General features: G+C 41.1%; 10 protein-coding genes and 1 long non-coding RNA gene across 50 annotated transcripts; 5 read left to right on the plus strand and 6 right to left on the minus strand.

Moving 5' to 3' along the window:
• Positions 1 to 6,624: 6,624 nt before the first annotated feature.
• On the minus strand, positions 6,625 to 270,577 carry BMPER (BMP binding endothelial regulator). 3 transcript variants are annotated; one of them, XR_012157447.2, is made up of 17 exons: positions 270,198 to 270,577; positions 268,886 to 268,971; positions 242,764 to 242,863; positions 230,671 to 230,753; positions 228,871 to 228,961; positions 227,827 to 227,909; positions 173,201 to 173,300; positions 162,521 to 162,630; positions 161,965 to 162,105; positions 159,422 to 159,526; positions 153,063 to 153,108; positions 145,037 to 145,366; positions 137,601 to 137,937; positions 95,624 to 95,754; positions 13,580 to 13,705; positions 8,013 to 8,172; positions 6,625 to 7,315 (listed from the first exon to the last, which is right to left on the minus strand). XR_012157447.2 is itself a non-coding variant. In XM_073332935.2 (15 exons), the coding sequence occupies exons 1-15, from the start codon at positions 270,322 to 270,324 to the stop codon at positions 83,549 to 83,551; spliced, it is 2,052 nt and encodes a 683-aa protein (XP_073189036.1). In that variant the 5' UTR covers positions 270,325 to 270,564; the 3' UTR covers positions 83,360 to 83,548. The 3 variants fall into 3 exon arrangements, 1 of the variants encoding a protein (XP_073189036.1); XR_012157448.2 differs by lacking the exon at positions 13,580 to 13,705; XM_073332935.2 differs by lacking the exons at positions 6,625 to 7,315; positions 8,013 to 8,172; positions 13,580 to 13,705 and adding an exon at positions 83,360 to 83,730 and having other exon boundaries at positions 270,198 to 270,564.
• On the plus strand, positions 63,098 to 63,705 carry FANCD2OS (FANCD2 opposite strand). The gene has a single exon (XM_073329493.2). The coding sequence runs from the start codon at positions 63,146 to 63,148 to the stop codon at positions 63,662 to 63,664; it is 519 nt and encodes a 172-aa protein (XP_073185594.1). The 5' UTR covers positions 63,098 to 63,145; the 3' UTR covers positions 63,665 to 63,705.
• A 20,198-nt stretch (positions 270,578 to 290,775) lies between the features above and the next one.
• BBS9 (Bardet-Biedl syndrome 9) lies at positions 290,776 to 727,775 on the minus strand. 17 transcript variants are annotated; one of them, XM_073332919.2, is made up of 23 exons: positions 724,399 to 724,486; positions 724,144 to 724,227; positions 721,628 to 721,761; positions 720,400 to 720,464; positions 718,038 to 718,151; positions 688,896 to 689,070; positions 676,013 to 676,097; positions 673,222 to 673,402; positions 671,989 to 672,118; positions 656,866 to 657,047; positions 646,841 to 646,920; positions 641,544 to 641,597; positions 630,501 to 630,603; positions 629,404 to 629,508; positions 626,584 to 626,598; positions 615,669 to 615,809; positions 614,070 to 614,165; positions 605,289 to 605,461; positions 601,996 to 602,148; positions 506,929 to 507,111; positions 487,958 to 488,180; positions 440,013 to 440,123; positions 290,777 to 294,905 (listed from the first exon to the last, which is right to left on the minus strand). In XM_073332919.2, exons 3-23 carry the CDS (start codon positions 721,690 to 721,692, stop codon positions 294,865 to 294,867), a joined length of 2,475 nt encoding a protein of 824 aa, XP_073189020.2. In that variant the 5' UTR covers positions 721,693 to 721,761; positions 724,144 to 724,227; positions 724,399 to 724,486; the 3' UTR covers positions 290,777 to 294,864. The 17 variants fall into 17 exon arrangements, with proteins under 17 accessions (XP_073189021.2, XP_073189022.2, XP_073189020.2 ...); XM_073332909.2 differs by lacking the exon at positions 724,144 to 724,227 and adding an exon at positions 727,625 to 727,775 and having other exon boundaries at positions 290,779 to 294,905; positions 721,611 to 721,761; positions 724,399 to 724,521; XM_073332914.2 differs by lacking the exon at positions 724,144 to 724,227 and adding an exon at positions 726,643 to 727,030 and having other exon boundaries at positions 290,779 to 294,905; positions 720,400 to 720,425; positions 721,611 to 721,761; positions 724,399 to 724,521.
• On the plus strand, positions 727,266 to 764,139 carry NT5C3A (5'-nucleotidase, cytosolic IIIA). The gene is given in 11 exon segments (XM_073332957.2): positions 727,266 to 727,286; positions 727,289 to 727,550; positions 746,884 to 746,990; positions 756,377 to 756,475; positions 756,989 to 757,058; positions 757,846 to 757,892; positions 758,405 to 758,490; positions 758,957 to 759,046; positions 761,695 to 761,857; positions 762,307 to 762,507; positions 763,482 to 764,139. Coding segments are annotated over 11 exon segments (1,248 nt in total). The 3' UTR covers positions 763,584 to 764,139.
• A 4,987-nt stretch (positions 764,140 to 769,126) lies between these two features.
• On the minus strand, positions 769,127 to 827,366 carry FKBP9 (FKBP prolyl isomerase 9). Of its 14 annotated transcripts, XM_078851704.1 has the most exons (18): positions 826,190 to 827,360; positions 825,688 to 825,892; positions 820,939 to 821,140; positions 814,827 to 814,932; positions 804,701 to 804,862; positions 803,798 to 803,954; positions 803,148 to 803,301; positions 800,478 to 800,584; positions 799,361 to 800,274; positions 795,486 to 795,631; positions 793,467 to 793,656; positions 790,999 to 791,144; positions 789,242 to 789,431; positions 785,484 to 785,629; positions 783,987 to 784,173; positions 781,725 to 781,870; positions 775,338 to 775,501; positions 769,127 to 770,749 (listed from the first exon to the last, which is right to left on the minus strand). In XM_078851704.1, the coding sequence occupies exons 9-18, from the start codon at positions 799,606 to 799,608 to the stop codon at positions 770,567 to 770,569; spliced, it is 1,746 nt and encodes a 581-aa protein (XP_078707830.1). In that variant the 5' UTR covers positions 799,609 to 800,274; positions 800,478 to 800,584; positions 803,148 to 803,301; positions 803,798 to 803,954; positions 804,701 to 804,862; positions 814,827 to 814,932; positions 820,939 to 821,140; positions 825,688 to 825,892; positions 826,190 to 827,360; the 3' UTR covers positions 769,127 to 770,566. The 14 variants fall into 14 exon arrangements, with proteins under 14 accessions (XP_078707830.1, XP_073189045.2, XP_078707832.1 ...); XM_073332944.2 differs by having other exon boundaries at positions 803,148 to 803,954; positions 827,221 to 827,360; XM_078851706.1 differs by having other exon boundaries at positions 803,148 to 803,954; positions 804,725 to 804,862.
• Positions 826,856 to 837,025, plus strand: RP9 (RP9 pre-mRNA splicing factor). Its single transcript, XM_073332958.2, is given in 7 exon segments — positions 826,856 to 827,231; positions 829,789 to 829,819; positions 830,406 to 830,535; positions 830,817 to 830,908; positions 832,973 to 833,034; positions 834,376 to 834,532; positions 834,534 to 837,025. Coding segments are annotated over 7 exon segments (810 nt in total). The 5' UTR covers positions 826,856 to 826,932; the 3' UTR covers positions 834,573 to 837,025.
• A 3,228-nt stretch (positions 837,026 to 840,253) lies between these two features.
• On the minus strand, positions 840,254 to 852,598 carry LOC140907310 (uncharacterized). Of its 5 annotated transcripts, none has more exons than XM_073332927.2 (6): positions 851,790 to 852,598; positions 849,658 to 849,813; positions 846,023 to 847,942; positions 843,875 to 844,000; positions 843,078 to 843,203; positions 840,254 to 841,169 (listed from the first exon to the last, which is right to left on the minus strand). In XM_073332927.2, exons 2-6 carry the CDS (start codon positions 849,803 to 849,805, stop codon positions 841,132 to 841,134), a joined length of 2,358 nt encoding a protein of 785 aa, XP_073189028.1. In that variant the 5' UTR covers positions 849,806 to 849,813; positions 851,790 to 852,598; the 3' UTR covers positions 840,254 to 841,131. The 5 variants fall into 5 exon arrangements, with proteins under 5 accessions (XP_073189028.1, XP_073189029.1, XP_073189034.1 ...); XM_073332928.2 differs by lacking the exon at positions 851,790 to 852,598 and adding an exon at positions 850,370 to 850,404; XM_073332933.2 differs by lacking the exon at positions 843,875 to 844,000.
• A 207-nt stretch (positions 852,599 to 852,805) lies between these two features.
• On the plus strand, positions 852,806 to 882,745 carry KBTBD2 (kelch repeat and BTB domain containing 2). Of its 3 annotated transcripts, none has more exons than XM_073332961.2 (4): positions 852,806 to 853,020; positions 857,548 to 858,073; positions 864,052 to 864,217; positions 864,760 to 882,745. In XM_073332961.2, the coding sequence occupies exons 2-4, from the start codon at positions 857,904 to 857,906 to the stop codon at positions 866,293 to 866,295; spliced, it is 1,872 nt and encodes a 623-aa protein (XP_073189062.1). In that variant the 5' UTR covers positions 852,806 to 853,020; positions 857,548 to 857,903; the 3' UTR covers positions 866,296 to 882,745. The 3 variants fall into 3 exon arrangements, with proteins under 3 accessions (XP_073189062.1, XP_073189063.1, XP_073189064.1); XM_073332962.2 differs by having other exon boundaries at positions 852,806 to 852,920; XM_073332963.2 differs by lacking the exons at positions 852,806 to 853,020; positions 864,052 to 864,217 and having other exon boundaries at positions 857,960 to 858,073.
• Positions 882,746 to 887,654: 4,909 nt separating this feature from the next.
• On the minus strand, positions 887,655 to 959,552 carry AVL9 (AVL9 cell migration associated). The gene is made up of 16 exons (XM_073332959.2): positions 959,281 to 959,552; positions 939,485 to 939,605; positions 930,914 to 930,999; positions 921,267 to 921,338; positions 919,741 to 919,830; positions 919,270 to 919,336; positions 918,452 to 918,492; positions 917,196 to 917,234; positions 913,800 to 913,869; positions 912,363 to 912,910; positions 905,232 to 905,366; positions 903,728 to 903,947; positions 901,369 to 901,486; positions 900,363 to 900,416; positions 892,759 to 892,847; positions 887,655 to 891,768 (listed from the first exon to the last, which is right to left on the minus strand). Exons 1-16 carry the CDS (start codon positions 959,374 to 959,376, stop codon positions 891,674 to 891,676), a joined length of 1,941 nt encoding a protein of 646 aa, XP_073189060.1. The 5' UTR covers positions 959,377 to 959,552; the 3' UTR covers positions 887,655 to 891,673.
• On the minus strand, positions 946,964 to 953,886 carry LOC140907318 (uncharacterized). The gene is made up of 3 exons (XR_012157449.1): positions 952,936 to 953,886; positions 948,159 to 949,244; positions 946,964 to 947,571 (listed from the first exon to the last, which is right to left on the minus strand). It is a non-coding gene; the product is annotated as an uncharacterized LOC140907318 (long non-coding RNA).
• Positions 959,553 to 970,050: 10,498 nt separating the features above from the next.
• Positions 970,051 to 977,823, plus strand: LSM5 (LSM5 homolog, U6 small nuclear RNA and mRNA degradation associated). 3 transcript variants are annotated; one of them, XM_073332964.1, is made up of 5 exons: positions 970,051 to 970,158; positions 973,630 to 973,725; positions 973,981 to 974,008; positions 975,160 to 975,232; positions 977,568 to 977,823. In XM_073332964.1, the coding sequence occupies exons 1-5, from the start codon at positions 970,113 to 970,115 to the stop codon at positions 977,598 to 977,600; spliced, it is 276 nt and encodes a 91-aa protein (XP_073189065.1). In that variant the 5' UTR covers positions 970,051 to 970,112; the 3' UTR covers positions 977,601 to 977,823. The 3 variants fall into 3 exon arrangements, with proteins under 3 accessions (XP_073189065.1, XP_073189067.1, XP_073189066.1); XM_073332966.2 differs by lacking the exon at positions 970,051 to 970,158 and adding an exon at positions 970,203 to 970,391; XM_073332965.2 differs by lacking the exon at positions 970,051 to 970,158 and adding an exon at positions 971,930 to 972,065.
• Positions 977,824 to 1,066,709: the final 88,886 nt, after the last annotated feature.

The following is a 1,066,709-nucleotide window of genomic DNA, read 5'->3' on the forward strand; positions in this document are numbered from 1 at the left end:
GAATTATACCATCAGGGTGAGACACTGCTTGATTAAAATCCTGTCTAATTTATAGAACTCAGATTGCAATTTTATTTTTATCTGTATGCTTATTACTTATAATCACTTAAAAAATCTATCATTCTATAGTTAACAAATCTTGTTTTATATTTTACCTAAAACAGTGTGTTTTGGATGAAGTGCTTGGGAAATCTGCTCCATGTACAAACACTGGTGCATGTCCTCTCCACACTTAGGAGGGGGTGGATTGGGTAATAAACTTACACTGGTCAGGCTTCTGACAAGGGCAAGATGGTACAGCTCTGAAGTCCTAGACTGGGGAGCTGTGGGGAATTGGTTGGAGCCTCTCTATTGTTGGTTCATGAGTGGCTGGCAAAAGCATTCATGTAAGTCTGATGGATGTGTCCCTACCTGAGGATGACTGTGTAAGTGCAGAACCTGGAGAGGTTTGCAGCTTGTCACAACATCACAGTGTGAGAGGGAGCCCAGGTTGGTATGCCAGAGGGCTCAGCGGTACCCCAGTTCCAGATTACACCCCAGGGAGAGTATCACACAGTTCTCTTGGCATCCAGTCACTAGTAACCCTATTGGCAGGGTTCCCTTAAATACTGTATTAATTATGCATACTTCTAAAGCTAAAATGGTAGGTGCATTTGGATTTTGCTCTATTTAAGTACACTAGGCAAGTTCCAAGACATGGTCTGCTACTAACTCCATCTTCATAGATGCTATTATTATAAAACACTGGATCTTTTCAAAGAACTTTATAGACAGGGGCCTGATCCTACGCCTATTTAAACCAATGGCCTAACTCCTTTTGACTTCAGAAGGGAGAAGGACGGGTCCCTTCAGATGATTATATGAGACCACACAGAAGTCCTACCTATTTGGTCACAGCATAAACTCTGGGGAAGGAAAAGAGGATGAATTACTTAAAGTTCATATGGACTGCTGGGCACCCCACTCCACAATTCCTTCATAAATTAATTTTCCCCTCATCTCTCTCTCTCTCTCTCTCTCACACACACACCCCTTCATTTATTCCCAGCTCCTCCAGACACATTTCACCACTATCCTACCACGTCCATCAGTAACCCTTTCCGAGGTCTACAAGGACTGATGTCTATAGACCACCAGCTTCTTGATGCTCCAAATGAGACATTTACTCTACTAATAAGGGCATCTAGTGTTCATTGACAAAGCCTGAGAAGAGGGTTTATTTGTTAATGCACTGAACACGGTTAGAACACTTAAGGACAGCACCTTCACACATGTGACATGTTCCATATACTGTCTCAATCTTGTAGTTCATGATTTTCTGGAAAAGGAACAGCACATACTGAATCACTATGAATTTTTTAAGTCATTTCTCCTAAGGTCCTTAATATCCTGTTTAGTATGCAGCCAAGAAAAAGTTTTCCCATGAAAAGTAATTCTAGAAGGCAAAGTCCACCTAGCTTATCAAATCTTTCTAGACAAGGCTGTATATCATAGTCAAGATAGGCAGCTTTAGGTTAGAAACCACTTGGGATGGGATTCATAAAGGGATTAGGTGCCTAGAAAGTCAGAGGAACAACAGTGCACTCCACAAAGCCTGAGGCCATGCCTACGCTATGGGCTAAATCAGCACTGCTGCGATCGATGCAGTGGTGTCAATTTAGTGGGTCTGGTGAAGACATGCTAAGTCGATGGGAGAGAGCTCTACCCATCGATGTATGTACTCCACCTCCCGAGAGGTGGACGCTATGTCAATGGGAAAGCATCTCCCGGTGACATAGTGAGGTGTAGACACTGATGTAAGTTGACCTAAGTTACGTCAACTTCAGTTACATAACTTATGTAACTGAACTAGCATAACTTAGGTTGACTTACAGCATTAGTGTAGACCAACACCGAGTTAGATGCCTAGGATCCTATACAATGAATGAAGAGCTATAGGTGCCTTAGACTGTGCTCCACAAAGCCATCACAGTAGGTGGGGTGCCACCTAAGCTTGCCAATAGAAGATGCCAATGACAAGAGTATGTCCTCATCCCCATCTTCCTCACAGAGCTAGACCCCTAACTTCAAGCTCCAGGGGGGCACATATCTCTGCTTTCAGGTCACGAACTGGAGAAGATAGGTGGCCAAACACCTAAGTCACATGCAATGGCCTGATTTGGTGGGTGTGATCAGAAGCACGAGGTTTTTCCTGGTTCATAAAGAATGAAACATTAAAAAAATATTCACACTGTGAAAATACAAAAGCTCCCCATCAGAGGCAAATTCCTCTGTGCTGACTTTGCCTCAGGCCTCTCTCAGCTCATGAAAGGGAAGAAAGAGTATCAAATGATGTAGAAAAGAGAAAGGAGACCATTAAATTGCAATAGGCAGGGGAGAACCACCCATGGAAGCACGGGGCCTAAGGGGAACATGGGAGAACCTCAGACTTGAGGGAAGAGAAGTTAGTATTTTGAAACACTGGGACTGAGGTGAAAGGGGAATGGAGGGCCTGTAAGTAGTGAGGAGCACACATCTATACAGGGCAGACCAGGATAGGAGAGAATAGTCTGAGACCCTCTCAACAAAGTCTTCTTTGATTCAACAGAACTAGGCTTACTGGCACGGCTTCCCCATACTAGCACGTGGCCTACACTGAACCATCACTCTCTCCAAGTGCCTCAGTTGAGTGCTGAAGGATGGACCCAAATCCCTTTCATCAGCTTCACACTGTTGCAGCCGTGTGGGTCCTCAATTTATCTACCACTTAGTCAGGACATGGCCTCTGGTGGAGACAGGTGGCCAAAAGGCTCCATTTCTGGACAAAAGGTTGCAATTTTGATTGGAACTTGTGACAGACTGGGGGATTTCTGCACTCAGTTATCATAGAATATCAGGGTTGGAAGGGACCTCAGGAGATCATCAAGTCCAAGCCCCTGCTCAAAGCAGGACCAATCCCCAACTAAATCATCCCAGCCAGGGCTTTGTCAAGCCTGACCTTAAAAACCTCAAAGGAAGGAGATCCCACCACCTCCCTAGGTAACGCATTCCAGTGCTTCACCACCCTCCTAGTGAAAAAGTTTTTCCTAATATCCAACCTAAATCTCCTCCACTGCAACTTGAGACCATTACTCCTTGTTCTGTCATCTGCTACCACTGAGAACAGTCTAGATCCACCTTCTTTTGAACCCCCTTTCAAGTAGTTGAAAGCAGCTATCAAATCCCCCCTCATTCTTCTCTTCCGCAGACTAAATAATCCTAGTTCCCTCAGCCTCTCCTCATAAGTCATGTGCTCCAGTCCCCAAATCATTTTTGTTGCCCTCCACTGGACACTTTCCAATTTTTCCACATCCTTCTTGTAGTGTGGGGCCCAAAACTGGACACAATACTCCAGATGAGGCCTCACTAATGTCGAATAGAGGGGAATGATCATGTCCCTCAATCTGCTGGCAATGCTCCTACTTATACACCCCAAAATGCTGTTAGCCTTCTTGGCAACAAGGGCACACTGTTGACTCATATCCAGCTTCTCATCCACCATAACCCCTAGGTCCTTTTCTGCAGAACTGCTGCCTAGCCACTACGTCCCTGGTCTGTAGCGGTGCATGGGATTCTTCCATCCTAAGTGCAGGACTCTGCACTTGTATTTGTTGAACCTCATCAGATTTCTTTTGGGCCAATCCTCTAATTTGTTTAGGTCCCACTATATCCTATCCCTACCCTCCAGCGTATCTACCACTCCTCCCAGTTGAGTGTCATCTGCAAACTTGCTGAGGGTGCAATCCACACCATCCTCCAGATCATTTATGAAGATATTGAACAAAACCAGCCCCAGGACCAACCCTTGGGGCACTCTGCTTGATACTGGCTGCCAACTAGACATGGAGCCATTGATCACTACCCGTTGAGCCTGATGAGCTAGGCAGCTTTCTATCCACCTTATAGTCCATTTATGAATTTCATTTTATTTTATGAACCACTATTCGGAATGGTAACATCCATTTTGTAGCAGAAAACTGGCTATGGTTGAAAAATTGAAATGGGGGCCATTTGAGGTTGATGGCCCTCATCATGCCACCAGGGAAAGGTATCAGCCAAGCCATTGACTTTTGATGACCCTCCTAGGGCTGAAGCATGAAAAATCCGAACATAGAAGAGGAGTAGGAAAAGATGTCAAACAGATTTTCAAAACAGACATGCTCTCTCTGACAGGGGGCAGACCATCACCAGAAGCAGATGACTCAGTGAGAAGTGGAGGCAGCTCCTGGCCTCCCTGAAGAACACTAATCAAAACCCCAAAGATGCCCAGAAATCCTGAGGACCCCAAAGGGAGGGATTGTGTTCAGGTGCTTGTTTTGCATAGAGCTGACACTCATGTATTTTTTGAAGAGTAAAGTGTGTGTTCTTTAAGAAGCCGGTATTCCTTGTTTTGCCTGTCACATGGTCCCCAGAGATTGGAGCTATAATCTGGAGTGCACATGGAAGTGGAACTCTGGGGGAGCATGCATAAGCCACTGGGGAGGTTCAGCTCTGGTCCCAGGGCTGAGGACAGTTGAACTGTGGATCCCACATCCCAAGGAGATGGTGCAAGATCCAGAAACAGAGGCAAATCTCTAGGCACTGCTCAGACCCAGTTGGCTTGGAAGCACATGGGATCTACAGGATGGGTCACCACAGCAGTCTGGTGACAGGTCACCAGGGCGAAACTCAGGTAAAGTTGAAAAGGAGTTGATGGACCCCTCAGACAATGTTATGAGCAACCCATTCTTGATGGTTTGTTGTTCATAACATTATGAACAGTTCTAAAGCCTGGTACTTATTTAACAAATACAGCAACAGTTGCCTTAAGTATACAGATATGTAGTATTCATGGCCTGTTAAAAAAGTACTCATGTTATGCTCTACAAAAATCTTACCTAGCACGTTACAAACAAAACCAAACTGCAGCTATCCTTCCCACAAAGGCACAATAACCAAAGAACTTAAAATACCCCACCTTTCCAAATATACCAATCTCAGCCATTGCCCCAAAAGACAGAGAAAATGATGAATCTTTTAGCATTTCTATACTTCAGCATCTGGAGGCTATTTTGGACCAGCAATGAGGAAGTGTTAATATACTCATAGAGACACTCTGACAGAAATTTCCTCTTAGGAAATATCTATACTTGAAAAAACCTGCAGCAGCAAGTTTCAGAACCCAGATCAACTGACTCAGGCTTGCTGTACAGGGCTAAATATAGCAACATAGAAGTTCCCACTGGGGCTGGAGCATTATCAGCATTTCTCAAATGCAGCCACCAGCAGATATTTTGCAGGTACAAGAGCCTTCTAGGCAGAGATGGGAAGGGGACAAAGCAGCAGCCCCTCCCTGCAGCATCCAGCTATTTCTCGTGGATGCACTGTCGTGGTGATTGCTGGTGCCATCAGCAGGGATCAGCGCCCTGCACCACGTAGCCTTGTTATGCTTATACAAAGCGCGTGAGATTTCTTATAGGGGAGAAGGCAACATGCCACATTTATTGAGAATACAGCAGTTAGCATATGCTTTTTAGTCACAGACACACACCCCATGCACACAGTCCCACAAGTCGATGTTTCTAGTTACCAGTTCAGAGTCTGGATCAATCTAGTGGCCAGTCAGATTGGTTGCAGAGGGGAGCCGGGCTCTGTTGGTGGTGATCCGATGCTCCTGGAGTAGTGGCAAGACGAACTTGAAGTCCCATGGCAAAGCACCCTGTTCTTACAGTCTTTTTTCTCTGTTGAAGTTTATGGATTTTGCTGTGTCAGTCTGTGACCAGTTACTCCTTAATCAGTATGATCTTCTGATGTTAACATTTTAAAGCACCTTCGAGAGGGCCATTCTGTTCTTTTGGTTTAATTAATTGTCTTGTCTTCAGGGGTGCCAGCCTCCACTTTAGGGTTGTTAATCTGCCTTTTTTCAGTCATGGATGCGTATTGATGGTTTTATGGCTTCGATAATTGGTTAAATTTTTTACTTCTTCTCCCTTGACCATCTGGCTTGGACAATAGCCTTTACACTTTTCTTTTTTGAGAAAGGGGGGGGGCATGCACTTCTTATTTACACAAACAGTCTTTTACAGAGACCTTTAAAAGGTATACAAACAGCAGTGTTTTATGCTAAGCAAAAGACATTGTAAATTAAGCCTTGCTAAATTTTATAATTAAAACAATTTACACTGTGGCTTGGAGCTCTAATTTTAGCATTCCTCCAATTTTATTAACATAGACACAATACATGACCCTGTCTTTTACTCACTAAACTTTAAAACAAAGAAATGACTAAAGAGAAGTTTATAATGCATACAGAAAACAAGACCCCATCTTTTATAATACAGCTTATCCTAAAAACAGTGCCCCAGAGGGTCATCCCTTTTTGCTATTCAAAAAGGGTGGCTGTCAGGGTAAACTATGGCCTTTAATACAGATATAAAATCCTACCCCTACATACCCCCCTTTTGACCCCTCAAGAACAATTCTTGACTGGGTCATATTTTATATAATTGTTTTATAGCTACATATCGAGAGACAATTTGAGCTTGTGGTTGCAATTTAACAACTTTTTTTTTTATTTAGCAACACATACGTATTATTTTAATTAGGCAAACGCTGGATAATACCAACACAATTAACAATGGATAAAGCGTAATTGACAATATACCTTTGGAAGTGGGAAACCAGCCTGTAAAAACATTATACCAATGATCTGCAGTAAGCTTTCTTTTAGAATTACCTCTTTTCATTATATTTTTATTTGTATGTGTTATTTGGAGAACTTGCTTTTTTACATCTTTTTGAGTTGTCTGCAACAACAGTTGGCTTTTAAAAGCAGATGATTAGCTAATTCAGGAACTCTGGGCAACGCCTCTGGAGACACATGGACCTGGAGACACATGGACCTGGTAATGCACAGAGCTGGAGGAACCTGGGACTCTCCAGAGGGCCAGTGAGTTCCTGACCCACCTTCCTGGGGGTGGCAAGGCCCCGGCTTGGAAAAATTGTACACCGGCAAAAATTGGTGGCTGCACTCTGAGGCCACCAAAAATGTTGTTGTAAGAACCCCTCACCATTATTTTTAACTATGTAACATGAACCCAAGTTAGTTGACCTGTACTCTGAGACTTGCTGCCATTGTTTTTTGGTTGGGTTCTTTTTTGGACCGGTGTAGATGTACCGTAGTGACCAAGAGAAATCCAGCTTGAATGTCTTCACTGATGGCAACTGTGGCATTATCCCATGGAGAGAGAGAAACAGGTCTCTGGAATGCTGGTCTCAAGCCATTTATGGCTTTATAGATAAACAGTGTAAACTCCACCTGGAAAAAATAAGCAGTCAATACAGAACATGGAACACTGGTGTGATACTGCTGTAAGTTAATAGCCACTGATGAATTAACACATAATGAGGGCATGCTGCCGCTCCTATTCAATTCAGTAGCAAAATCGCTATTGACTTCAGTGGCAGCAGGAGCGGGCTTTTGAGGAGATTTAATATCGGTTGTACATAATGTACTGTGCATCTAGCCCAGTGTCATATCTCAGACAGCAGCCAATGCCAGATCCTTTGGAAGATGAAAACAATCCAGTAGTAGGCAAATGTGAGTTTATGCCTCCCATTAAGCATTCTCAGCCTAACCCCAAATAGGCAATTGGCATAAATTCTGATGCATGAGATTTTATATCCCTTCCAAAACTCTTTAGAATTAACCATTCTAACTGGATATTCTTGTTACCCATATACATGTCCAATCCCTCTTTGAATCTTGCTAAATTCTTGGATTCAGTGACATCCTGTAGCAGTAAATTCCATAGACTAATTATGCTGTGTGGCAAAGTATTGGTTTTGAATTTGCCACCTTTCCATTTAATGTTGTCAGTTCCCTTTTGTCCTAGTATGGGACAGGACAGAAGCTCCTTGATCTACCTTTTCTATGCCATTAATTATTTTATACACTTTTGTCACTTTTGCCAGAAGTTGCGAATGAGTGACAGGATGGATCACTTGATGATTACCTGTTCTGTTCATTGCTTCTGCGGCACCGGGCACTCGGAAGACAGGATACTGGGCTAGATGGACTTTTGGTCTGACCCAGTATGTCATGTTGCCCTTCCACATCTCTTCTCCGAGTAAGAAATTCCAGTCATTTCAACCTGTGCTCATACGAGAACTTTCCTAAAGTGTACAAAATAAAGCTGTGTTTACTTTAGCAAATTGCTTCTCAATGATTGTGAAGTCTATAATAAAATATCAAAATATGTCAGCCTAATGAGAAGGAAGATACATTTCCTGATGTTAGTGGAGTTTGTTCTATTAAGGTATGCATAGGTTTTCATTAGAGCTGAGATGGAATGAGATTTTCCATTCACCAAAACGTTCTGAGATTTTTGAAAAAAAAGTTGGTTCTGTAGTGGAATGGAAATTTGGGGGGGGGGGGATTTTTTTCTTAGTTATTTGGGAAGCAGCAAGGGGTCCTTGGGAACCAGAGGTCAGGGGAGCCTTGGCTCTGCAGCAGCCCAAAGTCACGTAACCCTGGATCTGGGCAGTCTGCCTGGTGGGCTTCCCTAGAGCTGGGGACCTTGGAATCATGGGCTGTGAAAGATTCATGAGCCTGAGAAGCCAACTCTCAGGTCTCTATCAGCCTGCAGGTAGGCTGCCAGGGAGCTGGGCAGGTGAGCTGGCAAGAAACCAGGAAGAGTTTCTGCCTGTTTTCCATCAGAATTAACAAGGTCCCACAGAACTTTTGACAATATGGTGTTCTCTGATGGAGAAATATTCAAATCAGACAATTTCTATATTTTTGCTATACCTCTCTGTACACCTCCCATTTTTCATACTACATGTTTCCCAGAGCAAAGCCAATACTTCAGCCTTCCAGTCTGTATATATATGCAAGGGATTAAGCCAATCCACAGCGTGTCTCCATCAACAGAAGATGAACCAAAGATTTTGAAGTCTGATGCACTTACAGTTAAGTCAACTGCCCTATTCAGTGTTTCTGAACAAATTGTTTTTTTTAAATGCAATGATAGTCACTCCCATTCAATAACTGCGGTCCTAAGCAAGTCACAAGAGGAAGTGGTTAAGTGCAATAAAACAGAATATATAATCACTAAGTATGTTATTTAATCATGACTATTTGCACTTAGCAGCTTACTGACAAGATATAAAAGTGTTTGCTAATAGCAACTGTTCGAACTCATATGATTGCTATTTGTACAGTGCTAGGAACAGGTCTGAAGAAAGAGTTAAAATAATGTGGGACAGATGTACTGTACACAAGCAATGAGTCAGAAAAAATACTGAATTGGTAGACAAGGCACAAAAGTAGTTTTTAAGGGTCTGGTTCAGCAGGGCACATAAGTACGTGCTTAGCATATGGAAGCATATGTCTAAAATTAAGAGTGTGCTTCAATGTTTAACTGAATCAGCGCCTAAGGAAAGACAATGACATTTTGGATTATTTCCATCAGAGTATTCAAGACACTTAATATATTCAGGGAAATTCACAAGCAGTCAGACAAATGAACAGGTTTGAGTTGATAACAAATGAAACTGGCAGAGTTAAAAACCACTTTGTATAGCGGCATTCTTGCAAGTGGTCATTTTTCACTGTCAGCTAAAGCTGATTTTGCTCAGGGAATGTTTCAAAAGCCATTAATATATCAGTGAGCTAGTAAAGCTAAACCTTTTCTCCTGTCATATCAGTAATTTTCATGTGGTATTTGAGGGAAAACAATGCTGCATGAAACTCATGTATAAAATATAGGAAATGATCACTTAGAACATCCAAACGTTTGTATGTTAGAAAATCTTTTTATGGTTTTGTAGTGAGGCAATGACTCACTGGTGCGGCGCCTCCTGCTGGTCATCTTGGCAATTAGCTCTCCAGCCTAAGGAGCGCCCTCTGCAGGCCAGTGTCTCACCTGCCGCTGGCACCCACTTCCCTCCCAGACCCCAGTGCCCCTCTACCTCAGGGTTCTTCCCCCAGCAGAAACCCACAATCTGGGTCTCCCCTCCCAGGGGAACCCCCAACCCTCTAAACCCACCTTGCCTCAGTGGCTATTGCTAGTCATCATCTAGACCCTGCTCACTGGGGCAGACTGCAGTCTGTAAACCACTCATCATTGGCAATGGGGTAGGACCTGCTGCCTTTGCCTATTCCCGGGTTACACCTTTGCAACCCCAGTACCTGTTTTGGCCTTTGACCAGGCCCACAGCCTCTCCTCCCTTTCCCCAGCACTGCTCTGTCCCAAGTAGCCAGGTCCTCCTCTCTCAAGAGCTAGCTAGCTAGCGAGAGAGAGAGTCTCAGCTTCTGGCTCACAGCCCTTTTATAGGGCCAGCTGTGGCCTGATTGGGGCATGGGCCCAACTGTGGCTGCTTCCCCAATCAGCCTACCCTACTGGTTCCCTGGGGCAGCCCTTTCCCAGGGCTCTTTTAACCCCTTCAGGGCCAGAGCAGGGTGACCACCCTGCTACAGGTGTCCAGGTGTGACACTTCATCCCATATTCTTCATAGAAATATTGTTATAATATGATTATGGCATAACTAAGATGTATTTATGCAAGATGGGTCATGCGAGATATCATTGGAAAGGATATGATTTAATGAATATGATTATCCTATTTGTGTGCATGTATCATTTCTGTATCTGAAGTTAGAAATATTGGCTATGTATCAATTACAAGCGTGTTTACACCTGGGGAACATCCACCAGTCAGAATGCAATCAGTCTAGATGGCCCACTGTGAGGAAGAGCCATGAGAGAGAACAATAGGTCTCAGAAGATATTTTTTATCACCCACAGAGAAAAGTCTCGCTGGGGATGCTGCAAATAACTTTGAGTTATGGCTGCAGGTCATGTGATCACCTGGCACTGGACTCCAAGATAAAATTAGTACTTTCCCACTGACCTGGGGTGGAATCATATTGGAAGACAAAGGATTCCCGGCATGTGTAAAACCAATTTAGGGCAGGGGGCGACATAATCGTGATTCGTTCTTCCCTGAATCCCCACCCAGGATGACTGCTGGAAACATCTAAGAAACAAAGATTGGGGAAGAAGGGGAGGGGGAGAAAAGCTCAGCCCAGGCTGGAGGGCTGTCTAGCCTGTGAATGAAGTATCTGAAACTTTAAGCTTCAGGCCAGTGCATCTGGCTTTCAAGAATCTCTGCAATCTGCCTAAAACAACAACATTTAGGGTGAGAATTGGCTACTTGTACCAGTTTCTTTAGTGACCTTAAACTTAGTTAGCATGTTTGTTTTATTTGCTCAGTAATCTGCTTTGACCTGTTTGCTATCCATTATAATCACTTAAAATTGATCTTTTGTATTTAATAAACTTGGTTTTGTTTTCTCTAAAACCAGTTTGTGGAATTCATAACTGGGGGGCAAAAAGCTGTGCATATCTTCCTCCACACTGAGGGAAGGGGGTGAATTTCAATGAGCTTGCACTGTATAGTTCTCTGCTCAGTGCAAAATGCTACAGTTTTGGGTTACACTCCAGAGGCGGTGTGCACTTGAGTGCTGGGCTATTCCTTAGCTGACTTTCCCATGCAGAGCTGATCTCAGCATCTGTGTGAAACTGCAGCTGGGTGTGGCCCTACCTTTGTGTGTGTGCTAGAAGGGAGCTTGAAAGCCTGTCATAGCAGCACAGTGTAAAGGGAACCCAGGCTGGTGGATCAGGGGAGCTCAGCGGTACCCCCGTTCCAAGTGGCACAGTGCGGGGAACCTATCACACCAGGTTTGTTGGGTTTCTTTTTCTAAAGAACAGCTTTTCTTTCATTACAATTTTCGTATTTAGCTCCAATAATCTCTCACATTTAGGTCTTTTACAGGATTCTCTTATTCACCAAAACATGGTAATAGCATTTAGCCTTTCCATTATTTAGGGGGACTTCTTAAATATTCAAAAGAAATAAAGTTATTTACTGAACTAAAAGTACAAATTACAATAAAGACTGTAATGGAGAAAAGTAGGTTGAAAGAGTGAGAGAGAAGAGCTAGATTCACAAAAGGGTTTAGGTGGCCAACTGCCACTTAAGGGACCTAAATCCCAGAATCAGGACCCAGTGACATTCACGGAATCCCCAGTCAGCTGTCCCTGAACTTGTAAGAGCCTAAACTTGCCCTTAAAGTGCACTGCAGCCCCACGCCAGGCGTCCAGACCCAGAGCAATGCACCAACTGGGGGAAGATAGGCGTTCCTCTGCCAACTCACCCGTAGGGTCTGATCCAATAAGCATTCTCAGACCTCACCTACTGAATTGAGCCCCTACTGGCATGCTTACAACTGGGGATGAGATGTGAGGAAAATCACAGCCTCCTCCATAACTTCCAGGGATTAGGGGATTTACGTGAGATGTGGAAGATCCTTGGTTCAAGTCCCCCCTCCACCTGAGGGGGAGAAGGGATTTGAACTGAGGTTGACTACCCCTCAGGTGAGTGGTCTAACCATGGGGCTATGGGAAAGCTGGTTGTACAGCACCCTCAAACACTCCTGAAGTTGAAGCTGTTCCACGGTGGATAAAATTGGTCAGTGGCAAAAGGGAACTTCTTCCTGGGTTTCCCACCTCCCAGGTGAGTGCTCATTCTCCTGCTTGCTTGCTCTCTTTGCCCCAGTGATTCTTTTGTTATTTATTCACAGTGGCTCAGATTCGACAAGAGACAGCTGAAATAATTCTCACTCTTAATTTTTCCATGCCAGTGTCCAGTCAGACACTATATCGCTGTTACACAACCAGGGACATCCCAGAGCTATCCATGGTACAACTGAATCAGGGCTCCTATTGACAACTCAAGGGAAACCTAACAGCCACACCTAATTGGCATATTATATGTACTTAAATACACTTAACTCTTGGCCTAATCCTGCTTCCACTGAAGTCAGTGGGAATTTATCATTAGAGCTGGATGAAATTTTTCAGCTGAAACCTCAAAAAATAGAGATTCATATCAGCCGAAATATTTCATGAAATCGTGTGGGTTTCACCAAATTGGTTCAATTGAAAAAAAAAAAACCCCAAAAACATTCAGAAAAGTCAAAACATTGTGATTTAATGTTTTCTAAACAAAACATTTCAATTTGAAACGACTTTCAAAATTTACTTCAATTTTTATAAAAAGTTTACCATTTTAAAAAGCTTGAAATTGAAATGAAATGGTTCATTTCATCTAATCAAATGTTTTTATTATTTTTCAGAACAGCCAGCTCTATTTGTATTTTAGTTGAATGGGAAAAATAGCTGGACTCTATATTTGTCTGTATTTCATTGAAACTTATCATGTAGTAGCAATGAGAGAGTTAGCAGTGGGCCACTTTTTAAAACTCCATAGCTTTTATCTGCAGTATTGTTGTGAATATTTTGGCTTTAGCAAAACTGGGTATTAGTATTGCTTCTCACAAATGCAGCGGTAAGTGAACATGCAGCTAACAACCTCTATCTGCTGTTGAAAACAGGCAATTAATATATCAACATTTACGAGTTAATAAAAACAGGACTTTTAAAATGTGACAAAATTATAGAACTGGACTAATTTATCCACAAAACAATTGATATCCACCGAGTACATAGTCAACTCACCTCTTCAAATCAAGTTGCAGTTCAGCATAAGTCTATTATTGCATTATGTTTGCTTAGTAATGGTGGAACGTGCTCTGTGAATATCAAAGTGTATATATTTCACTCGTGTAATAAGAAGCCAAGCAGCTGCAGGGAAAGATACCAGAGAAGAGTCATAAAATGCAACTCCTTGAATAAAATATGAGTCCTAAGGAAATATATAAATTTAAATTTATAAAAGAAAACTGGAAACTGAATGTGAACAGAAATATTTACAGCCCCAGAAATGCACCAGGACACTGTGCAACAGAAGTGAGGATGAGTTGGGGAGAGGGGGGTGGAGAGAGAAAGATGTTAAATAATCAGTACTTTGAACTCTGCACCCCTTGAGCTATATAAATTCTCTAAAACCAGTAAAAGAAAAATAAGTGTTATGCTCTCTGCAGTCATTTCTGAAAAGACTAAGTGCAAATGTATCATTATGCCTGTGACACTACAAACAGTAGAACCTGCATGGGATTTTAGTATAAATCTTCAAGTAACACTTTGACTCCGATGAAGTGAGCTGTAGCTCACAAAAGCTCATGCTCAAATAAATTGGTTAGTCTCTAAGGTGCCACAAGTACTCCTTTTCTTTTTGCGAATACAGACTAACACGGCTGTTACTCTGAAACTTTGACTTTATATATCAGCTACAGTGGATCAAATTCTGACCTCAAATACATGATTTCAGTGGGTGCTTTTTGTGTGTATATGTCTATACATACAGCGCTGCAGTTGTACTGATGCAGATGCATCGCTGCAGTGCGTCTGGTGAAGACACTATGCCGATAGGAGACAGCATAAAAAAACAACCACTTCTGCAAAGTGCAGAAGCTATGTCAGCAAGAGAAGCTCTCCTGCCAACATAGCACTGTGCATATGAGCGCTTATGTAGATCTAACTTATGTCACTCAGGAGGATGGTGTATTGACACCCCCGAGTGACACAAGTTACGCTGACATAGGCTGTAGTTTAGACCTAAATTACGTCTAAGCTCCATGGTCGCAAAGCAGACTACCAAGAGCCATGTAGAGGGAAGAGGTGCCTCTCCCACGGCCCCAGCCCTGAAACTGCCATGGCTGGGGAGAGACACCAAGGCTGCCATGGCCGAGGGAGAGGCGCCTCTCCCCTGGCCCTGCACTGCTGCAGCCAGAGAGGGCTGGGAGGAGTCCTCTCTACCTGCTGCAGCTCTGGGTCAACCTGCACCCCAAACCCCTCATCCCTGGCCCCACCCCAGAGCCTGCACCCCCAGCTAGAGCCCTCCCTCCTCCCCCCTGCACCCCAACCCTCTGCCCTAGCCCTGAGCCCTCTCCCGCACCCCAAACCTCTCATCCCTGGCCCTACCTCAGAGCCTGAACACCCAGCCAGAGTCCTTACCACCCCCCAACCCTCTGCCCCAGCCCTGAGCCCCATCCCACACTCCAAATCCCTCAGCCCTACTCCCACCACACATCACCTCCATAATGATGCATATAACATTATGCACATGGATGTAAAAAATTAGAGGGAACATTGGTAGACATAGCCTGAGATTAGCTTCCACTGAATGGTATTCTAACACGGTTTGGGTAGAAACACCTTGTGTTAGAAGTGTTTAAGAAAGTGTTCCATTAGTGTATATGTCCTGCCTCCCACCTACTGTCCCCCATTCACCACTTCAAGGTGTGATAACTTCACCACTAAGAAAACGCATCACATCTGGCCCATAGCTCAAACCCTAAACCTTTTATTCACAGAACCTTAATTCATGATGCTCCATGAATAGCCTGCTATCCTTTGATCCCTAATCCCTTTAAGATCCCTTGACTAGAGGGTGGGACTAACTCAGGGAGAACAGTGGCTTTAAAACAAAACAAAAACAATTCCTAACTGACCAGAGGACCGAGTGAACAGGTGGTTTCATGCAAGGGAGTACGAGAGCCAGCTACACCCAAACACACACATTCTAAAGTTCTAAATTTAGGCCAATAAACACCCCCCTCCAAAAACAAAAACAACCCCCCTCCCCCAAACAACAACAAAGGAAAAGAAAAAGTAGTAAAAAGAGTAAAAATAATGCAGGCTGAAGTCCAGCAGCAGAGTCAGGAGGCTATCCAGTTTATTGCACTGAATGCAGCAGGTACGATTATCTGCCTTATGGGCAGGTGGGTATGTGTGCATTCAGTGCAAGCAACTCATGGCCCTCAGAGACTGAACATGGGCTCTTGAGATCAGAGTGGCTGAACTGGAGGATCTAAGGAAGACAGAGAGGTCCACAGATGAGACTTTCTGTGACACAGTAGAGTGGTCCCACCCCCTGTCTGACTGCCTTTGTGCAGCTGAAGATGATTAAAGTCTTGAAGAAGGAAAAAAATCAAGCTGGAGTGGATGGAAATGATCCCATAGTTGGAATCCTCCTTCCAGATGATGTCATAGGATCCTCTCCAGGGGAGGGGACCCCAGTCATTCAGAAGAGACAGGTTATAGCGGGATTTGATTATTAGAAATATAGATAGTTGGGTTTGTGATGACCAGGAGAACAACATGGTGAAGTGTTGGGTGCAAAGGTTGTGGGCCTCTTGAGACATCTAAAACAGCCTTACGTGCTGGAGAGGAACCGCTGGTTATGGTCTATATATGTACCAATGACATAGGAAAAGATAGGAGAGAGGTTCTGGAGGCCAGATTTAGGCTGCAAGGAAAGAGATTAAAGTCCCCCACAGTAGCATTTTCTGAAATGCTTCCCGTTCCATACACAGGGCCAGATAGACCTGCAGGGTTTCAGTGTGTGGATGAGATGATGGCATAGGTAGTGGGTATAATAGCCCAGGGAAGGCTGAGCCTCCCCTGGCACAGCCACAGATGCCAGACACCAGTTGTGGGGTCTGCAGTGTGAAGTTTTTGCTTATTATTATGCTCCATGCAGGTTCCGGGGCGGCTGAGGAGGCAGTATCTGCTACTCAGCTTCCCGGGTTCATCAGTAATCTCCCTGGACTCCAGAGAGATTACTCGGCTGCCCTGGAACCTGCATGGAGCATATAAAAAGCTCAGGCTGGTTGGTTGGTCCAGCAGAGAGACATTTTTCCCCGAGAGGTGGCTGGGATCTCAGGAGAGGAGGCGCAATGCAGCTGTGGGGGGCTCCAGCCACCCTGGGGCTCCTCCAGCCATGATGGGGGGGTGGGAGCTCAGGGCTCTGGCTGGCCTAGGACTCCTCCAGCTGTGTGCGGGGCTACGAGCTTGGCGCTCCAGCGAGCCCGAGGCTCCTCCAGTCACTGGGACACCAGGTGGGGCTCAGGGGAATCTTTTGGGAAAGGAGGTGCCTATATAGGAAAGATGGGCTCCACTTAAACCAAAACAGAACCAGACTGCTGGCATGTAAAATTAAAAAGGTTGTAGAGAAGTTTTAAAACTAAGGACTGGGAGAAAGCCAGCAGGTGCAGAGGAGCACACGGTTTGGACAGAGACATCCTTCAGGGATGATTTATTAAAGGGGATACTCTGTATCCCAGTAAAGAGATAGAAGTTGATAAAGTACAGGTAGGAATGGAAGAGAAACAGCTAAATAAAAAAGAGTTCCATTCAATTACATCACATGAAGGCAGACAAGTAAATATTGACAAATTCTATAAGGGCTTGTATACAAATGGTAGATGTTTAAATACTATAATGGGTGCACTTGAGTGCCTGGTGTTAAATGAGGTTATTGATATAACAGGCATCATAGAAACTTGGTGAAACGATGATAATCAATGGCACATGATAATGGCCACAGGGACAAAATATGTAGGAACGACTGAGTAGATCATGCTGGTGGGGAAGTGGCACTAAAGATGAAAGAAAGGAGAGTCAAATATTGCAAAGATCTTAAATGAATTAAACTGTACCACAGAATCTCTATGGATAGAAATCCCATGCTTGACTAATAAGAGTCTAGCAGGAGGAATATATTACCAGTCACCTAACCAGAATGGTGACAGTGATTGTGAAATGCTCAGGGAGATCAGAAAGGCTACAAAAAACAGAAAACCCAATAACAATGAGGGACTTCAACTATCCCCATATTGACCAGGTATACTTCATCTCAGGATGGGATACAGAGATAACATTTCTAGACATCACTGATGACTGATTCTTGGAGCGACTAGTCCTGGAACCCACAAGAGGAGAGGCAATTCTAGATTTAGTCCTAAATGAAGCACAGGATACAGTCCAAGAGATGACTATAGATCAGGGGCAAGCAAACTTTTTGGCCTGAGGGCCACATTGGGTTTCCAAAATTGTATGGAGAGCCAGTTAGGGGAGGCTGTGTCTCCCCAAACAGCCAGGTGTGGCCCGGCCCCCACCACCTATCTGACCCCCCACATTTCTTGCCCCCTGATGGCCCCCTCCCGCCGGGGCTCCTACCCCATCCACCACCCTCTGCTCTCCATCCCCTGACCACCCCCGGAACCCCTGCCCCTGACTGCCCCCTGCTGCCCCATCCAACCCCCCCTCTCCTTCCTGACTGCCCCTCCGGGACCCCTGCCCCATCCAACCCCCCTGTTCCCTGCTCTGAGCCCATCCGTCCCCCCGCCCCCTGACCACCACCCCAACTCTCCTGCCCTCTATCCAACCCCCCCGCTCCCTGCCCCCTTACTGCGCTGCCTGGAGTGCCAGTGGCTGGCAGCGCTACAGCCGGGCCACCCAGAGCACCGGGTCAGGCCGTGGCTCTGCAACTGCACTGCCCAGCCCCCGTAAAGCATTGCACCAGCAACGCAGTGCCCTGAGGCTGTGGGGGTAGGGGAACAGCAGGGGAGGGGCCAGGGGCTAGCCACCCAGGCCAGGAGCGCAGGGGCTGGGCAGGAGGGTCCCGCAGGCCAGATGTGGCCCATGGGCCATAGTTTGCCCACCTCTGCTATAGATGAACCGCTCAGTAATGGCAACCATAATGTAATTAAATTTAACATCCTTTGGGGGGATGGGAGAATACCTAAGAAATTCATCACCGTGGCATTTAACTTCAAAAAGGGGAATCACCCAAAAATGAGAAGGCTAGTTAAACAGAAATTAAAAGGAACAGTCACTAGCATGAAATGCCTGCAAGCTTCATGGAAACTATTTAAAACCACCACAATAGAGGCTCAGTGTATATCTCAAATAAAAATAATTAAAAAAACCACAAGTAAGAGGAGCAAAAGAATGCCACTGTGGCTAAACAGAGTCAAAGAATTGGTTAGAGGAAAAAAGGTGTCCTTTAAAAATTGGAGGTCAAATCCTATTGATAAAAAGAGAAAGGAGCATAAACTCTGGCAAGTCAAGTGTAAAAGTTTGATATGTCAGGCCAAAAAAGAATAAGAGCAAATAGCAAAAGATAAAAAAAATGCTGTTAGTTTTTGAAAGCATTTCAGAAGCAGGAAGTCTCCCAAACAATCAGTGGACAATTGAGGTGCTGAAGGAGCATTCAAGGAAGACAAGGCCATTGCAGAGACGCTAAGATGAATTTGTTGCATCGGTCTTCACTGCAAAGTGGGAACATCTGGCCAAGAGAGACTGTGAGCAGCCCAGTCATTGCCTGGCCAGTAAAGCATCCCCTTCTTGGTAACAGCTAGACTCAGACCCATAGATATGCAGGTCAGAAGGGACCATTATGATCATCTAGTCTGACCTCCTGCACAATGCAGACCACAGAATCTCACCCACCCACTCCCGCAATAAACCTCTCACCTACGTCTGAGCTATTGAAGTCCTCAAATCATGGTTTCAAGACTTTATGGTGCAGAGAATGCTCCAGCAAGTGATCCATGCCCCATGCTGCAGAGGAAGGTGAAAAACCCCCAGGGCCTCTTCCAATCTGCCCTGGAGGAAAATTTCTTCCCGACCCCAAATATGGTGATTAGCTGAACCCTGAGCATGTGGGCAAGATTCACCAGCCAGATACCTAGCAAAGAATTCTTTGTAGTAACTCAGATCCCATCCCATCTAACATCCCATCACAGGCCATTGGGCCTATTTACCATGAATAGTTTTGTCACTTACAAGTGCTCTATGAACAGTCTTTTAAAGTCCCATCTAAGGAGACTACTGTGAAATCCATAAAGACAATAAGAATACATCTTGAGTGAATTATCTGCAAGAACTTTTCTCTATCTTGAGAAACCAGTCTCACTGCAACTGTGAAGCTGATTTTTGAGAGCCCATCTTCTATTCCAGCCGGTAAGTAGGGGGGAAAAACAAGAGATTTATTGTTTACTGAAGTGACAACCTAGTTATGTTTCTCAGAACCAAGATGATTCTCAAAGTACACATCTGTACCAAAACCTCTGAATGTCTTAAATGTATGATGTGTACTTGTATTTTTCTAATTTGCCTAGAAGTAATGCTAACAAGTAATTGAGAGCACTGAGACCAGTGAAATGTATTACATTTAGGTTTGTACTATTTGTAACAGGAAACTGTGATTTCCCATCAGCAATAGTTACTGCAAGGCACTCTGACTGTTTCAGTCTTAAAAAAAAAGATTATGTGGACAAGAGAATTGATAGTTTCTTAGACAAAAAGAAAGAGCAGCTTTGAATTGTCTGGTAAGATAAAGATATTAACCACGATTTGAACCTTTGATTAAAGTGTCATAAGACAGTATGGTAACATTCCAGAAAAATAACAAGAAGAGCACATATTTTATTTTGGGTTTAATATGTGCTAATCTTGCATATGTAAGGCAAAGCTTGATTACCAAATTCAGCTTAGCAAGTAATTTTGAACTGTATAGACATTCTTTGATAATTAAGTAACTTGTCTAATTTTTTATAATCCAACTTTATAATTGAACTGACACCAGCAGTTCTTTATTTCCACTGGTATATAGCTGTTTATTTAAGAATCCATCATTTCATTTTGGCAGCAAAATCACCTACTCAGACTAGTGTAAAAAGAATAAAAGCTTGCCTTTGTAATAAGATTGTGATGTCCTTAAATTAACTGAACAGATTTATTATCGCTTGAAAGTTGTAACAGCCCACATTGAGTTTAATTTTTGACAATGTGAACACTATCATTTAACCATCTTTGTTTTGCTTTCTATGATTTTTGTGTGTTTTAAAAGCTTTTTTGGGTAGTAAAACTCATACATTTATACTATTTCTCCAGTCTGCCTTATAGCTAAGGAACACTGATCCGATGAACAATAAGAGATCTAGTAGAGTGGTAACTAGTTAATTAAATGGATTTAACTAATGTGTTTTATAACCTCTCTCAGACTATCCTTATTAGTTCTATCCTTTTATAGTAGCTAGCTGAAGGACATAATTTTACAATTTGGTCCACTGACATTCCTAGATCAGTTTTGATCACTAATATATACACAACCATATACACAACTATTTAGAAGATAATTGTTAATCTACATTCTAAAAAATGTACAGCCATACAAGTCACTTGTCAGTCATTGCCCCCATTATATCCAGGTTCCTTTCAGACAAGCTCTTTCTCTATTACTGTACATTCTTGTCAGTTTCATGTCTGCAGATTAACAGCCTGATTCTGCATTTCTTCCTTAGCAAAGGAGAGTGCAAAACAGATTTGCCTTAACAGTGATTTTGGAGGGATTCCACTTTGTCACTTCTATCCTACCTAGTCTGTTTCCATTTACCCTGATTCCTTTACTTCAATCAGGCTACATTTCTGAGGAGAGTTTCTCCACATTTACTGTCCTGATGCTAGCACTTATATGCTAATGTATTAAGAACTTTTATAAAGCCAAGCATCTGGAGTCTGTTCAGCAGCTTCACTTCTCCAGAGTTGACACAAATATTCTCTTCATTTGAAATAAACTCCAATATTCTAAGTGAAACTATGTTGAAAGTGACAAGTGCCACCTAGTTTTCTGGAAAACCATGTTAAAACTGGGAGTTTTCCAGGATTTCAGAGCAAACCTGTAAATGGCTTCAGATTTGCTAAAAAGGTTTCAGGAACTTCAGTAAAACATCTGAAGAACAAACCACTGATGAAACCAAGTGGCTTTAGTGAGATTTCTGGTTTCTTCTCAAACTGTTTTGCACAGCCCTACTGCCTTGGGGAGGCAGTATCTGCTAATGGATAAGCATGGGACTTGTTGTCAGGAAACCTCACCTCTGCTACCAATTCATTCTGCAGCCTTGAAAAAGTATCTTTGGCTTCACCAGGTGAAGTGATTCTACCCCATTTTGCAGAGTTTAGTGCATTTACACAAAGCATTTCATCTGAAGATTGAATATCTACAAAATATGTATTGTATTAATTCACACTGTCATCCCAAATCTCGTTACATCAATTGAGCATGATTGAAACAGAATCTCACCCTGGTGAGACCTCGCTGTTTCTTCAGTTTCCTCACTTCCACAGTGAAACAAAGCCACCACAAACTAATGCTTAATAATTCCTCTCCCTTTCTGAGTACTGATTTATTAATATATAAACAGTTCAACTTAAAAGAAGGAATGCCTAGCCCTCTTCTCCAGCCTCACCAGTTCATTTCCCCCCTCCAAAGCTCAGCAGTCCATTACACCCTTCTTAATGGTTTGGTCCTGCCCCTAACTGCAGGTAGCTCCAGCCAGGCCTTTCCTTCTGGCTGGTATGGAGGACTTTTTTCCCCATTCCCTCTAGATTTTCTGCAGGACAAGCTCACTCAGAGTGAATATATGTAGCCCAAAGAGCCCACCAGCTCCTTTGCATCTCTCCCATAATTCAAACTGCTTTTTATATAACTTAGCAGGCCTGGCCCTGAGACACATGTTCCCATTATGTGACCCCTGGTCTCATTCCCTTCTTCTGGGGAGGTGGGAAAAGCCTGACAGGTGCAGTTAGGCAACAACTCCCTTAATGGGCCACCTCACGCTGACAGTCACCCCTTTTCTTGAAAACACACAATGATCTGACCAGCCTGTACTTGTCCAGGTGTTTCTCTCTGGTCCACTAGTAAAACTCCAGGATTCTACTGTACTGCCCTGTTTGCAAAGGCTAGATTTAGAGGTCTGCACTTTCCCATATCATCTCTTGCTACAACATTAAATATGACTGTCGAGAGAGAGGCTCTCCAGAGCCAAGATAGCTCTCCTGCTACCCAGGTGGAAAAATTGGCTCTTTTATTTCCTCTGTCAGCTCATTTCAAATACTGGGATGCAAGCCAGAAGCGTTCTGTAGCATTTACCTGCTGTAGAGAGCTCTTGAAATTGATAGCTCTTTTCCTTCCCAACAACTTTTTTTTTTTTTATTAAACACACCTAAAAATGAAATACTGTAACAAATCTAGCTCATTTACTCTTGGGAAACCTTTCCAACAACAGACCAGAAAAAACATAGTATATATTTCCCCCAATCTTATTCTTTTTCAAGCACGCTTTCTAAATACCTAGCTTTGCACTAGTACCAGCTAAAAGGGACAGAGGAGCTGTACGCTGGAGAACTAAGTTATATTCACCAATCCAGCCCCAACGGACCGTTCTAGCCAGGTGAAGTAGTGGGGTGCACTGGACAGGCCCCATTTTCCACAGCCACACTCCTAGGAGGGAGTTGGAGTAAAGCCGTTTGTTAGTTACTGGTTCTAAGCTGCCTGTAGATTCCCCTTACACACAAGAAAGCCTCTAGGAGGCAGTTAAGCCAGCATTATGGCTCTGAGGATCCGGTCACTAGTCCGTTTCATTTTGGCCTGCTTGCTACTATGCAGGATTCTGCCATCAATTTTTTTAAGAAACATTTTTGGTGTTTTGTTGACTTTCCCCCTATTTATTGTTATGACAAATAACCAGTGACCTACCACTAAGCCTATCTTGCCTGGGGAAGTTTATTAAATGAATCTTGAAGTAGTCAATTTACTTTCAAAATCTATACTGCTCCATAAACAAACCCGTCTGGGAACCAGGGTGGGTAAGTTGATTGTACCACTCACTCAGCAGAGTACCAAAGGTCAGTATTTCCTGGCTGAGCGAGTTTATATTTATTTCACATCTACGGAGCTACACAGTTGTTCTTTAACTTCTGTGAGTCTCTGGCAGTTCAGCCTGCAGTTGAAAGAACAAACTCTCAGAAAGCAACAGAGTAACAAACGCTACCCCTGGCAGCATTACTGAAGTTATGCCCTACAGTGCCTTGTGTCCTCCAGAGAGGCAGTACAAAAACAAACACTCTCTGTGGGATGCCACAACCCCCTGCTTCATCAGTATTCAACCTTAGGAAGCAGCTGAAATGCTTCAATGGATGTTCAAAATTATACCACATTAGTGCAAAAGCCACTGGCTTGTATTGAGTTACGTGGGGTGGTTTTGGACACTGGCTGTGCAATCCAGCCACTGTTTATCCTTATTAGTGAGGATTAATGAATACCTGTTGGTGATAACTTGCTTTCCAGAGGTGTGCCAAGAGCAAGCTCCCTTGCAACACTTTGCAGCCAAGTGACTTACACACATTGACCACTGTTTATATGACCCACAATATAATACAGAAAGTATGATATCATGGTTTACACAGAAGCTACAACACAGCAGGTCTAAGTGGCGAACTAGTTGGCAAAAATGTTGCAAAGGGCAGATAAAGATGTACTTAGAACCTATTCTCTTTGAGATCTCTTGGCATCTGGGACTAGAGAGTGTGAATATCTGGCTCTTTTTGTTTAAAGGTTTAGGCCCACTACCCCTCTCTGATACATTCCCTGAGACTAATCCCATGGCTTTTTAGAACTACACAGGAGCTTCTTTCCATTGTGAGCTGCATCTAAAGGCATTTTCCCTCATTGTGGGGCATCCTACAGCAATATGTAAATAAGGGCCTGAATCGGTAGAACATCACTCAAATTTTATGCCACTGTAACTCCACTGATTTCACTGTATTTATACCACTGTAAAACTGGAACAATGATGGAGGATCAGGCTCCAATCTATAGCCTTGAAATAATTAATAATTTCTCTTTGTCATCATTTCACTTCAAGTGGCTTTCAGGTATTATTATTAATATTATTATTAAACACACTGAGCTCTCATTATTCTTTGGATTGTTAAAGCCTAACCATATTCTCTCAGGTTTCTTCTTCATAATCAGAAAGAATAAGATATGAAATGTACATAAAGCAATAAGAAAACCTCAGAAACATCTTCATTTGTAGCTGGGTAGAAGGAACCAAAGATTCCCTTAGTTCATTATCTTGTTTTCTGGGAGACACAGCTACACTGTTTTTTGGTAGGTTCTGCTATCTCATTCTGTTACGATGAAATTCATCCCAGTTCATACAGCATGGGTGTATATGCCACACTTAAGTCGTTAAAAGAGAGTTAAAGTGGTTCAGAGGCCTTGAATTGGCACTCTATAGATGGGTAGCTAACTTCTAATGCATGTCCTCAGTAAGCACAGTAGTAGTGAACTGGGACAAAGGATTGCCTATCATGACTCTCTGGGTGAAAAGTCCCTTGGTGATCAGAGGGGTCATTTCAGAAAAATTCTGGGGAGCAGAAGGGGAGGGCTAAATTGTGTCAGCATATAAAACACGATATGTTATTGCATTATATGCTGCAAAGTCAGGGGGTAAAAAGTGGAGCAGGGAGACCTATGAAAACTTGGGGGAGCAACTGCCCCCCTTGGCCCATAGCTAATGGTGCCCCTGTTACCACAAAGTTCAGATCTCGATTTTAATTTCTCCAACCGATCAGAGATGCACAGTTCTGGGTTTGATCCGAGACCCCATCCTTTACTGTATGGCTGAAGCCAGCTGGAGTGGGAGAATGAGAGTTCATAGAAAGGATGCTTCACTGCAGAAGATGGTAAGTGGACAGACACAAGCTACTGGAACGAACTTTCTCCTTTTACATTTTAAAGCTCAATCTCTGGCTCTGTTCGTAAGGGATTATTCTCCTATACATTCATGGGGAAATGACTTGTCAGGAAACTTAATGAAACTGACAGTCAAAATGTCTATTAGAACCACATCTATTTGCATGTTGCTACTGCTCCCCCACCCCGGCTGTCTCTGAAGAGTTAGACATCATTTGTTTGATGTTACAATGTTTAATTTACTACATTCCTTGAGGGCAAGACTAGCTCTTGTCTAATGTGACTATGTAGAGGTTTCCTGACAGGCTACCTGCGTGATGGGACTTAGTCCGGTGGGAAAGGAGTCTCCCTGTGGCCATTATTTCCTCTCCCAAGGGGGTGCAGGGCAGTGGTTATAAACTAGTTTAACGCCATCGCCCAAATACCTTGGCCAGAGCAGCTCCAGAGAGGGAGGAATTAACCTGTGCCTGTGAAAAGGCTCATGCAGATTCATTTCCCACCCACTCCCCTTATTCCAGGAGGGAAGCTAGGGACTGAATGGTGACTGAGTCACTATTTCATCCCTGATCTGTCTTGGGGCTACCTGCTGCCCTTTACTCTAGGCAGATTGTATTGTTAGAAATCCACCCCTTGATCATCCCAATTTTAAATTATTTGTTTTAGACTGACATGCTCAATCCATCCCAGAATGATTAAGTCAGATCTGGCTCACCTTAATGATATATTTTATCCATACATAGAGCTACATTAAAAGAAAATTAAGATTCGAACTTCAAACACATAAATCAACAGTTTGGCCTCCCATGTGTATATGCATTATGAGTCTTATATTACATCAGATAATTTTTTCCCCCACAAGACCCTTGCCTCATTCATGACACAGACCTAATTGTGCTCAATATTCAATATTTTGTTTTCTCCTCATTGACTAGTGTGTGGCCGCAGACCTTATTTACTGTGGACTGTGCAAACCCTGCTCTATAAACAGAATTCTTAGTTTCCTCATGGGTATTTTTTAAAAATGGGGCTAATCACTATAGTATCTGAATATTTGACAAGCATACATTAACTTGTCTTCACGTCTCTGACGTGAGGGGATAGGGTTATCCCAGTTTTACAAGGTCAAAACAAGCATCCGTTAATCTTGTGTGCCCAGTTTGAGTCACCTGGGGCCTGAGTTTTTAGAATACTTGACACTTTCTATGTTCAAAGCTCAGGTCTCACTGATTTCAGAGGCAGCTGAGTGCTCAGCACTTCTGCAAATCAGACCCCAGGGAATGGAGGCGGGCATCCATAAAATGAGCCATCTGTGGGCACTTGTGAAAAGTTTGGCGAGAGCGGCTTGCCCAGCATCACACAAGAACTCTGTGGCACTGACACAGGGATAGAAACCAGTTCTCCAGGGCATCATTCAACTGCCTTCACCATGATGCTGTCCTTCCTCTACCTACAATTCCATGCCTCATTTAACAAACACCTTCCGACCTCTGCAACAAGTGAGGCAGGGGTCCAACAGACAACAGTCTCCTTTACTACATAACCCTAATTTATGCCCAGAGCAGGTGCATCCTGTGCACTGAATAAGGCAAGGGTTCTGTGTGTGTGTGGGGGAAATAGTGCATGCTAACGTATTTAAAGACTATACCATAATGTATATATGCAAAGGGGGCACATTAAGATTGCATCAGGCAGCCTTAGTTCTGGCTTTTCCTAACAAGCCCTTTACTTTGCAATGTTAACAATGTTCTTTTAAACACAGTTTGTGTAGAATTGCCTTTGTAATTTTCCTTTAAGAGAAGACTGAAAACCCAGAAATTCCAACATGTGCCACTCTAGACCCCCACATAGGCGTCGGCAGGGTTGGAACCTCTAGCTCCACCACACAGACCTCTGACTCTTAACCTAAAGGAGTAACTGATGGCAAGAACAGGTTGTCATCCTCTTTGTGGGCCAGCACCAGAGGGGATGACAGACATGTTATCAGGGGGTTTTACAGGTATTTTCTGACAGACAAGCAATGGTAAGACTTGGGGATCTTGGGTTCCATTCCAGGCTAACTTCAGTTAGACAGAGAGAGGTTGTAGCTTAGCAGGTTGGGGACAGGGAACAAGAATAGAATATAAGGACAGTTGGGCATTTAGATGGGGTGCGGCAGGGGAAGCCAGGTAGGTAGGGCCAGGAGGATATCCTCGGGGTGGGAAGGGGAGACTGGAGAGCAGAGCATCATGTGGATCAGCCACCCAGCCCCAAACTTGATAGAGACTGAAGAGTCAGCACAAAGGGAAACTGAATCTGGTAACACGCCCAATGGGGAAGGGAGATGCCCAGATGCCCACCTCTTGGCCTTGCAGCAGCTTTCTTCAGCTACCTGAGCAGGACTGCATACGGCGGTGCAGGCTGAACTGGGACTCCATACGAGACCTCTGCAATCTGCTCAATGATGACCTCAGATATGCCACACAGAGCCACGTGCTCTCAGTCCCTGTCAGGGTTACCACTTCCTTGTGTGTCCTTGTGACAGGATCATGTCCAGGGGTCATAGGACACTCAACAGGAATAGTGCGCTGAGGCACACCCTTGACTACAACTGATTTTCCAACCAACAGACGTATGTAGCGGAGGAACACGCAGGAGTTCTTCTACATGCAGCACATTTCCCATCTGTACTGGGGCAGTGATGGTCATACCTAGTCGGCCATCACAGCCCTTGGCCCGCCCTGCTTCCCGCAGCCCCCGTTGGCTTGGAACAGTGAACCGCAGACAGTGGGAGCTGCGGTCGGCCGAACCTGCGGATGCTGCAAGTAAACCCTTAGACCCTCAGCAATGCCCAAGAGGCAAAAGGTGTCTTCTAAGTTTTCCCTTTCAGTTTGTCTAGTGAGTCTAAGCTTTAAGGAGGCAGTTTCTTATTTGATTTCCCTGGCTTCAATGTCAGTCTTTTGTAGTTCATTTTCCAAGTGAGCCATTCAGGATTTTATATCACGTACATCTTTAGAGAGGCCATAAATATCTTTTGAGATTGAAGCCACTTGATCTGTGAGGAATTCTTTCAGTGCCCTGGTATCCTGGCCTCAGTTCTGCTGTGGCTTTGCGGTCTCCCACTTCAGCTGCTTCGGTGACTCAAGCTTAGCGCTTTGGATTCCAGTGGAAAAATGAGAGGCAACAAGAGTCAGCTTAAATTAATTAATCTCCTGGATAAACTTCAAACTTTTATGAATTTTTATTGCCAATTTGCTAGGAAGGCAATTATTACAGATGAATTGCTATGTGGGGAGCGAGAAGGTCTGGGACTAGGCAGCCATCTTCCTCACGGGGACACACCCACACACTCATACCCTTTCTACCTCAGTAAATGGGTTTCTTCTAAGTCACTTTTTGCTATACGCCGTAAACTGTAATAGTTTGGAGATGGATGGCCTTGCTCTTTGTTGTACAGGAAGTATTCAGATTGCCCCTTAAAGAGTCCCAGGAGGTGGTTCTTCAAAGGGCAAAACATCAGCCTATTTTAAGGTGCTTATCTGACCCAGTGATGGGCTGCACTTACCAGTGGTACTGCATAATGGTTAGGCACCTGGCTCATGATTCTCCCCCATCTTTAGCATCCCCAGCCAGTGGTCATTCTGACACAGCTGCAGTTTCTCTTCTGGTAGATAGTGACTCAGGCCTCAAGCCTGGGGGTGGGAGATAACAGCATCCTTATAAATATATAAAAGGCCAATCTCCCCCACACCCTTGCCTCAAGATTTATAGTGTCTCTATCCCTCTTAGCTCTGGAGGAGAGAAAGGAGGGGTTCTAGCCCCCTTTGTGGAATGGGAGTTGGTAGAGGAACCCAGGGCCTCCCTCTCCACTGGGTTCTGGCCCAGGACCCTAGGAGTGCTTCAAAGCCGACTCCCTGGGCTAATTCCTGTCACTTACCCTCTCAGACCAGGGTGTGGTCAAAAGCCTCATAAATGACCCACCAGAAGATGGAGTGAAGGTTTCCCCAGGGAAAGGCTAATCCCTTCTCTAAGGCCTGGGGCAGCTGCCACTTGCAGCCATGATTCCAGCTGGACCCTTACGCAAGAGCTCCTAAGACAGTCTGACTTCCTAGCCTGTCTTCCCCATTCTGGGCCATTTGACACCCTTTTAAGATCCTCCACCCAAAGCAAGCTCTGCAAGTGCAAGCAGGCAGAGCTGCCTGGGCTCAGAACTGCTCCTTAACCCCTTTTGGGCCCAGTGTGGGGTTTATATACCCCATCACAAGCCTCCAGCAGCATAGTATCCGAGTGCCTCACAATCTAATGTATATGAAAACGCAATACCCTTTGAGGTACACGAGTAGCATCCCCATTTTATAACTGGAGAACTGAGGCACAAGAGATTAAGGACAAGTCTACACTGAGAATGCTACATCAGTACAGCTGCGCCGCTGTAGTGCTTTAATGGAGATGCTGTAAGCTAGTAGGAGAGAGCTCTCCAGGTGGTGAAGTTAATCCATCTCTCCACAAAGCTGTCCTGCCAACGTAGCGCTGTCTACCGCGGGGAGTGGGGAGGGGGAGGAGAAGGGAAGGGGTGTTAGGTCAGTATTACTACATCATTCAAGGGTGTGAATTTTTCAAACCCCTTAACAGTTATACTGATATAGATCTGTAGTGTTGACCAGGCTTAAGTGACTTCCCCAACAGCATGCAGGAAGTCTCTACCAGGGCTGCATATTTTCACAGATTCTAGGGCCAGAGGGGACTATTGTGATCATCCAGTCTGACCTGCTGGGTAACAGGCCATAGAACTGCCCCAAAATAATTCCTAAAGCAGATTTAAAAAAAGACAAGACACCCAGTCTTGATTTAAAAATGGTCAGTGATGGAGAATCTATCATGGCCCCTGGTAAATTGTTCCAATGGTTAATTACTTTAGTAATTAACTCATAAAATATAAGTATCATTACTAAATATCTTTCTAGTTAATTAAAATGTTACAAAATAAGTGTAATTATGTATATTTTAAAACATTAAGGACATTGTTAAAACAGCTTCTTAACTTTTTGAAAACTTGACTGTATACTTTTCTGCAATAACAAAGACCCCAACCAGCATCAGGGCACATTGGGCTAAGTGCTCTGAGTATCTGCTCCAAACAAGACAGACAGAAGGTGGGAGAAATGCACTAAAATCCTCATTTTGCAGATGGGTAACTGAGGCACAGATACATTAAATGACTTGCCCAAGGTCACACTGGAAGCCTGTGGCAAGGTTGTGAACTAAAAAGATCTGAGTCCCAGTCTCTTGCCTTAGCCATAGGACCATCCTTCCTCCCCTCTTTTGAAAGAATTCAGATGGAGAATTAGGGCAGGAAAACACGGCATAAACGGGTCCCTGGGGGAGTCCCTCTTTGGGGGCAAGAGCTCATTATGCAGGGGGAACCTCCCTGGACTCCACTCCTTCCTCCATCTGCAGGGCTCAAGTGGATGTGCTTTTGCAGGGCCAGAGAAAATACAGGAACATGCCATTGAGCCAACATTCCCCACTTCCATACCACCCACCTGCACACTCAGAGTCACTGTTTTTTTCTCCCTATGCTTTTGGGAGTGGGGGTGAGTCTTTGGCTCATGTTACTTAACCTGGGTTTCATTAGAGACATACAGGGGGAACACTGCACTATTTTCTCCCCTCCTAGTTATTTGGAGAGTGTGTGCAGCACTGATTATGATACCCATATCCCTTCGAGCATGCTCCAAGCAAGTCATAGCTTAAGAGAGAGTTCAGGGAGTTTGTATAGCAGAAAGACATCAAAATAAAGGGGAGGAAATGATAGATGTTCTCAACAACTTGTCAGGCAGCTGCTGTGAAGAGATTTCAAGTCACAGCCTGTTGCTACAGTCTATTGGGTTCACAGACCCCCCCCCCCCCCCCAAAAAAAAAAGGTTCTCTCCAGGTAACCTGATTTATCAGCAAAATTAAAGATGGTGCTGGATCCGTATTAAATGGAAACGGACAAGCATTAATTCACTTTACACTATCAGAGAGAGTTAGCATGATGACAGACAAATATATAAGTTTTTCCCTTCCAAAATAGGACCAGATTCTCAGCGGCTGTGAACTGATGTTGCTTCATTGGCTCCTATGGAGTGAAGTTTACTTCAGCTGATGATCCGGCCCATGGTTTAGAATTCAGTCATTGATAAGCTTCCTGAAACTTCCGCCTTTTTGTCTCAAGTTTTCCAGGCTGTGTTTTTGGGCACAGGATGATTTCTTCTAAGAGTTTAATGAGATGTGGCTCACTCATTGCCTATCTTGTGACAAATGCTGTACAGCCCCTAAGGTCCACAGGACTTTTTAGGTGGGCAGAAGGGGTTTCCTTTGTGGATTTTGTACTCTGTAGGGAATTGGGCATTCTGATAATGCCTACCCCAGTAGAATTTATTTTTAATCCTTTATCATTCAAAAAGGAAGATTGTGAAAAAACTATGGTGGGAGAAGACTGGACAATCGCAAACACAAAATGACTATAAAAGATGCATGTGCAACCTTAGCTCTGCCCCCATGGCACACATGTAATTAAAGATTGTATTGTAACATGTTATATGGCCTAAATGCTCTCACACTGACTCCAGAATGAAGCCAGATTCCTAAGGCCAGATTCTCCATTGCCCTGCACTTCTTGTAGTCATTTACACGTGATTAGAGTGGGTGCGATATGCTCCCTCTCTGTTAGGGCAGTGTTTTACGCTTACTTTGCTGAGGTGTAAATACTAACAGTGCTAGGCAGCTGAGAATCTGGCCCAGATACATGATGACATTTCCTCTGACAGAATGGGACAGCTCTGACAAGAACCCAAATCCTACAGAGGGTGAATCAGACTAGCCTGCTTATTTTGACAGCCAGACAATCCATAATCAAGATGCACTGCAGAAAGAAAAGGAATGAACATGGCAGGAGTCAAACATGCAAGTAGCAAGTAGCCACTGCACTGAAAACTTATCTGAAGTGGCTAGCACTAACGAAGCTTCAGTTTAGAGACACTCATTCCATTATGCACATGCCCCTGTGTGTTTTAGCACATAGCACTGTATCAGCAGGTATCTTCCAGCTGTATTTCTCAGCTGCAGCTCAGCTTGTCAGTCAGGGATTGTGCACCTGATGCTAAGGGCTCAGTTAAAAACTTGACTTTCTGATAACTGCCACATTTCCACTGGCAGTAGTGGAAAAAAAATCCAACTTTTGACGGATTCATTTGTCTTGTAAAATTCTATTTTGTTTTAATTAGAAATTTGCAGAAGGGGAGAATTTTTAAGTGCTTATGAAAATGTACCACTAACAGCCATTCTCTGCTTGTTACAAGTTTAGAAACACTTTTCAATTAAATACCAGCCCATAGTAATAAATTTATGAAAATGGCAAGTTATCATAACACTGTGTATAACAAACATTCCTTCTCTGCTACTCCAGCTACTCTTTGAAGTGCATCAAGCATCCTGTTTAAGGATATGCATAGAAACTAAGTATTTGATTTAGAGAATATTGGTCTGATTATGGACCAGCTGCTGGACCACCCCCCACAGGCTACTGTTTGCCACCAGAGTGGCACAAAGTGATCTTAAAGCTGCCCTGAAAAGGCAGTTGAGCCTTAGCTGGTTTCATGCTAGCCCATTCTGGCCCCTCCTTTAACTCTGGGGGTGTACTGGAGCCAATTGGAGGTGAAGCCTGGGTGCAATAGGGACCAGTGGGGACAGGACAGAATCATTATGCCCTCTGACAGTTCTCAGCTAGGGGACTATTCCAGCTAGTTGCTCTAGCTTGTGATGTGGGAACCTTGATCTTCACTTGTCCCAAGACTGGGGGAGACAAAAGTAGGTCTTGATGGTGGGCCAGAATTTTGCCATACTTACTCACTTTGTACCTATCACCACCACCACCCTGTGGTCCCATTGGTTTCAGTGGATTTAGTAGAGGAGTAAAGGTACCACTTCTGGCAAGTGAGGGTGGAAGAACCTGGCCCAGAATAGTAATTTACATGCTGCCTGCATAAATTGGCAAAGTGGAAGAAGAGGTCAGGCTCTGATGGCTTTTGCCTCTTAGACAAACCCTCCTCCAACCCAGTGATTTATACAGTAGAGAGTTCATGAGTTTTCATTTTCACATAAACTTCTAATGGGGATGGAGAGAGCACTTGCTTTTCCATCCTACAATTTAAAGTGCTTGACCAAATGTTGCCATATGGATTAACACCACAATTCCACCCACCCACACACTTTAGCAAGCATCCTGATAGGACACAAAATGAGATATGGAAGGGACATCTTCTGTACTACTACTGAGCAGCTGTGAGCTGCAAGTTTTGTTCAATATTCGTGTCAAGTGTGACTGGAACAAATGCAGTAAGTATTAGTTTATCTGGCCATAAACTGTGTTAGTGAAAAGACCCTAGCTTTCCTTCATCTGAATGAGAAATGTAATGTGGTTTTGAAAACCAAATCATAGTTGTAATTGCCACATATCCTATGTGAGATGGGAATCCATCTGTTTTAGACATCCAGGACTCCAGGGAAACCGTAATTGAATATTTGTGCTAGGAAAAAAAACAAACCCACACACAACATTTTTTCCAGATAGACACCTTGAGTGGAGCAATTTAAAAGTCTGCTGGGAAGGAGACAGGGCCTATAACAATTAAATGACCCCGTCACTATAAATTTTTAGTCAAATGGACAAAGCGACAGTGCTAACATTTGCTAACCCTCCCATTTTCTGAAAAAAATACATCAGGAGAGCTAGTTCACACAGCAAATAGGCTTATTTGTAATAGATTTCAGGCCCAGGTGGCTGCTAGGCAATTGCTATAGCAGCAAAATATAATCTTAACTTTTATTCTTTATTAAAATTCTCACCTAGTAGCAACGGACAAAGTGGAAGGAAGATCGGTCTCTATAATTTAATCTGTCCAATACTGATCACAAAACTGCACTGTAATGAATTAGGTCAGAGGTGGGCAAACTACGGCCCACGGGACCGTCCTGCCCAGCCTCTGAGCTCCCAACTGGGGAGGCTAGTCCCCCACTGTTGCCCCTCCCCTGCAGCCATGCTGCCGCGAGGGCAGTACAGCTTGTGCCCGCCCACCTCCCAGGCTTTCCAATAAGCCTGTCCTGCCACTCTGAGTGGCATGGTAAGGGGGTGGTCAGGAGACAGAAGCAGGTGGCTTGGATAGGGGGGTAGTTAGGGGACAAGGAGTGGGGAGGGTTGGATGGGCCTGTCAGGGGCAGGGGTGTGGATAGGAGTCAGGGCAGTTGGATAGAGGGTGCGGTCAGGGGACAAGGAGCAGGGGGGTTTGCATGGGAAGTGGGACAGGCCCTCCATACAATTTTGCAACCCCGATGTGACCCTCGAGCCAAAAAAAAAAAAAAAAAAAAGTTTGCCTACCCCGAATTAGGTTATTGTTTTCCCAATCACTAACTAAAGTAGCATCTCTTTTTAGCCAGCACCCCCCTTAACTTGCATAGAAGTCAAAGTTAATTCCTTTCTGAACCCCAACGATCATGGGATATATAGTCCAATGTCCTTGTCCTCACTACAATATGCCTGCCATCTACACCCTTCAAAGCTGAAAAAACAGAACATAACAGTAATTCATGAAATAATGTTAAGATATAATTCTGCAACTTAAACCCATTAAATATTCATGCCTACAATAGTTTGAGCATCAGTGAGTTAGGAGCAGTAGCTAATACTTTTCACCAGCTGTAGTTAATCATTCAGCTTCCCAAGGTGATCTTATCCTGTAATTAGGACCTGGTAGGTTTGCTCCTAAAGATGTGATCACACTGGACAAGAGAGATAGAGACAAAAATTACGACAGATTGCTCGCTTTTCAGCTCAGACTGGGTTTATAATTAGGCAATCCATTACTGATAAGGAGGTTTGTAGATGGGTTTATACCAGAGGATGTTGTGAAGGCCAAGACTATAATGGGGTTCAAAAAAAAAAAAAAAAAAAACACACACCACGAACTAGATAAGTTCATGGAGGATAGGTCCATCAATGGCTATTAGCTAGGATATGCTAAGATGGTGTCCCTAGCCTCTGTTTGCCAGAAGCTGGGAATGGGCGACAGGAGATGGATCACTTGATTACCTGTTCTGTTCATTCCCTCTGGGGCACCTGGCATTGGCCACTGTCAGAAGACAGGATACTGGGCTCAATGGACATTGGTCTGACCCAGTATGGCTGTTCTTGTACCACCATGTGTACCTTGATTTCTCTCCTAAGACTGTATAAGAAATAGTGCCGGTCTCTCAATGAAATGTTATGCAACATATTTGCAACTTAATTCTGGGCCATTTCACATTGTTGTAAAAACACTTTAAAAAAGTGTTATGCAAAATATCAGCATGTTGTGGATTTAGATGCAAAAATGTATCTTTTGCACTATTTTTAAATTCTGAAGTTTTCACTTAAAATAGGGTGATTTTGGAGGATAATTTTGTTTATAGGAATTTAATTCTAATAAAAGTGGGGTATATTAGAGATTTCCCTCTCCTGCATCCATCATATGTTGCTGCCCTTTTAGATGGTAAGCTCTTTGGCAGAGGGACCATGTCTTGTGTTTTTGAACAGCCCCTGGGACAATAGAGCCCCCATTAAAGAAGTATGGACTGGATGGATGCACTACAAGGTGGGTAGAAAGTTGGCTAGATTGTTGGGCTCAATGGGTAGTGATCAATGGCTCCATGTCTAATTGGCAGCCGGTATCTAGCGGAGTGCCTCAAGGGTCAGTCCTGGGGCCGGTTTTGTTCAATCTCTTCATTAATGATCTGGAGGATGGTGTGGATTGCACCCTCAGCAAGTTTGCGGATGACACTAAACTGGGAGGAGTGGTAGATAAGTTGGAGGGTAGGGATAGGATACAGAGGGACCTAGACAAATTAGAGGATTGGGCCAAAAGAAATCTGATGAGATTCAACAAGGACAAGTGCAGAGTCCTGCACTTAGGACGGAAGAATCCAATGCACCGCTACAGACTAGGGACCGAATGGCTAGGCAGCAGTTCTGCAGAGAAGGACCTAGGGGTGACAGTGGACGAGAAGCTGGATATGAGTTAACAGTGTGCCCTTGTTGCCAAGAAGGCCAATGGCATTTTGGGGTGTATAAGTAGGGGTATTGCCAGCAGATTGAGGGACGTGATCGTTCCCCTCTATTCGACATTGGTGACGCCTATCTGGAGTATTGTGTCCAGTTTTGGGCCCCACACTACAAGAAGGATGTGGAGAAATTGGAGAGTATCCAGCGAAGAGCAACAAAAATGATTAGGGGACTGGAACACATGAGTTATGAGGAGAGGCTGAGGGAACTGGGATTGTTTAGTCTACAAAAGAGAAGAATGAGGGGGGATTTGATAGCTGCTTTTAACTACCTGAAAGGTGGATCCAAAGAGGATGGATCTAGACTATTCTCAGTGATAGCAGATGACAGGACAAGGAGTAATGGTCTCAAGTTGCAGTGTGGGAGGTTTAGGTTGGATATTAGGAAAAACTTTTTCACTAGGAGGGTGGTGAAACACTGGAATGCGTTACCTAGGGAGGTGGTAGAATCCCCTTCCTTAGAAGTTTCTAAGGTCAGGCTTGACAAAGCCCTGGCTGGGATGATTTAGTTGGGATTCGCAAAGAGAAAAGGAGTACTTGTGGCACCTTAGAGACTAACCAATTTATTTGAGCATAAGCTTTCGTAAGCTACAGCTCACTTCATGCATGAAGTGAGCTGTAGCTCATGAAAGCTTATGCTCAAATTGGTTAGTCTCTAAGGTGCCACAAGTACTCCTTTTCTCTTTGCGAATACAGACTAACACGGCTGTTACTCTGAAACCTTAGTTGGGATTGGTCCTTCTCTGGGCAGGGGATTAGACTAGATGGCCTCCAGAGGTCCCTTCCAACTCTGTTATTCTATGATTTGCCAATTTCCCTGGGTGTTACCAGAAAACAGAACTGCTTATTATCAAAAGGTTGCAAAAGTACAAGGTGTTTTCATAAAATTGAGCCATTTCAGGAATTGTACTCAATTTCTGAGGCAACCAACTATTCTCCCCCCTCACCCATAGTTAAGCATAAAACTCTGAACTTCAGTTCCATGCACACAGGTCTTCCCTACCCTACAAAGCGAAAGGGTACCCCTGCTAAAATCAGATAACTGCATCGATACTACCATCTTACAGATTAGGCACTGACTTCCTGTTTCCCCATAGGGGTGCTTGACCCCCACCCCCTGGCCCACCCCTTCCCCATTCCAATCCCTTCCCCAAATCCCGGCCGTACCACATTCCTGCTCCTTTCCCACCCCCCTCCCCCCAGAGCAGCCAGGCGGGAAGCACTGGGAGGTAGGCGGAGGAGCGGGGACATGGTGTGCTCAGGGGAGGAGGTGGTGGGGCAGGGCGGGGAGCTTGGCTGCCAGTGGGTGCAGAGCACCCACTAATTTTTCCCTGTGGGTGCTCCAGCCCTGGAGCACCCACAAAGTCAGCACCTATGTCTTATAGGAGGCTGGGGTACATGCGATCTTAGTATTCCCATCATTGCATCAGGAGCCAATTTGCCACTCTAATATTAGATTAGGCCCTTTGGATGACATTATGCTGAAGGCAGAGAGCGTAGGTATACCTAAACAGTGTTAAAATTAAGAGGAAACTGTTGCCATCTGCACTCAGCTAACCAAAGCTCCTTTGACAAGACAAAATGCAATGTATTAGTTACCAGTTGTACTACGCATCATTAATTAATAACCTGTACAGTAGGTTAGAAGTGGATAGACTGAACGAAATCTGAAAATGAATTGGCCCCACACTCTGTTAGGTACACAGTGTTTGGGTAAGTAAGTATCTTCCCTCACTCTTACGTCAGAGACCTCCTTCTGAAATCTGTGTCAGGTCTGTCAATTTCTGCTGGGCCAGCTGCTGTCTTCAAATGTAAGCATTCTGGAGCTTCCCAGGTCAGTGGTGTGTACAATATTTTGTGGTTCCACCTCCTAATTCTTCAGAAGCCTGAAAATATATGTTACATTTAACTAGAACAGTAACCCAGAAGTACATCAAGCTGAGTGCCAAACATGATACCACTATGACCCGCCCCCACCACCACAAGCCCCCACACAAAGACAGAGACAGAACTTCTAGAAATGCAAAAGGGAAAGTTGGGGCATACAAAAAGGTGTAAAATAAGCTGTCTAGAGAAGGATTAGATCAGAAGGAGAAAAGGCTAAGAAAGAAAAAACTCAAGATGTTCAGATTAGCCCCCAGAAGTTTGGATACTTATCTGAACCAAATCCTGAGTTTTAAGATTTGCCCATTGTTTGAATTATATATTTAACTAATCAGAACAAAGCTTCTACTTTCTAGGAGTTCATGTGTGGTGTTATAAACCACATTTGTTAACTTAGTCCAACCTTTGCACATGGTGCAAAGACATTTGGTGACCAGACATTTTTAGATCACTCATTTCTCAAGGGTTCATTAATAAAGATGCTACGGTTATGAATTAACTAGATTTAGGAGAAATCTTGTCTAAGTTCTAGGTTATAAGCCACTGCTTACACAGTCTCATCATACCCATACTTCTCTCCACTGCCAGGTGATAAAGGGAAAGACAGGTGGGTGGAAATGTTATTTCTCTGCAAACCGTAACTGAAGTCAGAACCCTTACACAGAAGGGTTGGTTCCCCGAGAACTGGCTATAGAAACACCACAACCAAGGACACTTGCTTCTCTTCCTACGCCCTAGTCCCTGGCTCTGAAACCACACTCACCTGCAATCCAGCTAATGGAGAGGGCAAAATCCATTACATTATAGTTTGCACCTGAAAGAAAATCCCTCCCTGACATGAAGGGAAGAAAGAAGAGATTTAACTGAAACTCTACCCTGAGTCCATTGTAACTTAGTCCAGTTTTGTCCTATGTTTCACAAAACAGAAACCTTACTTTAGTAAGTTTGTGTTGGGTTTAGAGTTCATACTGAAATCATGTGTACTTTCCTAAGGTTATGGTTTGGTTGTAAAAGTTTTATCTAGTTCTCAAACAGGCATTAAAAAAAAAAAAGCAAGAGACCGCACTGTCTTTTTCTCTCTTTATATAATTGGAAGAGAAATCATATGGACACAGGTGGGTTCCAAATAATGATGTTACTAACTATACACAAATATGCAAGGCCTATCTATATACCCTAGACTGCTATGGCTGATTTCTGGCAGGGTCTAAAACATAGAACACAATCAGTGTCACTAGCAGGCTTACAAACCAGTCAAAGAGATAGTACCCAGTTCCTGTAGATCTCACATCATTTCTCTTGCCTTCATTAGGCAATTTAAAAAGCAGAGTCTTAAGTCCTAAATTAGTCCCTTCTACTGAGGTGTGCACAAGGAGGAAGTGTTTGGGAAACCACAGAGGTCTCAACTCAGAGCTGCTACCATGTTCTCCTCATTCACCTGATAATTACTGTCCCTTTTGAAAGAATAAATTGTAGCCACAGGAGTGGGGAAGGTGGTGTGGCCCTGCTAGCAGGAAGAGTCTGAGGAGCCACAAGCAAATTTAGTGCCATCCAACAGATGGAAATAGAACTCCATACACAGACTGCTTCCGGCTGACTGGGCAAGTCACTAATGTCTGTATGCCCCAGTCCCCCCTTCCCTATCTTCAAAATGAGGATAGTCACCCACTTTTGGAAAGCAGTATATGTTCAGATGGAAAGCACTAGTCATCATCCCTTCATTATTCCTAGCCTCCCTCAGCCTCTAGCACAGTTAGGCACTTTGGTGTTATTTGATCGCTCTGCGACTGTTTGTTACACCTTTCCATGGTGGACGGAAGCCATGACGGGCAAGAAATTGCTCAGGTCACTATGATCAACTCTGATAGCACTAGCTGAACCAAAGCGGCCTATAACTGGACAACATCAAACTTCCCCCAAAAGTTACTTTGGTTGAAACTTTCTGGATTTTCAATGAAAAACCAAATCAGAGTTTGTTTTTTCTTCTCATGTAACTTCCAGAAGACAGGGTGGTAGTGGGGAATAAAGTATGGAAAGGGGTGTGTGGGGGGGGGGGGTAGGTAAACAACTGTTTCAGCCACTGTGGTTTTAAAGTTTTATATTTAGGTTTTTATCTCATGATACATGCTGTCCCAGAGCCCAAGTCTCCAATTCTTCAAACTTCAACCAGTTTTCTGCTCCTCTGTCTGTTGCTCATAAACATTACCTATCTATTTCACAAGCCTTTTCAAGTTTCATTTACTAGTATCAGGTTTCAGAGTGGTAGCCGTGTTAGTCTAGATCAGCAAAAATAATAAGGCTTCCTTGTGGCACCTTAGAGACTAACAAATTTATTTGGGCATAAGCTTTCATGGGTTAGAACCTTTGTTGGTTTTGGTAAAGTTTGGAAGTTTTCAAAAGATAACAGATTTATACCCCTCCCCTCATTTGTGATTTGGCAAACAGTTCCCCTCATCTGACCAGCTGTAATTGATGTAGATCATGAGTGAAATCCTGGCCCCATTGAAGTGAATGGGGGCCAGGATTTCACCCATAAATCTGATCTTGAATAATGACCCAATTTTAAACAAGCTGTCGGAGTTAAATTGGCCATCATATACACATGATCAAAAATGTTTCTCATTTTGTTGGTATGTTATTCTGCCCCCCTCTACCTGTTCAACAAAGGCTATAGGTCTGTTACATGTCTCAGCTTGACTGCCTGGCTCTTTAGCTCAAACTATAGAGATCCATGCTATTAGCTCTGGAGGTCACCCATTCAATCCCCAGTATTAGCCCAAATGGTGTGGGTTTACCCAGCATTCAATCTGCTGTGGGCCTCTGATGTGTAGGATGAGCTTCCTCTGCCCATAGGAAGTATGAAATCTGCTGGTCAGTATACCGTATATATAATCTTATGTCTGACTGACAGAAGGGAACAAAAAACTCAGCCAGCACATAAACAGAGACAAGAGATGGCAGAGACATGTAGGCAAAAAATAGCAGCAAGGTCATACATGACAGATGTACAAGGACAGCTCTACTGCTGCAAGTCATTTCCCAAGAACCATTGTGCTGAAGGGATGACCCCAGTGAGTCATCCCCCCACTTCAGATACACAGGAAGCTGGCAATGACTGAAAGGAGCTCACCCATTAGTCACCTTCAGGACTTGGCAATGGTGATGCCAGAAAAATCAACCAAACAGAAAATTTCCTGAGAGCACATGGCAAGAGAAAGGAAGGATACAATATAAAGCCACAATGTGGAAAAACAGTATATTCTTGCCTGGTCATTTAAGAGACTAGTTAAGTTAATCAAGATTCAGTTTTGTTGTCCGAACAGATATGTTACAAGAGTGGTTTATAAGAGAGCTGTCTGTATGTAAATAGTTACTAGATAAGGCACCAGCTGTTGCCATTCAAGAAATTAGATTAAGCCTGTTTTTTGTAGGACCAGTACATCTTGTTGCTATGCCAAGCAAATGGTTCTGTGTGCCTCTCTGAAGAATCTGGTTTGCAAACGTGTTTCTACAAGACTCAATTTTATAGTATCTTAAACATGCTTCTAGGATAGGATTATTGTACTCTACATAAACAAACAGGCATATCAAGATTATAGCCCTATTCTTTCACAGCTAAAGATTAGCAAAGGTTTCAGAGTAGCAGCCATGTTAGTCTGTATCCGCAAAAAGAACAGGAGTACTTGTGGCACCTTCGAGACTAACAAATTTGTTAGAGCATAAGCTTTCGTGAGCTACAGCTCACTTCCTCAGATGCATAGAATGGAACATATAGTAAGACTTTTATATATATATATAACTATGTTCCATTCTATGCACGCGCTCGAGTGTATGCACACGCACACACCCCACACACAGAAGGGTGAAGTTGCCATACAAACTGTAAGAGGCTAATTAAGATGAGCTATTATCAATAGGAGAAAAAAAAACTTGTAGTGATAATCAAGATGGCCCATTTAGACAGTTGACAAGAAGGTGTGAGGAGACTTAGCATGGGGAAATAGATTCAATATGTGTAATGACCCAGCCACTCCCAGTCTCTGTTCAAACCCAAGTTAATGGTATCTAGTTTGCATATTAATTCAAGCTCAGTAGTCTCGGAGTCTGTTTTTGAAGCTTTTCTGTTGCAAAATTGCCACCCTTAAATCTGTTACTGAGTGGCCAGAGAGATTGAAGTGTTCTCCTACCGGTTTTTGAATGTTATGATTCCTGATGTCAGATTTGTGTCCATTTATTCTTTTGTGTAGAGACTGTCTGGTTTGGGCAATGTACATGGCAGAGGGGCACTGCTGGTACATGATGGCTAGGTCATTACACATATTGAATCTATTTCCCTATATTAAAGTATCCTCACACCTTTTTGTCAGCTGTCTAAATGGGCCATCTTGATTATCACTACAAAAGTTTCTCTCCTGCTGCTAACAGCTCAACTAACTAGCCTCTTATAGTTTGTATGGAAACTTTAAACTTCTCTGTATGTGTATATATCTATCTATACATCTTACTATGTTCCATTCTATGCATCTGATGAAGTGGGCTGTAGCCCACGAAAGCTTGTGCTCTAATAAATTTGTTAGTATCTAAGGTCCTGTTATTTTAACATTAGCATGGTGTCCCTGCAGGATAGTAACACTTGTGGTAACGGCGCACAAAGAGGCAGGCTATCAGCATTTCCAGACTCACTTTTAGGTGGGTTAGAATACAAACAAGAGGCAGTTTTCACAAAGCCCAGGACTTTTATTTTAAGATCCTGATCAAGGAACAAAACTGAATTCTTCCATCAAGTCTGCCAGCGGAGGCTCCAGAACAATTTGTTTTCTATCCATCTTCCCACTACAGTATATATTGTGAGAACAGAAGGACAATGAAACAGATTACCTAGGGAGGTTGTGGAAGCACCGTCGCTGAAGGTTTTCAAAAGGAGGCTGGGTAGAGGTATCTCTTGGATGGTTCAGCCACAACAAATCCTGCACCCGGTGGGCCAGCCTCTATTCCACCTTAGTCCCAAGGCCCACCGGGGATATCAGTTGGCGGCTCCTTCACGGGGCTGTGAGCACGGGCATGTACTTGGCGCGGTTCACTCCAATCCCGGACACCTGCCCCTTTTGCGGCAGGATGGAAACCTTGGCGCATGTCTATCTGGAGTGCGCCAGGTTGCAGCCCCTATTCCGGCTCCTCACGAATATTTTGTTAATGTTTTGGTTGCACTTTTCTCCTCACCTCCTTATCTAAGCACGCCCTGTCCATGGCCCCACTAAGTCACGAGACCTCCTGGTCAACCTCCTCCTGGCCCTGGCTAAAGTGGCCATCTATAAAACCAGGGTGAGGAGGTCAGCCGATGGAGTCTCCTGCGCCTGCGGGGCCTATTTCCAGTCCTCCGTCCGTTCACGCCTCCGGACAGAGTTCCTGTGGGCGGTGTCCAGTGACTCCCTTGATGCCTCTGAGGAGCGGTGGGCGCTGCCCAGGGTTCTCTGCTCGGCGTCCCTGTCCGGTTCCCTTCATTTGACCCTTTGACCACACTCCCGTCCCTGTTGTTCATTAGTTGTCCCCCGTAATTACTTGGTTTCCCAGGTCCCGTGGATCTCCCCCTTAGGCGGGGGGGGGGGGGGAAGATTCTTCAGCAGTGGGCGAGCATTGCTCGCCCACTTCCTGGATCCCAATAAGACAACAAATCCTGCTAGGATTTGGATTAGATGACCCTTGTAGTTCTTTCTAACCCTATGGTTCTATGATCAATCACATTTCCAAACAGAGGCCCATTAGGGATAAGAATCTAAAAAGGACTCTGCCACCTTAAGTTCTGTCCCACTCCCTTACTGTCTCACAAGACAGACAGAAAACCTGCATACAAATCCTGACAAGAAAGTGACATTCTATACTTTGGGGGAGCACCCTCTAACCCCCATGTATATACAGTTGTAATCTTGCATTTAAAGCATGCCATGTAAGGTATCGGGGAAAAGGTTATGATAAGGTGAAAGTCATTGTTCTATCTAAATATGTAGAGCATTAATGCATATGAAGTTATGAAAATGGTGTATGGTGGTCACTAAAACATGCTTTAAATTGGGGAATCAGCCAAATATTAGCTCCCAAGAGACAACAGCAAGGAAAGTAACCAATGTCCAAGCCAGTGTCAAACAACCCGGAACAGCCATTGTCCAGCAAGAGAGCGACAGTTCAATGACTCACCTGCATAAGGCCACACCAGGGAAATTGCTCAACCTTCCCTGGGGACTCAGCAATACCCACCAGGCATGCCTGGACTCGTGTTCTCCAAGCACATGGACAAAGGATATAAAAACAGAACACAGTGGCCCCATGCTCAGCCTTTCCTCTTCCCCTCACCTATGCTGCAAGCAACAAGGACACTCTGAAGACTCCAACAGGAGACTGGCACAGGTTTCAAGGATAAGAGTGGTGTCCTATGAACTGCAATATCCAGGGGGGTGAGAAAAACTGCTTAATCTAGATGTTGCTCAGTCTAATGGGGTTGAGAGTTTAGACTGTTTATATTTCTTCATTTTCTTTTGGGAACTGGCTGACTTTAAGTGATTATGTGTGATAGTCAAAGTCTTTTTTTAGTCAATACATTTGTTTACCTGTTTATCTTTACAAGTGAGTTTGCCTAAAGTATTTGGTAAATCTGCTCAGGTTTACAAAGGCTGGTGTATATCTACTTTCCATTGATGAAGTGGTGAACCAATAAATAAAAACTTGCACTGCTTATCTTGAGCAGTGCAAGATGGTATATTCCTGAGGCACAAGGCTGGGGGGATTCAGCTGGTGCCTTTCACCGTGTGATTGAGTGGCTCTTGGAGCATTCATGCAATCTAGCTGGGTGTGGGACTCCACATGCAGTTGTATTGAGTGATAACAGTGCCCGGAGAGGTTTGTTGCTTGTCACTAGCAAAGCATTGAGAGAGACAGTCCAGGCTGGAGAGTTAAAGGGGGCAAAGCAGTCCAACAGTCACAGGCTGCACCCAGGGATCCTGTCACAGAAACCTTATAGTAATTTGGCTGTGTAAACACTGACATGGAGTGATTTCTCCCCCATAAGCCACATGTAGGCAAAGCAGTCTTTAAAGCCAGAATCTAATTTACCAGACCAAATACCTCTATGCATTCTGATGGGGGGGGAGGGAGAGGGGGTGCAAAACAAAACCAACCATGTTTTTCTCCAGACAGCTTCAGCATCAAGAAAGGGGGGGTGAGGTGGAGAGGCAGAGGAGGAGCCTCTATAATTAAGAGCCAGGCACTTTCAGGAGAAAAAGAATATTGAGATTTATGGGAAGTGATTGAAGAGAAGTGCTGCATTTATAACAGGAAATTAAAATAGTAGGAAACAGAAACACACTGAATGTATATGGGAGGAGACACCATCTGAATTAAAAACCCTCCAACTTTTGTTCTTCCCTCCAAAAGGACTAATTTGTTTTTCCTCAGTATTCTAGCATAATAGGCAACAGGACTCAATATTAAGGAGTTGTTTTGACACTAGTCTCTGTTGTACTTCATCAGGTGGTATGAAGTTGGAGTGATTTCTCTTCTTGAAGAATGCTCTACCCATCTCTTTAGTTTTGTTCCCCAAATACTGGTGCTGAGCAGTGTCCATTTTGGGGTTGTCAGTTGGGAGCATAGAGCCTGATTGCGCTCTTCAGAGAAGAGGATCTAAAAAAGGTGAGGAACCTGCTTAACCTGCCACATTTGCTTCTTAGAGTTCCTTCCCATGTTTCCTCTTGAGGGCAGGAAGCTCCTGTCCATCAGCCCCTGCAATATCATCTACCCATTTATCTTCAGTATCAGTTGCTTGATCTGGCAGTATATATGTGAGTGGAGGGGTGACGTAGGCATTTCTGGAAGGTTCTTAGATTCAAGAGAATCTAGGTGGATGTCCTTAAGAAAAGCTATGGAGCATGAACAGAAAAAAAGTCTATTGACATGATATGGCTGCTGGGGACTAAAGGGGGTTCTTATAACAGGGCCCTGTCAAGCTGTCCTACAGTGGCTTCAGAGCCCAGGTACCAACCTCAGGGCAGACTGTTAAACTCCAAGGCACAAACCTCACACTGATTGTGAATTCTATAGATTTCACTAACCAATCAAGTGCAAACTCCTCAGGCACTACAAGACCCTTAATCTGGAGTCCCCTTAGGTACTGTGATCTGTCTTGTTTATTTTGAGCTTGTCTTTCTGACAGATGGCTCCTTTCAGCAGTGGTTCTCAACCTTTCCAGACTACTATACCCCTTTTAGGAGTCTGATTTGTCTTGCATATCCCAAGTTTCACCTCACAAAAAATATCACAGCATACTTACTGAAAAATTGCTTATTTTATAATTATGATAAAATGAGAAAGTAAGTTGATTGGAATATAAATTAGGGCTCTCAGGTGATTAATTCAATCATGCGAGTTAACTGCAATTAATCAACAGCCCCAATAAATATTGTACTTACATTTCAGTGTTTAATAGAAAGCAGTATAAACAAGTTATTGTCTGTATGAAATTTTAGCTTCTACTGACTTCCCTGGTGCTTTTTATGTAGCCTGTTGTAAAACTAGAAGAATATCTAGATGTGTTTATGTACCCCATGGAAGACCTCTGCGTACTCCTGGTTGAGAACCACTGCCTTACAGCATGGACCACAGCAATATTCAGGTTACTCTCAGTCCCAATGGTCTTGTCACTTACTCCAGGACCCAGATCAATTGCACTTTAGATTTCACACCAAAAAGACAAACACTAACAGATCCTATTTAAAAAAACACTTTAAAGGTTTTTTTTAAATGGGAAAATGAAAACAAGAGTTATTTATGAGGTTAAAACAGGTAAACACAAATGAGTTTATAGGTAAGCAACCGTTTTCATGTTCTCTCCACAGCTACTAATGCGGAGAGTGGACTAGATGATACATCTGAGAGAAGGGAACAGAAGGAGACTCTGCCGATTGGAAGGTATGAGATGCACCGTCCTAGGGATGGGGGTTCCACAACCACTGCTCCCAAGAGGAGGTGGTGGGTGGTGGTGGTCGTCAGGGACTCTCTCCTCAGGGGGACTGAGTCATCTGCCACCCTGACCGGGAAAACCGAGAAGTCTGCTGCTTGCCAGGAGCTAGGATTCACGATGTGACGAGAGACTGCTGGGACTCATCAAGCCCTTGGATTGCTACCCCTTCCTGCTTTTCCACGTGGGCACCAATGATACTGCCAAGAATGACCTTGAGCGGATCACTGCAGACTACATGACTCTGGGAAGAAGGATAAAGGAGTTTGAAGCGCAAGTGGTGTTCTCATCCATTCTCCCCATGGAATGAAAAGGCCTGAGTAGAGACTGTCGAATCGTGGAAGTCAACGAATGGCTACGCAGGTGGTATCTGAGAGAAGGCTTTGGATTCTTTGACCATGGGATGGTGTTCCAAGAAGGAGTGCTAGGCAGAGATGGGCTCCACCTAACGAAGAGAGGGAAGAGCATCTTTGCAAGCAGGCTGGCTAACCTAGTGAGGAGGGCTTTAAACTAGGTTCACCAGGGGAAGGAGACCAAAGCCCTGAGGTAAGTGGGGACATGGGATACCGGGAGGAAGCACAAGCAGGGGAGCGTGAAAGGGGAGAGCTCCTGCCTCATACTAAGAAAGCAGGACAAAACAGCAAGTTCTCAAGTGCCTATACACAAATGTAAGAAGCCTGGGAAACCAGCAGGGAGAACTGGAAGTCCTGGCACAGTCAAGGAATTATGATGTGATTGGAGTAACAGAGACTTGGTGGGATAACTCACATGACTGGAGTACTGTCATGGATGGATATAAACTGTTCAGGAAGGACAGAAAAGGTGAGGGAGTTGCATTGTATGTAAGAGAGCAGTATGACTGCTCAGAGCTCTGGTATGAAACTGCAGAAAAACCTGAGTGTCTCTGGATTAAGTTTAGAAGCATGAGCAACAAGGGTGATGTCGTGGTGGGAGTCTGCTATAGACCACTGGACCAGGGGGATGAAGTGGACGAGGCTTTCTTCTGGCAACTCACGGAAGTTACTAGATCACAGGCCCTGGTTCTCATGGGAGACTTCAATCACCCTGATATCTGCTGGGAGAGCAGTACAGCAGTGCACAGAAAATCCAGGAAGTTTTTGGAAAGGGTAAAGGACAATTTCCTGGTGCAAGTGCTGGAGGAACCAACTAGGGGTGGAGCTCTTCTTGACCTGCTGCTCACAAACTGGGAAGAATTACTAGTGGAAGCAAAAGTGGATGGGAACCTGGGAGGCAGTGACCATGAGATGGTCGTGTTCAGGATCTTGACACAGGGAAGAAAGGAGAGCAGCAGAATATGGACCCTAGGACTTCAGAAAAAGCAGACTGACAACCTCAAAGAACTGATGGGCAGGATCCCCTGGGAGAACAACATGAGGGGGAAAGGATCTAGGAGAGCTGGCTGTATTTTAAAGAATCCTTATTGAGGTTACAGGGACAAACCATCCTGATGTGTAGCAAGAACAATAAATATGGCAGGTGACCAGCTTGGCTTAACAGTGAAATCCTTGCTGATCTTAAATAAAAAAAAGAAGCTTACAAGAAGTGGAAGATTGGACAAATGACCAGGGAAGAGTATAAAAATATTGCTCAAGCATGCAGGAGTGAAATCAGGAAGGCCAAATCACACCTGGAGTTGCAGCTAGCAAGAAATGTTAAGAGTAACAAGAAGGGTTTCTTCAGGTATGTTAGCAATAAGAAGAAAGTCAAGGAAAGCATGGGCCCCTTACTGAATGAGGGAGGCAACCTAGTGACAGAGGATGTGGAAAAAGCTAATGTACTCAGTGCTTTTTTTGCCTCTGTCTTCATGAACAAGGTCAGCTCCCAGCCTGCTGCAACGGGCAGCACAGCATGGGGAGGAAGTGACCAGCCCTCTGAAGAAAGAAGTGGTTCGGGGCTATTTAGAAAAGCTGGATGAGCACAAGTCCATGGGGCCGGATGCGCTGCATCCGAGAGTGCTAAAGGAGTTGGCGGCTGTGATTGCAGAGCCATTGACCATTATCTTTGAAAACTCATGGTGATCGGGGGAAGTCCTGAACAACTGGAAAAAGGCTAATGTAGTGCCCATCTTTAAAAAAGGGAAGGAGGATGATCCTGGGAACTTACAGGCCAGTCAGCCTCACCTCAGTCCCTGGAAAAATCATGGAGCAGATCAAGGAATCAGTTCTGAAGCACTTAGAGGAAAGGAAAGTGATCAGGAACAGTCAGCATGGATTCACCATGGGCAAGTCGTGCCTCACTAATCTAATTGCCTTCTATGATGAGATAACTGGCTCTGTGGATGAGGGGAAAGCTGTGGATGTGTTGTTCCTTGACTTTAGCAAAGCTTTTGACACGGTCTCCCACAGTATTCTTGCCAGTAAGTTAAAGAAGTATGGGCTGGATGGACTATAAGGTGGATAGAAAGCTGGCTAGATTGTTGGGCTAAATGGGTAGTGATCAATGGCTCCTTGTCTAGTTGACAGTCGGTATCAAGTGGAGTGCCCCAAGGGTCAGTCCTCGGGCCAGTTTTGTTCAATATCTTCATTAATTATCTGGAGGATGGTTTGGATTGCACCCTCAGCAAGTTTGCAGATGACACTAAATGGGGGGGAGGGGAGGTAGATATGCTGGAGGGTATGGATAGGATCCAGAGGGCCCTAGACAAATTGGAGGATTGGGCCAAAAGAAATCTGATGAGGTTCAACAAGGACAAGTGCAGAGTCCTGCATTTAGGATGGAAGAATCCCATGCACCGCTACAGACTAGGGACTGAATGGCTAGGCAGCAGTTCTGCAGAGAAGGACCTAGGGGTGACAGTGGACGAGAAGCTGGATATGAGTCAGTCTGTCCTTGTTGCCAAGAGGCCAATTGCATTTTGGGATGTCTAAGTAGGGGCATTGCCAGCAAATCAAGGGATGTAATTGTTCCCCTTTATTCGACATTGGTGAGGCCTCATCTGGAGTACTGTGTCCAGTTTTGGGCCCAACACTACAAGAAGGATGTGGAAAAAATTGGAAAACATCCACCGGAGGGCAACAAAAATGATTAGGGGACTGGAACACATGACGTATGAGTGTAAAGAAAAGGAATACTTGTGGCACCTTAGAGACTAACCAATTTATTTGAGCATGAGCTTTCGTGAGCTACAGCTCACTTCATCTGATCACACATCCGATGAAGTGAGCTCTAGCTCACGAAAGCTCATGCTCAAATAAATTGGTTAGCCTCTAAGGTGCCACAAGTACTCCTTTTCTTTTTGCGAATACAGACTAACACGGCTGTTACTCTGAGACTTATGAGTAGAGGCTGAGGGAACTGGGATTGTTTAGTCTGTGGAAGAGAAGAATGAGGGGGGATTTGATAGCTGCTTTCAACTACCTGAAAAGGGGTTCCAAAGAGGATGGATCTAGACTGTTCTCAGTGGTAGCAGATGACAGAACGAGGAGTAATGGTCTCAAGTTGCAGTGGAGGAGGTTTAGGTTGGATATTAGGAAAAACTTTCACTAGGAGAGTGGTGAAGCACTGGAATGCATTACCTAATGAGGTGGTGGAATCTCCTTCCTTAGAATTTAAGGTCACGCTTGACAAAGCCCTGACTGAGATGATTTAGTTGGGGATTGGTCCTGCTTTGAGCAGGGGGTTGGACTAGATGACCTCCTGAGGTCCCTTCCAACCCTGATAGTCTATGAGTTACCTTTTGAAATTTAAGATTTGTTGCGGTTCAGTGATGAGACAGAACACAGCTTTATGCAAGCAAACAGGCTGGTCAGCGGAGATGGGCTGTTCTGCCCCCCCTGCCTTCCACCTTCTCCTTTTTTTATATTTCTCCCCCTAAGCATTACACACTGCTACACAAAGGAATGTATGACGTTGATTCATATGCTTAGTTACCATCCTCTATCTACTACAATCCTGGTTCTCAGGCCTTGAGCCCAGGCTAAAGAAACCTCCCACAGTTGCTGTCCAAACAATCAAGTTCTCAGGGTTCATATCTAGCCCTTGTCCTTGGATAGAGCAATGTGTGCATTGCTCCTAGGAAACAGTCAGGGTGTGCCCCGCCTGCTTCCAGGTGGAATAGCTAGACATTAACCCTTCAAAGATTGTAATATGGATTTTGCTTATTATAGAAGCTTCTGTGTCCTTTAGGGCTAACCCAGGCTAACAGCTGGAGTTCTTTCTTATGCCTAGAAAGCTTGCTCCCAGAGTCCAGGCAGCAAGAGCTCCTCTTTGTTAAGGGTTTTTATTCCCATCCCTGTAGCACTTCAGTGAAGACCCTGCTATGCTGATGGGAGAGCTTCTCCCATTTGCATAGTTAATCCCCCTCCCCAATAGGTGGTAGCTATGTCAATGGGAGAAGTCCTATTGTCTACATGGGGGCAGGAGGGTTAGGTCAGTATAACTGCATCACTCAGGGGTGTGGATTTTTCAGACCCCTGAGTGACAGTTATACAGATGTAAGTTTATAGTGTAGACCTGGCCAAAGTCTTTTGTCTTCTTTAGTGTTCCAATCTAGTCCATCTAGTGTCAATGGACTTTCCTTGTCAGGCAGCACATAACACCCTCTTTTGGAGGCCAGCATTTCACACAAGTTAATGTCTGTTGATTTACAGAGGCAGAGGCTTACAGTGTGAATGCTCAAGTATTACAATATGGGATACTGATGTTATAACTGAGATAAATGAATCCAGCAACTCACATTCAATAAAGTCTAAACACTGAACAGATTCTTATAATTCTAAGACCTATTTTAATAACATTAACACCCAGGTGAGCCAGATTGATTCTGGCTATGTATTTGTCAATATTCAACTAAGGCATGGACACCTTGACATGAGCTGGCACCTGATATGCCAGTATCAGAAGCCCTTTTAAACATTAACATTCCACACAAAAAAAGTGATTTTATTCATGATTTCCGAGATTGTTTACACTGGCAACTGAACCAGCTTCCACCTTTCATCTATATGGGTCCAATTCTCCATCCTGTTGTACCAGTTTTATGCCAATGAACTCCATTAATTTCCCATCTACAACCCAGTGCTGGAAAACCGTACTTCCATGATTTCATCCATCACATATTCCCCTAAGGTCAACATGAACTACCCTGTAATACTCCTGCAGGATGGTTCCAAGTACTGTAGTTAATACCATTTTGCTCTCTTTCTAGAACGTAAGGGGCAGGATAAATGGCAAACTTGTGTAGGATTAAAGGACATTTGGTATTGTGTAGGTTACATACATTTGAAAGCCATATGATGGCACCACTTTTCAAAATATAAACTTCTGGCCTTCTTATAGTCCACAAGAAGTTGAACATGAGCTTTTCTAATTGCTTAAAATAGATTGTTGGAATATGCATCGGTGACATTTCAAATATATCATTTAATTATGAAACCATAATGAATTTTGGATTGCTCTTACTGTGTCCCAGAGTGTGAGGTTCAGAGTTAACTAAGATAATTATCAGGCCTTTTGTATGTTATATTCCACAATCTGGAGTTAATCATATATCCTCAAGAACAACGTGTACTTAATTCTCCAATTGATATTTCAGTTGTTGTAAAGAGCAGAGGGGCACCATTTGGTAAACAGATTTAGACTAGTTTTATTTGAGAAATTGCCAAATTTTAATCACTAAATCCAGGTCTTTAGATATAGATTTAGTAGGGATTTTGACAATTTACATGACGGTCATCTCCCTATATCAGAAGTTTCCTGACTTTGATTCTTGCGCTGGACTATCAGAGTGACAAGCAGGGATTTTAGGATTAAACAGAATAGCACAAGTCAGTCTGAAGAGTTCTCTATGCCATTATCAGCAGAGAAGAAAATCAGTATTGTGGCACTGGGAAATAGATTCAATAAAACAATTGAGATTTAAATCCAAACCCACAAATTCAGCAATTCATTTAGTTTTGTCAGTCTTTAAGACTAGTTCAATGGCATTGTTGCAATCAAGTCTGCAAGGTCTTGTGTCTCCCATGGGATGGGTCACTCTTAAATGGTCCACATCTTGCTTCCCTGGCACAAATTATACCCAATTGCTCACACAGTGATTTTAATCAAGCCTAGAGTGGATTCAATCTGAGTATTTTATGATCAACAACAAAAACTGCTCTGGAATTACTACATTTTTAAGGGTCTCTATTAGGCTTCCTCATGAGTAACTATAACCTTGTTCAGGGATGGCATTAATTTCATTGTTACTATTCTAGAATTGACTAGTATCTGTAGATACAGGAATAGGATTGTATAACCTTCTGGAAGATCTAACCTTCTGGAAGATCCTCCTCATTCTGATTTCTCCTACCAGATTCTGCCTCCACCGTTGTTAATTTTTTCCCTTCAGTTAAGAGGTTAGGTCATTAAGGAAATGATAGAAAGCAGTTTTCATAATTGTTATTTGATTCAAACTTCCACACACAGTTTTGTGGAAAGAAGCAAACAGCTTAATTTTATTGGTCTCTGACAGTTTCATTTTCTAATACAAGGATACCCTAGAATTGCTGTATTTTTCCCCTAATCAGTCAAGTGTGCAATTTACAAGCCAGCTTTCCAGCACCAATGAATTAAGACATATTCAGCTCTCAAGTTCTTTATTTTGTTATGCTCTAATTTGGATGAAACGTGATGTGAAGTTTAGAAAAAAACACTTGGTCAAACAGTGAGGGGAAGGGGGAGTTGACCAAGCAAGTTATCATGTCTCTCTGTAGGCATGGTGGACCCAAGCACCAGCCTGGAATAAACACTTCCAGTTCCCTGTATAGCCCTTTATTCAGCACACAAACAAAAAGCAACAGTCCAGTTCTCAACTGAGATTATAGGCCTTTGGAGACCTAGAGTCTGGACCTTCCACAGCCTGGTAAATGCCAAGGAGACGCAAAAAGTGTTTACGGCAATAGAGGTATTTCAATTGTATTCACTCTCTTCTCCCACTTTTTGCTTTGTGCCTTATCTCCATACCACTGAAGCAGACTGGGTAGTTTGCAGGGGTGTGGGAGGAAAAAAAAAATTTTCAATCAGCATTTCCAGGTTTTTTTGCCCCCCCCCCCACCCCAGAAAAGTCTGAACCAAAATTCAGTTGACAAAAAACCCAATAGTTCTAAAAGAAAATTCAAGGGGATTTTTTTTTGGGGGGGGGGGGGGGGGAGGGAGAAGATGTTTCAGTTTACACAGACATTTTCTGTGGAAAATCATTTCAACCGAAGATTTTCAACCAACCCTACATGCCATCCTTGCATCTCAAACAAGTACCCCAGTGCCTTCCTTTCATTAGTTCTCTCATTTCCAGAATCCTTCTTACATTGGTCCTCACAGATTAGAGCCATGATTCTCTGTTCTTGTAGCTAATTTTCTAGCTTATCATCTTGCCCCTCAGCTGAAGGCTGCTCAGTGCAGGGACTAGGGATGTGCTGGAAGGCATACAGCTTGACATTTTAGGACTAATTTTCAAAGGGTCCTCATCTTAGCCTCTATTTTGCACATGCAGCTTTGGTTGTGCAAACATATGCATGCCTGCTTTTCAAGCACTACCATTTACACCTGCAAGTGATCAAAGCTATCATCTCCTTGTGTAGGGGATAGTGCTTGAAAAGTAATTACACAAGTGTTCGCACATGTAATCCAAAATAAATTAAAAAAAATTTAAACTAGATGAACCACTAGAAATATAATTATTGTGGGCAATTCTACACTGGGTGCAGGGAATTGGCATGAATGATCGAACAGGTTGGTTACTACCAATGGAATCCAAGAAACAACTCATGTTGACAGACCAGGTGCCAGCTCATGCCAAGACTGGAAACCAGGGCCAGCTCATGCATAGATGGAAGCCAGTTGTGCTTACCTGTGTGTGTTACCATTATAAAACTAGATATTAGCGGTTAAGTTGATAAGAATGTGTCTAGACTTTATAAAATGCTTGTAGGGGCTGCATGTACTGACCTTGCTTATAACCTCTCTAGCCCATGGTGTAAAGTTAAGAGTGTTTGTTCTGTAAATCTCTGTAATTGTGTCACTCAAACAGGAAAAGAATTATTAATTAAGGTGAAGGGCTCATTCTGTGTACAAGATGGCCCACTGAAGGCCGGTGGAGCATCAGAGGAGAGGAGCCCTGTTGATTGCATTCCTAACTCCCTTCAGGAAGAAGGGACATCCAAATGAACTCAGGAGAGCTCTCTCCGGTTGGCTTAGAGCATCACCACAAGTGGGGCAGCTGCGCCAATGTAGCAACTATAGAACAGACCTGCCATGAATCTCCTTTATGTGGTCTATACTCTGAAGGGCAAAAGATTCCTATGCCTAAGCAAAGAGATCCCCGGAAGACATTTTGAACTGACAGCTTACAACAACTCTAGCACCTTTTGAATCACAGACAAACTCATTTGTGTATGTAATGTATATTACATGTTTGCTTGCTTTAAGCTGTAACTCGTTTCTTTTTCCTTTAGTTAGTTTATTGCAGGATTGGCTAGATGTGTTGTCTTTGGTGTGAGATCTAAGGGACAAATTGACCTCAGGTGAGTGACTGGTCTCTTGAGACTGGGCACAACATGAATATTTTGTTATCTTTGGTGTAAGTGACCATTTATCACTAAGGTCAGTTTGCCTGGGTGGCAAGATAGTCCCCTGGGGAACTTCAGTCTGAGACTCCATGGTTTTAAAACAAACCACACAACCCAACCCACAACTGTTAGTGATCCAAGAGTTCACATTTGTTACAGCATTGGTGAAATCTAATTATAGACCACCACCAATTTGGGATGTCTGCCCTGTTTTTTTGACAGTCTGCCTGAGGTTGGCACTCAGTCATGAACCACTCCAGATAGTGTGACAATTAGGGAACTGGAATAACAAACAAAAACAGATCGGTTACTACTAATGCTAAGATACAGATATTTAAGCTTGAGCCAAGTCAAAATCAAAGCAAATGGAACAATTTAAGGGTAAGCCATTAAGAAGTGAAACATGACAGATCAAGATAAACATGTTTTTTTCTTTCTTTTTTTTTGCAATAGAGTGCAGATTCTAGCTGTGAAAAAGGTTTGCTTTTTAGGTTGCACAGCCAAGATGTTAAGTTAATGAGAGATTTCAGCAATTACTATGTCAACATAAATATAAGCCTGAACATCAAGAATCAAATATGAATAGACTTTTGTTGGTAAAGTGGTAACTACAATAAAGCTAGTTAATTACAGTACACACATGGCTTTCATGTAACCTAAGTGGGAGAAACAGGAGCTTGAGCCTCAAAGCAAATAGAATCAATAAAACAATTGCAAAGAGCAACACAAGGGTGATACAATCTCAAATACAGCTTTTGAACTAACCAAATAGTTCCAAAAACCCTTCTGGTCAGACAGATAAGATCCAAGGAAAACTAATGAGATGGAACAGAACTGGGATTCATAGAAGCCCACAGCTGCCATTTTAATTTCCACAAAGTCATTTGGCTTTCATGTCTGAATTCATCTGTGACCTGGCAACCTACATCAATGCACAAACTGACTACATATGTGGACATCTGAGGAGTATGTCTTGGAAGGATTCCCATCACACAAAAGGCAGTAAAAAAAGAGTGATGGACATGAATAACTGAAATAAAGTGGACATTTGCGAAAGGAAACAGATGCATAAACCTCCAATAATTCATGTGAATGAAATTTACACTGGGCCAAAACCTGAAGACCTTACCCAGTTTCTAGTCACACTTTAATCAAGCAAAACTTGAAGTCAACAAGTATTTTGCCTTCTGAATAAGGACTAACTGAAAGTTGAATAAGGTCCTAAGAATCTAGCCCATTAAAAAGTAAAAAAAAAAATACAGAAACACCAGAATTTGACTGCGTGTCTAGAATTAAATGGGAAGCAAAATACATTGACCGAGCTGAGGACAATCAAGCCAAACCCTGGAATACTTAGTAATAGGTGGACAGTGGCTCAGAGCTGATCAACATGTGCATGTGGGGGAAGCAGGAGGAAACTCAGCCTCCTAGCCCATGTCACTAGGTATGTATCAGCTTTTAAAACGGAAACAAATTAGTGTAATTTTCTTTGAAGAACAACCACCACCACACAGGGATGATGCTAATTTAACCATGAAAGCCAAGGTCTGTCCATGCAGACTTTGCATCAATGTATCTGTTTCTAAAACTGATCTAGTTAAATCAGTGAGTCCTATAGATTCAAGAAACTGCATACATGTATTTGCATGTCCTCAAGTTCATGAGATCATACACTTAAACAACCCTGTTATTTCAATGGACTGTGCTTCAGATGTTTATGAAGATGGAGCTTTCCTGATTTGGTAATAAGGGTAACAGATTTGGGGAGAAAGAAGAGAGGATCTGGTGGCTATATGGGAATCCAAAAAGGACGGAAAGGATGAAGCTTTGATGACACCTTAAAAGGTCTGGAAGAAATCCAGACACATCTGAACTGTCAGACACTTTCCCAGAGGTGCTGGAACAATTTTTTATAGTAGGGGTACTTAGAACCATTGAACCAAACTGTAAGCCTTCTATATAAAATGGGAACCACTGCAAGTCAGAGGATGCTGCAGCATCCCTAGTTCCAGCATTTATGCACTTTCCTGTGAAGATCCACCAAACTTTTGAGAGATGGTCAGCTCTGTTAGCTTCTGAACAGTAACTATACTCTGGGTTGGCCACACATGCTCAGCATAGAATCAAGGGACTAAGGACAAAAGTAGCATTACACCCTCTTTGTGGTCCACTGATCCAGAGGCTGAACAGTTCAGTCCCTGGCAAAATTCGCTAGCTAAGGGATATTCTAATTTGTGTCCAGTTGCCTATGACCTCAAAAGACTGTTCCAGCAGCTGGACCAGTGGCATTTGACCCACTCCCTCTTTTCCTGGATACACCATCCAGCTACCCTAGGATTTCAACGCGCTTTAAAAAAAGCCCAAACATTTATAATAATTAATACTTAGACTCAGGCTTAGCAATGCCACTTGCTTTTCGTTTCATTTCTCTTGCATGGTGTCTTTTAAATCTGTGTATTTAATGCTCATGAAAGGTATCAGCTCTGAACTCCTCTATTTAGCCACACAGCAGATAGACCGAGCCACAGAAGGGTGATCTTCCCCTCAGACAACCACTATTATTCAGTCCTGCTCTATGTTTGGTGCCTACCTCTTAATTTTTAGCCCAGGTGTTAGCACACTTGCCTGAGATGTGAAAGACCCAGGTTCAATTCACTCCCTCCCCCCAACCAGGTAGATGCCCTAACTATGGACTACAGAGTCTCTCTCTCTGGACCACTGACTATTTACCCACAATGGAAGAATCATTGCATCAGAGAGACAGATTGACTCTGAAACCTGGTGATTACACCATTCTTCCTCCTCTGGAGGTTGTTTGGAGTGAGGCAGGCTCATAACTCATTTCCACAAGAAACACCTTTCACACTTAAGCCACCTTCAAATGGTGGGTTGCCATTTGTGGTTAGGTGCCTCCCTAAAGCCCAGACTTTGGCTCCTATCTTCAAGAGAGGGGATGGACTTAGCACACACCAATCTCGTCAGCAACTCCCACTGACTGGTTTAGGTGGCTCCCCGCTTAGCGTGCTTTCTTTTGTAGATCAGTTTAAGGCACCCACCTCTCCCCATCCATTGTATAGGAAGCTTAAGTGCCTTTGTGGATCAGTGTTGTTCTTGTGATTTTCTAGGTGCTGTGATGCTCAGTGTTGCAATGCCAAAGTACCTTTGTCGATCTGGGCTTAAAGTTACTACTGACTTGGACGTAGAAGCAAGTATGGCCTAGATATTAAAAGTTTCATATCCTATTGCCAGTTTCTTGATCTATCCAGTCTCCATGCATTTGATTCCTAATATAATTTTTGGGTTGCACCTTGTTCCTCATTTCAAGGAAAAATGTGGAAAGCATTAAAAGACTTATTGCTGCAATAAAATAGTCTTTTCTATTTCATATGAGACAGGAGAGATAAGGATGAGAAAGAAGGCTACCCATCAGGTTATGATGAGGTGCACAGTCAGTTTCACATGAGTAAGTCTCTCCAGTGGGAAAGGTTTAAAAGACTGAATTGTAGGTGAAGAGGCCATGTATGTAGCAGTCAGCATGGAGAAACAGGAAGCAGTTAAGTAAACGTATGAAGCACGTAGAACATGTTTCAGTGACCTATATTTCATCATGGGGAAACCAACTGATCTCTAAGAAAAGAGTGTACATGTGTCTGAAAACAGGCAAAATGAAACATTTAAAAATTTGCCATGTATGTACTATAAATCTTGATGTAAAAGTTGAAGTACTTCATATTTTAATTTGTGGGTCATGAAAGTGTACTGCTCATACTGAAGTATTCATATTATGCTTGACATCAGAAAACACATTTAGAAGAGTATCATAATTGCTTTTACAGAAAGCTCCTGCCTTGCACTGATCTGCAGATATGTTGAATGCAAAATTACATCGTATTACAATAAATTAATTTCTCCCCTGAGAAATTCAAAACAAATTTATTCAAACTAAATTAAGAAGGCCTAAATTAGCGTATTCTTGGTTGATTAGTCAGACACTGATTAAGTATTAGTCATAACCTGCCTTTTACTCATAATTACAATATTTTCTGGAAAAGTGGCCAAATACGTAAGAGTAGAATATCCTAGCGTTGCTGTCAAGTAGTTTGGTTCTGTTTGGATATCACATGGAAGGTAAAATATACCATAGGAATGGGAATCAATTATATACTAAGTTTGTTGCAGTGTTTTAGTCATGTTGAGAGAGGATATGAGAGAGAAGATGGGTGAGCTAAGATCTTTTATTGGACCGACGGCTAGTGGTGAAAGAAAGCGCTCTGTGTTGCTTGAAAGCTTCTTTCACCAAGAGCCATTGGTCCAATAAAGATATTAGCTCACTCACTTTGTCTCATAGGCAGAGATTTGCAGTATTTCAGATGTTCCTGTGCTTGTTTCCAAGGGATGCTTAACATACTTTCAATGGCATGAGTATTTTTTGATGTAGCCCAAAATGTCCTGATAGTTACAAGTATGTGTGTGTCAGACAGCAACAGATTACAAGATCTTCGAAAAAGGTTTGAAATAGTTCAGCCTCATGGTGGTGAGCAAGCCAAGCCAACACTGAATCAAAACAAACCTGACTAAATTATGCAAATTATTCCCTGGAAACTTTTAGTTATCCTTTGTGAGCTCAGCTGCCAGCCAAGACTGATACTAGTTTTGTGACTACCCAGGGTCATAGCACAGCTCTAGCCATCCAGTCACATCCAAACAGGCATCTAACATTCCCTCTTGAATATGAATTGAGGCACATCACGTATGGCATTAAACTTCCCTGGGCACCACCTTATCTGGGTTTGTGCATTTGCCAGATAAGCATTTGAGAGCCAATTCGTTTCTGAGTTTGTTATTTTCAACTATTTTGTTGTTCTCTACAGCAACTACTGTAATATTTCTCCATCTGTACAGAACCAGGGAATGTAGCCATCTGTATAATAAGCTTTTTCAAAGGACACCTTACAACTCCCATGATTTATCTGCAGTAACCCCAATATGGATGAAAAGGAGAATGTCAGCTGTGAAAGAACATTTTAGTCAAAGCACTCCAAACCTAGTGAGATGACAGAAAAAAAATCCCTGATCTGGAAATCCTTATTCATGCAAAACAGCTACTGGAGTCAGAGGGAATTTTCCCCAAGAAACGGTTATAGTACTAGGGCCAGTGTTGAAGACTGAGGTGATTCTTATATTTATCTGGATGTCCTTCAAATCAAAGAAGGACAGAACACTGGGTCACATTCAGAGGTGACACTGGGTGTCCCACAATGGTAAACTGACGTGACTAAGTGTAGGATGCCGTTGCACACACACTGACTGAAGGGGCAGAAGAGAGAGGGGTTCAGCAGTGACAGCAACTAACAGGCATGCAAAATGAAGTAGTGGGAAAAGCTAATGCTGATGCTTTATTTAAAAAAAAGCACACATCCTTCTTGTAGTTGCTCATTTGGAGGAGGTAGCAAAAAAACCCAGCATGTATGGTTACACCAAATTTCATCTCCATTTGCATCACCTCTCAAATACAGCACAAATCCATAAAGCATCTTTCCTCCTAGGCCTAGAACCCCAATGCTTTTACTGTACACATGCAAGGCCTGGAACTGTTTAGAATGGAAACATTTGACCCTACAGATATTAGGCACATCTGATGGGCAGTAAAGAAAAACAACCTGGTTTATACCCTTTGCCTTTTTTGGGCATAGAGAGTTAAAGATTACACTTCCCATAAGCATGTAGGAAATGAAATCTGATTTGGGAGAGAAGTTTTTAGGACTCTGACTAAAAAGTAATACCCGCTTAGCTAAAAGTCTTGGGGAAAAATGTTTTGGTAGAGATTCAATATCTTGCAAGGGCCTTCAAGGCATGAGAAAAGTTAAACTTGATGCAGAAGATTCACTTTAGAAAGTTGGAGCAAAAAAAAAAAAAAAAAAAAAAAAAAGAGTTTAGCCCTAAGATCATCATCAATGCTCATCTTCTTCATAAAAAGAAAAGGAGTACTTGTGGCACCTTAGAGACTAACCAATTTGAGCATAAGCTTTTGTGGGCTACAGCTCACTTTATCGGATGCATAAATTGGTTAGTCTCTAAGGTGCCACAAGTACTCCTTTTCTTTTTGCGAATACAGACTAACACGACTGTTACTCTGAAACCCATCTTCTTCATCTGCATCAGCCCTGGCAGATGATTCTTCTGTCCTAAGTGCAAGATTGTGCACTTGTCTTTGTTGAACCTCAGATTTCTTTTGGCCCAATCCTCTAATTTGTCTAAAGTCCTCTGTATCCTATCCCTACCCTCCAGCGTAGCTACCTCTCCCCTTCCCCTCTACCATTTAGTGTCATCTGCAAACTTGCTGAGGGTGCAGTCCATGCCATCCTCCAGATCATTATGAAGAGATTGAACAAAACCGGCCCCAGGACTGACCCTTGGGGCACTCCGCTCAATACCGGCTGCCAACTAGAGATGAAGCCATTGATCACTACCAATGAGCCCAATGATCTAGCCAGCTTTTTTGGCCATATTAAATTAGCAGGGAGATATCCATGATGATATGTTGGAGAGAGATGCAGAAATAGATGGAGACCAGTCAGGAACTGTCAGGTAAATTCCTAAGTCACCAGTGTGAAAATGGTATTGAAACTGGGTTAGTGGCTGAGACCTTAAAGATGCTGCTAACTACACAGAAAACAGCAATTACACATAGGTGCAGAATTTGCATGCATGATTTCTCCACACAACCCCTGGCACCTTCAGATGACCAAGGAGTTATGCATGGGCCCCAAGGAGGATGCTGGCTGCCTCTGACCACATGCACCATCTTTGCAGAGTGCAGCAGGCTTCCTGACTAGGCTTGCTACAGTCAGAGGCAGGCAGTCATTTTAACTGCTCTTCTGGTTTAAGAAATAAAGAAGAAACCCATCACATTAAAAATATACACATCTTAGCCAGAACAGCTAGGAGCACAACCCTTCAAGATCTCAGGCGATGAGGCGCAGGCACCGGGCACGAGAGCGAGGCGGCTTCCAGTAAGCCAGCACGGAGAGCAGACAGGGGGCAGAAAGCAAACGCGAGGCCTCAGGGGCGGCAGGGCGCGCGCTGAGGCGCCGGAGCGGGACGGGCGGGGCTCTCGGGGCGGGAGCGCGGGTTCCGCGCCGAAGGCGGCGTCACAATGGGTTGCCAGGCGCCCGGCGGAGGAAAGATGCAGCGGGGCGGGCGGCTCTAGCCGCTGCGGGGTGGCGGCCATGGCCGGCGGGTACCAGCTGTGGGCGCCCTGGTCGCCGCTGGACGAGTCCCTGCAGTGGCTGCGGGGCGCCACCCCCCGGCCGTGCACCAAGCACCCGTTCCGGGCGGCGCCGCGCGGCGGCTGCCCGCAGAGCGCGGCGGCCGACCTGGAGGTGCAGCTCTGCTTCCAGGGGCTCAGCCTGGTGCTGGAGCCGGGCGCCAAGGGGCCCGGCCTGCCGGCGGGGGAGCCGCGCCGGAGCGGGGCGCTGCGCAAGCCCCAGGCGGTGCGGCTCAGCGGGCTGGACTCGGTCTTCGGGCGGCTGGTGACGGCGCAGCCCCCGCGCTGGACCGGCTCGTTCCGGGTGTCGGAGCGCTCGGCTTTCTGCCAAGTGATCAGCCCCCGGCAGCGCTGGCCCCGCGGGCTCCGCGAGCCGCAGGTCCGCCTGGCCGTGGCCATGTGCCGCCAGATGCTGCGCGCCATCCTGCTGCTCTACGCCGCCTACAAGAAGTGCGCCTTCGCCCTGCAGCACTCCCGCTGAGCGGCCGGGCCCGGGGGCCCCGCCGCCTTCTCCCCCGGGCCGCTCCCGCAAGGCCGGCCGGCCGGCGGCTGCACCGACCGCACGTGGCTGCTCCGACCGCGCGGCTGCTTCCCAGAGCGGCCGCCGCCCCCGCAGGGCCAGGCGCCGATTGGACCGTAGCCGCTGACCGACGCCGCAACGCTGCCCTGCCCTGCCCCACGAGCGCCTCGGCTGGCCTGGCTCACGTTACAAGCCCCCTCCTGGCGCCTCGGAGGCTCTTTGCAAGGCGCTCGTCGAACGGCCGCCACCTAGTTTTGTGTACAGCTAATTTTGAAGGCGCTTCCAGTCAAGTTGAAACTGATATGGGAGTGCGGTAAATTCCTAATTTTACCATACAATGCCCAACAGTGCTGTGTTTACAGCTAACGCATGCAACCTAGAAGAAATGAAGGTTTGCATTACAAGATGGAATTTTAAAATATGCTGGCAACTAACATGCACAAGTTTTCCCTGCATAAAGTGCACCCTACAATATTTAAAGTCTAAATCCTTATGGTTTGTTTATACCCAAAAGGATGAAGCCTACACATGTAACTTTGCTTTCTAATGTTCAAACTGAATACTATTAATTTGGTTCAGAACTGGTCTAGGAAGGACCTCACAATCAGACTGATTGAACCACTCCAACTTGATAGACATGCAGATTTACAGAATGAAATATTTTAGTTAGTGGATACAAATGTGCAAATTTATCTTACAACATGTAAGAGTAATATTCAAATTGTTTGCAACCAACTGGACCTCTGCCTTGCAACATTCATAGTAAAATATCCTATCTTATCGTTTGCTACTAATGAATGAAGGAGTTCACTGTCCAGCTAGAACATCTTAGACATGCAGTTTTCACATATAACATTTAAAGGATCCTTACTCGTTCACGGCAACTTACAAAACACCAAGACTAACAAGAGTTAAGTTAGTGGCTTCTTCCTGCGTTCAAAGTAAAAATTGTTATGACTTGTTTACAGCTTATGAATATACAAGAAATTCAGTTTTGCTTTACAGTGTTCAAAGTAAAATCTCTATGAATTGGTTAAAATTAATGGATGAGACCTACAAAGAAATGCACCCTTTACCTTACAACATTGAAGTAAACAACTCACATTGAAATATTTGTTCCTAAGGAATAGAGGCACTTACAACCAAATGAATAAAAACAATTTACTATGTATTCAAAGTCACTTATATGTTTACATCTAAATGGATGCAACTGATAAAAGCATTATACTTTAAAATATGTAAGACATTCCTTATGACTTGTTTACAGCTAATGGATGTAATTTACAAAGAAATGCACTTTTGCCTTAAAACATTCCAAGAAGAGTCCTGATAATTTGTTTACAGTGAATGGATACAACCCTCAAGAAAAGCACCTTTGTCTTATAACAGTCAAAGTAAAAATAGTTGTGATTTGTCTCCAGCCAATGCAGGCCATTTATTAAAAGTGCAACTTTTGTTTTATATCAAAGGTGTATGACATTTATAAATACACCTTTCCCTTTCATTCATAGGGAAAAGCTTTAATGCGTTCAGTTACTATGCATGTAACAAGTGACAAGATAATTACTCGTCAGTGTTTTTGTGCTAGCTATGTTGGTGTTATCAACTAAAATGTCTTAACAGCTCACCACTTACTTTCTGCTCAGTAAGTTATAGGGACTCTCTCCCCCCCCCACCCCACTTAGGGGGCATTGGGGCTCCAGACCTATTCCTGTGATTGCCCATAGATCAAAAGGGCATTTTCTGGCAGTGGCAGTCATTAACACCCTTTAGCCCAACAATACTGGTCTATCCCCTAAGCCAGATATACCTTAGAGCCAGTCACTAACATGTATCCAGTACAGGAGCCCCACTCAGTATTTAAACAAAATACATTTCTATATTAGAAATTTAATGTGTTACATATACACACACGTAACTTTACCACTGGGAGTAGTCCCACTAAAATAAATAACTCACAGAGGTAAAGTTAAGCATGTACATAAATGTTTTCAGGATCAAGCTGCAAAGGAATAGGCCCTTTTGGCTCTGAATCAGACTCACCTACTCCAGTTACCATTTCTGCTTTGGAGGAAAATGGTATCAGCATGCTGTGAAAACACACATATTGTATCCATTATTACACCTGAAAATATCTGTACAGGTGGAATAGGAACAGTATTCTTTCAATACCTCCCTTCCAAGTTTCCCCTGCAGGCTTCCGTCATACAATTTGTAATGTTAGTTGGTATGCTAGCTACTGTATGCTACCAGACAAGACAAGTTTAGCAAAGATCCTAATGATACTGCCAGAGGCAGCCTCCTTTTTGGGCTCATCTAGTCTGTCAGGTCAAGACTGTTTTCTCTGAAAATATGCAGGCTATACACACAGATTTTTAAAGCTGTGCCTAAAGATACAGACAGGTGTGGGGGGGGGGGGGAGAAAATCGCACTAGGCACCTGTCTGCACCTAAATACCTTTGAAAATCTGAACCAGAAAAATCTAACCCTGTCCCCACATTGCTGAAATACTACAGAATGGATTTAATTAGTAATGACTGAGGCAAGTTTTAGAATAACTTAAAGGATGGTTTACTTTATACATTCACTAGTCATACTGCTGTAATCTAGCCTGGCTGTATTCCCAGCTTGTCTCTGCAACTGGTTCTCGACTTCTGCTGCTACCCACACATAGCAAACAGGAACTGTGGCAGAGCATAAACACCTGCAGGATGGGTGGCAACTTTAATGTTAAAGTTTACCCGTTTCTACCACCCTATCAATTATTGACAGACAACTGAAAAGAGTGGCTTTTTTACCAATCCATGACAGTCACGATCAGCTAATCTTTTAATGCTGCATTGGCCTTAACCACAGCAGTGTTCTCCATGGCCATCAGACTCTGAAAAGAGCCAAAGTTACACCTCTGCTGAGATCAGAACAGGAAATTATTTATTTCAGCTAGGATAGAAATAGACTGATTGATATTTGCCTCCTAGCACTAGTTCCCAGTTGAGTGCCTGAGCTAAAGTTACTTCTTCCCCTTCCCCCTGCAGCACATACACACCAGAGAGAGTGCACTGAGAAATCTTATTACACCAATAATGTTTTTTGATTGCAGCTGGTAAATAGTCCTGTCACAGTCAGGTTTGGAATTCCTCTGCAGTTTTACAAAATGGGGTTAACACAAACAACAAAAACCACACAACTGAGTGTGTGTTATGTAGGGATGGCAAATTGCAGATAGGCACATTAGTAAATTTGTTTGCACAGCTTTATAGTCACAGGAAATCTGCAACTTAAATGACACAATGTGTTTCCCAATTTCATTTTGATACTTTCATCTATCAAAATGTCAGAAGGATTAGACTTGGCTTTGGCAGTGACAAACTGACAGTGAAGTGAAGTAGAGCATTATTGATTATTGCCTAACAGTGCTGTGATTCACCCACCAGGGACCCTTGTGTGCTGTTTTGTTACCTGAGGAGAACAGGATTTAAACAAAGGGGCAAAATCATCCAGCAATTGCAAATAGTGATTGGATGCAGGTTCATTTGCAAACAAGTGAAAGATAAGCATTAATAGGTTTGCCCAAGTTACTCTCAGAAACGTTAATCAGAGCCACCTTTAGTTCTTTATTGGTGTAAGTGGCTGGAGCTCTGTTGACCTGTGTGTAATTTTACAAATCTACACAAGCAGAAAATTTGACCTTTGTTTGGATCCAGCTGAGATGTTAACATGTTTTGTCTTATCTTCACATTTCATCTAAGCCATTCATCCCCTGGCATACCACAGAGATGCTAGCAGCATATTGACCACAACTCCAGAGCAAGCAGCAGGTCCCCTCCATACAGCTGGATCATACAGACCCCGTAGATACCCAGCCTGTCTGCTGGATCTAGGGCAGACTTTTCCAATAAAATCTCAAGAGTCTCAGGCTTCAATAGACTAGTCTGCTGCTGCTCTAAATCCTGGACTCTTTCCCCCACCCCCATATCTAGATAGGGCTTAAAGCATCTCTATTTTCAAAATTGATCTGATCAGGTAAATCTTTAAGTAGTTGCTCATCCCTCACCCCCTTTCCTCACCCATACACACTCTCCCTGGTTGTTACTGATGCAAAACACTCACTGAAGCCAGTGGGAGTTTTGCCCAAGTAAAAACTGATTAATGACTAAGGGATTTGACCCCTAGTTTTTTGACTGTATTTCAAATCCTTCATTTTCTGGACACAAATCTATTGCAGATATTAGACTTCTAAATCGAAATCCAACTGGCAGGTCATCATGCATGTCTGTAGGCAGATGCAGAGGAAAAAAAGTCTAATTGTAGCACACTTCTCATTAACATACAAGAAGTGTAAATAAGGTGGATTTTAAGCCAAGTTTATAGACACTACTTCTGAAATAAATCTTAACCCAGCCACTAGATCTGCATCTGCAATTCAATCATTAGTATGTATGTATCTGTAATGGGTCAGCATCCGCCTTGCATGAGCGCCCCCTTTTCTCTGGCCGATATATCTACAGTCCGTCTTTTACTAGGGTGGCATCCACTTCTCATGGGCAGCCCCCTTTGGTTGGTTGGTTGTGAGCCTGCTTTTCTTTGTTTCTTATATCGGGGTGGCAGCTGCCTCTTGTGAGCACCGCCCCAGCTGATGGTTCCCTTGCCTGGTCTTCAGCAGCTCAGCCCTCCAGCCAAGCTGCCTTCCAGGGTATACAGTCCCAAGGTCTTATCACAGCCCTGGTATGGGGCTAGAGCTCTTAGTGCTTCTGGGAGAAGCCTACCTTCTTCAACCACTCAGCCAGGGCCCATCTCAGTACCCACAACTGGTGGGGTTTCAGCAGGTCTCACTGGACTCAGTCTTCAACCAGACCAGTGGGGCCCATCTCGGTGCCCTCGCTGGCCTGCACAAGTTTTGTGCTCAGTCCCCCTGGACTTCAGCCTGCCCACCCACACTGACCTTCCACTAGTCTTCTTGCTCTTCCCACCAGCCAGGCACCAAATCTTCAGTAACCATCCCTGGGCTTCAGTCTTGGCTGCAGTGAGCTGTCCATGGTACTGCTGCTCTGCCAGCCAGTCACCAAAGCCTCACTCCTCAAACACCACACAGCAACTGAACTTCTCTGTGCTGCTGCTCGTTTTATATAGGGCCTTCTGGCCCCAGATTGGCTGCTCCATCAGCCCCTCTGATTGGCCACTCCTGTGCAGCCATTTTGGCTGCCTGGAGGACTTCTCTCTGCTCTATTCTGGGACAGGGTGATGCAGTGCCACGAGGCCTCCAGCAGAGGGCCTCCGGGCATAGTCCACCCTGCCACAGGACCAAACCCTAGATTTGTGTATGCAAGTAGTACTTGTGCGTGCAAATTAAGATTATGTTACCTGCATGCAGGTGCCATTTCTTTCTAGAAGTGATCACATGAGCAAGAATTACTGGTGCAAATTCAGAGGCTCCTAAAGCTACCGCCATCACTGATCTATTCACGGTTGTCAAGTTGTATCTTTAGGGACTTCCCAAACCCATTACTCTTGCATGAGGTAGGAAAGAGATAGCATCAGCTGCTACTGCCCAAGAGCTGTGTTTGTGCTGCATCTATTACCACCCCGGGGGAGATCCTCTGTGCAAAGCCCATTTTCTCAGCCCTTGCATAAGGAACCAGAATCTGGCCCAAAATAACAGATAAACTACTATAACTCAGAAGGAATGCTTAGATTTTATTACTGTAGTTAAAGAAGGCTTAATACTGGAGTATTACTGACTAGTTAACGTGTATGTAGAGAGTGTTTAAAAATATGGAATTCCACTGGCATTTAACCATGTAGAGGAGAATCAGGCTGCTGGGTGTCTTTTGTGAAACGAATGTGATGGTGATGGTCTGTGAGCATGCCTGTGTTTCACAAATACCACCATCAGAACGAGCAACCTTCGTGGCAGATGCTGCAGAGACCAACTGCGGAGCAGTCCACCACTAATGAAATACCCTCTGATGTCAAGAGGCGATCCTTGCAGGTCAGGGTTGAGACACAATAGCAGAAGAATACATGAGGATGCTCGCACTGCTGCTGCCAGTGCTAATTCAGATTCTGTGATGGATAATCTCTCTCTCTCCCTCTCCCAGATGATCAATTTGGTTCCTTTCATCAGCAGTAAATTCTCATAAAAATAAATTCAGTTAAAAATGACTAGGAACTTTCATTTTTAAAACAGAATCAATAAAACTTGTACAAAAACTAAAGTGTCATTAAAGTCTCATTAACAGTCCAACTCACTGCCTTTCCTAACAACATTCTTTTGGCTCTCAATCAAGGCAACGTATGTTAATATGTAATGGCAGCTGCTATATTTTAAGACGTATCTCAAGTTTTCGACCCTGTTGAATGTAAACGATCTCTCAAAATTGCAGCTCCATCCTTAACTTGCTAATGGGAATCAGAGAAAGGAAAGTGGTTGTGTAAGAGTGCGATCCACTCGTGGTGTACCAAAGACAAAGACACCCCCACCCACAATCCAGAAGGGGTCAATGTACACCCATGCATCAGCCATATTGCTTCCAGTTTATTTAGTGAAGTAAAAGGGAACTGATATTTGAAACTACTTAGTTATATTGCTTGAATGAGTTGGTATGCATCATTTATTTGCATTTTCAATGCATGACCCATCATCTACTTATCTGGGGCTCTGGGCATAATACTAGTTAACCTTGATTAATAGATTTTGGAGGAACAAGCAAAATTAGGGGAAAAACACTCTCCCTATGGATTAATTTCTTTCTAAAAGTTGATAATAGCAACAAACAGTAAATTGACCTATCACACAAGATGGTGTTTTGGAAGGTCCATGGTTAGGCCCTGAGCTTGCACACATTCACACATGTTGTGTTCCTTTATGCAGAGTAGTCCCATTGAGTTCAGAGACCTTCGTTTGCCATTTCAGAAGTGTATGCGAGATGGCACTTGTATATACTAAACAGTAATGGAAAGTAACAAATAATGATTAAAAATCCAAGTTACCATAATGTTCACATTCTATACCATGTGTTTTATTAATTTAAAATAAAGTAATTTAAAGTCTCCTTCATACTATCCAATACATTACGTGCACATCTTGAAAGTGTAATATATTTATACAATCCTCTTTTGGTATTATTCATTTAAATAAAAGAAAGACAGAAAAAGAAAGACAACTAAGTGAATGGGAATGGATAGACGTGGTGCATTGACAGAAGGAAGCAATGCTACACAATTCCATGTGCTGTAGCAGAAGACAAGAGATAAATATCAGTACTTCTGAAAACCAAGCCCATCATTTCTGAATGCACTATGACTAAAAGAACTGGGGAACGTGGGCCAGCTTTCAGGAGGGACCTAATTTGGTGTGACACCAGGGTTCAGGAATAGAAGCTGGGGCCAAGCTGCTAGCATACAGATTCTAAAGTCTAAGCACAGAAGACTTGCCTCTCAGCATGCTAAATAAAATCTTTCCTACAACCCTGCTGGCCTGGCTTATTGTCAAAAAATAATGAGTAGTTACAGACCCTATTGACTAGGAATTGTAGGTGCTTCAATTTATTTTATTTATTTTAAAAATAAAACCAATTATACATATTTATTCGTCTGAGTGACCTAATTATTTCAAGAATAAATACACATAAAGAACAGTTAAAAGGCAAATCTTTTTACTCAATCTAGACAGCACACACTGATGACAAGGAAAGCACCATAAAGACAAACAGATGCCCTTTTAAAAAGGCAAATGATTTGCCCTATCTAAGAGGTTCCACTCACCGCCATAGCATACCTTGGTGTCAGGGTGTGGCGTTGCAGGGGTCTTTATATCTAGCACTTCCTGTTGACATCTTCTTTGGCCCTGTGATGGCCTATTTTGGCTATACCCTCCAGCCAGGTCACCTCCTTCCAGTCCTGTGAACTCTTCCAGGCTAACAGAGTCCAGATAAACATCCAAACATTCTGTCCACCCCTCTCGAGCTGCATTAAAGGCCCCTGTTCTTCACCCCTACTCCTGGGCACTGCAAAGTTCTTTCTTTGTTCCATTGACTGAACGCTGCCTCACAGGGCTTTTCCCTGGAGGTCATTCTTCATAGCAGGTTACCCAACTGCTTCCCCTCTCCAAGGACTCTGGCAGCTTCTCCCAAGAACCACTCTGTTTCTTTCAGGCCTTATCTCTAGACATCCTCCAGGAGGCTAACCTGCTCCCTGTGGAGCTCTCCAGCTTACCTCCACCAGGCTCTTCCCAGATAGAGGAAATGGGGCTGGGTTGAGTGGGACTAGAACTGGAACCATTAAGCCAGGTTCAGCATGGGATCTGGTAAACTGAACCAGGCAGCAGAGTTGGAGCCTGGTGTACAGCAGGGACTAGAAGTCAGCAGGGAGCCCAGTTGCCACTTCTGGATCACCTGTCTCCTCCCCTGCCCACATTGGCTTTGCCGGTAAGTTGCTCCTTCTTGCCTCCCAGTTTCCAAAACTCATCATGAATTGTGTGCTCTGAATGCATCTGCTCTGAAGATGAATGAGGGTTGTGTAATAGAGGAAACTGGTGTCTGTAGAACCCTGCCTCATTCATGCAGAAGTTGGAAGGTGTGTCATGAATGAGGCAGCGGCTTGCTTGAAGAGAAAGGAGAGTCTCATGGCTAAGGCAGTTGAATGTGGTCCTGGATTCTATTCTTGCTTCTGCCCACAGAATCCCTGTGTGATGTTGGGCAAGTCATTTAAATCAAAATGTTCACAGGTGGCCCTCAGTTGGGTATTCCTCATTTTCTGGAATCCTATCGTGAGACACCTGAGGTCTGATTTCATAAGCACTGAGCTCTCATAGCTGCTACTGAAATTGATTGCAACTGTGCTTTGAATAGATAATGAGCGAAAAAAAGTGTAAATACTCTGAAAAGTTAGGCCCAAGATGTGTCAAACTGGGCCCCCAAAATCAGACACTCCTGACAATTTTGGCCTTAATCTCACCATGCCTTAGGTCCTCAGCTGTAAAATAGAAATAATATTACAACAAAAGAGTGTTGTGAAGATGAATTTATTACTGTTTGTGAAGCCATCAGGTACTATGTTGAGAGCACCACATAAACACCCAGGGGGAAATTAATCTGTATTCAGGGCAGGGACCACACACAGTGAATACGGATAAAAAGGAATATTGATTAACTCCTCATTTGCTGAATGAGGCAGGGATTCGGGAGGGGACAAGGGGGAAGAAAGTGATTGTGCAATTAAAGAGTCTGCCAGTATAATGACTACTTATGGCTGTATTTCCCAAATCTGAGTGCCTTATTTTGAAGCCTTAACATTTTTTTAACATCGAGGTTTTTAGATACAATAGCAGATAAAGGGGAAAATAAGACAAGGTAACACAATCCAAGCTTTCCTATAACATACACAATATTTCATAGGATATTGGAGCAGCCCCAACATGGCACTGAGGCTCATCCAACGCTGGGGTTAACACTCCCAGGCATGACACAATGATTCCAAGCTCACTGGAGGTTTTATCTAATAACAAATGTCCCTAATTCTATAGCACATGCTATACCAACAGGCACATGAGTTTGAAGCAGTGAGTCTCTTACCTTCTATGTCATCCAGCCTTAAACCCTGTAGGTAAAGTCCCTCCTAGTGCAGGTGGACTCTGTTCCTTTCATAACATTTCCTTTCAAAGGCCTGCTTCCCTAATGGGGCTCAACTGTCAGCTCTGGCCTTCACGACTTGTGACTCCTACACTCCCTAATCCAAGCCCTTATCCAAAACCCAAGTCAAGTCCAAAACCCAAGTCAAGCCCTAATCCAACTACAAGCCCTAATCCAAAACCCAAGTCAATAGCAATCTTTTCATTGACTTCAATGAGCTTCAGATCATGTCCATATAAGACTTTTCATTCTTAGATCTCAAACAAACAGTATAATTATTCCCCATTTTGCAGTTGGGGAAATGGAGGCACTGAAGGGTAGAGTGACTTGACCCAAGCAGGCCAATAACAGCTGTGAATAGGACCCTGACCTCCCAACTCCCAGTCCAGTGTTCGAACCAATGGATCACGCTGTCTCCTCCTCTCACAAGAGATGGATACATAAACCTCATCACAGATCTATTAGAATTTCTCATAAATCCTTGATGGAAAATAGTATCATTTGTTGCTTGGGGGTTGTTGTTTTTGCTGAATCAGGGCCTTTATGGAGACAAATAGGAAAAACTGTTGTAGGTGGTGAGTAGGAAATAATCAAGCAACAATTTTTATCAGTGTAAAGATAATAAATATGACATTTATAAGGGAATAAATAATGTTTTTGCAAACATGCTCTCATAATCCTATTCTTACAAAATCATATTTGTACAATATTCTGCCAAAACTGCGTAGACACTTATAAACAAGCCTTATACCTAATGTCAAATTACATTTGAAAACTGTACAGTAACATATCCAGTACATTAATCTACATAATCACTTAGAATTCAACAGAGATATAAATTCTGACAACCTGTAGAAGGAGATTTAGTAGAATTTTAAATACATTTTATATGAACCTCAGGAGATACCACTAAAATTCTAGCAAAAGAAAAATAAGCAACTTTAAACATGCAATTGTAAACATCCCAGAAAAATGTTCTTTGACATTATTGGGCATTAACCTTAAACTGCATGTAAAATATCTCAAGTAACCAATATATACATTAGCGGCTCCAGACATCTAAGATGTATGCTACACAGTGTAATTATCCCTCCATTTTCTTTTTCTGTTAACCATTCTCAGGGTAATAAACAGCTACTCTAAACCAACAGGGAGACACAAAGAGCTTCAGTCTCCAGATTTGACACCAGTGTAATTCCATGGACTCTTGTGGAGTGACTCCTCATTTATATCTGTGTAAGTGCAAGGAGAATCAGGACCAAAGTTCAATTTGGTGGAGTTCAGATTCCTATATACACTTAGACTCAGACTCTCAAATGTATTTAGGTGCCTAAGTCCCCTTGAGAGCTTAACCTGCAGCCAAAACCCTTCATATGAGGAGACAGTTTCTCTTCTACACCCATTCTTTTGCTTCACCTTTTTTGCCTCTGCACTACTACACATCCATTTAGGGCCCGGGCCAGCATTCATTGACGTCACTGGGAGTATTTCCATTGGCTTCCATGGGCATTGGATCAGGCCCATGAAGATGACTAATACTGGAACTAAATTAAAACAATTAATTTCCTGTTTCAAAAATCCTCTTTCCTTCTTAAAGTTACACATATCACTTATTTCTTCCTTATTATATTAATTGAAGACCCATTTCACCTTCATGAAAATAAGTTAAATATAGCAAATTGCTTTCAAAATATTTGCTCTTTCTTTCTCTCACACAGAGGAATTCAGCCACAACAAGAATGATGGTAACAAACTATACGCTGAGTTGAGATATTTTTATTCCACTGGAATAGTACCAGAGATTCAGGCTTGGCAAGAAGCCAAAGCCAGTTATCCTTAATAAGCCAAGTGATTTCTTGAAAGATAATTGTTTTTTTAGCAGTCAGGTCAGTAGCGTGGATCACTTGCACTACTACAAAGACTGCGATAGTCCTCCACTAGAGCCATGGTAGTGTTATTCTCAACTCAAACCAGTCTTACGCTGGTGTAATTACAGTGACTTCAGTGAAGTTATTCCTGATTTACACCCATGCAACAGCAGAATTAGGCCCACTACATTTTTACTTTTCATCAGCAAAAAGTATGAAAATAAAGCTGGAAATTAGGCAGTCCAAAACCTTCAAGCACAAAATCATCAGATGCAATCTCTCCAACCCTTTACAACTTTAATGCCAACTAATGCTAGAAAACATCTGCAGAGCTGGAATACTCTAGCAGGTTTCAGTGGCATGCACCTATAAAAGCCCTGATTATAGAAATAATAATGAGATACCAAGCTATCATGGTATTATTGAGCCCAAGAGTTTAGGACTCGAGCCTGCCAGGAACTGAACACTCTGGCCCTGATCCAGATTGGCATCTCCTTCCTTTGAAGTTTTTAAGGTCAGGCTTGACAAAGCCCTGGCTGGGATGATTTAGTTGGGGATTGGTCCTGCTTTGAGCAGGGGGTTGGACTAAATGACCTCCTGAGGTCCTTTCCAACCCTGATATTCTATGATTCTATGATCAATGGGATTATTTATATGCTCAAAATTGTGCATCCTTAAATGTGCTTTGTAGGATTGGGTCCAGCTACTTACCTGGAGTTAGGGTGTCCTAAAAGGTTTCACACACCTTTTTCTGAAATATGGTACTATCTATCACTGGAGTCTATAGAGCATTGGCTTGTCAGGTCTGGCAATTCTTATATTCCGATAATTTCACTTGGACGTGCAAAAAAGGAATTATACTGATGCTGCTGGAATGATATCGTATGGTGTTAGGAATCAAATGGGGGCATAGTAAATAGTACAAATCCATAAAATATTCTACTCTCCCTGAAAGCCACCGATCCCCTTCACAGGGATCTGCATAAATCATAATAAGATTTTTGAAAACAAATGAATGACTACTCAGATTCATAATTCCACACTTAAAATCTCTTACAATTTTTAAAATGCAGCTTTATGTACAAATTAACAGCTGCAAAGTAAGATCTGCATTGCTGAAAAACTTGTGAGCTCTTATTGTAATTATAATGGAACAACTGGGGATTGTTTTGTGATCATTGAAATATATATCCCATAGAGAACCAAAACATGCTTGTTATATAGCGGGAGCACCAGGCAGCCCTCTTTGACTTCTGCAGGCATATGCCTAATCCTGACCCAGGAAATAAAACCCTTTTCCTAACTTCAGATCTCTTGTTCCTATTTTGGTCACAATCCCAGCTCACAGCAGAACGTAAGTATGTCACGTACCATTTATGGAGGAGGAAATCACATGTTCAGATCTGAATTGAACGCATTCTCTAAGAATGACAGTGTAACTATGATGAGGAAAATTCTCCGATTACAATGACTAGGTTCTTTTTTCCCCACTCTTCTCTGACCCTTGCTTCAGTTTGCGTTGCTGCTTCTCTCATTGCCTTATGTTATTGCACCATCTTCTGAACACAGAGTCAAGGCTATTTCAGGCATCCAGGTATGGTCTGGATTTTACAATCTACTGCGGATAATTCTATGCAATTCTTAAATATGGTATTTGGAGCTCAAATACCACAGTGACAAAGGCACTAAAAATTCCTAATATGTACAACTATCTTCATTGGCTAGGGACAGGAAGATGAGAACAAAAGCATTGTGTAGTGTCCATACAGGTGTATGCCTTTTTCCAGGAAAAAAAATTACACAGGAAAATGTCTCTCTGAGTATGTCTACACTGCAATGTAAGCCCAGAGTTAGTGGGACTCAAATCATCTGAGCCATATTAGGGAACCCTGGACTTGAGCATCTACATTGTCTTTTTATCCCTAGGTTAAGACTTTTCTGACCCATGCTCTGGGCTAGGCATCCACACTGCAGTGTGCAGACCCATGTCAAAGTAACCATATCCCAGAGTCCCTAGCACCTCCCCTCCCCCCGAAATGTGACTGCTCTAGCCCTAGGAATGAGGAGCTCTGTGGGAAATCTTTACTGCTCACCCTGCACATTACCAGGAAGCAGTTTGCTTTGCAAAAGGCTAGATGGGTTTGCTCTCCATTGCAAACCCAGGAGGCTCTCTGATAGCATGCTTGCAGATGGGTGATCAGAACACAATGGGTTAACGCTGACCTGAGTTGCTACCATTCACCAAGGGGTGGGGCAAGGTGTGTGTGCTTCCATTTTCAATAGAGTGGATTGCAGATTGTTGGGATAGACAGGACTAAGGAAGTTGTCACATGGAATTGTGGGATACCTGTAGCCAGACAGCCAGCCCCCCCCCTCTCAGACCAGCATTGCTGGGAACACAAGGGAGCCAAAACAACAGGGCACTTAACATCAATTCCAGCACAGCCTTTGAAGCTGTGAGAAGCACAGGTGTGCTGCTACAATGTGCCTCTGGGAACATATACAACGATTAGGCTCACAGCAGACAGAGAAGCTGTGACAGACATGGCTCTTAGCCCCTACTAAATAGCGTGATGCACACACCCCAACATCCTAGGTGGGAAAATATTTACCCTAATAAAAGGAATGTCCAGTAGTCGAAACTTATTGTTTCTCTCCCTTGCAAGTGTAAACTACTCTTGCGAAAGCTGGCGTCGCCCAGACAGACCAGCCCCAATTTGGCATAAGAAAGGAGAAAGAGAATAAAGGAGTACAGAGGTATAAGTATGGGACCTACAGCACCATGATTTTTGAGTGCTTTTCACTATCTGCTGGTCAGATAAGTGACAGCCTCCCAAGGCTTCTGCAGCTAAGAGGGTCCCTAAGCCTTGTCCTTTATTCGTCTTTCCGCGGAATTGAGTGACCGATCCTGGCTTGGCACCGCTGGAATCGAGAGATGCAAGGAGGGTAAGAAGCACCCACACCTGATCTCCTATCTTTAGTGTACACATATTTTGAAATAGAGCTCTATACTTTGTTTTCTTTCTTTGGGATTGTGGCTTCAGTTTTGTAACTTGTTTGTGTGTGTAACATCTCTACATTTAAATAAGTAGGCACTAGCAATTTTGTAACCACATGATTAGAATCTAGTTTAATAAATTTTGGTAACCATTTGTGCATAAGCCTGACTTGTTTCTCTGGTTTACTGTAAAGCAGCCAACACAATTAAAGAACCTCAGCCGTTTTGGCTATAAAGCCTGGCCATTAGGTGAGAGTACTAAGAGCCTAGCGTTGAGTTGTGCTGCCTCCACGGGGCAAACTCTTGGGGCACCTGTCAGTCAATCCTGACTGCCCACTGCAAAGGAGCTCTGAGCTCTAGCAGTTAAAGTCACGGGTGTGGAGAGGCTCTTAATGCTGCCATTGGGGCACCTGTCAGTCAGTGTTGACTGCCCACTGCGAAGGAGCTCTAAGCTCTAGCAGTTAAAGTCACGGATGTGGAGAGGCTCTTAATGCTGCCATTGGGGCACCTGTCAGTCAGTGTTGACTGCCCACTGCGAAGGAGCTCTGAGCTCTAGCAGTTAAATCACGGGTGTTTAGGACCTTGGGGCATCCGTCAGCCTAGCCCGGGCTGCCCGCCGCGAAGGGACAGTGCGTCCTAGGGTTAAAGTCACGGATGGTATAAAACGGGCATAGCTGGCACCTCACCAAACATCCTTGGCCATCGGCTAACAATACCTCTGGATGACTCCCAGGACCTGAGTCAAGCAGGGCTGCAGCTACACTGCAAAGCAATAGGGCTTGAACCCTGGCTCCCAGCTTGACTCAAGCTTGGACCTTGCAGGGTCCTGGGACCCTGGGTCAATTGCAATGTAGCCATAAGAGGGGTCAGCCTTGAGCCACGGCTCCAGCATGGGCTTACCTTGCATACCCTCTGAAGCATTCTTCTCTCAACACAAGGCTTCCTGAAGCAGTGGAATCAGGGAACACAGGAGAAATGCATCCTAACTCTCTGTGTTTCTGTAAAGAACACATCTCCCAAATGTAGAGACTTTGTCAAAAATACGTTCTTAGGTAAGAGTCGTCTGAGGCTAACAAGGCTGAAAGGAGCTTCCAAGGTTTGACCATCTTACCACTGCATCGCCAAATTCTGCTGCTTAAATCTGATCCTTCTACTCTTCTGGCTCTGCATATTTATGGCACGTTACTCTGTCATTGCAATGGACCCCTAGTGTACTTTGAAGAAGGGCAAATAGAAGGTTTCTAACCAGACACCCAAAGTCCATTTTAGTAACACTAAAGTGTTGTGAGAGGCCAGCTGGAGCTCTCCAGTTGTTTGTACCTCTCCTGCACCAGAGAAGCAAGTTATATCTTCTAGGGTCGCTGCTGGAAATGTCTCATCTCCTGCAAGGAAATAGCTACCTATGGGTAGGATATTGGGAACCCTTTCATTACCATCTTTTCACTTTTAGCAGATTCACAACTTTTTTTCCGTGTGAAAGACCTTGCCGGAAATACTGAAACATCTACAGAGGTTTGTGATACACCCAAATTATTCATTTTGAATAGTATTACCTCTCCATGGTTCACAACTCCCAGCAATGACACCGATTAGATCAAAAAAGAGCAGAAAGAAAATACAATTATACTAATGTATTTTGTCAATAAATTGAGACCCTTTGGAACAAAGGCAATGGCAAAACTTTGGGATTGCTTGAACCCAAAGCAGATCTTCTTACACTGGTAAATAACACTCTGCATTCTACCAATGAGAACCAATATACCATTTATATTATATTTATGTTTTTAATCAATTGACCTCAAAGCACTTTACAAAGATGGGTAAATATCAATTCCATTTTCTTGAGATGGAAACAGAGGCACAGAGATTAAATGACTTGCTAATGGTCACATGACAAGACAGTAGCAGAGCGAAAAATACAACTCTGGTCTCTTGACTCCCAGTCCTCTATTCCACCCATTGGACTACAGTGCCTCTCCATGGGCTTTTCTTTTAGACCATTGTTTCATTAGAACCTGTGCTCTCTTGAAACAGGCAGCAGCCTTTGAATTTGCACCAAGGCACACTAACAAATAGGCATAAGCAATATCAAGGTTTTAATGCACAAACTTGGTGCAGGTATCGGAGTATGATTTCTATCCAAGAATATCAAAACAGCAACCAGTACATTGTTCCTGATCCAATGGCTAAAAATATGCTATCGTCATGGCATATTAAAGCTGGATCTGCTTTGCAAATGACAAAAACAACATCCATAGCCATATACCAGAAGTTTCCAGCTCTAGTGTACCAGGATTAATATTTCACAGCGGAAGGATGGCAGGAGTCAAATGAATTCAGCACCTCTGAGCAGCTCTATTAAGGAGGCATCTGTGGTGAAATTTTTGCTCCCGTAAAATTAATGGGAGTTGTGCTATTGACTTCAAGCAAGTCAAGACTGCAGCCCTATAATATTTTGGGAGGAAGGGGAAAGGCAAATAGCTTCTGCATTCTCAGCTGAGATTGATGCTGAATTCCTCAGCTGGGCACAGGGCATTACAGATGTTCATGTGGAATTTCTGCTGACTAGAACCTTAACAGTGATACTCTGCCCAGTCATGCATGGGTCTCAGGGGAGGATGAAGCAGCCTCTTTCCCCCCATGAGCAGGGCACAGTACAGCCCTACCATTCCCTTGAGTACTCGGCAAAGGAACCGTTGGTACCCTACAGCCCCAGAGTGTAATAACTAGGAAGGTATGACAAAGCAAAGCTAAACTACGATGTATCTGAGATGATACACAGGTCAGGGTCCAAACTGAAGCAGTCTAGCCTAAGCGTTTGTTTTTTCATAGAAACTTTGGGCCACACCTAGGCTTCATCTGGTGTAAACTGGCATAACTTTATTTACTGGTGGAGCTATACTGACGTATAGCAACTGAGGACATGTCTCTTTACCTTTCATTCATCGTGATCATTCAGAACAAAACCTGATGAAAAACCCTCAGGAGATGCACAGTATTCCCATGAGCAGTTTGTGTGTGTTGTGCTTAACCTTTGTTCATTTTTAAGTAAGTTTTATTGATGGATTTGTAAAAATAAAAAATACCCACTTAATACTAGAGCAGGGCAAATAACATGTTCAATGGATTAGCCTCACTCCCACCCCCACCGTGGAATATCCCAAACAGATTGCTATTTCCTCAGATTTAATTTATATTTGAATTTGTTAACAAATATCATTTCATGTTTTTACTCTATGGACTGATTGCAAACATTCTGAATTTCAGCAGCATTGCTACATTGTGTGATTGGTTAGATAAGTATTGTTTCTGTGTCCCGATTGGATGAGCACTTGCACATTTACAGTTTGGTTTCCAAAAATACTTGCGTGTGTGACTTTGAAATTTGCTTTCCATAAACCCTTTTTGCCTGTAAAACTTAATCACTTGAATATTCACAGAAAAAACAAACACAGAGTGCTCATGAAGTGACCAAGTCAAATTTAAAAAATTTTAGACAAACATTCATGGAAAACTTTTGGATTTATTGACCCAGCTCTCTTTAACACTAGTGTATGTAGCATTTCGCATATGATTATGCTGTGTTAGATCTGCTTACCAAATAGCTTCACCCATGACACCATCATAACCATATATAGAATCATAGAATATCAGGGTTGGAAGGGACCCCAGAAGGTCATCTAGTCCAACCCCCTGCTCAAAGCAGGACCAATTCCCAGTTAAATCATCCCAGCCAGGGCTTTATATAACTAGAAACTGTTAAGCCCTTTTACTCAGAGTGAATTCAGACACAGTGAAGCTGCTGTTGAAGTAGATTAAAGTCCTGATTTTTCTTCCCAGGCAGTATGAAGTGCAATTTCAATTCAAGTTAGAGAAGTTTCAATTATAGTGAAGTAGCGCTGAGGGGAAAAAAGGTTACTTCATTATAAGTTCACCTCAAATGCCTACTGAAGGTTCCCATTGATCAGACCCTCCTGGAGGTTTCTATGGCAAGAGACATGTAACTTGCCCTACCCCTGCTCCCCAGCTTGAGAGAGCCGTACAACATAAATTATGATATCTGGTGGAATCACATCTCACTGCATCTCCATTGGGAAGATTTCAGCAGTCAAGCAAACTTCACAAATCTATAAGTTAATGAAGATAGATGAAATTGGTGAGCTGCTGGTATTTATCATTTAACATTTTCTACATTGTTCTTTGGGAGAATTTGCCTTTGGGTTCTAAACATGCTGACCAATTAAATGAGTTACTAAGAAAGGGAGCCAACATTATTTTAAGTATCAAGCTGCAGCAAAATCAAATTGCATCTCACTTCACAATATTTAGATTTTGTTAATCCAATAATATTTCTAAGAATGTATGAAACAAAACCAGTGGCTTAAAACATGGCAAGGGGGCTAAAGTTTTTTTTTCTGTTTCTTTACTGTTCATTCCCAGTTAATGCCAAATATAACACATATAGGATATTTAATTTATTAAATAATAAGAGGTCAGTTTTTCAATGGGAGCTGCTGCATGTTGAACACTTTTGAGAATCTGGCCATTGATTCTTTGGTTCTGTTACCAAAACAAATCTCTCTTTCTTGGCAGTTGGCCAATCCAGTTTTGGAAGTCATTTTATACAGTGATTCAATGAAGCATAAAATCCAATCCCTAGCTTCTCTGCACCATTAAACCCTGTCACCAATCACTAGACAGCTCTGAGATAAACATGAAATATTCCTAGATAAATCCTCCATCTCCAGAGAAACGTGTTTCCTGTATAACTGTAAATCCAGGTTCTCTGTTGAAGATAATCCGGTCTGGCAATGCTCTGGCCCGAGAAAAATTTCCTGGGAAACTACATCTTTATGTAATGGCAAAGTCATCCAATGTTTTCATGCCACTATATTGTATTAAAAACACCTGTTTTATTTATACAATGACTCAAATGGCTTACAGATTAGGATCCTACAAATAATACATAAACTTTATAGCAAAAAATATACATAAAATAATTCATCCTTCCATTGTTTACATAAATGATGTATATTTCTCTGTGTGTGTATATATATATATATGTTGTATTTATATTTGGTGTACAGATGTGTATTTACACACACACAGTATACATTATATATAAATAAATGTATATACGTTTGTGTGTATATATATAAATAAATGCATATATGTGCCTGTGTGTGTATATATAGACACATAAATATACATACACACACATATATACACAAACATTGAGTATGTGTGTACTTTGCAGAATCTGCATACAAACAGTGCAGTCCTTCATTGGCTGTGAGCTTCAAAGGTATGAAAGATACCAACATTAAAGTCCTCAGATATAGAACTAATGTCACCGTTGTGGACAGAGGACTGGCTTGATGCATCTTCCTTTGTGATGAACTAAGTTTGCTGGACAATGGCAACCTGCAACACATGGCTTATTGCATGGACCAATCTCATTCCAGTTGTCACATGTTTTGACACATCCAGGGCCACAGGTATCATACACTGCACCATGTTTACACTGGGTTGCTGAAAGGCAGTTAAAAAAACAAAATACGTGATTGATAAAGATCACATGACTAGGATTAAAGATATGCCATTCTAATTACATTTTTTTAAAACCACAGTGCAATCCTTTATCTCTATAACATGTTAGTCATAGTTGCAGATATTTAATAGAACATCATAGCATCAGAGACAATCATATGAAAAAGTGCTTTATATAGAGATTCTGCTACATAGTGCTAAAGATGAGCGTGAACCAAAATCAGATATCTAAAATAATCCTGATCTTTGTGAGAATTCTAATCCGGATACTAACTTCAGAGCTGTCTTTATCAGTATAAAGTGCAGAAACAAAATTCTGGATCCAGAATACCTCCAAACTTGGGTAAAGTTCACATCTAGAACCAGATCTGAATTTTATAGTTTAGGCTTATCTCTGCTTTGACTGTATAGATGGTATAATGCCTTTCATCTGAGATTCTTGCAACATTTTACAAAGGCAGATAAATAACCTCATGATGTCCATTTTTCAGATGGGGAAACCAAGGAACCAGAAAGGTGAAGTCACTTGCTCAAGTTTCCATTAACAACCAGTGGCAAAGTTGACAGTGACAAGTCTTCCAACTCACAGGCATTGCTTTTAATTTCACTAATAGAATTGTACATTGCAGCAAGTCAAAACGGTGCTGTGAGTTCAACAGCAACACCACATGTTGGGGGGAAAAAACTCTGCTATCCACTTATATCAAGGGGTCACTGAGGTCAGTGCTTCTTATGTTTGGTGAGGCCAGTATGTGCCCCATGCAGTTGACATTTCAATGTATTTTCAATATAAATGACTATGCAGGGCTAAGCTACCACTACTAGATTAGAACGTTCAACTCTTAACATTGTATACTCTATTCCAGTATGGAGAATAATACATGGCTCAACAATAAATAAAAGGCTATTATTCTTTCAGAGGGCTGTGCTGAAGAAAGCACCATCAAGCGGTTTACAAATGGCAATAGACTCACAAGTATCCAGAATCCTATCTTGCTATTTACAGTTAAGTGGCTGCACAAAAAAGGTTGCTTCTCTCTTGAGAGGTATTACAGGTCCACTACTTTTTAAAGAATGCAAGTCACACCGATTCTGTTAGAGACAGAACAGGGCTAATTTTTTCCATGTACGGGGCTTAGAATGCCATTACAGCATTGCCATTATTCACAAAGAAAAAGCGAGCAGAGATACTCTTATTAAAATACAAAATATTGTAGTAATGTCATGCTAAGGTTAGGACTTTAATCACTAAGGCCAGATCTATACTAAAAAGCTAGGTTGACCCAGCTACATGGCTCGGGGGTGAAAAATTCTGACCTAAACCCATAGGTGTAGTTTGACTGCTATATTTTGAGGTGGGGAGGTGCAAAGTATGGGTGTGCCCCTGCACACACACATGTGCACACTGTAGCCATGGCTCACTGGCTCTCTCCCCCAACCTGGACTGGATACCTGGGCTGGTGGTGCTGGGGAGGGGGATGGGACGGCTTAATGATGGAGCCCCAGCTGCTGCTGGCTGGGGTCACTCTGGCACCAGCTGCTGTGGCAACATGGCTGCTCTGGTGCTGCTGTGGCCGCCTCCCTGCTCGTGCTACTGCCGAGGGGGTGTCACATGCCAGGTCCCTGTTTTCCCCCTGCCCATTCATGAATCCTCTTCCCTTCCCCTCCCCTTTCTTCTGCCCATTGTCCCCTGCCCCATTCCCTTCTCTTCCCCCTGCCCCATCCCCCTTTCGCTGCCCACTGTTTCTTCCCCCCACCCCACCCCTCACCCTGCCCCCCTGCTCGCACTCCCTGTTGTATAGGAAACGGGCAGGCACAAGGACCCAGGAGGAAACATGACGGGGTGGGGGAGGCACAGCATGGGAATTAAATGATAATTACTGTGCAAGTGGAATACTGGAAAATACAATAGCTGACATTTAAACCTGTTTGGGCATTTCACATTTTCAATTGTGATTGATCCAAAACATTCCACTTTGACTTAAGTCAACCAACAACTAAAAAAAAAGAAAAAAAAGGGGGAAAAAAGTTAAATATACAGTTAAAAACCTCCCCTGGATTGTTGACATGGGTCATTACCATGTAGACACAGAAAACAGAAGGGATGCTTTCATGTCCACCTTCTGATGCAAATACTTTTTAAAAATTTGAACACTAGTGATGTTAACTTTCCTAATATGTTAATACAAAACAAAAACTTACAATCAATGTTGCAAATAATACAGCATTTTGCACTATTACCAGTCCACTAGCATTTTTCCACTCATCTTCAAAAACATATGTTTGGCATTGCTGCTTACAATCTGGTCCTGACTTTAGGCTTTTAACAACTAGCTCCTAATTGTCCATATCTATTACTGCATTAATGGGAATTTACAGCTTTTAGTTACCCACTTGCAGAGAAAGTCTCTTGTTGTTCCACTGCACAAAAACACAGAGATCAAATATGAACTTTTGAACCGCTTTGTTTTTCACTGATATCTGGCAAATCTAGTTAAGATAATGTCTGATGTCTAATAAGAGTCCCAAACTGCTGCCTTTCTCAAGTCGGCCTCCAGCTGCTTTTCTGCATTCTAAAGTCTACCGAACTTTCTGAGTTAGGATTTCCAAATGACTACAGAGTGCAGCTTTTTCTGTTATGGTTGCCCAGCCTTCCCTTTCCTGGTGTTTCTTAGGACATCCAGTCTGGGCCTCATTCATGGTACTTGTTGCTTACAATTTGGATTCATCATTTCAGGAGCATTCTTGCCTGTGGAAGGGAGGGGACCTGAACAAACCCTTTAATTATACAGTTTTGCCTGTATTTCTAACTGCTCCAGTGTCTATCAAATGTTCATTAAAAAGTTAGAAGCTCTCTCCTCTCTCACAGAGGCACACAGAGGAAACTGACTAGAGTAAGATCTAGGAGAAATTCCACCAGGGACAAAATTATTTGGGGAAAAAAAATTGTGCACTTTAGACTTAAATTCTGCAAATGAGAGGGAACCAGGAGGACAAAACAGCTGGTTGAAACCAACATATAAGTGGAAATGATGACATCTGGAATCACCCTCTAACAACAACCCTTAATACACAGGAATCAAAGGAGAAAATCGCTTAGCTGACAAGAGCTCGTGAGAGCCAGTCCCTGGATGAAGTGGCTTTCTCAGTTCTACTACCTGCACCTCCCTCCTTATCATTGCCCAAACCATGCCTTCGCTTTTCTTTAGTATTGCCACAGCCACCCCTTCACAGGGAATTACTTCCCCCTTACCAGACTGAATCTTCTACATACGTCTTCTGAGCTCCAGAGGCTAAAAGTTAATACTCCACTGCCCAAATACCTTTGCCTTCCCCTCAGTCATCCTGGCTAGAATGTTTCTTTTCCTTCCTCAGCCCCATAAACACCTCTCCTCTGTCTTCATCTGCCCCACTCTCTCTCTCTCTCACCTCCTTTTTCCCCACTCTGTCACTCCCTCACCAGCCCCCTCACGTCTCTTTCTATCCTCTTAAACCTCCTTCCCTTATTTCTCCCCTTCTCTCACCATCCCGAGCTCCTTACTCTTCCCCTCATATGCTTTCTTATTCCCCATATCCATCCTCATAGCTTCTCACTCTCCCCTCAACTCATCTGCTTCCCACACACCCCTTCTTGCCCTTCCAAATCTTCTCAATTTACACATTGGTCTCACCAACCCCTTCATACCATAACCCATCTTTTTCCTTTTTATCCTTTTGTAACAAATCTCCCATTCACTAATGTCTTCTCCACACCCTTCTCTTAGTGTCATCTTAGATCACCTGTGCACTGTATGCCTTAAACAGCAGTGAACATGTGCTATTCATTTAGAAAATGAGTAGCTAGAGGATCCACTTTCTGGTTAGAGTGGGGGGGGGGAAAGTGTGTAGAGAACAGAACATATATTTAGTCTCCTGCGCATCCCATTTGGCTGACAGTCCAGACAGCATAAGTATTCTAAAGAATATTATTTAGCCCTGAGCTAGGCATACAGCATTCTGGGTATAAGAATTGGCAAGCACACGAGACCTGTGTTTTATAACACACAAAAGAATAATTAAAACCTGACTTTATTAATAAGTACACTCCATTCCCATTAGAATACGAGCCTTCCAAATATCCTGCAGTCTATGAAATGTCAAACAGGAAATGAAAGTCACAGATTACTAAATTTTATGATATATATATTGTTTCATAACTAGAAATGTTTATCCCTAAATAGGACGAAATAATGGTAATGGTAGGGTTGAACAAAAGGCAGCTAAAGCTTAAAACCTTGATACTGGTTGTTGTTACCATAAGAAGTGTATGGAGGCACTTTATTTTTTATGAGGTCCCTGCGCAGTCCATACAGTTTTGTGGTATAAAATGTACCATCCTGACACCACCCAGATATTGATAGTGTGAGCTGAAATAAAGGTCAGATGATCAAATACAGAATATCTGCTGGCCCGTGGATATTTGTAAATGGGAACAAGATTACCCTTTGGAGGAACTGTAGAGGCCCTTTGTGATTTGGGCCCCCTTAAGTCCTTTTGCAAATCTGAGCCATCACTGAGATTTTCAAATCCCAGGGAATTTAGAGACACAACTTCCATTACAATTAATGAAAAATGCACGTACAGATCACGAAGCTGGCTTTGAAAAAAGTCTCAGTCCTGGCTAGGAGGCCCAGATCCCAATGAGATTTGAGTGTCTTAGGCTATGTCTACAGTACAGCCTATGTTGGCATAATTTATGTAGCTTAGGGGGGTGGTTTATTCACACCCCAAGCAACATAAGTTACACCAACGTAAGTGTTCATGTCTCCCATCAGCATAGACTGCCTTCCCCAGACGTGCTGCCCCGGCACAGCTGCACTGGTACAGCTACGACACTGCACCACTGTCTGTGGAGACATGGCCTTACTTCCCCCTTTGAAAAGTCCAGCCCCTATACTTTATTCTCGCCTTCCAAATGGAGTATCAAGTGGAAACTTACTCAGACACATGCTACTTTCCTGAGGAGATCCCCAAGGATTTTCAACCAAAAAAGCACGAAAAGAGTGCTAGTGTTTTTGAGGGGATGTTACAGAGGTAAGAAGTTTCTACAAATGTCCATTTTAATGACGGGGGGCGGGGGGGAGAAGGGTTGTCTTGACTAATAGCCTTTCAAGGCCTTGGTAGAGGATTTATGGACACCCCTTGCTCAAAATGTTGTCTCAAGGGGTGTTTTGTCCTTAGAAAAGTTCTTATCTTTGATGACACTGTAGAAAAAAGGCAAAACGTTTTATCACTATAGACATCCCCTTATTAAAGGAGTCTCTTTCACTGATACAGCGCCATTCCAACCGGCTCATGCTTACAGGGAACATTGCATTAGTTTCCCATTTGTGTCAAAGGAAGCAAGAGAGCATTAGCTGCTACAATTGTAAAAGTTAGGTTAGGCCACTGGTGTACTGAAACCATTGCCTCTCATGACGACTAATGTTGTCTCATTGGTTCCTAATACTCCCCGCTCTATCTCTATGTATAAAACAGGAGATGGATTGATTGTAAACTCTTTGGGGCAGAGGCCATCTTTCCATTCTGTTTGGACAGAGCCTATTACAGTGGGGTCCTCGTCTATTACTAGAGATCCTAGGCAGTCCTGCAATAATAAAAAGTAAAGAGAATCCAGGCAGCTCATGAAAACAAGGCAAGGGCTGTTTTCTTCAGGCTCCAGTCTGACCTGCTACTGGATGCATCAATGGATTAAAATGACACATGTCATTAATGCTTTATGGGGCCACATTTAGGGAGCAGTACATTCACATAGGCACATTCTGTCTGGATTTCTCTGTTCCTTTGTAAAGAATAATTAGAGATTTCAGGAGCACTCATATATTTATCTGTTTCATTCATCCCTTCCTGCTATTGTATCCTCCATGTAATGGAAAATTATGATGCAAGGGTAGACATTGAGTCACACAATCACCAGAATAGATCGCAGAGTAACAGCTCTTTGACCAGCAGAGAGTATCCCACTCATCTTTCCAAACTATAATTAAGCCTGCAAGTCTGTCACGGAGGTCACGGAAGTCACAGATTCTGTGACTTTCCAGAACCTCCGGGACTTCAGCAGCAGCCTTGGGCCAGCCGCACCCGCCGCTGCCGGGGCATTCTCGGGCCGCCCCGCACCGCCCCTCCTCCAGCAGCAGTGGCAGTCCTGGGTCACGCCGCCACCCCCACCCCTGCACCTGTGGTGTCCCCAGGCCACCCCCTGCCCCAGAGCACCCAAGATTTAGTCAGGGGCATATAGTACAAGTCATGGACACGTCATGGACCATGAATTTTTGTTAACTGCCTGTGACCTGACCATGACTTTTACTAAAAATACCCATGACTAAATCTAAGTCTTAACTATAAGACTTCCTCCCTCCCCCAGGCTGCAGGGACACAGGGAGAGTGCCACTGCTGGGCATCTCCATGTGCCTCCCCTCCATGTGTCATCCCTGGCAGCGCCCCATGTCATCTTTGGGAGCATCTTGCCATTTTCACCCACAATTGGGGCAAGATTACCATGGACAGTTGGGTACTGGAGATCATCCACCATGGATACACCACAGAGTTCCTCTCATTCCTGCTGGACCACTGCCCCGCCCCCCCCCGCCTCCTCCTTGAGGACCCATCCCATCAACTGATCCTCCAACAAGAGGTGTATGCTCTGCTCCTCAAGGGGGCAACAGAGCCTGACACACTTCACTACAGGGGACAAGGCTTCTACTCACCATACTTTCTCATCTCAAAGAAGGGCGGAGGGCATCGTTCCAGTCTAGATCTTCGAGTGCTCAATGCATTTATTAAAAAGTCCAAATAAGGTAGGGTCATGCTGGCATTGATTATCCCCTACCTACCTGAAGGAGCCTGGTTCATGGCTCTCAACATGAAAGACGCTTACTTCCACATGGACATTCACCCAGCCCACCACAAGTTACTCCATTTTCAGGTAGGGCATCAGCATTACCAATTGTGGGTCCTCCCATGTGGCATAGCAGCAGTGCCAAGAGTGTTCACAAAAATCTTTGCCATAGTAGCAGCCCAGATGTGCTGCCTAGGCTACTCAATATTCCCCTATCTTGACAACTGGCTCCTGGTCACACTATTGCAACAGGAAGCAACCTATGCAATCCTCTGTCTTTGCAATCTCCTGGGATCCCTAGATATCTGCGTCAATGAGGAAAAGTCAGTGTTGATACCTACATGATGATATATTTCATGGGGGGGGTGGGGGCGACTTGACTCCAGCATGGTGAGGCTTTTCTCCCAGCAGACCGCTTCACAGCACTGACATCCCTCATTGCAGATGTGAGTCGCAGACCACGCACCACAGTCAACCACTGTCTCTCCCTCCTTGGTCATATGGCAGCCTGCCCTCACATGACACCACACATACATCTCCATGTGCATTGTCTTCAAGCTTGGCTCTTCTCCATCTGCAGACCCAACAGAGACCATATAGAGTCCCGGAGGACCATTCCCAGGGCCATGTTGTCCTCCCTCACATGATGGTCTGACCCCTTCAAGCTGTGTACCTACCAGGCACCAAGAATTCCTGGGCCAACATGCTCAGCAGGACTCTGTACCTCAATCACGAGTGAGAGCTACCTGATGCCACACTCCTGTACCTCTTCATGAAGTGGGGCATTCCCCATTTTCTTTGCTACTCACGAGAACCAAAAGCTGCCCCTCTATTGCTCCAGAGGGAGGACTTTAGGGGAGGACTATCAGGGCAATGCTCTCCTCCTCCCCTTGACAGGCAACCTCCGCTACAACTTTCCCTCCATTCTCCTCCTGCCAGAGATGCTATACAAGGTTCACCAGGACAGAGCCACCATTATACTCATAGCCCCATTCTGGCCCTGTCAGTTCTGGTTCACGGACTTCCTCACACTGTCCGCCTGCACACCACTCCACCTCTGCACAGGGCTGGAGCACCCATGGGGAAAAATTAGTCGGTGCTCTGCACCCACTGGAAGCCAACCTCCTCCTCCCCCCACCCGAGCGCGCTGTGTCTCCATTCCTCTGCCTACCTCCCAGCACTTCCCGCCCAGCCGCCACCAAACAACTGGAGGGGGTGGAGTTTGGGCGGGGCAGGGGTGAAAGGGGGCGGGGCCTATTGGGAGGGGTGGAATGGGGCAGGTCTGGGGGCAGGGGGAGGTCAAGCACCACTGGCAGGAGCAGAAGTTGATGCCTATGCATGGGCCCATTGCCACCACCACCACTCACTGAGCACGGTATCTATTCCACTGGTCTTCGACTATCTCCTTGCCCTCAAGATGTCAGACCTGGCCCTCAACTCTATTAGAGTGCACCTGGGAGCACTCACTGCCTTTCTGCCTCCTATGGATAGCTCCTCAGCGTTTATGCATCCCACCACTATCAGCTTCATGAAAGATTTACTCAACACCTTTCCACCAAGACTAAAGCCCACGCTGCCATGGGATCATAATCTCATTCTCTCTGCCCTCACAAAGCCACCCTTAGAGCAACATGCTCATTCTCCCACCTCTCGATGAAAGTGACTTTCTTGGTGGCCATTACCTCACCCACACGAGTCAGTGAAGTCACAGCTATGATGGCGGACTCCCCCTACACAATATTCCACAAGGACAAGGTGGTCTTATGGCTGCCCCCTAAATTCCTCCCAAAAGTGGTGTCTGAATTCCACCTAAATCGGTGCATACACCTGCCAGTTTTCCACCCCAAACCACACACCTCCCCTACTGAAAGAGCCTTGCACTCCCTTGATGTCTGACGTGCACTGGTGCTCTACCTCCCTAGGATTCAACCCTTTTGCATTTCCAAATTAGTCTTAGGTACATCTGTGAATGCTACAACTCAGGCTGTCAATTATTCACAGTTAACTCACACGATTAACTCAAAAAATTTAATCATGATTAAAAAATGAATCATGATTAATTGCAGTTTTAATCGCACTGTTAAACAATAGAATACCAATTGAAATTTGTTAAATATTTTGGATGTTTGTCTACATTTTCATATATATATATATATATATATATATATATATATATATATATATAAATGAGAGAGAGAGAGAGAGAGAGAGAATTCTGTGTTATAATTGAAATCAAAGTGAATATTATTTTAATTACAAATATTTGAACTGTAAAAATGATAAACAAAAGAAATAATATTTTTCAGGTCACCTCATACAAGTACTGTAGTGCAATCTCTTTCTCATGAAAGTGCAACTTACAAATGTAGATTTTTTTTGTTACATAACTTCACTCAAAAAACAAAACAATGTAAAACTTCAGAGCCTATAAGTCTACTCAGTCCTACTTCTTATTCAGCCAATCACTAAGACAAACAAGTTTGTTTACATTTACAGGAGATAATTCTGCCCTCTTCTTATTTATAATGTCACCAGAAAGTGAGAACAGGCATTTGCAAAGCACTTTTGTAGCCAGCACAGCAAGATATTTACGTGTCAGATATGCTAAACATTCATATGCCCCTTCATGCTTCAGCCACTATTCCAGAGGACATGCTTCCATGCTGATGATGCTTGTTAAAAAAAAATAATGTGTTAATTAAATTTGTGACTGAACTCCTTGGGAGAGAATTGTACAACCCCTGCTCTGTTTTACCCGCATTCTGCCATATATTTCATGTTATAGCAGTCTCGGATGATGACCCAGCACATGTTGTTCATTTTAAGAACACGTTCACTGCAGATTTGACAAAAGGCAAAGAAGGTACCAATGTGAGATTTCTAAAGGTAACTACAGCACTCAACCTAAGGTTTAAGAATCTGAAGAACCTTTCAAAATCTGAGAGGGATCAGGTGTGGAGCATGCTTTCAGAAGTCTTAGAAGAGCAACACTTAGATGCGGAAACTACAGAACCCAACCCACCAAAAAGAAAATCAACCTTCTGCTGGTGGCATCTGACTCAGATGATGAAAATGAACATGCGTCGGTCTGCACTGCTTTGGATTGTTATCGAGCAGAACCCATCATCCACATGGATGCATGTCCCCCGGAATGGTGGTTGAAGCATGAAGAGACATATTAATCTTTAGCGCATCTGGCACATAAATATTTTGCAACGCCAGCTTCAACAGTGCCATGAGAACATTTGTTCTCACTTTCAGGTGACATTAGAATCATAGTACAGAAAGGGACCTCGAGAAGTCATCTTGTCCAGTCTCCTGCACTTGTGAGAGGACTAAGTATTATCTAGACCATCCCTGACAGATGTTTGTCTAACCTGCTCTTAAAAATCTCCAATGATGGAGATTCCACAACTTCCCTAGGCAATTTATTCCACTGCTTAACCACCTTGACAGTTAGGAAGTTTTTCCTAATGTTCAACCTAAACCTCCCTTGCTGCAGTTTAAGCAACATTGTAAACAAAATCGGGCAGCATTATGTCCTGCAAATGTAAACAAACTTGCTTGTCTGAGCAATTGGCTGAACAAGAAGAAGGACTGAGTGGACTAACAAGCTCTAAAATTTTGCATTGTTTTATTTTTGAATGCAGTTTTTTTTGTGTACATAATTCTACATTTGTAAATTCAACTTTCATGATAAAGAGATTGCACTACAGTATTTGTATTAAGTGAACTGAAATATACTATTTCTTTTGGTTTTTTTACAGTGCAAATACTTGTAATAAAAAATAAATATAAAGTGAGCACTGTACACTTTGTATTCTGCGTTGTAATTGAAATCAATATATTTGAAAATGTAGAAAACATCCCAAAATATTTAAATAAATGGTATTCTATTATTGTTTACAGGGTGATTAATCACGATTCATTTTTTTAATCACTTGACAGCCCTAGCTACAACCAATCCAATATACCCACATCTGATAGAGTCATGGCACATGCTATGCAAGCACAGGCCGCCACATCGGCCTCACGGGTGGACGTTTCCTGACAAGGCATCTCTCATGCAGCAACGTGGTGCTCCGTTCACCTGTTCATGACACACCATCCCAGCGCACAAGCAGCAGCAACACACATTCGATGGGACAGGCTGTACTGCAGACCGCACTTCCGTTGGAATCCTCGCACCCACCTCCGCACTGATCACTGCTCGTGAGTCACCCAAATGTGGAATACACTTAAGAGACCATCAGTCGAAGAAGAGAAGTTATCTACCTGTAACCAGAGGTTCTTCAAGATGTGTCGTCTCTGTCTGTATTCCACTACCTGCCCTCCATCCCCTTCGCTGAGGACTGCATTCCATTACAGTAAGAGAGAGACTGGAGAGGTGTTGATCTGTACCACCTCTTATATCCTCAGCTGGGAGCATGAGTAGACATACAACACACATGCGGGTCAACGGACACTGCTAAGAAACACTTCTGGATTCAGGCACAAGGCACCCACGTGCACCCACGTGTGGAATATAGATAGGGATCTCGCATCTCGAAGAACCTCCAATTACAGGAGGTAACTTCCTCTTCTCTGTAGAAATAATTACTTGCCATTAAAGCAGTGCAAATCACATGGGAACTTTGCCTCAGTGACCAAAATTAATGCACATGAACACTATATATTTCCATGACAGGCTGGGATTCTCTCTCTCAATATACCGATAACATACCATACTAATATGCGCGTGTGTGTGTGTGTGTGTGTGTGTGTGTGTGTGTGTGTGTGTGTGTGTGTGTGTGAGAGAGAGAGAGAGTGTGTGATTATATATATTTTATAGACACACGCCTGTAGCTTAGAATGTAGGCTGGCTGCTTATCAAATTTTAGCCTAGCCATTTATTGATTTCCATTTTTTCCCCTCCTATTATAATGATATAAAAAATTTCAATGTTCTTTCCTTCAGACTGTGCATTAAATTGCAACAAAGCAATCAGAGTATGCTTACCTGCACAATGCTGCTCAGGTTTCCATTGGACTTTCACCCCTTCTCTCTGACAGGTTCGGGCATAGGCAAGGAATGACTCACAATAGCAGTTTTTATGAACTGGACACTCACACATATCTGTTACACAGGACCTGCAAAAAACAGCCCAGAAACAAACAAGGAAAAAAAGTTTTGAAAAACAGCCCTCAAGGTTTGGAATTATTTTTTATATAATCATATACAGTTTAAAGCTGCAATAACCTGTGCTGGAGAAATGGCAAACAGGTTGAACACTTTTTACTCCCAAATCCACACAGAGGGTCTAATCTCTGCAGTTCTGCTATACTCTATTCTATATGCTCAGAGCTCCCAATTACATCAATGGGAGAGTCATATCAAAGTAGATAGCCCAGAACATGAGAGTCAAGAGCTGCCATGCAATGAGGATCCAAGGCTGTACGCTGCAATTAGGGAGCAAGGCAAAGACAATTTGTAGCAAAGACAATTTTGTCTTCATAAAGGCTCCATCTCAGCTCTACTGAATAATGTCTATTGCAACAACATTTAAGATTAATTCCCAGATTTAAGAGCATTATAAGGAGCAATGAAGACACACACAGTTACTATGCTATGAAGCCCTCAGGGTTCATGAAACAACTAGAGCACAGCAAAAATTTTCAGTTGAATAGTAAAATCACTAAAAAATGCAATTACAGGATGACAAAAGCTATTAATTAATTTGGCTCAAATTTGGCAAATACTTTTGGCCAGATAAATTAAAATTTAAATTTTGAAAATGTTAAAATATTTCATTTTGACATTTTTTTATTTTTCATTTTGAAATGTTTTGTTTTGAAATTTAGCTAGAGTTGGTTTTAAAGAGATTTACATGTACAAATACCTCAAAAATGTAACAGCTAGAAACCTGAAAAAAAAATTTTTGTTTCAGTGAGAAAAACTGAAAAATATTAGTTTTGGCTTGAAACAAATCAATTTTTTTTCTGCATTTTTCAGGTCGATCACCAAATCAAAACAAAACATGAAAAAAAACAAAACCCCAAAACCAAAAGCCACAAAACTCCCTAAGAACCAATTATTCATTCAGCTCTCAATTCAACGATCTTATTTCACTGAATAATCATAAACCATTGGAGTAAGTAAATCTGCTACTGCACATGTCTGTATACAAAATTAGCTCATCTAGAACATGTGTCAATTAGGCACAGGCTGAAAATACAAGAACTGATAAGAGGCAATGGATTTGCAAAGTTTGCCATTTGTGTATGCTTTATATTGTTGCAGTGTGCTGGAAACGTTAAGGGACTGATTTTCAGAGGTGCTGGGCACCCATAACTCTAAGTGAAGTCAGTGGGAGCCTGTGGCAGTGCTCAGCTATCTGAAAATCATTTCCCATTTTAGTATTCAGGTTCATCCCCTATTTTGTTCACTAGGATTAAAGCTATGTTTTAGTCACGGGTATTTTTAGTAAAAGTCATGGACAGGTCACAGGCTGCAAACAAAAATTCACAGGCCTGTGACCTCTCCATGAGTTTTATTAAAAATACCCACCATGTCTAAAACTTGGGCAGGGGTGCTCGGGAAGGGAGGAGGAGTCCAGGGGTGCCACGGGTGCTGGGGGAGGTGACCTGGGACCCCCGCTGGTACTGGGGGAGAGGTTGGCGGGGCTTACTACCAGCTCTGTCCCTGCAGCTCATAGACGGCGGAGGCAGGGCAGGGGCTCCTCTGCTGCTCCCGCCATAAGCACCAGCTGCTGCAGCTCCCATTGGCGGGGAACCACAGCCAATGAGAGCTGCAGGGGCAGGGCCTGCAGGAGCTTCAGGGTGGCCCCCCCACCCCAGGTAAGCACCCACACACACACCCCAAACCCTTTCCCCTATCCCTGAGACCCCTCCCACACACCCAAACTGCTGCTTCTGGCAGCCCCTGGGCCAGCACCAGCTACTGCAAAAGTCATGGAGGTCACGGAAAGTCACAGAATCCGTGACTTCCGTGACAGACTCGCTGCCCTATGTACGATTCACTGAACAAATTCCCCTTGATGAGTATCGTCCTACCACAGCATGCCCGCAAATCTTCATTGACATCCCAAAGCAGTGCTCTGAATGCATCAGGCACTGTTACTGAACATAAGTGGTTCCATCTTCCCCATATCATTTAGGAGGTATATCTCAAGGCTTGCCAACTTTCTAATGTCCGAAAACCAGACACCACAGCAGGAGCACAGGAACCTCCCTCTGTCCCTGCCTCGCCTCTTTCCCTGAGGCCCCGCCCCCACCCACTCCTCTCTCCCCATCCCTGGCTGCTTCCCTCTCCCCCTTCCTTGTCACTCGATCCTCTCCACCTTCCTCCCCTCCCTCACCAGCTGGGCTCCCTCTGCTCCAGGGCTGGGTCAGGAGATGCAGCCCCTGATGCAGAGCCTGCCTGCTCACAAGATGGAGGTTGGAGGTGGCCCTGGCTGAGCAGGGGCTGTTGCGGGATGATGACCCTGCACCTCTCCCCCACCCACAGTAACCAGACTTTTGTATCTCGTCAGTACATCTGACTGGAGCTGCACAGGTCCCCTTTCGACCAGACTTTCCAGTTGAAAACCAGACATGTGGCAACCAATATATCTCATTTCACAAAGCAGATTCCTGATGTGCTATCACAGGAAATTACTGTTGCAAAGAGAGTCTGTTGTATTTCCTGAAGACCTGTTAAGATATCAAGATAGTTTTATTCTCTCCTAGGCATCCTGTTATCCTCAACTAACCTTGCCTTATCAGCTTTTACTATTATGTATAATTCTTCATACAATAATTATTATATTATTGATATCCAAGGTGTTGGAGAGTGGGGAAGGTAGGATCATGCTTGCTTATGGCAGGCTGGCTGTGTGCATGCTGAGTTTCCACTTCGGGACTTATAAAACGTTACATTTGAGTCACTTCATCTGGTTTTGAGAACACAAAAATCACAGAGCTTCCTGCTGTGAGAGTTTCTGGCCACAGGGAAGAATGCCAGTTCCAACACCAAACCAGATCAGTTGCCTTAAGTTTAAGATAAGTCTCCATGCACAAAACAATGCGTCTAGATGAGCCAAACCCACAACTCCAGTTTCAAACACCCATAGACTTTGGACTAGTTTGGATCCAGATCCAAACAGCTCTAGTTCTTAGCCACTCCTTTCTGCCTGGATAAGCATCAAGGCTGGTATGGGTAACGTTAAATATTCCCTAAGAAAGATAACATATGAGTGTCAGAATGAACAGTTCTCTAATTTACTCCACTCTTATTGGCTTCAAGTTATTTCTACTTCTGTGAGTTGTATAAACCTGGGAAGAGCTGATGGGCCCAATCCTCTGGTTTGGCTGAGGTACAATCACAAGGGGTATGTGTGTTGTTTTTGCTTTGTTAATTAATTATCACTGCTGATCATTTTTGTACTTATTTAACAAAACTAAAAGTAAACAAAACTGTATAAAAGTTAATATTCGTCCATCATCAAAATAGAGACATTTTTTCTAATGAGATTCTTTAGTAACAAAAGTAATAAATTAATATTGAAATTGTTTGTTTAAAAAAATCACTTCTGAAGCTACAACGGAGAAAGTATTTGACCTATTAGATAGCAAAATACAGTCACTACTTCCCTCTCGTGGTCCAAGCTGGGAACTCCAGGCAATCCCTTCGTGTGATTGAAAGGGCAGCTTTTTGGGAGAACTTCAGGCAAAAGATGCTTTTTCTCTGAAGCCCGAACGATTGAGAGAAAATAGGGTAAATACTCTGGGTCAGTTTTAAAAAAAATATTTTTCTTATATGTCAGTAAAATTCTTAATTTCAATCTTATTAGATTTCCATTGGGAGTTTGTGTTTTTGTTTGGTTTGTTTTAGTTATTGAAACTTCCTCTGCCAAACAAGCAGCATGCCTCCTACTCCCTGCCCAGAAAACAAACAAACCATAGATTCTTGAATGCAATTTACAAGTTCTAACGCTGATCTGTGTCAAAAAAAAAATCTTTGTGATGTGGACACTGATTTTTGTTTTCTTTTTTCAATTTTGTTGCTGAGCCATGTCCTGCACTCCAGGGAATGATTTCAAAGTTCTGCTCCCCATCCCCTCTTTGCATCTCCTCTGATTCTATCGAATAAATTAGGAGACACTAATAAACAGATAGCTATAGGGATGTATCTGGAGGCTTAGGGAGTGTCCGTGCCCTACAACTGAAGCCCAGTTTCACCCAGAGAAACACCATTTTCTTATGATAGTATATTCTCTAATAATGGAACATTTTGACTTTGCTGTCCTCTGAAGTGTTCCAATTCTATTCCAAGGTGAAAACTTTTGTTTAATTAGACTTAAGACTGAGTGTATACAGGAACAGTCCAAGACATTTTGCCAACCAGAGCAGAAAACCTTTTTGGTGTCCCTCCCCTATTCCAGTAGAGCAACCAAGTCTAACTAAATAAATTAAAGGCGGCCAATCAATCAGTGGAGCAAAAGCCACACACCACACACCCAAGTGGCACAGCAATATAGCTAGAAGTTGGCACCCAGGCTGATGGCCATGATTGCCTGCCCCTAGACCAGCCCTGAGAGTACACATCAGTAACCTAAGATAAAAACATTACAGACGTATTGTAACATTCCCATAACCAAGCCCAGGAAATTCAGAGTTAAGGTTACACTTAAAAAAAAATCCCAATGTGTTAGGTAAGGAAGTGCAGTAAGGCAACCAAAACAGCCTTAATTTTGCGCTGTAGTGACACCATGCAATAAAAATATGATTATGATAAAGGCATTTTAGTATTTGTGGTCCTAAATTAGATTAAACTGATTTTAAAGACACATTAGGGTTTTAAATATATATCTTCCCTTTCCCCCCACCCCACCTCCCCAGTTTCACCACCTTTAGCAGTACGACAAAATCCTACACAGGGATCAAAAACTACACAACATGGGGGTTAGAAAACAGCTCCCTGATGACACTACAAGTTGGTTCAGGGGCACCCACTGGTTGAAAGAGCAGGCACACTTCCCTTATGTAAATTAATATAATTAGTTTATTTCTGGATACACACGCTCCCTGACTTATGCAATCGTTCCGTTCTGGAAAGCCTTGCATAACTCGAATTTTGTGGAATATAAGTCGGAAACATATACCCAAAGGTTACTCAAAAAACAAAAACAAAAAAACCTAACTCCTATTTCTAGCTTATGCACTTTTCCGCAAGTGCGAGTCCGCATAAGTCGAGTCTTGCGTAACCCGGGGAGCGTCTGTACATACAAATAACCACCTATTGTCAAACCACCAGGCACTTGTGTGATATTACAAGAAACATTGTGTCCAAATTCATTAGGATGATCTCTGTAAGCATCAGAAAAATCCTGAATTCAAACAGGGCAGTGAAACTCCTCATTCTGTTCCTATAACCTTCGGTATACCCTGCAGTGTTCTCCGACTTCAGTTTGGATGTGCTGTTCTTCAGAAAGGAACCTTCTTGATAACAAGAAGTGATTAACTAATTTGTGGGCTTATGTAAATAATGGACTGATGCCCACGGCTGGAGTGGGACTGATCAATTTAGAAAGATACACCCCTTCTCTTGTCTACTACAGATGAGATTGCAGTGGAATGCATCTTTAGGTCTACCAAGTATGGAAGTGGTATTATACAGGGCGAGAGTAAGACTAAATAGAGTTCAGAATGAAAAGACAACAGGACTTCAAATCTGCTTGCATTTTGTACAGGCTGAGGAAGAAGTGGGTTCATTCAGGACCTAAACTCTATTCTTTTCTGCCTTAACTTCCTATATTGAGGATACTTCAGAGTAAACTGGGGCCCTTTTCAAATCACTGGCCTGGAGCAGCCAGTTGTTTACTCTTTTGCTGGGGACAAATATCTCAAACTGGATTCCTTTTGATGCTGTATATACTTTGTGTGTGTGTGAGAGAAAGATGGCACTAATAGGGTGTGTATAATCACAAACTGTTGCAAGGGGAAATCCATGAAAGTGAAGGCATCCGGCAGCTGTCAGACACACCCTTGCGTTAGACAGCCCACATTGCTCCCACGTCTTCAAAGCAAACCAGAGGACTGCACTTCTTCAGCTAAAGGCCTTTTTCACATTAAACCATGGAAAGTGTCCAAGTCCCATAAGAGGGCAGAGAAATGAATCCTATGCTAAATGTACTATTAAAAAAGAAAAGAACAGAACAGAAGAGCAGCACAGTGGTTGCTGCTGCCTCTTACAATGCTGGGCAGTATTGAAATTGCAGATGTTTGGTGTTTTTCACTGAACATCTGCAGTTCCCTTTACTTCACAGGGAACAAGAAGTCAAAAAAAAAATCAATCACTAAGAGAGAATGTCTTTTTCATTTAATATTTTACTCCTTTCCTTTCACAACACTGATATGGTGTGTAGCACATATGAAAACATATCAGTACCTCCAAGCAAAGGCACTGCATAGATGAAAGGCAACATGAAAGTCAAGTTAAAAGACATGAACATTTTGGATTTAAAAACAGATACCAGCCAAATTGAAGGCCTAAATTTTAAACACCACATTTCCTTTACAGTGTGTAGCCTTCCATAATCTAACCCATACCGCAGTTAGACGGGTGGAAAATGGGATTAGCTGCACATTTACAAATTGAGAAGACCGTTCGAAGAGCCACCATTTCAAAGACAAGGATCATTCAGCAAGCCCAGCATCCTGGGAGATAGTTGTCTTAGGAGAACTCCATTTACTAGACTGCACAATCCAAGATTTAGTGGCTAATTTAACACCAGCAGTGAAGACATCCAAAGTCTATATGGCAGCCAAGCAAGTCACTGCCTTGATCACATTTCAGTGCTCACAGTTCAGCAGCAAGATGCAGGAGTTTTTTCCCTGATCCACAATGAGACCTCATTTTTCTTCCCTCATAAGGAAAAAAAGAAAACAAAATGGTTTCTATCAACATCAACATTGTTTTAAAATTGTTATAAGGGTTTGGTGGGTTTTGTTTTTGTTTTAAACAAAGGCCTCTAAAGGGTTTCCATTATTTGTTGTTCCCAAGTACTGTATAGAAGGAAGCTCAGAAGGGAAGAGGATGCCACACCCAAAAATATAATAGAAATGTTCACTCTTTTGCTTTTATTCATGTAAACTGTGTGTGTGGCTTTTCCCCTTTTTCTTTTTGGGTGTGTATGTGGGGGTAGGGTGGGGTGGGGGGACAATTACTCAAGTCTGAAGCTTGGTGTTTGGAGCTGAAGATACTTATTTCTTGAGTCTCTCTCAGGAAGATACTGACACTAACATCAGAGCAGCAAATAACTCATGCTGAAAGGTAATTTTGGAGCCTGAGCAAAATACAGAAGTCATTACATCATTCCCAATGCATTCAAAACACCTGCCTAGAGAACAGAACTGCCTAGTACGCTAAAGATTAGTCATTTTTCATGGGTCATTTCTTTCAAGACTAGAGTGCCAGATCTTTATCCCGTCTGGGCAGCTCCAACACTGAAGAACAGTATAAACCGGCCTTACATCAAGCAACTGGGATGTGGCAAAGTGACTCGCTATCCAGCACATCATCTTGGGGCTAAGTATGGTGTTCCAAGGTTTCTTCTCTGTAGTCCTGCCAACCAGATCTACTGGTGGTCCCTTTTTGCCCTGGGACTTCACCCTCCAGCCGGGTCACATTCGGTCTCACCCCTTTCGGGGTAATCTCAGTGCTTCACACCAGGTTGACAGCCCTGTCCAGGCCCAATATTCTTTCGGTCCCCTTGTGTTTGGGGTCTTCCCGGTAAGGCTGCAGGGAAACTCAGTCCCTCCCTCTACCCTGGGTTCTAGCCCAGGGATCCTTGTAGCAAGTGGTTAAGGGCACCCTGGTCACGCTTCTTTCCTGAGCTACTTCCTACATCAGCCTGCTTTCTCCTCGGGGAGCTCAATTTCTCAGTTGGGTAGGTGGGGTTGTCTGTCTCAGGGCTCAGACCTTAGTTCTAGTTCTCAAGGCAACAAAGGAAAGGAAATTAAATTAACATAAATAGGAGCAGCACCAACTTCTCTATCCTACCAGGATCCTCCAGCCATCTGCCCAACCACTCAGTGCTTGCAGGCCACCCAACATAGCTGTGACTCTCTCCCATGCTCTTTTCTGGGAGCAGAGGCTGAGAGATCTATACCTCCCTAGGCTGGGGCCTTCTGAACTCAGCTTCTCCTTTTCAAGGCTCCTCCTCCAAGACTAGCATGCCTGTAGGTGCACTGGGGCAAGGCTGCTTGCTTTTCAACCCCTTCTTACCTGGTGTGGGGTTTGTATATCCATCACATAGGGATTCCTCTGAAATGGGGGAATCCCCAGGTGGAATAAAGCCAGCATAACTGAATCTTCACTTCCCCTTTCTGGACCCCCAGCCACCAGGTTGCTGAACTTGCTCACTGGGAGTGTGGGAGCATAAAGGCTTCATGCAACCTCTCTCTCCTTGAGTCCTGTGTTGAGCACGGCTTGGCCAGATCTGAAAACTGCAGCCCAGAGATGTTTACTGTAGGGAGCTCTCATTCTTTTAAAAAGGGGCATTGGCTAGAATGTTTGAGAGTTCTGCGACTGTTCCTGGGAATTCCAGGTTGCAAAGGCAGCCGTGGTTTATAGGTTACAGTAATGGACTAGGAACCAGAAGGGTCTGGGATTCAAACTTATCTAAACTGCAGACTTACTTTGTGACCGTGGCTAAGTTACTTGAACTCTTTGTGCCTCAGACAGTCCAGATGAAAAATCTGGTGAGAGGCAGAATCTCACTATAAACTGGATGCTGCATCTGAGCTGAAGTTTCCTGGGCATGTGTGTTACACGAATACACTTTCTACAGTTCTAATGTAACTTTCTGTGAATGCCAAGCTTCCTGTTCCATATATATATATATATATATATATATATATATATATATATATATATATATATATATATATATGTACACACACACACACACACATACATACATACATACTTGGCACTCTGAGTTAGTTAAAACTGTAGAAGATGCCCCTATTCACCCTTCCACTGCCAAAGGATCCTTCCAAATATGTTCGTTAAAGGAGTTTTGTAATTTGGGGTATAAGGGTATATTCAAATTCAGTGATTTTTTTTTTAACCTTTAAAGTCCTGGAAAAAACCTACAATGCATTTTGGATTTCTCAGCACATGCCATTCCTTTCAAAATATTTCTGGGTGTGCAATTTCAGAACCCATACTTCCCATCCAAAATGTAAGAAAATATGCTACTTTTCAACTCAATGCAATAAATGCAGGCCAGTGTAAAACCTTTTAAATTTATACTATGCTGCGTAACCCATCCCTAAAAACCTACAATATGTGCTACTAAAAATATTAACCAAAGGCTTTCTTAAAAGTGCCAAGAACTATTATATATGTATTATTAACCTTTATACAATGAGAACTCTGAGCCAGATTTGCTTTTTATTGCTTTAACCAACAATACTCCGCATTAATCTTATAAAATGAATAATGAAATGCCCTGGAACATTTTCTAAAACCACACAAAATAAAGTTCTCAGGATTGCACAACCCTAACACGCACCTCAATCTTCTTTGAATCTGGAGCCAGTGTTAAAGGCAGTTAAAACAAAAAAGAAAAGAAAAGCCCTCTCATTTTCTCATAATAGTCTCCCCATGATGCACTGGGTGGGCTTTGTCTGTTTTGTGCTATAAAATCCAGGTTCTTGAAAAGGAAAGCCTGTATAAAAGCTCTTCAGTAAAAAACACTTGAAGTTGGGCTGAAGAAGACAATCAGGTCCCTACACTCAGCCTCAGGCAGAATTCTGCCTGACTCAGTCAGAATGTTTTCTGGAGCTGCAGGGAAACACACAGTACAGCAGCAGATCCACCACCCTTTGAAACGGTCCATCAGGCACTTACTTCCATGCCGGCCAGCTCCATCAACTGGGGTGCAGGAGGTCTGGGGCCATGGTCCCACACTCATTCCACCCCTTTTCAGGACACAGGAGGCATTTTGTGCCCTCTTCCTCCTTGTGTGTATTGGTATAGGGCTGATCAAAATCTAGCTCTTAAGGGAGAAACATCGTTAAGGGGCTCCTCATTAAGAACATTTTTGGACTAGAGTAAGCCTGTAGAGTTCATATCTTAATGTCTTTCAGACAAGGGGCCAATAGCTAGGCACTCTGCAGCATGCCAGTCAAATCCTGTTTATCTTAATCTTGTTAGCAGTATTCATGCAAGTAGTCCCATTAATTTCAGTGTAACTAATGCAAACAGGATTTGGCCCTCTGAAGTCATCTACAGCCTAGATGTGTGGTTGAGATGAAGAGTAAAAGGACCTCAATAAGTCTGCTTTGGAGCAGGCATCTCCCTGATCTTGTTACAGAAAGGCAACATGCATAGGATATGTAGACCAATATAAAGAAAGAGAAGGGAATTTTACGACTCCCATCTGCAATACAGGAACTCAGTGTCTGCAAACCACATATCAGTTTCGCTAATTCACATCTGTGTTCATCTGTTTGCAAATATATATCCTAAAATGTGGTAAAAACTGCTCCAATGTTATGTCTGATAATGCAGATAATGATGAGTATGTCCATCTGTAAAACCACATGGAGGAAAAATGATAGGAGGGAGCATTGCATATAAAAGCATATTTGAGTTCAATGATAAAAAACATAGGTCAGCTCTTAAAGATCTTTCATAGGTCTTCCATAGGACCAGGTGTACCCCTTTCTCACACCTGACAGGTATTTTCTCGTCATCACTTCCTCATTGGGGGTATAACTAGGATTGTAATAATTGCTGGACTCTTCTGGCCAAACCTGCCCACCCCCAACAACCCCCCCGACATGCAATTATTTTGCAGTGTTATACCAATCAAAGTTACCTATTACTTATTCTGCTGTTTCAGGGTCTTATATTACATATATATGTATATGCTCAACACTAAGGCTGTTATTGCAAATTGCATTGCAGATGCAGAGCCACTGCAACATAATGAAATTTTCAGTCTCCTCTGCCAGGGAAAAAAAATCAATAATATTAAGCAGCCTTGGAAGTACATAATATGTATAACTTTATATTTTTCTCTTCGTCTTGGCTTGATTTTTAAAGCAGGCTTAGGGTTTTTGCAGGTACCACTAGAAGCTCTTTTTTGAAATCATGCTATCTACAGAGCGAGAGAGACATAAATATTCATAGGCATAAAAAAGATACAATTTTTTCACACTCTGCAAACATGGTGGAAATCAATCAAGTCTTATCACTGCACCAGTTATTCTACTAGTCAGAAAGCTCACCAGTGTATAGGGCTGCCCTCATTTGAAAAACGATGACAAAAGCCAGAGATTTTTCAGGATTTTTCTAACCAATTTTTAAAGCCTCAGAAATTGCTGGGAGATTTTTAAAGCCACAGCTCCAGTGAAATATGAACAAAATAAAGAGATTATTGCTATAGTGAGAACACTGCAAAGTTTAGATCCTCTATTTTAAAAAAAAGTCACAATAGATCATTTCCTTATTTCCATTAAAAAAATAAAAAGAAAAAAGAAAGCAATGGTGCAGTATCTGGAAGTGCCCAAAAAAAAAAAAAAATACATCACATGCAATGAAAAGCAAAATGAGAGCAAGGAGCGAGAACTGTTTCCAAAATATAAACACAACTGAAGTTATCATCAGCTTCTGATGATGATTCACCGTGTTCATATCCTAGGAGGTCTTGTGATAGTAATAATAAACAGGTTGTCTAGTTTAAAGTCTTACAGTCATTACTCATTACAGCACCCTCCCTGACTTAACCCACACAAAGTTAATGAAAATCAAACTTATTCTTCCTCTAGGTGGCTGCAGAGCATTTAAAAAGCCACGGTCTCCAGATGGAAATTCTATTTAGACAGCTATCTCTTTCTGCAGATAGGCCCTGATCCTGCTCCAACTGAAAACAAAAGCCAAATTCCCATTGCCTTTTCAGGAGCAGGCCCATACTGTATTTTAAAAGCTGTTTCATTCTTTGTTCTATATTCAGAATATTTGACTGAAAACAGGATCTTTTATTATAAGAGTCCATCTGATCCTGCTTACCTGAATTCTAATCCTCAACCATTTGTGTGCTCCATTTCTGACTAGTTTCCTGCAGGGTCTTGAGCAAGTCACTTAATCTCTCTGTGCCTCAGATTCTCCAATTGTAAAATGGGGATTATAATATTTATTTACTAATCTACTTCCCTGTGGGGGTGTTAAACTTAATTCACTGCTACACATGAAGCACATCGAGCACCTTAGATGAAAGGTGTGCATGTGGTACCAACTTGGCAGTAGTTTTTCTGCTCCCATGGATTTTTCCACAGGTGGGGCGCCTCAGGGCCCATGTCACCAAGAAATCATGAGCAGATTAACTCTCTGAAAACAAAGATCCTGTTTTCATGCCAATAGCCCTAGCAAGAAAAGAGGAGAGAACAGGAAAAACATAAAATACAGTATGATAAATAGAAGGAATTTAAAAAAACAAAACAGGATCTTTTCAGCATTTTCCATTTGGTTCCTTGCAGTGCAAGTTTTGGACTGCAATTCCTTCATGCCCTCAAGGTGGTCTGCATTTTATTATGTTAGCATGGCAGCCCAGTTTATTCCTAGCAGAGCTACTGTGTGCGAAACATTTCCATCCAGATCGGCAGGAGTAACAGCCACATCTAATTTCTGCCACTGATTTTCAGAGCAAGAATTTAACTGGCTTTTTCCACATGCAAAAGAAGTTTGCTCTTTTGTGGTTGTTAAGTGATCACCTCACAATGGGTACAGTGCTGAAGAACAAAGCTGATGTAACATTTGGATGTATCTAACCTTATCCACATGGTGGCTACATCTCAGATGGGATACCAAAGAAAACCAACCAACAAGCCCACACACAGAAAAGAAGAGGAAATAAAGTTTATGGGTCAAGGGCAGGTGAGCTAGAATCAGGAGAGATTGCTGGAAGCTCATTCCCCCCTGCCTCAGACCCCGTTTATTGATGCAGTTTACAGCCAGAGTTTAGATAGGTGCATTGCATTAGGGAGAGAAGAAATACCAACACGAGAAGCCCTGGAAAGGGTGGGATGAGGGGAGGGCCACGTTCCTGGACACCAGGCAATGCTGGGGGGAGTAGTGGGTAAGTGCTGGGTACGTTTGCCAAGTTCCACCCAGAACGAGGTTGAGGTACATTTAATGGGGTTCTAGGAAGTCAAGAAACCTGTAGTGCCATACTCGTTGTGTGGATAAAAAGAGGGCTTGCTCTCCAGGGCTGCCTTTCTTGAAAACTTCATAAGCACCAATAAAAAAATTAACGAGCACTTCAGGAAAATGTCAAAATAAAGGGGAAATTGCCAGTTCTTTACCATTCAATTCATGTGTGTCTAGGTGTTTAGAGTTTTAGGGGCAGAGCACCAGTGAGTGTGAACTGTCACAGTTCCAGGGAGAGCTGTGGTAACATACACCCACTGATGGCTCTCCCATTTCATTTGTTAAGACTCATTAAAAATAAAAAGCAGCTACAATTTAATATTCTTGTGGGGCTGGAAAGAGCAATGAGCAGATACGTAGGTCTAGTGGGGCAGGAAAAAGGAAATGGGACATATTTCATAATATGAGAAAGAGTAAAGCAAAAAAGAGGAGAATGAAAGGCAGAAGGACGTCCTTGTTAAGGGCATGAACCCAAGAGATGTTAAGCATCTCTCTCTCCAAGTAAACCAGTCAAGTCAAAAAGAGTTTGCATTTGGGTTGACTAGGTTTAGTTGCTGGCAGAAGGTATTGATATAGCCAAGTGTGAGGCAGCTTTTCTGACTGGAAAGCCAGCTGTCTACCATCTCTTTAAGGCATTGATAATTGTAATGCCTAGGCTCCAAGGTACAATTCCAAAATGTGAAGAGTGTGACACTGATATGATACTAGCAGAAAGGGCAGAGTCCTCAGAGTCAAACACCATGGGAACAAAAGACACAGAAAGAAATGGAGGCTAAAATAGAAAGGCCCATAGTAAACATCTCCAGATGCAGTTGTTTGTGGTGAGGGCTGAACCAGTGAGGAAGAAAGCACACACCCATGTAGCATCCAGCAGCCCAAAAAAGAAAACCAACATGACTGGTGTAGAAATATTCTTTGAGATCAAAAGTCCGCTAGCAATAAAATCTGCCTCTTGTGTTGAAAAATGTAGATGGAAGGAGGATGCACACTCTCACTCATGGGAACATCTGCTGGAAGAAGCCACTTAAGTAACCATGCAACAACATGGGAGAAACATCTGCAGTGTGTAGCCCACCAGCTGTGCAGGAATATCAATACTTCAAATATCTACAGTGCATTTCCTCTGAGTATTGCAAGCATTTTCCAAACAAGTTAAGCTTCACAACACCACTGTAAGGTAGATATTTAACGGAAGGATTTTTTTTCATCCAGCACTGAAATGAAGCTGGCTCTGAGTGAAATGCAACACCTGTTTATCAACAGACAGCACAACCAAACCGTTTTCAGGATAGGAAGTAAGGAAAGTTCCATAGTTAATTCAAACAGCAGGAGAAATTTAGGTAGGCAGAATGTAATTTCTAGAACTGAAATTTAGCCATGTTATCGTGGATATTAACCCCTTTCTGCTGTTACAGGAAGTACAAATACAAGTTGTCAATCATTGGCTTTATGTCATATGACATTTCAATAAGAGCCCTGGGTATCTGTAACTAGTAAATAGTTAATAGGTGAGGTGCCAGGAGATGGTGCTCAGGAACATACAACATAGTTTCTGGGTTTTGTAAACCAAGAAAACTTATTTTTTACATTTCAAATGGCTCCCTTAGTATAGTTCTTTATATCAGCCTCTAAAAGGCACTTCCACCATCACTCAGGCTCCTAACCTCATACTGGGGGTATTGATTCAACCCAGATTTTCAGGGAAGAATGCTGTCACTCACCCCACTTCCTACAGCATTGTGTGTGTTTCTTAGGGTTTTCCTACCTGAGTAATAGCCTGGTCTGATCTTGCTCAGTTTGTGAGAGTGGAATATATGTCACTACAAGGCTGCAGAAAAAAAAAAAGAAGTTGGAGGAGACAACAAAAAGGAGAGTATTTATTTAATTACCAAAGACAAGCACCCCAGGGAGCAATCTGACTTCCACTGTCTGCTTCTTAGCACAACCACTTTTCAGGCTAACAGCAATGTTAGCATAGGAAGCAGTCTGACCGTGATGTGGAATGTGATGATGTAACAGGCAACGTAAAATGCACACCAACTCTCAATCAGATGGTGCAAAGTACTAATGGAAAAATTGTACAAAATATTGTGCAGGAGAAACCATCCTAAATGTTGGCCTCAAATCCAAAAAACTATTGTATTTCGATCTGACTAAAAGTCCTCGCTGTGTTTTCTGGGTATAGGTTGCACTAAAGTGTGGTATAGGAGGGAGCAGGTAGCTAAGAGACATACTGGTACTTTGGCTATCAAATGCATCTCACACATTCTGCAGTTGGAAACAAGTTAAACTATTAACTCTCACACACATACATGTGCAGGGGCAATACCTGGTCTCAGATGAAGTGGTTAGCCTCAGCTCAGCTTCCCCCCTTTTCGCAGAGGTGTTCAGGGAAATTACATTAGTTGGCTGCTTGGGAGACTAATGCTGTTTGTTTCATGGTTAGAATTTTCAAGAGTGCTTAGTGCTGGCCTAACTCTACTTCGACTGAAGTCAATGGTAAAACTTCCACTGACTTCAGCAGCAGAATAGTTAGACCAATGTTGAGAGCCTTTGAAAAATCCCACCAGCATGGAGAAGAGTGGTTATACCATGGCTGTATACCTAGTTTCCTCATCCCATTGAAACAAGCAGTCTGTAACAGCTGCCCCCAGCCAAATCACTGCCTCCTTTTCCCAAGTGATGCATGCTATATATCTGTACCAGTTACTAAGCCCCTCTGAGCCCTGAAGAAGCACAGAAGCAACTATCTAGCTTCAAATACTCCATAAAATGAACATGTTCTTTGGATGAATAAAGGGCTTTTTAGTATATTTTCATTTGGTTGTTTTTGTTATTTCTTTCTCTCTTGCACATTGGTTTTCGATGTTCATTTTGTGTATGAGTTAACTATATTTTGAAGTTGTCAATAAAAAGATTTTTCTTCATTAAAAATACACTTTACAACAAAATATTAGGAAAGCAGCTCCTCCTCCAGATTTTGCTATATTTGCCAAAATCTAAGTTCCCTTGCAATGGTTCATGATTTCACAAATAAAGCTGTGTGAACTTTTTTTGGTCCACAGCGGAGTTCATACAAATCTTATTTTTTCCAGTTTTGTTCTCCATACTTGTGTCCTTTGAGTTTCAGGTTCAAAAAAACCCCAGAACTCAAAGAGTAACACAGCTGAAACCACCAGTGTTGAAACCAGAGCATTCAGGTTGAAACCATAGTGTTGCACCATTTCGATTAGGCAGGATGTGATGGCATGGAGGTAATCCGAGCATGCCCCCTTCTGGTCAGGAATGGCACTGCAGGTGAGCACCTGCCTCAATTCCCCTTTACCAGGGCATAAGCAAGTCCAACAGGCTTTCCAGTATTAAAGAAGCCTCTCCTCAGAGGGTCTCATTATTTAACTGAAAAGGACAGAACAAAAACAAACGAAAGCTTCACTCAGCTATGCCACAGGAAAGCCTCCACCTCTGAACTAATCAGTCTTATGTCTTGCCCCGATAGCCACAGAGCGCTCTCAGGCTGAATTCCCTTCTGAGCAGAGACCCAAGCTCCAGGCATTTGTCCAGATGCCACTCATCCCCAGACTGTGCATCACTCTTTGCTAAGCAAGTCCCTAGTAGTCCCACAGGAGGTCCCACATGCAGTTAGTTCTCCTGGGCTCCTCCAGTCTGTTGCCTGGGAGCACTTTCTCTCTGGACCAGTTCCTTTTTGTGAGCCTCTGCTGTCCAGGGAGACCCCACTGGACGTAGCTTCCTAACCAGCCCGGCAGTCCCCCTGAGGAGTGTCTCCCTCACCTCCAGAGCTTTCTCAATTCTGGGGCTTCCTAACTGAACCTTCATAAGCCTTTATGTAACTAGGCAAGGTGCTCCTTACCATGTAATTAACTCCCACCCAACTACTTAGGCAATTAACCATCCACAAGTGGATCTGGATTGGCTCATTCTCCTTAGTAGAGTCTGTTACAGATAGGCTCGGTACCTCACCCCAGAGGCCAGGTGCCCTGTGACACAGGAACATGAACCAAAACCCTAGATCCAAGAGCACTCCCACACCTACATCTAGATCCAAATACTTTGTCTGGTCTTTATCAGTAACAGACAAAACCAGCCCCATCCCTTCCACATATGCAAGGCTGATCCTCAGAAGTTTGACTCTGAATCCAGATTCATAGCTTGTATGTTGGGTCCATTCTAGTTTCCACCCTAAACCATAAATCAGCCCAGTTTCACTAAAAGTGGCTGAGGTTCTCTAAAGCCTCCAGGCTGGGATCTCTGCCACGCTTTCCTTGCCCAAATGCTGGGTTAACAATAAAGCATTAAATTTGTTTTCCCTAATTGAGTAACTTTGCAGCAGGGCTGGGGAGCTAGGGGGGAATCACATCATACATAGACTGTCCTAAATATCACCAACCCATGAGACTGCTAGCCCCAGGTCTTCTGCACAAGGTCTGCACTGAGCTTGAATCCCCCCTCAGAATCCCCCTGAGACAGTGACCCTTCCCACTTTCCTCCCCATATCTAAACCTCTTTTACAGGGGGAAGGTGGAAGATCTGCTGCTGCTGGAAGGGAAGAGGGGGTGGGGGTCTCCCGCCAAAATGAACCCCTTCCAGGGCATTAAGCAGTCTGATAAACTAGCAGTTCTTAATAAGAGTCTTTAGTTATGGCTCTGGGCCCCTTTAAATACTGCCATTTGCTCAGGTTTCTAACCAGCCTTCCCCCTTCATGGGGTTTACGCCACTTCTACCTGTGGTCAGCAGGGGAACCCAGGCCCACCCAATACGCCAGGTTCCAGCCCAGAGAACCTATAAACAACAGCCATGTCCTGCCCACTTCAATTTGTTGCTGCTGCTTCCCTTTGCTTCTTCTCATCTGGCACCTTTATCTTCACACCACAGGGTTAAAGGTCTCAAGTCCTTTCTCTCCCCCTGCATAAGCAAGTGCAGCAAAAACCAAACTCGGGTTATCCCTCAAATACCTGGGGGCAGGGGTGGGACAGGGCGCTCACCAGGGCCGGCTCTACCTTTTTCACTGCCCCAAGCGGCGAAGGAAAATGCCACCAAAGAGGGAGCCAGAGGAGGAGCTGCCGCAGGCATGCCGCCAAAGAGGGAAGGGGAGGAGCTGCCGCTGCCATGCCACCGAAAGCCGCCACAGTGCCGCCCTTTCCCGTTTGCCGCCCCAGGAACCTGCTTGCTAGGCTGGTGCCTAGAGCCAGAGCCGGAGCCGGAGCCGGCGCCGGCCCCGACCAGGATCCACCCTGCTAAGCCCCTGAAGCTTCTTTTATCTGAGCCTGCTGGGCTCTGATTGGCTGCTTCTGTGAGGCCTCTCCAGGCATGCCTGGAGGACCCACCTCCACTGGTGCTTTCCTGGGGCGGGGTATAGCAGAGCCTCGGGGCCCCCTGGAGGGAGCCGGAAAGGCCCGGTACACCTCATCAGATTGGCTGAATCCTGCGTGTCATTTTAGGCAAATCTTGTTTGGATTGTCCAAGTAAGAAGGTGGGTATTAGGGCTATTGCTGAACTCTTAATGAAAGGCTTGTCTTGACAATGGAAGAGGCTAGCGCTGCCTGAATAGAAAAGGCTGCATTTTTCCAATAACCTTGTAAAAATCTGTTAAACTGGCTAAGCGTCATCAGTCATGATGGCAATCCCAACACCAATTTTCCTTTCCCTGTCCTCTGTGCAGGTCAATAAACCACATCTAATCATACAGATATTTTTCCACATGAGAACCAAACAGGGGACTGTAAGGTGAAAGGCTAACAAGAAATCATTTAGCTAGGTGTAGTTCTTTGTCCATGTACAAATAATAGAGCATTATATCATATTACACAGCTGACTTTGCAGGGTCCCTGATTCAAGAAAGCATCCCTATTCAGGAGAGCAGTTCAATACATGCTTAACTTTAGGCATGTACTTAGGTGCTATTCTGAATACGGATGGACTTAAGTACATGCATAAGGGAATAGGGGCCAGGCAGAACAATCTCACCTACACTGGGCTAGATTATGTCACTAAGTTATTGGTCTGCATTGGGACAGCAAGAAGTAGCTAGTAGGAAGTAATTATAATTAGAAGTACGAGTAATTATACCAGGGCTTGTGGCACCTTAGAGACTAACCAATTTATTTGAGCATAAGCTTTCGTGAGCTACAGCTCACTTCATCGGATGCATACTGTGGAAAGTGTAGAAGATCTTTTTATACACACAAAGCATGAAAAAATACCTCCCCCCACCCCACTCTCCTGCTGGTAATAGCTTATCTAAAATGATCACTCTTTCCTTTTCCTTTTGCAAATACAGACTAACACGGCTGTTACTCTGATACCAAGGCTCTGATCTAGAAGTGCTTGGGAAAGCAGTCCCTGTGCTCCCCCGTTAATAATTATTGGAATGATCTGATCCTTGTGTGGTATGTTTGGGGAAGCTGAGGATCCTTCCTTCCTTCCCAGGCACCCACACTAGTGGGGGGCAATGTGGCCCATGTTGTATAGATTGAGGTTTCCTTCAGCCAGCAATGATTAATAGAAATCACTCCCCTTAGTCATTCCATTTTCTTTATTTGTTAATCATTTTCTAGGGCTCATTTCTAGTGAGCGTCCTAACATTTAGACTGGACTGTAAAGTCAAAAAACCTACACCAACATCTTTTGCTCTTGTGTCAACCTTCCTCCCAAAGCCTGTTCAGCAAATCCATCACACTCTGAACAGTCACATAACAGAACTGGACCATTCTATTCTAAATCCATTTTTATTGCTTCTTCCATATCATAGGAATGCACAGCACATAAATCAGAAAATAGACACACCAAGGATCAGAAAAGCAAAAAATATGTTACAGTTGTGATTTCCAGATCAGGCACCCAGCTGTTGTTCTCAACTCTACATCCCCTCCCCAGCCCTTAGAGGCTTTGCAGTCTGGCATTAACCTCAACGCTGCAGTAATCAAACTGAATAGGATGCAGAATCTAACCTGTATAAATAACCTTTCCCACTTTCCCTCCTCAACCCCACCCCATTGCTGTAAAACTAACAAAAAATAATTACATGTAAAGCAGTTGGGAGCTGTTACCAGAGATCTAAACTCTGCAGAACAAGCCCCCTCCATATGTGCAAAGTCACTTCTGCCCTTTGCCCACTAGATGGGCAATGAAGATGGTGTGAAAAACCCCAGCACTGAGCCAATGGATAAGCCACCAGGAAATATCAAACTGTTCCAAGCATGACAGCCAGTGGAAACCACGCTGTAGAGTTCACAAGAAGGTCACTGCTTTAAGGTCTCATGATAAAGAGGGGGTTTTTTTTGTCTGCATGTATAAATTGAGGCTGGAGGCTCAGAGAAATACAGAGGAAAAGGGGAGGGGTGGAGTATAAATTAAGATCCAAAATACATTTTAAAGTGCTTTTTGCTTTGGAGATTCAGGCCCAGATTGTCAGTTGCTGGCACAATATGTGCATCTGCAAAACCCTGTATCAGTGAGTATAAATGAGCATTTGCACTCAATGAGGTAATTGCACGGCTCTAAGTGTCTGTTTGTACGTGCTACTGCCTGACTGGTGTATACCCCTGAAGTCAGTGTGCACTGCAAGTGCTCAGCAACTCTGAAAATAACAGCCAACCAATGATGCCTGAATATGGATTTAGGTGCCTGACTTTGCAAACTTAAGTCTGAAGATTTTGCCTTATGTGTCTTGACCTAGTTCACATGATGAGTGCCAGAGCTGGGAATAGGACCCAGACCACCTGTGCTTCAATCACTAGACCACACACCCTGTTGTGAAGTGATGCTTACTAAAGACCTTTTATGTAAGGAACAAACACACTGTGTGTTTGTTTGGAGAAAAACTTCCTATTCTAGATTCAAGTTTAAAGTTTGGGGAACTTGGAGAAAATGAATTGGGGCTCTCTCCTTTTCCATCTCTAATTAGCACTACAGTCACATCTCTGCTTATGTTATTCTCTATTTAGTACCATAGGGTAAATATTATTACATTTAAAATGTGTAATTTTCATCTCCTTTTCTAAATAACTCAGCCCTGGATTTCAATTGTATCAAAAAAACAAACAACTCTCTCCCCTGTGTTTTCTGCCAAAAGCTGTGTGCTCTGCCTCAGTGTCCTCTTAGGAGCTCATCCCAAGCTAAAACAACAGACTTAAACTATTTTGTGTTATGTAATTTGGATATGGAGTTAGGTTTTTCGGAAGTCAAATAGAAACATGACTCCAGCTCAGCTCCAGGTGTTTTTCTTGCTCTTCAGGCTGTGTTTTTTTGATGGCAATCCTCCATGTTTGAAGGCTGATATCCCATATGGAAACCCATCTCTTATACAGATGTGATCAGCCTGGCCAGACTTGTGAAGAAACACTGTGTGGGATATCTGTGATATAATACAAATTCAAATCTGAACCACCACCCAGCCTGGCTAAATTATTGAAAGTGTTCATTTTTGAAATTCCAGTTCCTGTTATTGCTAACGGATAATAAAATGTTCTTGCTGACTTTCCAATAGGCTTGGTTTGGGTGTGAGCTGTTCTGGGTACTACTGGTAGCTACCTTTATATGTATATAACCCATTAAAACTCCTCTGAAATGTGAGACTAAAACATAAGTGCACTGAGACCCAGCGTAATTCCAATGTACATTGGCAAACTGTAAAGAACAAAAGAACCTGGAGAATGCAGCCCTTTTCTTCCCTCTCAGACTCTCTCACATATTTCTCATGGTGTGGGGGGGGGGGGCTCTGATAAGAGAAAAAAAGGAAAGAGTAAAGAGCAGGAAATGACAAAGGGCAATTAAGGTTAGAATTAATTTCCTTAGGAGTCAGACTCTAACGTTTCTACAATGCAGATGTAAAAATTCATCTGTTTAATTTTACTGTCCACAAATGGAGTGCTAACCACAGGCCTCATTCATTAACTTCCTAAAAAACATATTGGACAGCTACATCTCAGACTCCTCTCTCTTCCCCATGCTCGTGAACACAAATATCCCTGGGCAGGCTGTCAGCAGCAGGGACCAAAGACAAGACCTCTGGATCTGGAAGCATGAGCCTCTATGCCAGGTTTGTTACTTCATCACCAGTAGCAGACTCATAAAACTATATATTCCAGCCACTAGATGGAGACAAAAAGAAAAGGAGTACTTGTGGCACCTTAGAGACTAACCAATTTATTTGAGCATAAGCTTTCGTGAGCTACAGCTCACTTCATCGGATGCATTCAGTGGAAAATACAGTGGGGAGATTTATATACACAGAGAACATGAAACAATGGGTGTTATCATACACATTGTAAGGAGAGTGATCACTTAAGATGAGCTAATACCATCAGGAGAGTGGGTTGTGGGGGAGAAAACCTTTTGTAGTGATAATCAAGGTGGGCCATTTCCAGCAGTTGACGAGAACATCTGAGGAACAGTGTGTGGGGGAGGAGGGGAATAAACATGGGGAAATAGTTTTACTTTGTGTAATGACCCATCCACTCCCAGTCTCTATTCAAGCCTAAGTTAATTGTATCCAGTTTGCAAATTAATTCCAATTCAGCAATCTCTCGTTGGAGTCTGTTTCTGAAGTTTTTCTGTTGTAATATCGCAACTTTCATGTCTGTAATCGCGTGACCAGAGAGATTGAAGTGTTCTCCGACTGGTTTATGAATGTTATAATTCTTGACATCTGATTTGTGTCCATTTATTCTTTTACGTAGAGACTGTCCAGTTTGAATAATGTACATGGCAGAGGAGCATTGCTGGCACATGATGGCATATATCACATTGGTAGATGTGCAGGTGAACGAGCCTCTGATAGTGTGGCTGATGTGATTAGGCCCTATGATGGTATCCCCTGAATAGATATGTGGACACAGTTGGCAACGGGCTTTGTCGCAAGGATAGGTTCCTGGGTTAGTGGTTCTGTTGTGTGGTGTGTGGTTGCTGGTGAGTATTTGCTTCAGGTTGGGGGGCTGTCTGTAAGCAAGGACTGGCCTGTCTCCCAAGATCTGTGAGAGTGATGGATCGTCCTTCAGGATAGGTTGTAGATTCTTGATGATGCGTTGGAGAGGTTTTAGTTGGGGGCTGAAGGTGATGGCTAGTGGTGTTTTGTTATTTTCTTTGTTGGGCCTGTCCTGTAGTAGGTGACTTCTGGGTACTCTTCTGGCTCTGTCCATCTGTTTCTTCACTTCCGCAGGTGGGTATTGTAGTTGTAAGAATGCTTGATAGAGATCTTGTAGGTGTTTGTCTGTGTCTGAGGGGTTGGAGCAAATGCGGTTGTATTGTAGAGCTTGGCTGTAGACGACGGATCGTGTGGTGTGATCTGGGTGAAAGCTGGAGGCACGTAGGTAGGAATAGTGGTCAGTAGAGATCCCCACGGTGTATGTGTGGGTTATAATATGAACCACTAGAGTGACTGGTAGAGCACAAGTGGAGATATAGGTGCTGCTTCTCCACCCACATCAGTTTTAAACTGGTGAAACTCCATTAATAGCAGCGGAGTTACTCCTGACTTAAGTCATTTTAAGTAAGAGGAGAATCAAACTAATAGATTAGCCATTGAGATGTTTCCATTCAAACAATGAGCTAGATCAATGGTCCCCAAACTTTGTACCTCATGCACCACCTTAACCCTGTCCAACTCCCCTCTGCCCCTGGAGCCGGAGCTGGGAGCGGGGCCGAGGCTCTGGGAAGGGAGGACACAGACAGGGAAAGGGGGCTTAGCCTGGAGCCACAGCTGGGGGCAGGGGAGGGGCTGGGAGCAGAGCCTGCCCAGCCCCCCAAACATTCCTCGGCACCTCCACTAGGGGGGAGCACCCCACAGTTTGGGGACCTCTGAGCTAGAACATGGAGCCCTTCCAGGCATGGATGAACCACCACAGTAAAGCCAGTTGGTCTCCCATGAGTAAATGCTCACTGGAGTGAGTAAGGACTCCACAGTCGGGCTCACTGCTTGTTAGACAGATCCAGAACAGAAGGAGAGTGATTCGTTTAGGCTAGCTCCACGTTTGGGACCCAATTATCATTTGAATCCAATCATTTGTCCAAGCTGTTCACATTATAGTTCCCTTTCCTGATGATGGCTGCTTAAATTTTCTCAGCGGGAGAAAGATCACATCATTGGTACTGGAGGCTCTTAGGATGTGTCTGACCAATGCATCAAAAGGGAGATTATTCCTGAATGCTAAAACCACAGTGGAAATTTGCATAGCAGCCCCAAGACAGTCTCACCCCAGGACCAGAGGATCAGCATCTCTCAGCTGGGGCTCTTAGGCAAACACTTCATATTTTACACAGAGTGAACAAATCACACACACTGTGGTTCTCTAACACTCTTTAATCTTAACACAGCTGCAAGCCCCTTTCAACAGAGAAGCCTTCTGGGTGAGTCTGACCTTTGGATAGAGCCTTGCATGTTCTCTGTGGTAGTATTTATTGTTACCGTCAGGCAAATGATTCACTTTGTGAATAACCCTGGGAGGGATCTCTCCTTCCAGCAGTCCCACAGACTCGTAAATATGTTCCACCACCGCCACCATCACATCAGTACTGAAACAGGGCAAAACAAGGCAGTAAAAGAAAAATGTTGTGACTCTCTGATACTTGCAAGCCGATTTCTGTATAGTCTGCATGCTTTGGAGCAGAAAGGCCAGCATTAAAGTTTACAAGCTATCAAGGGGATAAGTTTTAAAGTCGAGGCAACTGGTCTCATGTTAGACTTCTCAGGAAGAATAGTTATTACAGCTTTTTGGAGGCACCATCAGAAGGAAAGGGGGAAATGCACATTCCTGCGACAAAGAGGCACTTGGAAGCACCCTAACTCTGCAGGACACTCCTCTTCAAAACAGACACTGGGCATTAAAAAAAAAATCAATCAGCTTATGAAAAGCCACACGTCCCTTTGCCAATTTCGTTATGCCACTAGAAAAGGGTCTAAATATGTTTGTTACAACCCCCACACCAATATTATCATGATGGTTTCAGCTGATTCCTGCACAGATATGCAATAAACCTCCCCTGGATCATTCCACACTCAAAGAACAACTCAGTCCCTGCATTCAATCATCAAGGAGCCTAAATTCTTTCTAACACAGGGCTGACTTTATAATTTAGCAGGTCCCAAGCTGTCTGGGAAAAGAGGTGTCATGGAACTACTGGATAAGTTGCCTCCCCAGTCCAGCTACTGAATGGGAGGTTGGCTTAGCCCACAAAATACAATACAAAATACAAAGCCCCCAAACAATCCACTTGCTTAGGGTTAGCCCTGCTCTCAGCACCCACAAAGGATGAATCAAAGAGTTGGTTCACATCAGATTGGAGAGTTGGTTCACATCCGAATGGATAGCAGACTCAAGAATTTCATTAGCAGCAAAGCCTGAAAATGGAGAATGCTGCCAGCATCAAGCCAACATCTGTGAGCAATTATGTTAATAGAGAATGCGAGAAACAGTTGTGCTCAGATCTTTAGCAATGTACATAATTCAAGCAGCAGTCAGAAGTAGATAAAAATACATGTGCCACATATGTAGGAGTGACAGTTAAGTAATACATTGGTTTCATAAGCTCATGATCTGAATTCCTGGCTCAAGCTCATCTTGCATTCAGGTTTTCAAAAAATAAAACTTCCAGCACAGGAGCAAGATCAATGATTATCTGGTATTAGCTGTGCATTGTTCTGTAGGAAGTGAGTTCAGTTGTATCTTCTTGCTTCCTATAAAACATGAATTGACATCACCAGGGCCAGCTCCAGGCACCAGCTAAGGAAGCACGTGTCTGGGGTGGCCCCTGTGAAAGGGCAGCATTTCGGCCAATATTGGGGCGGTGCTTTGGCAGCTCTCCAGCAGGTTTTTTGGGGGTCTTTTTTGGCTTGGGGTGGCAAAAAGCTTGAGCCGACCCTGGACATCACCATAATTGATGCTAATCGGCCCATTTGCTGGAACTCTCAGAAGAGGTCAAGGACTGATTGGGCATGGAGAGTGAATTACCATCTGACCCCAGCCTTGAGAAACATTAGCTAGGTAGATGGAAGAATTCTTCCATCGACCTCGGTGCATCTGCAAGTGGGCTTTAGGTCAACCTAACTACATTGTATATGGTGTGATTTTTTTCACAGCCCTGAGCAACGCAGCTAGGGCGACCTAAGTTTTAGGTGTCCACCAGGCCCGAATATTCCTCTCACAGAGTAAGGATGAAACATAATGGCAGGACAGCGTGGGGCAGCTTCCATTACTGTTATTTATATTGTACCTGTTCTGAGGATAAATAGATGCTTTTGCTCCAGGGCTGCCAATACAGCACCTTCCATGAGCTCTAAAAGTAACGTATTAACAAATACATCTTAAAGCTGCACATCCAAGTTTGAAAGGCTCCTTAAAGTAGATCTATAACAGTAACACATATAAAGGGTGTTAAAACAATTGTATTCCTAATTAAGAAATGTGAAAATATTGTCCTCGGTAAAGATTTTTTTTTTCTTTTAAATGCGGAAACTTGCATATCCAGAGCAAAAAGTTACCATTCACTATTGTTCTCAAAACCAGTAAATGGATAGTACTTTTGCTCTTAAACCAGCCTCTTTTGGTGTGAAAATAAATATTGTAAGCCCTGCAGTAGTTGCTGTCATTTCAAAGACTCCCCATTGCAATGCCATGGTTTTTATGTTATATATGTTGTACAGATGAGTACAGCAAACTTCAGAGTAGTTCTGAAAATTGGAGGAACTACTAATTATACTGTAAACAGATTGCAATAGCATGCAAACTTCTGTTTTCAGTCAGGATCCATATTTATTGTTCCTTAGGGTAAATAATGAACTAGGTTCCCCCCGCAGTCAATGTTGGGTCTCAAGTCAATAAATCTTGATCACAGAATAGAAACCAGTAACTGCTTAATAACTTCTTCTTGGCTTTGATTATAAAGGCTGAAGGAAGATTTCAATCTCCTGGTTTCCTTTTCATATGGAAAAGCTTTTAACCATTTTGAAGAGTTTGCTTGCCTTTGGGCCCATCCTGATTATAGAACATAGGTATATTCCACCTACAATTATTTAGTACATACATAGGTTCTTTACCTTGAGATAAGACTTTGAAACCAGTGACTGTATGTACTCTAAGGACAGTGAGGACAGTATAGATAATAAATAGCCTCTCTTTTATGCTAAAATAATTAATTCCCCCTTCCCATATAAAACTGTTACTCCGATACATGGAGAATGTTGACAAGAATCCCTGTGGTATTTGGTTACCAGAAACGGATCCTATATAAGCACTTTTTCATTTACAAAGAAAAAAATATGGACAGTATTGAGAGCAAAAAAGAGATATGATGGATGGATAAATAACATTCTCACACTGCTAGTCAGTGCAAGATTTATATGTGATTGGTAGGAGACCCACATAGGGCAAACTTCCAAAATTACATTGTAACCCACTATCCTGACCAAGACACCCTGTAACAAAGATTATGATTATGGATCTCTCTTATTAGCCAGGTGGAGATCAGTGTGGAGATCAGTGTAGGCAAGTAAGAGAAGAATCAGAAGACAAACCAAGTATGAAGTACTGTGGGCTTGATTTGCCACTGCATCACTCCAAGTTTACAATAGTGGGCTTCATTGAAGTCAATGGAGATACACTGGCATAAAATATTTAAAACAGAGAATCTGAACTTGAACTTTTAGGAATCCAGAATTCAAATGATAGGCATTATCTTTGCCAAATTCAAATGCGTTGTGAAACATAACCTGTAATTCACTGATATGCAGAAGCTGGTGAAACCTTGAAAACTCCAGTGCCAGATGTAATGACTTGAACCACTGTTATGTACTGCAATCTTTTTGCACTTCTTTCTACTGGACAGATTACTTCAGACCTTCTTATACAGTCCTCTCACTGGTTGAAATGAAGATGCTCCTTCACTGTGCCAGCTAAAGAGCTTTTTCTTTGGAGCCAAAGGTCATGACATATATTCCTCACACCATGTAAAGCATGGGCCTGATATTCAGAGGTGTTGAGCACCATAACTCCAGCTGAAATCACTGGAAATTGCTGGTATCTCTGAAAACCAGGGCCTGTATGTGCTTAGCTTACCTTGTATGGTGATTGTAAGCTGGTAAGCCAACTGAGCAAAAGAAAAAGATCCCTCAGAGTCAGCAGGGGTAATGTCACTTTTCTCAAGGACAGCTTTATAAATCAGCCAAAGAACAACAGTTAACAAAACACGATATACGTAGAAAAAATGTTCCAAAGTTTGGGCTTTCTAACTCAGCCACCCTAATCCTGGATTCAGAGCCCCAGGATTCTCTCAGGTTGTCTCTCTTCCTGTTCTTAGAGCAACTGTTTTTATGGCCCACGCCTGGAGCATCTGGGTAATTACCAGGGACAGGTTACTGCCTTTGAATAAGGTTACTGTGTCATTGTAACAAACTGTGCCCAAGTTAAAATACTGGCACCTATGACACACTCTGTAATTTGTCATTTATCTATTTATTTTTGACATTTCACCTAGTCCTGGGAAGTTTCATAACCCATAAACATACATAGTAAGTGGAGCACAAAGGTTTCGGTTCCTGTAGGACATATAAGCCTGTTGTTACGTAGACATTAAACATAAATTTTAATCTGATGTACTTTTAATAAGTTTCTGTTTGTGGGATCTAACAAGTAGCTTTTGAAGCAGCTTGGCTTTCAGCTTTGATAGAGCAAAATAACCTTTCACCTATTTCCCCAGGCAGGGTGACAGTTCTGTAATTTTTTACTGTGATCATGAGGTCTCTCAGGCCTTAAGAAAGTGTAAGCCTTGTAGTACCAGTGGACATCAGTAAACCTAGGTTCAAAGCAAATCTTACCACAGATCACTAGAGGTCACCCTAGGTATGTAAAGATTCTAACCTTAACCCATTCTTTCCACAAGGGAAAGTATAAGCTGCTAAGTAAACTGCTTAGAGATAGAAAGACTAACTAAGACATGTAATCATTAGTATTATATTGGTTTTGGTTAAATGATTATTGACTAGGCTCATGCAATGATATTATCAATTGTTGGTTTTGAATTGCTTTCATACTAGTTAACCAATTTTCAAATGTACTGTTGTTAATTTTTTGATTTGATTAATTCCATTTACGTTGTAACCTCAATCTGATTTTCATATTCCTTTAGTATTTTAGGGAAGTGTAATAAATTATTTAGCCTTATCATTGTTTATGCTCTTAAATAAAAACCATAAAACACACTGAATTGGTTTTCTCTGTTCAAATGACAATGAGGTAAAAACAACTTTAATTAAAGGGATTTTAATTAAACATTAATAGAGCATTTGACTCAGGTCCTGAGAATCCTATTACTACTACATCAGTAAAAACCAATGTTCTGTGCCAAAGGATTTAGAAAGAATTCAGGTTCCTCCAGACGCAAAATAATCCATCTTGCTGTGGGTGCGATAAGCACTTCCCTACTCCTTAAAGAACATTTCTGTGGGTGAAAGTAGTTAGGAGTGTGGCTGTTTGGGACTCGGATTTTCTCAGTGGAAATAGCAGAACCCTGTGCTGTGCAATGACAAGCGCGACCATCTAGCAGACTGAAGCCTTGGGCTGGGAGCTAGGAGCATGTGTATTCTAATCTCAGCTCTGCTCCTGACTTCCGCTGGGGGTGGCAGGGAAGGGAGGCAGCATTAGGCTCTCATTCTCAATTTCCCCAACTTTAAAATGGGTGTGTGCTGAGACTAGATAAATTAATATTTGCACAACAGTCTAAAAATCTAAGGTGCTAAGTATGATCCCTCAGGAAATGAACTTTGTAAACTTTTTCTTCACTGCCATGGTACCCACTCTGTTCCACAGTCTTTTACTCTTGATATACACATACAGCACCTAACCCAACCACTCACTATCTCTGTAAACTGCATACCTCACTTGAGAGATGATGTACAAGTATCAGCTGTCTGAATACCTTACCACTTACAACAGCTTTCTCTGGGCTGGCCATATGAGAAATGACTTGATATTAATTTTCACATGCTGGGTTTGTTTTAGCTTTTATGCTTCAGAAATATTATATACACAGAACATTTGTTGTAGGAGTACACAGGAATGCAAGAGCATGTACAGCTTCAATTCCCCTCTCAACATTTTCACATTCCCCAACATATTTAATTTCAACTGGGCTAAATGGGAGGCAGGAGGATACTTAAATAGTCTCCATTGCTGAATATTGAGACCTCAGGTATCAGTCCTGCTCTCAGATATGCAGAGCTACCATGCTAGAATCTTGTTAAATTAACTAGCGACAAGTGAGGTAGGTGATTTTACCACATACATGATGATGTATCCTTCCTCACTGCAAAACCCTCCCATTCCATTTGGGTGAGAGCAGGACTCAGCCTTTAATGTAAGAGTATGCTACATATTATATTATCAAGGATTAGATATCAAGGATTAGATATCATGGCGATAAGTACTTTAGACAGATAAGTACTTTGGACATAAGAACCTTACCTCTATAGATCCTTATTTCCTGTATGCCTTTTCCCTACTCCTTTTGGGAGTTTATTTTGTAGCTGCTCAATACATTGGCTTTAAATAGGGGCTGAAATATAGCGGCTTTGCAGTTACGTATATTAAGGGAAAGGTAATAAAATTTCATGCTTTGAGATGTAAACTGTTTATTTCAGAGGCCTGAAATGGATTTTCTCTCCGATGTATGCCACCACACAGTTGGTCAGCTACATTTTGGATGGGCTTCACCTTTCTAGCACCAGATATTGGCCTCTACCAGAGAAGGGATAGTGAACTTGATGTGCTAACATGTGGTATGGTGAACCCTATGGTTATTTATTTACTGATTTATGCATGGTGCCCATCACCTCAGCATCCCTAGATTTAGAATCAACAGGGTTTTCAACTTAAAATATAGTGTGACAATCAGGGTACAGGCACCTCATGGAAGAACAACGGGTCTGAACCTCAGAATAATTGAATCAACTGATTGTATACAATATTATTGTACTATACAAGTGTATCAAGTAAGGCACTGGTTTTCAACCTTTTTTCATTTTCAGACCCCTAAAAAATTTCAAATGGAGGTGTGAACCCCTTTGGAAATCTTAGACCCAGACTGTGGAACCCCAGGGGACGGCAGACCACAGGCTGAAAACCACTGGAGTAAGTTTGGGATGACACACTGGTGATTAATATCATTGTGAAATGTATTTATAAGCAGTATATATGGAATTATGTCTACCTAGTGAAATTATGCTTTAAAGTCTGTGACCAAACAAAGGCAGAAACAGGTTTTCTCCCAGGCAGGAGGGAAGGTAGTTATCTCCCTGTGTCTAATGTAAATTAAGCATTATGGAAGCCCCATTTACACGTGCGTCAACAGGAAGAGATGAACAGCAAGGGGTCATCCTGACTCCGGGGACAAAACACTGAGTTTTGGGAAATTTAAAGAGAAACAAAAAGCCATTTTGTCATCCATCACTTAAGGGACAAAGCACTTTTGGAATCTGTGAAAGGTGGATCCCCCAGCTATGTGGGCTGAGGATGGCGAGAACTGACTAGGTGAGAAATTGCCTGACACCAGGGTTGTAATCTGTTAAATTTTAGACACTAGAAAACATGTATTATTTTTGGTTTATTTGTAACTATTTTCTGTTTCTATTATCCTTACTTACCATCACTTACATCTCTGTTCTTTGTTGATAAACTTACTTTTGGTCTGACCCTAAATCATCTCAGTATTAAAGTACAGTGTGGGTCCTCAGCTATACTAACAAACTCATGTGTGCACCTTCTCGCTTCAGAGGCAGTGGACTTGCTAATTTCTATGAGCACCCAGTGATAGGGGGTGGATACTGCAGAGGAATTCTCTTCCAGGGGTTCGGGAACTGGGGTTCATTGAATGTTACCTGAAAAGCAAGGTTATGACTGGCAGAGTCTTGAGAAGTTTGCCTGTGAGGCAGACAGAATGGTGTGGCAGAGAGCTGACACTCAGTTTAGGTTCCAGCAAAGCTCTCTCTTGCTGAGGCAGAAGGGTAAAACACAGTGGCTTACCTGTTCCAGATGCCCCAAGAAAGCACCACAGAAAGGTCTAAAATTAAATTTTAAACACATAAAAATAAAATAAAGTAAAAATTCCCTGCAGCAGAAGTGTCACAGAGGTTAATTTAAAATGAGCCCAAGACCTGGGGTTTCTAGCAGCTGTAGCTAAAAGTCTTCTAAAACATTTAAGGGAGACTTGGGGTGATTTTCACTGCCTCTGATGATGTTCATCCCTTTTCCAGATAATGCTAAATCATCCCAGTCAGCCATGACATTTATCCGTGCAGCTAGCAACAATACTTCTGAACAGCAAATACTTCTCCCTTGGGTATGGATCAAATTGAACTAATTAGCAGGGTTTTTTTTAAAAAAAAAAACCCATTTTTCGGAGGGGAAGATTATCCCAAAGATCTCCTACAAGGTTTTCCCTCCATGCTATCGAGCTATACAAGTTGGATATTGCGCTATTCTACCAGGAGACCAAGGAAATTTATCAGAAATAAATATTTCCAGTAAGTGTACTTTACATAAAGTTTGTTTCCCAAATGTGTTTCATCCATCCTTGGGACCACTCATCTGCTTGAAGCGACATAAGGGTTTTGCTGGATTGGAGCCTTAGTGAGAAAAATCAAGTGGGGGAGCTCCCTGTTAATATACTGGTAGCAGTAATGCTTCTAGGGCATTTAAAATCCCGTCAATTGGGCTTTGGCAGACCACCATATGGAGCAAGCTACAGAAGTGCAGATTTTCCACTGTGAGCACCTTGCTCTCAGGAACCAGAAGTTCATACTCAGGAACCAAGTTGGATACACAATAGTGGAAGAGGCAATTGCACAGGGTACCAGGGTCACGTAAGGATTACAATGTACAAAGCCGCTCCTTAAATTGCATCCTGAAAGAAAGAAGTAGCTGGGCTCAGCGCTGGTCCCTAGAGGTGTGTTCACAGAGGCTGACTCCACTCAAGAGATAATAAATAAATAAATAAATAAATAAATAAAATAATACCCAGCCCTTATACAGCCCCTTTCATCAGTAGATCACAAAGCACTTTACAAAAAAGGTCAGTATCATTATCCCCATTTTACAGATGGAGAAAACTGAGGCCCAGAGCGAGGAAGTGAATTCCCCAAGTCACCCAGCAGGCCAATTTCAAAGCCAAGGTCTCCTGAGTCCCAGTGCAGAGTTCTATCCACTTCTGTACCAGCTGGATCTTTTTAAAGACTGCCCACAGTACAGCAAATTGTAGAAAGCTAGACTTGGGGCTAACTTGCCATGGATGAGTGTAACAAAGTTTGCATAGGAGAGGAACAGTCACAAGGTGAAATCTTGGCTCCACTGAAATCAGTAGCAAAATTCAAATTGACTAAAATGTGCCAGTTTTTTCCCCACAGGTTCCAAGCCAAGTGTAAAAGGAAAAAAATCACTGTTTTCCACCACTGTCACCAGGCCATCCAAAAACAGCAATACCACCAGTATAACTCCAAGACTACAAATCATAGTGGGAAACACTCTGGGAACAGAAAGTGCAGTCATGGCCTCAGGTTATTCCTGTAGATGTTGTCCCTCACCCACCATCAGGATCAATTTGCTCTTATTCAAATTGATCTTACACATCCACATATACATCCTCACATCTGTCAAACACTGGGATACCAGTGAGACATCATTTTATTACGAAACACCTGACTTGAATTTCACTGAATCAGGTAACAAACCAAAAGCCAGTGAAGATTTACTGGATATATGTGGTCTTTTGCAATAATCACATACAAACTGTGCACATAATTATTTGAAATAACCAGTGGAAAGAGAATGCCTCAGATTACACTCACAACCTATTAGAAAACAACCTCTCATTTAATGTATGAGCATTGTATCAGGTATGATCCCCATTATGTAATTAGAGTAAGCAAAGCAAAAACATTCCAGACATGCAAGGGAAGCTTCTCTGGATTAGAATCACAGAATAGTATGTGGTTTCATCTGGTTTTCCTATAAAATCTTTTCCTTAAAAAAAAAAATCTTTCCAAATAGGGAAGCTCAGAGTGGGTAATCAGAGAAGCATGCATTTTTCAGACTGGAAGAGAGCCATGGACAGTCCCAGGTGAATGGTGTTTGTCCAACACCATAGTCTGTCAGATTCCAAAGTTCTAGCCCCCTTACCTCCAGCCCCCTGCCTCTAACCACCCCACTCCCAAGACCTCAGCAGGAAGGGAGACATCTGCGAATCCTCTGGCACTGTTTCAATGTTTTACAGCTGTAATAACCAAAGAGAAAAGTGTTTTCTAGCCCAAGATTCCTAAGGTATTTTTCTAAATAGATACAAGTGTGTGGGATTCAGTACAGGGAATAATACCCCACCAGGGGAGGGGTGTGGGGAAAAGATGAAGGGGAGTCATGATCTGTGGATAATTGATCTCAACTCAGGTTGATTTATCTTCCCTGCCCACTCAGCCTATTTGTCCAAGTCCAAACTTCTAATCCTTAAATCTAAACAGTATTGCTGGCAGGTCTTGGCTATGTCAAATGAAATGAAAAATGCTGCAAGGAGGATGCTTACAACAGTGGTGATTTCTGTGTTTGATATACATGTAATAAAGTATATCTGTAGTACATTTCATTAGCAGCATCTCGGTGTGTGAATTTGATGCTTGCTGTTGGAATTTATTAAATGCATCTGATCCCACAAAGTTTGTGTTTTCCCCTCCATGCATTATTAGCCTACTGCAAGTACTGTATACCATGGTACCTCAGGCCTATATATAAATAAGACAATATGATATTTGCCAATATGCAGCCAGACCATAACAGTTGGCATTTGAGTGGTTTTGAAAGTGATCAGAATTCATATTCAATCACAAATTAGAGAAGATGGTCAAGCTGGATAGTCACCAGAAAAAAATTACTCTGAACCACAGGATTCCTAGAGGGGTTGTGAACACCAGCTCTTCAAATGCCTACACACTCAGATTTATTCCATTGCACATTTCACCAATGTCAGTCTGCAAAGAATCACTGCAAATCAGTAGAATGATTTAAAACAGAGTCTATATTTCACTAAAGAAAAGGAACTATCAAGCACTTAATGAGCCACATAGGGAAGGCTCCTAGGGTATGTTTACACTGCAAATAATTAAATAACTACATTTTAAAAAATCCTCACACCAGAGACTCTCAGAGCTCAGGTCAACTAATGTGGGCTCTTGTGGCTTATGCTATGGGTCTAAAAATAGCAGTGTAGGCTCAGGCTGGAGCCCAGGCTCTGAGACCCTCCAGACCAGATTTCAGAGGCCAGGCTCCAGCCTGAGCCCAAACTTCTACACTGCTATTTTTAGACCCATAGCAAGACTCACAGCTGAGACTGAGACTCACAGCTACAGTGTAGTTGTAATACAGCAGCTAGCTTCAAGTGTATGGGAGATCAAAGAGCCTGAGACAACTATGAGCATTTGCTTTGATAAACAGTGTAGACTCTATGATCTTGGAAACACTCTCCCCTCCAAAGAACTGCAGCATCATGCCAGAATTTCCTAGATGGCAAACTTTGCAACATCCATTTCAGATGTACCACTTTTCAGAGGCAGTACTTTGGGTATTATGTAAAATTTTGGTCAGACTTACCAAGTACCAGTAGTACTCCCTGAGCTATCAGGACACAGTGTGTTACAGATACACCAATTCTTCCCAATCCTTTAATTCCTGATACTGCCTTGTTTATAGTCACTCTTCCAACAAGACTTTCCTTTGCACCATTCTACTGGATGAACATAGAGCATTGATTCCTTTGCCTCACAGATTTCAGTCATCAGATATAGAACTTCATGGTCAACCGTGAGTCTAGAATTTAGGACCTTTTGCTTCAAAACCACAATCCACTACCACTTAATGTCAAGAAAACGCATCATTAGTTGAAGTAATGCTAGGGCTTATGCACTCTTTGTAGGCTAATCACTGGAGTGCCCATATAGCATAAGAAGATGAAAATTATGCCTATAATTTATGTTCTAATTCTGAATAACAATCTTCTCTCTTGTTACATGGGAATTCTTAGAATAACAGCAAAGTCTGCAAAATTAACTGCATTGATTAACTCTAACATCTAATTAGAGTTAAGACTGAGTAATATCAGCACAGTCAGTATGAATGTTTATGACAAGGGTTATAATTAAATAAATTGGCAGTTACTGAATGTATTTGATTAACTGATTGAATCAATTGAGGCCAATTACCATGTTGTTAATCAACTACTGCTTTTCTAGACCAGACTGGATATGATTAAAAATAGAGATTCAGGGTAAAAAAAAAAAAAATCAGGTCTTAGTCTCATGGCAATTTCTTTTACACAAGAGACAATAATAGGTACTGTATGTCAGTTTGTATGCTCTCCCCTATGGTTAAATTACAATATTAAGTCTTTTAAAAAACCTAAAGAGCTTGTTTATACAATCTGTATAACCTGGAGTAAAAGATTTGATTGTACACTGAGGCCCAGATATTTAGTAATGCACACTTTCATGATTTTTGCATGCTACCATAGCCACTAACTGTTATATACTATCTAACTGGTCATTTGAGTACACAATCATAGAATCACAGGACTGGCAGGGACCTCGAGAGGCATCTAGTCCAGTCCCTTGCATTTATGGCATGTGTGCATGCTTACATTACAGTAGTTCTAGATGCAAACAGTGTGCATTGATTTTTTGCAAGCACAGATCATATACATATCTAAAAATCTGAGCCTAAGTCAGTGTAGTTCCATTTTGACTTTGCATCTGAGTTACCCAGGACACTTACAAATATCCAGTTAAATAGATTAAAATGACAAAGGTGTTTTCTATCATTTAAAAAAATCTTTTCTCCATTCATTCTTTACCATAATATCTTGGAAATTTGAAATTGTTTCCCTACTTAAATGAATTTTCCTCTGTGGTGCTCAAACCCTGACAAATAGCCCTGATATTTATAGTGTTGCTCAGGAGCAGTGAACTACTAGCACTGCTTCAAAACCACCACAACAAAGAGCCCATAAAACATTTTTGTTTCAAAACAAAGAATTACAGGATTATTGCAAATCAATATATTAAAGGAAAAGTTTTAATCATCAGCATAGTTTACAAATAAACCTAAATCCCCGCAACACCCTAATAAAGTGGGAATGAGGCAGAGGTGCTCAGTGACTTCCCATGGGACACCAAGAGTGTATAAAGATCAGGATCAGAACTCAGGAGTTAGTGGTTCCTCATCCCATATTCAGACAAATAGATTGAGTTTGTTTTTTGGACGGCTAACAATAGCATAAGCTATAGCTAGGAAAAAAGGAATCTTAAATTGAACTTGAGATGTCATCAGAGAAATCTTTTCAGTAACACAGGGTGAGATAAACATTTGAAACACGCTTTTCAGAGCCTTTTTTTAAAAGAAATCACACCCTAATTTGAAGTGTTCCTGCTGAGTTTATTTCTGAGAATTCTTATTAACAGCAGATAAGCTCAAGAGCAACTTACCGAAAATGAGGCAGTGTTAATGATGAAGATGAGAATGACCAAAAAAGGTTAACATTTGTGAACATGATATTACAAATGGAGAAGTTATGTAATGCATGATGATAGAGAAGAATGAAGGCAATGATATGCAAATCCATCTGTCCAAGCTACTCAGTTGAAAAGAGCGCTGGATGGAAAGAAACAAGCAGACACATTTATAGTCCACCAGAAAACCTTGTTTCTCTTTATAAATGCACAAATGGAAAAATCTGAATAAAACCCTACAATGAAATTCTGTTTACAGGTGTTGTGGATAGAATCCGAGAGTGCTAAAGGAATTGGCGGCTATGATTGCAGAGCCATTGGCCATTATCTTTGAAAACTCGTGGCGAATGGGGGAAGTCCCAGGTGACTGGAAAAAGGCTAATGTAGTGCCAATCTTTAAAAAAGGGAAGAAGGAGGATCCTGGGAACTACAGGCCAGTCAGCCTCACCTCAGTCCCCGGAAAAAATCATGGAGCAGGTCCTCAAGGAAATCAATCCTGAAGCACTTACATGAGAGGAAAGTGAGCAGGAACAGTCAGCATGGATTCACCAAGGGAAGGTCATGCCTGACTAATCTAATCGTCTTCTATGATGAGATTACTGGTTCTGTGGATGAAGGGAAAGCAGTGGATGTATTGTTTCTTGACTTTAGCAAAGCTTTTGACACGGTCTCCCACAGTATTCTTGTCAGCAAGTTGAAGAAGTATGGGCTGGATGAATGCACTATAAGGTGGGTAGAAAGTTGGCTAGATTGTCGGGCTCAACGGGTAGTGATCAATGGCTCCATGTCTAGTTGGCAGCCGGTGTCAAGTGGAGTGCCCCAGGGGTCGGTCCTGGGGCCGGTTTTGTTCAATATCTTCATAAATGATCTGGAGGATGGTGTGGATTGCACTCTCAGCAAATTTGCGGATGATACTAAACTGGGAGGAGTGGTAGATATGCTGGAGGGCAGGGATAGGATACAGAGGGACCTAGACAAATTGGAGGATTGGGCCAAAAGAAATCTGATGAGGTTCAATAAGAATAAGTGCAGGGTCCTGCACTTAGGACGGAAGAACCCAATGCACAGCTTTACAGACTAGGGACCGAATGGCTAGGCAGCAGTTCTGCGGAAAAGGACCTAGGGGTGACAGTGGACGAGAAGCTGGATATGAGTCAGCAGTGTGCCCTTGTTGCCAAGAAGGCCAATGGTATTTTGGGATGGATAAGTAGGGGCAAAGCGAGCAGATTGAGGGACGTGATCGTTCCCCTCTATTCAACATTGGTGAGGCCTCATCTGGAGTACTGTGTCCAGTTTTGGGCCCCACACTACAAGAAGGATGTGGATAAATTGGAGAGAGTCCAGCGAAGGGCAACAAAAATGATTAGGGGTCTGGAACACATGACTTATGAGGAGAGGCTGAGGGAACTGGGATTGTTTAGTCTGCAGAAGAGAAGAATGAGGGGGGATTTGATAGCTGCTTTCAACTACCTGAGAGGTGGTTCCAGAGAGGATGGTTCTAGACTATTCTCACTGGTAGAAGAGGACAGGACAAGGAGTAATGGTCTCAAGTTGCAGTGGGGGAGGTTTAGGTTGGATATTAGGAAAAACTTTTTCACTAGGAGGGTGGTGAAACACTGGAATGAGTTACCTACGGAGGTGGTAGAATCTCCTTCCTTAGAAGTTTTTAAGGTCAGGCTTGATAAAGCCCTGGCTGGGATGATTTAATTGGGGATTGGTCCTGCTTTGAACAGGGGGTTGGACTAGATGACCTCCTGAGGTCCCTTCCAAGCCTGATATTCTATGATTCTATGATTCTATGAATCATGTGCATTCTGTGAATATTTTTGTTAATTCTGAATCAAACTGTTTTGGTGATATTTACACACCTTTATAATTTGATTTCTGTAACTGTTCATTTGCCAATAATGTTTTGTTTAGGAGAATGTTCCTGGAAAATTGAAATACCATAAATTTTCAAGAAGGGTGAAGATTTATGTTGAAAAGGTTCACATGGCCATCTTGTAGTATGGGTCAGGTAAAAAAGAAATTAATTGACATGGAACTAATCATATAAAATACCAATTTTTTATTTTATTTTACAAATTTGAATGATCAAGGGAATCCTCTTAGTTCATGAGAAATCCATGGGCTAAAATTTGTTTGCAAAACATTTGTCAAACATTTTTCAAATGATGAACAAATTTCCAAAAGTCACTATCTGGTTATGGAAATTTTGCTATTATGTAAAAGGGCCAAATCCACTTAATAAATTGTTCACAGCAAACTTTTCACTTGGTTCTAGTAACAGGTAATGTCTGCACTGAGTTTCATTAGGCATTTTGCTTTTGATTCTCATAGCTCTATCTGAGTCACCCTAAAGTCTGAAAATATGAATGCAAAGTTTCAGGAAACAAACTCCGGAAGAATTTGATGCTCAATCCAAATTACAGTCTTTTAAATTGTGTACCTTGAGCTGGTAGAAAATTTGCTGACAGAACACTTTTCTATCAGAAAATGCAAACTAGACTGAATTGAAACTTTCTGCAGGAACTTGTCAATGGAAACTAGCCTGGGCTCACTGGGCTGTCCGACCCCCAAACCAGAATTTTTTAAACTGTCCATACGGTGGAAAAATTCATATAGCCAACTTTTCATTTCAAATAGGAATGAAATTTTTTTTCAGAAATGTGAAATTTTCCATGGGATAGACATTCCAGTTTCCACACAGCTCTATGTAAAACAGCCCTTTCTACAAAAGACATATACTTAAATCAAGCAAACTTTCATTGTGTTTCCAGATCTGACACAATACTATTTTCTAACGCAAGAAAAGAAAATCCACCATAGTATTTTGTGTGAGGATTCAAAGATCTTTCCTGGCTGCCCTTGCCAAGATATAAATCATTTTCTTTCATGGTCTCAGAGAGTGCTTTGCAATAAATTAATCACAAGCCACTTTAAAGGAAAGAGAAAAAAACTAAATGTGAAATGAAAGAGAAAATCTAGCTTAAACTTTCTGTGCCTGTTCTCTATTTTCATTTTCAACACTTACCTTTAAATAATGGCAAAAGTGAGGTAGGAATATTGTCGAAGTACATTCAACACTTCTACTGTGTGTGTTAGCATTTCTAATACTCTCTGGTGTTCCCACTACCACCAACAACAAAATTAAACATTATAAAAGTTACAGATAGGACCTCCCTCATTCTTACATTATCTCCCTATCTTATGAGCCAGGCAATAGACTGAGGACCCAGACAGACACAGCCTGGAAACCAGGATATGCTGAATTTTCTAGCATTCCCCAGCACTCAGCCATACTCTGTTAGAGTAGATAAAAGGCTTTCAGGCTCCTCACAGAAGAGGAAGAAAGGCAATTCATGAGGGAAATACAGTAATTTTAAAAAGCCATTATAAATGAGCCCAGTAGTTCAGCAGATGTGCTCAAGTACAAAGAGCTGCAACTATGAAGTTAGTCAGTTCCATCCACAATCATGCAATTCTGACCCAGCTTGCTTTTATCTTTTATGTCAGGCGATCTAAAGAAAATAGGATTTTATTTACTGGGAGAGGAGCAAATAAACTCACGACAATTAAAGAGCAGAAATAATCTCTCGGTGGTTTAGGCCAGAGGCGTTTTAATGATAAAAAGGCTTAGATAAATTACTCCGGCCAAGTGTCTTGGTTGCCTTCCCTTTTCCTTTGCTCCCAGGGTGAAACAGGCAGACCAGGCTCATTCTATTTACTGTATCCTTTTAAGCTCTAACACACACATTTCGTCAGTCAGGAAATGATGGTACAACTGTCTTAAACAAAATCAGTTCTAAAAAGCCCATGGGAAACGTGGAGCACTGTGAACTAAGTCTTGGTCCCATCAAAGTCAACAGGAGTTTTACAACTGACTCCAGCAATATGTTCTGTGGCCTTGCATTTACCCCTGCTCTCTTCTGTGGGCGTTTCAAACAGCAGTCTTCTAATCTGGCAATTATGAAGCTTTCTTTTTCAATTGTAGCTGCTCTATTGCACTTTCTGTTCCTATTTCCAGTTCTAGGACCTGATTCAAGAAAGCTGTTCAGCATGTGCTTGAGTCCTATTGAAGTCAATTGGAGCTAAGAACCTGCTTAGAGTTAGCACTTTCTTAAGTACTTTCCTGAATCAGGGCCAACTAAGTGCAAATTTGCATCACCACATTCCCACACAACAGCTCTCCACCAGTCCCCCCCTCACTCCTCGGCCGTCTGCACTTACCGATAGAACGTAGCATAAGCCATCGTTGAGTGACAATTCTGAAACTCCCAAGCCTTGAGTTTCTGGCATTCCCGATGGGCCCGAAGTTTTACCCTCACTGTTCCTTGGCACAGTTCAGGCACAGCTTTCTTCTGTGGGCGACTGCAGAACTCATTCGACTCCACACGCCAGGACTCAGCAAAGTCATCCACATCAAATTTGAAATTACCATCACCCCCTACCAGGTCATCTCTCTTGTGCCCATTATAGTTGCCACACAAGCCACAGAGTTTGCCTTTCAGATGTGGTGCAGCCATGACTTCGACAAAACTGTCTCCATCCCAGGAGATTTCCAAGCCTATTTCAGAGAGGAAGAAGAGGGGGAAAAGTTAATAACTAAGAGCTATTTGTGTTTATAAACGAGTTTATACGTTTACACTTAAACGAGTTTTGAAGAGAACCTAAGTAAAAACATTTGGTTTCCTTCATGAAATCTATACATGCCTCAGTAAGGGCCTCCTTTACAGTAAGTGCAATATTACTCGGATCAAAGATGATTACAAGGAATTGTAAGTGTTCGGTGGATCTGGATAGTTTGTTTTTCTGGTGGAAGGTACTTGATTGACAGATCTGGAGACAAAACAGACGTACTGTAAGCGAAATCCTGACCCCATTGAAGTCAATGGCAAAACTCCCATGATTTCAATGGAGCCAGGATTTCACTCATTATGTAGGAAAAGATGTAGCACTGGACAAACTTTGCCTATACCACAGCACATCACCAATGAGTTCTGGAGAAGCCACTTGCTCTAAAAGAGCATTCAATCCCTGCCCTCTCTCCTCATGTTGCCAACTGATAACTCCTTTGGATAGGGACATCTAGTCTGAGACCAACAATTCATCTCACGCAGGTCAATAAAGATATGTCCGATGGGTAACAATGATCAGACAGTACCAACCTGAAATGGATTCAAAATACTTAACTAAAAGGGCTTAAGGGGTCTGTAAGCCCATTACCAATCCTTGACCCAACTCATCTTCATAAATTACCAACCCAGTTGAAAGGGGGAGAGGGACTGAACACTCACCCAGCAGCTGAGATCCAGGTGGGTTGCTACATTCTGTGTCTGACAGCACTTTCTTAAACCTAAGATTTTCCACTTTCAGGACATTGAATTTTAAATTGTTTTCTATGAGAAAGTATTATAATAAATCCCCACCATTTTGTTATTATTTTGGATAAAAAAAGAACATTGGGAGCTGCTAAGGTTCAACTCCCACCAGAAATTCTTAACCTTTATTTTAATTCTTATAGCCACTATCACCCGATAATCATACTTTACAAACACTTTACACTTATGTAGCATGTTTCCATGAAAGCAGAACAAAGCACTCAACCAACGTTAATTTCTCCTCCCAACATCCCTTTGAGGAAAGTAAGTATCACTATCCCTATTTTATTGGAAATGAGACATGAGCGAGAATAAATGACTTCGTCAAATTCACACAAGAAGTTAGTGGCAGAGTCCAGAAGACAACCTGGATTTCATTACGCCCAATCTTATCACCCATAATGCCATCTGTATTCCCCGCTATGTTTATGTATACAACTAACTAAAAAAACTAATCACGCCATTCAAAACTGGCACAGTTTCTTCTGTAAAAAGTTCTCATTGGCTCACACTACAGTTCCAATGTGCATAGCCCTCAAATAAAACAGGATATGCTTAAACGGTTATTGCAGTCAGAACAATGGCTGCAAAAGAGGTGCTTTGTCATTGGCATATATTGCCTTGGCCACACTCTGTCTTGAGACATGTAAGCAACAATGGTTTTGGGAGACAGTTGGCAAGCAAGATTTTGCAAGTACCTGCCCAATATTCCTCCCCACACAGGTTGTTTCTATAGTATGGTTTCTTACTGTGGCTCTAACACATTAGTGTGGAAGTAAACAATGTTACAAAAATGTTATGTCCTAATCATGTCTGAAAACAGTTCCTGACGTTGTAAGTTCTAGCATGGACAGGGCCTTTGTGTCCTCTCATAGTGGCACTCTAGTTTCCATGCAGTGTTCTATTCACTAGGCAGTGTAGCTTAGTGGCTAGGGCCATATAACGAAATACTGGAGCCCTGGTTCTATTCCTAACTCTGCTGCTGGTTTGATGGGTGAATTTGGGCAACTTGTTTGCTCCTCTCTGTGCCTCAGTTTCCCCATCTGGAAAATAGGGTTAACGATACTTCCCTCCTTTGTAAAGTGCTTTGAGATTTACCGAGAAAAAGCACTATAATGGGCGCTATGTATTTATTGTGCAGTTTGCTGACCAAAAAAAAAAGGCTTCACTATTTTTGACAAAGAGCCAGCAGAGCAGCAAGGAGGAAAAATTTCTTTTACGCTGCTTCATGCATCAACAAGACTGCCAGACCACTCCAGCCATCTTTGTTTCTGACGACACTGCACAAAATAAAATACAGCTTGATTTTCAGACCCCATACAAAGCTTGCCGTGCTGGCATTTGGAAAAATCTTGCCGTTGACGTTTAAACCGAACCTTTTCCATATGGAAGAGTCACTGACATAGAATAAAGATTGAAGACCACGTTTGCAGAATAATTTTTCAGAGCTAGAGATAGGACCGAGCCACAGAGTACAGATCTGAATCCAAATCGAAACGTCACCAAAGTTTGGGGTGCCCAAATCTAAGTTCTAGTTCATCTTGGTTTATAACATAACTCTACTTTAAGAGTTTATGCTCAACTCATTCCATTAATGAGCTTCATGAGGCTGCTGACCTGAAGTGGAGTCACAAAGGGACGGGAAGGGAGAATGTCCCACACCCAACTAGTTCAGGAGTAATGCTAATTCAGAAAGGGTTAGATTACTCAGCCCTTACTCATGTTGGTGAGCACTTGAATTCTGAAAAATGGATCTAAACTTGGTGTTTTAAGGCATTTCATATTTATTTTCCATCAGCAATTTGATGTCTAAAAAGTGATTCATTGACGTCAGTGGAACTACTCATGATTACCAGCTTTAATAAGGCTTGTGCAGCACAGCCCTAAATAAACTATTCTAAATGTTCCTGTATCCTTTACAACAGTGGTCACCAACCAGTCGATCGTGATTAACGGATCAATCCTAGAGGATCTCCCAGTCGATCGCGATCTCCAGCGGCACAGTGGGGTAGCCACTAAGACAGGCTCCCTGCCAGCCCAATCCCAAGCTGCTCCCAGAAGTGGCCAGCGTAGCCCCGGGAGCGGAGGGGCAGGGGTCTCCCTTCACGCGCTGCTCCTGCCTGCAGTCACCGCCCCTGCAGCTCCCATTAGCCAGGAATGGGGAGCTGTGGCCAATGGGAGCTGTGGGGGTGGTGCTTACAGAGAGGGGCAACGTGTGGAGCCACGTGGACCCCCAGGGGCCAAAGGGGCGCATTGGCCCCTTCTGGGAGTGGCGTGGGGCTGAGGTAGGCAGGGAGCCTCTCTTAGCGGCAGCCACGCTATGCTGCCGACCAGGAGCCACCAGAGATAAGTGCTGCCCGGCAGGAGGCAGGCCGCACCCCAACCCCTAGCCTTGAGCCCCCTCCCAGAGCCAGCACCCCATAGCCCCTCCTGCACCCCAAGCCCCAGCCCTGACCCTCCTCCCAGACCCAGCATCCCATCCCCCTTGTACCCCATCCTGCACCCCAACAATTTGCCCCAGCCCAGAGCCCCCTCCTGCACCCCAACCCCATACCCCAGGCTCAGCCCAGAGTCCCCTCCCACACTGTGAACCCCTTGGCCCTAGCCCACACCCCCTCCCGAACCCCAACCCCTGCCCCAGCCTGGTGAAAGTGAGTGAGGGTGGGGGACAGCAAATGACAGGGGCGGGAAATGGAGTAAGTGGGGCGCGGCTTTGGGGAAGGTGTGGGGCCTCGCGGAAGGAGTAGAGTAGATCTCAGGTTGCCCTTAAATTCACAAAGATATCTTGGTCATTAAAAGGTTGGAGACCACTGCTTTACAATATTTTAAAGAGCTAGTCAGTGTGTGTTCATGCCCCCCCTCTCTCTGAGCCCCATCCAGAGAAGATGTCAATTAAAGTCTCCCACTACAAATTCTGGCTCTTTAAGACAAGCTGTAGACATTTGTACTTCTAAATGTGTCAGTTCCTGGTTCAGTTCCCAGCGTTGACCAAGATAGCAACTGTCGCACTAGTAAAACAGGACTTTTCTAAAACTGCATTTAGTTTAATTACACTATCTCCTGATTTCATTTTCAGGTCTTAATGAACCTTTTGTAACTGTATAATGCTACATTTTTAGATTCATTATTTTTCAACCATTCAGTGATGCTTCTTTGGTTTTGATGAACAAAATAAAGATTTCTCTCTCTAATGGAGCCTTTTCTGCTTTTGGATAAGGAGGAATCGTGTTTATATTATGACATTAGCTAATACTGTAATATACAGGATATTTTCATTCTTGCCTGATTACACTGTATAATGTGTATCTTTTTGTTGGTGCATATGTGGAAATTTTCATTTATTTCAATAAACCAACTAACAAAAGGGATTATTCTATGGAATAATGTTTGAAATGGTCTCCTTGGCAGACAGAAACTGTTTGAAAGTATTACTTGGTGCCTATTTTTTTTTCACTGAATAGATGAGTTTCCCATTCTCTTGGATGGGAGTCAGGGTGTAAGCAATTGGCAGGATTTGAAGCCAAAGGATGCAGCATCTGTCCCATCTGGGGATGTGCAGCATAGGAACATTTTTTGAGTTACGTTTTAGGGTTTTCCAATTTTCCCTTTTTTGAGGGATGCTAAACCAACTTGTTACTCAGCTTAACTTGGCACAGGATACTGAATTGTAAAAAATTCATTGTTCATTTATGCATGTCCCACACTGAGTCTTACTTGCTGGAGGCTCACATCAATTGTTCTGCAGAATTTTTCACAGTTAAAGTATCCTCAAGATCTGGCAGCCAAAATTCTGCTCTAAGGGTTTAGGTCCAAATACTTGTACACAAAGCCTCAGCAAATAGGATTTGTACAGAGGATCTGTGCAAGGTTTGTGCAGACAGAATACTCTCCCATCCTAATAGTAGAATTCCCGCATAATATCAGCCGTGCTCCCTTCTGTTTCCAACATGGGGATTTTAGACAAAGTCTCTACAAAACCACAGATCCACTACAGTACACTTGACCAACTATTTGCACCATCAGAGAGCGTGGCAGAACCAGAATCGCTGCTTCCTGGTGCTCAATACTTTCCATCTCCCTGCACAGCCTCTCTGTAGCAAGTTCTGCCACTATGCAGAGGAGCCAGGTAGTTCTGTTGTTTTCAGATGTTGTTTGCCCAGGCAAAGAGGAATTGGCCCTTAGCGGTGTGTTCAGTGAAAGAAATCTGATCCTTGTCCATTAAAGCGAAGAATTATTCGGACTATAATTTGCAGCAATTACATATTATTCAGGACGCTGTCATATGTCATATTTGCACTACATCTTCCACCACAGGGACAAAGATGTATGCAGTTGTTTATTGGCCTTATGTCAACAACAAATGGAACAGCAGCAGGATTAGCTGCCAGTCGTCTTTGATTCAGAACCTCTCTCTGGGCTGTGGTTGGCTAATGAATTCCACATCACTAGAATTCACAGTGTTCAGCTGACTGCAGAGAGAAACCCTCAAGATGCTTTAAATTAGAACTTTTGAGTAATGGTCCTCTTGTGTACATTTTACAGACAGGCACAAAAATCTGCCTTGCCATTTCGAGGAACAAGCCCAGAGCTGGGATCCACATTATGCAGGGTTACATTTCCAGTGGATATGTGAATAGGTATCTCAATTCTCATCTCAGAAGTGGATGCTATGATACGTGTAAAATAATCATGCTAGCTAATGAGTATCACTGTGCCTCATGTCTGTGACTGTATCACTTTATCGGAGGGACTGGTTTCACTGCTTTCACATGGCATTTAATTGAATTAACAGTAAATATTATTCTCTCTGAAACAGTACTCCACTGTATAAGTGAAATTTCCCGTGACTTCTACCTACCTGATGTGTGCTAATGAGTATTTTCTTAACTTCCACCCTCTGTTTATCTCTGCTGGGGTTCTACAGTCTCAGATTAGTTTATCAGAACAGCTGTATGCCCAATGGTCCAACATTTCGACAATTAACATATTTGCTAGGATTCAGCAGACCTGGGTATCTGCTCTCTCACTTCCTTATTCCTTCACAAAAGTTACCAGATGTTCTGACTGTTCCCATTTGTTCCCACTTCTGGGTCTAACAACACAAAGGAGACCAAACGCCTGGATCACAGCTCCACACAGATGCTCTCATTCAGATAAAGAAAGAACACTGCAAGCAGCTGACGTAATACAGCAAGCCAGGGCCTGGTTTTCCAACTGGAGCCTCCCTTTTGGTGGGCATAATTTGGTATGCCCAGTGAATTTTGTCCACAATTTTGCATATGCAACTCATTCGGTCTTTGCCTAGCAATTCACTGCCAGTGTGGAATTGTGATTATATACACACTAACATGGAGCACAATTTTTTGCTATCACCGAAAACATGAAGTCCTGTTTGAGAACCAGCTTTCTATTGTTCAGTGTTACAGCATGTCACATGGTGACCATAGGCAAACCATTTAGAAGTCACTGGAAGTGAAATTCATATATGCATTTACATACATAAACTGTCCATGGACAGGGTTGCCATTTGCAGAAAGTAACACATTCTGAAAAGAGAATCTGCATACAAATTGTAATTTGCAGATGAATCTCTGCTCTTGCATGCCTCAAAGGGATGTTGTAAGGTTGAATTAATTAATATTGATAAAAAGAAAAGGAGTACTTGTGGCACCTTAGAGACTAACCAATTTATTTGAGCATGAGCTTTCGTGAGCTACAGCTCACTTCATCGGATGCATACTGTGGAAACTGCAGAAGACATTATATACACGGAGACCATGAAACAATACCTCCTCCCACCCCACTCTCCTGCTGGTAATAGCTTATCTAAAGTGATCATCAGGTTGGGCCATTTCCAGCACAAATCCAGGTTTTCTCACCCTCCACCCCCCCACACAAATTCACTCTCCTGCTGGTGATAGCCCATCCAAAGTGACAACTCTTTACACAATGTGCATGACAATCAAGTTGGGCCATTTCCTGCACAAATCCAGGTTCTCTCACCCCCTCACCCCCCTCCCAAAAACCACACACACAAACTCACTATCCTGCTGGTAATAGCTCATCCAAAGTGACCACTCTCCCTACAATGTGCATGATAATCAAGGTGGGCCATTTCCAGCACAAATCCAGGTTTTCTCACATCCCCCCCACCCCCATACACACACAAACTCTGAGTGACACTACCATATTAGCATCTTATCATATTAGCATATTAGGGGAGACACTACCATATTAGCATCTTTTATGCTTCTTCTAATGTTTCTGATTTGGAGCAAGCCCCACCTGCTTTGGTGGTCACTTTCAGCAAGTAACCATCCAAGTCGATCTGAAACTGAGGAGTCTCGCAAGGCAGTGATATCCGGGTCCCATTCCATTTCACTGTAAGGTGCTGCTGGAGGCTAATAGTGCTTCTGCCCAACACAAGGTCCACAGATTTTGTCCAGGAGAAAGAACGGGTCCGGCGGGCATCGTTTTTCACCAGCACCTGGAAGGGCGAGGCAGAGGAGGAGCAGTCTTTCGTCAAAATGTACTGACATGTTCCCTGAAAGTTAAATGTCCTTCCATCAAAAGTGTTGTAGTGGGGGTCTCCAAATACAGTGCAAACTCCAGGCTCTGCAGGTAAGTGAGAAACAAAAGCACCATCAAGACCAATTGAAGTCTGAAAAGCAGCAGTTGATAGGAACTTAAGAGACACAGCCCACCCTTATATGCCCAAAAGTTCACAGTTAGGTGGAAGTGGAGGGCAACTAATAATAATAAATTTTTTTTAATTGAATGACAAGCTTGTTGCTTTCTATTTTTTCAATTTAAACATTCTTTTCAGGGTTGGGAAAATAAACATCAACATTTGTGGAACTAGCTAGAAACAAAAGACAAACCGACCAGTCTAATTCCACCACTCACGCTGAATGAAACATAGAAAAGAAATAAACAGGTGGGATAAACTATGTTAGATTATTTTAAAAATTTCAGTTCCAGCAACCAAAGGCCCTGATCCTGCAGTCACATCTTTGCCTGTGCCCAAATCCTTGTTTCTGTGCACAGCCCAGTGGAATCACTGGGGCTTTGGGCAGGCACAAGGGTCTGGGCATGTAGGTTTTATTGCACGCTGAAGGCGTTAACAGTGACAGAAATATGGAACATATATATGTTCCATGATATAATTTTAATTATATATATATATATATATATATATATATACACGAGTTATATCCTACCTCATTGAAATCAATGGGCATTGTACCATTGACTTCAGCAGTTTCTGGATCTGGCCTTACATGCTTATATATTTATATACATAACTTTTATATTATAGAGATAGACAGATATAGTTGTTTGGCCAGATTCACTTGTTTGTTCTGGCTGGCCTGCTCTGCTCCAGAGACATAAAGTAGCTGTAAATTTGCCTACCAGTGAATCTAATGCCTACACATAAAATGTACTCTCACATTCACTATATAATTCTATAAAACATAATCTAACCACTAATATAATTTATCCACTTTGATTTTTTAGTCAATATGGTTCTGTTGATACCTGGTTTAAGTCAATATTGGCTGAAAAACAAGCACTTTGTGAATATCTAATAGTGTGATTTACTTACATCAATATTTTCTACAAATGTAGGACAAATTTCTGGCTGGTGTTTTCGTCTGTGAAGGTGTCAGAGAAGTCACTGGGGAGCAAAGTGCATTTTTTTCACCCCGACTATTATTTTTATAGATTTTTTGTATTGCTGTAGCACGTAGGGGAACCAGTCATAGACTAGCACCCCACTGTGCTAAGCAGCACAGCTTCACTGATGCAGCTGCACCGCTGTCGCACTTCTGGTGAAGATGGTTCAAGCCGACAGAGAGCTCTCCCACCAATTTAGTAACTCCTGCCTCCGCGAGAGGCGGTAGCTATTCACTGGTGCTTAGGTTGGTATAATTTACATGCCTCAGGGATGTGAATTATTCACACCCCTGAGCGATGTAAATTATACAAAAGTAATTTGTAGTGTAGATATAGCCTAAAGAAGGGCTTGTCTTCACTACAGGGGTTAGTCCACCTAAGTTACGCTACACATTGCTTAGGTCAACCTACCCCGGTGTCTTCACTTTGCTGCGTTGAGGGGAGATGCTCTGCAGTCGACTTCCTTACTCTTCTCGGGGAGCTAGAATACCGGGGTTGACTGGAGAGTACTCTGCCATCAATTTAGCAGGTCTTCACTAGACCTACAACATCGACCCCTGCTGCATCAATTGCAGCAGCATCGATATCCCCGTAATGAAGACCAGCCCACAGATTCTAACTCCCCTCCAATGGAGAGGCTGTGTGTAGGTTATGTATGACCAGAGATACAGAGGAGACTTCAGTGGCAGGGTCTAGGGATTAAGGGGAATGGCTCATATATTTTAGAGTTTCCACCTCCTGATGCAGCAATAAACACTAGTAACACTACCATCAGCTGATTACTGCTGTTTCTGGCAGGAATAGTCTGCATAGCAAGGATGTACATGGTGCTGCAATCAACAAAATACAGGTGTACATTAATGCTGCTTTTGAAGCATCAACATACACCAGCTGAAGTCAATGAGAGCTGTAGAGGCTCGGCACCTCTGAAAATCATGCCTTACGAATTACCAAATGAGCACTAAAAATAAATAAATTAAGGAGCATTTTTTAAAATGTGGGCACCAACTTCTGTGTGCCTCAGTTTCTTCATCTGAAAAGGATAAGGATAATACTATTCACCTCAAAGGAGTCTTATTTTACTGATGACTAGTTCTATTGATTTCAAGTGATAGTTACCCATTTAAAGAATTATAGCATCAGGTTCTGATGCTACTGGTAAGTATTATATTAGCATTTTGTCTTCATTTTCCTGGGTACCAATGCAATTATTTGCATAAAATTTATTTCCTTATTTGTTTTAAGAAATTAGATATTATTTATATTCATGTGGGCAGGGAACTTCTAAGAAAATGAGGAAATCAGCAACAACAAAATAGCCCAAACCATGGGGAAAATTTCAATGAAAAGAACTGTTTTTTGTCTGTGTTTCTGGAGGCCAAGAATATGGGGTTATTGTACATATTATTACCTAGTGTCTTTTTTTATTCAGCTAAGACAGACATGGTTAAGAATCAAGACACAGAGAACAAACATCATTTAGATATGTGCCAGCTAAATTGTTAGTACTGACAGGATCCAAAAGAAATATTTGTTTTTAATTTCTAACATGTTATGCAGAGTAAAGTTGTTTTACGTTATGTTACATCGTGTCACATCATATGTCAACTTGGTGCAGTGCACTTACAATAAAAAAAGAATATATTCTGGGCTGGACAATTCAATGTCTGATGCAAATGTTGTTTACTTTAAGAACTGAAATTTAAAAAGAGAGTTACCTATGAATAGTCTAAATTATCTGCTACTACAGTGCCTTTGTATAAAATATTTCTGAAAGTTCTGTTAGAAATGTGTTTAAAAAAAATCAACAGTTTGCATGAGTGTGAGAGATTCCTCAGACACTAGCCAACAAGGAGGACTGAAAAGAAAGCTTAAATGCAGAGTGTAGCGGGATTGTAAAGGGCAAAGGATACAAAAAGGTTTCCAGCCACCATTTGTAGCTTGCTTCCCCTTCCTCCTCACTCAGAAGGGTTTTAATCACAGATTGTTTATGTTCTTTTCCCCCCCCAAAGATATCCCCCATGAGACCTATTGGAAGCAGTGGTTCTTTAGTTAACAGTGTATGAGCAGCCCTCTTCAGCAATATTGAAGTCATTCAGGGGATGTACCAACAACTGGACATGTAAAGGGACTAGCATAGTCCCCGTGTTTACATGCACACACATTTGGTCCTCACCTCTTAAAGACTTTGACCAAGATTTTCAGAAAGTTTGGGATTTTCAAAAGGGCAGAACAGAGTTAGGTGACTATCATCCAGTTGCATCCCTAATTCCCTTGGGATCCTTTGAAAATCCCAAATTAAGCCCACATTTTGACTCCTAAATAAATGACCTTATTTTCCCAACTGCTGAGTTCAGTGAGATCTGCTGGGTGGTTGACACTTTTAAAAATAAGATCACTTATTTAGCAGCCTAAACATGGACTTAGGAGCCTACCATTAGGCTTCTGCTGTTGAAAATTGCGGCCTTTGTGTACATCTCATACAATATATTCAGTCTCCACCCACCTAAAGGATCTAAAATTTGCCTGTGACCTAGATCGTTCCAGTTCCTAGCAGACTGGCTTAAATTTGGCATTCATAAAGCAAGAAGTCATGCAGTGGGGAGCAGATATCCTAAATAAATTATTATTTAGCCACTGGAGTGAGCTCTGAGGAAACTGGTTTGGACATTTTCTAAGTAAAGAGATAGAGGGGAAAAAATAGAAGTTTACTGGTTAAGGTGATTTATTTGTACATCTATAACTCATAAAGGACTCAGCTTTTTAAAACCAAAATGAAACTTTGAATGTAATTAGGCCAAATGGTAAACTAAGCCCTAAATTAAATGGGGCAAATTATTAACGGCACATGCACAACAGAATTTCATTTTTTAATTTAAAAATGCTAATCCCTATAATACTTTCATCATAATTGCCCCATGGTACAGCTTGATATAATGCACATTGTAGGGTGTTTTTGTCAAAAGAAAAAGAAAAAACAAAACAAAACTCCGCAGGAGAAGATATGGTCTAATTCATAAATAAAATTGCTATTCAGATTTGTCTAATTACATACTCATGCAGTAGACCATGACAGCTGAAAAGTCTGTATCGGTAAATCGCATGCAGTTTTTCTAGGTATTTAGCCTTGCAGTCTATTTTGTTGATACACACTTCCATGAGAGGAGTTTTTTAAAAAGTGATTACTATAAAAGGGAGCAATGTACTACACTAAATTAAGGTACCAGTTGTTACTACCAGAGACTTGGATTCTAATATGACATGTCACAAGAATTTCGTGACCTCACTCTTGCCTATAGTGATGACTTGTCAATTACAAAATCACAGAGTGATTTGGCATGACTGCCACACTCTGCCCAGAAAAGGCCTATAACTGGAATAATAATAAACGATACTAGTAGACTTGTATAGCACTTTTCATCTGAAGATCTAAGAGTGGCTTTAAAAATCTTAATTAATGAAACCACACAGCACCAAATTGTGGCAGGTACAACAGGTAAATTGAAGTACAGAGAGGTTGTGGCTCAGTCATGATAGCAGACGTGATAACTGATCAGGATTAAAGCATATCCATAGAGCTGTGGTGGGAAGCTTTCACAGTGCCTATGCCCTCTACAACTTTAGCAAGTGTTGTGAGTCCTTCCAAGCAAGGATGAGAGATTTAACCTGAATTCCAAATTTCCTTGCCTTTAGTCTTGGGTTGAGGTTAGATTGTTAATATCATTTGAATGTAGTTTAGTGGCAGTTGCGGAGTATATGAAAATGATCTGGGTATAACATAGGATTATTAATTTATGGAACTGACGTCAGTGGCACTTTTTGTAAACCAGGCCCAAAAGACCATATTTCATTACACTTTTACAACAGGATAAACTAAACTGTTGAACTAAACGACATTTTCCACTGGTCTGACCACTGTGTTTAATTAGTAATAACTGTACACCAGCCATGGAGTTTAGGAAAGGATGTGCCAAAACTAACTATAGTTAATCCTAGCAGCAATAGACAAAAGGGACTTACTACCCCTTTAGGAGACTAGGTACTTTTTCTCTCTGCCGCAAACTGTTTTGAAAAATACATTTTAAACTAAAAAAAAAATGTGTCTTTTAACAATGACTGTTTTGGACCAAGTTTGTAGAAACTGGCTATGCACATCAGTACTCAGCTCTCCTGAGCACAGTGTGTTCTTGTACCTCCTGTGTTGTTTTTGCTTTGGGAAATCACATCTGCTAGAACCGCCAGAAATGTCTAGTGTATTAATAGGTGTAATGTGTGTACATCTTATCTTATCTTATCAGAAGCAGGCTGCTGTTGCAAGGCCTCTGATGATCTGGCACTTTGCATTATAATTATACAGTTCGGAACTCATTAGTTAATTTTAAAAAAATTATTCTATAAAAGCTACGTTGTGCTTGATATTTGCCCCTCAGTATTGGGGCCAGTGCTGAGACATACCATCCCAAAGGGAGATCCAAGAAGAATAGTACTTTCAGTCGGCCCAGAGGAGCATGCCGACTGCACCAACTTTTAGGATAATGTAAAATGCTCCCATTTCTGCATCCAGGCAGCTCTGCCAGCCAGTGTGGGCAGAAGGGATGGGGCCATAACTCCCCTTCTGTCTGTTTTGGCTAAAAACTCTACAGCTGCTAGGAGGGAGTGCCGTTTTCCCGAGCCCTGCCCAGAAAAGGCCTGATCTACAGTCCATTGAAGTGAATGGAAAGACACTTACTGACTTCTGGAGGAGTTGAATCAGGCCCAAAATGCAAGAGGGGCATGGTTTCTTTAGCACTCCCCTGTCTGTGTACTTGCCCAGGGCCTGGCTACTCTGTTCTTAAGTAAGGTGTCACTTGATGAGCTACAGCTGGTACTTCAATAACAGCAGGTATATAAGCTTCACACTCTTCTTCACTGGTTAAGGCACTTGGCCTTTAGTTTCACTTGTGTTGAGGGTTATTGCTTACATAAATCACCACGGAGTCTTTTGTAACCTTCAAAAGTCATTTTAATCTTAATTTAATTATTTTTATTTTAAATAAAAATAGCAATTCCCCTGGCACCTGGAGAACAGAACACCTTGTAATTCAATGAAAATAGCTCTGAAAAAATGACTTCACCCTCTCCCCTTTATCCATCTCCAGAAGAAGGGCACACTGTCCATTTGCAAATACTTTTAGTTCAACTCAAGAAGGCTTTCAATGATAGTGAATTACGGGGTGCATCATCCATTTAAGATTTTAATTTACTTCCCTCTCAAATGATCCTGATGTTGCCTTACTACTAATTATTGACTAAGAATTTCTACAGGAAGCTTCCCATACGGTCAAGTCATGCTGTGATTTTGTAATTGACAAGGTGACCACTAGACGCAAGACTCAAGTCACCAAATTCATGGCACTTGTGAAAGGTTGTATTTGAACCCAGGGCTCTGAAGGTTTCTGTGCCTTTGAAATGAAAAATTTATATCCGTTAAAGCAAAACCTGCTTCATTTCAAGATCCTTCCATCTGCTCCTCTTTACTGTCTCTCATTCTGAGTATATGTCACATATTTCTATGACCAATGTCATAGAATATCAGGGTTGGAAGGGACCTCAGAAGATCATCTAGTCCAACCACCTGCTCAAAGCAGGACCAATCCCCAATTTTTGCCCCAGATCCCTAAAAGGTCCCCTCAAGGATTGAACTCACAACCCTGGGTTTAGCAGGCCAATGTTCAAACCACTGAGCTATCAATATCACTCATTCTAGCCTTGGAGTACTGAAAACTGGACATATGGTAAGAGATATGTTGGATTAATTTATAAATACAGGATATTACCATGACACCAATTCAACCATAAATTCCTTTACTAAGGCCAAGTGGTGTTTATACAATTGCTCTAAACATGTCTAACAGCAATATGTTAAGAGTGCCTCAGTATGTTTGAGATGCATAGTGGAAGAAGTAATGACTTATTGTACATCATGTGTATAATCTGATAGCAGCCAACATAAATGATTATAAAGTACAGCTGATGGCAAATTTCAAAAAATTAAAAAATTTAGACAAAAACAGACATTTTCCATAGAAATTATGTTTAGTTTTTTGGACTGCTCTGTTATAAAGTATTAAGGCCCTGATTCAGCAGTGCATCCCTATTCAGTAAAGCACTTAACCATGTGCCTACCTTTACATTAAGTATGGGCTTACGTGCTTTGCTGAATAGGGATGCTTAAATATTTTGATAATAGGGCTATGAGAGGGAAAGGATGATGCTATGGCTAAAGCACAGAATTATATCAAGAGGCCTGTGTTCCATTGTATTCCCTATCTCTGCCACAGACTTCCTGTTTGACTTCTGCAAACCTTTTCTGACTCCCACAAATCAACATGAAGGACCTGGAGCATGATATCTGAAATGTTTCCTCTAATTTGACACACACAAAAGGTGGTAATTGGAAGATTAAAAATTCCCTTTGACAGATATTTTATTTTTAATTTATGGGAGATATTATATTAACTCTGTCCCCTGCTAAAAGCGCCTGCCTATGCCTCCTCAAAAAAGAGGGAGATGAAATGCGAGCACGTTTCAATTGTAACACTTTCTTGATAGAATAAAAGAGAACTTTTAAAATGTGAAGAAGGAACTTACTCACTTTCAGTGCAAATAGGACAGCATCCTTTTCTGTTCAGGATCTTACCCTAATAGGGAAAAAAGATAGACTGGCTTAATGAAAGAGTTTTTGGAGCAACGACTGTTATGTTGTAACGCTGGATAAACCTTTGAAAATAGTTCAAGTTGTGTTTGAACTCAATGCCCTGGTTACAGCTTCAAATATCAGGTGTTAAAAACAGACAGAACTATTCAAAAAGCTTCCTGGCAGTCCCCTAAGAAATAAAATACTCAAAGGGTTCTCTGTTGCTACTTTTCTCTTAGAGAGAGAGCGGGGCGGGGGTGGGGGAGGGGAATTTGTACACATGTATTCATGGCTATCTAAAGTAGACTAGTTGTTTTATATAACTAAGACTCCAACCTTTTCCCCATAAAATACATATGGTTCATTTCTGATGCAGATTGCTTGTATCCCTTCAGTTGCTTATGGGAAATCCCTAGTAAAGAGACTCATTCATTCAGCTACAAATACAAGGAAGAGATCTCACTGGTACAAATCAAGTTTATTCAAATTCTCTTCCAAGGATAAATACGGTGATATCCCTTACAAAATCATATTACTAAACTAGAAATAGTGAACCAAATTCTCTGCTGGAGCCAACGGGTGTACTATTTACATCAGCAAAGACTTTGGTCCAATATTAGTAATATTGAGCAAAGGCTCAATACACTTTACCCAGGCCAAGGCTTTTTGGGTTGTGGGTGTGGGTGTGTTTAAATAGTTCTGTCTCAAATAGAAGTTGCTAGAATTAGGAAATATGAGCTTTTGTTTGTGTGTGCACGCGTGTATGTGTTCTTTTAAAATCTTCACTGAATAAAAAAGTGGCCTAATTGATTTAGTTCAAATTTGCTGAAACTCACCTTCAAGTTGAGAATAAACATGGAACATCTCAACCTGGAAGGTGGATGTTTCTGAGGGTTTGTCCAACACAAAGAGTTAGTCTGCAGCAGGCTACTGCAGGGTAGATTCACAGCCCAGCTTGCCATGAACTAATTGTTTGTGTAGACAAACCCTTAGTGAAACCTAGGGTGGTTATAACGGAAACTGCTTTGTAAGTTACCCAGCATACCCATGCAAGGAGGCAAATGGAACTTCCTTACTCCCCTGCATTGGCTCTCCACATCACTGATAGCAGCTCATGGAAGGGGAGAGCAGCCTCTGAAGGGCTGCTACTCTGGTTGTCTTACAACTGGGCAGTGAATAGACAGAGCTTTGGCTCTGCCCTTCTCAGTACACCAGCCAGAGCACAAGAACTGGTGAGAATGGAGAAGTAATCAGCAGCAGGTACCAAGCTCATGCAGGTTACCTCTCTCCCAGAAAATTGGGACAACCAGGGACCAGACTGTGATTCTGAGTCTCTCAAGCACCTGTTATAATAAAACACTTTTAAACACCTTTAACTAAATGCCATATAAACCCCCAAAATAATATACAGAGAGATTTAATTGGGCAACCCTTATTAGCATTAATGGGAGACATGCAGCTTAATGCCCATACATTATACTGAATATTCTTACCTCTCCGTTTCAATAAAAGAGTTGAAATCATCAGCCAAGCTGGAAATGGCAGGAATTCAAGTGAAATTGGAATCTGCAAGGCAGCCTGCTGAGCCTGGTTACTTGAGCCACTATGTTGGCATGGGATCCTGTTTTTGTCTTGTACAATAAGGAAGCCCATTATTGCTAACATGTGCTGCAAGAGTTCGTTAGCGCTGTGGGTTCCCTAAGGAGTGGGGTAAGTGATGTGATCCCATTTTTACCTATGAATATTTATAAGCAGACTGCATTCAAGTCTCTTTATTTTCTAGAATTTTTCTTCTTTTTCATGAGTTTTCAAGTCTATGTTTGAGGGGGGATTTTTGTAAAGGCAAGAATAATTAGGGCTTGAGGGGGGAGGGTTGATTGGTTGTGCAATAGCAACAGCTGTTGTTTTTTTGTGCCTCATTTGGCACTGCAGTAAAAACAGCAACTTTTTGTTTGTAATAATAACAGATGTGTATAAAATTAAACACTGTCTGTGCTTGGGAAGGGAGAACGTGTTGTGAATAAATTTTAAACTCACATGAAGTTCACGGGTTCAAAATTTATCCACAGAATCAAATCCTCTGAAAGGCTTCGTGTGCAATGAACTTAGCTCGATTAACTATTTTGTGGAAATGGTGCTCAAAGACAATTTTATGCTTCAAAATCACCATGTGCTTTCATAGTCGCATTGGAAGAAACATATCTATAGCAACTCAGCTTTAGCCCAGGCTGGTATCACTAATTAGAGGTGTGATGTCCTAATGTCCTGATGGTGTGAGGAGGACAGCAGCAAGGTAGAAAACGATAATGAGAGAGAGAATGGAGCTGGTATAAAGGAAGCAAAGAACTTGGAAGAGTAAAGACTGTGGAGAGGAGAAAGGAGTAAGTAAGGAGAATATGGGCTTATCTTCATGTACAGCAGTGAAGCTGAGCCCTGTAGTGCTTTAGTGAAGACGCTACTACACTGACAGGAGAGTTTCTCCCATCAGTGTAGTTAATCCACCTCCCCGAGAGACGGTACCATTGTTGACAGAAGAAGCTCCTGTTAACATACACCATCTACATACACCGTCGACATACACTGTCTACGTTGGGGATTAGGTTGGTATAACTGCATCGCTCAGGTGTGTGGATTTTTCACACCTCTGAGCAATGTAGTTATACTGATATATGTTTGTAATGGAGACCTGGCCTTAGAAAAGAAGAGGGTTAGAGAATATCTACAGGGACTCAATCCTGAAGAGGATGAGTTTACTCCATTTCAGTAAAGCACTTAAGTACATGCTCAACTTTAAACATATGTGCATGCCTGTTGGCTTCAGCTGGACTACCCACATGCTTAAATGCTTTGCTGGATCATGCTCAGTACAGTGCAGAATGAAGTCCAAGGTAACAGAGGAAGTGCGCCTGCAGAATCAGTGATGAGAAAGTGGAAACAGAAACCATGAGCTAAAAGACTCACTGGAAACCCAAAGCAGGGCTGACTTTGCTATCAGTGTTGCTCAAGGGCATTAAAATAGAGACACATATATTGCCTCAGTGTGCAAATGAAAGAAACTCAGAAAGGCACTTCCTGAAATTATCAGAAATAGTAAAAGATTTGATACTAAAAAAAAAAAAGTAAGAAAAAATGTGTACAACCTTGGGAAAAATGAAAGCAATGTCTCACAAAATGTGGCAATCTGCCCCCAGTCCAGACAATAATACAAGTGGTTACTGGGTATAAAAAACATATACAGCTTGACCGGTGTGAAGCCTGTTCCGAGTCATATAGAAAAGTCCTAATTAATTTAGAGTTAGGTTGATGAATGAATCAATATTGCATCAGGAAAACTTCATGAACAGAATGCTAAAGCTGAAGAGTTAAGCTTTTATAAGTCAAGGTATAAATATGTAAGCTTGCCTGCAAATCCTTAACTCTTTCACCTTTGTATGTGTGCATTATGACACAGGATTTAATGGCATGCTCACATGAGGCCACTCTTACTCGCACCAAGCTGTGCCTTACTCCACAAGTAACCCCACAAGTGTGGGTCTAATGGTCTAGAGTGCTATTCAGAGCTAGTAAGGAAAAGGTCCTACCCATATTTTTTCTTAAACAATACAGTATTATCTTGTACAATTTTTCTTCAGCCTAGCTCATAGTATACTTACAAACTTGCAGCAAACACATCACTACCAAACCTATATCTTGTATTACGCAAAGTATAGCTTTGTGACAGAACAGCCTCGACACAAGGTAGGTTTGTGAAAGGATCAAATGAGTAACATGTGTTATTTGCTTTAAAATTCCTTAAGGAGAGAGAGAAAATTAGAACCCAACACTATAGGGCTGCTTTCTCCTTTCTTCCTTCTAATATTCTTTATCCTGAAAAAAAACCTGAGAATAATGTGTTTTTACATTAGGGTGATGTTTTGGTGAAGGGCTGGTTTTTTGGTTGGTTTGTTGGTTGGGAGGTTTTGGAGCTGGGAAAGGCAACAGTGTTTGCTGCAGACTGTGAGACTTCATTTTGAATCCCGGGACAGGATGGCTTGGTTAGAACCTATTAGGAACGGAGGGATAGCACAGCTTTTCTTTTTTAGCCCTGAGGAGGAGCTGTTTCTTGTTTGGGAACTCAGTTTGGGGCTTTAGTTTAAGCTCCGGAGCTTGTTTTAGTCTAGGAGTGTATCATAGTTCAGAAGTTCACTCCCGCTTGGAAGTTTAGTATTATTCGGAAGCCTGCAGCAGCCTGGGAATTTAGTTTAGTTCAGAAGCTTACTCTAGATTTGGGAGTTTACTCCATTCCTGAGAACCCATCCCAGTTTCAGAAGCTTAATTTGGATTGAGATTCCAACCCCAGCTAGAACCCAGAGCTGGTACAACTTAGTTAACAGTTTCAGGTAAAAGCCTTTCTATCCTAACAGGGATGTTTATTTCTTATAAAGCTGCTAATGGCATTTTGTAAGTTAAATTTACATGCTTCCTATGCTTCTTAAATCCTTTATTTTCTATATTTTTAATGGAGGACTTCTAACTCTTTTTGCTCTTTTTCCCTTGACTTCACTTATCAGTCTAGGACTCACACCTCTCATGATAGAACTGTAGTATGAAAATGTTGAAAGAGCATATAAGTGTGCCTCATAGATCAGAGAGTTAAAGCTATTATAAGAATGTATAAGGTGAATTTTCATGTGGCATTGTTTTTCTTAATTGATTGTATGAACAGCAAGGGCAACAGTACATTTATTTATTACCTTAATGGATCATTTCCAGTCTTTTCAATTCTTAAGTTTATTTAAATGAAATATAGTGTAATGTTGTATTTCGCAGACAGGTCGTATTAAATTACTTTAGCAACCTGAGCTCTGAGGAGCCATAAAAGCTTAAATTGGGTAAATGTAGGACACTACAGAGAGGCACCAATTTTTTTCTGTGTTGCCACACTCCTAAGAATTCTCATAGAAAACTTGATGTGCTAGATAAAAAGTCTTCTGTGGTCCCTGGTATTCATTTCCTATGCACTCCCTAAGAACTGCCTGAGGGACCTCCTAATATTCCCAGAAGCGTTGCATTAGTGCACAATTTCTAAGGTATACAGTAGTAGAGCTTCTCTCTTGTGAAGCTTAGGAGGCCCATGGCAGAAGGACTGAACTCCTGTGAACCACCAAAAATGAGCAGGAAAAGATTGCCTCTACTGCAGAGAGTTCTGAAGGTTCACTGGTGCAGTGACCCTGCCTCTGTAGCATTTGGAGATCCAAAGTACAAGCAAACACCTCTACCATTGCCCTGGGCTGTCAAAAACTCACCAAAACACATTCTTATTCACAGGAGTTTCTCACTGAAAATTTTATACACAGGTGTTTGTGACTAATATTTTCTCCTTTTGGCTTCCATGACAGAGAAGGAAACACTGAGAAGGAGTAATACTAATAACTTGGAGGGCTCTTCAGCAGGTTGTTTTAAAACGACTTTCTGCATAAGATGTCATTTTAGCTCTGCTTCTCCTGAAAGCTTGCACTATTAAAACTAAGTAATTTGTAAATGACAGGCATCCAAAACACAAAATGTTAGACATCAGCCCAAATGTTATTAAAGAATCATTTTTAAAGTAATTAAATAATAGGAGACTACACTAATCTTTGGATTCACTTCGAAATTTCACCAAAAAAAAAAAAAATCAGTCTCCACCTTAGGAGAAAGTGACATAGTTTTGGTTGAGCTCATTCTCTGTTTTCATGCCTAACAAAATGATTACCTCCAGCTGTATTGAAAAAGTGAACACAACCTTTGCTGCACATCTCCATAGTACACAAGCATGATCTATTGACTTTGGCAACCTTGCTACACCAGTAAAGCTATTGAGTATGTGAGAGAGAGAAGTAAGCCTGGGAGCAGAGAGAGCAGCTTTGGTTCAGATATAAAAGGGGGAGCAAAAGCACGGGAACCTTCAGAGCAAAGAGAGAGGCCTGAGGACAGAACTAGCCTGAAAAGAGATGTTACAGTGCTTTGAGAATTCTAGGGACAAGGCGGGTGAGTTAATATCTTTTATTGGACCAACTCCTGTTTGTGAAAGAGACAAGCTTTCAAGCTTATACAGAACATTTCAGAAGTTGGTCTAATAAAAGATATGACCTCACCCACCTTGTCTCTAATATCCTGGGACCAACACAGTTTACAACAACACTACACAAAACAATTGAGAATTCTAGTCAACTATAGACCCTAGAATTTTTGACGGTTCCCTCTTCCCCAGGCTTTGTGTACACCAGTTCGACTGAGAAACACTGACAAAGATAAATGAGGGTCGCGGGGGAGAACATATTCCATTAAAAACTCACATGAGGGCAGCTGTTGACTGGAATGCACTGCTTCTTGCGACACTCTGTCTTGCCTTTCACACAAGCACAGATGGTGCAGTTAACAGAGGACCACATCTCTCCGTCCTGCAGGAGGGAGAACATGATATAGCTATCAGCTGGGGTGGCGGAAGGAAGCTATTCCAACAATGTATCATTTTCATTGCACAGAAAAGCACTGCATTCCCTTTTGGAGTTACATCATTGTTTAGTCTAAATTATTATGAGGTGCTCATCCACACCCAGTCCGATTAAAGATGAAGATGAGCAGGGATTTCTTCCCTCTGATCCTTCAGGTTAGAAAATCATTCTTCCAAGTCCATGTTTTCTTTTTCCTTGAATGACCTGATTAGTTGTATTGTTTCTCTCACCAGTGGGATGTGATCACACCTATTGTGAATTTTCATTTAAGCTGACATAATTAGAAAAATCTGATTCATTACCTTCAGATAACTGACATGTTTAAGTTATTGCATGTTAAATCATTTCGTTAAGGTGCCAGAATACAGTGAATTTATTCCCAGATGTGGCATCATTCTGGGTCCACAGGAATGGAGAATTCATGCATTCTTATTCAGATTACTTACAGTGATTTCGCAGACCCTGGATCTGCTAAACATCTGAAAATGTTTAGAACAGATACAATACTAAACTACCCAAATGTGTAGCAGGAATGGTATTCTTCCAGAAGACAGCCTGTGTCTCTAAAAATGTATTAAGTGGGCAGCAGAATGCTCTTCATATTGTTTTTAACATACTCAGGAAAGTATGGGGAACTGTCCTGGCTCCTTTCTACATGTCTTGGCATCTGACAAGTGCAGTTTCTAAATCATTCCACCTCACCCACATATAGTCCTGTGCTAGCCCATGGAGAGCCTGGCTGTGCAAGCCTTCTATTTACAGGATGCTTGAGGAGGAAGGGCGAGGGGCAGGCAGACAGAAAGAGAGTAGAGGCAGTCCAAGAGGACAGAAAGTGATTGTGCATCCACCTACACTCAAGTTTCTCAGGGCTGGGATCAGAGGGAAAGCACGCTCAAATTTTATGATTTTTTATGCACCGCATGATTTTTAAGGGCTGTCCTGCTTTGTCTTTTATTCTGAGGTGATGCAGAATTGCCTAACTGTTTTGGTGCAGCATAAGTTGACAGACACCAGCAAAAGAAATGATCTCCAAGCAGGAGAGCAATTAAAAGAAGACACAACCGTTGCCTGATTGTGATCTCACACCTGTTGTACACTTATGTAACTCCATTGACTTAGAATCATTCCCAACAGTTGTATAAAAAAGGTAAAAATCAGACCCAGTTCCCACACACCCCTTTTTTGTGTTTTTGTAAACACTTGTTAGCAAAATAAAATAAATCACAAGAAGCAGAGAATTTCATTTGGGTGCTCAAGAAGTAGATATTCATACCTGAAATATAATAGTGCCATTATCTAAGTTCTAGTCAGATCAAATGTAGTTTCTTTGCACCTATTAAGCATGGTGTTTGTTCACATATAATTTACAGAATAAACATTTCTGCTACATACAAGTAAAACAGAATTAATGAAAAGCAATTTGGAATGAGTAAACTTAGTGTACTCAAGGGATTTAACATTTGATCTGATTCTCTTATTTCACAGATAGCCAACAAGGTGACAGAGTCTGTTCCAACACAATGTGAAAGAAGCTGCACCCGCTTGAAAAAACAAACAGGGATCTGGCAATATAAGAATTGTTTTGCAAGAAATCATTACAGATCTACAAATTTTAGTTGGGAGAGAAGGAGGAGATCATTGCTACATGGCGTTCCAATGTGGGGTGTAGGAAGCACGGTCTGCAACATAGCTGTGAACTGTAATATATTCAAAACTTCCAGCTGCGACAAGCTTAGCACAGTTCCTACTGGCTCAACCTGGAGGAGGCTCCCTTTTGACTCAGCTGATAAAGACCACTGAAAAATACCTTTTCTATGACTATCAGAATTTGTTTGGGAAGGGGAAGCACAACCCTCTGATTAAAAATGCATTATTCAGCATGAAGCAGCAACCTGATTCTCTGTTTGGGGAGAGGGAGACAGCATGCCAAGTATAGAAGAAATTAATTTTAATTTTTTTCTGTCAGCAGAACTTACACAACCATAAAAAAACAACAGCAGATGGCAATTTTTTCAAATATTTGCCTCCAAGCTATTCTGTTGATAGATTCATAGACTCCAAGGCCAGAAAGGACCATTTTGATCATCTAGTTTGACCTCCTATACCACAGTGCCACAAATCTTCCCAAAATAATTCCTAGAGCATATATTTTAGAAAAAAATCCAATCTTGATTTAAAAATTGTGAGTGATGGAGAATCCATTACAACGCTTGGTAAATTGTTCCAATGGTTAATTAGTCTCACTATTAAAAATGTGCACCTGTTGGCAATAAGCATAATGAAAATTCTGCTAAAAAGCAAGCCCCAACACTAAGTTATAGTAATCCAGTGCTATTTCAGCTATTACAATGATACCTATTACTGAGCCACACCCAAAACATTACCCGAAAGATCTTGTTCCCGAATTTGCACACTTTCAGTTCGTCAGGAGAGACGTACGAGACACACTCCTGGCAGCAGTGTTCCTTGCTTTTATTGCATTCTCCAGGAGGTGAGCACTTCTTCTTACATACTACTGTAGAATTCTGAGCAAAAGGACAGAAGAAAAGCAAAGGGGACACTAATTTATTAGGAAAATGTTCACCCCCAATTGTAACATCTGCGTGTGTTGTGGTAATCATTTCCACCCAATGTAGCTAATAGCTACTTTGATCAGATCTGCTTAGAATAAAATATTTTATTGAATTCAGGAAATCTTTCAGAGTGTGTTTGTTTAATAATGCAAGCAGGGCCTAATTCTGAACTTGCACTTTTGTAGTCATGTAAAATCTGACCATGTTGATTTGGTAGCCTTTTACATTCCCTTTGTCTGGATGTCAATGACCACACAAGGTACTTATCAGTACAGAGTAAGGCCCTGTAGTTCTCAAATCTTACAAACATCTCTCCTAGGCAATAAAAACCACAGCCCACAGCATAGGAATGTTGTTGCTGACTTACCCTGCAGGTACACATAGTGCAGTTGTCATAAACAAAAGAGGATCCATTGTCATAAACATCACTGTGAAAGAGGCAGCTTCCAAATGGGAGGTCAAACACTTTCCTCTGGCCTGAATACAAACAACAGACACAGAATGTGGTTGAAAGGATGCCTTGTTGTCAACAAAAATAACACAGCTTACTGTTCCCAGTCCATTTGGGTGTCTAGAAAGTTTTTTAAACAGTTCCCTATTCATTTAGCAGATATTAATCTGAGTAAAATGAAGAGGTTACTCACCTATAACTGGAGGTTCTTTGAGATGTGTGGTTCCTATCTGTATTCCACGGAGGGTTTAGCCATGTGTACCATGCATCCGGAGCCAGAGATTTTGAAAATAGTAGCGTCTGTTGGTCCATGCATGTGCCCTTGGTTCACCTCATGGTTTTGTGCAAGGTGATAATTGGATTGACTGCATCTCCAGTTCCTTCTCCACTGCAAATCCAAGGAAACCACTGCAGAGGGGCACGAGCGTGGGAAGTGGAATACAGATAGGGATCAGACATCTCAAAGAACCTCCAGTTACATGTAAGTAACCCCCTCTTCTTCAAGTGGTAGTGTGTATTGTATTCCACTGAGGGTGATTAACAAGCAGTACCTAAGTCGGAAGAGGATGTGAGAAACTCAGACCTTAGCTGGTACACAGTAACAATTTTCTGCTCCCCTGGGGGTAGGCCTACATTTGGCCAGCATATGCCAAACCATTCTACCTGGCTCAAGGATGGCATTGTTGATTGGTAGATCGACTCTACCCAACACAAGTGAGTGAAGTAGGTCCAGCAGCTTACGCTGAGTGTCCTGGATCTCCTCCAGGGGAATGTGCAGCTCTCCAACCACTCTACACAAGGAGCTCCTGGGACTGGCCATAGTCATCAGGGGATGGATGGGAAGCCAAAGCCACTGCAGGATCTGGTGAGGATGACAGGAATCTCTCCTGTTCCAGGGGTACTGTCAGAGCCCAACTGAGTGGCTCATCTTTCATTATTGGTTCCGAGCATCTACTCAAAGGTACCCGACACAGTGAAGTAGGTGAAGCCTAACTGATGTAACAGACGGGTTCCAAGGGTGGATATTGGGGCCAGAATCCCCAATAAGGCCAGCATGATAGATCCAGAGGGTGTTACAGAGGGCCTCACGACATAGTAAGCCAGTGGCTCTGTGGCAGCTGGAGTGGGGGATACTGCCACAATGTAGAAAGTCTCCATTTGTACTTGTAGTGGTGGAAAGGGATGGATGGTGCCTGTCCCTCATCTGATTCCTTCAAAAACAACGCAGAGACCAGTTCCATTGGCAGTACCGACAGAAGGAAATACACAGCTGGAGCCGGAGGCGGGGGGGCGGGGGGGAGGTGAGGATAAACTCTACTCGGAAGTAGAGGGCCCCAGAAAGTGTGAAGGCTTTGGTTCTCCCAACGCAAACACTTCCTGGGGCTCTGGGGCTTTTTCAGATCTCCCAGGAGTCAAGGATACTTTTTCAGTCTGCGGAATAAGTACAGGAGCACTGGTCTTCCTGGAGAAGATGGCTCTCTAGCTCTGATGGATGCCAATGTTGACTGCATGTGTGGGTCCACACCTGGTACCAGTGGATCCATCAATTTGTGTGGTTCCTTTAGATGTTTGTGTGCTTTAGGGCACACTCCGTCCCCATGACTGGAACTTGTGGAAGGAGTCTCTCTCTTCTTAGGCTTAGAGGAAGACTTACTGCCATGCTTATGTGAATGCTTCCTTACCTCCTGAGTAGGCCCCAGCATAGGGTCCGTATTGGTGGCACTGCCAGTTCCGGCCTCAGATTCAGTAGCTGGAGGTGCACTCCTGGCAGCTTCAGACCGATCTACAGGGGGAAGGAAGGGGGTTGCCTGAATAGGGTCCAAATCAGGTCTCATGGCAACTTCCATGAGGTGCTTCCAGAGGTCTCAGGTACAGCTGGGGAAAGTCTGGCAGACACTGCATATGGATGAAATGTGGGCTTCTCCTAAGCAGTAGAGGCAGCAATGATGTTTGTCTCTGACCGAGAAAGAACATGGGCAGGAGGCTCAGATTTTAAAGCTTGGGATTTTTAGCAGAGTCCAGTACCTGCACGTGGGTATAGGGGCAGGAAAGCGGGGGGGAGGGGGGGTTCACAAGGAACTAAACTACCCCAGAAGACCCCCACTTCTACTCCTAAAACTACCAAACTACTAAAAACTACTATAAAAAACAATAAAACAGTAAACCACTCTAAAACTAACTATGTACAATTGTTTATTTTTAAAGTGCATCACATGCAACAAGACACTAATAGTTCTGACCTGGACCATGTGGCAATGAGAAGAAACTGGAGACAAGGTTGGTCTGTCCCACCTTTTATCACCTTGGATGAAACCATGAGGAGAGCCCAGGCAGATTCATGGAGCAACTGACACTACTACTTTCATAATCTCTGGATCTGGATGCATGGTGCATGTGTGTAAATGCTCAGTGTACTACAATAGGGACCATCACTCGAAGAACTACTTTTCCCCTAAGGGAGAGGAGAGATAACCTTCCCCCACCCCACCACCATACAAGTGCACCCGTGTACCTAAATCAATTTAAAATCAACCAGTCCATACCCCAAAATAAACTGCATTTATGTTTCTTCATTCAGTATATTACGGAATTAAACTAAACTGGTTAAAGCATGATTCAAACTGGTTTAATATTAGGAGTTTGCAATTTAGTTACACTGGCGCAAAAGTGCTATGTGCTAGACAGCCACTAAATGATTAGTCTCTGTAAAGATGTTTGATACACTCATTTATTGTAGCTTTATGTATTATGCTCAAACATGTCTACAGAAATTATAGGAATTTACAGAATGTTAAAGTTACCTATATTAATCAGAATGGAACCATCAAAAATAAATAAAGGAAAGGAAATCAGTGTGGAGAATATACATTCCACGAAGCAAATTACATGACTTTGGAAGGAGTGGAGGAACAGTAATATTATGGAAATATTTTGTTCTCATGACAGTAAGGGACCTGACAGCATAGGTCAGAGTAAAGTTTAGAGAAGCATCAATTCCCTCCCAAAGCTCTGCAACAACTCAGTCTTCCAACACCTTGCAATTCTGCAAGCAATGCAGTCTTGCTACTCCACCTGTCTCTCTTCTGTTCTTCAGATTCTGTTTTATTGAATTCTTTTGAACAGATGGACAATATATTGGGTCTCTGATATGAACAAAAATCCACTTAAGACTCAAATAAAATCACTAACCTCATCTTCCCTTTTGAGCAAAGCAAACCTACACCAACAACATGCTTTCACCTACTTTTTCTTTGGTGAGAGCCAAGCTCTGATCTTGCAACCTTCTGAGAGTTTATCTATCTGTCAGACAGAAATCTGTCTGTCATTTCCAAGGAATAAAATCATTACTGCAAATAAGTGCAGCATGGCACTAACTTATTATTATGCCATTAATTTAGTTCTCAGAGTGGTGAGAAACCCATATTTTGGCATTTGGGATGCTAATAGCTGTCCAGTATATTCCAAATTGCAATTAATTTTTTTTATAGTTAATATCTGGTAAAGGAGTAAAACCACTTAAAGGAAGAGGCTTCCAGTTTGTCCAAAGATAAGATTAAATAGAAAGATAAACAGATAATAGAATATCTGTTTAATTAACATGAGATTTTCACAAACGCTAAAATCAGTCCCTGTTAAAAGAACGCTCTTGCCAAAGAATGCAGTGTTTAGCCCTGTCAGTCCCAGGGTATTAGCGAGAGAAGATTGGTGAGGAAATATCTTTTATTGGCCTAACTTCTGTTGGTGAGAGAGACAAGCTTTCATGCTTACACAGAGCTGTTCTTCAGGTCTGGGAAATGTACTCTGAGAGAACCAGCTAAATACAAGGTGAAACAGATTGTTTAGCATAAGTAGCTAACACATATTTCAAGGGACTATTCAAAGTGAAGTGGCCCATTAACATAAGAACAGCCATATAGTGCATCTAGCCCAGTATGCTGTCTTCTGACAGTGGCCAATGCCAGATGTTTCAGAGGGAATTAACAGAACAGGGCAATTGATCAAGTGATCCATCCCCGGTCATCCAGTTCCAGCTTCTGGCAGTCGAAAGTTTAGGGATGCCCAGAGCATTGGGTTGAATCCCTGACCCTCTTAGCTATTAGCCATTGATGGACCTATCCTCCATGAACTTATCTAGTTCTTTTTTTAATCCAGTTATAGTTTTGGCCTTCACAACATCCCCTGGCAACAAGTTCCACAGGTTGACTGAGCACTGTGTGAAGAAGTACTCCTTTTGGTTTATTTTAAACATTCTGCCTATTAATTTCATTGGGTGACCCCTCCTTCTTGTGTTATGTGTTGGGGTAATTAATATCTCCTTACTCACTTTCTCCAGACCTTTCATGATTTCATAGACCTCTGTCATATCCCCCTATCAGTCACCTCTTTTCTAAGCTGACCAGTCCTAGTCTTTTTATTCTCTCCTCATAGTGAAGCTGTTCCATACCCTTAATAATTTTTGTTACCCTTCTCTGTCCTTTTTCCAATTCTAATATATCTTTTTTGAGATGGGGTGACCAGAACTGCACACCGTATTCAAGGTGTGGGTGTACCATGGATTTATATAGTGACATAATGATAATTTCTGTCTTATTATCTATCCCTATCCTACTGATTCCTAACATTCTGTTAGCTGTTTTGACTGCTGCTGCACATTGAGGGAATGTTTTCAGCTGTGTTCCTCCTAAGCTATGTGCCTGCATGGCCACACAAGAGCCCATCAAGGGCCACACACCTTATTAGTACAGCCACACAGGCGCGCACACAGAGGCATAGCCACAGGTGGGCCTGGAGGATATGTAGGGTTAGGTGAGGAATATGTGTTGGGTGGGGTCTGTGGGGTGAGGTGGGGGGCAGTGATGGGGGAGTTTGGGGAGTGCAGGGCTGTGGCGGGGAGAGATTTTTCTCCTCTAGCTCTAGGGCTGCGGTGGGAAGAGACACCTCTCCCCACAGCCCCTGGGCTATGATGCAGAGAGAGACTACTGAAAATTTTGCAGTGTTAATTTTCTTTTTATTTGATTTCATATTAAACAAACATCTTAAGTAGTGCACCTTGTTAATTATCCCCTGTTTTAATATTATTTCTTCTTCTTCCATACCTATGGTAACGTTTTAAATATATATATTATATCTAGGTTTTTTGTTTCTACTGGTGGCACACATCTGCACATTACCTCGATATTGGTGCTCCACATAACAAAATTCATTCCACATATGGATGGAAAAAATTAGAGAGAACATTGGTTTCAGAGAACTATCCATGATGATTCCAAGATCTCTTCCTTGAGTGTCAAACATACATCATTTTGTATGTATAGTTGAGATTATGTTTTCCAATGTGCATTACGTTGCATTTATCAGCATTGAATTTCATCTGCCATTTTGAAAAGGAGAACTTGTGGCACCTTAGAGACTAACAAATTTATTTGAGCATAAGCTTTCATGAGCTACAGCTCACTTCATCGGATGCAACTCACGAAAGCTTATGCTCAAATAAATTCGATAGTCTCTAAGGTGCCACAAGTACTCCTTTTCTTTTTGTGGATACAGACTAATACGGCTGCTACTCTGAAACCTGTCATCTGCCATTTTGTTGCCCAGTAACCTAGTTTTGTGAGATCCCTTTGTAAATCTTTGCAGTCTATTGTGGACTTAACTATCTTGAGTAATTCTGTATCATCTGCAAACTTTGCCACCTCACTTTTTACCCCTTTTTCTAGAACTTGAATATGTTGAACGGCACTAGTCCCAGTACAGATCCTTGGGAAACCCTGCTATTTTCTCTCTCCATTCTGAAAATTGAACATTTATTCCTACCCTTTGTTTCCTGTCTTTTAACCAGTTATTGATCCATGAGAGGACCTTCCCTCTTAACCCAACTGCTTAGTTTGCTTTAGAGCCTTTGGTGAGGGACCTTGTAGGAAGGCTTTCTGAAAGTCCAAGTATACTATATCTCCTGAATCACCCTTGTCCACATGTTTGTTGACCCACACAAAGAATTCTACTAGATTGATGAGGCATGATTTCCCTTTACAAAAGTTATGTCGACTCTTCCCCAATAATTTGTTTTCATCTATGTGTCTAATAATTCTGTTCTTTACTATAGTTTCAACCAATTTGCCTGGTACTGAAGTTAGGCTTACCAGCTTGTAATTGCCAAGATCAACTCTGGAGTCTTTTTTAAAAATTGGCATCTTCCAGTCATCTGGTACAGAAGCTAATTTAAGTGATAGGTTACATACCACAGTTAGTAGTTCTGCAATTTCATTATTTGAGTTCCTTCAGAACACTTGGCTGAATACCATCTGCTCCTGGTGACTTATTATTGTTTAATTTATCAATTTGTTCCAAAATCTCCTCTACTGACACCTCAATCTGGGACAGTTCTTCAGATTTGTCACCTAAAAAGAATGGCTCATTAACACCCCTTCAGTCAGAAGAGGGAAGCAAAAAAAAAAGGTGGAAGGCACCTGCAGGGAGGGTTGTTAGTGGGAAATAGATAGTTGTAATGAACCATAAATCCAGTGTCTCTATTCAGTCCATGATTTTTAGTGACTAGGCAAAGTTATGAATTTAAGCTCCTAGGCTCATCTTTTGAAGGTGTTGTGCAGGTTTTCTTTGAGGATGAAGACTGATAGGTCACATATAGAGAGACTGCTTTGTGAAAAGTGTTTACCCACAGGTGATGTGGTGTGCTTGTCTTTTATCATTTTCCTGTGTGAGTTCATTCGAGAGCATAGAGATTGCCTGGTATCACCCACATAGTATTGGGGTATTTAGTGCCCTGGATGAGGTACACCACATGTTGTGATGGGCATGTGTGGGACCCATGGATCTGAAATGGTGTGTTGTGGGAGGGTGTATGTGACGCTGTATGGAATCTGGGGGACACTTTAGGATATTATGAATACAAATATTGTAAAATTGCAATGACATATGCCAGGTATGCCATGTAAGACATCTGAAAAAATGTTATAATTTGCCAGATATGATAATCTTGTTTATGTTAGTATCACCGTTTGTATTATGAGTTATAGATATGTATGTATGTCTATATTCAAACTTGGGCTATGCTTCTCGGTGACACCCCCAGACAGTTTGGCATCAGCTTTGCCTAGCCTGCTTGATGGCCCCTTAAGGACCATCAGCTATACAACTGATCCATTGAGAAAAGGCAAGGGATACACCTCATGACTCAGCAAGGCATGCATGGGCATGCCTATGGACAGAAAAGGCTTCCAAGCCATGTACTGGGCAGTTTGCGTTGGAACCAAAGAAAGCACAGGCCACATGGCAAAAGACTATAAAAGGCAGCTGCATCTTCTCCATTTTGTCTTCATTCCTGCTTCTTACCTCTATGGAGTAACCTTTCTACAAATGAAGTTCTGAACAAAGTACCGAATGACCCATCCAAGCTGTGGATGTGATCCAGAGGGACTTTCAAGCCAGCAAACTGACGAATACTGCTAGGAACCTCATGGACTTTGAATCTTTGCATGTATGTGACTGCTTTACCATTCAACATCTCTCTTCTTGTTCTTTCTTTTTTCTTTATAACAAACCTTTAGTTTTAGACACTAAAGGATTGGCTGGCAGCGTGGTATTTTGGGTAAGATCCAACCCTATACTGACCTGGTAATGTGGCTGACCCTTAGGGGTCAGAAGAACATTTTCTATATGTGAGTAGTGTGACAAAGCTCTGTCCTTGCCTCCGTGGGTCCCGCATTTCCTGGTGGATTTCACTAGCCTCAGAGGCTCACTGTGACCCTCCACGTAGCCCTTCTCTCTCTAGAGACAAGGGTCACAGTCTACTGAGCCATTTTCATCATAAGCCAGCGAGGGAGGTGAGGAGAAGCTATCCTCTCTTGCACAGTTTCTCTTGTCTCCCAGTCTCAGTGATTAACCGGGGGGGAGGGGAGCCTGGGCCCACCCTCTACTCCGGGCTCCAGCCCAGGGACCCTAATAGTATCAGCTGTGGTAGCTGACCTTTTAGAAACCTGACACATACAATTCCCTGGGCTACTTCCCCACAGCAGCCCCCACTTCCTCAAGCTCCACTTCACCCTTACTTCAGGGCCTCCTTCCTTGTGCCTGATATGGGTGTGTACTGCTCAGTCTCTCCAACAGCACAACTTCCTCCCACAGCTCCTGACATCCACACCCACCTGACTAACTGGGAGGCTTTTAACTAGTTTCAGCCAATTCCTGACTGGCTTCAGGTGTCCCAATCAACCTAGCCTTCTCCCTGCCTTCTGAAAAGTTCTTAATTGGCCCCAGGTCTCTTAACTGACCTGGAGCAGCTGCCATTTAACTTATCCTGGTACCAGGGATTTGTTTAGCCTGGAGCTAATACATCTATCTCCCACTACTTTTCTATAGCCATCTGGCCTTGCCCCGTCACAGTAGAGTTTTAAAATAACTTCTCACTGTACTGGACCTAGGTGCTGATTGGGAGCCAAGGAACTGGAATGCAATAAAGGCGGCTGTGTGATTTCTTTTTTGCTTCTTAATAACCAGTGTGAGGGATCAGAAGCACAGTTTGTGACTGGTTGGAAGGCTTAACTTCAGTGTTACCCACGAGTCTTGGGAGTATCTGCTCTCCCTTTTGCAGCCTGCCCTGACCTTGGCATTTCCAGTGAGGGCTGCCCGAGGCACCCTGGGTCACAGAGGGTGTTGATCATTGTAGTAGTGGAGATATGTCTGTAGGTTTTGCATCTGTTCAGGCAGAGCATGGTGCCACTTTGAGTTGGTGTGTCCTGGTCTGTGGCGAGCTTGACTCTGATGATGAGAAGTTGGGAGTTGTTTGAAGACCAGAAGAGGGAGTTAAAGAAATATTTCTTTCATAATGAGGTCCCCATCGAGTATGGTTGTTGTTGTTTGATGATACCCCACATGGGTTCCAGTGGGGTGATAGGTGACACCAGGGGTGTACTCTCTGGTGCTGCAGTTTTATGTCCAAGCCAGGTATTTATAAAGCTTCTCAAATAAAATAAAATAAAACAAAAAGCTATGTTTCAAGCAGGCAAAACATGTTAAATATTATGAGATTCTGGAACAATCTACAGGCCTGGAGGTTCATGGGCCATGGCCCTTTGTGTTCTTTCACTAAGCCAGCCCTGGAAACAGGCTCAAGATTTTAGTATGGGATATGGCTGAGACAATAAAATCCCCTCAAACTGGGTGAGAGGAGTTGTATCAAGTCTCTGATGGTCCCAACTCTGTCAGACAGAGCAGACAAAATTAAAACCCAGATTCCCTTCATGATAGCTTGTTGCTATTCTTTGCATCTGAATTAGAGTGATGCACTGAGGATTATTGAATCAAGGTGTGGGTGGAGATGGTATGAACAAAATAAGAGCAAGCCAAAGTCTTAACCTTTTTCAGATTCAGAGTGGTTTGGAACAGTCTGCCTTCCCAAAAGGAGTCTGGCTCAGTCCTTGAGTCTCCACATCACAGATGCCTTTTAGACCCAGAAGTCTCTTTTCGGGAACCTGCTGCTGTTCCTCTTAAATTTGAGATCTCCCAAATGTGTAGGAAGCCCCAGAGTGCATGTGCTCTGCGACTTCTCAGACATCCAGTAACAGAGCCCGGCTGAGAGACCACTAGGTAACATCAACTGTCCTCAGCCTCAAGGGAAAGGGTTTCTGGACTTCCCCTCTATTCAAGGTGCTGGCCGTTTAGAATGATGGCAAAGCAATTCTAAAAAGCTTTCTTGGCACTAGAAGGAAACAGCACTCTGTCCCCAGGCTGTACCTGAAGATCACGATACCACTTCTGGAACCAAAAGTAGAGGTGAGCTGAGGTGGGGAGTATCTGAGATTAGAGGTAAATACTTCATACAATACTTTATTAAGGGCAACTCATTTCTATTCCAATCCCTGTATTCTTTAATTTAACTTTAATACCTTGCATGTAGACAAATGGCCAGATTGATTCTTTCTGGTCCAAATTGGGCCCCCACCAGTGTCAACAACTGGAGGGCAGATGTTCCTCCCTCAGAATTTCATATTGTTTACATTGATTGATGTTCTGGGGCAAAAGAAACCATCTCATGCAAAAGCATGTACTGAGTTATCTTAATCCAACTGAAAAACTTCCCAGTTCAGACTATGATGCCCCTCTAGGGAGCAAACAATTACACAAATTAATAGGTCCCTATCCATTCTGACAATAGCTTTTAATAACGACACTTCAGCTGAGGGTCTTCCTTCGATCGCTATTTCCTCAAAACCAAATATGGGGAAACCAGCTTGAATAAAATAACAAAAGGTGAAGCATCTTTCTAGGATTTATGGACATTTCAATGAGCCGCCTCCCCCAATCTCACCCTGCTTTGCAAAACATGTGTGATAAAGGCAACATTCTTTTCTCTCACACACAACAAATTTCCCAGCTTCTCTCCCAAAATTTGTCCTTTGTATCTTTCTTCAAGACCCTACCATGTCTATTGAGACTACATGTATAAAAAGCGGATTGTAGCCTTTACTACTAAGCATCACTAATTTTTACTTTTTATTGGCTGTGACATATTTGTATGAAAGCCACTATGCAGAAATATATTGCATTACATACATTATGCCTGTGAAAAGAACAACTCACCTAAACACTTGGGGCAACAGTGTCCAGAAGGAATGTGACTGAGATGCTGGGGACATGACAGAATGGGGCAGACTTCTCGTACACACTTTGTCCTGCCTCCCTATGGGAAAATAGGCTCAATTAGAAAAAAGAAAAAACACGTGCACACACACACACACACACACACTGGTGACAAGTCTTACAGAAGCCTTAGCAGAAGCAATATTTACCCACATATATGTCTATTCATACCTGGCACAGAGACTTTATGCAACTGCCATACAGCACTTCCTACATTCCTTGCAGAATCTCTACATGTATTACTGTTTTTCACTCTGGTAAACAATGAGCAAGTGATAGCTGCACAAAGAGAAGTGCCTGGCTAACTGATTTCTCAATACGGATGTGGGAAAATCAGGTAGAATAAAAGCAAAACCCATGAACCTTTCTTGAGGTTCCAAAAAGCCAGTGAACACATTTTTCACCACATATGCTGCTGCATAGGACTTCTGAGCTTGTCTGAGATAGGAAGCAGAGTTAAAGAACAAACGTAAGAGGAGGATGGGTATTCTCCAAGTATTTCCACCACTTCAGGAATGCCAAGTAGCCACAATCATTCATGAAAGCACGTTCTCAGTACAACTGTGCACACCCAAAAAGTCTGCACTGTTCAGAGAACAAAGAACAGGTAGTCAATGAGATAGAAGGAGTGTGGCAGATAGAAAGAGAGAGGAAAGAAGTGTATACTGAAGGAGCAGGAGAAAGTAGAGGAGAAAATGAGAAAAAAGCAAAAGAGAAACAGCACAGAAAGTGTAAGGATAGAGAAATCAGTTGAAGGAAATCAACCAACAATATAGTGACAAGGGGGAAAGAGCAGAAATAAGGCAGGACTTGGTTCAGGGGCGATTTCAAAGGAAAAAGAAGTTGGTCTTGCAGATACAGGGTAGAGAAAGAGGCAAAAGCGTTGGGACTGGAGGAAAAAAAGTGAAGGTGACAGACAGATAAATATTCTTTACTGAAACATTATTTATTACTTGTAATGCAGTAGTGATTCAAGGCCCTAGTTTGGAAGCCGGGCCCTATTGTCCTAGATGCTGTACACACATATAGTAAGAAAAGACCATTTGTGTCTCAAAGAGTTTTCAGTCTAAATAATATCCTGCTTTTTATTCTAAAAGGGAGATTTGTAGGGGATGGTGGGGAGTAGGGTGACCAGATCGCAAGTGTGACAAATTGGAACAAGGGGTGAGGGGTAATAGGCACCTGTATAAGACAAAGCCCCTGCCCCTGTGAAATTGGGACATCTGGTCACTCTAGCAGGGAGGGGATATTTTGGCTAAAGATGGAGAGAAAGAAAGACTTTTCCGCTCTCCGCTCTGTTGCCAAAACCTTTCTGTGCACATCTCAAGACCTCAACCAAAATGTCCTCCACACCCAGGACTGGTATCCAGGTTTTTCACTTTTAAAATCTGGCCATCTTTGTCTCATGAAGGGAATTCAGTTAGTTTAATCTAAATGTCCTGCCCAATCCATAATTTAGAGCAAAAGATTCAATCCACAATATACTCTGTATTTCTGGATGCTGCAATGAAAGACTTATGAGTAGTCCACAGCCATATTCCTTCAGGATTCTTCTCTGACCTCCCTTGAAACAGATGGAAAAAGCCATTCTTTTAAGAGTTCACTGTTTGAAATTATGGTACAAGACTCCACCCCCAAACAGTACAATAGTACAGTGAACTATGAGTGAGCTTTTATGTAGCAAGAGCAGACTAATCCATTCTGATACTATTACGAAAAAAATTAATGTACTGTCTGTATCACATACTGTAACAAGATTTCAGACTCAGAACTCTCTGAAAAGAACATTTTTCCCATCTGCCCCAAGGGGGCCAGTGAAGTATCCTGAATGCACATGGCTATGGCCTGGTCATCATTCTTTCATTGCAGCATCCAGGATTACAGAGTTTATTGCAAGCTGAAACTGCTGATCTAAATTATGGATCAGAGAGGAAACTTTGACAAAACTAAATGAATTCCTTCACTGAGGATTCTTCTGATGCTCAGGGAATAGCTCTTTAGGAAGAAGCACAGGTGCAGAATGAGAGAATAAATCTCTCTCCCTGGCTCACAGAAATGGTGCTGTCAATCCATCAAGGGGAAAGCTCATAGAAGACAGAACCCATCCTGAGAAGATAATGTGAATGAGTAATTAGAGCATGGAGCCCTTGATCAGATGGGGGTGGGTGGAGGGAGAAGAACACTGATGCGGGTTAAGGAATGATCTAGTAGCTTGGTTGACCAGAGCCCTGCAATATGAAAGGGCCCCTTCCCACAGCCTCACCTATGGATTTTGTTTTCTGCATATACACATCCCCCAAACTGTTTTGCAGCCCCACTTCTTTGACTGATCAAGCCAAAACTCAGGTGCAATCCTTCATGGAGAAACCCCTTTCTAGTCTGTTCTGTTCTGCTTAGGTTTTTATACTACACTCCTCACAGTGTACCATTAGCAATTATCTTTGAGAACTCATGGAGGATGGGTTAGGTCCCATAGGACTGAAGAAAGGCAAACTTAAAAAGGGGAACAAAGAGTATCTGGGGTATTATAGACCAGTCTAACTTTGATACCTTGAGACATGTTCAAACAAATTATTAAAGAATTAATTTTTAAGCACCTGAAGGATAATGGGGTTATAAAAAATAGCCAACGTGGATTTGTCAAGAACAAATCAGTCCAAATCAGCCTAATTTCCTTCTTTGAAAGGATTATTGGCTTAATGGGAAGCAGTAGACATGATTTATCTCAATTTGACACTGACCCATATAACATTCTGTGACAGGGTGCTGGGCAAAGGGTTGCTGACTCAGCTCTCTGTCACGCCAGCTCCCATTTAGGGGGCTAGATTAGAGATACCTGGAGATAACGTGGCCCTAATTGGGGAGGCGGAGAGAACTGCCAGCTAATTAGCCTGGGACTATATAAAAGCCTTGGGGAAGGCAGAAAGAAAGGGAAAAGGCAGGGAGTCCTTCTCTCTCTTGCTCCCGCCTGATGGTGAAGGGCCAACTGTACATAGTGAAATGGTGGTGGGAACAAGCCTGTGAATAAACTGCAGCAGTGGATACTAACCCCAGAGTCTCAGAGTGATTTTGTGGACTTAGCAGAGAAAGGAGCCAAGGGGACCTGCTGCGATCTGCTACATGTGTGGGGGCTTGTCTGGGATCCTGTGACAGAGCAAGTGTTTGGCAGCCTGGAGATGGAGGAGACCATGCAGTGGCTGGTCAAGCAGCAGGAGGAGTGCAGAAGGCAATGCAAAGTTTTCAGCAAGCCCACCAGCTGTAGAGACAGGCCCTGCTCACCTGGCAGGCAGAACAGCCTGCAGGGCTTCATTGGGGAGCAGGATGGCATCGAACAGCAGCTCCTGCAGAAAGTGGTGAGTCCCACGGGAGGGGATGGCGTCCAGGCGCTGGGCTTAGGACTGTGTAAAATGGGCCCAACAGATAACCATAACACCTTCCTAGGCACGTTTAAGCAGGTAGCCGTGGGGGCTGGATGGGACAGGGCAACCTGGGCCCTGCGACTGGCTCCCTACCTAGCCAGCAAAGCCCAATGGCCTACTGGCTGTAAGTGAAGAATAAGTCAGGAATGAAGCAGTAAAGGCAGCTGTCCTGGTTTGGGTGGGGCTAGGTCTGGATTACCCAACAGGCAGACAAAGCACATGCTTAGGGCACCAGCAAAGCAGGGGGCACAAAAAAAAATGAGTTATTTTTTAAAACATTTGATATTTCAAAAAAAGCATCGAAGTAGTCGTCATGGGAAAAATCAGAACTTTCTTAGACTTCCTTACACTCCACTACACACTCTTCCCCCGTTTTTCTGTTCTCTTTTTATTACTTATCCCCACCTAAACCAGGGGGGCATCCTACTAACGTAGACTGAAATAATGCGAGGAAATCAGATCCTGTCATGTAGTACAATTTGTTTTATTATTGATATATTCTTCTGAGTTATACATACTTGATTTGTTTTCTTTCATTCATATATATATATACATAAAAATAGTGTATGTTGTGTAATTTCGCATATCTACTTACTACACTATAATTGATTCACTTAAAGCTCATATGAAGAGGATAGGTGAAGTGTACAAAGTAGTATCAAGTAGATTTTTTTTTTCTAAATGATATGGACTTATCTGACAAACAATATTAACAAGGTTCCCAAAAGCTAGTTGACTCCTACCCTGTTGACTTTAACATGAATCTCTGTGGAAAAGTACAGCAGTTTCACTATTATATGAGCGCAAAGTTAATGAAACATAAAAAATGAAATTCTGTCATTGATCTTCATGACACAATATTGAAAGAAGGAATACAATGTGTATTTCCAAATGTAGATATCACAGTACATATTTTTCTAACATTGATGATTACTAACTGCTCCACAGAACGCTCTTTTTCTCAGCCGAAAAGAATAAAAAACCCTCAGAGAACAACGTGTCAGGACAGACTTGATTCACTTTCCCCATTGTGTATGGAATCGGACACGTTTCATCGAGTCAGCTTCAATGAACTGATCCAGAATTTTGCAATCAGAAAATCTAGAAAGAAGCTATTTTAATTTCAGCATACATGTACACTTTGTGTCATTTCAAAAAATAAAATTTTATTTTACAGTATAGTATTGTTTTTATTTTGAATTACATATAGGGGGCACCATAATCTTTTCAGTGCTTAGGGCCTCTAAAGGTCTTAATCCAGCCCTGGGTGGGGCTGTCTGTAGAGAATTACCACCAGAAGTTCCGCTCGGTGAGGTGGATGGGGTGCGGGGGAGGCTGAGGCCCTGGGCATTTGCGCAAAAGTTAATGCACAGTGGGGGAGATCATGGATGTGCTCATCCTAGAGAAGTTCTTACAAGGTCTCCCCAAGAATATAAAGGTGTGGGTGAGGAGGCACCAACCAAATACAGTTGAGGTGACTGTAAAGCTTATGGAGGCGGACTTCCCCAGGAAGGTGGGATGACTGAGCAAGGAAGTGGAGCTTGGGAGAAGGCCCAGAGAATCCCCGCCCGGGAAGGGCCCGGAGAACAAACTGGAGACACCTGAGGGGCTCCCACAGGATCCAGACCAGCTGTCTACTGGCAGTGCAGGCAACTGGGATACAAGAAGAGGGACTGCTCACACATGGATAGCGCGTGGGCAGAGTTTTGTGGCTGGGCAAATGCTGGAGGGAAGGGGTGGAAGCTGTCCACCATTCCAGTGATGGTGGGGAGGAAACTTGGCCTCAGCCTGTTCTCTGGTACAAAGGAAGCTGGTGAGGCCACACTGGTGGATTCCCAGTGTGAAGATGGATGTAGAATGCCTCCACTGGGATAGGAGGCAATACCCTATGGCCCAGGTGCCCCTCGAGGTTTGGGGCAGGTTTAAGTGGCCACAGGTCGGGGTAGTAAAGGGCCTGTCTTATCCGGTGGTAGTGAATTTGGATTGGGACCCCTTCCGAGGCAGGAGGGAAGGTGGGCAGAGGGAGAAAGCCCAAAATAAGAAAAAGGGGAGATTCCCCGAGGAAGGGGGTAGAGACCCCCACGCAGAAAACCCCTAGACAACAGAGCCTAAGAAAGGAGAGGGAAGCTATAGGCGAGATGTCCGCTCCAGGGTCCTCGACCAGAGAGCAAAGCCCGGTGGAGCCCCTTATTAGCAGACCCCCCCCCCGGAGGAAGAGACCCTGTCACTGGGAGGGGGGTTAAGAACAGATTAGACAAACACTTGTTAGGGATGGTTATGGTTTACTTGGTCCTCCCTCAGCATGGGGAGTGGGAGGTGGATTAGATGACCTCTCAGGGTCCCTTCCATTCCTACATTTCTATGATTCTATAACTCTGTGAATGATGCTAACTTCAAGGTGGAACTAGCTAACGAACTCCTCACACAGTAGCTTCTGCTGAAGTGAACCTGTCTTTGACAAAATCCAAGAGTAAGCTTTTAATCATGTAGGAAAGTATGCTGTGGGATAAACAATATATTTATATTAGATTTATGAAAAATGCTGGTCAGAATCTAATTGGGGTCTGATTCTGGTCTCACTTACACTGATGAAAATCAAGAGGAAACGCAGTGAAGTCAATGGAGCTACAATAGTATAAAACTGGTGTGAGGGGAAAATCAGGCCATTTGTGCATGTACAGTGGTCTCACTTTAAGTGTTTAAGACTGTTTATGACTGTTTACTGATTCTATCGGTATGGCCTATCATACTGTATGTATAAGAAATATCTAAACAAGAGGTAAATAGGTTCAAACCTGCAGAAACACTTTAAGTGACTGTATTATCATTTTAAAAACATACATTAATTGTCAATTCATGAATTGACTGAAGGACTTTAACTCACAAAGCTAAAAAACAATGAACCCCTAGACAGTCACCCAACACAAACAAACGTCTGTGTAAACTTTCTGTAGCTCCTGAGAGGAGAAAGAAGATATGATTATAAGGGGTCTCTCAGGACAAAACTACCTGCTAATGCTTAAAATAACCCCCTGTCCCATTTAATGGAACTGTTATCTGGCATGCGGAGAGAAAAGGAATAACTGCTCAGGTCGTGAGCACTATTTAACCATCTGTGGGTAGCTGAAGTGAGCTGCCTTCTCTGCATAACCAGCTTGTTCCTGTTTCTGAAATGTACAGTCCTGCAAATCTGCAGAAATCCATGGACCATTTTTGCAGGTACAAATTTTGTATCTGCGCAGGGCTCAACCCTCAAACATATCAGCTAATGGAGCAAGCCTAATGAAACAGGAGTTACAAATGCTCTTGCCTGTAAGTCTGGATTTTTTTTTCCAAAGTAGGAATACTGTCATTACCTGAATCCCACCTGAAGATTTCTCTTACTTGCTTATGTCCCTATCAGCATGATTCCACTCACCACATTTACACCATTGATGTTGTCAAATTGGCATTGCTTTAACATATATTTATTATAGGTTTTAGTCTCCTGCAAAGACCTGGGAGCAGTTTAGAATGAACAGCAATCTGATTGGTTAATCTGTTCAGATTCACTGGGCTTCTTTTAGCCACTTACTTGGGGGTGAGCCTGTTCACTTGGGGGTGAGCCCTGATTGAGCCTTTACCCATCAACAGGGCCAGCTCCAGGCACCAGCGAAGGAAGCAGGTGCCTGGGGCGGCCAATAGAGAGGAGCGGCACTCCGTCAATTATTGGGGGCGGCACGTCCGGGTCTTTGGCAGCAATTCGGTGGCGAGTCCTTCATTCCCTCCTTTCCACTTCGGTGGCACTTCAGCGGCAGGTCAATCAGGTTTGTTTTTTTTTCTTTTCTTTTTTTTCCCCACGGCTTGGGGCTGCAAAAAAGCAGGAGCCGGCCCTGCCTATCAAAAGCTAGTTTTGGTCTCTACCGGAGTAAAATCCTTATACAAAGCCCAAGACAGCTTGAAGATCTGTCTTAGTTTGTACATCGACACCTGTTGTGAATATAGCCTGCATCTGACATTGTTCTGCATCTCTAGATGTATGTATGTCCTGAGGTTAGAATAATGCTACTTTAATAGGTTTTCCCTTGAGGTAAAGAAAGCTTATCTGGTGACACATGAAACCTTTCAAACTTCTTCCAGAATGAAAGCTAAGAACAAATGCGTAACAGATCATCATGGGCTGAATCCTGATATTTTTGCTCCAATAAAATTCTCATTAAAATCAATGAGAACTTTGCCTGTGTAAGGATTTGGCCCTGCAGTGATAAGGTGAACATAGATCAGAATCATGCCACATCTACAAATAATTTATCACTGGTCTTACCATCTTCTGAGAGTTAAAAAAGATATAATTCAGGAAGATTTACTAACCATTTGTGGAACACAGAAAATAACCATGGTCTATATAGTTTATATAGACCAAAGGAAGGTAATATTGAATTATGTATACTCAGACATGCACATACAGTTAGAGATGCGCCAACAAAAGTAACATTTTGTTTAACACATAGCCTACTTGAGCTTTCCTACTATTGGGGGGATATGGATAAAATAGGATCAATATCTGGATAACTCACAAGTTTGGTTTTGCAAAGCCAAAACCTGCATGACAAAGTTTTGGAAAAACAAAACAAAACCACTCTACTTACATTAGAGTGCTTTTAATAGTAAAGCTGCCTCAAGTCACAAGTAAACAAGTTATAGCTTCAGAATTTTAAAATACTATTTAAGCCATTTGTTTAGAAGTATCAAATGCTTGTGATGTATTTTTAAAAATCTGTGAGAACTGGTATTCATGCTGCCAGATAGTAAAGCTGTAGTACTACCCACACAGCATATTTATTAGTTGCAATAAACCACTTTGAACAAAGGAAGCAAACTGTTATTACTCCTCCTCCCCCAGTCATTAAGTTTAAATCTAAAGCAGAGGCAGCCAAAGTGTAGCCCAAAGGCAATCCATGGAGTTCTAAAATGGGGATCACAGCTGCCCTTCTCTCTAATGTTCAGGTGCATCCCGTGGAGACAACAGGTCAGATCTTTAACTGGTATAAATTGGCATAGCTCACTGACATCTATGGAGCTCTGCTGATTACACCATCTGAGGATCTGGCCTCATCATCCCAATGCTTTATTCTGATGCAAGTAGCCAGTCATATTGATAAATGTGTCACCTGGCTGTATTAATAGGAAAGTTAAACCAGTGGCTCCATTTTATGCAAATTAGCTGTGTTCCTGAGGTTCCTAGCAAGTTGCTGGTGTGGGTCTTTGATATCTCAAAGTCAGGACATCTTGACTTAAATTAACTATGAACTGACAAGCCTTCTTTTTTTGGAATTAATCTTTATATAGCTGCATCCAGCTGCTGAGGAATTATCTAAATTATCCATTAGCTAGTAATTTAGATCAGGACAAGCCTCTAAATTACAGTCATGTTTTCCAACAACCAACAGCAGTGTGTATGAAGTGGCTAGTACCAAGAGCCAAATCAATCCAGCCACTTGTCAGCTCTTCCAGTTCTCAAGAGCTGTGCTTCGGTGATGGCCGAGAGAAAAAAGCACTTTTCAGGTGCAAGTGCTGTTTGGTACTTCCTTGCAAAATGCATCCTCAGAACTTCAAACTATTCTCTTAGCAAAGAAGTGGAGCTAACCTGTGGCACACCAGTCTGGCACTCCATGCTTACCATCTTATAGTTGTCAGTATCCAAAGGACCTGATTCTTTCCTCTTGTTTAAAAATGATGTAATTTTATTTACTTTAGTAATATTACACCTGCATAAGTGAGAGATGGATAAGGCCAAGCATAGTTGCTTAATCTTGAAGCTCCGAGTTGAAGAGAGCATTCTTAAATACGAAGCCTTTGGGTTACACAGTAGTTCCCTTTACTTGTATGCAAACAGAGACAATGCTTCTAAGGTTTCACTGTTCCTAGAATTCTTGAACATGTTTGTGATACAGTCTTCCATGGAGACTTCTTTGTGGGTCATTTTAACAATGTGCATTTGCCCACTGGCCTCAGAATGGTTTTAGTGTACATCACCAGCACTTAATCACATTTCTCCAATCTAATATTGCTGCTTAGCAGTTTTGCTGGGAGTACATCGCAGCTGGCTCTGCAATCCAGCTGGAATTGAATTGGTTGTTGATCTAATAGCATAGTTACAAATATGGCAGTTGAATGGTTGGCAGCCTTCTTCTGCAGTGCATATATTGAGAGTTTTGGATCCACTAAAGTCACAGTGCAGATATTCTCCTTCACTGGAAGTCTCTAAATCCTCAGTCACTGATGGAATGCTGCTTTTTTCTTCCTGGGTAGCAACATTGGGATAGAAAGTGGTTTTGTTTCCTAAGCCTCTTGCACTGTTGCCCATAAGGTGGGAATTTTTCTTTCTGCCTTTCTTGTTACTTTTCACAGTATATTACTCCTGCTGGAATTCTGCGCTACTGAACAATGCAGACTTTGCACAGAATTAATGTTCCATATGAAATTTTATTTTTTTCCCCAGCAGAATTTATTTCCCCCTAGCACTCTCCACACCACCTGGCACGGGCATCCAGGGCTGAAAGCGGGAGCATGGTTATATTGTGTTATTCTGACAAATAAAATTTGCCTAATTTTAAAATATTGTGCGCAGAATTTTTGGCACAGAATTGCCCCAGGAGTAGTATATGCACTGGACCATGTCTGCATTCTCAGCCAGACTGTCTCTAACCGGCCTCCTTTAGCTTGAGCCTGTGTACTTGTTCTGCACTAGTGGCTGTTACTGTTTTGATCTTTTCCCAGGACAGTTCCGCTACCCTTGCTATTTGTAGTCATTTCTCCAGCTTAGATCTGTTTTTCCTCAACAGTCTCTCCTGTAAGCTGGAATCACATGTCCCTCAAACAATCCTGTGCCTAATTAGGGAATCTTTAATGTCTCCAAAGTTACCTGTAGATGCCAAAGTTCTGAGCTCTATAATGTAAGCATTTATTCCCACTTCTGCTTCTTGGTTTTGGGTTAAAAAATCCTTTCTATAGTCTCATTCTGTCTAGGATCCAGTATTCCTCAAACACCTATTCAGCTGTTCCAGTGTTTCAGATATTAATCCTGATAACAGCGTCTTGCTCACTGTCATGGGGCATGTCACTCACCTCCAGACTGGCGCCTCCTTTTGGTCACTCTGGAGATTACCTCAAGGCCGACGCCACCCGTCCATGGCTTGCACACTGTCACTCCATCTCTGCATTTGCCTGCCACCTCAGGAACCACGGTGCCCTCTTCGCAGCTCAGTCCTCCGGCTGTGTCAGCATCCATGTTCCCCCTTCCAGGGTTAGTGTCTCAGCCAATAATCATGCCACTTCCCCAGTGGCGAGTGAGGGGGACCTGGTCCTGACCACTACTCTGGGTTCCAGCCCAGAGACCCTATGGATAGCAGCCTCAAGCTGCAACTCTTTCCAATGTTTCCCTGGGCCACTTCCCCATGGCCCCCAGCACCTTCTTCAGCCTCACTTCAGGGCACACAGGTGCTCAGTCCCAGCAGCCAGCCAGGAGTTCCCTCTCACTCCCCCAGACCCTGAAAGCAGCTCCTCTGTCAACGGTACTTGCAGTTCTCTCAGCCTTCCAAGGACACGCTCCTCAATCCCTGAGCTCCCAGCAGCAACTGACTACCTCTGGCCTTGCGGCCTTTTTTATCTGCACCTGCTGGGCCCTGATTGGCAGCTCCTCACAGCCTCTCTCTGACTATTTTTTCAAAGTGGTGTTTAGGAACAAAGGGAATCTGCACAACTCTTTTAAAAGACCAGCCTGGGAGCTTAAATTCATAATTTTGCTAGACACAAAAAACCATGGACTGAATAGAGAGAGATGGGATTTACGGCTTGTTACAAAAATCTGCAACCCACTAACAACACCCCACCATGCTGCTTTCCCCCCGATGACTGGAGGGATGTTAATGGGTCACTTCACCTTGTATGGTCCCTTGAAATATGCATTTACTTATGCTAAACAATCTGGTCCACCTTGTATTTAGCTGTAACATCCTGAATATGTGTCCCAGACCTGAAGAAGAGCTCTTTGTAAGCTTGTCTCTCTCACCAACAGAAGTTGATCCAATAAAAGATATTACCTCACCCACCTTGTCTGTGGAAGGAGGAGCAGTTATAGACTGGAAGCTTGAACAGGGAGACAGGGATCAAGGTGGGGCAGCATCTGGAAATGAGATCCAAAATGTGGGCACAAGAAGAGCTATTCAGGGCCCTGAAGGCAAGAACCAAGAACTTTAGATTGATGTGGATGGGGCGTAGAGAAGACATTCAAGTAATAGACTGATGCTGGCAAGGAAAATTATTTTGACATTTTAATAAATGTTTTAAGAAACATCAGTGAAAATAGAGGGAGGAGCTAAATTATTTGTGATTAATATCACTGTTGCTTCCATATACTCCGGAAATATCTGGTGTTTTACTATGAGCTACTGCAGAGTTATTTATTTCTTTTCTGAAGAGAACTGTTTCTATAAAATTGTAATAGAACACGTTATATTAGAAGCTGTCTGTGGACAGAGAAATGACTACAAACCACTAAAAGCTTGCTCAGTTTACTCCTACCCCCCTCCAGATAATGAGAAAGTTAGAGTTAAAGCCAAGAGAGACTCCTCTAGCTTCAGTTTTTAGCTGCTCAGCAAAGTAGTGGCTTTGAAAACTAGATACCAGCCTCTCCCAGGAGTGAGTTTTCCCCTGAATTATTTGGAGAACACTTTGTTTTCATTGGCACTAGGAACACATGAAGTACAGTTCAATGGATTTGCATAAAGTTTCAAAAGACTAACTTGATACTTATAATGTGATAGCCACTGTCACAATATATGTATATGAGTAGCACTCTGTTTCATTTGTGCAAAAGGTTGTTTTTCCAAGGATTTTTTGGTCACTCGTCTACCTCACTGCAGTATAAGATTTGTGATCTGCACTTACAAGAGCCTTTTGCTAATATCACAGCAGACATTATTCCTGTAAATTCAACATTAAGGCAAACTACCCAAATTACAGTGTATCATAATGGCGTGGTAGCATCACAATAGTTAATGTTGCATCACGACATCTGTTTAAAGGTCGACTTTTCTAGGTCCTCTAAAATTGCATGCTTAGTCTGATATCATTGAAATGTAGTATGCCTCAAGAGGGTGCATGGCAGAGTTAGTGTAATTTCAGCCAGTGGTTCCACAGACACTGCTACAAAAGCCTTCAGGCTCCACCCACGTTTGGAATACATATAGGGACCATTGAAGAATAGCCATTTACAAAGAAGTTTTAGGTAGGGCTTCTTTTTCTCACAGCTAAAGAGCAAACTATTGATGTGATGCAAGTTAAAATAGTCTCAATCTGTTGAGTTTTACCCAAGGTAGTGCATGGCACCCACTAAATCTCTGGGGACCCAAATTGAGAATGGTATTTAAGAAAATGTATATTTTTTACACTGTGCATCCACCAGTACAGAAAAACCACTAATTGGTTTCCATTGCTGCCATTTTATATTCTTTAAAGATCAACTTTTGTAAGCACTCTAAAAATCTGAATAGCGAGTTGGATTGCTTTGATATGTGGTATGCCTAACGGAGGCATAGAGTAGCATTAGTAATCCAAATTTGGTGTCATTTGACCAAGGGGTTCCCAAGTTACAGGCCCCCCCTAAAAATCATTGTTGCTTTGTATTGTTAAACAGAGAGATACTAATAACTGGATTCAGAGTAGCAGCCATGGTAGTCTGTATTCGCAAAAAGAAAAGGAGTACTTGTGGCACCGTAGAGACTAACAAATTTATTTGAGCATAAGCTTTCGTGAGCTGTATACAGCTCACTTCTCTAAGATGCTACAAGTACTCCTTTTCTTTTTAATGACTGGATGAATCACAGACCTCTTGATGTCTGTGAACTCACCCTTCAATTTACATAACTAAGGCTAAATTAGTCACAAGACCCCCTCTAAGAGAAAAAAGGGTTTTGGAGTGAGGCCTGGTCTACACCAGTGGTTCTCAAAGCCAGTCCGTCGCTTGTTCAGGGAAAGCTCCTGGAGGGCCGGACCGGTTTGTTTACCTGCCACATCCACAGATTTGGCCAATCGCAGCTCCCACTGGCCTCAGTTCGCTGCTCCAGGCCAATGGGGGCTGTGAGAAGCGGCACAGGCCAAGGGACATGCTGGCCACCCTTCCTGCAGCCCCCTATGTATAGCCTCTTGGTGGCGATGTGGGACCATCAACTAACCCAGGCTCTGCAGACCCAAGTTCTAGTCCCATAAATCCTTACAGAGGACAATTATCAAATGATCCATTCCCTGTTGTCCAGTCCCAACTTTTGGCAGTCAGAGGTTTAGGGAAATCTGCTGTATGGGGCTGCATCACTGACCATCTTGGCTAATATCCATTGATGGACCTACCCTCCATGAACATACAGAACTGGGTTTTTTTTTTAACCTAGTTTATTTTTGGCCTTTACAACACCGCCTTGCAATAAGTTCCACGGGTTCACTGTACATTTATGTTGTTTTAAACCTGCTGCCTACTAATTTCATTAGATGACCCTGGGTTCTTGTGTTATGTGAAGGGGTAAATAACACTTTTTCTCCACACCATTTGTGATTTTATAGACCTCTATCATATCCCCCCTTAGTCATCTCTTTTCTAAGATGAACAGTCCCAGTCTTTTTAATCTCTCCTCATATGGAAGCTGTTCCATAACCCTAATCATCGTTGTTACTTTTCTCTGTACTTTTTTCAATTCTAATATATCTTTTTTTGAGCTGGGGCAACAAGAACTGAATACAGTATTCAAGGTGTGGGCGTACCATGGATTCATATAATGGCATTATGATATTTTCTTCCTTACTATCTATCCCTTCCCTTATGGTTCCTAACATTGTTAGCTTTTTTGACTGCTACTACACATTGAGCAGATGTTTTCAGAAAATTATCCATGATGACTCCAAGATCTTTCTTAAGTGGTTACAGCTAATTTAGACCCCAATATTTTGTATGCATAGTTGGGATTATTTTTTCCAGTGTTCCTTACTTTGCATTTATCAGCATTCTACTTGCCCTTTCCACAGCTTTGTGGATTACCTTTCCTCAGGATTTGAAGCTAGGGTACCCAATTCTTTGTATGTAAAACCAGAACATTCTTATTGATTATAGGATTTTAGCTATTTCTCTTCTTTGTGCATGGTCTGCCTTGTATATAACAAAAGGAATGCTGTGCTTATGACATGATGAAGGACATTTATACACACTCCACTTAAAACATTTGTATTCCACACATATTACTGATGTAACCTCATGAAATATGGGATTTCATATATGCTGCTTCCTTAATGCACCCATCAAAGGTTTGTAATAACAGGAAATCCTGTTTGTTCCAAGCACTTAGCAAAGAGAAAGGTAAAAATACACTGCAAAGTGTTATGCCTACTTCACCAAGAGAAAATGCAACACACAAAGCACTTCTTGGAATATTTTATGAATTTTTGACACATGTACAAACTCAGCTTCCTTAAATCTATAGAACAATTATCACAAAAATAACTTCAGGAATCAAGAACAGTATATATGAAATGTATATGATTACATTTTATGTAACACCATGGGATTTATAGACAGTCCATACAGTACCCTTACTAGCATAGACTGTGTCTAATTGCTTCATCGTGCACTAACTAGGGCGGTTACACTCGAAGAACAAGGGTTACATTAACTCTGGGAGAGGGCAGGTGCTGTTTCTACTGCTACCCTCCCTCTAGGATGTGATTAAGGTGAAGTAGCAAAATTTAAGCTTGGTTTTGGTTTAGATACAGGCCTGAGAAAGGGATGCTGTGGAATCTGCAATGCTTCAGGATTAGCCTTGAGAGGCGTTGAGACTAAGGCAATGTGGATGACAGGGGTGTGAAGCAATGCCTTCTGTAGACCCTGCTAGCCTTGTTTGTGTTAATGTAGTCCAGGTTGTAGCAGGGTCTACTGCGGTCAGTTACTATGCAACACTTGAGCGTGTGCTGTGGTCCCCACCCCCATAGGCCACACTGTGATGGGTCAAAGACAAGCCCGAAGGAATGCATCTGTGAGTCACAATTTCCTCCGCTGATTCCTCCTTGCTCTAGGGGGTAATAATTTGCTACTAGTCTGTACCAGCAGCAAATTATAACATTTTTCTATGCTGGACAAGAAATGTATGTGTGGTAGGGGAACCAAGGCTCTGCCTTCACTGCCAACTCTGAAACCAGCTACTCGGGGAAGGAAGTAACCTTCAGGCCCATATATAACATCCAGGTACACCATGTAGCAGTAAAGGGGGTTCTTATTCCCTCTTACTACCCTGGCTGGTCCAAGTCACAATCTGGCCTACAGTGTCCTTTTTCCTCTTCCCATTAAGTTTTCAAAGGCTTCTCAAATATATCATCACATCAGGTCCACTCATCATTGATAGTTTATTGTTGGGATTATATTGTTAATTACTGATTTACCGATTTCTCATTTGCAGTATTTTAATCGTAAGAGGTTTACCCTTTAGATAAACACTTCCATAATATCTTTGTGCTGCTGTCCATCTTATTAATACCTAAGGTGTGCACTGTACTAACACAAACATATGCACATTGCTTAATGTTATTTAAAGCTACTATTCCAAATACCGGGACTTTCAAGACTGTCTGAACGATGGATGCCCAACTCCCATTGAAAGTCAAATTTCTTTAGGCATCTTTGAAAATCCCAACCCAAGTGTGACATTGCACCCCATAATGCTTTATGGAAATATGCTTATGAAAGCAAATATGACATAACTGGAATATGTTTAATGCTAGATATGCCATGTAACATATTTCTGCAAAGGTTATGATCTACTGGATATATTCGTCCTATTTGTATGCATGTAACATTTTTGTATTCGAAGTTATGAATATTGGCTATGTACTTGTTTAATTTTAAGTAGCCTCAATGAAGCAGTTGGTCAGCTTGCTGAGAAAAGACTATTCTCAGTAAGTGCCCAATCAAGAAACACTTAAGCTAACAATAACAGGTTTCAGAGTAGCAGCCATGTTAGTCTGTATTCACAAAAAGAAAAGGAGTGTTGAATGCATCCGATGAAGTGAGCTGTAGCTCATGAAAACTTATGCTCAAATAAATTTGTTAGTCTGTAAGGTGCCGCAAGTACTCCTTTTCTTTAAGCTAACAATGAATTTGGAGACACCAATCCACATCTGAGCTTTCCCGGGAATGTGGCCTGGCTGGTAACGAACTCAGTCATACATGGACATGAGACTTTCTCATGTGACTCCAAAACTCCATCTTGGAGCTGGATTCTGCATAGGAGAGAGGAGGGGGTCTCCACCCACAAGAGACAGTCTATTTAAGCCCCTGGGAGACCCCTCCATTTTGTCTTCAGCTGGCTCAAGAGGTAGCCTCTCCACCCCTAAAGGACACCTGAAAGAAACTGGAACAAAGGACAGTAATCACAGGGGTGTGAGTGATTGCTGGACCCAGACTAGAAGGAGTCTACTCTGTAAAAGAAGCTTTTACTGGAACATCTCTGAGGGTGAGGTTTCATCTGTAATCACTTTCTTACTGTATTAGGTTTAGACTTGCATGTTTTATTTTATTTTGCTTGGTAATTCACTTTGTTCTGTCTGTTATTACTTGGAACCATTTAAATCCTACTTTTTGTATTTAATAAAATCACTTTTTACTTATTAATTAACCCAGAGTATGCATTAATACCTGGGGGGGGGGGCAAAGAGCTCTCTATATCAGTGTTATAGAGGGCGAACAATTTATGAGTTTACCCTGTATAAGCTTTATACAGGGTAAAACAGATTTATTTGGGGTTTGGACCCCATTGGGAACTGGGCACTGTGTGTTGGAGACAGGAGCATTTCTTAAGCTGTTTTCAGTTAAGCCTGCAGCTTGTGTGGGATGTGGTTCAGACCTGGGTCTGTGTTTGTAGCAGGCTAGCGCGTCTGGCACAACCAGGCAGGGTTCTGAAGTCCCAAGCTGCCAGGGAAAACGGACTTAGAGGTAGTCCCAGCACATCAGCTGGCAGTTCCCAAGGAGTTTTCTATGATCCAACCCAGCACACCAAGCACCTAGAATTAAGAGATTTTCAGATAAGCAGGTGGATAGATGCATACTAATACAAAGAGAGCATTAGCAAACTGTCACCAGGCTAGACCAAAGCAGAGCACCTCAAAAGTGTACTTGTACATATGCAACCAATTTACACTCCTCCTTAAATGTCTAGGATTTGGGGGTCATGCCACATATCATAGGAAATGCAACTACTGGGAAAACTACAATAAAACATTTCTCAGATTTGATCCATGAACTCATTATCACGAGATAATAATAATCTTAATATAGGTAACAAACAGGGAAACAAACTTAGGTTCTGGTTTGTGGGATCAGAGCCTCTTCTGCTCTGTAAAGTCTGCATTGCACCAGTATGGTAGTGTGAAGTGGTCTTACAACAACCAGTGTAAGTATCCAGCTGAGGAATCCCCTTGCATTATGAATCCTTCGGTACTGTATAGCTGGCACAGATAAGGAGAAACAGAACCAGATACACATATTTCTAAATGAAAGTTTTGCCAGAATTTATTAATTTGGAAGGGTAACCTTAATTAGTAGGACATATTTCTAAAAATGCCACTCATTTATACCCCTATTTCTTAGGTAAGTAGCTCTACTCAGATATAATATTTGTACAAATGTACATGACAGAAGTTCTTGAAGACTTTCTTTTCTTACTTTAATTAAATATTGAAAAGAATTTCCCTCTTTTTTCCCCCTGCATGTTTTCAGTGTTTGTAGTATTCTCAGCTGCATAATCTCACCATTATTAACCCTCCTTCTACTAGTTTTGGTCTAGCAGTGCTAATGGTTTTCTTGATAGTGTGAGAAGGTGTCCTTTAAAATTATTGTAAAAGGGAGAGAGAGGAGCTATCTGCTCTAACCCATAACTTTAAGTCAATGGTGAATGGCAGGGCATATCTTTCATAATGATATAACAATTATTATCACTATTTAAAAGGCAGGTCCATTGTATGAAACCACTGTCATATTTATTTAGATAAGTGCTCCTCTCCTCATCTGAGTGGAGGCTGATGACAGATCTGTTTTTAAGGGAAATATATTAACTCAAGATGTCAGCATCTGCTCTTTTTCAGCCTACCCTTTCAGATTCGCACTTCATTTTTCATCTATGAAGAAGGGTCTCCCCCACTTTTTACAGAGAATCTAAAAATACTGGTGTGAATTACTGATACTGAGGCCTGACAGTTTTATTAGGATGTCACTGGGGCTACATGTGTTAGGTCTGGTTAGATGTACAAAGTGGCTGGATTCAACAGGTTCATTCTTCTCCAAATGAGGGATGTTTGCACTCCCTCCCTTCCCTGCCCCCATGAGTTTTCCACCTGACTGTTTGAGACTTGCGAGTCAGTATATGCTGAATTAAGGGATGCTTGTACAGGAATCCACTGGGTGACTCCTGAGGTTATTTGCAAAAGCACAAATAAAATATTATACTCTAGATTTCGCCCGAGGTTAAGATGAAGCCCAACCATTTAGCTTGGCCTAAGAGTCTGTTATCATTTTCATATTATTTTATTGTAGTAATAGTATTATAAATAATTTAGAGAGAGCTGTAAACTTGTATAGTGCTTTACAGAACACACAGGGCTGGTTTTGTGCACTGAAGGCACCAGACTACATTGTGGGGGAGCAATATGGTGCTTGGTTTGCCTCTAAGAGGCACAACCTCTACAGGAGGGAGAGTGCACGTAGCGGCTAGATCATATTCTCCACTCCCCACCACTGGCCATTTTGCTGGCTGGTGTCAAGGGGAGAGGACTGCACATTTTTGGTATGGTTAGCACTCTAAGAGATGCTAGAAAGAAGCAGTGAAGCAAGATGACATAGCAGACCTTTTCCATTGTTAATATGAGTGGGCCAAATCCTGCAGTCCTTCCTCAGTAAATTATTAATGTATTGATATATAAATCAACAGTGTGCTAAGTGCTTTACAGAATGGTCTGAAGAGAATGCATTCCTGTACAGCACCACTTAACTCAGCAATCACTGATTCACCAATCTGAAACAGGCAGGTGGAAACTCATGGGGACAGAGGGGAAGCCCAAACATCGCTGAAGAGCCTTACAGTCTTAATAAACAATATACAAACAAAGGCTGGGAAATGGAAGGCAGTGCAACTGAACAGTGAAGATGTGTATGTCATGTTAGTGCCTTAGTTTTTTTATTTGTCTGAATTCATTATGCGGGTATCTTTCCTTTACTTGCATTTACAGGCTTGCTGGGAAAAGTGTATTTTTAAAGATAGGTCTAGAAGTAGATGGGTGGCAGAAGAGCGGGCTTAAATAGGAATCAGGGGATTCTATAGGAGGGTCTATGTGATTTCCTGTCCAAAGGAAATTAATATTAAAATATTAATTGTAATTGACATTTTAGAGTTTCCTTTTTGTGGCAATCATGTTTAGCACTGGCAAATCTCCTATTTCAGTGCCTGTTTAACAACCATGAAACATTTAATTTTTTTTAAAAATTAACTTCTTTTGATGAATTTTAAAGCAGTATTTAAAACAAACACAAGAGACACTGGATTACAGTGTCTTTTACTGTATTTCAAAGGCTCCAACATGTCAATTGCAATTTAAAAGTCTATTTTCAAAATCATGTAACAATTTACTTATGGAGAGAAGTGCTTTTTGCTTTACAAACTTTCATATTGCTGAGAGGAAGGTTTAGCTTTTTGTATGTATAAAGCATGATCCTAGAAGGACCTGGGTACCATTAACTCTGAGTCAGGTGGTTAGCAAAAACATGACATTTTGGGGAGAGGAAAAAAATATTACCATGTGTTTTGGGCTCTCTGTTTCTCCCAGGGCCTCTATAGTATCGATTGCCAGATGCAAACTGCATTTCCCTGAGCCAGCTAGGACTACTGTAAAGCCGACGAGTCAGATTTACTCAAAGATCTACTCTGGCATGGTCCCCCCAGCATGTGGGGGAAGCTTTGCAATGGTGGAAAGTGTCCACTACCTCTTCTCCGCCAGAGGACCTGAAACTGGCTCTAGCAAGAGAGATGACATAGGCAGAGCAGCTGTGGGGTAGCACTGCTTCATCACATGAGTGCTCGAGCAAGCACAAATGGATCAGAAGACAGAAAGTAAAAAACACAAGGACTAAAGATTCATGCTGAAAGCCTCCCCCAAAATGCTGCCCCCTCCTTCAGACATACAAAAAATATATACAGATACAAGAAGCAAAAAAGGAGAAAAAATCTTTACTAAGGGCACTGAATAGATCCCATCACTCTTTCTATACAACATTTTGTTTTTTTCTAGCTCTGTTTTAAACAATCTGGAGTAATTGAAATAAATGTAAAGCAAGAGGAATTATTATGCATCCCTCTCCCCCCACCCCCAAATGTTAAACACTTGCTTCAGAAGGGCTCTTCTTCAAAGCTAAATGAAGCCTTCTCTGTGTTATCTCTTCCATCCGTGGCCCTCTCAAACATTCTTAATTCATTTTACTGCTAGTTTCAAAGAGTTTTCCAAGTTGGCTCAAATCCCTTTAAATCACATATCAACATTAGCAACAGAAGATATATTACTGTTCTTTTTTTTTCCGTCCAAGAGGAAACAAGGAAGGATGATCAGTCACGTTAACACTACCAACAGCATGAGGCAACTACTGTATCTCAGTCAGACTCTGGACTCCTTGTATATTTTCCCCTAGTTTGATAGATCCTATGGCTTTTGTTTATTTTTTGGCAAATCCTAAAGGAGTCAGTCCACTCCATAATAATCCATTTAGTCAAGACAGGGCTGAATTATGTTTGCAGGCATTTTCTTTCTTTCCATCTTCATCCAAGTTTTAGTGCAACACTCACAAAATTTAACTCAGATTTTTTCAAAGGCCCCCCAAAACAGCTAAATAGATACAATGGAACCCTGTTTAAGGAAGACCTCTGACAGGAATTTTCCTAATGCAGAGAATTCTTATGAAGAGGCATGATGCTTTTTAGTGTATGCCAGTGTAATTTTAGGGCCAAATTTAAACCCGTGTAACCAGGTGCCACTCTAATAAAGTCTGTTTTGAACACAACGAAGTTACAGTCACTTACAACAAGGCTAATTTTTTTCAATTAAATATTCACCATTTGCTCTTTCTAAAGCAAAAGAGAAAGAAAATGAACCTCTGTAAAACAGTAAGAAACCAATTAAAAAAGGATTCTACTGTTTTTGTATAAATTCTTTGTAGATTGCAGCATGCATCTGTCACATTTACAAATCCATAAAAAGAGAGAGAGCTCGTTCCTGATAGTGAAGCTTTTTAATTACAAACAGGGCTTCTCAATGGTATTATAGAACTATATAATGAAACAGCAATCCAACATGTCTAGCTATTTTTAAGTCCAATTAGACAAATAAGAAATCTTGCTTAGAGTATGCAGTATAGAATTACTAAAACTTCTCTCACAACATCCATCAGGAATTAGCAGAACCTTGAGCATAATAAAGTTAACTTTAAAATGTTTTGTAAAGCAATGTTTCACTATGTGAACTTCTTAAACAAAACAGTATATCATACTTCCTTTTCATGGTCCCAAGAGTTATGCCTGAAAAGAGATCAGCAACATCCACTTCTCTGTTTCTGCTGCACCAGGATTTGTGAAGAAAAGCTCTCCATACACCAAACAGTTCCTTAGATGGCAACGAATTAAAAGGAATGGCAAAGATGGGGGAACATGGAATAAATTTCCATTTCCTGTTGCTTGGTAGATAAGTAGTTTTATGCCCATTTTACATGTAGGTAAACTGAGGAACCGGCAGGTTAAAGTCACACATGACTGAGTCAGAAATAGAACCCATAGACCGTATTCTCAGTTACATTTAGTAAAGTGAGCAGAAACAGCCACCTCAGAAGAATATAATCCCTTCAGAAACTTGAGATTCTATATGTAGATGACTTTGAAAACTCAGTGGTCAATGGGTTGTGTGACACTTCCTTGTTCTGAAGGCCTGACATAGGAGGCCTTCAGAACCTCATACATTTCCTCTATGATCCATCATCACTGCTCTTTTCTTATCTGAATGGTGGATCTCTATTGCATGATCTTCACTCATTCCATGTCCCTGACTCTTACTGAAGGCAACAAAAATTCTGGACAGGAAATGAGAAGCACAATATGCAATAGAGACTTTCTCTATTGCATATTGTGTACCTCAGGAGTGCACACTAGTGAGGGTGATTTTTGCCCAAAGACAGTAGGACAATATGGTGGCTGAGTAGGAAGGTGATGTATTGGGCTTTTGTAATACACGTACTGCAAAAGGATTTCTTGTAAATCTTACCACAGAATACTGGACTCACCAGATTGTCTCAATCATGAGCCACACATAAGGAAAACTTGAAAGCTCAGATTCTCTACATAAAATTATTTACACCAAAGACTACTATACAATGTTTCTCTCATCCTCTCTCTCTCTGCGCCCCCTCCCTCTTTGTGTTCTTCACAATAGTTTTTCCCTCATAAACTTCCATTTTGATTTTATTTTATCATTCATCCCTAGGATTTTTCTCATTTGGATGAAACATAGTATTAAGCTGTTCTCTTTGCACTGCCCAGAGTAACTTTCAGTAGTAGTATGTCATCCAGCAACATCGCTGCAGGATTCTCCCTTGTGGAACCCCAGAGAGCTCTTTCCAATGTGTCTTGGCAAAAGGACAACTGGGAACTAAGCCACAGTCAGCTTTGAAAGTCAGCCCTCTAGCTGCGTCCTTCAGCCACCGTGCCACACTGGGCCCTTGTTTTCTCTCACTGAACTGTCTGTTCCATAAGAGCTGGATTTTGTATGATCGTTACACAGCTGTATGGAAACAGCTGAATTCAGTAGGCTTAATTAGAATAATATTTTGCACTTAGATAGGACATTTCCTACAGGAATCTCAAAACACTTCATAACTGTGAGTTAATAAAGCATCCAACATCCTTGTGGGGCTTGGTAGGTGAGTAATTTTATATCCATTTTACAGGTAGATAAACTGAGGCACAGGCAGATTAAAGTCACACGACTGAGTCAGAAATAGAACCCATAGGCCTTATTTTCAGTTACGTTTAGTAAAGTGAGCAGAAACAGCCACCTCAAAAGAATATAACCTCCTCAGAAAAAGAGCCTCCCCAGTCAGCACAGATCTGTTGTAAAGGTTATATGCCAGACTTGTTCCCAGCCCCTGGAGTAATGATCAGATGGGAGTGCAGCCAGACAGCACTGCACTAGAAATATTCTATATAAGATCATGAGAAACACCAGTTAGAGCAGCCTAGAGGTTGCTCTAATTACAGGGGGTTAGGCACTCTTTGCCCAGTCTCAGAATGTGGGGAGCACAAAGGTGATTTAAAGTTACTTTTTCCCCATCCCTGCCCCAAGCACAGGAATGGAATAACTGAGAATCAGACCCTAGAATTCTTGACTCTCTGTCTCGTGTTCCAAACACTAGGCAACACTCTCTTTCTACAGGTATGTACACTAGAGCCAGCGCACTAAAAATATTGGTGTAGTCAAGGCAGGACAAAAGGCAAAAGGGGCTTGCTGCCTGAGTATGTACCTAGGGTCTCGGATAGGATCGTACTCCAGGCGACTGTCTCATCCTGCTGTTCATGCCACTGCTGCTACACTTCTATTTTAAGTCTGCTAGCTCAATCAAAGCTAGCATAGGTATGTCTGCTGAAGCTGGATTTACACCTCTAGCTCCAGTATAGACTTACCCTCAGACTCATCCTATGGGACACTTCTGTAAATAATACAAATATCTGCTCAGTCTCTAAGAAAACGGTGTGTCTGACTGATTCTTGAATGCAGTGCTAGTCTAGATGAGCCACACTGTAAATAAAACTGTAGAATGGAAGGAAAAAATATTCCACATGGCTTTAGAGCCTTACCCATGCTGCATTCTACTGTAGATGTAGGGTAATAATGATGCAATTCCCTCAGAGTGTTTTCTTTCCAAAAACCATGACATATGTTCCCTCAAGTTTAACATTTTCCAGCTAGTAATTAAATGAGTTGTCAAGCAGTGCGTCTATATGTAAGTAGAGCCATTGTTTATTAACCCTCTGGGGCCCTCTCCTGAGCACTGCCGAGGATTTGACAAGCCTATCAGATACCAGGCTAATGGTATCATTAGCCATGTCATGTTCCCCACATCTGTGTTGCCCCATGGATCGTGCATTAGGAAATGCTACCACTGCTAAATGACATTTGTTAAGAGCAGAGATGGACCCAAACCAAAACATCAGCTCCATGTTCTAACCCAGATCTTGACTGGAGTTTAGAAGCTCAGGCCAATCTCTACCTAAGAGTTCTAATTATATTATAACATTTGTACAGTAAACACAGCTGGTAAACATTAAGTGAGAATATTTATTATCCAAAGCTTATCTAAATCTCTTCAGTCTGGAAAAATCCTGATCTTATGCTCTCGAAGTTTGCCCTGAAAGTATTGCTTGCTTCTGCTGGGAGGGCAGCATTGAAAGAGCAGCCTGTCTCCCTCATTATTTTATTCCATCTCCAGCTGTAACCAGGAAGTGCAGAAGCAAGTGAAAAATTAAAAATAAGTTCAACCCTGTTTTTGAAGTTTAAATAAAAGGTTCTGCTGAAGTTCTGTACAATGGGACAGGTCGGTTCTTATTTTAATCTCAACTAACATTTCTATTGTGGACCCCAGGATTGGTGTCTTGAAGGTGTCCTCTTCTCAAAGCATTGGTGCTAAAACTTCTTGTTCTTATCAAGGCCCTTCTAACAGAATTCATTTAGCATCTGGGTCAATTTATGCATTTAGCAGACCATGGTACAGCAGAAAGATGATTTATGATTTTCACATCACTTGTACAAGAATTGAGACTCACATTCAGTTCCTCGTTAACTGAGCCAAAATAAAAGTAATTTCCACAGATCAGACAACCCAACAGACCTGTTTCCTAGACCAACCTAGGAATAGCAGGCAAGTCAGCACAGCCATGCAGGAGGTGCTAGTCTTAAGAGCCCCTAATATAGGATCCTGGAAGTTTCAGTACAAGTGTTTTTTATGCAGAGTACAGTAAGATTTGTATCCTAGTTTAAAGCAGTGTTAAATTAAGTGGTTTGTACAATTGGCTGGTGAATCTTGCCTATATGCTCAGGGTTTAGCTGATCGCCATATTTGGGGTCAGGAAGGAATTTTCCTCCAGGGAAGATTAGAAGAGACCCTGGAGGTTTTCGCCTTCCTCTGTAGCATGGGGCACGGGTCACTTGCTGGAGGATTCTCTGCTCCTTGAAGTCTTTAAACCACGATTTGAGGACTTCAATAGCTCAGACATAGGTGAGAGGTTTCTCGCAGGAGTGGGTGGGTGAGATTCTGTGGTCTGTGTTGTGCAGGAGGTCAGACTAGATGATCATAATGGTCCCTTCTGACCTTAGTATCTATGAATCTATGAGAAAGTTAAAATGGGACCGATGTCTCCAAACTAGACTCACTGTGGGGAATTTCCGTATGGCTCTTGTCTGGCAGAACAGCAGTGCCATTTTGGGAAGCATGAGTGTGAGTGAAGGACAGAAAAACTGAGCCAGGAAGAAAAAAAGGAGTCAGAAGTAGAGATTAGCAAGGTTATGGGGAGATGACTGAGCACTTCAACATAACTGGGGTCTATTTCCCTTTTGCTGGAGAAGTCCAATCTACAGGGAGTTCCAGGCAAGTCAGGGTTCTGAAGTGCTCTGTAGAGAAAGGTGAACTCTGCCCAGGAAAATTAAGGAACAACAAGCAGCATTTCTCTAAGTGACTGTTTCAGTCTTACTGCAATAACATTCAGTTCTGTCTCCTAAACAAGTAGTTCTCTGCCTGTATGTTCCTTCCAGTCCTCCCTCCCTTCAGAGTGCACCAGTCACACCCCACTATATGCCATAGGACCATGCAGATGAGGCAAAGCTTTGAAAATCGCAAAGAAATTACGTGCCTTTCATTACCAGAAGATAGATGTGTTTCTTCTCTGCTCTCCCCTTAACATGCTCGGTTAAGTATGTCTGCTTCATTTGCTACTGATAGATCCGTCTGTGTACTGTGCAATGAGCACCAGTGAAAAATCATTCTATGATTAAATACCTTGATGCAAATGGTTGTTTCTGTAACATGTCCTGCATTTTGAGGGGTTTCTTTTTTACAAGGTAAATAGTGCTATAATTGCTACAACTGTCTCATTTTGGACATTTCAAGGATGTTAGATTAATGGACACTATTAAGTACCAAAAAAGAAAGAAAGCACACTAAAAGGGAGACCATGAGAAAATGTAAAGAGATTAAGCATTCCAGAATGAAAGGTACTTTTCTCTTCTCCTGCTGGCTCTTTGCCTGACTTCACAAGATCTTCTTGTGGGGAGAAAGATAAGGTGTGAAGCAAGGGTCAGGTCTCTTCTGATGTCTCACACAAGACAAGCCACAACTGAGGAAAGAGTACTGCAAATAGACCTTGCATGCAGATGCCTTTCAAGAAGTCAGGAAGGGCCAGTCCCGGTGGAAGGTGAGCTCATAGTAGAGCTCAGTTGGCTTGGTGCCTATTTTCTTCAGAGAAGGTGTTTCCAGTCCAGGGATATAACTAGGGTATAATTCACATGGACCTTTCCCTACTCCCTCAAAGTCTTCTTCGTTAGGCCTGTAATTTAATGTAACTTGTAAACTTTTGTGTTTCCAAACAGCAGCAGATTACATTTTCCGCAGTTAAGATTGAATTTTTGAAAATTCAAAACAGTTGATTCTGAACTCTCTATTTCTCTTGTAAATTGAATAAGTGATATTTTAAAAGTTTCTTTTAATCCAAGGCTGTTCTCTGCTATTATGATAGGGCGTGTCAGAGACATGTCACACTTGGGCAGATTTAATTCTCAGATATTTAATTATACCTGCTATCTTTATAACTCTTTCTGTTGCTCTGTTGCATGCCAACACTTCCTGCCAAGTCTTGTTCTGCAAATGTGTTGAGATATTACTCAAAGATGTTGTTGTGGAATTGTTAGTGCAACAAAAAGGTGGATCATTAATATGCAAGCAACACTTCAGTGGTTAGGGCAGCAACATATATCACATTTGCAGCAGTCATCATTTGAAGGGACCCAATGGAAATGGCCTCTTAAGAATATTGCCTAATGATCATATATGTTTGGGATAGGGAGAAACTGGTTAGCTAGCACAAAATGATATGCAAAAATAAGACAAAATATATTCATTATCCAGCAGACATTACTCCAAGGAAACAATCATCTGGTGTAATGAAAGGATACCTCCATATGAAAGGAGTTGAATGGTCTGTCTTATGACTGATAGTGAGGGCTAACCCACAGATACATGCACAAGGAGTTTCTTTTCTGGCAAGGACCAGCTTAGTGGTTCTTTCTGCAAACTTCCACACAAACATCTCTGTGTTTAGCTAACTTTTATTTTATGATGCTCTCTGTTTCTGTAAGATTGCCAATAAACATGCATTTTGATTCTGACCAACAAATTGGGATAGGTTAACTTTACAAGGACTGGTGCACTCCAAGCAAGCAAAAGTACATTAGCTTTTCAAAGGACATTGAACAAAGGCAAAGGAAGCTGTCTGGGTACAAGTACATGGGCATGGAGAAAGCTAAAGCATCTCTTCCTAAATAATGCCACAAAACGGCTGACAAGGGTCTCCCTGAGCACAGACAGAAGAAGGCTAAGGACCTGAACCAACCCTAACTGAAGTCAATGAGGTTTTTCCAGGTCCTATATACTGACAAATGAGCAAATCCCGGGTAAACGGGCTTTGGTCCAAGGAAATTTCTCAAGTCCAACAGCGAGGGGAGAAAAATCCTCTTTCCTAAAAAGTACTTCATGACATTCAGAGGCATATAGTCTGCTTCAGTTGGCTGCTGCCGTTTATGGGGAGAAATAGTGCAAGTGGCCTTTTGTGTCTCCTCCTGCACAGAGTTTGGCTCTGGTGGATCCCTAGAGTAAATTAATCCCTTGGTCTCTTGTCCTTTCCCCAACGAGGCAGTGCACTAAGCTACCATGGTAGTACTACTACTTCACAGCTGCAGGAGCGTGAGTAGTTCTCCTCTGGAAACCTTCCATTAGCTGATCACCCTCTCCTTCCCATTCTGTTGACTTTCAATGGAACTGAGATGCCTAAGTCGCGCAAGGTATGTCTACACTGCAGTAAAAAACCCATGGCACCGCAGCTCAGAGCCCGGGTCAGCTGACTCAGGCTTGTGGGGCTGGGTAGCTAAAAATTGCAGTAGATGTTCAGGCTCAGGCTGGAGCCCAAGCTCTGGACCCACTCCCTTCGCAGAGCCTGAAAGCCCAGGCTCCAGCCCAAGCCTGAAAGTCTAGACCAGTGGTCTCCAAAGTGGGGTGTGCGCAAGACCATGCCTGGGGGTGTACGGCAGGAGGAGATCCGCCAAAGGAGCGCTGCTGTCACGGCAGCAGCCATGCTCCCGGACCTTTGATTATTCGGCCGCATGCCGGTGGCAGCTCTTCTTTTTTTTTTTTTTTTTTGGCGCTTCTCTAGAGCTTTTTTTCCCACTTCCCGCAATCCAAAAAGTTTGGAGACCACTGGTATAGACAGCAATATTATAGCCCTGCAGTCCAAGCCCTGCGAGCTCAAGCCAGCTGACCTCGGCCAGCCGTGACCTTCAGGTCTTTTATTGCAATGTAAACATCTTGAAAAATCTTACTCATTGTTTCTATTTTAAATTGACCTTGTGCAGGCATTTAGGGTTTTTCACAGCTTGGCTTAAGTCTGGGGTCAAAGTATGCAGTCTTCATAAAAACACACATACGCATCTGTAAAATTGGGACCTTAGAATGCAACGTCACTTTATTTTGTAAGGTATCCTTCACAGACACTGTATCTCAAAACATTGCACAACCCAGTTTTCTCAGTGCAGCTGCCTTAATAGGGCATCCAAAACTCGTATTTAGACCGACAAAACTGATAGTTTTAGAAGTGCCAGTTATATGCACCTGTATTCCACTTGAGCATGCAGGCTCTGGATGTCCCATGAAGCCCCCCACATGTTAAAAATAACAGAGCTACAGAATCAAATTACACAATTTCAGAGTCACACTATACAAATTAAAGCAGAGGGAGAAAGAAGTGAAGAAGTCTGTGCAAGGGAGAAAATATACATTATCAGATGAGAACTGAATATATATGGGGAGTCAGTGAGGCAGAGAGATACAGGAAAGCTCCCACTTGACAGTAGCTGTGGTAGGGCAGGGTCTAACACTCGCTTGTGTGAAAGAATTACAGACTGATTACTGATTAACGTGTTTATATCTGCTTTTCAACACAAGTTACAAGCCACAGCTATGGTAATTATACATCCAATATATACCAGTGTTACAAACCACAATCACATATACCTACAGCCACCTCAGTCATAAATGATAATTAAACTGAGAACCTTCAGCACTAAAAATCGCAGGCTTTTACCATCCACAGTATCATTCCTCTAGCTGTGAAATAGTAGGCTTGTGTAGTTTGAGACAAGCCACTAGAGGGAGACATGGCCTCATTCATGACCAGTCCAGTGCCATCCACTGCTCTATTTCCCCCAACTCTGTTAATATGTCAGTTATGTCCCTGTACTGACTAGCATCTTTAGTGGTAATTATGAAGTTGCTTAATAAATGATTTCCCACTGGGCTAAACTTTAGAAGTCACAATCAGCTATTTTCAGGAGATTATTTGAATCCCCAATATCACCTGGACTACAGAGTCATCTGTCACACAATTCTGTGCTCAACAAAGCTCTAGTCTCTGCTTGACAGAGTCAAACTCCAGAAAGTAAAAATATTTCACTTAGTTTAGAGTCTGATTGTATGTCTGAAGCTGTCTATCAGTGGTTCACTGATTAATTATCTCAAGGGTTGGAATCTCCAGCCAGATTATTTAAAAGAATAAGGACAGGTAGCTTCTCCCTGAGTCGTAAACAGGGGACTGATTAGAGAGGGTAGAGCAGTAATGGTCTGTGAGTAGTTGGTCATTCACTGTTTTCCAAACATTACGCGAAGAGGGGAAGGGTTGAAAGAGGGACCTTTCCTTTTTATTTCCCTATCCCTTGCCAGCCTTGCAGCAGTCCTACTTAGAGCTTGCCAGCACTGCAGAGTTAATTTGACTTATAATTCTGGCATTGCTCCTAACTTGAGTCCCGTCCACACACAAAAACCCTTACTTGTGTATGCCATGGTGCTTTTAACTTGAGTTGGCTGACCTGTCTGGGGGTACAAGCTACAGCGTGAGTTAGTACAGCTGAGTCAGCTGCTAATCCAATCACTCTGTAGCTCACATGTCATTTTACAGTGTGGCTGCATTCACTCAAGCTAGGCTAACTTGAAAGGAATTCTTCAGTAAAGACAGATCTTGAGGTTATCTTCCTACAATTATGCCCAAAGCAGCCACAGTTTGGGACCAATTATGTATACTGCAGTACCTGTTTGCATGTCTTGTTATTATGCTTTGCTAGGAAATTTCATAAGAACGGCCATACTGGGTCAGATCAAAAGTCAAGTTAGCCCAGTATCCTGTCTTCCAGCAATGGCCAAGGCCAGGTGCCCCAGAGGGAATTAACAGAACAGGTAGTCGTCAAGTGATCCATCCCCTGTCACCCATTCCCAGCTTCTGGCAAAGAGAAGCTAGGGACACCATCCCTGTCCATTCTGACTGATAGCCATTGATGGACCTATCCTCCATGAACTTATCTAGTTCTTTTTTTAACCCTGTTATAGTCTTGGCCTTCACAACATTCTCTGACAAGGAGTTCCACAGGTTGACTGTACATTGTGTGAAAAAATACTTCCTTGTGTTTGTTTTAAATCTGCTGCCTATTAATTTAATTTGGTGACCCCTAGTTCTTGTGTTATGAGAAGGAGTAAATAACACTTCCTTATTTACTTTCTCCACATTAGCCATGATTTTATAAACGTCTATCATATCCCCCCCTTAGTCGTCTCTTTTCCAAGCTGAAAAGTCCCAGGCTTTTTAATCTCTCCTCAGATGGAAGCTGTTCCATAGCCCGAATCATTTTTGTTGCCCTTTCTGAAACTTTTCCAATTCCAATATATCTTTCTGAGATGGGGCGACCACATCTGCATGCAGTATTCAAGATGTGGGCGTACCATGGCTTTATATAGAGACAATATGATACTTTCTGTCTTACCTATCCTTTTCTTAATGATTCCCAACATTCTGTTCACTATTTTGACTGCCACTGCACATTGAGTGGATGTTTTCAGAGAACTATCCACAATGACTCCAAGATCTTTCTCTTGAGCGGTAACAGCTAATTTAGCCCCCCATCATTTTATATGTAAAGTTGAGATTATGTTTTTCAATTCACCCTTAACCATTTTATGCTAACAATTTACTGATTTAATTTAGTGTTATTTATATAATAAACAGTGTGCACTTTTTTAACTCAATACTTGTAACTAGAATTCATGTAGATATTGCCTTTTAATTTCCTAGTTGCTGATATCTCCTTCCCACTTGTCATCTTTTAATTTTAATGTAGCTGAAACCTGAAGCCCATATATTAATTCCCCGCACTCCAATGCTGCAACTATCCGCCTAAATATTAAAAATTACACGTTTCAAAAACCAGTGTCATTAGTAATCAAATTCAACAACTTTGCAGGGCCAACCCTTGAGTTTCCTTACTAGAGAAAAGAAGAGGAAGAGGAAAGGACTATTAAAAAGCATCACCCAAATAGCAAGGTGCAAATATGCATAAGATAACATTTTAAAACAAAGGAATTAGTGTAAACACATCAGAAAAAATGTCAGAAGTTAGTACAGTGCCTTTCAGTTCTGTAGATCTTGATTTAAACTGGTTTTAGATTGCAAGTGAAAATGAATTTGGTCAGCCTCCAAACTCAAACTTGAAAGCAAATTTTAAATGTATTTTTTTAAATCTCATTATTTTAATGATAATCTCAGGTCCCTGATTCATGGTTTTGAATGCTTGCAGTTGACAGTACTGTTTATTATGCTCATGCTTAACTTGAGCATGTGCCTAAATCCCCTGGAAGACAATGGAACTAAAGCATGTACCTAAACTGTTTTGCAGAATGGGAGCCTAAGTAAAGGTGATAATGGACAACTACCTCCCCTTCCTTTCCAGCCTTTGAATACTGTTAAGTGATACAATAAAATTTATTTGCTCCATGTTTTTAAAGCATTTTTGAAATGTAGTAGTTAAAAATATGTGGTGATGTGGGAAAATGGTTCAGTAACATTCGTACAGTGCTTTAAAATCCTTTTGTTTAGCTTTTATAAGGCGCTAGCAGAAAAAAAGGACAAACCCCATAAACTCCTTTGGACATAATCTTTTTCATTAAATGAATAATAGAATCATTATGTATGTGCAACAAACACTGAAAACTCCTTATTTTGGATTTTATAAAATGATTACAAAACAATAATGAAATGGCAATATGTGTCTTATTATTCAATATAGGTGCACAGGGATCCTTTAAAACATACAAAGAAAAAAAAAAGACTGGCAGTATTTAAAAAAAAAAACACAAATCTCTATCCTTCTCTGTACTTGCTTTAAAATTAAGAGGGAAAAAATGGTGCACTGCAGCCCATTGAGTGCCTTTTTGATTCGTTTTAATTTTGCTTTAAGAGCAGCAATAAACAAGCCAAATGACATGTGTACACTAAAACCTCTTAATTTTTATGTATATAAAACCTTTTTAAAATTTTTCTTTCTGGACTTCAGCTCAGGACACATAAATATCCCAGAATGGGGTCTCCATTGCCTACCAACCTCATATATTCAAGGGGAAGGCGACAGGGGCGGTTCTTACTACAGTCAGTGAGATTAAGCTGTTCCGTTATGAGACAGTGGGCGGTTTCACCTTGTCCTTTCAATCTGGTCTGGTCTGCATTTTATTCTCTTTATAATTCTTAGCCCCATTACCAGCAACAATTCTCATTCTAGCAAGGTGAGATAATCAGCTTTCCCTTGAGAGCAAGATAGTTTCATTAGAAGGCCACTAGGTGGTGCTGGAAAACAAGATGGTTATACATTGCTCTCTATAGAGAAAGTCTCTGGGTCCTCATCTTGTAGATGCAATGTGTGCATGAATATATACATTTAGCATTGCACTAGTAATGTTATAGTCAAGAAGAATACTCTATATAAAAAAGTGTATTTTCAACCAGTCAAAAACTGGCAAAAGAATCCTTTCAGATCAAAATTTTCCTTGCTCCATTTAGTCCGAGTAATTTTTTAAAGATTTTGTATAATATTTGACATTTGCTTTGCCCATTTTTGTTTTACCAGATAGTAAAACAATAAATTAAAATTCTAAACCCAATTCATCCCTGAATTAACTCTACTGAAATTAATGTAATAAACCAGGGCTTAAATTGTCTCAATGATTTGCAGAGGTTTTGTGCTCAAATTACCCGAAATGGCCTATTTTTAAAACCTAGACATAGCATAGACAACTCTTTAGTGACTACCAATCTCTTTTCCTAGTTAGGCTGTCAGAAATATGTAATAAAAATTATATATTATTGAGCTTACTTAGTTGTCAGTTTCATAACATCCATAGTGCCTTTGAAATCTAATGTTGACGAAGAAAATTAATCTTAAAATGCTGGAATATTCCACTAGAGGAGCCATTTTTATTTTACTGTTCTAATCTCTTTGTTGCCATTTTGTTTCCCTAAGGTAAAAGATAAATACATTTCAAACTCCAACAAAAGAAGACAGAAGGGAATTGCATTAAGGAAGGAGTGAAATCCTGACTCCAGTGAAGTCAATGGGAGTTTTGCCATTGATTCCATTGGGGCCAAGATTTCATTCCTCGTCTTACTGCTACAGCTGCAGAACTCCCATCAACTCTAACAAGAGCTGAAGGTGTTCTCTTTCTTTTAAAAAATCAGGCCTTTTATATTTTGGTATCTAAATGTGGAGTTAAGAACATAACCTTAAGCAACCAAATTTTAAATTGTTGGCTTTAGTCTTTTTTAGTGTTTTTCCTCTCCGCTGAAATTTTGGAACCTTGTGTTCTCCAAGCAATTCCATCTATTAATAAGCTAAAGGAAAACCTGAGAGTTTTCCTATACTATAGAGAGGAGTGGGCACTCTGATTCTAATTTCCAGCCACTAAAAGAGAAACTGTCATTCCTTAAATGTATGCCGCTACAATTTTTTGATTTAGGATTACTTTACTATTAATTTTAGATGTTTGTAAAGAGGACCACATATAAAAATTAAATTTTTTATCCAAACACTTTTGAACTGTGGATATTTGATGAGAGGGTAGTTGCTTATTTACATTTTAAATGTTATTCTAGAATGGATACTTTCCAAATCTTATTTTTGCTCCCAGGTTGGAGAGAGAGGCTGGAGTCTGATGCTATCTCTGATGCAACTAGAACCAGGAATATAATTCTTCGTGAATGCATGCTTGATAAATTTGACCATTATTGCTCATAAATTGTGAAAGGGTGTGATTTACTCAAATGTATCCACTCTACAAAAATCACTTGTTTAATTCATTCTTGGTTTGTAGCTTATTCACAAGCAGATTTATTGCCAGTGTTTGAGAGGCAAAATTTGAGCTGTTTTGACTGGACACACTTGGTACATTACATATTATTTTTCTGTTCTCTGATTTGGCAATGGTCATCCCTAGGATCAGGCATCCTATGTGAAGAAAAATGATTGTTAATTTGAAATTTGCTTGGCAAATATTTTTCAATATTTACTTAAAACTTGCTGTTTCAGTAAACATTACTGCCAGTAAACTTGGTCACTAAAATATTCATAGGAAGCAAACGCAGTAAAAGAAAATTCATGTAGAAGTTTGAACAAATATTGGTGGAAATTTTGTTGCAGCATACACACCCAACTGCTCCACACATGTCATCAGAGCAATGAAAGAGAGCAGACAAGCAGAATCCCCGTTCAGTTTGGGAACAGAAATGTGTCCACCATTATCTCTTTCCCTAAAATTTCCAGTCTGAGGGAACAATGTTGTAGGTTGTGTCCACACTACAGACCGCAGCATTGAAAAGCAAACCACATACACACTGCAGTGCATAGCTATATGGCAAAGAGAAAGCAGAAGGAAAAGATTTCAGCTGCTCCCCCTGCCACAGCCTTTCCCCCACTAAGGTTCTTGTTCACATTTAGCTATTTCACAAAATGTTTGACGTGATAGAAACAGATTCACGGTCAAAAACAGACACTACAGGAGAGACTAACCCATGTATTATACTTGTAGGCTATCACAACTGAAGTCTGCTGAACACAAGGACAAACACATACACCCCCTTGCCTTGATGTAAATCTAAGGAAGCCTATGGGCACAGAAGTGTGCAAAAAGTCCAAGAGAGTTAAGAGTTGCCTTCAGGAGGGACCATCGGCTGGTTGCTGAGAGAAATAGTGCATCAGCAATTGCTACATTAGGATTGCTAGGATTAATTGCTATTCAGGAGAAGAAGAATTACACTGTGCAGTCTGGGGCCAAAGTGCTGATGGACACTAATTCCTCATACTATTTTGATTTGGTTATTTTGATTATAGATTGCTTTGTTTTTAAATTGCAGTGCAGCACCCTGAATGCTCTGGTGGGGGAATGAAGCTCATAAAAAGAATTGTATTATCATAATTATTCAAAGTTAAGATTTTAGACTAGCCCCCATTTATTTTCTAGTGAAAAAATGTTATTGAAAAGGGCATTTTAAACTTCATCCTGCTCACAGCAAATTTCCAGGTGTTATACTCTGGAGGGAAAAAAAACCCAAACCCTGCCTATTCTGGGTAAATATGGGTGCAAACTGAAATATGAGATCTGAATCTGCTTGAAATTAGAACTCAGCCCTTTCTCTAGTTCTGGAACATTAATTTTGACACCTAACTAGGGCTGGTTGAAAGTTTATTTGAATAATTGGGTTTGTGAAACTGTTTTTGTGAAAAAGTAGAAAAATTTCAACATTGCATAAAAGTTTCCAGCAGACAACCAAAACCTGTTTGTTTTTTCAATAAGTCAAAATTTTCCTCTGAAAATTTCTATGAAAGTGATTTTGTGTATATTTTTTTTGTTCGCCAGAAAAAACAAACATGTTCCAACCAGCTCAAAACCTAATGTTGGATAAAATCAGAGAAGACAATACAATCAATGTAGAAAAATTGAATCAAGAACCCCTTGAAAACAACTGAACTTTTTGTCATTGACATTTCATTGGATGAGAGTTGTGACAAAATCCCAGTACTGTATCTTGTACTTTCATAACTATGGACAATATACCTAATTATGAGCTAAACAGTGATGTGAAAAAGCAACAACAGTAATGTGGCCATGGAACTCAGTGTGGGGAAGATAGAACAGGAGAAAAGTAAGAGAAACAAATAAAGGAAATAAGATGATGGAAGCCATGCACCAAGTAACTTGTGAGCTCCTATATCTTGCCTTCAGACACATACACCTACAGTGAACTGCAAGAATAGTTCAATGCCAAATGTGTTGTGCTAGGTTAGCTGGCAGCCAAGCTTTACTCAAGATAAGTGCAAAGAGGAAAGATCAAATTATTGTCAAGTACTGAAACCATTTTTTTCTTCTCTGTCTTCTGTACCTATTTCATTAGTTATTGAATAATTCTGTCTGCTTCTCTCTCAGCCAGACTGGTAGGATCAGTTACGTGCCAAAGTTATAGCATGTTGCAAACAACCTTTATCTTCCTGGCACATTAATTTTAAACTATTTTCCTCCACTGAGCTCCCAAATACTTATTGACTCCCATCATTAAAAGAGGCATTGAAAATCAGGAATAAATGCGTTAGCATAAAAAAAATGTCCATGGATCTCAAAGTGCTTTATTAGCATAGATTAGTCTGACATTCAGCTATGTCAAGGTTGGAACATAGCAGTAATTTAACAGCACACAACACTCATAAGACTGAAAATTAAAGAATAAAAGTAGTATCCCATGTAAACTACAATGTGAATTTAAGTAGCTAGAATGTAATGACAAGATGGAATTTGGCCCTGACATTAGAGCAAAACATGCGTTCTTATATATGGGAATTTTAATGATCACAAGTGAACAAGTTGCATTTTATGTCTCATACAAAAGACTTTAAATCTGAACATTTTCAGTGCCTACATTTACTCAAATATGCTTTAAAAATAAATATGAAGCACTAGAAAGATCAGCCTTAGTGAAACCAAAATCAAAACACCCCAAACAACAGTGTATTTCCTCTAATCTTTAAAATTTTCTAGTCTGTGTAGATCAAAAGAAATCAGATATGAACTATATAGTGAATTTAGTTCACATATGAAAGTTCAATTTAGTAGCAATATCTGCTATTAAAATGTCATGGCGCAATTCAGAAGTGATGTGTACCAGTTTCAAATTATTAACTACTCCCGATCCGTTTATGATCACAGGGCTCAGTGGAGGAAAAGAAGCTTACAAGAAGTGGAAGATTGGACAAATGACCAGGGAAGAGTATAAAAATATTGCTTGGGCATGCAGGAGTGAAATCAGGAAGGCCAAATCACACCTGGAGTTGCAGCTAGCAAGAGATGTTAAGAGTAACAAGAAGGGTTTCTTCAGGTAAGTTAGCAACAAGAAGGAAGTCAAGGAAAGTGTGGGCCCCTTACTGAATGAGGGAGGCAACCTAGTGACAGAGGATGTGGAAAAAGCTAATGTACTCAGTGCTTTTTTTGCCTCTGTCTTCATGAACAAGGTCAGCTCCCAGACTACTGCACTGGGCAGCACAGTATGGGGAGGAGGTGACCAGCCCTCTGTGGAGAAAGAAGTGGTTCGGGACAATTTCGAAAAGCTGGACAAACACAAGTCCATGGGGCCAGATGCGCTGCATCCGAGAGTGCTAAAGGAGTTGGCGGATGCGATTGCAGAGCCATTGGCCATTATCTTTGAAAACTCATGGCAATCGGGGGAAGTCCCAGATGACTGGAAAAAGGCTAATGTAGTGCCCATCTTTTAAAAAGGGAAGGAGGAGGATCCTGGGAACTACAGGCCAGTCAGCCTCACCTCAGTCCCTGGAAAAATCATGGAGCAGGTCCTCAAGGAATCAATTCTGAAGCACTTAGAGGAGAGGAAAGTGATCAGGAACAGTCAGCATGGATTCACCAATTCAGGCAAGTCATGCCTGACTAATCTAATTGCCTTCTATGATGAGATAACTGGCTCTGTGGATGAGGGAAAAGCAGTGGACGTGTTGTTACTTGACTTTAGCAAAGCTTTTGACACCGTCTCCCACAGTATTCTTGCCAGCAAGTTAACGAAGTATGGGCCAGATGAATGGACTATAAGGTGGATAGAAAGCTGGCTAGATTGTCGGGCTCAACGGGTAGTGATCAATGGCTCCATGTCTAGCTGGCAGCCGGTATCAAGTGGAGTGCCCCAAGGGTCGGTCCTGGGGCTGGTTTTGTTCAATATCTTCATAACTGATCTGGAGGATGGTGTGGATTGCACCCTCAGCAAATTTGCAGATGACACTAAACTGGGAGGAGAGGTAGATACGCTGGAGGGTAAGGATAGGATACAGAGGGCCCTAGACAAATTAGAGGATTGGGCCAAAAGAAATCTGATGAGGTTCAACAAGGACAAGTGCAGAGTCTTGCACTTAGGACGGAAGAATCCCATGCACCGCTACAGACTAGGGACCGAATGGCTCGGCAGCAGTTCTGCAGAAAAGGACCTGGGGTTACGGTGGATAAGAAGCTGGATATGAGTCAACAGTGTGCCCTTGTTGCCAAGAAGGCCAATGACATTTTGGGATGTATATGTAGGGGCATTGCCAGCAGATCGAGGGACGTGATCGTTCCCCTCTATTCGACATTGGTGAGGCCTCATCTGGGGTACTGTGTCCAGTTTTGGGCCCCACACTACAAGAAGGATGTGGAAAAATTGGAAGGAGTCCAGCGGAGGACAACAAAAATGATTAGGGGACTGGAACACATGACTTATAAGGAGAGGCTGAGGGAACTGGGATTGCTTAGTCTGCGGAAGAGAAGAATGAGGGGGGATTTGATAGCTGCTTTCAACTACCTGAAAGGGGGTTCCCCAGAGGATGGATCTAGACTGTTCTCAGTGGTAGCAGATGACAGAACAAGGAGTAATGTTCTCAAGTTGCACTGGGGAAGGTTTAGGTTGGATATTAGGAAAAACTTTTTCACTAGGAGGGTGGTGAAACACTGGAATGCGTTACCTAGGGAGGTGGTAGAATCTCCTTCCTTAGATATTTTTAAGGTCAGGCTTGACAAAGCCCTGGCTGGGATGATTTAGTTGGGAATTGGTCCTGCTTCGAGCAGGGGATTGGACTGGATGACCTCCTGAGGTCCCTTCCAACCCTGATATTCTATGATTCTATGATTCAAGAAATACAAATTCAGTTTCAATCACAATGGCAACAGACAATGAAACAAGCACTCTTACACTTCAGGGTCTCTCCCTCTCATATAATAGAACCTCTGAGTTTTGAACATCTCGGGAATGGAGATTGTTCATAACTCTGAAATGTTCGTAATGCTGAACAAAACATTATGGTTGTTCTTTCAAAAGTTTACAACTGAACATTGACTTAATACAGCTTCGAAACTTTACTATGCGGAAAAAAAATGCTGCTTTCCCTTTTTTTAGTAGTTTTCATACAGTAGGTACAGTACTGTGTTGTATTTGCTTTTTCTTTTCCCCTGGGGTGTCTGCTGCTGCCTGATTGTGCACTTCCAGTTCCAAATGATGTGTGTGGTTGACTGGTCAGTTCGTAACTCTAGCGTTCGTAACTCTGAGCTTCTACCGTACTTTTCATGAGGGGAAGGAGAGTGTCTAGCACAGTGTAGAGTGGCTCACACAGTGCTTTTGCTATTAAAAAACAAAAAACAAATAGCTAGATGTGAATCTTAAAATCTATCCGAACCTCAGTATAATACCAGCCAAGTGGCTCTTGGACTTTTTATAAAATGTTTTGCAAACAAATGCTCTGGTAATTGACAAGCTGTTGCTTTTATGACTTCCTACCACAACTTGTGGGAATCTTTTAGACCTAAATCAATTTTACAAACAAGTTGTCCCCTGAGATGTCATACACATTCAATTTAAAGCAATTTATAAAAAGTGCTACTGCAGCCAAATATAAACTCATTACGCTTTTTGGACACATCTAAGGCCCCCCTTCCATCCCCTGCTGGCTTCAGGGTTTTATTTTGTTTGTTTGTTTGTTTGTTTGTTTGTTTGTTTGTTTGTTTGTTTTTTAACCAGGTCCTATGGTTTCCTCACTTGCATGCCCCCCCTTTCTGCTTTGTTTTCTCTGGGAGACAGCTTTTTACAGTGTCTCAGAAGTTACAGCGAAGGTGTTTGCCGTCTTTAGGGAAGCCAATGAAAAGCATCCTCTTCATCACAGGCAGCCTATTAACAGCCCACTTTTATGGCCAAAACTTTGTGTACTTAATTCTTCTTTTTCAATCAGAGCAATCAATTCTGGCTTGTTAATTCAGAAGTTTTATAAACGACTGGGCAGATTCTCAGGTGGCATAAATTGTTGGCTCTGTTGAAGCTGAGGGAGCTTCAACAGCTTACACCTACTGAGGATCTGCCCATAGGACTTGTTGCCCTTTAGCATCATCATGTAAGGCCTGGGCTACACAGAAAATTAGGTCAGTTTAACTATGTTGGTCAGGGGTGCAAAAAATCCACACCCCCGAGTGGTGGTGTTAAGCCGACCCAAGTCCCTGCATAGTCATTGCTACGTCGATGGAAGAATTCTTCCATTGACCTAGCTACCACCTCTCAGGGCGGTAGACGGCTTACACCAATAGTAGAAGCCCTCCCACTGGAGTAGGTAGTGTCTACATTGAAGTGCAGCAGCTGCACTGTGGTGTTTTAAGTGTAGACATACCCTAAATTTTCAAGTGGCATTCAGTTTATAAACTTTAAGAACATAAAAGTATCTTCCCCTGTGTACTCATTTTGTCTATAGCATCCTTCAGAGGTTTAAATGAAATGAACAAGCAAAGGTCACTTATATCTCAGTTTTTATACCACATAAAACTGCATTCTGTGTAGTGTCTCTCATGCAAGCCATAGCCCACAATGCTGCAGCAAGTTAAACAACACAGTTGCTGAGGTCCTGTCTACATGAAGGAAATTTACAGTCATGTAACTATATCAACATTGATACATCTGCTTCAAACCACTAAAGGAGGTGTGCTACCACGAAGCAGGGCTGACAGCTGTGCTGATTTGTCTGGTAACATGCTGAAGAAAACGGCTCTGGTGTCGGCACCACTTTGTGTCAGTGCAGTGTATCTGCTTTAGACACATTGCCAATATAATGGCAGGTTTCAGAGTAGCAGCCATGTTAGTCTGTATCTATTACAGCCTCTTACAGTTTGTATGGCAACTTCCACCTTGTCTGTGTGTATATATATATATATATATATATATATATATATATATATATATATATATATATATATATATATCTTCTGACTATATGTTCCATTCTATGCATCCGATGAAGTAGGCTGTAGCCCACGAAAGCTTATGCTCTAATAAATTTTTTAGTCTCTAAGTGCCACAAGTACTCCTGTTCTAATTGCCAATATAGTTACACCAGCATAAATTCTCTCAATGTAGATAGGGCCAAAGCTAAAATCAAGATCAATGCAGAGTGAGACAGAAATTATGAGGTTTAGGCAAGGGAGAAATGTTTTTTTCAGATGAGATTTGTGATAGCTTTGAGGCAGAAAAATACAATACAACAAGGCAGGAACTGAAAAGACGAATGCTCTTCTCACAATAGCAAGAGGACAAAGCTGGTGCTCCAGTCCCCTGCCTTTACTTTACCAGTGTACCCAGCCTTTGCTGTCCACCACTCAGCTTCTCCCTCAAAGTCCTCCGGGCTTTCTCCCATGTCATCCCACTGGACCACTCTGAGTCAGTGAATTTTGACAATTTGTGAATGTCATCTGAAAACTTTATCAATGATGATTTTATGGTTTCTTCCAGGTCACTGATAACAATGTTAACTAGCATAGGGCCAAGAACCAGTCCCTGAGGGACCCTACTGGAAAAAACACACCCACTTCATGAAAATTGCACTACTGGAGCAACGTAAACGGGCCTTAGTACAAAGGAGAATAAAGTCCATAGAGCCAAAAAGATTTGTTTGGGTAGGAGCTGAATCAAATATGCTTATAAGTGGTCCAGGAAGATGCAGTGATCCACATTGTCAATGGCTGTCCCATGGTGAAGGTAAACAAGAGTGGAGAACAAGCCTTCATCAAAACCAAGTAGGCCATTAGTACATGGGAAAGAGCACTTTGTAAAAGATAGCCAGAGTGTAATCCAGTTTATAAATGGCCATGGATAAAGTTGTGTGAGAGGCACTGTGAAAGATGGGAGTAAAACTACTTTCTTACACACCTTCCTGAAAAAACAAACATGGTAGATGACTCAGCTGTAGTGACAGACAGAGCTGAGCAAATAACTGATTTTCTGATTTGGCGGCCAAACTGAAATATCTAAAAAAAAAAAAACTGGTTAGTTTCAATTTGTAACAATTTTTCTTTTTTTTTTCTGTCAAAACAAAACAAAAAAATATTGTTTGGGTTGAATAAATATTTCAAATGGAGTTTCAAAACAACTTTTTCTTAACAAAATGTCAATCTGAAATGACATTTTCAAAATGAACCATTCTGAGATTTCATTTTGAAAATGCCAAAACGCAATGTTTCAACATTTCCAAAAGTTTTATTTGCCAAAAGTATTCACCAAATTTGTTCCAGATAAGTGAATAGCTTTGGAGTCCTGAAAAACGCATTTCTCCCCCACTTAGAGGCAGATAAGACTGGGAAATTCTTAATGGAAGTGATGTGGACAAAGATGGTTCAGTGCAAAGCAGGAGGGAACTGCTGATCACCTTTTAATTAACCACAATTTGGGGTAATAATAATTAATCACTTGTTTCTCATACCTAACCCTTTACCAGCAGTCACACATTCAGCATTTGTTTTTTAAATGCTGGCACTTTATGTCTAGTTACAGACTAATGATGCTGCCTGGTATGATTCTGCACAGATCAGTAGCATCTACAGGGCTCTGAGAGTGAGGGTGGAGGACTCAGGGGTGCACAAGTAGAGCATAAGGTCACAGGCAGAGAGATGCATCCTGGAAATGTATGCATAGTTGTGCAGGTGGTTTTGATAGGAGGGATTCGGCTTCCTTGACCATGTGATGCTGCTGTGGGAAAGATGATTAATGAGAAGAGAGGGGGGTCCACACATCCAAGAAGGGGAAGAACATCTTCATGCACCAACTTACCACCCTACTGAGAAGGACTTTAAACTAGCTTCAAAGGGGGCAGGTGACAAAAGCCCACAGGTAAGCATAAAAGCAAGGTGATCTTATACAAACTATTAATGTTGGGGAAGAAATGGAAAATTACAATAGGCTCACAGGAGCAACAAGAATGAAATGATTGGGAGAATCTACTCCACATCTTAGCTGTCAATATACAAATGCGAGGAGTATTCAGAATAAATAGGAAGAACACGAAGTGTTAGTACTTAACCTAAATTATGACTTGACTGGCATCAGAGAGACTTGTTGGGATAAATCTCATGACCAGCATATTGGTATAGAGAGGGATAGCTTGTTTGGGGGAAAAGGGAGTATGCGTTGCATTATATATCAAGAAAACACACTTGTTCTGAGGTCCTGAAGGAGGTAAGAGGAAGACCAGATGAAGGCCTCTGAATAAAGATAAAAGGGGGAAAATAGGGGTGATGTCATTGTAGGGGGTCTACTATTGACCACCAAATCAGAACTAGTAGGTGGATGAGGCATTACTTGACCAAACAACAGAAATATCCAAAACACAAGACCTGGTAATAAGGGAGGGGAGTTTAACTATTCAGACATCTGTTGGAAAAGTAATACAGCAAAACACAAATTTCCAATAAGTCTTTGGAATGTATTGGGAACAACTTTTTGTTTCAGAATCTGGAGGGAGTAATGAGGGGGACACCATTTCAGACTTATTCTGACCAACAGGGAGGAATTGGTTGTGAATCTGAAAGTGGAAGGCAATTTGGGTGAAAGTGAACACAAAATGGTAGACTTCATGATTCTAAGGAAAGAAAGGAGTGAGCAGCAGAATAAAGTAATGGACTTATGATTTAATTGGGAGTTGGTCCTTCTTTGAGCAGGGGGTTGGACTAGATGACCTCCTCAGGTCCCTTCCAACTCAGATATTCTGTGATTCTATGACTTCAACAAACTCAGAGAACCAGTAGGTAAAAAATCTAAAGGATAAAGGTGTTCAGGAGAGTGGGTAGTTTCTCAAGGAGATAATATTAAAAGGCACAACTGCAAACTATCTTGATGCAAAGGAAAGACAGGAAGACTAGTAAGAGACCAATCTGGCTCCATCAGGAGCTCTTTAATGACATGAAAATTAAAAAGGAATCCTACAAAAAAAATGGAAACATGGACAAATTGCTAAGGAGGAATAGAGAAGAATAGCAAAAGCATGTAGGGACAAAAATCAGAAAGGCTAAGGTTATACCTAACAAGAAACATAAAAGGCAATAAGATAACTTTTTAAAAATACATTAGGAACAATGGAAAGACAAAGTAAAGTGTCGGTCTTTTACTTAGCAGGGAAGGAGAGCTAATAATTGATGACATCAAGAAGGCTGAAGTGTTTAATGCCTATTTTGCTTCAGTCTTCAATCAAAAAAGTTAATGGTTGCCAGATACTCAACACAATATTAACAAGAAGGAAGAAATGCAAACCAAAATAGGGAAAGAACAGGTTAAAGAATATTTAGCTAAATTAGATGTATTTAAGTCAGCAGAGCCTGATGAAAGTCATCCGAGGGTACTTAAGGAACTAGCCCAAGTAATCTCAGAATGTTTTGCAATTATCTTTGAGAACTCATCAAAAATGGGTGAGGTCCCATAGGACTGGAGACAGGTAAAACACAGTACCTATCTTTTAAAAAGAGAAACAAAGAGGACCCAGGGAATTAGACCAGTCAGCCTAAATTCAATATGTCTAAAGACAGTGGAACAAATTATTAACAATCAATTTGTAAGCACTTAGAGATAATAGGGTTATAAAGAAAAGACAACAGGGATGTGTCAACAACAATCATACCTAACCAACCTAATTTCTTTCTTTTATAGGGTTACTGGCCTAGTGGATAGGAGAGAAGCAGTAGATGTAATAGATCTTGATTTTAGTAAGGTTTTTGATAATCCCATATGACATTCTCATAAAAAAAAACTAGGGAAATGTGGTCTAGACAAAATTACTATAAGGCAGGTGCACAACTGGGTGAAAGACCACACTCAAAGAGTAGTTATCAGTGGTTCACTGTCAAACTGGGAGGCATATCTAGGGGTGGGAGTGTCATAGGGGTTAGTTAGTCCTGAGTCCAGTACGATTCAATATTTTCATTCAGGACTTGGATAATGGAGTGGACAGTATGCTTATAAAATTTGCAGGTGACACGAAGCTAGGAGGGAGGCAAACACTTTGGAGGAAAGGATTAATATTCAAAATGACCTTGACAAATTGGATAATTGGTCTAAATTCAACATATGAAATTCAATAAAGCCAAGTGCAAAGTACTTCACTTAGGAAAAACCAATCAAATGCACAGCTACAACATGGGGAATATTCAGCAAGGTGGTAGTACTGCCAAAAAGGATTTGGGGATTACAGTGGATCAGAAATTGAATATCAGTCAACAAAGTGATGCAGCTGCAAAAAAAGCTCACATTCTGGGGTATATTAACAGGACTGTTTTATGTAAGATATGGGATGTAGTTGTCCTGCCCTACTCTGCACTGGTGAGGCCTCAGCTGGAGTACTATGTCCAATTAGGGTGCCACACTTCAGGAAAGATATGGATAAGCTGGAGAGCAGTCCAGAGGACAGCTACCAAAATGATAAAAACCTTAGAAAACCTGAACTATGAGAAAAAGTTATAAAGCATGTTTAGTCTTGAGAAAAGAAGCTTGAATGGGGACCTGATAACAGTCTTCAAATACATTAAGGACTGTTACGAAGAGGATGATGATCAATTGTCCAACATGTACACTGGAGATAGACAAGTATTGGGCTTAATCTGCATCAAGGGAGATTTAGGTTAGATATTAGCAAAAACTGCATAACTATAAAGGTAGTTAAATTCTGGAATATGCTTCCAAAGGAGGTAGTGGAATCCCCATCATTGCAGGTTTCTAATAACAAGTTGGCTAAACACCAGTCAGGGATGGCCTAAGTAGCAGATTTATTTGGTCCTGCCTCAGCCCAGGGGGCTGGACTTAGTGAGGTCTTGAGGTCCCTTCCAGCCCTACATTTCTATGATTCTATGCATTATTATTAAAGTGTTTAATTGTGTTTCAAATAAATTGTAGTTTATTTTGCTTGTATTTTTACTCTATGGACTTATTTTTTTGATTTTTAACTTTTCCCCAAAGATTCCTTTTGGACTAAAAGTTCTCAAACTTGTTCTCAGACCTGCACTGAATTTTTGAGGGCAGTCTAAATGGCTAAACAGATACTAAAACATGAAAAAAATATATATATCAGTATTTTTCCAGCCATTTTGTTTTTAAAGAAAAGATTGTTCAAACACTTTTTTGTACTTGGATATATCCAAAATTTAATGGATTTAAAATTTCAGACTTGGCACATACAGTAGGGAGTCTTCAGGGAGGAATGCATATTTTTCTAAGTTTGAAGAAAATCTATTGAATAAACAAATAATGTATAAACAAGGGGAAAGTCTCCTGCCCACTGTTTGAGGGGGTTTGGGGAGCAGGGGGGAGGGCATTTTTTGTTTTGCTGATTACAGTGCACACTACACCCTTCACCTTGCAGGTTGCTCTGCATTCAGAGCATTTCACCCATTAGAGGCAGTTCTCAGGACTGGGTCCCTAATGAAGCTATCTAGAAAAATAAACTTGCAAGTGTGTATCTACACAGCTACACAAGGGCCAAAACAGCCCTTGAGTGCCTCATGCTGTCCCTACATCCTAGTAAGGCCTCCCTCCCCTGCAAATCCCTTAGAATCTCAGGTATTAGTGCTAATTGTTCTCCATTTTCATTTTTCTATATAAATCTTTTTTATACTTACATTTCTGATGGATGGAAAGTGAATACTCTACTCTTACCAAAAACCCAACTGGTCACTGTCCCATTTCTGCACTAAGCTCTCTGTCCCCATACATCAAAAGATCCACACAATTTGGAGCTGCATCAGAGCACATCCAATGAATGGAACAGTCAGCAATGGTCTTAGGCACAACAACAACAACATGGTGGATAACTGAAACTGCTCCCACCAAATTGGGGGTTAGTTGAAAGATGGAGTTATGAACAGTTTGTGCCCCCTTCACTTGTCAGCTATAGGGATTTAAAAAAAAAAGTCTGCAAATTCTCAGAATCCCCTGTCCTCCAAGTTCAGTTCTTGTAGGAAAAGAATCACTTTTCGGTAGCTCTCAATATTTGTAAAATCAAACCATTATGGTATCCTGGCACTTTATAAATCAGTTATTAACTGACTGTAGATGTCTAAAATGTTAATATATGTGGCCTACTAACTGGTTTAGAACCAAATTTTCTCAGTGCAACTTCCATTTCTTTGTGCACAACTTTCTTCACACCATTTTTGCACACTAGCATTCCATGCGCATAAATGTCACACATTTCCCGCCCAGACTCACATTTGCACATGCAAATCAGGAGCAAATTAGTTTTCTACATATTTATTCTGAAAACTGGTAAAAATAGCATGAAAAATTTACACATCCACAAATGAGGTTGGGGTTCTGGCCACTTTTAAATTCTGTTCCTTATAGGCTCCAATTTCATGTGCCCCAGTTTAAGTAATTTAACACAGTCAAACTTCATTTGTTTCTAATCAATTCAGAAGATTGGCTTAGCAGGTGGGTATTGCCTGTGTGAAACTTAGCTGCTTGGAAACAAATGGCAAATATGTTTTTGGAAGACCAACATCAGTAACTGCTTCCCTGTGAATTCCATAGAAGATACCTATTCCCCATTCCTCCCAGTTCAGATATAGTACAACACTCAGCCATCCCAACAATGCAGTAATTCAGCCTCCAGTTGTTTTCCTTATGGGGTAACCTATTACCTCTCTCCCTCTCCCCCAGCAGGACATTTCATGTAAAACTGGTCCTCATCTGTTGCTACTCAATAGCTCTTGCTTCTCTCAGCATGGTGGTACCTCATACCTCCACATACCTCACATGCCAGAGCTCACAAAGCCTAGAGTCTGGGTAACACTGGTATATGAGTGCTTCTGCAATCAAAAGGACCTAGTTATGAGTTTGGAAAACTACTATTTAAAGATAATAGTAACCATGGAGAAGTTTCTCACACAGAGTCACTTTCTTGCCAAGCCTTCCCCCGCCCCCGCTTAAAAAAACCCTGCTACTTCAAAAGAAAAGACACTTAAGATAATTAGAGTCTGACTATTTTAATATAGACTGTAAGAAAACAAACATGTAAGCCAACTTTTTTTCAGTATGTGAGCAGGAACTCAGTCTCTTAGTCTTGTAGAAGTAGTACCTGAGAAATAACAGATTACAGTCACCAGTCCTTCACTTAAATAGGTGCTCACTGAGGGGGAAAATCTCCAGGTCTTCTCCAAAACACTCCACTGGCCTAAATCAAGAAATGAAGACTAATGCTAGACAGATGAATTACAGTACAACAGCTGGGTTTCAGTCTATGTGAGAAGAGATCCACATTATCCTGGTCACCTTTCCCCAAAGAAAGTGAGTCACTTCAAGCCAGCTCACTCCTGACAGGCAATAGAGTGGTGATACATTTTCATTTTCAGCAAAAAACATGAGTCACCCTAAGGACTAGATAGCTCAGTGAAGCAGTAATAGAATACAGAGTCTTTCATCTCCATGTCACCACTATGAATACAGCCTGATTCAACAACAACCCAAAAGTTATTAGCTAGTAGTTATTTAGTGACCCATGTGAAATGAATATGATGGTAGTTGTTGTTGTCTTGTCCTGTGATAATCATATTAGGCCATGAAGTTCAAGTATTAGGGTGACCAGATGTCCTGTTTTTAAAGGGAGAGTCCCGCATTTAAGCCCTTCTACAGGTGTCCCTACTTTTTCTTAAAAATGGGCAAACTGTCCCATATTTTCTGTCTCTTCCCCCCACCCCCCCATCAGTACTGGTGGGTCCTGCTGCTGGCCAGATCCCTGCTCACCAGCCACCCACCCACCAGCAGTGGGGGTCCAGTAGCCGACGATGGGGGAGAGGGTGCAAGGCTGGTGGCGTGGCGGGGCAGAACTGCAGTGCGTGGGGCCAGTCCACTCCCCCCTGTTGGTTAATCAGCGCATCCCCCACTGCATGCCAGCTCTCGGCCAGAAGGAGCCCGCCCCCCCCCGTCCCGTTTCCAGCTGGCACTGGCTGCATGCTGAGCACTGTAGCGGCTGGTGAGTGCGGGCAGGCGCCAGCTGGTTATGTGTCGCCTCTGCTGTCCACCCATCGGCCCTTTACATGCTCCCCATCTCCCTGCCCTCTCCCTGCTTTGCTCCTTCACCGCCACCACCACCCCAGCCCCGCTGCTCCTCCATATACTCACCAGGTCATCAGGTATCTCACTCCCGCATACACCAATGTATGATGGAACCTATCTGGAGGTTTCGGTCCAATTTCAAGTAGAGAATAGCTAGCAACACAAATCGGGCTAAGTGGGGAGCCTTATTAGTGAGCTCAGCAGAGCGGATAAGGATTGAATATCCTTGGAGACTGAACTACCTATACACCCATGGAAATGGATTCTGTCTAGTTCAGAATTAAGAAACATGGGCGTAGCAGTGTGAAGAAGATTGCTCAGCCACTGCCTATTCTGTATATTTTCTACAGATAAAAAGGACACTTCAGTCTCCAGTGCACTCAATCTGGCACTATTCTCAGGCACTAAATTCACATAAATAAATAAATAAACAAATAAACAAACAAACAAGTCATAATTACCCTCTCTTATGCTTTTTGGGCTCAGCCATATTCAACAGGCAGACTTCTGTTGTAAACAGAACAGAATTGTACCACTTCATTGGGTGAAGATGTGCAGGAATTCTGACTTTTCCTAACTTTGGAGTGCTTACATTTCCAACCTTAACATTTTTAAGGTAGATTTTTGGAAGTAATATCAGTATAGCTGCTTTTGATGAATTTACTGAGTGCAGACCATCATTCAGAGAAGACAATACCCATTCTTGTTCTCCCAACTTTAATAGTTAACTTTAATCCCCTGGCCATTTATCCTACCAGCTATGATGGATCTATATTCTGGATCCCCTACCATAAGTCATTAAAAAGTTACGTTCTTAGTCCCTAGTTTTGTCTAACACTGAAATGTGATTGTCACAAGGTGTTTATATCCACAAGTCCTTTGTCAACACTACAAAAAATATCCTTGCAGAAACTTTTTTTCACTTTATTTCCACTCCTCTTCCCCAAAAGCCATGTGGAATAGTTCCAATCTCACTTCACAGTAGAAATCTAATTAGGAGTGAGGAAATACCTTTCATCTAATGAAGTCCTCACATGTTACAGCATATCACTCACAAGGCTGTTCCCATACTATCTCATGACTAGATAGGTATCTTAAATAAGACATCCGCTGACCACTCAGATAAGAGATTCACCACAAACCCCTTCTTTAAAGGAAAAGGACACAGAACAGGCAGTAAACTGCTATCACAGTTCTTAAGCTGGTCCATTGTTCACCTCCAATTTAAATTACATAGAAGGTAATATGGCCCCAAATTCTGAAGAAAACAAAACAGGCAAGAAGCAGTTAGGGGGAACGGGTGGGGGAGCGAGAGAGATAACAATGAGCATGAGTTACAAAAGGAACACTGCCTTGTTACTGTGTGCAAGATTCAAAAGGGACTGGACTTTTGTATGGATATCACAAATATCCGCAGCTGTTATAATGAAATACATCAGCCCTTCTTTGTAATGGATATTAAAACTCATGCTTCAGGGTTTAAGTCAACCTCTAATTATTAGAGACTATAATGAGATCTAGATGGGGGACAGATTATCCTAGATCTACCTGCTGCAGGGTGCTTGTACCTTCTTCTGAAGTATCTGGTGCGGGCCACTGTCAGAGAGAGGACACTAGCCTAGATGGACCTTATCCTAGCCCAGTATCCTGTCTTCCCAGCAGTGACCAATGCCAGCTGCTTCAGAGGGAATGAACAGAACAAGGCAATCTATTGAGTGATCCATCCCCAATCATCCAGTCCCAGATTCTGGCAATCAAAGGTTTAGGGACACCCAGAGCATGAGGTTTGCATCCCTGACCATCTTGGCTAATAGCCATTGGTGGACCTATTCTCCATGAACTTATCTAGTTCTTTTTTGAACTCATTATACCTTTGGCCTTCAAAACATCCCATGGCAATGAATTCCACAGGTTGACTGTGCGTTGTATGAAAAAGTACTTCTTTATGTTTGCTTTAAACCTGCTGCCTATGAATTTCATGGGGTGACCCCTAGTTCTTGTATTATGTGAAGGGGTAAATAACACTTTCTTATTCACTTTCTCCACACCATTCATGATTTCATAGACATCTATCACATGCCCATTTGATAGTCTCTTTTCTAAGATGAAGAGTCCTAGTCTTTTTAATCTCTCCTCATAGAGAAACTGTTCCATATGACTAATCATTTTTGTTGTCCTTCTCTGTACTTTTAACAGTTCTACTATATCCTTTTTTTGAGATGGTGCAACCAGAACTGCATACAGTATTCCAGGTGTGTATGTACCATGGATGTATATAGTGGCATTAGGATATTTAGTGTCTTATTATCTATCCATTTCCTAATAGTTCCTAACAGTCTAATAGCATTTTTGACTGCTGCTGCACATTGAGCAGATGTTTTTAGAGAGCTAACCATGATGATTCCAAGGTCTCCTTCTTGAGTGGCAACAGCAAATTGAGACTCCATCATTTTGTATGTATAGTTGGGATTATGTTTCCCAATGTGCATTACTTTGCATTTATCAACATAGACTGTCATCTGCCATTTTGTTGCCCAGTCACGAGAGATCCTTTTGTAGCTCTTTGCAGTCTGCCTGGGACTTAACTATCTTGAGTAGTTTTGTATCATCTGCAAACTTGCCACCTCACTCTTTATCCCTTTTTCTAGATCATTTATGACTACAGTGAACAGTACAGGTCCCAGTACAGATCCTTAGGGGATTCAGCTATTTACCCTCTCCACTATGAAATTTGACCATTTATACCTACCCTTTGTTTCCTGTCTTTTAACCAGTTACTGATCCATGAGAAGTCCTTCTTTCTTATCCCATGACTGATTACTTTGTGTAAGGGCCTTTGGTGACAGACCTTGTTAAAGGCTTTCTGAAAGTCCAAGTACATTATATCCACTGGATTGCTCGTCTGCATGTTTGATGACATCCTCAAATAATTCTAATAGATTTGTGAAAAATGATTTCCCTTCCAAAAGCAGTGTTGACTCTTCCCCATTATATTATGTTCATCTAAGTCTGATAACTCTGTTCTTCACTTTAGTCTCAACCAATTTTGCCTGGTACTGACATTAGGTTTACTGGACTGTAATTACCTTTTTTTAAAAATTGGCATTGCATTAGCTAGCCATCAGTCATCTGGTTCAGAGGCTGATTTAAGTAACCGGTTACACACCACGCTTAGTAGTTCTGCAATTTCATATTGGAGTTCCTTCAGAACTTTTGGGTGTGTACCATCTGGTGACTTATTACTCTTTAATTTATCAATTTGTTCCCAAACCTCGTTAAGGAGGTATATAATCTCATCATGACAAGGATGCAATTGCTAATCTCCATATACACAATTGCAAGACAAGGACAAGATCCAGGGTATGCCCTTTCATAAGCGTCAAGATCAAAATCCCTCTGGGGTAGCCCCAAGAAGAGCAGTTGGACATGGGTCTCCTGGCTTCTAGACTTAAGTTCTAATCCTTTCTCTGACACTGACTTGCTGTGTGATGCAGGGCAAGCCACTTAAATTCTACACCTTACTTTCCCCATGTTAAATGGGGTAATGACACTCACCCCCTTTGTAAACCACTTTCAGGCCCACAAATAAAAAGCACTATATAAAAGTTAACTGTTTATAAGATGTCAGTCAACATATAGGAGAATTATCTGCATAAACACTATGGACAATAAGGATGAACTAGAAAAAAGTTTAGTCATTTCAGTGAGGGATCCAGTGGGATAGTAGGACAGTCGTTACAACTTGGGAAGTTTGAAGGTAACTATTCTGGGGCTTTACACTGTAGGTGGACACTCTCAGAGGACTTTCTCTGTAATGGGACAATTCCTAGGATGCTAAAAGCACAACCATACATTATTCCTTGCCCTCAGAAGGCTTATGCTGAGCCAGTTAGTTCACTGGTGAGAGCTGTGCCAACACAAAACCAACAGAATCATACAGTCAGGTCTACAAAAGGCAACCAAAGACAGGTGCCATGCCCATATTTTAATCATAGTGGTGAGGACTTTATTAGCCATCCACCTTTCATTAAGCAACATAACCCACAGGATAAGTTTATGCCCCTTGCCATATGATTCTGATATGAAATCCCATGCAAGATCAGTAGGACACATACAACAGATGTTGGCCAATAGATGTCATATGAAAATCCTGTCTACTGTTGTCTTATCTCTCTATAACCCGATCTCAACAAGAAACAAAAAGCTCTCACTCAGAACCAGCCTCCCTTCTGGACCATCAAATCCCCAGTTCCCAAATACATTGCTCTACCATCTCAACTACACATAGCCATGAAAAGTATGCCAACTTGGGAATGGAAGTAGTGCTATAGAAAGCAATTGCATAGTGAAATCTTCTAATAAAGCTTGACCTCCAACAATAAGAGGAAGAGTGTGCATTAGTGTTGCCTCCCCTATAAATATTTTGCAAGTTATGACAATAATAATATGCCTTTTGAAGACTGTAATGTTAGTTACAATATCAGAGAGAAATACTTACAATACAAGAACACTTGGTGCATTTGTTTCCTTCCGGCTGAAATTCCTTCCCTTCATGGTAATGTCTACCTTCAAATATACAACCTGAAAAGCAGACTTTGGGTAAGTGTGACTTAGATTGGGACACTTTGTTACATGATTGTACTGTAGAATTATGGGGAAAGGAATTACTTTATCCTTTCAGTGATATGCATCCAACAATAAAATGTGCATTGCAGTGCAGTAACCTGTGTAAGCCTTGGGAGCCCTAAAAAGTTAGTTTGGTGCCAGAATGGAGGAGGAAGCGCTTTCATGGATTTACATAGAAAATTTCTTTCATGGCAGATACTTTGTGCCACATTGTGCCAGGACTCCCATTTTAATCAACTTCTGTTTACAGAAGATTTCACTTTTTTAGCAAGGTGCTTGTCCACATTAAATTTGGATAGAAATAATAAAAAATTAAACATACCAAGCCAATTATACCACTAGAGCAGCAATGGTCTCCTAGTTATATAGTCCTGTAAAAACTAATATGACAGAACAACCCTCCAAACTATCTCCTTCCTTTATTGCCTTGTCATATCATATGTTAGGCCTAAATAATCCCCTGCACACTCAACATAATCCCCATGTTCCTACTCCCAAAACAACCCCCTTCCTATCAATGCTGTGACATGTGACTCCTGGCCCCTCTCCATTCGCCTTCTATACATTCATCCCTAAAACATGAACCCCAGCCAGACCCTGCACAGCTGCCAAAACCTCTGGAATACCTCACACATGAAAAAAACAGACAAGCTGCATTTTAAACTGTTTAAACTCTTTCTTATACTATATCCCTCCCCTACTCCACAGCATTAAAAAATGTGTCCCAATATGGGTGTTAAAAATATATATATATCTATTCACTCTATTCCTTATGTCATTCAATACATTCTATTTTACTGGTCCACATTTCAGTAACTTCCTTCCTAATCTCTCCGTTATAGTGGATACTTACCAAACCCTAATAACTAGAAATATTGACCACAGATGGAAGAGTAGAATCCCTAGGAAATCTTACCTGGACAAGTGGGGCAACACATTCCCGGCAGCTCAGAAGGGTTTTTGCAATGGACAACACACTGCATTTCAGATTCTGTTACCACTCCTTCCTGAAATGGAACAAACCAAACCAAACACTATAATAAGGAGCAAAACTGGATGTACAATTAATGACATGATATATGCTGTATAGCAAAATCTTTTCAAATCCCTCTTTCTTTCTGTATCTGCAGGTCACTAACAGGATTCAGATTAATCCACACTCAAAAGAGCACTTGAATCTCCCTGACAACAACCATGAGATTTGTCCTATAATGCGTCAGGTAAGAAACCAAGAACCTTCTTAGGAAAAGGAATTCTGCTTTATCAGGGGTCCCCACCCATAGGAAACTTGGAAATAATCTGCCATGCAGCTTTGATGTAAACAGAACAGACACAAAGCATTCCCTACACTCTCCCCTCAGAGAAAAGGGGCTTAGAAAGGAGATTAAAGCATCTCATTCTGTAGATGAGAGCCTGTTATCTAAGATGCACCTCCTGATAGGTACTAGTAAATTATCATTTCCTGCACTTCTTGTTGAAGAAGCCAAAGTCCTGCTGAATGAATCTGGGCAAGAGTATCTGGATGCAAAGTCTATCTTTTGTGAACACAGGAAGCCTAATTTTCAAAACTTGAGCACATCGGGTAAATAGGATTATCCAGTTTTGCATTTTGGACATTCAGACTGGCACTTAGACAAGTAGGTACTCATTTCACATGCCCAGCACTGATCAGACTATCCAAATGTAAGCTTTGAACATCTTATTATAAAGAAAATGTATGGTTATATGCTATGTTGCTCTTGTTTAATTGCAGCCCATAACATTCTCAATCTATGCATATTTAAAAACTGGGCATGCTTTCCTTTTACTTTTCCTCTCTAAAGAGGTTTTGTGGACACAGCCAGTTTTAGATGCCCATGAAAATCATTAATGCAGCAGGCGGGCCTTTGCAAAAAAGGAGCTAGTATCTGACTACCTGGTGCCAAAAGGTACCCAAAAAGATCCCTTTGAATATTTCCAGTCCCCTTCAAAATATTTGTGCAGAGTATTTAAACTTGGGCATCCACCTTATTTCTAAAGGCAGTACTGACATCAATGTTGGGTCCGAAGAAAATGCAGCTCTTAGTAAAGGGTTTTTAGCAGAACTTTGTATTTTTACCCCCGAAAGATCGTGATCACATCCATTTGTATGGACAAACCTAGAGACTGCAGAAACATCAATTTGTCAGTTACCTGGCTTGTGTACACAAATGCAATGTGTGCGTCTGCAGATGAATACTCTTGTGGATTTTATTGGTGCAACTCAGGAAGGCTATCAGAAATGCAGCCCACTATGTCGACAAATCAGTAGCTCAGGGAAAAGAAATGGGTTGTTTGTTAGCTTATTTTAATTAGTATTCCAGATTGGTGTGTCTCTCACAAACAGGTGCACACTCATATTTTGTTAAAAGTCTAATGATTGCTGAGAAAAGCTAAATAATTCCAGTGTTCAGGCTAGCCCTCCATCCTTAGCTCATCCAGGTATGTTTTAGATTAGAATCTCAGTATTTAAGATAAGTAACTTTGTTGTTCTGAATGTTGCACTATAGCTGGTCACAACTGGATGAGTTAAGGACAAAGCAGCAGCCTTAACTCTGAACATGATCTCTTGTTTTTCTTGACTTAAGAAACTGAAGATTTTAAATATATTGTTTGGATTTAATACAAAAGATTCAGACTTTCACGAGAGAAAGCAAACAATTCTGCATTTGTTAACTTCATGACTTCCAGCCCTTACCTGACACTGATATGCAATACATGGATTAGCTGGGGCTTGCCATTTTATGGAGCTGTTGTAGTTGTTTCCTTCAAAAGTGCAACCTAGAGAAACAGAGAAGCAGGACAGTCTCTTACTTGATGATCACATGATGTTCTGGAAGGGAATTGGTAGGTTTTAATAGACAGATTTTCAAGCTCAAGCTGCAGAAAAGGTTCGTATAAGGAGGACAGAGCTCAAGGCCTACTGAGAAGATCTCCCCAAGTCCAGCCAGTCGTCCACATATGGATACATTGTGGTGTCTCTCTTCCTGAGCTATGCTATGAGTACTTTGGTAAACACCCTTGGGGTGGCTGAGAGACAAAGGGGAAGCACCCTATTTTGATAATGATTGACATAATTATACCAACCTTAACTGCCCCCTCTGTGTAGACAGCACTATGTCAGTGGGACAGCTTCTCCCATCAACATAGCTACTGCATCTCAGAGAGGTGAATTAACTATGCCAATGGGAGAGCTCTCTCCCATCAGCATACCAATGTCTTCACTTAAGCCCTACAGCAGTGAGGCTGCATTGGTGCAGCTGTGCCAATGCAGAGTTTTAAGAGTAGACCTACCCTTAGAACCAGGATCGGTTGCCACCCTCCCTTTTCTTTAAGGATAAGAAGGCATCTTCTATAGAAGCCTTTCCACTGATACTGAGGGTGAACCTTCTCAACAGCCTGGAAAGAAAATAGCAAGAAGACCTTTTGTTATAAGAGAACCTAATGAAAAGGTATAGGGAAGGGTGATTGGGAGTAGTTGGTGTCTGGAAATGGACAGATAAAACTGGCATGTTTTTAAGACCACTAGTTTAGGAATTGGCTGTAGTAATTGAAGATATCTCTTTAAAAAAAAGTATATGTAAGGATCTTGGAAGCAATATTTTGTAAGAGTTAAAACCTATAAATAGTTCCATCTTCTAGTTCATAAATCAACAAGTAACCTAATTTAGAATTTACAATGCACAGATTGGCCAGTGTAAAGATGGTAACAATATCATGGGCAGGAGTTTAGCAATGTTCCCAAGGAGATGCAAAGAGGACCAGGTTAAAACATTAGCGTCACCTTAAATGACAGAACCATATAAAGATAATACCCTTGTGCATGGCATCACAAACCTGGGTAATGTGGACTGCTGTCACAGTTAAAGGGTAATATATCAGTTGGTGTAAATCAGCATAGTTCCATTAGCATCAATGAAGCTATGGTAGTTTAAACTAGCTGAGGATCTGGTCTATAAAATCACTAACCATGGAAGAGATGTGGATCCAGGGCAAAGAAGCTCAAGTCTTGGTCTCAAGAATCCAAGCAATGAAGAATGCCAAGAGGATGGACTTGTTTTCCTCGTAAATGTGGAGGTTTAAAGTCAAATAAAGAGAAGTCTTTAACTATCAGTCCCCTTCATAATTTTAATCCAGGCAATTATTTTACTCAGATGAAAAGTGAAAAAAAAATAACTCAAGAGGCATAATCTTTTTTAAAAAATTAAAAATAGAAAGCTAAGCATACATAGGGAATCTAAACAGCATGTTTTCCCTCAAAAAGTCATGAGCATATGGAATTAGTTTCTAGGAGAGGCCGCTGGAGTAAATGGCATAAAATGGATTTAAGAGACAACTGAGAAGTCTTTCTGGAGGAGCAAAGGATGTTAGGATATAGCAAAATAGAAGCCGGGTGGCGGCGGGGGGGAGGAATGGTCAATGTCACTCAAAAATTGAACAGGCTTGTAGGATCAAACAGCCTTTTCCTGTTTGTTAAAGATCATATGCTTTTTTAAGAGAATCCCTTAAAGCACTTATCGATCCAGTCTTCTGCTGCTTCCCTGCAGTAGTGCTAGTGTAGAACAAGGTGGAAGCTATGGCAATACAGAAATGACAGGTCTTTTTATGAAAATAGGGGCCCATCACAATACTGATTCTCACTGGTCAGTTGCCTCAGAGGGGGACTTTTATATGAAATATACAGGATTGCTGGGGGCTGGGGAAGGTCTCTTCAAACATATACTTTTTTAAAGCAGATCTGTATGGGTAAGGCCTGATCCAAAGCTACTGAAGTCAATGGAAAGACTCCCAAAGAGCTGTGGAAAAGCCTTAGCAGGACAGCAAAAAAGGAATATACAGAGACAATAAAATGAAAGAAATTACGTTACATAACAGGCATAGATTATCTGTGCCCTTCCTCCTCAAATTCCACAAAAATGGTTATTCATAAATTTGAGAAATTTGTTCTTCTTTTCAAAAACTTTCAGCAGTAAAACCTGGGATTCTTTTAGGCAATACACTCAATTCAGTGTCAGTGGGCAAGATTGCCAGTACTATGGGTGGGAGCTGTTCTGTTTTCTGATAAATCTATTTCATGTGGGTATTTCATGAGACGATCACCCATTCTCAGAAATACCAGGCAAAATAGAGCGATTTGAATAACTGATTTAACTATAATTTCAAATAATTTGATTTTTATTTATTTATTGTTTAAATCACTGATTTAAATCAGGGTTGGAGTTTTGTAAAGCTAATTTTAAAGTTTTAGCTATGGCATTTTTAGATTAACATTTATAATGCATTACGTTATAAATACTCCTCTTTAAAATGTCACTACTGGTACAGTCTCTTATTTGTCTTCCATAAAACTGTGATAGGCAAAAAACACAATATTGCAACTTAAGGCCCTGATGCTTCAATCACTTAAGCGGATAAGAAACTCTGCTCATGTGAAAGGGACTCAGATGAATAGTCCCATTGTTTTAAAGTTAACATGTGCATAAGTGTGTGCAGCATCTGGGACTAAAATTGTATTTTTTATTTAAAATGTCTTCGTGACATAAAACCTTTGTCACTTCAAAATAAATTGCCTAGTATTAACAATGAGAACTTATTGAGACTCAACACATTAACATTGTTATTCTGAACTGTGTTGTACACAGAGGCCAACATTTTCAAAATAGAAGCCTAAAGTTAGGCTCCTAAAACCATAATTTGCCACCTAAAGGTGGGATTTTCAAAAGTACTTAAGTCATTTAGCATTTCAGCCTTCTTGACTTCTGGAAGTTCAATATGGGCACAGTTCTACATATTGCTGAGCACTCTGGTCCCCATTCACGAAATCACTTAAGCATGTACTTGATTTCAAGCACTGCAGTGGAACCATTCACATCCTGCAAGTTAAAGACCGAAGACAGAGTGCTCAGCACCTTTCACAATGGAGCTCTATATCAGAATGTGTGACTAGCTGCAGTATAACTCCGGCTATTTGCTTATCAGTTTTATATGTGTGTGTGTGTTGTATGTACAGTTAATGAGACTCTGGAATGATCTTTTTCTTTATGGATGAGCATTTTAAACATATAACTTCTTAGTAGAAAAATAATTCTGTGCAAAATCTGAAAACAAATTAGGAAATTAATACAGGTAATGGGTAAAATTTTAGCAATTTTAAATTAAGACTCCCTTTGATTTCAGTGGGGCTAGGATTTCACCCTCAGTCTTTTTCTCACCAAGGAACCCAAGTGACAAATACTACTCCTATTTCAGTACATATCTGCAAACAAACCAGTACATAATTTTATTTGGATTTAATCCTAGTTTGTTTTGATTTGACTACTCCACATTGCAGAACAGTGGACAGAGTTCATGTGTCAGTGATGAGAGGTGAGATGCAGACAGAGGTTTCAGTTGACCAGAATTTTGTAAGTGAAAAAGGCAAGGAGCCAACAAAGGAGGGTTGACAGGGTCAGAGTATTGAGAAGGTAGGATTGTTTTAGCTGCTGAATGTTGGAAAGATTTGAAGATGAGATAAAATCATTAAGGCTGGAGAGAAAGTAGTTACAATAGCCCAGGTGAGATATTCATATTCTTTTGACCCGAGGCATGCCCCTTTGCCCATAGTTGTGTCCTTTGTACTTCCCAAAACTGCACCCATAACACATTCTTCAAAACTAACAGAAAACAGACTACATACCAGCTAGTGTTCCAGACCCTTACTTTCCCCCAATACATACATCTTCCAGCTGACACTGCAAACAAAAAGCAGGGCCTTTTGAATCCACTTAATCATACTATGGAAGTTTGAGACTGTCCTGAAATCAGCTGAGTAAAACCCTTTCTGCTTCAATAAGCTTATTCATCCAGGTAGAATTCTGCCTACTACATGATTGAACACACACTATATTTAGCTCAGAAAGTAGCAATTTCTGAATATGTGCAATGTTATCAGTGAAGGTATTGCTTTCTCTTCTACACAATCACACACCATGATGGAATCCCTCTTCAAGATCCTAAAAGAATAATTCTCACCAGGAAACCCCATTAAGTCAACTTTTGCTAACCATTTATTATTTGAAGAGGGGAGGAAACCATGTATAAAAATCTAGGAACACAAGAGCTCAACTTAAATATTCAGTTTAAGTATTTAAATACTTAGTTACTTCAGATTAAATACATACTTAGAGGACAGCATAAAGGACCAGACTAGACTGATTTCAATGGAACGATGCTGATTTACCCAGTTAAGGTTCTGACCTAATTTACAGTCCCTTCTACTTCTTCTCTTAGAAATGCTGGTGTATTATTAATGTAAAATATTAACTTTCCGTTATCTGTGGTTTTGTTCCTATAAGCTACCTGGGTCCAAATTGTTCAGATAAGTCTTGGATAAGCATACAAGCTTTGAGTTGCTTATCTGAACCAAACCAAACCACTGAATCTTTTGAAGTTGGTCCATTGTGGTCTATTAAGTGAAAACTACTCAATAGCTGCTAAAGTAACCTGATAAAGCCAAACTGATAAGGACCGAAATCTAGACTATCTACATAATAAATGGAGGCAATATAGCTAAATTACCGCTTGTAATTTCAGTTATTACAGCTTCAGTTATTTCCTGGCCAGAGCCAGAAGTCTAAACCAGAAGCAGAGCTAGGGATCAATACCAGAGAGACAGCAGCCAAATTTTAGAACGATAGGGTCAACTGGAGTCAGAAGCCAGAGGGGAGCTGGGCTTAGAACAAGGGCAAGCACTGCTGCAGGCATGGTAGAGGTTAAGCAGCCACTGGTGTGCTGTGGGGGCCAGGCTTATATAAGCCTGGTTGCTAAACTAGCAGCCAGTCAGAGCTGTGGCCACTCTGTCAGAGCCAAGGCAGTGTAGCTGGGCTAACTGGTTGCCTACCAGCAAAGTTAATCAGAGAGCAGGCCAGTATCTGGTCTGGGACCTGACAACTCTACATCTGGGAATGAGCCTCTCAGCCTGGGTCCACAGACTTGTATTGGTAGCCCTAGCATGCTAAAAACAGATGTATAGACATTGTCACTCATGCTAGAGCGTGAATTCTCAAGCCAACCCACCCCAGCCCCCCAGGCTTGAAAGCCCGAGCTCCAGTCCGGAGTCACAATGTCTACACAGCTATTTTTAGCCTGGTAGCTTGAGCTCCACTAACGCGAGTATGTGGACCGAGGCTGGGAGGCCCTCTCCCAGATACAGACATACCCTGTGTGGGTTGGCATGCTTATTTTGGAATGAGAGTGCCCTATTTTGAAACAACTTAGATCAATTTTTTACAGTTTTCCATTTAAATAAAGAATCGGGTGCTTTTATTCCAAGAGAAGCATGTTCTCACACAGATTTGAACAGATATAATTAAAGATGTGAATTACAACCGATTGAGTTATTTTTGTTCCATTTTATCATGGAGACAAACTGGACAGTCAGTAAGGCACTCATCATCCCACTCCCAATAAGAATTTGAATGGAACTTTTTTCCTCCTGCTCCCCAGCAGCACGTGACAGTAGTACTCCAAAGAGAAAAAATGGGTGGGAAAAGATGGACTAGCATACTAAGGCTTAGACAGTGTCCTCGAAAGTTCATTAAAAATAGGACTTTATTACTCAATTTGACAGTGCCCAACAAGATTCCAGCAGGAATTTGTGCTTATTTTAGGCTAATGGGAATTCTATAGACAAGTCATTTCCCATAGTCCCAGGAGAAAATATCAGATTAACATACTGTAGGTTGGCTCCATGTCCCCCATTTCTAAAGCATCCTACTTCTCCTATTTTTCTTTTTTCCCCTCCCCTTCTATTTAAAAAGTAACCTCTCTATTGGCATGAAAAATAAACATCAGGATAAAGAAAACAGTCATAAGACAGGTTTTATTTATTTTTTTTGATAAATTATTCCTCAGGGAAAAGCCCAGACAAACTAGCACAGAAATATCAGATCAAGCCAAAAACCCCTTGCAAATTCAGCTGTATGTCACTGACATTAAACCTGTCGGCCAAGTTAAGAGAACTGCAAATCCCATATGTGGATATTATTAAATCTATTTTCACATATTTCATAACGTTAAAGAGTCACTGACACCTCCTGGCAAATGCTGAAATTCTACGTAGAGAAAATTCTGCATAAGTAATGTAGCTAGTATTCCTCTTCTGTTTTTTATTTATGTGCAAAAAACATGTTTCTTAGAGGCTCATTTGTTTCTGCTGCTTATACCTCACTTGGTGTGATATCTACATGAAGAGCAGAGAGCCTGTGCAATGTCCTCCACACCATTTACACCCGACATTAAAGAGACAAATCCAGCTCCCTCCTGCATAGCCACAGAGTCCCTTTTTGCAGCTGAAACAGTGCAGTTCCATTGCATGCAGAATGTGGACATGGAGGAGCCACATACGGGGTAAATAGCATAGCATAACAGCATCTGGGTGTGGCACCAGCACATGGGTGGGATGGGGTTAGGGATTTAATCTACATAAATCCCTCACTATTCCTCCTCCTCCTATTCCTCATAGATTACTACGCCCCGTAGTAATCTATGAAGGCTACCTCAGCCCACCATGCATATATCCAACTCCGAACCCAGCCACCAGTGTGGGGTAACGGAGGATTTGGCTTAAGAATGCTCTGAGATCATATTTACCCCTAGTGCAGAGGACCACAACATTTCAATTTGAATTGGGGCTGCATGAGGGCCACTGATAAAGAGCCCTCTGCAGCCCTGTGTGTCAAGGAGTAGTTCTCTGCACTAGCCCTGCATAGTACAACGTGCATGGCAATGATGAGGGTGGGTCAGCAGAGAGACCATGGGATCTGCGTTACATGGCCCCACAACATTGCCCAAGAAGCTCAGTGATCTTACAGCTGCTACCATAGTGAAAGTGGACATAACAGAGATATAGGTCTGCCCTCTGCCCCCATTCTCTCGGCAGCTGAAATTCACTTTCACAGATGCCCTGTATTTCACCTGTATGTGGGGTCAAATGAATTCCACTCTTTTATGATCTGACATGAACACAGTAAAACAACAAAATGTGTGATTAGAGCTCCAATAGTTCCTGAACTTGTACAGTCTCTAAACAATGGAGAATTTCACAGTTCATACAGTATGGGCTGCAATAGCGAAGCACAAAAAAATGAGATCTATCCACATGCAAAGATTGTAAGAGTCTTACCACAAAAGTATCGCGAGGTCCCAGAGCTCGGGCTCCAGCTCAAACTCAAATATCTACAAAGCAATTTGACAGACCTGCAGCCCAAGCCCCATGAATCCAAGTCAGCTGACCTGAGCCAGCCATGGGTGTTTAATTGCTGTGTAGACCTACCCACAGCAGCCAGAACCAGATGCTTCAGAAGAAGGTGTAAAAACACCACAGTAGGCAGATGTAGGATAATCTGCCCACTCCCTTCACTCTCCTACCCACAAGTGTTAGGACTCATTCTAATATTTAATAGTTACAGACCACCTTAAGCCCTTAATTGTGGAATTTAATATTCCTTCCAAAAATTTTGTTTTCGTGAATTATAACTCTAGATATTTTGATATTCGAGAAGGCTTGCAGTGTCATTGTCTGTGCTATAATCCAGTTCTGTGGCAAAATAGGATTATTCTTAATGAATATCAATGAAGCATATATGTCACAAACACTTAAATCATTACCAAATATTTATAAAATTAACCATCAACAGTGATCAAGTGCAGGACAGAACAAATTGCATATAAAGAAAAGTAAAAGCACCAGTCTCAGCCTAGAATAACTTAAAACATAATTAGAGTAACAAACCCCCTTTACCCTCCCAGCTACTACATCTTTGCATGGCACTCTCATAGCCGTCCAGGGGAGATGCACATTAGCAGGAACAAAAAGCAGAGTATGGCTCACAGTTATAGTACCCCCATCTTAACCATCTCTGATCCACTAATAACAAACTCTTATTCAGAGAGCAAATAATTTATTTTTAGAAATGGAGAGAGCCCCAAATTAAAATGACATCTTTCCAGGTAAATACGAAAAATCTGCCAAATCCATTTCTATAATCCTCAGTGACCTCATATGTTTTCATTAAATGTATTGAATAAAATGAGAGAAGAGAAAAGGCACTTCCCCCCCACCCCCAATGCTACAGTGACAGGACATACTGGACTGGGATTCAGGCTGAAAACCACTGTTCTATGGTAACAAGAACCTTTCGCAGACCCCTTACACATAATCTGCGGACCGCCCCCACCACCACCACTACCACCAGGGTTCAGAGGCTGAAAACCACTGGTTTTAGGGTAATATATTGTTTTTATCTCAGCAGCTTTCACCTGCTACTAATTTTCTTTCTCATTGCATAGGCAGGTAAGGTTTTTGTTGACGTTTCAGTGAAAGCAGAGAAGAACTGCTAGAAGACATTTAAATATCACACAAAAGTGTGCAATTAGTAGCAAGGGATCACTGCTCGGTATGCAGCTAGAAGAAGGAAAAATTCTCCCTCAATGTTTTGAATTCATATTATTTGTGTGTGCATAGGTATGCAGCAGAGTGCTCAGCTTGATGCACAATCAAATGCATAAAATCCCATTTTAAACTGCTGTGGTGACATGGACTACACAACTGGAAGTATTACAGCTCCCAAATCCAATCACGAGGTGGCCTCCCACATAATAAAACAAAACATCCAGATTTCCTGCCTATTTTTATGGTCATCACAAATTGTCTGAAGCTGGCTTCTTGTTTCATACACAAAGCCAATTTTGAAATTGTATTCCCTACCTTTTGTTCATGATATTATAGACACCTATATATTTTAAATGACAATAGCCAACCGTCCATTTCTCCATAAGGTTGGGAAACTGGCATTAACAAAGAATATTACAAGGGAAATGAGTAACAACCCCTATGTTTCAGTTGGCCAACACTTTTCATTATAAAAGAGTCTGGTGACTTTTTGAGAAACTTTAACACCACTATTGTTTGCACCAGACCTTTGAAATTAGGCATGGAGAAATCCACTGGGCTCAAGAAGTGCCTTTTCTTTGTCCCAGGAAATGTTGTTCAGGTTTAACTGAGATATAAACTGTTAAAAATCATCATTTCACTTCTCTTGCTTGAGTTGCTCAGGAACTTTTTTTTGGGGGGGGGTCTTAAACAGCCTACCAAAACAATATCTGAATACAAATATTCTGAGGTCATGTCCCATGCTGCCCCCAAAGCAGGGGTACATCCTGGGAGCTGTAGAGGAAGAGAGAGGGAAGTGGGATCCCCAACTTCCACCCAGACACACTACATGGCCCCAAAAGATCACACACCCCTTTGGGGGCCACCACATGGGACAGGAGCTCCCCCCAGCTTCCTGGGTAGAGGGCAAGAGAAACAAAGCAAGAAACCAGGCTCCCCACAAAGACACGTCCCAGAGGCTTATTTCCTCCCCTGCCCCCGCCCCCCATCCCCCAAACAGGCAGAAGAGCCTTTATTTGCTTCCAGCTAATCCAGTTAGTTCTGTAGCTCAAGCAGTGCTGAAGGTTCAGGATTCAAACCTTGTTGATGATGTATGCTGTGGGGGGTCACTCCAATTTTACACAGTAGGGGTTACCTTTTTTAAAAACTTTTAAAATACTAAGAAATTACAATATATTATGTTATTTAAGTGGCAAAGCCAAGCTCTCAAGAGATAGGAAATTCCAGAATTTAAGGTCCCACTTACAAACATAATTCTTCCCCTTGCGCATATGCATTATGATCAAGTTTTAAATTACATACTACTTTTTTCACCGAACCACTGCCTTATTCATTACACAGAAAAGACCCACAAGGAGGGAAAAATCAAGGTTCCATGGGCAACCTTACATTTTGTACTTCCTAACTTTTGAGTCCTTGAATTCATAACCTTAATTTTGTTTTCATAATTTCATATGCAAGAAAGCAACCATCTATGCATCTGGTATGAACATGGGGAATGGATTTCCAATCAGTTCAAAACATAGTTTAGGAACTTTATGCTGCAAAGCTAAAGCAAAATATAATTTATAGTTCATGTCAATGAAACTTGTAACTATAAATTCATACGTTTTTAGGAAACAGTTTAATTTCAGTGTCATTTTAAGGTGTGCCTCTCCCTTTCCTTGGCTTAAAAAAAAGTGTCAAAGTTTTAGACAAATCTATGAATTTGGGTTTGCCAGGCATGTTCAGAAATCTAAACTGGACCACAGAAGCAAAGCATAAATAGATCAGCCATCATATGTCTTTAGTCATCCAGGAAAAATACATATCCATCATGTCTCTTCTGCCTGAATTATAGAGTAGTCTGTTTTCCTGCCATTATATTTTTTCCGGCAGGGTGGTAGAATGTTTGCATTGGGGTTTGGATTTAGAATTCCCCAGCAATTTATTCTACCTCACTTCCCTCCCAAAGTCACCCCGACCACCCCTTGGGAATAAAAAAGATAAATTAAAAAAAAAAAAGAGAGAGAAAGTAAAAGCTGGCTGAATCGGAAATTCTTTACTTCATCACCTGAGTACTACTGAGCAGTCTCTCAACAGTTTTACCATGTTTTATGGCACATTACCTCACTGTGTCACTATTAAAAAAAAAAGACACTTTCTACTGATTTTAATTACAAAATGTATCACTTGTATCAGTATGGTAATTATGTAAAAAACATATTTCTTTATTACCACAATCCATTTATTGTATAGTAAAGGACCAAAAAAAAAAAAGAAGAAGAAGAAGAAGTGGGAATTTAATAATTAGCTAATTCAATTTCTAAAGCACTTTGAAGAAAAATTATAGCTGAGAACTAAGCATGTACTGTTTGCATTGTTGCTGAGTTCCCTTTTTAGGACATTTTAGTTTAAATTATCACCAGATGCAAGTAGTTTTTACTAAAGTCTAAACTTTTTACAAGATTTATGGCTCATTGCTATCATGTATATTAATAGAATTCAATAACATAAAATACACTGTGTTGTTGAGGGGATGTTTGTTTTATACAGAAATGCAGAAATAGCAGCAGCTGCCATGCTATTTTCTAAGCTGCACTTCTCTTTTTCTTCACTGAAAAAGAGGGGATAAGGGTGCTTCTGGAAGCATAAGGAGTAAGCATCTGCATATTTATTCACTTGTAGGAGACAGCAAAGAATACCAGCCAGTCAGAAATCTATGAGCCTGTAGGTGTGAAATCTCTAATACAGGGAAGAAAGGTTAGAGGTCTGCTTGAATGTTCAAACCAGCTATCACTTCACTTCTGACCACAGCAATCTCTTATGGATGTGGTGGGAATGATGGTTGGGTGGGGTGAGTAGGGGGCATCCTGGCCAACTCTTTACATTGGTTGATCGTGACAACAAACAATGAAAACATGCAGAAAACAAGTTTTGGAAAGGGAAGGGTGAATTCCTTCATATCAAATGGGGAATTATTTGGGAGACAGGATAGAAAAGTAGTGAATATGGGTAATAAAGTAGCAGCAGCAAGGACTCTTCATCTTCTGAGGGAAATTTGGCAGTCCTGCCAAATGTTTGGAGTCTGTTTCACTAACTCTATTAAGATTAATAAAGCACTACTAATGAAGTAGAAACAAAAATGTGTTTTAAGGTATTATGATATCTTGGAAACTAACTAATTTACATGTTCATATTATAAAACTATGTATCTCCCCATAACTTGGGGATTTCTTAAAATTACTGCCATTTTTGGGACCACCAGTAGCCAGAGATGGAAAGCTTTAGTCTTCACTTTACAACCGGCAAAACAAATTCAAGAACTGAGAAACTTAAAAAAAATAAATAAAGAGAGAGAATATATGAAGGAAACTGCACCTTTGCATTGCTCACAGCAGGCTCCTCTCTGCTTAATGACCAGAGAACACTCCTTGGAAAGCACCGGACACTTCTCTCGTTTGCATGTCACTTCCTTATTCTAGACAAAAAAGGCAAATGTTGTTGAAAGCAAAAATCAAACATTTATTCTCCATTTCATGACACTCTAAAATTGAAATATGGGTTTAGGAAGTCACTCCCTGCTTGACAAGAGACCTTTGTGATTCAAAATAATCAAAAATTCCCTCATAGAAACAGACAGTATTTTTCCCTCATAGTACATACTGAGAAGAGAGGACGAGTGGGGGCGGAAAGCACAACATTAAAAGGAGATCTAACCTAGATAAAGTAATGCCAAAGGAAACGTGTGATTCCTTTTCCCATTCTAATATTACTTTTTGGTATACTGTAGAAATGATAATATTTTTGTAAATTATATTTCAAACTATTAGAGTACCTGGTCCAAGACTTCCTTGTGTGAACAAAAATATTTGCTCACAACTGTCCAACAGTCCCGAGTAGTACAGTGAATTAAAGTGCAACCGTCTAAAGTTCCAAGCCAAATAATAACTCAGCTGGGTTTGAATGGATTCAGTTTAAAAAACAAAAAAGAAATATAAATGCCAAGTGAGGAGATATTTATGAAAAGTTCATAGCACAGGGACAGCTCTCTGATAATAGGGCTATATTAACAAAAGTGTTTCAAGCATTTTCATTTGCTGTTATTTCTAAAGTGACAGCAGTTTTAAATACAATAAAACCTCAGAGTTATGAACACTTCAGTAATGGAGCTTGTTCATAACTCTGAAGTTTCGTAACTCTGAACAAAACATTATGGTGGTTCTTTCAAATATTTACAACTGAACATTGACTTAATAATTGACTTTGAAACTTTACTATGCAGAAGAAAAATGCTGCTTTTAACCATCTTAATTTAAACAAGTACAGAAACAGTTTCCTTACCTTGTCAAATCTTTGTTTTTAAACTTTCTCTTTATTTTTTTAGTGGTTTACATTTAACACAGTACTATACTTAGGGTGACCAGATAGCAACTGTGAAAAAATGGGACGGGGGTGTGGGGTAATAGGCACCTATATAAGAAAAAGTCCCAAAAAACAAGATTGTCCCTTTTCAAACGGGACATCTGGTCACCCTAACTGTATTGCATTTGCACCCCACCCCACCCTTTTTATTTTTTGGTCTCTGCTGCTGCCTGATTGTGTACTTCTGGTCCCAAATGAGGTGTGTGGTTGACCGGTTAGTTTATAACTTTGAGGTTCTACTGTATACACATATACACACGGCTTAAATTCAGCCGGAGCCATCCAGAGAGAAGCTCCGGTAAATATTTTCAAACCCATGGGAGCACCGGTGCCTCCCACAGGCTGAAGCCCTGAGCCCCAGGGCTCTGGGAAACATTCAGGGAGAATTTAAGCCCTGCACACACATAACAATGCACGTAGGGCCTAATAAAGTTAAGCACAGGCTTAACTTTAAATATATGCTTATGTCCCACTGCAGTCTATGAGAGTTAAGCATATACTTAAAGTTAAGCACTAACTTAATTATTTGCTAAATAGGTATGGGATTAAGCACATGCTTAGGTGCTCTGCTAAATGAAGGTCTTAATACAGCTACATTTATTTGGGATTGCTGCTTTGTTTGAACATCTCCCAGGGAACAGATTTCATGCCTCATGAGAGTAAATGATCATTAATGCTGCTTAATTGGGAGAGTGATACCAACAACAACAAATCCATTTACTGGTGATTCATTTGTCCAGTGCTAAAGGGTTAATCAGTGTTTAACTAGTTGTCATACATGGGAGATTCTAAGATCCAGTCACTGAATCCATAATTTGCAAATAAAGACTAAAAGATGATGTAATGAATAATTTGTATTCAGTAAACATTTTCTTCACTTAGGGCCTAATATTGCACTGTGCTGAGTAAACTAAAACTCCTTGGATTTCAATGAGAATTGAGGGGGTTGGTTCTTCTCAGGAGCAACTTAATACCTTCCAGTATTGGGCCCATAAGATTACTTTGCAAGTATAACTTTTGCATTCCCTAACATTTTTGTGTTTAAATATATCAGTTTCTACATTGTGTTAACATAGGAGTTCTGATTCTCCACTGCCTTTCACCTACACTTCACTGATGTAAATTACTACACAAAGTGCAACGCAGAAGACACCACTCCAAGGGTTATTTTTGCATTTCATTTACAGTACATATATAAATTTATACACTGCATAGCATACACACACACAGCCAAATACTCAGCTGATATAAATTAGTGTGATGACAGTGACTTCAATGGAGCAACCAATGGCCCAAAATGTTCTAATGTATTATCTCTCCGTGCATGGTCAAATAATTAAGAACAACAATTCTTTAGAAATATATAATTAATTATTCTATCTTTTTTGTTGTTCAAATATGAGCTGGCACAAAAGCAGTTAAAAGTTCTCCCTTCCTACCCCTCCCCCAAACTATCTATTTTGAAATCCTTCTCAACTCCCATTCCCCTCAGGAAAATCCTAGGAAAACAAATAAGCTTTGCAACATGACCTGAAGGCCATCAGATCTGGGATCTATCATTCCAAGGGGCCAAGCTGGTGCAGAACTTCCTTTAACAACCTGCCAGCAGTCCCAAACTCATTTAAATCAGGGAGCTGTTTGCTTGACCCCTCAGTTTATCCCATCTGCCTTGGGATCATGAGAGATGCAGGTTCCTAAACAGTTCAGGATCCAAACTACATAGGGCTTTACAGCTTAACCTCCACTTAGATAACAACTGGTAACCACCACAGATCACATATTTGATGTGTTCCATGTGGGAAATCCCACTTAAGTGGGCAGCCACAATCTGCACTCTCTACAATTTCCTGAGGTCCTCAAGACGTAGTCCCATACACTGCATGTTTTAGTGATCCTATTTTAAAATGACAAAAGCGCAGATACTGGTGGAGAGGTCTGTACCCCAAAGAAAAACACACAACCCTCTTGCCATGTGCCAATGTTGATAAACATTCTTGGCAATATCCTAGCCTTTCTTAGTAAGTGGTTGTTATGATTTATGTCTTGTCCTCAAACTGTTCAGAAATCAGATTATCCAAGAGGGTAAAATAACTGCATATTATACTGCCACCATCCTATAAAGAAAAGTCAGTGACCAAGCTGGAGGATACCACTGAATATACTAAGAAGAATTAACACAGGAATGTTTAGCACAAGGTAATCCATTGGTAGGGCCCTTCGTTTTCAGTTATTATTTTGTTCAATTTTTCTCAGGTATTTATCAGTGTTTATTGCCACAACAACAAAAACAGGTGACAATCAGTGTCAAAAACTATTAATAATTTTTCTGGGTAAATATTGGGGTTTATTTTGGTGGATGGAAAGACGGGGGGAAATATTCAGTGGATTAATGCTTTGAACTCTGTTCATCAATGTCATTTGCTGCAGAACTAAAACAGAACTCAAAACACAATGCCACCTCTGAGTTTAAGAAAACAATGTATCTAATCCCCAAATAAAACTTTTCATTTGAATAAACGGTTTCCTGTTGTAGACTTAGAACTATTGGTCTATAAATATTTACATTTAATAATTGGGCCACACCATTTGCAGCATGTACACTCAGCTTCATCCTTTTTCTCCTGTTTTTTTTTAAACTTTTGAATACTTCCTTGTGTTCTGAAACGTATTCTGATATAGATTTTCATTTTCTTCCCACTTTAGAGTGTCAAATCTTTAAACTGTTATCTGCCAACAGCTTGAAATATATACATGGTGGGTGTGAGATTCATCAGTACATTCAGATGAGCACGCACTTCAGAGCTTGCATGCGTGCTTGTTTGTTTATTGTGTGCATCTTCTAGACAAATACATAGTCTTATTTCAACAGGCAGCTTTGCATATACACACAGACTAATTTATTATCGTAATACATATATCTCATGCACTGTATTGTATTTTCCTAATAAAACAAGTTATTTTTACATGTTTGAATGATACAAAAGTAGGTTGAAAAATCAGAAAAAAATGAAGAACACTTTTTGTAAAACCCAGGAATTTTTCAGTAAAAATTGTTTTAAACTGCAAACGAAGGGGCTTTTCCATTGCCTAGTTAATAGTAGCTCCTCAACCTTCGGCTTTTCCCTATGATTGTCAACCACACTGAACAACCCTAGAACTGAACAAGGGTAGAAAACAAACACATTTATCTTTTAAAGTAAAATTTTGCTACTTGAAATTCCTGTCTTAAATTTAACCCTCTGAAGTGAACTCCACCTATAATTACTAGTTCATTAAATGACACAGGTAGCCATTTACCAGATGCTAGTGTCTCTCTCAATGGATTTTATGGCTTAATTAGAGACTGAAAAAAATCAAAGAGAAAAATGTCAATCAGAAAACTGAAGCACAAGAGGCTCTGCACACATCACCCCTTTGCCTCCTTTTGCTTCCTGTGGCCTTGCTCAAGGTGCTTGTGAAGGAAGATATAAAGCTTTTATTACAAGCCTCTGGGACTTAAAATCACAGCTTTATTCTTCTCACAGTCACTGTCTAATCTGGCGGGGAGTAGAAAGGGCTTGATTCTTACACCAGCATAAACCAAGAATAACTAGTTAAATCAATGTGAAATCAGCATAAATGAGAATCAGGCCCTAAAGTTGTTAACTAACATGCAGTTGTAGTCAGAAATATGACTATTGTAACAGATTGTAACTAGTGTGATAGATTCACTGACACACTACTCCAGTTTTGCACCTCTCCAGTGTTGCAAAGCAACTATAAACCTGGATTTAATCAGCCAGTTTTGCAATGCTGGATTGACACAAAGCAATCAGAGCACATTAGTGAAATTGGCTCGACAACTTCTTATTCAATGCAGGTTTCAGAGTAGCAGCCATGTTAGCCTGTATCCGCAAAAAGAAAAGGAGTACTTGTGGCACCTTAGAGACTAACAAATTTATTTGAGCATAAGCTCAAGTACTCCTTTTCTTTATTCAATGCAGTATGCCAAATCCTACTTTTACTTACACCAATGTAACACCCTTGACTTAAACTGATTTCATCCAGGGTGAAATCAGTGTAAGTGGGAACAGAATCAAACCTACAGTATCTGCTACCTGTGAACCAAATCCTCAGATCCATATTCAAAACAATGCAGGCAAATCCTCATTTAGTTTAATGGAAGTTTGCCTCAGAAAAGGCTGAGTTAAAACTGAGGGCTTCATCACCCCCTCCTGTGAAAAAATATCCACTGAAGGAGTTGAAGGGAAGAAAATCTCTACACTAGACCTCTAGAAATTTTCCTGCTGAATTGTTTCATTGGGGGCAATGGGAGTAAGAAAGGATTTGCCCAAATATAATACAGGTCATATAAACTGATTTATAGACTTCATGAATCTCAGGGTATCTGCAGGAGAAAAGGGCAATCCAGGAAGACCCTGTGTATCCACGGGCCTCCTCTGCTCTGTGGCAATATAGCTCCATTGGAGCCATGCTGCCAAAGCATCACCAGGTGGCAACTACACATGGGACCCCAATTTAAAGGGGGAATCACTATTGCAGATGGCAGGGAGGGTTACCAAAAAGGATTACACCCCAATTTGGATTACCTTTGTTCCCTGATTGCCAGGGGAATACTGCATCTCCTCCACCATCCTGCCCACCCACTCCTCCCCTGAGCATACTAATTCCCTCTCCTCTCACATAATCCTGACCTTCCTCTGAGTTTGGAGGTGGCTGCCCAGCCATTCCATGCCTAGGACTGGAGATGGGTGTAAGGATGAGCCTTCTGCTTGCATTTAAAGGTGGTACAATTGTGTCCTGATTAAAGACTTCATATTTGGCCCCACAAATCTGATTTAAATCTGTTTACTTCACTGCCAAAGACAAGTTTTTATTATCATTGGCACCATAGAACTAATAAAACAATGGCAGGACAAGTTGCATCCTATTCTGCTTCATGCATCATCAACATTTTCAGCTACATCATGATTGTAGAATCTTTATCACTGATGATGATGATGGAAGAGGCAGATAAGAACCTATCATGATCTTCACATTCCAAGATCACTTCTTAGATCTGAGAGTTAGAAAAAGCATATTAGCAAATTAGGGAAATAATCGAGAAGAAAAAGATAGTCCCAACATAGAATTTTATAGAATTTTTTCTGAATTTCAAAGTAATAATATAACATATACTATTGAAAGCCTCCCTGTGTGTCAGATTTCTCCATGCACATAGAAAGGGGGGAAGCACCACTAACATCAAAATTCTAAAGGACAAACATCTTATGTCAAATTCAGCTATGACATTATTATTATTATTTGTATTACAGTAGCATCTAGACTTAGGAGACCTCAAGAAAGATCCAGGCCACACTGTGTGTACAAACACACACTAAGAGATAAAACAGAGCGTACAGTCTAAATAGTCAAGACTGACAAAGGGAGGAAAAAGGGAAGGACTATTTATTATATTCATTTTACTGATGGAAAAAATCGAGGCACAGACAGACAGATTAAGCAACTTGCCTAAGGTCAGATAGGAAGTCTGTGGCTGAGCCAAGAATTAAGCACCAACCTCCTGAGTCCAGTGCCTTAACCATAAAGCCCTCTTGTTTTCAACATAAACAAGCATAATTCCCCTGAAGCTCATGGAGTTGCACCTGTTTCTTCCATGACTGATTTTAGCCCTTAAACTATTGCTGAATATACTGTTATAGTTCTTTAGTTTTTCATATAAGAGCACATCTTAGCAAAACTCAAGACCCGGGGGACTTGACGTGGAGGAAAGGGCTAACACTATTCATATCATTCATACAAGACAGAAGATAAAGCAGGGCTGGTAAATCATTGTTTAGTCTATTGTAGTCTGTTATACAATGCAGATCTTCTAGGTCCATGGTGTGCAAGAGTAAGAAGATAAAACATTACGAAACAAGGAGGAATTCTTGAGAGGGTGAGGGGTTTCACCCACCCTTCCAAAATATTGCTTGTAACATGTACCACCAGTCTGCTTATTTAAATTTCTCTTTCTCCTCCCCATTAGTTTTGCAAGGGTGCAGCAGGGTGAGCCAGCAATTGAGCCAAATGGATTTTAACAGCAAGCCCTTTCCTTCCAAATAAGTTCCACCCTCTAGTAATCATAACATTTCATTACTTGTCCAAGCCATACATTTAAGGAATTGTTAACTAGCAGCATGAAGGAGAGCTATACTACCAAATCTGCATCTGTGTTGTCAACATTGTTTCTGAAGCTGTTGAAAGCTCTCAGATACTTTCAGAGGTTTTCTCTTAAGAACAGCAATATCGGACTGCAACATGCAGAAGCCATCTTTTATAAGAGTGGGTTTTTTTGTTTGTTTGTTTCATTAAAAGGACATGCACTTGGGCACTGAAAAGTGCAGCAGAGACACATAGCTCATATATATATATAAGCCATTTGCTAAATCAGAAACCTGGGAGTCAGTCAAAATCCATAATAGGATCCCAAGATTCATAATAAATAACTTGTAATTATAGTCCTACACAATAGTTATTTTAAACAGATGGTTTATGGATTCACATCTGGGATTTTTTTTTTAATTTAATGTTCATATACACTCAGAGAGAAAGGGAGAGAACATAACTAGACTGCATCTAGGTTTGTTTTATTAGGTTTGGGGAAAAAGTAATATTTTAAAAGAGGTCAAGCTGATTCATAACAATACCGCCACATCTGATGTAAGTCCCTTGTGACTACACAGCAAAAACATGTAGGGTTCATGCTCGGAATCTCAGGCTCACATGGAATAAAGGACCTCATGAAGGGCTGCAGAGTCTGACTGAATCTTCTTTCCTGTATTAATTGAGTACAGCACCTGGAGAATTATATTTCTAACATGTTCAAGAGAAGTTTAGAATATTTTGTTTGGAACCCACTTTTTTTTTTTTCACATCTCCCAAAACTTGCCACTGAAATTCTCTTCTTCAAAGTAAGTGCAAAGGAGATGAAAATTCATTTACCTAAAAGATAAGTTAGGCAGAGGCTATTTTAGGCTAGAACTTCATGTTGCCTTTTCTGAAGCTTCCTCTCACCATAATTTGTTCATCTGCAACTTATAGCTCATATTTTTACCTTCCATCAAAGAACTCTGTGCATAGTACCCCATTCTAACAACAAAGTATATCAAGACTAACAGTCATAAGCTCATGTGGTACAGTAAAATAAAATGTCAACATGAAAAGAAAGAGTAAAAAACAACTGAATGTTTGGCAGAGACCTTGCACAGGACTTGTGCCAAACCACAGCTTGAAGCAGCAGCCAAATTCCTACTGGATTCCCTATTGGGTCTCTGCTGTTTCACAGAACAACCACTAGGAGGACTACTTTCTGTAGCCTGCATTTGGCTTGAGAAAATTTGGAAGAGAAAAAGATCAGGAGTCCTTGTTTCTTGGTGGATGCACCAGCGTGGCTACTTCTACCTTTTCATATTCTCTGTATGTGTGTATCTATATCTATATATCTGCTTACTATATGTTCCATTCTATGCATCCAATGAAGTGGGCTGTAGCCCACGAAAGCTTATGCTCAAATAAATTTGTTAGTCTCTAAGGTGCCACAAGTACTCCTGTTCTTTCTGCAGAGTGATCCAGTTGACTATGTTCTGAGTCCATTGTTTTACTGGCCAATATAGGGGTAGAATTGACTGTAAAGTTATCACTGATGCTGATTGTCAAAGGGTAAATTTCCACTGTGACATTCTGGTTTGTTTGTTTGTTTTTGAGGCTTATATTGAATCATGTAGATTTTAAATATCTAATCTGTGCCTCTTTGTTGAACAGGAAAAATATTACCTAAACATTCATTTAAACAAAAACAAAAAGATCTGTGTAGAAAGGGAGAACAAGGAAGACTGACTGAGAAGGTTGATACCATGGGATAGAAATCTGATCTGACATTAAGGCCCAATCCTGCAGTTACTTCCAACCACTATTTACGTTATGCTGGTCACACTAATGCACTCTTCAGATAGTCTAGTCTTAACTTTATGCCTGGATTTCAGTGGGATAACCCACACAACATAAAATTAAGGACATGCTTTTAAATTTTTGAAGAATAGGAGATTAAGTGTATGCATTTGTCGTCTGAAACAATAATGTAAGTCACGCTGAAAGCCTTCAAACAAGGATAAAAATTGTCCTTCAAGAATTTGGGGTGAACTTTTCAAAAGCACCTATAAATTCGACTATGTCTACACTGCCACTTATGTCAGCCAAATGTACACCTCTCAGGGGTGTGAATAATCCACCCCCCTGAGTGACATAAATTCCACTGGCATAAGCACTATGCACAGCACTATGTTTGCAGGAGAGCTTCTCCCACCGATATAGGTTCAGCAGCTCACTGGGAGTGGATTAAATTATCTTGACAGGAGAGCTCTCTCCCATTGGCGTAGAGTGACTACATGAGAGACCTTACAGCATCAGTACAGCTGCATCGCTGAAAGTTCCCTAATATAGACACAGCCTTAGGAGCACACTTCCCATATAAAATCAATGGGACAACTGCTCCAAAGTCAGGTGCCTTTGAAAATCCTACCCTTGATCATTTGGTACTGTTGCTTAGCTTATGATTCAGATTCCAGTTCTACAACCTTCTCTCACGAGTACCACTTACACAATCAAGTACTCCCTCTTGAGCTCACTGGGATTACTCTCTTCAGTAAACCCTGCTCTGCATGAGTAAGAATTGAAAAATTAGGCCCTGAGTGAGAAAAGGGAGGTGAAAGCACTCACAAAGCAGTGAACTGTAAGAAAATGTCTCACCACTGACAAGTGGGGTAAGAAAAATTTCTCGTTTTCATTGTTTCCCCTCAAATTTGTATCTAGTTTCAATTAAACAAATGAAAGTTTTTGCAGGTAAAAGACACTAAAACAAAAATAAAAGGATACTAAAAAACGGTTATGGTGCAAAATGGAAAAAATATTTGTCTGTGAAACAGACAATTTTCTGCAAAAAACAATAACATTGTCTTGATTTACAAATTCAAATCTATACCCTGCAAACATTGAGGCATATGCTTACCTTCATGCAAGTGACTAGTTCCATTAACTGTAATAGGAGTACATACATGAGTAAAACTAAGCGTATGCTTAAATGTTGCAGACTGGGGGCTTGCTCATAGTAAAAATGTTACCAGGTTTTCAGCATAAAGTTGTGTTATATTGATACAAATGATATTTCATCATGAATCAAATATGTCAACTCAGTCCTTGCAAAAACAAAATTTTTCCTCTTGTGAACACAAAACCACCTTTTTTTCCAAATACAGCACACAGTAGTTTCTTGCTTGTTTCCACATTTTCATAATCTCTTAGGCTCCTATGTCCCCAATGCCCAAAGCAGCAGGCCACTGTTGACATTGTGCAGGGATAGTGCTACAGATCTCTCCGCAGTGGAGCTCTGCCAATATCAACTACTCTCTTCAGAATTTCAGTTCTCCCCCAGGAAGCGCAATTAAAAACAAAGCCCTGGCTTGCTGAAAGAAGACCCAAAAATTTCACTGCAGATGTGTATTCCGCACCACAACCAAAAAACACAGTACTATGTACAAGTAGTTCAGTACTCACCACTCACAACCCCCTTTAGACCAAACATACCACTTCTGCAATGTACCTAATGTTCACCAGCTTGGGGAAATTGACCTCTGTGGTCAGTTGCAAGCCTGATTTTCCCTCAGGACAGCCCAGTGGCCTGCTATTGCAGCACCATGAGTAGGAGGAGCTTCATTTAATATGATCATTTATTTGTATTACTGTAACACCTAGAGGCACAACTGAGATCACGAGCCTATTATGCTAGACAGTGTGCAAACACATATTAGGACATGGCTCCTATCCTGGTGAGTTATAATTACAATAGACAAGGTAGACAGACAACGAATGCACACAAGGGTGAAGTAATTTGCCCATAGTAGGTCAATGGTAGAGCCAGGAATAGAGCCCAGGTCTCCTAGGTCAGTGCCCTATCCACTTAAACGTTTTTCCTCACTTTAACCTTTTACGTGTGATAGGGTCAAATCTTTGTCCCAGTGAAGTCAAAAGCAAAGCTTCTCACCATTCAATAGAATATAATATGAAACTCTCTGTCAATAGGGCCATGAACCTCAGGTTTCAGTGCAAACTTAGCAGCATATACAGTAACACAAAATAGTATATATAAACTGGAAGGCAGGTAAAAGTTGGGGGGTGATGTTATGGTTCTGTGGGAACCAAACCTTTGACTTTTCTGATTTGTGTGCATTTAAAATTCTTAGCTACAATCTTCCATTAGGGTATTTTTTAAAATTAAATATAAATATGTTTTATATTCCTATTAAAGTCTACATCTGACCTCCTTTGTTAAGCACTTTGAGATCTACTGCTGGAAAGGGCTATATAAAAGTGCTAGGTATTAGCATTATGAAAGGAGTAATAGTAAATACTAAATAGCTCTTTGTCGATGCTGAATCTTATGCAAATTAGCAGTCAGTAAGACAAGTAGAACCTTGGTCAGATAGGACGTGTGTCAGTTTGACTCTAAGTCTGTGACTAAGAAAGCAAATTATATTTTCCACAGTTATAGCTGTGTGTCTCTTTCGTATACTGTACAACTGTGCTGATCTAGCTAAACTGATACAAACCCCTAATGTAGATAAACTTAAGCAAGTTTAACCTTTGCTTAGAATAACCTTTGAAGTTTACATAGCTAAGTTCCAAATTACACTCAACTGATTTAAGCAAGGGTTAAACTGTTCCAAGTGTTTCTATGTTAGGGATTTGGGTTTAATAAGATTGGTTTAAAACCAACTGGTGCAAGTTTTCTAATGTTGACCAAGCCAAAGTTTCAAGGTCTGTTCAATCTCCAAACCTTCCGTCAACTCTGACCCTTCAGCAGAGCAACCCTTCCACTTCTATTTCTTCCCATCTTGGCCCCATTACCCATGTTCTGTTTATTTCCCAGGGTTGGCTTTATTGCAGTAAAGTGAAGCACACACACCACCATGAAAATACAGAAAATGCTCAGAAACACATCAGCATCTGTCCTCAAGTTCAAGATTTCCCTTTTCTGATGAAGCCAGACATTGTGTTTCTGTTTGATCTATGTACACCAAGTGGATAGTCCTCAATTTTTCTTTTAGTGCTGTAATGTGACTTTATTGAACATTTATTTAAAACAGTTCCATTAACTAAGTTATTTTAATGAAATAAATGTATAAATATATTGTCTGAACAATGACATACCCATCATTGTGTCTGAGAGCAACCTTTATTGCTTCTTGTATCTGACGTCTGCTTAGCTAAGCTTTTACACTGGAGATTTAGGTAGTGGCCTTTTGGGGCTTTCTTAAAGGCCAGAGCCTGTATGAAAAACTCTGAACAAAGAAGCCCCTGAAGCCATGCAGTTTTAAAAGGGTTTACAAAGCCCACTGGGCCTCCTAGCTTATTTTGCAACAAGTCATATCCCATGAAGAAATTCACTTCTGTACAACCCAAAAACAGAGTTAGATTAAAGAAAAAGAAAGAAAAAAAGATGATTCCCTGCTGATCTGCCTGGTCTTTTACTGCCCGTATTCTCTAAAGAAAAGATGTTCTGATGATATATTACCCCAATACATCACTAATTGACAGTGTTGTCATAGTACTGTATCCTTTAAAATATGATGTATGCCAAAAGCAGTAACAGGGGATACATAAGGGGTTCTTTTTATCCTTTAAAAAAATTTCAAAAAGACTTTTAAAAGTATGGTGTTTTGGATTTTGTTCAGGGAGTCCCACAATACACATACCTCACCCTACACCTCAAAAATCAAGAAGAGTCCTAAAAGTTTCCCAAAAATGGTAGATTACAAAAAAAACAGGACAACATCAAAGAAGTTCTTCATTTAAGCAGGTTTTCAAATAGGATGAAAGTGCTTGAGGAACAGCCACCAAATAAAAATAGTAGTCCAAAAGAAAGTAGCAACAGTTTGTTTTCTAAGCACATGGACTCCAGACACTGCTGTTTTAGCCCTCTTCAAGTCTGTTAAGTGCTGACCCTGCTTTTTGTTTTCTTGCCTGTGATACAAAAAGAAATAATTATTCACTGAGGCTTGTTGAGACAAAGGGGTAGCAGTGTTGTACCAGTTTCCATAGAGGAGCAGTTTAAAAGGGAGGTACAAGGAACATGGCCATTTCAACCTGGACTTTTTGAAGGAGGCGAGAATTTTCAGGGTCTTTTCTCTCTGGCCTTCACCGTGCAGTACCTCCTTCCTCTGCACTTCATAACCTCAGGTCAAACAGGACTGAGCTTTGAGCTGCAGTTATTAGTGTCACATTGAGGCAGTTGCGCTAATCACTGCATGGATAGCTTATCTCGGTGGCTGGCTTTTCAAAGGGCCCGATCCTCATCCAATTGATATAATGAGATCAGAGTCAGGGCCCAAATGAGGTCATGGTCAGAAAAGTGACTATGTAAAAATGACACCTTATTTGACATGTCTTCTCCTTGTGTGTCTCTGCTTCATGACCACATTTTGTGGCTAGGCCACTGCTACTTTTGGGCTAGTTTGTGCAGACCTTACAAGTACTTTCACTGCCATCAATGAAACCACCAGTATGAGTTAAGAGGCTCAAACCTGGCTCTTTGAAAGAGAAATATTCAGAATGCCTTGTGGTGCTGAGCAGACCCAGGTAATTACGTTTTTATTTGTAAATGTTTCTCTGGAAAGAAAGTTACCGTGTCTAAAAGAAGGAACTAATATTGCACAACCATGTTCTGCCTGAAAAATTCAGTGGTTGAAATCACAGCCCTGCAGGGCCAGTCTCACTTCTGGAAAGCAAATTCCCTTCTCTTTCACACATGTACAAACAGAGTCTAGAATGTCTAAAGCTTATGAATCTCAATAATCATAATATATTGAGCAGAAGCAATACAAATATATTTTTCATAGACTGTGTTCCCTTTTCCTCCTCCCTACCCCTGGCTCCACTTGCACTGCTGGAAGTAACAAAAATACCTGTTTTTGACAAGTAAATGGAGCTGACATCAGACTGAAGCAACAGCATGAATGAGCTATGCACAACCCATTTCTCATCTTGACAAAGTGACTTTTGGTCACCGGTGGGACCCTCTAAAGACATCTGCATGGTTGGCCTTGACCACCAGCAATTCTTACAGCCTATAAGGGGCCCTGTGAGACTGAGAACACAACCTGCTTTAGAACTGGCTCCTGCAGTTATGTCTCTTGATGGTTGTAAAGGCTGTATGATATATCAGGTGTGAATAAGATCTTTGCTAGCTGGTTATATTTACATAGGTATTGACTGCAGATAGCATCTTGTTAGCCCAAATAATAAGCCTCAAATGCCGGGAAAGGGGATTATGCATGGCCAAAAATCCACAGAGCTAGAAACCCAGCCACCAGTGATTTCACCGTGTGGAATGGCACAGATTAGTCTGAAGAGCCAGAATTCACACAGCAATACTATTAGATAAGCAGAAAGGAAAACGCAGGAAGGAAGGGGAGGAGGAAAAGTCAGTCTGAAATTCAGAGATTCCACAATAATAGTGCACGAGAGACCTTAGTAACTTTAAGATGACATTAAATGGTATGTTAAATGGGGTGTGTAACAATGAGAACCCCTTAGACGTTTTAACATTCAGCCAAAAGAAATGAGGGCCCTAGTCATATAAGAATCACACCCACAAACACACAAGACTAGTGTAAAATCTTGAAAAGATGCTTAAAATCCTTAGAAACAGTGCTATTCAACATCTGGTTCTGGAGTCAAACAGAACTTTCATGGAGCGAAGTCCCATCTAGCTCTTCTCAGTATGCCTGAAACTATGCCAATCTCTAAAAAGCTTCCAATGCTGCCTGGACAAAACAGATAGCAGTGATCAGACAGGAGCCAATGGGACACATCTTCATCCCTCAAAAATGGCTGATTTCCAGTGAGCTTCCCTTTATTATAGGGTTCCCTTTTTTGACTCTGACATTTGTACATTTCAGCATGTGGGTTGGTTTAACACACCAAGAGATTTGAGGGTGGCAAAGAGACCCCTACTTTTATAAACAATAAGATATTGAACATAGCTCTGGCTATTGAACATATCACCCTGTGTAATGAAGAGAAGGTAGAATTTTGGAAATTCTTAATGCTGCTGCCACAGCTAGCATCGGAGTAACAGAGCTCTTTGTTTGGGGATTAGAGACCTTACCACACTTCCATCAAATTATGTACCAGCAACTGTATAGATGGTGTATTAGCACTGTGTCCTAAAACTCCTAATGTTAAAGTTAAACAAACCATACTTTTGCATGTGTACACTAGCTACTTGTTAAATCTCAGCATCATAACGTTTTCCCTTTCCCCATAGATGCCTAATGAGACTAGAGCAAAAGTCTTACCCAAAAAAAAAAAAAATCGTACCTGTTACTCTTTCATTATTTTAAAGTAAAATTTTAAAATTTTCCAACATTCTTTCAAAAATTTACTTTAAAAAAATCCTCGTTTCCAGGCTAAACTATTGCAAGCTACATTTGCAGCCCAGAATGAATTTTTTTAGCATGAAAGCATTTACCAGTTCAGATCACTGATCCACCAATTCTTTTAGACTGACTTCAGCAGTAGCCAACATCAGATGTTAAAAAAAAGTGATAAACAAGAAAATTAGTTGTGCCTTATAAAGGAAAAAACATTTTCTTTCCCCAGAGGCCATTAAATAATACTCTGAATTATGTGATTTGATTACCCTTGTCAATGTCTTAGCTTGCACAGCTACATGTTATGTTAATGGTCCTTTTTAAAATCCATTCCAGCCACAACATTTGACATGATGATACCCTCCTGTAGCAGTGAATTCCAAAAGGTACAGCCTGCAGGTGCTTCACTAACTGGTATCATGAAAACACCATCATTACCCAGCCTTCAAGCAATTGTTTATCAATTAATTCGTCTTCTTCTCCACCCCTCCTCAATTATACATAATCACTAGCCATGACTCAGTCAGACTAAAGAAACAAAGCACAAGATCAAGACAATCAAGATCTTTAACTCCTTGTTTTGTAGCTCTCCAGTCACTACTAGACCCTCTCCTCTCACATAAATAAATAAACAAATATACAAACAAGCAGAAGAACAGCATAATCAGGCACAGTGTTTGCAGCCTTTGGGCCCTATCCATTTCCCATTAAATTTAAGGATTATGATAGTGAGTATGATCAAATAAAACCAGAAGTTTTAGCCTATGGATTGTCAGAAATCCAAATTATCAGGCCACCACTCCCACATTTCATTATTAAGATCCTGATCCTATAAAGTTTTAGTCATGTGCTTCACTTTAAACAATAGTCACCGTACATAAAGCTAAGCATGTGCTTTAAGTCTTTGCAGGATTGGGACCTGAGTACCTAGATACCTTACCAGGTATCATCATTAAAGAATTTAAATTGTACATATTCCAGTGTAGAGGGTCTTAAAAGAGTGGTGTTTCTGTTGTTTTTGACCACTACCTCTCTGGGATGGAAGTGGATAATTTAAAAATAAAGTGTGCAAATAATAATGCAAATATCATCTTCTTTTTTTTCTGTTTGTGAATTGTCTGTGAGCAGATTGCAATTTTCTGAAATGTACTCCCTATTCAGAATTATTTGTGAATTTCTTCAGTGAGTAATGCTTGCTCTACAGATTATTTGAAAATAGTTCATGGCTGAGACTGACAAAATTATAGAGGACTCGTTTTGATAGTCTAAATTTTCCAGATTATATTATTTATCTTAATAGTAAGGATGTATGTGAATAATGATAAAGGGAAGGTCCTGATGCTGATAATGTTTATGTCAATGGTACTGCTCATATGAGTAAAGTTATTCATTTGAATAAATATTTGCAACACTGGAACCCAAGACAGTTATAGAGCTTCTGTAAATTCTCAGCTGTCATAATAAAAATGAATATGTGTGGAGTCTGATTTCCCCACATTTCGGGCTGAAAACTCATGAGAACAGGTTATGAGAATTTGACGTCATTAAATTGATTCACCCTTGAACCCAAACTCTAAACTAAACTTGAACATTACACAGCTGACCCCATCTCTAGTTTTATTACTGTTGGAACTGGCTGAAAGATAGGGAGGAGCAAAGGGGAGGGAATTGCAAAAAGGTTCCTACTTTTTCCCTCACTTTTTACTGAAATTTATAAATTTCAAGATTTTTCTGGTTTAAACAGAGAGGAAAATTGTCACAAAATTCCACAGAAAATTCTTCGATCTTTCACCCAAATTTTGACATATTCAGCATTTTCCAGCCAGTTCTAATTGTACATTATTTTGTCAAAAACAAAAACAAAAAACAGAAATTGTGGGGTTTTCAGTTTTTCAACAAAAATCCAAAAACATTTCAAGAAAAACTTCAGCAAAAACCAAACCTTTTTTCATTTTCATCAACATTTTTCACTATAACAAAACACATTTCCAACTCCAATATTAATTAACAGCACAATCAATCTGCTTGGCCAATTACAGGAGCAAAACACTGTGGTATCTTCTTCTAAAAAAAAGTCTAAAATAGAAGAACATAAGAAATGACAACCTCAGATCGGGAGAGTGAGGGAATGGACAAGGAACTGTGGGTAACAACAAATAAAGAAAAGGAATATTGTAAAATGTGCATGAAGACAGTTTAAAATTTAAAAATAAGGTATAAGGAGAGAGAAATGCATAGCACTAGCATGGGATTCAGCTTTGGAATGCTAGCTAGAACAGGTGGTTTTTAGGGAGAGATTTGAATAGGATTGCCAAGTGTCCGGTTTTATACCAGAAAGTCTGGTCAAAAAGGGGGACCCAACAGTGTCTGGTCAGCACTACTGACTGGACACCAAAAGTCCAGTTACCTGAGTAACCATCTGCAGTCGGCTTCCATTCTGCCATAGGGAAGGCAGGACAAGCAGCTGCTGCTGGAGCTGGAGGAGCACTCAGGACCTGCGTGGCTCTGGCGGACAGAAGTATCGGCAGCCAACATCCAGGAGGAGGGATCCTGAAACCTGTGGCATTTGAGGAGTGGGGCCAGTGGCCAGACTCATGACCTGAGTCCCCTTCTCAGCCTCTTTTGTGCCCTGTTCCGGAGTTCTGCCCTCACATCCTGCCCTGGTCACCCCTCCACCTCCAGAGCATGGCTCTCCCTTCCCATTCTACCCCAGTACCCCCACCCCTGGAGCGCGGTTCTCCCTGCCCTGTTCTGCCCCAGTCACCCCTCCCCTCTGGAGTGTGGCTCGCCCTCGAACCTCCTGCCCACATCACCCCTCCACCTCTAGAGCCCTGCTCAGCTGGTGGCAGGCGGGAAGTGGAGAGAGCAGCAAGTGACGGGGGGCGGGAGAAGATGAGTGGGTGGTGGGGCCTTAGGGGGAAAGAGGTGGAGCAGGGGACGGGGAAGGTTCTGGCTCTCAGTGTCCGGTTTTCACAAATTAGAAAGTTGGCCACCCTGGATTGGAAGACTGAGAGTAAAGATGTGTTGCACACTGAAAGAAGGACACTGTTCCAGACACAGAGGATCAAACTAACTAAGAAACAAACAAACACACACACACACGATATGACTGGGAGAAAGAGACAAAATGAATATGAAAGCTAGGAGAGTTAGCACAGCATAGGTCATGAGTCAAGGAGTAGGGCAATATAAGGGAGGAGATGTAGGCTGCACTTTGAAAGTGAGGGCAATGAGTTTGAGCTTGATACAGAAAGGTTCAGGGAGTCGGTGAAGGGCCAGAGCAGGTTAAAAGGAACATTATTTTAGCTGCAGCCTGCCAGATAGAAGGAAAAGTCAGGAAGCATGAGAGGCAGCAGTTACAATTGTAATGAGGTACAAGATGATTGCATACAAGTACAATACGTTTTTTAATACCCTACTGTTTAGTAATGCAGGTAAAGATTTTTACACAATATAATTTGTATTATCATGACATTATTTGACTATGAGCTTAATGTAAAAAACAAACAACCCCCCACAAGCACTAGGTTTCCATTTCACTTGATTTTTGTTTAAATTAACTTTTTTCTTCCCTCAAAAATTTCTATTTAAACATGATGGGAAACTAAAAACAGTTATAAAAATATTTTCCCCCACAGTATGGCAGCACAAAACTGAACACCAGAAACACTGATACTGTGAGTCATTACGTTATAGGACCAGACTTTTAAAAAGACTTTTAACAACTCAATGGAAGAAACTTGAAAGCCTATCAAATCCATGTACAGATACTTGTATGCCTTTAAAACTCCATTTTGACATTGGACCAGCTTTTTAATAATGTTGTTCTTATTGGCAATTAAAAAAAAGTGCCTTAACATAGACTGATCCATTTTGTACTTACCACAGAAACGTTCCAAAGACACTTGCAACTTATATTACATTTTTCCATTTAGTTTATGGCATTTCTGTGCCCCTCACAATTTACTGAATGTATTATTTATTTATTTTAATTATGATCTTTTGTACTCAAGTTTTCAGAGCCTTTACTTATGCGACAGCGAAGCTTTTTCCCATAATTGTTATACTGAATCTTCAACATACGTGCTGCGTTTCTATTGTCAGCTTCTGTCCAGTAGGGCTGTGCCAAGATCTGTAACCAATCCAGCACTGTGTGTTTGGCTCAGTGCAGCAAATTCATTGTTAGTGATGTGCAAGTAGTGAATTATTCACTATCCCAAATAGTCCAAGGATAACGTGAAATAGCTACTTCAAGCCTCACGTATCTGTTATTGCAGATTTATGGCACAGTTTAAACACGTTGTGTCACTCATAATGCATTACATCCTGTTGCAACAAATCACAAAGTGAATGTCATGATGCAGAATAATAAACTGAAATGTAAAAGCAAACACATCTTTGTGGGGAGTGCAATCTCACCAGGCAGTACAAAGCAATGAGTCAATCTGAAATGGATCCGACTGATAAGAGCAGGGCAAATAGGAAATTCACCACAATTCACCTAGTACTTGAATTTTTTTCAAGACACTTGGCAAGACTCAGTGTCACTCTCACTGCAGGGAGAAATGTGATGATTGGAAGCAACTTAAAATTTGTGAGGCACAGAGATAACAAAAATCAAAACCTCGCTCCATCAAGTAACATATAACAAATAACAATAATTAACCATTTACAGTTTTATAGTGCCTTTCATCAGGTAGGATTCCAAAGCACTTTACAAACTTAAACTGATATTACAGACCAAATACTAGCTGACAACAGAAAATAGGTCCGATCCCGCAAAGGACTATGTCACAAAAGCAGTATAATTTATGACTCTACACTGGCTATGAACAGGTCTGGCTGCATAATATATTCTCACTCAGAACCAAAATAAATTACATGTGAGGTTGTATGCAGGCAGCGTGGCTTGGTTAGGGTACCCATATCTGTATGTGGTAGTAAATATACATCACACCTCTCCTCAACTCCATTTGGGGAAGTCCCAAGGAGCAGACTTCTCCATATGTTTTCTGGAGAGCAGGAACTAGATGGGCCACATTGTGTCGTGTGTTTCTAAAGAGCGCTGGTTTGGTTTGTGTGCTGTTTGTCTGGCCTATGCACCCAGGTAAGCCAGAATCTAGCCTTATGCTGATTTACTGTATATGGTAGCAGAATTATAGTAGAGTCTATGAGCTAACTGCTAACTCATCCCTTTGCAGAGTCTACTAAACCAAATTGTTTCTACAGCATGTAATTAACCTTAGTTTATGATTTCAGTAAATCCTCGCTCCCACCAATATCTTTATATACACACACTGGCCTCCAACGTCTCTGGCAAAAAAATACACAGACACTCAGCTGCACCAGACACCATTTTTCTATTTAGGAAACAGAATGCCTTTTTTTTAAAAATTGGATAAAAGCTAATAAAACCCAGCATTATGTAGGGGCATGTTTGCGCTGGAGGAAGAGCCTTTCAAATACTGATCAAAACAACATTCTCTCACTATGAGTCTATGAGAGTTACTATTAAACCACTGTGACTGAGGCGCTTTTGTTTCTTTGGGTGGCGTTGTTTTTGTGGGGTAATAAAGTAATAAAGGGAGAGGATCATTCAAACTGACAGAAGATGCTCTTTTGGTAGGTTCTTTAGATGAAACTATTGAAATTATATTAAATAAAATAGGTATGAAATAATTGTTTGATGATTTTTTTTAATATACACTTTTCCACTAAAATTCATCTGGGCTACATTATAGCTTGACACAATAAAAATTGAATCCTGATGTACTAAAACACTGCCATCTTCATCAAACATGTGCTGAACATTTGCTCTCCTGATGGCCATCCACTCTCAGATATGGATTTGTGCAACAGAAACCAACTGGGATACTTACAGGTAAAGAATCCCGAAAATCCAGGTAGGATAACTTTCTTGCTTTTTTCTTGGGTGGGTTATTTTTGTTTGGTTTAATTTAATATGTGGATCAAAAACATGCTGAGTTAGGTGGAATACTGGTTCTTATAACACTGAATTTAACATAATTTTTATCAGCAAAGGTCAAATTCTTATACTGCATATTTGGAGTTAAAAGTCGAAATAAAACTCATGACAAGCAAAGCTCTGATTTCTAGTTTCCTGAGATCCTGCCTCAAAGCTTTTCTCAGATTTTCATCACTGGGTTAGACTTTCTGGCTCACATTTATTTCCTTCTCTTCTGGATTTAGGTGATAAAAGGTTGAGAAGTACAATTACCACTCCTCAGGTGTAGCTGGCAGGTTTAAGGCAGGGGGCAGAGTGGGGGGAAGAAATGGAACTGGTTTAGATGTGGTTCGTCAAGGTTACCACTGGCTTTTATCAGCTATTATTTCATATGTGACATATACATTTTTCTTACTGATCCTGGGGAAAAAATACTTCACCCCACACTAAAACCCTAGTATTCTTGATAGCATAAGAACCATTTTTGCTGTAGGTCTAATACATGAGAGATAAGCTCCTGCAACCATCAGGCAATCTTTCAGAGTAGCAGCCGTGTTAGTCTGTATCTGCAAAAAGAAAAGGAGTACTTGTGGCACCTTAGAGACTAACAAATTTACCATTACCTGTCTAGGGTTTAGTCACCCAGTTCATTGTAATTAAGAACAACAGGCACTTCTCACCTATCCCTTTGAACTAGTATGCTAATTTTTTTTTCACTTTAAAATTACATCCATCTGACTCCAGCCAACGAATAAGGTTATTCTTGGATCCCTCCTTGCTTCTGGCAAAGTGTTTTGGTTTATGCAGACGATGATGCATGAGAATGAAATTACACAGCTCTCTTCACCACCACAAACATCCATCATCATCCTCATCATCACCAGCACCACCACTGCTGCCATGAGCTCATCTCACCTTTGAAAAATTCAGAGCTCAAAAGTTTAATTCAGGATAAATTGATTCCGTTGGACTTTAAGTTTTTGCACTATAATTATATGCAGGCTCTCCTCTCACCTATTTCTGCCAGACTGTAGCATTTTTATGTCTTTTCCAAGCTTATGTTGAAGTATATATATATATATATATATATTTAAAGAAAATACTATGATATCAGATGTGAGCCTATTTTCAGCTTTAGACCACTTTCAGCCAAAACTCTGGACCAACAAAAACTGAGTTAAACTTGCCCATTTACTTTACTTATAACACAGTTTAACTTGAAATATTCCATGCACATTTTATATACAGACCATTCATATTAGCAAATTCTAATCTAAGCTTCCCTTTATATTCAGTAATAGTACTCGGTTTTTCACTTTCCTTTTAAAATCTTGAGTCTAAAGTACATATCTGAACTCTGAAAAACTCAAACCAGTATCCTACATGATAGGTCTTCATATTTATGTAACTTCTCACTAGCCCAGGTTTCACCTCTGTTCCTGAGTAGTCTCAATACTATAGTTCTGTCCATTGAGTCAAAGTTACAAGGTCGTACTACCTGGCATGATCAAGTCCCTTAGTCTATGGGTATTTTTGGTTTGGTGATTTTTTTTCACATTAATAAACCTGATTTCCACAGATCTGTGAAGATATTTTTAGAATGGAATTTCTGCAGCTTGTATTTTACATTTGATATTATAGCTATAATCCCCAAAAGTCTTAAAGAATTTAATGGCAGGCAAAAATTAATGACCCCCTTGAACTGAATCAATACTTTGCTGGTGTACATATGAATATCATCAAATATATCTTTACCCATCATATCGCATTAAACTCATACATGTTCTTTAAAGCCTGGACTTCTTCTAGTCAACCATAGAGTCCACAAAGTTTCACAGCTTTTGTTTTCAGAAAGAGCAATATTTTAGACATTTAATTTTCAAGCATTAAGTTAGTACAAACTGATTTTGTAGCCAAATTCATTAATATGTACCATCTTTCTTTTTTTTTTTTTTTTTTTTAGTATAATTCAGTAGAACATACAGCATCATCTAGGGACACTTGGCTTCTTGTGTAAAATGTGAGTAATCATTTTTCCTGTAGATTTTCAATTTACAGTGACGATATTTTTTCTACTGTTGTTTCTCAGAAGGTTGGTTTACTTCATCTTTTTTACTACTCACTTCTGATATAGACAGTCACCTTCACCTGTTTATTATTTCTTAGTGTCAGGAAAAGTCCACTGCACTGTTTTGACACAGAAGTCCAGATCCCATTATATTTTCCAGTTACTGCCAAAGCCGCCATATACAAGAAAGCAGAGGTAACTATTTTTAGTTACCTTCAGCCTGCTTTGCACCACTCCAGTGGCACAAACCAGACAGCAAGCAAGTCAGCTTCCTTGGTAGTTGGAATTTTCCTGACATACATGTATTCCCCAGGAGGCACAGGGCCACAGATGTAGGGTGAGTTGCTAGTACAAAGGGGAAGTCAGAGCACCTCTGAACTTCAGTTATCCCAACACGTGGAACTGCACTTTAAGGATGTTGCCAGCTGAACATAAGTTAAAGCTCTCAAAATCCAGAAGTCACACAGCTGGCATAAAGCCATCTTTTGCCCACCCAGAACTTAAAAGTGATCTCAGTCAGCAGACCCCAAAATGTCCTACTAATGCTGTAATTTGTCCTTCATTGTGATGAGAAAATAAATGTTTGTTTGCTAATACTGCCATTATACTCTCCATTATCAGCTCACAAGGGAAGTCTTGTGGATGGAAAAAGATGGTCTTGTGGTTAAATCACTGGAGTGGGCACTAGGAAACCTGGCCTCGATTCCCTCTTCTGCCCCAGACCTCTTGTGAGACTTTTGTACTTTACATTTCTTGTCTGCAAAACTGAGGCTATTAGTGCAGAGGCTAAATTCATTAATGTTAGTAAAGATCTTTGAGATTACTAAATGGGAGACATTATAGAAATGCATAGTATTTTTGTGTAAGAACTCATAGTGAAACTATTGTTTTATAGTCACTTATAATGCCATAGTTTTGCTTCTTTACAGATTAGTTGCCTGATTCTGTAAACACTTAATACTAATGAGTAGTTCCATCCTGTCACAAAAGCAAAAGAGTAATTTATCAGATTTCACTTAGTGGAAAGATATAAAATCTTTTAGTTCATGTACTGCCTGAGAGAAACTGTTCTTTAGGCCAGGGGTTCTCAACCTTTTCCTTTCTGAGCCCCCCTTGATCATGCTATAAAAACTCCATGGCCCACCTGTGCCACAATAACTGGTTTTCTGCATATAAAAGCCAGGGCCAGCATTAAGGGGTAGCATGCAGGGCAATTGCCCAAGACCTCAGGCCACAGGGGGCACTGTGAAGCTAAGTTGCTCAGGGCCCCAGACTTCAGCCCCATGCAGTGGGACTTAGGCTTTCTGCCCTGGGCCCCAGCAAGCCTAACACTGGTCCTGCTTGGTGGACCCCCATGAAACTTGCTTGCGGCCACCCAGGGGTCCCTGGACCCCAGTTGAGAACCACTGCTTTAGACCAGTTTGAGTCAAAATTCTTCCAGCATTTTTTGCAATGTTCATCCACTTTGTTTTCATGCTATGTTAATCCATGTTTTCTAAAAGTGCATCCACTTAGTCAATGTTACAAACTATAAAGAGGTCTAAAAATAGAAATATTTTTCCCTGATGTGTTAGTATTAGTCTGACATTGAACTTCTTCATAAATTGTTTCTTCACTTCTACTAACTCCTTTCTGTTAGTTAGAGCTGTGTGGCAGATATTTGGGAAACAAAATCTTGGACGCATTATAAAATCCATCTTCATGTATTTTTTGTTTTTCCTTTTATTTCTTTCATCTCCATGCCTCTCTTTTTCCCCCCTTTGTCATTGATATCTAAAAAGTTATCATTGGGCCTGATCCAAAATCCATCAATATCAATGGAAAGACTCTAATTGATTTCATTAGGTTTGCTCAACTAAAAAGCATCCAAAATGTTTAACTGTGACACTGAAAGCCAGTGCAAGAACAGGGGATATTTCCTCAGGAAAGGATTACAAAGTAGTGTAATTGTTAACGACTATGGCAGCTGAATTCCCAGCACAAACGGCAGTGACATCCTCAGAATGACACTTTTTATAAAAGTATCATCTCTCGCATTATCTTCTTATTACAATCAGTCTAGTCAGGAGTGCCTTAAAATATACTGTGTTGTACTTTCAAAACTAAAGTTTTGGACTTTAAATCATCTGCATTTTTTTGCTTTACTAACTTGTTGCATCCCTCATTTTGGCCCATTTTTTCAACAGTCAGTATCTGTGGAAGTTGAAAGCAATAGCACCCCCAAACTCCACATTTCAACCTCTTTGCTCTGCTCATAGGTATTGGCTATGCAGAAATCTTTTGTTCTAGAGCACATGTGACTTTGTGAAAATAATTCTCACCATGTATACACATGATGAATGTAGTAATCAGTGAGTCTCACAATGTCATATTAAAGTCATTTATGAGTTTAAAGTCAAAATGATGATTCCAAGATAGCGAACTGGAATATTTTCTAGTTAGCTCAGCACTGAGATAACCTTGCATTGCATAAAGGCAACAAATACCCAAGATTTGATTATACAATGTATTCCTTTCTTTGTACAGTTACTTTTAGTACAGCCCTTAGTGTTCTTATTACCTGAAATCCAAACTTACCAGGCAAATGCACATTATGCAAGGATTGTCTGTGATAAATGGTATCTGTAGAACCTCCCCTTCATTTTCACATTTTGCAACAGATCCTGAGATAGAAATCAAAATAAAAAATACGTTTTCAAATTTTAATTCACTGGCTCTCTTCAGTATCCAGATTCCTATTTCTGTTTTAAACTCCTGTACAGCTCCTAGCCTTCAGTATTAAATCTCACCTGCTCTAAATAACCAAGAATACCAGAAACAAATGCACAGAAACTATTCAGTTTCAAAGGGGCAGTTTCTATAAGATCCTGATGAGAGCTGGTAAATGACTAGCCTTTTTATTCTGTACAAAATCTAGATTTTCCTACTGTGCCCCATTTACAGCAGAGATGTTTTTTTCTCCTCTCAGATGACCTATGCAATAATGAATATTTCATTAATAATAGGACACTTCTGTAAATGACCTGATCCAAAGCTTATTGAAATCAGTGGAAATAACTCCATTTACTTCAGTGGGCTTTGGGTCAGGCCCTTAGTACAGTACCATCAACTCAACACAGCACCTTTTTCTGACCCATGAAGAACAGACTGCCATCAGAGTCGATTTACAAAAGGAATCAAATTAGAGATATGGTCTCTACCCCGATTTGTCCTGTAATATCTCATGTTGGAATCACTTTTTGAAACCTAATACGTCTTGCTTGTTTTACTCGAAATTGACTCAACATTTTCCTTTATGCACCAGGTGTCAGTAAAGTATGTCCTTCAAGGGGGGCGGGGGGGGGGGGCGGAAAGCAGCAGGTAGGTCTTCACCTGCCTGGATACATGTAATTATATCCTACTATCACGAACCTTTTCTTCCGAACTGCATTTTTAAAACAAATGAACGTAAGGCAAATCTAGTACGTTCAACAAACAATGCACTACGTAATACAACAAACAAAGCAACGGCACTCATTTATTATTAGGATTTGTCATTACTCCAAGAGCCCTGGGAGGTGGGAATCTGGTTTGATGTCGAAGAGCTTCTGGGCTTGAGCAGGTCAGGGTTGCCCATCGTCATTAGTAAAACCCTTTGTACATGGGCACCGCTCCTCTTGCAAGCTCTATCTGCACAAGCGTCCCCCCGGGATGCACAGCGGAGCCCGTCCCTGGGATCATGCATCTGCTAGGCGCAGATCCCCGGCGCGTTTCCCCAGCCCCTGCTGGCCGGGCGGGAATCGCTTTTGCTTTGCCCTGGCGGGGCAAGGCGAAGAGCCGCTCTCCGCCCGCCTCACCCTGCCCCTGCCCGTGGGCGGCGGGACCGGAGCGGGGCGAGTCTCCCCCTTACCTGTCAGGAAGGAGGAAGCCAGAGACATCTGGACCCACAGGGGGCTGAGCAGGAGCCAGGCGGCGAAGGGGGCGGCGGGGGAGCGGAGCAGCGGAGCCGGAGCCCTGCCGCTGGGGAGCCAGAGCATCGTCCCCTGGAGCCGAGCCCGGGCTGCGGCGGCGAGAGGGGCTCCCGGCGGGTGAGGAGCCGGGGCGGGAGGGGAGCCGGGCCGGGGATGCCGGGAGGGAGGAGGGGTCCTGCTGCCGCCGCCGCCGCCGCTGCCGCTGCGGCTCTGAGTCTCCCCAGGGCGGCGCGGCGTTTCCCCGCCCGAGTGGGCTGTGCAGGGCGCCGCCGGGCTGGGCAGGGGGCGCGGATCCCGGCTCGCGCGCTGACAGGGCGAGTGGCTGGGCAGCCCGCGCTGCCAGGGAGCTGCCGCCGCCCCCTCCTGCCCCCGGCCCCAGCCCGCCGGCCACCTCCCCCGCCTCCGCCTGCCCCGGGCCCCCAAAGCGCCGGGGGCGGGAGAGGCAGAGCCCGCCTCCGCAGGGGACACTGCCCCGCCGGGGGCTCGGGCACCTGAGGGTCAGTGTCCGTCCTCTCGGCTCTGCCTGCAGGGGGCTGTCAGCGCCTGCCCCGCTCAGCCCTGGCACCCGCACCCCTCCTCCCGCACCTCTCCACTTCCCCCTTCCCCCTCCTCCCGCACCTCTCCACTCCCCCCTTCCCCCGCACCTCTCCACTTCTCCCCTGCCCTGTCCCCCTCCTCCCGCACCTCTCCACTCCCCCCTTCCCCCGCACCTCTCCACTTCTCCCCTTCCCCCTCCTCCCGCACCTCTCCACTCCCCCTTCCCCCTCCTCCCGCACCTCTCCACTTCCCCCTTCCCCCTCCTCCCGCACCTCTCCACTCCCCCCTTCCCCCGCACCTCTCCACTTCTCCCCTTCCCCCTCCTCCCGCACCTCTCCACTCCCCCCTTCCCCCGCACCTCTCCACTTCTCCCCTTCCCCCTCCTCCCGCACCTCTCCACTCCCCCCTTCCCCCGCACCTCTCCACTTCTCCCCTTCCCCCTCCTCCCGCACCTCTCCACTCCCCCCTTCCCCCGCACCTCTCCACTTCTCCCCTTCCCCCTCCTCCCGCACCTCTCCACTCCCCCCTTCCCCCGCACCTCTCCACTTCTCCCCTTCCCCCTCCTCCCGCACCTCTCCACTCCCCCCTTCCCCCGCACCTCTCCACTTCTCCCCTGCCCTGTCCCCCTCCTCCCGCACCTCTCCACTCCCCCTTCCCCCGCACCTCTCCACTTCTCCCCTTCCCCCTCCTCCCGCACCTTTCCACTCCCCCTTCCCCCTCCTCCCGCACCTCTCCACTTCTCCCCTGCCCCGTCCCCCTCCTCCCGCACCTCTCCACTTCCCCCTTCCCCCGCACCTCTCCACTTCTCCCTTCCCCGTCCCCCCCGCACCTCTCCACTCCCCCTTCCCCCTCTTCCCGCACCTCTCCACTTCCCCCTTACCCGCACCTCTCCACTTCTCCCCTGCCCCGTCCCCCCCTCCCGCACCTCTCCACTTCTCCCCTGCCCCGCCCCCCCCGCACCTCTCCACTCCCCCTTCCCCCTCCTCCCGCACCTCTCCACTTCTCCCCTGCCCTGTCCCCCTCCCGCACCTCTCCACTCCCCCTTCCCCCTCTTCCCGCACCTCTCCACTCCCCCTTCCCCCTCTTCCCGCACCTCTCCACTCCCCCCTTCCCCCGCACCTCTCCACTTCTCCCCTGCCCTGTCCCCCTCCTCCCGCACCTCTCCACTCCCCCCTTCCCCCGCACCTCTCCACTTCTCCCCTTCCCCCTCCTCCCGCACCTCTCCACTCCCCCTTCCCCCTCCTCCCGCACCTCTCCACTTCTCCCCTGCCCCACCCCCCCTCCCGCACCTCTCCACTCCCCCTTCCCCCTCTTCCCGCACCTCTCCACTTCCCCCTTACCCCGCACCTCTCCACTTCTCCCCTGCCCCGTCCCCCCCTCCCGCACCTCTCCACTTCTCCCCTGCCCCGCCCCCCCTCCCGCACCTCTCCACTCCCCCTTCCCCCTCTTCCCGCACCTCTCCACTCCACCTTCCCCTCTTCCCGCACCTCTCCACTTCCCCCTTCCCCCGCACCTCTCCACTTCTCCCCTGCCCCGTCCCCCCCTCCCGCACCTCTCCACTTCTCCCCTGCCCCGCCCCCCCTCCCGCACCTCTCCACTCCCCCTTCCCCCTCTTCCCGCACCTCTCCACTCCACCTTCCCCTCTTCCCGCACCTCTCCACTTCCCCCTTCCCCCGCACCTCTCCACTTCTCCCCTGCCCCGTCCCCCCCTCCCGCACCTCTCCACTTCCCCCTTACCCGCACCTCTCCACTTCTCCCCTGCCCCCGTCCCCCTCCTCCCGCACCCCTCCACTCCCCCTTCCCCCGCACCTCTCCACTTCTCCCCTGCCCTGTCCCCCTCCTCCCGCACCTCTCCACTCCCCCTTCCCCCTCTTTCCGCACCTCTCCACTTCTCCCCTTCCCCCGTCCCCCTCCTCCCGCACCTCTCCACTTCTCCCCTCTCCAGTCCCCCTTCGCCGGCAACCCTCCTGACACCCCTTCTCCTCCACCCTCCTCTGCCAGCATATCACATCCCGCTTCTCTGCCAGTACAGACCCCCCCTTCCCCCAAGCACCCCCACACCTGCTCCTCTGCCTGAACCCTCTTTACTAAATCCCCATCCCTTTCTGGGTACAAGGGTTGAAGGTTATTCCCTATGCCTTCCATGTGCATTTGGAGCACTAAAGATGGGGTGGGGGTGGGGGGCGAGATTTATACTAAAGTGAAATAAAAATAGGAGAAACGGTTTGATCCCCACTGCAAGTGTAAACGGGGATTGCTGTGGTGAAGGAGGCGGTCACGTTTGGTTCTGTCAGTTTGATTCATCCTCAGCCCCGTCTTCCTAGTCTGGTTCGGCTGGGTTTGGGTTTGTAGGGGTGGGTTTGCTTGCTCTCAGTGAGCAGAAGGCAAGAGATCTGGGAAGAGAGGGGCTGACTTCTTAAATTCCACAATAGTCATTTATTTACTCGGTCTCTCAAGGGAAAAGCTACTCCACGCAGCTGCTCCAACCCGGAGAGATTTAGCACATCAGCAGCCGAGAGGGGACACGAGAGAGAGGACAAGAGAGGGAATATTCCTTCACACCCCAGTGTACCCCTTGGGACCCTCCCACTGTACTCCCCCGCTGCCTGCGGTGCCCCCCTCTCTCATTACAGACGCCGCAAAACCTGACGCAGCCCAATTTCTAACCACCACCCCCCGCAGGCAGGAGGGCTGGAACTGCACCTTTGCAAAGCCAGTCGGTCCTTTCTGGAGGAAGGCAGCATTAGCGCACATGCTTTTGCGAAATGTTTCACTCTGTCCTTCTTTGACGGCGATTATTTTTAAAAGAGAGCTGGGCTTTTGATGAGGGCTTTGGCCCTGGTTTGCCGATCATACCTTGTGTACTCATTTACACCAAATTAAGAGGGGGGTAAAATACTGTTGTTTTGACTGAGGAATGTTTTACCCTCACTGTGCCTGGGTGTGAGTTACTCTACAAGGGGCAGCAGGGCAATGGCAGCTCAGGTAGGTAGGTTCTGATGGTCATTTCTCCTTTCCTAAAACTGACCATGTGCTTTGAGTTCACTCCATGGCCATTCTTACTCTTCTGAGCTATTCCTTAGCATTTTCCATTGCTATTATTAGCATAACCTCAGATGAAGTGTACACATTCACACAGTATAATATAAACGTATACATACATGTAATATGTGTAATGCATAGTTTTCTTCTAGGAAGAATCTTGAAACCTATCTCACAAGTGATTCTCATTCAACTAGATGTTTCATTCATGGAAAGGAAACCTCTTAAACTCGTTTGATGACACTTTGAAAAAGATCCTTCAGCTTGATATACCTTTTCCTTTCCTTTCCCGTCTCTCTTTTTTCCCTCTCAAATGGTTCTGAGTTTCAATGTCATTACGCAAAAGGGGGATTTGAGTAGCAGCAAATCAGGTGCATGACCACAGGCTGTGTGGATAGAAAGACTTTTTGTTACCCAGTAAAATACAGGGTTATCAGATTTTCATGCTGGTTTTTAAAAAAGCAAGAACAATTACTATGGAAGCATGCATTTTTGTTATAAAATGTATGACAATCTGAAAATTATTCATAGCATAGGATTTATTCCCCACATCCAGAGAAATATTCTCTTTTCCTTTCACTTTGGAAGGCATGTCAGAATCTACAACTGCAGAAGATGGGGACTGTCTAAAAATGTTATTCATAATCTTACAATGGTCACTATCAAAAACCTAATGGTCACTATTCAACAAATAAATATTACTTAAACCCATATCATCTTCCCTCAGTCTGAATCAGATTCACCCTCAAGAACTATTTAGACGGATATACTAATCTAGGTGCCGTTATGGGAAAACCCAATGACGGGTTTTTTTAAGGTACTCTTTTTCCTTTCCTAAAACTTAAATGTCCATAATAATATTTAAAGGTTACTCTGTATTATGTAACAGAAGTGATCTTTATGTAAATTTAGTGTATGCAATGCATGTAAGATATTTCTTGGAAATAGCTGTTTAGTAGTTCAGAGAAGTTTAACTGCAGATCTCTGTAGATGCAGCTCTAGAACCACTCTAGAAGATGTTTTCATCAGTCTGAATGTTTTTCCATTGGACAGATACACAGAAGCTTTTGACAAACCTGCCTTTGCTTTCTCTTCATAATCAGCCCCTACCATTCCACTGCTCCCATTCTAGTACAAGAACAATATTTTTAAAGCAGCAGCATGGTAGAAAGTTTATTAAAATATCTTATAGCATATGTACTCCTGATAACTTCTTGAGTGACAGCTACTACTGGCAATTACTTATATATTTGGGTATAAGTAAGATGGGTCTTGTCTTCCTTACAGACTAAACATTCACTGAAAATTAATACTTTCTGGTGTGAGAAATGAATAAAAAGAGTAATTAATGCACCTCTACCTTCAGGTTGCATAGAAACATCAGTGATATTCAAGTAACAGTGAAGAATTTGATTAAAGAGAAAATGTTATCTCATTTCATAAAATTTTGCTGTCGATAGGTAGTAACAGTAGATGAGGAAACACACTTACCTCACAACTTAACTCATTCTGTTAAACAGAGCAAGTCCATCTCTGCCTCCTTAAAATAAAGCATATAACATCATATATTTGAAGGAGAGCAGTAATGAAGTAAGAGAAATGAACTGGTTGCATAGAATTACCTTGTTTGGCCAAAAAATATTTGATCCTAGGTGCTACAGTAATATAAACAAACAATACAATAATCATTATTAATAATCCTGCCTGAAGATCTTTCAGCACATTAGTTAGGCCTAAATGCACCTCTCTGGTGAAACAACCTCTGAAACAAGAAAAGATTGTATAGGAACTCTATGCGGTTCACCCTGCTGAATTCACAGTCCTGATTGATGCTCTCCTTAGACTGTTGCATTTGAGGTTTGCACAAAGTGACAGGGTGGTGGATTTCCAACTCTTCAGAGGCAGAGGATCTATGAGGAAGTGAAGCTGTAACCCTACAGATACCAACACATCTACACTACTTCCTGAGAGCCTCCTGATAGCATGGTTTTTTGAGAAGTCATGCTACTATTGACTCATTTGATGCACAAGTGCCTACATCCTCTTTAAGTTGTGAGGAATGGAAATAAATGCCGCTAGAAGTAGCATCAGTTGCCAGCTTTCCCAGGGATATTTCCAAAGGTGCCAGATGCTAGCATGCCATGCAGAGTGGCTGCTGTTGGGGTTAAGGTTCAGCCCAACATGGGAGAGGACTATGCCATATTTATTTGAGCATAAGCTTTCGTGAGCTACAGCTCACTTCTGTAGCTCACGAAAGCTTATGCTCAAATAAATTGGTTAGTCTCTAAGGTGCCACAAGTACTCCTTTTCTTTTTGGAAATATGCCATATTAGTGACACTTCCCCCCGTCTTCCTCCTTTCTGTGGTACCGGGTCACATCTTTTCCCCCCACTTATTACCTCATCAGAGGAAAACATCTTGCCCTTTTTACTCCTATTTTGGTATTATAATACATTACATAACATTTCAAATGCTACTGTCATTTGTATTAGTTTTTGAAGATGCATGCATGTGAGAACAGAATTTCACGTTTCTTAGTAACATTCAGGAAGTGATACCTTTTAACAGAATCAAAGCCTGACACTAAAAACCAAATTCTGCTATCAGATGCACACAGACTATTCATATGTATCTAATGACGTAACCACTTACTTAATTTGTAGGGGCAGTAACAGAGTCTCACCCTAACAAGAAAACACACATTCAGAAGAACAAATATTTGAAACATGCAGCTTTATGTCTATGGAATGGCCATACAAACTGATGGAATTTTAGATATTGACATAATATATACATACATCTATCAACTGAATGTTTCGTGAGTGATGTTTTCCTTATGATCAGTAAATTGTTAATGGTGTTGGTTATTAGATTATGTTAATTCAGCTTCAAAGTTAACACCCATCTAAAAGTGACAGATTTCTAAAAGTATTATTAAATTAAAAAATAAAAAGGAAGTTCATACTTTCCTAAGTGTGAATCTGGTTAGTCAGCAGACTCAAAAACAAAATGGCTAGAAATACCTCATTCTTAGATTCTCAAGCATTCTGCAGAATCTCATGGAAAATCCGAATCCCTCAGTATTCATATATTTTTCTTGTGCCCATGGATTTTGATTGTCCTAGCAAGTCTCTTGTGTAGCGGCACTGTTGACGATCATATAGTGTGCAAGATCTTATACATCAGACATGCAAGTAAAGGAATATTTATCTTCACTGAGTTATTTAAAGGTACCTTATTTATTTTTCAAATTAGTAGTTTTCCAAATAAAGGAGGAAATATATCACTAGGAAAAATCTTTTGTAGAAGGCTATGGATACGGACACAATAGGCTGCTTCAGAGTTCTGTTCCACTGCATTACCATGTATTTACAGTCCTTTAAAAAGCAAATGTGATGATGTACAGAGTAAATGCATATGATGCTTTTATAGGTATTTTAATTACTAACTTTTTATTAAAGATCAACAGAAATTGTTAACCAGACAAGTTATTTGCTTTAATAAGTATTTAAAGAGAGGGTGGTGGATATTTGTTAAGATGTGGATTATTGATTTGTCAGATGCTGTCAAATTCTTATTTAGGAAATTATTAGTAATCTTTAGCCGCTAAAATCAAGGCATAGCATTCCAACTTTTTTGGTGATATTTTCATTGTGGTGGTTCATCAACACATGGCAACAATGAGATGTAATAATGAATTGTCATCATGTAAACATTACCCTGTCATGCAAGACATCACCCGTTAGCTATTCTGTGGCTCTCTGTGTGATTCCACTAGAAGGCAAAGTGGTTGTCTAGGTCTTCATGGCTGAGTACTACTAATCTGGGCTATGACCCTGCAAAACTTCCACACGTGCTTAACTTAAAACACATGAATAGTGCATTAATTTCAGTGGGACTACTCATGTACTTCAAGTTAAGTGCATTTGTAAGCATTTGTATGGTCAGGGCCTTACACCATATTTAAGAAGGAGCAGCACTTCTTGCATAAGTATTTGTTCTCCAAGACAGAAAGCCTATAAACACAGAGAAAGGCCTAAATACATAACAGGAGTTGAAGATATAGCTCCAACTCCCGTGAAATAATCAGAGAAATAAACTCATATGTGATCCAGTGAATACTCAATGGTTTGCTGAAAACTATGTCAAGACCAAAAATTACACAGAAACTAATCCAATTAAATTAAGTGTGAGTGCCAGAAATGAAGATACTACCAACATCTTAGCCCTGAAAGGGCCTTTGCCAATGCCACTTTCTTGAATAAATATTAGTAAATAATACCAAATAACTTTTTATCCTGGCATTTTTGAACAAACATCTGGCATTTACACAACATCTAATTCTAAAAATACATAGTGATGTATTAAAAATCCTTATGAATACTATTCAATGTCCAAGGAATGTATAGGTATATCTCAAAGTTACATACATGAGTTGATTTAGTTATAGTTTACAGGAAACCAAAAAGCAGTTGTTCCCCGAGAGGGATGGGTTACTTGCTAAATTTAATTGTTGAAATCATTACAATTTTTAATTATACAAATGCAAAAAAAATCAAATAAAACCCCCCTCAATATATTAAACTAGAAAAGTGATTTTGATTTAGTTGGGGTTGGGGGGGGTGGGAAACCATGTCAATATGGAGACAATGGATAGTTGTCCTTTTACATCTCTCACTCACAGAGCCCAGAAAACTGGGTATGATAAGAGAAATGCTGATGCAATCTTAACTAGAAGTGCTAGCGGATGCCATTAAATAGGCCGCAGACAAAACAAACAGAATAAGCTGGAGCGTGTTTGTATTTCTTTTTGTTACTTAGCTGCTGTAAATAGTTTGTCTTCCAGGGATAATAAAAGGTGTTTTGTGTAAGTTACATGTGTTTGTGTTAGTTTTACCTTTGAGCATCTGGTGGGTCTGATAAAGGGTAAGAGTTAATGAAATAACACACTAAGTGACGTGAATGAGGTGCTTCTTTGTTCCGAAATTGCAGGACAGACTAAAGTCTACATTTTTCCAGATATTAAATGAGCTAACAAATGGCACAGGTGAGGCGCAATCTAGAAACGCTTTCTAGCATGGAAGGTTAAGCTATTTTAGATTATTATGGAAGCTTTGTATAATGACAGCTTCCTCACACGCTTGGAAGTCACCATGGCATAAGAAACAAGGCAAGAAGTTTATTTTAACACAATGTTCTCCTCCTTACAGGATGCAACTTCAGCAGCAGTAGCCTTTTGCAACTGCAGAAAGGCAGTAGCTCTTACTCCTGCCGAAGAGAAGTCATATACAGGTTTTAAAAGCCTCAGTAGATCAAGTGACTATTTTTCAGGATATATTAAAGTCAGTTTTCACATCTCTCTTTTCTTCATTCAGTGGCTAGTACTGAAGAGAAGAATTTCTATGGGGTCTTTTTGACTGACAGCTGAAGGTTTAAAAACTCTTTGAGCTGAGCTGATGCCCCAGTAATAAAATACATTGAGTCTGGTTCTCTTCTCTTTCGTGCCAAGTTTGCACTGGTCTCCTGATTTGCACCCAAATGAGTGGAGGACAAAAAGGCTGATTAATGTTAAGTCATAGAATAAAAAGTTGTGGTTTGCTGATATTAACAGGCAAAGACAAAACCCTGTTGTGTGTTAGAATTGCTGGCAGATGGCAGTGTTGGGAGCCATTGGCTTAGCTCTGTGCAGCCATATGACAGAGCAGACAGGGAGCTGCTTCCACAGTTAACCCGAACCACAGTTCTGTTTGTAACAATCTAATACAAATGTGCCAATGTTTTATTCCTACATGGGTAAAAAAAATGCTCTCTTGATTTATTTTCAAGATTTACTATTTTTTTTAACTCATCTGACTTTGAAGGCTAGATGCATTCAGGTTTACTGCCCTTGAAGTAGTATAATATATGTAATCTTATGCCAGAAACAAAATAAAGACTGTTACAATCCCTCCTGCCACCCTAATCTTGTTGGCCTTTTGGTTTAGATCAAGTCCTGATATGGCCTATTGAGTGACTGCACTATGCATTTACAGGGGGATGAATAGGTCGATCTAATTGTTTTTTTCCATCTCTAATTGCTGTGCTTTATGCAATACATGAGTGGATCTGGGACTCTGGCAGACAAAATTGGAACTAGAAATTAATAGTTACATACACTAAAGAAAGGAAAATAGCTATATTCAACTCCCTTCTCTACTATTCATCAAAGTTTAGAGCATCCCTTTCTACATAAAAACTTGTGGAAAAGGAAAATGTTCTTTAAAAAAGTCGGTGTGGTTTGCCTGAGCTTCTTTTCTGCCACAGCATTTCTCAGTCAGGTTGGGATGAAGGGATCACTAACTGTGCTGGAACAGGGCTTGCAATGCCTCTATAGAATGGAGGTCTTCAGGATGCTTTGGCCCAAACCCTAAATTCTTTCCCGGGGCAAATCTGTAAATATAGAAAAACGGATAAAGAAAAAAGTGAGATTAGTAACACATGAATAGCTTAAACTCAAGAGTGACATTTGAGTTATTTGTGACTGATATAAAACAATTAACTAACAAGTTTAAGGTTTCATAGACTTTAAAATTGGGTATGTATTTACATGTGGAATGTGCTATTTATTTTATCTTTAAATATAGACTCTGAATTCTCAAAGAAAGATCTTCAAAGTTCTCTGATTTTTATAAAAGTTTATTTAATGATAAACTTTCTTTAGAAGTGAATTCATATTTTTAATGAAATTAGATTTGAGAATAATAACCTATAAAACTATTTTTCAGTCAGTGTCATAAAGTTCAGTCTGACTTTGTTAATACTTTTTGATCAAATCCAGAGCATCCTGCAGGGAGTTATTCTAATTTTTACATTTATGGTAATTTTAATAGTAAATAACATAGCTACTATTAAACAAAACAGTTTTACTACATTGGGAACACTTTAAAAACTGACCACCCAGCTAGCTGACTAAATAATTTAGGCCCCAATCCTGCAAATTGTTACACACCTGGATAACTTTATATATATGAGCAGCCCTAATCAGTTTAACAAGACTATTCAAATCATGCGTGAAAAGGTATTCATGCAAGTGTTTGCTGGATCAGGGCCTTAATGTGAAAAAATGTATAAAGTACATACAGGCACAGAGAGGTTATGGCCAACATTCAAAAATGCCCACCAACTTTGGGTGCCTCACATTATGGGTGCTCAAGCTGGGACAAATATGGCCTGATTTTTGAAGATACCGAGACTGACAGCTATTGCAACTCCACACTATCTTTGGGGACCATTGTACTAAATTTATGAGCAGTTTAACTCCTGTAGGAGTTAAAAGTGTAGGGGGGGAATGATTAAAGTGGGTCTCTGAGACTAAACAACTCCAGAGAGGTACTACCCCAGTGTGGTTTGTATACAGTGGCTCAAGTTTAGTTTTCCAGATACTAGGAGACAAAGAAAGGACTTTTGGTAGAAGAGGATGTGCTTGGACTGGCACAGTGCCTTCATTTTGATTCAGCAAATGGACATGACGAGGCCCCAACGTTTGCTGAAGAGTTGGAAGGGATGTTGGCCTATCAGACTCCCCGTGTGGAAGATGGATGATTTCTGATATGTTTAAAGTGGGTTTCAATCTGTTTATTTTTTATATGAATGTTTTCTCTATAATACCCAGTGAATCAATATGCTTGCTTGGAAGAGCTGTGTGATATCGCTGGTAAAAACACTGTCATTGTCCTCTGAGAGAAAGCAACGCACAAGGTTTGGCCTTTTGGCAGACTGGCTTGCTGGGGATATCAGGTGGATGGCAGGGATGTGTGCAGCCTAAAAACCCCCATTTAGAAAGGAGTGGGAGAAGGGTCCCCCCCCAGAGACAGGTGATGCCTAGAAACCTGAGACCTGACTGGCCTCTCCTGTAGTGGACCACAGAGGGGGAAATACAGAGACAGTTACCCCAAAACTTTGTCAGAATATCTTAAGAACATAAGAACGGCCATACTGGGTCATACCAAAGGTCCATCTAGTCCAGTATCCTGTCTTCCAACAGTGGCCAATGCCAGGTGCCCCAGAGGGAATGAACAGAACAGGTAATTATCAAGTGATCCCCCGCCGCCCCCGGTCACCCATTCCCAGCTTCTGGCAAACAGAGGCTAGGGACACCATCCCTGCCCATCCTGGCTAATAGCCATTGAGCCCTCACTGACTTCAGTTGGAGTTGTAGGTCCTTAGTACCTCTGAAAATGTGGGCTTAGTTATCTTTAGATCGAGCACCCAAAACCTGAGGCACACAAGGTCATATAGCAAGTCAATAGCAGCCAGGGACAGAACACAGATCACCCAACTTATAGTTCAGTGACTTACCTCCTGGAGCACATTTCCTTCATAAGCACCAAAATTGCACACTGAAAAAGTGCAAAATACAGTAGAACAGTGTGGCGGAAGTTACTGAAAGCCAGATGCACACCAATGTAGGGGCTGGAGTCTATAGATTCAGGGCAGGGGTTGCATGAAAGCTATGCGAAGCAAAAAATAACTGAAAATTGTATTTCTTATCCAAGTGTTAGATATAATAAGAGAAACTGCCCCAAAGCCCCTTAAAATCTATCAAGCTATCTGGCATTACAAATCACATGTGGCTCGATCCTTCTGTCTGTTGAAGACATTTTACAAGATGCTACCTTAGTGCCCGCAAAGTCTATTGACTTCACGTGGATTTGGGTGATCACAGCACTTTGCAAGAGGCAATCAGCACATTGCAGGACTGAGATATTGATCTTGCTCACAGGATGTTATCAGTACCGCTCAGCATACTGCATGTGCGTTCCTTGAGATTCATATTTAATTCCCTGCATATTCTTCATTTAGGTCATGTGTTCATTTTTATGTTTTAAAATATAACATAAAATCAAACTATCAAGCACTGAATTGTGGGGATAAGAAGAGGGCTGTGTCTGGTTTCATTAGTACAGTGACATGAACATAATTGTACTTTCTGAAGATCATCTTTAAGCATCTCACTATTAAACAAAAAAAGAAAACACCAAGACTAACCCCCTTCCAAATGGTAATTAATTGACTTCTGTAACATTCTGGGAAGTGACAGTACATGCAATACATTGCTCAAACTAGCATTCAGTGAGTACTTACCACTGGCAACTTCTCAATACTCCATTTTTTGGATCAGTTCCAGTAGGATGAATAGACAGTACAATTTCCAAAAGAGAGGAATTTTTCTGCTGTTCTGAAGCATTCCAAGGATAGCAATCACCCTTCCGCTTCATAATTATAGGATTTCAAAAAGTGGTCATTTATTTTAAAATAGTCTCTAAGGTTTTTAAAGCAATTGTGACAGGATATATGCGGGATAAAATGCACACGTCTTAGGCGGATCTTTCTGCTGCTGGCCCTAGTGCAGAAAAGGATTACGAGAAGACTGAAGAAATAAGCAAGAAAACAGGTATCTGGAAACTATAGTTTAGTCTCTCTATGCAGACAAAAAACAGGTGAGGCAAATTAAGTATTTGTTCACACACGTAAGAAATACAATGGAATATTAATGTCAGTAAAGATATGCTATGCGGATAGACAGAGGACCCCCCCCCCCCTCCCAATACAGCCAGAGCAATTCACTTAGACCCAAATTTTCAAAAGTGGCCCCTAATTTTAGGTCCTTCAGTTTTTGTGTGCCCAGCTTGAGTTTCCTTGGTGCTGATTTCCCATTCATTTCATTTGCAGTTGCAGGTGTTTGGCCAAGTTGTCTCCAGCTCAGCACCTAAAAACTAAATCAACTGTCAGCTTTGAAAATGTGGGCCCTAGTGGATACAGAACAGAGACTGAGCTAGACACAAATATGGCGGTGTTATACTATTCCTATCACAAAAGAGAAAATTTGTGATAACACATAGCAATTCCCTGGGGGAGCACACTCAAGAGTGCTGTGAATGGTTGCAAAGGGCCACTGTCAGGTGTGATGTAAACTGGCATTAGTGTGTATTATTATTTACTAAGCATGCTTGGTGCTGTAAGTAATGGGAGCATGTAAAATAAGTCAATAAGGGCCAGTCTATGACTTTATACCAATGGCTGCTGTATGTCAGACAGGGAGATTCACATAGCAGAAGGAGTCCTTGGAGAGCTTTGGATGAATAAGAAGAAATTCTGGCAGCAGCTGGCTATCAGCTGTTTCCTCAGAGGGGAGTCACCTTCTGGAAGTGGAGGTTCACCCTTCTCGAAAGTGCAGTATGGACACCCACCGCTCGCTAGGCCAAAAGACGTGCAGGCCCATGAGCCTCCAAATTCTATTTCTCCTGCCTACATTTGGTCACCAGCTACTCAGCTGGTGTAAACTGTCATAGCCACAGTGGCTTCAACAAAGCTATGACAATTTATATCCGATGAGGATTTGTCCCCTGAACCTTCACATCCCTCAGCCCCAACTTCTGCACAGAGCCAGCAACCAGCAATAGTGTGGCCCTATATAACTAAGCAATGAAAAGGTAGGTATAAGAAATGAAGGTGTGGCAGGTTGCAGCTCTATTTTACACCCTCTGGTTGTTGTTGTTTTTTTCTTGCTAAAACTGCTTTTGCACCTTCTTGGTGAGTAAGTGACTCCCATTTACCTTACCCACTGAATGCTGAATCAGTGCATGGCGTACGATTGTGCCACGTACAGTCACTTTCTGACCAATTTACATCCATTGCACATTTTACCCCATCTTCTAAGACACTGCTGAATTTGGGCGTATAAGTAGCTACAAACCAGAGCAAAAGTGTTGCAGGCTGTAAAAGATCTGTCTTCCAGCTGCAGTTATTGTGGGAGCTCCTGAAGATTTACATGAGCGAGTGCAATACAGAGAAAGAAACAAACCCAGAGCTACAATAAAAGGTCAATGATCAGGATCAGCTCAGAGGCCCTAATCTTGCAAAGATTTAAGCACATGCTTAACTCAAATCAAAGGGCCCACTCACATGTTTAAAATTATGCACACGCATAAATCTTTGTGGGCTTAAGGTTTTAAAGTCTATATTTATGGAAAGGAAATTATGAAAGTTGTAAACAAGAATATTTGTACTGGAATTTTGATTTTAAGTTACTCAAGTCCAATCGAGGAACAGAAACAATTACATGTGACCTAAAATCTAACCAACACAGTTCACATTTTGTATAATTGAATACCCACAATGAACTTGCTTGTGAACAGTGTGTAGAGCAGTGGCTCTCAACCTTTCCAGACTACTGTACTCCTTTCAGGAGTCTAATTTGTCTTCCGTACCCCAAGTTTCACCTCACTTAAAAGCTACTTGCTTACAAAATCAGACATAAAAATACAGGTGTCACAGCACACCATTACTGAAAAATTGCTGACTTTCTCATTTTTACCATCGAATTATAAAATACATCAATTGGAATATAAATATTGTACTTACATTTCAGTGTACAGTATATATAGCAGTATAAATAAATCATTGTCTGTATGAAATTTTAGTTTCTACTGACTTGGCTAGTGCTTTTTATGTAGCCTGTTGTAAAACTAGGCAACTATCTAGATGAGTTGATGTAACCCCTGAAGATCTCTGTGTACCCCAGAGGTACACATACCCTTGGTTGAGTACCAGTGGTGTAGAGAACAAGAAATATTTGAAGAAATGATTTGGGCAATCATATTAATAACTTGAGAAAAATATGAACAATGGACAATCAGGGCCAAAGGCTCCTCTAATTTTGGGTCTGTCTGTGTCCACTGTGAGACATATAGGGCCTGGCTGTCAAAAATATTCCAGATTAAGTCAGGGTGTGCTGAACATGTCCGGAAATCAGGACCGCTCAATACATTTCTCAAGCTGGGAACTCAGTATATGAGAAACCCAAAATTAGTAGCTAGTTTTGAAAATGTTGGCCTTAATAAGCAAAAAGCATGGTTCAATTCATCAGCTCTGTTACTCACTAGGAATTATTTGCTCAGATCTAATTTTAATTTAGTCCAATAAAGGTACCAGTTCACTGTCTCCGTAACTGGCTTACAAAAAACCAATGCAGCTACCAATTTTCTTCTGCTGGATGACATACTTGGGCCACAGCCCTTTAAAGAAAAGTACTATTTTAGAACTCATTTGGTTTGACATTTATTATTTTTCTGATGCTGGAAGCAATGTTATTCATCAGAGAGAAGAATAGCTACATTGTATTGCTAATGTTTAACCAAAATGCTGTCTTCATTTTACTGTAAGCTAGACTATTGCTTTCTTTCAGAGCCTTAAAATACATCTACGAACTGTGGTGGATCAGTGAAATCACCATTTTATGTTCAATGGGAAACTTTTTTTTTTTTTTTAACATTAGTCAGATGATTGCAAAAGCAAATCCCCATTTATAGAAATGTAGTTGACCAGAATAAAAGAATGAAAGCCTTTGAGGGGCTTGATGCCTTTATCAGATTAACAATTGAACCGTATGAAGAAAGATGAGCCAAATCAGATGAGCTGGTACAAAACAAAACCATTGGTGTACTTTCATAAAAACAAGTGGTGCCTCCTGGAGTACATAAGACGCTATACTACTTCAACTCCGCCCCATAACCTTACACCTTGTGTTTCTCACCCTTTTTAATAATTATGTCAGAAAAGAATTGGTACGGTCATCAGTTCTATTGATCTTTAATTAGGAATTAGTAAGCAAAAATCAATTAAAACTGTTGGTTTTCTGGCAGTCCTACCACACGTTATTAGGATCCTAATATTCTAATGGACACTGTATAAAACCAGGAAGGTGAGTGGGTGGGGATGTGAGAGAGAGAACAAGCCCGAACAACAACAGTAAATGATTTAAAATATTTTACAGGAACAAATTATTTGTATTTTTGTGTATATGTGTCGTTGTTTTGGCCGCACTCAAGCATTCCATTGTGTGTCTTCTTCTATTGCCCATTGCTGCCAACCTGCAGACTAGGTTGGCTGGTGTCTTAAGATTTCTTCCCACTGATTCTGGGGGAATTGTCTTGTCCAGATGAGACACACATTCCCTCGTCTTGTCCTGGGACAACAGTCATTGCAGTTCTGTGAAGCAGTCAATAAGGGAAAGTTTCAATCTTGCAAGATGATAAATGGGTGAGTGCACTCAGCACCTCCTAGGATCTGTCTATTTTTTCCCTTCTCTCATCCCTTCCAGTCACAATCTTGGGGCCAGTCACAGTCCTACGGCCAAATGCACAATACAATCCCAAATAGCTGAGCAAAGCACACTCCTGCCCAAACCCCATCCCTCCTCTTCCTGCACAGCAAAACAACACTGATTCTGCCACTAGGACTAGGGAGTCCTCCATGGCCACAAACACCTTCATGTATAATTTCTACAAAGAAGTTGCCCAGCCTCCATTAAGCAAGATAAACGCCCAGTCTTTGCCACCCTGTAAACAAAATATCTAGGTAGCTCCTAAACACAGAAGTCAAATATGTTACTCGCATGTACTCTTCTTTTTTATATTGTTACATATTCAATCACATCACGTGCAGCTTTGTGTTTTTCAGCAAGAGTTCCTGGTTACAATTAACAACATAGCAGAGAGAAGTAATTCTATTCAGGCTCCTAGAAAAACAGCCCCCACCCCACTTGATAATATATGTAATAAACTGATATTTATGGATCCCAACTGTCTCCACCTCACTGTACCATCAGGGGAAGGATACTTACAATAAACTCCTTTATGTGTCTGGCAATTGATTCTGTTCATGGTTAAAATATGTTGTGGGCACTTTAAGTAACTATTAATTATTGAATGTTTGCCTCTTAATGAATTGGATTAACATCATTAATCGACCCACTTCTCAACATATTCCCCAGCTAAAATAGTACATCTATTAAGGAATAGTACAATACTAGTAAATGAATACAATACTAATAGGATATTTATTTCATTTCAGATTTAGATGTTCCAAAACACATTGTAAACTTTGCCACATCAACTCATCAAAACTAGCAAGCTAAATAGGATTAGTCTTAGCTAGTATGTGGATGAACGACCCCTAAGGAAAATTCAGGGCGTTTTAGGCAGTGGTGCTGAGAGTACATTCAATAAGTGGCACTCTTCCCTCTGAATCCATAACGAGCCAACATCCCTGAATGTTAGATGGCATTGTGCTGATGGAGGTGCCATCTTTGGCACGGCACATGAAACCGAGACACTAATAACGGGTGTGTTTATTGAGGAGAACTGTGCCAATTTTTAGAATAGAAGGCATCAGCCTGCTGTGCTGACCAAATTCTAAATTGGTCCATTGCATTTTGCTTACCAAACCTTCCTCCTGCAAATAGGTTCCTTCCACAGTTTCAGATGGAAGAAGATATTCTTCTTAACTTGTCCTATTGGATAGTGATGCTTGTTGCTGTTCAGCAGGTGCCATATTCCATCCTGGAATTGAGACTGTTTCAGGAGTGAGTGAAGTAACTCCTATACATCTATAGATTGTACAAGGGTTTGGAATTTTTCAGGCTAATAGGGTCTACAGAAAACGTAACCTTCCCCCCTGTTAAGCTGCAGCCACTTCTGAGGTGGAATGAAGTAACTGACTAATGGTGCACCACAGTATACTTCTACTGTCTTCCTTGACATCCTGTTGTAAATTTTACCCGGGAGAGCTGCACTTTTGAGTGACCCTCATTATTTATGTCAAAATATAACTAGGACTAATATTTATTTCTAGCTGTGCTATTGTGACATTCACCACCAATGAAAGAAGAGCTTGGGCCTGCTCCTGCTTCCATCAAAATCAATGGCAAAATACTTACGTGAATTCAGCAGAGCTAGGATTGGGCTCTCAATCAGTCTGCAGTAATGGCTTCATATTGATGTCCTCCTCTCAGGCTCACAGATTGGCCAATAGCATTCATAATCAGAACAAAGACTGTAGCTTATGTTGCATTAGTTGAATACAGTATCAGTCAGTACCCAGCTGGACAGCTTCTGTGGGTAGTGTTTTGAGAAGGATGGTCTGGACTGGTTATTCCTGCTAAGGAAACATTCCATTTCTCTAGCCTGCTCCAGGCGATGAATTAAAAGCTCTTACCAAACATTGTTATCTGTGTAATTTTCCTCTGGACTCAATTGTTTTTTTTCAAAAACAGGTGCTATGACTTTCCAAAGAAAGATTTTATAATGAAAATATAGCACTGCAGCAGTGCTGATAGACACGGCAGAAATATACTGTAGTCGCACTATACCAAGTCTTAAATATTAGAGACGGGGGGGGGGCAGATAAATAAGTTAGATTAACTTTAAAACAGGAAATTGGAGCAGACTGGTTGTTTCCCATGAGGAAAATGCTGTTTTGGCAGACTGAAGAGGAACACAGCAATTGCCATACGGGATCAGACCAGTGGTCCCTCTAGCTCAATAGCTTTTCTTAGACATTAGTCTATACCAGCTGCTTTAGAGGAAGATGTAAGAAGTGCTGTAATAGGAAGTTATGAAATAAGCTGCCTAGAGGAAAAGTTTCTTCCTAACCCCTGTTAGTGTTCGACTTATGCCCTGAAGCCTGAGGGTTTATATCCCTTCCAGGACTCTTCGGTATTTATTTAGTCCTTATTATGATAACTGGTTAATTTTTTCAACCCTTCTTCCACCTTTTTTAGTAACTGGATTTTAGACTGAAACTTTAAATGTAGTGTGTGTGTGTGTGCATAGAGAGAGAGCGCTACTGTAGTCACAAGCAGTGACTATGAAGGAAATTTCAAACTGTAACAATGATTGAGTGTAACTCCTAGTGTGTTATATTGCCCATCCAGATTCCTACAACATTGAAACATCTGGGAAATACCACAGTATTTAATAACAAGTAAAGAGTGAGGATATATCTCTGCTTTTGTGCACTTCTTTTGTGCTCCTGACCAGAGCAGATGTACAGACTACGGTGGCCAAGATGTGTTGCCAGAGGATACCAGGTCAAATCACGTAACTGTGTTATGCTTCTACCCTGTTACTAATTAAATCACTTGTTCTACATTTAATGCTAATAAAACTGCAAGATATCTGTGCTGTGATCTGTTGGTCACAGTTAAGACATATGGGCACACAGGACATCAGCAAAGCAGATATACCAAGACCCCAAAATAAATAAGCTTTCAGAACATTATTTTTAATCCCGTGTTTGATATTTCAGATTCTAAACTTCCTTTCACCTGGAAGAATGTGGAGTTAGAGGGTTGGTATAGCAATTCCTGACATTGTTTATTACATAAAATTGCAAGAACTTACAATACAGACGAAGATGAATTAGAGAAGTGATTTCAGACTCTAAACCAAACCATGTCTTTCAACCTTTACATGAATTATAGAATCATAGAACCATAGGGTTAGAAGGGACCACAGGGGTTATCTAGTCTCACCCCCTGCCCAATGCCATCCTGTCTTTAATTCATGATCCATAGCAGCATCTGAATGGCCTGTTTTCATAAAACTGATGTATCTGAAGACAGGGAAGCTCTGGATCACATTTGCTAATCATAGGGCCAATCCTGCCTTCTGTGAGATGCCGACAACCCCAAATCTTTCACAGCTTCTAACAGGAATTGAGGGCACTCAGTGAACTTGTCACATCATGATTCATATGAATAAACATGATCCACACTTTGCAAAATTAAGGATCTCTAGGGTTGCAAAGGCATTAAGTCCACTATAGCATGCATGTGAAAACAATGTGTAACTATTGGAAGGATGCTGTGTTACAGGTTAGCCAGTGTACAGAAAGTTTTGTGTCAAAAAGTACTTGTAAACAAAGCAACAGCAAACTCAAGACTAATTTCAAACAAAGCCATAACAGAAGTTTGGAACAGAACTGTGCCATATATTGTGCGAATACCTTTGCAGCTTGTTTTCTTAAAAATATAGACTTTGTAAACAGGATATTTTGATAAGGAAAGATATTTATTAAGCATGATGCATAGACTGTAATTTTTTTTTCTACTGAAAGGATTTCACATGGAAATTACAATCTCTGCTCAGCATTCCTTAGTTCATGGCAGTAAATTACTTTTCATATGTAGTACAAGAACAAGTATAAGAACATTCAGATAAACCACTAATACAGTCTGTATACTAAATGTTGAAGAGAAGAAAACACATACTATTATTAAAGTGAAATTCAGTTCCTTGAAAAATAGAAATTTTGTTATTCTTTGTCTTAGCTGAATACTATTTGGACAGAAGAATCAATGCGGGAACAGGCAAACCACAAGGGTCTGTTGGTTTGAATTCAGGATTGTATTCAAACCCCAAAAGATAAACTGAGCCCAAGTTTTCAGAAACTCAACTGGATTTTGGTCATTAGATGAATAATCCTATTAGTGTGTTGTTCTAAAAATGCAAGGGCAAAAAAAAAAAAAAAGTAAAAGTCCTTGGACTTTTTTGTTCAGCAAATAAATTTTACAAAACGTGCAACTGTTCAAAGAAAATCTAATATATATTTCATTTCATATTATGATTTATTTTAGAAAACACATTTAAAAGTGCCGTAGCTATTAACAATAAAAATAGTTGGTACCCCTGATAGGATGGTATTGAAATGTCACAATGCACTCACTAATTCGGCATTTAGATTTGTCTAAAATTGATTTTAACAAAATGATTGCTTAAACTTTGTTTTGCTCTAACAACCACACAAAATATAGCATTCTCTTCAAATAACTTGATGAAGCATAGATACTCTGCATATTAAAGTATGGTTGAATGAAAATAAGAAGTTGTATAGAAGTATTCATTTTATAGTATAAATAACTAGGATTCTACATAAGAAAATTGTATTTACATCCCAACCTCATTTTGAAATAATGTGGTCTACTTATTAGCAAGAGACCTGACAGGGTATGGGTGCAAAGTTCTGTGCATTATAGAATGACATGGCCAGTAAGATCTTTCCTTGCCTCAGAAACATTGATGTTGAGAACTGAACATTTGGTCCCCTGAAATTAGTAGCGCTTCCTTCGTATTTTTGGCTTGGATAACTTTTTCTTTAAAAAGTATCTTGTAATTTCGCCTCGATTTTTCCCCCAGCCACAAAGATCAGATTTAAAAGAAAAAAATTCATAGAAAGTCTGAGCACTACTGAGAGCTTCTTCCTACTATTTCCTGTTGCACTGTTCTTTAAACCACTAAATTGCAGTGACTTATTTCCTCTGAATTACCTGGATCATTTGGCCATGGGAAAAACAAATGGTTTTTGTACCCAGTGCAAATATCCCTGCTTTAAATCCTGATGATACTATTGAATGGCATAATTTAACATATTATAAAGAGACCATAAAATACTACTATGCACAATTTTCTCTTTCTTTCTTTTATAACCAATATGATTTTCCCCCTTCAACAGTGTTATGGGTTGATTCTCTATAGAACCTTCCCCTCCCACAGCGAGGAGTAAAATAGGCAAACAGGAGCAACACCAACACAAACATGTTTCACTGATGTCAAATAAATGCAATTTAAAAAGAAGCATTTCCCATACCTCACCCGAACCTCTACTCACTGCTTACCCCAAACTCCCAATGAAGTCAATGGCAGTTTTGGGTGACTGAATCAGATCTAATAATGATAATTATTACCTTGTAATATATCCCACTAAAGCCCTATGGTTTTCTTTCCCACATATGGTATATATGTATATAATAGTACAGGATTCTTTGGTTCAGGATTCTACAGTGTAATGGCACTTCTACGGTACAGTGAAGGGATTTTTACTAGTAATTGCAGTTGATTTCTCTAGGTTACCTAGCAGCCACTGAGAGCACAGAAGAAGATTTGAAATCTGTGGTTAAAGTTTAAGCCTAATAGCTAAAGTAATTGATCAGTTCCCCATGGATTTTCTTCGGTCCCAGAGGTGTGTATGGAGACTACAGGAGATTATTTTATTGGGCAATTTTAGCAGAGCAGTGGAGTCTCTTTACAATGGGTCACATACTGCTCTCCTGGGGAAAAACGTGGGAGGGACAGAGAGGGAAGAACACTCCTGGAGGGGGAATCTTTCCAAGCCAGAGAGGTGGAGTTTCTCCCCCAGGGAGGTTTTTGGCCCCCATGAGCTGCAGCTCTCTGACAGCTGCCAGGGTACAGGGCCATCTGGATGGAAGCCCTGCAGCTTCACTCCAGCTCCAGGGCCACCTGCTCCCTGGCTGCTTGGCTCCATTTAAAAAGTCGACTAAAAAAGACAACCCTGTACAATTGCAGTGATATAAACATTATTGATACTCCTGATGGAGCAGCACCATGGAATTGCATGGGAGGCTAACGGGCAATGCACAATTGGTACAGGAAGGAGGAAATGATTTTTGGAGAGGGGGAGAGAGAAGGGGATTGAAAGTAGATTTTGTGCTGATGAAAGTTACTGGACTGGAAGTCCTGGAGAATAAACTTCCCTCTCTAGCCACAGATACGGGGCAGACAGTAGTAATATAAATTTGCAATTGTCAACCCCTGCCAGCAGATTTCACAACTGAGCTGGGGGAATCTCTTGTATGGGTGAGAAGTTAGAACAGTGAATCTCTATGCTGACTTAGGCTTTGGCTACACTATGGACTTTACAGTGGCACAGCTGTGCTGCTGTAAGGTCTCCTGTGTAGCTGCTCTATGCTGGCTGGAAAGAGCTCTCCAGCCAGCATAATTAAACCACCCCCAGCGAGTGGCGCTAGCTACATCAACAGGAGATGCTCTCCCACCAACAGGAGATGCTGTCCACACCAGCCCTTTTGTCAGTGAAACTTATGTCAGTCGGGGGGTTGAAAAAACACACCCTGACCAACAAAAGTTTTGCCGACAACAGTGATAGTGCAGACATAGCCTAAACAACACAGGTGCCAAGTTTGATGACAGCTTTTGCAATGTGTACACTTGTCCACTAGGAAATAAGCTGAGATCAACAATTCATTTCATATATGCTGCCAATCAGGCTGGAAATTGTACTTTTGTACGATCCACCGTGAGGCCAAACCAAAAGGAAGCAGATGTTGGCTGCATATCTTCTACACTTGGAGCCAGGTCTCAGTTATTTTCAGACCCTTCCATACATCTTTACATTGACACTGCATCCATGTTACTCTCAGTAATTCATTTATGCGCCTGACATTTCAAAAATCTAGGCCAAGATTTTCAAAGGCGATTTTGGGTGCCTCTATTTTAGGGTTTCCCATTTCTAGACACCTTAACAGGACTTGATTTTCAAAGGGGTCAAACTTTCTGAAAATCAGACCCCCTTTGAACTCTCTCAGATTGGGTTCACTCATAATCACTAGTCACACATGAAAATCTTGTCCCTAACCAGAACAGACTGATTCATAAGAATAACGGGTCTCAGCATACTTAATGTGTCAGTAAAAAGCACAGTAAGAAGATCCATGTGTTAGTGTGCTTACAGTAATTACAATGTAAACCTTATTCATATGACTTCTGTAACAGGAAAAGGAAAGGAGACATTTTGCCCTTGACATAACCATATTTTACACTGTATCTCTTGAGAGCAGCAGTATAAATCAGGGAGGAGGGGGTTAGAGAAGCCTTGGTGGATTATCTGCCTTTCTTCTTGTGGTGAATTCACCTGTGTGGAAATTGTGATTGGTTTGCAGAGGTGGGAAGGAGATAGCTATTTTTTGTCCAAACTGTGACATTATGAGAAAATGGTAACGTGACCGCAAAGGGACAGGGAGTACAGAATATCTAAAAAATCAGATAAAACATACCATGAAACAAAGGTTGCTTTTAACTGTGTGTAAAATAGTCTTTGATCAGTCAACAGGATCTTTATTACGGGCTGATATTGCAGATTAACAAACATTTGCTATAACAGTTTGTGGTTAGGGATAAGTGGTTAGGCTTTATCCACAGAATGGATGCTAAGCCTTACAGTTGGCAAGAAAATCTAATCACTTTGATGGGAATAAACTTTTTTGTACAATTAGTGGGACCTTCTCCTTCTGAAGGCTCCATTCAGAATAGAGTAACGTGGATTGGTACAGCTGCATTGTAAATGCTTTTGACATCAGACAGAAAAATCCTCCTGAGGATCCTCTTCAGATTTTCATGGCTTTTCTGCTTCCTCTAGTGCACCCTGCGGAAAATCTAACGGAGAGAAAGATAGATGAGGATACTTAAAAATTGGATTATAGTTGGCAAGCATACGCAATACATTGTTGATTCCACCACAGTTTGGAAAAGTCTTGGTTATACTAGAGGAAATAATTTACTGCATACAAAAAACTCTATGCTAAAAGAATGTTAAAGTTGAAAAATCAAGCACTCAAAAGTTAGGAAATACCAGAATTAAGATTGCCTGTGCAAATTAATTCAGCCCTGTGTGCATATGCATTATGATACAGTCTTAAACTTACATGATCACATACCACTTTGTCCACAGGAAACAATGACACAGGACACACATGTCAAGTAAATATAAAATGCTACAATTGGTAGCATTTTACCCACAATTTGCCCAGCTATAAATGCCTACACAAACTGCAAAGCAGTGGAGAATCAGGCACTTCGTTTATTAATAGAATGCATCTTTTTAAATGGCTATATGTATATTCAAGGCTGACACTTTAGAGAGACTGACGTAGCAAACTACTGGTCTTGGAGAAGTTTAATGTATTGTTGATGCTTTTGTTTTAAAATGTCAACAGTACAACAGGAGGTGTGTCAAATTTGAATTTGATCTAAATTCACACCACAGCAAACCTGAAGGAAAGCAGAAATCTGGGAGTAAGTGGTCAAAAATTTCCAGACTGAAGTAAATGTGGAAAAAGAGAACAGTGAATAATCAAATTAAAGCCTGTCTAAACACAAACTTGCATGGTTTAATTAAACTGGTTTAGTGAAACCAGAGCAAACCCGTGTGGGTTTACTCTTATTTCAGCTTCAAAGTAGCTTATTGTGTTCTAACTTAAAACCAAACTAAACCTGGTTCAAGCCAAAATAAAAGAAATAAATAATCATAATAATGCCTAGCTCTTATATAGCATCTTTCAACCATAGATCTCAAAGGACTTTACAAAGGAGCTCAGTATCACTAACCCCCTGCAATGGATAGGGAAACTGAGGCACAGAAAGTTAAATGATTTTCCCAGGAGGCCAGAGGCAGAGTCAGGAACATACCCCAGGCATTGCTTTGTCCACTCAGACACACGGCCTCCATAACCATGTCCACACAACCTTTTTCACCTGTTTAAATAAACTGGTTTAAAATTACACACCTTTTATTTAATTGGTGTAACTCTGTGTGTAGACAAGCCCTCAGATTTTCATTTTTTTAGGTTGGCTATGTCTTTTGGTACTAGGGGATTTTGACATGTCAATGAATGGCTGGGTGTGAGGGCAAGAAGTTGAATGAACCTTACTGAGACTCAGAGCCTTGAGACTGAAACCTCAAAATGCCTGAAAGGCAAACAGGGAGCAAGAGCTCGGGGATAAGACCCTAGTGACACAAAAGACCAAAGCTGTGGCTTCTTAGCAAGAGCTTTAATTCCCCAAGGAGCTATGAGGTTTCCCCTCACCAAATTGCCTATTGTTTAAGAGGACAATTAAAAATTCCATGTTGAGAGCTGATCTGGGTTTACAAAGCTCATCTCTGGCCTGGTAGCTCCTTGGTTCAAAACTGTTATGCTGGGGACCCACAGGGATCAGCAGTAGGCCCTGTCCCAGGTAATGCCTTCGTTAATGATTTAGAAGAGGAAGTGAGCAGCATGTTAATTATATGTGCAGATTATCAAAAACTGAGATGAGCTGCAGATACTGGAGAGGAGAAAGAAACACTGCAATGAAGCCTAGAGAGATTAACAAGAGGGACAGAAAAAAAAAGTCAGATTTAAATTGAAATACATTTGAGGAATAAACAATCTGAAACACACATGCTTCTGGGAGATAGGGACGCAGCAGCTGAAAGAGACCTTGAGGTAACAGATTACAGAAAACGAAACAAAAGTTTGCAACGTGATAGTAGGCCAAAAAAAGCCTAATGCAATTTAGAACTGCAAAGGCATCGCATCATGGAGCTGGGAGTTAACAGACCGTTTATGGATGGCTGTGCTGTGATCACATCTGAAATATTGTGTTCAGCTTCAGAAAGATATCCAGAAATTGGCCTGATCCAAAGTCCATTGAAATCAATGGAAAGACTCCAGGGACTTCAGTGGGCTTTAGCTCAGGCCCTCAAAGAACAACAAATATATGACTTGGTGACTGAAAACACTGCTTCTGAACAATCTTACAGAAGCTAATTATGCATCTAGTAGATTAGCTCAGAAACAACAAAAGGGTGGATATGAACTTGATAGGCTATATCTGAAGGGCATAAACAGCACGGAGAGAGTAATTATTTATTTTGGGACAGGAGGGTATAAGTAGTAGGAGTGGCGTGCAATGAAGACAGAGAACGTTTAGCTAAATATCAGAAAAAACTTCCTCACAGTGAGATATTGTAGTCTTCAGAATAGTTCCTCAAGGGAAAAGACATTTTCAAATGTGACTAGGAATTGTGGGTGCCCAACTTGAGACACCTTAAAAGTGTCTGATGTTTCAGAAGTTCTGAGCACCCATCCTCTTAAAAATCATTTAAGAGGTCTCTATTTCAGCACCCAGAATTTGAGTCCTGCAAAATCATTGGATACTTTTGAAGATGCAGGCCAGAAAATGTCTGACTGTAGGGCACAGGTCTACTGGCAGGGAGATGGACTGAATGACTTAATATATCTTTTTCTTTGTGTCTTGACTGATTCTGTGCACTGATTCTGTGCAAAAAATGGAAAATTAATCGTTATTTGGGATATAAAGTAACACCCAAGAGTCTCAATAACTATATTTTCATGACATTGTTTTCTTCATGTTGTTATTTCTAAAAATGGCCATGATAAATTATAGTGTTAATGATAAACAATGTAAATTCCGGAAATATATAGGAGATTATCTCAGACAAAGGTGCTAGCCTTTTCTGATATAATTATAGGTATGCAGAACAAAGGAAATTCAGTGGGCATAATTTATCTTGATTTCACATACCCTTTTGACACAGCACCAAATACAAATTTAGAGAACTTAGATGCTGTATGACTAAAAGTATCATGGAATAAATAAATTATGGGTGAGGTGCATTTATGTATGAGGTGTAAATTATGTCTGGTATTAAATTGTGCAACCGTCTCATGGAATGGTGTATTAAGATTTGTCCTTCAACAATGAAGTAGTCTTGCAAGCTATGACCTATACTTTTCTATGTGCAGTATTAATTAACCTGAAGAACCATGTAACATGTCATTGATTAAATCGGCATATGATAAATTATGATACAATGGATAATTAATATCAGGGAGGTTAATCATCAGCATGCTCTGGCAAGCTTATGCAGAAACACAAATATATATATGTTGTAAGATTTAAAATACTACAGATCAGTGATTCTCCAGATCATTTAGAAAGAGTTCCCTCCCACCCCCCTCGATCAAGTCTTTTTCCACCCTCCAAGTCCCCCCACTGCATGGTTCTCAAAATGTTTCATTCCGCAGACTACCATGAAAGCATCCCTGGACCACCAATCTCCCACAAAAACAGTCTGCAAACATGGTCATGGATAAATTTACATTAACTCACATACAAAGATTAACAATCTACACAGCTACGAACTGGGAAACCCTTACTTAGAAAATAGTAATGATGAAATTCACCCCTATGCTGTGCCAGCTCTAAATCCTCAAAATAGGGCTTAAGCATGGGAGTGATTTAAATCGGAGCATATATGATTTTCACCTTAAAGGAGTACGCTGGGAGTTCCAATTATCAAAAACTGAACATAATAGTATGTAAGAGATGCCATCCACAGCCGCTCAGTGACCGTCCTGAAAACCATTTTTTGCATTTGACAACTAGAAAATGTCCCCACAATGTTCACACTGTTCTCTAGATATTTCATATACAAGCAAGTATTCAGAATACCGCAGTTATGTTAATTCACCGTCAACTGAAATGTTTTTAAAGGTCGTCATCAACTACAGAAATATCGTTTGTAATAACAATAAATCTATGCTTCGAATATGGAGTGCAGTTTTCAGCCCGTCATTATAAAAAGACTGAAATGTGAGAGAAAATTCAAAGAAGGGCAAATAAAATGAGAAAAGTGCTAGAATACAGCATTGTTGTAGCCGTGTCGGTCCCAGCATATTGGAGAGACTACGTGGGTGAGGTCCAATAAAAGATATTAACTCACAAGTTATTACCTTACTCACCTTGTCACTCGAAAAGTGCTACAAGACATCTGAAAGATACTTGATAGAATTATTTATATGACTAGTGGGAAAAAAGCCTTTTAAACCAATTACAAATACTTGAGTGATATTGCAGAAGGGAGAGGAAAGGACTGTGTTCTGCAGTCATGAATTGGTCAAACAAGGCATAATGGTATAAAAGTTAAGACTGAAACATTCAGGTTAGACATGAGACAACATGTAAGAGTCATGACAATTAGGCAATGGAATAAACTGACTAGTGAGGTAGCTGAGTCACCTACATTAGGGGTTTTCAAAGATTCATTAGATGAAATTCTAGTGGAATTATCATAGAAGACGCAGAGGAGTCGGATTGGAGGACCTGAGGGGCCTTTTCCAACCCTATCATCTACGCTGTTATGATTCATTCCAAGCAGAATATTTTGGACTCTCATGAATTACTGGCTGAGTATCCTGGATACTCGTGCACATTAGTTTGCTCATAGCATGCATAAAACTTAGCCAAAAGCTGGTTTGGAAGTGCTTAATCTACAGTATTCAATACTTCCCAACCTCTGTTTCGTATGGTGACTCAGAGGCAGGACAGTTATAACAGGAGAACAAAAAGCTATTTTGGTTTTCGATTAGGTTCTAGAAAGGAGTCACCACTTCCCTCTCACAAAAGGGGAGGGAACACACAATTTCATGGACAGTTTATCTATTGCTATTCCTAGACCATACATGAATAGCCTCCAAATAAACCAAAGTTTTAAAGTCACTGCTTAACATATGTAAAAAGAGGGGAAAAGGCAAAGGTACCAAATGACCAAAGTTAATAATAGTTATTTTTGCTTCTTTGTTAGCAAGATAAAACTTAGACTTTTCCCAGCACCTTTTAGCCACGCTTGAAATCATCATGATAATTTCCTTCTAAGAACTCCATCCATCTATTGTTCATAATTTTCATTATCACTATAAAACAGTGTGAGCAAAAAATTTAACTTCCCTTTCCTTAACACATAATCTTTCTCCCATGGACATATGCCAAAATGGTGTTTCAGCAAGCCTAAGAAAGTAACAATAATTTATTAATCCCAAGAAAACTGACTGAGTAGTTTGAAGTGCCTAGGGGATTGATATAAATTCATGATTTTTACTGTCATTATGAAGATAGCTCATGGTGATGGATAAGACCACACTATTTACCAATTGTTTCCTTTACTTCTTTAAGGGAAACGTCTATAGAAATAGGACTCAGATCTGTGTTCAATACCATATTATTGGAAGAACTGATTAAGAGTGAACAACACCCTCTTTGAGTCATTGGTTGATTATAATATTAATTTATAGATATATGATTTCATCATAGTGTGATGAGGGCTTTTGCATTTGAAAGGGACATGGTACTCGATGAAGGAGTGGGAAGACAAGACTGCCATATTCACAAAAGAACTGTATAATTCAAAGTGTTTGTTTTACTTTTGGTCTGGGAAGTGGTGGCAATGAGAGCAAGGTCTTCATTCATCACCTTTCTGTCTGTCTCAGGGGATTGGATAGACCATAATATGGATAACAGGATACAGTGTTTTTCATCTCTTGGTCACTGATTTGAATGCAACTACTATGGTAGCTGCAGCTGATAGTCATGACTATTTGATATTTGTAGTGTTGTTGTATCTATGTGTTGATCCCAGGATATGAGAACGACAAGGTGGGTGAGGTAATATATTTTATTGGACCAACTTCTGTTGGTGAGAGACAAGCTTTTGAGCTTACACAGAGCTCTTCTTCTGGTCTGGGAAAGGTTCTCAGAGTGTCACAGCTTTAAACACAAGATAGAATATATTGTTTAGCATAAGGAGTTAACACATGTTGCAAGAGAACACTCAAGGTGAAATGGCCAGTTAATACCTTTGTCCTTTGCAGTTGTAGGACAAAGGAGGGTTAAGGGGTTACAGATTGTTATAATGAGCCATAAATCCAGTGTCTTTACTGAGTCCATGATTTTAGTAGTTATGAAGGTAAGCTCCCAGGCTCATCTTTTGAAGCAGTTGTGAAGGTTTCCTTTGAGGATGAAGACTGACTGGTCAGATATGGAGTGACTGTTTTGAGGAAGGTGTTTCATAACTTTGTAATAAGTCAAGCTTTGTCCTACAACTGCAGAGGTGTTAACTGCCCACTTCACCTTGAATGGTGTGAGCAATGAGGGCCTGCAACTTGCCTGCCCAGTTGCCAGACAGTCAGTGACTGCAGTTGTGCCACAGCAGAACCCCCAAATTAGAGAGATTCATCTTATGGCAAAATGCCATCTTCCCAGAGATTGCTGAACTGCTTACTCAGTGCTCCAGTAAAGGATCTACATTTTAAACAGAATGACAAATTCATTTCTTTTTTGTTAGCAATAAGACTTTGTATTGTACATTGTTGGGAAAACATGACTTCTTCTGGAATTGTGGCATAACAAAATAGAGATTGTCCTCGTAATGGAAAAACATTCCCACCAAGTACATACACAAGAAACACCAAAAAGATGACAGGTATTTAGAAATGTGGTCATCTTTTTCAGCATATTTAGAGGACACTCTGTTTAAAAGAAAAGGAGTACTTGTGGCACCTTAGAGACTAACCAATTTATTTGAGCATGAGCTTTCGTGAGCTACAGCTCACTTCATCCGATGAAGTGAGCTGTAGCTCACGAAAGCTCATGCTCAAATAAATTGGTTAGTCTCTAAGGTGCCACAAGTACTCCTTTTCTTTTTGCGAATACAGACTAACACAGCTGTTACTCTGAAATCTGTTTAAAATGTAGATCCTCTACTGGAGCAATTAAATTTATCGTGAGTTTCCTTATTCTGTTCTCCCTGACTAACCGATGTTCCACTGGAAACTCACCTTACAACTAGAGTTTCATCCCTTAATCAGTGAACGTCAGCCTATATTAAGATTTCTTAAAAGCTTGTTTGGAGTGCATCCTACTATCCTTGCACATTGTTTATATTCATCTAACACAATTTAGGGACCTGATTTGAAGCAACTACAACAGGGGTGGGCAAATTACGGCCTGGGGGCTGCATCCGGATCTTCAGACATATTAATCTGGCCCTAGAGCTCCCGCTGGGGAGTAGGGTCCAGGGCTTGACCCGCTCTGACTCTCAAGCCAGGAAACAGGGTCAGGGGCTTGCCCCACTCTGTGCATGCCGTGGCTCCGGGCAGCTCCCGGAAGCAGTGGCATGTCCCCCCTCCGGCTCCTACACGTAGGGGCAGCCAGGGGGCGCCATACAGGGAACCGAGGCCACTGGGAGCTGTAGGGAGGGCACCTGTGGACAGGGCAGCACGCAGAGCCGCCTGGCCGCTCCTCCATGTAGGAGCTGGAGAATGCACATGCTGCTGCTTCCAGGAGCTGCTTGAGGTAAGTGTCACCCAGAGCCTGCACCCCAACCCCCTGCCCCAGACCGGATCGCCCTCCAGCCCTCCGAACCCCTTGGTCCCAGCCCATAGCACCCTCCTGCACTTCCAACCCCTCATACCTAGCCCCAGCCCAGAGCCCGCACCCCCAGCCAGAGCCCTCACCCACCCCCCCATGCCTCTGCTCCAGCCTGGAGCCCCTTCCTACACTGCTGAACTCCTCATTTCTGGCCCCACCCCAGAGCCCACACCCCCAGCCGGAGCCTTCATCCCCCCCCACCCCAATTTCTTGAGCAGTCATGGCTCACCATACAATTTCCATACCCAGATGTGGCCCTCGGGCCAAAAAGTTTGCCCACCCCTAAACTAGAAGCACAGTAACATTTTAGGCAAAATACCAGGTATGAACTAATGAGCTGCCATTGAGCACAGTACTCCTGCACCTCCATCCCTATTATATAATACCACAAAACGATAAGAATAAAATCAGCTATGACATGCTAAACTACATTAAAACAATGTTAAGGGTTTGATGTAAACAAAGGGAGTTAAGTTCTGGTTTAAGGCTGAAATTCTGTCTGTAAAAATCAATTTGTTGTGCCCAGGTTTTTTTAATATACATGATATATGTAGCCTCATGCAGTTTTCTGTGACCATATGGCATTATCTACTGTGATCTGTTGATTTAGTGGTCTGTTTTTTCTTACGATTATAATATAAAGATGCCAGAACTGAGGATTGGGGCCTTCTTCTATCTGGCTTTATAAAAACAGTAAGAGGCACATATAACACGCTAGGCAACTGGTTAAAAATACAATCAATATATTGAAAAGCAAAATGAACAGCAGCCATGTAAGTAAATCCCTCACTTTACCTATGCATCGCCTTCAGGCAGCATGGGTTTCTTCTGAAGCTTTCTTGAAGTATGCCATAAAGGTCCACAGATCTGGGTTCTTTTGTACCAAGGATTAGATTCCAAAGAAAGGGAGCCTCTCGTGGAGAAACCCCCTGCCAGCAGCCCCCTTATACCAAGGACAATGGGTCTAGCTTTAGTGACTCCACAGATCTCAAATGTGGAAGTATAGCTGAAGGAGAGAGGCAATGTTTCATGGAGGATGGTGCTAAGTCATGTAGGGCTTTATAGGTGAAAAAAAAAAAAGACCTTAAACTCCACCTAAAAACCCACAGACAGGCCGTGCAGATCATGGAGCTGTGGTGGAATACGCTTGTAGCAAGATACTCTGCTTAACAAGTGGACCACCACATTGATATGTTTAGGCTGCCATCACAGGTTTGATTGCAGCAAATGTAGACATCTTTAATGTAGATAGCACAAGTACCAATAGCTGCAGCACCGTAAGATGTAGAATGGGCCAGCCACCCATGTAACTGCCCAGGTTCCCAGGTGGGCTTTTACAGCTAATGCTGCCATAGTTTCACTGATATTGGTACCCATACTAACTAGATTAAACCTCTCTTAGGTATGTTTACACGTGCTGCAATCACACCTCAGGCTGCAGCATATGCACACTCCATATGTTGCCCCAGTTAGAGTACATTTACAACAATCTAATCTGAAGATAACAATGGAATGAATTAGATGATTAAGGGAAGCAGTAGTTGGGTCATTGAAAAACATTTAGTTTGAGGCACAAATGCAACAAAAGTGGCTTTTCAAATAAGCAAGAATGTTGGTTGAAAATTTTCCATTTTCATCAAGGGTATTTGGGCTGTCATCAAAAAATTCAGTTATCAAAACAAACGAAAATCAGTTTTCAGGGTTTTGATTTTTCAATTAAAACCTGAACATTTTTCGAGAAAATCTGATGGAAAACAAGCAAAACAAAAAAATGTTTTCATCCACAGCTTTCACTGGAGACCCAGATTTAATTTCCAGTTTCAACTAGAACAAATAGTTTTTTCCAAGTTACAAATGCCTCAGAAATGATTACAAAGAGTTTGCAGTGGAATGACTGAAAAGCCTTTTGTTTGCTTCCCATGCTGGTTTTGTGAATGTTGAGATTATTCTGGATGTTGGTTGATATTGGTATTTAATGTGAGGATAGTCTGGAGCTAATGAGGATTTTAACTGTGTTAAGTGTTGGAAATACACTCAGAGGGCTTATGCAATATGCATAACATAATTCTAAAAACATAAATGTGGCCACAAAAACATCACCATCATACTTCAATACACATGGTATTTCACATCCAATACCATTCAGAATTGCTGATAAGCCTTATAAGAAACTATTGTCTAATTAATAAATAGTTATCAGATATAATAAGGAGGACCACATATGCCTCGATTAGACAGGCACAAAGAGTAAGACATTTGTAGTGCATACGTAATTTTGTCTTTTCTTGGAAGAAGTTATAATATATTAGCTATCTTACTTCTGTTAATTATTGGTTGTTCTGATGGTTTACTGTCTTCACCAAAAAGGTGTAAGATTGGACATCTGACAATGAACAACTGCTTTGTCTTCCCAGACAAGTGATCCCTATGATAGATAGGAAAAACTGCAGGGGTTGGTTACCTTTAGGGCAAGATTTTCCACTATTTCCATATGAATGGCAGTGAAATGAATGCTTCTTGTAGAAGCAGCCATCCAGTGCCTGCCTGAAGGAAGAGTCAAGACCCCTTAAGGATATGTGAATTACAGCAGTTTTCCCTTATTGGACCAACTTCTGTTGGTGAGAGAAGCATATTCCTCACCACCTCATATCTCTAATATCCTGGGACCAACACGGCTACAACAACTCTACATACAGAAATTTTCCGTTCATGGAGGCTGACTGCACTTCAGAAGTGACATTTGAAAACCTATGGCCTCCTTGTTAAAAAGTCTTACAACCCTCTTCATCCATCTAAGTCTTGCTCTACACTTAAAATTTAGATCGACCTAGCTACTTTATTCAGTGTTGTGAATTTTTCACCCTCGGGGTGTGAGCATCATAGTTAAGCCAATCTAGCCCCTGGTGGATTGATGGAAGAAATCTTTCACTGACCTAGCTACCACTGCTTGGGGAGGCGGATTACCTACATTGATGGAAAAATACTTTGTCAACATGGGACGTATCTACACTATGGTGCATAATTGAAGCACCGTTGCTGTGGCCACTGTAGTACCCATAGTGTAGATAGGGTTACCATGGGTCCAGGTTTTCCAGGACATAGCCTCTTTTTTGAGTTTCCTTTCTCTGTCCGGGTGGATTTTTCAAACAACAGGAAATGTTTGGGGCTTTTGCAGAGCAGGCAAGCTGCAGCTCGGAAAGAGCCCCGATTGGTCCACTTCCTGATTGGTCCTTCCCCTGCATCCACAGTTGATTGGTCCATTCCCCTGCAAGCCATAGCTGCCGAAGCCCGCCTGCCCACCCAGGTCCCAGCCCTGGGGAGGGATTCCCACAGGGAGGTGCTGACTGACAGCTGTTGCAGAATCCTGGGCTTGCGCCAGCTACCCTGCCACCATGACAGGGAGCGTCACTGCCTCCCCACCTCCAGTGAGTACCCCTGCCACAGGTACCATCCAGTACCAGAAGATGTAGACAAATTGGAAGAAATTCAGAAACAAGCACCATAAATGACTGAGTGGCTGATTTATTAGGAAACACTAAAATATGTGAGGGGGAGAAATCAAGTAACCGAATAGCAAAGAAAGATCTAGGAATTTAGTATTATGCAAAGGGGTAAGACTAGAAGTAGTGAAATAAATTCAAGAAAAGGCATATTTAGGTTGCCTAATGTACAAGTAGAGTCTCCCAAAGGAGGTGGTGATGAAAGCCACATAGTTTGGCACATTTAAAAGTTAGATAGACAAAGTGCCATAATGGAGAGAACAATCCTGCAGTGTCAGGGAGATGGTCAAGATGATCTAACAGGAGATTTCCAGCTCTTACTTCTGTACGTATCATTTAACAAATCTGAGGTGTTACAAATTCCTAAGTGTTTTGTAATGTGCACAGAAACATCAGCTTTTGCTTACCAGCAAGTTTTCAGGGAGTGAATACTCTTCAATATGCTGTTCTGTTTAACAATGATACATTATAGTGCAAGTGCTAAAATCATATTCAAAATTTCCATAGATTCTTCTGGAAATAACATTCAACAGGACTTTACCATTTGATGTCATTTTTCCTTTGGAATCTTGGGAAGGGTGGGAAGGTTGAGGGAAGGGAGGCTGATTTGGGGGAAAATGTGTCTAAAAAAATAACAAAGGCAAACTAATACTTGTGTAATATTTTCCCATCTTGAATTTCACACATATACTGTAGCTTAAAAGGAATGAGAAAAATGCTCTGAGACCTTTTTCCAAATGCAATCTTTTGATAAGCTCCAGTGTTGGCTTAAAAGCAAAAGAAAAAAAAGGCACACATTAAAATAATAGCTGAGAATTCTTCTATAGAGACTTTAAAACAAGCCTCTTTCTATTGTTTTTCCAAATACTATGCCTGTTTGTTTGGTTTTTTTGTTTCCTTTTTTTATACCATGATTTTTGGCTAACATCCTATTTTTGCAAATATGAAAGGTGATAGAATTATGCTTTTAAGAACAAAACCAATAACAACACATTTTATACTTTTGTATCATATTATATCCCCTATTAACGGTGTCATAAAAATCAGTCTACTGAAAGACTGAGAGCCTAATTCTCCTCTCACTTGCACCACTTTTTCATTGACACCATTGACTCACTCATGTAAGTGAGAGGAGAATCAGACCCCTTATTTCTAGCTAAATCTTGGTGCCAGTGTCCGAGCTGCCAATTTCAATATTCACACTACAACAGCAGTAGGTTACTTAAATATGATGATCCAACTAAGAAGTTCCCAAATCTGTGAGATCCTGGGTTCCTCCTGCAAGGTTCTAAGCACCTTCAGCTCCCATCACAGCTAACAGGAGTTGAGGGAGCATAGCACTTTGCAAGATCAGGCTCATTAGCACTTGCATAAGACTGGCTGAGACAAAAACAACAATTAGCGGAAGCCAATGGGCCTGCACATAAGTCTCGGGAATGATGAAAGTAGCATTTTTAAATGCAGCATGGTTTTTCTCAGAGGCACAGGAAACAATAAAAGCTTAGTAGAGTTAGCATGCAGGGGAGCAATATAACTTTTATCGGTTTGTGGGATTTTGTGAGAAATAAGTCCAACTATTATAGAAGGGCTATTGCCCTATTGAGCTAACAAATTCAATGCTTACAAAATTTAAATACTTATACATTCACAGTTGCTTCAGTAACTTTAGTAATAAATGCAGCTTGAATTCAAATATATGTTTTCTACTAACAACACTGACCAGAATTATCAATATATTTTCTGCCATGAAAAAGAAGCCGTTTGGCTAAGTTACAACACTGCGAAGAACAAGAGTAAACAATTAGATTTTTGCTGATTATGAACTGTTCAGGATTATTTCCTTAGTAAGCAATAATGTGAATTAAGTATGTAGCCATGCCAGTTCCAGGATATTAGAGAGACAAGGTGGGTGAGGTAATGAGTTTTATTGGACCAACTTCTGTTGATGAGAGACAAGCTTTCGAGCTTACACAGAGCTCTTCTTTTGGTCTGAGAAACTTAATATGTATTACAACAATCTATAACCCACTAACAACCCCACCACCACATCTGCTTTCCTCCCCTCCTCCCCCGCTCCCTTCCCTTCTTCCTTGTGACTGGATGGGTGTTAATAGGCCATTTCACCTTATATGGTCCCTGGAAATATGTGTTAACTACTGATGCTAAACAATCTGTTCCATCTTGTATTTAGCTGTGACACTTTGAGGCTATGTCTACACTGCAATTAGACTCCTGCAGCTGGCCCTGCCAGTTGACTCAGACTCAGGCTAAGGGGCTATTTAATTGCGAGTGTAGATGTTCAGCTTCAGGCTGTAGCGTGAGCTCTGGGACCTTACCCTATTGCAGGGTCCTAAAGCCTGGGCTTCAGCCCGAGCCTAAACGTCTACCCTGCAAGTAAACAGGGCCCAAGCCCCAGAAGCCTCAGTTAGCTGACACGGGCCAGCCACAGGTGTCTACCTGCAGTGTAGACATAGAATCATAGGATTGGAAGGGACCTTGAGAGGTCATCTAGTCCAGTCCCCTGCACTGCTGGCAGGACTAAATATTATTACTACTTTGAGTAAATATTCCAGACCTGAAGAAGAGCGCTATGTAAGCTCAAAAGTTTCTCTCTCTTACTGAAGTTGGTCCAATAAAAGATATGATCTCATTCACTTTGTCTCTCTAATAAAGCAAAGGTACAGATTATTTACCAAATACCAGCAAAATGGAACTAACTGGCAACAGAAAACTTGTAATTTTGGAAACAATTTCTAAAAAAATACTGAAACTCAGGCTTCAGCGAGCCTATTGCTCTTCAATTTCTCAATAACGCTGCATTTATTTTCAATTTTTTTAGTGGATTTTTGAAAATCATCATCAGCCTAGGAAGATGCCAAATCACTCTGTGGTTAAAATGTCTCAAAACAAACTGTGAAGGAGAAAAAAATATTAATTTTAATTCAGGCCTGCATACTGCAAACACTTACACACATGCTGCGAACTGCAAACACTTACCCTAAATTTATGCACACGAGTAGTTCCATTAAACTTAAAAAAGTCCAGTTGGAGTGTGTGGTTTGTATTTTTAAAAAATCAGTTAACTAATTTTATTTTTTTAAAATTCTGATATCAACATAACACTAGGAAATACTTTTTTTGTTTTTTGTTTTTATAAAATTGACAAAGTTGAAAGAACAAAGAGCACACTTTCAGATCACAAGCCAAGGCCTCAGTCCTGCAAGTTTGTCCATTTAGGTGGACGCCTTTGCCTACACAGAACTCTGCTGAAATTAGCTAAGCTCTGCATAGGTGCAGGATTCTGCCCGAACAGAACATCTTTACAGGATAGGGGCCTGACGGCTCAGCTCTACAAACAATAAAGATTTTTAGAAAATCTTTACAACTGGTAATATTTTCAGTGCTAACCCCCACCCCAATTTCAATGATGACAAATAATAAAAAAACCCAAAACTAGAACACTACCTTTGAGTGTGGCACAAGAACCAGAAAATGTAACAGAGACTAGGAACAAATGCAAACTAATCAGTCTAGATTTATTATCCAAGCAGAATGAAATGCAAACTGCAAACCATGCGCAGACAGTGATGAAAGGCAAATTATATTTTTTAATATTCCTTAAATTTTACAGCACAAAGCAATTTATTAATAATGCAGGTAAGGATATGTTCTGGTTTCTTTTTCTTTTTAACTTTAAAAAACTTGATGGTGTTCCTTTAAGAAATACCCACCACATATATATTAAGTTGAACACAATATAATTTTGTTTAAAACTTGCTTTCTGTGGGAACTGAGGCTTTTATTTCTCTAAATTGTTCTCAAAGGAATCTTGGGTTTTACATATGGTATTTCAAGTCTCACTGTAGGAGATTTTTACATCAAAGTTCACAAAGAACTCTAAAGGCTCCATTGGAGTTTCTCAGAGTGACAGTTTAAGAAAAGATGTAACTAGAGATCCATTGAGACAGATTACATGACGGCAAAAATGAAATACAAGTACTGTAGATGAAGATTTATCAAAATCTAGCTGGTGGTAGCCCCAATGTATTTAGCCATAAAATCCCCCTACCACTGTTTTCTAATGTGCTAGATGCTACTCTCTCTTTCCCAGAAGCAGTTGCAGTTCAGAGGTGGTGTTGCTGTAAAACACAGTATTTTATGTTCCTATTGAAGGAAAAGCATTACACATATGTTAAATATTATAAAGTGAAGTTGTGAGAGTCAGTATTTTAGCCTTTTTAATCCCGAGATTGAATTGTTATTCTAACAGCCTGTGAAGATGGAAGGTAAAGAGAAGCAAATTACATTTTTGGCGATATTATATACATACAAATGACACACAACAAGCATAAAACATAGAAGTAATGTGCAAAGGAGTCACAAATAAGCAGTAACATGAAGCAAAAACTGTATTTATCAGTTCAAAGTCTTATTTTATTTAGCACCTTCCCTTCCCCACCCACTCAGAGAGGCAAAAATATTGAAGTCCATTTGAAATAGGTGCAGAGACTGGCACCTGCTCAGTGTGGCACTAACGGGCCAAAGCATTAACCTAAAAGGCAGGTGAGTTGAGGATTCCCCCGAGCATGGGGGAATCTCCTGCTGGCTAACATGGCCAGCTCTGCGGAACTCCCTCAGAACCCTCCTGATGTAGGAGGCATGACAGAAGGAAGCATTTAGGTTCTAAATTATGCTGGAGGATAAACTGACCCCAAATAGTCCCAGGTATCAGAGGAATGCAAAACTGGCTTTGTCCCCACTTGACTCAGGAGAGGATTTGGCCCATGTTATTTATAAAATATTAAGAATTTACAAAGCATTTATTATGGGAGTCCCCAAGAGCCTTTGTCATGGGACAGGACACACTGTGTGAGATTTTGTACTTATAGGGTATGTCTACACAGCTATTGTTAGCCTGCCAGCTCAACCCCCTCTATTGTGAGTCTGTCTACCCAGGCTCGAAGCTCACTCCCAGCTGAAATGTAGACATACCCATAGTGCACTGAGCATTTCTGCATACCCCATACCACAGTAGTTTAAACTTAAATATAAGAGAAATGATGACAGATAAGTGTGTAAGAGGACAGGAGTTATAGCAATAATCTTATGTGCTTTATTAAGTAGGTTTTGCTTGCTTCGTGGTAGTTAATTGATTGCTATTATTAGTTATTTAATATTAAACAGTATCATAGATACTGCAAAGTTCTACTTCAAAAACACATATCTCATGGCAATGGAATAAATACTTTAAAGGTGGCCTCAAGACACACAAGAAAACACAGTAGACCTGATTCCATGCCCGAGTCTTAACTTTCCTCTCTGCCACAAATGGTTAAACTTTACAAACTTGACCATGAGTGTGGGTCAATGATAGATGCAACAAGAAGTAGCAGAGCAGGAGACCAGTTAAGAGAGTATCTGTGTTGCTGTGGTTTCCCTCAAAAGTTCTGTCTTTGCTGATGCTTGTATGGTTGTTGGAGTGCTTCCATTTTGTTTACTTGGGTCCTCATCCAATACCCATTGAAATCAACAGAATTTTTTTCACTGACTTCAACAGGTGCTAGATAGAGACGTATACTCACCAAGCTTATTTCTGGACATATTAATAATGTTTAGTCTTAATTTGACTTTGATTTTTGTATCTCATTTATTTATTTTTTACCTTTTAGCCTTTCCTTTGTGCCACAGCACAGAATTCACCAAGAGACAGTAAATTAAAGTAATAAGCTAGGCTTTTCCAGAAGGAAAGAGGACGGAAGAACTTGTTTTTGGCAAGTTTTTATTATGCCATTTTGACCTATTGAATTTTAAATAAGGATACGGCATCTAGAGCCATGGGTAGGTGCTTTTATAAATAAAAAGGATTTTTAATTCATTTAAAATAATAAAAGCCTTTATCTTATCTGCCCTAAAGGGTTGTTCTCATCTGTCCACACTTCAGCCACAAAACAAGTTTTCCACACTGTTAGCTAGGATAATTTATGTTAGTTGGTGAGTTGTCAAATCATGACACAAACTGGCATTGGCTCCAGAGTGGACCACAAAGCTCAGTGGGTTATGCATCAAATGATGTCATGAGTCAACAGCAGTCTGTAGCTGATTGACTCTGCCTCACCAGTAGGTGTTACTTCAGCCATTAATACAGATTGTTCTGTGGACGAGGGGATATGCGTGTCTGCCAAAATACATAATAAATATCCACGTCAAACTAAAATCTGCCAGATTCTGAAAATATCATATAACACCCTGTTCTGTATCTGTAACAATGTCCAAAGCAATGTTTGAGAGAGCTTACTATAACCACACCTGTGTGTGCGTCTGCCACAGAGTTTGGAGTTGATTGCCACCTCACTTAATCATTCAAAGCAATGCTTGGCATTTTGAGTGCTATGATTTAGTGCAGCAACAATAATCCAGACCATGGTTTAAACCATTCCCAGCACATCCAAGACTGTTTATTAGCATTGGCTTCTGGTTTACTAGATATTTTCAACACTCTTAATATTGAAGTTCCTCCTCTGGCAGGTCTGAAAAGGCCAAAACTATCTCAAAAGAAGGCCTTATACTTCTCTCACCAGACACTTTATAACTGTGCTAAAACTTAAACTGTGTTAATTTACCTTTCCCTCATCCTGAAGGCAACTGAAGTGGAGAATGTTCAGCACCTCTCCAGGGCCGTCCAGCACCTTGTAACATTGGGCCCAAAATCTGCAGAGCACCTGAGCAAAGGCTGTATGGGATGAAACTCAACTACCCCTCCTCAACCTGTGAGCTGACTGCAATGCAATAATTGCACATTATTCATCCCAGCCCATAATCTGAAATATCAGATGCTGTCACACGTCTAAGCAGACTGTTAGACTTATTGGATCTTTGACTCCTCCGCGCCGCCGCCCCCGCCCCCCAACATCTTGTCCTTTGAACCTTGCCATCTGCTAGCATATTCTGGGTAGTCATGAGCCCCTTTCAGAAACACACAAAGGATGCAAACATCACCCTACATTGCCAGTCTTCCACCACACATTGCCCCTTTGATCGCACGGAAGAGCTTTGGAAGGTTTGTAACACAGTGGGTGAAATTCACCCTCCAAGCACTTGAATCCTCATGAGATAAAAACACGAAAGCCTCCACAGTGTATTTAAGCGTACCCATGCCTTGACAGCCATCCAACATTTCACCACTCATTTATTAAGATTAGACAAAGAAAAGAAAATTTCCCCTTTAATAACTTAACATAGACCTTGTTCAGTATGGAGAATGATACCACAGAAATGTCAGAGAAAAATTAGCTGGAGATCAAATGGGAAATATTTCAGCATTAGTTTTCTTAAGAAGTGGCTTCATCTTTTTAATTTAATAATGTTCTTTACTAAATGTTTTCACTATGCTCTTATGAAAACTGAACTACGTTTTTGTCTACATGATACAGGAGGTGAAAAGGCAATGCCATTCAGTATTCCTTCTATATGTAATATGAAGCAATAGCATCTCTGCGTGAGACATTTGCAGTGTAAATGCAGTGCTTATGAAAGCATAGCGATTGAAAGCAGGTGGGGCACAGGACCAGGATTTCTCATCCATTCTATCCATATACTTCAGCTCACTAAAAATAATAAAGCCTCCTATGTTTACTCAGTCTTGTACTTGTTTTAAAGCTCAGCCACCAAATTATGTGTTGTCCAACTTGGACTGAACTGAGAACACTAAGCTCCTTTTCCTAGTTAACTGTGCTGTATTTATATGATTTCTGCATTACAAATAGACATTATTGATAAGAAAAGAGAAAAACAGATTTTTTAAAGGTTTCAGAGTAGCAGCCGTGTTACTCTGTATTCGCAAAAAGAAAATGAGAACTTGTGGCAAATTTATTTGAGCATAAGCTTTCGTGAGCTACAGCTCACTTCATCGGATGCATGCAGTGGATTATACAGTGGGGAGATTTTATATACACAGAGAACATGAAACAATGGGTATTACCATACACACTGTAACGAGAGTGATCAGGTAAGGTGAGCTATTACCAACAGGAAAGCGGGGGGGAGGAAGTGGGGGGTCAGAACTGCTTCCAATTTTTTACTTCAGTCTTGGTACAAACTTAAAAGAATATTATACTGACAATAGAACTTAAGAACATATGTATTTATACACACATTATAATATATAATTATGTAAGTTGCATACACACAGACACACATGTACAGACTACCAAAGTCTATTCGATGGATATTATTTATTTTTCATCTTATAATTGGAAGCCTAATTTTTTTCAATTGCAAACATTATGCTACCATCTAGAATGCTCATTAAAGATTAACAACTCAACAGTAAAACTTTTACTGAATTTGTTTTTTGCTAACTTAAAAACGAAGCAGGAGATAAGAGATTGTTTGCAAAATGAAAAACAAAGAACTAATAATTGTGGTAGAAATGTCTCAGAACAAAAAAAAAAAATCAAGCAAGGTGGCACATGCTAAAGCTAGAGATGGCTAGACTACTTCAAATAAAATAAGAATTTACCCAAACCTTCATACATAACTAGAACTGACCCTTTTTACATATATGAAAAAGTCCAGTTAATTTTTTCATTATTTTTTATTTTCACTCTCATCTCCCATTCTTGTTGCGGGCTGGTGTCAGAAATTAAAATGCTGACATACAGTGAGAGAAGCTGGTTTTGAGATATTTCCGACTTGACAGGAAGCAGGATATATAAATAGCGCCAGGAAAAAGCCTGTTCTTTTGAGTTTTCTTGATCAGTTTTGAGGATCCAAGAGGTTGGAATAACCAAGCTCAGATGATTATCCAGAAGTTTGACTGTTACTGCTTACATTGCCTACAACATATATGTACTCGCTAAAACTGAATTAGAGGTGTTGGTTCGAACCCCTAGGAGTAAAGCTATTCAGAAAATTGTGTATTTGTCCCATGGAAAATGTCACCGTTTCCCAACGAGTTTCCATTCTGAATTGGAATGGAAAGTCAAAATATTGAAACTTTTAGCGAAACAAAAATTAGAATGAGTTTCAAATAAAAAATGTCAAAACATAGAATGTAGCCTTCTTGATCAAAATGCAGTTCAGAATCAGGCACTAAATCAGGCCTGATTCTCTCCTGCGGAGGCAGGGGGCAACATCAGGGAGCTATGAATAGCTGCTTGATTTTGAGGGTGGCCCTAGCCCCAGCACCACTGAGAGATGCTGTCAGATCATTCTAAATTGCACCAGTTAGGTAGGGTCCTGTGGGGAGAACTGTGAGGTGCAGATATGGGTCAGACATCGTAACATCTAGCAGAGAGTTCCTTTATGCCAGTGGAATTCTCTGCTGGGAATCTGAAGCCAGCAGAGAATGCTGCCTTAGCAGTGTGAAAGGGCTAGATCTCATTAGAGACTATTTCTGTAAAGCATGAAATATAATTAGAAATAGACTTTTTACTATTTTAAATGAGTATTTTGAATTATTAAACCCCCTTTATAACAATACTAATAAAAAGATAAACTGACTAAATGAATACACCAGAATGGTACGATAACACATGCCATTACTCTTCCTATATTCACATATTTTAAGACCAGAAGGGTTTGGATTATGATAATCTAAATTATGACCATCTAGTTTGCATAATAAAGAACACAGAATTTCACCGAGTAATTCATGCATCAAACCCGTAATTTCTGGTTGAGCTAGAAAGACATTTAATCTTGATTAAAGTATTACAAGTAATGGAGAATCCATCATATCCCTAGGTAAATTGTTCCGCACTGTTCAAAATGTGCATTTCATTTCTACGTCTGAATTTTTCTAGCTTCAGCCACGGACATGTACTATGGCTTGATTCTACAATAATTAATCTGTATTTACACAGATCAGTTTTATATTTTTATAAAACAAATGTAAGAGAAAGTCATGAGGAACTAAAAGATGTTTGAGGCATTTACAATAGAGACCACTTAATTCCATCTCTAGTGTCGTATCTCCAGGGTGAAGGATAATAATCCTAAATCTAACATACGCTGTCTACTGAAACTGTCATTGCTGTGTTAGTCAGTGTGTTCAATTTGTCAATACTAGAGGGATTAAATCTAGACAAAATACATATCTGAGCAAATTATGCCCAACATGGATCCAGTTTCATCATTTGTCAGTGAGTGCTGATGGATCCAAGGAGATAAGTGATGACACCAGATGAACTCTCTGCACGTAGGTGCAGTGGATTTTTTTGTTCCAAAGCACAATAATGGCCTTACAAGGCCTATTAAAAAAAATTCTGAAAGCCAATTGATCTTATCCACACAGAATCTTGGATTATTAACTCATTCATTGCCAAACAATTTCCAACATAAAATACCAGTATACTTTTTAAACAGAGTACTTCCCAGGTGTTACGTAAGGAATACCAGTCAGGTAGTTCTCATCAGCACAGTGGTGTATGCCAATCCTTTGGAAGATTGAAAAGTTGAGATCTTGAGAATCCTGGATCCATAAAGAGCTGGAGGCTGATCCTGTGGATTTACACTCAGAAACCCCCCACTGATTAAACTGGGAATTTTCTCCAGTGGAAGGACATAAAAGTGACAAGTCCCTTTTCCAAGGAGCTCAAAGTTTAAGTTGAGATAACACTCACCTAGTCCTGGTTTACTGTTAAGAAAGGATCCTGTTAGTGCCTTCCCCATAGTGTCAGGAGTTAAGGAATTAAGAAGGTAAGAGATGAAAACTAACCAAAAGTGAGTTCTGAGGAGTGCTCTGAAGAAAGACTGAGAGGTTGGATGGCACATGGAACCTGGATTTGTGCTGGAAATGGCCCACCTGATGATCACTTTAGATAAGCTATTACCAGCAGGACAGTGGGGTGGGAATAGGTATTGTTTCATATTCTCTGTGTATATATAAAGCCTGCTGCAGTTTCCACGATATGCATCTGAGGAAGTGAGCTGTAGCTCACGAAAGCTTATGCTCTAATAAATTGGTTAGTCTCTAAGGTGCCACAAGTACTCCTTTTCTTTTTGCGAATACAGACTAACACGGCTGTTACTCTGGAACTAGGAAGGACGTTCCAGAGTTAGGGGCCATGTAAGAGGAGACAAAGAGCTGCAGGTGGGAGACCAGGTGAGCTGAGCTATACTCAAGGTGCAAGCATCTTGTGCAATTTTATAAAGAACAACATGTCACCCTGTTCATCCACAGACTAGGAACAATGAAGCCTGACTAAGTCATCTCTCACTAGAGGCCTAAAACCCTGAGGCTGATTCTGACAGCTACTCTACTGAGGGCACTATTACAACACCAAAAGCCAGCAACTTCAAAATTGAATACACTGACAATGGGACCAGTTCATCTGATTATTCTTCCCTGGCTCAAAATCAACTAGCTACTGTTGACTTGTTTCTAACCACTTCCTGGTTTTAGTTTGGCTATTTATTCTTACAACACCTGTTTTGTATTTGATTTAAAAAAATAAAAATAAACAAAATCCCCTGAAGGACAAACAACAGAGTTTGTAACCAGCAAGGCTAAGAGTTGATGCAATGCATCCTCTGGTGCTCAAACCACAGTCAAAGTGGTTGCCAGCTAACCCAATCTTTCTGGTTTGACTCATATGCTGAATTCTCTCAATGAGAAGGATTTGTCCCATCACTGAAATAGGAAACTGAATTAAAAGACAGCTGTGTAAACAATGTGAAAGTTTGTTCAAAACCAGTGATTCAGAGGCCAGTTATTTGTGGCATATCAAGAAAATTAAACTGGGAAGAGTCTTAAGTTTGCACCTGTAAGTCTGTCCACTGCTGCCCTTTTACATAAATATATATGCAAACGTAGAAATGGGTCAGACATGTGAAATTCAGAGCATGGTCTGAACTTCTTTGAAGATTGGAGGTGTTTGGAGCTAGAGTTTTATTTCAGGCCCATTATTAATTTTAAAAAAGTTGGTTGGTGAATTAAAAAAAATCCCCACCCTACCTATCACCTTTTAGTCACTATCAAGCTGTTGATGCTTGCCTCCAGTTGGCCCATGATGCCAGTTTCCATTGCCCATTTGTGAACTTTTCAAACAAGCACCACTATGCTTGGGAGGCACTCCCTGTAAACATCTGCAAAGGTACCTCATTATCCATCTTCAAAACCTTCCTTTGCCATGATGCCTATAAACTTGACAACCATTCGGCTGCTAGTGTGTAGAGACCACAGCCTATTCTGTTTACCAATATTGTCTCACTGTTTACTTGTACTCCCCCATCTGTCCGTAGTTATCTGTTGTTTCTTGTCTAATATCTAGGCCATGTCTACAGTACAAACGTTGGTCAATGCAAATTATGTCAACTTAAAGCTGCCACCATTAGTATATTATTCATGTGTGTGCATATGTAACCCACACACCTTCTGGGTGTGGTGTTCTGTCCCATCTAGTAGCACTGAGACCACTTAGAGAAAATTAAATGAGTTTGCTCCACAGCATTAGCTAACACCTAGTTGGGTTTTAGCTCATGCGGTAGAGGCTCATGCACTGAGGTCCCAGGTTTGATCCTGCCTGCCGATGACCAGGGTCTGTTGGCATTTCACATATTTGGTTGTTTGTGTCAGCGCTGTGCATACTCACCAGGCATGCTTGTGTCAATGAGCCATGGTTAGTTAGGTATCCCATCATGCCACTTCCCATCATTCAGCGCACTGAATTTTGGGAAATTTTTGCAAGGCATGGTGGGCCTGAAACAACTTATGCAGGGGTCACTGGGAGCAAGGAGTCAGTTCCCATCACGAAAATGTCTCTATCCCATAATGCAGTGGTTCCCAAACTTGTTCCACTGCTTGTGCAGGGAAAGCCCCTGCCTGGGCCGGGCCAGTTTGTTTACCTGCCACGTCCGCAGGTTCGGCTGATCGCGGCTCCCACTGGCCACGGTTTGCTGCTCCAGGCCAATGGGAGCTGCAGGAAGCGGCGTGGGCCGAGGGATGTACAAAACAATCCAGTGCAAAACAATTCTGTGTAATTGAAATACAATACAATACAAACTTCAAAAATAAATTAATGAAATGCAACGTTAACATTAAAAATGATAGAAAACATTCCTGACCATTTCAGATGCACATACACCAACCAGGGCTCCCAAAGGCTAGTGTCACATGGAACATTGGGGGGCACAGGGAGGTGCTAAAATGGAGTTCTCCTGTGACTGCAAAGAGAGGTGAGCCCATGATTGTTGGATCTGCAGGCCAACAAGAGTCTGTAGCATTTATGTTTGCTTCCTGAGCAGCCCCATTATGTCCTGATGCATCTCCTTCTCCTTTTCCTGCTGGGACTCCTGGGTCTCTCCTGTCCACTCTTTCCTTCTCCAGGCTGCCTGCTATATTCACTTTCCAGGCTGTCTGTTCACAGTCCAGTGCAGCACTGGCTTGCAGAATCTCACTGAACATGTCCTCCCTAGTCCGCTTCTTTCTCATCTCATCAAGGTTCAAGCATTCCACTTGGGTGTGGAAAGGACACCCCGAAGGCTGCAACAGCTACAGATAAAACAGATAGATATATCATTGAATCGACAATGGAAACTGAACGATAAGTTTCAGAACTCCCTTCCCTTGTTCCCATAATCTAAACAAGAAATGCTTATTGACACTTCAGTTATGGAGTGCCTCTGCACAGCCCTGCTCTGCAGCCCCAGCCATGGTGAGTAGTACCCACCAGGCATTGGGGGGGGGGGGGAGAAAATGAGGAGGAAATTGTTTGGTTGCGTGAAATAATAAAAAGCCCGTATACTGCTCGCCTGTTTACTGCAATGGTGCCAGTTTAAGTCATCACAGAGTGGCGTGGGAAAATGTCCTATCGCAGAGGAAGAAATAAGGCTGCCATTCCTAGAAACCTTTGGGAGAGGACTGCAGAACACCTCTAGTTTCATTAGGCTCTCTCAAGAGGATACAAGGGACATCTGTATTCATAGGGGCTGGAGCACCCACAGGGAAAAATTAGTGGCAGCCAAGCTCCCCTTCCGGCTTCACCTCCTCCCCTGAGTGTGCCGCATCCCCGCTCCTCAGCCTACCTCCCAGTGCTTGCTGCCACCAAACAGCTGTAGCAAGCTCTGGGAGGGAGCGGGGAGAAGCGGGAATGTGGTGCGCTCAGGGGAGGAGGTGGGGCCGGGGTGGGGATTTGGGGAAGGAGTCAGAATAGAGGCAGGGAGGGGGTGGAGTTGGGGCAGGGACTTTGGGGAAGGGGTTGGAATGGGGGCAGGAGGGGGCAGGGCAGGGTGGAGTCAGGGCAGGGCCGGGAGCAGAAGGGGGTCGAGGACCCTCCAGTGCCAGTAGAAGTCGGCGCCTATGTCTGTATATATGGAAACAAACTGGTTTGCATCCTGCCCCCCAATACCCCACACCCCTCCATAATACTTCGGGGGAATGAAAAGCAGGTAACAATGCTAATCTCTGTTTGTTGTACCACCACCTCCTCTCACATGAATAAAATGATGAAAAGTTAATACAGGAATCCTGTTAACTTGGGGTTGGATTGGACACCATCTTTACATTTAAACATTAGAAGAAAAAATGCATGCACACACTTACCCAAGGTTTCTTCCCCTTCATCAGGCTCATCTGTTCTTGTTTGAGGGGACTGGCTAGACTGCAGTAAAGTCTCATAAAAACATGGCGTAGCTGGATGCCCCCTGTTCCATGGCATAGCATGGCCTCCCTCTTCTCTTCCTCCTTGCTGTTCACGATAGGGTTCTGTGTCTCAGGCTACACCGAGCTATTCACAGTGGTCTGCAGGGGGACGGTGGGGTCTCTGCCAAGTATGGCATGCAGCTCATTGTAAAAGTGACAGGTCTGTAGCTGGGCATAAGATCAACTACTGGCCTTCCTGGTTTTGTGATATACCTGCCACAGTTCTTTCACTTTCATTGCTGCTGATCCCTGTTGTATCCATTTGCCTGCATCCCCGTGAGATCTTTTCGTAGATGTCCACATTCTTATGACTGGTCCGTAGCTGTACCCGCACAGATCCTGGAGATCAAACATCTCCTGTCTACTCCAGGCAGGAGTGTGTCTAATGCGTGGGGCTGGCATGGTTGGTTGGGCAGTTGCATGCAACGAGAGATGGTAAGTGTGCTCACCCAGCTGGACAATCAGGAAAAGGCATTTCAAAAATATGCGGGAGAGGGGAAGTTAAAAAAAGGGAGGGGAGGTGGCTTCCGGTCTCCGTGAACCCTGGGTAGTGGAGTTCACAATTGTGACCAGAGAGCCCACTGTCAGGCATTATGGTACAGCTGTGGGAAGACTTAACACTAAAAGAAGTCACACAGTGTCTACACTTGTACTGCGTTGACCTCAGTAGGTCGACCACAGCTCAATGCCGTTTGGGGAGGTAGTGTTACTGTGTTACCATAATAGGGTGCTTACATTGGCCAGAGATAAATTTGAGCAGAGATACATGCACAGCTAGGTCACTGCAAGGCGACTTAGTTAACTTAACTTAATAGTGTAGAGCAGGCCCTAGACTGGAAGCACCTTGGGGCAGGGACTGTCTCTTTGTTCTGTGTTTGTAAAACACCTACCACAATGGGGTTCTGGTCCATGCCTAGGACATGTAGGTTCTACAATAATACAAATAAATAATAATACATAATAATAATAAATAATAATTCCCACCTTCCACTAATGAATATATTTTGTAAACAGCTGATCTCTTCCGATCCAATGTAATATTTAAAGTTTTCTCAAAGTTAGTTTCTCCTCAAAACAACTTAGTTAACTTTAAGATTCTTTCTTTCTCCGCAATTAGTCTTTTTTGAGTTTTTAATCATAACCCACTCTCCACATGCCCCTTTAAACAAATGTGTTTGGTGAGCTATTTTAACAATACTGCACAGGAAATGAGAAAACTCAAAGGCTAACATTTTCAGAGTTGCACTGGGTTTGTCGAAGGAGGTCAAGGAATTTAGGAGTCCAAACCCATTGAAATTCAATGGGTGTTTATCATCCTTATGTTTCTTTGAAAATCCCAGGCTTGGTGCTCAGTTAGCATGGTGATGTACCTGGTATAAAAACCCTGAGCATAACAGGACATATTGCTGCCTAGTGTTAGGCTGCTCAATACACATTTAGGAATCCAAATACAAGCAGCCTGATTGTCAAAGGTGCTGTATACCTGGAGTTTTTATGGACTTCAATTTAGGAATTTTTTGGAAACTCAGAACTCCTGAAAATCCAGGCACCTCAATAAAAATGGTCTATCTATGAATTAAGGAGCCTAACTTTAGACACAAAATTTTGAAAAATTTGGTTTAAGTGTTGTAATCTAATATGTGACTGCACTGTCAACCTCCCCCCCCCCCTTTAAAACAGTCTTTACGCACACCTCCACACCCCGTCTGCCAATTTTGTAAGGTGGACACCTGGATAAAATTGTAGCTTTTCCAGTCACATGCTCTAGCTAAGGAGGATTCCAGCCCCCATTCCCCAGACAGGTTTCTGTGAAGAGATAATTCACTTAAAGGCAATGACCCCGCTGGCAGAAACCCCATTGTTTAAGCAGGTGAGAGCCATTCAGTGCTGATGCTCTTTGAGTGTTTTATCACACCTTTGCAGACATAGCTCCTTACTATGCCAGGTTCCTGTTACCAAAGGGATGATCTAATTTACAGTGACTTTTACAAGTACAGCTAGCGTTCATAAAACCAAATGGAATTCATAACTGAACACAAACCTATTCCTCTAATGGTCACACAAACCATCTAAGTAATCCCCATATCTCACGTCTTGTCCCATTTCCTCCACACATTCCCTAACCAAAAGTTTAGGAACATGACATTTTGGGTGGATTGATCTAATTGGTCTAGAAGCTGCTGGGAGGGGAGAAAATCCAAACTTGGCTTATAATGGAAAACCAGCTGCAAGCTTGATTATGACGAGAACAGAGTTTCCCATAATATCACCTGCATCCCACATTTAAACGGCTTTCAATAAGTTGCTAAAAAGCAAAAGTAAGTTAATAGAAAAAATATTTACCTAAGAAGGAGGTAAACACAGAGGAACCCTTTTGCTTGTTGGTTTGCCCAGCACCCGGATGCACTAGTAAAATAAAACATACGCTAAATGTAAGGCAAATGAAATCTAGAAAAACTAGGGTCTACATAACAGTTTCTTTTTATGTAAAGAAGATGTCATCACTGGGCAGAGTAGGAAAAACTTTCTGTCTACCTACAGGTTTCAGAGTAACAGCCGTGTTAGTCTGTATTCGCAAAAAGAAAAGGAGTACTTGTGCCACAAGTACTCCTTTTCTTTTTGTCTACCTACAGTGAGTTTCAACGGCCACTGCATTGCTGACCTATGAATGTTCTAATTCAACTTTCTGAAGCAAGCAGGGATCACCACAGGCACAATCCCTCTTTTCCCCTCCCCTCCTCAGTGAAGTTTCCCAATCATGACAAAAGTAGTAGGGTGCACATTAAAAGTACAGATCACTGAAAATTATGCCCCCAAAAGGGAAACATTTACCAAAAGTCTGTTTGTATTGTGTAGCACTCAACAGAATCCCAAAATCCTTTATTGGGGGTTTAACATGGCAGTAATGGTAAATTCACATACAGGATTGATTAATACAGGTTTGAATGTGAAAGTTAAATAAACCCTCAGAAACTACAGTCCATCCTCTGTTGCAATGTAAAGCTATCTGAGAGAGTAGTACTACCTTGTGCAATGATCCCATCAGATGTCATAAATTCAGCAGGGTTGGACCACATGGCAAATTTCCAAGTGAAAACTAGGTGCTGCAGGTAGTGCTACTGATGACAGAGCAGGTAACATGTTCTTCTCCGAATCAGTGTCAAACCAATATTGAGGCTTGCAGGTCAGAGAGAGATCTGTTACCTCTAGTAAACACAATCAATTTAATTAAGCTTCACAGCACTCCTGCGAGCTAGTCATGTTTTCAAAAGGACCACTTCTCCCAGCACTAAAATGTAGCTATATTTTGGATAACTCTAACAGCAAGTTCCTGATCACTTGTAGCCAAAGATTTAATGGCACTTTGTATGCAATTAAGAAGAGGGGTGTTCACCTTGGTATCCTGAACAAATTCCAACAAAGGTAATTCCTGGTACCTAGCTAGATTTTCCCTGCAGCTTCAATTTGATAGATTCTGCTCCACTTTCCCACCTAAACTGGTGTGCTATGCGCTATTAAATAGTTACCACATTCCACCCCAAGGATAGCTACATTTCAGTGCTTGGTGAAGTGATCCTTATTTAAATATTGCTTGGCTCACAGGAGTGCTGTGAAACTTAATTAAGTTAATGTCTGCAAAGTGCTTGGAGGTTCTCAGATGAAAGGTGCTACAGAAATCCAAAGTACTGTTAACCTTGTAGGGGTGGCAATTTGGATAAACTAAAAACCTACATAAAACTTCAATCAAAGCAAAGCTCATTAAGGTTTCAATTAACTTCTTGTTTTCATTTCCAAATACTTCTCAACTTTATTATTTCATCTTCAGCTGGAAGAACCAAAATATGATCAGCTAAAACAAGGAGTAACAAAGCCTTATATCATCCCCCTTCTGTCCCTTTACCTTATTTGTACTCTCAGTGGCCTTCACAAGCTGTTTTATGGTATTGCTTTGGAAGATCATGGCCTTCTCCATTCCTGTGAGCTGCTCTAAAGGCAAAATTACTAACTCACTAATAATCAAGGGCCTATGTATTTTGTAGCTCAACAGTTTCAGCAGAATCCATCCCTTGCTGAAGAATTGTACTCCAGAATCTGTTTTCATTTTAAAAATTAAATGTCTAGCCCTCATAGCTGGAAAAAACGCTGGATAATGTGACCCAAGTTTGAAATGATATAGTGTTGTCTTCTCTATTATGCAGACAGCAAGAAACAATAGCTCTGAGAACTGGCACTGCCTTAGTTATCTTTATGGATTGTTGTGAAATCTAAAGATTACAACCTATGTTTTAAGAAGTGACTAGTGATGTTAGAGAGCCTCAATTTCTGTGTGCTTAAACTGAGACACTTCAAAGAGGCCTGATTCTTTATGGGACTAACAGTTATAAGCGTCACCTTTTGGAGTACTCCATTACCATGCAAATGAGGTTGGTCATTTATATGCCCCATAGCTGAAGACAGATATATTTATAAGACACACACACAGTACACCAATTATTAAAATCATGTTATAGCATGTAAAAACTCATATCAAACAGTTTGCCACACAAGCTAATTAAATTCCAGCAATCTCATGAAAAAGCTTGTTCTCATTAAATTCCCAGCCTGATTTGCAAATCAAAGCAATATGGAAAAACATCCTAAACAGTGAAAAATTAAGTAAACCAAACTTTTAGTTATTTTGAGATTTGCCTGTCGCTTGCTATTTCCCTTTGAGTTCAATACTGAAGAAGAAAACTACAAAATCCTATGATCTGCCACAGGGCACCAGACTGTGTAGGTGCCTGACTGACCATGTGGCTTCTCCATTCCAGCATCACTCTATTTAGTGCAGATCAAGAGTGTTTAAATTCCTTCAATGCATTTTAGGGTATGACATCAACTTAAAAATAATTATGGTAGCATAGCACTGATGTGGGAAACCATTTTTAATCCTAGTAATGCTTGGGTGCCTATATGTTGTGTCGTAATTATAGAGGATGGAGAGGGCTTGATCAAAAGGAAGGAAATCCCAGTCTTTGTTCTCTATATATACACATAGCGTAACTGCATATACAAATTGATGTTTAGTTTGATTGACTATAGACTGAAGATATTTATGCCTCCTGTTTTGAAGAACAGAGGACAATCACATAGTATCATGCTGTGCATGAAGTGAAAAATTTTCAAGTATCAATTACCACCTAAACACTAAACCAAAATGACATTTAGTAAACTGCATTGCTGAACAAGACACAGCATGTTCTATATAGATGCAACTTTAAGGGTGGAAGATGGGTGTGATTGCCATAGTGGTTGTAGAATATACTGCTTTGGTGTGTATGCCCCGAAACAAACGGTGCCTCTACCACAATCTGGCACATCTTTCGCTGTTTCCCACTGTGGGCTGCAAAACATCTGTCTAGACAACTCTGTTCACAGAAAGGCAGGATGTAGGGAAGGAAGCCAGGAGACCTATCTAGGACAGTCCCCTCCTTTAAGTCAGCACATGTCTGCCACATATTTTCTTTCAAATACCCATCCATCGCATTTTCAAGAACTATTTATATCAGTTGCTTCTCTGTTACTTTCATTCTGGAGGCTGCACAGTATTAATAACCATCTGTGCCAAAGAGCAAGTCTGCCTGAATGCCTTTGCTACCCTGCCTTTCCTGAAGCTTGTTTGTAACCCCTTATTTTTGTTCTTGACTCTAGCTCAGAATAGTCTTAGATGATCCATTATTTCAGTTCCCTTAAGAACTATGTCAACCTCAGTGGGATCCCCTCTTACCTCAGTGAGATCCCCTTCTTTCCCAAAGAACACATACTTAGTGCCTCTAGCATATTTTGAGTAACAGACCCCTGAATCACTGCATTATTCTGGTTGTCCTTTTGCTCTGCTGTAACCTCTCTTTCTGTATTTTTCCTCTTTTAAAACAACATGTGCCTCTACACAGAGCCACAGTTATTTCCCCCAGTTTATTCTTGATACCTGAATTTGTACATTGTAATCAGCGTGCCAAAGGTTTTTCAACTTTAATACAAACAGGATTTATAGAATGCCTTTCATCCAAAGAACTCAAAGAACATAATACACACCAATTAAATGTCACTCCACCCCATGAACTAAGTGACCATTTACAATACCCCTCTTTCAAGGCAAGTAAGATATATCCATTTTACAGACAGCTAATCTGATGCACCGATAGAAAGTTAAGTGACTTATCTATGGTTGCACAACTAGGTGACTGCAGAATCACGGAAATCAAAAAATTAGTGTAATAAGCAGCGTTGTGGTTCGCTAATTCTCTTGTCAAGTATTTTGTAGGCATGGCAGCAAAGGTGACTTTTAAAGATGATTACATCAGCCTCGATTTATTGGCCCTCCTGACCTTATCTCGTGAGCCAGCTACTCTGTTTTAGCAGACAAACTTGAAAGAAAAGGAAAAAGTTGGTGGGAAGGGAGAGAACAGCAGCTAAGCAACAGCTGCAATAAAAGGGTCTTTTGTAGCTCTGTACTGCAAGTGAAGGTGTGATTGTAGCACAAGTAGGCATGCACATACTAGCTTTAATCTAACTAGCACAGGTAACAGTAGCAATGTAGCGGTGGAGGTGCAGGCTTCAGCACAGGCTAGCAGTGCAAGTATCTACACTGCAGCTGGGAGAACATAAGACGTGATTCCCTGCACGGTTAGACAGACTCGCGCTAGCTCAGCTTGACTTAGTGCACTAAAAATAGCACAGGTGGTGGCTCAGGCTAGCCTCGTGAGTCCAAGCCTGCCTGACCTGTTGGGGCTGAACTTGGGTGGCTAGCTTAAGTTAACATCCACACTGCTGTATTTAACATGCTAGCTCAAGTTGTACGAGCACAAGTCTGTCTATCCACGCTGGGAATCACACCTCATAGCTGCAGTGTAGACATAACCCCCAGGGACCAGGGGTATGTATGCTGGTTGCTAGCCTGTGCTGAATATTAGTGCACCTTTTGGTTTATTGTGCTTCCTTGGACAAAAGTTTATGCAAAGAAAGCAACTATCGAGGAGAATGTGGTTCCTGCCTTTGGGACTTTTATACCTGTTAACAGCTGGTTAAGATGCCTCCAAGAGCCAATTTCAATATTGTACCACTAGAAGGACAAATTGGCAATTCTGTCAACAAAGAATACCAAGAAGATGACTAGTCTTGTTATTAGATGGGCAAAGATGAAACGTACAGAACATTCAACCGACAAAGGAAAGGTATAATGGAGACTCTTCAGGATGGGGAGTTTTCTGCCTTCCCTGCTGACAGAGCTCATCCAAAGCCTTTGATGAAATCACAACTACCTTGTCTCAGTTTCAGAAAAAGGCGGACTGCGGACAGTTTAATTATCACAGTACCATTACCATCAGCCGCAGTTTCACAATCCTGAAATGCTGCCATTCTCAAAAGCCATTTGCATGGAAAAAAAAATCCTCCGGACACAACAGACTGTCATGCTGCCCAAACAACAGAGTAATTCTCATACAATCCGACGCCATAACTAATTATTAAACACAAAAACAACACAAAAAGCCCATTATTTTTAAACAAGGAAACAAAGAGATGAAAATTTTATCCAGGAACATTAGATTTTAAAAAGAGTAAAAATATCCAAAAATCAAAACAGATCAACATTGTAAAGACTTCCTGCCCCCCCCCCTTATGCATTGCACATGCACTCGATTGATTCTGTCCCTAAGAAATTAGTACAAATGCTATGCATGTTCCTAACAAATGCAATAAAAATAATAAGTAATAAAACCAAACTCTGTTGGAGCCTTTTTGTCACTTTCACTTCATTTCACAGAACTCACCTGCTTCATTCATACCCTATCTTGTTTGGGGTAATCAAACCATATTTAATTTTTAATTTGGCACCTCTAAAGATCTTATTGATACAGTGCCTGTTAAGATAAGTGTTCCAGTGTTCTTTTGTCTTACCATTAGTCACAATTTCCTAATGCTGATATTTTGCCAGGAAGACAGAGGAAGCAGTTACAAATGCAAGTGATTAGTATGTGTGTGAGTACTTTGACACACAGTTTTGGTTATTTACTAATACAAATATTGAGCTGGTGTAAGGGCATCTTTGTGCCATTTTCCATCATTATAAAAATATGAACTCTTTGTAACAAGTTGCTACTAAACATTATTTCCTTGACTTCTATCGAGTTAGCTGTGCAAACATCTGATGTTTGTTATTCATCTTGTACTGCATTTTGGACATTCTAAAATCTTGGTAATCAAAGCAATATGTACATTTGTGAATGTTCTTTTAAGTCTACAGTGGCCATCATCAGACTATACGGTGATGCTAACGTGAACTAGATGTAGATTATTCTTTCTTAAGCAGTCGACCAGTGTAGTACAAGATCAGTATACAATAACTAAAATTGTATTTAGATAGCACCCAAAAGCATGTAAGGGGCTTTAAAGACAAAGAAGAGATGGGGGTAAAATCTTGGCCTTAGTGAAGTCAATTGCAAAACTCCCATTGACTTAAATGGGGCCCAGGATTTCACCCAGTAACTTTGTGTCAAAGATCTTACAATATAATCTTAGACAAGGTTCAATGCGTGAGACACCCAAACAGTGGAGCTAGAGATAGTGGAAGGGGATCATATAAAGGAAAGTAGAAGAAATAGGGAAAAGTGATGGCAGTATAAGTGAAAGGGAGAGAAAGAGAGTAAAGGGTGGAGGCAAGGAACTGAAGGACAAATTCAGGTGGCATGGTGGGGCAATGTGAGCATGTAAAATCAATGGGTGGCAATTAAACAAGTGATAGCAGAGAGTTAATCAGCTGGTGAAATGCAGGGTATGCGGGTGAATTTAATCAGATATGGTTACTGGAGGTTTCTAATAACAGGTTACACAAACACCTGTCAGGGATGGACTAGTTATTACCTAATCCTGCCTTCAGTGCCTGGGACTGGACTAGATGACCTACTGAGGTCCCTTCCAGTCCTACATTTCTATGATTCTATGAGGGTGTGGGAGGTAGTTCTGGGGTGATGAGTTGCCTGGTGGTGTGAACTAGTACTGAGCTGGCACAAGGGACTTTGTGGCTAGCACAGCAGTTCAAATAGCATCTCTGATCCAAAGTGGGAGGCAGGTCCGCTTCTTCACCCCTAGGGTCCTGGTCCTGTGTGGCTGAGGTGGTGGAATGGGGATTTTTAGCCCTCTGTGCAGTACATTTGGACTGGATCCAGTAAAGATGAGGCAATACTCTCAGCTCTCCCCTGGGAGCATGTGATATCAGAGGAACAGTGAACAAGATGAAAAGAATACTACTGGAGGCTGTGAACACTCACCTCCCTGCTCCTTGGATAGTGCCTCCTGCTTCTGGGGTAGCTGACCCATTTCAAATATGTCCCTGGAAACGAGCTGCCACCACTGGTGCGAGTTGGCAGCTGGGGTCACTCAGGATTTGTCTACACTACGAAATTAGGTCGAATTTCTTAAAGTCAACCTGTAGCCTCCGATTTTACAAAATTGATGGTATATGTCCCTACTATGCACATTCCGTCGGTGGAGGGCATCCCCACTACCATGGATAGCATCGACTCACGGAGTGATGCATTGTGGGCAGCTATCCCATCGTTCCTGCTGCCAATTGGAATTCTGGGTTAGGCTCCCAATGCCTGATGGGACAAAAACATTTTCGTGAGGTGTTTTGGATTCATATTCAGCCTCTCATGATGCACTTGGCTCCTCCCTCCCTCCCTCCCTTCCTGAAAGCAACAGCAAACAATCATTTCTGTGCCTAAGCCTGGGTTACTCATGCAGACACCACAGCACAGCAAGCATGGATCCCGCTCAGCTGTACCCTGTTGTTGTGAGCGTGACAAACACCTCGCGCATCATCCTGCAGAATTTGCAGAGCCTACCCAGGAGCAGCCGCGCGGAAGAATGTGATGCCACGCAAATAGCTGTACTGGAAGCAATGGAACAGAGCAATTTGCACATACTGGCAGTGGCAGCTGGGCTTGTTGACACTGTGGAATGCTGCTTCTGGGTCAGGGAAACAAGCACAGACTGGTGGGACCACACCATGATGCAGATATGGAATGAGGAGCAGTGGCTGCATAACTTTTGAATGCATAAGGCCACTTTCATGGAACTTTGAGAATTGCTTTCCCTAGCCCCGAAGCACAGAAATACCAAAATGAGACCTTCTCTGACAGTTGAGAAGTGAGTGGCGATAGCCCTGTGGAAGCTTGCAACACCAGATTGCTACTGGTCAGTCGGAATCAGTTTGGAGTGGGTAAATCTACCGTGAGAGCTGCTGTGATCCAAGTAGCCAGGGCAATCAATTCACTTTTGCTGAGAAGGGTAGTGACTCTGGGAAATGTGCAGGACATACTGGATGGCTTTGCCATGATGCGGTTCTCTAACTGTGGAGGGGCGATAGACAGAATGCACATCCCTATCTTGGCACCAGACCACCTTGCCAAAGAGTACATAAAACCAGAAGGGCTACTTCTCAATGGTGTTGCAGGCGCTAGTGGATAACAGGGGCCGTTCCACCAACATCAACATTGGATGGTCAGAAAAGGTACATGATGCTTGCATCTTTAGGAACTCTGGTCTCTTCAGAAAGCTGCAAGAAGGAACTTTCTTCCCAACCAGAAAATTACTGTTAGTGATGTTGAAATGCCAATAGTTATCCTTGGGGACCCAGCCTACCCCTTGCTCCCGGGCTCATAAAGCTGTACACCAGCATCCTGGACAGCAGTAAGGAGCAGTTCAACCATAGGCTGAGCAAGTGCAGAATGGTGGTAGAATGTGCCTTTGGATGTCTAAAGGGGTGCTGGCACAGTTTACTCACTAGGTTAGACCTCAGCGAAAGCAATATTCCTATTGTTGTTGCTGCTTGCTGTGTTCTACATAATATCTGTGAAAGTAAGGGGGAAAAGTTTCTCGTGGGGTGGGGGGGCTGAAGCAGATTGCCTGGCTGCCAATTATGAGCAGCCAGACACCAAGGCAATAAGAAGAGCACATCGAGGCGCATTACGTCTCTGAGAGGCTTTGAAAATCAGTTTCATGAATGATCCAACACTGATGTGACAGTTCTGTGTGTTGTTCCTTACTAACCTGCCCCCTTTTTTGCATGTACTGCCCTGTAAACTAAAGCCCCACCAACCACAGTGTGCACAGTGAATAAAGAGCCTCTTGTACTCAATGCATGCATTTTTATTATGCTAACAAACACTGAACAGAGACAGCAATGAATAGCAATGATAACCAGATGAGGGCCTGATAACACAGGGAGCGAAGGGCAAGGACACATAGCTTATTACAACTGCACTGTCTAGCAATCAAAGCTGGGGGAATAAGAGCTTTCTGCTCCATGAACCATCCCCTGGAGTTGAGTTCAAGGGATACCGGAGGCCCCCCCCCCCCCGCCGGCTCATTCTAGAACGTCTGGGAGAGGAGGATATGGAACTTGGTGAGGAGGGCAGCTGGTTCATCACAGGGTGCACAGGGACTCTAAGGTCTAGCTGCCTTTCCTGCACTTCGACCAGATGCCTCAACATGTCTGTTTTCTCCCCCATAAGCCGCAACATCTTCTCTTGCATGTTACGCTCTTGTTCCCTGCTTGCTTTCCTGCCCTCTTAAGAGCGCATGCTCTCTGTGAGCCTCCATGCATTCAGCTGGGCCCTGTCAGCCTCAGAGGAACGCATCAAACCACAGAACATGTCTTCCTTTGTCCACGTTTTTTGCCTTCTAATCTGGGACAGTCTTTGTGCTGGAGTGGAGAAAGCACCCAGAGAAAATGTTGCAGCTGCAAGGAAAAGCATACATTGTTGAAAACAAAAGGTTAACTGTTGCAATGAATTAAACAATTCACAGCAGTAAATACATTCCCTGAGGTACTCGGCCAAATTTTGTGTTTTATAAGAAGAGCCTGCCAGTAAGGTACAACACATGGCAGAGCGCGAGGCCTCAGATTTCAGTCTGCAGGCAGGCATGGTAAGCACACATGAAAGGGTAGGCAGTGTGAGGGCACACCCGGGGACATTTTTTAGTGTGGCAACCCTTGGCGAATGAACAGGCTTTTCCGGGGAGCACCCTTTGTGTGGCTGCACTGGCCGCCACTGTATCCCAATTGTTTACCTCAAATTAAACATGAACCACAATTGCATTTAACCCCTGTAGTGTTATTACAAGCGTGCACTCACCAGAAGTGCCTTTCCCGCCATCACAGTCCACACCAGGGGGTCCTGGGAAAGGATTGGCTCCAGAGTTAGGAAAAGGTCCTGGCTGTCAGGGAGAATGGATCCTCTGCTTGCCTACTGCGCATTCTCCTCCTCAGCATCATCAACCATGCCCTCCCTGTTGTTTCCTGTGGCCGCCCAGGTCCCCCAGGGAGAGTGTTGGGGTACTGGTGGGGTCCCCGCCTAGAATTGCATGCAGCTGCTCATAGAAACAGCATGTCTGTGGCTCAGCACCAGAACAACTGTTCACCTCCCTTGTCTTCTGGTAGGCTTGCCTGAGCTCCTTTATTTTCACATGGCACTGCTGTGTGTCCCTGGTGTAGCCTTTTTCCCCCTGTGGCCTGTGTGATTTTGGCATAGAGTCAGCATTTCTTCTGCTGGTTCAGAGCTCTGCCTGCACAGACTCTTCTCCCCACACAGCAGTCAAATCCAGTGTCTCCTATATGCTTCACCCTGGAGCGCATTTGCGTACCTGGGCAGCCATGGTCAGCTGTGGTGGTGAGCTCTCCACGCTGGTCAAACAGGAAATGAAATTCAAAAGTTCCCAGGGCTTTTCCTGTTTACCTGGCTGAAGTGCAGTGGAGCTGAAAGTGCTATCCAGAACGGACACATTGGAGCACTCTGGGACACCTCCCAGAGGCCAAACAAGTCGAAATGCATTGTGCTGTGTCTACACTATCCCTAATTCAACCCAGGAAGGTCGAATCTAATGCTACTGCTCTCGTTGAGGTGGAGTACAGGCATTGATTTTAAAAGCCCTGTAGGTCGGCAGGAAGGGTTCTGTAGTGTAGACACGCACTTTATAAATTCAGCCTAATGCAGGGAATGTCAATCTAACAATGTAGTGAAGACCAGCCCTCTGTGTCCACAGAATGCTTTCCTAGCTGGGCTGGAGCAGGAAGAAGGCAAAAGAGCTTTCCTCACCTCACTACTCCCTAGCCTGCTGCGGCTTCTGGAATCTTACTGAGGATCCAGTGCCTTTTACAAGCCTTCCACAGCAGTGTTTTAGCGATCAGTGGTGGTGGCACATATGGACAGGCTTCCAGGACCTGGTGTCCTCTAGCTGGATTTGAGGGGGATAAAGTGTATATTCCCCTCCCTATTCTGTGAATGACTTCTGATACAGCAGCTATCATATAACACAGAGAAAACTAGCAGCTCAAGAAGTCTGTTTGGAGTGCACCACACTACAAATATTTTCTAGGACAGATGGAGGCTATAGGAAACAAACCACACATTCTAGCACCCCTAAGGCTGCTACAACTCACAACAACAGCCAGGCAAGTCTCCACGCAGTCCCAGAGTCCATGGAACAGAAAGGTGGCTTAAAGCCCATTGACCACCACTGCCTTCCCCCTGCCCCACCAAGTCTATTTAAATAGTCTGCTGATTCTGTTAAAATTTGATACAAATTCTACTAGTTTATTTATTTTCAATTAGGCATTTAATTTAATTCACAAAAGGATTATTCCATTCCCACTTGGAGAGTTCACAATGACTATATATACCCTATTAGAAAACCCCTGTTTTGGTGGTGAGGAAGAAAAAGATATGTATGTCGTCCTCCAGCCCCACAAACACAGTGGGGGTTCTGTTCGAAATATAAACTTGATTCCAAGGTGACAGTTCACCTCCCCCTAAATCCAGATATGCTTTTTCTAGAAAGCCTAGAAATACCAAATTGCAAAGAGTTTAGAATTATATACAAAATAAAAATATGACAAAAAGGGAAGCTTTCATCTCTCATGGAAGCAAGGGCTGTTTTTGTTGATACATATGGAAAAAATTAGGCCCAATTATATGTTGTGCTTTGGCACTGGGGTTCCAACTTCACCACACGCTTACTTTTTTCCACAGAGATACCATTACAGCCAATTCCACTCTTGAACCTTTGAACTCAAACTTTGTAACACAGGCATTTTTGTTGTTAGATTACTTGTGCCCTCAATGACATGCTCTGTGTTACAATTGTACTGTATTTAGAGGTTACAACAGGGTGATCTGTATGGATACTCAAAACAACATCATAAACAAAATATATTTTTTGAATAAACCATAACCTACTGTAGCATAAGCTGGTTTTATCATGCATTTCTTTATGCTTCTTGTCCAAAAAAATTCACTCAAATGGTATTGGTACTGAATGAATGAATGAATGAATGAATAAAAAGATGCTCATTATATTCTTTACTACAGTGAAGACATTTCTTTCCTTATAAGATAAATAACGTTCACGTGAATGAGACCAGTCTGGATTTTGAGTTTTATAAAACATCTGAAAAAGCAGCCACATGACTGAAATAAATGACATAGCTAGCCCTACAGGCTGGAAATCCTGGCAACTGATAAAAGAGGAGAACCTCCAGTCTTTCTGCACTAACATACTGTAGCAGTACACAAGAATATGGATTTTTTTTCCCCTGGGCTGCACATGGGCTAGATATCCTACACTTGAATATGGCCACAGGATACTGAGCTATGATATCATTATATCTGACACAAGTAGATAGGACGCTCCCACAAACTTACTCCACTCAGCCCAGAAGATGTGTTCATATTTAATCCACAGGAATGGCATACCCTCAACCCGAGACTGAAAAAATGACAATCCTCTAACTAATTCCCTGCACACACCCGCTCCATTTGAAGGTGCAGACTCTATTCCCTGGTACTGAGACAACCAAGTCCAATGGCTAAAGCCATACATTGCAATCCTAATAACAAACAATATTAGCATTTATCCTGAAGATACAAATAAAAAGTCCATATAACTCCACACAGACAGTTGGGCCTATGCATACAACATGATATACTAGATACAGTCAGACATGTTCCCTGCCCCAAAGAGCTTATGATCTAAGAGAGGTAAGAGAAGGCATGGAACAATAGATAAGGAGAAGAACGATGTGGGGAATTATTGAGGAGAAGTTTTAGGAGATATTTAAAGGAGGAAAGAAGGTGATTGGCAGACAAGCAGCAACAGAATATTTCTGGTATTTGGGGCATAAGTGCAAAAGAGAGACAAGGGGATGGGTAAGGTCAGATGATTAGGAAGAACCTCAAGAGTGAGGGTGGGTGAAGTAGAAAGTGACAGCAGTCATGTAGATGGGTGCAATATAATGTTGAGACTTAAAAGTGGAGGACAGAGAGACTGACTGTGGTAACAGACAGGAACATAATAATGGGATTCAAGGAGGTAGGATGGGATGATGTTGTCAGAGTGATGGGAGAGGAAAATTGTGTCAGAAACAGTTTGTAAGAGGGGAGAGGTGATAAGAGGAAGGCCAGAGACAGTCATCAGAGTCAAGTTAATAAGATAAGAATGTGGATAAAGTGAGCTGTAGCTCACGAAAGCTTATGCTCAGATAAATTGGTTAGTCTCTAAGGTGCCACAAGTACTCCTTTTAATTTTAGCACTGTAGATCATGAAGAAAAGAGGAGATTTAGGTGATGTTATAGAGAAAAAAGTATTGGAACTTAACAAGATAAGGACAAGAGAGCAGAAGAGGAGAGAGAGACTGAGATTGAGAGTCTGGGAGACAAGAAGAATATGAAGCTGCTACCACCCACTGCTGGCTTTTGAAAGGATAACTGACAGTGCTCCAAACCAATCCACATGCTCAGTAGAGTTTAGCAGGACTAGTCAATGGCAGCCCAGGTCCTCCAAATGAGTAAAAAAAAAGTTTCACTAGAAATTTTTCCTCATTACAACAGAGAATACTAAAGCATAGCTATCTCAAGAATTAACACCGATCTCATTTTGCTCACACACTATGGAACATATGTGATTGGCCAGAGCTGCACGTTTCAGATTTGAATTGAGATACACATTTCCCCAAATCTTAGGAGTGTGCAGATCTGGGGTTTGGCTGGACCTATCTATAGTCTGGTGGAGGAATGAAATGCCTCCTCAGGAAAGTCAGCCAGCCAGTCAACCAACCCATCTGTCCTGCCACATCTTGATATATGATGTCTATCCAACTGCCATATTATATGAATAATTGGTTCTGCCTGTGCTCAGAAAAGAATGAACGTTATACACAGGGAATATGGAGCAGAGAGAGCCAGTGAAAAACAAATACAAATGGCAAGGAAGAAATATTCTAATTGAAATACACATGGCATACCGTGAATACCATGCAGTTGAACTCTCCTCACTTTTAGGGGAGGGCTTGTGGGGGTTCCTCTTTTACACATAGATAGCAAAGGCTGCCTTTCAACTATAAAACATTTTTTTTTAAACTGAATCACCTGTGAGGAATAATATATACAAAAATTACAGGAAAAAGACTCAGACCAGTTTTGTGAATATTTCAAACCTCCAAAAATAATTCAAGAAATGTGCAAAATCTAGAGCCTCTCAAGGTTCACCAGGTTGTTTTGTTTACTAATCTTTACAGCACACTTTTCAAATAAATATTAGCAAACTTAGATGTGAATAGGGTTATTCCCTCTGTTTCCAACCCTACATGATACAGGCTATGGCTACGTGTGCACCGATGCAACCACGGTAAGCTCTCTAATGTAGCCACTCTAAGCTGATGGGAGAGGGCTCTCCCATCAACTTAATTAATCCAGGAGCAGTGGTAGCAATTTTGGTGGGAGGTTGACACCAGGTTGAGCGACATAAGTTATACCAACATAAGTGGTAGTATAGACATAGCCACAGAGGCTGAAAAGCACCTGCTCCTGGAGCCCATGTGAGATTACACATAAGTCATTCAAGCACAATCCTTTCCTTTGAAAACTAACAGTGACCTGAAACGTCAATGTAAATTATAAAAAATGATTAAGCAGAATATGAATTCAAATTGCTTACATGAACACAGTGTTCTGTCCTTTCCTGTCTCTCAAAGGAAAATATATGCGATATCTATGATCTTGATAGTATGGATAATATCATGTTTGTCTGGAGGTTGCAAAATTATTATGCTATTCAGTTAGTTGGATGGAGCAACATAGCATTCACTTTTTAGCATAATAATCCTACCAGGTTGATGCTATATTCAGACCTCATCTGTAACTAAAATAGGCCTTGATAAACTGATAAAGATATGAATCAGTAATTTCACTCTGTGAAAGAGCTGAGCACTTGTATTAAAAAACTGCACAGTGAATCAGAAGATCGGAATTTTAAACAAGAGATAGATAACCAAAACTATAGCAACTGACTTCTCACAACTCGATATATAAAGCTTCAATGCCACAGAATTTGTTATCCTAAATAAACAATAGAAAAAAATATAAATTCCAAAAGAACTGCATCAAAAACAAACAATTATCACGATGATAAACCCATTAGCAGAACAAAATCCGACAATGGGTGAGACACTACTAACTGCCAATGTTATAGTTTGTTTTAAAGGGCTACCAATTTTTTCCAACATAAAACTGAAAGAAATACACAATTATGTGCAAATGTACACTTTTCTATTATTCAGAAATAGGATGGCACAGTAATAACTTAAAAAAATACTGATAACACTTTCACCCTTATAATTAAATTAAGACAATGATTTTATATGGATAGCATTTTTAGAAACTTACATAACTGGCTGTTGATTTAGCAGTATTTAAAATTTTTAATGTCATTTTAAGCTGGTTTGGAAAGCTCCCTAAGATAGTTAACTAACTGTCATTCATGACAAACTGAGAGACTAAGATCATTAATGTTCTGATTATACTTAAGCACATGCCTAACTTAAAGCCTGTGATTAGTCCCTTAGACTTCAATCATGCTTGAATTTAGGCATGTGCTGAAGTCCCTTGCTGAACTGTGCCCTATAATACTGGGGGGTCAGGGGGCAGAAACTATCTACAACTACTCTGTGCTGGCATAGTTTAAAATGGAAATTCAGTGGAATACCCTCTGTACAGTGAGAAATGCCTCCATAGGAAGGTTGGATTTTAAGGCTTGAAGACTGTAAACGTTTTCCTCTGGAATTAAACAGAAGGTTATCTACTCTCTTATTTACACTTATATTAAAGTCTCAGTAAGTCCCAACTCCCACAGAAGTCAATGGGAAAGTGCCCTTTGGTTTTAATGGGAGTTGGATCAGCCCCTAAGAGAACAATTCACTGTACTCCTGTTTTTTCTTTCCATACTCCTTGGTGTCTCCAGACAGATGTGGCGTTGCAGCACTTTCACCCCAGGCCTGGTCTACACTACAAAGCTAAATTGACATAAGTCGCCTTGCATTGACCTATCTGTGCATGTATCTACACTCAAATTTATCTGTAACATAAGTGCCCCATTGCAATGACACAGTAACACCATCTCACTGAACAGCGCTGAACTGGGATCAACTTACTGAAGTCAATGCAGCATGGAGTATAGACACTCTGTGACCTATGTCAACCCTAACAATCTTCCAGAAGCTGTCCCACAATGTCCGATAGTGACACTATGGTCCCAATTATGAAGGGATCATGGAAAATAGAAGCCACCCTCTTTCCTCTCCTTTAGCTGCCTTTTCCCGATTTCCCAGGTTGGTGAGCGCACCTAGCATCTCTCCCTTGTGTGCAACTGGCCAACTAACCATGCCAGTTCCATGCACTAGACACGCTCCTGTCTGGAGCAAATCAAAAGTATTGGATCACCTGGACCAATGGGGAAAAGAGGCTGTGGAGGTACAGTTATGGACCAGTTGTAGGAATGTGGACATCTATGAAGAGACTGCACAGGGGATGCAGGAATACAACAGGGAGCAGTAGCGCTGCATGAAAGCAAAGGAACTGTGGTAGGCATATCACGACAGAGCGCAACCATAGATCTCCCAGAGAATACCGTGGATACCTCCTAGGAGCCAAAGACACAGAACTCTGTCATGAACATTGGGCAGGGTGGGACATGCAGCAGGGGGCAGCTATGCCGAGAGCCAGAATCTTTTTCAGACTCTGCTGCAGTCTAGCCAGTCCCACCAGACAAGCATGGATGAGCCCGCTGAAGGGAAAGAAACTGAAGGTAAGTGTGTACATACATTTTTCCTTACAATGTTTAAATATAAAGACAGTGCCTAACCTAGCCTCAAGTTAGCAAGACAGATATAATAACTTTTCATTGTTTTACTCAGATGAGAAGGGATACCAGTACAGAGGTACAGTTGTTATCCGCTTTTCATTACCCTATAGTGGTGGGAGTAGAAGACATGGAGAACAGTTTGTTTATGTACATAGATGTCCCTTGTATCCTCCTGAGAGATTGCAATGAAACTTTTATGAGATACTCCACAGTTGTCTCCCAAACGTTTCTAGGGATGGCTGCTTTATTTCATTCTCTGCAGTAGGACACCTTCCCACTCCACTCAGTCAGGCACAATTGCAGCGAACAGGCTAGTGTCATGTGGGCCAGGTGGCTCTGGGACATCAGCAGCAGCTGTGCTCTGTGTGAATTTGTGACCCTCAGGAGTGATATATCAGCTAAAATCACCACCACCTGTGGAAAATAGTACTCAGGACTTGTCTACACTTAAAATGCTACAGTGGCACAGCTGCTGCTATGCCACAGTAGTGCTTCAGTGTAGACACTGCCTATGCTGACAGGAGGAATTCTCCCATCAGTATAGGTACTCCACCTCCCAGAGAGGTGGTAGCTAGATTGACGGAAAAATTCTTCCATCAACCTAGAGCCATCTACAAGGCTTAACTACATTGCTCTGGGGTGTGGACTTCAAAACTGGAGCATCGATAAGCATGTCTTATTTAAAACCCTAATCGGAATAAGGGAAGGGGGTTTGGAAAATTCTCTTTTGCTCTCCGTTTTAACTGTAAACAGAATGATAAATTTGTCTGTTTTATCTATAGATGCTGCCATTATGGCCTTGACGAGTTTCCCCCCCTCCACACCCACAGAATGTGTGACCCTGATGAAAATGAGAAAGAAGTGGATTAGGGACGACTTGTTCAGCAAGATCCTACAAGCCCATGCTTCATTGGACCATGAACAGAGGGTGAATATGGCAGACCACCTGGAAAAGGCGAGAGTGGACTGGGGAAAGGCCCAGGAGTCCCAACAAGAAAAAAAGAGCAAGTTGCACCTGGACATAATAGGGCTTCTCAGGAAGCAAACACAAATACTGCAGATTCTTGTGGACCTACAGGTCCAACAGTCATAGGCTCACTCCCTTTGCAGTCAATGGAGAACTCCCTTTTAACAACTCTCTACGCACTGCAATATTCTGTGACATCATGGGCTGCAACCCGATCCCTACCACTCCACATCTGTAAGGACAGTAAAGACAACTGCAGCTTCACTTACACTGAGCTGTAAGAGCCACAGATGATGTATGCATAGCCAAAATGGACTGAAATTGACAGGAATGTTTTCTTCTTTTCTAATTTTAAAGTTCTGTTCTGTTAGTTTATTTTAGAAGTTTGTCTTGTATTTTTAATTGCACTTTTTGCATTGCTTTTGGTATGTAATAAATTTCTATTTTTTGGAAATAAATTCATCTTTATTACTTCATAACATATACCTCAGAATGCTTAGTGATACTCAAAATGCCTACTACCTTAACTGTACAGGACCACAGAACTCATAGGTTCAGTGAAAAATACTGTGTAATAAGTATAAATCTACACCAAACACCACTCAATTCCAACAGACCCCTAAACTTCAGGGCTCAGTAGAGCACAGTCCACCATACCACATTACCATGGCTAACCATTAAAGTGCTCTTTCAAGGCTTCCCTCAGCCATATAGATCCACACAGAGCTCTTCTAATGGCCCTTGTGCCTGACTGTTCAAACTCAGAAGACAGCTACTCCACTCCTGCCCTCCACCCCAGTGGTAACTTTCTCCCCTTTGTGTCACAGATATTATGCAGGGCTCAATAGGGAACTATAACCACTGGGATGTTTTTCTCACTGAGATTCAATCTTGAAAGTAAACAGCACCAGCATCCCTTTAATCTACCAAAAGCACATCCAGCTCTCATTCAGCACCTGTTTAGGCAGTAGTCTTTCCTGGGTGTTGTCAAGGAGACCAGTGTATGTCTTCATGAGACAAGGGAGCAAGGGGTAGGCTGGGTCCCCCTGGATCACTACTGGCTTTTCAGCTTCACCAATGGTGATCTGCCAATTGGGAGAGATTGTCCCTGCTTGCAGCTTTTTGAAAGATCCTGTGATCTTGGATATGTCGGTGTCATCCATCTTCCCTGACTAGCCAGCACTGATACTGGTGAAGCGTCCTGGTGATCCACCAACACTTGCATAACCATCGAAAAGTAGCCTTTTCAGTTGATGTACTTTGTGACAAGATGGGTTGGTGTCAAAATAGGGATATGTATGTCGTCTATCACCCACCGCAGTTTGGGAACCCCATTGCTGCAAATCCATCCACTATTTTCCGCACATTGCCGAGAGTCAACGTTCTGCATAGCAGGACACAATTAATGGCCCTATAAATTTGCATGGAAACAGCCCCTTCTGTGGATTTTCCAACTCTGAAATAATTTCACACTGACCAGTAGAAAACCAGCATGGCAAATTTCCAGAGTGTGATCACCACTCGCTTCTCAAGTGTCAGTGCAGCTCTTATTCCAGTGTCCCTTGCATCAGAGGGCTGGGGAAAACTTGGCATACAGATCCAGGAATGCGGCCTTTTTGCATCCAAAAGTTCTGCTGCTACTGTTTGTCGTCCCAAACCTGCATTACGATGCAATCCCATAAGTCAATGCTCATTTTTCAGGCCCAGAAGCGGTGCTTTGTCATCTGCAGCTGTTCCAAGAATTCAACCAACAATCTTGAACTGGTTTTCACAATATCAGGATCAAATAAATCATCATGTCTTCCATTGTTCTGGTTCTTCCTAAGGCTCTGCAAATACTGGAAGATCATTTGTCCTGTGTTTGCAACATTCAAGACAATACTGAAGAGCCCTGCAGGCTTCATGCTTCTGTTAGAGATGGAGAACAGCAAAAAGTGCCATGTGGGTTTGTGGGATTTAAAAAAAAGCATTATGGATGGAGAAAGTTGCATGATGGGCACTTGACCCCTTGCTTCTAGCCATGTCTGAGTGACTTGTTTCTGCCTCACAGTGCATTGCAAAAATTTCCCAAAAGGCACTATGCTGGGCAGAGGGGAGTGGCACACTGGGATACCTACCTCTGGTACACTGCACTTTGCATCCTGTTGTGTACATGCAGTGCCAACACATGTGGTCAAATATGCACACACAGGAACAACAGACTAACCGCAACAGCTTTACTCCTACATAACTTGCATCGACCACAGCTAGTAGTGTAGACATGGCCTCAGTTTCCCCCACTGTTCTTTGGCCAAGTCCATCCATAAGAGTGTCCTGGCCCTCCAGCCAGACCACTCTGCAGAATCCCACCCCTTCTGGGGCCACCAAGTCCTTTTTCCTATATCCAACAGAAACGTATATAAAACAAACTTCCAGCCTAACTGGGTTCAGCTGGCAGCCACCTCATAGCATGCCTCTGCTGCTCTAGGCTGTCCTCCTTTCTTACCACAGGCTTCTGTGGGGACCAGTCCCACAGACCAGCACACTCCTCCCCTCACTCAGGGTTTCAGGCAAGCTACAGCGCCTCAAAGCCCCTATCTCCAGTCAAGCACCCAGCTCACCTCTGCTCTTCCCATCCTTCTTTCAGGCTGCTGCTCATAGAGTGGGATCTCTCTACCTCCTCTCCTCTGGGTCTCCTCCTCCTGACTGGGATCACCCAGTTTTTAAATGCAAAATATCCTTGCTCTCCCACAGCTGGGCTTTATTTTTAATTAGGCCAAACCCGCCTCCAGGCAGGTTAATTGGCCTTAAGTTCATATCAACCTCTTTCCAGCATGTGTGGACTAAACACCAAATCACGGGGCCATATTTTCAAAGAAACTACAGTTTATGCACATAAAGTCTGTACAGTATTTGCAAATACAAATTGGGTGTTAGACATGCAGTAATATATGACACTTGAATATGCACAGCTAGGACCCTTTAGGTTGAAATTATTGCCTAATGGCTCAATAAAGTGACTGACAGTAAGATACAGAGTCAGATCTTTGACCTTTTAAAGGCTGCTTTGTGCCACTTTGGTAATAAAATCAGCTTGAGTGGCAAGTGGATGATTCCCTGCGTGAAAAGGAATCCTCTGGCAGTGTAAGGCCAGCACACTGGCTCCTGCACGTCTATCCATGCCATCCCGTCATGAGGAGGGAGTGGGATTTGCTGGGGGGAAAAGGATATGGCTGGAGTGTCCCTAAGGGGGCTGCTGCTGCAACAGCCTGTAGGGTCAAGGTCAGCTGTATGTAAACTGGAGCTGCCCTGAGGGAAGTGATTCTGGGCACCAAAAATTACTAACGAGCTAAGAGGATAACATCAGTGGCTGGCAACCCAGGTAAGTAATAAACACACTGTACATGCATTTGGGAGTTTTGCTTAGGTAAATAAAGACAAAGTAAAAATTTTAGGATTTGGTCCACTGACTGAATTTAAGGGCAATAGCAGTCAAATATTACCCGTGGGTTTAAACACTTCTCTGAGAACATGCTCTTTTGGCTAAAGCCATGAGTAATATTGTTATTCTTCACTCGTAGCAATAAAAATGGTATAGCTACTCAAAACATCACCATATTTTATACAGTATAGATAGATATATATGCACACCATATCAATCAGTAGATATTCTTAACCATGACTGAAATCACTACAGACCTGTTAAGGGCCCAGTTCCAGAAGGGGCCTTCAAATATCACAGAAAGTCAGTGGAAACTGAGATTGCTCAGAACCCCTCATGACTAGGCCTGACTGAAAGTATTTGAACAAGACTGTCTCTAAGTATTAACTAATACTGTGATTCAGTCTATAAACTGGTATTCCCTGAGACCTGTGCATTTCAAGGAAGTCGGTTTGCTTTCTTTGGAGGCTCACAGAGTACATATACCTTATTTTGGAGAAAAGGCTGCTTGCTCCTGATCTAAAGTAACATCTATATAACATGCTCCCAGACACCACAGTGACTAGAGTGCCTTACATATGCCTGTAATAATCCCATGACTAAGTGATGACAATTTAACAATATTTTTGTGTAGCCCTGACACAAGTCTACACTGATAATCAGTTCATTATAATGAAGCTGTGAAAATAGAAGGGCTGTCCTTAATAGGCCTATCTGAGTATTTACCTATCCTGTACAGCGTATACTACATATTCAAGTAGTCTCCTAAAATACAGAGTTTAACAGTATTGAGCAAAATACAGAGTTTAACAGTGTTGAGCTACAGGCTTTCTTGAAAGATTTCTCTCTCAGAAACTCCTCTTTACAGAACAAGTTATATGTACTTTCATTCAGGCTGATTTTAACATCTATTTACCGTAACTTCTAAGACTGACAATCTTGTATTTTTGCCTTTTCTCAATCTTTTCAACCTGTCAAAGAACGAAAGTGTGGGTTATGGTTCATTTCACTGCAAGTGCCTAGAAGCCGCATTATATCACTGTCCCCCACTATAGAGTCTCTTGTTCTCTTTCTCTCTATTCATAAATGAAAACAGATGATCTCAATCAAATATAAATTCACAGAATTATGGTTTCCTTTATTCTAGTGGTATAAAAGTTTATGCATAATTGGCACAAAATTTTATCCTGTGGTTTAAACTTTTTTTTTAACTTAAAAAGGAACCATCCTGTTTAAGAACTTGATGGTTTCATTTAAATCCAGTCCATCATATTTTCTGATGTTAACAAATGTGGATTGACTGAACAGGACTGATTTGTAAGACCATCCAAAACTCAGGAGAGCTCTATGGCTCACCTTTCCTAATTCACCTTTCCTAGACTGAAGTCTAGACTATAGCAATAGATTGAGACAACCAGTGGTTTATCAGTAGTACAGCCATAAAACTTAGGGCCAAATTCTTCTCTCACTTAAATGAATGTAAATTCATAAATTGATTTCCATTCAATACAGAGCAGAACTTGGCTCTCAATTCTGCAAAGACAGTGTTAGTGAAACATACTTCTCTAGATATTTAATGTTAAATGTGAAATACACCTTAAAGTTTAACATTTTGGTCTCCTACTACCACTTGGATGCCAAAAACTGTCCATAGCTCTATCTAGTTAGGTATGGGTCAAGCAACATACAATTAGCAAGCCTATTACGTATTCCACAGACAACGCTAGTGAATGCCAATTTCAATAACTGACTGGCACGCAACTGTAACAAGTCCACTGTTATGTTTCCATTGGGCTTGAATTAAAGTAAACTTTGTGAAAGGAAAGACCTTTTACACTTGGCTCCAAAGCACAGGAACAGATCCTCAGCACATGTAAACCAGCATAGTTCCATTGACTTCAACGGAGCTACACAGAGTTATACCCATGAAGGATCTGGCCTATAATGTTTTTGGGGCCCACAGCTCTTTTACTATCACAGAATTACTATTATAAAAGGGAACAAGGTAAGGTCATTCATGTCATTCATCATGTATGTAGATAATGTTCCTAATACATCAATGTAAAGAAAAGGGTAACTGTGCAAGGAAGCATCTGAAAAGCTATTTCATGTTTACTTTTCCACAATTTACTTAGAGCAAAAAGAAGGAAACTTTCAGGTTTATTACAGTGTTTAGCTTATGTAATGCAGAAACAACAAACAGCTCATTCCATGCTATCACATCATGAAATAACTGACTTTTACCAATCCTCTGCACTACTTCAACCTAAATGGAACTCGCTCCATTGTTATCACTAAACATAAATTCACTTGATGCTGTTGCATCAGTGTGCATGTTCTGTATATTTGAAAAGTTACACATATTAGGGTGCATAATCAAACTGGAAAGATGTAATTAAAGTAACACCCAGTGAGCCAGATTCTGTATCCATTAGAGTCAACAGGAAATACTACCATTGACCAAAATGGGTGCAGAATCAAGCCCAATGTCACTAATTTTCACGAAGAGTTTTCAAGTTTCAAAATTCAGCACCAGTAGAAGCAAGATCATGTTATTTGGTAACAAATATTTTCTCAAATATCCCCTCTGTTTAAGCTACTGTCAACTTTCTCTACTTGCCTGAAAATCTGTCCCAGGTTCCTATCCTAGCCCGGCTGAGTTGGATAGTGACTAACATGGTGACCAGTTTGTGGATGTGGATATACATGGTGTAATCCCAGTATGAGCTCCGCTCTCCTCCTCCAAGCCAGATTTTGGACCTGGCCTCATGCTTCTTTCTTAAGCAAAACTCTCTTTCAATTCAACGTTGTGACTGCTTCTCATTGAAACAAATAAGGAATATAGAATTTACCCCTTAAATATAATACAGGATCCTAAAGGCTGTCCTGTTTCAATTTTAAGCTAAAATTTACTTAAAACATATATACATATAAGTTTACTTAAAAAATAAAATGAGAGCAGACATTACAATTACAATCAAGGCAGTTGCTTATGGCACGTTCCATCACAAATAGATTATAAATTACATTCAAAGGAATCTTTTTACTTTTTAATCTTCTCCCATTTAAAATAATTTATCTTTGAAAAATTATAACAATATGAACACGCTTTGTGTGTCTGAACATGAGAATCCTACTTCTCAGTTCATTTAAGTCATGCAGCCAAACATACCCCGTATTTAAAGCACACCTTGTTGTGTGGTATAAATTACAAAAATTATTATTCACAGCAAGTTTATAATAACATACCATTAGCATTAGGATAATAAACATGGTTAACAAAAGTTCTATAGTAGGCAAGGTCGTTGCTGCACCTTATATTAGCTAGCGGCATTTCAAGATAAACTCACTTTTTTAATAAAAAAATCCTAATCCAGAGGATTATAGACTTTTAAATGTGAAACTTTTTTGGTAGAAACTATCAGAGGAAGCAACTAAATGGATATGAAACAAACAGAAGCCTATTTTTTTTCTAGTTTAACTGTTGAATAGCCATTTTTATTTCTTACTTTCCAGCATATGTGAAAGTTGCTCAGTCAAGAAGTTTATGCTCTCCTAAACCTATATTGTTTCAAGAAAACAAAAACAAAAACTAAAGCACTATGCAAAGCCAGGCTATAAGTGAAATAGCAACTCGTAAAATGTGTTTCTCTGATGCAGAGAACATAAAAAACAAAAACAAAAAAAAATTCAAAATGGGATAAAATTGATAAAATATGAACCACATGAAACTAACCAAGGCAGAAAACTCTAAACCTGACCAGAATTCATTGTCCACTCTCCCATCCCTGACAGCACATGGGCCTCTAGGCCCACTACTAATGGAAATCATTAACGCCACCTTCAAAGAAACACAACTACTAACCTCCCTGCAATAGTCTTCTTCTTAGCATATGCACAACTTGCCTCAGGTTGCACGTGATGGGGATTGATCACTGAATTTGATCCACTGGTTGGATCATTAGCTTCCCTGGCCCGGGTACTGATGGGAAGTGCAATGTGAACGCTGATCCATACCCCCTACCCCCCTGGAACTATTGCTTAATCTCCAAACTTCCATTCTTAAGCAAAATTGTTGAAAAAGTGCCACACTCCAACAAGTTGCGACATCTGCCAACAGCTAGGTTGCTTCACAAATCATGCTCCAGAGCACTGCACAGCATGGACATAGTGTTAGTAGCACTAGAAGACAACCTCCTTATGGATATACATACAGGCTGTATCTTCATACTAATTCTTCCAGACCTCTCTACAGTATTGTGACTTGGTAATTCACAAGGTATCCAGCCTACATGATACAATGGAAGTAGATGGTGAGGTGCTAACATGGCTCCAATTATTCCTTTCTGGCAGAACCCAGAGAGTGGTGATGAACAGCTGCTCCTTTCCTATGTACAGACTTTCATCTGCAGGAAGAAGGTTTTCTAACTTGTTTCCCAGAGTAATCAGCCTGAGCACCTCATTGCAACAAGGCAAAGAGATTAATAGTGTTTCAAAAATGGTTTGGAATTTACATGGGCTCAGCCATGCAAATACTTATGCAAGTATCTTGACTTATCAGTGGAATTACTCACATGAGTAAAGTTACTCATCTGCGTAAGTGCTTGAAAGATCTGGCTCTAACGTTCTTCATGTTCTGCTGCCTGCACAAAACTTGCTGATTGTTTCATTTGCAGTTCTCAGTCACACAGCTTTTCTATTTATTTAAAAGAGCTCATGTGTCACTTGGCGACGCTGTATATTAGGGGATGAATCATGTCTGGTCCTCCCTCCGCAACCTCTCCATCTTCTAGAGTGATAGGGAAGGAGACTAGTCAAGTGTGAGACCACAAAATTAACAGAACAGTTAGTCTTTGATGTCTCATTCAGTAGTTTGTCAGAGACATTGTAAGAAAGCCAGAATTAGGTAGCTGGCTGAACTTAGGCAAACTGGCTAATTCAGTATATTGCAAATAGAGGTTTTAATTCAGAAGGCCTGCAGAATATAGTGTAACAATCATTACAAACCTGAGACAGAAGCCTAATTTTTACTCTTGAACTTAACCAACATTACCAGCCATAATTATTTGGCTTGAACATATTTTTAAAAAGTGGTTAACTACAGTATGGGCGTAATGGCATAAAGATAGCAGCATTTACAAGTCACAGGTTCTTTCCTTCTTCTAAAAAGGCTTGGATTCATAAGCCCAGGACTCTCTGATGTATGCCAGACTCCGATGCAGAGATGGTATATGAACTTAAGTGGTCATTTAACTTCTCTCTGCCTCTGTAAAATGGGGATAATTCTGAATATTCAACTGTTCTAGCTAAAGGAAGTTCAAAAATACTACAGTGAATTCAAACATTAAAGCATAATACAGGATGCATGTTTAATGGAAGCCAATATACTTCGGATATAGGGATGTTTGAGACTCAATTCACATAATGTCAGTAAAATGCCTTGACATCCTCAGAGGGAATACAAAGTGCAAATATTATAATTAGCATCAACTTAAATTTCATTATCATCTCCTATAGTAATCATGAGCATGAGCTGTGACTTGGGAGTCATATAGCTCTTGACAGAAGTGTGTTCTCCTGTGACTTTTTTAACTGACCTTCTGTTTGGGTCCTGGAGGAAGTTTATGCTCTAAGCAGGACCTATCTATTTTGAGCCAGGATCCTGTAAAATGCTGCATATCCTCAATTCCCATTGACTTTATTGGGACTTGAGAGCACTTAGCACTGTGTAGGCTTAAGCCCTTTGTTCCTCACATTCATCTCAACCCTGACGGTCAAACTTGGGGACTTGGGAGTAGATGCAGTTCATTCACACACACACACCCCACCCTCCCACCCGCACATGGAAATCTTGATATTACCACTGTAATACTATGCCTGACTCAGCAGCACCCCTTGGATGTCATCCTGAACTTCATGATATTCTCCCATAATACAGCCTGCCTCATTTGAAGAAACACCATGGGAAAACTGATCTGCTGTGAAATCTTATGTCCATCCTAGCCATTTCTTTAAAAAGCTACATTGCTTTTCTATGATCACTCACTAGGCTTTCCATCAGGACGAGTAATTCATCTTCCCTAATGACCTCTAATCATCTTATCAGGTTTTATATATATAATCAGCTTTTCCTATGATTTTGCCTCATGGGTGCTCACTCCAGTTAGTATAGAACATTAGCCGTCAGTAGACTAACTAGCACGGGATGAAAGTGATTTAACTTATTGCCATTACCTAGTTAAATTGCCCTGTACCATTACAGTGTGGAACGGTGATTTAGGAGTTCCAGTAGCAGCACTCGGATGGAAACTGTTGGAAGTCTGTTATATGAAGGGCTGGAATTATTGGACTACTCCCATCGGTGCTATGTAAGCACTTTTAGAAGATGCTGGAGCTTGTTTCTTTACGTACACTATAAATTTTCAATGCCAATTTTAGACCCTAAAAGAAAGGGTTTGAGCCAAAGCCTCCAATGGGAGTCTTTCTGTTGAGTTCAATGGCTCAACCCCTCACCTACCTTACACAAAAAGATTAGGGAAAGGTTGTAGTCCAGTTTTCACAGCCACAAATGGAAGCCCAGGGGCATAAGGTGACCCCTTATTAACTTGAACTGGCTACCCATACTGCTGTTTGCAGTTGGGAAGGGGAAAGACGCTCCACAAAGCCACTATGTTCCCATCCCCACCATGCAGGTACATGGGTGTGGATGGGGTGAGGAGAGGAAAAGAAGCCTTAGCTCCACCCCACACTCCCCCCAATACACCAGTCAGTATTGTAGTTGTGCCAGTCTATTGGCAGAAGTACACTGCACTGGGTATTGATCTGGAGCAGTTTACTCCTTCCATGGAGCAGCAGGGAGACTGGGGTGAGGTTGTGACTAACCAAGTCACAATCTTCTTCACAGGCTGCTCCAGGGACAGCACAATAGTGTGTGTTCTGTTTCTCAGGGCAGACTGTTCCCTCATGACCTAGCTGTTACTCTGTAGTTTGGGCAAGAGTTTATATCTATTTATACACATTGTTTTTAAGACAGTCTCTACTTCTGTGTGCAGGACCATTTGGGCTTTAGTGGGAGTTGAGTGTGGCCAGCACCTCCAGGAGTTGTTCAGGATCTTCTGTGATCAAGCTCCAAAGCTATTTCCACACCAAAGGGGCTGCAACTCTGATAGCTGGCTTATAAAGATCCTTTCTGAATAAAAATGATATCCATGAACATCTCGGAACAAGAGCCCACTTCCTTTTCAAAGCATCGCAGTCTGTACACAGCCTATGTACAAATATTATATTCTGATAAATAGGCTGCTTTAAAATAGCACTAGTCATGCTTTGTGCCTCCACTGTCTGGAATGCAGGCACATACAGTTCGGAGGCAACCTGCAGAGCCCGCACGCTGGGCTCTGTCCTACTGGTGTACTTCACATTTACAGTGTTGTGATGTGCATTTTTTAAAAACATTTGTTGTCCTGAAAGTCCTTATATACATGGAAGAAGCAGCATTCCTCCCACGACCATATTAGAGCAGAACCACTTCCCAATTTTATTTCTCTTTTAGATGAAAGCTGCTTTGAGTTTTAAGAACCTAAAAGATGTTGTCTTATTTTGAATAGGAAATTACACCCCACTATGACTAAGAATGCCTACAACACAGAACTTCGTCATACTGAGAGCTGGGACCCTCAGTCAAATACACAGTCATAATGAAGCACCGATGTATAAGAGAAAAATACAATGACAACACTTCAAAAATGGTAACATAAGTTTAAAATACTAAAATAGGGTGCATTATATATCTTATCAGTTAATGTCTTTGTTTAACAAAATATAGGAATTCTCCCTATCTGTGTTCTATAGAATATATATACATTATTCCTTTTAGTACCAATAATTTGAAGTAAAGTTCTGGTTTTTCTTTTTCTTTTTTTTGGGGGGAAGGGGAGCTGAAAAAGGTATATAATGTACTCTTGGAAATCTATGAAGGATTTTGATGAGTGCAGAATAGTAGAAAACTCAAATGGGTCTCTTTAAGGCCGAGAAGGAGATATAATGTAAATAAAATTTACATTTACTTCAATTAGAATGTACTGTACATTATTGGTAAAGTTCGGGTGGCAGGTACAGCTGATGTGTATGGGTTTATATTTGTGCCTATGACATATCTTCAAAATTAAAGCAAGCCCCTGAAACAACTGGAAGGCCTACTGTCCGTTTTGAAACCCCCTAAAGATAGTTCTAGGATCCTTCAAGTTTAATATCCTCATTTCACTCCTACATTACACTGGTGACATATGTTTATGTTATTACACTATAGACATGTCCTTCTGACATGCTAGGAGTTAATGTTTCTGCTTTCCAAAGAAAAAGAATGGCTTCTGGTTACCAGCTAACCAGTATAATGTGGCATGTTAATGCTGCTGGGAAATTATATGCATCACTAATATTCTTCTTACACTAAGGCCAATATTTTCTTTAGGTCTGGCATTTATGCTATACATTTTTACACAAACGTCTCTGTAAATTCTTTTACATTATTTCTTCCATAAATCAGATCTAAGAACACTTTCGGTACCACAGTTACATACAATCCCTTTTGTAGAATTCCATTTAAAGGTCAGCTATGCTTGTTAAGATTTTTAAGGTGTCTGTTCCATTTAAATCGAGTTAAAAAAATGGAATGGAATCTACTACGAGAGAACAATCCCACATAAATGAAAACCATGTGCAAACATTCAACAGGCCAACTATGTAAAAACGTGTTATATACTGTGTTTATATGTATTTTATTCACAGACAAGGTTTGTATTAGGATTATATTGATTTCCTGGTGCACATGAATGTTAACTGTGCCATTGTACCATTGTGTATATGTTAAACCCCCTTCTCTAGCTTTAAATATAGACAACTATAACGTGGAAAGTTGACTGCTTCTTTCAAAAGATTATTTTAACTTATACTTGATTTATAATATATTTTGATTGGAGATCCATACTGGTAACCAGATTTATTTGCAGAATGCCCCTACATATAACAGACCAAATCAACTTCTAGATCTGAAAACCTCTGAACTTTGGATCCAGATCTGAATTTTATGGCACTGGAACATCTTTAATCAGAAATGCTGGCTGTTAAATTGCACCCAAATAAGATAATTTCCATCAGACCCAGACTGTACAATGTCTAATTTCCTAGTACCTGAGTGAGTTCAAAATCTGGAGGAGAGTAAGTAGGCTGAGGCTAAATCCAAAGATCAATGAGGTGACACAGGGAAAGAAATGAGGATACTACAAGGATGGGTCTGATCAAGTCAAACACTTAAGTATGTGCTTAATTTAAGCATGTGAATAATCCAATTTGATGAGACTACTTACATGGTTACAGACAAGCAAATGCTTAGGTGCTTGTGGAATCAGGGACCTAGTTCTTGTCCCATTTTTGGGCGATCTTGACTGCCCCACGTTTAAGAGCTTTACAACTTGGGAGAAGCTCACTCTCTTCCCGGGATCCCAGGCAGCACGAGTGGCTATTGGCCCTTTTCTCATCTGCTTCTGATTAGACCTTGTGAATTACCCCCCCACCCCCCATAATCTGGCCCCATGCTTGCATAACTCCTAGATTACATTAATGCAGAACACCGCATTTGTGTCTACCCTTGAAGACTTCACAGATGCTACAGAACACAGCACTGTGTGAGGTGCTGTCATCCGTAGGGAACACATTACACAACTTCTCCTGGAATACCACTAGCTCCTACTTGCATCTCAGTGCAATTCAGAGGCATCACCTGGGTACCTGAGTGACTATCTTTCTCCTCATGTGCCAAAAATGCATCAGAGGCATTTGATCTAGCAGGCTACAGAATGAACAGCTGGTTATAGGAGTTCTCAGTGTAGGGCCCTTGTCTCAGGAATTTGCTCTCCCTCTGAGTCCCAAAGAGCCAGAGGCCATTGACCTTTTCTTTTCTCAAGCCAATCATTTGACTGGAAGGGTAGTCTGGGAGATGGGTGTGACTATTGATTGCAAGAAAATATTTGTGGATAATCTTCTTTTCTTGATGCTGTTTAACTAAGCAGCAATCATGAATATTTATTTAACTTTTATGCACACATCCTAAGACATGTGCAGTATAGAAGATAAACTTTAACAACAACAAAAAATTGATGGTACCAATGATGTCACACAATGATGCATTTGCTGCATGCCTCTCACAACTGGTTAGCAGAGGCACTCAGCATACAAACCTGTGCTTCACTCCACTTTCATTTTTGCTTTGGTGATTGCTTTTAAATATAAATGACTAAACGTGGCTACAATACAGTACATTTTGGTTTCCATTTGTCAATTTTCAGCCAAATATGAAAGCCCACATCCTATCTAAATAAAACAAATCAAATGAAAGCATTATCCCCTTTCATAGAAAGTGCTGTAACTTGGAATTAAGGGCTTTGTTTCCCAAATAAACTGAAGAAAAAGAAATACAGCTGAGTACAATTTAGAACCTGATTTTCAAATCAAGTCTCTGTTTTTTCAGGCATAAATTGCACCTGTATTGACTTGCCAGGAAAAACCCTGAATAAACTGTGAGCACAAATATGGAGATTTTGAAAATCATGCTCTATTTTCCATACACAACATTCTGACCATGCTATTTCCCTTCCTTCATTACTAGCAGTCTATTCTGTTGATGTAGAAAAAGGTAGCCAAACTTCTCATAGAATGTAGCTCAATTTAGCAATGAGGCCCAATCCAAAAAACACAGCCTGAGCATTGATAAATTAGGTCAAACAGAGATCATAATCCAAATTTTGGACCAGCTTCTCAGCCAACATAGATCGGCATAACTTTAATAAAGTCAATGGAGCTACAGCTATTTCCACCAGAGAGGATCAGGCCATTCATCAGGCTACACAAAACACCCTGGATATTAAAATCCTGGGCCAGATCCTCCACTGGTGGAAAATGGCATAGGTCCATGTCTTGGGATTATCTCTCAAAAAATGGAAGGCCCAAGCAGTTAGATCTTCAACTGCTGGAAACAGATGTGGCTCAATGGACTTTCTACATCTACAATGATTCTACTCATTGAGATCTGAGCCTGTAACCTTTGGAAAGGACATATTTGGATCCAAACTCTGCTGCGTGGGCCCTTCTCTTTTTCACAGTGTAACCACTTGCTACTGGAAAGATTTTGAAATACTTGAAGAAAACTGACAGAAACCTTTCTAAACACAGTGTGACAAAGTCAGTGCTAACAGATATAAGAGAATGGTGAGGGCAGATATATCAGCCCTAGAATGGTGAAGGCCCTATTCCCTATGAGTTGAAAAAAAGTTACCTCAGGTTAACTAGAGACACTTGAGGCCAGTTAAGGGCTGCTAGTGACCTTCAAAAACCCTTTGAGAGGAGTGGAGAGACAAGCTGCAGCAGGGGTAGTGGCAGCAGGAAAGAAAGGCTTCCCCTGAGTGGAACACTGTCTCTCTTCCCTATAGGGAAAGAAACTATTCTAACAACTGCTTGGGGAAAGACTGACCACTGGGACCAGCATAGTAACATAACCCCCCAGAGAGGGGGCAGGGAAAAGTATTGGTTTGGGGGTGGGTCATTTTGCTTAAGAGAACTTCTTGGACCTACCCTGAGGCCTACCATGTAAACAGGGAAAATAAAACCAGAGTAAAGAGAAAAACTCTCTGGAGTCAGATTGATTTACTCCAGGCCCCGCCACCACCCATGGGAGAAGTGCTGAGGCAGACAAGGTATTTAGCTACAACAAAAAATGCACCACTAGGAGTGTTTGCCCTATTGTATAAAATTGTTTTGGGAACTCATCATGTCAAAATAAAGCTTAGAGAACAGATGGAAACATCACAGGAATTGATGCACAAATGTTGATTAATCAGTGTTAAGAATAATTATTTATGATAAAACTCTTGTCATATGATTTAACAATTGATAAGTGTTTCCAAATCACCACCTGTGTCAAGACTTTACCAGATAAGCCCTGAAAGCCCACCTCCTCACCTCTAAAAGCAACCTCTTTCTTCATCATTCTTCTGTTCAAATTGTAAATTCTTTTACTTGCAATGTTTCTTTTGTTTTCTTGACACTGTATTTAACAATTACTACTTGAGCTAAATAATAAATCAACATTTCCTACTTCCTCTGTTATATCTGTGATGTTTACAAGTTGAAACCTCCCATATGGGAAATGTATTTCTTGATGTAGAGCTAATAAATGCAATAGTTTTCCCTTTCATTTATAAAAGTGTGTCAAATAGCTGCCAAACTAAAAAGAAATAAACTCTTAAGTCTGGTTAAGAATACAGTGGCAGTACTGAGTCTGCCCTTCAGAAAAAAATTAAATATGGTGCATATTAACTTTCTCATATGCTGTCCATGTTATTTTAACATTTAGTGCCAATACACCTCTGTTTTGACTATTTCATTAATGAGGACAATTCATGCTGTGATACCATGGATGTTCCAATGACAGGTTCCAGAAACGGAACGAGGTGCTGATTGATACATCCTTATGCACTGTGTTCACATTTTAGGGCCAGGCAAAGTTCAAGATGCTTCATTTCTCCATATCTGTTTTGCCTATCCAAAATTAAAGAACTAGGATGTAGGCTTTCAATGGAATTTCATTTAGTGTTTCCCTAAGTGCATTATTACACGATTCTCCAGTGTTCCACTGAAGTATCTCTGCTCTGTGCTGAGCTGAAATAGCTGCCTTGGATGGCACTAGGGTCTCCAGTCAATCAGCAAGACAAAGCGTTGCACTGAGCCCCAATGCAGTACTTCCTCCACTGCTGGTGACACTGCATATAGACAAATTATGTCAGTTTTGTGGAGGGTGGCGCATGTGGAGAGAGATGGGAGAGAGAAGAGGGAACAGAGAAAAGATAGCAGTATATCTCCAATACTGATGTCTTTGTCTACATTTGCTTCATCCCTCTGCTCTGCTTTTTTCCCTGAACTAAATTGTAGGACAGTTGGTAGCACCCTCAGAAAACATAAAAGACAAGCAAGGATCCCATGGTGTGAAGTGGTGAGTCCCACAAGAAGGGAGAGGGTATGCAATCCAAATATTTGATACAAAAATATTTTCCTAAACATTTGGGTTCCCCAGATTGGCTGGTATTTGGGAATTTATTTTATGTTATTTAAGGTTGTACGTCCTTAATAATAAATGAGTTAGGTTTAAAAGCCCCAGTTTACAGTATCTTTTGAAAATGGCTAAGCCACCGAAGCTGTCTGGATATCAGCACATCCACTGTATGCCCAACGGTTCTATGCTGGAGATTCATACAGAAGTATTACTATTATCATACTGATAGTAATAAACACTAGGTTTAATTTTAAATGGGGCTTAAAAATCCATTTCCTTCCCTCACCATTTGCTATTTATTTTTCAGCTACTCAGTATTCCTGGAGAGTTGGAAAAATCTTAAACATTTCAACACTTAGCCATACTGTTGAAAACTTTATCTTTAACAGCATAATATTTCTAAATTAAAGTTTCTTGTCCGGAACTGACTAGGTAAATACATACCATGTATGTATATTTTTCTTTTCAAACTTCCATTTTAATGTATGTCTTTCAGTTTCAAATCACCAATTTATATCATCTGCATCAAGACAGAGACAGTAAAGGAACAAGCTTTTAATGCCAGAACTCCCACTTCCTACATCCCGCTCTCTTGAATGGCCCTTTCAGCAGCTTTTGGGCTTATGAGAATAATTACAAATAAAATGTTTTTCATCTGGATGCTGGTTTATAATACATACCAGTTCCAGTTCTGAGACCAGGCTATGCTTATAACTAACAGAGTAAGACTAATTCTCCATTTTGTGAGACCCCCTTAAACTCCTCTGGATCAGGCTACCACAACACCCTTGGTGTAGGGACAGTCCCTAGGTGGTGTAGGGTTCAAGGTGATTCAGAGATGAGGGGAAGGAAGCTTTGGTGGAGAGCTGCTGAGCTCAGGGTGTTCTCAGCTGCCAGAACAGCCCTTTGATGTGATAGGCAGCCAGACATAAGTTAGAGCAGCCCCAGGGCTGCTCTTACCTATAGACTCCTACTGTGATTTGATGTGTGGGTGAAAAGAGCTATTTGTGCACAAAATAAGTTTCTCTTTCTAATCATTTTATGCTGGAGTACAGAAGCCTTAGAGCTGAACTCCTTAGAAGAATAACAAAATTGCCTGAGGGGCTGCAGAAGGAAAAAGGGCAATCAGTCTTTTAGCTGCAAATGGCCAAGGCAGACTGTTAATACATAGAACATAGGAACGGCCATACTGGGTCAGACCAAAGGTCCATGTAGCCCAGTATCCTGTCTTCCGACAGCGGCCAATGCCAGATGCCCCAGAGGGAACGAACAGAACAGGTAATCATCAAGTGATCCATTCCTTGTCGCCCATCCCCAGCTTCTGGCAAACAGAGACTAGGGACACCATCCCTGCCCATCCTGGTTAATAGCCACTGATGGACCTACCCTCCATTAATTTATCTAGTTCGTTTTTGAACCCTCTTATAGTCTTGGCCTTCACAACATTCTTTGGCAAGGAGTTCTAAAGGCTGACTGTGCATTGTGTAAAAAAATACTTCCTTTTGTTTGTTTTAAGCCTGATGCCTATTAATTTCATTTGGTGACCCCTAGTTCTTGTGTTATGAGAAGGAGTAAACAACACTTCCTTATTTACTTTCTTCACACCAGTCATGATATTATAGACCTCAATCATATCCCCCCTTAGTCATCTCTTTTCCAAGCTGAAAAGTCCCAGCTAATTTAGACCCCATCATTTTATATGTATAGCTGGGATTATGTTTTCCAGTGTGAATTACTTTGCATTTATCAACACTGAATTTCATCTGCCATTTTGTTGCCCAGTCACTCAGTTTTGAGAGATCCTTTTGTAGCTCTTCGCAGTCTGCCTGGGACTTAATTATTTTGAGTAGTTTTGTATCATCTGCAAATTTTCCCCTTTTTCCAGATCATTTATGAATATGTTGAATAAGACTGGTCCCAGAACAGACCCCTGGGGGAAATCACGATTTACCCTTTGTTTCCTATCTTTTAACCAGTTACCAATCCATGAGAGAACCTTCCCTCTTATCCCATGACTGCTTACTTTGCTTAAGAGCCTTTGGTGCAGGACCGTGTCAAAGGCTTTCTGAAAATCTAAATACACAATATCCACTGGACTCCCCTTGTCCACATGCTTGTTGCCCGTTTCTTTCAAATATAGTGCCACTCCCCCATCAGCACGACCTGTTCTGTCCTTCTGATATATTTCGTATCCTGCTATTACTGTGTCCCATTGATTAATCTCACGCCACCAAATTTCTGTGATGCCTATTATATCAATATCCTCATTTAATATGAGGCACTCTTATTCATCCATCTTATTATTTAGACTTCTTGCATTTGCATGTAAGCACTTTAAAAACTTGTTACTTTTTAGCTGTTTCCCATTACATGATGTAATTTTTTTCATTTGACTGTTTCTCATCAGATCCTACCTGTATTTTATCATCTTCCATACTCTCCTCCTTACTAGGACATAGAGAATCTCCATTTATAGATGCTCCCCTAAGGGATATCTCTATCTGAACCACATGCTCCTCCGCACCTGTCGGCTTTCCCCCAGCCCTTAGTTTAAAAACTGCTCTATGATCTTTTTAATTTTAAGTGCCAGCAATCTGGTTCCATTTTGGTTTAGGTGGAGCCCATCCTTCCTGTATAGGCTTGTCCTTTCCCAAAAGTTTCCTCAGTTCCTGATAAATCTAAACCCCTCCTCCATACACCATTGTCTCATCCACACATCGAGACCCTGCCTTTCTGTCTGTCTAACTGGCCCTGCGCATGGAACTGGAAGCATTTCAGAGAATGCTACCATGGAGGTCCTGGACTTCAATCTCTTACCTAGCAGCCTAAATTTGGCCTCCAGCACCTCTCTCCTATCCTTCCTTATGTCATTGGTACCGACATGTACCATGACCACCAGCTCCTCCCCAGCACTCCTCTATATACATAAGTATATCTAGATGCCTCAAGAGATCTGCAACCTTTGCACCAGGCAGGCAAGTCACCATGTGGTTCTCCTGGTCATCACAAACCCAGCTATCTAGGTTTCTAATGACTGACTCGCCCATTACTAATACCTGTCTCTTCCTAATAACTGGAGTTCCCTCCCCCGAAGAAGTATCCTCAGTGCGAGAAGATACCACATCATCATCTGGAAGGAGGGTCTGGGATCTGGGATCAACTCTGGGATATTTCTGTAACGTGAAATATTGCTACAATTCAACATTGTCCTGACGAGTGCTGGGTTTTGCCAGGAAAAAATATCTTAATGGTTTCCATTGGAAAATCACAGTAGAATGTTCAAGATCATCATCTAACAAACACACATTATTTTATAAATATTTTGGAACTAAGAGAAATTAAAACTTTAAAAAAATTCTAGAGTAAGATTTGTAGCTACAAGCCCAGAGGAAAAAAAAAATCTGTCCCCCATATATGCACCTGTGTGTATAAACGTACACATACAGAGTTGCGAAAGGAATGGTGGTACCAAGGGACAAACTGTAGGAATTTGCAGCCTCCTGACAAGCCTGCCACCAAACTGCCATGTTGAAGAGGGGAAATTATGGCTGGTACAGAAGTGTTTTTAAAAAAATTATGAACAGCCTCTTTGTACATGGGCAATGTTCAAAGATGCTTTTGCAAACAAAAAAGAAAGAGGCTTTTCAAAACCTCAAAGGTAGCCACAAGGTTACACCCCTCAAAAATCCAAGGTAGCATTTGTAAAATTGCATATATAAATACACAGGGATTATGGCACTGATTCAGCAAAGCATTTAAGCATATGCTTAATCCCATTGACTTCAATGGGCTTTACGCATGTTAAATGCTTTGCTGAATAGGGACTGGATTACTCTCACATGCTCAAGAGTTAAATATATGCTTAAAGTCTTTTTATGCTGAAGGCCTCCATTCACCAAAGTACTTAATCAAGTGAGTAGTCCCATTAAAGTCAATGGGCCTATCACATGTTTAAAGTTATACCTTGCTGACTCAAGTCTCATATCATTGGCCGCAGGACAGCCTCCAAGAATTTACAATTTATTTTCACTTTTAAAAAAATAAAATAAAAATAAAATTAAGTAATACGAATGTTATGAAATAAAGATCCAAAGTTTAAAGTTCAAGTCATGCCATATGCCCTGTGCAAGGGCTTCAGAAGAGTGTGGTTGATGTTATGTACTACCATACTTAGACACAACAAGGAGAGCTTGTTAAATCGTTCAATTTGCTTGCTTTTGTCAGTTTCTGCCACAGACAGACTGTTTTTATGTCAAGTGTGTGTGTGCATCTGTTACTTTTATACTATGATTGAACACATCAAAATTTTCTTGTTACCTAACTTCAGAAATGAAACTTAACATAAGTAAACAAGCCAGTTAGCCTGGCATTTTCAATGGAGTGTATGAGAACTGGGTGCCCAAATTCCATTTCATTTCACAGGGATTTGAGTGACCAGCTTCTTCAGACTGCTTTGCAAACCATGCCTTAATGTAGGTTAGGTACATTTAGGCCTGGGGGTCATTTATCAAGAAAGTAACCATCTGAGCCCTACTTTAAAAAAACAAAAAAAAACCCAAAACCCCAAACCCCAATAAAAGGGGTGTGTGCCGGACAGGAGTTAGGAGAGGATTTAAGCTTCTTACATGCAATGATTTACATGTATCAACTTAACCTTATACTTGAATACGATGTTTTCACAGTCACTACTTAATAACAACTTTATTGCTTCCCGTTAGAGGCCCCCACCACTGTCCCATGGCCTTTTACAAAAATTACACTTTGGCTCCCACACCTTTCCACATCACGGATCTACTACTGGATCACTAATCAAGCAGTTCTATCCACGAGCTGGTAACAGTTCAGAAGGAACTCAAGACTACAAAGGTTTGATTTATGTTCTCAACATAATATTTTCGTAGGACATTATTAGGGGAATTGTGTGTGTCCAAGCTAACTGTACTGATTTAATGGCTCTAAAAATAAACTGCCACACACAGCTCACTCTCTCTGCAGAAAGGGGTGGTTTGAAAATGGGGTCTCACACATTTTTCAGGATGTCTCCCGAATATTACTGGGATTGGCCCATTAATCCTAACAAGTAGCTTTTCATCCTTAAATTCAGCGTCACCTAAACTTTGTAGGGGAAGTCACTGCCATTCTCATCACACATTGATATCAGGTAACATTGACACAACAAAGAATGGAAATATATTTGACAACTACTGTCTTAGTAAATACCAGTAAGAAAATAACAGCAGTATTTGGAGGTTAACCTCATGTTGTTTTGAAACATAAGCACTTTCCACCCAAAGGGCAGAAGTCAAGGAGGGTTTGATTGTGGAGTCAAAATAGTCCTATCGCTCTGTTATTTTAGCCTCCCTTTCTTCCTCCTGATTACTCCACTCAACATAATCTGCAGTGTTCAGTGATAAACTTGCTGGCACACAATTTATAGAGAAATAACACTTGTCTCTTTTTCAGCTCACTTATCTTTTTAAGCAGTCAAAGAAAAAACTATATATAGTGTCTCCCTGGCGTCTAGCCTTTTTGGGGGTGGGGGTACACAAGTGATACATCAATGTTTCATTGCAGAACAATAGAGAACCGTTATCCTTTCCACTTGAACATAATACATGCTTTTACACAGACCTAAAGGCAGCTAGCAATGCATGGTTGACTGTGTCAAGTAACTGCCAAGGGATAAGAAGATCAAGTTATCATAGAACAGTATTTTTGCTTTGCCCATTTTGAAGGGACTAAAGGCATTAACTTTATGCCATTAATTAATAATTGGTATCTCCTCAACGGTTTAAATATAACAGGAGTAATTCCGGCAGTTGTAAAGAAACAAGTGAAGCTGAGACTAGCAACTTTTCTTATAAAATTAGATATTTAGACATATAGCAATTGCTTAAAGTGTGGGGATGGTCAGAAAAATGACTAAGAAAGAACCTTCTTTCTCAAGAAAGAGCAGGACATATTTAGTGAAAAATTCATGCAAAATTTGTCATAAATGCGTTCTGTGAAATTTTGGAGTAAATCAGTCCTGCTACTGACAACTCTTAACAACACAATTGTGTATGTTTCCCCAGAAAGGGAATAAGGATAATGATAATGAATATCTGTAGACGTATATAGTACTTTACAAATGCTAGTTATGAAATAGGTAGGTAACGTTATCCTCATTTTGCAGATGGGGAAACTGAGGCCCAGAAACAGTAAAGCCAATATTTTTTTTAAAAATTCTCACTTTAAATTTCATCCAAAAAATCTAGAATTTTTGCAGAATGCTCTCATTTTTCAATTTTTTGTGAACTTGACCAAAAGTAATTTTGGAGGAAAAAAGAAAGGCTTTGTCCTAAATATTGTACTCTCCTCCATACAGCTTCTTTTTCTCCATGTGTGTCCTTCAGTCATATCTGTGACAAAACCAAGTTTTTACAACTTGGCACTGCAGAATCAATATGCCGTACCTATAGATAAGCGGATTTTCCACATCACCAAAAAAAGTCTCACTAACAAAAATATCAGCTAAATTCTGATTTCAGAATCTTTATTACTAGTGATGATGCATGAGCCAGCAAGAATCTAGAACACTATCACATCCCAGGCTGGAGTTACAGATCTGACCATTAGAAAAATCCTCTTTTTTTAACCTGAAAATGGAATCAATTAGATAAAGAGGATTCCTTTAGAATGCCCCCAATACCTGGAATGATGTTAATGTATAATTCTTCTGAAGTACAAGAGGGAAATTTAACTTTTTTTTAAAAAAGAGAACTAAGGTTGGTGGGGTCGGGGCTTTGTTGGTTTGTTTTTAATTGACCTGTTAATGAATAACTCCTGCTTGGTTTCAAAACCAGACTTGTTCAGAATCTGTGGTCACCATCTGGCAGCCATCGAAGTCAGCCATTATAAAAATAAATTAAATAAAACTTAGTGTGCAAGAGAAAGGTGTCTGCTGGCTGAGAGGATGAAATTGAGCACTTTCTTCAATACTTTCTGCCACAAAGGCCTCCTCCTACCTGCTTTTAATAGTTTTCTGACATAGAAGAAAGCACAAGATGAAATAAGGATAATGCTATCCTAAACCCAACAGTATAGAGAGTCCACTTACAATCAGTGGCAATATCTTGACTTGGCTCTTACATCAATAGGAATGTCTGTGCTCGTGTGCTGGCCACATGGAGGCTATGTAATTGTAACAGAGCTATGAAGCAATATCCAAGGGATCTATTTATGTGTTTTTGAAGATGAGACAATTTATTAATATGAGAGTCCATGGGGTGCATAGCAGTAAATCTGTGTGTAAAATGAACACACTGAGATTGAGTTAGGAAAAGCAACTGAATTGTTGTAATACTTAGAGCCTGACAAATGAATATCTCAAAGCTGCTAGAGCAGAATAGGGTGCCAAAGATATAAATCGAATACTGAATTACAATGATAACGAAAACTGTTTTCTAAAAAGTATGAGAAATGTTGATTTAATTCAAGCCTGAAACTCCTCTATTGTACTGAGTTGTTTTTCAACCTACTTTATGAGTCCCTCCTGTCTTGCAGTAATACTCTTTGGATAAAGGACATGAGCTATGTTTCATTATCACATAGAACAAAATAATTCATCAGAAGGCCAAAGAAAGGTAAATACGCCCAAAATAGTCCCTAAAGTAGAACATCACTAACTTTCACTTCACTTCTCTCAAAACCTCTAAATGTCTACAGTGGTCTCCAACCTTTTTACACCCAAGACCACTTTTTGACTTTAAGGGCAACCCAGGAACTACCCTGCCCCTTCCACAAGGCCCCACCCCTTCCCCAGAGCCTCGCCCTGCTCACTCCATTCCCCCCCCCCCGCCCCGCACTCTGTTGCTCTCTCTCTCCCTCCCTTTCACTGGGCTGGGGCAGGGGTTTGGGAGGAGCTGTAGGCTCTGGGCTGGGGCCAAGGGATTCGCAATGTGGGAGGAGGCTCTGGGTTGAGCCTGGGGCAGGGGATTGGGGTGCAGGAGGGGTGAGAGTTGCAAGCTCTGGAAGGGAGTTTGGGTACAGGAGGGGGCTCCAGGCTGGGGCAGAGTGCTGGGGTGCATGAGGGGGTGAGGGGTGTAAGCTCTGGGAGGGTGTCTGGGTGCAGGAAGGGGTTCCGGGCTGGGACAGGGGGTTGGGATGAAGGAGAGGTACAGGGTGCTGGCTCTGAGAGGGGTGTCAGGGCTGGGAGAGGGGATTGGGGTGCAGGAGCGGAGTTGGTGTGCTGGCTCTGGGAGGGTACTCAGGGCAGCGGCAGGGGCTTGGGGTGCAGGAGGGGGTTCAGAATACAGGCTCTGGGAGTGGGGTCAGGGCTGGGGCAAGGGGTTAGGGTGTAGGAAGGAGTAAGGGGTGCTGGCTCTGGAAGGGAGGTTAGGGCTGAGTCTTGGGGTGCAGAGGGGGTTCAGCATGCAGGAGTGGGTATGGGGTGCTGGATCTGGGAGGGGAATGAGGGCTGGGGGTTGGGGTGCAGCCTCCGGCCAGGCAGCACTTACCACAGGTGGCTCCCAGTCACTGGCGCAGCAAGGCTAAGGCAGGCTCCCTGTCTCCCCCAGCCCCATGCCACTCCCGGAAGGGGCCAATGCTGGCAATATGCCCTGCGGGCCCTAGGACAGTGGTGGGCTTTTGGCTCTGCGCACTGCCCCTCTCTGCAGGCACTGCCCCCAAAGCTTGCATTGGCTACAGTTCCCCGTTCCGGCCAATGGGAACTGCGGGGGCGGTGCTTGCAAGCAGGAGCAGCGCACTGAGACCCCGCCCCATCCCCCCCCCCCCCGGGGCCGCGCGGACATACTGGCTGCTTCCAGGAGCAGCATGGGGCCATGGTAGGCAGGAAACCTGCCTTAGCGGCAGTCCCGCTACACCACTGGAGATTGTGATAGACTGGGAGAGTCCTCAGGATTGACCAGTTAATCGTGATCAATGGGTTGGTGACCACTGGTAGGAAAACAGGCATTCTCACCACCTCTGCCTCTCAGCAAAGCTTTAATGACAGAGGGTTGCATTGAGATAGCCTATTGCTAAGACAAAAATATTTAATATATTAAATGAAGTAACACATTTCAAGAATGTCCTTGTAGTTAAGGCACCAGCCTGGTATTCAGGAGACCTGGATTTAATTCTGGCTCTGCCACAAGCTGTGTGACCTTGTGCACGTCACTTAAACTCTTTTTGTCTCAGTTCCCTTCCTGTAAATCAGAGATAATAAAAGTCCCTTTCTTCACAGCATTTTGAGGAGTAACTCGTTGTTTGTGAGGCACTCAGATATTATTGCATGAGGGACTTATCAGTAGAAAACAGATGTAAAGTAGGCTTGTCAAAACAAATGAGCTAAGTACATTTTGTGATGCATTATGCTTGATTGTTGAATCAGTTTCTTTCACTCATCACTTAACCCTTACTTAATGCTGCCTCAGAGCAGAAGGATGGACTAGATGATTTCTTGAGGTCGCTTCCAGCCCTACATTCCTATGAGGGATCTGGATCACTAGGTAAACTGGGCACAAGCAAACAATGTACATTTTAATGAGGGTAAATGTAAATATATACATATAGGAACAAAGAATTTAGGCCATACATCCTTATAGGATGGGGGACTCTCTCCTGAGAATCCATTGCTGAAAAAGATTTGGGGGTCATGGTGGATATTCAGCTGAACAAGAGCTCCTGGTGGGATGATGTGGTCAAAAGAACTAATGTGATCCTGCGAAGCATAAACTGGGGAATCTCGAGTAGGAGTAGAGAGGTTATTTTACCTCTGTATTTGGCACTGTTGTGACTGCTGCTGGAAAATAGTGTCCAGTTTTGGAGTCCACAGTTCAAGGATGCTGATAAATTGGAGAGGGTTCACAAAAGAGAAAACAAGAACAATTAAAAGATTAGAAAACAAGCCTTATAATGACAGACTCAAGGATCTCAATCTATTTAGTTTAACAAAGGGAAATGTTAAAGGGTGACTTGATTATGGTCTATATCTACATGAGGAGCAAATATTTAATAATAGGCTCTTCAGTCTAACAGAGAGAGCAGGGGCGTGTGCAGAAATAAAAATCTGACCGCTTTTGGAAGCATTCTGTGCCCGCTTTGGCCTTGGGGCTGGAGGAGCTCACTCTCCCCACCTCTGTCTCGGGACTGGAGGAGTTCTGTGCCCACGCTGATTATTGGGGGGGGGCATGCCCCTGCTTGCCCTCCGTTGTGCATGCTGCTGAGAGAAAGCTATAACACAATCCATTGGCTAGAAGTTGAAGCTAGACTAATTCAGACTGGAAATCAGGCATACATTTTTAACAGAGAGAGTCATTAACTACTGGAACAATTTATCAAGTATTGTGGTGGATTCTCCATCACTGACAATTTAAAAATCAAGATTGAATGTTTTTCTAAAAGATCTGCTTTGGGGAAGTTCTATGGCCTGTGTTATACAGGAGGTCAGACTAGATGATTACAACAATCACTTCTGGCCTTGGAATCTATGAATCTATGATTTGATCACACTGATTTGCAAAATTTGCATCTGCAGTGAATTAGCTAGTTATTAATCCCAATTACCCAGGTTTTGTTTTATTTATGATATATGTTTAGAGGCAGATCTTCAGATGGTGTAAACTGTCATATCTACAGTGGTGATTAATAATTTACACCAGCTGTCTCTGAACCTCTAGCCACATCAACTTCGGGTCCTGTGTTACTCTGAGAGCGTAGCAAAAATCACAATGCATACAAGAGATCTCAGTCCCAGGGAAGGAAGTGTATTTAGAAGGTCAGATGTACCATCTCTACAGGACAATGGAGCCTATAGATTCTACAGAACATTACTGGCCATGGAAGATTCTGTCTGCCCTAACAGGTGCAGGTATTCAGTCTGAGGCAGGAAGGCTGAGTTGAGAGATGAAGGATTACCTGTAATCCCATGCGAAACAGAAGTAAGTGAAGATTGTTGGGAAGTTCCTGGTATTCACGGTAGGCTGCCCTAAACTTCAGAAAAACAACATTCACTGAGTGCTGAGCCAGATGCAGACTAAACCAAATTTTTTCAGCAGCAACAGGAACTTCCGAATACCTTTCTCAGCTCTTTACTATGAGAACAGATATTTGTATTGAGAGGCTCCCTACAGTACTAACACTTGCTCTCGGACTCCTACAGTTATACACAGATGGAGCAGTTAGCACACAGCAGGTACCTATGGAGGGGCAGAGAAGAAACAGCAGACAAAATAGAACTACAGCATTTTAAAAGGTAACATCCATATTGTCCATTCCCTTATAACAAGTCGTTCTGAAACACTGAACAATACTATGGTTAGAGCTGACCCCATGTAGTATATTAAGAGTCCAGTTCATCCTTCTTTATAAATGATGTAATAATTACACAAGTATAAAATTATAGGCAAGTTATTTCAAAAACAGATTCCTCTCAGCCCACCTTCTCCCTAAATGGCAGATCAATCAGAACTATAGTTTTGTGACCCATGTTTGATAGACACAGGATTGTGCCCTCTCAGAAGGAACAAGAGATAGCGAGGCTGGTTTTGTACAAACACTCACATTTCCCAAAATACCAAAGAGCATCTGAATGTTTGTTTCTCTTCATAACATATAAAGATTCATATGCTAAAAAATGAGAGGAATAAAGAAACTTACTGGCAAAATAAATTACTTTTAATACTTTTTTCGAGTACCTCTTTAAATTCCCAGTTCTGATTCTATGCAAGTAGCAAAAAGTCTAATACTAAGCTAGTGAACTCCAAACAAAAGCATTTTTCCCATCTCCCTGACAATATGCTTCCGCTTCTTAATTATTATTGACAAACGCAGATGTAGCGGTTAGCACAGATTTTCAAGTGGGTTTATTTTCCTCATTCATCTCTACATTTTGTTCTATTCTGAATGGAAGAAATGGTGTTTTCAGTAGCTGCATGTCGAGTCAGCTGAACTTTTGCCCATCGTCTAATTTAATGTGATAATAAGAGTGTTTGCTTAATGATGACAGGCCATTATGTACTGGCTGTTCTTCCCATTTTTAATCTTTGATGTATTCAGAATTTGTCAAAACCTTACATCAGCACCCCAGAGAAGTGCTGTATATTCATCTATCTAGCTCAGTCTGTCCACAACAGCAAATAGTAGGGAAGTGGCAGCTACTAAAGTCAAGTTCAAAAGCAGGTCAGAAAGTAGCAGATCTCTGTAGTAAGGAGAATCTGTTGGCTCCAGCTTTTTATTGTACCACAAAACAACTAGGAAATTCCACTCTCAGTAGAACAAAGGCCTTTGTTGTACCTAAGTCAAGCCTAGCTGGTGTTGGTTCTGCTTGGAGCAGACGATTGGACTAGATGACCTCTTGAGGGCTCTTTGAACCCTAATATTCTAAGTCAAAGATGACTGTCACTTTTTCATAACTAAACAGCAAAGAATAGTTTAAAAGTGATTATGCTGAGAAGACCCAGCAGTGGACTGAAGTGGCTGACAGAGGTGGAAAAAAAGATGTTCTCACAGAGGAAGTGAATCTGATCTCACACAAATTGGTGTAAATCAAGAGCCACATCATCAAAGTCAGGGATGTTGTAGAGTTTATCAGGGCCACAGTGTCTTGACTAGTGTGAGAAAAATGCACCTTGAGTGGTGCACTCTGCCAGTCAGTCCAAAAAAGCTACAAAGGTCTCAAACCAGCTCTGGAAGGAGCCATATTGTTTTGCAGCCTAAGCCAACAGAGGTGGCAAGTGTCATTGCATGCCTCAGGGAAAAGATTAGTCACCATTAACTCTGCCAGATGGATTCAAACACAATTTTAATAAACTGGTTTGGTGGAGTGATTATTCTCGGCCAGTGCTGGTACAAAATGCTTTAATCTCTAAATGCCTCTAGCAATTAGTATGCCCCAATTCTATTTAATAAATAGCCATTTACCATGTGAAAATGCTAACTTTGTTGTTGTTGCTGCTGCCACAAACTGGCTAATTATTTCAGCTGCAAAGCAGAACAAGGAAGTAACCAATTTAGCCCTGTCTCTGGGTTCAGTTATAGTTGCTGTAGTCTCCAGGGTAAAACAAAACAAAACAAATTTAGAATTATTTTCAGTGCTGGTAGCTATTGTATGTTTGGACTGTGTTAAGGAAAAACTAGTACCAGGCTAGAAAAGATCTTATTGTCAGGCAACCTGGGAAAATCAAAAAACAAGCCTGGGCAAGTGAAATGTAACCAACTCACTACTTGCCAGGCAAGCTGCATTTAAATGGCACTGAAAAGGTGAAGAAATGCATGTTTTGCATATGTCCTGCTAAATTAATCTTCTGGCTCAGCTTGGCCAGTTCTGCCCCATATTGCACTTTTGAAGAGTATACATGTCTATAGTTACATCTACACTGCAACCAGGGGTGTAATTTGCAGCTTGTGCAGACATACTCACCCTAGCTTTAATTTAGCTAGCTTGGTAAAAATAAGTGCAGGCTAGCAATGCAAGCACATAGAGGGGCCTGGTAGGCTTATTCAACCCATGCTGAAGCCCACACTGCCATATCCTCACTGCTATTTTTGTGAGCTAGCTAAATTAAAGCTATTTTGGGTATGTCTACACAAGCTGCAAATCATACCCCCATCCACAGTATAGACGTAACCGTATTGTGTAATATTACTGCTACTTAGTACTTATTTACCAGATCTCCAGCTGCTTTACAAAAACAGTTAACACTATTGTTCTCATTTTACAAATAGGAAATGTGAGACACAAAGAAACCACAATTTTCTAATTGGACCTCAGATTTTGAGTGCCCAGCTTGGTTTTCAGATATATTGAGCACCAGGTACTCTCACTGTCATAAATAAGCGTTATGGGTGCTTAGCACTTCTGAATAATCAAGCCCAAAGTGTTTCTGAAGTTTGCCACCCCAAAATTGAGGTATCCAGTATTAGAGGCCACTTAGGAAAATTTTGGCCTATGTAACTTAACATCACACAATGGCCCAATGGGAGAGATGGGAACAGAATCCAGCTCTCATGATTTACATCCTGCTGCTCTATTCCCCAGACGATTTTTACTGCAGATGGTCCTGAGCCACAAAAGTGAAGACTTCCAGTCAAATTTTTCAGAATTCAATGGTGTTCTTATCTTGAGCTTTGGTTTGGCTCATTATAAAGTTAGAAAGTAGCCACAGCATTTGGATGTGAATTTTCCAAACTTCAGTGCTGCTTGGATCTGGACTCTTGAATGTACTCCCTATTATATATTCTCCCCGGTGTTCAATTTGGGGCACATTTGGCACTTGGAGATATTTTCAAGGAAAATGAGGTGAGAGCCAGTTTTTATTTTCAGCCTCAGGTGACAACATATGACTGCCAATCAATGTACTCCATATTTTAAAAATTGTAGAATAGAATAACAGCTTGTCTTGGAGGGAGAGAGGAACAAAATGTTTACAGCTAATCTTAACTGATTAAAAAAAAAACACCTCCTTTTGACCACCAAAAAAAAAAAAAACCCCACAAAAAAACCAGGGCAAAACCAATGAAATTCGAGAAGTAACCTGCTGGCATAATCAAGATGAGAGACAAGTTACAATTTCCTCATTCAAACTTTTATGCCATATTAAAGATAATTTACAGTTAACTTATTCTCACTGTCAAAGATATGTCTCATTTCAGCAGTGCTGATAGAGAAGGGCTTTTAAAAATGTGAAGATCATAAATCTGATCACAATTAAGGAGAATGAACGAATGTGTATTTTCCATTTACTTTCCACATGCATCTAATCTGGGAAACTGACTTACTCTGTTCCTGTTCGGCCTGGATACACGTCAGGTTTGTGTCTGAACTATTCTGCCTCACCCATGGCTTGAACGGAGATTGCCAAGGTTCATCAAGGCTGTTTCTAAGCTTTGGATATAGTCAGGAGAGCAAAACTCGTGGAATACACAATAGGGAGGCACCGAGGACCTCACCTATAGTAACATTTTAATTTCTATTCAGAGCGGAAAATCAATAAGGTCTTACTAATTTCTATTTAAAATTTGACTAGAAATGTGTAGTATGGATATAACTTTACATTGATAATCTAATAAATGTAACAATCAGCTATTAGAGCCATTCACGGTATCATTCCCAGACTAGACAGTCATGCAAAATATTGTGCTCTGTCTCACATTGTTAATCATATAAACCACAGGGAAAACAAAGCAGGACTCAGTCAGCATTCCCTAGCAGAAAAAAACACTATACAGCTCACCAGCTTTAAGAAAGGAAGGTGGTGACTTCAAACCAAAAATAAAAATTATAGGCTTCAGAATCTAAATGTTTCTAAAAAAAAGAAACTGAAAACCAAGAGACTCTTATTGCCTTTGAATGATCCAAGTCCAGTATATGACTGGATGAGTTAGCATTGCTATATACAGTTAATCAGGATTGCTAGAGGTTGTGCAAGCCAGTTCTATACATCAGCGTGTAATTGTTGGCTAGTGTACATGTGTGTATCAATGCACTCTATTGGATAGAATGGCAGACCACTTTCTGTGCATATCAGATCTCTTTGCTAGCTCCTTTTGCCCATCAGGTTTTTAGAGCAAAAGGTTCTGATATATTTTCCACATATAACATCTATGTGATTAGCTGATGATTGTGCCATGGAGGGCGTGTTCTAACTCGATGCCAATGGGCTTTTTACTCAATGAACAATGTGTCTGTCCGTTGAGGACAGGTATATATGCTCCATTGAGTATGACAGCCTTACCAAGGCTCAAGGAAATGAGAACACACTTATTAAAATGTAGATATATGTTTGAACAACAGCTAAAAAAAAAAAATCTTATTAACAAGAAAATCCAGAAAAAATCCCTTAAATTTACCCTTCATTTTCTTTAATTACATAATATCTTATACTGGTATAGTTCCTTTCATAGGCTCAATGATTACAAAAGTACACCACAAATCATATACTGGGCTTGATTCTGATCTTATCTTTGCTCTCATATACAGAGCTGAAAATCCAAGCGAATGGAGTTTTGCTGGAGTTATACAGACGTAACAGAGAGCAAGATCTGGTCCACTGATATAAACAGAGCTCCCTCTGATGTACACCTGTAAGATCCAAAATCAGGCCATCTGTACACACAAACACCACCACTGAAATGCAGCCCTCTCGGGGTGGAGAGTGGCATGTAATCAGTGCATGGCATGAGGCAGAACCATTGAGGGTGGGGAAATTTGAAGCAGCAAACCCCTCCTATTCAGAACAGCATTTTTTTCTGTCAACCAAGAGCAGTTTTGGGGGGTTCATCTACAATGGAATGCCATATAACAAATGGCATGGTACTCACTCTATATAATTCAGAAAAATGAATCACCTCTCCCAGGATTTGAATCTGAGGTTCCAGAGAGTCTAGTTATTCCAGAACTGACATTTAGGCCCTTGAGCTGCCTCTTCGTGGTGCTCATAAAATCAGCTGCATATTCCAGTGGGGAGTAGGGAGGCTGACTCATTCTGGCAGCATAAATTCAATACATGAGTAACTTTCCCACTCAGGAAAGGAAACTCTCCAGATAAAGAAACATGTTAAAGAAGTGTCATAATCAGACCAGCCTTTGGGTCCATAAACCTGCAACTTCCAGGGACCTGAAACGTTAGGGCTAATTTCATCTTCTTTTTTTTAAAGTAGGTTTATAGCCTTTCCCTCTCTAAGATAGTCTTTGCAACATACATTTATTGCTAGGGTTGAAAGTTTATTACTGATTTTTCCTAAATATTATCAGTCATTCACAATTCCCCCTCCTGAAAAAAATTCTTTGAGATAAGTAAAAGTCATGGGCACAGGTCTTTTGAAGTTCTGGAAAGATCTCATATGAGCTTCTGATGGTGAGGCCCCATTAATTAGGGGCACTGTAAGTTCTCCCCCAGCAACTGCCTGTAGCTGAGCAGTCAGTGCAACTGCTGGCTTCAAAGAGGGACAACTCAGTTAACACAGTGATCCAGTCACGTGGAACTAGAACTGAAGATAGAGAAATCCTGCATTTTAATCCCTGCTGATACTGACTCCCCTCTTTGACTCTAGTTTCCCCATATGTAAAATGGGGATAATAATGGTTACCTATGCCAAGGGAGGGCAGTTATGATTAATTAATGTCTGTACATGCTGATGTCAGTGCTGATATTCAGCAGAATGCTCACAAAATCATGGGGGTTGCTAGGCCCCCAGGACCTAATTTATTTGGACAACAAACTCTTGCAGAAGTTTTTTAAATATTGGCAGCTATTCACAGTTTCAAGCAGGTAGTGCCACTTGTGTAGCAGGAGACTGAGGAGGGAAATAAAGATGCCCCCAACACATACACAATACTCACTCGTTTATAGAAAATGAAACAATTACAGTCAGTTTGTCACCCAATAGATGTTACCTTACTTTCAACCAAATCCGCAGGGTTGCTCTGTGCACTGTGGTATTTTCATGGTGGACGAAAGTTGATTATGGTTATGGGGTGGGGGGAAACGGATTCACAGGCCCATTCAAAAATGCTAATTGAAGTTCTGGCTATAGCAATATAGCAATGTTCTGGCCATGACAATATAACCTGCTCTACATACCTATACAAGCCCACACATAGAGACATTCACTTAACAGCTGAACTGTAGCTTTAAATAAGGAAATTCAAACTTTTACCTCTGACATGCACTGAACAGCACATTTAATTGATTCAGGAGGTGATAATTTTTATGCAACTGGGAATTTTTCATTCAAGCTTTCCAAAATTTATGGCCACGTGTTGTTTCATCTTTCAAAGGGTTTTTGAAGACTATGGGAAAAATGCTACTGCAATTTCAACAGCATCTGCAACTACCACCATATTGGAAGCAATTTGGGCAGGCTTAGCTTTAGACTTTCTTCTGCTACATAATCAGTGACCTTCCCTTTGTTGTGTCTCTCAAACCTTTTTTTCATCAGACAGCTCAGCATTCAGGCAATACCACCTGAGCAGATGAAAGAACCCAGAAAATACTGCAAACATTGGTAAAATGGGAATATGACACAGATGTCTCTGTGTAGCTTTTAAGATCAGATGACGCCATGAGGTGAAACTCATTCTCAAGAATAGCAAAGAAACTACTTTCAACACATCCTTAATGCTTAGAAAAGAGCATTTCTACTGATGTGGTACTTCTCCCCACCCCACTAAAATGCTGATTTTAATATGAAAAAGTGTGAACCAGTTTACATTTTTTAACTTAACAGTTTGAAGCATTTATCATCAGTTGATTATAAACACGCTGATTACTAGGGTTGAAAGCCAGGCACATGGTTTTATTTCAGCCCAAAATGAAGAATAAAATCCAAGGTAAGTAAGAATGACACAAAGAGACCATCTAATAGTTTTCAGATGACCTTTCTGTGAAAGAGCTAGTACCATTTTCACTGACACTGGCCTACTGTTTACAGAGTTTTGTACTGAAACAAGCAGTTTCAGCATGCCATTTGTCATATTCTGACAAAATGGAAATATGGATTTTATTATGAATGAGGAAGATAATTAAAAAGTATCAAAATCTGATTAAGTGTTCTTGATCAAATTAGTAGCTTTCTGATCTTTCCCTTTCCTTTTCTTGCATTTGAAACATCTACACCAACTTCTTCAAACACAGTAATTCCAGTTACCAGAAATCCATTTAGTTTTCCAGCTGTGAATACAAAAATTATGGGAAGTGGCACTAATAATGCTAATTGCTTCAAATTTGTGTATAATAATGTTGCTTACTACCATTAAAAATGTAAATAAAAATATTGTTCTCTCTGCCCAGCACTGATAATAATGACAGGCACTTTCTAAATACCAATTAGACTCAACATGACTAATTCTGTAACTGATAGAAAATGACCTTGGCTTCAGTATTCCAATGCTAGCAGCACAACAAATATGAAGAGATGTCACCATTCTCTTCACTGAAATATATGTGGTATTCCACAGAAATGACTTCGATCATATTCTCACTTCTTACAGTGATTTTATGGTATTAATAGCCAATAATATACATTTAGCACAACATTTAGCCTAACAATTAAGTCAATGATCAACTACTGTGGAAAAAAAAAAAGAACAGTCACTTCTTTCTTAACAAAGTGTTTGGAATTGAAAACAAACCAAACCATGGTACAGTGAACTGTGACTCTGGCTTTAAACATATTAGCAAATATGTATCTCAGTCTCCCATTTCTCCCACATTTAATAAAGCACTGTATTATCCCCTTCCCTTTGCCGGTAGGTGGAACTTGAAAGCCAATTGTTCTGATGAGATATACTTGTAACCAGGCAGCACTCAAGGAGTTAACTTGTCTTCCACAAAGGCGAAGAGTTTTGCTGACCCAGTGAGAGATGGGCTGAACAAAATTCAATTCTGTTGCAGTCAACAGGAAAGTAGGAAGGAAAATAGGATTTAACAAACAAAGCATAAAAAGCCCACAGCAGGAAATCATTATTTGGGCAATTGTTCACTTTGTTAAGAGACTGGACTATATTAATATCTATCAGGGCACACTGCTGTGTTTTTGGTTCCTCTTTAGTACCACGTCTAGTCTAATTATTTACAAGGTGGTCATACTGGCTGGAGAATTTTGCCATTGTGTGGGATTTCCGAGGAATACATATGCCACTGATGCATAGTTTGGCACTAGCTTATTCTGGTTAAAGTTGAGTGGGTTGGCCAAAATTGAATCAATACTACAGGAAGCTCAGAATGCCAACAGAAGTGGTTTACAGAAATAGTTCACTGACCATTACATCTGCAATGGATTAAGCATTTAAATGGTTCGGTTTATAATATAGATATACGTAAATAAATGCACCCATATATTTTGATAATATATTTGCAGTTAAAAACCTTATAGGAATTCACATTGCATTATTTCACATGACCATTGAAAATATTTGTTTTTTAATGTTTTACCAGACTTGTTTTAAAAATAATGTAGGTTTGACATTTCATCTAATATAACAGATGTTTAGAAAGGAAAATTTTACAAACTGCTAGAGCAGTTTGACATCCTAAACACTATTATGACAGCCAGAAATTAAATAATCTGGAGGAGGAGGAAAAGGATGACAAGTCATTACCAAGGTATTGCCTGCACAGTTTGTATCAGAGCAATTTTTTAACCTCCATTACCACAAATACTGTCATAAAAGAAACAGCACATGGTACTTATTTTAATACCTGTTTATATTGTAGCTCCAATTTTTTCAGGGGGAAAAAATATTTATATGGCGGGCTGCGTTAAATAAAACTCTTTCAAGCTGCTTAAGCATTTGGGATATTGAGATGGATTAATGGTCAGAGTACAAGTGATGTAGTAAAAAAGGCTTATGGTATCGCTGTGTTCCACAATTTATCACAGTCTATAGCCTCAGCTGGTATAGAAACAGAAAATATGGATGGCACCCGACACTGTCCCAATGCACATCTCTCTCTGACCTGTCACTGCATCTCATTTCTCATCTCTTGTGGGGTTTATTAGGATTATCTCCCTTTAACCAGTGTAGAATTGTACATTTTCTATAGTACACAGGGAGCCTGATACCCAGTTACTCAGAGTTGTAAACTGGAAGAAGCCCCATGTGTGCAGCCAACTGGTGAAAAATGCACCAGATGGACAGAAGCTAGCATTTTCCTCCTGACTCACTAACCCCTCTCCCTAAAACTCTGACTCTTCCATAAATATCTGGTCATCTGTCACATCTACAGTGCTGAATAGTGCTAACATTTACCAACATGAGCAGCATGGTTTTCTTCTCTCATGGAGTAAGCTGTGACCATTTTTCACGCCCAATATTTGGCAATGTTCTAAAACCTCTCTAGATGTGCTCTAAGGTGAAATTCAAGGCTCTCCAAAGCACTTAAGCTCCACATGCAGACTGTGTAGGGATCAGCTAGTGAAGGAGCCATGCAGGATGTCTCTGCGCTCTCTTATTTTCTGTAGGAAGCTGCCTGAGCTGGCCTCACGTAGTGCCATTTAGAAAGTCACAAATGGGGTTGCCTAAGACCTCAGATTTAACTTTATGTAGATGCAGTGGCCTCAGGATCCTGCACAACTAGCATATAGGGACTGAACTGGTTGTTTCAGCCCAATCACAGCCAAAAGGTCTATACACAGTAAAGTGTATAGTGTTTACTTTATGTGCCTAAAAAGGATGGAGGATTGAGATAACCCTACGGGTTTGCAAACCTTTGAATTCAGGCAGTGCCAGAATTTCAAAACTTGATAGTTATTCCATCCAACATCACAACTTGAATAAAATTCTGTACCCAGTAACATCATGTAATAATTCTACTTAGCCTGACTCTCCTCTCATTTACCGCTGTTTCACATGGGTCTAACTACAGTGATTTCCATGCAGTTACTCTTCATTTACATTGGTGTAAGTGAGTGAAGACCCAGGCCCAATGACATTATTTTGGATTTATGCTGGTGACACTGAAAGCAGAATTTCTCCCATTGTGTAAGGATGGAAAACCGAAGGTGACCTTTTCATATTACATCTTTACTGATGGTCTCTTCTGTACACAGTAGTTCAATTATAAAACTAAAAACTTGATACCAATGTTATTTTTATACAACCTTGCAATTTATTTGTTTAATAGGGTAATCTTATGGGTAAATTACAGAGCATTAAATATGTGATCTGTATAGATTATTACTGAGGACAACTGCCAAGATTTACCCCAACTATAAATACTCTCCTTTCAGGTAATGTGCTGTAGACACTTGTAAAATAATACAGTCTCATTTGTACAGTGAATTCTGCTGACAGAAAAAGTGACATTACAGTTGAGAGGATTTTGAAGGACAGAGGAACTCAAGACGGTAACTGCAAATTTTGTTCAGTCAGGAATCAAGTACCAAAGTTGTCTCTGGTGTAACTGCATTGCAGTTATATCGGGGGTGACTTTGATCCAACCTATTTTAAATTTTATGTAGCAAGAAAAATATTCATTCTAACTTTTAAAAGGGAACACATCAAAGTGCCACAGGCAAAAATCAAGCCTTGCTGTGGGAAAGAATGCTCTTCTGGTTAAGGTACTAGATTTATACCCCTGCTGTAGATTTGCATCCTGACTTGCAGTGCGGTAAAGTCTGGTGTAGACAAGTCCTTAGATTTGTGTATACCTGGAAGGGAGAGTGGAAGTTAACCATTTTTGTACATTATTTACGCCATTGCAGATTCTGGTCCCACTTATGTTTGCCAACCTAAATAAATATTTCAAAACAATGAAAAACACAGCAAGTTAAATCATAATTTCTGAGCTGTGGAAATAGCTGTTGAAAACAAAAATATTAATACAGTGACCTATAGTGAGGATATTACTATGAATTATAAAAATGCTAACCTCTGGCATCCTAATTAGCTATGATCCTGTGATACCTTCTCAACACTTAGCATGTCCTTTCTTTCACTCAGAGTACAGAATCTATTTATCTTGTCTCATAATTTACAGCAAGATTTACTAGTATTTATCATTTAAAATGTCTTTCCATTAACTTATTGGCTCTCGGTATAGGTTTATTTTAACTACTGACAATTATACTTTAATAGTGTTTGGTTCAGAAAACAAAACAACAGGTACTTCAGAATGAGGAGATATTGCCATTAAAAACATAAACATATAGAAAAAAAAGACATTTGTTGTTGCTTCTGCTACTGCCCAAGGACATCCACATTCTCTATTGCAGGTGCTATTAAAACTTCACTACTCTGAGCATTATAACCTTAGCTGCCCCCCAACCCGCATGTCATACACATACACATTAATGAGTCCATCTATCCTACATCACCGGTACTATAATCATTCTGCTCTACATACACGCACTATAATCCTTGTCCTAGGCATATAAACACTAGGGACCTTTTTCTCCCAGACCGCATGCAATTTGTCATCTCTTTACCAAACATATGCTGTAATCAATCTCTTCTTGTACTCATGGCACAGAAAACTTTCTCTTCCTTTTCTGACACACAAGGCATTTAATCCCTTTCTATTGCTTTCTTTTAAATTGCAAGAACCATCATGCTATTCCTCATACGCCTCAAACACCATTTTCACATATTTTTCCACTAAAAGACTTAGCATTGTAAGACTTTTTTGAAGTTTTACAGGGGGGGACCTCTCCAGCATTAACAGTCTTGCTTTATTTTGTCTGCTCTTAATCCCACCTTTTTACCATACCCATGAATCCTTTCCTTCTACCAACACTGAAGACATTTGAACAATGAATTGTTTTAATGCTTATCATAGTGAAAAATAATAATTGCACACAACAAATTTCCATGTCAGATTCACTGAAATATTTCCACTGTGAGTAATGTTCTATGGGTTTCTTCTGGGATGGCAGCCTTTATGAAATGTATCTGCATGTCCAATTTGTCTGCAAAATAGAGTTGAAGGCCAGGCGGAACCACTAGATCACATAGTCTGATCTTCTGAATATCACAGACAGACAACCAATACCACCCAGCATCTGCACACTAAACCCAAAAATCAAAATTAAACCAAATTTTACAGCCCACAGGAATCTGGACCATTCTGTGCCACAGGGAGGGAAAAGGAGGGATTGAGATGCACCAGTGCTTGAGGCCCCTGCAACAGCAGGAAAAAAATAGATGCAAAACTAGAAAAAAATCTAAATCAAAATGCAGGGAGCTGAAGCATTTACATGAAATACGCCATGTCATGCCAGCCACAATGCTAACTGTCTTTGATCTTTCTGAACTTCTGAATCATATGTGACTAAAGCATCCTTTACCAAGAATTTCGGCCTTCTGAGTTAATGAAAATCCAGCATGCACAATTTATGGAAGCAAGGAACCAAACATTAAAAAAAAAGTCATAAAAAAGCCACAGGAGCCTCTAATGGGAGAGCCCTCACCATCCGGATGAATCTATTAGTTCATATTTTTCTGGCAGATTTATTAGGTTTCATTTGAATTTCTTTGTCTTTGCACTAGTGTTTGTACAGAAACTCTTAGGAGTAAGAATGTAAAGAACAAAATGAATCAGCGCTGTGAATGCAAACCCAATGAGTGACCCCAGTAATAATGAGGCGGCTATGGAAGACCCCACTTTCTCATTAAGCTAATATCAGCCTTATTTCTCAAACCAAAAAGCACTGAAATATAATAGCACTTTCACAAAGATTGATTATGAAGAATTTTTAACCCTTTTTTTGCTGTGCAGCGTGACTTCCTTTGAAGTGCTGGAGTTCCATGGAGAGAGTTGCCACCTTCTTCATTTGCAGGCAAAAGGGAGAGACTGAAGAAGCAGTGAAAATGGACACCCGTGGATTAGATCCTGAACCACTGAAGTTAATGGGAACTTTGCCACTGACACAGACCTTTTAAAAGTTCCTGAGGACATGGGTCTTTTGCATCATTTCATCTCCACCAGTGCTGGCAACCTGGAAAGAGCTAATCTAGACAGGCTACCAGCTGCTGTCATAACTGTAATCACTATGTCATCTGAGGGCTAGTCTTCACTACAGAGGTAACTCCAGTTATTACTTGAGTGTTTCCCCTAACTTGAATGCTGCCTACACACAAAAATGCTTAGCTCCGGTGGTGCTTTTAATTCAAGTTGGCTGGCCTGCCACAACTTGAGTTTGAACAACTCACTGACGGCTAACACAACCACGTTGTATAGCTGGAGTGTTATTTTTCAGTATAGCCACTCCTCCCACCCAAGCTAGGCTAACTTGAGAGGAGTTAACTCAAGTGTCGATAACTTGAGTTGTGCTTTAGAAATAGATGTCCCATCTATGCAGTCCTACACCCTCACCTCCTAAAATCATTAATATGGTTTAAAATTCCTTGTGGGCATCGAGATCCCTTGGTGAAAAGAAAGTTGTCAGTTCTAACATTTTAAGATCTTATAAGTCAGGAACAGAAAAGCCCTATTAGTTTACAGAAAATTCATTATGGTAAGGTATCCATTGGTAGTCATTAATGAGGTAGCTTTCTGGATTGCATGTGAAACTTGTAGAAATCATCACATATTATATATCCAGAAACAATCTTTTCTGTGCCTTTTCTTCCAGTTAGCCTTTCTTCAATTCCTCCTAGACTGTGGTAGGTCTCCCCAAGGGTTACAGAGAAAACAAGCAAAGGGAAGAAATGCGGATTCCTTACCACAGCAGCACTCTTTCTTTCCCAAGCATAGCTCCCTTGGTGAGTCATTCTCCTACTTGAAAACATATTAATATCAAAACCTATTTCTTCAGAGGTCAATCATAATGGATTGATCAGTTTAGTTTAAGGAAGAAATATACACCAGAAGGTGACCCAAAGGAAGCAAAATGGGCTTTTAAACGTAAATAATTTTCCTAGCCTAGCCAATGAAAAAGAGAATTCACAAGGGACTTGAGACACAAGGTATAATGCCCATTCTTTTACATGTATTTCTACATGTAATTTTCTACCTACTAAAAGGAAAAAGAAATGATATAAAAACATTTTAAAACCTTGATTATTGCCATGCATATGGTCTCTTCAATGTCATTACAAGTCAGCATTTAAGGTTATTATGGTTTTCATTATTTCTCAAATGAATTCCTCAACCACCTCTCAAATTCACACTGATTTCTGGCCAGTTAAAAACCAGGCAGTATATAAGTAGTCTGTTTGTATAACAGCTAACTACTGTAAAATGCCCCACTGACAATAGACTGGATAGCTAAAATGGACTAGACATGGGCGATAGCACTTTTCCCCTCCAGGTGATTGGTTCAAATCTGACCTTGGTTGGTAGCGTCTTAACTTTGGGTGTTCAGTGACCTATTCAAATGACTTTGGTAGCCTCAGTCTACAATCCCAGTGGACAAGTAACCACATCACAACAATACTGTCTTATTGTTGTGCTAAGGAATTTAACAGAAAATAGGAACTTCTCTCAGGGCTTTTTAGACCATTTTATAGAATTTAATAGAAAATTATATTCTGGACTTAGATTTCTATGGGATGATTCAACCTTCCCACCTCCTAAAAATGTACATTGAGCTCTACTGCATTCTATAGAAATTGTTCTAAAAACAGACATGAGCGTATTCAATTTCTATTTAACTTTAATGGTATGTGTCCTATTAAATTATACAGAACTTTGCTAACACGACTACCAAAACTGCACCCTTCTTGGCAATCTTAGATGCCGTCCAGGCCATGCTCAATATACAGTGGTGGGGTAATATGGAAAAATGTGTACTACTGCTGTGTCTGAATTTTTCATCTTCTTTGGAATGTCCCACAGAATTGAATAGATATTAAACTAATAGGGGTTGCATAGAGACTATTCTAAAAACCTACACAAATTAATAAAGAATGAGATCCTTTGTTATTTTTAAAAATCATTTGTAGAGAATTTTATGGCAGAGAAAGAATTTTATATTAAATTCTATAAGAGACTTCAAGAAAACTATAGAAATGTAGTCATTTTCTATTAAAATTGAGCACATGCTTCAGAGCTTTCCCAAATCACTGCCTAGGTTGTGTCAAAAGAAAGAAGCAAAAATCTGTTCTATATACAAACTGCACTGCACACTATGCTTATTTTCTCTAAAAATAAAGTGCAATTCTTTTCAGATTATTCTTTTTCACAGTGATCAGGAAGCAACTCAGACACTGCTCATTTCCACTCAGAAGTAGTCATGACTAGAGATTAATCCAAACTGCAACATTTGGATGTGGATGTGTGGAAGTTGGTTAGCTAATTAATGACACAGGTTAGCAACAAAATTTGGATACAGATCCAAACGCAAAATGCCCAAATCTGTAAATCTTGCTCACTTTGAATAGTAACTTTGGTGTTGATCTGCAAACACTTATGTGGGCAAATTTATGAAAAATTTTCAAAAGTATTCAGTGGTGGCCTAAATGTGCTCCCATTGAAATCAATTGACTTACCATTAACTTTGATCAGAGCAGAGTTAGGCCAACACCAAGCACTTTTAAAAATCCCATCCGAAGTATTTCTTGGACTGGAGGCTCTCTCTACAAGATGGTCCACTAAGATAACAGTAGTACTTGCAAAGTAAGATATTACTCGATGTAAGGGTAACAGAACTGGGTGTAAAGTTTTGAGGTGTTGAACAGCCTGCAAACAAAAACAGCAACAAAACATAATCCAACACAAAGTGCTTTCAATGAACTTCCTTTTAATTTCCAATCTTTATTGTACAGTAAAACTGCGTTTCAGTGAAAACAGATAACCTCATTAAGTCTGTGTCTACTTCACTATTTTTTCCTCATTGCAGATTTTTAATAGCAAAAGGAGAAACAATCCATTAAATTTTTACAAGTTTTTATTAAAGTTCTTCTAAAAGATGAATTTTATTACACAGGACTGTGTAGTACACTGAGTATCATTTTATTTGAAGATTCACCAACTATCACACAGTATCCTTCATGAAATAGTAATTTGGAATATCATGTATGTGTTAAGTTACCATCTTTCTGGGAGCATTCTCTCATCAGCTTTTCTCCAGACAAAATAGATTTCTGACATATTCTAAAAAGTGCAGTGTTGTTGTAGGCATGTTGGTCCCAGGATATTACAGAGACAAGGTGGATGAGGTAATATCTTTTATTGGACCAACTTCTGTTGGTGAGAGAGATGAGCTTTTGAGCTTACACAGAGCTCTTTAAAAGATATTACCTCACTCACTTTGTCCGTCTAAGATTCTGGGTGAGTTTACAGCAAATAAAAGGAATAATACCTTTTGAAATCTGTCTGATTTTCCCTCCCTTTTATGCCTACTACACTGCCCAAATACACAGAAGCATTAATTAAGCTGTCACTGTACAAACTATTCGTAAGTGTAAGTCCTGGACCTAACTAGCACCACCCTCTTCTTGACAGAAATCATTGCAGCATTTTCACAATGTCTACTATCATTGAAGATTTCAAAAGAAATGAAAAGGTTTCAGTGAAGAGCTATTGTCTGTAAAAGAGAGCACACTTGCAGAGCTACAAGCAAATTTTACAAGGATTTTCATTTTCATTGAGGGGGTCAGTTCAGTTAACCCTTTATCAATAAAGCTTCCCAACAGGAATAAATCAGTTTTCCCATTTAGATGATTCTTAGTTTATCCATCCCCCATACTTCATTGCTGTTGAAAAACTGAGCTTGCACTGCTGACTTGAATCTTAGGTCTCTGCTAATTTACTTGTCCTTTTTAAAGATTTCTCATATAGTAACAACGCCCAAAATATAGAACAGTCAGGGAAACACATGTGAAAACATGTAATTATAAATATTCACTGCTTTCATACAGAGACCAGGACTTGAAATTTAATACTGTGTCAGCGGACTGTTTCAAAACTAAATTTACACACACTTTCATGATATGTAACCTCTGTTGTCTCACCCTTATATACTTTCATTTTCAAAGCAGAAACCAGAGCAATGAGAGGTTGGCCCCAGTTTCTTAAAATCAAGGCACTGGGCCAAATCTATCCCTGATGTAACTCCACAATTTGGTCCTTGGTGTTTTTCCCTGGGGAAAACACTTTTCCAAAATATAAAATTTAATCCATATCCTTCCCAGTCTGTGAATTCCTGTAGGACATTTAAACTCTTGCTTATACTATATTCCCTGCAATTAATGGAACTTAACACTAAGTCTCTGTCTACACTGGAGTTTTACTAGTATTAGAAAACCATTTTAAGGTGTATGTTTAAAAGCACAGGCTTACCATAATTTGCAAACTCAGTGGTGACTTGGTGAAACCATTTTTAAAAAGTACTGAAAAATTGCTCTCAGACACTGCTGGTGATGTGGAAGGAGATGGTGGCAGAGAAGGAGAAACAACTGACTAAGTGAGGAGAGATTGGGTGGGGCACAAAAGGCATCTGACTGTGGTTCACATTCAGATCAATTACAAATCTCCCATTAGGTTCAATGGTGAATAATCAGGCCCCATGTGACTAGATGATGATTCAGGAAAGCATCTTTATTAAGTAAAGCCTTTAGGCATTTGCTTAAGTCAATGAGACTTCAGTACATACCTAAGTGCTTTACTGAATATTGCTGGTCCTAAGTATGTACAGAGCTAAAGAAAAGTTACATATGAGCATACATGTTTTCCTGAATCAGGCCTCGGGGAGGGAAAACATCAGCTGAGGAAAGAAAAGTGACTTTCAGTGTGAAGGAAAACAGTAATCTAATCAAGCTCATGACTGTAACTGACTTTCTGGAAGAAAAGCTTAGTTCTGGAGCAATTCAGACAAACGTAGGCTTGGCCTTAAATAAATTTCAATTTTAACGATTGTTTTAAAGCCTTTAAAGCCTTGCCTTTTCTATACCTAAATGACAGAGTGATGAACGGGAAAGGTAAAGATTGCTCCATTTCAAGTCGCAATCTGAACATGGTTGTGTTTTGAATGCAGCCTCCTGCAAGATGAATGCTCTGAGGCCAGACAAGACACCAACCAATGCATGCCTTCTCTGGCTAGAAAGGCAGCTATTTATTCCAAGATGCAAAGAATAAAACAAATGAATCCAGGACACGATTTCCAATCTGGAAACCAAACTGAATCACTTGATAGACTGGACTGACACAGTAAAAAAAAAAAATGGACAGATCAGAAACTTTGTATGACTGGGGAAAAGAAAATGTCTGCATTCACAGTCCTAAAATAAAAGGAGTACTTGTGGCACCTTAGAGACTAACCAATTTATTTGAGCATAAGCTTTCGTGAGCTACAGCTCACTTCATCTGTGAGCTGTAGCTCACGAAAGCTTATGCTCAAATAAATTGGTTAGTCTCTAAGATGCCACAAGTACTGAGCTGTAGCTCACGAAAGCTTATGCTCAAATAAATTGGTTAGTCTCTAAGGTGCCACAAGTACTCCTTTTCTTTTAGCGAATACAGACTAACACGGCTGTTACTCTGAGTCCTAAAATAGTTATAAAAAACAGGTAACGTTAATTAGATAGCAATGTTAGAGTACCAAGTCTGGGCAAACTGTATAAGAACTCTGGGCCTTCCATCTGGAGCAGAAGACAAGGATTTAGCTGAGTTTTTTTAAAAATTGTGCCTAACTTTAACCCTGGATAAAAGAGTGGGTTCAAATCTACATCAAAAGGCCCTACCAAATATACCGTACATTTTGAATCTCATCATAATACCACTCAACTCCCTATAATCACTCGCAGCATCTTTTAATCTAGGAATAGAAAGAGGGTCTTAGAAGACGGGAGTTGAGAGAGACAGGCACTAGGCAAAGAGAATCAGATTTTAATCTCTCATGATATAGGTACCTTGACCCACGCTAAAAGAAGGCAGTTGGTACCAATTAAAGATCCTTCCTACAGGAAAAAATGGAAACAGCTTTTCTATATGCATCAAAAATGCAGATTTATCATCAGAGTTGACAATATTTTTCTTTACCTGAGTTTGCGTGTGGATTCCATGTGAAAACATATGTTAGCCAAGGTTTGCCGAAATGATAACAGATTGCAGGAAAACTTTTTGGCGAACATGGCCTTAAATTTCAGCTTTTTAACTGAAGGATTTGCTTCACTCTATATATATAGAGGAGAGGGTATGGTTTAATTAGTCTGTGCATAGTGCTAGGAATCCACAAGACCAGAGTTCTAACAGCAGCTTTGCCAGAGATTCCCTTTGCAGCCCTAGGCAAGTTGCTTAACCTCTCTGGTGACTATCCTAATCGGGGAGGCCAAACTTACTGACCCTTGAAGCTGCATATGACAATCTTCACAAGTTCTAGAGCCGGGACTTGGGGCTTCAGCCCTGATCCTTGAAGCTTGCCTGGGCAGATGTGCCCCATGGGGCTGAAGCCCTGAGACCCCCCTCCCTGCTGGGCAGAAGCGTGGGGGGGACGGGGATGTGGGGGTCATGTCCCCCCCCCGATTTTTTGCCAGGCTTTGCTGGCCCCACTCAGTCTCATGGTGCCACTGGGCCCCCTCCCTACACAGCAGCTGATAAAGTCAGCAAGCTAGGAGCTGCAGCCATGGAGATAGGCATGGGCAAACAGCTGGGAGCTGCAGGGAGAGCTGCTGCTTTTGCTGCTGCCTCTCCCTGTGGAGCTAAAGCAGTGACCAATCCCTGCAACTCCCAGCTGTTTGCCGCTGCCTCTCCACAGGCAGCTAACACCTGGGAGCTGCAGGGAGGGGCCGCTGAGGGTAAGAGGGGGGCCATGACTCAACCTTGAAATTGTGCCCCTCCACTCTCAGCAGGCACCAGTCATCTCTGGCAGAAGTCCTTCACCCCACTAACCTGATGGAGGGCAGAAGCCCAGAGCTCCTCCCCCACTCTGGTAGGCGGAGAATGGGGTAGGGGTCATAAGGGGCTCCGTGAGCCATACTTTAACTGTAAAAGAGCTGCATGCAGCTGGCGAGCTGCGATTTGGCTATCCCGGTATAGATACTTCACAGCACTATTTTGAAAATCAGTTAGATAAGGCCCATAAAGAGTTTTGAATATGAATAGTGTTATAGTGAATAATATTATTAGAGAAACCCTTTCTCATCCTCAGTGAAAGGTGGGAGGGGGGGCAGGCCAGGACATACAGAGTGACTGTTGTTTTTTTTAATTCGGAGCAATGTCAAATTGTTGGGATTTTTAAAATTTACTACTAAGTAACGGAAGCAAACTGAGCAATGCAACCAGTGGTTACCATTGTTTATGGGGGCTTAAGGTCTGATTTGGACTTGTATTTTATCAATGTTAAGAGTCATAAATAAAATCAAATATTTCCATTCAGCTGCAGATGTTGCAAATAGCTGCAGTAATGGCAGCTTAAGGCAGGATTTTGAAATAATCTTCTGAATAGAAAATTCTAAGCAAAGCTCCTCTCTTTGATATTATTGTGCTGCACAAAAGTAAGAACTACATTAAATCTGACAGCTGTAAATATTTGGTCATCCCTAAAAATGCAGGAATTGAATAAATGCTGTACAAAGAGGAATTGCACTTTAGAGGGGGAAAACAATTAGGTATCAGCTTTTATATCTGATGTTAAGGTTACTCTGCTTGCTCTGCTGATGCCCTGATTACTACTCAGGACATGTATTAGGCACTTCAAGGGCCTTAATGGGCTTTGCATCAGGCCCTTAGTCTGTTCTCATGACTAAATGCTACATAAAAGATCCTGAACCACACAACAAATCCAAGCTCAGAAAGAGCTTCAGTTCATTTTTAATGGCTTGATTTATCCTGATGGGTGTGAGGTATATAAGCAATTCCCCATGATTTCATTAGGAGCTGTGAGTGCTCAGCAACTCTCAGGATCAAGCCATAAGTCATTGGAATGGGCTAATGACCTGGCAGTTTCAACACAGTATCAAAGCATATGACTCTGCATATCATATAGAAGGCTGTCACCACATGAGGCTAACGTGATTCATGATGCAAAGATTCAGAAAAGACTTTGAACCTTTTGCTCTTTAGATTGGATTTTTCTGGGTACTTGAGCATCAGCCCTATTATGTACTTGCTTCTGCTGTCTAAATTGCCAAAAAGAACCTAGACCATCAGGCAATCCTCAACCAAGTTTACAGAGCATCTGAGGAATCAGAAACTACACAGTCATCTGTTAACAGCATTTTAAGTGACTTTTCATTTTGGATAGCTGATGTGAATATGAATGTTAATGGACTACATGGGTTGTGGTACAGTGCAGTCTATTAATGCAAAGGCCAGGCAAAACACAGGTACCATTCATGCCAAATACCTCACTCTCCATCACTTTAACTTAGGTCTTTGGCAGAGGAAAGACTCATGCTTGAATACGACCATAAGAACGTAAGAACAGCCATACTGGGTCAGACCAATGGTCCATCTAGCCCAGTATCCTGTTTTCTGACAGTGGTCAATGCCAGGTGCCCCAGAGGGAATGAAGAGAACAGAATCATCAAGTTATCCATCCCCTGTCGCCTATTCCCAGCTTCTGGCAAACAGAGGCTAAGGACATTTCAGAGCATGGTTTTACATCCAAAACTATGCACAAAAGGAGTTCGGCACTGAGAGTCTCACACTTGTGCACTAGCTCTCTTTCTCTCACTCTGGCAAAAATGAGTCAGAGAGAGTGTGACTTTTTAGCCTAGTGGTTAGAGCACTGACCCGGGAGGTGGGAGACCCAAGACCCTGTCCCCCGATAGAATGACTTTAATTATTTGTCCAGAGTGCAACTGCTTCAACAGGAGAGACTACCCCAAATCAGAGTATCCCATAGCTCAATGGTTAAAGCACTCACCTGAGAGGTGGCAGATCCCTGTTCAAATGCCTTCTTCCTTTCAGGGAGAGGGGGATTTGAACTGGGGTCTCCCACATCCCAAGTGAGTACCCTAGCCACTGGGCAAAAAGTTATGAGTAAGGCCCTCTGACCATGGCTACCAGATCAGGCCATGCCACGTGTGACTTAGGTGGCCAAATGCTTATCTTCCCCTGATTGGTGAATCACTTTGGGGCTTGGTGGGATATAGGCATTCAGGTACCTAGAAGGAGGCAGTATTGCACATGCTCAGAAGCAGAAACACAGGCACTTAAAGAACTTCTGCAGCAAAAATTTAGATGTTGAGTGAGTTTAAGCATCTCTGGGGTTCAGTGGGAGTTTTGTACATTGCAGAGGTCCCAAAAATGGGATTTAGGTGCCTAAAACTGGGACTTAGGCATCTAATTCCTTTTGATAATGCAAGCCTCAGTTCATCTACTATTTCAGGTTTTGGCTCTCAGAATTCCAAAACAAAATAGCATCTTCAAGAATCTTTTAATTTAAAAATTAAAAGAAGACTTAAAAGTACATTTTTCCAGTTTTTTAAATATTCTTACGCATGGAAGTACAACGCAAATTAAAATTAACACAAATACTGGTTGCATGCAAAATGAGTCTCTTATGGAAATAAATGTTAAATATGATTGTTTTCAAAGTCATTTTGAGTTATGAAATTTGTCATTTTGAGTTAAAATGAGTTAATCTTAAAAAGAGATCTGAGAATTGGATACAATTTCATTGTTAATTTGATAGTCAGATTTTCTTTTCCCAAACTAACATGTACATTTTCCAGCAAAACCGCCTCTTTCAGGTTTCTCAGGCGTGGCACCCAAAAATGGAGGCACTCAAAATTACTTGTTACTTTAGATTGAAGTCATTTACTTATTACTTTGGTTGAATTCATGTGGAGGAGACATTTCTTTCAGAACACAGCAGAGGAAGTGATAGGATATCTAGATCCCCAAATAATTTTCTTCTCTGGAAGGGATAAACTACACAATTTTTATAATCAGCTTCCGAAGACCATGAACCAGATTCTGCCACCTAGCCCCCTGATATCAATGGCAAAACTCCAACTGACTGCAAAGGGACAGCATTTCACTCATAGAGTAATACCTTACTCCATGACCAGTCCCACCGCAATTAATTTAACAAGGTACTACTTAAAAAGAATACAGATGGTAGAAACTGGTCCAAACAGCTATTTTTGATCCTCAAGGAACTGTCACTATTTTATTTATTCAATGTATTGATTTATCATTTAAAGTTTGTTATTTGAGGACGTGAAATCATGTGAGGGAGGTAGCATGATCTACTCATTGGTTCTAACAAGGCATCAAGGAGTTGTCCTGTTACATGGGTTCTAGTCCTGTCTCTGCCATTGACTTTGTGTGAACTTGCAGAAGTCACTTAAATTTTGTATCTCAGTTCCTCCTTTTGTAAAATGAGAGCAGTATAACTTACCCATCTTTGTAAATCTTTGAGTTCTCTGGAGGAAAGGCACAATATAAGTAGGCTTGGCAGAATTCAATTTTTAATTTTTTTACAATTTCAATGGGTAATATTGATGTTTATTTTTAAGCATTTTTCCTAATCTTTATCTATTTAAATTTTTACAGTTCCAGGAAATTATGGGTATTAAGCATTTTTTTCTGTTTTTATCAATATACATTTTCACAGTTGCAGGAAACTATGAGGGGAGGGCAGACAATAATTATTTAATGGGAGTAGATTTAAAGTTGAGGCTTTATAACCGTTCAAACACAAATTTTCAACTTCACATGTCAAAATACACAAATGAAATATCCTTAATCTCTCATAAACTCCAAAGCAGCATTTTGTTTACTTTTCCTCTCTGTAAATTTTGGTTATTATTAATGGAAATATTTTTCGTCGGTTTGTGTGTGTATGGTAAAACTGACATTTACCGACATTTACTGATAAAAATCTAATCCTTCCAAACCTAAATCAAAGTGCAACCTTTTGTTATTTATTAAGGGAGCTATGTACCACAGGCCCTCTCACTGTTATTTGCCCCCCTTTTCCTTTAAATCTATCATGAGAATTATTGATTAATAACCACATCACCTTCAGGCTGAAATATAAAATCAATATAAATATGCCTACGTCCTACAAATCAGCTGTCCTAAGCAGTGTGTTACCTAATTTTAGCTATTTAGCTTAATGCACCTCCACTTTAGTAGTTTTTAGTTGTCTAAGTGGATACACTTACCTTGACCAGTAATAATTCTTGTGGGTGGCATGTTGGTGTAAGTGCTGAGGTGCTCTTAGTTGTTGTTTATGAACTGCTCAGAAGTCATTACAAAGATCAACTCCCTCTTCTTTATATTCCAAAACTTGCAAACTCAATGCAGATTTCCAGCCCAAATGCTAGGACTAAAAACTGAACTATTGTCTTAAACTGCGGGCTATTTATAGTAGCTCCATAGGGCAGCTGAACAAGGAAACTGCATCAACCAGGGCAATACTTGACAGATCACTCATGAAAACATCAGAGACTGACTGCTTTCAACAATAACATAAAGACTGGTTTCAGAGTAGCAGCCACACATTCATTCAAAGGGTTTGTTATTAGGATTACTGTTACTCTGAATAAAGAGTGTGAGCTACTGTTTATGGTTATTCCGTACAAACAGCAAAGATCAAAAAAGGTGCAGTGTTAACATTTACTTTAGCTAGCTAAGATAGGTGATTAAAGATCCGCTCTTTGCAGATAATAAAGGCAAAGCATGTTCAGAGACTGATGAGAACAGGTGTTGGAAAAAAACATGCTAAATTTTAAGAGAAACAAAAGTCACCATCACCAGATGACACAGACATCCACAAAAACTGCTTTTGTCCATTTGCCAATTATTAATATCATTTTTGCATTGCTAGGAGTTGAAAGCCAGTACAGAAAAACATCTGCATATGTGCCTTTCTCAAGTACAACTCTTTCCATGTAGTTAATGAGTTTCATTCTAAAAGGTAGGTTGAAGGGATGAAGTGGGCCCTAATTGCGAATCTGGATCCAGACTGAAATTTCAAATCTCCTAAGACCAAAAGCAATGCAAGCATTTGTGAACACAGCAGAAACCTGGTGGAGAGCGTGGTATGTTTATCTATGTGATTATTAGACATTTGTTTTCTGTGAACTTTAAATGTAATGACTGCACTATCTACAGACAGAGGCACTATTTTATGGTCCGTTTAGTACAGACTGACACAGGTGTGCTCTCTTATGGAGACTTCCTATTTGTGCTCTTAATATCAAATATACTAGGATATAGTAGTGGTAATAAGCAACAAGTGCAGCACTGGTGGATTCCAAATGCTCAAAACCCCAAAATGGCTTGGGATCAGGAAATTCAGGGATTAGGTAGACTTTTTCAAACCCAATTGTTTGGCTCCTGTTATTTGCTAGAAGCATTCAGATCCTACTGACAACACAGAAGGTACTCAGCACATTGCTGGATCAGGCTATTAGCATACTTGGTAGTAGGGCTGCCAACCCCCCAGGATTGGCCTGGAGTCTCCAGGAATTAAAGATTCATTTTTAATTAAAGATTATGTCATGTGATGAAATCTCCAGGAATACATCCAACCAAAATTGGCAACCCTCCCTGGGAGGAAACAGATTTTTAAAGAAACAGAGATGGCTATGAGGACATTTTTTCTAAATTTTTATACAGTAACTCTGCAAACAGATGAGACCAAAAACAAAGCCAAGGAACATTTGGAACTTTGGGAAACTGAGTGTCACCACAATATCATTTGGGAAAGTATGCAATGAATTGACTGGCTGCCTTGCAAGTCTCAGTGCAGCTGATGATTTTAACAGGTGTCTTAACTACTTTTGCTGCCACACTTCCCATTGAACCAGCTCTGTTTTTACTCTTATGTGAAAAGCAATAAGCAGTGCAACACCCCCACCCCCAATCATTTAAACAATGTTGTCTTGGACACACTGCATAGTTAAATGGACTTTATTAGGACTTAATTGCTTTGGGTTATACCTAGAGAAAAATTATAGTTATAAACACAAAGAAAAAATATAAATGATTGGCTGAACTGGAATTCTGATGTCAGACTGCCATCAGACAGATCTATGAAAAACAGAGTGTTGAGTAGCAGCCTGATCATATCCAACATTAAAAAGGAAATTTATGGTACAAATTCCTTCTCACACTGCGTGAGATACTGTAGTTAGCTTTATATATACCTAGCTAGCTAGCTGTTTATGGTTTCATATACTAGTAGTATTCAGAGCTCTGGTGCATCCAAGGCACTTCAGATAGCACTGAAGATGTGTGAAATAAAGATTACCATCAAGCAAGAACAGAAATTAATTCTAGCTTCTTTTTTGTTTTGTTAGTCTACTTAAACTAAAAGTTTTGGTTCCAATTAACCACATGCCAGTGAAAGTTGCTACTGTACAAGAACATTAGTACTTGTATTACAGGAGCACCTAGATGCACCAGTCAGGGCCCAGTTGGGCTAAACCCTGCACACACACACAATAATAAAAAAAAAGACAGTTCCTGCACCAGGCCTTGATTCAGCAAAGCACTTCTGTATATGACTCATGTTAAGCACATGCCTAAGTTCCATTGGCTTCAGTTGCTTAAATGCTATGTTGAATAGGGAAGAACTGCTGAACTTAATCTCCCGAAGAGCCAGTCATGTAGTATCATGTCAGAAAGAAAATATATAATAGACTAGAAAGGTCTGACTTTTCCAGTAATTGATAGCTAGTAAAAAGTTATTTATTTTATACTGTTATTGTTTTTAACAGCTGAAGTAATGGTTGAAAACAAAACCCAAGACATCTCCTACGGCAGAAAAAATACCAGATGAACATCACACTTTATAGAAAATCTTGTTACAAGCCCTGAGAATGAGGCTGTAAAGATGACAACATTCAGTTCATTCAGGAATATCTCCAAATGGTAAGGTTTTATATTTTAAATTTTACAAAATGTGCAAATTTGTAAAATAAATACATAGAGACTGTGCCAAAATATGCACAACTCTTAATACTTTATGAAATGCATAATTATGAATTAGCTACCAGATGAGATTTAAAGAAAGTAGCATATAGTATACTATAAACAACTCCACAAAGAGGAACTGAGCAGTTTGAATTGGGAGAGTGAAGTGTCTCATATTTTCCTTATATAAAGGAATTCTTCCAATTTTCAAGGTTACATGTTCTTCAAATGGATTCAGTTCCAATATGGAAAGTCTAACGTGCTTTAGCAAATCTAGAGAGGTGTCTGATATCCACTTATTGAAGATTCATACAAACAGAATGTGGACTAGAAGGTATTCTGCATGATCACATCTACCTTTGCATGGGAGGATTAAATACTGCCTTTTTTAATTGTCAGTGCTGGGGAGATATCAAGGTCATAAGTGTTCATCTCTTCTCAACTTTTATGGAAACTTCCTTCCAAGAGAGAGAAAAAGAACACTAGATCCCAAGCCCCAGTTACTTGAGAACATCACCATTCACTACAGAAAGCAAGAATGAACTGCTGTGACATAGCATAGTCTTTCTACCATATTTAACTTTCTTCTCTCCTCCCCCAACTAACTTATGGAAACTCTTCTAAAACTTGACTTGATGACATAGGCACTCCGATTCCTTTATACAATTACTGAACATTAGATCTCCCTTTATGGCTCTTTAGCCCCCTCACATATAAATCTTGTATTTTACACCTAGACAATATGGATGCCCAAACTCTGCTCTACAATAATGTTAATAAAGAGATAGCCCACGCCTCAGGATCTACTTGAATTGCTTACCATATACTGATTCAACAATTCCCATTGAAGTTTTCCATTGACTTGAATGGGTTTTGGACTGGCCTCCAAATCTTCGCAACCAATAATCTAATGCTATTTTTTTTTTTTACTAAAACATGGAACCTACACACCAGTCAGATACAGTACATTGTTTCTTTTGAAATCTTTACTGCTGCTGGACAACCATCATGTAAGATGATTTGTTGAACACTGAAAACTCAAAACTCAAATATTACAAAGCTTCAAGTAACAGAAAAGGCCACAATTAAATAGCCTTATTCGCTATTGGCTACACAAGAAGTGTCTTGAGATCAGATCTTGAGGTTTAAAGTCAAATGCAATGCAAATCTTCTCTCACTGACACTTTCAGAGAAAGTAATTTAGCTGAGCAGATATTTATTTAACTTATGGGCAGCTGATTAAACACATTATAAATTTGTCAGTTTTGTCACAGAGACTGTTATTCTTGGTAATATAATTGTCAAGAATCATACATGCATGATATAGTCAAACTTCAGCTACACTGCTGCTTGCAGGAGGATAAAGTGTCAAGTGGTATTTTGACTACATAGCATTTCCTGTATACTCAGGAACAACAGATCTTTTCCCGATAAAGGACTACACATAGGAAAACACAGAATACTGGTAGAAATATGGCTTTATGAAGGAGTCAGACCTCTGAATCAGTATTTTTTCCTTTACATAGGACTTTGTATGTAGCACTGTTTCAAAGAGTGCTAAATATGAAACCAAGAAAGAGAATTTAAAAAATAACATTGTCTGTAAGGAAGGCAAAATTTGAATGTTTTGCCTCTACTACCTTTAAAAACCATAGAGATTGATCTAATTCCCATAGAAGTCAAAGGGAGTCTTTCTATTGAGTTGCACAGAAGCAGGCCCATTCCCAAACTGATGATTAACACAGTAATAGCAATGATGGAAGGAACTCCGCTGGTGGTGAACTTGTGCAAAATTATCTAGATTTTTTATTATTTTTGCTTGTTCCCCCAGTAGGACTTAACTTTTCCATAACAAGGAAGGATATTATTGTATGTAGCTACAATGTCATTTAGGGCTCCCTTCCAGACATGTCCATCTACTTTTCACAGAGGAAATCAACCACCAAAAATATTCAGTCTGAAACAGTGCCATGTGAGAAAACACTCCATATTCAAAAAAATGTGAAATATCAGTTTTGCTCATCAATTGCATTTTAATAGTTTTATGACAAACCACATTTTGAAGTTGTGTACACACTAGCTGGCAAGAAGCTGACCATAACTCATCAAGAAAAACATAAAAATGCCTAAACACTCAACTGATTCTCAGCAGCTGTATTTAAAAAATAAACCAGCACTGCAGCTGCTCAAATTAAAATTAAATGCTGATATTTTAAAAACTATGTAGTACTTGGAAAATCATTATGAAACAGAACAAGGCAGAGCACAGCAATGGAAAACAGGCTGCAATGACTGCATGTGGATCTCACCTTTTCACATATTTTCCTAGACAGTTCTTGCTGCCTGCTCCTCCCAAAACTCCTTCTCTTTAACGTCTCATTTGTTTCCTTCTCTGTTTCATGTCTTCTTGAGAAGTTCCCCCAGACTTGGAATTCCCTCTCATTTCTTGTGGCCCAGTCAACCTCCGTCTCTTAATTCAAATCCTTCCCTCAAACTCATTTCTACCATAAGAGCTTTCCAACAATAATCCACCATGAATGTGCACACACAAAAACACACACAAAAAACAAACTAAAAAATAAATCTGGACAACTAAGAGATTAGAACCCCAAAATAAATTTCTTTACTCTGAGAGATGTCTGTCAATAGAACCACTGGGGTTTAAATATAAGCATGCATACATGTTTTTGCAGGATTGGGGACTTAGTAAACTCCTGAGTACAGGGACCACATCATCTATGATTATACAGCATCATAAACACCAAGATCAACAAATCACTATTTTAATTTAAAAAGTAGAGAAGTCATGAAAAAGGCATCATTTGTCAAACATCACAATATTATGGCACTGGAAATAACGTAGCAATTTTCTATTCTAAGGACAGGAAAGCCTCAGTTTAACTAAGATCATGAGGCTACCTTTCCTAAAAATGGTTACTTACCTTTTTTATATCTGTTGTTCTTCGAGATGGGTTGCACATGTCCATTCCGCTGGAGATATGTGTGCACCAAGCACATCAACCCACAGATTTTTTCCCCCCATAATGGCAGCCGTTGGGGCAATGCATGTGCCCTGTGTACATTCATGCTCCCAGCTGATGGCATAAATGGCAGAGCTGCCTCAACCCTTTCTCTGTTCCTTCAAACTGGAATCCAGTAAGCATAGACTCCAGTGCAAAAGGGGGAAAGGATGGGTCATAGTGTGGACATATGCAACACATCTCGAAGAACAACAGTTACAGAACAGGTAAATTCTTCTTTGAGTGATTCCACATGTCTTTTCCACCCAGGTGACTCCCAAGTAGTTCAGAATGGAGAAGGGTTTTAGAGTCCATCTGAACAAGTACTGCAACACAACTATCCCCAATCTAGCATAATGTCTCAAGACTTGGGAGATAGCATAACAACTAGTGAAAGTATGTACAGATGACCAAATTGCAGCCCTGCAAATATCACTGATGGGGACCTGACTCAAGAGTGCAGATGATACAGCCTGTGCTCTTGTACAATGTGTTGAAACTCTCTCAGGTACAGGAACTTCAGTGATGTCATGGCACAGCTGTATGCAGGATGAGATCAAGGAAGATATTCTCTGCCAAGAAACAGGTTGCCCCTTCTTCATTCTGTCAGCAAAAGAAATGAACAGTTATGGGGACACTCTAAACTGTTTAGTCCTGCCCATGTAAAAGGCTAATGCACTGCAGGCATCCATAGCATGGAGACTCTCTTCATCCTTATGAGAGTGAGGCTTTGGAAAAAAGGTTAAGTATATAGACTGATTAAGGTGGAAGTCCAACAGCATCCTTAGTCAGAAATTTAGGATGAACATGCAACTAAACCTTGTCCTTATAAAGGCCGTACATGAGGAGGGTCGGCAAATAATGCTTGAAGCTCCGCTATCCTCCTGGTCAAGGTAATAGCTACTTTTATGGAGAGATGCAAAAATGAATAAGTAGCCATAGACTTAAAAGGTGGATCTATTAAGGCCAAAACCATTCAAATTTAGATCCCATGCAGGTGTGGGTACTCTCACGAGTGGACAGAGCCTGTTCAATGCCTTCAAAAATCCTATCATTGAAAAAAAAATCAGATCTACACTGATTCTCTAAAGGAGAATGGAATGTGGAAACAGGAACCAAGTGAATGCTCAAAGAGCCCTTTTCTCCCTTTAGGTGGAGTAAATATTCCAGAATAAACTGAGGGGAAGACTGCGTAGGAGGAGAACGCCACAGCTGGAACCATACAGAAAAAATCTCCATTTCATTGTGTAATTATATCTGGTGGATGATTTTCTGCTATTCAACAGAATGTTTGGAACGCTCAGTCTACGGAACGCTCAGTCTCCTGAAGTGTTAACCATTGAACATCCAAGCTGGAGACAGGAAGCGTTGGGGTGCAGCATCTGATCAAGGCCAGGCTGGTGTTCTCAGGAGTAGAGTGGTGTGAGCCTCTCTGAGTTTGCATAACCATCTTTGAAATCAAATTAATGGGTGGAAAGGCATACAGCAGCTTATCCTTCCATGATAAAAGGAAAGCATCTGAGATAAAGCCCGGACTGTGACCTGCTCTGGACCAGAATATAGATGACACTTCCTGTTCAATTGTGTAGCAAACAGGTCTATCTGTGGTGTTCCTCAAAGATGAAAAATGGACTTGGCTTTATCCATTCTGAGGGACCATTAGTGATTCATGCTGGATGCTCTCCTGAAATGATCCGCCAGAGACTCCTAAACACCAGGAGATGTGAGGTGGTGAGCATAATTTGCGGCATAAAAATCCCAAAGTTCCATTGCCTCTTGACAAACACAATCTGACTTGGCATCTCCCTGCCTGTTCAAGTAGAACATAGCAGCAGTGTTGGCCACAAGGACTTGCACAGTACAACCTCTGATGCACACAAGGAAAAGCCAACACGCTAGGTGAATTGCTCAAAATTCTCAAACCTTTACGGGGAGAGAGAGTTCTTGATCTGGCCAAGTCCCTGAGTCTGGAGGTCCCCCAGATGAGCTCCCCATTCTAGAGAGGAGACATCTGTGACCAGAATCACGAAGGGCGGAGAGGAACAAAGAGACCCCCTTTGCATACAATCTGAGGTCCATCCACCTATCTAGGGATTACAAGATACCTGAAGGTGTGTGAGTGAACACGTCCACTGGTTGACAAGATGAACAGTAAATAGACTTCAACGACCCCTGTATGCCTCTGAGGTGAAAGCTAGCTTGCTGAGTTATGTGTGCACAAGCTGCCATATGCCCCAGAATTATCAAGCAATTTCTTATTGCTGGGCAAAGATGGCCCTCACAGGCTCAGGCCTCTGGTCTGCCCACTGCCAGATGTTTCACTACACGTTCCTGGATCAAGATCAGCATAAATAAGAAATCCTATGTTTAATACAGTATATAATGGAGTTATCAATCAGGAGCCTTGAAGACAAGAAGCTATTTTCTTCTTTCAAGGATGTACTGCCAACATGTATTAATCACTCCAGTAATGCAAAGTGGATGCAATTTTGCTCCAGAAAGCCTACCTAGCACCCTTTGTCTGACTTAATACCATACCTATACCACCAAAAAATACGTAAATAAAATGGAAAATAAAACGTTATCTGAATTAAATATACCACACACAAAGACTTTTCAAATTACATTATCAAGGCAAATAAGACCATAACATCTACCAATAAAATTACATTTTACCAAGGCTAAGGTCAGGGGATACAGCAATAATACTAGGGTAAGCAGCCTTAACCTAAACTTTTGAAAAATAAGTGGGGGGAGGAGTGGAAACTGAGTTCTAAATTTTAAATAGGCCTCAGTCCAATCACTCATGAAGTTCTACACCTGCACCTGTAGGAGCAAATTATGGGGTTTAGCCATCTAACTACCTGATCAGCAGGTGTCATCAGCAGTTTAAATGGCCAAATCCCAAACTATGTCTGCTCAATTAATTGAGGGAGCAAAACAATGTGGGTACAATTAAACTGCAGGTGCAAATTCTCCCCTACAAAGTTAGAAGCCGTCTTTCAAAAGCAGCCCCCTCAGGGGAAAAGGAGAATTGCTTTCACTTTCCTTAAAATTTGCAGAACAACAGATCCTTTTACCCGCTGCCACAGGGCTTTTCTGTTCGAAGGAAATTTGAAACAAACAAATAAAATAATTCAAAATGAAAAGGACCTATCGGAGGCATGCTAGTAACAGGTATGTTTTTTTTCTGCTGTATAGCTTTATGATGACACAAATCTGATCTAACTGAGCCAAATTAATCTATAAATCAGATTAAATAGTAACTCTAATTGAGGTTTCCACCCCTTGCACTTTGGATTTAAGTTATTAAATTACGTTTTCCTCCCCCTAGCACAGATGTAATATATTCTCCTTACAAGCCAGCAATTCCATAAACCCATGAATTCTTTAATTAGTCTCTTTGCAAGTCCCAACACAGACAGTCACACAACCTGTCCAATGCGAAGAGGAGTACAAGAAAAAAAATCTCTCTCTTTATCCAACCCCCTAATTTCTGTCAAGTAAGAGCTATGAAGCTATATGGTGAAGTTAATTAATTATAAAGTCAGTTGGGGGTGTTTTTTCTTTTGGTTCCCGGATCTTTTCCTGATGTAGGTCTTTGAACTTCTGCCTGCACTAAGCCCATGAATCAGTGTCATTTACAACATGCATTAAGATAATTGAACATAGTAAGGAGGAAATGTATACAAGAGAGCTAATATTTCATGTAGAGAGGCTAATTTTATCAATGCAACAGTGCAAAGTAGACCTCACAGTTAGTGTCTTTGTGTTCAGAGCTAAACGAAAAGTTACTTTGAACAAACTGTATAAAAAGAGATTTCTTCCCAATTTTCTTTGTTTTGTTCTTATTGTGATCATTACTTTCCTGGACAATTAAAAAAATCTGAATTCTTCAACAAAGCAATATTAAAACCAACAAACAATGGTACATGTTTGAGAGAATAAACTATGAAGACTAGAGAAAAAAAATGTAAATATTTTTTATTTTCCAGCTGCAAAATGATTAAAATAATTGTTATACGTGTGTACACAAGCGCACATGTGAGCACACACACCAGAAATGGAAAATAACCTCTTTCGTTCACTAAAAATAACCAAGGTTTAAAATCCAAAAATTATAGGAAAATAAAGATATATTTAAAAAACCCTAAATAGGTCCTAGCTGAGGTTCCAATCCAGGAAACAACCAGCTTTGAATAACTTTATGTATGTGAGTAGACCCTTGATTTCAAACTACTTGTATGCACAAAGTTATTGCCATGGGTAAGTGTTTGTAGAATAAGGGCTGTAATCAGCTATGCAAGCCAGCTACAACTGCATATGAAAAAACAAATCTTTACTTTAGACCTCAAGTTTTATCACAACCCTCAGTAAATAACCCCCAACACAATAAATTCCTTAAAAACTGTATTGTTGGGAAATACCAAGAACATGTTTTAAATGAATAAACTAGAATGATTACTTTAAATATATATATATATATATATATATATATATATATATATATATATATATAGACTTGGAAATCTCCATTTTTGGTATCATTTTCATAACTCCTTTTACCCTTCCATGTAAAATGACATAACAAAAAACCACTGAGCCTTCAGTTCAGACCAGGAAAAAGTGAGTTAAAGGAGAGCCTGCCCTTGCATTAAGGAGATGTCACTCTCTTGACAAAGAACTCTGCTTATCAGACAAATGTCCAAGGGAGAGTGCCATTGAAGAAACACTTTCTCCTAAAATAATTCCTGTTTAAAGAAAAGTTGTTTAAATCAGTGCTTTGTAGACACATAAATCTAAAGAGACATAGCTGCACTCTTACCCCTTCTCCATGGGCACAAGTTCCTTTAAATCAGATTTGAAGAAAACAAAACACTGATTAGCCTAAAAAGGTATAAAGTAAAAGACAACAGGAGAAAGAGGAACAATTAAGATAAATATATATCAGGTCTACATCCTACAACAGGAGAAAGAAGAACAATTAAGATAAATATATATCAGGTCTACATCCTACCTGGGCTTACACAAGTATATAAGCAGCAACATGTGTGTATGTTACTCATATATAGAATCATAGGGTGAAATGCTCTTGTGGTTTGGGGATCATGTACAAGGCCTTCAGCACAACTTACTTGTTACAAAGAGTGCATGTATATGGAATATGGGCAGAAGCCATGTAGTGTAGCCTGTGCGCCCCTTATACACTATGGAAATGGTCCCTGTGCCAACTCTTTCATACACTAGTGCAAAAACCTTGGTGGAGGTTGACTGGAGGGGGAGCAGAGAGTCATAGGATTCAAATTTATGCAAATCCAGAAGCCTCTAAGTGCTAACTGGTAAGGATGGGCTGAAGCTGACATTCCAGCTAACATTCCAGAAATTTATGGGAGAAGGAAAGAGAAGGGCAGTACATCAGCCATACACAGTGGACAGCATGCATTTCACTTCCCCAAACTCTTGACCTGAACGGATTATGATTATATGGTGTTTATCCAAGTGGACTGGATATTATACATACATAAACACACATACAAGAGAAAAGACACAGATGCACAAATCTCTCACAAGGGTTTACTGGGAAAAGAAATGTGGTCATCATCGAAGTCTGCAGATGTACACACAGCCCTACCAAGTGAACGCATATTTTGGCCTCAGCTTCAGGTCTGAAATACTTAGACTCCCAAAAAACAAATGTTGAAATCCTGCCAGGGTCATTTTGGATTACCATAATGGAATGGTAAAGGGTATAAAAGTAGCTCAATGCTAGAGCTGGTTGGAAAATGTGGGAAATGCCAACATTTTGAAATTCATATTTGGTTCCAAGTTGGAACAAAAAGGCAAAATTTCAAAATTTTTCACAGAAAAGAAATCCTGAAAAATCAAAAACAGAAAATTTGATTTGGAAACATTGAACGGTTATGTTATTATGTCAGAACATAATATAGATAAAATATTAAATATAACTAATATGGTATTAGAATTAATATAAAAGTCAAACCAAAATGAAACTAAACAGACAGCTGCAGCAGCACAGGAGCCAGCAAGCAGAGCTGTAAACAGGGGAGTTTGAGTGGGAGTTCTGTTGGAGGAGAAGGTATTTGTGTTTGGTTTTGTATTGGTAGTATTTGTATGTGTAGAGGCTTGTAGGGGCTTTGTGCTGGGAGAGAAGCTGAGCCCTGATTAGGGGGCGGGGCTTCTCTGACTAGGGGTCCTATAAAGGTAGCAGCCAGTCAGGCAGTGGCACAGACAGCTGCAGCAGAACAGGAGCCAGCAAACAGAGCTGTAAACAGGGTGTGGTTTCTGTTTCCCAGATTAACAGGATTTAGGTGGAAAGGCAATGACAGATACAGAGGTAGCAGTGGGAGTGACCCATGTAGCAGAAGACACAATGAAGATGACTGGATGTGGAAGCTGTGGTATGTACATGATCCTGGAGGGGGCACCTGGTAAGAGTTTTGTCTGTATGAAGTGCTGTCTGATAGAGCTGATGGAGGAAAAGATCCGAGGTTTGGAGATGCAAGTGGAAAGTCTAGCTGAGTTTAGGAAGGGGTTTGAGCAGATTATGGAGCAAAGACATGAGGTATCTGAAGGGAAAAGCTCAGACTTGCAGATGGAAGCAGGACTGGGGAATTCTGAGGGGAGACTGGGTGAGGAAAGTGGTCAGTGGAAGCATGTGACTAAAAGAACCAGGCAGAGGAAAAGATGGACTAGTGAAGGGGAAATAGAGCTCAAGAATAGGTATGCAGAGTTGGAAAATGAAGAAGGGGCTCAGCAGGTAGTCATTGAAGGTGGAAGGGCAAGGAAGAAGAGAAGAGCGGCTAGTCCTATAGGAAAAGGGGAAGAGTTAATGGAGATTACACCAAATATGAGCCCCAGGAGGATACAGGATGGGTTAAAGAGGATTACAAGGGAGAATAGGAATGGAAAAAACTTGCAGCCAGAGGGAACAGGGGATAGACTGGAGAATAGCACCATCACTAGGAAAAGACAGGTCTATGTGATTGGGGACTCTTTACTGAGAAGAATAGATAGGCCTGTAACCAGAGCTGATCCAGAGAATAGGAGGGTGTGCTGTCTTCCAGGTGCTAAGATACAGGATGTAGACCTGAGGATGAAAAGGATTCTAAAGGGAGCGGGAAAGAATCCCCTAATTATCCTTCATGTGGGAACAAATGATACGGCTAGATTCTCGCTGGAAAGTATTAAGGGAGACTATGCTAGGCTGGAGAAGACGCTTAAGGAAATTGAGGCTCAGGTGATCTTTAGTGGGATTCTGCCTGTTCCTAGAGAAAGGCAACAAAGGTGTGACAAAATTATGACTATCAACAGATGGCTTAGGCAGTGGTGCTATAAGGAGGGCTTTGAGATGTATGGCCACTGGGAGGCATTCATGGATAGAGGACAGTTCTCTCGGGATGGACTTCATCTGAGTAGGGAAGGAAATAGACTTCTAGGATGGAGGTTGGCACAACTGATTAAGAGAGCTTTAAACTAGGAATTAGGGGGAGATGGTTGGGAGATGTCCAGGTAATCTCCACGCCAGAATTTAGCATTGAGAGGAAAGAAAATGAAGTAAGAGTGGATACAGCCGTGGGTAGGAGGAAGGGCAGTATAGACACAAGTCTAATAGGTTATACTGGCTGTAGAATGACCGTGCCTAATAGGGTACAGAATGTGAGTGAGGCCAAACAGCAAAAATTAAGATGTTTGTACACTAATGCGAGGAGCCTAGGTAACAAAATGGAGGAACTAGAGCTACTGGTGCAGGAAGTGAAACCAGATATTATAGGGTAACAGAAACATGGTGGAACAGTCGTCATGACTGGGCTACAGGTATTGAAGGGTCTGTGCTGTTTAGGAAAGACCGAAATAAAGGTAAAGGTGGTGGAGTAGCATTGTATATCAATGATGAGATAGAATGTAAAGAAATAAGAAGCAATGAAATGGATATGACTGAGTCAGTCTGGGCAAAAATTAAATTGGGGAAGAAAACTATTAGAGCCACCCCTGGGACAGTGCTTGGGGTGTGCTATAGACCGCCGGGATCTAATTTGGATATGAGATAGAGCCCTTTTTAATGTTTTTAATAAAGTAAATACTAATGGAAACTGTGTGATCATGGGAGACTTTAACTTCCCAGATATAGACTGGAGGACGAGTGCTAGTAATAATAAGAAAAGGAGTACTTGTGGCACCTTAGAGACTAACCAATTTATTAGAGCATAAGCTTTCGTGAGCTACAGCTCACTTCATCAGATGCATATCGTGGAAACTGCAGTTTTGGACTGAAGAATTTATGGATCTAAAGGTAGAGGAGGCCTGCGATTATTTTAAATCAAAGCTGCAGAAGCTATTGGAAGTCTGCATCCCAAGTAAGGGGAAAAAATTCATAGGCAGGAGTTGTAGACCAAGCTGGATGAGCAAGCATCTCAGAGAGGTGATTAAGAAAAAGCAGAAAGCATATAGGGAGTGGAAGAAGTGAGGGATCAGCAAGGAAAGCTACCTTATTGAGGTCAGAACATGTGGGGATAAAGTGAGACAGGCTAAAAGTCAAGTAGAGTTGGACCTTGCAAAGGGAATTAAAACCATTAGTAAAAGGTTCTATAGTCATATAAATAAGAAGAAAACAAAGAACGAAGAAGTGGGACCACTAAACACTGGGGATGGAGGTCAAGGATAATCTAGGCATGGCCCAATATCTAAATAAATACTTTGCCTCAGTCTTTAATAAGACTAAAGAGGATCTTAGGGATAATGGTAGCATGACAAATGGGAATGAGGATATGGAGGTAGACATTACCATATTTGAGGTAGAAGCGAAACTCAAGCAGCTTAATGGGACTAAATCGGGGGGCCCAGATAATCTTCATCCAAGAATATTAAAGGAATTGGCACAGGAAATTGCAAGCCCATTAGCAAGAATTTTTAATGAATCTGTAAACTCAGGGGTTGTACCGTATGATTGGAGAATTGCTAACATAGTTCCTATTTTTAAGAAAGGGAAAAAATGTGATCCGGGTAATTATAGGCCTGTTAGTTTGACATCTGTAGTATGCAAAGTCTTGGAAAAAATTTTGAAGGAGAAGGTAGTTAAGGACATTGAAGTCAATGGTAAATGGGACAAAATACAACATGGTTTTACAAAAGGTAGATCGTGCCAACCAACCTGATCTCCTTTTTTGAGAAAGTAACAGATTTTTTAGACAAAGGAAATGCAGTGGATCTAATTTACCTAGATTTTAGTAAGGCATTTGATACCGTGCCACATGGGGAATTATTAGTTAAATTGGATAAGATGGGGATCAATAGGAAAATTGAAAGGTGGATAAGGAATTGGTTAAAGGGGAGACTACAACGGGTCCTACTGAAAGGTGAACTGTCAGGCTGGAGGGAGGTTACCAGTGGAGTTCCTCAAGGATCGGTTTTGGGACCAATCTTATTTAATCTTTTTATTACTGACCTTGGCACAAAAAGTGGGAGTGTGCTAATAAAGTTTGCAGATGATACAAAGCTGGGAGGTATTGTCAATTTAGAGAAGGATAGGGATACCCTACAGAAGGATCTGGATGACCTTGTAAACTGGAGTAATAGTAATAGGATGAAATTTAATAGTGAGAAGTGTAAGGTCATGCATTTAGGGATTAATAACAAGAATTTTAGTTATAAGCTAGGGATGCATCAATTAGAAGTAACGGAGGAGGAAAAGGACCTTGGAGTATTGGTTGATCATAGGATGACTATGAGCCGCCAATGTGATATGGCTGTGAAAAAAGCTAATGCAGTCTTGGGATGCATCAGGAGAGGTATTTCCAGTAGGGATAAGGAGGTTTTAGTACCGTTATACAAGGCACTGGTGAGACCTCACCTGGAATACTGTGTGCAGTTCTGGTCTCCCATGTTTAAGAAGGATGAATTCAAACTGGAACAGGTACAGAGAAGGGCTACTAGGATGATCTGAGGAATGGAAAACTTGTCTTATGAAAGGAGACTCAGGGAGTTTGGCTTGTCTAAAAGAAGGTTGAGGGGAGATATGATTGCTCTCTATAAATATATCAGAGGGATAAATACCGGAGAAGGAGAGAAATTATTTAAGCTCAGTACCAATGTGGACACAAGAACAAATGGATATAAACTGGCCACTAGAAAATTTAGACTAGAAATTAGATGAAGGTTTTTAACCATCAGAGGAGTGAAGTTTTGGAATAGCCTTCCGAGGGAAGCAGTGAGGGCAAAAGATCTATCTGGCTTTAAGATTAAACTCGATAAGTTTATGGAGGAGATGGTATGATGGGATAACATGGTTTTGGTAATTAAATATTCATGGTAAATAGGCCCAATGTCCTCTGATGGGCTATTAGATGCGGTGAGATCCGAGCTACCCAGGAAAGAATTTTCTGTAGTATCTGGCTGATGAATCTTGCCCATATGCTCAGGGTTTAGCTGATCGCCATATTTGGGGTCGGGAACGAATTTTCCTCCAGGGCAGATTGGAAGAGGCCCTGGAGGTTTTTCACCTTCGTCTGTAGCATGGGGCAAGGGTCACTTGCTGGAGGATTCTCTGCTCCTTGAAGTCTTTAAACTACGATTTGAGGACTTCAATAGCACAGATATAGGTGTGAGGTGGTTTTTTGTAGGAGTGGTGGGTGAAATTCTGTGGCCTGCATTGTGCAGGAGGTCAGACAAGATGATCATAATGGTCCCTTCTGACCTAAATATCTATGAATCTATAAACAATGTCAAAATGAACTATTTCAACATTATTGAAATGAAACGACATTCAAAACAATTTATGTTGACAATTTTCTGTGAAACATATTTATTTCAACTAAACTGCATTTTCCAGTTGAAAACTGTTCCATGTAAAATTTTCGTAAGAACAGCCACACTGGGTCTGATCAAAGATCCATCTAACCCAGTATTCTGTCTTCTGAGAGTGGCCAATGCCAGGAGCTTCAGAGGGAATGAACAAAACAGATAATCATCAAGTTATCCATCCCCTGTCGCCCATTCACATCTTCTGGAACCAGAAGCTAGGGACACCATCCCTGCCCATCCTGGCTAATAGCCATTGATGGACCTATCCACCGTGAACTTATCTAGTTCTTTTTTGAACCCTGTTGTAGTCTTGGCCTTCACAACATCCTCTGATAAAGAGTTCCACAGGTTGACCGTGCATTCTGTGAAGAAATGCTTCCTTTTGTTTGTTTTAAACCTGCAGCCTATTAATTTCATTTGGTGATCCCCCCTAGTTCTTATGTTATGAGTAAATAATATTTTCTTATTTACTTTCTCCATATCAGTCAACATTTTGTAGACCTCTATCATATTCCCCATTAGTTGTCTCCTTTCCAAGCTGAAAAGTCACAGTCTTATTAATTTTTCCTCACAGTGAAGCTGTTCTATACCCCTAATCATTTTTGTTGCCCTGTTTTGTACCTTTACCAATTCCAAAATATATTTTTTGAGATGGGATGACCAAATGCAGCATTCAAATGCAGCATTCAAGATGTGGGCGAACCATAGATTTATATAGAGGTAATATGATATTTTCTGTCTTATTTTCTAGTGCTTTCCTAATGATTCCCAACATCCTCTTAGCTTTTTTGACTGCTGCTGCACATTGAGTGGATGTTTTCAGAGAACTATCCACGAAGCCTCCAAGATCTCTTTCTTCAGTGGTAACCGCTAATTTAGTCCCCATCATTTTATATGGATAGTTGGGATTACGTGTTCCAATACGCATTACTTTGTATTTTTCAACATTGAATTTCATCTGCCATTTTGTTGCCCAGTCATCCAGTTTTGTGAGATCTCTTTGTAACTCTTTGTAGTCTACTTTGGTCTTAACTGTCTTGAGTAATTTTGTATCATCGGCAAATTTTTCCACCTGTTTATCCCTTTTCCCGGATCATGTATGAATATGTTGAACAGTACTGGTCCCAGTACAGACCCGAGGGGACACCACTATTTACCTCTCTCCATTCTGAAAATTGACCATTTACTCCTACCCTTTGTTTCCTATCTTTTAACCAGGTACTGATCCATGAGAGGACCTTTCCTCTTCTCCCATGACAGCTTACTTTGCTTAAGAGGTGAGGGACCTTGTCAGAGGCTTTCTGAAAATATAAGTACATTATATCCACCTTAAAGAATTCTAGTAGATTGCTGAGACATGATTTCCCTTCTATTAACTTCAGTGGCCTTGGATCATGTCCTTATATACCATAGTAACATGCACCTTAAAATTCAGATAAGAGAAGATTTAGCTACCTATTTATTATCTACAGGCTAATTCCTGAGCCCACTGGAGGCAATGTCAAAAGTTCCATTAATTACAAAGGGACCCACAGTTCAGCCTGTTGGGCCCACTGAAGTCAATAGAAGTTGACAATACTCACCTCCTTGCAGGAAGCGTGTGGAACGTTGAAGGATCTGGCCGTTGGAAAAAAAAGGAACAAGTCTCTTTCTTTCTAATTCTAATATGGATGATGTCAATAACCTGATTTGCTGGAGAAACATTCCAAATAAATTTAAGTCTTTCTAAATAATTCTCAAATAGATTGAGATACAGAATGAAAAGCAATTTACATAAACTCAAAACACTCAAGTATAAATTGTCTCTAGAATAGCTTGGAGTTTCATTCCAGAGAAGATTAAAAATGTTTATAATTTAATAAGAACTTTTTCTTTAAAGTTTTAATGAATGAAATTTAAGATATTGGCAGCCTTTCTTCATTCATACATTCCACTCCTGTGAGATCAGTAGAATAGGAAGAGGGAGAAAAAGAATTATAATTAAGCATTTCAAATCATGGAGGCATGAGAAGCAGAGAAACTGTACACACACAGGTATGTGCAAGTTCCTTTACTGTGGTGTACACTTAACTAAATACTTGGCTAAATATACATTCAGGCTGCAAACGTTTCACTTAGCACAGGTTTTGCAGATTCTGGAAGGGGATTTAAACTTCACTATTGATTGTCCCCTTCTCCTTTGAATAATCTGATCCCTTTTATTCATAAATAAATTGCATTTTTATAACCCTTGCAGCACAACCAACTTTTGGCAGCCCTAAAATTCTGCTCCCATGAGGACCTCTCAAGTACTTAATCAACACTATGCACTTACATATTAAATATATTTTAAAAATCACATTATGACCAAAGGTGGTAGTGGGGAGACCCAGATCGTTGAGGTAAATAATGATGCTCTGCCTTAACTCACACTGCTTAGGAGTAAAAACAAAAACAAATAAAACCCCCACAGACTGGCATAAATTTGGGGCAGATTTGAATTGCATGGCTTTCTATATTTAAAATATAGTTATTTGAATATAATTTCCCTTTTATTATTTAAAAAAACAAAATGTTTCATAAAATGTTATTAAACTCTTGTTTCCCATGACACCAGAGGGTCCCTGAAGGCGCTATCAGGCAAAGCTCTGTTGTTATTTAGGACAGATGTATTGAAAATACATACAAAGTATGTTAGTATTTAGTTTGGCCCTGATAAATTATTAAATATTTTTAATATTATTTTCTCTGTCTTTTTATGGACTAACAAGTTGCCAAATTTAATATTACAACAAAATCAAGTAGAGAAAACAAGCACACAAACAGCGTTAACCTTCATCCTTTTTGGCCTACTAACCATCACATGCCAGAGAGCCTGATTCTGATCTCACTTATACTGATATAAATCTGGAATAATTCCACTTAACTTGATGGAGGAACAAAATCAGTGAGTTGAGATTCCTGCCCAGAGTGTTTAGTATGATTCTTCCAACTTAGATATATTTCATGCACCCATCACCATAGCATCTAGACACTAAGCCCTGGTCTACACTATGGGGTTAGGTCAAATTTAGTCACATTAGGTCGATTTTAAAATGAATGCGTCTACACAACCAACCCTCTTCCGTCGACATAAAGGGCTCTTAAAATCGACTTCTGTACTCCTTCCCGACGAGGGGGTTAGTGCTAAAATCGACCTTGCTGGGTCAAATTTGGGGTAGTGCAGACGCAATTCGAAGGTATTGGCCTCTGGGAGCTATCCCAGGGTGCTCCATTGTGACTGCTCTGGACAGCACTTTCAACTCCGATGCACTAGCCAGGTACACAGTAGAAGCCCCGGGAAATTCTGAATTTCATTTCCTGTTTGGTCAGTGTGGCGAGCTCAGCAGCACAGGTGACCATGCAGTCCCCCCAGAATCGCAAACGAGCTCCAGCATGGACCGAACGGGAGACACTGGATCTGACTGCTGTATGGGGAGAAGAATCTGTGCAGGCCAAACTCCGATCAAAAAGAAGAAATGCTAATATATTTGCCAAAATCGCACAGGGCCTGGTGGAGAGAGGCTACAACAGGGACACACAGCAGTGCCGCGTGAAACTTAAGGAGCTGAAGCAAGCCTACCAAAAGACAAAGGAGGCAAATGGTCACTCCGGGTCAGAGCCCCATACATGCCGCTTCTATGATCAGCTGCATGGCATTCTCAGCGGGGGACCCTACCACTACCCCACCACTGTCTGTGGACACGTGGAAGGGAGGAGTCTCACGCAACAGGGAGGAGGGTTTTGTGGAGGAGGAGAATGCGCAGTAGGCAAGCGGTGAATCCATTCTCCCCGGCAGCCAGGACCTTTTCATCACCCTGGAGCCAATACTCTCCCAATGCAGGATCCCGGACCCTGAAGTTGGAGAAGGCACCTCTGGTGAGTGCACATTTGTAACTACAGTACAAGGTTTTAAAGCAATAGTGTTTAATGTTTGATTTGCCCTGAAGAATTGGGATGCATTCACGGCCAGTACAGCTACTGGAAAAGTCTGTTAACATGTCTGGGGATGGAGCGGGAATGCTCCAGGGACATCTCCATGAAGCTCTCCTGGAGGTACTCTGAAAGCCTTTGCGGAAGGTTTCTGGGGAGGGCTGCCTTATTTTGTCCTCCATGGTAGGACTTTACCACGCCAAGCCAGTAGCAAGTAGACTGGAATCATTGCAGCACAAAGCATGGCAGCAAATGCTCCTGGGTTTTGGTCACATTCAAGCAACATTTGGACTTTATCTTTCTGTGTTAGCCTCAGGAGAGTGATATCATTCATGGTCACCTGGTTGAAATAGGGGAAGTTTTGTAAGGGAACCGTAAAAGGACCCCGTTCACGCTGGGTTGTTTATACTTGGCTAAAAGGGATCATCCCGGAGAATAACCACACGGTGGGGGGAGGGGTGAAGGTATCATCCCAGAAAATAGCCATGCGGTGGGGTGGGGGGAGGTGTGTGCTGCACATCCACCCGAAAATTGCAGCCCCTCCTTTCAAATGTGAAACCCAACCAGCATTGCTTGCTCTGGGAAAGGATGGTGCTGCAGTTTGAAACCATTCCCACATGTTACGAAGGCGAAAGAAGCCAACCCGCATACCAAAAGGCTTACCATCGCTGCCTGGAAACTGAATTCTGTTGCCCAGCCATGTGTGATGTGTCACCATACTGGCAGGAGCTCAATATAAAAGGCAAAATGCAACCTTGTATCTAAAGCACATGTGCTGTCTGCTGTGAATTGCTTGATTCACTGTGAACGTCTCTCCCTTTTGTTCTCAGAAATGTATCATCTTAAATTTTACCTTTTTATCTCCCCCCAGGTGCAAATGTTTCTATGCTCCCCCTATCATCTCCGACCCTGAGGTTATCGCAGATTAGAAGGCAAAAAAACCACACTCGCGATGACATGTTTTCCGAGCTCATGCAACCCTTCCGCACTGATAGGGCACAGCTTAATGTGTGGAGGCATTCAGTGGCAGAGGCCAGGAAATCATTAAGTGAGCGCAAAGAGCAGAGGCAGGTGGTGATGCTGAGGCTAATGGGGGAGCAAATGGACACGATGAAGCATCTGTTGGAGCTGCAGGAAAGCCAACAAGATCACAGACCCCCACTGCATCCATTGTATAACCGCCTGCCCTCCTCCCAAAGTTCCATATCTTCCTCACCCAGACGCCCAAGACACAGGGGGGGGAGAGGCTCCGGGCACCCAGCCACTCCACTCCAGAGGATGGCCCAGTTATTCAAACAGTTTTGATTTGTAGTGTGGCTACAATAAGCAATGTGGCCTTGTCCTTCCCTCCTCCCCCAACCCACCCCACCCAGGCTACCTTGTCAGTTATCTCACTTTTTTTTTTTAATTAATAAAGAAAGAATGCATGGTTTGAAAACAAAATCAACAAAGGGGGCGGGTTTGCATCAAGGAGAAACACACACAACTGTCACACTGTAGCCTGGCCAGTCATGAAACTGGTTTTCAAAGCCTCTCTGATGTGCAATGCATCCAGCTGTGCTCTTCTAATCGCCCTGGTGTCTGGCTGCTCAAAATTGGCAGCCAGGTGATTTGCCTCAACCTCCCACCCTGCCATAAACGTCTCCCCCTTACTTTCACAGATATTATGGAGCACACAGCAAGCAGCAATAACAATGGGAATGTTGGTTGCGTTGAGGTCTAACCTAGTCAGCAAACAGTGTCAGCGCACTTTTAAACGTTCAAATTCACATTCTACCACCATTCTGCACTTGCTCAGCCTATAGTTGAACTGCTCCTTACTACTGTCCAGGCTGCCTGTGTACGGCTTCATGAGCCATGGGAACAAGGGGTAGGCTGCGTCCCCAAGGATAACTATTAGCATGTCAACATACCCAACGGTAATTTTCTGGTCTGGGGAGTAAGTCCCTTCTTGCAACTGCTCGAACAGCCTGGAGTTCCTAAAGATGCGAGCATCATGCACCTTTCCCAGCCATCCCACATTGATGTCGGTGAAACGTCCCTTGTGATCCACGACTGCTTGCAACACCATTGAGAACTACCCCTTGTGGTTTATGTACTGGTTGGCAAGGTGGTCCGGTGCCAAGAAAGGGATATGTGTTCCGTCTATCACCCCACCACAATTAGGGAACGCCATTGCAGCAAAGCAATCCAGTATATCCTGCACAATTCACAGAGTCACTACCCTTGACAGCAGAATGTCAGTGATTGCATTGGCTACTGGGATCACAGCAGTCCCCACAGTAGACTTGCCCTTTCCAAATTGATTCCCGACTGACCTGTAGCAGTCAGGTGTTGCAAGCTTCCACAGGGCTATCGCCACTCGCTTCTCAACTGTCAGGGCGGCTCTCATCTTGGTATTCCTGTGCTTCAGGGAGGGGGAAAGCAACTCACAAAGTTCCATGAAAGTGGCCTTACGCATGCGAAAGTTTCGCAGCCACTGTGAATCTTCCCATACCTGAAACACTATACAGTCCCACCAGTCTGTGCTTGTTTGCTGGGCCCAGAATTGGCGTTCCACTGTATCAACCAGCCCCACTGCTGCCATGATGTCCCAATTGCCACAGCCTGTGCTTTCAGGAGCGTCTGTGTCCATGTCCTCCTCACAATCATCCTTGTGCTGGCGTCTCTTAGCCCAGTTCTGCACATACTACAGGATAACGCGCGAGGTGTTTACAATGCTTACAACAGCAGCTGTGAGCTGAGCGGGCTCCATTCTTGCTGTGGTATGGCATCTGCACGGGTAACCCAGGAAAAAAAGCACGAAACGATTGTCTGTCATTGTTTTCACGGAGGGAGAGAGAGAGAGGGGCGACTGACGACATGTACCAAAAACCACCCTCAACAATGTTTTTGCCCCATCAGGCATTGGGAGCTTAACCCAGAATTCCAATAGGCAGCCGAGACTGCGGGAACTGTGGGATAGCTACCCACAGTGCACCGCTCCATAAGTTGATGCTAGCCACAGTATTGAGGATGCACTCCGCCATCTCAATGCGCTTAGTGGGGACATACACAATTGACTGTATAAAACTGATTTCTAAAAATCGACTTCTATAAAATCGACCTAATTTCGTAGTGTAGACATACCCTAAGCAACCTGGTCTAAATACTGTTTCTGTCTCAGTAGCCTTCCACCTTTTCAGTTAAAGTTAAAAAATATGATAAAATTTGTCTCTTTTTCTTTTCGTCAGACCTGGAATGCTGGAAACAGAAAATCAAAGTTATTTGATTTTTCACGTCATTTTTTTTTCTTAAATTCAGCTTAAAATAAGACAGACATTATCTCGTGAAGGAAAGGGTCTGTCTTAGAACAGAAAGAATTCAAGGGAGTGACTGAATTCTCTAATAGGATGGCAGAAGCAAACAGGAGGCCTCACAGGAGGAGGAGAGCAGACGTGCAGCACAGACTTTTTCTGAGGGAGAGACGAAAGCAAAGTGAGGGGACAGATCTTTTGTGCTGGGAGATGCCTGTGGATGTTTTTACAGGAAAGCACATTCTACTTTTCTACAGGAGGAGAGCAGACCCCCAGGGATCTCTCTCACCATGATCCTAACTCCAAATTTGGGAGTGCCTGCCAAAAGTAGTCTCCTCGAAGACTCTTTCCTGTGGCAAAAGTCAGGCAGCAGACATTACTGCAGGTATGTTAGTAGTTTCTTAAATCTATTCTGTTTACAGTAAAAATAGCCAACAAGGATTTCTGTTGTTATAGTTGATAACCAAACACTGCACGTATTGTAAAATCAAGCAAGCAGACGTCAAGTACATAAATCTGAAAGGGCATGGGAACACTGAAACAAATGTCGTAAGAATTACAGTCCACTTCCTATTTCTTTTGGGGAAGCTGGGGAGGGTCAGCACTTTAGAAACACCTCCGTTCAGGGAGTCATGAGGCTCCTTCACCATTTTAGAAATGAAAAAAAGAGAAAGCCATGAGGAAAAATCCCATAACAGGAAATAAATATTTACTAGCTGCAAGAGATAAAGTTACATCTTACAGCAGTCACGTTGCTGACATTCAAAACAGGGCTCAAGGGGGTTGCCTCTCCCAGAATTCCAGGGGCAGATATCGGAGGAAAGCCTGCTGGAAAAGACCTTTTAAAATGAATGAATCCACAACGGAAAGTTTAGTAATAACCTGGAAGTCAAGGAGAAGCTGTTGGGAAAAGGATCTTAAATCCTCATCTTTGAGGACCAAGAGTCTACGTGGAAGACATCCAGAGAGTTTCAGAGCTGGAGACTGACACACAATGTATTCAAGATAATTCACTGCACGGAATATATCAGATACTTTTAATTTATGAATTGTCTGTGAGCTGCTTTTTCACTACTTGAAATTATTTGCAGAATAATTTCTGAGAATAAACTCCTGGTCTATAGATTGTTTGTGAGCCAGCTGCATGTTTTGAGTATTCAATATTTGAAATTTGAGCTGAGTTAGCTACAGTTTTGATTGGTTATCTGGTAGTGTTTCTGTTCTGTGGTTGCAAGGTATGACTTCTAGAATCAGATTTCTGGTGCAAATACTCACGTTTAGGACTTCAAACTTAGCTTTCCACATACACAGCGTGGGGCATACGGAACCCCTGGCATAGGGAGCGGGAGAATGGAGGACACATATAGCTCTTGAAATTTGTCTGAAGGGAGATAGGGGACACATATAACCCCTGATGTGGGGGAAGGGCATAATAGGGGGTATGGAAGGGAAGGAGGTATCGGAGGCATACAGAGCCATTTGCACAGGGGGGATAATGGAGGACCCCAGTATGGAGGGAGGGAAGAATGGGGATACAGAAAGCCCCTGGCATGAGGGAGAGAATGTGGGAGTTCCAGGGAATCTCTGAAATACAAGGGGATGCAAGAGTGGCACATAGGGTGCTTACATGGGAGAACGAAAAGATGCAAGGATCCCATAGTGTACATAATGAGCTCAGGCTATAGATGCAACACAGTGTCCACCCCTCTAGTAATAAATAAATAAATAAATAGTTATAGATAAGTTAAATAAATAAATAAGTTGCCATCACAATCCTTGTTGTATCACAATCCCTTATGTGACAATAAACACATAACATGACACAATGCCCACAAGATCATAGCTTCAGTTCAGGATCAACCCCAAAGAGAAGCTAACTGGTAGGACAAAAAGCTCTTAAACACACAGAACAGGCAATACAGATAATTGCTAGCACCATACATTGCTTTTGGTGTCAATATTCTGTGTTTTTAAGTTTGCCCTTATGTTGAAAATTCTATTTTATAGATCAGCCCTGCCATGCTGGAATCCACTAACTTGAATGCTAACATTGCAAGTATTTGTGAACCTGCAAAAACTAATGAAACACCGGATGTGACAGTTTATTTTAAGTCAACAATGGCTTCAGCAAAATTCTGGAAATCAAATGCAATTTAAGATGTTTTGGTTTTTTGTTTGTTTAGTTTATTGTATTACATTGTAGGCATCAGGCAGCTCAGCTACAATGTCCTTTTTACAAAGGGAATCAGAAAACAATGAGCAGTAATTCCAGATTGATTTTCAGTCCACACTCAGATGTCTGTTACCCCGCCAGAAAAAAAATTGAGTCTGTGGACCAAGCAACACATAATTCACATCTTGTTATCCAAAAGCTAAGATTTTGGCTATAACAATCCAGAGATGTTAGAGCCGTTATTTTAAGGCACTTGTGCATCGGTTCAGACTCATCTTTCATTATGCCACTACCTATCCCTCATTTGGAGTGCATGTCATAGTGCTAAGGAGGATGAGTGGAGCAGCTGGCCCAACTTGAGTTTCTCATGAGGCCTACAATCAATGCTTTTCTGGGAAAAACAAAACAAGGTTACTCTAGGAATACTGAAGGCTGTTTAGAGATTTCCCACCCCATGCCCTTGTGAGTCCAATAAGATTACACCTCTGTTTAGTTATGCATGTGCTAAGTGCTTTGCTGGATTGGGGCCTGTGTCCACAATTTTGCACTTGCAAGAAATTGCCAGGCAAATGCATAAATTAGTTCTGGCACAAGTGGCTGGTGACTGCAAAAACAAAGGCATGAAAAAAAATACATTGCATGTATTTACAGCAATGGTTCAATTCTATAACAAACTCAGTCCACAATAAACACAACTTATGCTTCTGTTTACTGAGGCTGTGCAGTACAACTGTTAGAGCAGAGAAACAGAAATAGCATCTTGGGTTCTAGTCTAAGTGCTCACACTAAGTCATTATGGACTTGATTCTGCAAAGTTTTGACCTGAATGGGAGCACTTACCTGTTTAAATTTGCTTTGCGAATTTGATTACACAGCCTCAAGTAATCACTTTTATTTGCTGTTTTACTAAATACAAGCTATAAATCCAGTTGAAAGATTATTTGACGCAACTGATGACAAGAAACTTTTGACCATGCTTATTTTTAAAAAGTAGTAGGCTAAGCAATATATGGTTCTTGTTGCTGGACATGTTCACCTTCTTATGTAAGGCAGCCTGAGCTGCAATTAACTTGTGCATGAGAAAAGTAAATGTGCTTTCTCAGGGTAGCACAGCTCCCTATTATTGCTCATGTGCAGCTTGGGAGTTAGCATAAGGCTAGCCAGAACATTAATGCAGACACTAATCCTTTACTTTGGTCTGCTATTTAAAATTTCCTTTTTTTTCTCTCTCTCTCTCTCTCTATGGTAGAGTTTCCCAAACTTTTGAAAGTTGAGCCCTATGTGAGGAAACTGAAGCGAGTCATGCATGCACCCAGTGCAACCTCACCATATGTTGTTAACGGCTTACACATCTGAATTTATATATCTTTTGCACGCTCCAAGCCAGTCTTTCAGCTATCCTCCAATCCTCCTATTTTCAGAAATGCTGGTTTAGATCTTCATAATATATTTCCTCTCTCTCTCCTTACATGCTTTGACGAGCAATGAAATAGTTAACAACATTGACATCTAAAGTATCATCACTGGCATCTCAGTTAGCACCAGTGAAATGAATGGAGCTGTTCATACTTCAGAGCTATAGTTTCTGGCTTTCTGCAAACTCAGGCAGTCCTCTCTGGATCAACTGCACTCAGGTCATACTGCAATAGGTTTTTTTCCACTATCCTAACACTTAGAGATTTACTTCTTGTTTTGTTCATTTAAAAAAAGGAAAAAAAAGGAAAAAAAGAGGAGACTCCATAGCACATTTGAGAGGTCTGTTCATGCACACAGCATCCAGGCTGTCATTTGGTTCTGTCCCACATCTTTGAAACTACTGCTTTAAGATTGACCAAAGCAGGATTATCTTGTAGTCATAAAGCATGATTCTGCAAAAGGGATTCCAAAGTACTTTACAGACATCTCAGATCCATGTAAAAATTATATATCACATTGCACACAAAATAGAACCATCTTTGGGGAGAAGTGTAATAACTGCTTAAGAGCACCAATGAGACGTATAACCTTGATCTAGAACAGCAAGCGAATACCTTAGCCCAACTGTAACTATAAGAATGCATTTTACATATACAGACACTGTAATCACTTGTAATTACAATTATGTAATCACTGAAATAGGGTCAGAATCCTCCCTGCCTTCCAAGATACCAGAAAATTTTTAACAACCACAGAGAGTCAGGACCTTAGAATTTAAATCTCCTTGGAAAGAAGGCAACACCAGCACTATACTATCACCTCACATCTTGTGGGTATGCTGGGGCATTATTTCAAGCCTGACTCAGTATCAATTCCTGAAAGCACCTCAAGTTTTAAGTTATCTCCCACCCAAGTAGTAGCCCTACTCTGTTTATGAGGTCTGACAAGATCACTGCCTCAGGTGATAGGGCTTCAGTGTTACTAACTGTGTCAGAAACAATTGCTGCAGTAGAGAAGAACATATGAAACAGTTTTTCAGTGTCCCCCTCGGACTTCGATGATATAGCAGGAAAGCATCCACTGACTGTATAGCAATGGGAATCCTGTTGCCTAGACATGAAAGCCTGTACTGCAGTGCTACAGTACATTTTCAAATTGCAATCTTGTATTCCCAATAGTTAAAGGAAATAATTGTTGAAAACCTAAATTGCACTTTGGAAATGTTTCTGTATCATTCACAGTAATACTCACTGAAGTTCTCATGCTCTGGAAGCATCATTCCCAATATCACTGCTGTCAATTCTCTGATGATGTCATCACAAAGCTGTAGCGACAATGCTCAGTTTGGCTTTTTTAATGGCTCTGATGATTCCCTACAAAATGAAGTGGAAAACCTATTCACAATTTCAATAATCCACTCCAACAATGAGCATGTGGGAACATGCTCCCTCATTCTCAGTCAGGCAGGCTAATAATCCTTTGAGAAACAGTCAATATTTCCATTCAAATATCTTATTTTTCAGAGGTAGCATGCTCAGCCCTTGCAGAGTGGAATAGATTTTAGTAGCTTCAGGTGCCTTTGTGCAATCTCAAAAATGGCTTTTAAAAATAAATATTTAAGATATTAGCTCATAATGTGGGAATCTGGGAAAAAACATGACTTCTGAAAGAAGCTCTTTTGGAAAATAAGCTACAGCACCTGCACAATATCCTTTTTCCAGCAAACATTTCATAAGGATTTAGTTATTCTCTCTTTGTGTACATGTACAATGGCCAATGTTGACAAGATACAGAGGCGGCCTTGGCATTTTGTGGTATCCTGTAAAGCAGTTTTCCAGACCTATTCTAAACTTAACCAATGCCTGTCCACCATAATCACACATTTACACACAGGAACCAGCGTCAGGATTCTAGGAAGGTAGGTGAAACTCAGATATTAAAGCCAGAAAGGACGGTTGTGATAATCTAGCTTGACCTCCTGCATAACACAGGCCTCAGAATTTCACCCAGTTATTACTGTATCAAGCCTAAAACTTCTGGTTAAGCCAAATGAATGTTACAATTTCCTAAAACTTAAAGTTAAGATTTTCAAAGATTCAATGGGGCCTAAGTTGGATGCCTCACTCCAGTTTGTATCTTTGAATATCAACTCCTAAATTAATCATTTTACATAAACAGATATGGTATAATGCTTGTAGGCAGCCACTTCCTTCTTCTGCCCATCAAGTTTATGTTAGGGTCCATGCACAATTGCCATTGTTCAAAAATCTTTTACAAAGGGTCAATTCAGGAAACAAACTGCGCCCCTGGCAATCACTAAACCCTCTTTGGCTGCAAAGTTCGGTGGGCATTCTGGTGACTTCTAGGTGAGTCAGTATTTATTCTCTAATAATGTATCTACAGAGCCCAGAAGCTAGCATTTTTATTAGTGTATATTTAAATTGTCGTATTCACCCAGAGCATCGGATGGGTACTCTTCTACTGTAATTTAGTAACAGTTTCAATAAATATTAGCAAAAAAGTATTCATAGCCAATCCATCCCTTTCCACAAACATACAGATATATGGGATGTCTGCCAAGGAACTGCAATAAACTAAACTCAAAATCATTTACTAACCTAAAAGTCTTTTCTTCCCTTTTTTTTTTTTTTTTACCTTCTTCTATTTCTTTGTCCTCTTTTCTCTCTATCCATGCCTGGCCTCTTCTATCCCTAACCCATAACATTTTCTTTCTTTTTAATTTCCTATTCTTTCTTTGAAAAGCATCTCCTTTCCTCTCATCCTCTCTGTCATGTACAATGGATCTTCTATTGTCCACCCTGTTGCTCTCTCATAGAGGGCCTGATCCAAATCCTGCTGACATCAATGGAAGTTTTTTCCAGAGACATCAGTGAGCTTTGGATTGGTCGATCATGTTTTCAGTTTCTTTGTGCCCCACATTCTCATTTTTCTGTCTCCAGTGCTTTGCAAACAATTTTCAGAATGCCCCTATTAATCCTCAGATAACAAAGGTTACTCATGTAAATATTATTTTTTCTATTGAATGTAGAGATTCAGTCATTCCACAACATTTGGATTAGATCCCAAACATCCCAAAGTTCTAAGACTGGGTCTTAACTCAGGCCCATCTCTGCTAACAACATTGATGGGGAAAGGTGGAGATTCTGTATCTACAACCTGTCATCTGCTTCATTTTCTCAAGGCAGACAATTTATGAGGTTTCGCCTGAATCACCGCATAAAAGTGAAATATGGAATGGTTACTAGCCTGTTCCATAACTACTGTTCCTCAAGATGTGTTACACATGTCAATTCCACTTCAGGTGTGTGCACATCCAGTGCACTGTTGTCGGAGATTTTTCCCTGAGAGATACTGCTGGGGTGGTGCATGTGTCCTCTGCTGCCTCATGCTGCTGTGCGATAGTATGAAAGGCATAGCCACCCAATCCCCTTCAGTCATGTGACCCAGAAGCCTGGGGAAATTCCTTACTGTTGAACTTTCAGGTCTAAAGAAATAGCCAGAATTGTCTAGAACCTGGCCTGACAGAGGAAGGTCTTAGCTTCCATAGAGTCCAAGAGCGCTCCTATGAAGTCTATCCTTTGTACACATGATAGAATTGATTTTTCCTTGTTGATGAGCAATCCTAGGATTCTGAAGGTGGACTGAATAATGGCCACACTGGTCAGCACCTTGGAATGGCCTCTCACCAACCAGCTATCCCAGTAGGGAAAAACGTGAACTTTTGATCTCCTCAGGAACGCTGGCACCACTGCCATGCCCTTTGTGAACACACATGGTGCTGAGGACAGACCAAACGGCAGCACTGTAAATTTGTAGTGAAATTGTTTGATGAGAAATCTGAGGAATTTCCTGTGGCTTTAATATATTGTCATGTGGAAATATATGTCCTATATGTCAAGGGCAGCATACCAGTCACCAGGATCCAGGGAAGGGATATTTGAAGCCAGATGACCAATCAAAACTTTATTTTCTCTAGGTGTCTGTTGAGCTGTCAAAGGCTTAGTATAGGCTGAGGCATCCTTTTGCTGTTGGGATCTGAACATAGTGAAAATAAGACCCCTTCCCTCTGCAAAGTAGAGGCACTTCTTCTACAGCTTCCAACTGGAGGAGAGAATAAACCTCCCAAAAGAGAACTTCCTTGTAAGAGTGATCCCTGAAAAGGGACTGGGAAGGGGGATGGCAATGGGGGAGCAGAAATAGACTGAAGGGTTTATCCCAATTCCACAGTGCTTAGAGTCTGTGGTGATTGAGGGTCCAAGCACTGAGGAAGTGAGACCGCCTGTAAGAGACACCAGAGTAGGAGAATCTGACAAACTGGACAGGGGTAAGCTGTCCATTACAAACACGTCAAAATGGCTGCTTGGAGTTACCAGGCTGTTTGGGCAAACTGGCAGCCACTGAAGAAGTAGATGGGGGTGATCTCCTCCTTTAATTTTTACTCTTCTTTCTAGCTTGGTCCTGGTGACGGGGCATAAATGAAGTATACCAATGAGACTGCTGGGGGACATAACTGTTTCTTCTTTGGGGCAAGGATATAAATGCCCAAAGATCTGAGTGTACACCTACAGTCTTTCAGGAGATGCAACTTGTCATTGGTCTGTTCTGAGACCTGCAACCACCCCTCAAAAAGAAGATCTTGGATAGTTTATTGGACCTCATGAAAAAGACCCGATGACTGGAGCCAGGAACATCTGTGCATCGTAATGGCCAATGCCATGTCTCTAGCCACAGAGTCTGCAGCATACCAGCATCCTGAAGCAAGATCCTGGCTACTAACTTTCCCTCATCAACCATAGGGGAAGAACTCCAGTCTTGCCTCCTCTGGCAATTTGTCCATACATTGCAAAACATTAGCCCAGAGGTTAAAATCATAGCAGTCCCAGCAATGCTTGCTGTTTTCTTGAGCTGTAGCCCAGCTGTTAAATAAAGTTTCCTGCCAAAGAGATCAAGCTACTTTACATCCTTTGATTTTGGGGTAGATGATTGCTGCCCCTGGAGCTCTCATTAACAATTGAGACTACCACTCAGACAAGGGTGGGTGTAAAAATGTTCAAACCCCTAGGAGTGAATATATTGTCTTTGTTCAGTTCTTTTTGCTGTGGATGGGATGAAAGATTGAGTTTGCCACAGCATTTTAGTTGACTCCAGAATAGCCTTGTTAATGTCGAGTGCTACTTGACAAGGCCCCACAGAAGCCAAGATATCAACCAGTTCTGTCAGATCTCGCTTGAACACCCTTCACCTGAATAGCTAAAGTGGAGGCCATCCTCTTCCAAAGGTCCTGATGGGCCCTATATATGTCCAGCAGAGGTTAGGAACCTTCTGACACCACTGCCTCATGGGACAATGAGGAAGAGGAAGCCAAGGCTGGCTCAGGTGGAGCCTCCTCCAATTCTTCCATGGGGAAGTTCACCAGAGCAGATGGCTCCTGTCTGGTACCGAGCCCAGTACTAGAAGTGACATCCTGATGCTCTTGATGGGGCTAATGTCAACCTCTACTAGATGAAGTAGACCAGGGAAGGAGTGGAGATGGCCTGGAGGCAGGTGGCAAAAGGATTTAGTCTCATGGTACTGCATCAATGGGAAATGTGCAAGTGGGCTTTTAAAAAGGTTAAGTCTTTCTTCATGGAGCTGTCATTTACCCGAGTCACCCCAGGTCTCAACATTTAGTGCTTGATTTGTTCTAATCCTAATTTGAGACACCTGGTTAACTCAAAGAAAATCCATCCTGTTCAAACCCACCCCTCAAAATGCTTCTAGACTGAACTAATGCAATCAGAGCTAAATTCATCCTTCTGCTGACTTCAATGGAGTTACACCAGGGATAAATTCAGCCTTCAATAATTTTCAAGAATCAAGTCAAGGAGGCTACAGGTCCTCAGTACCTTTGAAATCAGGCCTTTTTTTAAAGGAACTGAAACATGAATTTGATAGCTTTAACTTTAGAAAACCTACATTTAAAAACTGTGGCTATCATCTTTTAAAATGGGGTCAAATGCCATACAACCTAAGAATACACATTCATTAAACTGACTGTTTTGAAAAGTTCCAGCTCATTATAGACATGGCACACTATCCTGGACAGCAAGCACATTTTTCCAAAGAGCTCTCCAGGTTAAGCAAATCTTTCCTTCTACTCCGTCTGACATATAATGCAGCATTGTGATGTGACTGATTCCTGTACTTCTAAATATGCTTTCTAATCTGAACAAATTAACCACTGATCTTACATACATTGAAAATTATCCTATGTATATCAGTGGTAAAAATCTCAAATATGCTCAACACCTATTGTAGCAGCTATGATGGCAATTATAATGGCAATCGTAGGGCTGCTCCAGTTGAGCTGCTTGCTGTAAAGCTTTTATGGATCCTTCTCTCTGCCATTTGAAATGTCATCAGCTCAGAATTTAGCCCATATAAATAACATAAATCTAAATATATAGCTAATACTGAAATCTTTATAGATCGGTCTTCTTTATAAAAAAAGGAGATCTTTAAAAGATTTAAATAATCTTGAGCGCAGATTTTTAAGTATCCTCAGAGTCTGCCTCTTTCGGTGTTTTTAGGTAACATACACCAGTAAGGAGGTGCAATATGTAAATCAATAGAGGATCTGGACAGTTGGCAAGCAGACACATGAATCTGTCCTCAAGATTCCTGCTCTCCAGCTGTTTTTCACAAAAGCTAATACTTCAGGATAATCCTTTTCAGAGCTCAAATACTTGAGATCCTGGGTACAAAATTTCATCCTGTACTGTCACTTTTTAATGAACCATCCTGGGGACTGCAGCATCATACTGTGCTAGACATTCTGAGAAGCCATGATTCAGGAAAGCATTTAAGCATGTACCTAAATTTATGTGTGTCAGTATTTCCACTGAAGACAACAGGACTACAAACATGCTTACAATTGGGCATGTGAATAACTATCTTGTTGAATTGAACTCACAACCGTGGGTTTAGCAGGCCAATGCTCAAACCACTGAGCTATCTATTCAGACCAAGTACTGTAATTTCATTTGTCTTGTCTAGGCACAGCAAGGAAAAGTGAAGGTCCAAGGCAATCTTTGTTTAGAAGGGCAAATTTGAAAGAGGCTCTTAAATTGCATCCACAGAATCTGCATGAACATTACCCTGCATTTATGTGGATAAAATGTGACAGTGTGAGTAAACAGGCATACAAATTACTGTACTTGCATACTTGCTAAGTGCAATTTAGGACACTACTTTGAAAATAAGGCCCTGAATGTCTTTGATTTATGGGTTTTATGTCTCAACCTTACCATTATTTTGTTATAGTTGTCTGTGTGTTTAATCAAAAGTAATAAGCCAGATGCTTCAAATTAAAGAGATTTAAAAATCTATTCCAGTCCATAACAATAAATTCTGAGACTGTTTTAGGTCTTAGAGACACTGATTATGAAATGATATTTATCTTACAAAATATAAACATATCCAATGAGAACTCTGAAATTTAATCTTTACGTCATCTAAATATTTTCATGATGGAAAAATACAGTTATTTAACTAGAAACTGTGGTAGCACAGTAGCAAGTACAAACTCTGAAGTTCTGGATAGAAGTATTAATTTAGGGCTTGATTTTATGACTCTCACTGGGGTTGAGAGTCATACTTGCTCTTCTGAGTAGTTCCAGCTAAATATTTTTATACTGTATAAACAACAAAATGCAAATGATGGGCCACATCTGTCCCATCCTTACCAGGAATAGTACTTACCAATCAGAGTATGGGTAGCACAATCTGGCCCTAAAATCTGAGAGTAATATTTGTATTTTGTTGATTAGATTAAAATACTTAGAGGAGGCTTTGGTGAAATTTTCTGCAATGAGGGGGAAAAAACCTTACCACATGTGAACAGTTAAACAGCTGCATGAGATGACACTTAACAAATCTACTTCAGAATGTTGAGAAATCCTGAATGGCTGGTGAGGAGGTAAAGATGACCTTCTGGCTCACACTGCTTTTTCAAAGGAAATTTTGCTGACTTCTGTGGAGTTATTCCTGATTTACACTAGTGGGAAAAGAGGATCAGGTCCTTTTTGTTCAAAGTGTGCTGTTAAAAGTCTTTCATAAAGCAACATGTTGTGCTGACATAAACAGAAAACAGTAAACTTGTTTGTCAAGCTAGTCTTGATGACTACAATCATAATGTGTCTGTTTATTTCTCTCTCAGACTCAGTATCTGTTTATGATGATTTCACTCGTCAAATAGCACTTGCATCAAGAGCGCTGGCTATATTCAAATATACTTTTTTACCAGGCATACATTTAGAATCATTCCCCATCATGATCCTTTACAAACCACAGTCAGCAGCTCATCTGATAACTGTCAAAGAAATATTACACAGTAACAGCTGACTGAAAGCTTGAGAATTAAGATTCACAGAACTCTGTCCTATTACCTTCCAGAATATGTGAAAACCTCTCCCTGAAATAAAATTGCTTTTGCACCAATTTCTTCATGAGCCTAGCAAGAAAGTAAAGTAAGAAAATGAAAGAGGGCAGAAAGAAAATGAAAGAGGGCAGAAAGTAAACAAGACAAAAACAGAGTTTGGAGGAAAGGCACTAAAAAACAGCACAGTAAAGGAAAAGGCACTGTTTTCCTATCACTTGTCTATAAAATGTTTCACTGATCATTCTTGCACCCATTCAAAGCAAAAACCACTGGAAAGTGCATCTTCCTCAAAACTACAGTAGTAGCAGTAGAGGAGCTAGTAGAGAGGGTGACCAACCCCACTGGCAGCCTTAAGCCTTTCCAAGCCTATCCTATAACTGACAAAAGAAGGTTTACAACACGAATTTTCACATGGGATTGGAGAACGAACCTTCCTTGCAGTAATGGCTCCTGTCCCATGGGGCTGAGCCCAGCTGCCCACTCCCAGCATTGCAACATGGTGCACAGGGTGTAAAGGTGCTGTGAACCCATTCACCATTTTGCAATGTCACTCACTCAGATTTGGCTCAGCCCCCTGCCCCTCCCTCCATCAAGGTGATTGGACCAAACTTAAATGGCACTGACCCTGCAAACCAGATTGCAGTATCCAGAGTTTGGAGTTGGGCCCAGCCCCGCAGGACAGGAGCCGCCACAGCCAGGTATATACGGAGCAGGCTCACTCTCCAGGCCACCACCAATGACCCATCACCCTTTCGCTCCCCCAGTTACAAAACCTATGCCACTAATTATCAGCACCCATTTATGATGCTGCGGGCCTGATTCTAACCTCAGCTGTGGAATTACAACACACTAGTATTGTAAAAAAGCAGTGTGAGATTAGAATTCGGTCCAGTGGTTGATTTATTAGCTAGCCTTCAATAGTCTTATTTTTTTTCTTTTTTAGTGAGTATGGATTATTTACAGCTGCTTCACAGAAGGAGTGAGCGCATCCCAGTAGCAAAATGTGCCTCCCAAAGTGGCTCATTGATGGAGCCAGAACCATTTGTTCCCTCCTCTCACTGACTTGCCAGTAAGGGACTATTTTGGCTTCAGCCAGTGATATTAGGGTGGGGCTAATACTATCACCTATTACCCAAGTTGTCTTACACTCCCCATTAAAAGATCCTGTGTTCCACTGCTTATAGCTTTGCCAGACTTTAACCATTTGGAGTGAAATTTTCCATACTGGCTGGCTGTCTCAGTCTGAATTATTATTACTGAAAATTCCGCCAAATGGTTCAGCCATTTCCAAGAATGAAGCGAAGGAAAAACTATGCTTTCTCCATGTTGAAAAATTCTTGACACTTTTTCTTTGAACTGTTCTACGGCCCCCATACTTTGGAGCAAGGACTTGAAATTTGGGTTGGCCTTTGCATCAGGATGCTTTTTGCCATCCCTGTGAAAATCCACCCAAATTTGGCTAATTCACAAGTCTTTGAAAAAATCAGTTCTCACATGCTCAGTAGACGTCTGCCAGAGCTAAATGGCTAAAATCTCCCAAGACTACCATTCTCACTGAGTACATTTGATCCTCTCACTGCTTCTGGTGCTGACGGGACTGTGCATGTGCCATCCATACAGAATGACTGAGCATGCTGTACCCCAGAACTATGGGGACTCAGAAGGACTTTTCCTATAAAGGCTGCTTTCCAACAGCTCTGGCCCAGGGTGGGGCTGGGCACTGGAACTGAGAGCAGAGAGCCTCTCTTTCCGGTACTCTCAATGAGCGTTCCCCGCTGGAACCCAGGTAGCGTGAAGAACAAAGCAGTCTGATGTGAATGGAGATGAGACAAATGCTGACCAATGGGAGGGAAAGGAATCGATTAGGACTGGAGTTGGGGGAGAAACTGACTGGGAGTTGTTGGGTGGGGGGAACTGGTTGGACAAGGAGACTGGGAGCCAGGTCTCTTCCTAATTAAAGACTGTATCATAAAACATACACACAAGGGAGGTGAATTAAGGTTGTGCAGATTATCTTAATTTTGACATTTCCTTACTTTTGCAACCTTAATAACATTATTGTAACATTGTTTTGTGTGTAAAAACATTCTGTGATTCTGTGAATGACAACTGGTGTAAGTTCATTCATTATCATACAGAAAGGGCCCTAAAATTTATTCTTCAGTGGATATGGGCATTTATTTTCTCTAGTTCACTCCCAAGTTTTGTTTTTGTCATTTCATGTTTGAGAACTGAGCTTTGTTCCAGCTGGAGACATGTCTTTCTCCTGATGCAGAAGTCCTCGTACTGAGAGTTAGCCAACTGCACTGTCCTTTTGCTGGGCACCTTATGCACGCAATTAGTAGATTTCAACCAGTACACAACACAGCTGCTAAAATTCTATCTGGTACCACACAGAGCAAGTACATTACGACAAGGTTGGCTCAGTTTCGTTGGCTGGTGGTCAGAGTCTGCATTAGATTCAAGATTCCCAATTGACCTACAGAGCACTTTGGAATATCTCACCTTGGATTTGATCACGTCAATCCTTTCATTCCTACCTTCACCTCCTAGTGCCGTCTGTTACTGCAAACATTTGCCTTGGGATTCCCTGAATAGAAATGTTGGGCATCATGGCACCTGTTCACTCCAAAGCTGAACAGACACTTGTTCTCTCCTTTGCTTTCAACTGTTTGGCACCACATCCTCAATTATTAAACTGTTGAAGATTTTCTATAAAGTACCTTGAGATGTCTACGTATGATAAGATTCTATGCAACTTGAAGTTGATATATTAAATGAAACATAGTTGTCAATTGCAGAGAATAGAAGCTACTGTGCTATCATTTTTGCTGTCTCTGTGTATTTATAAGGCAGCGAGTCTGTCAGGGAAAGTCATGGATTCCGTGACTTTCCATGACTTCTGTAGCAGCCAGTGCTGGCTCAGGGGCTGCCCGGCTCCTACTGGCATGGCCCTGCTGCTCCTAGCTGGAGGGGCCAGGGGGCTCCACCTGCTGCCTGCATCTGCAGGCCCCGCCTCCGCAGCTCCCATTGGCTGCGGTTCCTGGCCAATGGGAGCTGTGCAGCCAGAGCTTGTGGCAGGAGCAGTGAGCAGAGCCCCTTGGCCCCTGTGCCACCTAGGAGCTGCAGGGACACATGGAACTGGGTAGGGAGCCCCAGCACCAGCAGGGGTCCCAGGCCACACACTGCTACCCACGTCCCCAGAGCAGCAGCATGGGTCCAGGGCCACACCCTGCTTCCTGCCCCCTCCCCAGAGCACCCACCGCAGCCTTGGACTTCCCCCTACCCCAGAGCACCCAAGGTTTAGACAGGGATATACAATAGAAGTCACGGACAGGTCACAGACCGTGAATTTTGTTTACTGCCTGTGACCTGTCTATGACTTTTACTAAAAATACCCATGACTAAAATGTAACCTTATGTATGTATAACAAACAAAATCTCCAAGGAGACAGAAAGTAGAGCACCTAAACTCATGCCCAAATATTTGTTTTAGACTCCTCCATAGAAAGGAAAAAATAAAATGAGAAAAGGGTTTTCCCTTCTCTCAGTATCTCTTACTGGCTGATCAGAGTTATAAAAACTCAATGTAAAATCACAAAGACGACACCTAAGATGCAAACAATGTTCATCTAGAGTTTAACCTAAGCACCTTGGTCTGGCCTCTGTCACTGATGCTCAGGCTAAAATTCAGTCCAAAAAACCATGTACAGAACAACATTGCAATGCTGTGATATCATTCTCAGTGTTACTTTATGATTTAAGCAGCTCCCTTGGCTCTTGCACTTGGAGCAATTAGAATTTCCAGACAGCTCAGTGGCAAATATTTCAGGCTCATTATAGTGCAGCATGGCCGGTGGGCAGTCCATTCTGACCAAGAATGAATCAAACTCATTTATATAACACAGTTATAAACTGAAGACTAATTTAAAGCTTTCAAAATTTTCATTCAGTTTTGCATGGATCACCTGTCCTTCATAGAAAGTTATCAAGAATCAACTAAAGTCAAGTATATAATGTAAGGTTAAATTTTTGTCAAGGATTAGGACCTGCATCAGGACATGCAAGTCATATTACTGCCATTGTGGATGTTCACATACACTTTGCATCATGAAAAGGAGTACTTGTGGCACCTTAGAGACTAACCAATTTATTTGAGCATGAGCTTTCGTGAGCTACAGCTCATTTCATCGGATGCATACTGTGGAAACTGCAGAAGACATTATATACACGGAGACCATGAAACAATACCTCCTCCCACCCCACTCTCCTGCTGGTAATAGCTTATCTAAAGTGATCATCAAGTTGGGCCATTTCCAGCACAAATCCAGGTTTTCTCACCCTCCGCCCCCGCCCCCACAAACTCACTCTCCTGCTGGTAATAGCCCATCCAAAGTGACCACTCTCTTTAAAATGTGTATGATAATCAAGGTGGGCCATTTCCAGGACAAATCCAGGTTCTCTCACCCCCCCACACCCCTCCAAAAACCACACACACAAACTCACTCTCCTGCTGGTAATAGCTCATCCAAAGCGACCACTCTCCCTACAATGTGCATGATAATCAAGGTGGGCCATTTCCAGCACAAATCCAGGTTTTCTCACCCCCCCACCCCCATACACACACAAACTCACTCTCCTGCTGGTAATAGCTCATCCAAAGGGACCACTCTCCCTACAATGTGCATGATAATCAAGGTGGGCCATTTCCAGCACAAATCCAGATTTTCTCATCCCCCCACACATGCAAACTCACTCTCTCACCCCCCCCCACACACACACTCCTGAGAGAGTGAGTTTGTGGGGGGGGGATGTGAGAAAACCTGGATTTGTGCTGGAAATGGCCCACCTTGATTATCATGCACATTGTAGGGAGAGTGGTCGCTTTGGATGAGCTATTACCAGCAGGAGAGTGAGTTTGTGTGTGTGGTTTTTGGAGGGGGGTGGGGAGGTGAGAAAATCTGGATTTGTGCTGGAAATGGCCCACCTTGATGATCACTTTAGATAAGCTATTACCAGCAGGAGAGTGGGGTGGGAGGAGGTATTGTTTCATGGTCTCTGTGTATATAATGTCTTCTGCAGTTTCCACAGTATGCATCCGATGAAGTGAGCTGTAGCTCATGAAAGCTCATGCTCAAATAAATTGGTTAGTCTCTAAGGTGCCACAAGTACTCCTTTTCTTTTTGCGAATACAGACTAACACGGCTGTTACTCTGAAACTTTGCATCATCTCTCTATTCTGCCTGTCTGCTGTATTCTTATCAGCCTGACTGTTATTCAAACATACAAGAAAGCTATTCACTGAAACACACACCAAGCACAATCATAGAATTACAGGACTGGAAGGGACCTCAAGAAGTCGTCTAGTCTAGTCCCCTGCACTCATGGTAGGACTTAGTATTATCTAGACCATTCCTGATGGGTGTTTGTCTAACCTGCTCTTAAAAATCTCCAAAGATGGAGATTCCACAACCTCCTTTGGCAATTTATTCCAGTGCTTAACCTCCCTGACAGGAAGTTTTTCCTAATGTCCAATCTAAACCTCCATTGCTGCAATTTAAGCCCATTGCTTCTTGTCCTATCCTCAGAGATTAAGAACAACAATTTTTCTCCCTCCTCCTTGTAACAACCTTTTATGTACTTGAAAACTGTTATCATGTCCCCTCTCAGTCTTCTCTTTTCCAGACTAAACAAACCCAATTTTTTCAATCTTCCCCCACAGCTCATGTTTTCTAGACCTTTAATCATTTTTGTTGCTCTTCACGGGACTTTCTCCCATTTGTTCACATCTTTCCTGAAATGTGGCGCCCAGAACTGGACACAATACTCCAGTGGAGGCCTAATCAGCACAGAGTAGAGGAGAAGAATTACTTCTCGTGTCTTGCTTACAAATACTCCTGCTAATACATCCCAGAATGATGTTTGCTTTTTTTTTTCCCCAAAAGTGTTACACTGGTGACTCATAATTAGCTTGTGGTCCGCTATGACTCCCAGATCCCTTTCTGCAGTACTCCTTCCTAGGCAGTCATTTCCCATTTTGTATGTGTGCAACTGATTGTTCCTTCCTAAGTGGAGTACTTTGCATTTGTCTTTATTGAATTTCATCCTATTTACTTCAGACCATTTCTCCAGTTTGTCCAGATCATTTTGAATGTTAATGCTATCCTCCAAAGCACTTGCAACCCCTCCCAGCTTGGCATCATCCGCAAACTTTGTAAGTGTACTCTCTGTGCTATTATCTAAATCACTGATGAACAGAAACAGCACCAGAACTGATCCCTGCGGAACCCCACTCATTATGCCCTTACAGCTTGACTGTGAACCACTGATAACTACTCTCTGGGAACAGTTTTCCAATCAGTTATGCACCCACCTTATAGTAGCTCCATTTAGGTAGCATTTCCCTAGTTTTTTTATGAGACCGTCATGTGAGTAAGTATCAAAAGCTTTACTAAAGTCAAGATATACCACGTCTACTGCTTCCCCCCCATCCACAAGACTTGTTACCCTGTCAAAGAAAGCTATCAGGTTGGTTTGACACGATTTGTTCTTGACAAATCCATGCTGACTGTTACATATCACCTTATTATCTTCTAGATGTTTGCAACTTCATTGCTTAATTATTTGCTCCATTATCTTTCCAGGTACAGAAGTTAAGGTGACTGGTCTGTAATTCACCGGGTCATCCTTATTTCCCTTTTTATAGACTGGCACTATCTTTGCCTTTTTCCAGTCTTCTGGAATCTCTCCCATCTTCCATGACTTTTCAAAGATAATCGCTAATGGCTCAGATATCGCCTCAGTCAGCTCCTTGAGTATTCTAGGATGCATTTAATGAAGCCCTGGTGGCTTGAAGACATTTAACTTAACAAGTTAAAAATTACTTAAACCTTTCCCTATTTTAGCCTCTGATCGTATCTCATTTTCACTGGCATTCACTGTGTTAGATGTCCAATCACCATCAACCTTCTTGGTAAAAACTGAAACAAAGAAGTCATTAAGCACCTCTGCCATTTCCCCATTTTCTGTTATTGTTTTTCTCCCCTCACTGAGTAATGGGCCTACCGTGTCCTTGGTCTTCCTCTTGCTTCTAATGTATTTTTAGAACGATTTCTTGTTACCCTTTGTGTCTCTAGCTAGTTTGATCTTGTTTTGTGTTTTGGCCTGTCTAATTTTGTCCCTACATACTTGTAGTATTTGTTTATATTCATCCTTTGTAATTTAACCTAGCTTCCACTTTTTGTAGGACTCTTTTTTGATTTTTAGATCACTGAAGATCTCCTCATTAAGCCAGGGTGGTCTCTTGCCATACTTCCTATCTTTCCTATGCAGTGGGATAGTTTGCTCTTGTGCCCGTAATAATGTCTCTTTGAAAAACTGCCAACTGTCTTCAATTGTTTTCCCCTTAGACTTACTTCCCATGGGTTCTTACCTACCAATTCCCTGAGTTTGCTAAAGTCTGCCTTCTTGAAATCCATTGTCTTTATTTTGCTGTTCTCCCTCCTATCATTCCTTAGAATCATGAACTCTACCATTTCATGATCATTTTCACCCAATCTGCTTTCCACTTTCAAATTCTCAACCAGTTCCCCCCTATTTGTCAAAATCAAATCTAGAACAGCCTCTCCGATAGTAGCTTTCTCCACCTTCTGAAATAAAAAACTGTCTCCAATACATTCCAAGAACTTGTTGGATAATCCGTGCCCTGCTGTGTTAATTTCCCAACAGATGTCTGAGTAGTTGAAGTCCCCCATCACCACCAAGTCCTGTGCATTGGATGGTTTTGTTAGTTGTTTAAAAAAAGCTTCATCCACCTATACTTTCTGGTTAGGTGGTCTATAGTAGACCCCTACCATAACATCATCCTTGGTTTTACCCCTTTTATCCTTACCCAGAGACTTTCAACAAGTCTGTTTCTTATTTCCATCTCAACCTCAACCGTGTCCAAGTGTATACATTTTTAATATATAAGGCAACATCTCCTCCCTTTTTCCCCTGCCTGTCCTTCCTGAGCAAGCTGTTCTCTTCTATACCAATATTCCAATCATGCATATTATCCCACCGATGCTCTGTGATGCCAACTATGTCACAGTTGTTTTTATTTACTGGCATTTTGAGTTCATCCTGCTTATCCTTTTACATTTCAACACCATGTCCTTAATCACAAGGATGGACCAACAACAGAGAGAAGGGAGAGCCTGGCACATGTCCTGAGTTTGTTGTAGTCTCCTAACAGCGAAGGTGGAATTTTACTGGGGTTGCAGACTTTGTTCTGGAGAACTGATATATTTCAGATCAGAAGGACAGTTAAAAACATAACACAGGATAAACTGAGTGTCTGTCAACCCTGACAGTATCTTTTTGTCTTATGCCCTGAAGTCAATAGGGAAAATCAGTACATTAAGCCTTCTACAGGTTTTTTTGTTGTTGTCCTTTTCATAGTAGATTGTTATTCTGAAGTTCAGAATTCTGGAGTTCAGTTACATATGGACAAATTTTGCTGCAGTATACTGCATAAGACTTAATTATTTATAGACATGGAGGGCTAAATTAAAAAAAAATAGCCACCGAAATGTATCTTACCAAATCCAGACCAGTCTGGGTCAGCCTTTGCTTATTTCATCCACGTGGTCCCCCTGATCAAATGAATTCTATATTTTCCATGTTCCTCTTCTTACTTACCTTGGTTTTGTCAAAGCAATTATGTTATGCGTGAGCTGTATTGCTCTCTACAGAACCATGTAACGTCATCCTGTTCTCCGCATGTTAAATAAAATTAACATTATGTAGTTATTAGCTGACCTACATGCAGGACTCCTCCCATTGTATCTTTCACTTTTATCATATTATATATTGTTGCATCTTCCCTCCCTGTCTATTATTACAAGTTTTCCAATTAAAACATTTTAAGGTAAAAAACAGCCCTTAAACTCTGCTTACCACGGGGTAACTGTTTATGCAAAATACACATTTGTGAACAAAACAGTTGTTGGTCAGACAAACAAATCATGCATTTGTAAGGATACATTTTGTGCACACAAATATTATTTTGCACACATAATTCACCTGTTTCTGTTAACCGCACAAGGATTTTATAGGTATCTATAAAAGGCCACATTGGGCTATCACAGGCCAGAACGGGTGCACAGACAGGCAGCCAATCAGAGAGGGCCTGCGGGGAGCCAATCAGGGCTGAGCAAGAGGAAGCCAATCAGGGCCAGACTAGGCCCTATATAAAGGCTGCCCAGACAAGAGGCAGTGAGTCTGTCCCAGACCTTCATGGGGAAAGGTCTGTCTATTGAGCAGGAAACAGGCACCTCGGACACAGCAGTGCTGGGCAGGCTTGGGGGAGCATAGAAGGGCTCCAGCCTAATACCTGCCAGACTGTGGGCCCTGATAGAAAGGGCCTAGAGGGTGTGAAGGACCAGAGGGGAAGTGGCCCAGGGACAGTTAGACAAGGGGAGAGAAGGAGGGCAGGGAAGCTGCCACTAGAGGGTCCCTGGGTCGGAACCCAAAGTAGTGGGTGGGCTTGGGTCCTCCCCTTCCTCCTTGTACAGCAGCTGGCCATGGAAGGGTGGCCGTGACAGACTGCCACCAGCCCACGAACAGCGGGGCTAGACTTGAGGGGTTGTGGTGGGCCACTGCGGCAGGAGCGAACTGGAAAGACTGCTGTTAACCCTCCCCTGGAAGGGGGTGAGTGTGGACTTGGGGGCACTGCCGGAGGGCAGTGTCCTGAAGAGGACGCCGCCGAGTGAGGAGCAACGCGGGTCCGGACGCCACCAGGGCAAGGGACGGATGGGACACCGCCAGCAGAAGCTGCCCTGCAGAGGACAGAGCTAATTCCCAAATGTGCCAGCAGGAGGTGCCGCAGGGGTGAGTCCCAACCCTGTCACAGTATCTATCCACATATCGCCATTTAGGCTAGGTCTACGCTACGGGTGCTGCAGTGGCACAGCTACAGCACGGCAGTGATGCCGCCGTAGCGCACATGGTTCCCACAGTTGTGGACAGGGGTTTTCACCGTACGCAATCCACCTCCCCAAGCAGCAATAACTACGAACTATTTCTTCCATCAACCTGGCTGCGTCTACGCTGGGGGTTAGGTCGGCTTAACTGCAGTGCTCAGGAGGTGTGAATTTTCCACATGCCTGAGCGCCATACTATGTTGACCTGTCTTGAGTATAGACCAGGTCTTAGCCTTTCAATTCCTGAGTGCACTTGCCATTCTTCTTCCCCGCCTTCATCATCCATTTAGATTTGTGCCATGACACCATCCTGGTAGTATGAATGTAAATTTATTTAATTCTAACATTCAACTTTCAATACAATGCTGTGGAGAAAAGTATGAATGACCAGTACACATTTTAATTAGATACCATACATATGTGTATACTAAAAGAATGCTGACATGTTTGTCCCACTTTAAAAATCCCCATTCTAAGCAGATCTCTCAGTATTACCTTTCTGATGAAGTAAATTTTACCTTGTTTTAAAACTACACATAAAATAATTCATTAAAAAGAGTTGATTATATTTTAGAGAAACCTGAAAATAAATACAATAATAAACAAATCACGTTTAGGATCTCCTATGTTTAGAATGACTGATCATGAGAAATACGCCACTTAACAGGAACATAATTTAGTAAATAAAATGGAAAGCATCTTATGGGGCACTTTATTAAACTACAATGCATTTGTTTACCATTCTTACTCTCAAAATAAGTTAAGAAAATGTATCACTGTATGCAATATATTTTATATCCAATATAATATTTTTTCTGAAATTCTAGGAAGTCTTCCCACAAACTGTAAGTAATGACCAAAGTTTAATCAATTGGCACTACGTCCCAACAATAAAAACCTTAATTAAACTGAAATATCCTAACCTGCATTTCTACCTAACCTTCAACTTTCAGAAAGGAGGTCAGGTTTAAAGTCCTCAGCTACCTCATACATATCGTGTTGTAGCACCAGATCTTTTCAATTCAGGGGAAGTTATTCACCTCAGCTAGAAGTCTCTACTCTATTGCCAGCAGTTCTGAAGCAAAAAAAATCTGAAGAATTATTGGACTCCATAAAATTATCAGATTTGATTGAACCAGGAAAAAATTAAAAGTATTTCTAGAAAAGTGCTGTTCATTTACTAACCAGAAACTTAAAAAACATAACTGGAAACACCTCAGTCAATTACTCCTTTTCCTACAGACACAAAGTATGAGTTAGATTTGTTCTGTATTCGAAATACAAGTGAGTAATTTTCCTTCTCTTACCAGTTTTGGATTTCTGCTTTGTGAGGTGCCTGTGGTTGGTAAACATTGTTGTGGAATCCTGTACACCTGTCCTTTCCTCCAGGTCAGATTCTTGGATGGGAGTACAACCACCTAGTTGAAAATAGAATAGAATACCTTCATGTGGTGCACAGGCAACCAGAGCATGAACAAGAATAAGAGATAATAAACAAAGTGGCAAGAGTCCCAAAGAATGTATAAAATTGGAATGGTCTGCAGTTTAACCCTGGGTGAAAAATACTTTGAATAGAAAACGAGCTACCACCATTCTGTTTAGTATATTGATTATGCCTTGGTGATTCCTCACTTTACTCATTTGTGCCATGTAAGGAATGTTTTAAACTTATAGCATAAATAAAACTCACTTTATACAAAGGATAGAAATAGGTCTTAGGAGGAATTGTGTCAAGTATCACATCGCTGGAAACTGGTATAGTAATAAAATTCTACAGTGAGCAAAGCCTGCAAAGACCATTAGTTTGCAATCAAGGCTGTCTCGGGATGATATTTTTTGGATGTGTGATTATACACACTGATTTTCAATACTTTCTACTGTAGCACCAAGACACATAGCACTGCCCAGCACCATACTGCCATGAGGGATGCTTGAAGTCAGAAGTGATCCCAGGATAGGCTGACATAATTTCTCTGCTGGCTCACACTTGTCTCTTCTTTAGGGAAACTTGAAGAAAGCCAGAAAACAAAGGAGACGGAGACACCACAAGCTGAAGGGAGGAGGGGCAGAGCAATGGAAATAGGACTATGGGAGAAATATACTTCCACATTTCACATTTCCTTGCAGGATGTGTGTGGCTAAAACAGAAATGAACACCCATGCATCATCACAAAGCACTGGATGCACACATGATATCACACACAGCAAGCACTATCCTTTTACATTTCAACACCATGTCCTTGATTATAAAGATGGACCAACAGCAGAGAGAAGGTGAGTATGTGCATAGCTAATAAGATAGCATACAGCATGAGTGTTGAACATGCTGTTTGTTGTTTTCAGTAGAAAGCTACATGAGCAGCTTCCATTACGCCTGTAGATCTGGAAGAAAGGAAGAACTTATGAAGTTACTGGGTTTTTACCCCAGCTCAGAGATGGTGGTCTTAAACTTTTCTCAGGGCAGAAGCGATGAATATTTTATGCATTTTCTCTTTTAATGCAGCTGTGCAGGCCTCTCATTTTGCTCAGCAGCTTCAAGTCAAACACTTGATCAAAAGTCCATGAAAGGCTTTGTGCTTAACTGCAAGCATATGGTCACCAGCTTAAAGTTAAGCTTTTGCTTAAGTGCTTTGAGGGATCAATAAATGTACAATACACTCTCTGAGTGGAAAATTAGTGCCCTCCCGAGATCACCACTAGCAAGCAAACAAACCTCTTCGCCTGGTGTTGAAAAATCATCCTTTATTGTCTACTGAAAGTGTGCATTTTTTAAAGCATCATATTAACTCCTAACTCAAAACAACAAAGATACTTACTGTATATGATACATTTCCACTGTTGTGAAGAGAAATGTTTTATTCCATGCCCCATGAATGGGATACCTGATTTGTGGCAATATAGCATCTCTCTCATTGCAAAATAAAAATAAAGCATTTGCAAAAAATTAAATATGCCAGTCCAGTGGCATTGGAGAGCATACTGCCTGGCACAAGAACCAGCCTCTCCAGCAACTTGGAGACCCCTGCTTTTTAACACAGTGAAGATCAGTAATATCAGTTGGTGTAAATCAAGATGGCTCTGTTGAGTGAAATAAAGCCATGCTGATTTACACCACTGGAAAACCTGACCCAGCATTTTTGGTTTTCAGGAACAGGAGAAGGCATGAGCTACTCTACCCCAAATATGCCCTGCCAGCCGATTTGTGATGTGTCATGGACTCAATAAATAGTTTCAGAGGTGGCTGAATCTCCTATCCTTTCAGTTCAGGGAGGAGGTTTGGGTGCTGGTGGTAAACCTAATGTGAAAAGAGAGGTATTAGCACAAGCAGAGATTCCTAAAACCTCCCACCTTTTGTTTTGTGGTGGATAGCAAATCTGATAACAGGAAATACGAACACTATGATATGTTAATATATTGCAATACATTGCTACCGAGTAACACATTGTTAAATATAAATATACATCCATCTATCCAATGAAAATAAAGTATTTGTTAATCTCCAGCACATCTAATCCCATCTGCAAACTCTGACTGTAAAATGTAAACTATATAACTCAAAGAATTAGAAGGTTTCAGAGTAACAGCCATGTTAGTCTGTCTTCGCAAAAAGAAAAGGAGTACTTGTGGCACCTTAGAAACTAACCAATTTATTTGAGCATAAACTTTCGTGAGCTACAGCAGAAACTATTCCTCTAACATTCAAATTAGGATACTTGTAATTTTCGTTCCTCAGATAAAATCTATCCTGTTAAACACTAATTTGTAAACACATGATAAATCATTCAAGATCAATACAAATAACAACCTGAGAGTGGTATCATGTATTAAACATTGAGATTATGAGTGAAAAATCATATAACCCATTAGTGCATATTGGGTTTCTGGAGACAAAAGAACTTTGAAAAGTTTGCTCTAAAAACTGAAACTCTATAGGTTATGTGGCCTTGAGAATTAATGGCTTTTGATGCCAAACTATTTCATTAGTCATTAGCACTATTTTCCAGTTGATGGTAACTGAATCAGAGTCGGAAAATGTCTATTTGCCCTTAGGCACCCCATGCTATTGGTTGGAAGGAAGCGGGACTTCCTGCTCTTGGTTTTGATGTCAAAGGTTTGTTAAGATTTACTTGTCAACTGATATTGTCAAAATGTACCAGCACTAAAAGCAAAATTCATTTTTTCCATTACCTTACTTTTCTGATAGAGAACAGTGAGAAATGGAATTTCACCATTTAATCTGAGGGACTGCATAGGTTACACACAAAGCAAACCATCTCTGAAAGAACTGGAAAACATACTATCAGCCTCATTTACAACACAAATTCAATATATTCCCTACTCTTCAACAATTTGTAAGTATACCAGTATTTATGTTGGGTCACTTTACCTGCTGTTTTATAAAAACAAGACATTATTACAATATTGTAAGTGTAGACACTGATCACAGCTGTACAAGACACAAACAAAAACATGGGGGTGAAATCCTGGTCTCACTGAAGTCAATGGAAGTTTTGCTATTTACTTCAGTAAGGCTGGATTTCACCCCTGATCCTTAAACTAAGGAGCATTTAAGTTAAAGATCAGACACCACAAAAGAGGGAGATGCCACTAACTCTGAAATTTTTCTCCACACACTGCGATGATGGTGGCATTATAGGCATTATATTAGTGAGGTTTACAATTTGCTCAGCTCATGAAAGAAGTGTATTTTCAGTAGGGATTTGAATGAAGACAAAGTGTGAAACTTGTGCATCAGGAAGGGTAGAGAATTATACCTCAGATTTCTCAGAAGAATGAAATGACAGATGCACTGAGGTTGGCATCACTGAAGGAAGGAAGAGGCAAGATGGGGGAAAAAATTGAGAATTTCGTTCTTCAGTATGTTAGAGTGCTCAGGTCTAATAAATGGGTCAGCACTCTGATCACAGTAGCCTCCATTAGTTTTCCCAGCAACGGCTGATTGAGGAAATAGGGAAGAAGTAGCTAAACAGACAAGGAAGCTAGGTGAGTTAAGGAACTAACTGGCCCATCAGCTGATGAGCTTGATAAAAAAGCAGGAACAAAGCATCAGGATGTGGGAGGATAGTGCTAACTGTGCCCACGCTGAAGGCCATCCCAAGGAAGACAGATCTCTTTTCCTCACAGGGCCCTGATGAACAGGGGCTGAAGTTCACAGGGAATAGGACTGGTGTGTTGCACTGTGCAGGTGTTGGTGAAGGGGAATAAATTATACAGAGTGGACACTAAAAGAGGAGCAATTCCTGGGGTGGCCAAGTACCAGGGGAGGGGGAGTGCGACACCCACCATATCACACAATAAGAGATCAAATTTTTCTTAACACATAAAAGAGATCTTCTGTAGAATACTATGGTGCTCCACATTTCCAGAACCACTGAACTCTATCGCCACAAGAATACATGGCTTTCTGTCTGCCATGGACACCTTCAAGAAAGGAGAGGTGTCCACCCTGGTAAATATTAATTTTGTTTCAATGTTTTAGATACGTTATAAAAGACCCCGTATTAACAAGTGTGTTCTGACATATGATGCTGGCATTTTCAAGCAACTAAGAAAGTCCCATTGAAATTCAATGGTAGCTGGGCTCCTGTCTCCCTTAGGAACCTGTGAAAATCCCAGTCTGAATGCATACATACTATAAACTGACTTTCTTTTGTTTCTCTATGGTTTATCCTGCCTCCCTACCATATGGATTCAATTTCTACTGATTTTGGCACTAATGCTCTCTGTAAAAAATATCTAATGGTTTGCGTATTAGATAGCTGTACTTTGCTTGTTATATGCATCCTTACTATGAGCCTTATCCCATCCCTGTAAAAACCAAGATGGATTTTGCTGTTGGCTTTAATGGCAGCAGGATCAGTCCCTTTGTATTTCCTGGAGACAGGAGGGAAACGTGTACTGCTATATGGTTACTGGGAAAATTTTCAGAAGTGCCTACATAGTGTAGGAACCTATGTCTCATTTTCAAAAGCAATTTAGGCATTTATGAGTCTAAATCTAATTGACAATACATAGGATTAGGCTCCTAAGTACCTAAAATCACTTCTGAAAATGAGACTTAAATGCTTTTGAAAATTTTACCCAATGTCAATCCTGTGTCAAAAAAATACTTCATTTTTATGTATACATGTGCTAAAAGGAATACCATTTTATTCATAAAACAAATTTTTTAAAGTAGGGATTTAACTCATTAACACTAGTTAACAGGGGTCTTTATTAAAGACTGAATGTGTAATGCTGCTATGCTGTGGAACCAAATCCTTGGATTATTTACAGATTTGATTGGATAAATTTTTCATGTAACATATATTGTTCTTACCACAAGCAGAGTAAATCCACCTAGAAGCTACATGTCTATACCTCCACTCACACAGGACAGAATTATTAATGTATGGTGTGTCTCTCTGCATTTCAAAATGGAAACGGTCCTGCTCTAAATTTCACTGAAGGCCATGGTAGTCATTCAACTGACCTGAAAGAGAGCTGGATCAGGCCCCACATGCACGGTGGTGAATATACGGATTAAACTGCACTTGATTCAGTTTTTACTCTTTGGAAACATTTTTCACTCCACAGGGCAAATATCACCAAACTGAAAATATCATTACACCTCCAAGTCCTTCACACCTTTGGACTGCATGAGTGCTAGTCAACACATTTAAATCTGATAAATCTTAATCTTTACATTCAGAGAGTTATCTTTAAATTGTCATGTTTCTGTGTGTCCCTGCGTTGTGAGTGCATGTTGTTTCGGGGTTCCCACTGATCATCTATTTTAGCAACCTACTATTATGAACTTTTATCCATCCCAAGGACTGAAAAAAATCATAGTAGCATAATCATTCACATCCATTGATAATTATTTAAGTAAATTATATCAAGCAGAAAAGTGAGCTATTTACCAAAAAAGCAAGAACAGCATATAAATCTCACAGATTGGAAGTGATCCAGGTTGAGAAGTTCTCCAGATGTCAGTCTATAAACAGTGCTTTATGAAATGAATTTCCCCATTAACTGTTGGCAAGAACAGCACCTAGAATATGTTATTGCATTATGACCCACTCTTCCCCCTTTTCTGTGCAGCTGAATTCTTGTCTGACACCTCAGATCTTTTATCAGTTGTGATAAATCCAGCACTTTGGGCACGCAAACTGTGGTCAGCAAAATTGTTTGTTAGGGTACGATGTTACGGCCAAGTAATTGTGAGCTTTCTTCACTGAAGGAAATGAGACTGCTCTTGTTTATTTTCACTACATCTGTTTTTGTAACACATTTAGTTGGAAAGAGACACCCCCCCCGCCCCAAGGAAACCTAAACATATGATATCTATTTTTTCTTTAATTGAAGTACTGATAGTTTTGCTACGGGGTCCTATCACAATGTTTTTACACGTTAATATGGTTCTTAAAGCTCAAAAACAGGAAAACAAAAGTAGTAAACAGCTGTAGAAAATAAAGGAGCTTCGCAGGAATGACTATTTGTGTTTCCTCTTTCTTTTCCAGTTGATCAATATCTAAACCTTCATCAACAAAAAGTGCAGTCTATTATCCTCCAGCTAGATCTCCTCTTCACAGCACAGAAGAACAATCTTTGATATTTGGACATGTTCTATTATTTTAAATTTTCACATAGCTATTAAACTCCCCAAAACAGACAAAGTCAGAATCAAATCTCTTTTCTGGAGGTTTCCATTTCTACTCTTACTTCTCTTCTGAATTCTCCTTCTGAGATTAACTCTTACAAGAGTTCTTACAGAAGGGAGAAAAAAAAATGTTACACATTCAGTCTCAGTGGCAAGAAGGCCAGCACATGAGGCAAAAGCTCTGTAAAAAGCAGATCTTTCCTTTCTATGAACACCACTGGAGATAAACTGAATAGCAAAACTATTTCACAGAAGAACTCCCAAAGTTCTGGGCAATTTCATATTCAATTACTTGTAGGCCTGCCTGCAAAACAGTAATCCTTCTCAAAGTGCAAAGAAACTGCAGTTTTCAATAGTGTTATAGTCTAGGTGCCATTGATGCATTAAAGGGTTCATAATGGTCACTCCAGTTGCATACTGTTTGGGGAGCAGAAGAGAACAGATTGTTCACTCTAGAGATTTCCCCTTTTCAGCATAGTCTCTTTGCAATTGTAAAGAAACAGAAAAAGCATGGGAAGCTTTTGCAAAAAGATTTTTATTTATTTAAAGATAGTTTTACATCTGCCTAATGGAAAATGGTCTTCTCATCAAGTTTCAGTGAGGGAAATGCTAATGGAATAGCTGATTAATCAGTTAAGTACTGCAGAACAAACCAAATTCAGACAAATTAATGTTTTTTCCACTGTTCCCAAATGATTCATGGAAAATGTTTCTAATTTTTGTGCAATTAAAACATTCTGCTGAGTTAAATATATAGTCCTAAATTACTGTGGACAATCTAAACACATCCCCAGTTGGGAATACACTGTGAAATGGTTCTGCTGTTTCCTTGTTTCGCTGGTTTGTTCACTGATTAACGTAGCCTGTACTAGTAGTTTTGGTAGATTGTTCTGTAGAAAACTGAGGCCTGGTCTAAACTACCAAGTCAGGTTGATGTAAGCTGCCTTGCATCGACCTAGTTGTGCATGTGTCTACACTTAAATTTGACTCCCACTGGTGTAAGCAAGCACTGATCCATGGTCAATGTACTGACGTCAATTCAGTGTGAGACTGTGTTAGCTAGATTGACCCTAACAGTCCTCCAGCAGCTGTCCCACAATGCCTGACATTGACCACTCTGGACACAAATGTGAACTCCACTGCCCAGTAACATAGACCTGAAGCCCTTCCACACCCTTTAAAACCCCCCAAATTTTTGAAATGCCCTTTTCTGACTATCCACCTTGGCAAGCACATCTAGCAGCTCTTCATTGTTGTGTGCAACTACCCAGCTAACTATGCTGGCTACACGCTCCAGACGCGCTCTGGCCTGGCGCAGACAGGAGATATTGGGCTCTCCTGGGCCTATGGGAAGATGTGGCTGTGGGGATACAGCTATGGACCAGCCATAGAAAAGTGGACGTCTACAAGCAGGTTGCATGGGGGAATGCAGGAGAAGGGGTACAACAGGGATCAGCAGCAGTGCCATGTGAAAGTTAAGAAGCTGCAGCAGGCATATCAGAACGTCAGGGAGGACAACAGGCAATCCGTTGCCAAGATGCAGACCTGCCACTTTTACAATGAGTTGCATACCATACTTGACATGCGACCGGGGGATCCTACTATGTTACGAGCCAAGACCTTTGAGACTCCACTGCAGTCCAATCAGTCATGGCAGTCAAGCATGGGCAAGCCTGATTCAGGGGATGGAGTCTCAGGTAAGTGTATTTCCCATTGCAGTGATGTACTAAGGATGCCTCCAACTTAACAGGACACCTCTATCAACTTTTCCTTGATTTACTCATATTAAAAGATATAGCATTATCTCTTTTCAATCCGCTGCAGAGTTAGGTGGGGGCTGGTAAGGCCATGTGGACAAGTTTATGTCCTTTTGAGTCCTCCTTACAGATTTCAATACACTTTCAAGGAGGTACTCTGCAATTCTCTCTCAAAGTTTCTAGGGACAGCAGCCTTATTTCGTCCTCCACTGTAGGACACTTTCCCATGCCAGTCAGCGAGAACTTCAGCAGGCACTATTGCAGTAAACCGTCTAGCAGCATCAGGGCCCAGGTGACATTGGAAAACCAGGAGCAGCTGAAACATGATGCCATTACTCATTGCCATTGCCCTGTACTCATAGATTCATGTAACCAAGCAATTGCCTCCTCACTTCCCTAACCTCTCCTGGGTCATACTCACCACGGCTGGCTCTGAAGAGCAGAAGTGTCAATAAGCACGTCTTGTTCAAAACTTTAGGGAAGGGAGTTCTGAATCTTAAGTTTCGCTTACTGTTCTGGCTATACTGACAATGGTACCTGTGTGTGTTTTATCTGTAGCTGCTGCCATTGAAGCCTTGAGGGATTCCCTCTCCACAGCTGCAGAATGCCTGACCCAGATGAGGAGGAGAAAGAAGAGGACTCAAGATGATCTGTTCAATGAGGTCCTGCAAGCCAGTGCTGCATCAGACCGTGAGCAAATGGCCTGGAGGTTGAATATTGTAGACAGCCTGGAAAAGGAAAGAGTGGACAGGAGAAGGGCCCAAGAATACATAGGTGCTGGAACTGGCTTGAAGTGGTTTCCATCATATGCAGGGTTTACAGCTTGGTTCAATGGCTCTCAGCACCCCCACCATACAAATTGTTCCAGCACCCCTGCAAGAGTACCAACAGGAAGAGGAGAGGGAGATGAATCAAGACATAATGGGGCTTCTCTGGCATCAAATACAGATGCTGCAGACTCTTGTGGACCTACAGATTCAACAGTCATGGGCTCATCTCCCTTTGCAGTCTATGGAGAACTCCATTTCAGTACCTCCTTACACCATCACCCCTATATTTCACATGGCACCGGAGGCCACATCTCTATCCCTTCACACCAGGGGCCAATAAGTACAATTTCAGCTTCACATACACTGACCTGAGAGAGCCACAGTTGTTACATGTGTAGCTAAAATGGACATGAATGTTTCTTCCCCTTATTAACTACAGTTTCATTAATTTAGTAAGTTTTAAATGTATTTGCTTTTAAATTGCACAGATTTTTCTTTGGACTGATTTTGTTACTCAAAAAAAATTCTATTCTTTGAAAAATAATTCATTTTTATTAGTTCACAACATATGCTGCAGAGTGCATAGCGGTACTGAAAGCACCCACTTGGTTTTGCACAGTGTGACACAACTCATAGGATCAGTGACAAACACAGGGTAATAATTATAAATGTATAGCAAGCACCACAGAATTAATACATGCATTGACAGCGTTATATTTATAGATGTACACCAAACACCACACAATTCCTAATGCCCCTCAAACTGCAGAGCCAGGTAGAGCACAGTCCACCACACCACATTACTGTGGCTTGCTGTTAAAGTACTCTTCCAAAGCCTTCCTGAGCCATATAGCTCAGGGTTGAGCCAGTAGCATAGCTGGGGGGCAGCGGCCGCTTCCCCCATCAAGCAGAAGTGGCACCTTTTTAATTCTTTGGCGCCTTTTAAATTTTTACTCCCCGGCAGCGCTCCGGGTCTTGGGCAGCGGGTCAGGCAGCGCTCCGGGTCTTTGGCAGTACTTCGGCGTCGGGTCCTTCACTCACTCTGGTCTTTGGTGGCATTGTGGTGGCGGGGAGGTTGTCCTTCAGTGCTGCCAAAGACCGGAGCGAGAGAAGGACCCGCCGCCGAAGACCCGGAGCGCCGCCGGGTGAGTACTAGTGGGTGGTGCCTTTTTTTATCTCCGCTCCCCCTGTTTTCTCCACCTGGCTACGCCACTGGGTTGAGCTCTTCTAATAGCCCTTGTGTCTGGCTGTTCAAATGCAGCAGAGAGCATCTCCACCTCCACCCTCTATCCCGGCGGCAACTTTCCTCCCTTTGCTCCACAGATATTATTCAGGACACAGGAGGCGGCTATAACCATCAGGATTTTTTTTTCACTTAGATCCACCCTTGTGAGTAAACAATGCCAGCATCTCTTCATACCATCAAAAACAGATTCAACTTCCAAGCCGGTAGCTGAATCTTTCCTTCGTGCTCTCTAGCTGGCCAGCATGCAGCTTCATTAGCCAGAGGGGCAAGAGTAGGCTGAGTCCTTCAGGATCACCACTGGCATTTCAACACCACCAATGGCAACCCACCAGTTGGGAAAGAAAGTCCCCGCTTGCAATGTTCTGAACAGTCCTGTGTTCTTAAAGATGCAAGCGCCATGCACCTTCCCTGACTAGTCAATACTGATGTTAGTGAAGCATCCGCAGTGATCCACCAAAGCTTGCATAACCATAGAAAAATAACCATCTGTTTATGCACTATGTGGCCAGGTTGACTGGTGCCAAAATAGAGATATGAGTGCTATATATCGCTCCACTATAGTTCGGGAACCCCACTGCTTCAGATCCATTCACTATGTCCTGCATGTTGCCCAGAGTCACAGTCCTGTGTAGCAGGAGACCATTAATGGCCCTGAGCACTTGCATGACAATGGCCCCCACAGTGAATTTTCCAACTCCAAAATGATTTCCCACTAACCCGTAGCAATCTGGTGTCGCAAGTTTCCACAGTGCAATCGCCACTTGCTTCTCTACTATCAGTGCAGTTCTCATTCTGGTGTCTTAATACCAGAGGGCTGGAGTGAGCCTGGCACACAGATCCAGGAATGTCGCCTTGTGAATCCAGAAGTGCTGCAGACACTGCTCGTCATCCCAAGCCTGCATTATGATGCGACCCAAACAGTCAGTGCTCATTTCTCAGACCCAGAAGTGGTGCTCCATGATCTGTAGCTGCTCCATAAATGATACCAACAACTTTGACTTGGTTCTTGCTATGTTCCACAGCAATCTGGCCTCCACAAAAATTGTCATATTCCCTGCTGATTTGGCTGTATCAGAGGATTGTACATTCTGTGATTGCAATGCTCATGAAAATAGTGCAGAAGTGTGCAGGCTCCATGCTTTTGTCAAATATGGCAGGCAGCAAGGAGGGCCATGCGGGTTCATGCAGTTTTTTTAAAAAGAGAAATTAAGAGATATAGATGACATTATGGGATGGAGAAACTTGCATGATGGGAAATTGACCCCTTGCTCCCAGTCTCACCTGCGTGACTGTTGAGGTTGGATAGTGGGAAGATAATCTACATCCATCATGCGAGAGCCTGGCAAGTTTGTATGATGTGCAGATGTATTTTGGGTACAATGACTTCTTTTGAATTCATAAGTTGCCTCAACCTGTAACAGTGCAGGGGATTTTGGCAGAAAACTCTCTTATGACAGCACATATGCTGTTTAAGTCGTCAAATCCTCTTGGGCATTTTTCTAGGAAGAGGTTGAGTGCATGTGGTATGCAAGTAATAGGAATGGCATTGGGAAATGCCACTAAAAACTGATCTAACAGTTGTTTTCATTAAAGAAGCATTATGGGACATCATGCAAAAAACTCTCTCAAATCAACTTTCTGTAGTACCCTTAGTAAAGCATCACTGAGAGTGGAATAATTTTAACCTACCTAGCCATTCAATATCTAGCAAAAGAAGTTTCTTACTAGCTCTGAAAAAAGGATGAATAATGATAGCTCCCTTCAGCCACATAAGTCTGTTGTTTCATCCAACAATGCATTCACCTGACAATCATGCACTGCTTGGAAAATAAGTTCTTTGTATTCTGGTCTGAGCTGGGGAAGGTAAATATTTCTTAGTTGTGCAGGACTTTGGGAAGAGTCCCACCTTTTTTTGTGTAATGGCATGAAAAATCAGTTTACAATGAGGCCTTGTCAAGGGGAATATCAGCTCAGACAATAACTCTTGACAAATGCCAGCATAAAGCTCTCACAGTATCCTTCAGAGTGCACTGTCTGACACAAACATCCAGTTTTTGTTGTGGTCTGGGACTCAGGCCCTCCACCTTTATTTTTAGAGTGCCTTCTCCCCCAACTATATTTTGTATTTAGCATAAATGTGTCGGGCTTGTTTCGTAAATGTGAAATACTATGGAAAAAGAAGTAATAGAATATTACTGCCAGCAAATTCAATGATAACGGATTTTCAGGGGATAACTTTGCTCATTCAACTATGTAAACCATACTTGATGGCTGTATTTTGGGGGGGCTAGGTGGGGGGAACAAGGGAAAGGTCAACTTTTTTAGTAGTCTCCCATAATAACTTTTATACCATGAAGGTCTAGCTTTTTGTAGTATATGTACACTATATACACACACACACACGTGTGTATATATATATATATATAAAGAGAGAGCATGCACACACAATTTTGCTGGCTAGCTGCACTACAAAAATGGCTGGCTAATACACACACATAGTAAATTAGTGCTTCTAATTTTCTGTTTTAACCGAAAGACACTGATCAAACATGTCCAATACAAAACAAATATAACCAATATACACTCGAAAAACTCTGGTAATGGTTACTTGTATCTAGGGGATTTTCTACATTATGGAGGTGTGATTTCTAAAGCACATTAATTAGTCTGTGTAAACCCTGCTAGTATGCAATAAAGATTTCCTAGTATGCTTTAATATATTGCTTTTTGTTATTATGTTAAAGCGCACTAAGGAATACTACAAAGCGATTACTCGTCATAGTATATACAAATAGAAAGCCCTGAAAAACCAAGATTATCGAAAATCTACATAAAGCTCAAAAATTGCTTAAAATAAATACCCCAAAATGAAGATAACCCCCACCCTCAAAACCAGAAGTCTTAACAATAATTCAGAAATTTCCTTTCTAGCATCCATCTCTATACTGCTTCTACTGTCGTCTCAAACAGTATACAAAATATTACTTCTTCTCAATGTGAGAATCAAATGCTGCATCACTTCTTCCTACAAGACTTTTCACCATAAAAAATTCAGGGGATGGCAGCTTTTTCTTTTTTCTTCTGATTTATATCATCATCATCACTTGGCTTCTCAGCATACTTATATGTCCTCCCTTGCATGCTGCACTAGAAAGACAACACTTGCAGAAAGTCTAAATTCATGACTTCTAAATTCTCCTAGAACTATTAACATGTACTTCCATCTCACTTAGAATCTGATTACGCATAGTCTACTTTGCATTGCATCAGTGTCAAGGGACAAACAGTATGGCTGCTAAATTAGGGAAGCACACAATGCCAAATCATGCTATTCAGATCACTACACAAGAACAAATTCATATGTTAATTTGGCCTGAAATAGCCAGAATTTGGTGACTTTCTGGGCATGTTTGATGGGGTATTTGGTGGGCTGAGAGTATGAAGGGGTGGATAAAAGTTTCTGTAAGGGTATGTCTACACTAAAAAATTAGGTTGAATTTATAGAAGTCAATTTTTAGGATGTGATTTTATACACTTGATTGTATGCCTCCCCACTAAGCGCATTAAGTCAGCGAAGTGTGTCCACAGTACCGTGGCTAGAGTTGACTTTTGGAGCATTGCACTGTGGGTAGTTATCCCACAGTTCCCACAGTCTCTGCTGCCCGTTGGAATTCTGGGTTGAGCTCCCAGTGCCTGATGGGGCAAAAACATTGTCGCAGGTGGTTTTGGGTACGTCGTCAGTCGCCCCTCCCTCCGTGAAAGCAACGGGAGACAATCGTTTTGCGCCTTTTTTGCGTGTAGACACCATACTGCTGTCAGCAGACGGTGTAGTAGGACTGCTAACTGTCGTCATCCACCACTTCCGCTGCAACTCTGCTCTCCTGGTGCCATGAATCCACCTCGCATCATTCTGTATAAATATCTATTCTCGTGGCATCCGTAGTCATCCACCGCTTCTGCTACAACTCTGCTCCCCTGCAGACGACATACCACAGCAAGCATAGAGCCCGCTCAGCTCACTGCTGCTGTTATGAGCATTGTAAACACCTTGCGCATTATCCTGCAGTATGTGCAGAACCTGCAAAAGCAGGCGAGGAGGCGACAACAGCGTGATCACAATAGCGATGAGAACATGGACACAGACTTCTCTCAAAGCACAGGCCCTGGCAATTTGGACTATCATGGTGGTAATGGGGCAGGTTCCTGCTGTGGAACACCGATTCTGGGCCCGGGAAAAAAGCACAGACTGGTGGGACCACATAGTGTTGCAGGTCTGGGATGATTCCCAGTGGCTGCGAAACTTTCGCATGAGTAAGGCCACTTTCATGGAACTTTGTGACTTGCTTTCCCCTGCTCTGAAGCGCAAGAATACCAAGATGAGAGCAGCCCTCACAGTTGAGAAGCAAGTGGCAATAGCCCTCTGGAAGCTTGCAACGCCGGAACGCTAATAGTCAGTCAGAAATCAATTTACTGGAGTGAGTAAATCTACTGTGGGGGCTGCTGTGATCCAAGTAGCCAATGCAATCACTGAGCTGCTTCTATCAAGGGTAGTGACTCTGGGAAATGTGCAGGTCATAGCTGATGGCGTTGTTGCAGTGGGGTTCCCTAACTGTGGTGGGGCAATAGACGGAACACATATCCCTATCTTGAGACCGGACCACCTTGGCAGCCAGTACGTAAACTGCAAGGGGTACTTTTCAATGGTGCTGCAAGCACTGGTGGATCACAAGGGACGTTTCGCCAACATCAACGTGGGATGGCCGGGAAAGGTGCATGACGCTCGCATCTTCAGGAACGCTGGTCTGTTTGAACAGCTGCAGGAAGGAACTTATTTCCCAGACCAGAAAATTACCGTTGGGGATGTTCAAATGCCTGTATTTATCCTTGGGGACCCAGCCTACCCCTTAACGCCACGGCTCATGAAGCCGTACACAGGCAGCCTGGACAGTAGGAAGGAGCAGTTCAACTATAGGCTGAGCAAGTGCAGAATGGTGGTAGAATGTACATTTGGACGTTTAAAAGCTCGCTGGCACAATTTACTGACTAGGTTAGACCTCAGTGAAACCAACATTCCCATTGTTATTGCTGCTTGCTGTGTGCTCCACAATATCTGTGAGAGTAAGGGGGAGACGTTTATGGCGGGGTGGGAGGTTGAGGCAAATTGCGTGGTGGCCGATTACGCACAGGAGACATGACCCACCTCCTTCATGTATGCTGTGGTTATCGTCAGGTGGTGAGTGGTGTTAATTGCTCCTTTTTGACCCAACATTGTGGCGAGGATATTTTCTTCTAGCTTGTCAAGGCCAGGGCTTGGGTCATCAGGCCTAGTGGGTAGTGCCAGAGCCAAGGGTCAGAAACCAGGACCCAGAGCCAAGTGTCGGAGCCACAGTTGGAGGTTGGAGCCTGATCTGTTGTAACAGCCAGCTGGGGGATCCACCTAATTGTACAGGCAACGTCCTAGTGTCCCCTGCAGGCTTTAGTAGTATGCCTGGACCAATCAGGGACCTTGGAAGCACTGCCAATCAGGCCCTCTGTGGCAACCAGCTTTTCAAAATACAAAAACGGGACACATGCAGGAGCCCTGCCCCCCTCAGTGGCCCTGCCCGGTGCTCCTCCTCTTCCCCCTGCAGAGGCCCTGCTACCTGACCAGGCCAGAAGCTGGAGCTGGGCAGTGATAAGAGCCACCCAGGGAGCCTGGGCTGCTGTGGGGAGCCCTGGACTCTCCACCTGCCCTAGGTGGGGGGCCAGGGGCACAAAAGCAGAGCCTGGCCCATGTCCCCACCCTCTGAGGCACACTGCACAGGGGAGGTGGAGGGTCCAGGACTCTGGGGTTCCTTATAGCAGCCCACGCTCCCTGGGCATAGGTGCTTCCGCAAGGGATGCTGCCGCACTCCCAGCTTTAAGTGATTTCTATTATATACAGGGTTTGCAGTTTGGTTCAAAGGCTCTCAGCACCCCCACTATAAAAATTGTCCCAGCATTCCTGTTCCTGGGCGGCTCTTACTACTTACTTACTACTGCCCAGCTCTGGCTTCTGCCCTGGCCAGGGGGCAGGGCCTCTGCAGGGAGAAGAGGAGGAGCTGTCCCAGAGTCATTCAGCCAGGGACTAGAAATGTACATTTTGGGACTGTCCCACCTAATTGGAGACAGGTGGTCACCCTACTCACAAGGCTCACCACTGCAGTCAGTGGGAGCCCTGGAATCCCCTCCATCCAGTGGCTGAGCAGCTCTGAGGGGGCCCCCGCCATCTGTGGCAGCAGGGAGCTCGGGGTGGGGAGGAGGGGTACCCTGCCACCTGTTGTGAGTGGGAGCTCTGGGGTCCCCTGCCCCACCTGCAGGGGCTGGGCTGCTGCAGGGTCCCCTCACCCCATTTCTTCTCATCCTTTATCTTGATGTGTAATTTCTCATGTTATAAAAGAAGGTAGAGCTGTAACATTTTGCAAGTCAAATATGTCCTCCTCTGGAGCCTGATCTAAAGTCCCCTGAGGTCAAAGGAAACATTCCAACTGACTTCAAGGTGCTGTGGATCAGGCTTGGGGGGGAGAAGAAGGAATCTGCCTGACAATATATTTAAATTAATGCTCAGTTAAGATGAACTTACATAACTCTTAAAATCTCATCCCAGGTCAGCATACGCTCACGTTTTCAATGTCCCTGATAGCATGTGGCAGGATGTGTTGTATGTTAGATGCTCATCTGGTTGCACAGATTGTACTTGAGGAAGAAAAGGATATCTGCATGCAAGTATGAAAAAGTCAGAAAATAGCCCTATAGTGTAGATGTTGAAGTGCGAGGACATGAACTAATTTTAAAAGCTTTCAAAGGGTCTAAGAAAACATGGTCAGTGTGAATTTACTTTCTTTTCCTTCCCTGTTTCCATTGGTTTTCTATCATCAGACATGATATATCGCTAATTTCTCTACCATAAAACTATACAAAACTCCAAAGCCTCAAATTACCAGCCTTCTACATTAACTGAGGCCAAACTGTAGCAAATATGTACCTTTTTTAATGGCATAATTACAAATTAGTCATTTTTGAAGAGCAATGATTTTCAGTTCTTTGCTTGGAATGAACTTGGTCCTTTGGAGGCTTCTGTAGCAGTGGCCAATAGGTTCATCCTCTGAAACATCTCATTCTGAACTAAGGGGCCAGCACAACAGTCTACAGTATTCTATGACAGACCAAAGGGACACAGAGAGTTTCTCTTGTTTCCTGATATGAAATGGTCAGTGGCTCACTCTGCATCTCAGGTCAATATGCTGAGTTATGTAAAAAAATAAAGAGAGTTTGAAAGAGGCTTGTTTCATACGTCTACTCAAAATACCAAAAAGATTCAATATATTGCAGATCATCAGCAAGCTTGACTGAAAGGCAAAGTTCTATTCAAGAACACAGCATCTGTAATACATGATGACTTGGACTGGTATTTAGGCAGAGTTTTAAAAAATCATCTTCTCTCATATTTGTCCCTTTGATAAATGGTTGGAAGTCCCATTGAATTAATGGGAGTTCTCCCCCCTATGTCAGAGAGGAGAATTCAGCCCTCAGTGAGTGAAAAAATAAAATATGACCAGAAAATGTGCTGACATTCAGAATGAAACATGGTGGTAGCTAGACTCATGTGAAAGAAGAGCTGCTAGGATTAACAAACAGAGCAAGACTTTCAAAAAGTGTGGGACTGTTTTAAATGATGTGAGTTTTGTGCAATGTGAGAAATTATAAATAGTAAAATTATGTCAATCAGATTTGTTAAAATGCCCATCTTGTGTTACAAAACTGCAGTTTTTTTTAAACAGCAAACTTTGCAGTTCTGTGAAAATATTGGCTTTGTCATCCAGATGCAAGTGTCTCAGATTAGTTTCTTTGAAGTGATGCACAAGCAGGAGGGAAAGCATGCATGATTTTTCATTTTTGAGCATTGAGGGGAGTGGAATTGAAGAAACTGGCAGGAAGTAGTAATGTTACCAATATATAGGAAGGGACATCACTAAAATTCTCAAAGCAATAGACTCATGACACACAGGAAGCTACTTTCTGATTTGAAACCATGTTCATGCTAGTGAAAAGAGACATGTAAAATGTATCAAATCATTCTGCACACCATAAACCCCAAATTCAAACGTGGCTTGAATTTTTGCAGTCCTTTTTATTTTGTAGTGACAATTTAAAAAAGGATCTTCTGGCTACCATCTCATATATGATTTTAACTGATCTTATAGGTTGTACTCAGACTGAGACCACATGACTGAACAATTTCATCCTTTTGCATCATTTCTGCTGTGACACACTATGTTTTTAGAGAAGGAAAACAGTTTTGATTACAAGCACATTTTTGTGAAAGATAGTAAACATTCATCATCATCATTTCTTGTTATTTAACATATGTATTGCAATAGCACGTAGAGGCCCCAGAGAGGTCGGTGCCCCATTGTGCTAGGTGCTGTACATATGTATAGGTTATCTGCACCAAAGAGCTTCCAATCTCAAAAAGGCAAATTTTGACAGTTTTAGCAAAGGTCTGATTTCTGTTTTATAGCTCCAGTCCATTATTTCTTTCAGTTAGTAAAATAAAATAAAAAATCCTGAACAAAGAGCTAAAAGCAAGTCCTGGAAAACCAAGTAGCTGAATTAAATGAATTATACGAACATATGGCATGAAAATAGCTGGAAAAGAGCATCTCTTTACTTGCTCTGTCATTTGTTCAATTTATTTTTCTTTTGTACAACAGAGGCGCTGTCAACTTTATAAAAGTTGAAGCAGTACAGTAAATCCTGTGTTCCCCCCATACAAAAAGCCACTTTGTCTCATTCTTGGCATTTTATTATAAAAACAGAGATTGCTTTACCAAACTGTGCAGGTTGTCTTGTATGGAGCTCTCCCTACATATCCTTTATCTCTTTGGGACTAGTAGATGTAAATTCATTTGGTGACATTACCAAGTTAAACCACCCTCTCTTGTCTGAAAAGATCAAGGTCAAGGCTTTCTAAAGTGGCTAGAGATTTGGGAGCCCAACTTGAGGCACTTTAAGATGCCCGATTTTCAGAAGGGGTGTGTGCAACAGTGTGTGCAAATCAAGGTCCTTTAAGATGTTTCAGATTACACACCCCAAATCACTAGCCACTTTTGAAAAATCTTGGCTAACAATACTATATAGGACACTTGCTTGGCTGAATAATTAATAGGACTGTCAATCATAACAAAACAAGAAAAAATGTCTTGGCCTCAAGTCAGTTTTCCATTTGGCTCACACATGACAATAATTGTATTTCATTAGAGAAATGTAGGGACCACTGCTTTGTTTTTGGCCTGGATTTCTGCCACTAAAGTTGAAAAGCAAAGTTGTGAATAGAAGAGGATATGAAAAGTCAGTCAGTGAAAGTCAGAGAGAGCAGAACTCCTTTGGCTAAACAACAGTAAGGCTAAGATTTTGTCACAGATATTTTTAGTAAAAGTCATGGACAGGTCACGGGAAATAAACAAAAATTCACAGAAGCCTATGACCAGTCCCTGACTTTCACTAAAAATATCCTTGACAAAATGGGGAGGTGGGTTCAGCACTGATTGCTGCTGGGGCTTGGGGTTCCTCGCCGCTGCGGTTAGTGGGACCTCTGGAATCCACTCCGTGCAGTGGCTGAGCAGCTCTGGGGGGCCCCACCATCTGTGGCAGCAGGGAGCTCTGAGGGGGTATCCTGCCACCTGCAGTGAGTAGGAGCTCTGGGGTCCCCTGCCGGACTCCTTCTACCCGAGCAACCCTACATAAAAAAGGGCAACATTTGCTGATTGACAAAGCGAAGATTCTCTCTGACTGGAAATGACAGGTCACAGAATTTAAATCTTAACTTCCCTACTAGTTTAGAATTCCTTATCTTTTATTGATCCCACAGTAAATGTTTGGAAGAGAAGCTTTTGTTCTAGATCTCATTAATCTATTTTAGTACTAAGAGTAGATTAGCCAGGATATTATACTGTATGCCTCATACATTCCTTCACATAGCTATGACTTACAATATACACTGAAACTACATTGTGATCTCATTTACGTGCAAATCAGTAGACACAGAGGATCAAGTTATCCACACGGGAATCAATTTTACACAAGACATTGCTTTTAATGTGCTGGAAAAGGGATCAAAATACAAGGTATTTTTTGGCAGGAAAAGACCCACAGTTTTTCTGAAATATCGGGAATCTATTGTACAGCTGACCTGAAAGAACAAGTTCCCTACAAATTTTATGCCTTGATCACAGATTAAAATGATGTGGGATATGGCCCAAATCAGAAAAGAAATTGGTTTCATATAGTCCTCCTCATACTCAGAGAGCTTTACAAAGTAATTAGTTAAATAATGCAGTTCCTTTGTAGGAAACAAGGCAGACATTATATGTTACTATACAGCAATAACTCTTCGTTATAAGAACCTGTTTTACTGTTAGAAGGAATTTTAGTCCCGAGATCATTGTTATCTCTTATCTATAACTAGCAACATGATTATTATATAGATCTGAGCAAAAAGGACTGGTTTAACATTTTATCACGAAGACAGCTGGCTTGAATCTACTTTCACTTTCACCAGTGTACTCCAATTCATTTCAATGGAGTTACTCCGGACTTACATGGGAGAAGACCCATCCCATCACCTCCAACAGCACGGCATACATCTTGACTATAATCTCAATGTTGGTTGTATTATCCAACTACTAATTCAAGAAAGAATGCCAGTGTAGAATGCCTATTTGGCTAAATAATAGCCCAACATCCACAGAGGCTATATCAGTTACATAAAGCTCATCAGTTTTAGAGTACAGACTGAAACAGTAGTAGCCAATTACACCTCTACCCCAATATAACGCAACCCAATATAACGCAGGTTCGCATACAACGCAGATAGCTCCTACAAGCTGCTCTGAGCAGCGTGTTAAGGGTGCCGGGTAGAGGCAGAGGGGTTGGATAAGGGGCAGAGGATCTCGGGGGTGGTCTGGATAGGTACCCCCAGGGGACAGGGTCTGGGAGGCAGGAGCTGTGGGGGGGCACTTTTGGGGGCCCCGCAGTCCCAGAGTGGCCCAGGGGATTAGCGGGGGGCTGGGAGCAGCCCGCTCTGCTTCCCTCACCCTGGCCCCAGCCGTGTCGCTCGGGGAAGGAGGCTTGGGGGAAGGGATTCCCCCCGCACTCACCAGCAGTGGCAGAAGCGGAGCAGCCCAGCCCCAGCCCACTCCACTAGCTCTTAACTGCGGCGCTCAGCTTCCCACCACCGGTGAGTGCAGGACTTTTCCCCAACCCCCGCCCAGCGACATGGCTGGGGCCAGGGCAAGGAAAGCGGAACGGGCTGGGGCTGCGTCGCTCCGCTTCCCGCCGCCATTGAGTGCAGAGGGCGTCCTTTCCCCAATCTCCCCGCACCCATCGGTGGCGGGAAGTAGAGCCCCATGGCTGGGAGGTGGGGAGTGGAGTGGGCTGGGGCCATGTTGCTCCACTTCCCACCACTGCCGATGAGTGCCTGTCAGTGGGCGGGGGCATGGATAGGGGTCAGAGCAGTCAGGGGACAGGGAGCAGGGCAGTTGGGTAGGGGGTGGGATCTTGGGGGTGATTAGGGATGGGGTCCCTCGAGGGGACAGTCAGGGAACAAGGAACAGGGGGGGCAAAGCAAGTTCGATATAACGTGGTCTCACCTATAACGCGGTAAGATTTTTTGTCTCCCAAGGACCCCGTTATATCGGGGTGAAGTATACTTTAATTTATTTAATAGATTCATAGATTTTAAGGCCAGACGGGACCATCATCTAGTCTGACCTCGTGTGTCTCTTCCCTGAATTCATTCCTGTTTGAACCAGAGCAGATCTTTTAGAAAAACTTCCAATCTTGATGGAGAATAAATCACAATTCTTGGTAAGTTGTTCTAATGGTTAGTCACTGTTTAAAATTTGCACTTTATTTCAAGTCTGAAATTATCTAGCTTCATTTTCTAGCTATTCGATCTTGTTATATCTTTGTCTGCTAGATTGAAGAGCTCTTTATTATTAAATTTGTTCCCATGTAGGTACTTATGGACTGTGATTATCTAGTCTGATCTTATACATAGGCCATGAAATTTTACCGAGCAATTCCTGGATGTAGCTCAAGCACCCATCTATTTCTAATAATATCTATCACCAGGCAACAAGAACTCAGAACTTAAAATGTAGCTGATGGGATTTTTTTTTTAGGCTTAAAAATTTATTTGCAAATGTATGCAAATACTACAAAAGGGGTACCTATCCATATCCTCGAGGAACCCTGACATAACTTTAAAATACATCATAAAAATACTCTTAGTGCAGGAGTAAAACTTAATATAACCCACTACCAAGTAAGCCAGACAACTTTAAAATGATTTTATTTGCAAAAAGAAAAGGAGTACTTGTGGCACCTTAGCAACTAACCAATTTAGTCTCTAAGGTGCCACAAGTACTCCTTTTCTTTTTGCGAATACAGACTAACACGGCTGCTACTCTGAAACCTTTAAAATGATTGTTCATAATATTTATCACCCTCTAGTTGCACATTTCCAGCCCAACTATCCATTTGAATTGAGGCATCCTTCGTCATTCCATACACATCAGATTCTCTCTTTGATCTCCAGTGGTAAATTTAAGGGCTGAGTAAATGTTCTTTGAAATGCACAGCATGGCACAGCTGCTTATTGTTACATGGAAGACAGTATGTCATTAAAATGGAAACTCAATTAATATAGTGGAACATCCCCCTAATCACAGCCCAACTTTGAAGTTACACCACTTTCAATGATAACTCTAATTTACAGTCAACTAGTTTTCTTCAAGTGCAACAACATTCAGCCTTCAGTTGAGGTCAGAATTAATAAAGCACGCCTTTCATCAAAACACCGAGAACTACTGGCAATGGACTCTGCTGTGGTATTTGAAGTTATAATATACTGCAAACACCCAGCAGAGGGGCATCCTCCCATGTTAATCACATGAAACTCATCAAGTCTGCGGTTTTCATCATTCAGCTGAAGGTTTTTATAGCTCTACAAGAAATTATTTTAAAATTAATAATGTTAATTTAACCACACATTTATTTATTTATTTTTTTACTACCGAGTGTTTCAGCAACATTCTAATTAGGGAAGGGTGAACTAAATCTTTGCCCTGAACTGCAACTGAACCAAATAAAAAATATTGAGATTCAGATTTGTTCAGCTTCTCACCCTCACCCTTCCTCCCACCCCTTTTCACCCTCTCTCTCTACTTTGTGGTTTCAGTCAGGAGTAGAACTACAAAAGTATAATGAGAAAGGCTATTCTTGATGTAGTTCCAAATGTGCCAGAATCAAGAAGCTCCTCATGCCTGTGGAGGAAAAATTCAGTGGACCCAAGTAGGCCTAAAACTTTGGTCAAGCTAACTGTGTATATAAAGCATAAAAAGAGAGTCAGGAAAATTCCAGTGTGGGGCAATTGCAGCAACATAGCTTAAGAAATATCTCCCTAACAGCTAGAAATTAGGAAAGACCGTTAACCACAAAAGAACAACTTGTCAATAACAGGAAACGCTTGTTTTTGCTAAACTCCAAGTAAGGCAAAGCTACTGTTGAAGCTTGCCTTATATGCCAAATAAGGAAAATGCTGTTGAAGGAAGTGGGTTTGACAAATTGTGGTTTTCAGCAATATAAGCGCCTGTATTTTCTGTTTACGCCAGAGCAGCTCCGGCTGACTCTCCCTGTATGCGCATGCTTGAATAAAGGAACCTCAGGTTTGTTCTGATCCAAACACAACGTGTGGTTAACTTTTCCATGACATGCCTGATTTCATTACATTTCCAGCTCAAATGCCAGATTAAAGTGTCAGAACTGGCCAAATCTGGATAAATGCTCTTGGATTCACAGATCTGGGCCTGGCACTCCCACCCTGAAATACTGGGCTTGAAAGCACCTACACCAGTTGCAGAAGCAAATGGCAGGGATGTTTGCTAACAGAGCTCATCAGTGCACCTTTAACTCTTAATGGTTTTAGGATACACTTTATTTATTTAAGAATAAGGAAAGCTATGAATTCAATCCCTATGGTGTAAAACCTAGTGAAACTGAACCTGACATTTCCTGGATAGAGGGAAGAAACCATTGCCTTCCTCCTACTCAAATGCTATGGGAGCAAATTAAAAGCAACGGTCCTTTTCTTTCCTTCCAGAGATGGGAAGATGACAAGACTCCCTCCCCCACATCCAGGCAGGAGAAGATGAATAAAGAATCAGGGTTGTCCCACTTCTGTTTAATTTCACCCAGTAGAGTTATGAGACATAAAAATACTTTTTCTGCTGTAAAAAGCCATTAGGAACCCTTTTCTTTGCAAACACACCTCAAAAGCAGCTGCACTTTACAAGTTAAAACTTTCCAGGTTCCTAGTACTTTCTGTGAATCTTTGGCAAGCCAATCTGAAAACATTAAAAATAGAGGTTAAGTCTACACTGTGATAAAACACTCACAGCACCAAATCTCCGAGCCTGGATGACCTAACTCAGGCTTTGGGGCTTAAAACTGCAGCACAGACATTTGGGCACAGGGCGGATCCCGGGCTCTGAATCCCTGCAAAGAGGAAGGGTCTCAGAGCCTGGGTTCCAGCCCGAGCTCGAATGTTTACACTGCAATTTTATAACCCCTCATCCCGAGCCCTGTAAACCTGACCTGGGCCACCTGCGGCCATGCCCCGGGTTTATGATTGTAGTGTAGACCGGTGGCTCTCAACCTTTCCAGGCTACTGTACCCCTTTCAGGAGTCTGATTGGTCTTGCGTACCCCCAACTTACACCTCATTTAAAAATACTTGCTTACAAACTCAGACAAAACACAGAAGTGTCACAGTGCACTATTACTGAATAATTGCTTACTTTCTCATTTTTACCATCTAATTATAAATCAATTGCAATATAAATATTGTACTTACATTTCACTGCCAGTATACAGAGCAGTATAAACAAGTCATTGTCTGTATGAAATTTTAGTTTGTTCTGACTTTGCTAATTCTTTTCACATAGCCTGTTGTAAAATTAAGCAAATATCTAGCTGAGTTGATGTACCCCCTGGATGACCCTGACATTCCCCTAGAGGTACACGTACCCCTGGTTGAGAACCACTGGTGCAGATATACTTAAGGTCCTGAGCCAAGTTCATTGAAACGAATAGAAAGACTCTTGTTGATTTAATCAGGTTTTGAATTAGGCGCTAACAGAGTTCAAAGTAATAGAAAAAATTAGTTTTATGCACATGAACAAAATATGAAATTCAAATTTACAGAAGGATGCTATTTTATAGCTCTGTGGAACGACAAATACATTACATTTACATTAACTATATAGGTGTGGTTTTATGCTGCTATTTCATTGTGGAATTTCACAGTTGCATATGTTTTCCATTATGCATTGGGCCAGATCTAAGGGCCGGTGAGTAGGGAGGCTGCCCTAAGTGCCAACTCCCAGGGGGTACCACGCCACTGTGTGGCTCAGCCCTTATTTTATTTTATTTTATTTTATTGCACTCCAGGCTCTGATTGGCCAGCTGTTTTGGCTCTGTTGATTGGCCAGCATTTTTTTTTCTTTTTTGGCTCTGCTTCTGTGTGAAGGGGAAGAAGGAGGTCAAAAATATCCTCTACTCTTGTAGACAAAATGGCTAGGGTTGTTCCTGGCAAGTACATAGTTAAATCAGAAGAGATACTAGAACACTATTTTTTACCTTTTTAAAAAATACAGGAGTAAGATAGGTTTCAGAGAAATAATTAATGCAGTGTTAAAGCTGCAGTTTTAAATACTGATGTCCAATAAAACTTGGAGTAAGAAATTTCCATCAAAAATCTCTGGGCCAAATTCTGTGGTGATGTAAACAATTTTGTAAGTTAAAAATTGAGGGTTATTCTGCACTCACTTGCACCTAGTTTAGACTGGTGTAACACCACTGATTTCAACAGGGAGATTCCTGGTTTACACCACAGTGAAAAGAATGAACAAGTGGTGGTAAAGTGGCAAAGTTGTGTAAATTAGATATGCAAAATAATGTAACGTACACACGTCAAGGGGGTAGAAAAAGATGTTGTCCCAGGAAAAATAATTATCAAAAGACTTCTTGTACTCTACTTTAGCTCATACTGCATCATTTCTGGATTCCTAGATATACATCTGTTGGTGTAAATGGCATCATCTCTCGTTGACTTCAGCAAGCACTGTAGCTGCTTAGGCTGCTGCTATTTTGGTTCCCACAGAATGTCAAATCTGTGTTAGAACTGTTCTGAACACCCACTCAATACCAGATTAGTGCAATTCACTGTTCTCTTCCAGTATATCTGATAAGACACTATACTATTTAAATTACTACAGATTTTTCCCCTAAATGCACTGCGTGAAATCCTGCCCCTATTGAATTTCATGGAAAATTTTCCACTGACTTCAGTAGGGACAATTATTCAAAAGCTAAAATCATCACAGTAATTTCAATTCCTCCACATCACTCCCATAAAGATGGATTTATACTTATAAGGTTAGATGTGTACCTTAATATACAGTAGACCCTTTGCATCCTGAGATATGCATAGACAATTCTCATTGCCTTAATTTTGTGCAAAATGAATGACTTACGATTATTAGGAGATCACGAGGTCAGATACTACATGTAAATGGGCAAAGCTACACTGATGTCAATAGGGCTACACACATTTATACCAACTGAGGATCTGGCCTATTAACCTTGGCTTACCTTGGCTGGGTGTTTAACTCTAATCTTAATAATACAGCAAGAAAAAAAATGGAATCCAGCATCACCAAAGAGGTCTGCAGTCAGTCCTGGGTACTTTGCTGACTGGTGAATACTTGGTTTGTCAGACTTGATCCATTCTTACATTGAGCTGTTCAGTAAAGTTGCTGGGTTTTGTTGTTATTTTAAACCCTACAAGCATGTCTACCACCCTTGTTAGCAACATGCCCTTAACTAAATTAAGAAGTCATTATTAAAATCCAATTTTGGTTCAGTTTAAAAATAAAGATCACCTCACTAGTTACCACCTCTGAAATAACTGTCCATGTTTTCTATCTCTGGTTACTACTAGCAAGAATTCTGAAATAGAGAGTCAGAGTAATAAAATTCTTTATCACCATGCTGATTTTCTGTGGTTTTGAGCAATTAGATTGTTGCTTCTGATTCAACATTACATTTGCGCCTTGTCTCCCAAGAAAACAAAATATTACAAAAAATAAAGCATAATGACAAGTTTGGTTATTAGAGAAAAAATTCTTTCGCTGACAATTATTTTTACTGAAAGCCTGTATCAACATTATGAATCATTTGTGACCACTTATGCTTAAGCTGGACATATTAATATTTAATCGGTTTCAACACAGAGCTAGCAATAGGATTCCACACCCCAAGGCACTAATGCATTGATTCGAACTGTACTTAGATGAGGTGAGTTGGAATTGCAGTGCTGCCAACTAAATTTCATATAGTACAACAAATGACTGAATCCCAAATCTCAAGCAGGATTTCTGCTTTTATTCATTATGCATGACTTTCTCTTCTTTAAATTATTCATTTTTTAAAAAAGTTATTGCTTTAGCCCTTTTAACCTTCATATTCCTTCAGTTTCTAGCTTTTGTTAGCTGTAATATCAACTGAGCAGTGGACTATTTTTCCAACAACATAATAAAAAGCTTTTCATGATACTGCATACTGATGTGTCTTGCTACCCTTCCACCCTTCTCTACTTCCTTTCATGAGGGGAATATGGGAAGATACATATCCTTGAAAGTTGCATGAGGAAGAGGACAGACTCAAATCAGGCATGTAACATAATAATTATATCTGATGCATGCAGGGTGGCTGTGTGTTTCCCAGAAAGCTGGCAGCATTCCTTGTTCGGGGCCTGCACCTTCATCTGTCAAAAAACAATGCTTTGCCTGTTTTTTGATCTCGCCTGAACGAGCAGCTGCCAGCTGACCCCACCAAACTGACGTGTAGTTGGCTAAACACTGGTGCATCAAGGACCTTCGCCCACCAAATTTGGCTCATGTTAACAACTTACCCCTGCTGACCTAATCTTCCAGAACTTTCTCCATACAAGCCCTTGAACCATATCTCCCACTCACGCAGAATCAAATCCACAGGATGAAGGGAAGGGAATGAGGTTGCTTGGCTGAGGAGAGGGAGGATTGGAAATTCTTTTCTTTCACACTTATCTGAACAGTCCCCTGAACATCCTCCCTCTCTTTCTTTCTGTGTCAGGTATCCTAGCTTTTCACTTTTAAAATCGCAACAATCTAGTTGCACACAGTGATGTAGGAATAGTTTACAGTCTGGCTGGAGCACAAAAATGCATTGCCTTAGAAATTTATTACACAAAGTTGTTAATTTACAGCTTGTCTTCAAACCAAACAGCAAAGAAAGTTTAGATATTATTTAAAGGTATTGGGGAGGCATTAGAACTTGGGTCTCCCACCTCCCACGTGAGTACCCAAATCATCATACAGTCACTCTCTTGCTCTCTCTTTGGAAAGGTTAGTAACTGTTGTTCTTTGAGATGTGTTGTACATATCCATTCGACTGTAGGTGACTCACAAGCAGTCCCAACTGGAGGTGAGTTCAGAGTTGATTTGAACAGGGACTTGCCCAAATTTAGTACTGTCTCTAGATTGTTGAGAGATAGCACAGTGAGAGGCAAACGAGCGACATGATGACCGGCTTGCTCTGGGCAAATGTCCAACAGGGGGAAATTGGCCAGAAAAGCTGCAAGGGTCATTTAAGACCTAATTGAATGACCCAAAACTCTACTCGACAGCTTCACATTAGCCAACTGGTAACACAGTGAATACTACTGGATATCCAGGATTAAATCCTTTGTGGCAAAAGAAGACTGACCTTCATTCTGTCCACAAATGTAATAAATAATTGAGCGGAAGACCTGAAAGGATTAGTCCATTCCAGAAAAACAGTAAAGTTCTTCTAATGTCTACAGCATACAATCTCTCCTCCCCTCTCCTCCTTCTCCATGAGGCTTTGGGAAGAAAGTCACTAAGAAAATTGTTTGATTAATAAGAAAAGTGAAGACAACTTTCGTAACCAAATGAGTTGGGTGAGGATGAAGGCAGGCTTTGTCCTTGCAGAAAACCATATGTGGAAGATCTGATACTAGAGTCCTCAACTCCTTTCCTGGCCAACGTAATGGCTACTAAAAATGCTACCTTCGTTGAAAGGTACAACAAAGAGCAGGTTGCCAGAGGCTCAAAGGCTAAAAAGACTCATCTGCTTTGGTAAGACTAGATTTAGGCTCTATGATAGACTAGCGTTCTGCACGCATGGAAACAGTCTACCCAAACCCTTTAAAAATCTTACAGCCATCAGGGTGGAAAAGAAAAAAAGTTATCCACAAGTGAGAGAAATGCCAATATAGCCACTAGCTGTACTCTGATCAAACATCTGATCTTGATGTTTCAGGGACAGAAGATGTTTCTATTCAGCATGTGCTAGGCTAAGAACAGGGGAAACCCCTTTCAGTCTGGACCATTTAGTCAGGTAAGTAGTTCTAGCTGATTATTTCCTACTATTCAGGAGCAGACCCTGAACTTCTCTAGAGCAGGACTTGTCCCCCAACGTTAACCATGAAGCCTCTAGGTCGGGGTTGGCAACCTTCGTCATGCGGCCCATCAGGATAATCCACTGGCGGGCCGCGAGTTTGTTTACAATGACCGTCCACAGGCATGGCCCCCTGCAGCCCTCAGTGGCCGCGATTCGTCATTCCCGGCCAATGGGTGCTGCAGGAAGCCAGAGAACTGTGAACTGATAATAATGACTGCTGATGGTGAATCTCAGAACATTTCTGTGGCTCTGATGAATTGCCCCATAAAAGTAAGTGTCCTTTAAGTCAAGAGCAGCATACCAGTCTCTTGGCTCCAGGGAAGGGATAATGGAAGCTAGAGTCATCATCCAGAATTTTGATTTTTTTTTAGGAAAGTGTTTAGCTGTCTTAGATCTAAAATAGGCCTGAAATCCCCTTTTGCTTTCAGGATCAGGAAATATAAGGATTAAAACTCCTTTTCCTGAAAAACAGAGGGACCTCTTCAATAGCTCCTACCAGGAGAAGTGATTGTCTTTTTTGTAGTAACACTGCCTCACCACAGAGAGGTCCCAGAAGAGGGATGGGGAAATTGAGGGAGTGGAAATAAATTGGAGTGCACCTCCCATTTCCACCATGCTTAGAACCCACCGACCGGCTGTGATGTGGACCCAAGCATGACAAAAGTAAAACAGGTAGTTTGCAAAAAATGGGGAGGAAAAGAATGGGTAGTCTGCTGTTGAGCCACCCACCAAAATGAGCTCTTGGAGGATGCTGCCTGCCTTGATGAACTGGCAGCTGCAGAATTAGAGGGTGGCAGTGGGTATCTTTCGTAACCTCTTCTCCTTGGCAGGTCCTGGGTTCGAGGTGCAAACCCCTGAAAACACAGGGATTGGTGAGGACAAAACATCATCCACTTCACTGTTCGGGTGGAAATGTCCAGGGATTTCAGTGTTTCTCTAGATTCCTTGAGATTCTGCAGTCTCGTCAATTTTTTCTAAGAGCAATGGCCCTTTGAATAGGAGGTCCTGGACTGTTTGCTGCACCTCTAGAGGGAGCCTAGAAGAGCGTAACCAAGATGAGTGCCTCATCGTGATGGCTGAGGCCATGCCAAGAACTGCAGAATCTGCCGCATCCAAACTCACCTGCAGAGCTGTTCTGGCAACCAACTTGCCCTTCTTGATTGGAATGCCTGTTTTGCATTATATGGGAGCTTGCCTATGAAACTGTAGTGTCCCAGCAAAGCTTGCTGGTTTCTGATACAAAGCTGTAACTCGCCTGTGGAATAAAGCTTCCTCCCAAACAAGTCCAGCTTCTGGGCCTCTTTATTCTTTGGGGTTGATGCCTGGTGACCCTGTCAGACTCTCTTACTGCTGCTGAGGGGGATGATTATAGAGGAACTTGAACCCATGAGGGGACTATAATACCTCCTCTCCATCCTTTTTGCCGTTGGCAGCAGGAAGCTGGGATCTCTCAAAGAAACTTGGTAGGCTCTAAAATAGCACAGTTAGTAGGGAGAGCTATTCTAGCTGGGGTAGCAGATCCTATCATGTCCACCAGCCTGTAGAATTTTCCCTAAACTTTCGCTGGGTGGATGAACATGATTATAGCCATCCTCCTCAACATCCCCTGATGAGTCTTAAAAATCTTCAGTAGGCAGAGAAATAGGTTCTGCCACAATTGGGGATGATAAAGAGGATGCCAGTGATAACAGGGGCTGGTCCTGAGAGGGGTCTTGAGTGTGCTTGGTGTTGTGCTTGGTACTAACACTGGGGTGCTTGTGGCATTGATGCTCCTGACAGGCAGTAGATGGAGCCAGCTGAGGTGGATGCAGGGACATTCTCAATTGTGGGGGGAACCCCCACAAGTTCCAAAAGGGCCAATGATATAGCCCTCATCCCCAACTGTGCATGGACCAAGGGTCCTTTTGGTAAGCCCCTTGATGTTAGTGAGGCTGAATCCAGGGCTTGCAGTGGTATACTCTTAATGGAAAGACTGGCTAGGCAGGGACACAGAGATCCAACTTCACACTGTGATGAAGAAATGACTCTTCTTGAGAGCATGGTGAAGTCATACCTGTTGGTACTGATAAGGACGGTTCAGTCTCTTAAGAAAGGGGAGCCAGGGAGATCATCTGTGGCTTTCCCCTGGATGGTACCATCTTCGTCAGTATCCTGATGACTGAAGCAGCTGGACCTGCCCAGTTTAGAGGTGAAGCCACTAACACCACTACCTTGGGCCCTGGAGATGGGAAAGAATCCTGAACCGTTGCTTGCAGCGGCACCAAGAAGTTTAACAACTCTCTCACGGTCTCATAAAGTCTCAGGAGTAGCACATTTGTCATGCACATGAGCCTCCCTAAGAAATTAAGGCAGCTAGGCTGATTGTCTTGGATATTTTTAGTAAAAGTCACGGACAGCTCACAGGCGATAAAGAAAAATTCATGCAAGCCCATGACCTATCTGTGACTTTTACTAAAAATATCCATGACAAAATGGGGAGCTCAGCTGTGGGGTCCCCATATTGCCCATGGTGGCTGGGCAGCTGCGGGGACCCCGACCACCACTGGGGTTTTGGAACTGCAGGGTTTCCTGCTGCACGCGGTGGCTGGGAGCTGCAGGGTCCTCCTGCCGCCCATGATGGCTGGGAGCTCCCAGGGGATTCCATGACTTCCCTGACCTCCATGATAAAATCACAGCCTTACTGTTAGGCATTGCCTTACTGCAGGAGTGGCAATGCTGAAACCTGGAGAGCACAACATATCTCTGGTACCAGGGCCAGATCCACAAAAACAACAAAATTATTTTTTTTAACCACACTAACTAAATTACTAAACCACACTAATTATACAGGACTACATAAGTTACTATTTACACACTTGACTAAAGACTTGCAGAAGCAAGGAAAGGAAACTCCAACAACCATCTTGGGCAGCAGGAGGGAACAGCTTGATCATTTAGATATGCACAGGATGTGCCAGGCAGCAGTAGGCACTCATGTTGTCCTGGCAGGTCCTACTAAGGGAAAATCTCTCCGACAACTGTGCACTGGAGCACACAAACACCTACAATGGAATGGACATGTGCAATTATTCAAAGAGGACGTTACCTTCCTGTCTAATAAAGTATTTCTCACCCAATGATCAGTCCCTACAGTGCTCGTCCAGTCCAGAGAGCTGGTATTCACTTTTTATAAGACATTGGGAGAATATTTCCACCATAATGGATAACATATTGTGCTCCTTCTTCTCTTATACAATCCCAGACTTTTTGTTTCTTTTTATAATCAGGGTGTCATTAACTTCAGTTCAGTCCTGAGGATCCCCTGTTCAGAGTCTTTTTGTCTTTGTCAATGTTTAGCCCCTCATCTCCTCCAGACCGTAAATATGGGGCTAGGCTGGGTCAAATGATGTTTATTTTTCACATTCTTGATGGAGTTAGCGGATACCTGCGTCACCTAGGTGACATGCATTTTCTCCAACATTTAGGAACATAATATTCTACATTTTACATATCTCTTATAATATTTCCTGCATAACCATCTCGCAATAACCATGACAATCAGCTAAGTCTTAGCTTTCGTCAGAGACCATACATGATCTTCCCCCTTTGGTGAAGTATCAAGAAGCTGGTCAGACACAGGTGTAATATGCCTGTTTGAGCATGCCCTTATCACAGTGAGCATAATATGTGAGATGGGGTAAAGAAGAGTTGGAAAATTGAGGGAAATAGAACATAACTGGGTAAAGAGGAACATAATTAATGGCACAAACTACAGAGAAGGGTGCAAAACTACAATTTTTACCTGGGGAGACGCTCATTCCACAGAACCCTAGCCCGTAACAAACTTGCTTACTTAACTCGCTCCTCAAAACTTCTTAGCTATACCTGTGGCATATGAGCTACTTAAATTGAAGTTCATTGACAAGAGACTTCATTAACTCAAAGCCTAGATCTACTAAAGAGCAATCCACAAACAAATGGGTGACTTCTAAGAAATGAAAATACCTTTATTCCACTTAAGGGATATAATTTTCTTTGCATAGTACACCCAGAGGATAATCCCAAAATGAGGTAATTTAAACACTACTAGCCAAGAGAACCTAAGAGAGGGTTACCTGACTGTTAAATTCTCCCAGAGAAAAGATAAAGGTGCTCTGACGTCAAGAAAAAAAGAGATCAGATCTCACAGAGAATGGGACTCTACCTTTCTAACTACATTTTCCATTTTCTAACTGTACTACCAAAATGATTTAGAAAATTAATATATTTTCTGTATAATCCATATTATTTTCATGATTCCTCTACTGTGTTCTAGCTTTGTTAGTACAGTAAATTAAATGCTCTACAGGGTAGATAAAAATCAATGATTTTAAAAAAATTGGATTTTTTAAAATTTAAATCAAATTTTTTTTTGATAAAATGCTTTTTGAGGGAAAAAACCTACCCAAAGATAGTTTTAATTAAGATACATTATAGCTCAAAGATATCTCATCATGGAATAGGGATTATAAATTCTAATTCTATAGTATGAGACAATATATTCATGTAATGTTTAAGAAAAGTTTTGTAAATGAGTTCCAATAGTTCATGGATTAGGGACACAATCTTATGGGGTTCAGTGGCTTCTCTATAGATTATTTAGGTTAATCTTTCCATCTATCCAATGGGACTCAGTGCTGAGTCTGGAAGATACCATCAGAGATGCTTAATTTTGCAGTTCTCAAACTGTGGATTTGTGTCTCCAGAGATAACATGCTTGTTAACAGCAAAAATGTTTTAAAATAAATAAATAAAATATAGAGATGAGAAATAACAGACCTCAACTCTATTGTCCCTCTGCAAATTTATATACACAGAGTCAATCCCTTACCTCTCTCTAAAAGTGCAAAGTTTCAAAAAGTTCAATGTACAGAAGATTGTTGGGGGCGAAATAGATCTGGACAAGGAGAAGAAGTCTGGAGATAAATGTGAGAAGGGAGGGACAGGCAGTAGAAACAAAAGTGAAACTGTTTGAGCAGCATATTCCAGAAGTCTTGAGGTCTTTCTGAGTATAGCCTTCATTGATTTGAGATCTACCCTATCATTTTCTCACTAGAAGGGAAAACCTATAATGGCAGTGGGCCGTAAAAGAGACCCAGTTTGGGAATATTTTAATGAAGTTCCTCTACCTGTGGGTAAGACGGGCATGCGTACAAAATGCAAACAGTGCAACAAAGAAATGCAAGGCCTGGTTGCCCAAATGAAATAACATCATGAGAAGTTTCAGAGTAGCAGCCGTGTTAGTCTGTATCCGCAAGAAGAAAAGGAGTACTTGTGGCACCTTAGAGACTAACAAATTTATTTGAGCATAAGCTTTCCTGTCTAAGGTGCCACAAGTACTTTTCTTTTTGCATCATGAGAAGTGTTCCTTCTCAGGAGGAAGCTGCGCTGAAGATGATGAAAGGAACATGTCTGAACATGCAGGATCTTCAGTTACTGGTAACAGCCAACAAGAATGGACTTTTATGTAGAAATCCATGATTAAATCGAGTCTTCCTGACTAGTGATTTAAATCAATGTGATTTAAATCAAATCCACCCTGATGCTCCAGCTACAATCCTTTTTGACTGCATTATGTTTCAAGAGAGTTTGTTCTTGGCATACCTTGTGAAGGCCAAAACAAGTTCAATACCAGAGATCAGCTAGTCCTTAATAGGTGAGACAAACTGGGATAGTTTGAAGAGCAGTTCCAATGTTGTTTTAAGGTCACTGCATGCCAAAGAATTTTGGAAGTGAGAGAAGCTGACTGTACCAGTAGAGCCAGGCATAGTGCAGAGAAGCACTGTGCAACTTCTTCTCTCAGCTGTACAAAGCACTCCTAACCTGACTCTTAAACTTATATGTCTAGAGGTGAATGAGTGACAAAAGTATGTAACAGGTAAAATATAAACATACACATTTTCAGATCACACACTGATATGTGTGTGTGGATTTTAAACATTTAATCCAACAAAAGAGAAGGCATGAGAACATTTCAGTATAGTACAGTCTGAATCAAAATCTATTTAATATAGTTAGCAAATGCTAGAACAAAAATGAGTTGTCTTATCTTTATTTTATAAGCACAGAAACCCCACCATATGTATCAGCTGAATGTACAAGACAGAACAGGTTTTGGTTTTTTACAATGTACTGAAGATTATATCCCTCTTCTGTGGGAAACCTCAAGGTTCTGTCTTGGCAAAGTTATATGATTTAAAGGATGCTGGAAACAAAAATGAGTGAGAGTTTCCATTGTAATACTTTAAGTGAGTGAGCCACTTGAGCAGTGTCCGAAGAAATGTAAAAATGTTACATTACTAGCTGTTTGAAAGTAAAACACGGCACAAAAGGTTTTCTGATCTTCTTATAATATTGACCCTGATTGCAGTCACCATACTCTGTAAATGAGTTATTAGTACTCTATTTGCCAACTTCAAATTTCAGATACTGATCCAATGCTCGACGTTCTCCAGGGTCTCTTTATTTATCTGAATTATGGGAGCAGGATCCTGGTGATTTGGAGCCTGCTGCTGGAGTACTTAAGTTTTCTTGGTGTTAAGTGTGAGGCTGAGTTGGTTGCAGGCCTCGGAGAAAGTGCTGACTATTTTTTGAAGATCTTCTTACGAGTGGGCACACGGGGCACAGTCGTTGCACGTTGGAGTTTAAGGACTGATTTAGTGATAGTCTCTCTGTCACAGAAAGCTTACACTGACAAAGAAATTCAACGCTGCCTTCAATGAGCCAGTGCAGTTTTCGGATGCTTGAGAAAAGAGGCCTTCGAAGATCATGACATCAAGAATCAAACCAAGCTTCTTGTGTACCAGGCCGTTGTTATTCCTGCTCTCTTGTACGGTGCCGTGACCTGGGTCACATACAATAGAAAAGCAAGGGGTGAATTTCAGGGCCCTTGGCCAGTGGAGTTAACAATTGTGACCAGAACAGTCCCTGTTGCAGAGAAAAGCCATTGCAGAACAGCTGCTGGTGGAGTTTTAGGGTTGACACAGGTCAGACAATGTCTACACTCGCACTGCATCAACCTCAGTAGGTTAACCAGGGCTCCACAATGTTCAGGGACACGTTACTGTGTCGTAACAGGGTGATTATGTCAGTTGCAGACAAATCTCAGTGCAGACACATGCATATATCCGTCAACAAAAGTCAACTTATGTCAACCTAACTTTGTAGAGTAGGCCAGGCCTTAAATTCTTAAGTACCTTTGACTTAAGAACCTAAGTCACTTAGGAGTTTTTGCAAGTTACCCTTTGTTTTATTCAATAAGATGATAAAATTGGATGAGCAACATTGAGAAATAACCGATAAAAACCTGCCTAGATTGAAGTCATTAGGAGTTTTGCCATTGCCTGCAATGTACCAGGATTTCATCCATCATGTATATTTCAGCGTCCTTACATGCAAAATCCTTATATTTTACAGTGTCACTGGCAAGTCTAATAATGTATATTTTAGTATAGTTTTGCGAACAAAATTTTAAATCCAATTTTTCTTTATCTAGATATAGTAGACAATTTTTAAATATGATTTATTACATTAATCTTTAGCGTATTCCAACACACTTTAAGAATTGCTAGAATGGGATATGAATCAAAGAGATGACAACCTACCCCAGCAAAAAAATATACTGCAGTCTAAAGTAAATTTGCCAGAAGCATTTAATGTGTAAATTGAATGAACTGATTAAAAAAAATCTGGACTGGACTGGTAACAGTACATATCAGTACATGACAGTAGCACTGATATTAATTAAGAAGAGAAATCTAATGGGTACAATAAAAAGAGTTTTGTTAGAAGAAAATAGCCAATCAGGTCTTAGCTACAATGTACATGATGCAGCAGAAGTAGAACTGTATTTCTGCATGCCCACAGCAGCGAGCAAACCACAAAGGGACTGATGCATCAGATCCCATTCTACAAATATTAACCATTTACCAGGGGTGGAGGGTGGGATAGGGGTTGTTTTAAAGTATTTTTTAAAGAAGAAGTGATAAACTGAAGACACGGGGGAGGGCGGGGGGGGAGGAGAATGAGTTATAAAAGTAAAAAATGTTTGGCATTCATTTTTTTCCAGAAAACATATGGAAAAGATTTTAAAGGGGAATTCGGTTTCATACTGGGGAGTAGGTATCTTGGGAGATAAGTAATCTCTATTTGGGTCAGATGCCTGATTTTAAGAACAGATTAGCACTCTTAGATGCTTCTCAGAACCCATGTAGAACACAACATAAAAATAAAAATGCACATTGATTCAGCAATAACACTTCAGCTAGAAAAGAGGTCCTCAAATTATGGTCTGTGGAGTACTTGTTAGTAGTCCACAGAAAGTTGGTTGGTCCATGGTGGTGGCCTCTCTGCCTTATTTGAAACTGTTAAACAGCATTTATATAAAAATAAAACATTAAATAGTTTTTTAATATTACTTTTCCAGGTAAACAACTGCAAGAGTTCCTGCAGAGATGTTCTACAATCATAAATGGGAGCAGGCAGTCTGTGCAATTGTGAATGAGAGGGATGGTGATCCATGAGGCAACCTACATTTAAATAGGTCTACACCACAGAAAAAGTTTGAGAACACCTTAGTTATATGTTAGCCAGAAGTCTGTTCCTTTCATCTAATGATACAGATGGAAGAACCATTCATCTATGATTAAAGAAATTAAAGAAAGCCATTATCAAGTTATATTTTAAGATACCTGTTATAACTATGGAAAGATGAATAAAGCTGAAACTACTCTGCAGCTATAATACATACTGTTAAATTTTCAGTCTTGAGGAGTCCACAGTCTGTTCATCAAATACCCTAGGAAAAGACTATCTTCAACTGGGTAAACCTCACACCTGGCACAAGTGCAATTCCATAGACTTTAATGAAGTTACATTCACACTAGCTGACTTCCAGTTTCAGTAAATAATTTATAAAGTGTTCCAGCCATGTCAAATTGAATATTAAAAGCAAGTTACTACACAACACAAAGGAGAAAAATACTTGATTGAATAAAACAAAAACAAAACAAAAAAGAAAGGGAGGAAAAGGATGGTCCTAGTGAAAAACAAAAATAATCCCCTCACCTTTAATCGCATATAGTTTAAAGATTATTTTTTGTGGGGAGAGTTGAATTGAAGTAAATGTATTTTGGAAGATTTCTACACATTCGGACCACAGCAAAGTCAGGATCACCGACCAAAAAGAAGTCATGGTAGTGGGTGGTATGAGACTGTAAATATAGCTCCTATCAGAATGAGGCCCAAAAAGTCTTCACTACAGGCACGGCTGACACTGCTTAGGACTTTAAAAACCAACACTGCAAAATACATTAGTATTATAAGGAACTTGAAAAACTACAAAATTTATTCACTGTAAGTAACCTGGATTTATACTGTAAATTCTCCCACCCACTAAACTTAGTGCATAACAACCTGGGTGGCCAACACCACCTTTCAACAGAACTTCTCTGGCCCTGACCCATACTAAGGATTGGCACAGTTCCCCAAACCCCTCAGCTTCCTTCTACCCCAGCTGTTTAGGCTTTGCCAAAGCCAACAAAGTGCAAGATGCAGCCTGATGTGACTTGCAGTTCTTTATGAGCACACTGGAGACTGGCTTCTGAGCACTTTTTGCCCTAAGTGCTTGACATACTAAGTCTTTCAAACAAACCATTTTCCCCCAACTTCATTCTTTCTATTTTATTAATTATTCCGACATTAAACCTCCATAACTCCACTAATTGAGCTCTTCAAGGTAGTCTGTTTTGAAAGCTTATGTATTTATTTATTCCAGCAAGACTTCTTTAAGGGAACTACATGCTGACGTGGCTTGAGAATAGAATATTTTGGAAATTAATATACACATTTCACATATACACATACCACATATGTTGAGGTGATATTCAATAAATAAATTGCACAACTATATAATAAATTGCATTTTATGCAATTTTGCCTCTCTCATCTGTGCTCTGCCCACTAATTCATCTCTGTTCTAAATCTCTGAGCAGTGTCAAAGAACCAACATGTCTAAAGAATAAAACAATCTGTGACAGAAAATTTCTATTTTTACCCACCTCCCAAAATGTGGAACACCCCTTCTCCAACTCTCTGCCCCCTCCCCCACAAAAATGAACCCTGAGCCAAGCCTCAGGACAGTCAATATTCCATCCTATACTGGTGACCTTTTAAAAGTCAGATAAAAAAATGATTTTTCAGTTTCCCCATTGTCAACTGAGACATATAGTGATTGCTTCCAGGCATGATACAACCTAGGACCTTAAAACATATTAAGCTATATTACTGTGTATGAAAAAACTATTTTAGATAATTTATATATTTACAATTTTCCTCCAAGGACTCCATACAGGTGAATTCACGATAACTAATGAAGTCTGACTCTTCAAGCAGATGGCTATGAAAGTATCAGTACTTTATTTCATCTGTAACATTTATAAAACAGTTACTCTTGAAAATATACAGTATGTGCAGTACAGAATGTATAATTTTATGATATTTTCAGAGCAGATTTTATTAGCATTTGTTTAGAATTACCTCTCTATATCATTCAGGAGTAACGAGGATATCCCATATTCATGCAGATTAAGCCTTTTACCACATCAAATTACATTATTTCCATAATTATTATTTGATATTCATTTTACAGTAACAACCAGTCCTCAATCAAATCAAGGCTCTTTTGTGCAACTTGATCAAACACTTTCAAGGACATGTTCCCTGTCTCAAAGAAATATTTATATCTATACAGACATCTATAGATTTGTGTATGCATATATGTTTGGCATTCCACACAGCATGGGATGACTTTGAATGAATGCCAGATATTACAAAACAAAATGATAGGATATCCACCAAGATTATTAATTAATTATTATTATTATTATATTAAGGTAGGGCCCACACTGAGCTATACACTTTTTGAGCACAGTGGTTGCCATGAAGAATCTACAAACTACAAAAATAAAGACAAATGAACAGGGAGTCCGCGGTAGGTGGGGGTGGAGAGGGAGGAGGAGATTACAACATGCAAACAAAGTATTCAGGCTGATGATAGGCATGCATCTTCACAATTACATGACTGTTGGTTTTTCTTCGACGTATAAGCACACTAAATTCCGCTCCCCAACATCCTCCCTTCACCCATTGAACCACCTCACCAACCCTGTACCTGAGAGCTCCAGCTTCAAATACAGCATCCTTACATCCCCCACTCCTAATATATGAACCCCTCCCATCCTGATAGGCCACAATATGGCCCTATACCTTACCGAAAGTAAGTGAGCGGCATTTTTCAACAACATGCCACAAAATTCTTAAATTATGCACATTAAAGATCTTAGTCAATGTACAGACTCCCCTAATCTTCCATAGGCTTTAGATCATGTCCTAGAAGTTTCTAGTAGTAGCTTGGATGCTTAGAATTAGAAAGTTCCATACTTAACTGATTCATCTACTCCACAAGTTCCACCTTAACTAGAAAACTGTCCTTCTACTAGCATTCTCCCAATATTATTTCATCCCAATCAGACGTCAATCTTTAAATTTGATCATTAAAACTTGCCTAATATTTTGAGTTTCTGATTAATTTGAACTCAGAAACATTAGGTTAGCCTGATCCTGTGTCTAAATTAAGCCCTGGTCTACACTAGGACTTTAGGTCGAATTTAGCAGTGTTAAATCGATGTAAACCTGCACCCGTCCACATGATGAAACCTTTTATTTCGACTTAAAGGGCTCTTAAAATCAATTTCCTTACTCCACCTCTGACAAGTGGATTAGCGCTTAAATCGGCCTTGCTGGCTCGAATTTGGGGTACTGTGGACACAATTCGACGGTATTGGCCTCCGGGAGCTATCCCAGAGTGCTCCATTGTGACCGCTCTGGACAGAACTCTCAACTCAGAAGCCAGGTAGACAGGTAGACAGGAAAAGAACCGCAAACTTTTGAATCTCATTTCCTGTTTGACCAGCGTGGCAAGCTGCAGGTGACCATGCAGAGCTCATCAGCAGAGGTGACCATGATGGAGTCCCAGAATCGCAAAAGAGCTCCTGCATGGACCGAACGGGAGGTACGGGATCTGATCGCTGTTTGGGGACAGGAATCCGTGCTATCAGAACTCCGTTCCAGTTTTCGAAATGCCAAAACCTTTGTCAAAATCTCCCAGGGCATGAAGGACAGAGGCCATAATAGGGACCCGAAGCAGTGCCGCATGAAACTGAAGGAGCTGAGGCAAGTCTACCAGAAAACCAGAGAGGCGAACGGCCGCTCCGGGTCAGAGCCCCAAACATGCCGCTTCAATGATGAGCTGCATGCCATTTTAGGGGGTTCAGCCACCACTACCCCAGCAGTGTTGTTTGACTCCTTCAATGGAGATGGAGGCAACACGGAAGCAGGTTTTGGGGATGAAGAAGAAGAAGAAGAAGAAGATGATGAAGTTGTACATAGCTCACAGCAAGCAAGCGGAGAAACCGGTTTTCCCGACAGCTAGGAACTGTTTCTCACCCTGGACCTGGAGCCAGTACCCCCTGAACCCACCCAAGGCTGCTTCCTGGACCCGGCAGGTGGAGAAGGGACCTCCGGTGAGTGTACCTTTTAAAATACTATGATTTAAAAGCAAGCATGTGAAAGGATTACTTTGCCCTGGCATTCGCGGCTCTCCTGGATGTACTCCCAAAGCCTTTGCAAAAGGTTTCTGGGGAGGGCAGCCTTATTGCGTCCTTCATGGTAGGACACTTTACCACTCCAGGCCAGTAACACGTACTCGGGAATCATTGTACAACAAAGCATTGCAGTGTATGTTTGCTGGCGTTCAAACAACATCCGTTCTTTATCTCTCTGTGTTATCCTCAGAAGAGTGAGATATAATTCATGGTCACCTGGTTGAAATAGAGTGCTTTTCTTCAGGGGACACTCAGAGGAGCCCGTTCCTGCTGGGCTGTTTGCCTGTGGCTAAACAGAAATGTTCCCCGCTGTTAGCCACAGGGAGGTGGGAGGGTTGAGGGGGTAGCCATGCGGTGGGGGGAAGCAAAATGAGACCTTGTAACAAAAGCACATGTGCTATGTATGTAATGTTAACAGCAAGGTATACCCTGAAAGAGTGTAGCCACTGTTTTATAAACTGTGTCTTTTTAAATACCGCTGTCCCTTTTTTTTCTCCACCAGCTGCATGTGTTTCAATGATCACAGGATCTTCTCCTTCCCAGAGGCTAGTGAAGATTAGAAAGAAAAAAAACGCACTCGAGATGAAATGTTCTCTGAGCTCATGCTGTCCTCCCGCACTGACAGAGCACAGACAAATGTGTGGAGGCAAATAATGTCAGAGTGCAGGAAAGCACAAAATGACCGGGAGGAAAGGTGGCATGCTGAAGAGAGTAAGTGGCGGGCTGAAAACAGGGCTGAAGCTCAAATGTGGTGGGATCGTGATGAGAGGAGGCAGGATTCAATGCTGAGGCTGCTGGAGGACCAAAACAGTATGCTCCAGTGTATGGTTGAGCTGCAGCAAAGGCAGCTGGAGCACAGACTGCCACTACAGCCCCTGTGTAACCAACCGCCCTCCTCCTCAAGTTTCATAGCCTCCACACCCAGATGCCCAAGAACGCGGTGGGGAGGGCACCGGCCAACCAGCCACTCCGCCACAGAGGATTGCCCCCAAAAAAGAAGGCTGGGATTCAATAAATTTTAAAGTTGTAAACTTTTAAAGTGCTGTGTGGCATTTTCCTTCCCTCCTCCACCACCCCTCCTGGGATACCTTGGTAGTCATCCCCCTATTTGTGTGATGAATGAATAAAGGATGCATGAATGTGAAGCAACAATGACTTTATTGCCTCTGCAAGCGGTGATCGAAGGGAGGAGGGGAGGGTGGTTAGCTTACAGGGAAGTAGAGTGAACCAAGGGGCGGGGGGTTTCATCAAGGAGAAACAAACAGAAGTTCACACCGTAGCCTGGACAGTCATGAAACTGGTTTTCAAAGCTTCTCTGATGCGTACCGCGCCCTCCTGTGCTCTTCTAACCGCCCTGGTGTCTGGCTGCGCGTAACCAGCAGCCAGGCAATTTGCCTCAACCTCCCACCCCGTCATAAATGTCTCCCCCTTAATCTCACAGATATTGTGGAGCACACAGCAAGCAGTAATAACAGTGGGAATATTGGTTTCGCTGAGGTCTAAGCGAGTCAGTAAACTGCGCCAGCGCGCCTTTAAACGTCCAAATGCACATTCTACCACCATTCTGCACTTGCTCAGCCTGTAGTTGAACAGCTCCTGACTACTGTCCAGGCTGCCTGTGTACAGCTTCATGAGCCATGGCATTAAGGGGTAGGCTGGGTCCCCAAGGATACATATAGGCATTTCAACATCCCCAACAGTTATTTTCTGGTCTGGGAATAAAGTCCCTTCCTGCAGCTTTTGAAACAGACCAGAGTTCCTGAAGATGCGAGCGTCATGTACCTTTCCCGGCCATCCCACGCTGATGTTGGTGAAACGTCGCTTGTGATCCACCAGAGCTTGCAGCACTATTGAAAAGTACCCCTTGCGGTTTATGTACTCGGCGGCTTGGTGCTCCGGTGCCAAGATAGGGATATGGGTTCCGTCTATGGCCCCACCACAGTTAGGGAATCCCATTGCAGCAAAGCCATCCACTATGACCTGCACATTTCCCAGGGTCACTACCCTTGATATCAGCAGATCTTTGATTGCGTGGGCTACTTGCATCACAGCAGCCGCAACAGTAGATTTGCCCTCTCCAAATTGATTCCCAACTGACCGGTAGCTGTCTGGCGTTGCAAGCTTCCACAGGGCTATCGCCACTCGCTTCTCAACTGTGAGGGATGCTCTCATCTTGGTATTCATGCGCTTCAGGGCAGGGGAAAGCAAGTCACAAAGTTCCATGAAAGTGCCCTTACGCATGCGAAAGTTTCGCAGTCACTGGGAATCGTCCCAGACCTGCAACACTATGCGGTCCCACCAGTCTGCGCTTGTTTCCCGAGCCCAGAATCGGCGTTCCACAGCATGAACCTGCCCCATTAGCACCATGATGCATGCATTGGCAGGGCCCATGCTTTGAGAGAAATCTGTGTCCATATCCTGATCACTCACGTGACCGTGCTGACGTCGTCTCCTTGCCCGGTATCGCTTTGCCAGGTTCTGGTGCTGCATATACTGCTGGATAATGCGTGTGGTGTTGAATGTGCTCCTAATTGCCAAAGTCAGCTGAGCGGCCTCCATGCTTGCCTTGGTATGGTGTCCACACAGAAAAAAGGCGCGGAACGATTGTCTGCCGTTGCTCTGACGGAGGAAGGGGCGACTGACGACATGGCTTACAGGGTTGGCCTCAGGGAGCTAAAATCAACAAAGGGGGTGGCTTTACATCAAGGAGTATTTCAGGCAGGACCTTCACGGAGGGTTCCAATAAGAAATGGTGCACCTAAGTTATTGTTCTTATTGGAACAAGGAGGTTAGTCTGGCCTCTGATTGATACATGGCTAGATTTACCTCGCTGCACCTTCTCTGTGAGTGACTACAATGTGACCTAGAGGAATGAGTCCCCTAGACAGGGGAGGGGGGGAAGCAAACGAGTACAAAACAAATCTGGTCTATTTCTTGTTTTGATCCACTCTATCTTTTACATCTTTGGCTGGCAGCAGACGGTGCAGAAGGACTGCATGCCATCCATATCTCATGGCTGCTCGGCAGAAGATGGTACAGTACGACTGCTAGCCATCCTCATCTCTTGCCTGCCCGGCAGAAGATGGTACAGTACGACTGCTAGCAATCCGTATCGCCTGCCTGCTCACCATAAGACGGTTCAATAGGACTGACTGCAGGACTAAAGAGAATGACCTGGTCAAGTCACTCCAAATTTAGTCCCTGCGCCCATGTCTGCCCAGCCGCTCCCAGCTGACGTGGCCAGGAGCACCTCGGACACGACGATGACGGCTACCCGTCGTATTGCACCGTCTGCTGCCACAAGGCAAGGGGTTGCTGCTTCTGTGTAGCAATGCTGTACCACGTCTGCCAGCACCCAGGAGACATACGGTGATGGTTACCTGAGCGGGCTCCATGCTTGCTGTGGTATGGCGTCTGCACAGGTAACTCAGGAAAAAAGGCGCGAAATGATTGTCTGCCCTTGGTTTCATGGAGGGAGGGAGGGAACGGGGGCCTGACGATATGTACCCAGAACCACCCGCGACAATGTTTTAGCCTCATCAGGCATTGGGATCTCAACCCAGAATTCCAATGGGCAGCGGAGACTGCGGGAACTGTGGGATAGCTACTCACAGTGCAACGCTCCGCAAGTCGACTCTAGCCTCGGTACTGTGGAAGCACTCCGCCGAGTTAATGCACTTAATGCACTTAGAGCATTTTCTGTGGGGACACACACACTCGAATATATAAAACCGATTTCTAAAAAACCGACTTCTATAAATTCGACCTTATTCCGTAGTGTAGACATACCCTAAGACTTTCCTAGCACTTGCATCAACAGAGCTGTCTTTAACTTTTCACTGTTACTCTGACAGGTATAACTGTTAAGGGTCAAATGAAAACTCATTCAGCAAGAGCTGCATCAGTGATAGTAACAGGCTTTCATTCATTCTGTTACTAAGATTCCAATAATATAACAGGATCAGTTATGGAAGACACAGACTCATGGGAGCTTCAGCACTGAATACTGTCTCAATGATGCTTGTTATGAAAATGGTGTTAATAGCCCGACACTGGGAGTCTCAGAAGCTAAGGGATCACTGACCCTATGGAAGAAAATGGGTGTGCTAAATGCTCAACTGAAGCACTTAGTGTAGTAAAAATTGCTGCAGTCAAAAGAAGGGGCTTGATGGCTGGAGCCACCTGACAAGATCCTACGGCCCCCAGGGGACAGTGGAGCTAATGGTTTTTTTTTAACATTTTAAACCCAGGACCTGGAAAAATATTCTGTGGGAGCTCACAGGAGAGTCTGACTTTTCCTGTAAGTCTGTTTGGGTCTCTGGAGAAGGAAAAAAGCAGAAAACTAACTCTGACAGGGCAAAGATCCTATCCCAAAGGCTTCTGCAAACAAGAGTTGTCTGGATACAGTTTTGTTCCTATCACTGTCCAGGGAAACAGGACACACACAGATTATATATATACATACACACACACACACGTGCATGTACAAACACACCGTACATAAATGAATTACACTAAGAAAATACCCTGACTCCTTGTCACTGATTTCTCATCCAAACAGAAACCACCCTGCAACACACTGAATTTCATCTTCCACTTGCCCAAAGGAAGTAACACTCCTTTAAAACAGTTCAAATTTGTGTTATCTTGATTGCATTCATATAGGGCTGTTGGCCTATTTTTCCAGCCCAGGAAGGATGAATGGCAGGCCTAAAAGTTTGATCATGCCCTTCTTTCAAGGTACAGTTTATTCTTCAAACACAATAAAACAGTTCAATATAAGTTCCATAAGTACACCTGGCCTTTTCCCCTGACCCAGGTCTCAGTTCCTGAGGTAACTGAACCTCTCACCCCGTTACAGTCTCCTGAGGGCACCCCAATTAGGTATTAGACCTCTAGCCATCACCTTTCTCTGTCCCCCAACTCTCTTCCCCAAGATTTAGGCTATTCTGCAATTCACTGTGATAATGTCAGCAGGCTGGTCTTTAGTTCAGCACTTGCCATCCTGTCCTCCCACAGGAAATGACAGGGTTAACTAGTAAACAGCCAGTATTCATAAAGCAAACTATTACCTATTCAGAAAGAAAGCATTACAGTGAAAACAGGTCATAACGCAACAAATAAGCTTACATGCATCTTTACCAGGTATCATCATCTCCAACATGAGAACCTGGTAGCTTTCAAAGTACTTTAAATATGGTAGCTAGTGATCAAATTTAGACCAACTTTAGCTAGAAATAGTTTTATTCTCTAATCACTTTTTATTAGTTAGAAGAAAAACATAATGGATCATATTTTATTTAATACCACAGAAAAAGAAAACATATTGTTCTAAAAACACATGGCATCAAAATTTCAGAAGAATATTTATTCAGTGGTTATCCTGGAATTTCTTAGAGGGAAAGGAAAGGCATTTCTCCTGGCCTCTCTCATTTCAGTGTAAAATAAACTCCAAATCTAACCAAAGGTACATTTTTTTTACTTTGAATATATGCAAACATTTTGAATGAAGAACATGTAGTAATATCTTACCTGGCATGACCATCGTTTGTTGAATATTTGTGTCTGTACTTAAACATAAGCGACCACCTTTGGCCAATCTATCACAGAGCAAGGTGATGTGTTTCTTCAGCCTGCTAGTATCTTTGGGTATACTCAACTGACTGGTGAGAGTCAGGGCCTGTTCTTTAGAGCTCTTGGACAGACATGTTCTCAGCATGTGAGAGATGGCAGCATCCACGCTTTCTTCCCAACCCTGGATGAAGGTAAACGAAACTAGATAAAATGAAATGTAAAATCCTCTTCCTGATTTTAAACATACTGAAAATAAATAAAACTCAAAATGATAAAGAAAAAAGTTTTAGACAATACTAATACATAAAATAGAGTTTTTGGTTTAATGAACTGCCATGAAAACAGAATTTTCAAAGTTTGTGGAAATAAAAAAATAACTAGTAAAACTGATAAAAATGAAATTTATCTCAAATACTAAAACTAAATGGGGTCAGAAAGAGAAATAGTTCAAATCAGAGACAAATATCATCTGCACAGGAAAATTATGAGAAGGATGGTCAAACTGAAAATTCATTAAATTATAAAAATCAGAATTTACTGTAAGCAAAACTTAGAAACAGATCTAGAAGAAATTATATGTAAACACAAATGTTACAATATTTACCAAAAAAAGTGGAGAGGGCAGAGCTGTGTTCACCCTATTATTTTGCTTTTGGAATTACCAGCTAATATTCCACAAATTTAGGAGGAAACGGTTATGTAATTTATATTTGTAAATAGCAGGAACAACATGGTGAGCGGGAAAGTATATTCATAGCTATCCCATGGTCCTCCCCTCCAAGGAAAATTCATTTAATTCTTTAGTGTTGAAGTTTATAAAGCACATTGCCTAAATTACTTTGGAGCAAATTCTGCCCTGACTTGTACCCAAATAATCCTATGTACAGTGGATTACATGAGTAAAACTAAGGGCTGAATTTGTTTCGAAACCACACCAGGGTTTTCTGAACCTGATTTCTTTTGCATGAACAGCGAAAAAAATAATGATTTCTTTGACTAAAAATATTACGAGGGGAGAATGTGTAACCACTGATATAGCTTCTTAGAAATTAAATAAAATATTAGAGCTTTCATCTCATCGTGAAAATCTATTCTATAAAACTCTTCCATCTCTGACCCACATATTGGGCACTGAAATCTAATCACTGTTGGGATAGAAAAAGCACTAAAGCCAGCCCCTCCAGAGATGCTACAAAACATGACAAATTATAGAACAAAATGTTATACATTTTGAGGATTCACTAGAAGACACAGATGTCCATATTTATATTCTTGTCAAGTGTGCATCTTTCTCTACATCACCAAAGTTTCTAAATTTTAGACTGGTTCAATGAAAATCTTGGAAAGGTCCTAAGCATATCACCCGCCTCTTCTGAGCCCAAGCATTAACAACTGGGGTAAGGGCCAGAACCTGAACTGGTGTCAATTTATAGTAACTGAGGATCGGGTCCAGTATTTCCATCCAAATAAGTTATAGAAACACAATAAAAAAGAATCATTTAAATAAGAAAACCAAAACACAAACCAGCTAAACTCAGGAAATTAAAAGTGGCTAGCATTCTGTCCTTAGCTCACACAGGTATGTTTTATTTTGTCTCACAGCCTTAATAATTTGTAAATCTAGTTTTTGTATTTAATTTCCATGTAAACCTGGTGTTTCAATAGACCATAAAACCACTCTTTCCAATTCAAGGATTGTTGACCTAATAAGTCAAGTCAACTGCAAAAGAGCCTTTATGATTGGCAAAGGAATATGAAAACTACCTCTAAATGAAATGTCTCTATGGAATTGTTTTTCAGGTGACTTTGTTCAATTCAGAGTTAATTGTCTTGAATAATACAGTATTTGTTAGCAACTTTTATAACTGAAAGAGCATGGAGGACTAAGGAAGTGGGAACACACCACCATGTATGGGCTGAAAAACAATTGAGGTCTGAAAGGGAAAAGTGTGCAATACTACTATTTATAATTACCCCCACAGAAAGGTCTGATTCAACACTCAGGCTCATAACACAGAACTCTGATTTTTTAAATAACCTATATGTTTGAGAGCTCACAGCAAACACTTATGTTAGGCAGGTCAGATGTGGGCAGTCTATTATCCTCCAGAAAACATTGCCAGATCTGCAACTTTTCCACAGTTGTTACAGCAGAATCACAAAGGCAGCATTGTTGAGAGGCCTAGGCACAGCACACAAGTTCTTCCTATCATCATCTGAAACAGGCATATCAGGAAGACCCAATTTATTGAATATAATTTGTTCCAGACTTGCTGGAACAAACAATGCTACCAAGCGTCCTCTGATTTGTAGCCAACAGGGAAAGGTTTGTCTCCATCCTTTTGCTTCTGCGCCCAGATATAATGATAAGCTCACTTGGAAAATAGGTAAAATAGCGTTTTAATACTTTTTAGCCAAATTGGAGATACAAATCTAGAATTTGGAGATTTAACCTGGATCTGTGATAATATGCAAGACTGTGAGCCCATAAATCAACTTGATTATCATACTCATTGTAAGGAGAGTGATCACTTTAGATAAGCTATTACCAGCAGGAGAGTGGGGTGGGAGGAGGTATTGTTTCATGGTCTCTGTGTATATAATGTCTTCTGCAGTTTCCACAGTATGCATCCGATGAAGTGAGCTGTAGCTCACGAAAGCTTATGTTCAAATAAATTGGTTAGTCTCTAAAGTGCCACAAGTACTCCTTTTCTTTTTGCGAATACAGACTAACATGGCTGTTACTCTGAAACCTGTCATCAGTATATGTTATTATACATCTCACAGCCCCCATATAAACCATCAGGTGATTTCTATGTGTGAAAGTTAATGAACTGTGGATCTGGTTTTTGGCATGGGGGTGGATCTTAGATGCATAACCTTTGGATGACATCAAGGCCTTCCCACTCTCTTAACGTGGTGAAAGATCTAAAATGATGTTCTCTCTTAGGTAGATGATTATCCTCCTGTATTCCAAAAGGATAGGAAATAAAACAGAATCCCCTATGAACAGGAGCCTGGACTAGCTGGTGAGACATTTCAAACCTCTGTTGTCCGTGATCATCAACGTTCAAACACTCCTAGATGCCTCCTGCCTCTATATACATTACTCACAGATCACTCTAATGTATGAAGTGCTAAGGGAGGAAGTTAGGTAGCTGTTGTGCTGGAGTTGCAGTGTAGAAACTGTTCACCTACATCATACAGAGTTTCTATATGGACCAAGACTGACATTTATGAAAGCACCTTACTTTCAAAGCTGGTAAATTGGCCTAACTTTCAAAAGCACTTAGCACCCAACAGCTCCTGTTGAGTTTAATGAGGGAGAATTTCTGGCACATGGAAGTGAGAAGCATGGCTGTGCCCCAGAGTTTCCCTAGCAATAGGGCTGAACTGCCTCCTGCATCCACACAGAAAAGATCCAGCTGATAAGTGACAGACTGAAGGAGATATGATGATCCAGCTGTCTCATATGACTTTTATAAAAAAAACTCCTAATAAAGATACTTTATTTACTATCCATCCTACATACATTTAACATGAAAATTAAAAGAACCTATATGTGTTGCTTTTTAATTGCTAATCTTAAAGGTGGTTATCAAAAAAATGGCTAACTTGATCTAAGAGTTTCAGCTGAGTTTATGCAGACAACCATAAGTAAACAGTAACAAACCACCCATCCCATACTATTTAATGCTGTATTTAACTATTTGATTTTATCAGTGCTCCACACGGGAGCTAAAGGTTTCAACTTTATTAACACCATTCAGACTATCCTAATCAGCATCAACACAGCCAAGCTGAGCCCACAGTTACTAATGATCTCCTTAAGAAGCAGAGTCTGTTTTCACTGATCATTTAAAATAGCAGTTGCTCAAACCAAAGACTTTCAGACACAGGATGCAAGACAATCTTAAAGAAAAATTTTAATGGTGGACAATCAGATTGATACAGCAGATTACAAGAGATAGCTAAAAACCTCCCAGAAATACAATACTTCCTTTTATTTCGTTACCTGGTACCTGGACCACAAGCAATACAGCTTTGTACGCATACATATACTATTAAGCACTTTGCACTACATCCCCACTGAAAGGACACAAATCATGACACTGAATACACACCAGTAAAATACAGGTAAAATACTACAGGTTTTGGCTAGATTTTTGCTCCTGGAAGGCAAAAATTGTAATGATGCAAAATATGTAGAAATTTACTTTCCAGACAACAGTTTTCAAGTTTTTAAAGGAAACAATATATGCAAGTCTAAAATGAATACAACCATAAGACATTAAGGTGCTTTAAACTCTGTTGATATCAATAGAACAAAAGTAATAAAGCTTAGCCCTACAAACATCCCAAAGGCTCTGTTTTGACTAAGAGCTACCCACATTTGTATACAGAAGGTCACCAAAATGGTTAGACACTCAGGATAAAGTTTTCGAGAGTGTCTAAGTGATCTAAGAACCTAAGTCCTGTTTTCAAAAGTCTTTTCAGTGTTGCAATCCCGAGTGCCACAAAGACTATACAGCTTTAAATATCTGGGATTAAATTATTTTTGAAAATGAGATGTAGGCACTTTTGAAAATTTTTACCCAGCTAATTTAGTGGCTGAAAGAAAGGAAAAAAGAGGTATTTGCCCTATTTGTGGATGAAGTATATTTTAGAATGCCTGGCACAATGCATTGTATTATTCAGTTCAAAGTACACAATTCATCTTCTTTGACCACAGAAATTATTTGAAATTTTGAAAGTTAATTGCATCCAAAGTTTTCTTGGTCTGGAACATACAACCTACCCATAAAAATATATCATTAAAACCTTCGGACATACATTGGTATGTGAGAATCTTACTATTGCATACTCTTTCAGTTCATAATTTGAGCCACCCTCATTTCTCTATCAGGATTACACTTGCCACTCTCAGATTTGTCAGAACCTTTGATAAGGGCATAAGCATCTGGTGACATGGGCCTGAAGAGGCAATATTCATACCATTCCTCTCCAATGTGAAGGAGACGGATGCCAGGTGACATTTTGGTAAGCCTCAAGCCTCAGACATATGGGCACCACACAAAGTAAAGGATACATTTTTTAAAAAAAAAATAACCCTATATTTATTTAGTTATTTCAAGAAAGATACGCAATAATAAAATGACATTCCCATCCTCAGGTATGCCCCAGTCTTGCAGTTGCCTCTTTCCTTTGAACCAGAAACTCCTAAGGCCCATTTACAGAGCCACATCCTACATTTCTAATGTTTAAACCCAGTATTATTTTCTTTATAGGAAGGAGCTACCATCAACAGCACTGATACTAGAGGCCTCAGTTCAGCAAAACACTTGAGCACTGCACCTGCATAACTTCATTCACTTTGAGCTTCAGAGTTAATTGGGACTTAAGTATGTGCTTAAGTGCTTTGCTGAACAGCGATGGACATATTAATGGTAGACCTGGTCATTAGACCTCTCTCAGATGAAGAAAGTGTTTCGTAAGTACAATAAAGTGGTGTGCATGAAGCGTGTTAGCTCTCCATTTGGAGACTGTGACCTATGGAAAGAGTGCAGAAAATCTTTTGGTCCCCAGTTCAGTGAAGCACAGGAGATTCACAGGGTGTCCAAAGCTAAAACCAGGGAAATTGCATTTTTATTTTTTGTGCTGTGAAGCTAGAAACTTTGGCTAGTTTAATTATTTTTTTAAATAAAAATGCAACACATAACCACTGACCAGTCTTAAAAGACAATCATTTGTATTCATAATTATAGCCAGATCAGACTTTATTACAGTAAATATCAGTTTAAAATATTAACTGTGGTTATTTTTGCTATCTTTTAACATAGATAATAATCAAGGTGACTCAATTTTGGCCAACTGTTACAATTTTCCCCTCACAGAAAATAATAGCAAGGATTTCCTGTTTGAATGAAAGCTGTTTGCTCTCCACTGCATTTTGTAGTGTTTTTAATAAAGCATGAAAACTATTTGACAGGTCAATGGAATTAAGCATTGTACAATTCAATACTGAATTGATTAAAAGGCTTCCTTGAATCTCCCTTCTAACTAGATAAAAGTGGAACATAAAGCAACAAAAAGTAAACATGTAAATGCCAAGTGAAGAAAATTCATTATTTAGCTTGCAGATTATAGCAGTGATGTTTTAAGAGCCAAAAATTAGAAATGAAGACAAATGAGGTAATGATTTGCTCTGGAAGAAAACACCACATTATTCTGCATTCCCCTACTCTTGTGATAGCGTAACACTGAAAGAAGAATACAAACAGAAGATTGTTTTGTTTGTTGCTGTCTCCTGAAAGTCTGCTGAGACAAAATGCACAGACCGGATATCATGTCTTTGGGAATGATCTAAACTCTTCAAGCACAAATGTTTGCCCACCAGATTATCAATATCAAAGGATTATTCACAATCAAGTCTATAATATGGACAAATTATTCAGTTCACTGTATAACAATGTATTTTTAATAGATATCCCTATCACTCAAGAACTACATCAGCACTTCGTTTAGAAGTTTGGCTGTTATATATGTATATGCTGGAATCTCTTCCCCCTCCCCCAAGCTGAATTCTTTTTAGAGAATGCAAATAAAGAGCAAAATCTCAATATAAACCATATGCTTGTTAATAATGTAAACCGCAAAAATAATGCAGGAAACGGGAATAAAATACAGTAAGCGCTGAAATTAGAAAACAAGGTTAGAAATAACATACCTGGATTTGAAAAAGTTGCTGGAGAAATTTATGAGCAACAAAGTTTGTAGTCACGTTAAGATAAGTATAATCAAACTTTATTTTTCATGACAAAAAGCTTTTATCTTAAGAGTCAAGTGGCCTGATGGTTATGCTGTTTTTGGATTTTCCTCTTTGCAGTGGTAGAACGTGGGTTTTCCTCAAAACAAGTCCATACATATACAATAGGCACACTTAAAAAGTTCTACAAGTTTGAAAGATTTTACTAGGTCTAATGGAATTCCCCATTTTAAAGATAAGGGATATCTCTGGAACTGGTAGAATATTTCATACTAACAGAATTCTTTAAGTCTTTCCACTGTACATGTATCAGACTCCAGGTCTTGATGTGGATACAGCTGAAAGGCCCAAGTGTTGGTGCTTTCCAGTTCCACCAGGATAATCTCTGATAGTTTAAAGGGGGAAGGAACAAAGTATGTTCATGGACACAATTACAGATAGCACTCAACAGCAAAAAAGGGCAGCACTAGCAGAAAGCTACACTAGTTCTACTCTGTGACCAGATCTAGAGGTCAAACCAGATGGCCATTATCCATAATATCATTTAGCTATTAGAATTTCTACTTGAATTTGAATAATAGACTATTACTTAGTTTAAATTCTGACTCTGTTTCAACAGGTGTGGAAGTGGCATTATCAATTATATTAAAGTGAGGATAAACCTAGTCATGTAAGACAAACTAAAATCAAGAGAAAAAGAAGGAAAAACCCTGGCATAATAGTCCAAAACAGAGCAAGCAGGTTGCAGATAAATTTCTTTAATCAAACATAGCAGCAATAATATTTCATTTTCATTTATACCTCAGAGAAAAACCACACCTGAAGATTGGAACATTTTCTTTTCAGACAATCAGATCTGAAGTCTTAACATATTATCATCAATTACATGTATTGTGGTAACACCTAGCCCAGTCATGGATTAGTGCCTTACTCTGAAAACATATAACAAAGAGATGATCCCTTCCCCAAAGAGCTTGCACTTTAAGTATAAGACGAGAGGCGACAAATGAATATTACAAGACCACAGGGAAGTATACAGTAAGAAGAAGACAAACAGGTTATCATGAAAAATCAGCAGCAACAACTTACTAACTACCTAACCACTGTCAAGTTTTTTGTAAGCATCATGGCAGAGGAGACCTAAGGAAGGACAGATTAAGAACCGGTGAACAAATGATCATTACAAAATAGGCCTAGTCTGAACCGTAGGCAGTCAGAATTCCCTTAATGCCTTCCTTCCAGAATATACTCTGAATTGGTATAAGACATTGCTTAAATCGCATGAGTACTCTGCATAGCTATTAAGTAAACTAATCTTCAAGAGTAACTATTTTCATACTATTTCAAGGAATCTGATTCCAACAGTAAAACCTAGAATTCTGGGTGGAGTGGGATTAAGGTCACACTTTTTTTTCCTCCATCAGAAATATGCCTGTCAATGCTATACAACTGGGATGTAATCAGCAGTTAGTCCTAGATTAGAAAGGGAATGGAATCATGATCTGTCCAATGGGAAAACACTCCTTTTCTACCACAGTGTGAAGAACAATCTCCGGAAGCTGACAAATATGAATTCATACTGCTTAGTAAAATGTGTACGAATGCCTATGGCAGCACTACATCTTTTGTCTAGGGGAGCATACATAGCATATAAATGCATATGACTCACTTTTTCCTGGGGAGTGTTCTTTACTTTTTATCAGTATCTTTGTTCTGGTATTTTTCTCCTCTAAGAAGCAACTTGTGGTCCACTGTATTCTTTGATCTCAGTTGTAAGGACACGAGAAGTGAGACAGATATTTTTTGAAGGGCTCTAGTCCACTGACATGTATTTTGGGTGCTCTTTTTACACCCAGTTTGTCCCAGAGCCTCTCTTGAGAATGAGCAGAAAGATGAGCATCAATTTGGCTAGGAAGCAGAATGGCATTCTTAAATCTACCTTATTCTCATACAAGATCAGTACTAGCCTTCTATTGACTGTGCCCCTAACTCCCAAACAATTGTTGCTGTTTTGCCAATTGAAAAAGGGGTCTTGTTGGGAAAACTATACCTTATGGGAATACCTTAGTGATCTTGATGGAAAAATCTTGTAAGCTCAAAAAGGGGTATTGTACAACTATATTTACGTTCAAGAGCAAATCAGTTCACTAAGATCATCAGATAATTTCCAAAGTGTGCAAACTGCAGGTATTTTTTAGAACTCTAGTAATATGAGGATGGCTAGATAGCACGTAGTACCGTAAAGCCTTTATCATGAAGTTGATAGCTACTATTTTATTAAGTATCTGGTACACAATCCTGCAGAAAGTCCCACTTCTAGAAACAAATGGATATTCGAGATTGTAGGTTTTCTCTGGCTAGTGCTGTGGTCTGTGCACCAATACAATGAATGGTAACCAAATCAGAGAATATGCCATCTATGACGTAGCAACTCTTTTTCTAAATGAAGACTGTGTTAGTCACATTTCTAGAGTAGGTTTATACTTCCATTCTCCTCTCTCTTTCAGTGATCTGTTCAAGGAAGAATGGACTGAATGACCAATCGGAACCTGATGTATCAAGGTCCAGTCTAGATAGTAATGTTATGGGTCCTTGCAAAGCTATCTGAATGTTCTTCGATAACTGTGGCTAAATTATTACATGGCCTGCCTTTCTGATAGGATGTGCTTTTCTATCCATGCGAACAGTCTAGAATGAGAACAATTAGTTCCAGTTCTAATCAATCTTTATAAAACATCCATGTCTCCACCTGAATGGTACATGGAGGTAGGCCTTTTTTTTTTTTTTTTTTTAAGGTTGATCCAGGCTATTAAGTTAGTTATGAATGTCAAAACTAATTACAGGTATCTGAGATAGTGCATGTATTTGCTCTGTTCTTATAGGTCCAGGACTGTTTTCATATTTTCTAATTTCTGTTGGAGCATGAAGAATATTTACTTAGTACTTCCTAAAGACCAGCTGGAGGAAATGCTTTTGTGGGCCATTTCTAGCAGATACTGAATAGTGATTAAGATATTTGAGTGGCTGATGTGCATGTGAGTGTATGAGAGGGTCTTTCAATACTGATAATTATCGGTATCTCCTTGCAACGTTTTAGGTAAGTTCCTTTCATGCCTTTGGTAATAACTGCAATAGTACGAGTCCATCATGACAGACTACCCCATATTAGGAGTATCTGTCTCCTGAGATTCATTGGCCAGTCACTGCATGGATCTAGGGTTAGAGGAAGCTTTATGGCTATATTTTGATTGACTTTTCGCTCTCTTAATGCTCTGATCTAGTACTGCCTCTCTAGTATCCTTGGTCCTTTTTTTGGATAACGGAGCCAAGATGGACAAAAGCAGCTGTTGTATTCATTGCATAATCTGTGTGCGTTGAACTTCTTTGTAGCTGGCTTACAAACTATCTTCTTTTGCTTCCTTACACTGGAATTAGCTAACACCTCATTTATCTTTTTTTTTTCTTCCAAAAAGCCTTATGCTGGTAAATTTGGCTGAAGTGGGGTGCTACTTGGCTTCTGTAGCCACCATCAAAGAGGTCTGCATGCATACACGCTGGTAGCTCTGGATCTTGCTGCAGAACTCAATACATCCAGCAGTGTGCCTGCCACAAATGAGGCCACAAGTTCAGTGATGCTCGATGAGATTTTCCTGACTTGGAGAACACATGTTGGACCATGATATATTTACCCTGGTGAAACAACCGAAGGAAATGGATACTTGAAAAGATACTCCTGAGGCCTCACAATGCATCTCAGGACAGCTTTTATTTTCATGGCAGTAGTGTCCTTAGGGAATCGCTTCCCTTCTATTATGATAATATTCTTTATTGGACCATCACTACAGCATCTACTTAAGGAAGCATGATGTATGAGTTTCTCTGTTTCTGGGACCTGTGAAACTTGGAACACTGCCGACTCAGACATCTGGATTTAATGGGTTGCTCCCATTTCCATTTCATGGCTTTTTCCACTGTCATAGGGAATCCCTATTTCTCCCTTTGAGTTCAGAGAAGCATTTACCTGTTGGCAGTTTAATCCTCTGAAAGAATATGTTTGGATTCCCAGACCCCCTATAGCCCTTTTTGCCATAGTTTTTAACTGTCTCAGGGTCTGACTCTCCTGGTTCTGATTCTGATAGTCTCGCCTTCCTTAGTTGAGAAGGTGAAAGAGAATGCCAAACTGGTCTCATGTCTTTACTAGGACTTCTTAGATTTGTGGGTTTTGCTATATTTAGATTCCTTTTTCTTTGTTTCTTGCTACCCTGGAGCTTAGGGGGTAGCCATGGGCTATCCTGTGCCCCTTTCTAAATTTAATCTGCTGCTTCACCTGCTGGGTAGAAAGCCTAGACTCCGAGTATATCGAAATCTCATTTTGTTGAAAGATCCAGTCCAGAATTATTGAAATAGGTTGTACCATGGTCCTGGCAACGTCTCAGTTCTTTGGCTTGGGCCAGAGTGAGAGTGCAAAGAGAACAGTACACCCAAATACGTTCCCAGGTCACATGAAGAACACTGAAGGGATTATTTTACAAAGTCAAGAAATCCTTACAGGCAATCAAGGACTGCTTCAGTTTTCTTAGTTTTATTTGCTGAGTCAAGTCCATTGAATTTTTGTCTTGCTGGGGCTGTTGATGTTGTCTGACGTACAGCAATCTCCCTGCCAACTGTACATACACTTGAGGGAGAACTAACATCATTATTAATTTATGAAATTAAGAAAGATGTTTTCCATGGACCAGTGGACAAGGAATCTCCCATCGTATCATCTGTAAAAATGGCAGCGCTTTGTTGAAAATAAGTGATAGTAATTTTGTCTATGATCTCAGGGATCATTTAACAAACTAAAATGTTTGCCTGATCTTCTAAAGCAAGGCTAAGATGGGGGGAGCACCTGGCTTCTTCCTTGGCCTCATTGGCAGACAACACTGTCTTTGTGAACTGGGATGCATGATACACGTTGCCAGATAAACATTTGTTGGGAAAAAATCTGTCCCTAAAAAGAGGTGAAAATAACCAAAGGAGGGTTTAAAGCAAAAGGATGGCTAAGAATCCCTGCCATTTACCCTACAAAAGAAACAGTAGCCTATTGCTGCCTGAATCATTCCTGCCTTTAACGGAAGACCATTTGAAGACAGGTGCCTTGGTGACTGAGTGCTAATATGACCTTCTGGAAACAGATCTGACTGCCTTTGGTTCTCAAAAGAGAGGACCTACTTAGCTATGGTGTATTAACAGTCATGAAACAAAATTTCACAAGATTGTTGAGAATGTTTCCATCTTATTTTCTCAAACAAAGCCAAAGATATCCAATTTTATTTAGATGTTAACATTCCATGGCAATATTTACAATTCAAGTACTGCAGCACTTTGCTAGCGTGAGACAGCCAGAAAGAAAAACTGACCAGTCTACTTTCATTGTCGGCAATTAATGTAATGCAAAAAAGTAAACTAATTGCATGCAAAACATCAAGGGTAAAGTTATGTTTTAAAGTACCTTCAGTTTTAATTATTTTAAAAACATTAATTATATAGGTAAGGACATTTTTGGGGTGTTTTTAATACTAATTTTAACCAGCTTTCATTTAAAACAGCAGTGCAATATACTGTACAAGATCATGCTGCTGACATTACCTTGGATCTACAGACCATTCAGTCAAGAAAAAAATATCCACAGGACTCTCCATTGACATTATTCTGACTTCTTTGAAATAAATGAAATCAATAGAAATGAAAGGGATTCCATTATGGACTGCAAATGCATGAAGATCTTTTGAAGCATATACTGGGAAAGAGAATTGTTGTTCACTGTAATGCATCAGCGATGTCACTAAGAAGTCTAGATGAAAATTGTTGTGAAATGCCACGGTGCATTGCACATTCAGCAGTTACTACACTTCTGTAGTTTAGGTAAAAATCAGACACTAAAGAAGATTAATCTAATTAGCTTAACAAAGAGAAGGCTGAAGTGACTTGATCACAGTTATTAAGTAAATACACACAGAGAAGATTTCTGATAGTTGAGGGCTGTTTACCCTAGCAGACAAAGACATAAGATACAAGGGCTGAACACTGAAGCTAGACAAATATCAGATTAGAACTAAGGTGCTTTTATTTTTAGTAAGAGGTAATTAACCATTGGAACTTCTTTCCAAGCAATGTGGTGCATTCTCCATCACTTGAAGTCTTTAAATCAAAACTGGATGTCGGTCTAAAAGTTATGCTCTAACTCGACCAGAAGTTATGGGCTTGATGCAGGCACCACAGTGTTACACAGGAGCACAAACTGCATGATCATAATCATCCCTTTTGGTAATAACATTTGTAAAACTATGAACATAGATACCTGTCATAGGGTGGCCCTGCCTGGAATGATCCCCCTTGACAGGCCGCAGCATGACAGATGCACTTGCCTCATTTTCCCCTTTCAGAGTCCGCCCCCATGCCCAAACAATCCAGTTTTTCTTAGTACAAATGGCTATTGTGGGGTTAATTTATTATAACAGGCCAATGCATGTAAGCCATAAAAAGAGTCCCACAACCACCCTACAGAATTTCCCCAGCATAGCCCAAATAGTACATGAAATGTACATGCACAGCCTCTCTGCTGGGAGGTCATCTTAACCAGGTGAGCATCCCTCACTCCCCTCTGCCCATTTACTCTTCCCCTGGGTTCAGCTCTCTAGTGTGGAGATGTCAGCAGGTAAGCCCCTCTCTGCTGCTACTCCCATCTTAAGCCTTTTCTAGCCCTTGGCTCCAGCACTCCAGCTTACAGCCAGCAGCCATCGCCCTCTGCTGCTACTCCTACCTTCAACCCTGTGAAGCCCTCTGGCCCAAGGTCTAGTTTGAAGATGTCAGCCAATGAAACCCTCTTGTTGTTCCCCTTGCTTTCAGCCTTCCACTGGGAAACATCTTCTGCTTCCTTCCTGGACTTTCTACACTCCCCTAGTAGCTTTCACTTGCCTGATGCTCACTCAGCCAGCTCTGATTCACCAGGTCTGTCTCACTGGGTCTCTCCCTGACCTTTTATAAACTGGATATTGCCCCGCCCTCTTAATTGGCCAAACAGGAGCATCTGCTCTGGCTGAGGGAACTGGACCTACTTTAATCAACCCAGTCACAGCCACCCTGTGACAATACCAAATTAATTTGATGCCTGCAAAAGTTTGTTTTTAATTATATTTTTTATAGCAAGCAGGCAAAACCAAGACGACTTGTGAGAAAAAATATACTTTTCCCCTCCCCGCACCAACCACAGCGAGAATAGCAGATGAATGACAAAAAGACTGGAAAATACCCGAGGAGATAGCCAAATAGGGCAAGGATTGTTTGTAAACCCTTCAGGGCTGGAAGCAGCAGGTGAAACTGTATTGTAATACAGGTTAAGTCACCACAGGATTTCACGGGTTCTACTAATCCTTCCTTTCTTGCCCTGCAGAGAATTTGTCTTTTTCAACTGTGTCCATGAAATTCATAGTTAAGAATCAGAGTGAATTCAGCTTGATTTGACTTGGTATGTTTGTCCTACCTCACTCAAACCTCTATTGTGTACCATTTTCTCATGAAGCAAATTAACTGTTGAAAGAGAATGATTTACAGATATTTATTGGCATTTACTGATTGTGCTCAAAATAAGTGGTGAAGTTCTCCCTCTACGGAGCTTCTGCCAAATATATACATCAAATACACAGTGTATAGTGGTTAGAGTGCCTGGTCCACCATAGTTAGCAAAGAAAATCATGATGTCTTGGAGGGGAAGCTTAATATATGTAGGAACTTCTCAGTTAGGAAGTTCACTAGCTAGTGCTTAAGGCATGGCTTTTTGTGTTATATCCTTACTCTAATATGGTGTCAGAAGTAAGTGAATCCCTCTTTTAAAAGAAGGAATTTGGGAAAGCAAAGAGACTACCAGAGTGGTGAGTAAGTGGGGAAAATGGAAAATCAGGGAGGAGACCTGTGAAAGCTGCTCCATGAAGCAGACAGAGCCCTGTATCAGAGCAGCAATGGAGCCCATGGCTACGTAATCGAAATTTAATTTTGGCAACTCCTGCAACTGACCTTACTGGATCCAAAGAGCTGAGCAATTCCAGGTGGCTTTGGGTTTAACTGGCAAAGCACAAGAATACCAGGTAAATTCCCTGATATTTGCCAACGGTGAGATTGCTGCTGATATCCTATGTGCCATACCGACGAGGAAAAGAAAGAATAAACCAAAGTGAAAGAGGCTTTAGATGCCCATTTCATACATAGGCAGAATATGATATATGTAAGGACCAAATTTAGTAGGAGGAGCCAGGATGTTTTTATTACTGCAGTTCATAGTCTTGCTGAACACTGCAAATATGTAAAGCCCTGAATAAGCTTCCATCAATGGAAGAAGAAAAGACTTCCAAGAAAGATGTTAAAGTCTACAATGACTTTGCTTTGATAGCAATTCCAGCATCTGGGGTATATAATTGTTAACCTCACATTACCAACTGCCACTGCCTAGTGATATATCTTTGGAGTGCTGGAAAAATATTTGCAAAAACCACAAGTAATCTCTATAGGCCTATGGACAAAAGAAATACAATTTAAAATAACTAGGTCTAAAGAGGAGTTGACAGAAACTGAATGGTGCAAAAAAATTGGGAAAAGACCGTCTCACTATACTATGGATGACAGCTTTGGTTCTTCCATTCTAAAAAGTTGTTATAGAAGACATGAATTGGGTGAAGACATCCCTGGGACTTGGTCCGGATTTACTGTAGTTCAACTGAACTCAAGAGTCTGGACTATACATATATGCTAATTAGTGAAAACAGCAAAGCTACGATTCCTGATAGGTTAAAAAAAGGGTTATACAAAGAACATTGCTGTCCAAAAAGTTTAAATCATTCTCCACAAGTTTTTAACAGCAGCAAACATTGGGGGAAGGAATCAAGAAATGTTGAACATTAGCAGCCCTGAGAAAATTGTACATATCAAAATTAATCCACTTACAACTTATATTTAATCTTGAGAACTTTCAGTCACGAAGGGATCCCCTTTCACAAAGTGGAGCTCTTTGTGTTAAAGAAACAAAAATACGCAACAAACAAAAAGCCTATATCATGTACAAATGCTAGGAGATTGCTTTTTTGTCAAATTAGCGATCCTATTCTCTTTCTTTCTCACTTACACCCAAAGCCTGTTCTAACTTCATTTGACATTAATTTCAATAGGACTATTATTTGGCATTTAATAATTGCTTTTGCCACAATGTTTTCCTCATGTTATTCTGCTTTAACATATACGGTGTCCATATTTTCTCTGTAACTCAGTAAGATCATTAACTCAAGTTCACAGCATTACATAACATAGTCAACTATTTTAAAAATAACTATTTCTACCTTCAAACATTTCTCTTTCCCCAAATTAAAACTGTAATATGAGATTAATTAAAGGTTGAGTGTGGAAACAACTTAGCTGGTAGCTATATCAAATGTAAAAGAAAAAAAAAGATAGCAAAAATCAAAAAGGCATCGCCTAGCAAACGTTAACTATAACATCACAAATTTGACTATAATAGAGAATGGGTGATTTTGTGCAGTGAAATTCCTATGACGACATTATTTGGTAACATCATGGGAACCATAAAAATAAGTGGTATCTCTTATTTTAAGATACATAACAGATTTTCCCATGTTGTACCAGAAAGTGTGTCAAAGCAATACAGTAGTATAAGCCCTAATGGAACAATAAAAGTGAGGCATGCAAAACCAGATAGTTTCCACTTTCAGGGGACTCAAATGAACCTTCTGCTGATTCAGCTCATGTGAATTTACACCCCTGACTTTTTCACTTTGAGTTTCAGGTTTCAGTAAGTCCAAACACCAAAGCCCAAATGCCCACTGTTTATCCAGGTTTGGGGTAAAAACTATGTGAAACACCAAGTTTCACTTGTTTTCTAGTTGAAACGACGAGTATTCCTAGGTGCGTTTGGAACTTAGCCCAAGCTTGCTAAAATGGCTACTGACCAGCCCAAAATTTGGCTATATAATGAAACCTGGATTCAGTTTACATTGTAATAGATCAGCACAGCTTATTATAATGTAATTGTGAATTAAGAGTATGCAATTTAATATTCAAATAGATTTTTAGATTTTTTTTTTTTTTTAGTTTTCCATTCTGTTTTCATTAAATATATTTCCCCATTCAATTCTGACAGGAGTTGTACAATATTGTCTCCATTTCAAAAAGAGATGTGTGTCGAACTTCTCTTCAAACAGTAGGATGGATTTCTTAATGACAATGTGCTTTTCTAGTGCATGGTCTGTATGTTTACACACAACCATAGAACACTCAGACAGTTATACACATTAAACAAGTACAGAATACAATAGAGATCTGCACACACATGATATATTCACAGTATGGACTGGACGTGAGAATTTTACTGTTCAATAAGATTGTGTCCTGTAACTCATATCTATTATATAAACAAATTGTGCCATATATATTTCTTATTAATAAAGCACAGGATAATATTGTCACATTCTGGGGTACAATCCAGAACATGACAGTGAGGGGTTATGTCACTGCCTGCTCTGTAACCCTTAGTGCCTTAAAAAGGTCTGCTGCTGTAGTTCTCATAGGAGGACGCTGCCAGCCAGCATACTAGTCTGTACTGAGTGTCACTGGGTTAAGCAGCTCTAACACAGCAATCTACCCAGTCACACCTAACCCTGTTACAAAATTGCAGGAGGGTTTTGTCTGTTTACAGGACATAATATCAGAGAATATCCATAATTTACCTGTAGAACTGGAACAAACATTTCACAGTGACATTAATGACAAGTGTATTGTTAGATATCAAACAATATATTACATCACCTTTTACATAAATATCATGGCATCAGTGTGAATGGTGCAGTGAGTATGTCAAGCCTGACAAAAGTTGCTGCCACAGAGTAGTGAATCACAAATGGGCCTCAGGACACAATTGTTTAAGGCTCTATGTGGCCTTGAACAAGCTACTTAACATCTATGTTTTTTAATATCTTCATCTATAAAATGATGTTATTTACCTATCCTGTAGGGTGCTATGAGGAATAATTAGATACTGGTGAAAGGCTTTGAAAATGTAAAGCACTTATCATAATCAGTAGCATGTAAGAGAAAATCTTTTTCCTGTGCTTTATTAATAAGATATTGAATATTATCGTTAACAGAACCTTTGTTCCTTAAAAATTCACTTGGTCTTCTTCTCCATTTGTCACTAATAACCCTTTCTTTATGACATTCTTTTCAAGAGTTCACCTTCTCCTGTTTATTCTCCACATGAAATTGTAATCCTAAATCCGGTCTGTGATGTCATAATTGACTGCTGTGGAAGTTACTACAAAGATTGTTTACAGGCAAAGGCTCAAAGGAAAAATTAACAGAAATATAGACTACGCTATGCCAGCAATATGGTCTATATAGTCAATATTTTCAAACATGCTTTTTAGTAGGTCTTTTAAAACAAGATGCCATTTTCCCGTATCTGGAATCTGTTTTTAAGGATGTGCTATTTTAATCTAAGGCCTTGTGTAGGCTGGGGATTTGCCTTAGTAACAGCCAATGATGTAGCTGGTGCAGTTTAAAAAAGCTGCTATCTGCACAAGTGGTGCTTACCCCAAGCTTAAAACCAGGGTAAATCATAATATACAGCAACTTTGCCTATTTACAGTAGGGGTTTGCTCCACTGCTAGACACAGACTATAACTGCAGCAAATCCACAATGCAGATAAGACCTATTACAACTCATTCAAACAACAACAAACTACAAAACTATTATCACAATTGCCACCAGCATTTAAATAGATGTATATACAGCTATATTAGATATATGGATATTTCCATTTGGTTTGACAAGCAAGGACTGGTTAACTTGAAAGTTAATTGGTAGAATGCAAACCTTGAGATGTTCAAATCGAAGGCTTCACCGCAGTTGATGAGGAAGAATGGATTTGAAGTAGACTCAAGCAAATCTTAAAACAACCCTTTTAAATAAAGTTTTTCAATACAGTATAGTGGGAAGGGAAATATTACATTCCATTATAAGGAACGGCCATTTACAGAACACATTGGGAAAACCAAGTTAATTGATCAGTTCGTACTTTTCCACATATCCAGATTTTCAGTAAATCTCACAGATCCTTACCAGCTCTTGGGTATCCTGCATTAATGGCAAAAACGTAGCTTCCAGAATAGCAACTTGGTCAGTGCTGAGCTTCTGCCACAGACTAATCAACATAATCACCAGCTGGGTGGCACTTTTCAACTTTGTGAATGCCTGGAACATATTGGTTTGGTTTTCCTCTGCCGCATCTGCTAGAGCTATTATCTGCAAAAAATCACACACTTTTGTAAGATATAATTATACCATTCTTAACACTCCATACTAAAATTACATTTGGCACATTGTTGTTTTTCTTTAGAAGGACCCGACCAACTTTGTCTTCCATAAACACAAGTCACAGACAGTATTAAATAAGTTATCATTTGTCAAGGTAATTTAAAATCCATGTGGCAGTGGGATTAATCAATAAATTCAGTCGGTGCAGAGAGAATTCTGTTTAATGCATATTCTACAATAAGGCACTCCCCAGGTTGATTCCCATCACCTAATGTAATACTATAGTCCCTAACCAACTGTAAACATTGAGGATTATACCACACATGATGTTAATCACTGTTTGACCAACATCCTTGTAGAACTCAGTCAAAAGTATTACATTTATTTTATTTCTTTTAAACTGTAATTTAATATGTCAGTTATTTCTATATGGAAAAAACTGCCATGTTTTTATTTTATTAGGTGGGGTTGTATGCATAGTATGGGCTAGTTCAGCATTATACCAATAATATAGATGCTCTGGTATGTGATTGGTTGGGTAATGTCATTTTTAACACCAATGTAAAATACTGGACTACACAGACCTTGAAAAGAAAATTCAGTGTATGCTTGCTTTAAATATCAGCTCCTTTTCCTGTAAACTGCCATGATATTTTTATCCTCTTCAGTACTCAGTGGAAAAAGCTAGAAGCAGAACCTGAGAGGAAAACCTGAAACTACTCAACGGAATTTTACTAATATTAGATGTATTTTGTCATTACAGACACTACTGTCCATTTTCTACAAATGTATGCATGGCATTACCTTGCAGAAATGTGAGAAAAATAATATTTGTTTTATATATAGATTACAAAGGTGTAGAATCCTAAGGGCTCTTTCTATGCAACTTACGACTGCATTCTTCAAGATAATTTCCTATCATTTCAATGTAATTTTATGCAACAGCAACAGATTTTCCATGCTATACGTAGATTGAATTTAAAGGAAATGAGCATTATTTGGTGGCTAAGACTAAAAGTAGGGTTTGAGCCACAACTTCCAAGACGTATTTTAATCTCAGCTACTGACATTACATATTGCCTACTAAGGGCTGGTTTTCAGACCATCTGCAGCTGCCATTTAAATCAATGCACAGCACTTCTTCAAAATCAAGCCCTTAACCTCTTTCTTCTTACGTTTACTCATCTGCAAAGAGACGATACCTACTTAACAGGGATGTCGTTAGACTTAATTTTGTAAAGTGCTTTGTGATGTTTTCATAAAAGGCCCTATATAAGTGCAAAGTATTAGTATTGAAACAGAATTAATTTACAAAGGAAAGCTAGGATAGCTCAACCTATTAAAGTTCAGCACTATGTGAAAAGGACAAATACTATACAATGTATCTTCAGACTGAAAACAAATCCAACCAGCTGTGAGCATTTGGTGAAGGAAAACTATTTTTAATGTGCAACACTGGCAGTACAGATGGGGGTGTTCCCTTTGGGTTTACAGGTGAACACAGAACTGAAGAAATAGTGAATTTTAGGAAACAATAAATATAAATTATTTTAAACAAAAAGTGTTGGTTGCTTTTGTTTTATTTTGAAGTGTACGTTTCCAAATAACATGGAGTACCCCAAAGACATCCAAGTCCAAACACTATATTAACTAAAGTCAAGTAATGAGGCAGACACCCAGTAGCTACACTAAGGGAAGAAGCTCAACTCACAAAAAGTAGAGTGATATTAATCCCAAATGGTGAGAACTGCCCTGATATGCTCTAAAATTGGTTACAGGAAAGGAACAGCATCGTAGACATTAATCATATAGTATGAACAGGGTCACATCTAGTTCCTTTACCTCAATCTCATGGCTCTGTTTGCATGCAGTACAGTCACCACATCACAACTGCCAGCCAACCACAGAAAGATGGCACAACGCCAGAGTAGCAATATGTCTAGGTAAAAAAAATCTACATGCTCACTCAGTCACTGAAGATGAACAGTGGGGGTAAAAGCTACATACGTGCTCTGAGGCCTCAGCAGGCCTCTCAAGAACTGGACATTAATTTTAAGTCACATTGCACTTGTTGCCCCATCATCACTCATAACTGCATTTTGCTCTGTATTCACTCCAATTTCAATTTTACTCAGTTTTGGAGTTGCTACACTTCCCAGGACTTTAATGAAAGTTCTGTCTGCTGCCTCTTTAAGAGAGGAATGCTTGTGCATAATCCTCTACACAGGTGACTAGTTTATCTATCCCACATCCTGTCAGACTCTTCCCATTCACTACCACTTCCTGTTCACTCCATCTCAAACCCTAACGTGGCTAGGGCACACCAAGAAAAGCCTAGTATTTCCTTCAAATCCTTCAGAAAGGATTTAATACACAGAATCTCTCATTCCAAAGATACAAAGCAAACCCAGAACCACAGCCAGCACTGTGTGATAAATGCAGCACTGTTATGCACATCTGACCACCTCACCCATTAATCCAGAGTGGCTCTGTTTTTAATTTTTCTGAGAGGACAACTGTAGGCAATTGTTCCTTTCCCTCAAGAACCCTCTCACAGGGGCACTAAAGGGATCTGTTTTTTCACCATTCCTGTTCAATTGTTTTTGAGACTGGTGAAAGTGAGGAAAGAGGAGCAGAGATGTATTTTCTATGATACCCAGCACTATGACGCTATCATATCGTACCAGGCTAATGTTGTGTAATGAATAACTCAGAGTCTATATGAGCTTGGATGAGGGCTATGACTTAACCTAGATTAGATGCAACTAATGTTGGTGGGTTGGAGGAAGCAGCTGGAAGAGATGACAAATCTAACACCACCCATAATTGAGAAAGTGTGTCAGCCATTTGTAACCAGTGCACAATGTGAATACCTTATTAGATCCCAAGTTGCCCATGGATGCCCAGGTAATAGCTGTGGGCAAGATCACTTTCTTTTATTTGCACTAAATGAACAGGGTGGGATTTTTTTCCTCTCTGATACAGATCTTGCCACAGTTATCTACTGCTTTATCTTCAAAACGATACTTCAATATTACCACTATTGTAATGAGTTACATTTTGAGACCACTTGAAAACTAAAGCTAGTGCAAAATGAAGTATCCCACTTACTAAGTGGAGTTTCAGACCAGTACTCTGGGATAAGCACAAACATCAGCACATTGCTGTTTGAGAAAACAAGGTGCTGGTTTTAACTTATAGACCCTAAATAGTCTGGGCGGTGGTTATCTGAATTACACCCTGGGCTATCCTGCCTCAAATGACATCATCTGATTCACTTGAGTTTGAGCCCTTCAATAGAAATGAAAAGGACCTGTTGGCTTGGTTTTCTACATGAGGGATGTTCCACTTTGGAATTTGCTCTAAAACTTGTCTCAAAATAACCCACATTTGTAAAATTTTCAGTCAGACAACCAGGTTCATCTACTTCCCAGGATTTGCGGAATGGGATGAGCTGAATCTTAGAGCAGCTTGATTACCATTGCTTACAGTGAAAGGGTCTTATTGTTTGATGTTTTATTTGTCAATGAGGTGAGGCAGCCTCTTCCGATATAATTGTGAGTTATGTCCAAAGCAAGGGACGCATACTTTTTTATGTTTTAAAAATCTAAATAAATATCTAGAATAGAAAAGAATTCAATGAATAAATAAATGAATCCGCCTCCCTAGAACTACTTTTAACATGCCAAATCTCTGAAGAGTTTTAAGAAGGAGCTTTTTAAAAATCTACCTGCCACAAGAATGTTTTCCTCTTTGTCCAAAAATTACTCTGTTCTGAGAATCACAATATGCAATCTGGTTTTGCATTACTGAAAGGCTTAAATTCCTAAGGAGGCAGGGTGGTCTCGGGGTGTTGCAACCCTCAAACACATGCCAATGAAATCTTTATACCACACCATCATGTATTATACACTATTCCACCCAGCACTTACAGAGAAACCAAAGGCAAAAACAGCTTTTAAGTCTAAAATCTTCTGCTTATAGATGAGGAATTGCAAACATGTAGCTTCACAAGATCTGAAACATCTGGGATTATAAAGATTTTATTACCATAAAATAATATATGTCTACATTGACAATCTCAGTTTCAAAACCCAATCTCTATAATTAGATAGGGCAAAGGTTATAAGGAGAATACTCGTTGAGGTCTGTTCTGAACTAGATGTCTTAATAATATAGAAAGCAGCTGGGATAGTCTCCAGAATCTTTGCAACGCAATCCTCATCCAGATCCACACATGGTTTCACTCTCAATGTATAGGATTAAAAAAAATAAACCTTTGCTTAGAGAGGAAAATGTCTTTGAACAATTCTTAAGACATCAGGTAAATGTCTTTAAAGGTTCTTCTGAGAAGCTTCACTCAGACCCTTAGGAAATTTCTAAAAGTACAGGTTCTTAGAACTTTTTCCAAAATCTCAAAGTAATTTCCACATTTTACTATTTCCTCTTCACCTGGATGTTATTTCTAATAACCATTTTACAATGAGGGGAAAATGAGAATCTTTGTCTTTGCAAACTGAGATTCTACAGTCTCCCTAGATTCCACTGTGATTTCTCTCTAATTTCTAAACTACCTTCTAGTTTATTTTTCTATCTGCTCATTGTTTCAGATAATGTCTTCTTTACCTTCTGTATAAACATACATAAAGTAACAAAGCAAGGAAACCACTTCTTCACTTACAGTAGAGGCCTTTCTACATCCCTTATTTCTTCATGATTGCAAGCAAGCTTTAGCCCCATTGTCCCTTACTGCCACTAATACAGCTGTAGAACATGAACTTTCATTTGATCATACAACCTCTAGAAAAAAATCCATCAATTCAATACAAGGCCCATTATTGGATAGTCCCCTTGTTTCTTAGCAACACAAAGTCTTCACCCAAAAGATAACCAAAAAAACAGGTTTCACAAAACCTCCATACTCAAAGCAGTAGAAGATGGGAAAGTGGCTGGCAAAGATCAAAGAGGCACTGGCAAAGGCCAAAAGCATAGCATCTCGTATAATATTTGTTTAAAAGTTGATCATAATTTTCTTTTCATTTATGGCCTTTTTTGTGAACTCTTTTCTGGCTGACCAAATTCTAACCCTGTTCCAATAAACCAATCTACAGTAAAGCGGAACCCTGCTTTTAAAAAAAGTTATTAATGGAAGCACATTGTAAAAAAGAAACAACACCCAAGAATAAATATTCTCTACATCAAGGTCATGCATTTAACACACTTCCATTAAATTTCACATTCACAGTTGGCAAGGGCAAAGCTCGACTCCAGAAGTGTTTTTATAATATTCTGAGAAATTCATAGACTTCACCCTCCATGAGTAATACCAACAAGATTTGTTCCAAATAATTTCTAAGTAAAGAGACTTTGTTATGATTTCTGTACATCATATTCACGTAGGAAGATGTGTCAAAGGTTAACTGCTTGGTTTTCCTGCATGTCACCTTTACTCAGTACTTCATTTGTGCCGGGGCTTGTCAGGGCCAAGCCCTGGCACCTCTAGTCTTGGCAGTTTGTAGTCCCAGCACCTCTAGGCTTGCTGCATCAGTTATGAAAGTAAACAAATTGCCTGATCCCTGGCATCTCTTTCATTACAAATTAAGCACTGCCTTTAGTCCTTTGAAGAATGACTAGTGAATTTTGGGTGCTTCAATTTTTGGTTGCCCAACTTAAGACACCTAAAAGGTTCTGATTTTCAGAGCTAGACCCCCTACTCCTAAATGTACGTACTCAAAATCACTTTTGGAACAAAACAAATTGAGTGTATTTATATTATATATACATATACACACAGACACACACACACAGGGAGTTCTGTTTTCTCCAAACAGGAATGTTTATTTCTGTCACACAGGCCAGTTCTGGTAGGTGTTTATTTTCCACAGAAGTCAATGGGAATTGTAGGTATCTGGAATTTCCTAAAATCAGTGGTTGGTAGTTATTTATGTAAGACAAAAGAGTCTTCATCAAGGAATGCATTAGAAGTATAATTATTCTGATGAGACATGGGCCCACCCATTACAAAACAAACAGTTATTGAGCATCGATTAATTCTGCAACCAGTGTTACTCACGGCCTATTGAGGGACTCCTAGTGGCCGGGTGTAGTACCGCACTCCTTTCTCACCTCTGGTGTCCGCTGCAGGTTAGCCTTGGTAGCTCCTTAGTGGCTTGATGCTTTGGCTAAGTCACAAAGTCCAAATGAACCCCTTAAAGAATTATTAAAGAATCCAGGATTCTGGATCTCCCTAGGGTCTTCAGCCCAGCTCTGGGCCTTTCAAATTCAGCCCTTTGGTATGGCTCTCAAATAAGCTCTGTCCCTTTTGGGGTTTATGCCACTTTATCTATGATGGTAGGGGAGTCCAGACCCACCTAATACTCCAGGTTCCAACCCAGGGACCCTATAAACAGCAGCCATGTATGGCTCAACTTCAACCCTCTGATGCTATTTCCATGGGACACTTCCTACTGTGCCCTTTTAGCTCCAGACCTATCTCAGGGCCAACATCCTCAGGTTCTTCTCCCTCTGCAGTCTCAGTGTAAACTCAGCCAGCCCTACATTCTGACTACTTTTCAGACTCCTTTGGACAGCCAGGAACTGATCTGCTAAGACCTTGCAGCTCCTTTTATATGAACCTGCTGGGCTCTGTTGCTAGCCCTTGGAGGACCAGGTCTCTCTAGTTTCCAAGATGGCTGCCCTCTTGAAGTTTCTCTAGGCAGGCCTGGAGGACTCATCTTTGCTACTCTTTTCTTCCCACCTCACTGCTTCCTGGGGTGGGGTGTAGCAGAGCAGAGGGACCTCTAGCAGGGGCCACAAAGGTCTGGTACACCCTGTCACAGTGCCCCACAATTAAAACTTAAATTATGTGGAAGACTATTTGCTCACGCTGCTTCAGAAGGCAAAGTCTTCTATGCTTGGAAACAGTCATGCAAGCTGAAACACTGATCATGAGTTCATAGATCTCTTTTGAGAATTATTCTTAGACTAATTCCTCACAACATACCTACCACCAATATCTCCTTGATCCAACCCCTTTCTAGTATGTTTGAAGATAATTAGGTCAAGCACCTCATAACTTAGGATTTTGTTGATACCTATGCTAATAGAAAGCATAAAAGTAGAGAATATAGGATGTCAGAGATTCCCCAGTTCATTCCTATGAAAAGAGATCACTTATTTATCACTAGACATTTTGGAGAAGGAAAAAGAATTCAATACTATGTCCTACTATAATTTTTTCCATGCTCTTCTAAAAATAACTTACCAGTCACACATCTTGTGTTACACATCTAGTGGCATTTTGGGTCACAAACTATGATCTTTTTCTGCTGAATTAATGTTCAATTTGTGTATATAGCACCTAACTACGATTGGCACACTAGAAATAAATACTATTAGAACAGATACGACTGTCTGATGGTATTGGAATTTATTTTTAAAAGCTCTAATGCCCTTTACTTCAGAATACAATTTATTTTTCCATAGCCGCTTTCATGTAGAATACTCAAAGCTGTTTATAAAGCAATGAGATGAACACTAGCTGGAAAGAGTCTGTGTAGGCAAGCAGACTCAACAATTAATGTTCACAGCACCTTGGACATCTGAACCTGCTTTATGAAATGTAGGCCAGGACACCATAGTCAAAAAGTGATCTTTATCTACAGCCTACAAACTTCAGGCATTAATGTATATATTATTTCCAAAGGAGAGTACTACCAACACTTCAACATTCCCATAGCACTGCACTGCATTACGTATGAGCCTAAGTTTTCATTTGGGACTTCAGCCTATGAATACCTGACCCTGAAATAAGAGTGCCAGTTAGTACCAACTGTGATGGTGCTTTTTGAGATGTTAGTATGAACCAGACAGACCATCAACCATTTCTCCTAGGAAATGCCACTAGTAGCAGTGATGTTAATAAGCAGCTGAATTTGGATAAAATGACTGAGCTGTTATTTCAACCATTCAAAGAAAGAGGTTACAAAAATCTGAAGGTGTGATACAATCTGCGTGCTTTAACAGCAGTGCACATTAGTCTTTTTTTTTTTCAGAACAATCATCAAGCAAACAGGTTTCAGAGTAACAGCCGTGTTAGTCTGTATTCGCAAAAAGAAAAGGAGGACTTGTGGCACCTTAGAGACTAACCATCAAGCAAACAGTTTTTCATTCACAAGGTTTTATTCCTCAAACCTCTTTGGTATCACTAGAAAGATTTCAAAGGGGTATTGTATACTATCTATAGGACAGAGATGGATTCTACTCAGTGGATTGAAAAAAGGGATATGATTGGTAAAAACCCAGACAAACTCACTTAACAGACTGATGTCAAGCAATTCAGTAAGAAGTCTCCACTATGGCTGGGCCAGGGGATATGAACAAGCCAGGCTTGTGAAAGCCAATAATTAAACAAATCTGGCATTCTCTACCTTATGTGAATGTATGGATACCAGTGGCACCAAGTATATACCTAAAGTAGGTGTTGCTGTGCTGCTCTACCTATCAATAAAAAAAAAGAGAAATGTTCCATTTACATGTGGGCAATACTAAAGCACTTGCAACGTAAGTCTTGGATTTGTTGTATATTTGGTTTGTTTTTTAAATGTATTTTAGGATTTTATATTGTTGCCCATCACCATAGTATGTGCCTTCCATGTAAAATAAATAGCAAAAGTGAAGTCCCCAGTTGACTTCATGGAGTCTCTCTGGCACATCTTTTTGCAAAACTGTTTGAGATAGGATTTGGGGGCTTATGTTTAATTTTATTCATTTACCTTTATGTTTTTTGTAATTGATTATTTATTTCAGAGGCTTTTGCGGGGGAGGTTGTTTTGTTTTTTTGTTTGTTTGTTTGGGGTTTTTGAGTAGAAGGGGGTGACTTAAGAAGGTATAATATAAATATACTTGAAAGAGGAACCTGCCAAGGTAGGGACTGTGCACTGGGAGGAGAGGAGGGAAAGTACAGCCCCCCACCTCACTACCCTCCTGGACCTCAAGGGGAGAACTCACACACACTCTGGGGCACTAGGAGTGGTCTCTCTCCTCACCCCCAACAAGTGGACTTGGGAAAAAGCTGCATAGAGGAGTCAGCCAGACTCCAGCCGGTAGGGCAGAAGCAGCCAGAGCACGGACCTTGGGAGTCCCTTGGAGAACTTGCTACAGTTTTGACTAAATTTTCTCTGCTCTGAGTGGATTGTCTTTTTGCTCCAACCCTACCCCTTCATCACCAGCTCTTTACCTCAGAATCACTCCTCTAACCATCTTCTCCCTCCCAGTTCCCCTCACTTTCCCTTCTCTTCAGCTTATCCCCTCCTAACTAAACCCCAAAATAAGTAAGTAAGTAAACAAATAAATAAATCAATCAAGGAACTCACATGCTGTTTGCTGCCATCCTATTGTTCACTCTGCTTATGTGTTTTACTTCTTTCCCCACCCTGTGTCTATCTTGTTCATTTAGAGTAAGCTCTTTAGGACAGAGACCCTTTTTGTTCTGTGTTTGAACAATGCACAGAAGGGTCCTGGGCCCTGACTGGGGCTCCCAGACACTATAATAATAATATAAATGATAATAATACTAATAAACGTATCAAGCGCCCTCTTGCCAGCCTATCCACAAGTAAGTATCTCAGCCTGTTAATTGTTAAAATAAAGGAAAGAGGGAGAATGGAAATAGATTATAAAATAAAGCAGTGGATTTAGTTTATTCCAAAATACACGTAATTCTTCCCAATACGTTCAAAAGTGAATTCTACTGTATATCCAAATTGAAAGGTGTAGTTATAAAATTAGTAGCTTATCTAAGGAAAAGAACATCTGGTACAAATTATATAGAACTTGAGAAGCCAGTGACTTACAATGAATCCTTTACTTATACTTTCAAAACAAAAATGTTAAGTACTGGGATGTGCCAAATTATGTACACACTACATGGAAAGAAACTTCTAATAGTTAATTAACATAGAGGACAGAGAGACTTTCACTGCAGAGTTGGTATCTGAATAAGCAGCTATCTAAAAAAAAAGGTAAACCAAACATCAGATGGCTTTATACCACTGAATAATACATTCTGACCTTATGTAATAATGAAGAGGTTTTGCTTTTATTTTAAAGTATTTTGCTTTATTTATAAATCTGTCAAATCAGACAATAAATCTAAAACAGATATTTTCTCATTGTGTGTTAAATTCTGCAAAATTCTCAATGCTTTCAACTCCCATGAAGAATGGGTAGTTACAAGTTAAGGGTGCTTGATACCTCCTGGTTGTTACTTGGACCTTAATCCTACAAACATTTATTCACATACTTAACTTTAAGAATTATGGATGAAATCCTGATTTCACTAAAGTCAATGGGAGTTTTGTCATTGACTTCAGGGAGTTTGTCCACCCTGCAATAAATATCTATTGCACCAAGACTCAGATCAGCAGAGTCCCCCCAGGTCTGACCTCGCAGGGTCTCAGAGCCCAGACATCTACACTGCAGTTTTATCAACCCACAACCCAAGCACCGTGGGCCCAAGTCAGCTGACCTGGGAGAGCTATGGCTGTGCTGTGGGTCTTTTAGAACAGTGTACACATACCTAGTGAGGCCAGGATACCACCCTATGAGTAATCCCATTCACTTCAATAGGGCTATTCATGTGCATAAAGTGGAACACATGAGTGTTTGCAGAATCAGGGTGTTAGATATCAGGATCTGGATGCTAGTGCAGTATAAAAAAGGAGATTAAATAAACAGATCAGTGTCTCACAGGGGTGTCTAGCACATAATGTTATCTCCAAAAGCAGTCTTTTTTTTTCATACTCCTATTGTATTGTATAAATATAGGATAAATGTATTTTCTAGCTCAGCAAGTCCTTTAAAAGATTTCATACAAACAAACAGTAACATACCACCAATAATTTCATTTACATACATGAACAAACAAACCCTATTTCTATTCCACCCTAATAAAATTATGAAAATATCAATGCACAGATGCTGCCAGATCAAGAAAACAGGCTCCTTTCAGCTAAACACTGAAGTCCATGGGCTAAATTCCAATTCTTGTTACACCCACCAAGGCAACCTCATTTGAAATTTTTTCACTTCTGCCTTATGCTACACAACCTGAGAAGTTTCCCAAGATTTCCAATGTGGGCTGAACACCATATAATTTCAAGTGAATTGCAAATATTGTGGTTCCTAATATAGTATCCGGAGGTAAGACCAAGGCTCATCCACTGTTAAATTAAAAAAAGTACACTGGAAACATTTTTTTAAAATTAGCAGTTAAAGAAAGAGCAGTAAGTTAATTAGAAGCTCAATATTTTCTATAAATATAACTATATCCAGGACCTCTCTTTTCTTAATGATACAAAGCTTTTCTCCCCCTATTTTGAGCTGTTTTTCAGGACATCTGACCTAACAGTACTGTTAGTAGAAGCTTAAAAAAAATATGCCACAACTTTTGGAAATAGGGGTTTTCTCATATCAGTGCACAAGAACTTATTTCTTGCTTGCTTGAATACCTGACTTTGAAGAGAGGGTTATTCACCTTGTGCAGTAACTGAGGTTCTTCAAGAAGTGTGTTCCTAATGGTACTCCACTTCAGGCAATTTTGAGAATTTGGTCAAGGCCCCAAGATGCCTCCCACCCCCAACCCCCGAACCACGTGCTGTAACAACCTGAGCATTTCCATGAGTTGTATTTCCTATTTCAAATAAAGAATGGCAGTTGGAGGCCCATTCTATACCTAAGAGCCCTCAGCAAGTTAATGAAAGTACAAAGATCCTAGGCTCAGGGACGCAAATACACCTAAAGTGGAGCACCCATAGGGACACTACTTGAAGACGAAGAGAGGGTTACTTATCTTGTGCTGTAACTGAGGTTCTTCAAGATGTGTGTCCCTATGGGTGCTCCACTTTAGGTGTATATGCGTCCCTGGGCCTAGGATCGGAGGTTTTTATTAGCAGGGCCCGTTTGGGCTGCACATGCGCTTTCCTGTCTCGTGCCACGTGAAGCACCCACAGGGATACTACTCTAAGAAAAATAAGAAGTATTCCCATAACTTGTTTTCTTGTTTGTTTTTTCCTGTTGCAAGCATAACCATTTCAATACAAAGAATGCAAATAATACTTATTTTAAATAAAAGTGTAAGACAGAAAACAGCACCTGTGTAAAACTCAGACAGCAAGAAGATTAGATTAAAATGTATTAGTAACAAAAGAAAAATGGTTTCAAAATATTCCTTTAAATAAAAGTGTGAATTTGGTGCTAATGCCAGAATGACAGCCACAGCCAGCCTAAAGTCTTTTATCTATCCACAGACCAGTTACAGCACTGACTGTGACAGTGCAGACTTCCTAGTAATGTCCAAATAATGACCCAGAACTCCTCCCTTTAAGGGTGGAAAAACTGTCCAACATCTGTGCCACACAATACTTGATCTCTCTGTCAATAAGTCTGCCAATTAGTGTCATTGTGATGGTATTCATTTTTGTGACGTTGACACTGGTCCACTGGGATTTGGACCATTAACTCATGAGCCCCCAAAGATCTATCAGAGGGTAGTATCTTTCACTCAGCCTACCTGAGTTGGATTCAAAACAACAATCTAGAGGTGATGATCTACATACCCCATATTATCAATTTCCTAAACTATCCAGCCACTCTAAAAAATAAAAAAATAAAATAAAAAAAACCTCAGAAAATGAAGCGGGGGGAAAACCCTATGTGAAACAACAGCTGCAACAGTCTTAATAACAGTTCTTCAGCTGGTAATCAAAAGAAAACATACACTCAGGGCACTGGGTCTCTTGCTCTCCTGATACAATCATGCACATGACATGTGTTCATTCATCCCTCTGGAACTGCGCCTTCTTTCAGCTCTGTTCTTGTAAGCTGGCAGAGTAAGAAAATTCTTGTTTCAATTCCCTAATGGTTCACAAGAACAAAGCCAGCAGGAACAGGATCAGATGCAGCTCAGTTCACATCATACCTGCACTGGCTGCACAACAAACTCAGCATACAGCGTGTTTGGTCTTCTAAACCTTTGAGTTTGGATTTCAAGTAGTACTCAAAAAAACACGTTTGTCTATGTGCTACAATGACACGTGCCAAAAGGCTAGCATTTATCTTATTGTGGTCAGATGTGTTTACCACCAGGTCACTTGAAAGAACAATTCTGCACCTCACCATAAAAAGGTGCCCACTGCTGTGCAGTAAGATAAATGCTACCATTAAGCACACACATATCTGTTTACAGGATCAGGGCCTTAGTTGCTACCACCATACTTCCACATATTTTCATTGTTTTACTTGTAATACATTTGGCGCTTTCCACATACTTAAAATTCATGTCATATGATAGGATTTAATGATATACTTAGGATTTCTCAAAAGCGAAAAGATATTTTAAAAAGGCATATAATGATTGAGAATATTGGGGTTGGCCCCTTGCAAGGCCTGCAGCCTCATACCCCTTTCTTTAGTGAATGCCCTCCCGTAATCCTGCTTCCAATTCCCATTTATCGGGGAACTGGAATCCCTGTACTGGACAGTTGCTAAGTTATGACAACATGAACATATTATGACCTACAGGGCTGCTTTAGAGAAAATGGCACCCTGGGTGAACTTGTATTTTGGTGCCACCCCCATCACTCCTGGCCCCCACAAGCTCCCTGGGCTTACCCCTCCGTCCCCCCATCACCTCTGGGCCCCGCTGCCTCCCAGTGTTTAATTTATATTGAAAGAGATGCCAAAGGCTAGAGCTCAGCCCTGGCACAAATTAAGCACTGGCACGGCAGCCTGATATTGGCGGGTGCTGGCCAGGCACCCAGCTCTGAACCTCCTGCATCAGTGCAGAAGTAAGGGTGGCATGGTATATGGTGTATTGCCACCTTTCTGCACTGCTGCTTTGGATCGTGGTGCCTGATGCCAGCATGTAGCTTGAGGCAGGCTTCACACTGTCACACGGGGGATGCATCTTGCCAGAACCCACAGCTCTCCTGGCTCACCCAGGGCCCCATTTCAAATTTGGGGTAGGGAGGGAGGAAACTTTAATCATTATTTCAGGGATTACTTATGCACTTGAAAACTCTTAAGGTTTTTGCAGATAAATACTTAGGAATTAGCTGACAGGAGCACTGTATCTAATTGTTATATAAAGAAAGAAAAAATATATACAAACTCCAATTAAAGCCACGATTAAAGTTTATATTTAAATTTAGAACAATTAGGAGAAAATACATCAAGATAGTCCCAATCCCAAGCCTTGAGGTATCAGTTCTGGAGCTTTAACACAGATATTAGAAACACGCGTTTAATACTTTAATAAAATAAATTGGTTAGTCTCTAAGGTGCCACAAGTACTCCTTTTCTTTTTGTTTAATACTTTGTACACTAACTTCAGTAGAGATAAATAAAAATAAATAAAATCTGTTTACTTTCTCTAACAGACACTCTGTGTTACTACCATTATCTACTCTATTTCAGTCAATTGTTTTTCACTAACAACATAATTTTAACACATGTAATTAAGGGTTTTTTTCTCTTTTATTAAGAAAGGGAATTTATTTTTATAATTATTTTGGCATTTATGTTTACTGATCACAATCATGTATGTGACTCACTAACATTTGACTCCATCATTGCTATTGGTATCATAGATGGAACTGCATTTATTTTCATGCAAATTTTAAGTTATTTTACAAATATAAGTAAAAATACAATTTGAAAATAAGCAACCTTCATCTGCCCAGTGTCTAAAGTTGTGTGTTTAGCTAATGTTTTTTAAACCGGTGCTGCTACGGTTAGTACAAGCTAAAGTTACATTCTAGAAGGATACTATTATTTGACTGTACCACTTTAAATAATGAATGACAAAGCACAATATGATAATAAAAGTAATAATGATAATTACTCTAGCCAGGACAGGTTAGGCATTTTAGAACTCACTACTCAAAGAATTAAATGTAAGCATAAGAAAGAAATAAAATTATAAAGTGCACAGACGTGCCGGACGCCGCTTCCCGCAGCTCCCATTGGCCAGGAATGGTGAAGCATGGCCACTGGGAGCTGCGGGGGCCGTGCCTGCAGATGGTCAACATAAACAAAATGTCTTGCGGCCCATCGGTGGATTACCCTGATGGGCCACATGTGAAGGTTGCCAACCCATGGCATAGACCGATCAAAAAATTAAAATAACAGCACTTTGAAAGAATAAAATTACCGAGAATGTATGTGCCTTGCAGAAGTACCCACAATAACAGCAACAACAATATAAGTATGTGTTGGGGGGTGAGTGTGAAAGAGTGTGTGAGCTCAGGGAGTGAGAGAGTTGTGGGAGTATGTGAGAGACCAAGTGCTGCCCCTTTAAGAGAATGGCACTCACCAGTCTGAAGGAAAACTCCTTCAGACACAGCAGCAACTGCCAGCAGCTCCGTCCCTCTCTTGGTAAGCCCTGTCCCCACACGCATACCCCCACTCAGCAGAGATGGGGTACATGGCAGGGGCGGCAGGGGGCACCCTGACATCAGCGCCCTCCGTCCCCTCCCCCCAGCAGATAGGAAGCTCCCGGGAGCCTCTGCGGGGCGGCTCCAAGGCAGGAGCCACGGGGCTGCAGACACCAGCAGAGCAGGAGGGGGAGGGGCACTCCTGCTCCAGAGGTGCCCCATTTATACCTGCTCCGGAGGTGCCCCCAGCCTTTACCAGTTCGCCTCTATGTAAGGCCGGCCCTGGATGTACTTAGGATTTACTTAGCCTACCCAACAGGTCCTTGGACATTTGACAGGGGGAAAAAAAACAAAACAAAAAAAAAACCCACTGCCAAGGCCAGTCTAGCAATGAGGGAAACATTCCTTCTCAGACCCCCAAAGGCTACTAAGCATGATGCCCACAGCAAGGCCCCACCCCCACCCCATACTCTCATCCCAACAAGAAAGAAGAGAGAACTGTTGCTCCAAGGCATAGAACAGTGCCTTGAGCAGGGAAAAGAGCTTATCCTTGGGTACACGGGAGTCAATGGACTTTGCACTGTGCTATCCAGTTAATCAGCCAAGGATCCCCGCATCTCTTCCTAAGCCCACAAGGAAGCTCAGTACCCAGGAGGAAGGGAGAAAAAAAGTGCTGGCAATCCTAAAAGGGTCTCCAGGTTTTCTGACCTGCCTGCCCAGAAAAAGTCTCACGGGGAGGGATATAAGGGTGGGAACTGCAGATGGAAGGTACACACCACTGTTTGAAAATGGCTACAAACTACAAATATTAACTTTCCATCTGTTTCCCTTCATTTTAGTTTTGTACAAGCCTCCCGGTTGCCCAGTGAAGGTTTAGGAACAGTTTTATTGCATAATTTTTGGTTTTAACAAATCCAATGGCAACAGGCCATCTCATAAGACAATGCTGTAAGTGCCAAAGCAATTCAGTTATTGTGCGCACATTGCAACATTGTGAGTGGCTAAGAAGTCCAATTCTCAACTGACAATCCATACCACAGATAATGCAGTCAAAAGGTGCAGGGCCAGATGAAGAAGCCAGTGTACTACTAGAGCTTGAGGCCTACTGTACTTTCCTCTTCACTCACCTCTCTTCAGCCTCTTAGACTTCCTGGTGCAGAACAGTCCTCCAGTGTGGCTTGTTCCTAGCTGCATCTTCTCAGCTTGGGTTGTCAAAGTTTTTAAGTTCCTCTTGAAAATGTCCTTGAACCTGGACCTAGGTCGGTCCACTGGCCTTAGAGCATCCTCAAGTTTTCCATACAGGAAATCCTTTGGAACACATCTATTGTTCACATGTTGCAGAAGACAAAGCCAGTTGAGATGTCTGTGTTTGAAAGTAGAGATTAGACTTGACAATCTTGCTATCTCAACTACTTCAGTAGCAGAAATTTTGGTTTCCCACTTAATATTTAGAATATGGTGAAGATAGCGGGTGTGAAAGGTGTTTAGTGAACAGAGTTCTCAGGAACAAGAAGTTTTCTCATCAGAAGGTGAAGATAGTGGGGGTGAAAGGTGTTTAGTGAACAGAGTTGTCAGCAACAAGAAGTTTTCTCATCAGAAGATGTTTAACTGAGCTTCTTGCTCTTAGATGTGCAATGTTACAACATAAGAACTGCCATACTGGATCAGACCAATGGTCCAATTGTGGAGAGATTCACGGCTGTCTTCCACTGCTGGCTTCTAGCAGCCAGAAATTTAGGGTTACCCTGAGCATGTTGACCATACGGGCTAACAGCCATCTATGGACCTATCCTCCATAAACTTATCTAGTTCTTTTCTAAACCTATGCTTTTGACCATCGTTAAATCTCGTGGCAATGAGTTCCACAGGTTAGTTGTCCATAGTGTGAAAAAGTACTTCTCAATTGTATTAAGGCTGCTTCCTATTAATTTCATCAGGTGACCCCTGGTTTTGAGTTGTGGGAAAGGGTAAATAACACGTCTATTCATTTTTCCCCACCATTCATGATTTTATATCTATCTTATCCCTCTCTAAATCCTTTCTTCTAAACTGAACAGCCCTAATATTTTTAGTTTCTCCTTTTACAGCAGTGATCATACCAGTGATCACCTTTGTTGCCCTTCTCTGAACCTTTTCCGGTTCCACTAATATCCTTTTGAGATGGGACGATCAGAACTGGACACAGTATTCAAAGTGTGGACTCACCATGTATTTATTTGGTGGCATTATGTTATTTTCTGTCTTATTTTCTATTCCTTTCCTAATAGTTTCTAACATTCTGTTGAACTGAAGTTTTCAGAGAACTATCCACTATCTATGACTCCAAGTTCTCTTTCCTGAGTAGTAACAGCTAATTTAGAACCCATCATTATATATGTGTAGTTAAGATTATTTTTTCCAACGTGAATTACTTTGTATTTATCAATGCTGAATTTCATGTCATTTTGTTACCCACCCAGTTTTGTGAGATTTCCCCCTGTAATTCTTTGCAGTCAGCTTTGGACTTAACTAGCTTGAATAATTTTGTATCACCTGCAAATATTGCCACTTCACTGTTCTTCCTGGTTACCTGGTCATTAATGAATATACTGAACAGCACAAGTCCCAGTACAGATCTTGAGGGACCTCACTCTTTCATTGCAAAAACTGACCATTTATTCCTACCCTTTGTTTCCTACCTTGTAACCAGTTACTGACCAATGAGAGGACCTTACCACCTAGTTTCCTTAAGAGCCTTTGATAAGGGATCTTGTCAAAGGCTTTCTGAACATCCAAGTGCACTATACCAACTGGATTACCCTTATCCAAATGCTTGTTGACACCCTTAAAAAATTCTAACAGATTAGTGATGCATGATTTCCCCTTACAGAAGCCATATTGACTCTTCCCCAACAAACCATGTTTATCTAAGTGTCTGGTAATTCTGTTCTTTACTATAGTTTCTACCTGATACTGAAGTTAGGCTTACCAGCCTGTAATTGCCAGGATCACCTCTAGAGGTCTTTTCAAAAATTAGTGTTACATTAGCACCTTTCAGTCATCTGGTACAGAGGCTTGTTTCAGTGATAAGTTACATGCTACAGTTAGTAGTTCTGCAATTTCATATTGGAATTCCTTCATATTGGAATTTCTTCAGAACTCTTGGGTGTATACCATCTGGTCCTGGTAACTTATTACTGTTTTTATTTATCAATTTGTTCTAAAACCTCTTCTACTGATGCATCATAGGGCGACAGTACTGTTGAAGAGTTTTCCATAAGATCTTGTATGGAGATTACACCCTCGGTGCTAGATTAGAAAGCATTACAAAGCACCAGAGAGAAGAATATATTGAAGAGTTTTGATGCCAAAATATATCCCTGTTTGACATCACTGAGGATTTCATATCTGTCGGATTGATAAACATCATACTGGACTGTAGCCTTCATGCCATCATGGAAGGATCGAATCAGAACCAATTCTCTCTAGCAACTGGAAAAGGCCCTTTCTGCTGATCAGGTCAAAAGCCTTTGTAAGATCCAGGTAGGCCATGCAGAGAGATTTTCTTGTTCTTGACACTTTTTTTGCAGTTCCCTCAGTGCAAAGACCATGTCGGTATGCTTAATCAAATAGTACCCTGAACTATGTAGAATGGGGAAAAGGGCTCATTTTTCAAGGCCTCTGTCTCTTTCTCTCTCTGTGTTTGTGTCTGTCTGTCTGCGTATGCACACACACATCAACCACTAAATTGGCAACAAATGCTTTTAATTATTTTGGCTGAGATAAGTTTTCTGATAAGAAGAATTTAAATCCTAGAAAAAAGTTAAGCACAATTTGAACACTTTTATCTGGTTTCCCTGACATTTTAAGTTCATGCTCTCATTCAGTCAAATCTAATAGTTTTAACTTTGTTTCACCCATTACTGGTCATAATGATATTCAAGAGTTCATTCATGTTCTCTTTATTGTACTGTATCAAAGTTATCAACAGACATCTGGACAGTAAGTATGCTAGCCATTTACCGGCTACCCACTACTCTACACTACAAAAAATTCAGAAAAAAGTATTGCCCATTGGGATGATTGAATAATTTGGCCCAAGTTCAGGAGTTAATTCATGTTCTTTTTTTATTCCAAGTTAATGTAACTCAGGAACATGACCCAAAAGATACACTTAGGTCTGGTGAAGAGTAGTACTTGGTCTTTCTTTAGCATCTCCTAAGATTAACAGAAGAGCAGCATTCTCTTTCACCTTAGAGAATCTATTCATCTTTTGAAGAGAGAGCATGATTAAAACAGGGATAAAAATGAGGAGAGCCTATGGAAGGAAGTTTGTTAGGAGTTCACAAGGTTCTATGATCTTCCATATTTTTCCTTGAGCTCTGAGCCTTCCTCTATTATTATTTTGTAGCTTGTCACCATTGTAAGTGGAAAGAGCTCATAATTATGTTGCTGTCATCTGTCACTGTACAGGGATGGGGATGGTATTTTAAATGCACAGAATTTGTGGTTTAATGGATGTCCTGGTAGGAAGAAGACTGCAGTTGGTTCAAAATGTGCTCTGCCTCCCTGGTAATCCTAAGCCATATGTCACAAAACGAAGGGCTGCCTCACAATGGAGGAATAATGGTGATCCATAGGACGAGTATCAGGTGACAAACCCACTTTACTGAGGCCAATTTGTTGCACAGCAAAGCAGGAGGAAGCTAAATTGTTAACTGGAGAACCCAGTGATGAGTTACTGAACACCACTTGTGGGGGAACAAGTCCTTAGGAAAACCTGTTGTGCTAAGGGAACATGAACCAAAGGGCATGCTCCTTTTCAAATGCAAAATTCCAAAGGGAAAATATAAAAGGAAACTAATTTCTCAAAGGTGGTGAAAAAATTTTCAAAAGGCTCTCTCAGCAAAACAGAAGAGGAAAAAATCTGCTCCCCCATATGGAGGCAAAGAGACTGAGGAGAATGTGGTGGGTCCAGCAAACATTCCAGTAGGAGGAACCTTTGCTTTAAATATCTATGCCTCTATTAAGACAGACTGAAAAGAAACATACAAGGTATAACTTTTGACCAGAGCAGTAGATCCAACACAGCAGAGACTGGCATTGTCCTTTCTGATTCTGAAAGACACTACAGTACATCAGATAGGGGTACAAACTATTTGGCAAGCCATGTACAGTAGAAACTCAGAGTTATGAACACCTCAGAAATGGGGGTTGTTCATAACTCTGAACAAAACTTTATGGTTGTCCTTTCAAAAGCTTACAACTGAACATTGACTTAATACAGCTTTGAAAGCTTACTGTGCAGAAGAAAAACACTGCTTTCCCTTTATTTATTTTTAGTAATTTACATTTATCATAGTACTGTACTGTTTTTCCATTTTTTTTTTTTTTTGTCTCTACTGCTGCCTGATTGCACATTCCCAATTCCAAATGAGGTGTGTGGTTGACTGGTCAGTTCGTAACTCTGGTGTTCAGTTGCATTGCACCCAGGGTGCTAGGGTCACTGAAACATAATCACCCAAGTTCAGTCCCTACATGATATATACAGGTTACAAATGTTACAGATGTTTTCAGACATCAGCCTTTCTTCTCAAGGCAACAGTTTTAGAAATGCTGGCACTCAAACACAGATTATTAATAATAATAATAATAATAAAAAACCAACCCAAACCCTAAAACTCCCCAGGTATTTGTAAGATCCACATAAAGGAAGTTGTTTGTAATCCTGCGGCATGCATCCATGTGAAATACCTTCAAAAGACAATGAAATCTCATTAGACTCAAACTACACTGTCAGGAAATAAAGTATACAGCTAAGTAACAGACTTCTAAATAAGATGCTGACATATGGTAAAATATCCCAGTGTAGAGGTTCTGTAAAAGTCTCTGTTTTTAAGAAGTCATAAGTATTGTATTTCACACTAGAACATTTCCAGATTTGCTCCTTTTCCGCTCCTGTCCTCCTCCTCAAAAACATCTTCAAAAGTGGCCATTTACATTATTTTTGCTTTTGAAAAGCTTGTTAGTTATAATCTATCCAGCATTTGTTTACATAACTTGTGGTCATTTCACATACACTAATGAGACAGCCTAGTGATTTTCAAGAAACAGCACTTTACTGTGCTTCATGAAATACCTATGATAAATAATACAGGTGCTTGCTTAGTAAAGAGTATTTTCTATACCATTTAGTATTCTCTTCAGGACAAAAGCAAAACCTACTGAACACAGAAATGGAATGACTAATAAATACACTTCATTTATCAGAAAACTCATGTAATTAGGAAAATCTTTCAAATTTCCATTAAAATTAAAGTACTGACATTCAAAACAGCTTTTTAAAAATAGTAACCGGATACCACATTGTATGTTATTAAGTTTATAAAAAAAATGTACCAAAACACATGTTGAACAAATTAGCACAACAAAGTACTTATTTTAGGCATATACATATTCGTAAACTTTTTTATTCTAAGCACAGCATGCTTTCAGACTTTAATTACCGTTTTGAGGTATTTCCATTACTTCCTATGTGGAAACCCTACTGTTAAAGCCCCAAGTTCTTTCCCATGCAGAACATCCTACTGAGACTTGGGTAGTTATAAGCACTCTCTGAGATTTTTCAGAATTAGCCCAGGCTCTGAAACCTCATGAGGGAGGAGGATCTCTGAACAAGATCAAGCCGAACATCTACACTGCTATTTTTAGCCCTGCAACCCAAACCCTGCAAGCCCAAATCAGCGGACGTGGCTCTGAGACTCTGTGCTGTAGGTTTTTTATTGCCATGTAAACATACTCTAGATAACTTAAGAGCCTACGTCCCACAGAAAATCAATGAGGCTTAGGCCCAGATTTTTAAAGGTATTTAGATATTGTGCTCAGCATTGCAACACCTAACTGATTTAGGAGCCTATGTCAACTATAATGGGATTTAGCCTCTTAAGTGCCAAAAAACTTTTGAAAATGAAATTTGGGCTCCTAAACAAGTTAGCCATTACAATGCTAGCACAGCAGTGCCCAAGGACCTTTAAAAATCTGGGCCTTAGTGCTACTGAAAATGATCCTTAGGCACTTTTGAGAATTTTACCCTAATTCTTCAACATTTGACAAAAGGGTTGGGTTGGGTTTCCATTTCCAATGCTAACAATATTTTCTACATATCATAGAAGTAAAGCAAGAATAAAATCTGTGATATTAAGCCCCTCCGGGCCTTAGGAAGAATATTTTCATGGCCCTGTAGAGAGATCAGATTTTCACATAAACAAGCAAAGACCAATTTAATAGCTATTTATAATATATTAATCTATGAACGCAGATTTTGTAGTTCTTGAACTAATTTGCTTGACGAATTAAAGCGGGTATTATTCTGTCTACAGTAAAAATCCTCTCCTAGAAAAGAACTCTAAAAAAAAAATAAAAAAATTTCGTACACTATACTATCCTAAATGCCATGCCTTTAGTTTGTGAGCATTCATAATATTTATTTCAAAAGGTTTATTCAAAGATCACTTTGTTGCATTTTAAAAAAAAAACTCTCTGGCAGGTCTCATCTCCTTTTCTGCAGAAATTGGACAACTTTTTGATATGACATTAACAGTTTGCAACACCATTAGCAACATTTGCTAAACTGCTTGTCGGGGAATCACACCAAAAATCAATTAGTATTATATGCATTTGTGACATGTCCACCAATGTATTTTTCTATTATTTATTAGCTTTCTTTCAAGAACCTTTCCAATGCTCTTACCCATTTTACAGAAATAAAATACAAAAGATAAATATTAAAACCCAGATAGGAACAAGAAATTATGTCTGGGACTGTCAAAGGAGCACAAGTTTGAAATTCTGGCTTTAGTGAAGTCAATGGTGAAACTCCCATTGAGTTCAATAGGGCAAGGATTTTACCCCAAGTGATAGAATTTCAAAGGAATTTAGATGCCTAATTACCTCAGGACCCTTCCCCTTTGAAAATCTGACCCTACATATAGTGCTGTATTCTGCTGTAGTTTGTGTGTGCTGTCACATACATTTATCCACTACCAGGAATAACAGCACATCACTACCTTTTCCCATAGCCACTTCTTATAGGGGGTAGACTTCAAGTGGTGACAAAAGGATCCTGCCCCCTTCTTTTGGAGAATGCAGAAATAGGTACAGCTTGCACCAAACCCCTAAGGTTGGTCAGGCTCAACAAAATCACTCACAGGACTTTATTCCCCAGACGTCGGCCCTCCTCCAAGAAAACTCTATCCCTGGCCCCTTTAAGGTATGTCTCTGCCAATCAAAAATTCCTGAGTACAGGACAAATTGTCCTGAAAACAGCTATCATTCTGAGGTGGAAAGTAAAAAGCTGTTACAGAAACAGCGAGGATCCAAGCCATTTAGGACTCGCTTGTGGAATAATCCTAGCACAGCCATACATGGGAATGGAAGGGAATAATGATTACTTGGTCAGCCACGTCTTTGCTCTGGTTACTGGGAGGAGCACAGAGGTTGTGTGCCAGATGCTACCTCCAGCAAGCATGCAGAAAGAAAGCGGGTAAGGAGATGATGAAGCCTACCCCCCCCCCCATTTGCTAGCAAGCAGAACTAGTTGGCTGTGCAGTGAGAGTAAGCTGCATCCTGAAAAATACGGTAGCAGTCAACTTTTCTCCCCTCCTCTCACACACTCCACAGCAGGTGCTGGAACACTTTTATAGTGGGGGTGCTCAGAGATCCTGAACCGAAATTAAACCCTATATATGATGGAAACCACTTCAAGCCAGGGGATGCTGCAGCACCCCCCCGTACCCCTAGTTCCAGCACCTATGCTCTCTGGTGCACACAAGGTGGCCTGGGAAGAGGCACTGTGCTTTTCTCCATCTGCCCCTTACTCAGGCCATCGCATAAAAGGCATCATCATCACTTAGCGAACAATACCAATTTTAGCTTCTGGGTGGCACAGTATGCAGGTGTGGATCATCATATCTAAGTCTTTATCCAATGGAAATAAAGGTGCGGTGTATTCACTAGCCATAGATGGAAAAGGAGTTTAGGAATGATAGAACAACAGTGCACAGGTTCGCTATTAAAAACCCATCAATTATTAACAGTTACTGTATGGCAGTCTCCTCCACACATACCATTACTACAGCTTTCCCTTACACTTAGCATAGGAGATTTCTGTAGCATCTATCTGGTAACAGTTGACAAATGTCTTTTTAAGGCTTCCACAATGCTAATAGTAAATAGAATTACAAAATGTAATATAGTGTAATTAACTTTGTATTAAAGGTCTAAGTACACAATGATTTCCCTTATTGGGAACAACAGACTATTTAAAACTGCAAAAGCAGCCAAGAAAGTGGTTCAGTCCAAAGTAACCACATACATTTTTACTTCCCGTAGGAAATAATTTTTAGTATATTCTGTTTTGGATTCATGATCCATAGATCTCTAAACAATTCTGGTCAGAAACAAATTAAAAATTTCCCTCTACAATTGTTAAGCAGGAATATTTCCTTTCCCACTGAAGCCAGACTGTCTAACTTAAACTTACATACCACATTTTTGTAACAAAATCAAAAGTTGCCCAAAGCAAACAAATAGCTTTGGGTTACTTGGGTTTAAATCATCATCTTCAAGAGAACATCAACAATATGAGGGCCATTACTTGGATTCTTACTGACCATTTGTGGAACACAACATTCCACTATTTCTAAAAGATATATTATCAAAGAAAATGTATAAACAACCACATAGAATTATTTTTATTTTTTACTTCTCAGACCACAAAATGCTATATGCATTCCTAATATAAAAAAAAATCTACTCCATTGATAAACACTAGACTGTGATGAAGGCACATGGATTTTATGATGCTGTGAAAGAAATTAGCCACAGTTTGAAAGTGACATTTAATCACAAGCAATGGTAAGCAGAATTAAAATAGCAAGCAGTTCAGGAATGGAAATATTGTACATAGCCATATAACTGCCATAATAACTGCAGTAAAGCAGAAAAGTGTTCTAAAAACCTTTGTAATTGGATTTAACAAAAATCAATATCCAGTCCCCACTAAGAATATGTCTGGGATGAGTCAATTCTTCACTTTTTTGACAAAGAGGAAAAACAATTTATGATATGGTTATGGTCACTGCCATGGTTGACAATATTTATCATATGGCTCCACTAACCATCCAGTTTATATTTTCACTAGAGAGCGAAGCAGTAGTGGTTCAGAGGATGCTGCTAATGCTACTGAACATTCAGGGAGAAATGAACTGCGAGGTAAGAAGACACCATTGGTTCATATAAGCTCATAAATTGTGTTAAGTCAAACATACACCTGCTTGTCACTATATCCTGCAATCATCTCTTTTTACCATACCTCCTAAGCAGTAAAAGGTACATTACAAACTGTTTTCTCTCTGTTTCAACAGATCTTTTCAAATAGGGAGAGACAGGCCAACTGACCATATAGGCCCTATATTATAGGGAAATAATGAAAGACTCTTCAGTAGGAGAAACTCTGGGTTCATTGACAAGTTGAAGTCAATGGGAGTTTTGCCACTGACTTCAATGGGTCCACTATTTAACTCAGGGAATGGTCAACTGCATATTGTAAACAAACTACCAAATAAGTAATAGATGTTGAAGCAATCACAGCGTAATGCAGTTTTATTGCCCATGAATGGCACACAGGTAGAAACAACCTATGCTGAATGTTCTCAGAATTTCAAATAAGGAATGCTTGACTAAAACTGATGCAGAAAAATCTGTGTGTGATGTTGTTTCAGCAGTCTTTTCTACTGAGTCATCACTCAGTGCAGAAGTAAAACACACAGAAGCATAACAATTTTCTTGAAACATTTCAGATCCAGTATATCATGCAAACTGTACAGCCGGCACCAAATTCCTAGTTACTCATCTTTGATGTGCCAACATTTCAAATAAAGCCAGCTCTTCACGGACTGAATATGCCACCCTGTATTTGTAGAATCATCTATACCAGTGATTTTCAATCGTTTTTTCATTTGAGGACCCCCAAAAAATTTTCAAAAGGAGGTGTGGATCCCTTTGGAAATCTTAGGCATAGGCTGCAGACAGGGGTCCATGGACCGCAGGTTGAAAACCACTAATCTACTGTAAAAGGTTAAGGGTGAATGTATATTCACATAGGGAAACCACTTTAAAATAAGATGGCAAATTTTTTTAAACAACAATATAAAAAACCTTTATAATTAACAGGTCTGAAAATATTTTTTCCATAGTTTTTAAGTGGGTTTTGACTAGCCAGAGGATATCCAATGTAAGATGGGATGTTAAGATTTTCTTTTTTCCTTTGTGTTAGCTTGATTTAGGAACTCCACAAAAAACCATACACTTACTTAGAAAAAGCCAATACTTAGAGCCTGGTTCAGAAGCAAGTATGAATTCAGCAATATATGCTCTTGTCTTGTGTCCATCTTTCAACAGTTACTACTAAAGGGTATTTTGAAGATAGAAGGTCCAATTAGCAGTTAAAACATTTCTACTATAGACATTTTACAATGTGGGCGACAGACCAGGCACCACCATCTGAAGAAATTCAGCCATTTACTGCGGCACTGTTTAGCACATCCTAAAGATGAATGGAATCAAACAACAAATTCAGAAGTGCTAAGGATTAAAAGAGATATTTGTTTGTCTACTGTACTAAATAAGCCAGAGTATTAGGCATTGTCTTAATATATTTTTTCACAGATTCATAGAGTTTAAAGCCAGAAGGAACCATTATGATTACTTAGTCTGATCTCCTGTATAAGGCAGGCGATAGGACTTCCTGATTTAATTCCTGTTTCAAGTCCAGTAGCTGTGGTTAAGCTACATCATAACTTTCAGTAAAAATCCAATCTTGATCTTAAAATTTCTGGAGATCCACACAACCCTTTGTATGTTTTTCCAGTTGTTAATTACCCTCACTGTTAAAAATGTGCACTTTATTTCAACTCTGAATTTCTCTAGCTTCAATTTCCAGCCATTGGATCCTATTGTAAATTTGTCTGCTAGATGGAGTGCCCTCTATTTTCAGATTTGCATTGCCCATATTGGTATGTATAGAGACTGATCAAATCATCTTCTCTTTTGATAAGAAAAACAGATTGAGTTCATTGAGTCTATCATCATAAGGTATGTTTTCCAAATCCTTTCAGCCATTCTGATGGCTATTCTTGGAACCCTCTCCAATTTTTCAACATCCTTCTTGCATTGTGGATGCCAGAACTGAACACAATATTTTAGTTGCAGTTGTACTGGTGCCAAATATAAAAGGTAATATAACCTCCTGCTTCTGTTTCTGAATATTCACGTTTCTGAATTCAAGGACTGCATTAGCCTTTTTGGACAAGCATCCCACTGGGAAATGACATTCAGTCAATTATCCATCCTGACCCCCACGTCTTTTTCACAGTCACTGCTTCCCAGGAGAGTGATCCTCATCCTATAAGAATGACCTACAATCTTTGCTCCTTGATGTAGGACCTTTCATTTGGCAGTATCAAAAGACATTGCTAGCTTGCACCCAGTTTACCAAGCAATCAGATTGCTCTGTAAGTGCCCCTGTCCTCTTTGTTATTGACCATTTCCCCAAGCTTTGAATCATCTGCAATCAGAAATGACTTTATGCTTTCTTCCAGGTTATTGATTCAAGTACTAAATAGCACAGAGTCAAGAAGCAATTTCTGTGGGACCCCACTAGAAACACACTCCATGATAATTTCCCATTTACAGTTACATCTTGAGACCTGTCAGTTAGCCAGTTTTTAATCCATTTAACGTGTACCATGTTTCTTAATCAAAATGTATACAGTGCCGAACCAAATGCCTTACAGAAGTCCAGCTACATCAACACTATTACCTTTATCAACCAAACTTGTAGTCTCATCAAAAAATATCAAGTTAGTTTGACAAGATCTATCTTCCGTAGACCCATGTTGATTGAAATTAACTATATTACCCTCCTTTAATTCTTTGTTAATTGTGTCCTGCATCAGCCATTCCATTATTTTGCCTAGGACAGATGTCAGGCTGACAGGCCTGTAATTACTTGGGGCATCCATTTACCTTCTTTAAATATTGGCACACATTAGCTTTGTTCCTGTCTTCTAGAACTTCCCTGGTTTTCCAGGACATATCAATCAACATTAACAGTCCAAACAGCTCCCAGACTACTCTTTTAAAAATCTTGGATACAAGTTATCCAAACCTGCTGATTTAAAAAGTCTAACTTTAGTAGCTGCTGTTTAACACCATCCTTAGTTACTGTTGGAATGGAAAATATAACATCATCATCATGATATGAATACAATATTTGCCTTTTTCCCCAAACACAGAACAGAAATGTTTATTGAACAATTCTGCCTTTTCTATTATTACGGTATATCAGCAAAGCTGGTAGTGAAGAAGAGGAACATATCTCGTCCAAAGAGACAATTTAAATCTTAAATAGGTATTTTAAAACCACCCAGAACTGATGAACATTAGCACAGCCAACTTAGGATTTCAAAGGAAGGGCTCCTTATAGAGGAATTGATTTCCTACCAGCAGTAATCTGCAGAGAAACTAACTAATTTAAGTGGAGGAGAGAATCAATAGGTTTCCTCCCTATTGTGGAGTGACCTTTTATATTTATCGCCATCCTGTGTTTCTAGTCTGACTAATACTGCTTCTGGTCATTGTAATCCACAGAGAGCCATTTATGAAAGACAATCCACACCTGTACCTGAAAGCTCTTAAAGCTTTCCCCTTAATCTGTGCTTTGGTTTTTAAAGCCTAAAGTTCAATTTAACACAGAAGCATGCCCACGCATATGCATGCACACAGAGTATATTTCATACAGTGAAAAAACCTAACATACCATGTATACAGTGTGAAATGTATTTGAAAGCACATTTGGCATTAATGATTGTAATGCTGATGGCAGACATCTTGATAAAATGGAAGATTATTTTGGACACTATCAGCGTAAGGGCTCATAGCACAGATAGCTGCTAAGCTTTGCATCTTAATTAATACTATTTCGGCTGCTGATGGTTATTTGGAAGCTTCAGCTAAACCAGAATACAATGTCTCACCACTGGAGTGAGCAAGCAGTTATGGGCCCATAACACTGCTCTGTGATTGTCACTGGCTACCTGTTTACCTCTAAGTGTAGTTCAGAATATTGGCTATGATCTATAAATCTCTAGATTGGCTGGGACACAATTCACTGGGAGATTTTCATTCTCCTCATGTCCTGCCATGGGGCTGCTGGTTGGTCTTGCTGTTGATTCCTGGAACTGGCTTCTCCACAGCTTAGAGAGGATACTTTCAGTGGCACATCAACAGCCCTGAAACCTGTTCTTTCTAGAGGACTGTTAGAGTTCTATTTGGGCAACTTTCAGGGAAAAGCATAAGACTTGCTTGTTTCGGCAGGGTTCTGATCAGCTTTATAAAGGACAAGAGGGTTGCTAATAAGAAGGAAGCTCTGTTCTAAGTTCTGTTGCGACTACTTTTATTGATGTAATTGTGCAGTGATTTGGCCATAGACACCAATAAAAAATTCTAAACAAATCCATTTCACATATGAGCTGAGTTTGGTTCCCATAAATGAAAAGTTAGTGCATTAGTGCACTATGCCACTTAATTCTTGGACAGCAGGAAAAGCATGTGTTTTAGTAGCACCTTTCCCCTCCTTTATCCAACCTTATTCTGACTCCTTTGGGTCTCACAAAGTTCTTTTAAATCTCCTGATTTAAAAAACAAATGTTATCTTTTAATCTTTTTTTTCATAATTCCATACCAACGATTTTATATTGCTTTAGGCACAGAACCAAGAAAGAAAGTTGAATTCAAGGGCAGCAATCCTCTATCAATTTAATCCATGGCACTGCCAAAAACAATGCAGACTGAGTCACAAGTATGATTTGTTCTCATCCTAATGCAGTTTCTAGTACATGATTTAGATGAGGGCCCATTCAACTAAATGCTGCTTACTTTCACTGTCAGGTTATAAGGTTTTGTAAATACTGGGTATGTTTGCTTAAATAATAAAAGAAATATGCTTGGAAACATATGCATCTAATGTAACAGTTTATTATGATTCAGGGAGAAGAAAGTGTTAAACTCACTGAAGCAGTACATACCTTATTGCCAAGCCTTGAGGGCAATTATATGACTTCATTTCCTGAAGTGGCATCACGTTCCTTATCAAAAAATTTGCACATGACCTTAGTTAAGACATGATTGCAAACAAAGAATTGGTTGGTTTTAAATGCAAATGTAAAACATGTCCAAGGTATGAAGTATGCCAAGCAGTGTGACTATAGATTTTAGTAAAGCAGAGCTGTTACAGGATTTTTTTTTTTTTAACATATTGGCAATATAGATAACAGGAAGTAAGCCATACTTTCTACAACCCATTAGCAGAGTTATTCTCTTATTAAGACCTTAAGGGTCATTTTTCACCTGAAGTGGAGATCTGCTACTACTGAAGGTCAGTGTGAATGGCAAGCACATTTCTGAGAGCACAATTTGGTCCTAATTGTTCATACTTTAATTCCTTTATTTTCTTTAATTTAGGACAAGTTCTCGTTATCTCATTCTCTTCTCTCCAACAAACTTGCCATGACAGCCTTGTTTTGACCATTACAGGTACCTCTGCATGTAGAAAACCCACTGACATCATAAAGGGTAAGGTACAGGAATTTAGGGTATTATGTGGAGCAATTCAGCTTCATCATTTGCAAATGCAAATGAAAACATTATACTGTGACAAGAAGCCCAGTGTGGCTGGGGAACAAATGAGTCTATTCCTAAGTGTAAATTTCAGCAGATCATGGTAATAACTTGCTACTAGTGAAATTAAAATTCTTTGCTTCAGCTCCGCCCTCCTCCCCCTCCCCCCCCCCTTTTTTTTTTTTAAGTACAGACAAACTGCCACCTTTTGCTGAATTAGTGGATAAAATAAACTTGCCCCTGAACAAATCTGATGTGCTTCTGTAAAGTTCATTACATTCTTTTCTCTTCTAAGGAAATAAAGTGCAGGTTGCCCCCTTAGCACCAAAGAAAAAAGAAAGAAACATAATAGTTTTTAATTGAGTTGTTTGCTCTTTGTTCTTAGCTGTCTTTATACTTTCAGAACAAACTTACTGCCTGCTTTTTAATCCTTGTCTAGGAGAAAGAATTTAATTTAATTGAAATGTTATGAGCTCTTAGCTTCTCAGGGTGAAGGAGAAGGTAATGTCATTAGGCACATTTTCCTCTTTGTCCTCGTTTTTGGTATTAAGACAGTTTTAATGAGTATTTTAACGAGTATATTCCTGATTCCACACCTTTTTTCAACTGTTGTCAACAAGAAGCACTCCCCATGGAAACAAACAATAAAAGACTAACTTGACATCTTTAACAAAGGCTCTGTCCTTCAAAGACATTGGGTAAAGGACCAATTTAATTAGGATGGGAAAAGAAGCTGCCAATCAAATTTAGAAACGCTATTCATTAAATAGGCTAATAGATAAAAAGGGTGCCACAATTTCTGGAATGCAATCTCTTCCACCGCTTCAAGCAATACCTTACTGAACACAAAGTGCTAAAAGGATTGACATAATATATTTGGGGTGTGCAGGTTAGAAATGTTCAAATATTCCCGTGAATCACTCTTCCATAACACTTGAAAAGTAATGCTGATGCATTCCCCTTGGGCAAACACCTGTTTACAAATGAGGACATGTTATTAAAAGTGACTTCAGCTTCTTTTATGCTCTGTGCCAAATTCAGTGTTACTCATTTGGATTATGCCAGGACTGGCATTCCAATCCCATGTTCTGGACAATTAATTGCAACCTTTAGTTTCTCACTACTTATCTACTTTAAAACAGTGCCTGAAAATAGAGAGCAAGAGACAGCAGTCACATTTTCCACACAGAAAAATGATGCCACAAGTTTAGTTAACACAAATACACCCTCAAAACCTACAAATGAATGAGGTAAGTTAACTCATATACAGCAAGTCTAATTGATACAATGATGATGTCATACACATTTATAGTGTAACCAGATCCTTTCTTAAATACCAAAAGAATAAATAAATATGTCAGCACATCGTAGAGAAAACATTTTATTCTGAGAAATATGCGTCAATGGATGACATGTAGCTTGCATCATCAATAGCATTTTCTTCTGATTCAGGTATGCAGTTTAAATCATCTTTTTACCACTAACGCTTATTTTCACTATTTTTTGTTGATTCACTCATAGACAAAGGCTGAAATTACTTTTTAACAAACTCCAAAAAGTTGTGTGTGACAAGTACCATGACACTGGATTAATTTTCAAAGCTGGGTTTCCAAAAGCAGACTCCTAAATCCATATGTAGGCTTCTAAATAGTAGTCTGATTTTCAGAGGTACTGAACCTACACTTGGGCACCCAAATTTGAAAATTTTGGTGTCAGTATTTTTACTATAATTAAATTTTCATAGCATATGTTAGATTTACATTCATTTTTATAAAACCCATTTCTCCTTGGTTATCTCTAAGAGTTTTCTCTTTGTTTAAATGTACCTCCTGGTGCTAATAGATTGCACTAAAAATAAAAAACTACTGATGAAACATTCTGATACATAATTTTAGATATGGGGCCAGATCCTGGACCCCATGCAGCTGCTGGTGATCAGCTGGCACATAGCAACTGCAAGTTAACTACTGTATTCTCCCAGCATGGGAGATGTAGGGCCACTTTAGTCAGCTCTATGCCATGCCCTCGGATCCTCAACCTCAAGCACTGGAGTTATGACACCAGTATAGCCAGAGTCTGGTAATCCTGACAGAACCAAAGGCCCCATTGGGGCTAGTGCAGCCAGACCACTTTAGAGCAATCCTAATGCTTCTCTAATTTAGCAAGGGCCAAATTGGTTCGTGGTCAACTCCTGGATTTGGAGAGGAGAATTCAGAATGGTGGTATACCATCACCTTTCTCCCCTCGCCTCAAGTCTTGTGCCAACCAGAGTTCAGCAAGACCAAATACAGTATTTTGAGTACCTAATTATTGTGGAATACTGTTGATCTTATATTTATGTAATGATTCTTCAATTTCCATCTGACAGCTAGTTTTTGATGCTTCATCACTTACTGGTCAAACTTAAATTGTTAAAGCATCAAAGAGTCCTGTGGCACCTTATAAACTAAAAGACGTATTGGAGCATAAGCTTTCATGGGTGAATACCCCTTCGTCGGATGCATGTATTCACCCACGAAAGCTTATGCTCCAATACATCTGTTAGTCTATAAGGTGCCACAGGGCCCTTTGCTGCTTTTACAGATCCAGACTAACACAGTCTAATTTAAAATCTGAAAAGAAATATTGTGAGGCCATTGCTCACAGAAACATCTGATATAATAAATCACTGAAAGTGTTAGGAGGAGATAGTACTAAAATCAATTCTCAAAAGTACATACCAAATCAAAGAAAATGTTTGTTTCCAAAAATGTTCAGAATTTTTCAGCAAACTGAAATAGTTTGGGGTCAACCAAAATTGCATTTTTCAGCAAATAAACTATTTTTCTGAATTTTTTTCCCAGCTCTACATATATTATCTCTAATTATTGCATGCGTTTTGACACTACAAAAGAGATGAAATTCCTCTATTAACATAATTTATACAATTTCGTAAAAAGCAAGTTTAGTTCGAGAGGTTCCTATTCCATGATATCACATCCCCTTCTCTACCCTAGGAAAGCAGAGACATCATATTTCAAAAGAGCATTGGGGGACTTTACCTTTTGGCAACTCCAGTATTTCCACAGTCTTTTCCAAAAAATATATATTAACAATGGTAAGAAATATATTTTTAAAATATATTGGTTAAAATAGAATCAATTTTTTTCTGTTGCTCAGTGCTGTCAGACATTCACCTAATTTAGGGAAATGGCCTGTCACCGTATTATCAAATCTATCTGAAAAACTGGCATAACCAATGCCTGAGGGCCACATGAGCAAAAAAATGGACCAAATGGGAAATCTCACATCACCCCAGCACTCCAGACACCCTGCTACAGGGGAATAATTACTACTCCCTGGCGATGTCCACTTTAGCAAATTAGTCATCTCTCTTCTAAACCAGAGCTGGGCAAACTTCAAAAGGTTCCGAGATTTGAATGCACATCTGAACCAGCCAATGTTCAGTTGCTTATCTGAAGCTTATCTGCAGATCCCTCACATTATCCTAACCTTCTTGAGTCTCCAAATCCAGGCTAGAAATATTTTAAAACAAAGCCTTTTTGTTGTATTTTTGACACCTCTGTTCCTGATCCCAGATGAAAAGAGCATGAGAACAGCCTCTTTCACTGTATTTCAGTGCTTTTGAGTCCAGCTGCCAGACAGAAAGCAGAAGTGAAAACACAATATTGGATGTTTCAGAATCTCAGAAAAGAAAATGTTTGGTTTGAGTTCAGCTCCAAATAAAAGGGCAAAGTTCAAGGCTGGGTTCTTATTTTTATCTGAAACAGTTCACCTATCCCTACTTTTAACCTCAACAAATTGCCAGATACAGCATCGACTAATCTGATTCGATTTAGAGGTTTGTCAATAATTACTTTTAAAAAAATTCAGACTGATTAGGGCAACAAGTATCTAGACATTTCTTTGCTAGGCCTGTTCAATTAGTTGAAACATAAACGCAAACCTGCCATAATGCATTTATGCTTTTCTTCCTTGCAGCTTACATCCAATATCAACCGAGAATCTCTGAGAATCTGCTTCACCCTGCAGCCTGCCAGGTACTTACTGACATAAAAACCCTTCACATTTACCTTCTGCTTTGTAAGCACAAAGCAAAAGAAAAAGTGCCAGTTATTAAATTATAATTGTATTTTTAAACGAATGGAAATTAATATAGGAAAGCCCTCTAAGAAAGATTATTCTTCTCAAAATGTTGCTTGAATTATTTTAAGACCCAATTCATGGCCATCATTTTATTTATTCTTTGAATGAATGGGACCCTCTCTCTTCTTTAACGTTTGCCCTCTCCCCCAGTGCACAGATGCAGTTATCTATTAAAATAATTTGTATAGGCTCTTTTTCCCACTTGTCAATGAAGAACATTTTCATTATGATATGAATTTGCCCCTCAAAAGTTTTTCTAAAAAGCAAAGCCATAGAAAATTAAAACAATCATTTCTACCTGAAAGCAAAAGTTACATATTAGGAAGTTACAGGTTAAGAAGACCAAGCAGAAAAAACACTACCAAAAATCAGTTCCATACCACTCCTCTCTATGTATTTTCTGACATCTCAAACTAAACTGTAGTATCTCTAATTAGACAAGAATTGTTTACAAAAGATAAATTGGTATTACATTAATCCTTGAGTCTTGCATTCATGATTTTTTTTGGCTTACTTCTGCAGCTTGATTGTGAGCTATTACTACAGCCTGAGGCCTAATCATTTGGTTATCTTTATGTGTAAAATATACACATATTTCTTGAATCGTTGCAAAAATAGTTTTAAACAGACATATTAGCACACTGAGCTGTAATAATTAGGACAATACTTTAATTGTATTCAGGGCGGATGATGACATTCTGAGGCCCTAAGCGATGTCAAAAGTGTCAGAGGCCCCAAACCTTAAAAAATTAATTTATAATTTTCACAGAAACGACACTGAATATATAAACACGAAAGCTTTATATTTGCATATATACAAAGGCAAAGTTGTAAAAATAAAGTATCTAACTAAAACATGTCTTGCAATATGCCTGTTTGCATTATAAAACAGTTTCAAATTAACATTTTCGTCTATGATTTCTTAATTAGTAGATATGAAAACTTTATATCTACAGCAACACAAAAGCAGTTACAGTTACACAGACCATCTTACTTAATGGAAGAGGTACAACCTGCAGTATGTCTGTTTGCACATCACATTAATTTTCACACTGAAATTTAAAACATTTTCTTTCGTGATTTTTGGTGAGCAAAGTCATTGACGATATCCTCAAATGTTAAGTTACAGAGTTTGTCAGTTTTGATGCACAGAATACTTAGGGCAGATAGCTTTTCTTGCAGCATTTTCTAGGCAGACAACTCTCTTTGCATTTGCTTCTCTATCCTCTGTCTCCCCAGGTCCATTAATTAATCTCGAGTAAACACCTCGGACACACAGAGTGACAACAAGCTATATGTGCAAAAAAGAAAGAAAGAATTTACCAGAAAAAAGACTGGTAATCCCTAGACAGGCATTGAGAAAGTGAGGAAAAAAAAAAAAAGACAGTTAGTTACCTGTTCCATAACTGTTATTCTTCGAGATGTGTTGCTCATGTCTATTCCATGTTAGGTGTGTGGGCTTGCCACATGCACAGGTGTGGGAATTTTTTCCCTCAGGGGTATCTGTAGGGGACCAGCTCTGGCACCCTCTGGAGTGGTGCGCACATGCCATGGTATAGGGGGCGCCACTGGCTCCCCCCACCCTCAGTTCCTTCTTGTCAGAAACCCAGACAGTGGGGAAGGAAGGTGGGTCATGGAATGGACATAAGCAACACATCTCAAAGAACAAGTTACGGAACAGGTAACTGTCTTTTCTTCTTTGAGTGCTCGCTCATGTCCATTCCATATTAGGTGACTCCCAAGCAGTACCAATGGAGGCGGGTTGGAGCTCATGGATGTGTAGATTGCAACACAATTCTGCCGAACCCAGCATCATCTTTGGCCTGCTGAGTGATGGTGTAATGCTCCGTGAACGTGTGAATTGAAGACCACATCATGGCTCTACAAATCTCCGAGTGGGAATGTGTGCCAGGAAGGCCACTGAGGATGCCTGAGCTCTGGTTGAGTGGGCCCTCACGATCGGCAGTGGTGAGACCTGTGCTAGCTCGTAACAGGTCTGGATGCAGGAGGTGGATCCAGGTGGAAATCCTCTGCGAGGACACCGGAAGGCCCTTCATCCTGTCTGCTGTCGCGATGAAGAGCTGGGTCAACGTGCGGAAAGGCTTGGTCCGCTCCAGGTAAAATGCCAGGGCACGTCTGATGTCCAGGGTGTGTAGCCTCCTTTCCTCATTAGTGGTGCACAGCTTGGGACAAAACACCACGAGGAAGATGCCTTGGCTGACACGGACGGAAGACACCACCTTCGGCAGAAAGGCCAGATGGGATCCCAGTTGAACCTTGTCCTTGTAGAACACCATATACAGCAGTTCCGATGTCAGGGCTTCAATCTCTGACCTTGTCTCGCCAATGTTACCGCCACAAGGAAAGCAATCTTTCATGACAGGTGGGAAAGGAAATAGGAGGCCATAGGCTCAAAGGGCAGGCCTGTGAGCCTAGAAAGTACCAAGTTAAGGTCGTGGGACAGGAGCCTGGCCCTGCAGGAAGAATCTCTTAAGGCCTCTCAGGAATCTGAGTGACATGTCGTGCGAGAACACCGTCTGATCTTGGAACGGCAGGTGAAAAGCAGAGATGGCCGCAAAGTACACCTGATGGAAGAGAGGACCAGCCCCTGGTTCTTAAGATGAAGCAGGCAGTCTAAGATAGATTTAAGGAGGAGTGCAACAGAGAGATGCTATGCTCAGACGTCCAGTGGGAGAACCTCGTCCACTTGGCCAGGTAAGTTGCTCTGGTGGAAGGCGTGCTGCTTTCCAGGAGGACTTTCTGGACCTCGTTAGAGCAGGCTCACTCCTCTTGGTTCAACCACACAGCATCCACACCATGAGCTAGAGGGAGGCATGATTGGGGTACAGGTAGCGCCCATGATCTTGTGAAATCAGATCCAGTCGGGTGGGAAGGGGCCAGGGAGCGGTTGCCGCCAGATCCATCAGCGTGCCAAACCAATGCTGGCGTGCCCACGCCTGGGTGGTCATGATGACTTGGGCCTTGTCTCTCTTGATCTCTGACAGGACTCTGCCGATGAGTGGGATCGGCAGGAAGGCGTACATCAGGCCCCCTGACCACGGAAGGAAAAGGCGTCTGAGGGGGAGTCCTTGCCAAGGCCCTGCAGGGAACAGAACTGATGACATTTCCTGTTCTGTCTGGTGGCAAACAGACCACTCGGGGAGTTCGCCGCCTCTGGGAAAGTGATCGGGACACCTCCGGATGGAGCAACTGCTCGTGGTGAGAGAGAAAGGACATGTTGAGGCCATCTGCCAGCGTGTTCCTGATGCCAGGGAAGTGACAGGCCTCCAGGTGGATCTTGTGCTTGATGCAGAAATCCCACAACCAGAAAGCCTCTTGACAGAGAGAAGATGAGCGCGCTTCCCCTTGCCTGTTGATGTAGAACACCAAGGCCGTTGTCCATCATCCCTCTCACCACCTTGCCTGACAGATGTGGTAGGAAGACCTTGCAGGCCAAATGTACCGCCCTGAGCTCCTTGACACTTATGTGCAAGGTCATCTCCTCCAGGAACCATGTCCCTTGGATCTGTAGCTCGCCTAGATGCGCTCCCTAGCCGATGGTCGAACTGATATCAGATGCTTCGGACAAGTGGCGCGGGCTGTCAAATAGAACTCCTTCCAGGGCAGTCTTGGGGTCGGTCCACCATTGCAGGAAGGTAAGTATCACCGGTGGAATGGTAACAACTTTGTCCGGGTGATCTCTGGACTAGGAATAGACTGTCACCAGCCACTGGTGCAAGGGTTGCATCCTGAGCCTGGCACGGCAGACAACAGACGGACATGCTGCCATGTGATCCAGCAAACATAGACATACCTGGGTTGTTGCGAGCACTGGTGGGACATCTCTTGAGAGGAGGAGTGGTAACGCTGAGACAGGGACTTACAAAAAGGTCCCAAGGCGGGTTTACCCTTGGATCAGGGTAGCACCGTAGCTGGTATGGATGGCACCGGTAGCACCAGGATATCCTGCACTGCCTGCAGGGCCTTGGGTGTTGACAGGACCTCTAATGACGAAGGCCTGTGTCACTGTCCGGCGTGGCAGGCCTGGGTTGGAAAGGGCTAGACCACTCGACCTGAGCTGGGGCCCAACTCCTGGTTGGAGGTACTGAGCTGCCCTCCTCGGGCCTTGGCTCCCCTCCTGGCCCTTGTGGGATGTAGGAGATCTTCCTCTCCTGGTCTTCTTTTGCCACTTGGCAGATGCCAAGGAGGGGGATTGGCGCCGGTCTGTTGAATGTACCAGTGGTATGCTCCGCACCGATGCTGCGGTGCTCAGGGCAGAGTCAGACCTCGACTGCTCCGGTGCCAGAGTGAGAGCCAACTCCATTAGAAGCACTTTGAGATGGATGTCTCGCTCCTCCTTAGTTCAAGGTTTGAAGGACATGCAGATATAGCACTTGTCGCTTATATGCAAATTACCCAGATGTCTTTAACAACTCTTATGTGGATTGCAGATGGGCATCGGGTTTTTTTGCAGCAATTGCAGGGCTTAAAGACTAGGGCATGCCCCGTCCCTAGGCTGAGTCCCGTTTGGGACTAACCAAGTAAAATACACTAACACACTAAGGGATAATTCTTAACTATTTTACAAGAAAAGTTCGTAACAATGAAGGAAGCAAAAAAGCTAGCCAAAGCAGCAGACGTTTCAGTACTGTCACTAGCAGCAAGAAGGAACTGAGGGTGGGGGGAGCCTGCAGCACCCCCTATACCGCGGCATGTGCGCGCCACTCCAGAGGGCGCCAGAGCCGGTCCCCTATGGTTACCACTGAGAGAAAAACTTCTGGCACTGATGCATGTAGCAAGCACACACACCTAACACGGAATGGACATGAGCAAGCACTTGAAGAAGAATAAGCCTATATTCAAGCAAATATAATGATTATTATAGGCTTTAATAGCCTATAAATCATATATGCACATAGTTTGAAATAACTTGCTCACCAAGTACTCAAGTATTTTTATACACACACACACCCCTTCACTTCTTTCAAAACCCTCTATTTATCCTTTCATCAGCACATGCTGATATTTACTGTGAAAGTTCCCAAAACTGATGGAGGGAAGCCAACACAAATTTATCCTCCTCAAGATCCACTCGACCCAAGTCCATAAAACGATTACCTGAAAACTCAATCATGTGAACCATCGATAGCACATGAAGTAGGAAGCAGCGTGCGCACTAAAATACACAATTGTATGTATGTACAGATCAAAAGAAAGAAAGAACATATTAATACTTAAGAAAACAAAGAACAGGAGCGAAAGCATTATACGACTGAGCACGCAGAACCATAAACAAAAGATGGCTGCTTTCCGTTTATTACCAGCCAAGGGGAACACTGTACATGATGCCAATCCTAGGACGAGTCCCATACTACTATGAGCGTGGCAGGATTGCTTCACGACACTGCTGTCTCCGACCACACATTTTTCCCAATTTTATTGACAGTGAGATTTATTTATTTATTTTAAGAAGTTATGAAGGCACAGTCAGAATTTTACCAGTAGCAGCTGGCTAACAAAACGCTGCCTTAGGAGACTGACAGCAGACTTACTCGTAGAAATACTAATTTTACAAGTGCAATTATCGTTTTTTTTCTGAGCTCTGGCCTCCCGCCTGTCAATAATAATTAGTGAAGGGTAAGGGTATTTGTGTAGCCAGATGTGTATATTTTTGCCATATTTGAACAAAAATGTCTATATTTAGAGAGAACCTTCTTTTTTACTATATCTCCTTTATTTATCAACCGATTTAGATAAAATTTAAAATGGAGTCTTTTTTCTTTTTTTAGAGGCCCCTCATATTGTGAGGCCCTAAACTGTAGCTTGCTTAGTTCATACTTTAATCTGACCCTGATTGTATTTTTCTGCTACAACAAAAATGATATAAACAATAAACCACTAGCTGCTCAGCCAAAAACTATACATGTTACTTCTTTTTTAAATGTACAATACTTATCGTGTCAAATGTAAGAAATCTGAAGAATCATTTTATTACATTATAGATTTGTGAGATCACACATACACTTTGGAATAAATGGAATAAATAAAGAACAAGGAGTAAGATCCTCTACTTTGGCTGAGCTGCAATTGACACAGGATTAGGGGCTGGGACCAAATGGGATTTTAAAATACTTTTCAGATTCATAGATCTTGGAACCAGCTCAAATCTCAGCATAAATGAAGGCAGCCACTTACTACCAGCTACCCACAGCTGTTCAGGCAGCCTGATGTCATGAGGGCATAAAGATGCTATGGCCATGCACTTATGATGGGGTCCAAAACAGAGAATGAGTCTACACTTCCCTCAGAAAAACTTAGGGGGGCTGACACCTCAGAGGTCCAGATCCATCAACTATTCATCATCTTTGCACTACTGGAACAGCACAAAGCAGCCACTGAGGGCCAGAGATCTGACCAATATATACAATGTTGGAATACAGACATATGTTTGTAACATTAATATTAGAATCACACTTATTAGGCATTGTTACTGAGGTTACTCTGGAATGAGCTTTCGGATGGAAGTCAGGAATTCCTATGCTCTACTTCAGGCTCAGCCACTGACTCACAGGGTGGTCTTGGCACTTAATCTCTATGCCTCAGTCTTCCCATCTGTGAAATAAATGGGGTAACAATACCTACAATTCCTACCCCAATCTCAAGTAACAGACAAAATTACAATGTGCATAATAGAAAAATGAATAATCACATCACAGTTCTGTTAAACCCCACAATACCTTTTGTCTCTCAACAAAAGAGGTTCTACTATCGAAGGCTGAGCTTCTGCAGACATTGGGTGTTCTATTTGTTTAGTTAAGCATATTAGCAGCTTACTTAATTAAGAATACTTAATTCACACATTTGTGCAGTACCTGAAAATACCCTGTATACAAAAGGTGCTATGTAAATCAAACTAAATTGTATACTTTGGCAGTGATCCCCTGCAGTGTCACCTTTATAAGTCACATTTTAATTTTTTTTAACGTATATTATAATGTGTGTGTGTGTGTGTGTGTGTTCGTTCGTTCAATCTGCTCTATAAAAGAGGCATTCTTATCAAAATAAGCAATGGAAAAATCTATATTCATGTGTATTATATTTTTGGTGGATTGATAAAGCCTGTAAAATTAAGACAATATTGTTAAATATTCTCAGTATGCTGAATAAGTGATCAAGCCTACACTAAACCCAAGAAGCTATTTTCAGGAGGCATCCAAAGCTGTATTATAGTACAGACCAGACTTTTCACAAATTATTTTTTGTGAAAGTAGCCAATATATCTATAGCGCACACTTTCAGGGTTGGAATTCTGCTGCCAGAATTAGGGAGGCTCACTAGCATTTAGTTGACCTCCCACCCTGAGAAGTACTGGGACTCCTCCTTAAACTACTGAGTCTCAGCTCTGGCTAAATTCCAGCACTGCACTCGCTTCATAAATGTGCTTTCAGAGCCAAGACATCTGTGTATTATAGTGACATACAAGTTATAAAAGGGGTGTTTATATCCGACTTCAGTATAATGTGAAAGTTTAGCAGGCACAAGACAGCTTTACACAGAGCCTGGCCCTTACTTAAAGGCTTCATTGTATTTCAAATTACAGTACTCAGCAAGCTGAATTTATAAATTGATCACTTTTTTCTAATAATTATAAATCTCTCTTCGGTGTTTTGGATACAAGCAGATGGCCCAAATGTCAGAAAACATGGCAAGAGACCCAAAGTTTGTATTATTTAATATATATTCTCTTCTGACAAACATTTCTCATTATTGTTATTCAGTTCAGCAAACAAGAAAGCAGGCTGCAGTTGATACAAAATGCACCAGTGCATGTGCTTAGCAGCAGAGACTTCTGTGACCACATCACTCCAATACTCAGCTCTCTGCACTGCTTCCAGATTGAATACAAAATCTAATTCAAGGTCTCTGCCCTGCCATTCAAAGCCCACCATAGGATTAACCCTAACTACCAGAAAGATGGACTCTCCCATTATAACCATAACCTCTTACATGGCAATGTTCCACTGGAACAACGACACTGCTGACAGATGATTCACTGGAGCTGGCCTTAAACTATGGAGCTCACTGCCATAGGAGATGAGAATGACCACAGGAGTCATCACTTTAAGAACAAAATGCAATATTCAACTCTTCAGTTTGGTTTTCCTATAGTTACCTATACTCAATACAACCACACATGGTATTAAACACACAAACAAAAATCCCATTATGCTAATCAAGCTATTTCTCCTATTGAGTTGAAAGGAAGAGCGAGAAAGAGATGAAAAACATCTATTTTGAGATTCTTAGACACTACAGTGATGGCGGTGCTACTTGACTGGATGACTGAGTGAACTTCCTTCCAAGTATAATGAGAAGTGGAGAAAACAATTTATATACACGAGGCATTATTAGTTAATTAAAGAACCAGTAATAATGGTCATTTTCATTTTGAAAATTACGTTTGAATATCCAGTTGGTGATGTGGCAAACTAACTTGTGTTACTATCCCACAGACACCAGGATTTGAATTGAACAGCTGAGATTTTCAGCAGAGATACCAATGTAGAGACAGGCTGAAAGGGGAATGCCTGAGTAGGGATGCAAAAAACACTGCAAAAAGGCTCCTCAGACATTCAATTTCAGAGGATAAGGACTTTGTTGTTCTTAAATGTCCACAAAGTGCCAGGCGCATACAACCTGCTTCCCTTCTTGCAGTAATCCCTTGAGCTTTATTGCTAACTTTTCCTATTTCATATGTTAGGTTCCTTATATACATCTTTGCTTACCACAAACTATATTTAAATATATAACCCTGCGTCTTAGAATAAATGCAGAACAATCAGTAAGGGGAGCAGGGTGTGTGTGTGTATGGCATTTTAGTATCATCGTACAATAACCTTATAATTATGATTAAGGGGTTTTGTGTTAGTTAATTCAATCTGGCACTATAGATTTTTAAAAACACATTAGATTTCTTTTCCCTCTCATGAGGTAACTACAGGTCAGAGTCAAAGTTGTTTGCATGCTTTAATTGTACATTTCCATAGCCTGCTTTGATTTCTTTTCAAATTAAACTCAACTCTGAATTTCCTGCTTGGTTTGGGGATAATTGCAACATTGTTGTAATTAACTGTACCCTAGATTACTGATATGTATTTTCAACCTTAACTACATCTTAATTTAGAGTTTAATATTGAAAATTTCATACAGAAACACAAACAACAAATTCAAAAAGACTGTACCCATGGGATATCTCTAATGATATGAAGAATCAAGCTTTATGCTTTACCCCATTCTGATACAGCACAGAGTCATCAGAGCATACTGGCCAGTTTAACTGGGTTTTCAGCTGCTTTGTTTCCTCAAAGTAGTACACCCTACTTTCCCCCTTCCCCCAAATTCCCCATGCTTATTGCATCTTTTTCCATCTCCCTGTACACACTCCCAAATTCCACCTTGCGCTGTCCTCCACAATCCCCTGCACATATCACCATTTTTTCCTCTTTCCTCCATCACTTACATTCCCATGTACAAATGGGCACACACACACAGATTTCCCACTCCCTTCTACACTTTCATATTCCTATGCGCTTGCACATACCTACATTCACTACTTTCCCCCCTCCGTCCTGTTGAGCAGAGGTAGTGCAATGGATATCTTTTGAAAAGAAATATTTAGAATTAGTAGCTATTTTTCCATTATACTTCATTACTGAAAGTTTGAAGCAGAGGCTGCTGTGTGAAACCTTCTCCTTCAGAGAAACTCACAAACAATTGCCCTCTTTCAAAATCTACACCATCTCTCATTGTTCCCTAAGATGGTGACTGCCTACGTATTTTTCACATATAATGAAATAAAATCCTTGTTTTAAGTGCAAAACTCATCTCATCCTTAACCCTGGAGCCACAACTGGCATCTCAAACTTTATCCACTTTTTAGATGTACCAAATGTTAATGCAATTCCAAATAAATACAGGACTGTTAAAGACAGCAGTATTTAAACAGAACAGTCTACAAAGCATCTTCTGTAATCCCTTGGTCAATACTCAAAGCATCAAGCTTTATGAGACACCCCTGAAGCCTCCCTGTTTATAAAGCCTTGCTTACAGAAGAACGTCTCCCTCCATCTCAGACAGCATGACTACTAGCACTGTAATGAATACAATTATGTTAAGATCAAAATGAATGTAGTGTGAAGTGAAGATAGGGACAGATAGCTATCTATGGTCTTTTCAGCTCTAATGTAGTTGAAATGTGTTGTGAGTATTCAGTGTATCAGTTTAAACATCTGGATTCCTTTCAGAAACCAAGAGGTAGACGGAGTGTCCTTGAGAGTTTAGAGCAGAGAAATAGGAGCAAGCACTAGTCTCTATTTCTAGCTCACTCACTACCTTGTTATATGGTTTGAAGGTTGCTCCTCAATTTCCCAATCTGACTAATGAGTATAAAAACGTATCTTCCTAACACAAGTGTTGAAAGATTTAATTAATAGCACTGTGCAGGAACTTGAATTTCTATTTCACAGGAAATTTAGCAATTGAAAATCTGAATGAAAACTATTTCAAAATGTCCCACAAAACTTTTAGAAACATTTAGAAAAAATCATTTAGAATATAAAAGACAGTCCAAAACAAAAAGTTGTTTCAGAATGAAAAATCAAAATGTTCCATTCAAAAAGAATGAGAACATTTTGACATTATTAAAATTCATTTCAATTTTTTTTCAAAACATAATTTAATTGAAAGCAACATGGGCCTGTGGAAAGTTTCAATTTTGACAAAACAGCATTTTCCCACAGGAACATGTTTCATCTGAAAATTTCTGAGCAGCTCTATTAATTAATTTACATGTAATGTGTTTTGAGATCCATGGATAAAAGGAGATAGATATAAATGCAAAGTATTATTTTAATCCTATTTAGAATAATAAATTTGGCAGACATCAGTGGAATTATTGTACTGCTCATTTATCCAACTTGAATATAGTCTTTGAATCCAAGCAAAATTTCTACTTGTTTACTTATCACTCTGTGCTGTTCTTTTGAAACTTTAATTATTTGGGGAAATGTTTCAAACAAAGTATATGAAAGTATTTCAAACACAAATTTGAGTATTCTCTTGAGAAATTTTTTAGAAGTTCAAACACTTCTATATTGCAAATAGCTTAGATACCACAAACCACAGTCTTCTTTTCATATACTATATATCATGACATGAACTATGGAAACAAGTAGTTTTGATCTTAATCTATTTCCTTTTCCTTGACAAACATAATATAGTAATTAGGACTGAGTGCTGTAGGACTGAGATGTCTCAGATTCAACTGTCAAACTGACAGTCTTGAGATTGCTCAAAAGAATATTCTAGTAGTAATGCAGGAAAATATTTGTGATTGATCCACCAATTGTCCGGAAGATATGAAGGATATTCTTTGAAAAGCGTTAGAAGGACTAAATATCAAAAAAGTACCTTGAACTATACCAGGGGTAAGGTAATTGATTAAAAGAGTAGAATGACACCTGCAATTGTTCCTTTGTAAACAAAGGCTTCAAAAGATTATCAGATAGAACAAAGCATCAGTAGTTTACATTAGTTACAGCAAGCTGACTAACACTTCTTTGTGTTCTATATCTTCCTCAATGAAGAAGTTAAGGTGGAACAGTTTGCGGCTGCTACTCCAATATATTCTACCACAGCAAAGTGCTGCTCCAGAAAATAAATCCCTCTCCAATTAAATCAGTTCTACTACATTTTAGGCTTAATATTTTTGTGAGCCTCCACATTATGTCTTTTCCCCACCTGTAGTCAAGCACATGTACTCACAGTTCATATTGCTTTCATGGCTGGTTAGCTGAGATAGGAATATCATCACAGAGTGGTGTCTGGATGCAAAACTTGATGGAAACTAGATAAGACTGGGGCACTTTTGTTGAGAGATTAAACTGTAAAACTAGAAGGGTTCTTAGGCTAGACTATGAGACAGGGAGTAGAGCTGGGCAGGGAACATTTTTCTCATCCTGCAAGATTTTTCATGATTTCAAAAAATTTTTCCATCCCAAATCAGGTCAAAAAGTCAAAATCTCAAAAAAAAATTTAAACCAAACAGGAAAAATAAATCAAATCAAATCAGGTCAGATTAAAAAAAAGATTTTGTGTCAACAATTTTGAACTGTTTTGTTTCAATTTTGATTTTTCAGTTTTTACTACAAATCAACTTAAATTTCACAACAAAAAGCTTTTTTTCCCCAAAAAAGGAACTTTTCATTTGAAAATATTTTGAATTTTTTTCAGTATGTGAAATTAACTGGAATGGACTTATCCCTGTGAACAGTTTCGGCTTCAGTAAACCAGCATTTTCCAGCAAAAAATTTCTGACCCACTCTGAAAGGGAGAGATCTTAGGATGTAGAACAAAGCAGCACGTAGAGGGAATGAAGAATAGCAAAGACAAGACTGAGAGATAGTGGAGGAAAAGAAAGTAGAAAATAAAAATGAGACTGAGAAAAATAAGCAATGCTCCCTCCAGAAGAGGTTTAAGAAGGCAGGAATAGAGGTGTGGTGGACTCCCATGCATCTGACATGAAGGTGGAAAAGCTAAAATTAAATAAAGTGATAGAATAAAAAGGAAAAATATAAGTATTAAAATGGTTTCTGATTCAATCCCAAAATACATGAACTACCATTTCTAGGTGATCACCTCCTGTCCTATATGGCCAACTGGAAGTATTTGTACAGTATTTTTCAGTGCAAATAACCATTAGTAGGCAACCCTCTTTCTAATGTAACCAGCAGCAGCCTAAAAATAGCCCCTGTGGCAGCTTCTCTTATTATCTCATCTATAAGTCTCTGAAGATTCCTAATACGTGAATTTCTGCCAGTAAAAATGCATAGGAATACAAATGGAACAATCCCTCAACAAGAACTACAGTACCCACAAAGCTCTTCATGGGCCCGTTCAACCCCACTCCTTCAGCACTGTATCCTCACCATGTATTAACAGACCACCTCTTATAGGGTGACCAGACGTCCCGATTTTATAGGGACAGTCCTGATTTTTAGGTCTTTTTCTCACATAGACACCTATTACCCCCCCACCTCCTATCCCGATTTTTGACACTTGCTATCTGGTCAGCCTAACCCTTAAAACTTCATTTTTCCATTTTTGAGTGGACTATTGATTGTGACACTGGAAAAGTGATGTGTGTATTTAAATAAGCATTTCACCCCTGCTCAGTCCATTTTCCACTCCTACTTCGGCCTCCTGTGAAGCTATAAGGGCAATTTTGTGATGTTATAGTCATTTCTATTGCATTATGGGTTTGGTGTTATGACTTCACTCCTGGATCACATGCTAAATTAGTTGGATTGTGAGGAAGTAAGGAGCCACACACACAACTGCCATCACAGTAAAAGGAATGTTGAAAGTTACAGACAGTCTTCTTTGAATGAAAAGACAATCCAGTCAAGTTTTCCATATCCAGAGGATAAATATAACAGTTTAATCCACTGACCTACTGCTTTAACTAATGTTATCCATAACTTTAAACATCTGCCTTAAATAGCTTTGGGCCAATGCAACATTATGTGAAATCACAGCCAACATTTTAGCAATCAAAATAACCTTGTGAAACACAAGGACTGCTGCAAAATAACAAGAGCTGGGGATCAAAAGGCACACCTAAAATTTCACATCAAAGCAATAGCTATCCCTTCCTATTGACACCTCTGTTTTGGTGGTGGACTCAGCATAAGAGTTTGATGGGAATCAGAGGCTAATTTCAGATTCATAAATAATATATTTATAAGGAACACAGCAATGGAGACAGAGCCTAACAAGGTTACAAACATTAATTAATGAAACAGAACTTGTAAAACAGAGAGGGGAGATTTACAAAGAAATAAAAACTGGAGGGAGGGAGGGAGGGAGAGAGAGAGAGAGAGAGAGAGAGAGAGTGTGTGTGTGTGTATATACTGATGAGGAAGTGAAAAGAAAATTAAGAAAGTGAACAGTGTGAAGAAAGGCAGATGGGGTAATAGGGAAGATTTCCCAAAGCTCAAAAATAAAATAAAATAAAAAATGTTTCGTTCAGAGGAAGGGTAAAAGTTGGGGGAGGTCTTATTTTAAAAGAATCAGTTCTCCCATTCATTGTAATTTATTAATACTAATACTTAGCTCTTAGATAGCATCTTACACAGATCTGAAAGAGGAAACTACAAAGGACACTGGGGTACAGAAGGGTAAAGTTACTTGTCCAAGACCACACTGTGAGCCAGTGGCCAAGCTGAAACCAAAATCCAGGTCTCCCAACTCCTAGTCACAGAGTCTAACTACTGCACTACGCTGCCTCCTAGAAGTCATTCATCAAACATCCTCTGCATACTTTTGATAATTTCTCCCTCAGGCAATGCCATAGTAAAACAGAATAATTAAGGATAATAGCATTATTAAGTCAACTGAGTGATGCCACTGATCATTTTCACAGGGAGCTGTAAACACTGCTAAACAAACATCTTATATAGCAGTGGTCCCCAAACTGTGGGGCGTACCCCCTAGGGGGACATAGAGGGGCCTGGGCCAATCCCCACACAGGGTGGGGAGGGAGCATCATCCAGCCCCACTCTGCTCCCTGCTCTGCTCCAGCCCGAGCCTCACCCTCAGCCGCAGTTCCGTTCCCAGCTCCGGCTCCACTCCCAACCCCAGCTCCGATGGCCCCACTCCCGGGAGGCAGACAGATTACATTACAGGTAAGCGGGGGCACGATATAAAACATTTGAGGACCACTGTTATATATTATACTCTTCTTCCTACTCTGAATCCCATGTCACATTACAAAATTTCTCTTATTCCACTGCTTACTCACATCTCTGAAGAGAGAAAAGTTCATTAAAACTCTTCTCATTTGAGTTACTCCCAGTGAACGCACAAACACTATATCACTACCCACAAGTCACAGTAACACAAGACTGGGTTTTTACTATAGCTAGTGGGTGGTGGGAAGAAAGCAACAAATCTGATTTAATTCTTTAATGAGATTACAAGTTTGGTTGTAAAGTAACTGCACAGATGTAATATACTTAGACTTTTGTAAGGCTTTTGTTTTAGGACTGCATGACATTCTGATTAAAAAATTAGCACTATATATCAATAAATTACACATTAAATGAAGTACAAACTGGTTAACAGACCTCAAAATGTAGTTTTCAATGGGGAATCATCATTGAATTTGAGGGTGTTTATAGTGGAGTTCTACAGCGATTGGTAGTAGGCCCAATGCTATTCAACATTTCCTTTAAAGAGCTGGAAATATAAAATCACTGCTAACAACATTTGTGGATGATACAATGATTGGCTGACTGATAAATAATTACGAGGACAGGGCAACCATACAGAGCGATCTGGATCTTTCAGTTGTGTTGGCCCGTTCAAACAAAATGTGTTTTCATATAGACAAATGTAAAGTTACGCATCGAGGAACAAGGAATGCAAGTCATACCTACAGAAGAGGGGACTGTGTCCTGGAAAGCAGTGACTCTGAGAAGGATTTAGGGATCATAGAGGACAAGCAATTCAACATGTTCTCCCAGTGTGATGCTGTGGCAAAAAGGGCTAATACAATCCCTTGGATGTATAAACCGGGTGGCTCTCTAGCTGCAACATTAAAGGTGGGTCTCAAAGTCCTAGCAATAGTTTCTCCTGTTTTCCATACTGGGGTTCCCCTTTAGTTACTGCACAGAACCCCCTTGTGTTCTGGTTCCAGTGGACTGTTCCCTTTTTAATCTTATTTTTAGTTTATTATTTTCTCTTTATTTTTATTTTATCATTTACTCCTCTTATCGATTCTCAGGGTTGCTGGCTAATGCTACCTGTTGCTTTAAATGTCGGCAAAAGCAATCAATTAGAAGCAGACATTTTTATTCCTGCTGACCAGGAGCAGTTGGAGGGGTTTGGGAGGAGGCAGCCAATATGGTAGTTTGTTATGGCGTATCCTACAAGCTTCTATGTTATACTGGCCAGATTCTAAATAGTTTGCCCCTGTAGCCTATAGGCATAGGTATTTGCTAGGTATGGCACAGGTATAAGTTAAGGAAGTAGTGTAATGTGCCTACACGGCCCATAATGACAATAAAGTTAGGTAAACAAGGCATAAAGTGCAAGAAGTCTTTGCATAATCAGGAGTGATCTAAATCATAAGTTATCACAAGACAGAATGTTGTAAGGACTAAACTGCTGACAGGTAACCACAAGGTGCTAGTTTATATCTGCTTGGGATATTTCAAGTTAGGAACATCAGCAGATGTCTGATCACAAAGTACCATGGTAACTAACTGGCATATATTGTAATAAGCTTGAAGTAAATGAATTAGTAACCTATGGGAGAAGGGCATCCTATCATTAGTAGGGTAAGGAAATACATACAAGGAAAAGCGGTGAAACCCCAACTGAGTATGTATTGGGCATAGTTGTATCCTAGCCTGTGTGCCCTGGGAGATGTAATTCTTGGGAGAAGCCAGGATGATGACCACTGGTGGTGATGAGGATGACTACTAACACTCTGGGTCCTTTTGCCAGGGATGGCATGAGTATATGGACTGGAGTGTTTGTGACTTTATTAATTGTGTTAATTCAACTATTGCAAATTCAAAAGGCTTTTCTTAAGTGTGAGTATTGCAACCATGTACGTTATGGGTTCCCAGCTGAACAGTAATTCTAATAATACTGGGCCTGATACTGGGACCAGAATCTAAAACTCAGAGTGTTAATTGTGAATTCGTAAATGATCAACATAACTAATGCATAAGAAATTGATCAGGTAACACCCCTGACAGTGGTTCCTATTCATATGAAATACTTTCAGAAGTAATTGCTTATATGAAAGTCACATGCTACACAACACATTATAAAATTATGCTTTTTTTCCACTCTTCTGCTGGATCTCATTAGAGATGAAGCAGTAAAAATATCAACTAAATTGGTGGTTTATTGATTATTGAACCATTTTGTTGGATCATCTTTCCTCTTTGTGCAAATAATTTTATAACATGGCTCATTCTGCATTGTTTTTATTAGGATTTTGAGACATTATTTCAAAATCCGTAGTTATAATTAGCTTTCTGAAATTACACGTATACATGCTGAAGTTTATCAGGATCAAGTATCCTGCATTCTTAAAACACTCAATAACTCAATACCTCTTAACTAATAACTAAACAACCAATTAAATACAAAAAATACCTAAGATAACATTAAGGTTGCAAATCAACAAAATGTGGGGGGGGAGGTAAGACTTTTGCAGCAAATTAATTTACCCATACACCCTGTATTAAAATGTCTATTTAAAGAGTATAACAAGTAAGCAAACATTTGATATCCACAATATTGAAAAACTAGAATGGCTATAAGTATCTAAATTTTTGCATCTTAATTCTTTCACTTAAATACATTTAAATTTGCAACCTCTGTGTTTCATTAACAAAAGTTGTTTTGTTTTTTTTTAACCAAGAAACTTGTATGCAGAAAAACACAAATGGAAAATGAAAAAGGGGTAAAGTGATGTAGAGACCATCTGGATTCATTCCCCCAAAGCATCTAAAAATAAACTGAGTAACATTTTGATGAGACATTCAGTACATCTCGAGAATACCTCAAGGGAAGACTTTTCAGTCTCCCTACCCCCTCTCTCCAGGAGGCCAATGTACTGGAACAAGAGAACACTCATAACAGATTCTGGTTCAGCTGAAGCAATGTCAGGCTTTATTCTGAGAATATAATGCAGCACTAGAGGCTGAGGAACCAGCCAGCTGCTGTGTTGAGCAGACGCTGACTGGCACAAGCTGAGTTTTTATATGGCTGAGGTGGGCAGACTATACTAATTCAATTACATTCCCTGCTCACGCTGCAAAAGTTCCTTACAGCCAGGGAGAATGCACAAATGTTCCATCGCCAAGCCTCTCTTGGAGGCAGGGTACAGGCATTCCTTTTTCCCAAGAGGGAATGGACACAGACACCCCTCTTTCTCTCTCTGAAACCTATTTTATCCCTCCATGGGATCTTTTCAATCTCTCTCTACAGTCTATTTCTCGTCCACCACAAGATCTCTCCCCAGCTCTCTCTAATCCTCTCCCTTCCCAATCACATTAAATCTCGTGGAGTGTTTGGATCAGATTTGCCTTGTCCCTGATTGCAGGAGCATAGCCAGATTTTGATTAATCTCCAGTGTGAGGCCAATAAAACAGTGGCTTTTAATACGGGTACCAGGAATGACCATACATACAAGCAAATAGCAAAGAAGCTGGCAGCGCTGGGAATTTACCAGACTGGTGACCAGCTCAGGGAGAGGATTAAGTGGCTAAAGACCAAGTACAGGAAAACAAGAGTCCAGAACCACACCTGGGGCAACTTGCTGACATCATGCCTGTTTTATGCGTTTGACAGGGTGTTGGTACTGCACCACGCACAGAGCCAACAGCAGTGACCCAGCTAGCCGGAATTGCAACCTGCTGGCCCCAGAATCCAGCATGGGAACTGATGGCAGCCAGCAGCAGGCAATGAATGAGCCCAGCGAAGTGACACTGCTGCTGACACTGGTCCCAGAAGAGACTTTGCTGAAGGAACAACCACAATACATCCTGGGGCCGTACTTGGAGGAGCCTTCTGATGCCCAAGGATCAGCCTGCTAAGGAACCTGCACCAGAAATGGCAGAAACTGCCCCAGAGCCTAGTAAATTTTGGACTCCATTTTCATGTATATCATTAATATAGGAATGAGAGAGATTTCTGTTCAATGAATCAACGCAAAAAAGTTATTACAAGCCCCAGCTAGCAGCATGTATCTGCTAATGGCAGGTTGTATACCAGCATGCTGACCTCCCTTCATTCCCCGCCCCCACCCACACCATCACGTGGAATTCAAAATGGCAATTGGCAAATGCAAACTGTAAAAAAATGCCTTGAAAAGTGAATTTTCAATAGAAAAGCACACATATTTGCAAGCCCATTCCTGTTTGTTAAAATAATAAACTTACATTGCCATCCTTGTGAGTACACGGCTCTCTCAATGGTGTAATCACTCAACCGTGTAACGAGCAGCCTGAAAACACTGAACTAGAAGGGAGAGAGTGTAGAAATGTGTCCTCTTACAAATCTAGTCCGTTTGAGTTAAATGTAGTCCATGCAGTTCATAGGTGATTAAATAATTTGTCCCAAATACGACTGGGGTTTTAAAATTTGTCCATCTGTATACATCTTGAACGAGATTTCAATCTGCCAAACACACATTCAACAACCATTCTGCACCTGTTGAGAGTGTAAACAAACCTCCTTTTGCCAGGGCCTTTGATATCAGGGTACAGTTTCAGAAGCCAAGGCACTAGTGGGTAGGCAGGGTCCCCCAGAATAACCGTGGGAACAGTATCTCCACCTATAACAATGACATTTGGTGGGAAGAGTGTCCCAGTCTGTCCATGAATGTAAACTCCTGACTGGTGAAAAACCCTGGCATCATCAACTTTTCCACTTCTGCCCAGGTTGATGTTCATAAATCAGCCTCTGTGGTGCACGAGGACCTGCATAACAATGGAGTAATACCCTTTGCAGCTTATGTACTCATGTGCTCCTTGAGGAGGGCAAACTATGGGCACATGAGTCCCACCAGTGGCTCCAGTGCAATTTGGAAACCCCATTGTCTCAAAGCAAGCAATAACTTCAGGAATATCTGTTATGCCCGCCACTTTGGCATAAACCACACACCTGATTGCCTCAGAAACCTCCGCCACCACTTTATCCACAGTCAATTGTTGGTTGACCACAGACCTACAGCAGTCAGGAGCAGCCAGCTTCCAGGTGGTTATACCAACCTGCTTCTGAACCAGCAAGGCTGCCCTCATGCATGTGTCTTTATGCTGGAGGGCCGGGGCAAGATGCTCATAGAGCTCCAAAAATATAACTTTTTTCATGTGAAAGATCTGGTCCCACTGCTGGGCATGACAGGTATTCAAAAATGATGTGGTCCCACCAGTCTGTGCTTCTGTCCTGTTCCAGAAGTGACAGCCTACATAGGGGGCACCAGTAGCTACAGTGAGTGTCATGATCAGCAGCATCCAGTTTGAGTCTGCCATGTCTGCATCCTCGTCCTCCTCCTCCTGCTCCATCATTAGCTCTGTCAGGTGCCATGGGAGAGGCAGAAAATTCCAGAGAAATGTCCACCAGCATCTCACAGCAGCTCTGGCCATTTCCAGAAATGGGAGTGAAAGCACAAGTGAGAGAAGTTCTTCAAATGGTGCCTCCTCCGTGTTGCTGCCTCCGGTTGCTGAGTGCACACAAAACAAAATGATGGCTTGGCAGGCTGTTTAACGTGTTGATGGACTGTTCAAACTTCCTATAACTTACAGGAAGGACAGTCAAGCTGTTCCACGCTGCACCATGAACAAAGGGCTAGAGCGGACACATTTTGGGAAGATGCTAGGAAGTATGGGATACAGTTGGACGGACTCTGGTCTGCATAATGGAGTGTGGATGCCGGAGCCCCAGTCCGGTTTAAAAAATTCTCAACCTAGGGTTGGCAATCAGTGTAAATACTCAAGACTTGGGTTCTCAAATCCAGGATACACTGACCAAGCCTGAACAGCTACACTGGAATTTTATAGCCCCATAGCCAAGCCCCACGACCCTGAGTCAGCTGACATGGGCCAGCCACGGGTGTTTTTTTTACAGGGTACATGTATCCCTAAAGAGTGAGATCTTTTGGGGCATATGCTCCCTACTTCTCCCAGGCAGCTCTCTAGATCTGAATCAGCCTGTTCCTGCCTCCCGAGATGAAATCCCAGGAAGCACAGTCTCAAGGCTGCCAACCATCTGTCCTTCCATGACCTGTGCATCTTAAAACTTGGTAGAGATTTTTAGTGCACATGCCAGGAAGAGATTGTTTCACTGTTTATACAGCTGTTTGGAGAAGAGAAACAAATTTTGTAATTTTTTTTAAACTTTCAAACAAATTTCTTAAGCTATCCACTTACAACTTTTTTTTCAGACTAATCTTGTTAACAAGAGATTTTACTGATTTGTGGGTTGGATTTTCAGAGATGTGGATGCTTAGCACTCCTGAAAATACACCACTCTGGAGTTAAATCCAAAGCACATTGAAGTCAATGGGAAGACCACCACTGACTTCAGTGGGCATTGGGTCAGGTCCGTTGTGCACTAAAGAAGGATACAGTACTAATTTTTAACTTCTGGCAATGTGATTGGAAGAGAAGATACTCAGTGCAATCAAATGTAAATGATTATTCAAATTGAAGAAGTTCTAATTTCTTCATTTCGGCATTAAGCAGACCTACAGTATTGTTGTAAGCACTCTATGTGCTTGGCTTTACTGTATATCTTAATCATGCAGTCAGCTCCAGGGACCTACATAATTTAAGTGATCATAATTATACTGTAAGGATTATATGGATGGACCAAAACGTCAGACTGCTTTTACCAGAATGCTGCTTTCAGTTCTGTTTTCTTATTTTTGTAATGTGATGCTTTTACTTACTTGTCTGTTCTGATGATGAGAGCTATTGGGGAGATGGAGATACGGAATAATGACCAAAAACGAACCCAGGTTTGAGGCACAGTCTGCCTTTCACAGTTTAGTTTATTACACCACACTTCATTTCTGATTCTCACTGCACTAAAGGGGGGGGGGGAGGAAGAGAAGTCTGGGTACTACCAAAAAGGTGCTGCTGCTCTCTCTGTCTTGTCACTAAATGTGAAATGGGTTCTGAACCACAGCGTAAGTTTCTCTACAAAGCTCTTCACAAAAGATTACCTCTGTAGCATAATATTGGCATTGCTAATGGGATGAAACTAAGACAGTATGAATAATACATTACATGCACCAATCAATGTTACAGTGTAATGGACTGATGGAAAATATCCTTCAGGAAAACAGAGGAAGAAGTTCTGAACACAAATATTGTATGTTAATTCATTTATTTTCTTTCCTGGATGAAAACAAGAAGGAACTCTTGAAATGCTGACAAAAGAATGTAAAAGCAATATAAATGTTACTTTATCCTTTCCAAATTATTCATCTACAAATCATCCAGGGTAGTATTTATTATTGCTCTGAAGCTTGGGTTAGCTTCTGCCCTCTCTATATTTTATTCCTAGCGTTTTTTTAAAGAATCTAAGCTTTCCTAGCTTTTTAAAACTGTTTCTAATCATTCTGGTTCTGAAAATCCCCTTTCAAGACCAATGGCAGCTGGTGCCATACATTACTGGAGGAGCTGCAGGTAGCAAGCTGCCCCTCACCTCCTAACACCCCCTGCAAGTTACACACTCTCAAAGTGAAAAAGTGGGACACTGTGTTCAGTGGAAGGGTGGCCCCACAAGAACATGTTCCAGGGAGAAATGGGGGAAGTTGCTTGGCAGTCTTCCCATGTCAGACCGAAAAGCTTACACTACAGGGCAGTTTGGGGACCCAGTATTTATCCCCTGGTGCTCCAAGTTTGCTGTTCTCTCCTAGTTCTAACCTCCCCACTTCCAATTTAGCGCTTACCCTCCTATTTCCCCCTTCTATCTCACTCTCATTCTCAATTGACTCTATTCTCCACTATATTCAATCCTGCACACTCAATCCATCCCCATTCAGCCTCGGAAGCTCCTTGCCCCGCACTTCCCTCTTACACAACACACCAGAAACATACACACTCAGGCTGAGAACGCTTCCTCTTCCTACTTAACAGCTCGACAGCTAAACCACACAGACAGTTCCAAACTCTCTCCCTTCCAACAACCCCAGGCTCAGAACAGCCAACGCCAAAACCCCCATCTTCCAGACTCAGGCCATGTCTATACATGCAGCGGCACAGCTGTATTGGATGAAGATGTTCCATGCCAATGGGAGAGAGCTCTGTCGTCAGCATAATAAAATCACCTCTGCAAACAGCAGAAACTCTCCCGCCGACATAGTGCTGTGCACATGAGCGCTTGTGTCAGCGTACCTTATGTCGCTCAGGGAGATGGTTTATTCACACCCCTAAGCGATATAAGTTATGCCAACATTGGCTGTAGCATAGACATAACCTCAGAAAACTCATCCTCAGGCTCAGAACTCCTTCCCCTCCTACCTGACACCCATTATCACCAAGCTCAGAACTACTCAGTTCAGCACACATATGCTACAGTGCCTGGAGAAGCAAAAGCAGAGGCTGCAAGGAGCCCTGTGGTCTAAACAGTCCAATAGAAGACTATATTTGCTGCTCTGTGCCTCCTCCCCATTGCTAGTTGCAGCCCATGTGCTACAATGGCTCAAAGGGCTGAAGATTGGAAGGAGCATGTGGTCTCTCCCATCATTTAAAAAAACTAAACTAAATTAAAAAAGGCCTTGACCCCACCTTCTCACTCAAATTATCACCCCATCTCCCTGCCCCACTTCATCTCTACACTCAGTGAGTGTACCGTCTACAACTGCGGTCTTCAATTTTGTCCTCTTGTTACATTCTAGAAAATGCCCCCACACACCCCAAATCTGGCTTCCACCCATACACTCCACTGAAATTACTCTCACTAAAGTCTTTAATGACCTCTTCCTGGCCAAATTTCAGAGCTAGTACTCCCTCTTCACCTTCCTTGGCCCTGGCGGCCTTTGACAATGTCAGCCATAATCGTCTTCTCAAAATCCTGTCATCCCTAGGCTTTTGTGAATCCACCCTCCTTTGGTTCTCTTTCAGAGCACTCCATCAGCTTCTTTCAGCTCATCCACCTGCAATGTTTTGGTTTTTAGATTGTAAGCTATTGGGGCCAACCTGGTTGTGACTACAAGTCACTACTGCAAAATAAATGCTAAAATAATGGAAAATGTTGGGATATCTTAATTATAGGCATTGCTACCTGTGCCATCTATAATAATAGCAGCAACAGCCTCATACTCCACTTCAGTGGTGCTAATGTAAATAGTGCTCTGTATCTTTTTCCTCTGCCACCTGCAGTCCTTGCGCTGCCCCAATCCCAGTCCTAGGGCAGGATGGAGTAGCCTGGGCCGCTCTAACTTGTGTCAGCTGGCTAGAGTCCCCAAAGTTCCACTGCGGGCTATGGTCCCCAAGAAAGCAAAGTACATTCACTCCCCTCATCCATGCCCCAGAATCTGCTCCCAAAGGGGTTGATTGAGGCCCTTTGTTCTTTTTGAAATAACATAGGTAGTCCTGAAGCTGGAAAGGGTGTATACCACTGACCTTTAGCACTTGTCATGTATCCACATTCCCCAGATCACTCATCTTCCAAAGTGTGGCATTTGAGGAAATGATTCATAGCTTTTGGCCTCTAGGCAAAGTGGCTAGTTGATTGATATAATGTGCCTCAAGGGATATATAGACCTGTCTCGGTCACATAACTGTCAGTTCCTTTTCAACCAAGACCTAAATTATTGAGTAGTTCAACTCTCTAAGGGAGGGCTGGGTGACCGTAGATCCATAATATTTTCAAAGAATCCTTTTTGCAGGTAAACAACTCCTTAAGACCAAAATCCTAGAGGGAAGTCTCTATAGACATAATCAGCATAGAATAATAACTGCCGATAATGAAAAAAATCTGTGTAGAAAGATTTTTTTCATGACTTCTAAAAAATGAACTAATTTAGAGCACCACCCACTTAGATTTGGGGCCAGATCCTCAGGAGGTGTGAATCAATATAATCTCAATGGACTTCAGTGAAGCTACTCTGATTTACACTAGCTGAGCATGAGGTCCTGTATGTCTCAAAGTAACATTATCACAGGATCATAGAAATGTAGGGCTGGAAGGAGCCTCAAGAAGTCATCAAGTCCGATCCCCTGAGATATGCAGGACCCAAGTAAACCTACATCTTTCTTGAGAGGCGTTTGCCCAACTTGTTCTTAAAAACCTCCGGTGATGGAGATGCCACAAACTCTCTTGGAAGCCTGTTCCACAACTTAACTATCCTTATAGTTAGACAGTTTTTCCTAATATCTAACATAAATCTCTGCTGCAGATTAAGCCCATTACTCTTGTTCTACCTCCAGTGAACATGCAGGACAATTGATCACCATCCTCTTTATAACAGCCCTTAACATAGTTAAAGATTTATCAGGTGCCCACCTCAGTCTTCTTTTCTCAAGACTAAACATGCCCAGTTTTTCTAACCTTTCCTCATAGGCAGGTTTTCTAAATCTTATATATCATTTTTGCTGCTCTCCTCTGGACTCTCTCCAATTTGTCCACATCTTTCCTAAAGCGTGGTGCCCAAAATTCAGCACAGTACTCCAGCCGAGACCTTACCAGTGCCAAATATAGCAGAACAATTATCTTCCATGTCTTACATATGACACTCCAGTTAATACACCCCAGAATTTTAGCCTTTTTCACAGCTGCATCTCATAGTTGACTCATATTCAATTTATGATCCACTATAACTACTGATCCTTTTCAGCAGTACTACCTCCTGGTTAGTTATTTCCTATTTTGTTGTTGTGTATTTGATTTTTCCTTCCTAAACGAAGTACTTTGCCCTTGTCCTGATTGAATGTCAACTTGCTGAATTCAGATCAATTCTCTAACTTGTCAAGATTGTTTTGAATTCTAATCCTGTCCTCCAAAGTATTTGCACTCCCTTCCATCTTAGTATCATCTGCTAATTTTATAAGCTTACTCTCTACTCCATTATTCAAGTCATGAATTAAAATATTGAATAGTACTGGACCCAGGACTGACCCCTGCCAAACCCCACTAGACAAGCCCCCCTAGTTTGACAGTAAACCATTGATAATTACTTTCGAGTATGACCTTTCAACCAGTTCTGCATCCACCTTACAGCAATTTCATCTAGATCACATTTCCCTAGTTTGCTTATGAGAATATCACGTAAGACTGTGTCAAAAGCAAGATATATTACATGTACTGTTTTCACCCATGTATTAGGGCAGTAACCCTGTCAAAGAAGGAAATTAGATTGGTTTGGCATGATTTTTTCTTGACCAATCCATGCTGGCTATTTCTTATAACCCTAATATCCTCCACCCAGGTCCTCTTTGTTTCCCCTTTTGAAAGACAGTTACTATGTTTGCCCTTCTCCAGTCTTCTGAGACTTCACCCATCCTCCAGGAGTTCTCAAAGATCATTGCTAACGTTTCCGAGATTGCTTCAGCTAGTTCCTTAAGAACTCTTGGATGAATTTCATCAGGCCCTGCCAACTTGAATACAACTTATTTAAATATTTTTAACCTGTTCTTTTCTTATTTTGGCTTGCATTCCTTCCCCCCTTGTTGTTAATACTGTGTTGAGTATCTGGTTACCATTACCTTTTTTGTGAAGACTGAAGCAAAATTGGTATTAAACGCCTCAGCCTTCTTGATGTCATCAGCTATTTGCTCTCCTTCCCTGCTAAGCAGAGGTCCTATACTTTCCTTCCTTACTGAGAATATCCCACAACCCCATGAGTCACAGTTCTTTCTTTCGAAGACAGAACATACAACAGTGGCAGTTTTCCATAAAGGGCATCTTTATAATGCCATACACCATGTCAACGAACATAGCAACAGTATCAAGGAACACAGCAAAAATAGCAACTGTCTAATTTTAAAATTATTTTATAACAAAAAGTAATAATTTTGCAAAAATACTGTGTTGCAAGTTTATATATTTAGGGTGAACAGATGTCCCAATTTTATAGGGACAGTCCTGATTTTGGGGTCTTTTTCTTATATAGGCTCCTATATAGTCTCCTGTCCCAATTTTTCACATTTGCTGTCTGGTCACCCTATTTATATAGAACTTTTTATGATTATTTTGTAGGGTTGCTTGCATGCCTAGATTAAAAGAAAGACAATTTATGTAACTGTTTAAACACTTATTAAGCATTCTTAGCAGCATTTGAAGCCCAAAGCCCTTGCTTAGACGTGAAATACAGACAAGAATGAAAGTCCTCAAACAGAAGCTACCTTATAAAGTTGGGTTTCAGAGTAGCAGCCGTGTTAGTCTGTATTCGCAAAAAGAAAAAGAGTACTTGTGGCACGTTAGAGACTAAAATTTATTTGAGCGTAAGCTTTCGTGTGCTACAGCATCTGATGAAGTGAGCTGTAGCTCACGAAAGCTTACGCTCAAATAAATTGGTTAGTCTCTAAGGTGCCACAAGTACTCCTTTTCTTATAAAGTTGGTTGTGAACGGTTTCCCCCTATTTAGCCAAAACACATGGTCAGGATTAAAGCTAATGTGTTGCTAAAAGTAGCAATCATTTGTGGTTTTTGGAAAAGAGGGGTAATTAAAAGGGACACTAATTATTAACATTTTGCACAACTATCATCAAAAACCAAAATACAGGAAGCACTTCTGACTGATTTAATTACAAAGTTGAAGCTAATATCGGGTTCACAGAAAGCCTCAAAGGTTTCAAGTGAGCCAAATTTTTATTTTATTTCACATTTTAAGCAAGTGAAATTCAAGGCTTTGCATAGTTTTGATAAAGAAAGAAAGAATGCAAATGAAATTAGGTGGTTTCAGGCAAGTTTTGCTTTGGATTTTGAGGTTTGTTCAAATTCAAACTGAATATTTGTTCACAGCTGGTAGCAAGGAACAGTACAACAGATCATTTGAGACAGGGATGGTGTTTTTAGCCTTTGTTCATACAGCACCTAGAATGCTTAGGTTCTGGGCCATGATTAAGGCTTCTAGGCGGTACAATAATGCAAATGAATAATACTAATAAAAACAGTAATAAAAGTACCTTTTAAAACAGTATCAAAGAATTAAAATTAAATGGAAAAAGAATACCACAGAGCACTCCATCCATTCTGTATACACCCACTACATTGCTAGGGAAAATGTCCATATTTCTGCTGGAGTTATACCCATGAACTAGGCCCAACAGATGTACACACAAGATTATATTATATAATATTGCATATTATTGTAATTATAATATTATTTAAACTTTGGGTTTTTAGAGAGAGAGAGAGAAACCCCAAAGTTTAAGTATTTAATTTTCTTCAGGGCCACACTGTAGCTTTCCAGATTCTGTTTTCAACTAGATGTACAATGTATTCTATAAAACTTAGCAAGCAACTATCTTCTGCATATGAAAAATAATTGTCACAGCACACACATTTTCTCATTAGTGACTGAAAGATTCTTAAATGTTTTCCTCCCTTCTCCTTCTCTAAATCTGTAAAGTCTGGACAAAGCTGAGGTAGGAATAAGACATGATGATCTTAACACTTTTCTTTTGGCTCTGTCAAGTTTTAATTGGTGTGTGAAAGGTCAATAACTCATTCACTTCAGACTAGGGACTAGGATAAATCCAATAACTTAGATAAACAGCACATCAGCAACTACAGAACTTGAATCTGAAATCATCATGTTGTGCAATAGCTATCCTAAATATCTGCGTGTTCTTATCACTCTAACCTTCGTCCTCCTCCTTTCTCACCCTGTTGTTTTCTAGACACACTGATATGCATTGTGTTAAGTTTAGACTGTAAGCTCTTTGGAGAAGAGACTGTTTTGTTCTGTTTGTACACCACCAAGCACAATAGGACCATGAACCTAATTAGGGTCTTTAGGAGCTCTTGTAATATAAATAATAATATTAATTATGAACATTTGGCTAGATTTGAGTTATATAATTATCTTAATGGGTAGATTCATGGAAAGTAGAGTTGAAGCTGGACATTCCTTTGAGATTTTTTGCATACACATTATAATTTTCCATTTTGGACAAAAATATATATGTAATTTTCCTCAGCTGACCAAGTATCTTCAACACTTATTAAAATGCCTTTTAAGACCCAATTTGTTTTTTGAAAATGTTCTGAAAGCCATTGTTAGCTTTAATAAGATAAAGAAGACTATATTTCTATGCAATATCTTCTCGATTCAGGTATTTAATGCCCAACATCAAAGCCAGTTATGCACATATATCTTCAGTAACTTAAGATAAAGGAGGAAATAAAGTTCATATAAGAGGTGATTTTTGTCAGTAGAAATTTTGCCTGAGTTAGAACTAGCAGGTCAGGCTCAAACTATGCATTTCAGCCTACAACCCATTATTCTCACTACATATTATAAGTTACTTGGAACGAGGACTGCCATTCTCTCTCTCATATACATTTTTAAAAGTCAATACCCAATAAAAATTTAGAAATCATTAAATCATTAAATATTTATTTCTTGTAATATCTATCTATAATAGTGACCATCAAAATAACATTTACATAAAAGAACGAAAGGCCCCTTCCTGTCTTAGCAGAGGAAGGAGTTGTTTGGTCAGACTGACAGTGGGATGACAATGCCTTGAAGTCCTAGTTAGAGGAAGTGCATATCTTCTTGCACCGGGACTTTCCTTCCTTCTCTCCTCCTTATGGCAAGAATGCACATGCACATCATGCATGAGTGGGGGATCAGGTTGGTGAGAGTGGAGTGGAGTCTTTAGCTCCCTTAGCCACCACTGGCCTCATCAGGGAGGAAAGGAAGATGACTGGTGATTAAGCATTTCCAGGCATGCAGCAGCCATTCTTGCTGCTTAAAGCTGGTCAGCCTGTCGGTGGTATAGTATTTATAGCTGGGTTTCCAGGTTTGTTGTACATCTGACCAGAACACTTTTTAGGACCAGAAAAAAATGTCCTTCCAGTCAAGCCTGGCAACAGGTTTATTTTCCTTTTTCACAGCATCCCTCGAAGTCTGGTAGGTGAGATAATAAAGATAAGAGATCATACAAGTGGGCTGAATTATCAATTTAGCAAGAGGTGATTGGCTAGCAGTCCCAACACTCACCCCTTTGGATGCCTGGTGTGAGGACATTTAACCCTGCACTACACAATGCATCATAAATTCTATGCAGTGGCATCAGAGTAGCTAAAATGAAAAAGAAGTAGCCCACAATTATGGAAGACAGTATTGTCTAATATATTGTGTGTGGGAAAAGAAAGCAGGAATTCCTGAATTTTAATCCCAAATCTACCACCAATTTGCCTCGTAGTCTATGATAAATTACCTCATGTGCATGTAATACAGGAATAATAATGCTTAGTTACCTAGAACACACAGGTGGTATTAGTATTTATCATTCCTGAATAGATCACTATAGATTTAACATGCTAAGTATTAGAAATTCATAACTCTTCAAATGAGTTTTTCTGCATTACTGTTTCTCCTGGCTCATTCTGGGTAAAAATTCTCTATGTGACTTTCAGCAAGCTATACAATAGAGAAAACCTAGTTAAACATCACTCTTCTGATAGAGGATCTCTGTACTTGTTTTGATATTTTATAAATTGTGAACTTCTTTTATTCCAATTCCTTCTTTCACAACACTGCAAGCACTTGAAAGGAAAGCAAGGTTATATTTTGCTATAATTGTCTTTTGCTGCACTCTGCTGGAACACTGCATTTTCCATGTGAAAATAGTGGTGCTCCATATATTGTTTTAATAAACAATGTAAAATTGCACAGTCAAAGAGAACAACGTAATTCATTGTCTCAATTCTCATGGGAAATTAGACTTATTTTCAGCATTTTACATTTTTCAAACAAGGGTGCCTAAAATTAGGCATCCAAATGTATATTTATGTATCCAAATAAGAGTGGCTCAGTTTTCAAAGGTATTGAGACCCCTGCAGGTGTTATCAGCTTCAATAGGGTTTGAGAGGGCTGAGCCCTTCTGAAAATAAAACTACTAAATTCCACATTTAAGTCCTTTAAGCACTCAGATTGGAAAACGTTGGCCTTATATCTTTCATTTTGAATATCCCTTTTTAATTTGATAAACGTGCCATATTAAAAAAAAAAGTAACATACACATGTAAAACAACCTCTCATTCTTCCCCAAAACATAACAGTGAATGCTCACAAATCAGTATAGACTTAATTTTTACATAAGCTGATGCCAGACTTTAGTCTTTTTAAAATTTACTAAATTTCACTGACCATATTATGCAAGATATAAGTTTTAGTCCCATTTGCTATATTACTAACTAAAACCTGATGAGGCTTGCTTGGGACAGAGAGAGGCAGACCCTCAGCTCGTTTAAATGGTCATAGCTCTATTGACTTCAATGGAGCTCTATTACAATTTACTCCACCTGAGGATCTGAAATGACCCAAACATGCCATGTCTCAAACTAAACATAACTTCCTTCTGGCATTCCCACCCACAAATATGCATCTGTGTTAAAACAAGGGGTGGATATCTTCTGATGAAAAGTAAATTTATTTGCATTGGCCCAGAACTTCATGAGAAAGGGGGAAATAAACAACAGATGCAAAGGAACAGAAACATGGCAAGCTTATTTCAGCAAGCTTCTGGGCACAATGAGAAAAAACTTTCACCCTGAGTCCTGTCATGGTGTTTCACACTGGCCCTGGTTCCAGGACACACGACATACTTCTCAATTTTTACTAATACCTGCTAAAATTATGTCTTGGCCTCTTTGCTTGGAAAGAAAATGACTCTATACTTTATACTACATAATCTATATAATCTCTTAAAGAGTCTTCATGGAGAAAGTTTTCCATGGAACATTTCTCTTGCAAAGAACTCTGAGGCAAAAATTGCCTCTTCACAGATTTCTTTGCTGAACTCAAAAAGCAGACCAAATGCAATCAAGGGTCAACAAAACACAAAAAACATATACGGATTGAAGAAATGGCCTCAATGATTACAGCTACCCAAACCCGAAAACAGTGCCAGTAAAAAAGGCGAACATGACAAAAATATTAATCAGAGAAACTACTGGCTTCAAAGGTTGAACTACCAACCTAAAATGGGAGAGACAAGCAGTTTTTCTGTAAACACACAGCTGGGAATTTGTTCCTATTTCTTTTGCCTAATAAAACAATTTAACAAAACATATGTAAGTTAATTCAGTCAGCGAAGACAATTTCCCAGAAAAACAAACCCAAACACTAAGGGCAAAATGTTCCTCTGGTCCATGAATGAATCAGAGCTGGAGGAGAACAGCATATGAATGAGGTGCAGTAGTTTTCTCTGCATGTTCCATTCCTGTTCCAAATAGGAAATTCTGCCTGCACTGAAAGTATAAGTATAAAACCCCACTCAACATGTAAGAATAGCAGAGAAGGGCAAAACAAGATTTTGAGCCTCTAAAGGCAAACTGGACATTCAGCCAACAATTAGAGGAATGATTACAGATAGCAGAGATTGGGTACTGAACTGGAATAGTGGTGGGGAGCTTAATCATATTGCAAATCTAACTAAGGAGAGCTCAAAGGAATGGAAGAGGAAGGGAGGAACCAACATGAATGGGGGGAAGCTATAGATATGCAGTTGGAAGGATGAGGAAGGGAGAAGACAGAGGAACAAATTAATGTGTATGAGGCACAGAGGAGACTGAAGCTGAATTGGAAAGAGAATATGATCCTGTACAAGGAATTGCAGAGCTGCTCCATTCCAGCGAGTGGTGGGGAATTGGGGTCAGACTAGTACTACTGCTGATAGGGTGTGGTGGCTTCACTTCATCTAATGTCTGAATGAACCTCCAAAAGAGGCCCTGTTTGCTTGTTCCCTTAAGATGTGAGCATTCATGACTACAACACACAGATAGTGAGTGGGTTTTGGCAGGACATCTACCTTCCTTGAAAGCACACCTTATTACCTGGAGGTAATGCAGATTTGCAGCAAACAAGAGATTCCACCACTATGGATTCATAGTGGCATCCCAGAAGAGTGGTGAGCAAGATGTGTGGCTGCACACCTTTTACACATTTTGGGTACTTCTACACAGTAGAATTCTTGATAAAAATGTGGCCTCCACAGGAAGAAATATATCTAAACTGTGACGCACATCACCACAATCAGCTAAAACATTTGTCATGCTCAGTAAAAGATAGTGCTCAATAAAGCAAAAGAGAATGCAAAAATAATACACTACAGTATATGCTGGGTAATATTGTCAAGATCCACTTCAAGCTGTACATTGTGGTTTATAATGACTACATATATTTCTGCACAACAAACTAAAATAGATGTGAAATTGAGATGAAACACAAAACTGTAGTCTTCACATTAAAAAAAATGGAAAAATAATTGTTCACAGACATTTTAATAAATTGTATACCTAATGACTACAACCAAAGAAATATCCAGACATTTCAAAGAAGAGTAGATAAAAAAAGAGTTATTCACCTACACTGTAGTCTGCTTTATATTTGTTTCTATAATGCAGATAGTAAAAACAATTTGTGAGAGCTTCACATAATCTTTAAAAGTGAAAAGAATCGTAATAAGAAGATAGTATATATTCAAGCTAGAACGTCTTTTTTTAAAGTGAAGTAGTTTTTTCAGTTTATTTAAAGAACAATTTATGCATTTATTAGAACATAATGTGTTCATTAAAGGGGGGAAAGTAAACAAAAATAGAAGATTACATGCAAAAAGCTTAGCTCAGTTTTTCTCTAAATTCCAAAATCCAATTAAAATTAGAACTGAGACCAGGACTACTGTTTTCTTTAAAATAACAAATATTCTAATTAACTAGCAAATATTTAACCCATGGCTAAAACTCTGCTCTTTAAAGAAAGACTAAATAATGAGGGGTAATTAAGGTAGCGAGGGCAAAAGGTTACTTATTTAGGATATTTCTACGGTAAGGTGTTTAAATTATAGGTTTTATTTAAAACGTATGGGCCAATGCACAAGAAAAAAATGCAATTTTAATGGAATGCAGAACAAATTAACATTTAAACATTATAATACAACTCAATTGTATAATGGGATTTTGCTAAGTGTCACAGACCAGAAAATAAAAGTAATACTCCAAGGTATGCTTGTTAACCTCTTCAAGCTAAACATATTATAGGCCTACTGACAGCTGTAAATAGACATATTGTAACATGAAAGACTCTGAATTCAAAGGTACCTAACAAGTTTAAAAAAAAAAAGGTGTGCAAAAAGCGTAGCTGAACAAGATAAAAATATGTTGTTGATATCAAATTACCTTCAGACTTTTGTAAGGAGTTTCACAAAAGATTTCTCCCATTCCTCTGATTTTCATGGCCCGTCTCTTCATCAATCCCCCTCTATCTAACCACATGCTACAGCAACTTAGACTGGAGAGGACTACCTTCAAAGCCTATATGCACCACCTTCTAGATTGGTTAAAAGGCTTTCTGCAAAACACATGAAGTACTCTCTCTCCCTGATAGAGTCTGCCTCCACACCACAGTCAAATCCAGTTGACCTAAGGCCCTGATCCAGCAAAGCACTTAAGTAGGTGCTTAACTTAAAGAAGTTTCACTAGTTCCGAAATTGCACCACAATGAATTACCAGGGGAAAAAAAATAATTAATTATGGGCTCAAAGAAGCCATGTTAACAGGAATTTATTGCACATTGAGAGAAGAGAATACATCCGGAGTACCCGAAGGCTTATATGGTCGTTTAATCATTTATTGATGACTTATTAGTAAAACTCAGGTCTAAGTAATTCAGTGCAATTAAGAAAAGGTTGTAAGAATTATTCAGTACTAAACCATACAATAAATGTATTGCAAAGCAACATTATTCAGTGCTGAATTATGCATTATTGCATCTTGAATACAGTGTAGCATTCTTGCAAGTGCATCAAGAAATCTCATTATCCTTCATCACGTTTCAGAATGTCTAACTGCAAGTACATTTATTTTTAAAGGTTTATTTTTCACTCAAAAATAAGAAGAGAAAAAATATTTTATTCCACAAAAACTTTACTATAGCAATTATACAAAGATAATGGGATATACTGTTTGGTTTGTTTTCTTATTCCTCAGCCCCCAACATCAGAGAATTGCACTCACTGTTGAAGCACTAACAACCTTATTTTAAAAAAAATGCTGTCTAAAATTGTCCACAGTGGGATAATTAAAAGCTTCCCAGTGTGGAATTACTAACAATATGAAAGTTACTTGTCAAGCACACCTAAAATATGAGTTAGGTCTGTTAGACTATGCCAATTGGCAAAAATAAATTGAGAATAAGCTCCCCCCCCCCTTTTTTTTGGGTCAGTTTACAGATTGCTGTTTGCAAAATGCTGTTTACAGATTTAACATTTTAGCAGTTTACAGATTTAACTGACATTTAATTTTTATTAAAAAATCTAAATTGGGAAAATGACCACACAAGTTAAGTTCTTCCTCAGAGAAGTAGTGGTGAGACCAGGAGTTTGAGCTGAGAGTGTGCTGATTTTAAGGAATGCAGAACCAGAGGAAGACAAAAAATGTTATAAATGTAGAGCAAAATCTGCTATTTAAAACTGTTTTTCTTGTAGTTCATAATAGGTAAGTGTTGGGTTATTAATTCCTACGGAGAGTTCTCTTGAGATGTTTTTCTTCAAGGATCCATAGTCCCGGATTATGTTGCATCTGGGGAGTGGCATCAAGAAAAATTCATTGTTCATAATTAACTAGAAGCAAAATCTATTAGGGTACCCATAATGAGTGCTATAATCATGATTTTATATACCATGTAGCTAGAGCACTGGATAGGGAATCAGGAAATCTGGGTTCTATTTTCTGGTCTGCTGGGTGACCTGGGGCAAGTCATGTCATATCTCCTTGCCTCAGTTTCCCCTTCTGTAAAGTGTTGAAATGATACTACATACACCCCTCGCTACAGAATCAGCTTTTCTACTGCAGTGAATGTGAGTTTAAAATGTTTTTAATACTTTGGCAGCCTGTTAGTGGCCCATCTACACTTTCCATCCATGCTGCTTTAGCAGACCACGCAGCTGTCTCCTTAGAATAGAAAGCAGCTCATCTTCCAGCATCAAAATGCCTGTTATTATGGTGTTCTCCCCTCTGCATGGAGTCATGCGAAAATAAGTATCAAACAATGAGATTTGCTTCAGATTCTTGACACAAAACAGATATTGGGAGTAAATTTAGACTCCCTCATCTCCAACTTATCAAGCTTTGGCAAGATGCCAGATTATGCAACATCTATTCATTTACTGTTAATTTTCTTTTCACCTACCACCAACTATTGAACAGAATACATCACAGAAAGTCAAAACTGATGGGTTTCAATGTTTTTCTTTGCTACTGTATCACAAGGGCCTCTCCACCGCTCCCTCAAAATCCCTTTGCATGCTAGCATAAAAAGAATTACCATGGAGCAGTGGCTGTTCTCCATGGCTGGGACCATTGAAGACTGATCCCACTGTCTGAGATTTTCCATGACCATTCTGCCCAGCTTGGCCAACGTGCAGCAACAATTTTCTGATTCCATTCTCATAAAAGACATGGATGTGCCCATTAAATTAAATATCTGTTTGCAATAAACCTTAGAAAAAAACCTGAGTAATTCTCAATTCTGGGGGAAAAAATAAAGACTAAAAACTCTGCATATATTATTATGGGCTAGTCAATATCATAATTTGGATGCTTGCTAAGTACAGGAAAAGCTTTGTTATCCAGCATTTGGGGGAATAGTGGGTGCTGGTTAGTCAAAAATTCCGATTAACTAAGAATTATACTTACCAATTGAGGGAGGCAGTTTGGGTACGGGAGGGGGCTCAGGACCGGGGGTTGGGGCGTGAGAGGGGGTGTGGGGCAGGGGCGCGGGATCCGGGCAGTGCTCCCCACAAGTGGCGACATGTCTCTGCTGCTACTAGGCAGGGGCGCAGACAGGCAGCTCTGTGCACTGCCTCTGCCCGCAGGCATTGTCCCCCGCAGCTTTCATTGGCTACAGTTCCCAGCCAATGGGAGCTGAGGAGCCAGAATTTGGGGCAGGGGCAGCGCTTGGTGCCCCCGTGGTCAATCCTCCACCTAGGAACAGCAGGGATAAATTGATGTTATTTAATTTTAAAACCCTTCGTGCTATGGAATCCAGTTACCTGAGAGACCATCTCCAACCTTATAGCCTGTCAAAGGAGTTAATGGTGGCTAGGAGATTTGTAAACTGTTGCTCAGTGAAGCATCTCTGCCTTTGAAATTTCCTTTCTTCAGCATCCAACAGAACCCAGGTTTAGTGAGCTTCAGGAAATGAGCAAATGCCCCTTTATTTTGTTCAACATTTGATTGAGTGTTTTGGTCTGCTCTTTATTTTATTTTTCATTATTGTATGCGTTACTTTGTTTACTTGCTTTGTTCTGGTTCTGCTGCGCTGTTCTGCATTTTGTATCAGAAAGACCTTCCCACTACTTGCTAGTCAGAGTTACTGAGGCTGCAGTTTCAGTGTATCCATCCCTCTTGAGGTAGCATTAGTAACTTATGTAAACATTTTTTGCAACTGAAGCACTTAGTTGATATGGTAATAGAACTAGTACTGTCACAATTACTAGAATGAGTACATAAAAGACACAAAAATCTCCAACACAAGCATAAAGAGAGCTATTACCATTTCAGGCCAAAACACCCGAAAGGCTCTTTCAATAGGAGTTATCCTAAAACGTTTAGGGGAAATTAGTTGAGATGGCATTCTGAATATATTGATATACATTCTCTGGACCAAATTATTTTCTCATTTACATTGCCATAAATCTAAAGTAACTCCTTTGTAGTCACTCCAGAATTACTTATTCTTGTGTAACAGAGTAAAATTTGTGTTTCTATGTCAAATACTGCTGCAGCTAACTTCTTTGGTAGCATTCATTCATTTTTTGTGATACTGGATATATTAAAACATGAGTCACAAAAAAAGGGTGGGGAAACAATGAACCAATAAAATGAAGAAATCATTTCAGAGAATGGGAAAAAACACTAAATGCATAATGATTCATACATAATACTGCATGAACGGTTGTCTAAAGAAACACAAAGCAATGAAGATTTTTAAATGTCAGCATATTCCACAAAGCTAAATGAATAAAATGATAAAACTTAACACTTCCTGAAAATTAACAAGGGAAATACAATTAATCTAGCCCTGTTCCAGGCTACTAACAGACAAAGGGACAATGAAAATTTCATGGTGACATAACTGGGTCCCTGAACTACAGATTAAACATAGCCATATCTCAAGAGGTTGGAATTAAAACAGACAAAAGTGAATCTTTGACTGGAAGAGTCAGAATCCTACTTATGTGTTAAAAATCTTCCTCAAAGTACTCTACTACAATATACAGATCAAATTGTCATTGAAATATAATCTTCCACTGTGCCACCATTTAGAATTATTACTAACTTATTGAAAACAGATGTCAAGAATTCCTTGAGGCACTTGATTATAAAACTTCTGAGGCTGTTATCATAGAATAAATCATAACTGATCCTTGAAGGATGAGTCTGGTTAATAACCTAGAAAAGCAATACAAAGACAGACATTTATTGGACAAGGCTGAACAAAGTGTTGATCTTGAAATATGTAAACTGGAAGAAATTGGGTAAGACTTTAGACCGAAGCCCAGAGACCTTTAATTAATGATGTAATCAAGAAGCACACACTAGAATGAGGAGGAAAAAAACATTTTAGATGAGTAACTGACAGATTAACATGGAATTTTGAAACTGGCTTTGGGAGGATTTAGGAGGACTCCACAGCACCACTTCACGAAAACACAACAGTCACAAGAGGAAAAAAGTCACTCATTCTACAAGATGCAGTGCCTTCTGCCAGGGATAACTTCTAAAACACCACAAAGGCACAAAAAAACAGTGGTTCCAAAAGATGCTTCATTAATTGATGAATTTATATTTTGTTAATTGACTATGATAAACATAGAATATCCTCACTAGTTCAGTAAAAAAGAAAAAAAGGATTGTGAAAGTACAGCTGGAGAACATATACCACCACAAGACAGGTGTAGAAGCTCCCTCAAACAACACAGGGAGGGATACACGGAGATTAAATTCTGCCAGGTTACAGACATTTTCCATTTGAAGATGCACAGTTTCTGTCTATTCCTTCCAAGTATTTCTGAGGAGTTGGAGCACCTAGTCCTTGTAAACATCAGCTCACCAAGTCCATTCCAGCAGAGATAAAGAGCCAGGTTTAGAATACAGACAATGTTCTAATTGTACGATGATCAGATGTAGTAAGATTGTAGCCTGGAGTGACTGACAAAATTATTTCATTTGTAGTGATCATTCAGATTTTCCTATCAAGCAAGGGACTGTGGAGGCTACACAATACTGACATCTCCCTGTATCACAGAGATTAAATGAAGGAAATCATGCGCAAAAGTCTCATTTTAAAGAAAGAAAAAATCCATTGCAGTTACGGTACTTCCTGGACTTTGAGCAGAGAACACTGTAATATTTTGTTTGGAGATGACAGAGTTCTTTCATCCCCACTTCGCAATTGAAAGATTACTTATGGATACCGCCATTCTAGTTAGTCTGTTATTGAGATTGGTTTCCATAAAAAGGTAGTCACTAAAACGGATTAACTGTATGCAGCTCAACTCCATCTTTTGGCTTCCTGAAATAGGAAGTAAGATGAGCTATCGTATCTGTTGATGGAAATATCATGGCCTGTATGTCTAAGTGAAAGTGCACCCGGTGTTCTTGAGACTGGTTCTTCCAAGTCAGTTATGTCTGAGATAAACAGCAACTGAGTTCTTATGTGAATAAGGTACTGAGGATATATGTATGCCCAGTGATACTAACAAACACTTCACTTGAAGTAAAAAGTTGCCACATGGATACTGCTTGCCAAATTCCTGAAGGCTGAAGCTAATGCAAACTTACATCCCTTTGTTACTCTGTGCAGTGAATTGCTGGAACAATTAATATATTAGAGCTGAGACTGTGCAGTTGGTATGGAATACCAAAACTTTCTGCCTTCCCTTGCTGGCAGTAACAGCTTTTTCCTCTGATTTTGACACAATAAAAGGAGCATTGAATGTTTCCTGTCAATAATTTAAACTTCAGCAGTGTCCTAAACTTGGCACTCTATATGCTAATCTTCATCGAGAAATGCATCCAATGAAGTGAGCTGAAGCTCACAAAACCTTATGCTCAAATATATTTGTTAGTCTCTAAGGTGACACAAGTTCTCCTTTTCTTTTTGCGGATACAGACTAACACGGCTGCTACTCTGAAACCTCTCTTGTCATGGACTCTGACGCCCCATTCCTGGGAGCTACTGTTATAGGAACTGCAGATTAGTTCCTTTTTCACTCCATCAAATGTAGACAGGATTTAGCTCTCCCAATCTCTGCAGTGATCCCTATTCCTATTGGTCTAAGGCTTTGGTACAGGATTTGACCTTAAAAGTGGTTACCATTATATGGTGCCTCAGCACATCTATGCATTGGTTCGACAGTGCTTCAATCCACACAGGGTTAGCGATGCAAAACAACTGTAACCAGGGCCTTGAGGCTTTAACATTTTGTGCCATCAAAACACAGGTACATTTCACACAGAATACCTTGCTTTTCAGTGGTTGTACATGTTCCTCATAACAAAATACTTGTTTGCTCCAGTATTGTTCATCAGTTGAAGATAGTGCATTGTAAGCTGAAGAATGTTGTGTGAAGGTTTTGTCTGTCACTGGAGCAAGTAATTGCTACTGGAATAAAATACAGAATTCTTGTGCCAGCCATCTTAATATATACTTCTCAAGAGTGACCAGCATCTTTTGGATGCCTTTGGAATATCTCTTGAAGCAACTGGGGTGGGGGGGAACTCTGATAACATCCTAATGAAGCCATACTTAAAGCTAAATAGATCCTATGCAAAAAGAAATATAATCCTATTCTGAATGCAGTAAAACATAGTACTTTAATTATTTTTAAATACCCACTAAGCTACTTTTAGTGGCTATTAAAATACTATATCTAGCAGAAAAAGCAATAAAACAAAAGAAGCTATATATAACTCCTCAAAAAAACTGCATATTTAGTTAAACCAACGATTTATGTGTTAGGTGTAGATCTCAGTGATATTATCAGGGGAAAATGACTATTACACCAACGGGTGTGACAGATAGCCTTTGAGTCATGCATGGTGAACTCTAATGCTTTTGCTTTGAGGTAAAAGTCCTTATTAATCAAACTATGAATCATTCCAACAATGGCATGTTTCTGGGGCCATGTGTGTCAAAAGTATGAATCTAGAGAGACTACTCGATCATCTATGACTGGTTCTGAGGTCTTTATCAGTCAATTAATAGACAAGGAAAGGAGTTAAGTGGCTTGGGCAAAGAATTATGGACCTTACTGCCATTCTAAATTTATTTTAATGAATAAATGTAATGACTTTTCTAACCACCTCCATAACTTTTGTTCAGTGTCCTATGCATTGAAGGTCTAAAAAATAATCACAGCACATTTATCATTGAAGCTTATTTAATTCTATACTCTTCCAGTAATAACTATTTTAAAGCACTTCAGAAGTTGGATAATAATCCAGGGTTCAAAGTTCTTGTTTTTTTAAAGACAGACAGATTAACTACATTTGTTTAAAATACTGTAGGTGACACATACTTATTTGACATCTCGCCAGCACCACCATTCACTGCCCTTCTAAGAGACTAAGATTTAGATATAGGCACATAAGGATCTTCCTGAACGAAATCAATGCTAGTGAAGCAAGCCAGGTGAGAGGAAAGATCATTAAAAGAAAGAAGCTCCTGATTCACACCTGTAACATCTTTTGTGTCAGCTGATCATGGAGTTGAGTTAGCAGCAGTTTTCAAAGTAGTAAATTACTGGCTTTAATCTCTGGATGTATGATGCTGAGAAAGGGATGTTTGAGAAAACAGATTTAGAAACTGAGTTAGAAATGGTGACCAAAACAAAGGTGAGACAGATGTCCATATGTAGCAAACTACAAAGTCCATTTTGTTTTGTGAGCACCATTTTATTGTAAGATTGTGCTGTGCCTATACTTTTGCCTTTTAACCTCCATTTTATATGGAAACCTCCCAGGCCATTAATATAGAGGGACGCCCATTCAAATGGAAGCACCCTCCCTAAGACAATGAGCTAACTGTCCCCACGCTGAGGAACCAGTTCAACTAAGTCAGCTTGTAACCAAGCAATGGATCACCTGACAAGCAACATGAAGTCACTGAGGAGAGTAACCTGACAGCGTGGGACTGGAACCCTCTAAAAGGGCAGCTCTCTTCCCAGCAATCTTAGAAAGTGGAGCAGAAACAGGACCAGAAGCAAACAAGGTTGATCAGGAGCTGAGAATCCTGAACCCCCTGAAAACCGACTGACCAAATCCAAAGGGCTCTTGGTATGGTGAGGAAAGTGAGCCAGTATTTGTGTGCAAGTTTTGTTGTTTTTTATGGATCTGTGTATATCTCTTGTGCTGTCTCAGAGTAAAGGGTGTGTATGTGTTTATAAGTTTCTTTGAGGAGACTCTGTGTTGCTTGCTTTCACTGTCACATAGTCCATGGAGAGGGAAATAGTAAACCAGCAGGTCCACAGTTTTAGAGGAACTCTGGGAGTGGGCAACAGGTACTGGGAGGCTTGTGAGAGCTAACACCAGTTTCAGAGCCTTGGAAACTGGTCTCCACTACCAAGAGGGAGTGTCACACACAGGATCCGCACCTGGAGTGCGTATCTAGACATAGAGAGCCAGACAGATAGTGCCTAAACTCTGCCCAGCCGCAGCAAGCCAAGAGCACATGGGACAAGATCTGAGTCCAGTACAGCAGCTTGGTAAGTGTAATAAAAATGTAATAAAAGGCAAAAGGAAAATTCCATGAATGTTTATGATTCTTGTATTCTCAAGATTCTCAGTCATTTGTCAGAGAATTGATAGTTTACATGCCTAAGCTATAATAGGAACTCTCATTCTGAAGTCAAGTGTCATGAAAACTAAACAGAAAAATAATGATGTAGCTAGGGAACAAACAAGCTATTTTTACAATTTTGCCTTCCCCTACACACTGTTATTTATCATCCTAGATCATATAAGGCCAGTGGAAAATGGAGCATAAATCAAGGAAAGGGAGTGTGTGTAAATTTGGCATAAAGCTCCTCTTTCTACTCCCCTAATCTGGAAGCTGCTGTCTACCCCCATTATGGTAGTCGTTTAGTGCCTGGAATGTAAAACCAATAACAATAGCGAAATCCTAGTGGACTTCATGGAATCTCTGGCACTTCTTCCTTTTCAGGGTAAAAACTCTGGCTGAGGTAGGGATTTGATTTATTCATTTTAAGGTTGATTTGTTTGAGGGTATTTATTTATCTGAGGGTATAAACATTTATTTATTTATTGCACTGGTTTGGGGAGAACAGGGTATCATTGTTGTGAGTGGAAAGGCCTTCTTGAAGAAGAAAGTTCTACAACATATCCTAAAATCTATGGATTGGTCTAATCTCCTCTGGAAATTTATTCCATAGCCAGATCCCCTTTACCAAGAATGCTTTATCCCCAGCTCTTACATGCTTTGTCCTGAGTTCTGTGACTTGTATTGACCCTGAGAAATACAAGTGTCTCAACTATTTGCTGAGGATGGTAGTCAGGGAGGTCTTCAAGATCGAATGAGGATTTCTTGAGGATTGGGTGAACTACTGCATTTTTCAAGGAGTTTGGAAGGCATGCTTCTCAGATAAAGGCATTGACTATTTCAATTAGTAGTGGGTACCAGGATGCATTTCCTAGGTTGTGGTTTTAAGAGCTTCTTGAGCTTCAGCATGCATGATTGGGCCAAATCCGGTCAGGGGCAGTACAGTGGTGTGACGCTATATGATTGAATACCACTGATATTACCACTCTTATACAATTGCAACAAATCTTATATAAATTATGTCATGTAAGGTATCAGTGGAAAAGTTATGATTTGCTAAGTACGATTATCCTGTTTACATGCATCTATCATCTTTGTATCTGAAGTTAGGAATATTGGTATGTACTGGTATCTTATATATGTGTTGTATTCCTGAATAACACCCCACAGATAGAATTTACATTAAGGCCAGACAGCTATGTATTGATGGCCCAATGACACTTAGCTCTCACAATAAGCCAATAGAAGAAACTCGTTCTGCCCAGATAGCTCTTCCTGCAGACCCCTCAGACTCAAGGGGTTAACAACCGTCCCCTATGGTTCAGTAAACCATGTAAGGACATGTGATTGCTCATGTGAACCTGGACTCCATCTTGGGCCAGTAATTTTCCAGGCACCTGGGCTGTGAGCTTTGTTTGAGACAGTAAAATTCCAGCACATGGTAAAGTATATAAAAAGATACTTGAGACATCTCCATTTTGTCTCATTGCTCTGGATTGGATTTCTAACAAGGAAGCTTTGGTTAAGGACTGATGACCCCCAATATGTTTGAGTAATTCCAAAGAAACTCTTGTAAGATAGCACTTTATTATATCACTGCTATGATCTATGAACTTTGAAAAATCGCTTGTATGTACAGTAGAACCTCAGAATTACAAACACCTTGGGAATGGAGGTTGTTCATAACTATGAATAAAACGTTATGGTTGTTCTCTCAAAAGTTTACAACTGAACATTGACTTAATACAACTTTGAAATTTTATTATGCAGAAGAAAAATGCTGCTTTTAACCATCTTAATTTAAATGAAACAAGGACAGAAACAGTTTCCTTACCTTGTCAAGTCTCTTTTTTTTAAACTTTCCCTTTATTTTTTTAGTCATTTACTTTTAACACAATACTGCATTTGTTTTTTGGGGGACAGGGTGGGATATCTCTGCTGCTGCCTGATTGTGTACTTCTGGTTCCAATGAGGTGTGTGGCTGACTGGTCAGTTCGTAAATCTGGTGTTCATAACTCTCAAGTTCTACTGAATATGATCATTAACCATTTTTAACTCTCTTCTTTTCTTTTATTATTAAACCGTTAGTTTTTAGTTACTAAAGGATTGGCATCAGCATGATTACTGGGTAAGATGTGAGTTATATATTGACCTGGACAAGTGGCTGATCACTTAGGATTAGAAGGACCTTATATTTAATAAAAATGGTTTTCAGTAACCAATCATAGAGTCTAGTGTCTGGTTGGTGAGCCAAGGGCTGCAATGGCCAGGGAAACTGTGGTGAGACAAAAGTTCACTTTTGTTACTGGCTTGGTATAATCTAATGATAGAATAACCATCATTTTGGGTTTCAGAGTAGCAGCCATGTTAGTCTGTATTCACAAAAAGAACAGGAGTACTTGTGGCACCTTAGAGACTAACAAATTTATTTGAGCATAAGCTTTTGCGAGCTACAGCTCACTTCATCGGATGCATTCAGTGAGTCTGCCCCATTTCTCAGTGATCTCTCCTGAAGTTGGCATTCTCAGCTGTGACCCACTGAGGCACAGTGACAAGTGAATAATATGCTGTGTACACAGCACTGATACCAGGCACAAACTGCAGCAGCCTGAGGGCTATTCTAACTTATGCCTGTTGCTAATAGCCCCATTGGCTCAAAACAGCAGACAGAGAATAGGCATAATCCCTGTGCCAGCAACAGGTGTCAGGCCCTTGGGAGCCTCTATGCTGGCTCTACATTGCAAGATTGTATAAAATTGTATGTTAGCATAGAATCATAGGACTGGAAGAAACCTCGATAGGTTATCTAGTCCAGTCCCCTGCACTGAGGCAGGACTAAGTATTATCTAGACTATGCCTGACAGGTGTTTTCTTAACTTCTCTTAAACACCTCCAATGAAGGAAATTCCACAGTTTCCCTAGATAACTTTTTCCAGTGCTTTAACTATCCTTACAGTTAGGAAGTTTTTCCTAACATCTAACTTAAATCTCCCTTACTGCAATTTAAGCCCATTACTTCTTGTCCTGTCTTCAGTGGTTAAGGAAAACAATGTATCACCCTCCTCTTTATAACAACCTTTTACATACTTGAAGACTTATGTCTCATTTTAGTCTTACTTTCTCCAAACTAAACAAACCCAGTTTTTTCAACCTTTCCTCATAGGTCATTTTTCTAGACCTTTAATCATTTTTGTTGCTCCCCTCTGGACTTTCTTCAATTTGTCCACATCTTTCCCCAAGTTTGGTGACAGAACCAGAACAATACTCCTTTTGCAGTCTTATCCGTGCTGAGTAGAGTGGAAAAATTTGTTCTTGTGTCTTGCTATCAATACTCCTGCTAATACATCCCAGAATAATTTTTGCTCTTTTTGCAACAGTATTGCATTGTTGACATATTTAGTTTGTGATCCACTATAACCCGCAGATCCTTTTCTAGGTAGTCATGTTGCATTTGTTCAATTTGTATTTGATTATTCCTTCCTAAATTTAGTATTTTGATTTTGTCCTTATTGAATTTAACCCTATTTATTTCCGACCATTTCTCCTATCGGTCAAAATAATTTTGAATGCTAACCCTGTTCTCCAAAGCTTGCAACCCCTCCCAGCTTGATATCATCTGCAAATTTTATAAGCATACTCTCTTTACCATTGTCCAAATCATTTATGAAGATATTGAACAGAACTGGACAGATCCCTGCAGGACCCTACTTGATATGCCCTTCCAGCTTGATTGTGAATCACTGATAACTATTCTCCAAGAAAACTTTTCCAACCAGTTGTGTGCCCACCTTATAATAGGTTCATCTAGGCTATACTTCTCTAGTTGGTTTATGAGGGGGGTCACATGACAATATCTAAAGCCTTACTAAAGTAGAGAGCTATCACATCTACTGCTTGACATGGCAGTTTCATTGTGTTTCACTTTTAAAGAACAACTATGTATACTATTGGCTTTTTAAGAAAACACCTGATATAAAAAGAAAAGGAGTACTTGTGGCACCTTAGAGACTAACAAATTTATTTGAGCATAAGCTTTCGTCACGAAAGCTTATGCTCAAATAAATTTGTTAGTCTCTAAGATGCCACAAGTACTCCTTTTCTTTTTGCGAATACAGACTAACATGGCTGCTACTCTGAAACCTGATAAAAAGCAACTATGATCTAGCTTGCAACTCTAATCAAGTTCATTAATTCCGCACCCCTGAACAGCACTCGTCTCATGCTAAAATATAGAATAAACAGATTTTTAGAAAAGTCTCCAGAAAGAGAAAGCTATGATACAGTGAGCTTTCAAAGTTAGATCTATGGAGCAAAAATAGTCCCTTCTGAGTCCACATGAATAAGTTAATTTTAGAGGCACCACAGGCACACTAAATGTCTGTTATGTTTCTTGAGATTTGAGCAGAATGTGAAATTAATCTGAATTTTTGGACAGAACATACAAAGCTAGGATCTCTTTGAACTCACCTTGTTTAACAAGAACAACTGCAGGGAATTTTCATTCTAGCCTTGTTATATTACAGCTTTTTTTCCATTAGCATACCTAACAAGGAGATTTGTGAACAAGCAAGACTGTTGAAACCTTGTCAAGCAAGTATTTTAATATTTAAAATGCCATGTGGCAATTCTTGTTCATTTCATGACTAAACTTGATATACAATCAGACAAAATTAGTTTCGGATGCAAGTCATTATCAGGATGTCAAACAACATGTTGAGTCTGAAGCTGAATCAGACAACTCTGAAGGTCTGGCATCTTTAACTGAAAAACAATATTCAATTAATTGTTGACAAATATCCAGGTTTATGTACATTTTTCCAGGCGTCCTTTTTGGCTAACAAATTTGCTCAGTTTCTAGGACAGATCCTCAGATGGTTCAAATGACATTGTTCCAGTGAAGTCAATAGAACTACACTGATTTACAACAGGTGAGAATTTGGCTGTCAGTGTTCAAGATAGTTTGCAGCATAATCTCACTGGGACTATTGGGATTATTCAGTGGAGTAAGGCAATACTCAACATGAATAAGAGTATCAAAATCTGGCCACTGGTGTATTCTGCACTGTCCTAAAAAGGCTTAGTGATTTTTATGTATTCTTGCCAGAATGTACTTATGTATGATTAACTTTTGTTTATTTGTAATTTAATTTTATCCCATGCTGAATATAAATTTAAACTCTAGAGAATTGTTCCTTTGAAACAAAGTTGCTATAGGTAAGAGTGGAAACACAGTCTCCATCAGAATTCTATAATGCCTTATCTGTTTAATGCTTTTGCACTTGATTTTTTTAAAAAGGAAATCATGCAAAAAACACTACAGGCCCAATTACTCAGTCCTTACTCAAGTAAAATTCTCCATGATATTAATTGGTACCCCATCACGAGTAAAGACTGCATTTAAATCATGTTTGTCTCAGGAAGTTCAAAGTCAAGATTTCTAGAGAGACACACAAACTCTGACCTAGTGCATGTATATTAAAACGGGTGGGGGGACACTTACTACACTACTAAAAAAATACCATGCAAGATCACATAGCATTCAGCAAATAATATGAAGAAACTGACTTTCCCCACATAACCATAGAAGTATTTTGTTAAGTCTGTTGTTCTCAAACAATATGCCACCAACACAACTTGAGTATGCCATGAGATTCAAGTTCAGTGAGAAACACACACAAAAAGAAAAGAACTGTTCTTTCCCATATGTAGTCTAAGCTAGGGAGCAAGTCAAGACTGTACCCTGGAACAATATCCATTCCATCACATGAAATTCTCAGTGAAGATGGGAAATGGTCAGGTATATCTAATAGGGATGGAGAGATATTTGAGCTCTGAAATAACCCTCATTCGCCTCTCTTCTGTCACATACTGATACCAGTAGTGAGGAATATAGGGTTGCAACAACATATAAAGACCTTTTTTTTTTTTTTTTAACAGCCATCTTGGTTTCAGGATATTTGTGGACCTGGATGCTCTTTCCATCACTGGCTGATTTTGACAGCAGACCACATGATGTTCTATTTTGAACATGGATGTTTGGTGGGGTTGGAGATTTAAGGCTTTATTTGTGCATGATTAAAAGAACAGAAGTTTTAATTAATATAACCTATTTGTGCAAAAAAGTATTCAAGTGTAAAGTTAAATTCACTGAAACGTAAATCTAAATAAATGCCTGCTCTAAAGTTCCATTGTTTAATGACACAATCAGTCAGTGCTCTGAAGACATGTGCAGAGTTCACCATCAGCCCACAATACAGAAGCACTGCCAGAAGATCTGCACTTCTATTGGACCAATCTGTGGATAAACGTAGGTAGGCCTCAAATAGTGAGGACATGAATGAGGACAGCATCAAAAAGCTCAACTCTTTTGCAAGGAATCAGAGTGGGCAACTTGCAAATATTTTCAAAACCTTAAACGTCTACCTGTGTTACAGAGGCCCATTGGTGCCAACTGCAAAGGATTCACTGTTCTTTACAAGCAACTCATGTCTCAGACTTGACGAACTCACTACACCTAATATGCCACTTTCATGGTATTTATCTATCTAGAGTAATATGTGAGATCTCAAAGCTTGACACTTACCAATACTGATAATCATTGCAACATGCATATACAGGGAATATTTAAGGAATAATGTAATTATACTAAAAATTATGCCCATATGGTCTTAGTGTGAGTCGCTAGGGAACAGTATGACTCAGTGATGGCATTCAATTGGGAGGGAGTTATCACCTCTTCCTAGTCAGTGGATTACATAATGTTTTGCTCAATTGTCCATCATGGCACCAACCCAGCAAAGTCAATGGAAAACCATCAAAGAAACTATAAACATTGAAACTGCTTGGAAGTGAAAAGGAACTATATGGCTGTGAAGGAATAGCCCTGTCTGTGATTAAAGATAAAAGGCTGATTCAGTATAGCACAAGGTGGAGAGAAACTTCCATTAATTGATGAGGTACCTTGAATGAGTGGGGGTGCTTCACAAATAATTGGGTCATGGCCCCTTGTGGCCAGCAAATGCTACAAGAGACTGAACTTTGGGGTGAGAATCTATTTCCTTAGATAGGAAAGAGTACTTGAGTGGCTGAAAGCTAACACCCAGTTGGCACAGGCAAGACTCCCTTACATTGGAGACAGGTGGAAACAAGATGACTCACAGCCTTTGGTGCCCCAAGAATTGTCACAAGCTGAAAGGAGGAGGACTTCTTTGGGCCAATTATGTTGCTGTCAGGACAGATGGAATGGCTATAACGACAGGAACATGAAGGGACTGGGATCATTGGTGAAGGAAAGAAAAAGAAATCCATTGATACTGGTGACTCCCTGCACTCTTCATATTAAATGCTGTATTACCACAACAGTGCCCACTGAACTTAGGTAAGTGTTTGGGCAGTTGTGAAAATGACACAGCCTCAAAAAGTAAACAACCAGAAGTCTCACCATTTTTGGTTTCTTGCATAAAGGAACAGGCCATCAGAGCTAATTACTACATACAGAAGTAAGATGGCTTTCTCTTGGGCAATGTTCCTTGTTCAAAGTAAGGGAGAACTCATAGTATTTCAGGAAGAACCAATGTTTGTTGACCTTCTAATAGATGATTTTTGGTGCCAATACTGCTAGTTATGTGAACCAACTCAATGCAAGTTTAGGCATATGGTAGATTTCATATGAAATTAACTTTTTGAAGATGATATTTAGATGCCGGAAGTCTGGAATCAGATATATTCCCATTCACTGCTGATGCAGACTTAACTGGAGAAACCTGGAGATACATTGGAAAGAGTAATCTATGACCAGCTCTCCATCACTGCAAGTAACAGAGTTATATTAGGTGAGAAACTCACACGAAACATACATAAATCTGTTCAAGCTGTGATGCATGTGCAGACTCCCTCAAGGAGCAAAAACAACTAGCCAAGATAAACAGAGCATATGCTAAAGATAAAGTAGAGTGAATGGCATTGGACAAATTCTAGGTGCTTATAGAGAAAACACAGTGAAATTGTATAACTCAAGCTGTGTTACTGTGTTGCTGTTTGCAACTAAGTATTCCTGAGAGATTAGCTTTTCAACAAGGATGGAAATAAAGAACAACATAAGAGAACAACTGAAGTCTGGAAAAAAGCAACTGAGTTTGCACTAACAGCCATTGAACTCCAGTTCTAGCAACTCTAACAAAAAAGCAAGTTAGGTTTCCCCACTAATGGCAAGTAAGGACTTTTAAATTTAGAAAGGAACGGCTTAAAATGTGTGAATTAAAGTATGCTACCAGTCAAACAATGTAGAGAACCATTACATTAGGTAGTATTTCATTTTTTATAGTGGTCCAGGAGCACCACTATAAGATATAGTGTTAAGTTATACAGTTAAGACTGAGGCAAGCTTACCGTTTAATAGCCAATTTTTCCTAAGTTTTAGTCTATGTTTTATGGTTATGCGAGGAAAGATGTGCAAAGGAACAGAGTTAAGTTGCCATGAAATCCCTACATTCTGTATGATTAAAATCTTTACAATGAAGTTATGAATTCTGAGACAAATTCCTGTGATACACTACTCAAATACAGAAGGCCCAAAGACTCAAATATTTCAGCTTGGTTGTACAGGATCGACTATAGCAGAGATATCACTGAAAGGGACTCTATCCCACTCCTCACAAAAGATCTCTGTAGTAAAGCATCCATAATCCTCCCTATCCCTTCCCCCAAAATTGGCATTGTATGGGCATTCTAGACATGGCTGATGGGCCCCTGCACCATTTAGATCTACTGGGCTAAAATCCATGTGGACTAAAAGGACCAAATGGCATATCCATTTCTTCCCCCATGACATCTATTAGTGACTCCAGCTAACACATGAAAATCCTAACAATGCAGGTCAAGATGCCAAGATCTGGTTCCTTGTCTGGCAATTAAGACTTCAGCTATTATCAAGCTACAAAAAAAGCTTTTAGTTTGGATGGCTGAAAACATATTATAAAGAACACATTACCCTTTCAAGCAAACGCACAACGCAAGTGAGTATTACACACACCACACACAATTTACAAAAATACACACAGAATGCTTCAGTCTTGTTCCATATTTATAGCCTTTTTTAAGCGGACAAACCTTTACACAACCTCATGTGCTGCTCAGTTTTCCATACATTTGTCAGACAAAATCCCTTCTTAAAATGAGAGCTATATCGTATCCTGCTGCGTTTGGTCCTTTCAACCACTGCTCAGGGCACTATAAATCACAGACACACAAATCCATCAGTTGTGACCCACTATTTTCATGGTAACCTCATGAGAGAATGACATTTTTTTCTTCTGTTGTTCATCATGATTTTATACTTTCCAGTGTAATAGCTCTTTTCTTCCAGTCTAAGAGAGATATGTAGCTGCTACAATTGCCAGTATTGAATCAAATCTATTACAACTACATTTATAGGACACTAATACAAAAAGAATAATTACACCAGACAAGATTAAACAGGAAGACAGAAAACACAATCAAAAGAAAACCTCTCACTATTATAGACAGTTGAAGGCTATCTATATGTTTTTCTCCCATCATGTAGAGGTAAGATTGCCATTTCCTTATAATGGACCCATTAATAGTTTTATTATACACTGAGGCAGGATGTATCAAGTTCTACATCTCCAAGGACTAATAAAAAAAGATTAGATCATAAAAATGTATTTTTACAAAGGAAATAAGTGTGGTTTGATTAATTTTCTCTGGTTCAGCAGATTGTATTTTCACTCAAATAAGTAACTTTGTATCTAATTAATTTGTAAAGCTAAAAATTAGCATTTAAATTCCACATGCATTATGGAAATCATGATTTAGAAGTTCATTCTGAATATATACGCCATGACATAAAAGGAATGCAAAGATAAAAAATTACACACAATTCATTTAAAACAGATACCAACATATTTGGGAAGTAAACTGTACGAAGCATCATTAGGCCTATATTTCTCTCTCTCTCACACCCCCACACACACCCCCACCCCAGTCTTAATATATTTTATATGTATGTCAGTATAGCAATTCTCATACAAGAGAGGGAATAAGCTATACTACTATAAGGCATCTTTATAACTGTATCTACAGTAGGTGTTGTACCAGTATAACTATTTCAGTAAAAAGTCCAATCCATAATCAAAATAATTATACTCCAGTACAAAAACTTTAGCAGACCAGGTCTACGTCCCAGTCTCTGTCTCAGACTGAATGAAAAAGTGTATAATGGGTAATACCAAATAAGCTATTCTCACAAACTTTAAATTGCCAGGTTCTAGAGGAAAAAGTTTGGAATACTTGTAGAAGCTGCTGTTTTTACAATCATCCTCTCCCCATTCCCCCCAGATCTTTATATTAAAAGGGTAATGGGAAAAGTCAAAGGCCAGAGTGTGGCACTTGGAGACAGTTTTGAGTTAGAGGCAGTGCAGAGTTACTGGAGCATTCCTGGGGCAGAGGGGCAACATGTGCACTGCTGCACCTTCACAAGCATGCAGCATACTCCTGGAAGTTGTGCAGGTGACATGGAGTTCTTCTCATTTTCTTTTTTCTTTTGCCCCCAGTAGTTCAAGTAGAGCGGTACCCTCCTGTACGCAGTACGGGCAAGAGATTTTTAGTGGGTATTGGGAAAGACTAAAGGAGCAGAACAGGCTTGCGAGGACGTTCATTCTTTATATGGCTTTAACAGCACAATACATATGCTAACAGACTTAAACAAAGGCTTTGTTTAAGTTTGTTAGCATATGTATTGTGCTGTTATGATGGTCAGGAGACCTCAAGAGGGGAGGAGAGGGGAGTGGGGACAGAAGGTGTTTAAACAGTGTTTTTGATTCAGTTTCTCCCCATTCTATCCATGACATTCATACTGCATCACATCAAGTCCACATCATTAGAGGAATTCCTCTGCTTGCACGGACCAGAGGATGGTTAGATTCTGATGTCAGCCCAGTTCTGCAGCCTGACAGGAATCACCTATGTTGTCCCCAGTGTACACAGAATTCTTCTTTGCATCCAAAGTAGTCTAAGGGAAGGTCTTCACTACCCGCCAAATTGGCGGGTAGTGATGGATCTATCGGGGATCAATTTATCACATCTCAGCTAGACAGGATAAATCAATCCCCAAACGCAATCCCCGTCGACTCTGTAACTCCAGCTCACAAAAGGCGGAAGCGGAGTAGACCGGGGAGCAGCAGTGGTCGACTCGCCGCTGTCCTCACGGCCAGGTAAGTCGACCTAAGATACGCCAACTTCAGCTACGCTATTCATGTAGCTGAAGTTGCATATCTTAGGTCGATCCCACCGCTCCCCACCCCAGTGTAGACCAGGGCTAACATACATTTTGTTAACTGGAGCAGCAAAACAAAGAAAACAAATGCCTCATTTTGCAGCTTTGTCGGTGAGAGAACTATAAGTGAAGATTATAATGCCAGACACTGATGGCCTTAAACCAGCTGCCTCAGGAATCTTCTAAGAACTTTGCTGAAAATATGTTCCTCATCTTAGCAACAGAGCTAAGACTTATCACACATCTGCCCACCTTTATTCGAATAAAACTCCTCCTGATCTGACAGCTCAGGCATTGTCCGTTTCATCCAGAACAATTTACAAACTTGGAATCTAATCCTGTAAACCCTTAGTCATTTGATCAACCCCACTGAAGACAATGGGACTATTTGCATGACTATGGACCACTTTTGGTAAGAGTTTCAGGAGTCTGTTCTGTTCCTATAAAGGAACTTGAATCTCCCATTGAAATGCAATGTGTGGGTACAATACCATAATGTAGTTTAGGATACAGTTCTATTTAAAATTTGTCTTTTAATAAGTCATACATATGCTGAAATGGCTCCTCACCCAACTCCCATATAGACAGACAGAAATACTACATATTTGGGGGGAAGTGAGTAGTTAAGCATATTGAGGTTTGTATATACAAACACCCATTTCATCACTGTACTGGAAAATATAGTTGAACTTAATTTTCTATGGAATTTGAAGAAAGTTTAACAGCACTAATTGTTTTCTGTGTTAATCAGTGTGCACCCAAAAATATTACATGCCTTCTAAGAGAAAGGCATCAGTCCACACCTACTGGGGAAAAAAATGCCTCCAACTGGTATTCAGAAGAGTGCTACAAGACACATACATAACCTCATGAGCAGAGGGCACAGAGGATACCTTCCCACATTATGATCAGCAAAACAATTAAATAAAATAAATAATAATAATAAAATCTCTAGGAAGCAGAGGTTCACAGATTTGCAAACCTAAAAACCTGTGTTATGCTTTAAACCAGTGGTTTTCAAACTTTTGTACTGCTGACCCCTTTCACATAGCAAGCCTCTGAGTGCAGACCCGCCCCTTATAAATTAAAAACACTTTTTCTATATAATTTAACACTTTTTCTATATAATTTTTCTATATAATTTAATATAATTTAATTATAAATGCTGGAGGCAAAGTGGGGTTTGGGGTGGAGGCTGACAGCTCGCAACCCCCCATGTAATAACCTTGTGACCTCTTGAGGGGTCCCGACCCCCAGTTTGAGGACCCCTGCTTTAAACCACCTCAGCACCCGGTTTATGAACATGAAAAAGTTAACTGCAAAGGGACACTTAAGCCCATTAACCTGAATGTGCGCCAGCCAGCGTGCCCTCACTGATTAAAGGCTCAATCACACTTGAACAGCTAAAAATTAACCTTACCCTTTTAGGCTAAACAGAGTTGAGTCATTGGCTTCATCTCTGTTGTTACAGAACAGATAACAAAACTGCAATGGGCCAGTGGTGCTGACACCACTCAGGTACATGGTGTGATTTTTCAGAATCTCTTTTGGGAATAGTCATGTACGTGAAATAGCTGGAACTTATGATTATGCTATTTCTATGCATGTATCATCTTGGTATCTAAAGTTATGAATATTAGCTATGTTTACTACATGTTTGCTCCTGTGGTAAACCCCACAAGGTGTTTAGCCAGCACATGAAAGGGACAAGTCAAGTTGAATGGCCCATTAAAGAACACTTAGCTCACAAAGGACCCTGAAAAACGACTGTCTATACTTAATGGACTTTTCCTGTGAATGTTCTAACTAGAATGCGGGTGGGGGTGATGGACATGTAACTTGCCCATGTGACTCCAAACACCATCTTTCACAGTGAGAACATATTTCCCTTCACTTGGCAGAAGGCGTGGCCCCGTGCTGGGTGGAGTAACATGCTCCCCCTTGTGTCCCTCCCATGGGTGCAGCACTGGCAAGAAATGATTTCTACCTGCACCACTGCTTGCTCCATTTGGGATACCATGAACCCTAGAGCAGTAATAAGAGGGAAGTGCAGGCACTGAAATTTTGTTCCACTTTTACCCAAACCACCCAAAGCAGAAAGGAGAAACTCCTTACTCCTACCTCCAAGCTATGCTTCTATGGAAGGGCTAAGCAGTGTAGACCAAATGCTTATATTTTTTCCTATGGATTTCATTAACTCTGTCAACATGTAGATATGATGCTCTCATTCTTTTCAATTTTTCTACCTCTATTATAATGAAAGGTTTGCATGATAACATAGTTGTGAAAAAATAGCATTGCAACTGAACTGCCTTCCTATCTCTACATGCCAACTAGACAGGGCAATAAAAAAAATGCAAACAAACTCTTCATTTGTGACTGACCACCAATGAAGAATAACAGAGTGACAGCTTGTCTCCCTCATCAACAGAAGTTGATCCAATAAAAGATATTACCTCACCCACCTTATCTCTCTAGTATCCTGTGACGAACACAGCTACTACAAAACTGCAATAACAGAGTTGCACTTATATCTTATTTCCCATATTATACTAGTGGATTTAATATAAAAAGGATAGAGATGATTAATAAAACATAGCAAATGAGAATAATAAACCCTATTTCATGTAAATATTAGAATGACTTCATCAGTGGCATTTCACCAGAATATATACTGTGATACAAAGAAATTTAAGATTTTTGTGCTGACTTCCTCATTCATTCAAGGCTTCATCCAAAGCCCCCTGAAGTCAATGGGAGTCCCCCTGAAGTCAATGGGAATCTTCCCATTGACTTCACTGTATGCTGAATCAGGCCACCACTCTTCAGTCCCATGACAGATGTTCTGCATTAAAGAACATTACCAAATAGTTTAAAAATTATGGTCCTAAAATAAATAATTTTTCCCCCAAAGAAAATTTTGAACACATTTACTCTAATGAAATTTTTAAAAAGTACTGTAACATTCATTCCAATATCACAATGATCACATGTTTAAGGGGACTTACAGTGTGAGGTTGGTGCTATTCCTATTTACCCAGCTCGACTTTTTCATTTTTAGTGATACATCACCTTCCTTCTGCCCAATATTTTAAACAATTGTTATTACTTAAATACATTTCCTCAAGTAGTCCAGAGAAACAAAGGATTGAGAAGAAGTTGCAAAGAAGAAGAAAAGGGAAACAAGGTCAAAGCAAATATAGAAAATGTCACCAAACAATTCCACTTTCACCCATTGTTTCCTTCCCTGACCCAAACGGCAAAATAAATAATGAAACAAAAACATCAATCAATAAATTGCTTTCCATTCTAGCAAAACTCTTTAGGGAGCTTCAGGACTCAACCAATCATCACTTACACCAATTTAAAGAACCAGCAGACAGACTAGTTAGGATATCAGTATTGCTTTGGGTTTGAACAAACAGATGCTTTGAAAAGTTTTAGTCTAAACCATTACAAAACCATAACTGCAGAAGTGGGCAATGAACCATGTTTTACTTTCTTGTAAGCATCGGATGAAATACCTAGACAGATTAATTACATGAGCAGAAGGCACGTGTCCTGCTCCAGCCTATGTAGGGTTAAAACTCATGCTCAGTCCTTCAGGTTTGGCTTCAACAACACAAAAGTTAACCTGGGGATTAACTTGGACGAGAAGCTGGATATGAGTCAACAGTGTGCCCTTGTTGCCAAGAAGGCTAACAGCATATTGGGTTGCATTAGTAGGCACATTGCCAGCAGATTGAGGAAAGTGATTATTCCCCTCTATTCAGCATTGGTGAGACCACATCTGGACTGTTGCATCCAGTTTTGGGCCCCCCACTACAGAAAGGATGTGGACAAATTGGAGAGAGTCCAGAGGAGGGCAACAAAAATGATTAGAGGGCTGGGGCACATGACTTTTGAAGAGAGGCTGAGGAAACTGGGCTTATTTAGTCTGCAGAAGAGAAGAGTGAGGGAGGATTTGATAGCAGCCTTCAACTACCTGAAGGGGGGTTCCAAAGAGGATGGAACTAGGCTGTTTTCAGTGATGGCAGATGACAGAACAAGGAGCAATGGTCAAAAGTTGCAGTGGAGGAGGTCTAGAATGGATATTAGAAAAAAAAAAAACTACTTCACTAGGAGGGTGGTGAAGCACTGGAATGGGTTACCTAGGGAGGTGATGGAATTTCCATCCTTAGAGATTTTTAAGGCCCGGCTTGTCAAAGCCCAAGCTGGAATGATTTAGTTGGGGTTGGTCCTGCTTTGAGCAGGGGGTTGAATTAGATGACCTCCTGAGGTCTCTTCCAACCCTAATCTTCTATGATTCTATGAAGGAAAGTCCCTTCACTACACCATGTCTAACAACAACCAAACTTTCACCAAAGTTTAGTTCTAACTTTAATTCAAGACAAATTCTGTTAATAAGAATGCTGTTATAACCTTTTCTGTCCAAGATGCCAGTATATTTTATAAAGTAAATCTAGCAATTTTTCAACAACACACCCAGCCCAAATCTCTATGTTAATTATTGTGATTTTAGTACCATATTTTCCTAACTTAAAAAAGCCGCTCTCCTCTGGGCAGTGTGAGAGTCACACAAACAAAAGAAAACAACTGACTGACTCTACAGAGGAAACAGTGAAACTGCTTATACAGAAGATGCTGTCAAATATACAAAGTAAATAGACCAAAGAGAGAAATATTCCTTTGCTCTCTTTCAGTTACAGTAGTTCTACATATAATTTCCAACATAGTAGATTTAAAAGTAAAATCAGTCAGAAATGTGATATTGAGTTGATTGCCCACACAAGTATAAAGTCAGAATGTGAGATCAAATACAGTTCATTTAGACTATTTTATTTTGATCACATTCTTAGGTCTCAAATAAGCAACTCTCAGGACACAGGACGGCTGCTTGCCTATGCGAAGCCACATTGACTTCAATATGTGCAGCGTTCCATCCATGTGCTGAATCAGACCTAGTTTTTTTAAAAATTAGAATTCAATAATGCTATTTAAAAACATCTCGGAGCCATGCACCTACCAGGAGGCAACAACAAGGCAGGCTGGAAATGACAGACTAATCAGGTTTTCTAGAGAAAGTCATGAAATGCCTAGAAAGTGACTGCTTGGGAGAGAGAAGAGGAACATGCCTTGGGACAGTGATGACTCAGGCAATATGGGCTCAGGTAGTAACCGACACTGGGGTTTTTCTGTTGTGTTTTCTGGCAGGATAAGCCCAGTTTGGTGTTATTTGGTGTTATTTGTTTTTACTACTTTTATTGTAGCTCTTGCATTCTGAAACCTTCAGGAAATAACAACCTTTGAGGAACAACAAGCTCAGATTATTTTGTTGTGACTGTCTCACCAGCCAAACCATTCCCACCGGTTTACAGTGCACCATAAAATATTTATACAAGCTATGAACTATAAAATATTTACACTATCCACATCAGTTTGGAAAGAACGATGTGCTGTTACGTTGGTGTGACCCAGGAGTAGAAATTCTGTGGTTGTAGATTAAATAAAACCACTGCAAATCATCTGGAAACTTGCAGAGAATATTAGGTTAAACAAATTACAGCTTCCTGGCCTCTTGGCTAGTAAATGTAACCAGGAAAATACAGCTTATGTGCTTGAAACTGAGTTTTAGCAACAATGTAGTAGGTTCATAAACAAACAGCACTGACCTGTCGGTAAGTTCCTTCTAGCAAGGTGTCCAGATGTTGGAGGGGAGCAGGTGTTTTGTCTTTGAATCGAGTTAGTAATCGTCGTTCAATAGCTCTAAATTGTATGGCTCTTTCAGACAACAGTTCTTCAAATTTTTCAGCATTCAAGCGAAGCTATAATTTATGAAGTTTCAAAAATTCAGATTAACAGTCTGATCCAGTAGATAGATTTTTACCTTCAAAACACACATTTATAATGAAATGGTAGAACAATAATAAAATTCTTGGAAGACTTAAGAAAATTTATCAATTCAAATAGCCACCTTCTATGGTCACAATGACTATATCAGCTTCTATTGGTGTGGTTAATTTCACATTCATCATGAGATCTACCAATGGGTTGCAATAATGCCAGCTATTACTGAAACTGAAAATAATTGTTGACAGCCACAGTAATCTGTGATAAGGCACAAAAATCTCATGAGGTTTTATGAGAAGAGTGAAATTAACTTGTCACCACTAGCATATGAGGACTTCTCCTTAGTTCAGTATGCTGTATCTGTGGCACATACGTATAACATATTAAATATAATACTGCATAAAAAGAGAAGGGTTATGACTGTCTTTGAACATGGATTAAAGTAATACATTCTACCTTTGCTGAGATTAGATTTTCTCTTTTGGGGAAACCTTCCCCCCACCCCCTAAATAGCCAGAGGTCAAGTGGTGCAGCCAGTTTTCTTGAAATAACCACAAAAACTTGGCAAAATGATATATCAAATATCCAGCCAATAAGAATTCATACAGCTATCTGTATAATGATCTCTCTATTTTATTTTCCAGTACATGTCCCTATAGCACAACAATCACATCACAGAAAGACATTCTAAAAACTGGTTTAGGTTTCAGCAGGTCCACCAAGCAGGGCCAGTGTTAGACTCACTGGGGCCCAGGGCAGAAAGCTGAAGTCCCACCGCCTGGGGCCGAAGCCCGGGGCCCTGAGCCCTTCCACCTGGGACTGAAGTCGAAGCCTGAGCAACTTAGCTTCCTGGGGGCCTCTGTGGCATGAGGCCCCAGGCAACTGCACTGCTTGCTACCCCCTAATGCTGGTCCTGGCTTTTATATGCAGAAAACAAGTTGTTGTCGCGCAGGTGGGCCACAGAGTTTTTTATAGCACGTAGGTGGGGGGCCTCAGAAAGAAAAAGGTTGAGAATCCCTGCAGTATTTTACCTTTGAAAAGAAACAGTATTCAAAGAGCTATTCTCTTTCATGCAGCTTGCCAAATTCTAACTTACCTGGGGCGGTGGACAGTATATTTGGTTTATTTTATTTTTTATTTAATTTACACAAGCTAGCTAAAATATTGGGGTTTTTTTTATTCTCATGGTCAGGAGGGAAACTGCAGGCTTTGTGCCTGGGCCAAAAAAATGTGTGTGATGATTTTGCAATGCTGTCTTAACAAAAGAGGTAAAGGGAGGTCAATATTTTTCAGTCTAAAGGGACTTTTTATGGTTAACAAAATGAGTCGGTCAAAACAAATGTTCATGGCTTCATTTTCATGGCATTAAATTGTTAAAAATAGCAAATGTAAATTGGCACATCACCCGCGACAGATCACAGAGCCAGTCTCACCATTAAAATGATGTGAATAAATGAGGAATTTAGAGCCAGATTATGGTCTACTCCTGACCATAGGCACAATATGGAGAATGCACAGAGTATCATCCCCACTTGTATCACTTGCCCAGTGAAACCATATGCTCCCCCAATCACAAGGGTTGCTCAAGGCTAACACATGCTCCACCTTCCAGAAATTAAACACAAAATAAGTGTTTTTAGAATAATTTTCAACAATACTTTACAATTTTTGATAGTAATGGCCAAAGTAGTGTGTATTCAAGCTACTAGAGAATTTTAGGCTTTATTACATTTAAACATCACTGATTTAAATAATTTTGTATTCAGAAATTAACTTCCATAATAAATAAATGCTTACCACTAATACAGACCTTTTCATCTTCAAAGACCTTTATAAAAAAGTTAATTAATCTTAAGAGCTCTGAGATGTAGGTGTGAGAAATATGGCACTTTCCTGCCATATTTTTGGGAGACCTCACAGAATTAAGTTTAAGTCTTTTCAGAGTCTACTGTATTAAATTAATGGTTTATGTATTATTGTGGGGGGGGGGGATTGCATAGAACTTCTCACTGGGGGATGGGGTGGGGCAGGGGGGGAAAATGGGACATATGTTAGACCTGTGGGTTCAAAGGACTATACTGAACAATATGACAGACAACAAGGGACTTTTGGAACAAAACTTGTTAAGTGGGTTTCCTGGGAAATGTCTAGGGTGAGGTGAATACACCACCTTTGATTATGCAAAAACCTAGCCTTTTGAAGCTATGCCCTGAGGAATGGGCCACCTGCTACATGAGACCAAGATCAAAGGCCCAAGCTTTATAAGGGAAAAATCAAACTATTCATGGTTGTTCTGATTCTGAATTAGAGACAGCTATGAACTTGTAACTGCAGGGAAAACCCATTGTGGATTTTGAAGAACTGATACCCACCAGAACACAAGTGTGGAGTCAGGATGACCTCCGGTAAGCTTTTTAGCATCCACTTAGGTTTTTTTATTGTTTTAATATGTTTTGTCTGCAATGCTTTCACCTTAAGAATACATGTGCTAGCTTAGAAAGAGCTGTGTGGTAAGTTGTAACTATGGGCAATTACACTGTTCATAACCTCTAAGGAGAAAGCAAAGTGGAGATGCTAGCCTTCTAGGAAGTCTGGTTTGCTGAGGAGATCACCGTGTAGACAGGGAACTGTGAAGCCTGGCAAAACCCCAATGAGGAGGGAGATACACGCAGGTCTCTATGGAAGAGAGGTGATGACTGAGGAGCCAGGAGCCTAGAGTGAATGCCTCTGATGGACCCTGGAAGGGGAATACAGGTGTAGTTGCCTTGAACTGTGAGAGTATGCAGAGACAAATATCCATCTTCCAGATATGGAAGCTGAGACTGAGACGTTAAGTAACTTGCCCAACATCACAAAGGGAGTCAGAGATAAGACATCCTGATTCCCATTCCTGAGTTCAGACCACTAGGCAAGCCAAGCTTCAATACAGTTGAATTGCAGGCTCTAATGCACTAGATCAGAAGCCCATCATTAAGGTAGCGAGGGGTTGCCCTGGTTAACATTTGAAAAAAACAGAAATACTGTGGTAGGGATTAGGGACAACTAATAGTGAGCAAAACTGACTATTAGAAAGTAATGACTTATCTATCAACAGCTTAAATATTATGAGACATACCTCAAAATGGCGATCAATTAGTTCAAAATACTCTTGTAAAGGAACTGAACCAGAAAAGGTACATGTGAAGTCTTTGCTATTTTGCTTCTTGAAATGTTCTTCAAGACGAAAAGCGAGCTCTTTTGTGATTAGCCAAAGGTCTTCTAATTGTTCACTCTGGATTCTATACCGCTCTTTAAAAACAAAAAAGAAGTAAAGAAAGATAAAGCCATATATACTAGTTCATATACTGTAGATAAGTCATTATATAAAAATTAGTCCAAGTTGTGAAATACTTCCAAAATCTTTAATAGAAGTCTTCATAAAAGAAATAATTTTTGTAAGTGTTGTTTAAGTATTTCTGGTATTTCATCTACCTAAGGTAGTTCTAAGTTACCCATCCTTGTGATTTTATCCATGTTTTTCCAACACTTAATAATAAAATTTTGCAGCCAGATTCCCAAGTTTCCAGGACCTGAACCAGGTCAGTTGCTTTATGCAGAACTTTAAGTCCCCAAAATATGAATTCACCAAAATAAGTACACAACTTAAAAGCTATTTCTTTTTAGTCATGTTATAGTCTTAATTCTATAAGAGCAACATCAGACTACTTACCTCTATATTTTGACTTTGTTGTACCAAGAGCAAAGTATGAAAGTATTTATTGCTTGAATGCTATTTACTGTAAACTAAGGGCTAGATCATGGAGCACAAAGGGGATGGAGAACTTCCCTAACATGGCAGCCAGGGCTTCCCCTAATGTATGGGGAATCCCCTAATTTATGGGGAATCCTCGGGTGGTGGTATAAAGTTAATACAACTAGCTTTATGCTGTTCACTCCCACCACCCAGGTTTATGAGCTCTCCTGTGCAGGTTAGGATGAGAGCTGAAACCCAATGCACTCCAATAAACAAGAGACCAGCACAGTGATCCCTACAGAACCTCTATTAATGAAACGTTAAGTAGCCTTTTGGATGCTCTGAGTTATGGTTTGGGTCAAGAATCAGGGAAACAAACATGTGGCTCTCTCAGACCTGTATGTCCAAAGATATAGATAAAACCAACAAATTAAATTCTACCCAGAAACCATCATGCAACAAGTATAGATCCCAGAGCAGAATGCATTGCAGTAAATTAATTTTGATAAAAGCATGGATTATGGTATTGAAATCTGTATCTGTAAGAAACAGCTGAAATCTTCTAGACAGACTGAGAAAGAGCGCCCTGCCTACATATTACTGGTAAACAGTGGTTCAACAGCAGTTAGAAATTTAATAATGCAACAAGAATGTGAACTTTAGGAATAAACAACAGATATGCACCCTCAATAAGAGGGGCAGATGCAAACCTTGCCATATCTTCCAGTTCCTTCTCCAAGTTTCACTTCAGTTTTATTAGGAAGCACTGTGCTCATAGAGGCGGCATCTTTCTCTTATTTATTTATTCACTTGATTTTTTAAAATGATGGGTTCGTGCACAATCTTTATAAAAACTACACAATGACATTTTATCAGTATATGATAATCCCTTCAAAACTAAATCTTTCTGAGCACCATCACCCTACACTACATCACTACAATATTCATCCAGATTACACCCTGGAGAACAGGTACAACCTGCAGTGTGATCAGTGTTGGCTCATTTATGCTCTGATAAGCCAGCTGGGAAAGAGAAGTTACCAGCTGAAGATCCCCCATTTAAAATTCACTGACTCTAGCCTCACCATGATTAAATCAGGTAAAATGTTAAGATTGAGCGCTCTTGGTGACCTAAACTGCTGCAGTATCATACAAGCAAAGTTGTGGTACTAGTGATAACCAGGCCCCATCTCATTTAAGGTCCTGACAACCTTCATTTAAATAAATATATATATAAGTCATGGCAATTTTATTTTGAATAATTACATTTTACATTACATCAACATTCTCACAACAGTTTCAAGCAGAAAAGCATTCTTCACTTCAACTCCTAAAAACATCGTGTTGCTTTCCTAATGAAGAATGGCTGCATACACCATCTCAAACGTTGTTAATTTAGATAATAGGGGAATTATATCAATGTATAGAAATAATTTGTAATGTGCTTTGTGATCCTGCTGGATAAAAGGTGTTAATGTAAGAATAAAATATTCAACCAAGACAAAAACCAATTATTGGCATTAGCCCATGTCATCCTTAACATCAAATTCACGTAGTTAAATATTTTAATAAGTTGCAAATCATACAGCTGACAGAAAGAAGCTACCACTTTTGATTCTACATCATATTTGTATGCAATTCTTTTCTCTCCAGTTTCTTATACAGCAAATCAACACTAATTAAAAGTAAAGAAAAGAAAATGCTGTTGAAAACCATATTTTTTTTTAAATAATGGTTATCCAGAGAGACATTTTTAAACACTGCCGTATTTCTTTTCATTATTCATCCATCAATACACTGTCTGAGAGGAAATACAAAAGTGCAGCTGTGATGCAAAAGGTCACTGAGGTTTTGGATACAGAAAAATAGAGATTGTTTTTAATCAATTTTTTTTTTACTTGTTAGCAAAGTTCATAGTAAAATCAAATGAACCAGAAGTTTTTAGAACATTAGTATACTTATTAAACATTTTCTCAAGGATCAGTAATCCAAGATTGTTTGACATTAACACTGGCGTCATTCCCAGAATACACATTTCACTGAAGGGAGAATGACAAATTCCGTTTACAAAGTTACAGGAAAGAAGCAAGTTTTATTTAAAAACATGTCTATTAAAAGACAAGAACACCATCTGTTAAAGATAACATTCAACCTACTTTCCATTTTTTAAAATCTCACAGTGAAATGGCTGGGCCTACTGGATATAGCATTGGCTTTTGCCTCTTCTTTCCTTTTAATGAAATGAGCTTGGAAAGTTTCAGACCAAAACAACAGCCACTTCATTTATAATTGACATAACTAATACATTAATGGGTTAACGTGGGGGTGGGGAACCACCCACCTAGTTTTCCCTAAAATAGTTTCAATACATTTTTTGCTGGTCAATACAAACACAATCTAACTTTATTTGGGGCAAGGTAGTAATTTACTTTATGTGACTTAGTAGGTGATTTGGCTGAAGGAGAAGGTTAATTAGATTTGAAAAAGTATATATGAACAAGGGGAACTGAGAAGCCTTAATTGTACCATATCAATGCTCTCAAAATAGAAATTCAATGGAAGCAGTAACAATTAGCTGTATTTCCAAGTGCCTTTATAATAGTCAACCAATTTAACATTTAAATGTAAAAAAGCTTTTCCACTGCAAGTTACGAGTACATTTCTTTCAGAAAATTCTGAGATAGGAAAGCAGATCACTCCGAGGACTAATGGATTACAAACTCTTTCATATCCAACCTAAGATGAGAGTAACTGAAAGTGTTTAAAACTCAGTGGTAGTTTATCTGAAAGGAGTTCCATTCCAGTGCGTAGGAGACAAGAACCCATATCACAAAAAATGCCAACACAATTAGCACTATAGGCTCTCTCTAAACTAGGATAAAAAGGTTTAATTTTTAAAATACGTTGGCTAACACATTTTAAAATCTCAGTGCATACAAGGCAAGCTGAATTTTAACATACATTCCAGGTGAAACTCCAGCTCCTCCCCAGGATTCATTTTGACATGCTCTTTCTACATTAGGATTTTTTAATTCTTAGTTAAAATCGATTAGCTAATATATTGTAAAAACCAGACACAGTAGCTGGCATCCTTGTTTGCAGCCTTAACAAAGAAGCTATAAACTAAATGGGTACAAAGACTTTCACCACCACTGCACCAAGTCCTTCCAGATCAGGACTGAGACACATTTAAGGTGGAACACAGGAGAAGTTTGCACTTCCTCTGTCCATGCTGTACTTGTTCCATCAGCAAAGGACTTCGTCTCAAAGCATTGTTATTTTCCCATGGTCCATCAGTTCATCTGGTACAGGTCACTTGCTCTATTTGTTTTGGTTTTTTTTAAAAAAAGAAAACTTCCAAATGATCTCCCTGAAAAGGAAAATTTTATTATACAAACAAACATAGCTAATCTATGATTTATGTGACAGGATAATGAGCGGTCCCTAACACTTACACATTCAGTCTGCACTCTAGGACACACACAACTTACCCATTCAAACACAACTCATTTTAATAGCATGAAATTCTACCAAACAGCATAATTTTAAATGCATTTGTATTGTGCCATCTGAAAACAGGTCACAGGCCTTCCACGAGGCCCGAGCACGGAAGGCGTTGAAGTACACCCCACTGGCCAACACTCAGAGCCCAGGGCTACGAGGTGCAGATCCACGCCCTGGTCATGGGAGACCTGGGCGCATGGGACCCCCACAATGAGCCAGGAGTGAGAGTGTGCAGAGTCAATCGACACTACACCCGGCTCATGAGACAGCTCATGGTGTCCGACACCATCAGGTAGTCCAGACACATCTACACGGAACACATCACAGGACACTGACATCTGTAGTATGCAAGGTCTTGGAAAAAATTTTGAAGGAGAAGGTAGTTAAGGACATTGAAGTCAATGGTAAATGGGACAAAATACAACATGGTTTTACAAAAGGTAGATCGTGCCAAACCAACCTGATCTCCTTCTTTGAGAGAGTAACAGATTTTTTAGATAAAGGAAACGCAGTGGATCTAATTTACTTAGATTTTAGTAAGGCGTTTGATACTGTGCCACATGGGGAATTATTAGTTAAATTGGATAAGATGGGCATCAATAGGAAAATTGAAAGGTGGATAGGGAATTGGTTAAAGGGGAGACTACAACGGGTCCTACTGAAAGGTGAACTGTCAAGTTGGAGGGAGGTTACCAGTGGAGTTCCTCAAGGATCAGTTTTGGGACCAATCTTATTTAATCTTTTTATTACTGACCTGGGCACAAAAAGTGGGAGTGTGCTAATAAAGTTTGCAGATGATACAAAGCTGGGAGGTATTGCTAATTTAGAGAAGGACAGGGATACCCTACAGGAGGATCTGGATGACCTTGTAAACTGGAGTAATAGTAATAGGATGAAATTTAATAGTGAGAAGTGTAAGGTCATGCATTTAGGGATTAATAACAAGAATTTTAGTTATAAGCTAGGGACGCATCAACTAGAAGTAACGGAGGAGGAAAAGGACCTTGGAGTATTGGTTGATCATAGGATGACTATGAGCTGCCAATGTGATATGGCTGTGAAAAAAGCTAATGTCGTCTTGGGATGCATCAGGAGAGGTATTTCCAGTAGGGATAAGGAGGTTTTAGTACCGTTATATAAGGCACTGGTGAGACCTCACCTGGAATACTGTGTGCAGTTCTGGTCTCCCATGTTTAAGAAGGATGGATTCAAACTGGAACAGGTACAGAGAAGGGCTACTAGGATGATCCGAGGAATGGAAAACTTGTCTTATGAAAGGAGACTCAGGGAGCTTGGCTTGTTTAGCCTAACTAAAAGAAGGTTGAGGGGAGATATGATTGCTCTCTATAAATATATCAGAGGGATAAATACCAGAGAGGGAGAGGAATTATTTAAACTCAGTACCAATGTGGACACAAGAACAAATGGATATAAACTGGCCACTAGGAAATTTAGATTAGAAATTAGACGAAGGTTTCTAACCATCAGAGGAGTGAAGTTTTGGAATAGCCTTCCGAGGGAAGTAGTGGGGGCAAAAGATCTATCTTGCTTTAAGATTAAACTCGATAAGTTTATGGAGGAGATGGTATGATGGGATAACATGGTTTTGGTAATTAAATATTCATGGTAAATAGGCCCAATGGCCTGTGATGGGTTTTTAGATGGGGTAAGATCCAAGTTACCCGGGAAAGAATTTTCTGTAGTATCTGGCTGATGAATCTTGCCCATATGCTCAGGGTTTAGCTGATCGCCATATTTGGGGTCGGGAAGGAATTTTCCTCCAGGGCAGATTGGAAGGCCCTGGAGGTTTTTCGCCTTCCTCTGTAGCATGGGGCACGGGTCACTTGCTGGAGGATTCTCTGCTCCTTGAGGTCTTCAAACTACAATTTGAGGACTTCAATAGCACAGATATAGGTGTGAGGTCTTTTTTAGGAGTGGTGGGTGAAATTCTGTGGCCTGCATTGTGCAGGAGGTCGGACTGGATGATCATGATGGTCCCTTCTGACCTAAATATCTAGGTCGAGTAACTGAGAACGCCAACCAGGGAAATAACCCACTTCCTTCCCTGACGAACCGAGGGACTCAACCCACCCATGTACTTATTCTCTACACCAATACTGACTTGGATTCTTAATATATCCCATGGGTGGCGTACCCGAGCCCATTTATCCACTGACACTTGAAAACTCCCACACCCCAATCTGGATCTATCCTGGTTGTGTGATATATATGTACCTCGTGAACCTTGTAACCGATACTTGCAATCCCGCATAACCCAAGCCCAACCCCAGATGTACAGTACCTTCCCTCTTAGCTTGCGTAAATTTGATTTTAAACATTAACTTTAATAAAATTTTTAAATCTATTTTTGATTACCTTTGCTCATAGAAGCCCTGAGAATGAAATACCACTACATGGACTTTCCTTATGCATAATATTTTTTCAAAGTGTTTCATACACATTAAAGATCTTTTTCCAAGATAAAACTTAACCAAAAAAGATTTGATGTATTTTGTAGCTACTCCTGCCAGTGTGAATTAGATATTAGCCATACAACAGGTTGCTACATGGAAAGTGGCATGAAACACCTCATTTGTTTTCAAAAGGCTTCCCAGACAAGACAAGAAAAATGATGCCTAGTCAGATTAGGGGGAAGAATAAATGTTTTAAATCTTCTATGTAGTGTGATCCTTACAGGTCAGGTCTAGGAAACAAATAAGGCAGTGTGGGAAAGTTTGTATTAAGACTGTAAGCATCGTTCCTAGCTTGTGAATAAACAAAATCAGAATGGAGAGGAAAAACCTGGGGGTTCTAGTGGAAGGACTGAAAATCATGTCCTCACTAAATGTTAAAATACATTCAGCCTAGCCAGACAGATCAACTCATGTAATACAACAATTCCATAAAACAGGAATCTAAGTAACTGATTTTAACTTCAGTTTATAAGTAAAACTCTATTTACATATCCTTTAAAATCTCTGGTTCCTAGAAACTATTACTGAATGTTCCAGTTCTTTCAAACTGTTTAAATTCTACTGTCAACTTAAACAAATATTAAGAGTCAACAAACAATAAAACACAGCACACAAATACTGCACACAACCCTAATTCAAACAAATATGAATCCAATAAATGTAAAATGACTGATATTGTAAAAGGTCTTTAATAACCACTGTCCAGATGTTTCCAGTCTTTAATGGCTTTGATGGTGTTAAAAAGGTATTAAGTATTTTCTCACAGTTTAGAATGCCTTACCTTGATGCCACTGATATTTGTAAAAGCCATCTTGAATAAATTATTTTAAAAACTCATATTTCTTAGTGATTTGGATTATAGTAGAACCTCAAAGATTCAAACACCAGAGTTATGGACTGACTGGTCAACCGGACACCATGTTAAACTGGAAGTAACCAATTAGACAGCACCAGAGACCAAAAAACCCAACCATATACTGTACAGTGCCTGTATTGCATCTGAAAGGTAGGCACATATGGGCTGCCTTTCCCCACCCTTATCGCCATCCGCACACACAGGGCACCCACTTACAGCTAGACAGTGAAGATGCTGGGATTCACAGGCAAAGCGGTGAGCCCCTGCTGCCAACCCAAGACAGCCGGACCAGAAGCAGCACTGGGGTCTGCGCTGCTTTCCTGTAGAATGTGGATGCTGATTTCACCCTCGCCCCCACCAGAGGGAAACGCACTATTTTCACCCCTCCACCCCGGCGAGGGGGAGGGTACAAGTTTGTCCAGGCCAGGGAAAGATGCTGTCTGAAAGGAAGCTGCCTAGCTGCTTCTGGAACCTGGCCCAGAGTTTGAACTGCTGGAGCCAGAGATGGATTTTGTTCAGAGTTACGAACATTTCAGAGTTACAGACAATCTCCATTCCTGAGGTGTCCGTAACTGAGGTTCTACTGTAATTTTATTTGGATAAAAATATTGCAGATCAACAAACTAGCTTTACTGTCTGTCACTTAACCAAGATAGTGTTCACATATCATCCATTCTATGTCCTCCAGTTTGAACTCAGTAGTGTGCAACAAGTATTTTAGTTTTGAAATTTAGCATTTAGGCGTGTAAAAATGCAGACAGGTGCCTAATCTGTTAGGTGTTTTTCTAACTCCCACTGAAAGTCAAGGGGCGTGAAAAGTTAAGTGGAATTAGACATCTAACCTGCTTGCGTGTTTTGTAAATCCCACCAGATGCCTATCTGCATCCTGAAGCACCTAAATACCTGGCTAAAAGCCCATTTCCTCTCTGAGATTTTTCAGTCTTGAATAAATACCTGTGACATTATAAAATTTATATGCAATAACTTAAAAAAAACCAAAATTATCTGGTGCCCTTTTAGTGGTTTTCAGAAAACTACTGTACAATAACTAAGTAGGATTTTGTTTAGTTTCAGCATTTCCTTGCTTCTCTAAAATATTATTGGAGGGTTCGGGGAATTTGCTCAGGGACCTACTATTCACAGTAAGAAAACTTCTGCGTAAAATTCCTCATGCAGCAACTAGTATACTACATGTGGGCAGATCCTTAGCTCGTTGAAATTGGCATAGCACCATTGACCTCAATGGAGCTACGTCAACACACACCAGTTTATGATCTGGCCCATAATCTTATCTTAATCCATAATTCAATTATTTCCAATACTACTTACGTGAGGTTTTTGAAGCAAGAAGAGTGATTCTAGAACCAGTTAAGAACTGGAATCCCAGAACATTTACCTGATCTTCATCAGACTGATCAGAAAAGTCTACAAGAGAAAATTCAAAATGAACTACATAAGTATCTTGCTATAATTCAATAAAAGATTGCAGCAAACTTCTGATCCACATTAAAGGCTCAACTGTATTTGCACAGGTAACATATGTGAGGGAGATCTGCATACGAAGGGAGCCACACAAAGGCAGAGAACAGCAGCCATCCCTGTGAGCAGAGATTGCTTGGTCCATGCCGCCTTCAGGAAGTAAATAATCCAGAAAGGAGCAGAGATGAAGCATGGCCATGACCGCTTCTTCCAATGCACCAGCCCACAGAACATGACCAGGGCACTGTTTCAATCTGCAACATCCCCTAAGATAGTACAGGGTGAATCGCCTGCAGCCCCAGAATGCTCCCCGTGGGGAGATGCAATTCCACACTGCCCTCTATTCAAAGTTCTGTGGAAATTTCACAGATGAGCCCCACAACTGTATAACCTATTGGAAAAAGACCTTTAGATTTTAAGAGTTCAGTCTCATCTTTCAGTACGTAGTCATTCTTAACTATCTACCTTGTTAAATTAGCCACTATGCAATTTTACTACTATGTGAAGTGCACTGTAAGGCACATCGGGTCTTAAAAGGGCTGGAACAAGGGTATTACATAACTCCACCATAATCGCAAAAAAATCAGAAAGAGGAGAGGAGACAATAGCCAATATGCATTAATGAACCCACACAAACCCAGTTTCCTCATAGATCACAAGAGGATCTAGTCAGCTCCTTATTCAGCCACTGTAAAAACAAGATGAATTTAAAGCTACACAATTTGATGCACCCTTTTGGCCACAAGTCTGCAACATAAGTTTTAATTAAATACTGTAATTACAGGTGTTGTTCTGAACCAGTACAAATTGTTTTTGGGACTTTGGACAAATTGTAAATGTTGCTCTATGTAGACTTCTCTTTTTAAAAACAGTCTTATTACATTTTTCAATTTGATCAATAAAATATTGATGTGAATTGCAAAATTATAAAATAAAATGCACTATTTTAAAAAATATCTATGAAACAGAAACTCATAACAGGGAAAAATTTTCAAAGCTTTCAGGTAACACTGGAACCTATACTGAAACCTAAACGCAGAAGTCACAAAAACCCAGAAAAGCAAGTCTTTATAGAATTACTTACCTGAAGCTTAAATACATTTGAAAATCAATACGTACATTATATTGCATATAAATAAAAGGGAAAATATTCAAACTTGAAGTAATGCAACATCACAGTCACAAATGAAGCATTTTGATATGTTGGTTTCCATGCAGTAAACCATAATAATTATTATAATATTTTAACAAAATTTAAAGCCCTACATTGATATCCTGATAATACATATCATACCTTTGAAAACTAAAGCCAAACAAAAATATTCAGCTTTGTATTTATCATTTGGCAATTATCTTATAATTACCCTATCATTACTTCATGGTGAAAAATTCCGATCTGAATTCCTAACATTTCTTATGTTACAGACACATCACCATCAAAAGTCCTACCTGGAAAAAGGTTCACAAGACTGACAGGAGGTTTATTGGTATCAATAGTTAGTTTGTGGTTTGCTGTTTTTGAAGGTTGAGCTGGAAAGCAAATTAACCGCAAGGGTAGTCTAAATTTGCACTGAGCAACTCTTGGTATTCCTGAAATGACAGGACAGATAGTTTGCATTGACAGTGACAATATCTGTATTCTGAGGGCAAGACATTTCATGACATTGTTTATCAAAAAGCTATATATATTTTTAGTGTAGATCAGGAACTCATTAAAACAAAATGGTCAAGCCATGCAAACGTTTGGATTAAGCTTAATTTTCAACCTAAACACGGTTTTAAAACTAACGATGAAAAACACTCTTGTAATGACAAATTAAAACTGAATGTTTTGGTTTCAGACTCCATGAAAATAGTATTAACCAAATCAATTAAAGCTGTATATCTGTATTCATAGTGACTATGTAGCACTAAAGAATATTATACATTTGTACAGACCTTCAGCCAAATAATTCCACTTTAATATGACTGCGAGTTGTACGGCATATGCCTCATGTGTTGAATGGAGTGTATGGATACAGCAGCAATGTATTATGCACTCCTCTCAATTATCATGACAACTACACACTTTTTCAGAATGTACATGCTTGTTTATTTGTCATACCATTAAACAAAATCTGTCCTCCATCAAATGGCAACAAGTTTTGGCTTAATAAAATACTGTCCAGTAGATGTTAACATTTGTCTAACCTTTGATAGAATATATAAGAAAGAAGGCAGCACATTGAAAAGATACCTTTTGATTTTTGCTTATGAAGGGCTGGGTGCAATTTCTAACAAAAACAGACATTTATACTTAAATTAAATGTCAACTTTAAGCATGCTACAACTATAACTACAATGAGCTGCAGAATAAGCAATAAGACATTACAAATTATTACTGCATACCATGCTATACTACATTTGGCTAAACCAGTGTAAAAGAATGCTGCATCCACTTTCCTCATCCTAAAACTTCGCATCTCAACATCAGTGAGTTATACAATCGATTTGAAAATAAAATTCTTAATTAAAATTAAAGAGACAAGGTTGGTGGGTAATATCTTTTACTTGGCCAACTTCTGTGGATGAAAGAGTCAAGCTTTCGAACTCCACAGAGCTCTTCTTCAGGGCTGGGAAAGGTACTCTGAGTAACACAGCTAAATACAAGGTGGAACCAATTGTTTAGCATAAGCAGTTAACACATATTGTGAGAGACCATTGAAGGTGAACACCTCTGCAGTCATTTTTCTGTGGGAGTTCATTTGAAAGCATAGTGATTGTCTGGTTTCATCCACCTAGTTGTTATTGGGGCATTTAGTTCACTGGATGAGATACACCACATGTTGTGATAGCCATGTGTAGGACTGATGGATCTTGAAACATGTGGCATGGGAAGTATTCATTATCATAGCAGTGGAGATACATATACAGGTTTTGCATCTGTTATGGCAGGAGCTGGTGGCACTTGGAGTTGATAGGGGGCCCTGGTCTGTGGGTAGCTTGCTTCTGATGAAGTTGGCAAGATTCTGGGGTTGTTTGAAAGATAGGAGAGAGAGAGAGTTCAGGAAAGATTTTTTTCAGGATGTGATTCCCATTGAGTACAGGTTGTAATTGCTTGGTGATGCCATGTATGGGTTTCAGTGCGGGGTTACAGATGACATGTGCAATCAGTATTTTTTCCCCTGTATTGAAGCAGTTTCCCAGGGTATTTGGGTAACCCATTCCATAATGCAATCTACTTATCTCATAGAGTATCCTTATTTGGTAAAGGTGTGTAGGTGTGAGTGGCAGTCCCTTACCGTGAATCTCCGATGGCAGCCACACCTCTTTGCTCTCATGCACCTAGAATGGCAGTCTGTACAAGGGGGAAATTAACCCACAGGCACAGTAGAGCAGTGAACAGTTCAGGGGCCCAGGCCCTTAGGCAGGGCATGGCACCAAGCAGTCTAGAGCAGCGGTCTCCACACTGGGGTGCAATGATCCCAGGGGGTGCGCAGCAGCAGTAGTGCCGCCGGACGGCACGTAGCAGGTTTTTTTTTTTGGCAGCTGCTCTGCACATCCACAGCTGGTGTTCCCCTGCGGCGGGTCTTCCGGTCTTCTTCCGTCGGCAGCGCGCCTGCGGCAAGTCACCCTGGGGGTGTGAGAGCCAAAAAGTTTGGAGACCACTGGTCTAGAGCTCCAACCCTCAAGCAGGGTAGAGCAGGTAAGAGTATAGGAGCCCAGTCTTCAAGCAGGCATGAGCGCCACACACAGTCTAGGGGGCGCTGGCAAGGGGTGAGCACCCCACACAGTCTAGCATCCTAGCTCAGCGGACAGTAGACTCTTACAGGCCTTCTGGCTGAAGCTGGGGAAGCTGCTACCCCAGGGGAAAGGGGGACGCAGGCCCACTCAACTCCACTGCATCCCAGCCCAGGGCCCTAACAGTGGCAAAGTGGTCCGCCACTAGATCAGCGGGGATCCGCCCGCTGACCTTGTAACAGGCCTGCACTTTACCAGACTGTTGTCTAGTTTCCCTGGGCTACTTCCTACTCTCTCTAGCTTTGGTACCTCGGTGCAGTCAGAGTCATGTGTCTCCTCAGGCTACACCATCAGTGGCAACCCCAAGAGCTCCTCAGCATTGGTTGGGTCTGGCAGCTTAGGCGAGTCCTCAGGCTAACTGAAGACTTCTGCGAGCTCCTGCATCAGCAGTGGGGAGAACACATCTGTCTTCTTTGGCAGATGCTCCTCAACTGAGCTATGGGACCCACCTTTTATACTTCCTGTTCCCTCTGCTTCTGGTGTGGTAAGCGTGGCCTTCCTGGTTCTGCCCACCAGGGGCATCTGGCCGTACCTCACTGTCAATCTCGGTGGGCAGCCATGTCTCTTTGCTATACTCACATCCCTCAAACCCAGCTCCCAGTCTCCAGGGCTGGTCAGGTCCCCTTCCCTCAGTCGTGACAACGTGTCTGGATTGGTGTGCTCCTTACTGGTTCAATGTTGAATGGTAAAGGCGAATGGATATAGAGTCAGGTACCAGCGCATCAGCTGGGTGTTGGTATCTTTCATCTGCTGGAGCCATTTCAGCAGCACGTGGTCTGTCACTACCATAAAGGGGCTCTCAAGGAGGTAGTGGTAAAGCGCTTCTAAGGCCCATTTGACAAGTAGAGCCTCTTTCTCAATTACTGAGTAGTTCTGCTCCCACGGGAACAGCTTACAGCTGATGTATACTACCGAGTGCTCTTCACCATCAATGTCCTGCAAGAGGACAGCCCTTACTCCCACTGCTGAAGCATCGGTTTGAATGATGAACCAGCATGTAAAATCAGGGCGATATAGTATGGGCTCTCTGCATAGATGGTCTTTCAGAGCCTGACAGGCTACCTTGCAGTCAGAGTTCCACCGCACCCACAGTGGCTGGTCTTTGGTAAGCAGCCCAGTGAAGGGAGCAGCAATGGTTGCAAAGTCTGGGATGAAGCGCTGATAGTACCCCACTAGTCCCAGGAACTGCCAGACCTGTTTCATAGCGGTTGAGGCTGAGTGATCCTGGATCGTCTGGATTTTTCTGAGTAGGGGGGTGCAGCTTGCCTCACCCCAAGGTGTATCCTTGGTAAGTTGTTTCCTACCACCTGGCATTTCTTGGGACCTGCCCCACAGAGAGTCCTCAAGACAGCCGCCACCTGATTCAGGTGGTCATCCCAGTGGTGACTGTATTTGACCATGTCATCCAGGTAAACTGCATCATACTCACCGTGGAGTTGCAGCAGATGGTCCATTAAGTGCTGGAACATTGCAGGAGGCATATTTTTTTTATTTTGGGGGGGAGGGATAGCTCAGTGGTTTGGGCATTGGCCTACTAAACCCAGGGTTGTGAGTTCAATCCTCGAGGGGGCCATTTAGGGATCTGGGGCAAAAACTGGGGATTGGTCCTGCTTTGAGCAGGGGGTTGGACTAGATGACTTCCTGAGGTCTCTTCCAACTCTGATATTCTATGGTTCTATGTGCAAACCAAAGGGCATCTTGGTAAACTGGTAGAGTCCACTGGGGGTGGCGAAGGCTGTCTTTTCCTTTGAGCTGGGCTCCAGTGGAAAGTTTGTCCAGTGGGATCTGCCAATATCGCGTCATTAAATCAAGGTTAGTAACATACTATGCCTCCCCCAGGAGGCCAAGGAGCTCGTCTACCCATAGCATTGGGTAGGCATCAAATCAAGAAATTGCATTAACCCTCCAGAAGTCTACACACAACCAACGGGTCCCGTCCGGTTTAGGGACGAGCACGATAGGGCTCCGCCACTCACTAGGGGACCGTTCTATGACCAACATAACTTAGACCTCCTGTTCTACTATGACCCGCATGTGGCACAGGAGTGGTCAGGTCGTTCCACAGACAACTTCTCTGGGTTTGGTGTAGATGATATGGTGGATCTGGGTGGTCTCTCCCAGCACAGCAGTAAAAGTCCTAGGAAAAGCCTCAGTAAGACATCTGGCCTGCTTTAGCTGGTCCTCTGAGAATGTATCCCTGAACATCTCAGGTCCTGTTCCCATGGGGGCCTGTGGCCCCAGTTCGGGTTCGGGCGGGGGACGACAGGATTATTAACAGCCCTTCCCTTTCGCACCAGGGTTTCAGAAGATTAACATGGTAAATCAGGCACTTCCTTTTTCCGGTCAGGCTGTTGGACCTTGTAGTTGACGGGGCCCATCTGGCGGATGATCTCATACAGACCCTGCCAGTATGCTAGCAGTTTTGACTCCTCTGAGGGGAGCAGTAACAAGGACTCAGTCTCCTGGTTTGAAGGTCCGCACACGTGTGCTCTGATCATATTCTCTCACCTGGACTCCTTGGGAAGCTCAGAGGTTCTCCTTCATGAGGGCCCCTACATGAGCCAGGCATTCATAGAGCTGCAGTACATATTGGCGTATGCCCTGGGCTCAGGATGGGGTCTGCTCCCACGTCTCCCTTGTGAAATCCAGCAATCCCCGCAGCTGGTGGCCATATAACAGCTCGAATGGAGAAAATTTAGTGGAAGCCTGTGGCACCTCCAAAACGGCGATCAACAGGGGAGGAAGAAGTTGGTCCCATTGGCGAAGTTCTTCTGGGGGAATTTCCAGAGCATTCTCTTTAATGTTCGGTTGAACTGCTCAACCAAACCATCCATCTGTGGATGGTATACGGATGTCTGGAGTCTTTTGATCCTCAAGAGGCTCCAGACCTCTCAGAGGAGTTGGGATGTGAAGTTTGTGCCCTGGTCCGTGAGGATGTCACGGAGCATGCCCACCCGGGCAAAGATCTTTAGGAGTTCCACTGCAATGATCCAGGAGGTGGCACCCCAGTATTGTACTCGGGGTACTCCGCCAGTGGCAACCCCAACAGCTCCTCAGCATTGGTTGGGTCTGGCAGCTTGGGCGAGTCCTCAGGCTAACTGAAGTCTTCTGTGAACTCCTGCATCAGCAGTGGGGAGAACACATCTGTCTCCTTTGGCAGATGCTGCTCAACTGAGCTATGGGACCCGCTTTTTATACCTCCTGTTCCTGTCCCCTCTGCTTCTGGTGTGGTGAGCGTGTCCTTCCTGGTTCCACCCACCAGGGGGCATCCGGCCATCTCTCACTGTCAATCTCCAAGGGCATCCATGCCTCTTTGCTACAAGATGGTTTTAAGTGTGTTACGGTATGGATCCAGGACTTTCTCCTCAAAGCATATTCTGTGTATCTAAGTGCCTGGCTGTAGATAATAGATTTCTTGGTGTGTTTGAGGTGGTTACTGGATCTGTGAAGGTTGGTATGGTGTTTATTGTATATAAGTTCCATCATTGAAGCTGATTGTGGTATCCAGGAACTTGGTGCTCGTGTTGCAGTGTTCTAGAGAAAATCTGATAGATTGGTGGTGCTTGGTGAACTTCTAGTGGAAATCTATGAGGTACTTTGGGTCATCTGTCCAGAGGAAGAAAATATCATTGATATAGCTCAGTTATATCATTAGTTTTGTGGTGCATTTGTCCAGAAATTCTTCTTCAATGTGGCCCAGGTAGAGTTTGGCATATGAGGAGCCATTCTAGTACCCACGACTGTTCCCATGATTTGGACAAAGTGTTTGTTATGGAATGTACAATTGTTATGGGTGAGGATGAAATGGGTGAGTTTGGCAATATGCTTTGGGTGGATATCTGAGTATTGTCCATTATCTTGTAGATATTTGAGGCAGGCAGTGATGCCATCATTATGACAGAGATCAGAGTATAGGTGTCACCGTGCCTCAGTGGGTCACAGCTGAGGATGCCAAATTCAGGACAGACTGCTGAGAAATGGGGTAGATTCACACCCAAACTGGTGGTTATTCTATCATTAGATTATACCAAGCCAGTAACAAAAGTGAACTTCTGGATTACCACATTTTTGGTTAGCAAGACATCAAAAATACAGGCTGCTTAGGCATTCCAAACTTTGGTTCACCACCCAGACACTAGACTTTATGATGAGTGGTTACTGAAAACCAATTTAATCAGTTAGAGGGTCCTTCCAATCCTAAGAGACTAGCCACGTAGCCAGGTAAATATGTAATTCAGATTTTCCCCAATAATCATGCTGATGCCAATCCCTTAGTAAGTAAAAACTAAAGGTTTATTAATTAAGGAAACTAAGAAGAGAGTTATAAATGGTTAACAGATCATGTATACACAAGTGATATCAGGTTTGTAGCAGTGATAATCTGGAATCACGCAAACAGATTGGGGGGGGGGTCATCAGTCCTTGTTTAGAGCTTCCTTATTAGAAAACCAGTCCAGAGAAATGAAGCACTAAATGAAGACAAAATGGAGCTGTCCCTTTTCATATCCTCTGCCATATGTATGGATTTTACTCAAACGAAGTCCACAGTCTCTGTCTGTGGAAAGTTATTGGACTAAGATGGAGTCCTGAGTCACATGAATATATCACATGTCCTTACATGCTTTAATGACTCACAGAGGCAGCCATTGTTTGTATATGTTGGGAAGCATGAAGAAGACTGGTTGGCCTGTGTAGCTCTTTGTAGCTTGAAAGTTTGTCTCTTTCATCAACAGAAGTTAGTCCAGTAAAAGATATTACCTAACCCACTATGTCTCTATAATATCCTGGGACCAACAGAGCTACAACAACACTGCAAACAACAATGGAAGCTATTGCATTTTAATTAAAATTGACATTCAATTAACACTGAGTTCCTGTTGGTAACCATTCATTAAATGAATGGTGGCACTGAAGAAACTGGCAAGTCACTTTTGATTCAGCTTCAATACTGAGTTATTATTCAAATGCGTATTAAAGTTTATCTTTCATTTGGTAACGTAGTAAAGAAGCAGAGATGGACAGAACTGGCTAAAATCTTTGACTAGAAACATACTGCTGAAAAATTACATTTGGCATTATTGGGACTCCGCGACAATGGGAGAAAAATTATACTACATAACAGTAATACACATTTTTCTTAATAGATATGATTTCTTTTAATTTATTTTCAAATGCAAATCAGAAATTGTCAAGAATATGCACAAATGTAAACCAAGACTCAATGCTTTTGAAATTGGTAACAAGTCTGAAATAGAACACTTGATCTTAGCTATAATAGAATAGAATATATAATATATGATGGAAGTCCTAGAAGCTATAAAATGGGAAGCCCTTGGTCTAATGAGCAGGCAGCTGCCACTTTCCTTTGCCAAAACATCCATCAGGGGAATCTTTGTTTTTTCATGTGGGGAAAGCCTGTGTATGCAAAAAGGTCTACCATACGGATACCGGTATCAGCTTCACAGTAACATCACCCATTCTCTCTTGAAGTCCCCTGATCTCCAAAACCCATTCCAGACAATTAGTTGGTCAGGTCTTAATTTAGCCTAAACGTTTAGCATGACCAGATTTTCAGAGGGAATAAACTAAGACCCCTTTCATGGCTGGGGTGGGAACAGAAAAGATGTGAAGGCAAGAAAGTGACATTTATGATAGTCATCAGGGAAGCATGCATGGAAGGTAATAAAAGAAAAAGGAGCTCAACCTTCCTCTCCTCAGCCAAACAATCCCCCTCCATCTCACCTCTTTTTCTTGCTACCAATGATTTGCTTCTACATGCAAGGAAGGGCTGCTTCATGGACTTGTGCAGAAGCAAGATCACTGGTAGGCTTTGAAAATCGGGTTAGGTATCAAGGCCAAGTAACAGACACACATGCATTCAGCTGGCCTGTTAACTTTACTAGAGCCGCTGGCTGGTAGTGCCTCCAGCACTTTATAAAAATCACAATAAAACTTGTTTACATAAAAACTGTCAGGGACACGGAGACAAGCCTTAAAAACTGGGGCATTCCAGGGTTTCAGGACACTTGCTTCTCAATCAACTTGTGAATTTTCAAAATGCTGACTTGAACAAACTTCACATAACTTTCTTACAAATCTCTCCACAATCTACTAGAAAAATTAGCGAAAAATCTTTTTGTTTCTCTCAATAATGACATAATACAAAAGTCTTGATATTAAATCTTGAAACATTTCAGAGGGTTGCCAACAAGAAATACTTAACAGAATTTGCCACAAAGATTTTGAAATACTTTCATATTGAAAGCAAGTTTATTTTTTTTTAGTATCATGCCAATTACTCTTGGATCTCCAGTTCTCAGTTTGCCTCATCATAAATAATATTTTTTCAACACGTGCAAAGGAAATGTAAATCAAAACTAAACATGACAGAACTTTACTTTCTGAAACAAAAAATCTCAGTTATCTCTGGCATATACAGACAGAGTCCAAAACTCACTGAATCAAAGGGAAGCAGAGCCAAAAGCTGCTAAAAAAATATATAAACTAGAGTATAAAATTTATATTGGAGAATTCTTCCAGAACACTTCTTTGGGCGTGCTAGAGTTATTTTACATGGGAGCAAGGAAATCCAAAGAAACACCAAACTCTGATCGCCAGAACTGCCTTGATCCCTTTCTATTATGTCTGGTAATAGGCCATGTCCATCCTCATCTACTGTTATGTTATACTTTGCACATGTCATGTAACTTTAACACAGTAATAATGGATAACAAAACATATACTATAAAAATTTTTCCCCATGTATTAAAGCAGAATTGCTCATTGGTAATGTAACCAGAGCAGATCATATAAACACTATTTGTTTGAAATATGATACACTGTGTGCATGTAAGATATAAGTAAATGCATTAATCTTAATTATACCTTTATAAAAAGACCTTGTGTGGTGGAAGAAATAGCTGAGTCTGCGTTCAGGATGTTAAATATTCAAAGAATTTATGACCTTTCTGTTACTGACTGAGCTGAATTTAACTACTGCAGTACTCGTTGTAGTAGCCCAAATAAAATCCTACCATAAATACATCCTCAGGTAAAATTCTGCAATCTTACTCATGCTTGAACTGAGGGAAATATTGGCTTGAGTAAAAACTACCCATGTGAGTAAAGGTTGCAGGATCTGGTTCTTCATTTCTAAGCGATGTCTGATCCTATCAAATTACATTTAAAATAAACACATCTATGCAGTAAGGCAGAACTATTCTTAGCAGCAGTGATGGTTTGAAATACTCCTGCTTCTACTCTCCATCCTGGGTCCCATGTAGCTGACCTCACTCTCCAGAATAGATGGAAATGAACCAGTATTTTCATTGCAGCTACTCCTCCTGGTTTGTAGGGAGTGTTGCAGTGGCTGAATTGTGGTTGCATAGCACGTCAGCCTGTTCCCCAGGCTGGAGCCGCTCTTTCTTGGAGTGCTTCTATTGCTTCAGCAAAACCAGGAGCAAAAGAGAGAGAGAGAAGGAAGGCAGCCACTAGCAGTCTCATTTACCTACTCACTAGTTGCAGCAGCTTCAGCTCTACCTCTCCCAGACTGCTCAAAAATGGATGGGTAATGAAAGAGAGGCTGAGAAGGAGAAGACTTCAAACATATGCCCATTAAGCAACCCTATCTCCAATGGAAAAATCGAACAGCTGGAGACTTCCTTCCTTCCCAGAAACTGGGGTTTCTCTTACTTTTTTGGGTGAATGGGGAATTTACAACCAATACATTTCTTATAAAATAAGCAAAATAAATGCATATCCCACAGGGACTTAATATATGCTTTAAACATATCCAGACAACAGGGAGCCTACAAAATTCAAGAACTGTTCTTTTTCAGCCTACCTAGATGCTAGCTACCTTTCTATCCCTCTTTTATCCTCCTGCGTATTGTCATTTTCATAGCTGGGCACCACTTGAAGCCATGATACCTGTCATAATCATGGCTACATTTTGAACAACATTTGTGCTAGTATTTTTAATCATCTAGAAATCAACTTTCAGACTTCCATAAGACAGTTCTAAGAAGAACTGGGATGAATGGAGGCAATTCACACCACTCAGAGCTACTGTTTCACTCTCTGCACAGATAACATGGCACCAGTTCAAATCCTGAAGGCTTTTTCACAATAAGAAAGGTTAAATGAAATAATGCTTAAATTCAGCTGAAGATGACGAGCAATAGATAGCACTGTAAGGTGAAAGGTGGCTAAAGATACAGTAAGCAATCATAATATAATTGTATTTGCCATCACTGTCCTCAAGATAGAATAAAACACTTTAATATTATAGATTCCAATGTTATTCAGGTGTAAATGTATAATAAGTCAATTAAAAAATCATCATTGGTGCATTCTACTTTTCCTATGGATAACTCTCCCCTTACGTCTAAGCCTCAATCTCTCCCATAATTCCCAGCAGTCATCCCTAGAGCAGTGCCAAGCCAGCACATTGTTCCAAGGAGGATATAAAAGCTTGTAAGAGTCACCTCCTTATATTCACAGTTCACTTCCAAATCTGCTTCATTGATAATCAGCTGTCAGTTATAACACTTTGTCCAGTTTTAATATCTTTTCTGTCACTCACCTTCAGGATTGAGATCTACCGCATAATCAGCGACAGGAAGAAGGGAGAAAAAAAGCAAGAATATGTAAGATATTATTTTAAGAGGAAACAAAGAAGAGAAGTAATAATTAACAGTTTAGAAAAAATAAATGTAACTTGTTAAAGGCAAAATCCAATAAGTGGGTTTTTTTTAGTGTGTCTAAATATGTAAGACATAACTCTAACCAAAAATAATCAGGAAAGGCCAGATTCATCCCTCGTGTAACTCCATCCAACTCAGTAAAAACAAATTAAATTCAACTGTATTGAATTCCACAGAGTTACACCAACCATAAATTTGACCCACAATGCTGGATCATTTAGACTAGGGGTAGGCAACCTACGGTACGCATGCAAAGGCGGCACGTGAGCTGATTTTCAGTGGCACTCCTACTGCCCAGGTCCTGGCCACCAGTCGGGGGGGTATGGGGGGGGGGCTCTGCATTTTTATTTAATTTTAAATGAAGCTTCTTAAACATTTTAAAAACCGTATTTACTTTACATACAACAATAGTTTAAGTTATATATTGTAGACTTATAGAAAAAGACCTAAAAATGTGAAAGGTTCCTATTCAGATATAGTGAGACAATGAAAGAATATTTTTTCATGGACCTAAGTGCTATCTGAGGACTTGATTCTACAAACTCCAACAGGGATAGTGTGTTTGTATACAATTCTATTGAACTAGCCAAGCCTAAGATGCAACAGAACTTCTGAACCATTAAATCATTTATTTTATTTAATTATTTTATGCTCCTTGTGCTGGGCAAATTCCACAATTAAACACAACATGTTCAAGTGTGGTCCTATTCTAAAGTGATTCTGTATGAAATAGCTAAATAGTGTTCTATGATTACTGTATTTCAAAGATCTCAGGTCAAATATACTCTTAGATTACAAGTATTTGTTTCCTAACTGCAAGGCCTACAAGCTCAATATCTGAAAGTCAACCTGGTATTTTTTCTTTCATTGTTATTAACTATTTAAAAAGTAAATAATTCATTACATAATGCAAAGAAATAACTATTCAGCTCATTCTCTCTTTGTTATATTGGCTCTGCAGGGCTAATAGGAGCAAAAAGCAGTAAAAATGCACATCACTAAAATCAGGGGGTATGATTCAAGAAACCCAAGACCAGACTGTGCAATTTACATATAGCTCTGTGCTAAAGGTTATCCGCAGACATGTCCACATGGCCCCAGACAGAGCTCTTAGGAAGGTACTGCATGCTCAGTCACTAGAAGCCATCAATCTCTGACATCCCTAGAGCGCAGAAATTGGAACTGTGTCTGCTGCTTGCACAGATGATCTGGAGCATGGGGCGGCATCCTTTGCTCTCTACCCTCTGCACACCCAGTTAATCTAGCCTGGAGAGGACAGATCTGTGTTACAATAAGCTATTTTTATAGTCAGATTTACAAATAAAACTGCACTTCTAACTGCCAAAATAGGTAGCACAAACACAGCATGTCTCCTTGAACTGTCCCAACCCATCACAGGAAAATCTTCTCCAGTGATGATCCATTCTCAAATTAATGCTTAACCAATATATTATGCTTTGCTAACTCAGGGTCTAATAGCCCATCAAAGAAGGGAAATCCCATAGCTAATCGTTCACTAGCAAAAATGTTTTGCAGACTCAGGTCCTTCAGAAAGTAAATCCCAGGCCTGCCAGAAGAATGCCTTGGATGACATCATGTTTAATTTCTTAAGGAAAACAAAAGATGTTGTCCTCAATACTTTTTAGTATTGTGTAGATGTATTTCTCATAGCCTCTGAAGAGGGCTATGGTTCTTGTGGAATCCAATGGTCCTTAGGCTTCCTGAGATCAAGAAAAACACTCATTATAGGAATGCTGCTTCCCATACTGCCTGACATACACATGGTAGTATGGGGAGTACCGAGCACGTGAAACAAAGATTCCCTGTGGGAGAAATGCCCTCCATTCTGTTCCTGCAACCAGTGGGGAAGGAGGAAAAGAGAAGAGAAAGCAGACTTGGTGCCAAATCTTCAGCTGATATAAATCAATGTATTTCCACATACTCACTTTTACCAGTAGTATAAAATGTCACCCAGTTTTCTCTAAGACACACACGTTCTGACTGAGAATTAAACAGTGTGTGTAGTAGTGGTTAAACATGAGACAGTCCTGACATGACATGGATCATTCAACTTAGCTCCTTGTCCTTGACATCTGATTAGCCAGCAAGATGTGCAAAGACAATAGATGTCAGAGCAAACTGACCTGTTGTGTCACTATGGATGGCCTGGGGTGATTAGGTCATTATAAAATTCAACAATTCACATTTTGTTCTTATTTATTCTAAACAAGTAAATCAATCATAAATGCTATTCCAAAGAGTAATAGGGAAACAGGGTGAGGGAATAATCAGTCCCAGCAACCATTTAATCCTCCTCCTCTGTGCAGAGAGAGTAATTGTCACTTTTGTTGGCAGCCTCTGCAGTGAGGTCAAGGACTGAATGGTCATAAAGAGGGAATTAACTTCTCACACCCAAAGGAGGTCCCTCTCCGATCAGGATAGAAGCAAATTGCTGAGACAGCACATGGGAAGCCTGTTTCCCAAGTTGTAAATGTATATCGTTAACTCTGTGAACAGGTCAGGCAAGTTAATGGTGCTATATAAAATATTAACTAAAACAAAGGAGACCAAATTCTTCAGCACAGTACTATTAACTTTAAAATATTTTAAAGAAATTAAAAAAGAAAGAAAGAAGAGCCATAAGGGAATCAAAACCTTTAAAAAGAAAAAAAAACTCTTTGAAATCTCATGTTGCTCACCTGTGGGTGTGCTATAGGAAGCCACAGCATCTCCTTCCAGCTCTGCTGGTGGACAATTCCCCTTCAGAAAGACAGACAGGGCTACAGCTTTAGATCCACATGACTCTACAAATAATAACAAAGTACATTAAATAAATATGGCCAAGTGAAAGAAAACCTAACATTTTCCAATATTTAAGGAAATATTTTTAGGTTAAGTTATATTATACATTTCCATTGAACTAATTCAAATCAAATCTGCACATAATTTTTTTCTTCAATATATATAATTAAAAGCAAAACAAGATGCTCCAATTCAAAACGCTCTTAAAATGCAACTGTGAAATGTCTCTGTGCAGCAAATATAAGATAGACTCAATACAAATGCAATTCTATATTGAGGTCATAGCATCAGGGCCCTCAGCCCGCTGTTCCTTAGGGAACATGCAGTAGGACCATAGGAATTGGCATTCCAGAAGAGACCAAAGATCTATCAATTCCATTATCCTGTCTCAGCAGCGACCAATGTTAGATGCTTTAGGGCAGGGCTGTCAAACATATGGTCCGCGAGCCAGATCCAGGCCCTAGGACACTTTTCTGGGGCCTGCAGCTCCCTCTGCAATTTTCAAAGCAATCCAGCCTGCAGCTGACAGAATTTCAAAGAGGCTGTAAGGAAGCCAGAGTGGGCAGTGCTGAGAAGGAAACTTATGCCTGACTGGGCACAAATAACTGAACCTTCTCTCCCCTCCTGTTGCTCAGCAGAAGCTCTTTGTACTGGCACAGTAACCACAATACCACATATTTTTTGAGGTAGAGTGACCAGTACTGGACACAGGCTTGCAAATTAGGATGTACCATTACATTATATGATTGTATACTATTTTCAACATTATTTTCTATCTTTCTGGTTTTGCACACAATCTAACATTCTGTTGGGTTTTTGTGACTGCCACTCACGTTTCTTTTTTTTAAAACGGAGTATAATCATCATCATGTCAAAAGTTAAGCTTGGTGCATGTCTACTTAGAGGTCACTAAGTAAATCTTAGAATAAGGCTCAAACAATTCCAGATAAAGCAATACATTATAATACTTTGTAACAGTAAAAGAAGAATCTACCTATATCATCAAAGATGAACTGGTCATGGGTCAGTGCTAAAGGAGGTTGTACACATATTGATAATTTTGTTTTCTGCACAGCCAATCTGCTCTGTAGTGTGATCTGAAGTTGAAAGTAAAAAAGTATTTATACACACAAGCAGCACATTAATCTACCTATTACTTTAAAACCAGCATAATTAGCAAAAATTATCACATTCAATGATGATTTGCACTTGCACAATTCCACTATAACAAGCAGCTAAGAAAACTCCATGAAAATGTAATGGTAGGCCTTGACAGCTAGTGAGAAGAAAAAAGTGAGATGGTTTATCAAAATTCCTTGGTAATATTCACGCAAGACTAATTTATCTTATCCAATTGCAATACATTAGATTTGTTTTCTATTTTGCAAATATCCATTTTGTTTGGGTTTTTCAATGTAAAATAATGGCAGTAGTCAATATAAATAGTAAAAAATTAGGCAATTATTTAAATAAGGTATTACTCTATATTTTTATTTCATCAAAAGGACTCTGTTTAGCAGCCATTATGTTCAGTGAGCACCAAATCATGGAATCCTTATTTTTTTTTATGGCATGGCAACGATAGAATCTACTCCTCATGCAGAAGCTGTTTTCCAGTGTTTCATTACCCCTAACATGCATATATAACACACCTTCATTACATGTAATGTGGAGATTCAGTCTGGGGAAACCATATACACCTCAAGCAACCATGCTAACATCATTCAAAGTAAAGTTCACAGATAAAATGTATTGATAAAAATAAAAACTTGTATTTATTCAGATTTTTAGATGTATAAAATACATCTTATCATAGTTAGCATATATAAAAACATATTTTTTTTGCCTTTTTCCCAGAAAAATAAGGACATTTCCCGCAAAAAACAGACCATCTCCTTAAACAAGCTCTTCAAAAACAAATGAATTTTTCACAGTGTCCTAAAGGTCTCCAGATTCAGGCTCTACCCGACTAGTGCTGGAAGCAAATTCCAGAATGAAGGGATCTCCACCAAGAGCACTCAAGACAGCAGCTGCAAGAAGCTAGTGTGAGCAGGAGCTGTCTCAGCTGCTAGTTTGAGCGTCAAGCTCATTTTAACTGTCCTGGAATAACGGGAAAATTAGCCAGGAAGAGGATAAAGATGAAGGTAATGAGCTAAGCTCAGGAAATAGGTACAACTTTAAGTTGCAGTCGTTGACTTAGATCTGAATTTAGCCCAATGTTTTTAAAATGTGCTTCAACTCCAGTTAAATATATCTATACACAAAAATGGCACAAAACTAAGTTAAACAGATATAACCTTCTTATAAACTGACATAAAAGTCCCCGTGGAGAGATTTGCAATGGTTTAGCTAAAACAATCTTTAAAACTATTTTGATGAAAAAGGTGCAAGTTTTGTGTGTAGATTGTCCATGCTTAGTAATGTTTGCAATGTTCATAAAAAGGCAAAGTTTGCTCCATGCTTTGAAATGTAAACCTCAATGAAACGAACAGAGCTGGAAAGGGCTGAGTTAATGTCTTTGCTGGTGTTAGTTTAATTAGTTTTCTGAGCCTGAGTATATCTATTTACATTGCGAAAGTTAGAGAAAATAGTGACACCTAAAATTCAGTGGTAAGTTATATGTGAATACCATGTTTATAAAACAGAAATATCTTTGCAAATACTTTACTTTTCCTAAGGGTATATCTACACTACGAAATTAGGTCGAATTTATAGAAGTCGAATTTTTAGAAAGTGATTTTATTCAGTCAGTTGTGTGTGTCCCCACTTAAAACCATTAAGACCATTAAGTTGGCGGAGTGCGTCCACAGTACCGAGGCTAGCGTCGATTTCCGGAGCATTGCACTGTGGGTAGCTATCCCACAGTTCCCGCAGTCTCCGCTGCCCACTGGAATTCTGGGTTGAGATCCCAATGCCTGACGGGGCAAAAAACATTGTCGCGGGTGGTTCTGGGTACATATCGTCAGGCCCCCGTTCCCTCCCTTCCTCCATGAGAGCAACGGCAGACGATCCTTCTGTGCCTTTTTTCATGGGTTACCCGTGGAGACGCCATACTACGGCAAATATGGAGCCCACTCAGCTCACCGTCACCATATGTCTCCTGAGTGCTGTCAAATGTGGGACTGCATTGCTACACAGCAGCAGCTCATTGCCTTGTGGCAGCAGACAGTGCAGTACATCTGGTAGCTGTCTTTGTCGTCTCCTGGGTGCTCTGGCAGTGGGGGCACCTGGGCAGACATGGGTGCTCCTGGCAGATCTCGGTGAGGTCTGCCGGGGGCATCTGGGCGGACATGGGTGCTCCTGGCGGACCTCGGTAAAGTCTGTCAGGGGCACCTGCACATAAATGGGAGTGACTCAGGTCATGCTCTTCTTTAAGTTTTGTCTAATAGAGTCCTGCCTGGAATATTGGCAGAGGGATAGCTCTCCCAGCCAGCAGCACAGTCTGCTGCCAGCCTACCCCTCCCTCCCTCCGTGAAAGCAACAGGCAACAATCGTTTTGTGCCTTTTTCCGTGGAGGCACCATATTGCTGTCAGCATTGTCATCCACCCGCTGCTTCCGCTGCCACTCTGCTCTCCTGCTCACGCCATACCACAGCAAGCATGGAGTCCGCTCAGATCACCGCAGCAGTTGTGACCACGCTAAACACCACACGCATTATCATGCGGTATATGCAGAACCAGAACCAGCAAAAGCAGGTGAGGAAGCGACAGCAGCGCGGTGAGGAGAGTGATGAGGACATGGACACAGTCTTCTCTCAAAGTATGGGCCCCGGCAATTTGGCCATCCTGGTGGCAGTGGGGCAGGCTCATGCCGTGGAACGCCGATTCTGGGCCTGGGAAACCAGCACAGACTGGTGGGACCGCATAGTGTTGTGGATCTTACTTTCATATGCGTAAGGGCACTTTCATGGAACTTTGTGACTTGCTTTCCCCTGCCCTGAAGCACCAGAATATCAAGATGAGAGCAGCCCTCACAGTTCACAAGCGAGTGGTGATAGCCCTCTGGAAGCTTGCAACGCCAGACAGCTATCGGTCAGTTGGGAATCAATTTGGAGTGGGCAGATATACTGTGGGGCTGCTGTGATGCAAGTAGCCAGCACAATCACTGAGCTGCTGCTATCAAGGGTAGTGACTCTGGGAAATGTGCAATGGGATTCCCTAACTGTGGTGGGGCGATAGACAGAACGCATATCCCTATCTTGGGACCAGACCACCAAGGCAGCCAGTACATAAACCGAAAGGGGTACTTTTCAATAGTGCTGCAAGCACTGGTGGATCACAAGGGACGTTTCACCAACATAAACATGGGATGGCCACGAAAGGTACATGACACACTTCTTTAGGAACTCTGGTCTGTGGGAACTGCTGCAGCAAGAGACTTACTTTCCAGACCAGAAAATACAGACCACCCTCATTTCACATACCAAGCACCCGTAGGGTTGGCCCTTTAAAATGGGTTGGCCATTTAAAGGGAGGGGCTGCGGTTTTCGGGTTAACGCGCAGCACAAACCCAACTAACTCCCCCCCCCCACACACACACACACAGACACCCAATTCTCTGGGATGATCACTTTACCCCTCCGCACACCACATGACTAACAGTGGGGGTGATTTCTGTTCAGCCACAGGCAAACAGCCCAGCAAGAACGGCCACCTCTGAATGTCCCCTTAATAAAAATTTCCCTATTTCAACCAGATGACCATGAATGATATCACTCTCCTGAGGATAACACAGAGAGATAAAGAATGGATGTTGCTTGAATGCCAGTAAACACCAGGACCATATGCTGCCATGCTTTGCTATGCAATGATTCCAGACTACCACAGCAGGCCAGCAGCACGTAAAGTGTCCTACCACGGAGGACGGAATAAGGCTGCCCTCCCCAGAAACCTCTTGCAAAGGCTTCAGGAGTACATCCAGAAGAACTTTATGGAGATGTCCCTGGAGGATTTCTGCTCCATCCCCAGACACGTTAACAGACGTTTTCAGTAGCTGTACTGGCTGCGAATGCATCCCAAGTCTTCAGGGCAAATCAATCATTCAACACGCTTGCTTTTAAACCGTGTATTATATTTACAAAGGTACACTCACCAGAGGTCCCTTCTCCGCCTTCTGGTGGGTTTGGAGGGTACTAGATTCAGGGTGAGAAACAGTTCCTGGCTGTCAGGAAAAACAGTTTCTAGGCTTGCTTGCTGTGCTTCAACCTCCTCCTCATCTTCCTCGTCCCCAAAATCCGCATCCCTATTGCATGCAAGTCCATTGATGGAGTCCACGTACAGGGCTGGGGTAGTTGTAGGGGCACCCCCTAGAATGGCATGCAGCTCATCATAGAAGCAGCATGTCTGGGGCTCTGACCTGGAGCGGCCGTTTGCCTCTCTGTTTTTTTGGTAAGCTTGCCTGAGCTCCTTAAGTTTCACACAGCACTGCTGCGGGTCCCTGTTATAGCCTCTGTCCTTCGTGCCCTTGGAAATTTTTTCAACTCTTTTGGCATTTCGTCTTTTCGAACAGAGTTCAGATAGCACAGATTCATCTCCCCATACAGCAATCAGATCCAGTACCTCCCATTCGGTCCATGCTGGAGCTCTTTTGCGATTGTGGTACTGCATGGTCACCTCTGCTGAAGAGCTCTGCATGGTCACCTGTGCTGATCAGCTCACCATGCTGGCCAAACAGGAAATGAAATTCAAAAGTTTGCGGGGCTTTTCCTGTCTACCTGGCCAGCGCATCTGAGTTGAGAGTGCTGTCCAGAGCAGTCACAATGGAGCACTCTGGGATAGCTCCCGGAGGCAGATACCATTGAATTGCATTCACACTACCCCAAATTCGACCCAGCGAGGTCGATTTCAGCGCTAATCCACTCGTTGGGGAGGAGTACAGAAACCAGTTTTAAGAACCCTTAAAGTCAGAAAAAATGGCTTCGTAGTGTGGACGGGTGCAGGGCTAAACTGATCTAACACTGCTAAATCCGACCCAAACTCGTAGCGTAGACCAGGACTAGAACAAGGTGGGTGAGGTAATATCTTTCAGTTGATCAACTTCTGTTGGTGACAGAGACAAGCATCCAAGCTATACAGAGCTCTTCTTCATGTTTTGGTTGAGATCCTCTCCTGTGCTGCTAAGGTACAGCCAGAATTCACAACCCCACAGGAGAGGAATGGGGACTAAGATATTTTAGATAAGCTATTACCAGCAGGAGAGTGGGGTGGGAGGAGGTATTTTTTCATGCTTTGTGTGTATAAAAAGATCTTCTACACTTTCCACAGTATCCATCCGATGAAGTGAGCTGTAGCTCACGAAAGCTTATGCTCAAATAAATTTGTTAGTCTCTAAGGTGCCACAAGTACTCCTTTTCTTTTTGCAAATACAGACTAACACGGCTGTTACTCTGAAACCTAAGATATTTTAAACTACCTTTGCGCTTTCCTGATCCTGGGCAGCTACGGGGGCTGGAGAGGGCACTGGCGTAAATTTAGACAGCTCTGTCTAAATTATAGCAACCTCTGAGGGCTATCCAATGGGCTGAAACTCTGACAAGAATCCCTGAAGCACTATATGATGTTGCCTTGCATTTGAGGTCTTGCCCACCGAGGGCCGTCCTTACCCATACGCAAAGTACGCAGCTGCGTAGGGCACCTGATGCCCTGCACAGCTGCGTGCTGCTCCAGCTCTTCCTGTCCCGCCTCTTTCCACCCCTGCTCTGCCCCAGACCCACCCCCACTCCTGAGGAGTGTAGCAGGGCTGGGCCTGCACTCACTGGCAACAGGAAGTGCAGTGACCCAGCCCCAGTCAGGCCCCCGGTGAGTGCTGGGGGGTGGTCCCCCTCTGCCCTCCAAGCCACCCCCACACGGAGGCCTTGGGCCCCACACACACATCCCGCGGAGGGCCCCAGAATTGCTAGGGATGGCCCTGTGCCCACCTCAAGTCCAGTCACCCCTCCATCACATATTGCAAAGGGGTCTTTTGGAGGCAGTCACTTTCCATGGTGCCTGTGTTACAGATCAGGGCAATGGCACCTGTATTCCCCCTCAATGGTCCAGCAATGGCATCCACTCTAAGACTTCCAGCTTCCTAACCATTTTCTTTCTTGTGTGAAGACCCACATCTCACTCCCTTCTGACCACAGTACTTCCAACCTGCACAGTTACCTGCCATCAATGCTTTATTATGAGCAGAGAGCCAAGCAGCCAAAGCACACCTGCTTTCTTTCTCTTCAGAGACTGATAGCAGCATGATTGTCAACTGTTACAAATGCCACACCATCTATACAAGCCTATTTTATTCTTAAGGTAAAAAAGGACTGCAGAGAAAACATATTAAAAACAATAAAAGATGTTTACATCTACATGCATGCTAATAAGCGTACCAAAGTTCACCCCAATCCTAACATAGATTCTGACAGGAGCAGTCCTTCAAATCCCCACCCAAGGGGATTCCTGTGGTTGCAAGTTTACCACAGCTTCAGCTCAGAATAAGAACCCAGTTTCATGGGACCTCAAAAGGTCCAGTCCTTCCAACCCTATGTTAAAAATTGGGGCTCTCTGGGCATCAGTGGTCCTGTCCGTTTGCTGGATAAGGAAGAAGGCCCTGAGACAGTTTAAAACTAGGATATTTATCCAAAACTCCTTTCTGTGTCTGTTGGTCCCTGGAGAATCCAGTTTGAACTAGTAGATATACACCTCTCCAGGGGGGTGGCTTCAAAGGGCTGATAATGGTGGAAGTACATTAGCATCCCCCTCCTTCTAGAAAAGAGACATACAATTCCATAACAACACAAACAGCAGCATTTTTAATACAATGGACCAAAAAGGTATGAACCCTAATTCAGTAAGATCTAATTTAATTCAGTAAAGTTTATCTTAATTCCATAAGATTTGTCCAGGACACTACAGGATATTGTCAGTCTGTCAGCCTGCACCTTGGGAATCTTTTCCCAGCGGAAGCCTTTAGGGCTCTTTTTATGCTTCTTTGGCCTTTTTGGTGGCATAAAGGGCAACGGTGAGGATTTTGCCCATTACCTATTTTTACAAGCATCTATTTTACAAGTCTTTTCTGCTGGGCCAGTGGCTTTTTGAAGAATTAAATACAATCCTTATTTAGAACTCTAGTAGAAAAAAATATGTCCACAAACTTGTTCGGTAATTGTTGTAACAGAACCCAAGGAGAAATTTAATTTTGAAAATTGTGCATAAACTTGTCAAACACAATCAGGAGGTCATCTTGTTTGAATTAATCTGACATGTTTTGTTATGTACAAATGTAATGTGTGAATAGTTTTTATGTTCTCTTACAGCGATAAGAGCCAAAGTTGATAACTTTGTAAATCATAAAATTCCATTCATTAAGGGCTTTTCCATCACCTATATTTATTTTGAATGAAGAGCTTCTACTTAAAAATCAGTAAAGTAGGATGTAGGGACATCAGTATGTTTATATGATTGGTAGTAACTATTAATTGTCCTGTAAGAAAATTTGATACATTCTAATTGATCTAAAGTTACTCCTGGGAATTTTTATTGCAACATCTTGTGTAATATAGATTGATTTACAGCATCAAATAAAACTTAAATGAAATTTATAAATCTACCCACCAAGTAGAGTCTATAAATACATCTTGTGACAAAGCTCTGTCCTTGTCTCCATGAGTCCCGCGTTTCCTGGAGGATTTCGCTAGCCTCAGAGGCTCACTGTGACCCTCCACATAACTTTCTCTCTCTAGAGACAAGGGTCACAGTCTACTGAGCCACTTTTATCATAAGCCAGTGAGGGAGGTGAGGAGAAGCTATTCTCCCTTGCACAGTCTCTCTTGTCTCCCAGTCTCAGTGATTAATTGGGGGAGGGGGAGGGAAAAGAGGGGGAACCTGGGCCCACCCTCTATTCTGGGATCCAGCCCAGGGACACTAATAGTATCAGCTGTGGTAGCTGACCTTTTAGTAACCTGAGACGTACAATTCCCTGGGCTACTTCCCCACAGCAGCCCCAACTTCCTCAAGCTCCACTTCACCCTTACCTCAGGGCCTCCTTCCTTGTACTTGATATGGTGTGTACTGCTCAGTCTCTCCAACAGCACAACTTCCTCTCACAGCTCCTGACATCCGCCCCCACCTGACTAACTGGGAGGCTTTTAACTAGTTTCAACCAGCCCGATTGGCTTCAGGTGTCCCAATCAACCTAGCCTTCCGGAAAGTTCTTAATTGGCCCCAGGTGTCTTAATTGACCTGGAGCAGCTGCCGTTTAACTTATCCTGATACCAGGGATTTGTTTAGCCTGGAGCTAACATATCTATCTCCCACTACTTTTCTATAGCCATCTGGCCTGTCCCGTCACAATCTGTAAATCTGTACTGATTTCCAACGGTGTTCGGCTTTTCCAGATTAAGTTATATTATGTGCATGGATGTTCTGATTAGATGAAGAGGAACAAGAAAAGTTATCTGCACTCCCAGTAACAAAACAGTCCTCCTCTACCCTTTCCCAAAAAGTTTACTGATTAGCTATGATGGCATGCTGTCTTCGTCTAAGTTCCAACATAGGGATGCATTTATGCACCAGCGTAAACTCAACTGGAACCCAGCCATCCTGACGTGGTTCTCTAAGGCTAATAAAACATCCAAATGTTCACTAAGGCCCAAATCCAAAGCCCAGGTCAGAGGGAGTTTTCCGCTGACTTCAATAGGCTTTGGAAAGGCCCTAGGCCATGGCTTCCCGCCCCAAAATATAGAGTAGATTGATTATTGCTCAGAAAAAAAATGCTTGAGGGATTTCTACCCTTAAATTACTGTATCTAATATTTTAGTCCTGCAGTTTTAAAGGTGGAAAAACATCTTTTATCTCACCTAGGACTGCCATCTATCCCTCGTTTTATAGAATTATCCTTTTTTCAAGTCTCTCATATTTGGTGCCACATTAATATAGATCCCAATTCAGCAAAATATATAGATATACAATTTACCGTGAGCATGAGTCTTGTATCCCTATTCACCAAAGCACTTAAGCACATGCTTAAATTCCAGGTCCTGAAATGTTTGGCTGAATAAATACAGGATTACTCACATTCTTAAGAGCTTTGCTGAATCAGAACAGATTGACTTGATCAGTATGGCTATTTCCTTATTTTAATATATGCTTATCTTTTTTCATAATGTGTCCAGTATTAGCCAAGCTTCTCTACTGCATAAATTAAATTTTAAAAGCTATGCTAACCCAACATTAATATTATAACAGTTAATGTCAGAAAAAGTCCAAAAATGCAGAAGTTAAGAGTCTAGAGTTAATATTAAACTTATCCACAGCATACAAACAATATCCTGTTAGGCTACACATTTGGCCAGAGAAACAAGAACAGAAAACATTACTCATGAGCAACATGGTAACCTAGGAACCTTATCTTCTGTGCTTCCACACTTTTTCTGATTTTGCTGTTCCAAAGAGCTTGTCTACATTACAGAAGTTCCCTATTACTATCTGTAGCTGTAAGCAACGGCAACTGGTGCTAAACATAGTTTGTCCTTGTCTACACCAGCAGCCAAACTATTCAGCGCTATTTTAGCTACGCCAATTGCCAGCAACAACTGTTTATTATTTGCAGTTGAGACAAATATTGCACCAACAACTTTTTTCATGTAATTTTGTGGGGTGGGATGGTTTGCTTATTTAAAAAAAAAAGAGGAATTGCTTGTGGTTAACAATGTTAGAATTTAAATAGCCCCAATTAGACTTTGATGTGCACACTTCAGTGTACATGACTAGAAGTGGAGAGGGGCCAGTTCTACCACTAATACTGGTGCTTGGCTGGAGATAGTTTTCTAACAGTTTACATTGCAATGATTGTGGGTAAAATCTTGGTCATGCTGAAGTCAATGGCAAAGCCCCCAATGGAGGAGGAGGTGGGGAAAATAGAAAATTTATTTAAGTGAAAGTTCAGAAGTTACAGATTATTCCAGCAGAAATTACTGAGACCATAAAATTTGTGGCAACGGTGGTTTTTTTCATCATACATGATTTTCTCCTCTTGCTGTTAAGACAGTTTTGTTGCAAATTTTATTGCCTGTGTTTTGAATGAGATGTTTAAAATCTCCCTTATGTAGACTCAGATCCTGCTAACCCTTCCTCAGAGTACCTTACTCTACAAAAGTCATCTACTCATGGTGTAAGGTGCTACTTAGAGTAAGATATCAGAATCCAGCCTATGATTTGGTCTCATCAGTCCCTGTGCTTCTCAGTCTGGAGAGAGAAAGAATGGGCAGAAATACAAAAAAGCAAGGCCTTCGTTTTGTTCTGCTAAAAATCTTAGAAGTTACTGTGGCATGTTCAGAAGCTAAATTACCATCAATTTGATTTAATGCTCAGAAGAAACGTATTGCGTGCACACACAAATCTTTTCTTCAAAACTAAGCACAAACATTAATCTTCACTGAGGACTATGACCATGTTCTTTCAAATTAAAACCTCTCATATTTTTGCTGTAGCTATAAGTAAATGCATGAATAAAAAGTTTACAAATAGGACAAATTCATTTATTTTTACTCTTTCATAACTAAAAAGACATTAGAAGAGATTTTGCTCAAACTTCCTAAAAAAAATTCACCTGTTGAACTGAAATGTTTTCTCTGTGCAAAGGTGAATATTTCTAAAAATTTCTGAGCAAACACACACAGGGTTCCAACAGAATGTAGTTAAGGATCTAAATCTCTGAGTACGCTGTCAGGCACCCACTATGAAAAACTCCCAAAACTACTTCTTTCAACTCCATAGTCTTTACATATCTTTTATCTGACTTTTCCTTAAAAACAAATTAACACAGAAGATATATATATAACTTGCTGATCAAGCTACAATTTTGGCAGGAAGTTAGAAAAAAGTTCCCTTCCCACACCAAAAAAAGGAGATAAAATTGTAAATATAAATATATAATATATATATGGCATTCAAGCTCTATTCTCATTTCCATGACATAAGTAAAAGGGACAACAAATGTGAAAGGTTTGCGGAGATTTGTTGCTACTGTTTTAAGTGTTACAGTTTGAGCAAAGCACAATACCTTTACTGTGACAGAAGGAACTGCCTCTGCTCTCACCTCACTGTCAATGGCTTGCTGTGAAGAAAAAGATGAAAACAGAGCAAATGCAGTATCACACATGAATGAGTGAACACAATGAATGCAGTATTACCCTTCCACCACCAACTAGCTAAATAGTGAGTTAACTGTAAAGAACTTATCACTCTGATGACAGATTGAAATACACAAAATAGATTTCTGTGCCCCTTCGTTAGAAAAGACAAAATTCCTGTTTAAAACTGCCCACAAAAAGGATAAGCAACGACCATGAATATTTTGTATATAAAAAGCTAATACATTTTTATATATGTATTTGAATATTTGGTACTGTTTTGTCTGGCATGGTTCCTTCCACTGAGAGTTTATTCAAACTGTGGAAACTCCTTGTGTTATTCAGTAAGGAAAGGCGACTTCCAATCTGCCTACATATAGTATATATACACACCACACCATAGCACATAATGCATAATCACCACACACTATCTTATAATCAAAATAAAATAGCATACTGTATATGTCCTGAATTTGAGAGAGAAAAAGAGAGAGAAGGCTTTTTTATTGGTGTTTCTTATTTCTATTTCAATAAACAACCATATCCACAGCAAAAATTAGCTTGACCCTACAGTGCAATATTGTGCGTGCGCACACACACACACACAAAAGAATCCTTACAAAACTTAACCATACTGAAAGGTGATTATACCAATATATACTGCAGGAGATTATACCTTCATACGGCAAAAGGTTAAGTAAAACAATGCTTTCTGCCAGCATAAACAAGATACACTGTCTGCTACTTCCCTAACCCATGCATTGGGATTCACTAGCAGTGTCCACAGTGCACGTGCAGAATTCAAAAATCAATGGGGTTTCCTCTGGATGTAAGGATCCAAAAGGTGCTGGACTTCGATATGTTTCCTTTTTTCCTTCCCATGTAGTTCCTTACTGCATTTTCACTCTTTATGACCCACAATGAGAACCACCATGAAACTCTTTTCCTCACATGAAACTAAGACATACAACTGCCTCCAAGACCATGCTCAATATCACAGCTCTCTTTGCAGGAGAAGGCTGAAGCAGATCAGTTTGCATTCACAAGGTTAAGTGCATCAGTACAACAACATGACAGTTTTCTATTGACCTAAGGAATCCCAAATCTGCAAGGTTATTATCACAACTAGACAAGACCAAGCTGCCAGATCTCTGTCCTCTTTTTTGCACGAAGTCTTTCCTATGGACAACTGCTAAGACAAAGAAACGGAACATACATTGCTTAGCATATATTAATAATCTATTAAAACATTTTGATAAGGAATATGACAGTTATACTTCTAATTATAAATATTAAAAATGCAGTTCCATTTATATTTTTCAAATAGCAAGTAATCCCAGTAAACACAGTTTTGCAGAAATACATAGCCAGAAATGACTAGTTAACAGCTGTTTTGGCACAGCACTGTACATGTAACAATTAACAAGTTGGGGGGACTGGTCCTGCTTTGAGCAGGGGTTGGACTAGATTACCTCCTGAGGTCCCTTCCAACTCTGATATTCTATGATTCTATGTTCTGAGAGGTTTATATATTAAATTTTAGTGGAAAAAATAAAATTGGACATAAGAGATTTCAGTAGGCTGGAACACTACAACAGTACAAGATGACTGATTCACTTCTGTATATGTTAAACTGCACTGTAGCATCACAGAAGTTAGAATGGCAAAAGTCCATCAGGCCATCTTGCCAATCTCGCTGCCAAAGCAGGATCACTCCCTACAGGGTATCTGTGAATGCTTTGTGTAGTATAGTTTCAAATGATCCATGTAATGGGACTTCTACTATTTCTCTTCAGATCATTAAGTTTCTCTTCAGACTACTAACATACTGTAACAGAGCTCACCACTAGGAAATTATTCCAGAAACTCATCTTAAAATATTCCTTTGCTCAGTTTCATCCAATTTCTAAGGGCTAAGACAGAGAAACACAGTTATTTTAATTAAAACTATTAATCAAAGTGCAATGTATTGACATCTTTGCATCAAATACAATAAGATCTCTGTCAGTTACACAAGTTAACACACATTAATATGTCATACATCTGAGGTGGTTTTAACTATATTTTAGGGGCTTATACGCTATATAAGATAGATTGTATAAAAGAAACTGGAATGCTTGCCAAGCTGAAAAGTGGATCTGTTTTCCCCTCTCTCTCTCTCTCTCTCTCTCAATTATAGAAAATAAGTGAATAGTTATATTTGGCAACATTCTTCAATGCCTCATTCATATCTGTGGGAATGCAGATAAAAGTTACCAGTACTATTTTATTCAATAAGGATCCATATACATTAGTGCAGACCCTGCGTAATCAATCCCTCTACAGCCAAAAAGGCTTGTTGACACATGCACATATTCTATTTCTTCACATAAATACCATTCCTCAAAGCCTATCCATGAGTTTTACCATCTGTAATTCAGCATAAAAAAGTATCAATTCAAGCAAACCTACAACAAGAATGCAACCCAAAGTAACCAGTGCATAGTGAACACAAGCAACTTGAAATGCTATTGAAATTGGTATTACAAAGACAGCCTTTCAAAATTGTACATGCCCTCTTGTCTGGGGCAAATCATATTTATTCATTCACTTTTCTTTTTCGACTTACAAAAAGAAAAATATCTTTAGTTTCTTGCAATGTCATCATCACAGTAAAAGGGAAGCAAGTAGATTTTGCACCTGGACTGATGAATTCTCATGAAAAGATTGTAAAGACAGAAATGGCAGAAAAGAACTTGATAGCAAAACCACTTCACATATTTGTTAACTACAAACTAACAAAAAAATTACTAAGATGTTGGCCGTCATGTTGTATACCTTCAGCTGTCATTCTATTATAAACGTGGTCTAGGACAGGTTTCCTATCTGGTTTATTCTTAAATGGGTGGAGACACGTATCTTATTCTACAGCTGGATGTAGCAGTTTGTCATAGATGTCCAAGTGTGATATAAATTAGATTTAAAGCCTGCAGTCATCTGAGGTCACATTTGGTACTCTATTCTTCTGGGGGATGGGTAAACTAGTAGTTTACTAGTTGTGCAGCAGCATGATAATTTTCCTGCTGTACCTAATGTTCAACACAGGGGAGGTGTTCAGCTATTGCACCTACCAACACTCCACAGTCCCAAGGGGACATCATCTTCCAGCTAAGGTGAGTAGTCAGCTGCCAAGTGTTCACAGTGACATCGCCAACATATTCTAGCCAGGGTAACATACTGTTAGTTTTTAAAAGAGCACCAGCATGTACCCAACCATGCATTTACACATGCATCCCATCTAGACTTACTCCTGATATCCTTTCCTGGCTGGTAGCATCATGGGAACAGAAGGCACCGGAGAAATATCCCTGCTTCCTCTTCCAGTGTTGGGATTTGAAAAGGCAGATTTGTAATAACTTTGGAACGTATGTGGATTTCCAAGCCCCTCACCACACCTTCTAGATCTGGATTGGTCTGTTATACAAGAAGGTCCACATATTGCTTCACAGATATTTAGACTAAGTCTATGGAGGTTACTGATTAATTTGTGAGTTTTATAAAGGTTCTCATGGGGTCTGCAAATTCCCATCTGTAAATGAGGAAGACTTGGAGTTATTCTGGTAGGACTAGTGTTTCCTACCCAGGAAAGTGCATATTTGCATGGCCTGATGACTTTTTGTGTGTGTGGAAGTGTGAGAACCTGTGGCTTCCACTGAAGTCAGTGGGAGCTGCAGGTACTCAACCTGTGTGAAAAGTAGGCCATTAATATAAAAGGTCATTTGGGGCTTTCATGTTTATTTCCTCTCAATAACCCCCATATCAAATGTTCTTAGTTTATAAGTAAAACTGACTAAAATTTGCATCCTTCTAGCTAATGCATTATCACCAGCAATAAAGATTCTGCAGATCCAATTCTGCCCTAAATTGCATCTGTGTAGCCTCACAGTCTTCCCATTCTGCCGTCATTTACATCTGTGAACAACGGAGCTCATTGAAGATCATGGTGTAATAGAGAAAAGAATTTGGCAACTGAAATTTAGGGTACGTCTACACTAGCCGCCGGAAAGCGATCGATATATCGGGGTTCGATTTATCGCATCTAGTCTAGACATGATAAATCTGTCCCAAGTGCTCTCCCATCAACTCCGGAACTCCAGCGCTGCAAGAGTCGCAAGCGGAGTCGACGGGGGAGCGGCAGCAGTCGACTCACCAGCATGAAGACGCCGCGGTAAGTCGATCTAGGTACATCAACTTCAGCTACGCTATTCTTGTAGCTGAAGTTGTGTACCTTACATCGATTCCCCCCAGCAGTGTAGACCAGGGCTTAGTTAATTCTGTAGATGATGTGGAAGCCAGATTAGGATCCAGCTCTCTCTCCCCCCTAGCTGTGCTGTTCTTGCAGCACTAATCGCAGTAATAAAAAGATGTGATAGCTACTGACCAGACTAAATTCATACAGAACTCAGATTTATTCAATAGGGCATTATCTTTTTATATTTTGTAGTCACTTGTCATAGTAGAACCACATTTTGAAGTACAAGACTATGGTCCCTGCACTAGCTTTACAGGTTTAGTTTTGGTCATGTGATACAAATGAAAGGTAAAATTAGATGCCAAACTGCTCCCTTGTTGGTTTCTCTGCAACTGTATTAAACTACTCCTGGTAGTCTTTGTACAACACAAACCAAGTGGGTCATAAAGTGACTCTGGTTATGATCTATTTAGTTTCTTAACATAGGACAAAATACAAGTTTTTATAACATTCTGTCAAGAGTTGCAAATAGGTTAATATTGCCATTTTATATAGTTTGCAACATTGTTTATTTTTCCAAATATTAGTAAGCAGTTGAAACCACTTGGCTACCACAATTAACACATTCCTTTCTCAGTTTTCCTATTTGTAAACTAGGAGCAACACTTACCCATCTATCTCATATGGGGGATTGTGAGGATGAATATCTGTACAGTGCTAGGAATATCTAAATCACTAACTATTATTATTATTATTGTAATATTACCAATTTATTTTTAATGCCCGAGCCTAAGGTAATTTCCTTGTCTGTATTTGTATTACTGGGTATTCCCCAAATATCTGAGCTAAAGTCATACAAATCATTCTACGGGTCAAATTCTCTTCTCATTCATAATTGCAATAACGTAAGACCACTAACATAAATGGCTGCTTCAGAGATGTAACAGAGCAGAAAAACTGGTTTTGTAAGACTTTCCTATTTATAAATTTACTTACAGAGTCTACATCCAAGTTAGGTGAAACTTCTGCCGTGATTCTCAAATCATCATAATCTTTTTCAGATTTGGGCAAAATATCTGCAAGAAGAAAAGAAAATACAATGAACCTTACTTTAACAGATTGTGTGCAGTTATATTCCTAAAAGCAATTTCTACAGTGAATGGCACAAACCTTGCACAAAATGCACTTTTGTTTTTTAATTAAATGTTCCCAAAGCAGAACCTACAGCAAAAAGCTCATCAGCAAAAATGTGGACTTCAGAGGCAACCCAAGTGCACTTCTTCCCAAACAAGTAGAGATCTACAAAGGTGACATGTTTGAAGTCCACAAGACTACCCTGACAGTACCGCTCAGAGAGCTGGATGTTCAAGTTCACTAATAATAATGCTCACAGTTCACTGGAAAATATTCTGTTATTTTGGGGTAAGAGAAAAAAGTCTGTAAAAAAAAATGCATTCATGGATTGTCTGAATATACCACCAAGCAAACCTTCCAGCTTTCTAGGATTCATACCAGTATCTATTTATTTAATCTTGGATCTCTTTACTAGATTGCTTTATTTCCTGGTTCACAGATGCCAAAGGATTTAGATACATCTCATAACAGATATTTCAACAACCACCTAACTCTAACCCTCAAGGATTATAAAAAGACATTAAAGGCTTAAAATATTTGTTTCAATCACATACATTGCTAATATATCTGTGATGGGTTGGACCCCCCTTCTGGGATGCCACCTGATGTACTGGAATTTCACTGAGCCCACACGATCTACTAGCCTGGGTTCCCTCTCTCTGTTTTGCTGAATTAGGCTCTCCGACCTCCAGCAGCAAGCACGCACACACCAGCTGTAGAATCACAGAGTCTGCAAACAGCTCTCTATGAGAAGACTCAGCTAGGAAATCATCCAGCACTCAAGTTCAGCTCCCCTTGGAAAGTACACCCAAAATAAAGTGGTCTTGCACTCTAGAGAAATCTATATAACATAAGTTCATAAATTTGCCCCCCCCCAATGTGGAGGAAGATATGCACAACTTCTTCCCCTCCTCCCCCAGTTAGAAATTGCACAAACTGGGTTTAATAATAAACAAAACCAAGTTTATTAACTATAAAGGGCAGATTTTAAGTGATTACAAGGGATAGCAAACAGAATAAAGCAGATTACCAAGCAAATAAAACAAAACATGCATTCTAAGCTTAAGATCTTAAAGAGACTGGTTTCAAGAAATAATTTATCACCCTAAATGTTGTTTTAGGCAAGTTGCAGAGTTTCTGTAGCTTAGAATTCCAGTTATTTCTCTTTACAGACGAGACTCCTGCCTTGGCCTGGACTCAGCCCTTGCCTTTCCCACCGCTCCGTTCCTTTGTCTCTTCAGGTACTTTCAGCAATCTTTCTTCTTGGGCAGGAAGGCAATGACAAGAGTCCTGTTTGCCTTATTTCCCTGTCTTACATACGATTTACGTAAGGCGGGAATCTTTTGTTTCCCAGTCTTGACCTCCCACTCCTCCTTTTGGTAGAAAATTACTACAAGTCCAAAATGATATTAGTACCAGGTGACAGGACCCAGAGAGATTAATATCTTCACAGTCTTCTTGTTTCTTCCTAATTGCTCATCAAGGCTCATTGCCTGTTGTCTGGGGTGTATTTCCCAAATACACACCCCGTTGTAATTGTTACATAATCGATATTCCTAACTTTACATACAGAAATGATACACGCAAACACATTGGATAATCACATTCAGTAAATTATAACCTTTCTAATGATACCTTACAGGACCCATCTTGCATAAAATATATCAGTTATGCTATATCCATATCATAATCATATTTCCATAAAGAATATGGGGTGTAACAACATGATATCTGACCAATGAAATACTGGAAAAAAGCAAAGAAGTTGTACAAGAAAGAAGATAAAGCAGTGAAAAGTGATGCAGGGAAAGATAAATGAAGAGAGGTTGAAGACCTAGTCGTTGAATCTGAAGCAGCTGCTACGATGGGAAGTCACAGAGCCATTTACAAAGCAACTATAACCCAATGAGGAAACTTCAGAATAGGAAACGGGCCAATAAAAAGGAAAGATGAAATAATGCTAACAACTGAGACAGAACTGAAAAGTAGATGGACAGAGCATTTCAAAGAAATCCCCAATAGATCCAGCCCCATTTTAGCACCAGACTTCAATGAAACATGCAAACCTGAGCACGTTCACATGAACTTTAGTCAAGTAAAGGTGTCAGGAGTACAGGCCACAATCAAGAAGCTGAAAAGCAACAAAAAGACGAGCAATGATCAAATCAGAGCAGAGACGCTAAAAGCATTTGATACCACCACCATAATGAAATTGACAAGCTGTGGAATGAAGTCTTGGAAAAAAAAGAGACCTCTTTCTGACCAGTTGAAACATGGAATCATTGTCAGAATATCAAAAAGGGTGATTTTACTGAACAACAACTGGAGAGGAGTCACATTACCCTTCGTTGTAGGAAAAGCCTGTGACACTACACAGATTGACACAGGCAATGGATGCAAAGGAGAAAAATAGGCTGCATTCAGTCCTACAGGACCCCACCTAACGTCGTCAACATCATCACAGCCATGTACAGAAATGCCAAGTGCCCTGTAAGGGTGAACAACCAGATAACAAACTAGTTCAACATGGACACTGGTGTGAAACAGTGCTGCCTATGATCACTGCTGTTGTGTGGGATTGCCACAGACTGGGTAATGAAGAAGTGTACAGCATTAACAACATAAAAACTGGTATAAGGTGGTAAGATGGCAAATGTCTAGAAGACAGACTTTGCTGACAATATTGTGGTGCTGAGTGACACCCTCAAAACGTTACAAGTAAAGACAGACAACCTGGTAAAAACAGGCCACCCGGTTCAAAATTCGTTATGCTAAAACAAACATCCTTGAAAGACAAATATCAAGCAGTACGAGAAGGTTACTCACCTCGGGCAGTAACTGAGGTTCTTCAAGATGTGTGTCCTTGTAAGTGCTCCACATCAGGTGTTGGTGCATCCTGGCGCCGTTGATCGGAAATTTATGCTAGTAGTGTCTGCATGGCTCACGCATGCGCAGTAGGCATCTCACAGTGCCATTGGTGCCACATCTAGCATGCACATGACCTGAGACCTCCAGTTCTTCTCTACCACAGAGTCCAAACTGCGAACTCCGAGGTAGAGGGGAGGACAGCAGGTAGTAGAGCACCCACAGGGACATACATCTCGAAGAACCTCTATTACTGCACAAGGTGAGTAACCTTCTCTTCAAGTGCTGTCTCTCTTCAGCTGACTGTAGAGCAGTGCCCTCAGAAGGCAGGAGGGACTTCGGGTTCATTTGAGTCATAGAGGTAAGTACGGTTAGGCCAACTATTGAGTCAGCTCTGGAGTCTTCAGTGACTGCATATTTCTCAGTGAATGTGTAGACAGAGGCCCAAATAGCCGCCCTACAAAACTCTAATATTGGAACATTGTTGAAGAACACTATCGAGGTAGAAATAATTGTGTTGAATGTGCTTGGAGGAGATCCATTTAGACAATCTCAGAGTGGATATTATGTAGCCTTTCAAACATTCGGTAACAAAAAGTCTAGGAGATTTCCGGAAAGCTTTGGTCCTTTCTAGGTAAAATGCTAATGCTCACTTGATGTCCAATATGTGCAAAATGGTCTCTGGTGGAGTCTCATGAGGCTTGGGATAGAACATAGGAAGATGGATTGGTTATGGAAGGATTATGTCACCTTCAGTAAAAATTTTGGGTGTGGGCGTAACGTGACCTTGTCTTTGAAAGAATATTATGTAGGGAGGATCAGACATGAGCACCCTGATCTCACTCACCCATTTGGCGGAAGTAATGGTGACCAGAAAGGCCACTTACATGGATAAATGCAGCAGGGTACAGGTGGCTAAGGGTTCAAATGGTGGTCTGGTGAGGTATTTGAACACCAGATTGAAAATGTTCCCTCTAAGTTTTCCCACCCATGTGCAGAATGAATTTTGTTATGTGCACCAATAAGGAGGTGGTGTGTGACACATCAACTCAATATTGGTGCACATAACAAAAATTCATGTGTTGGGGGTTGGGCCAAGGGGTTCAGAGTGTGGGAGGGGACTCAGGGCTGGGTGCAGGGGGACAGGGCTCCGGGCATCGAGATGTGCCCCATGAAGACCAGACAGGGACTAGAGTGGATTTTCATTCGTTTATCAATAGTCCTAGATCCCTGAATAGCATGATCATCATCCAGACCAAATCCAGTGCTTCTTGTTGAGTTGGACCTTTGAGAAGGCAATCGTCCAGGTAAGGGAAAATCATTATTCCCTGTTTGCAGATATGCCACTACCACCACTAGGGTTTCGGAGGAAACTCTTGGTGCGGTGGATAGGCCGAAAGGTAGTACTCTGTACTGGAAGAATTGATGTCCTACCGTGAAACGCAGGTATTTCCTGTTATCTGGGTGTATAGTAATATGAAAATAAGCATCTTGGAGGTCAAGGGCTGGAAACCAGTTCCCCTTTTGCAGCGCTGGAAGTATCATGCCCAGTGTCACCATTTTGAAATTTTGAGTGCATATGAACTTGACTTTCCTGAGATCCAAGACAGGTCTCCATCCCCCATTCTTCTTCTGGGTCAAGAAGTAGTGGGAGTAGAACCTCTTCCCCATGTATTGCGAAGGTATTCATTCCACAGCACCTAGTTGTAGAAGATGGTTGACTTCTTATCGTAACAGGTGCTCGTGAGAAGGGTCCCTGAAGAGGGATGGGGTAGGTGGTCGGGAGGTAAAAGGGATGGTATATCCCGATCGTACGATCTCTTAACACCCATTGGTCCATGGTTATTGATGCCCAGATGTGGTAGAATGGGCGAAGGCGGTATCAAAAACATGGGGATGGATCGGGTGAAAGCACTGCCTGGTGAGAGAGGTCATCCAGACCCTTGACCAAAACTTCAAAATCCTGGCTTGAGTGAAGCCAACTGAGAAGTAGACATTTGAGCTTGAGGTGCTCTCCATCACTGCGACCATTGGCGATGTCTTTGGTACTCATATTGTTGCTGTTGTTGTTGTCAGTTAGTTTCTGTCAGCACCGGTGGGGTCACTCTCGTCAGTGCTGACATTTGTGCCATCATATGTAGCACTGATTTAGTGGGCGCCATCGGTGCTGACTTGGTTTTCTCAGCCAGTGCCAACTGCAATATCAGCGCCAGGAGCGGATGCATGATGCCTGAGGAGACACTCGGCACCAGGTCCCTTATGGGTGAATTTGGTGCTGTGCAGGAAGCATGTTGCCATCTATGGCACAACACAGTCTCCTTTGTTCGGGACTTGGCGGAGCCAGGACCATCATAGGTGCTCACCAAACCATGTGTCTGCATCGGGGGTAGCAACCTGGCAGGAGACCGCCTATTTTTCCATGATGCTCTCTGCGGAGAGGTCTGTGCGCTCTTCCTCAGTATGTTAGAGGAAGGCGTGTCTCCTGGGAGAAGAGCCCAGAAAGGAGGTCCACTTGTCTGGCTCTGATTGGAGAGATTTCTTCATCAGTATCATTTTCAAGGAGAGATCTTGGTCACGCCGGGCTCTCACGTTCAGATTACCACAGTGGGTGCATTTTTGCAGGATACGCGTCTCCCCAAGACATCAGGCACACAAAGAGTATCCATCCGAAACCGGCATTACTTCACAGCAAGAGCCACAACACTTAAAGCCTGGGGAGTCAGGCACCTCTGACGGTTAACTGACCCCGGAGTGGGGACTTTTTTTTCCCTTAAAACTATCACTAACACTAACTATAATTTGTAGAAGATTAACTAATTATTTACACTTCTATCTTTTTTAAAGGTTTGGTGAGAGTAACGAACATGGTCCCTGAGCTCCGTCTTTAGCTGAGAAGGAATTGGAGGACTCAAGTCATGCACGCGCTACGCAGGGCACCAGAGCACTGCGAGACACCTACTGCACATGTGCGACCCAGGTGGACACTGCTACCATAAATCTCTGATAGACGGCGCCAGGACGCACCAACACTTGAAGTGGAGCACCCACAGGGACAGCACTCTAAGAAGATCACATTAGAAGGCAAACATATCAAGAAAGTAGAATAGTTCAGCACCATATTGGCCAATGGAGATCTCAGAAAGGAAGTGACATCAAGACACCCACTGCATTTTCTAAACTTAGTAGTATACAGGAATCAAAGATCTATAACATCAGAACAAAAGAGAATTTTCAATTCAAACATTATCTCAGTGCTAACATGTGGCTGCAAAAGCTGGAGATCTACCAAAACATAAGACAGAAAACTAGACACATTCAAAAATAAGTGCCTAGGAAAGATTCTGGGCATTGGTTGGAAAGACTATTACCAGTGGAGAGATCCATGAAATCACCAACCACAAGTTCATTTCCACCAGACTCAGAAGGAAGCATTGAATGCATTTGGGGCATGTACTCCAGATCCCAAAACACCGACTCGCAAATGAAGCTGTCAAATGGAAACCAACTGATGTGAGAACACCCAAGAGAAACCTTAAGAAGAACTTTTAGCAGGGAGGGCAAAATAGTCTAATCACAACACCACAGAGCAGATGGAAGCAGCAGCAAATGACAGAGAGGAATGCAACAGACTAGTTTCTGCCCTGTGTGCCTATTTTCACAAAAGGGATGTAGTAATAAATAATATGTACAGTATGAAATTATAAGCAGATTAACATGCATAGTATGATTTAAGAGTTAAAAGAAGGCATTTTAAGTTGCAGCATCTTTAAAATGGTGAGACAGCCCCAATTTTTTAAAAAGTAATTTTAACTCCTGTCATAAATATAAAGGGAAGGGTAAACACCTTTAAATCCCTCCAGGCCGGAGGAGGAACCCTTTCACCTGTAAAGGGTTAAGAAGCTAAGATAACCTCGCTGGCACCTGACCAAAATGACCAATGAGGAGGCAAGATACTTTCAAAGCTGGGGCAGGGGAGGGAGGGAAACAAAGGTTCTCTCTGTCTGTGTGATGCTTTTGCCGGGACCAGAGCAGGAATGCAGGTCAGAACTCCTGGAAAGAGTTAGTAAGCAATCTAGTTAGATATGCGTTAGATTGTTTTGTTGAAATGGCTGGTAAATAAGCCGTGCTGAATGGGATGTATATTCCTGTTTTTGTGTCTTTTTGTAACTTAAGGTTTAGCCTAGAGGGATTCTCTATGTTTTGAATCTGATTACCCAGTAAGGTATTTACCATCCTGATTTTACAGAGGTGATTCTTTTACTTTTTCTTTAATTAAGATTGCTTTTTTCATTGTTCTTAAGATCCAAGGGTTTGGGTCTGTGTTCACCAATGCAAATTGGTGAAGATTTTTATCAAGCCTTCCCCAGGAAAGGGGGTGTAGTGCTTGGGGGGATATTTTTTTGGGGTGGAAGACCTTTCCAAGTGGGCACTTCCCCTGTTCTTTGTGAAACGCATTGGTGGTGACAGCGTTTAACCTAAGCTGGTAAGAATAAGCTTAGGGGGTCTTTCATGCAGGTCCCCACATCTGTACCCTAGAGTTCAGGGTGGGGAGGGAACCTTGACAACTCCTAACTCTTCAAAGTATTTACTTGTATCTTTTTCAGAATTACTTTTATTCCCTCATAGTAAGTCTATTTTAAAAAACAGGTTGCATACCTTCCTAAAAAACAAAAAATGAAACCCTCACATAATAAGAAAAAAATTAATATAACCTTAATTATGGGGTATCTATCAATACTTCCATAATCCTGTACAAACTCTAACATCTAGAGTGCATAAATGTTTCAAATGTACTACAAATTAAATGTAGTTACCTGATCCACTTAATTGACAACATAGCCTAGAGAAAAAGATTTTGGTGAAGAAAGGAGTGTCAATTCAAATTTTCATGCTCATTTTTTAGAGCCAATGGGAGATGTCACATTCAAGTCCTTTCGTTATCTAGGCGGGGAAAAGACAGCACTTAAGAAGTTTCCCAACTCTCTTCTACAAGTAGAACTCAAGTATGCCCTATAGTGACCACTTGTATCGATAAGAGGACAGTTCATTCACTATGCCTATTCAATTCTTTTTGCTAAGATTTCTAAAAACATTCTTCTTAGTGCCCATTATGATGGTGAGAATTTTATCATATGGTCATCTCTACATCAGGAACTGGACTGAGATCACAAATCCATCTCACACAGATCATCAAATAGCTGTCAGATAGTACCAACTTTTGGTCACTATCAGCTGGGCTAAATTCAATTGGTGGCTAAGATGTGAAAGGCTCTATTCTCAATCATCTGAACCATCCAGAAAGCTCTCACAAAACGTAACAGTTAAAGTAATAAAGAACACAAGACCATTGCTCACACATGAAACCACAAGACAGAAAAGTTAATGGTTCACTTTAGTTTAAAGGTTATGTATACAGTATGAATGACTGCCTATGTTCCAGAATCTTTGGTACTCAACTATCCCTGATTAACAGTTAAGAGTTTTTTCAAAGATATGAGAAAAAAACTAAATGTAACCCACAACATGCAAAAACTAAAAGGCATTTATATACCCCCCCAAGTGAAAGATTTCTGTTGTAACAGGGATTTTCTGAGAAGCTTTACATGCAATTAAAACGAGATCAAAACCTCACTAACATTTCTCCAGGAGACATGATTTGAACCTGAAGGTTCACACCTTGCAGTATGCTCAGCGTGCTGCCAGTCTGGGATCCCAGCCGCCAGCCCCGCTCATCCTGCTGCCAGCCTGGATGGACAGAACCCTGGGCTGACAGCAAGCTCAGCAGGGCCAGCAGCCGGGACCCCGGCTGACAGGGGTCGGCGGACAGAACCCTAGACCGGCAATGCAAGCAGCAGACGGAACCCCAGACCCGCAGCGTGCTGAGCTGCTCAGCCCACTGCCAGTCTGGGGTTCCGGCCACTGGCCCCTGCCAGCCGGGGTCCCGGCTGCCAGCCCCGCTCAGCCCGCTGCTGGCCCAGGGCTCCGTTTATCCAGGCTGGCAGCCGGGACCCTGGCTGGCAGCAGAGTGCCACTAAAAATCAGCTCGCATGCCACCTTTGGCACGCATGCCGCAGGTTGCTGACTCCTGATCTATAACTTGCAGAAGCAACCTCATGAATCCAGTAATGTGCAGGTACCAGGGTTTCATTTCTGACTTTCCTTAATAGGAACGATTTTCTTCAGTGTATTTTTAAGAATTCATTTACCTGACCCTGGCAGGCACTGAAACGTATTTAAACTACTGTCTTTCATAATTTTAGCTGAGACTATTTTTTCACAATTCCCAGTAAAATTGTATGCTTGTGATTCTCCAGGCAAGATAATTGAGTAATTTAAAAACTCAGCTACTAAAAATGTAACCTTGGATGGAACGGTTTCCAAATGCTGTGCCATAAGTTACGCTACATTTGGTCAAGTAATTAGGTGTGCATGTAAATTCCACAGTTTGAAATGATCGCTTCTTTAGTGCCGTGCAACACATTGGTAACCCCTTTGCCATATTCAAGTATTTCCGATTTTGAAAGAGGTAACAGAAATGTGACTTTAACACAACTCATTCTTTGTTAATTTCACAACATTCTAGAAACCATGTTTAATAAAAAACAGAAAACTGGCAACACTTTTGTTCTTTCTAAAGCCTGAGAAGTGCACTAGACTATATTTGTGAAATTACTGAATTTTTCTTGCCTTTTTATAGGAGACTATACCCCACTGTCAGTTTTTTCTTTGAAGCACAGCACTAATAAGCTTGCTCCGAGATCTGACATAGGCCTACCACAGGGTCCAACAGGCATAATGAAAACAAATACCTTATGTGTCCAAGAGCCACAGAGTATGGTTTTGTTTGCACATTTGTAATTAAGAGACAGTGAAATGCTTTGACCTGAATACATTTAATATTACATTTTCTGTGCACTGTTAAGTATGGTCAAAGTAGAACAATGACAAAAGTATGGAAAATTGCCATATAAAAGTTAGGTGGTTGTGGTGGTACAGTACAACTATATGAAGAACGGATGTACCTTGTGTTTTTGTGGACTCCTTGATGATTTTCTGAAGCTCTTTCATTTCTCTGTCAAGTTCTTCATAGTTTATTTCCCTAGATTCAACCTTAGGAGCCTGGAACAGAGAAGGATCGGTACCAAGGTAGGAACACTGCAGGTGCCCACTGTCACTCAGAGTAACTATAACACCTTTCAAATCTCTGCATAAAGAGAGACAAAAGCTCATTAAAAAATTGAGAGGAATCACACAATCAATTATAAAACTCTGATACTGTTTCTAACAGTCTGCCGCTATAATGATATTTTAAACAAATCTTTCTTTAAGATCATTTGACCAAACAAGAAACAAACACTTGTTACATTCACATTAATAATAAAAACAATCATGTTTATTATGACACTGTCCAGGGACCAAGCAAGAATGCTGCCACTGCCCCTGTTTTAGGCACTGTACATACATAGAATATGATAAAGTCCCTGACCTAAAGAGTTTACAAATTAAATACAGGGTAGTGGAAAAGGACAGAACAAACAGAGTAAATAATAGATGGTTGCAAACATCATGTTTGTTTTGGTTTTGTCTTATTTAAATCCATTCAGTGATATTAGGTTAGGAGGAGGATTAGTTAAATGAAAAGCCTAAGGAAAGGGAGGAATGAGACAGGTTGGCACAAACAGCCGATCAGTGGAGAGACTGTTCAGAGTGCCAGTCTCTGGCAAGATACTATCTGCAGTTTCTTTCCCAAATATCAATTGGCTGTTTGGAGGGAAATGCGCCATACTGGTCTTAGTGCCCCCCGGGAGGTCTCGCTTGCACTGTTCTGGGTCCAGTGGATACTGGGGGCAGGTGGCCCTGGGTGGGCCCCATTTTACCCCCTCCACACTCCCAGAGCAGCAATACCTACTTGAACTGCTTTCTTCAACTAGTATACCAAATATTTTGTTCCATCTAATCATGTACCATACATATAAAACATCTTTGAAAAGTATTTAATAAGTCACTGGTAATTAAAGGAAAGCTGTCACCCATTCTGCTTAACTTGAAATTTGTTATAGGTAGGAAGAGGATTTTCTCAACATGTACTAAATAAACAGTAAAGCAATCCTGTTAATGTAAGGCAATAATAAACCGGTTTCCATTCTACTTTTAAATTCTATATGTGAAACCAACTTTAAGGTTTAGTATTTTTAAAAATCATGATAAGTCACCACAGTCTTGGCCTGCAATATATTCTTATTCAAGTCTTAGGCCTCTCCAAAATAGACGTTGACATTGCTGTCAAATATGGTGATTTTCTGGTGTAGAGACTAGGATGAAACTACCAAAACTCCAGGTAGTTTCTAGATTCAAAGCTTCACTTAGATGATCAAGGCTAATGTACCATACCACTATACTACCTAGGCCTGCCTAGAAGATTTCATTATACCAAGTTCATGCTGTAATATTACTTTTAAGAAATGACTGAAATACTGTAAATCATGTACAGTAACTCCTCACTTAACGTTGTCATTATGTTCCTGAAAAATGCGACATGATTTTAAGCGAAATGATTTTAACCAAATCCAATTTCCCCATAAGAATTAATGTAAATGGGGGAAGGGGTTAGGCTCCAGGGAAATTTTTTTTTTGCCAGACAAAAGGCATTATATATATTTTAAACATGCAATTTAATATAGGTATTAAACAGGCTGGCAGCCCCCCCCCCCATCAGCTCCCCTGCACCTGCCCCCCCCCCAGCGCCTCCTGCCTGCGGACCCCGTGGATCAGCACCTTCCCCGTTCCCCCCGCCTCCTGCCCGTGGCAATCAGCTGTCTTGCAGCGTTCAGGAGGCTTGTGGGAGGAGTGAGGACGCGGCGCGCAGCCTCCCCCTCCGTCCCCTGCCTCCTGCCTGCAGCAATCAGCTGGTTTGCAGCATTCAGGAGGCAGGGCAGGGCAGGGAGGGAAGAGGCTGCGCACCACGTCCTCGCTCCTCCCCCCAGCCTCCTGAATGCCACAAGACAGCTGATTGCCATGGGCAGGAGGCGGGGGGAACAGGGGAAAGGTGCTGATCTGCAGGGTCCGCCAGCAGGCGGGAGGTGCTGGGGGGGGGGGGCGCGTAAGGGGGCTGCCAGCCGTGGACAAAGCAGGCGGCCAAATGACATTATAGGGGAGCACTGCACAACTTTAAATGAGCATGTTCTGTAATGGAGCAGGGACGTAAGATCGAAACAACGTTAAGCGAGAGTTAAGTGGGGAGTTACTGTATTTGACAGCCATTTGAGAGCCTACCATAATATACCTTCCATTAAAAAATTCTGGGTTTATAAAAATAGTAACTCAAAAATAATGGTATTTCTCTGACGATTGGGCATTTGCATACACTACAAAGTTCAAGCTTACACATTTTGTTTAACCTTTGGGGTTTTTTTCAGGGGGGGAAGCAGGTTGTGGGTAAGGAAAAGAGTTATTCAAGTGTAAAATACTAAGGACTAGTACTTAAGTGTGACTAGGTCTACAGTACTAAATGGTCTGAATCAACTTCATTATTATCAATGAAGCTAAGTCAATATAAACAGCTGAGGACCTGGGATAATATGTTCAAAAGTAGCCTCTGAAACTGTAGCTCTCCCTAGGTACATTTATGTTTGGCAATCATATATTTTATTGACATCTAATTTATGAGCCAAACCAAAGTTGAACACACAAATCAGTCATTTACACACTTAAGTAGACTGTTGCCTTTGCAAATGCAATTTGCCCTCACATAGCCAAATTTTGGTATACCCAGATATTTATACACAAAAAATGGTGAGCACAATTTTAGCAGCTCACTTAAAAACCTTTTGAATATCTGAACCTTAAAAATAAAACTATGCCCATTTCGGCCAACTGCTCTTTCAGTCATTAAGTCCTTTAAAGCTGCTACGAATCAGAAATGAATGAGTTGTTTTAAGAAAGCAGCATAACAAGCAATATTTTTCCTTTGCTTCGGCTAGCTTTTTGAAACGGCTTTATGCTCCTGCTGGGTCCTAAAATCTATGGTGTTTCATATTTATTTAAAATGAAATATCTACAATTATATGAAAGCCTTCTTAACTATTTTTCTCTTGTTAATTCTTTCTGTGCATTTGTGGGTACATTAATATGACAAGAGGGATGTAGCTAATGAGTTGTAGCAAGTGAATTATGATGTATTAATTTTTCTGTTGGAATGTTAGTCATCCAAACAGATTGCTTTATTTTCTCAGGCTTTTAAAATATTGTTTAAAGATGTATTTAATAGTTTTATAGCAGTTTCCGCATAGCTACTGCACCCATACAATATCCTGCAAAGGCCATTGCTTCATTTGGCACATTTTACACTCAATCTGCGATTTCAATTACTTGTTAAATTTCTTTTATTGACTGTTTTACTATACATCACACAACAGTCAAAGCAACACTGAATCTGAAGAGACACTTTAATATTGAAGAAGTTAAAATATGAAACAAATTATTTTGGTATTTAAAATAACATTACTAAACAAAGCAACTCCTACACACATATGGGAATAATTTGAAAATCTACCTTTTATTGGATTCTGAATAATAATAATGGCATATTTTTTTAGGTCTTCTCTTAAAAAATATATTGTGAACAATTTGTTTTGTTACAAATTTAAATGCTTTCCTATTTCCAGTCATACAATAACAAATCTGTAATTCAAATAGCTGGCTTCATAAAATTACAGATTCAACTACTCTGATTCTTATTTTAAAAACAAACTAAAACACTACTCCATCACTTTTGCCACAATCAATTTTTACATTTTTTTTAAAGTATTTAGAGTTTAATAGTCAATATAACTTATTTTCACATCAGTCTTTCACGAATTACAGAAGCAGCTTTGTTAATTTGAATGATGGCAGTTGTAAACTGCTAAATTAGAAAATGCTTTGTGGTGTTACTTTTATTTGATTGTTATTTATCATTTATAAAGAACGGAATTCAGAAATTAATTCCTAGGCAATACTCAACGACTTTATGTCTGATTCTCATAGACTTTAAGGCCAGAAGCGACCAACATGATCATCTAGTCTGACTTCCTGCACATTGTAGGCTACAAAGAACCTCACTCACCCAACTCCTGTGACAGACCCCTAACCTCTGGCTGAGTTACTGAAGTCCTCAAATCATGATTTAAAGACTTCAAGTTACAGAGAATTCACCATTTACACTAGTTTAAACCTCCACGTGACCTGTGACTCATGCTGCAGAGGAAGGCAAAAAAACCCCAGGGTCTCTGCCAATCTCACCTGGGGGGGAAATTTCTTCCTGACCCCAAACAGGACAAAGCAGTTAGACCCTGAGCATGTGGGCAAGATGCACCAGCCAGACACCTGTGAAAGAATTCTCTGTAGTGACTCAGAGCCCTCCCTAGTGTCCCATCGCCAGCCATTGGAGATATTTGCTGCTAGCAGTTGTAGACCAGCTACATGTCATTGTAGGCAGTCTCATCATACCATACCCTCCTTAAACTTATCAAGCTCAGTCATGAAACAAGTCAGGTTTTTTGCCCCCTCTGCTCCCCTTGGAAGGCTGTTCCAGAAAGTTACTCCTCTGATCATTAGAAACCGTCACCTAATTTCAACTTATTGATGGCCAATTTATATACATTTGTTCTTGTGTCCACACTGGTACTTAATATAAATAACTCCTCTCCTGCCTGGTATTTATCCCTCTGATATATTTATAGACAGAAATCATATCTCCCCCTCACACTTCTTTTGGTTAGGATAAACAAGACAAGCCTTTTGAGTCTCCTCTAATAAGGTATGTTTTCCATTCCTCTGATGATCCTACTAGTCCTTCTCAGCACCTGTTCCAGTTTGAATTTATATTTCTTAAACAAGGGAGACAACTGCACACAGTAGTCCAGGTGAGGTCTCACCAGTCCCTTGTATAATGGCAATAACACTTCCCTATCTCTAGTGGATATATCTTGCCTGAAGCATCCTATGACTGCTTTCACCTTTTTCACAGCCGCATCACATTGGCAGTTCATAGTCATTCTGTGATCAACCAATAAATCCAGGTCTTTCTCCTCCTCTGTCACTTCCAACTAATATGTCCCCAACTCAGCAAAAATTCTTGTTAGTCCCTAAATGCATGATTTGCACAATTAAATTTCATCCCATTTCTATTACTCCAGTTTACAAGCTCGTCCAGATCACCTCCTCTCACTTTGGTAACCTTGTTGACTTCACTGGACTTACTCCTGATTTACACCAGTGTAAGTGAAAATTATAGATAGATTATAGATACTATAAACCATGTATCCAGAATGTCCCCAGAAAAGTTCCTCACTACCACTTTGCACCACTTTAACTGCAGCTGGGTAAAGTGTTTGATAAAATGAAGGATAAAGATCAGAAGAATGGAGAGAGAAAAGGGCTACCTAACATGAAGGAATGGGAGAAAAAAAATGAGGCTTCAACTCAAAACAACCTGTTCATCTGAGATACTCTCTGAGGTTAGAGCCCTTGGCTGGGATTTTCAAAGAAGACCTAAGGGAATTAAGCACCAACTACCAGTGAAATTTAATAGGATCTGGGTACCTAACTCCCTTAGGCTCCTTTGAAAATCCCACTCCTTATGAGAAGTCCTTGAGAAAGGTTCTAGTAAAGGAAGGAAATAAATGCTCTCATAGATAAGGCTTCCCCATCCTGTTCCATGGAGACAGTCTTAAAAAAAATCCATTTGTTCACACACATTGGAGTTATTTTAAAGATACTTATATTATGTATTTAAGATGAAATGCACATCAGTGATGAGGCCAGCACAAGGCACAGACAATACTTGAGTAGCACTGAAGTGGTGCTTTTTGACTAGTCCACTTTTTCGGTTACATGGCAGGTTTTGAGTAGTGATTTCAAAAGACTGCCAGAAACAAGTCCACTTAAAGAGACACATGGGTTGTGCCTGATGAAAGAAAAGAAAAGGAGAGATGGAAGTTGATAATGTCACATAGCATGGGAAAGGTAGAGGTCAAGTTAAGAATAAAAGGTCATGACTAATTAAAGTGGAGGCAAAATTTGGCTCATTTTTACACATGTAAGACCAGTGAATGGGGAAGGGAGAGATTTCAAGGGGACAAGATCAGAATTTGGCCAAAATGTCACTACTTGGAATGCCAGCAGGACTCTCCAACATGCAGTTCTATTATAATACTCTTCAGTCCAACATGGAACTTGGGGTACATTAACCACAAGTGAAGTGACAGTAACATTTTCAGGTACCATATGATTTTTCCACCTTTTGTTTCTGGCAAGTGCAATATGCATTTCTTAAATAATGATAAAATGTTGAATTAAAAGTAGTTGCCTATAAACATACCACACTGAGGTGCCAAATCAGGTATGAATTATTTTGTGATAGGGCACCTGCAGGCACCAGGAGCCTTTAAAATTTGCAGTTCAATCATCAAGGTCAAAGGTCGTTCAATGAAAGATGAAAAAAGAAAAAAATCTTTCCAAGTGACAGAAGAAAATAAAGTGACAGGAATTGACATCCCTTTTTCCTATCAACTGAAAAAAAAAATCCTGTTATGTTTGGGTCATGGACCAAATTACTACTGCCATCTACTGGTGATCATAATATTATACCGTGTAACGAAATGTTTCCATGCTACTGCCTGGAACCAAAGAGACAAATAAAGCAACTTGTAAATACAAAATGTCTGCTGTTTCAAATTAAATGAGTAACAGGATTTTTCATTTGTTTAAACAAGATCAGTATAATAGTCTGACAATCTATAAGTAATGAAATTCTAGCAATACAGTATATATAAACTGTTAATATTTTCCATTGGAACAATAGACACAACCCTGGCAGATTAGGCAAGTGATGTTAAGCCTACATTACAAATTAAAGATAATTTTATATACCACACTCTTAATTAGAAATATAGTGATCAACAGCAAATTTCAAAAAACCCAAATGTAATAATGTATTTCTTTCCATCAAAATATTTATCTAAATTCACAAAAGACCACTCATTTTTCCTCTGCTTTAAAACTCGTATCAAATTAAAAAGGCATCTTGTTAGAAAAAGAAAGCATTATGTCAATGTTACTTATGCCAATGTAGTTAGTTTTACATCATGTCTTGATCCTCTCTTGAAAACACTGGATTTTAATTCACCCAAATACATTACTTCCAGAAGGAGCTCAGCCTACCAGCCTCCAAGTGTTTCAGAAAGACAAGCCTTTGTCATGTATAAGCTGAAACATACAAAGAACATTCTTCTAGTTCACTTAACAATGTGCAGTTGACTAGTCCTTCAAGTGGACAAATCTAAGGCCTGACTATGGCCCATCTTTGCTCTAGTGTACAATTTATGTGCTCTAGTGTACAATCACTTCCACAGCGAGTGCACAGGGAGTAACAGGGTCTGCAGAGTCACTCTAGAAGATGGGAGATGGTAGCATAGCTCCACTGGCAAAGTGGAGAACATATGCTCTACCAGGTATAAATCTAACATATTTGTTCTCACCCAGGAGCAGCAAGGAGACTGGGAAAGAGATTTCAATTACCTAACTCAGAATCACCCTCCTCCTGGGCAGTTACATTACTCTGGGTAGCTTGTTAACTAACAACCTAGCCCTTAATTGACACTTACGGAATGAAAAAATTACCATGTGTGGTTTCTTGTATTAAAGGTTACTGTGTATTCAGATTAAAAAGTTTGGTTTGTTTTAAGATTTTGACACAACCAGACAAAGCAGAGAAAAGACAGGCAATTCAAAGGCATAGAAAACATGAAGCTTTAAACTATGATTTCTTTTTTGTTTCTTTGTCTATATGAGTTAAGGGCTAAGGTCTAGATCTTGCAAAAAGTTATGCAGATGTTGAGAGTTAACATTTAAAAGTCAAAGTTCCAAAATATAATTAATTCAGCAGAACGCTCATGACATCATATTTCAGATTATCACTCACTACTTGCAGTGCAGTAGCTAAGAGGGTTCGCTGCATTAGCAGAAGTGAAAGTAGATATGCAGTTTGATAAGAAAGCAGGAGGACTTTAACAAAGAGCAGAGCCACCAGCCCAACCGTGCAAGAAACAGGACAAAAATAAAATTTATAGTGCGGTGTTATACAGGATAACATTGGAGTTATCAGTGAGGAGAAAATAAAGAAGAACTGTGACATACCTAAAGAAAACCTCCCACTGCCTCACTTTCTCATGTTGCTGGAAAAGTAGTAGCAGACCCAGCAGGGAGCATGTGCAAACAACCCTACACTCTGCCTCTGTGGGAAGCCGCACAGAAACTAGTATTCCTTCATCTGTGCCTCTTCCTCGGCTGCCTACAATCTGTGATGTAGGTCCAGAAGTCCCCAGTTGGCAGTCAGGTATATTACAGCTTCCAGGAGTCCCCTAGTGGCAGCATGTGTTAATGCACCCTATAGCAGATCAGTCACAGTATGCAGTACTTCATTGGTGGGTCCTAGTCCCATTAGCCCCTAATAATCAGCTACCTCCAAAAAAAAAAAATATCATCCATCCATTGTCTCTGTAGTCTCCCCCTCCTTCTATAATTCAGTTACTACCATCATCCACTACACCCTGGGCATTTTTGCTATAAGGAATTGACAAGAGATGTAAAATATTGGATTGGCAAAACCTGCACAATGTTTGAGAGTTTTTGATTATAACAAAAACCTCATTTAACTGCTGATAACAGATTAGCTCTTTAATATTAAGCAATATCACCAGCAAAACTAAACAACTAGCTATAAATAGGCCAGGGAAAAGGACATTCTGATTCACAAAGAGCCGCCATGACGAAAGAACTATTACGTCAGTACATTTTACCATAAAAGATATTCTTAATGAGCCATAGATGTGTTAGAAGCACTGTAAAATAAATACACGTCAAAAAAACAGTTGTGAGTTTGTCTTGGTAATGTTCTATGTGAGACATGATATAAGATACAAAGAAAATGAATTATATATTTTACAAATAAAGGTGTAACCAATGACGAGTGCACTTACTTTGCAATTACATCGTAGGCCCTAATCCTGAAAAGACTCATAGTATTGCCTATGACAACTTACCCAGTACCACGCTGTACTGTCACCAGTCTGTTCAAAGTGGACCCGCTCAGTGGGTCCTGTATGCATCCAGGTCGCCTGGATCTGAATAGAGTCTAGTCCCTGTTTCTAGCTCTGTGTGTATAGGGCACAGTCCCAGGCACTAACTCTTGTTTGACACCCTTCTTTGGGTTGTGTGGAACTGCCACTGAGCCACCCTAGACCATGAAGCCACTACCTGAGACCTTCCAAGCTCCTCCAGCCACTTACAAACACTACCCCAGAGCTCCACCGAGGCTGTGGGGGTCTCTGGGCTTCTAGTTTAACTCTTTTGGGGACAACATGGCAGAAAAGAAAGGAGCACAGGCTTAGCAAAAGAATTCCTTAACCACAGAAACTATACTCTTAAAGCACTCAGGAGTTGCAGGTCCTTGAAACAACAAAAGTCTTGAGACACACCCTCCCCTAGTCTGATCTCATCCTTCTTGTGACTGAAGTTTGTCAGCATTTCAGGCTGGGCAGAGTCCATCCTGCCCTCTCTCTCCTGCAAGTCCTGCTTATATGTGGCAATGGTTGGCTCCCCCGCAAAAGGGCAGAGCCCTGCACTTAAGTTATGCCTATACTGCAGTCTAAGCTGTGACTGCAGCTCAGGTAGGCATACTTGCACTAGCTTTATCAGTGCTTGGATGGCTAAAATTAGCAGTATAGATGTGGCAACGTAGTAGTCTTCAGTGTGGGCTGTACAAGCCCGCTCAGAACCCTGGGTACCTACTTGTGTTGCTGAAGCCTGTGCCACCCCATCTATACTACTATTTTTAGCAATGCTAGCTTGGGTAAAGCTATCCTGGGTATCTCTACCTGAGCTGCAATCACGCCATGGAGTATAAACAGACCCTCTATCCCTTTGACATCAGTAGGATGCTCCATTACACACTTTTTCATCATGCTTGCACCACCTTGCGGACCCTGTACAGAAAAATCTTTGTTCAGTGAGTAGTTTAGTGAGTGGTGAGCCAGTAGTTAAGAGTTGTTCAAAATAGATAGCCCCAGATGGTTCTCAGTGATAGTCTTTCAACAACATGTCCAAGCATTTTTTTCAGGGCAGGACAACTGTCTGAAATACATTACAGTAAATTGCCCTTACGCAAGTCTAGCCTAGTGTTCAACACTTAGTACAAAGTAGAGTTCATAATTTGGTACAGACATGTGCCATTCTGTCACACTGCCAGCCACAAACATTCAAAAATCATGCAATTTTAAAAAGTTAAAAATATTAAATTTAGGATTCTTTTTATTTGTCTTCTTCAAGCTTTCCCCTGCAAAGATGAAACTAGGAACTTGCTTTTTTATTTTCTTTTTTAAATAAAAGCTGAAAATCTCACACAGTCACAAGACTCTAGGAGCTAGGGCTTTAAGAAAAAACATCAAATATCATGAGGCATGCAATTTAATCAGGAGAGTTGGCAACAATGGATGCTATTCTTTACACACGGCAAGTAGGCCCATTCAATTCTTCAAGTTCTACCTCTCCAGAAAGTCCTCAGACATTAGAGAATTTGCAGAGTGTAAAGTTAGGCACATATGGAATTTTCTGCAGGCTCAGAGCCCTACTTAGGTAAAGAAATACAATCACACCACATATTTTGTAGCACTATAAACAACAAAAAACAATCTTTTCAAAGAAGCCTTTAAAAATGGCAATATTTTGTACATCTCTAGCCAGTACGGTAGTAACTGCTGAAAAATATAAATTTAATTACTTTCTTCTTTCCTACCAAACATTTCCTTAAAGTGGAATTAGGTGTAAATGTAGAGAGAGCTTCTAAAAATCCTTGTGTTTAACTTCTCAGATCAGACAACGTATTATTATGGCATACTCAAATTAAAAAATACAGCCGTTCAGTTCATACTGTGTGTCATAACTGGCATCACTTCTGTTATAGCACCACCCTGCAAAAAAATGGAAAATCTTTCAGCAAACTACAGACTTTGATTCCTGCAGTTTTCTTTCCATCAAATTGTGTAGTAAGTGTTAAGTTTTGCCATTTTTATATGGTGATGCTTTAGCAGTTGTGGTGATGTCAGTTATAATAAGGAATAACAGATGGGCTGGAGTGAAGAACAAAGTATTTTCTAGCATCTGGATAGCTGTACAAACAGAATAAGTGGTGCTTTTATTTTTAACTCCACCCACTACTACCCGTTATTTGATTGCATTTTTACATCTTTTATACTTTCATTCAACTATAATCTTTCTTCATATTTTTCTCATTAACTTCAGTTCCTGTTGCCTTTGTGGTGTTTGCAGACACACAGCTGCATACAATGCATTCACCTAACCACACAGTCCACTATATTTTTGCAGTAGAGAACAAGTCATAACTTCAACTTTGAATCTGGACCAGGTTTACATTTTCTCACTCATAAATTAATCACACATTTTAATTTTCTTTTTAAAAAATTATTGGAAGCCTAAACTCCATAAAACCCAGCATATTTGATTTTTTAACTAACAGTTAAACTTCATACTTTTGAACTACAGTATTTTGATTAAAACTTTCCATAAAAATGTGCTAGTCAAATTGCTAGACTACAATTCAGTTTCAGACTTACAGCTCAATCCTGCAGATGCACGTACCTCAATTCAGCTAAGAATTTAAGCACATGCTTTGGTGAACAGGGATAGGCTGCTGAATTGGTGCCTTAAGCACGTACATAATTTTACACACAAGTAGTTCCATAAAGTTATGTACGTGCTTAAACGTTTGCCTTGTCAGGGCCCACGTTATAATCATATGCATGAGATAAGGCCTCGTTCTGTGTGGCTACTGAAAAGTCTAGAAAGAAGCACACACATTTTACTTGTTCTAAGTAAAAAATACAGAAATAAATTATTACAGGATTTACTAGACAATTTTGTTATGTAGCTCTAGGAATAAAAATTATTGGAGTCTAAAACATTGCAAAGTTTAGTTAAATAATTTTGCTAGAAAGCAACTTTTTTTTATTTAGCCACTGACTCATAATAAAGTAATTTCCTAGTTACTAATTAATTACTTATAGGAACAGGTTTTTTTTAAAATTTAGAGCAAGTAGTAAGTTTATCACATGCTATGGCAGTTTCCTCTCAATAGTTTGTTTCCCTTCCACATGTAAGAAAATGAACATACATGTAAGTTTAAGTTCAGTGGAAGAGAGTATCAGTACCAGTCCCTTGAATGAAGGTACTCAATTTGTCTTGCTTTTTAGTATCATCCAACATCATAGGGCAAGTGCCAGACTAGTCTGGGGATTTAGGAGGAAGCAAAGGACAGGAGCAGGCGGGTAGGGTAACGTACCTCTCCTCTACAAATAGGCTTTTGAACCTGCAGATAAAGTGGCAAGAAAATTCTTGAAAGCAGCCAGTCATTCTCCCTGCTCTCATGGTCATAAGGCAATCAACCCCATAAGCACATCATGTGCACATAGTGCACATGATGACAGATATCAAGCTTCTTCTCCATTCCATACGCACTCTGCTTGGCTATGGTTATCATTGATGGATGCCCCCAACTGAGGACAACAGGGCTAGAAAACCAGAAACAAGTAGCAGAATGAGAGTGTGCACCAAACACATACATACAGAAAACAAAAATGAAAAAAAAATAAAATCAAACCAGGCAGAATGATACATGTGAGAACAAGAAAATGGTCAAAAATAAAAGAGGAGAGGTAGCAACAGCAAGGGCATGGTGCAAGGGTGAGCACATATTCACCCCCAAAAGGAGGCTCCAAACAAAAAAAGGTTGGATGACTGAAGAGCTGAGGACAAGACTTCCTGCCTCTTTCATAGTTGTACCATAAGCGTTATGATGCTGATGTTGGGGAAAGCTACTGGGATCACAAAAGGAAAGCAGCTGGTAGGAGGAAGAACATATGATTTGGCCTACTGCAGCAGACTATCATTCCAGTAAATTGGATACTTGTCTCCAATAGTTGCCTTACAACTCTTCTTGCAATGCACCTAGCTGATTTTGCAATATGTACAGAAAAGGGGAAATTCCTGCCTGACACCTGCAGTGATCAACTGGTACCATGAAGCACAAAATATGGCAAGCCTTATTTTATCATGTTTAATTACAATGCTGGTCATAAGAATATTCAGTCCTTCTGTAAATTCTATTAAGGGATAGATGGGACAATTACAGTTGTGTGAACTATTTTAACTTTTCTCAACGTTAATAGCAAGAGCCGGTAAAAGGAGATGCTATAGCACAGCCAATACTACCCAATGTCTTGTGACAGAGACATAAAATGAGAGAAAAAAAAAAAATCCTTCCCATATAAATAGTATTAGAAAGAAATTTCAGATCTGAAAACTACTTTCTGTTGTCTTACAAGTTATAAAATTGCATATTGCTACTTTAGATTAATTTCTTCAGCCAACAATTCTTAAGTGATACAGTAGTCACTGCATTTCTACATTTGAGTCTGTAAAAATATTCTTCACCAAAGTTTTTACTACATTACTTATAAACTTCAAACAGATGCTTATTTTTTTACTATTCCTTAAACAGAGTCATGACCTAAAATATTAACACACTAGCCTCTGAGTAGATGACACACATGCAGTGGTTGGCTGATGCAGATGTTCATACATTAAATATGGCACACTGTCATATGGGTTATGGCTCATCCCCTTGATAAAGAAGATGTACAGGAGGACTATAGTGGTCTTTTGGAGTTGAGTGGAGGGTGAGTAAGGATTTAAAGCACAGATAAGGCTGACTAGTAAGTTAAAGTGAGAGCATATTTGAAGAAGACAGAAAATAATTGACTAAACAAATGACTTTCAGATCCCAGGATGAGTTTGCTGGGTTGGCAATTAGGGGGGAAAGATTTTTTATTTGCAAGTTTACAAAGCAAATTTGATACAGTGTCAATGAGATAAACATGGAACCCCACAATGTCATTTTTTACAGCACCATTTTTCAGGAGACAAATATAGCCAGACTTGAAGTTCAGTACAGAATTAAGTCTGGTTTCACCTTCTTAAGCGGTCCTGGTTTGTTTTTAAAGTATATGCCCTACTTTTATTTCATGAGTTTTAAACATTTGAACTTTTTAAAAAGAAATGTTTTTCCGCACCTAAAACGATTGATACATAATTATTACCTTAACTCCATCTTAAAAAAATTTGCATCTGGGAATTTGATATTTTAAGAAGTTCTATAGATACCTTTTCTTTTAAGGTAATAAATGCTTTCTATTTATTCTTCAGTGAACACACAATTCCATTAGTAAATAAAATTATATTTACCTGCAAGATAGTGAAAGTAGAAGCTTGTACTCTAGTAACTTTCACTGACTTGTTCTTACCTGTTACCCCTTCTAAAAAGGAGCACTGAAATTTTAAAAATGCTTAATACTTAATTCTTAATACTTAGTTCTGTGAGTTTACTTTTACATTTGGTTAAAGAGAATCTCTTCCTCATGAAGGGCAAGTACAGTGCTTTCACTCATGGATAAAATACCTATAAAATTCACATGAGAGTAAATTACTGTCCAGATTCTTAACCCCAGATTTCCACTCTCAAGAGCAAGACAGACTGAATACTCCTCTTGGGAGCTTGCTGCATCTCATGGATAGTAAGGGAAAGGAAGAAGAGAAGCTCATGGTGTAAGGGCAGTAATGGGAGCAGCAGATGTGATATCCTGGCCAACTGCCTCCACCTCAAAGGAAACCCAATCAATCTGTAGCTCCTGTTGAGTAGTCAGAATTACTAATAATCTCTAGGGCTTGCTCAGAGTCCTCCAGTGTCTAGTCATTCTGAGAAGAGCTCCAAATCAATGGAAGTTTTGCCTTCACTTACACCAATGTAAAGTAATACTAATAATTGAACAAAATTATTCCAAATTTATCAGAAATAGCATAAATTGATCCAGTGAATATACCACACAACATACCCAAAACTATATTTTTTCCTTTTATAAACTACCTTTTTTTTGTTAAATACTATAGAAATGCTTATTAGCATCTATAGAAATTTTTTTTATTTTTTGCTGGAAACAAATCTAAAAAAATTAAACTTTTACAAAGTTACTTACTGTAAATTGCTCACTTTTACAGCTACAGGAATATGGGGAAGCTGAGTGGCCCACTTCAATGTCACATCCTGATAAACATGCAACATGTTATTATGGTTTCCAACCAGAGTGTTTATTGTTCCTTCAGACACTGTTAAAAACATAAAAACAGTTTTAAGACAACAGATGTTTTCATGAGCAAGTGTTTTCCTTTCAGGTTTACATTATTTTCCATTTTTGGGGGAGGGGTGGGAAACCCACTATTGCATATATTTGAACAGATTTGTTTTCCTTTTTATTTATAGATTATTAAGCAGTCAAAAAAACCCAAGAAAATTTCATAGACAATAACCAAAAATATATGTGATTAATCATCATGGACACCCATTATAATTATATCAGTGTGTGAAATATAAAAAGAAGTGCCGGAGACATTTCTGCTACTTCCAAAACTATCACTCATAAGGGTAAGTACCAGAAGTCCCTGAATGCCCCAAAAGTAAAATGTCATGGATTTGTCATCATCACTATGAATGCACTGGTTTAGACATGGCACAACACACACATTGGTTAAGTAATTTTAATCAATCAACTGTCTATCACATGTTTACACAAGAAATTACAAAAAGTAAAATAAAGATGATTATGAGATTGTTTGTAAAGTTTAAATTAACTAATTTAATATAAGATTTTAAAACTTATTCTTTGCTATTCTGGTACCAACATGGAACTATAGATTCTTAATTCTGGTCTTTATCAATTTGTCAGCCAAGCTTTATACCATTCAACCACAGAATCAGAGCACCTCACAAGCATTTATCCTTACAAGACCCCTGACTTTCATGCATTCTTGCTACATTTGAAACCCTGAAAAATTAATTGATCTCAGCTGCTCTGAGGTACCACACAACATGCTTGAATACCTTAATCTTGGTGGACTTTATCTCTCTTCTGCCCCGACCTTACGTCCCTTATACTCTAATCCAGGCAAGATTTTGCTCTTTTTATTTATCCATAAGTGACTTGCAAGAAAAAGTAGCAAATAGAACACAAATTTAAGGAAACTTGATTCTTTCTGTTCTCTGAAAAATTATCCACTGCAGTTACAAAATGTCAGGTACAATTTGAATTCTACATAAGCTTTTATATTAATCCACAGTATATTCAAAAGGTTGCATCTTCCTAATGGAAAACATTCTTAGTTTTAAGTGTAACTAGGTCAAAGATTCTAAGCTGAATTTTTCTTTTACAAACCTGAACAATAAGGAAGGAAGCAACTTGGACTGCAATCAAGTTTTTTCATGAATCGAATTTGCCCATTATCCTTAAGGCAAAAGAAATTTCTCTCACCAAGCACAAAAACAGAGGAGGTCTGATTAAAGGAAACAACGCATATATCCAGTGCTTGCTCTCCAATGTTTAAAACCCAATCCATCTTCAAAAGAGAAAACATAACCAAAGATCAGTTAACAGCTATGTGTATAATAAAAGGCTTAAGAAGAAGGTTCAGTCTACATCAAACCAAATGAATTTTCAGCAATGTAAGTGAAAAGACACTTTGGGGGCGGTAAGGGGGAAAAAGGTAAAATGTTCTACATTTTAGATGCATATTATCTTCAGGAACATTGTGATCTTCCTGATTCCAAAAAATAAAACACTGCTGGGGGAAGCAGAAATAAACCAGCCCACAAACATTTTATGAAATAAACCATAAACATATGCTATGCAATTCCCTCTGTAATCATATTTATTGTTCAAAAAATAAAAATGCACACATTGTCCCAAAACAAAAAAAAGCTTTGAAATCTGGAAATAAAACACAAGGTTTCCCATTCTACTAACTACTTAAAGTCTACCACGTCCTTTGTGTCTGCCCTTAGGTACTGATACGTTTCACCACCTTGTTTATCAGCTCCTATGCGAAGTTATATCCAAACCAATCCAAATGTGCTGAACAAACACTTGACTGATGCCAAGCTGGTTTAACAGGAGAGCTGATAAAATTCTCAGTTCAACTGTCCTGTATTTTGTGGTTTTGAATCACAACTTTCTACCACTGTGATTAAAAAAAATGAGGAATAACCTCCTTCACAAACATACTGGTAGAGCTGAGGTAATAACGTGCACCTTCCATTTTAAAATGCTAAAAATGGAAAGGGAAATCAGGATTATGTTACATCATCCACTTTTCGGAAAATTCTTTCTGTTCTGGGATCAACTGATACCTAGGCAATATGATGGGTAACAGAAAGATTCCATAAAGTGTTTGATTTTTTTTTCTTTTTGCCCTGTGAAATTCCAGTACTTTGTTAATTTGATAGATTCAGATTTCCATTAAGACTCCAACCAAGAATTATCAGAAATTACCCCCATAGGTCCTTCAGTTACTTTTATAAGTTTAGTGTCTAGCTTAATTTACAGTCCCTCACTGGTAAAATTGTATCATCCTCCGTTCAACACAAATTTCAATGTACTTCTGGTAGTGGGATCAAAGGTGAATTCATAATCTTTTTGAAAGCTCTATCAAGTGCCATCAGGAACATGGGGCACCAATCCTCCTTCTTCAGTCAAGTAACACAAAGGTTGATGATAGTTACAGAAGAATTTTTGAACACTCACAGTGTAGTTCATGGCTTTTGTCTACCCTCAAGAATAGCTCTATATCAACAATCAATGTAGCTGAATTCCAGAGCCTACACAAGCTCAAGCAGAGATTTGCACTGACAGAGCTAGTTGAAGCTTAGCACTGTTTGTTCTTAATTTAAGAGTGCAAATCCCTCATGTCCCTGCCCAGTGCAGCTACACCTATTGCTGGCCACCAGCTGCTGAATTGAGGCTACCCCTGAGAGTAGACAAGGTCTAGAACTGTGTTAGCAATTATTCCTTTCTCAACATAATTTAGGTAAGAGTTCTGGACCCCCATCCATCAGAAATTTGGGATGAGTGAACATGCGAAGTTCTCATTTTTTTCTGTCCTATTTTTATTGCCTCACACAAAAAAGATCTTCTTGTACTTTTTTCTGCATTCTTGGATGACATCTTCAGCAATCTGCACATAATATTCTTTCATTTTCTTTTCACAGGCAGAGGCAATTACACTAGCTATCCATTTCTCCATCTGTGTGGATACTTGTACACATTATCAGCTGGTATTGTTTATGGTAAAGTGTACTGCAATGCACTCTAAGTGGGGTTACATTTGAAGACTGTTCTTTGATGCCAAACATATTACAGAATACAGTCCTCACCTACTTAGCAGTGTTAGTCAAATGGAACATAGAGACTTGTTATCCAAGAGCTGGTTCTCTACTTGCTTCCATGTATAATTCAAGGTGTTGACTTCGATTTATATAGTACAAAAATGTTTCAGTTCTGACTCTTCCAGAGACCACCTCTCTCCCCATGTGTCATAATGGAAGATGAGGTCAGCTGGACTACTTAAGCTAGCACTTTCTGGAGTATCTTAAATGATCAAGCAGTTGTCAGTGCAGTACCACCGAGGCGGGAATTCCTTTTCCCCACTAGTCCAAAATAGCCTGAGTATGTTAGTCTTAAGGCACGATGTAAGAGACATTAGTTTCCCAGGTTTTTCACTGCAAGGGTCGGGGAGGATGAGCGAGCTGGCTATTTGGGGAAATGTCTTTTTCCTAGTTAACTAGTGTTCTCTTTAACGATATACATGAGTCCCCAACTTTAACAAGGTGCATTTTAGAAATCTAATAAACGAGTCATAAAAAAACTTTACATTTAAAATCTAAGCAAAATTTCATTTACACATATTTCAGTACTTTCCATCTTGATAGGAATTAACATGGAATTAACCCCGTTATGTTAATTTCTCCTCTCTTAAAATAGAGGGCTTAATGAGTATTTAGGACCCAAACCAAATAGGAATAAAATTTACTCGAGTCTTTCCATGGTCTTAAATGGAAGTTAGATCTGGCCCCTAGTGACAATACAGTGTTTCAATCTGTCAGCTAGTCTTCTCTCTTTTCAATATTTATCCACTGTAGATTATATTTTATGTAAAACAAACAGGTCTTACAACAAGCCTTTTTCCAGAACTCAGTTTTTGCTGCTCTGTCTCCTTTCTTTCATCAGCATCTGTTGCAAATGCCAGCACTTGGTACCTGTTATAAAAAAATACAGATAGTATCTCTTTGCAGTTTATCAGTTTTACATCAAATGTTTAAAAAATGTTCACTATAAAGTTTATGGCAAAAGCAGAATCCAAAAATGTTGTCAGAAAATCTACTTTACAATGTATCTGTTGATATCATCATTCTTACAGAGCACATGCACTGAAGTATAGTATCTAGATAACGGATTTTAAAGTAGTATTTAAAACATACGGTCAGATTCAGATTTTTTTACCTTAAGGATACATCCTTATCTAGTAGTAGTGGAAAATTTCAATTTTTTAACTTTATGTAACACAGTCTGTCGGGGGCAGCATTGAATCAGGGACCTGCGGAGCTTAGCGCATGAACCTCTACAGCATAAGCTAAAAGCCAATGCCTGTTAGATAAGGCTGTAGAGCAGACTCATTTTATCTAAGTGGTCTCTGTGCCACTAGATAGGACAGAACACCACACCCAGAAGGTGCATGGGTTACATTTACATTACCTTTTTTTCCACAAAAAAGTTCAGATTTTATTTTGTTTGTTTAAATTTAATGTTAGAGGTGGATGCTATAAACGAGAGAGAGGCCAGAGACAATTATAGCATTTTGAAAATAGGACCTTACAGCAGTGAGAAAAAGTATAAACTTTCCTCATTTCAAATAATCTCTAATTTTAAAAAAAAACTTAAACTAAAGCTCAGACAAAGTAACACTTGCCTACCTTAGAGACATGTTTGAGAATTAAATGGTTCTATTCGGAAATGTGTCTCTGTAAATACAGCACTGGATGAGTTGCATAGGTGTCATTTTATAACAGAGAGCCCAGCAAACTGAGTCAAGTTGGCTTCTTTCTTCTCACTCATTCATTATCAACAGTAATAAAAATTATGCAGGCCTACATCTGCCCTTATTTACACTTATGCAACCCCCACAATGCTCAAATTATGCCCTCAGTGAGACCTATACAATTCCATTTCCTTCCTGGGTTAGCACTGGTGTAACTTAGTAAACAACCTTGTTCCTGTTGCACGAGGAATTGAATCAAACACTCTCTCAAAAAAAAAAAAAAAAAAAAAAAAAAGGAGTACTTGTGGCACCTTAGAGACTAACCAATTTATTTGAGCATAAGCTTTCGTGAGCTACAGCTCACTTCATCGGATGCACAAGTACTCCTTTTCTTTTTGCGAATACAGACTAACACGGCTGTTACTCTGAAATCTCTTGCTCAGTTGGCTCTGCAGATCCAAGAGGAATAAAAACAGTAAAAAAATATGTTACTCTTAACACACACACGGGATAGATGGGAAAGAGTAAGACTTCCAGTTTTACAATCACTTTTCAGAGAAGCAGCACACTTTAAAGCACTTTGAGATTAAAGTGTAAAGTATTATCATAATATCATGAGCCAAACGTATCGAAAAGTAAGCATAACAGGTATTCAGCACATAGTTGATTTTAGGCATGCATGCTAAATGCCTTTATCTTTATCATTTAGCACACAATCCTTCAAGTCGATAATTTTCTTAATACTCTAACTGGCCACTTAAAACATCACACTCCCTCACAAAAGTAATCAATGTATTTTAATAATTTTTGTAAAGCTGTACCTATAAATTAGGGCCCACTACTGGGAACATACTTAATCAGCTCCTACTAAAATCAGGCTCAGGCCAACAGAGAGTTCCAAGTGCCACAATTCTCCCTGATGATTTCAGTAACTTAACATCATATTAAATATATTTTAGTTTATTCCAAAACAAAGTTAAATACTAACACAATCAATGTTAACATTTCAGGTTTATTTCTGTATTTGTGGCAATGGCAATGGCTGCTAAAGGATTTTTCTTAGTGGTTTTAAACTTTATTTTATTTTTACTAAAGAAGATTTTAAAATTTCTATTCAAGTTGAGAAACATAATTGTTCAAAAGCAATTTTTCTATGGCTTAAATAAAAAACTAAAACTTGTTGTTGGAGCTACAAAACAAATATTACCATATCTCTTTCCAACTTTGCCTTCCACACAAGCAAAAACACTAAGTTTTCAAACTACAGAACATTTAAAATAGATGTTGCAAATTCTGAGGTGGGGGAGGGAGGGATCTCTCTTCACCACACAAAAGTGTTCAATTACATGATCTTAGGAACCTGACTTTATTGTTCAAAGTACTGAAGCAGAAACACTGGACCAAATACAGTATTATTTTACAATATAACATGGGGGCGATCTCCATTTTTCAGACCAGTCTCACACAAATCATAAAAGTGCATTGATATCTATGAAATGACTAACTGAATGACAGTTCCTTGTGACACTAAAATCTTAAAACCACAGAACCCACAGAGGGCAAAACAAACCTATCAAGCTATTTGGCATTCTTTCATGTCACATCACATGTAAAATAACTTAAATATGGAGAGAGAGAGGTTACTTTCAGAGCTTGAAAATAAGAATCAATTTAATAACCCTTGCTTGCTGAGGTGAAGGCACTGTACTGTACAAATCTCAGGATAGCAGAGCAATTCAGAGCAGGACAAATTGTTCCATGTTGCCATGTTAGAAAATACCAGTCTGGATGGCGGCATGTTGAGTTTGCCAAAATCAAAAAGACACATCATTTCTTTAAAGTAAAACATTAAAAATGAAATTTCTTGTGCTTTGCTACAGCTGGGTCCTATTTCTCCCTCACCTTTCAGGGCTCAACTGTGCATTCAGCTTTGAGATATAACTTATGTGTAACTCCCTTCCAGTATCCTCCCCTTAGTTTATATAGAATATTAGTAAATCCTACTTTGCAATGTACCATAATACTTCAATAATTATATTACATTATGGTCTTTCTCTCAAAGTATTGTGGCACATTACATGTATCAAAATCCGGAAGGATCTCAAAGTACTTCACAAACTATACAGCACTACTAAAACAAACCTGTGACAGATATTGCAACAACATGCAGTATCTTTGGGGGAACACATTGTATTAAGTTTATGTATCACTGCAGGCCAGTGATAGCATGTATGATTCTGTTCTACTCCACAGGACAGAAATGAAAACGATGGATGATGATTAAGATGAATTGCTCACATTGTAAACACCTTCAGAGAGGTACGACCCCCTATGAAGGTTTGTGTAGACTGGTTCAAACTGGATTTTCCAGAGACCAATAGACAAAGAAAGGGTTTTTGGCATAAAAAGGCGGTATATAAATGGACTCAGAGTTTTCTTTCTGCAGCAAATGGACAAGGCATTCTGTCCAAGAGCCCCAGCCCTTGCAGAAGGGTCGGAAAGACTTTGACCTACCAGAATACCATAAGATTGATGGATGATCTCTGGTAAGCTTTTTGCATGTATATAGGAACTTATTGTTTTTATAGGTTTTGCTCTAAGAATAAATGCAGTTTGTTTTGTGAAAGCTGATTGGTAACCAGTGTACTCTGTTGTATCCCAGGAGAAAGCATTAACAACCACATGTGCTGGACCCCAGTTAGACCTGCTGGAAAAAAAAATCACAAAGGAGATGCAGAGGTACTGCAAGCAAGCCCCAGTCTGAAACGAGAGACAACTGGGTCTCCACCCCAAGAGAGGTGATGGGTAGGAAGCCTAAAGCCATAAGAGGGTGCCCTCCAGGAAGACAAGGGGTAGGAGGGAGGGATCAAAGGCACAGTTAATCCTGAAACTGTGATAAAAGCCACCACTGAAGTGAATGGTGACAGCCAGGCAGACAGAGGGAAAGTTTAGCCAAAGAAACCAAGACGTCAGTTTTTAAAAGGTCTCATCTGGAAAATTCACAAACAGTAAATTCTACTGCTATCAATTATCCATCTTGGAAAGAACTGACTCATGCCAATTTTCTACTTATTTCACATCTTTATACCATTATACCTTCCCCCGGTCAATGCAACTGAACAAACTTTACAGCCTATTTAGTATCCAGGAGTCAATACAAAATATTCCCACTAGTAGAAAGCATAAAGGGCTCCATTAACTGAGTATATTGTTTGAGAGATAATAGAAATTCTGGTGCAAGAGCAGTAAATATTTATTATGGCAGTAAAGCTCAAACCAGGTTGTGTTACCATTAGATAAATTGTACTCCTGAGGCATAAAATGCAAAACAGAAAAAAATGGCTATATTCCTCTAAATCCTTTGGGTTATGATTATCTCTAAAATCTTCATTCCTCCTCCCCCTCACAAAGATGATGCATTTTGGCTATAAGCCCTTATGATGAAGGAAAATGTGCATTTTTGGTCTTGAAAGCAGATGAGCTTGTCAGATTGGAATGTTGGGTAGGAGTTTCATAGGAATCTGTATGCTTTAAACAGATTAATTCTTGCCAAAAGAAAATTGCTAAACTAATCACAGTACCCTTAAACTATATCATTGATGTAATCAGGCCCAAATTCCTTTGCAGGAAGCACATTTTGCTTTATATGCGACTTGAACTAGTGACATGTAGGTAGAGACTACATAACCTGTGGCTTGCTATGATTGACGAGCACTGCATAGGGTAGTAGGAAGGGGAATTAAAAATAATTGGGAGGGCAGGGAATATTTCCGTTCCAACTTGCTGAAATATTCAGTATTCCCAGGGGAAGCCCATGAGGCAGACAGGACAGCTACTTCAGTAGTAGAAGAAACATTGGACCTCTGGTCAGGAAACTTGCTTCCTCTACTGAGGACAGGAATTTTCTTATGCCTTCCAGGTCATTTTTGCGGAGGTGGGACCCCAAAGACTCTAGCAGACACCAGGTCGACCCCCAGGAAAGGGTCGGAAATTTCTCTAAGTCCTCACTCAGCCATCAGGTCAATCCTGGCTCCCATCCGGCCACCAGGTCAACCCCGGCAGCACGCACGTCTGACATCTGAGCAATGGCACCAGGTCACTGAGCTGCTCTAGAAGCAGTTCTTGACTACTCTCAGTAACAAGCAGCAAAAGAATGTAGGACATGGCAACAGATCAGCAGTGACAACTGCAGTCAGATTGGCTCACAAAAACAGGGAAGAGATCACCAGTCTGATAGGGTGAATACTGTGGTTCTCCAGATCCATTTAATTATCCCTTTACAGGGGTGGAGAGTGAAAGAGATGCAAGGCGAGAGCACTTCCATAAATTTACTAGTACCAGTACTCCCAACCCCCTAGCTGAGTGTTTCAGTATACCAAACCCCAGAAGTCATAGCAGCCAATGCAGGTGCTGCAATTCTGGGGGAAGAAATCACAGCGGTCAAGTAGATGAGGCTTTAGCTGCCTTTAGGGGAGAACTTGAGAGACTCGCCTCAGTCAGGTAACAAGGGCTTATAAAGAACACAGCTCCCTTCAATGCAACTGGTGCTTCTGCAGGCCGCTGCTTCTGCACTGCAAAGTATAGGAGGACTTATCAGGTGTAGCAGGTGCTTTTAATTAAAGGTCAGTCCCACACAAAACTAGGGAGATTGCATTCCCCAAAAGAAGAGCAAGCAGGTTTCATCACATAGGATTTTTTACCATATGTTCCTGGGATCCCTGGTGGCCAGTGCAGCATTATGGTATAGCACAGGGATAGGTAACCTGCGGCACGTGAGCTGATTTTCAGTGGCACGCAAGCTGCCTGGGTCTTGGCCACCAGGCCGGGGGGTTCTGCATTTTAATTTAATTTTAAATGAAGCTTCTTAAACATTTTTAAAACCTTATTTACTTTACACACAACAATAGTTTAGTTCTATATTATAGACTTATAGAAAGAGACCTTCTAAAGAACGTTAAAATGTATTACTGGCACGCGAAGCCTTACATTAGCGTGAATAAACCAAGACTCGGCACACCACTTCTGAAAGGCTGCCGGCCCCTGGGCTAGCACATGGCAAGTCAAAGTCTGCAGCAATATCTTTAATTGGACCAACGTCTGTTGGGGAGAGAGAGAAGATTTCGAGCCACCCAGAGCTCACCTACTTTGTCTCTCTAATATCCTGGGACTGACAACTACAACTACACTGCAAATACATTCTTATGCATTGAATGATCACTTTGAGCTATACACAAGTGAATTGGCCTGGCTTCCAGCTGGGAGTTTGTCAGTTCTCAGCTGATGTCTAGCCCTTGGCCACAGCTAGTACTCGGGCTGCCAGCACCACATCTGTTAGCACTCAATTGCCAGATTATGCATCCCTCTCTGAAAGAGAAAGGCCAGCAGTCCAGCAGCAATTTTAACACTTCTCAGTATTGAACTGTTATTGACGTAAGCCTCTAGGTACTACTGCAGTATAAAATATTATTTATTTATTTAATACTGGCTGCAATCCCCAACCCATAAAACAGAGTTCTGGGGTGTAGAATGATGGAAAGATGGGAGCTGAGCAAAACTCACAGAGAATCTGCACTGATCTATTTGCATACCTTCTCTGCAGGTGTTATCTCAAGGCCTTAGCAAATATTTGTTAAATGGATGGGAGCATCTATTGTTTAAGGATCCCTTCATGGTAACTTATTTTTGATGTTACAGAGATGTGCTTCTCCTGAGCTTGACTAGGCATTTATTAGGATGCTACATCGCCATTACTGTATCAATTGATGATCTCAGAGGATTTTGGGGCAAAAAGGAGCATACTTCACACCTCCCCTTCTAAAAAACTGACCAGAGGTCAGGAGTACATGCATATGTGAAAACAGTGTGGTCTATCAAAGCACTGGCACTGGAAAGTACCTGCTTTGTTGCCTATCTATTCATGTGAAAGGCTGGGAGATTGGTGATTCTCTAGCGCTTTATGATGGTAATAAAAAGGATATTGTCACCTCTGGTGGGATATGGCCTGCAAAATATGGCACAATTTCATTTAGAACTGTTGTAGTCATCAGTGCTTTGAGCATACCTGATATACAGCCTGCAGGCAGAAGGCACTCTGAATGCTACCATTCACACCACCAGGTAGATAGAGTGTTTAACTTATTGAGCAGGATTGGTCAGCTTTGTATAAATAAAGATATAATTTTGTTCTTTTATCTTTCCGAAAGGGTAATTCTATTAGCCCAGTACTCCAAATCCAAGCTTGGTCTCAGAAACATGAGTCTAGGAATATGTCCACATCATCTTGGTAGGGACAGGCCTCAATATAGGGTACGAGTTAGAGGCACTCCCACTAATATGCAAACAGGAGCAAAACGAAGTTAATCATACTGCGCCAGTCATGATCACACACATTTATCCGTATGTTATAGCCATATGCCCAACCTACTGTTGGATCTTACATAACTTAGTTTGTGAGCTTCCCAGAGAAGGGACTCGGTCTTCATCTGTGTTTATACAGCACGGGTCTTCTATACTGTATGGGGTTTATGGGTCCTAGCAGAATATAATTAAAGCAGCAGCATGTATAATTCCCTCCATAGGGAAAAGTCAAGAGGGAAACTTGTTGATACGGCAACAAGACGTATGCAAATTGGCAACTACAACAACTGCATAGTTAAACCCAAGGACTTGGGATGCAGGCAACCTGTTAATATTTTAACAGATAAGAATTAACTCCTGTTAAAAGGCTAAAGTAGAGGATAGAGGATTTTAACAGAAAGATATGTGTACAGTGTGTTCATTTGTACAGAAGTCAGGGTGGAAGCTGGCACTTGGCAATCACAGGTCTGTATTGTTGGGGTAATGCTACAGTACTAACATGTTTACTTAGCAGCAGCATGTTTGGAAAGTTGAATGGCACAGCTTCATAGCATTGCTTAACTTTTTGGCAGACTTGAACCATTTGTATAACTCTTTTCCTCAATCTTTCATAACATATATATTTTAAAATTTATTACCACTAGCTGTGTTGCTAATCAGTCATCTCCACTGAGCAGACTTTTATTGTGAGCTTGCACAAGCAACGTGGCTGGCTCGATGATATACTGCTTAAATTGACTTCTGCCTGGCTCTGATCACTTTCAAATTTTGAAGGGCTTTTGAATAATAGATTCTTTGGTAGCTGTCTACAATAATGATTCACAAAGGTATGCTGTCACTTATAGGGGAAAAATGAAGCTGTGCTAAATTGTTACTACTCAAAACTAAATACCAAGAGCTGAAGTACTAGGACCCTTGAGATTCACACAATAGTTTCTTGTTGCTTTCTAAAGCGATTCATAGATGCCTACTTCATTCTTAAATAGAACCATGAGGCCAACACATCCATAAGAAAACCCCTTTTATTTAGCCCAGTGATGTGTTGCCTGGAAACTTGAATGCAAAATACTAACATCAGCTAGGGCTGTGAAATTACTACATCTCTTCTGATTCTCCCATTTAAGGTTATTCACAAAATCACTGCTCTCGTTTTTTCCTCATTTCCTTTTCTATACAAAACTCCTCCCTAACCTTTACCTTTGTAGACACTCTTCTCTTTAAGCCTTCTGTACATAACGGCCCTTGAGCTTGTAGCTCCCTTCTTCCTTCCACCAATGAGTGACCCTCTCTTCACTCAACTGCCTCCTTAAGACCACCAATAATACAAATCAGCAATCCTAATACAAACAGCTATCATCCTCTGTACACGACCCAACACTAAAAAAAGCCATCATGCTGCATTCAGATCTAACATTGTTCTGATAATCTGGTGTGTAACATCCTTAAACCATTCTGTTTAATTGTTACTTCCCTGAGGCAGGGACAGTGCTTTCCTCTATAATTTTGTACAGCACCAAGCATATCAATGATACCCAATGAAACAGCAACAACGTATTTTCTCTCTTTCACACATCAATCTTTCACTTTCTTTCTTCACCCATCAATTTCATCTCCCTTTTACTGCCACTTCAGTTCTCACTGAGAAAGCACCTCACTCCAAAGATGATGCCATTCCCCATGAGTCACTCTCCATACTTAAAAGCAATGATCTATACCTCACTACATTATGACAAAATGTACACTATTCCAATCTAGGACATATTCAGACCTCACCAGATTAATGCATGAGTGCCCAAAGCTGAATGACCTCACTACACATTAAGCGGTGGGGACCTTTGTCAGGTTTGGCAGAGAAGGTGAGTTGCCCCTTTAAAGGCAGCTAGAGAGCCAGTGAGTTACCTCCAACACGGAGGTAGCCCCATTCCAGGTCAGCATGGGGATACTGACCCATCCCCCCTGCAAGTGACCAGAAGAGAGGGGGAATATTTATGCCCACATCTGAGCAGTGAAAGCCCTCTTTTCACCTGGTCAGGTTAAGCAGCACCCATCCTCTCATTATTATCCACTGTGGGCATGACATTAGTTGCTCCTTTCTCAGGGGGCTGGGAAGGAATTTTTCCCTTACCACCAGATTGGCCAACATAAGGTAGGTTTTTTCACCTTCGCCCACAGTGGATAGGAGGCTTCAAGGAGAAAAGAACAAAAGGGGAGTTAGGCTATGATGCTGCAAATCATTATGTAAACTTGGGGCAGATATCCAGCACAGGTACTCTGCAGGGAATTGATAGTGATCAGATTAAACCCTTTCCTAATCCATTTAAAGGAGGTATTCTTTTATGGAGTGGAAACAGTGGGAGGGGTGAAGGAATTCATAGATTCATAGATATTTAGGTCAGAAGGGAACATTATGATCATCTAGTCTGACCTCCTGCACAACGCAGGCCACAGAATTTCACCCACCACTCCTGCAAAAAACCTCACACCTTTATCTGTGCTATTGAAGTCCTCAAATCGTAGTTTAAAGACTTCAAGGAGCAGAGAATCCTCCAGCAAGTGACCCATGCTACAGAGGAAGGCGAAAAACCTCCAGGGCCTCTTCCAATCTGCCCTGGAGGAAAATTCGTTCCCGACCCCAAATATGGTAATCAGCTAAACCCTGAGCATATGGGCAAGATTCATCAGCCAGATACTACAGAAAATTCTTTCCTGGGTAACTCGGATCCCACCCCATCTAATAGCCCATCACAGGCCACTGAGCCTATTTACCATGAATATTTAATTACCAAAACCATGTTATCCCATCATACCATCTCCTCCATAAACTTATTGAGTTTAATCTTAAAGCCGGATAGATCTTTTGCCCCCACTGCTTCCCTCGGAAGGCTATTCCAAAACTTCACTCCTCCGATGGTTAGAAACCTTCGTCTAATTTCTAGTCCAAATTTCCTGGTGGCCAGTTTATATCCATTTGTTCTTGTGTCCACACTGGTACTGAGCTTCAATAATTCCTCTCCGGTATTTATCCCTCTGATATATTTATAGAGAGCAATCCGATCTCCCCTCAACCTTCTTTTAGTTAAGCTAAACAAGCCAAGCTCCTTGAGTCTCCTTTCATAAGACAAGTTTTCCATTCCTCGGATCATCCTAGTAGCCCTTCTCTGTAACTGTTCCAGTTTGAATTCATCCTTCTTAAACATAGGAGACCAGAACTGCACACAGTATTCCAGGTGAGGTCTCACCAGTGCCTTGTATAACGGTACTAAAACCTCCTTATCCCTACTGGAAATACCTCTCCTGATGCATCCCAAGACCGCATTAGCTTTTTTCACAGCCATATCACATTGGCGGCTCATAGTCATCCTATGATCAACCAATACTCCAAGGTCCTTTTCCTCCTCCGTTACTTCTAATTGATGCGTCCCTAGCTTATAACTAAAATTCTTGTTATTAATCCCTAAATGCATGACCTTACACTTCTCACTATTAAATTTCATCCTATTACTATTACTCCAGTTTACAAGGTCATCCAGATCCTCCTGTAGGATATCCCCGTCCTTCTCTAAATTGGCAATACTTCCCAGCTTTGTATCATCCGCAAACTTTATTAGCACACTCCCACTTTTTGTGCCAAGGTCAATAAAAAGGTCAATAAAAAGATTAAATAAGATCGGTCCCAAAACCGATCCTTGAGGAACTCTACTGGTAACCTCCCTCCAACCTGACAGTTCACCTTTCAGTAGGACCCATCGTAGTCTCCCCTTTAACCAATTCCTTATCCACCTTTAAATTTTCCTATTGATCCCCATCTTATCCAATTTAACTAATAATTCCCCATGTGGCACGGTATCAAATGCCTTACTAAAATCTAGGTAAATTAAACCCACTGGTCACGCAATTACAGACATGAAGGTCACTATCTTACAACAAAAAAAACTTCAAATCCAGACTCCAGCGAGGAACTGCTGAATTGGAATTCATTTGCAAATTGGATACTATTAATTTAGGCTTAAATAGAGACTGGGAGTGGCTAAGTCATTATTCAAGGTAGTCTATTTCCCCTTGTTTTTTTGTTTTTTCCTACCTCCTCCCCCTCCAGATATTCTGGTTAAACTTGGATTTATGCTGGAAATGGCCCACCTTGATTATCATATACATTGTAAGGAGAGTGGTCAGTTTGGATGAGCTATTGCCAGCAGGAGAGTGAGTTTGTGTGGGGGAGGGGGTGAGAAAACCTGGATTTGTGCTGGAAATGGCCCAACTTGATTATCATACACATTGTAAAGAGAGTGGTCACTTTGGATGGGCTATTAGCAGCAGGAGAGTGAGTTTGTGTGTGTGTGGTTTTTTTTTTTGGGGGGGGAGGGGTGGGCGGAGGGTGAGAAAACCTGGATTTGTGCTGGAAATGGCCCAACTTGATTATCATACACATTGTAAGGAGAGTGATCACTTTAGATAAGCTATTACCAGCAGGAGAGTGGGGTGGGAGGAGGTATTGTTTCGTGGTCTCTGTGTATATAATATCTTCTGCAGTTTCCACAGTATGCATCCGATGAAGTGAGCTGTAGCTCACGAAAGCTTATGCTCAAATAAATTGGTTAGTCTCTAAGGTGCCACAAGTACTCCTTTTCTTTTTGCGAATACAGACTAACACGGCTGTTACTCTGAAACCTAAATCCACTGCGTTTCCTTTGTCTAAAAAATCTCTTACTTTCTCAAAGAAGGAGATCAGGTAGGTTTGGCACGATCTACCTTTTATAAAACCATGTTGTATTTTGTCCCATTTACCATTGACTTCAATGTCCTTAACTACCTTCTCCTTCAAAATTTTTTCCAAGACCTTGCATACTACATATGTCAAATTAACAGGCCTATAATTACCTGGATCACTTTTTTTCCCTCTTAAAAATAGGAACTATGTTAGCAATTCTCCAATCATACGGTACAACCCCTGAGTTTACAGATTCATTAAAAATTCTTGCTAATGGGCTTGCAATTTCAGGTGCCAATTCCTTTAATATTCTTGGATGAAGATTATCTGGGCCCCCCGATTTAGTCCCATTAAGCTGTTTGAGTTTCGCTTCTACCTCAAATATGGTAATGTCTACCTCCAGATCCTCATTCCCATTGGGGAATTGGGGCTCCTATGACTGGTATCGCAGGGAGTCAGCTCCACCTCCTTTATATACCCTTTGATTCTCATTCAAGGGGGGAGGGGACAAAGGTAACAAGGTCCCAGCAATGTCTTAGCTGGGGATCAGTATGAGTAAGGGGAAGGGCTGCCAGCAGCCCCCCCCCCCCCAGATATATGTAAATAATTATGGAATTACCTGCACTGTGCAGTTTTATCTGGCAGGTACTCCCAGACACTTAGTAATAAAATTGTGGCCTAATTAAACACATCCAGTGTCTCCTGTCGTCCTTCTGGCACACCTGGACAACAACAATTCAAGTCTGAGCTTCAGGTGACAGCACCAAGAAAGGCATCTGTTCTTTCCTCTTTTAAAAAATAGATATGTGGTACAACATGAGTAAAAGCAAATAAAATATTATAGTTATTTATATTTTCATAGGCGGTGCTAATTTTTTTATCTTTAGTATATTCATGTTATATGATGGCAGTCCTAAAAGAAACCACAATTACTTATTTAATATTTATACATACTTGTAGCTCTCAACTTGTTGACAGGAAGAGACTGTAATGAAGGAATCCGTTCGAGAGCTGTAAGTTAACGGACCAGGCAGAAGAAAACTAGGTAGAAATCGGCCAAAAGCATAGCTTTCCTGTTCAAACAACATAAGCATGCCATCCATGGACTGTATGCATATCAAATCTCGACCTGAAAGAAAAGGAAACAAAGCACAGTTAATCACATATTAGATTTTTATGAAAATATACAGGCCTGAATTCTCATTTACACTAAATGTATGTGAATACTAATTTACTATATTGGCAGCATCAAAGGGCTTTAAAGTAGGCATAAATGTAATTTACTCCCACTTTAAGGCTCCTTTACACTGCCAATGACCTTAGAGTAACTGAAAATCAGGCCCAGCTTATTTACAGAAATTAACAATGAAGTTACACTACAGTTAGATATAAACAACGCAGAACAGCTGTGACCCCCACACTAAACAAAGAGGAGGTGAAATACTGGCCCCATTGAAGTCATTTGTAAAACTCTCATTGACTTCAGTGGAGCCAGGATTCCACTCAAAATGTTCAAAGTTGAGGCTGAAACTCCATTAGCATTATTTATATGAGGCTAGTGTTCAAAGGTCCAGTCAGAGACCCATTGTGTCGAGTTCTGTATAAAGTTAAAAGAAGATACAGACCCTGTCCTGAAGAACTTACATGCGAAATAGACTAGATAGACAAAGCATAGGGGAAAGGGAAACAATACATGAGTAACATGATGGGGTGATGGTTGACGTACTTTATGTTAGTTCTACTTTATTTTATTTTTAAATATATATTATAGGGGCAGAGGAAGTCACAAGGGGATTAGTTAACAGAGTAAGAGACTATGTAATAAAGAAAGGAAACTGGATAGGAAAAGGAAAAGTGGCAATGAGAACAATGCTGGTAGCAAAGAGATAGCGAAGGAAGGAAGAGCAAACAGTGAATCTTGGCAGAGAGAAGAAAATATCCATAATGCATATAGAGAAAAAGCCACATCCAATGTCTTCACAGGGGTCCAAGCTGTGAAAATCACTCTGCAAATGGAGAATGGGTGGTTCCCACCTGGCTCTACCTCAAGGAGTGCTGCTCTCACCACCCCGGAAAGCTATTTGGCATATGGTACCCCATGAAGTGGGAGAATCCCCCTCCATTTTCAGACAATGCCTGGAAGAAGTTACTCCCTGCTTTAGTGCCCTACACACCATCCCAAACTCTTGCTAGGGAGTGGGGGAAGGAAATTCCTGACAATTCCCAGAAGCACTGCTCATCCTATTCCCCACCTGTTCTTTCCATAAAATAATTTAACCCACAAGTAAACTGATGCGACTTGAAGGACATCTGTACTTTTCATTTCATTGATTTTGCCAGTTTGGCTCACAAACCTATTACTTAAACAGATTTTTTTTAATGTATAAATAATCCTCTAGAACAAAGAAAACTAAACCCTCCAAAAATTGTAAAAACATTATTTGCTAAAACTAGTCAACTGTTTCCTTTCTTACGTAAATAACAATACATTAAGAGAAACCAAAAGATAAAAAAATGAGTTTTCTGATTTGATTAAGTTAATATTCTAATTTAACTGAGGGAACACAATTATTAAAATAAAATAAAATAAAATAAAATGACCCTAAGATCAAATTGTTAAATCTATCATGTCATTTCAGGTATTTTAAACGGTCTAAAATAGAAATCATCATGAAAACAATGTTAATATTATAGCGATTACATTTTCCCATTGCTTTTATCCTACCTTTATTTTATATTTTTAAACGAGGATTAAAAAATATTAAGTCTGTAGTGAGGCGTTAAAAATACTTGTCAATACTGAAATCAAGAATTCAGCTACAATAGCAGCAAGATCCTACTGGTCACATGTCGATTTCAATTACATGATATAAATTCAGAGCAATAACTTTGAAGTCAACTGAGATCAGAATCAGGTTGTGGATTTAGCATTACATAAAGGAGAACATTAATTCAAATGTGCACATAGTTTTTAGCACCCATTCATACAAAGAAAGCCACAAAAAAGGGCCCAATCAAACACACACTGAAATCTATGAAAATATTAAAGCCAATTGTGACAAAGTTCCTCCTCTACCTTGGTGGGTCTTGCACTTCTTGGCAGATTTGCTCGCCTTGGAGCTTCTCGGCAGCCCTCAGCTTGGCCTTTTTTCTGAACCCACAGTTCAGGTCTGACCAGGAGTTGGGAGGTTTGGGGGAACCCGGGCTCGCCCTCTACTCCAGGTTCCAGCCCAGGGCCCTGTGGAATGCAGCTGTCTAGAGTGCCTCCTGGAACAGCTGTGCAACAGCTACAACTCCCTGGGCTACTTCCCCAGGGCCTCCTCCCAACACCTTCTTTATTCTCACCATAAGACCTTCCTCCTGGTGTCTGATAATGCTTGTACTCCTCAGTCCTCCAACAGTCCGTGTTCTCACTCTCAGCGCCTCTTGCTCACAGCTCCTCACACGTGCACCATAAACTAAAGTGAGATCCTTTTTAAACCCAGGTGCCCCAATTAGCCTGCCTTAATTGATTCTAACAGCTTCTTGATTGGCTTCAGGTGTTCTAATCAGCCTGTCTGTCTTAACTGTCTCCAGAAGGCTCCTGATTTTTCTGGAACCTTCCCTGTTACCTTACCCAGGGAAAAGGGACCTACTTAACCTGGAGATAATATCTCTGCCTTCTATTACTCTCCTATAGCCATCTGGCCCGACCCTGTCGCACAATGTAAGTAGGTATTGGATCAAGCCCCTATCCTGCAAACATGCAAGTAAATAGTGTCATTTATTTCAACAAGACTACGCACATGCAAAGTAATTCACATGTGCAAGCGTCTGTGGGATTATAGCCTATGCATGCAGGATTAAAACAGGATCTTGATTTAAAGAGAAAAAAAACTACTTCCTCTTTGATGTCCTCCCCTCAGACCCTACTCCTCTAATATAGGGCCTCAGATATAGGCAACAACAACAAAAAAATCATGTCTTTTTCCCACTTAGACAAGTATTGTTATATAAGCTCACAGAGGCAACAGTTCAATATATGGCAACACTGGAGGTAAAATACATATGGAAAAATTATCTCCTTGTATTCTGATTCTTCAGAGAAATTATTAGAGGCATATCAATGGTTATTTAAAAAGAAGCAGAGCATGCTAAGTAGTTAATGGGTTAATAGTTCACCTAAATTACTAATACATTACTACTTGATCTTTGACCTCCTGACTAAAAAAAGAGAATCAGTATTCTCTCCCCCAAGACTTGGATCACTAGGGTAAAAACTCTGAATCTGATGGCAAGTCGTCAGAGGCAGGTAAGGGGAGCAGAAGGTAAATAGCTACACTGGATCCCTTTTTTCCCCCCTTTTGTGACTGCCCATTCTATACTACTCTCAAAATGGTCCCTTCATCCTTCCCACCAAGAAGATCTGTACATAATTCATTCAATTCCCATTAACACTGCTGCACACATTTGATGGGGAGGACATTCAAGAATGAAATACGGTCTTGTTCTTTTCCCAGAGGTTGAGCTCAGTGCTTCTCAACCTCCTAAGAAACAAGGGAACCAAACTGCAGTACTTCATAGGGAAGCACACTGGTGCTACTAGATAGATGGGCACAACTTTTTTTTAAATTAATGTAATTTTAGGGGGGATCATGATAGGATTTCAACCAAATCTGAACTATTGCAATGGCCTATTTACCCTAAATATAGATTTCTAAATAAAAAAAATTTTATTCAAGCAGAAGTTCTCTCTTTTCTTATCAGAGGGGTAGCCATATTAGTCTGTATCCACAAAAATAACGAGGAGTCCGGTGGCACCTTAAAGTCTTTAAGGTGCCAACGGACTCCTCATTGTCTCTTTTCTTAAAACCATAAACCTAAGATCTGTCTTATATTTAACACAACATATTTTGGGGGGATGATTTACTGACTGCTGATGCAAAACATATTTGTCTTATACCAACTGTTTTAATAAGGCAGCAACAGCACTCTGGTTTAACAAAATCATAAATCAACATATAGAGAATAATTTTCCTCAACCTTAGAAAAACCCCATATCCCTTATTAAACATGAAACAGAGCAAAATAGTCCATTAATCAAGAGGTCTATGATGGCTTCTAAAGGAAATTTAGCTAAGCTAACAATGAAAACCAATCTTCTCAAGTTAAATCATGCTAGGATCTGTACAGATCACCTATATTTTGTACAAAAGCATCTGTAACATGGAAATCATTAGAGCAATGTTCAAAAGCTCTCAGACTAACATTCTGCCAGCTACTGAAGTAAGCCAAACTAATGCCTTTCTTTACAACTGCAAGCGATAAAGACACAATATATCATACCATTTAAGCTATTGGCTGCAAGGTTCACTGACAACTTCAAGTTGATGATTTGGTCCCATCAGGTTTAATCTATAGTATATTAAAGTTTGTTTTATGTTTCCAAACGGTCGTACTACATTAATCTTTCCTGTTACTTTAGTAGATAAGAGTCACACACCTTTTTAGGAAATGTGAATTCTTTAATTCTGTTAACAGTTTGAAGTCAATGAACAAATGCTTCCTATTAGTAAATTCAATAATTTTAATAGAATTACGGTATGTGTTTAACATGTAAAAGCCTGATAGCATTTTCTAAAAAGTACAATTGTTTTTGAGTTATGAATTTCCTCAGGTTTTCTTACACTGAAACACATGTTTTTTAAATTATAAAGCAGGGTCTATGGCTTCTGTTCAAATCTAGATTTTATTGTTTATAAAATTAGAAACATTTTATATTGTACACATATTATATATGCATACACACACACACCCCGTATGTGGACAGCCAAGAAGTTTCTTTTGAAATTGTGTATGAAGTGGCTTTTTAATAAAAAAAAAGTTACTTAACCTCTTAAAATACTATTTATATGCCTCAAAAGATCAAACACTTCATTTTATGATTTATTCATAATAATTTGTCACTCATATTCTGAGGTATGTGGTACTCAAAGGGTTAAGTCAACCAAACTGATCACTGATCATAGTTGATAAGCATTTGGTTCATTGTTTAAAGGTCGAGAAGCTCTGAAGCATTAGCCAAGATCAGAGCAGATGATTTCAACAACATATGATTCAAAATGAAAAATTATATATTAATAAAGTAACATGCAATATTTGAACAAAAAAATCATAACCAAGGTGCTTGAATTCAATTAAAACCTGTTTAATATTAAGGGTCTCACTTAAAATGGAAAAAAAAATTGAAAATTAACACTGACACTATTCTTAACTAATGCTGCTTCAAAGAGAAAATGGCACAATTTAAGCTAAAGACAGTATGGCAGACGATGTTCTTTGTTCTACCTTTTGTCGGTTTAATAAACCAACCAATCATGGTAAATAAAGTACTTTGCACTAGGGTAGCACCTTCCATCCATGGACCTCAAAATGTTCTGCAAACTTTAAAGAATTAAGATACACAACATCCTTGTTATTCAGGTAAGTAGCAATATGCCTATATCCTGGTCCTGTTCTACCTAACTTTGGAGATGGGCAAACTGCAGTGGTCCATCTTTGGAGACAAATAGGGCATTCTGGAATGCCTTGAAACAAATGGCTAACCAGTGGACGATGATATTGATGTACTGGTAGGCTATTAAGCCATCTCCTGTCCACAGCTAAGAATACATTGCTCCCTAGTTGCCCCCTTACACATACACCATCTCTTATAGATCACCATGGTTTACCAATGACCTGCACCAAATGAAAAACGAGATGAGAAGATCAAAGTGTTAATGCCAATAAGCCAGGCTTGTATTCTGCCATAGTCTCAGTATTTGGACAGGTCTCTCAAGAAGAGATTCTAAAACAACTGGGGAAAATCTGTCAAAACATGAGAACTTCACTAGTCATTCCCTTCTTGTTTAGCGAAAACTTAGACTGAAAGCTCTTTGAAACCAGAACTTTCTTCTCATTATGTGTATGGTTTAGCATATGTGACACAAATATCTTGCAACGCCGGCTACAACAGTGCTATGCAAACGCCTGTTCTCACTTTCAGGTGACATTGTAAGTAAGAAGCAGGCATCATTATTTCCTATAAATGGAAACATTGTTTGTCTTAGGAATTGACTGAACAAGGACGACGACTCAGTGGTGTTGTAGGCTCTAAAGTTTTACATTGTTTTGTTTTTGAGTGCAGTTATGTAAAAAAAAATAAATTCTACATTCGTAAGTTGCACTTTCATGATAAAAAGATTGCACTACAGTACTTCTATGAGGTAAACTGAAAATACTATTTCTTTAATGTTTTTACAGTGCAAATATTTGTAATCAAATATAAAGCAAGCACTGTATACTTCGTATCCTGTGTTATAATTGAAAACGTAGAAAACATCCAAAAATATTTATAATAAAATTTAAATTGGTATTCCATTATTAACAGTGCAATTAAAACTGATTAATCACAATTTTTTTTAATCGTTTGATAGCACTAGTCTAAAAAAAATGAAAAATCTTCTTAAAAATAAAAACTTGGTTTGGAAACAGTTCAGGTAAAACTGAGATGATGTCAATTGGCAAGGGGAAGAATTTTGAGGAACTCACACGAACTGTTATAACACCTTCAATAAAAGGCATCTGTACACTGTCAAGGTGGTACACAACCTCCAAGTCCAACTGGACTAAAATCTACTCAAGAACTATTAGAGAGCAGCAGTGTTTTTTTCATATTTAGCTAGTTGGAAAGCAAGCCCTTCTGTTTTAGATGCTGACCTGACTATTGTTATTCAAGCATTTGTCATCTCAAGATTAGATTCCTGCAATGTGTGCTCTCCCTAAAAGATACAGAAGGCTACTCAAAAATTACAAATAAGTCTGCACTCACTATTCCACCAGCCATATAAAGTGGCCAGACAAAAGTATATTGAACAACTCCTCAACTTTCTACCTTGGTGACCAATCAAATTCCAGGTTCATTTTACATCCTTGATCCTTAACTATAATAACCCCTAAAGAAACTTGTATCAATGCTAGCTCAGACACTCCCGTCATGGAGTTTCCTAAGAATTCTACCATTACCAAGGACAGGATTTGCCCTTCCATGGAAGAAGTTTGGGGCTGAAGTCTCTACTGGAGGCTAGGTGCTTCTACACCAGCCCCAGTGCCCTCAGGCGTTGATCTCAGCCACAAAAGACTTCTCCACCAATTGCACCCTACAGGGGAAAAAGGAATAATGTGAACTTTTAAGCAGAGCCCATATGTGCTGCAATTAGGAATTCAGTTGCATTACTGTAAGTGGGATTGTTGGGGTGATGGTGCATGTAATGCTAAGATCATGCTAAGATCCCCAGCATCTCGGGGGTTGCCATTTCCATGAGAAAAGTAGGAGCTACATGTATACAGGCTCCCCGACACAGAAATCTCAGAGACAATCAGCTTGTGACTCTTAGTTTGATCAGGTCCTTCCAACTGCCTGTCTGCATAGGCATCAACTGCAGTATGAACATTTATTTCCTCTCCTTTCCTTTTGAACTTTTCTCAGCGAACATCCTATAGGTATCCAAGAACAGAAAATACTTATTCTTTATTTTAGAATTAAATAAAGAGGGGACAATCAACTTGGCTGAAACACAGTTAATTCCAAGGGTTTGGTGGGTAGGTGTTTCAAATTAAAAAAAAAAAAAAACTATTTACATATATTTGCAATAATAAAAGAAACCAAAATACACAAAAGTTGGAGAAAAGACTGCATGCTCACACAGTATCTCTCCCAAAGCTCTAGAAGCCGGATAGCACAATGTCACACTAAGAACCACTCACTATGATCTCTTGTACTATCTCCCCCAGTGAGAGGGCAGAAACTTTTCAAGCACTTATTTAATATTTCTCCTCTGTCTTACTGGCTTATTACAAAAGCATTTTTCAGGAAACACTATAGGATAAACTAGGACAATCCTATTTTTTTTTATTCGGTGCTCTGTGCTCCTATCTTGGCTTATTCCTGGTCAGGGGAGTAGAAACTCCATGAGTTTCAATCACTGAATGTCCTTTCTATTCTTCCATCTGTGGGGAGGGAAAGAAGAATTTGCATCCCCAGCTTCCCACAAATGCGGCATAGGTTTCAGCCCCTAAGCTCAAGGATCTCAAGGGTTCACTGGAATCATGGGCTGTCTCCATAGAGACATCCTCTTGCCTTCTCTCCCTTTTCCCTTGGCTGCCCCTTGACAACATCACTGTGCTCCCTGGGTGTCCTCTTACCATCACTGTCCCTGAGACCTTCCACAATATGGAGGGGGAAAGAAACAGAAGTTAGTCCAAACTCAGTTTGCATAACCACACTGCTCAGTTTTAACTTCCTAAAAATCAGTATGCACAAAGAGAAAAAACATAGTAGGTAGAGCATCTTATTTCTGTCCACCTTGTCAGCTAACTCTGGCTCAATATTTATACTTTGCATTAAATGCTGCCCTCAGTTATCCCCATGAAGCTTCACTGAAATCAGCAGGGCTGCACAGAATTTGGCCTACTTCTTAAGAAGACTGTTATACAGGTGTCTGAGCTACTGTCTTAGGCATCAGACACGCATGGACCAAAACATTCCAATGAGGTATGGTAACTGCAAAAATAAACCTGGTTTCAAGTGATCAGAATCCAGAGAAATATGTGTTTACACCATATTAATAGTTTTGTTGTCTTTTCTTGTATTTGAATGATAACACAAGATTTTTTTAAAAAAAGCAGATAACTATTTAAAACCAAACAAAGGATATGCAGGAAGGTGGGGGACACTGGTACAAAATTATATAAATACACACACACACCCCTAGGTAAATATTTTTTTTAAGTTTATTAGATTACAATACAAATGAAATCAGCCTGTTGATGTACTATAATTCTGTTGTTTAAAATACTATAAAAGTTGCCCCGAAGATCACAGAAATAAGAGATAGAAAAGACGTTAGATAATATGGTCCATCCCCTTACTACAGCAGAAGTCTTTTCTCTATAGTACACATTCTAACGTTTTGTACTTCATATTCTCCTACCATTTTAAAGGAAGGCATTTATTTCTATTTCTGGCTATGCCGTCACAGCTGTGAAAGAGCAATATTTCTTTGTTGTGAATAATGGGGGGCTTTTTCCACAAGCACCTAAAGAGATTTTTTGCTATATCCTTTAACTAACGAATACCCTAAGTTTTGTTTTTAATTATTTCTGTTTCTGTGACAACACTTTAAAAACCACACACAGACACACTACAGGCAGCAGTAATACTGTAAAGACGCTGATTCAGTTACTTTAATAGATTAAAAATAGGTGTCTGCACAGTTGTTCGTCCACATTTTTAGGGCAAGTCAGAAGTAGCAATAAGTTTTGATCTCACACAAATGATGAGATCTAAAATGTATGTTTACCATAATCTGTTAAATCATAAAAATAATAGATCACTAAGAGTGGAAATAAGATTCACAGAATACTCTTGTAATAGATAAATAGATACGTATAACAGTGATTGGGGGATATTATATTTATCCTCACGGTTCACAAATGAACCCCTTCACACAAACACCATTGTTGAAACACGTCTTGTTAGTAGAGTAATATAACAGGTTGAAAGCCACATAATATTTACGACAAGGTGCTTAGAGTCTTCAGGGATCTTCAATGCACGTAGAATAGCAGGTAACCTGTATTTGTTAAAAAAGCAGTAAAAGATATTTAGTCCATATAGGGCTTGATCCAGCAACGAGTCAATGGCAAAACTCCCATTGACTTCAGTGATGCAGCCTCAAGTTCTAAAGCAACTAAGCTTTTTGTTGGTCCTCCTTGCATCATCTATATTATTCACTTCAAGTTTAGTTAAAATGCAAATTTACAATAGTCTGTTATATGACAAACTCCAATTATAAAAACTACTACAAGTAAAACAAAATGAAAAGTTCATACAAAATTAGATATTCTTCATATTCCAACTTTTTCTAGTTCATTTTGTTTCCTTTGGCCATTTGTTTTTAATGTGTAACCAGTGAATGGGTTTTTTATGTTTCACTTAAAAAAAAGCAGTCTTCCAAAAGCTCAGCCAGAAATGTCCATTTCAAAAAGCTTACTGCAGCCAGTTGGCTTTGCCAGTGACATATTTATAAAGTGAAAATGTAACCCATAGTGTTCTCTACAGATCAGATGGAATCACTTAGTGAACTCTACATAGTTTCACCAGCCTCAAGAGGAATGTCCCTCAGCCAGCAAGTGTTACTTTAAGTATTAGTCCAGCTACTACTGTTTTGTAGTTTGTTATTCTAGCGTGAAACGAATATATTTGTGTCACAGGTTTTTTTTTCTTTCTAAAAACATAATTTAATTTTAATGAAAATCCAATATAAGGGACAGGTGGTAGCTCTTTGAAACAAACCTGTAATTAAAGCTATTTTGGATCTGGAGTTCTTCTTGTATGTGAATGATTTCCTGTGCTCTCAGCCTTCCCCGTGGCACCAAAGCATTTTCATAAAAATAAATACATTATGTAATCACAAGGACTGAGCACCATGTGACAATCCGTAAGAAAACCTGCAGCATCAAATGGGATAAATTATAAATCAGAATAAGCTTCATAAAATTATAGCTTTTTGGTGAGCAACAGATCAGATAACTCCACAACTCTTTAAAGAATGCTAATCAAAAGTGTCAGTCAAAAGCTCACTACAAGCAAGACAAAAGAATGGTATATTCAAAGTAAAAGGAAAGAGCAGTTGCCATTTTCACATATTTCAGAGTAACAGCCGTGTTAGTCTGTATTCGCAAAAAGAAAAGGAGGACTTGTGGCACCTTAGAGACTAACCAATTTATTAGAGCATAAGCTTTCGTGAGCTACAGCTCACTTCTTCAGATGCATTTTCACATAGTAATAGTTCATTTTCTTCACAGCTAATACTGAATCTAAGGGCTTAAAGAGTGCTTCCCTTAAGCATCACAAGCCTTAATTTACACAGGAAAAGGCAGACCATGAACCAATGCAAAAGTAACTATGGCCTTACTTTCCCACACAGACTGGAAGAGAAGGCAGTCACCTGCTCTGGCATGGGGAAATGGGTTTTTTTTAGCACTGAGTTCTTAAAACAAACTATGCCTAGTAAAAAACAAATCTTAGGTTACTTCCCCAACCCAAACCAGGAAACACATGTCCATGAGCATTCAGAAAGAATACTAAACAAGACTAGCTTGGTGGTTTAATGGCAGCACAGTGCACTGCCATAAAGGGGATCGGAGTTCAGGACTTCAGCTGGGTTTCTTCATTCCAGGCAGACAGAAGTTGAGAGCATTACTGAGGCAGTGCTCTGACCACATAGGAGGAGGGAAGGAAAAATGCCTTACGCCACTCACCAGCAATCCCCCTGGATGATGCAAGGAGCATCGTACACAGGCTCCTGCGGGACCTAGGTTAAGTCCACTTCTGCTAGGAGCACAGGTTACTACAACATGAGCCCCTGAAGCAGGAAGGGAATGAAAATGAGGAGCTGATGGGATTTAAGAAAAAACTCAACCCAGGAAAAACAGATACTGAAGAAATTAATGTATTGAACTAACATTTTTAATTATTTTCTAGTTTTTGCCTGCTACTATGGAATTGGAACTTGAATTAGTTGAATCTTCATAAATCCCAACAAGGGACAAATGTTGGTTCTGCAACAGGTCAGCCTATTCATTAGCAGACAGGAAAAGACTACTAGTCAGGTTAAATGTGCTCGAAGTATCTGAATGCAATACAGGCAATCAGAGTCAATCTCCAGCTTTGAGGAAAGGGTGTCTGCTGGAAGAATCCCTACATTTGGCATTCTACAGCCATGAGAAAAGCGAAACATCCACTGATCTAAATAGGTATTAGTTATTATTTGTTTATGGTAGCCCTCACAAGAGGCTAAGCATTTTTCAGACATTCAAGAAGAGACAGTCTCTGCCTGGCAAAGCACACACTCTCAGAAAAGACATTCAGATTGGCAGAGGTCATAAGACGAACATCAAATACGGATTTTATTTTTTTTTTAATACACGTCAAACCAGATTCACTGTACACAGCATAATAAAAGCACGTCTATAGAAGTGACTTAAACATGATCAAGGGAGAGAGTTTACATATAGCTGTGGTTCTCCTCACCACTGCCTGAGACTACAGCCTTCCTTGACTGTAGGTGGCTCACAAACCTCTTGTAGAAGTCAATTTTCTAGATAAGGTCCTCCCTCTTTATGGAGTGGGACACAATTACGATTTTCTGAGCTCAGCTGGCTTTATAAATAGAAATCTAATTTGGGGCACTTAATATATAAGTGTATGAAGACAGCATTGAGTGAGGTTTGGGGGGGTTGTTGCATATTTGACCAGGCCATCAAGGGAATTTGTTCACAAAAGGTTACAAAAGGAATTTTAAAACTACATATTCTTTCATGTTTCTTCATCTTTAAAACCCAAAAGACACATACACTTAGAATTGTAAACTGAGAGATTGGAGCAGAGTGAACTCAGCTGACGTTCCTTTCCCTCTTCCCAGAAGGAGAAGTGCGCAGCTCAAAGACAGGATCCGTTATCATCTCCTGTCCCTCTTCGCCAGCAAGTAGCAGATCTCCACTTTCTCAGAAGGTGGGAAGTCTGATGAACCCAATGTACCTCGTGTGCCATTTTGCGATAGTTTTGCTGAGGAACAACTATTAAAAAGAAATATTTCACCTAGCTGTTTCTGTGACCCATAGACTCTTCAATGCCAACTAGAAAAAAGGATTACAATAATATCCTGATATGTACATTCTGGTTCATCAAAGATTTTCATATGATGTCTAAATTAAAATGCTAGTCGTTCTTCAGTATTGTTGTGAAATGAATGTACAGATACTATGTATGTTTCCTGAAAATGTTTTGAAGTCTGTACAAAGACAGAGTTGACATATATGTTTTCTGACAAATAATAATAATGTTTAGTCACTTGTCTCTCTGGTACATAAATTAAGCCTTGTAAGTTAACACAATGGAGAATCATTTACATACTAAATCAATAGGGAGATGTGAAATCTACAGGGAGACAGCACAGAATAATAAGAGACAGAAGAATAAGCTACAGGGAGATGCAACAAGAAGGCAAAAGTCACCACTTTATCATGCACCTAGGAAGTAAATGGGCAATACGTTTACATTCATGAAAACACGATCTCAAATCAGCCTTGGCTGAAATGCTGCAGAGGATATTTGGGGTGAGATCAACATATTTAGACTGGAGGTGATCCTGCTAAGTTAAGTCTAGTCTCCAGAAAACATGTTATAATTTTGTTTTATATGTAACTTGTTTCCATTATCCTTACTCATTCTCACTCAAATCTTTGATAATAAACTTACGGTTGTTTTCACTATAAATGTATCTCAGTGTTGTGATATTAAACAAGGTGCTAATCCTGAGTTGACTCATACAAACTAGCGTGTACATGTCCTCCTGCAGACAGCTGACCTGGTACTTCTGAGAGTGTTCAGTGGAAAGGGGGCTGACCACTACAGGGGAACGCTTCAAAGGGGCTCAAGGAGTGAGTACATCTATTGTTAACCTGCAAGGCAAAGTAAGGGCTGTTTAGTGGGATCTGAGATCTGAACACCCACATAAGAACAAGCAAGTCTCCCTCTTGCTGGAGTCAAGGGAGTAACAGGGTGACTCACAGTCCAAGGTTCTCTAAGAAACATCACAGTTTTGAATACAGATTCATTGACAAATTCTTCTAAATGAGTATTGTCCCCTGTGGGTATAGTGAAAGCAGAACTCTTTAAAAGGCAGTTTGTAATGCATTCTCTCACAGTTGTAATGGGGGGAAAAAAACGACACCTTTAATTAAAGTGATTTAAGTTGAGCCTGAATATCACTTTAAAGGAATTTTGAATATCCAAACCAAGACATTAGAAACAAATCATACAATGTGATTAGACAGAGATAAAACTGAGGGAACAGGTAATCAATACAGACACTTTCACATCTAGGTCAGTTGTTCAATTATAGCCCAGGATAGTAATAACCAACAGAATGGAGTAACAGCTGCTTGCTGGCTAAATATTAAAGGAGTTGGTGGATTATGTCTTTATCACAATCACCATCATCACTATTCATTACCTTTTTGGTAGTCTGACTGGTCATGATTTAATGGGCAACAAACAATTTTTTACCTTGTCCCTCCAGAATGGGGTAGAAGCACCCTGCAAATAACCATATGATATTATTGTAGTCCAGCGTTGCAAAGGTCTGTTTGCCCATGCATGTATGACAGTAATTATTTTGACAGATCAGTAAGATGTCATGGGGTTTTTTCATTATCAATCAAATTAGGTGGCAAATGAGTACATTTTATGTCTGGATAGCTAAATTTTCATGGCAATTTTTCAAGGCTGTTTAACCCTACTGTACCTTATCCTACTCCCCTGTTTTTTGTAGCTTTCATTCACTAAATCATGCTCACAATCAGACTACAAGCTTTCTAGGGCAGAGACCATGTCATGTCATCTTCTTTCCTTTGCAAACACCTGGCATATTTTGGGCACTATAAAAATGATAATTACTTATCACTGTCAATGTAACTCTTTGCCTATAGACCAACAGAACACTTCAACATCCAGCTCTTTCAATCCAGCACATTTTCAGAAGTATTAAACGTATAATTTAGAAAAAAGGCCCTAGTAGCATAACAAAGAAAAAACAAACAACACATTGAAAAATAAAAATTTGAAGTCATATCCAACATTAATCTACAAATGTTCTTTTTAAGACTCCAACAGTCAATAGTGAATAAATATTTTAAAAGATTCATGATACCTAAGCCACATGACTTTGAGTAGTGGGACTGGCAAAACGCATGTACTTGCAACCTATTTAATATTTATTCCCACAAAAGGGCCAAAAGCCAGTTAGCAGCCACAATAAATGAAGTAGTCTACGCTTCAAATTCTGCTGTTGTGATCATCCAACATCAGCATTTTTCACCAACTCTTTTGAGGTTCTATATCAAATTCTAACCCAGCTATACTCATTTAGGTAAACAATCATCACCAGATTTTCGTAACAGTATGTCCATCAGTTTGCTTCATGCACCCTATTATTCAGCTAAATGGATCACCCATTTGATCCATTCTTAAAATCTAAAGTCAGCACTTCGCTCCACACACTGACAGTGAAATAAAGCTGTTTAAAACCATAACCTTTTTTCCCCCCAAGGCTTAGCTGCCTAACATTTCTACATACCAAACTAATTAAGTCACCTAGTAACTCTACCTAAACATTGTTTAATCTCTAGTTTATCTCATCACTACTTAATTTAAAAGCAATGTAAAAAATTATCTACTTTATTTAAAAATCCCCAGCCAAGCATAGCATTTTAATTTAAACCGTGAAATAGCTTCATGTTCTGGTTTCCATTAATACTGGAAGTTAAATACGCAAATACTCCACTAATAATAATATATATTAAATGTGTGTTGGAACTGAATAAGGGTGTGTCAGCACTGGATCAAGCATTTTTCTTTCAACGATTAATTTATTCTTATCTGATATTATTATTTGTATTATTGTAGCCCCAGACATGGACCAAGACCCCATTGTACTAGGTACTGTATTAACACAGAACAAAAAAGACAATCCCTGCCCCAAGAAACTTACAATCTAAGTATAAGAGACAACAGATGGATACAGACAGAGTGATAGGAGAATAGAAGGATACAATGAGACAATATAGGTCAGCATGGTATGCTGTGGATTCACACCAGCAGCCTATCCATTGTCAAGTTGTTTGTAAGCATCAGAGCAGAGGAAAGTTTTGAGAACATATTTGAAGGAGGATAACGAGTTAGTTTTGCAGATGGTTATGGGGAGCTCCTCTCAAGGTGAAGCACAGCATGGGAGAGAACACAAAAGGTGCTTGTTTGATAATTTAACAAGTTGGCCACTGAGGCTGGAGTCATGGACTGATCGGAGACAGGAGTCCACCCTCGGATACTGAATGAGAGATGACTGGTAGGTTGAAAGTGAATACAAATACATATGTCTGATACAATAGAGAAGAGCAAGCCAGTGGTGCGAAGCAAAAAGAGAGGTGATTTGATCGAAGCAACAGGCTAAGAAAATTCTCTTTGCAGTAGCATTCTGAATGGATGAGTGAGGCAAGACTGCATTTGCCAAGGTCAGAGAAAAGACTGTTGCAGTAGTAGACATGCAAGATTACGAGAGCCTGGATGAGAGTTATAGCTGAATGGATGGATTGGAAAGACTGTATTTGAGAAATGTGATGCAGAAAAATCTGCAAGGTTTAGACATAACCTGGATGTGAGGAACTTGCACACGGCCTACGTGAAGAATGAGAAGACTCCCAGGGATCAACATTTTGAGGTTGTGGATGCTTGTTATAAAAAGTTTTTGCAATAGTCAGGAGTTAGGGCGATAGGAAATTCTCTGGTTTCAGAGTAACAGCCGTGTTAGTCTGTCTTTGCAAAAAGAAAAGGAGTACTTGTGGCACCTTAGAGACTAACCAATTTATTTGAGCATGAGCTTTCGTGAGCTACAGCTCACTTCATCGGATGCATACCGCCACGGTATGCATCCGATGAAGTGAGCTGTAGCTCACGAAAGCTCATGCTCAAATAAATTGGTTAGTCTCTAAGGTGCCACAAGTACTCCTTTTCTTTTTAGGAAATTCTCTGGTTTTGGTCTACCAGGTTTTATTTTTATTAAAATATTTTCCCCAAAGTAAACACTCATTTCGCAACCAAAAATGGCAGTGTTATATCAGTATCAGCTGCTCTACCTCCATCAATGGAAAAACTGCATGAGGCCCAAACAAGAAGAAATATAAAACAGGTCTCTTACAACCACGTCCTACCTTGCAATTTTTGAGTCCCTCAAGTCCCTGGTGGTCCAGTGATGGGCCCAACACAGTGTCATTATGGTCAGTAGTCTGCCAGGATGGGGTGTCCAAAATTCCCAGTTGCCACCCACACTGGCCTTAAGACAATTTATTTTTAACAAGATTTTTTCCAACAATATACGGACACATTCAGACAGATGCCACAATCAGCAGCAATCTGAACATGTGTAGCATTATGAGAGTTTTCCTCAAGGCCCTGGGTGACCCAGACGTGCTTTCATTTTTGCTTTTTTAGTTCCAAGAACTCCTCTCCCTAGTGTCCCCATAATCTTTAATATCTAGAAGCTGTATATTTTTGTCTTCGTTTTACAAAGTTGTCCCATTCTGAGCGTATGCTAAGGTCACTTATTGACACTCACCCTCCAATTAAACTTTGAAATAAACATTAATCAAGAATAGAATTCTGCGTTCAGCTCCTAAAAAATCACACAAGCCATAAAACAAGCAAGCCATGTCATAGAATCATAGAATATTAGGGTTGGAAGGGACCTCAGGAGGTCATCTAGTCCAACCCCCTGCTCAAAGCAGGACCGATCCCCGACTAAATCATCCCAGCCAGGGCTTTGTCAATCCCGACTTTAAAAACTTCTAGGAAAGGAGATTCCACCACCTCCCTAGGTAACGCATTCCAGTGTTTCACCACCCTCAGAATGAAAAAGTTTTTCCTAATATCCAACCATCTACACGTCTACATGTACAGTGCTGCAGCTGTACTGATACAGCTGCGTTGCTGCAACATGTCTGGTGAAGACGCTCTATGATGACAGGAGAGAGTTCTCCTGTCAGCATAAAAAATACATCACCCCTACAAGTGGCACAAGCTATGTCAGCAGTAGCTCTCCCGCCAAAAGAGCGCTGTTACGCTAGTGCTTATGTCGGTGTAACTTATGTCGCTCAGGGGGATGGAATATTCAAAACCCCGAGCAACATAAGATTCCACAACATAGGCAGTAGTGAAGACATAACCTCAGTGACCAAAAAGAATCACTCCACTATCTCCTCCAAAATATGCACTTTTTTGGTAGGTTAGCTGGCCAAAACACCTCAAGACCACAAAATAATCCTAGACTGGAGTACAACCATCAGAAAGTATCACTGCTTAAAAAAGAAGATGCATCAGTACTGTGAGAGAAGCACCATCATGAACCATGGTTTGATAACCACCAGTTTAAAAAAAAAAAATCTAGACGGCTGTGACATATTTAATAAAAAAGTACTACAGAGCCCAAGGATAGTCACTGATGAGTACTAAAAGAATTAAAAGATGTACTGCTATCTTTACAAACCTACTTTTGATGGTCCTTTGAGGATGGATAAGCTCTCAGATATTTAGAAAAGAGAAAAAGTGACTGTTTTATATGGGGGGGGGAGGGGGCAACCCACAGAATTACAGCAAATCTGATGCTTGCTAAATTGCAAAACACAGATAAACAGGAAATGAATTTGTAAAAAATAAGGTGATATACGAAAGGTATGAAGTAATCAAACACTAATCATGCCGAAGTAACTATTTCTTTGCAAGGTAACAATATACTGGATAAAGGAAATATAGTGGACAGCATCTCTAAACTTTAGTAAGACATTTGATATGATCTTGCACAACTGTCTCACAGAAACTGAAGAATGAAGAAGGTTGACTACGCTATTGCACCAGAGAGAAGAATCTGGGGATTAGAGTAGAATGATGAATTAAATATGAGTCAACAATATAATGATGTCACCAAAAAGACAGATGCTATATTGGGTCATATTAGTAGACATATCCTATTAAAAACAAATGAGACAATTGTTCTTCTGGGCACTTGTTCGGCCTTGACCTGAGTACTCAAACAGCTAGAACCCTGTAGGCAAACTGTACACTAATAATGTACCCTTCACATTAGCAATGTACACCAACTGTTCACATTTGGGCACAATATTTTTAAAGAAAAATTACAAAGCAGTACACAGTTACATACTAAATTTATGAAAGGTTTGGAAAATAAGACCAATGAGGAAAGGGTAAAATAATTTGACTTTCATTCTAGAGATAAGAGAAACAAATGGGCCTTAAATTATTTTAAAATATGAAAAACATCTATGATAAAGACATAGGAATAATTTATTTTCATTAGTCATTGAGGGTTGTCAGATCAAAGGTCCATCTTTCAACAGTTGCCAATGCCAGGTTCCCCAGAGGGAATGAACAGAATAGGTAATCATCAAGTGATCCATCCCGTCACCCATTCCCAACTTCTGGCAAACAGAGGCTAGGGACACCATCCCTGTCCATCTTGGCTAATAGCCATTGACGGACCTATCCTCTATGAAATTATCTAGTTCTTTTTAATGGGACACTTTGGGATTAACATTAGTATAAAATACCCTATAATAACAATCAGACAGCAAAAAAATGCTGCATCATTCCAAGGAATGCTTTTAAAGTGAATTTACTACTTGTGAGAGGTACCAGACTGATAGCCATGCAAAGTGATATCTGTTTCTATACAGAACAGGACCAGCATTGAACTCATGAGAATGCAGAGTTGTGGAGGTTATATGAGGAATGTTTCCCATCCATCCCCACTGAGCAGCTGTCATGGCAAGCTAACTCCTTTTCTGGATAGTTTGACCTAACAAAGTCAGAATGTAGGATTTTCAAGGGTATATATGTTCAGCACAAAAGCCCAGGATCATACTGTTCTGGATAGGATCTGAAAACAAACACACAAGCTCATGGATTCCTAGACTCAATTTTACACATTTCCTTGTACATTGTATTTATCAAGCTTATACTTAGTCTGTTTTCATTATTACCACTCCAATTAATAGCAGCTGAAATGAATGATGGCTCTAATTATATAGTCAGCTGGGATAAAATCCTGGCCCAATGAACTCCATTTGAGTTTTGCCACTGGCTTCAACAGGGCCAAAATTTTACCCATCACCTAAAATAAAAAAGGAGAGGGGGAACTGTTTGGAAAGAGTGAGGATCTTCCTCTTCCTTCCTGCAGTGAGGATCTTCCTTAATTATTTTCCCCATCACATGCTCAACTTACAGAAAAGATTATATCATCATTATTCAAAGAGAAAACACACCACTAATAGCCTTTCAAAGTTATGTTATATGGGGAGGCATTCAGGAGCAGAGATTGGTAGATTTATCCTTTGAACAAAATTCACAAAAGAATGAGTATACGAATAATCTTTCTTTATACAGAAGCAATTTAAAAGGAAGGTAATAGTTAAACACCCTGCTTCTTAAGAGAACTAGCCGATAAATCAATGTCCAAATTTATATCACTGCTCTATTTAAACATAGCTATAAGAATCATTTAACCTTACAGCATAAAAGTCAGTTGATAATTTTTTTTCTGACTAGCACCTAATAAAATTCATTCTTGCAGAATTGTGGAAAAGTTAAGTACAGTCCACCCTTCTCATAAAGTTTCCTGTTACAAGGTTGCATGGTTTACACATATGTTGTATTTTATTATTTAAAAAATTCCTCCTTATAGCACCCTCTTTGTTGTAACACTCAAATATACTTTGCCTCTAGGCCAGGACTATAATAAAAGTAAAATGAATTCAGACAATTTGCTGAGAAAAGCTAGGTAGAGGGAGGGAGTAGTGGATTTTAAATTTTTGCCTTCTTTTTTTGCTTGTAATTTTTTCATGCTATAATTTTTAATATTCTTTCTTTATTTTGTTTTTATTATTCTTTCTTTACTTTGTTTTTATTATTTCCTTTTATTTATGCAGGACCTGTGGAATAACTTCCAACAAATCTGTGCAGTTCTGAAAGCCATTTTATGATCTGGGAATCCTAATTTCAAAAATCAGTACACACTTGATCACTAGGAGACTGAACTTTACAGAAAGAAAAGGAGTACTTGTGGCACCTTAGAGACTAACAAATTTATTTGAGCATAAGCTTTCGTAAGCATATGCTCAAATAAATTTGTTAGTCTCTAAGGTGTCACAAGTACTCCTTTTCTTTTTGCCGATGCAGACTAACACGGCTGCTACTCTGAAACTTGAACTTTACAGAGACTTTATCAACTTATTTCAAGAAGCTAAAGGAAGCAAGCTGAATTCACTGATCATTTTAAATCCAGTTAGTACAAACACATTTTGTGCAACTAAATAAAAATGGAGTATAAACATTTTTCAGTGAAAATAAAGACATTATGCATAGAATTAATATATAAAACAACTTCAAATATACTTTATGTACACAGAGAAAATGAGCTCTATCTTATGTGTCAACAATTCCCACTAGTGGGGCATGAGCTATCAATGCATTATCTATTTAGTCCTTAGAATCAAGGCAACATTAAACTTTTATAATCTTTTTTTTTAAATTCATGAAGTATTCAAGATGTTCATATATGCAGCTCAACGTATCATTTTTTCCCCTCAGCAAAAATCATAAAACTCATCTGACACTTGGGAAATGTTGCTTCCTATTATGGCATATGGCCATTGCCACATTTCATAGGCACTTTAGATAGAGACCTAGGAGTCAGGCAATTAGGAATCACTTTGGAAGGCACAGGATCTCAGTATCCAGTTCTTCATTATTACATTCTCACTACATTTTTAGTTTATAAATGTATTGGCTGTTTTCCTGATTACTATTTGCTCTGGCACATCTTTGATTGCATGGATTTTAGGAATTTTTATTTATATCACAATATATAAGCCTATAGAAACTTCAAGCAATCATTTCATGATTTAAAAATGCTTCTGCACTCTTTCATACATCTTCATCAGAAATCTGTTCATCTTACTTAGAAACATCAATATCTCAAACTCATTTTCTATTATTAAAAATATTTATAAAATACTTTGGCATTACATAGGACTTTACTGACAGTTAACACATCCCTTGCCTGGAGAGTTTACAGTCTAATGGGCAGATTGTGGCCTGTCCTGAACAAGGCAGTATAGAGGACATAAGATGTCCCCTTACTTCTTTGCCCCTGGGCATCCTACTACCACTCCCTATATGCAAGGGGAAGCTGGGTCCACGGATCTGGTATATATCCCCCTTAAGATCTGTGGGAAAGGATAAGAGTGGAATGAGCCTTGATTCCAACCCCTTCCCACCATGTCAAGGAGCCTATGCTGAGACAAGTATAAAGTTGTGGCATTTTACTCTCTAGGAGCAACTGGGAGACTGATTTCTAAAGTCACAATCTCCCTCCAGGACTGCTCCAGGGGAAGCACACACCACCACTCTGTCCCTTACTATGAAGTAGATCACACACTGCCGATTTAGCCCTAAGTAAGACAAGACAAACAAGTCAAGACATAGAATAACATTTATTTCTATCTTAAGTATTGTTCTCAGAAGACACTTAACCTGGTATCTAAGCATCAGATTAGAGGCTGTGAAGATTACAGATAAAGAGGCACAAGGGACTGTGTGAAAAACTTAGAGTTAAAGAAGAATTTGAACAGAGTGAGGGAGGAGAGAGTGTGATGGATAAGGACAGGATGACTGTTCCTAACACGGGAGCAAAATCATAGAGATAAGAAATAGAAAGCAAATAAAGTGGGGTGGGGGACAAGAGTGGAGGAATAAGGCAAAAGGAATGGCAAGAAATAGGGCTGAATAGTGGATAAGAGCGATTCTGAAGTTATGCAGGACAAGAAAGAAATCTACACAAATTTCGCACTAAAACTTACATCTGTATGCCAGAGTTTTTTAAAAATCATTTTGAAGGGAGGTGGGGGAAAAGAATATAAATGCAATTATATAGTCTCCTCTATTGCATTAAACAAAGCAAAATTCATTGAAGCAGCTATAGAGGCATATAATACTTACAGCATGTTAAGTGAACACCAACCATATGAACTTTTCAAGATGATTTCAAGATCCTGGTGTCCTTTTAAAGCCCTTAATGGATAAGGGCCTAGCTAACAAACAGTAACAGTAAAGTTGAAGGGCCTCAGAGTGAAATTTGTGGGAGCTTTACATTATCAGTGGGGAGCTTTTGCTTGTGAACTGCATGCATGGCCCATATCTATCCACTTTTAACACAGTGCATGGCCAGTTGCTTTACACAGGCCTTCTCTAAACTAGAAAATAATCCTCCTAAAAACAAAAACAAAAAAAAACCCCACAAGACAGCCACCAAGGCTTATTCAGTAAAAATAAAGGGCTGCTTTGAAAATAAACACCAAATAAACATATTCCGTGTTGTCTACGAGCCACACAAAATTATTAGGGTTTTTACAACTGTCAGTAAAATTCAGTAAACTTTTAATATTACAGGTTAATTTGAAAAATATAAAATTAAAATCCTTGATTGAAAGGCATTTTTTCCAGGGTGCTTCCCCCCCACTTTAATTAAAACCAGAGTTCACAAACTCTTTATGCATAGGGACTCCATTAATGACTCCCTGGTCCAGCTCCCCATATTCTCAGCTTACAAACTACAGCTGGTTTGTCAGTTGCAAGTGCTGGTCTGAGAAATCACCTACTGTTTGTTAAAATGGGGTTCTCAGCTACCCATAAGTGGGGTCTGCTGTAGGAGGACAGCTAGTAGCCTCCTATTAGGCATGGAGAGGAAAATTAGTCATTCCAGAGCTTTATTGGAGGGGCATAAATGGAATCAACGGGCATTTTTAAGGGGGAAGAGGACTGCAGGACAAAGATGAGAAAACAAGGCCTGGGAGACAGTAAGAGGATGCTGTCCCTCCCATCTTTGTCCAGTACATTGCAAGATAAATATCTCTAGGACACTGTAACTAGGCTTAAGAGAACACTATACTGTGGATGTAGGACTTCTCTGCTTATTCCACATGGCTATGTGGACCCTCATTTGTACTTTAAGTAATATATAAGAGTGAGGTGGTATTATTTAACCATGTATGTGTAATTGGTTAAAGTAGAAATGGTTTAATTCTCTAGTGTAGAACTATTCTGTCTGCTTCTCTCATACAAAGTAAAAGTGATGGAAAAGGGTATGAGAGTACAGTGGGAAAGAATGCAAATGTGTGAAAATGGGAGAGCGTGAATTAATGGAGAGCAGGTGATAATGATTGGGGAGTATGGAATGAATAAAGAGGGAGTGAGACAGAGGAAAGAAGGAAGTGAATGCAGAGGACAGAGTGTGTGGGAGAGGACACTCAGATCTAAAACTTGGGCATAGATGGTCATTTGTTCCACCCTCAGGAAAAATATTAGAGGAAACACTGCTCCACCAGACCTTGAAGTCCTCATATGCATCGTGCCCTGAACCAAGAATGGGTCTCACTTGGTGCCAACACCGTCTGATTCATCTTTTCCATTAAGAAGCAAATTTACCCTTCATCCAGCTAAATTTCTTATATTAGTATGATATCTTTACTGCCTACTCACAAGCCTATCACAATTGATATTTTTGATACTATATTAATTTATCAAGGTAAACATTCAGAGTTTAGAAATTTATATCTAACAAGAGCCACAAAATTTAACATCGGGCATCAACATTACTATCTGGCATGCTGAAAGGTTCAGTTAAGCACTTTCCATCATTTAAACGGAGTATCTCCTGTGCTTACAAGTGTGGCATACAGACTATGCCCACATAGCAGCTGGGAGGTGTAATTCCCAACACAGGTACATGCTAGATATGCCCTAGTTAGACCCTAAAAATAGCAATGTGACCGGGAAGGCTCAAGTGAGTCCAAGCAGTGCATATGCCACTGCAGCCATGGCTATTTTTTAGGTGGTAGCTCAAGCAGAGCTACCATGTGTATATGTCTGCCCACATTGGGAATTACATGTCCCAGCTGTTGTATAGAAAACTCCACAATGGCTTTAAATTAGCAAAAGGAACTACTAATATTCAGGGCCACTGCCCCAAGTGGTATATTGGATTCAAATTATGCAGCACTGCAGTAGAATCGGTGCAATATCTATTTATTTTCAAATTCAATTTCATTTCAATTTACTCTCCCTAACATTGCCAAGATGCTGCAAAATTTTCCTTAAATACATAACCACACTGTTAATGGTGTCAGCTCTGACAGGGTATTTAGGTGCTAAAAGCCTCAAGTAGGTGTGGCAAGTCATTTTGGTTTTTGGTGAGCAGGAGCCTGTTGAAGCTCTTTGGCTTTCTTGGGAAGGGATGTATTTAATCCTTCACTTCACCTTTGTGGGCAGAGGTAAGGTTACAATTTTGGAGGAGATGGAGGACTTCTTCATTCTTCACCCAAGCAAGACTTGATGGCAACCTGCAATATCACATACACACACTAATTTCTGGCACTACAAACCATAACGGGATTTTTCAGTTTAATGATTCTCCTAAAATGACTGGAAGCGAAATAACTAACAATACTGACATTTAAATTATTCTTATTAGAATTCAGACTGAACACCACACTAACAGTCCTGGGAGCCACTTTCAGAGATATTATTTAAAGTTGCTGGTAGAGTTAGGCAGAAATCACTGCATCAGTTTATACTGAAAATTATACTTGCAACCAAAAAGGTGAGAGGCAGGTAAGGTGTGGGTAAAATGAAAGCTTAGTTTCCGGAGCAGAAGTCTAGCCAAATCTGCAACAGTTTCCCCCCTCCCCGCCAATGGTTTTTCAGTAAGTGAAAGTCAAATTCACCTCCTCCCCTTTTCTACAAAAATCCCATAAACCATGAAAAACATTTGGTTTTAGTCAATAAAATACTTTCTGCGGAACAGGTTTTCAGCAAAAGTATTTTTGTATTTTCCACACCTCATTAAGTCTTACAGTAAATGCACCTGTAGAACCAGACCATCGGAAGTAGTGTTATAAAAGTGTAGCAAAACCACTGACTGTAACCAGAGGACCATCTAGTGGTGGTTGGGCCACATCTCATGCCTTTCCCATTGTGCTGTAGCTATTTAAGGCAAATATAAATATAAACTGCTGTTCCTTAGAAATAAATCATCAATTTGTAGAGGGGCAACTGTGGCAGCTTCTTGAGTCTGCAGAGTTCCGAAAGCTTGATTCTTTGGGCGACAGGCCTGGGTATGAGACAGAAACTAAAGTGGTTGCATTAATTGATTCACTGGTCCTAGGAATGAATGAAGACAAAATGTGTCCAAGCAGACTTAGATTAGTCAGCAGCTTTTGATAACAATACTAAAGTTCTGTTAACTCACTAGTAGATCCTGGTAGGAATGGATAAAGTTGTTGTTGAATGACTCCATTCTTATACTCAGAGGACAGTCATGGGCAATATTTCCTCTATCCCAGGAGTTCTCTCCTACAGCATAACACAAGAGTTCCCACCACTGTTACCCCACCAATTCCACATGTATATGTGGCTGACAGCATTAGTAAAGAAACATGGGCTGTACGGTATTCAATATAACTTACTTCTCCAACACATCTCACCGAGCCAGATCAACACAATAAATAATCCAATGTTACAATGAGTTTGAGGCTTGGACAAAGGCTAGCTGACTGCAACTTAGTCCAGACAAGACAGAGATAAAGTTCGTAGGTTGGGGGAAGAAGCCAGAGAGTTGGTAAAGCTTTTATTGGTGCTCATAACTGAAAGAGAGTCAATGCTATTTGTAAAAGCATATAATCAAAGTTTATTATTAGAGACTGACTTCTCTTGGAAGCCCAGCTAGTAGCGGTTGCCTGGAGCATATTTTCCCCCCACCTGGCAAGATGAGTCATGCCTTTTCACTCTGATGTGGACCTTACGACACTTATCCGTATCTTTGTGACTTTGAGACACTTTCCTGTAAAGTGTTCTTTGTGACACAACACTTTGAGAACATGCAGAAAGTGAAGTTCACACAAAATGTGGTGGACCACTTATTACACAGAAAGAAAAGGAGTACTTGTGGCACCTTAGAGACTAACAAATTTATTTGAGCATAAGCTTTCGTGAGCTACAGCTCACTTCATCGGATGCATTCAGTGGAAAATACAGTGGGGAGATTTATATCCATAGAGAACATGAAACAATGGGTGTTACCATACACACTGTAAGGAGAGTGATCACTTAAGGTGAGATATTACGAGCAGGGGGGAGGGGAGGGGAGAACCTTTTGTAGCGTGTCAACTACTGGAAATGGCCCACCTTGATTATCACTACAAAAGGTGTCCCGTCCCCCTCCCGCCCCCCGCTCCTGCTGGTAATAGCTCACCTTAAGTGATCACTCTCCTTACAGTGTGTATGGTAACACCCATTGTTTCATGTTCTCTATGTATATAAATCTCCCCACTGTATTTTCCACTGAATGCATCCGATGAAGTGAGCTGTAGCTCACGAAAGCCTATGCTCAAATAAATTTGTTAGTCTCTAAGGTGCCACAAGTACTCCTTTTTTTTCTGCGAAGACAGGCTAACACGGCTGCTACTCTGAAACCTGTCATTATTACACAGAGTTTCACACTGACAGCACATTATGCCGGTGCTCCACAACTTGTATTAGCTACCAATCGGAATACAAGATAATGATTTCAAACCATCTGTTATTTTGATACTGCCTCTTTCTTGGGGTCACTCTACCACAACTGCCATCAGTAGAGAAGCTTGAGTTGGAGTTCCCCACTAAAAGGGAGAAAGTGGTTGGCAGTGCCCTGCAGAAGGGGTCTTCCACTTTGAAATTCTGATCAAACAAGTTGGGGCGTGAGCTCAAATTTGTCAACTTTCTAGACATACAGGAAAGTGCCTTTTTTGGGGGTGGGGGGGTCCTCTCAAGGAGAGAGCTGGAGAGGTTTGGGCTCATTTTACTAATGAATATTTCTGTCTGCCCTTAACAATGTATTGTTATTTGTGTTGTGTGTTTTTATTTTATGGAATGGATGACTAGACACTCAATAGTCATCTAGAAAAATTTATGTATACAACATCAAGTTAGGAACCACAATTTGTTTAGTTTCAATTCTTTTTATTTTCATCCTATAATTCACAGTACCTTTCATTCAGGGGAAAATATAGGAGCCCTCTAGTGGTTAAACACATGTATATTTACATAAAGTCAGATTTTGATACCCCCTACTCAAAATGAGTAGCATTAACTTCACAAATAGTCAAATTGATTTCTGAAAATAATGGTTCAGTAAGGCCCCCAAACCTGCAAACACTTACATATGTGCATAAATAAAGCATGTGCAAAAAAGTATTTCCAGGATAACAGGAGCAAAGCATTTAAAATTTGGCTGCAGAAGTTAACTGAAGACTGTAATATACTGAACAACAAGATGTCTGCTTAACATTTCAAAGGATAACATTACATAGACTTTCTTTTAAAAAAGATTTAATAGGGCAGATGGAACAGAAAGGGGAAAAGCCAAAAACAAACACGCATAGCAGTCCGGAGAGTAAAGAGGACTACTCTACTTTCATTGTCCAATCTCGGCAAAATGCATAGCATGACTTAAATGTATTAAAACAAGAGATATTTTCAACATCTGAATTATTACAAGGAAAGAAAACTTGGGTTTTATTTGTTTTTTAATATAGTTTTAACATAAGTGTCCTTATGAGCCAACATCCTTATTTCAACACTTGACCTTTAATCACCCTAGTATACTCTGTATTTAACTTTCTTATTTTAGGTTCACTGATGTGTTAAAAACAAAAGCAAAACAAATGATACTTCCTAACTGTTCTCATCCCAACTACTAATCTAAAGATGGCAGCACCACAAAAACTCCCAAAACAGAAGCTTACTAGCATTTTCAGAAGAGGCCCAGGACTGAATGAGCATCAAAATGAACTATTCTTGAGGCCCTACTTAATTTGCAATATTGAAAATCTTGCAATATTAGGCTTCCGCTACAATTTTATCAGCTGCCTGGGGGGTCCTGCTGTCAGCCGGAGCCCCAGGCATTAATGACCATAATATTGTTGCAGCAAAATGTCCTGTTATCAAAAAAAATTAGTAGGCATAACATAATACCCGAGTGTTTATATTGTTCCAGAAAATTTCTCTTAAACAAATAGGTCTTCTCTGGCTTTTTCAAATTACCACAATTAATAAAGGTCTATTATTACTTTTCAGCTATTTTCCATGTCTTGTCCGCAACTCAGCCACAATTATTTGACAATCATTCCACAATTGAAGTAGGGCTTTAAGTATTCTTTGATTCCTAGACATTCCCTGCTAAATGTAACATAGCCCCAAAGTGGGAAAGCTTGCATATGCCACAAGCCCACGTTGTTCTTGATCAATAAATAAATTTTAATCCACAGGCTAAAATTCACTTAGAACTAATTTACCTTTCACACCACCAAATGGTCCATAAGTCATGTTGCAGGCTGTTCTCTGAAGATTGTGTTCATACATAAGTTTGATCTGATACTGGTTCCCATGTTCCACATTTCCCAAAGTTCCTATGAAAAAACAAGGAACAATATAGATATCTAATTTTTAACTTGTGGTCCACATGAAGGAAAAACAGGAACTTTTTTAGATTATTTAAGAACATTATATGCTGAGGCCTTATCTATTATTAGTTGCTTTGGTATGGGTCTGAGGGTTGACAATGATATATTTTTAGGAAAGTGGCAAATGTGTTTATTATTTGTACATCAGCAGTACCTACAGGCCAAAACCAGGAGTGGGGTTCCATTATACTAAGCACTGTATAAAACAAAATAAGAGACAGTGCCTGCCCTGAAGAAGACTATTTGAGCAAAGGACTCTCACATCTTTCCACAGTATATGGTTCAGCCATGTAATCAGAAATCAATTTACTCACCCAAAGAAGGCAAAACAAAATGTTTTGCATTACGATTCTGCAGTTCTAGGATCCAACAAACAAAGTATGTCTCGCAATTTGTTTCAGCCAAAACGTCTTAATCTCCTTAAGAGAGACTCTAAATTACGCCACATCAGCTCTTGACTCTGTTTTTGCAGTATGTTTCTAATGGTTGACAGAAAACTGATAATTACCCAAGTAGTAACTCGGTGTAGTGCTGGACGCTGCAGATGCCATATACATATTGTGTTAATCCCCAGACATGATAACTTCAAGCTCCTGCAGATAGACGCCTGGAGATATTTCAGAAGTATATAATCTACAAGAGCTTGAAGTTGGTATCTTTGGGGAATTAATAAAATTTGAAAAAAAATTACACTGTCAAAATTTGGAAAATCTCTTAAGAACCAGAATAGTAAGTTTAGAACTGTGGTTGATGCAATGCTCAACAATGTAAGGACAATGTAATCTAAAATGGACCTAAGCATCGTTTGAAGTGCCTATATTCCATGCTGCATCATCTAAACTGAATCCAACCATTGTTGATTTGAGCTTTTCTGCCTTGAGCCCTGCAGCTCCAAAAGTTTCCTCCCACCCCATTTTATACTATTAGCTGCCCCAGAACCCAGCTCTCCTACATCAACAAAGTGAGCACAAAGTTTCCAATAGTGAACAAACCTGTACACCATCACTTGTTCAGCTACAGACTACCATCAGTAAGAACAGTAATAAACCTAACTTTCTGTAATCCTTTGTGAGATGTTAATATAGTCTGGTCAAGATTAAGGAGGATCCTTTTGGCCTACAAATTGGGGATTATTTCAAAAATCTCTAAAACTGAAGTCATGTTTAGCAACTATGTAAGAAATGTTGAAAAATGAGGCAAATTCGTCATGTTCCAGTTTATGCAGAACTCCAGCAAAAGAAGTTTCTTTTGTTTTGTGCATCTTAGAGATCCAAGAATTCAGTTTCATATTTGATTACGTACTGCAAACAATACAGCTGCATCAGTTCTGTCACATTCAGACCTTCTACACACTAAAGGAGGGGAAGAATAAGCAGGTTTACCCTTTCATTTTGCTATTCTGGCCTCCTTGCCTTCACTAATTCATCTTCCCTAGAGCCTTTCTTATTTTAAGGCAAGTATCAAGCATTTAATGTTTAATAAAATTTAGTTCATTTTCTAAAACAATTATATTTACAGGGCATCTTTATCTGCCAACAGTTTGTTCATTAGAGCTCTGTGCATCAGCTTCTGTACTCAAAGTTGTAACATAAGAAGCTTTTATTGACAAACACACACTACTATTGACACACTTCTGTTGACAAACACACATATTTGCTTTTCCATGCACAAGTTTAATATTAATCTTCCACATGCGCTCTAAAATAATCCTCTGAATGGTAAAGCTAGTTACAAAGCTCAGAACGTGCCAAATGGTTCAGCAGTAGAGCTACTGCTTCCACAAGGTAGATCTGCAATATCACTCTTCAAGCAAAGGAGAACTTGGAATGTTGCAGAGGTAACACTAGTGCTTCTCTTCAAAGAGCGCAGTCTACATAACTACAACTCATTAGCGCCCTGGCACAGAACAATTCAGCACACTCAGAGCAAGCTGCCTGCTCTCTATTAGCCAGAGGGTACATTTTATACATAATTGCTACTGTATGACAAAGAAGGACCAAAAGTGTGTAAGAGAAGAAACATCAGTCCTGAATTTTGAGAGTCCTTCAAACACTCTGATTGTGACTTTGCACTGTTAGTACCAGAGAAACTTCTCACTACATATGCCTAGTCAGACCAGATAGCTAAACTGATCAATAGCACACAAAAAAGGCAGACAGAGAGATAGACAGCTATTCTGGGCAGTATTTTTTACCTGAGACAGCATACACACACAGTTTTCTGCAATGCAGTACAGCCAGATGAAGTAGTTCAGTACCACTGACAATGAGGGGGGTGGGGGGTGGGGAGAAAAAAAAAAGGAGAAAATTTGCAAGTGAGTTTCCAGGCCCCCATATTCTCAAATGTTAATTACCAGACAAATAAAATATTGTGCAACTAAACTATCACTCAGAATTAAAACATCTGAAATTATATTTGACAGCTAATAGTTGTTAAGTTCTCAGTAGATCCTTAAGAGACATTTTGCAGATGTGAGCACATGAAGCAAGCAAGCTTTTTCTGATTCAGCGTGATCCTGTTATCTAACAAGCTAGTACTAATACTTCCAGTGAGAGTAATAGTAGGGGGCAAATGTGTGATTGTCACTTTAGATGAGCATCATTTGATAGATATGGATACTACTTTACAGTTTGTATGAGACACAGTTACTAACAGTAGACTGAATTAATCTACAATACAAAATTAAATACTCATTATACTAAGATAGTCACAATATTTTGTATTCTGTGCCCATCCTCGATACACAAACAATCTTATTTACTGCAAAGAAAAGAGCTCTTGCACTATAATAAAATAATTAATAAATAATTAAAAAGTAATAATAATAGCAGCAGCAGCCACCTTTAGCTAGTTCCGATACCATAAGACATTGCTGCATCTGTGCAGTACCTTCAAGAACACCTAATTAAGAAATGAATGGTGTTAAGAACAGAGACAGGCATTACTCTTAAATTGGCTTATAATAAATAAAATAGCTTGCAAAGCAACATGGCTGCTGCGTACTTAGTAGACAAGTACTTTTTTAAAGAAGCACAGCAATGTTTATATGCAGCATCAGAACACAAGTAGAGGACATTTGGGGATTTTAATATAACCTAGACTAAGACTTTACCTTAATGAGCATAAACATTTTTTTCCATTTATGCTCTATACTATATAAATCAATAAGCAGATGAAATGCATAATTCAGAGTTCATGATTTTTTTTTAAATGGCTGTAAGAGTCAAACACTGCAGTGCCAAGAAGTAGATGTTGATTCAAATGAGATAGCTCAGACCAAACCCCCGGCACATTACAAAATTGATCTAGATGGTCTTTAGGGAGGCAAGTTAGCTACTATGACAAATTAGCCTAAAGCCTCCTAATTAGTGTAATCATCATCAGCAACATGGACTGTTTACTTACGAAACAAATTTTCCTACTTCCACCTGGAGTATTGAATCTCGCAGTTGCACTTCCAGGAGCAAATCTTCAGCTTGCATTCCATCTCCAGGTTTGACAGGGTGAGGATTAAAGATTCGAAGATATCCAATATAACTGCCAACAATTATTTTATCTGCAGAAAAATGTCCAACAAGAGGAAAATTAAAAATAGAGAAATAAATGTTCTGCATATGTGCTTAAAAGTGTACCCCTAAAATGATGGGATGTTTACACATAATTATGCTGATGTTCTGCATCCTAAATACCGAACTGACTTAAATATTTCAACAGTGAGAACGAGGAAGCGATAGTTCTCAAATTCCAGTCCAGTCTCCGAAATCCACTCTCTGAGTGTAGCCAGTACCTCCAAATGTTCAGTTCTCAAGTCTTAGAGATTTGGCAACGCTCTTCTCACCAAACAAGCAGCAGAATGTTGACTTTTAAAAATCTGGTAACAACAATGTTATAGGTGCTATCCAGATGAGAAATTGAAGTCTGGTTATTATTTTTTCAGGTCAATGTATCAAAAACGTAGAATGGGCCAAATTTAGGCTTGACATAAGTGGGTGAAACTCCCATTGACTTTAAAAAAAGAAAAAAGGAGTACTTGTGGCACCTTAGAGACTAACAAATTTATTTGAGCATAAGCTTTCATGAGCTACAGCTCACTTCATCGGATGCATTCAGTGGAAAATACAGTGGGGAGATTTATATACACAGAGAACATGAAACAATGGGTGTTACCATACACACTGTAACGAGAGTGATCACTAAGGTGAGCTATTACCAGCAGGAGAGCGGGGGGGAAATAGTGGATTTGGTTCAGGATTCCTATAGTAATAATATTTATTATGAAATAGTATTTAATAAAAGTCAGCAAAGATTCTTAAGAAACACAAATCTGAAGTAAGTAAACAAAAATGATTACAGAAAGCCCCCTGTGCCTCAGGAGATCAGTTCTGCTCACAACCTCCAGAGATGACACTAACATTTATCTCCTCCAGACATCTATCTGCATCTGAGATGTACCAATAAATCCTGTCCATAAGTCACATGGACATACTCATAATATAAAAGACCTGACTGTTTCAGAGTGGAGGCAGCCAAGGTTTACCAGGCTTTTAGCCATTTGGAACAGTTCCACAGGACCCCATTTCACACAGGTGGAGAAGCAGGCAGCTATCTTCACCTCTACTGTAGCAAACAACATTCATGCTGCAATTCATTCAACTCAGAGCGTGACCTCTGCCCCTTGCACTCTAATCTCTACCTCATCCATTTCTGTCACAATTTATCTGTATATCACACTGACAGATGAAGATGCAGTCATGAAGACATTTGTATGTCCCTTAGCTCCCTAAAGCTACCTCATTTACACGTTCTTTACAAAATATTTTTCTTACATTTGATAAACTTGCCTAAAGAGGGATTTTTTTTCCTTCATCCAGATGGGCAGGCAGTCAAGTTTACCTCTTATTTTATTTACTTTTGATCAAATTCCATACCAAAGGGTACCCCATCAAGTGCTCTGGCCACCCATAACATATTTACAGACAACGGAACATAGTAAATGCAAAGTAAAACGATTGACCAAAGCAGCAATACTTCTTCCTCCCACCTTAGCACTATTGAATATCCAGTAATATGATCTATACAGTTTAAGCTCTTCTCCCCCAGCAACAGCACTTTCCCACTAGACGGAAATTCCACCTTCAATTGCCTCAGCTAATACCTGCTCAGAAAGATGATTTTTTGGGCATGCTACCAAACCTAACAAATTCCAGCTATTTCAAGACATTTCAAAGGAATAACCAAAATAAATTGGTTAGTCTCTCAGGTACCACAAGTACTCCTTTTCTTTTTGCGAATACAGACTAACACGGCTGCTACTCTGAAACCAAAGGAAAGGAGAACACTCTGTCAGCAGCTCCCTTTTTCTTTTTTTTTTGAAAGAACAACTGCGGGGGGGCGGGGGAATCAAGTGCAAGGACTTTCTTCAGGTTTCAGAGTAACAGCCGTGTTAGTCTGTATTCGCAAAAAGAAAAGGAGTACTTGTGGCACCTTAGAGACTAACCAATTTATTTGAGCATGAGCTTTCGTGAGCTACAGCTCACTTCATCGGACTTTCTGATTACAACTGCAGCAGAATGGCACAGAAAGGCAGTCTCAGGTAAGCAGATCCCAAAACATTTAGGGATTTATAGGTCAAAACTAACACTTTAAAACTCTTGGTAGCAGGTCCCAAACGCAACCCTAGCTACTTCAAACCCAAGCTGACATCAAACATAACCTCTCATGGTTGAGCTAGCACTAGCTTCATTAAACTAGCAGTTACTTTCTTGAATTTTCCACCAAAAGATGCCCAAAACTGTATTTTGCAATTATACTTGATAAGTGTTTTTCCCCTTCAAGTGTATGGCAATGTTTTCAACAATTCTTTAATACTGTACACACACTGAGGTAATATTAAAAATATGAAAATGGTGCCACATACTTGTGAAAAAATGCCACTTACATGTTCCAGGCTCTAGCAGGGTTTCTTGAAAGCAATGACATCATATAAAATGAAATGATGCATTCTAGAATATCTAAGTGAAGTCTGAAAACACAAAGAAAAGGGGCAGGGGACAAAGTGTAGTAGTATATGCCGAATGCCTCCTACTTCATCTCGTTAATAAGCATTTAGCACATGTTGCTGGAGTCAATAAAATTTTCAGGCATGTTTATGTCACCTTTAAAATCTGAAGGCCAACTCAGAATTTCTGTTTACCTTGTCCACTGCCGCTGTTGTCAACATCAGCTACACATAAACACCCTTGATCAAATTCTTCTTTTTCTCCAAGAGCTGTTGACCACCAATCTCGGGCTTTAAATAAAGACATTCTCCTTCACGCTAAAAGGAAACAGAATCTGGGGTAAAATCCATACTTTTCATATCAAGTTATACAGATCATGTTAGCTTTTCTAGGAAGCATAGTAACCTAAATTATTTTTGCTTTGATTCCACATCAGATCAGCACAAAAACAAATTAAATCAGGAATTCTAAATATTTGTGAGGTGATGTCCCTGTGGAACTCGTTGGCAGGGAATGTTGTGAAGGCCAAAAAAACTGTAAGTAGGTTAAAAAAAGAATTAGAAAAGTTCATGGAGGATAGGTCAATCAATGGCTATTAGCCAAAATGGTCAGGGTTGCAACCCCATGCTCTAGGTGTCCCTAAGCACCTGACTGCCAGTTGTCAGGACTGGACCACAGCGGGATAGATCACTTGGTAATTGCCCTGTTCTGCTCATTCCCTTTAAAGCATCTGACACTGGCCATTGTCAGAAGACAGGCTACTGGGCTAGACAGACCATTGGTCTGACCCAATATGGCCATTCTTATGTTCTTATATCATCATATACTTTTCAAAGGTATACAAATGGAGCATATTTTTCAGAAACAACATTAGTTTGTACAAGATTCATAAGTTAATAATAATTAACAGCATATTATAGAAACTTAAGGTGGGAGATGGGGAGTCCACACAAAATCCAACAAGCAAAATTTAAAAAAAAAAAAAAAACCACTTGGTAGGTATAAAAGTTCTGTTAGGTCTATTGTTGGGCCTTCAATCACACAGCTTAAAAACACTATGAAATGGATCAAGCCATAAATGATTTTACTGTCTTTGCAGGGCTCCTTGTACCTGACTATATCACAGAACCCATTTCAGGACCTGGACATCACTAACAAAAGACATTTCTCAGTCAAATACAAGAAGCATTTTCCAAAAAGCGCTCTTGAAAATTAATCTAAGCAGACTCCTTGCATTATTCTAGCACCTTTTATATGTCAAAGAATTATCCTTGCAGCTGCTTGGCAAGATAGCTGTCCCTTTAAAAGAGTACCAGCCTAACACCATACAAGAGAGGGGATCTTTCCAAAGGAGGTTTCTCCTCTGATTCAAGGGATCAAAAGAATCATCAGCTTGGTCTAGTTTTCCTAAACAGCAGCTTATTTCACAGAGCACACCAAGATAAAAACAAATCAGCATCAAGACCTCCACTGTATAATCGCGTTGAAGAAGATGCCCTCATTACATGAGTGAGGGACTCTGTCCAATAGTAGAAAAGCCGATTTGTGCCCTACCCCTGCTGTTATCTTGGGTGGAGGAGTGGGGAGGGGGTGGAAGAGACTGGAGAGAGGATAACTTTTGTAGGCAGTGTGATATTTATAAGATTGCCATTGTTTAAATCCATATGTTGTCTTTTTAAAGCTTGATTGAATCTCAATAATTAGATTTAGTTACACACCATACAGAATACACAACAATTCTTGAATTATTTCTTAACTTTTTTTTAGTATTTATTTTCACTTATTTTTTGGTTTGTTTTTTAAAAAAGAACTGCTATGATGCCTGTTGCCTTGGCACTCAAGCATTGTTAGTTTTATTTATTCTAATTAGAAAAATACAAACAACACCATGCTAAACAAAACAGCCAACCTAAGGCCTGTTGCCTGTAGGGAGGGTATAAAGCTCCAAAATATAAACTATTTAACGACTAGCAACAAAACACATACAAACCTTTAACTAAACTAGATAAACTTCTACTTTACATAAATCAACATTCATACAAAAGTACTACAGGGCATTTTACAGGGTTAATAACGCAGTCATGGGAGAGAGCAGAAGACGGGGATTAAATAGGATGATCTGGGAATTATTTTCCCCTAATGCCCTACTGACATCTTTTGATTATTGCCTCTGCTTCTCCTCACTGTAAGGTGAGTAGAGAATTTCTGAGCGAAAATAACAGGGAAAATATAAGCACCACTTTATATTTTCCATAGATATGGGAAGGGGTGACACTACACAGGGCTCCTCCATCTCCAGCACCCAGCCAGTGCAGAACCCGTACGTTTGCGAGCGTGGGCTTCGTCCACTCTAGTTTTAAAGCTCCCAAGCGAGAGGGCTGCACGTTTCCAGGCACTGCACAAACCATTGCCTTGCATGAGACAACCGGGCTACTCACCAGACCCGTCCAAGCAGGGGCCTCTGCACCCCCAAGTACCTATCCTGGAAACTGACCAGCAACCACGGCGGAGGAGGCGTCTACATTAGGGGTGTGCGCGAGCAGAGAGGTGCGGGTTCCTCCCAAGCTCCAGCCCTGGGGCTCAGCGGGTCCCCGAGGACGGAAATCAACAGGCGCCAGCCGGCTCAGCCCTCCCCGCTCGCAGCCCCGCCGACGGGACAGGGTGCGGGGTGGAGGACGGAGAGCCGCTGCTCAGGGAGAGGCTGCAGGCGGCACCAGCTGCCCCGCTCCGCCAGCCGCAGCGGCCATCTTCGCGCCCGTTGTCATAGCACTTTAACAACCAACCCAGCTCCCTGAGAGCGGGGACCGGAAGCGGAAAAGGGGTCTACCCCGGAGCGTCCCGGGAGATGTAGTTTGGAAAACACCAGAGTGGCCCTGATAGGGCGGGTGGGGTTGTACCATTCCCTGAGGGAGGGGAGAGCAGCTCCCCTCTTCCGAAAGCAGCCAGCCCCGGAGCCATTTCAGCTGCATTTCTCTTTTGACGTATGGAGAAAACGACGCAGTATGGAAGCGCCACAACCTGCTGGGGGGGAAAAGGGAGGCTGATAAAACTCCCCCTCTGAATGGTCTTTCCCAACGTCGTCCCCTCCTTCCCTCCTGTGTGGTAGCGTCGGGATCTCTCGGCCTCTGCCGCTCGCGGGCCCCGGTGTTGCTGTCGGGGGGACACCGAGACTTCCCAGCCCACCCTCCCCGCAGAGGGGGGAGCCGCCATGGATCGGACCGCGGTGGCCAAAATGGGAGCGGTGGCCAGCGCCAGCGTGTGCGCCCTGGTGGGGGGAGTCGTCCTGGCCCAGTACCTCTTCACCATGAAGAAGAAGACAGGCAGGAAGACCAAGATCATCGAGATGGTAGGTCCCAGCGGGACCGCGCGTCGCCCCGGACACCCTCCTGCCCCCAGCCCGGGGCCTGGGAGGGCTCCTACCCCTAGGGTTGGGCTTGTCCGTCCTGACAGCCGCCTGAGCCCCCACGTGCCGCTGGCCGTCTGTTTCGGGCAGCTTCAAAGCCTGCTCGCCCTGAGTCTGTGGGGAGGGGGAGGAGGAGTCCGAATCCATCCCTCGGTACGTCTACATAGGCAGGTGTGTGGGGATTAAAGTCCTTCCAGATTCACGCTGGCGTGACAGGATCGGCTGGAGTCCTAGCGGGGGAATCCGCCGCTGGGCTCTGAGGCGCTGATGTGAGAACATCAGACTAGGAGGGGTTTTTGTGGTTTGCTTGTTTGCAAACTGGTCGCCAGGAGTGCTGGAAGAGTTTGTATAGTGAGGGTGTGGAGAGCCATTGAACCAAACTGCAAGTGCTGTGTATGCTGGAAACCACTTCAAGCCAGGGAGTTGCGGCAGCTCCCCTAGTTCCCGCACCTAGGCTGGTTGCAGTTTTACAGTGGAGTTGGTTGGGTGAGACGAAAAATGAGGGAGCGGCGAATGGAATGCTTGTGAAAGGCTTCCGCTCCACAGCTCTGCAAAGTGTAATGCAAAACTGGTACAAATAAGTGTATTATCCATGCAAGCTTCATCCATACTGCATCAGGCTCGTTCTGGAGTAGCCAGCTCCAGTAACTGTCATTTGCTGCCCATGGCATATTTAGTAACTAGCCTTTTTACAGAGGCACTTGACAAAAGTGCCAGTTGTTAAGGTGGTTTTTGTGATATGGACACTTGTCCAGTAAGAACTGGACTGAGACCACCAACTTATTTCACACTAGCCCTCTATGATGTATCAGGGGACTGCTGCCACTAGATTCGATTTAAGGCCTAGATTTTTATAATTATTCATACATAATTGGTTCTAACAGATACCACAATTGTACATGCAAATAGTAAAATGTTCAGCTGTTCATTTGACTGTGCAATTACTCCCACCTGTATGTGCAAATCACATGTTTATCAAAACATGAATCCCAGCAAAAATCCACTGTGTGCTATCACTAATCTCCGTGAACCATCTCATTTCCCCCCCCCCCCCAGTGAAAAATCTTTACATGCCAGGTGCAATGTATAGAAAGTATGGGGTTTTGGTTTTGTTTTGTATGGTTTTGGTTTCCTGTTACAGCTGCTTGTGGAGGTATGGAAGTTGAGGTTTGTAGCTTCAGATAGCTCTACTTTCCTAAAATATTTGGAAAGAGGGTAGAAGGATTTAAATAAGGCTTTGTAAAATGTGCTATTGACACCATAAATTAAAATTAATAAACTAAATTATAAATGCTATTTTTCTTAAATGTTGTTACTGGTAGGTTATCTTTGTTTATTGCTTATAGCAGTTTTGTGAAATTCAAACTACTGAAAATTAAGGCCCTGAACCCACAAACACTTAAGCAGGTACATAACTTTTCTTACATAAATAGTCACATTGACTTCAATTGGACTGTGATTAAAGTTAAGCATGTTCCTAAGTATCAGTGGCTAAAATAGTTTTTTTTTTTCCCTTTAAATCTTTGCTGTTGGGTTATGTCTTTACAGGGGGGCGCATAGTTTTTAATTACATCTACTAACTAATGTGAAAACCACAGACTCCCTTGTCTTCACTAAGACTTTACTTTGAGTTAGCTAACTCAGGTTAAGAACACTCCTTTTCTTTGTTTTTTGCTTATCACTTTTGTTTGTAAGTGTTTGAAGGAAAACATAAGTTTCTGGAATGTTAGAATTAGAGTTTTGCAAATGAATTGATTAGAAGAGGGCAAGTGAGGTGGTCAGAGATGCAAAATAACTGCAGTTCATTCCATGGCTGCAGAGATAAAGGAGTGTATTCCATGGATATGAATAATGAGTAAATGTGAAGTATAAAAAGTGTTGAGGTATTTAAAATAAGGGGGGAAAAAAAGAAAAAAGGTAACACTACTTTTTTGGGAAGAGTTGTGTTAGCTGTCAATTGTGGCGAAACAAAGTAATTCTGCCCCAAAGAATGCAGGTCTTCCCAAATGAGTGGCAATAATGTTATACCGCACTACCATATATTTTGTTTATGCTATTCAGTGTTTCTCCTTTTGTATTCTGTTGTGGGTCTCTGCTTTTTTATATTTGATGTACATAAGTTACTATGGGAAACAATGATGTCACATTAGTGTGAGGGGAGCTTGAAGACCTCCATCAGTGCAGGATGAAATCAATCTATTTCATTCTGTTTGAAATAAGGAATGTATAATACTTCACACTTACATAACATCTACCCTTCAAGCATCTCAAACTTAATTACAAAGATTCATGAGGCTTCCCAACACTCCTTGAGGTAAATAAGCATTGCTCTATCAATTTTATAAATAGGTAAACTGAGGTGCAGTGGTTAAATCACTTGTCCAATGTGAGTGGCAATCAGGAAAAAGATTGTGGGAGTCCTGCCTCCTACTCTCCTGCAGTAGCCAGTAGACACACTCCCTCTCCGATTAGCATGACCATGGCGTCAAGAGCATGGGAACTTTGAAAGATGTCCAATATGATGGTCCATTTGAGAGAAGGAGAATTTTGAAGGGGAAGATTCTGAGCCTGATGCAAGTAGTGATTTGGAGAATATCTCTTGAGGAGCTAATGTTGGACCCACTCATGCAGCAGTGACCCTTAAAACCCTCTCATTACTGGTAATAAGAGTATTAACAGAACGGTTTTTAAATGTTTTTCATTTCAGTATTAAACATGGTTTAGCTGGCCAGTGGAGACCAGGCACTACCATTTTATAAACTATGTTTTAGACTAGTGCATACCTAGAATAATCATTTTACTGTTTTGAATGATACATTCCCAAAGACATGCATAACTAAAACAAGTTGGCATTGCCTGAAGACTCTTCTAAGACCCGCGTGGAGTAGATAATTAGAAAATGGTTTGTAAAACCGGTCTATTCAGGCCAGGAAAAGCATATTTACACTATATTAGCATGAACTGTCTTTAAACATTTGTTCTCCTAACTGGCTTTTTCCACCCATTCTAGATGGGGTCCAACTAGGAGTTGAGACTTCAGACATTCTGTTTCTGTGGTCCAGAGTCCAAAATGCTCTTTTAGGCATTTTTGTCAAGTTCTAGAGACCGATGGGAGGAAAAATGTGGCCTCAAAACAAAATGCCAGAGTTCTGGGTTTTTTTCTAAAATAGGTACAAAACCTATTCATATTTTCTCAGATAGGACTTTCTTTACCACAGTCAACTGAAGAATCAGTTTGATCTTCTCTTTCTACAATAGAACTTAGTCCAGTCAAGAAATGAAATTGATTAAACTTTTTTGGTTCAACACCAGTTTTGAAGTACAGCTTCTTATAAAACCTGGAAGGGTTGATGAAATCACCATTACTGATCTATCTTCTTTGAAAATTGATTCCTCATAGTCTTAATAATTATCAATAAAATGTGCTAACATTTGCAATTTGAGCTCCAAATAGTAAAGGTCAGGATTCAGTGCATCCAGTAATGTGATTTTTTTTTTTGTTGAAAGAACGTTAGGGCAGCACTAACTCGTTACCAACACATTTTTGGTGAAAGAGATAGGAGGGTAGAAGATATGTCTGTAAAACAGAAAAATATTTTTTCAGTGATACTGTTCAATGTTCAATGATAATGTTAGTTTAAAAAAAAAAAAGGTTCTAGGCATGTACCACATCAGTTCAGATTTTTTTTGTTATTGCTAATTGCAGTTGCATTGTAATAAGTTACTCACTGGCTCCATTTTTCCTTGAATTATTCAGGTGATAATCTAATGCAGGAACTAAATTGAAATCTATCTCAATGCTTTTATGACTAGGTTTTATGAATGAAATGGATGTTGGTTGGTTTTGCTTTTTTAAATTTATGTTCAAATGATAGAAAGTAAATTTAAATAAGTAATTTTCTTTTCATGAAAATAAACATTATTTCTTGAATAAGCTTTAGGCAAAAAACTGCTGTGGCGAAACAAAGTCATTCTCTACAAAAAGAAAAGGAGTACTTGTGGCACCTTAGAGACTAACCAATTTATTTGAGCATGAGCTTTCGTGAGCTACAGCTCACTTCATCAGATGTTTACCGTGGAAACTGCAGCAGACTTTATATACACACAGAAATCATGAAACAATACCTCCTCCCACCCCACTGTCCTGCTGGTAATAGCTTATCTAAAGTGATCAACAGGTGGGCCATTTCCAGCACAAATCCAGGTTTTCTCACCCTCCACCCCCCCACACAAATTCACTCTCCTGCTGGTGCTAGCCCATCCAAAGTGACAACTCTTTACATAATCAAGTCGGGCTATTTCCTGCATAGATCAAGGTTTTCTCACATCCCCCCCACCCCCATACACACACAAACTCACTCTCCTGCTGGTAATAGCTCATCTAAACTGACCATTCTCCAGGTTTAAATCCAAGTTAAACCAGAACATCTGGGGGGGGGGGTAGGAAAAAACAAGAGGAAACAGGCTACCTTGCATAATGACTTAGCCACTCCCAGTCTCTATTTAAGCCTAAATTAATAGTATCCAATTTGCAAATGAATTCCAATTCAGCAGTTCCAGACTCCAGCGAGAAACTGCTGAATTGGAATTCATTTGCAAATTGGATACTATTAATTTAGGCTTAAATAGAGACTGGGAGTGGCTAAGTCATTATGCAAGGTAGCCTGTTTCCTCTTGTTTTTTCCTACCCCCCCCCCCCAGATGTTCTGGTTTAACTTGGATTTAAACCTGGAGAATGGTCAGTTTAGATGAGCTATTACCAGCAGGAGAGTGAGTTTGTGTGTGTATGGGGGTGGGGGGGATGTGAGAAAACCTTGATCTATGCAGGAAATAGCCCGACTTGATTATGTAAAGAGTTGTCACTTTGGATGGGCTAGGACCAGCAGGAGAGTGAATTTGTGTGGGGGGGTGGAGGGTGAGAAAACCTGGATTTGTGCTGGAAATGGCCCACCTGTTGATCACTTTAGATAAGCTATTACCAGCAGGACAGTGGGGTGGGAGGAGGTATTGTTTCATGATTTCTGTGTGTATATAAAGTCTGCTGCAGTTTCCACGGTAAACATCTGATGAAGTGAGCTGTAGCTCACGAAAGCTCATGCTCAAATAAATTGGTTAGTCTCTAAGGTGCCACAAGTACTCCTTTTCTTTTTGCAAATACAGACTAACACGGCTGTTCCTCTGAAACCTGTCATTCTCTACAGTAGGCTTCCTCCCACCCCCCTTTTGATTTTTACCACTAGTTGTAACAATGAGAGTACTAGCGTAGACCAGCTGCCAGTGTTAAAATCAGTATGTCACCTAACTTTTAAGCAAGTTCAGATCATGGTAGTTCGTCTGTACTAGAGCTACTGTCAGTGGAAGTGAACTGGTGATTGTAGGTGACATTGCTGTGGGGGAAGGTCTACTCCTTGTGGATTAAACAGTCAGTGGCTTTAAATGCACATGCAGTGTTTAAGGTACTTTAAAGTATCTGCTAGACTTTTAGTCTGAGAAGACCACTATTTCTAGAAATTGAGGTGCCAGCCTGTTGACATTTATAACTTTTATTCATTGCATGAGGAAGAATACATCAGCTTCCTCCCTGCATTGATTTGGTGCCTATGCTACTTGACTTGACCAGCATTTCAAATGCTTCAGATAGGAGTAGTATGTCTTTCAGATGTCTGACTCTTTACTGCTTCCTGTCCTGATACTCCACTCTAAGAAAAATAACTAGGCAGTTTTGGAGAAATCTCAGCTAAGCTGAAATGACGGGGAAGAGGGTATTATCAGTTCTTTACTGGATTCTGTGGTTTTTAATCAGAGGAAGATATTAATTTTTTAAAATGTAGGGTTTTCCTTTCACTAGCTGACTTAGGTGCAGTGCACACAATAAAACAGCAGATGGTACCAACTTGAATTTTAAAACCTTATAATACACTGTATTAATCTAATATGACCACTTTCACTATATATATTTTATGGAGGTATACAACTTCTAAACCAAAAAAAAATAAAACTTGTCATTAAAGAAATGTACGTTCCTTCCCCACATCTCTGCCAACTATGCAAAAGATATTTTTATATATTTGATGGCATACATCCTTGAGTAGAGGTTTTTAGATGCAAACTAAGTCCTAAAACATAGAATTTGAAATGTTAAATTTTGTTTTTTATAAACTGTAGGTTTTCCATGATGATTTGTCAGTTAACACTCACAGATGCATAAGGTTTGCAAATACATAGGGGAAAAAAAGAATTTTATTCTGTTTTATCAAGAATAAATAAAATTGAATCATTCTATTGTATTAAGTTATATAATTTCACTGGATAGAATTAAGCTGCAGAGAATTCATTCACTGGTTGATTTTAAAGATGAAAGGGACTATTATAAACTAATCTGATCTCCTATATAACACAGGCTAGAGAACCTCACCAAGTAAATGTTGCATCAATCTCATAACTTCTGTTGGAGCTATAACACATCTTTTAGAGAGATATATGTAGTCTGGATTTAAAGACTTCCAGTGATAGAAAACCACCACACCTCTAAGTAAATTGTTTGTGTTTAATTACTCTCACTTAAAAACTTGAACCTATTCTTTTGAATTTTCATCCTGATCTCTTATCTCTCTCTTTCCATTCCACTAAGACCTTCTTGCCTGGGTTTTTCCACCTTCTTTAACAAGATAACATTAAAACTTGAAATACTTAGTTTTGAGGTGTTCAGGTAGATAAGCCAAACTTACAGCAGTAATTCCTGCTTTAATGTATTCACTTTAGTTCCTATTGAAGGTGATGGGTGGAGCTGTTGTTTTTATGTTGGAAAGAGAGAGTATTATTCAGTTTTCAAAGACAAATACGGATTTTGTAAAGGATAGACTATACTCTGGAAATGTGGTGAATCAGAGTTATATAGTGAAGGAAGCTGTTTTCTGTAGGATCCCTACCTTGCTTATTGCAGAAGCTGGAAGGTATATGGTGAATGAACCCAGAGACTGCAGGAAGAGGAAAAAATGGTCTCATGCTTTTTTAAATTTTTTTATTTTATTTTATGGAGTTACTTTCTTAGATAGTTGGAAATGTCACGCGAATTGGATATCAAGTGGCAAAAAAAAGCCACTGACAAAGATGATATTACAAAAGAATTTAGAATGATGACTATTTACAATTATATTTCCAGCAATGTAAATTACAGCTAATCAGAGTGGAATAATGTGGTAAGAGTTCGGGTTTCCTCTGGTTTCAGTGAAGATCCTGTTCATTTTTGGCACCAAGAGACACAGAGCTTCTGAGACTACATAGTAATAATAATGCACTTGGTTGTCCATGACCTACATCTTGTCTGTTATGCTTAAACAGTAGCACTGTGAAGTAATACTTGGTAAGATCTGTTGAGCTTCACAAATACTGTTACTATGTGAATTTTGAAATGGTTCTTTGTAGAGCCTTTCCATGGTTTGGTGTAAGACTTCTTTGATAGTTCTAGTGTTTGTCAGCGTAACATATGTTTGGGTCTTGAACAAGGCCTGTTTTTCATCCCCCTTGTCTCCTTTCCTTTCCTTCTTTGAATACTGACTTTTTGATCATTCACATACAACTTATCCCTGGAAAAGGGACTATATTAAATTGAAATTATTTGATATGATGTTATTGTATAATGGAATGGGTTGAGAACCAAAAAGAATTTATGCTACAGGGCTAATAGAGGCTTGGACTCCTGGATGGACACTGCACCCAGGCTGCCCGTTTGGAACTTTGGGGGATTTGAATTTGTAGGATCGCTGGCTGGCTCCTGGAGACAGGGAGCAGGTCAGCGAGCTAGATTGACCATGAAGGGAAGCACTGTGGGGCTCCGATAAGACTAGGCTTTCCCTCCCAGTCCCTGAGTAAGAAGTAGAAGGGTTACTGAAAGCTGTTGTTATGGTGAAATTATGTTTAATCTGGTTAAATAAAAGTTGAATGGTTTTTCCAACCCAGAAGTCGGTGGTATAGTCAATCAGTGGGTTTTGAAGAGATCTGCAGGGCCCTTGAAATAGGGTTAAGAGAAGCAGCCAGGATTGCCCAATATTTACAGGTGAGTGTTCTGAGGGGTAGAAATGCTGTTTTAGCAACCCGGAGACACTTGAGTTGAACAAGGTGTGTGCCTGGGAAGGACCGGTCATGTGACACCTGTTAAATTGTACCTCATCAAGAGTGCAATGGCTTTTCTTGATTTTGTTTAGTTCTGTACTGGTAACAGAATATTTTCTTTGCTATTTTCTCAAATGTTGGAAGCAGATCAGACTGAATTCCAATTCCCAGTCAAGCTCTAACTTATCGTTAAGGCTCTAGAGTGCAGTTCAAAGCAAGACATATCTTTACGCTTGCTTAAAAATACTAAAAATTAAGAGTATGCTCATAGTAAGCTACAATTCTGACACTATCCTTAACACCTAATGATTATGCATACAAATAGACAATTCTTGCTGACCCGCACCCAGAGAACCTTAAATTAGTGATATCTGTGTTGTAGTCTTCTTTGGATATCATGGTTTTAAGCAGGAAAGGTAACAGAAAGAAATATGTGTCTTCTGCTTTTATGTATTCCAAGCTAAAAAACAGTTGGATAGTTAAAACTGTAAATATTTTATTAGTTTACAACATTTATTTCTTAAAAGCAAAAAATCCCTGTAGCACTTAATTATTTCTAGACTTTCTGGCATTTAAGATAGCTGAAGTAGCCGAGATATTCATATACAGTGAATGCCATAAAAATGTCTCTGTCCTTAACCCTGCTTCTTTTAATATTCTCCCTTCCTGTTACAAACATATTAGTTACCATTTAGCAACCTAAATATTAATTATTGTAATAATAAACTGCATTACTATGGTCCACTGTTTTGATATTTTCTGCACCCGTAATACCATTTTAAATGCAGATATAGGATAATCTCAGGCCTTTTGTTCAAATGGACTGGGGTCTTTCTGTTGAAGTTGAGCATGGAAAAATTGTCATGAAACTGGAGAGGAAGGAGGAGACCAGGCAGAATAGCAATTCAAGAGGCCCCTGTGCACTCCCTGCGTGATACAAAAGGCAAGCTCTATTTCAGTTCTGAATAGCTGGTTGCAGAGGGAGTGTTCAGAGGCAGAACAGAGTGATTGGAGCAGGGGGACTTGACTCAGCATCTCCTGCTCCCCAGGTGGGTGCCCTATTGTACTACAGAGTCATTCACACTTTCATGGATCAAGTAACCAGGGATACCTATGAAGCGGTGGAGGGGATACATTTCATCACCATCCTAACCACACAGAGCCTGGTTCCTTGGAGTCAGCATGGGAAGTGTTTCAGAGTAGCAGCCGTGTTAGTCTGTATTCGCAAAAAGAGTAGCTCACAAAAGCTTATGCTCAAATAAATTTGTTAGTCTCTAAGGTGCCACAAGTACTCCTTTTCTTCATGGGAAGTGTGAAATTCACCCTTAGTGTTACTGGATTATCTGAAGGAACTTTTTAAGAAGACATACTATAAGGGATCCTAAAAGATAAGAAAGGAACTAATTTGATAGCCTTAGTAGGTAACTTTATCTGTAATATGTTAACACCATTACATTCCTACACAAGTATTTAGCATGTAGCTTGATGTCTAGGACTGCATTGTGGATTAAACTTTGGACTGGGGATTTTAGTTCCAAATTGGGTCTCGCAGCTCTACTTTTCAAGGGTCAGAGTTTATTTGATCTAGATACAGCATTCTTAGACTTAGTGATTTTAAGCAGATTTTTTTTCTATTGGTAGATAAGAGAAAAAGAGAATCAGCAACAACCACTTCTGTGCAGACTTTAGGTAATCTAAATTTCACTCTAGATAAAGTCTTGTGTTGGAGGTGTGTTTTCTAGGTAAAATGCATTTACAAACTCTTTCAACATACAAACAAATAGATGTTTAATTTGGACTGTGACAAGTACCATATGTAATTAGAAATCTATGTGCTGAAAACAGTCATAAGTGGTGTGGGTCAGAATTACATTTTTCTAGTGTGCAAGATGAATTTTCACATTTCTTAGTAATTAAATGTATGACTTATAAGGGCAGTAGAATATTTACATAACTTATTACCTTTTCCAACTGTAACTTCCATGCTTAGGTTTTTAATATTATAATATTGTATGTAAGCATTTATTCACAGTAGCAACCTTAAATGTAAATTTACCTCCAGTACAGGGTTTTTTTGTGTTTGCATGTTTTTGGTTGGGGGATGGAGGAAGTTCTTTGGCTGTAAAATTCCCTCTCTCCTTGAAAGACCTGGTGTTCTCTAACTAAAGGTCAGAACTGATCAGGTCTCTCTAACACTGCTGCTCCATTACCATACCAGCGTTAAAGGGAGCTGCTCAGTATTGATCAGGCAAGGATAGAAATGCAGAGAACTTGAATGTTAGGGAGTAATCTGTTAGAGAAAAGACTGGAAGAGGCAGGAAAGAGGGAACAAAACTAGAGGGAATAATTAAAAAGTGAAGCCATGCCCAGAAAAATCATAGCATTCCTGTCTCCATACAGGAGGAAGGAGAGTTGCGTCACCTTCCAAAATATAAATATTAAAGCCCAGCAGAAGTTTCTTCTTTGAATTTCACAGTTGGGGGTGGGGGAAAGAGAAAAATGGAGTGGAAAGTCTCTGCATAAAAGCAGGTTCTTCATTTATGGTTGTCTCTAAAGGGAAAGTTAAATCACCTACTTTTTGTATATATTCATACTCTTGGAGCTTGTGCCTTTGGTGCTGCACAGGAAGCTACTTTGATTGATAGCACTGTATACATGAAGCCTAAGGTTGAGACCCAAGGGCCAAAAGTATGGCTCATTTTATTCTTGCCTCAGTTGGGTGAAGGTCAGAACCCTTCAGCCCTTGGTCTCGGTAGTTAACTCTAGCTCTGTTCCATTTGGAGTTTCTTCCTGGCCACGGTTCTCTTCTTTTGCTCAGTTTATTTTTGTTGCCATCCAATAATTTTTTTTCCTAAACATCAAGCGATACACGTTGTGGCTTGGTAAAATGTCACTTATTGACCAGTATTCCGAGTACTTACAGTCCCTGAGTAAAGGTCACTCCCAGATGTCTACTGATCACTAAGGGTACATACTGGTTTTCATAAGTAGATCTCAAAATATTATCATCCCCATTTTTCAGATGAGAGGGAAAGTGAGGTACAGAGTGACATGAAGTGACATGCCGGGGTCACCTAGTCAGACCTGAGAATAGAACCAGATATGCAAACTTTCAGTCTTGTGCCATATCCACACTGCTTTCACCCTTAGTCTTCTTGAGCCTTACCCATGGAACTCTCACACCCAGTAAGATTCCAAACTCCATCTCTTGAAGAAATTAGTGAAGCCTTGTTCAGGGGCTCACCCATCTGGAGCTCATTAGAGGGTTAGGGCCTTAGTTATTACTTGCTCAGGGAGAGCAGTAGAGGATTAAAATTTTGCATACAAACTTACCTGAAGCTCAGTTCAAACAGTGTGTTATTCTTTTGACTTGGTAATTAAGTGTAATACCCAGTTCAGAAGAGAAATCCTGCAGTTAAACTAGTTCTCATCCTTATTTCCTTTGGTGGCTACTGCTAATAAGTCTACCAAGAATGGGGCTCTCTACTGTCAATACCCAAAGGAGAACGAAAGGTCACTCTTCCCAGAAACTGTAGTTCTTCAATTTGATTGCCAGTATAGCTCCATCCTTGCTTTTACAGAGATTCTATTACAAGCTCTAGGTAAGTGGAAGGAAATGAGGGACATTAATGCTGTGGTTCTTTTTTATGCCTTCAAATGATAACATGAGCTCTGTATGGAATCACAACACTTGTTGCTTTCTAGAAGGTTTTGAACGGACAATTGGGCCACATCTGTTTTAACTACAGTCACTGATTAATAACTTTTTTTGTTTTTGTCTCAATGTAGGGTTGTTGGTTTTGGGGAGTTTTGTTTTGCCAAAACAAGAACTATCTTCAGTCATCCTTCAAGCACAGAGTAACTCCTGTCACCACTGTGACCTTAATTGAGGTTCCTTATAGCCTCAATTTAGCAAGGTACTTCAAGCACATGTTTAGGCTGATTGAAATCAGTGGGCTACTTACCTTCTGAAAGTATGCACATGCGTCATTACCTTGCTGAACCAGGGCCCATATCCGTGTGTAACCTAGGGTGACGGACCAATTTTTATAGAGGGGTGTTGCTAATGGAAACCATGTATTTGCGGTTTGTTATTACTACTTCAAGCCAGGGCATATAGTAACACCCCTAGTTCCAGCACCATTGTGTGTAACATCACTTTATAACTTTAAGTAATTTATTAAGAAACTGTTTTCCACGGAGCAGCAATTAACTAGAAAACTCGTTATTTGTTTGTTACATTTCCCACAGTCATTTAAGAATTTTTTTAAAACTATTCTCTGTATATTGGAGAGTCTGTTTTGATTTGGAGCCACACAATTAGTCACAGCAGTTAAGTGGCTCCCACTGTGTACCCCTGGAAAAATCATGGAGCAGGTCCTCAAGGAATCAATTCTGAAGCACTTACAAGAGAGGAAAGTGATCAGGAAGAGTCAGCATGGATTCACCAAGAGCAAGTCATGCCTGACTAATCTAATTGCCTTCTATGACAAGATAACTGGCTCTGTGGATGAGGGGAAAGCAGTGGACGTGTTATTCCTTGACTTTAGCAAAGCTTTTGATATGGTCTCCCACAGTATTCTTGCCAGCAAGTTAAAGTAGTATGGGCTGGATGAATGGACTATAAGGTGGATAGAAAGCTGGCTAAATCATTGGGCTCAGCGGTAGTGATCAATGGCTCCATGTCTAGTTGGCAGTCAGTATCAAGCGGAGTGCCCCAAGGGTCAGTCCTGGGGCCGGTTTTGTTCAATATCTTCATAAATGATCTGGAGGATGGCGTGGACTGCACCCTCAGCAAGTTTGCAGATGACACTAAACTGGGAGGAGTGGTAGATACGCTGGAGGGTAGGGATAGGATACAGAGGGACCTAGACAAATTAGAGGATTGGGCCAAAAGAAATCTGATGAGGTTCAACAAGGACAAGTGCAGAGTCCTGCACTTAGGACAGAAGAATCCCATGCAATGCTACAGACTAGGGACTGACTGGCTAGGCAGCAGTTCTGTAGAAGAGGACCTAGGGGTTACAGTGGACGAGAAGCTGGATATGAGTCAACAGTGTGCCCTTGTTGCCAAGAAGGCTAACAACATTTTGGGCTGTATAAGTAGGGGCATTGCCAGCAGATCGAGGGACGTGATCGTTCCCCTCTATTCGACATTGATTAGACCTCATCTGGAGTACTGTGTCCAGTTTTGGGCCCCACACTACAAGAAGTATGTGGAAAAATTGGAAAGCGTCCAGCAGAGAGCAACAAAAATGATTAGGGGACTGGAACACATGACTTATGAGGAGAGGCTGAGGGAACTGGGATTGTTTAGTCTGCAGAAGAGAAGAATGAGGGGGGATTTGATAGCTGCTTTCAGCTACCTGAAACAGTGTTCCAAAGAGGATAAATCTAGACTGTTCTCAGTGGTAGCAGATGACAGAACGAGGAGTAATGGTCTCAAGTTGCAGTGGGGGAGGTTTAGGTTGGATATTAGGCAAAACTTTTTACTAGGAAGGTGGTGAAGCACTGGGATGGGTTACCTAGGGAGGTGGAGGAATCTCCTTCCTTTGAGGTTTTTAAGGTCAGGCTTGACAAAGCCCTGGCTGGGATGATTTAGTTGGGGATTGGTCCTGCTTTGAGCAGGGGGTTGGACTAGATGACCTCCTGAGGTCCCTTCCAACCCTGATATTCTATGATTCTATGCATAACTGACTCTTCTCTTCTTTAGTACAGATAATGTAAAAGGCATTAAAATAATATAATAATTCATCTTGAATATTTATATGTAACTTTTGACCAACTGTAAGATTACACAACTGCTTTCATCCGCTGTTTTACAGTGGTGCTTTGACTTATAGTTCTGGAAATTCCAAATGGTTCAAAATTTGTGTTGGGAAAATGGCATATTATATACAACATACTGAGCCAAAATTTTAATGTCTAAAATCAGCCACAATGGGAATAGCTTTTATGGTTATGTCTTCTCTAATTCATTTATGATCATACAGTCATTTAAGTTGGAAAGGACGACTAATGGGTCACCTAATTATTTTCCTGCATCATATGTGGAGATGGAATTTTATTATCCCTGGTAAAATGATATTGCATACAATTTTTAATACCTCATGTGAAGGAGATTCCTCACCTTCCCTGGTAGCTTGTTTTACTTTCTTGAATGGTTTGGTGGCATATAAACATCTTCTGAGTATCTAACCTAAAATTTTGTTGCTGCACCTTTTAATCCGTTCATCATACTTTGATTTTACTGACTAATGAAAATACCTCTCTCTTCTGTATACATCCTTTCTTATTTTTGGACTGTCCTATCCAGACTTTCCCAGTTTAATGTGCCTAGTTTGCTTCACCTTTTAGATTTTATTTTTTGAGATCTTTTTATTGGTGTTTATTTCTTTTGAAATCTGCCTCTCTCATTTGTCTGTTCTTTTGGAGCCACTGACTGAATCCTTTACTCTAAATGAGGCATACAATGTGTTGGGTAGAGCAGAATTATCTTGCTTGTTTAAGTTGTGAGGTCCTTCAACTTACGCGGTTATCTTCCATCTGTATTTGAGTCTGATTATTACTTTTGAGCCACTTCATATTTCTCTGAATTGTAACTTTTTGATTTCATCCTATTTCTCTAAAGGTTATGCTAAATTTTATCGTATCGTTAGTGTCTCCCAGCATCTAATCATCCATAAATGTGACTAGCATAATCTCTGTTCCACACTCCAATTTTCTTGTAGAAAAAAGTAATGGTTTTGGATCCAGAACTCCTGCAGAACCCTGTTGGCAGCTCTATATTACCTCCAGTTACTTAACCTGCATCTCATTTCCCTAGGAGACTGTCAACTGAAACCATATCAAATATCCTGCTGGTATCAAGATACAAGTTTACTACTGCGTATCCATTCCATCTGTTTTATCCATTAAGGTTGAAGGGAAGATATGGTTTTAGATTGGCTTCTTATAGACTTGTTTTATAAATCTCTCTCTTGCTTGAATTTGGTATTAGAATAGTAAGGCTGAGTTGGCACTCTTCTTTCTCTGGAAATGATAATTCAAGCAGTTTCTTAGCATCTGAAATTCATCCACTTGCTAATAGCTGTTTCTTATGAAGTTCTTGAAAACTATGTCCCACAAATCTTAGTCTGTGTTTACAGAAATATGTTTTCTGATCATACATCTAATTTCTTAACATATTACAAAATTCTCTGCAACAGAAAGCAAGAAATGATATTGTCTTATTTAAGAAATGTGAAAATAGCTAATATCTATATGGATATACTCAGTTGTCCAACTATAGTATATCCACCAGAAAAAATAGTAAAGCAATGTACAACTCCTGAGTGGAAATGGAGTATTTAAAAACAAAATTCAGTAATCTCAAAATACCACATGAACTGAACATAAGGTACTAAGTTGATTCTAACCAAAAGAAAAGTAAATCTTACATAGAGCAATGATTCTCAACCTTTTTAGGTTGATAATTCCTTATTGAGAGCCAAATATTCACAACTCACTTTAATTTACTATAAATGTAAAAATCAAAACAGCAAAAAATGATAAATTGATCCATCTACATAATTTGTGGGTATGTGTTTCAAGAGGTTGACAGAATACCTGACCTTGAAGAGTAAAGAGATGTGGAAAATCAGATTATCTTTGCTTCAGACTGTTAATTTTTTTTTTTTTGTGCCTAGCAACCCCACAGTGCCATCATGACGCCAACTTTGCCCCAACCCCATCCCCTTTTTCCCCACTGGATCTTGACCTACTAGCTGAGAAACACTGACATAGAGCAACAGTGTAAAAATTCAAATTAAAATATATTCATAATTTTAAAATATTAATTGCAAAAACCAAACATTTCTGACTACTTATTTTTCTGTTAATTAATTTCCCAGAATATTTTGTACTGAAAGTGTGTTTCCAGAAAAATCTCTACTACTACAGTACTCAGCCAGAAGGGTTCTATTTTAACCTCCTCTATCTGCAGAAATAATTATCCCTCCCTCTGTGCTACTTAAATTATTTTAAAATGACCTTCAGTACTGAGAGAGTAAAGATTGTACAGAGGTCATGCTGGGCTTTGTTCATATCTCATTATAAACAGATAGTGATTTTAATTTTGTCTCTGTACAGAAGTTTGAAGGAAGTTTAGGCTAAATCCTGGTCCTACTGAAGTCAGCGTGACCAGGATCTGGTCTGTAATAAATAACCATGTTGCTCTACTGTTACCCTCTGCTGTGTGCGATGCTTTATTTCATTTACCCTGTGTCAAAGTAGCAGGTGTATCTGGCAACTATTTTTTTTAAACAAGGTCATTTTAAATTGTAGTGTAGGTCTTTCGTTTCTAGCTATCCCACTTTCATAATGTGAAAACACAACTGAGTTATCCTTTCAAAAATTTGAGATTGGGCACTCTTACTAATTTGAAATGTGTTGCTAATATAACATGGTAGCTTTTTTATTTAAAATGTATGAAGATTATGCTGGTTTTACATTTTAGTATTACATTTTTTATACAATGTACAAATTAAGAGCTAATTTTAACATTTCCGCTCAATCTTAATTCAGCCTGACTTTCAGCTCACTTATAAAGTACAGTAGTACTTTTTTAAGGGAGCAAGCTAGCGTTCTTTCCTCCTTAAATTCTTGGTATCATGAGGTTTATCTTTCCCCTCTAAACAATACCCAAGCAGCATTAGTGGTACTGATATCCCATCATTTTTTCCATTGTTTGCAATATCTGACTCCAGCACACTGATAATGACATCCTGTGAGACCTGTTTCAATCCATACCATTGAGCTTTAACATGCCTTCAAGGTGACACAGACTTAGTTAATCTTGATTCATTTCTGATGAACTAAAAGTATATAGAGTGAAGCCCTTACCTTAATACATATTCATATACTAGACAACTTTTCACAGTTTTCATAAGTATATTTAAAATATAAATCCTTGTCTCCATTATGGGCTGCAAAGTTGTCTGTCTTTATATTAAATAATTCAGACTTGGTCAAATTACTATGTATACCATGTTTCAGTTGAAACACATTCTTATAGACCATTTATAAACCAAAAGCATGTTAACACTCTCAAATCGATATTGGACCCTACAGAAGCTATAAATGTTTGTAAACATCTATGCAAATTAACCTTCTAAATCATAATGTGTAGCCTTTGGAAGGGATGCATTATATTTTGAATGTGGTCTGGAACAAATTTCCTGCTTGTGTAAGAGTGCACTAACCTATGAGAAATAAGTTTTGGTTTTATTCAGTTCCTAACGGATAGAATGACCACATAACCACTTAGGGCCCTTGTTAGTAGTCTCAGAGGCAGGGCATGGTGGGTACAAAGAATGAACCATTGCCTATCCTGCAGGTAGTCCCTTTGGGTTAGTTAGACCAGTGGTTCTCAACCTGCGGCCCAATCAGCACACAACTGCAGCCCATGTAACATCCTCAGGGTAGTATTGGATGCGTCCCACAATGGTAAATAGGCTGACTAATGCGTGCATATCAACCTGAGATTGGAATGCTACCATACAACATACACTGATCCACTCTACTATTTGAAAAATGTGTATCGATATTTTTTAAAATGAAGAAAATAATGACTCACTCTAAACGAAACTTGGCATTAGATGAAACTCTAGAATTTTATTTTTGCAACCTGCCTGGCTGCTGCTGTTCTCTCTCCCGTTGTGACAGTTGCAGCACCTTCTAACATTGTGTTTGTAGAGCCTATGGCTGTACCATCAACTGCCCTGATGTCTACGGGACAAGTTCTGAGGGTGTGAAAGAGCCACCAAAAACCTAAGGATATGCAGATTTTGGTGGGGCAATAGAGAAGCTTGCACTTGTCCTGTCACATTGGAACCTTTCACGATCATAGAATTCACATGACATTTATTTTTCTGAAGAGTCTGGAAATGAGACTATTTTTCTGGGGGAAAAAATATTTATCCTTTACAATAGTTGTTTTCCACCTGTGGTCCACATACTCTCTCTAAGATTTCCAAAGGGGTCCACAACTCCATCTGAAATTTTTTAGGGGTCTGCAAATGAAAAAAGGTTGAAAACCACTGCTTTACAATAAGAAAATAATTTCTTTTCAATACCATTTCCCTCTCCAACCCCACCCAATTACTTTTTTCTTCATCCAGTTTGGCAATGGTCCTAATGACAAAATTGCTAAAGCATGTTAATAGAGGCTGTCCACCTCCCAAATACTAACAAACAATCCTCCTGGATTTCCTGCTTCATTATTGCATAGATAAGTTATGGCTCTGTAAATACTTAATTTCCTGTAATTTGTTTCTTCTACTAAATAACTTGCATATACCTTTTATTAATGAGATGTAGGGAATTCATTGCTGTCCTAAGGCACTTTTAAAAGATTTGATAGGAAAAGGTTAGAAATATACCAAAGAAATAGGCTTTTGCTTTGCAAAACAAGAAGTGCCTTACTCTGTTACAGAAATCCAAATTTGCCTGCTGCATCCATCAAAGCTGTTCATTCAGTGAAGGTCAAAGGTTCTGTTGTTGGTGCACCAGCTGATCGTCTGTAAGCTGTATCGCTGAGCATAACAAAGTGCTGTGCATTGCTGATGTGCGTCACAGGACCCTGGGTTTTTGCACAGGGATTAGTCAGGCTGTATTTGGAAACGCCCTCAACTGCACCTTGTGCTGCTATATTAGTGTTTCCCAAGCAAGAAGAATTTTCTTTCACTCCTTCAGCTGCTCCGGCAAACCCCTCCGGTAAGTGTGTGCAATTCATGTAAACAGAAATGGCACTGTCTTCTGTCTGCATTTTATAAGCCAGTATTATCAGTTGTGTGTTACTTATGCTTGCTTATTCTGACAGCTTAATACATTTTCTAAAAAATCAATGTCTGATAATGTAGACTTCAAAACAGCATTAAGGGAATAAAAAATGGTTGATCTAGTTATTTAATAGATTAATTTCTTATATGAAGAGGAATATTTAAAATGTGCATTGGTATCATTTAAAATATGGGTAATTTCAAATTGGTCTAAATATACACTGTAAGTGTCCATGTCTTTAGGTGTATACAGCAAAAAATCATTTTTTATTTTTATTTTTTCAAAAAATCAGATAATGTAGCAGACCATTTCTTTAAGAGGTTTACTTGGTTTTTGTTGGCAGCCTGTATGCAAGCCCTGCATCTCTGGACGCTGCTTACCACCTATGCTGTTGCAGTAGGACAAAATCAAGGACAGAAGAAGCAAGAGTGCCCTAAGCTCAACGCACAGGTACTCTTTTTAAATGCATGAAAAAAAGTGCTGTCAGTCAATTGTCCAAGAATAACCTCTTAAAACATGCACTTCTTCCAAAAATGTCCAAGTCAGAGTCCAGTGCTGCAGTAAGCACAGAAATTTGTAACATATCAATCAATCTTATAATTCTGAAATGGGGGAAAACGCTTTTGACTAATTTCCTGAACATTCAAATTTGTTTTCTTTTATTTCTTCTATTTTTTATTAAAATACATATTCCCATATTTAGTATGCTTGGGTCTTAAATAAAAACTTCTCCCTGTCCCGTTATGCTACACTTTTTAGGATTCTAGTACTGTTGCAAAATATGCTACAAATTAGCATAATCAGCGCTTTGATATCTGAGTGTCATAACTGCAAAGATCAGGTTTTTTTCCCTCTTTGATCAGCAGTCTAAGACTATGACTTAGTAAAGCTTACTAGGTCACCAAAGCATTTCTTGCCATAGTATTTGAGGTATCTTACTTCAAAATCATATTTTTTTTACTGCACTCTTGTTTTTACTACACACACTGCAATTCCAATTTGGCTTTTTACAGCTTCTAACTTTCAAACTTTAGAAGTTAGAAACTGAGGCTTTATGCCTTCTGAAAGCTGCAGTCTAAGTTTACAGATACAGCACTGGTTTATAGCTTTAGCATATTTCAAAATAATGTCCCTGCAATCATATCAAATGTGAAAAGGGATTAGGAGAAACTAAATGAAAGTAATCAAAGTGATGTGGGGTTTGTACGTCAGATTTCATGAAACAATTACTGTAGGTCATCAGGAAAATGAGATTTCCAACTTTTAGGTGGCATTAACCATGGTTTCCAAAATATCAGATTTTGAAACTGTCACTGGTATCTTGCGCTATCATTTTGGTACTGGTACATAACTGAGTATACGATAGCGAGTCCCAAGCCTTGGACCAGGATATTTTTAATTCCCTCAATAAATCTAATCACATAGTAATTTTTAAAATGCTAGTTTGCTTTTGCAAGTTGAGCTCTGTGAGAGCTCCTCTTGGCTTTTAAAATGTTACTGGACGTCACCACCACAGCATAAAAATAAAATTTGCAGTTAACTTTTAGTCCTCACAACTCTGTTGCAGCTTCCTTGTTCAGAAATGGCATAAAGAATCAAAGTAGATTTTCTTGTTTCCTCTGAATTAAAAGTTGTTGTTAATTGATTTAGAATCTGGAAGATTGCCTAGTTTTGTTGAGACTTAAATTGTATCACACAATTCTGAAAACAAATGTAATAGCAGTTAAAATTCATGAGATTAGTAACATTCATACACATTAAAGCACAACTAATTCTTACCTGATTTAATTCTTGTCCAGGATCTTAACATTTTTGATGGCCATAAGGTTGCCTTAGTTTTATTATAGGTTTTCAAAGCGAATGCATACCAGCTTGCATCTCTCAACAAATTTAGTAAGAAAACAGCTAATTTCTAAGGCTCTTGACAAAGAGTACTAACACACATGGAAATAGACCTTACTCCATAAAACAACCTGTGTACAATTCTCAGGTTGTCTTCTATTTTTATCATTATACCATCCAGGAGAGGAGGGAGGGTTCTAGCAGCTCTTCTTTTTGAGAAGCATGCATAACAATTAGTCTTGGCAAAACAAGCAAGAACTTTATATATACTAAGTAGTGTAGAGTTACAAGGCTATCAGTTTAAAAATACACTGCCCATTTTTCCATGAGCTCGTTCAGGGTATTTCCAGAACAGTGGTGTTTATAATCTTAGACTAGTTGATAATGAAAATCTGAATTATGATTAATCTTGTTCAGGATGTTCACCTAGATCTAATTGTGGAATTACTTCTATGTCTCAATACAATTAATACTGAAAATAATTTTCTGTTTCAAGTCAGATTTTGAGCTCCTATCACTTACTGGTAATAAAATTTTTAGAAAAACCTCCTTCAGCCTGAAATATCCCCTGATTAGTCAATGGCCAAATGGGATTTGTTTGGAAAGCCTGAAATAAATCTGAGAAGCTGTTTTTGAGTTGTAGGACTTAAAAGAAATTGAGGTTTTTCACATTCTCCACACTGTGTCCCCTACCCGAAATCTCGTAACACATAAAAAATATGGTCTGTAAAGTTCAAATAATTTGTTTAGCTAGGCCTCAATGAGAACGTGTGCACAGAACCCCACATATATTAATAATGCTTTAATATAATTAATTATCCAAAGTGGAATTCCTTAATTTTGGGGACACTGAATTCCCCCTGGGGATTATATATCTGTCATTAACATTGCAGTTGTTAAAAGATTCACTTTATCTGAATCTTTCATTTAGTTTTTTAAACAGCTTGGTGTAGCCTTCCTTGTGACAATAGCCTTCAAAATGTAAAGGGGACCACCAATGTTCTCACTGAGTGACCTATGCAGTAACAAGAACCTCCCTCAAGATCTTGATCTATGCTCACCCCAAAACTCCAGCAAATGGTAGAGGGAGACCTGCTGTGGAATTTTCCCCTACTCTTCCCCCTTAAAATCAATATATTCCCCTCAGATACCTGCTCTTGGCTTCAGTGACTGTCAGTAGCCCTCCCCCAATATATTGACCAATGCAGCAAACCCTACTCTTCTTCTTTCCCCAAAAAGATGTAGCTTCATTTAGAGGGAAGGGAAGGATAACTCTCCTGTGGGTACTCTCTGAACACTTGGGAGATTCTGAAAGACATGCCTAGAGTAGTGGGTTGGTGGGGAAGCAATTTCTCACCTTCTCTCCCCAGGCCACTCTCAGTGCTCTGGTTTCAAGCCATAGAGGTACTGCATATTTGTCTCAAAAGTATGAATTGTAATTGCAAGTCTCATTTAAAATAGATGCTAAAATACTAGTCTCTGACCCAGATACATTATTCCCACAAGTTGTAAAGTCCATATCAACATTTACTGCCAGGAGAAATGTCTTGATTTTATACACCACTTCAGCAAAACCAAAATCCTTTTCATGATTCTCAGTGGGTGCAGAAAAGGTCTTTGACCAAGTATAATATTTTAGTGTATTGTGTTTGAGGCCTTAACTAAATGTGGCCTAGAAGGATGATGTCAAAATCAGGAAATTGCACAGTCTCACAGATATTTGTTTGTTAGTGGATTACTGCTCCACTCTTTGTTCTCTCAGGACACAAAATATGGATGTGTCTGACTCTGTTGCTCAGATAAGTATAATAGAGCGTTGTATTATTAAAGCAGAAAAAGGAATTGGTGGAGGAAACTGATAGTCATGCCTGGAGGATGATTTATTGAGGTATTTACTTATCCTGTGTGTTCCATTCCCAAATTAGTACTGTAGGTTTGAATTTTGAATCAGTTTTGATAAAATTGGATCACTCCAGTTGCAAGCAAATCCTAAATAAGCCAGAGGCACTTGTGCAGAGGATTGTACACTAATGAATGTTTTTTCCCCTTTTATATAGGCCCAAACAAGATCAATATCTGGGGATATAAATTCCCAATAAATCAAAACTAGTCCATTTTAACATTCTCCCTACTATAACAGTCAAACAACCTAGATGGATGAACACATCACTAATATTGTCAGACTGGCACTACTTAAAATGAATTTTATCACTCATCTCCTGGATCAGCTCTCTAGATTTCCCCTGTAGTTTTAAGAACTTCATCACTCTCTCTCTCTCTCTCTCTCTCTCTCTCTCTTCAATAAACAAAGTTTTGGGAGACCTAAATCTGCCACCAGTTTTTTAAGTAGATTTTGTAATGTAACAAAGCAACTGTCACTAGAAGCACTGTTTCTATTTGTTGCTTTTCAGGCAGATTGGATTCCTGTAAGCTCTTTTATTCTATTTTGAAGCTTACACTTGGTGTCATTGGCTTCAATGGAACCTTTAAATTTAGTATGAATTTTGTGATCAGATCTAATTTTAGTTTCTCTCTACCCCTCTCTACCATATTCTACCAGGGTAATGTAAATTATTTATATGCAATAGCAATGATGGAAAAAAACATGAATAATATATATAAATACCTTGGACACTATGTAAAAACAAACAAAAGAACAGGAGCATCATGCTCCATAAATTAAACACTAAATAAACTTAAAACTCTGTCTTTCTCATTAAGTAATTCTTCTCACTACATACCCATGTGTGAGATGCAGATCTAAAGTACAGAATGGTCCTGCAAGTTGTTACCCTTATTCTCAGAACTTGTCTCCATATCTTCTTTATACAAGTTGTCTTCTACTATGGCTCTGTAGGACTGACGGTTTTCTGAATCTTGACTGTCAATTAGAGCTCATTCATCAACATGTAAGCTCACACACAACCTACCTCAGCAATGTCAGAATTGCCTTTCAACACCATCACCTTCTTTTACACCCTCGCCCAAAAGATAACTGTATCCTGATGGGCTACTCCAGTAACTTCTTCATATCCGCTATAGAATGTTCCAGGGCTGTGGATCTTCATTCACATCTTTATTATAAGTGTTAAATAGAAGTGCCTAACTGACTACTTCCATAAAACTTACTTTAAACTTCTCATATATTTCTAATCCTTTTGAAGTCCCTGGTTTCTTATGATCTTCATTGTTTTCTAGGCTTTCTGTTTAGACAAGGTGACAAAAACTGAACACAGGATTCAAGATGGTGATATATCATCAATTATACAATTGCTCACAAGTGTTCTCTGTTTCTTGGTACATCTTATTTTTTCAACCAACCAATACATCAGAATTTTTGATGCGCTTGTGTATATTGAGCTAACTCCTAGAGCTTTCCTGAGTGGTTACAGTTAATTCAGAATTTCTGTGTTCACGTGACTTTTTTTATGGGCTTTACCTTGCATTCCTATGTTAGTTCATTTCTGTATGTCTTCTGAATTCCTCCCAACTTGGATCCTCTTATCTACTTCAGCTATGAAGAATATGAACACAAATGCAGCAAAAAACAATAAGCTCCATAGTCGGGAGCATGGGGGGGAAGGTACTGAAGTATAAGTCCTACATACTTTTCTCTGTAGTACCCAATAGGAAGCTAGTGATCACTTATAAAAAGTAGTGCACTTAAAATGTACTAAAACTAAAGTAATTCCATGGTCAACATATTTTAGTCAAAATGTAATAGCTTGTATTCTTATTTGTGATTAAATTATCACTTATAGTTTAAGTGATTAGTTCACTGCTTTTTCATAAGTAGAGACGTTGGTTTCAACTATTTAAAGATCTAACATAACGCTGCCTGATAGAGACTTCCAATCTATTGAAGGACACAGATTGTACCCAGGATGCAGGCCTGCTTCTGCCTGTGAAAATATCTACATTACAGGATTTGGATTTTATTAACTAATATGAGTTGTCCTCTCTTTGGAAGTGGCACTTTTGTTCTGAAATATTGAGTATTGAATCTGCCTTTCTTCCTTGATTCTCATGTAGAAGCTATATTGGAACTAAAGGAGAAGCACAAGTTCTCAGCATCAATTAGTACCAGTGAGAGTGAGGTAAGCCACTTTGCAACATAGATGAGGCATGATGCTTTCTTTATGTCCAGAAATGCTTGCTGAAAATGTCATGCACTGAAACAATCACATTTTCTTCTTTAAGAACAGCCTTTTTTGGGCAGAAAAATAAACCTAGCATTTTAAAAGTATTTCAGAAACCTAAAAAGAAATTGGTTTAGTCCAAAGCAAAGCATTATCAGTGTCAAGATATTCGAACTATGCCCAGAGAAATCTCTAGGAATTAAAAAGAAGTTTAAATGTACCTCTCTCCAATCTCATTCCCTCTCTTCTTGGTAAGTAAGCCAGCCTAATAATGTCTGAAATATTACTTGCATAGGACAATTATATCATTTTTGCATTCCCTCCCTTCTAAACATGCACATCCATTTTATATAATTGAAATGGAAGGATTCAGAGGTGAGTAATCTTTCAGATTCCTGGAGTGAAAGACCCACAGATCAAGGCTGAGGAACTCTTTTCTTTCAAATACTGTAGGAATTCTCTTGTTCAGGCATAAAAATACCCATTTATTCCAGTTTGTCTATCAGCAATCCACAAACTGCAAAATGAATTTTAATATGTTCTGTAAAATGCCTCAGAAAAAGTTGAAAATTGCAATGTTTTGTTTCATACCATAAGACTCTAGTTCACCTGATGTACTGACAATAGTTCTTGTGAATACTTTTTTATAGCTGAATTACATATGCAACTCTGGTGTGACTCTCAAAGGACTCACAAGAGGATTCTTGATTAACCAACAGATTTGACAAGCATTTTTTATGAAGAGTTTACTGTGTCCTTGTCAGAACTTTAATGATTCCCCATTCTTTATTTTTTCCTAATTTAACTTTCAGATTATCTAACACTGAATATCCATCCATTTAAAAGGGACAAGAGAGGTCCAGATGCTGAGTTAGACTGCACCACTGTATAAAGAGTGGTTCTCTTCTGAAATGTGTCTATATAAAAATGGCACCTTACCTACTACTCAACAGAACTTTAAGTGTTGTTGGTGATGATACAAAACAAATGTATCCGGATTGCAGTCCAGTCCAGACAGTTTTCTTGGTTATGTAGTGCTCACGAAGGTAGCAGCATATGACACTGAAACCACATAGAAAATAAATCTGAAATGAGAAGGGGGTGGGTGTATATATGTGTGTGTTAACAGTGACGTTCCTCACCAAAACTAACTTCATGACCCATAGTGATCACTTGTGAGCAAAACAAGACAGTTCTAACTGCCTACAAAAGAATCTGAGCGTTCTGTCTTGGCAGTGTTCCCACCCGGAACCAGCCTGTTGCATGAGCAACTGGAAATGGATTTTTGTCATCTGAGTGGCAGTGCAGAGTTCTACCAGTTCTCAACTGGTATTGAAATATTTTGCCTATAATGTGCTCTCAGTATAGAATCCTACACACATAGCAGAGAGCTGGTGTAACAGGCTTCAGTATGTATCTGTTATAAATATTTGAAATTTTTATTAACTTCTGAGGAGCGCCTTCAACCACAGAAAAAAATTTTGTAGTTTGCTTTGTAAATTGCTGTTAATCTCAGGCAACAATTGCCATACTGTGATGTTATTGCAAGTCTCAATTTTAGGTGTGCATTTTTTTCCCCAAAGTTTCTCCAAATCTTTTGATTACTGGTAGCATTGCTCTATTCAAAATGGCTGCCATTTCCTGTAACTTTTAATGGAACTGAAAGCAGACTCACCTCAGTTACGGTGAATACAACTTCCTTATAGTCTTTACAGGTGGTCTGCCTAGTAACAGTGATTACCATCTCTTCATTGTTTCCAGTGGAACTGAAACTAGTCTGCCCTCTCAGCTATATGATTTGAAAACTGAGAGCGCCCAGGGAATGTGGGTACTGAAAGAAGATTGAGAGAGCAAGTGAAAGGAAAAGGAAGAAAAATATGGGTAGGAGAGAATTGTGGGACATGAGGCAGAAGAATGAAAATAAATTACAAATGGAGATTGGGAGAGGGGCCCAAGAGAGGCAGAAAAATGATAGGAGAAGGAAAGAATGAGAGCTCTTCAATCCTAAAATAAGAAAAGTTACCCTCCTAACAGCTATCAGAACCCATTTGATTTAAAGTCTTTAGTCTAATCACAAAGCAAATTGGAAACAGTGCAGATTGGGGGCAATATATGCCAGTTTCTTGTGATTTTTGAAGGTTGGCAGTAGAGGATAATGCTTTCACTCTGTCTAAATACAAATCTAAGAGTCATCTTAATTGTCAGTTACATTGTCAGCGTTTGCAGGATTTATTCCCCCTCTCCCGCCCCCGCCGAACAAAATAACATTTCATCATGGTGAAAATGACAAGAGTTCTGTTAAGAAGGTTGGTTTTCTTAGTTTTATTTGGGTTTTATTTCCACAGCGACTTATATATTTAACACACTGTGAGGGCTCATTGATGAGGGTAGAGTATGAGAGAAATTATTGTCAAGAACAGGAAAGAAGATCAGTGTTGCTTGATTAGATTGATGCTCATCAGTCATCAAATAGGAATTTCTCTGGAAGCCCCATCAGTTACTTGAGAATCTAAGCTCTTTTTTCAAATATTTTTCTAGCTTTTATGTGGCAAAGATAATGAGCTAAGCATGAACTGATGCAGGCTGAGTTTGAACAGTGAATGAAAACATTAACTCATGGCCAGTTACATCCCTTAGTCCCCATGGTGGTTACAGAAAGCCTCAGATGCAGGTGATAGGTGGTGCAGGTGATATCGCTGTGCATGTGATAGGTGGTGCATAGGGACTTTGCAAGAAAAAGAGGATTTGGGCATGGTAGGAATGATGCTGGGCAGTGAACAGAGAATTCACAGGGTAAAAGCACCAGCGTAAGCAGTGCTTCAGCTTCTGCTACTAACTTTAGAGTCATAACAACACATATATGGAGCACTTCTGCTCACCAGGTTGGAATGACCACCATACCTTGATCGGTACTTTTGCCGCTAACGTAAATTATCACTGGCAGGGGAGACAACCTGCAAATATGCTCAAGGGGTTATCAGTTGAAACTAGATTTGGATTTGAATATAAATGTTCCCCAATAGTGCATGCAACCCATGCAGTTGGAACACTGTACTAACTCATGAAAACTTGTAAATGAACTAACTTTTACTGTACTTTACCTCTGCCCAAAGTCAAGTTCTTTTGAGCTGTCTCTTCCTCTCCCCCAAAACTGAATAAGTTGAAAACTCTGCCAGTAAGACTGCTCAGTCCTTCCAATTTTTCAAAAGTTAATGTGCAAAACTTCTGTGCCATCTCCTAACAGTACCATCTTAAGTTTTGTTTCCTTGAATTTACATTCATTCCAGCAGTACTGAAATGTGACCTGTTGTATCATAGAATGCCCTGTATGGGTTACTGTAAGCACACCTTTGGAGAACAAGTAATGTTTTGTACACAGTCCTCACAATTATGAGGTGGATTCTGAGGTCAGTCTTCATAAGTGAACTGAACATCTTAGGAACAACTAAAAGCCATGATAAAACCGTCAGTCTTAAGGGCATACAACAGCACATGACACACTCTTAAACCCACAGCTCTTTCTACTTCTTGGTGCCTTACTGCAGGTGGTGCTGCAGTAGCATATCTTGTTTCTCTTCTTCCTTAGAACCCTTTACTTTTCAGTTGATACATGGGGGATGGTGGAAAGGGGGGAGTGGCTAATTGAGGACAAATCATTTGGGAAGCAGCATTGACAAGGATGAACAGAGATTGTATACACTTTGGGAACCACTAGCAGTCCTAGGGCTTTTTTTTTTTTACTTCTCCATTATCCTACTCAATGTTACACAGAACTCTCTATATGCAGTACCTGCCCTTTAATGTTTAACAATTAAAAATCTGTATTTATTTCTTTCTCTGTTCTATTTCTTATAGATGCCAGAATTTCAGAAGAAGACTGTCCATATCAAGGACCCAGGAAGAGTAGAAGAAATTATCTGTGGACTCATCAAAGGTGGAGCTGCCAAACTTCAGGTGAAAAATGGGATAAAGATGTGTGCAAGATATGAACAAACAATCATGCTGTTTGTTCTAGGCCAGAAAGTGAAATGTGTGTATGACAAGAGCCAAGTTTCAATAAGTCTTCAAAGTTGGGAGATCTGTTGAACTATCTCAGAACACCTCCTAAATTCAAGTGTATGACTTAACCATTTTCCATTAATGTCATTAAATAGTGAGTGACATAAGGTAGCCAAGTCAGGAGATGTCCAAACTGTGGATAATAAAAGGATAACTTCAGGACAGGATGCAAAAAGCATGTTATTTCAATGCATTACTCTAATTATAATATGATATTATATAATTCTGATTATTTATCATAACTGTTGTTCTAATTCTCTATCGTCACAGTAAAGTATTTCAGTAGAGTCTTTATAAGGAGACTTGTGATAAGTCTATTGTCCTCACAGCTATCGGTAGTGATCATTCAGATTCTAGGCATTTACCTTTACTGTGCATCTGTTTTTATAACTTTTTTTCTTTTAATAGATTATTACAGATTTTGATATGACATTAAGTAGATTTTCTTACAATGGAAAAAGATGTCCAACATGTCACAGTGAGTACTTTTTATATTAAATGATTTTTTTTTAACTACTGCATGTAGTTTTCTTTCTTGTTTTTCCCTGTTATATGGAGATTTCACCTGCACTTGATTTATTTGAGTTGTACGGTCTAATAAATGAGCTTTTAGAATGTCTTAATTGCTCTCCACCTTAAAAACAGTTCTCAATCAGTGTTTCAGTATATCATGAGATCAAATCTAAATAACTCAGACTTGAAGTTAGAGTGCACAATGCCAGTAGCGTTATCATTGCATCAATAATTTAGACTTGCTGAAGAAGATTTTTATTGGTCACAGGGTTGTGTATGTCGTGGTATGCATTTTTAGAGTTGTCTAGGGTTATAACAATGACATTAGCAAGAGTCATATGGTTAAAACCCCCTGCAGCTCTTGGAAATTTATGCTTTACCCTTCTCTTAAAGCAGAGGAAACGAGGTAATATGTCTTAATGAAATCGAGCTGCTAAAGTTGTCAGGCTACAATAATATGTTGAGAAACTTTTCAATTTAAAAATTTAGAATAAGGGACATCAGTATTTTATTTTGGGTTTGTTTTTTTTTCTTCTTTCCAATTAAATGTTCTTTTTCAATCCAAACTCTTGAAAGACAAGTATGCATTCTAGTGGGCTCTGGTGTGAACAGTTGTGGGCAAACCTGTGGTACAGTAGTACATACTCAAACATTGCTCTTCAGCATTATACAAGGCATAAAAAATAAAAAGTTGAGAGAAATTCAGTCCTTTTGATGGAACGTCTTGTGACTTTTTTTAATAATCTTTTCAGATGTCATTGATAACTGTAAGCTCATCACAGAAGAATGTCGGAAAAAGGTAACCAGAAAATCAGTTAGCCATTGATCACTGGTACAGACTGATTCATTTCACATTATATTTTAGTTCTAGTGTGATCTAATTTATGCTGCACTGTAAGAAACCAGAAGTGAAACTCTGGCCCCGCTGAATTCAGTGGGAGTTTGTTCATTGACTTCAGTGAAGTCAGGAGTTTACCAACCAAGCCCTCAAATTGTTAACCTCGCATAATGTAAGTAAATGTATATTCCTATCAAAACTAGAAATAATCTAGTTTCACAAAATGTGCAGTTTACTTATGTTTCATCTTTATGTATACAAACTAACTTCTTGCACTCATCTGTACATCGGCATACAAAATACAATATAAAGCATTTCAGATTCCATACCAACAATTAGTAAAGTAAATCAGTAAAAATCACAGATAAAGTGAGTTGATTATTTAGATCAAAGCATGGAGGTTGGACATGGAATAATCACCTAAGTGCTTTTTTATAATTGAAAGATCTTAAAAGTTCTGGTTTTCTTTTCAGTTATTGCAGCTGAAAGAAACCTATTATGCTATTGAAATTGACCCTGATCTTACCATTGAAGAAAAATATCCTTACATGGTTGAATGGTAAGAGTTTATTTTTTACAGTTTTCACAATGAAGTAAGATTTAACTTCTTTGTTTAAAGTCTTTCTAAAATATACGGGCTAAAGTTGACCTATTGCTAATTCAGTTAATTTAATTCACCTTTCTTTGGGGAATGTTGCACAAAAGAGATTTTGGTGTTGCTGACGCTGCTCAGCTGGGGCATCCTGAACAATGTATAATGTATTCCTGCTCAAAAATCAATGATATATTTGTGAACAAATTCACTAAATATAATTCCCCATGTTTTGGCTGGATACATATTTAATCATAACTTGGTCATAGGGTATTTTTAGAGTGTCTCACATTAGTAGATCATTTTAAAAATCTTACCAAGAATTAAATGTAGTATGCTACTACAGACAAATGAAATTCAGACTTAAATGCGAGCCTTACAATCCTTAAGTCAATGGAAGTTTGACTCTTTTTTTTTTATTTATTATTCCTAGGTACAATAAATCACATACTTTACTTGTTGAACAAGGTTTACAAAAGGATAAATTTGCAGAAATCGTGCGGGAATCTGATGTTATGCTGAAGTAAGATTCTTTGAATGTCAGATCTATTTAAAGTGTTTCCGTGGACTCTACACTATTGCTATTATGCTTACTGCTCATATCAGGAAACCATTTTTGTTGAAAACTGTAGATACGTAATATTTTCAGAAGAAATTGGATGTGAATATTACATAACTCGTGTCTATTTTGCATCTGAAAAATACATTAACATGATATCAAAGATGTATTAGAATGAACACTTGAGATATTTGCAACTACAGATAGTCTACTGTGTCAGACAACTTTTGACATGGTGTCTTACATGGTTGTTATTCCTATAAACTCTCTGCCTCACAAATATACATACAGGAGAGGTTTTCAACAGTACCACAGGGATTTAGGCACTTGACTTTAAGCCCTTGAAAATACTAACAAAGTAGCAACAAGACAATTTAGGAATGTCTATATATTTTTGAAATAGTGGAATATTATTCTGTCCCTAAGAAGAGAGACAAGTTTAATAACCGGCATTCTTGCCCCAGTGTCCTTACTCTTACTGAGGCGCCAGTGTTTTCTCCTATATTCAGTGCTTTTCTATCAGCATTTCCAAAGAGATCTTCCAGAGAACTGGCTGTAAGTTTGGAATGTGTGGTGGTGTTTTTTTAAAAATCAGCCTTAGGATGCAAGAATTTAATTTGTCTGGATTTATTTATTCTTGCCTATGGTACTGGACAGTTTGTTTCAGTTTTTTACTGTTGCATCAGATAAGAAAAACCTTTTTTAACCACAAAGAAGCATTATATTAAGACTCTGCTTTTTAAAGGGAAATGCACGTGCAGCATCTGTGCACATATATAAATGAGTTTCAGCTGCATGAATCTGCATCATTACAAAACACTTTCAGAATGCAGGCATTACCTATAACATACTATACTTGGCTGTACAAGCAGGAGCATATAGAATAGAAGCAGGAAAGTGATATACGGCATTAGTTGAACCATTAGTGGAATATTGTGTCCAGTTCTGGTGTCACTTTTTAAAAGATGTTGACAAATTGACAAAGGTTCAGAAAATAGCTACAAGAATGATTCAAAGTCTGGAAAACTTGTATTAACAGGGAAAGCCTAAAGAGGCTCAACCTATTTAGTTTAACAAAGAGAAGGTGTTAAGAGGTGACTTAATCGTGTGTACCTAGAGAGAAGATTTCTGATACTTAGAGAACCCTTTAATATAGCAGACAAAAGCATAACAGGATCCAATGGTGGGAAGAGTCTGCACTGTATTCCATGTGAGGGCAGTTAACAGGGCTGTCAATTAATCGCAGTTTACGCATGCAATTAATTTAAAATAAATTAATGCATTTATTTGTAATGAGCATTGATCCCATCCCAGGGCGCCATATTCAGGGGGATGCCTCTCCTCCCGCTGCCCTGCTCCACTACTGCTCCTCCCCCACCTCCCCATGGAGCTGCCCGTGGTCAAACTGCACCAGACCAGGAGCCTGCCTCCTGTCTGCTGTGCAGAGTGGGGTAGGAGAAAGGGGGCTGATGTTGGCGTGTCTCCCTACCCCCACTCATGTACCTGGTCACCACTGAGCAGGGAACAAAGGGAGCCTGTCTGCTGCTGGCTCATGAGCAGGGCTAGCCTTATGAGTGGGCGGGCTGGACCACCACCCAGGACACCGCACTCAGGGGGGAGGGCACGTCCTCCACCCGCTGCTCTGCTGTCTGCAGCTGCTGCTGCTCCTACACTCCCCTGCCCCTGCCTTGGAGCCACCCCTGGCCAAGCTGCTTGGGACCAGGAGCCTCCTGTGCACATGGGGTGGAGGGTGATACTGGGGTGTCCCCATTTCCTAGCCCATGTACCTGGTCTCTGCTGAGTTGGGGTTGGGGGACAGGGAGCTTGTCTGCTGCTGTTGCCGCTGGGTTAGGAGTAGGAGCTGCCAGCAGCTGCTGCTGTCTGAGCAAGCATTCAGGCTGGTGAGTGCAGTGCTTAAAGAGACAGTGTGTTGAACACACTCAATCCAACACACAAACACAGTGTCTCACTCCCCGAACACACACACACACACTTCCCCTCCAACATCCAAAAATATTTAATTAAATGGTATTCTGTTATTGTTTAACAGAACAATTAAAACTGCAAGTAATTGGGACTTTTTTTTAATCTTGATTTAATTTTTTTAATAATTAGACAGCCCTAATAATTAATAATTGGAACAATTTACCTAAAGATGTGGTAGATTCTCCAGCATCTGAAGCCTTTAAAACAAGATTGAATGTCTGTCTAAAAGATATATTCTCGCTAAATCAGAAGTTATGGCTCAGTGCAAGAATTACGTGGTGAAAGTCTATGATGTGTCGCTTCCCACAGCTCCCATTGGCCAGGAATGGCAAACCACGGCCACTGGGAGCTGCGAGCAGCCGTACCTGCAGACGCTAAGGTAAACAAAATGTCTTGTGGCCTGCCAGGGGCTTGCCCTGAACAAGCCACGAACCACGTTTGGGAACCCCTGGACTACATGATCATAATGGTCCCTTCTGGCCTTAAAAAACTATGAAAACATAAATACAGTGAAATGCCTAAGGAAATTTCCCCATGAAGAAGGGAAAGTCTTTTGAAAATTTACTTTTCATGTTTTGGGCAATTTTTTTCTGTGTTTTAGCTTGTATTTACATCCTGTTCTGCAGGGAAGGATATGAGAACTTCTTTGATAAGCTCAGTGAACATAATATTCCTGTGTTCATATTTTCTGCTGGGATTGGAGACATCCTAGAGGAAGTCATCCATCAGGCTGGCGTCTACCATTCTAATGTCAAAGTAGTTTCCAATTTCATGGATTTTGATGAGAATGTAAGTATGAAATACTACATTTCTGGAGTTGAAACGGGTAGGTAGAGGGATAAAGTGTGTATTACCCATATAATACAGCATAACACTCTAATTGAGTATGTTAATGCAGCAGATGCAGTTAATTGCCCTGCCATTTGGAAAAGGAGCACTGTATAGTCAGTCCTTGTCCTCGGTACAAAGCAAATAGAAGATAACCACCGACGTTGTTGATAGCTTACTTGGGACTGTTCTTGGGGCAGCATAATGGTGTGCTACCTTTTTTGCTCATGGCAGATCACCGATTTACAGTCTAACCCCTTAGCAATGCTTCTGCTCTCTGATAGTAATGAGTCTTGCATAAAACCTAAGAGGATTAAAAGAATAAATATTTGCCCAAAATAAAACATGTCACTCTGAAATTTAATCTGTTCTCATAACATTAGAAATAACTTTTAGCATTTGTTTAATAGGGTGTGTTAAAGGGATTTAAAGGAGAATTGATTCATGTTTATAACAAACATGATGGTGCCTTGAAGAACACAGAGTACTTCAAACAGTTAAAAGACAACAGCAACATCATATTGCTTGGAGATTCACAGGGAGACTTAACTATGGCAGATGGAGTTGCAAATGTTGAACACATTCTTAAGATTGGCTATCTAAATGATAAAGTAAGTAGTTTACATATTGGTAAGTTTGGGGTAGGATATTTCCTTCTAATCACACATACTGTGGAGCAGCAAAATAAAGACATTCTATAAAGCATTATGTACCTACTAAAGGGGTAACTTTAATATCTTCTACAGTTCAAATGTATTCCAAAGAGTTGACACTCAAGGGGTTTCCTCACCTCACACCAATGACTTGTTAAAGCAGAAGCTTAACTTTCCCCCATCCTTTAGTATTCTCTTTACTGGAACTTCTCCTGAAGCAGCTGTCTTGCTGGGATATGAAATTCAGGGGCTGGGGAAAGGCTATAAAGTAATCAATCACCTTCATAGGCAGTTCTTTCTCTCCTTAAATTTTGTCCCTTTTTCCTTCAGTCCCACATCTGTGTCTGAGCAAACTTGCTATATTAAAAGCAAGAAACTTTCTCCTACTTTGGATGAGACCCAAGACTTCGATTGCAAAACTAAAAGGCACTTCCAAAGTGAAAATGCATTCCAAATTGAAATATATACCATATTCAAGGGGTGTAAAATACTGCCTGTATTTTCTTCTCATCCACTAATGACACAATAGAAGTCCATTCCCAAATTCTACAGCCTCTTTCTGTCATGGAGCTGCGACAGGTTTCAACCTGGTTTGTTACTCATTGACAACATCATTATGCATGAAGTCTTGAGTACAGCCTGCCATAAATGTATATTGGGGGGAAAAAAAAGCCATATGTACTTGAGCGCCTATTATACATACTCTTAAATAAGTGGTTTGAACTTTAAACTTGCTTTTAGTCTCACTTCCACAAACTGTGGAACTCAAACCCTCAGTAGCTAGCAGTGGATATGCTTATTTCACCTTGATAATGAGGGGGGTGGGTGGGTGGGAGGAGACTTGATACTAGTTTTATAATGGTGGCGGACTTTTCTACATTAAAACATGTTAACTGGGTGTTCTTCCCCCCTTCATTCATGCTGCTAACAAGGTAGAAGAACTTCTGGAAAAATACATGGACTCTTATGATATTGTTTTGGTGAAAGATGAATCTTTAGATGTGGCCAATTCCATCCTACAGAAAATCCTGTAAATTGCATCTTCAAGTCACTCTACTTTTCCTAATTGGACAACTGGACAGAAGAGCACACTTGTGCTATCTTAGAGATGTGTTTATTATCCATATTTTCTGAACTCTTGTAATTCTTAATTTAAAAATTTTGATCATTTTTGGTATCTAAAAGTAATATACAGCATCCATTGTCAACTGGAAGCTTTACTGTTCTTATGCCACCCCTCACTGTCTCTCACCTCTGCTCTGTTTTAACAGATGTAATTAACTTTACGGCTTAGAGGACATTGCAATTTGTTCTTTTAATCATGCATATGAGAGGGGGTGTTTTAGAAATTGGAGATATTTTGTAACATTTAAGATGTAAACATTCTGTGATTAGCTAATGTGCAGGGGTCTGTGTTGTATTTTGTACAGTCCTGAGTTGTCTCTCACACAGACAGCTATATTCAAGAATCATAGTTGCACTTGAGGGCAGTGGTGTTATTTTAATGTGTCACAGTAAGTTTTCATAATATATTGGGTTTTTCCTGTGGTGAAAATGCTACAACATAAAGATGTCATGGTTCAGACAAAATGTTACTGTATATGGACTCTAGTATCACTTTACACACTATTTTAAATCAAATCACTGATTTCAAAAACTTGCTAAAGTTTACTTTTAACTAAATAGCACTGCCTTATCAGTAACAGTTGAAAGTTAAGTGTTAGTCACCTGTAAAGTTTATATTTGACTGGCTTTGGGTGTTTTGCACAACAGCTTTAGAGAATAGCTACCCAAAAAAATCTCCCATGGCAGGCTGTAAAATACAGTTAAGGGAAGCAGTTTGCTCTTTTGGTTACCTTTTAACATTTATTTACGTTCAGCTGTGCAGTGGGAGAATTACACAGGTAGCTTGCTTTTCTGGTGTAATCAGTACTACGCTTGAGTCAAAGGAAACTTCTCAGTACTGTAAGGATAATTTTACAAACTAGCACAGCAGCCCCCTGTCAGGGCTTCATTCTTTATGCTGCTTTATATGTAGTAAATCACATCCCATATTATAACAATGATTCTAAATACCTCTAAAGTGACAAGTAATGTACATACATAACTTGTTTTATCCTATTAATTATCTTTTGTGAACTTAAGTTTTGGTTTAATTAACAGTGCCATTACAGTTCATTATGTAAATCCTCCTTTCACAGGATTAACCATGGTGTTCACTCCTTGTCAAACTGACTGCAACATGAGCCCAATACATTATAGATGATTGCTACATCTGTTCAACTCCTGTTAACAATAAGTGAGTTGGCCGTCTGTGTGTTTTCCCACCCACAAAGTAAAGGTAGTTCTTGAAGTGACTGGCCATATGGATTACACTTTTCACGTGCATGTCCCCTATGCACATAGGATTGGATTGTTTTGGCCAGCAGTGTCAGTGAGGCCACTCCGAGGTGTCCTTGTATCTGTCTCCTCTCAGGCCGCAAAGCAGGTCCAACCATCCCTCTGTTCTCTTACCACTGCAGCAGCTCTATGCACTGTTAGGATTAGTAATGTTAATTAGTTCAGGAGTGAGTTGTAGTCTTTAAATTCTCTTGTGTCAAATGACAATCAGATATTTTGCTTGGAGGCTAGACAAGTATAAGGGATCCAGCACTATGATAGAAGCAAAACCCCCAGGGTTGTTAACCTACTCCTTGTGTAACACTTCAGTGCCTGCTTACAGCTGGGCACTCATTCAATATGCTCTCTAATCAAACAAAAAGCTAGAGAGGCTTGCCTAAAACTTTCTCTTGGAGTGCTCTGTACAAGCCTTCAGATAGCCAAAGGAAGGATGTAGCTAGACCTCAGTTACCACATCCCTTCCTTTATAGTTTGCCCCAGTGACTCAAAACTCTACCCTAAGCACCCATGCTCTGTTAACCAAGAGACCCTACTTGTTCACTTCCATTCTGGCACTGGTGACTCCTGAGAGGTGTAGGAAGGAACACAGCTTCAGAATCAGGTTGAGATGTTGGTTACCCTCTGCCATGCCTATGAAATCCAAATACAAGAGTCACCCTGGCTCTGACTCAACAGGCAAAAGGTAGCCAATGGCCAGACTTAGGTCCTTTTGGTGCATTAGTACTACCTGTTAAACATATGCCTCTGGTACCCACTAAACTTGTGGACCACCCTTTCTTTTGCACTGATCTCCTTCATACCTTGCTCATTGACACCATCCCTATTGGCACAGCGCATATCCAGTATGGAGTGATTTCTATGGGCCCAATAGTGCAGCCACCCTTGCTAGGTAAGCAGTCAGTTACAGAGACCTTAGTACTGACTCATTTCTCTCTAGAGTGGACATTAGAGCATCCCAGCACGCCTGAAAGAGTAGCCCCACCATTGGAGGAAGTGTACTCCTTTTCATCGTCCTTGTTGATGTGCAGTAGGGACTCATCTTCCCTCCACGGGGATCACACAGAGAAACATGAACTGCTCTCTCAAAAGGACAGGGCAAGGATTTCCAAGAACAGGCTGCTTGTTGTCCTCCATTATGTCCCACCAGTCTATGTCCCAGCCACGTGCTTATCAACCTTTAACCCTGCCGATTAAGATATGCAATACCATATCTGCGAGCCAGTAGCTTCTGCCCCCTACCAGGGCTAACTCCCCTCCCAAGTGGCAATATAGATCTTTGCAGGCAGGTCAACTAAAACAGCCTCAGATACTAGAGACAAAGATCAGACAAGGGAGAACAATTAATCTCATCTGCAATTTCCTCATCTGCCCCTGATGAGGCAGTGAACCCCTCACCATCTTCTCCAGTTGACTTATTTAAGTGGTTCCAAGATGTTAAAATGCATGGCAGAAGCTTGACCTACATTTGGGGGAGGTACAAGAGACCACAAATTGTTGGATGTTCTGCACCCTTCCAAGGGCAGTAGGCTCACCAAGGCAATACAACAATTACTGTAAGATAAGCAACCATTCTTTCCTTGAGTACATGCTAAATGGGGGGTTCAAAAACATTTCCATAAGAAGGGCTGCATGTTAATAAACTGAAACTTTCCTTCTACGATCACTTACTCTTGGGGGAATTCTGCCCACAATATTTTCAAATTCTGCAAAATACTGCATATTTTGTCAAAATAACACAATATAATCATGCCAGCTTCAATAATTTTGGTAATTTATTTCAAAATATCTGTCAGCAAGTATGTCTGTAACAATATGGACAACAAAAAAAGATTCAGAAAATGGTTTTTGACAAATAGTTTCCTTACTAGGCATATTAATACAGAACTTTCAGTAATAATTCATTTAAACTACAATACAGACACATGCTTCCCCCTCGGAAGCATTGAAAAGGCTTGAGGGAATCAGGGATAACAGAGGAGCTCAGGGAGAGGGAAGTAATTGCTGGGAAGAAGCCTGGGCGCTAACCTGAAGAGTTGTCGGATATGGATGGAAGAAAAATGGAACGGGTTTTTTTTTTTGGAGGGGTGGGGGAAGATTGTTGGGGAGTCTCTCCCATGAAGACTCTGGCTGACCCCTAGCCTCTTTCAGGTGCCTCTGCCCCTATGTGTCCCTGCACCCCCACTCAGTCATCCCTGTCTCTGTTTGGCCCCCATCCCAGTGTAACCCCCTGGCCCCAACAGCCCTATGCTGTCCAACTCCCTCTATACCACCTGGCCCCATGCACAGGGCACTGTGAGGAACACAGCCTCTTCTCCCTCTCCTCTCTCTGCAGCTAGCTGCTCCTGACCAGGAGTGGCTGCCCTCTGTTCTGCCACCACAGCAGTCCCTGGTGGGCAAAAGGTGTAACTGCATCACCTCTCCCGCAGAAAGTATTTTCTGCTGAGAAAAAATATTCTGCAGGGGACATGAATTCTGCATGTATGCAATGGCATAACTTCCCCCCAGGAATAATTTCTTAACATTGCTGTGGCACCCACAAATCTTGCCTACATGGAAGATTAAGACTCATACTTATGTATTTTTTGCTTTTTTGGAAGGAAAAAAAAATTACTAGCTGCTTCCATCTTCCTTTTCCAATTTATTCTGATGGCTAGAAACAAGAACCAGCATTGTATGACCAGCTAACTGTCCACATACTACTCATCTCCAGAGCCCCATCAGGTGCTGAAACACTTAATTTTTTTAAAATTGTGCTTATAATTTAAACAGCAATTTTTTAAAAATTAGTTTAGTTCTTATAACTTAAGATAGCTGCATGATTTATTCATTCAAGTTTCAGGGGAAGAGTTTAGTCATACTCCAAATTCCTAAACTAAATTTTCATGCACAACCAATATTTCCCCTTTTCTCCCCCTCCCCAATTGGCAGTACATTTAAAATGCAGGTGCTGATTCAGCCTGAATTAGAAAGTAGCATGAAGACCTAATTGCAGACAACAAATAAGAGTGGTTATACTGAAAGTAAATTTACTTAAGTTTTACCTCTACTCACCCTTTCAGTTCTCTTTTGTAAAAATCCAGGCTCAGATACCTGAGACCATCTATCACAAGTTTCCTCCCAAACAAGTGTGGCAGGCTACTCAAATGTTTGCATGCTACTGAAGATACACAGTAGGGTTAAATAAGTCAGAAAGGAAGAGTGAGTTAAACTCAGTGAGACATTGCCATGGGTCTGGCTATGAATGCCACACAAGATTGTTGCCTATTAGGTGAGGAGCTTAAGACTTCCATTTACTATGGTTAAAGTGACAACTTGTCTTTTTGATGGAACTGTTACAAAAATTTGGATATCTGTACACACTTATCTGATACTGCTCCCTACTTGGCATCTAGATCCGTAGGGCAGTTTTACCATTCTGATTTAACTGGAATTTTCAAGACCAACTGCAGGGGAAATGTGTGGAATGATTCTTAAAGGTTACTCACCAACAACTTCTTAAGCTGTGCTCACTGTACATTCTGACTACCCACCTGCCTTCCCTTCTTCCTGAGGGTTCTAGCACTGTGCAACTGGTTGAGTTATTTGGGTGTGCAAAATTGTCTCCACATTTTCAGTGCCACAAAAAGAGGAGCCCAATGTGCCCTGATTCCTTGAAGGTTGCTGTATAGCTCCTGTGTACCAAAGGCACCTTTTGTGAAATATGCAAAAGCAGTATATTTGAACTACAGTTACTAGTGAGCTATCTTTGTATTTTGAAACAAGATAGAGGAGGAAACTCTGTGCAACATCAGGAACTAAAGCCTCCATAAGAACACTGCTTTGGTGAGATGTTAATGGTTCTGAAGGGCCATTTGTATGATAATGCATGAGATTCCAACTGCAATCCATTAATACCTAGGATCTTCTACCAGGCATTAAAGGGCTAAAATTGGTCCATATCTAAGTAGTCAGTCAGGATTTCCTTGTAGTTTTTAACTAGGGTCCTAGCACCACAAGGCAAAACCTCAGACATAAAGGTAGTCTGGCTTTCACTGGGCATGGGGACATTAATAAGGGTGGTGTTTATATATAAATGTAAAGTTAGAGGAACTGTGTTTATTTTTCAGTACAAGCAAACGTCAAAGCACATTCTGAACAGGCACTGTTAATGGTGAGATCAATTTAAGAAACTCCAGACTTTCCAAAGAACCTTTATTAATATGAAGTACAAAACAGAAATATGTTATAGCTAATCAGTTAGAATTATTTTACTTAACTACTGTCAGCCCAAAGGGGTGTTCTCTCATCAGGGTTTTAGTTCCAATAATGAAACTGTATATAGATTCAGGATAGCAATCTTGCATATGGTGTGTGTATAAGGTTCTTGTTCTGATCAAGATATATTAAACCCTCCACCCCGGGGGGGGAGGGGGAGAGTACAATCTGTGTTGATCAATATTTTATATAACAAAAAAAACAATTATCCAGCATGTATCAAACCCAACAAAAGTTCATGGCATTTTCTGTAATTAAAAAATAGCAGTTTTTCAAATGAGTGTGCCAGAAAGTGTAAAACCAGCACCATTCATGTACAGATCAAGGAAAGCAGGTGTCTCACTTCAAAGCATATAATGGAAACATACACCTCCCTTTGTACTCTTCTATGACTAGGGAGGTATTTCTCTGCTGTGTGTGTTGAGGAAAGTTCATGTCATTTTCCAGAAAATATAATATTTAATCTAATTGTATTTATTTGGTCTGTTTGATTAAAACAACTTGCTACATTTACAGATCAACTGGGTGACTGTACTGGCTTTAACATACAGTAGACATGATATAAAATTTAGTATTCATACCTTGACAGTGCTTTAACAGTCCTCTGAGAGTGAAGTGTTTTAGTTAAATAAGATGTAGGAATGTAGCAAACTTCTGTCACATATCCAGTAAAACCCATCATTACACATGTGGGCACAACTTAAAATACTCATTTTATTCACAGCTTGCCAGAATTTTCCAATGGCATGTCTAATAATTTATTTGTTTGTAATCTGCAAATGATAGATCCTACTGGAGATTATTAAAAGGGGCTTGTTCAGTTATTGAAAAGAATACATGCTTTCTAAAGGGGTACTACCAGTAACTCTAATCTGTTAATGCAGCAATTTGTTATTTTGCAGGTATGCTAGTGGGACACATTTTTCTGTTTGTTTACATACCTGTAGAATAACTTTAAATACAAAAAGGCTTTTTAAAGAACTAAAAAAAAACCAATTGCATATTTTCTACTTTTCATCCAACCAAGTGAAGTACATCATTCAATAATAAAATTGTGATTCTAAGCATAAAAATTAACCGTATTGTTCACGTAACCATGTTTGTCAGTACACTCAATCTCTTTATAAATCCCACACTGAGGCCCTTAATGTTTTTTTTAAAATGTAACTACCCATTCTAGCTGAAAACCTTCTCGTGTAATAACCCACTCCACATATACCGCCATGCATTCATGAAGAGTTGTATACAAACACCTTCCCCAAATACGATCCCTTCAAACACACACACACACGCACAGTACGTCAAACATCTTCCAGTACACACACAGTGACAGTAGGTCAGCTCACTGGTTTTTTGTTTTGTTTTACAGTTCATCATGTCCCTCTGTGGTCTCTTGGTCTTTCAGTTTGAATTCTTCAGCTGTAATCTTGCCATCTCCATTTCGGTCCTGATTTGTGAACATATTTTTAACAATCTTTGCAGAGTCAAAGCCAGGAGCTAGTTTTCCTTTGCCAGAATCAACCTGAGCTTGAATGTATTCTGAAAACTAGGGAGAAAAAAAAGGTTCACAATGGAATAATTAAAACAACAGACTAAATGGATATTTTAGAAAGACCAACAATTAGTCCCATACTGCTCAGTACTAACTACCAGGGTCCTAACCACTGGAGGGGCGGGAGAACATATATGTTATTACCCTAAGATTTTACCATCTAAATTGGACAGATCAGACATGAAGTAAAATGTTGCTACACTGAAGTCAATAGAAGTTTGGTCATTCACTTCAGTGAAGCCAGGATTTCACCCACAATACAGATTGAAGATGGGTTATCTGAGAAGGACCTTGCATAAGAAGAGTTTTGAGAAGGGAAATGAATGAAAAGAGAGGGGTTTGGTTTTGTGTACAAGTATAGGGAATTCCAAGTGTAAAAACTGACATGGAAGCAAGTGCAAAGGTAACATTTCAATAAATTTTCCTCACACAATTTATTAATCCATTTATCTTTAACTACTTCTCCTATGACTTTAAAAAAACAAAAAACATATACCTAGAGCCATAGAAGGGCTGAGCGGGGGACTTGGGGTCTGTGGAAAAATTTTAAGTCAAAATGGGGATCCTCGGGTTGCTAAAGTTTGAAAACCGCTGTGTTAGTTTATAGTTGTTCTAACACAATTGTGAGCCTCAGTATAGGTAAAGACTGTCATATTTACCATATCAACTGATTATGGAGTTAAGGCTAAGATTGTGTCACAGATATTTTTAGTAAAAGTCACAGACAAGTCACGAGCAATAATGAAAAATTCATGGAAGCCCGTGACTGTCCCGGACTTTTACTAAAAATATCTGTGACAAAATGGGGAGCCTGGGCAGCTGCATAGAGCTGGGAGCTCTGGAGGTCTCCCCTGCTGGCTGGGAGTGGTGGGGGTCTCCTGTGCTGCCAGCGGCAGCCAGGAGCAGCAGAGGTCCCCCCTGCCAGCCGGCACTGGCTGAAGTCACAGAGGTCTTTGGAAGTCACGGATTCCGTGACCTCCGTAACTAAATCGCAGCTTTAGTTATCATTAACCCTGGGATGAAATCTTGTTTAACATGTAAATTAGCATGTGTTCTAACACAATCTAATATTCCAATGCAGGCATTTGAGCTAAGTAGGTAACCTTTAGATTTTTGTCTAAAGGCTCCAGGAAGTCTGATTCTTTAAAAGGCTTCGGCTTCCCTAAATAGTAACTATTTGCTCTTTTGACATCCATATTCTGTAACCTCACCTCCCCTGGAGGGATTAAGGAAAAAAACAGCCAGTAACAGACTGATCAAGATGCAAGTCCAGTATAATAGCACAATTTTGGTTAAAAATTTGGAGGCCTCAGAACCACCTTTTCTTTGCAGACTCTGGGAGAAAGTTGGCTGGCTAGCATGGCCTACAACTCTGAGACCCTCCTAACCTTTAAGTACAATTTTGCAGTTGCCAGGGGTAGCTTTGACAACACAAGAGACAAAAGGGAATCTCAGACAACTGGAACAAAAAACAGGGACAAGGCCTCTACCTTGAGCAAATCTTTTAAACCAATTCCATAGGACGCTTTTTCTAGTAGGAGGCTTTCAGGACTCCAACAGGCTCCCTTCAGATAAGTATGAGACATCCTGCCCTAGAATCCCAGTCACCATATTGTCAGTTTAAGGGATTGAGAACCAGAGCATCCATGCCCATGCTGCCACAACTAAGATCACTCAAAAGCTGAAGAAGTGACTATAAAAAAAAAAAAGTAAAGAAAACTTTCCTGAAACCAGCTAAACCCCCACAAATTTTAACTAAAAACTGTGAACCTTTTTTAAACAAAAACTACTATACTGTTTAAGAACTATTTGCAAGCAATTATGTCAGCTAACGGAGAAAGGAAGAGGATCGTTGGTATTGCAACTGCTGTGAAAGGTGCAAAGAGAGTAAATAAGGGGTGACTAAAAGGGGTATGTACTTATACCCTCAGCCTATTTTATGCTGTCTCACGGAAACTGCGCACCCTGACTTAGCTGCCAGTTCTGCTGACAACCAGTTCTATGACTAGGCAACAATATAACAGAGAACTTTCAAAAGCTTTCTGACAACAAGAGAGATGCAACCACACACTCCCCTAAACTAGGCCCCAGTTCAAAGGAAACTTTTCCACTGGATCAGGCCACTAAAGCGTAAAGTTTTTTCTCATGCAACTGTAGGTAGTTTTTGTCATGGGATTTGGGATCCAATCCAGATCAGTAAAGGGTTGTGTCACTATTTGCCCTACAACCCTGGGTGCCTTAAATGCTTTGGTGCGGTAGCTACCAGCCTGAGATGCTGACTGCCAGCCTACAAGCATGCAGGTCACACCCTGAGTGGCCGTGTGCTGTTCAGCAACTCTGACTCCAACAGCCTGTCTACAGCTGTACAGCCCCATCTGGCTTCCACCAGCCTTGGCTACCACCAGCAAGGTGACCCCAACATACCCCCAGCCCTCTTCTGGGCAATTCAGCGAAAGAATATCTTCATTTGTTCTTCTAAAGACAAAAGCATATCACAGCTTATTAACCTACTGGGTAAACACACTTCTATTTAAACACAGCATTTAGCTTATAGTAAAAATAAAACAAATTTATTAACAATAAGACATAGGTTAAGTGATGCCAAGTAAAAGGAATACAGTTAGAAAGGGCTATAAGCAAATAAAAGTGAAAACATGCATCTAAACATCTAAAACTTAATCTAGCAAGGTAAAAGCTTTTTCAAGATGGTTTCTCACCTATAGTCTGTTTCCAGTTTCAAACCCCTGCCCCTCTTTGTATGAAGAGCCCATTTTTCTCAGCTTGCAAGAGCTCTGTTCCCTTGTGTTTCTCTAGTGATGATTGCCAAAGATGGCTTCTGTCTTTGCTTACATCTTCCAAAGTTAAAATGATCTTGTTTTAAGAGGCAGGATGACCTCATGCTATTTTTCCCTTTCTATGGGCTCCTCATCCCTGTGTGTGTAAGTGGGGCTTCCACTGTTTTGATTCCACCATGCTGAATTTGCATAGAAGACAGGTAAATAGCTGCCATCTCTCGGGTCTGGGAGGGAACCTGTTCCTTCCTGTTTGGCCACAGACTTTAACACCTAATATTATTTATCCATATTTCCTCCTATAGTGTTAATATATATTTATTTCACCATGATATTAATCACTACTGTGCCATTAGCATTCAGAAAAGACCACACTCCAAACAGTTTTATAATACTGTATATTTTATACCAGCAGTTGATTCAATTGATTATCACTTGAGGTTCAGCCACCCTGTCTTTATAGGCCAATAAACCTTTAAAATGGATTCTTCTGAGGATTACCCCTGAAAGTAGGGTTTATTCAAGCTGCGAGGAAGGAGATATGGAGTCTGGTGGTGAAGGAAACTTCATGTTCTTTCTTCCCGCACTTGTTAGCTTAATAATTATGTTTACCTAATATGTAAAAATGGACCTTCACTGTCTTTTCTTGAAAACCAGGCTGCTCAGAGAATCAAATAAACATTCGTTTGTCTAAGGCAGACCTGGCTACCAACTTCCCCTGACATGCCTCATTTAATCACACTTTAGTCCTAATTCCAACATATATCCATCTCTTAACACACGCATTATGCAAGAATATTAATGCACAATAAGTTATTAGTTTTCAAATGATACCTCCCAAAGCATATTTTGTAGAAAGGTTATTACAATTGTGTGTAGGGTGTAAATACAGGGTTACTTAGGATCACAGTCTTACAACAGAGAGCAAAGAGAATGGAACTATCACACTGCTGAAAGCTTTTTAAAGAGAGACAATAACATCAAATCTGCTCAGCTTCAAATAATGAATTAAAAATAGTTTCAGTTTTTACACCTGCATTTGAGCCCTCTAGACTCTCTTTTTTTAAGCAAATTTTCCTTTAATAAACAAAAAATGTCCCTTACGTGTTACCATCTAAAATACTGACACAAACAGAGGCAGGGAAACTGTGCACAAACTGCTGTCCAATGCAGCAATTGTACAGACTGACTAGATCATTTTCCCCCTCTAATCTCAGTTACAATAATCTCAGGTGCTATTTGTAACAATAGCAGCCACAAAACTTCACAGAGAAGTGTGATTTTCAACATTTACAAACATTTTGACCCAACACCCTTTCTCACATCTCCCCGCCAGCCCCTCTATAGATCGAGCTCTGGTACCAATAATCACATCCAAGCTTCTCCCTCCCCATTCAGTTCTGAAACACAACGTACATTACATCTATTCTGTAGACAAAAGCCTTTCAGCTCTACTGTAAGGGTAGGAATGGAGCAGCGATAGGAGAGAGGGAGAGAGAGATAATAGGAAGAAGGGGGAAAAGGGATTTATTCTTTTAACTTGTCTTTCTGCCTTTTGACAGCCCATATTGTTCTTGGTAGGGTTTTTTGAAAATTTAAAATGTAAATTTCATTTAAAATGGCAGCTTCCTGTTAACTTGGTAATAACCATAGCCTGGGCTGGATAAACTCAAAAACTTAAAGACAAAACCTGACTTATCCATGAGCTTGATGGTGGTGGAGCTGGGGGGGGGGGAGGGGAGGCGCGGAGAAAAAAAAATCTATGCAGGTGGTTTTACCCCTAAACTCACCTCCTCCAGAAAAACTTCTCCATTATTATCCTTGTCGATTTCTTCAAAGAGATTTGGAGAGACATCACCATGCCAGACAAACATGTAGCCATCAGGTAAACCAGACACTAGTTCCAGCAGTTCGATGTCAAAAACTAATACTGCACTACCAGGAACTTCTCCTTCTGTCACAACAAATGGCACAGTTAAGTATTAACTTTCAGTTAAGTGGCAAAAGGACAATTTAGGTTTTTTCACAATTAAAAAAAATCTATTACTTAAAGTGCAACAACAAACAAGTGCTTCACTAGGGGTCCGATCCAAGCCCAATAAAATCAATGGGAGTCTTTTCATTGACTTCAGTGGGAACTGGATCAGGCCTTATATAAACAGCAAACTGGGGTTAGACCATACAAAATTTTATTATATGAGACACATGAAGCACTACATATTTGCCATAAGTGACATATGTAATGTGAGTTTTAATCTTAAAGGCCCTGACTCGGGAAAGGCACATAAACAACTTTAATTTAAGCACTTGAATGGAACTTAAGCATTTGCTTAGGTGCCCTTCCTGAATAGGGATGCTTTCCTGAATTGGTGGCCTAGCTAACTTTAAATCCAGACACTTAATATAAAAGTTAACTTTTCCTTAATAACTGTGTCCCAAATTTTTATTAATAAAAAAGAAAAGGTATATGGCAATATATGGCAGCTGCATATAGCCTCTAGCTACAGATACAAGACTGTCTTTGTTGTCTGATATATTTCCTCCACTGGGACTCTTCTTTGAGGAGACTGAATTTGCATGATATTGGGTATTTTTTAAAAAAGAAAACAAATCAAAAAGGAACTTCTGTTCCAAAATGAATAAAGGAGTCTCACCAGATATGTAAGAAAATACTAACATATTCAGAATCATGCTAGCATTTACTCCAGACCATATATCCAATGTAATGTCAATAGTGTCAAATATCAACGACACATAATTTTGTAGAATTCTTAAATAAAAATAGTGTTTTTAATTAATAATTTTATGGTGGTTGTCTTGGAGTCACGTACAAATCAAAGAGGTGTTCAATTAATCTCTCAAATTTATTCCACATTAAACTCAGTGTGATGCCTGACGCTGAATCTTTATACAACAGAAGTTGTCTATGTTCTTTAGGAATCCAAATCCTACAAAGTCAGAGTGGGCTGTGGTGATGCATCTTCTTCCATCAGAGCCTAGAGTTTGATATCATTAGGACACCATTCACCAAGTTCTTTTAATTTAAAAGGCCAATAACAACTCCATGTACTGGGAGCTGATAGTCCTCTGAAGTTTCTATGTTTTATAATCAATTCTTGGAGCCCTATAATGCCAAATTAAAGTCTCAATCCCACGAAGTTCCTCCTGCAGATTAACTCTATCCCATGCAGAGCTACACCGACTCCAATAAGACTGTGCACACGGACAAGCGGAAGTGCAGGCCCAAGTACAAAATTATCAAACAATCCATCATAATGCCTCACTTTTAGCACCTAGAAATGACTGGGATTCACAAATCCTGGGTTCAGCACCTAGGCTCCCTGTATAATGAATGGGAAAAGACAGGCACCAAAGAATGGGATTCACAAGAGGCAGCACGCTGAGTGAGGAATCGCCCGAGCTAACCAATGGGAGATGCAAAGGGAAGGCGTGTGCCCCAAGCCCTGCCCTTCACAGGGAGTTAGGAGTCAAGTCTGGACTGCAGGAAGGCACCTAAATCTAGTTTGGATTCACAGTTGTGAACCCTCTTCTGGAATCAGGCGCCTAAGGGGTTTCTTACAAGAGGAGGAGGAGGAGCTCCCTCATAACTTTTAGCTCTGTAGTTACGGTACTCACCTGGGAGTCCCTCACTCAAGTGACAGTTCAGTGTCTAAGCCCTGGTCTACACTACGAGGTTAGGTCGAATTTAGCCGTGCTAGGTCGATTTTATAAGCAATGTGTCTACACAACCAACCCCATTCCGTCGACCTAAAGGGCTCTTAAAATCAACTTCTGTACTCCTCCCCAGCTAGGGCAGTAGTGCTAAAATAGATCTTGCTGGGTCAAATTTGGGGTAGTGCAAATTTGACGGTACTGGCCTCCGGGGGCTATCCCAGAGTGCTCCAATGTGACCGCTCTGGACAGCACTTTCAACTCCGATGCACTAGCAGGTAGACAGGAAAAGCCCCAAGAAATTTTGAATTTCATTTCCTGTTTGGTCAGCGTGGCGAGCTCAGCAGCACAGGAGACCATGCAGTCCCCCCAGAATCGCAAACGAGCTCCAGCATGGACTGAATGGGAGACACTGGATCTGACTGGTGTATGGGGAGAAGAATCTGTGCAGGCAGAACTCCGATCAAAAAGAAGAAATACTAATATTGATGCCAAAATCACACAGAGCATGGTGGACAGAGGCGACAACAGGAACATGTGTGAAAGTTAAGGAGCTCAGGCAAGCCTACCAAAAGACAAAGGAGGCAAACGGTCGCTCCAGGTCAGAGCCCATACATGCCGCTTCTATGATCAGCTGCATGGCATTCTAGGGGGGGAACCCTACCACTACCCCACCACTGTCTGTGGATACCTGCAAGGGGGGAGTCTCACGCCACAAGGAGGAGGATTTTGTGGATGAGGAAGAGGAGGAGAAGGCACAGCAGGCAAGCGGTGAATCCGTTCTCCCCAGCAGCCAGGACCTTTTCATCACCCTGGAGCCAATACTCTCCCCAGGCGGGATCCTGGACCCTGAAGCCAGAGAAGGCACCTCTGGTGAGTGCACATTTGTAACTACAGAACAGGGTTTAAAAGCAATTGTGTTTAATACTTGATTTGCCCTGAAGAATTCGGATGCATTCGCGGCCAGTACAGCTACTGGAAAAGCCTGTGAACATGTCTGGGGACAGAGTGGGAATCCCCCAGGGACATCTCTATGAAGCTCTCCTGGAGGTACTCTGAAAGCCTTTGCAGAAGGTTTCTGGGGAGGGTTGCCTTATTTTGTCCTCCACGGTAGGACACTTTACCATGACAAGCCAGTAGCAAGTAGTCTGGAATCACTGCAGCACAAAGCATGGCAGTGAATGGTCCTGGGTTTTGGTCGCATTCAAGCAACATTCAGTCTATGTCTTTCTGTGTTAGCTCAGGAGACTGATATGATTCATGGTCACCTGGTTGAAATAGGGGAATTTTTGTAAGGGAACAGTAAAAGGACCCCGTTCATGCTGGGCTGTTTGCGCTTGGGTAAAAGGGATCATCCCAGAGAATACCCATGCAGTGGGAGGTGCATGCCGCACAGCCACCAAAAACCACAGCCCCTCCTTTTAAATGGCAAAGCCAACCGGCATTCCTTGCTATGGGAAAGGATGGCACTGCACTTTGAAACAATTCCCACATGTTATGAAGGCAGAAAAAGGCAACCCCACGTACCCTTTGGCTTACCCTGGCTGCCTGGAAACTGAATTCTGTTGCCCAGCCGTGTGTGATGTGTCACCATACCCACAGGCACTCGATATAAAAGGCAAAATGCGACCTTGTACCTAAAGCACATGTGCTGTCTGCTGTGAATTGCTTGATTCACTGTGAAAGAGTCTCCCTTTTGTTCTCAGAAATGTATCATCTTAAATTTTACTCTCCCTTTTTATCCCCCCGCAGGTGCAAGTGTTTCTACGCTCCCCCTATCATCTCCGTCCCTGAGGTTATCACAGATTAGAAGGAGGGGAAAAAAAGCACTCGCGATGACATGTTTTCCGAGCTCATGCAATCCTCCAGCACTGATAGGGCACAGCTTAATGCATGGAGGCATTCAGTGGCAGAGGCCAGGAAAGCATTAAGTGACAGCAAGGAGCAGAGGCAGGAAGCGATGCTGAGACTAATGGAGGAGCAAACGGACATGATGAGGCATCTGGTGGAGCTGCAGGAAAGCCAACAAGAGCACAGACCCCCGCTACATCCACTGTATAACCGCCTGCCCTCCTCCCCAAGTTCCATATCCTCCTCACCCAGACGCCCAAGAACACGGCGGGGAGAGGCTCTGGGCACCCAGCCACTCCACTCCAGAGGATGGCCCAAGCAACAGAAGGCTGTTATTCAAACAGTGTTGATTTGTAGTGTGGCTACAATAAGCAATGTGCCCTTGTCCTTCCCCCCTCCCTCACCCCACCCGGGCTACGTTGTCAGTTATCTCACTAAGAAAGAATGCATGGTTTCAAAACAGTATAGTACCTTTATTTCCTTTGCCAGCTGTGATCAAAGGGGGGAGGGTGGTTGGCTTACAGGGAATTAAAATCAACAAAGGGGGCGGGTTTGCAGCAAGGAGAAACACACACAACTGTCACACTGTAGTCTGGCCAGTCATGAAACCAGTTTTCAAAGCCTCTCTGATGCGCGGCATGCCTAGCTGTGCTCTTCTAATCATCCTAGCGTCTGGCTGCTCAAAATCAGCAGTCAGGCAATTTGCCTCAACCTTCCACCCCGCCATAAACGTCTCCCCCTTACTCTCACAGATATTATGGAGCACACAGCAAGCAGCAATAACCAGCAATAACAATGGTAATGTTGGTTGTGCTGACGTCTAACCTAGTCAGCAAACAGCACCAGTGGGCTTTTAAATGTCCAAAGGCACATTCTACCACCATTCTGCACTTGTTCAGCCTACAGCTGAACTGCTCCTTACTACTGTCCAGGCTGCCTGTGTACAGCTTCATGAGCCATGGGTAGGCTGGGTCCCCAAAGATAACTATTCGCATTTCAACATCCTCTACGGTAATTTTCTGGTCTGGGAAGTAAGGCCCTTCTTGCAGCTGCTCAAACAGCCCGAAGTTCCTAAAGATGCGAGCGTCATGCACCCTTCCCGGCCATCCCACGTTGATGTCGGTGAAATGTCCCTTGTGATCCACCAGTGCTTGCAGCACCATTGAGAAGTACCCCTTGTGGTTTATGTACTGGTTGGCAAGGTAGTCTGGTGCCAAGATAGGGATGTGTGTTCCGTTTATCGCCCCACTACAGTTAGGGAACTCCATTGCAGCAAAGCCATCTAGTATGACCTGCACATTTCCCAGATATTACTGGATAACAGAACGTCAGTGATTGCATTGGCTACTTGGATCACAGCAATCCCCACAGTAGATTTCCCCACTCCAAATTGATTCCCGACTGACCGGTAGCAGTCGGGCGTTGGAAGCTTCCAAAGGGCTATTGCCACTTGCTTCTCAACTGTCAGGGCAGCTCTCATCTTGGTATTCCTGCGCTTCAGGGCAGGGGAAAGCAACTCTCAAAGTTCCAAGAAAGTGGTCTTACGCATGCGAAAGTTTCACAGCCACTGGGAATCATCCCATACCAGCAACACTATGTGGTCCCACCAGTCTGTGCTTGTTTGCCGGGCCCAGAATTGGCGTTCCACTGTATCAACCAGCCCCACTGCCGCCATGATGTCCCAATTGCCACAGCCTGTGCTTTCAGGAACGTCTGTGTCCATGTCCTCCTCACAATCATCCTCTTGCTGGCGTCTCTTAGCCAGGTTTTGCACATATTGCAGGATAATGCGTGAGGTGTTTACAATGCTCACAACAGCAGGGTGAGCTGAGCGGGCTCCATGCTTGCCGTGCTATGTCGTCTGCATGGGTAACCCAGGAAAAGAGGTGCGAAACGATTTTCTACCGTTGCTTTCACAGAGGGAGGGAGGGAGGGGAGACTGACGACACGTACCCAAAACCACCCACAACAATGTTTTTGCCCCATCAGGCACTGGGAGCTTAACCCAGAATTCCAATGGGCAGCAGAGACTGTGGGAACTGTGGGATAGCTACCCACAGTGCACCGCTCCATGAGTCGATGCTAGCCACGGTATTGAGGATGCACTCCACCAACTTAATGCGCTTAGTGGGGACATGCACAATTGACTGTATAAAATCGATTTCTAAAGAGCGACCTCTATAAAATCAACCTAATTTCGTAGTGTAGACATACCCTAAGATGCTTTGTGAATCTAGCCCTTCTGCCGACAGCATTCCATTAAGACAAAGAAACATTCCTGACACATGGAGACACTGGCGCTCAGTGGTGTCCCGTGGTAATCAGCACACTGGCCAGAATGTCACATTTTCAGAGCTATATTATTAAAGGTGGAAAGTTTATTTCAACCAAACACTGTTTTGTTAAATTACTGGCCTGGAAAAGCTCCAAAGAGAGCACTTTAACACTACGGGATAATTTTAAAAATGTTAAAAAAAAAAAACAAAAAAAACAATCCATATGTTTAAAAATAGTATTTTTCCTTACCATTTCAAGCCACTCGTACCCTCCTGCCCCAGAAATAATGAAAAACAAGACTAACAACACATATACATCAGTCGCTCAGTAGGTAATAAGTTACACCACCAGTCGTCTATTAGGTTGCATTTACTTACCAACACCAGCTTCTCCATAACCAAGATGGGGCGGAATAACAACTGTTCGCCTCTCTCCAACGCACATATCTCTAAGACCCATGTCCATCCCCAAAACAACCTGTCCAGATCCCAGAACTATATTATATGTTTTACCAAGACTAAGCCTGAAAAATAAAAAAGAATTTTTACTACTTCCAAGTTATCACTCAAACTGTACAGTTTCTATATCAAAGTCCCTATGTGGCCAAAAATCAAGTTTACCCCTAATTCTATGTGCTTCTAAATAGCCAAGTGGTGTAGTTGCTGAGGTAACAGATTGTAGCTCCTATCTCATACAGACATCATCATCACTTGAATTAAACCTGATTAAGGATTTTAATCCTCCCAAATCAAATCAAACTCTGAAATACTTTGTCATTCAAAAAAGGGCTTCTTGCCTTGCAAATATCTTTGGGAAAAAATACTTTGTAAGCCACAGGCCTGATTCTGCAAAGGCTTAAGCACATGAGTAAATTTACTCATACAAGGAATCCCCTTGGCTAAATAAATCCAGCTGGGATTTTCAGAGGAGTTTAAAGGAACCATGCATCAAACTGCCATTGAAATTCAATTCAATTTCTTAGGCTCCATTCAGAATCCCAGTTTGTGTGTCTAGTATATGAGGTAACTAATTTGAACCCCAAGGCAACTGAGGTCTTTATCATTTCTAAGAATCTTGCTAATATTTTAGTCCTATCATGTTATAAATTATGACTTTCTACTGGGGTCTTATTTCTAAGATGTATTTCTGTGGAGTGATAAACACATTATATATACTTTGTCTGCAATGTTGTTGTAGCTGTGCTGGTCACAGGATATTAAAAAGACATGGTGGGTGAGGTAATATCTTTTATTGGACCAACTTCTGTTGGTGAGAGAGATTCTGTACCTTTCAGTCAGGAGGTAATAATTATACCGCCGGTTGTTTATTAGGTTTCATTTACTTACCAATGCCAGCTTCTCCATAACCAAGAAAGGGCAGAATAGTACCTGTCCATCTCTTTCCAATGCATATATCTCTAAGACCCATGTCCATCCCCAATATATTCAATAAAAGATATTACCTCACCCACCTGGTCTCTCTTAAATATACATTATAATTCTAAAAGGCAAGTTTGCAATCTTGGGACTTTTTACTGGCACCTATCCTTGCAGCATCCGAGTGCCCCTTTTTCTGTCAGTCTCTTTTGTCATTTTTTGCTGAATTGTGTGACCTGAGTATAGAGCCTCTATAAGGAAAGGATGGATGGTCCTGTGATTAGGGCACTACCCTAGCACTTTGAAGACCTGTGTGTCAACAGATATGACAGTGCCCTGCAATAGCCTTATAGGCCTGGCTTGACATGTGTCATTGGAGGTGGGTGAGGTGTCATTTCTTGGGAGATAGGATTAGGGGAGGTAAATGTATCAGCTGGCTGGAAACAGAATGTCTGTACTAGCTAAGATAAGGGGAGAACACTCATGGAACCATTTACAATGGATAAAATAAATTCGGAATACAAATAGAAAGTTCTACATTGACGTTGTATGGAAGAGCATACTGTACGGGAATTGTTTCCTACAAAGCAACCAAGACAATCCCAAAACATAACATGCAGCGTATAGTAAATGCAATGCACTGTGTACATGTATACAAAGGTAGAGGTTTTACTGTGTAGGTCTGCATGTATGGTACATCCTATATCCACTGTGCTTGATTCTGATCAACTAAGCATAGCTTTGCTGCATGCCAAATAAAGGAATCTGAGTGACAAAATTGGAGTTGAACTGAGTTCTTGGGGACCCAAGTGGAAGGGGCTCTGGGAGGAAACCCCAACAATCCTGGGCAAACTTTATGGAATTAAGTTAAACCTTACTGAATTACATGATCACGATCCAACCGTTTCTCCATGAAGATCTCAGCTGCAACAGAACCTAATGAAACACCCTAATTCATGTGTATTTTCTTTATCATTGTGGTGACAATTTCTATGTTCCTCTCTCACATCCCTATTTCTGCTGTCCCCAACTCTTTCCCTTTGGTTGCTCTCTCTCCCCCGTTTTTTTCCTCCCCTATATGAAAAGATTTTATAGACATTGTCAGACAGGAAAAATAAACTGGTCCCATGTTCACATGAATATTTTAACATCACTGTTAACCTTTTTCCTTTCTGAATATCCTAATTGCTTTGTATGCTATTCATTTTGACCCACGCTTTCATAGTTACATAGACTATTTCGTATGCCAAGTGACGTACTTACGTTGAGTCTAACAATGTGCCATCCAGGAGCGAGGCGTTGTAGTGGTACTTCAGGTAATCCCCTTTCTTACTCAATACTGTGCAATTGGAAGGTTTGTAATGAGTAGTAATGTTGACAGAGTCCAAAGGGTTATGGAAGTCAATCACATGGATGTCAAAAACCAGTACTGCAGATCCTGGAATCTTTCCTAAATCGTAAGCAATCATATAAGGAGAAACAAACGGCATCTACGCAGGTACATACTGACCTCATACTTCACGCAGTGAGAATATATAAAATGTTGTGTCTTCTACTGAGTGATTTTGTTCTTGGTTTCAGTTTACATTTCTCAGGATTAAAGCACTGATTCACCTCTGCACACAACAACACAGATACAAGATGCTTCCAATGAAAGACACTTAAAATGTACAGGATACCAATCAAAATGTACTATATTAGCAGTCAGTTCAAGAATTAAGGAAAACATTTCCATAATTCAAAGTTTCAAAACTATGCACTCTACTTTGCGTTTTTAATAGCTCAGTGAAGTTGGAAGTTTACATTTTCTGTGACCAACTTAGCCACTTGATTGGTACCTCACCTACCAAGTCACTATTAAAGCAGCAAAACTGTATCAGAACATCAACACTTCCACCACGCACGGGCAACTGAATAGCAGCAGAAAAAGGGTTAAACTGCTTGAAAAATCTTAACAAGTATGTGCTTTTTCTCACACCCAAAGTATTGCGTGATTGTGTTACCAACAGCGATAGATGCATCCACAGCCACCAATAGGTTTCTTTGCTATAAATCTAATTCCCAATTAGCACAGTGGAATGTAGTCACAAAAATGAAACATTTCATAAAAAGTTATTAATGGAAAATAATGTTTTATGTACTGGGAAAAGCTTCTTAAAACACAAGCACACAGCTGCGATTGACTAGAGAAACCGACATATCACACTCTAGCAATACCCTTCCTAGAGGCGAGTGAGTTTTCACAAAGGAATTTTAATTGTATGTTATACATACACACATCCTTTGTTGTTACATGCATCCACTGTTTACAGCGGCGGCTTAGTTGTCCACAAATTTGTGGCTGTGGAAGCAATTGGGAAGAAAACTTAACACAGAGAAATCCTTTAGCAGACACAGTTTATTAAGATCTACAGGAAACACGCTCTCACTGCAGAGTTTATAAACTTGCAGACTTCTGGCCCCCTAGTAGCCCATTTGTCTGAACCATAGATTATCCAAATAATTTTCATGTCCCCACCTACAGCCAGACAAATGAGACTGTGTATAATTATATCTAGCTAACTAAAATCATTTTGAAAACTCTGGGCCTAATTCTGCCACTTTTACGCCCTTTGACTACTATATTAATATACACACACCTTTTGAATACCAAAAGAAAGGGATAAACACTTCAGAGATTAGCTAGTTTTAATTGCTGTGAAGAACAAAGGAAGCAATACTTCCTACGAAAGACTGTACTGAAATAAAAACTGAGCTCACCTCTTCCTTCTTCTCCATATCCAAGATGAGGTGGAATTATTATTCTTCTCTTTTCCCCAGTGCATACCCCAAGCAAACCTTCATCCATCCCTGCGATCACATAACCTTTCCCAATGTAGGTGTCATATGTATGGTTCCGGGAATAGCTATAGAAAATATTTTGTTTTAGTGACACCATTATCAGTATCAGCAATTTTGTAACTTACCTAGTACTATAGCAAACTTACACGTGTGTGTATGTTTCCTCTTCCCACTTTGTGACTGTAGTCTTTTAAATTGTTGTGTAACTTTAGCATTCTATTTAAACCAGTTAATTCCAGATACATGACTGTTCTAGTGCTGCAGCGGCACAAAGCAGCTATTGTGTAGCAGTGAATCTGGCCCATAATGTTTAGACAGTCAAAGGTGCATATTTTGCTTATCTATGATGCATAAACAGATATTGAGGAACCCTGGCTGTGGAACGTTTTTGCAACAACATCTCTGCAGGATACAAAAAGTTAATATTAAAAGTCAAGAATTACCTCCCTAGATTTCTCTCCTTATGTATATAAAATTGAATGAAATTAAATTTTAATAAAAGTAACAGTTTTCTCCCCCTCAGTTCAAGCACTGCTTTAATCAGTTTTTATAAATAAGGTACTGGATTCATTTTCACCAGACATCCCTCATACTGTCTTATTTTGTAACAGCAATGAATAACTACTGTTAGAATAAATTGGTATCTGGGTGACTGCCACCTGAATCATCTACTAGAGGAATGGAGAGATGAATAAGTTCCAACAGGTTATATCCCTCCCTCCTAAACTATTGGCCAAGCATCAAAAGGCCAATCCCAAGCATTTGGACCAACATCTGTTACTAAAGAGAACAAATCTACCATAAAAGATGCTACTGCAGGCTGCACCTCTTGGAGGCCAAGTGCACGCACAGCCCAAGGGAGGAAGTGCAGAAGTGGTGTTAAGCCACCATAATGGCCCTGGGATGCTAGATGACAGTGCAGCCCCTGGTGTAATTTAGGCAACCCTGGCTGAGTTGCCTGTGAGTAGCCCTACAACTTAGAATTGCCCAGAATGGAGATAATTACTACAGCCCCACTCCTAACACACATCTCCTACCCCCAGCTTCACTCCTGACACATTCCCTCTGCCAGTGGAAAAAGTCCCCCCAGCTGGCTCCTTTTGGATGATTAATTACACGTTAGATATTGTCCTTACTTGTAACTTCTGCAGGAAATTAGAGGAGTGGCATTGTAAGAATGCATGCCATTTTAATGAATAACTTTAATGAATAACTAATGTTTGTCAGCTCTAATATGATGTACAATTATTCAGACGCACAGGGTTACACAACATCTCTCAATATTTAGTCACAATAACCAAGATATAAATGTGAAGGAAATTTTCAAAAACTGAGTTACTACAGAAAAGATGAGACATCAGTTTACACTTTTATAAGAGGATAAAAATTTTGACAGGTAACACTGTTCCTATGCTATGCTTAAACTCTACAGTGTACTCCAGTGCAGAATATGCAACTCAGGGCTTTGGCATTCTATTTGCACCTCTGTCACTAATTATGACTCAATCTCTCTGTATCTCAGTTCACCTATTGTAAAGTGGATATCCTATAATTCTATTAATATCTCCCCCTGGGGAAGATAAATTAATACTATGTTTAGAAAGCACTTTGAGATCAGATTACAGAAGCCATAGAAGCATAAAGTAGTATTGCTCTATTTATTCTACAATGGTTTCATTGCAATTTTTAGCTGTTTGTGCCAGGTTTAAAATAAAAAACTTGAGAACATAAGAACAGCCATACTGGGTCAGACCAAAGGTCCATCTAGCCCAGTATCCTGTCTTCCGACAGTGGCCAATGCCAGGTGCACCAGAGGGAATGAACAGAACAGGTAATCATCAAGTGGATCCATCCCGTCACCCATTCCCAGCTGGGAAACAGAGGCTAGGGACACCATTCCTGACAATCCTGGCTAATAGCCATTGATGGACCTATCCTCCAAGAACTTATCTAGTTCCTTTTGGAACCCTGTTATAGTCTTGGCCTTCACAACATCCTCTGGCAAGGAGTTCCAAGGGTTGACTGTGCGCTGTGTGAAAAAATAGAATCATAGAATATCAGGGTTGGAAGGGACCTCAGGAGGTCATCTAGTCCAACCCCCTGCTCAAAGCAGGACCAATCCCCAATTAAATCATCCCAGCCAGGGCTTTGTCAAGCCTGACCTTAAATACTTCCTTGTGTTTGTTTTAAACCTGCTGCCTATTATTTTCCATTTGGTGACCCCTAGTTCTTGTATGAGGAGGAGTAAATAATTCTTCCTTATTTACTTTCTCCACGCCAGTCATGATTTTATATACTTCTATCATATCCCCCCTTAGTCATCTCTTCTCGAAGATGAAGAGTCCCAGTCTTACTAATCTCTCCTCATATGGCAGCCATTCATTTTTGTTGCCCCTGAACCTTTTCCAAGTCCAATGTATCTTTTTTTGAGATGGGGCGAACACAACTGCACAACAGTATTCAAGATGTGATTGTACCATGGATTTATATAGAGGCAATATGATATTTTCTGTCTTATTATCTATCCCTTTCTTAGTGATTCCCAACATTCTGTTGGCTTTTTTGACTGCCGCTGCACATTGAGTGGATGTTTTCAGAGAACTATCCATAATGGCTTCAAGATCTCCTTCTTGAGTGGTAACAGCTAATTTTGACCCCATCATTTTATATGTATAGTTGGGATTATGTTTTCCAATGTGTATTACTTTGCATTTATCAACATTGAATTTCATCTGCCTTCTTTCATCCTCTTGATAAGAGCTTAACCTTGCACACATTTTTCACCATATGGCTTTATAAATTGTAGTGTTCCCAGACACAGAGACTCATCTTATTAATTATAAACTGACCCATATTTATGTCCTTTTTTTTTTTTAATCACAGAGATTTGTTATTGATTTTAGTATTTTTTAAAGGAGGGAAGTAGGATGCTCTTGTGGTTAAGGCGAAGGACTAGGACTAAGAGATGTGGGTTCAATTCCAGGCTCTGCCAAAGACTTCTCATGTAATCTTGAGCAGATCACTTAATCTCTGTGCCTCAGTTCTCCAACTGTAAAATGGGGATATTTCTTTTCTTCCACCCTTTGTCAGTCTTCTCCGTTTAGAGTGTAAGCTCTTTGAGGCAAGGACTGTCTTCTACTATGTGTATACTGTGCACCTAGTCCAGTGGGGCCCTAACCTCAGGTGGTTTCTTAAGCAATACTGCAATACAAAGCATTAACAACAACTCTTAATCCCACTGACACACTCAAAGTTTTGAATTACTTCTGATAAGGAGATACACCCTCCCCCTTCCCAACTACCACCTGAAATCCACAGGTCCCAGACGCTTTACAAATGGATAGGAAATGGGAAGAACTGCAGAGTATTCCTACTCACTAAGATTGCTTATGACAATGTTATAAGAAGCCATACACACACACACAGAGTATACTGTACACATATAAACTGGAAGTAATAATAATTAGTTCTTATATACTGCTTTTAATCACCAGAGCTGAAGGTGCTTTACAATGGAGGCCAGTATTATCATCATTTTACAAAAGGAAAAACTGAGGCACAGCGAAGGAAAGTGATTTGCCCAAGGTCACCCAGCAGGCCAGACCCAGTAATAGAACCCAGGTCTCCTGAGTCCCAGTCCAGCACTCTCTCCATATAATGTCTAGTAGTTTGGTTACCTGGAATCAAACAATGTGCCATCCAGCAGTGTGCCATTATAGTGATATCTGAGAAAGTCCCCTGTCTGGCTTTTTCGCTCACAGGATTCAGGCACTTGTTGGTTCTCAACAGTGATGCCATCTTTTGGGTTATGAAGATCCAGCAGAGCCACATCAAAAACCAGAGAAGCCTGACCAGGAATCTCTTTACCTACATGAGATGGGAAAGAAGCAATTAAGTCAGAGCAATAGTTCTAGAAAGAATTCAACTTTTTGATCAATCTATTTCATTATGTTTTTATTTATATTTTGTTTTCACATCCCAGATAGCAGATTTGGCTATTAGGACAATGAATTAAAAAAAAAAAAAAAAAGTTTACTGCAGAATTATGGCCCCCCCGTCACACAGCCAAATCTGCTTTCAGTCATCCATCCAATGTTCCATCAGGGGGTGAGGTTATCCTCTAATTCTTTGAATTCCGTTAATTTATTTATTCTAGGTATATTTATACTGAGCCCATTGTGATAACACCCAGTCATCCAAAATACTGGTCTCTCCAATTAAAGATGACAGAAGTCTATGTACAGTGTATGCATCTGACCAGGATTTCTGAATTAGTGAGCATTTCCACCATACTTTTGAGGGTGTGTAAATATAAATATAAAATAACAAATGGGATAGAGAAGATATACGGGAACTTCTGTTCTCCCTGTCCCATAAGACAAGGACAAGTCCTGCCTTGAGTGCAGGGGACTGGACTAGATAACCTCTCAAGGTCCCTTCCAGTTCTACGATTCTAAGAGGTCATTCGAAATTAAAAGCAGCAAATTCAACATTGATAAAAGGAATTACTTATTCACACAATGCATAATTAGGCTGTGGAACTCACTGTCACAGGAATTCATTGAAGTCAAGCAAGTTTCAAAGAGAGATTGGATAGTTATATGGATAATAAGAATATCCAGAGTTATAATTCATGATGATAAAATCGAGGAAGGGATATTAAACCTCACTGTTCAGCGCTAGAGCCAATTTCTAACTATTCAGGATCAGGGTGAGACTTAATGTGGGGGACATTAATGTGGGGGACAGGTGCCCCATATCTGCCTTCTACAGCATTTTTGCCTCTTTCTTTGAAGTATCTAGTACTGTTCACTGCCAGAGACCGGATGGATAAGGAAGACCTTAGGTCTGATCCAGGATGGAAATTCCAGAACTGATCTGGGATATATTGTGAAGTAACACAGACAACTCTTTACCATCAATGATGGGCATGGATTCACAAACACTGGCTCAGATATGTGTGAGTGGAGCCCAGGAAACAGCCTACCTATGGACTGCTAATTAGTGAGACTAGCAACAAGAAATAAACAGAAACTGGGAACTCTAAGATGACTTTCCATTTATTAAGAGAAGTCAAATTGCTGTGGAAGTTGTCAAGAAGAAATAAGGAAGCCCCTGACTTCCAGTTTAAAAAGCACATGGAATTTATTCTTCATAGAAAAAATTACCTGTGAAGAAATTAAACTTCAGCATGTGTGTTATATATTACAATTAAGTCAATGCTAAGCACTCATCTGTCAATAAACCAGCCTATTTATGAAAGAGAAAAATACCTGTACTTTGCTGATAAGCCACATCCTGAATTACTTTTCTAAAAATATTTTCCATCCATATATAATTTGAAATAATGGTGCTTTCACAATGCCAACTATGTAATGCAAAGATCTGTGTTAGAAAACGGAGAGTTTGGGGTTGGAAGAGGGGCTGCTTTTACCATCTCCTTCTTCTCCATATGCTAGGTAAGGAGGTATTGTGATGATGCGCTTTTCTCCTACACACATTCCCAGGAGTCCCTTGTCCATACCAGGAATCAGCCATCCAATTCCCACATATGTGTCGTAAGTTCTCATCCGATTGTGGCTAAAAATTAAAACAAAGAATTAAGAAGAAAAAGCTAATATCAGAGTCAATCAAAAAAATAAGGAAAATTAATAACCAAAAGTCACACATACAAGCATCACAATGAGTCACTAGAGCTCTTCGCATTTGGCACAAGGAATACAATTTACAACCTTCTGTTCCAAAAACACAGGCATCTACAACTTGAGCTAATGGAGACATTCTGGGTAACATTTTCCAAGTGCCTAAATGATTTAGAATGGGGTGGACAAACTTTTTGGCCCGAGGGCCACATCTGGGTATGGAAATGGAAATTGTATGGCAGGCCATGAATGCTCATGAAATTGGGGGTTGGAGTGCAGGAGGGGGAGGGCTCCAGCTGGGGGTATGGTCTCTGGGGTAGGGCTGGAGATTAGAGGGTGGGGGTATAGGAGGATGCTCCGGGCTGGGACCAAGGGGTTCAGAGAGCGGGAGGGGGATCAGGGCTGAGGCAGGAGGTTGGGGCGCAGGAGGTCAGGGGTTCAGGCTCCAAGAGGCGCTTACCTCAAGCAACTCCTAGAAGCAGTGGCATGTCCCCCCTCCAGCTCCTACGCAGAGTCGCAGCCAGGCAGCTTGGTACGCTGCCCAATCCACAGGCACCGCCCCTGCAGCTCCCATTGGCTGTGGTTCCAATGGGCACTGCAGGGGCAGCACTTGGGGTGGGGGCAGCACGCGGAGCCCCCTGGCTGCCCCTATGCATAGGAGCTGGAGGGGGGATATGCTGCTGCTTCTGGGCGCTGCTTGAGGCCACGGCATGCATAGAACGGAGCAAGCCCCCTGCTGGAGCGCCGGAGCGGGGCAAGCCCAGGACCCTGCTCCCTGGCGGGAGCTCAAGGACCATATTAAAACATCTGAAGGGCTGGATGTGGCCTCCGGGTCGTAGTCTACCCACCCCTGAGTTAGAAGCTTCAGTTCTTTTTCAGAAGTGATTTAGAAGATTAATCTCAGAGTCAGATTTAGGAGTTTAAGTGCCTCATTGAGTTTTCTGTATAGGATTTAGACACCTGTGAATATTTTACCCTCTGTTACATTTCAGCATTGGTAGTACAAGCCTTTAGAAGGGAAGAATCTCACACACACACACACACTCACACACACACTTGAGCAACTCTGACATTTGATCCTATAAAGAATGCTGGTACATACACATACAAGCAAGTGCACTAGAAAACACTAAAAACAGCTTTGGTGGAAGCCTTAAATTTACTAATCAAACAATTTATGAATAGCCTAGATTTTGTAAGACATTAGCAGCACAAAATTTCTTTCAGTTTTTCTGTGAAATAGGTTTGGCTCTTGAAAGCGTAGGATTAATTGCACTGGCTAGACCCTGCCTGGCAGTCACTGCAAAAGCTTCACACAAAGTTCTGCCAATATTCCAGGCAATCCTCTGTTGGAAAGCAACACACATTGGAAGGCTTCCCAAAAGAGTAGTTAAAAACCAGAAGACCTTGATCAGGCTAACCCCATTTTTAAAGTTCCAAATAACTAACCTAAAAGAAGACAAAAGTTACTGACAAAATATTACTAACTTTAAAACATAATCCTCCCAATGCCCACCCACAACAACTTCCATTCCTGCCATGGTCTCCAATTCTCACTCAGCATAATGTCCCAACATGAACTCTGACTATTATTAAAATAATACCCTCCATGAAACCCTAGTGAAGTACGCAGGCTCCCTGCCTGCTGAGGAATTTTAGAAATGGAGATGATACTTTATTTTCCTTAACAACCCTGTACAGTTTTGTACATAAAACTAGCACCACATACAAATATCAATATTAAAATTGTTACAAAACCTATTCATTTATTTTATTATAGAATAATGTCGTCATGGGGCGCAAAAGGGAAAGAAGCTGCCTAATGTGCATGGAGTAATAGGATATCACTTTTACTGGTTTAAGACAGTACTACATTCATATAATCCCCTAGAAACAGATGTGTATAACTCTTATGAAGCCAAGCTACTTCAACAGACTTGCAAACTCCTCTCTTTTATTTGGGCATAAGCTTTCGTGGGCTAAAACCCACTTCATCAGATGTTGCATCTGATGAAGTATGTTTTAGCCCATGAAACCTTATGCCCAAATAAATTTCTTAGTCTCTAAGGTGCCACAAGGACTCCTCATTGTTTTTGATACAGACTAACACGGCTACCACTCTGAATCCTCCTCTTTGTTTCACAGCGTAGTAATTAACATCAGTTATATTATGCACTTGGGAAAAAAAGGAAAAAGCCTCCTTTAAGTAGCCCAGAACAGATGTATTTAAAAAATCCACAGAAAATTATTAACTCCTTACCTTGAGTCAAACAGAGTCCCATCCAAGAAAGTTCCATTGTAATGGTATCTTACAAAGTCAGACACCTGGATTGTCCGAGTACATTTTTCAGGCTTCAAATAAGTTTGAATTTGAACCTCATCTTCAGAATTCCAGAGATCTATCAGAAGTACATCAAAATGAAGCACTGCATTTGGGGGGATTACACCAGCTGCAAACAAAAAAAAAGTTCAAATTATTATCATGCTACCCTTTCACAGGGTACCAAACGAATATAAAATCATCTAACTTTACCTGGGCCACTGAGAGCATCACACGTCTGCCACCCACAAAGAAGTTTTCAAAAAAAGGTAACCAACAATAGCTTTATATTTATTTACAATCTTATACCTTTATACTTTATAACTTCATATATTTACTAACTGGCTGTAATTATACCTCCAGGATAACACAGCAGCGAACAAAATTAAATCTTTGGTAAAGACCCAATCCAGAATGTTGCTGAGCTCCTCAACCCCCTATGAACTCTGCTAGAATTCTGCCTTTGCTACAGACGAGGGAACTTAACACTTTATAAGATCAAGTAACTATTTGATACTCAGAATATTCTCCTCCATTTGGGACTTGAAAATTTTACACATGAGCAGTGAGTAAGAAGCTTTCCTTGGGGAAACTGGGGGCTTACTTATAAAATTACACAGTCAACTTGAAATCTAGTCAGTTAAAAAAAAAAATTAAAAACGTTAAGTCACTTCAGGTAGTAACAGTGGCTCTAAGTCTTCAGCCAATTTGTGATTTTTCAACAATTTCTTTTTTCCATTTAAATCACAGGATTGGAAGGGACCTCAATAGGTCATCTAGTCCAGTCCCCTGCACTTATGGCATGACTCAGTATTATCTAGACCGGGGTGGCCAATCTGAGGCTGAGAAGGAGCCAGAATTTACCAATGTACATTGCCAAAGAGCCACAGTAATATGTCAGCAGCCCCTCATCAGCTCCCCCACCCCGCTCCCAGCACCTCCCACCCACCGGCAGCTTCACCGATCAGCGCCTCCCCCTCCCTCCTCGATCAGCTGTTTCGTGGCATACAGGAAGCTCTCGGGGATCGGGGGGAAGGAGTGAGGGCACGGCAGGCTCAGGGGAGGGGGCGGGAAGGGGTGGAGTGGGGATAGGGCCTGTGGCAGAGCCAGGGGTTGAGCAGTGAGCACCCACCGGCACACTGGAAAGTTGGCACCTGTAGCTCCAGCCCCGGAGTCAGTGCCAATACCAGGAGCCGCATATTAACTTCTGAAGGGCCACATGTGGCTCTGGAGCCACAGGTTGGCCACCCCGACTTAGACCATCCCTGACAGGTGTTCGCATAATGTTCTCCTCTCTCCTGTTTTGTGTGAAAAACCACACAGGGAGAAACTGACTATATATGTAATGTTGTCAAATATGCTAATCAAGCAATCTCAAAAAATAGAGAAAAATATTTTGGCCCTGATCCTGCAAGTTCTTATGCATCTGAGTGCTCCCACTGAAGTCAAAGGGAATGTTTACATGCTTAAAAATTAAACACATGCTTAACTGATTGCAGGATCAAAGCCGCTCTCTTTAATATTTTCGAGTTATGGTAAACAAAGGTGTTACTTGTAAAAATAGTACATAAAAACAAAATTCACGTAAAAGTTTGATTTTTAAGCTGAATCCTCATTTTTACAATAATTCTAGCCTTTATGGTTGTCGATACAACTTTCCACACAAATATGACCCAGGAATAAGCTGATGCAGTGTTGTCTGTGTCTAGTAAAGTATGCAGAGTGAAGTTGCCTTATTACCATAGCACTGGCCCTGGACTTCACTGGTGAAGCCCCTGTATTTTAATTCTTTAACACTGAATGGCAGGTATCTGAAAATCGCCCTCTCACCCACCCAAAAAACATCAAATCATGTGCAGTTTTTACAATTCTTTCTTATAACCTCAGATTTTATCAATTTAATTAAATCTCCTACATTCTATGCAACCAAATTATTTATAACCATATTGCTGTACTTACAAACTCCTTCACTCCCATAGGCAAGCTTGGGTGGAATTTTCACAAAACGTCTCTCGTTCACACACATTCCAACCAGAGCTTTATCCATCCCCGCAATAAGCTGGCCTTTTCCCACAAACGCATCAAATGTGGAACCCCTGTCATAGCTAACGAGAGGGACAGAGAGAAAGAAAAACATAAATGGGTTATTTACAAACTGCTCTGTGTCCATCTCTTGTCCTAGTTTACATTTATCTTGTTCCGAGCTCACCCAGTTAGAACTTTACACACACCTGCTATGGAAAAAAGGTCTATACAAATGCAAGCATCTCCTAAACTTCACTCCTTCATTTGACCCCGATGCAATCTCAGCCTGTTATCCCTCACACATGCTTCCATGTATTTTCCTCTGAATTCATCTGATGAAGTGAGCTGTAGCTCACGAAAGCTCATGCTCAAATAAATGTGTTAGTCTCTAAGGTGCCACAATTACTCCTTTTCTTTTTGTGGATACAGACGAACATGGCTGCTACTCTGAAACCTGAATTAAGAAGCAAATTAAACACTTTTTAAAAAGCAAGTAAAATGTTCCACATAATATACTTTTTGTTCATTTATTTTGACAAGAGTAGTTTAATTTTATAACACTTCAAAAAATACTGTTAAGTGCAATGTATGTAATATATTGTGTAAAATAATGAAGCCTTAGTAACATGAAATTTCATTGTTACTATGATATCTTTCCCGAGAAATGGGGGGACACTATTTTTGGTGCTAATTGTAGGATGTGCTACATAGCTAATTTTTTCTCCTCCACACCCATTTCTTTGATATTAAGACTTAGACGAACATCAAAAATTTACAGATTTGCTTTATACAGCAAGCTTGCCAGTTCCAAGAATGTGACATATACTGGGAACTTATCTTCCAGTGGGATGATGTAGGAATGTTTGGGGTAAATTTGATTTATAATAAAGTTTTCCATAAAATGGTCACAGCTGCACTGTAAATATGAGGCTCCCCGCAACAGTATAAGCCTGGGCGGCAAAAGCTTAACCACATTAAATTCAATACCAAGTACTTGCTTTGATGTAGTAATTCAGCTCAGTTTATTTGAATGAATAAATGTTGCACTTATTTTTGTTTAACGGAAAATGGGCACACACAAACATGACAGGAAGGCAGTGAAGTCTCTGAAACATTCCCCATCTGCGTTGCTCCCCTGCCACTGCAAAGCCTTTATGTTGTCTTCAGGCCATTTTCTTCAGATAACAAGAGCATTAAACAAAAAAAAAGTTGATATGTCCTCCTTTCTGCCTGCAAGCAGCAGTCTCAAAACCAGCCAGGAGGTGGATATTGCTATAGTCAGGGCTCTACTTTCAAGAGTTTGCATAACATCACTTCCACAACACACTGAGGCTCCTAATAGTCCCAGGCCTAGAATTCCTAAACCGCTTGTAAATTCGATCTCCCTGTTGACTCCACCATTTCGCAGCAGCCAATAACTTTTCTTAGAGCAGACATTACTTGATACACATCATTTGCTTTCTACTGAACAATATTTCGCAGAAACTTCTAGAGAACTTATGCTGGAAAACACAATTTAAACAAGCTCCTAGCAAATGCTGTTGTTATATCTACAAGCACCCAATTAATAAGATTTTAAATTTATACGTTAAAGATTCTAAGTGAGAAATTAATACTTGTCATATTTTATCAATTGGGGAATGTATGACTGATTACGTCAAGGATCAATTTAAAATAGTAAAATACATACAAATATTATGCATTCAAAACAGATCCACAGTATCTTTTTAAAAAAAAAATGTTTCGACAGTGGAACTGAGCAAAACTATACTAGACCAGAACAGATCTGCATGACTAATTTTACTGACAGCTTCCGCAGATGGCATTTGTTTTATTTCTTCAATATTCTATAGTTAAAGACAGACCTAAATCTCCAAATTATTTACAGGGGCATGGAAATAAGCACACATATTTGAAGAAGAAACAAAATGACATGAATTCTGTTTTTAAAACATAGATGGAATGTAACAGTTACTTCTGCAATACATTTTACAAGTCTTTATAAACGTGATTTGTAGCAAGGAGACATAACTTGGAAAGAGCTGTACAGTAAAAGCTTCCAAGTTTCATGAAAGTTTTCATCACTGAAGCAGAAAGCTAAATAAAACTGACAATTACCCATCATAGAAGCCTGCCTCTATTTAGGCTACAGAGGTCTTTTATAAAGCAATTTCAAATCAATACCTGAATATAGTTGCTCTGATTTCATTAATGTAGTCTTCTCTTTCACCTTTAATTTAAAAAACTAGCTAGCAGCTATAAGAATCATAATAGAAACTTGGTAATAAATAAATCGTAAGTATATATTTGATTCAATCAATCTTTAATTCCTATACAGTAAGCATGAGCACCAAAAGGTATTACGAAAAACCTTAAAAAATAGGTCTTCAAATAATCTACTCAACAATAAAAAAAACTCTTCAATTTCTAGAATTGCTAACTTGATGGAATGCCAGATTTTTATGTTTAAAATTACTCTAAAACTATAAATTAGTAAATCGCAAAAATGTAAGCCACAATCTACCATCTAGAGCAAAACAACAGACAAATAGACCCAATTAATTTCTACATTTATTTCTGTCATATATATATTCCTACATGGATTGTTGCTTTTCATCAATATTGCTTACTAGTTATTAAAATGGCACCCACAGGACCTAGACAGGTTTGGGGCTCTATTGTGCTGGGGATTTATAAACACACGGGGCATGTCTATGATTCAAGCTGGGGGTGTGATTACCAGCCTAAGGCAACATGCCTGCAAGAGCTCTGATGAAGTTAGCACACTAAAAACTGAGCGTAGGGATAGCAGCGGGAGGGGCTAGCTGCCCTGAGTACATGCCTAGAGTGTGTCTGATGGGTGTGTATTTGGGATGGATAGCCCCTTCTGCTTCACATTTCACAGGCGCTTCCTCAGTCATAACCAGAAATAATTGGAAACCATTAAAAATATATGTTTTATACAGTTTATATACATACAATAGTCCCATATTTCCATGTAGCTCTCACACCTTTGTGCAGTGCAAAAAGACTTATTACTTCATATGACCCAGGGGATTGCAGGGGGGCGGGTAAATGAACCAAAACTACTGCCTCATCCAAGGCAATCCTGGAGCCCCAACCCACTCCCATCTGGAAACCACCTTCTCCAAAACCCCCGCACTCTCCCTAGAGCTCGCCGAACACCTACCTTTTATCAGAGAGAGAAAAAAAGTATGTTATACGGGATAGAAACCCTCACTCTTCAGAGCATAAACCTGACCAAGCTGAGAGAACAATGAGGAGGCCGGTGGCACCTTGAAGACTAATAGATTTATTTGGGCATAAGCTTTTGTGGATTAAAAAAACCCACTTCTTCAGGCAGCGAGAAAGAGAAACTCTTAGAGGGCGCTTATTCCATAATTGCCCACTATGGGGATTGCTTCTTGCACCTCTCTCCAAAGCATCTGATACCAGCCACTGCCAGAGACAGGATACTGGACTAGATGGACATTGGGTTTGTTTCGGTCCGGGAATTCCTGGGGTCTCAAGGGCCCCACTTCAACCCCACACAAAAAAAATACAACCCACCTGATCTCCTTCCCCCACATATCTCCCCGCACCCCCAAAACAACCCAGCCCCCCTCCCCAACCGCTAGCACCCCCAGCATAACCCACCCCAGCCCCCTCTGAAAACGCCTAAGGGCCACTCCCCTCCCGGACCCCGCCCCATCTACTGCTGACCTCCCACACCCCAAACGCCCCGTGGGCAGCCCCTTCTCCCTGCGGCCCCCACCCCAGGCTCCTGTCCCGGCAGCCCCAGGCGGTACCTGGAATCGAACTTGCTGCCGTCGGGGAAGGTGCCGAGATAGTGGTAGCGCACGAAGTCCCCGCTGCGCACCGTGCGCGCGCACTGCTCCGGCACAAAGCTGCACTCGATGTGCACATCCTGCCCGTCCCAGGGCTGTTCCCCGGCCGGCACCGGCGGAGCCTGGCACGCCACCCAGCTCACCAGCAGGGCGGGCAGCAGCAGCGAGCAGCAGCGGCGCCGCCTCGGCAGCATCCCCAAGCCCGCCATGCAGCAAGAGGGGAGAGAAGGGAGGACGGAGAGAGTGTGTGGGGGGGGGGGGGGGGTGAATCCGAGGGGCCCTGCGAGCGATTCCCGGCCTCCAAGCGCCGTGCGGCCTCTCCTACGGCTGCTGTAAAATTTGCAAACGTGGTGGATGAAAAAAAAAAAAAAAAATCCCAGCCTCCTACCTCCAAGAGGGAGGAGACAGCAGCCGAGGGGGGTTGAGGGGGGTGCCCGGGCGGAGTGGTCGGTGCACCGCTGCTGTTGCTACTGGGTAGCTGGGTTCTGTACTAGGCGCCTCGCTCCCGCCCAAGTTCTTTTTGTTACATATGGTTCCTAAGTTTCTCTGCTCTCCTGAAAACAGGCCAGAATCCAGGCCTCAAAGTCCAGGGGGAAAGGGAGGGAGGGAGAAGAGGCATCACAGCACATCCCCAGAACCCTTCACAAGGAAAGGCTGGGTGCACATGGTGCTACGTGGCGTTGATTCTGAGTTCAGTGGAGTGTTGCTCTCCCCACCTCATGTGCCTTTGCTTCTTTCAGGCTTTAGATCAAGGGTTTGGTTTGGTTTAATTCCTCCAACGTACACTTTTAACTACTATGTTGAACAAGTGATCACAACCTTCATTTGTCTCCATTTCTTTACAAATGTATTCATGCATATTTAGTTCTTGCATCCTTAAAAAAACAGGTTTCAGAGTAACAGCCATGTTAGTCTGTATTCGCAAAAAGAAAAGGAGTACTTGTGGCACCTTAGAGACCAATTAGTCTCTAAGGTGCCACAAGTACTCCTTTTCTTAAAAAAACAAAAATTATTAAATAATATTTTCACTTAAACTGACCCCCAAAAGTACACTGCAATATTTTTCATAGTAACTTACCGCTTGAATACTGCTTTTCAACTTCAGATTCCATTGCAAACACTAGCTAATCCTTGGAACATTCCTTTGAGCTCGGTAAATGTTACAGTCCCCAGTGTTTTAAACAGCTGTGGAGATTGAGGTAGAGAGATTAAATGATTTGACAAAGGCCATAGCAGTATGTGTCAAAGCTGGAATCAGAATTAAGGCCAGATATAAGAACATAACAGACATACTGGGTCAGACCAAAGATCCACCTAGCCCAGTATCCTGTCTTCCAATAGTGGCCAATGCCAGGTGTCACCCATTTCCAGCATCTGGCAAACAGAGGCTAGGGACACCATCCCTGCCCATCCTGGCTAATAGCCATTGAAGGGCCTATCTTCCATTAATTTATCTAGTTCTTTCTTTAACCCTGTTATTGTCCTGGCCTTCACAACATCCTCTGGCAAAGAGTTCCACAGACATTGTGCATTGTGTGAAGAAATACTTCCTTTTGTTTGTTTTAAACCTGCTGCCTATTAATTTCATTTGGTGACCCCTAGTTCTTGTGTTATGAGAAGGAGTAAACACTTGCTTATTTACTTTACACTCTGATTCTGCAAACACTTATGCACATGCTTAACTTTATGCATTGTTGGTAGTCAATGGAATGACTCATATTGGTAAAGTTGAACATGTTCATTTGTGTTTGCAGAATTGGGGCCTTTGTCTGCAGAAAACGTTGATAGACCTATTATTCCACACACACACACAAAGAGAAAGCAAGGCAGATAATCCCTTTTACTTGACTAACCATCAATTTCTAACATGAGCTTTCTGGCTAGAATAGGTACCTACTTGAGGTACAGTATCACTTTTCAATGCTACTTATTTGGTAAAAAGAAAAGGAGTACTTGTGGCACCTTAGAGACTAACCAATTTATTTGAGCATAAGCTTTTGTGAGCTACAGCTCACTTTATTTGGTGTTCACTGATCATACGTTTCATTATTGATCGTTACGGTAGGACCAAGGCCTAGTCCTGCAACTTAAACTTGTGCCAAAGCAGAGACCCATGCAAATCAGTGGGGCTTGGTGCACAGGCAGAAGACTGTCCATGTGCATTGTAAATTGTAGAATCAGGGTCTATGGGCCCAAATCCTCATTCTTTGTGCACCCAAAACTCCCACTGACTCCACTGTAAGGTCAATTTTCCAATTCACCATTTTGTTTTGCCTGAGTTGTAGTTTGCCCTCTATATTGTTACCCCTTCTTGTTTGCCACTTGGCGCCCTTTCTGTTCAAGATGGAACAGTGTCATGTGATCAGTGTTTTCAAAGTTTGGGTCGCGACCCACTACTAGGTCATGGCATGTAAGGCCCTGGGTCAGCTTTCTCAGCACCCAGGGATCCTAGCAGCTCTGGTCAGCACTGCCAACCGTGATGTTGAAAGTCCCGTTGACGGTGCTGCCCAGCTAAGGCAGGCTAATGCCTACCTGCTCCGACACTGTGCTGTGTCCTGGAAGTGGCCAGCAGTGGGTCCGGCTTCTCGGCGGGGGGGCCACAGGGCTCCGCACGCTGTCCCGAGCACTGGCTCCACACTCCCATTGGCCAGTTCCCAGCCAATGGGAGCTGGGGGGGAGGGGCAATGCCTGCAGGTGAGAGCTGCACAGAGTTGCTTGTACGCCTCCGCCTAGGAGCTGGACCTGCTGCTGGCCATTTCATGGGTGCAGCGCAGTCCACAATGCCAGGACAGGCAGGAAGCCTGCCTCTGCACCTTGGCTGCACTGCTGACCGGGAGCCGCCGGAGGTAAGTCTGCGCCCCAACCCTGTGCCCCAATCCCCTGCCCCAGCCCTGATCCCCCCCCAAAACCTGGAACCCCTTCCTGCACCCCAAACCCCTCATCCCTAACCCCCCCAGTGCCTACACCCCCAGCCCAGAGCCCTGACCCCCTCCCGCACTCCAACCCATGCCCCAGCCCTGAGCTTCCCCCAAACCCAGAGCCCCTCTTGCACCCCAAACTTCTCATCCGCGGCCCCATCCCAGAGCCCTGACCCCCTTCCGCACCCCAACCCCCAGCCCAGAGCCCCTTCTCACACTCTGAACACCTCATTCATGGCCCCACCCCACAGCCCTCAACCCAATCCTCTGCCCCAGCTCTGAGCCCCTTCCACACCCCAAACCCCTCATCCCCAGCTCCATTGGGTTGCGGCCATCAACAATTTTCTTCAACTGGGTCCCCAGAAAAAAAAATGGAAAACCACTGACCTATGTAATCTGCCCAGAGATAAGACTCTATATAAGGATTGTGCGCACAGGGCTGTCCGCCCCAGTGGCAGCCCAGTGCCTATTGTGTCCTAGCCAAGACTATGAGTCAATAAAAGAACATCTGTTTACCCATTGTTCCTGATCCCGTCGTGTTGTCGTTCCTGGTCCCATGCGTTGTTCCTGTGTACTTGTCTCCTGGCGTTCCCTGTGGTTTTGTCATGCTCCCAAACCTGTGTGTAGTCCTTGTTCCGTAGGAGCATCAGATATGGTGATGTATTGATCGTCCTGATTTATTTTTATACCTACCTGTGTTATTTTGAGGTCGTTGGCTTCAAGCCAATCTGTGGGGTTAACAGCTGAGTGCTTTTGTTATATGTTTATACTTGTTTGTTGTTGGTTGTGGGGTTCTGTTTAATAAATACCTGTTTGTACTTTATACCTACCTTCCTAGTATTCTTAAAGTGTTGATCACCCCTGGTGACAGATACGGGAGGGCGAATGGATCTGTAGTGTGTATGTGTGTGGAGGGGGACGTTGTGGTTAAATCCTTATCTCCTTTTGGTAATACCCTGTACTGGGTTAACACCATCATTTCAGCTACAGAAGTGAAACAAACATTAAATGCTTTAAAGATACTGCACAACTGTACAACATTTTTGAGGGTATTGACATAGTGCTCGGAAACAAGAGCTGCCAATCAATCAAACCTGAGAAACTGTCCTCGACTGAAGTGTCAATAGAGGAGATTTTGAAATAAATTGCTAAATTAAACAGAGTAAGTCCCCAAAACCAAATGGTATTCATGCAAGAATTCTGAAAAATCTCAAATATGAAATTGCAGAACTACTAACTATACTATGTATCACTTAAATCAGCCTCAGTACCAGATGACTGGAGGATAGCTAATTTAACGCTGATTTTTTTAAAAAGGCTCCAGAGGCAATCCTGGCAATCACAGGCCAGTAAGCCTAACTTCAGTATCAGGAAAATTGGTTAAAACTATAATACACAACAGAATTATCAGACACATAGATGAACACCATTCGTTGGGGAAGAGTCAACATAGCTTTTGTAAAGAGAAATCATGCCTCACCAATCTATTAGAATTCTTTAAGGGGGTCAACAACCATGTGGACAAGGATGATCCAGTGGTTATAGTGTACGTGGACTTTCAGAAAGCCTTTGACAAGGTCCCTCACCAAACTAAGCAGTCCTGGAATAAGAGGGAAGGTCCTCTCCTCGATCAGTAACTGGTTAAAAGACAAGAAACAAAGGGTAGGAATAAATGGTCAGTTTTCACAATGGAGAAAGATAAATAGCGGGGTCTCCCCAGGATCTGTACTGGGACCAGTGCTGTTCAACATATTCATAAATGATCTGGAAAAAGGAGTAAACAGTAAGGAGGCAAAGTTTGCAGACAATAACAAATTACTCAAGATAGTTAAGTCCAAAGCAGACTATGAAGGGTTACAAAGGGACCTCACAAAACTGGGTTGACGGGTCAACTAAATAGCAGATGAAATGAAAAGTTGATAAATGCAGAAGTAATGCACATTGGAAAACATAATCCCAACTATCCATACAAAATGATGGGGTCTAAACTAGTTATCACTCAAGAAAGAGATCTTGGAGTCACTGTGGATAGTTCTCTGAAAACATCTGTTCAATGTGCAGTGGCAGTCAAAAAAAGCTTACAACACTGGGAACCATGAGATAATAAGACAGTAAATATAATAATGCCACTATATAAATCCATGGTACGTACAGTTCTGGAAAACTGTGCAGTTCTGGTCACTCCGTCTCAAAAAAGATGTATCAGAATTGGAAAAGGCAAAGAGAAGGGAAAACATGACTGGGGTATGGAACAGCTTCCATATGAGGAGAGATTAAAAAGACTGGGACTGGTCAGCTTGGAAAAGAGATGATTAAAGGGGGATATGATAGAGATCCATACAGTCATGAATGGTGTAGAAAGTGAATAGGAAGTGTTATTTACCCCTTGTGACAGGGCGGGACTCACCACCTTGGCACCTCCTGCTGGCCGTGCTGGGAATTAGCTCTTGGTTGCCGGTGCGCCTTCCTCTAGTGGTATCTCACCGCCGTCACTTCTGCTCCACCTCTAAGACCCGCGTCACTCCCTGGACCGTGGCGTTCTCTTCTGGTGTTGGATCATATTAAAGAAGTTCTGTATTAAAATCACAAATGAGTTTGATTCCCCATAGTTTAAATTCCAGGGTATCACTAATTAAGAGGTCTCTTGATCTCTTATTTTTACTGTTTCTCTCCCTCTCCGTGTGAAACTTGCAAGCTGCTAATTGTGTTAGTACATCCTAAAACAGAGTCTGTTCTCAAAGCAATACTTTGTAACAACTAGTCACACACAGAGAGACTCAAAGCGATACTTTGTAGCAACAGCACACAGAGACTCCCCGCCCTTTTGTTGTATTTATCTCACTTTGTTAACATTTGTGATTAAAATAGAGATAGAGGATGTATGTGGATGGATGGTTGGTATGGATAATAACTGAATGATCAGGGAGGTGCCAGCCTAAGAATCCCGTGTCCATCGGCTGAAGAAGGCGTTGTGTGGAAACAACCAGAGGACCCCCGGAGGGCAGACTGGAATCCACCCAACAGCCTCAAGGATGAGAGAACCAAAGAACAAGATAACATCTGGCAGCACAGAGCCATCAGGAATGTGCCATCTGCTGATTGTTTCAGCAACAGCATGATGAATCAATTCCCATAGACTGGCATAGGAATAAATTCCTATAAAAATGGACACTAGAAAGTGAGAACTTTGGGGTCTGATTCTGCAAACCAACTTCCAGGAGCATCAGATGAGCATCTGACAAGGCCCTGCTCCCTCCTTATGTCCAGGCCACCTGGCCAGTGGCTCAGCATAAGCAACTCTAAGGCTGGTAACTATGATAACAACCTTGCAGAACCTCTGTGTGTGTGTGTATGAAAGAATGTGTGAATAAATATGAAACTGAATGGAACGTTATAGCCATAACTAACTGCTTACTATGATTCTTTCTGTATTCACAATAAATGTGGCATTTTGCCTTTTCCCCTTTAATAAGATCCTGCTGGTTTTTATTTTATTGGTATAACACTGGGCACACACCTCCGGCTGTGCCCCACTCCACTTTCTCCCCCCATTGGGGGAACTAGCGGTCCATCCACTTGTCACTATGGCCTACTGCAGCCTTCGGTCTAGCCCCTCACCTCAAGGTATAAACTGCAGTCCGAATACTGGTCACCTGTGGCAAGTGGGAGGAAAGGAAGCTACTCTGGGTCCCAAACCAAGGACCCTATAGCCAGCGGCCACGTACTGCCACTCCTCCAACTCCTACCACCTATATCCCTTGGCCACTTCCCCGTAGCCCTAGCACCTTCCCAGCCCTTTGTATCAGGGGCCTCAGTCTAGCAATCCTCAGGCTGGAGCTCCCTATTGCTCCCCTGACCCTGCCCAGCACTGCTCTACCTAAGGTACTCCTCTAAGGCAGCCAGTCCTTCTATCTTGCACTCCAGGGAGAGACTGACTGCTCTGTTGAGCAGCCCTTCTTATAGGGCCCTCCCTGGCCCTGACTAGCTCCAACAAATCTTCTCCTGATTGGCTCTCTACAAGCCCTCCTCCCACTGGTTGGGTTTTGCACAGCCTCCCTGAGGACTGCTTTAACCCTCCGTCTACCTGTGTGGGGCAGCTGCCCCATCACACCCCTTCACAAGAACCAGGGGTCAACCAATGAAATGAATAAGCAGCAGGTTTAAAACAAAAGGAAGTACTTCTTCACACAACGCACAGTCAACCTGTTGAACTCTTTGCCAGGGGATGTTGTGAAGGCCAAAATTATAACTGGGTTCAAAAAAGAATTAGAAAAGTTCATGGTCAGGAACCCAACCCAATTCACTGGATGTCCCTGAGCCACTGACTGCCAGGTGCTGGGATTGACACTCTGTTCTATTTATTTCCTCTGAAGCACCTGCCATTGGACACTGTCAAAGGACAGGATAATGAGCTAGATACACCATTGGTCTGACCCAGTATGGCCGTTGTTAGGGTCTAATCGATAAAGAGCACGGGGCAGCTGTTTGAATATTGCCATATTTGTGGTCACAAATCACAACCTGCTTGCAACAACAATCCCATCCAGTGTGTGGTATCAACCTCACCAGCAACACCACCACATCTCACTGGCAGATTGCTGAAGTCGCAAACCAAACTCAGCAACCAAAAATGGGACCAATCACAAAGCATAAAATCAGGATTACAAAATATGACAATCATCATCAATTAAAAATCCTTTACAAAAAGAGATGATCTATTAAGATAAGGAAAAATACCAAAGAAAGAGAAAATATGCATCAGATATTATTTGTTGTGCAGTAGCACCCAAAGGGGGTAATCAGGTTGTAGACCCTATTGTGCTAGCAGTGGTGAAGTCAAAAGGATCTGCATACCCACAAATCTTGGCCATTGTATTTTTTTTAATTAGAATTTTTGTCCCTCCTTTGGCCCAGATACTCAAAGGTGTTTAGGCTCTTAATTTCCAACAGAAACACACTTGCAGTGGAAATTAGGATCCTAAATGCCTTTCAGCATCAGGGCCCTAGTATTTGCTTCACACCTGCTCAATTCTGTGCCTATCTTTTTTTCTTTCACTCTCTTCATAACGGAATGCAATAATCTTTAACTTTGAATTGAACGTTTGAAGCCATGATGTTCAAGTTAGTTAGACTTAGGCAAAAGGATTATTGCACACTCACCACTATTTAGTAGTGCCTGGGAATATGCAATAAAAAAAAGTCTCCAGTCCTCTCTCTTCTGATTTTGGGTGATTTAAAATTCTGTATTTACTCCATCTCTAGAGCCCTGCATGGATACAAAATTTGTATCCACAGCCAATCCATAAAAATAATCCGCAGACATAAAGAGGATATCTGCAGATTTGCAGGACTCTAGATACAAAATTTGTATCTGCATCTGATCCATGATCCACAAAAATGGTCCATGGATATTCAGGGATTTGCAGGGCTCTATCCATCTCATCTTTCCAGTAGACACTGAATGAGGTTAAACTGTTGGGATATTTCTTATGCCAGACATCCAGTATGTTACATAATATGGCTGATTCACTCTAAGGCCTGGTCTACATTTAAAATTTATACCGTTGGTGAGGTAGACAAGGCCTAAGACCCAGGTTCTGTTCACTGCAGCAGATAGGAAGGTGGACAGGAAAATGGTTACTGCTCCCAGATTCTCAGGGAGGGTCTGTGCAATGGTGTACATTAAGGAAGCCTGGAAACTGCTGTAACTTACACTAGCTGGCATTGGTCCCTACAGGACAATGTGTCAGCTAAGCATAGTCAGCAACATGCTTCAACCATGCCCCAATGCAATTCCTCCCCACATCTGGCATGCCCTGTGCTAAGGCCAAATAGAGGGAGTGGCATCTCCCTACATCAATGGATTTCTCAGCTGGACAGATCTGGCTGCTTTCTGACACCTCAGTGCTGCTCAGGCAGCATAAAGGGACTAGACCAGAATAGAAAGTGTCAAGTATCTTTGTAAGGGAAATTATTCTTACCCATTTAACTAGTTTCTCAAAGGGAAAACATTTAGAAACCCCTAATTATATGCTGGTTAGGAAGAACAAATGCATTGCAAATTAACTGGCTTTCCTGCCACTATTCCGGGTAATGCCTTCCATATTCTTCACCAACCTGAAAACCACAATGATGACTAATTTCCTTTGGGCAGGAAGGTGAGCACAGACCTGCCCTGAAGTTACTACAGAAACCTGTCCTAACGGGAGGATTGTCATTCCCAGACTTCAAAACACCGCACAGCTAGAGGGCATTCTCTACTGGAGAACGGTCTTTCAGGAATGCCAGTGGATAGACATGGAATGAGGAGTAAGAGGGGTAGAAGAATTAAAGTTGTTACATGAAAAGAATGCCCAAAAACATGCGGAAATTCCATCACATCCCAGCCACGGTTTTGCATTCCATGTAAAGCTCAAGCTAACCTAAGCCCATCCACCATGATATGGCACATCCACCATGATATGGTTTTGATTTTCAAATATAATAGGCAGGGGACCAAAATGGAGCTCAAAGGGCTGATACACTGCCCCTGATTGTTTTGAGAGGCAAGCGTTCTCTCCTTGGAACAGGTAAGAAAGAAAGTAAAACAGACAAATAATTTACCCTTCTCATAGTTACAGATGTTTTGTTACTCAATCCACTGTCACAAATTATGTACCAGAGAGCAGTGTTACCATTTGAGTTCACAGGAGATTTTCAAAAGGGCACATGGCAAGAAGTTAAGACAGCTAACTGACATTTGCTCCTCTGAAAATCTCTCCAGATGCTACTTACACAAACTGAGTTTGGAAACCTTCAGGGAAACTACAGATGGTGTTGTGTTGTGTTGATGAATCTTCTCAGCATGAAGAATCATTTATGCTAGCATGGGAAAGGGAACTAAATGCCCAACTTGAGTCTGAAGTATGAAAAGATATCATTCTTGTGTTACTTGAGATAATGTTCTGTGTTTTTGGATATGCTTGAAATGAACTACAAGACTATAATAAGATGGTAACCCTAGTGTAAATGAAAATGCCTGTAACGCATCACATGGATAAGTATAGGAGAGTTTGACACCAGCAAGATGGGGGATGAATCTATGAGATATTCTGCTGCATAGCATGTGGATTTGTCCAGCATTCAACCACCAGTGGTTCTTAATAACCCATCATATAGCAAAGATTGCAAGACTGGCAATTCCCCTGATGCCTGAAGTTTGTGTGCAGTGTATGCTATGTGGGTAATGTGGCGGAGACAGTAAAACACTGGCTGAACTTTTAATGTCTTCAGAATGCTCTGTAATCTACAGACCTGGCAGAACATAAGCAGTCCTTTGTTCTTAGAAAAGATATGTCAAGCTTGGCATGCTATATATAAGTATAAACTGTGACAGGCAAATTTAGATAAGGAATTCCTACATAAGAGGTATAACAGATATTTGTAAGGTACATAAAAAAAAAAAAAGAGAGAGCAATGAGAAACATGACTTCCTCTGAACTGATATAAATGCCAGATGAAAAATCTGTAAATATCCTAATCACCCAATGTAATGTGCAGAAAGATGATATTTGTGATAATCTTTGGCAAATAAATGACTTGTGGGAAGAGACTCAAATTATTTGTCTCCTGCACAGATCTCAAATACTACTCATCTTTAAAACTCTTCTTGCTTTTTTTCTACAGGCACTCTGAGGAACAGTTCTTAGTTTATGTTTTTGTCAGTTCTGAACTGAATTTAAAGGGGAAAGGAAAGAAAAAAATTATACTCAACATTAATTTCTTTCTTTAGAATGTTTGTAAAGTACTTTGCGATTTTCTGATTAAAGGAGCTATAGAGGTGCAAAGTACTAATAGTGATTTTAAGTATTAAATATGATTTTATGATCATTTATTGGATAGAAATTCCAATGTGAAACCAAACATCAGGCTTACAGTATAAGCTCTTTGGGCAGGGACCATGCTTTCTTTTGTGTTTACACTGCATCTAGCCCTAGCAGATAGTGGGCATTATTGCAAACTAACAAATAATACTGTACTAGTAGGTCAGCTGATTACTCACTAGGCTAAATTATCTTCTAGTTTCACCGGAGCAAACATCCTTCTCCTTTTTTCACTTTTGTGAAAACTTGACTCACATTAGGTCAAACTGTGGCATTTGACTACTGACACGCATTACAGCCGCTGTTCTGATGGTGGTACAATTCCTTCCCAAATAGCCTAGTGCAGTGGTTATCAACCTATTTACCATTGTGGGCCACATATGCAGCTCTCTATGTATTATGTGGGCCGCATCCACACAATATGTGTACTACCTGTATTTCCCTGAGGATGTCACATTTGCCGTAGCTGTGTGCTGATTGGGCCGCAAGCAGCTTGCAGGCCACGGGTTGAGAACCACTGGCCTAGTGCATGAGGGAACCATGCAAGCTTTTCCATCAATGTCTGCTCCCCCAAGTACAACCAACTTTTTCCATGGATGGAAGCTACGGGCCCTCCTTTTCCCCAGGGGTGCTGGAACAACTTGTATAGTGAGGGTGCTGAAAGCCATTGAACCAAACTAAACCCTGAATATGATGAAAACAACTTCAAGCCAAGGGGTGCAGCAGCACCCCTAGCTCCACCTCCTATGCTCTTCCCTGACTCCTCTGAAAGTTAGTCTACATCTGACTCGCTTCACCGATGCAGCTGCACTGCTGTAGCACATCTGTGAAGATGCTCTAAGCCAATGGGAGAGCGTTCTCCATTTGGCATAATAAATCACCTCCGCGAGAGGCAGTAGCTATGTCCATGGAAAAAGCTCTCCCATCAACATAGTGCTGTTCACACCAGTGCTTAGGTTGGTGTAACCTATGTCGCTTGGGGTGGGAGTGGCTTATTCACACCCTTGAGTGACGTAAGTTATACCAAAGTAAGTGGTACTGTAGACCTGGCCTGAGATTCTGTCTGTTCCCAAGGGGGATCAGTGAGGAGAGTCAAATCACTTCTTGGAATGCAAGAATAATAACTGTAAGTGAATCTTTCACAGGCATGTGGGGAGGGAGGACTTTTTGCAAACATTCTTCTCCCCCTCTGAGCTTTCATACAAACATCATTCACAATCTGGCCCACTGTGTATAAATTTATTATAAAATAATGCTAAACAATATCTTGGCATCACTGGAGTCATCTATCAGGGCTAGTAAGCATTAAGCATTTAAGGTATGAAAGTTTTTGCCTGCATAATTTGTTATTACAAATTATTTAAAATTTTCAGTAGTCATTGCAGATCCTGATATTACATACATATACAGCAAGTCTTGTGACCGATTTGTACTGGGGATTGCTGTTTAATCCTCCCAAACTGTCATATTCAGGAAACAAAAGCATAGGATCTTCTGAGTGTTTCTGTATTTCTGCTTGCTCAGCAAAGCAGTGTTTATCTATAGAGCAGCTTCCTTACAAAGGATGAACAACAGCTTTAGGGTCAGATTTTCTGTGTGTGCTTAAAGTTAGACTCCTGTTGGGTTTCAGCATAAAAGTGGCCTGATTTTTAGAGGTGCTGAGCACTTGCAGCTCGCACCAGTGCCACGTGAGAACTACACCAGCTGAATTACTTTACTGGCTTGGGACCAGAGTGTATCAGAGCCATGTTGTGGGGAAAGCCAAATCAAAAACTCCTTATGCCCTTCTCTGATTTGAGAGGTGAGCAAGTGTCAGCTATAACCCAGTTCTGTTTGTAAAGTGCATTGGAATCCTTTAGGGTGAAAGATACTGTGGAACTGACAGATATTACGTTATTGATGTTCATGTGAGAGGAATTACAAATAAACATTCTAAGGCAGGGGTGGGCAAAGTACAGGCCACGGGCCACATCCAGCCCTTCAGACATTTTAATCTGGTCCTCTCACCCCCGCCAGGGAGCAGGGTCAGGGGTTTGCCCTGCTCAAGCGCTCCAGCCGGGGAGCAGGGTCTGGGGCTTGCCACACAGCTCCCAGAAGCAGCGGCATGTCCCCGCTCCAGCTCTACTTGTAGGGGCAGCCAGGGGGCTCTCCGCGCGCCACTCCCCCCCCAAGCGCCGCCCCCTGCAGCTCCCATTGGCCAGGAACCGTAGCCAATAGGAGCTGCAGGGGCAGTGCCTGCAGATGGGGCAGTGCACAGAGCCACATGGCCGGGGCCACACCTCTGTGTAGGAGCCGTAGGCAGGCATGCTGCTGCTTCTGGCAGCTGCGGTGGTGGCGCCTGCAGATGGGGCATCATGCAGAGCTGCATGGCCGCGCCTCCACGTGGAGCCGGTGGAGGAAAATGCCACTGCTTCTGGGAGGTAAGCACTGCGTGAAGCCTGCACCTCCAGCCAGAGCCCTCAACCCCCACTGCGCCCCAGCCCCTCCCGTCCTCTGAACCCCTCGGTCCCAGCTCAGAGCACCTCCTGCACCCCAAATCCCTCATCCCCACCCCAGAGCCCACACACCCAGCCAGAGCCCTAACACCCCCTCACTCCCTCCCAGCCCCCTCTGACACCCTGAACTCGTCATTTCTGGCCGCACCCCCAGTTGGAGCCCTCACCCCCTCCCTCACCCTAACCCCCAATTTTGTGAGCATTCATGGCCCGCCATACAATTTTTATACCCAGATGTGGCCCTCAGGCCAAAAACTTTGCCCACCCTCAACAAGTTTGCAGATGACACTAAACTGGGAGGAGAGGCAGATACGCTGGAGGGTAGGGATAGGATACAGAGGGACCTAGACAAATTAGAGGATTAGGCCAAAAGAAATCTGATGAGGTTCAACAAGAACAAGTGCAGAGTCCTGCACTAAGGACGGAAGAATCCCATGCACCGCTACAGACTAGGGACTGAATGGCTAGGCAGCAGTTCTGCAGAAAAGGACCTAGGGGTTACAGTAGACAAGAAGCTAGATATGAGTCAACAGTGTGCCCTTGTTGCCAAGAAGGCTGTCATAAATATAAAAGGAAGGGTAACCACCTTTCTGTATACAGTGCTATAAAATCCCTCCTGGCCAGAGGCAACATCCTGTTACCTGTAAAGGGTTAAGAAGCTCAGCTAACCTGGCTGGCACCTGACCCAAAGTACCAATAAGGGGACAAGATACTTTCAAAACTTGGGGGAGGCTTTTGTTTGTGCTCTTTGTTTACGCAATTGTTCTCTCTTGGGACTGAGAGAGGCCAGACAGAAATCCATCTTCTCCAACCCATCCTAAACCATTTTCCATCCTGATTTTACAGAGATGATTTTTACCTTTCTTTTTTTTTCTTAAAAGAAGGATTTTATTTATTTTATCTTTATTTAAAAAGAAAGGTAAAAATCATCTCTGTAAAATCAGGATGGAAAATGCTTTACAGGGTATTCAGATTCAGAACACAGAGGATCCCCCTCTGTGCAAAACCTTAAAGTTACAGAAAACAGGAATAAACCTCCCTCTTAACACAGGGAAAATTCACATAAAACAAAAGATAAACTAATGCACCTTGCCTGGCTTACCTATACTGGTTGCAATATTGGAGACTTGGATTGGGATGGGTTGGAGAAGATGGATTTCTGTCTGGCCTCTCTCAGTCCCAAGAGAGAACAACTACATAAACAAAGAGCACGAACAAAAGCCTCCCCCCCACCCTCCCAAGATTTGAAAGTATCTTGTCCCCTTATTGGTCCTTTGGGTCTGGTGCCAGCCAGGTCAGCTGAGCTTCTTAACCCTTTACAGGTAACAGGATGTTGCCTCTGGCCAGGAGGGATTTTATAGCACTGTATACAGAAAGGTGGTTACCCTTCCCTTTATATTTATGACAAAGGTCAATGGCATTTTGGGCTGTATAAGTAGGGGCATTGCCAGCAGATCGAGGGACGTGATCGTTCCACTCTATTCGACATTCGTGAGGCCTCATCTGGAGTACAGTATCCAGTTTTGGGCCCCGCACTATAAGAAGGATGTGGAAAAATTGGAAAGAGTCCAGCGGAGGGCAACAAAAATGATTAGGGGACTGGAACACATGACTTATGAGGAGAGGTTGAGGGAACTGGGATTGTTTAGTCTGCGGAAGAGAAGAATGAGGGGAGATTTGATAGCTGCTTTCAACTACCTGAAAAGGGGTTCCCAAGAGGACGGATCTAGACTGTTCTCAGTGGTAGCAGATGACAGAACGAGGAGTAGTGGTCTCAAGTTGCAGTGGGAGAGGTTTAGGTTGGATATTAGGAAAAACTTTTTCACTGGGAGGGTGGTGAAGCACTGGGATGGGTTACCTAGGGAGGTGGTGGAATCTCCTTCCTTTGAAGTTTTTAAGGTCAGGCTTGACAAAACCCTAGCTGGGATGATTTAGTTGGGGATTGGTCCTGCTTTGAGCAGGGGGTTGGACTAGATGACCTCCTGAGGTCCCTTCCGACCCTAATATTCTATGATTCTAAGCTGTAGTTCATGATGAAATTGTCAAACGGCAAATAAAAGCAAATGGCTTTCAGCCTTCCCTTGAGATATGTTCTCTATATGCACTTTGTGTAAAAAAAAATTTCAACACCAATGACATATGTGTTCCTTACTTAATCATAAGACTTCCTGGTCAACTCAGTAACAGATTTGCTTTTGTCAGTGAAGAAGTTTCTTCATCACCTTGCTCTGCGGCTCTCGACATTCAGAATTTTCTTCCTATAAGACAGAAAGAAAAAGAGAACAACAGAACTGTGAGTTTCAGTGTATTTGTTTTTCACTACATTGGAAACAGCTGCTGTAACCTGACATATTGCAAGTACATTAACGTAATGCTTAAGAGGTGTTAGATTTGGACAGTGTCCCTTAAAGAGGGAGCTGGGTGAATTGACTCATGCCTGGTCAACTGAACCCCAGTTGGGGAGGGACAGCATGATATTTACAAGAGGTGGTTTTTACCATCCTCAGAAAAACTAGTTAATCCCAGTTTAAGACATTTTCTATTTTAAAAACTGTTTTATTAATGCATGCCGCATTACACTTAGTTTTAGTTACATATTTAAATTATGGTTACGTAAGGCAGGAGAGTTGTATATTAATTTGGGTTGTACAAATAAAAAGTAAAACTGAGGTGGGCATAATACTAATACATAATACTGAACATCAAAATGTCTGTCTACATTTTGGTTTGGTATTTTCCTCAATGGAAGTTATATGTGTCATGACAGGTTTCAGTTTTCATAATAATATAAATAAAAGTTGAAACCATTTGATTATATAAAAACAACAACAAGGCAGAGTTGTAGGCTTGAAGCGCTGACCAATCAGAAGCGTGCAGAGTTGCAGACTACAGTCCAGGTCCATTTGGCCATGCAACATTCTGTAGCAAAATACCAACTTGGATGTTGTGGATAGACTCAGCCTATTCCTCAGTTTTGAATGGACTGATCCAAAGTTTGAAGAGATTCGTTCTATGCTTGCTGAATTTACTGGACACTGATGCAATTATTTTTCCCAGTTTCCTGGTTTAAAACAGATGTCCTAAACTAGTTTTTCTTGAGACATTGCCAACCCTGCAGTTGGGCTATAAGAGAAGGGAAGCCTGGGTGACTCAGGCCAGAGAATCAGTCAGGAAAGGGGCAAAGAGAGCAGACATGGCCCAGGGAATAGGGAGACGGGTCAGAAGCAAGAAGTTCCTGAGTGCCAGAGTCCCCTGGGAAAATCTCAATTGCCTGCTGAGAGAGATCCAGTGAGTCAGAGCCCAGGAGCCACAAGAAATCATGACCAGCAGGAAGTCCTCTGGGAGGGACTGGCAATGAGAACTAGAGGTCTAATTCTAATTCCTGAGCTGCACCCAAATCTAACCCAACCTGAGCACAGTTAACCTGTCCTGACCCAAGCATGTTGAGTCACTTCAGACCCAACCCAAACCCAACACTTAACCCTGAACCTGTGTAGTGCTGCTTCCTCATCCTTGGGGCTTGGCCTGTCAGGGTCTTCCCATGCTCCATGCCCATGGGCCATCTCTGGCTGCCTCCTTCTCCAGGAGGTCAGCGCAGTGGCAGCTACATGACCTGTTCCTGCCGGCCGCCCCACCGCATTGTGTGTGCTGCAGAGTGAGAGGTGATGTGACTCACCAGCACACTCACTTCACAGAGCACACACAGGACCAAGGTAGTGGTGGCCAGCAGGAGCGAGACACACAGCTGCCCCTATGATGATGCCAGAACAGGAGGTGGTGATCAGAGCTGAGTCTGCGTTGTTGTCAGACCTGATCCAAACCCAACACTAGTAGTCGGGTCCTGTTGGGTTGCAAGGTTCCAGTGGGAATATGCTGGCGGAAAAGGGGCCTTCAGGGAGTGAAGACCTAGCATCCAGGGCTTTGTGACCAGAGCACAGAACATTCCTGCAGGAAGCCATGAAGAACGAAGGACTGAGGGGTAAAGAGGAAATCCCCTGGGAGCTGTAGCGTAGGGTGGACTGAGGAACTGGCTTTGGTAACTTTGCCAATCTAGGGAAAACAGAACTTCCTGGAAAGAGACTCTAGGTGTGGCAGTGAGTCCTTTGTGAGTGAGGAAGAAGGACAACTTGTTAGAGATAGGTTTTTGGACCAACATTATATGTGTACATCTTTTATACGTGGAACTAACCAAACAGATACCTTGTAACAATTACCCATCTTCTCTGCTTTAATGTAGACGGATGGGAGAACAAGGAAGGAATGCTATAAACCATTTAGATAATAAATTCGCACCACTGCTGTTTCTACGATGCATTAGAGACAGTGGTGCTCTTTTAAGCACATCACCCATTGTTCCACTAGAATGCTGTCACTTTGTTAAGGACATACCAACTACAGATGCGGGCACTGAAGTTGGATTTTTCCCCATTTAACCAACACATTAGGCATGACTTAAACTTGAGGTGCTTTATTGCCACTGTCTGGTATGTTTTCAGATAATTATAAATCCCCTTTGGAAGGAGAAAAGATCTTTTAAATTGATCACTGATGTAAGAATTACCAAAGCTCAGGAGGAATTTCCTGCAATTGTAAAAGACTGGCTACCAGACAATGGAACTGGCTCCAGTCCTCATTGAATACAATAGAAAAACTCTCATTAACTTTGTGAGCAAGCCTACATTTTTTCAGGTCTTGTCTCCTCAGCATGAACACTAATGATCATTTGGTACATTTCATAAGAGATTGGCAGGGGTTGCCCAAGTATCTTCGGCTAACATTTCAACTCCCTTGCACTGTTGTGCAATGGGCTATTCGCATTTAAGTGCTACTGTTGCATACCGAGAATTTGTGAAGTTCTTTGGAATCTTCAACATCGTTACTGAGGTAAAACTTGCACTGAAGTTAAAGGGAGTAAATACTTATCTTTGACTTAGTATTAACAGGAAGGGAGATGGACATAGATATAGTCCTACCAATTACAATATTACAAGTTTTAGACTAGCAACTATTCCTGAATAATTATACAGAATGACTTAGACTGATTATAGTAATTTATATTTAATGATAAAAATTAGAATCTTAAAAGGAAAGGCTCACAAAAATGGAAACAACAGTTATTTAGGTAGTTCAGAACCTCAGAGTTTGGTTAAAATGACGAACAAAGATTCAGAAACAGAGAGCTTTTTCAGCCTGTGGTGGCTCAAGGAGAAAAGCTGGACATTTTGGCTCTGATCTGGAATAGATCCTTTGATACTACCACTACATGTACTAAATAACTACTGAGGCAAAATCTCCACAGAAGATGGAGGGGGAATACACAAGCAATGAACTACCAGAAGTCTGGAAGACAGAATTTACAAAACAGCATCCAATCATACCTGTTGTAAGTACTTGTTGCATAGTCTTTGTCTATTATCATGCCTTCTAAATAAAATCTCTATGCAAGCAGGGGGAAGCCAGGATCATGGATCTGGCTAGTGGAAGCAGGGAGAGATTGAGAAACATTTTCATGATATGGTCTATCATTTCACTCCAACCCTGAGGAAGCCTTTCTGTGGGGCACCCTGGCATCCAGATCTGTGTGCAGAGAACAGGTTTGGATTTTCCCCTCTCCCCAGACCTTCTGGGACAAAGTCTACAGCAACATGCATGGACAGTATGACACCCTACCACCAAAGCTAGGTGGCAGTTAAAGTCAGGGGAGCTGCTGACATCATGGCTCCATTAGGAGCCACTCCATCCAGGAGTTGCAGGGAATTAGTGGCAAGAAGGAGCTGGGCAGCACTGTGATTGTGAGAGGCCTTGGATGGATTCGCAAGACTATCATGGATCTTGTGGGTTCACAGAGCTAGGCAGTGGCACCTTGGCTTTTTCACAGGTGGAGAGGAAAGGGAAGGGACAGATTGCCCCACTTAATGGCAGAAATTATTTAGGCTGAAATTTGCAGTTTCCATTCTCCTATATAGGAGCAATCCATCTAGGGGAGATTGAGCCCCAAAGCAGCAAATTATATTTTTGTATTTATTTATATTTGCAAATGCTAGTCATCATTGTATTACCAATTGGGCTCATCAGTATAATAATTTGTACAGCTTAATAAAATGCTAAGGAACTACATAGTAATTAGGGCTGTCGATTAATCACAGTTAACTCACGCAATTAACTCAAAAATTAATTGCAATTAAAAAATGAATCACGATTAATCGCACTGTTAAACAATAGAATACCAATTGAAATTTAGTAAATATTTTTGGATATTTTTCTTCATTTTCAAATATATCGATTTCAATTACAACACAGAATACAAAGTGTACAGTGCTCACTTTATATTATTTTTATTACAAATATTTGCATTGTAAAAATGATAAAAGAAATAGAATTTTTCAATTCACCTCATGCAAATACTGTAGTGCAATCTCTATCATGAAAGTGCAACTTACAAATGTAGGGGTTTTTGTTACGTAACTGCACTCAAACAAAACAATGTAAAACTTTAGCGCCCACAAGTCCACCCAGTCCTACTTTTTGTTCAGCCAATCGCTAAGAGAAACAAGTTTGTTTATTTTTACAGGAGATAATGCTGCCCTTTTCTTGTTTACAATGTCGCCTGAAATTGAGAACAGGCGTTCGCATGGCACTGTTGTAGCTGGCGTCACAAGACACTCAAATGCCTCTTCATGCTTTGGCCATCGTCCAGAGGACATAATTCCATGCTGATGATGGTCGTTAAAAAAGAATATATTAATTAAATTAATGACTGAACTCCTTGTGGGAACAATCGTATGTCTCCTGCTCTGTTTTACCTGCATTCTACCATATATTTCATGTTATAGCAGTCTCAAATGATGAGCCAGCACATGTTGTTCATTTTAAGAACACTTTCACTGCAAATTTGACAAAATGCAAAGAAGATATCAATGTGACATTTCTAAAGATAGCTATAGCACTCGACCCAAAATTTAAGAATCTGAAGTGTCTTCCAAAATCTGAGAGGGATGTGGTGTGGAGCATGCTTTCAAAAGTCTTAAAAGAGCAACACTCTGATGCGGAAACTACAGAACCCAAACCACCAAATAAGAGAATCAACCTTTTGCTGGTGGTATCTGACTCATCTTCATTTTCATCATCTGTGTTGGTCCGCACTGCTTTGGATCGTTATCAAGCAGAACCCATCATCAGCATGGACGCATGGACTTTGGAATAGTGGTTGAAGCATCAAGGGACATATGAATCTTAGCACATCTGGCATGTAAATATCTTCCAACGCTGGCTACAACAGTGCCATGCAAACGCCTGTTCTCACTTTCAAGTGACATTGTAAACAAGAAGCAGGCAGCATTATCTTCTGTACATGTAAACATACTTGTTTGTCTGAGTGATTGGCTGAACAAGGATTTGTAGGCTCTAAAGTTTTACATTGTTCTATTTTTGAATACAGGTTTTTATTGTACATAATTCTACATTTGTAAGTTCAACTTGCATGATAAAGAGATTGCACTACAGTACTTGTATTAGGTGAATAGAAAAATACTATTTCTTTTGTTTTTTACAGTGCAAATATTTGTAATCAAAAATAAATATACACTGTGTATTCGGTGTTGTAATTGAAATCAATATATTTGAAAATGTAGAAAACATCCAAAAATATTTCAATAAATGGTATTCTATTATTAACAGCGCAATTAATCGTGATTCATTTTTTTTATCGCTTGACAGCCCTAATAGTAATTAAAGATTACCTTGTAAATCTACGTAGTAACCACAAGAATAGTTAACCCTTAATCTGAATTTTTAAAGATATGGTGATAATGTACTTGTCTGGACAGTCATAGAAACAAAATGACTGCATACAAAATTAGAATATGTTTTAGATGTGTGTGTTTAGTACTTGCCACATAATAATCTGAGTCAGATACCAGTCCAGAACTCTATCCAGCCAGAAATATACGCAGGTAAACAGATTCATCACCGTGTAATTCCACAGGCTCACATTCCACCCTCAATTATCTCCATACAATCCTATCAGCTTCTTTGGGATTACAAAGCTATATTTGCAACTGAATTTGGCCCAGTCCATATACACAATCAAACAAATTTTGGCCTCCGATATGCTCATGCAATTTCCATTAAATTCAATAGGAGTTGCACCCAGACATTTGAGGCAGGATTTGAGCTCAATTCTAGACCCATTTAAATAAAGGAGCATTCTGCACTGAATTTACTGGAATCTCAATGAAGCCCTTGGCCCTTATTCTATAACTTACGGATGAAAAATTCAGCTTTTTTTTTTTCAGGTAAAGATGGTTGTGGAGTCTCCTATTTAATGGCTTTAGCTTCCAATCCTCATTCCACAACTGACAAATATAATATTTCTCTTGTAGGTTTTTCAAGCTGCCGTTGCAATTGCAATGTTTGTTCTAGGGTGTTTTGGTGAAGCAGGAATTGGAGCACCATGGTGGTGTGCAACTATGGTAAAACAACAATAACATTACATAAAAACTAAGAATCCTTAATTGTTTGTTTCATTATTTAGCAATGAAAGAAATTAGCTCAGAAGGACCAAATCCTCAACAACTGTAAATCAGTTGAAGCTAATGGAGCTACCTGATTTACAGTAGCTGAGAATCTGGCTCCAAAATGTATAGCAAGAAAAGTAATCTTTCCACATTTTCTGTTGTCTTGTTTTTCACAGTTCCTTATATCTGGATTGTCCCTACTTATACTGGAGAAAAAACACTCAGTTCCTTGGGTGAGTGTAATGATCACAGTACCAGAGGAATCCGGGGCTTTTTCAGCAAAGGATAAAAAGAAAACCTGAAAAAAATGAATGTAAAATTCTAAATAGATTTTTGTGGGAGGGAGACTCTCTTCACATCTATGTATTTCTGAATGTCGCTTCAGTGTGATGAAACAAAACAATGTGTTTAAATGTTTAAGACATCTATGAACAAACCGAGTAGAAAACTATTCAAATCAAATTGAAGAAACAACCATTCTAATACCCCATCCTGCAAAGACTTACGCATATGCTTGATTTTACATACTGAGTACTTGCTGGTTACAAAGTTAAGCAAGTGCCATGGCCTTTGCAGGATCAGTGCTTATATTTACAACCCATCAGAATCCAAGGATGTAGCACAAGGACAAATTCTATGGCTCTCAGGTAAAACACTCTACTGATGACAAAGATGAGTTCTTAGAGATCAAGGAAAACTCTGCCAAAACAAATGAACACTACAGGCAGCCACTCATGGTTTCTGTGAACCTTCCTTAGAAGAGAGGTAATACAACCAAGGACCCGTGATAAAAAAAGAAAAAACTTGTTCATTGTCTGGTCCAGACTGAACGTAGGACCTGATCCAATGTCCACTGAAGTCAATACTTAAAGAATACTTTAGATCAGGTATTAAGGGTGTACTTAGCCCAGCCAAGTATAGGAAAATGTGAGGTACCAGCTTAAATTCATAAAACATTTTACAGTCTTAGAATTTCAGACCATTATTAACACTGCTTTCCAATCAGTTTGTGGAACACTTTGAATAAGTGGCTACACAAATACCTGTCATTAATTAAGGGAATAAAGGCTACTTGGTTCTATTTCTGATGCTCCCTGGGGCATATCATTTAATTGTTCAATGCCTCAATTTATCCATCAGTAAAATGAATATAATAATACCTGCCTCACAGGGCATTATGTGGCTTAGTTAATTAATGCTGATAATGCACTTTGAGATCCTCAAATGAAAAATACTAAATAGTCTATAGGAAAAATGTCACTTTGTCACTATAATATTGAGCATAAACAACAGCAGTGACTGAACAATTTATTATTCTCTGGAGTTTGCTTTGATTAGATCGCCTCAGAGCCCCTTTCCTCATGACACCAGTGACGTAAGTTCCTTTTATTTTACTTTAATATTTATTAACTGTATTTTTCCTTTCACATTTTATTAAACATCTTTGCTTAAGTAAAAATATTTATTTACAAAGCACTGACAATCAATTAATGCCTAGGGAGCTATTCACATACTAAAAGTTAAGCATGTGCTTAAATGCTTTACTGGTTTGGACAGAGCGCTCAGAACCTTGCAAGACTGAATCTTTCATCTTTGACTTCTCTGAGACTGGGGGCTGGGGGGGGAAGGATGCTAATTAATTGACAGGTCTTGTGAGGCACACACCTGCCCACTAGGAACTGGATTGAAATTAACAACTCATTTCACCCAGACCACCAGAAAATTTTAAATTATTTCCATGGCAAGCATTGACCCACTACCATTTTGCCTAGATGTTATGTTATCCCCAGGGGTGTCATAATTCTACCATCCTGTGTAATTTAGATAACTTTTATTAGTCTAACCTGGTCCTGTAGAGGACAGTGCTTTCAGCATTTATATGTCATCCTCAAAACATTCTCGGTCTCTGTCACTGTTTTGGAAAAACATCAGTATATGATTCTGTAGGGTCCTGTGCCCATCAGCATATACAATTAAACAAGGATACAGAGATGTTTATACAGCATTAAAAATTGTTTTCCATTTTGGTTCTAGCCTGAAAGATTGGCATGAGCCTACAGAGTGGACTCAGCAGAACTTGGATTAGCAGCCTTTGAGCTAGGAGTCTCTGTCTGGATTTTGTGCCTGCTGCAGCGAGCAAGGCGTGTACTTGGCGCGGTTCACCCCAATCCCGGACACCTGCCCCTTTTGCGGTGTGAGGGAAACCCTGGCGCACGTATACCTGGAGTGCACCAGGCTGCAGCCCCTATTCCGGCTCCTCACAAATATTTTGTTAAGATTTTGGTTGCATTTTTCCCCTCACCCCCTTATCTATGCACGCCCTATCCGTGGCCCCACTAAGTCATGGGACCTCCTGGTCAACCTCCTCCTGGCCCTTGCTAAAGGGGCCATCTATAAAATCAGGGTGAGGAGGCTGGCCGATGGAGTCTCCTGTGACTGTGGGGCCTATTTCTGATCCTCCGTCCGTTCACGCCTCCGAGCAGAGTTCCTCTGGGCGGCGTCCACTGACTTCCTTGACGCCTTCGAGGAACAGTGGGTGCTGTCCAGGGTTCTCTGCTCGGTGTCCCTGTCCGGTTCCCTTCATTTGACCCTTTGACCACACTCCTGTCCCTGTTATTTCATTAGTTGTGTGCCAGCGTTAGCATTATTTACCACGTAAGGGCCATAATCAAAACTCGTATTTAAATACATGTATGTTGGCACATGCCACACACATTTAGCTTGATCTTACTTCCACTGACGTCAATGACAGAACTCCCACTGACTTTAATGGGAGCAGGAATGGGACCCTTTACCATGGTCTCTCTTCTGTGCTCACTTATACCCATGCACTTCTCCTGACATTGTAAAGCACTGAGTGCAGAATCTGACCCCTACATATTTTAGGCCAGATCCTCAATTTAAGTCAATGGAGCTATGACAATTTATACCAATTGAGGAGCTGGCCCTTATATATATAAAGACACTTAAAATTAGCAAAATGTTGGTAAAATTTTCCTCAGTACTTATGGATGAAATTCATCATAATGAAGAGGACCTGCACAAAGCCCAATCCACCACTTGAGTCCCATTCAATCCCAGCACTAAACATGGCAGCAAAACTAATGCAAATCGCAGATCTCCATCTGGTGAGCATCAGCCTAGCTAGTACATCACTTTTAGCTATTATCATTACATCAGCTGCTTATCCATGACACCTGATTCCATGTACAAATAAATATAATGAAAAGTTGATATTGTCTCTAGTCTAAATTCTTCCAGATATCTTTACTGTAATTGCCCCACCTCAGAATGTTTGTCCTGCTTATACTGGTGCCTTAATCTAACTGACCGCAGAGGGCTGGTGCGCTCTCTGACTGAAAGAGAGGGGATGGAACATACATACTAACTACTCACTCAAGTCCCTCAGTTTAGGCCTATTAAATGGGTGTGAATAAAACCTCACAAGAGCCCTCTCCCCTGAGCTAACAAACTATATACCTCAGGGCACATTAAAGGTTTTCCCACCCCTTACCTGTCCATCTAATGCTTGTGGTCTGTCCTGGAATCAGTTTATGAAGATCTGAAGTTGGGCTCTCAAGAACTATTTCTGCAAGATCATGATTCCAGGTGTTGGCTTTGCAGAATGGTCATTGTAGTCTTTTCATTGCCAACAAACCTAAAAATTCTATAAGTCTCCAAGTTAAGCATGATCACAGAGATTATGCCTCCAGGATATGCAACAAGCTAGATTATTTTGTTAAAAGTTAAATTTGCCTCGAAATCCTTTCAATATACCATGGTAGAAGTAACTGGATAATAAATGAATACCCACAGCCCAGAGCTACAATGGCGATCATTCACTGGATGCACATGGAAAAATAGAACACATGATCTTTGGCACCAAAGACTTCAAACTGTGCCAAATAGAGCCTAAAATCACGTGGAGTGAAATGTACACTGCCTTTTCAGAAATATTTACGTTAATGAAGTTGTTACCGTGCCTGCTAGGACAAGCAGCACACCCTTTATCAAGTGCAGTGACTGAGGCCAGGTCTACACTATACATTTATATCAGTATAATTACGTCGCTTGGGTGTGAAAAATCCACTTTCCCGAGCAATGCAGTTAACTGACCTAACGCCCAATCTAGACAATGCTATGTTGACAGGAGGGCTTCTCCCATCCACACAGGTACCAGCTGTCGTGGAGCTGGATTAATTACACGGATGGGAAAAGCTCTCCCATCAGGGTAGCAGTATCTTCACTGATACACTACAGCAGCGCCAGTGCAGTGTCAAGGTCAAGATCACATACATGATATAAGAACTGATATAAGAAACAAATATTTGCCTATACATGTTTTCTCAGAAGCATGTTATTCTTATATAAATTTGGCACTGTGTGATGTTTTATTAACAATTATCAATGAACAGCTCCCCTCACCTAGCACACCTATTTAATACCTTATTAAAACTGCAATGACTTTAAAATGGTGCCTCATCTTTCTCTACTTACATTTGTTTAGTTTTTGCATTTCACTGATTTACAATCACTCCCCCAAATCCAAGAACTTTGGGGTGTGGGAACGGTTGTGATCTAGATCCAACCTTCATGGCTCCAGCCTATACCATATCCTCAGTGTGATGCAATGGACAGGCCATGGCTGGGGCTCGGAATCAGGAAACCTAGAAGCAGATTCACGCCTGCACTGGTGTAGACACTGGTACAGGGAGAGAAGAGAGATGGTTATTCAAAAGCTGGGGGGTGGTGGAGGAGGATTTCAAGCCTCAGCACATACTCAGGGCCTTTTAGGAATGAAAAAGTAATGGGATGCAGGTCTGCCCTAGCCCGTGTCCATGCCCTCTCCTGCCACCGATATGTCCCCTTGCCTCCAGCAGACCTGCTGCACTCAGACTGCTACAGAGGTGGCAAAATTCTGTGCCTGGGCTTGGCCTGAGCCTCCTCCATTTGGGACCCTGCTTTCTATTCTTGGCTTCACCACGGACTTGCTTCTGACCTGGGGCAAGTCACTTCACTGCTCTTTGCCTCCGTTTCCTCCTATGTCAAATGTGGATAATGATACTTGTGTCCCTCTGTAAGATGCTGGGAGACAGTGGATGAAAAGTGCTATAAAAGAGCTAAGTGTTATTAGTTACTATGCACTCTGCTGGGGTCGCTTGCCGTTATAGCTTTTAAAATATAAAGCAGACCAAAGAATATAAAAGAAAATGAGAGGAGCACGGGCACTATAAGCAGGGAGCCATTATCTCCAACTTGATCCTGAGGGACGGAGGAGGGGGCTCCTGACAGAGGTGCTGGAACAATTTGTATTGTGGGGGTGCTGAGAGCCACTGAACCAAACTGTAAACCCTGTGTCTGATGGAAACCACGTCACGCCAGGGGGTGCAGCAGCACCCCTAGTTCCAGCACCTATGGCTCCTGATTTGCTGGGGCGCACCTGCAGAGCTGGGATTGCAGGGGCAGGGCCTCAGACTGGGCTGCGTGGCTTTTTCTGTAGGGCCAGTTCTCCCTCTCCTGCACTAGCTCGTTGCTTTCATCCTAACTAATGCGGAGGCAGTAGCTCGCCCCCCCTTCGCCCCCACCCCGGGCAGCTTTCACCATCCCCGCCGCAAACCCTTTAAGCCGGTGCCCCGTTTGCAAGGGGCTGAGCTCAGCAGGAGAAGGAGGGGGCGCTGCCCGGGATTAGCCAGGCCCGGCCGCCCAGAGGAAGTCCCTGCTTTGCCTGCAGCGGCGGCGGGGATGGGAAGTCAAGTGAAAGTCAACGCAGGAGCTGCTGCTCGGCTCTGTGCCTCCCCTTCCCGCGGGCCGCCCGCGCCCGGGGCCCCCATGTCGCAGCGGCGGGGGGCGCGGGAGAAGGCGGAGGCCGCCGCCGCCGCCGAGAGGCGCCGCCGCCGCCACCACCACCACAAGCGGCCCAGGAGCCAGCGCGAGCCCCTGGCAGGCAGCAGCGGGGGCGGCAGGGAGCTGGAGCGGCACGAGCAGAAGAGGAAGAAGCGGGAGGTGCAGCAGATCCAGCAAATCCAGCACCTGGAGTCCTTGTAAGGGGTTCGGCGGGGGAGGGGAGAGCAGGCGGAGAGTCCCCGCCACAAGCCCCTCTCTGGCTGGGCTGGGGAGCTGCCCGCCAGTGCCCCCCCCCGTTGCTGAGCCGTCATTGCAGAGATGGGGCCTGCGCCGCAGGCCGCTCTCCGTTTTAGGCCGAGCCCCTGCCTCTGTCACAGGCTGAACCCAAACCCTAGCCCATCCCCCTGGTATCTGAGCGCCCCCGGTGCGTTTGCGAAGAAATCATAACACTCTGCTGAACTGGGTCCTCGGGAGGGCGCTGGAAATCCGGAATGAAACTTGAGGGCGGCATTTGTTGCTAGCTCATGTATTTGGCCTTTATAGATTTTATTTTATACATGAAAATTACAAAGGGGGTGGAATGGCCAGACTTATGGGAGTGGGACCATTTTATTATGTCACCTACTACTGGCTCCCTTCGAATTCTGGCTGATCCTTGCCAGTGGGGTGCTTCAAAAGTTTGATCTGGGTTTTTTTTTAGAGGCAATGGGTCATGCTCTACAGCTGCATGGAAATACCTCTAAACGTGTTGTAAAAGCAATGTTCATGTGCTCCCAATAAAATCCTGTATGGAAGTAACCCCATGTGCAGCCCAAGACCCTGTACTGTCAGGAACAAAGGTAACCAGGAATAATCAGTGTATGAAGCTGGAGTAGGAGTTTTATTTACAAAATCCAATGGGACCTATCCCAGAAAATGCAGAATCATTAAACTGATGCTATAGAGCTCTCTACACTGAGGAATCAGACCCATCGCTTTTTAACTTTGCTGCATGAATAATATTTTTATGGTCTCAATTTGGGCCATTGTCACACTTTGTGTTGTACATTTGGGCCTTGGCAGAGTGAGAGGTGTACCACTCTGTGGCTACTGTTGGGTCTAGTGCAGCGTCTGGTCGCTTTAGGGTCAGGGAACTTGAAGCAGAGTGGAAAACGTAGCCAGTGTTTCACCTGCGGTGCACAAGTCTTCTAGTGGGCCCCTGTGTGCAGTGACCTTCCAAATATGGCCCATTTTGTATAGAAATAGGTCCAGGATTTGTTGTTGTTGCTATGCCCACGAATTTCTCTGAACATTTTACAGAAGGCAGCCAGTCTGTCCATTCTCTATATACCTGTCCATGTGAAGATAGGTAAAATAATTCTGTCACCAGTCCTTCCCCCAACTCCTTCCCTGACTTTGTATCTGTCCTGTTTGTTTTTTAAGTGTCATTTTGAAAAAAGTGTGGGACCTGTAGTTTGGCAGCAAAGCATGATCAGCAGGATCCCTTTGGAGTGAATGAAAAAATGTACAATGTAGAAGACTTAAGATGTGCTGAATGATTCCTCTGATGCTGTAAAATATGTAAAATTGTTAGTCTCTAAGGTGCCACAAGGACTCCTCGTTGTTTTTGCTGATACAGACTAACACGGCTACCACTCTGAAACCTGTAAAATATGTGTGTACCTTAATTTATGAAAAGGGGGTTGAGAGGGATGGAAATATCATGGGCTGCAATCATAATTTAATGTTAATTCCTTCACAGTGGGAGTAGGGATTTCTTATTGTGAATTACTCCAGACAGTGCTTAAAGTGTTGCTATTGTTAAGAAGATGATCAAATGATACCTTGGCATTGAACACCCATGTGTGCATTGTCCCCATTGGTGTCTTCCAAGTCAGATCTGCCTACTGTATGGACAAAAACAAGTCTCTCTTTCTGCTGTCAACACTGCTGATCCAACATAGCTGCAGAACAGCCTCCTGAGCCATCAACAAAACTATCACTGATGCTGTCTTCAGATTAGTTATTGGTGATGATGAATGTACTAGAGAGACAGTTTGATTATCCTGTATTAGGTTGAGCTTGTAGTGCTGGCAGTAAGAAAATTCTTGCTTTGACATGGTCAGTTGAGCATACTTATGACACAGTGCTGGAAAAAATAAATATGGAGTGGCAAGATGTCATTTTCCTTACCATAGCTAGACTTTCAAGATGAGAGAGTTGTGAATTTCTGGCAGCTAGGGCTCAATTGGATGCACGAAGCATCTCTGTAAAGCAGCATAATGAAGTTGTCATTTCCAAGCAAACACACACAATGAAAGCATGTTTGCAAATTAGAGTGAATTGTGTGATTTGCAGAAGACATTTTTTTTTTGGCTGTTTAGAAACACCACAAGCATCACTTCACTCTGTTTGCATCTCTGTGTTGCACTGTGGCTGCTACACTTCTTAAGGAGTGTAATTAAATAAAGCTTTAAGCTAAGTACGTTTAAATTATATGAAATTTTTAATTTTATAGCATTGAACGGCTTTGTTTTGTCCATGTATATAAGTCTGATGCGAAGTTGTAGAAAATAATGTTAATACAACTCAGTGGTTTGAGCATTGGCCTGCTAAACCCAGCGTTGTGAGTTCAATCCTTGAGGGGGCCATTTAGGGATCTGGGGCAAAAAATGGGGATTGGTCCTGCTTTGAGCAGGGGGTCGGACTAGATGATCTCCTGAGGTCCCTTCCAACCCTGATATTCTATGATTCTATATTTTTATTGTTTTCCAGCTACGAGAAACCTCCTCCAGGGCTAATTAAGGTTAGTAAATTGTAATAAACGTTTGGTGTTTAAAAGAAATTGTAAACACTGGGTGGAATCCTGGGTTCATTAAAGTCAATAGGAGTTTTTCCATTGGCTTTTGGGGAACCAGATCCACCTTGTATGATTCCCTCTCTCCTTGCCATTAACATCACATTAAATTAGTATGTGATGTTTTGTAGAATTCCTCTTACCAGATTCAAAGAGTCATAATTTAGTGTTTGTAACTTAAACAAAAACTGCTGCATATAAAGGCTATTGTAATCACTATATTCAATTACAAAGAAGAGAAAATCAATAGAAGTTGAAATGTAATCATTGGACTAAATGGAACAGGAGGGAAGCAATTCAGCAAGAATATTCAGGCTTGAAGGGAAAAGTTAAGGGTAGCAAAAAAGAAAAATGAGTTAATGTTACTAAAAGGGGTTAAAGAATGAAGTTATTTTATGGATATAAAGGAGGAAGGGAATATAAGGGAGAAAGTAGGTCCATTAGTAAATGATGACATATACTTATACACTTGGGTTATTTGCTTTAAAAAAGGGTAAATGAAATAGGGGTTTTGTTTTGCTTACCATTTCTATAGGAAGATGAAACTAAGCCAGAAGACTGCATACCTGATGTACCAGGCAATGAACATGCCCGAGAATTCCTGGCTCATGCCCCAACTAAAGGACTCTGGATGCCATTAGGAAAAGAAGTCAAAGTTATGCAGTGTGAGGGCAAGAAGCATCCAAATTTCATTGGGCCTTTTTCTTTTATAAATCTTTTGACTTCAGGCAAAAAAATCTTGGCAATAAGTGACTATTCCAGATATATTGACTTCATATTGATATAATAGCAGCCAGTATCTTGAAGGCTTTTGTAGATTTGCAGACTGAATTTAATGGTTTGTTTCTCTTTACTGTACTTCAACTATGTAAAGATGTTTTCCATTAATGTTTTTAAACGGTTGTGAGCTGACTCAAGGATTCAGTTTGCTTCTGTTTTACTAAAGGTTGGAGATGTAAACGTTATGGACACAGAACAGGAGATAAAGAATGCCCATTCTTTATTAAAGGCAATCAGAAATTGGAACAATTCAGAGTAGTAAGTACAAATATTGTAATATTGGTTGTATTTTTCATTAATGATGATGGCTAATCTTGCTAGTGAAAAGAAGTCTATTAGGTTATGGTCTATAAAGGATTTTCCGCTGTATCTAGTATCATATTGATGTTGAAACCTGACCATAATCCTCTTATTAGAGAAAAATGTCTCTCTTCGTACACAGATGTGATTGAATATATTAGTAATTTGCAGAAAACCCACTCTTTAAAAGGAAGATAATAATTATTTGCATATAAATTATAAGTCTGCAAGAAACTTTCAACCATTATATTTCATTAATCTTTTCAACATCAGTTATTTATGATTAAATATCAATGAACTAAAGTTCTATTAACAAATAATCAGCGGTGAGTTGCCCAGGTAACATTAAGAGATTTGGAGTACCTCTCATCAAATGAGTTTGTAGGCCAAGCTATGAGGAGCCACAAGAAAGTTAGGAAGTTGTTCAAAGAGTGAATAATGCAGAAATTTTAGAAATACCTTATCTGTAAAACTCCCATGTAATTTGGCATACATTTCACAGAAAAATTCTATTCTGGGATAAGATAGGGTATGTAAAATTTCAGGGGGATTGTTTAGGTAGAAATAGGAAGGGGCAGGGTTGGGAATCAAATTTAAAATAGGAAGCTAGCTTCTTCCTTAACTGTGGATGGACAAAATGCCTTCCATATATGGGATTTGAGTGCTGGTGCTTAGTAGGTATTCTCCTTTATGCTAATGTATAGGTGTCTCTGCAATACACTTGACCATGGAAATAGTGGTAGAGAAAAAACTGGAAGATTATTTTTATTACCATAGGGCCTAGGAATCCTCTTTATAGACCAATACCCCATTGTGCTTGGCGCTGTACAAACACATGCCTCCAGAAGCTTAGCCAAGAGACAACAGAGGATATGATACTGACAGATGGAGTATGAGGAAACAATGAGATGATATTGTTCAACATGGGAGGCTGTGTTTTAAGCACACCAGTGTACTAACTGTGGTCAGGTTGTTTGAGGCATCACAAAAAAAAAAAGGGTTTTGAAGGAGGATAATGAGGAAGTTTTGCAGATGTTTACAGGGAGCATCTCATAAACATGAGAGGCAGCATGGGAGAAAGGACTATGGTGTTTGTCTGCAAATTTAACAAGTGGGCAGTGGAGGCTTGCATCATGGGCTAATCAGAGATGGGAACTGACACCAGTGAATGAGAGATGATAGAATTAGGGTGGAAGAACATCCTGAAAGGGAAGACAAGCCACTTATGTTTGAAGCAATAAAAAAGAAGGAGCCAGTGGAGGGATACAAGGAGGGACGTGACATGGTCAAAGCAATGAGCTAGGAGAATTATCTTTGCAGCAACATTCTGAATGGATATTAGTGGGGCAAGATGGCCTTTGTCAAGGCCAGAGGAAAGGATGTTGCAGTAATCAAGATATGAGATAAAAAGAGCCTGAACAAGAGTTGTAGCTGTGTGGCTGGATCAGAAATGTCATGTTTTAGAGAAAAGAGATCTGCAAGATTTAGACATTGCATGGATATGAGGACCTAGAGGGAGGTCTGAGTAGAGGATGATATCCAGGTTATGGTTCTGACTCACAGGCAGGATGTCAGTGTTGTCCCCAGTGACTGAAAAAGGAAGCAATGGAGAGGGAAGGTTCAAATGTGTTAGAGGCATATTTAAGATTATTTCAGGAGTTCAGCAGAAGTTCTAATTTATTTATAACCAGTTTTATGTCTCATATCACCATAATAGTTGAGCATCTATAGGAGATTTGTTGTGGGCAAGGAGAGCCCTATGCAGTCAGCTACATAGTCTTTGGATTAGAGTTGCATAAACCTTTTCTGATGTCAAAAATCAGCCTAAATTCATCAAAAGGTTTGCAATAATGTCAGTGCATCATTGTGAATTGGGAGTTTGGGATTAATTGGGACCCTTCTATTGGAATAATCGTTTATTGTTGGATTGGATATTTTAATGGTAGGAAAGCATAATAAATATATGTGCCAATGATAGTCTCTTTTACTGATATTGGGCTTTCAATTTCCTCTTTTTCAAAGGCACATGAAGACCCTATGTATGATGTAATAAGGGAAAATAAACGCCATGAAAAGGAAATGAGGTAAGTATGTCTTTGTAGTAAATAAAAAAAATAATAATGTAAGACTTTAATTTGATATTATGCTGTGAAAATTAGATTGTATGGGCAAAATTTCCCTCACTGTTCAGCTCATCACCTCCAAACAAAAGTTAATGTTTAATGGTAAGCTTTGTATTTTAATAAACAGCTAATGCAGAAGAGGAGATGTCATTTGTCCCTTCTTAATAAATACTTGCTATTTTACTTGCTTCTCGCTCATAAATTGAAGTGATTTATATTTAATGATTCCTAGAACTGCCTATTCTAAAAATAGACATGTTCATTTTTGCCAACATTTTCAAACCTGGAAGGCTCCTAAATCTATTTTTTTTATGTCTTTAGTAAAAGTGGTCTGATTTTTAAAGGTGCTGGGCACTCACAGCTCCAATTTACTTCAATGAGATTTCTCAGCAGTTCTGAAAACCAGATTGGTTTTATTTAGATACCTCTGTAAGGATTTAGGAAGCGAGCTTTAGGTACCCATGTTTGAAAAATGTGGCTTTTATTCCTACTGTTAAATCGTTATTCAGTAAATAGGACAGCAGCGTTTAATTCTCTTTCTTGTTCCTTGCACTGGAAAGCATCACTGATGAGCAATGTGCAATCAACATTTGAGCTTAAGGGGTAGGGTTCAGTATAGTTGCAAGTGACCAGTTGCATGTGTTTAAAAAAAATACACACCAAGTTGAAATGGATGGTATCAAATAGAAGTAATCAAGCAAGTAAGGAGACTTTCCTTATCTGTTAAGAATCCATCTTAGTATGGAACTAAACAGGGGGGACTTTTGCCAGAGAAATTACCTGTTTTGCTAAAGGAGAACCTGCTTTTTATGTCCGTGATACCAGTGACGTCCCCCTCTTCATCATTGTAACAGAACCTCATAATTTATTCATCCTGGATTCCCCTGCATGTCAGTTAGTGGTAGTATAAAAATTGGTATGGGGGCATACTGATGGCTGTTGCCTCTGAGTACACTGTATACATATTAATATAAAAACATCAAATAACTTCTTTTGCTGGGTAGTAGTAGAGGCCCTCCCCTTATCAACCACCCCACCCACATGATGGAAAAACCCTTGAGTTGGACAAATGGCTGGCTGAAAATGGGAACTCACAAAGCCGTAACTTGGACTCTGACTTCACATTGAAGGGAGTGATTTGCATAGCCGGGGATCCTCCCCAAAGAGAATCTGGTGACCAGTTCTCACAAGTCTACTACATCATTCACTTTTTTTTTCGGGGCCGGGGGGGGTGGGGGGGACAGCATACTACTGCACACATGGAGAAAGGATTCTCTTTCACATTAATTTTTGTGTATTTAGGATACAGCAATTGAAGCAACTGCTGGAAGACTCTACTTCAGATGAAGATGGAAGTAGTGGCAGCTCCAGTTCCTCAGAATGTAAAGAAAAACACAAGAAGAAGAAAAAGAAGGAGAAAAAGAAAAAGGAAAAAAAGAAGAAAAAGAAAAGAAAGCACAAAATCTTCTAAATCAAATGAAAGGTCAGAGTCTGACTGACAGCAGTCACCTGCTAAGTGCTTCTTGACCCCAGATTGTGAACTGTAAGGAAACATCCAAAGAACGAGGAAGAAACAACCAAAAAGGGCTTTGTAATAGTCTAGGAGAACATACAAACGGGTACGTCTAATGTCCCATTTGTGCCATCCTTTTCTGCCTCTCTGCAGTGGTGCACTAAGCAAGGATGAGCTCAATTATGGCTGTTTAACAAGGAATGGTTTTACTAGAGCATACCTATGTACTGTGAAACGTTGGATAATGATCATCTACCTTGATGGTTGATAAAACCTCTGTTATGCTGCCACCTGTTTTAAAAAAACAGCCACCCCCTCAGGGACCGCTTACATATTTCAGCGGAGCCCTCTAGTGAGGTAATGTTTACCCCATAAAACAATTTAATTACACACAGAGCTTCACTGTAATGGGAATTGCAGTTTGTACTGTGCAAAGCATTGAAACATGTTAGGACTTCCCATTTACAGCAAACAACAATGGGTGTTGCCATGTCCAAGCTAACTGTAATCAGGCTGTACTGTATCTTCCCCGCATGCTGATGGTCACTCTGATCATCCCATGATTGGCAGCTGGCAAGGCTTTAAAATGTGTGACATAAGGAAAAACCTATTAATGTTAATGAAGGGGTTTTACTTTCAGGCAAAAGTGTATTGTTAGCAGGGTTTATTTTTATTCACTTGAAGAAAAGCTCAGTTCTGTAATTTCAACATTATTTCTGAGCCCCACTCTACAACATTGACCAGCACCTACTCGTTAAAATAATCCTCTGAACTGCAAAATTGGGCTCCATGTGTGAAAATCTCTTGCTAAATAATAATAAAACTCTCCCACTAATTTTGCTGACAAAAGCTACCATGTTAGTTGCTTAGAAAGGAGTTTTCATGTTGGAAATGGAATGGGTAACAATGTTCTTCTGAGCATGGTTCACTATCTGTTTTGTATTGATACATGTTTGTTTCTAAAAAGGTTTGGGGAAGTAACTTTAAACGTGTTTTAATTTTACATATTTAGTAAAATATTTAATACAGTAATATTTTGTGAATCATTGTGAATACGGAAAAATATAAAGGATATTCTTGTATCAATATATGGAAGGAATTCCAGATGTTTTACAAGTGTATACAGTACACTTGGTACTATAGAAATGTAGCAAAGAAAAAGCAGGCTGGACACAAGGATACTTTGGTCAAGGACATGAGGACAAATGCCTCCTTTTACAAAAAAGGTCCATGGGATCTCTAATAATCTCCCAAGGCAGACGGGACTGGAAAGATCTGTACAACAGTAAACAGCATAATACCAGATATATCTGCCCCTGCAAGATGAATGGCTAGACTGATCTCACTGTGATGTGAACCTATGGTTGCAGGAAGTCTAGGTGTTTAAAAGTAACCTGCAAGAGAAAAAGGGATTTGTCCTGTGGACTCTTTGGAACTGCTTTATGACAATGAAAGAAGCCCTGAAAAGTGTTTTACTTCGAAAATACCAGAAATGTCAAAGCTGGTTTTTCTTTGTTTTGTGAGAGACCTCAGATATAGAATTGGAGTTTTCCCTCATTGGGAGGAAAAAGGTGTGTTTAAAACATGAGCTTGGACAAGGCAATTGTAGCTGCCCAAGGTAGACTCAAATGTAGGCTCCCCATTAGGACTTACACTGAACAGCTATCACATGGTAAAGCCTTGTTTGGGGCAAGCGTGAAATCCTGACAGTGTTGACTTTGGTGGTGGTTGGATTTCACCCTAACACTTTAGTACAGGTTAAACCTGCACTTCTTCTTGGCATGAAAGCTTTCTGAGCCTATAATGGAAGGGGGTGAGAATGGTGAACTTCTAACAAAATACTGTTTTTTTTCCCCTCGTGCATAATTTTCAGGCATTGGAGTTAATTGTTTAAACAATCTGAATAAATATTGAGAGGGGAAGTATACTAAGTAGGTGAAGTCTGCATAAACCTGCTATTACCGTTCTTCCAGAAACATACTGTGGATGACTGGAAACAGGGTTGAAAAAACCCTACTTAGAAGAAGAGGCCTGTACTTTTTTCCTTGCTAGATTTTTATATCAACAGAAGCAAAGGGAATAAAAATGGGGACAAATCCATTTCTTCTCCTTTACAAGACATCCTCCAAATCTAAAGTATAGACCATGTCACCGTCATCACAACTGTGCATAATCCTCTCTTAAATCACAGCAATGTAACTTTTTAGATGACATTATGTGTATTCTATATTAAGTCCCAGACTGTTCCAAAAGCGGCTACGGAGTATCTTCTCTAATAGTATTTAGTAAACAAGTTGTTTATATGCAAAGTTAATGTTACTTATTAGTGACTATCGACAGTTCAGGAATGCTCTATGGAAAGGTAACTGTGACAGCTGGCTAAAACTGCAGTTTCTTTGTCAGTAGCCTTGGCAGTCGGAACTGCCTGAGATTTGGCTTGATTGATCTCCTTCTTTACAGTGCTGCAGTGGAGATACAAGAATGGTCATCAGAGCATCCAGTTGCTTGCTTGTTTGCAGCATGGTTGAGGGAAGGTGGGTATGAGAAGTCACCACACAACAAACAGGTTCTGGGAGATGTCTTGCAACAACTCCATAACTTCCTACCAGTGCTACAGCAAAGCCAATCTTTAAAACGTAACAGAGGCTCTGTGGTGGTTATTGCATCTTTCCTTAGAGTTTTTGCTTGGAAGTCTATCCTGAAAGCCATACTAAGGTTTCTTTATAAAACTTCTTCCCATTAATCCTTAATGTCCCCATCCCTTTCTGCTACTTCCTTGGGTATTTATCTTTCATAGAGGTGGTGCTGGTTGCCTCTCTTTTACTATAAGGGTTAAGCTTTGTTAAACATTTATTTTTAATATTTTTTCCTTAAAATATTTAGAAAGATTTTTACCTCTCGCTACACGTACTTTTTAAAAAATATCTTTGGCCATATAAACTTATCAGAATAATTATTGTTCTGTATGCAAGTGAGAATGTTCTCCCTGTACATCACTGTGGAACACTTAATAGTGATGGAAAAGAAGGGGCTCACTGACCAAACAATTGTTACTAGGAATCAACAGGTAGTCCTTTCTAATGTGATTTCCCCCTAAGGATGTGTTGTCAACCCACTACTATTTACAGTTTTAATCAGTGACCTGGAATATATCATAGTTACTGATAAAAAGTTCATACATGATACAGAAGTAAATAATGAGGATGACAAGTCACTGCTGCAGAGTGATGTGACTCAAACACGTTTTAATAGAGTTAAATGAAAGAGCTTTACCTATAGGAATAGAGAACATAGTATTTACAAGGTAGGGAACTGTATTCTTAAAAACAGCGGCTCAGTTAAGGATATAGGAGCCACTGTACATAAACCAAACATGAGCTTCTAGTGTGATACTGTGACAGGGTAAACAGGCTGCTGTAGACAACATGACTAATATCACTTCCTGGACTATAGCGTCTATGCTTCAAAAATGATAATTTGGAGCAGGCTTAGAAGAGCAACAAGACTAACTTCTTGTCCAGGAAATACAATGCAAGAGGCTACAGCAGCACAATCAGTTTATTGAATACAAAGTTAAGCGGCAGCTTGAGTGCAGTTTTTATATACCTATACAGGGAGAAGATGTTCGATACGCCCTTAGCACATGAAGTCTAATGGATGAAAAATTAAGTCATGCAAATTCAAACTGAAAACAGTATAAGTAGGCATTGTTACTAATTGGCAAGGTATGTGGTACATTTTAGAGTTTTAAAAATCAAAATGGGATGTCTAAGATTCTCCAGTTCAATCACAAGTTGGGCAAAAGGCAGGTTTGGTATGCAGGTCAGAATAGACAACTAATGGTCCTTTCTAGCCTCGGGAGGAGGAAAAAAACCAACAACAATTGAATTGTTCCATAAAGTGTTAAACTGAGAAACCAGCATCTACCTTTGATTAACCATTTACTTATTTAAGGCACTTGACATCTTGCTAATTATTTACTTCAGAGACTGAAGCTTTTAACAAGTTTCTTGCCTCCAGTGCATGTAGATTCTGGTTTATCATGTTACTTACGAGTGCTAGAATTATGAAACATTTACATGACTAGACAAATCAAGAGGAGTGTAGCTATAACATGTTTACCTGCTCATAGAGCTATGAGTCATCCTAGCAAACTTCCTGGTCTGATTATTTAGTTAAATATTTTTTCCTCCTGACCTGTTGTGGCACTACTAGAGAGCTGTAGAGAAGACAAAGATGTTTGGAGCAGGGATATCTATGTTCTGTATGCACTGACAAGATTCGAGCATAACAAGCTACTGAAAATTCAGTGAGAGGTCAGAGATGACTTTTGACATTCCAAAGTAGTTGATTAATAGCCAGCTAGCACAACAAACCAGCTACAGAGAATATGTGCTGTGGAAGAACTTAGTGTCTTACATACACCTGTCTTTCCTTAGCAGATCGATAGCATGCAAAGAGTATTTTTGTAAGTGGTTCTTACATTCTCTGTATTTAATTGAAACAGCTGTAGTTTGATCTTTTCACCCAGCTGCTAAGAACAAACAATTCTTAATCAACATTGAAGTGGGAGAAATTATATAACACCAAATATACATAAGAATTCTACATTCTGAATGTGAAAATGCAGAATTCAAATTTGACATGTCAAGCCACCACTGCCATAAGATTTGGTGATTATACCCCACCCACCGTCTGACAGAAGATTTAGCTAGCAACCCATAGCTTTTAGAAATTGAGTCAGGCAACAAGTCTGTCCAACAAGATATCCAATGATGGAATCTCAGGGGTCTGTTTGATCCTCCTTTGCCAAAAAAGGGGATTTTTTTCCTTCAGCGGTCCTACACGTGTAGGGTTTCTTGCATAGTCTGTTGAAGTCCCCAAAAGTAAAATGCAACAAAGCGATAGTTATAAGCCTGTATCTGAGTCACTACTGCCTAAAATGGCAGTATAGAGAAGTCTGTACAAACAGGCTGTTCAACTGATTTTCTGACACTAGAGTCAACAAGGTGATTTAACAGACACACCAAGCTCGTTAGGTACCTAGCTGAATCAGATACGCTTCAGAAAGCAGTAGAACAGGGGTTCTCAAACTGGGGGTTGTGACCACTCAGGGGGTTGTGAGATTATTACATGGAGGGGGGGTTCCCAAGCTGTCAGCCTTCACCCCAAACCTTGCTCTTCCTCCGGCATTTATAATGGTGTTAAATATATAGACAAGAGTTTTTAATTTATGGGGTGGGGGGGTTGTACTCAGAGGCTTTCCATGTGAAAGGGGCACCAGTAGAATTAATTTGGGAACCACTGCTGTAGAGGAACATCTAGTTTGGCAGGGTGTACTTCATAATGGCTTTATTCTGAACTGCTGCAATTTTGGTCCATAGCCACACTAGCACAGTTCTGAGCCATTTAAATTGGAAGGCCCTCGGTATCTCTTTTCCACATGTATCTACTCAGCTCTCAGAATCTACTGCATCAGAGATGTTTTGAAGTACCCCAGTAATTTGTTTTATTCCCATACAGACTGCCACCAAGACCGTTCAGAGATAGGTATTTTAACATGCAGGGAAGCTACTTGGAGTACATGTATAGGGACATGGCATTTTACAGCGATGCCAGAATTAAGTCATTTTTAGGATAACAAGAGAACTTAAGAGGTAAAGTGGTATTAGGCCAGGTCAGGTGTACCCAAATTCAGCATTAAATGTAGTGGACATGAGACAGATAACTGCAGCAGTGGATATGCTAAGACAGCTGAAGAAGTTGTTGCTTAAAACCAGAGTGCTGGGGATCACTTAACTGTTAGAGCACTACAGTCTCCACATCTGCCAGGTTATCATTACATAAAGCAGCCAAGGGATATGGAATTATTTACTGTATATTAAAATTCTTTGGTTCAGGAATTCTGAAGAGTTGTTTTTGTCATTAGTATTCTCCACTGAAGATTAATCCTTCATCTAGTTTTCCTACAGAAGAGAGGACCTCGGGGAAAGGCATGGCTGTACTCCTGAAAGAACACTGACAATCATCCCCTCTGTTCTATTCTCTGAAGAAAGAGAAATTTCATTACCTGAAGTCCTGACTTCTGAAAAGCAGCATTGAATTTAGGGTTACAAAAACAAGCTTTGCTGTTAGCACAGAGTTTAGAACAATATGGTAGGAAGGTAGGCAGGTAAGTGCAGTTGCTTACCAGTACAGACAATCCATCCCTACCTTAAGGTTTTACTTCAGTATTCAGGAAAGAAAACCCATACATCAGTGCAATTCTGTTAGCTTTATTGCTTTTAAGCAAGTGTCCTTATGTACACTTTAGAGTGCTTTATTTCAAGTGTTCCTTTCATTTAATATAGTGTACTTCAACTCTTTACAGTGTTACGTCTTGCCCTTTAACTGTGCATAGTAGCTTAGAAAGATTTATACAAAAAAAAAAAAGCTACTGATGGACTCATTTGAAAGATTAAGAGACATGCAACCTCAGTATGTTTGTGTTCTTCCCCCAGCATTTGTAACAATCATATTTCCCCCCTTCATTTGTAATAGTCAGATTATCTTCTTTTGTAGAGAGACCTCTTTGATCCACACCCTAAAAAAAAGAATTGAGAGATTGTTTTTAACATATGCACTTCCCCTTCATGGATGCTTGTTGTAAAGTCTTCCTTTAAAATAGGCAACTAGCAAGTGAGGTATACTATTGCAGGTAGTAAACTAGGAGTTTGAGACATACTGAAGTCCCACCAGCTCTGCAGACCTAGGTTCTGCAGCACAGATCCTGGATTGCATAGCACTAGTACAGAAGATTGGAAATTGGTTAAATATTCAGCAAACTATCTTTAAAATAATCAGTTAATATAAAATTCCTTGCATTACTGGTTTGATATTAAGTTTTCTTATTTTGTGCCTTAATCTTGGTGCAGGATGATCAGGAATACATAAATGCATTGCAGAAACTGAAGGCAGCAGGCTGGAAACATGTAGCAGGGAAATACAGGAGGCAGTTTGGAACGTGCAAATTGACAGAGAATGCTCCTCCTAAAAAGATCAGGAGTGAAATATCACGGTGCACATCTTAACTCATGGTTAGGCTTTGGGACCACACTGATTTGGATTAGTCGAGCACTTACACCTTTGAGCTAGAGTTTCAGGCTGTATACAGATTCAAATACTCCATTGGTTTATACTGTTCACATCAGGAGGCTTTATTGTGGAAAACCAGTTTCAGGTGGGAGAGTTTTTTTCCTTCATGCTATCCCTGCACATGAACAGTCTTCTTCCTCCACTAGTTCAAGCAACTATGCTCTCCCCGACCAAGTGTCCCATAGGAGAGCTTCACATCTTTGAGCTAGCTTCCAATAACCATGGACCTCTACTCTTAACTCACAATGCTTTCATAAAGTAACATAAGAACATTAGTGTAAAACTAAAGACCTTGGAATTAAGACATATGCCAACTTAATCATCACTTGAGTTTGTTACCTCTCTATTTTGTCTTAACAATAAGAGGCCCTGCTCCAGAGCTTTGGATTTTTAAAAAAAAAAAAAAAACCCAACCACACGCAGCTATAGTACCAATAGTGTGCTATGAAATGCCAACCATTGTTTTTTAAAATAAAAATTTGGAAGCCTCTAGTTAAGGAGGGAAAGATACTCTGTAGTAGAGTGTGACGGGGTCAAAAAGGTTTTTTTATGACCAAGGAATGTGTGTAAAGGAGTATCTAAAAAGGTCCTCAAGATTTGAATGTAGATACAGTAACTCCTCACTTGTAGTTATGTTCCTGAAAAATGCAAGTTTAAGTGAAATGATGTTAAGCTAATCAATTTTCCCATAAGATTTAATGTAAATGTGAGGTGTTAGGTTCCAAGGAACTTTTTGGGGGGCAGACAAAAGGCATTGTATACTGTACAGTACTGTACTATAGTTGGGAAGTGCCCTGGCTTACCCCACATAGGCACAGCCTGCTGCAGGCAAAAACGCTAGGAAGCACCTTCGCAGCAGCGGCTTACCCAGAGAAGAACAGGCACTGACTTTGCCGGGGTGGGGGTGGGCTGGGGGGGGAGCGTGCTCCAGACCCAACTCTTCCCACCTCCACTCTGGAGCATGCCGCATCCCTGCTCCTTCCCTCCCGCACCAAAGTCCTAAGTGTGGCCAAGCAGTTGTTTGGTGGTGGGGGAAGCACTATGAGGGAGGGGGCGGCAGCGGCTAAGGAGGAACCTGTGCAATGCTTCCTTATGAAGTAGCTGTTCTTCCACAAAATCTTACTAGCCAGGGACAGAGCAGGCAGCCAAATGATATTATAAGGGAGCATCGCACAACTTTAAAACGAGCATGTTCCCTAATTGAGCAGCAACATAACTTTGAAACAACATTAAGCGACGAGTTACTGTAATCCAAGAGGGGGAGGGGAGAACAAAACCAAAAAAACCACCACACCAGTAAGCTTAGAGTTACTGCTAGAACACATCTAGTGTTTATGGCATGTAATAGTATGCTAACCTTTGCGTGCACTGGGTTTAGGCATTTCCCACACTTGAATGTCTTCTGCCTCACATCTTGTATCTCTACGTTTGTAAGGGGGTTTGCCTATCTTTTTCCTTTTTGGTTTATCCAAAAACAGATTACCTGAATGACCAAATAAAAGTAGCATTACTTTTTCAAGCAATTCAAACTATTTAATTTTCACTTAAAACAGGTTCACTTAAGTTCATAGTATTTAATAACTTTTACTCTCTTTACTGAAGCAAGGATTCTCTCTCTTCTCTACACACTCTTCTGCCACACTATACAATTAGCGTGGATCAACAGCTATAGCCAACATTCTCTAAAAGCATTCTCTCTGCATAGGCTAACATGAGGTTTAGCTGTAAAGTTCACCTGACAAGAGAGTAATAAACTGCTGCTGAGGGTGCACAGAAGAGTTGCGTCTAGTTAGGACAGGGTTTATAGAGTATCTAACTATGTAGCAATACATTGTCCTAGTAAAGTCTGCACTGATACAAGGCATCATTTCTTGCCACATTAAGATATACTGCTGTAGCTTTAAAATGAAAAGAAGTTTTGTCCACTACAACCACCCCAACTCTCTATATATGCAGACTCCTCCTCCTTCAGAGCAGCCAGATTTATAGATTATCTGAGCCACATCACAGAGTGGCAAGAACACAAACAAACATGTATTTCCTTCAAAGCAATAGTTAAAGATCCCACCCAAATAGCAAAGTATTCTGCTGAAAACAGTTTATTTGAATATTTAAGGGAAGAGGATCTGAGATGTGACAAGAAATCAGCTGTACCTTGTTGTTTGCTTTTGGTTGGGGGTGACAGGCTACCATGAATCAGGCTGGCAAATTTGGGTTTAGCGCCACTTCTAATCCAGTACTCATCAGCTGTCATCGCCCCGTTTTCCTTTAGTAACCTTACTAATTAAAACCAACATAGTAAAACATTTGAATAATATCAATAAGCATCTACTATAAGCAACATTACCATACTGACTTTACAGTTGACCTACAATACAGAGGCAAAATGTGTAGTTCACTGAAGCCAGTATTGAAGATGCTTTTTTTTTTTTAAATCTAATATTTATATGGATACCAATCACTGATAGCTGGGCAGCAGTTTATGTTGTTTTAAAATGTTGTTCATTAGACTCAATATGCATGTTTATCATATTGTACCTTTGTGTATTACCAAATTTGATAGATATTGTGAAAGGGCTGCAAAACCTCACATGGAACCAGTTACTGCTTGATTATACTAGTACATCATGGCCATTTATGGACATGCTTTTGAAAAAAGCAAGAACAGAATTACTGTAATTAATAGACTGATCACTAACTAGTCACAGGAGCTCAGTTATCTGAAGCTGACTTTGATTGTCTTTGTTTCTAGCTAAAGGAAATATTCTCTCCCAGGCCAAGAGGAGTTTAGCAAAACTTTAAATTAGGTTTTTAAAAGTGTACTAGAACTATTTAGTGATGTTCAGATAAACTACTGCTTCCTTTTTAATCTAACTTGTTGAAGTGTCAATATTTTGGTTCTCCTGCAGACGTTCCTCTAGTTTTAAGCAAGCTAAGCAACTGCTGAGGGCAGCAGACTTGGCCCAGACACCTCTCTGTCATAACAGAGGGGTGGCTGAGCCAAACCTGAGTTGCATTATAAACCGGTGTGCGCCAGACTACACCACCACTCACTCAAATCTGGCCTGGCCATTCTCCACCTCTCAACTGTAGTCATTACAGAGGAACAGTTGGGCCAAATCTGAGGGGGAGCACATGGATTTGAGTGGCCTCTACTATAGATACAGGAAACATGTTTATATCCACTTGTGTCATCAATTTATAAGAAAGTTCCCCCACCATAGCTAAGCCCATTTTGCAACATGGAGGAATGGTATGGTAGCCAGTGTTTACACAAATTTAAGAGATTATATTTCCAAGATGCCATTTGACAGTGGTAAACAAGAATGTCTTTCAATAAACTTAACTTGTTTGTTTATTTAACAAGTATATTATCCAAGTCAAAAAGATTAAATGGGGATCAAGCCAGTGTTATGTTTACTAGCTGACATCACTTGAAGCTCAACCTGGGGTGTAAAAAAAATTCTACTCTGTCTAGTAATATTAGAGATTTCAAATTTAGCCTTAGCCAAAAGTTTGCTGGCTATGCACAAGGCAAAAATAGTACATAAGAACGTAAGAGTGGCTCCACTGCACGAGACCAAAGGTCCATCTAGCCCAGTATCCGGTCTTCTGACAGTAGCCAATGCCAGGGCCCAGAGGGAATGAACATAACAGGTAATCATCAAATGATCCATCCCGTCGCCTATTCCCAGCTTCTGGCAAACAGAGGCTAGGGCAGTGGTGGGCAACCTGCCGTCCACACACAGCCCCATCAGGGTAATCTGCTGGTGGGCTGCCAGAGAGTTGGTTTACATTTGTATGGCCGCCCACAGCTCCCATTGGCAGGAAACGGCGAACTGCGGCCACTGGGAGCTGCGGGCAGCCTGCCAGTGGATTACCCTGAGGGGGCGAGTGCAGCCTGTGGGCTGCAGGTTGCCCACAACTGGGCTAGGGACAACATCCCTGCCCATCCTGGCTAATACCCATTGATGGACCTATCCTCCATGAACTTATCTAGTTCTTTTTTAACCCTGTTATAGTTTTGGCCTTCAGAACATCCTCTGGCAAAGAGTTCCACAGATTGCATTGTGTGGAAAAAAAATACTTCCTTTTGTTTTAGTAGGTTCACTATAGTTCTTTAAAGGCCAGAAGTGCTACAATTCTCTAAGAGTCACTTAGGAAAGCAACAGCATTTTCTCTTTCTTAGCCTTCACAGTTTTAGGGATACAGCTAGCACTTAGAATTAGAGCGTTAACACATGCTGCAAAGTATTCTGAATTATGATCCCACAGCACTTTTATCCCAGTCATATTAACTCACCTCTTGAAGACCTCTGTGAAGTTCTCGGATGCTCAGATCCCTCTTGTTTTGCTGTAAGCCTCTTTTTTCCATAGTACCCGTAATCACTGTACGCAACCTCATCCTGATCCTTCTCACCTGATTTATAAGCCAGACCAGTGCTTTCACAGAACCCACTCTTAGTTTTTATTTTCTCCCGAGCAGGCCAGCTAATCAAGTGAGCTGGTATGGCATTTTTAGGTGGTTTCCAAAGCACCCTCTGTCCAATCTGTCTATAGAAACTGCCTTTATCAGGGATCAAGGGTCCATATGGAGCGGCTTCTTGAACGAAATATTCAACTTCATCATCTTCATCCTCGCTGTCACCCTCTTCCTCTGCCACAAAGTATTCTTCAGAGTCTTCAGCCTCTGACAGAGACAAACTCTTAGCAGCTTTTTTCTTTAGAGAGTAGATTTTCTTCTGACCAGAAGATCTAGGGAGGACCCCAATCTTTCTACCTTTGCTGGCCATCTTTTTAATCTTCACTTCTGAACAGCTTTTGAAGTTCTGGCTATTGACAATATTGGTCTGCTCCCTTCCTACCACTTCATCTTCATTAAGGGAGCCACCACTTTTAATTTTCTCTTTCTCTGAGCCCTCTGTACTTTTTTGGAAAGCGTACATGCTCTTCTGAAGCACATAGTCAGGGACAAAATAAGACACTGGTACATCATCATCAGTTGATGATCCTTCATCTTTAGAAGACATTTCATCAGAAGACAAACTGAGTACACTTTGACGATTCCTTTGTGGTAAACAAATATTATAGTTGTAGTTAGTGTCCATGTCATCCACGCAAGCTAGCCAGCTGTGAGAAGGAACATACTTCTCCATGGATTCTTCACACCATAAGCTTTTATCCGTTACATTGGTTGAACTGTGGCTCTGATTTAGCTTTTTCTGCTGTGGACTTGAGTCATGTGTTATTTCTGTACTGGATGGAAATAATCCTGTTTGCTGAACAAGGTTGGACTCCTCTTCAGAAGTTTTTGAAGCAGATCTTTTCAAACTAGATTTTTTAAAAAGTGTGTCCTGCCTTGCCACTAGCTGATCATTACAAACAGTTCTGGCCAGCTCAGCAATTTGCACTGCCCTGGCTTCATTTAGAGACGATTTTACCCTTTGGCTTGTATTTCCCTGCTTTTCTGCGTCTAGTTTTACTTCATTATTTTGGACCTCTTTTTCCTGCCCATCGTCACCACTCTGCTTCAAAGAGAGAGCAGTTTTTCGTTCATCTGAATAAGAAGTGCATGACACCAATTCCTCCCCTTCATGAGGACTATATATTACCCCTTCACAAGAGCTAACAGAAAACAAGTCACGTTGCACAATATTCTCTGGGACTGGTTTACCACTTGCCACATCATACAGAGGAATAGTTTCCTTAAAGGACTTCCATAGCTGAATTGCAGGAGAGCCATTTCCATACTCTATTCTGACCTCTTCTTTCTCAAAAGCATAGCTTCCTGAAGGAATGTTTCTATACTGTGAAGAGCTGGAAGACCCCTTATTTTGAAGGTCTCTTTCTGGCACAAGAGAAGATCCAGATGAATCTTGTTTCACTGAAGTACTTTCAGTTTCTGTACCCTTACCAGAAGAAACACAGGCCATATTTCCTGCTTCACAGCCTTTCGTTTCTATACGGAGATCCTGATGCTTTTTTGGTTTGTTTTCAGGCTGTCTAGGATCAGTCTGTGTTTCTTTGGTCACTGTTTTTTTCCCAGGGCCACTATAATGTCTAAACCTTGTTGCATGATAAAACAGAGGAGAGGGTGGGGGAACATTAAAATAAGGTCTTCTGTTAACTCTTGTGTGCATGGGATGTTGTGGAACAAGATATCCAGGGTACTCATGTAGTGCAACAGAATAAAATGGAAAATATGGATTTCCACTTCTGAAACCTACAGATATTAAAGAGGGAAAAAGGAGAGAGAGATGTATTTGTCTACATAAACAGCACTATCTTCTGAAATAAAAGCTGAAAGTCATCCGAATTCATTAGGTACATAGGAACTGCCATGCTAGCTCAGATCAGTGGGCTATCTAGTCAAATATCCCACCTCCAACATTGTCTAGTACGAAATACTTAAGAGGAGAGTGCAAGAACTCCATAAGTTAGCAATTACAGGGTAATATGCATATAGGTTACATTTCTTCTTAATTCCTGAAGCATAAGATTTAAATTTTCCATCCAAACTGCTGGAGCTTTTATCTATTAAGTTATTGTCTATTGAATGCCTTTTAAGAACATCTCTAACTACAGTTAGAAATGTAATTAATAGGTGCATTGCTAAGCACTTATTGGGCAATAGTATGTACTCTTAAAGTATGTTATGAGCACTTTCATAAGATCTGATCTTCACTAGAAGTTTCTACTTGAAACTATGCAGTCTCATATTAGCCAAGACTAATCAGAAAGCCATCAATACTAGTAAAAACAGCTACTGAAAGCCTCTTATGGAGTCAGATTTATACTTAATTACTAGAAACAAGACTGAAATAACTAAATGCACAAGGCAAGTGAAGCTAAGCTTCAGGCATAACATCCTCAACTCTCCCTTTGCCCTGCTATTACAGTACACAGGATATTTAAAAAAATCCCACTCAGTTTTTAGAAGCCTCCATATAGTCCCCCCATTTTTCATTAGCTTAAAGCAATGGACTTTTGGAGGATTGTGTTGTACAATTCAATGAAGCATTTGCAGTTTCTCTTGAGCCCTAAGTTGTCCCAGTAGCAAGCAGTCAATATCCCACAACAGTAGTCCCTGTGCCTATTAGGGAGAATGTGCATTATGAGGTCATACTTCTAAACTACTGCTTTGACATCCTATCAGTTTTTAAGCTAAAAATCTTAGTAGACACTCCCAGACAATGTTCAAGTGACATTTTCCTCCACTTAAAATCCCTGACAATGCAGGCTTTGGCATGGAACCTTTTAACAGGCCCCACAGTGAGAGAAGTGTCCCAAACATGAAACTGGTTGGAGACTGGAAGTTGACTGACAGTTTCTATTTCAGCTCTGCCACACTCTTCCTGTAGGACCTCGGGCAAGTCAGTCTGTTCATCAACGCCCATTCTCCACAAACTGTAAATAAGAACAGGCACTTACCACACAAGGGTACTCATTCAATATCCATTAAGGTTTCAAAACCAGGACTATCTTACAAGTTCAGCTCTGAGTTATGTCAAAGTTTTTGCCTTGACTAAAGTTAGCCAAACTGATTTTACACAACATTCTTCATAGACAAATGATATAGTAGTGATCCCCATTATAAAAGGGCTTTCCTATTGTTGCCAATTGCTGAAGCTGCCTGCTTCTGTTTACCAGACTCTTCCTAGGAAACTTACTCTTCTTGTCCAGTTCATTTGGTGTTGTCCCACTCATGATACAGACATCAAAAACCAGTTTACAATATAGCTGAACAAACAGACAAGGAGAGCACATTTTAAGAGAGATGCCTTCAGTTTATACACTAATTCTAGCCTCCATGATATTAGGGGAAATACAAAAGTTACACAACAGATGAAAAGTGCTTTAATATAAAATTTGCATTTCCTTCACTCAGGTAGTAATTTTAAAAGCATATTTTCCTCAGATGGCTCTATTTTGCCTTACCTGGGGCAGGTACGCAGTATGGATTATATACATGACTGAGGTACCATGGATTTGGGAAAGGTTGTTGTGCTGTTGGCTGCGCATAAAAAAAGGGTCTTGTGTGGTTTGTGGAATATGGTCCATTTTCTGAAGCTGGAGCAGTGTTCATTTTTTAAGCTGAAAGACAAAGAGTGATCAGGATTTGCCACTTTAAAAAGTGCCAAGGGACATGTCAGATCCCACACTTCTAAACAAGTCACAGTATTGCAGGGATGAACAGACTAAAGTGTCCAAATTAAAAAAAAATAAAATATTCTCCTACACCCGTGCAACTCCATCTTGAAAATTTTCTACTTGCCTTCATTTCTGCCCCCATTAGGGGCAAAGATACAAAGTCCACAGTAATATCTAGAGATAGAAAAATCAGGTTTCCTATCAAGCCAAGAAGTTTGGCACTCAGCTGTCATTTGTCTTACTAGGAAGCCAAATGACAAAAATCAAGACAGTCTTTATGCACCCCACTTAGGAGCATATAACCAAAAAAAAAAAAAAAAACACTAAACACCCCCAACACACAACAAAAGCAAAAAAACCCACTTCATCCACTCTTAAAAAAAACACCCTGGAATCTAGAGAAGCCAAAACAAAACCACAACAGAATTTTTCTCTTTTCTAGATGAGCAGAGTTAAGCCTTCTTATAAATTATATACCACCAGATCCCTCTGAAACAACCTGCACAAGAAGCACCTTGCTGTCCACAATTAACTTACAACTGGTAAAAGAGGGGTTAGAAAGTAAGACAATTGGCACTAGCTGGTATGAAGTGAGGCAAACATTTTGATGAGCTAAAGACTTCGTAAAAGTAAATGACAATAAAAGTTGAACCAACAACCTGTTACAGATTGCTACACAGCTCACTCCTCAGGAGAAAGAAAAGCACTCAGGGCAGAGTCCTCTTTTCTTCAGATTCCATCTAGAACACAGTTTCAACACAGATTAACTAGCCACCATGAACCTACTGCACTCTTACTGCACCCACTCTTCAAGACCAGACACTCAAACAGCTAGTTTGAACTTGGAAGAAAGCAAGCCCTACAAAGGTGAGCTATTCCTCCCCCACCAAAGTCCTCACAAAACTAAGGTCCATGCTGCTGCTTACAGCCCAGCAAAAGACTAACCACACCTTCACCTCACCTTGTTTATGGAACACAACTACCACTTTCCACTCCCTTCACCACCTGCGGCTCATTTAATAGTGATCCAGGGACCTTTTCCATCAATCAATGGGAGTGGTAGCCAATGGAGGGAGCAGGAAGAGCAGCAAGTGTTCCAACCCACAGGCAGAAGACTCCAGGTAACAGTACCCAAATCCTGCAAACACCTCCATGCATTTTATTTTCAATATGTATAAGAATTGTGAACTAACTGATGTAGATCACAGGCAAAAACAAAATATGATCAATCCTGAACTTAAAGTTGTAGTTCAAAACAGAATCTTTTTGTGAAAAAAAGTCCTCAGAAAGCATAAAAAACATTTGTGTCAAATTTTATTTGTTGATTTTATTGGTCACTGTTCATACTAACAAAAGTAAGAGACTAGTGGTTTTATATGTCAACACAGGGAATTAGACATCTGAAAATCACATCCTACCTGCTTAAGCAAGAGGTGTGTCTGCTCCAACAAAATATACTCCAACACTTGAAATGTATGAAAATTAATGATAGAAAAATGATTGGGATCCAAATCCAAAGTCTCTAAAAATGTGGGAATTTTAACTGTCACTTCATTGAGACATACCAGTGAATCACAGAGCTCCTATTATTTTTGGCAGGCACAATGAGAGAAAAAAGAGAAGCATGATGTGAGGAGGGAGAGATATGGATAAATTGGAGTCTCTATGGCTATGTCTACACTACCCACCTTTTGGTGACACAGCTGTGCCGCTAAAAGGCATACAGTGTAGCCAGTCTGTCAGCAGGAGAGAGCTCTCCCGCTGACAAAAAACTGCCACCCCCAAAGAGCAGTGGTAGCTTTGTTGGCAGGACTGCTCTCCTGTCAGTTCACACTGGCCCTTTTCGTTGGCAAAACTTTTGTTGTTGGGGTGGGGGGAAGAGGGGTAAGAAGTTTCACACCTCTGAATGACAACTTTACCTTTCAGGTTCCAGTCTAGACAAAGCCTATATCTAAGTAGGGAACTTTCTCCCTACTTTTTTTAACTTGTCTCTTCACACTATGGTGGTCAGCTCTGTTTCCCCCAAAGTGGCCCCAGTCATGAAATGAGCTCTTGTATGGGCAGGAACGATGATTTCACTCTCCTCACACCTTCCCATTGGCTTGTTCTGTCCCTTAGTTCCAGTGTTTCCAGCTGTTTTGATCACAAGTCTCACGATATTTTTTAAGCCCCAACTCCTGGAGCCATGTGATCATGCAAGAGACTCTCTGCTTCCATTTCGTTTTCCAAAGTAAATCGCTGACCCCCCTCTGGGCAGAAAAGAAAGCTGGAAAATGTGAAGCCTGAAGGCTCAAACCCCAGAGGGTAGACACAGAGCACCGAACATTTATTATTTTGAAAAATCGGCCGGTTTTAAAGCCCAGTTCATGATCTTTTCATCCTTGGGCCATCACTGCAGGTGCCTTGCCTCCTCTCTCCAGGACACCCCAGCTGTCGCTCCCCTGTAGGTTCCCGCCTTCCCTCTGCGGCATCATGTGCCCGCACCAGACAAGCGAGGAGCGGGGGAGGAAGCAGCGCGGAGACGGCGCCGCCAAACGCCCAGGCAGGGCTGGAGGATGGGGACTGAGCCCGGCGGGGAGCTGGCGGGAATCGAAGCGAACCTCAGCGTCACGCGCTTGCTACAGGCTGCAGGGGGCGCTGTTTGCCAGCAGGGGGCGCTCTCCGCCTTACCCCGCCCGCCGGTTTGATTTGAGCGCAGGCGCACTGGTCCTTTCTTGTGACCTCCTCCCTCCCAGCAACCCCCGCAATGACCTCCCCGCATCTCCCTGCTTCTGCCCAGTCTCCCAAAAGCAGTCGGTTTCCGGAGGTCAACAGTAGCGCTGCGCGCCTGGGTCCCAGCCTGGCGCGCGTGAGAAACAGCGCCTGCGCGAAAGGGATGGGATGGGATGGGGGGGGACGGTGGTTCTCTCGCGCATGTGCGCGAGGAACGGAAGTGCGTGAGGAGGGCGGGACCGTGGGAGCGCGGCTCGAGTTCCCTGCCGCCCACAGCCGAGCGCGCGCACGATGGCGGGGGCGTGCGCCGCCGATCTTAACGGCCGTTGAGGGAGGAGGTGAGAACGAACGCGCGCGCGACCGCCTCCGTCCGCAGCCCGGGTTTGACCGGATCCTTCCCCGCGGGCGCTGAGGCTGAAGCGGAATCGGCGGCCGGAGGTTTGTCCGGGCAAATGGCGCGGGAGGGGGACACGGCGGCTGCGTTCGTCCCCCCTCCCACGGGAGGGAAGGAGAAAGGAGACTGCGGACCTGCCTGCGCGCAGCACCGGGCCCCCGCCGCCCTCGGGCAGCGTCCGCTCCGCCGCGGCCTGTGCCGTGCGAGCGGTTCTGGGGAGTAGCCCCCGGGCTCTGCCCAGGGCCCCCTGGCGATGCTCCCTGGCTGGGAGGCCCCCGCGCCGCTGCCGTGTCGGGCTCTGTGCGGCCTGTGGCCTGGGTGCGGCCCCCGGGGCTCTCGGTGCGGCCCCGCCCGGCGTGGCAGCTGCGAGGGGCACCGGAACAGTCCGGCAATAACAGCCGCCAGCGCGGGGAGGAGGCAGCGGGCTGCCCCCGCCTGGCTCCCAGCGCGGCGGGCCCCAGGGGGAAGAGTGGGGGGGGGGGGGTCGTCGTGTGCTTTCCCCTTTTTCGGCCCGGCTGCGCCCGGAGACGGGGCCGGCCGCTCGGGGGATCCTCGCCATTGGCGGGAGAGGTGTAGGTTCGCGGCGGGTGGGCGATGCGGTGCCTGGGTAGCCCCTCCGCGTCGTAGTGGGCCGGGCGCAGCAGGGTGCCGTGCACAGGGTGCCCATTGTCCGGGGGGTGGGGAGGATGTGAAACTTTGATTTGAGACCCTCTTGCCTGTAAAGCGGTGATGGGGAGCCTTTGGGGCGAAGGGCGCTGGGAGCTAATGGCGCTGCTTTGTGGTCCGAGCGACCCTGGAGTAGGAAGGACCTCGAATGGCATCAGTGCCCAGGGCTGCTGCTTGCGGTGACGTCCAGGCTCCCTCAGAAAAGCGTCGGGTAACTTGAGGGATTGCTAGTAGTGTTCGGCTTTAACTGGACTCTTATTGATTGCTGTTTAATATAACATACTGCTTCCTTTTCTGATGTGGCTACACAGCTTAAACACGCAATATGCCTAGCACAAGATGTAGAATAGTTTTGATGTCTTCCATCATGTGCAAATTATTTCCCCATCCTAAACATTTGGCTTTTGAGTTTTCCCTTCAGCAGACAGAAAATGATTGGACACATGCACTAGTGGCTTTTGAAAAAAATTGAAACTTGGTTATGATTTATAACACTATATCTGTTTTTCTAATTCTTCTGTTTTTATCAGATGAGCTGCAAAGCCAAAAAAAAAGAAGTTGACTCTTTTTGCTGCTTTGTGATATAATGAAAGCCCAAAATATTTATTTTTAAAATTTCCATTGGTCTCTTTACTTCAGAAATGTACTTGGGAAGGCTCAACTGAAGAGCAAATAGGGTTATTCCTATTCAAACTTTATTAAGGCTGAGAGGCTATTAGGGTAAAGAGCCTTACAAGAATGTTGTAGTTAAGGAGTTGGGAGATCATCATTAAAAAGTCAGGAAACTTATAGTGAACGTTAATTATCAAGAAACAGAAGCATTTGAAAATTCCATACTACGTATTAAAATTACCTTATCTCTGCAAGTCATATAACCTGATCTGGTCATAGAAGGCATGCCTGTGGAGACACTTTAGTTCTTGTCCAATCATACTTGGGTAATTGTTCGGCTCATGGACACTCAAGGCCCAATTTTGCAAGATGCTGAGTACTACCCTCATTACCTTACAAGATTGGGACACTAAACAAATAGCAAACTCCACTCTGCTAAGGTGAATCTTTTAATTGGGCTGTATGATTGTGAAGAAGGGCTGTGTTGGTGCAGTTGCTGTTAAATTATTTTAGCTCTTACAATCTGAGGTCATTTATGGGGAGGATAAGATAGTTTTCAATCTTCAAATTTTTCTAGGACATCACTGACGGCAAAGTTTTAAGATAATCTTAATTTCTGTACTCAGATGTTTGGATTTCTCGTCTCATTATCATACTGTTTTGGACAGTTCCAGAAGTTAAGATATATGATGGAGGTTCTGGAATTGAAAACTTCAGCTAGCCAAGAAGAGACTGGCTATTAATATCCTAGAGCTCAAGGAAAGATAAATTCATTCTCCCCATTAATGATGGGCTGCCAGATCTGGACATCCTGACTCAGTGAACTAAGTCCCTAGGCAGGTTGGATCTTCCCATTGGATAAGAATGCTAGGAAGATTCACTTGTGGAAGTAGAAAGTCTCCTCTTGATGTAATCTCTGTGGCCAGTTGCCAAGCTGTCGGTATTCTCCTGTTTTCATGTTTGTGAAGATGTATTTTTCTCTAGTAAACCTCCTCCAGGTGGAGGAGAAAAAGACAGTGAAGAAACTGGCAACTGCTGGGTAATGTCCAAGCATGTTTTAAGAGTGGTGTGTATAATATTTCAGATACTCTGGCTCATATGATGTCTCAAAGTCCACTATTAGGTCTTTGGAACTCCATGTCCTTCTCCTTCAGTATCACGATCTATCTGGTGTCTTCAGGTTTTAGGATGCAGTTCTACAAGAACTGATGTCATGGCAGTATCAGAACAGGCAGAGAAAGACATCTAAGGCATGGAACTGCTTCATCAATCACCTATTTCTTATTCAGTGGCGAGGCTGCATATTTGACATATTGCCCAAGTGTCCAGAGCTAGTTTTAACTTCTGCTTCTCCCTGTGCTCGACTTTTTGTCATGGAGATCTGTTGGCATGGTTGATTAATTTAAATGAACAATTTTAATCTTATTTAGCATTTGTATTTTTTCAGGTATTTTCCTTGAGAAGTTCCATCTTATTGGATGGTATAACTATATTAAAGCATGTTGATTTGCAACTAAATATAGCTTTTATACCAAATTTGGTGATACTTTGTGAACTAGGAAGATACAAAAAGAAAAGGAGTACTTGTGGCACCTTAGAGACTAACAAATTTATTTGAACATAAGCTTTCATGAGCTACAGCTATACAGGCTTATTTAAGCAGTTATGTAGCTCAACATTTATTCACATAACTCTTACATTTTGTTAGAAGATGGCGAATGACATACTTATTTACTAGACTTTTTTTTTTGCTTATTTGTGAGCTGCATTTGGATGAAAATTGGAATTCTATTAAAGGGAAAACTGAAATTTATTTTAATTGTCTTAAATGTGCTGGATAATAAGAAAAACTAAGCTGTTCAAAACATATTTTGCTTTTAAAACTGATTTATTAAGCAGAAGAGGAGGTATTCATTGTAGTTAGTGAATTGATGGATTGTTCCTGGTCACCCTGGACCAGATTTTCAAAGGTGCCTAAAGATATGGATAAATGCTTTTGAGAAATCTCATTAGATGCCTGTGCATATGTTTAAGGCACCTAGAATACCTTTGAAAATCTGGCTCCATGGTTTTCAAGTTATTAGAATTAGTAGATCTCATCCTTTCCCACCTGGTTTTTATTCATGAGAAGAGGGAAAACAGGCTTTGCTGCTCTTTCAACTGAGTCTGTTACTCAACTTTAACTGAACTTGTCCAAACAAAGAAAATATTTTCTCTGCACCTGCCTAAACTGAAACCAAAGTAATAAATTCAAATATTTTTCTGTTCAGCACAGCACTTGGTCCATTATAAAGACTGAAAATAACTGATACTTAATGCCATCCATAACAGTGACATGTCAACATAGAACTTGAGTTGATCACCAAAAGTTATGTATCTTCCCCTGTTTTTTTGCCCTGAAATACCTTAAGAAACTTCTTTGCCTTGAACCACTCTTTAAAACTTTTTTCTTCATATAGTGAGACACTTCTTGAAATCTAGAAAGATAAGTCAAGTGTAAAGTTAGGTGAAGCCATTTTGGAGATATTTAGTGATCCAAACGAAAATTAGAAAAAAGTAACAGTATATTTTAACCCCATGTCCCAAATACCACTTGTCCTATAGTATAATTTTTTTCTGAAAAGATTAGATCTGGCATGCAAAACAGATAGACAGGTGTAGTTTTGTTGAAGGGTGGGTGGGATGTGGGAAATATGATGAGTAATAATAGGAAGCTAGTTTCCTAATATGGAAAGGCTAGCATCTCTAATGTTAAAATATTGCTGTTATTTTTAAGTACATAATGCAGACAAAAGAATTTTTGTTAATGCTGGGATAGAATACAAATCCTAAATTTATAGATGGTTGCTATCTTTACTATTAGCTGGAGTAAATAAAGGAGTTCCTACCACTTAATTTTTTTTAAGAATATAAGGTACTCCTGGAAGAGGAATACAGCCATAAATATGCAGTATTGCCAAGTGAATCTTAACTTTGTCATCCAACTTTGATTTTCACTTTTCAACTGTAGAGATGTATTGACGTAAAATTTTTTTTTCTGTTCTATTTCATAGATCTAGGATCCTTAATTTGAAGAAAAATCATGTACAAACTATTCTGCCTTTCTTTATCTTTATTTTTAACCTTTAGATATTTTTGTACTTGTTTCAGTATTTTTTCTAGAAATGTGTATATTGTGGTTAAAATTCTATTTCAAATAATGGCAACCATTTTAGGCAGGAGAACTGTGAAAGAAGAAATTGTGCTTTTAAAAGGTATTAATTTGTCAACCAATATTATTTTCTTGCTTGCAGCCACTGATCATGAGATGTTTCCACGAAATCTACCTCAGAGCTCACTTTTGCTCATTAATGTGCTGCACCATTACAGATCTCAGCAGGAGCTCTGCAAACACTCTTGAAAAAGTCTCGAGAGAACAGATTGTGACACCAAATCAGTGCGTGATGACCTAGTAGTAGGTTGAAGTCTGAAACATTTGTGATACAGCAGTCCAAGATAACACTGCCTAATGTATCGATATAATTTCTAAATGCTACAAGCAGCTCCTGCAGTTTCTTCTTGTTACACCAGAAACATTCATTTGACCTTTCTCCTGCAGAAAGATCCTTGCTTCTCTAATCTAGTCTGGAAATATTAATGGAACACAGTCATGTCTACTCAGGACGAAAGGCAGATCAATACCGAATATGCTGTATCCTTGCTGGAGCAGTTAAAATTGTTCTATGAACAGCAGTTGCTAACTGACATAGTGTTGATTGTTGAGGGCACTGAATTCCCCTGCCATAAGATGGTTCTTGCAACATGCAGCTCTTATTTCAGGTAAGTGTTCAAATCATGATTCATTCATTCAGTTAAAGGCTTATTGTATTGTTTTGTAAGCAATGGTAGACGTACATAGTTAAAAATGAATGTACAGCCCATTTAAAGATTGTTAGTGCTGGAAATCTGAAGTGAATAGTAGAGTTCTTAAATATTTCAAGTAATAGTAACATTAAAAGGTCAAAGTAGGGTTTTCTAGCATCTTATGACTTATTCCAGCCAAGGACATTGCATCACCATCCAGCATTTGGAGAAAAGAAATAATGTTTCATCATCACCAGCCCCATTCTGGGGTTAATTCAGGCTGTGTAATGCAGTTCATTTCCTGTCTTCAGCATGTGGAACAGCTTTTTCCAGATAAGATAGACATTTAGTATATATTGTCCTTTCTGGTTCTAAAATAGGCTAAAGTGACTAGGGATTCCCCACTGAGAGGAGACCGTCCCCTCATCACCTTGCCCAACACGCTCCTTGTTCTCTTTGCTCCTTGAACAAGTGTCTTCTGCTCCTTTTAAATGCAGGGATTTCTGAGGAAGCTTACAACTTCATGTAATCCTTAATCCTTCATCCATCGGGATGGAGGATTAAGCATTGTTTTAATCTTGAGATTCTTACTGTGCCAGTGCTATCTAATCCTTTCCTGTGTTGCTAGTGTAGTGTTAAATCCACTAGGTCCTGTTACGTTTAACCTCTTAAAAGGGGTTTCTCTTAGGTGCATTTTTTAGTTCTCATACTATCTTTGTGGATTTCTCCATACCAAGTTTTAGAAAGAAGAACTAACCTATACTGGCATTTTGGAGCAGGCTTAGTCATGCATATTGATGCCACTGAAACATTTTTCTGTCTGTCCAGCCCTGGAAGTGAAAGCCTTGAAACTAGAATCTGGAACTGATGGATAAGTTAGTAATGACCATGGATCTTCTGTATCACTGGTTGCCAACCTGGGAGGTCACAAACATCCTTCCTTTCTTTATAGCTAGCTAGAATTGGGTTGGCCAAAGATGGCAGTGATCTCTGAAGATGTGCTTCTGGAGTACTCTGTAGCGTAGGGGTTCTCATAACAAAATATTTTGTGGCCTTAGAGTGCGGCCAACAACTCTTGCAGGTAGCTGGTCTGACAAACCTCACCCTCTGTCCTTGCCTTCCATGGCCCTTCAACAAGAGCCTGCCCTGGGGAAGGTGGGTTGGGAACTCACCAGCTGTCTGCGGAGCCCCAGGCTCCTCATGCCCCGGCCAGTCGGAAGTGGGGGAGCTGCCCAGGGGAATGCCTTGGCAACTGAATGCCGCAGCCGCCTCCACTGATGAGCTGCCTCCTGTGCCATGCACGCTGGCCCTGCATGTCTCCAGAGGAGCTGCCCAGAGCCCCCAGCACAAACACCAAGGCAGCCCATTTCACTGCCCTTGGTAACAACTATTCAGGCGCAACATCTGGGCACTTCAGGGAGGAGCTGCTGCTTTCATAGAATATCAGGGTTGGAAGGGACCTCAGGAGGTCATCTAGTCCAACCACCTGCTCAAAGCAGGATCAATCCCCAACTAAATAATCCCATCCAGGGCTTTGTTTGTCAAGCCTGACCTTAAGAACTTCTAAGGAAGGAGATTCCATCACCTCCCTAGGTAACGCATTCCAGCGCTTCGCCACCCTCCTAGTGAAAAAGTTTTTCCTAATATCCAACCTAAACCTCCCCCACTGCAACTTGAGACCATTACTCCTTGTTCTGTCATCTGCTATCACTGAGAACAGTCTAGATCCATTCTCTTTGGAACCCCCTTTCAGGTAGTTGAAAGCAGCTATCAAATCGCCCCTCATTCTTCTCTTCCGCAGGCTAAACAATCCCAGTTCCCTCAGCCTCTCCTCATAAGTCATGTGTTCCAGTCCCCTAATCATTTTCGTTGCTCTCTGCTGGACATTTTCTAATTTTTGCACATCCTTCATGTAGTGTGGGGCCCAAAACTGTACACAGTACTCCAGATGAGGCCTCACCAATGTTGAATAGAGGGGAATGATCACATCGCTCGATCTGCTCGTAATGCCCCTACTTATACATCCCAAAATGCCATTGACCTTCTTGGCAACAAGGGCACACTGTTGAGTCATATCCAGCTTCTCGCCCACTGTAACCCCTAGGTCCTTTTCTTCAGAACTGCTGCCTAGCCACTCCGTCCCTAGTCTGTAGCGGTGCATGAGATTCTTCTGTCCAAAGTGCAGGACTCTGCACTTGTCATTTTTGAACATCATCAGATTTCTTTTGGCCCAATCCTCTAATTTGTCTAGGTCCCTCTGTATCCTAGCCTCCAGCGTATCTACCTCTCCTCCCAGTTTAGTGTCATCTGCAAACTTGCTGAGGGTGCAATCCACATCATCCTCCAGATCATTAATGAAGATATTGAACAAAACCGGCCCCAGGACTGACCCTTGGGGTACTCCACTTGATACTGGCTGCCAACTAGACATGGAGCCATTGCTCGCTACCTGTTGAGCCCGACAATCTAGCCAGCTTTCTATCCACCTTATAGTCCATTCATCCAGCCCATACTTCTTTAACTTGCTGGCAAGAATACTGTGGGAGACCGTGTCAAACGCTTTGCTAAAGTCAAGGAATAACACATCCACTGCCTTCCCCTCATCCCCAGAGTCAGTTATCTTGTCATAAAAGGCAATTAGATTAGTCAGGCATGACTTGCCTTTGGTGAATCCATGCTGACTCTTCCTGATCACTTTCCTCTCCTCCAAGTGCTTCAGAATAGATTCCTTGAGGATCTACTCCATGATTTTTCCAGGGACTGAGGTGAGGCTGACTGGCCTGTAGTTCCCAGGATCCTCCTTCCCTTTTTTAATGATGGGCACTACATTAGCCTTTTTCCAGTCGTCCGGGACCTCCCCCCAATCGCCATGAGTTTTCAAAGATAATGGCCAATGGCTCTGCAATCGCATCCACCAACTCCTTTTGCACTCTCGGATGCAGAGCATCTGGGCCCCATTAACTTGTGCTCGTTCAGCTTTTCTAAATAGTCCCGAACCACTTCTTTGTCCACAGAGGACTGATCACCTCCTCTCCCCATGCTGTGCTGCCCAGTGCAGTAGTCTCGGAGCTGACCTTGTTCGTGATCTTTGCTATTTGCAATCTCTGCCCATGCTTTGGAGGCTGTTGTGGCCGCAACAAAATCTGCTGGTGACTGCTTCCCTCCCTTTGGGGGAGTCAGAGGCAGTCTTGGTGAGTTATGAAGTGCTTGGCGCGCTTTCATACACAGCCTGACATGGTTTTATCTTGGCTGATACTTCCTAACAAAATGGGAATATCAGATCCCAAACTACTCTAAAGGAGTGTCTTCCACTTCTTCCCCAACCCCTATTGCTCACCTAGCTGATTTATGAAAGGGGAAAAGTGGTGTGGGAGGTTTTTTCTGTCCACTGGAACAAAGTACAGTGGTATTTTTTTCTACGTGATTAGGAAACAGACCCTAATCTTGAAATTAAAATTGTCTTGAATAAAATCACCTCTAGCCTGAAAAAAAAAGCTTACAATCCACAGTGAAAATTACTGGTCGCAAGGGAAATGGCTTAAGAAGGCACAGTAATTTTAAGGGGCACAATATTATGTGACAGGGTCAGGCCAGATGGCTATAGGAGAGTAATAGAAGGCAAATATATTAGCCCCAGGCTAAGTAGGTCCCTTTCCCCTGGGTAAGGTAACAGGGAAGGTTCTAGAACAATCAGGAACCTTCTGGAGACTATTAAGACTGGCTGCAGGTGTTCTAATCAGCCTATCAAAAAGCTTCTAGAATCCATTGAGGCAGGCTAATCAGGGCACCTGGGTTTTAAAAAAGGAGCTCACTTCAGTTTGTGGTATGCGTGTGAGGAGCTGGGAGCAAGAGGCACTAGGAGCTGAGTGTGAGAACGCGGACTGTCAGAGGACTGAGGTTTACAAGCATTATCAGACACTAGGAGGAAGGTCCTATGGTGAGGATAAAGAAGGTGTTGGGAGGAGGCCATGGGGAAATAGCCCAGGGAGTTGTAGCTGTCGCACAGCTGTTCCAGGAGGCACTCTAGACAGCTGCATTCCACAGGGCCCTGGGCTGGAACCCGGAGTAGAGGGTGGGCCCAGGTTCCCCCCAAATCCTCCCAACTCCTGGTCAGACACAGGAGTCGTCGACCTGGACTGTGAATTCAGAAAAACAGCCAAGCTGAGGGCTGCTGTGAAGCTCCAAGGCGAGCAAATCCGCCAATAAGCGCAAGACCCACCAAGGTAGAGCAGGAACTTGGTCACAATATATACATTTTATCTATTTTATAAATTTTTAAATGCAATATACCACCAATCTTGACTTTCATATGTCTGCCTTTTTCCTGCATTGTCTTCTACATTCTTCCATTGTCTACTTGTGCCCCTTTCCATTTTTTAGATAAACTGTTTTACACATGCAGAATATTATGCTTTTTGTTTTGTAACTTCTGATCTTTCCTTTCCCTAGTAGCTGTTCAGTCACCTGCAGGATTCAAAAAGCTTAGTCACCTAAAAGGACTAAACTTGCTATCCAAAAATTGATGGGGAAGCCCAACTGCCCAGAATCTTATCATATCTCTTTCCCTTGGTAAAGTTGCTGGAGAAAGAAATTATAACAAGGTGCTGTCCTTGACTCTTGCTCATGGACTCAGTTTCTGGTTGTTTAGATATTAAAGCCCTGGAATCTCTCTGGCTTCTGGAAGATTGGGGGTTGAGTGGGGAGCTCATCACACCCCACCCATTGCGTCCTGTTAGTGGAGGAGGAAAGGCAATTCTGTCTCTCAACAATTTTTGATGTGCAGATTTAGGACTACCCTATTGGGATGCTGGGGGCCGGGCGGGGGGTAGACAGGGGCTCATAAGGGCTAGTGCAGGAGGACAGACTGGGGCAGGGGCTGAATGGGAGTGGAGGCAGAGGGGGGAGGGAGGTGCCAGGTCACACAGTGATGGGGTGGGGGTGCAGAGCTACATAGGGACAGGTGGTGGCTCAGTGGGGGCACAGAGACACAGGGGGAGTGTGTACAGGAACACCCAGGGACAGGGTGGCTTAGTGGGGGCACAGAGCCACATAGGGCCTGAGGAGTGGCTGGGATGTGGCACAGAGCCACAAGGGGATTCAGGGCCACAGGGGGATGGAGGGAGTAGGTGTCTGAGTGGGGGTGGAGGGACACATGGACAGAGGGTTCAAGGATACATGGGGGTGCACAAACGCATGGGGACGGGGCAGATGTGCCTTACTGAATGGGAGAGGCTAGGGGTCAGCCAGTGTCTGCATGGGCGAAGCTCCCTAACAATCCCTCCCCATCCCCTCCCAAAAAATCTGTTCTATACTTTTCCCACCCGTCCCCAACAACCTTCCAAGTTCACACCCAGGCTCCTTCCCAGCAATTTGCTTCCTTCTCCCTCAACTCCTCCCTTACCCCGACTCCCTCAAGCCTTTGCACTGCTTCTGAGGGGTGCAGGAAATGCGGTTCTGTATTGTAGTTTAAATGAATTATTACTCAGAGTTCTGTATTAATATGCCTAGTGAGTAATCTATTTGTCAAAAAACATTTTGAAATGACCCAAAATAATTGAAACTGGTATGATTATATTGTGTTATTTTGACAAAATATGTAAAATTTTGCAGAATTCTAAAATCCAGAATTTTTAATCTTTTGGTGCAGAATTCCCACAGGAGTAAAAATGATATGGTAGCTTACATAAACATTGAGTACTAGATTTTAATGCATAGGGAACATGGAAGTTACTAATATAATTGGAAAAACTTTGTTAAAACATTTATCTTAAATGCTGCGTGATCTAAGGTAAGTACTACATTAATGTAAATGGAAAATCACATTAGGAATTTTTAAAGTTGGAATGAAATGACAAGAAAGTTTTAGGCGTCTTTCTCCTTTTTGGTTGGAGTGGCTAAATAACTAAATGCAGTTACTTAAGATTACAGTCTTAATGTGGTATTTTTCTCTTCAGGGCCATGTTCATGAGTGGGCTAAGTGAAAGTAAACAAACACATGTACATCTAAGGAATGTGGATGCAGCCACTTTACAAATTATAATAACTTATGCATACACGGGTAACTTGGCAATAAGTGACAGCACGGTAGAACAGCTTTATGAGACTGCTTGCTTCTTACAGGTAGGAACATCATGTGTATTTTGAGTAAAAATGCATAACTGCTTAATCTCTGTACCAAAATATCTGGTTCTAATTTTTTCCTTAAATTTCAATTAAATACCCATCTGTCTCCTTTTTTAAAAAAAGGAGACATAATTTTTAAAATTACTATCAAGTTTGTTCATTAGTGTGGGCAGCCATTACCAGAATAATCCCACAGCCTACCTATTTTTATGGTTTCTGAAGGAATAGAATTAAACACAATTTCTAGCACTTTACTTTTGTACGAAGCTAAGTAAAATGCACAAACATGTAGAGGGTCAAACAATTTGCATGTCAGGTAAACATGGCAGTGTTTTAAAAAATCATATTGTGTAGTCAAATTTCATGTATCTTTCTGGGTGGAACGACGTGGTGTTGGCTCAGAAACCTGTTGTGACTAGCAGTGTCAGTGCAGCATTCTTCCTTTTTTGTATTTTTTTGCATCTTGTTTGTAGGTAAAGGAATAGGTCTTTGTCTACTGTGCTTAAGTTGTTTGGCTTTTTTTTTTTTTTGCATTACAGGTAGAAGATGTGTTACAGCGATGCCGAGAATATTTAATTAAAAAAATAAATGCAGAGAACTGTGTGCGGTTACTAAGTTTTGCTGATCTCTTCAGCTGTGAAGAGTTAAAACAAAGTGCTAAGAGAATGGTAGAGCACAAGTTCACTGCTGTGTACCACCAAGATGCTTTCATGCAACTGTCACATGATCTACTGATAGATGTTTTAAGCAGTGACAACTTAAATGTGGAAAAAGAGGAGACAGTTCGTGAAGCTGCTATGTTATGGCTGGAATACAACACAGAATCACGATCACAGTATTTGTCCTCTGTTCTTAGCCAAATCAGAATTGATGCACTTTCAGAAGTAACACAGCGATCCTGGTTTCAAGGATTACCACCTAATGATAAATCGGTGGTGGTGCAAGGATTATACAAATCTATGCCCAAATTTTTCAAACCAAGACTTGGTATGACTAAAGAGGAGATGATGATATTCATTGAAGCTGCTGCTGAAAACCCTGGTAGTCTTTACTCTTCTGTCTGTTATAGCCCCCAGGCAGAAAAAGTTTACAAGCTTTGCAATCCTCCTGCTGACTTGCATAAGGTTGGAACACTTGTAACTCCTGATAATGATATCTATATAGCAGGTGGGCAAGTTCCTCTGAAAAACACAAAAACCAATCACAGTAAAACTAGCAAACTTCAGGCTGCCTTCAGAACTGTGAATTGCTTTTACTGGTTTGATGCACAGCAAAACACTTGGTTTCCAAAGACTCCAATGTTGTTTGTTCGTATAAAGCCATCCTTGGTCTGCTGTGAAGGATACATCTATGCAATTGGAGGAGATAGCGTAGGTGGAGAACTCAACAGAAGAACTGTGGAAAGATACGATACTGAGAAAGATGAATGGACCATGGTAAGCCCATTGCCTTGTGCATGGCAGTGGAGTACAGCAGTAGCAGTTCATAACTGCATTTATGTAATGGCCCACAACTTGATGTACTGTTATTTTCCCAGGTCAGATGCTTGGATAGAAATGGCTATGAGACAAACTAGTAGATGCTTTGCTTCTGCTGCTGCTTTTGGTGACAAAATATTCTATATTGGAGGATTGCATATTGGCAGCAATTCTGGTATAAGACTCCCAACTAGCACTGTAGATGGGTCTTCCGTAACTGTGGAAGTCTATGATGTGAATAAAAATGAATGGAGAATGGCAGCTAATATCCCTGCCAAGCGGTATTCTGACCCTTGTGTTAGAGCTGTTGTAATCTCCAATTCTTTATGTGTCTTCATACGAGAAACCCACATGAATGAGAGAGCCAAGTATGCCACCTACCAATATGATCTGGAGCTTGATCGGTGGTCTCTACGACAGCATATATCAGAACGTGTGCTCTGGGACTTAGGAAAAGACTTCCGATGCACTGTAGGTAAGCTGTATCCATCTTGCCTTGAAGAGTCCCCATGGAAGCCTCCAACATATCTCTTTTCACCAGATGGGGCTGATGAGTTTGAGCTGGATGGGGAGATGGTTACCCTGCCACCCGTATAGCTCCCAAATTAGAGACTGCACACCTGCTTCTGGGCTCAGTTACCTTGAAATAGAAACTTTAATGAAAGAACAGGGCTGGAAATTGAAACATTAAACCTGTTTTTCATAATTGTATTTTTATGCCCTACTTAACGTTTGGAGTCATTCAGTATGAATCAGTGACTTTTATAAGCAGATATGCTTCCATAATCTGAGATACTATCTGATAATTGAGAGAAACCTATATGTATATCATGAGCTTAAGCATCTGACTACTGTCTGAAGAATTAATTTCTAGTCCTAGGAAAGTCTTTCAGTTCAAGAAGAATCACAGCAGTTATTGTTGCTAGGATGGTATGTCACAATTGTTCTGAAAATATCTTCCAGTTATATTTGAACTACTTCTGGATATTCTACTTTAGTGCTCGTTATATAATTTTCAATGTGGCCTAAGTAATGGAATGTGCTGCACTTAACACCAATATCCGTATCGGTATAGTAACGTCATATAAAAGAAAAATAAACAAATCCCATGGATCTACCTGTGGTAGGAAGGGTAGATCTTCCTTTGTATGGTAACATGCAGGGCAAAATGACTGCGGGTTCAGTCAAGGTGTATTAAGTGCATGTATTCTATTTTCACTAACTTATACCTGTCTGTTTAGAATACAGGTCTTCCAAGCAGCTGGTGGTTTACCAGATGTGGACTTAAATTGCTGGGCTTGCAATAGGAATTGCCAGCCACTCATAGTGCGGGTCTGTGTGGAGCTTTAATCAATAAATGCCTCCACATTCTGTATTACAGTAACATTGGCTCATGTATAATACTTCCTGCTGCTGATGTATTTTTCCAATGTAAAACAAAGTTTTAGTGTGGATTAACCAGGTCTTTATTTTTTTGTTAATTTAATAACAAGCATTACTGTAGTGTGATTGTGTATAGATATCCTTTAGCTATCAGGTTTTTTACTTTTTGGGGGGGAGCGAATTGTTCAGGAATATTCTGTACGCTGTGTGCAGGAGAGCAGATGACTAGTGCTGCTCTGGCATTAATCCCAGGAACCACTAGCAGTAGCGGGGCGCCGCCAATCTAACATGAACACAGGTGCTTCATGACAACCTTACTAGCATGTTCAGCTGCATCATGTTCTGGCACTGTATTTTGAATGACATTAATTTATTAAAAAAAAGACTGAATCTAAATGAGTTTTGGTGTGCTTTGTGGTGGGAAAGAGTATAGCTATGAATTTCTCTACTTTCGGCAGTTGGCTTGGCGATAGGAAGTTAGCTTGTTTAAGGGCTGTTAAGATGAGTCATGAGCCGTGCATGTTTGAAAGCTGTACTTGTTTAGTGAAACTGGAAGTTCAGCTTGATGACATATTTGAGATTATGTAAATTATGATTGAGATTATGATTGAGTAAATTCATGTCTGCTTACACCAAATTACCATATAATGCTTATCAAGTGTCAGAAGGAAAAATTGTGTGGAATGGTCTCCATAAAATGCTAATTCAGAAGTCCCACTATACAGTCCCACTGTGAGGGGACTGACTTCTTGATCTTCATAAATAGAATTAGAAATAAAGGTATAAATTTCAAGAAATAACGTGTACATTCTAATAGCAACAGTTTGATTTTTGGTTACATTGCTTGTGTACGTTTTTGGTGTAGTAGAGTAACCCTTGACTCTTCCAGCCATTCATGAGACAAGATATGCTTCTTAAAATGTTGGTGTTAAAATTCAAATTGTGGCTCATATATAGAACATATATAAAGCAGTTTCTATCCAGTGTTAATGTTTGGCATTTGCACCCATATTAATATTTCAGATTGGGGGCTTAGAAATATTTACACTGTCCCTTTGATTTTTTTTGCTATTTAACTTTATCCCCTATGAACCAGATATTTCAAATTTAATGAGCAGCTTCCAAGTACCAAACCAGCATGGACTACAGGAAATTATATCTTGTTTGCAAAACATTATCATGTGGGAAAACATAACTATGAAGGTCTTGTCCTAAATACTGTGGCCGAATAAATAACTACCATACCACTTACTGTAGATAGAAGTGGTGGTAGCAGCTCTGTAGTTTAGGTTGCACTAAGATTTTTTACTTAAAGTAGCGATTTGAATAATCTTTCAGACTAAAATGAAAGCACTTAATATCAAATTTGGCAAACCTAAAAGAATTTTCCAAAGTATTTTTATGGATTAAAAAGTTGCTACATTTAATTATTCAAAAATAGATTTGTAATGGTCTCACCAATCTTTTCCCCTTTCTAATGTTTGTGTTGGCGACATTTTAAAACCCACACTTTTGGAACATACTACTTGTACTAGTTGCCCCAGATTTGTTTGTCTTCATTTGTCTTAAGTTCGGTCTAATAGAGGCTGATGAAGAACTTTAATGTTGCTGGCTATTTCATTCTCCAGTACTGTCTTGATTGCATTTGTGCTCTGCACACAGCTTGCTGAACTAGGGAAATAAGCCTTAGCAGACACTGAAAGGCTGACCTGGTGAACCATAGGAGTTCATAAGCTGGGGTCATTTGCAGTAAGTGTGGCTTCACTTATTCAGGGCCTCTGCGGGGAAAGCAGTGGCTTTTTAGATACTTAGGGTGGATGCAGTGGGCCATAACCAAGTCATCCGGCTTTCTCCAGCCCCACCACTCTGTCACGCTTGCTGACTTTATTCATGTTAACATTGTGTAAAAGTATTCTATGAAATATTCCTCCTCAGATGTCACATGGCAGGATTCCCCAATACATCCAAAGCATACATTGATAACAGCTACAGTGCATCACCTTGTATTCAGAAAATACACATTTCTCCCTAATTTATCTGGCCTACATTTCAAGCCTCTTTCTGTGACTCAACTCTTTGAACTCAGGATTTTAGATGGTCCTTAAACAGTATATGATAACCATAGGGTTTTTTTTGTTTTTTTTAAACCATGCCTTAGTGATCTTTTAACTTAGTTTCTTGGTTGCCTTATTTAACCTTTTACTAATACATGAGTAACAGCCCTATTCAGTGGGAAATCGGTTCCCAAAACGTTCTAACAAGGATTCTCTCTTGTCTGCTTTTCTGGTTAGTTGGTTTTGATAGTTTGAACTTGTGCAAACTTTCACTCAGGATACTGTTTTAGTGTGGTTCAGTTGTGATTTTCCTTAAAAGTAAGGGCTTATATAACACAGCAATGAAGACTATTGTTACGTAGGTCATTTCAATTCATGTGGTGTTGGGAGGGCAGGATTGATTCTTCTCACAGTGAGACTCCATACATGTTACCTATCTCCACCCAAAGTAGAGAGAATGAGCTTTAAGACATGCTGATTTTGGATCATACATTAAAGGACAACTTGTTTAGTCAAATAGCTTTTTGTTTTCATCCTACCTTTTAAGGAATTCACAAAAGGCTGATCTCAGTAACCTACAACTGCCTGCAGTAATATCCAGCCCTTTTTTCTGATGCAATACAACCGGGGTAACTGTAGGTCTACAGAAGGGCATTTCTCAATATGCCATCAATCACTGGAGGCCAAGGTTTCCTGAAGAGCTTCTCCTATACAATATTTAATAACTTTTTAGTCTCATGGAAGAATCTTCTGATCTGGGATCTGACTGATGGATTAACGAACACTTTGGAAGCAAATAAAACATAGGGCTCATCTAAACATAAAAGGTGTACTGCTTTAACTAGCATGGATTCAGTTATACTGGTATAACTATTTGTACAGTTTATTCCTGTAGGGGAAGAGGAATAAGCTATACTACAAACATTCTTATAAAAGCCCAAGGATGATCAGTTTAACTTTATTTAAACAAACAAACAAAATCATTTTCCTTGCCAAAAATTACACTGGTAAAACATAAGTGTAGAGCAGGCCTTAGTGTGATGGTGCCTAAATTGCTTCCCCTGTATAAGCCCTGCAACTGCTTCACCGTTCTGATCTGCTGCAGTTGCAACAGTTGTCTTCAGCTGCTCTGCTCAACAGGTTATTGGATGTAAACCCTTACATTTTCTCTTCCCAGCTGTCCTAAGAAATAGTGGTGATACCTGCACCCTTGGTAGCAAAAGTGTTGAGCCCTAATGGAAAAAGACTGGTTTGCCACTCTTTGTTAGAGGTTTTCAGAGTCCAGAGTGCCTATCTAAGGATTGAATGACTGGTCTAGTCTCAGAAGAGAGCTGAGTGAGGTTCTGCGGAGATATGGAGAAAGGTAAGTCCTGTGGTTGGATCATAAGCAAAAGAGAGACCCCTTGCATCTGTGAACCAACAGAGCTGTTGAATCCATGGTAGCAGTCAAACTGGCCCAGCTCTGTTTTTGTCATCAGTAACAGCTGACCATTCAGGGAGTGTTAGGGGTGCTGTGCTCCCAACTTTGGTAGCAGACATTGCCACAGGGTCTGTAGAGCATGCAGCCACATTCTGACCGTTCATTGGTGTGACTACTGGTTGGTGAATGCTCCACTCCTGCAGGGTCTTTCCCTGAGAGGGTGCTAGGCATGAGGGTCTCCTGGCAGACTAAATGAGAGTACTTGTGCTGCTGTATAGTGGTGTCCCAACAGAAAGAAAGGCTTCATTACTATCTTCTGTTAACAGCTGTGGCTATTCCTTCTCTATCATCTCCTAAATAAATCTCACTCAGAATCCAAGCTTTATTCTTAGCGCAGCCTGGAGAATGTATGTTTTTCTAGAATATGAAGCTGTGGCACTAACTCAACTGGAGGAGGGGGGCAGGGGAAAGTTGATGCAGTTCCAGTATGCTCATAGAGGAGCAGTCTGGCATGGAAACTGACATACATCTGCTTTTGTGGGTGTGGTTAATCCATCAGTCAAGACCCAGAGAGGATTCCTTTGTTATGAGAAGACTCTTTCAAATTACAATTTTAAATAGTTTTAAAAGAACTACAGCAGAAGGGAGGACTGGCTTTTTAAACCTGCATTGTTCAGGGAAGCATAAATGACCTTTAACTTCTGCTGTGTGGCGTGTCTCCTTAATCTTTGCTAATGGGTAAGACCTCCCACTTAACGGAACTCACACGTAGTCCAATGTTGGTGGAGGCTCCAGGACTCAGCCCTGCCCTTCACCTCAGGCTACCCTGTTCTCTGCCTCCAGCAGTGGAATTAGTTGGTGGTTTATCTCCCAACCACTTTGTTTTAGAACTAATTTTTTTGTGCAGTAGCTAGTTCATTTCAGCTTCTAGCTCCTCTCACTTTCCAGAGGTGAAGAACGACCAATGTAGTGAAGCTCTAATCCTCTGGCATCTCTGGTACACCCCTGGGGCAGGCTTCCTCTGCCACTCACTGCAGCAGCCTTACAAGCACTGAGTCAACTTAAAGGTGGTATAGGCAGCTTTTCAGGACCCTCAGAGGGGAGCCATGCCCTGCTACTGAAAGCTGTCCACACAGGTTTTCAGTTGGACAGTTCGTAAATCCTTGATCTCTACCTGAAGCCATGACTCCACAGAGGAGGCTCAGCCAGGAGCATGAGCATAAGCATGCCCAGCGGGAGGAGAAATCCCTCACAGCCTGCTCAGGGGTCAGTCTTGCAAACCCTAGAGGCTCTGAGTCTTAGAGAAACAGCCATCAGGCGGCAGTTCACCTTGCCAATGAGTATGTAGGTTTAAACCCTGATATTTTTTAACCCTTTCTCTCCCCCTCATCCCCAGAGTTTTAGATCCTTGGTTCTCAGCCAGGGGGCCACAAACACACTTCAGAGGGTCCACCAAGCAGGGCCAGTGTTACACTCACAGGGGCCCAGGGCAGAAAGCTGAAGCCCCACCACAAGGGGCTGAAGTCCAGGGCCCTGAGCCCCACCACCCAGGGCTAATGCTGAAGCCTGAGCGATGTAGCTTTGCAGGGGCCCCTGTAGCGTGAGGTCGCAGGCAGTTGCCCTGCTTCCTGCCCCCTATCACTGGCCCTGGCTTTTATATGCAGAAAACCAGCTACTGTGGCACAGGTGGGCCATAGCATTTTTACAGCATGCTGGCGGGGCCTCAGAAAGAAAAAGGTTGAGAACCTCTGTTTTAGATTTTTCTCCTCAGAAGGTCAGCGCTCTATCTAACTCACTGCATGCTGGTTTTCAGCCCATGAACTCCTGCTCTGCCAGGGAAAGGGGCCTCCCTCTCTGCACCTCTGAATAGGCTGGCTCCACGCTAAAGCATAAAGAGCACTTCAGTTAGTCTGTGACAAGAACAAAGGTAGATGAGGACTCTATTCTCCATGCAGCTGCACCATTGTAGGATTACAAAGAGGTAAGTAAGAAATTCCTTCTCATATTCAAATTACTGCCATTTTCTGTGTAAACCTTGAAGTGGTAATAAGTCTTCCCTAAAGTATTTCTAGGGATGCTAGCCAGCCTCAAGAAACAAGAAAGCTCCTGGTACTATCCAGCAGTCTATTCCCCCTAATCAAGCTATTTGTACTAGTACCTCCCCTTGGCTGAGGGATCCTCAGACCAGGCTGCATGGCATGCTCTCTCCCTTCTGTAAAAAGGCAGGGGAAGTACTGTGCACATACTAACCAAAAGCCTAATGTATAAAAACAAAGTAACTTCAAAAGTTTTAGTAACCTAAGACTGGTGCAGCTGCAGCTCCACCAGTGAGACAGTCATACCTTCAGAAGGGGACTTCCTTCCAAAACATCCTATAGAACAGGAGTGGGCAAGCTACGGCCCGGGGGCCACATATGGCCCTTCAGATGTTTTAATCAGGCCCTCGAGCTCCTGCTGGGGAGTAAGGTCCAGGACCTGCCCCGCTCCATGTGTGCCATGGCTCCCAGAAGCAGTGGCATGTCCCCGCTCCAGCTCCTAAGCGTAGGGGCAGCCAGAGGGCTCCACATGCTGCGCGCCCCTCCCCGCCCAGTGCTGCCCTTGCAGCTCCCATTGGCAAGGAACCACGGCCAGTGGGAGCTGCAGGGGCAGCACCTGTGGATGGGACAGCATGCAGAGCTGCCTGGCCACACCTCCACGTAGGACATGCCGCTGCTTCTTGGAGCTGCTTGAGGTAAGCGCTGCCTGGAGCCTGCACCCTTGAACTCCTCCCACGCCTCTACCCCCAGCCCTGAACCCCTCAGTCCCAGTGCAGAGCACCCTCCTGCACCCCCTGCCTGGAGCCACCTTCTGCACCCTGAACTAATTTTTGGCCCTACTCCAGAGCCTGCACCCCCAGCTGGAGCCCTCACCTCCTCCCACACCCCAAGCCCCAATTTCATGAGCATTTATGGCCCACAATACAATTTCCATACCCAGATGTGTCCCTCGGGCCAAAAAGTTTGCCCACCCCTGCTATAGAATCATAAGTGTAGATGTGCCTCACACATTTCAAAGCCTCAGCTAAAGCCATTCAGACCAAAAAATTTTTTCTATGTTTAATAAAATGGCTCATGGACTTAGGGTATGTTCTTTACTTGTAATGAGACGTCGGTGGTTCTTTTATAGTCAAAACCTTGTGACAAGCAATGGCTCCTAGCAGGGGCAAGGAAGCTGTGTTACACTCATGCATAGCTATCAGTCATCCTAAACTGATACCCTCGGCCTCCTAGTTTACAGGTGAGAAGCTAAGGGAAACAGAAATTAGTAACTGAGAATGCAGAAACCTTACCCCCCACTATAAAAGCCAGCATAATAACAACTAATAGATTGCTAATACAGGCTATTCAAGAAGTATTTATTTCCCTAGCAGAAGCAAAAATAGGAAGCAGATGTTTCCTAAGAAACAAATATTTTCTTCTACAAAAACTTCACTATGACTGACAAAGTGAGCAGCTGTGTACGAGACAATTCCTGTACACAACTCTTCTTCCTTCTGACCTACCCTCTTTAGCCGGAGTCCTAAGAAATGGCTGTTAGTAGCCATAGTAAGGCTCAAGTTATATCCACCAGTGTTCAAAATCAAGAACTGTTTGAACTCAATACAGAGAACAAATTACCCAAGGGTCGAAGCAGGTATGGCTCTGGCCCAGATCTTACCCCTAAATTTCTTGTGATCTTTTGCAGCCGGAAGTTAAAATAACCTCTCACTTCCTACTCAAGATTCCTGTTTATGCATCTCAGCAGTGCATTAGCTCTTTTGGCCATAGCATCACACTGGGAGCTCACATTCAGCTGATTATCCACCATGATCCCCACATCTTTTTCAGATAAGGTGGGAAGGGATGAGATGGGGAGAGTGTGGGGGTCCCGGGCTAGGGGTGGGGTCATGTGAGGGGTGGTCATAGGTTACTCCCCTGACCTCCAGTTTCTCCCCCCCACCCCCCAAAAAAAATTTCCCCACCAGTTGCTGTCCTGGCCCGTCAGGGTAAGCAGCTGGCGCACCGGGACACTTTACTTAAGTTTACCTCTGTGCCTGTGGAAACTCAAGGTAAACAAACCATCTCGACCCACCAGCAGCTTATCCTGATGGCCCAGGAGCCAAAGTTTGCCGACCCCTGAATTATAGGGTCGGTTTATGAATGGGTCATAAAAAATTTTCCATTTTTACTTATTCATCTTGTGGGGGTTGGCTTATAAACGAATTGGCTTATGATCAAGTATATACAGTATGTCTAGTTTTTAATCAAAATGTCCTGCAGTACTAAGTCAAACACCTTATAGAAATCTAAGTATATTATGCCACCATCATTATCTTTATTAACCAAACTTGTATCTAAAAAAATTACTCATTTAGTTTGACAAGATCTATTTTCCCTAAACCCATGCTGATTTGCATTAATTATATTACCCTCAAGTCCATTATCTGTCTCAGGATCAATGTCAGGCTGACAGACCTATAATTACCCAGGTCATCCCTTTTATCCTTTTGAAAAACTGGCACAATATTAGCTTTCTTCCGAGTGCTCCAAGACTTACTGAAAATCAACAGTAACAGTCCAATGAGCTTCTCAGTCATCTCTTTCAAAACTCTTGGATGAAAGTTATCCAGACCTGTGGATTTCAAAGAATGTAACTTTAGTAGCTTCTGTTTAACAGTTGTAGGGATAGTTATTAAAATAAAGAATTAAAATGAGCTTAAGTTTGATTAAGGAAATAATATATTTGCTTTATAGTTTGTGGCTTGTAACCAAATAAGGCCTTAATCATCCAGTAAAGGAAGGCCACAAGAATAACAAGTCAAAAGACCAGAATGCAACGAGGAAAGAATGTCTGGTTCAAAAAACTAATAAAACAGGAAGCTGCAATAACCAAGACAAAGAAGAACCCTTCTCAAAAGCAAGCCCAGTGTTTTTTTCTCACATACCAGTGCTATCTTAAAGTGAGGCCTATGTGTAACCAATGGCAACAGAAGCAAAAAACTACTGGTAATCAAGGAGAGGGGAGGAGACAAAGAAAAAAGGCTTAGAGAAAATAAACTGCTTCAAACTGTGTTTTTACTAAAGCTAGAAAGTGGGATGACAGGTATAGAGAGAGCCAGGAAGCTGAAAGTTCTTTATTAGATCCAGTCCAATTATGCTGAGAAAACCAGTGTGAAAAGAATTTTCTCCCATCTGGTCCTCTTGAAAGTATGTACTGTAGATAGTTATGTTTTGTTGTTGTATGGAATGTAGTAATGTTTATTAGCTAAGCTTTATGCGTGTTTAGAGCAACAGTATAGATAACATTTGGACTTACTTATAAAGGAATTTATGGTTAATGTTTGGTGGTGTCCTGTATGATTGATATTCATAAATTCCAATAACATCCTCCAGAGACGATAGTGGAATGGAAAATGTGTTATCGCCGTATAGCAAGACTATATAATTGGTTCTCCCCCCACACTCCCCCCCAGAACAAAAATATTTATTGAAAGCATCTGCCTTATTGATAATTCTACCATTTCCATCTAGTAATGGACCAATACCTTTATCAGGATTTTTTAATATTAGAAACAAAATTAAACTCCTTGTCCTTAATGCTGCTGCCATTTGTCATTGTGTCCCTTCCTTCCCTTATCTATTTTCTACAATTCCTAACTTCTCATTTATATTCATTACTGTCAATTTCCCTTTTCTTCCATTTGTTAATAATTTATTTTTTACAGCTTCACTTCCTCTCTAAATAAGGTCTTTTTTTAAAACCTATTTGGCCTTCTTCCTTGATTGTGGCTTTCTGGTAATCTAGTAAAGCAGGGGTGGGCAAACTACGGCCCACGGGGAACCGCGGCCAATGGGAGCTTTGGGGGAGGTACCCACAGGAGAGGGCAGTGCATGGAGCCCTCTGCCCTCCTCTCCCACAGGGACGTGGTGCCGTCCACTTTTGGGAGCGGAGCAGGGCCAGGGCAGGCAGGCAGAGAGCCTGCCCTGGCCCCGGTGCATGCTGCTGCCATCCCAGAGCCACTACAGGTAAGCAGCACCAGGCCGAAGCCTGCACCCCAACCCTCTGCCCCCTTCCACACTCCACAGCCCCTGTTGCACCCCAGCCCCCTTCCCTGAGCCCCCTCATACAGCCTGCACCCCTCCTCTGCCCTAAGCCCCTTTCTGCACACCACAACCCCTCCTGCACTCCAACCCCCTGCCCCAGCCCTATATTCATGGCCCTTCATGGAATTTCCCCATGCAGATGTGGCCCTCAGGCCAAAAAGTTTGCCCACCCCTGTAGTAAGCTATTCTTAAACAACTCCTATTTATCGTTCACATTTTTTGGATTAAATTCTTCTTCCCAGCTGACTTGGCTCTCCGTTGTTTTCAGGTTTGTGAACTGGGCCCTATTAAAGCACCAAGTATATATATTACTGATCTGGATTTTACTCTGCTTGAACCTTATAAATGTGATCAATTCATGATGACTTGTGCGAAAGCTACCATTAATTTTTAGTTCTGTGATCAGTTCTCTTTATCGGTTCGGACGAGATCTAATTAAGAACTCCCCTGTGTGGGCTGCAACACTTTGAGTTGGGAAATTATTTATACTATAGGTTCTTGCCGACCCGCCACCTGCTCAGTTTCTTCTTGCCAGAATACTCTGACAGAGGGGAGGCGGGCGCAATTTGGAATGGACATGAACAACACATCTCGAAGAACAACAGTTACGAGAGGTAGGTAACCATTTTTTCTTTGAGTGCTTGCTTATGTCCATTCCAATTAGGTGACTCCTAAGCCATACTCTTGGAGGAGAGGGTCGGAGTTCATCTGGTCGTAGATTGCCGCACTGCCCTGCCAAACGCTGTGTCATCTCTGGACTGTTGCAAAATTGCGTAATGCAAGGTGAAGGTATGGATAGAGGACCATGTGGCTGCCCTGCATACATCTTGAATAGGCACTTGAGCATGAAAGCGGCATATGACACGAGCTCTTGTAGAGTGCGCCGTCAATGTCAGGGCTGGAATCTTGGCCAAGTCGTAGCAAGTCCTGGTGCACGATGTGATCCAGAATGATATGCACGGGGAGGAGATGGAAAGCCATTTCATCCTCTGTGACAGTGATGAAGTGCTGTGGTGACTTCTGAAACGGCTTTGTGTGCTCGATATAGAGAATGAGGGCTTGTCTCACAGCCAAGGAATGAAGCATGTGATCTCTGTTGTTGGCATGCGGCTTGGGAAAAAACACAGGTAGGAAAATGTCCTGATCTATATGGAATTGAGAGACTACCTTAGGGAGAAATGCAGGGTGTGGGCATAGTTACACTGTATTTTATAAAGACAAGGTGCAAGGGGGCTCAGATGTCACCACCTTGAGTTCAGAGACCCTTCTGGCTGAGGCGATGGCCACGAGGAAAGCTACATTCCCAGACAGAGCAAGGAACATGTCACCATGGGCCCAAAGGGGGGGCCCCATAAGCCTGGTGAGAACTAGTGAGGTCCCAAGGAGAAAGAGTCTGTCTCACCTGTGGATACAGTCTATACAGCCCCTTGAGGAAGCAGCCTACCTTTGGGTTTCCAAAGACTGACCTACGCTCCGCCCCGGGTGAAAAGCAGAGATGGCGGCCAAGTGAATCCTGATCGAAGAGGTTGCCAATCACTGCTGTTTCAAGTCGAGCTTGTAGTCCAAAATAAAACGGATCGAGGCTTGTCATGCATGAGTACCCTTCTGCATACACAAAATTGAGAACCACTTCTACTTGACAAGGTAAGTGGCTCGAATAGAGGGCTTCTTGCTTCTGAGAAGGACCTCCTGAGCTAAGTCAGAGCATTGAAGTTCACACATAGAGCTTCCACTCTGTGAGGTAGAGGGACTCCAGGTTGGGATGTAGTAACCTGCTGTGGTCTTGTGTGATAAGGTCCAGGAACAGGGGAAGGGCTATGGGTCTGTCATACTGATAGGTCCAACAGCATGATGAACTAGTGTTGGCAGGGCCATGCCGGCGCTATGAGGATCAATGAGGTCCTGTCCAGGTGGACTTTGAGGAGGACCTTGTGTATGAGAGGGAAGGGTGGAAACACGCAGAGCAGGTGATTCACCCATGACCAGTGAAACGTATCCGTGATGGAACCTGCCCTCAACTTTCTGGCATTGATATGCAGCGATAGTTCTGCATGGGACCACATGCCGTGTCCTGATAGTGTCCCGATGCGCTCCATACCTGACTGCCGAGGTGTCCGTGACTAACTCTAGAGAGGGCTGCGGTTTGGCAAAGGGTACACCCGGCAGACCACCTAAGCCTGCAACCACCAACCAAGGAATTCTAGAACCAGAAGCGGGAGTGAGACTGTTCTGTCTAGAGAGTCCCGACTGGGCTTGTACACCTGCGCCAGCCACATTTGTAGGGGACGGAGACGCAACCTGGCATGCTGGACCACCATATGCAGGCCGCCATATACCCCAGCAGTTTCATGCAGTTTCTGGCAGTGGTTGTGGGGAATTGGTGGAGGTTCTTGATTAATGTCCCTGAGAACTTGAAAGCGGGCCTCGGGAAGTTATGCCCTGGCTTGTGTGGAGTCCAGGAAAACCCCAATGAATTCTGTCCTCTGCGTTGGGGTTATTGTGGACTTGGGCACATTTTAGCATGAGGCGCAACCTGAGAAAGGTGCCATGAGTGAGGGCTAGGGCTTGTGAGCTGGCCTTGATGAGCCAGTTGTGCAGGTACAGGAAGACTTGGACCCGATGTTTACAGAGGAAGACCAGCATGATGGCCATGCATTTTGTGAATACCTAAGGGACTGCCAAGAGCCCGAAGGGGAGCATCGTAAACTGATAGTGCTGGGTGTTGATCACAAACCGGAGAAAGCATCTGGGATGATGGAGAGGTGGAAGTACGCGTCCTTCAAGTGCAGGGCGGTGTACCAGTCCCACAGATCCAGGGAAGGAATGATGGAGGCCAGGGAGACCATGCGAAACTTCACTTTCTTTATGAATATGTTGAAGTTTCACAGATCTAGGATAGGTCTGAGCCTGCCCTTGGCCTTGGGGGGATGAGGAAGTATCGGAAGTAGAACCCTTTTCCCCTGAACTCCTGAGGAACCTCCTCTATTGGCCTGAGAGCAAGGAGTGATTGCACCTTCTGTAAAAGGAGTTGCTCATGAGAGGGGTCCCTGAAGAGGGACGGGGAAGGGAGGGAACAGAATTGGATAGAATATCCTACCTCTACCATGCTCAGTACCCAGCAATCTGAGGTAATCAAGGCCCAGGCATGGCGGAAGTGGGACAGATGGTTCCCAAAGGTGGGAGAAGGATCCAGGAGATGGACTGGTGCTCTGTCCTCGGGCACAAAATTAGGCTAAGGGCCAGGAGGCTGTTTGGATGAACTGTGGCCCTGGTCAGAGGAGGATCTCGATGGCCTCCTTGTGTTGTTCCTGCTTGCCTTCTAGTTAAGTCCTGCCTTGTGCTCCCCACATAGAAGCACTGGGGAGGCTGGGGCTTGAAGGGCTTTCTCTGTGGAGAGGGGTGTGGATTCCCAGGGACTTAAGGGATGCCCTAGAATCCTTCAGACTGTGCAGCCATGAGTCTGTCTGCTCTGCAAAAAGACCAGCACAGTCAAAGGGGAGGTCCCGGATGGTATTCTGGACCTCCGCAGGAAGGCCCGACACCTGAAGCCATGACCTTCTGCGCATAGTAATTGCATTGGCCATGGTCTGCATAGCTGAGTCCGCCGAGTCCCGGGTCACTTTGAAGGAGGTCTGGGCCACCATCTTACCCTCCTCGAATATTGCGGTGAACTCCAAACAGGAGTCCGTGGGCAACAACTTCTGGAACTTGTACAGGGAGGCCCAGGAGTTGTAAGCGTACCGGCTAAGAACCGCGTGCTGATTGGCGATATAAAGCTGGAGCTCCTGGTCAAATACACCTTGCGAGCAAAGAGGTCCAGCTTCTTGGTCTCCTGAGTGGGACCCGACTCTCCTTGCCGCTCCTTGTGATTGGCGGGGTCCACCACCAATGTGCCCGGCGTGGGATGAGAGAAGAGGTGCTCGTACCCCTTCTGTAGAACAAAATATTGGCATTCTACCCCTTTAGCTGTTGGAGGGGGAGAGGCCAGAGTCTGCCAGAGCACCTTAGTTGTATTTACAATAGTCTTAATAAGAGGAAGGACCACCTTAGAGGGGTCCTCAGGAGCCAGGATATTAACTGTTGGGTCTGAATGCCCTGTGTCGTCCTCAGCCTATAGGTTCAAGTTTTGTGCCACCCGGCAAAAGAGGTCCTGATGAGCCCTGGTGTCCATTGCTGGCAGAGAGGTAGTCGTCCCTGCCACCGCCTCATCGGGTAAGGAGGAGGAAGATGCCTGGGGAGTGATTGGGTCCTTTTGCCTTTCAGTTACCTGGTGGTCACTAGGGCAGTTTCAGGTGTCCTTTCTTGCACCGAGGGTGGGGCGACAGCTCCCATCTGAGGGTCAGATTGCCCCAGGTCTTCCTCTCAGGACGCAGCCTGCACTCCTAGATCCCTTGAGACCGATGTGGCCAATGGGGTCACGCAGTGTTCCAAGGCCACCGAAGTCACCCTTGGTCCCAGTCCCTGGGCCTGATGGTAGGCCCATGGGCTCCAGAAGGGCCACTGCACCGGCCCCTGCCCCTGGAGAGGCCATGACACTGTTGGCACCGGTTGGGGTGCATCGCTTCTCGAGTGGTGGCAGGAATGGGGCCAGCGTCTAGAGCGGTACCAGCTCTGCCTGGAGGCATAGGATTCCACCTTCGCCTCAGAGGAGTACTCAGATGCAGAGCAAGGCAGAGCAGCACCCAACGGTGCCGGAGATCAGTGCTGGGGCAAGGATGAGCAATGGCTTATCATCATGGGCTTGCCCGAATGTCTGATGGGGGTAGTGCCGGTGCCGTCATTGTTTGGAGCCGTTGATGTTGCTGCCATGGCAGGTGCTAGTGGGCCCAGAGATTGAGCAGTCATGATGGCTAGATCCCATGCTGCTTCAAATGTGTCCAGTGTGAAGGGAAGATCGAGGTCTTCTCCCTCCAAGTCCTCCTGCACCAGAGAGTCCACATGCACCTGACTTGACAGCTGTGGGACTTGCAGGCCAGGTTTGGGGTGTTCAAACCCAGGACGCACCCCACTGGTGTGCTGTGCCGGCAAGAAGCCCCTGTCCGCCGCCACCTTCTTATGTGGCACCGGCAATTGTGAATGGTGCCGCAAGGTGGAGCTGGGCCTTGGGGCTGGGGAACAGTGCTGATGCTCCTTACTGGAGTCCTTCCTCCGTGCCGAGGGTTCCCGCACTGATGCCAGCGCTCTGCCCACCGAGGCTGCCGGCGCTGGCTGTGGGCAAAGTGCAGCTTCTATTAAGAGGAGCTTCAGACTAGTCTCTCTCCTTCTTTGTTCTGGGCTTAAAGCCCCTGCAAATCTTGCACCTATCTGCCTGATGACCCTCCCTGAGGCACTAGAGACAGGAGTTGTGCGGATTGCCATGTGGCATAGGCTTGAGGCACTTCTCACAGGGCTTAAAGCCCTGGGCCCGAGGCATGCCCCGGTCTGGGGAAAAGGGAAATCGGGGAAGATCCCCCAGCTAAGTGCTATTCAACTAATTAACACTAATGGGTAACTATTTACAACAGCTATTTGAAGAAAGAGGGCTAAGTAGGCACTTGCAATATGCAAGACCAAGGAGCTCCAACAGCCATCACTAGCACTAAGGAGGAGTAGAGCAGGCAGGGGGTCGGCAAGGTCAGATATACACCGCCATAAAGGCACCACTCCAGTGGGCTCCACAGATGGGTACCGCTAGTGGAAAAACCTTCCAACAATCATGCACACGACGCATGCACACCTAATTGGAATGGACGTGAGCAAGCACTCGAGAAATAATGGGTTTCCCTCCACATGGCAGAAGATATAAAAGGCCCTGGAAACCCCTCCATTTTGCCTCTATCCTGCTCCAGCCTCTCTTCCACTTCAGCCTCTGGACTATTAACTTAGATTAATGGAAGCATTTTAACCAAGGAATTGAGGATCTTCCAGTGATTTGGAAGCAGCCAGAAACTTGACTTAAGCCAGCAGTTTATTCCATCACTGCTACAAGCCTGAACCAAGAACTTTGCAATTATTGTATGTGTTCGATTCCTTTAACCAATTTTAACTCACCTTTCTTTCTTTTTATGAATAAACCGTTTGATACTAAAGGATTGGCATAGTGATTTTTGGGTAAGATCTAAGTTATATATTGACCTGGGTGTGTGGCTGGTCCCCTGGGTCAGAAGAACCTTTTATTTGAAGAGATTGGATTTAGAGGTGAGTGTTTCTTTAAAACCAGTGGTTTTGGTGGTTATATAAGAACTGGAATGCCTAAGGAAACTGCTTTTCTGACTTCTTGTTAGCCCGTGTAGTGAAACAGAAGTTTACTTTTGTTGCTGGTTTGGTATATCCTGTGGGGATTTAGCCACCAATATTAGGGTGTATCTGCCCTAGTTCTCAGCAGTTTGTCCTGAATTTGACATCCTCAGTTGTGACCCACAGTTGCAGAGAGATGGGAAGGATCTGAGAGACTATTGCTTGCACATTCTAAAAAAGTATCTTATTAGTATTCAGTCTAACATCATAATACTGAACACATTGTAATCTCTCTCCCAAAAGTATGTGTATAGATGAAAATGAGTTTCACAAGCCAGGCATGTATCCCCTGGAAATTTCATTATATCTGCAAAAAACTATATTTGTTTTTACAGGGAGCACTTCCTAGTTCTTACTTCCTGTTTAAACTTCATCCTATCACGTTTCCTGGCCAAGTATAATAAAGGAAAGGCCAAAGCCACAAAAATCACCTATTTTTTATAATTACCAGGTTTTACAGCCTAAAGCAAGTTGAATTTATACTCAAATGGTAGAATTAGGGCAGTAAAATCTACTTCGCCTGGTAAAGAAAAGAGGAAGATGTGGTCTCAATTCACAGGGGCTTATAGTCTGAGGAGCCAAGTCAGCCATAAGATGTCTCTTAGACACCAGGTGCTTATTACAGAGCAGTGCAATCATTTAAGACATGAAAAATATTATGCAGGAAGATAACAGATGAGATGGTGCTCTACAGTCATTCTTCCTCTCCTCAAGTCAATGTCAGATCTGCACTAATGGTAATCTCGTCATGGGATACCCACTACATAAAACCCAAAACCATCTCAAAGATTTGCCCAGTGATTGTTGCTAAACAAAAAAAGATTACTTTAGCCATGAGGCTAGATTTTTTTCCCTCTTTTATGAGTTTAACAGCACCTGTGTATGGCCAGTTTTCCCCTTGTTTATCTGGAGTCAACAGGGAAAAAATAACAATTTGAAAATGGTGATTATAGAAGCGGTGGAACTGTAGGGCAGCAGTACTACCTGAAACTGTTTTTCCAATTGACTAGATATGAAATGTTGTATTTAATTTGGCTCAGATGATTTTAACATTCTCCAATTGTACTTAACCAGGAGTCCAATGCTATTAGGTAGTAAAGATAGGTTTTATTTAAAAGAGCCTATTGTTGTGGTAAAAGGAGTGGTCGGCTGGCTGAGCACAGTTAAAGGGGCCTACAGATGTTACAGGTATGTATGCATCTCAAGTGTCAGTTTAATAAAACAAAAGTTCAGACTCACTTTGTCAGGTACTTTTTCCAAAGGTTTCAGAATAGCAGCCGTGTTAGTCTGTATCTGCAAAAAGAAAAGGAGGACTTGTGGCACCTTAGGGACTAACCAATTTATTTGAGCATAAGCTTTCGTGAGCTACAGCTCACTTCATCAGAGTCCCTAAGGTGCCACAAGTCCTCCTTTTCTTTTTCCCAAAGGCAGATTCTTATGGGACTGACCAAGAGTTTGAAAAAGCAGGCAATGGGATAGTCTGGGTCTACACTGATCTCAGGATCAGGAGGAGAGAACAGATTTGGGAGAAAGATAAAGGACCAGTGGCAAACAATCTGAAGGGGTGGATGCATGAGCCAATAGAATGAAGTAATGGAAATACTGATGAATGCTTTCTCCTTTCCTTATGCCCTGAGAGAGATAGGATGGCAAAAAGAATGGTAGAGATAATGGTACTGCTTAAGCTCAGCAAACCTTGTGGTTGGTTTGGTGTTATTTGTAATGCAAAATTTGTTTACTTGTCCCTTGTTTCAGCAAATGAGTACTTAAGTGTCATTCACACTTCTAAATATAGAACAAAATTATGACTATTCAATTGAAGACACAAGTGAGCTAGTGCTTTAAAAGGTGAAACATTTTGCTAAAAATCTTACATAAAATATGTACATAAATAAAACCGTATCACAGTCAGTTGAATATCCAGTCAAATAGCATCTGCTTAGTATGGGTACTACATGCAGAGTTCATTTTCCCTAAGTCGGCTGAAGAACGTAAGTCAGATGTTACACAGCACTAGATGTACTGAACAGATGCAGCCAAATACCATTATCTAAACACCGCAGCAGTTGCAAAAAACAAACTAGTAAATTATTCTTCAGCTGTAAAAGAAGAAAGTTGCCATTCTATGAGAAACTCTGATGTGCTGACTGAGCAAAGCCTTGAAACCAGGTATTGATGGGTTTTAATCCCAGCTCTGTATACCCTCAGGCAAGTTACCTTAGATACCCAATGACAATATTACTCAATGATCCCAAAGCGTACTGAAGTTTAACATTTGCACGGTGTTTTTTAAATAAATGTGAAGTATAAGTATGCATGTGGGCATAGGTGGTGGTAGAGGTGATCTCAGCTGAGGTTTAAGGTTAACTTTGACTGGAGTAAGCTAAAGCTCGACACTAACAGCAACACAACTACATGTTTACGTTTGGAGATTCGCCAGGCATTATTTCTGGCTCCTATCTGTCATCTTTAACCTCTTTTTTGCCATTACTGGCAAAGCTGAGGGAAGACCAGCACACTAAAGTTTAGAAGACGGGTACTTTGCTCCAGTCACCTTTAGACACAACATCAGAAATCTAAACATTTACAACAGGATATTAGTCATGGGGAGGGAGGCTGGGTGGCAGTTCCTAGTAAAAATTTAATTTTCTTCATGCTGGACTGGCTCCAAAAAGAAACAATTTCCTTGGTAAGCTGTAGACTCAGACAAGTTAAGAAGATTTAATAGAAGACCTATACTACTGCCAAAGACACACAGTAATTATACCTGAACTATAAGAACATGTGCTTTCATAAATACAAGTAAAATGTATTCAAGAAGGGCATAAACAGAACAATTTTATTTTCTATCACTTTTAGAACAAAATATACAATGGAATCATTTCAACACAGTATATGATTTAGGCAATGATTTGATTTTAAAACAGTCACAGAGGTAAAGGATTTGACAAACTGTCTAGCTAAAATTACAAAGTCTACAATAGCAGCAAAGAATACTAAACTGTTTTATGATCAGATGTTATGCATGGTAACTGGTTCATACTACAGCACACATTACTTTATACCCAATAAAGTGATCAGATTTAAATGGACAGTTGTTCAGTGACACTGAATTCTTATAACAATTTGCAGAATGTTTCTTTAATAAACTACTTCCTGTGTATCTGGTAACAAATAAAAAGAAATTCAAACAGTGAAAACCGGAGAGTCACTTAAGCCCTTTTGTTAATTTCTATTCCATATTAACATTAAAAAAACTTAGCACTTTATCATATCTCCATGAAGGGACTCTCTATGAAAACCTGAAATACTGGGAATTGTAATGGAGTGCAGAATTTTTTTCTGGCTTGAAATGGATAGGTGCACATTCTCTACATTTCTGAAATGTGCAATAATGAAAAATAATACATGCAAGAGATCAGTTATAAATATACTAAAAAACAAGCTATAACCCTGTCATTTACACAGTTTAAATATATATTTTCTTTCAGAGAGTCAGTAGAAAGGTAGACAAATACAAAGGCAACACAATTTTACAAAATATTAGACTTATTTATACATGCATATCTTTCAGATTTGGAAGTTGTTATTCAAGGGAGTTATTTTCTTTCCCTTCCTAATGGAAACTAATTACTTCTCAAACATATAGAGTTTTGAGAATGGCTTCAAGATTTACCTTGATCAGAGTCTTCAGCATGTTTGAAGAAATTAAAAACAACAACAAAAAGACACCCTTAATGTTACATAAAGCAAATGAGGGGGAAGAACATTATTGCTGCCAACCCAGTGCAAGTTGTACTGATTGCCGAGAGTCACTTGGAGCCTCCTGCATTTGACAAGATATTTAAAATGCTCAATAATCTCTACATTTTTATGAGGCTGTTTAATTTAAAGTTAACTTTTAGGAGGCTGTATCTAGTTTTAAATTGTTTTACTTCTCTTCAGTGGAAAGCTCTTGACGAGATGTAACAGTTCAGTCACTTCTGGAAACTTGGGGAAAAAATACTAGCTCACAAATAGATGAAACAAGTATTTACATTTCAAAAAGTCACACTGAACTATCCTATTACCCCAAATCTGCAAAAGCAATCTCTTACCAAGTATTTAGTATAAATGGACTATAAGCTACAGTTTCTCACAAGTTGGCCTCATTATGATATTACAAGAATAATCAGTAAAACTAATGTTGATTTTCATATTTCACCAGTCTCAGAGATTAATGGCTTAAGATCAGTCATTGAATGATGGACAACTATCAGTGTGTCAAGTATTAATCTCATTAAATGACTTATCTATAGGTATTTATAAATTCTTCCAATAAAACAGCTTTCTGAGCAGACAGTAAAAGCTTTTAAACAGGCTTGATATATTTATTTCCAAGCCACACATATATACTATATCTGGTTGTGATTTTTAATGAGTGTAGAGTTATCAAATACTAGGTTTTCATTTTTAAAAATTCCATTTACACTTTCACTTTTACAATTAAATACTTCCACAGAACAGTTTATCTGCTAATAATTTTTTGGCTGAAATCAGAAGTTTTTATTTAGGTAAAATATTAAGTTTAAATTACAACAATGCTTAAAACACTGTAGAAGGTGAAATGAGGGAAATACACTAGTGCAGCGGTTCCCAAACTTGTTCCACCACTTGTGCAGGGAAAGCCCCTGGCGGGCCGGGCTGCTTTTTTTACCTGCCGCGTCCACAGGTTCGGCCGATCGCGGCTCCCACTGGCCACGGTTCGCTGCTCCAGGCCAATGGGGGTTGCTGGAAGCAGCGGCCAGTACGTCCCTCATCCCACGCCGCTTCCAGCAGCTCCCATTGGCCTGGTGCAGCGAACCGCGGACACTGGGAGCCACGATCAGCTGAACCTGCCGATGCAGCAGGTAAACAAACCGGCCCGGCTCGCCAGGGGCCTTCCCTGCACAAGCAGCGGAACAAGTTTGGGAACCACTGCACTAGAAGATTGATTCTCAAATGCTATTTATTAAAATGGAGTAACATTTAAGATGATCTAATGTCGGATGTGCAAAAATTTTATAGTTATGACATCAAGTGACTGATGAAAGAAAGGTGAACATTTGAGTCCATCAGAATTTCACTGTCAGTGGTACTCAGTCTCTCTCTTTAGGACTTGTATGTGATTCATATATATCCTATAGGTCTGATCACCAGGACAGCTCCCTATGCTTTTTGGCACATACAAGAGCACTCACGCAGCCAGGAAGTGGGAAGAGAGAAAATATTGGAGAGGAATCACAAACAGCCACCAAACCGTGGAGTGACATCCAGACATGCTAAACGACAATGGCACAGCTCAGTCATTACGGGCAGTGTCTTCAAAGTTATACTGTGGCCCAGAAACTAGGTAGTGAAGAAATGGCACTCCAACTCTTCAAGATGAGGTATCACTTCGTTAGTCTCTTTGGACTGGTTTTATGTTCATACTGGGGATTTAAGACATCTAAATAAATAGAAGGGTGGAAACACAGTTTGGAGTTTGTCTAAGATTTACTAGAGTGGTTACTACAACTGTTAATTTAAGAAAGCTTAAGGACTTATTCATTTGTATAGTTTGTTTGTTAATTTTGGTGGCTGCATGCTCTACTGCCCAGAAGGAATTAAGGTGGCTGTTCAAATGAGCATAAATGCTAATAATCACTTCACCTACATCCACTGCAATAAGTCTGAAAATTCTGTCCAAATTGCTAGAAGGAAGCTCATCTGAAAGAGGATTAAAAAAATATATACTACAATAGCTTCCTCCTATTTCGTGCGCATCATTCACCCTAGGGGCAGAAATGAAGGCTGTCAGTATTATATCTTGGATCAACTTTTGACGGATAGAAGAAAGGAAAATACTCTTGATGAAGCCTGTACCCCTAATCCCATAACTCTGGCAAGATTGTGGGGAGGGAGAGGCTGTTTTGAGCACCTGTCCTAGACAATGATTGCCAATGACAGCAGGATCCTGGAGTACTGCAAGTCCCACTACACAGCAGCACGTGCCTGCTGTTGCAGAGGATATCGACCAGAAACACCACAGAATAAAGAACTCTGAGCAGTCCTCAGACATTCTGAGCCCCTGTTCTTGAGGAAGGGGAGACACAGGATCGGGTCAGAAGGAAGAAAAGTGAAGGAGGGATAGCAGAGAGACACAAGGGTATTAAAAAAAAAAATACAGAGAAGAGTGCCCCTGTTTCTACGCTTTGTACCTGTAAATCCTAGCTACTTGCCAAGCTCCTAGCCTAAACTGCACTAGAATGCTTAAGTCCCAGAGGTGGTCAACATAGGTGCTCAAGTTCCAGAGGCCACAGACTGCCTTTACTATAAGAAAAAGTTCAACTACGAGAGAGACAGGCCAACAGTATACATATTGTTTACTGCTTCACAAAAGTGTCTCCCAATAGCAAATTGCTGTTTTCTAATCTCCAGACTAAACTGGAAAACTCTGTAGACGCTAATTAGGAACCAAGAAAAGCTTTTTTGATCACACACCTAAACTAACTCTATTAGAGATATGCATGTGGCATAGGGTATGCCCCAGGCTCTATGAAGATAAAAGCATCTATTAAGGGAAGACTGAATAATGCAAAAGAAAGCAAGAGGGCACAGGGAGCTGAACAATATCTAAGTACTACAGCAGAAATTACAGAACAAAATTTATATATACAGTCTGAAAGCAACAAAGTTTACACTTATTAGTATGTGCCAGTTGTATTTCAGTAGAAGGTAGATGTTTGCTGGTGTGACAAGCAGAAAAAAACCAAATTGTACAGCTTTCTAGAGATGTTACTTGCTTTGCTTTTCAAATGAAACTACTCATGTAGCTGTAAGCTTTCAGTTTAATCCATGGCTTTTCTACTTGTAATTTAGCTTAACAAATTGATCATCTTTAAAAAAAAAAAAAAAGCTATAATGTTATTTTAGACTGTTAAAAGGGAAGCAGCAAAGCTAAAAATAGAATTACAACAACAACACTGGAACAGAGAAGTTGGCAGAAAAGTAATTGGTCGATGAAAGCATGGCTTTCAACAGCTTTTCAAACACAAGTTATTAATTTTAATTCCTTATGTAAAGAGTTGCATAAGGAGCATTAGATACTCTCTTCGTTTAACCCCAAAAAATGAAAGGTGAAAAGCTCGTGGAAGCTCCAACCAACTCAGCCCATGCCTACTTACAGAACTACAAGAGTAGGGATGTCCAAGATAAATGTGCGGGGAAATCCTGGCCCCTTGGAAGAGAATGGCAAAACTCCCACTGATCTTTGTGGTGTCATGATTTCATGCTATGAGAATCTCTTCACTATTTAACGTGGGAATTTTTGTTAATATAATTTAGAAAATACAAATTTGAAAGTATGTTAATAGGTATCATATCAAGGTTCTAGCAGGCATATATCACTGGAAGTAATAGTAAAGATTCAGGTCTGAAGAACAGGAAATGCTCCAGTTTTAGGATAAATACCCATACCGATTACAACACATGCAGAATGTCTACAAAATACAGGAGCATCACACCAAGTAGTACAAAGAGCTATGCTATCTTATTTAATGTTGTGACTCAGCTGCTTCAGTTATTCTTAAAATAGAGGCCTCTCTTTCCTCATGCAAAAACAGTTTTGTGAAATGGATACTCCCTGACTAAATGAAAGTGTCTTCTACCTGGCCAATTTTTACTCATAAGGGTCTTCATGGCCTGCCTTGCAACAAAAAGAATTCAAGAGTTTGTTAACTACTGTGTTAGTTTTAGGGACAATTTTAACACAGTGTGTGTACGTACGTACATACACACAAACTGTATTTATAAATAGAGCAGGTCTGCACAGAGTTACCTATGGCTCTAATTTTTGATCTCAGAGAACCAACTATTTTGTTGACATTTTCCCTAAAGAATGATGTAAAGAAATCTCTTCAGCTGGAATTTCTCTTATGTCCTAGGGTAAGTATGGTGGCAACACTATTCAGTGTTAGGAAAGAGATTTTATATTCTGCCCTATGAAATGAGTGAGGACAATATAAAAAAAACTGATTGCACAATTGTCTACTCTCTCATGTCTGCAGGTACAGAGAAGAAAGTTAGATACAGATGAATACAATACATGTATATGATGGGGGGAAAGAAAGTCACAAATCAAAAACAGTCTCAGTCTACACCAGTGTTGAATTTAGTTTGGAACTTAAAGCAAGCTTAACTAAGAAGGGTTTCAATGTGGCTTGCATCATTAAGTTCACAGACATGCCCTCAGATCCAACCTAAAATGTGAATCAGCATTATTATACTGCTTCATCCTAACAAACATTACAGCAAATGTTTGACTATTTGAATTGTAAAATACAACTAATTTACATAGATATCACCATCCACAATGTACAAATCTGAATTCAAACCTATCATTTTGCTTGCAACAAACCCTGTTTGCTAAAGTATAAAGGCTCAGATTTAAACAAAAGTAGTCATTTAAAAACACAACTAATGTACTGTGAAAGAGCTTTACATGCCATTCTTCATGCTCTGTTTGGAGATATTCATACTTCTAGTAACACCAAAGGGTAACCATTCCATTTTTCTCTGTAAACAAACACACTGCATTTTGGTCCTCCATGACTAAGAAGTCTCCATACCTCATTTTGGAGCAGTCTTTGTACAGCTGAGAGAAACTGATACAACTGAAATACTCAACAGCAGAGTGCAAAGTCTGTATTCAGACTCTACTTTTAGTCCCCGAGGCCTTGTGTTGACTGGGTAAAAGTGGAAAGCCACGAAGACATGGCTGATTTTGCATTTGTGAAGGCCCCTCCTACTGACTGACCTGCATTATAAACAAACAAAAAAGAGAAAAAAGTTACTCATGAAAGTGTAATACGATTTTTCTAGATAGTATATACACCATAACATATAAAAGACAGCACAGAATGATTACAAACACCTCAGCAGTTTAATTTGCAACTTAAAATGTAAATACTCAGATACACTCAAAGAATTTAAAGCTGGCATCTTAGAAGAAATGGTTTGTGCTAACCAGCAATAATTATAATCTTTAAGTTGCCTCTTCAGGTCCCAGCCCGAAAGGCTCTCAGGGCCCAAGTTCATCTCAGAACAGTGGCAGCGGAGGCTCCAGAGAGAACAGTGGCAGCAGAGGCACCAAGAGAGAAAGAGGGAGCAGGCAGATCACTTCCATTCTGAATAATCAGTTCAAGAATTTTGGCAAAGCCACAAGAGAACAAGCACTTATGAGGCTCCTTAACTGGTGGCCTTGTGTTCTCTTTCACCACTTGATGAGGTCATGCTGGACAATCAAAACAGTATAGACTTGATCTAAAGTCTACTGAAGTCAATGGGAGCCTTTCTATTGACTTCAATGGTCTTTAGATCAGGCACTGTCAGAGAAACACAAAATGAGAATAATTTGTTTTTGCTGGAGTGTATCGCTTAATAGTTTAGGCACTTACTGAGGATGAACAATCTTTCATCTGAAACCTTAAAAAACAGATATCTACTCTGGGCAAAGCCTGGATTTTAAACAGAATTTTACTCCGGTGTCCTTATCTAAAATATCCCCTTGTCCTATTGTTGTGTATTGTGCTGTGTCCCAATTATCAACTTGTCTGCCAGCCTTCCCGCCTCCCCCCAGCCAGAGGTGGCTGCATTTCTGTGGTGGGTAGATATATCTGTAAAGCCCATTAGGATAAAATGCACTCTAAAATGTAATACACTATTATTAAATAACCATGGCATATCATGCTTGCAGTATCTAGCTAGCTGCACACGCTTTCAACCTGGTTACAGACAAATTTCTTACCTACGGCTTTTCCTGTTTGCATAACATTCCGGCTGGTATTGACCATGGCAGTTCCAATTTTCTTGCCACGTTCACTGTTCTGGACAGAGCTAAGCAAGAGAAATGTTGAAAATGCATTAGTCAACTGACTCACTACCAGCTCAAAGGACAAAATTTAGTCTAAAATATCAATTAAGTATAATCAAGCTCATAAGATTCAGATCTATCTCCTCATTCCACCACAGACCAGTTACGCTGGATTTGTGCTGGAAATGGCCCACCTGATGATCACTTTAGATAAGCTATTACCAGCAGGACAGTGGGGTGGGAGGAGGTATTGTTTCATATTCTCTGTGTATATATAAAGTCTGCTGCAGTTTCCACGATATGCATCGGATGAAGGGAGCTGTAGCTCACGAAAGCTCATGCTCTAATAAATTGGTTAGTCTCTAAGGTGCCACAAGTCCTCCTTTTCTTTTTGCGAATACAGACTAACACGGCTGTTACTCTGAAACACATAAACATGTGTGTCGGGCATGGCGGAGGAAGGGGACAATAGATTCATCATTATGGAACACACTGTGCTCTTTGGTGTAAGACCCGAAGACATTTGTGGGAAGTGTTTCTGTTGTAGATTACAAGACAAAATTTTACAGCATCTACATTTAGGTACCTCTGAAAATGTTACCCTTAGTCTATAAGCTTTGTTAAAAAGCATGTGGCTGGTGGGCTGGTTCTGAATGTTTGCCATTGCTTTGTCCATTCAAAAGAACTGTTAATTTTACTTTGTGATTCTATCAATAAGAATCCACTTTTTGAACAAGTATGCCTTTCATTTCATGCTTTTTCAAACAAGGAAGGGAGAATTATGTTACTATCACTGGAAAAAAAAGCATAAAGCAATTAGTTTCTATTCATTTTAAATGGCAGCAGTTGTAAAATCCTCTCATTTGGTTTTACAATATAACATTCAAATAAAAACGTCAGTTTCCTCATCCACCCCATATATATGTACACGTATCAAAACCTTCAACAATAGAGCTATAGTAAAGCAAGCTGCGTTCTATTCCACTTAAAACACTTCCAGGCAAATTGTCAAATAACTTAAATCTTTATTGTTGATGTATAAGGGATAAAGAGCAGATTCTTTTCAGGTACCAGTTTGGGCTGGCTTTGCAAAGTCTAATTTTGATAAAGTGAGCATTTTTCACAGCACTGTCACTTATGGAGAATAAATATGTTGTTGCAAGAATATTTCTTTCATTAGAATCATACTTTAAGGCCTACTGATCCCCTTAAATTCAGTTTAGAGTTTCACAAAGTGTTAATGTCTCCTCTCCCAAAAAAGAAGTTTAGGTGATAAAATTGTATCAAATAAAAAGGGGACACCAATGGCTTTGGGGATTAGAAATGAGTTACAAGAAGATTTATCTCCAGATTACAGGCTAAAACAAGGTCTAAATTGAAATTGATAGCAACTGCTATTATCATGGTAAGGTAGCTTTTGTGAAATGGGTTTCTGATCTCAGTTTTCGTCATGGAAACCTAGCCACTGTTACGATGAGCACAGGCAACAAGGACCAACCCTTTTCTCTCTAGAGCTGTCCCTTGAAGTCAGGTTTTATTTCTACACTCAAAAATTGACTGTAAAAATGATACCTTTGTACCTCCATAGATCTTCTCCCTCTTCTTAGAAAGTCACATCTGCTAACTTTAGTGACAAGAGTGACAGCTAGCGAACAAGAGCAGCAAACAAGAGAATTCTCCAGCTGAAGCATGAGACACCCTTGAATGAGTTTGTTTGTTGTGTGCTTGCTTGCTTGCCATACACTTGCTGAGCCAAGGGCTGAAAGCTTACTAATGAGGCTCCAGCTTATCTTAAGATCCCTAACCCAGTTAGGATCCCTTAAGGGGGGGGGGGGGGAGCGGGAACGGCGGCGGCGCTAACTCAAGGAGAACAGGGGTTTAAAAAGCCAGCTCCTAAGCAACCAGAAGAGCTAGCAAACGGGAGTTTTGCAAGGGAGTTTAGAGACTGAGTATGAGAGGCAGATACACCTAACAAGGCCACTAAGGATACCCCTCCTGGGGAGAGAACCCCAGTTACTAGAAAGAGTCACTAACGGTAAGGGGGGATTCAATTATTAGAAATAAAGATAGCTGGGTTTGTGATGACCAGGAGACCAACATGATAAATTGCCTACCAGGTGCAAAAAAGTTGCATGTCTCATGAGACATTTAGACAGCCTTCTGTGCAGTGCTGGGGAGGAGCCGGTGGAATGTCTCCACCCAAACTGTGTGTTCCTCAGCACCTGTTGCTTTCCCCCAGCTCTTAGTTTAAAAACTCCTCTGTGACCTTTTTAATTTTACATGCCAGCAATCTGGTTCCGTTTTGGTTTAGATGGAGCCCATCCTTCCTGTAATAAACCTAAATCTTCCTCCCTATACCATCGTCTCATCCATGCATTGAGACCCTGCAGTTTTGCCTGTCTTTCTGGCCCTGTGCATAGAACTGGAAGCGTTTCAGAGAGTGCTACCATGGAGCTCCTGGGCTTTAATCTCTTACCTAATAGCCTAAATTTGTCCTCTGGGCAGGGGTGGCTCTACCAATTTTGCCGCCCCAAGCAGTCGCTGCCGAATTGCTGCTGCTGCAACAGCAGCGGACCTGCCGCCGAATTGCTGCCACAGGACACAGACTGCCGCCCTATTCTGAATGCCGCCCCAAGCACCTGCTTGGAAAGCTGGTGCCCAGAGCCAGCCCTGCCTCTGGGACCTCTCTCCTACCATTTACTGAAGGGGGAATTCTATAACCTAGTAAAGGGGATAGGAAAGAAGTTGGTAAAGTACAGATAGGAGCTAGTGAGGAAGAGTCAAACAAAAGAGTCTCATTTATATATAACATATAAAGGCAAGCAACTGAATACTGACAAAATGAACAAATGCTTGTATACAAATTATAGAAATCTCCGTACTAAAGTGCATGAACAAGAGTGCCTGGCATTAAATGAAGATATTGATATAATCCACATCATGGAAACTTGGTGGAATGCTGATAAATCAGTGAGATGTGTTAATACCAAGGTACAAAATATATATGAATGAGAGAGTAAGTCACACTGGTAGGAGAATGGCCCTCTATGTAAAAGAAAGCAGAGTCAAATAAAGTAAAAATCTTAAATGAATCAGACTTTACAATAGAATCTCTATGGATAGAAATTCCATGCTTCAACAATAAGAGTATAGCAGTAGGAATATACTACCAACCACTTGACCATGATGGTGACAGTGACTGTTAAATAGGGAGATTAGAGAGGATACAAAGGTAGAAAACCCAATATTAATGGGGGATTTCAACTATGATCCTCGAGAAGAGATGCAGAAATAAAATTTCTAGACATATTAAATGACTGCTTCTTGGAGCAGCTTGTCCTGCAACCCATAAAGGGAGAAGCAATTCTAAGTATCGTCCTAAGTGAAGCACAGGATCTGCTCCAAAAGGTGAACATAGCAGAACTGCTTAATAATAATGACCATAATATAATTAAATTTAAGATTCGTATGGGGGGGGAAATGCCAAAGAAACCCACCACAGTAGCAATTAACTTCAAAAAGGTGAACTACGCAAAAATGAAAAACAGTTAAAGAAAAATTAAAAAGAACAGTGACAAGGGTGGAATGCCTGCAAACTACCTGAAGACTATTTTAATACACCATAATGGAGGCTCAAACTAAATGTTTGCACCAAATAATAACAATAAAAAAGAGAAAGAGGATCCAATATGGCTAAACAGCAGAGTTAAAGAAATGGTTAGAGGCAAAAAGACATCCTTTAAAGATCAAAAGTCAAATCCTAGTGCGGAGTATAGAAAGAAGCATAAACTCTGGCAAGTCAAGTGTAAAGTATAAGAAGGCAGACCAAGAAAGAATTTGAAAAGGAAGTAACTAAGGACACAAAATCTAACAGCAAAAAACCAAAACAAAACAAAAAACCATTAGGTACATCAGAAGCAGTAGTCAGTGGGACAACTGGATGACAGAGGTGCTAAAGGAGCACGCAAGGAGGATAAGGTTGTTGTGGAGAAGCTAAATGAATTAATTTTTTTGCATCAGTCTTCATTGCAGAGGACATGGGGGAGATTCCTATATCTAAGCCTTTCTTTTTAGGTGACAAATCTGAGGAACTATCCCATACTGAGGTATCATTACAGAAGGTTGTGAAAAACTGATAAACAGTAATAGGTCACGAAGACCAGATGGTATTCTCCCAAGAGTTCTGAAGGCAGAACTACTAACAGTGTTATGTAACCTATAACCTAAATCAGCCTCTGTACCAGATGACTGGAGGAGAGCTAATATAACGTGTTTCTTAAAAAGGCTCCAGAGATAATCCTGGCAATTATAGGTTGGTAAAACTAACTGCAGTACCAAGCAAATTGGTTGAAACTATAATAAAGAACAAAATCATCAGACATACAGATAAACATGATATTTTGGGGAAGAGTCAACACTGTTTTTGTAAAGGGAAATCATCCCTCACCAATCTATTAGAATTCTTTGAGGAATCAACAAGCATGAGGACAAGGGTGACACAGTCGATATAATATACTTGGGCTTTCAGCGTATGTCTACATTGTAATGTAAGCCCAAGATTAGTAGAACTTGAGTTAGCAGATCCTGGGTTTGTTAACTTAAGGCTTTAGCATCTATGCTCATTTGTAACCCCAAGTTATGAATTGTTGAACTTTGGGTTCTAGCATGGGGCTCCAGCACCTACACAGTATTATGTGGGCCCAAGTCCATCCATATCCCAGACTTCTTTGCACCAGAATGTAGCCGCTCTAGCCCTTTGTTTGTGGTGCAGAGTGGGAAAACTTGACTGTCCATCAAACTTGACTCTCCAGAGGACAAAGGAACTTGGCCTGTGGGATACTCTTGGTGGACTCTAAGAGCACGAGTCCAGTGGGGCTGCATCTACACTGCAAAGCAATAGGGCTTGAACCCATGGTACGATGTTGATTCAGGCTCAGACCCCTGTAGGGTCCTGGGTCCAATATGTATGTAGATGGAAGGGGGGTTAGGTTTGAGCCTGAGTTGGAACCCTGCATTTATGTTCCAGTGTAGACATAGCCTTTGACAAGGTCCCCCACCAAAGGCTCTTAAGCAACCTAAGCCGTCAGGGATAAGAGGGAAGGTGCTCTCCTGGACAGTAACTGATTAAAAGGTAGGAAACAAAGGGTAGAAATAAATGGTCAGGTTTTCACAATGAAGCGAGATAAATAGCGGGGTCCCCCAAGGATTTGTACTGGGATGTGTACTGTTAAGCATATTCATAAATGTTCTGGAAAATGGGGTGAACAGTGAGGTGGCAAAATTGCAAGGTATTTATTCAAGACAATGAGATCCAAAACCAAGAACAAAAAGTTACAAAAGGATCTCACTAAACTGCGTGACTGGGTGAAAAAATGGCAGATGAAATTCAAACTTGATTTGTGCAAACTAATGCATACTAGAAAAAACAATCCCAACTATACATACAAAGTGATGGGTCTAAATTAGCGGTTACCACTCAAGAAAGAGATCTTGGAATCATCATGGATAGTTCCCTAAAAACATCCAACTCAATGTGAAGCGGCAGTCAAAAAAAGCTAACAATGTTAGGAACTATTAGGAAAGGGATAGATAAGATGACAAAAATATCATAATGCTACTATATAAATCCATGGTATACCCATACTTTGAATACTATGTGTAGTTCTGGTCGCCCCATCTCAAAAAAGATATATTAGAATTGAAAGAGTTACAGGGAAGGGCAACAAAAATTATTAGGGTTATGGAACAGCTTCCATATGAGGAGAAATTAAAAAGACTGGGACTGTTCATTTTAGCAAAGAGATTATGAAGGGGGGGCAACCTTTTCTAATGCCAATATATCTTTTTTGAGATGAGGGGACCACATCCGTATGCAGTATTCAAGATATGGGTGTACCATGGATTTATACAAGGGTAATAAGATAGTCTCAGTCTTATTCCCTATCCCTTTTTTAATGATTCCTAACATCCTGTTTGCTTTTTTGATTGCCGCTGCACACTGCGTGGACGTCTTCAGAGAACTATCCACGATGACTCCAAGATCTTTCTCCTGATTAGTTGTCGCTAAATTAGCCCCCATCATATTGTATGTATAATTGGGGTTATTTTTTCCAATGTGCATTACTTTACATTTATCCACATTAAATTTCATTTGCCATTTTGTTGCCCAGTCACTTAGTTTTGTGAGATCTTTTTGAAGTTCTTCACAGTCTGCTTTGGTCTTAACTATCTTGAGCAGTTTAGTAACATCTGCAAACTTTGCCACCTCGCTGTTTACCCCTTTCTCCAGATCATTTATGAATAGGTTGAATAGGATTGGTCCTAGGGCTGACACTTGGGGAACACCACTAGTTACCCCTCTCCATTCTGAAAATTTACCATTTATTCCTACCCTTTGTTCCCTGTCTTTCAACCAGTTCTCAATCCATGAAAGGATCTTCCCTCTTATCCCATGACAACTTAATTTACGTTAAAAGCCTTTGGTGAGGGACCTTGTCAAAGGCTTTCTGGAAATCTAAGTACACTATGTCCACTGGATCCCCCTTGTCCACATGTCTGTTGACCCCCTCAAAGAACTCTAACAGATTAGTAAGACATGATCTTCACTTACAGAAACCATGTTGACCATTGCGCAACAATTTATGTTCTTCTATGTGTCTGACAATTTTATTCTTTACTATTGTTTCAACTAATTTGCCCGGTACTGACGTTAGACTTACCGGTCTGTAATTGCCAGGATCACCTCTAGAGCCCTTCTTAAATATTGGCGTTACATTAGTTATCTTCCAGTCATTGGGTACAGTAGCTGATTTAAAGGACAGGTTACAACCCATAGTTAATAGTTCCGCAATTTCAATTTTGAGTTCTTTCAGAACTCTTGGGTGAATGCCATCTGGTCCCAGTGACTTGTTACTGTTAAGTTTCTCAATTAATTCCCAAAACCTCCTCTAGTGACACTTCAATCTGTTACAATTCCTCAGATTTGTCACCTACAAAAGACAGCTCAGGTTTGGGAATCTCCCTAACATCCTCAGCCATGAAGACTGAAGCAAAGAATTCATTTAGTTTCTCCGCAATGACTTTATCGTCTTTAAGTGCTCCTTTTGTGTCTCGATCGTCCAGGGGCCCCACTGGTTGCTTCTGATGTACTTAAAAAACATTTTGTTATTACCTTTTGAGTTTTTGGCTAGCTGTTCTTCAAACTCCTTTTCGCTTTTCTTATTACATTTTTACATTTAATTTAGCAGTGTTTATGCTCCTTTCTATTTACCTCACTAGGATCTGACTTCCACTTTTTAAAAGATGCCTTTTTATCTCTCACTGCTTCTTTTACATGGTTGTTAAGCCAATGTGGCTCTTTCTGAGTTCTTTTACTGTGTTTTTTAATTTGGGGTATACATCCTTGTATGTTGCTAGTTTAGTGCAGCATATAATTTCACAAAGAGGGTCAATTCCCGTATCTTTAAAAGAATCTCGATTTATCTACATATTCTCAGTTTAGCAACAGACAATAAAATATCAAAGTATTATATACTTACTGTGATAATCTTAACTTTACGTCTGATACAGAGTATTGCCCCTGGAATGGGTGGCTGTAAGGGGAAAAATATAGTGTTTTAATTTTGCCATTTTTCCCATAATGAAAAAACAGAATGGTTTTATTTGCTGGTTGTCCTCCACTGAAACAAAGAAAATATCTAGTTATACATGTCCCAGTTGTGATTCAGTTGTAGGATTTTGACAAATCACCTGTAATCTGCCATCCATTTACAAACTACACATGTTTCATCTTCTTTTCAAACCTCATAAAAGCTGGCAGCTGAGACAATCCTCCTGCTGACAAGATGAGGCATAATGAGAGAAGTGATGTCTTGGGTAGCCATGTAGGGCTTCATAGATTTAAAAAAAAAATGCCATAAACTGAACTCAAACAGCATCCAATGCAACATATGGAGTACAGGTTTAACTAGTCCAATTTTAAAGTGACAAGGCATTAAAAACTATGGCAAAGTCTACATTTAAAAAGGAAAGAATACAACCTCTGAACCAACAACACTGCTGTCAAATGATGATCCTGGCCACTACTACTCCCTGAAAAATAGATGCAACCAAAAATGCACAGGAACCAGCAGACTGTAAATCTCTAAGGAAAGGTGGATGAAGCCTCTGCACACTTACCCTCCCCCATAAGGAGGACAGCCAACTCTCAAAGTTATTCAGAGACTTCCTACCAGCTTCACTTCTGTCTTTAGGCAGAGCTTTAGCAAGCTTCTTCTCATCTATGCCCCATAATCTGAGTCAGGTGCTAGTAATGAGAGAGAGACTGCATCACCCTGGTCTGGAGAAAAGGAGGTACCTCCAGAATCTTTACAGCAGTTCAGTCCTGAATATCTCAAAGTTTCCCAGAGTTGCCTCATATAGGCTGTAGGGAGGAGCAATGAAAGAGAACCTTGTAACATCCCACACAAAAGCGCTCTGATTCCATATAAGAACAGCACAATAAATTCTTTATTTCCCCCCTTTTTTCTGAACTTGGTTTCTTACCTAGAATTTACCTCTGCAAGAGCAGGATGCTTGTTGCTGTTCCATACTCTGTAGTTGTGTGTATTTTTCCAAGTTGCTACAAAGGCTGTTCCGAAGTCCGACAATATCTTTTCGTTATCTGATTAATAAAAGACAGAAGGTGAATGAACCTGTAGCAGTGCACTGAGGATGTAAAAGAAGAAATGAAAGGGAGGTTTTGAAAGAAAATAGAATTTCTTCGATTCTTGTCAACCAGAGAACACGGGGTTCCAGTTCCATAAACATTAGCAAAGCAACAAGCTCATTATTCTGGGTTTAAAAAAATGCCACTGCCCAACACAAAGAGTTAAGGAAAGGAAAATGGAGTTCAGACAACCAAGAAATTCATTTAAAGGAACACTGACAACTTAGCAGTCCGATGGCACCTTAAAGACGAACAGATTTATTTGGGCATAAGCTTTCATGGGTAAAAAACCCACTTCTTCAGATGCATCTGAAGAACCGCAGATGCATCTGAAGAAGTGGGGTTTTTACCCACAAAACCTTATGCCCAAATAAATCTGTTCGCCTTTAAGGTGCCACCGGACTCCTCATGGTTTTTGTGGATACAAACTAACAAGGCTACCCCTGGGATACTGACAATTTAGTTTAGGTACAACTTAGTTTTTTTTAAAAAATATCAATATGAATAAAATTGTATTTTGATTTTTTGATATCAAGCTGTTAAACATCCCCATATAATGAACCCAAACTGCACTGTGCCACCACATGAGAATCTGAAAGTGAAGGTAAGTGGCCTAGCTCTGTTGCAAGGCATTACCCGACAGCAGGAAACAAGTCAAAGAACATGATATCACCTGTACTGATCTTGCCCTAACACAGGGGCGGGCAAACTTTTTGTCCTGAGGGCCACATCAGGTTTCGGAAATTGTACGGAGGGCCGGATAGGGGAGGCTGTGCCTCCCCAAACAGCCAGGCATGGCCCAGCCCCCGCCTCCCCCACTTCTTTCCCGCTGATGGCCTCTCCCCAGGACTCCTTCCCCATCCAACCCCCCTGTCCCCTGACTGCCCCCCACCGCCCCATCCAACCCCACCTCTCATTCCTGACTACCCCCCGGGACTCCTGCCCCCATTCAACCCCCCCTGTTCCCCGCCCTCTGACCACCCCGACCCCTATCCACACCCCTGCCCCCTGACCACCACCCCCGAACTCCCCTACTCTCTATCCAACCCCCCCTGCTCCCTTACCGCGCTACCTGGAGCACCGGTGGCTGGCAGCACTACAGCCGTGCCACCCAGCTGGAGTCAGCCACGCCACCGGGCAGCACAGAGCACCAGGTCAGGCCGGGCTCTGCAGCTGCGCTGCCCCAGGAGCTCGCAGCCCCGCCGCCCAGAGCATCGCGCCGGCAGCGCAGTGAGCTAAGGCTACGGGGGAGAAGGAACAGCCAGGGAGGGGCCAGGGGCTAGCCTCCAGGGCCAGGAGCTCAGGGGCGAGGCAGGAGGATCCTGCGGGCTGGATGTGGCACGCGGGCCGTAGTTTGCCCACCTCTGCCCTAACAGCAGAACCCTGCTTTACTGTACTACATTAAACTGCAAATTCAATTTGAGGGTGAAGCTGAGAGTTACTAAAGTGTGAATTAATGAACCATCATATACTACTGGTGTATTATGTTAATGACCCTTTAGCAATATATTTACAAATACAGAAAATCAATCTAGAATATTCAAAAGGGAAAAGTAAAATCTATCATGGGGTTCATGAAAAGCATGTTATGCCACAAACAGTAATCTTAAATAAAAGTACAAAGCTGGAGATACAGAGAACCCAGAGAACGTAATATATCTATGTTTGAAGTGAAGCTTGATACAGCGTTTGCTCAGGAATATCATGGAGTGGACACAGAATTGGTTGACAGGCAGTCTACTGAGAATAATTATGAAGGGGAGGGCAATTAAAAGGATTAATACTGGGCAAACAGAACTTTTCCTAAAAGATTCAGAGAAAAAGCTGTTTAAATTCTGCATAAACAATTGGGAATAGCTAAAATCCAAAAAGAGACCCTAAATTAGCAGGATGTCTGCATGTATACATTTCAAGTACTTCTATTTATGAGGAAAGTGTAATGGAAATTAACACAAATACCCAAAAGAAGATAACAAAGGGGGAATATAATAATCGCTAAATCATTGAGAGTTAACAACATAGAATAAAGCAAGAAATTAATGAAGATGGTCAAGGGATTTAAAAAAAAAAAATTTCAACTGAGATAAAGGATGAGTATAAGCCAAGCTGAAAATGCAATGGAGCAATTGTTTACTATGCATTCAGCCTCCCCTGCCCATCCTCACCTCAGCCCCTAAAAAGATTACCAGAATTTACCTGGCTGCAGCACAGCAGCAAGCAATGCATGAAGATAGGCACCAAACTGAGCCCTGATCCACTCGTCTCCTCCCTCCCAACCGGTGCCATCGAGGAAAACATCATCCCTGTTCTCAGTTACATGCTTCACCAAGTAGTCTGCAAATCTCAGGTCAGCAGTTGTGAGGTTCAGGATCTTCCTGAGTTCTGGATCATGGATTTGGACAAGGGCTTCCTCTATCTGATTGAAATAATCCCAAGGGGGGAAACAGTCTAAATAAGACTTTCAGCATACATAACCTGTACTATTTTTGGTCAAATGAGTAATTCATCCGCACCTATAACCACAACCAAAGGTAAGGAGAAACTGATGACCAAATTATGCTTCAACTGTTCTCAGGATATGAGATGATGGTCTGAAGTAGCCTGAACTTGATGAACTTCCTGGCAAAACCTGCGGAAGCTCTTTGTCAGGATTTTGGGTACATTCCTAGAGAGTATGTTCCTAGAGACTATTTTCTGAGACTTTGATTTATTGGCTGACTGAGTTAATTTGCTACCTGCATATAATTTTTTAATGTTGTTGGGTGGTCATCATTATGCAATTGTAAACTTAATTCTTAGGGCATCTACAGCTTTCTGTTTGGGCATTTTTTATTGCTGCTTAAATATAAAGTAAATAAATCTGAGGAAGAGCATATTTATGTTATCACAACTGTGTCTGCTTCTCAATTATAAACATTTACTTTTAAGATCTTATTAGGCAGCCATGAAAGTTCACTATGAGAAAAATAAACCATGACTAACAAGGAATCATATGGAGCTTTAAAAAATATTCTATAAAGTGTAATTACTGGATATAATGTATTACACCAGAAACTTATTAATATTTTTGAAAGTGAATGAAGTTAAGGTTTCCTGCTTAATAACTTATATAAATGCAAGTATATAGAATTCTAGCATCATAGGTGTGAGACTTTTCCATCTCTATTGTATTTAAGGGCTTGTCTCCAGAGTGAAGTTGTTCTGGAATAAGATAGGGTGTGAATTTACAGCACTATAGCTATTCCAGAATAGCTCTTTGTGTGGACACACAGTTGATTCGGTCAATTTCCTTTGAAAGACAAGCCCATAGCATAGGACATAGATAGGTAACTGAACACACATCATAAAAACCTGTTCAGTTGTCCACTGTAAACAAAGTACAGAAAATTTCAGTGACCCTAACTGGAAGTTTAGGAATATTTTTGTACATATTGTTTTCTGACAAAAGCTCTTTTAAAAGAAAGTGTGCAGGTAAGTTTTTTGGAGCAGGAACTATCTTTCTGTTGTGTGTTTGTACAGAGCCTAGGACAGTAGTGTTTTGGTCCATAACTGGAACTCTTAGGTACCAACACAATACAAATAATAAAAATAATGTATTTAACAACTTCATTAGTAAACAAAGGCTCTTATTTTGACTTAAACACGTTCATAAGGCAACCACTTTTTCAGTTTAAAAAGTTTTTAAGAAGAGAATTCATACTTCCACAATTGCATCACTTAGATGCTTCTGCTGACGGAACAGGATGTTGGTGGCTCCCGCAACAAAGCCACGAACTGTTACATCAGAGAGGAGGTGATGCTGTTGCAGTGCCATGTATGGCAAGCAAAGGTAACCCTAAGATAATGGAAATGTTAAATGATTAGTAAGAAAAGGGGAAGGGCAAAACATCCCCAGCAAAACCAATCTTACTGTACTTACCCACCTCCACAGTTCTAGCTAGAGCTAAACAAAGGCAACACCACCACCACACAGAGAGAACAAGCCTGGTTATTGCTCTGCACCATGTTCCTAGCTACACTGCCACTGGAATCTGATGTTGCTTTGCTACATTAAGCAAACCAGGTTTCACAGAAATGGAGTATACTTGGTAACGGCTTATGGCGGCTTTCACTCTTAGTGGGCTGGATTTCAACCAGTCACAACAGCCTTCAGATGGTAACAGAGTTGACAAATGTGAAATGAGTTTGGTGGTCTCAATCCAGTTCTCGTGTCCTTGGCATGCACAGTAAAGAGGACAAAAACTGAACGGACAGCAGACTATCCTCTCTTCCACAGCATTCTCTTCTGGCAGGACTCAGGTATACTTCCAGGACAGTTAAAAGACTTTCACTGTTGCTAACCACGTTTTTCAGGGACAGGGACTTTCAGGCTCCAGGGATAACTGTTTGTGAGCATGTGCATGCCTGCTTTTAAAAAAAAAAAAAGCAGCAGGAGAAAAAGACGATGCTCTGTGCTTTTTAACCACTGTGTCCTTATGATACTAATTACACCAATGCTTTCCAGGAAAATTTGCTATTTAAAGAAAGTCTAAGTCTTTGATGTAGGTTACACCCACATTTTAGTGATACAGCTGGAAGCATTATAGTTTTCATTTTAAAATAGAATCAATGTACCCCTTGAAACACTAGCCCAATTCCAGCTGTTCAGTTACATAAAGCATCGTCCAGTTCATTCACTAATACTAGCAGAAGGAGGACAGGCATATTGGACAAAACAACAAGAGTGAATGTATATCAGCATGCAGTACATGGCAATTTGAAACACAGGGAGGAAAGGAATACAACTACTCCTTTTTTCTAGATTAAACACGGGGGTTGCTATCCAGATGAAAAATACTAACATCTATAACAGAACCGTCTTTGTCAGAGAATAACAGTCCTGTGTTAGAGAGGACCAACCTGGAGTATTAGGTTTCCGGAAAAATAATATTAAGGAAGTTGACAATGCAATATTTAATTGTCATGTAATTTTAACCACCAGACGAGTTGTAAAATTTTAGAAATGCTTTGCCATTTAAAATAAAGAGGGCCTGATTCCAAACTCACCATGCAACTCTGACGACTTCTGATTTACACTGGTGTAAATGACATGAGCATCTGACCTTATATAGCTGGCACTAAAATTAGTAACAAAAATCCATAACCTGTTTTTTCCTTGTGGTTTTGTGCTCTTTTATACTAGGAAATGCATTACCAATTAAGCCAGTTCATGACCTTTCGGCACAATCTCATTCATCCAAGTTTGGTCTGGTGGACTAAACTTTCTTTCCATAGTATGGAACGAACAAACAAAAACAAGAAAACAAACTTGTAAATAATCCTATCAAAAGAGATTCGCTGATTATAAGGCCAGAAGGGACCACTGTGATCATCTAGTCTGACTGCCTGTATAACACAGGACATAAGATTTCCTTGTATTAGAGTATATCTTTTAGAAAAATATCCATTCATGATTTAAAAATTGCCAGATCTAAAATGGAGTTCAGTTTCATGTTAAATTAAATTGTTTGCTGAGAGTAGACAATCTAGAACACGGGTGGGCAAACTTTTTGGCCCAAGGGCCACATCTGGATGGGGAAATTGCATGCAGGGCCATGAATGTAGGGCTGGGGTTGGGGGTGCGGGAGGAAGTGCAGTGTGCAGGAAGGGGCTCAGGGCAAGGGGCTGGGGTAGAGGAGGAATGTGGGGTGTACAAGGGGGCTCAGGGAAGGGGATTGGGTGCAGGATGGGTGCAGAGTGCGGGAAAGGGCTCAGGGCAGGGGTGTAGGGAGGAGGCTGAGGGCAGGAGGTTGGGGTGCAGGAGGAGTGCAGGGTGCGGCAGGGAGCTCAGGGCAGGTGTGCAGGCAGGGGTCTCAGGGCAGGGAGTTGGGGTGCGGGCTCCGACCCGGTGCCACTTATGTGGAGCGGCTCCAGGGTGGCAGCAGCACACACTGGGGCCAGGGCAGGCTCCTTGCCTGCCTGCCTGCCTGGGCCTTGCACCGCTCTCAAAAGCGGCCGGCACCACATCCCTGAGGCCCTTACTGCCCTCACCTGTGGGTACCTCCCCCAGAGCTCCCATTGGCCGCAGTTTTCCGTTCCCAGCCATGGGAGCTGCAGGGGCGGTGCCTGCAGGCGAGGGCAGCGTGCATAGCCCTCTGCCCCCTCCCGTCCCCGAGGCGCTGCAGGGACGTGGTGCCAGCCACTTCTGGGAGCAGCAATCCCACAGGTTGGATCCAAAGCCCTGATGGGCTGAACCCAGCCCGTGGGCCGTAGTTTGCCCACCCTGCTCTAGACGTTATTGAAGGATGCTCATCACTAGAAATTGATATATCTGAAATTTCCAGTCCTCTGCTTTGATTTCATTAGTTAAACTTGAATGAGAGAGTGCCTTCGTAGGATGGAAGGTAAACATTAAAAACCATACTGTCAGCTACATTTAAATTACAGGTTTCAGAGTAGCAGCCGTGTTAGTCTGTATTCGCAAAAAGAAAAGGAGGACTTGTGGCACCTTAGAGACTAACCAATTTATTTGAGCATAAGCTTTCATGAGCCACAGCTCACTTCATCGGACGCATACTGTGGAAAGTGTAGAAGATCTTTTTATACACACAAAGCATGAAAAAATACCTCCCCCCACCCCACTCTCCTGCTGGTAATAGCTTATCTAAAGCGATCACTCTCCTTACAATGTGTATGATAATCAAGTTGGGCCATTTCCAGCACAAATCCAGGTTCCAGCAAGAGACTGCTGAATTGGAATTCATTTGCAAATTGGATACAATTAACTTAGGTTTGAATAGAGACTGGGAGTGGCTAAGTCATTATGCAAGGTAACCTATTTCCCCTTTTCCCCTTGTTTTTTCCTATCCCCCCCTCCCCCCAGACGTTCTTGTTAAACCCTGGATTTGTGCTGGAAATGGCCCACCTTGATTATCATACACATTGTAAGGAGAGTGGTCACTTTAGATAAGCTATTACCAGCAGGAGAGTGGGGTGGGGGGAGGTATTTTTTCATGCTTTGTGTGTATAAAAAGATCTTCTACACTTTCCACAGTATGCATCCGATGAAATGAGCTGTGGCTCACGAAAGCTTATGCTCAAATAAATTGTTTAGTCTCTAAGGTGCCACAGGTACTCCTTTTCTTTTTACATTTAAATTGTTTAGTTCTCCATTTTAAAACCCATCTTAAAATCTTCAAGATTTTTTTCCCCCATTAGTGTTTTGTCCTTTTACCAAATGAAAAAAACACTGATTTCCCCCTTTAAACTGGTATTTCTAATTGAACTGGTAAACATGAATTTGCATTTGCTTGTATGCATCGTTAGAATTATAGAATATCAGAGTTGGAAGGGACCTCAGGAGGTCATCTAGTCCAACCCCCTGCTCAAAGCTGTTGTTGTAGCCGTGTCAGCTCAGGATATTAGAGACAGAAAGTGGGTGAGGTAATATCTTTAAGTGGTCCAACTTCTGGTGGTGACAGACAAGCTTTCGAGCTTACACAGAGCTCTTCTTCTGGACTGGGAAATTTACTCAGAGTATCACAGCTAAACACAAGATGGAACAGATTGTTTAGCATAAGTAGTTAACATATATTTCAAGGGACCATTCAAGATGAAGTGGCCTGTTAACACCCCTCCTGTCACAGGGAGGAAAGCAGTTGGCAGGGGATTATTAGTGGGTTATAGATTTTTGTAATAAACTATAAATCCAGTGTCTTTTGAAGGTGTTGTGCTTGTTTCCTTTGAGGATGGGGACTGATAGATCAGATATAGCGGGATCGCTTTGTGAAAAGTGTTAACCCACAGCTGATGTGGTATTTTTGTCCTTTACCATTTTATTCAGTCATCTGTCCAGAGGATGAAAATATCATCGATGTATCCTAGATATATCATTTGTCTATCATTAAACCAATGATATACCTGAGATACATCAATGATATTTTCATCCTCCGGACAGACAATGAAAACTCACTCAGATTTTTACCACAACTTTCACAATCACAACCTGTCCATTAAACTCTCTCTGGAATGCTCCCATACCAGCATCGACTTCCTGGACACCACAATCAGCTTCAACAATGGAACCCTCTACAAGTCTGTACAAGAAACCCACGGATCACCACAACTACCTTCACAGATCCAGTAAACACCCCCCACACAGAAATCTGTTATCTACAGCTGGGCACTCAGATACCACAGAACATGCTCCAAAGAGAATGTCTGGGATATACACCTTAACACACACAAAATCGCCTTCACAGAACAATGACATTCCACCAGAAAAGTAGATCACATCATGGAACAGGTCACCCAAATACCCCGAGAGAACCTGTTTCAATACAGAAATAAAACCAGCTCTCTGACCACACACCCCTAGTTGTCACCTACCACCCCCCACATTGGAACCCATACGGGGTTTCAAACAACTACAACCCATACTTAATGGGGACTCCAGGCTGGAAAAAATCCTTCCTGCCCTCTCTTCTGGCCTTCAAACAAACAACCCCCCAACCTCTCCCTCTTGTGATCATCAGAAGCAAACTGCTCACAGACCAGGACACACCAACTGATCAACACCCCCCACAACACACCTTTCAAGATCTTTGGGTCCTACACATGCTTTTCAAAACATGTGGTGTACCTCATCCAGTGCACTAAATGCCCCAATAAAAATAACTATGTGGGTGAAACCAGACAATCACTAAGCTCTCGAATGAACTCTCACAGGAAAATGGTAAAAGACAAAAACACCACATCACCTGCTGGTGAACTCTTTTCACAAAGCGATCACTCTATATCTGACCTCTCAGTCCTCATCCTCAAAGATAACTTGCACAACACTTTAAAAGACAAGCATAGGTGCTTAAATTCATAACTTTGCTAGACACTAAAAATCAAGGACTGAATAGAGACACTGAATTTATGGCTTATTACAACAATCCTTAACCCACTAATAATCCCTCCACAGCTACATTCCCGCCATTCCCTTCCTTTCCTCCCAATGACTGGAGGGGTGTTAATGGGCCTCTTCACGGTTCCTTGAAATATGTGTTAAATACTTATGATAAACAATCTGTTCCATCTTGTATTTAGCTGCGACACTGTGGTCTGGTCTACACTACAGACTTGCATTGGTATAACTACATCAAACAGGGGTGTGAAAAATCCACATCCCTGAGTGGCGTAGCTATACTGACCTAACCCCCAGTGCAGACAGCGTTATGTCGGTAAGGGAGCTTCTCCCATCGACATAGCTACCGCCTCTCAGGGAGATGGATTAACTATGCCAGTGGGTCTCAAACTTTTTTTAGTGGTGACCCCTTTCACACAGCAAGCCTCTGAGTGCAACCCACCTAATAAACTAAACACACTTTTTAATATATTTAACACCATTATAAATGCTGGAGGCAAGTGGGGTTTGGGGTGGAGGTTGACAGCTTGTGATCCCCCATGTAATAACCTCACAAGGCCTTGGGGGGTCCCGACTCCCAGTCTGAGAACCCCTGAACTATGCTGACGGGGGGAGCTCTTTGCTGTCGGTATACAGCATCTTCATTAAAGGGCTACAGCAGTGCAGCTGCGCCGATGCAACCTTTTAAGTGTAAACCTGCCCTCTGAGTAAGTTTCCCAGACCTGAAGAAGAGCTGTGTGTAAGCTTGACAGCTTGTCTCGCTTGCCATCAGAAGTTGGTGCAATAAAAGATATTTTCTCACCCACCTTGTCTCTTTGCATTTGGCTGTCATTTCATAGGACCTTTATATATCTATGTTAGTTGGCATGATTGCAGCTTCAGGTCACTTGTATTGACATTCCTTAAATTTTAACTCCGGAACATCAAAGACTGAGTTTTCTGTGGCAAATCTTTGGCTGTGTAATTTGCATCTCTGGTCGTCTGTAGAGCCAGCATTGAAGGTTGACACTTTTGTTTTGGTCAAGCACCTAATTGTGGATCACTGATAAAGAGCTTTTTCTTATTATGAGTTATGGCAGCACAGAGAAGGTTGCATTTCAGCTGTTAGCTTTGGACAATTTAACATGTTGCTTCTCATATAAGTTACTAATATAAGTTACGATCCAATGGGATCAGAACACTGAGAACATAGTTTAATAAAATCAACTTCTAATTCTATGACTACCAGTTTAAGATATTCTAAACAGTTCCACTAGTCCCTAAAAAGCCATTGATATAATGTCATCAACATCAGTCCCAACTCCCATCACAAAAGCCATTTTTAAGGACTGGATATTTACCATGACTTCCCATCTACATTCACGAAATATTAAAAAAAAACAAAAAACCTTTAGATATCTGACATAACTCATCTCAAGGCTCTATCAACATGCAGAGAATTTCAGAGTATAGCTGCAAAGGATGATGCTAAAATATGAGTTTGTGTTCACATTATTCATTTCCAAGATTCAGAAATCAGGCAAAAGTGGTCATGGCAGATCAGTGTCCTATTATATGACGAGCCTTTTTAAATAGACATGCCGAGTATCCTGAGATTCAAAACTAAGGTCAGACTCACCTAATGCTCAGACACACTCCTTCTACCCTCCTACCCTTTCCCGTCTATGCACATAACTATAGTATCTCCAATTTCAGCTGTGCTGAACAGTCATAAATCATGAGAAGTAGTGCATATGCATGTGGGGTGGAAAATACATCCAGGAAAGTGGGTTTTTTTTTACTATACAAACATAAAGTCACTTGTTAGAGCCTCCACTTGAATATGGAGCAGTACTTTAAACAGGCTTCAAGTTGGGCACCCAAAATTGCTAGTCACTTTTGAAAACTTAGGCCTGAAAGTGTTGGTAAATATTTACTAAGTATAATTATCAAAATGTTTACCTTAGTAAAAATAGCCAATGGCATGCCATACTGGTCCTCCTCCAACCCTGATATCAGTCCTGGAACAAGAACCACATGTCCTGTTTTAGCCTGAGGTTGCACAGTAATTGGAGGGCTTTCCGATGTTATGCATTCCTTTGAAAGGATTTCAGTCTGTTCTGATGTCATATTTTCATGTTCTCCTTCTTTCAAGTTGGGATCATCCAAAATACTAGGATCCAAGGTCTCCCAGTCGCTTTCAGAAGACTCTGGAGAAGTGCGTGAAGGAGGTTTCAAATGTTGTCCCGTGCCATTGGAGGACTGTGATCCATTGCAATTCTTTTCAGAATGGGATAAAGGCACATCTGTTTTCTGAGCCTCCCGCACATGGTTTCCTGATAGCTTCCTGCCTTCCTCACCCATTCCTGAGTTTGTATTTGAAATGTCAGCAGCAGACACAGAAACATAATCATCTAAAGGGGGTGTAACTTCCCGCAAGCCAGTATCCTCTGATACACTCTTTCTTGGTCTGTACTGTGAACTGTCAGTAAGACCATGTTCAATCATACCTGGAGGACAAACACACACAATATCATCTCACCAAAGATTTTAGTGATTTTTGATAATAGCAAAGTAGGAAATGCTTTTTAGTATATATATATATTTAAAAAAAAAAAAACTGTCATGCATTTTCGTTGCCACTTTAAAAATCCAGTTCACTTCTGCCAGAGGCACCAAATTTCTAATGTGCTGGGGGCTGCTTGACCCCACTCTGCCCCAGACCCTGACCCCACTTCACCCCTTTCCCAAAGGCCCCACACCTGCCCTGCCTCTTCCCGCCCCTGCTCTGCCTCATTCCACCCCCGCCCCTGGGCACACCCCAACTTCGCTCCTCCCCCGCCACCCCAGAGCCTCCTGCACGCTGCGGAACAGCTGATCGTGGCGGGTGGGAGGTGCTGGGGGGAGGGAGGGAAACTGCCGGTGGGTACTCAGCACCTACCATTTTTTCCCATAGGTGCTCCAGCGTGGAGCACCCAGGGAGTCGGCACCTATGACTTTGGCCCAAATGGATCAGTACTGACCTTCTGTCTTGGCAAGTGTTATTGAAAACTTTGATAAACATTTGGTCAGGAACACAGAACCAATGACTTCTTATTCACAGATATATCGAGGGTGCCCAATATGCAGCCCGCAGAGATAAAATAGACTTAGTTTCTTATTACTACAGTAAGGAGCACTCCATAAGTATCAAGTGTTATCAGGTTGTGCGCATGTGTGCTTCATAAAAATATTATGTAGCTTTGTGTGTGAATTCACTGTGGCTATTGTACTCTGGCAATATACCAACACAGCCCCCGTATCACATAAGTTCCCCCTGCCCCAAATATATCACTGTCAGTTTCAGTTATGAACAGAAATTACACAAGCAAGAAATAGCCGAAACCTGCTTTTACTTACCAGGAAAGAGAGACAAGACAGTCATCAGTGCTCCCACCAGTCTATTTACTGGAGAAATATAAAACAACACCTGTGGGGAGGGGGATGAAGGGCAAATTAAAATGACAGCTTAAGTCAGAGAGAAAAACAAACAGAAAAACAAACAAGAGAATCTGAGGACATCTAATACCCATATCTATCTATCTAAAAAAAATTTAAAAAATCAGTTCATGGAGAATTTCACTTCGATAAAAGTCCCCATAACATTTTTATTCAGATAAATATTTAAAGAGAAGGCATAACCAGGCATTTACTATACTTGGATGATTCAATCTTATACTGGTTGGTTGGATCAGTTTCAGAGGTGGTGAGAATGACTAGCTACAATCTTAATGATGGCTGAAGGTCATTTTTGCAATTCAATCAATCAATCTGGTCCTTGCTGATGCTCACTGTTGAAAAGTGGGAGTGATACCACATTGCCTTTAGCTGACTGGAGAACTGCCCTAGTCAGGCAGTCAGAACAGTTTTAAAAACCCATCCATGTGAAGGAATACCTCTTCTTCCCACACATGTCCAAAGTTTTGTTTGTGGCATGGTACATTATATATTTAAGATTAGTGCTTTCCATAATTCTAGTGTTTTTTTTCCTTTAGTTTGTCTGGGTGCACATTGACTCCCTTTCCCCCTGCAACAAGCCAGCAAATAATGTGATCCTGGAAATAAATATCCAAATGGCCACCATCTGGAGATGGTGTCTCAACCCAGCAGTAGTTGGAGTTTGAGACACGCTTCCTCCTACCTGTGGGACAGGCATCAACCCATGGATTAATGGGAGTTGAGCCACAGAACAAAAGGCATCTTTCTGATCAAGAATGGGTGGCATTATTGGGCATACTGGCTTAGTATGTTTAAGGTCTTTGACTGTACAGGTTTCCCCACAACTATTCTGGAACCTTAGCAGCTGTTCAGAAGCAGTACAGGAAAACAGTGTGCTCGCTCTCTCTTTTTGAAGATGCCATGGTTCACTTTCTACTTCTAAATTCAGAAAGAATTCTCACATTATTCAATAGATGTCCAGCTTTTTCAGACTAGACTCATGTGTTTGAGTCATTTGAGCATGCCTGGGAAAGCTTTTCTCTCCACTTTTCCTGTGAATGTGTCTCTTGTGGTCTGTACACCTTCAGAATGGAATGATAGCTCAGTACTAATGTAACTACAATGTTTAGCTGTAATTATGAAATGCTACCATAATCAGTTTTTAAATCAAATAGGCAAGGCAGTTTCTAAAACATTTCTTGTACCAATGTAAAGTGAAACAATTATTTTTAATTCTAATGTTTAACATATTTGTAGTAGACTTTTGAAATATTTGGGAAACTGTTCAACAGACCAGTGTAAATGTGGAAAGTGAAACAAACCCCACCCCATCATTACACTGAGATTACTGAAACTAAATGTTTTATAACACACAATAAATGTAGGAGTTTATATATGTAATTTTAAACTGACAGGCTTTTTGGTGTACTCTGAGACTGTTGCTAAGATTACCATGTGGCACTGCTACTCACATTTTTGGAATTAAACTCAACACGTCAGCTTTGGCAAATGAAAAAGTAGACAATGAGACACTGGTATCTTGATCATGCAATCAAGCCTGGTAGGGCACATGCCTTTGCCTTTACATAGCCCAGAGGAAAGCAGTGGGGCTTCACTTGGACAAAGGAATCTATGCTACTGAATCCAATTGCAGGGTTTGGGCCTGAATTGCTTAAAACACCCAAACATCACATATGGCCACTAATTCTCATGTTCTTAAGCAGTTAGTTATTTTAAAACTAGAAATATCTATTTAAAAAACTACATTGAAAGAATGTTAAAGTAACAAGGCTAAGCAATGAAAAAAAATAGTATAAAATGCTCCAGTTAAGGTTGCACATCAAATCTTAGTTTTACCCACTTCTATGAAGGCATTTCCTGTCTAATTACGCTTTCGTGTTTCCCAAAATACTTTTTCTACAACTTTAAATTACTCAAAATAAATCTAGTTAAAATGGTGGCAAAGCTCCAAAACAGACACTTAAACCAGTTTTATCCTTGCTTATATTGGTTGACCTTGAGTCATTAAGTTACCAACTGAAGCAAAAATCTATATAAGCAAGGGTTAAACTGGTTTAAGTGTATCTACATTAGAGATTTGAGCTGATTTGACTAGATCAATTTTTTAAATTGATTTAGAGAAAATAGCACGCTCTTTGTACAGAAAAGGCTTGAGGATGTAGAAAAAATGTGGTATTATATCTGAGTAATTATAAGCTATCACAATGCATATAGGGCAGAGTTAAGGTTGTGCATGCAATCTTAATATACGCATTTCTTGACATCTCAGTTATTTTGTGCAACCTTGATAAAAACTGTGCTCACATCTGATTTGTTGATATTACTTCCTGCCCTTCAATGAATGATTTTTTTGTAGTTGTCCTATAAAGGCAACTACAAGTCATTTCTGTCAAGGAGATGAACTCTTATAATTTAGCTTATTCACTGGGGGAGCAAAGTAAGATGTTTACTTTTAACATGAAAAAAAAACATTGTAGGAAAAAAGGATCCCTGTGGTCACGTATTTGTGAGCTGATATTCAGTCACTTTACTGAAAGATCTTGACCCAACATTTGAATTTACAAATTGGTACTCTCTTGTTTCTATTTCTTATCTGTTTGTACATGTTCCAGATTCCTCTTAAATTGCCAAGACAGAACCTCTTTTAGGCAGTAAGACAGCCTGAAGAAAAATATAATTGAGACTTACACTTCTCTGTGGATTTAAGTTAGGATGACTTATTTATTTTAATATTTATTTTTATTGACTGTGAATCAAAGTTAACATGACTAGAGAGACATGAGTTTGGATACTAAATATATATTTCAGATAAGTATCCATACAATTCACAAAAATCTAAAACTTGAAAAAATCTAAAGCTTGCTTCCTTTGGTATTTATATTACTATTTGTTTTATGTTTAAATCAAGTTCTATTTTGCTGGACCTTATGCACCAAGAATTTTCACTCTGCAATGGTGAGGGCACTATTTAGGTCCTGATATTAAAAACTGTTACGAAAATTTCCCTACCCAAGCAAACCAAATCTTACTTGCCTTTACTCTAGAGTACCTGTCAATAATGGAAAAAATTAATAGTGTGTGAGAAGAATTTATACACCAGCACACACACAGAGCAGTTAATCAAGGGGATAAAGTTTTCCAGTTTTATTTATACCTGCATGTAAATATACTTGAGCATTGGGTTTTACTCCAGACATATTTAGTGTAGTGTTTATCTTTCACTAACATACACTCTATAGAGTCATATAAACAATTACATCTCCATTTCAATCCTCCCCTTCATCCCACAGACCCTACCTTTTTCTCTAGAAGAATCAATTTAAAAAGAATTAAGATCTGCAAAATAAGAAGGGAAAATTAACATGGTGAGTGACTAACAAACGGGGGGAAAAACACATTTACATGTGTGCACACGTGTGTAATACACATAAGATCATCTTTCATTAAAAATGTTTCCCTTAGCTATTTCATTGGCCGGGAACGGCAAACCACAGCCACTGGGAGGTGCGGGGGGCCGTGCCTGCGGATGGTCAACGTCAGCAAAATGTTTCGCTTCCTGCAATTAGATTACCCTGATGGGGCACATGCGGCCCACAGGTTGCCCACCACTGCTCTAAGCATTCCTAATTCCCACAATTTATGCAGTAGCCCAGTGATTAGGGCACTTACCCAGGAGGTGGAAGGCCTGGTCTCAAATCCCCCTCTGCCTGAGAGAAACAGGGACATAAAACCCAGTTCTTCACCTCCTGAAGGAGTGCTCTAACCACTGCACTATGGTATATTCTGAGGCAAGTTTCTCTCAATCTCTACTACTGAAGTTGTTCCACTTCACATAAAACAACAAAATATTCATTCAGCCATAGAGAGAATGAGAATGACTCTATAGTCCAGCAGTTAGGGCACCAGCCCAAGATGTAGGAGAGCCAGGTTCAAGACCTTGCTCCTATCAGGCAGAGTGGGGATTTGAACCAGAGTCTTCCACATCCAACGTAAGTCCTCTAACCACTGGGATAACAGGTTTAAGTGGGATGGCACCACCATTTCCTACTCCTTGGTGTATGTGGGGGTTTTTTTTGTGGGGTGTTTTTTTGTGATATATGCATAAAGTGAAGAGTACTTCAAACCTGCCTACTTCTAGTTCGGGAGATACTTCTAGTAGGGGAGGGAGAGAATCCCTAACAAGGGTAGGACCAATAGAGCAGGTTGCTACACCTCCTTCCCCACAACTCCTGGCAAGGAAATATGGGCAGTGTGTAGTGGCAGGAAGGGTGAGTGGCTGGAACATATCTCCAGATGGTATATGGTCCCTCAAACAACAACTCCCAGGTTGCATCAACCTGCATCTGAGGCCAGAAAGTCCCAGGAGGCTGTATCTAGCTCCTTAGCAGCACCCCTTAGGTACAGCAGAGAGCCTGGACCTCAAAATATGAAAAAGTGTGTGTGCGTGTGTGCACGCGCTTAGCTGTCAGTTGCTCATCATGCAACCTACATTTTTACCATGTAAAAAAAGCATGCTGCTGGTGTACTTTATTAGGCCTATGAAGAAAGCGTACCTTGTGTCTAAACTGAAGGACAAGATCTCGAGGAGACAGACCTAAAACATTGAGAACAAATCCATTAGTGAAGCATTGCAAGGGTATCAACTCCTATCTTCCTGTCCCCCATTTTTCTATTGACCAAATTACATAAGCTAAAGTGACACACAATATTTTCCCATTCTCATGGAAAACATGCTGGTGATTTCATTAAAAGAATTCAAACCACCTTCCCTTCCTTCTAAGAATGAGAGTTGAAAGTAAGATGGAGACTCTGCATTCCAGAAGATGGCTATTTATTGTCATACTGAAGCCAAAGCATTTCACTATGGGAGCATTTGATTAAACAACAACTTTTATTTCTCTTTCTAGATCACAATTCTTCCTATGGTATGTGGAGCAAAGGATGTATGGGGAGATTTTTCAAGGCATAAAGGGCAGTTAGGTGCTCAACTCCCTTTGGAAGTCAAGAGGAACTGGGTTCCTAACTGCCATTTATGCCATTGAAAATTTCCTCCACAATTAAAATTTTCAAAAAAGCATAGTTTTCAGAAGGAGCTGAACAGCTCACTCACTAAATGTATATCATATCAAGAGGCATGACTGAACTATCATGGATTACAACCTAAAATGAGATCCACATTATGGAAAAACAGATAAAGGGTAGTTTACCTGAAAATTATTTAACTCCATAAATGAAAGGGAAAATAATAAAGTCCCATGCAGGCACAAAAACCCATGGTGCTAAATTTTAATGCACATAAACAAACTAGTTTAGAGGGAATGATTTGACTGATATAACATTATATATTATTGCTTGTAAAAACGTCCCTTACCAAGATAAACTTGTGACCCCTCCAGTGTAGTTCCGCCCAAAGAGCTATTCATATGCTCATAAAGTTCCTGTAGAAGTTAAATAAAAAATACTAATGGCATATGAATACCACATCCGATTAGTAACACCTGTTCTAAAAAGCTACCCAAGGGACCAGAATAAATAAATAAAATTTGTTTCAAAGAGATGGACAGACCAAAGAACATTTTTGCTTATAACCGGGTTGTTACTTTAAGGGTGTCATTGAAGATATTGTTTCTAGATATTTTACTAATCAGAAATCTGTTCCTTTGTCAGATTCACAATAGGATAATATATTATTTCATGTAATTATTTAAAATAGCTGAATAGAAGTATCACCTATAAAAATGCAATACATATAAGAATACATTGATTAAAAATGTTTATAACTTAAAATCTATAGTCATACACAAGGGGCATTATACTGTATTAGTATATACTGAAAAGTTACCTTAAGAATTGAAATTTGTGAGAAGTCTTTTTCTTCAAAATAGGCATGAGTAATGAGCTGTAGCTTTGCTTGAAGCAATCCATACAAAGGCTTGTGAGACAGAGAAATGGACATGTTATGTCATGAATAAAAGGCAGATGAAAAAAGCATGTTTGTTGCTCGTTTCCAGTTCCAGTGTCCTTCCTCCATATCCCCCAACTGTCTTTATGTTCTAATACAGATAGATGAAAGTGTAATTTTTAAAGACAAAAGCCCTCACTGTGCATTTTAATTAGGTAACAATTTTATCTTGTGTTTCATTGGCAGATAGTGCATTATCACTCAATATCCTGCCAGTAGTGTTGTGGGGACAGAATAAGCGGGAACTTCCCTGCTTCGTCTTGCTCATGCAGTTGAATTCATCTCTCAATAAAGAATTCTCTTCTTTCCCTGTAAAGTGTAGTTGCATAGTCTGAATGTAAAAAGCAGCCTGCATCGCAATGTAGACTCCCAGATAACTGAGAGCTACACCTAATGTATTCTGAAGACACGTCATATTCCACATAACATACTACACTCACCCTAGAAAGAAGCTTCATTTCACAGTTGTCCATTGTTAGGTTTTTCATTATCTGATAACTTAACTAGTAATTTTATAGTGTATAACTCCCACCCTCCACCATAAGTATCATCACCATGGATATATCTACACTTCAGTTGGAGGTATGGTTGCAGCATTGGCTGGCATACCCATGCTATCTTAAATCTAGCTAGTGGTGAAGACATAGTAGCATGGGCTAGCAAAGTAAGTACATACCCAGGGTGCCCAGCATGCTTCTACAGCCTGCACTGAAATCTGTGCCATCATGGTGTCACTATTTTTAGTCATAGTAGCAAGTCTAAAGCTAGCATGTATACATCAAATCATGCTGCAACCACACTTCCAATTGCAGCATGGACATACACTGAATGGAATATACAATTACTGACAGGCTTCCTGGAACAATTATTAAAAATGCAAATAGATCATATCAAGACTCACGATAAAGTACATGCATTTTTCCATGCAGTGGTGTTGTAGTCATGTCAGCCCAAGGATGTTGGAGAGACAAGGTGGATGAAGTAATATCATTTACTGGACCAACTTCTGTTGGTGAGAGAGACACGCTTTTGAGCCACACAGAGCTCTTCTTCAGGTCTGGAGAAGGAACTCCTAGTGTCACAGCAAAAGCTGGGAGTACCTTTCCCAAACCTGAAGAGCTCTCTGTGGCTCAAAAGCTTGTTTCCCTCACCAACAGAAGTTGGTCCAACAAAAGATATTACCTCACTCACCTTGTCTCTCCAGTTGAAGGAGTTATAATAAAATTTGAGTGCGTTGACCTTCTAACATAGCTGTGATTTCAGTGCTCATTTTGTTACATTTTAAAGTGTTTCTAACAAAGAACATTTAAAATAATGAAAGTTTCCAAACAAAAATTTGTCAAACCTGTTTTCTGTGTGTATTCTTTAAAAACAAAAGTTTAAATATTTGTTCGTCACTCTCTTACCAGCTGACTTAGAACACAAACACTTTTCTGTACTGTTTCTCGGGTGACATCTGCTTGCCGCACTTTCAGTGCCTAAGAAAAAAGTATTACAATATTTTTACATATATGTATTTTTAAAATTATTTTTAAAGCCCGTTACCAGAAAACCACCACTGATCGAAAACAAAACCCAGAATGTGCTATTTGAGAATGGGCCTACCCAGTGACATACAAATGACATTTTTAATAAGGTATGCAACAACTTTTTAGATGACAGAAAAAAAGATTTTTTTCTAATGTACAGATTGTGATTAATAAACCAAATACATTTTTTTGCCAAATACTAGTAAGCCAAATATAATGAAACCTGAGACTATACTAATACATATCTAACATTCCTACTGAAATCAAAAATCCATTCTTCTATCTTTTGTAAGAAACTCCTCAGTGACAAAGTCATAAAAATCTAGTAAGCTGCACAAGTACCTAAGCAGTTCCTTTTCGATGGTCAGTGAAACCAAGCTGGACAGGTGTTTGCCACTCTGGGTGTTCTATGTGAATGTCTAAATGCGTTTTAAAGTTGAAAAAAGACCTTTCCACTGTGGCTGCAGAGTAGGGAATAATCAGAATTAAGGTAGCCAATTTTTTGACCTTAGAGAAGCAAATTTGTAAATCCAGCATATGAATAGTTCTATACAAGTCAAATGTACCTTTCTCTTGCCACTGTTCTCATTTGTACACAGCTTGGAATACAATCTACTAATGTAAAAAATATTTGGATAAGATGCTTCTTCCAGAGATTCGAGAGCATTAACCAGAAAATGTGTCTGGAACTCCTTGAATTGTTTTGGATTCAGCAACTGTACAAATTAAAGTTTCTCTACACTTTCAAATTGTACCAATAACTATTATCTGACATTGTCAACAACCTCAAAGAAGAGACATTTATACATTGCTTGGCCTTCACTTGCTCTTTTTTCCCCTCAAGGTTCACATGCACCTAACTCTGACACCTCTTTCCAAAACTCATCAAAAATTTGTTGCTTTCGACTAATAGGCTTGACCATCTCGGGAGTCTGCTGAATACAAAACCCAATATCATACATCTTGGTTTGAAGAACATGAAACATCACTTCTGTCACTTCAAACGTTGTTGTAGAGGCAAAGGAGAAACACAAACTGAAAATTATCAAGCAAACCCATGGCTGAGTGAAAAGACTGATCATCCCAAGCTACTGGATTCTGCACCACACTTTTGAAGAGTTCGGTCAGAGCGTCTCTGCCCATTTTACAGTTTGTACAAGCCTTGAATGAAAATTCCACCTTGTGGTACAAACAGAAGGCTGTCTCTGTTTAACTAGGTTTCCAAGAAGTTCAGTCCTTTGAAGATTGAGAGGAAAAAACTAGATATTCCTTCTAAATTTTTGAAGAAAATCAGTCTGCTACTGTTTGCTGCAAAATTGAGGACAAGATTTAAAAAACACAGACATAGCAATGAACAAAAAGTGCACAAAGAAACTTTTCATGAGCACGTTTCTGAGGCCTACCTATGTCACCTGCCATTACTGCTGCACTGCCATATGTCGGAGCTACAAACCTTGTCAACAAATTTAGACTTCTGGCACACAGTTTCAACATGCTGGCAAAGTCAGCTGCAGTTTGATTGTTACTAATGTCATTAAGAGCAACAAAGTGTTCCGTAACATCACTATTCTTGGTCACATAATGCAGTACAGTCAAAAGCTGGACTTATTGGGACTATCTGACGTTCCATCAAGTAAAATAGCAACAAATGGTGTTTCCTCAATTTCTTTGGCAATGGCATTAAGTTGGGTATTACTTACTGCTTTGATGAGGTTATTCTGAATTGTTCAATGTTCCAGAAAATAAAGTAGATGGTTTCCAAATGCTTCTTGAGTAAAGGATCTAACTCCCTGACTAATTCTAAGGCTTCTACATAATTGCTATGATTCAGGGAGTCATCCGTTTAGTTATCCCTAAAAAACACAAGCTCTTGTTCTATGAGGTTACATAAAACACAAATTAGTCTTTGCAAATAACACAATAAAAAGACTGTCAGAATCAGGCTGTCTCACAGCACTTCTCCACAGCTCATCTAACTGAAGATCAGTGCAAGCTTGTCCAAATGTTCGTAACTGTATACATCCTGTATAGGTGTTGCTGGCTACTAGTGACAACCACAAGCTCTATAATGGTTCTTTAGGTTGTTGTATCCTGCCTTGTTCCATACATTCTTTTCATTGATGAAAAGTAGACAGGGTCAGTAGTATAGCTTGTTTGTTTTCACACACTCACAGATCCATTCACAATTATACACAGCTTCACAGAAATACAGTTTCAGATCACTAATTGCAATTTTGGTTTGGGCTTCCATTATTTATAATGTGTGTTTCTGTTGTAGTCTATTGCACTAAATGAATTATTGAACAAATTTGGCACAAAACTTTCCATCCTGATGAGGAGTTAACATTGCTAGTTCTGTTCAATCACAGATGACACAATTCTACACTTGCATGCCTAAGCTAATTTTTCCAGTGCACAGCTGGTCAGGAAGTCAGCTGCCTACAGTCAGGTTGCCTAGGCAATGTGATGTAACTCGGAGCACTGCACGCCTTGCCAGCAAAACAAGACAACAGCCAACATGAACAGACTAATTACATACAAGGCTTTCATATGCTTGTAGAATAAAACATTTTTTGTGAATTCTGAGGCATGCAATGCATGTGCTGCATACATAGACAGCATGCCACTCCGCCTAGTTCATTGCTGTCTATGGCCCTCCCCCCATGTTGCTGCCACTGAAAATTCCATCGACTTCAATGGTGCAGTATCAGACCTTAAGGCAATATGCTTTACAACACTACAAATAGTCAGAACAATTGGTCACAGTTGTTCTTAACTCACTGCACAGACAGTAGTTGCAAACAAAATCATAGGGAATGTCTACACTACGAAATTAGGTCGATTTTATAGAAATCAATTTTTAGAAATCGATTTTATACAGTCGATTGTGTACGTCCCCACTAAGAGCATTAAGTCGGCGGAGTGCGTCCTCAATACCATGGCTAGCATCGATTTACGGAGCGGTGCACTGTGGGTAGCTATCCCACAGTTCCCGCAGTCTCCACTGCCCATTGGAATTCTGGGTTAAGCTCCCAATGCGTCATGGGGCAAAAATGTTGTCGAGGGTGGTTTTTGGTACATGTCATCAGTCGCCCCTCCCTCCCTCCCTTCATGAAAGCAACGGCAGAAAACCGTTTCGCGCCTTTTTTCCTGGGCTACCTCTGCAGACGCCATAGCACGGCAAGCATGGAGCCCGCTCAGCTCACCGCAGCTATTGTGAGCATTGTAAACACCTCGTGCATTATACTGGAGTATGTGCAGAACCGGGCTAAGAGACGCCAGCACAAGGACGATTGTGAGGAGGACATGGACACAGACATTCCTGAAAGCACGGGCTGTGGCAATTGGGACATCATGGCGGCAGTGGGGCTGGTTGATACAGTGGAACGCTGATTCTGGGCCTGGCAAACAAGCACAGACTGGTGGGACTGCATAGTGTTGCCAGTATGGGATGATTCACAGTGGCTGCGAAACTTTCGCATGCGTAAGGCCACTTTCCTTGAACTTTGAGAGTTGCTTTCCCCTGCCCTGAAGTACAGGAATATTAAGATGAGAGCTGCCCTGACAGTTGAGAAGGGAGTGGCAATAGCCCTGTGGAAGGTTGCAATGCCTGACTGTTACCGGTCAGTAGGGAATTAATTTGGAGTGGGCAAGTCTACTGTGGGGACTGCTGTGATCCAAGTAGCCAATGCAATCACTGACATTCTGTTAACAAGGGTAGTGACTGGGAAACGTGCAGGTCATACTGGATGACTTAGCTGCAATGGAGTTCCCTAACTGTGGTGGGGCAATAGACGGAACACATATCCCTATCTTGGCACTGGACCACCTTGCCAACCAGTATGTAAGCCGCAATAGGTACTTCTCAATGGTGCTGCAAGCACTTGTGTATCATAAGTGACATCAATGGGGGAAGGCCAGGAAAGGTGCATGACGCTCGCATCTTTAGGAACTCCAGGCTGTTCGAGCAGTTGCAAGAAGGGACTTACTCCCCAGACCAGAAAATTACTGTTGGGGATGTTGAAATGCCAATAGTGATCCTTGGGGACGCAGCCTACCCCTTGCTCCCATGGCTCATGAAGCCGTACACAGGCAGCCAGGACAACAGTAAGGAGCAGTTCAGCTATAGGCTGAGCAAGTGCACAATGGTGGTAGAATGTGCCTTTGGATGTTTAAAAGCTCGCTGGCTCTGTTTGCTGACCAAGTTAGACCTCAGCGCAACCAACATTCCCATTGTTATTGCTGCTTGCTGTGTGCTCCATAATATCTGTGAGAATAAGGGGGAAGATGTTTATGGCGGGGTGGGAGGTTAAAGCAAATCGCCTGGTGGCTGATTTTGAGCAGCCAGACACCAGGGTGATTAGAAGAGCACAGCTAGGCACGCTGCGCATCAGAGAGGGTTTGAAAACCAGTTTCATGACTGGCCGGATACGGTGTAACAGTTGTGTGTTTCTCCTTGATGCACACCCACCCCCTTTGTTGATTTTATTTCCGTGTAAGCCAACCACCCTCCCCCCTTCGAAATAAAGTAACTATTGTTTTGAAACTATGCATTCTTTCTTTATTAATTAAAAAAAAAAGTGAGATAACTGACCAGGTATCCTGGGTGGGGTGGGGTGGAGAAGGAGGGAAGGACAAGGGCACATTGCTTATTGTAGCCACACTACAAATCAAAACTGTTTGAATGACAGCCTTCTGTTGCTTGGGCCATCCTCTGGAGTGGAGTGGCTGGGTGCCCGGAGCCTCCCCTCCAACCACGTTCTTGGGCGAGGAGGATATGGAACTTGGGGAGGAGGGCAGGCAGTTATACAATGGATGCAACGGGGGTCTGTGCTCTTGTTGGCTTTCCTGCAGCTCCAACAGATGCTTCATCATGTCCGTTTGCTCCCCCATTAGCCTCAGCATCGCCTCCTGCCTCTGCTCATCGTGGTCACTTAATGCTTTCCTGGCCTCTGCCACTGAATGCCTCCATGCATTAAGCTGTGCCCAACTGGTGCGGGAGGACTGCATGAGCTCGGAAAACATGTCATCGTTTTTTTGCCTTCTAATCTGCGATAACCTCAGAGACAGAGATGATAGAGGGAGCATAGAAACATTTGCACCGGGGGTGGTGGTGTGGGGGAGATAAAAAGGGAGACTCTTTCACAGTGAATCAAGCAATTCACAGCAGACAGCACATGTGCTTTAGGTACAAGGTCGCATTTTGCCTTTTATTATTGAGCGCCTGCCGGTATGCTGACACATCACACATGGTTGGGCAACAGAATTCAGTTTCCAGGCAGCCATGTTAAGCCTTTTGGTACACGGGGTTGGCTACTTATGCCTTCATAACATGTGGGAATGGTTTCAAACTGCAGTGCCATCCTTTCCCATAGCAAGCAATGCCAGTTGGGTTTGCCATTTAAATGGAGGGGCTGCAGTTTTTGGGTGGATGTACAGCACACACCTCCCCCCACCCAACCGCGTGGCTATTCTCTGGGATGATCCATTTTAGCCAAGCGCAAACAGCCCAGCATGAACGGGGTCCTTTTACTGTTCCCTTACAAAAATTCCCCTATTTCAACCAGGTGACCATGAATCATATCAGTCTCCTGAGGCTAACCTGGAAAGACATAGACTGAATGTTGCTTGAATGCGACCAAAACCCAGGACCATTCACTGCCATGCTTTGTGCTGCAACGATTCCAAACTACTTGCTACTAGCTTGGCATGGTAAAGTGTCCTATCATGAAGGACGAAAAAAAGGCAGCCCTCCCCAGAAATCTTCTGCAAAGGCTTTCAGAGTACCTCCAAGAGAGCTTCATAGAGATGTCCCTGGAGGATTCCCATTCCATCCCCAGACATGTTAACAGACTTTTCCAGTAGCTGTGCTGGCCGTGAATGCATCCCAATTCTTCAGGGCAAATCAAACATTAAACACTATTTCTTTTAAACCCTGTACTGTAGTTACAAATGTGCACTCACCAGAGTTGCCTTCTCCAGTTTCAGGGTCAGGGATCCCGCCTGGGGAGGGTATTGGCTCCAGGGTGATGAAAAGGTCTTGGCTGCCAGGGAGAACGGATTCACCACTTGCCTGCTGTGCCTTCTCCTCCTCCTCCTCCACAAAATCCTCCACACTGTTGCGTAAGACTCCTCCCTTGCAGGTGTCCACGGACAGTGGTGGGATAGTGGTAGGTTCCCCCCCAGAATGGCATGCAGCTGATCATGGAAGCAGAATGTATGGGGCTCTGACCCAAGCAACCGTTTACCTCCTTTGTCTTTTGGTAGGCTTGCTTCAGCTCCTTAACTTTCATGCGGCACTGCTGTGTGTCCCTGTTGTAGTCTCTCTCCACCATGCCCTGTGCGATTTTGGCATATATATTAGTATTTCTTCTTTTTGATTGCAGTTCGGCTTGCACAGATTTTTCTCCCCATACACCAACCTGATCCAGTGTCTCCCTTTCAGTCCATGCTGGAGCTCGTTTTCGATTCTGGGGGGACTGCATGGTCACCTGTGCTGCTGAGCTCACCATGCTGACCAAACAGGAAATGAAATTCAAAATTTCCCGGGGCTTTTCCTGTGTACCTGGCTAGTGCATCAGAGTTCAAAGTGCTGTCCAGAGTGGTCACATTGGAGCACTGTGAGATAGCTTCCAGAGGCCAATACCGTTGAATTGCGTCTGCACTACCCCAAATTCGACCCAGCAAGGTCGATTTTAGCGCTACTCCCCTCGCCAGGGAGAAGTACAGAAGTCGATTTTAAGAGCCCTTTAGATTGATGGAACGGAGTTGGTTGTGTAGACGCGTTCATTTTAAAATCGACCTAACGTGGCTAAATTTGACCTAACCCCATAGTGTAGGCCAGAGCACAGAAATGTTAAGCTGAAAGGGACCTCAAAAAGCCATCTAGTCCACCCCTACTCCCCGATGCTGAGGCAGGACTAAGTATACCTAGACAACCTCTGACAGGTGTTTGTCAAACTTGTTCTTAAAATCCTCCAAAGATGGGGATTCCACAATCTCCTTTGGCAACCCTTATAGTTTGAAAGTTTTTTCTAATATCTAACCTAAATCTCCCTTGTTGCAGATTAAGCCTGTTACTTCTTGTCCTACTTCTAATGGATAAGGAGAACAACTAATCGTTGTAACAGCTCTTAACATATTTGATGACATTTATCAGGTCATTCCCCTCAGTCTTCTTTTCTCAAGACTAAACACACACAGGTTTTTTTAATCTTTATACATCAGGTTTTTTTTAAACCTTTTTATCATTTTTTGTTGCTCTCTTCTGGACTCTCTCCAATTTGTCCATGTTTCCTAGCATGTGGTGCCCAAACGTGGACACAATACTCCAGGCTGACCTTGACAGTGCAGAGCAGATTGGAACAATTCTCTCCTATGTCTTACATATGACACTCCTGTTAATACACCCCAGAATTACATTTGCCTTTTTTCACAACTGCATCACAATGTTGTTGCATATTCTATTTGTGATCCACTGTAACCCCCAGATCCTTTTGTGGGATAGTAGTTCCTAGCCAGTTTATTCTCCATTTTATAGTTGTGCATTTGATTTTTCCTTCCTAAATGTATAACTTGCACTTGTCTTTATTGAATTTTATCTTGTTGATTTCAGAGCAATTCTTCAATTTATCAAAATCATTTTGAATTCTAATCCTGTCCTCCCAAGTGCTTGCACCCCTCCCAGCTTGGTGTCATCTGAAAATTTTATGAGCAGAGTCTCCACTCCATTATCCAAGTCATTAATGAAAATATTAAATAGTACCGGACTTATAACAGATCCCTATGGAGCTCCACTAGATATACTCTCTCAGTTTGACAGTGAACCATTGAAAACTACTCTTTGAGTATAACTTTTCAACCAATTATGCAACAACTTTATAGTACTTTCAGCTAGACCACATTTGACTAATTTGCTGAGTATTACTGAGATGCTATGCACAGTCTTTGGTACTGAAGACTGTTGAAAAGGCACCAGCATAAATAGAAGGCAATGGGATGGGGAAGAAACAGATGATTTGACAAGCAAAAGGCCACAACCTCTCCCTCCTCCTTCTCTGACACAATACCTATACAAAGGGACCAGTTGAAAAGCTTTTGCCTGGAAAGAGTGTGTCATGCTCGGGCATTTTCTTCTAGCCAGCTGTAAATGGAAGTGGCAACACCTGTGGCGTCAGCTACTCTCTCAGCTAGAAGAAATAGTTCTAACATTTATCAGCAGGGCTAGAAAGGGTAGAGACAGAAATCATATAGTCAAATGATTCTCTTATACTGTACAAAACAGCAACAATGTGGATTACAGCCCACATATCTACCAAAGAGCCAGATTGGGCAGAATTCTGAAGTTGTTGCTACATAAAACACATATTGCTTTATATTCCACTTGTTCCAAAACAGTTCAATTTAAAATCTATTTACCCTCTTAGTGGTTAGTAAACAGCAGAGACTGAAATCAGCAGTATAACAAAACTAAGTTAAAACAACCATACAGTTAAATACAGACAGACTTTAACCACAGGTTACCACAATAAGGCCCTATTGCACAAATATTGAATAAACCAGAAGCAATACAAAAATAATAATAATAAAATTGCAATTATGCATTTAATATTGTACAAGAACAAACAGACTTTAACGGAATCCAAATGTGATTGGGGGACAATATAAAGTACACAGCATGTCATTTAGCACTTCTGAAATAAAAGTTATCCAGAACTCCCTCTAAAAACTATTAGACATTCAAGGTTGTTGCATGTCATTGGAAAGGTTATTATACATATTTTAAAATAAGTGTGTAATAACATTAGAGAATAATTATAACTACAAACATTTATAATGTGCCCAACACTTTTTAAAATCTTGGCACGTTGCACATATATCAGATCAAGTACAAGACAATTTCCCCAAAGAGAGTGGGACAATACACACTACAACCTCCTTACTGGGCCCTTGCAGCCCCAAAATACTTCCCTGAAAATCTAATTGGTCTGGACAATAGAGAACCACATTTAATGGAAAACCTGTGCAAAGGAGAATTTTGATCCACCTTGAAAATTTACTTTTTGCAAAGGAGACCAATATCTTTTCTGGAAATAAAGGAGTTACATGAAGGAAGAATTTGTGTCTGTGCAATAGACAATAGAGGTACCCAAAGATCTTCTAAGGGCTGCTACTGGAATAATTTAAACCTGCTTTCAGCACTTCCCTGGCAATATAAATTCTTAGCTAGTCTGACAGATTCTTCCAGCTTACTTCAGCTTCTGGGAGCTCTTGCTTGGTAGATTCGCTGTAACCAAAACATATAATGGGATGTGTAGGGAGACTGACATGGACCACAATGATCCTGGTGGTGAAAGGACAGACTTCTTCAGCTCTGAAGGTGCCTACTCTGCAGATTCATAGGTTTCAAGGCCAGAGGGACCATTCTGACCATTTAGGGTTGATCTCTTGCATAACGAAGGTCATATAATTTCACCCATTCATTTCTGCAATTTTACTCTTGCATATTTGCAACTATAAATTACCTTGGCTTCAATCTGCCTATAGCAAGAGACACCGTATATTGTGGTTCGATCTCCACATCTTGGTGGCAAGTGGAAAAACACAGTATCTAAGAAAGGAGAGAAAAAGCTTCATCAGCCACCAACAGAATGATATATCAACATTTTGTATTTTCAGCTCTGTAGTCATCTTTTTCAACATTACTCTCATTTACAAAAGCCTTACTCAAGAAATTGCACTTTCTACCAGCTCTACCCTTTTGTAAGTAGAGCTGAAGTCTTTTTGTCTAAACCTGTGACCCAACTGCTCAAGTAACTACTAAACAACTCACTTTGTCTCCATACAAAGGTGCCAAATAAGCAATATTTATGCTATGACGTGACCAAGGGCATTAAAAAAAAAAAGAGCTTTTCATTATAACCTATAGGATTTACTTCAAAGCTATACAGTGTTTAATAATTATGCAAACAGATAGATATACTACTGCCACTAACTGTTAATTCAGGGGTTCTCAAACTGGGGGTCACGAGGTTATTACATTGGGGGGGTCATGAGCTGTCAACCTGCACCCCAAACTCTGCTTTGCCTCCAGCATTTATAATGGTGTTAAATATATAAAAAAGAGTTTTTAATTTATAAGGGGGGTTGCACTCAGAGACTTGCTATGTGAAAGGGGTTACCAGTAAAAAAGTTTGAGAGCCACTGTGTTAATTGCTAATTTACAGATACAGCAAAGGCAAAGCAGTCATTAGAAGAATTCTGTTTTGCAGTTCACAACAACATTTCACTATGAAGCAAACCCTGTCTTGAGAGTGACTAAAATTGGTTACTGACTTTGTAATAATGAAATGAAACAGAACTGTACTTAAAAATATGGAGTAGTCTCTTGAGACAAGGAGTTAGGTACTAAAAATTGTCAGTCCCTTTTATAGATTTCACTACATTCTAAAGAGATAGGCTAGGGGTTTAGTAGAATTTTTAATAAATGTCTCTCCAAGCCAATAAACAAGTAGCCTAATTCCCCATTTCATGGAACCCTAGTAACTCCTACACTGTGAATTACTCATAACCTGCACAGGAAAATCAGGCCCAATATGTTATAGTAAATTTACAGTAATCTTAATTTGAAATACATTTGGTAATCCCAAATGAAATCTTTAGTGTGTTTCTGGCCATAAAACTCAAGGATATACACCTCACCAGGTTTAGTTGCTTTGTTGCTATGCTAGCTTTGAAGCAATCTCTCTTACTTCAAAATATGCATTAATGACCTGTTGCTGTGGTAATGAAATGACAGAAAGTCAACTATTTAGCTTTCATGCATAGGACTGTGGCACTGAGCCAATGTAGAAACAACTTCACTCACCTGCTCCTACTTCCTGCTTTAGAATGCACTCAGTAGATCATTTGATATTTAATTATACAGAAATGAAACAAAGTCAGGACCCAACACAGAGTCAAGGAGTGGCCTTTTACTGATGCAAAGATAAATTCTTTTGATACAACTCCTATACTTTTGCTACCAATTCCAGATGAAATACCTCTAAAATTTAGAGGGTCAGACAATTTTCATTAGAAACATAACAAAACCCTAACTAAAAGTAGTATCAGGGTATTTTTGTGGATTTTACAATTTCTTCTTTTTAAAAATTTTCTTCTCCCCTGTTGCTGTGCAGAGGAAAAACAGTGACTCATCTTCTCATAACTTTTGTTCTTCGAGATGTGCTGTTCATTCCAATCAGGTGTGTGCACGCCGTGTGCATGACAGCCAGAAGATTTTCCCCTAGCAGTATCCATAGGGTCGGCCTGGGCACCCGCTGAAGTTGCGCCTTCATGGCACCTAATATAGGGCCCTGCCAACCCAACCTGACCCCCCCCCCCATCAGTTCCTTCTTACCGGGTACCCTGACAGAGGGGTAGGATGGAGGGTATTGGAATGGACATGAACAACATATCTCGAAGAACAACAGTTACGAGAAGGTGAGTAACCGTTTTTTCCTTCAAGTGCTTGTTCATATCAATTCAAAGCAGGTGAATCACAAGCCCTTCAGGAGGCAGGGTCAGAGCTGTCCACCAGCTAGAATACCGCTCTACCAAAGGCCATGTCGTCTCTGGCCTGCTGGGTAATCGCATAATGTGCAGGGAAAGTGCGTATTGCAGACCACGTTGCTGCCCTGCATATTTCCTGGGTAAGAACCGGAGCTAGGAAAGCTGCTGAAGAGGCCTGCACCCTGGTGGAGTGTGCAGTGATTGGAGGGCTCGCACCTGGGCCAAGTTGTAGCACTGTCAAATGCAGGACATGATCCACAACGAAATTTGTTGGGAAGAGACTGGAAGACCCTTCTGTCCGCCACAGCCACAAATAGTTGAATGGACTTCCGGAATGGTTATGTTCTTTTAATATAAAAGGCAGGGGGTCTGAAGATATACAAAGAATGAAGCCTCTGCTTTCTGCCCCTCGAGTGTAGCTTAGGATAGAACACTGGAGGAAGATGTCCTGGTTGATGTGAAACTGGGAGACAACCTTTGAGAGGAAAGCTGGATGTTGCCCGAGCTGAACCTTGTCCTTACAGAACATGGTGTAAGGGGGCTCTGATGTTAGGGCCTTGAGCTCAGACACCCCCCTGGCTGAGGTTATTGCCACCAGAAATGCCACCTTGTACGAGAGGTAGAGCAGGGAGCATGTCGCTAGCGGTTCAAAAGACAGCGCCGTCAATCTGGAAAGGACCAGGTTGAGGTCCCAGGCTGGGACCGGCTTCCTGACTTGCGAATATAGCCTGTCGAGACCTTTGAGGAAATGGCTGACCATAGGGCTGGCAAAGATTGACCGGACCTCTGAGCCTGGATGGAAGGCAGAGATGGCAGCCAAGTGAACCGTTATTGACAACATGGACAGCCCCTGCTGCTTGAGATGGAGAAGATAGTCTAATATAAGTTGCACAGAGATGAGTGTCAGGGACGAATGATGCTGCGCCAACCAGATTAAAAATCTCTTCCACTTGGCAAGATAGGTAGCCCTGGTGGAGGGCTTTCTACGGCCAAGGAGGACTTGTCTAACTGGGTCCGAGCAAGAGAGCTCCGTTGGGTTAAGCCATGGAGCTTCCATGCCATGAGATGCAGCGACTCAAAGTTTGGGTGCTGAAGTTGACCGTGATCCTAAGTTAGTAAGTCCGGGAAGAGCGGCATGGTGACTGGAGCTTCCAGGGACATTTCCAGGAGCGATGTGTACCAGTGCTGGCGAGGCCAGGCTGGGAATATCAATATCACCGAAGCTTGTTCCCTCTGTATCTTGAGGAGCACCTTGTGAACGAGAGAGATAGGCAGAAACACGTATAGGAGACAGCCTCCTCCCATGGGAAGGCTGAATGTGACCACGATGGAACCTGGGCTGTGATTCCGGAGGGAGCAAAACTGCTGGCACTTCCTGTTGTGTCACGTGGCAAACAGGTCTATCTGGGGAAAACCCCACTGATGGAAGATTGAGTTTGCAACATCCGGGCGAAGGATCGACCTGCTGAGATAGTCCACCAACTCGTTCTGTACTCCAGAGAGGTATGATGCTTTCAGATGTATCAAATGCTCTACACAGAAGTCCCGCTTCCTGGTACAGGGGACAGAAGCATGCACCAGCCTGTTTGTTGATATAAAACATTGCCGTGGTGTCGTCTATCATAACTGATACACATCTCCCTGTCAAAGTGGGCTCGGAAAGTCTGTCATACAAGGCACACCGCTCTCAACTCTGACACTGATGTGGAGAGCGAGTTCCGCCTGAGACCAGAGGCCTTGTGTCCTGAGGTCTTCCAAATGTGCTCCCCAGCACCAAGGCTGACGCATCCATCACTAGCGAGAGAGACAGCTGGGGGATGGTGAAGGGGACTCCTACACATACTACCTGTGGGTCAAGCCACCACAGGAGGGAGTCGAGTACCGGGCAGGGTTACAATCCTGTCGAAGCTGTCCCAGACTGGCTGATACACTAACACTAGCCATAACTGAAGAGATCAAAGTTTGAGTCTGGCATGCTGTACTACATAGGTATAAGCCACCACATGTCCCAGGAGTTTCAGGCAATTCCTCGCGGTGGTGGGGAACTGCCTGAGACCTTGTATGGTGTCGCCGAGGGACTGAAGCCTTGCTTTCAGGAGGTATGCCCTGGCTTGTGTTGAGTCCAGTACTGCCCCTATAAACTCTATCCTCTGGACCGGGGACAACTTTGATTTCCCCTCATTCAGAAAGAGGCCCAGTTTGTCGAACGTTGTTCTTTTGAAGTCGACTTGTGCCTCCACTTGAGACCTGGAGCGGCCCTTGATGAGTCAGTCAGTCATCGAGGTACGGGAACACCTATACCTGCCGCCTGCGCAGGAACGCAGCCATGACTGCCATGCACTTGGTAAACACTTTAGGTGCTGCCGACAGGCCGAATGGAAGGACTGTAAACTGGTAGTGGGTGTTGTTCACCACAAACCTGAGGTATTTTCTGTGGGACAGAATTATTGCTATGTGAAATTACGGGTCCTTCAAGTCGAGAGCGGTATACTAGTCTCCTGGATCTAATAAAGGGATGATGGAGGCCAAAGAGACCATGCGGAACTTGAGCTTCGTCATGAACTTGTTGAGTTCTCGCAGGTCTAGGATGGGCCTGAGCCCGCCTTTGGCTTTCGGTATTAGGAGATACCGGGAATAGAAACCCTTGCCCGTCTGCTCCTGAGGAACCTCTTCCACTGCCCCTAGCGAAAGGAGCAAGTGCACCTCCTGTATAAGGAGTTGCTCGTGAGAGGAGTCCATGAAGAGGGATGGGGAAGGAAGGCAATGGGGGGGGGGCACAGAATTGGATGGAGTATCCCCTCTCTACCGTGCGGATCACCCAGCAGTTCGAAGGGATACGGGACCATGTACAGTAGAAAAGGGAAAGGGAAAGGACGAAAAGGTGAGGCAGGGTAGATCCAGTTCTTGTTCTGGTGTGCCGTCCTCAACCACACCTTCAAAAGGCCAGTTTGGGGCCAGGGCAGCTTGGGTTGGCCAAAGCCCTGGCCTGAGGATGAGTGTGGCCTCTTCCTGACTCCCCTATTCCTCTTCCGGGAACCATATGGTCTGTTTTGCTGGTAAAACCGCAGAGGAGGCTGCGGCCTGAAGTGCCTGCACTGTGTAGCAGGGGGATGTATGCCCAGGGATTTGAGGGTGGCCCTCAAGTCTTTTAAACTGTGAAGTTTCCTGTCTGTCTTTTCAGAGAATAGGGCCTGACCTTCAAAGGGGAGTCCTTCGTGAGGGAGTCCAGAGACCTGAAGCCAAGAGGACCTTCTCATGGCCACCACGGTAGCGATGGTTCAGGAGGCCATGTCGCCACCGTCAAGAGCCAGCTGCAAGAGGTCCTGGAAATGAATTTGCCTTCCTCCACCAAAGCATTAAATTCGGTGCAGGAGTCTGGTGGTAATAGCTCATCAAACTTGGCCATTGCTCCGCAGGTGTTAAAGGAGTACCTACTAATAATGGCATGCTGGTTTGAAATGTGGAGCTGTAAACAACCGATGGAGTAGACTTTCCTCCTGAACAAGTTCACCTTTTTCACCTCCTGATTTTTAGGGAAGGGTCCCTGAAACCCATGATGCTCCCTTTGGTTTGTAGCATCCACCACCAAAGAGTTGGGTGGAGGATGAGAATAGAGATGCTCATATCCCTTTGAAATAGCATCTCTCATTTCTCTTAGCTGTAGGGGGCAAAGAGACCGGAGTGTGCCACAAAGTTTTTGTGGTCTCATTTATAGACTCGATGAGTGGGAGCGCAATATGCGAGGGCCCAGAGGGGGCAAGGATGTCCACCATGGAATCAGCATCCTCTACCAGTTGCTCTGCCTGGATCCCCAGGTTCTGGGCCACCCTACGCAACAACTGTTGCAGAACTCTGTTATCCTCCAAGGCCAGGGTTGTTGAAGTGCCCTCAACGGCCTCATCTAGGGAGGACAAGGATGATAGCACCGGCCCATGGCCTTGGTCACTGCCCTCGACACCAAGATGGTCACACTGTTTGTTAGGTTACTCTATTGCTGGTGCCAAGGTGGTGGGTGCCGGCGCTGAGGTCCGAGCGGAAGGCGGAGGTATCAGCATAGTCTCCGGTGCCAGCTGCTCTAAGGGGGTGAAGGATGCTGACACAACCGACACTGACCTGGATCTTGAAGCCTGGCTCTGACCCTGGGCTTGATGATTGGACTCCCTGGGCCTAAAAGGCCACTGAGCTGGTGGTTGCCATTGAGGTGGCCAAGGTGCTGGAGGATCTAGACCTCCTGCTGCTGGACCTATCTGAGTGCTAGGACTCCACCTCAGACTCCGAGGTCTCCGGAAAGGAAGACCATGGAGGAGTGGTACGGGGTGGTGCCGAGCCTCTGGGGATTGATGCAGTCCCCCAACGTGGGCGGTCGCCACCGGGGAGTGGTGCAGCGGAGCTGGGGAGCGGTGTGACATAATTGATGGCTTGCCCCTAGATCAGATAGGAGGCCGGGTTATCACTGGTGCCTCGTCCCTCCTTGGAGAAGGCAGTGCCGTCAGGCAAATAAGGTCCTGCGCCACCTCAAAAGTCTCCATAGTCGAGGGGAGTTCAATGTCCCACCCATGACAGTCTGGAGAACGGTAGTAGGCTGGGCTTGATTGGACCCCTTGCAGGGAAGGAGTCGACGAGCCCCTAGGAGGCACTGGGCCCGAAGCCAGCTGGATGGGCTGAGCCCTCGCTGCCACTGGCTCCTTAGGCTTAGGAGGGGGATCAGCATCTCTCCTGCTTCTTTTTCTTCTGAGGCACCGGGGATGAAGATCAGCGCCTGCCACAAGTCTTATGTTCAGCGCCGTCTCGGTGCCGGGAATTCTTAGCTTCCTTCCTTGGTGCCAGCTCACACGCAGTCGGCACCGGTACGCTGCGCACAGAGGCGGCGGCACTTGGCACGGGCTCCGCTGATCTGGGGTTGGACTGCAGAGGGAGGGCTGCCTCCATGAGGAGAATTCTGAGTCTCTGCTCGCGATCCTTAAGGGTCCTCGCAAACCCCTTGCAAATGCGGCACTTGTCCTTTTGGTGACTCTCACCGAGTCACTTCAAACAAGAAGTATGTGGGTCACTCTTTGGCATCAATTTCCCACAGACTTCACACGATTTGAACTCTGGTGACCGAGGCATGCCCCAGTGTTGGGGAACGAACTAGGGCGGAGGGGAGAGGCCCCGGCAACGGAACCTTAAGAGAAACTACTAACACTACTAACTAAATACAACTGACAGTGGGACATTACTAAAGGCACTTGCAAAAGCAAGAGTGAGGGAAGCTTCAGCTAGCTGTCACCAGCGGTAAGAAGGAACTGGGGGGGGCGGGGGGGGAGTCGGGTCGGCAGGGCCCTATATTGGGCGCCCTGAAGGCATGACTCCAGGGGGCACCCAGGCCAACCCTATGGATACTGCTGGGGAAAAATCTTCCGGCTGTCATGCACGCAGCGCATGCACACCTGATTGGAACTGACATGAACAAGCACTCGAAGAAGAAACAGACCAATTGACTGTACATGGCACCACAGTACACAATGAAAGGTACCACGGTACATAAAAAGTACGGTCACAAATGCACAAAGCAAAAAATCTGGAATGAAACAAAAAATTTCCCTCTAATCTTTCAGTTATAGGACCCTTTGGCATTACTTGTAAAAATAAAATACTTTCAAGTGTTCATTTTAAAGTGATCCCTGTTTCTCCGGCACTTATAGTGCTATTTTGGTACTGATTCAGAATTTGAAACTGCAAGTCCCAGACAATAGGACTTGTGTAAACTAATCCTTGGTTTCTCAGAGACCTGGTCTTCTTGAGGAGGAAGCATAAAGCAAGATTAAGAGAAAAATGTTAAATAAAATATTTCATTTTTCCATCTATAGACAGAGCAAAACCATCTATAGATATATTTACCTGTAGACTGCTATACCTTGGCTAAGTCCTAAATAGTAACAACATCGCAAAATGATTCTCCCACCTTTTCATTCTGAAGGCCACTACTCTTCATAGCAAGTCCTCCTGCCCTTCTTATTGGTTGGTTCTCACTATATGATTTCTGCAGACTGTCCATAAGGATCTGTAGAACACATTTTGAGAACCACAGATCTATTTAAGCAAAAACAGATTGCTTTGTTCACAAGCTTTTGAATACTTTTTCTCCTACCTCCATAAATATTTACAGGACCAGATTTCCTTAATGAAGGTTTTGGGGACTGTGGGTTATTTTATTTTATAACCATAGGCAAGTGAGGTTGTAACCTTTAAAGGAACCCCCTGTATTCAGTGAAGATTTCCTGCTGCTGGATGCATTCTCATGATCAGGGTTCAGTTTAAAGGCGCAGGTATTTTAAGTTGCTTCTTTTTACAGATTCCATTTCTGTAAAATCCATTTCTGCAGTTGTGGACTAAACTACAAAATAAAGATTAATAGAATTCAAGTAGTCAGAAGCCTGGTTAATTAATAGTTCAAGTGTCAGGATTCTTTCCCCCCTAGTAGAAGCACACAGGAGGACCCAGTGTCTTCAGCTACTGCCACAGATCCCCACTCACATGCTGTAACCTCATGTTTGATTTCTTACCTTCTTGATAGTTGTGAGCTCCATCTGGCAAGGCAAGGAAAGGCAAGTATTTCCATTCTTCTGGTAAACTGTGGCTGTCATGTCCTTCTCCTGAGAGGAGGGGAGGATAGGAGAATTCAACCTGAAAAGGGGCAGGGGGGGAGGCCATGTTATTCAAAACAGAAATAGATACAAACTGCCACACAAAATCAGTCCAGCAGTGCCTCAAGTCTAGAATTTTGTCTCCACTGGAGGCTAGAACCAAGTGCTTCAGACTAAGGTGCAAAAAATTCCATTGTGAACAACCTGCATGAGGGTCTACATCCTTTATACCATCTACTTGTAGATGATGTCACTACAGTAAAACCTCAGAGTTACGGGAATGGGAGTTGTTCGTAACTCAGAACAAAATGTTATGGTTGTTCTTTCAAAAGTTTACAACTGAACATTGACTTAATACAGCTTTGAACCTTTACTATGCAGAAGAAAAATCCTGCTTTCCCTTTATTTTTATTAGTTTATGTTTAATACAGTACTGTACTTGCCCTTTTTTGGGGAGGAGGGGGTCTCTCTGGAGCTTCCTGATTGTGTACTTCCCTTTCCAAACAAGGTGTGTGGTTGACTGGTCAGTTGGTAACTCTGGTGTTCATAACTCTGAGGTTCTACTATATCTATATTTATAACTAAGTACTATTTTGGATCTTATTAAGCCCTTGCCTTCAGTAATCTCTTGGTGCAATAAGTTCCACAGGTTAGTTGTGTGCTAAGAGTATTTATTTTTATCAGTTTTAAAAGTGTTGCTTTGCAATTTCATTTGATGGCCTTTTGTTCTTGTATTGGGAGAAGAGATAAATGGGAACTTCCAATTTACCATCTGTATCTCATTCATTATTCTGAATACCTCAATCGTATCCCCTATTCATCATCTTTCTAGTTAAGAATCCTAATCTTCTCAATCTCTCTTCATATGAAGTCTCACTATACATCTAATCATTTATCGCCCACCTCGGGACCCCTTTTTTTTTTGGTGTGTATTTCTAGAGAAGGGTTGACTAGACTTGAACAGAATACATTCAAGGGGAAAAACATAGCATTTATTTATATAACGCCATTATAATACAGTCAGTACTTTCTATCCCATTTTTTATGCAACCTAACTTTTTATTGACCACTTCTGTGCATCAAGTAGATATTTTCATTAAGCTGTCTAGTGACACCTAGGTCTTCTGCCTGACTGGTTATAGTTAAAATAGAATGTAAAAGAATGAACAAAGCATCTTGTTTTGTGCAGTTGAAAATCTACACCTACTATATGGTTTTGAGGGTGGAGGGAAGAAAATGTTTTCAATTCAAGTACACAAATCAATTTGTCAGCGATTGAAAGAGAAAGGATGACCCTTAAAATGTAAGACTCTACAAAAGTAACAGTAGTGCAGACTAATCAAGCAATCACTGGAAAAGTGAGTGAGATGGAGGTTCTGCTTTACCGAGTCACTGACATTATGGGTACTATCTTCAACAGTATAATAAATGTGACTCAATGTAATATTGCCAATTAAAAAAATCCCACAGAAATTTCTAAATGTAATAGTTAAATCAACTTGTCACAATGAGGGAGTGAGAGCTCTAGCCAAATTTTCATTTATCATTAAAGAGAGCAGAGGTTATTAAGGGAAAAAGTATAATTTCTGATAGAAGATGTTCAGCTGAAGATCAATCAGTTGTCAAACTTGTAAAAGTACAGTATTTTTCAAACATTGTGAACTTCCATAGAAGAGCATGCAAAGAAATCATGTAGGAAATCATTTCAATAGTATATGGTGTGACGGGGCAAGGCCAGATGGCTATAGAAAAGTAGTGGGAGATAGATATATTAGCTCCAGGCTAAACAAATCCCTGGTACCAGGTTAAGGCACGATCAAGAGGCATGCTTAGTCATGCAGGAGACCCTTCCTCAGGAGGATAACTTACACGAGCAAGTGAGGATATCATCTGACTTGATGCCAATCCAAAAGATCGAGGCAGCCAACATGATTAATTGCAACAGAGATGTGTTCTCTACAAAACCAGGGCGGACGACTGAGACCTATCACCGTATCCACATGATCCCCGGAGCCAAGGTAACATTGAGACCCTACCAAATCCCACTTCTGATACCAGTTGTGACAAAGCTCTATCCTTGCCTCCGTGGGTCCCGCGTTTCCTGGCGGATTGCGCTAGCCTCAGAGGCTCACTGTGATCCTCCACGTAACCTTTCTTTCTCTAGAGACAAGGGTCACAGTCTACTGAGCCGTTTTCATCATAAGCCAGCAAGGGACGTGAGGAGAAGTTATCCTTCCTTGCATAGTCTCTGTTGTCTCCCAGTCTCAGTGATTAATCAGGGGGCAAAGGGGGGGGGGAGCCCGGGCCCACCCTCTACTCCAGGCTCCAGCCCAAGGACCCTAATAGTATCAGCTATGGTAGCTGACCTTTTAGAAACATGACATGTACAATTCCCAGGGCTACTTCCCCCACAGCAGCCCTCACTTCCTCAAGCTCCACTTCACCCTTACCTGAGGGCCTCCTTCCTTGTGCCTGATAATGGTGTGTACAACTCAGTCTCTCCAACAGCGCAACTTCCTCCCACAGCTCCTGACACGCACACCCACCTGTCTGACTGGGAGGCTTTTAACTAGTTTCAGCCAGCCCCTGATTGGCTTCAGGTGTCCCAATCAACCTAGCATTCTCCCGGCCTTCTGGAAAGTTCTTAATTGGCCCCAGGTGTCTTAATTGACCTGGAGCAGCTGCCATTTCACTTATCCTGGTACCAGGGATTTGTTTAGCCTGGAGCTAATATATCTATCTCCCACTACTTTTCTATAGCCATCTGGCCTTGCCCCATCACAATGGATAATCAAATTTAAACCCCAATAATAATAATAATAATAATGGTGTGGGAGGGACAAGGGGAATCAAGAGTAGTAGAAATCAGTAAGAAAATAAAATGGGAATTCCATTATGTCACCTTTACTCCAGATGCCGTTGAGTTGTGTGACACATCTATATGGGGGACGACGACACACACACACAAAAAAAAACCCAGCCTCACAAATTGCAGTGTTGGTTTCAAATTCGCTTATTCCCGATTCATACTGTATCTCACACCATCATATGCAGGAATAGCTCCAGGCAATGCCAGAGAAAAATCAAAACTTCCTATGGTCACAGCCGCCCTGCACTTAACACTATAATTTTCTCACAAAGTACATGAGAGACACAGAGAGAGAGAGAGAGAGAGAGGGAGAGAAAAGACGCAACAGAAAACGTAACTGATTTAAAGATAATTGTATTCCAGGATTCTACTTAAAACTCCTTTCTACTGAAAATGTATAAAAGATTGCTTGTTTCGTTCAAACTCAGCAATCAAGATAAACAGGAGAAGCATTTGGCTTCCAAATGAAAGAGGAATAATAGAATGAGATAGTGTATCCACGAGATAGCAATTGTCTGCAATTTGACAGATTGTCAGTAAAAACTCACAGGGTATGTCTACACTACGGAATAAGGTCGAATTTATAGAAGTTGTTTTTTTAGAAATCGGTTTTATATATTCAAGTGTGTGTGTCCCCACAGAAAATGCTCTAAGTGCATTAACTCAGCGGAGTGCTTCCACAGTACCGAGGCTAGAGTCGACTTCCGGAGTGTTGCACTGCAGATAGCTATCCCACAGTTCCCACAGTCTCCGCTGCCCATTGGAATTCTGGGTTGAGATCCCAATGCCTGATGGGGCTAAAACATTGTCGCGGGTGGTTCTGGGTACATATCGTCAGGCCCCCCTTCCCTCCCTCCCTCCGTCAAAGCAAGGGCAGACAATCGTTTTGCGCCTTTTTTCCTGAGTTACCTGTGCAGACGCCATACCACGGCAAGCATGGAGCCCGCTCAGGTAACCGTCACCGTATGTCTCCTGGATTTGGCAGACGCGGTACAGCACTGCTACACAGTAGCAGCAACCCATTGCCTTCTGGCAGCAGACGGTGCAGTACGACTGGTAGCCGTTCTCGTCGTGTCCGAGGTGCTCCTGGCCACATCGGCTGGGAGCGCCTGGGCAGACATGGGCGCAGGGACTAAATTTGGAGTGACTTGACCAGGTCATTCTCTTTAGTCCTGCAGTCAGTCCTATTGAACCGTCTTATGGTGAGCAGGCAGGCGATACGGATTGCTAGCAGTCATACTGTACCATCTTCTCCCGGGCAGGCAAGAGATGAGGATGGCTAGCAGTCGTACTGTACCATCTTCTGCCAAGCAGCCATGAGATGTGGATGGCATGCAGTCCTTCTGCACCGTCTGCTGCCAGCCAAAGATGTAAAAGATAGATGGAGTGGATCAAAACAAGAAATAGACCAGATTTGTTTTGTACTCATTTGCTTCCCCCCTTCCCCTGTCTAGGGGACTCCTTCCTCTAGGTCACACTGCAGTCACTCACAGAGAAGGTGCAGTGAGGTAAGTCTAGCCATGTATCAATCAGAGGCCAGGCTAACCTCCTTGTTCCAATAAGAACAATAACTTAGGTGCACCATTTCTTATTGGAACCCTCCGTGAAGTCCTGCCTGAAATACTCCTTGATGTAAAGCCACCCCCTTTGTTGATTTTAGCTCCCTGAAGCCAACCCTGTAAGCCGTGTCGTCAGTCACCCCTCCCTCCATCAGAGCAACAGCAGACAATCGTTCTGCACCTTTTTTCTGTATGGATGCCATACCAAGGCAAGCATGGAGGTCGCTCAGCTGACTTTGGCAATTAGGAGCACATTAAACACCACACGCATTATCCAGCAGTATATGCAGCACCAGAACCTGGCAAAGCGATACCGGGCGAGGAGGCGACGTCAGCGCGGTCACATGAGTGATCAGGACATGGACACATATTTCTCTGAAAGCATGGGCCCTGCCAATGCATGCATCATGGTGCTAATGGGGCAGGTTCATGCTGTGGAACGCCGATTCTGGGCTCGGGAAACAAGCACAGACTGGTGGGACCTCATAGTGTTGCAGGTCTGGGACGATTCCCAGTGGCTGCGAAACTTTCGCATGCGTAAGGGCACTTTCATGGAACTTTGTGACTTGCTTTCCCCTGCCCTGAAGCGCATGAATACCAAGATGAGAGCAGCCCTCACAGTTGAGAAGCGAGTGGCGATAGCCCTGTGGAAGCTTGCAACGCCAGACAGCTACCCGTCAGTTGGGAATCAATTTGGAGAGGGCAAATCTACTGTTGCGGCTGCTGTGATGCAAGTAGCCCACGCAATCAAAGATCTGCTGATATCAAGGGTAGTGACCCTGGGAAATGTGCAGGTCATAGTGGATGGCTTTGCTGCAATGGGATTCCCTAACTATGGTGGGGCCATAGACGGAACCCATATCCCTATCTTGACACCAGAGCACCAAGCCGCCGAGTACATAAACCGCAAGGGGTACTTTTCAATAGTGCTGCAATCTCTGGTGGATCACAAGGGACGTTTCACCAACATCAATGTGGGATGGCCGGGAAAGGTACATGACGCTCACATCTTCAGGAACTCTGGTCTGTTTCAAAAGCTAAGGTAAATAAAGGGACTTTATTCCCAGACCAGAAAATAACTGTTGGGGATGTTGAAATGCCTATATGTATCCTTGGGGACCCAGCCTACCCCTTAATGCCATGGCTCATGAAGCCATACACAGGCAGCCTGGACAATAGTCAGGAGCTGTTCAACTACAGGCTGAGCAAGTGCAGAATGGTGGTAGAATGTGCATTTGGATGTTTAAAGGTGCGCTGGCGCAGTTTACTTACTCGCTTAGACCCTAACAAAGAAAATAACAGAACGCCACTAGCCGTCACCTTCAGTCCCCAACTAAAACCCCTCCAACGCATTATTAAGGATCTACAACCTATCCTAAAGGATGACCCAACACTCTCACAAATCTTGGGAGACAGGCCAGTCCTTGCCTACAGACAGCCCCCCAACCTGAAGCAAATACTCACCAACAACCACATACCACACAACAGAACCACTAACCCAGGAACCTATCCTTGCAACAAAGCCCGTTGCCAATTGTGCCCACATATCTATTCAGGGGACACCATCACAGGGCCTAATAACATCAGCCACACTATCAGAGGCTCGTTCACCTGCACATCCACCAATGTGATATATGCCATCATGTGCCAGCAATGCCCCTCTGCCATGTACATTGGTCAAACTGGACAGTCTCTACGTAAAAGAATAAATGGACACAAATCAGATGTCAAGAATTATAACATTCATAAACCAGTCGGAGAACACTTCAATCTCTCTGGTCACGCAATCACAGACATGAAGGTAGCTATCTTAAAACAAAAAAACTTCAAATCCAGACTCCAGCGAGAAACTGCTGAATTGGAATTCATTTGCAAATTGGATACTATTAATTTAGGCTTAAATAGAGACTGGGAGTAGCTAAGTCATTATGCAAGGTAGCCTATTTCCCCTTGTTTTTTCCTACCCCCCTCCCCAGATGTTCTGGTTTAACTTGGATTTAAACTTTGAGAGTGGTCAGTTTGGATGAGCTATTACCAGCAGGAGAGTGAGTTTGTGTGTGTATGGGGGTGGGGGGGTGAGAAAACCTGGATTTGTGCTGGAAATGGCCCACCTTGATTATCATGCACATTGTAGGGAGAGTGGTCACTTTGGATGAGCTATTACCAGCAGGATAGTGAGTTTGTGTGTGTGGTTTTTGGGAGGGGGGTGAGGGGATGAGAGAACCTGGATTTGTGCAGGAAATGGCCCAACTTGATTATCATGCACATTGTGTAGAGAGTTGTCACTTTGGATGGGCTATCACCAGCAGGAGAGTGAATTTGTGTGGGGGGGTGAAGGGTGAGAAAACCTGGATTTGTGCTGGAAATGGCCCAACCTGATGATCACTTTAGATAAGCTATTACCAGCAGGACAGTGGGGTGGGAGGAGGTATTGTTTCATATTCTCTGTGTGTATATAAAGTCTGCTGCAGTTTCCACGGTATGCATCCGATGAAGTGAGCTGTAGCTCACGAAAGCTCATGCTCAAATAAATTGGTTAGTCTCTAAGGTGCCACAAGTACTCCTTTTCTTTTTGCGAATACAGACTAACATGGCTATTACTCTGAAACCTGTCAATATTCCCACTGTTATTACTGCTTGCTGTGTGCTCCACAATATCTGTGAGAGTAAGGGGGAGACGTTTTTGGCGGGGTGGGAGGTTGAGGCAAATCGCCTGGATGCTGGTTACGCGCAGCCAGACACCAGGGCACTTAGACGAGCACAGGAGGGTGCGGTACGCATCAGAGAAGCTTTGAAAACCAGTTTCATGACTGGCCAGGCTATGGTGTGAAAGTTCTGTTTGTTTCTCCTTGATGAAACCCCCCGCCCCTTGGTTCACTCTACTTCTCTGTAAGCTAACCACCCTCCCCTCCTCCCTTCAATCATCGCTTGCAGAGGCAATAAAGTCATTGTTGCTTCACATTCATGCATTCTTTATTCATTCATCACACAAATAGAGGGATGACTACCAAGGTAGCCCAGGAGGGGTGGTGGAGGAGGGAAGGAAAATGCCACACAGCACTTTAAAAGTTTACAACTTTAAAATTTATTGAATCCCAGCCTTCTTTCTTTTGGGGCAATCCTCTGTGGCGGAGTGGCTGGTTGGCCGGTGGCTCCCACACCGCGTTCTTGGGCGTCTGGGTGTGGAGTCTCTGGAACTTGGGGAGGAGGGCGGTTGGTTACACAGGGGCTGTAGTGGCAGTCTGTGCTCCAGCTGCCTGTGCTGCAGCTCAGCCATACACTGGAGCATACTGGTTTGGTCCTCCAGCAGCCTCAGCATTGAATCCTGCCTCCTCTCATCATGCTGCCGTCACATTTGAGCTTCAGCCCTGTCTTCAGCCCGCCACCTCTCCTCCCGGTCATTTTGTGCTTTCCTGCACTCTGACATTATTTGCCTTCACGCATTCGTCTGTGCTCTGTCAGTGTGGGAGGACAGCATGAGCTCGGAGAACATTTCATCACGAGTGCGTTTTTTTTCTTTCTAAGCTTCACTAGCCTCTGGGAAGGAGAAGATCCTGTGATCATTGAAACACATGCAGCTGGTGGAGAAAAAAAAAGGGACAGCGGTATTTAAAAAGACATTTTATAAAACAGTGGCTACACTCTTTCAGGGTAAACCTTGCTGTTAACATTACATACATAGCACATGTGCTTTCGTTACAAGGTCGCATTTTGCCTCCCCCCACCGCGTGGCTTACCCCCTCAACCCTCCCACCTCCCTGTGGCTAACAGCGGGGAACATTTCTGTTTAGCCACAGGCAAATAGCCCAGCAGGAATGGGCTCCTCTGAGTGTCCCCTGAAGAAAAGCACTCTATTTCAACCAGGTGACCATCAATTATATCTCACTCTCCTGAGGATAACACAGAAAGATAAAGCACGGATGTTGTTTGAACGCCAGCAAACATATACTGCAATGCTTTATTGTACAATGATTCCCAAGTACGTGTTACTGGCCTGGAGTGGTAAAGTGTCCTACCATGAAGGACGCAATAAGGCTGCCCTCCCCAGAAACCTTTTGCAAAGGCTTTGGGAGTACATCCAGGAGAGCCACGAATGCCAGGGCAGAGTAATCCTTTCACATGCTTGCTTTTAAACCATGTATAGTATTTTAAAAGGTACACTCACCGGAGGTCCCTTCTCCGCCTGCTGGGTCCAGGAGGCAGCCTTGGGTGGGTTCGGGGGGTACTGGCTCCAGGTTCAGGGTGAGAAACAGTTCCTGGCTGTCGGGAAAACCGGTTTCTCCGCTTGCTTGCTGTGAGCTATCATCTTCTTCGTCCCCAAAACCTGTTTCCGTATTGCCTCCATCTCCATTGAAGGAGTCAAACAACATGGCTGGGGTAGTGGTGGCTGAAACCCCTAAAATGGCACGCAGCTCATCATAGAAGCGGCATGTTTGGGGCTCTGACCTGGAGCGGCCGTTCGCCTCTCTGGTAGGCTTGCCTCAGCTCCTTCAATTTCACGCATCACTGCTTCGGGTCCCTGTTATGGCCTCTGTCCTTCATGCCCTGGGAGATTTTGACAAAGGTTTTGGCATTTTGAAAACTGGAACGGAGTTCTGATAGCACGGATTCCTCTCCCCATACAGCGATCAGATCCCATACCTCCCGTTCGGTCCATGCTGGAGCTCTTTTGCGATTCTGGGACTCCATCATGGTCACCTGCAGCTTGCCACACTGGCCAAACAGGAAATGAGGTTCAAAAGTTCGCGGTTCTTTTCCTGTCTACCTGGCCAGTGCATCTGAGTTGAGAGTGCTGTCCAGAGCAGTCACAATGGAGCACTCTGGGATAGCTCCCGGAGGCCAATACCGTCGAATTGTGTCCACAGTACCCCAAATTCAAGCCGGCAAGGCCGATTTAAGCGCTAATCCACTTGTCTGGGATAGAGTAAGGAAATCAATTTTAAGAGCCCTTTAAGTCGAAATAAAGGGCTTCATTGTGTGGACGGGTGCAGGTTTACATCGATTTAATGCTGCTAAATTCGACCTAAAGTCCTAGTGTATACCAGGGCATAGTCTGTTATATACCTTCCAAGTTATAGACCATGAAATTACAACATCATAAAGAGTGCTGGAGCAGTTACAACGGAGAAAGGGATTTAGAATGTATAATTTGATTGTGTTCCAAAATTCAGACATCCTGGCTGCAAACAGTAACTGCTAACAAAAATATTACTGGAATGAGGAATATGGTCGTTTGCCTTCACGATATAACCTTGGAAATAGAAAATGCAAAAAATAAATTTTAATACACAAACGTTTGTACAACATTGTTCCTCGCAAGGAATATACTATAGTAAGGATATGGAAGTCAGTATCTCTGCTTGCTTATAAGTGATGGACTTATTAATTTCAAAACAAACTGAAGAACTTTAAAACTATATAGTTTGTAAATTATATGATGGAATAACCTCAAACACTATTGACAAAATAAAAAGGAGAGAGAGAAAACTGGACAAATGGATAATTTAAAAACAAAGTTGGACGGACTAAAATTCTACATTAAGAGACTTTTTAGGTGCCTACGTGTCACTGGAGTAAAATTTCAAATTGGTATTTGTATGCAATAGAACTTAATGTGTACATAGTGATTATTAAATATCTAAAGACACACCTTAATATCTACATTTGATATTTTGACTTTAGCGCCATCTAACAATTATAGAACAGAAGTTTAAAAGCCATGTACATCTCAATTATAATTTAAAAAAAAAAAACATTGTTAGTAGTTTAACTATACACAGGACTGGTAGCATGGCTTATTAATAAGATTGCCCAACACTTCCTAATATGAGACTCTATTTTCAGTTGCTTATAATCAGCTTGCCAAAATGTATCTATTTGCGCTGGAATTTTTCATGCCAGATGTCTGCCTGAGGTAGTTTGTTTTTTTTTTTTTGGGGGGGGGGGGGGAGGTTAGAAAATTTCTGCCGTTTCCAAGAATAAGACTTAAAAAAAAAAAAAAAAAAATCTTTTCTCTAGCTCTTCTATGCTTTGGAGAAGGGAGCTGATTTTTGTGCCAGGGAAAAAAACATTTTGCCATCCCCATGAAAATCTGCCCAAATTTGGCTCAATTATAAACCCATGAAAAATTGCAGTTTGCACATGCTCAGAAGAAATTTCTTAGAGCTCTGAAGATTCTGTCCACGCTGAGCATTCTCAAGCCTTTCACCGTCTCCATGTATGACCAGACTACGCATGTGCCATTCCCACAGAAAGATTGAGTAGGCTCCAGCTCAGGGCTATGGGGGCATAAGTGGTTTTTCATTTAACAGCTGTTCACAGCTGCTCAGGTTTGGTATGGGAACAGGCACCAGAACTAAGAGCTGGGAGCCTATGCTCTCTGTGACACCCCTTAATTCAGCTCCCAGGTGTGGATGCATTGTGATACAGTCTTTAGTTACATGATCACATGGACCCATGCCTCATTCAGTGTACTGGATGGACCTGCATGGGGATAAATGAGGGTTCTGTAGCAAAGGAGGCTGGTGCGTGTAGGATCCCTGCCTCATTTGTTGCAGAAGGCGGAGGGTGTGTAGTGAATGAGGCTAGGAACTGCAGGAACAGAAAGGATGGTTTCATAATTGAATGCTGCCCTGGAAAATTGGCTGCTATTCCTACTTCTGCCACAGAACTCCTATGTGACATTAGGCAAGTCACTTACAACTAACTTTTCACAGATGACCACAGATCGTGTGTTCTTCATTTGCTGAGTGTCCATCTTATATCCTGGAGTCTGATTTGCTAATGTGCTGAGCACTCAGAGCTACAACTCAAGTCAATAGGAGCTGTGCTTTGAACAAAAAATAATGCTAAGTGGTCTGAAAAATCAGTTCATAGGAGTCTCAGACTGGACACCCAAAATTAGTGGAAGCTTTTGACCTTAATCAGTTCCCCCATCTGTAAAATGGGGATAATACCACCTATTCTCATAGGGGTTTTGTGAAGCTCAATTAATGTATATTTATGAAGCACTCAGATACTATTGTGATGAGCACCACAGACAAGCTCATGAGAAAAATTAATAATTCTGTCTCCAGAGCACGGTTTGAACAACGTGCAGTAAATAAGGTGTGTGGCCACACACTGAACAATGAGGAGACAATAAAATATTAAGTGAGCATCCTCCATCCTATGCATTGAATGAGGCAGGAGCCTGTGGAACAAATAGTATGTAATTAAAGACTGTATCATATTGCATATGCACAAGGGGGCCGAACTAAGGCTGTACAGGCAACCTTAATTCTGAATTTCCTAAGTTTTGAGTGCTTGACTTTGCAACCTTAATAATCTGCTTTTAACAGTTTGTAGAATAAACAGTTCAAGTCAAGAAAAGAAGCTCTGCACAAAAGACTCACTTTATTCCTATTGAGAGGAATAATCTGAAGGTTTAATCTGAAGCACTTGCTGAAATTGTTATACATAATAGAGTGAAAAAACAAGCCCCAGGTAGCATTAGTGTCTATAAACACTTTGGACTCAATTCTTGGTTTATTTTAACATTTCCCTCCCATCGTACTGGCAAACAAACCATAGAATTAGTGTTAACAACTTCAAACAGTTGACAGAGAAAACAATGACACACCTACATCACAAATACCATTAACTCTATTAGACAGGTACATATATACAACATCAAATTAAAGTTTTCCCTTCATTTTAATAGATAATAAATTTGACTTTGTGTTCCCTTTAGACTCCTTTTGGGCTCCCTTTCAGACTTTAAAAACAGCTGATAATCTTTCCTGAATACCTTTTATCATCATGCCCCGCCCTCTATCACCAAAACTATAAATAGGACAGCTACTTAGATACCAGTGGTTTGAGCATTAGCTTGCTAAACCCAGGGTTGTGAGTTCAATCCTTGAGGGGGTCAGCTAGGGATCTACGGCAAAAAAAACTGGGGTTGGGTCTTGCTTTGAGGAGGGGGTTGGACTAGATGACCTCCTGAGGTCCCTTCCAACCCTGGTATTCTATGATTAGAGTATCCCTCAAAAATCTGACTTCTTATATTAATATAACATTCAGATACAGTAGCTAGTGTAAATAATTAAAATTAAAATAAAATAAAATATTCTTAAACACCCAACCCAAAACCCTACAAACAAAATCTTCATATTTGACTTCAGAAATGTTCCCAGTAACGTTTTCGGATATTCTTTGCTATTTCTCAATTACAGTTACTCAAACATTTTGCTTTCATAAAGAGCACTAGTCAAAAAAAGGAAATTAAATGGAGGAGTCCTTCAGGACCCTTTTCCTGCACACTTTTCCTTGAAGACTAGTCAGACCAGTGACTTTCCTACAAGCTAAGAAAGGTTGCCTTTCCAGAAAGTCACATTTAGCTTGGGGGGGGAAGGGTGTTACAAGCCTGTCTTGCAAAACTCTTAGAGGATGAACGTGCAGTCTCTGCAGCAATCCCACAGTAGGGGATTGAGATCTGAACACCATATCCCAGAGTGGATCACAGAACACACATTGTAGTCCACAGAAAATGCCCCAGTGAGAATTCCAAGCAGTACTGTCCCCCTTGGCAGGCACAGTATCTCCTGGTGTTCCAGGGAGTGCAGCTTCTGTTCAATGCTTTCTCCCACATCTACCTACCCCGGCCAGCTACACTGACTCATACAAACAGGGGAACCCGTGGCCCTACTCTCAACCTGCCACATCCACTTTGTAGAAGTTATTTCTTGAGCACTGCGTGGAGAACACAAGAACTGGGGCAATGCTCCTTATGCCCTCCTCCTCCCATGTTCATCCATATAGACTCCGAACACAATCTGCAGATTTGGTATTTATATATATATGGTGCAGACTAGACATTAAAACAAACAAACAAGCAAACAAAAAACGGAGAGCGAGAGGGGGGGAACGGATGGAGAGAGGCAAGCTCAAAAATATCTTACTTTCTTCTCTAAGTCACTGATTTGAATCCGGCACAGGTTAGTAGTCACTTAGACTTCAGAGTCTCAGGTGAAGGAAGTTTGGTGGTCTCAGTCCAGTTCCTGGTTGAAAGATTTCCGCCTCACCAAAACTGCACTATGATTGATTTTAATTTGTCCATCTTATTGACAAGCCCAGCACAGAGGCCATTTGGGCATGGAGATCGGTATCTTCTAACCCCAAAGGTCATCTCTCCAGGAGAACACATTAATGGGGCAGTGGGGGAAATCATTCACTGCTACTACATAAGCTGTACCTGTCCTGTGGCTTAGTTTCTCAGACTGCCAACCTGGTACCTTTCATCAGCAGTAAATTTTCTCTCTTTCTTTTTCTATTTCCCCCCCCCCTCTCTCTCTCACACACACACACACACACAAATAAAAAATAGTGTCTTTTAATCAGGCATCATATAATTGCTCTCCCAAAACTTAAATGTAACACATTAGCACCAGTTGGTCATCTTGTGTCAGAATGTCATCCCAAACTGAAATTAGATAATTACATGCCAAACAGAGATGCTGTTTGGTAATGAAATCCAAGAAAGATTTTGTTCCTTAATATTTGTAACTTTTCCTATGCTCTGATTTTTTGTGTGTGGATAGGTTGTGGTAATAAACAACTAAACCAGTCTCAGTGGAACCCTGAGAGCTGCCAAGTTAAAACCCGTACTGTACAGAAGGCAAGGAAGAGCAGGAGCAATCATATTATAACGAGTGCTTTACTGTGCAATTATGGGGAGTCAGTTTTGATTATCTGATTCAGACAAAGGGTCACAAGGCCTGATTCACGGCTGGCCTGCACCTTGTGTAGTCATTTACACCAGTGCAAAGTAGGTGTAAAATGCTACCAAATCAGAATGGTAACATTTTACATCCATTCCATATTGGCACAGGCTACTACACAAGGTGCAGAATAGCAGTGAATCAGGCCTGCACAGTTTATAAAGCTGTATCTTGGAAGTGCTGCTGGTCTTTCTGACTATACAGTCTGAGGCAGGAACACAGCTGAAGGGGAAGCGGCTGCTCCCTCCTATCCATTCTCCGGCCTTACTGCTCTGTGGCTGACCAGACAGGCACTAAAGATAATGGTATTAAATATTTTTAAAACAACCCATTAGATGTTATTAAATATCCTAAGTAATTTTATTCATAGTAAAAAACTATTTTGATTAAATTAATGCCACTGGGGACTTTCGGCAACTTTCATAAGTTGATGAATGACATTTGCTATTTTATTTTTTATCCAGAAAGTGACATTCCGTATAATTTATCGCAACAAATGCATCTACACAGCAAGTGGCAGAAAGTCTCAGAGCCTGGGTTGACAGATTCAGGCTTGCACTACGGCACTAAAAACAGCTGAGTGGCCCTTTGGGCTCAGGCTTGAGCTGTGGCTCTGAAGCAAAGGGAGGGGTTTATGCTACACAGCTGGTTTTAGCACCGTAGCCTGAGCCATATAAACTAGCCATCATGAAGTTTAGACTTGAAATTAGATGAAGGTTTCTAAACATCAGAGGAGTGAAGTTCTAAGGGGAGCAGTGGAGGCAAAAGACATATCTGGCTTCAAGACTAAGCTTGATAAGTTTATGGAGGGGATGGTATGATGGGATAGCCTAATTTTGGCAAGTAATTGATCTTTGACTATTAGTGGTAAATATATCCAATGGCCTGTGATGGGACACTAGATAGGGTGGGATCTGAGTTACTACAGAGAATTCTTTCCTGGGTGTCTGGCTGGTGAGTCTTGCCCACATGCTCAGGGTTTAGCTGATCGCCATATTTGGGGTCAGGAAGGAATTTTCCTCCAGGACAGATTGGCAGAAGCCCTGGGGGGTTTTCACCTTTCTCTGCAGCGTGGGGCACAGGTCACTTGCTGGAGGATTCTCTGCACCCTGAAGTCTTTAAGCCACGAGTTGAGGACTTCAATAGCTCAGACATAGGTCAGGGGTTTGTCACAGGATTGGGTGGGTGAGATTCTGTGGCCTGCGTTGTGCAGGAGGTCAGACTAGATGATCATAATGGTCCCTTCTAACCTTAAAGTCTATGAAAGCCTGAGTTTGTTGATGACCCGGGCCCTGAGACTCAATGCTGCTCGCTGTGTAGACTCACCCCGTAAGTGCTGCACAGAAATCCATCATAGCACAGTATTCAAATAGATTATCGCCTTTCTTAATGTATTGCTGCAGAACATATCAAATACCAGAGGGATCTAGTCTCCAAGACAGTGTCTTCTTCCCATTCTAAGAAGTCATTATCATATCCACATCTTCTTTGTGGTGAGGAGGTATGGTAAGTAGCTCTTTCTGAATATTTCATCAATGTCACTACAAAAGTAGTCAATAATGGATGCTAAACCAGCAGTATACTTAGATGCCTGCTGCTACAGAGAAACTGAACATACGGCTCCTCAACATGCTTAAACTCTACTAGCCTGAGAGATGCCCATGATCTGTTCTTGAAATCAGGATTCTTGATTTCATGCTGCTTCTACACACTGCAAGTCTATCTCAATGGTCAGTGGCAATTCTGAAATTTGCACAACTACCCAGAAAATGTAACTGTCAGCTTTCTCTAGTTATTCAGCAAACACTCTATTTCATGTGTTGTAAATATTTGTCTCATGTTATATAAGCCAGCTTTACCCAGAAGAAAACACAAGGTGAATTAGCTGAGACAAGAGCGTTGCAAAAATTACAAGTTAACCTCATAAGCTCACACTATAAAATCATGTCAAATGGGCTGATGCTCTGAGGTTTTTTATACAGTCACCAAATAAATCATTTTCATGTACAACTAGTCGTGGTTCTGTACAAAATTTTAGAAAAAAATAAAATACACCCAGAAAAAAAATATTTACAGCATTATCTTTAACATAAATTACATTTCTATTCTATATAGCTTAACTTTTCCTATATTTATCTTCCTATTCCTGAACAAGGGTAACGGGAGTAGACAGACACTTAGGTAATCAAAAGATATCTATACAGAGCAATTCCAATCTAATTAAAATGTCTATCCTCAGAGCACATAAAGGTCCCATTACTTTTGCTATCTATTAATAATCATACACAAAGAATCCAGAATATATATGCCAAGTGTTATATCTATAAAATGTACATCTACACAGGCAGCAGTTTTGCATTACAGATTTTAATTTCTACCAAAAAGAGATTACTTTAGACTGAAGGACAGTCAACTAAGAGGTGCCAATGTATTTCAGCATAACACCAAGATTTGCAAAGAGATTCAATTTTATATGAATTTTCTGAAAAAACATAAAAGAACCTCACAGATCATAGTACTTGAAAAGTTTCTCCAGTGAGCAGAGCTTGTGCTAGATGAATGCTTTTAAGCTTCAGCCATTGTTAGTAAGATCAGAGGAGGAGTTCTATGAGTTTCTTTTTTGTTTTGTTTTCTACCTACCCTACTGTGTGGTTTCAGAACGTATCCCAAAATATTAACAATGGGTCTTTGGTGCCTTAATGAAATGAGCTGGTGGCTTCAGACCAATCCTCAGATAATAATCATCCACATCACAGAACACACCATCACAACTGGTATCCTTGTTGAGGAGTCTCAGCAGAGGCCAAAGATCGCATAGGCACAGAGACTGAACTATACTCTCATTTTTAGAAATGATCCTTCCAAGACAGCATGGACATAAACTGATGGAGTAGGGAACCTTGCAATGCCATTGTCCATGCTGAATCAGTCCTGTAGATAAACGGATGAGGGAATACTCTATGTGTCAAGCTGCAACAGTTCAGAAATACAAAATTCATTTCCCCGCCCCAAATATGCTGCCAAAAATAAATTGCCTACAGAACAGTTATCACCTTGACAGTAAAGTGCAACCTGTAAAGAGTGTGAATATGAGAGAAAATGCGAAGGAGGGGGGAAAAATGGACAAAAAGAATGATAGAACTGTTTGTGTTAAGAAAAACCATTAATAACTTTCATGGACATAACAAGAGTTCACAATATAACTGAAAAAATGCTTACTATAACTACTGACTGAGCTTTGGAAATCTTTTACTCAGTAGAAATAGTCTCACTATGGCTCTCACTGCAGATAAAGATAATGCAGCCTAATTTGATGACTGTTTAGGTAACAAACAAAAGACAGCACTATTTAAGAGTTTTTTGCTGGGAGTAGAGATGAGAGAGGTTGTCCAGGATTTTAAGAGTTGAGATGAGATATATCTAAACTAATCTCACCAACCTAACTTCACTTTAAAAATCAGTAAACAAATGTACATTACAGGGCAACAGTAATTCAGCATTAGGCCATTTAACACTGTTATGCAATGTAGTAATGTCTGCCAATTGCTGGATTGCAAATCTGGACATAGCACTGTCTGTCTTGACAGGGAGACAACAGGAGAAGCAACTCTGAACATGCCATTTATGTTGATTCTCCCTTTTGATACCCAAAAGCATCTACAAGAGACATTCCAGACTCCAGCAATCATACAGACCTTAGAAATTTAAATACCATGATAAAAAAGCTTTTTTAGTTAAACAATGGAACAAGACAATGCAAAAGATGAACAAACAGTCATTGCTTTATGGCACAGGCCAAAATACCACACAGGTTTGGTCCAAAGTCCTGCACTGCATCATTGCTCTGAAAAAGGTAAGGGGAGAAGTAAGAGAATTCAAGGAGTATAAAGGATGATGCTCTTTCCCCTTACAGTCCCCATTAAACAACTGTAAAAAAAAAAAATCATAAAATAGCGGAGAAGAAGGATATACATACCTAACATTTAATACAAGCTTAATATTCTGAAGCCACTGAACTATTTATCCTTTTGTTAAGGGTATGCCTGTGATGTTGCAGTGACATATTGGGCTATCAGAGGCAGAAGGTGGAGTAAGCTAGAATTTACTCAATTCTTATTTTTTTAAGCTGTCCTCCATTTATAAATGCTTATCTGTTCCAATACTGTTTTTTAAATCTCTTTCTTTACCTTTTGGGACATGCCCATCCCCTATAGCCCATTCCTGATCCGTATCTATTATTGTAAACAGCTATTTTAGTTTAAAATATTTTTGTCTGCATAGTCAAATCCTATTCTGCCAACTCTGTTTAAGATCACTTTATCCTCAGAAAAAAGTCCTTAAGTCTGAAATTATAGAAAATCATTTATCCATCGGAATAAATATTAACCTTGGTATAGCCAACATTTACCAATTAAGCAAATTGAGTCATTGCTTCTCTAAGGACTAATTCTTCTCAGAGGCCAGTCAGAGCAAATGCAGCCTCACCCACAAAAGTTTTGTATTGGTTTCAACTAGAATATCTTTTTTAAAAAAAAAATATTCAAGCATACACACTGAAAAAATGCACTGAGCAGCCAACAAGAAAACCCAGAACCGTAGGACCTAGATGTCGTATGTACCGTCATAACCAATCTCTACAATTGAAGGGGAGGGGGAGAGGAGGGTGCATGAGAGAAAGAGAAAGAAACCAGTATGGTACATGGAACTGAAAAATAACAAATAATTAATGCACAGAACTAACAGACTTGTTAAATCCCATGCATCTGGGGGAGTCTCCCTCCTTTGGGGCCCCAATTTTATCACCCTTATTCACGCTGGGGAGTACCAACCTCACAGAAGTACTCACACTAAACTCTATGGGACTGCTCACCAAAGTAAGTACTACTCAAGGAAGGAAGGGTGACAGAAATCAGGAACCCAAATTAGTTCTAGGGATAGCATTAAAAGTCTCTTTGGTGATGAAAGGATTTTGCTGTATTTGTCAACCAAGATTTTCAATAAATGAGTGAAACCTCCAAATCTCATTCATATTGTCACCCCTCCTCCCCCGCAGTGTGAGACACCCAGCAAATGACCCCTGCCAAAAATAACAATAATGCAGGCACACTTTTATCTTTCATCCTGGTGCTGAAACATGAAACACACAAGCACAGACACAGGAAGAGGGACCCAGAAGCAGAGGGGGTTAGCTGTGGGGTAGGAAGATGAAGGGAAAGGCAGATGTGCGTAGGGCAGGGCAGAAGGATGGAGGAAGGCACACAGGGTAGGAGGGGAGCAGATAAAGAACTGAAGACGGGGAAGAAAAGGCTGGGGAGATAAGCAGATGTTGTCGGAAGGGGGTGAACAGAGGTGAAAGCCGGAGGGGGGCGGGGGGAGGAAAGGGTGAAAGGCGAAGGAGGGAGGCTGTGGGGAAGGGGGAATTATGGCAGGCGGGGAAGGGGGGGGAGGAGGAGGAAGCACAGGGCAGGAAGCAAGCAGGCCGGAGGGAGGGGGCAGGGGCGGGTGCGCCCGGGCCTCTCCCCTCACCTGGCAGCCCTTCTTGTGGTGGAACCCGACCACCACGATGTGCAGCACCGGCCCCCGCTGGCTGCCGGGCGGCGGGGGCTTCCCCTGCGTCTCCATGGAGGCCCGCGGCGGCCTCTCGGGAGGGTGTTTACAGCGGGCCGGGCTCCTCTGCGCGCCCCGCCTCCCCCGCACCGGGGCCGACACGGAATAAGCCCCGAGCCGGCCAGGGCCGCTCCGCTCGCCTTGCCTGTGCCGCCCTCCTCCGCTTCCGCAGCGCCGCAGCCGGCCCGGCCCGCCCCGCCCCGCCGGGGGTGGAGCGGGGCGGGGGCGGCGCAGAGTACAAGGGCCGGCCGGCCGCCTGCCTCCTGCTGCGAGTCCTTCTGCCCTTCCAGCTGCTGCCTGGCCCTTTCCTCGCCTTCCTCTTCTCCTTCGTGTCTCTCCTTCTCCTTCCTTCCATCCTGCTCCCGCTCTCTCTCTCGTCTTCACATGCTGGAGAAGGACGGGGCCGTACTGTACCTCCCGCCTACATACACACACACACACACACACACCCCCTACATCCTTTGGAAGCCTATTCTGTCTACTTTCGGATGAGGCACGGGGACGAGCTGTCAAGTCGTTGCTGTAAAAACGGGGGTAAACAGTGACATCCTCAACAGGTTGAAATGACCACTCTGAAATAGTTGCAGTCATTTATTTTAAGTGGCTGATGCTATATCTTATTTCAAGGCATACAACTGGGTTTCTTTGTGAGCTCAAAGCATCACAGCAGCTATCCAAAGGATAAAACATAAGCAAATAATCAATGTGTAGAGGAATCACTGAAAAATAATAAGACCGGTGACATTTCTAGTTAACATCATTATCATCATCATGATCTCTGTTGAGAGTGCATGGGTTTCCACGGTTTTCATTGCCTTGAACTTAGCATGTACATAGTTCTGTGCTGGAAAGACTACAGACAAAGTTGATTATGCAGCAAGCCCCTACCGGTACAGGCACAAATAAGGTCTTGAAGAAGCTCAGAAGCGATTGGGCCCTTGAAGAATACAGGAAGTAATTAATCATCCACATTTTCCCATCCATATTGCAATGGTGATCCAATATCTTGTTTACCAATGTGTGAAGACATCCAAATCTTTGTTTGCCAAGATGTTTTGACATAATCTTCAAAAGTGTCCTCACATGGTGGGAGTTTGGCCAGAAACTTATCCTTCATGCTGGCTAGGTTGAAGCACAAGTAATTCAGGTCCCTTTGGTTCTTTTTTCCCCCTTGCTGTGGTCATACAGCAGTGCTACCAACTTCCTTGCTGCAGAAATTCTGACTTGTCCATTGCTCTCTTTCAATTTGACAAGTAAATTCCCTTGGTTTGACATGAAACACAGATTGTTTTGCCGCCCAATACCAAATAAGAATGATACAGAATCATTGTGACGGTCCCCTCTGGTGTTATCTGGACCAGTGATCTGTTAGGTCACTCCAATCCTTGACTCTGGGAGCCAGCCTTACCCTGCTGTGTTGTGAGAACCCCCACTCCCGGGCTGTTCACGCACAGCTTCTGGCATGTAAGCTGCTCCTTGGATTGTCAACCAAATGACACTAGCCAATATCTCCAGTCCCAGACACAACCCTAGGAATCTCCATTTTGCAGTGTGCAGTTATGCCCGCTGGACGCTACAAGCTTATATGACTTCATCTATTTAACAAAGAAATTGATATGTACCAGGCTTGTTATCCCAAGGGGAGTTTCTGACACACTTCAAACCAAACGTACTGCTTCAGGTAGAATAAACAAACAGATTTATTAACTATAAAGATCGATTTTAAGTGATTATAAGTCAAAGCATAACAAGTCAGATTTGGTCAAATGAAATAAAAACAAAACACATTCTAAGCTGATCTTGACACTTTCAGTGCCCTTACAAACTTAGATGCTTCTCACCACAGGCTGGCTGGTTGCTCTTCAGTCAGGCTCTCCCCTTTGATCAGCGCTTCAGTCGCTTGGTGTGGTGTCTGTAGATGTAGGTGGAAAAGAGAGGAAGAGCATGGCAAACATATCTCCCTTTTATCATGTTCTTTCTTCCCTCTTGGCTTCGTGCCCGCCACTTCAGAGTCAGGTGAAAATTACCTCATCGCAGTCCCAAACTGACCAAAGGAAGGGCGGTGACTCACTCGAGAGTCCCACACATAATTTTGTTGCTACCTAGGCCAGTGATCTTTGTTCCTGTGAGGCTGGGCTGGGTTTGTCCCATACATGCCCTGATGAGGTCTGAACAGCCTCTCTGCTCTTGGAGAGTTTTTGCCTGGGCTTATTTTAAGCCATGAGGATACATTTTCAGCCTCATAACTGTGCACATGAAATTATAACCTATAACATTACTGTAACAACAATTACTATAATATCACTATAATAGCAATGTTCAGTGCATCATGAGCTTTCCAAAGACACCCAACATGACAAACTTTGCATTGGATACCACATAATCATTTTTCAAGGATGAACATGGGGGTCCTGGGTGTTTCCCCAAGGTACAGAGCATCACAATCATATCTTGTTAATGTATATAACAGGAAGTAAGTTGCAGAAGTCAAGAGTGAGTGTGCCACAAATTGCATGTGTGGGTATGAAGAAATGATCATCAGTTGTGCTTGTCATGGTGTCTGTTTCAATCCACATGTTATCTAGGTGTTCCATTTTTGGAAAATAGTGAAAAGCAACAACCAAGACATCTGTATCAGCAGACCTAATTACTATGGTTCCTTTGACACCAAGAGACCCAAAAGCCATATTGGCACATAAAGCATGCAGAAGTATCCTTCTGTCCACTTCCTCTTGAGTACTGTACAATTCTTGGGCTTTTTCAACTCCCTACACTTTCTACCGGTAATGGATTTTGCTACTTCACCATTGTAAAAGGCTCCAGCAAGAAGAAGTTCTTGTTCTGGGTAAGCTTGCACACTCTCAGGTGCATTTTGAACCATATAGTCAGAGAGGAATTTTACAAGTAACTGTTGGATATCACATTTAAAAACTTTTTCCATGGAGGCACAGGGCGTCCTCCAGCAACCTGGTATTTCTTTCATCCAACCTGTGGAAGTAAAAAAGGGATAAAGGCAGACATCTTAGTTTCTTAGGAATAAAATAAGAGTCAGGTTAACTCTAACGCTAATAACACAAAACTTTAAGGCAGGGCCTGGGCGAATGGGAAGCGAGTGGGAAAACTGTAAGAGATGCTGTTTTGACCTTGTGTTGGATAAGAATGGAATGCAGATTGTAGCAGGAGCTGCTGAGAAAAAGTAAGATGTCAGAAAGGAATATGTATAAACAAGACACAGCAGCTGATCATTATTGTATGTAACAAAAGGTATAAATGCTTGCCCTAATTGTTTATCGGGTGGAGATCTGCCTAGGAAGGGGGAATGCTTGTCTGTGCACACACTCCCCCTTGCAATTGCTTGAGAATAAACTGTCTCTGGCTTGTTGCAAACAACATAAAAGTGAAGACTGCATTTTTCTTCCACAAACCTTAGATCCTGCCTGACACTGTCTTTCTGCTGTTTTCACAGAGTTTCTGTTGTTATATCTGTCAAAGACTCTGATTACAGAATTAGCGTTGTCAAATCATTTTAGGACCTGCTTCAAGTACTTAGTCACCAATTCATCAAATATGTGCATTTTATCTTCAGCCGTGGTTTGTATGACAGCCATTACATCTCTGATGTACACTGTGGTTTCTTTGTTACATGCTCTTAGTTCAGGGGTGGCCAACCTGCGCCTGAAAAGGAGCCAGAATTTACCAGTGTACATTGCCAAAGAGCCACAGTAATACGTCAGCAACCCCCCATCAGCTGCCCCCAGCTCCCAGCACCTCCCACCCACGGGCAGCCTAGCTGGTCAGCGCCTCCTGCTCCCTCCCCCACCTCCTGATCAGCTGGGAGGCTCTGGGGAGGGGGGAGAAGTGAGGGCACGGCAGGCTCAGGGGAGGGGGCGGGAAGGGGTGGAGTGGGGGCAGGGCCTGTGGCAGAGCCAGGGTTGAGCAGTGACACCCCCCAGCACATTGGAAAGTTGGTGCCTGTAGCTCCAGCTCCGGAGCCAGTGCCTATACAAGGGACTGGATATTAACCTCTGAAGAGCCGCTTGTGGCTCCAGAGCCACAGGTTGGCCACCCCTGTCTTAGCTGATGGATTCTTTCAGCTTGAGCTTGCAGCTGACACTCTTATTCACGTTCGTATGTTCTTCTCATTGTTCCATCAGCATGGAAGAGAGACATAGGCACAGGTCCTATTTGGTGACTAAAAACAATTGCCATTGACACGTCATCTCTGCATCTTGCTAAGGACAGGGCTCCGTGGAAAACACTGAGCTTCTGTGATTGTTCTGCCCTTGCCAAACTTAAATTTGATCTTTTTGGCCATGTCAGCAAATGTTTTGATTCAAAATTTCTTGACTGGGTTAAAGAAGCTACATGTCCCGTCAGAATCAAGGACACCTCTCACAAATTTCTCCTTTTGTTCTTCACCAACATCTGTTATTTTCAGAAGAGACTGTTGCACATCTGAGGTTACATAGAATCATAGAATATCAGGGTTGGAAGGGACCTCAGGAGGTCATCTAGTCCAACCCCCTGCTCAAAGCAGGACCAATCCCCAACTAAATCATCCCAGCCAGGGCTTTGTCAAGCCTGATCTTAAAAACTTCAAAGGAAGGAGATTCCACCACCTCCCTAGGTAACACATTCCAGTGCTTCACCACCCTCCTAGTGAAAAAGTTTTTCCTAATATCCAACCTAAACCTCCCCCAGTGCAACTTGAGACTATTACTCCTCGTTCTGTCATCTGCTATCACTGAGAACAGTCTAGGTCCATCCTTTTGGGAACCCCTTTTCAGGTAGTTGAAAGCAACTATCAAATTCCCCCTCATTCTTCTCTTCCGCAGACTAAACAATCCCAGTTCCCTCAGCCTCTCCTCATAAGTCATGTGTTCCAGTCCCCTAATCATTTTTGTTGCCCTCCACTGGACGCTTTCCAATTTTTTCACATACTTCTTGTAGTGTGGGGCCCAAAACTGGACACAGTACTCCAGATGAGGCCTCACCAATGTCGAATAGAGGGGAATGATCACGTCCCTCAATCTGCTGGCAATGCCCCTACTTATATAGCCCAAAATGCCATTGGCCTTCTTGGCATCCCGCAGCCCCCATTAGCCTGGAGCAGCAAACTGTGGCCAGTGGGAGCCGTGACCGGCCGAACCAGCAGACGTGGCAGGTAAACAAACTGGCCCGGCCTGCCAGGGGCTTTCCCTGAAGAAGCGGTGGACCACAGTTGAGAACCAAAGCCATAGGCTGATGAGAGACAGCTGATGTGAGATTCTTTTTAGTCTCTATAGGTAAGATCATGAACGGTAAGTCTTCCTGAAGACTAAAAAAAATTGATAATAAACTTCAATAATGACATCTTTATATAATATTTGGATCTTCAAAGTGTTGCTTTATAAGCAATAACTAATCAGGGCTTCATCCTGCAGCTCCTCAGTCATTTGAATAGTCCTTACATGAGTAATAACATTCAATTCAATCAGTCTGTTCACTTGAGACTATTAAATGTGTAAAAGATACAAGAACAAGTCCACAATTCTTACAATAGCCTCCCAGGTTAGTAAGTATTATCTCTGCTTTACAGATAGAGGAAATGAGGCAGAGAGGTGAAGTGGCTTGTCAAAGGCCACCGAGAGATTCAGTGTCAGAGACAAAATTTAAAATTAGGAGTTCCAAGTTTCAGGGTACTACCAAACTGCTTTCTCTTAAGGTCAGAACATATTCCACTGAAGTCAATAGTAAAATTGTCATTCAGGGCTGCAGGATCAGGCTGTGACATTCCCCTCTGTTGTTGTCTGGACTAGTGATCTGCTAGATCATTTCAATCCTTGACTCTGGGAACCAGCCTTACCCTGCTCTGCTATGAGAACCCCCACTCCTGGGCTGTTCATGCAGTCTCTGGCGTGTAAGCTGCTCCTTGGATTGTGCAACCAAATGACAATAGCCAATATCTCCGTTCCCAGACACAACCCTAGGAACCTCCGTCTTGCAGAGTCCAGTTATGCCTGCTGGATGCTGCAAGCTTATATGAGTTCACCATTTTAACAAAGAAATTGGTATGTACCAGGCTTGGTATCCCAAGGGGAGTTTCTGACATGCTTCAAACCAAACGCACTCCTTCAGGTAGAATAAACAAACAGCTTTATTAATATCAAAGATCGATTTTAAGTGATTATAAGTCAAAGCATAACAAGTCAGCCTTGGTCAAATGAAATAAAAGCAAAACGCATTCTAAGCTGACCGTAACACTTTCAATGCCCTTACAAACTTAGATGCTTCTCACCACAGACTGGCTGGTTGCTCTTCAGCCAGGCTCTCCCCTTTGATCAGCGCTTCAGTCGCTTGGTGTGGTGTCTGTAGGTGTAGACGGAAGAGAGAGAGAGAGAGAGAGCATGGCAAATGTCTCTCCCTTTTATCATGTCCTTTCTTCACTCTTGGCTTTGCCCCCCACCCCCATCCCAGAGTCAGGTGAGCATTACCTCATGACAGTCCCAAACTGACCAAAGAAAGAGGGGGGTGACTCCCTCAAGAGTCCAACAGATTATTTTGTTGATGTCTAGGCCAGTGTCCTTTGTTCCTGTGAGGCTGGGCTAGGTTTGTCCCACACATGCCCTGATGAGGTATGAACTGCCTCTCAGCTCTTGGAGAGTTTTTGCTTGCATCATGAGCCTTCTGAAGACACCCAACATGACAAACTTTGCATTGGATACCACACAATCGTTTTATAAAGATGAACACGGGCGTGTAGAGTATTTCCCCGAGGTACAGAGCGTCACACAGGCTCTCAGTCATTAAGCTTCTTTGTGGAAATCAGATGAAAGGACTCTCTTTCTAAAAGCATTAAAAAAAATGCTTCAGGAAAATCTCAGCATTAACACAATACTCAAGGGCTCAGACAATAACAATAGATCAAAGCCTATAATTACATAATATTTCTTAGCTTCAACAGAAGTTCTATTATATATAAAATATACTTTAGGGAACAAAAGTCTGTAGGGACAATCTGCCCTGGCAGCCAAATGATTAGTTATTAGGCCTTTTCTGTCTCACTTTTTTGATTGTTAGTATAATTTCAAGAAAGAAAAGTGATATGAAATATTAGCCACTGTCTCCTTCAGTGATGAGCTACATCACTCAATACTATAAAAAGGGCAGGGGAATACCTACTTTTCATGTGCAGTACAGCAAAGAAACGAAGTTTGAAACTGCTCTCACTACTATGCATTTTGTGATGTAGACATTGGATAAATCCTACTTATTGTTTCCGAATGAAATTTTTTTTCATTGTTCAAAATTCTCTTTCCTGCTATGTGAGGCAATAGAAAGGATAAAAAATTCTTCTGCAAAAAGCCAGGTCATGTAATAAAACGGGGAGCCTGCTGCTATATTTTAAAGCAACTTGCTTGCCATATTCTCTGCATATTCTGCAGCTTACCCTATTCATTTTGTACCTGTATACTTATGAAAGAGGAAGGGAGGTGGATGCTGTGATATACACAGTTGGAACAGTCACAGACACATGCAAAGTGCACCTTCCTTATGGAATTTACTCTCTGTGCATAGTTATTATACAAACAACACAATTAACCATATGTTAACCATAGCCCTCTTATGGTTAGCTGTCATATTTTAATAATATTGACTGCTACTATACCATTGGCACAATAATTAGAGGGACTTTCTTTATCTGTTACTGCATTCTTCACTAATGACAACCAGGAATTGCCAACCCTTTTTTATTTGCCGTGATGCTTCTTTAATGGATATGCTTTAAATCAAATTTCTCCGATTAGAAACACATTTCCACATCCACTATAATATTCTCTTCGTTGAAGTCTCAAACATACATTTCTATTTCTCAGATAAAGGCTTAAATTCAGCAGAATTTTATCTTCAGCTTTTCCACTGCAAACGACTTTGGAATATACCTTTGCACGTAATTCTGTTTATTTGCTAGTAGTGTGAGCATTTGCAGAATTAATTAGCATAGAATTTGTATTTGGTTCTAGTTTAGACAAATTATATGTGTGGAGATAGGGCATATCACAGGGTGAGCTGGCTTTTAGAGGAGTTGGGACTCAGCTGCACCTGTGCCAGGCTTAACTCACCTCCCCAGATGAATGAAATGAGAGCAAAAGGGCCACATGATGGACAGCATGTGAAAAAACAAAAAAATTGCCTTCTGGAATTGAAGAGCAGATAGTGAGCAGAAAGGAGAGTTGTGAGCATTGTTCTACAGAGTGGGAGGCTGGTCAGGAAAAAGCCTCTGAGAGCTAGTCTATGTTGGTCAGGGGAATTCTTTGAGTTTTGTGTTTAAACAACAAATTGTGCCCTGAGATAAGGGCCTGAAATAGACTTGTGTGTGTCATTCATTCCTCTTTGGACTGGTGAGACAGCCACCAGCATACAAGGGAAATGGAGGGGAGGAAGGACAAGGAAGTTAGTGATAGCAGAGAGTGGAGTTCAATAGTATGTCTGCATGTTCTACAGAGTATGAGGAAGTCAAAACTTGCTTTATACAAACACATAGTTTGTATACATGCATGTTGTTAGTGCTAACCAAATTAAATGACCAAAAAACTTGGCTAACGCAGAGTTAAGGTTGTCCAGTGGTCTCTGGTGCCCTAACAGAATGTGTAGAATGCATAACTTAAGCTTCTGAAAACCAAGAAATGAAAACCTAAGGTGACACAAATGTGAAAATTAGGAAATACAAAGTTATGCTTCCCCATGCAACACAGTCTTCACTCTGCTCTCCCAGGAGTTGGCAATAGCCCCACTGGAATTGATCAAGTAAGAATGATTCACTTTGAGCCTTTCCCCCTGTACCCCCAACTCAACTTTCCTCCTTGCCACTCCATGCCTCTCATAAGCTTGGAGGGGCCACGGAGAGGTGGGAAAAGTTGTGGGGCTGTGAAGTGTGCCTATACCAGTCAGAGACAGCAAGGGGCAGAAGAATGGAGATGCAGAGTCCTACCTCAAAGCTGGGCCCAGTATATGGGGAGCGGCCTCTCCCTATCCATCTGCAGCACAGAGGCTGAGAGGTGAGAAGTAGCCCATTCATCTCAATTAGATTTTCTCAGCAGAATGAGAACATCCCATGGAGATGAATACAGCTAGAAACAGTAGGTCTGAGATGTATGAACTGCACCATTCAACTCAGTCGGTGTTCTCATGCCGCTCCTCAGTGTCAGTACTTGTGAACCTGTCCTATGCACTAAGCATGTTGTCAGTTCTCAACTCTTCACCTCCACATGTGCTCCAAACGTTCCTGTTCTCAGCTCCCCATCCAGAGGGGTAGCGTCCTCCCCGATCTGGACACACAGAGGCAGAAGGGAGTTAAGGAGAGGGTCTCACATGAGGGGGGAGGGGAAGGGGCTCAGACTCCCTCAGAGGGGCATGGCTCCTCCAAATGTCAGCTCACATAAGAGGGTCAGGGAGAGGATCCCTCCAGAAAATGGAGTCACTTCTAAAATAGCTGTATTACTCAGAGCCCATTTCCCAAAAGTATAAAACCACTTTGATGCAGACAAATGGTAGTAACATTCCCACTGATCATTCTTAGATTTCTGACAAAGGCAGAGTTTAAATTCACAGCGCATGGGTGCAGCTTAGGTTCAATAGCCACAGCATATTCCTCTGAACTGCCCAGCTGTTGGAGCAACAGCCTACCTGGGAACCATCTTGCTGCAGCAGGGTCCTAGTTTTGCTGCATGGGCATGTGCACATTTCATTCTTTGTGGCTCCACCTACTTTTGTAACAACTCCAAATAACTTCTTCAAGATAACCGTCCCAGAGGGGCAGCGGGTGCCATCCACTAGCTGAGATAAATCCCGAGTGACAGGTTAGGGAGGATCAGAGCCATAGTCTCAGCCCTAGATGAGGGCAAAAAAGTTGGAAGAATTAGTTGATTTTGTAAATAGTAGATGCTGTATCTCAGGAACCCCATACTCAAATGATCCCAATTTTGTACCAGTAACATTACAGAGAACCACATGAGGCACACCAAATTTCAAGCCAGTCTGAGTAAGCACAGGAATTTTAGGCCACTTAGAAGAGCCAACTTTTAAACGGAAAGTGAAGCTTAACCTAAACTCAGAGCAGAGCTGGCACTCTGTTATAATATGGTATTGATGCTAACAGGTGCAGAGTTAAGGCCACAGTGACATTTTTGTTTAGGCCTTGCCTACACCACCTCCCCGAGAGGTGGTTGCTAGAATTCTTCTGTCAACCTAGTGCTGTCCACACTGGGGGGGGGGGGGTTAAGTCAGTTTAGATACGTCTCTCGGGGTGTGGATTGAGAGATGTAGCTATACCAATGGAAATTCCTAGCGTAGACCAGGCCTGAGTATTTGATGTAGCATTGCCACCCGTGCAGAACAAAAACCTGGGCCATCCAGGAGGTCCCGGAGCCCATCAAACCGGACAGCTGGTGGCAGGGTATATCCAGCACCTTTGCGGATTTCCCAGGGCAGCTACCACCAAAAAGGGACTCTCCTGGGACAGCCTGGACAGGAGCCAACCCTAATTTGGAGCCTCATTGTCAAAGCCCCTGCGTTTTCCATTGAATCTGGAAGGAGGCGGCGGCGGCGGCGGAGTGCTCAGCAGCTCTGCCACTCAGGCCCTGCCCCGCTGCAGCCCGAGCCTCGGAGCGGCAGCCGCCCGACTGCTCTGCCATCCATTGGCCAGGGCTGCTGGCGGAGGGAGCTGAAGCCCTCTCTTCCGATAGCTGCGATTGGTGAGGTCTGGTTTCAAGATGGCGGCCAACGCGACGACCAACCCGTCTCAGCTCCTGCCGCTCGGTAACTAGCGCCCCCCCCCCCCGCCCAGGGACAGGGGGGTGCTGGGCTTCTCCGGTCCGGGGTCGGGGAGGCTGGCGGGAGGGGCGGTCTCGGGCTCCCCTCCTGAGCGCGTCGGGTGCTGCGCCCGCCCCTGCTCCGGCGCTTCCCCAGGGCCCCCGCCCCTGAGCTCTGCAGCAGGTCCGGGCCTGCTCTCAACCGGCGGCGGGAAGTGCAGCAACCCAGCGCCGCCGCCGGTGAGTGCTGCGGGGTGGTTCCCTCCTGCCCCGGAAGCCAGCGCCACACCCCCCCCCCCCGCAGAGGCCTGGGGCCTGCCCCCACCCGAAGGGGGGCTGTATAGGGCCCCAGAATAGCTAGGGATGGCCCTGCCGAGGTGGGGGTGGTTGTTGCTGGAGCCTCCCTCCAATCCGGCGTGTCGGCAGTGCCTCCCCCCCCCCCCACAAAAGCATGTTCTTAACTCGGGTGCCGCCGCTAGCCGTGAGGGGCAGACCGGCTCCTCCGGCAGTGGGGCCGCGATTCCCAGCTCGAGGAGACCCAGCCGCCAGCTCCGGCCCAGCTCCCTCGCTGTGGCAGTCGGAGTCCCCAGACAGCGTCTGTGGGGTGCCCGGCTGTGGGCTACGCTCCAAGTTTAACTTGTTTAGATTTAGTGCAACTGTCTCTCTACCCGTTGGGGAATCATACCCCCAGCTACACGTGCAGAGACCTTCCTGAAGATTCATCAATTCAGCACTTGTCTACACTTAAAAGGCTTCAGAGTGGACACTACCTATCCCAAGGGGAGGGGTTCTCCCATCGCTGTAGTTAAACCACCTTCCTGAGGGCTAGTCTAAGGGTTTGTCTACACTGGCACTTTACAGTGCTACAACTTTCTCACTTAGGGGATGTGGGAAAAAAACACCCTACCCCCCCCCCCCCCCCGTGCAGCAAGGTTCAGTGTTGTAAAGCGCCAGTGTAGACAGTGCACCAGTGCAGGGAGCCACGCCCCTTGTGGAGTTGGTTATTTAGAGTGGTGGGAGAGCTCTCTCCCAGTGCTCTGCCCTGATTACACAAACCATGTTAAAGCACTGCCAGCGTAGACTAGCCCTAACTAAAAGCTACGTTGGCACAGCTGCTCTGATGCATCTGCACTGCTGAGAGAGCTCTCCCAGTGGCATAATTACTCCACCTTCGTGAGAGGCGGAAGCTGTGTCGGTGGGAGAGTCTTTCCCACTGTCATAGCACTGGTATGGACAGTGCTTAGGTCACTGAGCGATGCAAATTACAGGTTTTTTCACACCCCTAAGCAACATAAGCAATATCAATGTAAGTGGCAGTGTAGACTTGCCCTGAGAGGCGGTAGCTAGGTCAATGGACTTAAGTTGCCTTAACACTGCTTAGGGGTGTGGATTTTTCACACTGCAGACCAAAGTACTTAAATGGACCTAATTTTCTAGTGTAGACCAGACTAGTTTGAGTTTAACCCCAGGTTCCTCTATAACCTTTAATTGAAACTGCTAGCCAGAGTTAAATCCTGAGTTGCCAAGAGTTTACTGCTAGTTTAACTGGAGTTAAGTGTACACTTTTTTTTTTTCGAGTGAGATATACCCATTGATATAAGTAGGGCTCTGCATGGGCAAAGGGATTTCCCAGTGTGAATCTGATGCAGGGTTTAGGCTTTTGTTAATGGCCAAGTAAGAGAACTCTCTTGTCTCCATATTATATATATATATATTTTTAAGTGACTTACGCCTGGTCTGCCCTTAAAACTTAGGTCAACCTAGCTATACTGTTTGGGGTGTGAAATAGTCACAGCCCTGGCGAGAGAGTTAAGCCAACCTGAACCCCATTGTAGAGACAGTGCTAGATCAACAGAAGAATTCTTCCATTGACCTAGCTACAGCCTCACAGAGAAGTGGATTTACTATAACAATGTAAGAAAACCCCTTCAGTTGCTGTAAGTTTCTATGCTGCAGCTGTGTTATTGTAGCATTTCTAGTGTAGACATACTCATACGCGTCGTTACAGGAGGGTGGAGTGACTACAGAAGAACCTCAGAGTTGCAAACTGACCAGTCAGTCACACACCTAATTTGGAACCAGAAGTATACAATCAGGCAGCAGCAGAGACAAAAACAAAACAAGAAAAACGCCAAATACAGTAGAGTACTGTGTTAAACGTAAACTACTTAAAAAAAAAAAAAAAGGAAAGCAGCATTTTTCTTCTTAATAGAAAAGTTTCAAAGCTATATTAAGTCAGTGTTCAGTTGTAAACTTTTGAAAGAACAACCATAACATTTTGTTGAGAGTTACAAACATTTCAGAGTTATGAACAATCTCCCTTCCTGAAGTGTTTGTAACTTTGAGGTTCTACTGTGTATAGTACCAAAACAATTTGCAACTTTTCTTTTAACATTTAATAAACTGAATCTGCAAAATGCACTTTCTTAACTGTTCTGGGAACGTTCTTTCAAGCAAAGAGATGGTGATGTCAAAAAACAGTGTGGTGCTGGGGGAGGAAAAGTAACCTCGGTGAGCAATCTCTTGGCAGCTGACCAATGGTTGGTTGGTTAGTTTCTCCAACAGAAATAAATATTTTTCCTCAAATTAACTTTTCCTTATGTAAGATTATATTTCTCCCAAAGATTTCCTAGAATCAGGAACATTAAGAAAAAATGGTTTATGATTAATAGGATACGGACAGAAAATGTGTTGAAGGTTCCTAAAATGTAAATTATTGATATACCCGGAAAGTGCCTATCACATTGTGGGCACGACCAAAACAGATGATGAACAGTAATAATAATACTCTACCTTCACTACGAAGTCAGTTGCTACATACTTAAGCTTGGGAGGATTATATTTTTATCCCTAAATATTGGTAAAAATTGATTTCACTGTACACAAACTTATGAAAAAAATATTTCCATCGATACTTTAAATGTACAAGGGCAAAGTAAGAAAAATGTTGCTTGAGAACTTATTAGAGTTTGATATAAGGATATTTGTATATTTTGACAATTTATTTTTACATTATAAAGCTTTAAGTTTTTGAATTTCAGTGTCTGTCATTAAATAATTGTCAGATCCTCCATAATTTACTGTAGCTGTGAAAATTTAAATGGATTAAAAATTGGGGTGAGGGGAAATGCTTAAAGCCCATAATTTTGCAAAGCTGTGAAAATATAGATAAAAAGCTTAAAAATAAACATCTGTCAAAATTATAAAAGTGAAAATTAAATTCTGCTAAGCCGAGAGAGAGAGAGATAGTGCTCAATGTGTTCTAGGTGTTTTACGGATATTTTAGGATGCACCTTATGTATAATAGATAATAAAAATAAAAACTATTTTTGCATATACATTTGAGTATTCTTGGCAATAATTTTGAATGTGTACAATTTTGCCACATATTCTTTAAAAGGAGTGTGTTAAAAAGATGACTTTAGTATATGTTTAAATTTAGATTGTAATCTTGTATAAAATATTTTCTGATTTACAGAGCTTGTGGACAAGTGTATAGGTTCACGTATTCACATTGTGATGAAGAGTGATAAAGAAATTGTTGGCACACTCCTAGGATTTGATGACTTCGTCAGTATCCTTTAAATGGAATATTTGCTATTTACCAATTTTCTTTTTAGAATAAGCTTAATTATTTATCTGTTTGTTTGGATATTTTGAATTAGGTGGCTAGAATGTATGCTTCTACATCTTGCATGGATAAATATGCCACACTAGCTGAAATTATTTTAAAAATTAGGTCACACCATTTTTATAAAATGAAAATACAGGTAAAGTTATTAAATCAAGGATATTTTAGTTTTTTGTTTTCCTTGACGGTAGACTTCAGATATGGTGTTAGAGGATGTTACAGAGTTGTAAGTATTGCCTCTGTTTCTTTGTGGCTACTGTGTGCTTTTTTTTCTTTCCCATTTACAGAAAAGGTATATTGAATTAGGAAGCAAACCATTTTGACCTCTTTAAAAGGTTTGACACAACTGAGTAATTTAGGCTTCAAATTTAAACTATTTGTAAATAATCCAATGGGAATTCATCCTGTACAGCCACCTCTTAAATAGCTGTGTGTGGCAGGTGGCAAAGTCAGGTGCTGAGTGTGCTTAGCACACCAGTATCCAGGCTTTGTGGTTTGGCTCTCTATTCTGACTGGTAGGTAACAGGTCATCTGCAAACCAGCTATAGAGCACTTAAAGATGTATTGCCTTTGCAAAAGGTGAAACATCTTGTACCTCTTCTTCACTGCAAACAAAGTGTTTTTGAACTCAATCTGGTAGCTCATGTGAAGGCTATAAATTGCCTTGTCTTTACTAGGATTTCACATTGTTAGTTGACTCGGGTTAAGGATTTTTTAATTTTTTTTTTTTTTTGGGTACTGAAGTCGGCCTCACAGAATGGCTGCCACGCATTTTGTCATATTAAATGTTTTAACCTTTCCTGTTTGGCACCCTTGATTTTTTCCCCCTGAACTCCATGTTGAATTCTCCATTAGTTTAATGTTTGCTTTGACACATAGACAAAGAGTTAAAAAGTAGGTGTAGTCTGGGATAAGAGGGCATTTGTTCCCTTATCTTGCAACGTTATTCATGTTGCCAGTTGAAACTCTTTTTCTTACAAAGAAAAGGAGTACTTGTGGCACCTTAGAGACTAACAAATTTATTTGAGCATAAGCTTTCGTGAGCTACAGCTCAGTTCATCGGATGAAGTTCATGATGTAGCTCACGAAAGCTTATGCTCAAATAAATTTGTTAGTCTCTAAGGTGCTACAAGTACTCCTTTTCTTTTTGTGAATACAGACTAACACGGCTGCTACTCTGAAACCTGTCTTTTTCATATGTTGAGGCCAGTGGAGGGTGTCCCAAAACTGTATTGTGATTCATCTAAATTCTGTGTTACTCTTGGTAAATAACCCAGCCTATTATAGCGCCTTGTGTAACTACAGCTCTTGCCACAAATCCAGATTTATTTTGTAAACTTTATATACTAAATATTTTTCTTCCTAATGTTTGATCAGCGAAATCACACCTGAAGGAAGAAGAATCACAAAATTAGATCAGATCTTGCTAAATGGAAATAACATAACAATGGTAAGTCAGGTGTACTACTTGTTTTTGACTGGTTTTTAGTATATGTGGAATTCAGTTATTGACTAATTCATTCAAGTAAGATTGAACTCATATTTATTTTAAATTTTAAACACATGTTCTGACAGAATAATCCTTTGAAATTTCATACTGTAATCCTAGTCTTAAATTTCTTGATTACACATGTTCCATGTTATATTTTGAAAACAAAAGTGAAAATGTAAACATGAACTTAGTTGTATCTTAATGTACAGTAAACTTAAAACATAATACTTCTGATGCATGCGAATGAGGGCTGAAGCAGTAATTGATTATTGTAGGTCTGATCCTGCAGCCAATATCTTATTTTTCCTATTGCCTGCTATGAGAGTATGGGCCTGATTTTTCACCAGAGTAGCTTAAGGCCCACTGTAATCAGAGGGACTAAATACTTGCTTAAGTGTTGTAGGATGAGGGCCTGAAGGACTAAAGACTGCACAATAAATACCTATCATGATAATCGTTTTGTCTATTGTCTTTAAAGAAAAATCATCTTCAATTTTTGTTTCTTTTCTTAGAGAGAAATGTCAGTAAAATAAATGATAGTTCCTATATCTTTTTTACATTTCTTTCTTTAATATTTATTGAGTTAAAGCATCAGCTCTTAAACTGTACTCTGAAGAGAGCACGTGGTGCTGTCTTGCCTATTTGTTACAACTGCATCTGCGAATGTCCAGGCTCTTCATTGCAAAGCAAGTCTGTTTATAAAAGCAGCTGGAAATGAGCAGCCAACCTGTATACCTCTATTTGGGGTTGCTGCTACACAAGAAGAAGAAGAGGCGACAGAAGCAGAAAAACTGTTCCTCATTTAGGAAGCAAACTACTTTTAAAAGTGTGCTATTGTGTTTTTAAACTGAAAATCTTCCCACCAACTGAATGCCAAAGAAAAGAAAATTAGTAGCAGTTTTTTATCTAGACATTCCTTTTTATTGTGTTGAATGTTCCTACATTCCTTGGTTTCTCATTCCTGAAACATCTACGCGTGCATTTATCTGGTGGCAACAGATTCCCACTGGAGTGAGGAAAAAGTTTTATTCCATCATGACTTGTTGGCTAAAATTCATATATAAAATGAGAACATTTACACTGGTAAGTGTTCTGCTCAAGTACTAATCAGTCATGGTATAAACCAGGGGTCTCAAACTCAAATGACCACGAGGGCCACATGAGGACTAGTGCATTGGCCTGAGGGCTGCATCACTGACACACACCCCTTGCTGGCCCTGCCCCCACTCCATCCCTTCCATGAGGCCCCGCCACTGCCCCACTTCTTCCCACCCCTTTCCTGCCCCCTCCCTGCCCTCAGGGGGTGTGGGCTCAGGGCAGGGAATTGAGGAGCAGGGTGCTCAAGGCAGGGAGTTGGGGTGAAGGAGGGAGTGTGGGGTGCGGCAGAGAGTTGGGGTGCAGCAGCGGTTTGGGGTGCAGGCAGGGGGCTCAGGGCAGGCAGTTGGGATGCAGCAGGGAGTTGGGGGGTGGGGTGCAGGAGGGGTTCAGGCTCCGGCCTGGCGCCGCTTACCTAGAGTGGCTCCAGGGTGGCAGCGGCGCGCACTGGGGCCAGGGCAGGCTCCCTGGCCCCGGCCCCACTCTGTCCGGGAAGCAGCTGGAACCATATCCGGGGGGGGGGGTCCATGCGCTGCTTTTGCTGCTCCTCCAGGTACCTCCCCGAAGCTCCCATTGGCCGCAGTTCCTCGTTCCCGGCCAATGGGAGTTGTGGGGGGCAGTGCCTGGAAGCCAGGGCAATGCACGGAGCCCTCTGGCGTGCGCGCCTCCCCCCCACCCCGGGCTGCAGGGACGTTGTGCTGTGGGGGCTGTAGTTTGCCCACCCCTGGCCTGGAGGTAGGCCGCGGCGGGGGGGGGGGGTGTAAGGGTTACTTGGCGGATTGCAGGAAATAGCCCCGCCAGCCATGTGTTCGAGACCCCTGGTATAAATGATACACAATATAGGCTAGAAAATTTAAGAGGAATAGGAGATTAGCAAGCACAGGAAGTTTCACAACATTTCACTGTCTTATAAAAGCTATAATGTCACTCATTTTATCTGATTATTTAGCTGCTCTTTGTAAGAGTAGAATTAGGGGGTGATTTAGTTCAAATTGGGTCAGTTTACCTATAAAAGTACACGTGTGTTATGTTCTAGTATTACTTTAAATTTTCCATCTGTTGTAAAAATATTTTCAGTAGTGTTTAATAATAAATATGTACAAAGCCATATCGGACAATTCTCACTTTAAATCTTGAAATCAAACGTGTACTATGTTTCTTCATACTGTATCTCTTAAATTGTCCTTTTCTTATACAGCTGGTTCCTGGAGGAGAAGGACCTGAAGTGTAAATTGATTCATTTGTCATCTATGAAGACTCTTGTTATATATTCTGTTATCTCAATGGAGTGCTTTTAGTTTTTGTTTACATTTGAAGTTGATATTTGATAAAAGGTAAAATTTCCTATTCAGGAAAGATTCATTGCTGATGCTGACTTTGTAAGTTAAAATCATGACTTTATTGTAAAGACTGATCTGCTGTTCAGAATAAAACAAACATTTTTTTTTGTTAAATATGCTGGTTGGTTTTTTTAATGCAGTAGAAAAGATATCTGCAGTTATAATAATCTTTAAAAATAAAAAATAGGAAGAAACAAGGCACTTGAGATCAGAAAGTTAAGGCTGAGACTCAATCTCTAAGTGACTCAGAAGTATGCCCATTCTCACTTATATATGGTTTAAAATAGTACCACTCAACAGTAAGTAGATTCTTCTGGATGCTTTTCCTCTAGGCCCAGAGGGCTCAGCTCATTGGATGTGATTCCATGTTTGTTAGAGCTTTTCTAAAAGTAAGAAAATGGTGCAGTCTTTAATGTAATGGACAAGAAAAATGGAGATTGGCTCTAAAGTATGCCCCCTGCAGCTTATTCCTTCTTTACACTCTTTCCCTTTGGTCTCCTCCTGCCTTGGAGAAAGATCACAGCTGCCTGCCATTACTGCATAGATGTGCAGGAGAGAGGGATGGACCCTGGTGTGGGTAACTAATGAATTGCCTAGTATCACCAGAAAAGGGAAGGAGAATTAGTGGGAAGGGCTTGGTGAAGGAGGAGACTCCAGAGGTTGGAAAGTATGCCAGAGAAATTGTTCTTCTGGACTATGCTGAAGTAAATGATGTCCTTCTTTATCTGACTCAGGTAAGCCACGATCTCTCTTTGCTGGGACCCTGGCTGAAGTAAGCTGAGGGCAACTTTGTTTAGTTTTAAATGGGGAAAGGCCTTATTTCAGTAAAACTTCTCAGGGTGTATTTGTTTTGAGAGTGTGAATTGTTTTTTGTCAGTCCTGCTTAGATTGGCCTGTGACAGTCATCCTTCAGTGGCTTCCTCTGTCCTTCCCTCTCCAGCCTCTTCTGTGACAATGGTTTAATTCTGTGTATTGTTTTACAAAAGTGCTAACTTTCAGTTGATCAGAACGTTACCTTTGCATGCTATTTAACCCCAAACTCTCTCTTTTATTTACTAAAATTGTCTTCACTCCTTTTAAATGATACTGGCTCCAGCCAGCACAATTCTCAGTCTTCTCTAGTCTCATAGTTACTATCCTAGTCTTCACTCTCCTGACACTGAAAATAGGCCAATGCAAAACATACATCTGAACTGTACCTCATTTTGAAGGATATCATTACCTTTCGTCCCAAAGATACCTACATTCGACACAAATTTGGACTTGTATTGTTGAAAATTGTTTACATGGGAAATAAAGAATCAAGAAACTTAGAAAGTTATTTATGCTACATGACTGAATCTCAGAGCATTTTAAAGTTTTCCTGAAATACTTTTCCCCTCATTTTGAGTCTCCGTCACATGCTGTGTCCCACATTTGGGTATTGGCGGGTTAGGAGGTACTTTGTAGAATCTTGTTCCAAAATCAAGTACTATAAATTGTTGTCTGTATTCACCGGGCTTTATTGCACTTGGTGTTTTGCATATATGTTTATAAACTGAACATGCAAATCAGACATTTTGGGAGAGTAATGTTAGCAGAACTTGGTCCAAAGAGAGTTTTGAGTGATCAACATTTGGTCTTTTGTCAGAACATAAAGAGTGAAATGTATAGCATTCTATTCTCTGCACACATTGAGTGTTCTCATGAGAACTAAATTTAATATTGCCTCATTCTTTTTTTTTTTTTTTTTTTTTTGCTGTTAGTTTCTTACTGTTCATAAAGAGGAAGTGCTAATTCTGTTATCTCTGTGAGTGTTTTGGTATACCACTTTCTGAAGTTTGCATATGTTCCTCTTGATATATTTGTGTGTATACGTATGGTATTAAATATTCACAGATTACAAGGGAGCAGAGTTAGTGCTCTGGAGATTACTTGCAACTTTGTGCTAAAGAATTAAATTCCACACCCATTATTTGTCTTCCAGTGCAGTTTTTCAAACAATATTTATACCAATTGCCATTTTGGAAGTGCAAATAATAAGCTTTTTAATTAAATGAATTATGTATGATGTTGGTTTCTCTGGAAATCTTGTACTTCAATCACATTGATACTGTACTGTCCCTAGAAATATCTGAGCCCGCTTTGCTTTTCAGAACACAGTGTTTTAAGTCACCACTAGAGGGGACAATATCTGAACTAAAATTATACAAGGCTGAGAACCAAAAGGTTTTTATGATGTAGCTTTATAAAATATACAAATCTAAAATTAGGGCTGCACTTTTTGGTCTTAAAAGTTAAAGTAGGACTCGGGTAAAATCAATACATTTTGTTTTATGAACACAGTTTAAAGTAATATTGACAGTTTTCTTTTGCCAGTTTTTTCCCTGTATGCTATCTGATGTAGTGACTTCCTTAACTTGTCTAGCCAGCAAAACTCTGACAGTACTATTCTCTAATACAGGCACGAGCTTCTTTATACTTCTTGTCTCTCAAGTTGTGCCCCCCCCGACCCCCCCCAAAAATTCTTGACATATCAGTTGCAGAACTTCACAAATAAGAACTAGAAAACCCAACAACCAATGTCTTAACTGAACTGTATTTCAGAGTTTCAGGATTTTAAGTTGATCTCAGTGTTTTATGTAATAATACCTAGCTCTTGTATATTGCTTTTTGTTAGCAGATAAAGATGTAAAGCACATACTAAAGATTCATATGAGTTGGTTTTATATTTGTCTACTGCATTCTTATAAAAAAATTTTTTTTTATTCCCTTGAATAGGACTTCAGAAATTTTTCTGTTTTTGATCATTCTTATTTGAAGACATTTTCTTTGAGTGTTCAGAGTCTTTTACCAAATTAGATGGAAACAGAGAAAAGATCCCTGATATAATACAAAGTATTAAATTATATGTAAGCTTTCCATTAGTCAAGTGCATAGCAATTAATTTGCTGAACTCTGACTGTGCTCCATCACTGATCATGGCCAAATTGCATGCAAGTTAAGCAATCGTACTAAAAACGTACACAGTTTGAGTATATGGTTTTGTGGCTGTGTGGTGGAGTTATTTTTATAAAAAAACATGATTTCCCCACCCCACTCACCTGACTGAAAAGAACTAATCAGTGGCCCTGGGGAATGTAGCTGTCTGCAATCTTTCCATGTCAACTAGATTTCAAAGCGAAAAACCACAGCAGGTACATGATTGGGGTAGTGGTTTCAAAATGTACGTCAGGATTGGTCGGTTATTTATGTTTTTCAATGACAAGAGTTGACAGAGCTGCTGTGGCTGGGTCTCTGTGGTAAAAGACTGTTTCCTATACCAATGTGTGCTATGAAAATCCCCACGGACTGAAACATTTGATGGTTTATAAAATAAAAATAAAAGATACATGAGGCCAGATCCTGGTTCCATGATAATCAGTGGCAAAACGTGCACTGATTTCTGGTATACTAGGATTTTACCCTTGATGTTTGTTTGAAAACTGAAAATAAAAGAACAGGGCAAATAGAGTTTCAGGTAATAATTACTTTTTGTCAGTTTAATCTCTCTACAAATATAATTTAGAGGTGTTTTTTAAAATATTTTGGGGAGTCTTGGAATTGGTTCTAAAAACAAGCCAAAGTTGACCAAAACCACCCCACATCAAGAGTAAATGTTGACTATGGTCATCTGTCCATTTCAGCCTTATCCAACCATAACTAGAAGGCGTGATTATTGACTAATTGTAAATTTCATTTTTGTTTTGACATTCTGATGCCGAAGTTCAGTATCCAGTGCTATGAATCTCTTCTTATACATTATGGGGTATCTTCAATAATTTTTAGTTGTTATCTTGCTGTGCATCTGTTATGCGTTCTGAATTATGTTTGTAGCTATCGGGGACTGAGATTATGTTCCAAAACTTGTTTACTGATCATCTTCCTGTGAGTAGACTAGTTGTTTGTGATACAGTGCATATCCTTTCCTCAATTGTGTAAAGCTTCAACAGTTTATATTAGGATGTTGCAACTTGCTGTTTCTTATGCAACTAATAGAATAAAATGGTTTGCCTACATTCTTAATTTTAATAGAGAATGATACTCATTTTCCTTAAAGAAAACATAATGGGTTTTAGAAGTGTTCTTCCAACTGAGTGAAATATGTTTCCAGTTAAGGCACTCTGGGCTAATCTGTGTTTCAGAGACCCTGTTAACACTTTATAAACCATTAATCCAAAATCCTAGAACAGGGGTAGTTAATAGGTGGACTGTGGGCCAAATTCGGATCACCAGATGCTTTTGACTTAGACCCCGAAATCTTTTTATTTAATTGTTGTTGTTTTTTATATTTCTCTGGAGTCTGAAGCTTGAATATACTTTGACCAAGAAATTTTAGACCTTGTCAAAAAAATAGACTATCCCTGTCTTAGAACTTGTTTATATACTCTCAGTTCTGCTTTTCACTGTGGATATTATGATCTATTAAAGTTTTTTTGTAAAACCAAGGCAGGCTTTCTTGCCCCTTTCAATTATCTATAACTAAGCAATACAATATATACTAAAGGTATTACTGGATCCTTAGCTCTGTCAACCCTTATTCACTATCAAGCAAGCCTAGGAAGAGGTGCAGTGGCGAGTCTTTGTATTAAGAATTTAAGGACAAATTTTCAAGAATGGCCCCCAGATTTGAGCATAGAAAAATGTGAATGCACATTTTTGGAGTGGAGCTGTGCTGATTTAAACCAGCTGAGGATCTGGCTATAGGTTGATATGCTGTACTCAACACTGTGATCTAGTTGCCTCTTAGAAATAAACAGTATCTTAATCATAAAAAAATAAGATGACCCAATTTAGTTTCTGTTGTGATGATGCTTAAGATGAAAAGAACCCACCTTGACTGAAAGCCCATGGTAAGTAAGTTTTGTTCAAATGTCACTAATGATATAATCTGAAGAAAACAAGGTTACATGAAAAGCATGAGGGCTGCACATATAATGGTTTTTCAGATGGAAGAAATCCAGTTTGATTGCTATAGGCCAGTTGAGTTGGTGAAGCTGGTAGAGCTTTTTTTTGCTTTTTTTTTTAAACTTGCAAACTGAGCATACTTTATATCTAGATATGAGTGAGACAAAATGAATGTAGAACCCCCACAATATCATTTTGAAGGGTAAAATCTTAGTTTGTCTTATTTGGGTAGTTGCATAGTTCTATATACAGTTGTTTTTGTGAATATGATATTGTCTCTTTGCATAAGGCAGTTAGTCAACCAAAGCACTCAATGACTGGGAACACGGTAAGAATTTGGGGTGAAATCTTCAGCGGCTGTAAAACTGCACACTTGACATCAGCTGAGGGTCTAGCCCAGAGATTGAAAGAGAGAATGTAAGGAAATACTTTTACTACAAAAATTTAATCCCATGATATTCTGGGAGAACTAAAAATTACTAGTATTTGACACTATTTTGGTTTCTAGACTGCTGCTTCTATGGTTTAGAGTTTAGATGCACATACAAACAATTTTGTGGAAAAACATTCAAATTAAGACCTGATGTGCTTAAAACTCACTGAAGTAAAGTCCTGTACTATCCCCATAAATTATTTTGTCTGCTAAAGCTAACAAGTAAACTGTTTGTGTCTATACGTATATGCAATAAATATGCAATAACACATAAGTTACCAGGCAACTGCATGCTCCAGATGCAGTGGGAGGCACAAAGCTGGTCACTTGTTACCTATCGGTGGAAAAGTACAGATCCTCTTGTAATGTTGTTTCTTCTGTCTATAGTTGGTATTTCTGTCATGCCCCTCATTAAGTGATTTTACCATGTTTTTCTAAACATTTTATTTCAGAAAAGTTTTTTGTTTAATATTTAATTTTAGTATCTTAAGTGGTGACAAATTTCAGGATTCTCACACTTAATTTTGCAGATTCTGTTGGGAAATGACTAGCTTGTACTGTAACAGGTTTTTGTTTTTTAACAGTCTGGTATTGAACGATCTAGCCAGTTTTTGCTGCTCATGCATTAATTTCAAAGGCAGCGGGCAGCAGAATGAATGCATGGCAGCTTAAGTGGCTTCATAGTGAGAAAAGGTAGTTCAGTTTGCTTCTGCCCTGACTACAGCTACAGAGTTTGAATTCTAATTGATTGCAGGTAACACACATGCACAAAGAAAAATTTAATGTAAATAGGAAAATTTTAAGGAAAAAATGTTTTCTTTTGTATAGGTGTACATGGAGGTGGAATAAGGTATCATTTATCATTGCATCCCCCTCTTTTCTGATACACAGAATAATCCGTCTGGTTTGGAGACTCTTCCTTTAATCAGCCTATTTATACATGCACGGATCTATAATATGTGAACAGACTACTAGAGAAAGAAGTGTATGTAGCACTTTAAAGACATAAAAAGACAAGGTGTCTACCCTACAAGCGTACTCTGACAAATGATGAATGAAGGTATGGAAACATCAGTGAAGAGATGAATAATAATAAATACTCTTTTATAGCACTGTTGATCAGCAGATTTCAAAATGCTTTATAAAGAGGTCAGTAGGAAGGTTTCACATGGCTTTGAGAGATTTGAAGGAGTATGCAATTTTAGATTGTGGTGGTGAGGAATGTTTGTATAAAGGTGGATATTTCACCAATATGTTTTACACATGAAAGCTAAAATGCTGAATGCCAAAGTCCTGAATCTGACACATGGGGGCAGGTTTCCAATAGAGTTCAGCATGCACTTTCTGGGACATGTTCATAGGATCTTATCTGCTGTTTAGGCACCTAAATAATGACTGCATTTTCATGTTGGGTGCTAAGCTCTTTTGATAATCTGGCCCTAATTTAGGTGCCTTAAAACACCTTTTTTTCTTCTGAAAATCTGACCTCAATTGTTGTTGCTGAGCAAATGAAAATCTGGCCCTAAGTCTTTTTATAGGTGTTCCAGTTCTTAAATCTTGTATTTTCCCTACTATAGGTATTTTCTGTTAAACTGATATATGTCAATAGAAACTGCAACTAATGGAAATGTTTAAACCCATCAGAGATTAAAAGTGCAGATAGGGAAACCTCTTCAGAGAGGAGAAAGATCCACCCTAACCTTTGTCCAAAATTTGAACTAAACCTCCTTTGAGGTTGGAAATTTTTTAAATGCGAATTCCTCATTTGAAAAATGAGGAAGCAGCAGACAGGCCAAATTACAAGAATTGTTGGTAATTGGAGGTTCTAAACTGTGTTTTGCAACTCACTAGGCTCAGATTGTTGAGATGACCATCCATAATTTTACAGGCTTACCCAGTCAGACTTTCTAAGGTATGATTCATCCAACTTCAAACTGAACATTAAAGGTGGAGTTGTGTAACGCGCCCATGAAAATAATGTGAAAATGTATTTACATCAATAGTAAATGTGTGCATATATAGTTCACATAGGATATATCTATACTGTATACTCTTTACAGCCATGTGAAAAAACCTACACTGCACGCCCCCTTAGCAATAGTATAAATAGCTGTATAGACAAGTAAAGACACACCTGAATCCTTAGAGTACATACCCTACATGGCACTTGAGATGCCCAAGCAATGCCTTGTAGCAGTGTAATGTCCTGCTGCCTCCCCACTGCTGGAGCTTTTCTCTGCCACAGATTGCAGCCAGAGCCTTTCCCCACTGCAGTGAGACTCCAGCTGCAGGGAAAACCCCGCTTTTAGAGTGTTTTACTGATGTGTGTAGCTACACAATGTGGTATGGATGAAATCTACTTTTAACTGTTCCTTGTAGCTATGCCTACCCTATATGCTGCCACCAGCGGTGTGCAGTGTAGACATACCTACACACCCTCCATAAAAAAACCAGTTAAAATAACATTAAGGTTTCAGAATGAAGTACTCAATAGACTGGAAATGCATAACTTAAGATTGCTCCTAAATCCTTAACTTTCAAACCCTACTATGGGTGTGCAAGATTCTGTCTGTAATTATTGCTGCAGGATCATTGTCTTATTCAGTATGTAGGTAGGACAGTGAATAAGGCAGGGCTGTATCCCCTGTCTCTTGCAGTGTTGCACTGGTGTGCAGTGAAGTTTTTGGATCAGTGTGCAGTGATGAGGTAGGGGACACATTCAAGAATTGAGCATAAAAAATAAATGAATACCAAACAGCTGCCTCTTTTCACAATTTTCACTGAGTAAACAAGACTGATCATTGAATGAGGCAGGGCTCCATAGCCATCCTCATTCAATGTGTATGCATATTAATAAATCCTTTACAGCCCTGCTGCATTGCACTTTCATGCCTTGTATGGAAAACCAGGTACAATCTCACACAATCATATCCCACATGCATTTATAAATTAAAATTTTCACTTACCTTTCTTATGTGTCCAAGCACAGAGGCCATAAAACAGAGAGAGAGAGAGACTGTATGGAGGGATGCGAATTTCTCCTTAACCTAGGTATTGTCACATGAGCAATGCCTTGGAAATGCTGGGAATGTTGGCTGTTCAGGATGATGATGTCTAAGATATTGACGATAGCAAACAAAACCAAACCAGAAAGATCAAATGATATAGACTGAAGTCTCGGATGACTTGACTCATTTATTGAGTTTCAGCAATTAGGTTAGCTTTAATTCAAATGTCTTGCTACATGTCATTTGTGTAACCCGGTGATGTGATGAAAGAGAATATTATGGCACCACTTAAAAATGTTTTGAACACTGATATTTTCCATGGGGTATCTGCTGCTCTGAATGTGAGGTTTGTATATGTTCATTATCATTCCCACCAAAATCTGAGTTAAGTTTGCTAGACTGAGTTAATTTTGAGTTAAGTTTGCTAGACTGTATATCCTGCCAAAACAAAGCAATCCACACAAGGAAGCGAATAAGAAATTAAGGGGGAGATTTTCAAAGGCACAAATGGGAGTTGGGCACATAACACCTCTTTCTGACTTTAAAAACTTTCCTATAGTCATTTAACACCCCATCTATCTCCACTCATGAAGACACATCAAGGGGATTATGAACCTGATCATGTTCCTTTATATGTCAATATGGAGGGAAGTGGAATCCGGGAAGACTGATTGTTTGATTTCATAGGTCTTTCCCATCTTTACTGATCCTACTGCACAAGTTTTCTCTCCTTGTTTAGGATTAGTTGATACCTGAGGGGGTTTGATGGGTTCCCCTTGGGATGCCACCTGGAACTGGGGTACCACTGAGCCCCCCGACCCACCAGCCTAGGCTCCCTTTACACTGTACTGCTGTGACCAACCTGCCATGCCCTCACCCAGGCTTCAGCCTGCACATTCACCAGCACACATACAGGTAGGGACACCCAGCTGCAGTACATGCAGGCAGGCTTTTTAACTAGCTCCTGCAGGAGGAGGCTTCAGCTAAGGCACTCCACAGCTACTCAGGTACACCCCCTCCCCACCCCCGGAGTGTAAACCCAAAACTATACCATCTTGCACTTCACAGAGAACTGTACAGCATAAGATTCTGAAATTTGCCCCCTCCATCGATGTGGAGAGGAAATATACAACAGCTTTCTGCCCTGAGTTATAATTTCCACATGTCTAGTTTTGGACAAAGCAAAAAGTTTATCAACTATAAAAGATAGATTTTAAGTAATTATAAAGGATAGCAAACAGATCAAAGCAGATTACCTAGCAAATAAACAAAACACGCAAAGTAAGCTTAATATACTAAAGAAATTGGCCTGGAATAGCAAATTCTCACCCTAAGTGATGATACCACCAGACTGTGGATTCTTAAGGGGCAAGCTGCACTAATTTACAGTTTAAAATCCCCAGATGTTTCATTCACAGACTAAAAATCCCTTTAGCCTGAGTCCAGCACCTCCCCCAGTTCAGTCTCTCTATTCCTCAGGTGTTTCCAGGAGTCTCTTTGAGGGGGGAGTCAGTGATGAACCACAATGATGTCACTCCCCTGGCTTACATAGATTTTGCATATAGTGGGAACCCTTTGTTTCAAAGCTTGGTTCTCACACCAGTCGGTGGAAAAACTCTGGTAGCCCAAGATGGAGTCCAGTACCAGCTGACCTGGTCATAGGACCCTGTAGTGTCAGAGCAGCCATGAGTCAGAGGTTGTTTGTAGCATCCTCAGGAAGACCTCTCCCCCATCCCCAATGGGAGATAAACAACTTCTAAGGCCTATTGTTTTCTCTAATGGCTCATTAACCTGAATGGGCCCTTCTCCAGCCAGCCATCTGAACTGAGTGCATTCTGCCTAGTGGGCGTTCTGCAAGTGTAAACACATTTGTAATACAGATATACAGTCAATATTCCTAACTTCAGATACAAAAATGATACATGCATACAAATAGAATAATCATATTTAGTAAATCATAACCTTTCCAATAAGAGAAGGAGTACTTGTGGCACCTTAGAGACTAACCAATTTATTTGAGCATGAGCTTTCGTGAGCTACAGCTCACTTCATCGGATGCATCTTTCCAATGATATCTTACATGACCTATCTTGCATAAAATACATCATAGGTATGCCAGAATCATATAATATCTCTATGAAGAATATGGGGTGCAGTGTCACAGGGGGCATACTGTAATTTGGAGACTTGCAAGCTGCTTGAGCCTACCCACAGACCAGTAGCACAGAAGCTGTTAATTTCCTCGTGTGACAGTTAGGCATTGACGAGGTTGCATGTGCCTAATCTCTTAAATCTGATCTGTGTTAGGTAGAAAACTTCCTACTGGAAAAAGAAATAGCATTTGTCCATTGGGGTGGAAGCAAGTTGATAATTCATACCACTCAGGACTTTGCAATATTAATCAGAGCACAGTGATTGTCTCCAGATAGAATTTGGTTGTTAGGTTGAGCTAAGATAATGTTTGTCCATGAAACATCCAGCCAACCTCTCTACACCAGTGAGCTGCTCAAGAAATGTGAAAATGCAGAGCATAAATAATGAAAATAAGAAAAAATAGAAGGCACAGTGCTTAATTTCACACTTTTAATAACACCCCTAAAAATTAGAATGACCATTTCATATACAAAATGTGGAGTGTGTGTAGTTTCTAAATCTGAGGTAACTTCATGCATTCATTCATCAATAATTAGTATATTCATAGAGTGGGGGTCTGTACTTTGTGATTTGATATTGCTTCATGAAAGATGATGTTGGCTGTGATCATTGTTTGCCTGTTTGAAGAAATGTGATGTTGATCATATATTTTATACCAAATACATGTACCAAATATTTTCTTTTTTTGCATAAACAACCTAGAATTTTTTCTGTATTGTTACTTATTAGAAGAAAATATGAAAACACCAGATGAAAATACAATATATTTCTCTTTAATTACAGTATAAGCTTTGGTCATTTTTCAGAAAATCTTTTGAAAGGATAAATCACTCTGGGGTATAAACAACTCTGGAGAAAAGCTCATTTTCTGAATACTTCGTAGTGAGGTTAAAACATTTGTCTGCAGACTGGTTTCATGAGGTTTAAGCAGAAAATGTGTCCATGAATCTTTTTGTTGCTTTGTACATCTATATAAAATTTATAAACTTTAATTCTCTATAGAATATAAACTTTAATTCTCTATAGAATAGAAAACGGATCTACTTTGCAAGAAAAGGATGCTCTGAAAAGAAAAAGATGACCTTATGTTTAATATATAAATAAATGCTTATTAATATTAGATGACTTCAATAATAAAATTAGTTCCACTGGTGGTTTTTCAAGCATACTATTTTTTCCCCAAAAATTAAAAGAAATCCTAAAAGCAGTCGTAGGCAACTGGATAATCTGACCCAAACAAATGCCTCTCAAACATTTTATATATCAAGGCTGCTCTAATCAGTTACTTGTTCTATGTTAGGATCTCTAGCTTCTCCCGCAGTAAAGTACATACACTCTATTTCTAGTGTAAGAAGGGACTCTTAATCCCAGTGAAGGAGCCCCTTAAAATGGCTAGAATGGAGGAGAAGCTGGGTTTTGAAGTGGAGACACAACAAAGGCCCTGTGTTCTAATTCATGAAGGAAAGAGGTATCTTGGTGGTGCTACCACAATGCATCTGTTCATTTCATCCAGAACCTGAAGCCTTTCTATCAGTAATTATTACGAAGCAGGAGCTATGAAGGACCCTCACAATTTAAGAGTACATTTCAACTACCTCTTGACAAAGGCCACTCTGCTGATATGACGCTTCTTTCCTGAGTTTCAACCACCAAGTCAATATTGACTCAGGTCTCTCATTTATTGAGCTTTATTTTCACATCTGTTGCTCTTTTGTCACTGTGATCTCAAATCTGGTTTTCTCATATCTGTAATGATAGGATAGGGAAATAAATCAGCAGAGGCTGGGTCCTGCATGGATCTGGCCACAATCTAGCAAAGCACTTTAATCCATGCTAAAAATTTAAGATCATGAGTATTCCCATTTAATTCAAGATAAGCACATACTTAAGTGTTTTGCTGGACTGGGGCCAGAGTGCTCAGCATCTTGGAGCATCAATCCTTAATTACAGTTAACTTCTTTTATCATACATTTTACGAATTTGAGGTTGAGAAATATAAAGTAAATGAAAGCATTAAAACATTGAGTGGAAATTAATAGTTAATGATATTATAAATCTTACACTGCCCACATGATAACACATTATGTTTAGCAAGTATAGATGAATGTATATTTTGTCACAACACAACAACCCAGGGACATCCAATTTGGGATGATAATTTCCATTGAAATCATGGAAGCAGGACTAGACCCCAAATGATCCATAACAAAAATCTTTAACTTTGCTTAATTATGTGTGTTCTTCAAATATGAGTAGATGAGTTTTCAAGGAGACTTAATTAAATGTTTGGGATAGCGGCAAGCCATTTTTGAATTTGTGGGAGACTTAAAAAAAACAAACCAAAGTCAAAACTCCAATTTAGGATATTTTGTTAAGATGACCTATTACTAAAAAAAACAACCCCCCCACTGACATTTTCTTCAAACTTTGCAGAAATATTCTCCTCTACCTTGAGAACAGAAGCTAGTTCTAACATTGAAGTTACAATTTACTACATTGAGCACCACCTGCAAAGAAGAATTGCACATAATTTAATTTTACAGAAAACAGTAGTCCTATTATACAGAACACCAAGGGCAAGTAACTAAGAAAATTATTAATGGATGAGAGTACTAAAGTTAAAAAATCCTTACTGTAGGTAGATCTATTGGGCTGTGTCACAGGGTGACTGGCCTCTTGAAGGGGAAATGTGACCTATCCCACAATTAGCTGCTTCCCAGGCTAAAGTGGCAGGACAAAATGGATTCAGATTGACAGCCTGGTAAACACCTGGAGCTCATAAAAAGGTTTTTTCCACTGAATGCATCCGATGAAGTGAGCTGTAGCTCACGAAAGCTTATGTTCAAATAAATTGGTTAGTCTCTAAGGTGCCACTAGTACTCCTTTTTATAACAGGGTAGATAACTCAGTGTGGGAGAGGAACTAAAGGGAGCAAATTAGGCTCCTATGGAAGGTCCTGGGAGAAGTTGGGACTCCCGGAGGCAGTGCTCTATCCCAGAACAGAGAGACTTAAAGGTGGAATTAAAGAGACTGGAAAGGGATAGGAACTGAGCCCAGAAGGTGGTCTGAAGAGGAACGGAAGCAGAATGGAAAATTCTTTTGTTTGGACTTTTGTTACCCTGGAATTGTTTAAGATTTAGTTAGTGACTTGTCTGGAGGGCTAAGCCACATCAGAAACACCAGCTCCGTGGGGAAAGTTGAAGGGATCCACCTTTGAGGAGGAAATGGAGGCAGGGTGCTTTGCAGTGGCATGCTTAGCCAGCAGGGGTGCTATGAGACAGCTGTGCCTATGACAGCCTGGTAGAAATGTTATGCCAATCTTAAATTACTACTGTAATTCCTCTCACAAATAGACTCTGTTGTACCCGGGAGGAAAGTGCTCTCTTTTCACCTCTAGAGGAGGCCTGTACTGCTAATAGGAGGAATCTTATATACTATAAACATTATTGTCCAATATCTCTACCCTATATTGGCTTTAAGATCCTTGCTAACGTTTTTAACTAATAGATTAGATACAAGTCTTCTGAAAATTGACCAGAAGGATGCAAAGGATATTATTTTACAACTGATGACATTTCTCAATTTTAGAAGAGTATTTTATAGCTCATGTTGAACATTTAGATGAAGCTAAAGTTGTGATCCTGCATTAAGCTCTGCGCAGACTGACTTCAACACTCACTTGTGTGAAAGTAAACTAGATCTAATCCTTGTATCTCCCTTAGATTCTAGGGCCTAAATGCTATATATGAGTCAAATTTCAGAGTTAGTTCCCAGGAAAGAACTCAGTGTTAGTGATTAAGTCTTATCCCTTTTTCTCTGTCACAAATAAGTGATCACACTTCTCTTGCTGGGTTTCAGAGTAACAGCCATGTTAGTCTGTATTTGCAAAAAGAAAAGGAGTATTTGTGGCACCTTAGAGACTTACCAATTTATTTGAGCATAAGCTTTCGTAAGCTACAGCTCACTTCATCGGATGCATACTCTTGCTGTTGACTTTTTTATGCTACATTCTTTACTTTTACTAATATGGTATGCTCCTCCACCTCCCTCAGGGAAGGCTGGTAGCATGGTAAGCATTCAGGCAAAACATATCTAGTTTAATTCATATAATTGGTGTGTCTTTGTTGGACTGATGTTTATAAAAAGAATCTCACTATGGCAATGATCCCAAGTGGCAAAGCGGAAGGGACCAAATGGCTTAATTAATCCTCCTTTGCATTATTTAAAAATCAACCGACAACTAAAACTGATAAATTGCAAGTAGCAGGCCTACTATAAAGTGGAAACAGAAACATTCATAGGTTTTAAGACTAAAAGAGATCATTATGATCATCTAGTCTGCGCTCCTGCATAACATAGGCCAGAAAATTTCAGTAGGTGATTCCTGCATCAAACCAAATAACTTTGTATTTCTTCTTATTATATTATTTATTATGGTAGTGCCAAGAGACCAGCTGAAAATGGGTCTCCATTGTGACAGGTGTTTGTACAGAATTAGTAGATGGCTCTGCCCAGAAGAACAATCTAATGAGACAAAATAGACAAAAGGTGGGAAAAGAGAGAGAATACAAAGAGAGTGAACAATAGGATTGCAGCAAACGTCACGTTTGTTCACTTTTGGGGTGAGGTGAGGTTTTGTTAGGAGGGGATTTACTAAAGGGAAAGACAAAAGGAGAGGGGAACAGAGCAGGGAAGTAAAGAGAGGGGAAGAAAAGAGATCTGGGTGGGAAATGCGGAGAGGGGAAGAAAAGAGATCTGGGTGGGAAATGTGTTTCCTGCCCTGGGAAAAATTTTGAGATTTTGAAAAAAAAGTCCAGTTTGGCATCAAGACCAAGTTTGGCATGAAAAAGACCAGTTTGGCATGAAACCAAGAACACTGAAAGTTGATATTTTGTGTGTGTGTGTGTGTGTGTGTGTGTGTGTGTGTGTATATATTGTGACAAAGTCCTCCTCTGTCTTGGTGGGTCCTGTGCTTATTGGCAGATTTGCTTGCCTCAGAGATTCATGGCAGCCCTCAGTTTGGCCACTTTTGCTAGTGGCTCAAACCTGCCATTCACTCAGCTAACCTCATCACTTGCCAGCATGGGGAAAGGGAGGAGAACAATCCCCGCAGTCTCTGCTGACCCACCTAGTGGGTCAGAGGATAAGACAGGGACCTTCCCCTCTGGTGGGACCCACAGTCCAGGCCACCTCCTCTTGTGTCAAATAGGGAGTTGAGGGGAATCCGGGCCCACCCTCTACCCCAGGGCCCTGTGGATTGCAGCTGTCTACAGTGTCTCTTTTAACAGCTGCACGACAGCTACAACTCCCTGAGCTACTTCCCCATGGCCTCCTCCCAACACCTTCTTTATCCTCACCACAGGATCTTCCTCCTGAAGCCTGATCATACTTGTACTACTCAGTCCTCCAGCAGCTCACCTTCTCACTCCTTGCACACCCTGCCCTAACTCATGGGAGGTCCTTTTTAAACCAGGTGTCCTGATTAGTCTGCCTGTCATAATTGATTCTAGTATGTTCTTAATTGGCTCCAGGTGTCTTAATTAGCTTGCCTGTCTTAATTGGTTCTAGCAGGTTCTTGATTGTTCTAGTACAGCCCCGGCTCTGGTCACTCAGGGAACAGAAAACTGTTCATCCAGTGGCCAGTATATTTGCCTTCAACCAGACTCCTGTACCCCACTGGTCTGGGTCTGTCACAATGTACATATAGAACAGAGAGAGCTAACTGGGTTATCACAGTCAAGGCTCACTCTGGACCACTCAGTATTTAATTATGTATATAAAGTGGAAGAGAGACTGAGACAGACTCTATAGCATGGTGATGAGGGCACTCATATGGGAGAGGGGCAACATGAACCCAGCATTTGAACCTTGATTTCTTACATCCTAGTTGAGTATCCTAACCATTAGGCTAGGGCCTATTCTACAGTGCTGTATTCTCACTTTCTCTTTCCCACACCAGTTCCATCCTGACAAACTTTTCGCATTGAACTGGATACATTCCCCCCCAAAAAATCAGTTTTGTCTAATCAGCATTTTCTGGCAAAACACTTTCATCTAAAATTTCCTGATCGAGAAGAGACCCATACAAACATATCCTTGACTGTCAGATCCTGCTGTTAAGTCATAATGCTACCGGGCCAGAGTGCTGAGAACCAGCAGCAGAACCAGCACTCTGGTCACTGTAAGTCTAATTAGTTTTCCTGGAAGAAGGGCCTGATTGCTGGAAGCTGAGGCTAATTACTAGACCAGTCTGAGCTGAGGGAGCTAACAAGCTAGTTAACCCATTAATGAAAGAGTAGAAAGGTGCACAGGAAGGAAGTATAAAGGCAGAAAGAAAGAGAGGGTAGTAGGGCCAGGGTAAAGGGAGATCTCTGCATGAAGAGATCTTTTTTCTCCTGCCAGAAGGAGATGACATTTGTATGTCACTGTAAATAGAGTTGCTGCATGGGACTGTAAGGGCAGAGGTGGGTGAGATAATGCAAATAAACTACAAAATAGAAGTGTTAGAGCTATTTGTTTGAGAATACAGGTGTAGAGGATGGTGTCTTGTCACAGCTGTTTATGGCATCATAATAATTTTCTTGTGATGTCATAAACATATCGTTAAGATGACCTCATTCCAAGAGTAGGAGGAGCCAGAAGCTTGGCTGTCAGAGTGAGGGCTCTTATTAATATGTAAATATCTTCTTTGAAAGCAAAAAATAAAATTATTGATGACAAAAAGTCTTTGCAATTTTTGCTAAGTTTATATATTACGTTTTTCCATCTCACCGACTCTCAGGTCTGTTTATTTCTTTAATGATTTAATTTGGGTTCCAAAACTGTTGTGCATGTATAATATTGTGTGCTGTGTCTTTAGGATTACATATGCAAATGTTGAGGTGTCACCCACTGGCAGACAGCTGTAGATGCATAAAATCATAGGACTGGAAGGGACCTCAAGAGTCATCTAGTCCAGTCCCCTAGACTCGTGGCAGGACTAAGTATTATCTAGCCCAGTGGTTCTCAAACTAGGGCTGCCGCTTGTTCAGGGAAAGCCCCTGGTGGGCCAGGCCGTTTTGTTTACCTGCCACGTCCGCAGGTTTGGCCGATTGTGAATCCCCCTGGCCGTGGTTTGCCGCTCCAGGCCAGTGGGGTTTGCAGGAAGGGCAGCCAGCACATCCCTCGGCCCACGCTGCTTCCCGCAGCCCCCATTGGCCTGGAGCAATGAACCGCAGCCTGTGGGAGCCGCGATTGGCCAAACCTGCGGACGTGGCAGGTAAACAAATTGGTCTGGCCTGCCAGGGGCTTTCCCTGAACAAGCGGCGGCCCTAGTTTGAGAACCACTGATCTAGCCCATTCATAGAATCTTAGAATATCAGGGTTGGAAGGGACCTCAGAAGGGCCCTAAAGAGGTTCCTGACAGGTGTTTGGCTAACCTGCTCTTAAAAATCTCCAATGATGGAGATTCCACAGCCTCTCTAGCAGGGCCAGCTCTACAGTTTTTGCTGCCCCAAGCAGTGAAAAAAACTGCCGCTGCGGACGGCAAAAAGAAGAAGCTGCCGCCAATTTAGCTGCCGCCGATTTGCCCCCACAGCCGGCAAAGGGGAGAAGCTGCCACCGATTTGCTGCCACGGCGGGCGGAACAGAGAAGTTGCTGCTGTGGACGGAGGAAATGCCACCCTTTTCTAACTGTCACCCCAAGCACCTGCTTGGAATGCTGGTGCCTGGAGCCGGCCCTGCTCCCTAGGCAATTTATTCCAGTGCTTAACCGCCCTGACAGTTAGGAAGTTTTTCCGAATGTCCAACCTAAACCTCCCTTGCTGCAATTTAAGCCCATTGCTTCTTGTCCTATCCTCAGCGGTTAAGAAGAACAATTTTTATCCCTCCTCCTTGTAACAACCTTTTATGTACTTGAAAACTCTTATGTCCACTCTCTGTCTTCTCTTTTCCAGACTAACCAAACCCAGTTTTTTCAATCTTCCCTCATAGGTCATATTTTCTAGACCTTTAATCATTTTTGTTGCTCTTCTCTGGACTCTTCCTAATTTGTCCACATCCTTCCTGAAATGTGGCACCCAGAACTGGACACAATACTCCAGTTGTGGCCTAATCAGTGCTGAGTAGAGCAGAAGAATTACTTCTCGTGTCTTGTTTACAACACTCCTGCTAATACATCCCAGAATGATATTTGGTTTTTTTTGCAACAGTATTACACTGTTGACTCATATTTAGCTTGTGGTCCACTATGACTCCCAGATCCCTTTTCACAGTACTCCTTCCTAGGCAGTCATTTCCAATTTTGTATGTTTGCAACTGATTGTTCCTTCCTAAGTGGAGTACTTTGCATTTGTCCTTATTGAATTTCATCCTATTTCATCCAGGGTGATGGAGATCTGGGGTCCCAGGAGAGAATGGGGGGCAGCCATGATAGAGAAACTTGCTTTAGTAGCCTCTCTATACTTTCATCTTTCTTCTGTCTGTTTTTTAAGGACCCAAAAATGGAGTGATGTGGTATAGAACATCCTCATTACTTGTTCACTAATTAGACAAATATCCAACACATCAATGTTGTTTCATTCATTTCTGGTTGCACATCTTGTTTTTACCAAGCATGACTTCAGCATAGCCCTTGAATCCTTTCAATGGGGGGTGCTTTTTTTCTTCTCTCCTCTGATTTAGTTTCTGTGTCTGGTTCTCTTGCACCTGTTAGTAACATTCATTATTGAAAACAACTTGGCCTACTTTCCATCAGCATTTGTTTGTATAGATTACTGTAGAATTTTATGAATTTTGAAATATCTTTTACAATTGATCTTACAGTTAGGGTAAATTTGAGGCCCAATTATCATAACTCAGTGCTGAGTATATGAAGATCCTTGGGGTCAAATGATGATGATGACCCAAACAAGAAAAAATAGTATGTGATTGTGATAGGTTCCCCCTGGAGTGCCACCTGCAATTGGGGTACCACTGAGCCCTCTGACCCACCAGCCTGGGCTCCCTCTCACACCATATTGCTGTGATAAGCTACAAAGCCTTCCAGCCTGCACTTTCACCAGTATACATACAGGTAGGGATATACCCAGCTGCGGTTACAAGCAGGCTCTCTGACCAGCCCCTGCATGGGAAAGCTACTCCCAGCTCCTCAGGCACTCATCCTCTCTGGAGTACAACCCCAAAATCATACTGTCTTGTGCTGCACAGGGAACTGTACAGCATAAACTCATAAAATTCACCCCTCCCTCAATGTGGAGAGGAATATGCAATAGGCTTTTGTCCCTGAGTTATGATTCCCAGACACTGGTTTAGGTAAAGCAAAAACAAGTTTATTAACTACAAATGATGGATTATAAGTGATAGCAAACAGATCAAAGCAGATTACCTAGTAAATAAACAAAAAAATGAAAATTAAACTTAATATACTAACTAGATTGGGTATGAATAGCCGTTTCTTACCCTAAAAGATTATACAAGCAGGCTGCAGATTGTTAAGTCGCAAGCTACCCTTGCTTTACAGCTTGGAATCCCCAGGTGTTTCATTCACAGGCTAAAAATCCCTTTAGCCTGGGTCCAGCACTTCCCCCAGTTCAGTCTTTGTTCTTCAGGTGCTTCCAGGAGTCTTCTTGTGACGGGAGCAAAGAACACCAGATGATGTCACTTCTTACCTTATATAGCTTTTGCATGTGGTGGGAACCCTTTGTTTCAAAGCCTGGTTCCCAGACCGGTCTGTGGAAAAACATGGACATCCCAAGATGGAGTCTAGAGATGTGGTCACGTCGCGTGTCTTTGTAGAGTCATAACAGTCATTACTTGGAGGCTGTCTGTAGCCTTCTCAGGAAGGCTCCCCAGCTGTGTTTTTTTCCTAATGGCTCATTGCCCTGAATAGGCCCTTCCCCACCGAGCTATCTAGATTTAAGCCTTTTGTCTAGTTGGCAATATCCAGGTGAAACTACATTTGAAATACAGATACATAGTCAATATTCATAACTTCAGATACAAAAATAATACATGCATACAAATAGGATAATCATATTCAGCAAATCATAACCTTTTAAATGACCTGTCACATGACTTATCTTGCATAAAATACATTATAATTATGTCATAATCATATCCTAATAATATCACTGTGATGAATATGGGGTGCAGTGTCATAGTGATAATGCAATTAAAGACTGTATCACAATGTGTACAGACATACTGGCAGATTTAAGATTGCATCGGCAAGTTTAATTCTACCCTTTCCTAACTTTGGAAAGCTTTACTTTGCAACTTTAACATAGGTGCCACTTCATAATCCTATAACACTGCTATATGCTGAATAGATCATTTGTTCTCCCCCCTTCACTCATGTTATATAATTTTTATGTTTTCAGTGAATACTTTAAAATAAATATAATCAATAACTCGCCCATCTCACCTGAAAACAAAGGAAATTGGGAAATGGTATTGTCATTCACGAAGGGATATTTATTTTCATTCCCTTCTCTATGTGCTAATAAAAAGTACAGTCCCTCCTGGTGAAGCAACATCCTAAGGGAGGGAGACATTTTCACCACCTGTGATGTTATCTCTGCTGCTGAGGCTCTGATCCCTGAAGGGAGAATCAAGGACAAGATACAGAGACAGAAAAATTGAGAGAAAACACAATTAACTAAATACATAGGGCAAAGAAAGAAAAGGCTGTTGATCTAATCCAGTCCTTTAGCTTTTTATTCACTAAAGCACTATTTTTGTCCAGATAAAGGGTACTCCCCCAGCAAAGGAAATTCCCATTGACAGCTGCATACGTCAGTACTGAGTTGTCTTGGAAGGCTTGCTCTCAACCAAAACAGCATAATAATAGAAGAGAGAAATGAGTCTGCTGCTCTCAGAACTGGGAGCTAGGAGAAGGAAATAAGCCTCTTTAGGAGATGATGAATTCTGTATATGAGTGGAAAGGGGAAGAGAGTCTGCATAGGGAATGATGGGCTGCACTGAACAGCTGGGATTTTTTTGTTGTTGATGTACTTGTATTGTTATTGATTTAACGTTAGTGCTAGTTCTAGCACAGCAAGCATGTGTAAAGAAGCAGGAGAAATAATACAAAGTATGGAAAGCATGTGGCCACATTACTATGGTCATCTTAACCATTCCTTAGATAGATGTCAGTGTCTCTTCCCTCTCCCCCCGTTATTATCAGTGTATCCTAGTGCCTTTAATGTATTTATCCTCACAATACTCCACTGATGATGGGATGTGCTAGTCTCCCCATTTTACCTGCAGGGAATTGAGACACAGACAAACTAAGTGACTTCAAATTTCCACAGGAAGTCTGTAGTCAATGAGGGACTTGAATCCAGGTCTCACAAATCCCCAGGGAGGGTCCTAATTGCTGGGCTATTTTTCCTCTTTGCTTATAATCATGACAGAACCTCCAGAAGCTATTTTTCTCTCTTTCTTTGACTGTTTTTACAATAAATGTAACATTGAAAGACAAAGGTAGCAACAAATTTTTAAAATATTACTTTACTCCTGGTGTCTTACCAGCAGTCTGATCACATCTGTTAAAGCCACCCAAGGCCTAGCCAATATTTTTATACTTCTACTCTTTTATTACACTGCCCATTTATTACTTATTTTATTACACTGCCCATTCCTCACTGGAATATTAGACTGCTCACTGGCCTGAAATGGATCAAGGATGGATCCTGTAGTCTCAAATTCTGAATCAACTGCCTGTTCAGCCCCAAGCGCAGAGAGGGGTTGGGCTGGGCTGCAGAAGGGTTGAGTTTCATAAAGGGGAGAGAGAGAGAGAGAGGCGGGAAGGGGGGGGGGGCGCAGCCACCTCCAGCCTGACTCCACCCTCAGTGGGGAGCCTTGCACCCGCTCGGGCGCCACTGTCGTGGGGGAGGAGGGAGGAGAGGCGCCAAAAGCCAGCAGGGGGCCACCACGGCTCCTCCGGGAACAGCAGCTCTCCTGGGCGGGCGGGAGAGGCGCGAGAGAACTAAATGCAAACTCTCCGCCCTGCTTCCCAAGCGCCAGCCCGCTCCAGCTGTGGTGGCGAGGAGGGAGAGGACGACTAGGGCTTACAAAGTGCCCGAGCAAGGAGGGCGGGTTTGGGCCGCCACTCAGCCCCCCCCCCCCCCCCGGCCGAAAGAGACAAGCGAGAGCAACTCCTCCCCTTGCTCTCCGGGACACGGACAAACTTCTGCTGCGCAGAGCCAGGGCGCTGCTGCTCCCGCCGCGCGCGGGGGGCCCAGGGCGGCGAGCGAGGCCGCCGGCGGACAAGCCCCGCTGGGCTGCCGGGCCGGGGAGCAGCGCGGGAGCCGCAGCTGGGGGGAGCGAGCTGGGAAGTGTCTGTCGGTCGCTGGGAAAGCAGCGGGGCGGGGGAGAGGCGTGCGCCTGCCTGCCCCAGCGGCGGGGAGGAGCCGGGTAAGGCGAGGTCCCCGCACCTGGCCAAGTTCTCTCCTTCGGCCATGGGCTCGGTCAGCTCCGCTCTCAGCCGGTCCCGGAACACGGTGGTGCAGCTGGGCTCGGAGCCGGGAGCCGCGCAGGAGGCGAGCAGCAGCGCCCAGGCCCGCGGCAAACTTCGGGGCGTCAACAGCCGCCGCCGGAACAAACGGGCGCCCCCCGCCGCGCCCGCCAGCCCCGCGCTTGCCCCGGGCGCCTGGGCGGCAGGCGGCGAGAAGCAGGAGGAGCGGCGGGAGCTGTCCGCGGTGCTGAAGTGCCCGAAGGCGGAGCCGCGCGCGGGCAGCTTGCCATTGCCCCCGAGCCCCAACCGCAGTGCCAGTGAGTGTCAGCGGGTGTGTGTGTGTGTGTGTGTGTGTGTGTGTATTTCCTCCTCTTACCTGCCCTCGGCGCTACCCCTTCCTGCGCGGCCTTGACCCTCAGCCCTTCCTGAGGCAAAACTTCCTCTGCAGTCTAGGGGACTTTTCGTCTGGGCAAGGACTGAGGGCCCGAGCCAGCTCCCCCTGGAGGCTTTCCATTGGACTGAATGGCGCTGTATCCGGCCCTGCGGGAGGAGCGGGTGGGGATCTGGCCGATTGTTACTTATTCATTTTAAAAATAATGCATTTAATTGAATTTCTTAAGTAAGTCTGCACCCATACCAGAGAATCCTGAGGTGCAGAGTGAGGGTCCAGAGAACACCGATCAAATATTTGTGGAAAACAGTTTGCATTACAAGCGAAGAACTATCTTCAAAGTCCTACCTATTTTATGTAAGGGACTTAAGAGATTTAAAAAACAAAAAAAACCTGAACAGTTGCTCTAGAATACACACCTGTCCTAAAAGGATAATGCTGTGGGAATAAGGGTTATTGCATGATAGCAAGCCATACAAAATTGTGTATTGCCTTCCAGTTTTCTCACCTTGTCTTTCAAGTGTGGACTCAGGATGAGGAAGGATTTTGGTAAATACTGGGAATTTCTTCACTATAAGAGTTAATGCCTTTCTGGAAATGTTTCTAATGTCAGCACTTATTCAGCTAGCATTTGTCATGCTGTCTGTCAGTATTGTGTGTGTGCCTGCATAACATGTGTGTTTCCAGTACAGTCCTCCAGTTTCAGAAGAATACACTCTTTTGTTTGGGAAAGATTCAAAATTATTTTTTAAATATATTGATAAATAATAAAACAGGACAGGATCCTACACTGGTTAAAAATGATGAGGGAGGGCATAGATACATGAGTATGGAAGGAAAAGATACATATACAGACAAGTGAATGCCCTACTTCCCATCCTGTTTATCACCAGCTGCCTCAGATGAATATCTCCAGTTACACTGGGAGGTATTCAGTTGTAACGCTTTAAGAAAATGTCCACTGTGTACCTCTCTTGGGGCTAAATTCTGTTCTCAGTTATACTAATGTAAATTCTCTGTGCACTTTAGCTGGGGTTAAACTCTGATCTCATTTATACCACTGTACATTTAGAGCAGAGGTGGGCAAACTACGGCCTGCAGGCAATGTTCCCTCTAAGTTTTGACAGGCTGTGTGCTCAGAAAATGTCTTGTGTGCAAATTATTGTGCTTCTGTGCAAATTTTTGTGCACGCGGTGTTTTGCCATGTGCGCGGGGTTTAGGATCTGTGTGCACGTGCACAGCTTAGAGGAAACAGTGCCCGCAGACCACATCTAGCCTGCGGGACCGTTCTGCCCAGCCCCTGAGCTCCTGGCCGGGAAGGCTAGCCCCCAGCCCCTCCCCTACAGTCCCCTCTCCCCCCGCAGCCACGCTGGGCAGCAGGGCTGGGAGGGGGCAGGAAGTGGGAGGTGTGGATAGAGTGATTCATATATTGTGGACTTCAGATACTTTAAAATCTTGTTAACTGTAGCCTTGGTCATGAGCAACCACTCTCAGTTCAGATTGTGTGCGTGGGAGTGCTGTGTTAGGCTTGGAGGTATCAATCACTAGTGTGACTTGCTGTTTAACGTTTTAGCTCATATAGAGATATTAGGATATTTTTCATAGTGTGTGAGTCAGCCATACATTCTGGATCTAAATATTTACCTGTCTTACTGATCTCAGCACTGGTGTGACCCAACTTCAATAGTTTGATATGCTTAATACATCCTGCACATTTGTCCCAGGCACATGTGCAAAAACCAGCTGATCAGAGTCAAACAAAATATAAAAAAGACTCAAAACTCTGCAATTATGTTGTAAAGAAACATAATTGAACCCAATAATTAAGCCTTGAGGTAATTGCTTAATTAAATACATGGGTTTACGCCATATTCTGAAGCTGATTTTGTTCCATTGACGTTAGTTGGAAGATTCCCCTTGATTTCAGTAGCAGTTGGTCTAGGCCTATTTGCATAAAGGTTAAGGATTCAGTTGTGGCGTATAACTCATAAGTCAATGTTGGAAGGGTGTGAAGGCTCATTATCCCCACAGGACCTCTGGGAGTCATGTCTGAAATGGTTACAATGGTGCCTAGTCCTCTGGAGAATGTGGTTGCAGGAGGGGAAATGGGTTGTATTTTTTTTATTTTTTGCTCTCTCCCTTCCTGTAGACCAGAGAAAGGGCCTGGCACAATCTGATCCTAAAAATTACATGTGTTGAAAACATAAAATTGTTCAGCCATTTTAAAAAATTGTTTTGCTCTTATTCCAGTGGAAATTTCCCTGGTTTCTGATGGTTCCTACTTACTTAAGGGCCTAGTCCCCTGGTCCTTACTAAGTCATGTTGCTTGAATAGGTACTTCAAGAGCAGGCCTTATGACTGCAGGCAGAGTATAAATTTACTGCCTGATAGATGAATGAGTTAGAATACATATGTATAAGAAAGTTTAACTTATCTCTAACCATTGTAATGAATTTTCTATAGCAAGACCTCAGATAACATAGAAAATGGTTGATACAGTGCACCAATCCCTACACCATATGACATATTGGTACTTGTGAAGCAGAGTGCAACTTATAGGATAGTCTTAGACATGGTATTATCCAAAGTCATGTGGATAGTCAACATGGGCCTGGTTCTTGACCTTTTTATACTGGCTTTATTATAGTGTAACTCCACTGAAGTCAATGGAGTTGTTACAGCATAAACTGCTATATATGTGTGGAGGATCAAGTCTTATCTTTTGTGACAGACCAGTTTTATGTGTTCACATTTTGAGGAAAAGAAAAACTTGATGAAGGATTGAGTGGAGACAAAAACAAAACTAGATTATGCCATGTGGGGTAGAGTTGTACTTTATTAAGCTGGATCTCATTAATCTACAGATGCTTTTTAACTCACAGAAAAAATAGCAAGGATTTAGAACTTTGTGATGAGGACTCATGTTGTTTAGACTTTATTACTTTTTCAGAATATTCCACAGTAGGTTTAGCTGAACATTATGAAATATCACAAAAATGCAATGATCACAGTACATATGGTGATGCGGTACCGTTGATTTATGTGTGTGTGTTTATTCACTTAGGGTAAGATTGTGTTTGGTGCTTGTGTCTGGACAAGGATGATGAAGGGCTCAATCTTCTTCTTAGTTTGTGCACAACATGCCTCAGGTGGCACGTTACCAGGATTAATCACTGAATTTGATCTGCTGGTTGGATCATTAGCTTCCCTGGCTCAGGCTGGTCACTGATGGGGAGTGCAACATGAACGTTGATCCATTCCCCCGCAGTGGGCTCAATTCCCTGTACCTTCTTTGCCCCTGCACATGTACCATACGCAATTCCATCCTTACACTCAGAGAGCCTTGTAGTTAGAGAGGGTCTATTGTAGTCATCTTTTATTTCATATTATTTCTGTGGTTGTGGGAGTAAAACAAGGACAGGCTTTTGCTAGACGAATAAAAAAGTCTATGGAAATTTCAGAGTTCTTGAGAGTATATCATCTGGAGTTCATGTGTGGTCAAAAAGTGATGTATTTGCGTTGGATACATTTTAAAAGAGTTGAGTTGAGTATAACAAACTAAATGATGGATAACTATTGAACACACTTTTAAGTAAAGATATACCTGTACTAAAATAACTGACACCTATCCAAAATCCCAACCCTGCAAATGCTAATACATGTGAATACTTTATACTGAACTCAAAGTTACTCACATGCTTATGTGTTTGCATGCCTGGGACCTAAATTAGCAAGATTACAGGGTAATAGGTAAGCAATTAACAACTCTTTTGGGGACAAATTCTACTCTGGTGTAAACAGACACAACTCTAGTTGTCTTCTGTAAGGGTTTTATTATGCAAATAGAAAAGGAGTACTTGTGGCACCTTAGAGACTAACCAATTTATTTGAGCATGAGCTTTCGTGAGCTACAGCTCACTTCATCGGATGCATGCCGTGGAAACTGCATCCGATGAAGTGAGCTGTAGCTCACGAAAGCTCATGCTCAAATAAATTGGTTAGTCTCTAAGGTGCCACAAGTACTCCTTTTCTTTTTGCGAATCTGAAACCTGTCATTATGCAAATACACTGAGGAGGAGAAAGAAAGTAGACGAGAGAAGTAATGGCCTAACTCTGATGTCACAATCTTATCACTCACCAATGAGCTGCTCATAGGGCCGCAGCAGAGGAGCGAAATAGGTGAGACAAGAAGAAGAAAGGACAAGAGGAGGGAGGTGGAAGACATTTTTAATGGCAGAATTTCAGCCCCTGACTCTTGAGACACCCAGTGATGTCACTATCCCGACCAACTGCCAATGAGCTGCTGAAAGAATGATTTACTTCCAGTGTCACTGAGAGAGCAGAAGGGGAAGAGAGAGAGAGAGAAGGGAGAAAAATAGGAGGAAGGGAGAGGAGAGATGAAGAGGGGGAGGAATCAGATGGGATGTTAACCTATGAGTATTCACAAATACAAAATTCTAGATTGTACTTGCAATATATTTTCAATATATCAATTAAAACAATTTAAAATGATAAGGATTTATTTTGATTTTATTTTAGAGAAATTGAAGTGTTTTGCCATGTGAACTTTCATGTCCTTGCTTTATTAATGACCATTCAGCTAGACAACTGTCAGTCCTTATATTTCACACATTCTTTCCAGTGGATTATTATAATTTATTAGGGCTGTCGATGAATCGCAGTTAAGGCATGCGAGTAACTCAAAAAGTTAATCACGATTAAAAAAATAATTGCCATTAATCGCAGTTTTAATTGCACTGTTAAATAATAGAATACCAGTTGAAATTTGTTAAATATTTTGGATGGTTTTCTACATTTTCAAGTATATTGATTTCTATTACAGCATAGAATACAAAGTGTACAGTGCTCACTTTATATTTTTATTTTTGATTACAAATATTTGCACTGTAAAAATGATAAAAGAAATAGTATTATTCAATTCACCTCATACAAGTACTGTATAACGATCTCTTTATTGTGAAAGTGCAAGTTACAAATGTAGATTTTTTTTTGTTACATAACTAAAAGTCAAAAACAAAACAATTTAAAACTTTAGAGCCTACAAGTCCACTCAGTCCTATTTCTTGTTCAGCCAGTCACAAAGAGAAACAAGTTTGTTTACCTTTACAGGAGATAATACTGCACGCTTCTTATTTACAATGTCACCTGAAAGTGAGAACAGGCATTCACATGGCACTTTTGTAGTTGGCATTGCAAGGTATTTACGTGCCAGATATGCTAAACATTCGTATGCCTCTTCAAGCTTCGGCCACCATTCCAGAGGACATGCTTCCATGCTGATGATGCTTGTTAAAAAAAATTATGCATGAATTACTTAGTGACTGAACTCCTTAGGGGAGAATTGTATGTCTCCTGTTCTGTTTTACCCTCATTCTGCCATATATTTCTTATTGTAGCAGACTTTGATGATGATCCAACACATGTTGATCGTTTTAAGAACACTTTCACTGCAGATTTGACAAAAAGCAAAGAAGGTACCAATGTGAAATTTCTAAAGATTTCTACAGCACTCGACCGAGGATTTAAGAATCTGAAGTGCCTTCCAAAATATGAGAGGGACAAGGTGTGGAGCATGCTTTCAAAAGTCTTAAAAGAGCAACATTCTGATGCGGAAACTACAGAATCTGAACCACCAAAAAGGAAAATCAACCTTCTGTAGGTGGCATCTGTCTCAGATGATGAAAATGAACATGCATCAGTCCTCACTACTTTGGATCATTATCAAGCTCAACCCATCATTAGCCTGGATGCATGTCCTCTGGAATAGTGGTTGAAGCATGAAGGGATATATGAATCTTTAGCACATCTGGCATGTAAATATCTTGCAACGCCGGCTACAACAGTGCCATGCAAACACCTATTCTCATTTTCAGGTGACATTATAAACAAGAAGCTGGCAACATTATCTCCTGCAAATGTAAGAAAACCTGTTTGCCTGAGCTATTGACTGAACAAGAAGTAGGACTGAATGGACTTGTAAGTTCTAAAGTTTTACATGGTTTTGTTTTTGAATGCAGGTTTTTTTGTACATTATTCTACATTTGTAAGTTCAACTTTCATGATAAAAAGATTGCGCTACAGTACTTGCATTAGGTGAATTGAAAAATACTATTTCTTTTGTTTTTACAGTGCAAATATTTGTAATAAAAAATAAATATAAAGCGAGCACTGTACACTTTGTATTCTGTATTGTAATTGAAATCAATATATTTGAAAATGTAGAAAACATCCAAAAATATTTAAATAAACAGTTTTCTATTATTGTTTAACAGTGTGATTAATCGTGCAATTAATCACGAGTCATTTTTTTAATCTCATGTTTAATTTTTAAAATTTTTAACAGCCCTATAATTTATCTAATTTTATGCCTGCATCAATGATAACTTTTTGAAGCATCCAGAATTGTATCCTAGAATGAATACAAGTCGGCAGACAATGAATGACTTCTGGCAATACCATGGTACAAAAATAATTCAAAGTTCATCTGTATTACTTACTTAGGAATCATGTCTTAGCGCTCTGTAGTGTACGCTGTTTATGGAGAAAGGAATAATTTAGGAGGCAATGTTTATATTAAGCAAGTGAGATGTATGTCTCTAAATTGGGCTCCTGCGGGTTATTTATGGTTAAGAGCATGAAGAGCTGGTAAAATTCATTCATTACTGGCAGGCAGTCTGAACGCTGCTCCAAAATATGAAGTGTCAGAGTAGAATTTCTTTCAATTGGCTGCTGATATTTTACATCAAATAAATGTTGAATTGGTGTGGTGATTTTAGTAGACACATGGCTAAGACGTCACAAGAAGATAAGCAATTGAATAACAGGCATGATTTCAATATGGTGAGATCTGGCATTTTCAAGAATAGGTGGGGGCATGCTGCCAAAATGTTAACAAGGGGCTCTCAAAAAATGTTCAACTTAGTCAGTGATACATATCCCAAGGACCTTCCACTCCAGCGCGTAGACCTCCAGCATCTACTGGGGTTCGTATGGGATTAGGACATGTAAATGCATTTACCAGTTTCATCCTGGTCCTTAATAGATGCTTGCCATTGTCATAGAATCACCACATAATTTATCTCATTTGGAAGGAAATCTCTGCTCCCGCAGAGTTCAAGAGGTTGTTGCAGGTCAGGAACTGGGTACAACTATACATTGGCAAATCTGTATGTGGAAGTACTCTGGGCCAAATTAAGTTGCTGGGCTGCAGCTAAAGTGTACCTCTGTGTGTAAATTAAACACCCTCCTAATTTTCCATCAACTCGTCTACCCAAACTGCTTCTACTCAACCTGCTTCCCTGATTATACTGTACGACATCATCTACCTCCTCACCTGAGGTTGGATCCAATTCCCAGTCTGTCCTGTGTTTGATCAAATCAGGAAGAGCCGTCAGGCAGGGAGCATGTACAGGGAATCAATAGGAGATAGTTTTCAGTATCACAGAGAATGGGTGAGACAGGACTCCTTTCAAGCAAAATCTGAGTCCAGTTGCCCAGTTACCAGACTAACATCCCTGGCAGATGCACTCATGATGCTCCAAAATATAGAAAACTTCTAGAATGTTATCCACCTTGGACTTGGCCAGCTTTACAAAGGTGACATAAACAAAGTGAAAAATTTTGGAGCCTCATCACAAGAATATTGGGAAAATTTTATATTTCATACCAGAAATAAAAGAATTTGGGGAAGTCTGAGTCCCCTTTCTTCCCCCTCCATATGAGCTGGGATCTGGGGGTCCTGCTCTTCTGTGTGTGGGCTTGGGTGTCTGAGGCTTTCTCCCTGCCATCCATAGGAGCCGGAATCTGGGGGTCTTAGCACCTCCTGATCCGACCCCCCATCTCAGCCAGCATCTCTTTGCTTATCTGGGGGGGAGGGATCCAGCCTCTCGCCCTGCCTTCCTATGTGTGAGCCAGGATCTGGGAGGCCCTGCCCCCCTAGGGGTCTGTATCCCCTCTCTGCCCCATCTTGTCCTATCTGGGATACTATTTGCTGTATGGAGGGGGAGAGGAGAACACCCACTGTGATGAATGGAGCAGTTCACACCTCTCCTAGTTATTGTGTCAGGCTGTATACCTCTCCATGGGGTGTTCTCATTCATCTGAGAACATCTCCTTGAGATGAATGGGCCACTTTACACCTCTCTGAGCCTGCTGTGTTGCAGGTGGATGTATAGAGCCTCTTTCCCATACAGTAGGACCAGATTTAGGGCAGGGAAGGATTCTGCCTCTCCATTCCCCCGTCCCTTCCTATCTCCATCTGGTACATGCAGTCCTCACAGTCCCACCAGCTTCCCTCTTCTCCATGGACCCTCTAAGCTTACCAGAGTATTGGAGTGGTGAGGAGGAGGGCAGACCTGGTGTGTGTATGTGGTGTTGGCTCAGAGCAGCGTGTGTGTGTGAAGGGGAGAGGTTAGAACAGTGGGGTGTGTGGGGTGGTCACAGAAATGGGCATGATGGAGGGAATGTGAGAGGAACTGGAGCAGTGCTGGGGGAAATCTGAGCAGTTGGAGGAACTATGGAAGTTGGAGTTGTGAGGGAGAGGGAATATGGGTGTATGTGTGTGTTGGAACAATGCAGGGAAGAGTTGGGAAGAGGTCAGAGCTGTGCAGTGGGTGATGTTGGGGTGGCTTTCTCTCTGCCCCACAAAACTCCTCACAACCGTGCCCCCTTTGTCTGACCTCCCCACCAAAAACTTTCCCTCTGATTTCATGCTAGTCCCTGACTGTTCCTTTCTCCTCTCCCAAGGTCCTCAACCTTCAGGTCCCATGCTGTCAGCTGCCTCTTCATAGGGAGAGGGGAGAACCAGTCTCCTCAGGACAGGCAGAGACATGAGATGATGCAGGGGCAGTGAAGGATGAACAGGCAGCCGGTGCATTCTGTGGCTGGGGTAATCATTGCCAAGGAGCCAGAGGTAGTGGAGAGGAGAGTAGGACTGTGGTAAATGAGGGTGCTGAGAAATTATTTTTTAAAAACCAAGGAAATTAAGTACTTTGTTCACGCAGAGTTACGGTTTTCCAGTGGGGCCTTGTACCCTTCCAGAATGTGGAAAGTGGCTAAACTTAAACCTCTGAAAACTAGGAAATATAAAGTTAAGGTATACGCCACCCCACAATGCAACCTTAACGCTGCTCTCTTTAAGTGACGCTCCAACATGCCAATAACACACGTACACATAAATTCTCCCCTCACAGATGCTATGGAACACTTTGGGAAGGCAAACCTGGGTGTAACACCAGGCCCCTGGGTGGGTTGTGTGCATCATGGATTGAATCTGAGAACTCTGGGTCTCAAAATGCTTGAGCCTCTGCTGCTGTTGCAGGCTCAACCCTCTGAGCAGCCTAGCCACCACCAAAAGGGAACAGAGCACCATGCTGAGCTGGCAGGGGTTAAGTTAGATTTAGGTGAGGCATAGCAAACAGGAGCTTCCTACACCTTGCCTACTCAGCCTACATCACCCAAACCACCCTAGACTTGCTAAATGTTACCACTCTGCACCCTTGTCCAGATGTCCAGAAACATTGCCTTCACTTACCCTGCTGTAAACCCTGGAGACAACCACTCTGTATGCCACCAGATTGCTGGCAATACCCATGGCAAGAAGATCCCCGTACACTGCTATTGACACAACCTAAATATTTAGAAATTCCATGCAAAAATGAGGCATATTTGATCCCTCAAGGTACACATGCACCATCTTCATATCACAAAAAGAAAAGGAGTACTTGTGGCACCTTAGAGACTAACCAATTTATTAGAGCATAAGCTTTTGTGAGCTACAGCTTATGCTCAAATAAATTGGTTAGTCTCTAAGGTGCCACAAGTACTCCTTTTCTTTTTGCGAATACAGACTAACACGGCTGTTACTCTGAAACCTTCATATCACAGTCACCACTCTGTCATGTTGCTCCAACTAATCCCTCCAGCATTCAATACAGCTACACCTCACACTGTGAATGCAGCTGGAGTGCGTGCAGATATATGCTGGAATCCATATCTGTAGAACTTAACAAAACAGATGCCATGTTCTATTAGCCCTTGCCAGACCTCCCAACAGTCCCAGATATTGAGGGACTGTCCCATTTTGATCCACAAAATCCCTGTCTCGGTTGAAGCGGCTCCTGTCCCTCAAGGCTGGCTGGACTTGACTCCCTGTTCCAGGCTTTGCAAGCTGGTTCCTGGTGCACAGGGTTGCACTGCCACTCATGTTTGGCCTGCTCCCCTGATGGGGCGGAGGAGGCAGGTCACATTTGAAAGAGTCTCCCACTCAGAGCTACAGGAGGACAATCTGCTCACATTCCGTGGAGCAATGATCCAGTTGTGGCCTATGAGTATCCAGATATTTTCTTTTCATGCTCCTTTGGTTTTGTGAAACATGGTTGGTTAGATAAACATTATGCAATCACCCAGATTTCAGTAGCTCTACACAGAACATAAATGGAGCATATAAAAGTCAAGCAGGGCTTGAAAGGAAAGTAGGAACATTATGAGCCAGATTCTGCAGACACTTACGTTGCACCTGCTGAACGTGCATTTGCAACCATTTTGTGTGCAAAGTCCAAACTTGTGCATGCAAATCAGTATTTATGAGCGTAAGTGTTTGCATTCTTCACTGCAGGACATCTTTTCAATCATTTTATTATTTTATTTTAATTTAAAATGATTTATTAAAAAGAAAAAGCTCCTGGCATGCCAGGGGAACATAATTGCTGTTGCACTTATGGAGATGCAGAGTATAGCGACCTGGTACAGAGCAACTTCTTTTGCAATTCCTCTGGTCTGCTAGTGATGCAAGTGAACAAGAAAACATTGCTTATCATCAGCTCCTTATACCCTCCCACTCACCTGTGCTCTTTTGCAGCAGCCGGCAACAGTCAGACTTACAGAGAGAGGGTTCAGTATGAGCAGCAGAGTGTGGATTTACTCTGTCCATATTGGCTTTTCAAGCTGCAGCTTTTAATAATTCAAATGAAATTATTAAATCACATGCAGGAAATTGCTGAAATAGTTCCCTGTCTAGTTTTTCCATTAACTCCTCTTCCTTCTTTATATTACTGTGCTCATTTTGGTCTGTGTGTCCATGTCACTATGTATAAATTGTTAGAAGTTGCTATTGCTAATCGCATTTGTCTATCCAGGGTATAATTACATGAAAGCCCGACTGTGACTTTTAGAGAATAAGAGATGACTAGAAGTTATTGTTCTGATCTATAATTATGTGTTCATTCTGTTGCAGTGGGCCTTGAAGGGAACTTGATAGTTATTATTAACTGTAAGTGTGAATACATATAGCAGCACCAAACTCAACTGCAGCTGTTCTGTAATTGCCAATACAACACGTCACTGAGTCCTTCCCCCGTTCACTTTCCTCATGGTTTTCTTCTTGTTCACAGAGCTATTTGCATATTTAAGCCTACATTCTACTCTCATGTATATATTGGTCCAAATCTTGGCCTCTGGCTCTGCCTATTTTGGGCTGCTCTAGTGGCAGAAAAGTTGCTCTAATAAGGATTCACATGACATAGGCTGGACCCAGGGATTTGGCTCATTGGCTTTTGGTGCCATTTATGTCAGAGTGCCACAAAAACAATGGTGTGGGCAGGAGGGGATCTTGTGTAGTATTTTCATACAGTATTCTCCCAACACCACAGTTTTCTGTGCAAGCTTCTGGGGTTCTTTTAAAGATTCAACATAGAATATATCATATGTAGAATTTGCAGTTTGTAGATGTTTGTAGATGTGCATTAATTATGTAAAGAAAGAGCAAGTATTTCCCTATGACCTCATAATAATAAAATAATATAAGTAATACTTTGCAGTTGCACTCTGGATTTACACTGGGTTAACTGAAATGAGACTCTGGCCCCTTGGTCTTAGGGTGAAATTCACTCCTCTGCTGAAGGCCATTGCAAGGCCTATGCATCCCTTAAATTCCACTGAAACCCTATTTTAAGGATTAAGTGGAATTTAAGTAGTGCATAGGCCTAGTGCTGCCCCTAACAGAGGGTTGAAATTCACATTAATGAGCTTGATTGAACTCAAGCCCCTATCAGAGTCAGATAGGTAATTTACTCAAACTGATAGTTTTTCTAATGTTTGGAAAGTGTGGGTGGTACAAAACATATCTTCGGTAGATGCAAATGTTTTCTTGGAAATGCTGATGCATGTCCAAAATGTTTATATACTGAGCCTTTTTAAACACTTCCTATTAAAGTTATCTCCAGAATCAGAACAGAATTCAGTTGTCAAATGAGTAGCATCCCTTTACTGAAAGCAAAATAAAACTCAAGACAGACTTCCGAAAATGTAAGCATTGCTGATGCAAGATTAAAAGTACATCTGATAAAAATGTCACAGCTATAGTAAGACTGCAGCATCAGTACTAATAGCAGCTCTTAGAAGATTTTGATCTGCAAGTTTGTAGTCTATCAGAACAAAAATTTGGGCTTTCAGTTTTAATCTAATTGTATCAACTCCATTTCCTGTATGGTATTAAAAAGTTGTTTACTAAAGCTTCTGAATAAAACCATCTAAAGGGAATTACAAATGAAAGTTACAGTTGCTTTGGATGTTTTTAGTATTTACAGGCAGCTTTCTCAGAGCAAAATTCCAATTTTATCTTTTTCAGTATTCTTAAAAAATAAAAATATAAAAATAAAAGGGCAATAGGAATCCATAAATCTGAATATTTTTCTCAGGGGAAAGAAGAAATTCTGTAACAAGCATATCTTATTTCTGGATTAGGCATTCTCTCTCTCTCTCTCTTTTATCCCAAAGCGACTTTACAGATAAGGGGAGCACTATAGCATGGGTTGTTCCTCCATTAAGCGTATGATGTCCTGCCATCTAGTCAATGGTCGTTCGTTAGGTCAGACTGACCTTGGTTGTGTTTGTAATATTTTTTTGTGATTCTGTCATTTGTTGGTCTTCTGTGGTGCCCCCACCATTGTAATTTTTTCAGTTATAGCCAACCCCATATACTGAGTTTACATCTAATAGCTTGTCCACATGGCCCCACAGTGTGGATTACAGGGATGTGAATTGCAGAACTCACTAAAGTGTTGCACTGTAATGGGACTATGTTAATATGAACTAAGTGTCTTTAAAAGCGGCAAAGAGTCCTGTGGCACCTTATAGACTAGCAGACGTATTGGAGCATAAGCTTTTGTGGGCGAATACCCGCTTCATCAGATGATGCATGCAGATGTGGGTATTCGCCCACAAAAGCTTATGCTCCAATACGTCTGCTAGTCTATAAGGTGCCACAGGACTCTTTGCTGCGTTTACAGATCCAGACTAACACAGCTACCCCTCTGATACATAAATTTCTTTAGTTTGCACTAGTAAGGCAACTGCAGCACAAGACTTTAGTGCACACTGCAGTTCATCTCCCCATAGTCTGCACTGCAGGACTGTGTAGAAAAGCCCTTACTCTCCTTCTAACTTCTTCATTTGTCTTAAAATCATTTAACGTTATACCTGCTATCTTCCGAAGAACTCTTATCTCTATTGCTTCCAGCCTTTTGATGTCTTTAATTCAATGCAGCTCTTCCAGACCATACTGTAATCCTGTTAGTACATTGGCTTGATACATTTTCACTTTGGTACCAAATGTAATGTTTTTATCAGTCCATAATTTAATCAGTTTCTATGCAGCACTTGTTGCTAGGGCACATTGCCTTCTAATGGTGTCCTTGATGGAACCGTCAGCACTGATCAAGTTTCCTAGGTACACGTAAGATTCTACTTGTTCTACAACTTCTCTGCAGCTGCATTTCAACCCTTTATCTATTGTCCCTTTTCCCAGATGCAACCACTTTGTCATCTTGGCATTTGTTATAAGTCCAAGATGAGTACACCAATTTTCCAAGGTAGAAAAGAGTATCATCATTAATTCAAATGGGTCTACCGTTTGTGTGATGTCATCTGGATAAGCTAAGGAGTTTAACTCTGGATCATCCAATGTCATGCCCTCCAACTTATCTAACATTCTTAATGTTCAGTTTAAGAACATGATGAAAAGTGATGGTGATTCCACGTCCCCTTGTCTTACATCAAACTTTGACTTGAACCAGTTGCTGCCAGTTCTTATGGCATTGCAAGAGTCTTTATGTGAAGCTTTAATAATTGCAATTATCTTATCTGGAACTCCAGATGATTTGGCTGCTTTCCATAATGATTCCCTCCAAACCAAACCAAATGTTGACACTTCAGGCAAGTCTGTCTAGGAGAAGGAAAACTCTGATTTCAAATCCAAGCAGTCCAAGCTTGTTAGTTTTGGAAGGTAAGCAGACTAGGGTGGAACTGCTGATACCTGTTCCTAACAAGCCAGCAGGCTGTGACATGGCATGCAGGAGGTGCTGGGAGGGAGGGGGAGGAGCTAATCCTCAGAGCTGCCAGTGGGTGCACCCACTGAGCACCCATGAGATGGATAGAGTGGATTGGCCTCACAAGCTATTACATCCAAAACTCACTTGTAGGAAACCAAACTGATTTCTGTGGATTTCGATCCAGGCCTATCAGGCCTAACAACTGGAAATGGTCATGGATTTCAAATAACAGCTAAATGTATTACATGTATTGTGAGCTGGAATGTTAGAACTCTATTTGTTCCAGGCCAGACTGAACTAGTAATGGCAGAATTAAGGAATTTACAAGTTTCCCTTCCCTTCCATACAGGAGATATGTTGGCTGGTTACAGGATAGTTGGAAATTATACTTTACTCCAGATAGTGAAGTGGACAAGTGAAGCATAGCGTTGGGGTTGCTATAGCAGTGGACAAGAGAACAGTTACTTCAGTGAACAGCTGGAAACAAGTGTCTGAGCAGATTGTCGCAGCAAGGTTTACTACTGTCTACAATAAACCATGCATAACTGTGATCTGCTGTTACATACTGTGATAGGGTATACAAACCCCACACGGGGCCAAAAGAGGTTAAAGGAAAGTGCTGGGCCCAGGTAGCCCTGCCCCTCTGGCCCTACTGAGCGTGCTCCAACTGGAGAAAGGGTTGAAAAGGGAGCAACCCAGCTCAGAGGGAGGAGGCTGGGGAGGATGACAGACCTACCCTGAAAGCTCCTGACAAAGGCACAGGAGAAGCCTCCCAGAGAAAATAAGACTATACGCTGAGCCCAGTTGGGGCTGATGGTTGGATTTCTTTTATTTTTTTTTTTCGCCTTATCTTGGACTGGAAGCTTAGAGAAGAAAGCATCAGTAGGAAGTGACCATTCCCAGGCATTGTTGACCCTCCAAGGGCCCTGGGTTGGAGCAACACTAACCACTCAGCCACCTAACCCTCCGAAGACCCTAAATGGGATAAAATTCAATAGTGCAAAGTCATGCATTTAGGGACTATCAACAAGAATTTTTGCTATAAGTTGGGGATGTATCAGTTGGAAGTGACAGAGGAGGAGAAAAACCTTGGTGTATTGGTTGATCACAGGATGACTGTAAGCCCATAGTGATGCGGCTGTGAAAAAGGCTAATGCAGTTTTAGGATGCATCAAGTGAGGTATTTCCAATAGAGACAGGGAAGTGTTAGTACCAGTGTACAAGGCACTGGTGAGACCTTGTCTGGAGTACTGTGTGCAATTCTGGTCTCCCATGTTTAAGAAAGATGAATTCAAACTGGAGCAGGTGCAGAGAAGGGCTACTAGGATGATCTGAGAAATGGAAAACCTGCTTTATCAGAGGAGACTCAAAAAGCTTAGCTTGTTTAGTCTAACCAAAAGAAGGCTGAGAGGAGATATGATTGCTGTCTATAAATACATCAGAGGAATAAATATCAGGGAAGGAGAGGAGTTTTTTAATTTAAGCATCAATGTGGACACAAGAACAAATGTCTATAAACTGGCCATCAACAAGTTTTGGCTTGAAATTAGATGAAGGTTTTTAGCCATCAGAGGAATGAAGTTCTGGAACAGCCTTCCAAGGGGAAGAGTGAGGACAAAAACCTAACTTGTTTCAAGACTGAACTCGATAAGTTTATGGAGGTACGATGAGACTGCCTACGGTGATGGGACACTAGGTGGGGAGGGTTCTGAGTTACTACAGTAGATTATTTCCCAGGTGTCTAGCTGGTGGGTCTTGCCCACATGCTCAGGTCTAACTGATATCCATATTTGGGGTCAGGAAGGAATTTGGCAGCCTTCTGTTTATCTCAGGGTGCTCCATTTAAACAGATAATCATCCAAGTTTAATGTTCTTCCATTGTTAGCCATACTTTGGGAGACCGTGTCAAAAGCTTTGCTAAAGTCAAGGAACAACATGTCCACTGCTTTCCCCTCATCCACAGAGCCAGTTATCTCATCATAGAAGGCAATTAGATTAGTCAGGCATTACTTGCCCTTGGTGAATCCATGCTGACTGTTCCTGATCACTTTCCTCTCCTCTAAGTGCTTCAGAATTGATTCCTTGAGGACCTGCTCCATGATTTTTCCAGGGACTGAGGTGAGGCTGACTGGCCTGTAGTTCCCAGGATCCTCCTTCTTCCCTTTTTTAAAGATGGGCACTACATTAGCCTTTTTCCAGTTGTCCGGGACTTCCCCCGATCTTCCCCCGATCGCCATGAGTTTTCAAAGATAATGGCCAATGGCTCTGCAGTCACATCCACCAACTCCTTTAGCACTCTCGGATGCAGCGCATCCGGCCCCATGGACTTGTACTCGTCCAGCTTTTCTAAATAGTCCCGAACCACTTCTTTCTCCAAAGAGGGCTGGTCACCTCCTCCCCATGCTGTGCTGCCCAGTGCAGTTGTCTGGGAGCTGACCTTGTTCGTGAAGACAGAGGCAAAAAAAGCATTGAGTACATTAGCTTTTTCCACATCCTCTGTCACTAGGTTGCCTCCCTCATTCAGTAAGGAGCCCACACTTTCCTTGACTTTCTTCTTGTTGTTAACATACCTGAAGAAACCCTTCTTGTTACTCTTAACATCTCTTGCTAGCTGCAGCTCCAGGTGTGATTTGGCCTTCCTGATTTCACTCCTGCATGCCTGAGCAATATTTTTATACTCTTCCCTGGTCATTTGTCCAATCTTCCACTTCTTGTAAGCTTCTTTTTTGTGTTTAAGATCAGCAAGGATTTCACTGTTAAGCCAAGCTGGTTGCCTGCCATATTTACTATTCTTTCTACACATTGGGATAATCGGGAAACGTTAAGAACTTGCTGTGAGATGCACAATCTGATTAAGGTGGTACTTGGTTTCCTCACAAAGACATGCACAAGGTTATATGGAACTCACCAGATAGTCAAACCAGAAACCATATTGATCACATTATTATCAGAAAAAGGCATAATTGATCACTGTTGGATATTAGAGTATATAATGGAGCTGAGTGTGGCAGTGATCACGAACTACTAATGGGAAAGATTAAGTTTCAGTCCAAGACAAAGATGGGTACAACTGGAGTCAGAATTGATCTTGGTAAGTTAAGGGATAGCTCTGTGAGGAAGACATACAAGGTGGTGGTTGGAGGGTGTTTTCAGACCTTTAATGTGTGATAATGAAATCTCACTACAGATCAGATAAGAAATATTCAAGGAAACAATGCAAAACACAGTGAAGCAAGTTATTGGAAGGCATAAGCAAACAAAGAAAAGCTGGACAAGCAATGAAACAAGAACTTTACAGGAAAAATGTGAACAAGCCAAGATAGCTGGGAAAACAGAAAAAGCATTACATGAAATGGTGAAGAAATCACAAAGACTGGACAAACAAAAGTTTTGGAAAGCAAAAGACTGTTGAAGGCTGTTATCAGATCTTTTTTTCTCAAGACTAAACATGCCCAGTTCTTTAAATCTTTCCTCATAAGTCAGGTTTTCTAAATCTTTTATCATTTTTGTTGTTCCCCTCTGGACTGCCTCCAATGTATCCACATCTTTCCTAAAGAGTGGTGCCCAAAACTGGACACAGTACTCCAGCTGAGGCCTCAGCAATGCTAAATAGAGAGGGACAGTTGTCTTTCATGTCTTAAATACAACACTCCTATTAATACATCCCAGAATGGTATTAGGCTTTTACGTATCTGTATCACAGTGTTGACTTATATTCAGTTTGTGGTCCACTTTCACTGGTAACTTTCTGCCCTTTTTATAGCAACCTTTTCCTCAATGTGCCTTTCAGTTTGTCAGAACCAGGCAGCTACAACGTCTGGCTTTCAATTTGCAGCTCCTGTCTGCATCTCTCTCTCTTTCTCTCTTTCTCCTCCAGCTGGTAGGTACCTGTTATGTTTCTCTGAATCACAATTCCTTCCCTGGGGTGAAATCCTGGTCACACTGAAATCAGTGGGAATTTCCACATTGAATTCAAGTGGTGCCAGGAAGATTTCACCTCTTATCTCTTCCTGGGGCAGTGCAGCTACATCCTGCTCTTGTGATGGGTTGAGAATAAATCCTCAATCTAGACTTTAAAAACTGGAGTACTTGTGGCACCTTAGAGACTTACCAATTTATTTGAGCATGAGCTTTCGTGAGCTACAGCTCACTTCATCGGATGAATGAATGAATGATGCATCCGATGAAGTGAGCTGTAGCTCACGAAAGCTTATGCTCAAATAAATTGGTTAGTCTCTAAGGTGCCACAAGTACTCCTTTTCTTTTTGCGAATACAGACTAACACGGCTGTTACTCTGAAACCTTTAAAAACTGGGAACTCCATAGTATCCACATGGATTCAAAGTGAAAGAACAATGTTCTGAATACTAAAATGAGCTAATTTACTTGTGCAAATGTGGGTTTTGCATGCACAAAACCTATGTACCCCTAAATATTATGGGTGCACTTGAGAAGGAAAAATATGCCATTTATGTTTTTAAAATTGCAGTAATTCCTCCAAATGATAAAAGCCCTCTTGTTCATCACTAGAAATTGTGAGATTATAATCTTTCACTGGGATGACCCTTGATATTTAATCTCATCAGTTGGGAGAATCAGTAGCAAATGTTAAAAATATGCATGTGATTTTTCTGTCACTGTACTGTATTCAAAAATAAACAAAATACACCAATTGTTTAGCATCAGACAATGAATCAATGAAAAACAGCATTCTCTTCAATAAGGCAGCCTAAGCGGCAAATGATACTTAATTACATAACAGGCCTAGAGGCAATCACAAAGTTATCAACATGACTACGTGAAGAGGTTGCCAGGGAAATAAATGTTACTGCTGCCGGAAAAATATTATATGCAGCTTGACATTAGCTTCTGTAACTGATATGCAGTGGAGAAGGGAAGGAAGGAGGAAGTGTATATGCTGCCCTGGTACACACTTCATTTTATCCACACCACCAAAACCTCTTTATTTATTTTAAAAGATGCTAATTCCAGGCTCTGGCTGAACAGACACACATCAAAAATACCATTCAGAGGAATATGCTACATAGATAACAATTCAGCAGCCAATATCACCCAGCATAGACAACAAGCCAACAATAAGCTATAACATTACAAAACACTTTTCTGTTGCTATGGCCTTGTATCCTGACTTTAACCTATTTTTCCCCCTCATCTCCCTCAAGTGGGCAGAGTATTCCATTCAGGGTTGGATTAAGGCATAAGCACTCTAAGCCTGTGACTAGGTCTCTAGTTCCTCCAGTTCTCTTGAAGAGGGCAGAATCTCAGTTTTCATTAAAAAAAATAGCATGTTTCTAGTTGTCAGGATTGCAAAGAAAACCTTAAAATGTGACATAAGTATGTGTGATTGCAGTGATATCTGCCTGAGTCTGCAGGCAACCTGAAAAAATAGCCCTGTGAGGTGTGAAAATATCTGTGCATTTCAATAGGGTATTAATTCCAAGACTCACTGCTCTAGGGGACCCCACCAAAACCACCCCAACAAAGGACTCTCTGTGTGGCTGAGGGGAAGAGTGGAGTTGGTCCAGCCCAAGTGAATGCACCCTGGTTGTCGGGATAAGTACTGGACGAGCTCCCTCTCTAGCCACTTCCTGCACCTCTGGAGAGTACTGGTGACCTCTGTTACTGCTCCTGGGGAAAAATGGGCTCCATGCTGGGATGATGTCAGGGACAGGACAAGAGCCTTGCTATAGCCATTCCAAGCAAAGGGCAGGGGTACAGCATAGGGTAAGGGACATGAAGGAGGGGTCACAGATGGGCCTCATGTCTTGGTGTAGCTACAGTCCCAGATTGTCTAAATCCAGCTCTGATTCCATTCCCTCTGCACGTGCAGCCATGAATTTTCCCTGTTAAATAGTTCAGATGGTCTTTGTAGATCTTAATCAAAAGAAGCTTTTATTGGCAATTGTACAAACAGAAAATCTAAATCCATAAATAAATGCCTATATGAATACTTTAGAAAGCATTGCTAGAGTAGTGCTAAGCTTTAGTTACAGAATAGGAAATAGAAATGGGACTTACAGTACGGTATTTGTCTTTTCTTGAGTCTTGTCTGACAGCAACGTGTCTGCCTCAAAAAGGAAAGAGACAAGCTTTTAAGCTACATGGAGCTTCTGTAGAAGGGCTCTGTGTAGCTTGAAAGCTTGTCTCTCACCAACAGAAGTTGGTCCAATAAAAGATATTACCTCACCCACTTTGTCTTTCTAATACCCTGAGACCAACATGGCTACAATGAAAAAGGAAAGAAACTTAGGGTATGCCTGCACTGGTGCTAGAAGACGTAATTTCCAGCTCAGGTAGACATACCCACGCTAGCTCTGATTGAGTTATTGTGCTAAAAATAGAAGTGTAGCTGCAGCAGCGTGAGTGGCAGGATAGGGGAGCTGCCCAAGTATGAACCTAAAGTTTCTGATGGGATCATACGCATGGCAGCTAGCCCATCCCATTGCTCATGCCACCATGGCTACACTTCTATTTTTAGCGTGCTAGTTCAGTCAGAGCTAGTGTGGGTTTGTCTCCTCGAGCTGGAAATTACACCTCTACCTCCAGTGTGGATGTATCTTAAAATAGAATCTGTGAGACAGATTTTCGTCTTTGTTCTGGCCCATTGCACTACTCTGGCAGTGCTAGGGGGCTGGAAGACTGCTCGTTTTCCAGCTGATATAGTGCTGGCATAGTCTGCTCATATGCTACCTCTTCTTGCAGCTTCTGGAATAGGGGGTGTTGCCAATGTGTAGTGTACTCTAGTTATTCTTGCCTGATATTCTGGACCTTGAGGGCAATAATGTCTCCTGTCCCAACATGTGGGATCTCTGGCAGTGTCCCTTATTCAATGTCCCATTTTCTTTTACATGCCAGGTCTCATACACACATTCTCTTTGCATTGTTAATGAATCTAAAATGCCTTGAGGCAAGCCTTGCTAAAGATGTTAGCTGAACTGTCCTTCTCAGATAACTTTTCAATTCCAGCCGTAAAAAAAGTTAGCTTGATAAAGACTGTCAGGTAGAAAATATTGAATTAAGAGATGTCAGGAAAGATATTAGGTAGAATTTAAAAACTGGGAACTGGAAGTGAGCAAGTTGGATATACTGGTCAGAGAGGTTTGACAGGCCGTACATTATTTAAGAAACACTACAAAAATTGACTAAACTGAAACGTTCATTCATTCTTCATGCTAGCACAGTACGGTTTTATCTGCAATCCTTGCAAAATTTGAAACCAAGAATTTATCAATAAGATTTCCTGAAAACTTGGAGAGGCTGTCTGGTCTAATGGTCAGAGCACTGGACAAGGACTCAGGAGGCCTGGTTCCATTCCTTGCTCTGATAAAGACCTACTGGTATGACCTGTGACAGGTCACTTCTCTCTGTGCTTCTGTATTCCCCTCACACTCTTTGTCTGAATTGTCCATTTATATTGTAAACTCTTTGGGTCAGGGACCATCTCTAATTATGTTTGTAAAGTAACTAGCACAATGCAGGCCCTGGTCTTAACTGGGGTTTCTCACAAATAATAAAATTTTAGAAAGTATAAAAAGGAGGGAGGCTTTTTCTCAGTATGCTAGCATTTCTCTTCTTAAAATCTGACAGCTGGAACCATGAAACTTGATGATAGATCATTATTTAATACGAGATAAGCTAAAACCTCTTAGCTAAATTCACTCCTTGATATTGGTAGGTCTGCAGCTACTGCTCTTATTAGTTATGTTTTGTATCTTTATGCTGTATCTTGGTTGAATGAAAGTGTCTCCGGTCTTCTCATTTTGTTTTTTTCTCCAATGAGCTTTCACTCTGTAGTATTACAATCATCAAGAATTAAGCAGAGTGATAAAATGCTCCCTCCCTTTGAAGTCAGGTCTGATAACACTAATTTTCAAACCAATTTGAACTCTCTTGTGGAAGAAGATGGGAAAATGATAGGGCAATCAATGTTTTTCAACTCTGGTAAAACATGTTTTATTACTGCCTTTGATAACCGTAACCACAGCAACAAATAGTGATGGATATATTGCACTAGGCCTTCTCATCTCACTAATCATATTCCACTTCCAGTTGCCTTATAGATCACAAAGTAAATTAACATGTAATAGAAATACATCAAGATGTTGCATAAAGTGCTCACCTTCCTGTTAGAAGGATGAGCCCTGATACTTGAGGCCTTTGAGCACCATCTGACCTTTACAGAGAAAGTCCACTAATGTTCCCAGCTTGACAGATATGGAAAAGGCTGCTGTGTAAAGGTTAATACATATATCTGTCTGGATTACTCAGAGGGGTCAAACTCATATCAAAAGATGGAATTAACTGAAGCACCCATATGATCAGATGGGTAGGAAAAGGAAGGGATTGAAGGGACACTGTCAGTTCCCCTTAGGTCCCAAATTGAGGATTTTGAAATAGAGTTCCCCTTCTTTTGTGATGTTTGCTTGCATAGTTTCTTTCCTTAAGGTCCTAGTGATTTTTTCATTTTCTTTGTTTTTTCATTTTCTTCTTTGCTGGTATTTGTAACCCAAGATCTAGCAAAGAAGGAGAGCAGCAGTCTAAGTGTGCTTGCTGTGTTTCCCTGTAGAGCACACAGTCCAGGCTCAGATGTGAGTGTATCTTTAGGGAGTGCCTTGCCCAGGAAGAGACACATTTTTCTCATGACGGGCATAATGGCTGCTTTGTGGCTGAAGGGGAGGATGCTACCAGATAATGGCATTTCCTTCTGTCTGACCCCCTGTGGTTTTGCCCTTCAACGTGCTGTAGAGGAGAACATGGAAGAGGAAAATAGTTCTGACAGGAATTCTCTTGTAAATCAAAATGAAGAGTTTTATCCTGATTAATGTGAAGAATATGTAGCAGAGCCCCAACTTCTGGAAGAAATAGTATTTGCTTGAACTTGAACTATTTAAAGGGTTGCTCAGTTGTTTTGGCTTTTCTGAATTGAGGTACATAAAAGTGTTTGGCTAGACTATCACAGAGTAAATGCATGCATCTTCATGCAGTATATATTACCCTAGACACATAGGGGAAGATTTTTAAAAATACCTAGGTGATTTAGGAGCACACATATCAGAAAATAACATGGACGTGGGCTCCTAAACCACATAGGCAATTTTGAAAATCTCCTTCCCATAAGATTAGTGAATAAGATACAATTATACATATTAACTCAGAATAGACTTCCTTTAGTCTAGAGAAGGAGTGTAATTTCTTTCAGCTCTTTGCAAAGGAATCATTCACTTCCTGTCAAAACCATTTGTAGTTTCACCTGCTATTTCTTCCTCAAGAAAATCATTTATTTTAAGTCACTGCTAAATATTTCCATTTCTTAGATGTGGAAATGAGTCCAGAAATAAACTATATTCATAGTTAAATTAAAAAAATAGTTTTTTCAATATGAAAAGCTAGTATAATTGATGAAATGTATAACTGAGAGGAAGTCTAGGTAATTGCATAACTGAAGAGACAGTGCAGAATATGCAATAAAGGAAATTAATGAAGTTTCAGCCACTTCATAAGGAGATTGGTTATTCATCTGATAATGGATGTTCTACAGTTGCTGGATGTTACCTCTGGTACAGTAAGTCTAAATTCTAAAATACATTCCATTTTTAAATGAATATAACTCAAAATATTTTACTTTGGTTTTTAATAATATTTAATTAGAATAATTCTGACAATCTATTTAGATTAGTGATTCAATTGATAAGGAATTCTCTAGCGCAACCTCAGCTATAAGTTAATAAAGTTTTGTGTGTGTCTCTAAGAAGTCGTACCTGCTGAAATGTGTGTGTGTGTGTGTGTTAGCGAGCGAGAGAGAGAGAGACTGATTGAGTTAAAGAGCTAAAGGGAAAGGGGAATATAACACCTGGAGGAAGAGGCAGTGTACAGAAGTTTTTTCAAAGGTCAACTTCATTTATAAAGAAGCAGCTTGCATGTGACAAGAAAATAAGCCCACAGTACACCCTTCCACCATTACTCTGCTGCCTTTTAGTAAGGAAATAAGTGATGGGGGAATTTTTATTTTCTATTGCTAGCTGGTTAATTCATAGAAAGCATCCATGGCAGCCTCACTAAACTTCACTTACGCAGGCAAAGTAACATAGAAATTGCCCTATGGGATCAGATCCATGGTTCATCCAGTCCAACATCCTGTCTCTGACAGTGGCCATACCACATGCTTCTGAGAAAGGTGCAAGAAACCTCTGCTGGACAATCGTGAGGTAACCTGCCCTTAAGGGAAGTTTCTTTCTATCCCCATCAGTTAGTAGTTCCTCTATGCTTTGAAGTGTGTGGGTTTATATCCCTTTTATTTAAAAATTGTGTAGCAGTGGCCAAATACTGTTGAGTTAGAAAATCACATTTCTCTTCTGCATTTTCTTTTGGTGTAAATCAGAAAATCCGATAGATATATGTCTTTCCTCTCTGCTCAATGATCACAGAGTGCCCCAAACTTTTTTTTTTTAATTTCCCTATAGTTTTTAACCAGTGCTGATGGATTATTGTGCTATACTCACCCATGTAATGTAGTCATGTACACACACAAAACATCAGTTACTGTCACTTGGAATATGCTTATATCTGATACTGCAGATTCTGGAAGTGACACTGCAGTTTTAACTTTGGTTCCCTCAGGTGGTTCATGATCAAGCTGCCACTGTAGCATCTGAGGTCTCATTCATGTTCTGTTTGGGCTATTGTCTAGTAATGCTCTCTCTGTGCAGCATAGTGCAGAGTTGGACCTCTTTTGAGTTGCAAGAGATCACTGTAGTTTGTTTGAAAACAAGGTGAAAATTTCAAAGTTCTCTTAGTGCTTAAAGCATGAAAAGAACATTTAAAGGAGATGGTGAGCAAATTGAAAATGCCAGCTGGCATATTTGGAGGCTGCCTTTCAAATCCTTATTTGAACAATGTGAATCCTTAACAGTGATTTGGTAATACTTTTCCATTACAAAATTTCTAAAGGTCAGGAAGGTTTAATAAAAACCCTTCATTTTTCTGAGCTTTGATTTAACTCATGTGTTCTACCCAATAAAGAAAACAAATTAAGGAAAAAACAAAAAAACCTCCCTATTTTGTGTTGATGTCCAGTAGCAAGAATTAAAAAGGCATACACTGTCACATTTTCTATAAAATGTATGTCTTGCTACAGTGATTGTTCTATAAACAATTGCTAAGGGATCCCTTTCCCATATCACTTAAATCCCACACGAATTTCCAATCTGTCTGCCATATTCTACCTTTATCCTTTTAAGTAACAATGAAAGGAAAGATGGACTGTGGTTAAGGTACTAGTCTAGAGAATAAGCAGTAAATATCACATTTGCTGTGTTGCAGGGGACCCCTGCAGCTACAGCTTTGTTAGTATTGTCTGAACTAGTCCTGCAGCTGGGTACCAAATGATATATGCAGGGTCTGATTTTCCAAAGAGATGAGCAGCCGCAATTCCAGTTAGAGTCATTGGGGGTTATGGGTGAAATTCCCTGAAAATCCAGCCCTTGTCTAAGCTGGTGGTCTTTCTGTTTCATAAGGAGAGTCCTAGATACAAAATTGATTCAGGAACAATTAATACATATTCAGTATCTTGTCTCCCCCTGGTGGCTCAGTGTCAGACTGGAATTTCATACAGTAGGATCAGTATAATTAATTAATCAGTATAATTGTCTGGTATTTAATAAATCACAGTATAGCAGATCATTCCCAGTGTTTTTATAAAATGTCATAAACATGTCTGATTTAAAGCTGTATTTTTAGCAAATATCATTAACTGTTTGCTCAACATCAGACACACAGGCTCCCATCAATCAAAAATGAGGGATCATTCAAAGCTGCTGCATAAAAAGCTGATCCTAAATAGAACAAACAGAAAAAATATTTTACCTTCCAAAAGACTAATTGATACTTTTAAAGGTTATGGCCTAAATTTTCCAAAAGCAACCAATGATTCTGCATTCTTCAAATTTGGGTCGTCCAAATTGAGACACTTTAAAGAAGTCTGGTTTCTAGAAGAGTTGAGTACCCACCCTCAAAAAATCAAACCCTTCTATAAATGTTTCAAATTAGGCAACCAAAATCACTAACCACATCTGGAAGATTTAGACCCATGTTCTTTTAGGTGCCTGTCACACAGAGGTCTAATGTGTGTTAACTGTAGATCATAGACTCAAATCCCACAAAGGGCAAAAAGGCAGAAAAAACACCTCAGGTACATCAAAGAAATATAGGAAAAAATACTTTTTAAACTTAAGGTCCCATAGGAATTGAAATAACGTAAGATATAGAGATTCCCATAGCACCCAGCTAAAGTAAAAACTCCCAGAATTAGCCTTTTCCTGGACTCATTTTTCCCAGTTTAACAGCTAGAACACTTAGCCATTTTAATATTGCTAATATATTTTCTCATCAGCATAATAATGCTTGCTATAGGAGAATACCATTTATTGAAACAAGTCATCATTCCCAGTGACATTTCATGTCCAATGTCACAGCTCTTGCTGCAAAGATCACCTATCTGTGGATACCAGCTGAGATGTTTGCATTTTGAATATCTTTGTTATTGTTAGTTATTCTGGGAAATCACAATTCCTAGAGTGAGGGAATTAATTTATCAACCATGAACATCTTTCACTGAGCTCTAAATTCTTTAGCTCATCACTTGACATGAAGCATAGCATTCTTTATGAAACTTTACATAAGTCTCAGTTCATCTAATTAAACACCCCAGAAATGTCCCACAGAGCAACCTGTCCCTTTCTGTATAGTAGCCCTCTCTCTCTGCAGTTCAGATGATGACACTGCAATGTGCAGCATGTACTCTGATCACAAGCGGCTGCATAACAATACAAGAAATATTCATTTTCTATTAAGCTTCAGACTTTGAAATGCATTAAGAATCTAAATACTGTAGTACAATTTTAAAGTGAGCAGCAACATTTCCACAATCTTCAGTCTGAAGCTTGAGGTCTTATTCCTTCTTTATCAGGGACAGATTGTGCCACCCTGACTTACACTGAGTAGTATTTCACATCTTGAGTAATTCTATTGCTGTCAATTCTTTGTTATTGAAAAATGGCCTTTTACAAAGTAGAATTTTCGTGTGAAACCATTGACTTTTTCATTTTTTATTTTTCATGAACATTTTCATCATGTTTTTATTTGACATTTTTATTGATGATGTTATCAAAATCATCATCAAAACAATTTTTTTGTTTACTGAAAACTCCATTTTCCATAACAGCACAAAGTGACCTTAGTGGACTAGAGAATCGAGTCCTAAATTTCATAGTAGATTTTGTTTTGTGACTTGCTTGCGTATTCAGTCAGACCTGATTTACTGCATTTGCTCTAAGGCTGTTCACACTGTTTCAGACTTCCATTTGTAAACAGAAGTGGGTATTCTCTTACCTGGCCACTGCATGTAGCTGTTGCTCCAAACACTGGCAGCTGAAACAGCATTTGTTTGGAGGTGAGGAATAAAGTCTGTCTCTTACAGAAAGAAGTTTGGGAATGATAGATTTCAGCATCTGTCCTCTTTTCAGTGGCTACATTTGAATTTTGTTCTTGTGCAGTCATCATAACAGAGCAAAAAGCTCTATTTGTTGTCTTCCTGTGGAAGACGATGATTTCTAAATCATTATTTCAGAGTCTCATATATTTTGGTGGAGGGCATTTCTTTGGGAAATATATTGAGGAACATGCAAGGCTGAACTTTTGAACAAAGGCTCTCTGTTGCTACAAGTATGTATGATACAGTAATTAATATATGCACCTGTTATATAACAAAAACACTGCAAGGAATGCTCAAGGACTATATTTATGGAAAGTTTCCTCAAACAGTCAGACTGAAAAGGTGTGATTGATTTAAATTAGTTACCAAAGGCTGGACCCTGATTCAGTTGACAGCAAATATAATGATGAAACATGACATAATCTGTCTTTTTTCCTTGTTGAAAACTGGGACAGTCAGATAGTGATGGTGGTGTGTGCAGTGATCATGCCTAGACATGCTGACAGGTAGAATTTCAGGTGTACATTTTTTCCCATTTGATGTTAACTTGTAAACTCTGTCCACTGTATCAACAAACACAAGACACTTTCAAAAGCAGTCTGTAATTAGTGCAGCTCAAATAGTGTTTGAGCTAATTAAAAGAGCATCAGCAGTGACTGGAAATAATCTTAACAAAATGGACCTGGTCTTGTCTTTTTGGGCAGTAGCTCCCACAGGGATCAAAGACCAATATATTAAAGACAGAAAAAAAATGGTTGTAGGTTTAGATGAAGTTGATGTGATGAATAGTGGTTTATCTTTTACAGAGCTGTGAAATATGTTATTATGGGATATAGAGGAGTAAATCTTGTAATGACTTAGAAAGTTTCCACAGTGGGGTTTGAGATTAGTTAGTTAATTTTGTACAGTGCTTTGACAACAGAAAATGTTCTATACCAGCTAAGTATGACTATTTTAAAAGAAAATACTTTTTCACCACAATACATGATTGACATGTGGAACTCATTGCCACTTGACATCATGGAGGCCATGAGGATTAGATATTCATATCAGTGGTGAAAACTTCCACAGTTATATTAGATAAAATCTAAATACAAATGAAACATAAATATATAGAAGGGATATCAACACTTAAGCTTCAGGTCAAAATATAAACTCTAACTGAGCAAGTTAGGAAGAACCTCCCCTCTGGGCAGTCTTGCCTGGTTTGGGTTTTTTTGCACCCCCCTCTAAAGTTTCTTGCCACTGTTTGAGACAGGAGAGTGGATTTTTTGGACCACAGGTCTGATTTGGTATGGCAATTTCTATGAGCTCATTATTGTTAGAGGTGCATAACCAGATATGCCTACAGCAAAACAACATGTTCTTGTGGCTCACTGTGGACCACTGCAGTGTGTGGTTAAATGCTGTTGACTCCTCCTCTCAGCTAGAACAGTTTGTATGCCAACGGTAGAGGTGGTTAGTGTATACTGCACATGGTTGCATATGTGCACCATGACTTCCTCACAAACCATTGCTGGCTGTGATGCATGCCCCAGCCCATTGCAGGAATGTAGATGAGCCTCGTGCACTGGGACAGGAGGCCTTCCTCCTCTCCCTTTTGTACTTTGCCTAGTCTCTGGTGGTGGCTGGTACTAGATGCTTCAGAGGAAGGTGAAGGAAACCCTGCAATGGAATAGCCTGCCTGTACAACTTTCTTCCCAATCAATGGAGCTGCATTATAAAGGACTTCTGAGATTGTGGCTGTCCATAAGGGTGGAGGTAGGGGGTTCTTAGTACAGAGGGGAGTCAACTCAAGGTGATACAGCATGGGATTGTGTTACCTATTGTGTAGAATCTTGGGGTGGATGATGCATGTCTGTGGTAGACCCTCCCCATCCAGGTCCTCCACATTAAAATCACAGGGTATACAGGAGTATATACATCAGTAATTGTACTGTGAACATTTCCTCTCATCGTTGACAAAATGACATGACTAACCTTGTTTCTTTATATCAGTATCTGCTGTTCCTGTATGCAACCTAATGTGAAACATCACTCATCTGAAATTTGCATTTTTGTTCATAACATCTGCTTCTGTTCTATCATTTACATTTCAAGGAGTGGATATGAACTAAGCAAACCAATGTGAAATTTACATTTCTGGATTTCAAAAAGATGCTGACATCCTTTAATTCAAATGTGTTAGTTTATGTTTGGATTCCTGGAAACACATTAAGCAACTTGCATCAATATATGGTTATTTGTAATGCACTAGGAAACAAACTGATAGATAGTTACAGAACTGATGGCTCCATGGCTGCTAGCCATTTTCCCCCCTTCTACTAGTTATTATATATATGAGAAGTTGTGTTCAGGCGAAAGGATGTAGCATGATTAGTTTTGTAATATATCATTTAGGAATTTGCTTTGTATTTAACTTTCCTTGGGTATTTTAACAAATATACAGAGATAAACACATCTGGAGAGAAGTTACACTATAGTGTTAGCTTCCTGTGTGAAAGAAAGAAATATGACTAAACTTTCTACAAGGCTACCAGCAAAATCTAAGTAAATCTGGACCTTACAAGTTTTGTAGCAATGGGGTAGAACTGTGAAATGATAGGCACACCCCATGCTTTCACACCTCACTCGCCCACAGCCTGCAGTAAAAGCGAGTTTGTGGTAGCCAAAAATTCAAGATGGTCCATGTAACAATATAACAGGAGGCACAGATGGAATGAAATTTTCTATCCCACATGCACTACCTTTTGTAAAAAACATAAACAACTTCCCCCCATTTTTTAAAAATAACATCCTGTATTTAGTCCGCTAGTGTTTCTCAACGACCGGTCTGTGGACTGGTGCCGGTCCCTGAGATCTCCCTGACACAGTTTAGAAAGGCAGCAAGCCAGTCCCTGATATTAGAAAAGTTGAGAAACACTGCACTAGATAACCAAAATCATTATTTTCTAGCATACAGTAATTTACTTTTTCAAAACAGAAGATAAAACTATGAATATATCAACACAACAGCAAGGTCTGAAATTTGCCAACATATTAGATTAGGTTTTCTACCTTACTCTATATCTTGATCTGCTGGCCCAAAAGGGATGGAATCTGGCCCTATATCCCCTGCTAGGGATTCTCCCAGCATGGGGGAGTCCCCAGAGGGCATAAAAGCAAATTCAACTGGCTCCTACACTATTCTCACAGACCTTCATGCACAGAGTGTGTTAGGGCAGGGAACAGATGTGGCTAGAATACGCCGGGTTCTGGCTCTTCCCATCTGATAGATGGTCCATTGGGGACTGTGGCGTTGCCAGATGGCACATATTAAAGCAGCCTGGAGGCTGTACTAGAGCTGGAGTGAGCCAGCCCTCTGATGAACCCTGCTTTTTACTGTATTGAGTGGAAAGTTAGTGCCGCAGAGAATTTGGACAACTATACTTTTCAGTGCCTAAATTGCTACATTATTATGTTAAATATAGAGTCTCTATTGCACTGTAGCCTAACATAGTGTTTACTGTCTCTGTACTGTATGTAAAGTTGCAGCCTGATGCATCTTGAAGGAAGTGTTGTTGTAGCCATGTTGGTCCCAGGATATTATAGAGACAAAGTGGGTGAAGTAATTTCTTTTACTGGGCCAACTTCAGTTGGTGAAAGAGACAAACTTTTGAGCTTACACAGGGCTCTACTTCAGATGTGCCTCTTATCTCTGTTACCAACAGAAGTTTGTCCAATAAAAGATATTACCTCAACCACCTTGTCTCTCTAATATCTTGAATGAAGACATTCTTAACTGAAGCTTTCATGGTCTTACTAGAATCGGAGTCATGTAAAAATGTTGGCTGTCTAAAACTTTTTCCTGTATAAAACATGAGACCACCTCTTAAATATAAAGATCATATCAAATTCCTCTATCAACTCAGACACAAGGTTTTCTCACAGTTTGGATTGTTTCTAGATTCAGATGCCTGAAACCTTAAGTGGCTCAGCAGCTGCAATATTTTAAATCACTTTAGCTTTTTACATGGTGAAATTCTCCTGCACATACGTCGCATTCCCCACTTGTTCTTTACTTCAAAATTGTTGAACCACCTGTCTTCAAATCTGGCTTATTCCTTAGATCTCAAAGAAATACCCAAAACAAACTATGTTTGATGTTTCCACCTTCAGCCACAGTTGAGTTATATGTGCAATAAAGGAACAATTCCAGCCTCCTTCTCCCCACTGTGGTGGATCCTTTGGCAGAGAATTGATGTGGTTCTCTGATCTATGGGGACTTGGATGCAAAGAATCACACGCTACTCAGTGTGCAGTTTAAATTTAGGGCCTGGATAGACTGGGACAATGTTGAGACCTGCCAGCAGTATGATCCTGATCCTCCCCTCTATGTAAAGACCTGTGGGCGTAAACTCCAGTCACTGGACTGAGTATCCTTGGAAGAGTTGCTGGGCAGCATTGGTGGTTGAGGATTAGAATAATAGAAACACAGAGTTAGAAGGGACCGCTAGTCTGACTCTCTGCTAAGATGCAGGATTTGTTGTGTCTAAACCATCTAAGACAGATGGCTCTCCAGCCTCCTTTTGAAAACCTCCAGTGAAGGAGCTTCCACAACCTCCCTAGAAGTCTGTTCCATTGTCCTACAGTTCTTACAGTTAGGAAGTTTTTCCTGAGATTTAATCTAAATCTGCTGTGTTGCAGTTTGAACCTCTTGTCCTGCCCTCTGTGGCAAGAGGGAACGACTTTTCTCCATCTTTTTTATGTCAGGCTTTCAAGTATTTGAAGGCTGCTATCATGTCCCTGCTTAATCGCCTCTTTTCCAAACTAAACATACTCAGTTCCTTCAGCCTTTGCCCTTATGGCTTCCATTCCATTCCTTTGATCATCTTTGTTGGTTGCCTCTGGATCCTTTCCAGTTTCTCTACATCCTTTATATACATTGGTGACCAAAACTGGACACATTACTCCAGCTGAGGCCTAACCAGTGCCTAGTAGAGAGGTACTATCACCTCCTAGGACTTGCATGCTATGCCTCTGTTAATGCAACCTAAAATTGCATTTGCTTTTTTTGCAACAGCTTCAAACTGCTGACTCATGTTGAGGTTGCAGTCCCCCACAACCCACAGATCCTTCTCAGCAGTGCTGCAGTCAAGCCAATTTTCCCTCATTCTGTATTTGTGCATTTTGTTTTCTTCCCTAAGTGTAGCACACTACATTTGTCTTTGTTGAATTTCATTTTGTTGTCTATAAATAGCCCGTTCTCCAATTTATCAAGATCCCTCTGAATTTTAGCTCTATCCTCCAAAGTGATGGCAATTCCCCCAAAGCTTTGTGTCATCTGCAGATTTGATCAGTATGCTCTCTATTCCTACATCCAGGTCATTAATAAAGATGTTAAACAACACCAGACCCAGAACAAATCCCTGTGGAACCCCACTTGAGACCTCCCTCCAATCTGACATCATTCCATTCTTTCCTCCTGCACCTCTCTGTATCTGCCTATTGTCCAGTCTGGCTAGTTGAGCCAGGTTCTGGGTTAAGGCCATCATTTCTTTTTGGAACATATGAGAAGAGCATGTATGTTTGTTTGGTTTTTTAAAATCTATGTATAGCTCAAAAATAGCTGAACCTAATTTGCTCAGAGTTTCCAGACACATTCATTTTTGAGGTGAACTAAAGAATGGACAATTCCACCCCCAAAGGGATTAGTTTGGTAAAGTTGTGGGGGTTGCGGGGGGAAGGGGAAAGGGTGGGGACTATAACTAAGGCTACATTTTAGTCACGTGTATTTTTAGTAAAAGTCATGGACAGGTCATGGGCAGTAAACAAAAATTCATGGCCTGTGACCTGTCCATGACTTGTACTAGATACCCTTAACTAAAACTTGGGCTGGGGGGCCAGGTGTGCTCTTGGGGGGTGGTCTGGGGGCACCGTGGGTGCTGGGGGGGTGGCCTGGGACCCCCACTGGTGCTGGGGGTGGGGTTGGTGGGGCTGGCAGGCTCCCTTATTGCTCCGTGTGTCCCTGCAGCTCCTAGGTGGAGGGAAGGCCTGTGGGGCTCCGTGTGCTGGCCCTGCCATGAGCTTGGGCTCCACAGCTCCCATTGGCCAGGAACCGCAGCCAATGGGAGCTGTGGAGGCGGTGCCCGCAAGCAGCAACAGCATGCAGACCCCCCTGGCCCCTCTGTGTAAGTCAGGAGTTGCAGGGTCCTGCCGGCCGCTTCCAGGGAGCCCCCCCCCCCCGCCCACCCCCAGATAAGCGCTGCCCCACACCTCAACCCCCTGACCCAGCCGTAAGCTCCTTCCTACCTCCAAACGGCTGCTACTGCTGACCCAGGGGCTGCCCAAGTGTTCAGGTGGCCCCTGAGCCAGCCACACCGGCTGCTGCAAAAATCACGGAGGTCATGGAAAGTCAGGGAGTCCATGACTTCTGTGACCGCAGTGACAGACACGCAGCCTTAACTGTAACAGAATGTAAAACATACTCATAACTATAGCATGCACCACCCACAGTTTCTGTAAGAGCATACATCATACTATTTGGTGATTCCAGATACCCCCAGAGTGTGAGATGAAGTTGATGCAGTGTAGAATTTGTTTTTAGTTTTCACAAGAGTATAAAAGCAGCATTAAAGATACTTAAACATGGAGTCCAGTCCAGAGCAGATCTGATGTGTTTTGTACAATAGTCAGTTAGATATCCATCCTCTGAATTAATAAGCCCTTCTGCTACTCTCCTGTCCATTGTGGCTGACGGCTACATGCTACGTTTGTTATTGGAAAGATAATAGGATTTATGTGTGACTGTTTGGGTTGGAGGGCAGGAGCACATTTTCACATTTTCAAATGTTACTCCTCCCTCTCTCTCTTCCTCCCCCCCACTCCCATTCTAGTAACCTGCCCTCTGTCCTGAATGCTGGTCCATTTAGGTTATTATATATGCAACTTGGAGACTGAAGTAATGAGGAGGTACTACACTTGTAGATGTGGTGACTGAGTAATGTAGGCTTTACAACAAGGTTACCACCCGACAGAGGGTGCGTGTGTGATTCTGCGTGGAGACAAGGTTGGTGAGGTAATATCTTTTATTGGACTCACCTACCTTGTCTCCTAATATCCTGGGTCTGTTAATGGCTACAACAACACTGCGTACATTGATTATATGGCACCTTGGCATGCAGTCATAGCACAGTGTAGACGCAGTTGCTACTTGTATGTTTCAAGTATATATATTTTTAAAATGTTAATTTTTTACTGAGGTTTACAAGACATGAGGAGTCAGATCATCCACTGGCGTCAATAGAGCTTCGTCTATTTACACCAGCCGTGGATCTGCCCCAGGAAGTATATTTTTCTAGTACATTCTCAAACCTGCAACTAGGTACAGTCTATGACAACATTGCATTCTCCATATCTAAGTTATGAATGATCTGAGATGTAAATTAAGGCTCTGAATCTCCTTTTATTTACCCCAGTTTAACATATAACCACTGGGTTATGGAATATTCTGATGTGGGGGTCTCTGTCTCTCCTGTTGAAGCTGTTCAACTTTAATTAAATACTAAGTAGGCCAGAACAAGAATGCCTCTATAGTCCAGTGGTTAGAGCACTCACCTGAGATGTGGGAACCCTCTTTTCAAACCCTTTTCCTTGTCACGCAGAAGGGGGAAATTGAACCACATCACAGGCACACTCGGAGCATGCCTACCAGATCAGGCCCTGCAGGCAAGATTAGCGGGGGAATAAGCATCTTCCCCTGGTTTGAGGATTGCGCTGGGCCTTAGGCATCTGGATGCCTGCCTGAGGCAGTGTGCATGCCTAGAGGCAGAAGCTAAAGCACCTGGGGAACTTTTACAGTGGAAATTTAGGCGCTGAGTGAGTTTACATTCCCACAGCATTAGGTGAATCACAGTGGTGCCTAAAACTTGGATTTAGTTGCTAAATCTGGGCTTTAGGTGGCTAAGTTCCTTTGTGGATCTATTCCTCCATCGCTAAAAGGACTGGCCCTTAGAAATGTCACTGCCACGTATACTGGTGTAGAGTTTTTTGGGGTGTAGCTGGGAGTTCACCGTGTGAGGGAACAAGATCACTGACTGTGTCTCTGAGATGTGTCAGGCCCCAGTTATTTTTATTCTAGTTTTTCTGTTTTATGACCAGATTAACTGGGAATAGGGTTGCCAATTTTGGGTGGATATATTCCAGGAGGTTTCATCACTTGACAAAATCTTTAATTAAAGATTAATCTTTAATTCCTGGAGACTCCAGGACTATCCTGGAGGGTTGGCAACGGTAATTGGGAACAATTTATTCATGCTATTGCACTTTATGTGTGAGACTCACAGGCAGACCTACCCTTTTGGCATATAGAAAATGCTGTTACATCTGTAAAAAAGGCTTTTTATTTCTGAAATATGTGCTTCTTTATTCTACTGCTCCTACCCCCCCACCCCTGCTTTCCCCCACCTGATTATAATAACCTTTCTGTCTTTTCCAGTGCAGCATTGTTTTATGATGTGTCAGATCATTTAAGTCCATTTGTCTGACATTGCTTTCCCTCCAAAGAACTAGAGCTAAATTGATGATTATTTTAAAAGATTAAAAAAGAAAGCTCACAGTATGTTTCTTTTGTCTAGAGGCAGTGGCTGGTTGAACAATAACTGATGTAGATCTTTGATCAGCTTGTCATTCCTGTTTCAGATGCAGCAAATTGCAAGAGAGGCTATCAAATGGAGGATTTAATCAACATTTTGCTGTTTTCCTTGTTTCTGTTGGCTGATGCCAGTGGCCCCTTCTTTTTGAGAATGGTACTAATTAAATTAATAAACGGGGATAATTAAATTATGGCTCGCTTTCCCCACACCAGCTGTTCCACCAGTTGCTTCCTATTGGTGCTCAGAAAGAGACAAGACTTCCTAGTAAACTAAATATCCATTTTACTGGGGAAATCAAAGGCCTAAAACTTTGCTGCCATTTGAATATATTTTAGTGATTGCTGACAGAGGTCTGTAAATTGTTTGCAGGATAATCGGTGCCCTGAATAACTTTTCTCTCTAGCAGCTGCCCTTTTATTCTGATGCTGTGCACACTAAAGAACCAAAAAATGAAAATGTTAAAGCACTGAAAGGTGCTAAGCTAACATTACTGGAGAGTCCTTAAAAACAGAATGGGATAAAGCATATTTTTAAATTTCCTCCTTATAGCCCAGCCTATGTGCCACTTCTTGACCTGGAGAGACTCCCTTCTAACGCCCAGATGAATTCAGTCTCTATGCATTCATCTCTCTGCTGACATTACCAGCAACAATGCTCACTTATGCCAGTTATTCTGTTGGGTTTTGATGGTTCTGTCTGCTAATCACTTGTGATCACTAGCTAGGATTAAATGCAAAACTGTGTTCTGTGTGTGAAAGACCTCGGATCTTGCAACTGTCCTATTTTCATAGAACTAATCAGCAGAAATGTATGGGTCAGGTGGCTCACAGTTACTACAAAAGGTGGTAATAACAGAATGACCCCTGGTCAAAATGTTGTCAAAATTTTGAGAGATAAATAATTGGGAAAAAATTGGATCAGCCTACTCTAGATGGAACATTCTCTGATCCCAGTTTCTGGCCATTCATTTCCCCTTGTTAATTACATCTTCCCAAATGCTCTTGGTACCACAGACATGAGAGACGGGGGGCGCAATGGTCCATTGTCCCCCTATTTAAACATGGGGGCATGCTCTACCACTTTTGAGAACCTAAACTCAGCAGGGGCACAATGAGAATGGTGCTCAGTGGCCCAGGTACCCCCTTTTTGACCTCTGACCAGAGCTGAGTTGTGTAATGGCAGAGCCCCTTCCCTGCCTGCTTGAAGGAGGGGCAGCCAGACCAAATTTGAGTGGCACTGTGACCCAGGGCCGGATTAACTCCTCTGTGGGCCTGGGGTTATTAGAGTTTGGGGGGCCCCTGGGGGTTTGGAGTGGGGGAGTGGGCTCAGGGCTGGGGCAGAGGATTGGGGTGAAGGAGGGGCTGCAGCTCCAGCTAGGGGGGTGGGCTCTGAGGTGGGGCCAGGGATGGGCCAGGGGTTGGGGTGCAGCAGGAGGTTTGGGGTCTGGGAGGACGTTTGGGAGCAGGAGAGGGCTCTGGGCTGGGGTAGGGAGTTGGGGTGCAGGAGGTGGTGCAGGGTGCAGGCTCCAGCTGGGAGGTGCTTACCTCGGGTGACTCCTGATTGGCAGTGCAGCAGGGCTAAGGCAGGATCCCTGCCTGCCCTGGCTCTGCACTGCTCTGTTCCCTGAGGTGGCCGGCATGTCTGGCCCCGAGGCAGAGGGGCCGGGCTGCTCTGCATGGCGCATGCTGCTTGTGCCCACAGGCACTGCCCCCCGCAGCTCCCATTGTCTGTGGTACCAGGCCAATATGAGCTGCAGAGCCAGCGCTGGGGGCGGGGGCAGTGCGCAGAGATTCCTTGAATGCCCCTCACCTAGGAGCCACAGGGGCACATTGGCGAGCTGGCACTCATGGCTCCAGCCCCTGCATTAATCCAGCCCTACTGTGACCCCATGCAGCAGGTCGTACAGCCACTCACTCAGATTTGTCCGGTTTTGGGTTGCTTGGCTCCCCCACTTTTGCAGTTCTTTTCATGCCCCCACTTGGCACACATGCCACAGGAAGGCGTATTCTACTGTACTGGTCAGATTCCTTCTGGATGAGATTGTGAACACAACTGAAATAGAGTGTGGATGGGTTGGCCTACTGGGAGAAACTGAGACTGAGATTGTTGCAAAGAAGCTGAAGATTTGATGAGAAAATTAAAAAGAGCTAATTAACAGAATGAGCCCCATCTAGAAGACATAATAGCCGAACTCTCCAAATTTGGTTGACCTAAATCCATATTAAGAACCTAAATAAAATGAATCTAATTTTCAGAGATGCTGAATTCCAATAGCTTTCATTGACTTTAGTAGGATCTGTGAGGTCTCTACATATTTTAAAATTCAGGCAACTTCCATTTAAGTGCATGAATATGGATTCACAGCCCAGATCCTCCAAGGTGCCTAAATACCTTTGAGGATCTGGGCCTAGGTTACAAACCGATGTTTGAAAATTTTGACCTGCATTTTTAATAGAATTTACTCTTTAATAGTTTAGCTTGCTCCATTTATTTTGTATTGCTATCCTGGCTGATGGGAGCTGTTTTTGGTGTATACAATTAAAGAGCTTGAAAAGAAAATATTAAAAACTTGAAAGTGACCTTCTGTTTAATAGTCTCAAGAGATGGAAAGGGATTTGTTTGTGTAGATTGTGAGTATTCTCTTGTGAAAAGCTTTTACCTATTGAGTTTAATTGGTCTACAGATGGTACTCTCCTAGTTTTATTTAGTTTGGAGGGAAAATTGGGCTGACTACTTCGCTCTCCACCCCCCTGCCACCCCTGCAGTTTTTTGTTTTTACAAGACATAAGGGCTGTGAGATATAAGAAATGCAAGAGGAAAGGGCATTGAAGACAGGTTATTGGAGACCTGACATAGCAGACATTTTAGTTTGAGCTGAAGTATGATTATAGACTAATTTAATAACAAAAAAGTATTACTTATGTTACTGAGACTTCCATCCAAGGATCTCATTCTCTTTCCAAGCATTATTGAATTTAGTCAAACAACATCTCTGTGCAGCAGGGAAGTGTTATTGCCCCCACTTTACAGAGGAGGAAAATAAAGTCATAGAGCAGATAAGTGATACCCCCAAGGTAACAGAGGGGTCCGATTCTTCACTACCTTACACCATGTGTAGTCACATGGAAAGTTGGTGTCATAATGTTACCATTCTGATTTGGTAGCTTTACATGGGGGAAGGGAAGGCGACTGCAGGATTAGGATACTGGAAAGGGGATGCCTGAGAATTGAGCCCCTTATTTCTTATCCAAACTAGCATGAAAAGTTACATTTATTCTCAATTTTTGTTGTCATGTTTTCTAATTGTCAAGGTTACACTTAAATTTGTTCTATTTAGTGAACAGCTTGTACATCAGATTGAGCTTTGGCACTTTTACCTCGGTAGCAATGGCTAACTTTGACTCATTATTCTCCACTTCTTTTGGAGATGGCAGTGTCACAAGACTGAAGACAATGGAATGAAAAAGGTCCCACTTGATATTCAAATCTGGAGTCAGTTTTTGAGCCACGTCTTTCATGCAGCTCTTTATAAACTCACTAGAAAAATTCCATAACCTTCAATAATATATGAAACTGAAGACTACAAATTCTACTCTCTGGTCCCACACCAGTTCATGCCAGCGGTTTATGCCTTTTTTTTTTTTTTTTTTTGGTAGAACATAAGGGAATCAAGTGTGTTCTTGACTCTTGGTTTCATAACTGGGGCCTTAGATTCGAGCATTCAAACATAATAAACCATTAGGCACTGAATAATTTGCAAGAAATTACTTTAGGTCCTGCACATTTCATAAGTAATCTTGTGCAAAGAAATCGTCCTTAAAAGATTAGAGTTTGCAATGAGTTAAGCAGCAAAATTTCATGCCCTCTTTTACACTGCTCCTAACATAGCAATTAAATATGCCACACTTCTATTAACACTTTACTAACGATCATTCTTTCTTGGGATGTGATCTTGCAAAGTGCTGAGTGTTCTGATTCCAATCAAGGAAAACACTTAAGAATGTGCTTAACTTTAAGCATCTGAGTAGTCCCACTAAAGTTAAGCAGGTGGATAAATAAATGCTTTGCTGGGTTAGAACCAGAATGCTTAGTATCTTCCAGGATCAAATACTTCAGTATTACACTGATTTGCGACAGTTCTTCTTGTATCCTAGGTAACAATGCCATTGATATGGTTGAGTATTAAACTTCTCTGACACTTGAGGTAAAATAATCAGTCAAATGCTGCTCTCTGATGTGTACATATAACTTTCATTGTAGTCTGTAGGAATTGCATGTACTTATTAAAAGGCAGAATTTGGCTCAATAACCTCAAGAAGATAGATTGTAAATAGAATAAATTAACCACAGGAGCTGTGTAAAGATCTTCAGTAGCATTATTTCTTTCCTCAACTATTAGGCAAGCCCTAAATTGTTATGAGGGTGGTAAACTGTTATTTTCCCCCAATGTTGCCAAGTCTTGTGATATTATCATGAGTCTTGGGATATTGGATGTGTTTCTTAAATCTGCAGCTCCTGAAGTCAGTTGATTACCTGAGAATCTTAGCTTTCATTTTTAAACAAAGTCAACTTCTAGCTCTCATGGTTGCAGAGAACTTGAAAAGACGACCCAAGTGTCACCCAAAAGGCTTAGAAATCAAAAGAAAAATAAAAAGAACCCCAATTTAAAAAAAAAATCTCATGATTTTTAGTGTCTGACTCATGATTTTTAACACTTGGAATTAGCAATATTGCTAACATATCAGTTTGGCCTAACCCAATGTGCAGTGAATGTCTCAGCAGTCCTGCTTGGGAAAACTGATTGTGCAGAAATCTATGTTTTCAAATTTGTTGCAGTATTTTCCACTTCATTCTGTCCATTTTACAAACAGACATATTGAATAAACATGAGGGGGCTGATTCTTCACTGCTTTGTGGCTGGTGTAGCGACTTACATCTGTGCACAGAGAATGCTACTTAACCAGAACAGTAGTATCTTACCCAGCTTTGTGCTTACTCTGCATAGGTATAAATGACTACACAAGGTGCAAGACAACGACTGTAAGAAACAGCAGGACTTGACCCCAGGTCTGCAGAACTACTAGGTATCTAGCAGCAGCACCACACTGTCATCCAGCAGCTGCAATAATGGGGTTGCCGCCTATGCCTCACAATCCTCAGAGGTTCCACACCACAGGCTGGCCTGTCTGGAGTGATTGACTGATAGTTGGTTTAGGAATCCCTGATTGGCTCCTTGATCCTCTATAAGCCCACAGGGTGTACCAGGAAGTGTTTAAACAACAATGTGGATTTCTAGCCAGTTTCTGTGACTCTCCTGCTTCTGAACTCCTAGTAATGACCTTGGTTCTGACTTGAATTCTGACTGTTGGCTCTCAGGCTGATTCCTGATCCTGTCTCTGATCCTTGGCTTAACTCCTGACTCTGTCTTTGACCCTCATCTTGACTGTGACTCTTAACTGTGGTTCCTAGCTGCCAAGCTCATGCTACTAGTCTTGCCTCCCTTTGCCCAGGATCCTGATGCTGGAGAATCGGGCCTGTTATCTCTGCAAGTCACTTTGGGGATGATTTCCTGTGTGTTTGTTGCAAAAATTGCTTTACATTTTAGTATCTGCAAATTTGATTACACTGGAACTTCTGTGACAGAAATGTCCAACAGAGAGAGGTTCATTAACAAACTTCTCTGCCCATCTGGGAACTGGTATACACGGGAGCACTGCTAGAAGGTGGAGGCACGCACAGTTGAAATATTTAAAGTAGGTGAGATCTCTTTTATTGCAGTAGCACGTTCTTTATCACTGTGATGGATACAGCTCCACAGAACCATAGTGGTTTGCAGAGCATGATTTGAGAACCAGCAGGATTAAAAAAAGTCCAAGAACTAGGTATTGTAAGTGATATAAAACTGAAGGCAATGAAAGCAGTTCAAATATGGGAGAATGGAGGATATTATTATTATTCACTGCCTGGTACATCTGCTTGGTCTAACAAAGTGGAATTTCTGAAAGGACAGGAAGGCATTTGTATCTGCATTAAAGGACTCAGTGCAGCTAGCTCTTTATTGCCTTAGACCCTGCTTAAAGTGAGTGGGAGTTGAGGGCATTTAGACTACTTCAGGTAAAGGATCCTAACTAGAGACCACGGACTTGTGAGTGATCTCACAATTTCAGCTACCTCTAAGTGCACCCTGATGTCTATTTATTTCACACTAGCAAACAAAGAGGCGTCTAACGGGACATTGTCAGTTCTCTTAGGGCAACATTTTAAATTCTTGTCAGAGGAGGTATGCTTTCATCAGATCTTGCAAAAGGAAAACATGAGGTTGCTGAGAAATTATTCAGCACCTGTCCCACCTAGGTATTTATTACTAGATGATGGGGGGGGAGGGGAGTGTGATTGCTACCTGGTGTTTTGCAATTAGCAGTTTGATAACCACTAACAATACCCACTCTTAGAGACTAACAAATTTATTTGAGCATAAGCTTTTGTGAGCTACAGCTCACTTCATCAGATGAAGTGAGCTGTAGCTCACGAAAGCTTATGCTCAAATAAATTGAGCTGTAGCTCACGAAAGCTTATGCTCAAATAAATTTGTTAGTCTCTAAGGTGCCACAAGTACTCCTTTTTCTTTTTGCGGATACAGACTAACACGGCTGCTACTCTAATACCCACTCTGTGATTACTTTACACTCCTACTGACATCATGGATGCTATTCACATCACAGAGCACCAGGGTGTTCTCTGGGCCCATCCCATTAGGCAGGTGTTGGAATATTGCTGGAAGATGCTAATTGGTTCCTGCTGTCACTAGTACTGCTAACCCCAAGCATTCAAAGATTATGATTCCAGCCACAAAATCACACGGCTGGTTTAAAAGTCAGGAGGATTTAAAATAATATTTGGAGGGTTCTTTTTATGTGCCTTCTGGCTTTTGAGCTTTTAGGGATCATGTTTTTAAGCTTTTCTCAACAATTATGAGGGCTAGAAAAGTCCTTTTTATTAAACAAACAAACAAACAAAAAAAAGCTGAATCTCACATATTCACATAACTCCAAGATCTGAGACGTTAAAAACCCACAATTCTATGAGACTTGCAACAAAAATCATGAGTTGACAACACGGTGTCAAGTTTACTGGATAAAATTGGAGGTGGGAGAAGCCTTTCCATAGCGAGATCTGTGGTCTAGGTCATAAGGAATAGTAAAACAACTAAGACTGGGAGGTGGTTTGAGCTGGAACTTGTTATATTGTTTGTTGTTAAACCCCAGGAAGAGGCATGAGTTTCAGCAGATACGGTATGTGCACTTTGTTTGGAGCAGGGTGGGGATGCCACCTGCTTACACTGATGCATAGACAGAGCAATTCACTAGTTAGCAGAATGGGCTTAGGCTCTTTTTAGACCCCTGACCTCTTTTTAGACCCTGGCTTTTGCTCGTGCAGGTTATGGCACAGGGAAAGTTTCTGGGGTGGGGGAGAAGTGAAGGCAGGAAGCGAAGATCCAAAAGGGGCCAGTGCTGGCTGGAAAGTGGCATGGTCAAAAAGCACCTCCTCCCTGAGGAGCACTCAGAGAGCTCTGAGCAGGAATTAAAGCTGCTTCCCTATCCCACTGGAAAACTGAGTGTTTGTATACATGGGAACATTCAGGAAAGTTAATCCAAATTAACTAAAGGTGTGAATTTAAAGTGGATTTGCTAAAATGTATTAAGCCCCCCTCTGGACACTTATTCTGTGGCCTTAATTTAATTCACATCTTAAGGGAAATGGGCACTATGAAAATAGCAAAGTGTGTAAAAGATCTGAGAAATCAAATTGGTGACCTATGGGGAAAAAAAACCTAGCCAAGAATAAGAAATGTCAAATTTGCTCAGGTTTTCTCTGACAGATCATAAGCAATTGGTATAAACAGCTATTTCTGAAAAGGCACCCCCTGGGTGTCAATAAAAACATATCAGCGTATCCACATTATATCTGAGGCCTAATGACCCAGGTACAAAACTGCGAGCAACAATGTCACCTCCCCCATCTACTTATAGATATACTCATCTTCTCCTGTACATTGTTTTCATAACTCAGAGATTCTCTCCACCCAAGTATAGCTACTTTCCTAGCTGATGCTGCTGAGCTTTAGTTAAATATGTTATAAAAGCTGCTTGACTGCGAATGTTAAAGATTGGTTACAAATAGATGCTAGCCATTGAACAGCTACAAAACTGCAAACTATGTTGACAGTTAATGGAATTATTCAAGGGGGAGGGGAGGAAACCGTTGTTATGTAACAGTGTACCGGCCATTCAAGGCAGGTAAGTAAACTTCTGAATCCACTGTTACCATGTTCCAGGTTTATACATGGCACCGAAACATCTTGGGACTTGTATGTAAGAGTAACAGCTGGAGTAACTTTGCTACTGCAGCAAAGCATATGAGGAGAGGAGGCAGGGTATATGAGCAGCTCCCTTCTCTTATGGCTCTTAAAACTACTGAGAGATGGAGTGGTAAAAAGTTTTATATGAGACATTTAACTTGTAGAGGCTTTTTTTCCCCTTCCCCGACCCCATTCAGTTATACTTTAAAAGTAGGTTAAACAGCAGCTTGATCCTGCAAGCTGCTTCGTGTTAGGCAGTAACTGCATTTTGCATTTTTACATCCCCATTCCCATCTTATTTCAGTCAAGGATTCACATAAAATAGGAATTCCTAAGATTATGACTTTGTAAGCTTTTTGGAGTAGGACTGTCCTTTTTGTTATACATTTGGACATTGCTTAGCACAATGGAGCCAAATTACAAATAAGTAACTGGCCAAGTGAAGCTAGGTCCTACATTCAATTTGATACATTCCTCTGTCTGTCTCAATGTAATGTGATAACTTTTTGAATGCCGAATCTGATCTATTCCAAAACTTCAGGGAATGTTCTAGGCATAAGTGGGCAGAACCTATTGACTTTGGTGAAGATTGGAAGGAGGGCATGAGGGGCACACAGTGGCATGAAGGAGGGTTTTAGTGCAGCATGTCCCTGGAGCAGAGAGAGATGGGAGGGTGGCACATAGGGACACTCAGAGCATTCCTACCACATCAGGCACTTTGTGTGTGTGGCGGGGGGTGGGGGGTGGGGTGGAGGGGAGCCCCCCATGTGTGCAGTGAGCTTGGCCTACAGAAGCAACAAAGTTTGTAATCCTGTAGTAGTAGTGAAGACTTAGATATCCCCACCTTCCTCAGCTCAGGTGTCCTGAACAATAAAATTATGGAAGGTGAGAGGGTTGTTCTTGCAAGTAAGCTGTCTGTGTCAAATTCTGTGTTGACATCAACCCGTTGATGTCAGTGGTGTATGGAATTTTCCCTACAGTATTGAAATTGAAGGGTAAAAGGTGGGGGAGCTCTTCTTCCCATCTGGATATTGCTAAATTATCTCTGGCAGGAATGAAACGATTCTTATCCCTGACGTGAAGCTACTTCTGAAGAGCAATTCCCTCCCTCTCCCACCACTGTGGGACACACCGGATTGCACCAATACAACACTAAGTCAGTTTGGGGGGGAAATTCTTGTAGACAACCCTACTAGGCTTTTTTCTCGCACATCCTGCAAATTACATACTCTCCAGACACAGTAGACATCAGTAACAGTCAGTAAGGAAGCCTTTAAAGCCTGAAATAGGGAATAATAGATGATTGTATAAAGAGGAAACTAAATTGCATGCCATTTTGGGGAGGGAGTGTTTCTTACAAATTACTTTTATTACACTGGCATTGTATTAGAAAATCAAGTTGCTAAATTGATGAGAAATTATTGTAATGGAAAGTGTCTTAACCTAGTTTAAATATCTGACAAGGGCACTTCAGAATTAAATCATTCAAATTCCCAGTTGCTGACAACTGTAACATGCTGCCTTTTATCATGATAATGTAATGTGTCTGACTTGCAAATTAAGCATCAGCTAATAAAGGCATGAAAAACATCAGGAAAAATCCACATGTAATCCTGAGAAAATTTTCATAATTGTGCAAAACAATGCCAAGCCAGGTGAGATTCTGAATTTTGCTATGAAATAGGCCATCCTGATTCTGAACTCATGTACTCTATCTAAATCAGGAGTAACTCCATTAAAACCAATGCACTTAGGGCTTGTCTACACTACCACGTGGGGTCGATCTAAGATACGCAACTTCAGCTACGTGTATAGCGTACCTGAAGTTGGTGTACTTAGATCTACTTACCGCGGTGTCTTCACTGCAGTAAGTTGACAGCTGACGCTCTCCCGTCGACTCCACTTGTGCTTCTCGTTGTGGTGGAGTACCAGAGTCGACGGGAGAGTGCCCACTGGATCGATCACTGCCCACCGATCTGGCGGGTAGTGTAGATAAGCCCTTAGGTCACTGTCAATCTGGCATTAACTGAGATCAGAACCAAGCCCATTACATAAATGTAATCTCCAAACAAAAGTGATGGGGAAGGCAGGCATAATGGGTGCAAATCTACAGAGCTCAGAAGCAGTGATGAGAGTCACATGAACCCCTGCAAAGCGAACACTCAGAGTTTTGCACAACTCTAGTTTTATATAGCTATTATAGATAAAAAGTATCTTGCCCATTGAGGCATTTCTATAGGAAAACTGCATGCTTCAAATATGAGTGCTCTGTATGGCAATGGATAAATGAACTCTGAAGGTTAAAGGTGTTAAAGGTGAAACTGTTTATGCAGAGGAGCCTGAACAAGGAACCAGGACTTAAGCCCTATTTTGACAGTGTAGATGGGACTTAAGTGGTTCAAAGGCTTTGTTCTGCCCTCTTTGCACAGGAGTAAATAGAACAGTGCAAAATCAATAGAAGTTTTTAGTCAACATGTTTTTTGTTCTAGGCAATTTCATGAGTTAGAAGTTTAATTTACTTGAAATGTTCCTATTATTTTTATTATTACAGTAGTGCCTAGAGGCCCCAACCCGGGATCAGGGCCCTGTTGTGCAAGGTGCTGTTTGCACTCATAATGGAAAAAGTAGTCCTTGCCTGAAAGAGCTTTTAATATATGGCTCTTTGATTCTGTAGCTGATAATGGATGGTCTTATACAGCACCCATGCCAAAGCTGTGGGGTTCTGTGTAGGAACAGCAGTCTGACCATATGTTGTAAAGTGTAGATTGAGGCTCAACTATGAAATAGATGAGGCAAATGTGCCTACAACACATGGGTGAAGGTCATGGTAACAGTGAGAGAGTCATGATCAGTGGTCACAACATACCAGCTGCCTAGCCACTGCTGAGTCTTTTGTAGGTGTTATAGCTCGGGTGAGATTTGAAAGAGGAAATGTTCATTTCTCAACCAAACTATGTAAAATTTGAAATGTTGGACTTTTCAATATAAATGAGGGTTTTTCTTAAATCAAAGTCCAATGTTTTGAATTTTTCTTAAAAATGCAAGCATTTTTTGAGTGATGATAGGCTTATTTTCACTCCGTATAATTTTCAAGGGGGAGGGAAAGAGAAATGTCATGAATATTACACAAAATGGGGCCTGTGATACAGCATGGCCAGAGGACAGCAGGAGAGTGTTAGAAGGAAGCCTGACTTATTCCCTGTAGAGGGAGGAAAGTTTGCTATAAATTAATTAAAGCACCTGAATCCAGTCACATGATAAAACCCCCCTGCTTCAATCAGACAGGAGGAGGAGTTGAAGCAGAGGAGAGTTTGGAGAAGTGCTGTGGTGGCCTAAGAAGACCAAGACCCTAGGTAAACTAACACTTGGTTTGTGCAGAGGGAGGGCAGGAAGCCCCACAAGCTGAAGGGCAGGAGAGGGAAGTAGCCCAAGGGAAGGAACCGCTAGTTCTAGTGGTTTACCGCTATCCCTAGGGCCCCTGGGCTGGGACCCGGAGTAGAGGGTGGGCCCGGATCCCTCCCTCTCCACTCCCCTCCTCTAGGACACTAGTGGGGCAGTTAATACCCCTGTTCAGGAGCAAGAAACGGTGCCCTGAACCCCACCCCCCCAAGAAGAGAAAGCGCGAGACCCATCATAGTAGTGCCGGCAATTTGCCACAGGTCATGTTTTGAAAATTCCTAATAGAATGCATACATCTCAGTTTTGGAGGTACTGAATTTTTATTCATATTTTTCACACGCCTCTACACTTTAAACCATTAACTATTACTTTTCTGTGTGAACGTGATGTTGCTACTAGAGCTGAACAAATAATTGATTTTTTTGGGGTCTTCTGGCAGTTCTGAAAAATTAAAAAAAACAACAACAAAAAACTGGTTTAGATCGAAATGAATTAAAAAATTCCAAAAAAATTAGGTGAATCAAAAAAGTCAGTGTCAGGTGGAACAAAATGTTTTGTTCCATCCACAACATTTTGCTGGGTATTATTCTTGATTAAAGTCAACTATAGCAGCATGCAGAAATATTACCTGTTTCCCAATGAGCAAGAAATCCATTTAATCTCCGCTTTCCTCTGCCCTCATCCAGGGCCTTAGAGATAAAGGCATAAAGGTGGCTTCTTTGAAAAGGTAGGGCTCTATACCTGAGGGCAAAGGACTGTGTAGAAACCCAAGTCGGGGATTTCTTACTTTCTGATTATATTTATTCTAGAGTACTTTCTACAAAAACTAACCCTAGAGGAGAGGACTTTGTTGCCAATTTCCCCCGCTGCTGTATCATATCTTACATCAACCATTACTGAACTTGTGGATGACTCCAAGACTGGAAGGGGTAGCAAATAGACAGGAGGACAGAACCTCCGTATTGACCTGAAGCGATTTTCTGCAGCCTCCATTTCTCTAATGAGAATACTCTAAAATAATTCTATGTCTAGGGAGAGGAAATAAATAGCAATATACATGTAAGCAGGGTCTGGGGAAGTATTGCCTCTCAGAGGCACCCAGGGTGGTGTGTTAATTTTCCCAGGTTACTGGGAGGGGGCTCAAGCCGGTTCTGTGTTGTATTGTTGAAAAGGCACTCCTAGATATTGAACCTGGCCCTGGTTGCTACCGGCTCCACCTGGCAGAACGGTTACATACAAAATACAGATGTTACCAACTGGTTGCACCCGACACGTGCAAAATGACTTTATTTTCATCATGCCTCTTTATTACTGTCCTCATATAGTACTTGACAATAGAAAAATTATACAAATAATGGATCAATCGCCTCAGAGAAGCTATGGGATCAAGGTGGGCAGAAAGAAAAGTGGTCTGTAACAGAATCTTTATCCAAGTAGTGGTCCAAAATATGAGAAGTGTGAACCTCATGATATACAGCATGATTTTTGTCACTACAAGAATAATAAAAATCTACTGGCAAATAACTTTCCCTGGTTCTGATTAGGATAATGTTTCTACAAAATTGAAGATGAGGTTCTTTGCTTACTGTCCTAAACTGTTGTATAGTGTTAAAAGTTCCACCCCAGACGCAGATGGATGCATTACAGCAGCTAAATTTAAAAGCCTTACTGACTTTAGGTGTACTGATAAACTTTCTATCAACTGAAGAGAGACCTACTCAGAGCCGCTGTTTTAAGAATAAGGAATATCTTTCAAATCAGTAGAATCTTTCAAAAGAGGAGAAACCACATGAGGTTATCATTAGGCATCATTAGGTTCATGAGGTTATTATTAGGCATTAGTTAACATTTGTAAAGTGCTTTGAGATCCTATCATGGAAGGTGCTATGGAAGTACAGATTATAAAACGATAGACGAATGTGTCTGTGCTTGTCATATAGGTCAGTGGTTTTCAACCTTTCCTGACTACTCTACCCCTTTCAGGAGTCTAAAGCCCAAGTCCTTCTGTCTGGAGCTGAAGCATGTAACTTAGCTTCATGGGCCCCCAGGCAATTGCCCTGCTTGCCACCCCTAACACTGGCCCTGCACTTGTGACCACCCCTCCACCCTCCCTGGGACTCTCAACCCTCAGGTTGAGAACACTGATTTAGATGAGTTGATGTATCCCCTGAAGACCTCTGCGTACCCCCGGGAGTACATGTGCCCCTGGCTGAGAACCACTGATCTATATACTGACAATAGTGCCACAAGTGGATTCTGTGTAGGGTGCTTTTTGCTATTAAAATCGAATGGTATCCAGTCTTATACAGCGTATTGGATAACAACCTGAGATTTAAAAATCCTTAGGGTACAAACACATCTGCTTCAAATATTTCCATAACAGCTAAGGAAGTGCATTCTCTAATGTGGTCTCTTCTCCCCTTGCTACGTATGTAGAGCTGCTGTTGACGCTAATGGGAGTAATGAGTGTGAACTGAGGGGAGAATAGTCCCCGTTGTCCTCATCAGTTTGATAGCCTTTAGATATGCAACTATGCGGTGAGTTGTTTATCAGCATTGGGGCAAAATTCATGCCTGGTGTATCTCCACTAAATTTGGCCCAGTATTTTCCTTGTTCTCTTGCATCAGATCTTTGTGAAACAGACTGTTTGTCTAGGTTCCCTACGTGGATTGTGCCTGACAGTGTTTAAAACATGACAGACACAAGGAAGATTACAGTTATAATAAAACTTCTTTATGACATCTGCTGCAAAGAATAAGAGAGAAACAAATCTGTTACTATGTTCTAATTTTTGCTTGGGGAAAGCATGAAGCTGTATAACTTCTAGGGTTTATTTTTTCTCCCAATAAATTTCTAAGTATCAACTAAAGACAGTTTTGATTGTCACTTTCAGGGGCAGTTGCATCAAACCGTACAAAAGTTGCATCTTTTTATAAAAGGAATCTCAGCAGAGATGTGGATCCTTTCTGAGTTTGTACGCATTTTACATATTCTAATCTCTTCAGTTTCGGAAGTCCTGGCAATTCTGTTGTTGGGGCTGTTGCTAGGAGGTTTTTTTTTTCTCATCAGGGATTTATAGCTATAGTTATGGAAGTCTACTATTATTAAACTAGGCGCTAAACTTCAGTTTTCATTGTTTGCTGTAAATAGGGTTGAATCTGAGAACATAATGTCCAGATTCTACAAATTCAATGGAAACAAAGAGCTGTGAATATGAATAGCTTTGCAGGATCATGGCCTAATCTTTCCCTGTATCTTTAGGAACAATTTAATTTGCTATGAAAAATAATTTATCTAGAATGCTTGCATTGATCTAATGCCTTAGGTATATCTCTGTACATATTAACAGGGAATAAGGACTTATTTTCTAGCTGTACACTTCTTTTTTTGATGGTCTTTACCTTATTGGGTGGTAAGAGGGTGAATAAACAATGACCAGAAATAAGGTAGGTGGCAGAAGATGTTGTCTAAATCCATTCTTCTGTGTCAGAATATCCTGTATTATAAAATGGCCGAATGAAAAGCAAAATATGCAGCTCTCAAAGCAGGCCCCTCTCTTAGACTGCTTTAATTGATGCCAAGGATTAGGTGAGTGCCCAGTTGGCACCTCAACCTTTCATAGCTGTGGGGAGTAGTCCTTGGGTGCAGCTCTGGATCTGGGCCTTATTATCTCCTGTGATTTCACTGGAATTACTCACAATTTACTCTGGTGTAAGTAAAATGAGAATCGGGGTTCTTGTGTGTGAGTGTTTCTTGCTAGGGCATGAAAAATGATTTCATATATAGATACTTTATAAAGCCACATCTGTTACAAATCTGGCAGGAAATAATGAGACCAAGCCTGTTTTTAGTGCCTATTCTAAAATGGCTGAACATGTGACATTTAAACTTAGACATTCAGCGGACTCTACCTATTTAGACAAAGACCTATTTTTTTCCCTTAGGAAAAGGCAGGTGAAAGGGAGAATTTGTGCCTTGTCCTGCCCACACCTATTTTAAGTTTTACCATATTCAAACTGAATTATGACATTCTCCCACTTTAGGAGGCCGGATGAGGAGCCCATTCTTTTCATTCCTCAATCAGCTGAAGGGGCTAGTGCTGGAGAACATCAACTATTCCTGCATATAAGGGCTGAGTCTCACTGAGTGAGAGCTAGATAGATTTAAACCTGGATCTCTGTGTGGCTGTACAGGATACTCCACCTCTAGGCTTCCGAAGGCTCAACTGGGGCAACGTTTTCAGAAGTGCCTATGGCTATATCTTGATGAGGAAAAATAGGTGTTTTTACACTGAGATGGCTAACTTGAGATAGCCATCTTGACGTAAAATCCTAGTGGAGACAGGGCCCTGGGTCGTTTCTACCTCACTGTAGCCAGTCAGGGTCAACCCTAAACCCTGCACTGAGGTTTACATTGACTAGCTATATCTAGGTAGAAACTATAGGCCCAGAAACTATAGGCCCAGATACCTAAAACTATAGGTATTTAGGTAGCTAAGTCCCTTTGGGATTAGGTGCCTAAATATCTTTGAGGATCTGGGTCACTGTCTCCACTAGGATTTTACTTCAAATAGTTATCCTAATATAAATACATACCTCTTTTTTGCACTGAAGACACAGTCCAAGTGATTTAGGAGACTGTGCCATTGTTAAAAAATGAGTCAGTGGCACTTATGCTCCTAAATTCCCAAGTCAGTTCTGAAAATGGGACTTAGGCTTCTAAATCACTTAGGTACTTTTGTAAATTTTACACTTTGTCTTTGCAAAAATATTGCACGATTTTAAAGTGTTTTTAAAACGAACAAGCAAGATTTATTTTGCCCCGTCTGAAGGGATGAGGAGGAGAAAGGAGGGATTAAACTGATTATTAGTGACCTCCAGCTTTTGTTACAATTGTCAGGTGCATAGGCATTGTACAAGCTTTCCCCAAGCAGCTCTGCTAATTCACCCTATGCTCTAACAGTTCTGGATTTCCGCTGAGCAGAGGCTGCCAAAACAGCTTGACCACCTGCTCTGTCATGTTGTGATGCTTTTGATTTTGTTTTCCATTGCCAAATGTAGCATAAACATGCTAGAGACACGCACAGATGACTGTTGGCTGCTGATACCGTACGACTGAAAAAATAAAAATGGAATTTGGGAAGGGAAAGAATTATTAAAGGCTTTAAGCAATCATCTGGGTGCAATATTTTTTAAAATCATTATTTGAATTAGCAAATCTTTTAAAATAAGGCTTATTTTTCACCCTCTGTTTTTTCATCATTTTATCTCTCTCTTCTTATAGAAGCTGCTTTGGCATATCTGGCGTGGCCTCAAAGCCAGGCTTTTATTTGCGGACATAGTGGTGGGGAGAGTTCAAGTTATTGTTCAGTTTCCAAATGTATTCATATGCATGGCGTCAGAGCTATTGTGAAGATCAAGTATGGGAGGTGGTGGGTGTTGGTCAGTTTGTTTTACCCCTTCCTTGAAGATTACCTCTTCAGCCATTGGGTAAAAATAAAAAATATAAAAAAAAATTCAAGCAAAATCATACAGCTGTGTTTTTAGGACATCTATTGGACGCTGATAATTCTTTGTGTGTAAGAAAAATAGACTTTGCTTCTCCACCAAACAAATCTCTTTCAGGATTTCAGCATTCTCTCATTTGTTTGTTCAATGTCTTTTCCCAAGGTCACTATGCATTAGCAATTTCTGCATTTACAAAGGCTTATACATACTGTTGTTATGCCACACGTGCCCTTGGTTGAGGGGCCAGCTCATGTTTCAGAGAGAGGTGTTTTGTATCCTTTGAACGAACTCTGAATCTACAATGGGTTGTGAAGAGAGTGGTGGAGAGATGTGATTGTCAAAAGGGTATAAACTGTAAAGATAAGTGGAATAAACATGTATTAATGGATGCTTAGAAAAATCATAACATCTTCAGAGTTTCATAGGTTAATATATCAGGTTTTAACTTTGAAACAAATTTTATAAATGTAATCTTTGTCAAATAAAATGATCAGTATATTAAAAGGAGAAAGAACAGGAGTACTTGTTGCACCTTAGAGACTAACAAATTTATTTGAGCATAAGCTTTCGTGGGCTACAGCCCACTTCATCTGATGCATAAAATGGAACATATAGTAAGAAGTGTGTGTAGAGAGAGAGAGAGAGAGAATATGAAAAGGTGGAGTAAGAAAGAGGCTAATTAATTAAGATGAGCTATTATCAGCATCTTAATTAATTAGCCTCTTACTCCACCTTTTCATATTCTCTGTATGTGTGTATATATATATATATATATATATATATATATATATATATATCTTCTTACTCTGTTCCATTCTGTTCATCCAATGAAGTGGGCTGTAGCCCATGAAAGCTTATGCTCAAATAAATTTGTTAGTGTCTAAGGCGCCACAAGTACTCCCAGTCTGTATCAGCAAAAAGAACAACACTGCTGCTACTCTGAAACCTGTCATTAAAAGCAGAGTGACTTCTGTGGCTGGAAGGAAGTGCTAATGTGGACCTTGATCTCACAAACACTTACACACATGCTTAACATGAAAAATTACTAACTTATTCATGTGTTTAACTTTACTCAGGTGTTTGCACAAACTGACTTGAAAGCTAAAGTGTTGTTTTCAAATGTGACTAAGCCCTGGTCTACACCTAAAATTTAGATTGACCTGGCTATGTTGCTCAGGAGTGTGAAATATTCACAACCTCAAGCACTGTAGTTAAATCCACCTAGCCCTTGGAGTAGACCCAGCTACTGATGAATTTTCGTCAACCTAGCTACCCACTGCTTGGGAAGATGGATTGCCTACATTGATGGAAGAACCCATTCCATCGATTGTAGGAAGCATCTGTGCAGTGCTGTAGCTGTGTCACTGTAGTGCCCGTAGTGTAGACATGCTCTTAGTCACTTCAGGAGAGACTTTCAGAGGCACATTTCAAAACCCAAGTCCTTGTGAAAGGCCTTGTTTATACTAGAAAGTTTACATTAGAAAAGTTAAAGTGCCGGTATAGCTATCCTGGCAAACCCTTCTAGTGTAGATGCAGCTTATACTAGCATCAAGTGCTTTTGCCAGGATACCTTCAGTCAGTAGGGACTCGACATCCCAGTGTATGTGTAAGCCCAGGGTCAATGGGATTTGAGTCAGTTTATCCATGTTAGGGAACCCTGGGCTTGAGCATCTACATTGTATTTTAACTCTATGTAAGACTTTTTTCTAATCTGTACTCAAACCTAGCGGTCTGGCATCCACGCTGCAGTGTGCAAATGTGAGTCAAAGTAACCATATTCCAGAGTCCCTAGTGTGGCCTCTCCCCCCAAAAATGTGTCCACTCAAGCCCTAGGACCGTGGCACGCTGTGGGAAAACTTTACTGCCCACCCTGCACCCAGGGCCGTCTTTAGGGGGTGCAGGGCCCGGGACATAGGCACCGACTTTCTAATCTGCTTTCTAATCCCCCTGGCTCTGCCCAAGCCCCACCCCCAGCTCCACTTCTTCCCCCAAGACTCCAACACACCCCGCCTCTTCCTGTCCCTGCCCCACCCCTTCCCAGCCCAGTTCTGCCCCATGTCCCAAGCGTGCTGCGCCCTCTCTCCTCTCCTCTCCCCCCAGTGCCTTCTGACGCTGTGAAACATCTGATCTGTGCCAAGCGGTAGGTGCTGAGAGTGAGGGGGAGGCGCTGATCAGTGGGGCCCACTGGTGGACAGGAGGCGCTGGGGGGGGAGGGGGAGGTTCTGGTAGTGTGGCTCCGCCTCGCCACCCCCACCTGTCTCCTCACCCCGCTCGCCTGCCTGCCTCCCACCTCACCTCCCCACCCACCTTCTCATGAAGTACGGGGGGCCACCAAAGCGTAGGGCCTGGGGTGGTCACCCCGATTTGCTATACCCAAAGGACAGCTCTATCGGCACCTTACTAGGAAGCAGTTCATTTTGCAAATGGCTTGATTGGTTCATTCTCCATTTTAAACCCAGGAGGCAGTCTGATAGTGTACTTGCAGGTCAGTGATCAGAAGAGAATGGGTTAACATTGAATTGAACTGCTGTCATTTGCAAAGCGGGGGCGTGGCTTCCGTTTTCAGTAGAGTGGATTGCAGATTGTTGGGACAGAGAGGACTAAGGAAGCTGTTCCATGGAATTGTGGGATACGTCTGACTGACTCCCGGGACCTGAGTCAAGCTGGGCTGCGTCTGCATTGCAAAGCGATAGAGCTAGGACACTGGGTCATGGCTTAACTCGACCTTGGCCCCTCCAGCTCTGCAAGATCCCAGAACCCAAGATCTGAGCCGTGGGTTAGCACAATTGCAGTGTTGACATAAGGAGGGGTAGGCTTTAGCCCTGGCTCTAAGACTGTTGGCTTATGGCACTTTTAGATATGAAGACCTCAACATCAAGGCATTCAGGTTCCTGAAATGTGGGACTTTGTTCATCTAAAAATAGCCTTCAAAGGTGTGATGATTTCAGAAATCTGCCTATATAGTTTATTAATTCTAGTTGATATTATGAAGTTGTTACAATGAAAATTGCCATATCCTACATTCCTGTACGTAAACTTGAAAACCACCATGGGCTTGTGGGTGCTGTATCACATCTTTGCCAGACCAAGGAGAATGGTGGGCCATCAGAATTTAATGACTCGACAGTAGTTCTACTAAAGAGGTTGCCTGAGTGGGGAAACCAGTTCTCTGCAATTTCCCTCAACAGGGAACTGGTAGAGATGCTAGCCTTTAAAAAGGACTGAGAGGGAAAGGCTCAGAGATGCTCAGGAAGTTTTGGGCAGGAGAGAGAAAGGGGATGGACTGACCAAGGTTACAGCAGGCAAGCTGGAGAGAGAAGACTCCATATTTCATATAATACAAGCCATCCACTGCAACAGTAGAACGCTGTATGGCCCCAGAGGATGCTGACCACAGTCTGAAGAATTGTCTGGATTGGTTGAAGAAATTGAGGGAGCGAAATGCATTATTTTTGTATAAATCTGTGTATTTGTCATGCTATTAACGAAAGAGCAGTAGTGTGTGAGAATCTTGTGCAAAGTTCCCTTACATTTCATGCATTTCATCTGCCATATGCCCCTTTGAAGAGGTAAATCAAAAAGCTCATGGACTCCCTTTCTGTGGAGTTCTGGGAGAGGGTGTGTTTAAGCTGGGGGGGAGTCTGAGAGCTCAATTCTAGGGGCTGGGCAGGGGGGAGTCTGTGGCTGCAACTCTCTTCTATTTAGGCTGCCAGATAGAAGATCTGCATCCCAAGAGTGTGCCCAGAGGTCCTAAGGCAGTGGCAGTACCTAGTCTCCTTTTAGACACTGGGGGCTTAAAACACCGGGGGATTCAGTGGTTGGATGAATGGCTAAAGGGGCTGGGGAGAGCTTGACTAGAACAGTGATAGGTTTATATTAACTGATTATCACACATTGTGATTTCCCACTCTTCTCCCTCTTTAAATTTCATGTGAAGTCAATGACATGAATATCCCGAAGTGGAGCTGTCAAAGTCTATTTGCCATGCATGGTTGTCTCTTTCAGTGCGTCTGAGTAAAGATTTTTAGCTTTATTTCTGATTTGTAGCAATAGCCACTCGTAGAACATTCTGAGAGCAGAACGAGTTGACTCGGCAACAGAAGAATGCTTTGGGAGTCTGGGGTACTGAAAGTGCTCATTGATTGGTGGTGCGTTGTTAATTAATAATGTTCATCTAAATCTGTGGCAACGTAGGGCTTCATACTTGTCACTGGAGCTGGAAAGAAGATGGAAAAATACTTGTGAAATTCATATATGCTCATGAATTTTCACATCTGATTTGCATAATTCAGTAAGTTAGGTGAATAGGGAAAATATATATCATGACATTCGTCAAAATAGATTTATTTGACCAGCTCTGGTTCTTTCTGCAGTGCTCCATTGCCTGTAGGGAGCTTCATGGAGATAGCAGGGATAGAATTTGGCTGTTCCAGCTCCAAGGGCATGGTTCAAAGCCCACTGAAGTCAGTAGAAAGATTGCCAAAATCCAAAGGCACAGGCCCCAGAGCGCCTTTACCTATTATCAGGCTAGGGCCCATGACACACAATTGGCAGTTCTGGTTCTATTCAGCAGAGGGGATACACACTAGCCAGTTTATTATTGCTTGAGGTCACCTCTGATTTTCACTGTAAGGGTCTCATGAGTAAAGAACCTCTGATGTAGTCACAATGTATTATTGGTTTTTTTTGCTTGAAGCAAACTATTCAAATGTTTACCATCATGGTGCATTTCTGATACGCAATAGTCCTAAATGCATTCTGCTATACTCACTAGCTCTACCAGACTCATAAAAGAAAACCAATCATTCTTTGTAATATGGACTGTGCAGTGAAACACAGTGAATAATTCTTTACCATCAGAGGCTTCAAACAGAGCTCAGTATATTTCTGAAATTTAAAAAAAAAACCTTATGAATCACTATCAAACTAAATTCAGGACATAAATCTCAGAAGTCCAGCCCTGAGTCAATTTTTTCAAAGATTTACCTAAAAATATTTTAAAAGGGAATGACAGTTAGCCCAGGGAGACATTTCCATTATTCAGAGCAGATGTTATACAAAATCTTTCTCCTTGAATATATATTTTTATAACAACTTTAGTGTTTGTAACTATTTCTTTTAAAAAACCCTAAACTCAAGATTGAAACATTATACTAATCTAATAGGATGTGACTCATACAACAGTTGAAATATTTACTAAATATGAGGCATAGGTATTTGTTACATCAATACTTAAAATCACTTTCAGTATTTCTTTCTTTAATCATTTTTTGTCAGCACCAAAAAAAGCATAATAGCAACCTGTGCAGTACCATGCTTTTGTGTATGCGCAGGAGTAACTGAATACACCCATGCTCTCTTTTAAGTCAAGTGACAGGTTGTACATTATCAGAAGTGTTTTGGTTCACATTTACTGTTGCAAAGTACATCTGCAGCCTTCTCATGCATTACAAAAAACATAATTGGTGCTGTGTAAACATATTCTGACCTTCAATAAAATTTAATTTTTGTCTGCTTTTAAAAGATCAACACTTGCTTTTGTGGTTTCACTGCTGACTTATTGTTAACTTTCTCCACAATATGAGACTGGATTAGATGAGGTAATTTGGAATGAGGAGGATGGGACAGATTGTCCAAACCGCATGTCCAATTATGAGAGATTTGGATCAGTCCTCCTTTCCTCTGCTCTCTGAGAGATACTAAAGACTCTCAATTGAAGATGGTGGCCCTTCCATTTTTAGGCAACTTTTCTTGCTTGTGGATTTGGCTGTAAAATCCCCAACCTCACCAGCTTTGAGGATGGCAGCTTGAATTTTAGGAATCTGAACATGAGATGCTTCCAAAAACACTTCTTCCCAGGGCTGGATTTATTTAGTTAAGCATGTACCAATCAAGTGCCAGGCCCCTGGAAAGCCAAGATGATGCTAATCTCTGGTTTTCTGATGATAAAGGGAAATGCATTTATTAATCAATTATTAAAATTTTGGCTAGAGTAGAAGCACTCTAGTCACTAAATCTGCTTTTCCAAACCAAGTTAATTCCTTTAACCTCTTAAGTGGCCTAGTTGACAGCTCCTAAAATTGGCCCAGTATTGGCCTCCTATATAAAAACATCATCTATACACAGTGAGGAATAAATTAAGTACAAAGTTCCTATGGATCCCAATCTTGAGAGGGACCTGACGCAACTTCAATTAAGTACTAGTTGAAGCCCAGCTTCAAACATCGGTCTATGCCTTATGTGTTTCTCAGGCACCTAGTGACTGAATTACAGTTATCCATGCAGATCATTCTCTAGAACTTCTACATAGCAGGGAAATCATACAATTTTTTATGTAAATCTCAGACAGTGACAGGTGACAGTAATACAATAGCTCATCTTAACTTATTAGCCTCTCACAGTTTGTATGGCAACTTCCAACTTATCTGTGTGTGTATATATCTTCTTACTATATGTTCCATTCTATGCATCCGATGAAGTGGGCTGTAGCCCACGAAAGCTTATGCTGTAATAAATTGGTTAGTCTCTAAGGTGCCACAAGTACTCCTGTTCTTTTTGCGGATACAGACTAACACGTCTGCTACTCTGAAACCTAATACAATTCAGTATACCCTCATTGTAAGAGGGTAATAACATCATTCCTCCTTTATAGCCAGGGCAATGGTGTGATTCCACTTGTGGATGGACAGGGATTTTAGTGATACACTGAAACTAATCAAGTAGCCTCTTAAAGGATCCCTGACTAAAAAATTGAGTTGGAAAAAACAGATGTTTCGAAATGGCTGTGGACATTTGCCAATAAAACAGACACGATAAAACTTAGAAACTGATGAGGTAACAAGAAAAGGAGTACTAGTGGCACCTTAGAGACTAACCAATTTATTTGAGCATAAGCTTTCGTGAGCTACAGCTCACTTCATCGGATGCATAGAATGGAACATATAGTAAGAAGATATATACACACACTGATAAGTTGGAAGTTGCCATACAAACTGTGAGAGGCTAATAAGTTAAGATGATCTATTGTATTACTGTCACCTGTCACTGTCTGAGATTTACATCCGATGAAGTGAGCTGAAGCTCACGAAAGCTTATGCTCAAATAAATTGGTTAGTCTCTAAGGTGCCACTAGTACTCCTTTTCTTTTTGCGAATGCAGACTAATACGGCTGCCACTCTGAAACCTGATGAGGTAACATGAACTATTTCAACACCACCTACTTCTAAAAACCCGTTTTATAGGCTATGTCTCTCTCTCTTATCCAACCCTCCCAATATTAAACAATGATTTCTCTCTCTCGCCATTGCCTCTGATTTGCAATTTGTGTGTGAATTTGGTACTTGTTTATCTAATTAGATTAGAACAAATTAAATGAAGATCTTAATTTTTACAGGAACTAGTAAGCAGCAAGGATTATGTGCCCAATGGTCATATCAAAATAGCAACCATCTATGTTCTAGCACCATCTATCTAAGCCCCAAGGTGGTTTGCATCACTTATATATATTAGCAGGAATAATAGAATTCTGTAATAATTCTGTAAAATACTTTGCTGGTATCAGACATAAATGTAGGTGTAAATTAACCAAAATAAGAGTTTCTAATATTAAAACATTATACTACAGCAGTCACAATGTGAATATAGTAAAGTAAGCAGAAAGTTCATAAACTCACAAGTAGTTTAGCTACATGATGCTAAGCAGGTGGATTAAATCTGTTTTCTTTTAGCACTATCTTGTTTGCCACTCCTATGTTGGTTTGCAGATTGCAATGTGAGTGAATTAACAGCTTGGTCATCGTTCCCTGAGCAGTTATTTCCTAAACTCAAAAGTGGCTAGCAATTAAGTACAGCTCTCTCTAAAGTTGGTCTCCTGTGGATGGTATAATGAGCCATAATCAGTATGATTCCACAGAATAGAATTTTGACTTTTTTTTTTAAATACTAGGAAATTACACACACAAATCTATGTTAAATAAAGTTAAGATTGCAAAATAAAGTGCTTAAAATTTTAGAAATGCCAGAATTAAGGTTGCCTGTGCACATAATGAGGCATAGATCCTATGGAAAAAACAACATGTGATCATGTAATTAGACTATATCATAATGCATATGAACAGCAGTGCTGAATAAGGTTGTGCAGGCAACCTCAATTCTGGCATTCCCTAACTGTAAGAGCTCGGCTTTGCAACTTTAACTTTCTTTTAACATAGATTTTTTGTGTGTGTGTGTCTAATGTAATTAGACGAGAGCATATATGTCATAAATCTGAACTATCAACAATGGGGTAGATTTAAGAACATCTCATCATCAATAAGGATTATTTTCAATGTAACTTTATTGCAGCAACACATAAAAACACTCTCTTGCCATTTAGTTAACTCCCAAAGTAATTCCTATTACCATTCTTTTGTTAGAAGTGCTGTAATGGCAACCCCAGAGACAGCAATCCTCTGTTTACCCACAACCAGTTACTATACAACATGGGCCGCAGCAATGCAATCTTTTCTATACTATCCTGCCAATCATAAACACTGGTCTACACTGTCCTGCCAATGCTAAACGCTGGCCTAGAAGGACAACGTGGATGGTGTGAAAAGAGCTCACTGTGAATGCCCATTCAGCCTTTGGCCTTTCTGTAAAAGCTGCCAAAAATGTGGCAATTGTAGAAGGTTTAAGTGGAGGCTTGTCCACTAAACTTGACTGAGACCACTAAGGTCATCTCTTGTAAGTCTCAAAAAAATTCATTAGAATGGTGATGTGTATTGGACACTACCAAGCTAGATTTAAACTGGTGACCTGGAGGTGAATTGCTCAATATCTATCCCATTACTAATCCTTTAGGTGTCCAGACTCTGCAAAGGTACTCTGCTGAAAGAGCACAACCTATGGATTACAGCTGCTGTTTGGAGAATGTGGATTTAGCATGGAGTGGGACAGTACTCTGTAGAAAGGAAGGCTGGGCTTCAGTAACCATGCTTTAGAAGGACGTACTGCACAGACTCTTATAAGGTGTTTTTTAAATTGCACTGGATGCCTGAACCTTCTTTGTTTCCAATAATGCCCATATTTACAAATATGTGAATTGATTCTGGAAAAAAAATACCTTAGCTTGAATTTTTTTACAAATTGCAATTTAAAATAAAGTTGGCCTGGCAAACAAGCACAGACTGGTGGGACTGCATAGTGTTGCCGGTATGGGATGATTCACAGTGGCCGCAAAATGTTTGCATGTGTAAGGCCACTTTCCTTGAATTTTGAAAGTTGCTTTCCCCAACCCTGAAGCGCAGGAATACCAAGATGGGAGCTGCCCTGACAGTTGAGAAGTGAGTGGCGATAGCCCTTTGGAAGCTTGCAACGCCTGACTGCTACCAGTCAGTTGGGAATCAATTTGGAGTGGGCATATCTACTGTGGGGACTGCTGTGATCCAAGTAGCCAATGCAATCACTGACATTCTGTTATCAAGGGTAGTGACTCTGGGAAATGTGCAGGTCATACTGGATGGCTTTGTTGCAATGGGGTTCCCTAATTGTGGTGGGGCAATAGACGGAACGCATATCCCTATCTTGGCACAGGACCACCTTGCCAACCAGTCCGTAAACTGCAAGGGGTACTTCTCAATGGTGCTGCAAGCACTGGCGGATCATAAGGGACGTTTCACCGACATCAACGAGGGATGGCCGGGAAAGGTGCATGACGCTCGCATCTTTAGGAACTCCGAGCTGTTCAAGCATCTGTAAGGAGGGACTTCCCAGACCAGAAAATTACCATTGGGGATGTTGAAATGCAAATAATTATCCTTGGGGACCCAGCCTACCCCTTACTCCCATGGCTCATGAAGCTGTACACAGGCAGCCTGCACAGTAGTAAGGAGCAGTTCAACTATAGGCTGAGCAAGTGCAGAATGGGGGTAGAATGTGTCTTTGGATGTTTAAAAGCTTGCTGACACTGTTTGCTGACTAGGTTAGACCTCAGTGCAACCAACATTCCCATTGTTACTGCTGCTTGCTGTGTGCTCCATAGTATCTGTGAGAGTAAGGGGGAGACGTTTATGGCGGCGTGGGAGGTTGAGGCAAATCGCCTGGCGGCTGATTTTGAGCAGCCAGACACCAGGGCGATTAGGAGAGCACAGCTAGGTGCGCTGCACATCAGAGAGGGTTTGAAAGCCAGTTTCATGACTGGCCAGACTATGGTGTGACAGTTGTGTGTGTTTCTCCTTGATGCAAACCTGCCCCTTTGTTGATTTTATTTCCCTGTAAGCCAACCACCCTCCCCCTTCAATCACAGCTGGTAAAGGAAATAAAGTAACTATATTGTTTTGAAACTATGCATTCTTTCTTTATTAATTAAAAAATAAAAGTGAGATAACTGACAAGGTAACCCAGGTGGGGTGGGGGAGGAGGGAAGGACAAGGCCACATTGCTTATTGTAGCCACACTACAAATCAAAGCTATTTGAATGACAGCCTTCTGTTGCTTGGGCCATCCTCTGGAGTGGAGTGGCTGGGTGCCTGGAGCCTCTCCCCCTGCGTTCTTGGGCGTCTGGGTGAGGAGGATATGGAACTTGGGGAGGAGGGCAGGCAGTTATACAGTGGATGCAGCGGAGGTCTGTTCTCTTGTTGGCTTTCCTGCAGCTCCACCAGACACCTCATCATGTCCGTTTGCTCCTCCATTAGCCTCAGCATCGCCTCCTGCCTCCACTCATCGCGGTCACTTAATGCTTCCCTGGCCTCTGCCACTGAATGCCTCCATGCATTAAGCTATGCCCTACTCATGCAGGAGGACTGCATGAGCTTGGAAAACATGTCATTGCAAGTATATTTTTTTCGCCTTCTAATCTGCAATAACCTCAGGGATGGAGTTGATAGGGGGAGCATAGAAACATTTGCACCTGCGGGGGGATAAAAAGGGAGAGTAAAATTTAAGATGATACATTTCTGAGAACAAAAGGGAGACTCTTTCACAGTGAGTCAAGCAATTCACAGCAGACAGCACATGTGCTTTAGGTACAAGTCGCATTTTGCCTTTTATATTGAGCACCTGTGGGTATGGTGACATATCACACACGGCTGGGCAACAGAATTCGGTTTCCAGGCAGCAAGCCAAAGGGTGCGCAGCGTTGGCTTCTTACGCCTTCATAACATGTGGAAATGTTTTCTCAAGCTGCAGCGCCCTCCTTTCCCATAGCAAGCAATGCCGGTTTGGTTTGCCATTTAAAAGGAGGGGCTGAGGTTTTCGGATGGATGTGCAGCACACACCTCCCCCCACCCAACTGCGTGGCTATTTTCTGGGATGAGCCCTTCACCCCTCCCCCTCCGTGTGGCTATTCTCCGGGATGATCCCTTTTAGCCAGGCTCAAACAGCCCAGCATGAACGGGGTCCTTTTACTGTTTCCTTACAAAAATTCCCCTATTTCAACCAGGTGACCACAAATGATGTCACTCTCCTGAGGCTGACACAGAAAGATATAGACCGAATGTTGCTTGAATGCGACCAAAACCCAGGACCATTCACTGCCATGCTTTGTACTGCAATGATTCCAGACTACTTGCTACTGGCTTGGCATGGTAAAGTGTCCTACTGTAGGACAAAATAAGGCAACCCTCCCCAGAAACCTCTGCAAAGGCTTTCAGAGTACCTCCAGGAGAGCTTCATGGAGATGTCCTTGGAGGATTCCTGCTCCATCCCCAGACATGTTAACAGACTTTTCCAGTAGCTGTACTGGCCGCGAATGCATCCGAATTCTTCAGGGCAAATCAAGCATTAAACACAATTGCTTTTAAATCCTGTACTGTAGTTACAAATGTGCACTCACCAGAGGTGCCTTCTCCGGCTTTAGGGTCGGGGATCCCGCCTGGGGAGGGTATTGGCTCCAGGGTGCTGAAAAGGTCCTGGCTGC

This window comes from Lepidochelys kempii, chromosome 2 (genome assembly GCF_965140285.1).
Source record: "Lepidochelys kempii isolate rLepKem1 chromosome 2, rLepKem1.hap1, whole genome shotgun sequence".
Taxonomy (NCBI): domain Eukaryota; kingdom Metazoa; phylum Chordata; order Testudines; family Cheloniidae; genus Lepidochelys; species Lepidochelys kempii.

Bases quoted from the DNA above. Each gene is read 5' to 3' on its own strand.
- AVL9 (XM_073332959.2), bottom strand. From the start codon at position 959,376: ATGGAGACGCAGGGGAAGCCCCCGCCGCCCGGCAGCCAGCGGGGGCCG. The intron at 939,606-959,280 runs GTGAGGGGAGAG...GCCCCTTTTCAG, and splicing joins ACCACAAGAAGGGCTGCCAG to GTTGAATTCTCCTATCCTCC. The intron at 900,417-901,368 runs GTAAGAAACCAA...TTCCCCTTACAG, and splicing joins CTTGCAGAGGTAAATTCTAG to CCACCCATTCCAGGGGCAAT.
- KBTBD2 (XM_073332961.2), top strand. From the start codon at position 857,904: ATGTCTACTCAGGACGAAAGGCAGATCAATACCGAATATGCTGTATCC. The intron at 858,074-864,051 runs GTAAGTGTTCAA...TTTTCTCTTCAG, and splicing joins ACATGCAGCTCTTATTTCAG to GGCCATGTTCATGAGTGGGC. The intron at 864,218-864,759 runs GTAGGAACATCA...TTTGCATTACAG, and splicing joins AGACTGCTTGCTTCTTACAG to GTAGAAGATGTGTTACAGCG.
- FKBP9 (XM_073332944.2), bottom strand. From the start codon at position 799,608: ATGGCGGGCTTGGGGATGCTGCCGAGGCGGCGCCGCTGCTGCTCGCTG. The intron at 785,630-789,241 runs GTAACCAAACTA...TATTTTCTATAG, and splicing joins GGCACATTGTTTGATTCCAG to CTATTCCCGGAACCATACAT. The intron at 781,871-783,986 runs GTAAGTACGTCA...TTTATTTTTCAG, and splicing joins GGCACATTGTTAGACTCAAC to GCTTAGTCTTGGTAAAACAT.
- BBS9 (XM_073332909.2), bottom strand. From the start codon at position 724,510: ATGTCTTTATTTAAAGCCCGAGATTGGTGGTCAACAGCTCTTGGAGAA. The intron at 676,098-688,895 runs GTATGTATAAAT...TTTTTATAACAG, and splicing joins CAACAAGTTGAGAGCTACAA to GTACCAAGTGCTGGCATTTG. The intron at 657,048-671,988 runs GTAAGTAACTTT...CTCTTTATGCAG, and splicing joins GTAAAAGTGAGCAATTTACA to AGATTTGAAAGGTGTTATAG.
- LOC140907310 (XM_073332927.2), bottom strand. From the start codon at position 849,805: ATGAACACTGCTCCAGCTTCAGAAAATGGACCATATTCCACAAACCAC. The intron at 847,943-849,657 runs GTAAGGCAAAAT...TAATATCTGTAG, and splicing joins ATACTGCGTACCTGCCCCAG to GTTTCAGAAGTGGAAATCCA. The intron at 843,204-843,874 runs GTACAGCTGATT...TTGGTCATTCAG, and splicing joins AACCAAAAGCAAACAACAAG to GTAATCTGTTTTTGGATAAA.
- BMPER (XM_073332935.2), bottom strand. From the start codon at position 270,324: ATGCTCTGGCTCCCCAGCGGCAGGGCTCCGGCTCCGCTGCTCCGCTCC. The intron at 173,301-227,826 runs GTAAGTATTTCT...ATTTTCCCATAG, and splicing joins GCACCAAGTGTTCTTGTATT to GGAGGCAGGACAAAGTGTGT. The intron at 159,527-161,964 runs GTAATGTTTTGG...TCCCTCCTGCAG, and splicing joins TCGGGAACAAGATCTTTCGG to GACGGAGAGATGTGGTCCTC.
- LSM5 (XM_073332964.1), top strand. From the start codon at position 970,113: ATGGCGGCCAACGCGACGACCAACCCGTCTCAGCTCCTGCCGCTCG. The intron at 970,159-973,629 runs GTAACTAGCGCC...TCTGATTTACAG, and splicing joins GTCTCAGCTCCTGCCGCTCG to AGCTTGTGGACAAGTGTATA. The intron at 974,009-975,159 runs GTAAGTATTGCC...ATGTTTGATCAG, and splicing joins TTAGAGGATGTTACAGAGTT to CGAAATCACACCTGAAGGAA.
- FANCD2OS (XM_073329493.2), top strand. From the start codon at position 63,146: ATGGCCGGCGGGTACCAGCTGTGGGCGCCCTGGTCGCCGCTGGACGAG.